At 37.4% G+C, this 1,131,933-nt stretch overlaps 17 protein-coding genes and 9 long non-coding RNA genes across 81 annotated transcripts; 11 read left to right on the forward strand and 15 right to left on the reverse strand.

Moving 5' to 3' along the window:
• Window positions 1–4,483: 4,483 nt before the first annotated feature.
• PPIG (peptidylprolyl isomerase G) lies at window positions 4,484–31,972 on the reverse strand. Its single transcript, XM_084523354.1, has 13 exons — window positions 31,750–31,972; window positions 23,242–23,321; window positions 23,060–23,134; window positions 20,603–20,710; window positions 20,075–20,119; window positions 18,084–18,171; window positions 16,952–16,981; window positions 16,722–16,861; window positions 9,619–9,823; window positions 8,471–8,638; window positions 6,914–6,998; window positions 6,040–6,176; window positions 4,484–5,758 (listed from the first exon to the last, which is right to left on the reverse strand). The coding sequence occupies exons 2-13, from the start codon at window positions 23,300–23,302 to the stop codon at window positions 4,642–4,644; spliced, it is 2,259 nt and encodes a 752-aa protein (XP_084379480.1). The 5' UTR covers window positions 23,303–23,321; window positions 31,750–31,972; the 3' UTR covers window positions 4,484–4,641.
• A 169-nt stretch (window positions 31,973–32,141) lies between these two features.
• Window positions 32,142–65,804, forward strand: FASTKD1 (FAST kinase domains 1). Of its 18 annotated transcripts, none has more exons than XM_084523339.1 (20): window positions 34,263–34,345; window positions 35,708–35,807; window positions 36,385–36,478; window positions 36,693–37,194; window positions 37,562–37,630; window positions 38,624–38,749; window positions 39,935–40,333; window positions 41,467–41,577; window positions 42,742–42,873; window positions 43,876–44,362; window positions 45,891–46,005; window positions 46,676–46,804; window positions 47,557–47,688; window positions 48,787–48,900; window positions 49,196–49,337; window positions 50,387–50,501; window positions 51,537–51,579; window positions 52,180–52,319; window positions 53,454–53,558; window positions 65,330–65,804. In XM_084523339.1, exons 4-18 carry the CDS (start codon window positions 36,860–36,862, stop codon window positions 52,278–52,280), a joined length of 2,550 nt encoding a protein of 849 aa, XP_084379465.1. In that variant the 5' UTR covers window positions 34,263–34,345; window positions 35,708–35,807; window positions 36,385–36,478; window positions 36,693–36,859; the 3' UTR covers window positions 52,281–52,319; window positions 53,454–53,558; window positions 65,330–65,804. The 18 variants fall into 18 exon arrangements, with proteins under 18 accessions (XP_084379463.1, XP_084379469.1, XP_084379479.1 ...); XM_084523347.1 differs by lacking the exon at window positions 36,385–36,478 and having other exon boundaries at window positions 65,330–65,377; window positions 65,495–65,804; XM_084523352.1 differs by lacking the exon at window positions 36,385–36,478 and adding an exon at window positions 34,983–35,028 and having other exon boundaries at window positions 34,276–34,345.
• Window positions 54,202–62,432, reverse strand: KLHL41 (kelch like family member 41). Its single transcript, XM_084523355.1, has 6 exons — window positions 61,134–62,432; window positions 59,124–59,281; window positions 58,924–59,031; window positions 57,315–57,500; window positions 56,053–56,199; window positions 54,202–55,213 (listed from the first exon to the last, which is right to left on the reverse strand). The coding sequence occupies exons 1-6, from the start codon at window positions 62,241–62,243 to the stop codon at window positions 55,102–55,104; spliced, it is 1,821 nt and encodes a 606-aa protein (XP_084379481.1). The 5' UTR covers window positions 62,244–62,432; the 3' UTR covers window positions 54,202–55,101.
• Window positions 63,129–74,318, reverse strand: BBS5 (Bardet-Biedl syndrome 5). The gene is made up of 12 exons (XM_084523356.1): window positions 74,170–74,318; window positions 73,112–73,194; window positions 72,150–72,215; window positions 71,341–71,390; window positions 70,448–70,575; window positions 69,445–69,580; window positions 68,350–68,445; window positions 67,773–67,835; window positions 66,828–66,962; window positions 66,627–66,710; window positions 64,851–64,874; window positions 63,129–64,740 (listed from the first exon to the last, which is right to left on the reverse strand). The coding sequence occupies exons 1-12, from the start codon at window positions 74,229–74,231 to the stop codon at window positions 64,639–64,641; spliced, it is 1,029 nt and encodes a 342-aa protein (XP_084379482.1). The 5' UTR covers window positions 74,232–74,318; the 3' UTR covers window positions 63,129–64,638.
• Window positions 74,319–75,206: 888 nt separating this feature from the next.
• LOC311438683 (uncharacterized protein) lies at window positions 75,207–108,613 on the reverse strand (the record flags this gene model as incomplete). The annotated part of the gene is made up of 36 exons (XM_084523335.1): window positions 75,207–75,789; window positions 76,219–76,407; window positions 77,678–77,746; window positions 77,837–77,927; window positions 78,514–78,755; window positions 79,412–79,969; window positions 80,086–80,122; window positions 81,238–81,273; window positions 81,903–81,983; window positions 82,715–82,783; window positions 83,491–83,559; window positions 84,943–85,011; window positions 85,683–85,751; window positions 86,665–86,733; window positions 88,294–88,362; window positions 88,876–88,944; window positions 89,803–89,874; window positions 90,357–90,425; window positions 91,029–91,100; window positions 92,329–92,397; window positions 93,336–93,404; window positions 93,496–93,564; window positions 93,994–94,062; window positions 96,572–96,640; window positions 98,649–98,717; window positions 99,416–99,484; window positions 100,891–100,944; window positions 101,550–101,594; window positions 102,238–102,282; window positions 102,577–102,603; window positions 103,406–103,450; window positions 103,586–103,639; window positions 103,938–103,997; window positions 105,481–105,501; window positions 107,116–107,684; window positions 108,457–108,613. 36 exons carry the CDS (start codon window positions 108,611–108,613, stop codon window positions 75,779–75,781), a joined length of 3,570 nt encoding a protein of 1,189 aa, XP_084379461.1. The 3' UTR covers window positions 75,207–75,778.
• LOC311438690 (uncharacterized protein) lies at window positions 90,981–133,025 on the forward strand. Of its 2 annotated transcripts, XM_084523362.1 has the most exons (9): window positions 90,981–91,116; window positions 99,259–99,450; window positions 104,141–104,271; window positions 106,043–106,116; window positions 107,765–107,903; window positions 124,907–125,037; window positions 125,641–125,743; window positions 129,192–129,289; window positions 131,727–133,025. In XM_084523362.1, the coding sequence occupies exons 6-9, from the start codon at window positions 125,023–125,025 to the stop codon at window positions 131,808–131,810; spliced, it is 300 nt and encodes a 99-aa protein (XP_084379488.1). In that variant the 5' UTR covers window positions 90,981–91,116; window positions 99,259–99,450; window positions 104,141–104,271; window positions 106,043–106,116; window positions 107,765–107,903; window positions 124,907–125,022; the 3' UTR covers window positions 131,811–133,025. The 2 variants fall into 2 exon arrangements, with proteins under 2 accessions (XP_084379488.1, XP_084379487.1); XM_084523361.1 differs by lacking the exons at window positions 90,981–91,116; window positions 99,259–99,450; window positions 104,141–104,271; window positions 106,043–106,116; window positions 107,765–107,903 and adding exons at window positions 115,119–115,395; window positions 123,627–123,701 and having other exon boundaries at window positions 129,192–129,285.
• A 387-nt stretch (window positions 133,026–133,412) lies between these two features.
• On the forward strand, window positions 133,413–250,622 carry LRP2 (LDL receptor related protein 2; the record flags this gene model as incomplete). The annotated part of the gene is given in 81 exon segments (XM_084523334.1): window positions 133,413–133,459; window positions 133,461–133,610; window positions 133,612–133,721; window positions 151,302–151,409; window positions 153,511–153,633; window positions 156,186–156,302; window positions 162,932–163,042; window positions 163,165–163,278; window positions 164,409–164,525; window positions 165,639–165,782; window positions 167,185–167,304; window positions 170,208–170,336; window positions 171,872–172,041; window positions 174,318–174,541; window positions 175,382–175,588; window positions 177,273–177,475; window positions 178,107–178,247; window positions 179,148–179,351; window positions 180,223–180,415; window positions 180,982–181,107; window positions 181,341–181,471; window positions 182,180–182,317; window positions 183,229–183,510; window positions 184,657–184,896; window positions 185,551–185,670; window positions 186,052–186,168; window positions 186,863–187,240; window positions 188,131–188,379; window positions 188,838–189,049; window positions 189,529–189,713; window positions 190,666–190,894; window positions 191,996–192,173; window positions 194,204–194,332; window positions 195,087–195,253; window positions 196,531–196,674; window positions 197,569–197,678; window positions 198,820–198,997; window positions 199,334–199,547; window positions 200,005–200,244; window positions 200,377–200,565; window positions 201,705–202,625; window positions 203,095–203,260; window positions 204,095–204,253; window positions 205,270–205,559; window positions 207,025–207,228; window positions 207,656–207,898; window positions 209,087–209,212; window positions 210,670–210,789; window positions 211,871–212,002; window positions 212,961–213,162; window positions 213,587–213,882; window positions 214,215–214,731; window positions 216,650–216,802; window positions 217,293–217,463; window positions 218,743–218,966; window positions 219,383–219,560; window positions 220,418–220,614; window positions 222,195–222,440; window positions 223,342–223,470; window positions 224,384–224,503; window positions 225,032–225,148; window positions 225,398–225,514; window positions 226,724–226,861; window positions 227,315–227,437; window positions 228,390–228,518; window positions 230,440–230,571; window positions 231,562–231,693; window positions 233,624–233,767; window positions 234,425–234,590; window positions 236,567–236,695; window positions 237,490–237,710; window positions 238,144–238,323; window positions 239,037–239,156; window positions 240,295–240,385; window positions 240,973–241,040; window positions 241,198–241,318; window positions 243,438–243,567; window positions 245,771–245,890; window positions 245,985–246,092; window positions 247,958–248,029; window positions 249,124–250,622. Coding segments are annotated over 81 exon segments (14,202 nt in total). The 3' UTR covers window positions 249,286–250,622.
• A 2,892-nt stretch (window positions 250,623–253,514) lies between these two features.
• Window positions 253,515–259,142, reverse strand: LOC311438566 (retinol dehydrogenase 16-like; the record flags this gene model as incomplete). The annotated part of the gene is given in 9 exon segments (XM_084523046.1): window positions 253,515–253,650; window positions 255,728–255,836; window positions 255,839–255,955; window positions 255,958–255,981; window positions 257,630–257,672; window positions 257,674–257,738; window positions 257,741–257,869; window positions 257,872–257,947; window positions 259,080–259,142. Coding segments are annotated over 9 exon segments (762 nt in total).
• ABCB11 (ATP binding cassette subfamily B member 11) lies at window positions 256,514–320,711 on the forward strand. 8 transcript variants are annotated; one of them, XM_084523188.1, is made up of 30 exons: window positions 256,514–256,634; window positions 258,537–258,719; window positions 279,469–279,565; window positions 284,554–284,575; window positions 284,975–285,022; window positions 285,118–285,166; window positions 287,235–287,476; window positions 289,131–289,218; window positions 290,164–290,297; window positions 292,081–292,252; window positions 294,008–294,132; window positions 295,535–295,709; window positions 297,070–297,183; window positions 298,936–299,046; window positions 299,953–300,078; window positions 301,421–301,624; window positions 302,329–302,499; window positions 303,741–303,942; window positions 304,638–304,713; window positions 305,676–305,811; window positions 307,372–307,533; window positions 311,736–311,840; window positions 311,938–312,099; window positions 313,147–313,350; window positions 314,828–315,069; window positions 315,183–315,339; window positions 316,336–316,533; window positions 317,315–317,521; window positions 318,345–318,491; window positions 319,177–320,711. In XM_084523188.1, exons 3-30 carry the CDS (start codon window positions 279,496–279,498, stop codon window positions 319,375–319,377), a joined length of 4,050 nt encoding a protein of 1,349 aa, XP_084379314.1. In that variant the 5' UTR covers window positions 256,514–256,634; window positions 258,537–258,719; window positions 279,469–279,495; the 3' UTR covers window positions 319,378–320,711. The 8 variants fall into 8 exon arrangements, with proteins under 8 accessions (XP_084379314.1, XP_084379317.1, XP_084379312.1 ...); XM_084523186.1 differs by lacking the exon at window positions 258,537–258,719 and having other exon boundaries at window positions 256,516–256,634; XM_084523187.1 differs by lacking the exons at window positions 256,514–256,634; window positions 258,537–258,719 and adding an exon at window positions 275,100–275,247.
• DHRS9 (dehydrogenase/reductase 9) lies at window positions 265,059–292,775 on the reverse strand. 6 transcript variants are annotated; one of them, XM_084523199.1, is made up of 6 exons: window positions 291,003–291,039; window positions 290,757–290,923; window positions 268,862–269,209; window positions 267,588–267,846; window positions 266,289–266,452; window positions 265,059–265,448 (listed from the first exon to the last, which is right to left on the reverse strand). In XM_084523199.1, exons 3-6 carry the CDS (start codon window positions 269,178–269,180, stop codon window positions 265,222–265,224), a joined length of 969 nt encoding a protein of 322 aa, XP_084379325.1. In that variant the 5' UTR covers window positions 269,181–269,209; window positions 290,757–290,923; window positions 291,003–291,039; the 3' UTR covers window positions 265,059–265,221. The 6 variants fall into 6 exon arrangements, with proteins under 6 accessions (XP_084379325.1, XP_084379326.1, XP_084379329.1 ...); XM_084523200.1 differs by lacking the exons at window positions 290,757–290,923; window positions 291,003–291,039 and adding an exon at window positions 292,668–292,775; XM_084523203.1 differs by lacking the exon at window positions 290,757–290,923 and having other exon boundaries at window positions 268,862–269,206; window positions 291,003–291,025.
• A 594-nt stretch (window positions 320,712–321,305) lies between the features above and the next one.
• Window positions 321,306–339,158, reverse strand: G6PC2 (glucose-6-phosphatase catalytic subunit 2). Of its 4 annotated transcripts, XM_084523194.1 has the most exons (7): window positions 330,414–330,971; window positions 327,579–327,664; window positions 326,338–327,481; window positions 325,891–326,000; window positions 324,968–325,079; window positions 324,061–324,176; window positions 321,306–322,852 (listed from the first exon to the last, which is right to left on the reverse strand). In XM_084523194.1, exons 3-7 carry the CDS (start codon window positions 326,553–326,555, stop codon window positions 322,341–322,343), a joined length of 1,068 nt encoding a protein of 355 aa, XP_084379320.1. In that variant the 5' UTR covers window positions 326,556–327,481; window positions 327,579–327,664; window positions 330,414–330,971; the 3' UTR covers window positions 321,306–322,340. The 4 variants fall into 4 exon arrangements, with proteins under 4 accessions (XP_084379320.1, XP_084379322.1, XP_084379321.1 ...); XM_084523196.1 differs by lacking the exons at window positions 326,338–327,481; window positions 327,579–327,664; window positions 330,414–330,971 and adding exons at window positions 335,559–335,659; window positions 337,926–339,158; XM_084523195.1 differs by lacking the exon at window positions 330,414–330,971 and having other exon boundaries at window positions 327,579–327,667.
• SPC25 (SPC25 component of NDC80 kinetochore complex) lies at window positions 331,169–334,552 on the forward strand. Its single transcript, XM_084523205.1, has 6 exons — window positions 331,169–331,436; window positions 331,523–331,588; window positions 332,368–332,514; window positions 332,644–332,748; window positions 333,284–333,382; window positions 334,296–334,552. The coding sequence occupies exons 1-6, from the start codon at window positions 331,283–331,285 to the stop codon at window positions 334,427–334,429; spliced, it is 705 nt and encodes a 234-aa protein (XP_084379331.1). The 5' UTR covers window positions 331,169–331,282; the 3' UTR covers window positions 334,430–334,552.
• A 6,540-nt stretch (window positions 339,159–345,698) lies between the features above and the next one.
• CERS6 (ceramide synthase 6) lies at window positions 345,699–466,695 on the reverse strand. Of its 2 annotated transcripts, XM_084523210.1 has the most exons (11): window positions 466,299–466,695; window positions 432,667–432,772; window positions 430,300–430,430; window positions 407,966–408,023; window positions 384,558–384,608; window positions 382,276–382,368; window positions 376,317–376,445; window positions 371,278–371,384; window positions 356,230–356,386; window positions 355,202–355,225; window positions 345,699–351,247 (listed from the first exon to the last, which is right to left on the reverse strand). In XM_084523210.1, exons 1-11 carry the CDS (start codon window positions 466,466–466,468, stop codon window positions 351,086–351,088), a joined length of 1,188 nt encoding a protein of 395 aa, XP_084379336.1. In that variant the 5' UTR covers window positions 466,469–466,695; the 3' UTR covers window positions 345,699–351,085. The 2 variants fall into 2 exon arrangements, with proteins under 2 accessions (XP_084379336.1, XP_084379337.1); XM_084523211.1 differs by lacking the exon at window positions 355,202–355,225.
• Window positions 448,880–451,433, forward strand: LOC311438625. Its single transcript, XR_014694229.1, has 2 exons — window positions 448,880–449,018; window positions 450,426–451,433. It is a non-coding gene; the product is annotated as an uncharacterized lncRNA (long non-coding RNA).
• LOC311438624 lies at window positions 453,136–456,390 on the reverse strand. The gene is made up of 3 exons (XR_014694228.1): window positions 456,232–456,390; window positions 454,385–454,546; window positions 453,136–453,720 (listed from the first exon to the last, which is right to left on the reverse strand). It is a non-coding gene; the product is annotated as an uncharacterized lncRNA (long non-coding RNA).
• Window positions 466,696–466,957: 262 nt separating the features above from the next.
• STK39 (serine/threonine kinase 39) lies at window positions 466,958–594,493 on the forward strand. Of its 4 annotated transcripts, XM_084523208.1 has the most exons (18): window positions 466,958–467,124; window positions 473,422–473,545; window positions 520,994–521,106; window positions 526,314–526,422; window positions 527,499–527,640; window positions 529,758–529,813; window positions 530,309–530,418; window positions 530,507–530,608; window positions 531,943–532,076; window positions 535,448–535,496; window positions 535,603–535,668; window positions 552,928–553,050; window positions 553,179–553,211; window positions 555,557–555,624; window positions 570,291–570,343; window positions 572,218–572,286; window positions 587,293–587,357; window positions 592,999–594,493. In XM_084523208.1, the coding sequence occupies exons 3-18, from the start codon at window positions 521,092–521,094 to the stop codon at window positions 593,071–593,073; spliced, it is 1,269 nt and encodes a 422-aa protein (XP_084379334.1). In that variant the 5' UTR covers window positions 466,958–467,124; window positions 473,422–473,545; window positions 520,994–521,091; the 3' UTR covers window positions 593,074–594,493. The 4 variants fall into 4 exon arrangements, with proteins under 4 accessions (XP_084379334.1, XP_084379333.1, XP_084379332.1 ...); XM_084523207.1 differs by lacking the exons at window positions 466,958–467,124; window positions 473,422–473,545 and adding an exon at window positions 502,982–503,761; XM_084523206.1 differs by lacking the exons at window positions 466,958–467,124; window positions 473,422–473,545 and adding an exon at window positions 505,207–505,492.
• LOC311438622 lies at window positions 478,641–480,191 on the reverse strand. The gene is made up of 5 exons (XR_014694223.1): window positions 480,158–480,191; window positions 479,993–480,047; window positions 479,275–479,377; window positions 479,066–479,184; window positions 478,641–478,862 (listed from the first exon to the last, which is right to left on the reverse strand). It is a non-coding gene; the product is annotated as an uncharacterized lncRNA (long non-coding RNA).
• LOC311438604 lies at window positions 500,640–502,109 on the reverse strand. 2 transcript variants are annotated; one of them, XR_014694218.1, is made up of 3 exons: window positions 502,007–502,109; window positions 501,494–501,745; window positions 500,640–501,351 (listed from the first exon to the last, which is right to left on the reverse strand). It is a non-coding gene; the product is annotated as an uncharacterized lncRNA (long non-coding RNA). The 2 variants fall into 2 exon arrangements; XR_014694219.1 differs by having other exon boundaries at window positions 501,946–502,040.
• Window positions 573,275–575,063, reverse strand: LOC311438626. The gene is made up of 3 exons (XR_014694230.1): window positions 574,941–575,063; window positions 574,099–574,164; window positions 573,275–573,664 (listed from the first exon to the last, which is right to left on the reverse strand). It is a non-coding gene; the product is annotated as an uncharacterized lncRNA (long non-coding RNA).
• Window positions 594,494–594,912: 419 nt separating the features above from the next.
• LOC311438623 lies at window positions 594,913–822,365 on the forward strand. Of its 4 annotated transcripts, none has more exons than XR_014694224.1 (6): window positions 594,913–595,058; window positions 725,350–725,449; window positions 726,529–726,589; window positions 727,720–727,763; window positions 819,248–819,439; window positions 822,010–822,365. It is a non-coding gene; the product is annotated as an uncharacterized lncRNA (long non-coding RNA). The 4 variants fall into 4 exon arrangements; XR_014694226.1 differs by lacking the exon at window positions 594,913–595,058 and adding an exon at window positions 665,150–665,269; XR_014694227.1 differs by lacking the exons at window positions 594,913–595,058; window positions 819,248–819,439; window positions 822,010–822,365 and adding exons at window positions 665,150–665,269; window positions 748,152–748,298.
• LOC311438969 lies at window positions 596,684–597,774 on the forward strand. The gene is made up of 2 exons (XR_014694477.1): window positions 596,684–597,082; window positions 597,218–597,774. It is a non-coding gene; the product is annotated as an uncharacterized lncRNA (long non-coding RNA).
• On the reverse strand, window positions 610,741–813,665 carry B3GALT1 (beta-1,3-galactosyltransferase 1). 2 transcript variants are annotated; one of them, XM_084523213.1, is made up of 3 exons: window positions 813,594–813,665; window positions 724,889–725,028; window positions 610,741–615,786 (listed from the first exon to the last, which is right to left on the reverse strand). In XM_084523213.1, the coding sequence occupies exon 3, from the start codon at window positions 615,558–615,560 to the stop codon at window positions 614,580–614,582; it is 981 nt and encodes a 326-aa protein (XP_084379339.1). In that variant the 5' UTR covers window positions 615,561–615,786; window positions 724,889–725,028; window positions 813,594–813,665; the 3' UTR covers window positions 610,741–614,579. The 2 variants fall into 2 exon arrangements, with proteins under 2 accessions (XP_084379339.1, XP_084379338.1); XM_084523212.1 differs by lacking the exon at window positions 813,594–813,665 and adding an exon at window positions 738,000–738,144.
• A 58,333-nt stretch (window positions 822,366–880,698) lies between the features above and the next one.
• Window positions 880,699–997,831, forward strand: LOC311438630 (sodium channel protein type 3 subunit alpha-like). 11 transcript variants are annotated; one of them, XM_084523224.1, is made up of 29 exons: window positions 880,699–880,877; window positions 887,815–887,993; window positions 888,079–888,214; window positions 951,696–952,019; window positions 954,305–954,422; window positions 954,744–954,834; window positions 955,674–955,802; window positions 956,271–956,362; window positions 957,432–957,668; window positions 958,180–958,243; window positions 959,483–959,624; window positions 960,069–960,275; window positions 964,054–964,344; window positions 965,003–965,383; window positions 965,996–966,128; window positions 966,928–967,166; window positions 968,774–968,947; window positions 970,081–970,437; window positions 972,357–972,809; window positions 980,311–980,428; window positions 982,815–982,969; window positions 983,635–983,808; window positions 985,812–985,934; window positions 986,226–986,507; window positions 989,571–989,624; window positions 990,458–990,595; window positions 993,914–994,018; window positions 994,398–994,668; window positions 995,019–997,831. In XM_084523224.1, exons 4-29 carry the CDS (start codon window positions 951,747–951,749, stop codon window positions 996,200–996,202), a joined length of 5,985 nt encoding a protein of 1,994 aa, XP_084379350.1. In that variant the 5' UTR covers window positions 880,699–880,877; window positions 887,815–887,993; window positions 888,079–888,214; window positions 951,696–951,746; the 3' UTR covers window positions 996,203–997,831. The 11 variants fall into 11 exon arrangements, with proteins under 11 accessions (XP_084379350.1, XP_084379359.1, XP_084379360.1 ...); XM_084523233.1 differs by lacking the exon at window positions 956,271–956,362 and adding an exon at window positions 956,462–956,553; XM_084523228.1 differs by lacking the exon at window positions 880,699–880,877 and adding an exon at window positions 881,853–881,959.
• LOC311438634 lies at window positions 926,954–1,026,163 on the reverse strand. 2 transcript variants are annotated; one of them, XR_014694234.1, is made up of 4 exons: window positions 1,026,028–1,026,162; window positions 932,667–932,716; window positions 931,102–931,338; window positions 926,954–928,725 (listed from the first exon to the last, which is right to left on the reverse strand). It is a non-coding gene; the product is annotated as an uncharacterized lncRNA (long non-coding RNA). The 2 variants fall into 2 exon arrangements; XR_014694235.1 differs by lacking the exon at window positions 932,667–932,716 and having other exon boundaries at window positions 926,956–928,725; window positions 1,026,028–1,026,163.
• On the reverse strand, window positions 934,840–935,591 carry LOC311438635. Its single transcript, XR_014694236.1, has 3 exons — window positions 935,224–935,591; window positions 935,079–935,131; window positions 934,840–934,978 (listed from the first exon to the last, which is right to left on the reverse strand). It is a non-coding gene; the product is annotated as an uncharacterized lncRNA (long non-coding RNA).
• Window positions 1,026,093–1,127,374, forward strand: LOC311438627 (sodium channel protein type 1 subunit alpha). Of its 3 annotated transcripts, none has more exons than XM_084523216.1 (28): window positions 1,026,093–1,026,563; window positions 1,035,049–1,035,128; window positions 1,056,403–1,056,721; window positions 1,064,132–1,064,249; window positions 1,068,432–1,068,522; window positions 1,069,382–1,069,510; window positions 1,070,026–1,070,117; window positions 1,071,258–1,071,530; window positions 1,076,782–1,076,845; window positions 1,077,522–1,077,663; window positions 1,077,813–1,078,019; window positions 1,078,460–1,078,765; window positions 1,079,528–1,079,908; window positions 1,081,089–1,081,221; window positions 1,081,966–1,082,204; window positions 1,084,720–1,084,893; window positions 1,085,525–1,085,881; window positions 1,086,701–1,087,183; window positions 1,090,314–1,090,431; window positions 1,091,035–1,091,189; window positions 1,093,662–1,093,835; window positions 1,094,923–1,095,045; window positions 1,107,575–1,107,856; window positions 1,114,428–1,114,481; window positions 1,114,852–1,114,989; window positions 1,122,404–1,122,508; window positions 1,123,442–1,123,712; window positions 1,124,082–1,127,374. In XM_084523216.1, the coding sequence occupies exons 3-28, from the start codon at window positions 1,056,455–1,056,457 to the stop codon at window positions 1,125,248–1,125,250; spliced, it is 6,045 nt and encodes a 2,014-aa protein (XP_084379342.1). In that variant the 5' UTR covers window positions 1,026,093–1,026,563; window positions 1,035,049–1,035,128; window positions 1,056,403–1,056,454; the 3' UTR covers window positions 1,125,251–1,127,374. The 3 variants fall into 3 exon arrangements, with proteins under 3 accessions (XP_084379342.1, XP_084379341.1, XP_084379343.1); XM_084523215.1 differs by lacking the exon at window positions 1,070,026–1,070,117 and adding an exon at window positions 1,070,216–1,070,307; XM_084523217.1 differs by lacking the exon at window positions 1,070,026–1,070,117 and adding an exon at window positions 1,070,216–1,070,307 and having other exon boundaries at window positions 1,079,528–1,079,875.
• Window positions 1,127,375–1,131,933: the final 4,559 nt, after the last annotated feature.

A 1,131,933-nucleotide genomic window follows, 5' to 3' on the forward strand; every position in this document is an offset into this window, starting at 1 on the left:
TAAAGTGACACAGTATGTTTTTATATACAGTTACAGGCATATATACAAGACAGGCAGAAATAACTAACTGCCAAAAATAGGAAGTTTACTTAAGGAAGTTTACTTTACTTGTTGCAAAGTTTCTAATCAAAGTCAGGGTGCTGTATTAATTCAGTTTAGCCTATTTGATTATGTTGTTAGAGCTTTTATGAATACAAAAATGTTTAAAATCAAATCAGGTATAGGTGTGTATTTAAGCTACCTAACATCTGTCCTCTGAACTTGTTCCTGTTAACTGCCTTACTCGTTTCACATGAACAATTACTTTGATTATGAAAGGATGTACCTTTACCTTAGCATAGTTTTACTATCCAAACTCTCCATTTGATTACTGAAAGAAAACTTACTTTGATAGCATAGCTTTTTTAAGTGGATATTACTTTATGCTTCTATTATGGATTACAAGTTTTGTTAGAGCAATGTTCCTAATGTAAGTAATTCAAAGGTAATAATAAGTACTACACTAAAAGTACACATGCAACAAAATGGAAAGCTTAAGTTTTATGCTAGGAAACTGCAGAATTATACCAAATTCAAATTTTGCAAAGTGCAGAGTTCACAGGGATTGTGATAATGCACTTTCTTGAATAATTTGGTTAAATGCTGCGTAAGGAAAGTTACTATTTCCAGTAAAAGAAGGAAAGCAGCAGGTATGAGTTCTTAACATTTGCTTCACATCAGCTCTAGAAAAATGAAGATCAACTGTGTCACTCCAAGTGGGTTGACCAAAAATTAACTTATGGGTACCACTGAAAAATACTTGAGCCTTTTCTCATGAAGTTATTCAGGTATAAAAGGGAAAAAATGATTTAAAAGAAGGGTTTTTGATAAAGTATAATAATTACTTTGAGGCTTCCTATTTTAAGTCCCAAAAGCAGGGATACACGTTTTTGCCAATCAGTGAAGCGATGAGTCTACTATGCCCAAAAATACTTTATTTGCTTCAGTAAAGCAACAAAGAAATCAACAATTCCAGGAAAGAAAGATGAAGGACTGCTTCTTTTATGTTTACATGAATCTAAAATTCATTTGCCAGGCTAACACTATTACAAATCAGACATTGTTCAGTGGAACACAGCAAATTCTTCCAGGCATCTGACAAAGATCACGGCAAGAGAAGTCTATAGTGTGGGATTTCAGCAGCAAGTGAAAAGTTTCAGGATAAAGTTTTATCAACCAAATAGAACAGAGAGGTAAAATTTAACTGTTAGCCTTTGAAAACCAAAAGAAAAAAACAAACATCAACTGAAGTTCGATGTGCCACCCAAAGAATTATCAGACAGCAGTACATCTTTAACAGGCAGTAGTGTCTACACAACCTTGTTATCACCAACCACCAAGAATTTGTGCTTCAGAGCTGATGGCAGTAGCCAGAAAATCCATCAAATATGGTCTGTTTCTGGTTAAGTTTGCAAGGCTCTTACCAATACAATATTCTTCAGCATTTTACATACATATAGGCTGTATAGTATTAGTGAAGTGTTAGTTTCTGTTGCCAGTATGACAGAGAATGTGTGTCTAACCCTTGGAGATTATTTCATGTTAGTACATTCACTTTAACCATATGCTTGCAAAGTTCACAGTGCATTAAAATGCATTATGCATTAAAAGGTCGGTTTTGGGGTGCTGACAGAAAAAACTGCCTTCCAGATACAGCGCCACCACCACCCACAAGAGATGATAACCACAAGCATTGTTTTCATCACCTCCAGTAAACGTAAGTATTGCTTTGAAACACGCTCCCCGTTCTCCAAGCCAAAGGCCAATAACCTGTGACACTGCTGCCAAAGATGGCACTGAGCTCCATGCTGACCGAATGCAGTTAGCATGAGGCTGAGAACAGGATAACTCTGCCACTGAAGGAAGAAGTGGTTCTGGCAAAGCAAGAGCCACATGCTCACAAGGCGGAAAGAGCTCAGCGGTGCTTGGGGACATCTTTCTGTCCAAAGGACCATGTTTTAGTCCCACTGAATTTGTACCAGCACACTCATTTTCTGGATAAAGAAAAGCACAAATCTGGCACATCCTCCCTCTTACAAGACCACAACTGTTGTATTTCAATTTTAGCAAATGGAAGCGATCAGCACTAAAACAACTCGCCAAATACAATACAGACAAGGCATGCATACATCAGGAGTTTAACTGTATCCCACCATGTGCAATTAAAAGTGCCCAACTTCTTACATGCTGCATTAAAAATAAAACGAGCTTTGCGCGACTTACTCAGATGAATTTTAACCTGCTATGAAAGAATTAGTGCTCACTTGATCTGTACAAGTAGTTTACTGAACTATAATGAGGAAACTAATCCATATTGAAGATATACAAGTGCATTTTTTGAAACAACTAGTTACAGACAGCTGCAAACTACACCTGAATAGTCTCCATTTCAAAATTTTAATTAAGTACATTCAAGACTTTGTAAACCATTACAGTTTTGTAAATTATCTCATATGGATTTCCTTATTGCTGACTGGTTTTATTTTTACCCTTTTCTACAGCAGGAGTTGATATAGTTAGTTGAGGGTTGTTGTTTACAGACTTATATGCCCTTCAGTGGTATTGGCAAGAATAGTCTCAGTAGTGCAAACATACCTCTCAAGCAATATAAAGTTGGCTTTTTGTGTGTAGCAGCTCCACAAAAAAAGATGAAATACTACTGCAGTTTTTAAATGAGACTCTGAAGCACACTGCATGCATACTGCAGTGTAAATGCACTGAGGAAGCCTTTGACCTGCCATACAATTCTCTTACAAGTAACTTTTTAACACAGCCCTCAAGATTGCGCTAGAGCTTCTCCAAAGTCATACTGAGTCCAGAGTTGCTACACACAGAACAGGTCCACTACAAGTCTTCCATTCACTCATGTAAGCCCTGTTAAGTAACAGCCACGTCATCTACCCAAGAAATGCTTGTGAAATATTTTTGCATGTTCTGTACAGAATTGCAACTGCAATACAGCATACATACAAAAACTGGAAAAAAAGTTTATAGCCCGTATTTGATAGTGCCACAAGCTCTTCTACTGAAAAGTAACATTAACTTCTAGTTTTTTCGTTCTGTTAAAGGGTTCCTCAACATTACTCACAGTTCTATATTCCCTTTTGCTTTCAAAACAGAAATATCTGTTATTTTCCTTCAGAACAACTGTTGGATCACAATACCAAGCCAAGTTCAGCAATTCTGCTAATCTGCTGTGGACACACAAAAACCATAAAGTGGGTTATTATATTACAAAAATACTGGCAAGGACGGTAAAAACAAGTTATAACCAAACAATCAAAAATACTGCTGTAAAATCAACTGAAACGTTGTTGTACTTGGACACAGCTTTACATTAATGCCCATCACTTTAGAAATTAAGATTTGCCAGCCTTAAGTGCAAGTAGTTCCAAGGGCTTAAAGAAGTGTTGGGGTTTGTACCAAATCTGCCCTTTCAGCCCACTATAGTTATACCAGCTGCTCTTGGGTATCACACATGTGGGCGGTACTGTAGCAACACAAACCAACTTCCTTCTCTTGTATATGAAGGTATGATGGCAAGAAAAAAAAACAGAGTAAGGTCCTATAGGCATAACAGGAAAGCAGAAAAGGGAGGGAATTAGTTTGAGGAAGACACACATGTAGAAGGCGTGGAGGAATTCACAATATAGTCTTTATAATGTGGGGATTTAAGGAAGAAAGCAAATCTTGGTTTAAAAAATTTAAGGGACTGTCTTAACCGCAATTGTTTCCCCATTAACTGTTAAGCAACAAAAATAGGAATGATTTGCTGGTTCCTTGTTCTGATCAGTGACCACCACTCCCAAGAGATGAAGACACCCCTTATGAATTCTCGTCACTCTTTCATCTCTGTACATCCACTAACTAGTGACTGAAGCAGGGCAGTCAGAGCATCCAGGCTCAGTTTTCCACAGTAAACAAAGATGAAAGCGTGGAACAGAGAAAGGGAGGTTACAGAAAATGATGTAGATGAGCACTTCAAAAAATAATTTTTCTACAGAAATATTTAGGGCAAAGAAAAAACTCCCAAGCATAGATGGCTGCCTTAAAACATGAATGAATTCTACTGTTGATAGTGAGAAAAGTACTAATAGTGAAGATTTAAATAAATTGTCTCACTTGGTGATCAAAAAAAGTCATTTTCCTCCCAAAATAAGTAATTTCTTTAGGATTTGTACCTACTGAATTACAGATGTACCAACACTGGAATGACGGACCCCTTGCAAAAACCTCCTAGCTTTAAGATGACATAGTATACATGCAGCTTTCTTCACACATCAAGAAAGCTTCCTCACAGGCAGCCATTGTTTGTATCAGACTAAGTTCATCAGGTAGAAACTAAATATGGCATTGAAGGTACCTTCCCTAGCTGCCAACACACAAGAAGGATACATAAAACAATGAAGTATTTAAAACACAGCACACTGTATTACACATAGAATTTGTTTTTTCATTTCAAGTTTATTAAAACTTTAGCAGTACAAATGATCCAGGTTTTAGATTATCAAAAGACCAAACTGGAGTCCACATCTTATAAAAAGGCGTTCCCCAAAATGTCTCTAAAAACTTTGAGACAATGGAAACATTAAGTCCACAAACTCATCCATGCCTGTCGTCATCTGTTCCAGGACTTGTTTCATGATCGGACTTTTTATCCTTACTAGGGGCATGATCTCTTTCCTGACTCTCTGATTTTTGGTTAATTTCTTTCTCTGTTGAAGATCTGGTCTTTTCCTTCTCATTACTCCTGTGTGAGTATGATTTTTTTGAATCTCTCTCTTTGCTACTTGGTCTCTTTTTTGAGTCTGGACTTCTATCTTGATCTCTACTAGACTTCTTATCTTTACTGGATTCAGGACTGCTACTGTCACGGCTTTTTGAACGCCTCTTCCTTTGGCTTTCAGAATCATTCCTCTTATATGAGCTTCTACTTTCTCTGTTTGAATACCTCTCTCTGTTTCTGCTTTGACTTTCCTCTCTCTCTGAGCTTCTTGAGTCTCTCCTCCTCCTATTTTCTCTTCCTCTGTATCTATCTGGCGTACCTCTCCTTTCTCTGCTTCTTGATCTTCTTCTTCTTGTTTCTCTGTCTCTATTCCTTGAATAGTCTTTACTTCTACTGCGATCTCTGTCTCTGCTTCTTGATCTTGCTCTCCTACCCCTATCTCTGCTTTTGCTTCGTTCCCTTGTTCTACTACTGGAACTATGTTTTCCTCTACCATGATCACGCTCTCTGCTTCTTGACTTATGTTTCTCCCTGTCTTTACTCTTCCTATGGTCATGGTCGTTACTTCTTGAACCTGCCCTTCTACTTCTCTCTTTACTCCTACTTCTTTCTTTCTCTCTCCCCCTAGAATCATAGCGCTTTTCTTTTTCTCTACCTTTCTCATGGTCCCTCTCTTTGCTTCTTGATCTTACTCTCTTTTCATCATGTCTGCTGTGTTTGGAGTCTCTTTCTTTACTTCTTGATTTCTCTCTGCTTTTACTATGGCTTCTAGATTTACCTCTTTTCCTGGTCTTGCTCTTGTTATGCTTGTCATCTTTTTCTGAATTCCTTCTCGTCTCCCTGTCTTTACTGCTGGATTTGTGATCTTTTTTCTTCTCCTTTTCCCCTCTTCTGCTTGGGCTTTCAGAAGCTTGTCTGTGGTCTGATATTTTTCTCTCTCTTCCTCTTCCTGGGCTTTTTTGATTATCTTTCTTTATTTCATTTATTTCACTCCTTGGAGAGAGAGAAAAAATACATTTTAAAAATATTGTGAATCCCCTCCAATCTGAAAAATAGTCAGAAGTGAGACTGAAACGAAGTCACACCAGGCCATCTGTATTAAAACCCATATATTTATGGTAACCACAAATTAGCATGATTGAATTCTGACAGTTAAGCACTGGAATAACCACGTCAGTGTCCTTTTTTCTTCAAAGTAACTTTAGCTAAAGTGCCTATTACTTTGATATATACAAAAATTTAAATGCACATAGTCCAAAAAGAAATAATCTTACTTGTCCCCTTTTATCCATCTTTCTCCACTAGACACTCTCATTCTTTGAGCTCTTTGCATTTCTTGCCTCCAATGTGGAGGAGTTTCACTGCGTCGAAATCGATCTCTTGACCTGGATCTGGAAGGCGTCCGGTAACGCTTGACAGGAAAAGAAGAAAAAAAAAGGGTATAAGTTAGCCATCAACTGCATGTGAAATTCAAAGCAGTATTTTATCCCCAGTGGGTGATTCTCCACAGCACCTAACATTACATTTAGATGTATATATCAGGTTTACGCTTCTAAGTTAGTAATTCACCAAAAAAACATATTTGATGTTCAGCTACAGCAGGAATACAAAATGTCTGATCAAGTAACTATTTAAGGTAACTTCTCAGCAATTTTTTGGTACAACATCCTGATGTGGAAGTCTTCTGTCCATTTTTAATTAGTACAAATACAAGTTACTTTTCTGACAACGAAAATTCTTAGCTTTGACAAGCAACACCAAAACAACACTTTTTTTTTTTTTTTTCCTTAAGCTCACCTCTGCAAATAAGAGCAGTCTTCCCCCATATTCCTTCTAGTGACATTGTACAGGTTCTGGTGTTCACTAGAACACTTTCTGAGCTAGATTCACTGATTCACAAACTACTATAGTAACACAATGAAAGCATTTGTTGTTTTGCATCCTCCTTCTTTCCAATAAACTCAGTACGCAAACAGTAAACTAATTTTCCTTGTCTTACTTCAAGCTTTAGCCCCCAGATCAATTATAATGCACCATAAATTACACGTGCGGATGCCCCACCCCCCAAATTGACCATCCTAATGAAAAGGCTCAGTAAGAGCATGCTGCCACCCTGTTTCTTTTGGGGAAAGGATTGCAAACATTTACCCGTGGTCCTCTTCCTTTTATTTTCCTTCCAGATCTGGTCACCAACAATCTTCTCTGGTATGTTGACTGGGAATTCGATAGATTACTAAAAGTAAAGTGATATTGTTTGTAACACTGAATGAAAAGAAGATAAAAACAGTTTCATATCTTCTTCAGAAATTAAATACCATCAAAAGAAAACAAACATTAAATGTTATCCTTTATTATTGGCACAGTAACAACCACACCACATGCCTTTTGCTTTTGTATGCGGCATTAACAGAACAAAAAAATAATCTGTTGATATCAGAAAAGGTCCACCTTTTCCTTCAAATTTGTTGTTAACTATTTTACATTTTGGAGCCTGATGACCACGCATGCCAGGACAAAGTAATTATACACCATAAATTTCAACTGATACTGCACTTTTTCAGGAGTGGCTAGCTTAACTTTTTTTTTTTTGTACAGAAGATCTGTACACGTATGGGAGAAAAGCTGCAACGCACTGATTGCCTGTGCGAGGTTTCATTCACAGATGTGAAAACTGAATATCCTCACACAGCTCTGAAAGGCACTGTTGTGTTCTGGTAGTGACAATACAAAGCCACCCTTCATTATCAGTTCATTTCATGAGTACAGCTGAGGTTCATTTGCGAGGTCCATTTAAACTGTTACTGTAAGAGAAGAAACCCAAGCAGTAAAGTTTAAATTTAATTGCATTTCAACCTCTCTAGTACAGATAGAAACAACAGTGGACAATCACAAAATCCTACATGGAATAATTACAACACCTGTGCCATCTCAAGTTTAGGTTTTATAAAACAGGCTTAAGAGATGTGCACAGAACCTATAAAATGTCACAAGGGCACATTTAGTAATTGTTACACAGCACTAGCTTTCCATATGAAACTTCCACTTTGGGTTAGTAACTAATGGACAAAATAATATTGATAATCTCTAGGTAGCTCCCGAAAGCAGCCATCCCTCTCAATTTCCAATGAGAACTGTACCTAAAAATTAGTTGTCACATTTCCTCCTTACCTTTCTTTTTCCTTTTAATTTTTTTTTCAATCAAGTCTTTATAATAAAGGGAGTAGGCAATCTCGCCTTAACTACCTTTAGGTTAAATCTCTTAAACAAGTGCGAGACAAAACCCCAACTGGTACTGATCAAGTAGTTCCCTTCCCTGTCCCCCCTCTAACACTCCCCATGAATGCTTCAGACTTCATGACCAGAGAACACTTCACGACTTCCAGGTATTTTTTTTTATTTTTTTTTTAAATAAAAAAAGTTGTAAATTCATATCAGACAGTTGTATGTAATGAATTCTAAATTAAACTACACTCCATTTAACTTGCTTTTTCTCGAATCATTCATTCTACATTTTTCATTCACTAAAATTATTTCCAAACATTAACCTTTTGTTCTAGGAACAAAAAGACTTGTCAACTGCAAAAAAAAAAAAAAATCATCCACCTGTGCTCAGAAATATGCAACTGTTTAACAGGGAAAGGACTCGGTCTTAAAACAGCAATATGACCATATGACTGTCAGTGTCTTATCAAGCAGGTATATTACCTTTCTCTTTCCTTCTCTCTGCTTTTCCTCTCTTTTTCTTTCTCATCTGCTTTAGGAGGACTTTTCCTCATCAGGAACCGGTTTTCAGGTACAGGAGGAATTTCTTCAGGACGGACAGTAGATAATGGCTGTGCTTCAGGGTTTTCATCTTCGCTTTCACTGGATGAGCTTTTTATTTTGTATAAAAATAAATATTTACACTTGAGATGAGTTATCTGGATGAGAAAAAAACCCTTTCAATCTATTTAAATAAAATTCAAAAAAATTCTCTTAATTCAGTACACAGTAATAAAATAAGAAATGAAACCATTTCAGAAACATTTCACCCCCATATCTTTACTCCAAAACATGCAACTACAGTAGATTCTTACCCAATATTTTTCTGGTTCCAACGATGCAACACTGAACATACATTTATTCTATGGTTAGATACAGCTTTCTTGAAATATATATATCGAAGTCAAATTCAGATTTTACACTTGCATATAACTGACTAAAAACTACTGTAGCTCCAAGTAGTTGGTAAAAACAACAAAATTGTGTGAAAGTGGCTTACTCCCACAGAAATAATGCCTGACAGCACTAAATGAGTATTTCTTATATTTTACTGCCAGCTTGGAAAAATCTAACTTGGACTGACACAGCTTTATCTCATGTTGAAAGACAAACTATTAGATTAGAAATACCACTTTCAGAAGCAAAAGACTGAGTTTTATCATCTTCCAGTGAAATGGCAAGACTTTCAGTATATTACACAAAACTAGTGGTATGTTTATCTGTAGTATTTTGTTTAGTATTCGGGAATAAAAGCAAAACTATATTCTCCTAAGTCCCACTGGATATATGTACATTGAGTTGTACAGAAATGAATTTAGGTAAAAAAGCTATCACCACAACCACCACTTCAGTCCAAGCATTCCCACAACTGGATTTGGAAAGTACGCAAAATTCTTGGTCCATTCTTTCACTCCTTTACAAGCTGCAGCATGTTTGCGCACAGACACTGTCCTTTACCATCAAATCAGGAAAAAAAAAAAAAAAAAAAAACACAACTAAACTTGTCTACTTCACTAGATACAGAACACAATTTTGTGTAGCTACAAGAGAAAATGACACCACACACCATACAAAAAGATCTCAATACCGACCTTTTCTTGCTTTTCTTTCTCTTTTTCTTTTCCTTCTTGTGTTTCTTAGAATTTTTCTTGTGTTTCTTTTTTCGTTTTTTCGATTTCTCTTCTGAAGCACTCTCAGAATCCGATGATGAATCCGAAGACGATTCTGAATCAGTTGAACTTTCCGAGTCACTGGATGAGGAAGACGACTTGTGTCTTTTCTTTTCTTCTTTCTTGGCTATAAGTCAGAACAACAAAGATTTAGATATCAAACAGTTATAAATAAATCTCAGAAAAATCAACTTATCTAGTAACTCCGTATGCTGCTTGCAACTGTGTCTGAGAGTACTTCGTCACAATACTTGCAAACAAAGTTTTTGGAAAAATCCTTTCTCCCAAGCAAAACACAGCATGTGTCTAGAAATAGGTAGAAAAGTTTCAATCATTTTATGCCTACGAAGAAGATCTGAAGTACTAAATTTGTACTGTCAAAAATTTGTATAGCTGCGTATGTTTTCAGATGATGTTTTACATAACATCACCTATGTATGAAGAATAATTAAGAATTTAAATGTTTATAACTTTTCTTTATAAAAATAAATTACTTCAGGTGTAATCTGAATTGATATAAAAGCTACTCAAACCACCAACAAGGGAAGTTTTAAAACAGAAAATAGATACTAGTTCAGCATACACTGAACTGATTACCCATTAAAGTCAGCCCAACACAGGGAAGACTCAGATAACCAACCTTATACTACTACGTGAAATGATGCTCAGAGAACAACTCTAATCCCCCAGCTCAGCATGTTTTACATGTTTTTCTGCAGAAAGATAGAAATTGCTTACTAAGCCATCCAGTTTGAAAAGGAACCCAGCTAAAGAGCAGGCTATTCCTTAATTACACAAGTCACCAGTTCTTGGTTTGTCAACTGGAACTCCAAATCAGCAATTTACTAGCAATCTTATAATAGTCCAGCAGGAAATAATACAGGGATACACACAGCTTTTTACACCCTCTAACTGATCTGAGACTATTAAAAGCGATGCAAGTATGTCAGTCATGATAATTTGAAAAAAAAAAAAAACAAAACATAAAAAAGTACTTTAAGAACTTCACTACAGGAAGTCTGGGCTTCTGAGTCAACACACTTTAGGTAAATTAATTAAATGGCATGAACATTCTCCAATGTGTTAAGAAATTTCCATAAACTCTTAATCCACAAAATCAGAAGTTCTAGCCAGAATTCCAGGAGGGCACACTGGCTGTTTATGGACTACTACAATAGAGTTTTCTAATTAGCATCAAGTCTTTTTTTATATATCCATTGCAAACTGCAAAGACATCTTATCAAACTACACTAACAGTACAGCTGCAGACAGAAGAAACTGAACCTTCAACATTAAACAGAAGAAAATTATACCAAAATAACCATTAATGTCTGAACAGTCTGTTTTCTTTGGCAAGGAAACAATGTATATTTTAGAACAACTTTTAAGGCCTTAGAATAGGCTGCAGGTCAGAGACAGGAATGATTTTTAACATAGCACACCAATCTTAACCGAAAGCATTAGCCTATTTTACAAGTTATAGTAAGTCACTGTAGCCAAAGAATTCAAGGTTTACAGGTTTTTATCTAACCTACACCAACGCAGAAGCAGTTAAAGGCAACCCCCCAACCCCAAACCACTTTCTGCACAAAGCAGCAAAGTGAAAAGGCAAACACCAGGCACCAAAGACAGCATTATGACTACGCAGCCTGTCTGCCTCTGAAAACTATTCAGATTCTACATAACAGAAAACATAGAGGTGTCTCCCTCAATAGAGCAGGATATATTTTCTATTACAGATAGAGAAATTCAACTGTTTAGTCTAGCCAAGCATTTATTTTGTTGACTTCCACTTGTGCCAAACAAGATGTAATAGCTAATACTACTTATGTTATATCAGTCGTTTTTTGTAAAATAATGAAAACAAGTACTTCAAAACATTTTTTAAAGGAGTTGTAATACATTTCTGCCATTAGAATTTTTTTATTTTTTAAATCTTCAGCAAAGTAACAGGTAGTAGTATTATATCACCTGCAGAAGTCAACACCTCTTCTGTTGGAACCTAATACCCTATTCTGTCAGGTATCTCATTCAGAACGCTGGTCAAGTTTCTATATATCAGTGATATATACCAAGGCAAAAAGATTTCCTCTTCACAGTAGTGCAGAGAACTTGCTTCCGGAAGACTTGGCTGAGATGAGAGATCTGGGTAACAGCAAGTTAGCCGAGGGTTAATTCACAATGGACTAGATACACAGTGCAGAAAAATCTCTGCAGAAACAACTAAGTATGGCATCTTGGCCTCCTTTTTTTCGGTCATACTTTTTTAAAACAGATTTTCTTTTTCTCCTTCTAATGTTCCTGAATCTCCACATTGGAACAGCAGCTGAAGCGTAATCCCATTGCACTAAATTGCATTAACTTTTCAGATAAGCATGGCAGGCATGTCATAGCTGTATGATTTCCGGAGCAACTTTCTTCATGGTGTTTTTATTCACAATACTCATTTGAGACAGACTAACAAAAGCCAGAGAGCCAACTGAAATATAACCCCTGTACTTCATAAGTTAAACTACTCTTCTGGTCACTTCTGTGTGCAGTATAAACTAGTATGCTGTCTAACCATTTAAAGCAGCCTATCAACTGAAATTAGCTGAGGTTACCATCAGATGTAAAAACCATCTGAAAAGAGCTTCTGGCAAAATTGCACCCAACAGATGGGTCCCTTACTACACTGTTAACTTGCCATATTGGTCCAGACAAAGATACCTGGTCTATTTTCTCAAACTTCTGCTCAATATCCTTATTAAAGCACTATATTTAATAAAAAGTCTGCTGTTAACATTTTATATCAGCCTTAGATTGTCTAAATATATATACTTGGTCAGAGTGTAACAAATAAATCTCTATAAAGAAAACTAAACTGTTTCCAAACACATTTCAATCAAAGGAGCCTGCTGTCATACAGGTGACAAACAAAAATAAGCTCCGTTGAGGTCTAAAACACCACAAACACAAGAAGTACTAAAGAAATTAACTAGTTTCTATGTCTCCAAACACTTATGTGTTTATCATCTACGCTACACTTCTGGTTTTGGCCCATTAAAAAAAAAAACACACACTATACTGCACTACGTTGCTTCCTGTAAGTCTTCAGGCAAAAATAAGGTGTCTCCAAGCTCAACTTCCAAAATGTCTGAATAAGAAGTTGATAAATGTAGTTATTTCATGTATTTTTGCCTTCCAGCATCCATTTTAAATGTGCCAAAGGCCACCTGTCACATTTTTACTTGCATCATTGCAACAAGTTTAGGTATATTACTACCTTAAACTGGGTAAATAGTAACTACAAGTGGAAGTGAGTTAGTGTGCAATTACGAGAACTAACAATGTGATTCTCCACTGATAGAAAGCAGCTTCAGTATCAGATTTATGTATTTAGGAAATCCCGTTAGGGTGGAGAGGGCAACAAGGGAAAAACTGTTCACTCAGCAAAGACAGAATATTGGGCAAAAGCCTTTGGATATACTTTGTAGTGACAACTCACTAGCTCTGTCAGGCAGCAGATATTATTTTGAATACTGAACCAATGTGGTTCTGGCCAATTAAAGATCAAAATAAACAAAACCACTCCTGTACCATGAAGGTCAGTGAGAAGGAAATAGACTTCTATTTACAGTTCAACTGTTCCAGCTCATTAACTTCAGGATTAGATTTCAGCTTATGGTCACATCTGAAATAGATGCCTCGCTTCCTACTCCATTCACTGTGATGTACAGTATTTGCCAGGTTTTGTGAATTACATGATTGTATTGCATGGCACAGCTGAACGAGCAATCTCCACATCTCGGCTTGCTCTGAAATGTAGCAACTCATTAGTGCCATGGTATCAGGCTCATGGACTTGAAATGAAAAAATGACCTGGCCAGAAACAGTCAGGTTCGGGCATGTAAGTCAGAACAGAAGATCTCATCTTGCAAGTCACAGCAATATCAATACAGTTACCTTATATGAAGTCCAATAACTTGTGCGGGACTACAGCATGCTCTCCAAGAAGAGGACATGTCTACTTCGAGACACTAAGACAGGTATTTCCCTTTTTCCCTTGATTATTTTTTCCAGTGTTTAATCACCTTGCTGTTCAGAATTTTTTTTTTTTTTTTTTTTTTTTTTGGTTTTGCACATCTTGCTTCAGTTATTTGCCATAGGTTTCTTTTTGTTTGGTTGGTTTTGAATCAGAATGTCATTTTAAAATAAGCTTCTTTATTCTTTAAAAGAGTCTTAGATATGCCTTTGGTTAATCAAAGGTATGACCAAGAAAAACATAACCAGGTTTGCCTGATACAATATTTCATGAACTGGTATCAAATTCCCACTTATCTTGAAGAAAATCAGGTGTGTTACTCATTCCATAAGTTTTCTTGAGAATGACAGTAGCTTAGCTAGTTCATAATGTCCTTTCTAAACACTGGCATAATATTAGTGGGTTCCTATAGTTGTGGTGGATTTTTATTTTTAGAATAGCTTCCAGAAATTTCCCACACACTTTAAGATTTTCTAAAAATAACACCACTTGGCCAGGGATTCTTCCTTAAAAGCTTGTCTTCTCTCATTCATTTTTACTAAGTCACTTTTCCATTTTAAAGGAAAAAAAGAGAAAAAAAAAACAAGGAAAAGACAAATATTGCACTTTTCTACATGATCATCCTCTCTAACCCCAAGGCAAAGCTTCTGCTCTAGGCCTCTACAATATTGTACTTAAACTTGGATCTTTGAATCCTTCAATTTACATACGATCCATTAAGTTAACTTAGTCAGGTGATCATCTTTTCATCCCTATACAAATCAAGTTCTTCTCTATGAACACAGATTTGCTTCCTTCATAAAGCACTTCATCTGGATACTCATGCCAATACTCTAAAATCCAATCCTTATTCAAGTTCAACCGAAACATTCAAACTACACACTTAACTTCTACTGTAATTCCTTCTGGTAATACCATCTTTGGCTTTCCAGTCAAGCCCAAGAATTATTAGCTCAATTTAAATCTATAAAGATTTGCCCAATTCCTTTGTGCTGCCTACCCAACAAGCCTATACAATGAAGATTTTAGTTTAAGCCTCCCTTACTATCATTATATACTCTCCCACAAAAATTCACCAACTTTCTCCTGCCATCCCTGGCAAACTTCTTATCCCTTTGTCTTAAACAACAAATTCCCAGAAGCAGTCTACTCTGGTAACTGCCTCACATTTCACATTATCAGTTCTCTTTTGCTTTCTACTGTTTTCAAGTGCTACAAACAGTTTCACCATTTGATGATTCTCTGTTGATGATTTTCTGTGATGCTGCTCAGCTCCCAGAAATTGCTCCTCCCATCTGGACTCCCTGGCCTCTTCCTTATACTAGCAGGTCAAAGGGCCTCTCCTTCTCCACTTCTCAGCTTTGGACAGCAGCTTGGCCAATTTCCTTCTGCTGACGTGATGACAAAGTCTTCCTTCCAACTCCACTACCTCAGGCCAACACCGCTCAGTGGTTCCATGTTACACATGTACCAACCAATCCCAGCCATGCCATCATCTCTCATCATAGCAGTGAATTTCCCTCTGCAAATCTTACAGAAAACCCTTCTCTTTCAAAAGCAGAATTCTCTGCTCATCAGGATCTCCATCATGGTCTACAAGGCAGCACCTTCATCAGGTTGGCACTGCATTAGTGCCCATTAGGGCCAATATTCCTCCCTGCACTCAGTTTTCTCTGTCTGCCCACCCTGGTGGGTAACACTTGCTGTTTTCCAAACACTCCTAGTATTTAGTACTGTGCCTTGCAGTCAGTTGAGCGGCCTTCCCCAACGCGCTGGCAGCAACCTCTCTCCCTGGCACACCAGACCACCCTAGCAGTACTGAAGCAAAGAGGTAGGACTACACAGACAAACGAGTAAGACCAGACAGTCAGATATCCCCAGAAGTCTCTTCTCTTTGAGGAAGAGTTAAAGGGAAAAAAAAATGTTTTTTTGTATTTTGTTTTCCTCAGTCCTTTGATGAGGACATCAAGCCCCTAACCAACAGCTTTAAGTCCTCCAACTATGTGATTCAAACTAAAACTTTAATTTAGTCATTCAATTTCAAACCTCCTCGAGTGGCTTAAAATGGAGCATGGCAAACCAAGGAAAACACGCAGGATAGGCATCTCCCCCATTAGCTTCATCCATACTATACACATATTATATAATCTGATGTACCAACCCCTTCATTTTCTAACACTAACAGCACTAGTGTATTTTGTCCTGAGATAAAATTATGTTCTAACATGCAGGATGACTCGTGAATTAATCTAAGAAGTTGTAGAGAAGTCATGAGCCATAAGATAACTTTACTTGGAATTTTGAGGGACTGAAAAGATCACTTCAGACTTCAAGGTCATTCTCCTAGGCATCACAACAGGTAAACAGAGAACTGCAACAAAAAAAAAAAAAAAAAAAACAACAACCAAGAAGCTCAAGTTTGAATGCCTGCATTTTCCTTAGGCCAAAGAAACAATTATCCTTGACTTGTGCCTCAAAATCCTTGGTTCAACCCTTCACAGTACTTATCCACTGAAGGCACTATGACTGAAAGAGCATAACAATCTCTATCAGAGTTCCAACCAAACATGAATCATCGGTGTCCTCCACTAAGATTTTCTGTAGGAAAGCAGCATCTTTGACTGACCCTTTCTTTGCTAAGAGAAGCAGGATCCAATCTGGAAGACCACATACAGCTCTGGAATGGCAGAGCAAGAGCTCCCTTCCCAGAAGCCAAGGCAAATTCTGTCACATTCCTGTTCATGAATGTACTTTATAGCAACTTCAAAAGGATTTCTGCTTAAGGGAAATTTCAGGCTACTATAAATGCTTGCCCTTAAGACTTACCTGAAACTTGAAATAAGCTCAAAAAAGCAGCAATTAATGAATAAAGTCATCAATGTCATCAATGCCATCAATGCACTTAACACAGCACCTTCTTTGGAACAAGTGCTTGCCTGCTTGAGCAAATTAGCAAAATGACCTCATGGTTCACGTATATGTAGATGGACAGAAACTTTACCTTTGGATTTTGGAATTAGCTCTCCACAGCTCAGTATGCGTACTTCAGCATACGGTTTACTAGATGCATCTGTTTTCTGGTTTTCTATTTCTCTCACAACTTCCTGCCCTGAGATGACTTGTCCAAAAACAACATGATGTCTGGAGAATTTAAGCAAAAATAAGAATTCTTAGTACTTATTTTTAAAGTAGTTCCCAAACAATAAACATCAGAAGATATGGGACACTTACCCATCTAAGTGAGGTGTAGGTTTAGTTGTTCTGTTGTTTCCAGATGATTTGATTTCAAGAGAAAAACAGAAGTCAATTTTAGTGGAAGGCAGTCAACATTTGAAGCATACATACATATGAAGATAAAAGTTATTTTAAGTGAATTAATAACATGGAATACAACCAATATATATTATTGTAAATTTGTGTACAGTTAAAGATATTTCCTGTTTTATGCAAACTACCTATTCAATCTTTTACCACATTTTACTAAACAAGAAAAAGTACAGAAATTTGTAGACAGCATCCTCTCAGAGAATGTAAGAATTTTATGTATTGAAGTAATAGGAACCAAGAACAGATTAAAAAAATAAAGGCAACTGGTCAAAGAAGCAAAACTGAAAATAACCTCATTAGAAAATAAAGAGCAATCAAAGGAAGAAAAAATACCTGAATATACAGAATATTTGACATCAGGACTTTCTCTTTATATCTGTAGACAATTAAGAAGTTTGCAGCAGCCTTCCCCTACAGTAGGATTACTAACGCGTACAGATGTCAACCATGGCAGAAATCAAAAGTTGAGATAAATACAGTAATGATTTTCCAGAAATCCCAAAATAAAGGTCTAATGGTGACAAGTATAACTTACCATGTTAACTAAGATTCATGATTTCAAGAATGTTTTCTACAAATAAATTAAAGAAAGGTCTACTGCAGTTACCTTCTAAGATAGAAAGCTTTAGACATAGCTGTAAATGAGACTGCATTGGGAAGTTACCTTTTGACAGAAAATTTCTGAACTGCTTTGAGGTAGAGAACCTCTAGAGCTGTTTTGCTTCCTTCCAGACAACACATATTAGAAGAAAGTGATACAGCTCTACAGGGAGCAAACAGGTTTATGTTACTGCCTCAGCTAGAATACAGATACTGAAAACTACCAAAAACTCTTTTGCACAGACAATAAGCACTAGATACACAGAAGTGATAACAACAGTTTCCCTGAACAGCTTATTAGGAAAATGGCTATTTCCATGAGCTCTGTGAAAAAAAAGCATTGAGGTTGCACAGGAGGTAGCGTACAATATTTAAAAGGATTACCTTTACAGCTTACAAACAGTAAACCACATGCGCATTGCAGAACAATACTTACATAAAGAACTGTGAACCATTTGTATCTTTCCCTCGGTTGGCCATTGAAAGGAGAAATTCTTTGTTGTGTTTTACAGCAAAGCTTTCATCTAAAAAAAAAAAAAAAAAAAAAGTGTTTTCAATTACTTTAAATACACCACATATGCTTAGATAAATGCTCTAAGCAAATTCACCCATGTTAAGTAAATCTATTAGACACTTCTGTAAAAAGTTGCATTAGAATTAGATTAAAAATAGGTATTTTTTCAAATACATTGTTCTTTTCATTCTCAATAATGCAATGTAAGAATTAATGGCTTATATCCAGAGAAAAAACAAAAAAAATGGGATCTTATTCAAGAGATTTTTTTCCTACCAGGATTAACAGAGGCCTCATTCTTTTCAGAATTGCTCTTTTTTTTATTCTGCACATGCCAATCACTACCTCTTTAAAGCAAAAAAAAAAGTTTTCAGCTGTGCACTAGCTATTAATAAACCTTGTCACCTCCAGGATTTTTTTTTGTTGTTGTTCTTTTTTAATATACACGGATACCCATTTTGATGACAAATCCAAAATACTTCTCTGTGTCGGTCACCTACACAAATGAACTTACCTAAAGTGTCACTAAGAAAATAAATTGAACTTGAGTGAATCTCACTTCTGGTAAGTAAATAATTTTGACAGTTCAGGTTAAATCTCAATGAAACCATGAAAAGTAATCACCATTCTTCATTTAAGACACCTGTAAGAGACCATTCTATCTTCCTCCCTCCACAAAACAGCATCACAGCTGTAGGGGGAGCCAAACTGCTCAGAGGAAGTTTGATTAATATTTTTCAGATATAAATAGCAGGAGCAAGCATTAACAAATTAAGAAAGTACACAATCTGTAAAGCTATGGTTTCACATTACACTGTGTATGGCAGTGCTATGGAGAGCCCACTGCTGTGTTGCACAGGACTGAGAATCCTACCTAATCCCAGACTAAGTTAGTTGGCTAAGGGTGCCAGTACAAGGAAAAATTCCTGTGGATCGTTTCATGCTGTCGCTGAGCTGAAAAAACACCTTGCAACTGACAGAAGGTAGGCAGAAGTTTTGCTGCTTCTCCCACCTCACCCATCCATACATACCCTCAGCTACTCATTTTTGCTGGTAATGATGCTCGCCTAACTACTGACTTAGATACATTTACTAATGAACTTTTTGCCCTAACAGTCTTTAGGCATTTTAGCAAATTGAATCAGCTTACAGTGTGATCTGAGTAACAGCCAGTGCAAGGTATGACCTCCCCTTTGGCAGTTGCAAATTGACCCTAGTAAAATAGTGAATAATTCTTTTGATAGTTTGCTACAAGTTCAGACAAGAGCAAACGTTAAAAATGTCAGTGAAGGGGAAGAAGAATAACCACCTTTGCCAAGGGCGGCTAGCCATCACATGGGTTTAGGTGTAATGTGAAACTGCTCCAAGTAACACAGAGATGCTCCAGTACATTCTGGACAAACAGGATGAGAAGCACATTGGAGAGAGAAGTACTTATGCAACACTGACTGAAGTAGATAGAACCAGCAGTGTGAGAAAGCTGATGGCCTCTTTATACTTAACTCCTCCTTTGTTCAAGAAAGCAGAGCTTTATACTTCCTTATAAATAAAGATTTGCAAGAAGACTCGAATCCATTACTACTTGCTCCTTTTGACTAGAAAAGGTATTCCCCAACTTAAAGCTTGCTGCTGAAGCCAAATAGTAGGTTCAGAATCAGACTGCCATGTTTGGCAACAGTTACCAAATTGTAAAGCTAACAAATATGAAAGTGTTTGGTATTCATTTTTCAGTAATTAAAAAGGTTATTTTAAAATGAAATATTACCTAAACTGTTAAGTCAAAGGCCTGGAAGACCAGACAAAACCTTAAAAAAAAAAAACAATGGAATTCAGGTTTACCAATTAAAACTACAGGATGTATAGGTAATGGTTTATAGTAACACCAAAATAGAACAGCCTGATAAAACTCTTACCTTCGAAAAAGCCACCATAAATGGATTCTCCTCCTCTGCCATTTCCTTGAAAGAAGAAATGAGTTACAACTTAAAGTAGTGATCAAAAAGTCTCATTACATGAGCAATGCTTCATAACAGGAAATACTGATTTAACTGCATCCAAGTCAATAACATTATTCTTCAAGATATGCAAAAAAGACTAGGACACATCTTCATAGTCGCATTAAGCAGAAGCAAACTTGGTGAACAAGAAAGTTTACCCACGTGTTCTGCTACACTCCCTTTTTTCTTTATTTCTCAGCAGCAGATATATTTTACCCTTACAACTTTCCATAAATACTTAGTACTCTAGTTGTGAGGTTACAGAGCAGAAAGCGTGTATAAATTGATGTAATTTTATTATGCAAGTTTCCATGTAAAGCTTTTTACCCATTTTCAGCATAAGCAAAGTTAAATCACATAATTGAAGTGAATGATCTTACACAGGACTCCTGCAACATTCCATTGCATAAGCATTACATTTTTCTTCAAAGATTCACATCGTACCTTCACTGAAGTCACCTCCTTGGATCATAAAATCTTTCACTACCCTGTGAAACAGACAACTTTTGTAATGCAATGGCTTTTGGGTGGATTTTCCTGTACCCTTTTCACCTAAAGGAGGGGGAGAAAAAACAAAGTGACTCTCTTTACTGTGGAGATTCTACAGGCACAAAGCGTTACGTAAGTATTTAATCAAAATCATCTACCAAACTCTGGAAAATTAATTTGTGAGGCAGGCACATACTTGTAATACCAGTAAGAAACTCACGTGTAAGAAAGCACAGAAACTACCGCTACAGTCATAACAAAAAGAACTCCATACTGACACTAGTATACAACAACTTAATCACCTTTTCTGTTTTTGTCAGGACAGTTACAATTAATTCACAGAAAGGTAAACTAAGAACTCGGATAATGGAAAAGTCACCTGAGCCACCTACCTGGACAAGCTTAAACAACTAAGGGGGGCAATATATTACTATTACTGCTGAGAGGACATTAAACCTATGCACATAACTCAAATTGCTTTCATTGAGTCATCCATTCTAGGCCTCTTCTACGTGGACTGACTGAAATTAAACTGTTTAGTTTAACTTAAACATGTTTGCCCAAAATCAGGTGAGGAACTCAGATCTTCAGTTACAACACTGCAGGACTAGAAGCAGCATAAAAGTTGATATTCAAAAATAAAAATTAAACAAACAACATCATAAGGAAAAAGAAAGAGTAGAGGGGAATGAGAAATAGTTTTGAAAGAGTCTTGTGCCATCCTCCTTCGCATCAGCTCTGGTGCTCTTCAGACTCACAACCAGGCTCTCTGCCTCAGCTAAAACACTACCCACTTTCACCTCTAGCTTCAAATAAATAAGGTCTCTGAGTTAGCAAGATGAATGGCTCATGGCATGGTCCCATGAATGGCACAACCAACCTCAAGGTAACAGTATGGAGCAGGACTATACTGGAAGGAAAAGGATTCTTCCTTTCCATGTTGGCAAACCATCAGACAAGCTCCTGAGCCGTGAAACTGACAGTTTTTGTCAAGGGCAGTTGCCTCTGAATTTACCTGTAACAGACTGGTGCTTCCATACAGATCTAAGTAGAAAAAACACTTCCAATAGAAACTTGGACACATACAGCTATATATTCCACTGGCTTGGCATATGCCTGAAAAAGGTATTGCCAGTAAAAAACAGAGGTGCTGACCACTGTTTTAAGACAACAGCATACCCTCTTCAAAACTACCAAAAAAAGAGAAAGAAATGTAAAACCCCACAATTTTGAATTAAGTTGCTTATGATCAATATCATAAATGCTTTGTCAATCTACTTTCTTAAATATGGTAAAATATGGTCAATTCTTAAATATGGTAAAGCAGAAAAGTTGTTCAGCCTCAATGTGATTTTGAACATAAGTAGTATATTCTTATCAGTACTTGCTTCTAACCTGAAATGTTGTTCAAAGACTTCAAGTCAAAAAGTTAAAGCAGTAGTGAGAAAGAAACACCTTTCCACAGTAAATCTATCTTTTGATAGCACATCAAGAATGCCATGGTCATAAGAAATCACACATTCACTAAAAAGAGTAATTCTAGGGTTTAAATTTGGTACCTAATTTTGATAACCTGATTCTGAGTCAGCACACCTGAATCAGATAATGCCTACACTCATAGTGCAGCATTCATGCTGACTGCAAACTGTTCTAGCTAACTTAACATGAATGCAATTACGCACCCACACCTGATTCAGATCATATTAGTACTCTTGACTGATTTGGTATTAACAGCTACAAATCTTGTCCTGACAAACAACAGAGCTGGAAAGAAAGAAAGCAGGAAATGCTGAAGACACAGAACACAGATTTATGTATTCACAGAATCATTCTTGTGATAATGTGTAAGTTTTGCTAAGCTGTCAGCATTTTCAACAAAAGCAGGTATCGCACTGGGAAATAACTCTACTTGGAAATGCTTCTTGGAGAGAATCTTCTAAGTACTTTGTTCAATAAAAAACCTGAATTTCACTAGGAATGGTTATCACCACTCTCCATCAACAAATAAGTTACAGCAAAAGCAAAAATACTAATGAATACCAGCAACACCTTTCAAATATCTCCAGGTATCGTAAGAATGAAAAGCAAGCCTGCATGCTTGACTTATTGGCTGCCTTTAGATGATATACAACATGAGCAGTAACCACCATGCTAGTAAAAGAAAGTCAACTTATTATATCATCATTTGAAGTTGATTAGTACATGCCTTCTGCAACATCCTAAGCCAAAGAACTACCACCACTTGGTTTCTGCATCAGATGTGTATGAGCCATTTGCTAAACCTCCAGAGATACCAAGAACTCAGTACTCACATTTAGTTTATACATAAGAGAATGTCAGGAAAAAGTAACATAGATGTCAAACATGGTATTACATCAGAAGCTATAAATACATTTTAAAAAATCTACAAACCTGTGCAAAGGCAGCGAAAATTCTCACATGTCTTTGGACACACATCTGAAAACAGTTCAAAGACCACTCTTCCAGCTAGAAAAAAAGCCGTATTTGTTATTAAGTTGACTGGCATTTATGATATTCCTATAAAATATTTAAGAACAGTATCTTATTGATTTTTTTTTTTTTCATTTTCTTACCAGGTACATTGTTGATGGCTATGTCAAAAAAGCAACGAGGTCTCTGGACCTTCACTCCCATGGCTTCAAAAATTTAAATACTGTAAATAATAAAAATAAAATTAAGTTTATCTTTTCCCATAGTGAAACCGAATAATTCAATGTCAAAGATTTTATGAAGACAATAAAAACTGCCGAGAAGATAAAAGAAAACCTTAGAAGCAGCTAGCAAACCAGTAGTTAAAAAGATTAAGGAAGCGCTATGCATTTTAGGCTATTTTTGTATTTTGTAGACCCAAATGAGTCATTTCATTTGGGTTTGTTGCAACAGTATTGAATTTAAATTTCAGTAACGTACTTCAGATGAGAAAATACAAGAAGATATTGTATTGTATAGGGGATAAAAAAAAGCTTTAAGTCTTCTTGCTTTCCAGGTAATCACTTAAATTTTCAACTCCTAGAATGGTTGGATCTTCAAGGTAAAATAAGTATCAGAGGAAAATAAAAAAAAAAGTCAGCTTTGAGACCAGAAAGCACACTCAAACAACTTTTTACAACTGCGTTTCAAAATGTTTAACCAGATTGATTTCTGCGGTCTGTCAGGTTCAGTGTCAGTGGCTGAGAAGGCTGCTCACCCCTCTGGCCATGGGTGCGAGCCTCAGGTCGGGCCCATTCTCCTGAAGAATTTTTCTATTAATACACCTGGACCGTGAACTACAGCTGCTCAATAAAGTACATACTGCTTGTAATGTTTTGGAGCACAGGAAAGCAGACAGCACAGGGTGCCCAACTTCCTCAAGCGCCATTGCTCTGTGAGAGGGTCAAATGAACGCAGTCCTGCTGATGGTCTCCTACTTTCCCTTCACTCCTGTCCTTGCTGACACACGCCGTCCACCTGCTTTCACTGCGTGTTCACAAAAAATCCCCAGGCAGCCTGCTGCCCCTCCGGCACCCGCAGCAGCCAGTAGCATGAAGCCACGCATGCCACGAGCAGCACTGCTGCGGGCCAGGCTCAGCAGCCACAGCACCGTGCCATAAGCAGGGCTGCAAACTGGAGCAGCCACACCAACAGCCAGCTCTTCCACGTCAGAAGAAACACTCACAGGAATAATCCATTGGGCACATTCCAAAGCCTGACTGGATGCAAGGTGAGGCAACTAGACAGCTCTGAAAAGCTGACAGACACATTGAGACCACTAGATGCACACCCAACAAAAACAAGATTCTGCACAATAAATACTCACACCCTCTGCTACTTTAAACACTAAGGTTTCTTCAACATCAAACTACACGTGTTCACACAGGCTATGGCTGTGGAACACATGGCTGTGGCCAGTACCACCCACAGCCTGCTTACTGCCCATCCTTCAGAGGAGAAAAGCCTCAGCAGTAAGCACAGACATGAGGCAAGGTGCCAGACCTCCTGCCCATGGAGGTGACTGGCTGCTCCTGGTGTTGTACGCTGCACTGGGAATGGAAGGAAGGAAGTGATGTACCATTAAAGGATTTTCACTGAGGTCCTCCTAATAATTTCGCCAGTCAAGCATGCACACTTTCAGAAGTAACCAAAATTTTTGCCACAAATAAAGTGACTGGTCAAAGAGTCCAAGACAACGTTTGATGATTAAAACTTGACAAATCGCTAACATGTTGTCATGTTGGGATTAAACATTCCTTTTCTTAGGCATATTTCTGGGATTCCTGTGACTGCAGTGTTAGCAGCTGCTCCAACTAGCATCCAAACCATCCTACATGAACAACAACAAAAAAAGATGTAGCTGTTCCACAATTACTGCTACATGAAATTTTATTGCCAGAAAACACTACTCAGATTGAATTGACATACTGCACACATCTCTTCTAGAGCTCTGTAGCTGTGCCACGGAACAGCCTCAAAAATTCATTTGTTGCCATCTGTCACTCCCAGAGTATCTACATCAGGAGGCTACAAGAAATCAAAACCTACTGGAACCATGTTAGCCCATTTTCCCTCTCCTTGTGCTCAGTATCACTCCTAACATTTTACCAAGATTGCACAGTGAAAAATCACAAGAACAATGCAGGACAGATTTAAATGAAATACCACTCAACAATTGATCATTCGTGTGAACAGTATCATGGCCAGACTCTGCAGCCATGCACATACCTGCTTGGCTTTGTAACAAACGCATTAGTTCACAGAAGCCAGAGATTTAACCAAAGCAGCAGCAACCCTGCCTCATCCTGCTTGCTCCTCTCTCTCAACTGTTGTATTGACAGAGGAGAAACAGCAAGTTCTGTAGCCAGGCAGAGAAATCGAAAAAAAAAAAGTGCACATCACTGAGAAGTTGGAGGCTGTCGGGTCAGCAGATCGCTGACCATCATGCAGCTGCACGAACTCCTGGGAAGCAGGAGGGAGGCAGCAACACAGGCTAGGGAAGGGAGAGATAAGAGAGGCGGGAGGAGACACACACTGCCTTCCCTTCCGACAGGCACCAGCCAGGCCAGCCACCAACTCGCACAGTGGTAACAGCAGCAGGGGCTGTACAGCTGCACCGGGAGACGAGAGGGGGATTCTTCTAAGATGCCTCTCAGAAGAAATGCTATCCTATTTGTTGTTTGATGATAAAGCTGATAGTTTTAAATGATCTCAGACACGTAAGGACCAACAGTGAGACAACTGTACTTGAACTTTAAGCGTGTATGTCTTCAGCGCCTGAGCAAGGAGGGGTTCAAACTTGCTTTACAGGTGATTTGCTTGAGAAATGAGGAGGTACGCATGTACATTTATATACAGTATTCTAGCCAAAATAAACGCAAGCTATTTGAATATGCACTATATTTTTGATTGATAACACTGGTAACAACTAAAGCTGACCTGTAAAATACATGCCTTTATGGTACGTTGACACGTATTTTACCTCAGTCAATTTGTAATTAGGTTCTGTAAAGGAAAGGATGGAAGAGGGAAGGACAGACAAGAGATTTCTACATGCATCCCCACCTACCAACTCCTGCTCAGTTTGCTGTTTCTCTACGTACTGTGAACAGCAGAACAAGTGAAGGTTGGGATGTTCCAGACCCCTACTGCCCACACTGTCTCCAGGCTGCTTGCACCTTCCAACATGGCTTCTCCCATGATCTCCAGAGGGCCCCACACTTTCCCCAAATGCTCCAACAGCATCCCCCCAAAATGAACACTGGCTGCATTTGGTTCATAATAGCAATTATGTTAACAAACATCAGGCCAAGTAAATACACCTCCTCCTGAGAAGATATTGCAAATGCCTCTCTCGGGGAAAACACTGACAGCTTTTTTTGTATGCAGCTATTGACTTCTCTAAATTACACAGGGCTGTCTCATTTTTAAAACCATTTGGAAAACAAAAACTTACTGGAAAGGCTGAGGTAGGAAGAAAGCTAGATGTACACACAGGAGAGAGATGACAAAAAACCCACACTGGATAAACTTTATCACATTCTTCGTAAGCCAGGCTAAGATGTCAGTGACATTTACCCTAGCTACCTACAAGCCAAAGGAGCATTTGCTCACCAACATACTTGAGTACCCTTTGTACAGCCAGCACTTCAGACAGCCCTTCTCCTGAAGTGTTACAGGGGAACTTAAAAATTATCCATGAACTATTATTTTTACCCATGTCTTATTTCATACCAAACACAGTCCTATACATGCTGATTGCTTAAAATTTGCCTGCATTAAAAGCAAGCACATGGGGATGCATGTTAAAGAATGAAGAATAGCAATTTGAGAATAATAAAAATAAAAATGGAGAAAACTGCAAGTAATGCTCAATGCTACTACACATCTAGCAACAACAGGGCTTACACGACTTGCGTATTTTTCTCCTTAAGTTTATTTTCAACTAAAACGTAGGATACTCTTAACTTATGAGACTTGATAGAATCTGAAGGGAACATGATTTAGTCAACCAAAAGGCACCCGCTATACCTACATATGCAAATACGCTATGCAGAAGGGCAAGCTTGAAAAGTCAGCTCACTTCTTCCTTCCAAAACCCTGTAAGAAAGGACAATAAAACAACTCAAGTACTACTGTGAAATGTTCAAGCCATTCAGCATTTTCAACCACCTCCTGCTAGAGGAGCCTCTTAGAGTAATTAAAAACAACATCAAAAATAACCAAGAACAACCAACTTCAGCACACCTAAACTGGTCTGTTTGTCCATAAACACAAAATGCACACTAAGCTGAACTGTAATTCCATTTCCAGAAACAAAAAAAAAAAAATACACCAACAATTTAGTTTCGCTGGAACAGCTGTACCTACAGCCAGTGCATCACCAGCTGCGGCTGTCAGGGTTCACTCTCTTCACACCTGCATTAGCGTAATTATTTTGTTCAAATATTTGTAGGATAAAGTTGGCCAGCTCACAGCCAAGCTGCAGACAGCTGTTACCTTTCAGAATGAGCTTTGTCAATTGAAAGAACTGTCACACGCTGTTCTCAAGCATTCCTCCCACAGAGATTGTCACCCATATTAGCTGATATGCTAAAATACGCATCCTGTGTTGTTTTTGTTTTCAGTCAAAATTACTTGTGCTAGCAAGGATCTAGCAATAATGCTGCTTAATATAACCTAGCTCCTTTTCACTGAAATGGGTTAGTCAAAATGGGTTAGACTGACGTGCACGCACAGATGCGCATCAAGTAAAATACCAGCATGTCATGCATCTCACAAAAGCTGACGGCAAGCAGCAACACAGTACTTCCCAGTTTTATGAGGGAAATAAATCCTTCATTTTTAACTATGCTGAACGGTTTATGGGACTGGCTATCTGTGTCAGACCCTGCACACGGTGGAATGTGTTTAGAGAAAAATATTATTGTGTCCTCCTCCTTCCATTCATTCCACCTGTCCAAACCTACTCTCCTCTCCCCTACTTTCAATATCTCCTTAACTTTGTGTTTGTTTCTTTGCATCAATGTATAGTTATCTTCTGCAGTGGTCTGCATTTAATGTCCAAATGAATGGAACAAGAAAATGCGTGAATTCACTTTCCTACCATTTTGTTCCAGGCCATCTACAAATGCAGGAAGACAAAACCATATTGGTTTATGTTACAAAGAAAACCATCCAAAACCTTCAGAAATATTTTAAAGCAAAACTTGGAGTCTAGAGAAAGCAAATACACAGAGTGAACACTAAGCATACATCAAGTTCACTAAGGCTGTTGTTCCACAGTCACTTGAAGCCAGTATAAGTGGGGGCCTCTACCAGAATGCAGGGCTTGTACATCAGTGTCGTGAGCTCTCATACAGGTAGGCGGTCACTTCATCACATGGTCACTTCTGCCTCCTTCCAAGAAAAGGATTCTGGCATCAGCTTAAAATGACAGTGCAGCCAGAGCCTATGAACGTTGTTTGTATGTTGTTTGTATGTTTGTTTTAGTGTGGATTAAATTGCAAATGATTTTATGATTGCTAAATGAGGGATACAAAATATTATTATCAGTGCCATTCCTGTGTCAGAGCTTCTAGCTGCTAGGATGATACCGAGAGCGTGAACAAAAATCCAACCAGCTCTATCCTCAATCACTTCCTCAACATTTTCCCAAACAGAGTGACTCTTCCTCTGTGTTTCACAATCAAAAAACTCTGAACTGCACCAATGACAACTAAGAAAAATAATTCACTTTTATTTTACTAACCAGCAGCACAGGATTTTTTACCTTGTCAGCAAATTTCAGAAAAATGTACTGCACTTCAACACATTTTAGGTTTGAGATGCTGTCTTTGCAATCATGTGAACTCAAAAATGTTTAGAAGGAAAAATAAATAGCATTGTACACAGGCCTCTGCAACTCCTTTCTCCAGTAACTTTCAAAGTCTTTTTTGGACTACTTATAAAACATCTCCTTCCCCCTCCCCAAGAATCAAGAGGTACCTCACAAGACCAGCTGTTGTCTTCCAAGGACATGAGGCAAGAGCCTTCTAATCTCTTAGAGAGGTGTAAGAAAGCAGCAGCATCAGATAGGTACTGACTAAATATGCAGTACATAATCCTACACTATTGCACTGTAGAGTTAAATTTATGTCCCTTTTAGTATGAATTTTTGCAATTAACATTAACTTAGTTGTCTTTTACTGAAAAATACAAGGAATGCCTGCTTAGTTATAGCATCTCATCTGGGAGAACACTCAGTTGAGAAGGTGGTACCATTCCCTTAAAACTATTTAAACAGGTGAACAAGTTCTCATTATTTTCCTAATATAGAGAAACCTGAAGTGAAAAGGATGTTACAATATCTACTCACTCTTATAAATAGCAAGAGAAAAAACTTGGTCACTGAGTAAGTCATGGTTTTCTATCACCTGATTTACGCAAAAAGGTGTTTGGGTGTTTTTTTGCTGTTGGAGTTGTGAAAAAGCACATATATTTTCCCAGGTCTGTGCACGAGTAAGTGCCTTTGTTGGAGCTCACTGCTCACCCAGAAGCAGCAAAGAACATGTCTGTTTCAATTCTACTACTCAGGACTGGAAACCGGAGCAGCATTAAGTCCAAGAGCAGCCACTAACTAATAACACAGTATTTTAAAACTACAAAAATACAAAAAAAAAACAACAACAAAAAAAAAACAACCCAACCATTTGCAGAACATAAAAGAAAAAGTGTTTAAAGGGTATAGTGTAATCTTCAAGTAATTCACCTGTTTGAACCAATAAAACAAAATTCAGAAGTGGAATCCCCTCTTCTCTTCAGTTACTGAAGATCAGTATTAAGCAAGACTGTGTAACAGCAGGACATGTAGTTCTAATGCCCACCCATGTTTGCCAACCATAACCAATCTTCTTCTGTGATCTCTTTTTCTCCTCTTTTCTCAACTACTTCAGCTCTACTCCCCTCCCCAGCCTCTGACCAAATCCTCACTCCATTAAACGATGGCCAGGTTTGCTCTCTGGCACTCACTGACTGTTTCCAAATGGAAGATGGTTATTGAATGGAAATGGACGTGGCCCAGAGGAGCAAACCTGTATTGGAGATACCATGCTGCACTACAATATTCTCCACTGCAGTACGTATTCTTCACTCCAAATACTCTCATAGGATTTCAGAAAATCTGTGGACTAAGAGGAAAAAAAAATACTGTTTTTTTTAAAACCTCTTGATGACTGACTAGCTAACTCCAGAACAATTTCTGTTTCACAGAGGAGGACTAGAAAAACGGATAGTATCAGTAAAAAATATAGTCCCAAAGGACACTCTCAGACTATTATCAACTATACTATTCTTTGTATGGCCCCCTTCAGATTTACTTCATACGGAAAGCTGTTTCTTTCAGATCTTTAAAAATAATACAAAACTGGTAAGTCGAGATTATATACTTTTCAAATTGAGATAGACTAATGCTTCATAAATCATGTCTAGCTGTCACATTTTAATCACGATTTTACCATGGTAGCATCTAAAAACTTGTCATACAGGATCCCAATGCATTAATGAGCAGGAATGGTGAAACAAAATGGGGCAAAAGATTTAACTCAAAAAAAAAAAAAAAAAAACAAAAAACTCCTACCCAAAAGCAACTTCTTCTGCAGGTAATATAGAACAAAAACATGAAAAACTGAATATTCTTTCTCAGATCAGATTCTTCTTAGGAAACTGACTCCATATAAATGAGCCTCGTGTTCCTCTTAAGACAGGTAGCAGACAGTAAAATAGTAGAATATGATGCACTTAAATCATTGAGCACTAAGTAACTACCAACAAAAATGACTTTTTTCTAATCACCATCATGGAAGACACCTCCTGTGAATAAACTGTAAGGCAACGTAACAGGAATTCCAGCGAGTTCTGCTAAAGCTTTTTTTTTTTTTTTCCTCTTAAGCCTCCCTCCTTCAAAGCCTGCTAACGACTCAGAGGATGACCGGACACACACAACGCGCACAGCTTGGCCGTGGCCCTGCACCAAACGCGCCTGAAATTCGTTACCGACAGAAACCCGCGAGGCGCCCTGAGAAATCCCTGCGGAAGAGGCAGGGACCCTCCAGCCGGCCACGGCAGCTGCCGGGGGCTCGGCTCGGCGCGGAGAGGCCTGCGGAGGGGAGGAAGCCATGTGGCAGGCAGGCAGGCGGCCGCTGGCTGTGGCTGAGGGGGAGGAGGCCCGGCGTTCATTCAAACCGCCGAGCAGGCCCCGCGCCGTGCCCGGCCGCACGTCGGCCTGCGGAGAAGCCGGGCCCGACCTCGCGGCCCCACCGCCGGGCCCTGCCCGCCGACCCCCCCCACACCGCGGTTCGCCCCCAGCCTCCCCGCGGCGGCCGCTCTCCCCCGAGCCCCCTCACGGGAGGCGCCGGGGCCCCTCACACGCCGACCGCCGCGGCCGCCCCGCGCCCGGCCCCGCACGGTCCCCGCGGTGGCCGGGGAGGGGCCGAGGCTCCGCTCTCCCCGTGACGAGGCCCCTGGGCGCTGCGACCTCCGTCCCCCGAGCCCCCGCTGCCCGCCAGCCCAGGCCTGGGGCCGCGGCCCTCGCCCTCGCCCCGGCCACATGGCCCCTCGGCTCCCGCACTCACCCCGCTCGCGGCCCGCGTCGCCCCGCGCCGCTCAGCGCTTGGCCGCCATGTTAGAGCTGGTGCGGCACGGACTGCGTCAGCGCCAGGCAGCGGCGGGAGGGAGACGAGAGGAGAAGGGCGGGAGGGGGCGACCCCGGGGGCGGTGCGGCGGGAGCGGCGGCGCCCCGGGCCGGTAGGGGCGCGGGCTACGTGTGGGGGGCCCCGGGCACGGCTCAGCTCGGCTCGGGGAGGCGGCGAGGGCCGCCCGCGAGGAGCCGAAGCGGTTGGGGGAAGGGGGGCGCCCGCCCCCTCCAGCTCGTCAGCGCCGCTCCGCCCCGCCGCCCGCTCCCGCCACCCCTGCTGCCCGCCGCCCCCAGCGGGGCCGGGAGGGTGCCCGTGTGGCGGGGGGCCGGGCCTCCCCCTGCCGGCACAGCGGGGCTCGGCCGCCCGAAGCGCCCCGGACTGCTGCTGCTGGGCTTCACCCCCCCCTCCCCAGCCACGTCTCGGCGTCCGGAGTGACCGGGACATAGGTAAAGGAGGCGTCCCACACCGCCTGCTATGGGGGCTCGGCGCGCGTCATTAGGGCTCGTAAGGAGCTGAAACGGGAAATTTCCTGCAGAAGTTCATGTGGAACAAAGTTCCTGATCTTATCGCGCATCTCTAGTCCTATTCAAAGTTTATATCAATTTGTAATAGACGTAGGGACATGACATTTTATGACACAACATAAAGTTGTGAGCCCCTTCAAAATTTAGTCAGACTCACCCCGAAGCACACACATACTACTCAGACCAGCGAGCTGGTAATTGTACATAACAGGAAATAATGAAAGTGCTATGTTCAACAGGCTTCTGTTCCTGTTGGAAAATTAATTTCCTCCTTCCAAATTTCTGCCAGAAAAAAAAAAAAAAAAAAGGAAAATAGAGACTGGCCCCTGTGAGTTATGAAATCCTGTAATAGTTGGTGATCAGAGTACTGTTTAGCGAATCAATACCAGTTTCAGCACAACATACTTCGGTAAATCTTGTTTTCTTCCCAACTTAAAATTTAAGGCAATTTAACATTTTTAATTTGCATTATTAATTGATTAGCTAATTGACGAGTCAAAATTAAAATATTCAGCATTTTGTAATTGAAAAATGCACATAATTTGCAGAAGTCCTTACATACAAATATTGAAAAGTTTACTTTTATACAGGGAAATTAGATTCCTGGAGTTCCTTGCTAGTTTGCACAAGGCCTGAGATTCTCTTAAAAGGTACGTGCTACCCAAAATAGGGCATACCTTACTACTTTGTGAGATTTCCATATTCATAAGCATCCACTATTTGAGATATAAATGCGGTCAACAATAGAAAAAAGACAAAACCAAACCAGCTATAAAACAGGCAGTCACTTAACTCAAAAGTTGGTCATGGTAATAATACTGGTTGTGATTTTAGATAGAATGATAATGATCTCAGACTGCACCGCAGAAGCTAGAAGAATAAATGAGCACGATGAGTATGACTTTATCGTTGCCTTAAATCGAACGATGTGACTGACCACATCATTAGCTGTTAGATGGTTTTTGTTATTTTAGATGATGATAGAGAAGGTCCAGAAAGATGATCTGGAGCTATACATATACAATGTAAACAACATACATGTTACAACATGTCAGATGTGTGTACTAGAACTCATATTTTTAAACTTTCTTTTTGGTAAAGCATAGAAAAATATAATGTACAAATAAGGTAATGTTAATTCCAGTACAGTGAAGCCAAACACATGAACTTCACTCTTGTTGAACTTCAGTCCCAGTGTGATTTTTCTGGGCAGAGATGGTGTTTCTCCCCTCCAAATATGTTATATAAAAGTTGGTTTTGTTAATGGGACCTTAATAATTGATATTGGTGGGGTGCACCAGGCACGAACCTACAGATAATAATATGGCCTTGGAACTTTAAAAATATTCTTTTATTTGTTTTGGAAGGCCTATTTTTTTCCCCTTTTTCCGTACATCTGGCAGCTCATGGGGATGCTGTGTTGGGGCACACACCAAGGCAGCGCAGAGACGCACCACACAGCACAGAGGCGAGGCAACGTGTTTGTTTTAAGCGAGCAGCCTCCTTCCATGGCTTGCATGGCAGAAGTCTTGCGAAAACGCGAGTTAAGGACTTGTCAGATTTTGCTCTGCGGGCGTCGGGATGCCTTAAAAGTCGCACACAACACTGATTCCTGCGTTTCCTTATTTAATCTTTAAGCCAGCACCAAGGACACACCTCGCACCCCGCGGCCGAGGCTGTGCCCCCCGGGCGGCCTCCACCCCTCCGCCAACCGGCGGGCGCCGACGGCCTGGCCCGGTAGGGGCGGCGGGACCGGGCCGGGGCCCCTCAGGGCAGCGGTGAGGGCAGGCGGCGCCGGACAGGGCAAGGGTGGAAGGCCCGGGCCGCCGGCGGAGCGCCCTGCCGTTCCCGCCGCCTCTGAAGCGCTTCCGAGTCACCACCGCTCGGCGGGGAAGTGGGAGGCGGCCTCGGAAGGGGAGGTAGAGGAGGAAGGGGAGGAAGGGAGGAAGGCCGCGCCAGGAGCTCTGCCAGCCACACGCGTGGCCGCGGCTCGGCTCACAGGAGGGGAGGTAGCGCTCAGAGGCGGGTGGAAAGCGTCCCGTGTGGCATAAGCGGTTCTCTTAATGCCTGAGCCTCTTAACGCTCTGCGCCTGTCGTCCTCGGCGCGCAGAGGGTGTACGCGTGTCCTGTGCGGAGAATTTCCTGCCTTACCCCAGTTTATAATGCGGTCTTGATAATACTTACTAAGTTTCGTCCGCTTTTAGCTGTTTTAAGATACTTTATTAAATTATTAAATAATTAAAATAATTTGTTGTGCTTTAAGTTTGTATGGTAGATAGAAGAGGATAGTTACTTAGGTGGGTAATCGTTTCCTACTCTTAATCCATGTATTCCTAAGTTTAAAAACATACGATGTTTCCTCTTGGGTTTCTTTTTATAAGATATTAAAATTAATTACAACTTAAGCCACATAAAAGCTTGTGATAAATCCCTTGCATCTGCTAAATACCTTCCAGAAAGGCAAATCCTTGAAAACTTCCTGCAGTTTTTTTTCTACAGAGATCCCAGTCACTAGCACAGGGGATGCACGGTCCATTGCAGCACAAGAGGGGGAGTGGATGCATTACCTGGGCTTATGGGGAAATTCTGCGTGTGACGTTTTTGTCTTTTCTTTATCTATTTTATTTACTTCATTCTGTCTTATAGCTGAGTAGCTTGCCAGTGTGGTGGAGAATAAAGGTTAATTGATAAGGTAATTTTTTTTGCAACCACATGGACATATGAAAATAGAGGAACAGTAAACATGGCAAAAATATCCTAATAAAAATTAATGTTTTGTAATACATTGTATAAATTCTTAAAAACAAGTTTAAATATATGAGCATTCTTTTAAAGGGATTCCTCTGATGCTGTCTTAGTTCTCCAAAAGGATAATAATAATAATACAAAAATACTCATTTACAGCTAGGACTCCAGATGTGGTCTTGCAAAAAGGTTAAAACTGTGCTAGTTTTCAAGCTGTATTTTGCTATCACATCATTAGAGAGGAAACACATTAGTTTACAAAGAGGAAAAAATAGGTTGTTTGTGTAGCTCAGTAATTCTGATAGCAGCTTCTACTTACAAGCTGTTGGTGGAACAGTCAACAGTTTCTGCTTTTGGCTATGGTTGCTCTGTATGATTTTCTTCATATATATGCATCTACCCAGCAAAAGGGAACAGAGGAAGTATTTTTAAAAAAGCTTGGAAAATATGTGGGATAAAAAAATTGCTGAATGGTCTTGTAAAAGCGGTCAATTTAGTACTTGTGATTTTTGTTAAAGTTGCTAGATTGTGATTTAGCAGTGGCTCGACCAATCTTCGTTCTGTATTTCAGCTTACTGAATCTACATTTTAAAATCTCATATGAGAAGTTTTTTTTTCTTTCTCAGTAGAGACCTAGTACCTGTTGCTGCTCTGGTCTTGATAATGTTAGACTGATGGAATCATGCCTCCAGCTGAAGATCGTTCGTTTTTGTTGATGGGAATAAGGTATGTTGATAATTTTTGTTGGTAGTGGTTATATCCCCTAAAGCAAGACTTCTGGACTTTTCCATGGTCTCTGATTTAAGGGAATTTAATGGGTCTTTTTGGTGTACCACAGTATTTACCACATCTGGTCTATGTTCTGCAGCTCAGAACCAATTCTGTAGCTTGTAGAATATGTAATTGTTGGCACTATATAAATTGGGGGATATATTAAGAAAACAAATCACTATTTGCCAATTTTTTTTTTTAGATAAAACTGTAGTTTCCACTGTCATTTGGGGAATTAGCTTGTTTTTATTTTGTACAGTGATTTTAGCTGATGGGACTGATCATCGTTCTGTGTTACAGATGTGGTGAACCTTTGTGACTAGAAGTCAAATAGCAAAGTCTTCATTGTTTACAAAACATGGACTAGAGAGAGCAGAGTGAAAAGAAAACGCTGGGAGAGACTCATAGGCCGGGAACAGTTGCTGTTAGTGTGGGCTGGGCAGAGGTATAGGTCTGGAGTCACCCAGCGATGCCAGCTCAGGAGCTCTTGCTGGGTCACTTCCTTTTACTGCCAACAGTTGTTTCCTTTCAGTTCCCAGACCCCAGTTTGGGAACATGCTGCCGGCACGTTATAGAGCCCATCTTTGCCTTCTCAATTTTAGCATGACAGCACATGCGTTTTAGAGGTAGGTTTCTAAATCTGAAAATTTACCACGCAGACAGGTTTTCTTAGCGCTTTTGAGTGTTTTGGTGTACGTTGTTAGGAGGTTCTCTGAGAAGAATTCAGGATGTATGTTTTTCTTAAGCTTATGTTAACTTAGAAGATTAAAAGGCAGAGACATTGATTTTTAGTTGGTAATGATGACTGTACGTGACTGCTTTAATTCTATCTTACTCCAGGTACCTCAGAAATGAATTATTCTTAATACAGTGGCCCTACTGGATGAAAGGAAAATAATCGTCTGTCTTCCAAATGCCCGAGTTTGTTCTTTGCAAGAACATGTTTTACTGTGAAAAATGAAAGGACCTTTCTGGACACTTTAAAGATAGCTGGTGGACTTAGCAAAATGCTTTGTTTGAGGAAGGTTTATTTGTTTGCACTGAGACGTTACCAAGCTCGAACTCTGAGTAGTGATCTGCTTTTGAGCCAGATAAATAACTGCACCCATGAAGATGAAGTGTTCAGTCTTGTTGGAAGGAACAAGGCCAGGCTTTCTGAAAAACACGTGGGAATTGCACTGAATGTGCTGTGGCAATTGCAAAAGAAGAGGCCCCTTCTCTTAAGGACTAGTGACTATGTAAGAAATCACTCCCAGTTTCTTGCTCTTTGCGTTTTAGCAGAAAACAAGGTAGAACACATGGAAAATGAGTTGATAGTGGACACCCTGTACAGTATTCAGAGGTAGGCAGCATTATGTTGAATTCCACATCTATACATTCTGTATCTGGTAATAAAAAGAGTGTCGCTGTGAGTCCAAATTCCAACTATGAGGAAATGGGGACGCTGTTCTGCCTGAGCTTCTGTACTCTTACTGTGTGACAACTTTCTATGCCTCAATTTGCCAGCTCCAAGCAGGATTGATATGTTTTGCACTCCCAGTAAATGGGGTTATGATTAGTGCACAAATGTTTATAATGTGTTCTTAGATACGTTTGGAGGGAGTGGTAGAAACATAAGATGTGATACATAATGTGAAGATATGTCTCTTGCGTGATTTCCTTTCAATTTCTGAAGCAAACTTTCAAACTGTTACGTTTTCGTTCTGAAGGCTCAATGTTGAAGACCATGATTCTCTAGCAGGAGTGCTTGTTACAGAAGCATGGAAAAGATTAGAAAGGCAAGTACTGTAATTGTGTGCTTTGTGAAGGGTGTAAGGTGTAGGCATGGTTTGCCTCACACAATGCTATTCAGAGTTCTCAAAGAGTATTTACAAGATAATGTTTCAAACATTATGTGAGTATTTTAAGTGTCAGTTGCCTTTTGAAGGTTTTGGAAATTATTTTTATATAATGTTGAGGCTTTGAGTTGATGGAGTTTGGTACTTGGATGCTGAAGAGATTCAGATACTGCAACAATGGATGTCTAACATGGATTTTGAAATATATTGCCTGTGATTTATGTCTGAAGCAAATTGCAAGTTTTGATGTTTACAATGATAACTTCGTGCTTGCTGTCCAACTTTGAAATGGTAGTTTGAAACCAGCTACGAGCTCATCTTAATACTAGTAATGATGAGTACCAGCTCATCTTAATACTAGTAATATTTTTTTAAGTATTATTTTAAAACACCAGTATTTTCCCATTGTGATTTTTTTTGTTTTTTTTTTAGTATTGTAATACTAATTTTTAGTATTGTAATTTTAATTTTTTCATCTCAGCTTAATGGCAGGAGTGTCAGTCTGGGCACCAACATCACAGAATTGCCTTTCCCAGCTTAACACCTGGGGCATCTTGACAAGTAAATAAATTCAGTGTAGCATGAACACAAAATGACATTTAGGTAATAATTTACATCAATTTTAGCTATTTCAGAATTTATTGCTTCAGGATGTAATCTTCATAGATCTCTTAAACTGATCTGATTAAACTGAAGAACTTCCATTTTTTGGAGAGCTGTGTGTGCACAGTATGTTTTCATATAAAGTACGGAGGTATTTTGACAAAGTTCAAGGTATCACTGTAGGTGACCAAATAGGAAATGTGTAAATATCATTTCTTTGTTTTGTAATGTGAGTGTAACCTTTTATACAGTTGCTGAATTAGTTTTTTGCCTTGCTATTTACTAGAAATAAAAGGCAAATAATCTTTTCTTTCTTTGATGTCTTAACAGGCTTAGTTTACCAGCTCTGTCGAAATTTGCACTGTGTTTATACAAGCAGCACAGACAGTTTAGTCCCGTAATTGGCAAAATAGCTCATATTGTGGACATGAAACTGGATTCTATAGAGGATATAAGGTAAGCGTCAAGAGTGAAATTGAGTAGCATGAGAAGCAGTATGTCACAACTGCTGGGGTTTCTTTGTTAAACACTTTCCATTTTTCTTAACTGAAGTTTTTTTGTTTGTTTGTTTGTTTTTTTCTTCCCAATTTGGGCTTTTCATGGACAGGTTTGCTCAGGTGACTCTATTTTCCCAATTACTTTGTGAAGAGTTTCTCTATAACCAATCTAAGTGCTGAATTAAAACTGATGTTCCACTTACAGTGGAAAAACAGCAGGTATTTCTTTAACCAGATTCTAAATTTTACATGGAGTTTTCTGAGAATTTAGAGGCTAGTGATTCACTAGAACTTGTCTGTCTACTATGAGATGAATAGTTTCTCTTTTATGACATTAGTATAGTTTATTATTGTGAGTAGTAATATGGAATCTTAAAGCAGTGTCATTTTTAGACTGTTTTTTGACAAGTTAAATGAATCAATTCTCTCACTAAGATATTTATCGGATTACCTTAATATTAAAATGACTTAAAACCTGTCTTCCTTGTCAAAAGAGTCTGAGCTTCTTTTTCTTGCCTCTGTTCTGTCTGGGTCATTTTAGTAAAGGCTGCTCTAGGCTGCTCTTTTTTTATTTCTTTTTACAGCACCACCACCAGTCTCAACTTCTTTACTTCTTTATTATTATTATTATTATTTTTTTACAGATACGGGCAGCCAGTTTATGAATCTAACTGAATGAGACAGCATTTCTTTAAAGGATTGATTCACCTTTGGTTTTAGTTATCCCCTTAGGAAGGGATTTTTTCTTTAGGAATGGTAGTGACTAGTTTCCCCAGTCTGTCTCTTGAGGATTGATTGGGTTTCTTTAGTTTTCATTGAACATCAAAGATCTTTTTGCATATTTGAGTTAGGCAAGTCAGGGGTGTGCATTAGGCAAACATTTTTATCATAAACAACTTTGTCGGAGGTGGTTCGAAAATCACGGTCATTTCAGTAATTCACTGGAAGCAGAATTTTGAAATTATTTAGACAAGTGATTTTTGCTTAGCTATTTTTTGTACATCAGATTTAAAATTCTCCATGACACAGAAGTCAGCAACATTCTAACTAACATTCCTTTCTTTGGCTAGTTTATTTAAGAAGTCTGAAATGTGTTACTTACTATGTTCAATCTGTAAGCATAAAATCTTTTGAATCTTTTTAGGATTTTGTCAGTTTTGATGATCAGCATATCTGATGTTATCTCACAGAGTTTTCGAGATCGATTACTAAAGAAGGCTGAACAGCTCTTAGGAGAAGAGGATGAGGTCTACTTCAATTACGCCAAAAGAATAACACAATTTCTTCAAAATGTTAAACTGACATACTATCCATTGCTAGAAAAATGTAATAAGATTTTCCTTAAAAGTGCCTCCCAGCTTGATTTACACAATATTAGTATTATTTTCGGACTGTATGAGCAGCTGGGTTTTGACAGTGCTGAATTCCGCTTGGTTGCTAAACAGCTGCTGTCTGAATCGATAGATGATTATCATGATCCTGAAACCTTTTCAAAATTATTTTTTATTCTTGGGCCTATGGCCGGATCCAAGGTGAGAGAAAGGTAAGTTTATTAACAATTTTGTCTTATTTATGACTTACACGTAATCTTACACACAAATTGAAAATGATTTAGTGTCTCAGGGAATTTCTGAGTCTCTCCATGAGCTGAGCATTAGGTTTTCTAGTTGTAACTTTATAGCAATGAATTATTTAATTTTGGAAACACTGTCATAGCAGTTTGTCTTGTGGCAGTTGCATCAAAAGCTGGATCTAATAAACAAAGGGGAGTGGGAATACTGTTATTCAAGGCCATCCTGCAGCTCTGTCTCTTAAACTGAATCATTTCCTTTCACAGGGGATGGTGTTAACAAACTTACTGACTTTCCCCTGAGAAATACATGCATTAGCATGTGTTGCTTTTTCCTTTTAAGATGTGCAGTAGCTGAAACAGCCTGAGTCTTGTCCTATCTCAGTTTGCTGTACATCCTATTCTATATGAAGGGATGGCAGCAGGGAACCCTCCAGCATTAATTTAGCAATTAGAGCATAGTGTTGTGTGGCAGATCTTGCTCTGCCTGTTTGTCTTGCACCACAAAATCTTCTTTGGGGGTGGTGGTAGTCATGGATCTCTCAAAGTCTTCGGTTTTAGGCAGAATTTGCTATGTTAATTATGATTAGTCATATTATCAGGCTTTTCTTCATGAGCACTTACTTCTATTCAGAGCTCTGGATATACTGTACAATCAGTTATGAAAGCCTGTACTGGTTTTGCCACAGGTGGCCAAAACCTTTTCCTAGATCTTTCTGTACTTCTTATTGAAGGTCAAAGTGAAGCAGAAAGTTATTAGTCTTACTTGTCTCAGAACAACTCATGTTTGATTCTGTTATCTGTAGTTTGCTGATTGATGGTGAATTGTTTAGTGCTTTAGAGTATCTTCCTTATTTTTGTACTACTTTCAGAAGTATTGGACTTGCTGACCTGATGTAGTACGTTTGCGTCTCTATCTGTGCCATAGATCTTTGCCATACTGTTCAGAAGAAGGGTTCACAAAATAAAGGCCCTTGGTTTTCCTGTATTTCCTAAAGTAGTATGTTGGTTCTTTTTCCTCCCAGACAAAGAACATTGCTACAATCTTTGCTCCATCTTTTCAAAAATTTTGCTTAGGAGAATAAATCTTTTCTTTTCCTCTTCAGGTTGCTAGTGACTGCAGCGCACATGGCAGAAGGATTTAGCAGTCATCAGGTGTTGGGGATACTAAAGACAATGCAGAAAATGAAATGTAGAAATTCTCATCTACTCAAAAAGTAATTTTTTTTATACTATTAAATGGTTTTCTTCTATAGGCAAATTATTTCCATGTAGTATGAAAAACTATGTAATATCCCACTGGGAGTGGAGAGTGTGTCACTTACATACAAATGCATACACTCTATATAATTAGCTATTACAGACTTCAGAATATCACACCTTGACCCAGAAGTAGTTGAGACAGTTCAGGAATTTCGTAGAAGGGCATTTGAATCTTATTGAGATAATATAATACAACTTTTATCTTCTTTACTATATCTTTTCTGAATAAACTTATTCTCTAACAATTACTATAATTTTATGAGAGAAATGAGCATACATGAAGTTGTAGAGAACGCGTCCTATCTTAGGGACACGTTACTGATGCGAGTTGTTTCTTCAAAAGTTATTGTGCTCTAATTTGAACTAAGTTGTATTGTTAAGAACCAAGCCTAGATTTTCTGCAATTGTAAATTGAACATGGTTTATAGGAGAGGTACTATCTTTGATACAGTTAGGGTGCAAGCAATTGAGGTTTTAGGTGTATGAGACTATCATCAGATATGTGATATGGAACAGAGTTAAAAGCAGGTTATGAGCACCCCAGATTGAACGTAGTTGTATGAACCAAATAGATCCTTGTAAGAAAATAGACAAATGTAACTGTGGTATTGATGGGAAGACCAGGTGAATTCATGCTTTTTCTCCTTGAATCTCACTGTCTAAAAAAGGTCTTAATAGAAGTCATTACCACACTATACAAATCTAGACCTCTCTGGCAGTTTTAGACCAACATAGATGTAGCGACACTACAGTTACAGTTTAAATGAGTATAGTTGTGTTGAACCTGGCAGTGGTGTTCTGTTTTTTCCCATTCTTGATTCGCTCGTTCCAATGATCTAAATTTAACTGGTTGTAAATTCTGTATCAGAAGTAATTAGAGAGGAGTAGCTGTTTTGCTGTGATAGTAGATTAAATAACTAAAGCCCTCAGCTGGAGAGAGGCTGTTGCATCTAAGTGGAGCACCATCAAAACTGAGGTGGAGAGGAGTACAGGTGTATACAACCCTCCACTTAGGTACTGTGCAATGTGGGACACCCCTTTTTCATATGGCATGTTGTGTTTTGCAGTATCTTTTGCATTAACATAATACCATGCCATCTTTTTCTGTTTGTATTCAGAATGGTTTCTGTTCTGCACAAACACTTGGATAGCTATCATGTATTACAGTTGATAAAGTTAACGCAGTATTTGATGTTATTGCGTTGCCGCGATCAGGAGCTGTTTGCCAAACTAAAAACATCGCTATTTGGGTAAGTATGTATTCCTGAAAAAGTAATGGCCTATTGAAGTATTACACAGTTGTCTAAATATTTTAAATAACAAGCTAAAACGTTAAATTGTTTTCATGAAATATGAAGAAGTAACAAACTCAAAACAATTTGATTCTGTGAACACGTACGTGAAAGGACAGGAAATTGATATTGTCTCAACTGTAGACCTAGCAGTATCTGCTAGTAAATTTGATATCTTTTTAAAATAGATTTTCTCTTCCCTCCATTGGCCACTGCAAAATAAAGACATTGAACAGGAAATTTTTACTGGTACTTTACAGGAAGGCTATGCATTACTGTCTTCTCTGATACTTGAAGGAACAAGTAATGAAAAGTATATAGTAAGGGTGTCCTGGTGGGAACAAGTGAAATTATGATGCAGAAGTAGTCTTCTATTGATTGAAGAACTTCCTAGTTCTCGTGGTTATGAAGCTGCCACATAGAATGGGAAATTCTGGAATTGTGGGAAAAGAGATCTGCCACCATCACTTTCACTTCTCAGCCTCTAGGAATGAAGTGCCCTGGCTGAACGTGTTTTTTTGTGGATGATACCTTTGTTCCTCAGGCATCTCAGAACTTGGTGCTCCCCATGACGCCTGCTAAGGAGTTAATTTGGCAGTCACAGAAATTATCCAGGCCCTAGAAACCCACAGACTCGGCTAACAAGGACAGATCTATCCTTATTAAGGACTTTTGTGTTCTCAGTAACACGTGAAGCCTCACTGGCTTAGATGCCCCGTCACCTTCTTTTTTTCAATTTTGAATAAATCAGAAGAAAGAAGCTAATCTTGGAATGAAAAAAGCTGGTAGTCATTCTCTATGTGAACTTCTACAATGTCATTCATTTTGTACTTATGCTTGAAACAATGTGCTGTTCTTGACTTTTTGAATAGAATTTTCATGCATGTAATTTACTGATTTATTTTAACATTTGCCCTATGTCAGTACTGATGGCCTATTTTTCTTTTGCATCTCTTCCAGTTTTTTAAAATCTAGTGTCATACCTGCTGATACTGCTGCAATAATTCGTGTTCTGGCCATGCTTCCTTCCTCTCAAGTAGAAGAAATCATTGTAAACAAAGCAACAGCAATTCTACCTCAGTGCAATCTCCAGCATTTGAATTATATTGCTACAGCTCTTATCAAATGGAATCACTATGACCAGTTGCACTGGCAAAACACTTCAGAGCTATGTGTAAAGCTTCTGCAGAAAATAAATGACTGTGGATTTCAGAGGCTTCGCAAAGCTGGGAATTTAAATCTTCTGTTGGAAGAACTCACACATGTGAATGGAGAGTGGTTTCAGGAGGTCATCAGGGAGCAAACTGTGGCCACGTGTCAGCACTTGATAGACCGAGTAACATGGGCAAATTTATTACAGTTGTCTTTTTTTCTCATAAAGACAAACCACCGCTGTCCTTCATTACTTGACAGAATAGCATCTGTGACTGTTGAAAATACAGACAAGGTATTACCGTTTTTCTTTCCATCTCCTGTGTAAGTTACTCAGTAAGAAAGGACAGATTAGTAGTAAATGGAACAGGTTTAAAGCCCTAAAAATCCATTGGCTGGTTTTACCTGAAGTTTTCAGGTTTTACCTGAAATTTTCAGGTTTTGCCTGAAGGTTGTGTTTTGTTTTGTTTTTCTCTTGAATCTACCATTTCAAGTGAGTGAGGATTTTGAGTAAACATAAAAATAAAAATAAAAGGGATGTTCTTAGGTAGTGTACTCAAGTAATCTTTTTAGCTCACTTGCAGGAGTTTTATATGAAGCAGTTTGTAATTTCATTCCATTAATACAGATTTCAAATACAGATTTGGACTTGGCTACTGTTTTCTAAGTAGATACTTAGATTGCTGTAGCTGTCTCTTATTTTCCATGATACTTGCAGCTTTTTAACAGTATTTTTGCATTGGGCCAGAAGTCATTCTAGCTTAGGATCCAGGCTTTGACAAATGTGAAAGCAGTTTGGTAGCAAGGACAAATAAAGGTTTTGAGATCCTCTCCCTGGAACAGTCTTCCACAAATGCCAAGATTTTGTAGGCTAAAGATGGCCTATGATTAATCCTCTCTAATAGCTGTTAATGGATCTGTCCTACACTTTCTTTTTTCTGGATTTGAATCTACTTATTTTTTAAGCCTTTACAAAATGGCACACTGATAGTGATTTTTTTTTTTTATTTTAAGTTATTCATGATTGTTTAAAAGCATTTCCTTCCATTCCTTAAACATGAAATCTGAAAGTTTCAGTACATTATATTAAGAGAAGCATTCAGCTTCTCCACAGCTGCGTGTTATAAACAATGTAGTGTGGCTGTACATGGAAACATACACTCCCAGTACCTTTTCTATTTCTACATCTTTCTTGAAGGATGGAGGTGGTGGACTAGAACAGCACAGTGCTAGGGATTTCTCCTGAGCATTGAATTGATGTGTTTCAGAGAACAAACCACAGCTTAAGCGTTTTCTTCAGTGTAACTCTCTTTGGAGCTCATCTTTGCATTCAGGTGTACATTATAATTAAATATTTCTTTTATCTTCTTACAGTATAGCCACATCAGATGGTGTATGTTTTTTCATTACCCCTTCTTGTGTGGATCTCCTCAGTACCCTGTCTTTTTGGTCAAAATTACTATGTTTTCCTGCTGTCTTTTTTCAATTTTTTGAAAATTTTCAATTTTTTCTTGTGAGAGCATACTCTCTTTAAGAGCGTTGGATGGGAAACCTTTTTAAGAGGTTAAAGTCTAAGCATACAGTAACAGTTGGATTATCTACATAAAATAGATTTTGATTTTTAGCCATAGTTGCAATTTTAATGACTTCCACATTTTATTATTTTATTCATTTTTCTCCAGTAAAAGCTAAGGACCCCCCTCCCCAAAAAAAAAAAGTCTTAGTCTTCCTGTTCTGAACGAATTATGAAACCTTTTTTATTATAAAGCAATATTAGAATATTTTACACTGGCTTTACAATGTCTTTTTCCTCTCTTCCCCAGATCCATCCCTTTGAAATGTATTTTATTCTCTGCCTTTTCTCTGTTCTGAACTATGATCCACCTGGCAATGAAGAGTTCTTTGAGAGTTGTATCCAACATCTTACTTCTAACTTGAGTAAGTGCATTAGAAAAACATATGCTGAGTAACACATCGACATTTTATTTATACTGGACAAGAATGGGATTAAGATGGCATTTTTTTAAGCCACGGGAAAAACTGTGCCTGTATGTTACTACTAATATTCTGCAAGATTGAATGTATGTTTTATGGGGTTTTCTAGCTTCATTTCATCCTTTAAAAAATGCTGTTAATAAGGGAATAGCGAAGTATCCTGAGCATAGTGTAAAACAAATGAAAAGTCTGATTAATGTACTATGCAGGTATTGGAATTAATTGTTTTGGCACTCCCCAAGGAAACATTAGATGAAGACAGGACATGTTTATAGTTCATCACAAAGAGGTGACTAAGTTGTAGGGGAAAATGTATGGCCACTCAATTTTTTTCTTTTTTGTTTGATAATACAGCCTAATGGAAGTGCAAAAAATTGTTAGCTACTGAAATGTTGTGGAGTTGCCTTTTTAAGACGGAGTTGTTTCCTCCTGCAAAGAAATGGCAAGTGTTACCTTACACTTTGGTGCAGTTAGCAGAGGTACCCCTTCATCTGGATATGTGTTCATTTAATATGTTAAGACAGAAACTTGGATGAGTTGAGATGCAGGAGAACATTGCAAGTCCTTTCTATGGTATGTTGTGTTAACATGGATTTCCGTTTGGCTTTTAAAGGTTGTTTTGAAACTCACCACTTGGTGCTGCTTGGTCATGTTTTGGCAGTGGCTGGTTATTTTCCTCCAGCTCTGATAAAGACAATATTTAATGTTTCTTTCCTAAGCAAATTGGATGCTCAACTTGAAGGTAAATATCTAACTCGGATGAATTTGGTTGTGTAGTGTTTGACATAAAATGAAATTGTGGACATATATATGACTTCAGAAGTAGACTTATTCTTTAAATCATTTGATGTACTGGAGAAAACCCTCTATGTAATCTAGTCAGTATTTGAAGGCTAGAAGGGAAGGAATGAACAAAAATCTGTGCTTTGTTTTAAAATACTGATATATATTACAGATGCTGCTGCCAGATGAGGGTTAATCCAAACAAATTTTATAGTCAATTTATTGCAATCAGTATATTCAATTTTATTGGGAATAAAATTACCTGAATGTAGTAGTATTGCAAGAAAGAGCCAGAGTCCAAAGGTCAAGAAATAATGTGGAATTCTTACCTGTAAGAAATGAGTCGCATTGGTTTCTTCTCCCTTAGTAAGAGACTGAGTGTTTGACTGTTTCCTGTCATTGTTTGCTATAGATGCACTACTGACATTTTGTCATCCACCACCTAACTAAAAGTTAAATGATGAGAGAGTTTAAATTGCTACTTTCTATTATGCTATTCTTCTTAATATCAAACAACATTTACTTTTCGTTTTTCTTTAAAGGATTTTTGAGAAGCTTTTAAAATTTTGTGGCACGAATATTATAAATACTACAGTGCATGGATATAGTGCATGGATATTTATTTAGTAAATAATTCAGAGGTAGCCAGCTAGTAAAATGTAATGGGTTTTTCCCTCTTCAGTTCACAGCTTTTTTTTAACTTTAATTTAGTCCTGTCTGATACCTTAAAGCAGAGGGTCCGCTCACGCCTTATGAAACTGAACAGAGCAGTCTGTCTGGAATGCCCGGAGTTTCACATCCCTTGGTTTCATGAGCACTATTGCCACCACATCTTTTATACAGGTAAGAAATTTAGGAGGGGAAAAACTGCCCTTGTAATAATCTGTTTTCAACAGTCTGCTAGGCACTTGTTCTAAAACTTTCCTGCTGACAATAGCACACAATAGAAGCTCAGAAAGGCACACTCCCATTATCCACCAAGGGTGTGTTCTTGAAAAGTGTGAGCATATTAATGTACTTAAGAGGGGATATTTATACCTAAGAAATACAATTTATATACACAGAGTTGGTATATATGACATAGGGAATGAAGCAGGAACAGGATCATCAGGATTGTCTACTAGAGGAGATGCTGTGTTTTCAGAATGCATCACTGATCCCTACTTCACTTAGGAGGATGAACATTTGACTTAGATCTCTTAGGGTGAGCATTTTTGCTACTTCTTTTTAAACTCACTGCTGTCATCTTCCTCAGAAGAATCGAGGTCCATCAAGGCTGAGAGATGTTAAGTGTTCAGCTTCACAGATGTAGGAGCTGAGATCTTCAAGAACAGTGACCATTTCGGAAAGTATAGCCAATGTAAATCCAGTATCTCCTCTATTAATTCTTAAGGAGAGATCTACTTTGCAAACTTGTCTGCGTTACCTATGAGACTGAAGATATTTAATGGAGCAAGGCATTAAACAATCTGAAATAGGTAGAGCAGTGACAGATAGTGGGGTATCCCCATAAGAGATGCAAAATCAGTAAATGTTTATTTAATGGTCTAACTCTATAATATATAGAGTATATATATAGTCTATAATAAGCTCTAAATGCTTATTTAATGGTCTAAGCAAGATTAAAAACAAGTAAAAGCGAAACCTGAGAACCGCTCAAACCAGAAGCCAAAGTGTTTGTTGAATGTGAGTGGGAAAACTCAGGATGGAAAGTCTGGATTTGCAATTTGTGCACCTAGTACATTAGTAGGCACCTGTCACTTTCCTCCCAAAATGTGGTGATATGATCTCTGAGTTATGATGGAATAACACCAGGGAACAGTGTAAAAGCTTCTTCAATTCAGTGGGCTGACTGTTAAAAATGCAGTTTCACAAAATTCTATTTCAAAATGTTGGTTGTTGTGCATTTTGATATGTGAATTCTTTATTTTGTCATTACAGGTAGGAGCCGAATAAATCCACTGCGACAGCACATTCACAAAATGCTGGCAGAGATCTTAGGAGGGAGCCATTATACAAGAGTGTCTGTTCTCACACCATACTACTATGAAATAGGTGAGAATTTTACTCCTTTAAGGATTGCTATGGAGACTGCTGATACCACTATTATCACCAAAGTTAGGAAGCCCCTGGGGCTGTGGATTCTAAGGCCACAAGATACTGCAAAGAAGAAACTGCTGTTTTGGCAGTTAGTACAAAACACACTTTTAAAAAATGTTATGTAATACAGATACAAACGTTGGATACTGCGAATTATGATTGTCACTTAGTTTTTCTGAATGTAAACACTATACTGATCAAATTATGTTTCTTTTTTCAGACTCCTAAACAGAGTTGTGTTTTCTCACAGATTTTGAGTGCATTCTGGATAAAAATAAAAAGCCTCTTTCCTATATGGCTCAGAATATACTTCTGGGTGCTTTGGAGGGAATACACTGGAGATGTGACATCAAGGTTGAAGAGAGAAAGGCTCTGCCACCAGGGGCTCAGAGGTTAGTGCCTGGAATTCTTATATGAGTTCTTCCCAGCTTAGGTCAAGTTTAGTCCAGGTTTCTGATGGTTTTGTCCTAAATAGTTGGTGGAATCCCTGGGCTGTTTATTTTTCTGTTCCTTTTCCCAAAGCTTTACCCTTCCTAGGTGTGGTGGGTTGGCCCCAGCCAGCAGGTAAGTTTCTACCCACTTGCTCGCTCACTGCCCCTCGGGTGGGATGGGGAACAGAATCTGGAGGATGAAAGTGAGAAAAAATATATATATTCAGTCAATATAAATATAGATTAAGAACTGAAGGGGAAAAAAAAAAGGAACAGAAATCAAGCGTTGCAAATGCAGTCACTCACCACCAGCAGATCAAGCTTTGACTACTTTGGAAAAACTCCTCATCTTATTGTGGGCATGAAGTTATGTGGTGTGGAATATCACTTTGGCCAGTTGAAGTCAGCTGTCCCAGGTGGGCCCCCTCCCAGCCTCTTGCCAACCCCAGCCTACACCCTGTGGGGGCAGAGTGAGAAACAGAAGGCCTTGATGCTATGCAAGGACTGTTTAGCAACAGCAAAAAAATGGGTGTAGATTTATCAACACTGTTTTGATCACTAGTCAAAAATATGGCAACATAGAGGATGTTATGAAGAATATTAATTCTGTCTCAGCCAAACCCAGTACACTTGGGTAGATTTTTGACATTTTAGATTTTTGATTACTCAGGTACATTCTTGACCTTTGTATTTTATGAGATTAGAATACTGATTTCCTCCCACCTCTTTGAATGTAAGCCTTGAACATGTTGGGTGCTGGTTTTGCCATTTGAACAAAACAGATGCAAGAAAGAAATGCTTTTTCAAAGTGATGTGAAGTTCCAGTATGGCTAGATAAATGTAAGGAAAATGTTTTGTCTAGTTTCAGGAAGTTGTTTAATTTTCTTTTTCTGTGAATTGCTAGGTTTATCTAGTAATGGTCTTACTGCAAATATCAACTGAGCTAGAAATACCACGTCTTGGTATTCAGGTGGAACCTGAAAGTAAATCCACAATTTTGTTGTTTGCAGAATTGCTTTGGAACTTCTTGATTCAAAAGCTTTTATCAAAGGTTCACATCACCTGAAAGGAGAAGCTGCAGTGAAAAAACGACACCTGGAAATGCTGGGGTACCGGGTCATTCAGGTGAGCAGTCAATAATATTCTGTGTCTTCTATTGAATTGTACCTGTAGTGCAGATTGATACATTTTCCTTACAACAGATTTAAAGGTAGTTTTCCTCTAATAGTTAAAAACACCTACTGGGTGAGAACCATTCTTTAATTTAGGGGTGAAATTTTGAGCTGTTTATAGACTTTATAGAACTTGCACCTTCTCTGAAAGCACCTGAAGCAAGGATGAAGTTAAAAAGTCTTAGCCTTACCTTACTGCAGGCAAACTAGCAATCTCAACGTAGCCTGAGTAAAGAAAAAAAGTTAAAATGGAAATTTCAGTTCAATACACCAAAGATTTTTGCATGAGAAAAAGTTGAACATACGCTCATAGACCCACACAGAATCAGTTATGGCAACTCACATGTGGGTCATGGATGTTGGCTGTCTGGTGGAGTGGTAGTACTGTGACTACAAAGACTAGTGACCAGAGTTTATTCTCACTCATAAGCATAGATACATTTAGGTAATGGAGGTTCATGAATGCAGATTCTCCAGTATATATAATTACTGTGTTACCTACTCTAACTTTAATTAGAACCCTCGTGTAAGCTTAAGGTTTTCTTCTTTCTGTCAACATGACAAACATCCTTTCTCCTATTGCCTGACAGTATATGTTAGCCTGCTGACATACCACCCAGGTTGATGCGTTAACGTTGCAAACTATGATGACCTGGGATTTTTCTCTCAGTTTGGGTTTCAAAATATGGAAAGTGGGAGATGGTGTAATGGAGTAGTCATAGCCTGTATTGTGTGGGTACCTGCTTCATATCTCTGCAACTGTTGCTGCTTTTTGAAAGCAAACTGACTCTACTTGCATAAAGAAGAATTTTTTTTTTCAGTATCTAGAATAAACCTAGCTCTTAGGACACAGATGATAAAATATGTTAAGGTGGAGAACAACAGGCATCAGAGAGCCTTATCTTTGCTGTAAGATGGTATGTGGTTTGTGGTGTGTGGTTTGTATCAGGCAACATTAACACTAAGTTTTTGTGACTTTGTTCTACAGATTCCTCACTTTGAATGGAATTCTATGGTTTTGTCTACAAAAGGTGAACAGCTAGAGTATCTGAGAAGGTGTCTATATGAAACACAGTGATGTCGAAGACATAATAAAAAGTATTTTTTGTACAAACACTTTATATTCTATTCAACTTCTCATAACATTGGAATACTTACTTTCCAAAAACTGTGAGGTAGCTGGACCAAGGCTTCCCATTGGGTATTGGGTATAATGAGACCAAATCCAAAATTTGTTACAGTATAAAAGGCAGGTCACAATGTGCCACAAAGATATGATAAGGATGCTTAAAATCTCCCCTTGGTGGAAGCTGTATCAAGTACATGGGTCTGTGACAGTTTTGCCATAAAAATTCGTTATTGCCTCCTAAATAAATAGCACAGAGATTGGTCAGATATGAAACTGTCTAAAGAAAAAGCTGGAAGTATTGTGAATGTAAGAGAGGAGGCAGCAGACATAGTGGAAACTATGTCTGTCCTCCAGCTTGTGACAGGATGAGCAATAGAGATCAAACAGAGATTCTCTGTACTGTGAAACCAAGAAACTGAAATGCAGATTTACTAAGAATAGGACTGCTATTACAGCAATAGGACTGCAATTACAGCCATTCTGTTTTCATCTTCTAGAACAGAGAGAACATGGGTGACTGTCAGGGGAGGGTGTTGTGTGGTGAGGAACCTCCCAGCTGCTTGCTTTTTCTACCCTGTGATGTGGTGTGCGCACAAGAAGTAACGGCTTAAGCCTTCTGGAACACCTTCACATACCTGAAAGGTAAAGTAGTTCTAGAGATCTGGCAGCCACCTAGACTCTGGAAACATCTGCACTTCAGTTCAGTGTAACTTGAAAGGGATAACTGAGATATTTACACAAGATCAGGAGGAAATAATGCTTTTTTTCCAGACATAGGTACTTACTAGTGACTGGATAATTCATGAAAATTTTTATGGCCTTGTTCATTGGACTAGCCCTCACTAATGATAACAAAATTAAACTGTCTAAACATATTCTGGAAATAATGCAATGCATAAAAGAGCAAAATTAGGCTGAAAATGAAACCAAGAATCAAGACCAAGAAAAGTCTTTAGAGAGTCATAAATACTACCTTGGTTATTGGTGGTGAAAAACACTGTTTTATTTCTGGTGTTTCAAAACCATCTGCCAGTTATCAGGCTTCCTGTGATCACACTGAGCCTGGGTTTTGTCAGGTGGCATAAGATACTGAAATGTAGAAGGAAAAAAGTAGAATAGCCAGGAGAGTGTTCATTGTAAAGTAATAAACTGTAGACTGGTTACACTATGGCAAATGGGCCCATTTTCAGAAGCAGCTGTTGTGACTACACTTCCTGCTACCTCACAAGGACAGCAAGTTGTGCCCTGCCTCTTTCACAGACACACACAATATTTGTATGTTTTCTTGCATTTTTTGTACAAGCAGTCTTTTTACCACATTGTTTGAAGGCTGGCAGAGGTAAGCAACTACATTTCTGAATTGACCACTGTGCACCTGGCAGTCACTTTTTTTTAAACCTCAGTAGCAGGAGAGGAATATGTTTTAATTGACTCAATCCAAATCAATGTGCTGATGAAAATCCAGGAAAAAGGGACAGAATTGATATAAGTTGCAAGGTGTTCTCCACCTGAGGCAGTCCTCATGTGTGGGATGACTGAAAATACTAGTAAATTGTCTGCTTGTGGTTGGTGATGGTGCTTCTGATCGAACTGAAAAAGGCTCCAAGGGTCTGTTCTGTAAAAGTGCTTTAAGGAAATGTCATTGAAGGCACAGCATACAGACTATCTGTATATTCTATTTTGTGTAAAATTGAGAAAATAATCATCAATATATGTTAGGATATCAGAAGGTGGGCTTCAAGTCAGAGGGCTGTCTTATACCCTGCTTCCATACAGGTGGTCTTCAAGTAGCAACTATGCAGTGTAAAAAGGTAGAAGTGGCTGTAGCTGGAGTGATCAGTCATGGATAGTCATGTGCTTAGGCTGGACCCTGCATTTCAGGTATGTTTGAGTTATGTATAGATAAATTTAGTACTATTCACAATGGGGAGATGATTGAAACTCGCAATCAGTGGATTCAGAAAGTGCATTTAGAAGAAGTAAAATATAAAACAAGTATTTTGATAAAATGTGCTGCTTTTGATCCTTTGCAGTCATTTTCTTTCTAAAATAAATCTGCGAGTTTTAGATCAGATAGGCTGCTCTAAACTGGTGATTTAACTGGAGTCGAGGAGAAGATTTTAAGAGCAGCTGAAAAGCTGAGGACTTAAAGGAAAAACAGAAAAGATGTCCCACAGATTATGTACCCATGTACAGTAACATGCTGAAATGAGCTGTGATGGCTGTGCCTTTCCCATGTGTTTACCCCTCTCTCCTAGGAAGGCAATAGTTACAATTACCATTCAGTCAGGTGTAGTGGGCCTCATTTCCAGTTTTCCTCCTACATCAGTTGAAATTACATTGCTTGAGTGTTATGATATCCGCTTTACTCAATGGAGATATCTTTTGAAGAGATTTTTTAAAAATGGCAGGCATGTTCTACTTCAGCAAAACTGAGTGCTCTGATCAGGGCAAAGGCTATAACCGGTATCCGGTCAATATGATAGTAATGATGAGCTGATTATTAAAAGAGGCACCACTGATATTTTTAGAGTCTTAAAATTTAATTGTTACTAGTTAAATGCTTAAACATCAAAATACATCAATTCTTTATTAGGTGGAAAAGTCCTCCATGTCATAAGTGCTTGCAGATGATCAGTTGTTCTGGGACTTTTCATGAATGCTTGTTAATGGCCTCAGATCTCTGAGGAAACCTTCCATAAAATACTTGCTTTAGAAATAAATACAAAAGCATAAAAAAGTGGAAAATCCCTGTTACCAGAAGCCAAAATATAATACGTGAAACTGCAAAGCTATTAACCTTGTAAACTTTTCTCTCTTTCCTCACGGCTGGCTACTAGTACAGCGTTGGCTGAGGTCGGTATTTCTTGAGCCACATAATATACTTTTGTTTTCAATATGTGTTTTAATTTCAGGGTAAATTAATTATTTTTAGAAGGCTCTAATGAAAATATTCTCAATATATGGCTGAAGAATGCAGGATTTACATATACTGCTAAAGAGAGAAATCAGGCTGTGCAAACAGCCAGTTAGTACAATGTAGCTAATTTTATTCTTAATTTAACAGTTAATTCATTCTTGAGCATTGTCTGGGGACTAAGTCGTCACTATCCTGGACTGAGTGTAAGGATATGCAACTAGTTTTATTTTCCACTGAGTGGAAAAACAGAGTTCTCTTAGAAATCTTCATTTATTCTAATCAATTTTAATTCTTCAGGATTTTAAAGGTTAACAAATATTCACCTCTTGTTGATTAGCTAGTATATATCTTAAGACTTGGATAGACAGATTAACTGTTTAACAGTTAGGAGAATAACTAGTATGCTGCTACAAAACTCTGAACAATTTGGGGATATTTTCATGCAACAAAACCAGAAGAGCCTATCTAAACTCCCTCGCCATATCCCATTTTCCATCACTTTGTTTACAGTTTTGATAGCTTGAAGAGATTTAAGCGTGTAGCCAGACAGGAAGCTCCAGTAGCATATCGAATCTCTTTGAGTATGCCAATCCATTCCTTCTTTTCATCATCATACCTGCATTTAACAAAATAAGGTCAGAACATAGCTTCTTAAAATTTGAGTTTGACATTTTTATTTTTTTTTTATATATGAGTGAAAAAAAGGATAGTCCATGCATTGCAAAGGCTTGTAGCAGCTTTGTGCTGAACAGTGCTACAGAGAAGTGCTTTTGTCCTCTTAGAAGAGAAGTATGTTCTTGTGCATGTTAGTTGTCCTTTTCCTGGTCCCTGAAGCTCACTGCTTCCCTGTGTCATATTTCATTACTCCTATAAAAGCCTCCTCATCTTAAACATTCCAGCTGAATTTCTTTAAATTCTTACATATAAAGTTTTTTAGTTTTTGTTTTTCTTTTTTTTTTTCTTCTTTTTTTTTTTTTCTGGTAATCCTTTCTCTCTTTCTGCCAGTTAAAACTCCTGTATCCACCTCAGCAACTGAAGCCACAGTAGAGGCACAATGTTTCATTACTGCTACCGTGATTTAGGTAAATAAATCTAGGAGATACAGATTTCTGATTTCTCAGAACAATTACTTATTTGACTAATAATAATACATATATATGAACCTCTCTGTGTATACATGCTTCCTGCATAAGAATGTCACAAAACAGAGAACGTTTGTACAGCACACTTAAAAGGCTAAACCTGCCAACAGAATTTATTTTTTTCCATATATCCTTGCTATATGGTAAAAAAGAATCTAAATGTCATGACTCAGACTGTTCGTAAGTGCTTCACAACCTGTGATATGGTTCACTTCTAGAGTTAAACATAATATTAATTTTATCCTTCGGTGTCTACAAACCTAACTGCTAATAGGGCTTTCCACCAGGAAAGTATGATCAACATTAAACTTACTTCCATATGTCAGTGACTTCGCTAGGTGCAAATTCTTTAGATTCGAGCTGAATCATTGCAAAGCCTCCAATAGCATACAAAGATCCACTTAAGGTGACTAAACTGATGGAACTTCTCTCTTGGGGAAATTCAGGCAGAACCTCCCACCTGGAAATGAAAAGAAAAACCTAAGTCAAATACAGGTCAAATATTCTAAACTGAATGTACTTAAAATACAGTTCTGGGCAATGTAAATGCAGCGGCTGTGGACCACTTTCACAGAATCACAGAACTGTAGGGGTTGGAAGGGACCTCTTAGTGAAACCATTCCACTTTGGTGAAATGGTTTACTAAAAGAAAAAAATGAATCAATCAGTACTGAGTTTGTTTCTCATCCACACAGGAACTTCATGCAGAAATGCATGTCTTAATGCCACAGAATTACACTGATGACATCTCTTTCTAGAGACCAAGTCTTACAGGTCTCCTGGTCTCATCATCACTAATATGCTTTATACAAATATATCTGTCTCCTCTAATGCCTCATTTTTTCCCTATTGTTTCCAATATAAGTTTTCATTTCAAGTGGCACAGACATAATAATTTGAGAATAAAAAATAATAATTAAAAAAAAGTAGAGCTCATTGGCTTAATTTCAAATATTCTGCCAAGTCACACCCATGAATGTATAAAACATAGAGATATCTCACCGCCTGTCAATGTCAACATCAAAACCAATAGGCTACTTTTCTTCTTACACTCGCATGACTTGACAGTAACAAAACAGAGTAAACTGAGACAAGAACCTGCAGATGTTTTCTGACCATAGGTTGCGTGTCTGAACAATGGAAGAGAAAGAATGTGCTAAACATAATGGTGACAAAATGACCTTAACTTTCATTTGCTTTGAATAGAATGTGTAGAGTCCAAAACTGTAGAATTTCTTCTTGCATAATTCATTTTTTATATTGTTAAATTCTTTAAGTAGGTCTCTTTAGGATTGTATATGTTTAAGTTAAAGTTTCTGTTGTGAGGGTGATGGCTGCAATTCCACCTTAACGGTGAAGGCAGCACAGCCAAATGGGTTTACGTATGATTGAAGTACTTTAAAATAAAGGTACATTGAGGACCACTTAAAAGTTTAAGCTATCATAGTAAAGCTGTGCTGATGTTAGAATAATATCAGCACCAGATATTTTTGTGGCTATCTCAAGATCTTAAAAGCCAAGGTGATAGAATATTTGCTTAAAAATAGTTTGATCTTAAAAATAGCTTGCACTTACTTATTTGTGGTCAGATCAAAAGCTTCAACAGATTCAGTCAGGCCTTCTTCAGTGACACCACCCGCAATGAAAATCTTGCCCTTATGGATAGCTGTTCCAAACATTGAGCGAGCCACTTTCATTGGAGCCAGGTCTCTCCAGTCTCCTTTCTTTGGATTGTATACAAATACTCTATTAGTACATTTCCTGCAGAGAAAAAAGAAAAACTGAAATCATTTCTAATGAACTTCTGTTTTGTTCCAAGTGAGACCTAGTTGAGGTGGGTTTTGTGGGTTTGTATGTAATATCTCTTCCATAAGATCTTCTCTCTGATTTAGTGATGGACTTTTTACAAGTCTGTAAAGCACTAATCATCCACAGAACTAAACCAAATGTTAAATGCTGCTTCCATAGGGCAGTAATTTCACTGTACCTTACAGGACAAAGTCAATATCCTTTCTGAGAGCGTTCTGCTCAGGTGGACTCTTACGGAATGTACACCAAAGGTTAGGGTCAACAGGAATTAACTAAATTTAATGATGGAGAAGATCAGAATAGGTTTATTTGGTAGTTCAAGATAAGTATGCATGTACGTGGATCTATGCACCTTTATGAAATACATTCAGTTGTTTTACAGCTCTAATACTGAAACACATGAAGAAAAAAGGAGCAGTGGCTGTGCATTAGACAGTTTGAACCTGTATAAATTAACAAGACTCATACTGGGAGGAGCTAAGATGACCAAACGCTAACTATTGCTCTCTTCCAGAAGAAAAAATGCATTAAAAAATGCATTGAAAAATAACTCCATCAAGCACCAAGAGAGGTCTTTCCATCTTCCCAATGATTCAAAGAGAATGTAGGCAGATTTGCTTAGACCCTAGATTTTCATACTGTACATGAAGACTTGGGCTTGGAAAAGTCACTTTCACTCCAGAACAACACCAAGTTGAAGTTCAAGGCATACCAAAAGCCAACACATGAACACTCCTTTAAACAATAGCTTATTTTAGTTTATGCTAGGTATGCCTCATATCATTTCTCAAAATTTTATTGTTTTACATGGACTCTTAGCCCGGCTAAGCTCATTCTAATGAAAGCAAATGAGCCAGTAACTTCATCTGTACTGCAGCTTTATAACCACTGCAACTTCTTGTCACTATGCTTTAGTAAAGCACTCACTTGCTTGGAAAATTACCACCACACACTCAATAGCAGCAAAAACTTTGATTTTTCTTAACGTTATACCCAGTAAGGTATAACAGGCCTTACAAGTGAAAAAAATTGAAGATCTGACAAAGTAGTTCCATGGTACCTAAGCATTTCTGTCTGTTAAGAAATAATACTTCTAAAGAATATCCTCACAACTAACTGTGATGACTGTGTGTGCGTTCAGTTCAGAATTTGCCTTGGAAATAAGTGATTAAAACAACTGTTAGGGACTACAAGGTAAACATAATTTTACCTTATAATGAAAAATATACTCTGTATACTATAACGTGTTGCCTTCTGCCAAATTGTAAGCAACCTTAACCCAGAGATGCAAGAAAGGGATACCCTGCTTTCTGAGTGAGGACACAGAATCTATAAAGAACCAAACAATGTTCTAAATAATTACGAAAAGACTTACTTATCATCAGTTTTTCCACCAAGACAATATATCAATCCATTGTTTGAGATAGTAGCATGGCCGTAAACTTTGATAGGTAGTTTTTTGATCTCACCCCATTTTATTGCCCTGGAACAAGAAGAATATCACTGTTAGGCTCTTTAAATTAACAATGGGCTATTGACATGTCCTCAGTGGGCATAATTAAATTGTAAACATACACAGGATCATAGCACAGGACTGAATCCAGTGACTCCTCAGTGCGAAGGTCTTTGCCTGCAATTACGTAGATCTTGTTGTCTGACTCTCCCAGCCCAAAGAGACACCTGGCTGATGGCAGTGGAGGAAGGGCAACCCACTCACCAGCAATGCTGTCCAGCTGAAAGAGCATCACAACAGAAGATTTAGAAAAGGCAAGTAGTAGAAATTCATGCAACAACAACTGTTCCACAGAATAAATCTAATCATAGATCAGATAATTCTTTTTCCAGAAGTGTGTTCCACAGTCAAGGTCTGCATGGTAAACTGCATCTCCCAGATTTGTCAGACCACTGACAAATCTGTCGGACAAGACATTTTATTGCAATGGTAAAATGTAGATCATGGCCATGGATTGCCCCTGTAGCTAGATCTGGGTAGCGTTCAGAGGACAAAATGTACGCATCACGGGTCACAGCCTGTTCATTGTATCAGTCTCGAAGATGACATCTGTACTGTTGATAGGCACTAAATTAGTCATGCATTTTTGAGCTATTGGCAGCCTGGTTTTGTCTTTGGCTGCTAGCTACCAAACAAAATGTCAATAGGTTATAGTAACAGAGTAACAGGTGCATCACTGGTAGAGAAAGGGACAATAGTAAGTGAATGTTGGTATGGTCCACATTGATATTTTAGAGGGAACAACAGCTTCACAGGTAATGCAGAAAAGTATTTTAACTATACATAGTAACAGCAGCAAGCAGTTTTAAAGACAACAAGTGAGAAAGAAGGATTCGGGGAAATAGGTTTAGACGTATGAAGTAGGATTTTGAAAATTTCAGCAATTTCTAGTGTCAATGTTGAGGTTTAATTTTTCAGGGGCCCCTTTCTAGTAGCCTAAGACTGGTTATTCAGTTCTAAATTACATACATGTACATTATTGACATCATTGTGGTATTTCTATTGGAAGAATATATCTGTAACAAGTTCTGCACTTCACTGAGTAATGTTTTACACCTACAAAGGGACATGAACACTGTCCTCTCTAGCAAACTGACTTCCCTCTCACAGGTATAAGAGATTCCTGAAACCAGCTCTTTCACTGTGTGTGAAATCACCGTGAGCCTTAGTGCTATAAACACTTAATATTTGCATTTTTAGATACCTGAAGGCTTTAAAATTCTGTCACTACCTATCCCTCTGTTTTATTTCATATTGGCAAAGGACCTACTTTAACTCTCTTAGGGCAGTGTGCCTAAAGACAAGCTGTGGCCAGCAGCATACTGCATGATTCATTAGAAGATCATTTAAATATCAAAGAACATATAGCCAGATAGCTAAAAAAACAATAGAATTAGTTTATGATGTAAGCGTGCCAAATGGTAATTCTGCTACTTTTCTGAAATATGTCATGGGACTTACAATTTATACAGATTTACAAAGTCAAGAAAAAAAATGAATTCATAGTTGGAACTTTGTATTTAGTCTGCTGGCACCAACAGTTTGTGAGAACAACCTTCTACCTATAAATAACATATTTTGGAATGCCCTCAAATTTATGTTTTCAAACATAAATGTAACAAATTTGGAATTTTAGTGAAAAAAGTGACATTTAAAATACAAACATTATTACAGTCATAAAAATATTTCAGATACAAAAAAAAGAATTTGTATCTAAAGAAGCTAAGTAATCAACATTCATGGAACTTAAATTCACAGAAGACATTCAACAATAATATTTTTAGTCTAAAGTGTAGGCACCTGTACAGAAAAAAACACAGGACTTTAATGAAAGCTAGTGCCTGGATATAAAGTGCTAGTTAATCTTTTCTGAGATCTCACCATGGACTTAATCTTGAAAGAGAAGATGCAGGTCCCTTGGTTTCACTTACCTTTATGAGACAGGAAAAGCTTTCTATAGGAATTTTTCTCCACTGACCAGAGACTAGACAATTCACTTGCATAGACTCCAAGTACTTTTCAGTGACTCTTACAAGCACCTGTTACTGCACCAATAATTATAAAGCTTATACCTGGAAGAAATATGACTGGAAAGGCTGATCCTTGTTCTCCTCTTCTACATACAGTCCTCCAACAACGTAGACCTGATTTTGTTTGGTGACTATACTGGAATGATTTCTGGGAATCTGTTCCGCCAGGGCTGCTAGGTAGCATTCATTTTCTAGAGGATCATAAGCTACTGCGGCAGTGTCATTAACCAGAAGAATTAGGTCTTTGACAAACATACCATGCCTGGGAAGGTCATTTAGATAGCCAGGAAGTAAATCTTCATCTCCTACATCACCATTTACTTCCCCTTTGTTTGACTTGTCTTTATTTTTGCTAGAGTCAGGCAGTTTTCCAGCAAAAGCATCCTTAATAATCTTTATTTTTTTCTGAAGATCTGAGTTGCTTTTAATTATATCATCCTTCTCAACATGTTCTTTGAAATACTTTTCTGGCATAAGACGAAAACGTATACAGTCAAAAACTTCTCCCAGGTTCTTTACTCTGTTCTCCTTGTCTTTTCGGACCCATTTCATTACCGCTTCAAATACCAGTTCTTCCTTTTCTACATTTAAGCTGTCAGGTGAAATAACTGAGATAAGTTCATGTGGGGCAAGCTGCAGGAATTCGTCTTCTTTGCAGATCTGCACAAAGTGATCTGAGACAAAATCACGGGCAGAAAATGCAAGTCTTGGGCAATCAAGCAGAACACCTAATCGAAGGATGGCCAGACAATTACCAACAGCAAGCCTCTTTTGAAGATAGGAGACGCACACGGTGAATACAGAAGGGATCTGAAAACGACTGGCTAAAGCAAAAATATCTTGCACATTAGAATCATTAAGATCAATACTTGCTGAATAAAGGTATTTGACAATCATATCCAGGATGTTGGGGTCAACATTATCCAGAACTACCTCCTTCTTTTTCTCTTCATTTTGCTCAGATAAGAAATACTCACGAAAATAAGGGCTACATGCTGATAGAATCAATCTGTGGCAGGGCAGGCTTCTGTCACCAGCTTTTAGGGAGCAATCTATAAACTTTTTCTCTTCCAGGAGTTCCTTGAGGCCATCTTGAAGAAGGGTTGATTGGTAAAGTCTCAGTTCTTCAGTGAGTTCCCTTTGGGAATCCATTTTGTGAATGCTCGTGAAAGGGGGGGGAGCAGAAAGCTTTAGCTGTTGACTGCCCAAAGGTCTGTCTGTAAAAAAGGCAGACCAATGTGCTTTGCCCTGCCTGAAGCCCCTGCAACTTAATCTCACTAGCTAAATATAGGTACATACTCTTACAGGTCGGAATTTAGCATGGATGGTTTGGAAAAAAAAAAAAAAAAAAGAGTTGCTCTCACAGCTGTCAAAGACTGAAAGAAGCAACTGCTGCTTTTAGTTACTTTGGTCAGGTTTTGCCATCATTCTCCACATTTAATCAATGACATTACTTGCAATGTAAGAAATTACTTGATATGAGTAAAGACAGCAGAATCTGACCCTCCGTGAGACAGCTATGAGCAAGATCATAAATATACATGTTATCAAATACTCTGAAATGCAAGGATTATGAATCAAATTGTCAGCTGCAATTACCGTTCACTTTTTCAGGAAGTTGCTTAATACACCTCTCGTTGCTACAGCTTTTAAGGAGGTATCAGTCACAGAGATATTAAAAAACCTTGAACTCTGCATCAACTATCTCTGCTCAAAAAACAATTTTTACATATCTCGCATCAGCATTTTTTCAGATATTGAAAACCAACCTTTACTTTGAGCTGCTTCTTAGCATAGTTTTGATTGTATTTATTTGGAAACAAACAAAAAAGTGTTTAAAATATGTATTATTCAGGTAAAGTAGTTTTCAAAAATCATTTAAATCTCTACCCCCTCAATAAGCAGTCACTCTTCGGTTCAGATAATCGGTAAGCACAATCAATCTTTTTAAATTCAGCTGTTTTAGAAATGGTGTTAACTGGTGTTTAACGCTAAAAACAGTACCTAGAAGAAGCAGGACAACAAAAAAACACGTAATACAACACATGAAAAGTATTTAATGGATGTGTTATTTAACAAAACTAAAAAAATAATCTAAGAGACCCAAGCAGTTTAACAAGTGTGAATTTAGAAAAATTATGCATATGATGGTTTCACAATTTAGACTAAGAACATTCCGATTTTTATTAAAGGTGGTAATAGAGAAAGTTGTATAGTAAAGTTGTAGAAAGTTGTATAATATACCTTGATAAAGGATTGTATTTTGTCCATACAGGGAATGCTTTTTACCCAGATAGTATTTTTTTTTTGCTTTTAATATAATGGAAACAGGACAAAAAGACAACTCGTGGAATGCAAGACCTATAAAGAGGTATAACATTACTTGAGTTTATTGAAATCTTAATTGCTTTTCAACCATAAGTAGTGTTTCATTAAAATATATACCTTTAAAGATTTTCTACAAACATATCTGCACCACAATTAGTTTACTATAACAGTCAGCTGCTAAAACAACAGCTGAATAGACAGCTCATTTGACTTTTTCCACTTACAGAAAATAGTACAGAGGTCTTATCTCCCTAGAAAACGTAACAGCTGCATCTTCCCTTAAACAATAAATGACTCATTTCTAACACATAACACCATACAGGTCTAATGACTCAGACACAGGATCTATTTATGTGTGTACTTTGTCATCCCATAAAACAAACAAACAAACAAACAAAAAAAACAAACAGGAAAAAAATATATGAAGATACCTGGATTACAATTGAGTACCTGGAATGATACATAATGAACTCTTCATAAATGATGAGATATGAAAACTAGTATTTGGAATGGTATTGCTTTTTGTCAAAAAAAAAAAAAAAAAAAAGAAGTCAGTAACATAACACTGCTACAGTGACACAACCAATACATCTAGATACAAAATGTTGCACATTTAATTGTATTTCTATGTAGCACAACATGAAACAAGTTATGGAAATTTGATTTAGATATAATTATTACAGGAGAGTACATTGCTGTATGAAAATACATGAATACTTTAAGTTTTTAAGTACACCTGGGGTACCAAGGTGTCAAGAATGGCAGTCAGCCAATCACGAAGCTATATTAAAACACACGATGGGAGACATTTTCATATAATGCTGGTTAGAATGGCAGCTGAAACAAACAGCAGCCACCATTCATGTAGAGGAGAAGGACTTTCAGGTTCAGTGGAGTGGGACTGCAGGGGGCTTGTAGAGCATGTGTCTGCCTGCAGGGGGTGGGACTCCCACCAGAAGCTGGGGCCACACTCCTGTCCCTTGCTCTGGCGGATGCTGGTCCTCTTTCTACTACTTACAGGAACAATGCAATAAATAGAAAGCTTTTATGTGTATGCAGCTTTTGAATAATCATTCTGGCATATCCTGAGTACACATTATATAGTATTTGCCTGTTCTTTATCTGCTACTCTTGTATTGTTCAATAACCTATAGATCTCATAGAATCAATAAGAGCTAAATGTTTCATTGGTTGGGAAACAAATACATAACGATCTCAATCAGGTCATTACTTCCCAAAGTCCCTGGAGTGTGAATCCATCCTTTAGCTTCTCTATTGCAAGTCCTAGTTCTTCTGAAAAAACAGGCTCCCGATCATGTTGCTTTTTGGGATGCACAAGACATGAGATAAAATAGAAGAGAAGATACTTTTAAACTTAATTATCCAATTTTTAACAACATGAATTCAACATCATAAAAAAGGTGTTCTTACCTTGTTTTCATCAGCAAAGTAAGCCTGCAAAAGAAAGAAAAAGCAACTCAACCTCGAGAAAAACATCATAGTTTAAATACAAGTTTGCAAGCAATTCCTTATTCCTTGGGATAAAAATTGTATTTGTCAAATTTTCTTCAACAAACCAGTTTAAATATATAAATATATATATTTATATATATTATATATATTTATATTATATATATTTATGTATATTTATATATATTTAAACAGTATATATATATATATTTAAACAAGATCAAAGTAATTCCTATGTTGAACTAATTTACTAAGGGCTTTACTAAAGTTGGTGAACATGTTTTCATTAAATAATACCAATCTCTGAACTTTTCATCATAATAAAGACTTTAAAACTGTAAAGTTTATACATTGCATTTGCTACACTAACAAGTGCTTAGTAGGGAGTAAAATGATAAACTGCAGACAAGCTAACAGAATCCTAATATTTTTTTCTTCAGGTGCAGCAGTATTTATTAATCAGTTTCAAAAAAAGTGACTTGAAATGCGTAAGTAATACCAAAATTCAGTTAAGTAATACCAAAATTCAGCTAATATCATACTCAATATAAGAAATGATCACAGATTAACTGCACAGTTAACCAAAGTTTTATACTCTTGGACAGAGGTCTGTGAAAAAGATACAGTCTTTCCCATTCTTTGTGTGGAGAAATCAAGACTCAAACTCCTTAGGAAGAGCAATCTCTGAAAATATAGCAGCTTTGTAAGCCTCTGGATCAGCAGGCTCTACATCATCATACTCGTGAAAGAGCCTGAGCTTTAATCCAGGTAAAAAAGCTATCAAAAAGTAAAACAAAAAACTCCTTTAAGTAAAAGGTCTTCAACCATGCTGAAGACAGAATAAACAGTGAAGGAAAAAAAAAAAAAAAAGGAAAAAAGGAAAAAAAAAGGCAAGAAACAGAGAATAAGAGAGAAGGGGTAAGGAAAAGGTAATGTCATCAATGCTTATCTGCCTTAATAAATGACAACAAAAGAAAAGAAGGTAGAAAGAAAATTGGTGCTAGTACTGCTAATTCACCAAATTTAAAAGATGGATTATGAAGACTTGTCAAATGGCAATGTGTCAAGGCTAGCATCTTAAAATGTACCTGTGCAATCAATTATGATCAGTCAGGTCTTACTGAGATGTGTGTGCAAGTAAATTGAGAAATTCCCAGAAGGAAGATCATCAAGCTCCTGAACAGTATAATGCGTTTAAAAATATTTTTTTCTGAAATACAGGGAGATGGGTACTAATACAGTTTTCTAAACTGGTATTGGCAGGAGTGCAAAGGTCGTCAAGAGTGACTCAAAATTATCGTTGCCTTTCTAAAAATCTTTCAAGTTTGTATCTTAGATGAATACTGAGCATATAGACATCACCTCCTATTAATCTGCTCCAAAAGAAGGAAGACTTTTTAATATGATATATTTGATTATTCTGTACTGCTGGTTCTTGAGCTATTCCTGACCTCAATGTGTTGATAAACAACTTGCAACTACTACTTTAAATATCGACTACAATTTATTTTGAGTAATAGTTTGTGCTAAAAAAAAAAACCAAAAAACACAACATAAATTCATGAGTAATCATGATTATAAAAAAGGCATGTAGGCAATATAGGTTTAAATATAGAAAGTTCATTTGTAGCTTAACTTTCATAGAAGAATGGAGCTATACACTGCCTATATTTGAATAACCAAACAAGATTTTTTTTTTTTTTTTTTTTTTTTTAATTTTTCTGTGGATAAGCTTACCACAAAAGCATCTGTCTGCTCATCAGATTCTATTTCCACATCATCTTGAACTTGCTCCACTGTTAAGTCTTCAAGAGGCTGGGGCTGCAAGTTAAAACACTGAAGTAAATAAATCCATATATACAATACATGTTGAAAGTACTTTTATTAGTGCTTGTTAACACAATATTGCATCTGTTTTAAAATAAATGAATCGACTACCTTTTCTTCCATTTCATAATCCACTCCAAATATTGGGTTAACTGAATAAACTCTGTGAAGTGAATTAATTTCTTTCACTGCCTCCTGTAGTTTCTCCACAGGGTCTATCTTAAAACCAAGTACATATCCTCCGCTCTGTGTAATAGAGGAAAGAAGACTTCATTAAGAAACTATCGTTGCTTGTTATTTAAACAACTTTTTCCCCCAATGGGGATTTGTAGTTTAACAAATTTCAGGTTGATGATGAAAACATTATCTGTATTTTGGTATCTTATTTTCAGTCGGCCACTGAAACCATGGGTGGAATAAAAACAATGACAATGTTTCTCCATGGGATAAATAAGCTTTTAACTGTCAGTCCATTAGATAAATGGGAAACAAACTTATTACAAAGAAAAACAAGATCAAACAAGGGAAGGAGAAGTTACAAAGTGATGCTAATGATTAATTTCCAGCTACTTAATGAAAGTTTAGTCTGTTGGATCTTGATATCATTATTAAAGAAGTTTGTATGTAAAGTTAACTTTTTTTAAAAATGACTATTAAAAGCATTTCTAATAAAGGTCAAATTGAAGCAAAATCACTGTCACTTAGAGCAAAGAATACACAGGTGAGAAAGATTAAAAATAGCGGTCTTAAGTACAGAAGTAATGAGTTACCAAAGATAATCTGTCAGAAAACACTGTCTTTAACAGTTAAATTATTTTAAACTGGTCATGCTGGCATTGTTTTGCTTAGAGAATTCCTAACTCACAGCAGCCATATTGACCTGAACGTACTGAGATTTTTAAGCAGTGTAAAGAGTATGTTTTTTAAAAGTTGTGTTCTGAAGGCCACATAGAAGGAACACTAAGTAGCTTAAGAGCAGCACTATCACATTTCAGCATTAAATAACTGTACGTATAAAAATTTAACCAGCTGAAAAAGGCTATTAAAGCTTCTTACCTGCTGAGAACTCTCTATCACAAGTGCCAAGCCAAACTTGGAGTCTCTTATTTTTATTGAACGCTAACAGTAAAGAGGTAAAAACTGTTAAAAACTGTTTTGGAATTACTTGATATAAGTTTGTTTTGTTTATTTTCAATTATTATTATTTTGCACAGTACTAATTACCATTACTGTTCCTGGAAGCTTGGCTAGCAGCATTCCCTCCCATTTACCATTACAAATCTGAACCACTGAAACCACAAGGAAAAATGTTTTTTATAATAAGTGATAATAGTTAATTTCTGGACATTGGGTTCACAGATCATTAGTCTCATAGTATGCAGTTGACAGGAAGCCCAACAGCAAATAGTTTGGAAATTAGAAATACAAGCCATTCTTCAACATCTTGACATGCTCATGAAAGCCTCCAATTAACCTGGACAGAGAAAATCCACCCTGCAGTTAATGCTGGTAAGACCAAATTCTTCCCTGACTTTGGGACATAAAATACTAATTCAGTGCAAAACGGGAGCATTACTTGTAGACTAGAACTTAGCCCATTTTGTTTTGTAAATGGCTGTTTCAAGGTACTTACAATTTGTAGATAGGGTATGCTGACATTAAAGCTGTCATTCATATTTGCATGCCAAACTATTCTCACATTAGTAATAAAAAATGTTCCCAAGTTTCCCTATTAAAGAAAAGTATGTTAGAACTACTTTGAAATATAGAGCCTTTTTTCCCCAAACATGATGATTACTGATACCTGTTTACCATTAGCAGGATACAACTTCACATTTAATTCTGTAAAGGTCTGATCCTTTCCCACCAAAACCAGTGGAAATGCTACTACTGATCGCTAAGAAGCAAGATCCAGTCTTTAAAGGATACAGCACCCAAGTGGTGAAAATCACTTGGGAGTTCCTATTGCTGTAGCAAAGCAAGATCAAATCACAGCATGGCAAACCTAATGGGAGTACGTGAAGTGTCTGAGAGTGTTCTTAACTGTACAGATCTGGAATTGGCATATAGAGTAAGTATAATGGCATGTGGGTTAAACTTAGGCAATTGTAGAGATGTGTGCCAAGGGAACACAGAGGAAAGAACTTTTTAGCTTGTCAGGATGGATCTTGTTTCCATTCTGGACTAAAACTATGTAGATAAAAATAACAGCTGCCATTTTGTTTCATGGCTCTGGGAAATACTCATAACTAATTCCCTGTGTAATAACGGAACTGTTTTCTATTTTCTCCTGAAAGTATTTATTTTACCACATTTTAAGACATAGATTCCCATTCAAGTATTTTCAGTTTCCAGTAATCAAAGGAGAATATAGTCTTACTAAGTAGTCAAGGCTGCAAGTAAACACAAACATGTAGCAGAGCATTTTGGAAATGGCATGACTGTCTTTCAGGATAATACAGAGCTTTAGACTCATAAGTATCTCTTACTTACATGACCTGTGTATCTAGTTCCATGCATGTTAGCTGAGTCATGTAGACCTGAGGTTGCCGAGAACTTTATTGTACTGAATAGCAAATAGATGAAATCAGCTGCATGCAACAGCTAATGAACTGAACTAAGGGTAATACCTCTGAGGTTACAAAACTGTAATTGCTAGTGGTTTTTTTTGTTTTTTAATTGCCAAAACACTTTACTGTAGTCAACATAGTCTCATTTTTCACTATACCTGGTCACTTGATAAATTCCAAACTCCATTGATTTTATCATATATTTGTTCTTGTGGTAATAATCTCAGTTGCTTGTTCTGAATCAATGCACTTCTCAGCTTCAGATCACGATACATTTTAGAAGTTTCATAAGCTCTGAAAAAGAAAAAAATCACCAGGTTACGATTTCAGTGTCTTCTATCATCTTTCAGTGCTTGTTTTAGCACCAACATGAAATGCTATATATTTTCAACTTTTCTTATTATCATGTTGTACAAAAATGAGAGTACTATTAAATTTTCATCAATTAAAACCTTTATATTTCAGTTCTTACCGAAATTACTTTTAAACTTTTTTTGATACATTTTAATCTCTTAAAACATGTGCATATGCTATTTCTTTCTGTTCCTTAAGACTGTCATCTCCCAGCCTCCACTGGGAAACATAAATCTAGCTCCTATGTTACACGTAGTATAGACATCAAGAATAATTTATTTTTCACTATCAATTAGGTCACAAATATCTTATTATATGTACATCAGTATTCCATAGCTCTTAAATAGAAACCAATGGTAATGTATTATACCCACATTCATTCAGATGACTTAACTTTCAGGTGGGAAACATCCACTGCTTTTTATTTCAGTGGGAGTTTTGACCACTATTTAACTCATTTCCATTACATGGTCCACAATTAGGGAAAATTATTATAGGCAGAAAGCATAAATAGAAAATGTACACTTAGATTATCAGCTCTTTGGTATTTTTATTTATTTAGACAGTTCATACACACAAGATGAATGCTTTGATTAATGACTGGTATTTATACACATTAATTTTCATTATGTACAGTTATCTACTAGAATTTGTAAGTGTTCTTTCCCCTCTTTCTAGAGATTGTGTTCTCTTCTTTCAAAAAGGTTTTGTGAATGTTAAATCTGGGCAGTCCACCTACCACAGTAATTCCAGATATCTGATCCACTGAATTTCATGAATGAACAAACACTATTTTAAGTAGGATACCTGTGCACAGCAATAACTGAAGTGAAGAGCCTGGGACTTCCAGGAACAACATTGGTAAATATGAACTCAAAGCGTGTATTGTTACATTTAGTCAATATATACAGAGCTTCTGTTTGTCCCCGTAATTTCTGCAAGAAAAATTTGAAATTTAACATTTTGACAATATAGCAGCTTGCCTATCCAAAGGTGTAATCCTGATTCTACTACTGATCTACTGTTGTCTTCAACTAAACAGGGATTTCACTCTTTTTTTTTTCTCCAGGAACTAGCAGTTCCATCAGCAGCAGAACTAATGAAGTCTGCCTGCTATACATATGCAGTATCACGACAGTATTTTTGAATTTGCCTCTTACCATCCAGAGGCATCATCCTTCTGTTCATGCTCCCCAAATACCCTGGCTCTATGTCACATCCCTTTTCCTGCAATGTACTGGCTGAGCAGCCAGGCCATACACAGGCCACTTGGCCAACTAGCAGCTACCATGTGGCTGGATGGGTCATCTCCCTGCTACTTCTTTGCTGCTAACCAAACAAACGGCTTCAGTGTTGCCTGTACCTCAGGCTATGTATTTGAGAGCTTTCTTGCACAAAATTATTCTCTCTACAAGTCTTCGTTAAATGTAGACCACTTCGTTAAATGTAGACCAAGCCAATAAGCACATGACCTCTCAAGAACAGAGAAAAATCACCAGTGTGACTACATGTGTTTTACTGCCTTAGGAAACTGAATAAAATAATGCTCCTATAAAAAAGTAAAACTCTCCATTCTTTAAAACTGAACTATCATTACTACTCTGTTACGGTTCTTGCAAGTAAACTTTCAGAGTATTATTTATACAGTGCACTAAGTATAAATAACGAATTGCAGCTTTTTATTTTTATAAGTAACTTACTGAGTTGGCAGTTCTTGTAGTTATGTTTATAATGCAGTTGTAACCAACAGCTAAAAGGGGAAAAAAAAACACAAAGAACAGCTCTGAGAACAAGAAAAAATAATACACAGAACTAGAAAGTATAATACTGATTTTTTTAGCAGACAATTTTATTTATTTTGTAAATACATATAAAAGTAGCATAGTTTGTGTGTGTGCAGCCATATGAGAAAGCAAATGCAGAAGAGCAAGCAGTTAGAGAACCTAAGTTTACACAGCTTATGAGTGGAATAGATTTTCATTACTGACTGGCTATTGGGACCTAAGCACTGGAAATAAATTGGGTACTGAGTAAGTGCCTCCCAACCCTACTTCAGCAAATTAAGTTAAGTGTGAGTAAACTAGCTGACTATTCACATAGTTAAAATCAGAAGCTAATTTAGAGCTTTCAGTAGGGAATTTGGAAAGGCAGGTAATTCTGGAGAATAAAAACTGTATGTGAATACACAGGTGGCAACAAGAAGTACAAGTATAGCAAAGTATGAAGAAACTGAAATTGATGCTTCTTTCTAGAAAAATAATACATCTGAAATACTCTTCAACTTATTTTCTAAGAAATTAACATTGAATATTAATATTTTACTTTGAATTATTGTAAAAGTTCCTACATTACAAATAGATTAATTCATAACAATTTATTTCAGACTTTATAGAAACAGAACAAGACTTTACTATTCTGTACTATAAACTGTAGTATTGGGAAAGTAAAGCATACCACCACAAAGGAATCAAAATATATTTGCAGTCATTTAACAGGAGATGACACTTACAGAGATTGACTCTGGGCAATGACAATGAGCGCCAAATAATCCGCAAATTTGTCACAAGCAGTCTGCCTGGAAATAAAAAGTATAAATAGTTTTCATCTGAATAACTGCCATTAACTAAAACATTCCATTCTGTGGTACATATGTATCTCTAGTTTTGCAAAACCAGAATACTCCTTCCTCTTGATAGAAAGAAGAAAATCACAGGACACCCCTGCAGAACAATCGCTAGCCTCCCCCTCCTTTTTTTCCGAACATCAGGAGAGAAAAACCAGCAAGAAGGAACAAATGAAAAAATCTCTAATATATACCATCATTCCTCAAAAAAGAACCAAAGACATAAACTGCATTCGCATCTACCTGCCCATGGTAAAAATGCAGAGGCACATGATTGTGCAGAACTGTTCTGAGAAGAGATAGGAAAGACTGTTAACTATCCCAATCGAATTCATGAATAACCTCTTTACGTCATATGCATATTTCTTAGATTCTGTATCATGTATGCTGGCAGCTTCACACACCTTCTGAATCAGTAAGGAGAGTGAATGAGTGTGCACATGCAGGTGTTACTCCTTACTGATTCAGTTTAAACCAGGTTAGGAAAAACTATCAAAATAACTGGAGAATGACATACACCTGAAAAGAGAAATCCTTTAATGTTATAGAAATGAAACAACCTGCAATCTTAAATGCAAAATTTTATGCAGTGATTGGTCTATGTAAGGATTAAACAGGACTACATCAAAAGATCATAATTATTTTTATAAATACGTTATTCTTACAAGGCTTTCAATTCTAAACACATTTTGAATCAAGATTATCAGCTTCCTCTAACTATGAACTAGATAAACTATTTGAAAATACTCCCAGAAGAGAACGATCTGTGAAAAGGAAAGATATATTTCCTGCAAACAGACACTGGTTAAGTAGTAGGAACGTTACAGTTTCCCTAGGTAAATGGTTACCTCTGTCTCCATTGTTTCCTTTGGTATCTTCAATAGACTCTAAACAGTCTATAAGGACCTCTCCAGGTCTCATTTTCATTTGTCTAAAAAAGAAAAAACAAAACAAACAACAACAACAACAACAAAAAACAACAACTAGCGAGAAACAGATTTATCCTCCAAAAAAGGACTATCTATATTTCTTCCCTTCCCTTTTTTTTTGCTTAGTGCATCACACTACTGAAAATTCCCATACGTTCATACACACAAATCAACATTATATACCTGAAATTGTTATCACCACACACAGCTTATGAAAAATACTAATACCTTCATTAATACCTTCATTTTTAAAACCATCATAATAGATAGATAATTATATAGGAAGTATGACAACCTAACTGCACCCCAAAAGAGGGACAATGTGTGTGAAAGTGGGAGACAAGAGTGCAAAGTTGCATTCGCTCATGTAAATTTTGACAGATAGAGCTTGTTGCCTGTTTCTGTACTTTTAGGTCAGAGGGAACGCAGCTGGACTCAGAGAGAGCAAGTGCCCCAATGGAAACGTCAGGTGTACACTGGTAAGGGAAATGCTCTGCTGAATTTTGAACCATTTATTTGTATTTTGTTCGATTTAATTGGCCTAACTACTGAATTATGTATCAGACTTAGCGTGTAATTGGGCTGCATTTTAATAGCACCGTGTGGCAGCCCAAACTCCGCAGCCTGCAGGCAGACAGAAACCAAAGGCGTTTCCAGGGCGAGACCTCCCCTCAGCACCCCGAAACGCCCATGACAGCTACTTTTACTTCCCATGGCCAAGTGGAAGCGGGACAGGGACCGATCCCCATGCCCAACTCCCTCCATCCACCCTTTTAAAATATTTTTACGCCGCCCATCCGGGCCGCGCCTCAGCACCCCCCCTTAGCAACCGCCTCTTCCCGCCTGCGTTGCGTCACGTGACGAGACCCCCGGCCGCCATCACAGCGGGCGGCGCTGCCGGCGGGCACGGAGCCGTTATCGGCGGCCGCCCTCAGCCCCTGCCGGGCCGCGCCCCGCGGCAGGGCGGCGCCACTCACTGCGGGGAGATGTCGAAGCGGACATCCCGGTCCTCCCACAGCACGTCCAGCACCGCGCTCATGGCTGCTGCCGGCTGTCGATCTCCCTCCGGCGCGGCGCCGCGGCAGCAGGGGCGGTGCTTCGCGCTCCCGCAGCGCTCGGGATGGGTGATGGCGGGGGCGGGGCCTGCTCGGCCGCCTGCCCGGGCTGTGAGGGGCCGGGCGGGAACGGGCCGTGAGGGGGTTCGAGGACCGTTTGCCAGCCCCGCTCCCCGATGTTACTGCCCGGCCTCAGGAAACCGCCTGTGGGCGCTCTTTGCGGGAAGGCAGAGCGCCTCGGGCCGCTGGACACGCAGCGGCTGGTGCTTGGTAACGGCTGTGTGCTGAGGGAGCACTGGAGCCAGATAAAAGGGAGCTGCTGGAGCCAGCCCCAGACACAGCCCGTGCAGCCGGGGGGCCTAGGCTCTGTGAAACCCCCTTTGTGTTACAGCCCTAAGTTTGCTTTTTGTCGTTTTAAGCTAGGGTGTGTGAAACTACTGCTTCAGAGTAACTCCAAAAGTGTATCCAGCCCAGTGTTCTTCAGTGAGCGCTTACCCGCTCCCCCCAAAAAATCCAACTAAAGCACGAATCAGGGGAATAAACTTGGCTGTTGACAGGTTTTTTCTCAGAGCAGCCCTTCGATTTGTGCTGAGCCTGCCACAGCCAGCCTGGAAGTTGCAGCAAGCTCCCTCAAGTAGTGACAAGCGTCAAGTCATGACAAGGTGCACAAAGGCCCGCCTATCCTGCTCCTCACACCCACTGCCCCACCTGGCCGGGGTGAGCAGGGCACGGCTGAGGGGAAAAATAGTCAGGGAAAAAAAATCTGGCTTCCTACACAGGAGTGCCCAATCTGTGCTGTTTGGTCTCGTTACAGATTGAGGCAGAAATCCTGTTACATCATCAGGAGCATGATTGAGTGTGAGTGTAGAGTGAGGTAAGTTTCTAGTTCTGTAAGGGTACTATTAAACACACTGTCCTGGCAGTAAAAACAGAAATGTTTTATTAGAAACAAGCTTCTAAGCACATAATACAAGTAATAATACATTATATAAAGGCAGACATAAATGTAAAAAGCAATACGGTAGTGACAAGCAATAAAGAATAAACTATGCTGCATTTGAAGATTTCAACATAAGTTAAGAGTTTTTAAGAAATAAAATACTAAAATGCATTTAAAAATTAGGGCTTCTAGTAGAGGAACAACATGCCAAGAACCACTTTGGACATGAACTAACCTAACTTACTGATGTCAGCTACTGGTGCAGTCACTCATAAATTTGTGGAAGTATTGCAACTGCATTTTTCATGTATCTTTCTAGTTAAAGGTAACAGAGGAGAGCTTACAGATAAAAGGGCAAAATCTAACAAGCACGTGGTTGGGAGAGGTGAATAGCTCAGCTACCTCCTTGTCTTGTAACCTGGAGAGTGCGTAGGGTACAAGCTGATGCATTTACTGCGTTTATCTAGTAACCTCTGAGTAGTAACGTGAATGTCACTTAGAGACAGATATTTTGTGCTTGAAATACTAAAAATGGGTTTGTGGGAATACTTTTCCTTAAAGAAAGTGAAGAATCTGTAGAATTCATGCCAACTATTGGGTTTCTGTAATGAAGAAGAGAAATTATGTGATTTTTAATGACCAAAGATTGCTTCCTGAAGCCATATTGATAAATTAAAATGGAATATAGTTGGTGATTGTATAACGGTAGTATTTAGAAGGCAGGACAATTAGTACCACAAGTGCTATACTGATGTTACTGAATCTTGCTAAAAAGGAAATAAGTACTTTTGATAGTGATGAAAATTTGGTATTTCGTTATACCACATCATACAACATGCATAGCTAGATGTTTTTCTAGTTAGTGAGTATATGACTTCACAATCTTAACATTCTTTGAATTAGTGGGCTTAATTTTACATGCCATACTTGATACTCCATAACTAAACCTGAACAATAATTTATTGATTTATAGCAAGTAGCAAATTAATAACTTGCTAGCTATTAATGTAGAGACAGATATAAATTCTTACCCCCAGAAGAAAATACACAAGCATCTCTACATTCCTCTTCACTCTCAAAACGATTTGCATTTCCATGACAGCCACCATACCAAAACTGAGCACAAGCATTGGCTTGTTTATCATAATACCATTTTATGATATAAACACGGCATGGCCCTTGATCCAGCCTTAACTTGCATCGGAGGTCCAGAACGCTTTCTAAAAAAAGAAAGAAAAAGGAACAAACACAGCTGAGTGTGTAAAAATCAATTGCACTGCCTAATTTTCCTAATTTTTAACTTTTGAACTGTTTTTTTTTTTTTTTTTCTCCCTGCTAATATTATGTAACCATTTAAGATTCACTTCTAATGATGTTAGCGCATCTTAATAGGTCATTAACTAAACTGCCTCTTTTCTGACATGGTTCTAATAACTTAAGAAATAATAGTGTTACGACTCCACATACAAAATGAGCAAACAGTATTTATCTGATTATTTTGACATCTAAATTTTAAAATCTAATAATCAGCAACAAATCTTGTGAGCAAAACAAAAGTGCCGTCCAAAGACTTGCATCAAGTATTTTCAGACCACAAGTGTGACCATCAACTTTCTGCAGTACATTGCTTTGGTTTTGACAGTAATTCTTTTTGTGGTGTGGGAGCAGAGGCATTAAAATAGTGGCAACCTACAGATACACATTAGAGAATTGTGACTTGCCAGTCTCACTCACTATAATACCATGAGAAAAACATTCTCCCTTCAAGTTTAATATTGTGATATCAGTGTTCTGTATGTGTCATTTGCATCCAGTATCTGGAAACTTAAATAAAATAAAATATTAGAATATAAAGCCTCCGGGTTAGTCGTGCCCATGTTCCCAGGAAGCATACAGTCTATTATGATGTTGTTTAATCATAATACATTCTTACTGGAACTCAAACATCTGAACCCCCAAAGTGATGAACAGAATACATTAAGATATTTCATCCGAAAAGAATGAACCCTTTGAGCGGTTAGCTAATTACTGTATTTTCCTTCAAATGGCTTCAAATTCTTTCCTTATTTCTCTTCTGAAAGAGAAATCTGTCCAATTCTGAAATCATTGTGCTACATCTTCTCTCTCTTTAATGAAGCCTCCTATCTCTACAGACTGACCATTTCTGGTCGAAGAATTCATGCTTACTGGCCCACCTCAGCTAGTGCTGTGTCTCTCTTTGGTGCTGGTGCCATTTATCAGCTCAGTCTGCTTTTGCTATACAATGAGCAGTGAGGTTTGGCACTTGGGAAGATGAGAACTGGCCAACAGGCTGGTGAAGAATTACAGCTACATCTGCAATAAAATCCTGAAATGGCTTCTTTTCCACAGCACGGGCTTATGAAATCTTCAGAGTGGATAGGCCCAACAGAGAGACTCTGATTTAAAGCCTTATAAAGTTAGTATCGTGATAAGAGAGAATAAAATGAAAAATTAGTTAGAATCTATAACCTGGCCTTGGTGTGAGCCCTGCAGTTGAATGAGTCAGCACTTCATCTGATGGTGGCAATGATGATATGGCTGCAAGTAAAAAGAAACAACATGAGGCTTTTTTTTTTTTTTCATCAGCCAAAAGTAACTAGAAGTTGGAGATATTAACATTGATAATACCTCTAGTGTCCACTGTTAGCAAAGATGATTGTTCCTCTTCCTCTAATTCCTCTTCATAAGCTTCATGAACTACCACAGGAGGTACTTTGGTCTGAAATAAGCATTTGATTTTCTTTCCTTTAGAGATATTGTGCAGTGTCTCAAAATGAACAGGCCCTGCATTGTTTAGGTTTTTAAATGTTTTTCCTTCCCATTTGCCCAGACTGCAATGTTAAGAATCAGGATTTTAACCTCAGCGGATTGGTTTACCAGGACAGCTGTCAATCCTAAACATGTTTTTTGTTTCTGTTTCCAGTTAATTTTTTTCAGAATTTTATTAGAAACTTTAGCATGCAGGTTTCAGTTGAGTTTAATGACTATTTTTAAAGTTAATTATTACTGCAATTTCACTTTAATAAGGTTATTTTTCCCACTGGGACACAAATATAGCTGTATTAAACACAGCAATAATAATATTTGTAACAGGTTCAGGAATAAATTGTGGCCATTAGATAACTGTCTGCCTGCAATATCTGAACATGTATTCAGAACAGCCAGCTCCAAGTAGAGCAAATGAAAGGACCTACTACAGTACCTGTCTTGGAGAAAAGTAAGGGAAATGTTGTATATTGCATCAGGCAACAGAGTAAGAAATACATCAAAAACTTTTGCTCATTAAACTTGCTGAATTTTCATACCGGGACTAATGGTTGAGGAAGATCACCAAGTCCCAGAGGACTTTCTGCAGTGGCTACTCCAGGTGTCTGTGCTGAAAGTGATTGCCCATTAACATTGTTGTTCTGAAGCATGTAATACGAAGAACTTGAAGATACTAAATGTAAAGATGGTCCACTTAGGCTTGCACCATTTCCATTATGATTGTATATTAAGGTACCATGTTCATCTTCACAGAACTGGTTGACTAATTTGGACTCCAGAGCTGTTTAAAAGAAGTAGAAAACCCCATCATACACAGAAATTAATTGGATTTTTGAATTTGGATTATTTATACATGTAAATAATGCGCATACAATCTAGTACTCCTTTGGATTATTTATATGCATCTAAGAAGATTACTCCAGGCTCTCTAAACTGTATTTTATTATCACAAAATTGCCAGTTTTTAAGTCCTCTACATGATCCAAAATATGGTGAACTCACTAGGGCTGTTCATTTAAGCTTAGTACCAACTACTAGTTGGTAGTGGGAAAGTAACTGCTTACTTTACTCACATGAATAACCCAATGAGAATGGGGTATTGAAGTGAAAGTAAATAATTAGAATTTACCCCAGCATTAGATACTGGTTTCCACTCCAGCAGATCTCGTGCATGAGCACTTACTCAGCTTAGAAAGCTAGTTTAAATGACTGCTTTCCTAGCCTGTAGGCAACATCCCCTGTTGGCATGATATGTCATTGACTTCACCATGACGACTTAAAAGAAGGAAATTTTTATCTCCAAGATCCTGTTATTTTGCACCTTGGAACTAATCCTGATCAGCATCAAAACATGATTTCCACAAAGATAACATATTTTTTTTCCTCTGTTCTGAGAAGCATTGGATATAATGCAGAATAAAGCTTCAGTGAACGCACCTGGCAGGGTATTAAAGTCATCGATGAGATACATATGTTCTCTGTCTGGATCGGAAGCAATCAGATTCAATTCATGCACAAACTCAGCCTGTGTTGGATCTGAAGTATTTACAATTCCTATCGCATACATTTCGATGTTTGCTGCGTGAGCCTCTCGAACAACAATGTCTAGTTTCACTGCTTCTCTCTTGTCTGCTTGCCCATCTGTTAGCACAATAGCTACTTTTCGCACTCCTGTTCGAGCACCTAAAAATCCTTCCTGGGTTGCTTTACGGATAGCAGTTCCTGTGTAAGTGCCTTCTCCCATGTATTGCATTTTTCTAATTGCTTGTTTGACATCCTGTTGAGTTGTGTACTTGTTGAGATCAAATTCTAGCCGAACTTCTAAACTGTATAGTACAAGGCCAATTCTGGTAGCGTTTCTGCCTACAGTTACTCTTTCTACTAAAGCAGTTACAAAGTCTTTGATAATCTCAAAATTTTCTGGTCCGACACTCTCAGAGCTGTCAATCACAAATACAAGCTCCATAGGAATTTCCTTACACTTAATACCACAACCTGCAAAGGAAAAATAATAGTAAAAAATAACAGATCACAATGACTTGGTATCCTTTTGGAAAGGAGAAGAATGCAAGTTTTACAAAGAAAAACAGAATCTGAAATAAAAAACTTACCACATATCTCTTTAATTAATTTAATTATATCTTCTCTCTGGATATGAAAAAAAATACATATAAAAATATTGTACCATTTGCCTCTTTCAAATAATGCATAGCATTGATGCTACCAAAGATTTTGTTTTTGTTGAGTATCTGTGTCCACAAAGAACCTTAGTGTTTAACTTTCAAATCCGATCCTCCCAAAACTGGAATAAGTTCCACATTTTACAATGAGATATTTTGTATGGCATATAAGAATCATAAACGTGACAAAACAGAAACACCTCTATGTAAAACAATTAACTGCTATTATTGTAAAGAATGTTTGATGATGTGGTTCTCATTAAAACTTGAAGTCAAAACCCATTCAAATTTCAGAATCTAAATAAATTGGATATTCCTTTGCTCTTACAAACAATAGGGAGTGGAGAAGTAGATGCAGCTTCAGGAAACATGCTGCTTTTAGTGAGCTGGCATGTGAGAGTGCCAAGTCAGAATGGAATTGGGATTTGTGAACACTAGTGTACCTGGCCCACTGTATTACCCAGCTTTCAGCACTAAAACCAGCTGTTTCCTTCAGAGCTGTCTGTTCAGAGAAGTGATAGGCTCAGTGACATGCAAACAAAATTTTCTTTATTACTAGAGCAATCATTTATTATATGTTTTGAAGTGGTAGGACTCATTTGGCACTGAGTCAGTCTTTCAAATACAGCCTTTTGCCACTGCAAATAGCTCCCGCCACAAACCTCACTGACATGCTGAATTTGGGCCTTGTGCAGTTGATGTTTAGCAGGAGTATAACTAAGGCCCAACGCATGATAGACCATGACAGGTTTGAAGATCTTTGCTCTTTAGACTCTTGATTACTGTTTTAAAAAGCTTCCTTGCAGCAGGTACACACCTGGCTCATCTAACACTAACTGCAAAAGAACATAAAGAAGAGAGAGAAGTAAAATCATCAGGAATTTTAAATTCCATATCAGCATGACGCAGATAAAAAAAAAATCAGAAGCCTTTGAGGGGTTTCTTTCTATATTATTATTGAGCTACACCTAGTCAGAAAACCCTTCCTATAATAATTTATGTAGGTTGCATTTTAATTGATCGTACCTTGTGTTTTGTTTATAATCTTGCTCTGATGGAATTTAAAGAAACGAATTTGCTTACTGTGAGGCCTTGGTCTCCTTTTGGTCCAGTTTTGCCCTGTAACAGTGATCATTAATTAAGCTACTACAATTAGTTAGTAAGACTGCAATTCAGAATATTACTTCATCAGTACCATTATTGAAATAATATGTAGTCAATAAGAACTTCTGCTAGAAAAAAGTGTTCTTGTACTAGCTTGTACCTACCATATCTGCACCACTGGAAAGGTGGTGAGGTCTTTATGCATAGTGGATGACCTCAAGTCTCTCACTGAGTCACTGAATTTTGGGTTATGTATACTTAACAGTATGCAAATGCCAGAATAGAAGGGTACCATGTTTTGTTTTCCAGCTTTTGGGGGCCATTCCATCAGCAGAAGTTACCATTTTGCCTTCTTTCATCAGTACATCAGCTTCAATCTACAGTTGCTTGGTTGCCATAGAATAGAACCACATAGTTTTCTTCTTAAAACACACCTGTTGGCTTTCACTGCCTGAAGAAGGAACCCGTGTTTTGTGATTGAGGTACTCAGAATATAAATGTCTTCTTTGTGCTTTTATATGTTTTCATATTTTCAGTTTCTTAGTATTTTAGATTATGAGTAGTTAAACAGCAAGAAAAATGTATAACCCAGCTTTAGTTTTGAGCAGTTAAGAAAACAGACACGATAAAACTGAATTACTCACAGGTTCTCCAGCTAAACCAGGGTCACCCACATTGCCCTTGTCTCCTTTTTTCCCCTTTTCACCTGTAGCTCCTCGATCTCCCTTTGAAGCCATGTAGGTAACCAGATAGAAAGTGTAAGTCATTTTTTTATTACATTTTTCACAGTTTTTGAATTTTGTGAAGAAGTTGTACTATTGGGTAAGCATTTTCATGGGGATAATAGCTGAAGCAGTTTGAAAAATGAACCATCCCAAACAAGTCTATGTAGACAGAAGGGTCTCATAGGATACTGAATGATGAACATGAGTATGTGTCTGAGAAAACTAAGATAACCATAGGGAAATTGAGAAGAAAGGTGGGGGATGTGTTTGGAATGAGTAATGGAAATATTCTGAGAAACCTTTTGGCCCAGAAAAGGTGTTTAGGTTAGCAAACAAAGGAATTAGTGCCTTCGGGTTTGATTTTTGCTAGGCTATGGGAGTTTGTATATTTTTTATAAACTGATGTGATCACATCCAAAAACTGATTTCAACACACATTTATCTTAGCACTAATGTAGTCCCCAAATATTGCATAACTCTGTGGGCAAATGAAAGTCAACAATATTAAAACCAATATCTGTATTTCTTTTAGCTGCATTAGCAGATAAGCCTCACATGATATTAACATATGCAACATGGAAATTAATATAAAATATTAAAAGGGTCATGTGAATGGCTGGTGTTTTCCCTTTTCACAGAATTCACATGCCTTTAGTGAGAGCTGACTGTACTGAGCATTTTCAGTATGTTGGTTTGGGGCTCAGACATTATCTGTGATTTAGGTACCATACCTTCTGTCCCAAAAGCCCTTCTCCAGGAGGGCCTCGTGGTCCTGGCATTCCATGAATTCCTTGTTCCCCCTAATGATAATCCAGGTTAATGATATTAACACTACATAGTCACTCATCATGCATTATTTTTAAATGTTCAAAGAGGAAGTGTTTCAACTGCATTTTAACAAGTGTGTTCAGCAGTGTGTCTACCCTACTATATAATGTGTATAACATACAATATTTGAAAACTGCATGATCATTATCTGTTCTAATTGTCCTGTTCTCTCTTTCTGTCCCACTTTATACCTTCTTGTTTCCCTTTTCTTTCTTTTTGCCTTTTGAATCCGTCTCATCTGATACATGTTTCACATAAAAGTGCAAAGTACAGGGGAAATGAAACATTACACACAGATTCAGGATGGAGAATGTTTCTCTACCACAGGTGGTAATTCATATAACTACTTCAAGCTGTCTCTGTGGGTATGAAAGACCTGGGAAGAGGATAAATAATATTTTTCATTCTGGTTCATTTTGTGAGTCTATCTTTCCCTCTTAAAAGATGTCCCTGCTTTCTCTTCCCACGGTCCACACACCTTTGGGCTTGTTTGCAGCAGTAGAGACAGAACATACTTTGTAGGTGCTTAAATTATCTTTCTCACTGTCCAACCTCAGGTTCTGTTGCCATATAAGCAATAATAATGTGCACTCTGTTGATTCCTTAATACTGTGATGGTCAGACTGAAAACTCAGCACAGGTTAAATACTGAAGACACAGTATAAGGGAGTCATCTTACCTTAATTCCTTGAATGCCTTCACCAGGAGGTCCCAATGAGCCAGGTGGCCCTGGGCGTCCTATGGCTCCCTAGAGAGAAACCCTGCATGTGTTAAGTACAATATTCATAATAAAATCACACAATAATTTGTTGTACCACCATGTAATTTCCTGTCAGTCCTCTGCCACATTAATATCTTTTTATAAGTAGTGAGGATAAAATTGCTCTGGCTGATAAATATATATTTTTTTATCTTTTATCAGATTATTTAAATCCAGTTGATACTTCAAAGGAGTCACTCAGGACCTTATGGTCAGAGAACATGAATCACCTTGCTGTTTGAGATGAGCGTTGCACTGAAGGATGATTTGTATTGGTGGGACACTGAGGACTGAATTATGATTTAAGAGAGGATTATTATTTCCTAAATGATGTGGTATCTTTCATCACCACTAAGCTTACAGCGTCAGACCTGCAAACATACACACTAATGTGGCATTACAAATACTCTCTTGTTGCTAATTTATAAGCTCATTTTTTAAAGAACTCTAGAGAAAATGTTCCATTTCCATATGTTTTCCATAGGAAGTAATCAGAATGCATGCAGTATAATATTAATTTTGTACCTGTATTGCAAATCCAGTGGCCTTGCATGAAATTCTCAGTTTTCTCATTTGTAAGGATCCTGTATTCATGCCTAGCTCAGGTGGGATTGGTGCTTTACCACCACTTAGCCATAAACCTAGCCTGCAGGCCAATGTGTACAGTCCAGGACCAGCAAGACACATTGTACAGGTGATACATCCTGATGTTGTGAAATCCTTCCTTTTGTCCCAGTTCATTTCTCTTATATTCACATTCACATCCTGAAACAGCTTTTTGTATTAATAGACTTCTGAAGTCAAGCTGTAAGAGCAAGAATTTTCCATTTTGTGAGGTTTCATAAGGAAAATGGCTTCTTATTATTTCCTGGCATTTTTTCAGGATGTATATTATAATTATACATTACATTAGATTATTATTGATTTAATTCATAAAGTAAACTAAAAAAAAAAAAAAGAATTCTGGAAGAGCTCAGCAGTTTGCCTGCAGCTTTAAGACGAAGAAAGGCAAGACACTGCTAAGTGCTTACTAGTCCATTAATCCTAGGTCTGGAAAAATGCTAGATCTGAAGAAATTTTTGCTACTAAATTGGAGGTACTCTTTGTAGGAGCTGCATGTTTTCTTCATGCAAGCTTATCATTTATTTATCCTCTGCAATAGGGAAGAGGCCATGGTTTATGTCAGGTTAACGGAAACATTTGTGATTTTCTACAAATTAAAGACTGTATTCCTTAGTTATCTGTTGGATTATTTATTTCTAGTGAAGTGTGAAGACAGAAAACATAAAGATGTGTATGCATGATCACATTCTATACTTTTTTTTTTTTTCCCAATAGATTATGGGAGATGTAATTGTTTAAATGGCTTACTTTTGGTCCTGGCAGGCCTTCTCCTGGGGGTCCTGGGAGACCAATTGGTCCTCTACTACCGGGATCACCCTGAAAATTGATACTTTAAAAAATTAGTGAATATCAAAGTTTGATTTCTAGAATTCTCAGCATCTCTTGTGCTTAAACAGGACAAAGAGAGGAGATTTGCTGAACAGCACAGTGTAAGTCTAAACAGAGCTAAACCATGAATACCGCAGACAAGATGAGAAAGATAATGGGTTTTAACAATGGTCTAAACATACCCAAGACATGTACAGTCAGGCAAGTTACAGATAAATTACAATTCCCATATCATAAAATGAACTACAGTTCCTCCAAGCCAACAAAAATCTTTTTGCTTTCTTGCTTGTCAGAGTTGGATCATACTTGATGTGCACATTGGCACTGCTCTAACATACTTTTCCTGTGAGTGCCTCCAGACAGCTAGCAGTTTGAGGAGAATGGAAAAAAGACATTTCTCCTTTTAAGAGAAAGGAGGTATGTTTAAATAGCTGCACTCAATCTGTCAATTGCCTGTATAATTCAAGTAATCCTACATTCAGCACCAAGTTGAGTTCTGAACTGAAGCGTGAAGATCTGCAATGGAAGCTACCTTTTATATACTGACAAGTAAGTTAAAGCTGTATGAAAAAGATATTCCGACTGTGACCTATGGGTAGGAAGTATATCTGCATGCAGTGTATGTATGCATTTACTTTTCTAGAAGTTAAGGTCTGTACCTTAGGTCCTGGTAGTCCAATTCCATCAGGGCCTTGTTCACCAGGAATCCCAGGAAGGCCTGGCAAGCCCTGAAATTGTACGCACAGACAGAATATGAATTTAACTTAATATGAATTTAACTTAAGGCTATGTTGACTGCATTTTTATTAATATAGCTAGTATCTTGAATACATTGTCTCTTAGTGGGGTCACTGAGGTCTGTAACTGCTTAAATTCCACTCTGGTAAGCCAGAAGTTGTGTCAGTGTGCATCTGCATATCACCAATATGCTAAAGAAGCTGATTATCCCAATAAGTTGATTTTACCTATCTGCTCACAATACATAGCTAGCATATCACCAAACTCCCTGACTGTAGGCAGTAATCCTCCTTCAGTGCTCCATACACATGCAAGCAAGGGAGAGGAACAGAAGGCCTTTTCTCTTTGTATCCTCTTTGCAGGCATTAGTCGTATGTACCAGTACAGGCTGTAAAGGCCTGTAAAGCTGATCAACCCATTCTTTGCCACATCCTCAGCAGCCTGTTGAATAGAACTGAGGACTGTTCGGTCTTCTGACTCTGGACACAGTTGCTTTTTCAGTGGTTCTGGAAGATAGTGCTGCCCAGAGCACACACCCATGTATATGGACACAGCCGTTCAGCTGGGCTATGATCTCCTGTTTGGGAGTTAAAATTCTAGATGACTGTGCAGAAGACAGTATCTTACATTAAGATATTGAGGGAATTGATTGAGACGTTGGTGATACTTTAAAAAAAATCCCTGCTTGGAAAGTGTTGCATTGCGTAATCAAGAGAAGTGTGGGACTTGCACGGTCTTGGACTACTTCAGATTTCTTTTTCCTTCCATGCTGAAATGCATTTCCACAGTTGAGGAGCATAAAAGACAAGCAAATCTTTCTTGGCATGTCAGCTGTGGAAGTTAATCACTTTGGTGTACCTATTTGTTCCCAATTCACCTTAAAAAAATTGTCTGTAAACTTACAGGTGGACCAGGATAACCGTCTCCTTTTGGCCCAAAGGGCCCAGGGGGTCCTGGAAGGCCTCGGTCACCCTGATGAAGGCAGGAAAAACAGATGAGATGACTGCCAGTGCAATTGCTAGCAGGAAATGCTCCATGAAAGTGAAACTTCTTTGGCAGGCAGTAAGTTGATTTTATCTATCTGCTCACATATTTTACTATGTAAATGGTTATTGGAGGTTATTAATCCTGGGCTAAAAGTGGGATATTTAATAGCTCTGAGGATATACTGGACCTTCCAATTTTAAGTCACTAATTGGATCTCTTTTGAGAGCTCAGTCTGCTGTTATTATGACACCATGTAAGAGGGAATGGCTTCAGTTGCATTCCCCATATTTTTATTTATTTTTATCATGATTATTATTGCTCCAATTTTTGGGGCACAAGCCCATCTTGACAGACAGCCATAAGTCTAGCATGGGAACTGAATTACTGAGTAGCTGTTTTAGATAATGCTAACTGAAGATAGATAAACTACTATACATGTAGAGCACTGTGAAAGTTCTGTATTGCTTCTGCACGTGCTTTTTGTTCTTTGTGGTGAGAAAAAGGACTCAGGGCTGGGGACACCAGCAATTTGTGTGGTCAGTTTGAAAATGTTTTCTGTCACAAGGTTCCTGCCTGATTTTGTTGTTCCAGAATTGTATTTTCCTATACTGCTGTGGAACCTCATTAAAGCAATTGAGTATAACAGGATCTTGTTAGCAGAGATGCATTATTGAGCTCCTTTCATGGATCCAGATAGCTGGAGTATCTCAGATACACAGATTTACCAGAAAAATTAAGAGGATTAAACCCTGCCAGCAGCACTGGATGGTGCAGTGAATTGCTCTGAATTACAGCTGAATGGATGATCTGGATGGATGTCTGTGTTTGTCCCTCCAGCTACACAAAATACGGGTATGCGTAACAGTGCCAAGAAAAGGCATAAATTATTTTAAAAAATTAAGCTATAGAAAGTTTTACTTTGTAAAGTTTTACCTTACTACACAGCTTAGTGCAGACATTTATCTAAGAGAGAAGCAACAGCAAACGCACTAATATTGATAGCAAAAAGTGAAGAATGTAGTCACAGAAACATGCTGAGCATGATCTAAATAAAAGAGCTTTGACAGCTTAAGATGAGTCAGAGAACAAGGGACAGGGGCTGTACTCGAGTATTGTCAAATTCACTAGGTCAAAGCCTGAAGAAAAGTTGAATCTAGCTAACACTGAGACAAGATGAGAGAAGTGCTAGAGAGAAGTCCTTAGAGGTTAGCTGCTCTTTCATGTTCTTCTTTCACTGCCTAAGGAATCTCTTCTCACATGGCCAGTTTGGCCCATGTTCTGAGATCTTGTTGGAGTCTACAGATTACTCTGTGCCATACCTAGGAATGAAGCCATGTACCTAAGAAGGACCCTGGCTGAGAATAATTAACTGTTTGGCATGTATGCTGCTGTAAGCACATAAATCAGGTGTCCTCTCCGTATTCACTCATTATAAATTAAAAACAGTCAAATTTTCCCTGGTCCTCTGCCATGTGGAAGCTTATGGTTCATGGAGTCTGGAAGACTGACTGTCCATGGTGATTAATTTATCAATTTAGGAGCTACCTTTGCCCCAGGAAGCCCAAAACCTGGTTCTCCAATTGGTCCAGCAAGACCAGGTAACCCAATGTCACCCTGCAATGATGAAAACATGTACCCTAGTTAGTTATTTCATTAAACATCAATCATAGACTGTTTTTTATTATATGCCACACAAACAGATACATATCAAATTTAATATTTTTATATATTATTTATATTTATATAAATATAATATAAAAATAAATATAATAAATAAATAAATAAATAAAATATTATTATATTTATATATACATATATATATACACACATATATTTGTTTCACGGGCATTTAAGATAAACACCAAGAACAGACGAAAGAAAAATATTTTGATACCAAAGATATCAAAGACAAAGAAATGAACTGAACACAGGTAGACTACACCTCAAGCTGGCAAATAATACCAGGTCATGATGGTAACTAGAATGCACACAATATGTAATTGTCGATAGGAAATAAGACATTTTAGGTAACCTTCTAAGGCTGAAATTATTTACACAATAAGCATGTCTACTTCATTGTTTTCATACTGTATTTGAAAGCACTAGGAGTTGGAGTGCAGATGTTACCTTTGGTCCAGGCACAGCTCTTCCAGGAGGGCCTGGCATTCCAAGACGTCCTGGCATTCCAGGCTCTCCCTGCAGTGAAGGAAGGAGAGTGAAAACAATGGATTTTTCTGCAAGTACCATGAGCATATCTCAGAGAAAACATCTGTGTGCCAGTTTATCATATTCCAATAAAATTCTATTAGAAGTCTCAATATTTTGTTGATACTGTATGTTAAATGAAATCTAGCCATTGCAGAACTGATAAACAGTATAGTTCTGGTTTCTCAATGGAAATGAGATTCCTCTCAGTCACTGAATAAATGTATATTATTAGAATTCCTTTTCTTAGGGTATTCTAGACTTGTTTCAGCACTCAGGGCTTCCTGCCGAGCTGTGTAGGTGTACAAGAAAACATTTATTTTTTCTGTCAGAATAGATTTTTTTAAATTGTCCTTTTAGTGTACTTTATTACCTCTTTTTATTTTTCTTCTTATGTGGAAATACTATTGTGTGAATTAATAATAAAAGACTTCAGAAGAAACTGGAGGAGGAACTTCTCACCTTCAGTGAGTAGTGAGAATTCAAATTCCACATCCCTAAAAGAGTATCAGCCATGAATGAGTCTGATCAGTGTAAGGGAAAATAAAATCCTGTTACATGTGTATATGCTAGACACCATATTGTCTTCCCAAATATTTCAGCATAAAATGCCAGTATTAGTGCCCCATAACTTTTTTCCAAGTCACTGGGGAAACAGCAGGTGAAAGTAAAGTTTTTTAAAAATGCTTCTAGATGTTTATAGTGTTCATAGTGTGTCTTGCTAAGGGAAACCTTAGCTGAACTTTGTGGTTTTTTGGTAGTTCTTAAGAAGCAAGTTGTTCCTGCGATCTACAACAAAGCACAGTTCTGTGGGGCTGTTTTACACACATAACATGATAATGAACATACTTTAGCTCCTGCAGGCCCAGGCACTCCTGTTGGTCCTGTTAATCCACGTATTCCTCTCTGACCTTGATCTCCCTACAGAAATGGAGAGGACATGTCACATGTAGCAAAATATTAAGAACATGTAATTGGTGTAATGTCTTGGACAATGACTCCAGCAACTTCCAGTGTCTTTATTTTATAGGATAAAGATTACAGGATAAAGATAGTGACATGAGAAACCATAATTACTTTTCCATCAGCGAATTAGTATAGAGGACCAGTACAAGAGTGTTTTATTTGTTTGTTTCTTTCTTTCTTTCTTTTTTTCTTTTTTTTTTTTTTTTTTGAAGAAGATGTCCTGGATGGTCTATTATCAGCTTCATTATTTAAAAAGTTGGTTTACGCTGAGGCTGGAACAAATTCTGCAGCTAACCACTTCTAGAAACACTTGTTAACCTATTTTTTGAGATGTATATTTTCATTACTTGTGTTAGACTAAAAAAAAAGAAGATTTTGACAAAGCTATTCCTGGAGCCTTACAATTCTGAATGGCACCTGTAGTAAGACATTCTCACCTTCTCCCCCTGTATTCCAACTCCTGGAGCACCTTCAGGGCCTCTAAGACCAGGTAATCCTGGTTCACCCTGGAATGAAAAAATTAAAGCACTGTTTCAGAGAACTAAATACACATGGTGCGGAATTAACTTTATATTCACTTGAATAAGCTCATTAAAGTCAAAGACTTTTAAAAGTCAATGGCAAAATTCCCACTGATGTCAGTGGGCCCAGGATTTTCTTCCCATATTCAGAAGCAACCACTGTAAAACTCCAGGTGGAATTCATGAAGTAGCATGTTTTCTAAGTAATGATTGAACACTCTGAATACAGATTGTTTAAATATATGGGTATCTCATTCTGGGAAAATACGATGATCATAAGGCTACAAAGGGTTGCCTGTAGCCTTTGTAGTGACCTTCCTTTTGAATTGAAGGGAATTTAGGGGATTAAAAAAGCCGACAACTGTAAACAAGATAATAGATGACCACCACCACCACCCCTGAAAAAAGAAGAAAAGGTTTCCTTAAAATCATATGTTTCAAAGAGAATTTTTTCACCAAAAATGTGTTACATTTCCACTTGTCCATGAACACCACTTCTCTTTTCTCTTCTAGGTTTGGATATCAGCACAGGGTAAACAGTAGGAATGTTTGAAGGGAAGCAAGAAGGCTGCAGAGAGATGAACCAACCTTTTGTCCAGGCGCTCCATCTTCTCCTGGAAGGCCAGGCAGACCTGCAAGTCCTGAAAGGCCTGGCTCACCCTAACATCAATAAAAAGTAAGTCTTTCTGTTAAATACGGACTTGGTACTATTCTTTTGCTGAATCAAGGAAATTTATTTTAAAAAGGCTACTAAACTGTATGTGTATTTACAGCAAACACTTATGCATATGAACCAAAAATCTTGTATTTTTCAAAATAATGACAACTGCCATTTATTACTAACAAGGGAAGAAATATGTCTGATTGTTCTAACTGTGCATTTTATCTAGACAAATAACGTTATTAGCTGTTAATGCTCCAGTTAATTCTTAAAAAATAATAATACCATAATTTCATTAAGTGGTAGCTTTAAAAGTAATAGGAAGACTCGACTGTGATTTGATGATGGGCATTTTGATGGTGCATATCAATGTTAATCTATTAATGGCATTGGCCTATTTATATAAGGTTCAAAATCCTGACCTAGTTGTAGATGAAATGGGGTCATTTGAGATCAAATGGATTCACTCAGCGTTACCATAATTTGAGAAATGTAATCAAGTAATGAAGCAGTTTATTTCCTTTTCCAACCCCCATCCCAAATTCCTATGCAACAAACAAAAAAGCAAACTCAGGAGACACCTTTGCTTTTCTACTGCCATGGAAGTGCATTTTCATCTACTCTCCTATTTTATGTTAATCTGGCTGTTGGTAACATAGGGACTTGTTAATATCTCAGTCACTTCAGCACTGAGATAATCTGGTTACAACTTCCTCTGTGTTCCAACCAAATGCTTCTTTTGTCTAGTAGCACAGCTTGCTTACTGTACAAATGTGTGAGGGTGTAGCTGTGGCTCTGTTTACACCGTATCATTTTGTGTGAAGAGGGAAGGAACAGTACAATAACCGCCGTTCTGTGCTTTTTTCACCAGCTCAGGTTGTAGTTTAGTTTATGCTGGGGACTGCCATTTCGGACAGGTGTTTAATATTTTGGATCATTGTCTGGGCAAACCTGTAGGTGAGGTGTGTGCTACACTGATCTGAACATGGGTAGGTACATCAAAAGTTTCAGTCACAATAAATATTCCTACTTTTGTACAGAACTGGTATATATTAAATGTTTCATTTTCTGGAGGTTACGGAAAGTCTGTGTTGAAAATTAAAAAGACTAAAAGCCTAAGGTTTATCTCTAAACCTGTTTTAAAGTGCCTACAGAAAGAACACTCAAAACCCACAATTTTTCAAATTCAAATAAATAAATAGAACAATTCCTCTATTAACAATGTACCTTAGAACCAGGTTCTCCAACACCTCTTTCTCCTGGCACTCCAGTTTCTCCTGGCAAGCCTTGTTCACCCTTAAATAGAAATTATTAGCAAGAGCTTTGTCACGAAGAAATAGTAAAGCAAATGTTTGGTTGGTTATATTTAAGGAAAAATTAAATAAAGATGCTACCTTTAGTATAATGTCTATCACCCTATCAATCCTAAAAATCCTTAAAACCTCTCAATCTTAAATCACAAAGATTGATAATCTCCAGGTCCCTAAGTACATTTTGGGCTGTCATCGGAAAGTTGTTGGTGGAAATGATTAATGCGGTAAATCTATAATTTCATGCCTCTGTGAATGTTTCCCACCAAAATTTCAACAGAAAGCTAACCTCCATAAACAGCTTGCCCTTCTCTTTCTTTGTACCAGTAGTAAAGCGTGTCCTGTAATCACATCAAATGTAAGAGGTGATCTCTCATGCTCCGAAATACTTTACCTGGTGTGGACCTTTGACCCACTTACACCTCTAGTTCCTTTAGACCATTCTTTAATAGCCTTCAGGCATTCAGAACTTCATCTGACACTTCTTTTCAGAAAATCACTTTAAATCTGCATTCCAAACACTTGAAGGTTGACTTCTTTTATTAACAGTTCTGGATTGTGCTAACCAGTCAAGGCTAAATTATTGTGACAGTTTTCCTTCAGCAGTGGTAATCTTCATCATACCTTGGACCATTCTTAACTGCTAGATACAGTAAATTCACAAAGTCAAATGAGGCAACAGGGAGCAGAATTAACATGGAAGGCAGCCGATCTGTAAGGTATATATGTATGTTTCTGGAATAAGAAACTGCACTGAGAATAAAAGATGCTCTTGAAATGGAAAATAATTTCCTGCAATAAGTCATTTTTTAGATTGGTGTTCAGCACTTTAAGAAGCATAAGGATAGAGACAGACCACTTCTTAATCAGAAAACATAACAGTAAAAACAGCACAGGAACTTGTACTTCAGAAAATTCTCTAACCTTTGGTCCAGGTAGTCCCTGTCCTGGTAGCCCTCTGGAGCCAGGTGGTCCTTTTGGGCCCTCCACTCCCTGAAAAGATTATATAATTAATTGTTAAAAATAAAGTATATTCTGTTACTATACATTTAACTGTGGGGTGAGGGGAAAGTGAAAACCACACCTTCTCTCCTTGAATTCCAATTCCAGGTAATCCTATTGGCCCAGGTAAACCAGGAGGACCAAATTCACCCTGGCAAATGAAGTGCAGTTAAACAGCTGTATAAAAATACAGAAACAATCCTGCATATCTCTTGTGCTAGTACATGTTGACTTAACCACTTCATAAGTCAAGGAAGCTGGGGATCTGACCCTGTGTCTTTCATATATGCATCTGTTCCCTGCTGGTTCCATTATTGCAAACAAGTGCTAGTCTGTTTTTCCAGTTCTAAACCTTGATTTTTGCACAGAATCAGGTGATTTTTGTAAAATTTCCTATCTTAATATAAAGAGATGTTCAAATAGGTTCATAGAATTTCTTGGGCATAAATGTCTACAAAATACCTTACTGTGTGGGGTCTTTTGTGGGTGTCTTGCCTCATTACACCTTTTATAGTGAACAACCCTCTACTACGTAGATTTATTATCACTTTGCTAATCCCCTGGTGTATTTACTGCTCACCTTTTCACCTTTTATACTGATGCCTGGAAGTCCACGAGGGCCTTTTGGTCCATCAAAACCACGGTCTCCCTACAAGAAAAAAATAATACAGCGTTAATTATATAAACACACAGCTGTTCTCTCTGAAGTAACTAGAGACACTGTTTGCTCTGTCATCATGAAAACCAAAATGAGAAGAACCAGAAAGCAGCACCTGGTTCTGCTTTCCAGGATACCAAAGAGGTCTTCACAGATGGGCTTGCTCTGCAATTTGAAATTGCTGATGAAAATGCTGAACAAACTTCTTTTTATCTTTCTGCCCACTTCGATTGTATTGGGTCCTGTCCAGCTTCCCATCAATTCAATGACAGAACAATAACTGATTTAAATGTCAGTAGGGCTGAGTTCTGAGAGTAACTGAAGGCTGAATTCTGCTTATTTGTCTCATGGGTTAAAGTGTTGTAATGAGAATCTGGCTCTCACTAAGAGTTTTGCCAGAATAAAGACCAGGCCAAACTGTCCTGTTTGTAGAAGTGTATTTGTAAATGTCATTGCCCTAAATGTTTATTTACAATCCAGTGGTCTTGGGGAAAATGCATATTGTGCTTTCTTGTATTTCAATTAGTAAAACAAGCAAAGACTGGTAGCTAGCTTATGCAAATTGTAACAGAATCACCCAGGGCAATGAAGTTATATGCCCTCAACAGGCTTTTCCTCTCCCTACTAACCAGTTCCATCACTTTACCTTTGACTGAAAAGTATCATGTGGTTTTCTCTTAAAAAGAACATTCCTTACTCCTGAAAGTTTAGAACACTTGCTTGCAGTTTGCATTTTACTGAATCGTGAGCTTCTAGCAAAACTGTTCTGCTGAAAGAAAGCAACTGTACAATTTGTCTTAGATTAACAAATCACCTGCTAAAAAGGCATTTAAAACTGTACAGCTGACATACTTGGCAGCCATAACTAGGATTAGAGATACCTGTAGATTTTGTTTATACATGTGTGGCTTCGGGTCAGATTTGGTAGTAAAAAGTTGGGCTTTTTTTTTAAGAATCAAGTGGTACAATAATGCAGACAGAACTCCCCTTTGATTCTGCCTATCTCAATTGCTCAACAGTTTCAACTAGTTAATTGAATTAATTATGCATTATTCCATATTTGTGCATTGCTCCTGTGCAGAACTTATTAGTTGTCATGTTTCTTCCCACATGTATTGGTATTTCAGCATCAATGCAGTGATTGCTAAATATACTTTCTTCAAATTCTTTTTTATTTTCATGGATAAGATCTGCTAAACAAATACAAGCCATCAAAAGTGAGACTAGATAATTAATCATAAAATATATACTAGGTATTTGAAGAGAGAACGTTGCTAGCAGCAGTCAAATTTAAATCCACCTGACTGCAGTATTGTGCTAAGCAAAAATTATAAAACTGATTTTTAGTAAAGGGACAATTGGGGCCTGCATCTGTGAAATACTTTTGTTATTGTTTTCTCAAGCAAAATTGCCTTGGTGGATGAATAAAAATGGGTGGACCTATTGCACAGATGTGTGGGAGAGAGGAACTCATTGGTTTCCAGGTTTGAGGCTGTATCTGATAACATTGCTAGAACTTTGCTAATAGGGAAGAATTCACCACCTATACTTAGAGTGTCAAGAAGCCCTCTAGGAGGCTTTTGTGCAGTCTAGTGAATCTTACTAGTTCAGGATCATTTTTTATATAATAACTATTCATCCAGTGCAACTCCCAGGGAGACAGTTAAGAATTATGTTCCATTTGAAACAGTAATAATCAGGTAAAAGTCACACAGAAGGCCACAGAGAGTATTTGTCTCAGGACAGACACTGGGAATTAGGAGACTCTCAGGGAATCTCAGCATCTACAGTATTGTTTCACTAAAGCCATTTCGCTCCTGTGCAAGCTGTGCCACTTGTTGCTGTAACCAAAGGTCAAAGTGACAGCCCATGCTGAGTTGGTTTTCAGCATACAGCAACAGGAGCTATTGGGAGAGGTTTAGTGAGTCCATCCTTGTAAGCAAAGCTACTGCTTGTCATTACTTCCCACTGTATCTGCAAAACAGTAACAGCAGTTTCCTTTTCCCACAAACTGAATCCAGCCTTTTGCTAAAATGCGTAAGCTGAGGTATTATAAACCTTAGAAACCTGTCTTTCATGAGAGAAAAGATACGCATATATAAGGATTTAGAAATAAACAACAATAAAAAGACTTTTTTTTTTTTTTTTTTTTTTTTTTTTGTCTAAGGAATCACTTTTGTAATAGTTTATGTAAAGCCAGATGCTAGGGGCTGTTTTAAAATTACAGCTGGAATTCTTTCCAGGCTTAGATCCTGCAAATTAAGTGTCAGGGTGTCAGGACAATTAAATATCAACTTTACAGGCCAAAAAGATGACCTCTGCCTAGAAGTTGTATTTAAACCAACTAAATTCTCTGACAGTATAGTAGATTAATTGATACCAAATTTTATTATTAAATTACAAGCTAATTTCTGAGATTCCCTTGTCTGATATGGACTTGTTTTGGCATGCACTCATTCAATGGCACTGCTCTGCTCTTAGAACCCTTTGATTGCTGTACCTTTGCTCCTGGAAGCCCTTCTCCTGGTGAACCTCGTTCTCCTTGAATACCTTGTGGTCCTTGAGGCCCCTGTTAATGTAAGTTTAAAATGGTCCAGAATTATTCAAATCAAAGCCAGCATGATCAGTGTCATTATAGGTTATAAGCATGTCTTTGGATGTTTTGACGTGTAACTATAACCTGTTAAAAATAATACAGTAATATGATATTCACAGTGAATCAGTGACAAGCATTCTGGCCTGCAGCAATAACAAGGCAGCCAGTATTACTTTTCTGGTTGCTTACAAATCACAGATTATGTAGCTGAAATTGATTTTCCTTACACTTCTGACATCTTCACTCCCTAAACTTTAGTTTGGTTCACAGATAGTTACTAATCATTATTAATATTTCACTGTAATTATGAGAGAGAGGGAAAACCAGAGTAAAGACCATGCACAATGGTACTGAAGAAAATCTAGCTATACAAAGTTATGATGGCAATTGATGAAGAGAATAATAGCACATTTCTTCTTTTTGAAAGCAGATCTGATAGGAGCATGAAGGGCAAGTAAAACAACAAAAAACTTTCATTAAATGCAGGTCCAAAACCTCTCCATTTTGAGCCTGTTTCACAATGTTTTCCTGCATCTGCTCTTTTTTTTTCTTTTTTTTTTTTTCCCTCTATTTTTTGAGATTGCACATACATCAGAGAATGGCAGTGGATTAAGCTCTGCTTAATCTAAGTGTGATTTAAAATGGTTCTGTATGTGGCTTTAGAACTAAGTCTATTTCCTAGGTAAAGCTAACTGCACTGCATTCAGCTTTTTAGGAAAGTTTTTTTGTGGCAAATAAATTTAAAACAAAACAAAACAAAACACACACAAACTTTTAAAAAATCAATTTCTCATGTCATATCAATACAGATATCATGGCTAACAAAGATGTACATCCCCTGTTCATCCACAAAGCAGCTCTTTCTCTAAGCTGTTATTGAAAAGACCAAGGAAGCACCACTGCACAAGTCTGACTGACTGTCACCACTGGTCTTATTAGTACTACTCTGTTGTTGTGAGCTCTTTAACAAGAACTTGCTTCTAAGTGTATTTTCAAGCAGGCTTGAGTTCGGTTAGTTCAGTGATGAAACCATCTTTCTGTTTGTTTTGGAAGCACCTCTTTTGAAATAATTGTTACAAATCTTTCCCTTGTCAATGGGCAAAAGCTACTTCTGAAAAAAAATGGACAACATTCCCCATTGTGGTTGTACCAGAGCTCTTTCATCCAGGTGACAAGAATCATAGAGTCAAGGTTGGAAAAGAACTTCAAGATATCTGGTCCAACCATCACCCTACTACCAATGTCACCCACTAAACCATGTCCCTAAGCAATTGAGTCTGCTGTATTGTAAGTAGCTCAGCAAAAGGTGCTGTCTGACACTTTGAAAAAAGGGACTATAAAACTGGCATACTGATTTTCTGAATTATCACATAGAGATTGACTTTTTTTTTTTTTTTTTTTTTTTTTTTTTTAATCGGAAGGAGGAAGGGAAAAGCCTTCAGGTCCAAAACTGCTATAAATTCTGGAAGTCAAATTTTTTTTAATTTCTTCCTCTGTTATCTTTAGTAAATGCAATAATGGGCAGATTATGTTATCTGGTACCATTTGTACAACAGGAATGTCTTGATGTAGGCTGTTTCATGACAGTTTCTAACGCGTCAGTGGTTGAAATGAATCTCTCTCCCAAAGTTTATGCTAATGTTCTAGTGATATTGAAAAGCATTCAACTTCAAAGTCATCATATTTAGATTTGAATCTATTGGGAACAGATTTATGTAAATATTTATTTGGCTTTGCACAAGATGTCAATTTTTCATAGCTAGTATGAGACTAAGATAGTTAGAAAAGTTAAGGAATTGGACACATTTTCAGTTTATTAAGGGAACTGAAAGTCAGACAATGTAGTATGTATGATGGTGAGAACTAGTGGATGAAAAAAAGAGCATCATTTAACATACACATATCTCTTTTAATAGGGAAGCACTATCTTCTAGTAGGGTGAAGTCCCACTTCCCCCTCACCAAGTAAAAAACAGACATACCAGAAGTCCTGGCTCACCAACTCCAGGTGGGCCAACAGGGCCTGGTCTTCCTGTCAAACCAATGTCACCCTTCAAACAAAGATGTATTTTTAAATTACTTTATTTAGATATTTATATGTGTAGCGTATAACAACTCATCAGACACTCTGAAATATTTAATGTAGGAGAATACAGGAATGGCAGAGAAAACCTGACTGTCACCTCAAAACCTCAAACTAATGCAACATGCAGGAAGCAACAGACATTGAACTGGTGCATTTTCACAGCCATTAGGGGACAGCCTCATTTCTGCATTTAGGAGAAAATAATGTTGAATCTAAAGGATTAATTATTCTCATCATATTCGTCGTACATTATGTAAGTTACAGTACTTTTCCAAGAAGTCCATACTTCTATCTTAGTGTTTCTTTTTTCCTTATGCTCACCCTAACCGAGAAGCCTGTTTTTCACAGAATAATTTTTGTTTAAGGCTACATATGCATTTTTATTCAGCAATACACTCCTTAGTTTGGCTTATATAAACCATAAAACTATTGTAAAAAAATACTTTAAAGTACATACTTCAAATGTTCTTTTTTTTTTTCCTTTTTTTTTTTTTTCTCCCAAACAGTTTTGATCAACATACAAAATACATCTCCAGTACCACAAAAAAATAACCATCTGGGGGCTTGAAGTCTCATATACCTTGAAGTGTATTATCTCAGCTGTCTCAGTCTTTATTCTTGTCCTACAATACGCATAATACAGAAGATGACAAGTGCTTGTACCTTTGGGCCTGGCAGTCCTATTCCAGTCTCTCCAGGTAAGCCTGGTGGCCCCGGGAGACCTCTTTCACCCTTTTAAAAGAATGGAAAAAGAAACAATTCTGCACATAAATTGGTGTCTGATGAAATCAGTTTAACTCAGTTTGTTGTAAAAGAACAGATTTTGAAGTTTATTTTTTGTATATCCTGAATTTCAGACCATTGGAATTGTCTTACACATTACTTCATCTCTCTTTCAGTGCTTCAAAATTCCCTTTATTAAGAGCATAGATTTTCCTGTACAAAGTGATACCAGGCAAAAATGGAAGAATGATTTGCTTCATGTGAGATACGAGTTTTTCCCACCCAACTGCTGTATGACTCACTGTTGGCCAGTAGGCACTCTAAATATGGTGCAAAAGGAAATACCAAAAGAGATATCAAAAGAGATAATGTCCTTTCTAAAGTAGAGAGAAAGCAAAGTAGCATATAAAACTGGTATATTTTGCATTACTGTGATATTTGTATATCACATTACCTTAATGTGATATTTGATTTCAAAATAAGTAATAGCATTCATTTTCGAGTTTTTCCTGAAACACTCCTTTTTAGTAGCTGGAGAACCCCTTAGCCTTGGCTGAAGTATTCAGTTTAAGGTTTGTCTGAGAAGCAAAGTGTAACTGTTACCTCTCTTAATGAAGTTAAAACAGTCCCTGTAATTGTGTGTAATATTCAGGGATATTTGTATCATACTAGCTTAACAGAAGACAAAGATACCAGATTATTACAGAACCACAGAATAAAGTCATTGCTATTGGTATACCCAGAATTTACAAAGGGGAAAGTAAGAAGTACCCCCAGCAAATCTTAATGATTTAATAGATGTAAATCCTATGTTTGTGAAACAAATGAAAAAAACAAAAACAAAAAAACATATTTACAGAGGGGACTGGATCTTGCAGTGAAACATTGTGTGACTTCTGGGGCCCACCTTCAGAGGGCCTGCTGCAAGACTGTGTCCTGAGTTGCACTCATCCTGGTGACTTTCAGATATGTTTTGCTTAGCATCAGTAAACAATGGGATTACTAATTTTCAACTATAGAATTCTTGAGAATGTAGTTCCAAGAGGGGGCTTTATATTTAAGATCCCTAACAAAATTCCTGCTTGGCACTTACGGAAATACAGTTTTACACTGAAAACTGAACAAATGTAATACTACACTGCTGCTAAATAATATTCTGTGATGCAGCCATATTTTAACTGTTTGTGAGAGAGGAACAGTTTGATTTGGACCTGAATCCAACATAAAGAGCAAATTAATACCTTTCTTAGGAACTTCTTAGAATACGAAGAGTATATGATTTACTAGCAATATCATATTCAGATGCATCCCCTACAAAAAGGATATGGGCTATAAAATTAAAAGCATTATTGTTGTGAGGATGTGTTAAGATGCCTCTTAATATTAAGAAAGAGAAGAAATAATGCAATTCTTGCCTTTGATCCTTGCAGGCCTTCAGGCCCTTGATCTCCAGCTTGTCCTTGTGGACCCTATTAAAACAGGTGTAGTTAATGAGATTTTTCAAGGTTTCAGAACAATGGCAGTTTGGAAAACAATCTCTCCTTTGCTATAGCCTATATGAAAATACAAGTTACAAACATTTCAGAACTGAAGCTATGCTTTCTGGTGCACGTGTAGGTTCAGTTACTCTGGTCCTTGGGAGAGATAATTTGGCTCTACCTCTACTTCAATATAATAAAAGGCAATCTACTGTGAAGATTTACTGAAGCATGTATTATGGGCTAAGCTTCTTGGCTTTCAGCCAGAATATTGGGATGAAAAGAGAATAAAGTATTCCCATGTACTTCTGTGAGAAAATGGAATAGTTAGACACTGAATGGGAAATAAGTTATTTTATTTTTTTATGGAACTGCTTTTGCTGTGATATTTGAGACTAAATAAATTATGAGAGTGATTTAGTTGTCTAGAGTGCTCCTCCAAATTTTTAACGTTGCTGTTTAAGAAGATAGATTTTGGGTGCCTTGAGTTCAGTGGCTCAAGAATTCTAAGTTGTGGCCTGGTATAATTTCAGATCTTTGAATACCAGGAACTATTTTTTCTGTTCTTATCATTTCTTCTTTATTTATTTATTTACCTGGAGCCCTCTTGTTCCTCTGGGGCCAACTGGACCTTCAGGACCCTAAAAGGCAAGCAAAAAAAAAAAAAAGACAATTTTCTGTATATTTAAATTTGGTCAAAATCATTTGTGTAACTTTTTAGTAAGGTATCTGATTTAGATAATTTAATACTAAAAAAAAAAAAAAAAGTCAAGAAGAGCTCACCACCAGCTCCCTTTAAGTGGACTGTGGTAATCAGAATGCAGAGTAAGAATGAACAGAGTTAATTATCAAGGATTCATAGTCCAGGATTAAATTCTGTTTGTTTCATTTAAAATATTCACAGTGACTATACACCAAATATTAAAGGTTCGTGTTGGAGTTAAAAAGCCTTTGTTTCATTTTTATCTCTTTTTCCCTCTGACTACTACTTCAAGACTTCTGTCTCTGTTAAAGTCAAGTAGAGTTTTACCATTGTTACAAGCAGGTTTAGGCTTGGGCCTTAAGAAGTACCATATTAAAATACAGATGGAGCTGAGCAAATTACTGAAGGTGCTATCCTTGCTCGCTTTAATTTTTTTCAAACTGTACATTGTTATCTCGCTCAGCTTTAAAATTGATATTTGCCTTAAATCTATCATCATAGTTGTTATTCAGGGAGTTATATTTTTTTTTCTGTATTTTACTTGTATTTCCTGAAAGCCTAACAATTTTGTGGCTACTTACTCTGTCTCCTTTTATCCCTGGGATTCCACATTCACCTCTTTCACCCTTAAAAGGAAAATGAATAAATATTTATTCCTTTATAGAATACAGAGTATAAAGAGCACATCGTCCTTATTCATTGGGTGCTTTCATTAAAACTCATGACCTAAATGTGATTATTTTCATGACATATAGCAATCATGCTGTAAGTTCATCGGTGAAGGAAAACGTTCTATTAGAGCTTGTGCAGCACTTGGTAAAGAGATGTCATTGTTCACTAGTATTCACGAGAAATATAGCAATATACATAATAAATACTAATCAAATTTTGATACAAGCAGTTTTGACTAAAAGCGGTACCTTCTCTCCTTTATACCCAGATTTCCCCTAGGAAAAAGAAAAAAGCAAAGCAGTTTGTAAGGATATATAACCCAAATGAACAGCATTTCAGGATCTAATGAACAGTCATGGGATCTCTGATAAACATTGCAATATGTGTGAATACTACTTCTACTGGTCATGATAGATGTTTTTATATGTGTGTACAAATCTTAGGAAGTGCCATTTGTCTGGGATTTTGATTATGTAATAGCAGATCAACTAGCATTAATATTTCCATCATAGTGAGAAGCATTCTAAAATAAGAAAGCAAGAAAAAAGTCACTAAATAATAAGAATGTATTGAATAAATATGAACAAAGCAGAGCGATTAGTAAGTGAATGAATTCAGTCAGGCACTAAGAATGTGGTCCTGTACTTGCTCCTATATGTATTCCTTTAAACTTTTTCATTACTATTACACTTTAGAACCTGTATTTGCCAAATACAAAACTGATACAGACCCACGAAGATTCAGGCAGAGTGTCAATTTCTGTAATGTTCTTAGATTATTATATTAAAGCATTCATCTCATTTTTGGATGTATTATGTATTATTAGAGAGTATTTCTAGATCACTCTTACAGGTGGGAGTTATTCCCTCTTGTTAAGCAATCATAGTGTTTTCAGCTCTTTTAGTGTTAATGAATTATGAATTATTAGCTGGTAAACCAGAATTGAAACAAAAATGTTTTGCTTTTTGCTTTTTTTTTTTTTAAACGTGTCTTTTTTTTTTTTTTTTTTTTAATCTTGAAGTAGACCAACATCAACACAGCTCATTGGAGAAAAAGGGGAAAAGAAATTTTTTTTACCTCTATTCCATCTTGCCCTGGGATTCCATTAAGACCCGGCTCTCCCTGTGGGTAATCCAACATCAAGATCAGTGAAATTAGGAAAAAATAATATTTTCTGGATGAGCTGAATATTGTCTTAGTATTTCTATATTAACAGAGTTACCAAATCTTTTGCCCAAATCTGAAAACTCACATCACCTTTGCTCCTTTCAAGCCTGGAGCTCCGTCGTCCCCAGTGCGACCCTTTTTACCCTGAAAGAAACAAAATAAAACTCTTATATGTTAGTCACATAATTTTATTTTACAATATATAGACTATATATTTATGTTGCTTCCTATAGATTTATTTTTAAAGCATCTCTGTATTTACCATAGCCTTGAAATTAGATTTCTGGGAACAGCATGACTGACTCAATGGACAACAGTTTTTCTCAAGACAAAAATTGGGTTCAGTTACTTTCCTAAAAACTACCAACAATGAAATAAATCTTGTTTTGTACAGTGTATCAATTATTCAACAAAAAGAAAATGAGAAATAACAGCTACTTACAGCAGGGCCAGGAAGGCCTTTTTCCCCCTTTTCACAGTTACATATGGCAACCTGTGGACACTTTGAATGAAAATAGTAAATCCAAATCAGTACAGTTTAATAAAGAGAGAGAAAGCACTTGAACATTACTTATAAATTCCTGAGTAACTATTATGAATGAACCAGAAATGATCAGAAACCTGTTATATTTACATGTTTTACAGAAAGTTTTTAGCCTTCTGTTTACCACTCATGAAGAATGTGGCCTCTGTACGCCAGCCAAAATTCCATATTATTCCTACTCCTGAAATTTCAGTCATCTTGATAATGGCTTTATCTTCAACCTCCTCACAAGGTCAGTTTATTAGTATGATTAGTGTTTGTGATTATTGATCTGTTTAGATTAGTAGTCTGTGTAGAGATAGCCAAGACAATGGAATAAGAAAACATCTATCACCCTTTTTACCTTTATTCCACTGCATGTAGGACAAATCATAGTCTATCTCCAGACTGATTTATAAACAAAAGATGTAATGGATGGATACTTTTTTTTTTTTTAGTTAATGCTGTTCATTGTAATAGTTCTGTTTTATTTTTTTCTTTTTCTTTAATCTATATGGTCATGTGCTCCAATCAGATATCATTGCGGTACATAGTTACATGATTTTTATCTGTGATTTTTTTTTGAACTGTTATATAATACAGAATTTGTACAGCTTCTGGGGTTGTTTTTGGCAGAGGAATAGAGAACGGTATTTTTATTTTTGGTTGTATTATTTCTTAAACATCCACTCAGTTTGGAGACATCTGGTAGTGAAGGGCTTAAACACCATTCTTGTCTGAATATCCCAGTGCTTAGTAATGTGTCTTCCAAGGGTAACACTGAATGGCATGCTACTTCAGGATTTATTTTGAAGGAGAAAAAATCAACACAACAGTGAGAATTAAAATGCTTCAAGTTGGCAAACGCTTATAATATATAAAAGTTTCCTTGCGCTGCTTGTCAGAATGGTCTTTCCCTGATATGACTGTAACTTAAGTAGGACTAAAATCTTTAAAAGAAAAGTTAATTTTATTATACCACAAAGTGGCAGCCAGACCTACTGGTGCCTACAGACAGGGTGACACAGTGTGGAAAAACTGAAAAAGTACAGTGTGAAACTTTATTCCAATTTCTTCCTTTCGTTTAACTCTTTATCATAGGAAGGTCATTAAGGGCTAGAACTGCACCACATTCAACTCAATGTCATGTTTACTTATCCACGGAGTCTGTTGAATGACTTTCTAAGATATATCAGCAAATTCTTGTTAACTTAATACTCACATGTTGTTCTTTCTCAGCTTTGAGAATAAAGAGAAAAAGTAAATGAATTTAGGATAACAAATTAAAGCTCTGTTGTGCAAATACAAAAGCATGTAGTTTTACTTGAGGACAATTCCATTGGAGTCCATATGTTACTAACCCACCATACTAACAGCTTTCTTAAATTTTATGTTTCCATGTAATAGTAAATGTCTATGGGAATATATTAAGCAGGAGTGCTGTATGGGAAAAAATACTTACCTCTTCCTCAGACAGATCTTTCTATGAGGACAGATATTGGAAACAACATTAGAAACAATGTCATAATCCAGTTCTACAGGAAGAATGATAGATGTAAAAAATAATTCTTTCAGCAGTTAATTAAATTAAGCAAATAACATATTAAATAACATTAAGTTTTAATTAATGAGAAAAATGTTAACAATCTCTATTTTAAAAAATAATTTCAATAATTTCATTTCCTATTATAGATTGTTGACTGCACAAATCAGTGACTCCTTGTCCAGCCATAGCTTGCTACAATTACAGTGGTAAACAGACCTGAAACAACAGTTAGCTAGGTATATGGGAACAGCACACTCAGGGACTGTGCTGTTTCCAAAGTGCTGAATAGCAGCAGCCCCCTAGAATGAGTGAATGGTACATATTCCCTTGAGAAAACATCAGATGCTCTTCTGATTGTGCCTAACAGTGTGTGTACAAAATGTGAACAGTAGTAGCTTAGAAAAGATGTGACTTAGAGCATGTTTCTCTTTGACAGTCATCATCAATTAACTGTTGGTTTTTTATAAAATCTGTACAGCTGAAACACCCAGACGTCATGTGTTCCTCCAGCCTTTCACAACAGATATAGTCCCTCAAGAGGACATAATCATGGTGAGGAATGGCAATGCAATACAAATCTCCAAAATCCACATCTATGCACATACAATTATGCCAAAACAATTATTTAAAACAGACGTCATTAAAACAGATTTGATAAAGTGTGCTTAGTCACTTGAGGGGTGGTTGCTGTGTTACAGAAAAGCAATGGTAAAAGCAGAGAAGCTAGGAAAGGTGATATGCAGGGAATTCAGTGCAGAATGGCAGGCTATCAAAGTGAAGGACAGACAGGAAGGCCAGATCTTATGCAAGCTCTAGGCCTGTATGAGACCCCTCAGCTCATGGGTTCACTGCTGAAGTCTCCTGGTTGTTATTCATATTTTCTCTATGTATGGTCAAATCAGGACTTTATCCCCAGCTTGTGTCACCAGATTTATAGTAGTCTAGGCTAGAGCATGGCACTGTTCTCCACACTTGGCAAGGAATGGTTTTTGTAAATCAAGCTTACACACAGAAAAGAGGCACCCAAGCAAAACTTAAAGCATAATTTACACATTTCCTCTTGAATATGGGGTAGATTTTCCATGGAAATTCATGTCTGTGATCAAGTTCAGATTTGATCTGAATTGATATAAGGTCTACAAATTTATTTTCACTTCTGCAAGAGCTGCATCTTTTTTGATACAACGTCACATTCCTGCTTGTCACAGAAGAAAGCATTAGGATGTCAAAATTAATTGTTTTAAGAAAGGAGCTTTAGAATACCTTTCTTAAGAGGAGAAAAAAATGATAAAAATAACTTCACAACAGGTCTCCATGAGTCTAATTCAGTTCCAGGTTCAGTATTTTGGATGACAACCTGAACAAAGAGGAGAGAAAGGAAAACTACACTTTGACACAATGGTTTTGTTAATAAGTGTCTATTAGTGGGCTACTTCAGTATGTAAAAATAATTTATAATGCTTTAATAGCATAAGCATTTCAATATATTGGGAGTAAGAGTTTTTTTCACATGTTCCACTAGCCATTTTGTAAATATTTCTCTGTACATACCATTTCTTTGAGAACTTTCTCCACAGTTCCTTTGTCCTGAAGGTTGAAGACGAACCTGGATGCTGGGATACTGGCCAGGAGCCGGAGCTTGGCAGCATTGCTAACCTCCTCAGCCACTCTGGTCATTCCCATTGTGAACAATACAATTCCTTGGTGTTTAGCGTCAGCTGTAGCTGCAAAAATATCTGGGTTTCTTGGATGGTCGACTCCATCGGTGAAGAGCACGGCTAGTTTCACACTACCTGGAGTCCCTTCAGTCATGTAGAGTTGTGTGAGGTTAGTAATAGCATAAGTTGTGTAGGTACCATGACCTATGTAGGTGATGGGAGCAATGTGAGATTTGAACGCTTCAGGACCTTTCCAGTTACGGAAAGTTTGTTCTATGAGAACAGTGCTGCTGTACTGGAGTAAGGCCATCCTCCAGCTAAGGGTCCGTCCAGAACTAAGCTGCAGACCTTTCATTCTGTCTACTGTTTCCAGGACAAATTTTTTCTGCTGTTCGTGATTATAATCCTTAGCACTCTCGGAGCTGTCCAGTAAAAAAGCAATTTCCAGAATGCAGTCTTCATCTAGAATAAATAGGTAGGAAGGTGAATGGAGTGTTTTCATACTAAATCTCCTTCTACCCTTACCTTTCTGTGTATTTTAGGCTTCAAAAGTAGGAGTTCAGCTGTGGAAATTTAAGAAAACATCTGTGATTCCAGGAGTGAGACCCTTGTGAAGGTAGAGCATATAGAGGCTGAGGAATTTGCTCCAGAGCAGATGCCCAAGGGAATAAGAATCTAAAGGTGAGGTAATGTCATGGAATGTGGAATGTTGCAGTGGTGTTTATGCATTCATTCTGTCCTCGTGCTGGGTAGCAGGATTGGGACTGGAAAGGTGGGAGTGATCTTACTCACAAAAACAAGTCTTACTGAATGAGACACTGGAATGTGATTTACAGAGATAGGTTTCTGTCCCTGACACTCACATACAGTGACATAAAAAATTCCAAGAGCAGGATCTGCACCAGTGTACGTCGGAGAATAATAATTTTCTGAACTACTGATGTATTACTCTGATAGAAATGCAGTTGCAAAAGAAACAGTTAAAATAACATGCTACCAGCCATATTAAAAAACAAAACAAAGCAAAACCAAGTAATCTCCTCTTATAAAATACACAAAAGGGGAGGGAGAGGAAAAGAGCAAAAAGATCGAAGTGCAAAAATCAAGTGAAAACCTACAATGAGGTGAGTCTGGCTGATTATAACTAGTATCCTAGAGGGCGAGTTAGCCACATAGTCCTGAGTAAATGAATCATGGAAAAGAACAATACCTATTTTAAAATGATAATACTCACCTTGATCACTTGGGCTGGGATATCTTTCTACAGTATTTGACAGAATGTGTTTAGGTTTGGGTCTTCTCAGTCCATAACTTTTTTCTTCCCTGAGATTTTCTGCTAAAAATTGATGTTGTTCAAGTACCCACAAAAGCCACCAGAGTCCGAAGAACATCATTTGTTTGGTTTCTGTTTCCTAAACAACATAAATAATAATACAGTAGTAGTTCAGCAGTACACAGACAATAAAAAGTTCAGTTTTGCTTTGACAAGTTGCTTAATAGGCTCTTTTTTCCAATATTCCCTAAGAATGAGCTGGGTTTTATTTTCTTTAGGTAAGAGCTTCTCCAAAATATGTCATAAATAATAAGCAGAGACATGTTGAAGTGATTTTCAGGCATAGTGCATATAGTTAGAGCACTTGAGAGACAGACATTTCACATACATGCTTCAATTCTTTTCTCTCGTGCTGCCCAGTAGCATTTATAAAACTAGCATTTCTCAAAAAACATAGCTTTGGCTGTGCCCCTGTGCATGCCGAGTGAATCCCAAGTGAACTTCACAGGGGTGTTTTTTGAACTTGCTGTGCCCAGGGTTGGCACAGAAAGGAGAAGGAAGAACAGAAGCAGACTCAAGTTTTGCCATTCTCTCTACTCAAGAACCCTCTACCACTGAGGGTCTCAGCTGTCCTACAGAGGAACAGTGATGGTCTGAGGTTGCTGTCCAGACATGAACGTACTACTGTGCAACCCTGGGGCCACAGCGTGCTAAGCCCAGGATTAAGAGCTACCTATAAACAGGACTTCTTTCTTCTGCAGGGACTGAGCTGTTTGTCCTGGGCTCACCAGCATACCCAGAGCTCACAGACTGCTCAGGGCTGCTAAGTCAGTGCTGCCTCACTGACATCTCCCTGCAAGCTCTTCCAGGTCGGTGCAGCACATAGCAAAAAGGCAGCTCAGTGTCAAGAATAAACCTGCCAGGACCTGAGCACCTAAGAAAAGTCCCTAGCACAGCTCGGTCTGCAGGGCTTTTCATTTCCTTCTGGTTAGGGCAGGATTTGTGGTGCCCATGGACACAGAGAACACAGGGGTCCTTACCTTGATGCTCCTTACCAAGAGGCTCTGCAGAGATGCAGGATGCTGCCCTCAGCTTGCTGGCAGCAGCGCTGTCCTGCCTGTGCTGGGTGCTCTGTGAGGAAAGGAGGGAGAAGTAGGGTTGGAAGCTCCTGTGAGAACTGGTGTCATTTGTAAGGAGGGGCCAGTAAAGGCAAGGAGAAAGGGGAGTCACAGGAATTCTCACTCCCCCTTCTAGGCACCCACCCACACCTCTCCAGGCTATGCATATGTATCCCTGGTTTACACCCCACACCCCTCCTTCTCCTTCTTCCTACCCCCCGCCATTTCCTCATACAGGTTTTCATGCATACCTGCACATGTATGGACGAGGACTGTTCGCACCCCAACACGCTTCCCTACCCACTAGCCTACTGACATTCACTCTTTTCTCCCACCACCACCGCACACCTTTCCCTCCCATACTTCTGTGCATCTGTCATGCTTTGGCAAAGCAGCTTTTGATACCAGGTGTTGTGTTTTCAGCATCATCACAGTGGTCCATGCCACTTTCAGACCTATGTGAATCTCCTTATAAAGAGGGATTCCTGTCACTGCTGTAATAGAAAGATTTGTAATGTCCCATGGGCTGGGCCAAGTGAAATGTGAGTGAGATTACCCAGCATGACAAAACCAAAAAGACAGACCAGTTAGAAAGCTGTACAGTTTCTCCAGGCTTGTATGCCACACCTGTCCTTCCAAAAAGTCTAATAGAGACCAAGGACTGTGACACACAGTATGGTCCTCTGTAAAACTAAGCTAGGTGGCTGTGGATCCTGAAGACTTCTACCAGTGATTGCAGCTTGTCACCTAATTCTTCAAATATCATCAGAAAGCTTTTGTTACAAATAAGTGTACTAAACAAGTAATTCTTCTCCACAGAAATACTTTTTTTGTGTGTCTTGTGGATGCATAATTTTCCACCTTCATGCACACAAAGAGGACCCAGCACTAACCAGAGTCTTCCTTTCCTTTTTAAGAGTTCACCAGCTCAGCCGACATTCTGACAGTCACAAGCAGAGGCTAAGGGGATTTCCCTTGCTTCTACTCACACATTTTGATTTTGGTTTAAGTAAGAAATTAAAACAACAATTTTATGCCCTTTAGGGAATACAAATAATATGGTGTTTAACTGAAATAGATATAATAAATGTCACATAGCCCTTAAATCTTACTGAGAAAAAAAAAATCTAATTCTAGCAAGAAAAAGCATGTTAACTATGGTTGGGATTGTGTGTCTCTCACAAGCAAAACATTGTCATTCTTTCATTTTCACTGCTAATTCCTACCTTAAATCGTAGCTGGCAAATAACTTCTTAATTAAATAACTATTCTGCTTGCATGTTTTGTAGCAAGTTCTTGGCTTCAGGATATTTCCTTTTATTTATGAATGATGTTCACCCTGAGGACAATTTTTTCTTTTTCTTTTTTTCTTTTTATTTTTGGCCAGGTGCAACTTTAAAAGCTTAGTGGGGCCTCCATATTTTATAACTAGTTGTATAGGATACATGGCATTATTCTGTCCAGAATTCTAGGTATGTAATTTACTATATAGTACACTTCTTGACTTGTCTTTTGAAGTTATATATTCTCAATACCTGCGCTATTCTTGTGGTGATGTTCTATCAAAACTTAAATAATGCCAATGTAAACTATGTGTGCATTGATGCACGTGAGATAACTGTTAGAACCAAAAATGAACAGTAAGCTTTTTTGCATCGTATACTACAAATTCTAACAGGTTTAACGTTTACCAATTTGACATTTTCATGGCATGACACCAAAAATATTTTCAAAATAAAATAATTGTCTTAAAAGCTATGATTAGGAACATTCATGCTGTCATTTCGATGTTATAAATTTATTGCTAGAATTTTATGAGCATACAGTTCAGTATTTTTGGAAAGATGAAAGTTACATATTTTATCTTGAAGAACTTAGACATTGGATGCTTCAGCATGCAATTAATTATATTTCTATTCACCAACATGATTTGACCTCTTTTTTTTTTTTTTTTTTTTTTTTTTTTTTTTGAGATGGCATTATAGGTTTGCATACTTAGTTGACTGAATTGGGCCTAGCTACCTCAGCTCACAAAAACTTCCAGCAAAATGACAGTAGCTGGCACTAGGATTGTTAATCTTTTCAGGACTCAAAATAAATGAATATAAAGGCTACTTTACAGTTGCATCAACTGAAGCTGAACTCACATATATTTTTGCTGCATATTCAGATCTTTGGATTTTTTCCATAACTGTTTGAAATCCAAGACTAGTCACCTCTTTGATCTTAGTATTTCAATCTGGGAAATGAAGCATAACCATTTTTTCAAAGAATAGAGAAGTATAGAAGAGCTATTTAAAAACAGCTAAATAGGCTATATTAAATCAAAAGAAATTCCTTATAATTTTAGAGCCACGATAAAAGACATAATGAGGAAAGATACACTCTTTCCGCAAGTGAGTATATTTAAACACTATCAAGAAGGGAAACCAAAGTGATATTATGCCTACTTTTGTCTGCCATTACCATTGTGGTGACAGCTTCAGGGCTCCATGAGATTGCGTGGTCATTTTGAAGGGACACTGAATGAAGAGCTGGGGCTAAGAGATGCCAGTTGATGTGTATAGCGTGGCCTCTTGCACCAGCAGCAGTCCTCACTGTCACTTCCAATGGACAGAAGTAGCAGCAAGCTTGACTCTTCCAGACTTCTTACCTGGCTCTATCTCCTCCATCTGTTCCTCCTCCCTGTAAGCAGGTATGGCTCTTACAGCCTTGTCTAGCTCTACTGTGACCAATTAATCCACTGGTCAGCAAAATCCAGAACATTTTTGAGAAAGCCTGTGTCATTTCTGTTAAGCTAGACTAGCTAACGTCTTCTACCATGGTGTCACATCACTAAAATGTGACATTGTGACATTGCCCTGACTCATCCTTCTTCAGCTGTCAACAGGCCTGCAACAGCACTGGAGACAGAAGTACTCATGAGCCAACATAGTTAGCAAAATACCATCTGAGTATTTCCGTACACTAACAGAATATTCAACCAACAGGAAGGCTACTTTTTGAGAGCAACACTAAGCAGACAGAATGTTCCCTTTTTTCCTCTGCTCTGATAGTAGTTTTTTGTCAAGAGCTTGACACGATGCTTCTGAAATGTATTTCCACCTTTTTGCCACTTCAGTGTGAATAATACACGTCTTGTCTGCTGTGACCTGTTAAAAATATGCACATTTCACACAGTCTTCTTCTAGTGTTTCATGGCCTCAAGATAGTCTTGACCATTTAACCTCTGTATCATGCTGTAGTGGAATTCCAAGAGTATTTATTTCATTGTATTTGACATGTAAGTACATGACCACTGTGTTGAGGAAAAAAAAACACAACAAAAAACCACAGAAACGTACCTGACTTGAACTAGTAAAATAACAAAAGGATATCATTTACAAAACATTTTATTGTGAATATTTTTGTAAAAACTATAAAAATATTTACAATATTTTGAATTGTTATTAAATATCAAGGTTATAAAAAATGTAGTTCACAGTCCTGTAAGTTGTATCACAAGCATGAATTTTAAGAAAAATAGTTCAAAAGTTCAAATATTCAGAATAATTGAAAAAGAAAACTAGAAAAAAAAATCAAAACTAACTTCACTGAAGGTTGTATCTGAAGAAAGATAAAATGGATGCCGCTGTTTTTCCTTCTAATTGCAAAATGTGTTTTAGTGAATTTGACAGCTCAACATTCGGGTTGAGTACATTATGTCATGACAAATTGAGTTGAAGTTGCCAACTGTTGTGGCTGCAGTTTAAGAAAAATAATTTGGACATATATTTGTGACAAAAGCTGTTTTTTCTCTATGAAAAATTATGTCTTCATGGCAGAGCTGTATAAAAACCTATTATGAAATCCTGGCATATGTGAAGGTAGTGGCAGAACTATTGATTCCAGTGAATCCAGGATTTATCTTTGCTTTTTGGTACAAATATCGAACATCAAGCATGAAAGAGCTGAGCAAGTAGGCTGTATTGTGTTTTCATCTAAACTCATCATAGAAAATGCTGTAAGCAATGTTTTTTGATGTCAAGGAGTTACTCTCTGTGTAGCTCACAACAAATTCTAACGACTCTTTGGGACCAGTCTGGTAAACACGGCCTTTTCTTTTACATGGTATGAATTTCTCTCCCCATTTCTTCTTTCTTTTAATATATCTGTTCTGCAATTTTTCAGGAGGTGCAACCGGGAAGTGTACCATTGTAATGAGGCATAAAAGGAGGGAGGGTCTTCAGTACTTTCCCATTTGGTCTTTGTATATTATTGTCAAAAGCTTACTATGAGCATAACCTGTGTGTAATATTAACGTTATCATTGTTTTGAAATTTTCTAAGAGATATTTTCCACCTTACAGCCTGACTAAGTAAATACACATATATGTAAGCAAGTTATTTTCAAAATTTGTGGCATTCAGCCTAACAAAGCAATGAAAGAATATACATAAAACAGTATCAATAGATTTTTAACATACTGAATATTAAATACTCTTAAAATGGAAACTAAATGAAATCTTAAAATATTTGATTTTCTATGTCAGTACCAATGAAAAAGTACTTAAACAAGTAATTATGCTGGACTTGCTGTTGCATTTGTTACTTTTAAAATACACTTTGCACAAATATTTTCTTCCACCTGCCTTATATTCAACAGCATGATACCTGTAGCTAGCAATAATAAACTCTTTTACACTATCCCTTTTTTAATGCAGTAATTACATTTTTTGGGGGGGTGTGGAACACTCTCTGTTTTCATAGAGTTGCAGTAAAAAAGCAACTGTTTTAATCACACTTACCACATTTAGAGAACACATAGTATGGCAATTGGAAAAATAATTACTCCACTGGAAAAATGCTTAGCAAGTTAAAGCATGTTGCTGTACATAGAGTATGTTGCAAATGAAAGTGATAAAGAGTTGGCAGAAAAAGGCAAGTTCTGTACACTTCCAAAGCTGGAATCCTTTTAGCATTGGGAATAGGTTTCATCTTTCAGATAGGTGATTATCTATAGTGTTACAAGAAGACAAATATTTATCTTACTGCCCTTATTGCCAATATAACCCTAAACTTGCATAAATGCCAGAATTTGCATCTTTGGACCTATGGCTTTTATTTAAAGGTATTTACAAACATATGTATCAGACCCTCTGCACCCCTTGCAGCAGTCTTGTGGGCCCAGCAGCCCTCTCAGCCACCAGTGTGCTTTGTGGTCCCACTCTCCACCAGCCCTACCTGCTTGCACATCCCCTTGTTACCCTTCATGAGGTATTGACCCATTTCTGCTGTCTGTTGGGGTCCCCAGCTAGCAGTAGAAGCCCCAGACTACGTGTTAACCTGTATCAGTATGCTGGGAAGTATCATTTGCAGTCCTACCCATGGATTGCTAGAGGCTAGGACCTACCCTGCTACTTCCATGCTGGTAGCTAGACCCAAGTGGCAACAAGTTTTAAAATCAAAGCCTGATTGCCTGCTGCTGACCAAGCAGAGTCTAAGCACATCTGGAACTGCTGAAGCACCTGTGCATACCCATGGTTCATCTAGTGAGGGCTCCTCTCAGCTGTGAGGTTCTCTCAGGCTCAGGAGGCAGAAGGCCCTGTAACCTGAGGGGAAGGTGTTCTTAGGAGGAGAGATAAACTGTGTGGGGGACAAAATGGCTTTTTGTAGTTGGGATTTGGTTATTACTGCAGAGTTAACTTGATAAGTTGTGTAAGTAACTGACAGGGCTATAAGATCCTCAGCAAGAGTGAAGGAATACAATCAGCAATGTGAAACTGAGGGAGGCTGGCAGACAAGTAAGTAAATGTTTTAAAATATTAACAAAAGAGCTGTAATACTGTGTATGCAAGTGTAGCAATGATTTTTGAAGTGAAGAAAGATTTTTTTTTTTTTTTTTTGAATAAGACTAGACCTACTGGAAAATGCAAATAGATCTCTTTAAACAGCTACCAGCTTACATGTATTTATGCTGTAATCTTTGGAATCTAGCCTAGCAAAAACCTGAGTAGACCTCTGTTTCTGGATCTGAGGACTATTGTAGGTACCAATATATTAATGATGATGGGGTTTGTGTTAAAGATATTCTTATTTTCAGTAAGATTTTTTTTTTAATTTATATTTGTTAGGTTTGCAGTTATCAATGCTAAAGCTCTTGAATTTGAATAAATGTATTGAGCAAGTTGTAAATTTGTTAGTACCATACACTTAAGAAAATATTGGTAAGGCTCTTCCTTGTGGTAAAACAATATATCCTCTTTGTCTAACAATACATAAAAACATGAAAACATTGGTTTAAGTGAAATTTAATAATGGGGTATTGTGATTTTACCAGTACTTAAGCCAAATCTTAAATAATGTATGCAAACACAACTGCAAGAAAAAGAAGTCTTATATTCATCTTCTGTTTCATGATTAGAAATACAAGATACTAAGATGTGTGAAGGTTAGTATGGCTTCAGATACTCTACTTGCAATGTGAACCATAAATAGTTAAGGTCAACTGTAGTCTGAACAGTATTTACAAAACTCATTGCCTTGCCTCATAGTGAAACTCTGCTGCTTTATCTTTGAAGTGTAGAGGTAGGGGAAAAAAAAAAAACTTCTCATTTTTTCTAAGTACTTTCTTAGACATTCTTTGTGCAAATATGTAGAGCATCACTCTGAGAGGAATTTTGCCCCAATTCAGGCTGTGGGAGGTCTTGTTGAATACTGAAAGAGGAGAGTAGGATGTTTCTGTTTTCCAAAGCTGTTTAGGGATTAGTAGGAGAGCAGTTACAAGGTACCTTGAAAATATCAATCATTTGTATTCTTATGGAAGATTGGGAATGTTTGGCTACTGAGTAAAATGGTCTGGAGGTTCAAAATTATCTTGGATATGTTTGCATGTAATCACTAAATGAATGTGGAATAGTGGTAAGAAGCTTTCAGCTGTGCGCATTAATCCAAGAATAGGAAGGACAAAAGAAACACCTTTGAGAACACTTCTGCTTTAATGAGCTCATAGTTACGTGGCCTTGCACCTTTCCAGGTGTATGTGCTTCTGGCTAATAGCCCCTCTCCTGTAGCTTATCAGTCACGGATGGCTACAGACATGTGCTCAGTGCAGGAAAGAACAGCTTCTATGTATAAAGGATCTGTTAAACCTCTGCTGGTAGTAGTAGCAAGCTTCTTATTCAGTTTATGTAAAGCAAAAGTAATGTTTTGCCCCAGATGCAGGTGGTATGGACACTGAGCTGTAGATTCCTGTCTGCTGTGATTGCTAGTATTTTATAGATCTGTGCATTAGGTGCTTCTTTGCTCCTTTTAAGGAACAATAGAAAAAAATTCTGTCAAGAATTACTGGTACTCTGAAAGACTTGCTTTGAAGTGGTCTGTGTTTCAGTAGATGATTTGACAGACTTGGCCGCAGCTATTATGCAAACAGATAGGTGCTACTGCAATATTATCCTGTGCTACTGGTGAACAAGGCATCTTTTCAATGATAGCTCAACGATAGATCTTGCATTATAAATCATGGGCCCTAATACTATAAGCTCAAAATAATATCATGTGGCTTGTGCTATAAAGATATTTCTCTTGGTAACCTGCTGTTTGTGCCCTTTCTACATTCCCCTGTTACTAAAGCTAAAATAGATCAAGTAGCTGACATTTTGTAATCTGCCCCATGTGCAGCACTGATACACCATCTCATTTTTTTTATATATATGGTTTTGAGAGAGGATTTAATTTGTATTATCTCCTCCAAATAAGATTACAAATTGTTTCAAGACATTGTTGCTATTCTTGAAATGGATATACTGTGGAAGAGACTCAAAATTGACAGGCTTTGGTCTCAGATTTTTCAGTCTTTAAGTTTTTACTGGTTATGATGGTAAACACAGTGCCTCAGAAAGAAATGATTCTCAGTATTTTAGCTGATGAAACAATCCACCAGTCATGTTGTGCTGGATAAAGCATGTCTTTGGACTGAGGCTACTGTCTTGCATTTCAGTTAAGAACCTTATTCTGTTAGTCTGGTACATGCTACCTTAGGGCTAGAATGCATTTGCTACTCTACTAATAGTGTTAGTGAAATGAGAACTACTTCTCACAATAGCCTAGTGATATTTGCATCACTCTGCCATATTTAATTGACCATATTGAAAGGTTATGCTGCTAAGGATTTACCAAAGATAGGGTGTATGCTAAGGAAGGCACTTACTACTGGTATTTCAAAAACCCAGCCATATCATCATTGGATGAGCAGAAACCTTAATTTTATGTAGTTATATATATATCAAGACGCCATGCTTGAACAAAATCATAATAGCTGGTGTCTTTGAGGGAAAATAAGTTGTCTTTTTATATTAGAAGTATCTCTGAAATTGCTGTATCTTACTGATCTTCAAATTGAATGATATTCCTACAGTCAAAACAGACTTGTCTATTACAGTATTGATGATTGTGAAATAGATGAAGCAAGTGATGTAGAAAGTAAACTCATTTTTTTCCCTGTATGGTGATTGTGCTACCTGTGTTCTATATTCTGTTTCCACAAAAAAATTACTTGCCTTGGTGTTGGATCAAAATTCAATAGCTAGAACCTGTCAGTTAATGCTGCATCAAGTGAAATCAGTCACTAATACATGAATCTAATACCATGTTTACAATTTTTTTTTATAATCCTTATAAAAAGGATTGCTTGGAAATGATAGAAAATAAACGTCCATTTCTGAAGTAGTTAACCTACTGCAGTGCTTTAACATCAAAACATCTCTCTTTCTGTTACAAGTATTATTATATATTTACCATGCTAAGTAGAGAGGTGTGACTAGATTCTCTAGATTTTTTTTAAGCCTATATGGTGTTATGCAATACTACACATATGCACTTAATGTTTGACTTCTTAGATGTTTTTAAGAAAACAAGTTTTCAGCTGATTTACTTTATACTTTGTAGATAAAACAATTGAAGATTTTCAAGTGGTTTACAGAAGAAAAGGTTGAAGGTCTGGAATGGAATCTCAGTATGGAATCTCTCGTTTTAAAAATCAGTTAGCTATGCGAGAAGAAAATCAGTTAAAAGATATGGCCACTGGGTGTCAGTCTTGACTTGAGCATGAAAGAATGAAAGGTTGTGGGCCGTGCTGATTGCAGATGCTTGGTTTGAGATGGCTGACTGAGCAATACCAAGACTTACATACTTGTTTCGAAAACTCTAGGAAATTGATCTGTCATATACAAGTAAAAGTGCTGTGACTATAGCCACTCTAGTTCCAGAAAGCAATCCAAACATATAATGAGGTGGCTTTATTGCTTTGTTGTCAGATTGAATGCTGTGTTTGGGCATTGCGCTTTACCTGTGGATCAGAAAGAATCAGAAATAGTTCCTCTTTCCTCCTCCCTGACTTGAGGAATGCTGTCATAAATCAGGGCTGAGCAAGTGCTGGTCTGAAATAAGAGTGGGCTTACACTTATTCTGTAATGGAGAGTGGGCTACTGGAAGTGTCCTTGCAGTACAGAGTAAGATCTGTTATGAACAGCATTTCCTGCTAGAATGAATGAGATACAGGCTTTTTGAGTTGGCCTGGCTTGATTAGTATATTTACTGTGCTATGCTTGCACTTTTTCTTTATATAAGAATTTGGTCTTTTTTATGGTTAATGTCATGTGATGACATTATGATGGACTTTATCATTATGATAATGATGGACTTTCAACCTTCTCCTATACAAACTACTTGAAAAGATTCTATTGTTCTGTTGCACAGAAAAAAATGAAGTGTTTTTTGTTTGTTTGTTTCATGATAGCATTTCTACACTCTCTTCCCAAACATATTTTTAATTGAGCTTTGGATATTGTGTATGCAATAAATGTCTAAGGCTATATTACATTTATTTATATTGTACTTATATATCCACCTGACAAACAAGAAGATAAAATTACTTCAGGGGACCACAAAAATTAGTAAATGAGCTTTGTGCCCATCTCTGTTTGTGAATGGGGTTAGACTACTACTATTCAGCTGAAATTAAAATGCTGATTCAAAATACTCCATAATGTTTTCATGGTTAGAATAGATTCTGTTCTGAATCATCTCAAAGTATGAAGACTTTCAGGAAAAGTATAGTGAAATTCAAGGGAAAACAAACAGATGTAATACTAGTTAAGAAAAATTGTTCATTTTGGAAAGTTTCTGAAATTAAATTACAAGGTCATATTTTTTGGTTTTCTGGAGATCCAAACATAGTCTAGCAGTTTGCTCCTTCCCCCACTTTTTTAATTGTCTGCATTAATTGCTTACACTTTCAAGAAGTTTTCTCATCCTGATCAAACTGCTTCTTAAGGGTGATGTGGTAATACTGACAAAGGTGATATAAGTGGGAAGGAATGTTTCTAAAAACTGAGAAAATTCCAAGTGCTGGATTCTTATATTCTTGATGCTGTACATTGAACTGAGATAACTTGAGGTATATGCTAGCTGAATATTAGAATGTCCAAGTACTTCCTGTGGGCAGAATCCTGAAGCATCTTCGTTGCATCTTTTATGTTCTATCTAAAGCAGTTAATTATGTAGACATGTCAGTTACAGATACATGTATTAGAAATAAATGATTATGTTGTAGAGCATACTTGACTGCTTCACGTTATTGCTAGAGGGCTGTGGGACAGAACTGCCCCAAATGTCTCAAAACACACCTCCATAAATTATGTAATGACAACTGCCACATGCCTGTGAAGGTGGTTCTGTTCTGAGGTGAACTTCCTTTCTGTTCTGGAGGGGACTGGGAGAAGTTTCATGATACCTAAGGTTATTCTTTTCAGCATGCTCATGAAGCGTGACCTAGACTAAGCACCAGGCAGTTAAGCTTGTAGTGCCTGGTGTTTGTGGTGTAGCATAAAGAAGCGAAACCTGGACTTTGTTACCCCAAGAACCTCTTACGTATTGGTTTCGAAATTGGCTTGCTCTTTTTGGAAGCTCCTTAACATGGAGTCAGATGTGACAAAGAAAAATATGTAGCTGGTGTATGTCTTGGTCAGAGAACATTGGTGTGAAAGCTTTAGCTAGGAAAACAGGCTGCGGATGGAGTTAAAGCTGTAGTTAAAACTGCTGACCATGTGGCTGTTACTGTGGGTGAAGTGCCAGCTAAATCACTCTTTCATTCAACCATAATTGTAAGCGTCTGAGAAGCAACCAGTAGCTTGGTTCAGTGGCTCTTGCCATAGGTCCCCTGTATTCCTTTTGTTATGCTGCTGGTCTGTTTTATTGGCCTGGAGTAGAAGTTCTTACCACATATATGTATTTGAAGTTCTACTGGGAGGATTTAAATAAAAGGGAAGTTGCCTGAGTAGCTGGTTCTGATCATTATGTATTACAAAGCATTCTATTGCATAGTTAGGACAGTTACTCTGCCAAATTAAAGCAGGAGGAATTTGCGAAGTTCATAAGGATTTTGATAAAAGATTCTTTTAAGTATTGAGCATTTCTTTCCTATAGTCTTTGCCATGTCAGGTATTTGGTCCATCTCAGCCCCATTGATAATGGTTGCTATCAAAAAGAAGATAAAGCCATGATGGAAGAAGTCCTTTGTCCAAGATTGAGATGTTAAGTGTACTGAATGCATTACTATTTTATTTGCTTAGTCATTCATGCCATAGGCCTTTCTGAGGAGACTCTTGCAGTCCACGTCTGTTTCCCGGGTCTGTTAAATGTCACCTCAGAGATCAGGAAAAATTTCTCCTCCTCCCCTTAAACCCTTTTAGCCAGGGGCAGCTGAAGTAAAGATTACTTCAAAGGCCAGGCATGGTTTTTCTGTTCTTACTGGGCATTGCCCTGGCAGTAGCCCTAATTTTCCTCTTACAGTTAAATGTTACAGCCATGCCTTGTACACGTCATATTTGTACATATCAGGAATATCTCTTGTAAAGATGCTGGAATTGCAGTAGCTTAAAACTGGTGTAGTAGAAAATGGAATAATTCCCCATGCACATTAAGAACTCTGAGGCAGAAAAGACATGTGACTCAATATCCCTTATCTTCAGCTAATTCCTTTCAGGAGTGCTTAGATAAGATTAAAAGAACCAGGCTTCCTTCCAAACATCTCTGCTTTTTCACCTGAAGAAATTTGCTGAGAAAGGAGCAGAGTCAGCTGCCAGCATGTCGCAATGCATGTTGAATTCAAAGAAAATAGGGCTCATTTCTGCAAATGTGCATGAGAAGGTGCTTTTTTTGAGGTTGCAGTTAAGTTGATAGAAAAGGTTCTGTTGACTCCTCTTTGTCATTAATTTCCAGTGGAAAATTATTTAAAACAAATAGCAACTCCAAACAACGATCTGAAAGGATTCTGCCAGGCAGTTTAAATAACCCAAGTTCGACAAACAATTTGAGCTGCAAAGTTAGGTAGTGTGAAAATGTAAATGCTAATGTTGCCCAAAAACTTTAACTCTTAACCTTCTTCAAGTGTATTTTTTTTTTTTTTTTTAATCTTAGAGAAACAGGTGCCAGTAACAAAGACCTTTGCTTGTTTCACTGGTAGATGAGGAAATGCAGACACAAGGACAAAAATGACATTAAAAAGGCATATTTGATAATATTGTAAGGTAAAGCCACCAAACCAAGTATTTAGTGTAATCAATTTGTTTATAATGGTTTGCATTTATTTTTTTGAGCTCTCCATTCTGAGACCATGCAGTGAGTTATATAGGTGCTGCAAGAGTGATAGTGTGTGATGAAGTCCCCAGAATACTGAACTGCTTTGCACAGAGGACTGAATAAAGCCTACTGTAAACTTACATTGTGCTTCAACAGGCAGACATGCAAGTAAGGTATCAAAAAATGCAACGAAGGGAGTATTCCTGTAGGTGTTGAGACCAAGGCCAAAGATTCCTTTTATGAATCTGATATGAGAGTTTCTATGTTACAATGTTTTTAAACTGAACACAGTTGGGAGTATCCACAGTGCATGAGAGGCTGGAAGATACAGATTTTTTTTTTCTTCCCTTACTACTCTTCACAAATCACCTGAAATAACACCGTATTAGTTCTGTGCTCTTTTCAGTGTGATTTACTGGTATAATTAAACTTGTACGCTGAGTCAACATTGCGTTTAACTACTTCTGTTCTTCACAAACACAGAATGGATCAAATCCAATTAAGGTATCTTCAATAAAATTACATAAGATATACCTGTATTCCTGGGTTGTCTGTAGCCATGATGTGATGGTAAGGGCTGCTTATGAGTGTGTCTTGCCCTACAGCTGGGTGGGGGGATGCTGTAGAAGAGAGGCAGCAAGGAAAGGGGTGGGGGGGCAGGGAGTGGAGTGGAAGGACTCTGACTCCATTGTCCTGTGGGCCGTGTATGTTTTTCTAATACCGTGTGTTTCTGAGGCTACTTTTCTACTAGAGATTTGAAATCAGAATGAAATACCAGCATACTGACTTGGATTTTCCTGTTAATTTTCCTATTAATATTTATGTGCTTTTTTTAGACACTGTTAATATTTCTTTAAAATGTAGTATTGGCTTTTAAAATTTTGAAAGCAATAGATGGAATTTAAGTAGCTACCAATTGCTGTGATAGCAGACTGGGTTTATCACAACTCTGTGTAAGTAGGATGCAAACATCAGTTAATATATTACTGTGTTTTCCGGAGCTGGAGATAGTGTTTAAATGTTGTGTCTAGAATCTGTGCAAGTCCATACATAAAAATCCAAGTACATATTAATGTCTAGACTTCTTAACTGCACTAGACACCAGTATTTCCAGTATTTTTATTATTCAGGTTTTAGTGATAAAATTACTATGGGAGTAATTTTACATGCTTATTTGATAGTGGCACCCAAAAGACTAATGAGGATTAAGAGTTAATTGGATGGAACAGTGTAAAAATATGATTAGGCACTAAGATAATAAGTTTTAATGTAAAGCATTGCTTGAAATATCCTTATGTCCTCTGTACTTAGAAAAAGTGCAATGTGAACAGGGATAGTAGCAGATTCTTTAGCCTGAATTTGCAAATGACTCATGGAAAACTACCTTTTGTTACAGGGGGAAGAAAAGCATTCATCTCCATTCCTGAAATGTCTGAGAACACAAAATTCAATTGTATCCCTTTGGAAAATGGTCAGATGAGACAAGTTTTTAAATCTAAAAATAACACTTCTATTTGGTATTCTAGTACGTGGGAAAGCCCTTATTCTTATATTTTTAACCATTAGCAGAATTCCAGAGAGAATGGTACTTTGAATAGCTTTCTTCTAATTTGACCCAATTATTATACTGTTTAAAACCTAAAGGTCAAACTTGAATGGAAAGCTGCCTCCAGATCCCTAGTCTTTCACTGTCTCAAACTCAGGATGCATGTGAGATGATGACAGGTGGCTTTAAAGTTCCTTTTGCCCTTTCCTAATCCTGGTTTATGGGGATTTAAACATCACAGATATAGTAAGTAGTCAGCAAACTGCTCTATCTCATACATAGTTGCCCAGGGATCACTGGGAACTATGAAAATAAAGAGACTGTAGGACTGTAGTGTTTTACCTTCGTCTCCTTCTGGTATGCACTCTAGTTGTTGTTGGGAGCAGGATCTGCTCTGGTGACCTTAACCCATATTCAGTTTCTATGAGGTTTTGTTGTGGTAAGTTAGTTCAAACCAGCAGCTTCATCGTTGTTAGTCTGATTTTTTTTTTTTTTTTTTTTTTTATCCTGTACTGCAACTTGATCGATATGTGAGCTTACATAAAAAGTGTGTTGTACTATAATAAGAGTAATAAGAACTACTGCACTTATTGACTACACTCTTTTTGTTTGTAGTACTGTTTTCTGTCTTTTCTAACCTCATCTTTAAAGAAGCAAATTCATGTCTGAAAGGAGACATTAGGAAAACAAGAAGGTATAGGGAAGGAAGGAAAAGGAAATGACAGTTTAAAAGAACGTGATCCATACTGGGATAATGGAGGGAATAGCAATAGAATTAAGAAGAGCGGGATGTCCATTAAGAAAACAGTAAATGGCTCTTGGTACTGTAGGTCTACAAGTAAGATTTGGCTCTAATGTTCTCATTCATCAAAAAAAGACCTTGGTGCAAAAACAGAAGAAGGCTGGCAGTAACACGTTATATAATTTCTTTTGAAATCTCTGCTGATTGTAGTAAATATTTCAGTATTTGAAATTATTGTAATCTGATGATAATTGGTCAAGTTGGGTGATAGTAAAACTTTGGAGCAGTTTCATGTATCTCAAATATGTGGTCTAAGTTTTATTGAAGCTCACTTACCTGAATTAATTTAATAGATGAAAAAGCTTCTCTAATGCTCTTGTATTACTAGATTCACGAGACAGGTCAAAACCTGTGCAAGATGGAATCAGCAGTGATTATTGGCAATAAGGTGCATAAAGGAGCAGCTATGACAAACTCATATTACGCGGATGGCATGGGAAGCCTATGTTGATTGAGCATGTAAATATTTGTCTCAAATCTTTACTAGGTCTCTTTGCTGTGTATAAAGAGAGAGATCTCTATTTCGCTGGAAAAAGTAAACATGACTCAGCAGAGTTTCTCTTCCTTGGTCTTTACTTTACCTTTCCTTATCATCTTCTGTTTCCATTAGGATGATGATAGCTTTTAAAATGAGAACTTTACAATTCACATACATGTCTTTGCTCTTCAGATTGAATCCTTTTATTATGCTCAATAGGTAGGAAGTCTTGAAGACCCCTCAGAAACAAAAGCGAATAAAAATTTAGGAGACTGAAAGTTTGACTGGAAAAACTATTGATTACAATGTCTTGCTTCCATAAAGGACAGCTAGATAACAAGTTTCTAAAACTATACATACTCTTTCGTCATCTTTTCTTTAAAGATACCTTATTTTCTTCTTGCAGTTGATCCAGTCATCTGATGTTTCATTTGAATAATGCCTTCAGGGATTCTGTATCAGGGTCACTGACTGCTGATGAATCTTAGCTGAGACTACTGAACTTTGAAGCTTTCCCTTATTAGTAAAATGGAGCCACAGTTTAACCTTATGTCCCCAATTTATTTATTTATTTTTCAATCCAGAAGAAAGAAAAAATAACTGTGACCTGTGGAAATAATCTGAACATTTTGGGAATTGAAAACATAGATGGTGGTACCTACTTGATCACCCATCAGCTTTTCACAGGTAGGTGGCAATAGTAATATATCAGGACTAATGAAACCCCTCTGCTTTTTTTTCTTCATTGTTCAATAATTAACTGGTTATCCAGCTTCATAATTCAAAGGTCTAAGGTTTGAGGCTTGTCCTCTTAATTATTTCTGGAGTTTTGACTACAACACTACAATATGAATAAAACATTACTTTCAGGTCAATATGAGGGTTCAAGCACATAGCCTTCAAATTAATGAAACAATGCTTCTGCTGTACCTAATCAGCCACAAAGGATTATGGGGACCTAGGGCATTTTCATTAGTATCTCTTAAAGTGTCTTGACAGAAAGTAACACAGCTCCAGTTTTTCTGGAAAAGTTAAACATAAAGCAGTCTTTCATATGGAGCAAAAAGTTTTTAATATCTAGGAGAATGTGGTATCTAACCTCCTATCTGCTTGTAATGGCTCGTGACTCTGATATACAATAATGTTGTATCAATTGTTGACAATTGTTTATCTTCAAAAATAAATAAATAAAAAATAAATAATGAATCCACCTCTCCCTACCTCTAAAGCCATTTAAGATACCAATATGACACAGGTATGTTGCATAGCTCTGTTGGTATACATTTTTTTCAACCTCAAACTATTTCCAACTTGTAAACTACTGTTCCAGTGGAAATGTAAGCACAGTGTAAAGAATGTGTTTCAATAATTCTATGAAAATTCAATTTCTTGACTGTGCCCTTCACCTTATGGTATAGTGCAGCTGCCCTAGAAACTCCAAGTGTTACAGATCCAAAACTTCTTAAGCTAAGCACCAGAGAAGTATTTTTAATTTAAGATCTTATCCTGAATAATGTGGATCCCCAGTTGTCAAAACAGTAAAACAGTAGGAGGTATCTTTTACTGTCTCCTAATCAGGAAAAAATCTTAAATTCTGCAACTGTGGATTATACAATAATAAATTCAGTATGCCAGAACAAGCACCAAGAAGGAGGAATTCAGTTAGATATCTTGCAAAATACAAAACACACCATTAAGCTGTTTTTGATGGTCAACTTTCACCTCAATTCTCTCTTCTGTTAAGTGGTTATAAAAAAATGACATTGCATGCTTGCTTGCTGGTAGTTTAAGTGGCTGTAGCTTCTCCAGACACAGAGTTTGCTAGTTCCTTGTGGATTATAAGGTAGTCTGATGAGATGTTGGCATAAACGGTGAAATTGGTTTGACTGTTGTCTCCTGCCATTTGCAGCTCACTCCTGCATCTGTGGAACTGTGCTGTAAGGCAGGCACAGCAGTTGCCTCTCTCTTGAGGACCTGAATAACTGAGGGGACAAAAGGGAGAGTGAATTGCAATGCTGAAGCTCAGAGGGAAGATGGATAAAGGGGGAAGGGTGGACTTCTCAAGCCAGTTACCTTGCTTGCCAAAGTCTGTGTTCACTGAACTGTCCTATATCTCATTCCTGTGAACAAGTCCCCCAAGGAGGAGAGAGGTGTTTTTTTAAATTATTGTAATCCTTTTGACCTTACGCATTCATGAGTTCGGTCTCTTCTTGTCAAAGTGGTTTTGCAGGTTGGCTGAATCAGGTAGTATTTTCAAAGCAAGTGATTTGAGTATTGTTCCTCTGCAATCAGCTAAGAATTGCTAAAAATGTGTCTATTATCTTAAGCTATTGTTTTCTTCATATTTTTCCATTTAATAGAACAAAAAATACTTGTACTGTAAGTACATAAGTATACAACTCAGTGGTTGGTATGCACAGAGTGTTTCATGGTAGCTGTGTTTTGGTCATACACTAAATAACTTTGTTCTCAGATTTTCATAAGCCTATTGCTGTCTTTTTCAATGAACACAAAACTTGTTCACAAAATTCATGGGGTAAACTATATTTTCAGCTTTTCTATTAAACTGGCAATGGTTAATCTCTGGCTCTCTGAAATAAACACCAAAACTGTGAGAATCTATCACCTGCACCCCCTGTACTGCTAAACCATGTTCTCTTTTACTTAGTGTTCTTTCTGTCATTCTGGCCTGAAATTCTAATTAATATACTACTAATCTGAAGGAGTATTATTTACCTTTTCTCAGGTGCTTTTGATGGACTGCCCTTGTGATCTGTGGAGCATTTGATCCTGGCTGTTGGAGAAACAGCACATAACAATTCTTAACATGTGATAATTCCACCTTAGAAGAACTTCATCCTGAACACTCCTGAGATCTGCTATTAATAGGGATGTATGGCAAAGAAAATAAATAACATAAGATATTGACACACCATTTCACAGTTGATACTGTTGCCTATTTGATAATTAAGTTTTTGATCCAACTCTGGGAAGTGAAAATAAAAGTAATTTGTAGGACAGTCTAGCTTGAATGGTATATTAAGAAATAGTAATCTTACCTCTTACTAGGTTCACTCTGTCATCTCTTATAATATCACATCTGCATTTACTTGTAAAAATTGCTGTGGTGGATGGTATACTGTTTTCTCTTCCTGCCTTCCATACTATGTATTTTTTTTTTTTTCGGAGAAGAATACTAATTTCCTTTTGGATTTTTGTAGTTCTCATCTATAAAGTGGTTGAGAGATTCATCTAGTTTTATATGTAGGAAACTAATGCACAGAAGAATTTTGGTTAAAAAAAATCCTTTGATTTTTTGGGTACCTAAATTAAGACATCCAGGACTCAGTTTTGGAAAACTTGGTACTACGGATTAAAAGTACAGCTCCCATGAACTTTGTTCACAGCAATGAGCACTTGGAAGTTTTCTTAAACAGGCCCAGGTGTCTCAAATCGGAAAATGAATGCTTCAGAAGTTTTAAGTGACTTATATAGAAGGACTATTGCCTAGGTAGAGCTAGAGTATTATTCTCCGCTGTGCTAAATGTCCTTCCTTCTTTTTTGTTGCATTTCCTGTATGTACTTACATTTCTGCAATAAATGAGTCAGAATATCTCCTTTGGTACTTTGTCCTTATCGATTACCACACCTGCTGGAATGTCAAATGAGGTAGCATCCTAAGGAAAACAGCATGTCCAGGCTTCAGAAATTGTGATACTTTGGCTTTTATTTTGAGCCATGAAATTTTTCTAGGCATTTTTCTCCTTTATGGAATACCGTGCTGAGATGTATAACCTTGTATTATCATACAGAACACTTAAATGTGGGAAAATATAATATTTGCATTGTTTGTGTCTTATATACAACTACAGTGAAACGCAGGATATATATTCACTGAGTAATTATTTTCTACCATATGAACGCTCTAGGGAAATCATCAAGAAGACAAGGATTCCAGTCTTGATTTTTCTCAGCATAGCTCAATCTGCTCTTGTAAAGGATCTTCAGAGTTACTCCATCCTACCCTATTTCCCTTGAGAGCATCCCAACAGGTTTTTAGAGCATAAGTTATTTGGAAATGCCTCTTTACTTCTAGTCCTTCTCAAGTACAATTTCCTGTGTTACTTTCTTGCAGGGTTCAGACCGGGTGCTGAGCAGTTGAGCTTGAACAAAAATAAAGAGTTCTGTTCCTCAGAGATGAAGAGCCAAAGAAGTCTACTTGCAGTAAGGCAGGTACCAAGAACTTTTCTAATTAGGGGTACAGCCAGGGACAAAGCATACTTGCCTTTCTTTTGTAATTGTTTCCAGGATGGGGCACAGGGACTTGGAGGCTGAACCAGACAGTCCCAAATGAAGGGGGGAGAAGAGGATTGGGACTTGTTTAGTCCTTCTCCATTTCCTTCCACCTTTCACATAAAGAAGCCTCAACTCCATACTGTTATTGTTAAAATCAATCACAGGCCCAATGCTGCAGGGATAAAAATTAGGGTGTTGGGAAGTTTATTTTGTCATGGTCTTTGCTAGTCTCACTTGTTCAGTGGCAGTTACCAAAAAGACTCACAGTTCCCATGCACTGCTTTTTGTTCCAGGTTGCAGTAATATAATTCCAGGTTGAAAAAGAAGTTGTAATATGTTACTTACAAGGACACCTTGAGGAAACTTCTTGCCATGGCGCCACCTGCATTGTGCAATCCTTACTTTATGGGTTCTGTTTTGGCTGATTCACATCTCCTGGGTTTAATGTTTCTTGTGTTCATGTGGGCTAGGGATCCACCTTTGATCCAACGTGTCTGTCTTCTGGAAATCTGTGCTCTACTGATAAGTACTCATTAGATGCTTGAGAACAACATCAAGCGAGGTCATCTTTTTGTTACTGTTAAATTGGTTTGTTGTTGTTTTTGTTTGCTTGTTTTTCTGGAAAATATCTGCCTGGAAAATAACTGCCATTATTTTAGGTATTGTGAAATGCGATATGGCTTATATCAGGAACTTGAGTTCAAGTGCTGTTTTGTGCTTTTCTGTTAAATTAACATGACACTTTAAATTGTAGAACAGTGGAGATGGATGAAATCTGAACAATGAACTTGCTGCTGTTGGATTGTTACACAGGTAGAGACCGAGTCATTTTTAGTTTATATTTGTATGACTTGTCATACCAGTGCTCTCAAAAAAAAGATGGCTGCAGGAAGCCTCGCTTTAGTATGACTAAACAAAAATAATAAAAGAGCTTGCCATGCTAAAGGCTTAGGATTTGGTGATGAAATTGGAAATACATTTTATGACATAAAATGTTTTCAATTTGGAAAAACCTGGGTTTATCCAAGGACAGATTGACCACAGGATTACCAAATGCCAATGGCAATTAGAGCTTTACTGAATGATGCACTGGGCAGATCCTCAACCTCTGTAAAATGTCCTAGCCCTGAGAAACTCAGAATAGACAAGAAAATTACAGGTATCAATCTGACCTGCTTCTTCTTTGAGTGATTCTCTCTCTCTCTCTCTCTCTCTCTTTTTTTTTTTTTTTTTTTTTTTTTTTTTTTTAAACTAGCCATCAGCTTTGTATCTTTATCTAGTCATACATCAACCCTGGTGTTTCTGTCTATTTGTTAAGAACTGGATGAGTTTGGGTACTGCAAATTAGAGCTGAACCCTGGTCAAAAATCAGGCCTTTTTAATTTTTAACTTCAGTGCTTAGCATGCATCTTTAATGTGTAAGCAGCATGGCTGTTTGTTGAAAATTACAACTTTAACAGCTTTTTTGATTGCTTGCTTACAGCAAAAAACAGGCAAGCAACTACTTCACAAACTATATTTTGAATTAAAACCAGAATTCAGTGGACAACTGTATTACCTATGTTTTTTTCCCTCTAACCTTCTAACAGATGTAATATGCATCATCTTAAAGATGAAATAATACACCAAAAATCCCCAGGTCTAGTTTAGTCAGAAAATGTTCAACTGACTGTCAACAGGAAGCTAGGAGGGAGACGTGTGCTACACTGGCAAAGACAGTCTTGGATGTAGTTAAGGGAAGGCCTTGAGGTGTTTGATATTGCAGCTCAAATCTTGCTGAAGTGCTGCTTGATGGTGTCCAGCAAATCAAGAGTCCCTTTAGTTGGGTGATGAGCTGCCATGGTAAGGTGAGAGGAGAAAATTTTTAGACGAAGTAAACAGAGAACAGCATTATCATGTGCTGGCTCCTTAGTGACTCTCATTCTTCAGCAGTGAAGCATCTGGGCATCTCAATTAATTTCTCTTGAAACACAATGAATAATGAGTAGGAAGGGCTGGCGCACTGTCTCTGGACAGGGCTTTCCCTCACCGTCAACAGTGAGGGAATTATTTCTTATTTCTGTTTAGAACCCTTACTTACACTTTATTGCTTACACTTCTTTCTGTTTAGAATCCTTGTTGTCTGGGAAATGCTGATGTGTAGAAATGACAATGGTAAATGAGACAGGAACATGACTTGCAAATGCCAGCTGTGTAGGAGTGAAGCAGGTGCTTCCCAAAGTTTGTTTCCCAGTCACCCCAAACATGCAATGACAGAAGTGTGCACGTAGCTCCCAAGCACTGTCTGCCCTGTCTGTGCATTGCTGGGGAGTGAACAGCTTTAAACCCCTTCCCTTCTAATTAAGAATGGTCAATCTGTGTGTTGGCTTTTCAGGCACCCATCTGTACAGAGCGGATCTGCTTGCACCCCTCTGGGGATCTCTTCCTTCCCTCCCCGCTGGCGTTGTTGGGGGATTAAAGCAGCGGCGGCCCCATACACAAACGCAGCTGGTTCCGTTTGGTCAGCCTGAGCCTTGCTGTGAAACCACGACAAGAATTCCAGTAAGTTGGCAACACTGAAACACAAAGAAAACAACAATAGGAAAAGACCTTCCGTGCAGAAAGGAATGTTTCAAGCACTGTTCTCCTACAGTGAAAGGAGAGAGGGTGGGAGGGAGGAGAGAGATTTGAAGAGGGCAGGTCCCCCTCCTCCCCCAGCAGCTCTGGATCTTGTGATGGAGAGATCTTATCCTCTCTTTGTGATTCAGAGGTGCCAGGAAGCTAATTGAATATTCTGATCTGCCCCCAGTGTTTCTTGTGGCTTGACCCCGGTGCTGTGTCGTACCACTACACCAAACAGCCCTGAACCTGCATAAATCACAACTTTGTAAAAGCCTACGCTCCACATCTTCTCCCCCTTCCCTCCCCCCCAGGCCCCCCTTTTTTAGCTTGATAGATAGAAAATCTTTACAGAAAGGTTTAGGGAGCTTAGTGCTCTACAGATCCTAGAGGAAAAATCGCAATCTGCTAATAAACAGCAACGTGTTCCTCTGCAACTTCTGCAAAAATAATGCAGGCACCTCCACCCCTTACTTGAAATTGCAGTCCAAAGCAAAAAAAAAAAAAAAAGTTAATATTTTGAAGTATCACTTAAGTTCTGCTGCAGTGTCAGCAAACACTCATTGCAATGTAATGAACGTAGCACAAAACAAACATAAATAATATATGGAATTTATGAAGGTGAGATCATTAAAATTAATCTGGCAAGTTTCTTGCAAAACAAATAGACCAATCTCTCTCCTATGGTGTATATGCATGGTAGCATCTTTCTGTTCACATACATGTGTATGTGTGAACACATGCATAGTTATGCCATGCTGTTTCTTTCTAAGTTTTCTAGTATTTCTGAGCAATATCCAAGTAATTTAGCTTCCTTTAGTTTGTGTGATGCTCTTGCTCCTACAAAGAAAACCTCCAAAATGTTTTTGCCCTTTTCCCAAGAGTGCATTCCATCATGAAGTATCAGGATATCTTTATCTTTCCCCCATGATACCATGCCCTGTTCTACCCTTGTTAGTAGGTATATGATTCCTGAAATAGCAGCAATAAAACTCAGGCAGGCATTTCACATGTGCTGTACAGTTAGAACCAGAATAAAGTGTCTCTGGCTGATACCTTAAGCATTCACAGCCAAAGCACTTCACCAAACTGATTTTATCTCCCTAGAAGGTGCAGAAATAAGTTTCATTGCTACAGTTTCCCTTTTGCGATTTTTCTGTGAGGAATAAAAAAGCCCCAACTTCTAGGCTTTATCCCCTGCATTGGAAAGGAGGTATTTCTAAGTTGTCAAGTACACTTTCCTTGGTTGGAGCATGCCTGTGGAATGCTAAAACCTGTGGTGTATTTCACTTGCAAACCCAAATTCCCCGCAACTAGCGCCTACAGTCGGTGTGGCACCACGGCCCCCGCTCCCCAGCCTGTGCAGAGCGGGACCGGCCGCATCCTGCCCCCGCTGCCGGCGGGGAAGGAGGGGCAGAGGCAGCCCGGGGCTGCGGGGCCTGGAGCGGTGCCTGATTCCCTCATGCTAGTTCCGGGGCCGCCGGGTATAAAGAGCTTTATGCAATGTCTGGAGGGTGGGAGTTTATAGAAAACGCGATGCCTCAACAGGCGAACGCGCCTTTCTTCTGCAACTAGCGGGACAAGCAAAGAGACGGGGCTCCTTGCGCGCTGCCCTGCAGCCCGGCACCCCCGCGTCGAGCGGCCGGCTTCTGAGGGAGCTGGAGCATCCCAGCCCGGATGGGACCGCACCGTCGGATGGACGGCAGAGCAGCAGCTGCCTGCAAGCTGCTCGTTCTATTCGCCGCGTGCATACTGCGGGGCAGCTGCCAAGGTAAGCGCTGCGCTCCCGCCGCCCGGCGCCCCGGGCGGACAAGTCCCGAGTGGGGCTAATAACGGGGCTCGCTCGGGCGCTGCCGCCGCCCCTCGGCAGCGGGAGCTGGCGCTCCCCAGGAGCCCTTCGACGGACTTGGTGTCTCTGGAGGAAAAGGCACTGGCGCCTTAAAAGAAAAACAGCACAGACCATACCGGCTCTGTAATTTCGCTTCATCTCAGCTTTAAGTTATCCTTTTTTTTTTTTTTTTTTTCTTTTTTTCGGAGTCGTGCAAACTTTTTATTTATGTATGTATGTATTTATTTTCTTTTCCCGGCGCGTTGCACCAGGCAGCGCCCCGTGGCTGGGCACCTCGCGCTCACGGCGCCGTGCGGGGCCGCGGGCTCTGCCTGAGGTGAAAACCCGCGGGGCCGGCGGGCCGGGCCCCGAGCAGCAGCGCACGGCGCGGCCGCGGGGCCGAACTTTGTCTGCGGGCTTTGCCGTCGCTAGGCGACGCGGCTGCATGTGACCCGCCGCCGCGGGCCCTCAGCCGGCCGCGGGGGGCGGCCTCCCCTCGGGGCTGCCATCGGGGCTCCCCACACAGCCCCGGCTCCCCGCCCGCGGCACCGGGCTGCGGGGAGCCGGAGGGGCCGAGCGCCTGGCGGGGCCCCGGGGGTGAAGCGGCGGCGCTGCTGGGTGAGGGGTGCGTCTGCGTCTTCAAGTTGTTAATCTGCTTTCCTCGCTCAACTCTTAGGTTAATCTCCTTAGGCAGAATCAAGTAAGTAATTATACAGCAACTGCTGCTAGCGGCTCCCGCTTGGGAGCGGCGAAAGAGGAGATAGCTAATGGGCTGCAGGAGACCTGCAAAAGCCCTAGCCAAGGAGGTCACGCTGGGCAGGGAGTTAATCCGGCGCCCTGTTAGGTTACACTGGGCAGAATGGAAGCTGCAGAGCTCCTCTGGAAGTGCATTTCCTTGCTCCGCTCCTGCTTTTCACTCTTCAGAGTGCCCAGTAAGTGACATAACTGAGGGAGAGGAAAGCTCCGACCCCTGCTCGTAGGCAGTGGACGCGCAGCACTTTTCACTTTGTTGGTTCCTCCCGCTCCGCTCCCTTCAGGGCAGTAGAATAAATAATTGTGCAAGCAAAACAGTATAGTTATAGTAATGGCATAACTGGTACCAGTATAAAACACCTGGCTGGCAATCTTGACCACACTGATCGTTACTGTGAAATACTTGATACGCTTAAGTTGAGATCCTTGAATCTTGAGATTGTGTCAAGCCCTCATTTCAAAAAAAAAATAAAAAAAAAATCAAAAATCATGCAAACAAACCCAAAGAAATCAGTGAAAATTGTATTATCTTGACTAATCCTCAGTGTTTTGAAAATATGCTTCCAGTAATATTTTTGACGTTCTCAGGTTGGTGATGCCTAAATATTCCCATAATGCACCGGATACTTCTAGAACACTTGGCTACTTTCTCAGCTGATCCTGTCACAACTCTTCCTTCATTGAGTTAACTCTGGATTTCCTGAAATTAAATATAGCACTTACAAACCAAATAAAAATACCCCTTCTTGTAAAGGCCAGTAATACAGAGCCTTGTTCTGCAACTTTTCCTGTCCAGGCCTTATTGCTTGTAAGGTGGCTGTTACCAGAAGACATTGCCACTGAAACAGAAAAAACCTACCTAACTAGAGGTAGTGTAAAAAAGAAGTGTCATGAGACTAATGTTAATGTTTGTTTTGAGGAATGGGAAAGCACTACGTACTCTGACACACACTCCAGACACTGGATGGATGTTGCACTCTCAGCAGTTTTACAGAGGGCAAATGAGATCACTAGGACAACTTTATGGTTGAACAATGAGTTCTTTAGGCTTACTGCAAAGCATATCAGATCTGTATACTCATGCAGTGCTCCCCAGTGTCTGTGAGCACTCTCACCTTAACTAACATGGAAGGTTTGCTGTACTTTTTCTGAGGAGACTTTAGTACCTGAAAGTGGCTGAAGATTTTTCTGTTCTAAATTGGTTCTGTGCCAGAAGCACTGTTAGTTTCTTTATAAATCATTCATATATATGAAAATCACATGTAAATCATTCATTTAAAAAAAACAAACAAACACACTAACTGGTTTTCTTTATTAAAAAAATACTCTTTAGACACAAAATAGTAAGAACATTATTTGTAAATCTACTATATTTAGAATCTCTACTGCCCATATATTTCAGTTGCTTAAATTTCCTTCATTGGTCTTCCTTTTTTGTGTACCGTAGGTCCTACTTTCAACACAGATGATATAAATATTACAAAAATATATATATTAGCATCAAAATAATACTATTGATTTCATAAATAATTAAATATTTTGACTTTGGTGTTGTTTTTTATCAACAATTCTATTAATTTAGTACATGTTACAAGACGCTGCTAGTCTCACCTTTTTTCAGGCTAGCATATACTTGCAGTGAAATTTTGCTGCAGTTTATTGCAAAGTACCATTTAGCTTTTGTAAGGCCAGACCTTCCCTGTACTATACAGTTTACAACATCTAAATTGGGGTTGTCCACCCCCATGTTCTCCCAACCTCCCTCACTCCCCTTGTTTCTTGTGGATTTTTTTCTTTAAGACTTTTCACGTATGGCATGAAAGAAGACAGATTCATGTTGCTTTGAATCATGAAATCAGTGCTTTCTTAGCAAGGCTATACTTTCCTTGCTGATAATCATAATATTAGTGTAAACTTACAAATTCTGGGAAATGCAGCTGGAAACCTAAGCATTCTCATTAACAGTCTCATTAACATGTATGCTAATTTTTTGAAAATTTCGATTCCATATTGAGCTAAGAGGCTAGAAGATCAAGCTAGGTTGACTTCTGACTTTAATTTTTGCTCCTTCTTTAATAACTCATAGTTTATTGATGCTTTTAGAAGTTTTCTGTTGATACCAAGCGCGGAAGACTTTCTAAAATAATTTTTTTAAAGAAAGGCAGTTACCTGTTCTGTAGACATATTGTCAAAATGTGATCTGCCCAGATTCTTTGCTGTAACACAAAAGTTAGTGCATCAAATTTGATGTACATCTTAAATCTCTGCAATGATAGATCATCAGTTTAAATGTGACACAGACCAAAGTGACTAAAATTTGTCATCGTTAAAAGGTCCCGATCATTCTACAAGAATGAAAGCTATTTTAAGACTGAATTTGTATGGTGGATAGTATAGCTCAGAAATCATAATGAACGGTTGCATGAAGTTGGCCAGTAATGAATAGGTACAGTAAGTCCAAGTAGATGAAACCTCTAACCGTTCTTTCCAGAATGTCACGGAGAAACATGCTCTTCCATCACGTATCTTGAGAGTTCGATCTCCAAATTAATAATTCAGTTTGTTTTTACAGATGCTGCCTTTGTTCAAATCTATTCAATGCCTGTGGAACGATGTATAGTGACATTGCTGTAGGCGACAGGCCACAGTCAGTGTTCATACTTCCTTGTACAGTGCTGTGTATGTTTAAATGACAGAGAAGCCTCTCTGTAAGATTATGCTCCTGCCAAGACCCACTGCATGAGGCTTTCCTCAGGGACCAAGGATTTGGGAGTAATGAGAAAGGATGACAAAAAAAATGAATGTGATGATGCAATCCCTACTTACAGTTTTCGTAGGTATCATGCCTTACCTATGGGCTGCAACATTCATCATAATCCTGAACTGATATATTTTACTTGGTTTCTCTTGGTGATGTACTTTTACAAAATCAAGAACAAAACTCCTACTTGGTTTGTGTACCTGGTTCTGAACATGTGTCTTTCCTGAGGGCTAAAAATTTAAAAGTACATCTCAGTGAAACACATTGTAATCTTCTGGCATTTCAATTAACGAGACATAGCTCTGTGCACTGGCAGTCATCTTTTTTTTTTTTTTTGTAAGACTCTTTTTAATGAGTAGTTCTCTTTTAATACATCTCTTGATTTTTCTTAATAATTTACTATTTCTGTATCCTGTTCAGCAAAGCATAGCAGGAATTTGCTAAGTAATCAGGTGAAGTGAAGAATGGGACAGCCCCCAAAAATTTTAGTTAAAAATTGAAGGCAGTAATTGGATGACACCTAGTTAGATTTTGGTTCTGTGCCAAATGCTAGAATTACAGTAAATAATTAAGCTAAAGGAGTCAAGACAAATAGAGAGAGAGCATCTAAGGAGATTTCAGCTAAGATAAATGTGTGATGTATGTGTTGCTTCAATTTCCCTGTAAGACAAACTAAAACCTTCTTTCATACGTTGAGCTGACTGGAAATTTGAGCAATGAAATCCCACTTTAATCCAGATTTATTCTCCATGTGTTTTGCAGGAAATGAGCAAAGATTCATTTGGGGAAAAGGTAGAATGCAATTTCATTAAAGCCTTTTAATTCTTCTCCTTTTGGGCTTCCTGGATTGACATGAAATCAGTCACACTGTTTGGAGCCTTTCCCCTTCCATACGCCTTGTTGCACTGTTAGATTATTGCCAGATCAAAGCCCAGTGGTGTTTGCTTTTAACTTCTCATTATTTAGCACAGAAACTGGAGGTTCTTTTGTCAAGACTTTTCTTACTGAATACTCTTATTTTTAATTAAGCAATAATCAGACATGTTTTAGAGGTAGTTTCTCAACTGGGAGTATTGGATCAAATGTTGTTCTGTCATCCTACAAAACTTGTTCAATTTGAGAGCTTGTGAAAACTCTTCAAATGGACAAATAACATGAAACTTCGAATCGTATTGTACTGTCACTTCTTAAAGCAGGAGCTTTAATTGTGTCTCCTCTTTTAGAGCTCTACTTAATAAGTGTTGGAACCACATAGCACTTTGGATGTTTCAAAGGAAATTACACTTTGTAGAAGGTGTGATTGTTGAAAAACATTAAAGGTCCCTTTTAATTCATGATCCACACATTGACATCTATATAAAAAGACGTTTATGTTTTTATTCTTGATTAGGTAACAGTTGCTAATTAGCTATTATAATCAGATAATTGGTCAGTGTCTTTCTAATGCTATACACTGCGTGTGGCAAATAAATGCAGACTTTTTTTTTCAAATTACTTAAAAATAAAGTGCTTCTTCATATAATTTAATAATTGGACTTTATTCATAAAATGCCTTGAACTGTTTGTAGATGAAGAAAGAGTAAGGGTTCTTCTCAGTAAAGTCAGCGCAACTCCATTGATTTCAAAGAAATTACCCGAGTTGTACTGATCTGAGAGATGGAAAATAGGATTCAGTGAAGAGTAAACATCTCTTTTAATAGCTTATTATTGCTTGAGATCCATTTTGAAGTCCACTTTCTTATGGTAATGTTCATTTTATTAACTGTTTTTTGTTTCCTTAGCTCAGCACATTTTAAAAACAGTTCAAGAAAATGAAGTTTAATGAGTAAGTGTAGAAATGTTTAATGGAGTGGATAGCCCTTAGTGGATTCTATAAGCTTTTGCTGTTGGTTTCAAGCCTTTTAATGTTTTCTTTGTTTTGCAACGCTTGAAGTAGATTAGAGATCTAAGGATCACTGTTACAAGTTTTGCTTTGGATTAATAGCATAAAAGAGTTAACTGAAATTGTTCTACTTTTATGCCCTGTTATATTTTGTACTTTTAACATGAATAATTTGATTTTGTTTTGCATTCAAGAAGTGAGATCTTCGGCAGAAGGGCCCTGTAGAACAGTACTTGGTCTGTCCAGTTATTTGCTTATGCAAGCAGGTCATGATGCCACCACCTACTGAGTAGAATCAGAGAATGGGGGTCCATTCCAGTAGGGACTGCCGTGGATGAGGATTGAAAGCTCATGTCTGTGGAACAAGGAGAAGAACAGGGGTTTTAGGTGTGCTCCATAGCATCTCTACAAAAACAGTTGGTGTAATACACAAGATATCTCAGAACTCATAGAATCATAGAATATCCTGAGTTGGAAGGGACCCATAAGGATCATCAAGTCCAACTTCTATATTCATATTTAGAACCTGGGTAATGCTTTTATCTTCAAAATCCATTGGGCACAGTAGCAACTCAGCTAAACATACCAGAGGGTTTAGTTAGAGGAAGTATAGGGCTTGCAGAATTTGAGCGCATACTACATGCAAAAATTGTGTTCCCCCAGTTTTCCCAGAAATGGGAAGTTGACTTCACATCAGTCAATACCAGTGGGAGACCCCATTTAGATCTGACCAAGCCCTTGTCAGGCTTTGACACCAAAGGGTATGGTTTCCCAAGATGTGATGAGCTAATTTGCCAGCTCACTGCTGCTGAAAGCAGGAGGCCCCACTCCTCTCCCTCCTGCAACGTCTCAGTCCCATGTTACTGCCTGGGTTCTTGCTCCTTATGTGGTGCTAGCACCACTGCTTATCAAATCTCTCAGCAGCTTTCACTTACAAGCCCAGTGGAAAACTAAAACAGGTCTAGGGAGCTAGATGGCTTGGTGAATTAGGGCAGCACACAGGAAGATGTGGTAATCAGCAGAGTTTGGAAAACCCTAGCATCTAGTGGGAGAAGGAGCAGAATTGGAAAGAGGGAGAGAGAGACCCTTTTTTGCATGGTTAGTAGTAAGTCGGTGGGTTGGCTCCGCTGGCCATGCAATTGCTGCTTAATGCTACTGTTATGTGCATATAGGAAATGCCTGGCTAGCATGCTAGTGACAAGAGTGGTCCTGTTGGGGCTGTAAAGAACCGATGTTAGCACTGCTGGAAACCCTTTTGTAAAGTTGTCTAGTGTAAACAGATGGCTTGACTTGAATGGGACTGCTCACGTGTTCACTTTTGAGCAGGATTGTAGGGCTGTTCTCAACCTGCAGTACAATAAACGAGCTGGACGATAACCAAGCGCCTGGAATGCTGCGGCAGGGTTGCAGCGTTAGTGGCCGTCTAGCTGAGTTACCGAAAAAGCAATTTGTACTACCGAGATATAGCAGGTTTCTAAACCATTTCACTTGGAACAGTTGAGCTCCAGTTTGTGTCTGAAGTTAGTGACAGAGTTTGTGGTGTCTTCTGTTAGGTAGATAGCAGTAGTAGATAGTTTTGTTAGCTTTGCCATTTTTGCCTTTTCTGCATGAAGTCAGCCACAGAATGCATTTTAAGGCCTGACTGACTCTCACTGGGAATGAATTTTAGTTCCCAGTGTTCTGTAAAGGTACCAAAGTACTGACATTTCTTTTGTTACCTCTGCAGTGAGGTAACTTGAAAGACATAAAGTTATTTAGTGGAGTAATTAAACTGGGCCTCCTTAGTTATTAATCTGAGCCCTGACAAATTCCTGTTGGCTGACCCAAGTGGGAGATCTGAATAGAGCCTCAGCCACGGAGCAGCGCTGCCCCGTCTGTGCTCCAGCAGGCAGGCCGTTGGCCTCACATGGGGCTCCTTTGGCACTTCTACTAGAAGTGATATTGTTTCATGGGATTTGTATTATAATTGTAGACAACTGGCAAAAATATAATTTAACAGTGGAAATATAAAAATCCTGATAACATTTGTTTTTATTAATTTTGCAGTTTTTAGCTTTACTAAGCCAGCCACAGACCACAGAAGCCACTTTAGAAATGGTTATCTTACAGTACAAATTTAAAAAAGCAATAAAGCTTTAAAATTGAACTTTAAGTCCTTTAGAAATCTCTTTTTTTTTTTTTTTTTTTTTTTTTAAGAAAAAAAGGAAACAAACACAAATAGATAAAATCAGTGAAATAACGAGTGGCAAAATTTAAATTAACGAAGGATGAGGTGAAAGCACCGACCTTGACAAAATGCTTTATCCATACTAAGATTTTATTGCCTATTAGATAACAAAAATGATTCTTCCCTGTTTTTTGTTGAGTCTCCTGAATAAAGATGCTTTAGCAATCAGGTACTGTCTTTTTAGCTGTGCAATACTTTTTAACTCGCTGGCCTTCTTAATTTTTTTCTTATAGGGTCACAGAATTCTCAGAGACTTTAATCCCAAGAAATTTCATTCGGTGGCAGAGAGAGAAAGAAGGGGAGAGAGCCCCCAATTATTGCCCGTTTGAGAGAAAATCTCAGTCATTCTATGTTTGTATAGAGATACTGACTTTTTGTCCAGCAATATACCAGGTGTGGTCGCAGCCTTGTTTCTAGCAGCATTTGGACAGACTGATGGAACTATTTCTATGAGGAAGGGATTATGATTTAAAAGTTGCAAATCTGTAGGCAAACTCAGAGGGCTGGAATACCTCTCCAGGCTGAGGGAGTTGGGGTTGTTCAGCCTGGAGAAGAGAAGGCTCCAGTGGTTTTCCAGCCCCTAAAGGGGGCCTACAAGACAGCAGGAGAAGGGATCTTTATCAGGGAGCGTAGTGCAGCTGTGGGTACCCCATTCCTGGAAGTGTTTAATGATGTGGCTTTGGGCAGCCTGGGCTGGTGGGAGGTGTCCCTGCCTGTGGCAGGGGGAGTGGAACTGCATGGTCTTTCAAGTCCTTTCCAACCCAAACCATTCTGTGATTGTATGTTGTGTTCTACTGATACCTGGGAGAGAACCAGTGCCTTTTTCTGTTATTTATGATTATACATGATATGATAAATTTCTCATAGTTACTCTCTTCTGATTGATTCAAGGACTTCGTCTTTTTAGTATTACTGTTTTGGTAACAGGATTTTTATTAAAAATGAAATATATATATATATATATATAAACATTTAAAAATGAAATAGCCGTAGGATAATTTAATTCTCACTGCCCATTTTAAGGTCTGTTAAGATAAAATTGTGTTCTGTGAGAGCACATCAGACAACATTGCTTTTCTAGTTCAGATGATCTTTCTTTACTTAGTCCTTTAGCACGTGGCATTTCCTTTTCAAAAAGCTTGATAAGGGGTGATCAGACATAGCTATTAGCTGCTGGCTGAAATTGCATCACTTCAGAATGAGGGGGAATCATAACAAATGTCAATGAATCAGAAGAAATACTTGTACTTCCTACTACCACAGTAGATGGTTGTAGCATATAGCGTGTCTATTCTGTGTAGACACTTCAGTTCTGTTTTTCTGAAAATACTGTTATGCTTAGTTTTCACCAAGTCCCAGTCGCTATTTCTGATGAATGACAACTGGGTATGCTATGAAGCTTTGGGATGCAGATTAAGTTCTCTTTTTTATCCAAGAGTCCCAATAGGTATGAAGGTGCTGCTCAAGTAGTGAACAATTTTGATACGGATATGAGTTATAAGACAGAAGTAACTTTTGTTCTGTGTGCTCACTATATTTATAACCTGTAAGGGGAAATGGTTAACTTTTGCATGACAAGTTTCATTTTTAATTCAGTAATTTATGATATAATATTCCAGTAAAGTTTATGGTTTGGCAAAGTGTTGCATGTTGCATAGCAATTTTCAGTCTAACAATAATACGTAAAATAAATGTAAATGGCATGATTTCACTGGCATAAACTTCATTGTAAGACTTTTTACTGAGGCTGATTCCTAATGTTGCAGTGACTCATCAGCTTTCAGGAGAGCATGACTGAACTGAATGCAGCTCGCCATCTCAGCATGAGGTTTAATTTTGAGAACAAACAGCACATTGGTTGGAAAATTTATTTAAAAAACAATACAGCTCTCAAAGTGAGTGTAGCTCCCTGAGAAGGTGGTTTTATCATTGGCTACTGCATCTACATGTATCAAACTTTCTCAGTGCTGTGTACTGTACATGCTGTAAGTTGTTTGAGCACTTTTTTTTCCCTGCTTGCTTTTTTTTATTTTTTTCTTTTCATTTTCCATGTGCTATGTACTTGTAAATACTTCTTATTCTTGAAGATTGTTCTCATTTGGCTATATTCCCCCTCTCCCTACCACCCCCTTATTTCCCAATTATTATTCTACAGCAGCCTCGGGGCCATTAGCAAGGTCCATTCTTACAAAAATGCTTGGGATGCTTCCTTCTGTGAGTAATTGGGGGTGTCTTTTACTTCTACTGTGTTTGCTTGTTCTTCTTCCTCTTCATGTCATTTGGTCAATTAGAACAGATTTTTGCATATTTAATGTGCTATTCATGAAAAAGAAACTTCTGGGATTGAGGAGAGCTCAGAAGTGCATGCTTCCCTGGGGATCCACAGCGCTTGCTTCACTTACCTGGCTAACACCATCACAATTGAATTATGTGGATTAAGACAGCTAATGTCAAGACAACTGGTTAAGATTACCCAATTTAGTGCAGAATGTGTTCTTTCCGTATAATGTGTCTGAAATACATTTTTATATCGTGGAGGCTAATGTTCCACTTCCACAAATATTGTTTCTTTTAAATTTGGCCAGATGGTTAATAACTTTACTAAACTCTCTAAGAAAGGAGTATAAATAATTTTTATTAGTCTCAGCAATGAAAATAGTTTGTATACATTTGGAGATAAAGAAAGTGTCCAATAAAAAATAATGGCTGATTCTCAGTTATCACTGAAGTGTGGGAAATTTGACAGAAACTTAAACGAAAGAAGGAGCATGGTCTGTTCAATATAGGGAATATTTACTTTATCAGTAAAAAGGAGTACATGTCCTGTCTATTAAAATTAGACCTTGCTTAAAAGGATTATTTCTTATTCCTGCCTAGTTATAGGACTGCGAAGACAGTAAGAGTTGATTTGTTGCTATTTAAAATGTTTCTGACTTGAATCAAGATTCCAAAGGTGTTGCTGTTTTTATGAGTTTGCTTACAGTACAATGTGATGGTAATGATATGTAATATGGATATGTGCTCTTCGTGGGCATGTATAATAAATAAGCTGTCATGATTTTGAATTCAAGAGATCTTTTTTTCTTTACATTTAGGATTAGTGTGAATAATTTAAAATTACGGTTTGTGTGTGTATACGTATATTTTTTTGAAGTGATAATGTAGAGACCACAGTTATTTTGTTCTGAATACCAGAGCTTAAACAGACAAACAAACAAAAAGATTTTTTTTCTTCCTCAAGAGGGCTGCATGTGATTTATCAGAAAATTAGGAGCTAGTTCTGTGTATTAGTAGTTCAGCGTAATACTTGAAAAAAAGAAAATTAAATTCATTAAAAATGAATTTGTAAACTTTTTTTTTTTTTATCAGGCTATTTACATTTATTGCTTTTTCAATTGAAAAAGCTGAACCAAGGTAGAGAGGATGAGGATTATGAATATCTTTAACGTTGCTAGGAGGCATTTACAGTGTCATTCCTTTGAACTTGATGTCTATAGGAGACTTGAACCCTTTTTTCTTTGCAGGAAAGCTTTCCTGCTTAGTTTCAGTAGATTAAAATACTGAATTTCTTTAATTCCTGGATTTATGTTGACGCATTAGCAGAAATGAATCTATAGTTCTTTTATAACTGTATTAACTGGAAACAAATAGTTTAACATAGAATACACTAACTTTAAGTATTTCTAAAAAGAGTTTGCATGTGAACATTATTAAAATGAGATTTGATGCCTTAGTTTTAGCAATGATTTTAGTAGAAAAGTATCAGTATATGCAAGAGTGTGCAGACACAAAGCATAGAATATACTTTTGGAAAGCACAATTTAGTAATTTTCTATTATTTCTTGTATCTAAGTGGCATTGCTGATTTACACCAGAAGAAGCTGTCTCAATGCTTTTTTTTTTTTTTTTGGCATTGAGGCAACATTGTTTCTTAGTATGTCCTTTTGAAAGGGAAATGATAAAAATCTGTTGTAGTAGTGAAACATTATACTTCTAAGTCCATTTTGAAAGACAAAACATTCAATTTTCTTCTTGAATTTTAATTTTTTTTTGGGTTGAAAGTCAATGAGTAAAACCTTAAAAAGTAGATATCAGAATCTGACAGGCAAGATCTGTTTATACCAATTTGTGGTATAAATCATCTGCTGAACTCAGGGCGTGGTTTGCTCACAAGTTCTGCTCCTGTGAGTATGGAACATGTAGCTCATCCATCTGAGATGGAAATAGACTCTGCATATCCAGCCAGGCTTACACAAAGGAACAAATAAGGAAAGATTAAAATTAAGTTTCCCTTCTATTTTCATTTTGTGCATCCTCCTAGTAAGTTCTATTTATAATCCAGTAATATTTAAACACAAGTAGATTTTTAGGGAGAGATGAACTGGAGGTGTAATTTTCTGTTGCTTTGTGAAATAACAGCTGTTCTATTATTGTCATCAGTGGGTTTCTGCTAAATTATGAGGAACCTGTACAACTAGGATTTGGGAGCCAAACCTCTAAGTCCAGCTAGCATCAGTGGAGAAACAAATCTGTTGCTTCAAATTCTGGCCTCTGTGCTCTGTATACAGAGGTCTTCCAGTTATGTGAAGTGAGCACAGACTTTTTGTACTGTATTTTCATTAATACTGTCAAGATAATTTCTCTAATATAGCCTAGTTAACAGACATGTAGGCATAAAACATGTTCAGAACATCTTTTCCTATTGTAATTGCTAGCAGAAAACTACTTCTCAGGGCATTTCACAAAAAATAAGCAAAGGTCTTTGGTGAATTATGGATTTTCTTTCCTTCTTCTTTGGTGCGGGGGAATGGAGATGGAATTTGCAGAGGTTCATCTTCACCTCCCTGAGCATTCCAAAACCTCAGACTGTGTGAAATGTAGTTAAGCTAGGCAAAAATCCGACATCAAAATGTATGAGAGGTGTATCTTCAGGACTTCACCTGCAGGGCCATTGGAGTGGGCTACTTTGGTGCTTATTCTGTTTGGGGGCCACGTGGAAACAAACAGTAGTACCCTTTGTTGGAAGGCAGCAAGGGAGAAAAGAGAACTTGTCACTTGCAGTTCTTTTTGTAAAATTTATATGGAGAAGCTCGTAATGTGCAGTTTGTTAACACTTATTTTTTAAAAACTGCAGATACATTAGGCACAACAGTTTAATTGGAAAAATACTGCCTTGAAAAATGTTACTCTTCAAAAAAAATAAAAACAAATTTGTGAGATGTAATTCCTGAAAGGTGAAGTAATCACAGCAGTGTGTCATTTCTGAGTGGACGTTTTGAGTGGTACAGTTTACCCTGGGTTTAGTACATTCTTCATTACTTTAAATCTTTCATACAAGATCAACTGTTAAAGAGATGTTAACAGTTCTCAACGATGTCGTGAGGAAGAAAGAACTAATGATTATTTTGGTCTATTCTGTGTAGTCAGACTGCCATGGTGCCCTTAAAATCTGTGGATGATAGAAATAATTCAAAAGGTGGGGAATAGATGAAAAGAATTGGAGAAGACTGTAACTGTTTAGAGAGAAACTGAAAGGAGTCTAACTTAATGTGTAGAGTTGTAAAGCAATATTGGTTTCCATTATCAGTCAAACATAAAATTATTTCTATTTCATTTTTAATACAAGAAGATTGAATTTAAGCTTTAGTTCTCAATGTAAATATTTAAACACAAACATATTGGGGCAAGTGAAGCAAAAGGAAACTTGAGAGGGCATAATGGGCTGCCTTTCTGTTGAAGACTGTAGCCCTATGAATTGGAACCATTGTGCTGTGAAATGCCTGAAGCTATTAACCTCCCTCTTTTCTGATAGAGTTCTGTGTGACTTAACGTGACATCAAGTAACATTCATTAGTGGTGCTAAGGTTGGCTACCAACCTCTGGTGGCAGTGGAGTTTGTCTTTGGCAATGGTTTAACTTGGGAGACTTCATTCCTATGCAGTGGTCGTTGCTGACCAGCTGTTGTTGGTCGTTGATTAGTGTTTTATCCTGTCTTTGCTCTGAAAAAATCACTGCTATGTTTCTTTATTCCATTAGAAAATGACTACCTGGCATAATCTTTGAGCAAGTAGCTTAGCCAGAGCCAGTAATACTAGCTTCCTTGTTTCTAACCGAGCAAATTATGAATCTTAAGCATGCACTGAGGAGTCTCTTGCAAGAGTATCTCAGACATAAAGAGCCCCAGAAGGTACAGTGACAACATCAGCATAAAGCCTAAAGAGAGTAAGAGTGGCAGGAAGTTTAGAAGCTTTGGGATATATCTTTCCAGTGAGAATTCTGATCTTTGGTTTGTATTTTCCAGTTCTAGACTGGTTTATATTAAAGATGACATCTGTTCTTAGCTTTTTTTTTTTTCTTTTCCTGAATATCAAACAGTTAAAATCAATATTTAATATTTAAAAAATTCTTACTGTTAATGCCCAGAAATTCTTTTTTATATATGTATGATTCATCAGGTCTGCCATGTATTTTTCTAGTCTGTCTTCTGGTAGTGCTTTAATCACAGTCAGAAGACAAAAATGTGTTATAACAAAAATAAAGCAAAACTAAAAAAACAACCCTCTCTCAATTTTGGACTTTCAAAAGTCACCCAGATACTTTTCTATTAGCAAATTTTAAGCATGACTGTAAAACCTAAACTTCTTAATTGATTTACTGCTTGTTTTTAAACTCAGTGGTTATTTCCTGCAGGAATCCTGCTAACAGGATTCTGTTTGCCTGAAAGAGGTGTCTGGTTTTATCAGTATCTGTCAGAGGAAATCAGAATTTCTATGGAAATTAGTTCATTAGTATTAATTTTTGGCAGCATCCAACTGATTCATGAGCTGCCTTCCTATTTAAAAACAACAACAACAAAACAGTTTCTTATTGAAAGCAAAATCTTCCATACATTTTGTAATTACTAAGCCTACAGTGAATTGAGGCTTCAAATAATGCCAAAAAACAAGCGGATGTCCCTTGTCTTCTGACAGTTCCCTGCTCTCGCTGGAACCCAGGTGCTGCAGGCTCACATTGCATAGCCTATACCATTGGAAATAGTCCTTTTGGACTCTGTGGATCATCCCTGGTCAGTGTGAGTAATGCCTGCAATTAGTTTATTACCCAAACTAATACTATTTAAAACAGATAACTAAATTCATAGCACTTAAATCACAATTCTTCAAATCTCATAAGTTTCCAGTATTTGTTTTTATGCAGAATATGTACATTTAAGTGTAGAGCAAATGGTTTCTGGAGTTGTTTATGGTAACAAACCATAAACAATAATAGATGTTTTCTTATTGATGATGTGGTTGTTTTTCTTTTATTCTGGATATTTCTGCTGAGTGTTAGTAGCAGTAGATTTTATAATAATTCATTTTGCCCCAACTGCATTTTCCTTTAACTAAGTCAGAGTTAGTTTTGATCAAAGCAAAATCAAAAGCTTTTTAGAACTTGGGTGAGAAGTGGTCTTGAAACTACAGATCACTTTTACTTCTTCCACATTACTTGATTCACAGACTGTCTTTTAATGAATTAATGCCATTATTTGCTATGTGATTATCTTTGTTATAAAGATATTATAAAACAGTCGTACATGAGGTATCAGTTGGCTTTGTATTTTTGTAAAGGTGTATCACAGCTCTTTGCCTTCAGTCACAAGTAAGCATGGAAGATAACATCAGAAAAGGCTAATGCCATAATTAAATGAATTATAACAGGTTTGCTGAAGAATTGTGTAAACAGACATTGATACAGCACTTACTGTATGTAGGTGTGAGCAACTTATGCTCTAATTTTGTGAAGAATTACAGTGTAGGAGAACTGCGTGCTTTGCAGATTTTCTGTTAACATTCAGTTACCATTTCTCATGCTGTACGAAGGCAGCTATGTTTATAATGCTTTCTAAAAAGTTTATCAATGTTATCTCCTCATTTATATCACTATAAGGATATGCTTAAATGGAGGAACTTATTACAAGATAGGCAAAATAAATTAGCAGTTGCGTGTACCGCCTTAAAAAAACTTGGCTATTTTTTCTTTAGAAATAATGTACAAATTATAGTGTAATTATTGCACATATTGCATGTTTATAAACCTCCTATTCACTAGAAACTAATCATGGATATGGATTTAATTCTGAATTGTAACTTCTTTTTAGGTAAGTGACTATGAATATTCTTGTGGTTTTGAAGAGCAATATATGCTAAATATGCAAGTGGGTTTAGTTTTTACTTTACGTAATAATTCCAACTGATAAATGGTGTTTTATGCATTGTGTTCATTAGAGCTTTAACTGCTAATCTCATATGGAAATGTTGCTTTGTAGGGTAAAACTCAGAGAGAGGGCCTGGGATTCCAGAGTGAACTTGTACATTCCTTCAGGGCAGTTTTGCAAGGGAGGTTGTTGTGTTTTAAAGGTAGTTGATAAGAGACCTGCACCACCAACCCCAGACCTGCACCACCAACCACCATCGTGCATTAGTCTATAGAAGGTATTTGGGCGAACATACTCCTGTACCACTCTGTACCACCATTTATCCAAGTGAAATTTTTGACCATTTGCAGGATACATTATAAATCAGGATGTCACTACCAGACAATCAGATTTGAACATTCCTTGCATAAAGTAGCTTGCCTATATCCCTTAGGAATACATCACTTAACTGTGTTTATGTGACAGTGTTGATATGCCTGGTTTTACATGAAAGTTAGGGTAGCGTGTTATTTATGTCATCATGAATTCAGAAAGTAGGTGGTTGTGCTTTATATATACTGGGGTTATCTTCTCTGGACAAATCACTCAAGAGTAATTGAAAGATGTAGTTTTATCCTATGGTTATTAATTAAATCAGGAAACATTTTTTTTTCTTCAGAGTTGGGCTTTGCTACTACCTCATTTTTTTTTCAGTGTTCCCTGCTCTGAGGTGCTGACAACAGATTAACAAGAAACAGAGCTCTGTTGAGCCTAATTATGTTATAGCTCCTTGTTTTGGGGACCTATAAAACTGTTCACTCCCTTTTGATGAGGCTGTAGTCACAATGAAAGGCCATAAACAGTGCATTTGCTCTCTCCTATGGGACTGGAGATTTCATTAGACAACTCTAATAAAGGCCTGATCCAGCTGCATTTACACTGGAAGTGAATGTTTCTTTATCAGGTCTTAATCCTTAGTAGGTCAAGTGGGAGAGAATAACAGCAGGCTAACTTTTATCAGCCTTAAATGTCTGAAAGCTTAATTTCTTTTAAAATTATTTGCTATTTAAATGATGACTGAAGACATGCTTTACTGTACTTCAGAGGAAAGACTTTAAATATTAGGGTATTATAAACCAAAACAAAATAGAGAGCTTTCTATACATTCGAGCAGGTCACCAGTATGTGGCTACTGAAACAAGATTTCCACATCAAAGGGGGTTTATTATTATTGTTATTATCTACGTGGGCTGTGGGGAGGACAGCATGTTTAGCATATTTAGCCCTTTGATATGTTGTGGAAAATAATCCCCTTCCTTTTTGTAAATCTATACTGTCTGTGAATTAAAAATTGGAACATTCCTGTTAAATAGCTGTCTGTTGTATATGTTCCCCTCTAAGACCTTTTTTCTCTTTTCTGTTTGGATAATATATGAGTGTATTAAAATTAGTGACAATTCAGTTAATTCAATTTTCTAGTAATTAGTTGGAAATGTCCTGTAAGAGTTAAAGCTGGTTCTTCCTTTTTTTTTTTTTTTTGACTGTCCCAAGGCTTTTTCATAGAGACACCTGCTTATATTATAGTATTATCATAATAATCTTTTCTTCCCTTTCCATGCCATAAGGTTATGGATATACGTACAGTTATTTGACAGGAATACACTCCAGTGTCTGTTTTGTTTAATTGGTACTACTAACCTGCTTGTTACTGTGTTTTACCACAGGATGTGAGCGTGGGCAGTTTCGCTGTGGAAATGGTCGCTGTATTCCTGCAGATTGGAGGTGCGATGGGGCCAGAGACTGCTCCGATGATACAGATGAAGCTGGTTGTCGTAAGTGAAACAACTGTAGAGCAAATTTTGATAACATAAGAAATACCGAGTTCCCAAAGTGCTCCCAACTGTACCTGTGATACAAGAATGAACATTAGAGGGAGAGAGAGGTAGAGAAAAATCCTAGTTGTCTGAGATGACTACAGTCTGCTCAGTCCTGTGGAATCCTGAATATTGGGTGTGCATACCAATACCACCAGTATCACCCGGGCTCCAAATTTTAGAATCTTTGAAGCCCTAGACAATGAACTGTACTTACTGCACCTTAAGCAGAGAGTTGGATAGTTGTTTAGGGTGGTTATATTGTCCTCAGTGTGTGCAACTCTGACAAAAATTACATTCAGATGGGCTACAACATCCAGGCAAAAAGACTCTTTCAAGCTAAATATTAATATATATATATGCATATATATACATATATATATACATGCATATATATGTGTGTGTATATATATATATATGTAAGTGAGGAAATTCCCCCCACAGTCTGTTTACACAAACTTGCCTGCATTTATGTTCTGGATGCTAGTGTTCTTTGAGCTCTCGTGGGCTGGTGTGGTCATCAGCCCACTTACAGGTTAGGCCAGTTTTTGTCCCATAGCTGATGTTGAATGCAAAAGACTAATTTATGTTGATTCTTTTCACACTGGATTGTTTCTTTGCTGCTTGACCCATATAATAATTGGAGGTCATTCACACAGCTTGGCAGACTGATTTGTTGCCTAGCATTTATTTAGCTCCAAAAATAAGTGCAATTCTTAATGAAGAATTGCCTTAAACTGGGGGGGGGGGGGGAAGGAAAAAAAGAATAGTGTTGTCCCATAGTTTACTATTTCAGCTTAGTTCTGAGCTGCAGCTGGATAGAATTGGTTGCGCTTTGAACAAAGGGAGGATAAAATTTGTATTGACTTTGTGAAAGCTAACAGAAACCTGACATTTACTATATTTGTCATAGTTAAAAGCGTGATACTGAATTGTTCTCATTTTCATACATGTGATGAATTAGGAAGATGAAAATGAAACTTTACATTTTTTTCAGTTAATTGTGCTTTTGAAAACAATGTCATAGTGTGCTATAGTTAGTGGGGCACAAGTGTTTAGGAAGATAGTTCTAAACTATTTAAAACTGGCCTATGGTTAAAATAATATTACAAGATTATCCTTTGGTACTCAAAACAGGAATCCAAAAAAATATACATGAAGTCGATTGTCTCTGATTGACTTTATCTAGTTACTTTACCTCTAATATTATGTTGTACGTCTCAATACTAAATGTACGAAGTGATTTCATTTTCTGCCCTGAAACCTTTTGTGTGCATTGATACTTCTGCTTACATTTCATTCCGGGAGCACAAAGTGTTTCTAGATGACTTTGAAGCATAGCAAAAACATGATCCCATGAAAAAAGATCATTAAGACCAGTGTCCTGTCTACTGGACTGTTTTGTGCCAGTGATTCTTCCCAGGAGTATTAACTAGGGGTGGAGCAAGTAAGCTGTAATACAGTTTCAAGCATTTATTTTGACCTTCCTCTCTAATGGCTCCCTGTTGTTTGGCTATTGAAAAATACAGAGTGAAGCTGGGACAGCAGCATTCAGGTTCTGAATGACCCTCACTTTTGCCTTATGAATTCATGTAGAAGAATTCATGAGCTTATTTTTGAAAGATCTTCCTACCAGGAATAGAGCAGCTGGGGTGGAATGAGGGAAACCGAATGGATTTCTGTGAGCCTAGGGAAGCTAGCATTACTCCATATAGAAGTGCAGAAAAAGAGGCTCTGGCAGAGGACAGTTCAGAGCCCCAAGCTTTTGCTGTGGTCTGCCTTTCTCCATGGGAGGATGCAAAACTGAAGATCCATACAAAGGAGTTCACTAAAACTAAAGTTTAGCTAAGTTCACTAAAACTTGAGCATCCTTGTGCTGTGCCCCCTCCCTGATCCGTTCCTTTTCTTTGATTTGTAGTTGTATTTCTTTGGTTTGTTCATATATTTAGTGGAAGTTAAAATCTTAAAACCTTAAGTCTTTCTATTTATTTAATATTTTTATTTGAAAGTGCTTTCCCACATGTTTGTGAAATGACTTCTTTATTCTTTGCTTACTTAGCACAACCTACCTGTGAGGGAAATCAATTCCAGTGTCAGACTGATGGTGAATGTATCCCACACTCCTGGGTATGCGATGATGAAGAAGATTGTGAAGATGGTTCAGATGAGCATCAACAGTGTCGTAAGTATTTAATATCTAATGTTATACCAACTTCATGAAGTAAGAGATCATTAACATAACATAGTGATAAAATACAGTAACAAACCTCTTTTAAATGCAGCTTTTACCAGAAGAGTCTCTCCAAAGTAATTTTAGATATTATATATGCAGATAGGACAAATTTACTGTATTTTATCAAAGAGGCATCTCAAAATCTTTAAATCTGAAAATTACTGATGTTTTAGTTAATTAAGAATAAGAGAAATAGGAAGATAATACAGTGCATTCTAATTCTGTGGCTGATACAGAATTTAGCAGTTAAAAAAATGGTGAAATCTACATAATACCCTGATACCTAAACACTGTCACAGCAAAAGCTGCTTCAGACATTGCATAACATAATTCATACTAGCATCTCAGAATTAAAAACAAAACAAAACAAAAAACAACCTTCATTTTTTTGTAGAAGTTTTACATATATGCATAAAAAAGGAGTTATCAAGCAGTTAAGTATTTTTAAAGATTCTTGTATCATGTTCAGAGATGCTATTTAATGATGCTACTATTGAAAATGACCAGAGCAGTTCTTTCTCATACTAGATGTGCAAGAAGTGAATATTCCTCCCTCGTAATGGATGGGAAGAATACTAAAAGTCCTGGTATGGGATGAAAGTTTGGTCTTCCATTATTTGGACAGCATCATCTTTGGACATTGTTCCTATTACTACTTCATTTAATGTGCTACACTGGTAGCAATTCAAACATAATTAATACACGAAGTGTTTAATGTTCTCCATGTATTTTAGCAGCCTTACTGCCATTGCTGTGGGCTTTTCTCTTTTTGGTATTGGTAATAAGATACATATTGATTATAAATAATAATAAAATACGATACTCTGATTTTTGAATTTAGTAACTAAACAGTTTAAGGGCTGCATGTGGTTATTTATGTGCCAAGGTAATGAACAGTGAACTGGGATGACTGTCGCACCAAATTATGTTCTCCGCTGCATTGTGGCGTGAAGAAGGAAGAGCAAGTTGTTGTGGTGTTTTTTTGCTGCTACTTCCAGTAATAGAAGTTCCTTCTAATGTGTGATTAGATTCATTTTTCCCGTTTGGTTCTCTGTGTAATTTTTGGATAATTTCTTTAAATTGCCTGAACAGATCAGGAGATGTTCAGTAACTCCCTTGATTAAAGGTTCACAGGTTTGGGTTGGAAGAATTTTTCTCACAGTTTAGGTGCATGCTTGTCGATCTCGGTATGTGTTCCCGCTCAGGATGGAAAAGTTGGAACTAAGGTGAACTGCATTTTGTTTCCCTCTTCCTCTGGGCAGGTGTCAGCACAACTGCTAGTTGTGCGTTAACTAACGAATCTGTAAATAAAAATGCAAAACGGTCAACAGCTCTAGGTTAACTTTTGAACTGGGTCAGTTCAAAACACTGTTCTCCATGTACTCGTTAATTGTGAATATTTTGAAAAGTTTCTGTCCGTAATTACACAGCAGAACTGTGCTGTTGCTGCTATTTTTGAGCCATCTCCTCGTATGGGACTTCTTATCTCTGTGCTTGGGAATGATAGAGGAGCTTTTATTTTTTGAAACTTCCAAAATCTTCCCTGAGAGCCAGCTGGCCAACAGATCTGCAAGTCAGAAATGCAGAATTGCAAAAATACCTGTTCTACTTTGCTGTATTGATTTTTTTTTTTTATGTTTATTTTTTCTGACACGAGTATCTGAGCTTGCTTTGGGAACACTGCTGAAAGGAGAAAGAATAGAGACCCCAGTAAAGCAGCAGACCATATGCCAGCATATAGATTGGGGTGATGTGGAGACATAACATGAGTTTGGAAGGAACAAAACTGCAAATGGCAGAAGGGAAGTAAAGTTAGCAGTGATTTTACCATTCAGTTATATCTTCATAGACTCAATTAATTTGCCTAAGAGGAAATGAGAGTATAATTTAGCTGAACTAGAATCAAAGTAGGAGTATACAGTTTTATGTGGTTGCTTTTCACTGACATAGTTATCTTGAGAAGAGACATAATCATTCTCAGCCCACTGTTAGTTACCTGACTGTTGAGGTCCTGGCTGTATTATATGGAAGTGCCTTACCTCCAGCTCTGCACTGTTTACATGGTGGCAATATAGATGATTTCTTGTTCATATTCATTACGCTTGGGTAGTTCACCAAATAACTGACAGGCACTGACAGATATTGACCCAGTAAACAAAATAACAGAGAATAACTTGACACAATGAGAACTAGTAGTTTTAATCTTTTAGGCAGAACAATTAAAAGGAGGTAATTTGTAACCTAGAGGTCCACCCTGCTATTGGAATGAAGCAGTAACCATGCAGGCTACAGAAGGCCTCACAGAGTTAAGTTATTTGCTATCTACTTGTCAAGCATTTTTAAGTCTACCTGCACATGCAAAAGTAAAGGAGGGGGGAAAAGTCCTATGCTTGTATTTGTGAGAAGGATGGAGTAATTAAGAAAGGAAGAAGGAAAGTAGTTTTCTACATTAAAAACTCCTGGTTGAAGGAAAAAAACTCATGAATGCCTGTTTCTTGCAGCGGGGAGGACGTGCTCAAGTCAGCAGTTCACGTGTTCAAATGGACAATGTATCCCGAGTGCGTACAGGTGTGATCGAGTAAAGGACTGCACTGATGGAACAGATGAAAGAGACTGCCGTGAGTCTTACCCCTTAGCACTATATCTAGTTTCATCTCATCTCTCTGTGGCATTTTAATCAATTTGTAAGATTAAAGGGCTTGTTGATGGACAGGATGCCCACAATATGCTTCTTGTTACGAGAGTTTCATTGCAAATTCTTTTGTGTATTAGAGCTGATATTCTGATACAGGTTCATTATTGCAGAACTCAAATGCAAACCACTACCATAGGGTCAAGACTTCTTGTTTGTCATTGTCCAAAAAATAATAAATATTGCATGGGAGAAAAACAGCCATGTTTAAATGGCTTAAAGCCTTAGGAGACTCAGAGCTAATTTTGCTTTTTTTTTTTTTTTTTGTCTTCTGTTTGTATACCCTTTACTGAAATCAGTGGTATAGCTATAACCTGTACAGAAAAGCAGATTTTGATCCCAAATAATTTATTTCAGTGACTTAACCCTTTGAAAAGCATTTGTTTTCAGAAACTGTATTTTCTCCTGTAAACGAAGCAGCATTGGGTTGTACTGCACTCAGAAAAGCTGTTTATATTGTGCCAATAAAACAAAGATGGACAAGTATTTTTTTTCCAGTCTAACTTCCACAGAGTTGAGGCTGCCTGACTGTCTGGCTACAGCCTTCCTAGATCCTAGCCTAGATTGAGTACTGATGAAGAAGACAACTGGGCACAGAATCAAGGTTATATTTTTCAGAGATGCTTTTGCCTAATAGCTATGCAAGAGTGTGTGTAACAGCATGTCTATTCATTGTTGATATTGAGGAAAATCTTCACGTCATTTGTATCAGCTGTTAGAACTTAGTATGCCTCTGAGAAAAAGGCCAAACTCTAAACTTTGATCAGAAGCAGATTGGAAGCAGACTGGGGGGGGGGGGGGGGGGGAATAGAGGTTAGCATGATAAAGAATAGATAAAGAAGCAAGAAACGAGTTGTTGTTAATGGTTCTACTTGGAGAAAAATGGGCATATGTGCATGCCATGTAAAGGAAAACTGGTATATTACATGGTTAGCGAACTGCTAATGCATTTTATCCCTGACTCAAAAGTGGCTAAAAATGTGTGCTCTTTAAAGTGAAAGGTGATTTAGAACTAAATGATACTTTGGAATAAAAGGTTGCTGAGACAGCCAGCTTGGAACTTTTCCATTAGACAGACCCACAGCCAATTTTTAAGTCACCAAAACAAATGGCTAAATGCCAAGATACAAAGTACCCCATATAATTGCTGGAAGAATATCTTCTGTATCTTGGCATTTATCTGTTAAATATCAGAGACAAAGAGATTTATAACTTCATTTAGCAAACGTATTACACATGAAAAAAAATCTTGAAGATATTTGTTTGAAAAATGCATTTTCTATGAATTGAAAAAGGGGAACTGCTCAGCACCTCTGAAAAGTCTGTAAGTAGTCTGTGAATAAGGTATGAAAAAGCCAAATGAAATGAAGTGATTATTATAAAGCAGTAAATCTGTGACAGACTGGGAGAGGAGTCCTAAAAACAATGCCAGAATTCTTTCTTTGGACTAGAAGTCACATTAACACGTGAAAATTGAACTGCACATTTTATTTCATGCATAACATTCTCAGGTAAATAATTAAAAAGGCAGTTTGGAAATGAGTCTCTAGATACCTTAACAGTGGTGCTCTGCTGCTGTGTGCTCCAGTCACTGCAGAATCAGACAGTAGGCCCCGTGACTGTTGTGAAGGCAGAATATTTAGCCCCAGGGAGAGGAACTGCCTCGTATCAGTCAGCAGCCACTACTCTGTTTTATTAGAATATGTGTTGACAGTCTCTCTAAGACAGAAGAATGACTATGACTTGGAACATTAAAAGTCACAGTGTTGGACTAGTCTAGAGAAATGTGATGGTGCTGAAGACAGGTAAGTCAGGAAGACTGAAATGACAAGACCTATCTTTGCAAGGCCTGACACTTTAAACAGAAGCCGTAAGACAAAAATGAATTGTTTGGTAACTTTATTAGCTATAGAATAGGAATTAGTTTAAGTATTAGATTTTACTGTTTTAAAGCAGACTTTTCAGGAGTTGCTTTGAATATTATTTTTTCCTACTGTTACTATCCATTTCCCTTTCTACCCTATTTGATATAAACAAATAGAAGTATCACTGTTTTGCTCTCTTCCTTTACCACTATTTTTCCCTTATCACATGATTTAATAAATAAAAATGAAACATCCAGGAACTATGGAAGAAAAAGAGCTATTTAAAATTGATCCTATTATTTTACGGAGAATCACAGAATGCAAACTTAAATGTACATCTGTTTACTTATGCCTTGCACTCACTGATCTTTCTGGAAACAAATTTAAATTGTAAAGAAGATAAAGTTTTATTGCTGAATAAGTTACATTATTTAAGAAACTAGTCAATTGCAAAATGTCACCAATATGAAGTAACTCAACAATTAAACAAGTAATAAAACAGAACAAGGGGATTCAGCACCTTAGTCCATTTTACTGCTAATGGGATTAACAGGAAGGGAAAACTACCCATGCAGAGGCTATGATAAACATCAGAACAATGTTTCAGCTATGGGTCATGTAATTAGTGCATTGAAGTTGTTTCAATTTCATAAAATGATTTTTTTTTTTTTAATTTCCATTTAATATGCATATCAGGTTTTTCTAGCTGTCTTAGTAGTCAGCAGCTAGCAAATACTTCTATTTTAAAACTTCAGCAATGCAGAATGAAGTGACAGGCAATTTAGGGTCACAAATACTTCTTTGTAGTAAGCTGCCAATACTGGCATCACTTTACTGTATTATATACTTCATTTCCTTCAATTAAAGGTAGAATTTTCTCTTATGCCTCAGCTTTGCAGTTGAAAAATGAAAATCCCAGCCATATCCAATTTTGGTCTGCTGTGACTGACAGCATACAGCTCTGAATTCACTTCCTGAATACAGCTTTGGTGGCTGAGCACTGTGCTGAGCCCAGGAGGGAGAAAGGGGAAGTTTTTTAGTGATGTATTTCTTGAAGTTGATGGGCTGAGTGCTGGGCCAGAAGCTCTAGATTTTCACTTCCAATTTGGATGTTGAGTTGCTGCCATGGGTCAATTGCCTAACCTGTTAATTCCTGCCTCTTGTTTCCTGCACTCTGTAGCTGTTGTGGTCAGGAAGTGGGCAGTCAGGTCTGGGATGGATTTGCAGAGATGAGGGTGAAGGTGAACAAAGATCAAGAACTGAAGAGATCATAAGGGATGTAGTCCAAACAGGAAGAAAAGGGCTGTGGTCAGAGGCTAATGTTCTTAAAGTTGGACAAATTGTCTATAACAGCTCCAGGATAAGGCAAAAATTCAGTCTGAAGGAAATGTCTGCATCAGGGAGAGTTAGAGTAAGGGAAGAAGCAAAACTGAAGCAAGGTAAGAAGGAAGCAAAAGGTTATAGTGGCAGGGATCAAAATCAGGAATTAAGGCCAGGGACAAGGCTTTGGTTGGTCTGCCAGCCCTCAAAGCATCACTGCTATGAACTCTGCCTGATACTATGTGGCTTAAAGGAATTTGGGGCTAGGTCATTCTCCTAGTGTCTGTTAGCTCTCTGGGCAGTGATATGCCCCCTGTGAGATGGTGACTCATGGCAGTGAGTCAAAGAGTTTTAATTAGTTTAATTTTGTAAAATGTTTGGAAGTTTTGCTGTGATTTAAAAAAAAAAAAAAAAAGACACCTGAAAGTAGGAAACTGCCCTTTTATTTTCTTTTATTTTGTTTTATCCTTCTTGGAACATAGATTGGATTTACAGAACATAGATTCGATTTACAGAAGGTTGTACTTCCCATATACCTCCTACATTTCTGTGACAGAGATGGGTGTCTGCTGAATCCAATACCAATTGCAGCCATTTCCTGTTACTGTTTTTGCATGGATGTATTTCCAGCTTGCAGAACAAAAGTGTTAGGCGGAGAGCAAAGTAATAGAGTTTTGCAATTCCTGTGACATGGCTTTCAAGCATCTTCCACGTGCCATTTAAAAGTGTTTGCAACTGTTGCCCCTGACCAGGTTGTGGGTTACAAGGAGCAAGGTCTCTCATCTGTCATTTGTGCTGGCATCTACTAGTTGATCATATTTTGCACTGAAGTGCTGGCATATTACAGGGAGAGACTTCAGAGAAGTATTTTGGCTAAGAAAATGAGATGCTTCAGAAGAAGAGGAGAGAGAGAAGATATCACATTCTGCCTGCACACTGGAATGAATGTAGTTGGGTTTCTTCCTGTTTCCACAAAGCTTGTATTATCTTCTAGGAATGGAGGTCTCAGGGAAAAGATCTCCTCTTTTCAGTCTTCTTTAATAAGCCACAGGTTCTTGGAAGGAGAAGACAAATGAAACTGTGTTCACATGAAATGGAGGCTCTTCACAATTAAGGCACAGTGAAAGAAAACGCTGTATTTTCCTGTCAGTCCCTTCACTTTTCATCCTAACCCCATCTTTAGTCTCATGCTGCAGTCTCTTTTCCACTCTCCACTCTTGTACAGCTGTATTCTGACTTCTGTAGATGCAAACTACCTACCTTGTCCTTCTTTTAACTGAGAACCTTATCCATCCTTTTCAACTCTTTCTAATGCACCTGTCAAAAAAAGCTATGTGTCAGGGTCCCTGGAAGAGAACCCTTCCTTTGACTTTTTTTTGTAGTTCCAGGTCATGCACAGAGGTCTGACACTTTTTCTGTGTGTACCCTAAAGCAGAGACAGTATGACTAGCTTCTCTGATGAGTATCACTTCTTGTATAGCTTACATTTTTTTTTTTTAATTTGATACCCAAATATACTGCTTTGGGATGAGGTGCCCATAGAGAAATCTTACTTTTTAAAAAAAGTCAAATAAAACTACAAAATGTTTATTTTGCAAGCCCAGTGAATGCAGTGAATAATATAAGAACTTTTCACCTCAATTCAAAATGTCACAATACGCGCTTTCAAGATTTTCTTTGCTGGAGGGCTTATCATTACACTAGATTGTAAAAGTATTCCAGTTTAGGGCGCTCTTTCCCCTTCTAACTCCCTCTGCCAAGGTCCAGATTCTTTTCAGAATTTTCCTTTTAGTGATATGGAGTAGAAAACTCAGCTCATTAACATTTTCTTAATTTTGGAAAGACAGATTTTCTCAAGTCTTCTTCACTAGCACCTTTAAGGAACAGGCAACTTTCCCATTCTGGGCTCCCCCAGTACAAGAGAGACAAGGGAATGTTTAGGGCACGTGTTGACATTGTCCGTGCAAGGTGTTGGAATGGAAGCTCAGGGAACTAGCAACAGAAGGCCACAGGTAGGAATGCAGCAGCTACCTTTCTTGGATTAGCCACTTGCTGTCCCTACCTGCCAGTTGCTGATTTATATTAAGTGTGGTAAAACCGAACAAAATGGAATTGAATCTATCAGGGATGCAGTTGGGTTAGACTTGTTCTAGTGGACATCAACACAGCTGTTTATGTTCTCACATTAAGAACAACACGTAAAATCATGTAAGCCTCAACCATAGGTGACTGAAGTTTAGTGGGAGTGTGATGATATGTAGCAGAAGTGAGCAAAACAGTTTGGGACTGCCTGGAAAAATTAGAGCTTTTCTGAGTCATACAGAAGTAACTTAAGATCCATGTTTTGAATTTCAAGAGTATGAATTCAAACATCCCTAAGCGAGAGCCTGCTCTGTCTACAGTATTCATATTTATGGAGGTAAAATGGAATAAGAATTCAAACTGAAAAACTAAAAGGTGTAAAATGAAATTTGATTATTCTTTTTCTTGAGTTCATTTATCTTGCTATATTATCTCTCCACATAGAGGAAAATGTTTAATAAATCCCACTTCTAAAAATAGCAATTATTTGCTTTTACCAGTTGTCTGAAATAAGCAACTTTTGACTATGTAGCAATATCCTCTCCTACTCAGCATTAGTACTGCAAGTGCTTAATTGGTCGGGTAGTTCCATTGAACTCACCATTCATATGTATAAATATTTTCAGAATTGATTTAAAGTTCTCTGAAATAATCCAATGGATTGTAGGCCATCTACTTAAGTACAGCATCCAGAAAATTAAAACATAAGTTCGATAGATTTGTGTTTGTTTTGGGAAGGGGAAAATGAGTAATAAAAAACAATGATCCCAAAGTGGATCATGGACTTCAGAGTTTAACATCCTTGGCTTAAAATTGTGAAGTCTTTGGATGTGAGAGCTTGCAAAATTCTAAGAGGATCTAGGGACTGTAAACTTCAGGAACTTCTTTTCTACCTAAACACTTTAGTTAAAATTAATAAAGTATAAAACTGAAATACTAGAAAATAAAAAATGTTCACTGCTTGTTCTCCTTTCATATTGCATCATCTTCTGTCATATTATAAACTCTTTGGATTGTGAATAGTTTTGAGCTGCATGAGGGCATCTGATTTTTCCCTAATTTTTTTGTAAGGATTTTTAGTAACTACATAGAGGATATTGTTAAATAGCTGTTAGAGGAGACATATATTAGATAAATGGGTTGTTTTTCAGTTGTAGTAGTATAGCAAGTTGTATATTCCTGGTTTATTTTCCAATAAATCAAGATAATCCAGTGGATATCTGGATATGTATGACTCATAGTCTGTAGTCCAATACCTATGCTAATACCAAGAGATTTCTTATTGTAGGCTACCCAAGATGTGAGCAGTTATCCTGTGCAAATGGAGCATGTTTTAATGCAAGCCAGCGATGTGATGGCAAAGTTGATTGCAGAGATTCTTCTGATGAAACAAACTGCAGTAAGTACCACATGCAGAGAGATCCCAAACAAATTAACTTTAAAAGATGGTTGATAAAGTACAAGATTTGTGATTTTCTGACAGATGTCCTGTATGTTTTTCTGTGCTAAAATCTCTTTCAGCACATGGATGTACCAGTATGCAGTTTCAGTGTGCTAATGGAGAATGTATCCCACGAGCCTTTATCTGTGACCATGATGATGACTGTGGAGACAGGAGTGATGAAAATTCTTGCAGTATGAGGGTTTTTTTTTTTTGCCTTTTTTTTTTTTGTCTTCTTCTCTTTCTTTAAATTCTTTACTAAGAAGTGGTTCAAGTGCACAGCACGTAACAAAAACTAGATTGCTTGGCTATCTGGCCATAAGAAGCTAGTCACCATTCTACATAGTATTATTTTTTTTTGCAGTAGCGGTGCTGCTTCAATGAACTTTTTTCCAGACTGACTTTGCTGCATAAGCACCTTACTAAGCAGTAACTATTTGAATGTGCTGGATTCAGTGACAGCTTGCTTCTTGATGTTCTTGTCATTTTGTTCAGTTTAATATGGTCCAAAGGTAAATATTTTTTTTTGGTCCCCAAATTGGTTTGGTTCCTTTTTTTGCATTTTTATTTTCTGTTCATGTCAGGTTTTAAATTCACAGTTCTCTTTCTGGAAATTTCTTGCTTATTCCATTCTTCATGCTCAGGTATTCCAGGGTATTGCATCTCCAACCAACATCATCAGTACAAAGCTGTCACTTACAGAGGTCCCCCATTGATGATGGGATCTGAGTTAATTTTATCTCGTGTATTGTTGGAAGGCCATATGTTGCCATTTAGTTTCTCTATCCTAACAAGGACCTAATGTCAGCATGACTTCTTTCCCCTAGGATATTTCTCTGTCATCTCTTTGGCAATGTCTGTCCTTTGGAGGACCCATAAATGTTTATGAATTCTTACCAGGGAATGCTTAACAACCATGGAGGGCTTATACAGTACTGGACATGAATGTTGTTTGAGTTTTTTACTCTCTTTCTCTGAGTACAAGGCATACAAGTATCTTTACCCCTGATACCTTGAGTATCATCTTGTTATGTCCACCTTCAAGAATCTTGGTAATAATGTCTAGTACATCTAGTTGCAGAATTAGTTGAGAAATTTAGCCTATCTTCTCATTTCTGTAATAAAAACCACCAGTGTTATTTTAAAATAAAATTCATACCTGAAACCATAGCAAAACAACACTGTTTACGATATACATGAGATATGGAACTAGCTCAGTTTTACAGGAGAGATTATAAATGATTATTCGTCTACCAGACCAAAGTAGTATTTTGAGCATTTTGTAATTTAGAGTACATGGATTTACTGGTGTTCCTTTCCTTAGCTTATGCAACTTGCAGAGGCAATTTCTTCACTTGTCCAAGTGGCCGCTGCATTCATCAGAGCTGGATATGTGATGGAGATGATGATTGTGAAGATAATGAAGATGAAAGAGGATGTGGTATGTATTAATGCTAATTTCTAGTGATGATGTTTTTGGAAGAAGTCCTCATTAAGCTAATTCTGTGGAATATTGACCAATCAAGATGTTTTTAGATTGTTTTCATTCTGTGAAAACCATCAAATTCCATCTTTACCATCTTTTTTTTTTTTTAATTTATGCAATACTTAGTATATTGTAGTGTATATGATAATTATTGCTGTGATATTAAGTATGCTGCAAACTAAGTTTATCATATAGCAACAGCAGCTTATTCTTGCTTGACTTTTGAAGTCAGTGTTCTTTTGTTGATTTCTGTAGGCAGAAGGTAAGTCTTAGTCTTCACTGAAAGTGATAATTCTCGCTGTTGTAAGTAAAATGAGCTTTTCAAGAATTACTTATTTTTTTTTCATGAACTTTCTAGGAATAGTTACTTTGTAATAGAAGAAGAGCTGAATTATTTGATTCTTCCTTCTGTATGCAAACTATTCAGATTTTACCTTCAAAAAATCATTATAGGCATGTACATGTAATCAGAATTTTTTCCAGTATTCTGTTTGCAGGGTGTTCTTTTTTTTCTTTTCCTGGGAAAATTTTTAGGTTATCCATTAGAGAGACATAAAGCTTCTATTAACCGAAAAAAAATAAAACAATAAAAAAAAAAGCTTGATAATGAGAATAACTCAGTTCCTGCCAAGATCTGTCATGCAAGAAACAGAAATTTGAATGAATAAAAGCGTGTTTTTTTTTTATCTTTCATTGGCCTTTTCTATGAGAAGTGTTCTCCACTTCATTTAAATAGCCTTTATATGTTTTTAGACCACAAAACCGTGTTTCCATTTCTGGGGTACCAGTTACTCTAAAACTAAATTCTTTTACTTTTTCTAAACACCACCAAAATGAAAAGAATTAATATGTCTGCACAAGTATTGTTTGCATTGTAGTTTGAAGGTAAAAGAAAGAGCACGACAAGGAAGTATAGATGATACCTCTTTTATAGTCTTTCCCAGCTGTGTGCAGGAATCAGAAACTGAATAATGAATAATTGAGATGCTTTGGGAAGGTTTTAGGGAAGAAACTTCAAGCATTATTTGAAACATATTCCTCAATTAGGCCTGTTTCTCTTCTCCACAGAAAGTGGTCATCATGAATGCTACCCAGGAGAGTGGGCCTGCCCTGGGTCAGGGCATTGCATTCCAATTGGGAAAGTGTGTGATGGAGCTGCAGACTGCCCTGGAGGAGAAGATGAAACTAACATCACTGCAGGCAGACATTGTAGTATGTATTAGAATCAAAAGCATATGTAGAACAGCAGAAATGTCTGTATTGGTATCTTTTTACATTTACCTTTTATCTGCTAAACAAAGCAGAAATTTTGGAACCTTGCTATTTTATTGGTACTGTTTTGTTTGAATGGTCTGAAAAAGGCATACATGTTGTGAACAAACCACTCCTTTCATAAATCTGTGCATGAAGTTTCACAGATGAGGATTTTAATTCCCTCTATATATCCTAAAATGTACTCTGGAAGGCTTGGAAAGGTGTGCTGTATGCCTTTTTCATTTAAGTATTTGTGTTTTTCTGTAAGCAAAAAGGAATGCTGAGTACTGTTTGGAACACAGGACTGAATCACTGTATTGTATGCCGTGGCTAAGTCCCTTAAATTAGAGTTTTCAAAAATGTCTTTTCACCTGGGATATCTGGTTCATCAGTTGGTGGTGTACTGTATGTTCTCTGTTGGAAGCAACGAACATGCATAATTCCTATTGACTTCACTCTTAGGAACATTGGTTCACTCTGAGAATCAGGACCAGGATATTTTACATTTTCAATTTTTAGGAAAAGGAAAATTTCTATTAATGAAACTGTGCCATTTGGGATAGGAAGACAGGAAAAAATAACAGGAATTTAAAACTTATCATAAGAGCACCTCGTGCTTTGTTAAATGATGTAGTTGTGACATCAGCTGTGGGCTGCAAAATTAATTGTTTAACAAAAAGCGTTAAGAGAATGAAGAAGGAAAGGAAGTAGGAGGAAGTCAGCAAGTGCTCTACAGTTTTAATTTGGTCACCTGTCATGGAACTGTTCATTAGTTATTAGTACAAAGAAAAGGAAGAGGGATAAAGGTAAAAAGAACAAGGACAGGAGAAAAAGATGTGTTTTTCCATGGACACAGTCCATCCAGTATATTCCAATGTATTGGAGTAGTAGGCATATTCTTAATATAATGAAATAGGTTATTTTTTCAGCATAAAACAGTAAATTATGAGGTTATGTGCCAATAGATGGAGCTCAAGGAGGCGTTGTTCATGAGTAGGTTTTGTGGAACCAGAGAAAGGTCTGGTGTGTTACAGATGGCTTCCTCTGTGCATCTGTTCACATGACATTCTTACTAGTGGTGTCTCTTAGAATATTAGTTCTTCTCCTTTAACTCTATTCTCAAACTCTATTATAAACATTAGCCTACCTTTCATTTCCTTGCCTGCATGTGTGTGACCATTTGGGATTTTTGTGGAACTTCAGACATCATTTCATGTGCATGTTTGTTCTAAGAAACTGTTCCTGAAATTGTAGATTCATCATTGAAAAGGCTATAGCGTTTTGACTGTCAAGTGAGGGATAGCTGTTTTGCCAGTAATAGCTATACTTGTGTTTCTGAACTATTTCATTTCCTTTTTAGACATATCACACTGTGCTGCTCTGAGTTGCCAGTATCGCTGTCATTCCTCTCCTTCGGGAGGGATGTGTTACTGCCCTGCAGGATATACCATAAGTAGCAATGACAGTCGTACTTGTATTGGTAAGTGAAATACAGTGATTGAGATATCTGGTACCTTCTCACAGCTCATGGGGAAAGTGGATGCTGGGAAGCTGAGTTCCAAGTGGATGGTTGTACTGGCAAATAGAGAGTCTCTAAAGTCAGCAAAAGAATAACTATCTAAATAGTACAACAGTTACATGGTGACACAGAAAAAAACAAGCAGATATCATAAAGAAGAATTCAATAAGACTATTAAAGACATAGTGAGAGCATGATCATGTTTAAGATGATTTATTCTTGGATGGTGCTTTCGTTATCAAATTGTGTTAGAGGTCTTTTAGTGATTAGATGAGTGGAATATGTTTCTGCTTCAGAGGTGTGTTGTGCTGTATGGCTGGAGAATCAGGTAATGACGTTGAACTGTTCAGGACTTTTTGAAAGTGGATGGATGTGAAGACAGTAGAACATTTGTAGTTCAGAATGAAAATAGGGCTCTGTATTTGCACTATGGAGTAGCTGTATCTTCTATGACATATCAGTATAGACGTTATTTACATGAAAATGAGTTTTTGCAAGACTGTAAAGGTAAGTGAGGTATTTTTCTGCTTGATTTCTATTCTTTATCTGCCATACATTAGGAGCACAAACTGTTGGTGGTATAAATGATTTATCTCAGTAATTGGATATATAGTAACTTCAGAATTATGATATTTAGCACTGCCTGATGACAAATATTTACCCAGATTCTTTTATCAGCTTTCAACCCAAGCGGTGGTGCTTGTGCTATTAAAAGTATTCCAGGTGCTCCATCTTTCATGAGATTTCTATATTGTCAAGAATATTGGGTAGCCTGGGGCTGTATGAGCTGCAGTGGCAGCATGGTTGCTCTTAATAGAAAGGAGGAGTCAATGCACTGACTCCAGGCACAAAATTGTTCTTCCAGTCTTATGTGGGAAATACAGGAAGGACACATTTGCAAACCTGGTGCAGTTTAAGTGAGTCTTTCGTTATTCTCCTTGACTACCTTGTAAACCTAGCTGTTTGATTCTGTCTTGGAAATTCAGATCAATGTGTTTCGGTTTGCAGAGATGAACTAAATACGTTTGTATTACTGGTTTACAGGCAGAAGAATTAAGCCATAGTATTAGCAAAGTGTATCTTCTCTTCGTTTGCTTCTGTCTCACTGTATACTTATGATTTTTAACATGCATGGAAGCTGGAAAGCTACTGACAACGTTTTTTCAGTACCAAAATGTACTATCTAGGAAATACTTCATTTTTACTTATGTGTCAGCACATATTTAAAAACAGAAATTTCAGCGTGAATAATATTTGAGATTTCATTTTCTCCATTTTTGGCTTAACAAAAGAATTGTCAATTTCCAGCAATGTAGCATACTGGTAACTCTGAGTTTTCAAGTGAAGGAGGTCAGGCTTTTAATGTTACAAAATCATGTGTTAAGTAGTGTTAAAAATCTCCTGGGCTTTAAATAATGACAGATATCATGAGACATCAGACAATGCTCAGACCTGATTTTTTTAATTCTTTTTTTTTTTCAAGACATAATTATAAAAAATCATGTTTTTATAAGAAGGTTAGGCAGATACTTCATAGTTTTCAAAGTAAAAGATTTTGCAGCAACCCTGGAAATTACTTTTAGAGCATGTCTGTGAGAACTTGCTGAGTTGTCCTTGTTGCAAACTCTACTTATATAGTATTTTGCATGCCAAAGTGAACTTCTTTCCTTGTACTTTTTGCTGTCTGGTTGTGGTGTGCAGCCAGCTTTTAATTGGAAACCAGACACCTGTGTTAGCATGGTACCAAGTCTGAGCTAGTAAATGCTGCCTTTTAGCAGGGCTTGTGTGCTGATTTCACGCCAGTGGCCAAGTAAACTCCACAATACCGTTCTTTCATTCCACCTCCTCAAACGAAGAAGGAGAGAAAATATGATTAAATTGAAAAAAAAAAAAAAAAAAAAAAAAGGTGGTGGTGGTGAAAAAAAGATAATTTAATCAAAGGGAAAAGAGAAAAAAAAATAAGCAAAGGCTGAACAGAAGCAAGGAGAGAGAAAACAATTATTCTCTGCTTCCCATCAGCAAGCAATGCTTGGCCACATCTTGGGAATCAGGGCCTCAGTAAGCATAGTGGTTGTTTTGGAGGACAGACATTTTCATAACAAGAGCCCTTCCTTCTCCTACTTTTTTTTTTTTTTTTTTTTTCCAGTTTTATGGCTGAGCGTGCCATCATAGGTATGGATTATCCCTTTGGTTGGCTCTGGTCGGCTGCCCTGGCTGTGTCCTCTCCCTGCCTCTTGCCCACCCCAGCCTGCTGGCCTTGGGGGGCTTGGAGCAAGTCTTGGTGCTGTGCCAGCGCTGCTGAGCAGTGGACATAACGTTGGGGTGATGTTGGTGCTGTTCTAGCGACAAGTGCAGAGCACAGCACTACGTGGGCTGCTGTGGGGAAAGTTAACTCCATCCGAGTCAGACCCAGTACAGCTTGTTAGCTTGACTCAATACCATGCTCAGGTTAAGATATGGCTCACCTTCAGAGAAATCCAGCCAGGTGTGCATGTGTGTATATGAAATGTACTTGCATCTAGTGCAGCAAGAATGCTGCATAGATAACTTACATGTTGTGGAAAGTAGACAAAAACATCCCTTCCCTTCCAATCATTTTTCCTCTTCACCTAGCAGTTTTTTTTTTTGTTTTTAATTGGGTAGGTCACTGGGCAGCAAAAAACAGTTGTTCTCTTATCTAGAAGTAGAAAATTGAAGCATTTGTGAAAAAAAAAAAAAAGAAGACATACAAAACTTCTTTTCCCATGTCATCATTTTGCAAACATATAAAACAAGCAGAGAGGACAAACTTGAAGCTTCCCAAATGCAATGCCATTCCTTTTATACAAGTCCTTGTTTATAAATATACCTTGTTCACTTAACAGATTTTGATGACTGCAAAATGTGGGGTGTCTGTGACCAACTGTGTGAAGATCGTGTGGGACATCATCAGTGCCACTGTGTGGAAGGTTATTTCCTAGAGCATCATCGACACTGTAGGGCCAACACCTCAGGTTAGTGCAAGAAGTGCAAGAGTCTTTTGCTGTTGTTGGACTAATAAATAGAATTTAAAATGAGGCAGCTCACAAAACTATAACATACATCTTGAGGTTTTAAGGTCAGGACAGCATTCAGAACATCAGGAGAGGTCAACAAGAGACTGGCATGTATGTGCTGGCACCTGTATGCTGGTGGAGCTGGCCGCCTGAGCAGAGCTGCTTCTCCCCAGAACCATGGCTTCGGGGCCCCAGCCCTTATTCAGAATTCATGACCTCCCCAGATTTGGGAGATCCTTGCCAGAGCCATACTTAATAGATGAGTTCTTGTTCCTGTGGGAGGCGGTTTCCTGACCCAGGTTTCCTGACCCACTTGCTGTGTAACTCGGTGGGAGTGAAAAATCAGGAAAAATCCTCCTTTTTTAGGAGGACTGTACCATGCAGGAAAATGTTTTTGCTGAATTGTGAGTTCAAACGCAACAATGCTTGCCTCACACAGAGTGTGGTTCCCCATCAACAGCAGGCAGCTCCTCCTGGTTGTTCACCTCCTGCTCTGTTCTGAAAGCAGACCCTGGGAAGCTCTTTTTCTGTGGAGATGTGAGAGCCTGCCAGGCTTTTGTGTGAGACAGGTGTTCCTGCCTGCAGGAATGGGAGTCCCTGGTTGGCATGGCTGATTAGTGGTCTTGCTTTTCTGAAAAGCACGAATTTCCCAGTTCCCTCCCCCTTCTTTCTTTACAACTGCTGCAGAGCAGCCATCATTCTGCAATTTTCTAAATATGTCCTCAAAAAAGACAGAATTTTCGGAGCTAATGAAATTTGACTGTATTAAGATGTGCATATGCCAGCACAAGGAAAGATTATTCTGTTTTGAGGAAAGTTCTGTATCCTTCACAAGAAGCTTTCCATTCAAACTAGTGTGACTCTTAGGCCACTGAGTTGTTCTTGTGTTGATTTTCTATCATTATTGTGGAGTTCATACATGCTCTAAATTGGTTTCCTTGGATTCATTTTTACTGGGGAGGGTTCTCAGTGTAAGGTAAGATTTGGACTTAAATATATTCTTCACAGACATACATTAAACCTTTCAACAGACACCTACTTTGGAAATGAGCTTCCCTTCAAAGACTTACTGGAATCTCTCTTCTGCTGTAAGATACAGCAGAGATCTTCTGAGGAGATGAGGGAATAAAGAAGGTGGAAAGAGCAGTACAGAAAAAGCCTAAGGAACATGGTCTGCCTGCTAGTAAAGAACATCTGAATCCCGCTGGGCAGAAAAATCTTGAGAAAAAATATACTTTGATTAAAGGAGATAGGAGAGTTGAATCTTTAGGAGTTAAGATGCACAGAAGTTTTGTAAAAGTTTTTTTCTGGCAGAGCTTTAAACACGTATTGCTGCCTGGTTTGCATCAAGACTAGAAACTGAAGGCAAATCAAAGCAAATTTGTAGTCACATAGAACCATCTATCCAGGATGTATATATTCATGTATTATAGTGTCCCTTTGCAAACAGCTCAGTTGCAGCGTAGTCATTTATTTGTCACCCTTGCTTTCAGCTGGTGTTGCGTCAATTATTTTTTCCAATGGCCGGGATTTACTGATTGGAGATCTTCATGGAAGAAGTTTTCGTACTTTGGTGCAGTCACAGAATCGTGGTGTTGCAGTTGGAGTGGACTTTCACTTTTATTTGCACAGGATCTTTTGGACTGATACAGTGCAAGATAAGGTGGGTAGAAATTTCGAGAATAATAAATTTTTGTGTATGTGGAAGTAGAGAACAGCCAGAAGCTGAATGTGTTGATAGGCTTTCATTTTTGAGAGCACAAGCTGGCCGTATTTTTGTTTTCTAACAAAAAAGGTCCTTGAAATGTTTTATGTTAATGACTGCATTTTTCAAGCTATACTATTACATGTGACATATTTAACAAAGAATCCTATTATGTGGGAATGTCTTGAGCAACTTTTAATTTTATTTGTGATGGAGTCCAAAAAACTAATTAAGAGAAATAGTAGACATTCTTTCAAAACTGAATAATTTTTTCTTGGCAATTTTTTGGAACATGATCGTTTAAAATGTAAAAACTGTGTGCCTTCCAAGATGATAAAAATCAAATTTCTTCATATACTTCAAATAGCACTGTAATTGAGCTTAGATAACAAATATTGACAGTATTTTGTGTAATAAGCCAATATTTTGTTACATTTTTTTTAAGAGGAAATATTTTAGCTTCAAGGTAGGGTATAACAGAGTAATTAAAAAAAAAAAAAACACACATACAAAAAAACCACACCAAAAAAACCCACAAAACAGTCTGGAGACCCTTGTGAAAGTTAGACATCACCCTTCTTCTTTCTTCTCCGTGCATAACTTAATGAAACAAAAAAAGTCCCAAATCAAATGGTGAAACTCCAGAATCTTCATCCCCGTGTTGGCTGCCATGCAGAGTAAAGAAGAATCCATGGCCTGCCTCCTGCTGACACCATGTATGCATCAGTTTGGTGTTGCTGTCATTACGAACCTACTTAGAGCTGAAAAGTAGCATTTTCACTACAGTGCCAATGTTACTTCTGTTGGAAAGCACACTGCATGGCTTTCAAGTAGGACAGGAAATGAGCACACAAATTTTTACTTGTTATCAGTTCTGGCATTTTTATTTTCACTGCTGGGAGTTCCTGTTACTGTGATTGCATTGATAGTAGCTGTGTTAAGTCAGGGTCAAATCTGAACTTTTATGAGACAGGAGATTTATCTTATGTCTGTAAAAGGTGCAAATACAAGGTAATATGTGTTTTTCCACTGCACACCCCATATGGCCAGGACTGCCTTTTTATCTGTCCCAATATTGTTCAATCTTAAGTAATTAATTAGGATTAATTAATCTAATTAAATCATAACTAGAGCACCCTGAAGCAAACAATGACATTAAGAATATTCTTGTATGATATGCATTTCTATTCTTAAATTATACTTAAATTCTAAGTATTGTTAGGGATTTATTTTATTTGTCTTTGTTTTTTCTTTTCAAAGATAAAGATGAACTAAAACAGCAACTTGCGGGTTATGTACATTGTCACCTTTATCTCATGTGGTGTACTGCCTTCTCACTTAATGCCCACAAGTTCTTGCATTAGCTAGGTTTCCAAAGAACACAATAGACAGTTAATGGTTTGCTCACTTATCGTTATTTGGACCTGAAGAATATTTCAAATTATACAACCATTTCAGCTGTTATTTTTTCTTGCATATATTTACTTGTGGTAATCTGTATTTTCATATAGATACATTTCAAACTTCATGCTGTTGTTCTGAGAAAGGGATAACGATTCCTAGTTTTTCATATTACCCAGTGTTAGAATCACATGACTTCTGTATAATAACAAATTATTGCATTTATATTGCTTGCTTCATGTAGCTCTGAGCTTGCTTGTAAGATATTACTTCTACTTGAAGCATGATGCTGTTAAAATTAGTTTTAAATAAAAGAGAAACATAAGCAATGCTGAGCCTTCTTTTTGTCTGGATAGAACTTTCCTTTACTTTCTTCACTTTGCAAAGTAAATTTTCCTTGTGATTTCCCTCTAATGACTGGTGCAGTAAGAGCTCCCCCATTGTTTCTGGCCACTCATGAGAGCTTTGCTAAAGCCTGTTAATTTATTTCATTTAATGCAAATACCCTTTCTTGCCAGATTCCAGGAAAGCAATATGCGCTTTCCTCATCTGTTTTTTTAATCCAGAAACTTACCATATGTGCTAAAGAACAAGGCTATTTTAGCTTCTTACTTTATTTTTCTGAAATGCTAGTTAAAGACAAGTTTCCTGTATTTCTTGCATTGTTTTCAAAATCTTTGCCAAAAAAAAAAAAAAAAATAAGCTGTGCAATAGCTTAGTAAGTAATTTTATTGTATCTAGTGGCCTATTGTGAATCTGTGCAGAGTGTGATGACAGATGACTTGTGATTAGCAAAATGTCTTGAGTATTGATAATATTTGTATTGCTTTCAGGTTTTTTCTATTAATATTGATGGATCTGATTTCCAAGAAGTTTTAAATGTTTCAGTTGACACACCTGAAAATCTAGCAGTGGATTGGGTTAACAATAAACTGTATGTGGTTGAGACCAGTGTGAACAGAATAGATATGGTTAACTTGGATGGAACAAACCGTGTTACTCTTATTGCTGAAAATTTGGGAAATCCTAGAGGAATAGCACTTGATCCAACTGTTGGGTAAGTGAAAAGTGTCAGGTCATGGTAAAATATACCAGAAATTCCTTTATTCACATGCACTAGGAGGAGAGCTAACAGACAGCTCAAGGTAGTTGTTTTAGAATCTTATCTAAAATCATTTAAACCTTCATATTCTATCCTAAACTGTTCTACATTACTGTGGGAGAGCTGTACACGGCTTTTAATTCCCTTTGTGTGGTGTCTGCTTTATTGCTTCGGCTCTATGTGCACAAGCACATATCTGAAATGTATCTGTATATGTACAGATATGTTTTCAGACATAAGTATCTGTCTGAAAACAGCTAGACTGTGAAGTTGCTTCCAAGACTAGAAGTTATCCTTGAAGATTTGCGTTACCATCCCCAGATTTCCTAGTATCTGAAATAAAATGGTGGGGTGAAGCTGGGGAAGCTAGTGTCTCGCAGCCCAGTATGCTTCAGAAATGCATGTGAGCCATGGAAACTTAGATCTTCAGAGAACAGCAGGAGGAGCTTTGTGCAGTTTACAGTGATGGATGCTGCTTTCATGATGCATGGATTTGTCACCTGCTTATTCTGGCAGCACACTTAAGCTTGTATTTTACAAAGAACACTCAGTATTTCTGAGGTCTTTTGGGTGAAAGCATGTTTCTTTCTGGATTCATTCTATAAAAGAAGATGCAGATCACTTCTTGGGCAGGATGCATGAAGTGTGTTTTCACTGTATGCTAAGAATTAAGCTCTGGTCTTAAAGACTGCTGGTTTTAAATGATGATATAGTTTCCAAATGCCATGTAAAATGTTGCTTTTTGGGGGTGCAATCTCACTGAAACATGAGACTTCTTTTTTTCTTTCTTTATAGTTATTTATTTTTCTCAGACTGGGATAGTCTGTCCGGTGATCCGAAAGTGGAAAGGGCCTTCATGGATGGCACAAACCGCCAGGATTTGATAAAAACAAAGCTAGGCTGGCCTGCTGGAATAACTCTGGATATTGTATCAAAAAGGCTTTACTGGGTTGACAGCCGGTTTGATTACATTGAGACTGTAACTTATGATGGGCTTCAAAGGTAGGAGGAATATCGTTCCTTGGAGGTTATAGATGTACTGATGATTTTGTGTCAAGGTCAAAGATAAATTTGTTTAACAAAACGGGATTCATAAAGGACGAAAATTCCAACATAATGAATGTGATGTACATTGATAATCTATGGTGTCATACTACTTCTGGAAAATCCCAGTTCCTTCATCATCCTTTGTCTTGTTTCTACATTGAATACTTGCTTACACTTTTTTATAATGTACTCTTACAGTTCACCACTATAGTACACATTTTGATAGTGTCTGCATTTTATTATTTTTGAATACTATGCATTGTCTCAGACCATCCTATCTTTGCATCTTTTTCACAAATGAATTTATTTAAACTGTTGATCTCCAAAGCACGACTTTGTATAATGGGTATTAAGTGCATTGCGTTTTGATCTTTTTACACTTGATATATCTTGTTATATCAATGTTGTCAGAAATTACATCCTCACTCACCTTATTGTGATGCTGTGGAAAATATATCAGCATACAAGAAAGGAGCCTTTGAGTTTTTGTGGGACTGTGCCTTAAAGTATAGTGTTTAGAAGCCTGCTTATCTCTGTATCTGTAATAGGTCTCTGTTACTTAAACACAAGACAAAATTGTTCACTTTCAACATACCTCTTACATAGTGACTTGAAAAGCAGTCCTCTCTCTGCTCAGCTGACTGGCTTATTGCTCAATATGTTCTTTCACTTATTCTAAAAATAACACTGATATCTTTGATCTGCTCCTTTATCTGTATTTTTTTTTTCAAGGTTGTTTTCAGGGTTTAATAAGACAAGACCGTGTTTAGTAAAATCTCCGGTTTTTGGAGATAAAAACTTATCGCTAATAGCAACACCAAAAATCATGTAAATGTTGTGCAAGTGGGAAGAGGAGATGGCATAGTCATCAAACAATGTTAAGATATAGCTTACTGTCCAACTAATTTCATTTCGCATACCTACAGCTTGAACCTAAATCACCCTGAAAACCGTTAGAGTAGAACTGTAGAATTCATCTAATTCGTAGATCTTCCTTCAAGACTCTATGAAAATAATACTGTAGTGTTATTGTTATGTATTGTTTTGAGGGCTTATATCTCTCTCTCTCCCCCTAATGTTTATCTAGAAAAATATTGTTCCAATATCTTGCAAAGAATAGACACAATTTCTTTGGTTTTGCATGGGTTATTAGTTCAGGCCCCATTTCCACAAATCTCTCTTTTATTTTTATTTATTTATTTATTTATTTTTACTGTCTACACTGGATTTTATTTTTGGCCGGTGGCTGTTGCAGCCCTAATATTTTTATGTTCAAGGCTTGAATATTTTAAAATGTTGCAGGTATCCTTTCATTTCCTCTGTTAGCCACTTTCTAATTTTCTCTCAGCATTTATGAATCTATTGATGAGTTTTTGATCATTCACTATTTTCCTGGAAGTGGCTAACATTTTTCATCTCCTTGTTTTCACATTTCTATGTTTTCTCTTTATGCACCCTGTATGTTTAACTTCATGTCTTCGGTTTATTTGTTCATTTTTGCCTGTACTTTGGCTGCTTCTATGTCTAGAGAAGTAAAAGCTAGTGAATAAATTAATAATGCTGTGCTTTTTGATCTATTAAGATAAGTTATTTTCTAGATAATATTTCGTAATTAATTAAAAATAAATCTTTATAACAGGAGAACAATAGCTCATGGAGGCTCAATAATTCCTCATCCATACGGAATCACTTTATTTGAACACAATGTTTATTTCACTGATTGGACCAAAATGGCAGTGGTGAAAGCTAACAAGTTTTCAGAATCAAACCCTCAAGTGATCTACCAGTCTTCACTGAGACCTTACGGAGTGACAGTTTACCATGCTGCCAGGCAGCCATATGGTAAGACAAAGACTAGCTGATAAATAGTGATTTAGGCATTATCTTACCAAAAGATGCTAAAAATTATGGAAGACTTATTTTGCCGTAAAGAACAAATAATTAAGATACATAAATTTTTAGGACTGGTCTTTATCATGCAGTGCTTTCATCCAGGTCCTATAGCTAATGACATGCTAAATGCAACATCTAAAAGCGGGGCTTACAAAACGTGTTGATATTTGGAAGAAACAAACTTGTGCTCATTGAATAGTTTTGGCATTTGGGACTTCCTCAACACCACAATAAGGGTGCAGTTGGAAAATGCTACCAGCATGAATGAGTTTTGTGAGAAACATTTATAAAGTAGATTTATATGTGGAAATTACCACCTTAATGATGGCCTCAGTGCCGTGCACTGTGCATATCTGTACAGAGCTAAATACCTTGAATGCTGGTTAGCTCAGGTGGGTCGTGAGTGCATTCCTGCAATCATACAACAACAGTTGCATGATTTCCATGTGATACAATTCCCACAGAGTTCACATGATTTATTATGGATGCTGGAAAAATGCTGAAAAATCAGAATTATGATTAAAAAAATTGCCATTAGGTTTACAGCTGAAGTTATAATCGTACCTATATTATTTTCCAGTAAGAAATCCTTGTGGAAATAATAATGGAGGATGTGAACAGATCTGTGTTCTCAGCCACAAAACAGATAACGATGGACTAGGTTACCGCTGTAGATGTATACTGGGCTTTGACCTCCATGTAGATGGACAGCATTGTGTTGGTAAGTAAATGCCTTATGATTGCTGGAAATGGTAACGTTCCATTAACTGTAGAGATGTTTCTAGAACCTCTCTTCTGTAGCATTGTGGGTTCAATATGCAAAGGACTTTATGTTTTTCTATCACAGCTGTTTTTATGTAATAATCTCTGCTGATGTTCACTTCAAGCCACAGTGACTTTAACTCACATTCTGTAGCATTTTAAGAGAGTTTGATATGGATTGTGCGTATAATTAAGCTCTTTGCCCTGAAATTAACTGTGGATGCTTGCTAATATGCAGATTTTGCATTATTTTTAACGTTGCGAACTGCTCACTTACAGTATTGCACAAATCAAGTTGGTCTTCCTTTGAATAAGTATGATAAAAATAAGAAATTCAGGTTTGGGGTTGTGGGCTTCCATGAGGAATCCTCTGCTCTCTGGGTGGAGAATTGTCGCTAGGAGGTTTGCCATGTGCAGCTATTGGCAAATTAAGCCAGATATCTTGTCTGCAGTTTTACTGTTTAACCATGCAGTTATACTTCTGGCTACTCAGATACTGTCTGGCAATAAGGTGGCTCCACCAAGCCTTTTAGTTATTCTTATGTAGATCATTGTAAAGAGATCAGCATAGAAGATCTCTGCATCCATGGGGATAATGTTTCCTATAAAGGTATATCAGGACCACAGAAACAATGCAAGAGGAAGACCTGACTACGTCACCTAGTATTCTGGATTGTTTTTGTTTTTTTTTATGCTATTTTATTTTTCATGTCTGTGTATATTTAAATTCATATTGTATCAAGCTTTCTTCTTCGATTTCTAGGATAGTAGTGCTGCCAAAGGAAAACAAAGCTTTACAATTAATGCTCAGTTGTCTCACCCAGTAGGTAAAGGCTGTATCTGGTCTTTTCCTTTGCAGCTGTGCAGCAGTTCTTGCTGTTTTCATCTCAGCTAGCAGTGCGGGGGATCCCATTCAATCTTTCTACACAGGAAGATGTGATCATACCTGTAACAGGAAGCCCATCGTATTTTGTTGGAATTGACTTCTATGCTCAGGATGACACCATTTTTTTTTCAGACACAAGTAAAGACATGATCTATAAACAGAAAACTGATGGTTCAGGTGAGAAGCATTCTTAAGAAATTAAGAGTAATTGTGGTATGAAGAGTAGATTATTTATTCCAAAAAAGCAGTACAAAAATCTCATTGTGAGATATACAGAAAAATCTGTGTCACCTCAATAATATGTAAAATGTTTGTTAAAACCATTTGTTTAACTCATATTAAGCTCATGAAAGTAGTTAGTCAAAAGTCTCTGACAAACTTGAGGAACATGATTTGGAATTAACTATCTGTAGCACTTGTTACAACTTGTATTTGTCATTATCCATCTGTTCATATATGAGACTGAGTTTCTCTGTTTTATTTCCCTATCTGGAGAGCAGGATGCTTGTCATGATACTGAAATACAGAAAAAGAACACTATGTGAGATTTTGGGAGTCCTATTTGTGGTAGTGTAAAGAGTCTATCTAATTTGTAATAATGATCAAAGGTATATTAAGTCACATATAGTGTTTGGAACTTGCTTGATGTCTTAGATCAGAGTAATGGTAGACCACAGCTGACAATCCCTATTGAAAAAATAGGTAGGTCTGGTTGTTGAGTAAGACGTAACTAGAGGGACCGAACAATGTCGTGTCCTTACTGACCTTCATTCATGAAACTCCGTCCAGCAGAAGCTTGTTTTTTCTCATCTTGGCTAGTCATTACTTCTCCTCTTTTGAGTTTGTGCTTTTTAAGCATTATAACTCCTTTGCCTGGAGCGAAGGGCACCCCCTTACACACACACTTTGTTATTGTCTTTATATTAAGTAGCACAGAAGTAGCATTTTTACCAGAGAGAAGCACTAGTTTTGTGAACAGAATAATGTGTTCAGGTTATTTTCTCTGTTCCTAAATATGTACAGTGATTGAGTGTGTTGTAAATTTTAGGAAGAGAAATTCTGACAGCTAATAGAGTGGAAAGTGTTGAAGATTTGGCCTTTGACTGGATCTCAAAGAATCTATACTGGACAGACCCTCGGTACAGAAGCATAAGTGTGATGAGGCTGGCAGATAAATCTAGAAGAGCTATTGTTCAGAATTTAAACAATCCTCGATCAATAGTGGTTCATCCTGTTATTGGGTAAATATTCTTTGATTCTCACTTGAAACTATATGAGCAAGCTAACCTATTTTGTTCACTACCCTATAACGTTATTTAATACTACCCTTAACTTTGACTGTAGGCATAAGTCAAAAGGATCAAGAAAATATTCTTTGTAATATGTGCACTTACTTGCAAATGTTACCTGGAGGATGTATTTTTGCTTGGGTCTTCCTCCCTGATTATAGTTAATTGAAAGACGTAACAATTTGAACAGATATATACATTTCCTGTCAAAAGGAACAAAGCACTTCAGAAGATTTTGAAAATTGTTGTCCACAGGATAAATATTAATTGTCAGTACCACTAGCAGTTGAGGAGGGGAGAGGGGGTCAACACGAAGTTGTGTGGTGTTTTTTTTTTAGGTATGTGAATATAGACACAGACACAGAATTTCTAGGTTGGAAGAGACCTCAAGATCATCGAGTCCAACTCGATGTGGTACAAATAAGAATGTCAGTGTTGTTCACGTATTTGCTCTGCTTAAGTACATTATATAAGCAGGCTTATATGTCATCTGATGTGTTCTTACGTTCTTCTTTCAGGTATATATTCTGGACAGATTGGTTCCGTCCTGCTAAAATCATGAGGGCCTGGAGCGATGGATCCCATGCCTTGTCAATTGTGAATACAACACTAGGCTGGCCTAATGGCCTAGCAATTGACTGGAGGTAAGAGTAATACAGTTGTGTAAATTGTGTGCACTGGCACTTTCTTGTTGAAGATATATTTTTTTTCCAACTTGTTAGAAAGCCTGTGAAATGCAAGATATTTTCAGACAACACCCTTCCTTTCCTCTACCAACCTCTTGACAGATTTAGTATTGTTAATAGAGAAAACCTTAGTTCTTCCTAATAACATCTTTTTTCATTACTTCTACATGTGCCATTTTCATTACTTTTAGTTCTCTGAGGCTGTACTGGGTGGATGCCTTTTTTGATAAAATTGAGCACAGTACCTTTGATGGGCTGGACAGACGGACTCTTGAACGTATTACTCAGATGACTCACCCATTTGGCCTTACTATTTTTGGAGGTAAGTCTGACATTGAAAAGTATTATCTGTTAATATCAAATAATTTTGTTCATATGATGGTACGTGAGATAAAAAATACTGCCTTTGCAATATTGTTTTTGTACAGAAAGCTGATGAAAGCTTCTGTAAAAATATGTTTAATACTACTGTTCTTTTCTAAGTCTGCTTTTATATATATTTTTATTTAAATCATTTGAGTCAGATCAGTTAACTCAATTAGTGCAACAAAGCAGATATAATGTAGTAATTATAGCTTTCAAGTTGTGTGCTTGCGCTGGAAAGAATGTAAATCGCCTCCCCAGAGATGATCAGTAATTTCAGCATTTTTTTAATTGTATGTAGAATTGATTGGATTTATAGTGTGTGTGAAGAAAGAATGCAGCATCTGATGCCTTTTGATATTGGGCAAAAATATCTTTTAAATATTTTAATGTTTTCTGAAGAGAAGTCTTAATGAATTATTTTAAAAATTGTCCTGGAATTTGAAATGTCAGGAGAGTCTGTTATATCTGTCTGGCTCTAAGTTCTGTCTGGCTCTGACTGAAGGGACTCACTGCCTCTGAAATAAGTCCTTTAGTCTTTTTCAGGAAACAGCTATGAAAAATTATTAAATTTACATGAAGTGCCTTGTGGTTTTATCATGTGATGTTTGATCTTTTATGTCATTTTGCACTGTAACTGTAGTATGTTAAATGTCTTTCAAAACAGGTTATGCTTATTTCACTGATTGGAGACTTGGTGCAATAGTTCGAGTGAGAAAGTCTGATGGAGGAGAAATGACTATTATTAGGAGGGGCATTAGTAACATTATGCATGTGAAAGCATACGATGCTCATTCCCAAATAGGTGAGCTCATTTGTTGTGCAGATGAAAAACACAAAATATGGAATAAGAGGCAAAATATCAGGAAAGTAGACTTCTGTTTTCTATTTCAAAAATGGCCTTGCTGAATCACAACTGTGACATGTGCAAGACCCAGCACAAGCACTTACAGTCTTAGGTTCCATATTTCAGTGTTTTGTGACTATATGCAGTTTTTCTCTACCATATCTATTACTGTATTTAATAACATTGTAAAATGGAAATATGACTCCATTGTGTTTTGTGTCATTTTATCAGCAATTACAACCTTGTATTTATCTTTTTCTGGTAGAAGTTTTAGTTAAACTGAACTACTTATTTCAAAGAATTGGGTAAACCTGTATTAATTAAAGTACTATTCATAAAGTAATCACTATGCATAAGTTGATAATTTTTTATTATTTTTACTGTTGAATTCTATGCAGTTATATGATCTAAGCAAAGAATTTGGTATTGTAGTTGACTTAGTAAAATACAGTATGCTTATTAAATGTGATCAAAGCTTGTGTTAAGGTTCGTTACCAATTTGGTGTACAAACATAGGATCAGATATCCTAGCCTTGCTCAGCCAAAGGTCCTCATTTGCTGTAGAGTACTTATTTGCAAACATTTGCCAAAAAAATGGCAGAAAATTGGACAACATTTTATAGCATGTTTTTGGCTTTCTTAAACATTTGTGTCATTCAAGATTTTATGGAATTGAGGACCTACTGATGTACATTCTAGTACTCCTGTCAGTGAACTTGACCCTATTTTGCAGTATAGGCAAAACCAGGATTTGCTCCAGCATCTTTAAATAAACAAACAAACATTCTTATGCAATTACTTTGCACTTTTAATAGTTCCCAAGCTGTTATCACTAGTGTATACATTGATCTTCTCTATCACTTTTTAAGGCTCTAACTACTGTAACAGAGGAACAAATCCCAATGGAGACTGCAGCCATTTCTGCTTCCCAGTACCAAATTTTCAGAGAGTTTGCGGTTGCCCTTATGGCATGAAACTGGCTTCTAATCAACTGACATGTATTGAAGATCCATCCAATGAGCCACCCACTTTGCAGTGTGGCTCGTACTCGTTCTCCTGTGGTAATGGAAGATGTGTGCCTCGATACTATCAGTGTGATGGTGTTGATGATTGCCATGATAACAGTGATGAACAAAACTGTGGTTCTTTAAGTAAGTAGTCCCTGCAAAAAACAGCTGGAATTTGGTGTTTGCATTTCGGAAAGTTTGATGGGGCAGCCTGATTTCCTTACAACAAAGCCCAATTTGTTAAGGTTGTATTTATGGATAAATCCTAAGAGCTATCTGGAAGATCAGTTACTTCAAAATGAATAGGGTAACTCCTAGGAATAGGGGATTCAACACTGGGACACCTAAGGAATGCACGAAAATACTAACTAGTTCTTAAAATTGAATTTGCAGAGTAAAAAATGTCTTGTCTAAAGAAAAAGTTATTTTGTTGTGTAAATTTGAAACACACTGGAATATGACTTGCTTGTCATATTTTAATGCATGGAGAAGGACAGTCTTAATAAAGATGAAGATGTTTTAAAAAGCACAGTAAGAAAAATAACAAAATCATATGCATTGCCTAGTCTCCATCTAAGATTAGCTGTTAAATTAAATAAAGGTGATGCTCTAAATAGAACTTTTTATTATATTTGGGCACTTCTGAACTATTTGTTACATCTTTTTTTTTTTTTTTCACAGCAAAGTGAATTGGAAGTACATTGTTTTATTTCCTGGTTTACCTGGAGTGGCTCATACAAAAGCATTGTATTTTGTTGATCAAATAAATTGAGAGAACGAATGGATAATTAGTTTTGATAAAATACTGAAGATTTTTTTTGGCTTTTATGGCATACTTGGTGCTTTTTTCTTCAGAGTTGATCATTCCTTATAAATCACAAACAAGAAAATAGGATATATTAATAAAATGTGCTCCTTACTGAATAGGACTAGCAAGTATGACTAAGATATAAAACCTGTTTCTTATTAGTAGGCTAGTCTTGAACAAGTAAAATGCCCTTTTGGGAAAAGGAAAGTATAGAAAAAAAAAAAAAGGCTACTTGAAGACATGATTTTTCTTGTCTTTAGATTGTTTTGAAATGCTTAACAATTCACATTTTTATTGATTCTTGCAGACAAAAAAAAGCTTGTAAGAATTTAGTTCAGTTTTTCAGCATGTTGCAACAAGACCGACACTTTCATTTTAATTAATGCACATTTTAGAATTTGATGCATAATTTACGGAAGATAAATTTTGGAGATCTTTGTAAGTGTCCTCTTTTTTTTTTTTTTTTTTTTTTTTTTATTTAGACAGTACTTGTTCTTCATCAGCTTTTACCTGTGCCAGTGGACAGTGTATTCCAAGTCGCTGGCGTTGCGATAAACATAATGACTGTTTTGATGGCAGTGATGAATTGCATTGTCCTACACAAGGACCCACTTCATGCCCTGTAACCCTGTTCACCTGTGACAACAACAGATGTATTCCTAGGATCTGGCTATGTGATACTGATAATGACTGTGGTGATGGGTCAGATGAAAAAAATTGCAGTAAGTATCTGATCTGTCATGTTTTGTTTTTTTTTTTGTGTATATATTTACATAGATATGTCTGTTGGTATAAAAATGATATATAAAATTAGGAAGAAATAAGTTATATCTGAGATTAATATTTTGCAGTCCATAAGATGTCAAAAACTCAACTAATATGAACTACCAGAACCAAGTTAAATGCAGAAAAATCATTAAAAAACAGTAAGAAGGGGTAAATGTGATTATTCTAATTATGACGCTGCATAATGTCATCCACTGCAATTTACTGCAAAAATCAACTGGAGCTCACAGGTCCTAACTGCTTACTTACTGAGTGATCTCAATAATACCTGATGTTGTAGTCAGCTAATTCAGCATGGAAGTATTTACCTAGAAGTATCTGTAATTATTTCACAGTGAAGTAGGACAATTTCTCTATATAATTTCTTTAGCATTATTTCTCACTGATTAGAATCTTCTGTTTGTTTTTTGCCTACATATGAATAAATAATTACTTGATACTAACGCATAAGTGCATGTCATTTGTATGATTACCAGCTGCTGTATTGCATGCTGCAAGTCAGTGATAGTGTCTTTATGCTGTCTCTGCATTATCTTGAGTTCAGAAGACAGAAAATAAACACAGCTGTGTTTATTGTCATTCTTAAATAGCTTTCACAGGTACTTGTGAACCCAGGCAGTTTCAGTGTCCGGACCATCGCTGTATTGACCCATTCTATGTCTGTGATGGAGACAAAGACTGTGTGGATGGTGCTGATGAGCATGACTGCAGTAAGTGTACTTTTGTTTGTTCAGCACTGCTTTCTAGTTTCCTACTGTTGCCCCTTGAAAGGTCTTTGGTGACCTCATACTACCAAGATAGCAGATGGCATACTAAACCTAACCATAAATTAACTCTGTTTATGATACTTGTTTTAGCATTTGTAGTAAGCCCTTTGATCTCTTGGCTGGTTGTGAAATTGGGGGTATGAAATCTAAATTTTCTGTAGATTGCAAGATCACTGCATTTTCTCTGTACTGTGGAAATCATGGTCTTCACTGGAACGCGGACTCCTGATACCATAACTGTGTTGTGCACCTGTAGAAAAATAAGGTGTAGTCTAACTCTATAAAATAAAGTAAATCACTAAGGTAATATTTTTTATTTTTTAGTATACAATTGCAGTGCCACAGAGTTTAAATGTGTAAGTGGAGACCAGTGTATCAGTTCTTACTACCAGTGTGATGGTGTTTTTGACTGTAATGACCACTCAGATGAGACTGATTGCCGTAAGTATATTGATGCGGACAAGCCTTAATTTATTCGGTGAAGCTTCTCAAAATTTTGTCTTATCTGCTATATCAAGTAATTTGCAATACTTTCATTAGAACCTCAAATTTTTTTTTTAAATGTACTTGTTTATAAATAGTTCTTGTGAGCAGAAATTTCAAACATGGTATGTTCCAGCTCAAGAATAGATTTCTGGCAAAGAATAGTGTCTGCATTCCTTTTGGCTCTAAAATTTTGTTTTACTTGGCACCTTGGTTTCAAGGCTTAAAAGAAAGAAGTTTATTCAGGTAGAAAGCTGTAAATCTTTTATCCATGTGAGTTATATTGAAGCTTTTTCCTTGAGTAATTTTTCACATTTAACTTAGGATTTCTCAACGCAAGACAGTGAAAACTTGTTTCAGAGAGTAAATTCACGTTGTGTTGGGCATGTACATCGATATCATTAAGCGTATCAATATGTACTTGCTTAAAATATAGCAATTGCTTTGCTCATCATTTTACAAAGAAGGAGTTAAACTGGCCGGATTCTGGAATGTTATGTAGATTGATTGTAATTCCGTGGCCTGATCTAAAAGTGACAGAGTTCTTTGTAGTGTTGTAACTACTTATGCAAGATGTGAACTGAGCATAGTAATTTTTCATCTCTATCTAAAATTAAAACAGTGTCTGAACTGTAACATGTCACTGTTTTAGCTACAAGACCGCCAGGGATGTGCCACCAGAATGAATTCCAATGTCAATCAGATGGCAGTTGTATTCCTGCTAACTGGGAATGTGATGGACATCCTGACTGTGCAGATGGCTCAGATGAACACCATAGATGTCCTGCCAGGACCTGTCCTCCATCCCTTTTCCGCTGTGACAATGGCAACTGTGTCTATCGAGCATGGATATGTGATGGTGATAATGACTGCAGGGATATGAGTGATGAGAGAGATTGTCCTACTCAGCCCTTCCGGTGCCCCAGCTGGCAGTGGCAATGTCCAGGTCACAGTATCTGTGTGAATCTCAGCAAAGTATGTGATAATTCTGCTGACTGTCCAAATGGAGCTGACGAATCCCCATTGTGCAGTAAGTTACTGTTCAGGCATCTACAATAGCCTACAATGTCCTGTGGCTTCAGAAAGAAACAGAATATGTTGAGTATCCAGATGACAGCCATGTTATAATCAACATGTATAAATAGCGTAGCAGCATTTCTATCAGAAATTGTAAGCTCACTGTAATTAAAGCACTAATTACAAAGTGGAACTTGCTTGCAGATGAAAGGAGACTATGGTAAATTCATTAGCTAAAGTCTGATCTTATGCTCTGAATTGCACTGACTTAAATATGGTTTTTATATAGCAATATGGGAATGAGCTTGGTTTTCCCTAATACATTGACTAAAGAATGGTATGCTTTAAGTTCAGAAGAAATGTGATTCAGTCTTTAGTATTTTCTTTTTCTAACTTCAAAAATCATGAAAAAAATCGAAAAGCTCACATGTAGCCAGCATTTGTATTTGTGTTGATTATGAATTGATTTAAGCATAACCTTTTTCTTTCTTTCCTTCCTTCTTTTCTTTTTCTCTTTAATCAATGCACATTCTCAGATGAACCCCAGCCAGGTATGATTATAAGTGACTTTAAATTATTTTTTATTAACTCAAATTTAGGTCTGGAGTTGTACAGTAAATATTTTGTATAATCTAGATAGTTTTGAAAACCTTGTTATAAATGTTTAGGAGCATTTTCTTTAGCATTCATTTAATGGGATTCAGAAGTAAATAAATACTATGTTATTATCTGTCTTTATGTGTATTGTGTATGAGAGCCTCAGTTCAGGCTTATGTGGCATAACTGGTGATTGTGCAGGATGTTTTACCAGCAGTTTTAGGGTGGTAATGCAATAGCAAAGTATTACATTTAGCATAGGAAGCTTTTGTTAAGTGCTTATTTCTTTCCCTGATGCCATTTCAGATCAGGAGAGCTGCTCTGACAATAATGCTGGCTGCACTCATGAATGTATTCAAGGCCCCTTTGGAGCTCAGTGTACCTGTCCTATTGGATACCAGCTTGCAAATGACTCCAAGACCTGTGGTGATATTAATGAATGTGACCCTCCAGGCTTTTGTAGTCAGCACTGTTACAATGAAAGAGGGTCTTTTAGGTGTTACTGTGATGAAGGATACATTCTGGAAACCAATGGGAAGACCTGTAAAGTCGCAGGTGAGGAGTGTTGGTGGCAACCTAAAGAATGCCAGTAGCGCCTGGAAAATATTCAGCTTTGCCACTTCCATACTTTTTTTTTTTTTTTTTTTTTTTTTAAAAAAAAAAAAAAAAAAAGCAGATGCAAGACATACTTACTGGTGGCAGATCACTTTGAGTATTGCACCTGACACCTAAGGGACAGTTCCTAATTGGAACTATTATTTTCTTGAAATGAAATATTTAAGTTAATGTTCTGGGTTTTTAACTCTGCAATGACCAAAAATAATATTCTAGAGAAATGCAGTGCCATGCACCTCTAAACCAGAGGTTGAAATTTGCTCTTTTATGAAGTTCAGTGCATCCAGAGTGTTTAAATCCCAGCCTTTTCATAAGACTTCATTACTCAGTGTTATTTTTCTCACAGAATTATTGCTGGGTAGCTTATTGGTTTAATTTAATTTCTTTTCCTTTGACAGAGTCTGGGAATCTTCTCTTGCTAGTGGCAAGTCGTAACCAAATCATTGTGGATAACATCACTTCTCAGTCACATAGTATTTATTCTCTCATTCGGGATGGAAGGAATATTGTGGCTATTGATTTTGATTCAATCACAGATCGTATCTTTTGGTCCGATACAACACAGGATAAAATTTGGAGTGCTTATAAAAATGGGACTGACCGAAAAATAGTAAGTTCCACTGAGTTATTCTTGTCTCTTCATTGTGGAGAGAAAATGAAGACACTGTGTCTCCACTTAACAGAAGGGGAAAATTCCAATGTACTAAGAAGGGAGATAACATAGACAGAGTGAAACAATTCAGTAGATGCTAAGCCAACATTTCATACAGCTTTTTGAAAAAGAAAACTGAATGCTTTCAGGAAACTTTAATACCAGGCTATAAATTGATTTTCCTATTAGTAGGTGCATACTCCTTCACTAGGCCAGCTGAAGTTAGTAGGAGTGTTTGGGTATGTGCTTTGCTTGCATTTTGAATGTGTACATTATGACTCATTTTAGAAAGTGGTAGAGATTTAGTCCCCTATTTTCAATACCTATAGAAAAGTGTGAAAAAAATATTTTGATTGATTCCAATGAATTTGTTCTCTCTCTCTCTCTCTCTCTCTCTCTCTCTTTCTCTCCTTTAAAAAAATTTCATTGTTAAACAGGTGTTTGACAGTGGTGTCACCGTGACTGAAAGCATAGCGGTAGATTGGGTAGGTCGCAATCTTTACTGGACAGACTTTGTTCTGGAAACAATTGAAGTCTCTAAAATGGATGGGAGCCACAGGACTGTGCTGATTAGTGAAAATATAACAAACCCAAGGGGACTAGTGTTAGATCCCAGAATTGAGTAAGACTTTTTTATGTTTTGTTTTGAAAAAATGCATATTTTATGATGATAACAATATTCCGATATTCCCAACCTGTACTGTAATTGTAAATGACAAGTGGAAGAGAAAACCTATGAGAATTTTTAAAATGGTGTGTTCACAGCGTTAATTTAATATCTAATATCATATGATGGTTGTTTGTAATTTGTTACTCCGTGTCACTGTAACAAGATACCTGCTCTCTTTTGGAACAGGTCTTCCTGTATTGCTCTTGCTTCCTAGTTGGAAACTTTTAACTTAAAATTCTGGAATATCTTTATCAGGCAAAGGTATACCAATGCACAGTGTAGGTGCTATGCCTACCTGACAAAGAACAGGCTACTGCATAGCCCCAGCCGTCATCACAAACCGATGTCATCACAAAAACACTTTACTGTTTTGAACAGCAAGTGGCATAGAGTAAATGAAATGTTATCATTTGAACTGGTCATGTACAAAATTCTACTGGTTTTTCAGCCCTGCAGTGCCTTGAACTCTGTTTACTGCCAGCCATGTGGGGCTTTTTAGTTATAGTCCTGTTAGCATTATCCATGTATGCCTGTAAAAGCACAAACCCGTATCAAGTTTAGTATTTAGGAAACAGAGAATCAGATTACAATCCATGATGAAAATAGTGCTATTTACTGTTATTATTGACAAAGGATAGCAGCAGTAGAAGTATTTGAAAAAAATTACAACAGAAATTACGGTAATATCTTAAATAAACATAATCCTGGAATGAATGATTTCAGTATCTTTGTGTAGAACATTTCTTAGAAGTGTGGGTTTTGTTGTTGTTTGTTTGTTTGTTTTTCCCTTGTTTTAGGTCTTTTTTTTTTTTTTTTTGGCTAATGAAGTTTTGTAGGCAGCTAGTTTGTTTGGTTTTTTGTTTGTTTGTTTTCAGATTGGTAACCACAGGTTCCTTTTTTTCAGTGCTCATGTGATGTTTTGGACTGACTGGGGCCAAAACCCTCGAATTGAAAAAGCCAGCATGGATGGCAAAATGCGAACAGTGATTATTAACAATAAAATCTACTGGCCCAATGGACTCTCTATTGATTACCCAAATAAACTTCTCTATTTTGCTGATGCTTATCTTGACTATATTGATTTTTGTGATTACAATGGAAACAACAGACGACAAGTGGTCGCAAGCGATTTGGTAAGACATTAAGAAACAATGTTTTCCCTTGTGCTTCCTGATACTAATACTACTACCGTATTTGCACTATGGTAGGCTTAGATGTGTATTTTTCTTAAAACTATTCTGGAGAAGCAGATATTATGTATTCTAGCTCCTTGGTACAGCTGGAAAATGAAGATTTGCATACACTATCCAAAGTCCTTCAGGAGATCTTCAAGGAAACCTGGAGCTTAGTGTAGACTGTAGCGCTTTAGATCTACACGTGTGAAGTCTAACAGCAACATCTGAGATTGTTCCTACTAGCTGGTGCATTTGCTGTAGGGAAATAGAGCACAAAAAATCTGCAAGAGCTTTCTTCTTCAACTTCTGTGGATGATGAATGCTGCTGTTCTTGATAGCAACAGAGGATTTTCTGTTGCCAGGGCTTTTATGTTCTGGGCACTTCATGAAGACCATTCCTCTGGTAGGCTATCTCGCAATGAAGTGCTGCTGTCAGTTGGCAAGATGGTGTACCAGCACAACGGTTTAGATGTTCAGTTGGTATGCATAAGCTGGTATAAAATAATGACATGTATTTTTAAGAATTGAGCCTTGTGGCACATTTATCCTTGTTTAGACAGACAGTTCTTGTGCATTAGGAGCTGGTACAGTCTTTCTTGCCCCACTCTTCGTTTTCAGAAGTTTAGATAAGCCATCTTCTTCAACAGGCTGGTAAATTACAGGGGAGTTTATCAGAGATCCAAGGTCTTGACAGGTCCATAACTCTCGCATTTTCTCTTGCGCTCTTGAAAATCTGCAATTGGGTGTTTATCTGTTGGTTCCTTGTGTTCTGCCTAGTGGTTAGACTGTTAATTCCTCATGCTGTACATCTCACAGGTTCTATATAGCATTTTTATTTAAAAAAGAAGAAACATCCCCTTAATTAGTGCCATGTTTCCCCCACTAGTACCTTGTTTTCAAGCAATAGATGATATTTCATATTCTTTTCCTGGAAAATATCTTTTGAAGTACAGCTGCTTCTGCTTTCTTAGCTATTTATAAATTGTGCTTAGCTCTGTTGTGCAAGCTTTACATGTTCTAGTCTCCAGAACTAAACTGGTAAACATCCTTGTCTTCTAGATATTACAGCATCCACATGCTCTAACTGTCTTTGAAGATTTTGTTTACTGGAGTGACCGGTATACAAATCGAGTAATTCGGGCAAATAAATGGCACGGAGGAAACCAAACAGTTATGATTTATAACATTCACCAGCCTTTAGGGCTTGTGGCAGTCCATCCCATAAAGCAACCTCATGGTAAGTTCAGCAAAACAACTTCGATGGTGTCAAAAATGTGCCATAAAGTAATGTCATGCATAAGCACTTCTGGAATCAGTCACGTCAACAAATGGACTGGGTTAAAACAAGAAAACAATTTATGCCATTGACTTACAATTGAAGATAATTTCAGTTTGTCCAGCCTGCTGAATATTCTGGTGTTTAGGGAGGGTGACCAAGAAGCATGTAAGCATGACAAATGCCAAAAATAGGGAAGTAGTATATGGAGTTTTCCTGCTTCTTGTTTTAAAGGGCTTTATAACAAAATCAGAGTGTTTTTGAAAGTGTTACCATTTTTAAAATTTGTCTCTGTGGCATACCAGACTTGGCTCCATGTACATGAATTCTGTCATGCTCTTAGGCAAGTTAGTGTCATCATCTTTCTTTGAATACATGTAGACTTGCATTATTTTACTTAATGAAATAATGAATAAAAATCCTTAATTACGTTCAAGATTCTTTCTCGGATCATATGTAGGTCGTCTCTTGCATCTTAAAAGGCTGTCAAAAAAAAAATTTTAAAAATCACCTTTTATCTCTTTCAGTTAGCATCACCTTCCAAATGAGTCGTTGTCATTTTATGGCATGACTTGAAGTTAGAGAATTATATTGGTGCAGATACTGACTGTTTCTGCATTATATATTTTGTGTTGGGAGTATTTTTGATAAATAATTGTAACAGTGGCTTATATTCTCTTTTTTTCAGGAAGATGTTCTTACAGGAGAGGGAAAAGTCTTGTATTTTAGTAAGGCGCTAGTAATTGTCAGTGCTATATTGTGTATGCACTGTTTTGGAGCAAAACCTTCCTTAGTCAGCTTCAAAGCTAAAGCTGCTTCGCACTGTCAGTGGAAATTATTCAGCCACCAGAGTACTGTTAATTTAAACATCATAGTTTTAGTTTAGGAGGTTGTATTTATAACGTGGGGTTTAAAAATATTTCTACTACTGATTGAGAAAATGATTTATTTTCTTCACTGTATTAAACTAATTAATTTCATATTTTTTCTTTTTGATTTGTTCTGTTATACTTTATATGGCCAGAGAAAGGAGGACAGCACTTGCAGAAGAGCACAACATGCTAATTTTTACAAATGAAGACATAATTATTTGATTATTGAAATTTCAGTTGTAGTACTAAGGCTGTCATCCACTCCCCTTATTTTGTAAAACAGTAGATTTAACATCAGCTAGTTTTAAGATTTGCTATATAGAAATGGGGCATTTTCTTATACTTTGAGTTTTGAGTGTATGCCATTGTTTACTGCCATCTTTTGATTTCTTTTATGTTCATGTTAGTTTTTATATTTGGAACAACTGTGTCATTTCCTGGAACCTATACGTTTTTAGAATAAGGCCTTCTGAGTTCACTAAGGGTATTTATTCTCAAAATCTATTTTAATTTTCTTACGAAGATGGTTCATCCTGAAAAATCCTCTTTAACAGCGATTGTATGGAAGTGATCTAAATGGTTGAATTTTAGTGTATAGTAATAATAGCAGTCAACAAAGACCTTTTCAACTGTCCTATTTATACTTTACAAGCTTAGTCTGCAAATTTCAGTGATCCAAAAAATTACATATTGAACTGATACTTCCTTTGAATGAGGCATAGTAAGCTACGTTATCTCCTTATTTTTCTCCAAAAAGCTTCAGTAAATAATTTGAATCCCCCATCCAGAAAGGTTATTGTGATCAAAGACTGAAAATCCTGCAGGCCTTCTCATCCAGTTAACAAAAGTTTGAAAAAGAGTTTGAAAGATTTGATACGATACAAAGAAAATTAAAAGATCAATATGGTAATGTTGCTGACTTTCCAGGGAGAATTAAAATGTGTTAAAAGTGTATTGTAGTGCTTGTAATTCTTGGAAGTAACTTTATTTTTAATTTCTAATACCAGAACTGACTTAGTGTTGTTTGATGTTTTCATTATCAGTGATGCCAAATGTTCTTTCCAGTTGGTCATATTTTAACAGTTGCTAATTCTTTTTTTCTTCGTTTTTTCTTTTCAGGTATCAATTCTTGCGCATCATCCCCCTGTAGCCATCTCTGCTTACTTTCTTCATCTGGACCACTTTTTTTTTCCTGTGCTTGTCCTTCTGGATGGATGCTTTCTCCTGACAACAGGAACTGCATGAGAGGTATGGCAGAAATAATGAGACATAAAAAAAAAAAACCTGACAGATTGTCAGAGCCATTTCTCTGTCAGGCAAAAAGCTTACTTCAAATCTCTGAGCTGCTGCTCTTGAAATCAAAGGTTGGGGTCATTCTAGACAGACTTTATTTAGGAAGCATTGAATGAAATATATTTGGCCTAAAGATGTGGAGTTCTGAAAAGAGCTCAAAGCCAGAGGTTGCTTCCTTTGGGAGAAATACATATTTAAGCTCTTAAAAAAAAAAAAAGCTTCATTTAAAAATGTCTAAGCATGTTTAAACACGTTTACCTGAAAGTAAATTTATGGTAAAAGAATAGGAATACTCCCTTAGATATAAAACAACAAATCACAGAACTCCCAGTTATATTCAATAATAAAGATTAGTTTTTGCTGCTGTAACTGTATGTTTCTTGAGTCCTGCTTAGTAGCTGTTAGAATCGATCTCAGGAATGTCTTGGAGAGTCTGAGCTTTGTCTTGGTGGTTCCCATGTTCCTAGAATATGCATTGTGATTGCATAGTGCTGAAACTTTCAATGTTAAAACATTACAGTGATAATTTCACTCCTGGTGAGGTAAAAATAACCTTTCATATAAGCGCTTTACAAAGCATCATGTTAATATTCATCATTTCTGTAAGCATCAGGGAACCTTTGGTAGGGGGGAACAAGTCAATGCTATTTTTTTGATGAGAGGAAAAGTATTGAAGCATAACTCTGACTTATATTGTATATTTTCACAGTTGAACACCCTTTCCTTATTGCTGTGAGAGATAATATAATTTATGGAATTTCTCTGAACCCTGAGGAAAAGACCAATGATGCTATGGTTCCAATAGCAGGAGTTCAAAATGGTGTTGATGTTGACTTTGATGACTCAGAACAGATGATCTATTGGGTTGAAAATCCGGTAAGTTAGTCTTTGTGTTCAAAATGCGCAGTAAAATAAGACTTATTTAAAATAATTTTTTGGAATGAAATATATTAGCATTACAGGTAATGGTTTTAAGAAGTATAATTGAAAAGGATTAAAGTTTTTTTCCCCCCTAGAGCACTAGATACTTCATCTCTTTTGTAAATTAGTTTTAATCTCTGTCAGCCAAAATATTTAATTAATGCTATTTCTGGATTACCCAGAGACATGAAGAGGAAATATCAGAGAACACTGACAGAATTGTACTCTCAGCCCGTTGCTATCATCTGCTCTTCATCATCTCTGTTAGCCTAGGGCTTATTTCTGCAAGCACATCCAGAACAGTTCTCCATGGGAGTAGTACCTTGGACCCAGAGGCACTAAACATTAGTATTTGAGTGCGTGCTATTAGAATGAAATTACATGCTTGCATGGCCTGGTCTCTGGTCTGAGCGCTTCTTGAAGTAACATAGTACAGAGGCATCTTCTTCTTAAATATAAGAATGGGGTTGCAAAGTCAAAGCCACTTCCAGGTAGCAAATATGAGGCTTATAGTTCTAAAAAAAATACTTTGAACTAGTTTTTAATAGTTTGCTATAATTGTTTGACTAAGCCTCTTTAATGACTGTCCTTGCTAAACTGAGAGATATATGTTTCCTAAGGATAACTTGCCGCAAAATCTCAAAATTAGTGAGTTGAGTGTTTGTTTTTGTATCATGCCCTAACATCACATACTGTAGGTAATACTATTAAGCCTGCAAGCTATAAATTACCTTTTCAGAAGTTACAGAAGAAAACTGCAAGGATAATCTCAATTTTGGATCTTCCTATTGCAGCTTACTAAAAACTTGTTTCTTATGTATTTATGTTTACAGAGAACACTATTTTTCTTTATGAGATTTCAGGTTTATTCAGGATGGTTACATTGAGGTATCCTTATAAAAATCTTTTGATAATAAAGTACAAATTACAGTAGTGTGACTGCACATAGCTTAAAAATATACTGATCGGGCTTATATAGCCATTTATTTCTGTTGATCACTTTGATTTGGTTAATGAACTGTGGTGCCTCTTTACACCATATAATTATGATTTACAATAATATTTTTACCATGGTTATGCATTGAGCACATAAAAATATTTTCTCTCTACTGGATTTTCATTTTTGCTAAGAAAAGATTGTAAAATAAAGTATCTGCTCACATAGTTAGAATAAACAAATTTTGTGAAACTGCTCTTGATATTTTGTCGCTTTTCTTATCTTTTTTTCCAAGGGTGAAATCCATAGAGTGAGGTCAGATGGATCTAACAGGACGGTTTTTGCTCCAGCAGCTGTTATTGGTGCTCCTATTGGCCTAGCATTGGACTGGATATCTGCAAACCTTTATTACAGTAATCCAGGGACACAGTCAATTGAGGTAATTATTTAAGAAGGACAATTGAAAACTAAGAGCATAGATATTTTGCTACTATGTATACAGTTTGAAATTAGAACTGTTTTTAGTGAAAAACTGAAGTTAGATTTTTTTTTTTGAAGCAAATAGTGTGAAGAGAACTGATTTACACACTTAGAGAAACAAGCCTGAATTTGAGCACAGTCAAAAAGATTTTGAAAGCAATATATTCTGTGAACTTTATTTATGCACAGATCTCTTTTTTCTTCAAGTTAGTAGGCTTCTGGTGTTTAACGCACAAACTCTCCTTATCACAATAGCTATTACTACTATTTTCACTTGAAGTTAAAGATCCCAATGCAGTGCCTCTGACAATACAGGAACGTTGTCATTAAACACAGTAAGATCCACTCCCAAATGCTTTGATATCATAATATGTAGCTTCCTGGAGACTAACAGTCTGATGATATGGGAAGAATAAAACTGCTGTTTATTGTAGGGAAATAGAGGATAAGCAATATGTAATACTGTAATGAATGTTACTGTGCCTGGTCATGAATTTCCTTGTCCTAAAGTCATCAAATTTAAATAAGTAAAAGGTAATACTTCTTGAAGCAGCATTTCATCAGCCCCTTCAGCCTGTAATACTATCAAGATATTACGGAAATTGAAAGATTAGCTATTCTTAGAACTAGGATACTTATTCATTAATATAGGCAGGTTCTGAGCAGCAAGTAGCTGCTTTAAGGAGTACATGCTAAAGAAAGACTGTTAGGAGTACTGAACAATGTACTTTGTAGCGTTAGACAAAATTTTCTGTGATTTCAAAGTCTGGTGGATTTAGGTTTCCTTCCTTTAATTTGACAATCTATCCTAAGTTCTATATTACATGCCCTGACAAGTTCAATGTTTGCATAGGTCCTGAAGCTGCATGGTGAAGTAATGTACAGGAAAACTCTGATCACCAATGATGGTACTTCTCGGGGAGCTGGAATGCCAATTGGTTTGTCAGTTGATCCAGCAAGAGGGTAAATTTCTAAAGCTGCAGTTGTTTTGCATGAGTATTTTCTACACATATTTCCTAATTTTTAGGGTCTTAATCTTCAATCCCAGATTTGACAGTTTTGTGTTTTTTTTTTTTTTTCCATGTTTGTGCGCAATTTATTCATTCTTTTTGAGGCCTAGAAAATTATTGCATGACTACATAAATTTCTGCATGAATGTCTGTTTTCCTTAGTTTACCAAATACTTACATGCTAGCATTCATTTTTTTTTTTTTAATTAAAAAGGATCCCAGAATATTATGATTGTGAAAAGAATCACTGTAAAATGGGAACCCAGAGTAAAGACAATTATCAAGTCTTTTTTTACATTACCTTGTGATGTCTGTGTTGAGGCCTGTCAATAAGTAAAGACACGGTACATAGGAAGAATGTCACATGTAGTGTAGTACTAAATATGATTTTTCTAATCTTTCCCAACATAGGATCCCTATACACTAGTCCACAAATGGAATGAATAGAGCTATATTTATTTATTTATTTATTCCATCAAAGTATTCAAAACTGCAATATGATACTTTTTTTTTTTTTTTTTTAATCACAGTGTTTCATAGGACCATATTAGTAATGAGACTGTTCTGCTGGTGACCCAGCAGGTTTTCAGATGAATTGATGACTGACTTTTTGTTCCTGCTTTGGAGTCTACCCTTTGCCCTAGATGTTTTTCAGCAACTGAGGCTGGAGCAGTGGCACTGCTATATATGACCCAGAGCCAGTTAATTGAATTCTGTTTCATACAGATTTTATGAACTTGCAGTTTTAATTACAAATTGGAACCAAACTTAATGTTGCAACTTTGCAACTGTCCGTGAAACAGGATTATTATTTGCCTGTCTTCTTGTTATATACACTGCTAATAATCTGCTGAGGTTACCTGCTGACAGTATTGTGGTTGATGCAGGAGAGTATATAGATTTCTGAAAATGGTTTAACAGGCATTGTTCTTTTAAAACAAGATCTTTTTTTTCATTGAGGTCCAATTCAAAGTGATCTCTGTTCATCATGTACCAAAGTATTTGGCTAAGGAAGGAGATGGATTTAAGCATATGTCTTAGTCAGTCTGGGGCATTGATCTCCTTTACCTAACAGGTATGATGATGTGTTACAGGAAGCTGTATTGGACGGACCAGGGAACTGACAGTGGAGTCCCAGCAAAGGTTGCTAGTGCAAACATGGATGGAACAGGCATAGAAACCCTCTTCACTGGCAACCTTGATCACGTGGAGTTCATTACCATTGACATTAAGGAACAAAAGTTGTACTGGGCAGTCACAAGCACAGGAGTGGTAGGAGATACTTTTTTAATAGTTGCTTTGTTGCTGCTTATATATCTGTGGGTTTATGATTACCAAGTGTAATTCAGTGATGTTAATTTACTCATGGAACTGGGAGTTGCAGGACCAACCAAAATCTGAATAATAGTTGTTACTGGTTACCTTTAAAAATGTAGGATGACTTGAATGGAGAATTATTATTTATTAGTGTCCTGCTGACCTTTTCCATCCTACCTATGGAAGGTACATAAAGACCTTATGCACGAAGGGATTTTAGTAGCATATGTTGTATTTTAATTTTTTTATTGTAACATTGAACTTATATTAAGCTTTAAATTGATTTCTTAGATTGAGAAAGGCAATGTGGATGGTACAAATCGTGTGACCCTGGTGGTTCATCTTTCTCATCCATGGGGAATTGCTGTGTATGACACCTTTCTGTACTATACTGATAGAGATTATGAAGTTATTGAACGAGTTGACAAGTCTACTGGAGCAAACAAAGTAGTACTGAGAGACAACGTCCCAAGATTAAAGTGCTTGCGAGTGTATTATAGAGACAGTAAGTATTAGCTAAAGAAGTATTTCAAGATTTCCAGCTTGTGAAAAAATCAAGCTTCTCTTAGAGACAGGCTACATGCTTTTTAAAAACAAATTATTTGATGTGTCAAAAGCATTTACCCCATTTTGGTAGAGAGATGTTTTACCATTTTCTTAAGGCATCTATTCACATGCATAATTTTACAAAAATATTATCAATGTAAAAATGACTAAATAACAAGTTCTGTTACTTTAGCTTCAAATGCGTGTATCTGTTGTATCTGATCGTTTGCCTCATTAATCTTAAATGACAAGAAAGCAGCAAATTAATTACTAACCTGTGTGCTTAAATGGTGATTAAGCTGGACATTTTTACAGCTGGTTGGTAATACAGTGCAAGTATATGAATTTGGTTGTATGTCTGTCAGTGATGATACAGTTCAGATTTTTCTGTGTTGCCATGTCTTTTTTCACAACAGATTCTGCTGGTTCCTCAAATGGCTGCAGTAATAACATTGGAGTTTGCCAACAACTTTGCCTACCAGTACCTGGTGGATTATTCTCCTGTGCCTGTGCTACTGGCTTTCAGCTAAATCCTGATAACAGAACCTGTTCTCCATACAGTTCATTTGTAATTGTTTCTATGCTTTCTGCAATTAAAGGATTTAGTTTAGAGACATCTGATCACTCTGAAGCCATGGTACCACTGGCAGGAAGAGGTATGTGAAAATTATAGTAAGAGGAAATCTTGTAATGCCTACTGTTTTGGCATTTCTTGCCTGCATACCCATGTTTGAAATAAGTTTGTTTACACTAAAGATAATTAATTACTACTTTTCAAAACATTTCAGGACGAAATGCACTTCACGTGGATGTTCACATGCCCTCTGGTTTCATTTACTGGTGTGACTTCAGTAGCACAGTTCCCTCTCAGAACGCAATACGTAAAATTAAACCTGATGGTTCTTACTTCAGAAATGTTGTTACAAATGGAATAGGACGAAATGGAATCCGTGGCATTGCAATTGACTGGGTAGCAGGTAAGTATAGGTGAATTTAGGAGAATGTTATTCTTTACACACTGTAAAACTTGTAAACTAATATGAATTTATCCTAAAGGAAATATTTTGAATGGAAATCATACATGATTTTAACTATGCCTATGAGCTGATTTTAAAAGAAAAGGAAGTAATGAATGCGTCTTATGTTTATATATATATAGAAATGAAAGTTTGTCTATCTTTTGGTATATGACCTAGGTATAAAATGATAAACAGAGTAAATATATGGAGCCTTTCCTTACCTGATGCTTTCATATTTATCTTAGCTTTCTTTTATTATCTTTGCATAAGTGGCTGTTATCACTATATTACTATACCTTACTACCATAGTGAATTACGTGTATCAGAGAAGATTGTACAGAGAAATTGTCTGATGATGTTATAGATAGAAAGGACTTTTCATGTACCCTCAGACTGCTCTGTGGAAATCCTATAAATTTTACTGAAAAGTAAAGAAAGCAGAAGAAATACTTTTTCTTGAAACCTTCATTTTCCCTTTCACAGTTCCCATTTTTATTCAAACATTAAAGATTAATTCAAATACTAACTCTTGAGAAAGTGTTCATCAACTGACCACTGCCAGTAATATTTTTGTTTTATACATATACATATTGTGTATATGTTTTGCAAAAGTTTTTTTCTGGAGTTTGATAGGTTTGGAGGGGTTTTAGGATAATCTTCTACCATATACACTTAATTTAGTTACTGTATGCAGTGCTGTGCCAAAACACCGATTTCACAGTTGTGTGTTGTAAAAGGTAAAGGGATAAGAGTATGGAAGGGCAAGCCAAAAGCAGCTCTAAATTACGAATAAATATTTTAGATAGAAAAAAATAAAGAAAGAAAACTGTGGTTAATGTATTTTCGATTGCATACCAATGGTTTCCTCTAAGGAAATCATCAGGGGTTTAGAAATTAATTGATTGTTGTCATTTTGAGTATCTCTTTTCTAATTCCTCCAAGTGGAATACTTTGTGTTCTTAACTTCTAAGATGTTTATGGGTATTCATTTTATAGTTTTGTATTTTATCAGCTCATGTTTCTCAGGTGGTAATGCTGTGCATTAACTTTCTGTTTTGTCATTCTGCTTTTTTTTCCCCTCACTTTTTTAAATACAGGAAATCTTTATTTTACAAATGCATTCCTGACAGAGACTTTTATAGAAGTTTTGCGCTTAAACACAACTTATCGCCGTGTTTTGCTTAAAACTACCATAGATATGCCAAGGCACATAGTAGTAGACCCAAAAAACAGATACCTGTTCTGGGCAGATTATGGGCAAAATCCAAAGATAGAACGTGCATTTCTTGACTGCACCAACAGAACAGTTCTGGTGTCTGAGGGCATTGTCACACCTCGTGGGCTGGCGATAGATCACAGCAATGGCTACATTTACTGGGTGGATGATTCCTTAGATATGATAGCAAGAATTCAGCCTGATGGTGGTGATGTTGAAATTGTGCGCTATGGCAGTCGCTATCCAACTCCATATGGTATCACTGTCTTTGGGAATTTTATGATCTGGGTGGATCGGAACCTGAAAAAAGTCTTCCAGGCCAGCAAGGAGCCAGGCAACACTGATCCGCCAACAGTAATCCGAGACAACATTAATTGGCTAAGGGATGTTACCATCTACAACAGTCGTTTTCAGTCACGTTCACCCCTTGACATCAACAACAATCCTTGTGTGGACGACAATGGAGGCTGTTCCCATCTGTGTTTTGCCCTGCCTGATATGCAAACACCCAAATGTGGTTGTGCCTTTGGAACACTAGGCAACGATGGCAAGAGATGTTCCATTTCAACAGATGATTACTTGATTTTTGCCCTTGAGAATGCCCTCAGAAGTATCCACCTAGATCCTGAAAATCACAGTCCTCCCTTCCGCACAGTCAATGTATTAAGAACTGCAGTGGCCCTGGATTTTGACAGCATAAACAACCGAATATATTTTACACAAAGTTATCCTTCAGGGACAGGAAGAATCAGCTACATTAGTATTTACTCAGGAATGGGCACTCCAACAGTAGTTGCATCTGGTAAGTACACATAATTGTGATGCAAAATAATTGGATATTGAGAAAAACAGACTAGCACCTAGCACTAGCTCAGCAGGTATTTTTATGCTAATGGTCAAGGTAAACTGTTTAGTTAAGATAACTGATTAAATGCTCCTTCTTACTATTCTGCTCATTTTTTTCCTCTTCTGAGAGTCTTATTTCATCTTCATCATAATGAAAAGGAAATATAAAACTGGTTATATGTTATTATGTATTTTTAGTAATTTTAAGATCGCAGCAAGTACCACAGAGATGCAGAAAGATTTAGGGAATTTATCAGTATGGAAAGATAACTATATGGGTTTAATTCATCTGTAAGACACCTGTAATGATACTGAATTATTATGATTATGTACAATCCTAAGTATGTACATTGTCATAAACAAAAAGTATTGCAGTATCTCAGGAAACTGTACTGAACTTGTTTGTGTGTCTGCATGTGTCTAAGACCTGGGGACTCCAGATGGCATTGCCTTTGATTGGATCAATAATAGAGTTTACTACAGTGACTACCTCAATCAAACTATCAGCTCAATGGCTACAGATGGCTCTAACCGCACTGTGATTGCCCGGGTTCCACGACCAAGAGCTGTTGTATTAGATCCCTGCAGAGGGTATGTGCTGCACTTTGTATACTTTAATCATGATTGCAGATGAAGCTGTACTTTGGACTTCAATGAACACTGCCAGATGCTTCCTGTTCTAAGCCATAGGTTCCAGAAGCTTATAATTGTCTTGGATCTAACTCTTAAGTTTTTGAGCTGGTATCAGCCTCAGAGGTCTGAGTTTTCTTCAGAGACTTTTAGAACATTTATGAATGTGTAGTATATGAGGCTCCTCCTCTAACTGAGGTTGGGAGCCAGGCATTGGGGGTTAAAGGAGAATGATTTTCAAATTAAGTGTTTATCAAGAGACTACCTGTCCTCCCTTTGCTATCTAAGGCAGAGAAACAAAAAATATCTGTTGAAACAAAGATTTCTTCAAGATTATCAAAACCTGATAATCAAGGTGGCACTGCCAGGAGATGGAGTTGTATATGATCTTTACTTTCTTTTGTTGCTGTGTTTCCTGAGTGCCTCAATTTTTTTTATTTTTTATTTTTTATTTTTATTTTTTTAATATCAAAACATCTCTAACAGGCTTGGGGGGCAGTATTAAACTGTATTTGAAATGAAGAAATATAAGCAGGAGAATATGTGATTTTAAGGAGACATCAGAGCTGGGAAAACTTAATTCAGTGGGTAGAGTTCAGTCCAGTGGAGCCCAATTATCTCCACTAGAAGATTCCTTTGTAAATATGAGATAAAATAGGGAAAGAAGTTCTTTCCCTCTGGTTTTGCACTCCACAGTTCAGTGGAAGTCATCAGGGTGGAGATATCCTGGAGCAGTTAGAAGCTTTGTGAACTTTCCTTGCTGAAAATAAAACTTTTTAATCGTGTTACTGACAGGTATATGTACTGGACTGACTGGAGTTCCAATGCGAAGATAGAACGAGCTACACTTGGAGGAAACTTCAGAACGCCCATTGTAAGCACAGATCTGGTATGGCCAAATGGGCTTACCCTGGACTATGAAGAACAGCAGCTATACTGGGCTGATGCAAATCTGTATGTATTGATAACACAGTTGTTGTTTTGCTTTAGGTGATTTTTCAAATAGGTCTATTATTTATTTTTTATGTTTTTTACTGTTTTTCAGCATTTCAGTGGAATTTGATAATTTGTATTATAGAATATTAAGAATTACTTAATAGCAAGACAATGTCAATTCTTATTTTTGATGCGGAACTACTGTACCATAGGGGGTTTTGTGATATCACAAGGAAGAATTAGTCCAATGCTTTATAGCATTTGTACCAATTGGAAGTTTGTTCAACTTACTTTTGACCCATGGTTTTTATAGCAATCTTCTCTTACACATACAGTCCAGTGTACATTTTTGCATTCATTTCTCATGGTTAATGGCTGTCACTGGCGGAATTTGGCTTCAAGTTTTTGCTTTTGCCAAACAGACAGAATCTTACCCTCCAGTGTATGCCACCAGGATTTCCATCATTGGCATGAAAGCTTTTAAAAACAGTTTAGTTCATAGCCATTCAAATTCACCTATATTCTCAGAGAAATCACTGCAGCAATCAGACTTTTCTCCTCAGGTTCTTTCAGAACAGCAGCTCCTTTGCAGGCTTCTCCTCTGCTGCTGTGACAGAAAGATGTCTGTAATGTAATTTTTATGGTCTGTGCCTCTGTGGGATCTTCTGGAAGGTAGGCATCCTTACATGGATTAATCTGTGTGCAGGGAATCTGTAACTCTGTCCTAGGGATCCCGTTACAGATGCAGAATGTCAGATGAAACATCCTCTTTTCTCGTCTAGCAGTTAATGAAGGTAGGGCAGCAGATACATAAACAGTGTGAAGTCTTCTACATTCTGACTTCTCATGTGTAGGGAAGAAGAATACTCTTTTTCTTAAAGAGGTGCTTTATCCCCCCTCTTTAGAGGGACAGATGCTAGCATAGGGTAAGACATGAGAAACAGACACTCAAAGAAGCACAGTGCTCCTTAGCTTTCAATGCTAAAGAGTTGAAAGACATATTTTAAGATGTCATTATTTCTTTATTATTTTAGGCAGAAGATTGAGAGGTGCACCCTCACTGGTACAAACCGTGAGGTAATTGTTAGCACTGCTCTGCATCCATTTGCAATGACGTTGTTTGATCAGCACATATATTGGACAGACTGGAACACACGAAGCATTTACCGAGCTAATAAATACGATGGTTCAGATCAGATTGTAATGATCATGAATCTTCCACAAAGACCAATGGATATTCACGTCTGGGCAAAAAGCAAGCAGCAGCAGTGTACCAACCCTTGCAACCAGTTCAATGGCGGTTGCAGTCATATTTGTGCACCAGGTAAGCTATTACGCTTAATGTCTGTAAGCTGTTAGTATTGTCTGTATTAGAACTCATAGTATAATAGGTTTCATTTGCATGGGGACAGATGAAATATTCCTTAGTGTTCCCTGCAGTGTCTGGGGGCTTGGAATTAGATGATCTTTAAAGGTCTCTTCCAACCTAAACCATTCTATATGTGTAATAATTATTTTACGTATATAATGCAATCAAAATGATTGCCTTTCAGGCTCATTGTACTTTGCAAATACCCTTGAGGGCTTTCCCTGAGAATCTTTGCAAATAAAAACCACGTTTCTCTAATTTAAATCAAAACCATTTTTTTTTTCCTGAGATTTTAACTTATTTCCTCTGGAGTGGGATGTTAAGTCAGCTCAGCAGCATATAGTTATGTTAGAAATATATATTGATGCACTATATACTGAGTAGATACTTCCTATCACACATTTAAAGATTCTTTACAGAATCACAGAATTTCTAGGTTGGAAGAGACCATCATGATCATCGAGTCCAACCTCTGACCTAACACTAACAGTCCTCCACTAAACCACATCACTAAGCTAACGGTCACTATTTCTTTATTACATGTTATTATGAAATCTTTCTCTAATGGTTACTTTTCAAATAAAAGGTCTCTACTGCCTCATCTTAAAATTTGGGCAGTTGCTGAGAAGATAGCACAAACTGATTTCTGTACACAGTGGGGCAGGTACACTTTTGAGTCATTGTCCCCAGAAGCACCGTCTGACTATATCTTCAGCTGCATATTGGGGTGAGACCAGAGTGACATATGTACCCCACCTCATAACTCCTTGTGCTCATGTAAGGAGAGAGTCAAAGTGCTTCAACAGGTCACCAGTCTAGATGGCCATGAAATCCGAATTGCAACAACCCCAAGAAACATAACTGCTACAGAGCTGATTCGTGTGTTCTGGATTTCTGTAAGATATGATCCTTTACTCTGGAAAAACTCATTTAGTGCCTGCTTTCACTTTTAGGATCTTAAATGCCATTAAAAAAATCTGTTTTGAATGAAAACATCTCTAACTTCTCATTGATTTTGAGAAGAGCAGTTAGTTTGTTGCAAGGAGTTTTGAAAATTCTCTTTTGATTTTGAGGGATAGAGTCTCAGCTGGTATAGCTCAGACATTTGAAAGCATCAGAGACCATCTTACAGTCACTCAAAAACTATTTGAACACAAGCAGCTTTTAAAGTACTCCAAGTTCTGTTCTAGGGAGCTCTAAAATAACTCTTCTGGGTTTCAATGCATTTGCCTTCAGTTAACTGAAATAAAAATCTGGCTAAGTAACCACACTTATTTCTAAGCAGGTAGATTTTATAGGAGTTATGAGGTTTTCATTGCATTGCATTTTCGAGTATTACATCTGTGAACAGTTTAACAGAACCCAATCTAAAGCATCAATGTTTTTGTTTTTTTTTTTAAACTGCCTAACATAAATTTAGGTCCAGATGGTGCGGAATGTCAATGCCCATCTGAAGGTCGCTGGTATTTAGCCAATAATAACAAGCACTGCATTGTGGATAGCGGTACCAGGTGTGATGCTGGTTTCTTCACATGCCTGAATGGGCAGTGCATCTCAGAGCGATGGAAATGTGACAATGACAACGACTGTGGTGATGGCAGTGATGAGTTGGAGAGTGTGTGTGGTAAGCATTTAAAATAACTAAATAACTGCATGAGAAAGTCTGTGTGCAGACTCTGTCCTGACTGTACAGTATTCTCCATCACTTGTGTGGCTTTATGATCACAGATCATGTAGCTGTAGTTTGGAAATGATCCCCTGCTTGCTCATACTTGTTGTCTTACATCATGAGGTCTGAATGGAAACTAATTTGCTCTACAATCCAGAAATGTTATAGTATTAACTTTATATGATGTGTACCCCATCTATACTTTGTTTAATTCAAATATGTATTTTACTTTTCATGCAGTACGTTTTGCAGCTGTGTTTGCACTGGCAGGTAAAAACATTGTGATTTGATTTGCTACTTTGAGAACTTAGATTATTCTTTATCCATGTATTTTCTTCTTATTTATTTTTATTTTTTTTTAATATTTTACTATTTTGTACAGCTTTCCATACTTGTCAGCCAACGGCTTTTACCTGTGGTAATGGGCGATGTGTACCCTATCATTACCGCTGTGATCACTACAATGACTGTGGAGACAATAGTGATGAAGTTGGCTGCTTATTCCGAACTTGTGACTCCCACACAGAATTCACTTGCAATAATGGAAGGTGTATATCTCTTCAGTATGTCTGCAACGGAGTAAACAACTGTTACGATAATGGCACATCAGATGAGAGAAATTGCCGTAAGTTCATCCTAATTACCGAGTACATATTTGAGTCTGTTTTTTTAGATCAAAGAAGAGGCAGATCTCCCTGTGTATAAAGAATTATGACAAAGGCAGCAAAAAGGATAAAAGTTTTTTATTTACATTACAGATTCTGACAATTACAGATTGTCATTTTGAAACAAACTGAATCCTTAATCTGCCTTGATCCAATAAATACTAATAGAGTGCTTAATGTTAGGTATTATGAGTAATCCCATTGACTTCAAAAAGATTTATTTCAACTGAATTGGATGCAGGGCCTACATTTTTGCAGAGTTCACAGTGGATTTTTCTTGTACACTTTGTATCATGACATATTAATTGTATTAGGTGTAATCATCAGTAATGAATATTTTGACTGTTATAGAGGCATCGTTTATATTTATGCTTTTGAAAATTATAATACTTTTCAAAAAGTTAAGTCATATTTGTTTTCCATAAAATAGAAACTATGATTAGTTCAGTATTGACTACTAATACAGTTAATCAGGATACTTTTTTTTTTTTTCACTAAGGTTATATTCCTTAATGGAAAAAATTATCTGGAGTTAGAGAAACAGTTTGATAAAAATGTGTTTAGGGAAGATTTTCTGTTTTTACATTTTTGCTCACAAACTGATTTTTTGCACTATATTATTTGTGACTTATTTTTTATTCTCAGTGAAATCTGAATATTTGAAAATCTTGGTCTATTAGTTATTTGTAGTTGGTATGATGATTCACACAGTAACAGCTGGTTGCAAAATCAGGCATTACAGTGTGAATAGCTGTCAATTTACATTCCCTCAGTCCTGAGTATTAGCAGGTATTTCTTTGATAATGTTTTTGACAGTACTTGTCCCAATGAAAGCAATGGCCTAATTGTTTCCATATGGCATCAACAGCATGAGTATACTTTAGCATTTGAACAGAAATTAGAGGAAAATGGTTTGCATTATTTGGATGTTTCTTTTTTCATTTTCCAAGGAAATTTGGGATTAGCCACTATTGAAGAGAAATATAGCAATGAAAATATGTAATGTACCACAAAGAATGTACTCTGGATTGATCAGAGTCACAAAGATGGGGATTTAAACAGTATTATATGTCTTTCAATGGTATATTCGTGAAAAAAAAAAAAAAAAGAAGCTTTAAAGAACTTTGCTTTTTCCCCCCTCCTTACAGCGGAGCGCACTTGCCAGTCTGGTTTTACAAAATGCCAAAGCACAAACATTTGCATTCCTCGAACGTATTTATGTGATGGTGATAATGATTGTGGAGATATGAGTGATGAGAGCCCTACTCATTGTGGTAAGTTAATAGAGTCAGTTACTTTCTTGTACTTCAGTAATTCATTCCACTCCTCCTTAACTTTGCTGTAACTCTAACTGTTCTCAAAACCTACTCTTTTCTAGTACTGAAGAGTTCTAAGGTGTATGCATTTTATTACTCACTCTTGTTCATCTAAATAGTGCCTATATCTAATAAAATCTTATTCGTTTTTTTTGATGCCATTTTAATGCAGCATTTGAGAGATCATTTCTTTGCTCTGCACACTTTTTTTTTTTTTAACAAGGTAATTGTCACTGAGATATTCTACTGAATTGGCTTTTTCCTGAATTTTATTAGTAGTATATTTTCGTTCTAATCAAATGAAATTATATACAGTTCCAAGTGTAATTTCTTCTAGCTCTTTCATGCAGTTGCGTGTACCTTAACTTCGGATTTATTTTTTTGTTTTGTTTTGTTTTTTAAGGTTCCAGCTATTGAACAGAAGTGTGTAGTTTTTAATCAGCTTTAATTACAAAACAGCATATCTTTTCTAGATGTTTGTATTAGGTAGTAGGTAGTGCTTTTCTCATTTAATAATGGATATTTTCAGACAACAATTTATTTTTAATATTGCCTAAGTGGATTATTTTTGCTTTTGTTAGTTTTCCTAAAGTTGCATGCCTTGAATTACCTATCCCACAATTTTTCTAAAATATGAGTTCAGTTTTTCTGCTCAGAACTTGGCCACTTTTATGTCTTCTGTGTGTCAAAAAATATGTGGCTAAATATATAGACATAGTGAGTCTTGTGCTGCTCATGAAAGGTATGCTTTCTCCCTTCTATTGTTTTTGTCCCATCACTACTGAATTATTTAAACTGAGAAGTGGTGAAGGGGAAGAAAGAGCAGGAGATGGGAGAATGGGAGATGAAAGAAGCCCTAAGACGTTAATGAGCAATGTGTTAATTGCCTTTGATTTTCATCTCTAAGGTATGTATAAGACCAAGTTAAAAGGGCAGACTAGGTCCTTTTTGGTGTCTTGGAACCATCAGAGGGTACGGAAAAGCATCAGCAACTACTGAAGAAATTAGCAAACCTTACTGCATGGGATCTTGTACCACCTGGTTTGGGCACTGGAGAAATTAGTACTTTGGACTGTGTTCATTTTCTTGTGCACAAATCTGAAGTATAAGTTCAGAACATATTTATGATTGCTGCATGCAATCCTATTTACAGAGCAAATTATGTCTACTTATTAGCTGATACATATACCTAAGGAGAGAATTAAGTCCATTTTTCTGCTTACAGACATCAAGCTAGTTTGTACAAAGAGCTCTCTGCAGTTAGGCTATGAAAAGACATCTTTCCTAGCATAATTTTTTCTCTTTCTTTTCTGGGGTCTGTAATGTTTTTTGCCTAACATGGATTCAAAAGCAACTTAAAACAAGTTGGAAAGGTAACAGAAAGAAAGAAGTCATACATAGGTTTTTTCTTCCAGTCTCGCTGACTTGCACAAATAGTGAGTTCCGTTGTACATCAGGGCGCTGCATTCCTGCTCATTGGTACTGTGATCAAGCAATAGACTGTGCTGATGGCTCTGATGAACCTGCCTCTTGTGGTAAGTTTACACACAAGATATATACTGAATGGGTTATGGAAAATATATCTGTAGTGTCTCTTGCAGGCAGCAGCTTGAATCCAGTCTAGGTAGAAAATAAGTATCTTCTGAGGTTTGTTCATGGACTCTGTGTCACTGAGTAATCTTAGTAATTTTGCTTAAAGCTTTGTGTGGAATATGAAGGCTTTTAATTGCCACAATTGATTACTGTTAACGTATAACCAGTCTCTTTATAAGACTGATGGTGATGAATCAAGTGATGAGTGTCAGCAAATATTTTGGTATTGTTTTGAATGTAAGACTGGTTGTCATGCTGTATGGGAAGTATGTGTGCAGTATTGCATTTGGGGAAAAAGGGAATGTGGGATATAGAGGAACATTTTTGACGAGTATGCAGAAGAGTATTATAGACTTGCAATAGGCAAATCCAGTATACACCATAGAAACTGATGGTAATAAGCAAGGGGAGAAGAAAGATGATGGAAAAAAAAGTGCAGTAATTTCTAGGGTAGAAGAAGAGGGGCTAACTGAAGTCTCTGAGAACGAATATTACATTGCAGTGGTTATCTTCACTGTAAAAGCTGGCATAACGCAAGACTAAACAGATTCTTCTATGATTCAAGCAGGGCTCATAGCTCACTTTGCACTTTTTTGGGGTTGCACCTTTAGCTTAAGAAAACATCTTGCATCTTATGCCAACTTTAGATCCTCATTTTGTAGATAATAGAATAAAACAGGGTCATCTGCTGACTGCTGTATTCATGTTGAATTTAATGCTGTCTTTATATTTTGGTCTTCTGGTCTCAGGTTTCTTAAGCAGGGTACTTTTGAAGTATAATGAGATTAGCATGCTGATAATCCATATGGTATGGTGTTTGTAGAGATTGCCAATATAATTGACCAGAAGGAGACTCTGGTCTCCTAACAGGATCCGTAGCTCTTATCTGAGCAAATCTCTTCTACCTAAGCTTCTACTTTACATTTCACTGACATAAAATTCACCCTACAACAGCTTCCTCAGCAGATTATCATAGCAGTACAGGTTAGTTTAACAAGCAGAGTGATTATGTTCATTTTTAAGCGTCTCAAGCGTGGACTTGTTCAAGTGACCGATTCAGATGTGATGATGGCAGATGTATCCCAGCAACGTGGATCTGTGATGGTGACAATGACTGTGGGGATATGAGTGATGAGGATCAAAGACATAATTGTGGTAGGTGTCTAATACAAACAGATACTACACTTTCTTTGGCAGGCATTTTATTTATTTTTATTTTTAAAAGAAATTCTATCTGTAAAGGTGCACATTAAGTGAGAGGTACACCCTTCCTGTACCTTCATTTTCATTATAGTGAATTAAAATTGAGGACATTACTGGCTATTAAAAAAAAAAAAAAGGAAAAATGTTCTAATTTTGTGAGTACTTCACTTTGTTTTTCTTTGATTTTTGGAGTTTCAAAAGTGATATAATTAACCTGGGATGTTTGTATGATTTGGGCAGCAACAGCAACTTCAGCGGAGGTACTCCCTGATCATCACATGCTACATCTTGTGCATATTAATATCTACATAATTTTGGCATTTTATTTTTTGAAAATAAGTGATATAAAACAACAACAACCAAAAAAACCAACAACAACAAACATGGCAATCAAAAGAATGAACAAAGAGAAGAAGGTCTAGCAAGCCTACTCTTGCTCCTAGATTGCTTTAACAACAGCTCTATACACTTGTAGTTCTTGTCCTATTTAACATCAGTGGAGTTCCCTCTGCTCCCAGGAGCACTGAATACCTTGAAGGAATTAGGGGTTAGAGAGCCTAGGTTTAATATCTTTTCAGCTACCAGAAAATCTGGCCAGGTGTGTGCAAAGCTTTTTAGTGAGTATCTATTAAGTTCCAGAGTTCTGCATGTGCCAGCATGGGCTAAGGAATCCTGAAGTGCTTTGACTCCAAGTCAGCCTCTCTGAAGAGCAATGCCCAGCTGAGTAATAGTTGGAATCAATCTGAGTTTCATGTATGAGAGAGCTCACTGATACCTATTTCTGAACATGGAGCAGCGAATGTCCCTTTTGTAGACTGTGTCGATATCCAGATTCTATGTGTGTGTTTGTGTGTGAGTGTTTTACATATAGAGTATAACTTGCTGACTCATTAAATATGCTTTCTATCAGCAAACCGCAGTTGCACAGCAGCTGAGTTCACATGTGCCAACAATCAGCCCCCACTCAGGAGGTGCATTCCTCGGGCATGGATCTGTGATGGTGATGCTGACTGCAGTGATGCTCTGGATGAACATCAGAACTGCACACGAAGATCTTGCACAGCAAATGAGTTTACTTGTGATAATGGCTTGTGCATCCGAAAGGCATACAGGTTTGTAGCTACTTGCGCTGCTGCAGAAAATCCTCAAAATTTGCTTGAAGTAACTTCTTTTTGCACTATTTAGTTGTAAAGTAGATTTGCATATTATAGTTAAACTCTTTGTCTGCTGTACATTCATGCATTTGTCTTAACTTGAAAATGCTCTGGAATGTTTGATGTCAATACTCCCAGTTCTCACCATTTACATTTAGTCATTTTTTTCTGTGCCTAATAACCCTAATGGATGCAGGGTTATGATATATAATGAGCAGTATTCACAGAATCAGACTATATATTCTGTTCCTCATTTCTGAAAGTCTTTTGTATTGGAGTCAATAATATATGACCTTTGGAAATCAGGAGAGTGAGTCTAGATATCTGCCCTGGAGATGGTGACTGCTGCCTCATGTTTGAAAAAATATTCATTCTTCTTCAGATGCGACAGGCGGAATGACTGTGGTGACACCAGTGATGAAAGGGGTTGCATCTATGAACCATGTCAGCAGCACCAGTTTACTTGCCAGAATGGGCGCTGCATTGCCAAGGCTTACATCTGTGATGGGGATAATGACTGTGGTGATGAATCTGATGAGCTGGAACACCTCTGCAGCACACCAGAAGCAACGTGCTCTCCCAATCATTTTAAATGTGACAATGGAAACTGCATTGAAATGGCTAAAGTCTGCAATAGGTTCGATGATTGCTTAGATAACAGTGATGAAAAAGGATGTGGTACGTGTAGATTTACTTGGACTGTCTTATTTCATTTAAAATGTATCAGTGGCTTAAAAAAAAAAAAGGTTAATTACAATTATCTATATATTCTGTGGTGGTATCTCAGAAGAATTACAAGAAATGTATACATATAATCTTTTTTTTTTTTTCATTAAATCATGTTAATTATTTACTGTTTTATCAATTATCATGAGAGTTAGCCCAGATTCATATTCAGCATTTTCTGGGGAAAGCAGGGAGAAGGAGGAATATAGAGGGTAATTGGGAAGTCACTGCACTACTTTCTCTGTAAATCAGTTGCTTGAGTAGAACTTCCTTTCTTTCCTTAGGTATAAATGAATGCAATGACCCTTCAATCAGTGGATGTGATCATGACTGCACAGACACCCAGACAAGTTTCTACTGTTCTTGTCATCCTGGATACAAACTTATGTCTGATAAACGGACTTGTGATGATATTGATGAGTGCAATGAAACTCCATCAGTATGTAGCCAGATTTGTGAGAACACAGCTGGCTCCTACATCTGTAAGTGTGCCCCAGGCTATATCCGGGAGCCTGACGGAAAAAGCTGCCGGCAAAATAGTAATATCTCCCCATACCTTATTTTTAGCAACCGTTACTATCTGAGAAATCTCACAGCAGATGGCCAGTCTTACTCTCTCATTTTGCAAGGACTGAGAAATGTGGTGGCACTGGACTTTGACAGGGTGGAAAAAAGGTTGTACTGGATTGATGTGGGCAGGAAGGTCATTGAACGAATGTTCCTAAATGGAACAAATAAGGAGGCAGTGATAAGTGATGATGTGCCGAACGGGGAAGGTATCGCTGTTGACTGGGTCGGCAGGTAAGAAAATACATTTTTTATCCTTCTGAGCTACTGAGGAGATGATGTGTGAGGGAGTTTACCTTAAGGTTCTTCTACTTCATAGAATATCCCTGAAGAGCACTGAATTAGCTTTTGGATGGTGCATGCAGTATTATACAACTTCTCTGGAAATGTTTATCAGCTTCTAATACATTGCATAACATTTTTGTTTAATTGCTCTTGTATCTACTTTACTGAGGTTATATCAGAGCTATTCACTCATCAATAATAAAATAGTACATCTGACTTGGGAAAAACTTGTCAGGAAACTGCCAACGAACAGCCTAGCCAGGCAGGAAGCTGGGACATGACGTGTGACTATGGGGTAGGGATTCTGAGCTTAGGCTCTTCCTTTCCTAGCCATTGCTGGGATTGGGATTCAGGCATGAACAATAGGCTGTGACAGGGAGCTAGATCTGAATGAAGAAGTAGTAGTGAACATTAATGAACTTAAGCTCTTGTACCGACATGAAGAGCATGTTTCTTTTGCTCTTGAAAAATGTGTGTTTTCTGGACACTCCAGCCTCATGATTCTGAAGGGCAGAATCAGGGTGAGGTAATTGGAAAGTAATTTGCATTGTGATTCCTTTTTATTGTCTGCCATGTGTCATAAGGTAGTTTGATTTATTTCCACAGAAACTGTCATTATGTGGTCCCTTCTCTGACAATGTTCTTGGCTGCATTCTATCACTTTTTGCTTTATTTTTCAACTGCACTGCTATCAGTATGAAAAGTTCAAATAGCATGAACTGGAGAGGAATGCTGACTCTCCAGAATAATGAGCGTGGTTCAGAAAGTCACATTTGGAACTTACGACAGAGTGTTTTTGTGAATATGTCAATGTGATCGTTTTTATTTCATACCAGTATGTCTGTAAAGCTAATGATAATTAATGTTGCCAGCACTCCCAAGTGCTTTGTGATTGATGGAGAGGTGAGGAAGGAAAAGACTAATTTTAGCCAAAGTGGTTGTATTGCTCCTTTACTAATGCAGTTGCTGAATTAATTCAGCTACCATTAAGTCAGTTTTTGTTTAGCTGTTCCAGAAAGGCTGAAGGATGATACAATGGTAGATGAGCTGTTCTGTTCACTTTCCGTACAGGGGGGGGACTGGAGGATACCATGAGTTGAAGGTTGGGGAAGATAATTTTTGTACTCCTTGCTTTTTGGAGTTCCATAGGACTGGTGAGGGTTCTGTGGACAGAAACTTTGTTAGGCTATTTCTGGAATGACCCTGTTGCACACTGAAGCAGAAGAATCCATGCAGGGAATTTCAAAGTAGCCTACTTTAGTTTAAATTAAATAATTTAAATGTTTTGTTTTGTTGCGGGCTTTCAAAAATCAATGCATCAGCTTGCATGTTTTATTTGATTACAGCTGCGGATAATTCCTAGATGAAGTAACAGAACTGTTAAAAATTCTAATTGAGGTTTAAATAAGGTTTTCAAACAGCAATGTGTAACAGTTTTCAAAGGAGAACCTGCTAATGAGAGTAGAGCTGGCAGTGTGGAAGAGGTGGTGATTCTCTCCAACGCTTCACAGCTCCAGTCAAAATCTGTTATACTGCATGAATGCTTTTCTGCTCTCTTTCGCGATTGCCAGTAGGAGAGTAAAGAAAGAGAAGGTGGCTCAGTAATTTATAGTCATATGGCATATTATTACTCAACTGGGTAAATGCAAGTCACCAATGTCACCAATGATTGTGGATGCAGGAGCAGCAGGAGTAAAAATGGCAAATTGAACGTTGGTGTAAAGAGATGTCAGTACAGTATGTATGTTCTTCCTTTATAGTGGCTGTATTGCTTCTTGGAAGAAAAAAAAAAGAAGAAGGTGCTGTGAAGTAAAATAAACCAAATAAAGTAAATTACAGTAAATAAATTAACTCTAAAATATTTCAGAAAATTGTACTGGGTGGATGCCTACAAAGATTGTCTCTACGTCTCTGAACTTGATGGAAGATTCCGGAAAAAACTCGTGGATCGGTGTGTGGATGCGAACAACACTTTCTGCTTTCAGTACCCCAGAGCAATTGTTGTTCATCCAAAATATGGGTATGATATTTAAAGAGTGTTTTTCCTTTCTTTTTAAAATAGTCTTGCACTGTCTCTGAAAAGCTGAAATAAAAGTTTGGCCATCTGCTCTTAAATTTGTGCGGCATTAGATCTTCAATGAAGCTTACGAAAAATAGCAGCTTGCCTTTCATAAATGTATATTCTGGACTGCTAGGTATCATTGAAAGTGGAATTTTGTTGCATGCGGACAAGGAAATTTTGTTTGCAAGGCTAAAAAGGTTGGTAGATATGTGTGTAGTTTGATAGACAATGGGGCTGCTGGTTGCATTTTTTGAAGATGAATGTGATTACATGCATCCACTTGTTTGCTGTAGTAGTTAAAGTACAAAACAAATATACTAACCTCTTTCTTATTTCCCTCTATATGGTTTTGTTTTGTTGCAGGAATTGCTTTATTTGGGTGTGTCTTCTAATACTTGCTTCAGCGTATTTTTCCTGCAATCTTAACTATAAGTGTTTATTTGAACAGACATGTTTACTGGACAGACTGGGCAGATCGAGCTTATATTGGACGAGCAGGCATGGATGGCAAGGACAAGATGGTGATCATCTCTACAAAGTTAGAGTGGCCCAATGGACTCACCATAGATTACACCAATGACAAGCTCTACTGGGCAGATGCCCATCTAAATTACATTGAGTAAGTACACAGAGAAGAATAAAACAACTGAATAATTGCTCCTTCTGGATCTTAGTGGTAGCCTTTATAGATGATCTAAGCATAATGCTTCTACCTACTGACTGTAGGAAACCAGAGTCAGGAAGTAAGGAGTAGTAGGTGATGGGAATGACACATTGTCCCTGTTTTTCGTGTCTTAGGTCCCACTGGAAGTGGTCCAAAAAATTATTGAGGAATTCAGGTGAAAAGATTCAAAGTCTATGCTGGAATATGCAGTTTATCAATATCTGGGAGTACAGCCTGAACCAAGGCAGAATTGAATATAAAATCACTTTTTTGATTCTCTTGTTTCTGCCTACATGTATTGAGTTGAGCTGAAACTAAACCAGTTGTGTGCTAATAAAATGGTATACAGTTCATTAGAGGATCTCTGAAAACTTGTCGTTAATTTTATAGTCAGCATTTACAGCAGTATCCATAAATATGACATGAAATTTCCTGCTAGCATATATAGCTTTTTCCTGTTCATTGCAAAAATCTATTTTTTTTTTCTATTGTTGGAAAATGACTGCTTAGATATCGTACAAATGAATAACTAATATTCTGGTTCTTGTCAAGATGTTGAAACACTTTAAAAACAATCCTTGATGTTAATGTTTATATGTGCATTTAGGGTTAGACATAGATCCATTCTTCTTTACATCCATTCATCTAGCAACTTTTCTTAAATGCAAGTGTTAAAAATACCTATTTAAAATATATAAATTACAAGTATACATCTCTATCTCTTTATTTTTAGTATTTCATCATTTATCCCTATAGCAATGTCAGCAAAACCAAAAAATCTTATTAAAGGTATCTTATCAGATGAATCTCTAAATCAGAAAGACGTGTAAAATATAGGAATTACAGAAGGCCTGTTGTCTTAAGTGTTCTTTTATTAGTAATGTGAATGATCCAGGCCAGTCTCTTATGTGACAATAATAATTTGCTGTAAGTCAGTAAATGTGTAAAATTTCAGTTGGCTAACTGATACACTTATGTGAGAAGACTTTTACATGTCAGTGGATGTTCCTCTATTCCATTTATTCCGTTTCTTTGCCTAGAATAACCTGTTATACTTTTCTGCATGTGTTAAAAGGAATTCACTGAGGACAGTGCTCTATCGTGGGACTAAAGAAGCTGCAATTCCACCGTTGCGTGGTCCTGGTCACTGAAAATGGCCTACAATTAGCATATACAGTAAATGTAAGATATTCTATCGTTTCTCTGAATGTTTTGTGCATTTTTCTTTGTGTAGGTACTCTGACCTGGATGGATATCATCGTCACACTGTATATGATGGGACTTTACCTCATCCATTTGCCATAACTATTTTTGAAGACACGATATATTGGACTGACTGGAACACAAGAACTGTTGAAAAGGGAAACAAATATGATGGATCAGACAGGACTGTTCTCGTGAACACCACACACAGGCCGTTTGACATCCATGTTTACCATCCATACAGACAGCCATTTGGTAAGAAAAAAGAATGAGATTTGCATTTAGAGGGCCGGCTGTTACTGAAGATTAATTGGAAGCAGTCCTGAGTACACTCAGCTTTTGCATTTGCTCAGGGAAATAAAATCCACAGAATATATGTAGTCCTCTATTTTACATATATAAGTGGTCTTTGATTAGCTGCTTAAATAGAATCAGACTAGGAGTGCATCATTTTAAATTAGTTTCTTAGAAGTCTTCACTGAATAGTATACATTTCCTGTATATGAAATCATAAATATTTCTTTCTGAGCGTCTACTTATCTAGGTTTTGCTTTTCAGCTTACTACATATAAGCTTTCAATAAAGTATTAGAGGAGTCTTTTACTGACTGAGACCTTTGTGTCCTGGGATTTGCAAAGTACAGTAATATTTTTGTTTGTTTGTTTTACCAGTTAATAATCCTTGTGGCACCAACAACGGTGGTTGTTCCCATCTTTGTCTAATAAAAGCTGGTGGTCAGGGTTATTCCTGTGAATGTCCTGACAACTTCATGATAGTCCAGTTTGGCAGTACAGCACACTGCCTTCCAATGTGCTCTAGCACCCAGTTTCTCTGTGCAGACACTGAGAGGTAAGTCCAATGTTCATCATCTTTTTCTGATGCCTTTTAAAAGATATATTATAGAATTCAGACTCTTCACAAGGGCATGAAACCAGGTATTCCTCCGGCTTTTGCTATGATTCTGTGATGTGCTAGCAAAGACAAAGCCAGGATTAGACAGCCTTACATTTTGGAAAAATATTTGTATATTCCATGTTGAAATTATTTTTTTTCTTCCTAGTATGACATTGCATGTATATTCCAGTTGAAATCATAAACCTGGACCTTTCTGTTGTTTTTTTTGTGTATCTTTTGCAATGTATCTCTTTCTGCCAAACATGTGCTGTCTGTGAATGGACCAGGAAAGCCATTTAGCTGATTTGGGGGCAAAAAAAACCTTTCTCTGAGACAAGTGCGTTGGGGGGAGAGGAATGTGGCCTAAGAGCTGCTGTGTTTATGTTGTATTGCTCTGGAACCTGTGAGGCAGTTGTCCTCACTGGGTGGCATTTTGAAGCAATACTACAATGATGATCCCTAGTGAAATTCTTGTGCTGAGGTTCAGGTGAATTATTAACATGTTAAGCTGATTAAAATCTAACATGAGAGATGGTTGCCACAAATACACCTTAAAATTCAATCCTTATTAATTAATTTGCAATGAACTTACTTCTAGAGGCCTACAAGTATCATCTGTTTCTGGAGACAGTCTTCTGGCTTATTTTATTAGCATATATGCATATATGAAGCAGTAGACATGAAATTCAAGATGTCTTGGAAGTTTTGGGAAATAAGGCTGAGATGAGATTGTCTTTTGTGCTGTAAAAGGATGGTCATTTATCTGTAGAGACGCTTCCTCAACAAAGAAAACATTGTTTTCTCTTTGTTAGGTGTATTCCTATCTGGTGGAAATGTGATGGACAGAGGGACTGTCGAGATGGCTCTGATGAGCCCCCTACCTGTCCACACCGATACTGCCCTGTTGGTCAGTTCCAGTGTAACGATGGGAACTGCACAAGTCCACATTTCTTGTGCAATACCCAGTCAGATTGCCATGACAGATCAGATGAAGATCCTGTACTTTGTGGTATGTTACCAGTAATAATTTTAAGTGAGTTTTGCCAGTAGGAAACATGTAAACAATATGTATTGTTATCATCTGCTTTTTACAGATCAAGAGGTTAGGTAGGGACATGCAGGTCCTAATTCTCTAGTTTCGCACCTACTAGAGCAGTATACCACAGTGCAAAAGCAGGGTAGAGGAGAGCAAAAAAGTATAAAATGTAAATGTTTTCTATACCTTTAAGTTAATTTTCACTGATGTAATTTACAACCTGAGCTACTAGATACTGGAAGTAGGATCCTCTGTATTTTGTCAAGAGTAAAGCCCTGATCAATATGAGGAATATAAGCCTTCCTAATGTACAGATCAGTCCATCAGGCATGCTTATTTTTCCCATATTCTAGAATTTTGTGTGATGGGACAAATTAATTTCACACTTTACATTGCACAAAACCCAATGCACGTGGGAAGGTTGTTTTGGAGAGCTGTTTGTGATAGCAGAATTTTGGCAGTAGAGCCTAGTTATGCTTGTGGAATAATGTTATTGCCTGAAAAACCTGTCCTATTCCACATACTTACACCTAACTTAAAAAGCACATCCTTAGTCTTCTGCTTGTAAATAATGTACTTCTGGCAGTTACAAGCATAGTAAAATAAAGGAAAAAGAAAACACTGTGGTTGTATAATTGATAGTTTCATTGCTATCCATAAGCAAAGTGTTTCTAACAATGACAATTAAATGTTCATTTTACATGAGTTTCGAATAGCTACACTTTTAAGTATGGCACAGGGGATCATTTAATAAGTATAAAGTGGCAGCTGCATAACGTCACTGGTTTGATGTACCGTATACACTTAAAGTCAGTTTAGGTCTATATCATTCCTTCTGCTCATCATCATGTGTGTGGGGTTAGAATCCCTTAGTCTAGAAAATGTATGGAAATCATAATGTATTATTTCCTCTTGAAGAGTTTTTCAGTACTTGTGACATAGTAGTAGGGTAGTGTCCAGTGAAACATAGAAAGTCTAGAAGCTTTGTATGAAGTCCTATTTTCATAGACCTTCAGATCTCGCCCAGTTCACTGATACAACTAACTTTAGCATAACAAGCTTTACCCCTGGGGACAGAGGATGTACATTTATAGGTTATGGAACTGTTATCAGCACAGTCTTCTATGTTTTCTGGCGTGTTCATTCATGCTCAGAGGGACAGGTGTATCAGGCAGTGTGCGTCTAAGTTGATAGTACAGCCAGAACCAGAATGTCACATAACTCCTCTAGTAAGTAACTGGGAACCCCTGTCTCAATCGTATTTAAGTGCTGGATTTAGTCCTCTCTTCTTTAGGAGCAGGTAGTATCTGCCTCATTCCTAGAGGAATGTAGAGCCTTAGTGAGCCTAACTGAATGCCTGTGGGATATGTGCCATGTGGCATTAGAAATCTGTACCTCAACTGGGCAAGTAAATGCTAATGTTTTAGACTTTTACTGACTTTTTCTTCCAATTTGTGGTATAGACATGATAAGTGCCCAACTGACCTAAGGCTGCTGCAGCAGACTATTCCTGTAAATTTCAGCATCCTAATAGCCAATTTATATTCTTCCAGCTAATCACCAATGTGAAACCCATCAGTGGCAATGTGCCAATAAACGATGTATCCCAGAAGCCTGGCAGTGTGACAGAGAGGATGACTGTGGTGACAACTCGGATGAAGATAGTACTCACTGTGCAAGTAGGACCTGTCCCCCAGGCCAATTTAAGTGTGACAATGGCCGCTGCATCCCAGGATCCTGGAAGTGTGACGTGGATGATGATTGTGGCGACAACTCTGATGAGCCGTTCCACGAATGTAGTAAGCATTTAGCTGGAGGAAGCTACCTAAACTATGGTGCACTGAATGCAAAGCAAACTGCATTACTTAATTTATCTGAGGATGAAAATTTATTGGAAAGGAATTTTTTCTGCAAGTTGCTTATATGCAGTAAACAGTATTAGGAAACGTAGATTCTGTGTGGATAATGCACTGCTTTCTCATTCTTGAAGGTGAAGAAGCTTGCTTATGCTGGCTGGCTTATCAAGACTGACAGTGTCTCACTCTGACCTCCTTGAATCTAGCAGTTTCATGTGCTTGGTCCCTAAAAATATTCTGTGAACAAGATTATATGCGTATATGATCTATTGCTTGTGTGGAAGCAGGGAATGCCAGTTCATCATTTTTTACCTTAGAGTATGACATAGGGCATCCTTTTTACAAAAACAAAGTTTTGTTTCTTGAAGCTGTAGTTTCTGCAGATGATAGGCACATGATTTAGAAACAAAAATTACAAGCAGAACAAATGCAAAACACCGTCTAGCCTACACTTACTAGTGGTGCTTTCCAACGTGCAACATGTGTCTTTGAGTCACCGGTCATCTGGAAGAGCTTTGAACCAAGCTTTTCCATATGAGGACAAGTTGCCTTCCCTTGCTTCTGGTTTTGGGGCTTCTGTTGGCACCATTTCCAGCACTAAATAGTCAGGGAAAACCACATTGAACGTGTTTTGAATCTGTCATGGGTTTCTAGTATATGCTGAATACAAGCAGCATGGATTGGAAAACGTACCACAAAATGTATATTTTACTGTCTCTTTTACAACACTGAAAATAGCAGATAATTCTTTTTAGTAGAAGGAACTGACTAAATTTTGACAGATTTTGAAAGTCAAAATAGCAATAAGCATGGTTTTTCTTGACAATTGCCTCTTGTATTTCAGTGGGTCCTGCTTATCGGTGTGACAACCACACGCAGTTCAGCTGTAGAACCAACTACCGTTGCATACCACTATGGGCAGTGTGCAATGGGAATAATGACTGCAGGGACAACAGCGATGAACAAGGCTGTGGTATGTCTGAAGAAGGAGGTCATTTCAATGTAATTTTGTACCAAAAACATTTATTCAAGTTATAAACATCTTGAGTTTGCAAAAGTCTTTTCAGTAATAATGTACCTGGGATTTTTTTTATTTTATGTCAGTTAATTATCCTGGCAGTTATTTGTCTTCAGGAGAACCTCTATGTGTAGTGATTCATTGTGCAGCTCATGTTTGGGAAATATTTTGCTTGAGCTGAATCATTATAGACTATTAAAACTGTCACTGTGTTCTACATTTACTTAGCTCTTGTACTGCCGAAACCATCAGTATGGGAAGTATGATGGTACTTTCCCTGACTCTTACATTTATGTTGAAACCTCTCATACGCTTTTACACAAAGCTTAGAGGACATCTCATCACTACATCAGAACCAGAAAAGACTCAAAAGTGTTAACACTCTGTGAGGGCAGGATGCCTTGTAATTTTTCTTCTCTGCATGTAGAATTGTAAAAATGTATGTCACCAAAACCGTGCTCCTTTAGTCAGAAAATAAATGCTTTTCTTTTCTAGGGTTCTTTATTAGTAGGCTAATACAATCCATTCATTTTAGTAGTCATTAACTCAAGTTACTCTTTTGTGGATGGAGCGGTTGCTCCTGTGAAAGCAGGATAGAGGGTGGGATTTATTAGGACCACTCGTTCTGGAATAGTGGCACTGTAAAGATTGATCCGTGTTTTCCTTTGATAGCATGAAGTTTATTTCTTTGTGTCTCCATCTCAGTTCTATATAGTTATTTCAGCTGTTTCTTAATCACTCTTCTAGTACTTAGTCCAGTTTTTGTCACATAAATCTCTGTCTACTTCTGTGTGCATTATATCTTATTCAAAGACTATGCTAATGTGTGCTGGTCTTACGTTTTGTTGGCAAACCGTGTACACTGCAGAGGAGATGACTTGCAGTCCGTCTGGAGATTTCCGTTGTGACAATCATCGGTGTATCCCACTGCGCTGGAGATGTGATGGAGATAATGACTGTGGAGATCAGTCTGATGAGCGCAACTGCAGTGAGTTCTTTTTTGACTGTCATGTTCAGCTTTTGACTTAACTATCCTATTTCTTATGAGAATGAGGCAGACAGATCTCAACAGCAATCATTTGGTGCTTTTTTGTACAGCTGTTTCTTTGCTGACTATCACAGTGATGTTGCAAGGCAGCATTTTTGATATGTAAAAACACTGATAAATCCAGTCATTACAACAAAACAAATTCCTGTTTTCCGGTAGGAAGTGACATTTGAATTCTGCCCTGTGTGCAGACGTAGGATTATATAGTTTCTAAAGCAATGAACCTGGATTTTCCCCGAACTGGAATAAAAATTACTTCTGTGGTAAAACAAATACTTTTTCCTTGTCAAGAAGAGACATAGATTGTTGAACAAAATGCCAAGAGTATATGGGGACAGGCTTTTAAAATACTCAGTTTTAATGATTATATAACATTATCAGCTTCTGTCTGGTTTAATGAGACAGATGTGGATGTTTAAATCTACAGATGGGAAACTTTACACATTTGCACTTTCATTTTAAATTAAGGTCCTCGTGAATGTACAGAAAGTGAATACCGTTGTGACAATTTGCACTGCATTCCTTCCCGCTGGGTCTGTGATCATGATGATGACTGTGAAGACAATTCAGATGAACGTGACTGTGGTGTGTATTGTCTGGATGTGACCTTTTACATGTTCAGACTTTTGTTTCTAAAGCAATAACTTTTTCTGCAAAATGATCTTTTATGGGAAGCATCTTTAATGGAGTAATATTGACTGGGTCACCAAAAGTAGCAGATAATATTTTAATCATCTGGGATGTTGCCGTTTTCCATCGGATGATCTCAAAAAATAAACACTGTATGGATTTGAATGAGGAGACATTTCAACAGTTATTTCTGAATCTTTTCAGAGCTAAGAACCTGCCACCCTGGTTATTTCCAGTGTAATAGTGGACACTGTGTTGCAGAGCGCTTCAGATGTGATGGAAATGCAGACTGCCTTGATTTCTCTGATGAAACAACTTGTCGTGAGTTTCAAGCTTTGCAATTGGTGTTCATTGAGCTCACTTCCAGAAAGACTTGCACTTTTCTGTCTCTTTAAGTGAGATTGCGATGACTCCATAGAGGTACTGAATTTTGCAACACTCAGTGATGTCAGTAAAAATTGAGGAGTGTAATGTTTTGAACCGGCTTTTTAATATATGAATGGGTTGCCTTCTCTTACATTAATTGTAAACACAATCATAATACTAGGAAATTAATATGTTTACACAGTCCAGCAAAAGACAGACGTATGATTGAATCAAAATTTTTGACTAGTCCCACTCATGTTGCAAGATCCACAGCTTCCAGTCATACTGTATTCTAAAAAGGTTCTGTAATGGAATGGGTTTTTATAATACTCAAAAGAGTGTATAGAGTTTAGTAAAGTAGCAGTGAAGCAAATGAAATTAAATACTTTTCTGTTTTCATCTTCCTTTTATGTATTGACCTACTGTGAAGAAATGTCCTGGAATTTGCATTGTGATAGTTAATCTCTCAAAATTGTGTTCCCACAATATTTGGCTTTTCTTAAGGGGAGGAAAATGTGTATGAGAAGCCACTGAAAGGGCAAAGATAAGTTTTACTTATGTGGATTAGGACAGTCATGTGTTTTTTCTTTGATCTAGTTCAGTTATTCACAGATGTACAGATTTTTTTTTAAACCTATATCTAGGTACTTTATAGGTACTTGGGTCATTCAGGTTTGGTGCCAGTGACATTATTTACCTTTTTTACTTATCTAGTGGTAACAGCTTCAAGCAACGTTTGCTAAATTTGTGACAGTTTATTTTCAGAAGCTTCTGGGAATGAAATTTATGTTTCAGTATTCACCTGAACCTGAATTATTAAGTTGTGGCTTCCAATAAGTACTTAGTCCTTGCAGGCTGTTGTTGCTGTAGATCTTTGCAGATGCATACTGCATCTCTTACTATGGAGAGAAGAGTATTTAAAAAAAATTATATATATATATATATATATATATATACACACACACATATATATATATATATATATATATATGTATATGTATATATATATATATACATATACATATATATATATATATATATATGTATATATATATATATATATATATATATATATATATATATATATAGAACCAACCTGAGTCTTTTTCAGGGAAAACAGGGAAAAAACAAAACAAAATTTTCATTTAATATATTTTTTTTCAGCAACACGATATCCTAATGGTACATACTGTCCACCCATGTTGTTCGAATGTAAAAACCATGTCTGTATCCAGCCATACTGGAAATGTGATGGTGACAATGACTGTGGAGATGACTCTGACGAAGAACTTCACCTTTGCTGTAAGAGAGAAAATTTGTATTAAAATGAAAAAAAAAGCATAATATAATGTATAATTATAATAAAGAGAAGAAATAGAAAATAAAATTTAAATATTTTCATTTCAGTAGAGATTCTCACCGACTACTTTCAGGACGGGTGCTGAGAACTTTGCTTCATATGCAAGTTCACTTCATCCTCCTATAGTATGTTTCTCATTGCAGATGTTAATATATGTGGGAGAGCTATATCAAAGAGCTAAGGACAATACTTTATGTTTTCAAGTGGAATGTTTAAAATAAGAGCATCAGTTGCATTTAAAGATATAATTCAGATAATTTATATTCTCAAAGGTGAGCCTTTAAAGCTGTCTGTAGTGTCGGAACATCTTTGTTACAAGATAAAACTGATCTGGATAACTCATGACTCAATGGCATGAAGTATCAGTGTGATTGACTTGATCTCTGTGGTTTCAGTGGATATTGTTTGTGAATCTCCGTTCCGTTTCCGATGTGAAAACAATCGCTGTGTATATAGTCATGAGCTGTGCAACCAGGAAGATGACTGTGGAGATGGAAGTGATGAAAAAGAAGAACACTGTATGTATACACAAAATTTAGCAGCAAATAGGAGATTCGGTAATTGTGACGTGTCTAATAATACTGAAGGCCTTCAGAAATGTCAAAATCAAACAAAAGTATATGAAAACTAAAGTTCAATATAAAATAATTTAAACTTTAATTATTGGTGCTATGTGTTCACAGGTCTCCATGTAAGTAGCAAAAATAAGCAATGATTCGTGTGAAAAATGTATGGTTTTCAAAATTGAATTGTGTTTTATTATGAACACTAACAGCTAAATTGTGTCTACTTACTATGATGTCCGAAATAAGAAAGAAAAAATTGTTTGGCTGTATCATAAATAAGGATTGGATGGATATTGGATGTTTAAAAAAAAATAGATAAATGGGTACTTCTGAATTCATGGCACTGTTATGTACATAGTAAGAGTCAAGGGACAAATCCTGCAGAAGCTCTGTTAATATTCAATAGGATTTTGCCCGTAGATATCTGAGGTAGTTCTTACTGACTGTGTTGATTTTTATATTATATAGTTTTATCATATTTTTGATTACTTATTAAGCAACCAAAAAAAGCTAGTGTATTTGCTGGTTTTATTGCAAAATTTTCTTAAATTAGTATTTTACTTATAACTCAATCTCTTGAAGTCTGCAGCAGGTGTGTATAGTATAGAGTTAAAGGGTATTAATTACTTTGCACTATTATAAAAAAAAAAAAAAAGTTCAATCTACTATTAACAGGAAGTTTCTAACTTTCATTTCATGGAGGTGGAAGGGCTTCTTCACTTCACTGGGGTGTGACTAGAAGTCAGGAGGCGTTGCTTAGCTTTATGATACACTTCCAATGTCACTCTAGTCATTATTTTACCACATTGCATCAGCTTCCCCATTAGCAATATGTAATAGTGTTGTCTGTTGGTACTGTGTAACTGAAGTTGTGATAGAGGAATGTTTCTCTTCTCAACTGTAGGTAGAGAACCGACCCCAAGACCTTGTACAACTGAAGAATTCAAGTGCAGTAATGGAAATTGTATTCCTCTACATTATGTCTGTGACAATTATGACGACTGTGGAGACCATTTTGATGAAATGGGCTGCAGTAAGTAACAACATTAATTGAATAAAAAATGATAATGCTATTGAAATAAACATTTCTGAGAGCGATAACAATACATGTTTCTGCGTGGATAGCATAGTCAGACATATTAGTTTTTAATTACCCCATGCTGGGATTATCTGGTTAGCCATGACAATGTAATTTTTTTTCTTTCTTTGGGTGAAAAGCCCTAAGAAATTAAGTGCTCTGAACAGTCTTTTTTAGGCTCATAGCATTTATGCATCACAAAAAAAAGGTTTGATCTTGTTTTTAATCTTGTTCTGAGAAGTGTTGCATTATGGAGGCAAGAACAACCAAATAGTTAAATTGGAATTGCCATAGGCCAACCTACAGAAGTATTCATGGGCAGATCCTGAACCCACAGAAGTTGTTCCAGCCCTGTTGAAATCAAAAATATATTGAGATGCTTCTATTGTCCTCTTTACAGACAGAACACGGAAGTCTACAGGGACAGCCATTACTCAAGCTGAGGGTCCTCTGAGTTCCTCTGTGCATGCACAACTTTTATTAATTATGCCTCATGAATCTACTAACAGCCATTTAAATGCAAAAACTTTGACTTGAACTTTGAGGCAAGAGACTATTCTGATGAAATCTGAAAAAAATAAAAACCCAACTCTCTATACATTCATATAAAGAGAGTTATAGAGTAGTAATATGACCATATACTTGCAATTTTAGTTTGCTTCAATGGCTTCAGGTGAAAGTGTGCCAAATAATACACTAGTGAATTACAATCCAGCATGCTTGCAAAGCACAAATAACTTGTGATCCTATAGTGCAGTCCCTTCTTAAGTAGCTGTATCACTTACTATCCCTGATGGTCTTTAGGTAATATAACCTAATGCAATAACTTGATGAAAATATAAGAAGGATCTGAAACGATGCAAATCAGATGCCTAGCAGTCAGCATTCTACCGTTTGTGAATAGATATAAATGTAGGTCAGATGATAACGTTCCCAGTCTTACCAATATCAAAAACCTGAGATGTTGAGAGAAAAGCTCTGTGTGTGTGTATGTATCTACACAATGAATTTATGCTTCTACATATATATGAAATTGAGGTGTTTAAAATTAATTAGGACTGGGATGTATATGTTATAAAGGAGATAATGACCTTAATATGTAATGCTTTTGTCATACATTTCTATCTTTTCTCATGCTGTCAATAAACCATATGTTATTTCTTTATTTCTTTCCTACTTAGATACAATCTGAATTTTGAAGGACTTTGTATATATGTAGAGTAAGTCAGAATCAATATAATTTTATGTGTTGAGAAGAGTGTAATTTTCTATTTGATACAGAATACCTCACGTACCTTTTCTGTTATAGGCATTTCTTTAAAGGGCAGTGTATTTGGTGCAATGACCTGTATTGACTTCACTAGGCTTTTGATTAGGTACTGGATGAGTATGTTGTCATCTTTTCTAATTTCCAGATATAAGTAATATGTGGTCTGTGGCATGTATGGCAGCAGTTGAGAACACTTTTTGTTTAGGTAATGAGAAAGGACTGGGTAAGAAAGAAGTTGCTTGGCAAAGGTAGGAGTTAGTCATGTGTCTTAGTTTCTGCAGTTGCTGCAGATTCTCTTAAGGGAGATGAGTTGGATGTTTATGGCTGTTACTCTGACCCTGTTCACCTACTTCTATAGTGAAACTACTCTTAGTTGGAAGTTCTTTTGACTGACCTTTACCACCCAGTTTTAGTTTGCCTTAGAGAAAGGATGTTCACATTAATTGGATTTCACTTAGGAAAAAAACAGAAGGAAAACTAACATTATCCATTGAAAATGCTTTTCAAATAGACAATAATGATCAAAATTACAACCTCCTTATCACTTAATTATCACTTATCACATTTTTTTAATGGTTATAATTGTCTAATTCCTACCTTTTTCAGATACTGGAACAGAACGAACCTGTGCCGAAAATATCTGTGAACATAACTGTACCAACTTGAATGAAGGAGGCTTTATCTGTTCCTGTAGACCAGGGTACAAGGCCAGTGAGATTAACCGAAACTCCTGTGATGGTATTTTCATTCTTCTAAACATCTTCTCACTGATCAGTGTTCAGTGACCTGTCACTTCATCATTCTAATATGTCTACTCACTCCTACATTATAACAGGATGTTTGTACATTTACCACATGCTTCTTAAACCATTTTGCTGAATCATGTTTTCTAACATGCAGGTGTCATTCAGTAAAGAGGTGGCTCCACAGTTCATTTTTTTTAGGCTTTTGTTAGCTGTGGGTATACATTCTTGCTTTTTGGTATATAGGTGTAGTTGTATCTTTGCAATTTGAAGGATGAAAACTTGCTATTATTTTTCCTTATTAATAGAAAACTTACTGAAGGTTACACTTTCATTTGGTTCTGTTTCAGAACAGAAAAGTAAAAAAAAAAACAAACTTTAGTAGAGGTTTATTGTGCCATGCTTTTTCTTGCTTATATGCAGATAAAATATGGAGGAGTTTACTCAAAGGCTGTTGGTAGTGATTATGCAGTATAGTGTGGTTGTGGTTACCATTTCAGTATATTTTGACAAGATCACTTCTGTTTGTTGCTCCCAGATCTTGTGGACAATTTGTGTGGCTTTATTAAACACAATCAAAGGGCATTCCTCCCTGTCCTTCCGGCTGATATTGTTTCTTATGGACTAGGTATCTGTGTTTCAACATTTCAACAAGGGTTGCTCTTGCATCTTATTGTAGTCATGCCTCATCTTTTGTCTTTCCTTGGTGATTTAACACAAAAATACACAATGAAAAATATGTCTCTTAAAAGCAATCTGTTGAACATAAGCTATACAGTTGTTAGCAATTTATAGTTAAGACTTATGTTAAATAAGTGATTAGAAGTTCTTTTAGAAAACTAAGGCTGATTTTAAAAATAATTTATTATCACAGATCTTTTAGCTTATGTGGGGAAGGGATAAGCTAATGCTTCATGGAGTAAAGATGGCCAGGATGTGGAAGGAGAGCTTAAACTCTAGGTATCTTTTCTCTGCTTATGTGTAGATATCAATGAATGTGAGATCTTCGGAACATGCACCCAAGACTGTAAAAATTCCAAAGGAAGCTATGAATGTTTCTGTGCAGATGGCTTCAGATCTGTGGGTGATCAACAAGGGAAGCAGTGTGCAGCTAATGGTATGTTAACTGACAGCAAGATTGATCACTACCTGTAACGAGCAAGTGTTGTACAGCAACTTAATGAATACAATCATCTCTTTTTATGGAAGGGGATAATGAAAACCAAACTTTATTCTGTAGCATAATATTATGTGTGTTTTCCACTCATTCCATAATCAGGAAGAGAAATGCTTATCTCTGCTTCCAGTTGTAAATATTAAAAATAATATTTTGGTTTGGATCACCGCCTTTCTTTCACCTGAAATTTTCTCTAAAACAAAAGTCTGCTTATCCTGTGGATGTCAGCAGAAGGAAATTAATGCTGCCTATTCCTGAAGTTTAGGTTTTTGCAACAAAAGAATTAATCAGAAGAAAGTTGCATTAGACTGGTACAAATCAAAGGCACTTTGATGACAGGTTGCTTATTCCTTATTCATGGACTGATGCACACAAACAGAAGGACTTTGGCTCATATTTAACTTCAATCATTAGTTTTTTTGACATACCTCAGTGCAGTGACTACAGTGTGTGACAGCCATTGGATAGGTAGATAGTTGATTCAGAAGATAATTATAGTTGAGTAGTAATAATACAGAGCTGAAGAAAAAATTGACAACACGGTAGTATTATATGAAAGACTGAAACAACATCATATTTACAAAATTACTTACACTGTAGCAGCTTTCAGAGATGCATGGTAGCAATATGGTACCTGGGTTTCTGCTTGGCAACTTCTTTATGTGCTGGTGTCTCAGATCTAGTTCTTTGAAATTATTCTTCATAGGTTTTATTCAGGAATCACCTAGATATTCTAGACATGTAGATATTTTCATGGCTCTGTGATATAAGATATCATGATTGTAGCTCATAACATTGTGAAATTGCTTGTGCCTGAAGTTCTGTCTATGCCCAGAACCGTATCACTCTTTGTAGTACAAGCTCACAGCACTTACAAATGAGGGCTTTCTTTGCCTGTGTCTGCTGTGGGCCTGATAATCAGGTGTTTTCAGAAGACACAGAGAATATCAGGTCTTTTTCTTTATTGGTAAAGCTGCCCATTTCTGCAGTGAATTGTGTGCTTATTAGAGAATGGAGTCACTTCCCTTATTGTTCCATAGTTGTGCATGTCTTAGGGGGAAAAGGATCTGTATTCAGATAAACACTTAATAGACTGAGGTTTATTAGTTGGAAAAGGCACTGGTAAATGAGGTCTTCTTTGCCCAGGTGAATACCTTTTCACTTCTTACGGGTTTTGTGAAGATGTCCATGACTCCCAGCTGGACTTTGTCATTGACAAAAGGGCTGTACAGTTGCATGTTCTCACCAACAGTGAGCCAGCTGGGACTACTACTCCCACTTGAGTGGGAATAGTACTCTACTTGAGTATAACTCAAATTATTAGAGTACTGAGGCTAACCTCAAATTAACCTGTGGTCATGTAGGAGAGCGTTCTTCTGACTATAGATACATTGGGTAGAAGAAATGAGACAGTTCTTGGATCAAGATACTGGCAATTTTTTTGTAGTTACCAAAATCATTCCCCATTTGGTAAGGTGCTTAAGCTGAGCTGCACTGTGTGTAGCTGCATTCCATTTTTGAAACGTGACGTGTCAGTATGCCAACACTGTGATGTTCAAGAATTTTTAAGGATTTTTGCCTTAGTGATTATGGCTGCACAAAGTCTGTGGTGAAAAGGACAATACTGTTTTCATTGGTAAGCACGTCCAGTGTTTTTAATGAATTTTCCAAATTTATTTATTTATTTTTTAACTAAAAAAAAAAAATACATTAAAGCTCTGAAGCTTTAGGGGTGGCCCTCTGTCCTTTCTGCCGCTTACTCAGTGAGAACCTGTGAAAACACGAGTTTAGTTTTAAATGTAAATGACTTTTATCTGTTGTTTTTTTTTCCTAAAAATACAAGGAAGTAAAGTTCATTATCATTTCCTAGGTAATCCTCCATTGTTACTGCTGCCAGATAATGTGCGGATTCGAAGATACAATATCTCATCAGAACAGTACTCTGACTATATCGATAACCAGGAGCGCATCCAAGCTCTGGATTATGACTGGGACCCTGAAGGAATAGGCCTGAGTGAGTATATGTAGAACATGAGTACTCAGCCGTACAGTTGTTTGTTTGAAAAGACACATTTCGGTAGCATAGGTATTTAATTTATGTTGGAAATCAAAATCGAACTAGATTAACTGGCCGTGTCTTGGCTGAATGTGCCCATCCTCTCTACTTGATTCTTCAGCATCAGTGTGGTTCATTTTAATACTTTGCTTTGGTGTAGCTAGTTTTTATTCTGTTTTTCCTTTTGTTTTGATATGAGTTCAGCTGTGGAATTGTTGCTCTTTAGGATTATGCAATAGTAGAGGATTGCTATGAACAAACCCCTTTCTTCACTTCTGTTTTTGCCAATCCCCAAACCTTGATTCAAGTCTTGAAAGAACTGATCTAAACTCAAAATCCTGTGCAAAGGGTTCAAAGCTAAAATCATCTTCTCTTGAAAAATGTAACACATTTCTTGATGATCTAGGCCAAGATGTTTTAAGATGTGCTTCTTAACTATGATAAATGGCTTTAAAATATGTGCAGTAACACAATGTAATTAATGCAGAATATTCTGTTTTTTATGAATTTAAAAATTGAACTAGTCTCTTGACATAAAAGGCTCAGAAAGATTAGGATTTTCAAAATATGAGGAATGACTAAACATTAAAAATGATCCTTGATTTATTTTTTAAGGTATTGTGTACTTCAGCATTCTGGGGCAGGGTTCTCAGTTTGGAGCCATCAAACGTGCCTATCTGCCCACATTTGACAGCAGTAGAAACAATCCTACAAAGGAAGTTGATTTGAATCTCAGATACATAGTTAATCCTGATGGGTTGGCTGTTGACTGGGTTGGGAGGTAAGTGCACTGAGAAGCTAGAAAAATGTTGTAGACTGAATATGTCAAAGGTTTGATCAGGCAGTGCAAAATCCATTTTTTTCCTTATGGATTCTCTCTGTCTCAACATATTTGGTCTCAAAATACCTGAATAAATAAATGAATAAAAATTGGTAGTTCAAAAGCCTGTAGTAAGTTCTGTTTGCCCAGACAGCAGTTAATAGGCCAAGGGCATGTTGCTGACCGCACCATCTATTCTCTGAGGAAATATACATTACTCCACAGCTGGCAGATCAGTTGTATGTCAGTTAGGTGATAATATGCTGGCCTTCATGTCAGAAGGATTCTAGAGTCAGTCTTCTGAATGTGGTTCACAAATTCTGGATGTTCCTGATGATGTTGTCAATAGGGTGAGGAAGAATGGCGTGCAGATCATTGTAAAGCATGACTTTTCTGGAAAACTGAAAGCTAAAAGAAGGAGCTTAGGCATCTGCTTCCCCTGTATTACATAGTTATCAACTATAATTAGTAATGTTTATATTTTATATCCTTAGAGTATGACTGGAAGATGCCTAAGATCTGGATTGTAGCTAGGTGGCACTTAATGCTGAATTGTGATGATGGCAAAAAAGATTTTTTTTGTAATGCTTCAAGTATATGAGTAGGCAAAGATTGGAAAAAGACTTCTGTTTCCAGTTCAGGGCCTGATACACAGTTTCTGTCACTGAGATTCCTTGTGTTAGGTGATGTATGCTATGTTAGGTGATGAGTTCTACAAAATAGTTAGAGAGTTGCTCATAAAGTATGTCATGCTGATTTCTAGAGCAGAATAAAGCCAGTCTGGCAGGCTGAAGCTATTCGCTAGCCTGAAAAATTCTGCCACTCATGACAAGTGGAAAGTAACGTCTTCTAGCATTATTTATTTATTTATTTAAGGTCTGTGTAATAAAGCCTGGGCTAACCTCCAGCTTCAAGTTATTTTGCTGTTAGCTTTGTGAACTGCAGGACATCTGAAAACTGAATGTCTCTGGGGGTGGGAGGGAGTGTCTGAATTTCAATTCACAAATATAAATAAATTCTATCAAATGTATTTGAAATCTGTAACATAAAGAATTGAGGACATATATCACCAGCACCATGGTGAGGCTAGCATCTTCAGTACTGCAAACAATGGTATACTGATTCCAGGGCAATTTTGATAGTTTTATTTATTTTTTAAAATCAATTTTAAGTGTCTGCACATGATATAAAAACTGATACAGGTGTTTTGAGGCACTTAGTTCTGCCTATCTGCAAAACAGAAACTGTAGTATTATCTCACATTCCCAAGACACCTAGGGGATAACTTATTCCATCAGAAGGCAGTGTGTGATTAGTGAGTAGATATTACTGAGTGAGTTACGTGTATTATGTAAGTTGAAAAAAATATAGGCAAGATGATAAAGACAAGCTAAGTCCAAAGAAGAATGGACCAAGTGCCCTATCTGTAAGGACTAAAAGCATTTTCATCTTACATGGTAACTATTCATTAACAACTCTGTGAGAAGACAAAAATCTAGAAAGAAGCTGTGGACGTATAAATTGGATAGCTTCAAAGTTGCCCCATAAACTGCATGGTAGATAAGTTTTTATTTGTAATGAACTTGATTGTTACCTGGAAAACTGAATCTGTAAAGATGCTTATTAGCCTTCTCTGGTGCTTAAAAGTAACAATGAAAGTTCTCAGCATCGCTTCAGTGATGGTTATTTGACAGGGAACAGAGGCAGCTACAGAAACTTCCACAGAGGAGAAAACTAGAGAGCCTGTGGATCATATCTCCTAAACTCCTATATCTAGGAATTGGATGTTCCAGACTGAAAAAGTTCAGATGTAATCAATTCTGTTTCATTTTATTAATTTTGTTTGGTTTTGATGTAGCTTTTTTTTGAAGATTTTTTTATTCCTCTCCCATGTATAAGCTATTTACTTTTGGAATGTTCTGTTTTGTTTAATTCAGACATCTTTACTGGACTGATTCAGGGACTAATCGTATAGAGGTGGCAAAATTAGATGGACGGTACAGAAAATGGCTTATCTTTTCTCTACTGGATCAACCAGCAGCTATTGCCGTCAATCCAAAAAGTGGGTAAGTACTACAGGACTTCTCAGAATTATTTTCAATGCCATTCAGTACCAAAACCCCACAATGGTAAACTTTACAGGAGAGAGTATGGGAGTGCTTTCCTGATCAAATTCAGGGTTTTCCTCTTACTCATGTCAGGAAAATTGTATACATGAGAACATATTTTAGGTTTATATTTTGTATAGGTGCTTGCATTGGTGATGACACCAAGTAGGCCAAATAAAAATCTCCTTTCTGTAAGACTGTGTGCCCACCAAATTTCTCTGTTACAACTGAAATAGGGAAATTGATGGCAACCTCTCTTTACTGGCTCCAAGTAGTACAGAAATACCCACTTTCAGTGGAAAACAGTGTAAATGTGCTGGTACATTCAACAGCTGTGCTTGCTCCATCTTGTATTAAATGATGGATCACAGGATGTTGTTGTATGTGCATCTCATGGCTGCAGTGAAGCAGCACGGTTTCTTGAAGTCACTTGGGCTCTGCAGCTTTTTCGTGACTCATGAATGCCCAGAGTAGTCAGTTGTTTTTCTTCCACTGAGAATGAGAAATTGCCATTGAAACCACTCTCTTTCCACATAAGGTCACAAGTTGCAAACATTCTTCTTTGGTATTTATCTTCTGTCTTTGAAACATGCTTATTCAGTTAACTCAGCATGACTTTGCTAATCTCACCTGCAAAACATCAACTGCTGAGCAATGTTATGTTCCACAACTAACCTGTTCCATGAATCTTCAGTGGATGATTGTGGCAACCAAATTCTGAATTACGCTAAATTGTGGTTGCGTCCTTTCAGGTTCATGTATTGGACTGACTGGGGAAGACAGCCAAAAATAGAACGTGCCTGGATGGACGGACAGCAAAGACAAACTTTGATCTCTGAAGACCTTGGCTGGCCAACAGGTCTTTCTATTGATTATTTGAACAACGATAGGATCTATTGGAGTGATTCTAAAGAAAATATTATTGAATCCATGAGACCTGATGGGACAGACAGAACCGTAGTATTACATGGAGGTAAGAATTTACTGTGGAATCCATGTAGTAGTAACCAAAGTATGTGCTAACAAGCACTTGGTTTTCATGTGCGAAATTAGATTTTCAAGAGCTTTTCAAAGTCTTGGTAGTGTTTGCTCCTCCTTTATACAGGGATAAAGAACACACCAGGTTCAGAGCTCATGATGCCTGGGTATTAGATTCCCTGAGAGTACCTTACATGACTAATCTAGGAACCTTGTGGAAAATTGGATTCATGCTTTCTTATGTATATTATTAAGTTGTCTGCAGGTACAGCAGCATTAAGTGGTCAGCCATGTGATAATACATATCTACAGCTATAAACGTCATAAAATGAAAGACTAGCTGATATATTTAGCTGAAGAAGAACAGCAGTTGTATTGCTCCTGCTAGAGATGTGCTTGCTGACAGTCCACTGTTTGGTTCCTTTGAGAAGTAGGAAGTCCATACAGCCTTGATGTCTTTGAAGGCCATTTATATTGGATAGCTAAAGAACGAGGAGAAGTCTGGAAGAAAGATAAATTTGGAAGTGGAGAAAAAGTGAAAGTGTTGACGGTAAATCCGTGGCTTACTCAAGTGCGCATCTATCACCAGCATAGATACAATCAGTCAGGTAGGTGATCAGCATCCTGGATGAGCCATTTATTGCTAAGAGATTGAAGTTGGTACCAATGTTTTCAAAGAGCTTAGTATTCTAATAATGTGATAATATGTATTTCTGAAAATTTAAGAAGAAATAAAAGGGAGGGGGTGTCTGGCAGGTGTTTTCTACATACCCGAAATGAAATCAGCAATAGAATATCACACTGCTCTTCAGAGTCTTTTAGTAACGGGTCATAGTCAAGTTCTTTCCCTTCTTACCCTCTATCTTGGAACTGTCATAGAGATGGCAGTCACAATATGAGTTTATCCTGGTATATGCAAAGTGTTTTTATTTATGAGGGGGACATTTCAACTATGACATGCCTCCAGTAATGACAAGAGGGATGTCCAGAGGATAATCCAGCATACACCCCCTCTTCAAAGATGTTTTAGCTTTCAGAATCAGAAAGCTCCACATTCCTTAAAGATGTTCTGTTTCTTTGCTTTCTGGTGCTTTTCTGGCTTTCAACAGCCATGGTCTCTCACTTAGGAAGAATGTAGGAAAAGGCAGATAAAGGCTTTGATGGAAATGTGGTGTTTGGGCATCACTTGTTTTAAAAAATTGATCTAGACTTTGGAATTTTGGTGTTTGATATGGAATCCCCTGCCATATCTCAGGAATATTCTGAATTACTTCTTCAGCTGCTTTTATCACACTTTTTTTTTTTTTTTCTCCCCTCCCAGTGCCTAATCCTTGTAAAGATGTCTGCAGCCATCTCTGTTTGCTAAGACCAATGGGATACACCTGTGCTTGTCCTCAAGGAACTCGGTTTGTAGAAGGAAGCAGCACAGAGTGTGATGCAGGTAAAATAATTTGTGAAACTGGAAATGAAAACAGAGGAAGTTTTGCTTTCAGAATGCAAGTACTTTACTGAATCAGACATATGGAGGGATGATCTGGCTGATACAGCAGGTGTATTTAAGTCAGGTCATCTGGCTTTTATTCTCATTATATAATTATCACGTACTGGACAACCTTTTAAGCACTAGAAGTTAGTGCTTGGTTGTTGCATTGCATCAGAGCCCTCACAGAGTTTCCATGAGCACAAAGTATATAGAATTGCTCAGCCTTTCCTGAGAAAAAAGTACACCACTGCAAGATTTCTATTTCTTTAGCACTCCCAGATTACAATGATGTGGATGGTATACAATATGTCCTTGCAACATTTATCTAATAAATTAAATTTTACAGCATTATGTCAGACATCTTTTATATGGCTAATCTTCTCTGAATTCTTTTTGTATTAAAAGATAAAATTTCTTTTTTTTTTTTTTATTTTTATTTTTATTTTTAACACAGACTTAACCTCCTTACCTCTGACTTGCATTTTCTTAATAAATGATGATGCTGTCTCCTATTGCCATAAGGTGTGAGCTGCAGAGGGAGGAGCTATTAAAGTGATGTAATAGTAATGGAAGTGTACAATACACTTTTAAATAAGGATCATTAACACTGTTGATGGAATTTCCTATTTGCTGTTTATTGCTGTGAACTCACTTCCATCCACCGTTTTTCTGCATAAATAAATGCATCACCACTTCTTAGTCCTCTCTGTATAACTCTTCCAGCTGCTTGGATCAAAGAGTTTGGGTGAAGGAGGTGAAATGTTGCTGCTTTCTGAATAGACAGTTTTTAAGGGGGGTGGTGGGCTCCATTGCACAAGCAAAATAGAGCGATGGCATGTGCAACTTCTGAGTTACTTCTGCCTATTTTTACTGAATAAGCCATTATTTTCTGAAAAGGGGTTTTACTTCAATTAAAATAAGTTGATTTGGCAGAAAAATAAAAATAAGTATGTGCATAAAAAAGCAAAGTTAATAATGAAGGTAGTCTGTAAGTTTGTATACATAAGGTCTGTGGAAATAAATAAAATTTTCTGTAATATAATTTATTTGGCTGAAGATGTCCTGATAACCTATGCGTGGCTTTCAATTTTTGCAGCTATTGAATCCCCTCCCACAATGCCACCAGCATGCAGGTGCATGTACGGAGGAACATGCTATATAGATGAAAGTGGTCTTCCGAAATGCAAGTAAGTCAGTATGTTGTTAGGGTAGTTCTGCATCAGATTGTACTGATTTAGTCACACAGAACAATTCAAGGCTTTGAAATGTGTTGGAAATGCTTCAGAAGATGCTGTACTTAGGCAACAGTATGTTGGTAATAACAACAGAAAAACACATACAAGCATAAAAATATCAGCAAATAAGTGATGCATCTGTTGGGAAAATGTAATGCAAAAAATGTAAATAAATAAATAAATAAATAAATAAATAAAATAATCAGTGCATCTGTTTGGGAAAAAAAAACCAACAGGGCAAACCTGTATGAAGAGTAATACTCAGTAAATGTGTCTTGGAACAGCCACTAGGTGCCATCAATGCGCCACTGAAATAAAATCTTTTGCCTTCAGTGACTAGCTTTTTCTGACTGGGCACTTATTTCCATTTTTAATTCTAAACAGATAATAGACATTATCTTTACAGTCAGTGAAACATATCATTACTAAGCACAGAGTTAAAATTTATGGCATGTGGATAAATATTACAGAATATAATAATAACACTAAGATCCTAGACTTAAAAGTCAGTCATTCAGCTGTTCTACTTGTATTCACAGGTGTTCTTATGGCTACACTGGGAATTATTGTGAAATAGGATTGTCAAAGGGAGTGCCTCCTGGAACAAGTAAGCTTCAAGTATATATTACCCTTGATATTTTGAGTTAAGGATGTGTAATAACTCACTATGATGCCTTTGGAAGGCCAAGCTTTTAATTCTCTGGGATACTTTTTACAGTCAACTATGTTTGCTTGAATGTTGCTTATTCTTCTGTCTTTGATAGCAGCAGTAGCAGTGCTGTTGACAGTCATACTAATCATTATAATTGGAGTGTTAGCGGTTGGAGGCTTTTTTAACTACAGACGAACAGGCTCTGTTTTACCAGCGCTTCCCAAACTACCAAGGTATGTTTCAAAGGCTACATAGCTGGAATGGCTGAACACTGAAAATATGTTTGTGCCTAAATATTTCTAGAAAAAATTCACATTGTTTGTCTTGTGGCAATTCTGTCAGAAAATGGAGGTGCAGTGTTGCAGCAATTTGATTGGATTTTTGATTCCAAGCAGTAACATAGCGACTGTTGTCAAACTCTTCCACGTTCCAAATTAGTTTTAAAATAATCAGAACTAGAGAAAATTGTTTACCTCATCTGGAACTGGACCTTCAGTTCAGAAGGATACAAAAGACTATAGTTACATATGTTTTAACTTGTTTCAAAATTGTGTAAGAAAGACAGGTCTGGCAAAGAGATCTTTTTAACATTGGGGGCTGAGCTCTTCTGCAGTGCTGTATTAATCTGTTTAAAAATACATGGAGCAATTGTAGTAAACCTTTGTTTCTGTGTCTGAGAAATGTGGGCTTTTTGTAGGTGCCTGCACTCCTAATAGTCATCGTATACAGTGAAAACCAGCTTTGTGAAATATAATTTAAAAATATTTGATGTTTTAAATCAAAGGAAGATGAAGTAATATGACTTGTAATGGTTTCAAATAATTTGTTTGGAAAAAGATGTCACAATGTGATGCATCCAAAGTTTTATTTATCTTCAAGCCAGTTATGTGTTTTTAAAGCCATAAAGCTACATCTTCAAAGTCTTTGCACTGATTTCACAGCAGTAACTCTTAAATCAATGTGATTAAATTATTGTAATCAGTCATATGGCTGTAGTTATAACTGCTTCCTCACTCAATGACTACGCTGAATAAATTAAATTTATGAATTGATGTGGTAAAATTGGGGCAAAATTTTCATGCAAATCAACCCTACAGAACAAAGAGTTCATAGGAGATTTTTAAGCTTCTCACTGAAATTCCCTGCTTTCTACTTTGCAAAAAGGAAATTTTCTGCATCATCAGACAGTGAACAAGTAGAAATTGTAATGCACTGGCTCAAAATTTACTGTTCAACTGTACTTGTCATATAAGGGAGGCTATGTGAAATAGAGAGTTCAGTTTTTTTGTCTGTGAGGCTTGATTCACAATTTTTGTTTCTCCCATAAATATGCTGTAGTGCTGCCCTTGTTAAGTCCCTCTTCAATCTGTTAACTCATCCATTTACTGCAGAGTTATCTCAGGCTTAGCTGTTATCCTTAACATGGGACTTCTCTATATATGAGAATCCTAGACTGAAGTTTTTAAAAATTGAATCAGCTGGTGCCTAGGGGGACCATCTGGTAAAGTGTACACACACAGCACCAGCTGTAGACAAGAGTTTTAGCACAAGCCACCTCCAGTGAGGACACACAAATGGAAACAGTATTTCAATAGTGCTGTCTTCCTTCAATTTATGGCAAATTGGGCAAAAGGAATTCAAAGGTTAACTGCAGTTTGTTGGCTGCATGGTTTTGGGAAGTTCCATGCTCAGAGTTCTGGTAGAAGCTCTGCTGTTTAGGTATGCACCACTACCTTTGGCTGCTCCTATTATTTTGAAACTGACAGTGTTCCTGTTCTCATGTTTGCATTTCTCATGCAAACCTAATGTGTACTTGTGGTCACTGTAAATCTCTATGCAGATTGAACATTTGCGTATATGAAAACAGTGTCATTTAGGTATCTTCGTGATTTGCATGCATCAGCATCTTTAGTATACGTGGTGTTGGAATTATATCCATGCATTTGTACAAGCCATTGCAGCTTCATTTTTTATCAGTTTCAGTGAATTTGAACTTCTGAGTGAATTCATACATTTGCCTGTAAATAACATTGAAGTAAGAGTAGTCAAAATGTAGTTAAATTTTGGGGAACTGTAATTTCTTGAGCCTATTTGATGTCTGCATGGGCACATAAAAAGATATTTGTGATCGTTCTGAATGGGAAAATAGGTGAGACGAAACTGCTGAACTAATGCTGGAATATAACCGCTGGTGCCCTTGTTAGCTTGCTTATAGCCAGCAATAATTTCAAGTGACATCTATGGTTTAGAAAGACAACTATAAGAAACTGTCTTTACAAGCTTCCTTTCCGTATAATATGTTCTTTTTTTTTTTTTTTTTTTTTTTTTTTTTTAAATTTTTTATTTTTACAGTTTAAGTAGTCTTGTAAAATCTACTGAAAATGGCAATGGGGTAACTTTCCGATCTGGAGCAGATGTGAGCATGGACATAGGAGTCTCTGGTTTTGGAGGAGAATCTGCTATAGACAGAGCAATGCAGATGGTAAGGTTTAATTTGGAAATAACTTTTTTTTTTTTTTTCCAGTAATGTTCTTCTAATGTCATTTTCTGCTGATAGAGGCAAATCTTTTATGTAAAAAACATAGTGAGATGATAAATGTGTTCTAGAAAAAGAAGTGAACATTAATAGATAATTTCCTGAAATAGGTTTTGTACATTGAAAGCAGGGACAAATGCAGACTGTTCTTAAAAAGATAATGTGACTACCTTTTCTCAAGATGTATATGGTATAAATTAAATGTATTGCTTGCTTTACTATTTCAGCATATTGTGTGAATATACAGGGAATCAATTAGGCAATTAAAAATAGTGCAACAAGGAATTTCTTGAGGATCTTTGTGTTTTGCAGAACAGATTGAAATGTGCAGTAAACAGTAAATTACCAACTTGGGCAGTTTCTTATTTTAGCAAGTTTAAGCAAATCAGGTTTAATAATTTGGGGGACATCATCAAGTGGAACTCTATTTCATCCATGTTTTGTTATACACATCTGAGAAATAGCATGTCTTTGTGTTTCCTATGCTGTATAGTTTTTCTGTGGGAAAAACTATTCCCCATTTTGCCACAGTAAGTACAATGCTTAAAAGATTTTTACTTCTACAAATCAAATCTCAAGTATGTTTGAATAAAAAGTGCTTGCTTGCAAAATATTCACTGGAAAATCCCTCAACTTTTAAAGATAAATATCAAACTTAACTGACAGTAAATTATCATGAAATAAAATGAGCGAAGACAAGCTCATAATACGTGCACATGACCTTTCTCTAAATAAAGAAGCACATTAATTGTTAAAACTAAGCAGCTGTTGTAATGAAACAACCACATGAACATTTGGCTTGAATTACTACCTGAGGTCTTTTTCATGCATGGAGGAACTTTATGGAACTTTCCATTTTTCTGGCCTAATATTAACATATCCTGAAGTCCAACTGATGCATTTTTTTACATTCCTATTAACATTCAGATTTGTATGCCAGTCATTTCTACTTAAATGTCGTTATTTCACCCTATACATTCAGATTAAAACCAAAACGTTGTGTACATCTCTGGGAAAGAATTCACAGGGTTTGGTTTATAGCAGCAAAGAACTGTGGGATGTTCCTCCTAAAATTCTAATATTACATATGCATAAGTGGATGTTGGGGGGATATTTTTCAGTGTTGCTGTTCTTAGCCAAGGTAGGCTAATTTGAGGGAACAAACAGGAGGGTAACTGCATGGTAAAGAGGTATGGTTAGGTAGTACAAGTGAGGCAGTTGTTTGTAGAAGTGAGGCAGGTTTAAAGAACTTGCTGATGTACTATTCCTGCATTAGTCCCCACTATTCCTGTGATTGGTCTGTGACAAGGGGTAGGATAAGGGAGCCTGGGTAGGATTTTGTACTTGTTTGCATTACCATTCTACCTGATAATGCTTGGCTGGCTAGCCCTGGGTGGCTACGCCTATGTGGCACTAACTGTTTTCTTACAAAATACTCATGTCAGCACATTTGCCCACCTGCTGCGAGCACTGTAGCTGAGCTCTATGTTTGACACTGTATGTGTGAAGTACTTGCTATCCACACAATGTTTATACATGGCAAAATATTAATTTATAAGAGATTTGATTAAAAAAAAAAGTAAAACATTTTATTTCTGACATAACTCTTGTGTTCTAACTCAGGGGATGCATTTCTCCTTTGTCTCAAAAAATATAGCAATCTCTCTGCTGGGACAAAATGAATTAATCCAATTCTCATATACTTCAGATAATGCTTGTTAATTTGTGTGTCAGTTTGAAGCCTCTAAAATTAAATGATTATTTTGGCATTATGCTTTGTTTGATATTTTCTCTGTGTTGAAGGTGTGATTTTTGGGAGTCATCTTTCCTCATCATAAAATACTTTGAGTCAGCTATTCAACTTTTTTTGTTTGTTTGTTTGTTTTTTTCTGTCCAGGTAGGAAACAGAGTAGTACTGGATCATTCAATGGTCCATGCTGCTAAGCCAGAGAGTAAAACAGTGGATAATAACCTAACATTTTGCTTTTAATATACATGTATGCTAGATTTTGTCTAACCCTTTGTGAAAGTAAACATGGGTTTTTCCCAGAAATGGGGAATTGGACTAGTTAGTTTTTTGTAGGAATACAGACGTGTTTATTGTGCTGTAGTTACTGTTTTTTGTTGTTTGTTTGTTTTATCTTCCTAGAATGAAAACTTTGCAGTAGAGTCAGGGAAACAGCCAATCACATTTGAAAATCCCATGTATGCAACCAGAGATAGTGGAGCCAGTGGGACCAGTGCAGTTACAGTTGTTCAACCAACACATGTAAGACAAACTTCAGCTTGCCTTTCACCCTTTATTTTCTTTTTGACCTCCTTTTCTTGTTTGAGGAAAGTTGATTTTTCTTCTCCTCCTACAGGTAACAGCAGTTGGTAGTAAGGAAAATGAAAATTTTGAAAATCCTGTGTATGCCTCTGTAATATCTGCTAGTCCAAAGGAACCTCCTCAGAGTACGGATGCACCTCAGGTAGTATATATGCATGGTCTAGGGCAGCCTTGTCTGTTTTGTGCTCCAAATCAGAGGAACTGAATTGTTAGGGAAACTGCATTATAGTTTCTATTCTGTTTAAATAATCCTATGGAGCTGGTACAAAATCTGCATCAAGTCCAACTAACCAGGCTATATTTACGAGATTTCATGAACTGGTCAGGAACTGAAAGGAAAGGAATGCAAGCACAGAAGGGCCCATGGCATGCAGTTAAGAATCTGTTGAGATTAAGACTCCCTTTCTGCTTGGCACACCAAGATATTTTGAAGATGATAGATTTGAACAGAGGATTTCCTTTCACCATGTGTTGTGCTCCATTTTGAGGGCAGATACTAGTTTGAAACTTGTATTGTAAGAGCTGTAAATTGGCATTGTTCCAGAGCAGAAATGATTATAACTGAGATTTTACTTTGTGTTTTCAACAAGAATTTGTAAAACCCTGATGAATTACACCTTAATAGAAGCAGCAGAGTATATTTTTCCTATAAAATGTGAAAATTAAAAGACAATAAAAAGTGCGTATTTGCTTAAAACAGTGAAAACACAGTTCTTTTTGGTACTGAAAATTGAAATAAGACATTTGGTCGCAATGTACTGTCACTGTCTTTTCACATTTATTTGTAACTTTATCTATATTTTAAATTAATAGTAAGGATATTTAGAGCATTTTTTTGTATTCTTATAGGACATTTTAACAGTCACGATTAAAGTATTACCTCATCTAGATTATTCATGATTAAAGGAAGATACATATTTATGTCTTAGAATCAATCTGTGCTGATGGTGGCTTGTTTGCAGGACTATCTTCACACCTTGTGCACTTAAAAGTATCTGTGATGAGTTTTGAAATGACATCTCCTTCAACCTGCTATTGCAGTTTCATGTCCTTCAGTAATTTCTCTTATGTTGCTTTCAAGTCAGTTTTTCTCCCCTTTGATCTATTTTTCTGGAATGATAGGCTCTCCTGAATTAAGTTAGTCACTTTTGGTCTAGTGTTGTGAATACTGCTACAGGTAAAGTAACCATAGCTGATTATCCAGCAGAGAAGAAACTTGGGCCTCATGTGTGTGTGGTCCATCTTTTGATGTCTGTTGGATTGCACTGGATGCATTTTGTTTCCCTTCCTACTTCCTATCACATTTAAAATGTACGTTCTTTGGGAAGATGCCTCGTTTAAGAAAAAAAAAAAAAAAGCTCTAATTTCATTTGAGGTTTCGATGTTCTTTCAAACAGATAAACACAATCAATAGTAAAGGATAATGTAGACTAAAGGAGAGGTCACTTGAATGACATAGCAAAGTATTTAAAGAGGTAACCTTGAACACTAAAGCATAGTATGACTTAAAGTTTATTATATAAATAAAATTTATATAATTTGATAATAAAAGATGAATTTATTTTTCTTTTGCTAGAAACATCTATTGAATAATGTAGTGGGGCTGGTTGACTAGTGAGAAAGTAGAAGCTGTCTATATTATTGTGGTATAAATGAATATTTTAAATATTAGTTGTGGCCTCCTGCTTTTTGTGACGAGTCTCTGAAGTGGTTGAAATAAATAAGACTCATACTTACATCTGCAGAAAAAGGGTTCTAGACAGTGCACCTTTTCTCTTGCACATACGTTTTATCATGCTAAAGATTGTTAGAACTCAAAGAAACTTGAGCAGGCCTTGAAATATTTAAAGGAGTGCAATTAATTAAAATTACATGTCAGTATGAGAACATCCAGCTGAAATCACCAAATTAGCAGACAAGGAAGGTGAAATCTGTCAACTGCGCTGTCATTTTGCTGAGAAATAGAGACAAAAGATGTATAAAGCTCTAATAATTTTTATGTTTCAGGAATCAAAGTGGAGTTTCTTCAAGAGAAAAACGAAACAAAACACTAATTTTGAAAACCCAATATATGCAGAGGTATTTCTTAAAATTGTGTAATGCTATTTTTCAGCTAATGTACTGCAGGACTTCATTCTTGCTTTTAGAGGATAAAGGATATGGGTAGATTCTGTTGCTAAGTGAAGCAGAACAGACATTCCAGCCTAGGTCAAGATGGTACTGAAGTAGTTTTGAGAGAGAAATTATCAAGTCTTGTACAAAATGAGGTTCTCAGCTGGCAGCACAGCTGCATTGCCCACCTCCCAGCTTTCCCAGCCCAAGCACAGTGGCTACCTCCTGCTCCAGGATCTCTCATGCTGGTTTCCACTTGCGGGTGCATTGTAGTAAAGCTCAGAGTCCCAGCACAAGTGAAAGACTGTTGTACTACTGGGGATAAAGTGTCTAGTGCCCTCTCATTCCTGGATTCAGCATAGCACAAAAATTGAGTGGCTCTGCATACTGCAGCCCTGCTTCCATAACAGCCCAATTTTTTCCATCCATGCAGTCAAAGGAGCCAGTTCTTTTAAGATGTTATGCCAGCTAGTGCTATGTGTGTTGGAAGAATTCTCCCATGGTTGGGTACGAAGACTTTAAGTTCTACTGACTTGATCCAGTAATTTCAGTCTTTTTTCATCGTACAGTTTAAAATTTACAGAAAGCCTAAGTGACCTAAGAACCTCAGTTGCACAGTCATGAGACTAAAACTTAGCTGCATTTTATGGAAAATTTGGGTTTCTAGTGATGCCCGAACAAGGTGAGAGAGTTCAGGAAGCCAGAGGATTTACTTCCCCAAAACTTAGAAGTTTGTAAATAGTGATTTACAAACAGTAGTACTGCTAGTGTTGTCTACACTCAGGTATGTGCATATAGACAAATCGAGTTACTCCTGACATTAACCATTAAAACAGAAGTAGCAGTGTGCAGAGAAGGTTTGGAGTAGCTTATCTCCTCAGCTGTACCTTCTGAGGTGGAATTAGCATTTGACTTTCTTTTACAGGTGGTGACTTGCAGAAATAACATATACTGTGACACTTCAGCTAAATATTTGAATAGTTAGTTGACATTTTTGAAAGTTAAGGTTGGATATTTTGTACATTAGAATGTAAACTTTGATTTTATGTTTATTGTTTCAGATGGAAAAGGAACAGCAACAGGACACAGAAAATGTCCCTCCTCCCTCTCCTTCACTGCCTCCCAAGATTACTCTGAAGAGAGACCAGCCATTAGCTTATACACCAACAGAGGATACATTTAAAGACACAGCCAGTCTTGTTAAAGAGGACTCTGTTGTGTAAGTAGGTAACTGATTTAGGGAAAATGAGACACATCCATTTGCACATATATTTTTTATAAACAGAAGAGTAAGGTTCACATTCAAATGCTTTATAAAAACATATACATCTTTTAGTCAGTGGCTGGAGATGTATGTTGAAACTATGCCTTGTTTTTTGACAAAATTGCCAATTGCTATTTTTATGAACAATTATCATGATGTACTATATGTATATCTTTGCACTGAAGCTGTCTGAAAGTAATGTTATAAATATATTGTACATTTGTAAATTTCAAAGATTATCTCGTTTGTTGATGTTCCTAGTAGAAACCTGTATGAAATTGGTTGCATTTTTAGGGATAAATTCATTATATAAAGGTTTAAACTAAAAATACAAAGCGAATATAGAAGCATTATTGATCTATGGGACCTTTTGAATATATAATGGCACCTTTTAAAACTTCTACTGGTGCTCTGGGCACGTTTACCGCCTGTTTAATGTACTACTGGATGTAGAAATGGGTGTCTCTGTTTATCTAAACAAAAGATGGAGAAGTCAATGCAGCATTATTATGCTGAGTAATTACCTGCGCAAAATGTTGTTCCTACAATATTTTAACTGCCTGGGATAAAACAATTTCCTCTCAATTCATAAGACGTACTTTTCCTCTAGGTTCCATTAAAACCAGTCCATTAATAGTGTTCTTAAAAAGATTTGATATACTTAGATTTTAGTGTCATGAGTATGTAAGTTAATGAGATTCTCTCCTGATCATCAGTGGAATAGCTTTGTTCTTAGCTGGAGTCTCTGGAAGTCATTTGTACTATTAAATGAAGTAGCTAGACTTCTATAACAGCTTATTTCCAAATGGCAAAATACAAACTATACTGCTTCATTTAAGAAATGATTCAGTTTTTTAAATGTGAAAGTTTAATTTTATTGACTATTTATTTCCTGAGGTGGACATTAATAGAAAGGGAAACAATTTCTACTAATGCAGTCTTTGTAGTTATCTGCTTATTTCCGTAACCTTCTATCAGTATATGCTGTATGTCTTACCAGTTTTTCTATTAACTAGGCAAGGTAGTTTCCACAGCATGAACTATTTGAGGAAATTTTGAGTACCACTGCAGGAACACGTTATTGGCATTCCTGGCTAGCTACTCATATAATTTAAAGATTCCTAAATTACAATCATTGAGACTTCTGTTATTTGATTGTTTTATGTCCAAGTTCTCAAAATATATACTATTTCTAATTAGAATGCTTCTAATTATTTTGTAATGTACTTTGATTAGAAAAGACAACTGGAAAATTATGCTGCTGAATACATTTAATAAATGTATTATTTTATCATATCCCTATTCCATAATTTTTTTGTCAATGCTCTGTGTACTTTTGTTAGTCTGGAGACTATAGACAGAGCTTTTCTTTTTCCCTGTAAGAATTTTAACTTCTCAGATGTTGAAGAAAACCATTCTTGGGAAACTCTAAAGGTAGGTAGTATGTAAATTTGATCCTTTAATATACTTGTTGGCAAACGATTCCTAAACTTTAAATGGGCTTCTTCTACTCTGTAGTGTACCACAATGTATTCATCGGAGTATGTAATTTTTTTGGGGTTGTTTTTCAACAGAAGCTTTAGATTCTAGCCTTCACTTAATTTATTTTTCCCTTATGGCTAATCCCTGGCTGAACTCCTGAATTTTGGACTCATTCTGTTGTTTGAAAGAGGGCCAATCTTTAGAGTTCAGCGCATCTGTAATTGGCCACTAAAGGGCTGATAAATTATAACACTTAATTTTTTCAATGTATATTTCTCTACAACTGTCAGGCCAGGCAGAGAGAACTATAACTGCAGATATTTGTCATGCCAAGAGGTAAAATAAATTTATTCTTGAAGTCATTTGCTAGAGAATAGAACCTCAGTGAAATACTTAAACAGTACTAAGCTGTTTTTATATTCTGACCCTTTCTTGCACGTGCTAACACACATGCAGGTGCCCTGCCCCCCAGTACACACACTCAGAGTGATGAAACTGCTTTTCTTACATTTGGTGTTCTGACCTGCACATGGTATTTTTGTAAGCTTAATTGAATTACACATTAATGATTAATCGCTAACGCAGATCTTTAGCAAATAAAACCTTTACCCCTTCAATTTTCAAATCGCCAGGAACACTACCATGTCAGTCTCTGGCCAGGAGTTTAACAGGTAGAAATAGCCTTCAAGAGGCACAGTAACTTCAACTGCTGTTTTACTATTCTGAACACACTCTTTGTACAGTCAAACTAATTGGCTGTAGCATACACTAATGATCTGTTTTATCTAACTGGTGAAATAATTATCCTTTTAACTTACAAAGCACATTGAGGATGAAAGAAATGTAAATGTATATTTATTTTAATATTTCCCCCATAAACTATACTAATACTAGGACTAAGTATTAAAAGTACAAGTAGTAAAATATAAGTATTGCTCTGTTTGGATAAAATAGCTTGTGTTTTTATCTGTGCACAGTTGAACAGTCAGGTGATTAGATGTGGTCAAATTCTGCAATTGTAATTTTTGGAATATGTTGCAATAGCTGGGCTTTGTTACTATTTGATTTCATTTCTTGAATTCGGAAGCTTGTGAAGTTCAGCAACTATTGAATATGACTGTAACCAAATGCCATAAAATAGATGATTGTCTGAGTAAATAATGTTCTGTAAGGTACAAGTATAAGATACATGAGTGGACCAGTGTTTTATTTCAAATTCAGTAGAAACCTGTATGTTGATGAAGTCTACTTGAAAAGCAGATTCTCTCTTTTTTTTTTTTTTTTTTAATAACAAAAAGCACATCAAATGTTTTGTCGGGTGAGTAGTACTAGCCAGCTTTATAGCTGAATATTATATGAATGTATATACTTCAGATCTATCACTTCTCAGCACAAAAAAGTAAATTTACAAGTCTATCTCCAAACTCAGGAATTTTTGGTAAGTAGGGGAAAAAAGCGTTCTCTGAAGGGAATTTAAGCAGCTTAGTAACTGGTAAAGAGGAGGACAACTAGTTTTAAAAGGATTAAGTTATTTCCATAAAGTTGATGTAGTTCAGTGTTAAATGTTGGTTAGAACTCCAGGAAATGAACTCCCAGTAGCTGTTCGAGTTGGAAACATCATAGAGAGTAGCATGTCAGATAAACAGCGTTGGGCATAGGAGACAAACAGCCAAAAGAACTTTGCATCCCATCCAGCTTCATATCATGTCCTGGGGTACTTTGCTATCAGGGCATGTTCCATGCATTTTATGACCTTAGAAATACCAGAGTTGCACAGTCTTTTCGCTGATGATCTTTGAGCTTTTCTGTCTGCAAAGAAGAAAATAAACCTGAAAGTATTTATTCAGCGTTCTCTGTGAGAGGATTCTTTACATTTATAGGTTTGGCAACAGCTTCTGTAGATGGATAATGAAGGTTACTTTAAACTACTGGCTTAAGTACTCAGAGAGGTACAGCTACAGCAGAGCAGAGACCAGCAAGTGCTACAAAATACCCAAGAACCGGGTAGATAGAAACTTCTGTGGTCCGTGTTGTGAGCCAGATCTTTCCTACTGTAAGTGCAGCTGAAATTTTTAGCTCTCAGTAAGTCATAAGCTTAATGAACAGTCATACCAATTAACTCCCCCTGCCCCTGGACATTCTGCCTCTAAGTACCTCAGAACTAAGGAAGATAGTGGGCCTTCACATCTCACCAGTCTCCTAGAGAAACTAATAGAACAGGCCTCATCTACCATGCACATACATGTATTCCAGAACAGTGAATTCCTAGCAGAAGTTTCTGAAATCCAGCAAATGTTCACAGAATCACAAAGTGGTTGAGGTCAGAAGAGACATCCAGAGGTCATCTTGTCCAAAACCCTTCTCGAGTTGGGCCACCTAGAGCAGGTTGCCCAGGACCCTGTCCAGGTGGCTATTGTAGTCTGCAAGGAGGAGACTACACAACCTCTCTGCACAACCCCTCCCAGTGCTCTGTCATCGAACAGAAAACCTGTTTTCTGATGTTCAGATGGGACCTTCTGTGTTCCAGTTTGTCCTATCTTGCCCTGTCACTGGGCAGCATGGAAAACGGCCAGGCTCCATCCTCTTTGCACCTTCCCTTCAGGTATGTATAGACATTAATGATACCCCCCTGAGCCTTCATACAGCCCTTTTTGTACTTACATTCAGAAAAGTGTTTTTCTCCATAGGTATCTATAATACCAGGAGTCAACCTGTTCCAATGTCTTGAGAGGTAAGACTTGCTCCATGATAATCTGAATTAACTACTGAATTAACTACTCCTGAATAAAAGAAACTGTACTCAACAATGCTTACTTTCACTCCAAAATGCTGAGTCTGTATCCTAGAAGAAGAAAAAAAACACAATACCAATCCCTAAATAATGGCATAACCATTAAACATGTAAGTTGAAAGTCTGTCACATAAATTAATATTTGAGACTTTGGTTCTTGTCTTCAAATGTCAGAGCAATTTTATGAGATGTTTAAATTAGCTTCATAATGCACTACCTATCACTGTAAAAGCACAGGAGGTAATTAACTCTGAGAAATAGCAGTGTTAAGTAGTTTGCAACTTTTCTGTGTGATCTCTTTTGCATTGTTGCAAATGATGCAACAGCCACTTCCCTCTGAACCTTGTATTATCAAACTAAAACTTTGTCTATTTCTTGTATTTCATCTTCCAGTAGAAGCAGATTATTAAAGTGCTTGGGGAAAAGTAAAGGTGAGCAAAATTTTCAGTTGGATTTGAACTTTTTTCTGTACTTTATAGTGAAATGGCTATGGTTGAATGGTTAAGTGTTAGTGCAGTAGGGTCAGTAGGCTTCTGGTAATCTGGTTCCCTGTGTGTAGTATGAGTTACAATGTGACTCCTTCAGAATGAAAACGGCCTCTCTGTCCTGTCAGACAACTGCAGAGACCCAGGCAGCTGGGTTTTGAAGCATGACAAAGGAATGGACCATGTGTACATTAGTCTTTAGTTTATATTATATTATGTTAGAGCATATATTTTCTTTATATAAGCATTCCTAATTGTTTGCAAACAGCTTTCTTAGACCCTGTGAAGACTTGGCCTGTTGAGCTATGCCTCAGCCATCCCAAGGCAGTACAGCACGTTTCAGTGAAGGCCGCTCACCTTAATTTTCAGAAGTACATTTGATAATCTGATTGCTAGAAATGATGTGTAATTATGAACTGATTATAAAACTTTGTTAAATGGGAGGAATGAGTACTCTGTTACTGAAACCATATGAAGATTAAAGGCTTTCTGGTCACCACTGTTCCGTAAAAATTCTAGCATTATATGTAATGGTACCGAGGTTCTTGAACCAATAGTAGGGGAAAGGGAACTGAATTGCCAGCTCTGCACAAATGGATTTATCAGTGCATGGTGAGACATCAGCTAATTTTCCCTAATTGCTGCATGAGCATATTTCATGAATTAATAGACTTCAGAGTGGAGAATGTAGTAATGTTGTGATAAGACAGTAGCAGGCCAAGTGCAAAGTGACTGTTTATGTTTACATCAGACTTGGAATGAACTCCCCAGGAAAAGAGCTGCAAAATGAAGCCAGGGTGACTGGGTTATCTTTGGATTAGTTTCAGAACTGATTTGACAGGGACAATCCATCCACAGAAGTGGAGGAAGTATAGAAAGCCATCACTGAGCTTTGAGAACATAAAAGGACTACTCAGGGCCTTCAGGGTAGGACCAGCAGAAAAGGATTGACATTGAAGACTGCAGTGTCTGAGAATTAGATCCCTGCTGTGAAGTCAAATGTCTTCTCCAAGGCAGATAGGCTTTCCAGATGGGAGACCCATGGCGTCCCCGTGGTTTGATTGTGGCGTCTGAAGAGCTTGGAAAATGGCTTTCCATACCTCAGCAGCTTGGAAGAGCTCAGAGATCTAAGAGTATGTATCAGAACCACAACACCAGGCTGCTAATAATTATTACCATGATTGTATGCTACTAAATTTATTTTATAAAAGGGATTCAAACAGGCTTCAGTGAAAGATACGTGAATGTACGCTTTTGTAATCCTTAAGCAGGAAATGCAATATGTCTAAGGTCCTAGTGCTTCATGTATGTATATCTGGTAATTTAGCATATACCAAGCAGCCTATAAACACTAAGTACAGCTTGCCCAGCTTTTGTGTATGCAGTGGATTCATGTGATCGATAGCTGCATGCTAGCCATTTGTCCATGTTAGGTAAATGTTTCCCATAGTGGTTTCTTGGTGGCTCTGTTCATAGCACTGGAGATTGAACACCCAAACAAGTGCCCAACACCCTTTTCTTTTACTTTCCCTATTTAGGCAAGATTTCTAGAGAGAAAATGGAAGAGGCAAACATACAGTCACTCTTCCTCAGCACATTCAGAATCCATTATTAGATTCATGCATATATTTTTAAGTACTCACTGTAAGATGTCAGAGAAAGCTTCCATGCCCCATTTGGACAGGCTGTAGCCACCTCCGACAAATGCCATGAGGCCTTTGGCATCAATTAGATTGACTACTGTTCCCTCATTTTTTTCAGAAGTGGTAGAAGCTTGAGCATGGTTTCAATCAATCCCAGTAGATTAATGTCCAGCACTGAGTGGAAGTCATCAATTCGCAGCCAGTCAGTGGGTGCCACAGGTGTTCTTAAGTATTGCTCACCAAGCCAACAAGCCCTACGAGGATTGCAAAATCATTTATTTCTGTATGTGGTGATATCTTACCTTAGGGTTTCATATGTAGTATTGGGAGCCAAGCACACGCTCTGCAAAAACTTCAGCGAGATGAATACAGCTGCCTGGGACCTGATTGTAAAAGTCTAAATCTACTCTGTACACCTGGCAAAATTTCTGATGAATTTAGGCAATGACTCTAAAAGAATATGGGTAAAATATTAAAGGAAAATATTTTCAGTTGGAGATAGAGGCCACTGTACTGGGTCTATTATCCACTGAAGTATGTGGGCTCCTAATGTGCACTTCTTGTGAAAACTGAAGAGTCTAGGTAAAAGTGGAAAGGCTGATTTTCCTGGGTTGGGGTCTAAAGGTCTAAACTAAACATGCAGAATTAGTCAATGCTTCTAAAAATATTAGCTTAACCCTGTGTATTGATAATGCTGCTTTACTACCTTATAAATTACTTGAGGAGCTTTAGATAAATAGTGACGCCTCTGAGAGGACAGCCTGTGCCTGGAAGGAGAGGCTGAAGGTTCAGAGCTCAGTCTCTGTAGAAGGTGTCAGAAGGAGGTGACAAAGTTAGCAGCGCTTACCCTGACTGGGAACGTGTCGCTGGAAGCAGGAACCTGCGGAGGACCAGCAATGTTGAGGAGGTAAGCTCAAATTATTATTTTGATCTTGCCTTTATTTGTTGCATTCAAGGACGGTCTGGAACTTTGCATGATAAGGGGAGAAGGTTGTATTGGTAGAAGATACTGTTTTTTTTTTATTATTATTATTATTATTTTTTATTTTATTTGTTTGTTTGTTTGTTTTTCTGTTTCAGCTACTTAATTAATTAATCAGCTTATTGAATATTTGATACAACTGCATGGTACAGCCGGTAGTTGCAGTGCTTTGACCCCCTTTGGCTGATCTTAACAATATGATCTGAGCTGTCAGCACTGAGAAAAAAAAAACATGTTTATTGTCACAGTTGAATATATTTACCATGCAGATCTTATATCATCGTGTGCCAAAACCAGAACTTAGGCCATACCTTTTAACTCCACTCATGGCTATCCAGAGACAAGCTCTTCCTTTGTTCTAGACAATTGCTCAGAGATGCATGACAGCAGCATTAAGAGCTCCATGTGTAACAACTCTAAGAGAACTGACTGAAATGGCAGGCATTTAGATATCACAGGTAGTGCAGTTGATGTTGTGTGCATTACAAAAATCAGACTTATTCAGCCATGCAAAAACACTATTTGGTTTGCCACAGGAGTGGTTAAAGAGCCCTGTGCCAGTTGTTTTCAATTGGGTGAGCTAGTTTTATTGCCATGGAAGTTCATTCTAGTACAAGTTAGCACCCTCCCCCTGACAAGATTCTTCAACTGCACCAAAAAGAGCCTGAAAAACACACCTGGGGATGATCTAGTTTGAATAGATAGATTTTTAGGCACCCTGTTAGCAAAAGTGTGGGTAAGCCCAGAAACATTGCTGAAGAGAATCTTTTTTGAACTGGGAAGTGACAGAACTGAAGAGAGAATGTGTTTTATCAGAAAGAGGAAAAACTCTGCGGGTAGCAGAGAGGCTCCAGAACTCTTAGCTAGACCAGATTTGGTTTTACTGTGTTATTTTTCTGGTAACTGACCTTGCCATGTACCCTTGCCAGCAGTCTCCTCTATCACAAATACCACAGCCCTGGAGAATGCTGCTGGAATCAGCCAAGCCCATTAGGGAGAGTGAGGAGCAGGACCATAGTTCTTGGCCTCTCTTTCTGTGACACATGCAGCAATGATGCAAAATTCCCTTTTGTCAAGCCATTTAGGCAGTGCACTTCTAAGTCTGGTGCCACAGCCTGCTCTGAAGACATACTTTCCACTCAGGTTTCTCACTCTGTACTGTCTCTGATGAGCCAGTAAATGACGAGGGAAAGTACGGAAGCCAAAATTGCTGTGTGCAGTGAGTCTGAAAGTGAGAGCTATTAGCAAATAAGTTAGTGATCTGGAAATGCAATGAAGTAGACATGCTTGGCTCATCCTCCAGCTTCCTTAGACCGAGTTCCCGTAAGGGGCTTTGTTTCTGGTTGCAGCCCTTCCAGCTCGCTGTAAGTTAGAGGAGAGCAGGGGTTAAGAGCTTTGGCACAATATAATTGTAATCCATGAATAATACATGCCTTGGCAAAACCTTCTCCTGACCTCCTTTTCAACAGTTTTCTACTGTTTGCAAGTTTTACTTGCCGATCTTCCTAGTCAGCCCCGTCCTCTCAGGATGCATCAGCCTAAAAGGAATGACTGCGTCAGTTCTCAGAGGAGTGTCTGGTGGTGGCTCTTTTTTGTGAACTCTGGCAATTATTTGTGCTAATACTGGAAAGAGAGGAATTCTTTTGTGAAGAAGGACAATTCTCTTTGACTGTCTGTATGATGCCACCCAGTCTGCTTTTCTAATATGGAAGCAGAATGAGCCCAAGGATGACCAGAAAAGCCAAAACTGTAATAGTGGGTCTGCAGACTAATTTGTTCTGTGATTTGTGTTGTGTGACGGTGACCCATTTGCTCTCTCCTCCTTAGACAAAAGAGACATTGGGACAGTCTCTGAGCTTTCTGCCTACTTCCTCATTACCTGTCAAGTGCTGGTACAGAGTGAAGTAGAATATATTACATGGGAACTATGTTTGCATAAATAAATGGGGAAGTGCATGGAGATGCTGCCCTCAAAAAAGCACTGAGGGAACACAAGGTTTCCTGACTCAGGTGAGGAAGATACTGTTTACTTATTACAAAGATTTCTAATAAGTATAGAATGCAGTTCTTGCCATTGGAATCTACAATTGATTATTGTCTTTCTATTTGTACTTTTGCTTTGTGCAAGAATTAAACTAAATTAATTAAAACCCATATATATGGGAAGGCTGATCAGCGTCTTCCAGACATCCTGCTGAAAAGAAACTTTTGTACAGATGCTGAGCAGTCACTTAGGCAGTAGTTACCTACATACGTGTACACGTGCAGATGCGATTGTATTCAAAGAATGAACTGATACATGAAAACAAATTAATTTATGATTATTTTTAAATCCTGCAAGTACTCTAACAGGAAGGGGTGTTTTATTACATTTTTCTGTAACTCACAGATGTCTGAAGTTAAGCATTCCTTTGGCTGATTTTTGTGTGACATCCTTCGTACCTTAAAACATGTATGGTAAAGGAAACTCACTGTATTAGGTCTGGTTGCTAGAGTCCTTCTGGTGTTCTTGATCCTGCTGAGTTAGTGAAGTGATTTGGGTTTATTTTGATTTTAAATTCCACCATCATCTAATCAAGTAGGTGTGGACAGAGTCTCAGAATCTGATAGTGAATGAATGTTGGACTCATTAAATAATGACCTCAGACACAGCTGATACATGACCAGTGACAATATTCATTGCCACTTAATAATGTTATTTGACTTAGTTGGATGCCTCTGTAGCTGTGGATATGGACCTCTGAGCTACTGGTTAACTCTCTCTGATATGACAATGTTAAGCAAATATATGCAGATAAGAGTTTGTTTCTCCTTCCACTGCAGTCTACAGGAAGGCTCCATTAAAGTTTTTTGGTGTTAGATTGGTCTCTGGGCTGCACCAGCTGTTTTAGCAGCCTGTCTCCCTGTTGTGTCAAGGCTAAAAAAACTGGCCCTCTAGTTCTGGTACCTCAGCTGGATACTTGGCTTTTTTGCTGTGAACGTCCCTGTAAAATCTGACAAGGATCACAATGCTCCTGAATGTGTGCACTTTGGAATCATTGTTGTAATGTTTCACTCGGTGACATTTATTTTGTGAGAGGACTTAGAGTGTGCTCTGACAAAGCACTGTTAAAACACTACAGAGAAGTTGGTTCAGCTTGTAGCAGGGGCTCTCTGAAGTCTGGCCAGGCTGCACACTTGACTCCTCTAAGAGGAACACCTGGAACTGCTCTGGTTAGCGCCAGTGCCTGAATTTCACAAGCAGTAATTGGCACAGAAGATCTGTAAGGCATGGAGCTGAGAGGGCAGTGCTGTGTGTTGAGCCTCCGCTGCTCATCCCTCCCCCTGATCCCTGGGCTTTGTCCATAGCCTGCAGTCCCAAAGCTACCAGGCATCCAGTGCTCCCTCTCCAACAGCACGTGGACACTTGGTGCTGAGCACCGTGGAGGGCTTTTCTCTCCTGGAGCCTTTTGCCAGTATTTATTCTGCTAGATGACGTCTTATCTGCTGAAAGGAGACTGGGTCAGAATCAGAAGCAGTTCCAGTTAAAATTTTCCTCCAAGAAAATTGGCTAGTTCTGTGAATGTGCAGTGTTGCACGAAAATAGTTCTTGTCTGATAATTCTGCAACACTAAAAAGGCTCTTCTCTGTCAGGGGCATAACAGTTTTGAAATAGCTGCCTGTAGTGGCAAAGAGCGTGTTTCCAGGGAAAATGTCAGCTTGGTATTTCAAGTTTTGAGATATTTCCAGAAATATTGAATTCTGATTACTAGTGTAGCCAGTAAATAGCTGAAGGCAAATTCTATTTCCCATTAAAATGATGATATTTGCCTAGCAAATTGAGAACTCCTGGGATGGAGCTTGGCTTCTTGCACACACACAAGTGCCATTATAAAAGCAATTGATTTTAACGAAAAGCAGCATGACTACACTGAGAGCCCTTTTTAGATCCTTAGGTGACTGCAAAATGCAGCATGCCTCTGCTTCCCTGCAGTATAGGAAGCTGAAGCACGTAGACCCTGCTGAAGGGGCACATTACGGTTTTACTCTCACAGCAGGTGTGCTTGGGCAGTTGTGCCAGAGAACCACAGGCCGGGTGAGGTTTGGGGTCTGGATACACCTTGGATTTCTTTATCCACCACTGTGCTTACAGTGCAAAACCTGCAGAAGTCAGTGCTCTGCTATGGCGTAGTGTGGCCTACCAGGCGTGCTGAGGGAGAGCTGGCAAAGGGAAGTGTATGGCCTCTGTTCTTCAGAAGCAGCACTCATGTAACCCTTGGGGGAAGATTTAGATTGGTCAGGCAGTGCTCTGACAGGTCACCCAGCAGCTCTCCAGATACTGCAAAGTACAAACTTTAATAATCAGCCACCCTGCCAGTGCTACAAAACCTCTAGTTTTCAATTAACAAACTGAACAAGTACAAACACATCATGTCTCCCACTCTTACGTGAGCTATTTCTGCACGTGCAGGGCTTTGCACTTGTGTTTCATAGGAAAGAGGTGCTTTTTTTGCTGGCTGTGTAAAGAGGACAGTGTGAGAGTTCAGTTCAGCAAGTAACTTAAGATCTTCCTTAATCTGTCATTGTAAAAGAAATACATACCCAAACTCTCCTCCTCAGTATTTTGCATGGAGGTGAACTCAGTCCGGTGAAATGAGGGCTGATTTCTCAGCATGACTGTATCTTTCCTTGAACTGCTTTTCTTGAACTGCTTGCAGTTCAGATTTTTTTTACCACATCATTGGTAAAAAACACAGGGAAAATAAAGCCCTGTAAACTCTTAGGTGACTGAACCAGTCATTCAAAATAGAGGAGTCAAGAAAGATTCCAGATGTTCTGAAGAACATTACTGAGTTAGCGTTTTATTCAGCACCTGTAGGTGCTTAGATAAGCAACAAGTGATTAAAATCCTTCCTAGAAAGGAAGAGACCACATGTTCTCTCTCTCATCTGTGCACTCAAAAACAAGTGCTTAATTTGTTCTCTTAGCTACTCTGCAAATGTGTATAATGGGTACTGCTCACTGTAATGTTAGACATGAGCTCTGTTCTTGCACTGGTGCTCACATTCTGGGGAGACGTGTAAGCTCACCATGTACCTCCAGGTGCTCACAAGTTGACTTCACCAGTTATTTCCCATGTCAGAACATAGAAACTGCTCGAGACAAACTCATAAGCTTGTGCACCAACACGTGTGTGGTGGTAGTTTTCAGAAAAATCCCTCTGTAAATTCTGTGTGATGGTTTTATGTTGGCTGACACAGTCCTTCTCCTTGCTGTTAATAATTAATGACTTGTGCTGTGATGCTTCTATCTTAGGGACTTACTTGCTATTAATCCTCCATGATAAGCTCCATCCCTGACTATCCTACCTTTGTTGTATAAGCTTTGCTGGCTATATGTAGTCATCCATAAAGCCTGGGGGACTGCCCAGAATCACTAGAGAGAATTAACTTAGTTGGGAAGGACTGACCTGTGCATTGTGTTGAAACCAGCAGGAATCTTCCCATTGATTTAACTGGGATTGGTTCAGATCTGCATCTTTACCCCTGCACGTGAGTGAATTGTTCTTGGTAGGACTTGGTCTTTTGGGGACAAAGATTGAGGAAGATGTATCCTTGTGTTTGTCAGCTCTCAGGGACAAAACTATTTGCTCTAGGCCAGGGGCAGCTTTATGGTACTTTAAACAAATCAACTGCCTGAGTAACTAAGCAATATTTGTCAAATAAAATTTGAATTCTACCAACTGTGCAAGTAAAAAAAGCTCTGCAATTTGCATGAAAAAAAGACTCTTAACATATGACTGCTTGGTAGTTTGTTGGCTACCTGACCCAGAGTCTGCTGGGCACTTGTGATTCAGCTGCTCTTGTCTGAAAGTGCAAGCATAGCTCCTTTCCCCCAGTTGTCACTCCTCCCCATTAGCACTGCGTGACCTTCACTCTCAGGTGTTGCAGAAAGAGAGGAGGCTTGTGCAGAGACCCTTCTCAGTGGTAGAATGAATGAATAAGCTTTTGGTGAAAATTGATCTGAAACTAACTGAATAAGAAGAAAATTAAAGCTGGGGAATCCAAGCGCGGTTGCAGGATGGAGCTGGAAGTGATCTGGCCCTGAGCAGATGACCCGCCTGTGGCAATCAGAGGCTGCCCAGCCTGGCTGGGGACCCCTGCCAGGAGCTGTAGAGAAGGTTTGTCCTCTGCTTTGTGGGCAGATTCCTTCCCTCTTTGGTTCCTCTGCCTAGTCCTGTCTGACCTGATTTAAACAACAGGCTCTGCTCTCTGGTTGAAGTGACTATAGAACAGCCAGCTACCAGCAGGCAAAGTCTGTTGCAGATGAACATTTATCCAGCAGTGTCAGGCCAGGATTCTTTCTGTTGCAGGTAGCAGTCCTCTGCCACACAAATATAGGAGGCAAAGTTTAAAAGCAGTTTCTCTACTGCAGATTTAGGCTCAGTATTCTGCCTTGGAACTGCAGAAAGCTGCATAGATCCTGCTTAGCATCTTGGAAAACATGCTGGTAGAGAACATGCCACCAGAATCTGGCCCTTCGTACAGTAAAAAGTGTCTTAGCAGTTGCAATGAGCAGCTGATATTTTTCCTGCATTGCTAATTTAAATAATATATTTACAGCTAGTGTGCCTTGTCCCAAATTCTTTTTGAACTTTACTCTAACCATTGCATTGCTAGGGTCTTGCAGCAGCTGATAGTGGTTTGACAGGGGCTGACATAAGCCAGCCAAACTTTGATTTCTAAAGATACAGATTGGAGCAGGTATTGTTATTTTCTACTTTCTTTGTTTTATTTCTTTAATCACTTTCAGCTGAGCAATCTTGGTGGAAAAAATGTTTTAACTTTGTCTATAGAGAGAATGAGACTCTGTCTGAGGTACTGACAGGGCTTTAAGTTCAGGCGACACCATTCATATCTCTAGGGCCTCATGCTGCCTGTTCTGCAGGAGATAAGTTTTTCAGTGACAGAGATGGACTGAACTCATGCCTGGAAAACTAACAGCTCATGCTGACTGGGACAGGGAAGCCACTAGCTCACCAGACAGCTTATACAGAAGCCTTTGGCTTTTGTGTTAAATGAAGAGAGCTTAGTTTTCTATTACTTGGATTGGCATGAAAATATTTGTAAAATCAAACTGACAAAAGCAATGCCACCAATAGGTAGTTCAAAGGTATTCACTTCAAATGTTCTCTGGAAAGAATGACCTTTTCAGATAACTGAGATCTAAATGAAATGACCACACTAAAGCCTAAGCATAAGCTGCACTGAGAAAAGTAAAAAAAAAAAAAAAAAAAAAAAAAAAGTGTTCTGCAGGTTCTGAAAAAAGTAAATTGAAAACCAACAACACAAGGGTAGCCACTGGGTAACTTGCTCTTTAACCTGGTCATATCACAGCAAATTCACTAGGATGGGGAAAGCATTCTTTTTTTTTGGTTGCAGGCCAGTTTCCATGGCAGTGGGAAATGACTTCCTGAGCAATGTGCAGCTGCAGGCGTGAGGTGGGGTCTCTGTGTATCTTGGCTGCTTTGTCATGATGAATTCCTGCAGCACTGGATCGTAGCAGGCACTTGTGTTGTCAGGAGCTGAACAAGAGAAGAGCTGGTCTGCACCTCACAAAACACAAGGTTATTATTATGCCAAGAAATAACTTCCAGAAATAACTTCCAAGAAATAACTTCCAATTAAAAAACAAAACAAAACAACAACAACAAAACAAAAACAAAAACGTAATGCGTTAGCTCTTCAGTACATAAATTGCAGGCATTGAGTCCCTGTAGCTGGATCCACTTTTGTAGCTACAGATCCTTTACAACACAGGGTAGAGCTGGACTTTACAGATCCTCAGGATTTAGCATAATTACCAGGAAAATGCCTCACCCAGGGTTTGCAGAGTCCTGCAAGTGGGACATGATGTGAACTGCAACCATCTGAACAATTCAGGCATTTTATTTTGCTCTGTCTCTAGTTAGAACTGCACCTTTCTTTTGTTGGCCTCAAAATAGGTGTTACTGTGCTAAAAAAAATCAGCATCAGGAAGAACACTTCCTGCTGTCCTTGCTAGTTTCTATTGCAAGAGCTCAGCTCTCAGCTCTCTCAGAGGAAGGCCCTGTTTCCATTCCTTCCCCTTCCAGAGATGACAGAACTCTTCCATCTATGGGGGCTTAAAGTTGCATTCTCTGCTTTCTTGGGATACTTTTGTTGCGTGGATCTTTGTGCAAATTGGAACCTCTGAGGGTTCTCAAACTAAGCACCTAAAAGGTGGAGGAGCTGAAAAGTCACAGCCATTTCTGGAAGTTTATTAGTTCCTTTGTTCTCTCTTGTTTACACTTTAGAAATGAAATAAAGCAATAAAAGAAGTAGGTTTTTTTATTTTTGTTTTTTAATAGTAGCAGATACTGGAGAAATAGATGTATTTCTTACATTCATAGGGCATGAGGGTGTATTTCAGGTATGGTTTGTATCATGTTGATGTAAAGGACAAATCTTACAGAATCGGCCTTGTCTGCAATGAAGAATATATTGGCAAAGATTTAGTTTGCGTGGGAAGCTGCAGGCTTTGCTCTGTTTCTCAGGAGTAAAAAGTCTTGTACAGCTGCTGGCATTTTTGAAAGGGGAGTCCAAAACCACTTCGCATCCTGCCCAATGATGTAATGGGCGCGTGGATAGAGGCTTGTTAGGGCATGCTCCATGCACTCAACAACGAGGGAAATGTCCTTGTTAAGGCAGATCTTGGTCAGTTTTTCTTTCTTTGCTGCATCTGTAAAACTCAAATAAAAGACTGTTCAGTGACAGGAAAAGTGACTTTTAACTCTTCATCCAACACTGATCTGTGCAGTTTCACTAAGGAACTGGTATTTGTTGTTTCTCCCTACAGAAGAATTCATAGCAGTTTCTGGGGACCAAGTACCCCATCCATAATGATGTTGTGATATAGTTTACTCCTGAGCTAGCCTAGTTACCCTTTACTATGGCATAGTCATGGCACAACTGGGTTTGTATTGCAGTGACAGTAGCTCAGAATAAACCTAACTGTGAAAAAGGCCAAGGGAAACAAATGCTGTGGTGCTTGTAAATGAGTCTCTCTTAGTAAGGAAATTGCTTTGCAGAAAGCTGTGAAATGCAGTTGTAAAGAAGAAACTTGATGGGCAAGAAAGCCCAAGACAAACAGTTTCTGTTGAAGCAGGCTTAAGCAAGTAGTCTCTGTCAGGCAATTCCTGAATGGCTTCCTCACCACTGGGGTTAGCAGAAGCAAAGGGAATTTATCCCTATTTGATTACTGAATAAATAAATAATAATGACAGAAAAACACAGCAAGCACATTGGTTGTTTACATCATCAGATAAATGTTTTTCTGTTTGGGAGTTTGCTCAACAGCTACACTCCAACACAAATAATTAATCTTTAACTGAGATTTGAATAAAGTTTCCCTGAACGGGTTTTTTGTGTGGATAACCATATTGTGATGCAGAGGCATTTGAAGAGTAACTTTTCCCATGTAGTCTCTTCAAAAAGTCAAAATGATTAGAAGATATAATGCCCTTTTGCAAGGCTTTCTCAGCAAGAAATACATCGATTCTTTTTATTCAAATGGCCTCACCTTTCTGAAAATACTCCTCTCCATACTGCTTTTTAGTGCTGGGAGGAAGCTGATTCCAAATAATCTCCTTCTCTTTCAGAATCTTTACTGGACTGGATAATGGTGTTTTGAACAGTCCAGGCTGAATGCAAGAAACATTAACTCCAAAAGCTTTCATATCTCTCCTGCAAAGACAATGCAACAATTTAATCTCATTAGACATTCTTATTAATATTGTGGGATTATTTTTTTAAATATTTTTGTATATTTTTTTCTGTACTAATACTTTTATTTCTGGTTTTACATGGCACACCAGCACACAAATACTGTGAGGCACGCACAGTTGTGAACTTTGAACCTGTTATCTCAAAATGAAATAGGGATGAACTATCTTACCTGTTTAACAGAGTGTGAACATATATAGGCAGTGACTGTGCAGTAGCTAGCATATTGTATTTCACACCCTATTTCACCTTGCAGTTGCTCATTAGTTATCTGACTTGCCTGTAAGACTGTCTGGCTGCCTAAACGTAAGTATCTAGAGACGTTTCACATGTCTTAGTGAGTCCTTCTTAACCTCCATCTGATGCTCTAGATTGGTACACATCCTTTTGGTCATGTCTCCTATCTGTCAGCCCTGTGCAAGTGTCATGGATACCTCCTGGTATCTAAAATGGCCCTATATATTTAGGCACACAAATTGTTCTTTGTTTTACATGAAGAAGCCATAGTGGTCTCCAGAATTAGTGTGTTATATTCTCTAGATCTCTCTAATGATTCGTATTGTTAAGAGAAGACACTTTGGAGAACAAAGCTTAGACAGAAATTAATATCGTGCAAAAACTCATTGTATGTGGTTTTGGTGGTGGTGGTGCTTGTGGTTTTTTGTTTGTTTGTATGTTTTTCCTTCCCTCTGGATGGGCTGCTGTTGGCAGTTTCCAGTTGCACTTTTAAACAGGAGAATGAGGTTCATACTGCAGAGACATCTCAGTTCCTTTGAGTCAAACCTTCTCTATAATAAGGCCCCTGTGCACACTGAGGTAAGTTAGTTATGAATATTCAAGAGTACCAACTACACCACAGTACCACCTCAGCACACCGTATGTGCCAAACCGGCTTTGTATCCCAGGCTTCAAAAGTGACATAATATATGCTGAGAAAAGGCGCTTTTAAAAAGAATTATCCCAAAGTGTCTAGTATTTTTCAGTTTTATATCAAGTGCCAGGCTTGTAGATCAGCTTCTGTTCTGCATGTGCTGATTTTCAGTTAGTCTGTTAGCCTAGGAAACAAAGAGCAGTCTTTCCTCACAGTATGTTATACCTTAAGCTGTCATTAAATCCTTCTACCCCAAACTTTGAAGGGCAATAACCTCCACTACTGAAGGCTAGGCGACCTCCAACACTGGATACGTTTACTATCCTTCCCTTTGCTTGTTTTATCAAGGGAAGCATATTTATTGTAACATTTATGAGTCCAATTAAATTAACTTCAATTGGTTCTCTAAAGTGTTCAATATCCAACCAGTCTGTAGGAGCGGATGGCCCCATAATTCCAGCATTATTAATAAGTCCCCAGAGACCTGCAAGGAAAAAAAAAAAAGAACATTAGGAAGCAAATTTTTGCTGTATGTGGTAGAATAATTGAACTGGGTGAGACTTCACAGCAAGTCAGTGATGGGTCAAAAGGACAACAAATCTGGTTTGGCCTTACTCATAGCTTTTCATGGGGAACAAGATCACTTTTTGCTGGAAACCAAGCACAGTTTTAAATAAAAGCAATCTGAATGATTTATAAGCATTTTTATGAAAAGAGGAAGGGTAACATGGAGATTGGACTTCAACCTTAAGTATAATCGGTACTATGGCACATCATAATAGACCTGATTTAAGGCTCAAAGTTAGTAGAATCCAGCCCGTGAATCTTGTGCCTTTGTAAACCCTACTATACTAGTCCAACTGAAATCAATTAGCATTGGTAATAGGAGCAGCAATTTGTCTTGCATGACTTATTGGGTCAAAAAAAACAGGATTTTTTTTTTGTGTGTGTGGCCTGCAAAGCAGTATTTCAGAGTAGTTACATCTATTCCCTATAGTTTTCAAGAACATATATTTTTTGCTATCTTAGAGTGAGTGCTTAGAAGTCATGTATTAAAAATTTTCACATTTTAAAGTAAGTATTCTTTAAGCTTGTTAAGCAGAAATTTCTTTCGTTTTTTCCCTAGCCTTGTAACATAGCACAGGAGTTGCTGAGCACTCATACCTAAATCCAGAAGTGCATGCGAGTGTAAGCATCTAGATGAAGGTTCCAGGAACTGGATTTCCGTTCTTATAATGATATGTCAATAAATCTGACTTCTTGAGGAAGCATTCACAGATACTTAGCTGTCACTAACCACTAAGCAGATGTATAAACCCTGCCTCTAGTGAGATCTCCTTCCATGTTTCTGGAAGGCAGTAAGACATCCATACACACTTGTCAAGTGTCAATTAGAGTAAACTGTGAACATAGCATGGTGTTTTGGGGGAAACTTTATTGCAATTGTTATTATTATTAATTTATTTTTAATTTTGGAAGGCAGATATCTTGGCACTTACCTTCTGACTGAACTTCAGCTTTGATCCATGCAGCCACTTTCTTAATACTGTCTGAATCTCTCACGTCCAGCAGCACTGTCTGAAGTTGGTTAGAGGTCTCAGCTTTTAGCTCCTTGGCACCTGTTTCAGTTAGGCAGCTGGCAAAAACACGGAATCCCTTTTTATCAAAAGTCTTTGCTGCCATATTCCCAAAGCCTGTGTCACATCCAGTGATGAATATATATTTGCCATTGAGATTTGTAACCTTCATCCTGTCTCTTGCCCTCCAATGCCACCACAGAGAGATGATGCCAAGGAAGAGTACTATGTAGAAAAGCATTTTTACTGAAGTTGTTTGGACACGTTCTTCTGAAATGAAAAACAAAAGTTGCTAGTTATTAAGGTATAGTTGGTTGTTTTTTCCCCAAGTTACATGTCTTTATGAATGTTTATGGAAAAAGGTTTCCAGGAGATACCTAATGCAATTGGCTAAGAAAATAATTTGAAATACATGTAACAGTGTGCAGATCTTTACAACTGTTACTTATAGACAACCCATCTCTGCAGAGCAAGATGCAGTGAAGTTGCATGTACTATAACCAAATTTTCTTTTGGCAAAACTTAATTTAAAAAGAAATTGCAAACACCTGTCATGTTTTTAGTCCCCTATATAGGAACAGGAATACCACTGTTATTTTCTGCACATAAGAGCTGCTTTCTGTTCTGACATGTCAAGTTTTTGTTGTGTAATTTTTAAATTAAGGTATATATTTTATATAATTTTAATTTATAATTTACTAACAATTTTAATAGTTTTATAATACTACATTATTTTTATTGCAAGTACTGTGGCTGCTCATGGTGCTTCTCTACATAAATCGGTATGCTGGTGAATGATAGCTTCTTGTGCTGACTGGTATTGCAAAAACTGCAATGCAGAGATGCTAGTTTTTGTTGCTTAACTTCCTCTGCAGCATCAGTATAGAAGAAAGTGTGATGAAGTAATTAGGCAGCTGCCCACCCCATGTGGTGTTTCATGGTTGCTTTGTTAAGACAAGGAAACTTTTCTCTGCATATGCAAGCATTGCAGACCAAGCAGAGGGAATAGTTTCCCTTCTCCTATGGCAGCATTAAAATTACCACTCTACCTTTCTTGCCTGCACCCACCCTATTTGCTACAGCTTGGTGGCAGGCATAGGCTGGCTCCCAGAGCATGAGGCAGACCTGAGGCCTCACGATGCCTCAGCTCCTGCGGGAAGGCCTGGGCGGCAAACCGGGAGTGCAGGGGAAGAGACTGCTGGAGCAGGGGACGCGGTTCTGATGCAGCTGTGAAGATGTTAACTAAATAACAAGTAGGTTAACATAAGGAAAACATAGTATGGGTTTAATCTTTAATTAGGTTAGTAAATAAAAATAAAAGCCGAATTAGTAAAGCTGGTGGAAGAAAAGGCTCATCGAGGCCTGTTTTTGCTACAGGAACAGGCATGTCTACAGACATGGGATTTGGACAGTGTGGTAGATGGTTAACTTCTGGTCCCTGTGGTTGTTAGTCAGTGGGCTGGTGGGACTTCATATTAAAATACTGAAGTGCTGAAATTGCAAGGTTTTCAGTCAGAGTACTTTGTTTCCAACTCCAGCCTGCAAGGGAGACCGAAAGGTGCTGCACCTGCCCTCAGTTGCAGGATATGGCAGTGTAAAGATCTAATTTTTTATAGAGGCCACAAACCAAAGAAGAACAAAATCAGAAGGCTAATCAATAAAAATTATATATATTTTTCTAGTTTCAGGGGGTGGGGGGGGGGGGGGGGGTAATGAGAGGCCCTGGGTCAGAAGCCCTGAAGGCATTTTGGAGAAGTGTTTGGGAGAGCTGAGGCACGCAGGCCAGACAGGCCCATGAGGAGGCGCCATCTTGACAAGAACCGCTGAGGTAACCAAGGAGCCTGGATGCGGGGGGAGTAGGAGGGGAGAGGCACTCTCAGAGAGGTCTTTATGAAAGTTTTTATTTTTATTTCAACACATTGAATCACTGTTTTGACAAAAATTACATTTTTTTTTTCCTGTCTGATGTTTTTATTTGCACAACAGTTTGGAATGGAGAATCACAGAATCACACAGAATCACAGAATTTCTAGGTTGGAAGAGACCTCAAGATCATCGAGTCCAACCTCTGACCTAACACTAACAGTCCCCACTAAATCATATCCCTAAGCTCTACATCTAAATGTCTGTGGAAGACTTCCAGGGATGGTGACTCCACCACTTCCCTGGGCAGCCTGTTCCAGTGCCTCACAACCCTTTCAGTAAAGAAGTTCTTCCTAACATCTAACCTAAAACTCCCCTGGCTCAGCTTAAGCCCATTCCCCCTCGTCCTGTCACCAGGCACGTGGGAGAACAGACCAACCCCCACCTCGCTACAGCCTCCCTTGAGGTACCTATAGAGAGCGATAAGGTCGCCCCTGAGCCTCCTCTTCTCCAGGCTGAACAAGCCCAGCTCCCTCAGCCGCTCCTCGTAGGACTTGTTCTCCAGGCCCCTCACCAGCTTCATCGCCCTTCTCTGCACCCGCTCAATCACCTCGATGTCCTTCTTGTAGCGAGGGGCCCAAAACTGAACACAGTACTTGAGGTGCGGCCTCACCAGAGCTGAGTACAGGGGGACGATAAAAAATACAAACGAGAAAAAATACATACAAACGAGAAAAAATACATACAAACTTTAGTCAGATCAAGGGGGTGAATGAGTGGCATATCCTGCTTCTAGTATGTTAGTATGTTTCAAAAGCAGATGGTGAGAAGCTAGCTATAGAAACAGGGCAAGTAACCAGAGGTAATTCCCTCACCCCGTATCTCCCAACCTACTTGCTGGAACAGCTCTAGACATTGTTTTGCAGTTTCAGGATAGCATATTTTTGTGGCCAAGAACTAAATGTGTTATGACTTGGTGACATTGAGCAGACTTAGACCATGGGAGGAGAAATGTTTGTTTCGTTCTGTGTGCTAGCCTCCCACCCAAAGGTATCCACGCCTGGCAATTACCCACTTGGACTTCATACTTTCCATAGCAAGAGAAGATCACCTTTACACAAACATCCCTATTGTGCCCAGAGGTACTTTCCTTATTTCACTGTAAGGGAAGTATCAACTATTTGCTGTTTCAGTGAAGAAATGTAGTCTGGTTGCAAAATAGGAACGTTGACTTCTTACCAGCAAACAATTCTTTGCTTGCAGCTAAAACCATAAAAGCAGGCATCAAAAGAGGAAGACTTGCTCTTCCCTTAGGTGCAAAAAGGAGGTTTTTCCTTTGTGTAGAATACTTGCTAAAGGTACTTAGAAATGGCAGTAACTTTTTCAAAATTTGTGCTAAGTTGAAAGAGGTAACGTACATAAGCACCTCGTGGGATTAACATAATTTCCTTTTCAATAGTGTAAAACTCAGAACAGTAAGCTCCATGTAAAATTCACTTTGCCTTGTACAAGGTGAATACTAAGTCATGTTTGTGTAATTGCTGCGGTGCCAAGGAAAGAATGAAGAGACAGCATGGGGGTACCTGCCAATCTGACCAACTGTATGCTTATACTGACAGTTCCTGCAGCTTCTCACTCTTCCAGTCTTTGCCCTGATCAGAGTTCCAGAGAAGGGACTCTGTTTTCTTCCAGCCTGATTTTTTTATTTGTGTCCTCTAAATATATTTATTACTGTGATAGTTTTTTTTTTTTTCAGACAAAATTGATAAGTAGTATGCAATGACTACTCCAAGAATGGATGTGGAAGTCAGGTGCCTAGTAATTCAAGCTGTAAACTGCATGTACTTTAATTAAAATGTTGCTTATTTAAAAACCAGGGTACAAGAAAATAGATTCAACTAGCTTTATTCAGTATTCATTTTACTTCAACTTCATATTATTTAGGTGTAAAAATGATGATAACACGTAGAGCAAAACAACAAATATAATTTCAAAGACCTGGAAAAATAAAGATGCCAACAAATCGGTTTGCTTTGTTTTTCAAAGGGCATACAGATAAAGCATAATGTGGAAGCAGAAGTGTACTATGATATTGAGATTTGCTTTAAAATTCTTGCAATTTGAAGTGCTATCAGTGTATGTGGCACAGTTAAGATAGCAATTATACTCAAGTCAAAGTCATCCAGTTTTTGGCTCCTCAGCTCTGGGATCACTGTACATTAGCTGCAAAAATTAATTTGGCTATGAATGGCTACGAAATAAATTAATGAAGCGCGAGAGCTGTCTGCTCAATGCCTTCTGTCCAGCAGGCTAGTCCAGACTGCTGTTCTTGCATACAGACTTCAGCACAAAACACTGAAATAAGCTGATCATCTGGAACCTTAGCCTGCAGTGACAGACTGAATCTGTTTACCTGGTAGAAAAATGTAACCACCTGCTCCTCCATAGCTGTCAGCATACAGAGCTAAATTTCTGGGTATTTTGCGGAAGCTTTGGAAGCATTTGTGTGGTTGCTGCTACTACCTTTGTTCAATACTGCAATAAAGATCAATGGGTTGTAGACTGCAGCTTGGAGCAGAGGAGTACTCTGCCAAAATAGCACATGGATTTTCATTTCTTACTGAGAAATGATCTGTCCAGGAATATCTAAGATTCATTTTTATTCACTTGTTCCTGCAAACTGTTGGAAAAAAATCCACAAAAGAGAGGATAACTCTGACAATATACTGGCCTAAACAGCCCTAAAATTCAGGGAAAAAGCAATTATTTAACTTCATTTGGCTCAATGAATTTTGATATTTTTCTTCCTGTGCAAAGAGGTATTAAAATGATGCAAGCTGTAAGGAAAACGGTTTCCCCTCAACTCAGACTGTGACTGAGGGGAATTATTCTGATGGTATTGCTCATGTTTCATGAAGTAACTAATATCTATCATCTATTTCGGCTCAGAGATGTTGTATGTGTTTCCTACCAAAATAGGTGGGAGCATCTGTTCTCAGTCTCCTGGATTTACTGAAGTCCTGCTCTCTAGTTTTTTAATTCAGTGACTAATTCTTCTTTAATTGAAAGGTCTCTAGGGCTGAATCTAGCAATAGAAACTTGAGCTTGAGTTTTCCCTTCCCAGGACACTGGAAGGAGACAAAGTGCAAGAAAGCTTGAGAAGATGAGGTGCATTTGGCAATTTTTCCTCTAGAAGTTGTAAAACAGGAAGGTGATTGTGTGGCAGTGGGACCAAAACTGAGTACTGTATTTTCTTCACCTTGCTATGTTTTCTTCCACCTTTTCCACTCCTGTATCCTGCACTGCAAGTAACTATTTTTCTCTATGGCTCTGATATGTGGTGGACAAGATAATTAGTACCGTAGTATTATCTTAGTGTTATTCTCAAGGCTATGCTGTGTACTTTAGTAGAGATGTAGATGACTTTTTGTTATGAAAATGGGAGATGACACCAGGTTTGGGTCTGGTAATGCTGTTGTTGTGTGCACTGGAATGATGCTCAAAAAGGGAAACAGCTCAGGTGAGCTAAGTTTGATTCTGATGCATTTATGTGCATGAGGACCTTTCATGGAAAGTTTGAGAGTACAGAACTAAGGGGAGCCAACAGTCACTAAGATAAAGGTAATATCTTTCCATGTCGTTTTGTCAGCCAAGGCTCTCTGTAGTGAGAACTGATTTCAAAGGGGAACTAAACCAAGTTTGCCATTTACCTGTAAACCCTGCAGGTGATGTTGGCTGGGGCCGCGACATTGTCCCTTATTAAAAAGTCCACAGTGGGCTCATTTCCAGTGAGAGCTCACTACGGCTCAGTAGTTTCCTTGCTTTTAAATGTTCATCTTTTAAAGGAAGAATACTAAAAATGTATATGTCCTGGAAACAGGCAAGCTATGTGTTAGAAAACCGGGATTCTGAGCAAGTTCTCAATCTGAACTTAGCATAACCTCCAAACCAACTTTTGTACTATTCAGCTGATGTTGCTGCCTACAGCAAGGACAGTAGTTTACACCTACAGCAAGGAAAGTAGTTTACACTTTATTACATGGGTAATAAAGTAATTCTATACTAATAGTGATAAATAATGCAGTAATAATCTCTTCCAATACATTCATTGTGAACGTTTTTTTTTTTTTTTTTTTTTTTTTTTTTTTTCCCAGAGAACTGTCTGGTCTCTTCATGTATAATTGCTTTCCAAGTAGCCTGACTTTATGTTGTGAGATTACATTAGTCAAATTTAAACCCTTCATTAGATGTCACTGAACTGTAACCAGTGTGACCGTGTGGTTATTGACCCAGGTGCAAATAGCCAATGCCCAATTTAAAGATTCAGTCCTGCCAAATGGGTTAGAATAATGAAAACATAATGGGAAATGGTTGGGTGCTTCACTGACTAATTGAACAGAATTCTTCCAATTTGTTCTACAATAGGTGTTTTTTTACAGCCACGGGTGAGTAACAAATATATCATGTTTAATGTTTCAGAGATAACTGATGGAACTTTCTGAACTGAAAGGTGCCTGTATTTTTCCTTCAAAATAATCTAATCCAAATGCTAAATTTTTGTCTGTACAGTTAGTGCTTTTTGAATGGGACTATTTGAAGAACAAGACATTCAGGTCATATTTTGAAGCAAAGTGTCTTTCTGCATGTATGCTGTCATTAATATCTGAGCAACATAGATTAAAACAAAAAAAGTGGGGGGGGGGGGATAGAACTTTTTACAACCAGCGTTCAATGCCCTCTACAGCATATATTAATTTATCACTGTTTGCAAAGTACTCTTTTTAAAATCTGGATTTTGAGTTCCTTATCCATTTTTGTTTATCAAAAAATCCTGTGGTCATACCTTTACTGGCTAGAGTAAAATGCAATTTCACTTCAGTGCTGTTTCTCATATATTCTCTGTTGCTAGTTTTTATTCTGTATACTCAGGGGCAGATGAGATTATCTAATAATCTTCAGTTATCTCTGATTTCTATTATCTACGTAATTCTTAATGGAGATATCAACATCTGTATTTTTCAAGATGTTGTAAGTGGTCCCCAGATAAACGTCTAGACCCTAAGGTAGGTTATTTTAGTATTCTAATTCATCTTGCTAATCTTCTATATTAATATAAGGTAATAAATGATGCCTGCTGGACAGGATAGTATGTGGATAGTATTTGATGCGTTGAACTTCAGAAAATAGAGCAAAAAATGTTTTATTCCTGAAATATTGGGCAGTCACATTTAAAAAAATTAAAAAAAAAATTGAGATAATTCCAGAAAGTTTAGCCCTAGCAAATGTTTGTAACAAGAATCCCTACTCTAGTCTTTCATCTTTTTTTTCCCCTATTTTTTAAAACTGCATCAGAATTCAAGTTTAAAAGAGTTGTGAGATACATCATAATGTTAAAATACAGTGTCAGAATAAGCACTGAAGTGAGACTACTCAGCATGATGACAGCACTGAAGGGACAGACTGATTTTTACAGTGTTCCACTAAAAAAATAATATAGATATTATGATTTCATAATAGATATATAGGTATATAGGTATAGATATTATGATTTCAAAGTCAAGTAATAGCTGAAAGATGATGAGGCAGAGAATGACTTTGCTTTGCTGAGCTTTTGCCTCCTTCATCAATTTACAGTATGACACTTCTTTATCTTTCTGAAGCAGGAATGCACTGTATTTTTAACCACTTCCTAGATGGGAGACAAAATCAGTACTATGCTTGTATATAATTTAATTTAAATCAGGTTTATAATTGCTGTGAATTCATGAAGTATTTTAAAGCTGCTAGAATGTGCATATAAATACCACCCTTAAGGTTTAGATTTATTTTGTTTGCAGAAGAGGAAGAAATATAATTTCGTTACTCCAGCAGAACACTTGTTTTCATAATCCAGGTAACATTTCCAAATGCACTAACTTCAGTGTAAAATCAGCTGTTTGTCTATTAGGTCAGCTTTCCCTATGCAGTTCCATTACTTGTGTGCTATCCCAAGCAAAGCAGTTTGTACTAGAACTGGAAACAAATGATGGCTTCCTGTAAAAGGACAAATTGCTGGTAAAATTATCATTGTTTGGAGAAGGAAACATGAGTGAATGGTTGAAATTTGTATTTTCTGTGTGTCATAAATTCAGTCATAGACACTTTAACCATTTGAACCAGAAATCTGTAAATAATAAAAACATCACAGTCTTATTTTTCTCACACTCATGGCTTTCTTTATTTTTTTATTTTTATTTTTTTGAACATGTCCTTCCTAGAAACACATACCTAGTGTTAAAAAAAACAGTCAAGCCTTAAGATCAGTTGCATATTTAAGCTGTATTTTCCTTAGAATCACTTCACTGTGAAGGGTTCCTCACTGTTAAACTTATGTTTTGTAAATGTAGCAGAGTCTTTGTTTACAGATCTCTAGCTTGAACCTCACAACTAAATTGACACTTAAAAAAAAGTCTTGACATTGTGACCAATTAAAAAACTGCTAATGTTTTGCTAGCTAATAATCTTTTTTTTTTTTTTTTTTTTTTTTTTTTTTTTTTTTTAAGAAACTTCTGGAACTTTAGGATAATTTGAGAAAACAGTTTTTGGAGATCTGTTTCAAACTATTTCAATTTATCAGGCACTGCAAAAGGCAGGATGAAGAAAACAGATCAAGCTTTGTATTTTCACTGAAGAAGTTAAAATACCAGGAATATAGGCTTGCTACTAAGGGAACCTACTTCTATTTCAATATAAACTGAGTTTTTCAATATAAAACTTTATTATCTGGAAATTAAGCCCTTCTTAAAACTCCTCTTCTATATGCCAGATGCAAATTCAGCTGAATTGAAATTTAATGGTTTGTAGATTAGACCTCATGTGAAACAGGGTGATGTGTATATGATGCTTTCCTTTCTAGTCAGAAGCGGGTGTTGCATGCTTTCTCTGTTAAAAAGTGTAGTTGGGAATGTGCACATGGTAGAGACTTTAACCAAGGAAATAGCATAGCCCATTTTTGGCCCATTTGCCATCTGTCTGAGAGAACAGAAAAATTATGATTAAGTTTATAAATTGTTTCACTGTATGTGGGAATGAATAAAAAACCCTGTGGTTTTACCTAGTCAGTGGCTATTGTAGTCCTCGTCAGATTTTTTGCTGTTAGAGTACTGATTTGGCTTTACCCATGTACTTAAAGAAAGAATTTGGTTCACAATCTAGGGGATCACGTAACGTGAAGGGGTCAATTTACTGACCAGTGGCTCAACAAATCCTCTCTGCTCATCAGAAACTTCCAGGCAAGAAAAACAACATCCATAGAGTAGCAATTAATGAACCAATGCCCAAATTAAGGGAGATACTGAATGCAGTTCTGCAGAGGTCTGTCTTACTTCTAGTATAATCCAGTAATATTGATAATGATATGGGTGACAGAATGTATGATATACTTATTAAATATGAGCATGACATAAAAATGGGAGAGACTGCAGATATGCAGAAGAGCAGGACTAGAATTCAGAATCATCTTAATGAACAGGAAAAATGGGCTGAAAAATTTAAAGTGCTATAAAAATCTGGTAAGAGCAGACAGGAGTAATCAACTGTGAAAATACAGTTTGTTAAGCAACTGGCTCTGTAGAAAATTGTTTGCAAAAATTAAGTGGTTTTGTGGGTTACAAACTGAATGTGAATCAACAGTGTGATGCTTTTGTGAAAAAAAAAAAAAAAAAGAATGTCACAGTGGGTTCTATAAACAGGAGTATAATCTGTGAAAAGTGAAATAATCCTTCTTTTTTCGGTGTTGGTTAAGACTGGTGCTATACTGCTGTTACACACTTAGCACTTCAAGAAAGACTTACTAGAATCTAAAGGAGACTAGTGAGAGTTATCAGAGATTTGGGAAGTATGGCCAACAAAGGAAAATGGAATGAAATGCTTTATTCTTCTGAAGAAGGAAACTTTTTAGTATTCTCCAAATGTATACAGCCTACCTGCAAATTGGAAGAGTATTATTTCCATATCCATGGTGGATTGCTTAAGAAGTAGGGGGCTTAGATTCTGACATATAAAATTCAGATTAGATATTAGGAAAAACCTTATTTTAGCAATAAGGATAGTGAAGCACTGCAATTGCTTGTGGAGGTCTCCATCTTTGATAAACATCCATCAAAATGACACAAGCATAATTAAATTATTCCTTGGATGTTTAGAATTAACCAAGAAAAGAGAAGGGTTCTCTCTGTTACGGTTCTACTGGCCACTTAGCAGCTTGGCCAGGCCCTGCTCACTGCTCCCTTGTAATTGAGGCAGGATCTGTCATTTTGGGCTATAATCTACAGATGTCATCTGCATAAAAGCAGTAGTTAATTTTAATATGACCAGGGCTGTTTGCAGTACGCTGCAAAGCTCGTCAGAACCACTTCCATTTAAGGTAGGAGGTACTGAAGCCTTTTGAAGGATTTGCACTTTGGGGTGCTATGGAGATCCTTCTCCAGGATGTTTTTCTATTCTAGTTTCACTGTGCCTGGGTTGTCCATTCTGTTACAACCTGTGCTGTAATCGGGGGCATTGCCCTGGGATGAGGGCAAAATGAGGGCAAGGATGAGGTAAGCAGGAATTTAACATAATATTATTGTATGTTCAAAGGCTAACATATGCTGATACTATTTTTTTTCTCCACCCCTTCTCTTCAGGACTTTGGATTTGAGTAACTGATCAACATGTCTGACCCTGTTGTTCTACGTAGCATCAAGAGATTGGGAGAGGATAACTATGCTTTTGATTTGGATGGTAAATATAAGGAGTTTATTCTACAGTCAGTTTCAGATTTTATAAAGCATGTAAAACTGGTAGTGGGTGGTCTAAGTGGAGCGGATAGTCAACAGAATACAAAGCAAATGCTCTGTAATAAATAACACTCTTATGTAGCACCTGCTGCTGTTCTGTGAACCCGTGGGGTATACTGTCTGCAAAACAACATTTCTGTAAAAGCTATGTATAACAATCCTTTCTGGGGGACGATCTTTACTTACCAGCCTACATATTCAGTGTCTACCTAGTTTTTTGTATTCAGCACTTTGGTGTACAAGTAAATGGAAAAAAAGTCAAAAGTTCTGTCTACCCTGGTTTCTAGAGCTGCTTTCATTAAACGTATAAATCTGTAGTGATATCTACAGATAGATAGATCTGAGAGGCATTAAAATTTTATATTAAATATGAACTATACAAGAAAGCAAAACAATAGCACATAATGGAAGATAAATTGCAATAAAATGTAATGTACATCTGTACCTGCATCATACGTAGAGTAAAAGGGGTTCAGAAGAGGATTCCACCACTCAAGTATCACCAGGTTCCCTAAGTAAACGTCTAAGTCTGTATTTTTAAAATCCTTGCCAGCTGGGGCCTAACTCTGGATTTATTTAAGCTTTCATTAAAAACCTTCTTGCAGAACCTAACGAAATGCTCCCGGCCATGCATGAACTAGCCTGTGTACTAAACATGATGGGCATTATTGGGATTTACAAAAATGACCTTCATTCCCAGTTTCACTTGCTCCAACACAGGAATAGGTGTTTTTAGGTGGGCTCTGAACAGAACAGCTAGATGAGGAGTGTGCTTTTTTGTCTTAGGTTCTCTTTTTTTTTCTTTGACTCCATCAGATTTGTTGGAGCAATCAAACTGGACAATGATAAAGACTATGGAGTTTTATTTCATTTGAAAAATTTTATGATGGTTAAGAAAATCTCTGCAATAATCACTGTAAGGTCATTGCTGTAAATGTGAGCCAGAGATGTGGCAGGGCATATTTGTTTCAGAATTTCCTTGGGTTTTATGGGATTGCAGGGGGATGTTTAAGGAATGTTTGGATGTGGTACCTAGAGACATGGTTTAATGCGTAATATTGGTGGTAGGGGGTCAGTTGGACAAGATGATCTCGGAGATTTTTTCCAACCTTACTGTTTCTTTGATTTTATGATAAAATAAAAGCTGGAATGCTGTTTTTGGTGGCTGACTTTAAAATCTTCATCCACAATAGGATGTCTTAAGGGACTGTAAGCATAATGGTAGAGTTTGAACGTATCTGGAGTATTCATTTTTGTCTTGGACTGAGCCCTGGTTGTGTTTATCTTTGTAGAGACTGACTGGCATATGCAAATATAAAAGCAGCTGTTCTTTCAGCAGATGGTACATGTGATTTTTTGGGGCGTTTGAAGTTAGGAAATGAACAAGAGCTTTGTGTGTAGAAGGTGTTACGTTCCCACCTTCTGTCTCTCTGTGCCAGCCAGACTATTCTTTTGGTTTTAACCATCCTCATCGAGTATCTTTCACTTTGCTGGGATTATTCTCCTGGAATAGATAACCTCCTGTTGAACAGAGCCAAGGTGCTGTTTTTGGTAGGAACTTCAAATCTATTGTAAGAGCTGATAAGGTGATAGCGAAGGACATGATTCTCCTAATAGCTTGAACGTGTTCATAGACAGCATTAGGCATTGAAACAGGTTGCCCAGGAAGGTGGTGGAGTCACTGTCCCTGAAGGTGTTTAAGGAAAGGTTGGACCTGGTGCTGAAGGAAATGGTTTAGTGGGTAACATTGGTGGGTGGGGGATGGTTGGACCAGATGATCTTGGAGGGCTTTTCCAACCTTAATGATTCTTTGATTTTGTGATAAAATCAGAGCTGGAATGCTGGTTTGGGTGGCTGATTTTAAAACTTGCAATCCAACAGCAGCAACTTTGGCCCCATGAATGAAGTAGAAACCAACGTGAGCATTTCTGAAAGTCTGCTCTCTTCCCAGGATACTACTACCCCAGCACATGCTGCCCTGCATCCTGGTGAAACGAGCAGCTCTCTGCATGCTGAAGCAATGCAGACCTCCCCACTTACTTTCCTTTTTCTTTTTTTTTTTTTTTTATTTTTAATTTTATTTTTTTAAAGCTTTTAACTGAGGCTGCTAGCTGAAGGCAGTTTAAGTGCTTGGGACATTTTGGGTACTAGTATTTGTTGAGAGGGGGAAAAGACTGAACAGAAAAGGGTAAAGGGGTATGCCTTTTTAGGGCAGAAAACCTCATGTCTGTTCCAGCCATTTATTTAGATCTCCCAGATTGACTGTATTTATCTAGCTGTGCTGGAAGGTTGCTTTTTGTCTACTGGCTTGTCTTTTGCACTTGCTGTTTTTACTCTTTATAGGACTTTAGCAAAAGACTTTCTAGTGGGATCATACCCACTCTCCTTTTTACAGTTAGGAGTTTTTGGCCTATTAAGTGTTGTCTCTGGTTTCTCAGTTTCCTCAGAAATGCAACTGTCTTCTGCTAAATGTAGTGTGCAGTTTACTGAACTGTTAGAGCACCTTTCCCAAGGCAAGCATCAGTGCTTTAAAATGATACTGGCATTCTGCTGAGTGATTTCTTCCACTCTTTAATTTCCAGTGAGGTATTTTTCAATAACCATGTTCTGTACATGTTACTAAGAATTATCACACTCTGGGTTAAAAGTTGAACACTGCAACTGTAGGTATAGTTAATAGCCAACTTTAGTTGGGAGCCTTTTGAGTACAATTTTTCTTCATTTGATTCAAGTATCAGATTTTCTCAGGCTTCCTTTTTCTGTGTTCTCACAACAGCAGTAAAAACTCAAATTCTTGACCATGTTCTGCAGCTTTTCCTTGATTCTACGCTTTTTCAAATTGTAATTAAAAAAAAAAAATAAAGATTACTATAGCTTTTTTCTTTACGGTTAATATATTATTTCATTGTCCCTACGTTATTTTCTTTACTATAAAAATCATGTTGTGTCCTGTCTTTCTAGTTTTTTGGTTTTTTTTTAATTACAATTGTGAACTATTACTCATCTGTTTCTTTCCTTCAATTTAAGCATAGGTAATGTCATTCCAATTTTTCTTCCTGCTTAGAAACTGCAGGCCCACAACAGCTGTACCTCTGTTCCTTGGACTTTTGAATAGCATTGCTATACTCTTGTTTTCCTCTTCAGATTTATAGATTAAGGTTTATTCACCTTTGGAGTGTGCTTATTTTGCTCTCTAAATCAATGTCTCAGAATGCTGTGCTTTTTCACCAGGTACCAGGTTCTTTTGTTCTCCCCTTAAAATTTTCCTCCCATTAGCCTTTTTCAAATCTTTCAAATCATTATAGACGTCACCAGCTGCCAACCTCCAGCAAACTGAAAACAGATGTTTCTTTTTCCTTTACAACCAGTTGTTTTCTAACACCAGATGATTCTTTGTACTAATAATTTGGAATTATAAAACCTTCTGGAAAATTTCTGGAATTCATGGGATGTACGTATGTCTTTATTGAAAATATATTTTCTTTTTACCATCCCTAGGTAACAAACAGAGCAGAATAAAAGTGGTGTTAGCTAAAGCCACATAAAGTTATCTTACTAACTTCATATAGGAGATGCAATCAGCTGTTCCGTTCAGTCCCGAACTCGGACTGCTTAATTCTAATGTTGCTGCCTTGGGAAATGCAAAAACCTTCAATTGGGTAAGAAAATGACTGAGGCAGAATTTTTGGTTGCAGTGATTTCTTTGTACTCTCTCTGAGTGCTGTGAGGCAAAGTCCCTCTGTATATGCTCCTTGAGACAGACTAGTCCATGCTCTACATACATGTATTGTCACTAGATGTGAAAATAGGAAGGTGACTGGTTGAAAAGCATACCATGGTTCTGAGTCTGATGCTAAGTTGCCAAGTACATGGTAAACTTGAGCGAGGTGCATATGCCATTAGGTTATCCAAACTGTGCTATCTACGTATGTATGCGTATAGAATGCTCTTTATGCATTGTCATGTCAACAGACTTATGGCAAATGTTTCAGCACTTACGATGACACTTCTTTGGGGTAACTGTCAAGCTGCACTTTAGGTATGACATCTTTAATGCCATCTCTTGAAAAGAAGCTAAATACAGACCTGTCCTGGGGACTACAGCACAATTGAATCGGGTAGCATAGTTCCATTTCTCTAAGTTACAGTTCCTCAGAGAATATCCCAAGAAAAGACACCAGTGTCTATTCTTACTCTCCAGTGACACAGCTGCCCCTTTTCTGCAGGATCTGCAATCCCTAAGTTGTTGGAAGGCAAGAATGATGAGCTACAGCTCCCTCCTTTCAGAGAGCACACATGGACTGTCAGCAAACTGAACTGTTGTGAGGTATTTCGTGGTGCGACAGTGTCCAAGTGAACTAGCTCAATACTAGAAAAAAATGTTTACAATGAAAACGAGTTGACTTTTGGCAAATGTTTTTGGCGCATTTTTTCATGTGGGGGACTGAGAACTTAACACTACTTCTTCAAGAGAAAACAGGCATATATTGATATTAACTTGCTAGGGCATTTTTAGACCCATGTCAGTTCTTCACAGAATCACAGAATTTCTAGGTTGGAAGAGACCTCAGGATCATTGAGTCCAACCTCTGACCTAACACTAACAGTCCCCACTAAACCATATCCCTAAGCTCTACATCTAAACGTCTTTTGAAGACTTCCAGGGATGGTGACTCCACCACTTCCCTGGGCAGCCTGTTCCAATGCCTAACAACCCTTTCAGTAAAGAAGTTCTTCCTAACATCTAACCTAAAACTCCCCTGGCTAAGGGGAGTTTTAGTCTTGTCCCTGACTTGATGTGTTAGTGGAAATAAGATGCTTTATAATTTAGGAACAGTTCCCATGGGATTCCAGGGTTTATTTTTCATATGCCTGCAGAAGATTTTGTACTTGAGTGATAATTATTAACTCTGGATTTATCTTCCCCAACAGGTAACAGCTTCAAGAAATCAGAGTAAGTCGTACACAAATGGAACAATCAATATTTCTAGGAATATTCAACAAATTTTATGTAATCATATCAAATTGAAGCATTTTATCACAAAATAAGGACTATCCAAACATTTGGATGATAATTGTTTCTCTAATTGACCTCAAAGAATCCATTATTACACCGATGTTTTGAGGTGCTGATTATAAAAACAATGCGTAAGCCTTCAGATCATTTTAATCTAACCTCCACTCTAGTCCCCGTCTAAAGTTGAAAAGTACCATAAAATTACTGACTCCAAAGAAATCTGAAATGGCTTGTTTCTTCAGTAATTTTAGGCAAAATATCTCAAACAAAATGTAATTTCAGAAAACTAATGAAGAAAATAGAAGAAATGGTTTTAAAATCTCATTTCTTTGCTAGGAATTTCTATGCCTATGAAGAACCTTCTGAAAAAAAGAAAAGTGAAAAGTGAGTTAAGTTCAATTCTGTGTACTATCTTTGCATATAGAACAGAATAAATACTAAAATACAAGTTTATAATTGTATGTTTTCTGTTCTTGAAGGTCACCAGAAAAGAAAGAAAAAATTGTCCGTGTTGGCTTCTTTCAGCTGGTAATAAAATCAATGAATATAGATGTCTATATGGTTCTGTAGAATAAGTGACAATAATGTATGCAGTTGTTTTGGGGAATAGCTGTGAATAAGCCAAATTTGTAAGGAATTAAATTATTTGGCATGAGATCCTGCCGTTAAAATCGATTGGAATTTAATAGAACTATTCTTCATTTTGGTAGTTCAGTATCAGTATCTGTGTCATAAATGTCTATTACACAAGTTATTTTGAACCTACAAGTAGATATGGGGACAAGCGTTAAGTTACACATCAAGGATCTCGGTGACCTCAGTTCAATCTTATTTCTGCCAAAAACTTGCTGTGCAATCTTTGGCAGATAATTTAGGTCCCTTGTAGTTACTGTATTGGTATCATAAGATTTGGTAGCTATAGAAACTTGGAAATGCTCAACACTGTGTGGTAGGTCTAGCCTTAGGTAGTGCATTTGGTGGGTCTTGGAGACCCATCAAAAGAGATATGCAACCCAGCAGCATGCAACAATTTTTATTATTTCTATTTTGCATGTAGTTTTTGCATGTTGCCTGTAATGTGTCCAAATTAATAAGGTCCTGACTGTAGTACTGAGCTAGTGCAGTTACATCCATGTGGCAAATTTTAGCTTGAGAGAACAGACAATCCACACCTGACAACTGTGGATGTGCCCAGAGATAGAGAATAGTGGAAAAATACAAAATGCAATTTCTGTATGGCAATTGGAGCAGGAATCACAAGTCTTTCCTTCCCTGTGAACTAGCCTACACAGAACTAAGCATGTACAGAGACTTAAAACTACAGAAACCAAGAAAGCTCTGTTCCACATTGTATATTTGTTTGTTGAGCAGAAGGGTTTGAATTCTGTACCCTTTAATGCACAGCTGTTTAACTCCTGCAGTGCAATTGCTAAATACAATATTTTTGCATCAGAGGTGCTGAAAGATTAGATACCACATATCTTTGTACTTTTTGTGGCTCTTTTAATAAGAGAATTCTTAGTTTTCTTATGAATAAAGTTTGCAAAAATGTGATAGTACTACAGTTCACTCTTTTTTTTTTTTTCCCAGAAAAAAACCACATTTATTTCTCTTGTATGTTGACTTGTTTTTCCGTTTATCTTGTTTCTGTCCCAACGTCCCTTTTCCATTTGTGCTCCAAATTCCCACACCTTCTTCTATCCAACACTTTATAGCACCTACAGAACCTGGACAGGTTCTTCAACAGGCTAAAATTCTTCTTCATACTCTTATTTCAAAATATATAGCGTTTGATAGTAATTTTATATATGCACAATTTGGTCTATACATTTACACGACTTCAACCTGAGGATCAGACTTCACACAGTTGTGACCAAGGTAACTTAAATCACTGTATTTTAGCTGAGTCACCAGCTGCATGTGTCAATGCTCTTGGCCCATGGCAAATGTAAGGCAATAGGGCTTAGCGCAATCCTTTTTTTACTGCATAACGAATCATGTTTCTATATATTTCTCGTAGCTTAAGAGCCTGTGCACAGTTGACTGGCTTAGCTAATGCTTTTCAGGATATTAACTACGAGAATTTGCTCTGAGACATTTAGGTGGCTTGCTACCACAGCACTCCAGACTTGTGAGAAATTGGCAAGCTCTATTCAGAGGCTTTGCACATTGCCCTAAGGCTTTTTCCTTCATTCCTTCCTTCCTTCCTTTTCCCTTTCTCCCTCAAGAAATCTGCACAGCTGACTATATGTATGGATTATAATTACTATTCTTAATCTTCTAGCTACTGTCTGGAATGATGATAATGTGGAATGATATTGCACTATTAATATTATATGATAATACATTCATTCACATGATTGGATTCTGCTGTCAAATACTTAAGGGGAGCTCATCATAATTTATGAGACTGTAATTACAGGTGCAATTAGATTAGATTGGAGAGAGAGATTTGTCTTCTTTCTGTATTGAAGAAATGCTGACATTTAAGGAGAATGGTTTTGTATTTGATCCACCTGATTAATGATTTATCAGTATACAAGGAACATGGAGACTACCTCTCAGCAGAGACCATATTTTTTTTCTGTCTCTTTAGTTTCGATTTTCTTCACCTATGGAAATTTTAATGATGGCTGTTGGTAGTTTCTGTGCTATTCTTCATGGAGCAGCCCAGCCAGGCGTGTTGCTTGTGTTTGGTGCAATGGCAGACACATTTATTGAATATGACATTGAAATGCAAGAGCTTAAAGACCCAGGCAAGATATGTGTAAATAACACCATAGTGTGGATTAATGGTACAGTTCATCAGAATGAAAGGAACACCACAATAAGATGTGGGTAAGTAGTACATGTGCTTGTTTCTTCTACTGTGTTATTATGGCTGTGTTATTATGGTCTACAATGTATTGCTACAGAAGGTCAAGCTCAGCTTTTAAAGTTTCTATTTTCTATCCATAGGGCATAAAAGGAGCATGGTTTTTGTTACAAAGGCCTGTTTCAGAGCTAAAGGGAGAGAAAGACAGCTTGGATACTGTTCATTCAGCTTTAGGTGTCAGCAAGGATATTCTTTGGTGGTGATTGCTCTGATAACTCTTGATAACATATATCTGCTATGCATCTGAAATGACTTAGATGTTTTCTGTGATGACCTACTAGGTAATAATGTCTTCTGGACATTTTTGTTAGGACTTAGGTGCTTATAGGTGCCTGATGACTTCTGAGCAAGTTCACTAAACTTTAATCATTGAAAAGTGCACTTCTGGAATGCAATTCATTTTAGCTTATGGGACATGTCTAAGGCAGGTCTGATGGACTGCCCTTTAACAGTGCCTGTTTCTTCCCATTAGTTATAATAAAGGAAGTCTAGATGAATCATTCATATATAGAAATCTGTCAAAGCCAAATTTGAACCTGTAACCATTCTTATGACTTGGTTTGCAGTGCATCGTTCTGAGAGTTTTCTAATCTCTGAGTGGTAGTAAATTAGATAATTCAAATTAAAACTCACTTGTCTAATGGTCTCTGAAATTCAGAGCATATGAGAGGTGATCCACATTTTTAAATGTAAGTGGCCGGGGCCAAATTATATCCAGACTGTCCAAACCAGCCCCTGATAAGGGGCTGGCAGTTGTGACAGGATTTGCTACAGACCTCTGTTTCTCTCAGGCATTAACTAGCCATCAGGTAGGATACATTAAAACATTAAAAATGGTAGTGGGTATTTATGATAGACACCTGGGTTATTTTCATGATGGTGTTTTGCAAGAGATCAGGTCAGGTACATAGTTTTCTCTTTTGGCTTAGAATGTGAGTATACCAAATTCGGTGGAAACAGAATAAAGCTTGTTCTTTGCAGGACATTTAAAAAAAAAAAAAAGTCTCAAAGAATATTAGATAACCAACAAAAAAATGTTTGTTTCAAAGAAATCTGAGTGCAGTACCAGCAACTCAGTGCCCTTCAGTGATATTGGGAATAATTTAATACTACTACTTGAGCTGAAAGAGATGATCATTTCAGGTTTGCAAGAAAGTAATACTTGAATTTATTTCAACCTCCTTCATTTTGCTCTGTAAAACACTGTTTAAATTCAAGTGATATTTATTTGTATAATGGTACAAAATAAGCTAATTCAACATCTAATGAAAACTTATTGGGCAGCTCTTCCCAGAAAAAAATATCTTACGTGTGCTGCTGTTGAGCATGCAGTCCAGTGGGGTTTCTCATCTGGCCCTTGCACACCGCACAGCTGCTCCAGGATGCAGTCAAATTTCCTGATACTCGCCAGCTACACACCCCTGTGCCAGAGGGAGAGCAAACAAACCAGCCCCTGCTAGCAATAGCCTCAGTATTGGGAAACAATGCTTCTGGTAATGAAACAAGCTGATTTACCACCTAACTTGACTCTAGGCTTGAAGAAGTGGCAGATTAGAAATATGTGAGAAACATTAAACAGTATCATTAACTTTTTTTTTTTTTTTTTTTTTTTTTTAGGCTGCTGGACATTGAACAAGAAATGACCAAGTTTGCAGGTTACTATGCAGGAATTGGTTGTGCCGTACTTGTGTTAGGATACCTCCAAGTCAGTATTTGGCTCCCTATTTTGATTTCAAGGTTTAAGTCACTAAATAATTAAGTTTATAATAACTATGTTTCCTTTAACTGCTTAGTCAACAGCTTGCTTGAGCAGAGCAGACACTTTCAGTTCTTATCCTATCAGCTGAAATATGTTAGCTCTGACAATCTGATACCTCCTTGGATTTGTGCATGCATACCTTTGTACACAGATGTGTTTTACCCAGTGAGGTAAACGCATGCTGTTCCTTTCACACCAGAAGAATTATTTGCTCAAGTGTGGTTACTATGGAAGCCATATGCCCTCCTGAAATAATAGCTAAAGGGCATGCAGATTCCTAGTAGGCATCTCAACTGAGTTGAGCACTGTGTTTCATATATAGAGATGTTATAAAAGTAATAGTGTAAAATAGTGTAAAATTGGTGTTGGAGGAGAATCACACTCTACATATTCTATAGTAGTGGTTCAAACCTTATGACTGATATACATGTAAGCCACAAGCTTGGACAATTCCTGCAGAATCTGCTAGAATCTGCTGCTTTTGAAGCTTTTTATAATCACAAAAAACATTTGTTATTCTCCTTCCTAAAAACTGAGGGCTTTGCTGAAGAGTAATGGCTGCCATCCCTATATTATTTACAGCTGTACATGGACTTTTTTTTTCCTATGGCATTCATGTAACAGCACAAGTAATTAACCTTGCATTTTCTCCTAGTCTGTCAAAATTGAGACAAATGCTCGATCCAGAGGCTTAAAAAAATGTTGGATTATTTAAAGATCAGGGGCATAAAGCAACTACTGTGTGTGTGTAGCTAGAATATATTTTACCTGAATAGTAAGTTATCAATAGCCAAATTGCTTTTTCCCATTTTAGCCAAATTGCTTTTCCCATTTGTTGGGAGTAGAAAGACTTTTTACTGCAATGTATCAACCACATTATGCTCTTCCCAGATATGCTTATGGGTTATGGCTGCAGCTCGTCAGACACAGAAAATCAGGAAAGCATATTTCAGGAAAGTAATGAGAATGGATATAGGCTGGTTTGACTGCACATCTGTAGGAGAACTAAACACCCGAATTTCTGAGTAAGTAATTGAGAAAAAAACACGCAAGAAAGAACATTTGTACACTTCTTTTCCAAGCACAACAGAGTGCCAATAACTAGGCATTTGACAAACGCTTCTAGTATAAAGTAGAGCTATGTACCTGGAAGCAGGGACCAGGCTAATGGTCTCCCCCATATTTAAACTGAGTGCTGTAACTCTTAAGCTACAACTATTTCCCTTTTATACATTTTCTGTCAGTGAATTTTGTTTGCTTGTATTTGTCACCCCATCCTGTCCTTCTATTCTCTTACTCTGTGCCCAGTCCTTTCAGAGTAGTCTCTAATTTGCCAGTGCACGCCCCTCTGAGACTCGAGATGACGGTTTGAACCCCCTCTCATGTAAGGGAAAAGAAAATTACACATACACTTTGCTCTTGTTAGCTTTTAAAAGAAAAGAACAAGGTTTACTTAATCTGCTAAAGCAGGTACAAGCACCTACCTTTAGAAAAGGACCCAAGGTAGGTGGAGCAACCTTCTTGTCCTGAGTGAACATTTAGCTCTGAGAAAAATGGAGTTTAAAGCTTGCTTCTTCGCTTAGTGGTTCCTGTTTACAGGATGAAGGCAGCTGCAAGATGAATATGCCAACTCTAGATGGCTCTCTGTTCTCTGTCATGCCTGCATAATAGTAGGGACGATTGCAAAAGGTTTTTGTGAAGTTGAAGGGAATTTTTTTGTCTTTACTCACCGCCCAGTGGTGTCTATGATTTTCTGTGGTGTTCTTTTTATGAGGAGTAAATGCCAAGTGTAACTGGCTGTGAGGAATTTCTCTGACAAAAACGATGAACTGAACAGTACTTCTCTAATAAATAACACCCAGTTCTCTGTTTGTTAGAACAATACTATCTTGTGCCCACATAAAGCTTCCTGAACGCAAAACGTTCTCAAGAAGAAATATGAACCTGTTCTTCAACTCAGCACTCTCCTGTTTTCAATACAAGACTGTAATCTTACTTAATACATCGATGAGCTAACAAATCTGCAACTTAAACGTCAGTGCTGCTTGCTCATTTTTGTTCCAAGACTTCCTAGTTCTTCTAATCTCAGGGGTGAGATAGTAGCCAAGAGTGGTAGAAGTATAATGAGTGTTTTGCTTTGAGACTTTTTTTTCTGCATTGGCAGTGGATAAGTGAGAACAAATGTACTGTGCAGCTGCGTAGGGCTCAAATGATGTTAACCACCGCACCACTCTCCCCCATGTGATACAGCTGTCATGTTTTCCCAGTGCTTCCAGCAATAACATAGCACTCATCTATTGTCCTGCTCTTCCTCTCATTTAAAGAACAAACTAACTGAAAAGGTTTAGAGAGGATTTGGGAGGTGGTGGAAGGTGGAACAACAAAGAGAGTTATAGCCCTCCTCCTACCCCCTCAGCAAGGCTGTACTTAGCGCTGTATTGATGGGAGGAATGCCGTATCAGCTACTCTAGTTCTCCTTTATCAAATAGCTGCTTCCAGCTGTGATGTCTCTGCCCCCTCCTTTGAATCATCTGGAGCACAGTAGTGAATGAGACTGCTTGCGGGATGTCTTTTCCTAGGAAAAGACAGTATCTTCTTGGTAGTACTCATGTATAAGTGTCTTCTGGCATTGCAAAGGTAACAGCTTTTCTCATTGTAGCCCAGGGTCTTTGGAATGGGTAATGATGGAAAGAACAGGAGTGAGAAAGGGCCCTCTCCAAGGAAAGAAAAGTAACCCCCATGTGGCCAAGAACAGCAACACAAAGGATAGATATGCTCACCCATGTTATTATTTTTTTCCCCTCCTAGTGATGTTAACAAAATTAACGAGGCTATTGCTGATCAAGTGGCAATCTTCATCCAGAGATTAACCACCTTTGTGTGTGGATTCCTCCTGGGATTTGTCAGTGGATGGAAATTGACCCTTGTTATCATTGCAGTCAGTCCCCTGATTGGGGTTGGAGCAGCCATCTATGGCTTGGTAAGTGCATTCTGAGAGGTCCACATTCAGGTGTGATGAGCAGGGAAGGTCATGTCATAGAGCTAGGAGGCTTGCTGAAAGTGGAGGCTGTTACATCCCTTTAAAGTCAAGAGAGGCAGATTCTGGTCACAGCAGCACTGGTGTGTGTGTGAGCTTCACTCCCACTTTGCGTATTCTGATTCCCAGAATAATATATCAGGCTTCCAAGATGGGATTGTTAGCATAGCTTCCATGGGGTCCTGTGCATGAATTTTATGGTTGCTGAAATCAGAGACTGGCCTACAGCATCTGATTATTACTCCACACCAGGTTTAGATGGTTAATAGATGTGGGACTTAATTTCTATGACTAGGCTTTTAGATATGACCCAGACTTGGATCTTTAAAACGTTTCAAAAACAACTGCTCAGACTTACCTCAAGCCGTCCCAGCTCCCAGCAGCTGCTGTGTCCTCCCAGTTGTTCCTGTTCTGCTCCTCCACCCACACCCTGTACCTCCCTGTCAGTGTGCAGAGGAACCAGGAGGAAGAGGGGAATCACAGGATCGTCTGCCTTGCCACCTCCTCTCCATGCTCCTCCTCCACATTCTCTCATGCTCCTTGGTTGGGATCAGCCCTCTGACTAGCTCTCTCTCTTCTTTACCTCAGGAACAGTTTGCTGACATTTTGCTATCAAACTTCTAGTGTAACTCTGACAAATTTTGTTTCTTCCTGCTCTCCTTCTGCAATGTGCTGGCTGCAAAGCAGATGATATGAATAATGACTCAGTGTGAAGTGGGAGAACAGCATTCTGGCAGGGAATGAAATCTATTCCAAAATGCATCTTTACTTCATTTGCAATTTCTTTCTGACCTCATTCCCCTTTATGTTTGTCATTTTCCCAGTTTTAATTTTTCCCAATTTTAATTCTTCTTTCTCTGTCCCCATCTCTTTCCTTTCATGTACCCACATCCATTTCCTCCTTATGAACCTTACTATCCCAAGTCTTTGTTTTGTAGCATAAAGAAAGCATCCCCACCATCAATTTAGCTTTTTTTTTTTTTTTTCTCCCCTCTAGGAGTGGCTAATAGATGTCTAGGGTAGTGTATTTGAAGAGGGCAAACAAGTAATGATGCTTTACAATTTCCAGGGGTATTTAGCTCCTGATGCAATACAGTAGCTTTCTATACAACAGTCCATGATAACATTTTCATCCATTAATGTGAGCATTTTTTGAGCCTAAGTAATCTTTCAGCAGCCAGTATGCTCTGAGATGCTGTGTAGGAAGCTGCTTACTGTTGTCCCACGAAACAAAGCTTAGTGGTGGTCAACATCTTTTTTCATCCTCCCCCATCAGTTCCATTGCTTCTTCTTCCCGAGGCTGTGTCTGCTAAGTGGCTAAAAGGCTGCTCTTCCTGCTTAACCTAACCCTTCCTCCCAGCATGCACACATCCTCAATCTGTGGTCTGCTATAACCCACCCAGTAGCCAAGAGAGGAAGGGAGGGAGCAAAAGCAGATGTTGTGAGGTGTTCTTTCTAGTTGTTAGGAGCAGAGCTGTTGGCAAATGGGATTAACTGCTATGCAAAACATGCTGCAGAGGTATATACCCTAACACAAAGACAAGCCTTTGAGTGGGCAGTGTGCTGTTAGGAGCAGAGCTGCTAACAGAGTGACCTCATGCAGGGCAGGCGGCACTGCATGGCAATCAGCACTGCTCACTGCAGTCCTTGTCTGCACCTACAGCTGAGCTGTAACCAACATTTCTTATGGTTTCATAGGCTGTGGCAAAACTGACAGGCCGAGAACTAAAGGCTTATGCAAAAGCTGGGGCTGTGGCTGACGAAGTGCTCTCATCCATCAGAACAGTGGCTGCTTTTGGTGGGGAGAAGAAAGAGGTCGAAAGGTTTGTTCAGACAAATTATAGAGTCTCTGGTTTCTTTTTCCTGTAGCAAAATAGCACTGGAATACACTTCAGAAATCCACTTCAATTAGTCTCTGAATTCTGAAACAGTGACCATCAAATAGCTTTGAGAATTAAATGTATGTATGTTGCAAAAACTTAGTTTTCAAATAGAATTATTTATGCAAAACCAATTTCATAGTTAAATCAGTGAAATAAAACATCAGAAATACTATCGTCCAGTCATTCTCACTTGCAGAAACTTACTTGCAAATTTGCAGCACATCTGAAAACCTTGGGTACTTTCAAGCTAAGTAAAAAAAAAAAAACTAGTTGCAAGTGTCGTAGCCTCCACAAAGACTCATATTTGTTGTGCCCACTGTAAAGTAGGAATGTTTGTATTATTAAAAACAAAATCTTCTTGGATTGGGAAAGAAAAGTTTCGTCACGTATTGTTGTCTGTTGTTTTTACGTACATTGCCATGTACCTGTGTATTACTTGTTGCTTTATTTTAAATATTGCAATATGGAGCATGAAAATACAACTTAATTAAAAGATGTCAGGGAAAGTAGTAACAGTGATAGTTACAGAAACTGTACTTAACAATAGTAAATGAACATTATAAATACTTAAAACTAATTAAATGAAAATACTGGTAAAAATATCTGAGGGAGATGAAAACAATCTTATGTCTTTCTCAGTTACCTGAACACTTTGTCATTGTCACCCTCATCTTCTTACAGACATACCTAATCTTTAACCTGATGCTGGAGACATGGTTCTAAAATTGAATAGAATATTTGGTTCAAATTTGGACTAAATTCTACCTAAAACACCTGTAATATCTAATTAGCTGGTCTTAGGTTTTCAGAAGTACTTGCTCAACAGAAAAAAATAAGGGCAAGGTGAATTTTAGATGATTGAATCTAAACTATTTGCTTCATTTGTTGCCAAGATTGCCGATTGCTGCTCATATCTTTCCCAGTTACACTTAATATTTATCAGTGCTTTTCATCACCAAGATTTGATGATGTTAAACAGTTTTCTCTTGAATTCATTTAAAGCATTATATGGTTGTAGAACTTCCTCTGAGGTTTTGGGCAAATTGTCAAATCCCATGCCACTCTGCTAAAACTGCCAGTCACTTGGCCAGGTATCTGCAGTGAGTGTGGTATTTCTTGGGCTTGTTGCACTAGAACATGTAGTGATTTCACACTCTGGTAGCACTGCTGGTTTCAGCAGAAGTAGTCGGGGTCTCTCGCTTCAGACTGAGAGGTAGCAACCTCACGTGGCCCCTGTGTTCACTGCAGCACAGTCAGCCACTGAAGACACCTTGTTCTGTTGGTCTTTGTTTATTTTAATTTTACTATCAAGTTCATTTCATTCACTTGTGTTTTTCTACAGATATGATAAGAATCTGGTGTTTGCTCAGCACTGGGGGATTCGAAAAGGAGTAATAATGGGATTATTCACTGGATACATGTGGTTTGTAATTTTCCTGTGCTACGCATTAGCCTTTTGGTATGGCTCTAAACTTGTCCTTGAAGAAGATGAATATTCACCTGGTACTCTTCTACAGGTACCTATTTTAGCTTGTTGCAACTTTTCTGGATTGCTTCTTAAAACATTTCTAGAACACTTACCTGTGATGTTTTGGTATCTGGTTGTTTACTGCAAGGTCACTGCTCAGTATGTTTGAAAGTATATGACACAACTGAATAAGATGAAAAAAAATCCATGTATATTTTAAATATTTCAAAATGCTGCCTACGGTGATCAGAATAATGCTTGCATTTGAGAGCCTGGTACACATCTGACAGAGATCAGAAACTAGCTTTCCCATATCGTGTGTTGCCTTGTGGCATCTGGGTTATTGCCTTCTGTGAAGAACTTTTATTTTGATAAAAATAAAACCACTGATAAAGAGGAACCTGGCCAAACAAAGTTTTATCAAATCTATCAAATTTTGGTTGATGTGCTCCAGCTTCACTTGCTTCTGATCTGCAAGGCCAAGATCCAAGGTTGGACTCTTGAAGTATCCTCTGATACTGGATGCTCTGTCCAGCTGCATTTGTCCTCTGTCAGTCCTGACAGGATGAATGGGTACTGTGGCTCATTTTTTGTCATGTTGTCCTAGGCTTAGACTAAAAGAACATTGTGGGGCTTTCCCAGGAAGGTCGCTAGTGAGTAACTCTTCCCTTTGGTTGTTGGGAAAGGACTTGAAACAGTGAGCATCTGTGCTACCTGCAGAAATGGTCAACTTAAGACCTAAGGCCATTTATGAAGAGATGACAAATGTTCCCAGATGTCACAATAGAGAACTGAAATAATAATTTCATAATCTCATATACTGGCATATCCAGCATTGGTAGTAGCCCATACACTTCTTTGTGTGAGGGAGACCAAAATACTCCCTGTAGCTGGTACCTGCTCCAGAAGTAAGTTTTGTATTGATTTAGATAGGAACTGCAATATACAAAGATTGTAATGCATTTTAAAATGCTTTGTATTTTTAAATGTTGTAGACTCTTGTCTGCTTACTGGTCAAAGACATTTCCAAAATAATCTACTTGCCACTGACATTCAGTTTCAGCCCTTGTTTCAAGGCATAGGCATGCAGTCGAAGTAAGGTGGCTCAAAAAACACGTTAGCAGAAGTCAGTAAAGATATGAGTGCATATATGCTTAGGCCAGTGCAAATATGATAACTTGATTTAGTTCAACCTGGAAGCAAAGTTGTGAAAGATAATGAAAATTGTTTCTAAGAGCCATTTGTTTGCTTTTTTTGTGAGCTAATTATGCTCACATAGTGAGTCACTGCAGCTCGGTTGATGCACAAGAACTCATTAAGCCACTGTAGTTTGATTTGCCTGTCTAAACTCTCAGTTGTAATAAAGATTTGATGTCAGATTTTGTTGATCTCTTTTTCTGCTTTTACAGGTTTTCTTTGGTGTTTTAGTAGGAGCTTTAAATCTTGGTCAGGCATCTCCCTGCCTAGAAGCCTTTGCCACTGGCCGTGGGGCTGCAACAGACATTTTTGAGACAATAGATAAAGTAAGTAACACATTTCTAAGCTGTGTCACTGTGTGGTGGGAAAATAAACAAGCCTCAAGCAGCTGCAGTTTATCCACAGTGTAAATGAGGAAAAATGAAAGCAATTAAGGAAAGATTGACTGTGCAATAGAAGAGTCTAGCAGCATGCACACACGCTCAGAGAGGTTGCCTAACAGATTCCTTAAGCAGCCTGTTTCTGCATAATGAAGCTTTACCTCAGCCACTGCTGTTTCTTACTCCTATACCTCATACTCACATACGGTTCCTGGTTAGTGCAGGTGCACAAAAATTGTACAGGCAGGCACTATCAGTTGCCTTGCAGTCAAATTTTGATCAGGCACCTAGCTCCCAGCCCCAAGATGGTATCAAAAGTTGTGTCTCTATTGACTTTAGGTGTCAAAGGTGGATTTATACCTTGAGTCAAAGGGAGACCAGATGAGTGCAGGCAGTGATCTTGCAGCATTCAGAAATGCTCATCACAATATTCTCTGTACAGATACATATTTGAAATAAACTTGCATAAGAAAGTCTGAGCGCCGTTGGCATCTATTCATGAGGATGCCTTTCTCTAACTGCATATATTTAGTGGCCGACAGAACACTGTAGATTTCTTAACAGTACTTTATATCTCTGGTCGTTGACAGGCCTTACTGTGCTTGTGCCTATTTAAAAGTGTGTAAACACATTAAAATGCTGCTTGTCTTTACAGTGCACATAATGGTATATAAAGAAACTCAAAGAGCTGTGGTAATGCTAATGGACTTTTTCATAACCCGTCAGTGTTCTATAATAATGATAACATAGATGCCTTATAAATGCACTTTATAATCTAAGGCTTTTGCTCTAAGATAACTGAAAAAGAGATGAATAAGGGAAGTGTTTTTTAGAGAAAAATTTAGAAAGCAAAAAAAAGATTTGCAACAGTAATGATTAATCACAAAATTCAAGATAAGGCCGAGTCAGATAACCTTAGGGTAAAAAAAAAAAAAAAAAAAAAAGCTAATGTGAGATTTTGTCCATATAGAGGAAAGGGTGACAAATTCAATCCATCTGCTTGCTGCATTTCTAGGTTTGTGATTTGATAGTAAAAGCTCAGCTCTGCCCTCATACAGATTTTCTCTGGCACTAAACTTACGTGGTCATACTGCAGTTCCTATTTGCAGGATTACTTCATTTCTTAGTTCTGTGCTCCACAATACCCAAGGCCTTGCCAAACATATGTGAGACCCAAAGCACTTTGTGGAAAAATCTCAAATCAGAATTCCATCTCCTAGGACGGGGCATACAGGGATGGATGCTTGAAATGCAAAATGATGAAGTGTGTAGGTTTTCAGCAATTATTTTTTTTTTCCAGTGGTGTAAGAGTGTGTTTATATGTGCAAAGTAGTAGCCATTTTAGTCCTGAGGAGCTAGCAAAATTAACTTAGCTGCATCCATGAGGCATTCTAACTATTCTGTTCAGCAAAACCTAGCTGAATAGTAGACTGTGTAAGTGCAGTAAGCATAAAAGGAAAAGAGAGTGCATTCATTTTGCCTGTGATAGCTGCCAGTGACAGCTCTCCCATCACTTTAGTCTTTCACTTCATGTTCCTTGCCTGCTAGCCCAGGGGCAGATCCTGCTGCTGGTTCAATGCAGCCAAGTGCTGTTCAAACAAAGGTGCCATGGCTTTGTATGGTATTGGGAATATTTATCTACTGCAACAGCGTTGGCTGCTTAACAGCAAGTAAATAACACAATACATTTTGCCCTAGAAACCCACCATTGACTGCATGTCAGAAGATGGCTACAAGCTGGATAAAGTAAGAGGTGAAATTGAATTTCATAATGTAACATTCCATTATCCCTCCAGACCTGATGTAAAGGTAATTATTCATCATCTCTTTTGTGAACACGTTTACTATAAAAAATATATCCTGCCAGCAATTTCTGGATTTTCAGTAGTTTGCTTTCCATAAGCCTAGACCTTCTGTTTAAAAGTAGGCGGTAAATAATTCTTCTATCAATGGTGTAATTCTATTTACCATTATTTTGTTTTACCATTCTGACATATCTGTTGCCATATGTATTCTTTGCCGCTGAACATAAACTTGTAGATTTCAGAAAGTTCATCTGCATACAGCTTCTCTTGCAATCAGTTGTGCACTTTTATCAACTTGTGCAAGAATAGGAGACCAAGTAATAAGCTGAACTGAGCAAGGAAATTTTCTAAAAATCTTCCATTACCCTGGGGATGTATCACGTGACCCATTACAATCTAGGAGAAGGCACTGGCTGTATAGCCCATTATTTCTCTACTGCTGTGTTTGAAGTGACAAATCCTCCTTGGAAAGTGCATTTGGCAGACAAAGAAGCATATGAAGTATCAGATTATTCTATATAATTTCACTTTTACATTCCTAACAGTTATGCTTTAACAGGCATTCATAATTCATATAGACTGTTCTTTAAAGGGGATTTATTACCAAGTTCTTTCAATGGAACTAGCCTCACTAGTTCTTAATGACGAAAAACAGGAACAAAGAAATATCAAAATCTGATGCCTGTCATGGAAAATTGTGTTCTGCATTTATGAACTCTTCAAACAAAATAAAAAAAACGTTTCCGTTTTCCTCTTTCTTTATATATATATTTTTTTAAATTTGTATGTTTACTTTGAATCTCCATGTAAAGATAAAGAATATAGGATGGATCTCCTCCTGCTGCTTGCCTATATGACAGTGAGAGAATTAGAATGAATAGATTCTTTCTCTTTTCCTTTTTCTTTCCAGATCTTGGATAACATTAATATGGTTATTAAAGCAGGGGAGACAACAGCTTTTGTTGGAGCTAGTGGAGCTGGAAAAAGTACAACAATACAGCTCATCCAGCGTTTCTATGACCCCACTGATGGCATGGTGAGTGTCCTGTTCTAGCAGGGATTTCTCTAGTCTTAGGGACTCCGAAGAGTGACTTGGTCTCTTCTCTGAGATGGAAAGGAACTTTTTAAGGAACTTTTTTTTTTTTAATCCAATAAAGAAATGAGTGAAATCCCCTCTCAGGGGAATACTGAATAGATAATATTATCAAAAATTATGGGAAAAACTGCTGGGAGAAAAATAAAAATCAGTGACAACCTGAATAAAATCTGTACCTATAGATAAAATAATTCAGGAGTGACAAACCATTTTATGTTACGGGAAACTCAGTATTAAACATTTAATCATTATCCCATAATACTGATTTAGCATCTGCCATTACCATTGAATAATAGTTTGTCTAAGGATATGAACTACATCTGTTAAGTCTCATTCTTTTTCTGTTTTCCTAGTTGGCACAAATCACACATATGGTGACCTGTATTTGAATGTATAAGAGACAAAAACCAACTTAGTGTCAGCATAGTCTGCAAAACTCACTTATGCAGAACTCCGTTACATTTGGGTGTGTGTTCTATGATTCCTTCTTGTGTTTTTCATGCCAAAAGTTTCAATATTCACAAAGAACATTTCATCATATGTCCTAATAGTACTTTGGAATCTTGGAGACTAGAAAATGTATGAAAATACAGTGGTGCTGCTCACAACAAGCTCTCTTTTTCCATTGTCAAGAAGAAAATTTTTGTAACTTTTGCTTGTCTGCATTTTACAAAAAAGGCCTCCCCTTCATTAGCTTCCTCCCCAGTACCGAGGCAAAAGAATAAATTTGGCTAGAGGTCTTGATTTACACAGATGAAAGATAAGGACTAGAAAATGAGGTACACAGACATACTTTGAGGCCTTGTGAGTAGATCAGGCTAAAAAATAGAAATTGCTCCCTTTGAAAGTAACTACCTGTCTTTAAAAGTGTCTGCAGGGAGACGTCGGAGGATGGTTTATTCTTCTGCCTGGCCCTCTATGGAGCAGTTAATCCATTTTTCTAATGGAAAACATACATCATCTGTATATGCTCAAATTTGTAATTCCTTTAAATAAAGAAATTTTGATGGGTACTTTCTGCCTGGCTTTATTTGTGAGACCAAGAAAAGAGAGGTGTTGGGAAATTAAATCAAAAGCACAACTCCTACACACTAGAACTATTGTACACTTCTGCGACTACACTGTAGTTTTTCTTGTATGAAAGCTGTTTTTTTACACTGGGCATAGAAAAACAACATCATAAGCCCTTTATTTTTATTGTGTCTTTCTTTGTCTCTGGACCGAAGGGAATAATGTCCTTGAATTTTATTTTGCTTGTCCTTGCTTTATTTGGCTTCTGTAGATTACTCTGGATGGCCATGACATTCGCTCCCTTAATATCCAGTGGCTACGCTCACAGATTGGTATTGTTGAGCAAGAGCCAGTGCTGTTTGCTACCACAATTGCAGAGAACATTCGCTATGGTCGGGATGAGGCTACCATGGATGACATAATCAAAGCAGCCAAACAAGCCAATGCTTACAGGTTTATCATGGACTTGCCACAGGTATGCTGTGCCTTGTAAGTAAAATTTGATGGAAAAATAGAGATTCTCTGTGTCTTTCCCCTCATGCAGCCACTTGTGATGGGCAGAAGATTAAAATGGAGAGTAGGCAGTAACCTGTCCTCAGATCAGAGTTAATTAGGTCTTACTATGTGGATTTCACCAAGTTCACATATATATTATACATAATTATAAATTATTCTGGCTGTCTAGATCTTAGGCTGTATGTGTTTATCTAATTCTCTACCTGAAGCTGGTGCGATAATCATGAATCAGAGACACAGTATTCATGAGTCACATGCCATCAGCAGACAAATCCAGCTCTCTGGAAAGCTTGCTGGTGAGTCATCTGATGGAGAGTAGGCAAGTGTTTTCCTCTCCAATGCAGCTTTTGCTGAGAGAGTTGTTCTAAGCCAAAACAGATCACTGCACTTTTTTTTTTTTTTTTTTTTTTAAATCAGTACATGCTTCTTTTGGTCTGGGGTTGGCACTTTGCTCCAGGCAAGACAACATTGTTCATTATGAAGAAAATTACTTCATCAGCTCTCCTTTGCATTTGGTGCACTAATGATGTTTTTTTTTTCTTTCAAAGATGAAAAATTTTCCAAGTTATTCCCAGGAGAAGTCTGAGAGACATTGTACCAGTATCTACGTTGATTTCTAATAGACCTCTTTGTTACAAATTTCTTCTTTTTTCCTTTACCCAGCAATTTGACACTCATGTTGGAGAGGGTGGAAGCCAGATGAGTGGAGGTCAAAAGCAGAGGATAGCTATTGCCCGAGCCCTTGTGCGAAACCCTAAAATCCTGCTACTGGATATGGCAACTTCAGCACTTGATAATGAAAGTGAAGCTATTGTCCAAGAAGCACTTCATAAGGTTTGCTATAGTATAACATAAGTTAGACTTACAAGGGCAGAAATTATTTGGAATGCATTCTGCAGACAGTGCTGCTGAATTTCAACAAAGCAGTAAAGACCTTTTCTTAATGGTATTCCTATAGAGAAATAGAACCTTAGTATTATTGGAAGGAAATATTTTTTCTTGCATTGGAAAAAGGGAACTATCCAGTTGAAGTTCCAGAGATAAGTGCTTATCCTGGGGTTCTCTATGCTCCATCTTGTTTTGTGTGAATTAGGATCTAGTCCATGTGTTCTGAGTCCCACAGCAAACCCCTTATGAGGGGAGTTTGGCATGAAGTAAGTAATAAGATGCTAAGGACTGTCAAGATTTCACCAATTCTATCCATGCCAAGAAAGACTCTTTTCCTTGTCAACTGTCTGATTCATCCAATAAAACTAAATATTGGCAGCATAGACCACTACTCCCAAACCAGCTGTGCTAAGCTCCTTTTAGCCTTCAGAGAGGTGACCAATAAAATTGATAGGATCCCCGGTAGATTCATCTAATTCTACAGTAAATATATAAGATAAGTCAAAATAAAGCTGCCAATTTTTCTCTACATTTAATATAAAGGGAGCTTAGTCATGTGTAAATTTTGCTAAAACAAAGGCCATTCCTAATGCCATTGGAATGCTACACACAGACAATAACTGTCAGATGACTGAAGAAGAATCTACAGTCTGTAGAGAGGTGTCACTTGCAATCCTGGTCATTTTTCCTAACTTCAGTCCATGAATCCAAGAAAGACTTTGCTAAGGCAACACATTCAGAACACTTGAATTACATTCAGGAATAATTCTTCTTCTCTGGTAGCAAAGAATATTGCAGTGATCCATCATGTGTAATTGACTGTTCTAGAACTTTGAAAATGTCTGGGTTTCTCTGCAAAGCTGGAGATAATTGCACTCCAACAAGTGTTAGTGCCGAGTCCAAGTTAAAACACTTAGTGCTGCAGCAGTGCCCCTTCACAGGCTTCATACTGCAAAAAGATGTTCTCACATAGCTTGGACTGCTGGCAGAACCCAGGTAGCAGAACCCAGGTGTCTGTTTCCTTTCCTTTTTTTTTTTTTTTTTTTTTTTTTTTTTTTTTTTTTGTGGGGAATATGTGGGCTATGAAAGACTGCCTTTGATTTAGAGAAACTTTAGGTGATAGAGCGTTGGTTCCAAGCGTTTCCATTTGCTGTCCTGTGATTGGGGCTGGTTTTGTTCCCTGTCAGGCTCGCCTCGGCCGCACATCGATCTCTATAGCTCACCGCCTGTCAACCATCAAAGCTGCTGATGTCATCATTGGATTTGAGCATGGAAGGGCTGTGGAGAGAGGAACTCATGAGGAACTCATGAAGAGAAAAGGGGTTTATTTCATGTTGGTGACCTTGCAGAGTAAAGGAGACGCAGCACTTACTAGAGCAGCAACAGAAAGTAAGTGTCTTGTTTTCTTTAACAAAGTGATGTAGAATTCCACAAAATATAGATTATTTTTAATGGGGCTAAGTGCTTTCTCCACCCTCTTAATGACTGACTTTTAGCAATCAGCAAAGTAATACATTGATAGCCCTAACCAAAAGGTTTTTACTGCATGTACACTGAATAACCTTCATTCTATAGATCTGCCCTGAAATATTAATCCTCATCAGCAGTACCCCGCCATTTTATATTTTGATTTTGTGCTGACAGTCCAGCCATGTCACATTTGAAATACAAGCAAATTACAGAGTATTTTGAAACCACCCTGTTTGTTTTACTAGAGGAAGATTTGAATAAAAGCTTCTGGAAATGGAGGTCTAGTAGAATGACCTTTTTATTTTTGGAAGCATCATAACTTGGATATGATTGTCTTAAAAGAACAATTACAGTATCAAAATAGGGAAACAGCGTTGGGCACTCACATCCCAAGTGAGATGGCCCTATATTCAAATATTTTCATCTTGTCAAATACAAATATTAAAACCTGGGGTATATGTAGGATGAGCAGCAAAGTGGTGCTACATTCCTTGCCTTCTACAAAGTATTTCAATTATAGCTTGGTGACTGCACTTTTTTACAAATCAACACTGGACTTAAGTTGTATGTAATTTTAGCACAAACTAAAGAGCTGTATATACTGTATTTTACAGCAACAGAGAATAACATTGAGCCAAATCTTGAGAAAATCCAGTCATTCAGCAGAGGAAGCTATCGGGCCAGTTTGCGGTAAGTCTTAAAAATCAATGTAAATCTCAGTATTTCTGGATTTCTAAATTTCTCCCACCATTCCATAATCCCAGTAATGTTAATTAATCACTGGTCTGTGTGTTTTTAAAAAAGGGTGGAAGGGCTTCAAACATTTCATTGAGACACCATCCACTTGGAAAGCAAGAGCTTGGGTAATATATTAATGATTGAAGGTCCATGGATAAATAGAAAGACAATTTTACTCCCATTTCTAGACATAGGACCCTCTTGCAAGGTTCTGGCTTTCTATATTGATGTTCCATTTCTGATATTACTATCATACAGCCATGCACTTATATTGCCTAATGCACTTTCAATCCATTCACTTTTCTTTTTTTTTTTTTTTTTTTTTTTTTTTTTTTTTTTTAAGAAAAGACATTGAGAGGTCAGTGATAAAATGTGTGAGGACAGTTTTATTAAGGCTTCTTCTTGATGAAAGTGAAAGCTTTTTACAAGCCAGACAGTCTACTTAGACGTCTATAATTTCTTTCTGGCAAGCCTACGTCAGACATGCAAGTGAATGTATCTCCTACATCACAGGGTCATGTTTCAGTGGGGAGAGAGCTGGATTTTTCAGCATCCTGTTTTTCTGGACTGAACTACTTGAAAATGGTGAATTGACTTGATGTCTTAATAGCTTATGCAAATGTAGTAGGATACACCATAATTTTCCTCAAAAAAAAAAACAACAACAGTGCAGGTCACACAGAAGACAACATCTGAGTGGTGGGGTAGAGTAAGATTTTGAAAAGTATTTATTCCCCCTGTGGGATATTTTCTTCTCAAAAGTTGAGAGAACACAGGAAAAAGAAGTCAGTGGGAGTCCAATGATTTGCTTCAGTGAAACCTGATGTAGTTGTTATGAAAACTGTTTTTGCTTTGAGAGCAAGTATTATGTTACTGAACTGTGAAGAACAGACTATATCTGTCTTCCTTCACAGAGCTTCACTTCGGCAGCGGTCCAGATCTCAGCTCTCCAATGTCGTCCCCGACCCTCCATTATCCATTGCGGGAGATCAGGCAGAGTCTCTGTATCTTATGTCTTCATATGGAGAAGATGATGGACAAACCAAAAAGGTCAGGTCCAATAGTTCATTATTAAATTGCAACCAAAAAGGACATCTTTTAATTGCTTGTTAATGAGAACCTGTAAATGTATGTTTCTGTTATAGGCAGATATGTCTTTTGGGGTTGATACTTTTCTCAAACAAAACCACCACTTCAAGTCTTATCTTCTATATCCTCTAAGCTGTATTTTGATGGATCTCATGCTTATTGTTCCACATAAAATTTCTAGCAGACCATGAGCTCTTGTTAAAACAACATACGTTGTAGATCAAGTTAAAAAAGACATATTAATTAAAAGGCATATAAATTAAAGTTGAATTAACCAAAAAAGATCAAGGTGCTCAGTCTGTGAAATGTGATAGCTACTCAGTAATAGAAATGATGCTACTTCTTGTTCAATAGAGTAAATTCCATTTCTTCTCAAAATCAGCTGAAGGTGTGTGAGTAAAGAGAGATCCTCACTGCTAACAGGCCCAGAGTCCTTTCACTGACAAGTGTCCTTGCGCAATCAAGTAGTATAGAAAATAACAAACACGTTAAAATTATGCAGGATAGAACCAGTTCTTTAGGAATGCTCACAGTGGGTTTGCAAATTGCTTATGAAGCTCCCTGCCCCGCTTTGCAGGGCTACAGATATTCAGTGCAGAAAACAGCAGTTAGAAGTCTCTGTTCCTGCTATTGCTGAGCCTATTCTGTGGATAAATAAGTGGCTTTAGTGCTGTGACTCTGATACTAGCTCATAAGGAAGAGAAAAAAAATATATATATATTTCCACCCATTCATCCTTGCCCATTTCCAGCAGATGGGTCTTTACAGTGTCTGTCTTGTCTGGGCGTTTCCAGACATATGAATGGCAGAGCTCAGCACACTGAGTGTTGCAGAAATACTGCACAAATCAAACTGCAGGGTAAGTTATAATTTGACGATCAATATTCTGCTGGTACTGGGAGTAATTATGGGAATTCTGTCCATAGTCTGACGATGTTTCACAAAAGGGAGGCATAATTAGCATGTATAAAGCTTGACTCTGGCTCTCACTCTTACATCTCCATTTTAGTTATGTTGCACACCTATTAATTTGATGCAGAGTCTGATCAATGTGTTTACCCACAGTGCTGTAAAATCATATTTAAGAACGTTCCAGGAGAGGCATAAAAAGCCCCTTGTGAGGAAGAAGCGTAAGTTTTGGTATTGAGTACTGCATAATGTATCATCTGGAGACAGCAGACTGGGACCAGTCTGAGTTTCTGTAGCAGAAAGTCTGCTCCTAATTAACCTCTTAATTTGGAATTGGTAGAGCTACATAAGGCATGAATCTGTCTCTCTTTCTCCAGGGACAGTAGCAGTAGTCATTTGTGTAACCTTCCTGTGACTCCCTAGCCCTGCGAAAGAGCTCCATGCAGCAGCCAAGGCCCATCATTGCCCCTTCCCATACAAAGCTAGAGCAGCTGTTTGGGACTTGGACATAGCCATTTAACTGACAATGTTGATGATATGTATCTCACCGTCATAGGCAGAACATCACTGGGAGAATGTGTTTGTTTCATAAATCCAACCTGTTTTTTTCAGGAACCTGTTGTTGTGGAGGAAGACATCAAGCCTGTACCATTTACCAGGATTTTGAAATACAATGCCTCTGAATGGCCATACATGGTGCTGGGATCTCTGGGAGCAGCTGTGAATGGAGCAGTCAGTCCTCTCTACGCTTTGTTATTCAGTCAGATTCTTGGGGTAAGTAATGCTAACATTTTCAAGTGTATTTTAGCTCTTAAGCAGAAGGGAGCGAAGGAACTTGTGAAACAGTACTTGACATGTTTTGGGTGAGTCTTTAGATCTTGTCAAGCAAATGGGGTTAGGCTTCTGGCTTATAAACAATTATTCAGTAGGGATATTTATATCATTGTCATCATGCTATCATTTGAGCTCTTTGATGGGGCAGGCTTATTAGCATTTGTTATGTGTGCTTCATTATCTCTCATGTTCACTTTCCAGGAGCTGTTGGTGGTGGGTTTCTGCACACACACACGGTTTATTTTAGGTGAGACAAGCTATACCTTGCATCCAGGTATGGTGAGGAGGGACACCTGCAGAAATCCCTCCATGCAGCATTTCATTCTGCAGCCTTGGTCAAGCCTTTAAGAAAGCTTTGGACCCCCTAAATACTTCACATTTTACTTCATATTTCATTACTGGAACATTCAGCTCCTTGCTGTCTGCTCCCTGCAGAATGCCCAGGGAGAGATAGATCATTGTAACAGGTTTCATACCTGCCAGCAGAAAGTAGACTTGCATCAACAAGTATGAAAGAAGCAGGAAAGAGGAATGTGTTTTTAAACCTTGTCATTCACTAAGGAATGTGTTACCAGCAAGCCTCACTTGAAACTTTTCAAGAGCTTGTGTCTGTTTCTTCCTTCAAACACTTGCTGGAATAGAAAGAGAGGATGCTTCCTCCTTTTGTAAAACAGTTTTTTGGGGAAAACATTTTCCAAGTTAGTTGGAAACTAGAGGGCTGCTGAAGGAACTCAGCATTGCTGTAACCAATGTCCAGGAAAGTGCCCTAAATTGTCAAGAATCAAGAGGATTTGTGTTGTTTCCTATTGAGTAAAGTAATGACAAATTCACTGGGAAGAAAATGGAAATGCTAGTATGGTTTAGTGGTTCAGGTAACTATCAGAGAGAGGGTAAAACTTGTGTTGCAATCCCCATTTATTTGTTTAGGTCATGTTAGGTATCTGTACAAAGAATGCAGGATCTAAGGGGTAGACATGCTTCTAGAAACTGGAGGTTTCACTGTTGTTTTCTGTGGGGTGCGGTGGGGTAGGTGGGTGTTTTGGCTTTGGTCTTTCTCTCCAGGAAGTTGTTAAGGCTGTCCCTGGTGGTCCAGTTAGTGGCTCCTGGCCAATATGCTGTAGCCTTTTAGCCTCAGGTCGGCTGTCTCCAAACGCTTGTTAGTGTCTAGACCTCATGCCAAGGGCTGTGAATTTCACTAGGCAGCAGGTGAGGCACTGCTTTGTGTAGTCTGCAATGAATCTAACCTTTAACTCCTTCTGAGAGCTAGGTTTTCTAAACACTGGGAGGTCAGGGCCTCAAGTCATCCTTCAGGATGCTGAATGCCTTTATAGCCAAGGATGCATTCCTCCTCTTGAAGGTCTGAGTTCATGGAAAGAAAGAGGCTGCAAGAAAAAACAAGCCACAGCCAACATGAGCAAAGTCCAACATCTGTGTTTTATTATTCATACATTTAAGAAATTTCTGCCTGCTGCCAAGGAAGGTAGGCAGATGGAACACGCATCTGCTTTCCAAGCTGTTTGACTATCTGCAGTGATGTTGTGACAGACATGTAGGCTTGTACTCTGGGAGCAATACACTGGAGAAGTGAGGGGAAAAATCCCCACAGCTATAAAATCAGAGTAAATTTAGGAGAGTCTGCCTTGAAGGTGCTCAGAAATTAGTCCCCAAAAGTCAGTGAAGATCTGGATAACACTGGATATGTCTTTTTAGCTGTTCAGTTCAGATCAGAAGTGTACTTGTGAAACACGTTTCTCAGTTGTTTCTTCTTTCTGTGCTTTGGTTCTCATTGTGGAACTGTCTGAGTATGGGAAATCATGTGCTAGCAAAGCTCAGCTGGAAGATGTGTTCCAACTGTTTGCAGTAAAGAGATCTCTTTCCAAACAATGTTATCCTGGACTGCTGCATTCAACCCTAAGGCCCCCAGCACAAGAAGGACATGGATGTATTAGAACAAGTCCTGAGGAGGGCCACAAAGATGATCAGAGGGCTGCAGCAACTGTCCTCTGAAGGACTGGCCAAGGGAGTTGGGGTTGTTCAGCCTGGAGACAGAAACAGTACCATAGGACTATAATTAATATCACATACACATTAACAAATGTATGCGATGATGAGTAGTTACTCTGCTGGTTATGTGTTACGCTAACAATGTGTGTGACATGACTGTTACAATGAAGTGCGTTTTACCTTCCTGTCTAGATAGTGCATACCATGGTGATACTAACATACTGTTACAACAATTCTCAAATCCAGAATTCTTGCAGGACACAGTTTATCTGTTCATGGTTCATCCATTCACCTTTGTTATTTTTCATTCGGTCCCATTGTTTAACTAGAACATGTGATGGAAAGAAAACTATGCTATATCTTTTGTAGATACATAAGTTACAAAGCCAGTTGAAAGTTGGTCACAACCTGTTCAATTCAGGATGAAACAGAAACTACTGAAGCTACAGTGGATTTCACTAAGGGGATAGGAAAAGCAGCAGACTATTTTGGTTTGTTCTTATTATGATGGATTAAATTAAGAGTTTTGCATCCGAGCATATCTGGTGACTTTCTTCAAACAAAGATTAGTCTGAGAAAGTAATATCCCTTGCTACTGAAAAGGAATATCACAGCACGGCACTGGAGCAGACGTTAGCTTGCATTGCTAAGTGCTGTTTAGATATTATCATTCTGGATTTTGCAGGATTTATTTTGCAGCCAAGGTACTTATTATGTACAAAGTTAAAAGCACTTTAAGTAGAATTCCCAATAGAGAACAGCTATTTCTTTTTCTCAAATTCAGGCTCTAATTCCTCACTGTTACTTTAATGTATGGATCACTTTGAACACTAAATAACTTGGGTTGACCTTTTAAGATAGGAATTAAGTTTATTTTTGTGGAAATTTTGTACGTTGCAGCTGTAATGAAAATTTCTTATTCTCTTTCTAATGTTAGCTACTAACCTAGAAGAGTTTAAGATAGTTTTGATCTAAGTAAAGCTCAAATGCACAATTTAACTACATAGAGAGCAGGCTGAGAAGTTGAGAGGTGAGGCAATTTATCACAGTTCTTACCTGTGAAATCCAATTAGAATGAATTTAATATTAGCAGAGAAGTACAAACATAAACTGTGGCTTATACCTGTGAGTAGCAATAGTTCAACAACTGCAGGTAAGTTAACTGACCTACATATCAACAGCTGTGAGTGTAAGTAATTGCTAAAAGATGGCTTCTTAGATTTGTACCACTACTTGAGCAGCAGCCAGTAACACCAGCTGTTGTTGAAGAAGACCAGATATAAAGAACACCAGATAAAAGAAAAATTTAATGGAGGTTGCAGCGGCGCAGGATGGAGGGGCTGTACTTTAAGCTCTAATGCTTTTTCTTAAGTACTCAGCAATAAACACATATCCACAATCCTTCAGTAGAAGACAATAGGTTCCTCTTGAAGCCTGCCTACAGCAATTATAACATCATTAGTGTTGTGCAAGGAGAGTCATCCTAAAGTGTAATGACTTATGAGTGCTTCATTTCGTATGGCCTTGTAAGGTTCAAATTGTCATAGATTAGAGAGGAGGTCAGGAAGATGCTGCAGTGTCGCTTTGTCCCTGCGTTATTTATTTTATTGCTGTTCTGGTTATCAGCCAATACTGGGGGGAGAGGGATGCGGTTGCTAATTATAACTGCATGGACAGCAAATAATCTCAGTCTATGTAGATGCTGAATATAATAAACTTGTTGTTTAACAGCAGTATGCTGTACCCAGGCTTACCGTAAGGAAGTAAGTTGGCATTTACTAGGGGTGAGGGAGAGCCATGTGTTACGGCTTTGGTTCTAGGCAGAGCTTCTGCATTTGACAATAAGTTGTGAATTAATGGTTCTGGAAACAGGGATGAACACACAGATGCTTCTCCTCCTGGAGACACACTTCTGCCCAAAGGCAGCAGAATAACATTTCCTGTTGTCCTCTCTCCTTCTGGACAGACTGAGCCAGAGAAGAGTAGTGTGCGCCCAGGTTGCCTGTCCTTGAGCCGTAGAAGCCAGATGTGGTCCTGTCTCTTGGGCTCAGCTGGGGACTTCCTTTGGTGTTGTCCTTCCTTCTTTACCTGTACCTAAACTGACACTTCTAATATTATACCATGCATTTCTTTCAAAGACCTTCTCTGTTCTTGATGAAGAAGAACAAAAAACCCAGATCAATGATGTCTGCCTGCTCTTTGTCTTGATTGGACTTCTTTCATTTTTTACACAGTTTTTACAGGTAATAGCAGTGCAATGTAAGTAAATTTGTTTCTGATCTCTTACTCTGTGTGTATCTCTTCCTGTACAAAATTTTTGTTTATTGTCTTGAACCACAGGGATACACCTTCGCCAAGTCTGGTGAGCTGCTTACAAGACGCTTAAGGAAAATTGGTTTCCAGGCGATGCTAGGGCAAGACATTGGCTGGTTTGATGACCGGAGGAACAGCCCTGGTGCCCTGACCACAAGACTTGCAACAGATGCATCACAAGTCCAAGGGGTAAGACTTAAACACTGTTTTACTGTAGGCACAGATTATAGTATAGTTCTACTATAGGCCTATTTTGGCACATCATCACAGACATTAACTAGCATGCAAAAGGCAAAGTCAGTGTAGATCTGTCACTGGTCAGCCAATTAAGCTTTTTTCTGTTTATCATAGACTGTGAACTTGGAACAACTATCACTGTATTTAGCTAAAAGTACAACTAGGATCACCATTTACATTGTTTGTGTCTGTATTACCAAAACAAAAACCACAAAAATCAATGAAATTAATACCAACTAAGTGGAACCAGGAGGAACATCCAAGAACTTTCATTGATTTTTTTTTTTTTCTGAAGATGAATTAGCTTTTTGCCACAACGTTTATGTGTTTATTTCAAAAATGTCAGATTCATATTTTAGCAACATTCACCAGTAATCATGTTTTCGAGTGTTTGGCATGGTATTGTTCTTGCTGTTTGTGACAGTTTTGATCTAAACTGACAGTCCAGTGGAAAACCATTTAATAATACTGGAAGGTGCACTAGCCAGGGATCCATGCAGCCCATTTCAGTGGGATTTACTATTTGGGAAAGTGAACCACTATCCCCATGTGCTGTGTTCCTTAGGGGATGAGGATTAAATCGTGCTGAACTGTCAGCACACTACCTATCTGAACTGATGCTTTGTTAGACATTAAGTCAGACACCATTTTACTTGGCCCCAGTGCAAGTAATTTTCTAGAAATAAAGGAAACATACAGATGTTTCTGTTACAAATAATTGGCCTGATTCAGCATGACTGAAGATAGTGGATTTGTTTTTTTAAACTACTAATTCAGGAAATTTTAAGAATTTAAAAGGCAAATGAGAGAGGTGGCTCCCAAACCCCCGTCAGCAGGAATTTCCATAGACTCAGAGAAACTATGTGCAAGCCTCTTCAGAGCATATTTTAATATGATTTACAGATTTGTAAAGTTTTATAGGAAGAATTATTTAAAGATTATTGAAGTTACTAATGGACCACAAGTCAATCATATCTTTTTTTATTATTTTATTTGAAGGCAACTGGATCGCAGATAGGAATGATCGTCAATTCCTTTACCAATATTGGGGTGGCCATCATTATTGCTTTCTACTTCAGCTGGAAACTGAGTTTAGTCATAATGTGTTTCCTGCCCTTTTTGGCCTTGTCTGGAGCTGTGCAGGCTAAAATGCTGACAGGATTTGCTGCTCAGGACAAGAAGGCTCTGGAAGCTACTGGACGGGTAAAGTTATTTAAAAACTGTATTTGCAACCAATTCTTATTTTGCAGTTGAAAAGCAGGGAATTTGAGACCGTCAGCAATTCAAATGTAATGAAACTTACATTTTTTTGCAAATAAGTTGCAAAATTTCAGCTTGTAAAAATACTGAAATGCCACTGGGAACTCCCTAGCTACAAAAATATTTACTGTGTGTAATGTGGGCAGGCCTGCTGCCTTTGGAACACACAACTTCTTTTGAGTTGAGTTCAGGGCTGCTGAGTTCTGGCACATCACTCAGAGCCTGATCCCTTTTGAATATACCTAGTTCAACAGTGCAGAAACCAAACTGCATCATAAATACAGGGGAGTTAGAAGACAGGTGATGTGAGGAAGTGATCCATAGAGACTGCTAAGCATGGAAGAGTCCAGTTTGAACAATCAAATTTACCGTGCCTATCTGTACCTTCACATTATGTGATAATGCAACAGATCTGACCCTTAAATTTGGCCAGAAAAAAAATACCCTGAAATTGAATGGAATACTTTGTAATGATTTATAGTTGGATCTCTTTGTATGTTCTGAAAACAGCCATAAGCTGTTTACATATGGAAGCGTCACACCCTGAAATGACTATCAAACTCCAGACAAACTATAGTGTTATTAAACCAACTTCCAAATAAAATTACTTAAGTACAGTGAAACTTGGCTCAAACTGTAAATTTACTCCTATAGATGAAACTGTAGTGCTGTTTTGGGGATAAAACCTCAAATTTTGACTGGAAACAAGTATAATAGAAAACCTAAAATTAACTAATAGTTAAGGCTCCAGAGAGGTTTCCAGCTTAGGGAAGGATCATGGGGATTATCTCAGTTTCCCATGTTACAAGAACTTGCTTACTTTCTGTCTATGTGCAAGGTAAAATCCTCATGTCACTGGTATTAGAGTCAAAATATCACCTTCCCTTTATAGGTTCCATCGCATCAGGCTTGTTTGGATATAAGAGAAACAGTAAGGGTTGAGATGGAATGGAAAGACAGCACATTCAAGTGCTTTTAATTTATGAAACAGAAGTTGGGCATAGCGACCTGTCTACCTGTTTCCTTGATTACTGGTATAAGTAAATTAAGTAGTGTAATTGAAATATACATGCTTAATTAATAAATACATGTAATCAAGGAAATAATAGTGTTCGTAAAACTTTTTTGTTGGATACATTTATTCTCACTACATAAAAAAGTCACAAGTAGAGCACATGCCTGATTTTGTAAGTGTACTTACAGTAACTTAGCTTTAATGGAGCAGAGAATTGCTACTGAGGATGGTAGCACAGATCTGGTTTATGTAAAGTTTCTCTTTAGGCTGGCCAATATTTGGCCAGCCTGTATCATATTTGAATAAGCTTATATATGATTAATGTCATGCATTTGTGAAAGAGCAGCACTACTTTTCCAAGTAAAAATTAGGAAATCGTACTCATAATTGTTTTTTCTCCTCCAGATTTCCAGTGAAGCCCTTTCTAACATCAGAACTGTAGCTGGGATAGGGAAAGAGAAAATGTTTATTGACACCTTTGAGAAGAACCTGGTTATGCCTTACAGAGCTGCAATCAAAAAAGCAAACGTTTATGGAATCTCCTTTGGCTTTGCCCAGAGCATAGTGTTCATTGCCAACTCCGTCTCTTACAGATACGGAGGGTTTCTGGTTGACACTGAAGGACTCCATTACAGCTTTGTCTTCAGGTAGGAGCGTGCCTTGAGCCAGACCCAGGCTCCTCTCCAGCTGTGCTGGTCTGGGTGGAGCACGCAGTTTCCCTACAGCTTCCCACAAATGATCGTGTTCCCCTTCCCTGCAGGGTGATCTCTGCTATTGTGACCAGTGGGACTGCTTTGGGAAGAGCTTCTTCCTACACCCCGAACTATGCCAAAGCCAAAACATCTGCTGCACGTTTTTTTCAACTAATTGATCGGGTTCCTGAAATCAGTGTTTACAGTGAAAAAGGGGAAAAATGGGTAAGAGTGGAAACAGATAAGTAATTTGAGATGTTCCTCAGCTCAATATAAGCATTGAAGTTGCAGTAACAATTTAAAAAGCAATGAGGGTGGGGAAGTTGCTTGAAACAAATTCCTAATACAAATTCTGATTAAGAATTTGTTTGGGTAAATATTAGGAATTTGTTATTATGAATTTGGAATTATTATGAATAACTGTTAGGAATGTGTTTGGTAAAACTCCTGTAAATTAGAATAGGAGTAATTGGGATGACTCACAGAATAGCACACTTTTGCTTTCTGTTCCAAAGTTGACATATAAAACAAATTATAACTAACTTGTATATTTTTTTTAAGTTTATATCAAAAACTTGAGGTTGCTTTTGAGAAGGAGAGTCATCTTGGAATGAGGCAAAAATAAAACGCTTTATTTTTGGTCAATGGAAAAGTCAGACTCAGCAAATTCAAAAAACTATAACTTTTTCCAGAATTAAGTCATTTTTAAAGTAATTGTCACAAGTATATTAAAGACTTTGCTCATACCATAAAAATAGGATATCTTGATTCCTTTAAGAATGTAGTAAGTTCTCAATTCTGAGAAAGTTGGAAAACTGACCAGATTTCCTCTATGTTTTTAATCTTACAAAGTTCAGTTGATATTTTTAAAGCATTCTGCACAGATGTGTTTGCATGATCACCAAATATGTATTTAAACAGTATCTGTATTAAAATAACTAACTTACCAATTTGCCAGGTGATCCCACTTCCAATTGGTACCTCTGGCTGGTGTAGTACAGGGCCACATCAGTAGAGCAATAGCGTGATGACTACTGACCATCTGTAGAACAGCTACACCAGTAAATTTCTAATCCCTCTTTCTGGGCTAATTTCATAAGCATTAATATCAAATTTTAAATGACAGATGCAAGAATGGAATTAGAGGAAGAGTTATTTTGTACTTTATGACTCAGTTTCAAGCTTGAACTCATTGCAGTGTCTTTCTTATTTTTTCTCTAGGATGATTTCAAGGGAAGCATTGAATTTCTTAACTGTAAATTCACATACCCTTCTCGGCCCGATATTCAGGTCCTGAAAGGACTCTCTGTAGCTGTGAAGCCTGGCCAGACTTTGGCATTTGTTGGAAGTAGTGGCTGTGGAAAGAGCACCAGTGTCCAGCTTCTGGAGCGTTTCTATGACCCTGAGAAAGGAAGTGTGGTAAGCAAAGCAAGCATGATTTGTGTACTGTTGTTTCCAGCAATGCTACAAGGACTCCTCCAAAAGTGTCCTACTGTGCAACCTCACCAAGGTAGTACGCATATGCAGTTGGGTTTTCAGCTCCTCAGACAAATGAAGACTGTTCAGACAACTCCCTGAGTATCAACTCCAACGTATTCAGGCAAAATGAGAATACTGTAAACCTCAGTTGCTGTCTCACATTATGCAGGCCGCAGGCATTCACTGTGGTAGCTCTATATGGAACACGTAATGTGTGGTTGACATTGTGGGCGCACAAGCAAGAATCGAGCCTGACTGAAGCAACAGAGAGTCTGGAACATCACTAAATATATAGCCTCAGTGTGCAGCTTCGTTGTGGGTTGCATTTGTCTAGGTTTATCTTCCAGTTATTCAATTACTGATAGCTTAAAAAACCTTTATAACTTTTTCTTACGTAAATACTTAATCATCCAGTCTGAGATCTTTGCAAAAAATTAGTCTTGTGATCACTATGCCAGCAAAGCAACAAATCATGTGCCTAACCTTAAGCAATTAAATAATTTAGTTGGAGTTAAGATCAAGCAAATGGTTTAGTGTTTGGTTGGATCACAGACGCAGAAACTATTCATCATACAAAAAGAAGCATAAGCAGATTCTTACTAAATTACGAATTACTAAAGTATAAGTAATATGGCTAAATCATTTAGTTCTGCTGTAAACTATTTGGGCTTTGCAGATTGTTTTGGAATTACATTTCATGGTTTCTCCTTTTTCCTTCTAGTTAATAGATGGACATGACACCAAGAAAGTAAACGTACAGTTTCTTAGATCAAAAATCGGAGTGGTGTCCCAGGAGCCTGTGCTATTTGACTGCAGCATTGCTGATAATATTAAATATGGCAGTAACAGCAAAGACACAACGATGGAAAAAGTCATAGAAGCAGCCCAGAAAGCTCAGCTGCATGACTTTGTCATGTCACTTCCTGAAGTAAGTACAACTGATGCTTGGCTGTGGGACTTGGACAGGCTGCTCAGCATTCACTGGAGGGAGGCTCACCAAAACCAGTTGCAGTTGCTGAAGTGAATTATCTTGCTTTTACAGCTAGACCAGTAGGAGCAAAGAAGCCTCCTTTTGTTCCTGAGAGCTTGGGTGTAAGCTGTCCCTGTGTTCTTACTCAAGAGGCAAATATTTACAAAACTTAAAAAAACATTTATAATTCTGAGTTAGGAGAAAACGGAAGATTTTCTTGTCAACTGACAAGAAAGAAGAGGAAGCACAGTTCAGCAGTCAAAGCGTTATACTGAGTCAGGAAATACAGTTCCTGTTCCCTAGCTGTGGGAGTGTTGCCTTGCAATTAGGGCATGATGCCCTAAATCAGAATTTTTGAAACTGGCTGCTCACGTTCACTTAGGAAGTATGCAAATGCACAGAAATTATATAGACATAAATTGTACGAATACAAAAGGTATGAATACAATTTAGGCACCCAAACAAAGCACTTGTCCAATGAGCCCTTCAATCACTTTTAGCCTCTTACCCAAATCTAGGTTGGGGGATCTTTTGCATCAGACAAATCAGCCATCATCTTACCATTAAATTTTCTTCCGGGTCTGTCAGCATACTGAAACACATGGTTCAAGGATGTCTCCCTGAACACTGTATTACTCCCAGAGTATTTTTGCCTTGCTGGGTTCTTTAAGGAGGAGACAGCAATGGTCAGAGCTCTTGCCTCTCCTGCTGCTCCTTCAGTTTGTGTACTTACGTATTGTTTACACCTAGATAAAAATCTCCCTTTTCATATGTTTTTCAGAAATATGAAACTAATGTTGGGGCACAAGGATCCCAGATGTCTCGTGGGCAAAAGCAACGCATCGCTATAGCGAGGGCCATCATACGAGATCCTAAAATTTTATTACTGGATGAAGCTACATCTGCCTTAGATACAGAAAGTGAAAAGGTAAGTTTGCAGCGATCAGAAATAAGGCAAAATTAATGCAATGGCTTAGGCGGTACACTACCTTTTTCTGCTCTTCAGAGACATCCTGCTGTACAAAGACCACATCACCGCAAAAGTATTCACCACTGTTAATTCAGCACTTATACCTTTAACGATCTTTTTGAAAGATCTAGAAGCATAGCCATAAACACAACAGCAAGCTACAGGGGCTGTTAGACTGCTGATGAGAGGCAGCACTTTTAAAGTACTGTACGTATTAATTCCCTGGATTTCAAAGCATTCAGTGGGAATCTTCAATAAATATAGCTTTTGCACAGAAAAAACAAACACTGTGGGGCCTAAGAGCTTGGGCAATAGTTTGCATGGCTTGGTTACACTCAGATTAGACAAATGTTAGAAATTTAGAAGCATATCCAGGCTGAGCTAACTAACATTCAACGTGACAGCTGAAATACGCCTTCCTTACCGTTCAATTTCTACTCCTTGGTATACTTATCTGCCCCTTCTTTGTACTGCTACTAGATTAAGTTCATGACCCAGCTAAGCACACCAATAACATACCCTTCAATTTAGCTTTGTAGTCACTTGTACAAGTATTGCACAATATAGTTAATGAGTTTGAAGCAATCAGCCTTCTCCAGCTCTGAGCCCCAACCTGATTTGCCATTCCCACTGTTGCCTTCAGACTGTACAAGCCGCACTGGATAAGGCCAGAGAAGGGCGTACCTGCATCGTCATTGCTCACCGCTTGTCCACAATCCAGAACGCTGACATCATCGCCGTGATGTCACAAGGAACCATCATCGAAAGGGGCACCCACGATGAACTGATGGCCATGGAAGGAGCGTATTATAAGCTTGTTACCACTGGAGCCCCGATTAGCTGAACTGCTGTGATACTAAGTTTCAGATTTATTTTTTTCTCTAAACAAATAGTCTGCAGGAGGTAGGCATATGTGGGTACCCCTTCGTGTCACAAAGCACTCTATGATAGAGTTACACGGTACGTTAAATGTATGTAGCTTTCTGGGTCAGGCACCTGCAGAGGACTACGCATAGGCTGATGCATGCAGGAAGCAGCTTAGCCCACTGCTAAGTGAAAAGGAAAGCAAGCCCAAAAATGAAAAGATCTTTGCTGAGCTGGGGAATTGCCACCACCCCCAAGTCAGACTGCACAGTCCTGTCCTTCCTCACAACTAGCCATCAAGGAAGACTCCAGTCTGGTGTTCTGGAAACTGCCACTTCTCTCTAGGTGAGCTGTATGAATAAAAAAACAATCCAAAGCATGATGAAGGTTCAAATATCTCCTAATGTTCGGCTCTGCAGAGGATTACAACAGCTACTTGTGCGAAACCTTGACCCTTCCCTGCCACGCCTATTTCAGCTGTATTGTTGGGGAAGGCTGGGTTTCCACTGCATGCAGTGCTAACATGCTGGAGCCCTCAGCTTGACATACCAGTAACCCTTCCAATAAAACCAGTAAGTACTCACAAAGAAGGCAGCAGCTTCACAACACTAAGGAAAGAAAAATCAAAGAGGAACAGAAAGCGGTAAGACTCAGTTCTCCTGCTCTCACCACTCAAAGGTGTCAAATAGATTTTAAAAACGAATAAATGCTTTAGTTAAATCAATGTAAAATTCTACAGTTAATCAGCACAGTTATTTAACTCACTTCTGTTGAGATGGTGATGGATAATGTGTTTTCTGTGTTTTTCAGAAGGCATGACAATGCCTTCGGGAAGTATTTTCAGATACCATAAGTATAATCAATAAAAGTAAAAAAAAAAAAAAAAAAAAAAAAAAGCCTTAATTAGCTACTTGTTTATATTAGGCAGAGTTGATAAATACAACAACAGTTCATTCAAGAATAACAAAGATCAGGAATTACCTTTGACTGAAGCTTGTATCTGGAACAGTTTGTTTTAAGGTCTACTGCATGTTTCTCTGGAATATGTTACTGGGTATTGTCTGCTGGACAAGGGCCTCTTTCCTTTAGGAACTGGGAACTTGGAGACAAAGTCCAAATTACAGTACTAAAATTTAAATCATAATTTGCAGCAATAGATTGTTACTGTCAAAGTCATTCTGCAACTTACAAGGGGTGGTGGGGCAGTTTTCCCACTTTGTAACAAGCCACACCATAATGGAGTTTCTTACAAAACTGTGCAACTACTGTACCAACTGCTGAAACTCAAATAAAGCTGGAAGGGTGAAAACTTCATTAGGATCCATCTCTTAATTCCAGGCAACAAAAGACAAAACAATTTCAGCTTTCACACAATTTCAGTTATAGCATTTCTTTATCAGAACCTAGTGAAATCACATAATCAACATCAAAGTGCTATTTTTTTCTAAAGAAGCGTATTTAATCCTTAACTGAAAATGAGTAAGGAAGCTGCGTTGTTGGCTGTCTGCTTTAATCATTAGAGCCTGTTTCACGTTGGCACTGTTAGGTTAAAGATTGGACTAGATGATCTTACAGGTCGTTTCCAACCTCAATGATTCTGTTTGCCTCTGTAATTTATATCACGTGCATTCCCAAGGGCCAACCCAAAATTATTCACCTTGTTTTCCTAATTAAATGAGATTCTTCACATTTCTGTCATCCCAGCACTAATTGTAAGCATACTATTGCTTTTAGACTTCCATCTTCTAAGCCTTGTTACCAGATCTCACACAGACAGCCCTAATTACCCATATTGTTATAACCTTACATTGCACATATACTCAGTACTATAAGGAAAGTAGTGCTTAGAGATTGTGCAGTGAAAGAGAATATGCAACAATAGGTGCTAAATAATGAATAAAAAGGGAAAAATATCTGACCGTGTATATATTTAGAGCATTAGTTTTATATAACAAACATATTTAAAATATTAGTTACTCCTGTGCTTAAATAAACTAAGCATACAAGAATATAAATATGCAATGATTTACTCTGCAATTTCATTTTCTTGATTTACATAACCACTAACTGATTCAGGCTTGTGACTTTCAAACCGAGAGAATTAGACGAATTTACCTTTGCAGTACAGAAGCATGAACAACAATCTTGAGGGAATATGCCAAGATAATTTCACGATTGATAACTTTCTTCATTTGTTGTTCTGTATAGTAGAGGACTCAAATACTTTCCACATCATACACATGCATTTTTAACATCAAAGGTATAATAATTAGCATTCATGATTTATATGACATTTTTAAACAGTAAAAATGAAAAAAACACAGTAATGCAATGATATATTCTACAGAGTCTAATTGAGACAAATTTAAATGTTTTTCCTCATCAGGCTTAATCAGAAGCTGTTTTGCTCAGGAAGCTCAATAAGTTAAGCCTATAGAAAGCTTTTCTTATAATTACGTTCGCCTTTTCACAGTTCATAGGGCCAGCTGTACAGTTGTAGGTGGTATAATACTGTCACACCCTTAGCTAGCAGTTTAGCACACAGTATCTCTATAAAAAATCAAAAATATTGAATATCACTATATACAACTGAAGCACCATCTAGTTTGTGGACAGAATTAAAAGACCACCAAGTAGCTAAACAAAACTATTCAATTATACTTTAAAACTTCAGCATGACTCAGAGTATTGTTAGAAAACCATACTGCAGTATCCTTCATTACAATATTTCTAAGAATAAAGTCAGCAGCTACTTAATGTTTTTGAGCTGCCAAAGTCACTCCTGAATGTGCAGATGTTAGATACACTGGCTACTTACCAAGAACACATCAAAGATGCAGTGGCATCTCCCTTGGATAAAATGAGTTAGCAGAACTGTCTTTGCAGAGGGTTCTTGAACAGCTCATATCCATCCTTACATTGCCAATCATTTCGAAAACTTATCTAATTAAGTTTCTTTTCAGTTGTCCTCATTAATGAGTGGACACAGTATGGAACCAAGGCAACTACAGTCAGAGGCATAGCTGCACTCTTACAAAAAGAGAGAATGTAAAACAAACACTCAGTATGAGTAGGTATCTTAACGACATTATACAGCTGCAGTGTTGCTAAAGAAGCAGCTATACACAATATGCGGAAGCTTATCTTACAGCTATTTTTACCTTTGCAGCTTGCGATGAACATTTCAGAATTAATACCGAGACCTAGGCCAAAGAGTGCACCTAAATTCCTCACCAGTCCAGCAAATGGAGTAGTGTCGATGTTTATCCAGTCTGGATTGGCACACCACTTCTTGGCCTTCGGAACAGACCATAACAAGTCAATATCAAGAAGCTTGAGGACTAGGTAAAACCCAAGGGCAAAGATGAAAAGAAACAGGTTTGTCTTGATGTACGTTCTCAGGCTTGCTGTCTGAATAGCAGGGGCATGCTCAAATGCTTCCGCCACAAGTATGCCTGTGGATTACAAAGTCAGTGTTACAGTGAACAACACGCTTACATGTTGAAGAAGCACTTTTTACACTGCCTGTGTAGAATTTGACTTTTGAAGACAGAATATACATACATGCATATATATATACACGCACAGAATTAACCAGTCCTGTGGTACACACACACACAAGTCTCCCACTCATACCTGATAAATTGAAAAAGAAAAAACATAAAATGCCAAACACTGCGTGTTCTGTATCTGAGACATGCCTTAGGCTTGACTGTATCTCCCAGATGACACCCTATCAAATATGGGATGTAAACTAGAACATTCCTTTTCTAGAAGAGTCCTCTGCTCAAAGGCTGGCCTCAGCAATGCACCTTTCAATACCAGTTCCCACACAGGCTTTAAGCATTGAAGGAAAAGCCACAGAATGCAACTATACTCTTTCTTATTCATTTTATCCTGGTTGTGAAAAGGGACAGCTGGACTGCAAGCTGTTAACAGTGCTGCACAGCCTTCTCTGCATACGTTAAAGAGAATGGGAGCAGACAGCCCCTACTCCATGCTCTGGTCACCCTCCTCAAGATCTGAGAGCTACTAGAGATACTGTTCATCGTTTGAACATGCCAGATACCAATCTGAAACATACAAATAAAAACAACAAACATCACCCCCACATACTTAATCTTCCTAAATTCCCCTGGGGAGTTTGTACTGCTGACAGCTTTTTCTCAGTTCTACCCCAGATCTCTGGCCCAACTGCATACATACTGGTTTGCCTCGGACCCCACTTGAAATGAACAGCAACAAATAAATTCCTCCTGAGAGGAAAGTAGAGCCATATAGGAGCTATTTCCTCCCTGCTACCTTCCACCCAGGCAGCACAGATGAAGATCAGATGTAGCCAGTACAAAAACTATAGTGCTAGCCTGTATCAGTAAACACTGTGTAGCATATTGCCTGTGGCAATAATGCAGTTGGAGTTGGCTGTCATCTGGAGCAGGTCTCGCCTCCTGTGTGAGTCACAGACATCAGATACAAACTGTCTTGCAAGTACGGAAGGCAATTACAAGACAGACTGTCAGCAAACCTTGATCTTCCAGAGTGCAGAGCACCACTGCAGCTGCAGGTTGAGTAGCACTACTGAAAATCTTTTTAACATATCATATTTCAGGATGTTTAGATTTTGCATATATAATGAAAAAAATAGTAAAATTAGCAACATTACCGGCAAATACTCCGAGAATAACTTGATGAGGGAAATGTGTTGCTATGAATACTCTTGAGATGCACACACTGATCTGGATAATCCAAAAAATACTCCAGAGTAATGACCATGTCAGTCTGAAAGGGAAAATGAAGATGCTTAAAAATTGAGATATTTCACATAGTAATTTACAACACGCCTGGTTGTATTGGGCTCATATTCTTCCCAAGCAGAGGTTTACAAGCGGAAAAGTTTAGAATCATAGGATCAAAGAGTAAAGTCAGTACTAAAATACTAGTGAGAGAGGTTGTTCTTGCAGCTACATCCAGTGATGAAAGGCATCAGTGGCAAGTTAAATTAGCACTTTGAACATATTTAGCATCATGACAGCATATTTAAACACAAAAGATCGTTATTTTGATGACAAAATCCACATAACATGGGAACAATCTCATAAAGCTTGGAAAGTACAACCAAAGTAATTAAAAGGCTTCCCTGCAGAGCTGAATAACATGGTACACTGAACTCTGCCAGTATTTTGTGTTTCCTTTAAAACGGATCAATGACTGATCAAAGCAGTAAATTTATGTACTAACCAAAAGATAAAATATTTTGAATTATATTAAATGTTTTTACATATCTGACACAAAAGACCTGACAGTCCTTAATAGGAGCTGAATCACAGATACCGTGATGCAATAACCCTAAGTTAATAAACACCAACATATAGAAATGCACAAATCTTCTTAATATTATTTGACTTCAGTTGAAGTAAACCATAATAAAGTTGTTTTTTTTTTTTTTTTTTTGTTTGCTTGTTTTTACAAACTGGATAAAACTGACTGAATATGTTGTTAAAATGAGCCCGTTAAAAACATAACATGCAAATAAACATCAGAATGAATTACAATAACAGAGAGATGCTGACCTGTGAAGGGTAACTGCTGATTTGTCCTTCCACCTTACTGTGTAGCTAAGTGCTGCTGTTACCATTACATACCAGACGCAGGAGGATCCCATGGCATGCCCAGATGGGCTTCCTAATAAAGACAAAAAGGAAAAGTTCAAGTTAAAAATGACAACTATAACTTTGGCATAAAGAAAATACCCACTGTCAGTTACTCAGGCAGCTAATCATTTAGGGGAGGGGGAAAAGGTTAACAAAACCTCAAAGGATGTTGTCAGTTACATCTCAAAAGTTTAATTTCTTAATTTTTCAGAAAACTCATCTATACAGAGTCCAGAACTTTAGCCAGAAATCAAGTAGGTAACAGTTTACCCATATTGGGGTGAGCTGGTATCTTGACCAGAAAGCATACTATTTTTCCATGACTTAGACTTTAATTATGATTAAAAAACAGAGCATCAAGTTATTAGTTGAATACTGATGTATTTACAACGTTGTCATATTGGTACAGGTTTAGTTGCCCATAAATTTTTCCCCAGAGAGTCAGAGAAGCATTAAAAAATATGGGATGACAAATTTGAGTAATGTGTATTTCTCCTGCAGGAACATGCTTACAGGGAATGTGTCAAACTGCTGTATTTCTGTCATATTCCTCAATGTATGGCATACCTCAGCTACTCGTGGTTAAATACATCTCCATCAATTTGAGTGGCCACAAGTCTAATTTAACAAATACTCATGCTGAAACCTGCGATGTTATTCTGACATCTTGTTTCTATAAACACCAGAACCCCCTCAGGGCTGTAGCATACAACATACAAGTTACATATGCATAGGCCACCTCAAAATTTCTACATAATACAAAATCATCATAAGTCACATCCTCTCCCCCCTCCAGAAAACATTGTGTTAAATGTATCAATGTGATCTCCAACATTTCTTACCTGGTCCAGTTTCACATGTTATAGGAAACTGTTCAAGGCATGGACTTGACTGATTGGGATAAATCACTGTTTCGTGCACCCACCAGTATGGACGATGACCAAATAAAATCCTAATAATAATTAAAAAAAAAAAAAAAGTGAAATGAAGCAAAGATGCAATAAAAATATTTTTATATAAGAACACCTCCACAAAGCATGATAAATAAACTTACAATGAATACAAAGAACTATGCTGCCAAAATTATTCCATAATAGTGCTATAGGTTCCTCTTGTCTTATCAAAATTTAATTTCAAACACACCTTAAATAACTTCAGTGTGAATTCCTAGTTTAGGAGTACAAGGAAAGTCTACCACTACACCGTTTGCAGAATGTTTTCTAAACTTGAGGAACATGCAGTAACCATCATTAGAAATAGCAAATTTTACAATAAACATGACTTCTTACCATTTAAATATGAGGTTGAACCAATCACCAATGACAGCCACCCATATCATTTTAGTACCAACCACTTGGTTGAGTTGAAACCAGAGAGGAAAATAAATTGAAAATATATTGCGAGGATCTCCAACATGTGACATAAAATTAAGAAAATCCTGATAAGCCCTGTAGTCCCTCTGTAAATGCTGAATGATAAGCACGCCATTGCTATGAAGGAGATCCATCTTAATTGGTTAGACTGTACTTGAAATATAGCAAAGTTCCTTTAATCTTAAGTTTCTAGGGAGAACGAGAACCATGGAAGGGAACTATTAAAAAGTGAGAGAAGGTGATTGACGTTGCCTTTATATCGTATCGGTGGGGTGTACCCAGCCATTCCTGGAACACGTGGCTCCAAATCTCCAGGAAAGCACATGAGTCTGTTAGCACTGGAAAGCTTTTCTGTTTGCAAATTTTAATTGGAGGAAACTAAGTGAAGTACATGCTGGTCAGCAGCAAATTGTGGGGAAAGTTTTGTGGAAACACAATGCGTGACTTATGCAATCCTTTGTGTGAACAGTTGGAACATGTTTGCTTGAATTTTTTCACAGTTCATTTCTCTGCAGGATGGACATTAGTAGTGTGTATACTTCATTAAGTGTTGCCTCTATAAAGGATAGAAAGAATACACAAATGATTGGTCTCTGCAGAACTGTCATTAAAGCTGTTCATTTCAGTTTGAAACTGAATTTGGCAACTATTCTGTTTGTGCACAACACATTTTCAGTCCAGGAAAATACAGCCATCATCCATACATTAATGATTCTGTCGGACACTAGATCCACTCTTAAAGCAGTTTTCTCAAAGCACAAAAAAGCAACCATTTCCTTTGTACAAGAGGCCACGTTAATCAGGGCACACTGCAGATGAAGCTTTGTCTCAGAATCATCTCACGCAGCATCACCAGCCTTGCACATTGCTTACACCATGGGGGTGCTGCACACCTCTGCCAGGAGGAGCTGAAGCCTGACCCCTTCTTGGTGCCCAGCCCAGCAGAAATGAGACCTTTGCCAAATGGGTGGCTGGCAGTGATTTCCTGTAGTATTTCAATGGGAAGCCCTTGGCTTCTTCTGGATGAATGGCCAAGAGGAGGGGCAGATTCTTCCAGACACTGGGATTTTAAGAGTACACAGCAAATAATGTATTAGCGCATCAGACCTAGCAACTTTAATATTAATAACTGCAGCATAGGAAAAGATCGTGTTCACCTGGGAGGTGGCTACAGAAGAAACACTTTTCCCAGAGATTAAATGGATGCCAAAAGTCTGACGATACTCTTGTCTGACAGGCAGTCCTATGCAAGGGAACAAGCAGAGTTCTGTATCTGGCTCTAATATTCAGGCCTATCTTCCATTAAAGGTATCCTGTGCTTCTGAAACAACCACAAGCAGAAAACAAGCAGCTGTACACAGTCACCAAGCACTTCCCTGCCACTTTCTGCGTGGCGCCCAGGCTGAACAGCACAAGCCGCACCGACAGAGATGCGGGCTGCCTCACCGCCTTTGCTGAGGAGAGACTTAACAGCTTAACGCAGCTTGATGATGTGTAGTCAGGGAAGTCACACGGAAACCCAAAGCAGAATCAACAAATAAGGCGTGATAATTGAATGGACTTAGGAGACCTCTCTTCTGACACAGTATCACCTTTACCTAGCTATTAATAGTCTGCTTTTAGAAACATCTTAGCAGATGTAAATCCTATACTGTTTACTGCTATCACTCGCAGCAAGCCATGAAGAAGACCTTAAAATTAAAAAAAAAAGATTTAAAATTCCACAGACTGTTTCTGAAATAACTACTAAAATACTTTTCTGTACGTTGAACAAATATCCACCTCAATACGTGTCCCTTCATTTCATAGAAAACCTTCTTAAAAACTAAATTTCAGTATACTTCAACATAAATATTTCCTAGCTTTCTGGCTGCAGATCTTTGGGGAGGTTTGTCTCTTGCCAAGCCCTACAGCTTAGTACTCTTCAGGGTGCCCAGGATGGGGCCACGCAAATGATCTGGTAGGACCTAACTTTCCCAATAAGTGATTTCTTCAGAAACATCTTTCCCACATAGCTTTTCACATGTTAGTACTAGAGGAAATGCCCCTTTGCTACAAATTTAAAGCATTCCTCCTTTAAAGATCAGTAGAATTTATAACAACAACAACAATCACTCTTTTGTACATATCTGGGTTTAGTGTGTAAAAGAAGTGGAGAACCTGAAGCTTTCATCTACTTTTCAGTCTAGTTTATAAATAATTAGCTCTAAGCATTCATGTAAATATCAAGTCAGTGGCTGAGTAACAGCTATCTTATTTATAGTACTTATTTAAGACAGCAACTGTAATAAGGTAAATAATTATTGCTCTATTAGGAAAAATTATTTTGCAGTAAGTTTCCATCAAGGTACAATGCAATGTCCTCTGAAGAGACCACCAACAGAAGAGGTCACCTTCTAGTCTCTCTCATACAAGACGTGCAGGACCATTTCAGTAACTTGTTTGCATTATTTCTGAATATTAAAAAGTCCACCCCTGGCTAGCACTGGGACAGTGCTGCATCTGCTCAGGCTGAATCCTCCTTCTCAGACTGAACCATTCAGGCACACTTTGGTGCCCCCAAAATGTGGTAGATGTAATCTTGGAAGGCATGTCTTGGCAACACCTCGGTAAAGTAACCTTTTAATACCAACGTCCTGATATTAATTTTCATTGCAAATATTTTGCTGCTGATTCATACACTGCTAATTATCCTACTGCTTAGACAGATAAGCACCTTAGACATAATCAAGACAGAATTATGCTGTTAACAGCTAGCAGCAAACATAAGCTTTAATTTTCTCCTATTTCTTCTGCCTGTTTCAGCAGCACGTACTTCTTGGACATACAGTCATGTTTACAAAAACATTTTAAAACTAAATAAACCCACAATCGACAAAAAAAGCAAGAAGGAAGTTTTTGGAATAGATGAGAAGGTTTGTATGAGCGAGGCAGTACAAGCAATGTTCTCATCTGCCTGCCCTGCTCTGGGTCCTGCCTCATCCTGCAGGCAATCAACAGCATGTCATCCGCTGTCCTGCATGTGATATTTGGCAATCTATAAAATTCTGATACTAAAGCTCTTTTTAACTTCAGTGACGAGCAAAGAAAAGATGGAGAAACATGCGTGGAAATACTGTATTTAAGAACTTGTTTCAACTCCAACAGTTGAGAACTGCTTCCTCAATAGGCTTTTACTCCCTACTTTTCTACACAAAGCACTGCAAAATGCATCTGTAATACCTGTAGTCTTTCTAAGTCACTTGAGATATATAAGAAATAAAACTATTTGCCATTTTTAAGCAAGCAGAAATGTAAGAAACACCAGTGATCTGTATAAAATAGTCAGGAAGTGCATGCATTAAGTTTTTAATCAAAGCTTTTGATTTGTTTGTGGTCTTTACACAATCCAAGACCAGTGCTTGGTCTCTACATGAGCAAATGAGCTCCTTGTGCAATGCATAACCCTTTAAAATCACACCTGTTCACATAAAGAGTTTTTAATTTATTGATAGCTTCTCAGTTTATTTTCCAAGACATGTAAAAACAGAGACTCTCTGTATTCTTGGTAATAATAACATAGAATCAAAAATCACACTGATTAACCACAGAAGGGAGGACAAGATGTTTGTATCTCCTTTACACCTACACATCAGAGCAGGTGTTACATAACCCATGTCAGACGTTGCTAAGCAAATGTTTGCAAGGGAAGGAAAAACCATCAAAGTAAACATTTTCTAAAATGCTGTTAATGGCGTCCTATGTACTGGGTCTAGCTTTCTGCTGCATTATGTTTAGTTAATTGAACAATAACATTGATTTCCACATCAGTGTTTTCATTGGCACTGGACCAGCTACAAGGACTAACTAGCAATTTAGTCAGTTCACAAGTAAACACCGTATACAACAACAGACAACTATTTTCTTAGGAATGAACATTTTCCAAATAGAACCCCTGAGAAGATGTAACTTAATTATATATTTAAAAAGAGAGGTATTTAGGAAGCTCTTACTTTCTTTCCACATTTCAGGCCTTCCAGCAGTGCTCACCAGCCCCATACTGCCCTAGCGGAGGTCGGACTGCTCTGTGGCTAGGCTGACCCGGGGAGCTTTAAGCAAATGCTAATGTGAACCAGCTGCTTTCTCTTGGTCAGCCACCTTCATCTAATCAGTCCTCGTTAGTAGTAGTTACAAGGAAATTACTAGAATAATGAATGGTTTCAGAGCGATCCTCAAAGCTGTATTAAGTCTATGCTATTCTGAGATCACCTGAGTAACACCTGAGCAAGCTGAAGCCAGCAATTCGCTAGCTGTGGGCACAGACGCTGAGCAGCCTCCCTGACGAGATGAGGGCTGCCACCTGGGGTCACAGCTGGTGCCTGCCCCAGCCCTGCGCCGTCCCAGGGTGCGGGGGGGGCGGGCAGTGCTGCTGCGCCGCGCTCCTGAGGCGGCTCGGGCAGCTGCAGGCCGCCCGGGAGAGCCCCAGCCCGCGCCTCACCGCTGGGCCGCCCCGGGGACAGGCTGCGGGACAGGGACGGCAGCTCCACCGCCTCGGCGCCCCCCCCCCCCACCTCACCGCCCCCTCTGCCTGCCCTGACAGGGCGGCTCCGCCCGGGCGGCCTCCGTGTGGCGGGGCGGGGCGGGGCGGGACCGGCCCCTCACAGCCCCTCACAGCCGTTACCGCCCCGGCGGCTCCCAACGGGCGACTGCAGCTTGAGCCAATCAGCGGCGGGCTTGTTGTAAGGCGGGCGAGAGCGTCGGCCAGTGGGAGAGCGGCCGTTGGGCGGGCGGGAAGGCGGCGGCGGTTTGAAGGCGGCTGCGGCCCGGCGGAGGAGCCCGGCGGAGGAGCCCGGCTGTGGCCTGCAGCCGCTGCCCCGTGACCATGGCCACCGTAAAGGCAGAGGACGAAATAACGCTCGTTGAGAGGGAAATGAAGGAGTTCTGGGCCGAGCTGAAGGGCGTTTACGGCACGGAGCAGCTGCAGCAGACCCTAGCGCTGAGGGACTCGTGCAAGGAGTCCCTGAAGGTGCTCTCGGGTGAGGAGGCGGCGCGGTCCTTGCACCCCCGCTTTCTCTAAGCCATCCCCAGGCTTCTTCGGGTAACAAGTCTCTTGTCCTTACAGAGAAATGGGCCAAGAAGCTGAAAGAAGGGGACCTGATGATTGATAAAATTCAGGAGTATAGAAACGGTACGGTGCTTTACTTACTATGTAGTACTTCTAAAATTAACAACGCAGCTAAATAACGTTTAACTTCCCTTTTAAAAGGTAACCTGTGAAGTCAGAACGAAGATAGAACACAAACCAAACATGCAGTTACAGGATGCAAACTGCAAGTCAAAAGCAACTTGCTGGAGAATTTCACTGATGACACAAAAGGATAAAGATTTGTTAAAAGTTTTCTCTGTAGCATTCTTGGTGCTGAAGAATGAATAAGTGATTACACTTAAAACAACAAAGTACCAGAACTTGCTGACTGCAATAGAAAAATTGTTACTTAGTAAAATATTGCAAACTGTTAGTTAAATGTTGTGAGGTTAGTTACGTCTCCTGCATGATAAAAACAGAATACGGTCAGCTTATCAGTCCAGGATTAACTGCTCTGAATTCCGTAACTGAACTTCAGAATCTCAAGTAAATATAGTTGCCACATGGAATATCAGTCAGCATTACCATTCTGTACTTTTTGTCAATTTGTCTCTGAACAAGATCAACCGTCCTTGTGCTTTGAAGATACGAGTTGTGTCTGGCAGCAGAAACAGACTGCATGTGATACAGACAGTATCAGAGGAGCTGCTGACTTCATAGCTTTACTTCTGAGTAACTTTTACTTCATCCTGATACTTGATGCTTACAGTATGCACTTCATTAGATCTTATTCAGTCACCTCAAACTGTATAGATGAGTGCTAACTAGTGGGAGCCTAATTCATCAGCTGTAAATGTTCATATTTTCTTGCTTCCTTTCAGAGATTCTTCAGCAGAATAAACACATATCAGAAAATCAAGAGCAGTTGACAGAAATAAAATCTAACCTAAACCATGAAGAAGAGCAAAAGAAGGAGTTGACTGACAGTATCCAAGAACTTAAAGAAGAGTTGATGAAGAAAAAGGAAGGTGAGAGTTTTTAATTAGAGGAGGAAGTGTTTTTATCGCTTGCTCTTGATGGGCTTTACTACTGTTTATTTTTGTTCTTGTGCTTTACTGATTTTTACTTGGTACTTCTTGTGGCTTTTAAAATCCTAGTGGTATCATCTAAAAACAAGGCCGCTAAGGAGAGAGTGGAACGACTTTGCAAGTCTAAAGAGTTGTTTGAAGAGCGGCTTGGATTGGAAATACGTAGAATTCATGGTATGTTCCTGCAGTTTCGTTAGTTCCATATGCAGTGATACAATGTGGTTTATGCTGAATTATGTAGCAAAGGATGTAGCAGCTCATGCAACTGAAGAATTGCCTTGGAGGTACATCTACTCGGCAGTAGACTAGTGTATTACATTGAGTCATCTTCCTCTCAATTACACACTCGCTGACCATGAGTGCTGGTTGATTAGCAGCCATAGTCTTGGCCTTGGACTGTAGCTCTTGCTCACAGCTGCTTTTGTTACTGAAGAGCAGTTCAGATGTCTTTGCAAATCTGAGGAAGATAATGGTTGGTAACTTTGCCAACTCCAAGTGAGTTATTCCCACTCCTTAGCTCAGATATTACCGTTGTTCCTCAAATGGCAGAAGATGGTATATTAAAACATATTTGTCTTGTAAAGGAAAAAAGTTTACTGAATTTGCAAGTATTGTAAGCATTAATTAAAACAATGTAATATTGTGATTTTTATTCATCACTGTGACTATTAAGTGAAGCGTTAATGAATTCTGTTTGTATTTGCTTTAGATGAACAGTTACAGTTTATATTCAGACATATTGACCATAAAGATCCTGACAAGCCGTATGTGTTTACCCTTTCCATAAATGACCAAGGAGATTATGAAGGTACGTGGACTTTAAATTTGTAAATAAGAGGACAGAATCTGATCTCTATATTTGGAAAAAAAAATTGTCATCTTTGTCTTCTAATTTATGCATGGAAAACTTTGCAGCATTAATATACCTTAATATAGTTTCTCTTGTTTATATGAAAACATACACTCCTCCGTTTATGGAATTGCTGTTTGCTGCTTTGCTTGGTACAAAGTAGAGAGATACAGGGACAGATACTTGTTGCCTCTTACTCTTACGCAAGAATACACCTGTCTATGCTGACAGGTGTATTTCAATCTGCTCGAGAAGCCAATAGGAGAGAAAAAAATTTGTTCCCCACTATTGATTCCCTACTATTGTGTGATATAGGAGAAGGATTGAAACTAGAAATGCAGAATTCCTCTTTGCAGAGATACAGCCTTCCAGATCTTAACTCAAGATAGCAAAGACCAGCAGCAGTAACTTGAGTACTGTGCTGAGTTGCTTCTAGAAGAATATTCCAGACTCTGCTATGCCTCTAGGTATGGACACAGCAGACTGCACTTTTTACTAATTCAAGTCTAAATGGGGCTGAAATAAAAAGTTTATCACATGCTGGGCTACATCAATTTTCAGTCTTCACACCTGCAGAGCAACAAAAATGTTTAGGAATGTGTCTCAGTTTTTGAGTTAGGCTGAGAACTGCTCTAACAACTGAAGCAGGAGCACAACACTGAGTGGGAGGACTGAAAATCAAAAAGAATTGTATGCTCTTTTGAGGCTTTGTCTTCACTGAAGGAAAATAATTTAATAGATTACTCAAAAAATAATGACAAACTAAAACATACAAATATAGCAGATGACATTATATTTCATAGGCCCAGAAAAAAACACTAATAGTGAATTTTTTGTAAGTCTAATTTTTTAAAATTTTTGTCATTTTTAGTGACTTCCTGTACTCCTCCTCTGGATTGTATAGCAGAGTTCCAGCAGAAAGTGAGAGAAACTAACAACTTTTCTGCATTTGTTGCCAATATCAGAAAGGCTTTCACTGCTTTATCTTATAAACAGTCCGCCTAAACTTAGCTTATGAATCTGTTCCTAGCTATAGAGCGCTTCTTATTTTTCCTTTGTGTATTGTGTAAGTATCTATTTATTCATGTCTTACTCTAATCTTTAAATAAAGAAAAATAATGAAAACCATGTTTTAGTCCACTATCATCTAGAGGCATTTTTGATCATTCTTGGAACAACATTATAATCAACTGCTTACCTGAGTGGCTCCAGACATGTAAATGCAAATCCAGTAGCAAGTAGCTAAATTTTGATTTAAGGCCTTTGTTTCATGAGTTCTCAAACATGGTTAGCATAGTATTTCTGTTCATATTGTTAGACAGCCAGCCCAAAAGTGGAAGCCCAAGGAGCAGGGATGTGGGAGGTGAGTGGGGTTGTTGCACAATGTTAAAAAAAACAAAACAAAAAAAAACAAACAACAAAAAACAACAAACCAAACCAACACAAACCAAACCTTTGTACTAGCCATAACTATTTTTGAAAAATACATCTTTTTCTGAAACATGAGAGCCAGATTACCCTCTTACTTTCTACAGGTGGTAGGAAAATACTTGGTAGCTAACTTTTTTTTTTTTTCCTTATGCTTCTGCTGCATTTATTTATCCTTTTTGAAGCCTGGTTTTATATTTATGGTCTTTAGTGTATGATACAAAATAGGTTTTACCCATTATATTACATATTAAAAATTGTCGGTCTTCTATTTACTAATGGAATTAGAGCAGCCCTCATTGTTCATGCTTCACATGTATAATCTTATGCTGGGGGTAGGGGAAAAGCCACACAACCGAACCCTATTTCTATGTCTTCCTCATCTTACACTTGACCACCTAAGTCTGGTGCTGCTTACTCTTTTTAACACTTAAGAACATTGCCCACTCTCATGAGAACTGTATTTTAAATCACCTAGCTTGTAAGAAGCAAAACAGTGCTACCAGTTATCTAACAGCTGCTGTATGGAAGCAAAACATCCAGCAGGATGCAGCCACCTCACTTCAATGTTTTCAAAGGGAACTTTTATGCATTAGGGCTGTACATATTGCTTAGATGCACTCTAGCATATCTCACTTGACTGTCATCTTCAGAGGGTAGAAAAATTACTGAAACATGCTCTGAGTAATAGGTAGAATAGACTTACTGCCTGTATCTTCTTTTCATCTGCCATCATTTCTTTTCACATTCATCCCGGGCATGAGTAGCTGGTTTATTGCTTCCAGCAAAGTTACTTTGCGAAGATTGCTGTGTACAGAACATAAAATATGTGACAACCACGGCATTGGAATTTACATGATTAAGAAATTACTTGCTCAAAAAGATGATGTGCCTGGTTATAAATATTCTGCACATACTCCTAAAGCAAGCCTCAACGTTTAAAATGTTTATCGTGTAATTTAAGCCTTTACAACCTCTTCTGGAGTTTGAATAATGAACCAAGGAAAATCAGATGCGGATCTTACTTCCTCTAGAAAAAAGCTAGGCATTCCAAAAGCAGATTAAAACTAGAAGCGTATACAATAGAATTGTTTCACTTATTACAATATATGAAGTAAAAACTAGCTTGTGAAATCCGTGAAACAGCCTTTATATTTGAAATTTTGTCTTTAAATTGTAAAACATTTGTGCTTTTACTGATTGCACTTAGTGTGTACAAAACTTCACGCATGGGAATCTGGCAATTTGGAATTTTGTTTGTAAGGAAGTTGCACAAGACAGCTCATTCCAATAATAGAGAGAACTCGAATAATACTAACTCAACAGATGCAGTTGTTGGGACCCCCAAGTACTGAACAGCACTCAAACTGAAACATCCCAAAGAGGTTGTGGGACAAGCTCTTGAGCTTAAAAGCAAATGCAGTTTAGGGATTATGACACGCAGTTAAAAATCTCCCTCCAGCTGGTGCTAGTGCTCTATCTATTTAGCAGGATTGGGTTTATCTCAAGGCAGACATAAATATTATTTCAGTGAGGGTCAGAAAAGGCTTTTATTTTTTCATAAATCAATTTGCCCAGCCATGAAGGTTGCTTTCCCTTTCAGACCATTCACCTGTACTTAGCTACCATGCATTGGCCAGCAGCTACTGCTGACCACAGAGAAAACAGCTGGTAGACACCAGTGTGTATGCTCAGCTCCTCATCACATTTATTTCCCAATGTAATGCAAAAATCTGGAAAAAAAGGGCATTGAATTTACTAGGTATTGAAAATGCACTGTGAAGACAAAATAATGTTAAATATTAGTAATGTACAGAGTGCATTTAATCACAATCACTGTTTGTATGCTAGCTGAAGGTCAGATTTGAAAAGAAACTGAATTACTATAACGGTCATTCTGGCTAACAGAACAGTTTTATTACACACCTACTCAAGTAAAAGTGGAAGTGGCTATGCTGAGTATAACGACATTTTTTATAAACCCTCTTGCATGTTGCTAGATATTTTAAAAAGCAAAAGAACAAGTATTGGCTACACTTCTGAAAATTAAGAAAGACACAGAAGTTATGCTGAGTTTCTGTCATATTTCAATTGTTTTATATTACTTGTTATCTTTAATGCCTCTGTAAACTTTGTGCATTTATTGAGTACCCTGGAATTGTCTAAATGAGTCCTGTCATAATACTGTAAAATCACTATGCAATCATTTGTGAGTGATTTATAACCTTTGTAAATCCCTGCTGAACTAGATATAACAAACACATACATACATAAATCATCTAATCCCACAGGCAGATTACAGTATGTTTTTTAACTGTGTGAATAAACTATACTAAGTAATTATAGTAATATCATTACGTTTTTAAAAGAAATAGTTGCAACCCAATTACATTAAGCTTTACTGCTGAAATAGGATTGTATACTTGAAAGGTGGGGGGAACAGCTTTGATTGCCAGACAGTGAGACTTCATTCTTCTTGTTACCCCTAATCAGTCTAACAATTATACACAGAAAGCATTTTAGAATCCTGAGCTTATAAACAAGTTGTTCCAGGAGAAGCAGAGCTAATGAGGCCTGATTTCCTACAGATCTGTTTTTTTTTTTTCTTCCTTAAATGGTGCCATTCTTTTCACTGCAATATCTCAGCACTTTATAATCTACCTAGTAGATGGGGGCCCGCACCAGTCCTCAATTATGCTAGTTTATCATCTGTTTGGCTGCTACTGCTAAAACAGTATGATAATGGTTGCACTGTTTACCCTCCCTCAGTGCAGAGCATTGATTTGTGGTTCTCTCCTTTACCTGCTTGCTGATTTCTAATACACCGTTGAAACAGCAATAGCTGCAACACTATCTCGTTTTCAAATTTGGATTAAGAAGTTTGGATTCAAAAGTTTGCTACAAACAGTGTTTAATCATACAAGTGTATACTGTATTTTATATGATCTTATGTATATTTTAAAGTGCATATGCACTCAAATGAGAAATTGAAAGAAGATACAATTAGTTTTAATCCAATTTCTCTCCTTTTCAGTCACAGCATGTTGAACAATGTGAATTGCTATTGACTCACCTGTTGTTTTTTTGACTACACGGAAACATGCTTTTTGGCTTGACTCAATGAATTCTTTTGCACTGAGTACAGGATCATGGGCTCAGTTTTGTAATATCTTGTATCTTCTGCACCAATGCTTCATCTGGAATAACTGGCTTGGCACAGAAACAGGTCTGTTGAACGAATATCAACCATCTATTGCTACTGTTTTGATTAGAAGCATGTTACGTTTACTTTACATCAATGACAATTATCATAAAGGATTCCAGGCATTTGAGACCAGTCTGCACACATCAACTTTCTGGCTAAGCAAGGAGAATGTAGAAGTGATAGAGGGGCAACCTTGTGGGAGGTGTACTAGCTAAGTTAAAGCACAATTCAAGTAAATGCTTATTTAGGTTAAAAATAAAAACAGGCAACTAATCTTACAAATGAAGCTAACAAGAAGGATACTTAGTTGTCTAACTCTATGTCTGACACAGCCCCATTAATGGAAAGACAATGCAGCAAATTGATAATTGCATTCTTTTAACATTAGCCACCAGTTATCAGCATGACTTACTGGTCTGTATTATCCTATACTTTGTGCAAAGGCAGAGAAGCCATCTGATAAAATCATGGAAAGAGGAAAACCTCTTCTGACATGCAGTCCTCCATGCTGTCATGTGCAACTCTGCAGCGATTATCCGGCATTTTAGGCTCCAGCCTTTTCTAAAGGTAGCCCATGATTCTGACAGTCTGCTTGGGACTGTTACAGTAGACACCACCTTTACTAAGTGCTCTGCTGACGGCATTGCAGTGAATCAAGAATACCAAAATTGCAGTTAATGTTTATGCAATTTACATGAGAAAGTTGGTTTACTTGCCTTAGCTGGTCTTGCTGAAGTTTCCCTCCACTATCATTTCTTGTCTGTAATGGCTGGTACAGAACAGGAAATCCAGAATATAAAGAAAGAGAACAGGATAACGAAAGAAGAAAGGGGAGCGAATATAGCACAGGATGGAGCAAAGGAATCCTAATTAAATGAACATACCCATGCTTTCTGAAAATATTCCAAAAGTCCTGGTCACACACAGTGCTGATCTTATTCCTCTGATCAGAAAATATACAGTACACAATCCATGACACTTTACTGTTGGCACCCACCACAGGGTAATATTTTTTCTAAGAACAGAACAAGTTCTTGTGCCATTGCTCTTGTGCATCTGCAAGCACAAGTAATTCTGCCCTTACTAAGAGAGGACTTTCAAATGAAGTATTTTTGTTACTTACTACAGTAATGGCATTAAGCAGAGACTCATCAACACGGAAAGTCTTTATATCCCGGGAGAAGTTTGAGGAGCCTATTCAAACCAGCAGAGTGGGTTAGCACAGAGGGGAGCCTGCAAAACATCAGTCCTTTTAACTGTATTTGACTAAATTTAACACTGATTTGGAAAGAAGTAAGGACAAAATTATTCCCAAGGTACAAAGGCATGCTTTCCTGTAGTAGAAAAGCAACTGTGGTATGTTCCCATGTATTGAGAATGTAGGGACACTGCCAAAAGTATTTCTGGGATTCTGAACTGTGTTCAAGTTCAAAAGAAAACCAAGAATGAGATGGATTTTGCATGACTTTCAGTTTGGCTGTAAACATGCCGGACACCTCTGTGACTTCCACTTGTAACAACCTTAGTATTTCCTATAAAGGATGTGTAGGAAGGTACACTTTGGCACATCCAATACACCGAATAAAATATGAAAGAATTGTAAGATGCAACTACTGTCATTATACACACAGAAGACTTAAGTGAATCCAAAGCTGTATAAAGATGTTGAATGATCAGCTCTAATATTAAGAAATGGCATGCAGTTACTTAGGAATGGATGTGGTTGCCCAATCATTTTGTTAAATTGCTAGCACTTAGTATACTTTACTAAGGTAAGAGAAGAAAACTAATCTATCAGCCTGTTCACTGGGACTTGAATGAATATGTTAAAGTTTGAGCACTGGCCCAGACTTTTGGGGAGTTACTACATCACCCCATTTATAATGGAGATGGATGTCATGCAATAGAGTTTTGAGAGTCTGAGCTCAAGTTACATTTGGCTGTAATATCAAGCATTAGAAATGTGCATCTAATCTTGTTTTGATTCAGCACTCATTCTATCCATACGGCAGCTGATAACGTCACAGTTAGCAACACATTTTTCTTCTTCCAGATAGCATTGTTCTAAGTTCTATGGTGGATACATGTCAGATCTCACAGCTGAGGTCTTATATAAGAATTCTCATATGCCAAACAGCTCAGTTTATGCTGGATGCTTGAACTACTTGAAAAAAAATGAGCCCAGAAATGGGACAGAAAGTTGCTAGATAAGTAGACACAGGAGGGTACTGATGCAATTTAATTAAAGAAGGATCACATTCCACCTCTGAATTTTAGGATTTTTAAGTGGGGAGATTGCAAGAAGTTGCCTAAATATGGCATGAAATGCTGTTGTCATGCAGTTGTATGGAAGCCTTACTCTGTCCTATTTTGGAAAGAGTCAAAATAAGCTGCATATATTTCTCTGTCTCTCAGCAGAGCATTGGCACAGTATAAGCTCTGGTTTTCCAGCCAGGTTCATATTGGTTGTTATGCAGTTTTTTTTCAGAGCATTAGTATTTCTGGTGAGACTTTAAATCCATTAGATAACTAGCCCTAATCAATTTATAAGTGTATTTATGGCCAGTGTGTATGTCCCACTCAAACGAGGCTGCCTGTCCTCTGCACTGCAGCAGCATTTCCTGCCAGCTCTTCTCATAGCTGTAGCAAACTTCTCTGCAATTTCTCTGTTTTATTCCTTATGACAGATGTGTGGACACTTGCTTAGATACCCAAGGCCAAATTCCCGGTTCAGTTTTGTGCTGGATACTTGGACTAGTTGCAGGAGTAGCACACACATTACTATAAAAGCTTAACAGTCAGCAATCTCAGTGGTTACAGACAAGTGTGCTGGGAATTTCAGCAAGAAGAGCATCTGTTCTTCCTGGACACCTTACTTACTGGGTTTAAGAGACACTCTTCTGATATTTCATCACTGTTCATGGGGAGAGCCAATGTGTTAAGAGTGTTAAAGTCCAGCTTAGGTACACCCCTAAGGAGTCTGTGAAGAGATCATGAAATGAAAGTACTGATCTCATTCCCAAGAAAATCATTCTCAGAATCAGCACTATCCTTTCCTCCTTTTTGAGTCTGGCAGCCTATAAACACACTGGATGAATTGCCTGGCAAGCGCACTAAGTCCTAGCAGAACAAATAGTTACATCATTTAAAGAAAAATCTGCTCTGTAGGTTTGTCTTTTTTTTTTTTTTTTTGAAAAAAAAAAAAAATCCAAAAAGATGACTAGGGCAGACCATAGGCAGAACTTGAACCGAATTTGTCAAATCAAGTTTTATATTGGCCTGAAATTAGTCTATTTTGAAACTGTTTTTAAAAAAACAGACATGTATATGTATTGGTTCTAGAAGTAAGCCTCTGTTAGGAGCTGCTATTGAGCATATTTGCCTTTACTGAAAGACAAGAATTCTTCACAATCATTTGCTCCATGTTTAGACAATCATTTTGCTAGGACATGAGTGCAGAATAATTAGCTACCAATACCAAAAGATTAGTTTGGCACATCTGTTTTCTTTCATTTTTGGACAAAAAGTGATTCTGCTACACTTAAGTAAATGAGATGTGCAGCAGTGCTGTGCTGTGGCTCTACAAGGGATCTATTTCTGGACTAAAAATATCAGTCACTGATCTCCATGAAATGGATCATCAGTCGGGAATAATCGTAAATGGTACCTGGACAGAATTAACAACACGAAGAACAGTGTTCATTCACATGGCAGTACAGCTGCAGAAGAAGGTTTAACAGGTGGAAGAATCTGGCCCACTGACTTCAATAAGAAGAAACCTATAGAGTGCTAATGTACTTCACCAAAAGGAAACTGAATATACTAGAAGATCAATCATCGAATATTCCAAAATCTACTGCTTACCTAGGATATATTTATGGAGAACTGACTTCATCCTCCACTGTGTGAAGTGTAACAGTGAGGACCACTATTCAAGACCTGGACTGAAGACTAATCCTATTTCAGGGATGCAGGAGACTCTCTGAATGAGTATAATTTCCTGAAAGTTCCCCAGGACACACGAGCTAATTCCCCCTTGCAAATGCTGGGAAATTTAAATAGCTCACTCTTGGGTAGCTGTACCATTAAGGCTGGGCACTGAGTCAGGGCTCCCTCACAAGGACTCACTAATGACACCACCTGCAACACCCATTTGAGTACAGACACTTCTTACTTTCAGGCCCGATGCACCCCTGAAGTGTGACTGTTAGTTCCCACTCCTGGGTTTTTGCAAACTGCATATCCATTACTGAGACCTGTCTTGGGCTTCAAATTTGGAAATTAGGATTTGGAAATTGCAAGAGATGTAAACAAGCAGCACACTGATTTGTCACTGACCATCCTCTGGCAGAATTACTAAAACTAAAGCCCTTTTACATATACAGCAGTGAAGATTTGAATATTCATCATTGCAGTCAATATACATACATCCATTCTAAATGGCACTCTAAAAACTGTTGCCTCTTGCTCCATAGCTGTGGCTTGGTTATGTGAATGATGTAGCAAGTTCTGGTCTAACAGTTTCCTGTACAGTATTTGCCTGATGACATTTCCACACTGTTTCCCCATCTCCACTGAAACAGTACAGAGAAGCCTCTGTTTCTTGATTTTGTTGATAAGAAACAGTGTGTTTGAAGCTTTACCTTTTAAAAAATACATTAATCAGTCCCCTGATGGCTGTTCTGATAACCCTGAATCAAGAAGGCTACTGAGAATACCACCAACTCAAGCTGTACAGAGGACAGCGTCATCTCCCGGCTCTATGATACAGGTTCAGATTGCCTCACAATTGCACTGGAAGTTTTTTTCCCCAACATCCAACACTGCAAGCTCAAACCCAATTTGCTGTTTTTAATATTCCAAAATCTTTCTTATCACTATTGCTTTTCAATTTCTTTCTCCCACTCTCTCTGTCGGTAGGGTTACTCTTCCCCAGAACACCTTAATATGTTTACCTTAATAGTTTACCTTAGTATTACCTTAATATGTTTATTTTGCCAACACACCTAACCTTAGGGCTCTCTGCAGGCTGTTTTATGTGGCAATCCATAGCCCCTCATACTGTGCATTAACTGAATTTCATGAAAGTAGGGCTAGTTTACCTCCAGGGTAATCTTTCAGTGCTTCTCATCTACTAGTTCTAAAACACTTTTTTCAGAACTTTTTTTTTTTTTTTTTTTTTTTTTTTTTTTTTAAATTTCACTCTTGATTCCATCACATTTTTACTTTAGGACTGAACTAGGAGTCCAAAAGCATGGGCTGCCTCCTACAGCCAGCCTCACTTGCTTCCTCTGTGCAAAGCAAAGCAAACCCCGTGGCTCCCCTGATGCACCAGCAGCAGCAGTCTGGGGAAATCCAGCTATCTGCAAAGTGCTCAACCCCTGCCCCTCTAACACTTGCATAGCTAAGCTTCACAGGGCAGGTTATAGGTGTTAATGAAAAATAAATGTAAAAGTAAAATAATCTTATTTGCATAAAGCAAATTAACCTACATTTGCCTTGCACAGATAGGTTTTGGATTACCAAAATTAATGGACAGCTGCTTAGTATTGGGTTTTCACAAAGCTGTGATCTCTGCATTTTACAGTGCAGAGGGAAGAGAAATCAGCAGCAAGAATTCTGGACACCACAGTTAGCCCAACATGCATTCTAGCTTCACACATGTTACTCATACCAATATACCTCTGATATCTCTTAAACTTTTTAATATTGAGTGTGTTTACATTTTCAAACTCCCCAGTAAAACAAACATGGGAACTCAGTGGAAATCACATTACAACCATCCTGGATTCCTCTAAACCTGAGCACAAATTAGAATCCTGTTCTATGAAATCCACTTAAGAAGGCAACCTACTGACAAAGGTAGGCAGCGTGAAATAAGTCAAAGGGCCGGGAATAGCATCATACAGAACAGGGCACAAAGAGGAACAAAAACAAAACAAAACAAAACAAAACAAAACAAACAAACAAAAAAAAAAAAAAAAAAAACAAGCAAAAAAACAGGATAAATTAGGGAAACAGCAATCCTCCATCCATGCTATCAGAGCCTGGACTACTGGTGTGGAGTGGAAATTCCTCCGTGCAAGCTCCCAGGCTCTGTCCATCACAGTGTGATGAGCTGCGTCACACTGAAATTTGCCCACTTAACACCTTTATACATTCAGATTCCTTCCACTCACCTCTTGTCCTGCAGGAGTCTGTGCTGGTCTCTCAAATGGCATTCTCTGTGGGCAACCACTGGGTTTTAGCTCTTCCGAAGCAGCACTGACCTCCTGAGGCTTCTTCTGAGATGGTGTTTCTTGTACAGAGGGTCTTTTACAGACTTAAAGGCAGTACACCAAGGAATTCTTGCTATTTCTAATATTATCCTGAGCCACTTTCTGTACACAGTGGCTCTTCCTGTACTATGTAAGTCGAGGAGTAGACATAGAGTAGGAAGCAAAAGACATTAGACATACAACTGAATAAACTAAAGAATAATTACATCTCTTAATAAATCTCTTCAATAACAAGAATTCAAATGCTGTATTAAAAGCACTGCAAGATTTGCTTTATATATTATAATAGACATATATTAACAATTGCAGTAATTACAGCATCACAGAATTAGTTCTTTAGTTTGTTAAACACAATGCAAATCCCCAGGTTTACTTCTCTTCGAAAGACAAATCTTCCACATGACATGTGAAGATTCCTACATAACTGGTAATTGTGTTATGAAAACTACTTCCTTAATTTTCTGCTGAAGTTGTGTGAATACTTTTTATGCATCGCATAATAGTATATATGTTTATGCAACATTTGAGTAATTCCTCATAATGTTTTAGTGCTGCACCACAGGCTGCCGGACGGTGGAATTTTGTAAGCTCTACTTTTGTGACCGTATGAAAGAAACTCCAGCTCAGGCATTGCTACACATAGCTAGTCTTTGTTTAAAAAACAAACCAAATCCAAATCCACCAACCAAAAAACAACAAACAAACAAAATAAAAAGACAAACCCTCAGCCACCCACCTATAAGCCTTTACCCCACTTCCTCTTAACAGCAGTGAAAAAAAAAACACAGAATCCTATCATAAATAAGCAAGCAGATTTGGTCTACTCCGTAATGACACAGGCCTGAAAGATGCAGGTTCCTTGGCAAAATAACAGCTTTTTCTCTGGAGAACCACTGTACAACAGTGGCCCTCTTCTCTCACTTCCAGAAGAGGTAAGTAGTTAGTGCTTTACTGACTGATAGTCTAACCAGAAACAAACAAACGAATGTCTAATTAAAAAAAAAAACTCTGACCACTTGTACTGAAAAAAATTACAGTTTTTCTGAGGCTCAAGCTGGTATTTCAGAAATGATAACTTTCAAAATTTTACATTTGAAATCTTAGCAAAATGACTTTTTTTTTTTTTTTGTAGTTTATTTTATTTTTATTTTATATAGAGAGAACTTGCTCTTCTGACACTTATTGTTATGAACTGCCTCAACCAAAAAATACCAGAAAATACCGCAGTGATGACCTCAGCAAAAACATAGTTTATCTGCTCTAGAAATGCTGGCATCTGCAGTGCGGATGACAATCCTTGATCTAAAAGAAAGGAAAAATGTCATTTGCATTTCATGAAAAAGAGAAGGCAAGTGACAGTAGATTCCTAATACTTATGTTTATTATGAAAGTGTCTCCAAATTTAAATAGCCCACAATACTGATTGGTTCCAGAGACTTTATGAGGGATAATTATTTTTCATATTAAAAACAAACAAAACCAAACCAACCAAGTTAAACACAAAATAACTCCCAAAGTTCTACACAATAGCTATACATAAAAGGACTTTCAGCTAGCTAGCACATCACTGTGTCTGGGACAGTGGAGTTCCTACACATCACTGCATTCTGAAAGAGTTGCTCAAGCACAGGATTGTCATGAAAACACAGGTGAAATAGTGTCATCTGCCTCACCCTGATTTGCAACAGGCAGTCAACATGCACAATACATATGAGAGCTTGTCTATGGATCTACTTAAATCCCAGGACTGTGAGAAGTTGAATTTCAACAGAAGAAGATGTAAAATGTGTTTCCTTACACAAATCATTTTAGGTCATGTAAGACAATCTTGTTGGTTTTTCATCGTCACAGCTCCATAACATCAATTCATGGTATTTCCTCCATTTTTCAAATTGAAAGCAGTTTCAAAAACAGAATTCTGTACAGACACACTCAAACTCTGTGTTTTCATTGCAACTACAATCAGAAATCTTTACAATTTAAAGGCTACACATTTATGCCACTTTTCCAAACTTCCACTAGTGTTTTTCAAAAAGAAAAGAAATAAAGAATAAGGTTGTCTTACTGAAGTTCCCATTAGGTCCCTGTTCCAAATCAAAACCAGTCAAAACAAGTAATACAAACTGGTTTTGCTTTATGGTTTAAAGGCAACTATAGTTTGCAGAACACTGAAGTTAGGCCTAATAGGTTTTACATCACAGGAAGGGTAAAAAGTATTCAATAGCTCCTTTTGCACAAATGTCACAAGTAGTAGACAATAGGAGACATACAAAAATGGGTTGTAGCAAATAGATTAAAAAAATACCAAAGCATCAACTGTAGAAAACCAATAATAGCCCATATTTCTCCGAGAATACAGAAGGCTGCAGTAATGAAAAGATGAATGTAACAGGCATTAGGCTTCCTACTAGAATACGCTGCGTAAAACATGCAGCATCTAAATCAACTCATGTTGATCATCATTGACATTTGCTGCAGGGTAACAGCTTCTGCCATTGTGTTCTGTTCAGAACTAGAACGTGATTTTCACTTAAAACAGATATAGATTTAAAACAAGAATCGTTTTACCATAAGCAAAGCTTTAGTGCATGTACTTGGGTCTCAGAAAAAGGATTTGGCATCAGCAATCACACAGACTGGTTCCAGGCTGAAACAGGAGCACCTAAAGATGTGACACCCATTTCAGTTCTGCTGGAATCATTAAATAAATAACACATATAAAAACTACAAAATGGCAACAAGGAAACAGCATGGGACACTTTGGTATTTTAGAACTAGCACTATTTAACAGCAATCAAGATCCAAACGACGCCAATATCCACCCTTGTTGTTTGATCAGATATTTCTACCAATTTCTGCAATGTATAAGTGTTTTGTTTTTTTTTAATGGAGAAAACAACAACAACAAAAACAGCAACATATTTTTCTTTTGGTATGAAAAATGCCAATATGAAAAACAGTAAACAAAAGGAGACCTGAATCTTATTTTACTATATTCTGGGCTGGCTAGGGAGAGAAGACAAATTCTTTCTACTTACTAATAAACTCTACACAACATTTCCTCATTTTCCTACTTCAACATCTCAACCACTGTGTTGTGTACTGTACTATAAAAAGGGAGCATAGAGTTTGAAGACAAATAGGTTACGGAATACAAACCCTCATTTCAAAAATGACTAAAATGACTAAAATGACAATTCTACAAAAGGTACGAATATACAGAACTTTCTAAGATATCGCATTTACCATGAGCCATGCGAATCACTTTAATAAATTTTCAGGAATGTGTGTGATCATCTTCTAAATACTTAATGGCCTCCAAAAGCACCTTGCAAAGCTCTTCAGCAGAGAAGCAAACAAATTCAATTAAAAAGGAAATAGTTGCATGACATTATCTCTGCAGAGTGGAAGAAGAAGCCAAAGTTTTGACAACCATTGGTCAAAGCAATAAATCAAAGCACACTGCCAAGTATGACCACTAAAACACTTGGTCCTTCTCAGTAAAGACAGAAAAAATGTGTGAATTTTTCATCTCCATTAAAAATTGTAGCTTGAAAGTTTAGCGATTGTTCAGCAAAGGTTAATTAAGTACTTGACACTTCTTTAGTCTTATCCCATTTCCGCAAATATGCCATTTGAATCTCTTACCTTGCCTATTTTCCAGACATATCTGTATTAAGTTTATCCTAGGCTGCTAAGAATGGACTCCAAAAAGCCTGGTTTATAGGAGATGAGTAAGTTACTAGACATCAGCTGAATCTTGGTAACTGTTTACATGCTTTAGTGAGTAATAGACACAACTTATTTTAAATGTCAAAGGAAGAGTTTCAATTCAAATTGCATTATTTAACAGTGGGGGTACACTAAGAATCTACATATCCAGAAATGGTCAAGCCAATTCAAGGGTTGTAACCTTGACTGAACATCTGAATCAATGGTCTACAGCACAACTGGAGAGGACCAACAGAGAGAGACCAAAGGTCTCCTGTCTCTTGTTTGAGGACTGTTCATGAGAATTGCTTTCTTTCCTGATATCGATGATATCACAGCACTACAGGTGTACACCAACAGTTGAGAGCAACATTTTGTCCCCACATACAACAAAATATTTACCAGAATGCCATTTTTATACCTATCTTTGCAGAAGGAAAAGGTCCAGTAGAGGTAGAAATCAACATTACGAAGATGTGTTTCAGCTATTCACTGAGGGGGTGATTGGGCACTGGAGCAGGCTTCCCAGGGCAGTGATCACAGCACCAAGCCTGCTGGAGTTCAAAAAGCATTTGGACAATGCTCTTGGACACATGGTCTGATTTTTAGGTAGACCTGTGTGGAACCAGGAGTTAGACTTGGTGATCTCGGGACCCTTCCAACTGAGGGTATTCTATAATTCTATGATTCTAAGCTGTTACTCTCAAGAACTTTCTCAGCAGGTCAGATGTCAGAACTAACAATGCTTATTCAATATATCCCAATAAAATTTTATTTTAAAACCTTACTATAATGTTCATAGTAATTAGTAACAACTGCCACTTCAAATACTGTGGATGGGATACCTTCTATTGCAATCATGGTATCTTCACACATATACCTGGCCTTACAGATAACTGTATGAAATCAGGGTCACAGGAGACAGATTAGAAAAATTAGAGGCAAAGAAGCTTTTAGGGGAGAAGGAGATTTGAATAAGACTCTCTTGCTCCCTCATACATGCTCAGGGACATATAAGCTTTGAAGCTGTTGAATTACAAGGAGCCTGGATTTTTCAAGTGATGTCTGTAAAACACAGTGTTCCTCACATGATTTAGAAGTTTTCAGTTTTCTTACCTTTATTTGTTACTAAATGGTGGTACTATTTTCATTCACACCATTCTGTCTTTACTTTCAGCACATCGTTCACTAACATGCATATGGTCCCTATGGATAATAAAGGTTTCCAAAGTTTTCAAGAGTCACGAGTAGAATGGAACGAATTGCAGTGTTTCAAAAAGAGAGAAGTGGCAACAAAACTTTCTTCAGTGGAGTCTGTATACATTAGAGCCTTTAAACATGTTTTATGATGATAGAAATCATCTATATTTTGCTATTTGCATAGGGTGGAAGGAATAAGAAATACTTCCTGGCCTAGGCTTCCAGCTGAACACAGCACTCCAGTCCCTTTCTGTACAGAAGACACACTGTTACATTTTTTTCTGATTTATTCCTTCCTTTTTTTTTTCCTTTTTTATTTTTTTTTAAATATATATATAAGTCTTTGGTCTACAAGCACATTGGTTCTGTGTGCACATATACAATACTGTTAAACAGTAGGTTGCATAGAGTCTGTTGCCCAAGAACCTTGCCTACTTTTGGCACTGCTGTCACAAATCACAGAAAAGTGTCCTCCAAGAGTTGTATGATCCTTAGCATCCTACATCAAACTGTGATCTAGAAACTGGAATAAGTGTTATATGTATATATATATATTATGTTAAAAGAGGATGTTAGTTTTAGGTGTTATTTTGTCTTCTTTGGGACACGGTTTGTAAATATTGGATGAAGTAGGAGAGCAAAATTATTTAACAGACACACCTTTTTTTTTTTTTTTTATGAAGGTGACAAAATACTGCCGAGCCTTCGAAGTTTGCTGTGAATTATGTTAAGTGAATTTTGCTCAAGTTCTCATGCATTTAAAATAAACTACTTCTAGTAATGTATGGCATTGTGCATTTTCTCTCTTCAGCCTACCAAAAAAGTGGCAATAATTATAAGAATGATACCTAGACTGAACTGTGTTTGAGGAAGCAATGACTTTCAATCTGCTGTTTTTTCAATAACAACTCTGCTCTCATCCATCTTAATTTACAAGATCAGTTTCAGGAGTGAGTTCTGGATTCACAATGGTGCACTTGAACAAATACCTTTCAACATGGAATCTCCGCATAAAGCTGCAATCTATAGAGGTCAAAAAATTGCAAGACAAAAAAAACCAACAACACAACAACAAAACAAATAAAAAACAATACAAGAATGAGTGTATCTTAACCATTAACATAAATGCTTTTGGGCATTTGCACAACCAATCAAATCTACTTCTAACGCAATTAACCACCAATTTTGAATTTTAGCTTATGCTAAAATAACATCTCACAATGGCAACAGTTCTTTTTCCCCAAATTGCTAATGGACCATATTACCTACTATTTAAAATATCAATCCAATGTTTTAAAACTTTCTGTTGGAGAAACGGCCACTGTGAATTGATAGGCAATTTCAAAACCAGCACTTTAAAACACAAAGATAGCAAAAATATCTGAAGCGGAACTAGAATCTGTAAAGCTATGTTCTATCTTTTGTAATTAATAAATCAAGCAACTATTACTTATAGCAGACTCAGCAAAAGCAACAGGGATGGACAGAAGAGATCTGAGCGTGATGCTCTCCACCACTGAGAAAAAAGTTTGAGAAAGGATATTCCCTTTTGTTCAGAAGTTCCCAGAAAGAATACAAAATAAATAATATTTTAAAGACAGTACAAGTGAAAATACTGCTCCCATTGTGTCAATTACATACACATACAGCATGCCTACGTATACAGAATGATGTGTTGTCTTCATTCACAAACAGGAAATATGGCAGTGCACTATCTGAATGCTTTTATACTCCTAATTTTTTCTGATGCTGAGATATATGAAGAAACCGCATTCGCAACTTATAATTTACTTCCATAGCAAACAGTTCATTCTGTTTGTGTCTCATGACACCCAGGGATTAATGCTCCTCTGAGCAAGTGCCACCAGTGATATACCCGTTTGTCCCATTGGCACCACCGGTCCCATTAGTGGTGATAGAGCTGTGCGGGGTCTTTGAGCGAGGTACTGTTTCTTCCTCATCTGAACTTGATTCAATGTCACTTCGGTCATCCTTTGCTACCTGCAGAATTTGAAGAAGAAGCAAGCAGTAGATAATTTTAAGGAAAGAACTGAGCTTTTTGGTTCAAGCTGGAGTCAGAGAATTCAAACAGCTTTCAGCTGGAGCTTTGAAAGTGGTATCAGCTCTGGCACATTCTCTGCCTTTGCCTGCCTGCACAGCTTCAAACACAGCTGCCTGTACACACACCCTCTGCATGCAGAGGCAGGGTGAGAACTGTGCCCTGATGCATTAAAGGCATTATGTCAAAGGGAGAGCACAGAGTTCAAGGCAAAGGGTGGTACCCCAACTAAAGGTAACCACAGTCCAAGCTCCCTAGTTCAACCTAGTCTATGTCCTTCTGCCCTCCCACTACAACTCCATTTTCTTTGTCTTCCAGACATGGGGAGTCTCATAACTGGCACAGGGATTCCCATACTTCCTTTGGGGTGATTTTCTTTGACCTGATAATGCCAGAATAAATAAAAAGTACTAAAGTACTAACTTATTATTTATAAGTACTAACTTCTCCCCCATCACCTTCCACATGGCTCCCAGGAGCTGTGCTGTGGGCTGGCTGTAGGAGGTAGGAGTGCTGGCCTAAACACACCTCACTGCACCAGTCTCTGATCTCTGAGACATGGTGAGAGCAGTGCTCGGGAACACCAGTTGTAGTCCAGTCCCTAGCACAGGAACCCCACATGTTCTCGAGCACTTCAACCATCTGCCCCAGTGTGCCATTGGAAAGCTGCTTCAGAAACACGCTGACTTTAACTGCTAGGGATTTCCTGCTAATTTCCAGCTGAACTTCATTCCTGCCAATTTATACCCATTTACTGGATGAATTCTGTTCCTTAGACTAAGGAGTCTGCTCTTCTCCATTGTAGAGCTCTTTGAAGATCATAAATGAGGATCACTAAGTTTGAGAACTGAGCACTAAGTCCCTTCAGAATCCCTGAGGTGACTTTGCTTTGCTGTGTTCAGTCATGTGCACCAAAAACAAGTAAAAATGTGGGGAAGCCAACAACAGACAGGTTAAGAAGAGCAAAGAAGGGCAACAGAAAAGAAAATCCTGCAAAGAAAAAGCCCTGCCTACCCTATTTTTTCAGGGCTGTTTTTTTTCTAGGAGGTAACAGCGGCACTGCCAACATGTAGGATCATAGGATAACTCAGGTCAGAACAGGCCTCAGGAAGTCTATGCCTAGCCTCCTGCTCACAGCAGGATCATCTGTGAAGTCATCGAAGGTTTATCCCAGAGCTTTATCCAGACTGGTCTTGATAAACTCCAAAACTGATAAAAGTACATGAGAGAAGTTTAAAAAGAGAAAAAAAGAAAAAGAAAAATCGGCAGCAACAGAGAGAGGCATGAAGTCGAAGATGCAGGCAGCTTTTAAAGATGCAGCTGTCCATGCCTGACTGTATAGCTGAGCTTCCTAATTCTTTTTGGATCTATCCATCCTGTGCAAGTTACCACATCTGAAAATTACAATTGACTTTACTATAGGGAGTGGACATAAAGGTGACAAAACTCATGGCAAGTCTTTTCACCAAGGAAATTAAAACAATTAAAGAACAGGGAATGTCACTGAATATATATGTTTGCTTACAACAATCCTCCGCCATCCCAGAAACCCCTGAAGACAATTTCGCTCTCCAGCTGTTGCTTCAGAAATGACTATTTGCCTTTGAGGCTCCCAGTGCAGTTACCACCCTTACAATACTGTAACACCTGAGTAACACTACTCTGTTTGGGAACAGAGAAGAAAGGAACACAAAGTTCCCATACGCCTGAGCATAACTGCTTTTTAATGTCAATGTCTAGCATGGCAGCAGTTCTGACACCTGTGAAATTGGACTCAGCTGAGGTCAGAAATTCAATACCATACCTACGCAGCTTCAATTAACAGATTACTTCAGTGTCTTATATACAGGGACTTTTGTATTAAAACTGTTGTGGATATAGAACTAAGCTCAGAATTACACCTTTATCAGACAAAAGAGAATGGGCTCTCAGAGTGTGCCTGTGATCAACGTGAGGGCAGACTAGACGATCTTAAAATTCTGCATCATTTTAAATTCTTTTAATATATTAAATTTACTGCAAAATCCTCTGCTAGCATCCTGCCCTGAAGCCAATTAACCAGAAGAAGATTGTATGATGGGACCATTTATACAGTGCAGCAAGTGACATACCAGGGCCTTTCTACATGTACATAAAACGTGGTATGAATGCAGCACATCTTGCAGTACTTAATTATCTTTGTTTATTTCCAAAAGAACCCATTGGAGTAATTCCTACAGAGTGCATTTAGAAAATATGTACCTAGATTTATAAAACTCCTAAGCATAACAAAAATTAAGAAATAGATTATCAGGACTGGTTACAAATTTAATGATAAGAAATTGCTTTACTAGCTGAGCTGTTCCAAAGGTAAATAATCACAGAATCACAGAACTGTAGGGGTTGGAAGGGACCTCGATAGATCATCGGGTCCAACCCCCCTGACAAAGCAGGTTCCTCAGAGCAGGCTGCCCAGGTAGGTGTAGTGACCAGGTAGGGACCTCTCCTAAGACATGCCAGAAAGGTTATATCTGTTCTGCAACAGGAAATTTGATTCACATCCTCAGTCCATGCTCTAATAGATGTGCCTTTGATTATGAAGGTAGCACAGCCACCATTTTGGTTGCAGCCTCCCTGCAAAACTGTCTCTTCAGGAAAATCCCTCCCTGACTCACCAAACTGTTCCATTAAAAACACCTGAAAGCAATACACTTTATAACACAGATGTTGTTATTTGTCTTGACATTATTATTATTATTATTATTTTTAATCAGTGAGGTGTTTTGGTTTTGGTGTTGACCCAAAATAAATTACATTTGATTTATGGATATATTTTGCTGGGAAAAGTTCTGTCCCAACACTTTCTGCCCAATAAATAATCTGAGTGACTGCAAAACTGACATGAGATATATTTATAGAGGATCTACATTTCTATTTATTTCAGGAAGACTTATTTCCTGTGTCTGTTATTCTATAGGAGAAAAAAAATAAATAAAAGTAATGCATAGAAAGTAATGGTTATTAATGTCTAACACTTGTGGTGGAACTACAACTCACTGAGCATCCTGTGTGTGACAACTGAGACTTGCAAACTGGCCCTACCACCAGGCTGGACTTCCATCCTCATGATCCTTTGACCTACTTTTCTCGATGTGCCTAAGACGGCAAAGCAGAAGTAAGGTAAGGATGACTACAAGGACTGGTGCAATTCAGAGTTTTACACTACACAGGCCTCACAGTAATGAAGAATTTCCTCAGACTAGTTTCTGGTGGGGAAAGACACTGGTGTACGGTACAAACTCTTGAACTACATTGGTGCAATTTTTCAAATGGCCTCTAGATGCATCTAGTTCTAGTAAATACTAGTAATACAACAATAAAACCATAATTAAGAAAGAAGATCTACTGTAAGATATCTACAAAGTTCTGTGAAAACACTGCTTATTTTATTGTGGAAACTGAAAGACTAGGGTTGTAAGTGAGGAAGAAAGTTAAGATCTAGAGGAAGAATCCTCAAGTCGTGTATGTGCAGCTTTAACATTGTCACTGTCTTCTTGCAAGTGTCTAACTCTGCTTTCATGCAATCTTAATTTCCTCCTTCTGTGCAATTGGTTGAACTACAAGGCAGAGGACTTATGCTCTCACATATGCTTCCTCAATGGTGACAGAGCAGCATGTGTAAAAATGGTTGTAATGCAATAACACTCAGATACTATGAATAGAAGAGGGTTTGAATGGTGTTGGACAATGCACGGGAAAGAAGCAAAAACACCCTTTAAAGACAGCCTTCCTTTAAATATGTAATCACAAACAATGGATAAAAACATCAAGCAGAAACTGCAAAAGAAAAAAAGAAAAACAACACCCTGCTATTGTGCAGAGCACATCTTTTGCATAGTAAATTTAAAGAAACTTACATGCAAGGGGTTCCACTTCCCAGCCTTCCAGCACAGCACAAGGGAAAGGATAAACAAGCAGAGTAAGAGATAGTATGAAACACTTTTTGAAGTCACTGGTTTAATTCAAATGGGACAGCTGAGGGTAATAACTGGTAAAAGCAGAGAAGCCCGAAGTGTGGCTTTCAGGCATAATACAGTTCAAGAACACACAGCCACGAGAACGAGTGGCAGACTCTGGACTCTGTCCAGCAAGAGGCTGAGCTCTCAAATACATTCACAGAAAGCAGTTATCTTCAGAACAATCCCATTCCCTTCAGAGGTGGTCACATGTCTAAAATATCAACTTATGAGCTCTACTGTTTAAGGGCAAAATACCCTGTACTTTACATGATCAATGTAAACTTCTTTAATCTAAATATGAGTGCAGATTCTGCACAGGAAGTGTACTGGGGCTAGTATTTCTGTGAATTACATCTCCCCATCAAATCTAACACTGTTAGCAATATACTACATCGCATCCCAAACAGTCTTGCTGTGAGATTCCTAGAAAGCAAGTACATAGCCCTTTGCAGGATCTCATTATACCAAAATCCAAAAGAGATTGTGGTTTGTAACTTTGCCACTAGCAAAGGCAGCAGAATTTCAGTTTGTATTATTATAACTACCAGCTGGGAAATTAACACTTTTCTAACTACTACAAAGAAGAGAAACAGAACTGGCAGTCACTAAAGAGCAGTTTGCCTTTTTTTTTTTTTTTTTTTTAAATCCGATTTCTGGAATGTAGTTTGGTTCAGTGCATCAGATTATAAAAAAGAAGCATGGAAGCACATATAAATACAGTCACTATAAAGAATGTACTAACTTATTTAACATTTGTTAGGAGTGGAAGAAAATTCCATGAAAAGGAAAGATGTGTTTATGTAAGACAACATGTGCCTTTAGTAATGGGTTATGGATCAGAAAGAACAAGTACCTAAGAAGTAACCATGTATTGATAATGAAAAAGTTAAAAAGAGTAAACACGAAACAGAGGTGTGCTGTCTTACCTTGCCCTTTGAAATAGCTTTGTAGGCTGCCTTTACAATTAGGTAAGACCAAAAACAGTGCAGAATTTGAAGAACCACAAGCAACACATTGAAGACCCACAAGGCAGGAAAATTGCCCAGAGCTTCATACAGTTCAAACAACGTAGTGTTTAATATCCTAGAAGAGAATGAAACAGAAAAATAATTACACTTGCTTTAGGCCAACAACCTAAAAAAAAAGACCTTTATAAATCAAGATGACAAATACGTGATAAGATGGGATCCACCCATATAGTTGCTTCTTACAGCAACAGCGACTTGGACTGAATTGTATTGGTGTCTCCAGAGATTACCACCACCAAAATGTTGCTTTCAATGTTTAACATCACTTAACAAACATCATGTATAGGAAAAAACAATTCTCAGAGTGCATTTCTTCCCTTCTTTTATAAAGCTGGCAGGTGTCAACTCTCTTAAATAACCCCATCCCTGATTAATAACAAAAATTACCTATTTATTTATTTTTGATCTTGACTTCTGATGGGTTTGGGTTTAGTAACTGCCTATTACCAATAGGTAAGAGAATGCATGAGGATTGCTACTTTGCACTACAACTCCCAGGCAGTACTGTGCTCTTCAAACCACACTCCCAGGCTGGGATGGTGATTGCAACCTCCCTTGCTACACAAGGGAGAGCTGTACAAAGAGCTGGGCAAGGTTCCCTGCACACTGCCATCTGAAGTCCTGACAGAAGCTGATGGGCTTGCCTCAGCGTACACAGCTATTTTCTTTCTTGACATCAACAAAGTGAGTAAAGTGCTATCAAGAACAGAAAACACAGCCTGAGCTTGTTCCATTAATATGAAACTTTACCAGTATATGAAACAACGGCATACACATGGCAGGATTCCGCCCCTTGTGGGGTTTTCCAAGACTGAGAGTGAGCTTTAGTGCAGGCACTGAAAGTGATGCTAAAATATGACTTGCAAAGCTTTGTAAATACAGAACTAATTATTCTCTGCCCATAACACTGATATAACAGATGATTTTGATCTAGACGTTAGCAAATAGCCTGACAGTAGAAAGTGAATAACAGGCATTAAAACAATTGCATTTTTGGAAACAAATAACGATCTATGAATGCCTGTTATGGGAGGATGGAGGTGGCCAAGAAAGGAGGAAATATGAGGATTTGTCAATCTCCATCCATTTTCCCTGCTGGTATGTATTTTTTTTACTTAGCTATCAGCCTGTAGCCACTAGATGGCAGCAGATGTGCTTTGTCTGAAGGCAAGGGATCTAACTGAGGTCCTGTAAGGGATTCAGGACAGTATGCTTTACTTTTGAAGTGTTAGAGATACTGGGCTCTACTTTTTAATAAACAATCAAGCTTGCCATAATCCTTTCCACATAAAATTCAGCTCAAGCAATATTTTATTAAGAGGAACGTACACACAGCAAACCCAGAAAATAACATTTAGTGGTAATGATTTATGCGTATAAACAGTATTGGCCAAAAATCAGTCAGCAATTTTTAATACACTGGCCTTAATACTCTAGGGCATTTCATAATAAATATTTTACCTTTTTATTTTTGCTTTCTTATGCTAAACTACAAATGCTTTGCAATTTAGTGACAAGTGGACTTCTTATAACCTTATTATCCAGCTGTGTTTTTTAGAACGTTTTCTGTTTCTGGAGTGAACATCAGAAAAAGAAACTGTTTTCCAGCTGATGCAAAAAACCCCATCACATTATTGCTTTTGTCAGCTAAAACTCTCCAGTCTCAGCTTTCTGCTATTTGTTCTGCCAATGGTAGCATTGCTCCATGGCACTGCAATACCCCACTTCATAATTCAAGGGGAAACTCTCAGGCATATCAAAACATAGCTGTAGTCAGCACTGTTTTACTTCACCAGTACTTAGTTTAGTTCAAACTACGATATCAAATTCAAACTTTACATCAACTCCTGTATGCAAGCCTACTGTTATTTACATCCAACTGTCTTCTTTTATGTCTAGAATTTTATGTGCTCCAGAATTTAAGTGCAGTTTCTACAGGTTTCTATCTGAATTTTTATTCACTGGCCTGAGTTAATCTCTGCTGACTTCCATAGTAGTCAAGTCAAAAAAGCAGCATTAGAGACACAGATGGTCTGTTCTTGCAGGACTGCAAAATATTACGAAGATGGGAAGGCCAAAAAGAGTGCTTGTGATTCCAAAAACAGTTTCACTGTGCAAATGAGTCATCTACTGTGTACGAGGTATGGGAAATAAGCTTGCGCTGGAAAAGCAGAACTCTCTGTAACTTGCTTGTGCCTGGCATACTAAGGACAGACTGGAACTCTCCATAAAAGCTGCTGAAAAGATCTCACTAATTGCTCAGTAATGTTAGGAGGGGTCAGAGACACGATGTGCAGGCTAGCTGTGGAGATACAGCTAATGCTTACAGCATCTAGGCACAAAAGGCTGAGCAGAAGCTGAGTGGAAACTACAGAAAATTATGGAAAAAATGGAGGAAAGCAAATAGACTTTTTCTAAATATGAATCAATTATTTCATATCAAAAGCCTGAAATGGGGGGAAATCATAAGGTTAATGGGACAGAAAACAGAGAGTAATTCTTCCTATAGACTGAGGAAGGGACGGAGGAAGAAAAGTTAGACAACTTTGCACCAATTCTGCTTTTGAAAGAATTCAACAGAAGTATTTTAACCAACTGCATGAGTAACAGGGGCTGGAAGAAGCAGCATGAGAATGGATTACATGAAGGAAAGAGCATCTATGGCATGAATGTATAAATCAACCTTTGGTTCAGCTACTCAGAAAGGTGCTTAGGTACTTAAACCTGCAAACCTGCTGCTGGAATATTTCAGTTCTGCAGTAGTTAAATCCCAGCTTTTCAAAATGAATGGTGGAAACTTTGATTCCTGTCTCTCTGACTTAAAAAGTTGGATTTGATCTCAGAGAAAGAAATTACTTTAAGATGCAAGTGCTCTACTTCTCTGAAAACTTTGGTCAGCATTTCTCAGGTCCTGCAATTTGACACAAAATATTAGCTTCTGCTTTGAAAACAGGTACTGGCCTACAGAAATCTTCCTGGGGCATTGAAAGATTTTAATAGCTGAACAAAACACCAGAATTTCATGGAATATATTTTTCTCTTTTCTCTTGTTAAATATTTCCCAAGTGGGGTTGTGTACCTGGAAGCATAAAGCTCTCAGTTTAGCATTTTGAATTAAGCAGTGGCTGATGAAGACAAATAAAAACACATTCAACACTTAAGATCATCCAATCTACTCTTACAGAAATCTGTGGTCTCAGACAAGGACCAAGACAGGACTCAGATAAGATTATGCTCCCTCCCATCAATTTAGTGGGCATAAGTCCAGGCTTTTGGACAGCAGAAACTAATTCTTGGTTAGTTGATCACTTGTCTTGCACTTGAAATGCAACAAGGAAAGGGAGATGAAGGAAGAGAGATAGAGATGGATGGGTGGAAGAGTAAAATGTGTATTTAAATTTATCTGAGAATTGGCAAAATGTGCCGTGTTTGTTTCTGAAAGGATCTTTAGAGGAATGAAAGGAGACAAGAAAGAAGGCCATGTGCAAAGAGTAGGCAGTTTTCCAGGCAAGCAGGAAACACATGATAAACTCTGTAGAATGAGGCATATGGGGCCGTCTGCCATGCTGGGCACTATTATCAAATCCAAAGGAAGCAAAAACCATGCAGCTGAAATGAACGCTACTGAGAGCTGCCTGAGCTCCTGCAGCACTGCCAGAGACCAATGCACTGAGCGTGCAACAAGCTGAACAAAAGGCTTGTGGTTACTGCAGCGGAATAGGTATAGCGAAGGACAGCAAAACATCAACCTGTGTGTCTAAACAATTTCAGAATTGATGTCTATCTTCTTGGCCAAGCATATAGTATACAAGTTATTCCATATTCAACCATAACCGGCTGCACTGGGACATCTTGCATACTGCATTCATTATAGAGCAAATAGCTAATTGCATCTAGGTGGGCACAAATGAAATTCAGATCTTATTTAGTTCAAGTAATCCAACAGCTACACCTATCCACCTATCCACCTATGCTCAGAAACTTCTGCTTCCTTGAATTTTTCCTTTAAAAATAATGGATTGATCTTACTTCTACCTCAAAACATATTTTATTCTTCATTACACATGGTAAATAGTGACCAAGACCAGAGATCAAAGAAACAGGAGTCTTATATTCTGTATTTAGCTGTTCTATTACCTTATTGTGAGATACAAGACATTTTCAGGTTCCTTTACATGGTATACTTATTGCTAAAGATGGATATAAGGTATCAATACATCCTATCTGTCTTACAAAGATGCTGGGAGACTTAATTCATTAGCTTGCTTATAACTGGTATGGACTACCTAAGTAAAAAGATCCCATAACACTAAGAGTGTGAAAGTACATCCGCATGTTGATCAGCCACAGGACAATATATCAGTAAGTTCATCAGTAGTCACGATTTATTTCTGGGATTTAGACTTTCATTGAAATCTAACAGGACTTCATAACTCACGCTGCCCTAGCTACTTAGGGTGATAACGCTACGCTACCTTTATGCAACAGGTGACCTGTCAGATGTTTCTGTATGCATGACCTTAGATGAGCTACCCAACATTTTCTGTGAGATGGGTGTGAAATGATGGGCAAAATAGCCATTAACTTCAAGAAATGTTGGTCTGTGGTGTTGCATATCCCAGAACCCTCAATCTGCAGCACAGCTAAATATTTAATTATAGCAAATTCAGTATATAAAGATTGTACTGCCAACTTCTCCCTCTTCTGAGTTTCAGCTCGGCCAGCTGCTGTTAGGACTGTGTCTGTACCACTGTACTGCTTTGAACAGATGCTTCTCGGTTCCTGCTGAGTGGAAGAACAAGCTGGTTTCCCTTTTCAGATCTTGCTGTCTCTGAGATTTTCAGTGCCTCAAAGGAAGATTTATGCTACTAATCAGTGCATGGCAAAAACGGGGGGAGCAGCATAAACCCACTGCAAACTGAGAACAATCAGAAGAACCAGTCACTCACACAGCATCATTGAAAGAGGGAAGAAGGGACAGAACAGGAGAGAGAGACAGAGAGAGATGGTCTTTCAAGAGCATCTCAGAGGAAATCCTCAGATTTTTGGACTGGTGCTGCTCATTACCCTCTTCCTTTAGACAGTAAGTCGATAAAACATCTCCACGAAATGCAGCAACAGAAGGGACAAACTCCTGAGTCCATACACAGAGCAATGTTAAACCCACATACTTCAGTTTTATCAGTGAGGTCAGCAGCATGTGGAATTCTGCTCACCCATCCCAGCCCCACATCAGAGGATTTGGAGGTCAGCTGAGGCCTGCTGCTGCTAACACGGTGCTAATACAAAGGCTCAGCTGCTGTGCAGACCGGTGGCTCCTGCTCTAGCACTAATCAGCAACAATACCTCTTGGCAGAAATCACATCCCTGACACTGAGACCATGTTATTTTTAGCCCTGTGTAGATCAATAGGATTTCCAATTACTTAACTAAAATGATGCACCGGACAGGAAATTATTCATGTTTGATGTACTGTAAAAGATACCGTTCTGATCAAGCTGTCACTGTCCTGGGTTCAGCTGTGCTTTTCTCTTCACTCAATTTCTGCTCATCAACGGTTACTGCCCATTTACTGATTTTGCAGCCACTGGCATGAATATAAGTTTTTCCACTCTTGTGGATAGAAAAAACACAAGAATACAAGGTCATAGACACCTTCACAATCCAAGCTCAAATCTCAAATCTCAGGAGAGTCTTTCAATAGACACTAGGATATGGAAAGAATTCAAATTTCCTAGCAGAATGTAATTATACACAGCAAAATGTTGTATCAGTAATGTATTCTGGCAAAATGCTTGTGTGAAGGCCTGTGGATCACAATACACAGGCAGAAACAACATTATGCTAAGAACGACACTTCCACATCTGAAAATCTCCAAGCACACATAAAACTTTTACATGCAAATATGTTATCAAGATCCCTTTGCCTGCAGTTCATGCTATTCTCTAAATAGGAAAGGTGTTCGGTGTAAACTATAGGAGACCAATTTCCAATCCTTGCAAAACAGGCTATCAGAGGAAATAAAAGGCTTCCTCATGACTCTTTCTGTTAACTACAAGTAAGTGCAGTACCTGTGTGCAATGAATATTTCTCCCTCTTGCTTTAGGAGCACACACTGATGCTGATGGCAGACAGTTCAGGAGAAAAGATTACCCAAACCTTCTCTAATGCAGGAGCTAAACAGAACTAGTTCAAAAACCCACAAAACATCACAGCTGCAGTGACCTCTCTGCCAGGTACCCAGTGCCTTTCAGGTGGCTTATATCCCATTAGGAGTACTGCACTCTGGATTCATTGGTCTGCTTCTGAGAACCTGGCTCTAGAGTAATGGAATCATTTTAAAATACACAAAAAATCATGCAGCTTAAAGAAGTGTGGTGGCACAGTGTCTGTCAGTGACTTATCTTTCAAATAAATGACTCAGGTATTACGGTCCAGTTGTGGAAGAAATGCCAAAAGACATGGGGGGGTGGGGAAACAAAAAGCTTATGACTTCTACCTTTGTCTCCACAACTGTCATAAGAACTTCCTCCACGTCAAAGGCTCGGAAATCAGCATTGAACAGTTTTCAGTTCAATCCAGCTTCCTCAACTGTGATCTGTACTTTCATAGCTGTCATAGCTCACACTCTGCCATTGTGCAACACTGATAAAACCAACAGGATATGCTCACTTACATGAGTGCTGACTTTATTCCAAAGTGTTTTGCTGTAATGACCTCCTTCTAGCTGAGCACTAATAAGACTCTAGCTGCATCATAGCTGTTGATCATGGTGCTCAAAAGCCATTTACTATTTCAAGCTGGTAAGTTAACTACCATTCCCACACTTCTGTACAGCTACAATTTTTATGCCCCACATAATACAGCAACTTGCAGTGAACCAGCAGCATTGTTATGCTTTTATATCAACATGGTGGCATTATAAAACATGCCCCACCAGCAGCAAACACCCCTGCTACAGTTCAAGCCTTTAAAAGAAAAGGGGGTGAGAAGAGGCAGAACATTTGCCAGTGTTGAAACTACCTAGAGCCAGCCGGAGCATCAGCACTCCTATGGGCTGCCTGTGGTACTTCTGCATCAGCACAGCTCTCCCCTCCGCAGAACAGGTTATGCTTTAAAATGTATTTGGGGGCAAACTTTCCTCACATACCTCTCCTTTAGATAAAAACCATGTCCAGCCTCTTTTTTTCTCCCTTCCTTCCTGCAAATGATGCAATTTCAGAGAACTTCAGCTGACTGCCATGGCAGAGCCAACCCACAGTGCAGCCTCCTTTCCAGTCACCATGCCCCGTGAAGCTGCCTTAAAAGCAGCTAAAGCATCTGGCCACAGGAACACCACCAAAGCTGCTTCCCTTCCCTTGAGACATTTACACTCATCAGAATAATTCTGAGCAAAAGAAGCATTCTGGTAATTGTCTCTGTCCTGTTTTCAATCAGACCTCAGGTTTTAGAAAGGACAGATTTCCTAATAAAAGAAGGAAAGTGAGTACACAGTCTGAACAGCCTGTCCCTGACAACAGAAGGCATTATTACAGCCACAGGGAACAGGCTGTAGAACCTAAAAACGAGGATAGGAATTGACTTTGGAAGTCCTGATGAAATCCTTTTTTATACAATTTTTTCCAGTTGTGATCACATGAAAATCTTTGAAACTGAAATACCAAGCAAATGCCACTTCTTTTTGTTGACACTGCAAACCCACAATTGTGAATGACACATGTAACCTTTCCAGTTCTTATAGCTTCTCTGTAAACAGCTGGTTCGGCACTCCAAAGACTTCAGTTTTGATTCATACAGTACTCAGAGTCCTGAGTTCACAAGTGCTGTAAACAATTTGAGGAAATAAAATAACCAGGCAATACAAAAGACATCATTGGGTAACCTTTTGTCAAAAACAGATAGGATGACAACATTATCTGTAATCTGCTAAAGAGCTAAGACAAGAGTCATGAGTAAATTTATGGAGACTTAATTAATAAAACCTTTTTTTTTAAAAAAAAAAAAATGCATACATTGAAGTCTATATTTTCTTCAAATGTATTGCAGTTAGGTTGCCAAAAACTTATTAAATGCTCTTGATAAACTAATTGGTTAGAAGTTACCTCCTGAAGCTACAAACGGCCTGAAATATAAGCACATTAGATAATTTTTGCTGCTAGTTCTGCAGCATCCACTCACTGACAGTGTGAATAATATTGGGAATCAAGTACATTGGATCAAAATAAGAATTTATTCCTTCAATATCTGCTACCCACAAACAGCCTAGATTGTGCTATATTTCAGACAATGTTTTAAGCAAAATGAGCTTAAAACAGTGTCAGAAGAGATTTACTTTCCTAATAAAAAAGCAGCTGATTTTACAGTAGAACAATTAGAGATGTTTGCCCAGTTGTACACATAATAGTAGCCAGGCTAGAAAGGTTTTTGCTGGCCTCAGGATCCAGTGAGAATAACTAAAGCCATCGTGAAACACTGTTCATAGAGTCCAGATGAGGTTGGGGCAGCTTGGATTTATCAAGTTACCTGGGTTCTTACCATGCCTAGTAAATGACCAGAATTCTTGCTTTAGCTAGTGCCCACGTACTGCTTTGATGTAGTGGGATGCTTGTGGGTTTGAGCTTTCTGTTTTACCAATATGTTCACAGGAATGAAACAGGGTGCCTCTGTCAGGGTCCACATGCTGCCTTCCCACAATACACATGCTCAAAGGGCCGAACAGCAGAAAATGTGCCAGGAAAGAAAAACAGTATCAAAGACTATGATTCAAATTCCATGCATGTTAAGAGCTGCACAAAACCAGTCAATATCAGCTAGAAACAGGACAAGGCTAGGAAAAAGAGATGTTCAGCAAATCTCTGAAGCAGCTGCTACTAGTGGGGGCTCTGTGCTGCCCTATTCATAACTCAAGCTGCAATTTCACTCAGAAGCTGATTGCACGATAGAAGGAAGGAGACAGAACAGTGCAAACTGGCAATACTGGATCACTGTTTGGAGACCCACTATGTGCTGTATTCCACACTGTTGTTCAATCAGTGATGAAATTCAGGAAGGGCTAGTCAGCTGGTCATGCAGAGATGAGAGAAAGATGGTAATAAGTAACTAGGGTTTGTTCCAGCACACCATTGTGAAAAGAAGTTAATTTTAACTCAGCAAGGATCACACCATGCCTGTCTGGGTCATGCAGATATTCACTGCCATGAAAAGGCAATTAGAAATCAGCCATGAACCAGACTGTACTCTCATGGGCTTTAAAAATGAAAGAATAACATGGAACCAAGTTATTCTGAGGTCTGCCAGACCTGCGCTTATACAGGATTTGTTGGCATAAGAAAAAAAAAAAAATCCATTTAGCAACTGCATTTTGGAGTCAATAAGAAGACAGGCACCAGAAAGAGCTTTGAGTCATTACAGTGAGAACTATTTTTCCTTTTTTTTTTTTTTCTTGACAGAACCTTTTCAAACAGATGCACAAATGGAATAACCAGTTAGATATACCTACTAACATTACACAAGGCTGTAACAACTAACCAAAGTGGTTTACTGTCTGTGCTCACAGCTTCTAATGTGGTACAGTAGCGGGGGCATGCTGCGACTTCACAGATCTCATGAGTGCAAACACCATTTCCCTGCTCCTCTGACTTTTGACAGTGGCACTTGCCAGTAAGACTTCCCTGAAACTTAGCGTGTTCTAGTTCTCATATAACATAATTAATTAAAAGTAGCAAAACACAAACTCATATGAGTACTATTCAGAGAAACACAAAGGAACATGAATTTACAATTTACTACTTTCAGAACAGACCATGTATACAACTTGGTACCTGCACATGGTCATCATCAGCCTTGCTTTCCTTGAAGTGTTCTCTTCTTTCTTTGAAACCCCTAAGTTGCACCTTTCTCCAGCTACCTTAACACACGTTTTTTAAACAGAGAATGGGTTTAGTAACCTTGTATCTCTCTCCATGCCAGCCACCTTTCTTCCACTGAAGCTCTTGGAAATACCCTAATTGTCACTTTGTGAAAATAGTTTCAGATACCAAACTCTTCACAGCATTAGGAGATCTATACAAACAGCCCTGTCAAAAACAAAACAAAACAAACAAACAAAAAGAAAAAAAAAGCAAAACAACAACAACAAAAACCACCCACATATTATGGAAAGATAAGCAAAGCAGGTGAGTAGTGTTGGGTTTCCTCTATAGCCAGCGTTCAGGAGTTTCAGTTCTCAGAACACGACCTCTGCAATGAACAAAGAAAACTGGAGAGACTGGAAAATCTTGGCTGCTACACAGCATCACCTTCTTAAGACCCACGCCTCCTCGAATGGAAGTGCCATCTGCACACCTCAAAAAATGATTAATAAATATTACAGCCCCATGAGTTCCCCTGTCCGAATACTGAAAGAAAAACATAACAGCAGCAAAAAGCAAACCATTCCTTTATCAACAGAGAAGACTGTCTGTGTAACTACATCAAAAAGAAATGTTTGAGGCCTAGGGAAAAGGAATTGCAAGGCTTACTGAAATGAAGAAAGGCTCGAGGTAACAGTTTTGCACAGCCTGATTAGACTAGCTGAGGGCTTGAATCACTTCTATCAATTCTTCAGTTTGAGATTGCCTTCATTCTCTCTACAGTCCTCTATCACCTGAGAAGGCATCATGTTCCCCCGACTCACAGAGAGTTGTATTTTATGTTGTAATTTGCTAGAACAGTGATTATGCGCAAGTGGGAGAATTTCACAAGCAAAATGTCTTGTCAGTGGAAATAGCAGCTTTACTCCTACATTCGCTTAGCAGCAGGAGGCAGAAAGTGTCCTGGGGTTTTTGAATTATTGCTGAAATGAACTCCAGATGCCTGTAGAAAGACTGCTAAATATATACCTAATTGCCTGTTTCTTTTGTCTTAGCCCTGCTGCTAAACAACCTTCAGACAACAGCATTTGATACATTCTGAATTCTTTATTAGCACCTTTATGCGGAATTAAATGGCACTTGTGCAAAGCTGGAGCACAAGAGCATGCCAGCGCTTCATAAGCGACGTTGCTGGAACCCTGCCTTGGATGTTCGCCTTCTTGTGTGGGGGAAGTTTTCTTATAAATTACAGTCTTCCTTTTACATTGCACACTCACCAATTTTATACCTCTCAGTTTTTATGCTAGAAAAAAATTTGCATATTTATGTAATATTAATCAGGCATCAAATTTTGCTATTTTGAATATTCAGCAACAAGGAAAAGGAGGGCAAAACTATGTTTCCTGGCTTGCTGCCACTCCAATGACTCATCTTTGCTGACATGCAAGCTAATGGGGGTGAAGATTTATAACTGCAGCTTCACAGAAATAAAGGATTTTGACAGACAAGCTTGTATGTCCCATGCTTCATCCTTACTAACTCTGACTCTCACATGCAATGCCCACACTACAGCTGAAAACTATGAAGCTGCCTCTAGACTTCATGTTTACAGATCAGGATAACCATTAACTGCATGTACATGAAGGCTATAGTCTGGAAATAAGATGGTATCAGAAATCACACATCATACACACCATACTTGTACTGTATTCCCTGTAATTGAAGCATCCTTGCACATAACATTCCACCAACAGCTTCCCTTTTCATTGGAGTCACCTTCTGAAGATACCTCTCCAATTATTCCTTTCTGCTACAAGGTATTTTGGGGCTAAATAGTTTTACTCAGTTTGACAAGAAGTAAGTGGAGTCTGATATTCTGCTTCTTACTCATGCAGTTAAGCCCATTATACTCCATGTACTTCAAAGCAAGAACTTCGCTTTTCTTGCAATGTGGTTGTTTTTCTTGCTATGAGAATACTGACCATTTATAAAGTAGCAATAAATTTCCACAGCTCAAGTGCTGGAATACTAAAAGAAAAGGTATAAAAATAATGAAAATGACAATTTCAAGCTACAGACAGACTTGTAAAATACTATTACTAAGAGCGTCAGGTGCCAGGTGGACTCAGAGAGTGATTCAAACAGTATTTATGGGTCAGCATCCTATTTTGAAGGCTCAAGCGAATGACTGAACCATTCACAAATTCAAAATAGATAAATGTGCACTTTTGTCAATTAAGGGGGAGGAAAGGCAGAGTGATCACTAGTGTAACCACTCCATCTGTGAAAGAGGAGTACACTGTCTACTGCTAAATCCCTGTGATTCACACAGTCCCTCTATCTTCACTGCCTTCATGAGTCTACTTTGAATGATACCACCTAATCACACAAGTGTGGTGACACATTCTTCCACACTTCAGGCTTCATATGAACAAAATATGGCTATTAGGCAGGCAGTAAGTTGACCACATTCCTCTCAACCTTTAATTTAAAATATTGCTTAGTCCTAGCAAAGGCTTCCTGCAGGGTAACATTTGGCTGCAACACTTCATGGAAATCACTCTAGATGGCATGGACCTTCAGTTTCTGAGCCTCAGTTATGGTTATAAATACAGTGTTATTTTAAACACTTCAGGTTAATACTTAAAAGGGTTAAAAAGGTTAAAATAGTTAAAACGGTTAAAAGTTAAAAGACTTTCCAAAATTTGACTACCACACTAAGGATGTAAAAGATAGGAAAAACTTGACCTTGCTGATTTTCAGATGTCTCAAGAGAAAAAGCATATTAGGCAGCTGCTTCTAGTTCAATGCGTAAAGGACTAATGACCTCCTTCAAAATCATGCACTCTGAAAAGATTAATCTGCTCTTTGTTGACTATTCAGCAAGGCAAGCACACAGCAGTGATCTGGTAAAGTTTGTGTTTGAATAACAAAATTTAAAGTCAGCAGTTCCCTGTTTGCCAGTTCAAATAACACAGAGAGGGGTTTAAATACTCTGCTAGTGCTGCAGATAAATGCATAAGGCAGCTTGCAGAATCACAGAAGGGTTGAGGTTGGAAGGGTCCTCTGGAGGTCATCTGGTCCAACATCCCTGTTCAAACAGGGTCACCTAGAGCAGGCTGTCCAAGACTCAGACTTTTCCAGGTCACACGTCACCATGTCCCCTGTCTCCTTCAGCAGTAGGTCTGTATTTCCCTAGTCTTCCTTTTGTCACCTATGTATTTAAAGAAGATCTCCTTGTTGCTTTTGACATTCCCCACCAGATTCAATTTCAGTTGGGCCTTACCTTTCCTAACCTCATCCCTGCATGCTCTGTATTCCTCCCAGGTTAGCTCTGTAAAAAAAAACACACTCAAAGCACTCAAAAAGGAGTGTAAATTTATTATTGTTTTAAAGCCATTAGAGGAGAGAGGAATAAGCAGTGGGATTTCTATTTCAAGCTGTCATTGTCTGACTGAGTCTTCTCTGAAGCAGAATCATGTACACTGCAGTCTCCAGTGGCAGAGCTGCACTGGTAGAATTTGGTCTTCACTGCATTTCCTAATATAAGACAGGGTGTGACAGACTAAATCCTATGAGCAGATGTACCACTATTTTTCCTGTCTGAGATCATACAGGTAGAAAAATCAACTTTATTTACAGAAATTCAGTGTATGGCCAAGTTAGCTTTGAGAAACAACTAAAGAAAGGGAAGCAAACTTGTTTAAGAAATAAATCACTGTTCCTTGGAAAAAATAACAAGCACTTTTAAATATGCGTGTTGTGCATCCATCCCTTTTCTCCTTTTGTCATGGGGCTTTACCAACTCACAGCGCAGTAGGGACTAGGCATTATCACATTATCTTTGGAATCATTAAACACTAAATGAGACTTCTACATTCTACTGTTAATATGACCTGATGACACAGCTCCCTAAGGGCACCTTGGTCTTATCCTGTTTGCACTGAACAAACCCCTAAAGAGATACCATTATATAGGATCTGGGAGGAAAAAGTGACAGAGGTTGATATTAGTATCTGTAAATCATCTGTATGCTTAAACAAGGAGCTTGGTGGTAATGCCTCTAATTAAACCTTTGCCAAAGGTAACATTTCTGGTATTTCTGTTGGTTTGCCAAACCAAAGCTATCATCATCATCTTCTATTGTAATGACAAACCCCTCCTGGTGTCACAGAGATTTGGGTTAGTTCTGTTCATACTAGAGAAAGGAAAGATCCTGAACACAAAAGAGTGAGATCTACGCCTTCTCCCAGCCCTGCTCATACATAGAACACATTGGCCTGTGTGGGAGCATTTCTTTTTTTGGCAAAGGTAACTCATACTGTGCTTGCAGAGAAACTTGAATGGGTTTCTGAACTGGTGTGCATCAGGCTGTCTTCTAACTCGCCAGCATCCTTCTGGATGTTGAAGATCCTAGCTAAAGAACCAAATGCCTGTGTCTGTGTGTATAGATGCATGTGTTCTCACCTAGGAAGAGAGAGTGAGTGCACATGGAAGTGACTGCCTTTGGGAAGAGGTGAGATTACATTAACACCTGTATAATTACCCTGAAGATGCATGTATTATACAGCTTCCCCAGGACCCCCAGTTCAAAGGAAGGGTGAAAAAGGAGTAGCCTGCAGTATTACAAATCTGCATGGCAATAACATCCTTATACAATTCAGCAGAGCTGAACTTTCCTTAGCTCCCTGTGTTTTCTTTAAGCTGAACTTGTTTATAAAGCGTACACTAAAAGCTAATGAGCAGAGCCTAGCTTCAAGCATAGCCTCTGGTCAGCATCTTCAGAGACTAATATCTTATTCCCCCTCTAACTTCTTGCCAGAACAAAAAACTACCTGCTAACCCAAAGCCATGTGATTTTCAATCCACTTCTACCTTAAAACCAGCAGAAGCCCCATATGTTTCTTGTCTAGCACACAGTAAATATAATGGCACTCTAGTAAATACGCTATTACAACACCTGGTTATGTCTGAAACTCTCCTCGATGCTCTGGGAAACAGAGTAATGTCAATGAATCATGTTCAATTAATAACATAGCTATTTCCAAACTTGTTTGATGTTTAGCATTAGACAAAAATGATATGCTTACTCACCATAAAGGATATATGCCAAGCCTACTGACAATGAAGACAATGGCAAATGTAAGGAACAGAAGGTCACTCAGTTTTTGATACTTGCAATAGTTTGCCATTTTGGCAGCCTGTAAAAGAAAGAAATGTCTGTTTACTTCTGTGAGGACAACTGAACTCTCCGGTATTGTGCTGTAAAAAGAAGAAATTAAATTTTGATGAAATCACTAACGTTTTTATTGGTCACCTCCCAGTGACCTTGTAACTCCTCTCTACCAAGCAGCTGGAAAATGTCTTCTCAAAAACAAAACAAAACAAAACAGACTGCATGAAAACAGAGTACTTCTTCCACTTATTCCATCTCCTTTTTGAAATCCTACAATTTCAGATTCACAAAATTCTTCTAAACCTTCTTTTGAACTCCATTATTTTTGTGCTATTTTTGTCCCCAGCCTTTTAACCTACCCACCTCTCATCATCTTCCCAATATGCTATTCTTCTGAACCTGACCTAATAAAACACTTCCTTCTTTCCCATTGGGCTCCACTTTCATTTTCACCAACTATCCATCTTCCAGCTGCCCCATGCTCTCCATCTTCTAGTGTTTTTTATATACAAAATTTTCTCAAATCCTCTATTGTGCCCAATATCCTATATTCTCCCAGAGTCTCTCTCTTTTCCTGGCCTCTATGGAGCAGTTTCCACCTCTAAGATTATACTCCCCTCTTTCAAATCTTTTTCCAAGGCTTTCTATTGCTCCTGTTTCTTCCTTGCCCTCTCATTCTTGCTCTCTCAGCTTGTTGCCCTAAGCCTATTTTTACATGCTTCTCTCATATATCTTAATGTCATCTTTTGATTCCTTCCTTGGTGGAGAAGTCAGCTATAGAACCTTTAATCAAACCTTTCTTTAAAACTTTTATCTTTCCTAAAGTTGCCCTGTCCTCTTACCTCTGGAGAAAACAGCATGTACAAGCAAGATTATTTTAAGGCATCTATGCTTTTTTCCAGAAAGTTCATGTGCATAAGCAAAATTACTTATTTTACAGCATCTGCTTCAAGGAAGGAACAGTTTTTCTTTATGCTTTGTGCCAAAAGTCTACAGAGAGTCACTGCACAATTAAATACATGAAGAGCCCTATTAAGTGGCCACTGTCTGTGTCCCTCTGAGGGGACTGTATCCAGCTACTCTATTTCAGAAAATGCTTACTTGCACAGACTTTCCAGAGGGCTAAGAGGAAGCAAAATAACTACAATTATGCATATAGAATACTATTCTGAATGCAGAATTCAAACCAGAGAAGTCCCTAAAATGGTGAGATACTTTTGCATTGTCTAATTTTATCAGTATGAACACAATTAATCTGTAACTGTTGAATGCTCATGTCAGACAATCCAGATGCCAAAATCAACCTGTGCTTTAGGATATTACGTACTGTCTGCAATACTTCTGTTCAAAACCTGAACATAAAGGATATCCTTACTAACAGAAAACAAACTAGGGAGCTCACAAAATATAAGGAAAGCCACAAGTGCTGCAGAGAAATCACATGACTTCTGAATCAGTCTTATATTCTGCTGGACACAAATGAGTTTCCTAGCAGTTTGTACTCACAGTCTGGTTTAGGGAAAAGAGAACACTCTGGATGCCAACATGTAAAGCAGAGGAGTTACTAACATCTTGATTTTCAGATGACTGAAAGTTCAGCTAGGAATTTTGGATGTATTTCCATGGTGGCAGCCTAAAAAAGCTGTTTTTTTGGTGTGTGGAGCTGATATTGCCATAGCAACTTGTAGTAGTATCATGCCATTTCTCAAAAACAGTACAGCTGCTGGGTCATCAGTTCTCAAATAACAAATCTACAAATAAAATTGATACAGAACTACTGTTACTACAAAAAAAAAAAAAAAAAAAAAAAGGGAAAACGAGTGTGTTGCTGCATGGAATTTGGCCACCTAGCACAATATAACACCATTTTCAAAGCTTAAAAACTGTGATGACAGCTGAGCAATCTAGCTCTTACAGACACCCTTGCTGGTCTATTTAAACCCATTTATTTTACAGTGCAGCTGTTTGCCTTGGTCTAAAGTGTCCATTCCCTGCTCTTTTTGAAAAGTGTGTTAGGAGATAGCTGGAACCTGACAGAAAGGAATCTGGTTCAACAGTCAGCTATGTGAGGCTCATACACCAGAAGCAACCATCTACTTCACATCCATACGCTGGCATAAAAAATGTCAGTGTTCGTTTGAAGTAGGAAGGTAAATGAATCTGGATCTCAAGGTCTCCAAATTGGTGGGGTTTTACCTACTGTAGTGGGTTAATTCACAGTGTTTCCAACCCACAAGCTGTACTGCAGTGCAAAGATCCTTAAGACCCTCTCAGTGACCTAGGGTTCAACTTAAGCTAATGTACTGGTTTCCTAGGCAAGCAAGTGACCCTATGCTTGATCTATCCTTCAGTGGCTTAAGATAACTTTCACTGAGACCTAAGAGAACAGCCATGGATTCCTGAAAATCACAGAATCACAGAATGGCTGAGTTTGGAATGGACCCCTGGGGGTTATCTGTCCAAACATGGGCACCTAGTGCAGGTTGCCCAAGACCACTTTCAGGTGACTTATGAAGATCTCCAAGGGTGGAGACTCCACAACCTCTCCAAGCAACCTCTGCCAGTGCTCCATTACCTGCAAAGTGCTTCCTGATGTTCAGAGGGAACCTCCTGTGTTCTGGTTTGTGCCCATTACTTCTGGTCCTGGCACTGGGCACCACTGGAAAGAGTCTGGCTCTGACCCCTTTACATTCTCCCTTCAGATATTTTTAAACATTGGCAAGATTCCATGTTGAATTCCATGAGACTCATCAGCCCACATCTCCAGCCTGTCAATGTCCATCTGGATGGCTGCTCAGCCCTCTGGCTGAGTTGTCCCTGAATGAGACAACATTCTCCCCCATTTCATCTATGAATTTACTGAGGGTGCACTCTACCCCATTGTCCAGATCATCAATTAAGATGTTAAACAGGACAGGACTCTTTATTAACCCCTGGGGTACCCTGCTCACTACTGGTCTCCAACTAGACTTTGTACCACTGACCACTACCCTCTGGAGCATGGCTATTTTGCCAATTTTTGATCCACCTCACTGTCTGCTCATCCAGCTTTAGCAGCTTCTCTATGAGAATCTTATGGGGACAGCAACCAAGGTTTTACTGAAGTCCAGGAAGACAATACCCATTGCTCTTCTTTCATCGAATCCTATGACTCCTCTTTACCTGCAGATGCCTTAAAATCTGTGGAAAAACGCTAATTTCCAGTATTTCCACCAACACTTACCACTTTTTGCAATAATAGCAAAATGATTGCATCCTCAATCAGCTTTTCATTGGGTGTATTCCATTATGAAATAGGTAGGTGGAAAAAGTCTAGTGGCCTCTGGAAATAGCTTTCCATTTCTACAAATATGTAACACATAGAACAGATCAGGTGCACAACTGACCCGTCATAGCAAGAAATTCTACCAGCTTCTTTTGCAGCTAAATATTTTTCTTCCTCTGCATTGACTTTCCATCACTAATGTCCCAAAGCATACAAGTCCATCTCCTCTCCTACAGCACTGGGGCTGTGACCCACTGCCCCGGCAGAAGAAAGTCTGTTGAGTGAGTCATAATGGCTCTCTTAGTAAACGCTTCCCTGGGGTTTTGATTCTTGTTCTTTATAAGTGGCTTTAGTATTTCCAGGTAAAACAGACTGAACAAATTGACTAGGAAGACCACTAAAGACTATGTCTCATGGGGAAATGTATTTGCTGAATGTTTGCATATCATGTGAGAATAGCAATTTCTCTTTCTTTTGGGCAGTGAATGAACAAGAGGAATTGATCAAAAATGTATATCTCAGCGTGCTCAGGCTAAGGTTTTAGCTAGCCTACTACAGCTACTCTACGGTAGTTTACTCATTCCACAAGCACCAGTCTGATCTGAAATGAACAATGTCAAGGATGTCCTTCTGGTGGCAAGAAAAGAGTAATGAAGAAACTTTGGGGGAATTCACAGGCAGTAGAATGGATATACACAGATCTGCTACTAAAACAGAAAAAAAATGTAAAGATGTAATTATTTCTAACCACAGAAATACATATTCTCTGCTACCTTCTGCCTCAGGCAGTCATTGACTTCTACATTAAGAACGGATTAAAAAATAAAAACAGTTGCAGCATAATCAAATCAAAATGGCAGGATTTTGATTCTGAGATAGGTGAATCATACAGTGAGGCTGCGTTGTTGCGTAACAGGATCCTTGAAACTACTTTAAAAATACTTGTAGACAAAACAGTTATTAATTGATCCTGCTGGAGAGTTCACAGAGCAATCCTAGCATTACTCAGAGCAGTCTAAAAATGGATGCATGTACAGGATGAGAAAATCTCTAAATTTCCACTACAGAAGTTAGAGACCATCTTGACTTAAAAGAGTATCAATCATTCCCTCTTCTCCAAAGCCAGCTGCTTCATACTGGCATCTAGATGAGGAGGCACAGGAACCTGGAAAATTCTCAGGACCAGCACTGAGCTCATTGCCTGTACACAGAACAGCCGAGAAGTTGGCCAGTGCCCTCTGCTCAGCAAAGCACAGAAGAATCAAACAAGGACACCTTGATTCTTTGAAAGACAGGATTCTCCCTCAACTCATCACTTCAGACTGGTCAAGAAACAGGAGCTTCTATCCAACACAGCCACCACTTTCCAGATTTCACAATCTTTAACCTTTGATATTACCATGTGATATTTAAAATCTATGTGTAACCCTCCACGGCATGTAATGCATTACCAGACTCTGCTCTATACAAGCAACTTACCAAGGGATAAACCAGCCTGAAAGCACAAACATGCACTGCTACAAGTGTAATGTATTTGAGCAAGGAAATGTGCTATATTAATCACCACTACCTTCTTGAACTGGCTTCTTTGCTGAGGGAATAGTTGTTCTGCATAGCAAATAGATTCCAGCCACTGACACGTGAGCCCCAGAGTACCATGTAGAGACACTGATGACACACGTATTTTCTCACCTCTAGGACAACATCTGCCGCATCATGAAGACATAAGGTCAAGGTTCCCACTCGTGTCAAATTGGTTACGTATGAGAAGGTTATCAAGGTGACTGTTACAATGTGATGTGTAAACATGATGCCAAAATCCTGCAGCAGCAAGAAGCAGAAAAAAAAAATCAAAACAAAAAACAACAGTGAACCAAATAGTGAGATTCAATATTCTTATACAAAAATGGATGGATATTTTTAAACCCAGCATTATGGTTATGTTACAGAAAGATCCTGCTACTTAATACATATATTTCACTTAGACTGAATAAAGTGGTCATTGTATGTTAACAAAAGGTAAAAAGATTATTGAAAGCTAGGAAATTCCTACACTTCTCAGTTCACAGTAATTTAACCAAATGAACCATTTATGACTGAAGTTACATTGAAAAGCCTCATGTACTTATAAATAAATTACACCATATTTTTTATACAGCAATCAACATGCAGCCTGCAAAATAATGCATCATTCACAAGAGTTCAAATAGCTACAGAAATACAAGAAACATATTTCCACTATGGTAAGAGCTTTTGACAGTCACCTGCCAAGCACAACTGAGTAGTTTCACAGCTGAGAATCCCAGTTCCAGTTTTTCACTTGTTTGTTTTTAATGAAGCTGCTTTGTCTTCACACAGTGTTGGTGTCAGAAAAGTCTTTAAATTAGCTGGTGCAGCTCCTCCTGCTCAGATCTAAGCTACTGCCTTCCAAATGATGCAGATTAACTGGTCTTAAAACCAGTAACTCACAGAGTTATTTGGTCAAAAAGTAACTGTTACTATTGAAAAAAGGTGGGAACAGTAAAACTCTTGGACCATAAAATTCCCAGACACATGCTGAGGAGCAGGCAAAGCAGAGGGAAGGACCAGTCTGCCTGGCTTAAGCTCCCAGCTTGATTACTGGGAGAACAGAACCTATAGGGATGAGATTCTTCTCTGCAAGGCACCAAATCATTTTAAAAAAGAAAAAAATAAAATAAACAAACAAACAACAACAAAAAAAAAACAGCCGTGAGTATGTAGTATCAAAACCCTAAAGGAAAGGTCACAGACATCATTTGACTGGGGAGTACCTCCAAACATCAGGTGCCCACCTAGCAGAGCAGCTCTCAGCAGTGGCCCTCATGCAGGGCTGTCTAAGGGAACAGATCCAGGAAGCCACGAGAAACAGCTCCTCCAGGCAAGCTCTTCTTCACCAAACATTTTGGGAGGCAGTGCTTGGCTTTGTGGCAGCTGTTATGTGCCAGTCCTGCTGAGCTGTCTCCAGCTGAGTGGTTCAAAGCAGAGAAACTGAAGCTGCGATGCGCAGCCTTTGGAGAGGCAGAACCTGGCTTGCAAAGGGAAGAAAGGTCTGAGGCTCTTCAGGGAAAGTGCTGGTGAGCTCCCACTAACACAGGGACAGCTGTAGCTACAGCTGCCCACTGCTCTCTCTCTCCAGTGCTGGGAAGAGTAACTAGCAGCACACTGCCTCTCCCTGGGAATGGAGCAGGCACCTCTGTGTTCAGGGAATGCCATGTCACTTGTACTTCCAGTACCAGCACTCACCTGCACTGCACTGCACACCTGGAGGCTGTGCAAAAAACCTGCAGCTGGAGCTGACTCACTGCCCTCATAGGGAAAGGACCTCCTCCCAGGAGCTGAGTAGCTATCAAGTGCTACAAGCTCCTCTATTTCTACGACTACTCATCAACAGGCACTGCCAGTATTTCCAACACAAAGATGAAAAAACAAACCCACAACCAGACTAAAAGCATAAAATTGTATCCTAGTTTGATATACATCCAACATTCCTCAGCCAGATTATTTGTTCTCCAGCAGTCTGAATCACAATCATATACGTTCAGCAGGCATCTCAAGCCATTGCTTTAAATCAATTTTCTTAAAACAGACTGAATAAAAGGAAAAATATAGGCTGTTTTTCTCTTTCTGAGGATCTTACTGGAGAGTGGGTATGTGATATCTTAGTCATTTTAGTAACCAGAAATCCCCACATAGGGACCATTTGACCTTGCCATAATCAGAAAAACAAAGCACCTACCCTTTTCCCCAGGAGTATAAGTAAGGTGCTAGCGTTCCCATATGGCCATTCTGCAGCCTAGCACTCTACCTGCTTCAGCTGCAAGTGCTATGGCACTGTCTTTTATTTTCCTGCTAATTGCAATTACATTTGCATGTTGGCAGTCCAAATGAGCAAGGAAGCCAAGCAGAAATTCTCCTCTGTTTTTATAGATGCCACATTCATGTTATACAAACACTACATTTCTAGTCCCTCTTGGGAACTCTTCAAGGCTTTCCTGACAATATGGATTATTCCTAAGCAGACCTAATGCTCTTGGGCAGCAGTCTTCTGCACTTCTGCATGAGACTACTTACAGAAATGCTGTCCAGGGAACTCCTTCCCCGATAATGTTTCTTAAAAGAGACAGCTGTATGACCCTGCCAGTTCTGAAACAGAGATGCCGGACTGACTTACTGAAAATTGTTAGAAGAAAGTGGCAGTGTGATATAAATAAGAATACTCCTGTTACTCTGGTCTGTCCTTTCCCATTTGTGCCATTTCTTCATGTCAGTAATTATTACTATACTTGAAGATGCTATGTGTTAGATTTTAATTACACATAAAGGTAATGAATACACAGAAACTGATGTTGCAAGTCTCTATAATGTCAAGAGGCACTTGTGTTCCCAGCTCACTCAAGCACTTTCATCCATACACAGTAGATGAGTAGTTGTACAGGAACAGTTTCTTTTTTTCCTTTTAAAATATATTTTGAACTGTATGCACATTTGCACAAGATGCATTTATTTACAGCACAATTATAGCCTCCAGCTGTAACTTCTTAAAGATGGCATGTGCCTGTAGATCTTCTACAAACCTGTTAAAACACTGACTGAGGTAGAAGTTTTGTAAATTTCCTTAAATATACTGTTCAGATGTATTTGTAGCAAGCAATACTTCAGGTATTCAGAAAGCATGTTAAATAAGCCTCACTGCTTTTAAAACTTATCAGGGGCTTGTGAGAGTAACACAGTTTGCCAATCTAATTATCTTTCTCTGTGTTTTACAGAAAGGAGTATGGGAAGCAGGAGAGAGAAGATAAAATAATAATAATAATAAAAAAAAGATACTAGATTACAGTTTTTGAAAATGGATGGAAACTCTTAACAATAGAACATCATTACAGCAACAGAGTAGATGTTTATGAAGCAAATAACACTCCATTATGAAACTGTAAAAGTTAATCTACTCAGTTCACTGCTTTAACTTGATGCCAGTAGCAGGTATGGACAAAAGTCTTAAAATTTTGCTCATATCTCTTCAGGCAGGCAGAGACAATCTGGTGGAACTTATAAAATCTGAATAAAGATAAATGGGTGTTTGAAAATCAGCATACCAATTGGAAGTCATTTTAAAGGCATGAATTTGTTGTTAGGGAAGAATAAAAGACTTTGAAAACAGTACGTAGCACTTCTCTTGAGCTACACAAAGTAAAAGACCAGTGCTGGAGTTACGGCAGTGCCAAGCACTGGCACTTTCAGAGAAGACCTACGGCACCTTGCCTTGAGAAAGCCAGCTGCATAAAACCAGTTGGCTGAATTCCCGCAGTGCATGAGGCTGCCAGGGCACTTTTGATCCTCCCAGACTACAAGACAGTCCCTATTGAATTTAAAACTATCTAAAATGATAACCACAACTTAGATAAAAGTATTTCTCTCACAGTAACAAGAAAATATCAACAGTTTTCTAGGGTTGAGAACTGTTAATCTGCTCTGCATAAACTATCATGAAGTATCGCCATGTCTGATATTAGCTGGAAAATATGCTGCTTCTTCCAGCTCTGTATCTCACATTGTATACTGAGTACATTAAGAAGTTTCCACATTTTTTAAACTAAAATTAAATCTGCTCTTTAAAAGAGAACTATGATGGTGCTGCAAGAGCTGATGTCCCTGTCAAGGTCATACTTCCTGCAGGCTTTGAAGCGTTAACTGCGTTGGCACCTTTACTTGCTGGCCTAGTGAAGTGAGGGTCTCGCAACGCATAGAGTAGCTTAGGAACATGGCCTTCAGGGCCAATCTGTTGAGACACTTCAGGTCTCAAAATCTGCCAAGTGTTTCAGTCTTGGGCCAATATCACACTTCCTGCCCTTGCCTTATTTGACAGGTTGAGAACTTGTAACACTTTTAGCCTTTCCTTGTTGGTATATATACCCATGTATTTGGGGCTCCTGAATGCCTGATGTGAGAGATCTGGGCGTTGAGGCTCATCTCATGTTTTCCTAGCACCATCTCTGTTCCCGCTAGCCTGATACATTGTCTGTCTGATATCCCTCTACATCCTGAGCTGTCTTGTCAGAGAGGACTTTCTGGCTTTGTGCTGTGATCCAGCTGACGGCTGCCATTGCCCTGATGCCCAGGAGCGTGTGCTACTACTGTCTGTCAACTACTGTAAGCTGCCAGCATTAACATTATTCAACTCACGGGTTTCCTTGACAGCTTGCATTTGCCCCTGGACACAGCAGTTTTACTGTCTGACACCAGCACATGGCCACATTTCTCCAGTCTGATCTTCCTAGTTATCAATTTTGTTTAAAATACAAAAATAACTGCCTCCACAGTGCAAACTGGTTGGTGATCTCATACTTTATTTACATATATGGCATCTCTCTCCACTGTCTCATGCAGGGTGCTTATAATGAAAGGCTTTTGACTTGCTATCACTGCACTACAGATACCGTGCTCCCGCTCTGTTTGATGCTTCATGCTCAGACACCGCAGATGTATGGGATGCTGCTTTGACTTAGTGCTCTGGGGTCAAGCACTGCAAATCTGTGACTGAAGTGTTATTTAGCTGTTAGCAATCCACTTCTCCACCTCCATCTCCCCTTCTATTTCTACAGTAGGCTGCCGAGAAGCCTTCTCAGCAGTCATTTTTATGTGTGTGTATAAATATATATATATATATATTTAAGTCATTTATATATAACAGAGAGACAGAAAGATTAGATGCATATATAGGTGCAAAAGATTGTTTGCACCTATATATGGACAAGATCAGTCTATAACTCTGTGCTCAGCTCTCCAATGGGAACAAACTGTCAAAGTCACAAGGGAAATAGCTATTGCATTTTCCCAGGAGATATATCAAAGAAAGGTGTTATTGACTGTCACAATGGACCTTTTCAGAATTGTATTTGACTATACCTAGGTGCTGTTCAAGTATCTTCCAACTACGTTTCAAGGAAGACAACTAGTCAGGAATCAATTAAATATTATTTAAAGATGTAATGTTGCAATTGCAATGTTGTTCAATTTTCCTCCCCCTGAAGAACAAAAAAGAGAAGTACAGCCAATGGCTCAGAGCAGAGAGCTGAATATGAATGTAGGGGGATTGATTAGACACAGCACATTTCTGCAGTGATAACCTCAACAATTACGTAGCACTGCTGCAGAGGTTTGGTTGATAACTAAAGGTTAGATGTAGCATCAGTGTTTAATATTAAACGTATCCCTTTTTTCCCCTGCCTGCATAGAATAAATTCAAAGCCTTCATAGATCTTACAAAAAAGATGGTATGAATTTATGAGGTAGCCTTGCTCTGTCAGTGATATATCATCATTTAACTCTTAGTAGAAATAATACATGTATGTGATCAATTTCATTCAAGTCACTGTTTAAGAGCAGGAAATCTTTTTTCAGCTGATGCCATTTCCCTTTGAATATTTGGTTACACCAGGCTCTTCTTCCCGTACGCAGAAAAAAAAACCCTGTACATCATAGTAACAAGGAATAGAATGAAACAAGCACCTCAACACCAGTTTCTCAGTGACAACTATCTGCAAGTTCCACTGCACAGATAATACAGATATTCCTCAGGTCAAGAAAGGTATGTGTTTAAAGCCTTCAATATTTTTAGTCTTGATGTTCTTACCTTTCTTTTGATGTCAATGAATTGAGAAAACATTAAGGACCAGTAGAATGACAATTCAACAATGTAGTAATAATGAAGGTCGGGCATCAGCGGCTGGAAGATGGAGATGAGAAAAGGTTAACAGAGGGTTTAACTGATATTACAGGTATCTGAGGTCTATAGGACAGATGTGCAATCATCAAGGGATTACTCAATTATACATAAGCATCCTATGCATGAAAAATGATGATGGTTGCCTCTTTTGAACTTTGATGGTTCTGGAAAAAAAAAAAAAAAGCTCCCCAATCTACCCTCTTGACAAATCTTTACAGTATTGTAATATCGTAATACCAAAAACTTATGATATCCATTAGGAACCTAGAACAAACTAAATTCTGCCCTTTCATACTCTGTTTTGAAAGATTACTTGAAACATCTTGCTGTACCTCATTAATGCGTGTATAAAGCACAGCAAAAGAAACAATAATAGAGCAGATTAAAGAAATATGATACTAGTATATAATATCATCTGCACATGTTAAAAATGTGACTTTTAAACAGGTTTAACTCTTTCTGATATTAAAGCCTTCCTTTAAAGATTGTAACCATTTTCTGGGAACATGTTAACATTTGTGAAGAAAAAAATATATAAATTTACCCAGGCATCTTGCTTGATAAACATTATTAAATACATGTTTAAAAGCAAAAGAAGTAAAAATAACAAGACAGAGTTTTTTTCACAACCAAAACCAACCTGGGGTAACTTCAAAGGAGGTAGTTGGTGGCATGCATAGGGTGTTTAGCCCCCAGCCTAGGAGACAGTCCTAGGAGCTACTCTAATTTCCTCATGATTTCCTGCTAGTCATATCTTCCATCACAGAGACAGAGAGGGGCCCTGGCACAGGAGATGCTTCCGAGGGCATCTCTCAAGAACCATCTCTAGAACAGTCTACACTGGCCCAACCAAGCATCCAAGCAGGGCAAGAGATATTTCAGTCAGCAAGAGGCATTTCAGTTGCCTCTTTTATTCCCACTCCCTTTTGTAGACTGATTCTTTTTAATTGAAAAACAGTCTTTAGGTGCCCACTGAATGTTGCCTACGGGTTATTTAAATATAGACATATGCTTATACTTCATGAAAATGTATACACTCAAAATAAGTCTTTTAAAGCTATTGCCTGGGCCAATACAACCCTTTTCTGATTTAGTGATACAGTCAGTAAGCTTTTAATTAGGTGTAATAAAAAGGGACAAGAACATGAGCTAGCAATGGTAGTAATGAGCTGCAACTATTAAATTCATTATTGCAAGAAAACTCACCAGGGAAAATCTCTAGTAAAACAATTAAGATAGTCAGCTGCTTTATTAACAATAACTTTAGAACTTCTATACCCATATACAATGATAATGGGGGGGAATGAGGCTTTCCCTCCATGAAAAGATCAACAGTGTTTAACTTAGTTAAGTTAACCAAGTTAACTTAGTTAAGTTTAGTTTAGTTTAAGTTAAGTTTAATTAACTTTAGTTTAGTTTAAGTTAAGTTTAACTAAGTTTAACTTAGTCAAAATACTAGGTTTCAATTACCTATAGACTTAATTCAATAGGACTTATTGCACTTATCTGCACTTATGGGTAAGTTGTCACCGAAATGATTAAATTGACCGTATCTATTTTAAGTCCAGCTGTATTTCTGCAATGTTGTGTTGAATAAATTACAAAGGGACTGTAACAAACAAGAGATTAGAAGTTTTACTTAGTTAAGAAAAAGAAGAATCAAACTGAAAAACCAGTACATAAACCTGATCAGCACTCAGTAGATTTTTTTTTTTTGTCTCGGAGACAATGATTTTAATAATGGTTTTCATTACATAATTTCTGTTGGACCCTGTCAACTTGTAGCATGATTTTCAATATAGCAGGTATAATTACCACCATCTAAGAGTTGTAACTCACTTTCTGAATGACTTTTCTCAATCTGCTGAATCTCTGGCTTTGCTAAAACTTTCAGCATCCTCAGAACTTTGTAAAAAAAAATGGCCGTTCCTCCACTGTGGCAGATGTCTGCTTTCACAGTTAGATTTCCCAGATCTGTTTTCAGATCATGTGATTCATATCAAAATAGGTGTGATAGTTATATTCATATTTCCCATCTTGAACACAAACAAGACAGGGAGCATCTAACAATGTTCTGAAACACCATGGAGCCTCTTCACAGTAACATATTGACATAGAGCTGCACCATAGTACAAACAGAGCACTGCAGAGATGCCATTTCTGATTTTAGGCAGCACTGTAGCTTTTACCTGATATGGGTACCCATTCCAGCACTGTCTGGTATTCCAAAGCCACGGTGTCTGAAAGAGAAAGGAAAAAATAAACACTCTGTACATAACATTCTGGACAAAATAAAAAACTGGGAGACATGCAGCTCAGTTACGTGTCCTGTTTTTTTTTTTTTTCTTTTTTTCATGTTTCCAAAAGACTTATATGATTATTTCCTTTTCAATGCCACAAGAGATAACGAAGCCTTTTAAATCTGTTCCTGTAAGCAATTTTTTCTTCAGAGTTCTTTAGTTTTATCTTCATTTTCTGTGCAACTGAATAGGCTCTATGTAGAAAACAACATATGGGCAAACCCTTCTACCCAACATCTTCAACTGTTAAATATATCTACAATGGGCAATACGAAAATGTCCAAACCAGCAGTAACCAAGCAGCCACACTTCCCTTTTTAGGCATCAGCAAGAGCAACTCCTTTTTGCTATGCATGTCTTGCAAAGCACAGCTGCATCTCAGGTTCTGGAGGCATCTGGACTGAGAAACACACGTCTACAGCACAAGTACCCACCCACTGGGTATCTCATTAGAAACACGAAAGAAAGCTGTGGATTCAAAATATTTGTGCAACTCCTTTACATAACCTTAGCTTCCCTACATGCATGTATAAAGGTGGCAGAACATTGTTAGGAGGTTCCCTGGATTAAGACACACATACCCTTACAGCACTACATGCTTTCATTAAGATCATTGTCCCAAACGAATCCCGTGTGTGTGGAAGAAAGCATTTTCTTGCTTTCACCATCAGGTGGAGCAGTCCAGCTCAGGCAAAGCCTAACAACACACGCATGTAAAATACAGTATGTGAGGAGCATCAAAACAAATAAAATGAACACTAAGCAGGATGTTGATCTGGAGCCTAAAGTCCCGAGCTGAGAATCAGACTAGTAGAGTCTTTATAAATAGGAAGCATTTGTACCGTATTAAAATACAGTACAAATGGCAGTCAGAATTATAGCCCAATTCCCAACTGGTACGTTAGTTCTAATTATGATTTGTCTTACACAATGTCCAAAGAGTCTTTGTGTGCTAACTGAAGTAAGATGACTATTAAAGGCTCTTCCTAGTTTTTTGAATGCATCCTTCACTCAGAAAACAAAATAAAACTTGCACACCTACACCACCATTGCTCCTCAAATGGAAAAGGATACTTGTTACAACAAGTAACATTTACAAGTAACAGACCTCCTGGAGTTTCTGATGTGCCTCTCATGAGGCTGTAAGAACAGTAAAAGTCCATTGAAATCTCTCCATCTCTCTGTTCGGGACAGCAACCAATTCATCGGTTCAAACTTCTCTGTGGTACTTACTGTGGTGAGTGAGTTCCTTTCATTTCCCACAACAAAAAAGGTCTTTGGAAACAGACACAGACTCTCTAAAATTGTTTCTAATATACAGAATTTTTGTCTGACAGCTGCCTAAATTAGAGCCATACAAATATTGTAGGATAATTCATAGTTTTAGCCAGGTTTGAAAAGCTGTAACTGTCTTTCATATCAGATTCAGCTAGAACTAAGAGATGCTTCCTACCCAATTATTTTGCTATCTAAATTACAGGTGCTAGCAAAAAATGCACATTTTTCTCTGTCAAATATTATGATGTATTGAGGCTTCTTATGAGAGATGCTTGCTATAGGAGCTGCAGATACAGAGGTCTACATTCAATTAAAATGCTGAATACTAAATAAAATAAGCCTCACTGGAAGAATCCAGAAAGACTTTACCACAAAGCCAGAAAGGATACCACAAATTGAGAAGCAATGCACTCCATGCATTATTATTAAGTCTCAGAGACCAACACTGTGCAGAAAATCTGCTGCTTCTGAGCCACAGAAGGCTCAGCAAGCCACACTGCCACCTCCAGCAAAATGCTTCCAAGTTGCTGTTTGGAAACCTAATGGATCCTAGGTGGGCAAGAAGCAGGCAGTGAAGGCTAACACTGTGGGGGATCTACACCACCTTCCCACCCCTCTTCCCTTCCCTGTCTCCCCTGTTTGACTTGCCTCAGCTTCTCAGAGTTGACCCTAACTGCTGTAGTAGCACTGGACTTTGGTTGCAGTTGCCCTGGAGTGAAGAGGTTAAGAAAGAGCACGTAGTGTAAGCACAACCTCCCCATCCCACCTCCACAATCAATGCAGCCCTAGCCTGAAGCTCACTTCTCCATGAAGACGTGGTTCCAGCTGGAACAGTGGGGTGCATCCCTTAGTGAACCCCACAGCTGAGGGATAATCTGGGCAGGCTGTGGCTGGACGGGGAGAATCCTGAACTGCAGTGCAGCACCTAGACGTGGGCAAACTAACCAGAAGGGAGTTAATGCAGGCATGCTCAGGGCTCAGCTGAACCCTGTGTGCACTCACAGGACAAACCCATGAACCTTCTTGCACCGGACAAGCTCACTGCTGGGCAGAGCCCAGCTCTTCCTGGGAAGTCCCACAACAGACTGGGAGAAAAGGTCACTGGCTTGGCTCTGCAACAGACCCTTTCTTGATGAACAAAAGAAGCATGCTACTGTTTCCACTACCTACTGAATACCCAAATAGTGAGAACAAGAAGTAAAATGGAAGTGTAATGCCTGCGGAGGAGGTGAAATGCAAGGAACCTGATAACAAAAAGGCTTCCTGAAGCTGGAAACAATACTAAAAACTTCAGTACCAATAATGTCAGGCACAAAGCACCAGCCCCAGTGCTGAAATCCTCCCTTACATAACAAAGGAGCTCAGATGGAGACTTAAGCTTTACCACACTTCAGTAAAGTGTCTGATCAGTGCGGTACCAATGACAGTGAAGGATGACAAACAGCTGTTGAATCTGCTGTCATTTACAGCATCAAGGAAAAAAACTCCTTTCTCTTACTTTCCTTATAGGAATATCTGTCAAATGCTCCATCAAACCTCTCTCTAACACTGTGATTAAAGAGAGTAATAATAAATCCCCTTCCATTTGTGATCAAGATTTTATCTGGCTTGCTTAATGTACCTGGATGCAGCTTTACATGATTTTGTCTCCGACAGCTATAGGCATTATAAAGTGCAATGGAAAATAGTGTTTTTAGCATCAATTAAAGTCAAGGTAACAAATACTTTTGGCAAGTATCTACCCACCTCACTAGTTTTTGGCTGATACATGCACAGATACCTTATGGCACTTGTTCTTCTACTTTCATCAAGTTAGAGCAGGTTCTTGTTCTTTGTGGAAACAAGTAGTACAGCTGAGGCCAGAACATTTCCTCTTGGTCAGCATTTATTAACCGAGCCCTGAAAATGCTGTGCTCATTTGTTCTTAACCTTAGACTGAAAGGTTTGTCATCTTATACCTGCATGTTGTTTCCTCTGTTCCCCATGAGCAGCTGCGTGCTCTCGCCGCAGGCAGAACATGATCTCCTGCTCAAGGGGACGGACACCCCACCATTTTCCAGGCTTTACAGCTTACCTATGTGGGAGTGCAATTGTGACAGCAGAGGAGGAGGAGACTATAATTTTTCTGTTGACTGCAATGCATAAAAGTATTTAAGACTTCCACCTATTTTTTATTACCCAGGAACTGAAAATTTCGTGCTTTTAGTGAACAGCACCTTGTGAACAGTTTAGTGAACATCAGCAGAAGGACAGTTACTCATAATTAACAGTTCTGTTTTTTTGTTTTGTTTTGCATTTAATCTTCTTCATGCTTAAATTAAACAGTATCTCACTGTTCACTTTTTTTTCCAATTAAGGTTAAGAAATTTAGCACTTTTTCCTTATTCAGTATATTAATAGGCATTCTTCTAGCACATCACTTGGTCGAGTAAGTACTCAGAGGGAATTTACTTGAATTGCCTTTTTTTTTTTTTCCCCCTTTTTAACACCTGCATCCTCTTAGCATGGTAAGCTGAATGGCTGTTGACATTAGAGGGAAAGCCAGATCACCGTGGCAGCTCACAAAGCATCCCTCTGTAGTTTCCCACCCCATAGGCACTACTTCGTGGTGCAGAAGTGACCCCGCCCTCTCATGGTAAGACCGAGAGACTTTTCACAAAGTGCATCTCTCCAATTCCAGCCTCATGGTGGCTCCTGGCTCCCTTCCCCATCTTCTTTCTTGGGCTAATGGCAATCAGTGTAAGCATAGATTCCTGCAGCCTTCCTCTCATAAGAAAAATAGACACCAATGAAAATGCATGCTTCTGCATGTAATGGACAAACACTGTTATTTTTTTAAGCTACAGAAAAACTCCCAGATATTAATTGTTGTAAAACAAATCACAGCTGAACAGACACAGGCTGTTGCAAAGGAAAAACAATAAAGGAAAATAATGAGAAGCTCTTCCTTGCTAATAAAATTTATAAACTGTGCATTGATTTATTATTACTAAAATAAGCAAAATGCATTGAGTTGTAACCCACGTCCTTTAGTCATTAAGCCTATCTTTATTAGCTCTCTGAACGTACTCCAAGCACTGCTTCAACTAAAAAATAGCCAAGAAATGCTGAGAAAATACTCTGTTGTTATTTCTTCTTTAGAGAAGCAAAATGGAATTAAAATCCACGTTTAACTAGACCCGCTGGGGTAAAACACTCACATATAGTGGCATAGCTTGGATACTCTGCTAGCCACACAAAAAAAACAACCAAACAAACAGGACACCTGGAGAACTGGCCTGTGTTTCTGTCCATGTAGGGGCTGTTAGCTGCTTTATTAAAATCAGTGACCTTAGGCATACAGTTTATACAGCTCCTGTGACTTCTGCTGGCAAGCTTAGCAGCCAAAGTACTGGATAGCCAAGAGATACTCATCTCAGAAGAGTTTCTCTGGTCAAAGCTGCTCCACTTTTTGTTCATTGCTGCACTCAGCCGCAGTTGATGGCCTACAGCAACAAAACTGAGACCGAGACCTCGGCCCTGTGCCACTTCAGCAGAGAGGATAATGACCAGGGAGTACGAGAGTTTGAGCCCTCAGTCTGTGTCAGATTTCTGGAAAGGCTGCCTTAATCAAAAAGCCATTTCATATTCTAGAGGAGATGTGGCATGCACATTCCTGTGGAAAAGTTATTGATGCATCACTACTGATTTTTCAGGGGAATGATGCGAATGAAAACCTCCAGCAGTTCTCAGCAGCATCCTTTTCAGTTTCAACCAGAAAAGTAACTTTTATTTTAAACTTTTGGGCACATCGCTCTTTTTATTATGATCATTTGTACACCAGCGGCACATTCATGATTATCTGGATGTTGGTAAGGGCTCCATTTTCTGAACATGTTTCTTTCAGCATTATTATGATTATTTTCACAATGTGACACAAATGAAGTGACATTTCTTTTCTTCCACAAATATCAGCATTTTGCAGCAATTTTTTCTCCAGCAGAACGAAAAATAAACTCTTCCTCATTTTCCTTGATTTTTAGATTTACATAGGAATAACCAGAACGCTGTGCGTCAGCTTTTCAGTTTCTATGGCCTTCCCTAAATTTACCCAGCCTCTTAGGACTTCACACTTAAAATGTCTCAGAAACTTTCTGTGATCATTTAGAGATGTTTTTAACCTGTTCTGCTCCAAAAGACACCCTACATAAAACAGAATCTGAACCATACTAATATCATTCCTTGTTGTGGTTGTATTTATTTTGGTACTAAAGTACTTCTCATACTGAAGTGTCACCCATTTAAAAATCACATCAGACAGCTTTCAGCATCCAGTGGCTGTCGGGACAGGCATTTTATTCAGGATGTTAGCAGCAAACAATGCCAACAGCACTGGCTGGTTTTGTTTATGGCAAGATAAACTGTGGAGTCATCAGACAAGGCTCTCTGCAAAGACAGGATTTAACCGCCCCCAAATCACTAAGTACTGACAATGCGAAATGGAAAAATCCATGGCTAACATTTTGTATCAACTTCTGCACACTCTTCTTCCCAGTGACTTGTGGTTTGGTTTGCTGCTCACACCAGGAATAGCATTTTCATAAATTCTTCACAGACCCAAGCAATCATTCATCATATTTCTTGGCACAGTTCACAACATAAGTGAAGACAGTATGACACATTGCCGATGAAAATCCTGAGGTGCTCTTTTCATATATTATGACTGAGCAAACTGTCATAAGTTTCTGTAGAACTGTTATTGCTCTAGAGTTTAGTGCTTTGTGTCTGCAGAAACAAGGTGCTGGGAAAAAACACTTGCAATGTAGAGCCCAGCCGCTCCCCTTAGCAATCTGCAGTGCTGACTTCCAAACATAATTAAAAATGATACTTCTACTAATTGGAAACTATAAAATATACAGAAGGACACATTCCAAGGCCAAGATTAACAACAATCACTGAAAGATGCACTTGACATTTCAAATGCAAATGTGTGCACAAGAGTATTTTTAGAAAAAAATATGAATTCAAATTCAGATTTATTTACATAAAATCATTTCTGGAAAGGCAGAGTAAGCTCAATGCACCACGTACATCCACTTTTTCCTTTGCAGATATGATGTACATGTATGTAGGTCTGTTGTGGCATTTATGTCTTGTGCTGATAAACACACAATTTCAACTTCCAAATGATGTGGAAAATCACTCTCCAGTACTCTGAAATGAAGATGGCAAAAGGAAGCGATAATTGTAGAGGATGGGAAAGGGCCCTAATATCTGCCAAAGGATGGAGGTGTCGGGAGGAAAGAGGCCTGCACCATTTCTAGCAGTTGACACTCATTAGAGGCCCCTGGGTGAAGTTTTGCATGCATTGAACAGAACCGAGGAATTCTGCAGCCAGAGAGGCTGGTAGCTGCAGCACCTCCTCCCCTTGCTCTGATCAGCAGTCCTGCTACCGAGTCTGGTCATCAAACAGTTGGGCTCGTTTGAGTACCTTCTTATTCTGACACTTCCTCTTCTGCTTGCTTTGTCACGAAGAGGCTGGGCTGCCAGTGATACCCAGATAGTTTAGAGCAGCTGAAGGTCTATGGAAATGTAGAAGCTGGGCTAAAGATCCTGTTCATTTGTGCGTAGCAGGTTTCCTAGTGACACAACTCAACACATTTTGTACTTACTGCATGGTAAGAGGAGTGCACAAAAAGTAGCAGACCCGTTCAGCAGAGCACTCCAGATGCCAGATAACACTTTGGGGAAGCAAAGCAGCTGTAAACCCATTAGCTTTACAGCTGCCTTGTGTTTTTTGATCACAGAGCCAGACCACACCAATTAACCTAGAATTTGCATCTAAGAGGGCATTTTTGAATTTATTTTATTAAGACAGACAACATGCAACCATGGCTCTGGAATCAGTTTGAAAAGAACAAGTGTTGAGGTTTACACTTGGCAAGCCATAGCTCTGTAAGAGGGTGAACTGCATAGGGTTATACATGTAAGAGACCAATAAAAATCCCAAGAGAGAATTATTAAAGCAGATAAACAGGTCAGTTCACCCCTGGTAGCTGTGCAGTGCTCCAAGATCGCTGCTAAACTATGGGATGTCAGGATGCTCCTCGCTTTCCTACAGGATGCAGCTTCAACAGAGCTCCAGGGTTTCCAGCACACTCTGCTCTGACACTACAGTTACCCAAAGGCACACAGGAAAGTGGTTAATAATTAAACTCATCATTACATATCTACTTTCTGTAATTATACCTACTATCTGTGGCTGATCTGCCAGAAGAGTACATCTGGCTGATTTTGACCAGCTGCTGATTTCCATGCCATTTGCTGAAGGGAAGCATTCACCACATCCTACGTTGTCATCCTACATCGTCCTACTGACGCTGACTTTTGGAAATCCCCGGTGAGCTTCATTCCTTCCCCAGACTCGCTGTGTGCCATCAGGACTTGATTTACTGACATGTTGTGAGCCCATGGCTCACAAAGGGAAGCAGAGTCCATCTCAAGTAACAACAAAACAACTCTTTCCTGAGTGAGCACCAAGGTACAATTTCAAGCACAAAAACAGATGCTTAAGGTAGAGATATTTATGAACTTACACTGCCTGCCAGAAGAAGATTGTATAGAGAAAAACAGAACAAAATCCCCTCCACTTTCCACTCCTGCAACAGCTGTGTTTTTCTGGAGGTTAGCATTGGCACATTGCAGCAAGGTCTCAGAATCATCCCTGACATCTGAAAGGTAGGAAGTTACTGCAATTGCAGAATTTTGAATAGGAACTACAGGACTTTTCCAGGTCACAGGGCCAAGATTTAACCCCAGGGATAAAAGAGTGTTTGAAACATCTGGTGCAGTTACCTGGTGAGGAAATCTTCTAGCAGTGAACTCCTCTCACTGCTGCTACTAAAATCCTGACAGAGTAACTGACCCACTCCCAGAAGCAGAAGCAGATCAAGTCCCAGGAGTGGCTGTGGCAGCACAGCTCCATCCAGACAGGCTGCTGCAGCAGGCAGCCTGAAAGCGCCTGTTGTGTGCCTCTCCAGCCCCACTGAGGTGATGCTCACTAGAGGACCAGTTTCTATAAGAAGTTCCATCACTGGGCACAGCTAAAACAAGGCATAAGGATGGACTAAGGCAGCCTCTTTCCCTCCCCCTTCTGCAACTGCTGTATTTTTCTGAGGTCAGTGCACATATACTGGAGCAGGGCAATTCACCCTTGGGGTGCTGGTGTCCTCAGCAGTGTATTTAATAATGCCACAAGTAGTGGGAACTGCCTGGGAAAAGGCCAGTGAGGAAAACCTCAAATACTGTATTTTCCTCTAGCAGAATAAAAGACTGTGGGAAAACATTAATTAATTTTAATGTAAGAATACAGTTTACAAGGCACTGCTTCCTGCCCAGTTCTGAGCCAATGGCTCTGAGAACATTTACTACACCAAGCAGAGTAAAATGGACATCTTAAAAGATTTGGGAAATTATGTTGCCTAAGCCTATATAAACTTTTATGTTGACTTTTCTTCTTTTATTTCCATTTCTCCTCCTGCTGAGGAAGTGCGTAGATACAATCTTTTGTTGTTTCCATTTGTCGTCTTCCCACTGGATCCATTCAGACATAACTTCTGTTTTTCTTATGCAGCCCTCTACTGAAACAGCTAGCAAGAAGAGTGGCTGGTAGAGATGGAAGCAAAGGAACTGTGCTGGTGTTTTATAACTGCTCAATTAGTAATTAATTTTGGATTAATATCATGAACTGTAAGTTCTGGGCACAACAAACACCTAGAGTAGCTGGGCAAGAAGGAAGGGTTTGCTCCCTCACTTTCCTGAACCATACAAATCTCAAGGAAGAAGAAAAAATCTATAATCCCTGGTGAAACTCCTTATTTAAGTTACACGTGAAACAACAGCAGTTAAGAAAACAGAAGCAAAACTCATAATTAGATTTGAACTTAAAGGAGTATTTCCAGATGATAAAGTCTGCCATCTCCCACAGCCAGTAACTGAGACCATCAATAGGCAGGAAGAATGAGGTAGCTTTACGAAAAAATTAACTAGGAAGCTGTGGAAGGTAATACAATACAAGAAAAAAGAAATGCTCACTGAACTACCAGTAACGTATCTGTTTATCTGGTAAGCTTCTTTTCCCTAGCACTCAAAGGGTGAAGTGAAACAGCTTTATGACTCGAAGCCTTATACTGTAAAAATACATAGTGATCTAAAGGTCATATTAGCTTAAATGAAGATAAAGCTATGGGGCTCCGAGTCACTGCCTCAACAGTAAGATCAACTCAATCATGGCAATTCAAAGCACCAGTTGGATTATTAATAACCTGCTCTTATATCCAAACGTGCACTCTTTGCTCAAGTGTAATTAGCTGTGGAAAATAGGACAGCTTTGGTCAACTGAACAATAAAACAGGAAAGCTCCTGCAGTAGCAGAGCACTGTTCTAAATACTTTGCTAGAGGTAAGAATGAGCTACAGTAGTTTCCAAATGAATTAAAGCTATTTTTATCCTAAAGTTGGTCAAATAAAATGCTTCCAGAATTACTTCCTCTAGATCTGCTATTTTTATATATAGGACATTGAAAACTCCATGTCTTTCAGAAAGCTGGTAAGTGTTGTGCTCAAGTCAAGGCTGGTTAGCAGGCTGCAGCAGGACAGGAGCCCTGTGCTGACCAGAGCAGTGGTGTAAGGTGCAAGCACTGACAATGTGGGGCATGGCTCCCTACCACCTTAACTCTTCAAACTGCTGATTACAGAGCATTTACTCTGGTGTCCGTGGATATTAAATATCTCCAGCTGGATACCAAACAAAGAGAAATTCAATTCTAGATATATTTTAAATTATTGTGTCGTTTTTCATTCCCTTGCTTATGTCAAATTTGTCCTCATTGTCATTATGGTATTCATTAGGAATATCATTGATAGTCTCCTTTTGCCTGTTTCTTTCAAAAAACCTTTTATTTTCTTTCAGCCACGAATAAATTCTGCCATCTGGCTTAGCTTTGTCGTCTTTTGCCTGATCCAGTTATTATATTAACTTCAAACGGCTTACACAATAGATTATTTCCTATACTAACTGGCCTTCTCTTACAAAACCTCAGTGTCCAAACTGCATTCATTCTTCCCTGTTAATGTATATTGAAGTAGTGGAGTAATTTAAAATTAAATTTCTCTGCTGACTTTGATCTTTCTCACAGCATGATTCATGATTTATATTTCAGATAGCCAAAGCACTCTATTAATCTCTCCTAAATGCCCTCAACCATTTTTATGCCCTTTTGAAAGAGACATCTGAAACAAATTCCTTTTCCATTAGATGGATCTAACTTTGGTCTTGCTGGAAACCTTTTCTACTCATGATACTTAAAATTGCAATACAGCATTTCCATTTTTCACAATGGCATCCTTTAGGAGACTGACACAAGTGCTCTTCACTGTTTTCACAGCAAATTAGAAATTATGTTATTTAGCACCCAATGCTGAGCCCCACTTTCAGGAAAGAAATCAAACTAGATTGGATTTTAACATCCAGTATTATTTTAGCTTAACAATTTTCATTACTTACAAACACTGAGCAATTTGTTTTTCCGATTAAAAAAAACAACAACAAAGAAAAACAGCCCAAATCAATTCTAGAGCAAGTACAATCTGACAAAGGCAAGCTTCATTTCCTCCCTGAGTGGCATACATATCACATTATCCTTCCGTTAATAGAACAGTAAAATATCAAATATCAGTGTTGTGTTAAAAGCACTCCAGAGTGGTGCCTGACGTTCTTCATTTAAATGAGAGTATTTATCCAGTATGGGACAGATAAGCTCAGTGAACAAAAGCAGTTACAAGGGTCCAGTAATGGATAATATAACAACTTCTCGGCCCTAACATGGGAAGGAAACACCACAACACACACAGACTAGAATACATGCCCAGCTGAACACCTGCTTCACTTAATTCAGGAGTGGAGGAGAGAGGGGAAGCAGAAAGGGCTCTGGAGCAAACCTCCTGCTGCCAGCTGCTGTCACACTGCTTTTTTCTACAGCCAGGTCTGAAATAAACCAGGGTGGCAGATATTTCAAAAACTCATGCTTTTGTACCTCAGAGCTAAAAGGAGAAGAGTTTGCCCCAGCTTAATTAGTCTCATAAGAATCAAACTGTCAGATATGTTGTGTACTCACAGCAGTGCAAATGTTTCTGAGATACTGTGCTTCTCGTGTCTTTCTGCTCATCAGAATAGCCAGAAGCAACAGCTTCATGGAGAAGTACATGCAGGAACATGAAATGGAAATAAGCGATAAGCGAAGTGCTGCCCATTCCCATCCAGCTTGTTTTTTTCCACTCCAAATCAGGTAAGTCACACGCAACATGTTCTGTAAATAGTTTTCCAATAGCTGAGAAACTTTTTCAATGGAATCAAGTTTGTTCTACTGCTAGAAATACCAAAAACTGTGTAAGGCATTGTATGTTTTCAATTAGATCAGTAGGATTAGTATCGAGTCCCTGGATGTGATACCAAATTCATCTGCAGTGTTGCTCCATGCAAGTGTAAGGAGTTTTGACCAGAAACGTATTCTGCTGCCATCGAATTCCTTAGGTGCTTCAGAGGTAAGCATAAACTAAACCAAACTTTCTATTTGTTATTCATCCTATAATAACTTTTAATGCTCATCCTCTTGTCCTGTAGAGGAAGCAGACACAGGCAAGTACTACAGCGATTTATTTGTCAGGTTGGCAGCTGCTGGTGTTTTGCATCACATTTTTTTCTAATACAGTTTAGATCTGCCAAAAGCAATTCCTACCTGTGATGATTTTTTTTTGTAACATTAATCAAAAAAAAGATTAAAAAAGCCACAGCTACCAATTGCTAGCTTGGCAAATTCTGCTGTCACAGGTGATCCTTGAAATAGGACAGCTTCTAATGGGAAGAAATGTCAGTACTTTAAGCAAGAATGACGTACGTCATGTTACAATTCCCATACAATTCTAAGGAAAAACATATATTCTTTACTGCTAATGACAGTAGAAGCCAAAAGCACCACACAAAGGACGTTCTCTTTGCACTGCAGAAGACTTGCATGAAGAATTTGAAACTATTTCTGTATTTAAACTCTTGTTATTCCCTCCAGAAAAATATTGTTAATATTCTAACTAAAACTCAATTTAAACTGCAGCTCAGCCTTCAGCCTTTCTTTTGTAGTGCTGAAAAGGTAGTTTCATAGTCCCAGGTCAAACTAAAATCCCAAAGTCCAAATAAATGCACTTAGCACCTCCATATCCATTGGTTTCAGAAATCATGAGTTGCTTGATCAGTGCATCCGGAAGGGAGTGGCAGTGCAGCAGTGCTGTCAGAGTGATCATGCAGCCCAAGGGCTCTTACCCAACAGGACATTTCTGAGCCATCAGACTTGTAAAACACAAGGCTTTGGGAAAGCATGGCATCAGCACTATATAGTGGTTGGTTATACTTTCGTACCCTGTAAGAATGTATAGTTGTATTTATACTTGCAACCTAATTTGCAATAATGTATGAACATTTACAGCCCACTGACTGCAGGCTTCATTTCAAACAGGATAATTTCCAAAAACTATTTCCCATTTTTCTTCAGTTCCAATTTCTTCAGTTCTCAAACCAGTGCCAACTTGAGTAACATAAGCTTGTTTAAAAGCACAGTGAGTGATCTTCTCCTTTATTAGCTGCTTTGTTCAGCTGCAGACCACACAGTACCATGACTTGGTGTGCACAGTAACCATACATATGGTGCAACTTCCCAAGTAAAGCAGTTAAAAATGTCAAATTTGGAGCCTGTCATGAAGCTAAAATGAATCCTTTTCAGCAATGTGTATACAGAATCAGTGACATTAGGAAAAGAAAGCTATTCACAGTTGTGCGCCGCTTGACTGTTTGAACAACTCTTTGTAGATGCAGTCACCTTTGCTGCAGCACAGCTGCTGGCTCATGAAACTGACAGGAAGACTTCAAAAGCATTCCGAAAAATCACAGTTCAATAAAGCATTGCAAGCAGCGTGAGGCTTTTGAGAAAGTCACCATGTGCCTCTCCCATGGCGTGACTACAGCAAAAAGTCACTGGACAACTGAGGAGGACTAGCTGGCTTCAAAGCAGCTGCATCCGGGCTTCCTTCCTCAGCACATTCAGAGCCAGTTGATCACAGCAGCAGCCGACGTCCATCCTGCTGAACCTTCAGGCTACAGGGCATGGCATCAGTAGGGTCAAGTCAGAAGTACCCCCAGTCCCACTAGCACTTTGGAAATTGCAGTGTACGAAGACAATTCCTCAGATGTATTCTCTCCCTGTTCTAGAGAACTGAAGGGAACAGTTAGCCTTCAGAAGGATGACACTCCCTGGAGCACTTCTGCTGGAACATGACTTACTGAGATTGTAAAAGCAAGGTCACTGCTATCTGTTTCTTCAGGAAAATATGTTGATACTACATACGATGATCATGGTAAAAAGATGGCAGCAAGAAAAGAATGAAACAATGCAGCCTCCCTGTAGTGCACGGGAGCACACCAAACCTGTAGTCTTCCAGGACTCCCAAATCCATTCCTCAAAATGTACCAACAAGCCTTGGGCTGCACAACACAGAACTGACCATAGGGAAACGGGCTGCTAAGACAAACCAGCCTTTCCAAGAGAATTGCAAGGATAAAGCCATACCTTCTCCCAGCTATTCATCTTTAGATAATCCATGAGAGAAATCTTCAGAGAAACAGACCAGAAAACAAATGTTGCGCAGCCAGTAGAAGCTACCAGAGGTCTCACTCATACCATGCTTTCTAAGATCAGGTCATTCTTTCCAAAGCTACACTAACCAGATCAGGAAAATAGAGAAACAAGTAACTGACCAAATTGTACCCTTCATTGCTTCTCAGGAATACAGCTCAGCTCTCATGGGAACAATTAAGGAAAAACAGCACCAGTATTAAAAAAAAAAAAAAAAAAAAAAAAGCCTCATGTACAGCTGTGGAATTAGAACTTTCCTTGTTCGTTAGGCAAAGTAACTTCTGACAGAACCAAGTTGCTTTATTGAGTCACTGCAGGGAACCACTTATAATTTATGCTGGGCATACTCATGATTATTTCCTACCAAACAATTCTTGCCACCAAATTCAGAGAAAAAAATGACTTAATTTTTTGTAGACTGAATACTTACAGCCAAAGGCTCTACGTACATCTAGCCCCCTGGAAAACAGTCAGTCTACATTTAATAATTAGTTTTGACTCTACAGAGTTAACCCCTCATTTCACGAAACAGCCTTATCACATTTTATCAGCCTAATTTCCAAAGTTTTGATTCAAGCTTTCCAGTAATCCAGCAGTTTTATTGCTAATTCTTCCCAAACTCAGGGTATTTTTACTTCCAGAGCCCACTACCTCTTGGAGGTCCTTGAGGACATCTTGTCTTTGGTAACCAGAGCAAGCAGAGTGACAGCAGTTGCAATTTCTTAGGTTCTTAAACTGACTGAAATAAGCTATTACCAACTCATTAGCTTAGTGACCAGTAGAGACACATTTCCTTTAAGGTGAAAGTGTATGCCAGTGTTTCCGAAGTCACTTTATTTAACAGCTAAAATAAATGTAAATGTATTTGATGACATTGGAACATATGAATGCATCCAGAACAGACCTCATGATGCTCTGAAGAAAACTGAAAATGTACTATCAGTGATAAAACTAATGCAAGAAACAGCATACAGTGAAACTACCAAACTGTTTAATACCAAAATATCAAATAGCTGCAAAACTGATTGTAAGATAAATAGAAGAAAACATAGAACAAAACCTGAATGGCAAATGAGAGACCACTCCAGCTAAACATCCCATTGTTCTGTGTCCAAGTCTTGAGTTACTTCCCACAGGAATATGAACTCATACTTCATCACAGAGACACCTCTTTCCCCAAATATAAACCCTACAGAGTACTTTACTTTACCTGTGGGAATCAACAACTATTTACTTCTTTGGAGGTTAACAATCTCAATAGTCAAGAGATACAGATGAAGTGTATTACAGAAAACATGTCAAATACCAGTCACCACACCATTAATCAACTTTTTTTTTTTTTTTTTTAATGCAAATGGTCTGACGTTAGGCTCTAAGATTCTCAGTCAGAAGCAATTCAAAATGACATTTTCAGATGTTTTTCAAGTCTCCCAGGACTGTAACAACTGTGTGCACTCCTGTTGCTATTCTGATCCAAAAAAGGCAAAGAATGTGCTGATTCACCTCAGCAGTGAAATGGAGCATCCTCACTCACAAAATAATAGCATCAGGAAGCCAAGTCATCTCTAAGTGCATGCAGAAACGTTCAGAGAGTAACAGGCCACATCTTGCTGTCACACAGCCCTTAGCCCGGTGGTTTGTGCACACACTTAAGGATAAAGTGAATCATCCTATAGTTTCAAGAAAAAAGAACTTTTCAGAAAAGCGGAAGTGGAATTGCTTTTTCCACTTCATATCACACTGCAATCTTTCCAGTTGCCTTCCATACATTCACATTACTTCTATCTGGAGTCAAATTCACAGTTTAGTATGGCCTTCCTGTTGTTTTGAAATAGATCTGCACTGCTATCGCTTGCAATTTCATGATCAGCTGTTTCAACAAAATAGTTCTGTTGTATGGGGATAGCTTAGGAAGGGAGATGCAGAACTGCCCCTCAGTCACCTGCAGAAATATGAAAGCTTGTTGCACCTTGCATTTTCTAAACAGACATAGTATCCTGATATCATGTGCTTTACTTCAAGACTAATTTTGAAAAAGAGTAAGTCAAAAGTGGTGTTCTTTTTTTTTTTTTTTTTTTTTTTAAATCCAGTCAGATGGTCCTTTTCCAAGTAGGATAACCACATGACTTCAAATTCCCAAGTCTCAATATAGACCTCCCAAGACTCTTACCGAGGGGAATTCATGCTCTTTAATGACTTTGTAATTCTCATGGGCAATTAATAGAACTGAATGTGAAGAGTCACCAAATGTCGCCTGGAAGCTTTGCTTCCAGATATTTGTAAAGGTTTTTCATTCTACCGAATTACATAGATACTGCTTAGCACCAAGACTCAGCAAGCATGTAACAAGCCAATCCTGAATTCCTCACTCTGTTTATCACCAAAACGAATCCAAATTTTAACTATTAACTATTAATTAACTATTAATATTGACTACCAACTCTTAATTAACCAAGTCATTACTGATTTCATTGCAAATATTGTTGAAGGAAAAAAAATGTTATCTTGTTCCTATATTAGCAATAAGCAAAGCAGTCAGTTTACTGTTACAGGAACTTAGTGTCTTGCTGGCACCAATGCTGGTGTGGTGCTCTACAAGGGAATATTTTGTAGACATGCAAACAAACAAACAAACCTGTAGCACCATGCTGAAAAATCTCAGCTGCAGTTAAAAAGGTGAAAAGTTTGCACATACATGATCAGAGTAGAAATATAGTTGGTTAGTTATCTTCTTTTCTGCTTTGAATTTTAGTGATTTATGAAGATAAAAAGAATGCTGCAGTACAGTTATTACAAAGCGAAGACGTGCCTCTGGGCATGGAGGGTATTATGCCAACTCCTGGTAGGAACTGCAGGCATATCATTATTTCATATTCATACTTCACAGTAATGACAGTATTTGAGACAAAACACCTCTGTGCAAGAGTCCATGTCATTACACACAGCTTAGCCTGGACAGAGGTATTCTAAGTCAATACCCAGCACCATTTTGTCACGCATTATCTATGAGGATGAAAATCTTTCCAGAACTACTAGGGCCCTGGTACCACCCATGGAAAAATACCAGCTTTGTATTAGATAATTTCTTATCTACATCAGACCTTTGCATTAAGGGATTTTGTGGCCCACTCAGTCTTAAGCCCGAAATCATTTAAATTTGCTGTGGAAAGTAGCAATGGAGTGAGCACTGAGTAACAAAAGAAAGCTTCACCTTCTCTTTGGTCGTCAGTGTCTCAGTCTGCTTCCTCACATAGAAGAACATTGATCACCAAATCTGCCCTTGAAAATGGTATTATTTGTGGAGGAAATGAACTGGCTTGAACTCTGACTTACAACAACATTGATTCCTTCTTCTCAAAAAGCACCAGAAGTTCCAGAAGCTGTTTCAAATACTGAGTCGGGACCTGTTGGGCCCCTCAGCGCAGCGGCCGCCATGCTGCTGAGGTGGCTGGAGCCAGCTCAGCAAGATGGCGGGGCCCAGCCTGGCTCCAGCCTGGCACTGTGAGGCAGCAGCTGAGGAGATAACACCCTTATCTCCTCACAACTGCCTCATGCTCATTACACAGGAAGTTAACAGCTTGTTTGCATCAAATTGAAATTTGGAAGAACAAGAATAAATCTGTATCTTAATCCAACAATGAGAGTCTCTTTTGGGAGCCTTAGTATGCCACTTGGTAATATAATGAGCTACAACTGAAAGTGTTAAGTCAGAGAGGACTTGAAACAGAGGCAAAAATTTATAAGGAACATTTAAAAAAGAAATCAAAACCAAGGAAACAATTTTGTCTTTGAGATGCTTTGACACTAAAATGTCATTAATTACTTCAGTTACAGACAATGACTGCAAAACTGCTAATAAAATTAAACCTTGTGGCTCTGTAATATTTATTTACTTATTTTGACGCAAAGGAAAGTAAAGGCTGAAGGCACACAGGAGCTGGGGAAACAAGGAATGTCTAATATGATAGTTAAATACTAACACCTCTATATTAAAATAATACTGAAGTCTGTTGCTCTCTTATACGTACATATTAAGACACAATTTGTAGGTGATTCAATGCTTTGGCCGAGTATCTCAAAGGCTGTGAGCTATTCATCTGTGTGTGGTCCATCTATGAGTAATAAAGCAACTACCTTGGCATCTCTCCTCTCTTACAGGGGACAAAAGAACTTAATCCTCTCACTTCACTGAGGCATTTATTTCATTTGCATTGCAAATATTTATGAGAGAACACCAGTAATATACCTGCACCTTGCAGTCAAAAACACCTCCTGACTGAAGAAGGCAGATATGAATGGTAGAAGCTGCATTTTTACCATTTCTTTATGCCCAAGAAAAGGAAAACAGAGAAGCTGAACATGGGATATGCCATCAACAGTACACCTTGTAAGAAAAAGGTTCATTTTTATAATGTCACTTAATGAATGATGCATTATCACAAAAAAGGCAAAGTTGACAACGTACACACTTTTGAGCTAGGTCTCTGTTGTGCACAGACCATGAAAACAAAGACTTATTTAAGTCCTATAGACCGATTGGTTCTGATGTAGCAACACAAAATTAGAAAACAAAACTTTGCATCAGATATTTTTCCTGGTGAATAGAGATTTTTGAAAATACTGTTTAACAAAGATAAGATTTATGATGTTTTTTATGACTGAACACTGTGCATCAAGAATGTTTCTGCCACTGGAAAATGACCAGACCTAAGAGAACAGCTCAACAGAGACAGTTTTCAATGATTATGAAGTTTCAGAATTCCAAGAATGTACTCAGCAATTGACCAATGTGACCAAAGAACTGATGTCTCATATCATCAGAGTTGTCGAGAAGTCCTCTATATGACTACGTCTTATTAAACTTGGGCACATCTTCCTCCAAAAAAAGCTATATAAGCTTGTCAGCTCTACAAAGCCACCAAAGACCTAGTGGCACTTTTTGCAAGAATGGTGGTTTGGCACAGTATCCTGGTGAGATCTTCCTTTGGTAGCTTGATGGGACACAACAGAACTGAAATCCACCCTTTTGCTGACACTGCTGAGGCAGTAATATTGCTTTATGCAGCAAACAGGGAAGGTGACAGTAAAAGACAAAGTAGCAATGATTCATGTGCTGTGGGCATAATGAGAAATGTGTTTTCAGAAAGAATCCAAAAGGTGAAATTCATCTCTAGGCAAGGGGCCAGCACAAAGGACCTCAAAACTAGCTCAGAGTGGTGCTTAAGTAATTGACAGGCTCCGTGCCAGTCTTGTAAGTAAAGGTGAATTTCTACCTCCAACCACGGGAGAGCCAATTGTAAACAGAAGAGAACCAACAGGTCAGCAACAGCATGTGCAGCAAAGCAAAGGAGTGGCAGGTTGCAAGAAGACTAGATCAGGTCAGAAGGGAAGGATCATAGTACAGAGGTCAGAGTATTTTGTTGCCTGGCAATTCAAGAGCCAACAGAGAAACTGTAAAAGAGACAATGCACTGGCATTTGTGTTCTAGGGATAGCCTTTTGTACAGATGAGCTGGTTCACATTTCAAAACCTCTAAGAGACCTTAGATGCCCTTATGTCACCAGATGTCTTTGTACAGGTTATCACATGTTTTTTGCTTCACCAGCGGAGACCAGTGGCTTTATTATTGAGAATTAATAAACCAACAGATGAAAGAGCTACAGAAAGAGAACACGTAGCAATGCAACCATGCTGCTAAAGCTGGCATTAGGAGAAAGCACTTGCCTGGAAAACCCTGCGTAACAGTCTTCAGAAAGAAAGTGGTGTTACTTCCCATGGCAGAAAGGTACATCTTGCACAGTGCAGTCTACCGCAGAGCTTAATGGTGCAAATACAACTGCCCCAAAGATCCACAAGTCAACGATTACCATATTTAAGTGGTAGATAGCCTTGCCCCACACCTAAGACACAGACAAGTTGCTGCTAGTGTATCTAGAGATCAAGAGAGCAATGGAGTCACAGCATCCCAGCAATTCCGTGACAACTTCCCAGCCCCTGTATAAATCAAGTCATTGTAGAGTTTGACGGTGAGTTGCACCAACTCACTGAACATCATCTTTAAACAGGATTCTGTACTCCCAAGCAATATATTCTTCACATGAAAAAAAAAAAATAAATTGTAATACAGTATTACTGAGAGCAAGACCTTGAAAACCAGTGTGGCAAATTGGCTTGGTTAGAAAGGAATAACCAAAGCAAAAAATACAGAAGGTAGGTACACTGTTGAACATGAACAAGGGAGTACCTCATGAAAGCAAGTCTCAAGCCCAGCCAATAAGAAACACTTCCCACTTGAGATGGCAAAAATCTTCTCAAATCTGGGATCTTAACTATCCAGAAATGGACAAATGAACCCATCTTGAATGATTCTGTTATTTAAAAATCACCAAAATGCGGTTTCCCTTCTAAAAATACTTTCTTATATCCATTTAAGCATTTGACATGCGTACTCATGATATAAAATCTCTTATCCAGCTGTCCAAAATGTCCATCACTTAAGCATTAGTTTAGGTTTTAAAGTCAAAATTAGTATTTCAAATGTGTTGCTATACTGGTGGCATATTCCATTCCTCAAAACAGGAGTGTTAGCAATAATTACTCTTCCTCCTACTCTCAGTTAGTGAGTGTGTTGCTCTGATGGGATTATGCTTTTTCTCTAGCTTCCTAAAGAAGCAAGTAAGTGTTTCATCGCAATTGTTCCCTTGACAAAGACAAGATACACACGCACACAAAGAAAAAAAAACAACAAAAAAACACAAAGGATTATCCAACTTAGTAATGAAAGCTTTCAAAGAAGCTCTCCTCCAGATTCCAGGGTCAGGATTTTATTCCTTTCAAACTCAGATTTCCCTCCTAAGTGGGCTCAGTAAACAATCCAGTGTTTGATGAACAGTAAAAATACTGTATTTTCTTTTAGTTACACAATGTTACTGGGGAGATGATGCAATTACAAATATAAATACAGTCATAATTTTGCTAATTTACCTGCATTCCCATGTGGAAGACCTGAGCATATGAAGTAGAACACTGGAATAATGACTATAGCGTAAAATGATGCAATTAATTTACAATACTGTATAAAAACAAATAATTAAATGTATACACAGTTACATAGTGAACAAGTTTACTGTAAAAATTAAAACATGTTGAAAGTTAAAATTATAGCAAAATCACAAAACCAATCTTTGTTAAGACTAGTTTGTTTAAATACTGGTATATCTCATTCCAACAGCCATGCTGTGCTGGCAATCCCTCCTCAAACTGAGTGATATTCTGAACAGGGAGGACAACATCCACACTGTGGATGTGGATGACAATTGTCATCTCAGCCTTTAGACCCAGCTCACAATGCTCGTAATGAAGCATGCATTTTCTGTATTCTTTTCAGTCTTTAGAAATACTGGTATTCAGAGTTTTTTCCAAGGACAGACACTTTCTTTGTACTGTGTAAGGAAGTTTCTGAATTGTTATCGTAAGACTTTAGTTTAGCTAGCAGCTTCAAAAAGTATTTTCTTTGTTTGTCTACTTCAAAGCTGAGAAATATCAAAATAGTAACTTTATCCATTCTCACCTCCAAAGGTACAGGAAAAGAACAAACCAAAAGAGGTTGCCAGAAGAAAATCAGTAATTCTGAAACCATAAGGGACACAAGATCGTTCTCCCAAAAGAAATTAAGCACTCCAATACTTTCAAGAGAGATCCAGTCTGTGGCCACCAAAAAAATATAAATCAATCACTGAAACATCTTTTAGTTTTAAATTAAAACTTTTCTTACACAATCTACCATTTCTCACATTTCAACACATTTGCAATATATTTAAAATAAGATAAAGCTCTATGAGGCTGAAAAGCAAAACAAGACTAAGGTTGCTTTACCTAAAGGATTCCCTACTTGCCAATTATATTATTCTGAAGAGTATGAAACTTTAATCTCATTGATTTAAAACAAACCACATTGTTGCCCAAAATTCTAGTGTGAGCTTGAGCTGAAAAACATTACTCCATGTATTACTACGTATTTGCCAACAAGCTAGAAATATCATATGCAATACAGGCACAGGGAAAAGAAAAATATATTTTTCTTATTCCACTGCACCATGGCAACTCTTCTTGTCAAACACACGTAGAATAACTTGACTTTGAGTAGTGACGTCTTCCGCATTGAGCAAAACATCCTAACAAGTCAGAAACCAACCACAGAGCATGGAGCGTTCAGCACAGTGGCAACATTCACTTAACGGCTTATCATTAAAACTGTTTTCCTATTTCATGCCATGCTCACAGGAAAAATCACAGAGCATGTAAATGGATGAAGTACACACAGAACAGGAGCATTCAAGGAGAGAGGGAGAGGTTGTGCATTATGTCTGGTTCTGCTCTATTTGGAGAATAGGTGCACACTCTGCATCTTGGGCTGACCACTGGTAAGGGGCTGACAACAGCTGATGTCTCCTCCCTGCACAGGGCATCATCAGCCCTGCTGGCATTGAGTTGACCCACCTGGAACAGCCTCAGGAATTACAACTGTAAAAATGATGGTTCTCTACACCCTGCACTCTCCATACTTTTGCATTACAAAACATCAGAAACATTTAGGACACATTCTCTTATGTTAATTTTTGTCCAAAATGAATAGATGAAATTACATTAATACACTGAGACGACACATTCCCCTAAATTACATCTCTCAGAATTACAAAAATATCACTTGATTTGCACAAAAGCTCTGAGAACTAGCAACATTGCAAAAATAGTTTGAACCACAAACCCATATAACTGCCCAGGATGAAGTTAACAGACCTATGCCAGGGCATTTAGAGGCTGTCAATACCCTTCTCTATTTTAAATCACCAAAAACACAGCATCGATAGGAAACTCCATGGAAACTTCTTTCCACAGTGTACCAGACAAAGAATGAGCAAAACCACAGCATTTTTAAAATCACTAATAGATTGTTATTAAAAAGCATCTTCTACCAGAGGCATTTAAATAAGGATGGTGCAGAAATTGACCTGAATACTTTGGTAAACTTTTCTGCCATTTTAATGCCTATAACGAAAATAATAAAGTGAACTAGACGTGTTGGTATACCCATGTGTTGTTTTTTTTTGTTCCATTAAATATTGATGAGCACTTATATTCTTTATAAGTGCCAATGGCAACTCATTTTATGAATGCAAATTAAATTTTAATTTTGTTCTTGATGAATGTAAGTTTTATGCCTGTGTTCTACATTATACCTATACAAGACTTGAAACAAATCCATAATGTGTTATGAAAGCATAATAATGCAAGTGCCTACCTTTTTCAGGAACCGTACTCCATAGGTAAATATATAAAGGTAAAATGTAAATCTCCACCTGCAAAAGGTACAACAGATTAACTCTAGGATACCAGGTTTACACACTTCATAGCTCAACACATTTCTTATAGTACTGCCAACACAACATAACCCATGTCACGTTAAGAGAATCTGAAGCAAGATTTTGGTCTGGTTTTTTAAGGCTTTTGTTATCAAGCATTGTGTTCATCTGCTGCCTTTTCCCCCACTTCCCACATGTCTGTTGCAAAGAAATTCACTTGTTATTAGGTACTGGAAAGTCCACCAAGCTTAGGAAAAACCAAAAGAACTAAGGATAGTCATCACCACTTCTAAGTGGGAAAAACTTCAATCCCTTTACTAAGTGGAGAATTCAAATATGAAGGAGATTCTTAAGAAACCATGTTTCACTAATTATACCCTGATAACACTTTCTTTTGAAAATTGCACTCCAATTCAGGGAAGCACTTCTGCATGTGATTTCAATGTATTGAAATAAGCAGTAATTCAGTACTTGTTTAAATTACACATCTGCGCCATGCTTCCCAGCTCCCTGCTTACTCTGTCATGTTTCAGAGGTTCTTATGGTTATACCTGCTTACCTGGGGTTTCATTTTGATGCCATCTTACATGGGAAGGCAGTGTTAAAATTAAGCCGTTTGTGTAGAAAGAAGTTAGATTTTCACTTTAAAAATGTAACACGTAGGATTGCTGTCACTTCTGATACTTAGGAGTTATTGAGCAATCAGAAAAAAGAAAGACACTTACTGCAATGCTTCTAAAGGACCTGACTTCATTATTAGGACAACCATAACAAGAAATTTTATTAAGCTTTCAACGGGTAACATTAAGAGTGCTGAACACCAAATATGGTCTTCAGTAATGAAAAGAATCACCCACAGATAGCCAGTTTTGCAGAGCAGATTTCAGCACTTCACTCTTAGTTCTAGTAAGTGTATTTGCATCAGACAGACATGCTGGATACAAGTAGATATCCATAACTTATGTCTGCTTCTAAAGAGTTTCCTAACCGCACATTTCCTGGAGAGTTTTATATTCCATATTTTCCCAAGCATACATGAAATAATTTCTGGGCTTCTAGGTGTTCTTTTCAGAGGCTAACTAGAAGCCAAAAGCAAGGTGCCACAGAAAATGAGAGAGAAGCCAGCAGGAGATCAAATCCAACCCTACAAAATGATTGTCTCTAGGTCTTTCTTCCTTTTGCAACAAAAGAAGGCATAGAAAGTATCTTCCTATCTTCTGGACCCACGACTGGCTTAAGAAAAAAGGGTCAATAGAAGCATAACAAAATAAAACCAAAATTTTATGCAGTGCAAATTCTTACACGAATCCCTGTTTTTTCCAAGGGTTGAAGTGACTACACAAACATGCTTGAGATAAACACCAGTGACTTACTATTCATAACATTTACAACAGGATGAGATTTAGCTTCATTAGTGAGGCAATACTGTTGCATGAATCATCTTCAATTACGCATTTTACAGCGCAACTTTCTGTTCACTGGCAAAACTATTAGCTTACAGTTAATTGCCACTGAAGTGTGCACAAAAAACTATTGGAAGGGTGTCAAAACTGAAAACGCTTCTATGTGTAAGAAGGTCAACCCAAACCTTACTCTTCAGAGCTACTTTTACAAGTATTTAGAAGGAAAGCTGTGTCAGACATAAATAACCTTATGACAAGCTGAGTACAGGACAGTGTAAGAACATCGATGAGATTTAAACTGCTATACCTAAGCTGAACAGAAACTGTGTCTTACCCTGTAACCTCCAGAGCACTGCAGAGATTATTTATTCAGTTGGTATTATATAAACACCAATCCCTTCAGTAACACCAGCAACACAGCTCACAGCTTTCATGCTGGCACTTTTGTTAAGATACTGCAAAAAAAGAGTACTTAGGTGGGTGGGGGGTAGGAGAGTAGTTGTGCTGGTAGAAACCTTCAGGCCACGCATGTGGAAGAAACAGCAAGAAAAGCAATATGAAGCAAGGTTTTATTTGGATAGTAGTTTTCTTATTAGGCTACTCCTATGGCTAGTAAACCTGCTGTTTAACTTCAAAGCCTCTACCTCCTCTAGTGAAAGCTTCAAGACTGTCATTGAAAAAAATATACATATTAGAAGGGAAAAACTGTCTATCCTCATCTCACTGTTGAGCACTTTCAGTGTTCTTATTTTACTCATAATTATGAGCAGTTGTTATAGATCCCTCAAAGTTTTTGTTTTTTTTTTTCTTTTTCTGTTGTTACATTAAAAATCTCCTCAATATCCCCTTTATTTCACACTTCTCTGAGCAAAATTTGTAACATATTTGAGGACATTTGTAAATTGCTGTTGAGAAATGCGAAGGCATTCTGAAGTATTTGAAATATGGTGCTGGTTAAGATTTACATGGTGGAGCTCAGGGATTTTCCAGCCTGTGTGTTTCTCTGAAAGCCTCCCACTGCAGCATTTGCTGCAGCTGGCACCTCAGTGGAAGGAAGCAGCTCTTTTCTGAAATGTGCAAATTCACAAATACTGATTTTCCAAGCCTAACATTCCACCCTCGCCCCAAACTACTGCCACAGCCACAGATCTGTGCCAAAACCATGGACTAACCCACAGGAGAATTCCTGGAGCTTTTAGAAAAAACTCGGAGCCAAAAGCCACCAGATACTAGTTGTACCTGCCAAAGGCTACCAACTTGCTCCAAGCATTCAAGTGCCCCACAGGTGATATACAGATACAGGCATACGATAATAGATGCTGTTAGTATTCTTTAATCTTTTTGCCAACCCTCCCAAACAAGTCTATTTGGGTTGAGCATCAGAAGGCAAAGAAAAGCTCAGGACTGGATGACAGACAAAGCTGGTTGATCTTCTAAATAAATAAATAAATAAGTATAAAGGTAACATGCTCCTTTCTGAGGAACAACATTCACAAAAGCTATTCAATAATCTTCTGAGTTGGTCAAACTGCCATCAGAATTGGTCCCCTGCATCTTACAGTTGCAGTGAAGTGAAGGACTTTTCATTGCTCTGTGTCAGGCAACCAGATACCTTTTCTGTAGGCTTCAGAGGGAAATTCTGCCTGGCTCAATACCCACACAGGAGTCTAAATAGTTTAACACATTATTTTACCAGGACCTGAAGTTGGTATGATGCAGCAATTAACAGTAAAACATCCACTGGCCAAGATCAAATGGATAACTATGTCCTTGTTTCAGCTGGGACAGAGTTAATTTTCTTCCTAGTGGTTGGTGTGGTGCCATGTTTTGGATTCAGGATGAAAATACTGTCAATAACATGCTGACATTTTAGTTGTCGCAGAGCAGTGCTCACACAGAGCCAAGGACTCGGCTTCTCATGGTGCCCTGCCAGTGAGAGGGCTGGGGGTGCCCCAGGCGCTGGGAGGGAGACAGCCAGGACAGGTGGCCCAGACTGGCCAAAAGGGACGTCCCACACCCCGTAGCATCATGCTGAACAATAAAACGGGGGGGAGTTGGTTGGTGGGGCTGCTGTTGCTCTGGGATGGGATGAGTGTTGGTTGGCTAGAGGTGAGTAATCACATTGTGCACCACCTTGTTTTGTGTATTTCCCCCCCCCTCCCTTTTCTTTCCTATTAAACTATCTGTATCTCAGCCCGCAAGTTTTCTCCCGTTGCCCTATCCCATCCCACTGTGGGGGGAGTGAGCAAACAGCTGTGTGGTGCTTAGCTGCCTGTTGGGTTAAACCACAAGAGAGTACAAGAAGGTTTGGGAGAAAATTAATTTTAAGTTATTAAGACATTTCTTATTATACATTGAGTAAGTATATCTGGTCTAACTAGCTAAGTAACTATATTCAACGCTTTAGTAAATGTCGCACATTAACTACTACTTACTGTGCTAACACCAATGGTCTTAGCAACTGGAGATATTTCACTTGTAACTGTCTTTTTAAACCAAAAAAACTAGATCCTTGTTATCTACAAACTAACATATATTGAGACCTATAAAATCTACATTAAATTAAATCAACATTTAAGGCCATTTACAGAGTGAGTGACGTTAATGAAGCATAATAGTCTAAAAACATATACATACAACAAATGGACAGAAATGAGGGATGTTATTTCCATCAGCTTCAGCTATAGAGTCAGAAAAGATAAGAACGGATCTGGAGCTGTTGGCTGCACACTATCAGGAATTTAACTGTAGATATATCACTAATTCTTTGCACAAGGTCACACACAGATCACTCTGCCTCTGAAATACACCATGAATTGAATGACCACATGTTTCTCTGCCTACTTTCCTACCTCAGTGCAGAGAGCCAATAATCTAAAACTATGCCAATATTTTATTGGCATATGAGCGGTCCTCATTCCCCCCAACCTCTCCTTTTGCTCAGTAGCTCAATAGTCAGAACATCTGCCAGACTTGGGAAAACATAGGTTCAGTTTTCTCATGTTACATCTTGCATGCCCCTGATGGGTTGTTAGCCCCAAAACTATCATGTGTAGGACCATCTCTTCTTGTGAAGCTGCTTTATGTAGCAAAAAAAAAAAAAAAAATCTATAACTTGGGAGGAAGACAAGAAGAAAGGGACTGGAACTATGTCATGAAGCTGTACAAATCCCTCAAAACTCATACATAGAAGTCCAGGAAATAAAAGATAAATATATCTCATGCAAAGAAGATTTGTCCAAGGTTGAACGGACAAGGTTCAATTCCAAATTCAATTATTTTCCAACAAGTACTCTATCTAAATCTATAATTCGCAGTCTACAGTATATCTATCTTTATCCCTCCGTTTTGGTCTCAGTGCAGTCTACTGATGAAGAGATGATATAGTGGAGGGAAACAGGAGTAGGAATCATGTCCACATGGCAATACATCTGAGTGTCCAAAACACCTTAGCATTTTGGGAATTTAGGCAAAATATTCTGTATGCAAAGCATACTGTAGAAGAAAATTACATCTTTAGTGTGAGATTATCAAGTCTCATTCCCAACTGAATTCACAAAGTGGTAGCTGATTAAGAGAGATCTTTAATTTATCCTAAGTAATAATGCCAACACTCAAGGTTGGAAAATGCCCTTAGCCTAACCACTGTCCAATTAATCACGGACTACAGGGAAGGGAAAATCTCTGGTCAGTAGCATAAACCCTCTGTAGGACCCTTTCTGATAACTCTCTTAGGGTCCTCAGTCATCCACAGCTCAAGCTTTAGCTCTGCAGGCCACTGGGGATGGTTGCTGTTAGGGTCATAGCTATTTCTCTGCAATAGGGAAAGTATCAAACTGTTCTACAGCAGCAACAGCAGAGCCCAGCTGACTAGGAAAAGCAACACAAGGTTTGTATTAAGATATCTTTTGTTCCCCTTCCTCCCCAGCAATATTCTCTGGCCCATTTACACAACACAATGGAGGCCACTAGGTGAAGCACCCCATTCCGGGTGACTGCTGCATCAATTCACATTTAACTGAAAGAAGAGGACAGCTGAAGCTGCTCTGTTTTGTGAGAATTTGCTCTATCCCTCAGATGTGAAACATGCCTCCAGTCAGTTGTGCAGACACACGGATTCTGAATGACCCAAATACACTCAATTTGTATGGCCTGAAAGGCTTCTTAGGTTAATTTAAATCCAGCAAACCCAGATGAATGCATACAAGGACCTCAAAAATAAGGTTTACAAGGTTCACTTCGTCCTGCACTAACATGCCTACAAGACCTCCTGATTGAACCAGGCTTGTGTCTGGTCTGCTTGAGCCCAACATGAGTGAGATCAACTCTACATATGAGCCTTTAGGGTAATCCTTTCAGGTTGGGCTGTACTTATCAGGGCAGTTATGTTTCAAAAATGGATGTGACACACTGCAACAAAGAATCACAGTAAAGCATAGTAAGAATTTTTTTCTTTTCAAATGTAGTCTTAAAACAGATGCTCTAAAGCACCTGGAGAGTACAGCAACAGATCTGACTGTTCTTGTTCAACACGTAAGTGCATTCCTGATCCAAAGTACAGACAGTTTCAAAACCTCTCAACCCTTTTAACTTTGAGCCACTAATAAAATTTTAAAGATGCTTCAGCGTGATACAGAACGCTATGGAGATGGAAAAGTTGAAGAGCATCTGCCAATTAATCTGGTATACCCAATCATGCTCAATTCAGCAAAAACTATTTAAGTGTACATCTAACTAAGCACTTTGCAGACTCCGGGCATACTTCTGAAGAGGTTTCCTTCAACACCCTGCTGAATTGTGCCCTTAAAATTTTGCTCCAAAAAGTGAGATTGAACTTTAGCTAATAAAAATTAATTGTTAGAGCAATGAACTGAAACAACTTACCCCCCCCACCCAATACATCAGGTTCATCTTCCCAATGACCTGCTGTCTAATGGAGTGAGCTCAGCATGGCTGCTCTCCCAGGAAAAAGACCTTACATTGCCAACTGCAGATTAAACAACCCCTCACACCTTCTCCCCCTCCCCCAGATTTGTAGTTGTCACTTACAGAGACACCTTTGCCACTGTTTTGCTGCTGTTAGGTCTGCAGACAGTAACATAAGAATGTCATGCTTCAAACGGTTCACATTAGACAGTGCTAAAACCCCCCTCATATTTAGCAATTATCCATGGGCTCTTCAGATTGGCAGTAGTCAATTCAACTGGCTTTCCAGCTCTGAAAGTCATTTTCATGTGACAATTCAACCGGTACTGTATGTCATTCTACTTTGGGCAACATTTTTTTTGGTCTTCCTTGATCAAAGCCCTAATGCATACTAGCAATAAAGCACTGGTATCCTGCAGACCCGTTAGGGAATTGTGGTGGATGGTTACTAACACTTCACAGTCTATGTCACTATCTAGAAGCATAATGCAATGAATTGCCACCTTCATTTGAGACATCAGCTTTTCAAAGAATGTAGAAAATCAGAGTCCCAACTTTCTTCCACACAGAAGGCAAAAAACAGCAGGTGAAAGAGGCTGATAATCCTCGTGGCACACTGAGCATTCTGCCTGGTACGCATGGGCACATGTTTTCACATGCAAGTTTTCAGAGGTATCTCCTGAAGAACTTCTATTCCTAGTTCCAATCTCAATTTCCTTCATCTACTAAAGTTATTTAAAATAAACTGACAGCTTTATTAAATCCCTTCTGCATGTACTTCAGATCACGACAAACATATACACAAAACCCAACACAAAGCATATCAGAAACACAATTAGAACGTAGGACAGCCTCATGGAGTGCTTCCCATCGGTTTAGAAACCAGGCAGAAGCAGAATACTGCTTCCGTTTGTACCTTCCACAAAATCCATACATACCACACAGAGAAAGCTCTGTGACAGCATGTTTGATGGTAATAGACCTGCTGTTCCAATATTCTTCCCCCCAAGATTTCTTTAATGATAATTTGCTGCATTTTTTACAGCCTGACAGATGCAACAAGAATTATATAGTGTTAATTTAAAAATAAATAAAGATCTTCTTCTTGCCCTTCTTGGCATGGTAGTGCTGTTGAGCTGTACTGGAGCAATGAAGCAAAAGGTAAGCTCTATGGTTAAGTTATTTGAGGAAGGAATCTGTTATAGACAGTTCCTTACGATGTGCAAAATAGCAGGTATGATGAATTGAGAAATTTTCATTACTTTCCTCTGCAATTTTATGGCTTAAGATTTGGCTGGCATCTGATTTTCCTCTTGGCTGCAGTTTGAAACAGTTATTTAATATTTAATGTTACAGTGCCACTTGAGACCAACCCTGTCCTAAATCTGTATGCTCAAAGTGTAGCTCTAAAAGTCTTACGAACAAAATTTAGTAGCGCAGGAAAAAAAAAAAAGGAAAGGAAACACAGTGATGCAGTTTTATAAATAATAGAGCATGTTTATATAATTAGACCACAAAAGATGCACAATGCAGTAGGTGTTCTGCTAATTCTTTCTAGGTTATATATCTTCTGTTTTGTGGTTATGTAACTGCCCCTAAGGCATCCAGGAGAGAACAACATGAAATAAAGCTCTGATAAGACCTCAGAGATCTGTTAGCACTGCCAAATCTTGCCCTACTATCATCATGGGAAAGCTCATGGGAAGAACACACAGAAAACAGACATTGCTGCCATGAACTCTCCCCTGTGCTCTGACTGACAGAACTGCTTTCCTCATCAGTGACATTCAGAGCACACAGCTGACAGGAGACTTTGAGAGAAATCAGACCCAAGGTCATTCCATCCTGAACTTCTACTCTCTGTCCTTACTGGTAATCTCACAAGTCACCTACATTTTCTAAAAAAGCCCTTCACTTTCCCTGCAGCAATCACAACAGACACTGTGTCCCACTCTTTTTCAGTTTTAGAGTAATAAAAACTTAAAAACTTCCAAACTGCATTTGCTTTTCCAACCTGGATGATTCTGTGCTTTTTGCCTAGTAATGTTGTCTGAGCCATGATGACCAACATATATCCATAAGACAACTTTTGTGACAGGTAATTATCATTTTAGACCACATTATACTACCTGTTTCCATTTTTTTTTCTCATGTTGAAAGTTACTTTCCTCCAGCATTATATCATTTGCTTCAGATTAGTTCTTAACCCACTAAAACAAGTGCTGGACAATTACTGGTATTGATCTTGATGTTTCTCACCTCTACTTGCACTGTGTGCATCTTCTTGCTGAGGCCACTGCCAGTATCCTCTCAGTCATAGGCCACTGCTTGCCTTTTTTGTGGTGAGCAGTACTCCTGTGTCACCTACCTTACAGTTCTGGATATACATGGATGCTATGCCTATATATTAAAAGTATATAAGCATAAAAAATATTCTGCCAAGTCAAAAATTTATTTCCATGTAGATATAAGGGAAATCTTTCTATAAATGCATTTTGATTGACAGCCATACAAATGCAGCATTAAGCAGGCATTACTTTGACCCAGGTCAGTTTAGAGCTTTCAGCTTTTATTAAAGAAAACGGAGGGGGAAAACAAAAGAGAACTGTATATCATAAGCTGCCACACTAGCTTGCAAACTATTTAAATTTTAAGCAAATAATCAGTTCAGCTTCCTCCAAAGAGCATGAAAATACTTTATCAGACAACTTGCTAACACAGAAAGCAATGTAGTTAAGTGCCTGTAAAGAAAAAATATTAAACATTGTGGAAGCTAATTCTCCTCTGTAATTGCATCTCCGTGAACAGATGCACATAGTCCACGTATCTACAAAATGAAAGGTAATCAAATGCAGCAGAAAACCGTGTGACAACTTAAATAAGAAGGAGAACAGAGAAGTAAGGACTTGCATGCCAATTCACTGACTGCTGCATATAAAATAAAAACTTACTGCCACTACCGTTCAGAGTGCAAGATATTTTGATACGTGTTGATTGTGACTAGCAACCCATAGAGAACAGGTAAGTCATACTCAAATTTCTGTTTAGTGGTAGAGACTGAAAAATACCAAGTAAGTCTGTACAATTTGTAATCTCCTATGGAAGAGAAGAACTTGCTACAAAAGCCATCTCTGGGAACCTCCAGCTGGGCCAAATCTGTGTGGTTTCAGTGTAAAGTTGGCAAATAACATTTACCAGTTCTACACATGCAGAACAGCTAATAAGTCTAAAGACAGCAGAAATCGAGTAAAAATGGTACCTGAACTGTCCTTTTTATTAAATGAAAATAAGAGTAAGACTTATTCTGGATGGTTATCTGGTGGATATCTGCATTTACTCATAAAGCAAAGATCTACATCCACATGAGAATGGAAGATTTATTCTGAAACTGACAATCTCTCTCCGGGAATAAATACTTGTTTTAATGTGTTTCATAAAGTTACTACTGCCTAAGCTAATATTGGTCATGCCACTTTCATACCGTGAATATGTAAAAGGTCAAACTAAAGCATAGTTTGGACTGGTAGAAAAAAAAAAAAAAAAAAAAGAAAAAGAAAATATCGTAGTCAGAAAAGAACTATAACTTTCTAAGAAAAGAGGAAGCAATATGGAGGAACAAAGTATAAGGCAAATATTGCGCAATAATCATTAACTAATCACTAAGACATATGATGGAAACAAACATCAAACATACAGGATGAAAGTAATGAAAAGAGAAGAATGCTGTGAAAGGGAGGGAAGGAGGTAAGTGTTTTTGCTGTCTTCCCCCCTTCCATACAGCTGTTATACTTTTAAAGGCAATATCGCAGATTAAATAAAGAACTGACGAGCATCATTATGGATTTGAGAAGTGAATAGGACCTTCACTTAATAGATAATAACTATTCTACACTATTTGCTATGCTACTTTGGCAATAATGGTTTTATTATTGAAAATTACATTTCAGAGAAATAAAAAGCCTTCAAAGTTTAGAAGTAATAAAATATATTTTTAAATCCAGTCTATGTTCCAACTCACAAGTCAAGAAAAAAATCAGAGGTGACAGTAATTTAGGAACTAGAGATATCAGTACCTGAAAACTACCACTTAGAAGAGATCAGTATCACAGACAAGCACACTAACAAATGATGAGGAAAAAGAAGCCCAAAGCTTCATATGCAACAAGAGAGACAAACTGACAGAAATCCTGGTACTGAATTCTCCAAAGATCTTCCCCAAATCATCAAAAATCAGTTTTTAAGCCCTGTGATTCTCATCCCACCTACCAGGCATAAGAAGCAGTCTTGAAGTCTGCAGCATCCCAGACTCAGCCTGTACTTCCCTTGTGGCTCTTCTGAAAAATCCCAGGTCTGTCTAGGCGTTCTTTCACTTTCAAGCCACTATCTGAGACATTTGACAACTTCATTTAAAACTGAGACTGACTAAAGAGGCAGCCTCATCCACCATCAAGAGACGGACAATTTAAGGCACACAGAACATAAGAAACAAGCAGCTACTGCAGTCTGTGCAGTTTGCCTCTAGTTGTCTTTAATTACCATACTGAAGTTGTGATTTTGATCTAGTATACACAGTAACTAAAACTTTGGGAAGATTTATTTAATTTCCATAACATAAAATAATGATGAGCACACACAAACCACAAGAGAAAAGAAATCTAGTTAATTTATTATAACCTTGCTTAACATGCAGTGATAATGTTAAGCGATGGTATCTTTGGAGGGCTAGCATATCAGTTAATTTAAATTTTTAATTTTATTTAAAAATGTGTCACAGAAGGCAATAAAAGTAGGGAAATCAAAGTTTTAAGTAATCCAATTTGAGGGAAGAGGGGAATTTCATAAAATTCAAAATGAAAAGTGCTTACAGCACAACCTAGAAATACAGTGAGCATAATCTGACGAACCAGCATGGTCATCTTCACCTGCTTGCTCCAGCAGAACAGCAAGGGGAGGGGTCTGATGATTCCCGACACCTAACCAGTGTCTGGGCACAGAGACGCCCTGAGACCCAGCTGAGACACAGACCCAGTATTTTTCTATTCAAAATTGAGAAATAAGGATAGAAGGATTAGATAGAGGTTGTAAACATACTCATAGTAACAGCTATTCAACAGAAATGCAGTCATTCTCTTAGCCACTGTTAATCTAAGCACTTATAAACAGCTGACAGCAGGGAGAGATGCACTTGTGGCACCCATGGCATACCCTATCCTGCTCCACCAGCCCACGTCCTCCTGCCTGGCTGCACCAGAAGGGGCCAGCGGCTGCAACAAAAAACCCTTCTCCCTCCTCTGCTGCACCAAAACTTGAGCTTTCCCATTTGATGCGAGTACTGCCACAGGGTGACATTTAACTCCCATGAGCTCACTGTGCAGCCAAGCCAATGCAGGCAACGGGCAGGTGAGGACACAGGTCAGGAAGGGACCTTTACAGCTTATGAGAGCAGCAGCGATAGCCTGTGCTGCTAAATGACAGTTGGAGCCAGCCTGTGCAACTACACTACAAGCCACTGAGAGAAAGCATCAGCACAAAAGCACACAACAAAACCATAAAAGAATATATAATTTAGCTACTCAGGCCCGCCTGGCCATCAAAGAAGTGTGAATAGTCCAAAGCCTGAGAATATAGATGCTCCCAGAGGCAAAGCTGGAGGCATAAACCCACTGTAAATCACAGAACTGCCGGCTGTGACGCCCAGTCTGGGCATCTGGAAGCATGAGTGCTGAGCAAGCTGTGCATTGGAGAGGAGGCACAGGCGTGATATTCAGTCCTGATTCATCAGAGAGCAAGTGTTAGGGCAGGATTAAAATTGTTCTCAGTGGCCGCACAGTGTACTCATGACTTTAAATCAGGACTGCTTGTTTTGCCAGCCATTAAATTATTCACGTGTTCAGGACCTTGTATTGGGTTTATGTGGCAAGGTTTTGATAGCAGGGGTGGTGCAAGGTGGCCTGTGTGAGAAGAGAATGCCCCAGAAGGGACCTGCTGCTGGCCAGAGCTTGAGCCAGTGAGCAGTGCTGGCTGTGCCCCTGTGAGAGCAGATTTAAGAAAGGGAAAAAACTGCTGGGCAACTGCAGCTGGGATAGAGTAAGAAAATAGGAAACAGCCCTGCAGACCCCAAAGTCAGTTCAGAAGGAGGGCAGGAGGTGCTCCAGAGCAAAGTTCCCTTGTGGCCTGTGGAGAGGCCCACAGAGGAGCAGACTTACAGTTTGCTTTCAGTTTCTTGCTGCTATAGCCTGTTTGTTACAGGCAATACATAAATCTCCCTATGCTGAACCTGTTTTGCCCATGATGGTAATTGGTGAGCAATCTCCCTGTCCTTATCTCAACCCTTACACCCCTTCTGATTGTATTTTCACCTGGTTTTCCCTTGAGGAGGGGGGACTGAGATGGCAGTTGTGGTGGAGTTCAGTTCCCCATCAGAGTAAAACAACTACAGGCCTCAGGCTAAAAATTACTACATTTTATGTAACTCAAGGCAACAAGCACTGTCTTAGCCTCTCTCTCTCTGAGAGGGAAGCCATCAGTGAGCCAGCTCTGGATCGCATGTGAAAAAGAATATTTACACTAAATGAAAAGGCTTCATCAATACCCTTCCGCACTGTCTTCAAACGTGGCTTAGGGAAACAAATTCCGCTCAGCGTACCCTGCTACCAGACAAATGAGTCAGTACCATACAGAGCTATTCAGTGTTATTCTCAAGGAGCAACATCTCACGCTGATGTAATATGGAGCAGGATTTTTCTCGTAGCTTTTTATAGCCATACATGACTCTACGCCTTTTTGCACCAATAGTTTTGCTGACACATGAGACTCAGTATAATTGCCCCATTCTCTTTTACCTCATATTAGACCTTGTATTCAAATTCTCTGTTTTTTCTCTGTGATGCTATTAGATATAACACCAAGAGAAAAACATTTCCTTGACTGTATCAATCCCATCATCCAGATGTAAATCTTACAGATAAAATAGCAGTACTTTACACAGATCACAATTACAAGACTGTCTTTACTTCTTTCTACACTGTAGTTGCCACTTGCTAGATGACTTCAATTAGAGTCTCCTTTTTGGCAACCATGACTCATCTCAACTTCCCTGCTGCTACCTGCAGCTATAATAAACCCTTCAGGCACCCAGTGAAGGTCATGTTTTCCCTGTTCCAGAACAATTTCATGGACTCCAACTCCCTCCACATCTCACTGAAAGCCTGTGTCCTCCCTCACCCACCTGCCTCGCAAATCTGGCTCTGCCAACACCTCAGCTCGTACTCCTTGCTATGCCCTTTGTTTGGCCAACACAGTTTGCTTTCATGGCTCTTCTCTCCCTTACCTCCACACTCCATTTTTAGGATGCATGATACTCTGCAGTTAAAAAAAATTAGTCTTCACAACTGATTTTGATGCAAACTATGGCTACAATTTATTTATCAGCACAATACTGAATATTCTAGTTGCTGAAGTAAATACAGCCATCTCTTTAATTACAAATTACTGCTGACTTACTGCCTCAGGAGAGCAATGAATACCATGAAAGAAACATGAAATCCTGTTTAATTACTCAGGGTGTGAAAAACTGTTTTCACTATTCAGTTTTGTACATGCTTCTTCCCTTTCTTGATTAAGTATTGCCTGGTTCTTCCACTGTGTGACAGGTAGTTGCTGTTTCTTTTCTTCGTACAAATCATCATTTCTGTATGTTTTTATCTTTTACTAAGGCAACCCTCGCACTTCATCTATTGTCTCTGATCTCCTGCACAATCCTTTTAGTATCTATGCAGTCACTGTCCTGCTATTTGCATCTGCAAAGCACAATACTTTCATGCTACATCTAATGAAAATTCTAATTAAAAACATCAGTGGAAGAGTTTGGTCTGCTCACACCAGTCTAGCAGTACACTGGGGAATGGTGACAGGCAACCCATCTCTTTAGGATTCAGCAACAGTAATTATATTCCCTTCAAAGACAACTTTTCTTGAGCATTATCAGAGTTAGCCTTTGCTGCTAACACTAACACCAACATTAAATCCACATCATCTGATGTATGAATCCTTTCACAGACATTTTACAGAGTTCAAGGTTGCAGAAGACCAACTAGCTTGGAGTGGTTCACATCCACAGTGCTCTGAGCTGGAACACTGGATAGCAAGTGCCCAGGATTTCCATTACATTGATAGGAAATATAGCTCCAAAGTGTGGGGGTTGTGAGTTTAGGCTTTTGTTTTTCTGCTATTTCTGCCCTGCAAGAAGGATCACAGTTTCACAGATAGCGAGACTGATGTATTGCATCTTGCCAGCATAGTGCTTTTATAGCCTGACACTAAGCATGTGCTGCATGCCCTATGGCACAACACGGAGGCACTAGCCCTGCCTGGATAACAAGACTATCCCAGCTGGAAGAGTCAGATTTGGCAAGTTTTATATACATATCATCTGTCTAGAGCAAAGCCTGGAGCAAATTATCTTTTCAATGAATTATCCTTTCAGTAGTGCCTGCATTTCCTTTTGGCAGGAGGTAGCAGCATCACTACAGAAAGTGAGTCCAGTAGTACACCAGTGTTCACAAAGTGAAGACCATTGGAGATAAGACCTCTGGGGAAGAGAATGAAGGTGCACCCTGATTTTTCAGCTTTGTTTCTATTGCGAAGACAAAGATAATTAAAAAAAAAAAAACAGTAACTGAGACCTGAGACTTTCAAGTTGGTATTTTTTGAAAGACACATCACAAAAACTGTATTAGATGAAACTCACACCTTTGATAAAAACAAAAATGGATTATTGGTATTAATTAATATTCTTCTTTCTCCAGCATTTTTACAATAGACATCACACATCATGTTTCTTACTCCCTTCTTCTACCAGTTAAAAAAAAAAACAACAACAAACAAACAAAAACAACAAATGAGAACACCCTTCCTCCATTAATAGCATTTTATGGCTATTTAAGAGGTACCAATTTACCTTTACCAGCAGCTTTATGGCATACAAGCTATCAGGAGTAATTGACATGAAGTTCCCATATATGAAGTTCTACTTAGTTACATGATATTCATTAAAGGAAAAAATAATTAATATATATTGAGAGACCTTCAGAAAACACTATTAAAGTGCTTTTTATTTGTGAAGGCTGTCAGACACAACCTTTAATGGTTTGTCAAGGGTAACTAGTACAAAACAATAAGGATGCCACATGGAAAAATCACAACTGTGGACTGGGGGATAAAATAAAAATTAAAAAAAAAAAAAATCACACCACAAAACAAAAACAAGACAAAAACAAAACAAGCAAAGTATTGATTTATACTAAATTATAGGGATCTCTCAGATTACTCATTTGAAAAAGGGCATATTCTTTTACAAGGACAGATCATGTAGCAGTTCCTTCTCTCTCCTTTTGATGTAATAAGGTTGGCACAATTAGAGCGTACTGACAGCAACAGTAAACAGTAACACTGAAAAGCTTCTCCAAAATAAAGTAGGATGCCTCAAAATTTAATTTGCGAAGTGCTACACTTTGGTAAATTGATTGAAAGAAAAATCTGTGTTCACGCTGCCTTGCCTAGACCTGATACTCATGTAGGTTAAAAGAAGCTAGCTTGGGCAACTTTTCAGCTTGACATTAACTCTCAGTGCAACTGGGTCATTCACAGAAGCTCAGAAATAATGAGTTTCCCTCGCTCCCTCTTAACAGCACTGTTTTAACAGGTTGGCATTCTGAGTTAGCAGCTTTGGAGAAATGACCTTGTTGCTTTACCTGAGAGAAAGCACTCACTTCTTTGGGCTATAAGCCCAGATACTGTGCTTAAAGGAATAATCCTCCTCTTACCCCTCCTGCTCAATTCCTTTTGTTGTAAGGCCATGGGAAATAAAAAAAATAAATCAATCAACTGCATTAAGAGAGATGTACAGACATCACGCAATTATTTTGACACTACTACCAGAACTACAAAGTAGTTGCTCCAGTATCATAACAGTCTTTGTGAAAGGCTGATGGGTATTTCCATCAGGGTCACAGAAATCTCTGAAATACTGAAAAGAAGCCAAAAAGTTAAGGATCAGCAATAAAAATATGCAAATGACTCAACTCTTCACTTGTATAAACGTTGATCAGTTCTATTAACTGCTTCAGCACAAAGTGGCCCAGAAAGAATAAATTGTATTAATTAGTGTCTTTCAGTACTATGGCTCATTGCAGTTTCCTACTGCCACTTCACAAAAAGTTCCAGAAACTTTGGATTTTCCTCAATGCTTTCTCTTTCAGGCAAGACTGCTCTGCTATAATCATCTACCAGAAGTACCACCTGTAGCAGGAACACCTGGCTGCAGCACACAGCTCACTGCTGGAAGTTAGAGGGAGAGGGAGGAGCAGAACTATGTATCTGCCCAGTTAGAAATAGTAATAATCCAGGATAGCATGAAAAAATCTCTGCCTTTTTGTCAACATACTACATAGACATGCAATTTCTACCAAGCAGCTTGTTGAGCTACCAGTGCTTTGGATCTCCTGAACAGACCAGGGCAGCAGTGGAGAGGTTCTGCCCAGCATCCATGACAGCATGGAGGAACAGCCACTCCTGCCCCATGGAAACCCGCAGAGGAAGGCAAAGGAGATTTGATAGCTCTATGCCATTAAACAGCAACTATCACACTTTCCTGTCATGTCATGGTTAACTAACAGAACCCTTCTACTCCTTAAAGTCAGGTTTAAAAAACAAAATGTCTAATCTGTGGGCTAACTTCAAATACCAGCTTTCAGGCGGAGTTATCCTTACTGCTGTCCTTACGAATTCCTTTACTCACAACCGCAGATCTAAGCTTCCATTTCACTCGAGTAGACAGTGCACCCAGTAAGGTAGAAGAAACAGATTTTAATACTGGTAATTTGTTAGTGACTTCAGTGGCTACATATCTGCAGAGCCTGGCTACCTCAAGAGATGTGAAATACTTAATCACCTCCAAGTACACCTTAAATACATATACATGCAATCCACTCATTGCACATCGAGAATAAGGAGTTGTCCCATACATATGCATCAGCAGCAAATCATCTGCTCATGCTGGCTGAATCCTATCTATCCAAGTCACCTTGTCAGTGACCAATAATAATAAGAAAAAAAATTATAAAAGAAACCTGAAATCAGTGAGTGTAGTAGCATCTGGTCCACATGGCCACCCAATGCACTGCTTCCTCCATGATGTCTAAACATTCAGGCAATTTACAAATTCTACTAATTCCTGCAGCAGGTAACAACCTGAGAAACTTCCAAGGAAGAAACCTTGGGTTTCTCCAAAGAAGGACTCCAAGTCATCTTAAGATGCCTGCAAATATGAAAAGCTAGACATATGACAGTGGCCGAATTCCTTCCCATTTTGGGTGTATGCTTTGTATTCACACTTAGAAGCCACTCATCCCAGGGGAGCAGCACTGCTTTCCAGACATCCCCCATTCTCTTTTCTAGTTGTGAAACACTGGTCAGTTCTCTGTTGCATGTAGCACTGAAGCAGCAGAAAATCTGTATTGACAACTCTGAATTAAATGGACCCATAATATCATTTACCACTTCTTCTTGCTTGTATCTCAAAGATCACTGTATTCAGCAGTGTTCTGTAGTTGACTTAAGTGGGCCTGAGGCCACTCAAAATTTGGAGCTAGAAGATTTTTGATGCCTATTTGTTTTCTAGTGCTTTACTGCTACACACAAAAGAATTCATCAGTCTGTGCTTTATGTGCTTTGTTAAGATTTATATCAGCACAGTTCAGAATTTCAACAACCAAGCAGCTGTCTCAATTTCTTTCCCTTGCATAGTTATTCTTCTAGTGCAATTCTGCGGAAGAGAATTACCCTGCTAGTGAAGAAAAGCAGTAAGACCAAGAAGTTGCAAAACAGCCCACAAAATTTTCACAAATGTGCACAAGTGAAAAAGTATTCTATATTGTATATATCTCTCTATACACATAAACACGTACACAGATAGATACATACAGCAATCTTCCCCCCCAAAACATGCACAAACAGTTTCACTTCCCTGGGAAAAGGGTATGTTCTGTCTAGGAGGCGAGATAGAGACTCTTATTTCACCTACATCAAAACTAAAAGTCACCCCACTTACAGATACTTTACTATCCAAACTTCCTCTACACAAATATGTTTAGAAAAATAAATGAAAATCTTTAGCTCATCAGTCAGCACGCTTCCATGTTTTCACATGCAGACTGCTGCATCAACTCAAAAAATACTCTTGGACGTATCTATCTGCCAGCTCCTCCTTGGAAACCATGCAAATATCTCTAATAAGCAGCTTTGGACAGCAAGGGAGGGGAACACGATGCTTGTTCTTTCTATGCTATTTAGCCTTTGAGAAAAGCAGACATGCCTAGGCACTGGCAGTGTGAGCAGCAGCAGCACAACAGACTGAAGCAGCCAAGAACCTAGAAGTCACTTGGAAATCACCACTGTATTGTCTTTCAGACATATTAACAAAGATATTCGTGTGCCCTGCATTCTGTCTGACAGTCACCAAAGTTACCATTCAAGGTATTCCAGGCATTACATTGTCCCAGTTGTCCGTAGCATACCTCAAAGCCTTTTTTCCATGAGCTTATTCCATGCCTGGAATTCCCATTCTTCTATATTCAGATGTAACATTCTCCCTTAAGACATTTTTGGGAACTTGCTCTCCATTAATGGCTAGTCTTTTTTTTTTTTTTTCCTTAAATATATTTGTGCCAGAATTATGCTCCAGATGAGTCCGTAGAGCATTTGGACCAATTTATGCCACCCACCTATAAGCAGATCAATAGTCCTCTGCAGAAACAACTTTTAGCCTTGTAAAGTACTGCAGATACTCTCCATGAATAACATACAAATTACACAAGCCTTAGAAAAGATTCAAGGTAATCCACTTGGTGTTTTCTGATGTGCCGCATGCTTAAAGAGCAGAGTACAAGGTTCTTCCCCTCCTCTTGTTAAAGCTTGTTCTTTCTTGATGTTAGGCTACACTATGAGGACAGAGACAAAGGAATAAAAAGCAGTAGAAATGCACAGCAGTAGAAAAGTCCACTGTGCACAGTTTGCCAGTTCTTCTCCTTTATTCATCTTGGATCTATCAAGTGAAGAAAGCAGAAAAACTGTCTATATTCCCAATGAGAAAGAAACATTATGCACAGACTCACTCCTGTAGCTGCTACCTGAGCATTACAATCTGAAGTTGTACAAGGTGGGTGTCTTTTCCAGTGACTACAAACATCCTACTGCTAACTCCAAGTTTCATTTCAGAACCATCAAATCCTTGAGAAACAACCTATCAACTTGCTGGTAAAATAAACCTCTGCACCCCGTTTATTACTGCCTTTCTGAATAACACTGGATAATGAATCCTCACCCGCTGATACCATCTATTTCACGTTTTGTATAGGTACGTATCACCATAACATCTGAAGCAGGTACATGATGCCATTGAAGTCTCACTATCAGCGGATTCCACAGCTCCAATAACCAAGTGGCACCTTCACTTGAAAGAGAAGGTTGAGACAAAACTGAGGTGACTGCTGGTTAAGGTCACTGCAAAGTCATTTGTTTTCACAACAAGACTGTTGCACAGGCAGTGCCTACAGACATATTACTATGTTTTTCTTCATATAGCTACCACATGCTAATTCCCAGGACATATGATAAAACCCAGGAAAAAAGAAATATTTGATTTTTGTTTTGGAAAAAAAAAAAAAAAGTGTAGATTTTGAAGCTGCTCTGCACTCTGTTTAGGACCATAACTGAAATACCTTTGGGGGGGTGAAAATGGGATAGGGAAATTGAGAAATCTGGGGCAAGAGAAATAAGAGAAATCTAGTGAAAAAGTTACTGTTGTAGTCTGTCTGGGTCTGGATCTTGGGTGTCATTCATGCCAGCTGAGTGCATTTATCATCAAATTTCACTGTCATCCTTTGCCCTTTTGAAACTCCTCTATGTAGTAACCAAGATATCCATTCGGCAAGAAAGATAAGGCAGTCAGAAACAGTCTGCATCCCCTCATGCATGTCTGTCTTCTCCTGTGCAACATGGAATAAGCCATTTTGTGCCTAAGGAACACTTTTACTAGCAGTAAATTGAACTGTCTGCTTGTAAAAAGAGTTGGAGCTCTTCTTAGGCAGCTCCACACTTGCTGTGGGTTCTGTCACTGTTCTCCCCAAGTCTTTGCCAATCAATTCAGCTGCCAGCAAAATGGAAGACTTCTCTGGAAGGACAACAGCAGCTCAACAACTGAAGGTGTGGGTGGGGATCACTGTTGCATTGTTTACGTTATGCCTGCTGGCTACTTACAGGCATGTTTTGCTCTCTGTCAGGGCTTCTGACCCTTCCACTGGTGCTCGAGTTACTGCAGGTTTGGAGTGCGGCCGTTCCTATCTCTGCCATGGGAACATGTGCTTCATGCACCCTAGAGCTCTGTAGCAGCTGTCCACACATGGATTCTTCATCCAAAATGTCACACAATTAACTACATGTGAAAAGGCTATTGGCCTTGAGCAGATCTGGATTTCTTTGCTCCAAAGATACTGCACCACATGTAGTGCCCTGATTTAACTAGACACCCGTTTCATAGCCATACTGAGGGGAGAAAAGGGGATCCCTGACTTCCTGGTGCTATTCCAACTAACTTCCACCAACTCCATCCAGCATGCATGACAGGACACCTGGTGGCACCTGCTATACTGCTGCAAACGCTATCAGGGCAATGCGCTCACACAGAGAGCAGCATGTTCTAGAGTAACAGTACTTGTGGAGCCCCAGAGGCAACTCCCCCTGCACCCTCTGCAAACCATGAGCTGAGAAAAGCTAACTATCCATTTCTTCTTCACACCAACTTGCTTCTTTCTGGAGATACAAGTATTGTCATTACTATTAAGTATACATCTTGCAGTAACGCCCAATGGGCCTCTCTAAATGAAGCTGGGACTTAATTCTTCCTGCAGAAGTTAATGGCACTCATTTCAGCTTGATTTCACCTTCCAGTTTGCATTCACAGCTCTTATCTACACACTTTTGCCATAATGTATGCCACAAAGAAATATATATACACACACACATACACATATATATACTTTTTAAAAAAAAATTATTTACTTGTAATTTTTAATGAAATCATGTAAAATTGTTTGGATTAAAAAAAAAAAAAGAAAAAAAAATAGATTTAAAATAACCAAGTTTCAGTTTCAAATTTAAATAGGCTTCCTCTATTGGTGCTGACATTTCTGTCTAACACTTCTTTCCCAGCTAACAAAAAGCATAACTAGTTTTAAGCCAGCAATAACACGACTACTTGACCTCAGGGTATGATAAAGCCGATACTTGTTTATGGCATTATTTGCCAAGCCTCTTGATTTGGAGCATGTAAAACTTGCCTTAAATGCACGACCTTCCATATCAAAGGAACAACATTACAGCAGTGCTGGAGGGCTGAGTCTTATAACTAATAAGTCTTTCAAAGAAACTAGCATTCTTTGTGTTTTAAGTTCAATACCTATCATTCCTCCTTTAAGAAAAACATGTAAATGTATTACGTAGATTTAGTTTTTCACACTCTTTCAGTGCAGATTAAGTATTAGTGTGTTAAATCCAGTCAGCATGAAAATCTGACTCACAGACAATGGGGTCTGATTAGAAAAAAGAACTATGTATAGATAACCAGTTTTGAAGAGCAGCTGGATTCTTGGAAGCAGTCCCTAGAAGTAAACCCTTGTAGGTGAAAAATAACTGCCCAAAGAAAGTGTAGGAGCCTCTAGTTTCTCAGAATTAAGTGCACTCAAGAAGCCGTGCTAGTAAAAGGGTCAAGCCCAGGATGAGAAAAACAAGGAAGGGCTTTTTGGCTTTTACTTTTATTGCTCCATTTCAGATCTCTGTCCAGCTGTACAGAGAAAGGAGAAAGACTGCTGTAAAGACAGTTTGCTTACATGCTCTCGCAGAACTTCGTAAGAGTACTGGGCTTTTCCTGGTTGCGTCTTTGTCGAAACCATCGTTGAATGCTGCGTACATCCCAGTCCAGCTGCTTGGAGAGCCCCTCCAGCCTCTTCTCATCCGGATGCTACAGAACAGAGAAGGATAAAAATTATTTCCTCTTCCCAATTGTGGTAATGCCACTTTTAATTTAGAACTGCTGTAACCACCTCCCAATGGCTTATAGACTGCTTGTCAGACAAATGGATGCATAGAAATAAAATGACAGAAATCTCTGCTGGCACATCCACACCAAAATATGTTTACGGTGACAGTATCTTATTGATATAAGAAGATTGACATATGCTGCCATATTGCATATTGGTTATTACTGATAAAAACTTACAGGGGGTAACTGGATGAAACCTTTCATGAAACTTGGGAAGTGATGGTAAGCAGAGGTTAAAATGACATATCTATCAAGCAGAGGGGCTTACAAATGCTCCTCTGCCTGCCACACAGTTTGTATATTCCAACCTTGGTCCCACTGTCAGTTGCAGAAGTGAAGATTTCTTGACTGACACAGAAAGAAGAGGATATATCCCATGTTTGTGCATATTAATGTTAAAAAATGAAGTAATTAAACAAAATGACAACTTCAAAAAGAAAATCACCTGGGAAACAAGGATTTTTTTTTTCTTTAAAATAGCTACACAGAATTATCCTCCAAAGCAGTAAATGTAAAACTCTCCTTCCATTCAAGTGGCTGTTCTCTGCAAATCAACATAAAGGCAAGGTAAAATAAAATGAATCTATTCTTAATTTGAATACTAAATAGAGAAGAGTGGAACAGGCCACATTTATGTATGGTACTGCATAAGGACAATCTACATATTCCTCCTGATTACTTTTTTTTTTTTTTAATTAAGGAAAAGCCATCGGACAGTCTATTTTCTGGAGCTTTAGGTTTAGGTTTGTAAGCCAGTCAGATACATTGAAAAAGATACACATCTGCCACCACAAAGACGTTGTTAAATGTAGCAAAGGGTAAAGCAGCAGTCTTTGCCAGGGTGAAGTTTCCTCTATCAGTCTCCAGCAAAGAAGTCAGAAAGGAAAATAAAAGAACTAGCTGAGAAAAGGGGGAAGTTCTCAGAACTTCCCATCCCTTCTCAGAAATTATTATTTTTATTTACCTTTTAAGTGAATCAAAGTAGCCACTAAGTTTTCCAATGGAAAATTGAGAAAAGCTACTCTCACTGACTTTAAAAATCTAATTCTTCCTCCAGCTGAGTCAGGGAGAGAGCACACATGCTGTATCTTATAGAAATGAGGCATGCATCACTTTCTCTGAAAACAAGACAAAAATTGCACCAAGTGCTCTGATGATCTCAGCATAGGGTAGGACGCAAAAAGAAGACATATTCATGGTGTATTTCACTGTCTCTGACATTGAACCCAATTTAGCCCTCTGTTATCTTAATAGTTTCTGAAATTCTAGCTAATTAGTGTCTTTGCTGTGGTGTGCCCTGCTGCAGCCTGGAGCCAAGGTGGAACTGCCGAGTTTCTGCAAAAGAGAGGCTTCATCATTCAGGTCTTCACAGGCCTTTGCACTACAAAGAACTGTCTGTTGACTTTTTCAGGAGAAGCTAAAGGACGTTGCTTAGTGCTGTGTGAAAACTCAGACTACAGCAGAAGAATGGACAGGATGACAGGTTTAGCTGAAGATCTCGTACAACAGCAGCTGTAGAAACAGTGGCAAGCAGTGGCAAAAACCTCATTTTCTACAAAAAACAAACAAACAAACAAACAAACAAAACAACGAACAACCTGCAATCTAGAATACCGTTCAGTCAGTTCTCCATACTTTTCTAGCTTTTCCCTCCAAATTCAAAGGACATTAATCACAAACGGCTAGGACAACAGTAAACCATCAGCACCCTGCTCTCAAGCAGTTGCCCTGGAAGGGGTAGCTTCAGAGTTTCATGGAATACACAGTAAGGTCCATCTTAGTATCTCATAATTTGCTCTTCATTCAAAACACACAAAAAAATCACCCTAACCAAAACAAAAAAAAAAAAAAAAACAAGGATTCCATGGAACTTTCTAAAAGGGAGGAAACAAAATAAAAAAGTAGGTGGCCATACAGCACCTACGAAGTATTTCTGTAACTTTTTTTTTTTCAATCAAAAGCTTACAGGACACATCATGAAGGGCTGCACAACTGTTCAAGTTGGCATGCCAATGAAAACCTTGACACTTTAATGTTATGACATTAGCTGTAAAAATGGCAGTACTGAATTTAGAAGTTATATTCATTTTGTTCAGATGTGTTTTATAATACCATATCCCACTTTATAAGATAAATATTTAGGTAAATACTCTACCTTTGTAATGGCTGTGAAAACTTTTTCCAGGATAGCATTAGGTTGAGCTTTTTGTGGTCCATTAGCTTGGACTTTAAGGCCTAAGGCACACGGTTTAGCAATGAACCTACGAGAAACAGAAGAGTGAAAAAAGAATGTAAGTGAAATCCTTCAGTTATTTACTTCATTACTGTTATCAATCAATGACATATGGTAAATGTGCAAACATTATAACCCTGCCAACAAGAACCAATACTTAGCCTAACAGCTTAAAAGCAAGTTCATACAGGCGATTACATGACAAAATAAGTAACAGCACTTTGAAGGATGAAATGAACTCCACAGAGCACATGAAACTGGATTTTCTTTCATGTTGAAGAAAAAAAAAAAAAAAAGCATAGAACAAAAGCATGAGAGGAATGCCTCCCAGAGAAGCACTGCCTAATGAAAAGAGCAGGGCAGCTTGCAGAGCTGAAGAACACGTAATGTTCTCCTCCTCCAAATAAGGCCTTTTTCACAGATCAGTTTCCAGAGTAGCTATTGCCTTAGGACTCCTTTTGCACAGTGAAAATTCAAACACAGTCCTTAAAGGCAGCAAGCATTGAAGATGCCCAGTCAATACAATTTTCTGAACCATGAAGTTCAAATGATGTTGAGCCATGACTCAAAGACTTTGCTTAAAAAATAGATTTTCCTCTAAATTCTTATGCTCAAGCACAACACTGTCACAGATCCAAACACCAATCTATAAATTCAGCCAGTTTATAAACTAGGAATCTCTAACATATTTTAGAGATGAATTAAATAGCTTACACTCAAAGAAAACCACTCCATCCATTAAAAACTAAACTATTTGTAACTATGGGTCCCACTCTTGAATCCCCGAAGTCTAAGGGATTCACGTGTGGGATTAATAGCTACAAAGTCTTTGTAGGAATTCCATCCATATAGGCATAGTAAAGGAATCAGTAATATCTGTCAATAGCACCAGAGGTACCAGCCTCTGCACCACAGAAAAGCATGTGCAGATGTATTGAGGCTAACTCCTTTTGAAAAGAAAGGAGAAGATACTGAGAGGAACACATCAGAATTTAACCTTACCCTCTGCTCACAAGCAGCAACTACTATAAAGAGTCACATCGTTGGAAAAATATACAGGAAAATTTGATGGGGAGTAGTAATTCAAGACACTACTTAAATAAATCATATTTATGCAGTACATGCCTGCCTATCTGTAAATTATTAAGGCTCAGATATATCGTTTTGTTCTTCATTTCTGTGGTGCCCAGCACAATAGGACTCAATCCATACAGCTGAAGAGAAACTAGGGTAAAATAAGGTTTACTGACTTCTAACAAGTGCATGCAGCTGCAGTGGTAACTGAAGTGAGAACTGGATCCCATTGTCCCCTGAAAACCATCAGTTTCCTAAACTTCTGCCATCTTTGAATTAAGTAATTCTTGATTTCACTTCAAAGATTTTATTTTGTTGAGACTTAATTTGCCACAGAGACAAAACTAACACACTAGTTAAGTAGCTCTGTGTTTATCCACCTGAATACAACCATGTGCTCTTCAAAATTATAATGTTCTTATACACATTCAAGCACCATTTTAAGTACTATTTTGAACTAAAATTGCTGCTTCTGCTGATTAAAGTGAAATATAAGCTCAGCATTTGCGTTATATGAAAATATGCAATTTGTACACTAGCTAAGTAATATACAAGTTTCCAATTTAAAGTGCAAGAGATACATAAAACCTGCTTTTATTAAAATTGAAGGGACTTTTTTTCATCTCAAACTAGATGACAAAACAAAGTGAGAGTTGTATTCTTTAGTTCAACATGGACATATACAAATCAGAGTTGATCATTGCTGTTATCAGGTAATCAAAAAGGTGCAGCTGAGTAAGCTGTTAAAATGCACATAGAGTTTGAGTTTAGAAATTTACTTTTTAATTCTAAGGACTAGTAAAACACTTCCAGACATGTAACAGATACCAAGATTCTCAGTCCCTTTACATCCATGTTTTATACAAAAAGCTGAAAAAAACTCTTATCCTTCTGCTGATGGAAGGAATGTGATCATCATTCCTTTACTCCAATAAAAAGACATTTCCCTAAATATGCTAATTCAAAAGAAAAAAATAAAACTTTGAATTTGTTAAGGTCAAAAGCGGGTAGGAGAGTCCCTGCTAGAAAATTCTACCAGATGCAATTCCAACAAGCTTCATGCTGAGCTGATCTTCATTTAAACCTAAGCCCAGCTCTTGGGTCTGCTTAAATGCCATTCTTAAAATGACATGTCTTGCTAATGAAATGTGTAGAGAAACACAGGAGAAAGCACAGATAAGATTTAAGAGAGATTTTTGACTTTTCCTATGAAAACTTAAGCTTAAACTATACTTTGCAATATTTAAAATTGTTTTTCAAGGTTAAAATGAAACTTTTAAAGTATAATTTAATCAATAGGATCCAAAATTTCACACCAAATGTAAAAAGCATCATTATCATAATTCTCACTCAGCTTTCTGTAATAATTTAAATTGATTCATAATGAAACAAAAGTAGTGTTTGATACATGCACAAACAGAGCGTTTTGCCAAATGTTGTACTTCTTAAAAGCTTTACTCATTTTTTCCATTTCTTCTGCACTGTGGTATTCAATTCCCTAAACAGTCTTACTGAAACCCATGGGACTATTTATTGCATAAGGTATTGCAATTAAGAGGAAAGAAGTATTGTAGAAGAGTAAGGAGAGCAGAACTGAATATATTACCAGCTTTCCTCCCCACATGTAAATCTGAGCAAACACCACAGCAATCTCTCTCTTTCAACTGATTTCAGTGAAGCTGAATTGAAAGCTGGCATTCAATTACACAGAAATTAAAAGGACAAATTTTTTTTTTGCCAAACACAGCCCCATCCATTCCTTATCTAGAAATGAAATAACAAAACAAGCAAGGGAATTAAATTCAGAATTCAAGAACCTTTTTAAAGGCGGCCTCCTCATCCACTGTTTAAAGCCACATTTAAGAACAAAACCAAACCAAAAAAGCCACAGATGACCATTCAGGTAACACCGGGTACTTCAGAGTAACCAGGTGGAAGGTACTCTGCCCTTGCTGGCCTATAAATACCGTGCTGCCTGCCCAACCATGACAGGCATCTAGCAGCGGCCTGTACCTCCCAGAGGCAGCCACCACAGTTTGGACCCTGCCTGTAGTTCTCAACTATGTGGAGCAGAGACAGCGAGGCCTCATGCTCCACCCCAAACTTGGGAATTGTGTTTTCTCTATGAAGGACACAAGAAACCCTTCACAAAATAGCCCCCCATACATACTAGACCATAAAAAGGAGCAACATTTCACCAGAGGCAGGTAACTTTGATAAAGATACCATGCTGCCTTTCCAGCCTGCCCTTTAGCAAATGTCCACTAGACAAAGCCAGCCACCATTATGGCCTAATGAACACGGGGGAAGAAGAGAAGTAAAGAAACAAACTAGTTTTGCCCTGGTGGAAGGAGCTAAATGCCAGCTGGGTACAGTTTACTCCTTGAGGTGGCTATAGTGGGCACAATGCTGCATTTGAAGAAGTCCAAATCCCATGTCCTTTGATGCCAGCTGAAATGAAAACCCAAACCCTCGGACTCTTCAGAAGCCATTCCTACCCCTCTACACCAGACACACAGTTCCTTATGTTCATAAAATTACAGTTAATAATAAACTGGTTCCTCTTTCTTCATCTTCCACACCCTGTGAAAGTTCTCCCTTAGAAATAGGAATGGGTCAGACCCTGAATAAACACAAATCATTGTGGATGCATGAAACTGGAAACATAACTTTAATATCACAAATCAAATAACCTCAATAAAACAGTAAGGGAGATGCCTTCACTCAGAGTCAGTTTTATACTCCTTTATTGCATAGTCCAGCCTTACTAATTAATTACCATAACCCTTTTAGCTTACTGCTATTCATCTTGACAAATTACATCAAGTCCCAAAATTAACTAGGCATCTTAGTGTTGGCCCTCATAATCCTTTGAGGCTGATATTTATCAGCACTAGCAAAGTTTGCATTAAACAAATAATTCAAAGTGTCACAGGAAGCAGAAACGTAAATTGATTTTTTTTTTCAACTCTGCATTTTACTATAAATCAGAAACCTACTGGTGATGTGTAATATTTGTCCCAAATCCTGTCAGAAACCTGCATATAGCAATCAAAAAGCATTTGGACAACGCTCTCAGACACATGGTCTCATTTTTGTGTGGTCCTGTGCGGAGCCAGGAGTTGGACTCAATGATCCTTTGGGTCTCTTCCAGCTCAGGATATTCTATGATATGGGGCCAAAGCGCATGCTCCATGCTGCAGTATGGCAAGATCAGATCCTTGCCACAGATTTGATTCAAACTCTCCCTTCAATTTAAGTAGAAAACAAGTATACATAGGCAATTATTCCGTAACATTACTAGGAGATTTTGGAGGTGCTTCAGTAAAACCAGTAGTCACATTGAGGGGGTGGAGCTGCTGGAGGGGAAGCAGAAGCGTTCCTAGCTCAAATGGATGTACAGAGATACATCCTTGAATTCTAGGAAGATAAGCAACTTCTTCATTAAGCCACTGGAAATACGCCTGCAGAGCCCTCCTGGATCACCAGGGTTTCCCTACCAGCAGGTCATCTGCTATTTCAGAGGTGACCAAGACAGTCACCCTTTGCAAATCCATGCTTGCCAGGTTCTCAGTAGCTTTGAAGAAGCTCACACCTCTGCAGTGCCTCCAACAGGTTAAGAGGCATCAGAGATTTTTTTAAAACAGCCTAAAAGGTCTGCAAGACTTTTCAGACAGCACCAAAAAAATTTATCAAGCTAGCTGAGCTAATGAATATGTGATTTAAGAAATGAAATACTATTAAGCAAAATTAACACATAAAGAAAATACTCAAACAACGGTTTGTCCTAAACATTCAGTTTAAGAAATATCAGTCTCAAAATAATTGACGATGATAGCTAGCACGTTATATATGTTAACCAGTTCAAAGCATGTTTGGATTCCTTCCCACTGCCTTTGAAGTGATAAAATTGTACTACTTTGCAATGCTTATTGGCCAAGTGTTTCTGCTCTATTTAGAGGCTCACTTGATTTCACCAAAATTTTTATCTCTAGAACAAAATAGCAAGAATACAGAAATTGAAAACCATAAACGTTGCTTCATTTTAATGCAATGTATTTCTTTTTAATAGGAAAACCAATAAAAAGCCCTTAACCCTTCCCTGTACGCAAAACTCCACCAGCTGATAAGAAAGGGACCCAGAAATCATGACCAGCCTTCCCCCTGCATTGCAGAATGAACAAAAATTTTACTACAGATTTTCATATATCTTTTCTACTATGGGAAGATACTTTACTACCTGCTCCTTGATTTTACCATACTGTCCTAATATAATCTTCCAAAAAGCTATTGAATGCATGTCCATGTATACAAAGTGATAAGGACAAAATTACCCATTCAAGAGAATCTAAATCAAGACTAGGTTCTTTGATGTAGATGCAAAATAATATTTTATACTTCTGCATTTAAAGTTGGCAAACCTAAATTAAGTTGCCATCATGAGGGACAGAACTGGAAGTCTTACAAGGCCCCAGACCCAGGAATAACTGCCAACAAAATAAAATTAGAACTTTATTTAAGTCATTGGCCTCCCCCTATCAGACAATAGAGCTGTCCCTCTATTTACATGCAATATATTTTGAATGTTGCTGTATGTTAAGTTTTTGAAAAGATGTTCAATTTTTAGTCGAAGTCTTTCAAGCTAACTGCACTGAGACAAGTGACCTGTCTGCTTCACAACCTCGAAATCTCTCCCAAGGTTTGCAAGCAAAGACTGACTTAATTTCAGTTTCTGACCTATTATTGTCATTTCTTAGTTTTGCATCAACCTTCTTATTTCTCCCAAGTCTTGTAAAACAATGATTTCTTCTGTCTAGATATGACACATTTTAATGGATATCAGGCTCTGAAAAATCATCCCATGAGTTAGAAAACAGTTTTCCATTAATGTTTTTCAAGCACAGACATCATGCTTCTTCCCTCACTTGAAAAGTTTTATTCTGTGGCCAATTTCACTATGGAAGCCCACATACAAGATTTCATCAGTGCCAGTGACATACTTTATACACTTTTTTTTTTTTTTTTTTTAATGCTGATCACAGCTTAATCCAGTCCATTTTGCCTTTTATTTTTGTTAAAAGTATGTCATCCTCTGAACAAACCGGTAGGATTACAGGCCTCTTATTACAGCCCAAATGTCAAAGAGGCCACCCATCACCTGCCGAACGATCTGCTTTCTGGGAAGGTATCTCAACCGGCTCAAAGCATCTGCACAAAAATGCTGAGACTGCTCCTATGTGAGCTGTGCTAATAGATCCAAGGAGTAACGAAGCTTCTGGACAGAACCCTGGCTACAAAGTCCCCACAAGCACTGAGAAAAAACATTTTTGCTTTAGTTCTCACAACCACAAAAACACTTGAGTTAGTTGCCAGCTGGTACACGAGGGGAGTACAATTTGGGAAAACTAAGGTGAATCAGAAGTGCACATGGCAACTCTGGGACATCTCCAAGAATAATGAACTCTAGTTTGAGCTAAGTGGTAAACTCTGACTACACACATACAGCATCTCTGTGAACCTGATAAAAACTCACTTTGACATAGGCACTGCTCAAGTTGTGCTTGCATAAGGGACTGCTGATGCTGGTAACGCAGCCAACTCTAAGCTGTATAATGAAAAAAAAATAAGCAACCTAATCCTGCAACTTAAACACATCCATCAAAACTCATTTTTTCCTACCAGTATATTTATAAATACCAGCAAATGCAGTTATAACCAGCAACAATTCCTCTCTGTGCTAACGATGTGCCCAATTTGGTTTTGAAGAGTTGGGCTCTCTTTTTGAACGTGATGCAGAACAAATTTTCCCAACTCATCTACTTCATGCTCCCTAAAGACAGGGGGAAAAATCATTTCAGGGACTAATGATTGAAACTGTCTAACTTGTTGGACATTGCTGTTTTTCAACAGCAATCTGAATATGCTCTAACCACAAGAATGAGCAGGAGCAGAAGAGACTTGTATCTGAGCAGATATTCAACAGATTTACTGCTACAAAACAAACAATTGCTGAGTTTGTTTTGTTATTTTTGTACAGCTGACCTGTTTAATTCAGAAGTTACCTGTATTACTAACAACAACAACAAATCTTGACAGTTCTAGGACTAATTCAGTAGACAGGTCAGCCAGTCACTTCAGGATACCTTGCCCAGAACTGATTTTTCTTTCTGTTTCTCAACACAAACACGTTCTGCTGCAGAAGCACCACCAGGATACAAGGCCTGAAGCTGAGGCAGTTCAGAGCCAGTTAACCTCACCAGTAGCTATACAGAGAAGTTAAGTTCTCCAAAAGGTGTTGGCTGTGCTGGGAAATGGGTCACAACTCTCACAAGGAAACCTTGCCAAGGCAAGGCACTGCCTGCCCAGCACACAAGCCAAGCGTGATGGGGAGTGCCTCAGAGGGCAGCGGGCAGGAGAGCTCAGTGCCAAGCCTTTCAGAGAGTACCTATTCCCAAATCTCTAAAGTGATGTCAGAAACAGATACATAGATACGCTTTTCATCTAAGAGGTCCGGTGCCTTTCCTTCTCTTCATGGTAGAGACGCATTATCTGTTATTGACACACCAACATCATTATCCCATCTCCCCCACCAAGTGATAAAAACAAAGCACTGTACTGTGGAACCCACATATGCTTCTAAAAAAAGAAAAGCTAAGTAGCTTTCAGGAACATTCAAGTTACCGAATGACTGAGGTTTTGTCTTTCTTTGGCTCAAATTACTAGAAAGCACTTATATTCCCTGGAGGGGAAAAAATGATTGCTGGGAAACAAACTCTGAGTTTTAATTTTTTCCTCTAAAGTTTTGAAAATTTTTTGTTTGTGTTTTGACCTGACAAATTTTCTCAAGCATGCGTGTTTTCAACCTCGGCATTTCTACAAAGTACTGTATATTTAATTTTAAAAGGCTTAGAAACCAAACCAAACACAGACAAAAACCCACAAAGAAAACCATCATTCACAAATGTCCTGTTACCTCATAACCACAAAGCTGGGAAGCTATTTGAAATCCTCCCTAAGAAATGGCATTGCTCATTCCCCCTAACAAAAATCAAAGCAGCCATCGAGCTGGCAGCAGCAAATGCACCTGGGCATCCTTTGGATGTCAGGGAGTGGGGCTGGTAGCAGCCCGGTGTGCTAGTGAGAGCCAGTGGAACTAATGGCCTGGAATGAGGAACTGCTTCTCTGAAAGAAGGAAGCACAATCCAGCACTTCTCTAAGTGCAGGTATTTGCTGGCACCTAGCACAGCCAGAGTGCCAGAACCAGCGATGGCAGAAGCGTGTGCATGGCTGTACTCCTGCTCTGCTGGCGGGACCCCGATCTGCAATACCAGGCACCAGCACTCGCGTGCTGCCACAGCCCTGGTCACACCACAGCACTGCTCCTGGGCTCCCTTCTTCTTTCTGAAAAAGATTGACATAGTCAAACTTACAGCTAAGCTTTGGTTCGATTTCTTCTTTGATTTATAATTCCAGGCACAGGTGCTGTGAGTGGGGAGGACAACCATGTGCTGCAGTACTGTCTCAGCTCAGGGCCGTATAAAACTGCTCCACCTCAGCTTGCAAGAGCAAAGCTTCGCCTCAAAAATCTTTCAGTAATTTTTCAGCTGGGAAGCAAAATGTCCTATAAATTCAGCATACTGTCCTAGCAAAACAGCACTCAGCATTAAGTGTTTTTCATACTTTGGATGCAATATAAGTGAAAAATGGGTTTGTACAGATCAGTTTTAGAGAAGAAAATTTGGTCACAGTAATCTGCCTGGGGGCGGTACGTGATTCAAGGCCTGCCGTCCACGTGTACTTTCACAGAACGTTTAACATTATTCAACAGTCTTTGGAAGAGGTAGCTGTAATCAAAAGGAAAAAAAAAAAAAAGATGTAGTAGCTGCATTTCAGCTTGCAGGCCTGCTGTTTTTTGCAGTGCTAATACACACACCACTTAAAGTAAATAAAACAAATTACTGACAATTCTTTATTGTCATCACTCAACAGCACTACTATGAAATGCTTTGTCCTATAGATTTACCCTTTCAAAGAACATGACCAACCTGAAGCACTTTATTATAGTAAAATTAGATATTTATTTTTTGCAACTGGGTTTCTCACATTTTTTTTTTTTTGGTTTTTTTTTTTTTTTGGACTAAACATGGGTATCTAAAAATTCTCTCTCCACAATGTGCAAAGTCAAAAATACCAACGTCTTCCTGACATTTTGCTTCAATCACAAAAAAACATGATCAGCAGCATCAGTTTGGCTTCAGCTACCTTTGCATGCCTGATAGCTCCAATCAAAACCAGCCCAGCAGACCCTGCTCATCACAGCCCTCATTCTACCCTCTATTCACACATACCATCATATTTTTGCCCCACTGAGCCAACAAACCTATTTAATCCTTTCTCCAATGAGCAGAAATGCAGGGGAGAAGTCTATCTCAAGATGCAGGTTAGCTTAAAAGCAGGACTGAGTGGAGCAGGGGGTGTTCAGCCACTGATGCAGAACGCTCCAGTGCCGCCTTCACCAGCAGCGCTCCTGTTGCTTGTCCAGTGAGGAAGTCCCTATGGAAATGGGAGACAAACCTCGTCCAACAGCTTACAAATAGAAGTAGCCTCAGCCCGTGTTTTCCAGACATGGAACCATTTTGGTTTGTTTGTTTTGTTTTTAAATTATTATTATTTTTTAAATACATATGCATAAAGCTCTAAGCATTTTAGTTTCTCCTGAGACTGTGAGACTGAAGACCTGAATCATGGAGAAATTGCTTGTCCAAAATATAACAGGACTCTTGCCAGAAAGCAAGAAGAACTGTACAAATGTGGAGAAAGGTTGCAAATAAATATTTTTTGCAGCCAGCTGTCTAATGCTTTCTTTCTTTGTAATGTCTAAAAATAAAGAATTTAGTCACTCTGTAACTTTCCAAGGATGGATCGGACAGAGGGAAAAGGGAGATGCGCTCCAGTCCCACACATCTCTTACACACAGGGTTGCCTCTCAGTAGACCTCAGCGGGCATTACCAAAGCTGTAGAAGGTACAGATGATACAATACTGAAGGTATCACTCCTACCCTTTTTTTACATATGGTAAAATCAGGACATACAAGTCAGGGTCAGTGTTAAAATTTACATCCCCAAAATTCTAGCCCACTGCTAGAGGTCAACAGAGATAAAAAAAATATTCTCCAAATTTGTAAAAAACTGTGGCTCAGGGACTTTCTAGACCAAAAAAGCCTTCTCTGCATGCAGTAGTCCCCACAGAGCTCATATCCCCTCCCCAAGCTGCAATAGTTCCTACTAGTTCCTACTGAGACCATGCAAACTTTTGACAGCCTGTGGAAGAGCTCCTCAGCTTAAATTCAGGCTGTGTGAAGAGAACCTTCTCCCTTTGTTATGAACTCATCACCCTCTGGTTTCAATTCTCGCCTTTTACTGCTTGTACTGGAGAAAAATGAACAGTCATTCCCAGTGCATCTGTTTCCATACTACTCCTGACCCCGCTGAGCTGTCTCCTGCTCCTCACTGCCACCTCCTGAAACACAGAGCTGATAGGTACCACTGCTTTGGCAAGCCTAAGGCAACCAAAGCTGTAAAATGTTTACACATGAAAAAACACATTGCCCAAATGGGATTAAGTGATGGACATAGAAAAGGGCAGAAAGCAAGCATAGTAGGAAGGGAAGGTGGCCGATTTAATTTTTAAAATCACGGTAGGTCACCCTAATTGTATTAGTGTATTATGGTGACCTACTGTTCTAAACCACAAAGCTCTGCAGCGTCACTTTATGTTTTACTTCGGTCACATTTTCAGTATGTGAACTAGGAAGGAAAAAAAAAAAGGCAGCAAGATCTGTGAGCAATACCTGCACCTGCATCAAAGGGCAGCCAAGGAGCCTGGCATGTGGATACGTTCTCCTTCATTCTTCAAGGCAGCTTCCAAGATACAAAGAAGCGCAGTTACCTACCACTTGGAAATGGCCCAGAAGTTACTAGGTGCCTCAGAGCAACTGTCTAAAGAAGAAAAAGCCTCAGTACTCACTTTGATAAATAACGTAACCGCTCACTAGAAAGCCAGTGCTATACTCCAGGTTCCTCCTTGGTAGCTCCTAGTGTGGTCATTATGTGATAGCTCATTACATCACTGCCTTCTTACAGTTTTATGTTCATTTATTTTCCTTACGCTGATCAATTTACTACCAGGAGAGAAAATAATGAAGGATGCAGTTAAAAATCCCCAGTGATCACTCTAACAGCAATCAATCCACCCAATATTGTTCTAAAAGCCCACGGCAAGTCACAGAACAGAACTGGGCAGTTCAGCAGCATCTTCCTGAAAATACTAAAAAGTGTCTGAAACGTTTAGCTATTATATTGTTCATCTAGAACAAGAACTCATTAAGCGACCTCACGTTAGCAGGCATTCTTTGAAAGAAGAGAAGACACAAGCAGCTTTACATTCAATGGAATGATAATAAAAATTTAACTCTCCAAAACATTTCAGGCCTTTCTGGCTCAAGGACCCCTCCCTGCTGCCTTACTCAGTGGGTCCTGCAGTCAGGCCCTGCCCAGCCAGCACAGGTGTGCTTGTGCATCTGAGGAAACGAGCCAGGCTTGCCTGAGGGACTTACAGGCGTGCTCTGCTCTGGGATATTGTCGTTGTGCTACCTGGGACAGCCACAGACTTCAGGTCTAAAGAGATGAGCACACACCATGAAGTCATTAAATATTCATAAGCTTCCTCTTTGTTCTCCTGGGTGGGTGACTGCTTGCCCCACTGTGGGTCTGGCATGGTATATGACAGAGGACTGAAATAAAAGCCTTGCTCTTGATGAGGAACCAGTAACTCTGGTGCAAATCCTATTTCCCCCTCCATCTGAAAGTACGACATGTTTCAGGAACTTTCCTACTCCGAGATGAAAGCTCGTACTAAATCTTCTGGTGAAGACTGTTCCCTTTGAAGAGGGAATAGGTCGTGGATGTCTCACAGTAGGATGGCTGAATTTCTGGAAGTGCTTGATATAGGGATGGTTGGTTTGACTTAGAGGTTAAACTTTAATTCCAAGAGCAAGGTCACAAAATCATCTAATCTTTTGAAAGAACTTTAGAGGAAGCAATTTTCATCCTGGCTGGTGGGTATTAGTCACACAAGATGATCAAAGGTATTCATCCACTTCTATATAAAATGTATATGTGCGTGTGTACATGTGTATACCCGTATATATGTACGTATACCAAGCGTGGGACAACCAAAGCAAGAGCCAGCTGTAACACATCTCCATATGAAAAGACACACGGCCCAAATGGGATTACATGACGGACAGAGACAAGAGCAGGAAGAGCGCATACATGTATGAACATACAAATCTATTCAAACACAGAAACACATACATGTAAGACATGTATCATGATGTACTGAATTTCGGAAGGGTTGGGTCAGGCCAGGAGAGATGAGGGTTCCCTGGAGACCCCTCCTGCCCAGCCCCAGCCCTAGCCCTTCCCACCTGGCCGCCCAGGGGGAAGGACCGACAGCAGTGCCCAACAGTCTCAGCCCGTGCTTTCTGCCTTCCACACTGAGGCTTTTTTTCCCAAAGCAAAGCCCACCAGTGCAGACAAAGGCTCAGCAAGTCTTTCACACCAAATGCTCATAACACAGCTGACAGGCATCTCATTGTACTCCTAATGCGTGATAAACAATTAGCGATTGGACAAAGCAGTGCGAGAACAAATCCTATTAACAAATAATAGGATTTGCTTGTGGATCACCCAAACGCCACTTTGGCAATTACTCCCTTGGCGGCTGCAGTGGGAAGCGCCAGGCCAGGAGCCTCGTGGCACCGCATGCACATGAAGCACACGCAGCTCCCGGCCAGCCCCTGGGCTCACCACGCCACAGCAGCGGTGGCAGCAGCATACTTGCCAGTGTCAGCGGGATGGGAATGGCTGCAGCACATGGCAAAAAGAAGTAAAGAAGTAATCTACCTGGGGTAATGTGAACCACTTACGTTTTTTACGTATGCGAGCATATTTTGTATGGCAAAACAGGCCAGAAAATAAACTGGTACAATCCTCTTACCTATTTTTTTAAGCTCGGTCCAAGATTTTTCTCAGCAACTTAATACAGCCACTGGTAAGATAACATTCATTTAAAGCTTTTAAAGTGGCAGGTATTTGTTACTCTTAGTATTTCTGTTTAGTGGAGCCATGCCTCTTCATCTCCTTGTGATCAATAGAGTTGTCTTGTTTGTTTATTTGTTTCCTTTAACCAACCACAGTGCATGCTGCCTGGGATAAAAGCAACTTCTTCCACTCCACCACCACCACGTTACAAAGGAACCAGGCCCTGCTCTTCATTGGATCAGTGCCTTCTGTTAGGAAATAAAAATAGAAACTAATAACCAAAACTGGGAGCCCATGAGTTATAATCATGTCATTATAGAATATCTTTGGGCAGAATTAGAAAAAAAAATGAATCAATTGTAGACCATGATTTTTATTTGTTAAATAGAGCAAACTGGTTATAAATTCATTCTTCTTATTTAGGAGTATAACTAAAAAGTTGAAATGAAAAACTTTCTGCCTTTTAAAGTAAGCTGTGACCAGAAAAGGTGATGGTATGACAGCAGCAAAGCAACCTGGGTGCTCCTGAATGTCCTAACCCTATAATAACCCAGCCCTATCATCAAAAACCACCCAGTAATACTGAGAAATAAATGTGCTACCTCACTGGGGATTACCTCTTCCACAGGCATTTAATGCTTATCCCACTGCTCTGGGTAACGCAGTAAATGGAGCGTTCTGGTGTGAATGAAGAATCACAAGATTGTTTGAAGGAACAAACACTGAGGCTATTTGGATGGTACCTGGGGATGTTGGCTCGCCAAATGGAAGCGACACCCAGTCTCTCACCCAGCAGTGCCAGAGATCAGGTGTGAGAAGCATTACTGAACTTGACCTGCCTAGTGCAGACCACCACACACTCAGCCAGTGCACTGTTAAGACTCCTGCACTTCCCTCCTACACATACCCCAGAACGTTCAGAAAGCACATCAGTCAAGTATTTGCAGATTGCTTGAAGTGCATAAGGCTTTGCAAGCAGAGAACACTTGATAATTACCAACTTTACACAGAATTATACATGAAACTCTGCCTTCCCCTGACGACAAATGAGATGTGACATCTCTATCCAGGATACACAAAGAAGTATCAGCCCAGGACTGTAGCTCACTTAGAGCTGGACTGGAAATGTCAGATCAGCAGACACGATTGCTTCAGAAGGGTACTCAGAGCAGCTCTTGTGAGTGTGCATCTCCTTTCAGCATCCTGGCTGACAGTCACTTTCTTGGCATGCACGTCAGTCACCGACCTCAAGAGAAACATTAGACACAGCCTGAAGAGTGTGACCACTGCCTCCATGCCTATGGCCAAGGAACACAAAGAAAAGTCTGTGGAACAGCCAAAACTACAGCATCATCACAAGTTTTACCTTAGAAGAGGAAAAGTGACAAATACATTCCACTGCAAGATCGACTTCTTACCTACGGCAATATCTTCCCAGCTTCAGAGAAGAACACTTGCAAAAACAAGGAGGGGTGAAGGGAGGGGGATTGGGAAAACTACTGTACCAAGGTGTGCAGAATCTCCTTTTTCATGCTCTGAGTAGTTGAATGCTGCTGACTGACACATACAGGCCAGCTGAAAAGAGGACCAGCCTCTGAGGAGTTCACATAAAGCTGACACAACCTCTCCTGACCAGGGCGCCACCTTTGCTCTGCTTATCACTCATCACAGCACGCTCATCCTTGTTAACTCATGACTATCAGCTCCTGCCCACCTCAAGAGCCTCCCTAGCTGAGAAGAGACAACAGAGGAGCCAGAGCCATAAAACAGCAGAAATCATGAGCAAATGCTGAGAAATTACAGAGCTATGTGGAGCTGTGCCTGTGCTACAGCAAGATAAAGGGGAGCCTCAGGACAGGCCGGGTAAGAAGCCAGGGTGTGACCTAGGAGGATGGGCATCCCGGGTATCCGGTGCCCTGGCTGCAGTTCCAGCTACAGCCCAGAGCAGCTTCAGAAACAGAGTCCATTCCCTGACTTTCAGGTGGGCATGGTTTTCCTGAAGCAGATGCAAGAGGATCAAGAACAAAACCAGTTATCAAAGTACACAGGACGGGGAAAACCCATCAGGCTGGGGCAGAGCCCTGCACATCAGCAGAGCCGTGCACTCACAGCTCTGTAAGGAAACCTCTCTGTGATCAAATGGTAGAAGACGAATTATACATGTATGTATTCAGCAGCTGAGTACCCCCCTTCAGATGTTTGTTGTAAGGCTTATCCAGAGCATCTGGAGGGTCAAAGCACCAGTCATCTGCCTGTCATGAATCCCCATGCTGGAAACAAGAGACAGCTTGCTGTTACATTACTGGTACTAAATCCCTGGTCCTTCACTGCTAAGTAATGGAATTGAAATGAACAAACAAGCAAACCTAGCAGAGGCCATGACCACTTGATATAAATAGAAAGAAGAAGGCAAAATGATTAGGCTTAGAGACATTACCAAAAACTTTAAAAAATATGTTATATTTCAGCATTGTTTAACCTTGCGTGCAAAGCAGAATCACACCGACTCTTGCACAGAGGGAGGAATATGTGCTTCGCACACACGTCATTAGAACTGCTGGCAGGCTGAAAAAGCAAGCGTTTAATATCACACAGCTACCCAACGGAGAAAGAGGAGTGACAGTGGGCTGGGGGAGGGAGAGAAGAGCAGAAAGCAGAGAAGCCCAAAACAACCCAGCAGAAGCACGTGCCTTCCCTCACCTCCTCCCAGATGTGCACATTTCCATTACACTACACCGCACTGACAACAGTTTGCATTTTAACCACCAAAACTGAACATTCAAAATAAACGCTGCTGTTCACGTGGGGAACAAAAATAAATAAATAAATAAATAAATAAATAAATAAATAAATAAATAAATAAATAAATGCATGCATGCTCTTCTACAGAGGCAGATTTACAGCCGACTCTGCCTGCAGTGCCAGTGCCATGCAGACTGGAAAAACTAGGTCAGATCTTTTGCCAGCCAGCCTCGCTGCTGCTCCTCCCCACACCCTTTCTCTTCAGCTTGCGGTAATTACAGAAGAAATCGATGAACGAACACAGCAGATCTGCCATGTGGGGCTTCAATTACTTGAGCCCAGTCCATATCAGGTGGGTCATCGATGCAACTACAGATGGGAGGGGTAAAATTTCAATCCTCACAATCTTTTGTGATTCACAAATCCTAATCCTAGAACATATGCACTGAATGCTGCTTGCCCCCATGAGCAGCCAATCAGCAATGGATGTGAAGGGGGGGGGGGCAAGGGACAGAGAGAGAGTGGCTAGGAAAGGACAAAGAGAGGCACTGCTGGGCTTCCACTTCTGCTGTACTTGTAATGGAAATTTATCTGCCTTTTTTTTTTTTTTAAGCTTAGCATTTTTAAAATGAAATCTTGCTAGTCTATTTCCTATAACTTGGGAGTGATCAGTTTTAGAAAACTCAACTATCTCCGTTTTGACATGGGATTTCCAGAGTGTAACTGTAATAATAGTTTTTATATCTACTATTCATTCTGTATATGTTTTAAATAGTTATCTCTTAGGAAAAAAGAAGACTCAAAGACTGCAATTCACTGTCACAAAAAGCATTTTTTTTAACCTTCATTAAATCTAGGACCAAATCAGTCCAATTCAGCTTACTCATTTTTATTCATTTCTCTCCTTCTGTCACACAGGCAGAAGGCACTCAGAGCCATCATTAAAAAGCAAAGCACTGCCGCCACCACTGAGATGCAGTTCAGTATCAGCTGAATACCAAAACAAATTGCTCTCCAACTCCATTTCCACCACAGGCAGCATGCTGCCTGACAAGTTACTGCAAGAAGAAAAAGATGGCCAACCTGACTGGTTTGCCAAGCCACAGCCCCAAACCCTGGCATGGTTAAGTGCCCCAAAATGCAACCCTGACAGACGGAGGCAGGGGAATGCCAGCAAGCCCCCCAGGCTGGGACACTGGACATCTGGCTGGCAAAATACATGGCTACATTTCAGCCAGAATTAATGGGAAGTGGCATTATTTCTCTCTCTGTTCAGGTGCTTGGTGGAGTTTCTGTGATGATGACAAGGCCTTTTTCTCCCACCAGCAATCCCACGTAGCACCTGGAGGAGCCCTTTAGAGCAGCCTATATAACTGAGCAGCAGACAAGAGCACAATGCATCCGAAATGCAAGAATGCGCACCGGGAGCCTTTGTCTCTGATGTTTCTTCACGCTTACCCTTCCTGCCTTTGGCTAAATTCCTTTGAAACCAAGGCCGTGCTATGCACAATTCATCTAAATCAGCCCCATCTGGCCTTTGTTCCTTAGGAGGGCCTTATTTATAGCAGTCACTGTTGAACTTTTACAGTCTTGGATAATTTTTCACCCTTAACTCAGCAAGCCATAAACAATTACTGTCTCAGTACCTTAGATAAATAGCTATGGAAACCCTCAGGAAAAGGTTGGATTTTGTTTGCTCATTAGGGGTGAGGAGCTGGTATTTTGGGGTTATTTTGTTGGTGTTGGTTTGTTTTGACAGTGACACATTAAGAGTGGGAGGCATCTTGGACCTGAACCCACGAGGACCCTTAGAGTCTGGACCCAGTGGGATGTAAAAGGCAACCTAACGAACACTGCTTAATGTCTGCTGGATTGGAAGGAAAGTAAAGACGTGGCAATGCTGGCATTACATACAGGGAAGAGATGAGAAGATGGACCAAGGAAGGTGACGAAAATGAGCATTTCCGAGAAAAGTGACAAGCTAAAAACATCCTGGACCCTCTGCACTGTCAGGCAGCAGTATCCAATGTGCTGTGACTCACTCCGAGCAAACCAAATAATCAGTTTTGAAGCCTGTATCTTAACCTTCAATGATTTTCCTCAAAGAGTACTGATGCATGATAGCGTAATGAAGATCTTTTGTTTCTATAAAAATTTGAAGCTTCACTTTCTATTAAGCCTTTCAACACAGGTCAGATAGAATGTCTGTATATATCTACATCATATTTCCTTCATTTAGCTTTCATTTTTTAAATACTAAACCATGATGAGAAAAGTGTTCTGAGATCCAGATTTTTTTTCCAACCCATTTAATAGACAAAACAAATGATATTTTGACCAGTTTCATTTATAAAAGTATTTCATGTTCCACAATTCAATCAAAGATTTGCATCATTCCGTAAAGATACCTGCAAAACAGCAAACTTTATTTTTACTCTTAAACTATTAGCTAAAATTACACTATACTCAGAAATCAAGCTGGAAATTATTTCTCCATTTATTTAAAAAGCAACCCAAACCAGCATTTTATACAATTCAAAAGAAACTTCCAAGAGCAGTCACACTGTATTCTGAGCAAACAAAGCACAATTTTCCAATTGTTTAAATTTCTTCTGTTGGATCATTAAAGCATCTTATGACTAATATTCTAACTATAAACTTAACAGAAGATCTCACTACTTAAGTATTTCTCAAAAGGATTAAAGTTTGTGGATTTTTTCTTCAAGCTTCTGCCGTTGTGAAAATATACAACCAATCTTTCAATGAACAGCTCTTCTCCTCTATTGAGTTCTCGCCATAATGAACATCTGGCAAGTCTATCAATTTATTGCCGAAAATGTCTTGTGTTTCTAGATGATCCAGGCAATCATAGCTATTCCGAATTACTAGTGAAGATCACTGTATTTTTCTCTCTCACATGGACACACATCTACACACACATCCCTCCTTAGAGTATAGCATAAAGCAAAAACAATTATTCGGCATTATTTTTAATGTAATGTGCTAATCATGTCTTCAGGGAAGCACATTAGCACACTAAGTTTCCCTAGACCAATTGAACACTGGTTTTTGTACTCTCATAGTCTACGGTTATCAATGGAGCCGCACCCAGTTGACTGAAAATGTTGTCTTAAAGTCAGGAATTCTACCACCAGTTGTTTGCCAACAGCAGAGTTCAGTAGGGAGTTGCAATGGGTTCCTTACAGTTTGAATAAAGGGCTAGAGCCCACTTTAGAGAACTTTTTTTTACATGTAACAATATTTGTCTGCCTCACAAAATGTCCATCAGACTCAAACTTCACCTGCTTGCTCCATCTTTGGAGCAAGCTCTATCTTTTGCTCCATCCACATTTCCCATTCTTCCTGCCTATACTGGCATCCTGTGCTATGGCACTTCATCTAACACCCAGCTGTGAATCTTCTGTCCTTGGAGCTGGCAGTTCAGCACTCAGAAATGGGCCATTTGCAACTTCTGTAAATTGAGGGTCACCTCAATTTACAGAATCACCTTTGATGAGGGTCACCTGCCCTCATCAAAGTTTTACACTTGTCTTGCCTTTCCTTTTGGTGTTCCTGTTCTCACTGACCATATGGGGCTCTGGAGAATGATGAGGACCCAGTCTTCCACTAACACTTGCCAGAAATTACAGCACTTGTATTTTCCAACCAAATCTGGAACCTCGTTAATGACTTAATTTGGAAAGAGTAGAGAGGGTGCTGTCTCTGCCAGACAGAAGATTTCTGGATGCCATCAGCAAAGATAAATAGACACCAGTCTGTAATCATTTTGGGTCATTTGCCAGCTGGCATCTCTTCTCTTTCTTACTTGTAATCTCTGTTCATTAAAGATGCTGCAAGAAGGTGGGGAGGGTGCCTGAGCCTGCTACACCCTTCCAGGTGGGAGGGGGTTGCAACAGTACAAACACTATGGCTTTCCACTACTGTCTTAAGAAAAAAATAATTCTTAAGAATTTTCAGAGCTGACCCCTGCCTGACTTGGGGCAGACAAATCACACATACAGGAAGTCTCTTTCTTTCCTACGAAAAAAGCGTTCTCACGTACCTGGGAATTTAGAAGCATATTTCATGGGATCAATTGCAAATGCAGACTGCTTCTAGTGAGAACGAACAAATCGGTACGCCTGGTTACACTGCATTCCTCCCAGGTGCATGCACACACATGGGTCATGCTTCCCCCAGCACACACTCTGTATCTTACAGTTTCACTCTTTATTCCCACACACCAGCAAACGCAGCTGCATGCTCCTTTCTGCCCCACTCCACCTCTGGTCTTCAACCCCTCTGTTAACAATTTTTACGTAGAGAGAAGACAGAAAACATGGGGAGCAATGAACTCCTCAAACCTTAAATTCCAAGCAAGAGAAGTGCCATGTTGCTGCTGCACTGTATTGCCACAAACATTATTTTCTTTGCTCATACATATGAGGGGGCTGACTTGTCATGATCTGTCATTTGAGATGGAAATATTTATTGATGGCACAGAAAAATTCTAACTTCTGTTTTTATTACACATTTTAATACCATTATTTAAGAGGCTTTAGAATATTAAAATTCCTCAGCCTGTTCCACAGTAGGACAGAAAGAACTTAAATTTTATCACTATTTCATTTATACCATAAATAATCCAGCTGCAAAATCAAGATCTAAATCTAAAACTATGAGCTGAGAGCCAAAGTACAGTGTGCTAGGTTTACCACATCATAAATAAAGCCTTAGAGTAAACTAAGTCCTTCATTAAAATTACAATTTTAAGACAACCTTGTAAATACTAACTTTTCATACCCTGTAAACTGTCTGAGGGAATGGGCTTTAGGAATTCAGCAGAATAGTTTATCCTGCAGTAAATGCTGAAAGCTTTATGATATTTGTGATAGTTCTCATTAAACAATGTGAAAACATTTTAGAAGTGAGAACTGTCCCATAGGCTACAGTTGAAGAGTTCACTCCCGTGATTCTTCTTTTGGGTTGATACCTGCTCTCCTGTGGGCAAAGCTGGTGGGTTGGCATTTGCCTCACATTCACTTGAAGAGAACCTGGTTAAAGTGGAATCATTAAAAAAAAATAAAAAAATTACAAAATGGATCCGGAGCTATTTTCCAGCTCACTTTTCCCATTCTCCATGCAAGTATATTCATTCAGAAGCCTCTGTGTAATTTCATGCAAGTAAATACCTGCAGCACTGTCAGAAAAGATAGAAGGAGAACCCTGTTGTGAAGAAGAGAGAGATCTATTGGGATGGCCTTGGAGGTCGTGATTATAACCTATTTAATATACATATGCACACACACAGTTGTACTCTCTAAATAACAGAATTGCGACATGTGAAACAAACATCATCATCATTAAGGATGGCACTTTCCTTTTTCTGTTTACATGTACCCAACAAAGCTCTTAATAGATATATTACCACTCTGACAGTGACTATGGTGTACACAGAAGCACCTGGATTTGCATTAAACCAGTTGCTGCACAGGCTGACGGCAACGCAGTTGCAGCACAGTTTAGAAAGAGTTGCCAACACCCCCGCAGGATCGCCAGTCCCTGTTACAGAAGCACCAGGATATTCCTTCCAGGTCACCCTGCATGTGCCGACAGGAGCTACCACCACAGACATAGCTGACATTCCTCACGCTGCAAAGTGGCTTTGTGAAATAGCAAACCTAGGGCAAGACACGTGGAAAGCTGTCGACAAGGTACCTGCTCCCAGCCAGTCATGAAGTTGCAGACCTGAAGCCTACAGTCAATATTAGCTGATGCTCTTGTTCAAAAGGGATTAAGGGAGAGAAGCAAGGCTATTGCGTGATCTTGTTACTGACTGGTCACCTAATGCCATGCAGGAACAGAGGCTCACATCGTACTCTGTCAAAATAAAGAAAGGGGGAGGACATGTGTTTAAAATGCATCAACTTTTTCCAGTTAACATCCAGTAAACTAACCTTCTGCAGGTGAGGATCACAGACAGGTGCACACGTATTACCAGTCTTGGAACGAAAAGTGAGGGCAGAGAGAGTGAAGCGTGGCCCATGGTAAAGGAAAGAAAAAAGGACTTAAAAAAACAAACATATAAATGATTACTTTGATTTCTATCTAGGTGTAGCGTTAAAACGGCTTTTGCTTCATAATTTCTAAAACAATATTCAAATGGCTACATGTATCTATATATAATGACACACCATTTCTGCTCTTCCACAGAGTTTTTATACTGATGTAACACCTGCATTCTGTAGAAGCTAATTCCTTAATTATATTGGCAGAAGACCAGATTCTGGACATTTGTGAGTAAATAAATCAGGCACAAGAGCAGTATGCATCCCCAGCTGGTATAAATCAACCTGACCACCCTTGAATAAACCGTGATTTGCACCACCAGCAGACCTGCCCAGTATGTAAATAATTAAGTAAAGCTGTGTGACAAAGCTCTCTTCATGCATGTAATGCAGTTTCACAAAATTAATGCACTCTTAACACTAAAAGCAATATAGGCAAGTGAATGCTAATAATTCAAGAGAGACAGCTAATCTGATGTACAGAGTCTAGGATGTTTCATAAATTTACAGTTCCTTACTGTAGGAATTCATTGGGCAGGGAGCATGGAAAGCCCTGACCATTGTTATCTCAATTCTTTGGGTATGATTTAGGATTTTCTGGCCCATGTGTGGTGGGCAGGCCTAAAGCTTTGGAAGAGATTCACAGAAGCCTCCAGGTGCAGTTAACAGAAGTCTGAAAGAGAAGACCATATGGAAGTGGTAACACCTGGATTCTAAAGACCATTTTTATATGTAAAGATGGTCTAATATAGCTTTTTATTTGAAATCTCTACAAAGGATTTTATCAACAACAAAGCTTAGATGTTGGGATCTGCTGCCTTGACTCTTCCTTCCAGTAAACCTTCCCTGAGACAGAACAACCAATAGAATCAAAATAAAATCAGAAAAAGAAAGCACCATCTGCGATTCTTCCTGAGTTGCAAAGACAAGAGCAGTTGCAGGACAGAAAACATTTAAGGGTCATGAAGAAGAGGAGAAAAAGATTAGAAAGATGCAAAACAAGAAATAAACATTATTTTCAAGATAAGATAAGAGGAAAAAGCAAGGGACATTTGTTCTGAGACTGAGGACACAGCTGTAGGATGAGACATACGAGAGTGTGTGTCAGGAATCATGTATTTTGTTCCCAGATAACGCACTCTTATTGAACTCTTAACACTCAGTTTTTCAGAAGATCTGAAACAATCAGAAACTTGTAGTTGTATATTGAAGCACCAGGGCTGTAATAAAGACGTGATGGCTATCATGTTTGGAGATTTTATAGATGTGTGTCACCAAACTCACCCTCAAGAACAGGGCAAAGATTTAACTACAGTGCACTTAAAAATGAGTGTAAATGCAAATGCTTCAACATAACTTGGCCGTTTTTTATTCTTTCAGTTACATTACTTAAGAGATTTGCTGTCACTATTTAAAGCTCTAAACCCCAGTGAAGTTATGCATGAATTATCCCCATCAAGAAACAAGAAAAAACACAAGTTAAGGTTATGTATGTACCAAGTGCTACTTTCTCTTCAAAACTTGACGTCACCTCTCATTGGAACATTAAGCAAGATGAAGTAGTGTTGCTCCATTTCTACTGATGCACTTTTCTTCTTGACAACTGAAAATAAAATGCCGGGCTGGCGGTTTGAGCTCATGCTATGATTCCAGCAAATCACCAGCCTATTTTCAAGAAAATTAACCTGTTATGATTTAAACAACAACAACAAAAACTTTATAGGCAACATGCATACGTATATAAACTGAATAACTCTAAAATTAAGAACTGGTCAAGAATATATGCTTTTGGAGGCTTACAATGCTATAGAGATCTCATTTTTAACTCTACATCATTGTCCTATAACCAGGCCCATTTAACTGTGCTGGCTGAAAGTCAGGACATCTGTTCCTAAGGAAATTTTGACATTTCTAAATTTCCATTTCATTCCAAATTGGAAGAAAACCAAATATTGGTCATATTTCATATAAATGCTCTAGAAAATAACAATTCCAGGTTAGTGCATGCACACAAAAAAAAACTTCCATTAATTAACTAGGATAAAGGGTGTTTCTTCTGTCAAATATCAAACTGCTTCATTACCACCCCGACAAACAACATGATGGCTGGTCTAGAAAATGAGATATTCCAAAATTTCATAGCTTTTCCAAGGTTTAATTAAATGATTTTTTAAATAAAATAGGAAAGCAGTATTACATCAGAGTGACACTATGCCAGTGTGATTTATAAGTTCTTCTGTGCTGCGCGCACACACACACATATATATAAACATTTCCAAATATATGTGTATTAGCTATATAGACAACTAGGAAACGTGGAACTAGAGACTAATTTCTCAGGGTTTTTGTCTAAGACTGATTTAATCTTATTATCTTGAACACAAACGGAATAAAAGCTTTTCCAGTAAGGTATGCAACCATCACTCCCTCTCGACAGGGAACATAAGAGTTCCCTGTTTTCTGAAGTATGAATCCTTTTGAGAACAAAATTATCTTAAAATATTGCAGTGTGGAGAAGAATCAATTTATGGAGAACAGAACTGAAATTATCCTCAAAGTTGCCTGTTATAATCAGATTTGATGCTGTAGGAAACTCAAAGTATTGATCCTACACGGGAACAGGAATGTGCTTAAGAAGAGAAAAGGAAGAAAAAATCCAAATCTATTTCTTGATGTACTTCCTGTCTGTTCACATGCCAGACTACAATAACAGCAATTGGAAGACCCATTCTATAGCAAACAAAAAATGCAGATGCCCATCAAATGTTGTGTGCTCTGCCCTTGTTGAGTTTCACTTGCAGACTTACAGTGAACTTCAACCTAATCCTCACCTATTTAGGCTTCCACTAGAGTTTGTAATCTTCCTGCAGGCTTGGACTCCCGGGTGCCTCCTTGAGTCTTGCAGTGTGCAAACACGGCCTCACCAGTACAGAGTACCAGGGGATCACCCTCCCCTCGCCCTGCTGGCAGCCCCCTTCCCATTGCAGCTGTGAATGCCACTGGGACATTTCTGGCTGATGTTCAACTTGCTGTCCACCAGCACTCCCAGGACTCCATCTGCAGTTCAATTTGTCATAATCACGTCAATGCAATCACTGCAAAGTTAATTTAGTTCAAAGGGTGTTGTAATCCTAGGGAGCATTTGGCTTTGGAACCATTCATATTTTCAGGCTGTTCTCTTATCATCTCGGTTCTCTCCCTTCTCTCATACTAGGTGTGTGGGAAAAGTTGTCAGATAAGTATCAACCACCCAATTACCACCCAATTATTGCTTAAATACATACAAAACACCCTCCCACTTGTGGTCTAACTGCTTGACTTTCTTTTTCCCAAAGGCTTCTTTCCAACATAATGTCCTTAAGAGGAATAAAGACACCCCATTGGACCCGATCATCTTGTTCAGCAGCATGCTTTGGAGGACGGCTAGTTGTAAAGAGCAGGAAGTCCAAGCAAATCTAGTGGACAACTGGGGAAAAGCTTGTCAGCAGGCACATTCTCACTCATGACCTTTACATTCTTGTTTTCAACACAAGCAACTGGTCTCACCAGTTGCAGCAAGGATTCTGGTCTTGATGACACGCTGGTTTTATCTTCTACAGCAATGCCCAGAGAAGCCACAGCCCTGGGTCAGCTCCAGAGGCTGGAGCCCTCCGGCTCCCCAGCTGAGCAGGCCTCCTCCCTACAGAGCAGGGTCTTGAAGCTTCCTGCCACCTGAGTTCACGCTTTGAGCTATGCTAAACATTTCTCAGCTCACTTTCATTTCATCACAGCTTTCATTTTCTCTTTGTTATGCTACGATCCCTGTAGCTGTAGACTAACATTCCACGTTTACTCTGCCCACCTACAAAGGTGCCTTATAAAGGCTAAGTCCTCTATTTCCTAAGAAGCTGGCCTTGTTCAGCAGCGCAGCACCTTGCCTCCAGCTATGTGGATTATTGCGTCCTTCTGAGGAGCCAACGCACCACACAGCCAGAACAGACAAGCAAGTGCAGCAGATGTTACTGTACACCACTCCAATCTTCCTTTCAGTTACTCGCTTTGTGATCTGCAACTCCTCATGAGCAAGTGGGGGCTCCTTACTTGGCTCTGTGCAGCATTTGCTATTTCCAAATAAGCAGCTCCCTGCCACCTCATGAAGGTGCCTCTCTCTCCGGCCTAGAGAGCTATGCCTGTTTGTAGTATCTGCCCAAGGAGGCAGTATTACTGCAAAAGCAGCTTTCAAGTTTGAAGTTTCACGTACCTACAGGATGCCAAACATCACAGCAAAGCAGAAGCTGAGTGGCCTTCACTTCCACTTTCTTTCAAAATCATGAGAGTCCCAGTGACACGGTAAACAACAGCACCAGCAAAAGGTGAGGTATCTATACAATATCTTATAGAAACTGAATTATCGCCACCAGACGGAAGGGAGTAAAAAGATCCCAATTCCAAAGTAAGGATTTCAGCCTCATTTCTACCAAGCTTGTGTGTTTTTTTTTTTGTTTGTTTGGTTGGTTGTTTTTTTGGCCTTCTGCTTGCACAAGTAAACTTTATCTCAAAGGATGGCAAACAGGCAATAAGCAGATGTGATCTCACCACACAAAAGAAACAAGAGAGCCATTTCTTCCTCTGGGTCATCCCACATGCAAACACAAACAAGATCAGGAATCTAAGATTTTATGCCAATGAACACCCTTTAGGTTCTAACCTTTGTTTTTTGCACTAGCATAATGATGTCAGCTAGATTGATTGATTTATTTTTACAGTACCACAGGTTAGTCTCTGCACCCACCTACCCCCAGCGTTGGGAGAGAAACCCAGACAGAGCAGGTACTATTTAAAGGAAGCTTTTACTGAACTCACACTGAGGAAAAATGCAAGTGGTTCAGATGTATTCCTTTAACCATCCTAATGTGACCTGTGAGTGTAAAGAAGGCTTTTAATTATTTTACACCAAGCTCTAAGGAACATCTTTTGTTGTAATATTAACATGAGGATTAGCTTAATGGATCTGAAAGATATTTCATTAATACATTGTGGTTAGGTTTCAGCATTCTGCTCTTCCCTATTCAAAATGCAACTTAGATTAATGGCTGATATACAAATATATCTGTATTTTACATAGTATACAACAGATCTGAGTATCATGCTTCTTTACAGCTCTTAGATTTTCTTAGCAGTTATACAGACAGCTATCTTGAGAGTTGAAATTTGGTTATGCAACATCAGTAACATTTACATGAAGCTCAACAGTATGAAAGTTTACAAAGGGAAAATGTGACATTTTGAGATGTATTAAATACATAGGAAAAAAAATCATCATATTTCACTCTCTGCTTCCGGTACAGAAGTCACAGCTCCACCAGCATTATGAAAGTCATCTCTAAGCTGACAGCTGGCTACGCTCAGTACTTAACTCTCCCTCCTCTGTCACCATTTGACTACTTCAGAGTAACTGGGAAGGTATCATCCCTGTGAGAAATCAATGACTGTCAGATGGTCCTAACTGAAGACTGCAACTCTTCATCATGTGCTGAAAAGACTTCCTCACAGAGGATAGAACAGCCTAGACTAGCCAATCATCAGAAACGTTGCTCACCTCTGAGCAAAATATTAGTGATTCCTGCTCTCTCAGGTGACCAGAAATCCCTGTTTCCCCCCCAGAAAAATCCTTTAAATGTCTGACGAGTGAAGGGAGTCACTGGTGCATGAGCTCACAAAGTGATCAAGATATTAGATGAACACCTCCAAAGAATCATCAGTACTCATTGGATCATCTGTGAGGTGCTAATTCCAGTCTTAAGTAGACTACTGAACATTACCTGAGGTTATGCCCCTTATGAAAGCCATGCACTCTTGTACTGTAATTTTAACTTATTCCAAGACTCCAAGATGACCTTGAGACAGGCACTGAAATCCCAAATGTTAATCAACTGTCAAAATTGTTGTAAACATGGAATATTTTTCAACTGTTAGAAAAAACAACACAACAAGCATGGTCAAGTAAGCACTGCTCCACTGCAGCATCCCCATCCTCTCCACCCTGCTGACAATTAACAGAGATAGTGTCATGGGAACAGATTTACCCAAATGATAATCTACTAAATATTTTCTATGGACTGGTAAGAAACCTGTCTGCAGATGTGCAAAACAAACAAACAAACAACAAAAAAAAAAAAAAAAAAAACAGAATACCAGAAACTCTTCTTTTTCCAAGAAGAAATTCTTAGCAAATGCCTGTTAATCAGTGACAGAGGCAGAAGTAGGAGCAACAAAAAGAGCCACCATCAATTTGGATCAAACTGCACAGTTACAGGAATCCAGGAGACAACTGAATGGAAGTTTCTAACACTTGCTGGGACCTGTTCTCAGACAAAACACCACTAATAGCAGCTCTGCCCGAGTAATAAGCTCCCAGTATCCTCTAGTAACTTGTCACTGGAACCTTTCCTTCAGCTGGGATGTGGTTTGGCTGTCACTTGGATACTTTAGAAATCGGTTTTAATGGCATTCTCTACAGGAGTTCAACACATATTTCCCATTTAACTCCCAATTTTGAGATTGGCATTAACGTACATCTATAAGTGGGCCTTTACAAGAGACATTTAAATGGTACCTATTTTCTCCATTCTGCCTTCTTTTAAAGGAACGTGCTCGGCTTACATGTGAACACACACCTACGGTTTTCTCCAAGCAACAGCGATGCGTAGCAGCCAGCACTCACACCTGAGGTGGGTGAGCGTACGCTGTGCTGCTCAGAGCTAGAAAGACAAAACCAATCATTTTGCTGTGAGATATCTAGTTGTTTTAGTGACTGAAACCCAAAACACTGCAACGCTAGGAAACAAAAACTGGTTGCATAAACAAAAATGTAAATGACAGAAGATTAATAACTAAACCGAAAGAAAAACAGAGAAATGGATAGCACAATCGGCAAGATATACACTCATTTTAAATCTATTTACTGTTAGTGCTCTACTGATTCTACTATTTCAAAAAAGAAATGGGTTAAAGTTTAAAAGAAATAGCTTGTCACTTTCTTCACATTGCCAGTATCTTTTCGTAAGGGAGTTACCAATTTCCATGTCTAATTCCATTTCAACTGAATTAAGTATTTATCAAACAGTTTTCAAAAACAATAATGAAAAACACAATAAAACCACATTGATTATGTTATTAGAAATTACAAAAATAAATAAAAATAGAACCGAAGAAGTTCCTGTCAGTGATCACCTGCATCCACTTACACACATGCGAATTAGACATGATCTGATCGATCAGGTATAACACACAGGGAACTAAGCAAGAAAACTACAAGTGTCACTGCCTACAAACAGGTTTGGATGAGTGAAAATGACAATCATTGCCTCACTCGGCCTGCTGAGAAGTGGTTTTGAGCTGCTGGAAATGCACAAAGATCGTGCTCACTGTTCCAAGCTCTATATCCTCTCTGACCTCCCTGTTATCATAGGAGAGCACGAGTTCTGAACATCTTAGGGATGATGAAAGCCAAATTTGTATGTATATGCTACATATCAGAACCCTTTTAAGTGCTTTAATGTACTGCCACCTGAATTATTTGTTACAGTTTGCGATATATATATACATGCTCACACATACGTTGTGTCACATTGCCCCGATCCACTAGGAATTACAGTTACACTCACTACATGTGAGCCAGCTGAGGTTACCTTTGAGGCTGAATTATCATTATAAAAGAAAAACATCATACAAAAGCCACAAGTTTCCATATGCTTTGCATCTACGGTATCTTGATCTGACTGATCTTAAACCAGGAGGCTGGCTCAGTTTAAATCAGTGCAGCTGGAGGGCTGCTCCTGTTTACAACCAAGCTATCTCTGACCATGTAAACCATTCCATCAGCTGAGGATGATCAGCTTCACCTTAGAGAAATGTTCCCTATAACAAGGCCTGAGGACAATAAAGGCACTGTAATCCCAGATTGACAATTTATGGAGCTACTTTATTAGATCTGAGCCCAAACTGTTGCTTGCAAGGCAAGAGAAAGAAAGCACATTGCAACCACAGTGCAAGGAAGAGAACCAAGACATTTGAGAACATGAGCCAAGTGTACAGAACGCAGTAAGAAAGGTTACTTGACTCGGATATAAGATTGCTGGACCACATCAGAAATGTGTTTAGTTAGCACATCTTTTGGAGGATTCAGCCAACCTCTCCCTCAAGAGATGGCTCTAAAGGAGAGGAGCATTACCCTCTTGTTGTGTGTCAGACAAGCACACTGATTGCTGAGCAAATATTATTTTTGTCGCCACATGCCCCTCACAGAGGACACGCTTGGGACAATAGGAAAGGCTGTTGCACTCAGCAGTGAAGATCTATGAGATCCCATAGAAGAAAGAAGAAAAATCATATTTTGCCCAGAATAACAGATGCTTCTTTATCTTTTTAGGCCAACCGAGGCTGCAGCACCCTGCTATTAGCTAGATCAACTTCGATTCAGCTTTAACCTGTTTTGCCCACTCTAGAACTAGAGAGGATCTGGAGAGAGTGGTAGTAATAAAAACTCTTGTGTCTTTATAGATGAAGGTATTGGGTAGTACAAAAGGGGATCCTTAATTGGTGATGTGCCTTTAAAAACAAATAACAACAAAAAGCACAAAAAAATAATGGATACCGTGAAGAAATATATCTCCACATTACCACCACAGTGCTGAACTCATGTCATCTTCTGAATTACTAGGTAACACTATCATTGCACTTAGCTACAGTTTTCTAAAATATACTTTGTGTTTAAAGAGAGAGATAAATGAGAAGGAAGGGAAAAAAGGAAAGGCTGTTAACGTATTCCAGAACCTCATCCATAACTATGATGGCCTTAGCAGATAGAGCCACTAAATCTCACAGTTATGAGATTATACCTGTGAGCAAAGCTTATTTCTAGAGCACTCATCATCATCAGATCCAATTGCCGAAGCGATTCAGAACACGCTTAATGTTCTTCTAAACTACTTTTTCCTTTCATCTACAAGTGTGATGGCCAGTGATGACAGGGTAGGGAAATGGAAGAAAAAGTGTTTTATTTAAAAGAGAAAAGAAAACAATTTCAGAAGCGTCTAGATTCTTTTCTGGACTTTGCTAGACGATTCAAAGGAATAGCGAAACAAACAAATGGAAAAACCACCCACCACAACCAAAAATATCCACCAAGCAACCAGAAGGATTAACTCTGTTAATAATAGGTGAATACACATAGAACAAAATTTTCAAGTTCTATGCTTACAGTTGCACACAAAAACATGGACGCACAAATATATGTATTCTATATGTATATAAAGTACATATAGATATGAATGAAGTCAACTTTTCATCTTTAGCATGACAAGTTTTACCCCCCAGCCATATTGAGAACTTTGTAAGCAGACATGTGAAGTCCAAATCATAGCTCCACCTGAAACTGTATTTCTTACAGCAGTAAGATCTGGGAAGTTAGTCATCCTTTAGCGCAAGCAAAGTAAAACTATTCTACCCTGGCAGCCAGCTACTGTGAAGGAGTTAGAAAATAATGGATACTAAATCACCAGATTCTCAGCACTGTGTGGCTGCTTGCCTACCAGTATAAAGAATTACAAGAGTACCTGTTAGGTATCTTGCAGAAGGAAACAGGGGACATGCTTCTGTTACAAGTAATTCACTACAGCCATGGATTTAAAGTACACATGGAACTTTTAAAGTTGTTTTACAGCATCTATTTTTATTTGTCCTTTAAGCACTACCATTGCCAAATCAGTGAACACATCTGCAAAAGCTTCTTCCAGGATGCAGCACGTATAACATCAGTCACCAACACTGAGTTTTGAAAGGAAAAAAATGCATCTGTTTTAATACACAGAAAAATGCAGAAATCATCAGTTTAATAGATATTCCTGCTCTTGTCCCTTCCAGATCTCAGACAGCTTTACCAACTGAATTAACTGCAAACCTCGTATTAATGATGCACATGAGGTATTTCTCTTGCTCCCTGAAAACAAAAAACCAAGGTCTGATGAAATACATTACTAATGAGCAATAACGAGGCTTGATTTTTCTCTCATTCAAAGACAATCCTCCTACTTTGATCAGTGGAAGCAGGTCCAGTCACTTCTGCTCTGCCTGCTTTAGTAAAATGCTGTATGTTAAAAATCACAACTGTACCAGGCTGTGTGGCTTAACCTCACATAAAATGGCCTGATCCTAGTCTCACATTGGAGTCTTACAATCGGTTTGAAATTAAAAAGGAACAAATACATACTCAAGTAGTTGTTAATAAAACCTCTTTGGAGGTCTCTCACCTACTATCAAGCTACCAATACATGTTTCCAAAGCTGAATTTCAAAGTCAACCTAGCCAAAATAGAAGAGGTATGGAAACGTACCCAATTCCTCATCTGCATAGCCAACACTTACAAATATAATGGTCTTCCAAATTAAAAATTACTTCAATTGAATTAAGAAAGCTAGCCTGTGGGGGTAGATGCAGACTACTAAGAAATCATAGTAGCTTCTGTGCTACACAGCTGCACCAGAACCGGCAGAAACAGCGTGTTTCTAAGTTTAGGCTGACATTGTCTCCATGACTAACTGCTGTGCCCCCTAACACAGCCCTGCTGTGACACGCGTTGCAGTTCAGATGGCAAGAGATGCAAAATCACGCACCCGCCCTCAGCACTACGAGGCGAGGCACACGCTGTACAGACGGCAAAGGGAAGCAGCAACCAGCGAGTGATCTGGCGCTACCTAACCGACACCGGGTACTTTAATTGCACTCGTACTGCGGTATTCCATCCAGGACAAGCGGCTAGCTCAGCTTTCCGTGCTCCCCACAAGTTTTGCTGCCTTCCAGCAGAGTGCCACCGAAGTTGCTCGGCTCTGGGAGCACCCGCAGCCTGCCCCGGGCACCGCAGCCCCCGGCCCCGTGCTCCCAGGGCAGGGAGCGCCCAGGCGGCAGCTCCGCCCCGCAGGGCTGCGATTTCGTCGCTGCCACAGCACCGTGCCAGCCCTTCCCCGGGGTGCAGCGGCTGCTGCTCCTCCTCGGTCCCTCCCTGCCCTCCTCCGCCGCCCCGGCAGCGCCGCTCGGGAGGGCGGCGGGCGCTGTGGGGCCCCCCGCTCTTTGTTCTTCGCGGGCACAGCGGCGAGCGCGCAGGAGAGCCCGCTCCGCCCCAGCCGCCCCACACACGCCCCACGGCCCCTCCGCGGCGATAATCGCGGGCGACCCCTCCTGTCGCGACAGCTTCCCGCTGCCCTCAGAGGGCGCCGGCGGGGTGGTGGCCGCTGGCCCCGGCCGTGCCCAGGTGCCCCGGGGCCCTGCCCGCCGGTGCCGGGCCGCAGGTGGAGGAGGCCGGGGCCGTTCCCGGGGCGACCTCGCCTCCTAGCGCCCGCTCCGCGCCGCGCCGGCTCCCGGAGCCCGCCGCCCTCCCGCATCGGGCCCGCACCGCGACCGAGCCGGGGGCACGGCGCTACCGGCCCGGCCCGGCCGGGGCAGGAGGACCCGAGGCGGCCGCCCCCGGCCGGCGGCCCCCCAGCCCCGCGCTCCCCGCAGGAGGCTCCCGCCGGGCGGCTCCGCGTTACCTCTCGAAGAGCAGGCGGATCATGAAGATGCAGAAGGCCAGCGGGAAGGCGAGGTAGAGGTCCTCCGCCTGCGGGAAGGAGGCTTCCTCCGTGCTCTGCAGGTCGGCCCAGGTGACGTTGTGCGGCAGCCAGAACCGCTCGTTCCAGAACCAGGCGAGGATCCCTGCCATCTTTGCTTTGTCTGCCGCGGCGCCCCCCGCTCCGCTTTGCTCCGCTCCGCTCAGCTCCGCCGGCCTCCCTCACCGCGGCTGCCGGGGGGGAGGAGGACGGAGCCGTGCGGCAGCCCCGCCGCGGATACTGAGACTGCTGCTGCTGCTGGTACTGCTGCTCGTACTGCTGCTGCTACCGAGCGCCGCGGCTGTGCCGCTTCTCCGCCCCGGCCGCCCGGCGGGGGCAGCGGCCGCCCCGCCTGTCACACGGCCGCGCCGGCCCCCATTGGCTCCCGGCCGCTCCCCGCCGTTACGCCGCTGCTCCGCCGCCGCCTCGGGGCCGCGGCCGCCGGGTGCCCGCCGCTGCCTTTCCCCACCTCCCCCCCGCCCCTTCCCCTGCTGAGGCAGCCCCCAGGCGGCGAGCACCGAGGGGGTCCTCGCCCCGCTCCGACGTTTACACGGGGCGCCACGGGAAGCCCCCCACAAGCCCCTTCCTCAGCCCGGCGAAGCGGGACCCCGCGGCCGGCGGCCCCTCAGGGGGCTGCCCCCGGCTCTGAGGCGTTGAGGCAGGAGCCGGCGTCCCGGCTGAGGGGAGCGGCCGCGGCACCTCGCGACCTCAGCCCGCTGAGCGAGGCACGGAGAGTGCGGGCACAGCGCTCAGCTGCAGCGAAACTGAGGTGAGGGCTCTGGCTTGGCGTCCCCAGATAAAGCAAATCGTACTGTCTTTACGTAGATTTTCACTTTCAGTTACTTATCTCGCTGCCCGCTTCCAGCTACGAGAGGAAAATTAGAGTTGTTTCCACCAGACTTTACAGAAAGGTGACAGGCAGGCTCTAGCAGAGCAGTGGCCTCTGGGCTGTAGGCAGGGTGGTCTAGGCACAGACACAATTACTCCAGGTAGTAGGTGTACGTTATCCCTACACCATCAGTGTTTTTCTGCCCTGCCCTGCTTTATTTTATTTGGCTTCAGTGTTCACCCCTGTATCATCACCCCCTCTAGCTGGCTACCAAATGCCAAGAGAAGCTGAGTGCTGTGCAAGGTGAACTCCAGAATTTTATCATCCTGGCTGTACATTTTCTGCCAGCTTGCTCTTTTTTCCCTGCTGACTCTACTTGTCTTGCCTGAAAAACTAATTACATGGCTCCTCATCTGTGTGCTGGCATTTCTTTGCTGAAGAAAACTCCATGGTATACACACAACACCTTCACACTGTGAAAAACATGCTATTGATTTAACAAAATTAACCATGTTTGTATATGGAGAGGATTTCCATGCAGGACATTTGGGAAAATTTCAGGGAATGTTTTGGCAGGTTGGCTGATGAGCCATGCAGGTGAATCTTCCACTGGGTGCTTCTGGCATATTGCTGAGCCAACATCCCCTGTGTCTGTGAAGTTTCTGATTCAGTGCTTCTGGTCACTCCTAGATGAAAGCTTTTCTTGATGAAAAGCTCTTCAGATATAATTTTAATAGCTGTCAATATGCAGATAACCATTTGCTTCGTTAATGATAATTGGATTTAAGGCAAAGTTAATTTTAATCAGAAAATTGTTATCATTATTCTGCATCTAAAGGTTGACCTGTTTTTTTTCAGCGTATTTCAATATTCCGATCAGTTTAGAAGTGTATTCAATATTTATGTCTGCTTCCAATACAATGAGATAGCTCTTTCCCAGACATTGCAGAGGCTCACGGGCTCTGGCACTTGGCACTGCAGATACAGGAAAGGAACGGATCTTTGCAAAGTGAGCCTAGCAACAGTAATAACATGATGATGAATAACAGGTTAATTCCTGCTGAACAATTAGTATAATTGACTTTTGTGTCAGAGTAAAATTATTTCAGGGCAACAGCTCTCTAAGCCTATCTGAAAAGAAATGGCATTTCTGAAACATTTGGGAGGATGACCAATTAAAAGCTTTTAATTGCATTCAAATTGTAGCAGCAATCATGTAGAAGGAGCCAAGAGGGGACTATGGAATAAGAACGCCTGAATCCTGTGCTGTGGAGGGAGATATTCCTGGGAGGGTCTCAAAAGCAGCCCTAATATTTTAAATTTTGTAATAGCCCACTTTTATTATTATTATTTTTAAAACTTGCAATAGTTTATTTGTTCATTTGCAGTAAACAGGAGGCTGTTTTGCACCTCTAAATCTCTGTGAATGAATTTGGTAATCTGTTTGTCAGCACCACTGCATCTGTGCCATGCTACTGGCCACCTGGAGGAGTTCCTCAGCCAAACCGAAAAGCTGCAGCAAAACCTGGCAATTGTTGGGACACTCAGCAGCAGCATGCCTAGCAGGAGGGCCGAGAGCAGGATGGGTGCTGTGTGGCCATTCTTCACCTGTGGGGGGGAACCAGGAGGACCATGGACATGTGGATGTGGCACCCTGAGGCATGGTCCTGGGCTGTCTTTCTTCTGACTCTGCCTGCTGGTCCCAACAGCTGTGGGCTTCCAGTTTCTTGTGCTGTTAGTTTTGTCAGCTATTCTAGTGATAGTATTCTAGTCACCTAAAAACTAAAACCTCATGGCTGGAGTGGCAATCTTCATTATGAGACCTATGCTGGACCACTCAAATCACTTCTGACTCCTGCATGGGTTTGTTATTAGTCTGAAGGGATCAGTGTGACTTCACCCGATTACCAAATGATGTACCCTGAATTCAAATCACTGTCAGAGCTCTGTGTAATTGGGCTTAAAATACATCAGTACAGTAGGTGCAGTAGGTGTCCCCAGGTTATATCACTTTTGTCTTCCTTTTTTTTTTTTTTTTTTTTAAATCTTGGCAGACAAGCAAGTTTTGACACTTGGGGAGACATGCAATGGTAATTAGTTTGACTGTTGTGAAAAGACTTATGGACAAGTAGCTGTAGTTGAAAGAGTGGTTTATGTGCCACAGGAAGGCTTGTGCATTGTGCTGGGCTCCAATCTGAGTCAACCTGAAGCAGAACTGCTCTATGAGGATTGATCAGAAGGAAAGGAGGAAGCAGGGATTGCCTGAGTCACTGTATGTGTCCATGCTTCATTCTTCTCCATTGTTCACTTCGGTTTGTCTTCCTGATTTAAAGGAAGTGTGCCAAAGTGTGCATTGTAATTATGATAGTCGTAGTTTACTATTTCAATGTTGTGTAACCACCCAAGCTTATGGTAAACTGAACTAGACCCTATTCACACTAGGATAAGAGTAATCAGTCTTCTGCGCCAATTTTGGCTAAATTATCTGGAAATAAAACTTCTGATTCATTTTGCACAGCTGTGGTTTTATCTCAGACAAACCAGATATACTGCATTATACTTCCAGTGGCATTTCAGATACATCTGCTTCATGCCTACTCACGGGGCCAGGTTTGAGCTCCAGAGTCACATTATGATTTACTTAGTAAAGGGAATTTCCAAACCTTCAAGCAGTCAACATTTACTGTTCAGGTTATTGGTACACAGGTACCAGGTACACAGAGCTGTACAGATCTTGTCTTATCATATGGAGATGCTCTGGGGGACCACAGACTTCCAATAGCCCAGCCTTGCTTCCATGTTCAGTAAAATCTGGGCACTGACTGATGACACAGTTGTGCCAGGCTCTACAATGAGCATGCAGCCTGGAATCTATGCCAGCTTCATGTCAGCTGTGAGAGGACAGACAACAACAGACAACTGGAGAGTTACTCTGGCACAAAAAGCAAGCTACTTCAATGCTAAGCCATCAAAATGTTTACAGTGGATTTGCGTTGACAGTGTGAGTTTTTGAGAGATCAGTACTTCCGCTCTCGTGTCTGCAAGCTTTGCTCCAGTCCTGGCAGCCTGAGTTATCCAATGCATTAGCAAACAAGTCCTGAGAACTCCAGAAATCACCCTCACAGCTAAACCCACTTCCTTCCTCACTTCCATCTTCAGCCAGCTTCCAAGGTGATATTGTATCCAGAAGAATATTCACCTGATCATCTCATTGATTTTTTTCCCCATAAAGCTGTTTTTAATGTGGTTGTTTCACTAGTTATCTGTTAATACTTCGTGTTCACACATGAATGAAACTCTTGCCATTTAGTATTTGGTTTAAAGACCCCACATAGATGTAAATTATTATTTGCCTCTGAGCTAGATGATAGGCAACTTGCTGGCAATATATTTTTATTTTCTTATTACATTGTTTTGAATTTCATCCTTATAAATTTTGCTGTACTTACGTCATGGTTGTACAGGGAGACCTGAGGAGAATATTGTTTTCAGCAAAAGTACACATTTGGTTTGACTGAAACAATCGCTGAATTCATGCTAATTTATCAGATAAGTATTTTCATCTCCCCCAGTCATAACATATATTATCGTGACATTTTCAAGTCAAAGCATCCATTTTTCATTTTCTTACACTGCTAGAGTAAGGTTATTTCACTTAAGTGAATTGGAAGCAAAATATAAATCAAAAGATTGGTTAAAATCAGACACATCAGAACTATATGATCCAAGTATACCTTTAAAGCTCCAGATAGCCATTAAAAGGTCCCCTAGCTGTAGTGACAATGTCAAAGCTTTCAAGATTGAAAGTCATGTATTATTGCATGTGTCAGCAAAATGGGAAAGGTACCACAGAACTAGTCTGATAACTAGGTAGCCACACTCCCTGCTGGGATAACTCTAGTGCTGACCATGCTCTATTGTGAATATAGCAACTTACTGTGAATACAGCCATAACTCTATAAAAGGAAGATGACACACCAGCCTGTCTCCTCCATCCCCAGAGCATAGCTGTAGTTGGTACTGACACCGAAAGAGTTAAGTATGGCTTTAAAAGTTTTCTGGATGAGACCTATAGTACTCTATTTCTCCTTTCTGTTTGGAGTTGTGGAGAGGAAAAAAGAGAGAACACCACCTTCAGGCTTCTCAAGCTTTGTTTCTGCCCGTGTGTGCTCTCTCTGTGGCTAGTTCATGCTGGGTTACTAGTCAAGAGAAAAATTTCTCTACCTTTATTATGAAAAAGGGATGCTTCTTTATTCCCCCAATGAAAACAAAAAGCACAAATATACTTTGTCTGCCAGATCTTGTATATAGGTTTAAAACTATAGCTTTATATTATTATATAAAGTAATTAAATAGCTTGATTTGAGTGTTGTCTTTAGGCCTCATCCAGCATCATCATTTTACCCATCCTAGCAGGCTGCACTCATGCCTACACTTCCTCAAATGGGTGGCCACAGCCGTTTGTGTTCTCTCGAGCCTTTGTTCCTGCTCGCCAGCCGGAGCCACCGCACACCCACTGGACTGGCCCAGCAGAGTAGGCAAGGAGCTCTCTTGTGTCTGTGCACCATAGCATAGACACGCCAGCAAAATCTCTCCAGTGATTTATCATTCCTTCAATTCATTCTCATCTGCTATGTGTTTTGGGATAACTAGTGGCTTATTTAGCAACTTATTGATTAAGGAATGTAAACATTTGTGTGTCAATTCAAGCATCAAGCAGGAGAGCTGAGAGGACTTGTTCACCTGCATATAACATTCACCCATGTTTAATGTCGGTGTGGCCCCACCTTGAATATTGTGTATGCTTCTGGGCTCCCCAGTCTAAGAAGGATGCTCTGGAAGCATACAGAGGAGGGCAGCGAAGCTGGTAAAGATGCTGGAAGATGCATCCTTTGCGGAGAGGCTGAGGCCACTTGGATCATCCAGTCTGGAGAAGAGGAGGCTAAGAGGCAGCCTTGCTGCTCTGCAGCTCCCTGAGGAGGGGAAGCACAGACGGAGGTGCCATTCTCTGCTCCCTGGTCGCCGATGGCAGGATGGCTGCAGCCAGCAGAGCTGTGCCAGTAAAGGGTCAGACCAGACATGAGCAAAAATTTCTTCACTGTGAGGGTGGTGAAACACTGGAACAGGCTTCCTAGAGAGGTGGTTGATGCCCCATTCCTGTCAGTGTTTGAGAGACATTTGGGTAACATCCTCAAGGACATGCTTTAACTTTGAGCTTTGAAATGGTCAGGCAGTTGGACTGAAGGTCTCCTTGAAGGTCTCTTCCAGCTGAACTATTCCATGTCAATTTTTCCTCACACAAAAATAGCAAGGCTGCACAAAACAAAGTAGAGGAAAAATGAGTGTATCGGTTTGTGTAGTAGGCCAGTAAGCATCCTCATTTGGAAGCAGACACAGAGGAATCCAAATGAATTTGCCCCAAGCCATGCTAATAAAAGAGCAAATAACATCAGCCATCCCTCCTGTACTCACAGACTGTGATGTGTATGAGCTGGGGAGCATCAGTGCTGATCTCAGTGCTCTTTTGTTTGCAGGAAGGGAAGGAATTCCCAGGGAATTTAGCATAATCTGTATAATTAGTGTTGGACAGTCATGAAAAATTCACTACATTCAGTAGCTACTACTTCACTGCTTAGTGTGTAAACCGAACACTGAGGAACCAAATGTGTACAGAAGGTCCTTGGCCAGAAGAGCTGGATTACCAGTTTCTTAGTAGACTAAGAAAGAGTTACAGCAAATAAACTGGTGTATTTGTACTGATGTCACATGACATCTCAACATTAGTCATGTATCTCTGAAAGCTCAAAAAACAATATCAGAATGGAGTTTTAGAGATATTTACCAGAAGGATAAGGCAAACTTAGAGTTTTTCAAGACTTTTCCATTTCATAGGTCTCTGAATGATTCACTAAAATTGTTTTATGGTAACTTCACTAAGAATTCATTTATCAAAAACATATTTGCAACGCTTAAACACTTGAAACATCAATTTAAAAAAAAAAAGATTGAGAGAACAACAACCAACAGCAATGATTCTTTCTAGACCTCCATTACTAAAAGCTTTCTTATTTGTAATAAAGACTACATTTTCTGAAGTAATATTTAGTCTTGAAAAGGTTGAATTGGCTCTATTGCTTGATGATTATTTTGTATTTTTTTCTATTGCATTTCACACCAAGAGAGATAAAGGGAGATGCTAACAATTTTGCATTGACTGTTTACTTTTGTCTTGTGCAGGGGAGAATACCAGTGTGATTAATGCTCCTCCTGCTCTGCAACGTGAGGTGGATTGTAAAGGAGGTGCATCAAAGACAGACAGACATCCTCACAGGTTGCCACGGAAGAATGCGAAATTGGTGAGGTGAGTCAGTACTTCTTCCCACAAGAAGTACTTGCTAAGACATCCTGTTGTAAGCTTATACTCTGTATACCATGATGCAACTATATAGACATTCTACCAAACATGATTAGAAGTGGTTATTAGAAACATATATAGGATACAATTGGTTATGTTAACAAAATATGTACTGTTGAGATTCATTTATTTTAAAGGAAAAATTCAAAGCCTATGAGACGTTTGTCTCTCTAACTAGAATTTCTAGAATATTGTACTGAGGTAAGAAAAAACTGACATATGAAAAAACACAAAGTATTAATGGTTTTATACCGTTTGTGTACAGTCCATCTCTGAAGTCAATGACAGTTTTGTCTCTGACTTCAGAAGGAAAGCCATCAGACCAATTGAGAAGGCAGTTAGCTGAGCTCATTATCTTCTGTCTGTCATCATAGGCTGTTGCTATTTTGCTTTATCTAGAGTACATTTAAACTTCATACAAATTAGAAACACAGCAAATGAGAAGGCTGTTTTAACTGACTGGAGGTACCATCAAAAAACTCTAGAAACTGACCTGAAGAGATTCAATATGCCAGTGAATCTACATTCTCAAAACAGAACTTTTGCAGGGGACATTGTTTCACCAGCAGCGGAACAGATGTAATATTTCATTAATTTCCCAGTTAACAGCTGATACTGCTGAGGTTGGTGGTCTTGATCATTTCAGAGGAACCAAATTCAGGTATCTATATGCTTGCTGATCAGCACTGCTGCAAAACATTTTTGTGCTAGTGCTGGCTCCTTACATGCTGGCTTTTGTTACAGTGCTGAGGAAGCCTCTACTTCTACACAATGAAGGGGGCCAGGCTATAATTTAGAAACGTTACAAACAAATTGTACATTGGAAACCACTTTTTGTTAGCTAACCATGTTCATAAAGAGACCAAAATAAATACAGCTGCAAAAGCTCAGGAGCTTCCCTGGTGGGTGAGGTCTGTATCAAGACAGCTTAATTAAATAGCAGAACTCCAAACCAAGCACATGAGGGTAGCTGAATAATATCAATTAACATTGGCAGACTTTTTTTGTTAAAGAAATCAAGATTTTTTTTCCAAAGTTTATTTTCAATCAAAACAATAGCTGTTTCTTGGAAAGGATATTCATTGGAAGAAAAAACAAACAATGGTATCACTTGATGTTAAACAACCTTTTAACTAACATGCTTATCAGTGTCATTGTTGGCTACTGTTTATCAATAAAGAGATTTTAATTTACTGAAACCCCAAGTAATTAAACCTCAGGAAGAAAATGCTGCTTCTAGAAATAAGAACTCATCATAGAAACAAATAAATGAAATAATGCAAACCACAATGCACTTATTTCTGACTATGCATTTAGGATATCAGAGAACGAAAATCCAGCTGGCTAGGGCCCAAAGCGTTGGTGGTTGGGGGGGAGGAAAGCGATTTAAAAGGAGACAGTTTAAAGTAAGGAGAATGTTATCTTTCTTTATCCTGTTGCACCTTCCAGTGGATTTGATCACCAAGTACAACACATTTTTGTTCTGCCCTCCGGGGCAGATGGGGAACAGAGAGAGATGTTCTGACATGATGCTAACTGAACCTGAATCACTCACATGAAGGCAGTTCTCTCCCATCTCATCACAAGAAGAAAACTGCAGCTGTTACGAGTGGAAAACTGAGCTGAGATGGGTTGTACCCTGCTGTCTGGGTCATGTAGGGAATTCTTCCTGTACCAAAGCAGGAACATAAGCTCTATCAGGGAACTATAGAGGAAGGCAGGTAGCCCACTATAGTAACACAATTTCAAAACACACACAAACTTCACATGAGCTGTCATTCAGCTGAGCCAGACACACAAAGCAGTATTATATTGCAAAATAAACTCCTTATAGTGTGCTCATCTTTAAATAAATGCCACATATTTAAATCAGATTAAGCCCTTTATGTCATATTTTTCAAGTCTTCTAGAACACCACCTAGGGATGGGGGAAGTTCTGCCATTTTATCAGTGTACAGTTTCTAGATTGACTTTTCACTGTGTGGTAAAATCAACACTCCCCGGCATGTTATTTTGGGTCATATACTACACCTTCTATTACATGGGTGTTTAGATCCCATTAAAGTCTGTGAGGAGGCAAAGTCACAATGCAACTGCTATAATCCTCTGCTTCGTGCAGAATATGGAAGATTTTCTTTGTCCTATAATACTATGTTTGCTGTATTTGTTTTATCACAACAGTATTTCAGAAGTTACTCTGAAAGCAGAGGATCCAAACAAAGACTTAGGATTGAGACTCCAACACAACTTGTAAAATTTTACACTCCACAGTATCTTGACTCAGCCTCTGCAGTATTAGAAGAACAAGAAACCCTCCACTTCAGAAGTACTAACGTTTTGTCAGAATTATAAGCAGCCAGCATTCATACATTTAAGTTTTGATTACTTTTAAAATTAAAGTTATAAAAATACTACTTCCCCTTTGGTAAGTTCAGACTTATGTTTTGCAGAAACCATTATGCAATGTAGAGCAAACCCAGGAATTAAAAACTGTAACACTGAACACTAAACAAAGTACAAGCGTCTGAAAGGATGGGCTGAGTTAATAACAGTGTGGATAGTCACCATGTGAGGGAGCACTTAGTGTCAATTTGTCAACTCCTTTTAACCGCAGTTGGCAGTGGCAATTTTCTCCTTTTTTCCTTCCACCAATCAATAACTACAAAGACCCGGCAGTGAATGCTTTGCAGGTGTTCTTTTGTAAAAAGAGAATATTAATTAGGTATTTGAATCATTAATTGCTGTTTATTTCTTTGACTTTCTGCATCAATTATTTTTTTTTTTAATGCTTTCCTTTTTCAGACTTCTCATTGCTTCCTAAGCCATTTTTGTTTCTCACTTGATTGCCTCTCCTCTGTCCTTTCCTATGTATGTGGTCATTTTTCTACTCACTTATTATTCAGACTCAACATTCACTAAATTTGAGCTGTGAATGTGTATATTTTTACTGCAATATTATTTGAGAGGGTTAACAGGTTTATTTATTGGTGCACTTATATAATTATGTTCTATTTGGTTTCATACTGATTTGATTACAAAATCAGCCTAAGAACTGAGAGAAAACAGCATCAAATATATAGGCAGAGGCTGTTTGGAACAGGAATTAAGAGGCTACTAAAATATGCTTTCAAATTCACTCACCCACAAATATCAAAGATAGTTGGCATGTTTATCACAACATTCTCAGCATGTTTAGTCATCTAGTAAAGCACAGCATGGAGTGAAGCAAATACAAGCATGAGCAAGGATTTCACCAATGCCAGTTGATTTTGGAACAACACTCTAAGATTTGCAACTTCAAGGATGGAAAAAGGCAGTGGCTGTAAGGAGAGTGTACTGCTGAGGGGATAGCTTTGTGCTTGAAGAACTTACTATTCGTTCTTTATTTACCTCGGTGCTTGCAGTTTTTCCTGCAAAGTGCTTGGGTACCGGAGAAGAAGGGCAACTGAAAAGACTATCAAGAAGCATTTCTTTTCCTGTTGACTTCAGAGAAGCAGAAGGCAGCAACAAGGGAAGAAGTTCATGCTCTGATGGCACCTCTGACTGGCTCAGGGGTCATGTGAAGCAGCTATGAAGGGAACTGCACTTGATAGTGGCTGACTTAAGGATGATTTATTGTCTGCCTGGCAGGAGCAGAGATCAGCATCTTGTCTAAAGTGTTACATCACATACCTTAGGAAGGGCCACTTCAGATGCTATTTCCAATTCTAGTAGCTCAAAGCCACAGAAGAATAACATAGCCCAGCACTTGAAGTGAGATCTGCTGATGTAGCAATTAGCAGTCACCCTTTCTTGGTCTGGCCATGCCATAAGGTTGGGTTAAAGACAAAATACCATGATGGGGGAAGCTCATATGTTAATAGAACCTGGGACCCAAAGGTTGTTGGGGGAAACGAAAACTAATCTGTTCCCACCCTCACCTCCCTCTTCTTGCCAAGGCTACACAGACCCAGCTGACAGTGTAGCCACATTAGCTGTATGGAAGCACTGTAATCAGAAACATCTACCTTAGATTAGCACTTAATTGTTCTGCTGTCACTGCTTAAATGATAACAGGTTTCAGGTAAATACCATGGCATTATCCAGCAATTCTAATACAGTCTGTTGGCAGCAAATTCTGTTTTCCTCTCATCTTGTCTGTCTCTGATAACACCTATCAGGATGGGCATTAAAGAAAAGATTAGCAGTCTTTGCCTTCCTTGGATGGCTATTAAGGGCTTTTAAAAATAAAAGTCTAATACGGAGATACTTCAGTGATTTTACAAGTAGAACAAAATCATCTCTGTACATAACCCAAACTACATACCTATGCCAATCACATACTACTATTATTTCCCTGCTCCAGTAACTGGTAACATGGCAGGAGAGACTGCCTGGCAGTTTTGACTTCTGAGTTTGCTGTTTTTCTAAACTTAATATTGCTAATCTTTAAATCCTATGACCTTCTACTTTTAATGTCATTTTGTTCTTAAACAGATGACTCTAATTATCTGCTTCTCAGCACCCTTCTAATCCTATCAATTTTGCCCATTAAGTCACTAGATGTATTTCCCTACATAGACTTGCAATACTATTGTTACCTGGGGACTCCTAAAGATCCCTTTTTTACCATGACTCACTGCCTTATTTCCCAGCACACTGATTCTTGCCTTTTCCATTATTTCACTTAGCTGTAAGTTTCTAAATCTCCTTGGCATCAGGACTTGTTAAGGGAATGTTTTACATGGTTTAAGACCCTTCCTGCTTAAGGAAAGAGCTATATTCAGAGAGGTGCACAGAGTATAAAGTATTTCAGCTGATAGGGACAGATTTCTAAGCTAAAACACAGTTTAGTCATCTGCAACTCTGAACAGCCATATAAACATGCTACCGCTTTTGAAGTTTTCCTGTTGCCTCAGTGAAACCCTACTGCCTCCTTTAAACTTTCTTTTTTTGCACAGAAATAGTATACTGCTTTTTTTCCTCCCCATGTACAGATAAAAGTCCACATTCCTCTTCATTTCAAAACTAAACATAAAAGTAATTGCACAGAGAGAAAGAGTATCATAATGAACTTCTTTATCAATGAAAATCTGCATTATTTACAGTGTTCACTCTGAAGTGTCTCAAAGCCTCTGCTAGCATCCCAGTCTCTCTGACACTCTTGAGCTGTGTGGTGATGCTAGTAGCCGCATCAGGATTTGAGCGATTTCAGATTTCCTCATAGCTAACCACATGCATCCACAGCTCTCATTTGCCTGGCTCCAGGGACAGTTGTGTATCTCTGAAATGCAAACCAGAAACAAAAGATGCATGAAAATTTATGACAATCAACAGCAACTGGAGTCAAAACAGTAGACTACCTTCACTGTGTGCCCCCAGAAACACAGAGAACAACGGTGACGCACATACTTCTGTTTCCTGTAGAAACATTTTAGTTGTCCTATACTGAACTATGCTTCTGTCACTTCAGGCAGGAGCCTTGACCTGTCCTTTGCAGCTTCTGCCCCGCACACAAGTGGGCATCCTCCACAATCCTATGCAGCGTCTGATACTTCTGGGCCAGCAGTCAGGAAAGAAGAAATTGAAGTGTGGAAGGGCTGACACTGTGTGAAAAGGAGGAGACAAAATGCATATTCAGAAACATGCAATGAAAAATGCACAAGTATGAGGTAGAAAACTTGTTAGTTACCTACTTAGGGATCTTTCGCTTAACTGGAAATGTATTGCACACGGGATGGCCGTGTCCTGTCCTCCAGCCCCCAGCTTATCTAGCCTGGCTGGGCAGCCCCTGCGAGTCTGAAGTAAGAATCAAGAAAGTGTAAGCTATCTGTCCTAATTGCTCAAGAAACAGATCCACAACTGGAGATAAGGGATTAATAAAGAAGAGGAAAGGCACTCCACTGGTGAATTTATGTTAATTAAAGGCAAAGGAGCTACGGATACAATTTTCAGGTCATTGCATCTTTGCTATTCCCAAGGCTTGCCATAGGGACTTAATAGTCATCTATCTTGTTTGCACATTGGGAGGGTTAATGGGCATTTTTGCATCAGCTATAGCACATGAAATGTGCTAATAAATTATTAGAGTCCTTAAAAAGCATTAACTGCTTAGAAAATTAGCGGTGTATAAGTAAGTTCTGAAAGTCATACTACCTTTAAGCATACATTCTAAATCACTCAAGATTTCAGCAATAAACACCTAAAATCTCACTTTCTAAGAATCAGCAAGAAGACATGCCAGAAGTTAAGAAAAACTAAGCTGGAGGAAAAAATAATTGCATGGCTGCTTTGTTATGCCTGACAGTCCCAAAACCTGAGATCTACTCAGAGAAATATTTTTTTTTTAAACGTAACTTTTGAATTCTTTTTCTTCCAATGCCCAAACCATGGAGGGAGCCAGATGCCACTTACCCCACAGCCAGAAATCATCACTTTGTGACTTGCACCTGATGCTTCTGTAAGGGCCCTGAATGGAGCAAAACACAACAGCCTAGAGGGGAGCTGGTCCCCAGCTGGCCCCCAGGCACTGGAAGCACAGAAGGGGACATGGAGCATGGGAGGACCTTTTGCCCATACTTGCCACCTGCTGAGTAGGGGAAGCAGTACCCAAAGTGTGTGTGTGGGGGTGCTGGCTTTTACAATTTATGATGAAAGAGGAATACAGCAATTAGGGTGAACGATTGCAGTCACACCCTTCTAGGGAAAGATGAAGGCTGCAATGCCACCTGTGTGAACATGTCAGGAGGGAAGCATACCCCAGGCATGAGCAACAGCTGCAGTCCACGTGCTGCCACCCTTCCCTGTGGTTTTGAAAGGCACAAGCGGAGCTCACAGTCATTAACCTGGGTGAACTCTTAGAGGTATGAGGTCTGAGACAGGTTCTCTTGAAAAGTTGTTTTACTCCAACTATTTCAGGTACGTTCACACAGCAAAGACACAATCTTCTCCTGGGGCATTCCTACTGGCTGTAAAACAGCACTCAATTTACTAAGGTATGTGCAACATCTACCATATGCTCCAGTTAACCCAAGGGCCAGATTTTTAGGAGTTCATTCTATGAAATTGAGGCTGCAATGGGAAAAAAAAAAAAAAAAAAAAAAAGCCAAACTGTCATCAGACTAGCAACCGGATTCTTGGAGGAAGGTGGCAGATTGGAAATGAATTTGTGATGTTGGGTAACTCTCTGGAAGCCTGAAGGATCTGGCCCCACCTGTGAGACAAACTTGCCTCTTTGGACATGTGGCCTCCTTGCACATGCTGTGTGGAGGCTGGAGCTGGAAGCTGTCAGCTTTCTGGCATATGAAGTGTCAGGCAGTGGCGTGCACAGGCAGCCAGATCCCATCCATCTTGCCAGGCATGGAGCTAGGAGAAAGGGATACTCCAACATGGAAAATCTTTCATCCTACTTGGCAGCTGGTATCCTTATACACCTCGTGGCGGTGCTTACTCCACTGAGACTCTACTAGAGAAAGCTTTATTTTAGCATGCTCTGTTTACTAACACCTTTTCAAACCCTAGTGTAAACGAAGCTGTTAGAAGTTTGCAGTCATTCGCTGGTTAAAATGACCTCTAGCATAAAGCCCAGGGTCTCACTTGACAAGCTAACATGTGATAAAGCACAGGCTGTCATCACACGTGAACAAAAGCAGTTACTGGGTGATGGTTCACCATTTAAGTGCCACATTAGGAATAATTATGACCGGATGAAGTATGTTTGTTTTTAAATAATCAATATGTTTTCAAACACCGTTGTTGGCAGAGCAATTTGTATTCTGATGTATTTTAATGTGAGACATCTGAAACACAAGTGGTTTCAAACTCCTTCCTTCTCCCTTCAGCTAGCCTGCTCTTCTCTAATGGCTTGTCGTAGCCTCCTGCCCTTGTCTCTCACCCTGTGCAATAGAAAGCAGCCCAGAAAAGAACTGATCTCCCCATGGAAAAAGCACAAATGTGCCTCAGAAATTCAAGTATCTAAAGCTCAATTTGACAAGTTTTTTTACACAGGTCTCCCCTGACACTTTGAGGCTTCACAAAATTTACTGCACAATACCTACATACTGGCAGAACCGCCTGTAACCTTTATGCCTGATATATTACATGGGCTGTAGGAAGAAAGAGCAGAGGCTTTGGATCAGACTTTGTTGCTGCAGGAGGCTAAAGCAACATCTGTTGAGTCAGCCCTGCTGAGAATCCAGCCCAGAGGTCTCAGGGCAGGTACAACTTCCTTCCATGGCCTGGGAGGAGGCTGGACAGCTTTTCACCTGACACATAGCTGTACAGGTCATAGCAAGCAGGACTTGAAGGAGAGTCCCAGCCTTGTAAATTCATGTCTGAAATTCATCATCAGACAGGTGCTACTTTAGTATTTTACATAACTGCAATTGATTGATTGCCAGTTCTTTTGAGGCATTTAATACATTTGCAAAAGATGAGGCCAAGAGCTTATTTTTTTTCATCTGTCCCAGAACAAGCCAATAATTTGGCAGCTGAATCAGACCCAGGGCTCAATTCATCTGTCAGCAGTCAGTGCAAGGTATTTCAGAAGAGTATGTGAGACCTCTGCAGCTGTCAGATGATGGAAACAATTTGTCTTCCACTCTCCCCCTACACATGCTTTAGATTTCTTCCTAATCTGCTGGAGATTTTATGAATCCCCCCCAAAGCTTAACACCCTTCAGACAGCCTTGTCCATAGTTACAACTCTGGATATTTGTTATCCAGTGACACTCTGACTATTATTTGTCAGCTTTTATCGTTCTCCTCATGACAGTGAATGCAAAGGTTATATTAGGTGTCCAGTGTAGAGGCTCATTACTTTTGTATCCGCATCCTTTAATTTAATTGAATGTTGCCTTGTTCTCATCTACAGACATAATACAGGTGGAAAGCTTCAAGATAGTTCATAATATATTTTTTATCTCCCATGCTCTTATTTATTTTTGCATTAAAGCAAACAATCCTTAGCTTTTTTAATTTGTCTGCATAGGGGAGTTTTTTCCATTCCCTTGATTGATCATCGTTTTCTGATCACCACCTCTTCCAGAAACCACTCTAATGAGCTCTGTGGTATCCTTTCTGACATGGAATTACAAAGACCACACAGGTGATGCTGCAGTGTCAACATAAACAATGCCAATGTATATATTGTAAATATAAACAAAGCAATGATTTTTCCTATCACAGGGTATCTGCCATTCTTTTCTTTCCCTGTAATGATTTGTTTGCTCTTTTGGCCACAGATAACCCATTGAGGATCCTACAATGATGCTTCATTTTAAGTTTTAAATTAGTTTGGACTCCTATGAGACATACGATTAGTTTAATTTTTCCCTTCCAATCTACAGTAGATGGCATATCTCAGACTGAAAAATTATTTGGTCCTGTGCTGTCTGTTCTGTTTAATCTGGGGAATTTAAAAGAGACCAGGATAGGTGAAGCATAATTTTAAAAAATTGCCTCTCTCTTCATAACCTGTGCTTTATTTTCCTGGATAATTTCCTAAATGACAGTCTTACAATTCAGTCAGATAATTTCAGCTTCTTTCTATTGCTGAAGCAAATTGGGATGATAAAAAATAAACATCAGTTTCCTTAATACTTTTTTTTTTCCCCACACTTATGCTACAGTTTCTTAGTATTAAAATACAATAAAATTATGGGTTTGGGGTGGTTGTTGGATAAGTTTTTAAAGCAGTTTTAATATATTCTTTTGTGGTAATATAGAATAAGCCCGTTTGCTGCAGTTTTTTTTAAACCTTATTTAAAATTTATTTAGGGACCCCAGCAAGTCAAGTATATTTGATTGAGGGTAATTCAACCTTTCTTAAAAAGCAGATGGCAAATAACTCCTTAATAGTTACCTAAATTGAACATAACGAAGTTGCTTTATTAATATATTCATAAAAATATTTTGATGATTTGGGTACCACCAAATTATCTGTGCATATTCTCCCTTTTTGATACTTCCTGGACACATCAGCCTTGGCGAATCTTCAGTAATGCTTATGTGAACAATCTGATACAAGATTTCCTTGAAGCCAAGAATTAAGTGTTTTTCTCTACCCAGAATGAAGAATTCTGGAGCACTTCTCATCGTGAATACACTATGAAGTAGTCGTAAAACAGGGTTAGCAGGGCTGCCTAACAGCTGGCCATATAAGTAGTTGTGTTGGAGGACTGAGTTCCTTAACAACATTCATTCTGGTTTTCAAAAAATTACTTTGTTTTTTAATTTCAAGCATGTCCCACCGCCCTCCCCCCCTCGCCCACCAAACCCAAAATTTAGGGAGTCTTAAATGCTTGCACCCACTTATTTCTGTGTACAGAAGAAAATCTGTAAAAGCATAGAAAAACAACTACTTAAGATATGAGGATAAGAATGGGGACTAGAACTAGCCTGGGAACCAAGAAATAAGAATTCATATCCTTATGTCTGCTGAAGAAACACAGCGTGGTCTTAAGCAAATCATTTCACATTACTGTGGTTCTGCTTCCTCTCCAGCTGTAAAATGGATATTTTTAGTCTGCAGGACAGGAAAAAATCATGAAAATACAGTAATTAACATTTCCACAGCAAATAGACATTGTGGTTGTATATATAAAGCTGGCAGAGATCTTCAACTGACTGTCACCAAGATTATTGGTAATTAGGCTTAAACTTTGGATCCCACGTGCATCCAAATCAGCTTGGTCTGGATAGAGTTGAGGCATTGGTTCTAGCTCAGTCTCTGACATTTTCAGAGGAGACAGGACCTGGCAGCTCAGCTCTTCTACATTCTTAATCCACCCCTGCAACCTGCCAGGACAGCCCTTAGTTGTCCTTCTCTGACTGGCAATCTGCTCCGTAGATTTGACCTCCTACAATATTAGCCCCATGTAGTAACTCGTAACCTTCAGTCGTACAAGGTTCATTGATAGCAGTGGCAGCTATCTAGGATATGTGTTAGAAGCAGCATTACACCAAGTGAAATTGATGCAAATAAAGCCCCCGCGTTCCTCCAGAAGCACACACTGGTTATGTCTGTGCTTACCTTCCTTGTAAGCTGGATCTACTGATTGCCTTGGAGGAGCAAACTCCTGACGCTGCCCAGCGGCAATCAGCTCCTGAGAAGAACAGCTCCTTGTGCAAGCCAGTTATTACCTGGTCTAAACCAGTTTAGAAAGGGATCTTCCTGCAGCCAAAACTAGGATGTTTGTGCATGCCTAAGTGCCCAGACCACGGAGACCAAGGATGATATTATAGCAGCTGTGATTCTGAGTGCCTCAGTGAGCTTAGTAACCAGGAGCAACTGGGACGGTGATAGTAAGTAACATTGGGAGGTCTCTTTGTCTAGTGCTTCTCTTGCAAGTATTTTTAGGGGAGATAAAGGGTAATCCCCCCACACATCTTCCTCCAGAGATCTCTAGAAAGGTGGTGGTAGTTCTGTTGTCACTCCTGAGCCTTCCATGTTTGCATCTCCACTGGCTGATGCTTGTCAGAACCAACAACAAACAAAGTGAGTTTGAATCAAATATAGCTCCTTCAGAAGGAGCTGTTTCACATTCTTCCCTTTTTTCTTCCTCACAGACTTCCTGCACCACCTGCAGGCAATGCGGTTGTCACTTGGGAGCCTAATTTGCAAAACCGATGCTGTTTGACTGTAAGATATCAAATATGCATCAACAAACAGCTGCTTGTTTGCTGTGATCAGCCCTGTGGCTTTGAGCGCCTTTCGTGCTGTCCATGGTATAAAAATGGTATAATTGAATTATAAAGAAGGGTAATGGGATGGCAGTGAAAGAGATGCCTTTTATGAATTAGATCCCTCATTCCAAGGTTTTTTGAATATGGAGCAGCTGCCTATGGTGTTGGTTTTCCTCATAGGGCGAATTGTCTTCCTATGAGTTAGCAATGATTTCTGTAGTGATATGGAGTGGCTGGACAAATAGACTAAACTGCAACCTAACTACAGCTTGCTGCAAATTAAGGTCCCTCAAACAGGCATCTCTCAGAACCAGGTCCTTCCTGGCCAGTGAAGAGGGCAGGGAAGGCTGCCCTTCAATGTATAGGACATATCTCTGAAAGCTGGACTGAAAAAAAAAAGCACACACATGAAACTTCTATCTGGTTAATGATACTTACTTTCTTAGAAGCTTTCTTGCTCACCTTGCTTGATTCTCCTTTTTAAAATGTGTTAAAACAGGAAAAGCTAAAGTTTGACTTCAAATTCCACTTGTGACACTGTCTTTGGGTCCTGCACCAGTTGTATGCCACACACAAATGAAAGTAACTTCAGTGATGATTTTTTACCAGTAATATATTGATACCGAGTTTATATCTATTTTCTAAATATCTTAGCAGGAAGCAACACTGACCTTTTGACATATATTTAAATGGGAAACCAACTGTAGTTAATCTTCCCTTTCTCTATATTCTTCAAGGACAAATATACTTTAGATGTTATTTAGCATACCTTAGCATCCCTTCAACTTCTTGTCTATTCATTTGGTTTCTTGATTTGTAGGAATAGTGTTTGTTTTTCATGTGTGATAAAACTGTCTCAGATTTGATCATCATGTCAAAAACTCTAGAGATACAATACTGGTCCCAGATGGATTATTTGTTTGTCAGTAATTTGAAAGAAAATTGCTATTAAAAATAAGACTTGGGTACCAATTGATGAGATGGTATATCAGCCAGTATCTCTGTGTCTCTATATACCTGTGTCTGTGTAATGCTTTATGGCAACCTGGACAGTTCTTTGTAAGTCACAGTACAGAAGACATGTGGGCACTAATAATTTGGGATTCTATTAGCATTCTTCACCCAGACACAATGTGCTGCAAATGTTAATTAGGTCTCACTGTGCCCCTTTAGTTTAGCTCACTACTGTGAAATCAATTCCAATATACCATAAAGAGCTATTTATAAAGAAGTAGTTTAAGCTACTATTGTTTTAATCTTTTGTTCTAACCATGAGTTAGCACTTCCTCACTGAAGTATTTGTACATTGACATGCATCCACTTGCACTAATGTTCATACATCAAGGTGAAAATAGACTCTAGGAATAAAACTAAATAGTTAACCTTGAATTCTTGATGCAGATAGCCTCCGTATTTTCAGAAGTGTGAATTTCTCCTGTTTACTGACAGGTTCTTACAAACATATTTAATTGACCATGTTATAATGCATATTCAGGGTCTTTTTAAAATGCATATTACTGACAATCTAATACAGTAACTCATGTGCTTTATTACACGTATCTATCTTTTGCAAGATCTATGGAGAATATCAATGCTCTCATGGTTGGATATAAATGTTCTTTTGGAGCTGACACACATTCTTTTATTTGCAAGCAATTAGAGGCACTGGATTGCCATATTGGTCATACAGTTCATACATGAATACGTACCAAGGACACCTATGGTAATTCATGGGTGTACTATAAGCTGTATTTTCCTGATGACAGAAACATTAGTCATTTTCGATAGATGCAAGATTGAACCTTATTATCTATGTGTTAAAAACCCGATGTTTTTAGCTGATTATGTATCTGAGTAAGAGCAGGAACCTGATGCCACTTGGGTAAAAGGAAAAAAATCTCCTGCTGACTTGAATGTTCAAGGTTATTATGTCCTACAATGGCAAACTGCTGTTTAAGGAAAATGATGCTCTATTTTCCAGTATAAAATGAGCTCATTGATCTCAATGTAGATAAATAAACTACAATTGTATTTGACTTGAAAATTGCTTAACATAATGTTAGGAAATTCTCTGTATCTTCTCTTCCATGGCATTGCAATATTGGATCTATATTTACTGTCTGATATTTTTAATTAGTATCTAATTTCACCAGGGCAGATCGTAATACAGATATGAAATGGAGGATACTGCTGGGAAGAGCTAGTAAAAACACAGGGATGTGAACAATGTTGTCTCATAATCATGGGTCAGTTCCTCTTACATCTTTCCTTTTGAATTAGCTTTCACAAGGAGTAACTTCTGTGGTGCTGAGAAGCCTACATGCATGTATAAGGGGAACTTACACCGTGTTCTGAGCAGCTGGTTATCCTGAAGGAACAGAACCTTCCAGGGTATTTGAGATGGAACCTACAACATGACATGTTTGAAATGGCACTTCATCCATTTATAAAAAGAGGGGAAGAATTTTCCTATTCTTTTCACACTGAAGCCTTCAAAATTACTGCTTGACAGGTCTGACCTGTAGTCAACTGCACTACTTGCATTAGGAAATCTATCTGAAATGTGTTTATTTTAGAAGTTACTTGCTAGAAAGAGACTGAGTAGGAGCACAGAGGGTACCAGACCTCACTCTCCCTCCCAACAAAGACTGAGAGAACTAGCCAATGCACAGCAGATTTGTAAAGCAGGATATGCAATAGAAAAGGCAAAGAGTATTGTGTTAATGCATCCTTTGAAGTACTGCCACATTTCTTTTTAGGATATTCCTGAGAGAGCAGTATATGAAGCAGCAGTTTGACTCTCATGGCTGAAGATATTCCTCCTACAAATTTTAAGCTAGGATTAGAATGCACCTTTCAACAAGTAAAAGTTTTTGGGGTAAGGGCTAGTGCTATTACCTCTGTGCTTAAGTATTTTCCACCTTTTCTGCTTTTTTGATGAAACTTTGTTTTTGGTGAGTAATTATGAAAGAAGCAGAAATATTGGCTGGAAAGTTCCTTTTAATTGCAAAAGTAAAATTGAGAAATTGAGGTACACTGATGTCTCACTGAACACTGCTCTACTATTCATGTGGGTCTTCACACACAATGCATGTTGTCTTCTTACTCCATATTAGTTGCTTGAGTAAAACATTACCAAGTTATTTCTGGTTCATCTGAAATTAATAAGCTGGAACTACATTAATGACCATGGTCTAGAGTTGGACCACCATTTTTCAAGACACCCCCAGCGGCAGCTATTTTGTGACTGCAGGTCACATTCCCTGTCTCCATATAGGAGTACTTGCTGACTTGCATCTGGAACACTGATGTGCATGGGAAGTCAGAGCTGCATTTTCACAAACTTCCCTGTGGGCTGGCATTTTCTGTTCAGCTTAGGAACAGACAGTGTGGTATCAACTACTTCCCTCCAATTTGTAGGGTAAAAGGACTGTGTTAGGTGCTAACACAGGAGTTCTTGAATTCTCCTTCCTTTCATGGGAATCAAAACACGATAAATCATCGCTTACATTCTGTAATATGTACTTTTTCTAACATAGAAATATTTCTTGCAAAGGCACATAATTTGACCTTTTCAGAAACATTGTTCTAATTTTGTTGGTGCAAACTTCTATACAACATCCACTTTACAGGATGGGATCTAAAGGACAGGGACTGACAGGAGGATAAATTTGTTCCTTTGGCTGCAGATACTGCTGCTGTTACTGCTTATCAAGAATTATCTGTCTTTTTTACAGCCCACTAGAAAATTTCCTGAAGAACTGTACTTCACTAAATTAACGATGAAAACTACACAACAGAGAAATAACAACCACTTGCATGCACTGTCAGGTAGAGGTTTACATTACATGGTCTAAAGGAGGGCCTCTTGCAAATACAATACTTCAACCAACCAACCAACCAAAAAAACACATGCTGCTTTTTGCTGCTTTTACCTGAATTTACTCACTGTGAATTCAGTTTTCAGCTATAGTTTGGAAAGAAGATGGAGGCCTCAGTTCTTTCAAAATAAATAAATAAATTAAGAATCCTCAAGAAATCTGCATTCAGCTGCATGCATACTCTCTTGTTCTTTGGGTTCTTTCAGCCAAATCTGTTCCTCTATATGGACCTAGCATTAGTCCAAATTGTTGCCTCAAATCTGGAGGACAGCATTTTCTGCAGTCTTTCTGTCTCTACATATTTTTTTAGCCAACAGCTTGTGAACTGGGATGACCTTTTCTATTGGTTTTAGGTATATAAAGTGGATAATCATAGCAGAGGGAGACAAAAAAAATCAATTTGGTGAGCAAGTCCATTCTCCTTTAAGGACAGACTGCAGTCCTAGTGATGGATGTATCAGATTAAATTGTCACTATAATTTGATTTTGCCAGACATCCGCAAAAGTGATTTATTTAGGTAAGGGTAAGTGTAGAAAGGGCAGTAGCAGCTCTCTCCAAAAATATCATCTCTCTTAAAATCATCTTTCCTTCTGGATGTTTTCATTCTTTCCTGAAACAGTTAAAATATTTTAATTATCAGTGGAACTGCAGAGGTTCGGTGTCTCTATATATCCACCATAAGAAGTACCCAATCAAGAGCAGGAAGACAAAATAGGAGATAGAAATGACAGTTAATCAGGACATAGACAATTAGAGATCAAGTAACACCACATAATTCTTCTAGGTTGGTTGATCATTTGTTAGTATGACAGAAGAAAAAATGTCCACCTTTTAAATTTGAATGATGTTTTCCAGCAAAAGCTCACTTTATCTGTGAATTCATTACCAGAGACATATGGGTTGATCAAAGCATAGGCAACAAGGACATTTGAGACAGAGAGGAGAAGCGTATCACTGTCTCCTTGGCATGTTACTGTGGATCAAGTAGGACCAAATCAGTTAAAACTCTAGGAGCATACAGTCAAAAGCTTGCCCAAACAATCGCAGGGGTAATGATGTTAACTTCCAGGAAATACGTGATTTGCACTTTGTGATGGCTGCATCAATTGGTGAACTACTTGCTATTGCAGAAGGCAAGAAAAATATTTTTTTAATTTTCACTCTGTGATTTCAAAGATCATGCATTAAAAAATCTGAATGATTTGCACGTAGGTACTCTTGTGATAAAGTATTCTATCCACTGCACTGTAAGAACTGGTATTTTGCCAGTATCCAAATAACAGGTCTTATTGATTATAGATTTGTCTCATACCGTTTTGTGCAGCTATAGCTTTGAGACCACCTGCTTTTAACTGCATGGAGCCTTCATCTGAACACAGAGCTGGGAGCCAATCTTCAGCTCCTGTCTCAGCATTAAGTCTATAAATTTTAGCACTTTATTTTCTGTTAAAATCTGAAGAACCCACTGAAAAAAACTATTCCACAAAGGCTGTAATACAGATATGATATGAATTTTGAACTGCTGGAATAAGGTTAGTAGAAAACAAGGAGTATTAGTGATTTTTTCAGAAAAAGACCATGGTCAAAGACCAATAAAAAGTAAAGTTGATGGAATGAAGGATTCTGAAATGCAACAATAAAGTACTGTGATAGTTAAGAGATTGGGTAGGTCCTTCTTTTCTTCCTTTTATGTAGCTATAGACGTTTGTTAAAATTGCAGTGCTTTTGAAAAATACTGTGGTATATTTGACCACCAAAGCAATCTTTTTTTTTTTTTTTTTTTTTTAAGATTTCATAGGAGTTTCTTAAGTTGGCATAATGACATTGCAGAGAGGTTACATGGATGTTTTTTGTGGCGTATAATAATTATATCAAGGCATTTCTTACAGTAAAAGTCATAAACAGACTCAAAACTTCCAACGCAAAGAAAGACAGGGAACATAATTTTCAGACCTGGAATTTCATTAAAAGGCGCTATTTCATTCTCAGGACCTATTTCAATAGCTTATCACTTCAAGTGTTATGTGGTCCACAATTTCTACTTTCAGATAGGGATTTTATTAAGTCTCCAAGTAATGAAAATAGATATAAATTTCAGCTCCATCATTCTAATTTAATTAGTTGCTTTGCCAAGGGACTGTTGGTACAATGTGAGAATATCACAGCCCTGCTCTGCTCAGTAGTGTTGGGCTGGAAGGCTTTCCCACTCCAGGAATGCTTGGTGCAATGCTGACACCTCTGTCTCAAAGAGGCTGAATGAACAGCCTCCAGCCAAGGAAACCCAATGGGGGCCAAATGAAGCCTTGTGACGCCCTAAGCAGTAGCTCCCATGACCATTGGCGTATCTCATCACAGTGTACCACAGGACAATGAATCCACTTAATGTTTTGCTCACTTGCCAGTGCCTCAGCTTGCTCCCTCCCCACTAAGATAGGAGGAATGGGCTTTCCTGGGAGACAGTGGGTGTCTGATATCCAGCCCTCTGGGCTCCGTGGACTCTTTGAAGTTTGAAAGCAGGCTCTGCATTGGAGTATCTTTTTGAAGAGGAAAACAAAGTATTAGAGATATTTTAAAAAAATCACTCTTCATACCAAATGTTGTACCTGAAGACAGATAAACTGTGGAAGGATTTCATTTTTGGTATGCCAGCATGGTAGTGGGGTGGCTTTTTTTACATTTCCAAAGAGCTTTGCAAAACAACTATTCAATCCTTGAGAGTGGTGGTTCAGAAGGTGATGAGGCAATTTCAGTAACCTGCAATTTCTCATAGTGTCTTAATGTTAACAATCAATCTGATTTTGCAATTCTCTTACAAAAAAAAAAGTTGTTTCTGTTTTTGTTTCTGTTTTTAAACTGCATTGTATACCAACCACATTACATTGTACATTCATTATGCGTACTTATATGCACAAGGGAATTAAACCGGTGTGAATAAATAAACTGAAAACTTTCTTGATCAAGTAACTTTTATAAGACTTGGTTGAACGATGTAGAATTTAGATGTCCTTTCTGATTAAAAGAAAATGTTTTAGATAGTAGTTCTCGGCACTGAAATTCTGCTGTTAACTTCTAACTCATTTTTAAAGATAAATGCCTGGAAAGACAAGGAATGATAACTTAACAGCAGGTAAGATTATGAGAATGTGATAACGAATATAAATAAGTGAAATAGTGGTGGACTGAACAAACATGAAGAGAAACTTTTTGTTGACAAGTTATTTCTGCCTGCCCTTCCCACCTCACCTGGTCATGTTCCAGAACTTCGAAGAGACAAGTACAGCTACCAACTGTCTGAATTCCAGCATGTGGCAAGAATCTTTAAAGATGTGACTGTAATTACACAACCAACCACTGAATTTTTCAGTTTGATCACAGTGAAGAACTACAGCACATCTAGTACAAATGTTAACCTGCATCAGCTTCTCTTCACATTCTGTAGCACCTCTGAAGTCAAGGAGAACTTCTTTGACTGCAGGTCCTACCAACAGCTCCTATCCTTTGGCAGCTGGAACTCCCAACAGACAAAGCAGACTTAAATTGAAACCACAGGATTTCCAGGGCACTGAGTGCACCACCAGGCAAGGTCCCCTTGCAGAGGTTTTGCTGTCTGTGCTCAAGGCCAGCTCTAATACAGCCTGGACCAGATTCCTGTGAGAACAGTGAGGAGCATCTCCTGGAGCCTTTGCTCCTGCATCTAACCTCAAGCCTTTGCCTAAACTGCATTGTAGATGAGCCTGTGCCAGGCTTGTTCTTCCTCATCTCTTGCCTTGCTGCCTGGGCTTCCTGGCTTCACCTTGGACCTGCCCTGTCCCTGCAGACTCGCCTGGTGGCCATCAGACCATTGGCCACTCCTGGCTGCCATCCCTGGGCCTACTCCCTTGCCTGGCCAGATCCTGACAGATCCTGCCTACTAGGCCGCCGCTGCCCCTGCTGCCTCTTGGCACCCGTGGGCCTGGCTTACCTGCCCTTGTGGATTTGCCCAGCCCAGACACCTTCTAAAAATGCTTTAAATCTCGGAATACATCTAATGTTAAAAGCAAAACAAGATTCTCCCTTGGATGCTCCTAAATGTGTGTGTGCTTCCCCTTCAATCTGTGATAAAGCCCATATAAAGCCCATGGGAAAAGTAAACAAAGTACATGGAAGAGTAAGGAGTGGTACTGTTGTAAAGCAATGGCGGGATAAAGATACAAGATCCTATCTTGTACAGAACACTGATACTGCTGGAAAGAATTAAGAAGGCTTTTGTACATACGGGCTAGCTTCAGTTCTGGAGCAGAATCACTAAAATTCTGGCAAATACATGTAAGGATCGACTATTTGGAGTTTAAGCTCCTTAAACAATTGAGGGAAAAGGATAATTGGCACCTGTGAGGCACAGAAGCCTGACAGCAAGGCGGGAAGCAGCGATGTTGTCAGGGCTGCAGGATATAGAGTTAGTGGCTCTGGAACAACAGCAGGCTCTGTACAGCAAAAATGATCTCTGTAGTGAATTTATGACTTTTAATATGTAGCAAAATTATGTAGTGCTCTTCCTAGGCTCATCTTTGGAAAGCAGCCTAGGCTAAGGGCTGAGAGATCAGAGCTGGAGTGACAACTCCATGAAAAACGGTCTCCTTGTAAGGTAAGGGAGTGCTTCCATCCCTGAGTGTCCCTGCTTCTGATCAGTGTCTATCTCCAAGTTTCCCATGTCTGCTTCAGAAATGAAGAAGTTGTGACCTAAAAAACTTCTCTTTCCTCTTCGTCTCCCCAACAATATCAATTAGAATGATATGAGATATTCCTCCCTCCCGTAGCCTTGTTTCTGGGAGTATAAAGATATATATAAGCTATATTCTAACAAAATGTCACTGTACTGAGTATAAGTAGCAGAAAGATGTAGACATCCACCTGCTAAAAATAATTTAAGCTTCTGCAAATTGCTTAGACAGCTGAACTTCCAAGCAAAGTGTAGGCAAGAGTGGGAATTAAAAATTAACGTACAAATCTAGAAACTGGCAATCTGCAAGTGAGATAGGCCCTTTTGCCTCTGTGATTATAGGCTGTATCTAGCCCTGTCATCTGGCTGAGTGAGTGTCAGCTGCTTTAAAATTAGTTCATTGTCTTGCAGTTCGGGGCTGCTGTTAAATGATGCTTTGTGGCAGTCTCAGCAGAGGTACTGGAGACTGATGAGGTGATGGAGTTTGAGATCGTGTTATCTCTGCAGCCTGGGGAAGCCTGCTGTCTGTCTGTGGTAATTGTCTTGTTCCATTATCTGTCTAGCATCCATGCTAGTCAGCTTGGCAACTTTCGGGGGGCACAAGGTTAAAAATGCTTCAAAACTTGAGAAAACAGGCTCTTTCTGTTATGATATCTCTCATTTGAAAGTAATAGTCCTTTAGATTTGTCTGGCTGGCTTCTACAAAAGAACTTCTAATTCATCAAGCGAATGGAAATGTCACCTGAATGTTGCTGAGGAATATGAGATCAGCACTAATACAAATCAATACTGGTTACTTTCCTGATTCATAATGTGTGTGTCAGGTTGCAATTCCCCTGGCTGAAGGCAGTCTGCTGGATATGTTTAGCTAGTAGCACACAGTCATTGTGGGATCTCCAGAATATAAGATTTCCATTTAAAAGTAATGGTGAATTTTGAACCCTGAGACTCATTCAGAGATCTCATGTTGTCATTGGTGTGTACAGGTGTTGGGTACATGGTTGGATATGTTTCGTGAGAAAACAGACCTAATGGCGTTGGTAGCTGAACAGCACTATTTCCAGCTCAGGGTCCATGACATCAGGGGCAGTTTCCTGAAGTGTCTCATCATTCATAAGACGATGCTTCTTTTGTTGTACTGATGCCAGGGAGCATAAAAACACCCTGGCTGAGTCCTGGACTTCTTGTGAGGCACCTTTAGATTCTCTGTGAATATAACTATCAAATTTTTGTCTTTTCTTTTTTTTGGGGGGGAAGAGGGGTAAAAAAAATTAAACAGATTTAAATTCTTTCTCCTGCTTTTTGACTAGGTTATATACCAGTGCTTCACAGAAGTTACACAGTTGAATAAATGCTTTGTCAGAATTTGTCAGAGCAGCTTTGAAGATGACTAGTACTATCTGCAGTAGAAATGTAAATTTAAACAAAACCAAAACTATTTTATTCTTATTGTGGAAAAATCTTCTTTGAGCTTGGAGTCGTTAATTTACTTTATAGCCCAGAATCTAAGACCCTTATTAAGTCCTATTTTTTGATTTAAAGCATTCAGCAGACAACATCTGAATCTAAAAAAGAGCATTTTCTGATTTATATGTAGATAAGTATACATATACTGCTGTTTAATTGTTCAATATAGCATTTAGACAGTAAACAGTGTCAGGGAATACCAATAAATAGGATACAATAAGTGTGAAAATAAACCTTTTCTATTGTTTGCTCCATTAAAATGGAAGCATTTTACTGCAGCAGAAGAAATATGTATTGCAAATATTGTAACTCCTACATATTTGTGTTTACTTATTACTCTGTTTCAAGCAGCAAAAAATGCTCTTATATAACTTTGGGAGTACATTTGTGGGAGAGACAACAAAAAACCCTGTATGTATTATCACTTGTTAGGAGTCTTGGGAGAATTAATGAGAAAGAACTGGTAATTATTTTTAGTCTGACAAAGCAGCAAAGCAAATACTCCTTTCCCTTCTCATTATTAAAGGCCACTATGTTTCTGCCTATTAGAGAAAAACTGTGAGGTGTAAAAGCAGGTTCAAAGACTGTCTGGTCTTCCTTAACCATGTTATTAATAGATTTTTGGAATACAGGCAGTTATCTGCTTGCTGAAAACCTTGTAGCAGGCAAAGGAGTTCCTGCCCTTCAGCTGGGGTGGCGTAAGTGATCATGCCCGATCTAGTGCTTCAACTTCCTTTCTGGACAACATTTACAAATAAAAAGGTATTTTTAAAATTTGCAGGTGATACCTGGAACTTGCTTGTATGGCTTAGAGATTAAAAATGATATTCAGTGATTCTCAGCTGAAATATCACTGCTGCAGTTGATAAGGAAAATTCATTTGTTCTGCTTGCTCTTTGTCAGGGGATTTGGTGATCTTGCCTCAGCTTTGCAATGAAACAATACTTACATCTCATTCTGTAGCATCTGGTCTCCCTCCTTTCTGGGTTTGGAGCCATTATGTTCCTTTCACTGTCTCTGGCTGGAGTGGTAACCCTGGCTGTCATCTCTGATATCTACGATGATTTATTTCCATTTTTGTCTGTTTCAAAGCAGCATTCATTCCTAGGGACTCACCACCCTTGCTATTTGAGGTTTTCTATTTCTTTGTAGTTTCTCATATCTTTTTTTTTTTTTTTTTTTTTTTTTTCTTTCTTTCTGCCTCCAGCTTCCCCTGTTATTAGTATTCCAGTTTTGATTTTTTTTGTGAAAAATGTCTGTAGGTTACCAACAACGATTCATTGTTAGAACTGCTAAATTATAGTCTGCACTATTAAGTAACAGGATATGGCATCAATGGAACAGAATGTGATGCTGTCACTATAGTCCCTTTCAGTACGGATGGTATTACTTTAAAAAGACTTTCAGCTATCTTGTTGAATTGGAAGAAAAAGACACCAACTTTACTGTGACATGCTCAGACTTGTGCCACACAAATTGCAACCTAGAATGTTTATCCAGCTAAACGACTCTGACTTTGTCAATCAGCTGCTTAGCTGAGATACTCCTCTAGCATATCTGTTCCAGGAAATTGAGAATATTAAATTATATATTTTTGCCACCAACATACACAAGCCTATGAAGGATTTTACCAGTGCCTTTTTTTCTCGTCACCAAGCTACTCTTTTTGTTTTCACTGAAGTTGTGTCTGTGGCGCATCACAAACCTCCACAGTAAATCTGACACAGAAGCTGCAATGAGGCCCATATAAAATTTTACCAGCTCTATTGTTTGCTTTTTAAATCCACACATAGCCTACGATTTTTCTCTAACATTTTACAGATCAGCACTTTGCTGTCTAAAAACAAAGTTGACATTGGTTTGGGATCTTGTTCCAGAATTGGTAGGTGCAGCTGGGCACCTCCTGTCCCCAGTTGTGCTAATGGCCTTAACCTTACAAGCTCTGTTCTTCAGGTATATTTTTGGCAATTACAGTTCACATTTTGCTCAAGACAGTATTTTTTTTTTTTAAAATCTAATCTTTATTTAAGTACCCACCTCTTGCTTTTGTCCAGTCATGGAAGCAAAGGCTTTCCCAGCATTTATTTGTTTTCTATATGTTAGGTATCGTTCTCATTCATGCTACTCCTGTCAGGACTACCTGCAAGTCATCCTTAATTTTGAGCTTTGCCGAGCTCCTTCCTGCAGGGCTGTGCTGGTTCTCAGCCCTGTGTGGAATATCAGGCTGTTTTCCATTGTCTACACATTCCTCCTGAACAACTTCAGTTGCTTCAGTGTGCCAGCCCGCTAGCCGAGATTTTGGACTCCTGAAAGACTTGGAATGAAGCTTTTGTTCATAATCCAACCCAGTGTAGGAGACCAGATTGACTTCCTAAATGTGCACAGCTTAAACAGGTTGCCTATTCCCTTGTAAGTTCACTTTCCTTTTTTATTGTAAGGTTACAGGACACGGCACTTTGACGTTTCAAATGTATGCATGGTGCATTGCTCAAGTCTGTGTAATGCGAGTTTGTAGTAAACATATTCTAAGTAAGCAGTTTCTATATGCATGATGTTAAAGAGATTTTAGTTACTGTGGGGAATCAGGTTATACTCCAAGAGGTTTTTTTTAATTATTATTATTTTATTTTTTTATTATTATCTTTATTTTCCTTGACCCTGCAGATTCAGATGAAAGCTCTGTTTAAGTATTTTCCTGTTGTATTTTGCCTGCCCAGATTTTCAGCTGTTCCAGTGCTTCCAGCTGCCCAGTTCTTCGCATCAAATACTAATCTTGCCTTTAATTGTTATCTAGCAATATTTACCCAGGGCCCTACACATTCCAGAGAGAGCTGTGATGACTCCCATTGCTCTTGGTGTGTGGAAATAGAATATCCTCTCCCATACAGCTCTCTCTGGTGCCACTCAAAGATCAAATGCCAGAACTACATCAGTTCAGCTGACACTTTGTGTAACTGGCATGACCTACATCAGTGAGTACTTTCATACCAGAATGATGCCACGTGATGGTGTAATCACTGGTAAGACAAAGCTGTGCCCGTGCTAGGACTTGTTTACCAACAGAGGAAAAGCTGCATTTGACTGGCACCATTTCCAAATATGTTTTTCTGTGGAAAAATTCTGCTTTTATATTAGAACAATAACTGCTCTTACATAAGCAAAACAATCAGAACTAGTGAAAGCGGAGTTTTTACTGCTGTAAATAGTTTCATAAGGGCAATCATACAGGGCAGAGCACCAGCTCAGAGCTCTGACTTTCATATCTGTATCTGCATAGTACACATTACATGCTATAAAAAATAAAAACCTGCTCATACCAGGGTATCTGATTTTCACATACTGTATTGATTGACTCTACTGTATCGGTAATGACTGAAACAAAATTAGGAGTGCTTTCTTTGAATGTTATACCACTAGGATGTACTAAATGTAGGGCTTTTATGGGTACAGCATCTATGAAAAATTGTCTATCGGTGATGTTTTGTTTGTTTTAATAATATGCCAGTAAAATACTGAAAATTAGGTTGTGTCTAACCTGCCTATTTTATGTTTCTTGTGTAGTAAAAGCAGTGTTAAAATATTTAGATTGCTGTCACTCATGGATAAATTGGACTTTTAAAGAAACCATACCAATATTAAGACATGAATTAGAAAATAATGTTGTTTATACTGATACATTGGAAAACACATTTTCTTCAATTAAAAATGGTGCAAGGCCCAAAACAATTGGTAAGGGTCTCTTAAAGAAGACTAAAATGCAAATATTTGAGTCAACATTTTTTTTTCTTTACTACTGTGAACAGTTAAGGATATTACTGCTCTTCTTACAGGTGGAAGAGAAAGCAATTACAGTATTTAGAAATCTTACAGGATTCTCACTGTTCTGAGGAAGAAAGATTTTTCTTTAGACTTGAGTTCTATTTTTAATGTGTTAACTGTCATTTTAATCTTGCTGGAGTGGACTACTCATTTCCTACAGGACTTTTGTTTCATACACTATTTCATAGCTTGCCTTGTTACTGGTAAGCTTTGTGAGCTTTGCCTGATAAATACGAAAGGATGTCAATTTCTGACCTTTCCCCTTTGGGTATATTGCCATGTTTCAGTGCTTTCTCAGGCTTGAAGGAATTAAAGCAATCTGGATCTGCAGCTCTGCTGAGAGTGCTTCTGCTCTGTGCTGCTGCTCTGGCTGTTAATGGTGGGTGTAGGGAGCACTCAACATGTGAAGCTCTGGAGGCGTCTTGGTGCTGAGCCCTTGTTGCCGGGGCTGCATGCACTCCAGTGGTGTTTGCAACCCCTTTCCCTCCGAGGTTGAGGAGCTCTGCCCGTCCTCCAAAAGCAGAACAAGCTGCCCTGAGAGATAGGAGCCTGAGCTTTTTATGATGCTTGAGCTAGACTAGGAATCTAGTTGAATTACTCGAGGGGAAACTTAGCCAGGGGCTCTGGACAGCTTTATTTCTCATTTGTAAATCATAATGCTGGAAAGAAATCATAAAATATGAGAAAAGCTTATTTTATTTTTAACTGCCATTTTGATTTCCCAGAAGGAATTGACCACTGCCCACCAGTACTGACTCCAGGTTTTCCATTAGAAAAAAGAAAAAAAAAAGGTAATTTTAAAAGTCGTCATAAATTTCTGTTTAATAGTTGGGTTTCATATACAGGCATACTTACAGCTTTAAGATTACAAAATGATTACATCCCTCAAAGTAAAAGTAAAACATTTTATTTTTAGTGTTTCAATCTCAAGCGCTCAAGCACTTTACAAACGTTGCTGAATTGAAGTTTGTAGCTTTCCAGTAAAGTATGAACTGTTCTTTTCCTGATATTATAAATGGAAAATGTGGAAAGGCTAGGGTCATTTACACAAGCAAAGAATAGCCTTTTATAATGAAGTTATTTGTTTAGGATTTACTGTCATTCCGTAACCATTTAACAAATCTAAAACTGTGCTCTCATTGAAATGGTACCATGTTCTATTCTCCACTTTTGGCCAGTTTCTCATGCCTCTCCAGTTCATCCCCTCTCTCACTCATTTGTCTGCCTGGTAAACTAGTTAATTTTTTTTCAGCTGAACCAAACTGGGAATTAGCAACCAGCCTGATCTCGCTGTGAGACTATGTGGAATCTCATCCTTAGAAAATGCATAATAGTCCTAGTTTTGCTACAGAATTCTTGTACGACCTTTAGCAAATCCCTAAAGCTCTCTGTTTCCAGTTGTAAAATTGAGATAATTATACTCCCCAGCCTTTCAGTATGTGAATATTAATTTATTAATATGCATGAGACATTCATACCCCACAGTCATGAAAGCCATGGAAGCTCCTAGATCAACATATTTATGTTTTTTATTCATCCACAGCCAGAGAGAGTTCATTCCTGTTAAAAGCCTCAGTAACTCAGACACCCCCATAACATCTTAATAATATTAAACTGGAATTCAAAAGCAACATTAATCTTTAGTCCAGTGTAATCTTCATGGTGACTGTATCCTAAATTCATTCGAATCATCATAGCAGAAATTGATATTCTGGCACGTTCCAAAAAGTATATGTTGCTAAAAGGCTACTGTTGTCAATGCATGACTAACTGCTGTATAAATATTCTGAGCGTATACAGAATTCTGAATTTGGAATGTTTGAAATATATAATCATTGGAGCACCATCATGGTGTAGGTAATGAGCCACCAATGCTTATGGTGCCGGACTGAGCCAGTCATTTTTAAACCGGTGATTTTCAGTTTTGGCTGGCTTGGTAACAGCAGCAAGTCAGCTGCAATATGCGTTCTCATGGTTTCATCTCAAAAACTGGATGGGGAAGACATGAAGATATAATTATCTTAATGGTAGTTCTACCATGCAGTGCTAGCTGTGACACTGAAGAAATAGCTCGTATGAGACCATCTCCACTCTCCAGCTCTGCAAAGAAGCTTGCATAGGCTCCATTATTATTTTAAGTGACTTCTTCAAAATGCCCATCATGGTCCCTTGAGTTCAGAGCAGTTGAGACTAAGTTGTGAGTATTTTCTGCATCTGTGGCCTGAAAAATCAGATGGTTAAATAAGAAAATACTTAAGAAAAAGGTTTGGCGTTTTCATGAAAGAAAACAGGGCTTCATTCTGTTTCTGATAGGAAAAGCCACTAATCACAGGGGTAGGTGTTGGGGCACTGAATGCACTTACCAGAAAGGCAGTGGAAGCTTCTATTGCAAGGACCAGTAACAGCTTGGTGCATAGCATATGAAGAAATAATTAAAAGGCCAATCTAACTACATAACAATGAATTGCAGCTTAACGATTACTGATTCAACAATCATTAATACCCAGAACACAAAATCTTACAGCCTGAGTTTAAGGAGGAAACTTGCTGAGCTTGCAAAGCTTTACAAAGAAGGGAGGCAGAGGAGAAGAGACACAGACATCAAGGCCTTCAGTCTAGGAAAAAAAAAAAAAAAAAAGCAACTTGTTTCGTAAGGTCACTATGCCCTGTAAGATACTAATTTCAGGGAGACTTAGCAAAAGCAGAGCTGACACAGTGACTAATGAACCAAAGGTCCCAGTGTATTAAGACCCTTTTTGTAATTCATACTGCCAAAAAGATACTAATGCTTTTTTTTGTGTAAGCAAAAACTAACCTAAACTACAAGCTTTTATGAAAGTAAGCATCCCAGTGACAATAATGTGTCTGTTACCTACTTAACTATATATTTACTAGAAGAGAAAGGGTGATTGAAAGCATTTAGTCCCCAGCCATCAGCACCAGCTGCTGTTGTATCAGCCATTGTATTCAATGGTGTCGTTTAAAAGCACAGCCATTCCTCACTCCTATCAAATTAGAGGCTTTCAAACCTAAGGTACAAAATTGCAGGCAGCTGTGCTGTACCATGTGATGGTTATAACTGCAATATTAGGCCAATTTTGGGTGAGAATATGGCTTTGCTTTGCTTGTGTCTCTAAGACAGAGGTGATAGCAAAGATAGCTCTTTCTTGCTGTTTAAGTTTGTGCTAGTTTACATGGTTGTGGTTGCTGTGGTTTATGTGGCAGTAGGTTGTGCCTGCTGTTCTTCCTATTTTTTTCTTCCCTTTTTGTCAGAAAAAAAGGATTGGATTTAGTGACAGGACCCGCGGGAACGGGGTTAAGCTGAGGCAGGGGAAATTTAGGCTGGACGTCAGGAGGGGGTTCTTCACAGAGAGGGTGGTTGCACACTGGAACAGGCTCCCCAGGGAAGTGGTCACTGCACCGAGCCTGTCTGAATTTAAGAAGAGATTGGACTGTGAACTTAGGCACATGGTCTGAACTTTTGGGTAGACCTGTGCGGTGTCGAGAGTTGGACTTGATGATCCTTAAGGGTCCCTTCCAACTCAGGATATTCTATGATTCTATGATTGGGTGTGTTTCTATAGTGGTATGTGTTATTGTTTGTAACCCCTATTCCTTATGCTTATTTCTGACCTTATAAAGGTATATTTATATATTTACCTATATATTTATATAGGTATTTTTATAAGGCTAACTAATTGGTCACTTGTGTTGCTGTGGACACAAGTATTATTCTTAGTTAAATCCTTCAAACCTACAGATCGAGCCAGAATTATTTTGCTCTGAACACTGTTGTTCTGTCTTCACATGGTACTATGGGGGGCTACTGAAGGGTATGAGCACTGTCTTAACTCTTTCCTGTGGTGGTCTACAAGCCTTTAAATAACACTAGTATTTTTGTAGGCTGGCTATGTAAAACACTTCACTTTTGAAATCAATCATTGGATGACTCAATCCAGTGGCTTCGAAAATCTGAGTCCTACATTTCTGAAGCACTTGGAAAGACCACACCATGTTCAGATGGGATAGGACTGTTCTGAGCTCTCTTTGACGTCCAGAACACTGACTTTGTGAGTCCTAGCTCACAAAGTCCAGAATCGCGGATATCCAGAATCTCGGATAGCTATTCACTCAATGTTTAAAAAGCATGATCAAACAGTATTTCCTGAACTCCTTTAAGCAGCAGGACTATTCCCGTACATCTCCAGCAGGGGACCTGCTTCCAAAAGGCAGCTGGCCTACTAGCACAAACCAACTGCTTCAAGGTCTTGCTGTTGCTTTCTTTTGTGTTATTGTACTCTGCTCTGGAACTTTGAGTATTATCCAGGTTGCACGGAGCATTTCCCACAGGTCCCTCTGTTTGTTGAGTTGCTATCCTGAAAAATTCTTCCTATAAAAGCTGCTAATTTCAAGAAATTGGGGAGTGCAGGTATTCCCTAGAAATTACCGAAGTTGTGATTTTTGTCCCAGGACTTATAGTGCTATGATGGTGTCAGATATAAACCAGCAGTTTAGCTAGTGAAAGGGCGGGAGCATCACAGGAATTCATGGCTCAGGAACTGAAAACATCCCCCTGCCACCACCCGCAACAGCTGAGTACGGATGGAGAAGCTGGCTGTTTTCCATCATTAGTGAGTAACCCATTTCTCTGTGCTGATTGATTTGCCCTATGCTGTCTTATTTTTTTTCCATGCTATTGCTGGCAGAAAGGTCTTCTCTACTAACAACAAGTTTGTCTAGTTTTGGCATTGAGCTTAATATTGAATGACAATTTAATACTTCCTCTTCCAAGTCATGTTGACCTTTAGTTTTGTGGCAGATAATTTCTAATGTGTGTATATGAAGATATCTTAATTGCTTTTAAAAACTAGTTTGAGGGAAATCATTATTTCAGCACAAAAGCACGCAATAATGATTTTTCTATTACTGTGGGTCGCCATACTGAGCTTAGCTCTTGTCTGTAAGAAAATAGAAGTTCAGTGCACAAATGAGTCCCCATTTGCAAGTTGCTTATGCACCTGTTGAAATGTTAAGCAGTGATTGAAAACCTTATTTTTTATTCTGCTTTCTCAGTAACACAGTAAAATTGATCTTTTCTTTTTGCTTCTAGTTACTGAAAGTCTTTACCAAATAAGCTACATTAAGTTTAGTAAAAGAGGCTCATCCTGAATTGACCTAGGACTGAATTAAGTATTTAACAAGCTACGTGTATCCCTTTGTTATGGCTTTATAGCACACTTCATCATGCTTCCTGACAACTTTGAGATTGGATTTTGATATTAACCAATGCTTGTTCTGAGAAGGTTCCTGCTCACGTTTCCATTATTAGCTCCAATGACCTTAAATTCCTCCTGTAGTAGGAAGTGAAATTTTTAATCTATGATGAAAATCTTTTACCATTCAGATTTCCATAAATCTTTTAATGCAAAGCATTCAAAGTAGGCGTGAGACTGCAGACTGTACAAATAGCTCTCTTTTTCCTAAATTATTTCATAGTAAGTGAAATCTTGCTGGCATTATACAACAGTGGCACTACTGCTAAGAGGGTGGAAAAGTTTAAAAAACAAAATTCCATGGTAATATTAATAGCAGAGAATCATGAGGGATTCTTAAAATCTGATCTTGCATGAGGGCAAGCAGTGGAAAAGGTTAGCTATGACCTCTGTTGGCACATCTGCTGGAATCGCTGGGCAGGGGCTGGCTCCAGGGAGGCCCCGCTACCTGTCCCCAGGGGCCGCCTCGCTGCCGTGCGGAGCCCTCGGAGCCGCCAAACCCCAGCGGCTCTCGGTGCCCTGAACCTCCAACACAACCGTGCGGCAGCAGCGCTGCCGGCAGCAAGGCTTGTGTGCCCGGCCGCTGCTGCTGCTGGCCTAACAGGTGCTCGCCGGCATCCCCGCCGCGGGGCTCGGCTTCCCCCGGGGGTGCGCCCGCGGGGCTGGGCGCGGAGGAAGATGGCCGGGGCCGGAGGGGGCGGGAGGCGCCGCCGGGGCCGCCTGAGGGGGAGCCGGGGCCGTGCGAGGGGGGCGCGGGCCGCGCTCCGCCGGCGGCCCAACCGCCGCTCCCCTCAGCGGCGCGGGGCGAGCGGCCGGGGCCGGCGGCGGCGCCCGCCTCTGCCTCCTCCCCCTCGGTGCCCTGCCTCCTCCCTCCCTCCCTCCGCCGGGCGGTCGGGAGGGAGCGCGGCCGAAAGGTGCTGCTGGAAGGGAAGTTTGAAGAAGGTCGCCGGGTGCCTGGGCGCTCCCGCAGCATCATGGCGGAGCCGGGCGAGTCGCCGGTCCACGTCCAGCAGCCCCAGGCGGCGCCCGCCGCCCCGGCCGTCGGCTGGCCCATCTGCAGGGACGCCTACGAGCTGCAGGAGGTCATCGGTCAGTGCGGCGGGGAGCGGAACGGAGCGGGGCCGGGCGGGCGGCGGGGGGATGCCGCGGGGGGAGGGGGGGCGGGCGGCCCCCGGCGGGCTGGGGCTCGCTGCCTGCGGCGGATGCGCCCGGCACTGCGGCGGCGCCGCCGGCGGCTGCCGCAAACTTTATCCGCCCGCCGGCGGCGGCCCCGGGGGGCGGCGGCTCCTTCTAGAAACCGCCGCGCCCCGCCCGGTGAGGCCCGGCCCGGCTCGGCGCGGCGCGGGGGGTTTCGCCCCGGTGCCCTGCGAGGCGGCGTCAGCCCCGCGCCGAGACCCGCTCTCCGCCGGGACCCCGGCAACTCTGCGGATGCGCGGCCGGCCGTGCGCGCAGCTGTGCGCGCATCCGCTCCGATTAGTCGGCATTTTTCCGGTGCTTGGATGGGGGAGGTAGAGCTCGCCCGGAGACCTGCTGCTACATCGCCCTGACTTCCTTTTCGCTTTTCTTGTCGTCTTTCTGGGTTGCTCTTGAGCCCTGTCCTCTCCCCACCAAGCGGTCGCTGTCGCCCGCCATCCACCTCCCCGTGCCCCCGGTCCCGGCCGTGTGCTCCGGGGGTTGCAGCCCGGCTCACCCGGCGCACCCCGGCTTTTGTCCCGGTTTGCTGCCAGCCCCCCCTCCGCAGTGGCTTTGTCCGTCTGTCTGTCCGGTCAGTGCGAGTCACACGTGCTCCATCTTCGCCCCATGCGTGTGGAGTTCTGCAGTGTGGCAAGGTGGCTGTGGCTAGCAGTGCGTGGGGCGGGCAGGTGTCTCTCTCCTGATCTACGCGTTGCTTGTTGCTAATAAACTACTTTGGGAAAACTTGCTTGTGTTTGTGCGTGACGCTTTGAACTTGGAGCAGATGCTGCAGGTGGTAAAAGCCAGATCGGACTGGGGTTGTGGCGTGTGCGTGAGGCCATTTTGATGAAAAAATCCAGGAGCTTTGCCTGGTGATGCTGGTGGTGATCTTTGATATCGCACACCCATTGCTAACCACCGTCAGGCTGAGGACAACCAGAATGCATGTTGGCGATGGGGGCCGCGAGCTGTGGGTACCCAGTTCTGTCATTACGCTGTTTTCCATGAACACAATCCAAAGAGCTGAGAACTTCTTCCTTGAAGTGGGGTGACTTGCTGCTAGCCTAGGTGGTCCAGTTGTGCTTGTCTGCACCTCCTAGGCTGTGAGAAGGGACTAAGGAGGGCAGAGGGTTCAGGAGCTGGGTACCAACAGGTCCAGGGAGGTGACGCACCTGAAGCAGCTCTTGGTGAAGGCCCCACGTAGGCACAGGTTTGTTTCCCAGAGGCTTTCATCTTGCTCAGCATGGGGATGGGTCTAAATTAGCCACGCAGAAGCAATTCTACTGGTATAAGCTCTATCTTTGCTGAGGAGCGAGTCTCTTCTAAGTGCTTTTAAGAAAAAAGCATCAGAAAGTGTTGGATTAAGCCTTGTCTAGGGTTGCTTAGGGTGTGACGTGAGTCATATGAGTTATTTTAATAGTGGTTATTTTCTCTTGCAGTTCTGCAGAAGGGCTGGGTGAGAGTTCCTGAATGTCTTTCTCCTTTCCACTTATAAAGCCTGCATTTTTTTTGTAGTGTAAATCATTTCTAAATAATAATTTTTAAGAATTCATCCATTATAAGGGTAGATGCTCGTTGGAGTCACAAATACCTATCTGAAGGAAACTTTATTGCTTGTTACCTACTAGTGCTATTAGATATCAATATTTCTGCGGTAAAGTGAATGCCTAGTGAGGAAGTTGAGGCCAGGTTGTGTTGAATTGGGTTCTTAGACATAGTGAACTTAGCTGGCTTGAGTTGAACTTTTACTAAGTTCAGGCTACATATGTGACTTTTTTTCTTAAATGCATTGAGGTTTATTTTTTATCATGACAAATCTTATGATTAGTCTTATATATGTATATATACTTGCTTCAACATACTGGAGACCATTAAATTTGGTTGCAATGCTCTTAAAAACAGTAAAACAAACAGTGAATTCCATGCAGTTGACCAAATGTGGGTATAACATTCATCCAACATCTCCAGAATTGTTACTTGAATGAGTTTGGTGAGGGCTTCCTAAAGCAACTTTATATCTGAGGGAGGGAAGAAGGATCCAGCCTGACCTCAGCTCAGCAGCCGTTCCTGTCCCTTTGCAGCAGCCGTGCTAAGGTCAAATGCCTTGTGAATGCGAGCAATACCATGCGCCACCAAAGCAGAGCCCTTCATCTGTGGAAGGCACTGCCCAGCTCTTCCAGAGGGACTGGGTTGAGTCCTCAGGGCTGGCTTCAGGTACAACAGCCCTTTGCCACTTAAATGTGAAAAATAATGTATTGGAGTGTCTCTGTGGGCTTTGCAGGAGGAAAGGTACGCAGGGTGAGGTACTCCAAGATGCTTTATCACAGCACTTCACAAAAGAGTAAACTTTATATCATATGGTAATTAGTATACACGATGCAAAATGACTTCAATGGGCTGTTCTAGGGGGCATTTAAAAGTTTGTGATGATCATAGGATAAAAAGTTAAAATCATCACTTGTCATATATGGTGTCTCTATCCTGTGGATTTAGCGGGTTAGAGAAATTTTACCCTCTTTATGAGAGTGTGAATGCTTCTTATTGCTCATCTGTGCCTGGCCAAATGTAATTTTGAAAAGCAAGACCACATGGTATGGATGTCAAACAATATGGCTCTTCTGCCTTCCCTTCTCTGTCTGTTGCTTTCTTTGCAATTGTGAGGAGGTTCAAGTGCCTGTGAGAATGCTATCTGTAAGTTGTGCTTCTTAGGAGATGTTATTTCATGTGTGTTTTATTTTTAAGGTTGTTAGCAAGTTCTTTGTAAACTCTTGGTATGCAGTTGCATGATACATTTAATCTGCTGCAACAGGCAGCTGTTGAGAAGATCTCATTGATCTGTCAGAAAACTAGTTCTGCTGGGTTAGTTTTCGGTCAGATCAGGTTCCCTGTTTGATTTGCTGCATGGCTGATCTCATGGAAAGAAGAGGCTCTTCCTATTAATGCCTGTATCCAAATCTTTACTGGGGCAAGAAGAAATTCTGATTGCTGTCTGTAAATGTGTAGGATAGAGTTAAGAGATAAGGAAATTGTTGCATTAATTCAGATGGATATAGGCTGTAGAAACCTACGCATTTAGACATTAAAAGGGGATTCCTGACTGTTCAGATGGTGAGGGTCCAAAGCAGCCTTCCTGTAGGAGTTAGAGATAAAAATGGTAATTGCTATTAAGGGACAGCCAGACTTAATTTCGTGAAGATTTGGGAAATCTTCTTGTGACTTTAATATATCAAGATAAAATGTGCTGTGGATTTTATTTATTTATTTTGTAGCTGGATATGACTTAGATTAAAAGAATAAACAAACAAAATAACAGAGGTAATAAAACCAATACTCTGAGATTTTTTTTCAGTTTGAGTTTATTTCCAAGTAGTCTGGATAAGACAACTGAAATAGATTTGTCTCAATTGCTGTCACACAAGCAAGGTTTTTTCCTCCTGAGAAGCAATGGAAATCTGCACAAAACAAATGTTTTAATGATAATCAATATAAAAGCATGAAAATTGTGTAGTCTTAATTATATTTGTATTCTTCATATTGTTATGAGTTGTACATCACATGGATGAGACAAAGTAGCACTAAATTTTTTTTTTTTTAATTGATATGAACAAGAGACTTTGCTCTTGGAAAACTGCACTGGAGTTGATGTTCTCTTACTGGCTGTAACTCGGTGTTTGTAAGACTGCACTAATAGTTTGGGGGAAGATTCCGTTAGGGACAAAGAGCCATTAGGATGGCTGCTTGCTCCTCTTACAAAGCAATAATTTCACTTCTCCAGTTGCAACTGATCTGGAGAATTAAGAATCTAGAAAACAGGCAGAATTAATTGGAAAAATAAAGGGTTAGTTCCAAATGATGGATTGTCTTTACATTGGTTGCAGCTCATTAGAAAGCTACTTTAATTGAACTGAGGCTTCTGTCTAGTATTTCTGGTTAGCCTTTCTAACTGAACTCCAAAATATCTTGTCATTTGCTACCTTGTGATGTTCAGTGTTAAGTCAAATGTGTTGGGAGTTTGACTAAAACAGCTTATAGCTCACGGCTGTTCTGCTCATTTTGTAGCCCTTATTGTAAGCGGTCTATGAGCTGCTCTCACATTAACAGCCAAGAGGTCTTTGGTGTTTCTGTGGAATTGAATACTTTATTATTTTTTCCCTTGCTGCATGTGTGTTGCTAAAGGCTCTTTGTCTGACAGAGAATACTCCCCTGTTTTTGTTGTTATCAGGGATCTTAGTTTGGCTCTGTAGAGAGGGTCTGATTATGATGCTTAGGAACTGATGTTCAAGTTTGTAAGCATAGTATATGCTGTTTTGAAAAGTTTCTCTGTAGTTAAATAGGTAAAATACAGTACTGTATTTTGTTATTTAGATGCTAGTGCCTCATTCACACTTTCAAAAATTTCTTATCCCTCTGCTTAACTAGCCTTTTTTTTTTTTTTTTTTTTTTTGAGAATGTTTGGGGTGGGGTGAACAATTGAAGGGCTTTTGAATCAGTCACCTTGGATATTTGCTTTTACAGGGGTTTTTGAAACCCCCTGTAATTCTTGTATACAAAACTGCGTAATTTCATAAGTAATGTTTAATGCTACCTGACATCTTTATCCTAAAACTTTGTCAGAACAAACGTGCGTATTTACCTTAATTCTGATCCAAAGCAAATTACAGTTGTTAACAATAACTCTTAAGTTATAAAGGCAGCATGAGTATATTGTGTATGCGCACATGGAATACAGCATTCAAAACATTCATGATGTGAGTTGAAGTGAACATAGCTTCATACATCTGTAGCTTGACAGGGAGAGTTCATTTTGCAGGTTAAAATTCTACATTTTGGGATATAATTGATTGAGATTTCCTGTCAGCTAATAACCATTTGAAGAAACTAAACAAAAGTTAAATCCTCATTGAGTAATGTAAAGGGGGTGGCTTTTAATTCAGTTGTCAATGTAAAGACTGCCATGGTACAATTAAAAATACCTCTTAGAACATCCTCAGTGCCGTGCTGCAGACAAGGCTGTGCAGAGCACTTAGTTTATTATTTGACATGTCCACACATGATAATAGCAGTGTTGGGGAAAGGAGCTCTGTCTTGACCTTTTTTTTTTTTTTTTTTTTTCCAAAGAAAATGAACTTTCTGTACTAGAAATACTGAGATTGGTGACAAAACTGTAGTTTCTGTTATCTTTAAGACAACGGTCTTTAAGTGATTCATTGAGCAAACCTTGCTATTGTAGTAACTTTTAAAATTGTAGCTTATGCAATTGGGATTCAAACTTGTCAGGAAGGTTAGTTATATAGTAATCTGAATGGTATGGAGAGTACATGTTTTCTTCATTTTTGGCTAACTTGCTTTGATTTTGTTGCTATTGCAAGTAACTAGCAAGTCTTGTTTATAATTTGTTAAACAGAAGGGTAAAGGAACACATAATCATCACGCTCAGCATGTCAGGCAGTTGACTGGTACTACATAATTATAACTTACATGAGCGTATGCTGTGTTTCCAGCTCTTGGAATCCGTCTGCCTCCTTTTCACTTGGATCTCGCGTCCCTCTGCTTTCTACCCTCTTCCCCCACCCCAGATTCTTCTGAAAGAGAAGGTCTGGAACTTCAGACCCCAAAAGCCCAGAATTGGCTTGAGTGCTGCAAGAGGAGGAGTTCTGCTGGGAAGTGTGGAAACTTGATTCTTCTTAAGCCATGCAGCCAGGCTTTGCATCTTCAGTGTGGAACAGCTGCTGTGAGCAGCATTGTAAGAACATGCTTTAAAAGTTTTTCCTTCTTTCATGTATCATACAATGTTCTACACTTCAGGTTGTCTGGTGACTTGTTTGGGGAGCTTCTGTGACTCTGTGAAGACAAAGGCAGTGCTGATAAAGGTGGTGGGTTTTCAAGAGCCTATCTGAAGAGACTTCTGATGCAATTTTTCAAGGGTGCTGAGTGTGGCAGTTCTGCTACTTTCTGCAAAGTGAGGCTCAGCAGAAAGCTGTAACTGTCACCATTGTTCATTTGGTTGCTGGTGTGTTCAATTTGCGGCATCGATGGAGTTAATGTTTCTGGTCCTTTGTCCCCAGGTATTTGACTAAGCATGTGACTTCACTCCATGGCTTGGTGAAACCTCACTGTGATAAATTAGCTGTCTCCATTATTCCTTTATCTTTATGATTAACGATTTCTGAATTGTTTTATTAGTCTAATTATTCCTGTGAATATCTACGTGCCTCAGAGGTATACTGATCAGAAGTAAAATGTAGGTGAAACTCAAGGATGTCGTATAAGGCTGCTGTAATGATTATGTTGCATAGCTTTTAAGCTGAGCTATGCTAATGCACTTGAAGAGAAATGGGGGAATAAAGCAGGTGGAAAACTGGAAGGTTTTCAGTGTTCCTAGTCATGCTTTCAGATAGATGTAGCATGAACCTAAGACTCTTGATCTTGGAGGTCAAGATCAATATTGGATGTCTGAGGTTTTTCTTAATAGAAACAAATGATTATAGCTGTAAGCAAACTGTGTGCCAAGTATACCTGTTTTATGGTACTGGTACAAAAATAGTTAATTGACTATACTGGAAAAATGTTGTGTATTTACCTGCTGATCGTGGTTTCTATCCTGTAAAAGTAATATGGACAAGATCATGGGCTTGGGCTATACCTTTTGTCTTCTGAGAAGGATCATATTCAGACTGAGAAGGATCAAAACTGATCTATAATTTTTATTTTCCCTTCTCACTTCTTTGCTTTGAAGACATTTTGTTATGTGGACTGAATCTAAACTTACTTATTTCTGTTAGCCTCGTGCTTCCAGTCTGAGCTGGAACTCTATTGAAATTAGATTAGAATCACCTGATGAAAATTCAATACTATGATAGCATTTGTATTGCTCCAACTTTTCTATTATTTCATGAGGAATGGAATCAGAAATAGGTAAGTTTTTGCTTGTACTGTGCATCCATGACAGGCTCATTCTAGCAGAACGTATTCTGTTGCAGTGAGCTAGCTAAAGATGCTTTATAGCTCAGCACTGTAATGTTAATTGCAGATCTTCACGACTGCGGTAGCAGAACTGTCTTTGTGTTGGTAGGTTGCTGCTCTCCATTCTCAGAAGAGAATGATGCAGGATGTGGTGACATCCAGAAGACCTAGAAAATAGAGTTGTTCCAAGTGCTTGCTTTCAAACTAAATGAGAAACAATAAAATGTGGCAACTAACTAAATCAACAGCAGTGTTTGTTTGTAGTGCTACTCTGTGCAAGAACATAATTCCTTTAACACCTTTTTTTTTTTTTTTTTTTTTTTTTTCCCTGGGGATGAAATATGGTTCAGCATAGCAAATCTTCTATTTATCCTGCTTGTGTAAGGTGAAGTGGACTTAAGAAGATAACCTGGTAAGGGGTCTCTGGTCTGTACAATGAGTACAAGAACTTCCTATCTGGTGTAGCTATGCAGAGCCATTTCCAGGGTGAGTTTTGCCTTCCAAATGTGTTTGCATTTGTATGTATACAGAATAGTGGTTTCTGTACTGATGATGGAAGAACAGGAAGGATGGGATAATCAGAGTCCATGTTTCTCTTCTGAAAATATTTCAACTAAAAATCAGATCTTGAAATTTATCGTCACAGAATCATCTAGGTTGGAAGAGACCTTTAAGATCACTTAGTCCAACCTCTGACTTAACACTAAAAAGTCCTCCCCAAAACCACATCACTAAGCTCTATGGAAACTTCTCTTGCCATGTAACATAAAAGTATTTAAAGTTTCTAGTACGAAATATGATTGGGTAGGTTTTGTTTTTGTGTTGTGTTTTAAGGTAGATGTAGTTTAGGAATACCAGACTCTATGCTAGAAGAGTATTGGAGTAAATATCCTTGTACCTCTGAAGTTTTCAAGTAAAAAACTACTTCTGAAGCAGTGCATTTATATCTGGTGTGATAACATGCCAGTGCTGTTGAGGAACATGATTCAAATTAATGGTTAGATTAACATTTTTTAATAGGTAATTTACATTATTTTCTTCTAGATTATTGTTGTATAGATAGCTATAGCTCAAAATTGTCGTTTCTTCCAGATGTTATTCAGAGTGTTATTCTTGGGCTTTGCTTTGAGCTATTCTGAGAACTGAGGGCTGAATAAGGTTTGGACGCATGTTTAAGAAGGAGATTAGAAGAAGTAGAAAATGGAACCCTGCCGGTCATGCCTCAGCTTGGAAAAACTAAACCTGTTCTGGGAGTCTTGCAGTAAAGATTTTCTTCAGCTTTGTACTTCAGGCATGAGCCTGCAAAACTTCAGCAAATCCCTGGCCCCGGAGATCATTAAGGGCCTCAGGGCATCTTTGATTTGAGGCTTAGGGCTGGGACAATGTCTGATGAGAGCCAGACACCAGTAGTGTCAGTTGACAGGGTGAGAGGCAATGAGCACAAAAAGAAACATAAAATTCAATCTGAACATAAGAAAACTTTTTTTTACTGTAATGGTGATCGAACAGTGGAACAGATTGATCAGAGGAGTGGTGGTGTCTTGATCTACGGAGATGCTTAAATCCTGTCTGGGCAACTTGCTGCAGATGACCCTGTTTGAGCAGGGAGGTCGGACTAGGTGATCTCTAGAGGACTCCTTTAGCCTTCAATGATACTCTGGGTCCATGGTTTAAAAGTTTTTGGTGGTATCTTTGTATGAAACAGCAGAAAGATATGCTTAGGGCTTCATTCTTTCAAGGCTGTCACATATCTAGGAAGCAGCTGACATGGGTGTTCCTTAATATTGCTGTTAAGATTTTTCCTATGAAATTTGTGCTGACTCTTCAACCTAAGATAAAACTAGACCTTTAACAACAAATTTGGATACAAAATCTTAAAAGAAGAAAATGTCAGATTTCTCTTTCTTGTCTAGATAATCTTCTTTGGTTTAAGTTGAGATTTATTACCCAGTGTTCTTTTGTTGTGCAGCTGACTGGATGATAAGGAAGTTTATTGTAGCAGCTTTTTCAAATGGATTTAGAAAAAAGCTACCTTTTGTGGCGCTTGTATCCATGCGAAGTGTTTTATGCTGCTTCAGATCAATGAAGGAAAAACAGAATGCCTATGCTGGCAGTCCTTTCTGGAAGGCTAATTAGTGACAGGGGGATCTCTCAGACTTAGTGTAGAAATCCCTTCACAGAATCCCTGGAAACTTTTCTTCGTAATAACAGTTTGAAGTCCGTGGTAGAATGTTTAAAACGTGTATTGGAAGCAATGATGTGAAAAACATACTTTTGAAGTAACCCGATAAGAGAAAAAATATTATTGTCTCAAAACACAGGCAAAATTTCTGAGTTCTGTCAAATGTTGCAATAAACCTCAAGACCTCTAACACGTATTTAAACATTTTTGTATAATGCTATACAAAATAGCATTTGTATATGGATGACAAAGTTGAAAAAGAAAAGTGAGACCTGTTAGGTCATTGATGTAATCTGACTTTATCTCAACATATTACAGCAGCAAAAAAAATGCTTTACACAGATGTTCTTTTGTATGTCTTTTGGCTTTGTGAATTTGATAGCAAGTTGGTGGTACAACTATAAAAGGGGAAAAAAATAAATTACTTAATTGCCTGAAAAAAAAGACATATTGTGAAGATGAATGGATAATGACAGTCAAAATCCATTTTGGTGTTTGAAACATTCTTAAACCAAATCACATTTTTCACTTCAACTTTTTCATGTCTTTTGTTGGGAAAGTGCCAAATGGCTAGGAATCTGTCGGAGTCATTCAAGATGAGCACAGCGTGTCCACATCTCGCCTTATCCCAGGAAGGCCCCAGTTGGGTGTACAACAGGAGGAGGTTAGTTCTGCAGGTTTGTTCTGCAGATTTGATAGGGAGTTGTAACACAGTGTTGCATAGCAAACCTCAAAATATTTCCTGGAGTTTATCTAACAAAATACTTCATCTAACCAGTCCTTTCACTATTTTATTGTGTGTGTGTGTGTATGTGTAAAAATACGAGTTCAAAAAGCAGGGGAAAAATAATTCCCTCTTGTCTCTGGTTTTCTTTTATGCGTTGTTTTATTGCTGACTGTGAATCCCCCTATTTGTCTGCATGGAGAATGATGTTTGGTTCATGCTCAAGCTTGCTGTATCTTGTCTTTAGCACAGGTTGGATCAGGGCTTAAATAGAAATTCTCTTTTAGCTTTTCCCCAATGTATAGTAATTGACATGGATGTTCAGGGTATTTACCTAAGACTGCAGTGGGATCAGAAGTATTTATAGACCTTTATCATCTTTGGAGAGTTTTTTTTTTTTTTTCTGGATTATTTATGCTATGTGCTTTCAACACATAGAATGGGGTAAGCATTGCTAGGCCTCACACTTTGCATAAACTACTCTACCACAAGAAGTACGTAGAACAACTGGATTGACTAATGCCTCTATTGCCATAATGGTAATGTTCTTAAATGCCTAATTGCAGAACAAATTCATTTTATGTAACTCAGTGAGGAGTTAAGCAAATTAGTTGTGAAGTGATGACCTGGCAGAATTAGCAGTTGTATGTATGGGCCCAGATTTCCTAGGACACTTAGTGTATTTTAAGCGAATTCTGTCAGTGTCCTAACAGACAAGGATAAACAAACTGGTATGCATGTGAATTATAAGAGGAAGGATTTGATTGCAGCCTAAATTAAGAACAAAGTAGACAGGAATTGTAAGCAAGCAGTATTTGCTTGCTTATCTTGAAATGCTTTTGTTCTTAAGAACTGTTGTGTGAAGATGGAGAGAGAAATCGTGAGGTAATTTTGATTTCCAATGTTTTGGATTGGAAGGGACGTTCTAATTCCATCCTCTGTCCCTTCCACCAGACCACGTTGCGCCAAGCCCCATCCAACCTGGCCTTGAACACTTCCAGGGATGGGACATCCGTAGCTTCTCTGGGCGACCTGGTCTGGTACCTTGCCTCCCTCTGAGTAAAGAATTTACTTCTGGTATCTCATCTACCTACCTACCTATCTGGTATCTCATCTACCTACCTACCTATCTGGTATCTCACCTACCTACCCTCATTTAGTTTAAAGCCATTCCCTCTTGTTCAATCACCACACTCGCTGATGAGGATTCCCTCCCCAGCTTTCCGGTAGCTCCCTTTGGGTACTGTAAGGCCTCTGTAAGGTCTCCCCGGAGCCTTCTGTTCTCCGGTCTGAACAACCCTAACACTCTCAGCCTATCTTCACAGGAGGGGTGCTCCAGCCCTCTGAGCATCCTCATGGTCCTCCTCTGGACTTGGTGTAATACGTTCATGACCTTGTTTTTCATATGTAGTCATCAAGAAAATTTACCATCACCAACAAATAACATTATCCTCTTGATGTTTTTCTCTTCTGTACTGAGACGAAACAGAAGAACTATGGAGTGGAGGGAAGTGTAGTTGGGTAGAGTATCTGAAGGGACTTACAAATGTGAGAATCTTTAAAAGATGTTTGTATCGGAGTAAAAAGGAGCTACTAAAAAGTAAGACTTTGTAAATTGTTACAAGGGTAATGAGGATGCTGTCTTTATTTTTCTGAGGAAAAGAAAAAGGAATAGTTGTAGGCCTGTTTTGAACACAGTTACTGCATAATGGTTAGTGAGTGGAAAGTCTCAGACCTTTCTACATAACGGGATAAATGAAGAGATTTGTTGCATGCCTTTGTGAATGATGTGTATCTGTGCGTGCAAAGTGCACGCAGTATGGTGTGGCCATCTTGCCTTTGCTCTTCTTTTTTGAGGCTTGGCTAGGGGAGTGTAGGTAAAGCTAAAATGTATTTGTCAGTAGTTGTTCAAAGATCCTTCTCTTTGCCAGCTGGAAACAGGTTCTGCGAGGGTTGAGTTACTTCAAAAGCAGAGAGAAAATGTCAGATTTAGAACAACTTTAAGGAACTTAATCAGATAAGCTTAAATCCCTGACAGATTTGTTTGTTGGAATTTTAGAGAACTTTATTTCTGTTCTTAGGTTATGTCCTTTCAGAAGTGAAATATATTCGTACATAATAGCTCTTGAAGAAGTTTCTGTTGCATGAACCAAAATAAGAGTATTTCTAATGGCTGTGCTGCTCTGAAGGCAGGGTCGTACAGAGTGCATAGTTGGGAGCACGAAGGAACAGGTTGTTTTAAGTGCACACTTGTACTACAAAGAAGGATGACAGTAAGAAATGAGTTCAAGATTACTCTGACCTACTCCTATTTCACAACAGGCAGAAATAGGCATCTTCATATGGACTGCAATTGCATTATTTCATTGTGAACTTTTGAAATTGGCCAAAAGAGTTCTTGACTTTCCTTCCCAGTGTTGCAGGAGGATGACATTTCAAGCAGTGGGAAAAAAATCTATCACTTTTACACAATTATTTTTTATTTTATTTTTTTTCCTGTCTGTCAACTGGTGATCCTTTTGTTCTTCTGCAGGAGACAGCTGGATGTAAAGGCTTCGTGGTTTATCCTGCCTACACTTAGATTATACTAGATCTGTTTTCTAAAGAGAGAAGTGATGGGATGTTTAAACCAGTCTGTGCTTCAGTTATGCAGTTAGCATGGTCACAGCTATGAGGAGTAGGTTTTGGAAGACTGGTAAGGTTCAGTATACATGAAGAAGTCGTGGTTGTGGTGGTGGTTGTTGTTTCACTGTATGATGGAGCATAACTTGCGTAGTCTGTTCTCACTCAACTGAATTACTTATCTGGATAGTCCATTTTATAGCAGCTGTTCCTCAGGAACACTTCAAATTTCTGCTTGTTTAGTAGACCCCAGAGTAGGGCATCTTCCTTTACACAAAAAGGAATCTTCAGACCAGATGGGAAATCTTCAGACTTCCCTCATCTTTATCCCTGGTTGTTTGCCAGAAGAGGAGAGGGGAAAATCTCTTAAGAAGGAAGCATATAGCCACTAAGTGCCTGGCTTGTACTTCAGTACTCAAAACTGTTTTTTCAGACAGGCTTTGTGTGTAGGTACCACTTAGAAGGCAGCGTGCACAGAGTGCCTTGACTAGCAAAATATTGTATTGCATATGGTATTCAGAAAGCAAAAAGAAAGAAGAGATACAGAGATAGTTTGACTTTGTTCTAAACATAGAAAGCTTTTTGCATTGTCAGTGCATCATATTCTTCATAGGGTGGAGAATATCGCACTGAAAGGCCTCCTCTGTGTCTGGGGAGAAAACACCAGGAAATGCATTGTGACAAGCTTTTTATATAAATAAATTTCAATCTAGTTCATGTCCTAAAATCTTACGTCTCATCCATTTTCAGTAGCCAAGAGAGGAACAGATCTTCAACTTCTGCATAAGGATAGCTCAGGAATACTTTTGTAATCACGAACTTTTAAATAGCAGTAAGGACATACTCTTTGGTTTGGGGTCTCACAGAACTTTCACAAGTGCTGTAGTAGTTGTGGAGTCAGTGATGGGACAGGATTCTTTTTAGTAATTTATTTTTCCATGGTGTTTTAAAGTGTTTCTTACTGGCATTGTACTTCAACTTGAGGAATCAGTCAGGATTTCATCATGGCTTGACTGAATAATTTTTCTGTGCTTTTCTGTTTATCTTTTATGTGGTCATAGTGTACGAACCCATTTTGGAAGTGATGATCTGATTGCTTTCCACAAGTAGCAAATGCTATTTGGCATAGGGAGAAAAGATGCTTCAAGAAAAGTCTTAATCTTAGTTCTTGTATCTTTAGTAGGTAAAAAACATGTCTTCTCCCCTGCCTCCCTCAACCTACAGTTGTGTAGCCAAAATAGAGAGGGGTTTTGTCTTGATGTCTACTGAGCAATAACTTCAATGGAATGGTGTAGGACAAATCTCAGAGTTGCATTGTGCTGACTTGCTGGTTTTGTCCTTGGGATGTTTTATTTATTTTTTAAATCTCTTAATTCTTTTATTGCTTATTGAATTTTTAAAAGACTTTGTTCTGTAAGCAGACAGAGCAGGACATGTCAATATTTGCCTGTGACCGCATCCTGCAAAAGAATGACTAGTTAGTCCTGTGGAGACTTCTCTTTCTTAAGATGAGCTCAGCATTTTTTAATAACTCATACACTGAGTTAAAGCTTTGTGATTTGATTGAGGGGGGGTGGGAGGAAGGAACCAAAACACCAAACACGTGAATGAACTGAAAATATGAAAATATCTAAGCAAATAGCAATTAAAACTTGGACAATAATTCTCAGTCATGAGGTATTGTCGGTGCTGTTTTCAGATGTGCAGAGAGAAAAGCTCTCAATTGTTCTTAAGTCAACTTGTAACTCAATCCACGTTTGTAGAGCTTGACAACAAAAGGCTTTTTGTTCACAGTTTGTATTCATCTAGGACATGCCAATTATTGAGGATAAATAGAACATAATGTATGAGCAGGCAACTATAACATGTTGCTCAATTCAGTGAGTTACCAGAAATCCATTATGTATATTAAAATAGTTGGAATTGCAGGTAGAAAGTACTCATTGGGGAACTTTGGATTTCTGCTCAAATGAGCATGATGTAATTACTTTGAAGAAGCCCACACTGCTGTATTTGATGTGGCAGTAAGAGGCGCAACCAGCGTACAGCTCTTGGAATATTAGTTGCAATCATCTGATTGAGGCAAAGCCAGTGGGTGCTTGACAAAGGAAGCAACAATCCCTCTTACTCCTGCTGTTCACAAATAAAGCATGCTTTGAAAAAGCAAAATGTTCTCCCTAATGTTTTGTTCAGTTCCATCAAGCATTGTTATCTGTGTATTGTTTGACCGTATGTGATTTAAACATCAACTGGGACTGACTTTCCCTGCCAGGCCATTCAGCAACACGTACTTTCTTACTGTTGGTGTGATACTCGTGCCTCCTGTGCTCTTTACAAGAATCAGCATGCTTTTTGTAGGATGTTACCCTAATCATGATGAATGAGCAGGAACACATATGAACCTGTAGAAAGTTTGGCATATTCAACTTTAATGGTATTTTTCTTTTCATTGCACAGTGGGAACAAAAGCCTGGTAAGCAGGGACTGACCTGAAACAACAGAAAGAAATAACATTGGATAAAGCACTCTTCCCCGCCCCCTCTGCCCTTAACACTAAATCATGTTAACTCTGTGAGTTATGTTCTTGATTGACACAGACGTGTCCAAAGGCAAAGGTGTGATGGCTCCCAAACTATATGAAATGCATTTAAGAGGTGGGTGTGACTTGATAAGAGAGCACATCATTTTAAGTTTTTATCTTGGGAATTGTTTGTGGAGTATGGGACAGAAGCTTTGAGGTAGAGACTTCTTTGCATTTGAGAGATGTGTAAACTGACTTCCTTATAGAAAGATGTGCATGTGGGGAAAGCACTGAAAAAGGGTTGACAAAAAAATTAATTTCATTTTAAATGCTATGTTCTTGCACTGGACATGGTTTTATACTTCTGTTATATTAAGTCTGTGTTCCTTTTCTGTCCTTTTTCAGGTAGCGGTGCTACAGCAGTTGTACAGGCAGCGCTATGCAAACCCAGGCAAGAACGTGTAGCAATAAAGAGGATCAACTTAGAAAAATGCCAAACCAGTATGGATGAGTTACTTGTAAGTAAATCAAAGGGAGAAATGTCTACAGGGAGATGCTCCTCTGTTTTCATTTCAGTTTTTGCTTGGTCGGAGTGAGGGCAAAATTTTGTAGAGGATAATAGAAAAGGACCAGAAAATAACCTGAAAGAGGTGTGCCCTTTCTCTAAAATAAATTGTACTTATGTATGTTTTCTAACGCCACAAAAACAAGTACAAATTTGAATTGTTTGGGATAAACCAACTGTTGGGAACTGTGGGAAAAACCTTTCCCCTTGCATTCTGGAGATCTGATTTTCAAGATATTACTGTCTGGTTATCTCTTGTTCCTTAACACTGAGAAAGATATTTTTTTCCTTTGGTTAAACAATGATCAAAAACGTGGAGGTAAAATTTAGAAGGGTTTCTTAATGTCTAAAGCACCAAAAGTGGAAAAATGTAGTTGATGGATTATTTCATACTGTCTTCTGTGGGGAAAACTAAAAATGGCTACACTACCAGCTACACAAGGGAACTCTTGTTACAGTTAATAACACACGTTTATCCAACAGGCCATAACAAACCATTTGAGGAATGCTATTTGTTTGGGTCACTGATCAGAGGAGGGAGGTACCTATAAGATGCCCTTTGTAAAAGGGACTAAAAGAGTTCTTCCTCCGCACTGGTTATGGTAATCCAAAGTCACAAAACTTGTTTAAAAAGCAAACAGGCACTGTTACTTTCTATTGCTCCTGGTCAGGTGCTTACAAGATAATTGCTTATTTTATGTATAGGCAGCATAACAAGAACTGAAGGACAGAACCATTCTAAAAGTGAGAACACTTTCTTCTGTTCCACAGGTTATACTACTGCCTAGAGACTGTGGGCTTTTTCTAATGCAGAAATTCCTGCCTCTGAAGGAAATGATCTCCTCAGCAGGGAATTGCCAGTGCAAAAGATATCTTGAATTTGATACAGAGGGTATGGTCCATCCAGTTTTCTTCAGATAAAATGGCTTGTTTGCAGTGGAGGACCCAAAATGCTCTTCCCCTGGTGATCGATGGCATTTGCCTTCAGTTTATGCAACAGTTTGTATGGGATGTTGTTGTGTTCTTAAAGAAGACTGGGGTAGTGAGAACACTTCTCTAAAACTAAAAATACTAATTAATATATTTTAAATGGTCAAACATTCATCTTATTCATCAGAATTTGAACTAATAATGGGAATTAAGAAATAAAATCACAACAGATTAAAAAACCCACAAACTACAAAACGGCCCAAACTCTGCAAGAGATGCCCAGATTGTGCAGACAGATGACTACAGTTACTTACCAGATTGTATATAGTTACCTTGGCAAGTACTTGATTGTCCTTACTGTTGAGATGCCTTCACTGTCTGATACATGAGGCAATAGCTTTTGAATTTCTGGTCCCATATTGCTTTCCTTTGGTACAGACAACTGTCCATACCATCTTTTTTTTTTTTTTTTTTTTTTTTTTTTTTTTTTTTTTTAAACATAAGTTACTTTCTGCTTTTCTGTGCTAAGATTTTTTCTTTTATTTGTGTATCTGTTTTGAGCTTAACATAAATTCAGCCTTCCTCAATTCCTGGTTAGAAGGTTAGGGAAAAAAGGCTATATGACTTCTTTTATACTTCTATATATTTCTACACACATGTGCACGCCTAAACATACAAAATTATTTTTTCAGTGAAAGTATACTTATTCTGACTCAGTTGTAATAAAGACTTAAAAATTGCTTTTAAAAGAAAGATGCTATTCTGGAGAAGGAAACCATTTGCCTTCACAACTCTTGTTACACCTGTGCTAACATTTTTGTTTCCCTTGATATTTATAATGTTCTGTTTTGTTGTTAACATTTTTGAGTCTGCTCAATTTTCAATCACTTGCTCTGATCAGTTTCTGTTAGTATGGGGATACTTTAAAACTGCCATCTGAACATGCTGTTTTGGAAAAATCCTGCTGATAAGTTTCTATGGATGGTGTGCAAAGGCCTCCCTCACATTCTCAGCTATGTGGCCTTCAGCAAAGTAGAAATTGCAGCAAGCTTGATGTCCACATAAACAGACTTAAGATTTGGGCCAGTGTCAATTAAAATAGAAAAGCAGTGGGGGAGGGGTTTAAATAATACTAACGTTACACACAAACTGCCCAACTCCTGAAATTCAATACTTGGTTTCCTGCAGCATCCTGTGCTCTCACTATTGTGTGCTAAACGTAACTTAACCTCAGAAGCCAAGGAAGAAGTTCCTGTCCTTAGTATTGTTCTGACAGAATATATTCTCCCATCCCTTTAGCTCGTCTTAAAAAAAAAAAAAAAAACAAACACAAGCACCCCCCTAAAAAACAAACAAACACAAAAAAAACTGCCAAACAATAAAAATAAAACAACAAAAAAAGCCCTCTGTAGAATGGCTTACTCTCTGCACTCTAGGAAAGATGAGAGTCTGGATAGCATGAAAATGCTGTTTTGTACTGCTTGTATGTTCATTATAGCAGTAAGCCTGCTGTGTGTTGTGTACTGGCTTTTAGATAGTAGCTAAGCTGTGCATGTCATGAAGGGTAGCTTCTGAATCCATTACAAGGCTTAGCTGTTACAGTGGAGTACTGTCAGATCAATATGGAACTTGCGAAGCTGTTCAATAAAAGTGAAATGAAGCCTTCTACCTAAAGGCCCTGACAGAGCCGTTTCCAGGTAACTGTCTCTTTCACCAAGAAATTTGAGTACATTTTTCTAGAATGTTTGAAGTTCTGGTCTGATAGTCCTTTGAGGTAGGCTGTGTGGAGGAGCCCCTCACACAGTATGTCCAGTTCCTCAAAGTGTCCCACGTGTCTGTGTCCCTCAGGAAACACCCACAGAACGGTCACCTGCCGGCTTACTTGGAGCTGAACCCTGGTCCTGTGAATGCTGCAGCTTAGCACTGAAAGTAGTTGTCTTGCAGTTGCTTATTGCTGCGTCACCCACCTGCCCTTAGGCTGACATATTTTTGTGCAGCTGATCAGTGAAACTGGATCAGAAATAACCTGGCTGAAAATAAGTTAGCTTTTAACCTGGACATGTTTGCTGATGCAGTTCACACACACCACAGGGTAGGGAGAAGCACAGAAGCAGGGGGATAAGGGCAAGACTTGAAATTTTAAATGCCACTATGGCTTTGGTGCTGCCAAATGTCTAAAGTGATGTGAATATGAAGAGAGCTCCTGAGCATTCACCTGGACGCTATGCTACAAATTCTTCCTTAGACTGTATATTTTAATTAAGTGTTTCTTACCTGTGTGTCATGGGCCTCAGCCAAATAAGTGAAGTTTATGGAGGCTTACTGCATGGGATAAGGGCTATTCAGAATTAAACATCAGAAATTAACATTTTCCCTATTAAAAGTTATTCCCTTATTTTTCATGGGGTGATTTCTACTTTGTTTTGTAAAGACTTGTTTGGAAGAAATCACCAAAGCTGAGACACAAGGTACCTTTGGCCATGGTTACTGTGATAGCTCAGTTTTTGCCACCAGTTGTTGCAGACAGCCAAAACATTTGAAGCATTTTTGGGTTAAATTGGGAAGCTTATTTCAGATGATTATTTATACTCCTGCAGTTTTCATGCATTAATAAAACAGTTAAGACCTGTTTTCGTTCAGTAGTGGCAAGCAGACTTCATGAGCAACCATTATATTACCAGCATAGGAAAGCAATAAGCCAGTAGAAGGTATGAAATAGTCATGGAATGGGAGAGTTAAGGTAAGAATTTGGTATGCATAGTTGAATTAAGAACCTGAGGCAGAGACAATGATTTGGCTTTGCTTTAAGATCTACTGGGAAAGGAAAATGTGCCCCGCATAGATTTCTTCTCTTTTGTTTGCTGCCTATTGAATCCCAGAAAACAAACAAAAATTCACCCAAAACACGGTGTTGTAATTTGCTCAGTTAGGCTCATTGCGTGGTTATGCAGACATTTATCTTTCTGTGGTTCAGGGCTGAGAAGTTATCTGGGGAGGAGGACTTGACAACATTACTAGCTGAAATGTATGGTAGACTACAGCCTGACTTAATTGCCAACAGGCATGAGATTAAATCAGGTTTTAATAGCATAATTAACATTTTATTGTAAAGAGATTGTGATCTTGAACACTGCCTTCCCTTCCTCCCCCCGAAGTCTATAAAATTGTCGCTGAAATGAGGCTGAAAGTTGAAAACTGCCTCTGTGGTAGCTGTAATCCACCTAATTGGGACTGCCATAGTGCCTGCCTTGAGTGAGTACTGGTGAATCGGTGTAGCATGGGTCCACCAGAAAGCAGTGGCTTTTCAGGGATGGATTGGCTCCTGGAATGGCTCTCCCTCCAGGAGCACATCTGGTGTCAGGGATGGTTCACGGCTGTGTGGCCAGAGGCAGAAAGGGAGAAGGAGGTAGGGCTGTTGGAGCTTAAGCTGCTGTGATGCCAAACACTCAAATACAAAGGAGGTTTAAAGGCATTGGGGTTTGGCAGAACAACAAGAACAGCCAGAAAGGTGTAACAGAACAGTTAAGTGAAAGATTAACTAGAGAAGGGCTCTCTACTTGAAAAGAAGAGACAAGGTTGTCATTCTTGATGTGTACAGCTGTGTTGTAGATTGTCTTACTTGGTAATGCTGCATCATCGTGCATCTGTTGGTGATTGTGTGCTCCTTTGCTCAATTGTTTCCTCAGGCTTTCAGTTAGTAACATTGCTTTTTCCTATTCTGCTGCTGTTTGCTTACGTGACTGTGGTCCATCTGTCCATCTCACAGTAAATAGAGCCAGTGTAGATGTGTATTTTGTCCTACCACTTCCTTCCTTCTTTCCCTCCTGCTCCCATTGTATTTTCATATCCCTTTTGAACAGGAAAGGCAATAGGTTTTAATCTCTCCTTGTGTTCTGCTGTCCAGTCTATTCCCACACCTTCAGCTCTTGGAGTGGGCTTATTCTTCACTGCTCATTCTGGGACTTTAAACATAATTTCTCAGCTGATATCAGAAGAAAACTGATGCAGTTATGCCTGTATCTCCTGGCCAAGCATCCTTCATGTTCTTTGCAATAATGTATTGTCTTCAATGTAGATCTATAGGTAAAATTGAAACGTTTTCATGCCTTGAGGCATATTCTTTGCATATTTCAGCTTTGTTACAGTATTTCACTTTGGAATTAAACTTTCACTTTACACAAGCAGAACTGATAGCTGGCCATGTTACGTTGGACTTTGTATTTCTTACAGAAAGAAATTCAAGCAATGAGTCAATGCAATCACCCCAATGTGGTGACCTATTACACATCTTTTGTGGTGAAGGATGAGCTTTGGCTGGTTATGAAGCTGTTAAGTGGGGGTAAGTTACTGGTTTTACTTGTTTAGCTGCAAGTAAATTGCATGAATTTTCTAATGTGTGGTCTGTGAGTTAATTGACCTAAACCAAATAAGGAGAAGGCAAGAGAGACGTTATAGGATGAATCTTGAGGACCTAGACATGCTAAATGTTATAACAGCAATGTACAAGCTTAAAAAGTCTACATCTCTATATTGATAATACATACTAGGAATTACTGAAATAAATTATGTTAATCTAATTGCTGTTATTTTTTATTCTAAATCACTATGTTAAAGTTCGCTAAGGCTGTGTAGGGGAAATTAATGATGAGAATTAAGTGATACCTGTCAATGTGGCCTTTTTTTGAGTTACAAATCCCTTCTATTTTTGTAAAGATTTTTTATTTGGTATTTCTCATTTCTTATCCAAGGAATATTCTTCCCTAGGACAGGTCTTATAAATATCACATCCTTTTTGTTGCTTAAGCTAACTGAGCACCCTGTACAGCTATTCTGGTGATAGTTAATGGTACAAAAATGGTATGTGGTTCTGGAAGAAGAAAAGGATTAAATTGAATAGGCTTCTGGCTTAGGCAAGTGAGGCCCTGATGTACTGTGAAGTATTGAAAAATACTTGAACAGGAAGAAGATACTTCAATTAAATTCCTTGAGATTAGTAGTAACTGAAGTTCAGTGTCAAACCGCAAGTCGCTAGGAATGTAGTCATCATTTGTGTGCAAAGAATATCTCCTAGTCTTGCAGCTGCATGTTTACATAATAAACTCCTGAACTATAATTTAAGGTGGGTAATAAAAACATGTTTGGTGTGCTTGTTGTCTAAATCTGGATTAGTCTTGAATTTTTAGTTTACCAAGCGGGTCTTCCTAATGGATCATTGTTATGGTATGCTTGATAAAATCCATTCCTTTGTTTCTCATTTGAACAAGGTAATAGTTTGCTTTATTCTGAGAGCTCATTAGCTGAAGATATAAATTGCAGTAACAAGGGAAGAATGATGAAATAACTTTCAAGAATACAATATGATAATGCTGTATATATTTTTTTCTTTTTTCTTCCTTCCCTGGATCTATAATATAGGTTCAATGCTTGATATAATAAAGTATATTGTCAATAGAGGTGAGCACAAAAATGGTGTCCTTGAAGAACCCATAATAGCAACAATTCTTAAAGAAGTTTTGGAAGGTTTAGACTATCTACACAGGAATGGACAAATTCACAGGTAGGAGCATGTATACAGTGAAAAGCATTTTCTAAGTTGCGTGTGTAGGGTGTTGATACTGGTCAGCTGCAGTTGCTTTGTTAAGCAAATTGTATTGCCTATTTCATGTACTGTAAATGTGATCAGTAATTTTTAAATCAGATTGCTCAGGCAGATGCTGTAATCTTCACTGTGGTTTATCACTTTGTACTTGTTTAGTCTTTATTCTGTCTGTCCCTTTTATAGCCAAGATAGGCCTGTGCTGCACTAAGTCTGCCAAAACTGTGGTCTATACTTCTGTAACTGCTGGTACTCCTGATATTTAATCTGACTTTAGTTTGCAATGTGGTCTGTGGCTTATACATGTATTTGTGTTTGTATTGCACAGTAAACACATTATCTTAGGCACTTGGGCACTGCTGCATAAATATGGAATGTATTTCTTCCTGATAATTAGTAGTGTCTAATACAATTCTACAGATGTCTCTACATGACTATACATAAAGCCAGGTCTGATATTATGGATCTGCATCTTGATGTATACATATCTAAGTGATTATTATGTTCTGTATGTTCTCTATGCTGGCTACCTTGGTATAAATTGTGTAGACCCCCCAGTGTGGTCTATACATACCTGTTGTAGTGATCAGGAGGTTGCTTCCACTGTTTGGAAATTGGAAGTGCTGTACTTTGACCTCCCTAATTAATTTTACTGAGGTGAATTTGCCTTTTAAGAAAGATGCCAAGAAGGGGCTCTGTTTCTAGCATTGGTCTTTATGACAGAGTGTTATCACAAAAAATTCAGTGTAGACAGAACTGATAATGGCGGTGGCAGGGATATAACACAGTAATGGCTTTTTCTGTGTACTACTAACGTCTCATCTTAGAAATGAGCTGCCTTTGATGTAAATCAAGAATTGTTTCCTCATTTTGCAGAGAGAAAATTGAGATAAATGGAGAAATAAAGAACAGTTAACTTGACTTCTGGTCTGGAATTCCAAAGATCTAACACAAAACTTAATTTGTAGTCTTTTATTACACTGATACGGCTGCAGATGGAACATTCATTAGCTTTTAGGGATAACAGGACCCTTTCAGGTCAGATTTGGGAATTCCCCTTGTATCTTTTTAAAGGAGCTTAAGGATAAAGCTTCTTATTACACATAAGATTTCTCCTCCTTATAATACCTAATTTATAAACTGTAGTACCACAGATGTCCTGTTCAAAAGAATACAATGTGCATTCCTTTTCTCTATGTATGTTGCAGGTGAAAGCTGCGGTTTGGGGAACACTGTATTAAGCAGTATTTTCCTGTTGGAAATGTTTCAAAAATGAAGGGATTTTGTTTTGTTGTTTTAGTGTGCTCTCCTTTATGTATAAGGAAGCAGGTTATGTTAGTTTTCAACAACAAAGTGTTAATTTCTTTCAGTAAATCCTGGAAAGGTTTGCTGAAATTGTTAATGTTTCTGGCATTTTCTGTATGAAAGATTTATCTATCTTCTGCATTAAGAATGGGATGTACATTTCTATTTTAGAAAGTATTTTTTAAATGTTATCTATGAGTAGTGTGTTACATGGATAGGTAGTTGACATTTAAGTGCACGTATTTTTGACAGATTCAGTTTCAAGTAACTTTTAATCCAAGTACACTATAAAAACACGGTTGCTATTTCAGAGCTTTAATAACTTAATTGGGTAGAAATCTGCACTATATTTACCATTCGATCTCTCAGGAGATCAGAGAAGACAACTTTTTTCACTTTTTGTATTAGTGGTGCATTTCAATGTGAGAAAGTGTTAACTCTTGCTATAAAGCTCTGAAGCCATTTGTGAAGTTACATCTATAAAAGGAGGTAAAACAGTTGGACCTAAATATTTATTCTAAAAATGTATCCTTGAATTCTACTCAACTTATGCCAAGGCCAATTTGTGTGGCTGTACACAAAGATAAAGCTTGAGTTTATTCTGCACTATGTTTTATTGTAATACTTCAATTCCTCTTTCTGCCTTTTAAATTGTCAAATACCATCTTGTGAAACTACGTAATATGAAGATGTGCTTTTTTTTCTTCATAAAATGTAAGTTAATGTATTTTCTACATCTTACATAAAAGTAACTTCTTATTTGTATGTTACAGAGATTTGAAGGCTGGCAACATTCTTCTGGGTGAAGATGGCTCTGTACAAATAGCAGGTAATGGCAGTGATTTAAAAAAAAAAAAAAGTAATGGCTAAATAAAAGAACAAGGAATATGAGGCTTGCTGAAGGACAATAGATATGAGTTTTCCTATTGGCTTTTAACTGGAGAGTTGTAGCTGTAGGTGGTCCAGTTTTAGGATGTTTGGTTAATGATACATGACTTTAAAATTTACTCAGTATTTTTGTGTCCAAAGGCTGATATTCTTCCTTGTAACATGCTTTTGCCTTGACAAAGTAAAATCTCCTTTCATCTTTGAAGAATAGGTACCTGATTTGTAACGTGGATTTTACCTTCTGGCTTCTTATTTGCAAAAAGTACATTTAGGTCTTCCCCTTGTGACTGCTCGTTATTCTGCACCCCAAGTTTCTCTTATGAAAGAGAGTTGACTTTTATGAGTTGACTTCACTTCTACTGTATGAAACCTTTGCTTTGTTACTGGTAGTTCAAGTGGTTATAACTTTTTTTTTTTTTTTTTTCCTATTCCCCAGATTTTGGTGTTAGTGCTTTTTTAGCTACGGGAGGCGATGTGACTCGTAACAAAGTAAGGAAAACATTTGTTGGTACTCCATGTTGGATGGCCCCTGAAGTGATGGAGCAGGTATTACAAACGTTTAAAAATAAAAATAAAATATTTAATTTTTATAACTTGAGAAATCACCACCTTGTTTTTTCTTGCTCTATTCCAGGTGCGAGGTTATGACTTCAAGGCTGATATGTGGAGTTTTGGGATAACAGCCATTGAGTTAGCAACAGGAGCAGCACCTTATCACAAATATCCTCCTATGAAAGTAACTGTCACTTTATATTAGTGCCAAAGGGTTCTAGAAATCAGTTTGTTCTGTCTTTAAACTTCTATGGTTATTGCAATTTTTTTTTTTTTTCTATTGACAAATGGCTACAGGTAGAGCAACTTTGTGGATGCTGAATGTGGGTGGTGGTGGTGATGGTGTGTAGGCAGCTGTGTGAGAGCATTGATGTGCAAGGCACAGACCTATGAAACTGGGCTTTTGGGCCTTTCTTACTAGCATTTAAGATGGGTTGCTTCATTCACTTTTGAGGAAATAAAAAGAATAAACACGACACTTCTGTTGAAGGTAGAAAAGTATGTAGTACATTCTTTGTGATTTCATCTGTCTTTCTGATTATGTTTTTGTGTCTATTGGCTTTTCAAATAGGGTGATGTAGAGGTTTTCTGAAAAAGTGTCTCCTCAATTTGGACATTTTTAAAGTGATTTAACACTTAAGAAGTGTTAAGACTTTACTATATCCCTCTTGAGAGAGAATAGCGCTGGGTCACTAATTCTGATAAAATAATGGAAGTAACTGAGAGTTTTCTGGAAATGAGTTTTGTGCCTCCTCTTGAAGAAGAGTGTAGCCTATTAGGGAAGCGTACGGGGAGAAAAAAAAAAAAAGCTGTGAGAAAGGGGAGAAGCTTGTGGCTGATGTTTATTTTTCCTAGAGTAATTAAAAAATTTAAAAGTTCACAACTAGGAAGATACACCATCCTATATAGTGTTAAGATGCTTAAATTTATAGCAACTGTTGTACACAGTAGTATTTCTGAAAAGGTGTAGAATGGTGTCTAACATAGCTGATAAAGGAATAATTGTTTTTTTATTATTTTTATAACATCCTAGAAAAATATATTTCATTATTCAGGCATGAGATCTGCATTTATGTCTGAAATACTGTAAATGTTGCAGTGTTTCACCACAGTGTTTTGTATTTTTTTGATCTGTGCAGTAGAAATGTCAATTGCAGCAACCTTGCTTACTATTCCTCTTTTTCTGTTTCACTCGTATGTGTTCACATTATTCTCACAAGTCCACACTGCAAGGATGCAACACCTGGGCCCAACATTTTAAGTATTCTGACCACTTGTTCTCATCTATTTAGGGAATTTTAAAGTGGTGTATATATCCTTTATTTTTAATGTATTTTTTATCAGTTATACCATTCGTTGTTCTGAGGATTGCATAGAAATGCTGTTGTGATGGTCAGCACTACTTTGTTTTAGTAGTAAATCAAGATATCTAAATATCTGAAGAATATTTATTCTTTTAATTTTTGCATGTTTTGAATTGGTTTTGCTTACAGTACCTTTTTCTGGGTTTTACTGTAGGTGTTAATGCTGACATTGCAAAATGATCCTCCTACTTTAGAGACAGGCGTAGAGGACAAAGAGATGATGAAAAAGTATGGCAAATCCTTTAGAAAATTGATTTCATTATGCCTTCAAAAAGATCCTTCCAAAAGGTAAGTCATTATTGCCACACACTGTGGAATTACATTTTTTAAATGTACAGACTATTTAGGGTTCCAATATTTAAACAACATCTTTAAACATATGATTTGAGTTTTTGTAATACTAACCTTCAGTATCTTCATATGGGGAGAAGAAATTGTCTCTGAATTGTCACTTACGCTTTATTCTATCTTTTTAACCTAATTTGATTATATTTAAATACGCTGTTCTCATCAAACAAAATTCCTTGCTCTATATCTTAATTTCTCATTGGAGGCAAGATATAAATTTTTGTTTTCCGTAATCTAACAAGACTGTTCAAGTTGATCGAACAGAGCTATTGGTACCCAAACATTATGACCTCTTGGCCTTTACAATAATAATTAAAAAAAAAAAAAAAAAAAGTCTTGAGCTTTGTATTGTTTTTTAACTTTAATATCTCCAGAGAAAATTACTTATTAAGAGATATTTTTGTAATTTGAAGTGGAATGCTCTGAGCTTGTTCAGAGATCCTTGTATTACTGTAGGCGATTATCTTTGTGTTTTGATTCTTCTTGCTGTATTTTTTGAATGGGGTAGGCAAGACGATGAAAATGTTAAACATTTATTTCAGAATTATTGCTGAAGTTTCCGGTTCCCAGAGCAATTCATTTATTTATTCTTTATTCGTTTTTATGCAGACCAAGTTTTGTAGGTGTCTTGCTGAAGAGGTGGAGGAGGCACATTCTAATTCACATTATTTCCTGAGGGTGTTCAATATAGCACTTTTCTAAAACATTCACAGCTGACATTTCTGGGGGAAAAAAAAAGATTATGGTCTGAAAGAGCCATTCTGATTGAGTAGTGTGATTAGGTCTATTACGGTATGTTCTTCATTTGCTGATGTTCCACTAGCATTAAGTCCAAGGTATGAAGCAAGTCAAATTTCAAGGATAACAGCAATACTGGAAGTAACACTAGACATATATAATTAAGAAAAAAAAAATAACTGCATGTTAAGATATTTATTCTTGAAATCCTTCAAATTCTGCTGTGACTGAAAGGTCATTTCAGATTCCTCAGTTTCTTCCAGTTGGTGGTCTTAGTATCAAGTCCTAATTCTTTAAGCTTAGCACTGCAATTTGCTGGCTGCTTATGGATCAGAATGAAACGTTGTTCTGGCAAATCAAGTATAATCTTTGTCCAGAGAAGTGGATGCTCCCTCTTTGGAAGTGTTCAAGGTCATAAGCAACCTGATCTTGTGGAAGGTATCCCCTGCCCATGCCAGTGGGTTTGGAACTAGATGAACGTTAAAGGTCCCTTCCAACCCAAACCATTCTATGATTCTCTTCTCTGAAGTTTCTTTTAAGTGTCCTATGTTCAGCAATTTTCAGGGAAAGATTAAATGAATAGGAAAACAGAAATATAAAATTAAAATGGGTTTCCTCCTCTCCTTGAATATACAATGCTAAGAGTTACCTGATACCAGTGTTGAAACAGTAGTGTTCTAACACATACAGTATTTTCATGCTCTAGATTGATCTGAACTGAACAACTAGCCCAGCATATAGGTGATGAGATCTACATGCTAGTTACTCTTAACTTGATAGAGAGTGTCCTTATATTGTAGGGTTATTGGTACATTTTATTTCTTCACAGTTGGAAGTTAGTTTTGCATTAGAGATACTTCTGTAGTCATTGTGTAGCAGACTGCTTTTTCTGGCAAATTCTGTGACTGGCATTGCACTGTTGTCTCTCAGGCCATGATGTTTTTCTTTTGGGCTTCTGTATATGAGTATTTCTCTCCTCAGTGAAAAGTATGTAGGTTACAATCCTTGGCTGTAATTCACTCCTAAGTGTGTGTGGCTAACAGGCCAAGAAAGCACTTTCAGACTTGTTCAGAAGTGTCTGGTATAAATAATGGTGGAGCAATGAACACTAGTTTGGATAAGACTTTACCAAGAATCTGGCTCTTAAATGTGCATATCCCTGTTGAGAGAGAATAGTGCTGGGTCACAAAGATTTGTTTTAAAGTTTAAAGTTGATTTGAGATTGAACTTGAAAACTCAATGCAGAAACTGATTTTTAAAAGGTTCCCCTGCCGTTTTGCCCTTCCAAGGTTTGTGTGAATTACAGCTAAGATTGGTGGTTTTCACAGTATCACCACTAAGAACTCCATTATTTTAGAGTCTGGTGCTTTGGAGTGGGAGAAAAATAAGTGCTCTGTGGAACTACTGTCTTATGTCTAAATTGAAAGCTTTTTGTTGATGACAGGAGTAGTTTCATTATTTCTAGCAGGAGCGAGCTGGGATACATTCCTGTTTTTCTTTACTTCCTCTTCAGATGTGTCCTCAGAGAAATTAACTAGTTCAGACTTTTTGTTCTTTTATTTTTCCATATGGAAACTTTCCACTGTCTTATCAAATCTAAGCTGTATCCACTCTATTGCTGTAATTCAAATGAAAAACCACAGCAGATGTTACTTCTGTTCATTTGGAAATTATGAATCTCGGAGATTCCAGCTCCCCTAGATTTAGCCATATTGAAATCAGCATTGGGTAGGGGCCTCAGTTCCTAATAGAAAGAATTGAAACAAAACAACACCTGAAGGATTTTATTTCATCCCAAGAGACGCTTCTCTTTCTCTCCAGAGTCTGCTTCAGTACCACAATGTGGCTTTGTTTGGATGTGTAGCTTTATATCCCTGAAGCTAGGGGGACAAATCCCTTTATTGGAATCATTTCAGTAGCTGTAAGATTATGAAAATCTGTTGGAAACTTCAAAAATATAAACTTGAAGGTGATTGGAAGAAATAGACTTGAACAGAACTGCAAGTAAGCGCGAAATGTGTAGGTTTTGACCTTACAGCTATTGAATTGGTATTTGTTTAGTTGGGTGAAGCTCCTCATGGTTCTTTGGTTTTTGCATCAAATTAATAGTGTCAGTATTGTTTCTTGTGAATACCTGCTTGCATCACTGAAGAAAAAAGGCAATTAGGAAATATGATGTTACTGTTTGGAAAATGGAATTAACCTTTAATTGCTGTGGAGGAAAGTTTAGTTGCATTCATGGAGTCACTTGGGGAAGCATGTTTTACTTTACTTTTTTTTTTTGTCCTTTTGTATTAAGGGTAAAATATATTTGCATTGAAAGAAAGAAAAATGTATGACAGTGATTTTTTGTGTGGTGGTGTTTTTTTTTTTTGTATCTTTGCCATAGGGAAACATTTTTTTCATGTGTGGTAAGTATGTATGAGTTAATTCAGTAGTTATTGCCATTCATTTCCCCATTCATACAGTACTAATTCAAAAGTATTAGAGACGTACCATTTAACTAACGTCCTGTACTGTATTCACTGAGAGGGGTCTTTGTTTTCTGTTCTAATTTATTATTGATCTTTCAGGCCCACAGCAGCAGAACTTTTAAAATGCAAATTTTTCCAGAAAGCCAAGGTAAAATGTTTAACCCTACAAGTAAATTTTGCTCTGCCTTAAAATCTACGTGATTTTTCTTCTTCCCTTGTATTGATTTTTAACTTATGAAATGTTGGTTTTGCAGAATAGAGAATATCTGATTGAAAAGCTTCTCACTAGAACACCTAATATAGCACAAAGAGCAAAAAAGGTGAGTGTATCCACCTCTTTCTTGACTTGTATGCAAGGAAAGGCGGGGACTGTTTAATTCCCTTAAATTTTAATTGACTTGACTGAGCTGTTCTCTTATGCACTCCTTTATAGCCTTCTCAAGGTAGCCTTTGGGCATTTTGACTTTGTTGCTGGCCTTGTCAAAATGATGCATGGTACATATCATTGTATGTGATATGATTATTTTTCCCCAGTCCCTTTTGGAAACTTATAGGTGAAATGGTTGTGCAAATGAAAAGTGGCAGATCTGCATGCATATACATGTAGGTTCATCAGCTGCATAACTAACTTGTATCTCTGATTATCTAAGGAAAAGCTAAAGGTACTGAAGTAGTAATTACTGACGACTAGCTCATTCTCTGGGTTATTTTAAACATTGAATATTTTAAATGTGTAGAAGTCAGGGTCAAACTCTACAAGAGGGCTCCTGAGTTACTTGGACCTATAAAGCCTTATTCCAAAATGTATGGAGTTAAACCATTAGCTTATTTATTATTAACAATATTATTGATATTATTAATGAATAGTAATTATTAATTATTATATTGAACTAATTATTATTAGTTATCCCACTACTATGGCATATGCTGATGTTTCTGTGGTATCTTTGGCACTTGTTTAAAGGAGTTTACCAGGTGAGGTGCAGCAGAACTAAAAAATTCTTAACAGGTAAATATTTTAAAACTTAAATAATGAAGCAAGCTACTGTTCATAAGAGCTACTAGACAGGAATGAATGTAGACTCCTGCTTTGTAGTCTGTGAGAAGTTAAACTTAATTCCAAACAAACTCACAATATAGGTTCAGTATGAGAAAGCTGCTCAGATTGCTAAACCTCTGCAGGTATCACGACAAAGTGCTCAGTCTAACTTTCTCAAAGTCATCTTTCTCAGAAGATGTTTGAAGGAGGGTGTTTCCAGGAAAGAACTGTTGCAGCCTTGCGTGACACACCAGTTCCAGGGTTATTGGACATCTGTAGGACTATTCTTATGTGTTCTTAGCAGTGAACTGAACTGATGCTTGTAACATTTTGTTGTCTTTGTGAATGTTTCATGTAATTGTTTCTATAGCTGGTGTTCTGTGATAGGAAGAGGCTGTCAGTGGGTTCAGTATAGTATGAGTTCTTTCTAATTCTTTTCTTAGGTAGAAGCAATTTGGGAAATCAGTGGCAATGGTTGGACTTTGAGAGGCTGGAAAACAAAGCTGGAAAGAGAGGGCTTCTTGTAGTGTAGGGGTAGTAGTAGCTTGTTGAGCGGTGCGCTATCTGCAAAATGCAAAGTTCAGCTGTTTGGCCATGTGGTGGCAGCAATGCTCACATAAAAATTGCCCTAACTGGAGAGAGAAAAATAAGTAGAGAGAGAGCATTTTTTCATTTTCCTTCTTGGGCATTGTAGGAGTAATTTAGGCATGCTCTAGTACTAACTCTGTTTCCAACAGAGCATGGACGTCAAAGAATTTCTCTCAGTTGAGTCCTCAGGTCAGCTATAGGAGCTGCATGTTAACTCATATATACCCATGTACATATACTGATTTTTTTAAGTTAGCATCTGGAATTGCAAAATGAATTCATAGTAGCTTCCCTTGTGCCATCAGCAACAGCTTGTTGAATGTTTTTTTGTACAACTCTTCTTAATTTGGAGGAGGAGTGATTCTTAATAAGTAAAAGCTGAATGATGCTAGAGTAATAAATTATAGGTCTTTCAATTGCAGCATAAAATAAAAAAAAAAGGTTTTAGCTTGTGAAAATACTAAATTATTTACATTTTACAATATTAAAATTCATTAGGAATTTAAAATTTAATTCACTTACAACTTTGCATGTAGCTGCTGTTTTAAGATACTATAAAATATAAATGTATTTTAATATTAAAACTGTGTTTTTTTTTTTTTTTTAATAAAAAAGCTTTAAGCAGAGTTCGGTTGCTCAAACATTCATGTAACATATAAAATGTCTAAGAGGTCACCCTTGGAAAGAACAACCCTTGTAATGGAAAAAAGAATGTCTCTGGGTAAGAGATAGGAAGGTACTGGTGTCATCACTGTTTCAATTATCTTCTGTAGCACTGGGTAAGAAATGCCTGTAACTAATGATCTACAGTACCACTGTCGGTGCAGGTATTTGATCTGCCCTGTAGTAATTTATTTTTTCTTGCACTTACTGCACGTACAGTTACTTTGCTTTGTTGCTCAGAACTCCAGCCTCAATGTAGTTTTAACTTTAAATTCTTTTCTCTTGACATAGTATTCTCATGTTTTGCTGCTGTATTTACAACTTACATTTGGTAGCAGTTTTGACTAAATATGAATACAGGCCTGTTTGTGAAATCACAGGTACACATGGTCTTGTATGTGTGAGGAAAACATTCAAGCCTGTAAAGATGTTTCCTATTATAAAAACCAAATGGATAAGATTCAACAGGTCTTACAGCGTGGGTTGAAACTACTGTGTTGTAAACTACATTGTTGTGCATGTATTACCCATGTGCCTTTGTTCGTTTTTAATTGTGTTAATCTTGAAATGATGCCTCTTCCTGGTACTTCAGGTAATCAAGGATAACGTTAAAACACTTCTAGAATTGACTGGCCCAGGAGGAACATATCTTGCCTGTTTATGTGCAGAACCTGCTTAAATGCGTATCAGTACCGATCTACAGAAACAAGTGTTACACTATGCAACTTGGCCATTTAGGGTTTCGTTAATGTTACTATTCAGTTGGGAGACCATTGCTGGTGTCTAGAAAAACTGGAGAAATGGCTGCTGTGAATGCTCCAAACTCAGCGCGGTCTGACAAGCAGGGGACAGCTCTCCAAGGCCACACTTTTGTTGCTGATTGAAATGTGGGAGGCCTGACTGAAGCTTCTTGCTTGTTAGATGGTGTTACGGTAGAGAAGCCTGTCCTGTCCTGCTTAGATCAGGGCTGTGTTACACCCCTGTTAAGCTCTTGCTAAGCTGTTGTATAGATACATGTTTTAACACGTGTTGAAGTAGTTTCAGTTTTGGACTGAACTCTAAGTTTTGTTTCATTTGTGACTAAAATTGCTGTATTGGAACATAGGAAGTTAGAAGCAGCTTCCAGAATTCCACAGTCAGCTTTGAAATCCGGTCAAACTAAAAAATTAATTACTACTGTACGTACTCTGTATGCCCAAAGGGCATTTGTCAATTCTGTGATTTTTATAATCGCATTTCTTTAATTTTGAGAACCTCCTGTATAACTGCCACTTTTACAAAATGAACAGGGAAAAAGGTGTGCCTGAGTTACATTTAATATCTGTCTGAACTGTTACTAGTTAAAAAAAAAATGAAACAAAAAAAACACAATTCTGAGTAATTGGGCTTGAATTCTGTTTTTGGGAAGGTGCTATTGCTCTGCACTGTTAATAGAAGCTCTTTAAACCTTAGAGTTGTAAGTTACTGGGGAAAAAAAATGACAGCATAAAGAGATGATTAGTGTGAGTGATACCAGTTTTTATTAAAATTTCAGTAGAAATACCCTTACTGATGGGTTGAAATTCTAGGTCTGTGGTAGAGCTAATTAAGGGAAATGGATCCGAATGGCATGTTATCCTGTTAAAGAAATTAACAATCCTAGTAGGGAGAGCAGTATGATACGACCTAAGCAAGGTATCATTTGCAACATTTGCATGTTGCAGTGATGGATTTGATCTAATAGAAGCTCTTCATCAAGGGTTGGTGTTCATACAGCTGTGTTCCAGACCTTCTGTAAAGCAGAGAGCAACACTAATATGAGCCCAGATTATTAATAAAAGCATATATTCATTGCTGTGATTCTTGACGCTTCAAAAAATGCTTACCTCATTATGGCTGATATATAAGGAGAATGGACAGATGCTGTCTTGGTATGATTTTTCTGGAAAACAGCAACTGAATGATAAGTATGTATTGGCAAGACTCTGTTGGGGAGGCCACTCCACCGCAGAGTATTAACTCCTCAGTTTACCCATAGAACTGCTACAAATAAAAGCAAAAACAAAGAAAAAAACAGTGCAGCTATTTTTAATGTTGTTGAATATTACTAAAAAAATAGAGGAGAAAAGGGCATTGTCTTTTTTGCAAGGTTTGTTTGCAAGATGTTGAAAGTAAAAATTAACAGAAACACTTCCCACGAAATGTGATTTTTTGGGGGGTCAAATTTACATAATCGGAAAGTTATGCCTCCATTTGTGGTTAGTGGAATCGGAAAATGTTTTAAGAGGTGGACACTTACAGTTTCATCAGCTTTGTTTTAACACAAAACAAAAAGAAAAGACTGTGGTCAACATTTGTCAGTTACACTTAAATGCGGTTGTGCCATAAGATATGAAGAACTTCATATGATGTATATGGGTTCGCCCATCTGTTCTTTCATAGTATGGTTTTGCCATTTGTAGAGAGTTCAGGAAGCTGGATTTTGTGCTCTTAAATGAAGCTAATCTGTTAGAGAACAGACAGGCTTTAAAAGGAACTATGGAATAGTTGTCTCATTGAGTCTTTTATGCTTCAGATGGCTGTAAACTTTTTTATAATACATGTAACTTGTATTACTTTTTTTTGGCGGCATTTAAAAGCTTACATGCGATTCATCTTAACCATTAACAAGTAATCCGACTTTGTATTGGATAGTGTTTTCCAGTTCTTAAAGCATCATAGTTCAACTTCAGAATTCATTTATGTAGTGAAATAGCCATCGTCATTCGTGAATGAGCAGATCGGTGCTGTTACTCCAATGTTGTGTTCGTAACCTCTTGACCCATTCAAAAATGTCTAGACCATGACTAACATGAAGTTGGTGAATGATGAGAACTTCTTTTGTTAGACCAGTAACTTAAATACTTAGCATTTGTCTAAGTTGTTGAAACTTAATACTGGAGGAGAGTTCCATTACCTTGAAATGCGAGTGTAGTATATCCTTAAAGACCCTGTTGAATGAGTTCTGGCTAAAAACTTGAGACAGCATAAAGAAACTGCATGATGCTGATGGTATATTCTTTGATCAGGAGGTCTTGTAATGGTATTCTTAAAGTTGTTGGGGAGAATGGGTCAAGCAGGACATCCTTGAGATTATGCTGCCCAGTGGTATTACACAGGAATTAATTTAGCTGAAAAGTGCTTCTGGCTCGAGAAGTTAAAATGATGGAAAGAACTGGAAACTTCAAGGTTTTAATCAGAACAGGCAGTTTAAGGCTAGCAGATTAGAAAGATGGACTGGAATAGTAATAGCGTGCAGGCAAAGTTCAACTTATGCTTAGCACTGAAGAGTAGCTCCGGGAGAAGATTGTTCACCTGCGCATGCACAGTTTGAATACGGTTAAGTACTATGTAAAATGAAAAGGGAAAAAAGTCAACTGAATTACAAAGCTTGTGCATCCTAACTGCTGTGTGGGAGAGCCACAGACAGCAGAGGGCAGCCGTATCTAACACAGTACAAGCTCAGTCCTTGTAGTCATGCAGGCTGTGGGAACGTTGCAAAGTTAGAAGCACCTCTAGGTCTGCAATGTTAAATGCTAAAGCCTGGCAAAATGTGTGCTGTTTATGTCATACTAAAATATAAACACCAGAGTTTTAAATACTTGGATTTTATGAAAATTGTAGATTTATGCTCATTATTTTTATGATCATTTATAACTTTTTTGAGAACTATACTCATTTTTTAGTTTTGAACAGCTTAATTCCTTTTAAGTGTCTTGAATAAGCTTGGGTCTCTTTAATACCTTCATTTTCCTTTCTCTGATTGCTCCCCTGTATTCAATGTGTAAACTGTGTGTGTAGGCAAGTGTTCCTGGCAATTTTCTTAATTCATGGCCCTGCCTTCCTCTCTCAGTTTTTCTGTCACATTCATCATCTGAGCATGATACTGTTTGTGTTTGGCTTTGAAAACAAACCAGTATCATATGTATTTAAAGCAAATTCTTTTTTTTTTAATTTTATTTTTTGTTTTTTAATAAACACGTCTGTTCTTTGACTTGTGCCATTTTGTCCATTAAATAAAAGAGACACTATTCAAGAAGCAGTAGAGAGTTAAGGAAGTCCTATGCAATTTGAAATTATCCATCTCTTTCATGCATTGTTCTTTTGTGAAAAAAAAAATAAAAGAAAAAGTAATGATCTTGCAATTATTGACTTGAAATTTTCAGTGTAAATGATTCCAGTAGCAAGTAAAACTGGTAATTTAGAGATTTGAAACAAAATTTATGCGCTAAATGACTTAGGTGCCATTTCAGTTTTTGCAGTCCTTTGTGCTGTATTAAGGAAGAAATAAGTAGTTGTGAATTTGCATTAGTGTCTCACAGTTTTCCCTTATTGACTTGTCTCTCTGAAGGTAATTATATATGTTTCATAAACATGACATTGCACACTTCAAAGTAAACAGCTGTTTTGCAAGGGTGTGCTGGATAGCTGCTAATACGTACTTTAATTCTAACAGAAGAAGTACAGTTAATTATTGAAGACAAATAATGTGGGATCAAAATTTGATTTTGAAAGCCTAATACCGAAGTAAATGAAACATTATGATCATAATTCTAATACGAAATTTTAAATGGGATAACAACTTCTATCAGTGTTTCCATGTTTTGTGGACACCAGTTACACTTGACTTAGAATTGAAAAATTCAGTTGGAATTAAAAGTTTCTTGGATTTGAAGGATACCACAAGATTTCCTTTATCTTGTGAGATAATGTATATGTGAGAATGTTCACTGCTCATGCTTTTTCTGACTTAGGACATACAACCTGAAGTTCTGATGATGCTTTGTCTCCTCTGGCTAGGTCACTTTGGAATACTGAAATTCAAAACTTTCAGACTGAGACTTGAGAGCACAGGAGATGTGTACGCCAAATAACATGTTTGCTTCCCAGGAGCTTCTCTGTGTTCTTAATTCAAAAGGTTCTTTTCTCTTACATATGTAATATACCCACCAGAAATGCCTAAAGAAACTTCCCAGCAACAGCAAAACCTTCACTCATCTGTGTCTTCTCAATCTGCTCTTTATGCAGAACCTAGATGTGGTTGTACAACATAGAGAAGCAATAACAATTAATGTGATGTAGAACATGAATTGTAACTTCGGTTAATTTTCAAGGTTCAGGGCCAGCCTTACCTATCATTTTCTGCAGGTATGAATTGTAACCCTAAGAATGTTTCCATAATGTGGAGACGTGGGTGGCATAATAGAGAATTTGAAGCTACCTGTACAGTGAAAGCTGTGATGCAGCAAACCTCCCCAGATCTTGCAAGGGGAAAGGACTTACATAGTCCTGAGTGATGGCTTGCACGTAACAGAATTTTAATTCAGAGATGAGAGTCCAAATTAGTGTCTGGCCCTGAAAGAGCAGAATTATTGCAGAATTGGTTTCTATGTCAGGTTAAAATGCTTGCTGTCAAAACAGCATCTTAGGCCTCCCTGCATTTAAAAAAAACAAACAACACAACAACAACAACAACAAAAATGTTCCTGCACGTAAATATAAAACATTTAGAGTTCTGTCTAACTACTTTTGCAAGTAGGGCAAAAAAAAAAATCTAGAAAAGGTGCTTCCACATCAGAACTTGTATTGTGCAGAGAGGCTTAAGAGAAGGGAAAGCAAACATCAAAACAGCAATTTACTGTAGTATCTTAACACCTGGTTCTTACAGAGCAGAAATATTTGGATGTTATTTTAGAAAGGTAGTGGTACATTCCATTAATAATGATAATCTGCATAGATATTGGTGAGGGAAAAAATAACCCTTCCCAGTTACATTTTGGGGTTTGGAGGATGTTTTGGCTTACATGAGAGTTGAAACAAAACTTCCCAACATAATGAACTCAGGGGAGCATAACAACCAACAGCGAAGGGATTGGGGTATCCACAGGCCTTTAAGACTCAGTTGAATGGTGACTTCCTCCATCTCTTGAGGAAACATCATGACTGTTGAACAGAGGATGACATATACATGGGGGAATTCAGGCTCTCTCCTGTACCTCAGATTCTTTTTGGAAAAATGTGATTACAGCGTAGATGTTCGTATGCAAAATGAATGATGATCTTTTGCATGAAAATATTTTGTAGAAAAGTGAATTCTCCAATATCTGCCTTTTACCCCAAGTGCTAAGCTGTGATTAAATTTAGAACTGTTTTAAGCAAAAGGTTTGTGCTCTGATTGGATAAATTTGATGGGAAGCTGATTTCCTTCATTGCATTGGAATGCAAATAGATGCATAGATGTGAGGATTTAAATTAGTTTATGTATCTTGGGAAACATTCAGGAAAGGTTTGAAAGAGGCCTGAAGGTAAAGTTTGTAAAACCTGATTGCTCAACAGGCTTAAGATGAGTATGGAGGGAACTGGTCTGTTTCTTAGAGAAATGCACAGAGCAAAATCTGCTAAAAAACAGAATTGTGTTCTGTAATGTCCTATTCCTCTTTTTTTTGTGTAAAAGTAACAGGAGCAAATGGCATGGTAAATTTCTTAGGTTGAATCTGTATGAGAGGTGAAGCTTTTGAGCCTTGTAATTTAAAAAAAAAAAAGGGGGGGGGGGGAAGGGGGGTATAAACAGAAAACCTACCTACCTCATCAATTACCAATTAATACTAGTACTTTAAAGAGCAATTCAGCCATCTTATCTTTAAGAAATTCTGGGGATCTGTAATAGTGGTGTCCTATCTCCTGCAAGAACCATTACACAGTTTTAGGGAAAGGTTGAAATGTACAGCATTGTTTAAGTGGTTCCTCCTTGCTTCCAGCAACAAATCAGAGTGCCTGTATTTAATGTTTACATTCCTCTTATGTTTAAACGGCAACTGATGATCCAGTTACTTTTGAATCCATAACATAGGGCAATTGTAGTATGATGGTGTGAGAAAACAACGTTCTAGTTGGTGTTTGTTTGTTTGTTTGTTTGTTTTCTTGACAGTTTTATGTTCAAGCTGTCTGGAATAAACTGGACTTCTTTATGAAGTTTCTAGAGAGTAGCTGGATAGTAGGATTCTGTTGCATGTGTGTATATATATATATATTAAAGAAATAAGGCATGTTTAGGATTTATTTTCTGTGGCTGATAAACAGTGATGGTTTTCATTGTTTGTGTTCCACAAACCAGTGAAAAAACATGGATTCTAATGATGATTTTATAAAATTTCAGAATCACAAACGCTTGAACTTCAATTTGTTTAATCTGTTGTCTGGCAAATTTGTTCAAGTGAAGTTTTGTCTAGTTTAGTGTGAATTTTTGTAAATTTTCCATAGTTATGTGACTACACAAATTTATTTGAAGGCATTTGAAAATTAGAGTCATGGACTAATTTACTCAAGAAGCAAAGGACAGATGCTGAATTTGTTTGGAATTCTTTTTACCACTTGCGTTTGAGTTTGTACTTGCGTTTTTCAAGCTGGTTTATCCTTTGAGATTTGACTGAGGCATGTAAGTGTCATTCTACCAAGACTGTTTATTGCTGTTCCTATTAAATAGATGATCCTGTATCAGGGCATCTTTTTGAACACAGTAGAGAAGCAAAAAGTTGCTTACAAATGTGCTTGTTAGCTTCTTTTGGAGTTCCTGTTGGTGTGCTTGTGTTTATCCATGTTGACAGGTTTCCTTCATGTCTTTAGTCTGTATAATTTATGGCCAGTATTAACACAGAGTATTTCCTATTACTCCCCCTCTCTTACTGAAAGAGCTGGGGTATAACTGATGTTAATGCAAGATGCAGGGGAAAGCATCAGTTACTCCCATACTTGGGAGTTTACCAGGTAATGGTACCTGCGTGTTCTTGGCCTTTGTCAATTATCTAAGAAACTTGAGCTTTTCTTTTTTTCTTCCTCAAGTGAAGAGAGATTTAATATTGGCTTTTGTTTTTTTTTTGTGAGGCTTTCCATTAATTCTTGAATCCAAAAGCTGCTATAATTTCATATGCTAAAAAAGCTACTCGAGACACTGTTTTGAAAATTCTGTAGTTTTTGCTGCCATTGCAAAGGTTGTGTGAAGTAATAACAATAAATATTTGAGAGTAATTGAGTGTAATAAATAGGAAAGTGTTCTTAAGTGTAAAATTTAACAGCATGATCTTTTTAATAACACAATAATTTTCTTGAATAAAATCTTGGAGCTTTTTGAAGCAGTAGAAAAGATAATGTCATGAGGAACAATTCTGTAAACACTTATTCATTTTTGTAGAACTGTTTCCTTGTCTCCTCTCCAGTAAGCTTAGTGTTAATTGTATTTTCCCCCTATCTGGGGACATGCCACCAGACCAATGCTAATTTCTTCACCTTTATGTTTTTTTTTTTTGTTTTTTTTTTCAAAAAGCCCTTGAAATTCAGGAATAAATTAATCAGCTTTCTTGGAATAGGCAGAATATTTAGTTGAATGAACACCATATTGCTTTTCTGAGCTAATGTTTGTTTTGTGTTTCCTGCAGCCATGGTTGCGGCAGTGAGTTCTGACCACTCTTATTTTTCTGTTATAAAAGCGGTAACTGTCTTGTAGCAGGGAGCAAAGCATGTACAAAGTGCCATGCTGGTCAAGGTGTCTTTAGGAGAAAGCCTTCCTCTGGAAGAGGGAGAAGTCTTTAGGGTCTTTCTTTTTCCAGCATCAAAGTCAAATCAGGCCTCTTACTAGGACAAACTGCAGAAAATGCGTGTTTAAATAACCAGCTTGTCATTCTCACTCTCTAGGGCATGTTGGATCGTGTATGTCTTGAATACTGTATTAGCAGATGTAGCTGAACAGCATCAGTGGTAAAATAAAACACAATTTTATCTAGAAGAAGCTAAGCTATTTGATTCCATGAGGTGCAAGATCTCCAGGAGAATGTTTTTTTTTGTTTTTTTTTTGTTTTTTTTTTAATAATGATAAAGATTTTCCACTTGGGAATCTACGGCATGCAAACTGTAGAATAGCAGACTGTTACATAGCTAGGAAATAATAGGGAGCAGGATTAGGGTTCCGTGAAGTCTTCTGCAGATGTTGGAAATGGATGGCATTTACACATTTGCCTCTTTTTAAGAATTTAGGAACAAATTGCTTTTGGGATGTAAGTTACCTGTGTATGGAGCATGGTAGTGGCATCTTCTATATAACTGAAGTGTTTAGTGCTCATTAGTGCTGTGAATTTTGCTTGCACAAATGCACCTCGTTTGTCATATTTTCAGGTTACTTTTACTTTTTTTTGTGGGGCAGAGTTAAAAAATATTATAAATCTGGATGTGATTCTATCCCAAATATTCGGTTGCTAGAGACTTTAATGTTAAATATTAAAGCTTAAATATTTGAAATACTGGACAAATCAGGATGGCTAGTTCAGTAGTCTTTCTATTGAATGAGGAAGACAATAGATGCATAGTTATTACTCATACTGGGAAAAAAAAGGTTTTAAATGTGATCTAGATGATGTGCTCTACCATGTATGAAATGCAGTAGTTTTTTCTTTATGCCTGTATTCAGTGGCATCCCACAGTATGTCCTTTTTGTTTTAAAAAATTATCTACTGAAATAAAACACTAAATGTGTAACCAGGCCAAGTTCTTTTTTATTTTGAGTAGCTGTGAATAAGGAAGTAGAAAGATCTTAACATTCAGAAAACATTCATTCCCTTCCTTGTCCCCCTACAAAAATAAACTTGTAAAGAGATTGCAGAAGCAAAAGAATCAGTGATGAATAATAGATTCTTCTTCCCCCGCTCTCTGTAATATCTACATATAGCAAGCACTTCAGTGCCTAGAAGACAACAATTTCTTTTGCTTCCTTGTCGTATTCTGCTTTTCATCAAACTTTGGGAAAGTGGTCAGCTTCTGCATTCTGATGCTAGAGTTCTCTCTGTATCAGGCAACCTTTGAGCTAACTGTTGATGGTTAAGATTTACAGTTGCTATGTTCATTTGGTTAAGCAGACTTTCTCCCGGAAAGCTTATGCATGCTATTTTTTGTCAAGAATATTAATGATCTGTATCCTATTTTAAAAGGGCAAGGGCAAATAATTTTGTCAACAGACTAATTTATTCTTATATCTTTGTGACTCTTATGTGACTCTTATTCTGGAATAACCAGTGTACACAGTAATAACTTGTTATCTAATAATTTTGTGGTAGTTACATTTTTGTCTCTCATTGTCTAAGCATTCTGTGTTCCAGCTGATGTTCATATTGTCTCTTCCACAGCTGTGGTAATGCTGGCAATGTCTTAAGTTTTTCTTCCTACAGAGTGTATTTAGTTGCAGATTACAATGTTCTCAGCTGCGTTTGTCTTGGGTGCAGTTTAAATGCCAGTCATTCAAACCCATTTTTTATTCCCTGTGTGCTCTTCTGATTTATGTGAAATATGTTTTCTAATATGTGTTAATTTGTCTTTGTTAAGCTGAAGGCTTGCATTGTTTTCTTTATTAGCTAAAGTTATGAATCAGTTTAGTTCTGTTTTGGAAGGAGCATTTTGTTTTTTTAAAACAATAAACCCCAATTTAGAATTGTGCATGTTTTAACTTGTTTCCGTTTCCCTCTGAATTATTTACTGAGAGATAATCCTTGCATAAAGAGCCATCAATGCTGTGTATTTTGACTAAAGCTGATGGAGAAATTGCAGTTGCATGCCATGTAGAAGAACTTCCTATTTTCGTAGAAATAAAAAAAGTTTGTATTGGTTTCATGCTGTTTCAGATTTGATTTGTGGACTTGAATAAATCACTACCTTTGTCTGTGTCTTTATTTTCTTTCATAAAAATAGGAGGCCTGCAAGAAGATAAGAGAAATATATAGAACATTCTGAACTGCTTTAATCATAGGGGCCAAATGCATGCATGCTGCTTTTTAGCAGTCTTGTAATAGTATTTGAAATGATAAACCAATAGTAAAATTGCAGGTACTTATTTACAAGATTCCAAATACAACCCCTGTGATGTATTCTTGCTAGGACAAGTGCTAAGATTGTTGTTCTTATTCCCCTTCCTTTCTCATCAAAATTAATATCCTAAGCAGTACATTCTCTGAGGCTGGTTGATACTTGTGCTCCCTTTTTCATGCTCCCTGTGATCACACTGCCCTCACACAAGAAAGAGAACCTGCATCAGGATCTCAGAAGGGTGTTCCGACTACTTAATCATAATGCAAGAATTTATTAATGACTTACGGCTATTCTGCTTCACAAAAGAAAGGTGAGAACAAGAGCTCTTGTCCAAAGAGATGACGTTTCATTGAGGAATGGAATCTGATTTGTTCCAATACAATGATAAATGACCTTCCATTAGTTTTCTTACAAGCAACCATTATAAGGTATAAGGTCTGTCTTAAGTGATGCTGGCCTAGAAGCAAAGTTAATTTCTGAAGTGCTGGATGAACAGGTAAGAAAACTCCACAGTCTGGATCTTAATGAGAATATGGAATTCAAGCTACCTGTAGTACTAATGGCTAATGTCACTTGAAGACAAATGCCCATTCTCATGCTGCTGGGTTTCTCTGCAAATTTCATCACCAACACAAGAAAGACTGGAGAGTTGGGCTGAAGTCCACTGACTGTTTTAGACTTGCAGATGAATATCTACAGACATGTCATCTTTCCAGCAGTTTGAATCGTGAATTTACAATCACGGCAAACTGTGGATTCAGTTGCCAAATATATCTTTAGTCTTGACACCCAAATTCCCACCTTCTTCCCCCTCCCACTGTACAAATGAAGAATATGGTGCATTGTTTTCAGGATAGTTCATATGAGTCAAATGTTACAATTTATTTTTGTAAGATAAAACTAGAAGAAAATAGTTCTGTCTCATCACTCAAGGGTAAAGTGTCATTGAATCTCATCAAAAGTTTTGATAAACAGGACACAATCTGGGCTTGCTTGCTTTCTTGATCACTGTATGGCATCCTTTGAGAGCTACGCAGTACTCATCCCTAAGTTACGTCTTCGAACCATACTTGTCTTAGGTACTTAAGCTTTCTTCTGCCTTGTCTTCAGGTAAATTTTCCCCTACATATAGAGGATAGAGGTTCCGTTCCCCCGCCTAGAAGTTAGGATGAGTGCTCTGTCTTGCATACACTTGATGTTACTCATTTTCATTAGTTTCCTTTAACGCTTCATTTTGAAGGCAGAAAAGTTCTACTGTCTGTATTTAAGTTTATCTTCAACATGCATTTCAGAAAACAAAAAACACTTCTGTTGAGCAGGAGCTGGGAGTTAAGATCTGTCAGAAATAGAAGAGATTCTCTAAGTGGGATTTGAGATGTCCTGAGAGAGGTGTTCTTGTTTCACTGTCTCTGTGAATTTGGGTAGGAATATCCTTGCTGTTTGAAAATATCTTGATGTTATTGCTGTCAGTTTGTGTGATCTCTTCAGATCTGCTGCTGTCTCTACCATTTTTTCCAGAGTTTCTTGCAGTGACCAAGTGAAGCTGAGATTATTGGCAAAGCATAGGTGGATACTTTTTGCAGTGGTGAACATAGGTTTCTGTAGCCTTCCATTTGTAGCCATCCAGTTTATATTTTTCTGATAACAATTGAGTGTTAAGTAGTCCATCAGGTCCCCACAAACTCTCATAATCACTTCTGTGTAGTGATTTTTTGTTGGCCCGTTGCACTGTTTTTTCATTAACTTTTACAAGCTGAAGCATTTCAAAGAAGGTCATGCTGCCAACTGCCATAGGAAAGAATGTGTAAGCTTTCCCATAAGGGGCTGCAGTTTGATGGGATAAAATGGGATAATCTTTTCCTCCTTCTCCCTCAGTGGGCGGTACCTGAATATTTTTGCTACAGATGTGCGGTACCTGTGGCACAGATTCCTGCTGTTGTATTGTGGAATGTGAATGCTGAACAAGCTACAGTTAGTACATGTCTGTGTTCTTCAGCAAAGTGCTTCTCTCTATTACACAACCATTTTGTAAATTGAAAGGAAATGATCATAACACAAAGCTGTGGAAGAATGTTGTCTAGAAAAATATCTGCTTTGTTACCAGTTCGATTAAGATGCATTTCAAACATAATTATAGCAATGGGGCCAGTAGGTAATTGTTTATCTCTGTTCCTTTTTCTTCATTTTCCTCTGCTGGTAGCCCTGTTATAATTGCCCTTAGTGTACATGCTAGAGAAAAGCATTTTCTGTGTTTTTTGTTCTGTAGTCCTGTAAGCAAGAAAAGAATATAGAGCTATACCGGACTGATGAACATTTCAAGAGTAATCTAAGTGTCAGAAAGACTTGATTATGAGGTAGTGAAAAATCTTCTGAAGATTGTAGCATAGGCACTTGATGTACCTTATAAAAATATGCTTGCTTTCATCATCCATGTTGTTTCATGAGATGGTTAAAAACAGGTTAAAGAATATATTGCGTCCTTTTGAATCAGGACTTGGGAGAGCACAAAAGACAGATCTTTGGTGCCCAAAGACAAGTGTTTAAGAACAAGTGGTAAAATTGATTTCATTTATCCTGTAGTTATCAAAAGTATGATCACTGTGTTACGAACTGTATGAACATTGCAATGGCTGCTGCCCCCCTCCCTGATTCATATATCTAATGTGGTGCTACTACGGTGTCCAAACTCTGTAATTGTCGTTACAATGCTATTACATAAAATTTCAAAGAAAAAAAAAAGACTAGTGTTTTTTTCACAGGTTGGTGGGCTGAGTCAGCTCACTGTGCAGCCACACTGGTTCCAGGATGGAGGTATAGGATTGTGCAACGCTGGTGGATGTCCCCTGACTGTGACTTCCCATAGTAACAAACTCTTAGATTATCTTGACTGCCATATCTTTGCCCTCTAAGGTCCTTCTCTGGCTGCTGCTCCAAATTCAAAGACTAAAAAGCTTTGGGTGCATAATGTACATTTTAGTCCTTTATATTTTGTGTTGTATTTTATTCCGTTGCCTTTTTTTTTTAATTCAAATACAAGTTGAAGATAGCTGTTTCCTAAAGTACTTCATATCTGTATGCATTTTAACAAATGTGCAATGAGAAAGACAATAGAAAATCTGAATAGAAACAGCTCTACTAGTATTAAAAGTCTGTTGATTCGTATGTATTACAACAGAAACTTAAGCTAATATATTTTCATCCACTACGTGATATTAGCTACATGGGTTTATGATGGGAGAAGAGACAATCGATTTGCTCATATGGTGTGCCTCTCTTGCTCTGAGCCACACCTAAGATACATGCCTTCCTTATATGACTGAATCTTTGTGGCTTTTAACAGAACTGAAACTGAGAAAAGCCACTCTTAATAAAAAAAAATTCGACAACTTCATTTCTAAGAGAATGCAAATGTTAAGCAGCTACCAAAAAAAAAAAAAAAAAAAAAAGGTGTGGTAGACAACAACTTTGCGTTTTTGAAGGCTGAATAAGGTTGGGGACTTTACTATAGCAGAAATTAGGATTTCCTGTGAATGTGTGCTGGTAGGAATCAGTCTGAGCAAAGTACAAGTCTAGACTTTTGTTTTTCTGCCTTTAGACACCTTTCAAGAAAATCATTTAATCTAACACAATACTTTATTTTGAAGTAACTTACTTTCTTTTCCTTGAGCCATTTGTTTATTGCTTATTAAAAGGCAATCTATTTAAAATCTTGAAATGCACTCTATCTTCATCAGTAAAGCTTTCTGCTATAGCTCTGCTAGCACCATTAAGCTCCATTAAAATCATTCTAGTTAGAATAAGTCTTCTGAACAACTGAAAATGGATGCAGAAGAGATTTTGATCAGTGCATGTAGTATGTGAATGTCTCTGTAAAACATTCTTTTATTTTTGAAAAACATGTTTTTGCTTGTGGTTGATGTCCTCTCATAGGTTAGTATATAGTTGTTGGGGAAAATGCTTGTGCAATTGCACAGACTACATCAGGGCTGTTCCTTGTAGGACAATAAACGATAATGGCACGTGCCAGGCAAATTGCCTGCTCTGAGTTCCCTTGTTTCCCTGGTCATGTGGACAGCAAGAACCCACTGATTGTGCAGCTGTAGCTAAAACTAGTGCATTAGGAGCCTGGTATTGGAAACAGGAAAGGTAATGCAGAATTTGTCCTTAAGCAACGGAGCAGGATATTCCTCTGATGGTCTGTACAGTTTTCTGCATTAAATCCACTTTTAATGGATTGTGCAGGAGAGAAACTAAGGGAGGAATATGAAATGACCAGAGATGTCAGGTATTCGATTATGCTAGGAACTCCTCCTATAAACTAAACAAAAGTGTATAGAATAATAATCATGAAGAGCTGTTGATTAACCAGAACATCAGTGACGACAAAAGATGTCTGTGTAATGGAGAGCACTTAATACTTTTGTAGGTTAGACGAGTACCGGGTTCCAGTGGTCACCTCCATAAAACAGAGGATGGAGACTGGGAATGGAGTGATGATGAAATGGATGAGAAGAGTGAGGAAGGCAAAGCTGCTGTTTCTCAGGAAAAGGTAACTTTTGTTTGTGTCAAGACATTTGTACTTTGCAAGGTATTCTGCCTTAATGTTAATTGTTAGTGTTTCTGGATCTTTAATGCATTAAACTGGATAGTTCATATTTGATTGCATTTGTTTTCCAGTCACGAAGAGTAAAAGAAGAGGAGAACATGGAGGTAAAAATGTCTCTTTCATTTTTTTTTTTTCTTCCTAGTGTGTGAGTGAAGGGATTTCTCCTTCAATTTCTGTTGTTAAAAATGTGGATTGAGGGGGGAGTGTTGTTGATTTGGTTCTGCAGCTTTGTACGGCAAGTACTTGTGAGGATAGAGCTGCATGCAGCTGGGCCTGTAGCAATTAATTTGAGTACACATTGGATGAAATAGATAGGAAATTCAAAGTGATGTTATTTTTGTGCCCAGGAGAACTGGTTAAGATAAGTAATTTGGCCATTTTTAATGAGTCCTCCTAACTGGATTACACTAATTGCTGTCTTTTTGTCAGAATGATGATGGTTGTTTCGGAGTAGCTAGAAGATGTCCAAATAATTTTTCATTCTCAGGATTTGTATCACAATGTGTAGCTTCTAATTAAAATTCTTGATACTGTATGAAGTAAAATAGTTCAGTACTGTGGAATAGTAGATTAATTCAGAGTAATAAAATACCATACTGAGTTTCATGGCCTTGTGCTGAGAGTGTAGGAAGCATCAGTGCTGTAAATAATGGGTTAAGAAGTTTACCCGTTACAGCCAAAGTGGTGATCTTTTTAAAAATGTCTGTTCCATGGGTGGTGACACTTGTCACTTCACCTTCAATTTTATATTTTCTGAATTTCATGGTGTCACAGAAATCTGCAAAAAGAGTTGCTGGTTTGGTCCTGTTTACTCCTGTGATGCCCCCAGTGTTTCAGTGTTTACAGCTAGTTTACATGCTGCTTTGGTACCTGTCGAACTTGCCATTAAGGGCTGAGATGTCTTGGGGCCTGTGTGCTGTTCCTCATGCTTCTCTTGCTCCCAAAAAACTTGGGGATTGCCTCACCCTGGAGTTTACTCTGGGATTTCAAATCAACATGTAATTAAAATTGGGCTTCAAGTGCCAGAGTCAGTTTATAGAGGGAAGACCTTGATTGCACTGAGTAGTTTTACATGCCTGTTGGTTGTATCACTTGAAGATCATTTTGGGGATCATTTATACTCCTTCATTCTTTTAAAAACACTTGTAAGCTTTAATGTCTTGTATTAGTGAAGTCTTGGAAATGGTTTCCCATAATTGCAGCACATATGGAAGTGGTCAGTCTAGCTCTGATGATGATCTCTGAAGCATGGCCTCCACAGGGGAAGCAGATTTCAACAGGCCACACCTCAAAGGCATTGCTCTGGTCACTGACTGCTACCTATTGTATTGATAGGAATGGTTTCTCAGAGCAGTTACCTCTGTCTGATGTTGCTTTTTGAAGGAGTGGTGAGCAGATCCCCATTATGTCATCTGGGTGAAGGAAAAAAAAAAAGTTCTGTTGGCTTTTGATTTCATAAATGTTCCAGAAAATGCCCGCAGACTTGTGCAGGTTGCCACTATTGTTGTGCCTCTGTTCATTGTTGATGGACTACATGCTCCTGTAAGTGGACATAACAGACCTGTTAAAGATGCAGATATAAGAGTACTAGTTTATATTAATGGAAGAAAGTTAATGGAGCTAGAAAAAAAAATCTGTTCCAATTCTAGTAATCAAATAATTTTCCAAATATTCATTAATTTTTGTTTAAAATACATAGATCATTGAAATCTCGTATATCTCAGATCTCATATAACGTATTAAAAATGTAGCTTTAATGTGAAAAACTGCTGGAAAAGAATCAAATGAGGTTTGTGATGCACATCGTTAAATTGTTTTGGGAGGACTTGATTGTAACTTTAAACGAATTTCTGGGAGTGGTGACAGTGTGCCAAGTTGTGTATGGAATCGTGGTAGGATAGAGGACCCTTAGGTACTCTGCATGTAGAATGCTTGAGACTTGATATAAATGCTAGTGGAGGGCTGGGCAGGGTATTACAGTCTGTGAGGTAGGAGTGATAGTGTGAAAGATATCTGTATTCATGATTTCTCTGAAAGCTGTTCTCCAAGCTGTGATGCCTGCTTTGATACGCTACTTGTACTTAGCGGGTGGGTAGACTTGAGGAATCAAAATTGCTATACAGAAATAATGGGAATAGTAACTTGATACTCTCACTGTGCAATTATTTTTTAATAGATTACTTGAGTTTTGATGCAAGGTAGATTAAAAGTTCTTACTCTTTGTGCTTTAATATAGGCCTTGCCATTTGTATCTCTGTAATTCAAATACAGCAGTTTTACTGGTATCAGCTATATTTTAGACTGTTACTGAATGTGTTTAAAAAGCCTTTTGAGAGTTTGGGGATGTGTAAAATATTCTCTGAAGTCAGACTGTTAGCATGGCAAGTGTTTCAGGACTTTTTTTTCTTTGGCATCTATTATAACACGTTTTGCTTTTTTTCTTTAATAGTCTCAGCCTGCTGTTAGTGATGAATATAGTGAAGTTCCATGTGCAGTGAATCTTGTCTTAAGATTAAGGTAAGAGATTCTTCTATTTATTTTAACATTCCTTGTAAGGTAACTATATTATTCTTGATCTCCCTCATTACTTTCATAATATTAACATAAAATAAGTGTTAACCTCTTTAATCTCCCAGTATGACCAGTATGAATAGTATTTCTGTGACTAATTGCTGTCTTTTAATTGCTTACTGAAATAGAGTAAAATGAAAAGCAGAATATCAATGTGGCTTCAGGCTAAATGTATCCTTCATTAAGTATTTTCTTTCTTTTTTTCCTTTGCAATGCAGGATCACAGTGAGAGATTTTTAATGAGTTTCTTTCACACTTCAGCAGTCAGCCTCTGACAGAAATAAACCATAGCTATATTACAAGTTGCTACTCAAAAAACATTTTTCACTGGCAAGTTTGATCAGCCACTGTAGAGAAATGACAGATATTTTAGGAAATGGATACAAATATGTTGTCTGACTTTAAATTTAATAGGTGGTTAAAATGAGTCACTTTTCATTAAAATTAATTTACAACTAAGATTTGATAATGTTTAATTATGCAGTTTAATTCTTGGATAGAAGTGTTTGTTGTAACGAAAAATTAGATAGCTTTTTCTTTATTTATAACTATTTTCCTTAAATGGCTAACTTGGTTAAAAGAACTTGTTGTCACTCACTTTAAAACTTGTTTTCAGCCTGTTTGTTTTGACAAGTGATTACAATATTTCACAGATACTCTAAACACTTATATAGGTAGAAGTAAATGTTATTTAAACACAAATAGAGAAATATTTACAAAATTATGACCAGTATATTAGCAACAATTAGCAGATGAATGTACAACAAGTAGCTTTAAAACAGTAACATTCAAAACTGTTAATAATCACAAAAAATACACAGTACAGAATGAGTGTCAAGTTTCCAAACCTATTATCTCCCCTTTTCTTTGACTACTTTCCTAGTGACAGCTGCAAAGAGTTGTTTGGCTGCCAAAGGTTTTTACTGAAGGGAAGAGTAATAAATTTTATTGTGGGGAGAGGAAATACTTCAACATTATTTGGAATTGGTTTAGTTGTCCAATTTACATAACAGCCCAGTTATGCTATCAATATTCTTTTTCGTCTTTCTGCTGACATACAGGTAGATGAAACCATTTACAAAACAGACCAATTGATATTGCCACATGGAAGTACCAGTGAGGAGACTGGGTATTTTTGAAAGTATGCTGAAACCTATAGAGTGATAAGCTTCTACCCAGTTACCTGCAATGTTGACATATCCAAAGGGCAAACATTTTAACACAGTCTAAGGGTAGAGAGTATGCTTTCAGTTTTACTTGTAGCTCTTAAGCCAGAATTCAAGGAGTGATCGTGAAAGACCTGAGTTTCCAAACTCTTTGTGATGAACTTCTTTTTTTTTAAAGAATATTCCTAATTTATGGGTGAAAAAATTCCTACCTCCCCATTCTCCCTAAAAGCAATTCTGAATAACTGTAGTAACTAGGGTTACGATTACGAATGTTTCTTCACCGTCTACCATTAAACATGTAAACAAGAATTTAGCTTTTAGAAACCAGAAAGCTTCTCTTAAAGAAAATAGTCTTCAACAGGAGACACCCTCAGGGGCCTGGGAGCGCTCTTGACTGTGTCTTGGAAAAACAAAAACCCGATGCAGAATTTTGCAGATTGAGCTTTGCTAATTTTGGCTGACCTATATTCTGAGGCAGAATGCTCTCCTGTGCACATTCCTGGCCCCACGAGAGCTCTGGCTGTGTCCTGCCTCGGTGGTAGGAAGTGGGATGAATCATATATCCTTGCAGTGTTTGTCTGGATTTCCTTCTGATGGAAATCTAAGCATGTGAGTAGGGTCAGAGCTGGCACATGTGTGTAGGGGGTGTGTGTTGGTATATGCAATTAAAAGGTTTTTCATCTTTGGCTTTATTGTAGACACATTAATAGTGGCCCTGGCCTGTCAGTGAGTGGTTGCACCTAAGTAGAGAACTTACCAGTTTTTCTCTTTTGGGGTTGGTATATCAGCAGTGAGCTAATTTAGGAAACCAGCTATGGGGAAAGCTCTGAAAAGTAGTGGTTGTGGTAATGGAATTGTGGACGTAGTATTAGGATTATTCTTTCCTACCCCCAAAGAGTCCTGAAATTTGGACCTTATCACTCTGCTAATGAAAGAACAGGATGAGTTTGAGGCTGGCATCCTTGTGAATTATTGACAAGCCTGTATTGCACCAAGCAATGTACATGACAAACTAAGAGACATTGGGAAGCCAGTAGTGTTTAGTATATTAGCGCTTGAACTAATTTTTGAATGTTTTGCACTAATTCAACTGTTTTATTTTGTTACCGGAGGGGTTTCTTCATTTAAAAAATAAAAAATAAAAATTACATATCATAGGATGTAGCCTGGAGGCCCTCAGTTATGATCAGTTAGTCCTGGGTTAGCACCTTTTTGCTTCCCAGCTGTCCTGATGCTACAATTATTGTGGGGTGATTGAGCTTACATTTACAGTAGCTGTATATGAGGAAAGATACTGTGGCCCCTAAGTGTTCTCCTTTGTTTTAATCACTGAGCAAACTTTTTTTGAGCATCTGAAAGAAAAATAATATGATAGTTTTGGCATTTGTAGCTAATAAAATCTGGGTAGATGACTTGCTTTGTATCACACGGCATTCCCTCAGGATCGTAATGTAGTAAACAGCTAATACACTCACAGGGATTTCTGTATTTATCCACCTACAGCGCAGGCTTTAAACTGTTCTGCTGATGTCTTTTGGTGAATTGATCATTAAGTCATATAGCTGATAGAGACTTGAGCACATCAGAGTATTTTTATGGGATTTGTTAAAATGAACCATAAGTTATGAACCATGTTATTATGAAGCAAGTTAGCTACAGTATGAGGATAGAAACAATTTCCTGTGATGCTTCATCTACCACTATTATATAGCTTTTAAAGGATGCCTTGGTATTCAGATAAACATTGTGAACATTAGATGCCAGATCTGAAGACTCAAAACTCTCAGCATATTATCCAAAATGTTGGAAGCTTTTTCTTTTAAAATAATTCGCTGGAGGCAATCAAATTATATAAACTGCAGTAGCTTGATGAGTTCAGAACACACTGGTTTTAGATGCTGTAAATTACTGGAAAAAAAAAAAAAAAAAAAAAAAGTTAAGTACTGATGTGGGTAAAAATGTAAATACCAGCAAAATACAAGAGGAATGAATTACGGGGCCAGAGTAGGGGGTGAGACTGAGAGAGGAAGGGCACTAAACATGGCAAAGGAAGGCTCAAGAAGGTCTTACCTTGTTGCTGTTTTCCTTTTGTTTCCCTGAAGAGAGGGGCTGTGGGGTAAGGTGACTGACAGCAGCAAAAGGTGAGCATCTCAAATGTGAACGAACTCTTCCTGTGTGATGGAGGCTGGCTGGGCAAGGATTTGAGGAGAAAAGGCATTTTTCCCAGTGTCCTTGGACAAGAAAGGGCTTAAGAGATGGTGGGGAGGAAACCGATGGCTATAGTATTGCTGACTCTTTTTGGCTGGGGAACTATCTTAGTTTGCAGAGAATTTGTGATAGAAGCCTAAGTGACCATTTAGGGCCTTACAGGAGAAGTAATTTCAGATGGGGGTTGAGAGTCTTGGGAGATGGATGACCTTTGGCAGGAAGGAAAAAAGGAACTGCTCTTCTGACTTTTTTTTTTTTTTTCCCTTCTAAAGGATGCAGCTATGCTACACCAAAAATATCAAATGTTAGATGATAATACTGTGGAAAAAAATACAAAACTGTTCCAAAAAGGTTAATAGTATATGCAAAAATTTTAAATTACCCTCCCAAAGGAGGAAATTTGGCAGAAAAATTGGTGAATTTCAGTAATTCTTTTACTGGCTGGTCAAGTTCTGTCATTTTTTTCCAAACAGCAGGGTTGGACTTACTCAGTAACTGAGTAGCGAATGCCAAACTAGCACCAGCCTCTGTTTAGTGCAAATGGCATGTTGTGGATGAGAACTGTAACTTCATCCTGAAATGATCTTTACAGAATCCCATGGCATCCTTTGTAGGAGTGGTGGTATTTAATTCTGTTAGTCTGGGTAATTTCCAACTTGAGTATCTGACTTCTCTACCCTAAACTTGTATTTAATTCCTTTTTATTTGAGAAGGCAGCTTTTTTGTTGGGGCTAACTTAGAAAAATATTCTCTGTTGTGAGAGTTCAGGTAACATAATGAATTTAAAGTTTGTTCTGACCAATTGATGGTTCACTTGCATCTTCACTTGCAGATGGCATTTTTGCAATTTATTTTCTATCTTTTGCACCATTGTAGCTTGGAGTATTTTTGTCTAGAAGTGAAATTAGCAGCAGTGCTTTAAGTAATGCAGTACAAAGCTTGTGAAAGGCTGTGTTGTTCAAAACTTAATTTTGACCATTAGTATTTTAAAGTTCAGCTTTTAATTAAGAGACTGTGTTTGGCTTTTGCAATGAACTGAAAAAAAAAATGGTTCTCAGATACTGCCTGATCTGTTGCCATAATCCGAACTGCAAACCCAAACTGTGTATGGTTATGTTGAAATGTTGATGCTGCTTTATCCTCTGCTTCACAGAGGAAGGGGAATTTGGTACTGGGGAGGAATGAAATTCGCATTCCGAGTATCCTCTCAGGAGGCTGCACATGCTGTGTGTCTCAGCAGAGGACCCTGGCAGGAGGTTTAAGGCAATTCTCTGTGATTCAGTCCGCTGCTGTGACTGGGTAAAGGGGAGTGGAGAGAAGATGCCACCTTTCACTTGAAATTTCCAGTTTAACCACTGTGTTGTTACAGTTACAGATTTGGGAAGGTCACTGTCTGAGGATTTGACTATTTAGATTAATAACAGAGACATTTTGTGTTAAATTAGGAGACTTGTTAATGGTTAATAGTTAAGAATTGCAAATTATCTGAAGCAATCTAAGATGGTTAAATTAGCTCCTATGACAGGAAGATAATTTACTGACTGTAATTTAGAATGTCCCAGGACCTAATTTAATACAGTTCCTGCGCACCAGATGAATTAAGCCTGTGGAAGAACAAAAGGGACAAATGGAAATTTTTTTACTCAAGGCGCTGGCAAATGGAATAGTTCAGTTATATTACTGAATGTCTTATTGAAAACAGTGTGTAGAGAAAATGCTAAGGCAGAATTGCCTGTAATAATACTTTGATAATTCGTGTTATTTACAGATAAATGTTAGTGTGTATTTTTAACAAAAACATTTTTTCGGTTAATGTAGCTGGTTTGTCACACTGTATACGATCTCTGGGTTTTCCTGTACCTTGCACACTGTATGTGGTTTTAATCATTTCTTGCCTGTCACACCTAATCTCAAAAATTTCAAAGAGGAACATCAAGGATTATCAAAGGTTTGCAGAGGAATAATTCCATGAAAGCTGAAGGGAAATTTCTATATCTATATATAGTAAAAATATATAATGTGTAGAACATAATGGCACAAAGCCTGAAAGCAGGGGTTGGTTATTCATTATCTCAGTACAGAAACTGGAGGAATGAGAGGAAACTGGCTGATGACTATGTTTAAACTAATAAAAGGAGAAGGAAAAAAACATCACACAAGGTGCACTTAAACTTTGAAACTCCTTGCCCCAAGATGTTGAAGAAAAATTCATGAGGGTTATGAAATGCTTAGAAACCACATCAATTTGAGGTAGTTCTTGAAAGACAAATGCTTTGTGGCTGGGGCAGTAGTTGTAGTAAGAATTGCCATGTCCCAATTCTGCATTGTTTCTTAGGCACCCACTCTGACTGCTGTCAGAAATACGAGTACTTGGCTGCAGATAGCTAGCAGAGCTCCTTTTGTGTTGTTAATATTAAAGTTTGAAGCTTAATTTTTAGGAAAAAAAATATCTAAATAAGCAAAACAAAACCCAGAATCTTTTCTGGCAAGATCCAGAATGAGTCTATAATTGACCCAACATAATCAAGAATTCTTAATTCTTTTTTGTGTGTGTGTATTTTTTTGTTTTGTTTTGGTAGTACAGTTTCTAGCTTTTCTAGTGTTGAAACTTTTATTCTAGGCTCTTTTGTAAGAAGTGGGGCTGATGTGTATCCTTCACCAAGGACAGGTATTTTTCATTATTTTTGCTTATTTAGAATAGCTTCTGTTCTCCAGTGCGTTTAATGACAAAATCAACAGACCAACTCCCAGCTGTGTGGTAGATTTACAACGGGGAAAGTAACAGAGCTTGTCTGTGGGCTGGAAGTTGGTCCAGTAACAGACAACATAAACAAAACCATTTGTAGAATTGTTGAAGTAATTTTACCTTTGATAATGGTATTGAGCATTTTCCTATATGATATTTTACCATCACCTCTAGAGTTTTTGCCTTCCTTCAGGCAGTCGTGGGAATGTGGTTACTGAAGTGAATTTTGATTTCACAGTATAGAGACTTGATTTAAATAACCTGTTTAATCATGATTAAATCATGACTGAAATCAGTAGGCAGGAACCCTTGATTAAACTATTGATTCTAATCCTGCTTTTTGTTTGTACCTCTATTTCCTTCAGAGCTCGCTCCTTGAAAATAGTAAATTGTGCATTTTTTATTCACTACTTAAGGATGTTTTTATACTTCTCTGTGGTTTTTATTGAAAATTAAACACTGAAAAATGTTTTAATTAACAACAGCATCTAAAATGTAGTTTGTATACCGTCACTTACTTAATAGAGAACTGGTATACTTTTGTATGTAAAATTGAGTATTGAACCACATAATCAATATTTTTTGCTTATTAAATCTAGGTTATCAAGAAGGTTTGAATGTCTAAATATTTAGATGTCATGGAATTAGGTGTTTAACCTGCATAGCTGTGGTTTAAATTGTGTGGGCAATTAATTGCATGTGGAGATGTTGCTGATGCTGGAATTTTAAAATCAATAGAGCTTTTTATTCCATTCCGACTTTTTATTGTACTTGCAAAAGAAATAAAGTGTCTATTTGATTTTTAAATTCAATCAGCCTCTCACGTTTGAATGAATGTTTTCTTTTCAATTTGGTTTAGATCCAAACTGCACCTGGCAGTGAACTACAAATCTAAAGTAATTCAGGGAAAAAAGTGTTTCTGTGTAACAAAGTGAAGCGCACTTGCTATTTTCAAGTTTTAGGGGGAAATTGCTGCTCAATGCATTACAAACACTAAATATATATATATATTGGTGCTTTTCACAAATTAAATCTTTACCACTGCTTAAAAACAACAACAACAAAAAAATGGCCACCGCCTTTTGTGCTAATTCATGAATAATTTCAGGGAAAAACTAAAATACTGTCCTCTGCAGCAACAAAAATGATAGCTCTTTAACTAAGTTGTTTCCATCTGCTTGTGTGAGAGCAGGTAGGAAGTGTAAGCATCCAGAAATGATGCAGGTGAATACTTTTTCATTGCAAGTAGGTCAGAAAAACTCATTTCATTAAGCAAAAGTTAGACTTGCAAGGACCTGTGCAGAGAAATGGAAAATTGAGAACTGAAATTAAAAACTCCATTCCAGAATTTGCTGTTTGACTTTAGCTTGGAATAAATGTAACAAGGAAAAAATTGAAGGGTTTATAACTTTGCTTTGATTTAGCTTATGACAGCAGCAGCTACAGAAAGAGGAAAGACCCTATTTAAAAGTGTGTTTAGGTATATAGATAAATCTGAAATACTTGTAGTTCTTACATTTCTATGTCAAGAAATGAAGGCTTGATGCTGTAAATCAGCAGACGGAGGAAGGACCTGTTTTCATATTTGGCTTCTAAGATGATAAACTCTTTTGTAGACCTCTCTGGTGGTACTTCAACGTCTACTGGAGTTTTGTTGCTTCTTCAACCAAACAACTTGTGCATTCTCTTAGTTTTACAATCACATTCCATATATTGTCACAGTATTAAAAGCATTCTAATTTTTTTAAGTAACTTGGGACAGGTCTATGGATAAAACTGTCACAAAGTCTTCTGCTGGAGGAACAGTGTCTACCCTGGAACTATGGACTGTGTTCTAAGTTGATCTAGTTGTGACTGTAAGTCACTTGGTGGCTGCTGTTGGTGATGTACACATCCTTTTTCCGTTTGGTAGATGGCAAGGGGAATCTTTAATAGGTAACTGCTGTCTCATTCTGACAGCATAATAATCAAATGATGGTGTTTTGTTGTGACATTGTCTGCTTTTCAGTCTTGAAAGCACGATTGGGCTGTGTTTTGCCATCTGTGTTACTGCTGTCTCTTGAAATAGTGTTTAATATATGTGTTGCTTCATTTCAGGGATCTGTTCTTTACCTAAGAACATGTAAACATTAAGTGGTAATGGTGGTGTTTTGTGTTTTCTTTTGGGTCTTATAACCTGATCTTGAAACATCGTATCCTAACCATATTTCCTCTTGTTGGTAATGTATATGGAGAGGGATAATTTGTAAACTCACGAGCGTTTTCCCAAATCTGCTGAAGTATATGGTAAAGTTTTAATAGACTTCAAAGGGCTATGTATTTCAGATCCACATTTTACTAACATGTAAATTTTAGTGCCATTCTGGTTGGTGTCAATCTGGAAGCTTGGCAGACATTAAGTATCTTTTCTGAGACTACCAAGAGTTAACAGAAATGTCCTTCCATTTAGTCTGGAACTTAAATGAAGTCATTAAAACGAATTTGAGAGGAACCATCTCCCTTCAGGATGCCATAGAGGTGTGATCTGCTCCTGACAGTGTGGTGATGTGTAATGGAGGTGCAAGGATGTTGATTAGTAAATGAAAGTTGAGGGTCGCAGTGTTAAACAGATTTCTGTAAACATGCAGTGAATCCTCAGGAGACTAATGCTGCTTTACAGTAAATGTTCTCTTCTGTTGTGTTTGAATGATACCATAGGAGCTTTAAAGTTCTGATTCACAAAATTACTTTAATAAACAGACTTCCTTTTCGTACTGCTTTAGTTATTGTTCTGCTACATTCAGCCTACCATGACCTCAAAACCCATGTCTAACGAGTGCATTATGCCTTTAGCATGTGAAAGCGAGAAATGAGTGACAAATATTGGGAAGGAAGATGATCTTTTGAATTTGAATACCAACTGGTGGGGCCAAATAATACCCTCTCTGCTCTGACTCCCCTGTTCCTCCCCCCATATTTGAATAACAAAGGAAAAAATATAAGCAAAGTTAAACAAACAAACAAAAAGACACAAACCCTAGTCTTTTGGGCTTTTCCTTTAATTACATTTCTTGCATTCTACATACAAAGATCTTGCCCCAGAGATGCAGAATGGAAATCGAATGGGTACATCTCCGGGATGTACAGCCTAGCTATCACTGATTAAGCAGCTCTGTTTCGATGGGAATGTTTTCTTTGCAGTCTAAATGAGCAGAGGTCATTTAAATGCTTCTGCCTTTTTGATTACAGCAACAACTGCAGTTGAGGTAGTGCAAATAGCATACTGCTTGCCTTTGTTTCCTAAGATATACTGAATTGTTGCTTTTCCAATGTAACTTAGTTTGCTTCACTGGTAGTTTTAATGTAGTTCAAATATCAGAGGGGAAGAGTATCTGTGAGACATAAAATTTTTACAAGTGTAACGTTTATTTTGAGTGTTTTGTTAAAGCAAATTGATGTAGACTTGGCCAACATCAGAAATCCCTGATGGTGGGGGAAATTCGCGAATGAGGCCTACAGGAGCATGGGGAGGGGAAAACTGTTGGGATGGGTTCCTTCATTTCAGAAAGGAAGAGTGCGCGTACTGTTACTTAGCTGTTGTAACATGTATCTCATCAAGGAATACAGACTCTCCCTAAATGTTATATGGAAGATGCTAAAAATTGTTGGAAATAGATGAAGTTTCAGATAACTCTTTATAAGAGATAGTGTATAAACATCTGAAAAAAAATGCAGTAGTAAAAGACAATGAAAATCTGTTCATTACATAGTCAAGATACCCTAGTGTGATTTAGGCCTTAATTTTAATTCCAAGATACATATTTTTCTTGAATCTCGCTTACATGATTGGTGTCTTGTGCAGAAGGGCAAAAGACATACTGACATTTGATGTATCCAATTTACAGTGTAGTCATTGCACCAACATGATTTCTTATCTTAATCTCACACCATAAGTGGTAGTTCAATGATGTAGATCTATCAACTGCATGGAACGTTTAATTGACTATAGCAGGAATTAGATTATCAGGTAGTTATTTTTAAGGCTTTGTCATTAAATGTGAATGTCTGAAATCTTCATGTCTGATTTTTCTAGTACACCCATATCAGTCTAACTGGCTGTGTAATTTGTTTATTCTCTAATCTTGATTTTTGTAAATATAAACATTGTTCTGCAAATCATCTTCAGAATAGAGTGTCATTGTGTCGTCTTCTAATAACAGACTGTTCTAAGTCCAAAGGCAGAGGGGACGAAGTCATAAAGTTGGCCCATGCGTTTTTGCTGATTCTTTAGGGAAACATTACTTCCTAGAAAATCAGAAAGCAGATCTAGTGATCTTAATGTGGACATCACATGACCCTGATGAAAAATCATAGTGATGTTTTGGAAAATGTACTTTTGTAAGGTGCAAAGTTTTAAATTCTGAAATTATTTACCAAGGAAGATGGCTGATAAAATATCTTACCATAGCTTGCTTTGGTGTTGCTCTTATTTAAAGCAGGGAAAAAAAAAAAGGCAGGAAATTAATAAATTGCAGTGTGCTAAAATGCACAAAAGTGTTTAAAACTTACTACTCTTTAAAAGAGATGGGCTATCTGTACTCATGATAATTAAGGTATATCTGTCTGTAATGGCACAGAGAGCAAGAAGCAAATAAGAGGTATTAGAAGAGATGGCAAAAAGGTCTGAGTTTGCATTTTAAAATAGAAATAACTTTTTCACAAATGTATTAGAGAAACTAGGGACCATTAAGAAATGATGGGAGAAGATAAAAATTATTAATCACAAAGATAAAAGTGCCCTTTTTCAAAGACTATTTCTATGTAGCAGTAATAAAGTCTCTGTGAGCCACTGCATGTTGTGAGTGTAATTCACGTAACTAAAAAGAGAACTCCAGTGAACAAATGAAATGGTACTTGGAAGCTGTGTACAAATAAACCAACAAGCCCAAACAGTTGTCACCAAAGTGTGCACGGGGGGGCAACAGGGAAACTAATTTGCAGTAACAGTGACTAACTAGAACCAGAGAAGTGTCTGAAGACTGGAGAAGAGCATGAGCAGCTTTTAGGGGAAAAATCAAGTGCATCTTCTGTTAGGTGGAATATATAATGGCATAAATAATTTATGGAAATCAATAAACGTCTGGAAGGTAATGGAACCAGAAGCAAAAGCACTTACAGGCTTCTAGCTAATGAATCTCGCCAAACTTCCTTTGTTTTCTTTCCTGAATAATAGAGTACAATTAGACAGCAAGCAGCAGCATCCTAATTTCAAAATAGTTAAGTATAACCTCTCCAGACAGCAAAGTTGGACAGCTCAGTGCATGTCAACCTTTCTTGAATTTTTGTATGCGCTTTAATAAAAATATTTGACTAACTAACATCTATTTGGGACATTCTTCAATTTGAAAACCAAGTAAAATACACCCCATTTTCACCCTTCTTTAGGAAAGAGTGTGTTGAGAGCAGCTGGTCTCTCACCCAGGTGTATTGGTCTGTTAGAAAGTTGGTCATTTTTGTGGAACTTTGTAATTACTCAGAGCTATTTTTATATGGTGCATGTTTTATGGGAGGTTTGGGGACAGAGGTCATCTGCGAGCCTAATCTTTTAGTTTCTAAATAGGTGATTGGTAAGAGTGCTAAATATACAGAATTTATTCTCATCAGCTGTATTTAGCATTTGACTACATGGAAAAAGATATGCAAGCTGGAGCAATTCGGTATAGCTGCTAATAAGCAAGATTTTCTGGTTTATCTCTGTAAAGGTGTGAGAAAGGTTTTATTCCCTTGATTTGCCTCTTCAAAAATGTGTGTAGGAAGAGGGTATGTAAGTCTGAGCTAAATCCCACATTCAGTCAAAACATCTCTCTCCCCCCTTTCCCTTCCCTCTCTCAGAATGCTAAATTTCTGTGCAGTTTCCCTTTTTTTTGGAAAACAGCAGTTTTAACAAGCTTATTAGACATAATAAATTTCAGCAGAGGGGAGTGGAGTGTCAAAGGGGAACTTGGAGATGGGTCATGTGTGGTTTTCTTCTTGACAGAAAGCCATCCAGGTTTTCCGGGCAGTGGGAAGTGGAGAGCTGAGGTTCATACTAATTCTCTGTTGAATAAAAATAGACTAAGTGCGGCAATCTATATAATAACAGCAGATTTTTACAACAGAAGTAAATGAGCCTAGTAAAGCTGTACCTGTCTAGCTGCATTATCCACAGCTTTGTAGTAACATGTTGAAACTCTATAGCTTTTTAGGATAAAATTTTGGGAACCTGAAATTCCTTCCACTTCGAAGCATTCAGTATATTCAGTAAACGAGTACTCTTCATTTTAAACACTGCATGTGGCATACTTACTTTTCAGGGTTTGCTATTTTGCTTTTGTCTGTGTTGCCAATCACTTCGGTTTTGGTTTTCTTGTGTGTTGCTGGTTTTTTGATTCTAATATTTTTGTAAGTATTTAACAAGTGATAAAAGCTCTAAGGCACAGTTGAATATGCTTGCCTGTTGGATTTAGTTTTCCCACAGCAAGACTTCATGACCTGGTATGCTGAAATATGAGCTTGCTCACAGTTCTCCTTGCTGAGGAGAAGAATAATAGACCGCAAAACACATTCTGTTGCTATTAGCTTTTCAAGTGGATTGAGCTATTCATTGGAAAAAGTGTGCTACAGCAATTTAAGTTCATCTCTGTGCTCAAGTCAGCTTGCCATTTCCAAAAATGAGGTGGACATCTATTTTGTGAAGAAACTAATGTTTTATTGATGGTAGAAATTATTAACTAAAACTGAAGTTGGAAACATGCAAGGGATAGAGGTTTGGAACACAGTATGAGATTATAAAGGAGTTCTGTAACATGGATAGTAAGTCCTGTATGACTGTGTAATATATTTAACTAGTTAAAGCACTCTCAGGGGCAGAAAACCTCTGGCTTTTATGCTCTGCCATTTATTTTATGTGTACGAAGTACCTCCACTGTTGAGGCAAAGGTGGTCAGTAAAAGAAGTTTTTCATTTCAAAACAGCTTCATAATAGACATTGTGCATCAAAACCTGCTTTTCAGTCTCTAAAATGAGCTTCTATGTATGTAGTTGATCTCTGACCGGGAGCTTTAAATCCAAGTGAATATTTTGTGACTCTTGGAGAAGAAGTGTGATATATACTATTCAGACTATGCTGAACTGGTAGACCTGGTATGGCAGAGTGTCTTTTGAAGATTGGAAGGAATTATAGGATGTTATTTTATCCTTTAGACTGGGCAGTCATTTTCAGCCTAAGCATCTTTTTGTTGGTTTTCACCAAAATACTGCCATGAAAATGTGGTGAAGTCTCTCCTGTTGGGATGCTTTGGGAGAGCAGCATATTTGAAGTTGAGGAAAGTTCACATTACAAAAAATTGCTTGCCAATGCTATTTGCATTGTCTGGACGTAGGACCTCAGGACTTGTCACTAGAAAGCCAGTATGTTATTTTCTGTACTTTATCTGATGCTAATGTCATGTAGCTTTACTGTTAATCATGAGATTGCCATGAAAATGAGTCATTAAGAGAGAAAATCAGGAATCTGGCAGGTCTGGTAAATGGAAGTAGGGTATGTGGATGTCAAAATAACTGAGCATCTCTTTTGGGCAATATCAAGGATGGGATTTGCAGCTGTTGTTTCTGACCTGCCTGATTTTATGTGGGAGTATCAAGCAGGGGTCTGGCCCTTGTGCATAGGGAGGGTTTTAGCCAGAATTTATACCCCGTTACAAAGTTCCAGATCATCTGATTAGGTTTAAGAAGCAACGTCCCTTTTCACAGAATATGCTCTGAATGAAGCCTGTGTAAATTTCTGCTTATGGTGTTTAGGCACATAGTTTAGTGGGCAATGTTGGTGGTAGGTGGATGGTTGGACCGGATGATCTTAGAGGTCTTTTTCAACCTTTATGATTCTATGATTCTAATCATGATAACTCTGTAAAAATATATTTTCTCGTATTTTATTAAAGGCATGAAAGAACCAAGACCTAGTCTTCCACTGGCTTTAGCTGGTATGCTCTGATATTGTGAAGGAAGATAAAAACAAGCCATGCATCAAAGATGTGTTGGCTTTTTTCCCCCTTTTTGTTTGGTTGGTTTGTGTATATTTATTCAGATTCCAGAAGAGCTTTGTAAATGAGAAGTGTGGAAGCCTTAATGCTAAAGAACAGTTTTAATATTTATAAAATTAGCATCTGAGGGCTGTAGTTCTAAGAGTAAAAACTGATCTGTAACAAATAATTATATCAGTATTTGTCGTAGGTGAGAAAATGTATTTTATAAACCTCATATAATATATTGATCTGATATGGAGAGAATATAAATTTGCTGGGATTTGAGCTTTTTTAATCACCTTGGATATGTCCTCCAGTTGGGGCAATATTAGAACATAAAATTAAGTACTCTTCACATATTTAAAAGCATATTTTAAAGCTGAATTTTGTTTCTCTGAATAAGCCGTTCTTCATCATGTTTTAATATATACACTGAATGTTTTTCAGGAACTCCAGAAAAGAACTTAATGACATAAGGTTTGAGTTTACTCCAGGGAGAGGTAAGGCTCTTTCAATTGAATAATTCTCTGATTGTTCAGAAAGGTATTTCAGAAACTGATTAATGCTTATGGTTAATATAAATTACCTCTGTGGAATGTTCCCTAGTATGCAGAACAGTATATGGGATTTAACTTGAACAAGAATTGCAGATGTATGTAAATTCTAGTGGCAAGGTAGCATAATGTACAGCATAATCTACACAGTACATGTATACTTCATCAGTTTTGTGTCTTACTGAGGTGATCTGTGTGGTGTGTAAGATCTTGCAGAGTGATATTTATGGCTTTGAAATTTACTTTTTCACATTTGGAAGACATCATAGGAAATGCAATATAATAGCCATAAAAGTACATGAGGTGATGGTGGTAATATTTGAGTTTACTTGCCCTCTGTAATAAAAGAAATTCTGTTAATGAGTATGAAGTGTACACCCTGCCCTGTTTCAAACGTTGTCTTCAACTGACAGTTGAGTTGCATTTCTAGCTTATGTATCATCACCAAACTTAATTCTGATATTGAAACTGATGACTCTACTGAATGCTTGTAGAACTTTATTGGGTTTCCAGTGCTAAGAATTGTAAGAAGTCATAAGATTTATTTTTGTTTGAAGAATACAAGATATTACTGGGATAAAATGCACAAGAGGATATGTTGAGAAAGAAGGTATCATTCTCGTTACGTAGCAACCCTTTGAACTGTGAACACATTTCATTTTTCTTAGAAGTCAGTATTCACTATACTTAGAATAGCCTTCAAAGAGCATCCACCTTAAAAGAAACCAGATTGGGAAAGATCTCTCTCTTCCTGTAAATCATAGTAGCTTTCTTGTGCAGTAGTTCTGTGAAAATACTCTGTTGTCTGCCTGCACTTCTCATTAATTTTGATAATGGGTAATAACAAGAGAGATTTCTTTACTTAACTTGGCACAGAGTATCCTGGTTTAGTCACTGTCAAAAGAATTACTTAAATATTCTCCAAGCAGTTTCATAAGCCATGCAAGATGTCTTACTTGGTCAAAAAACGTAGGATATGTCATAGTAAAGTACAGCAAGACTGTTCCTAATAATTACCGAGGCAGCCAGAACGAGGCTTTGATTCTTATCCTCAAAGCTCTTTAGAAATTACAAATCACTTAGCTATATTCTTTTTCACGTGTGTTTTTCTTGAGGAAATTATGCAAATGTTTTAACAGCCTCAAAAAAATGCAGATACTTGGCATTGACACCATATGCAGTTGAGACTTTGGTGGAACATAGGCTTGTTCCTGCTGTTTCCTACTTCTTACCTTTAAGCCTTCCTAAGTCTTTATCCAGAAACAAGTAGTAGGCACAGGGACTTTGGAATTAACCTACTCAGGTACAGCAGTTGATGCCCATCATCTCCTGGGTCACAATACTTAAAACCTATTTTGAGCCTAGACCTCAAAGGAAGTAGTAACTATGTAACTCACCAACTCCACTGATAACAAACAAGAAAATCTACTATAGCATAGCACTAATATGCAGAGCAATAGCAGTGATCAGGGAAGCAATGAAAACACCACCAAAATATAGTTTATTTTCTTGGTCACGAAAATACTGAACTTGTAGACATGTAAGAGTACCTAGTTAAATAGAGAAGAAATGCTTGTGGCCAGGAAAGGACTGTAGGGGGGTTTGTAATGAATCAAATCATCACCTCATTTTGCTGTGTAGAGGCTGATAAGATAATTATCTTGGAAAATTGTGGTAATTTTTTCCCTCCTAATGAAAGATGATTTTGAATTCAAGCCTGCCACCATGGGAGTTTATGAACTAAAATATGGTTTTGTTATATTGCTTTGGATACTTTATTTTGTGGGTTCTCATCCTTACTCATTTCACCTTTTGGACAGACACAGCAGATGGCGTTTCTCAGGAGCTGTTCTCTGCAGGCCTGGTTGATGGCCATGATGTAGTTATAGGTAAATTACATTTTTGTTTGCAATTATGCTCTTGTGACAAATTTGTGTTAAATGGATGTGAAAAAATATATTTTCTGATGCTGGTTTTCAAAAAATCCTATTTGTCCTAATTTTGCTTTCATGTATGCATAGTTCAATCAGCAAGCCAATTTTCATACTAATCCAAGGATTGTTTTTGGAAGTTGGAACTCTTCAGTGGTTTGAGAGGAGTGATATAACATAGATCTCCCATAGGATTGTTTACAATTCAATGATTGATCATTTTTGCACTAACTTAATTTTTGTTTAACAATAAAATGATTTTGGAGTGGAATTATTCAAAGTATGTTTTGGCAGCTCTGAAGTTAGTAAGTATCCTGTTGAGTTCATGGAAGTAGAAGCATGCCAGAACTCAGAATCTGGGGAAATTGCATGTAGAGATACCATTTCTAGGGGAAAAACAAAAGATAATTGGAAATATTTTCTGGCTGCTGAGAAAAAAATACTTTATTTTTTATTTTGTGCTTCAATGTTTTTTGTTTGTTTGTTTGTTTGATGAAATTTAGTGCCTGGCAAATGTGATGAATTTGAAAGTGTTCCTTTCCCTCCAGTTGCCCCTCTTCTGATTGTTCAATGCCTGTAGAAATACAGTTGCCAAAATCAGAGGAGTGATAGTAAATGTTTGTAATATGAGAGCTGAATCAATAAATCCTAGTAGCTTGATCTTTGTGTTGTAGTCAAAGAAGTTCATATCAATTGATTCAGTTCTCATTACCAAATGAATCCCTAAATTCATATGACTTGCCTGGAATACACGCTAAATACATTCTTAGCTAAATGCACACTAAATGCATTCTTAGGCTAGCTAGGGTATTTCAGAGAGAAGGCAATACCTTTTGTTTTCATATGTCCAGAAGACAGGCTGACTCTAGCTGATGGAAGAAACAAAAATCCTACCTATGCCTTTACTTTGATTTCTAAAGAAAAAGTATTTAGGGAAGGTTAGCAGATGGTACAGACTAGCAGGCACTCTTTAGAAGTCAATTCTACTATGCTCTTACAATAAGGGTTCAGGGGAAAGGGGACAGCTTGGCCTCAGTGTATTAATCTTGAAATATCCATGAAGAAAAATGGTGTAAGCATACTGTTGTTGATGCTTTTTTTTAGATTTTTTATAGTTTCAAGATATTAAACTTTTTAAGGTAATTTTTTAAGAAGAATTGTTGACTGTCACACCTGCTTGGGCAGTCAGCTGGCACTCTGTTGTACAGAAGTTAGGCATTAGGTGGTGATGCTGCAGCGCAGTTCCCACTGGGACCTGGTGGAACCCTTTTTGCCTTTGTTCTTCCCTTTTCTCTTTGCTGCAAAGTTCTCTTCTGCTGCAAACTCCTCATACTTTCTGTGGAAATAGCAACATGAGTAGGATTTGGTATCTTTCAGGAGAAGTTTGAGGAAAGGCAAATATAGGGATCCCTCATGGCTTTAGGGTTGGTTGAAGTTAGATGATCTTTGAGGTTCCTTCCAACCCATGCCATTCTCTGATTCTATGGGACTTTGGCCTTTGAAGAAGCACAAATATTTAAGTAATGTGATTTTCCCTAGCGTGTTTGGCTAGACCACTGTCTAGTTAATAACATAAGTTTATTCCCTTATTTAGTTCCTCCTTAGAATTTCATCAAATACTTTGTTTTTTAGTGCTACAATGGTCCTTTTTGTCCCCGCAATAAAGGAAATCCAGTGTAATTTGTGTGCATTCATTATATACAAGAAATTTATGATTTCATTAATTTTAATCAGTTTACAAGTCATTTTTGTGAATTCATAAGCCCTTACCTCAAGCTCCACAGGCACAAATTCTTGCATTGCTTTCTACTGTAATTTTCACTTGTCTGTTTCCACCTGTGAAGTTAAGTTTTCAATTAGGCTGAGACATTATTTTCCCAGAACATGACTATAGATTTCATGTTTTACTTAAACACAAGTTCTGGTACTTATTTTTTTTTTCTGTTACTGAGATTTTAATTAAGGAAAAAAGTAGTTCTGAGAATAGGTTTGTGGTTTGACGTGTCAAAAATGGCTAAGAGTTGTATGAGCGTGCAATAAATCTTGCATGCAAGCATGTTACTGAAAATTTCAGCTTGTGATTATATAGTCTTAGTAGGAAGAAGAAAGATTATGGGATGTTTAACTGTTGTAAGGAGCAGCAATGAATCCACTGAATCTTGCATGTTTCATTTCACTAAGTTCTTGCATCTATCATTAAAAATGCTTAACAATCCAGTCATATTTTAATATAGCTGTTCAAATTAAAAACAAACAAAAGCACAAAACAAAAAAAATAGAATGCAACTTCAAAGTGCAATGCAACTTAGTATATTAGTAGTATCTTAGAAAGTTAGTAACATCTTAGTAGTATCTTAGTAGTACCTTAGAAAGTTAGTATCTTAGTAAGTAATATCTTAGTATCTTAGAAAGTTAGAAGCAATGCCAGGTTACCCCAGCAAGGATGTGAAGGTCCTGGCCACATCTGTTTACAAGAAATTGGGCAAGTTTTGAGCTGTCATCACCACTGTTAGCAGCATGGTCCTGAAACATGCTTCAGTCCCTTAGTTAAACGCACTAAGTCATATTCATGTAAGAGAACAGATGGTGCTGAAAAATGTAAATCTGCTTACAAAACTCCTTTTCTTTGTAAAATGATTTTGCCACCTTGTTCACTCCAAATTAAAAGATTTAAAATCTTCCTGTAGAGGAATAGGGGAATAGTAGAGATGAGTTTGGTTAACCTTCTTCACCAGAAGAACTGATTCCATTAGCTTACATATTGAAAGCAGCTGATAAATTACCTTTCACTTTTCAGCTGAAGCATGCAGAAATTCAGCCTCTATAACCTGAACAAAAACAAAATTCTGAGATAGCCTCATTAAAGTTGTTCCTGTAGTTTCTTTTAATGAAAGCTGGGATGTGTAGAGGCTGGGAGAAAAAAGAAGTGAAAATACCTGTGCTTATGTTGAACTCAACAATTTATTGGTGTAACAACTGGTTTTCTGAACGGGTACTCAAACCAGAGTCAGCAAAGGCTGCTGTGAAAAGTATGGCCATGGCATACGTGAGCTGAAGCTGTTAATAGGGACCAGCTGACGTGTACGTTTTATAGAATTCGCTGCTAAGCATCAGCACTCTTCACCTTTTGAGTCCTGCTGGATTTGCTTCACTTAACACAGGCATCCCAGGAAGATTTCCATTCTGATAAGCAATAAGTTCAGCTACGTGTTCTGCAGAGAAGCAAAAATTCCATTTTGCATGTTCAGTTCTCGCTACGTTTGACTGGTTTCTGTTCTTATTGACAGTAGCATTGTTTCACAGGAGGTCTCTAGATCAAGGGAATCAGTACAAAAAATTTAGTTTTAAAGTAGATTTTGAATTCGCAGAAGGGAATGAGTCTTGGAGCCTATATGTAGACATCTAGTTGATGAGGTATTTTTATGCAGCTCTGAAATAGCTGTTAAATCATGTAAAAGATCTGTGATATTTTCAGAATGTTTTGAGATAAAATGTCTGTGAATATGCAATATATGTATATTAGGTAGTAAATGTTCAGGTAGTAATGCTTTATTTCAGTTTCTTTGGTACCGTAAAGGAAAGTTGAAACATATCAACACTCAGTTGCAATCCCACTTTATTGGTGTGCATGTAATTGCAGCAAAGTTGTAGGCTATAGTTAATCTTCTGGAGGCAATCCTTAAATTTCAGAACCTACACGTGTCTATTTATAGTTATTTAAAGGAAAAAAACAAACAAACAAACAAACAAAACTACCTCCCGAACAAAGCTTAAATAAAAAAGCCATGGTAGTTTTGTGGTCAAGAAATGTGCAGTTGTTCTTCACTGTGTTAATGTAACTTTAATTTTAGTGTTTTTTGTCAACAATTATCTGTGAATACCTTGAGAATCAGAGAAGATGTACCTTCACAATTATTACATTAGACACGAACTACTGGTGAATAGGCAGCTATCTGTCTTTTGTCTTGGAACCAGACCCAGATATCCTTTTAATATCTGGAAGAGCAGCTTTTAGTAAAACAAAGAAAAAGCTTCCTGCTTAGTAAGGTCTAATATGTTTAGAAGAACCAGCTAAAAAAAACAAAAGTCAAATTTTGAAATTAGATATTTTGAAAGTCGCAATTTTTTTTAAATATCTTGTCTATTTTCTTAGAATTGAGAATAGAATAGATGCCAAATTAGTTTGATTTTGTGTGCGTGTGTGTGTGTGAATTTGAAGCAGTTACTGTGGTAGGTGGATAGGGCTAACATTGGCATCCAGAATAAAAGAAGTCATGGCCTTTTGTGACTTAAGTTGGCCATGAAACAAAGAACACGTATCAGGCCAAATGCAGAATGACAAGATTTCAAGGGATGTTAAGCAGTAAATAATATGCATAGCTCCCAGTTCATCAAGAGTGTTAAAGCATTTGAAACTGAATCACCTGATTGTCTTACGGTATCCTCTCTGCTGATGCTGAAGTTAGTTTCATACTCCAATGACAAGCTGAAAAAGCAGAAACCCGTTTTGTTAGTATACTGTCTGTAATAGCATCTTAACTCACAGTGACACTGATAATCAAATTCATAGACACTGTCACAGAGTTCCTCTGTGTATATTTGTTTTCCTTGTTTTTGTCTTGCTTTTGCTTATATCTTGTTTTGTTTGCTGTCTTGTTAGATTAATCAGCTTTAAAACTGGGTGAAATGATGACATTTTTCAACTAATTTCAGCATATTTTATTGTAATCAGAAAATATGATCATGATACATAAGTAGAAAATGTATTGCATAAATTTATGTCCTCACAAAGAACAATGGTGTTGCTAAGGGTGCGTGACCTGGGTAGCACTACCATTTGAAGGCAGCAAAGGTTTGTCTTTCAACATCAGTAATGTTTTGAGATGCAAAACATTTGATTTTTGTAATCTTTGGTAGAAGAGAGTTTGCTAGAAACATTTTTCCTCCTGTCAGTTGTTCAAAATAGGTGAAATAACTGGTTTTTTGTGTATCACATTTTGTATATTCCAAAGTTTGAGGTTCCCATAAACTTTATAATGAGAAAATGCCTTTATAGATCTCAGCAATTAATTCCAAACATCAGAATAAATAGTTTACCTTTTAATATATTACCCAGAGAGGAAATTTATACATATATACAAGTATATATATGTTTAAACAAAAAAAAAAAAAATACAATATTTTAAGGTATTTTGTAAACTCTTCTACCTTCAATGTGTGCACATAACTCTGTATCTCTATAGCAAGAGATATATATACATGCATTGCAGATAGGAGAATCTCTCTAAAAGTCCCAAGGGCTTAACTAGGGACTTAAATATTTCAACACATCTGGCTCATTTAGAGCTAACGCATTGAAGGGTGACTCATAATGACTAGGCTGTCGGGAGTTCTGAAGATCTGAGATACACCCTCAGGTAATCAAGCTTTGCATCTAGTTGCTCTTTCAAAGTTACTTTAGCTCTATATGTCATATGTAACAGATGCACTTGAGAATGTATATTGTGTGAAAAATGCTGGTTTCATGCACATTCCCACCTTACTGAATTTTCTGTGTGATGGAAACTTAGGGGTTCAAGATGGAAAACAGAACGTCGTGTTGGGTGAATAGTAACTGCTGCTGTAATGGCTGCTGCAGCAGACCTACGACATGACACGATGTGAATACATGACAAAAGATCCTCAAAGTAAACACTTAAATCTGTACACGTACCAATGTATTATATTCGATGTGCCTATCTGTCTTATAGTTATGGACAAGAAAATCATAATTTTTAATTACTTTGGGGGGGGGGAGGTGGACTTGGCAGTTGCCTTCAAAAAAGGTTCATTTTTTTTTTCATCCAGTCAAGCTGTTCCTACTCACCTGTGTAGGTGGGGGACAAACCTATCTCTTAATCTCTAGGATTAGTTTGGGTTTTGCCTGACAAAGTAGGTGATAAACTTAAGACCAGAGTGTTCCCTGCCCTCATAGGTCTGAGTTGTTTTTTTGTGGTCTTTCATTTCTGGTTCACCAAAAAAAAAAAAATCATGAATTTGAATCAGAAATTGTCAAGACAACTATGTTCCTCTTTTCAGTAGTAATTCAGTTAGTGTTGTTTGTTTCCTTGGCATTCACTTCTCTACAAGTATGTCAAAATAGGGATTTATTGATATACTTCAAGCTAGAGGTAGTCTGTTTCAGAACGTAACTACTAAAATCAGGGCTTCGTTTCTAAATACATTTTTCCTTCTTTCAAGTTTCAGACGTAGGTATTGAAGTAACCTGGCTGCTCTTTCATCTTCTTAATAGTTTTGTCAGAACAATATCTATAATTCATAGCAGAACTGAGGACAGGAGGAGTTGTGAACATCTGATGAGGAAAGGAATTACCAAGTGATAATATGCATAGCAGAATGTGACCTGCTTTTTTCTGCATAGACCTACATTTCAACTCCGATCCAGCATGATAAAGATGCCTGTTGAGCTGTCTTTGATATCCTGATGTCTTTCAAACTGTTGTCAAAACCTTTGTCTGAAAGCTAGCACTTGCTTTCTGTGTTCAGTCACTGGCAAATGATTTTTTTTAACCTTGTACTCTGACTCATTCTTTTGTATAGAAAATTTATGAGCATGATTTACTGTAATATCTTAGGCTTGTTAAATATCCCTACTAGCAATGTTGGGCAGCAGGACTACGTTTTTATTTTAAGTGTTCATTTGAGACTGCACTGTGGTTTAAAATGCTTAGGAACATCAGAACGCTTTTCTCAAAATGATGAGGGAATTGTGAAATCTGTATATACTCCTGCCTCAACCCTTTGAATTCTTCCTAGGTATCATCTACCCCCATTAAGTGCACACAGAATCAAGGTCTAAAATTCATAAGCATTTAGGTATCCAAATATGTTCTATCTACCTTTTTATCACACTGTTTTAAATATGCAGTGGTTTTTCTAAGTGTTCTTCACACACTTCTGGGGAGGAAAATATAAATCCTGAAAATTTAACATTGTGTGTGTTTTTTTTTTTTTTTTTTTTTTTAAGTTTCTTGGAAAAGGAGCATTTTGCCAGTTGCAGTTGTATTTTAATTTAACCAGTAAAATGATATCACATTTTCATTTTTTTTTGGCACAGGGGCTAAAAGTGTAAATGTGTAAATGTAATACATCATCTTGGGATCAGATATTTATACTAAATATCATCATCAAACACCCAAAGTTCCGATTAACTTGCTATTGGAATTGAAATAGCTATATTCGTAGCGTTAAAAATATTTCATTATCCATTTGCATTTGCAGTGCTTCTGCTTCATAAAATACGTTGCTTCTGTTGGGTGGGAATTTTTGTCAGCTACTTACAGAAAAATCTTGTGTATTTTTCAGTCTTCAGTTTTTCAATTTTTGTCTGTGACCCTGGGCATCGATTCCCTGTATTAATGGATGATAATGTGCAGACCTTTGAGATCTACACTTATTCCATAAGCTCTTTATTTTTTTGATTTGAGCAAGGATAAATATTTAAGGGCGTGACTTGATTTTAAAGGTCAGTCAAGAATATGCGTCCCTGATGTCTCTTCCATGCCTTTGCCTCTTCTGCTATTGAGTAACATAGCGTAGCTGTTCATGAGCTGAAGCTTTGGTCTCAATTATTCCCCCGCTCCCTGGAGCAAGATAGCTCGATGGCAAACTACTAGTTAAATGTCCTTTAAAAACATCTTTTAAATGGGCCGTTCTTAGGGAGGTAAGGATGGTTTTATCAAGTACAGTTCTTCGTGCCTGGTACTTCATATATATGTGAGAAAGAATCCATTCCTGGTTTCTACCATGGTCTACTATGCTGGGGCTTAGAAACCACGTGAACCACAGGACTCAAGTGGTTTTAATAATCACTTTTAGCTGTGTGAATTGCTTAGCACCATAAAATTGTAGTCCTGCTGATAAGGATGCTGAAGGAGATTTTCTCAGTTTCTCACTATTCAAGAGGAAACTTGTTTGGCCCTCTGTTGTTCTGTAGATGAGTACTGCTCTCTTGCAACTGTGTTTTCTGACTGTGAAGCTGCAAATCAAACCCTTGGATATTAAAGCATCAAAATTTGAAATAGAATAAATCATTTCCACTGTCTTTGCATCCCAATTCAGCAATGAGAATTCAGACAAATTTGTGAGTCTTAATCTTACTTTGATAAATTCCTAATGACAGTCTTGTCATAAATAATATATTTCTAAATGTTTTTAATGTTTCTCCTTTATCAGTGTCCAATAGCTTCCTTGGAATAGAAGCTAGGCTTGCTGCTGATCTTTATTTTCTTTCATTTCTTTCTTATAAGAATCACGTCTAGCTCCTTGCAGTCCTCTCGCAAAAAAACACTTGTTAGTTAGTTGTCACAGATCTCAAAATGCTTTAATATTTCCCTTGCTACTGTTCTCAAGCAACATAAACAAAGGGATTTTGACTAGCATCCTGAATGGAGGAACTAATGGAATCATGCTCACTTAGAAGACCTTTTTGACTTATTTGAAAAGGCTTTTAATCTTTCATGCAGACAGTTTGTGAGCTATTAAATAATAATAGATAATAATAATAGAGAGATCTGGAAGAATTGTGACCAAAGGTTGATTGCTATGGCTGTTTGCATACTATAAAGTAATCCAATGCTGGCTAGGTTTCAAAACTTAGTTTTGATTTTGTTCTGATCTTGCAAATGCATGAAAATCACTCTGCAGTACAAAATACAAATGAGTGTATATATTGTAATGAATGTCTTGTAATAAGTGAAATTGCCTCATGAGTATGCATCATCAATTCAGCCCTTTGGAGAGAAGCCCTACCAGCAGTTGAATTACCAGGGATCATAATTCTAGTAAAAAGTATTCCCTGTCACTCAGGCTTCCTGCTTCTTGAGACCCATACAGGAGGATACAGCATTAATCCTCAAATCAGTGGACTCCCAAGGCATTTATTATGTAGAACTCCATGTATCAGATGAAAATGGCAAAATAACCCCCTACAGTTGGGGGAGAGATAATGTCTGAAACAATCTGAGGAAAGCCAATAAATCTGTGGTGCTTTGAGTTTGGCCTTTCTAATAGCAATACACTCAGATGAAGTAGAGAGCAGCTGAAGGTTGCTATTTCTAACAGACTGAGTTTTGGACTACGTAAAAATGATTTCATTTTTCATTTATTTAAAACCACTTTTTTATTTTCTCAAAGCTTTTTTTTTTTTTTTTTTTTTTGTGACAGGTGACAGTAATTGTGTGCCTGAATAATGTCTTTCCTTTCTTCATATCTGAATTTCAGGATTACAATATGCAGTAGCTTTCCAAATCGTTGAACCTAAGCATAGCTTCAGGAGTTCACCATCCTTTTTTTTTTTTTTTTCAAAATGGAAAAGCATTTGAATCATTATTCTTTTCAGTGCCACAGAAATACTGCCTTGAATTTTAGATGCTGCCTGTTTCTGTGTTTATGCCAGATGGCTCTGGCTCAGTTGGCTAGGTTGCCATCGTACAGGAAATAGTTCTACTGTATTTCATATAGCTTTATTTACTGTCTCATTAATTTTAACTTTTTCAGAAGTTTTCCCTATTCAGAAGCCATTAGGGTTAGATTTCATGCTGTGTTAAAAATTTTCAATAACCATGCAGAACCCTGTCACATTTGGAGAAGCAAAACAGCTATTTGAGACTGCCCCAAGTATGCTGAGTCTGTTACGTGTATTTTTGTGTGTGTGTGATCATGGAGATAGCCTTTTAGTTCTGTTGAATTAGCTCATATTGATTTGCTTATTTAAAATTTTAACTGATGTAGTAGGCTAAAAATGTTGTATAGCAGACAGTGATTTGTAGTATATGCTAAATAAATGTGTGTTCTAGAGGATGCTAGCTATGTGAGCTTCTTATTTATTATATCTGCAATTAGCTGTCTGTGTTGTGTATATTTATATGCTGGTGTTGACCTTTTTTATCCTATTGCATGTTCCACAAGTGCAGACGCTCACTTTGACAGAGTGACACAACCATTTGTCTCTGAGCAAAACCTGCAAAAGAACCTGGAATGATTTGTGGTACATGGGTTGATTATATGTCCTTCAGAAGCCTTCTGAAGCAAGCTGAATGGCCCCTCATTTATTGCTGTAAACAACAAAAGCCTATTGTGCTAACTGCTGCTAAGGTTTGAAGAGGATTTTTGCTCCAAGGCGCGATTTGAAGTATACTCTATTTACTTGGGGGGTTGCTGGCAAAGGTTTTTCCATCACTGTTTAATTCTTTTCCTGAAGTTATCTTGTCCATATTTCTTCTGCCTTTTATAGTAGCATGGCCAAAACATCCTGAGAAACGCTTTGCAAAATAAAAAGTAGGGTCTCGTATATCCAGGCCTTGTGGAAATGGTGAATTCCCAACAAGGTTTTCAAATTGTCAATTAGTGCTGCTTGCAGACATACTAATCTACTCGGAATTTCAGAGGTACAGTATCCAAGGCATGACTTCAGAGTACTTCAAAGAAAAATGGCTTTGTCAATCGAAACTGTAGTATACTTATGTTGGAGATGAGCTGTAGAGTAGGATCCAGGGACATGTGTTTTAAAATGTCCCCAATTTTCCAAGTAGCTTAAGAATCAGCAGAGAGAGTAATTCCTCCCTTCTTGGAGCCACTGTTCTCTCTAAAAACTCAGATTTACTTGGCTTGCTAACTTGTGAAGGAAAAATCTTGGGGAGCACGGGGAAGGAGAGGTAGTAAGAGAGGGTAGTAAGATTTTCCTCCTATTTCCCTTAAGCTTCTGGTAGTGTTCACAGATGTGCTTGGGTTCATCTGCATTTCAAAACTTTAGGCTCATTTTTTCATGTCTAAGGAAAATGACATCTTTGTGTAAACCTTACTGGGAGGGTTCTTGAATCTTAGCCTGGTGAATTGTTTTCCTCAATGAAAAGAGCTTAAATTCAGTAGCTGGGGAAGATACTAGTGAGTAAAGCCTAAAAGCAGCACTATTTCAGTGATTTTGTTCTTTCCTGCTTGATGTGTTCAGTAACTCTGAATAGGGCTGAACTGTAGCAGCAACTGCTTGTTTGTGGGGAACAGTGTTTACTGTTGTGTGCATGTCTGACACAAATTTCTAGGTGTATTTCAGGAGACTTTGCATACTTAATCATCAAAATTGTGTAGGTGTAGTAACAGTCCTAAACTTTTAAAGTATATCCTTAATAGTAGTAAGTTGTTTTAAATGTAACAACTTAATTTATTGCATTTAAAGTAGGCTGAGTCTTCCATTCTAGAGTATGGTGTTTAACTTTCATTTTTGTAACCTTGAGGATGTCTTATTTGTAGTTAAGGTGGAATCCCAGTCTTTTTGGAGAAGTAATTGGAAGGCAGTGCAAGCTGGCTGTCAGGAAGGATTTTTAGCTGCTTGGATGGCTTCTGCTGCCTGTGCTGCAGGCTCTGTTTCTGAAGGAAAATAACTAAACTGGAGATGCCATGAACACCTGCAGTTCTTGTTTCACTGATGTTTTTCCTAGCTATTTACATCAGGACATGAAAGATTCAAGTTATCAGTTGAGTCAATATCTTCAAGCTATTCAGCACTGGGACACGTCTCTCTGCACGTGTATGCTTACTGAAGTACCTAGAACCTTTCATTTATACTAATATAAAAAGGATCATAATTATCTCATGATCTCTTAAAAAAACAAACAAAACATATTTTAGACACAAAGTGTGTGTTTCAGGAAACTAAGTTAAGACAATTGGCTCTAATTGTTGGCCTTGCCTTCTAAATAAAGACAAAGACCTACAAAAACAAAAGCAAGGAGTTAGAAAAAGGAGCAAGCTACCCAACAGTACTATGTGGTTTTGGTAGGTAATTACTCACACGTTTCATTCTTAGTTAATTACTTGCATTTTCAGATATTGTAGAAAGAGCCAGCCTTTGGGGGGATTTGCATTCATTGTGGCTTTATCAAACTATTAATGACATTATCCTGGCAAACTCAATTTTCCTGCCTTTCAGTAAAGGCCAGAAAATGTAAAACTCAGAGTATCAGAAGTCACTGGTGAAACACCAGTTTTACTTGAACAATGCTGAATGTATATAACTGAAATTGAAAAGTTATCTATAGAAAACTGCAGGTGTGCCTATTTTTATGTAAATTCTTATTCTAATATTATGGAATCTTTGCAGGTCTGCTTTCTCATTTTCAAGCGTAGCCTGAAAACATCTGGCATCACTCCCTTAAATCCTCCTAATCTTCTGTTTGATTAAACACATCCCACTGTAGTTATGGCCCATCAGAGAAGGAAAAATAAAGCATATTTCATATGCTTACTTCAGATGTCTCTCCAGCATTTTATATGTAAAAGGTTTTGGCTTGTGTTCATATTAAAAGTAAAGACTGGTGAACAAATAACTGTAGCATCTAATGAACCAGGTTTTTTGAAAAGCAATTTTGTAAAGAAAGTTACCAATCTAAAATATCACTCCTTTCTGTAACAGATTTTAATAAAGATAAGTAAATTGACTCAACTATTTACATATATTGCTAATATCTCTCTTGCTACTTTTGCTTTCAAAATTTGAATTTCTTCCCTGGTAAAGAATCAGTGGGGGGGAGAGGAGGGGTGTTAAGCTTTTTAAGATTTGATACTGCTTGTGAAGACCTCAATCCTGCTTGATAATTGTATGTGATATTTATTAAAACACTTGCTGATAAGCTAGCTGGTGCTTGCAAGTGCAGGAACAGTAACTTTGCCCAAAGGCAGGTGGCAGTTCTTGCATTCAGGTGAAATAGCCAAGCAGCCTGCTGACTTGCAGTTGTCATCCTACAGCTGGACTGCATTAAATGAAAGGCTGGCCCTCTTGAAGGCCCATTTAAAGCTCGTCTTACTGTAATGTTTTATAATAGGTAAAGTTAGAAGTTTTTGGACTTGAGATCCGATTCTTTATCTCATTTTGTAGATCTGAATCTCTCTTTGGTGAAGCCAAGTAACTCTAGCTGGAGAATTTATTTTATTTTGCTTTAAAGAAATGTTTATGGGGCTTTGGATAAACCAGAACTCTCTTGAGTACATGATCTTATTTTATAGATATTTAAGACATACAAACTTGAAGATATTCTATCATGGCTTCAGGAGCTATGAGCCTGAACACAATATTTTTGCCTTCATGTGAGATTAAGTATTAATTACAATGAAAAGCATTATCTGTATTTGCGTGTATTTTGATAGGTAGGACATATTGCAATAAAAATGAATTACTGATTGTGGAAGTGAACTGTGTGATTAAAATAAAAACTGTTTGTAATGACTAGAATAAAGATTATGAGTAATGAAACTTTAAAAGTGGAAAGACTTTCTATTTTAGTGGCTGTAGCTGAGTTCATTTAACTGTGAAGATTATTATTTTTTCTTTCCAAGAAGTGTTCCACACAGAATGTACCTTCTGCTTGTTTTTTAATGTTCGTTTTTATTTTCAAATACTTTTTCATCCCTGGTTTAATTTGTTACAGGTCTGCAAGCAATATTCTGCCATTTTAATGGTATAGAGAAAATGAGACCCCCAAAATTTTTTTTTGCATTTAATGGTGGTAAACATTAGGTTGGCATAATTGTTTATTTCTTTAAATTCCCTAGCCAAATACGGTACTTCCCTCTGTGGGGCCAAATTTTGTTTTGCTATACAGAGTGAATCGTGTACTACCAGGCTTACTAGAGTGAAAATCTTGTCACTGTGTTACTAGAACCAGTGGAAGAAGTAGGAACCTGAATTTTGATGCATGCTTCAAACATACGTGTAGCAGTAGGACATTCAACTTGCAAATTGTTTTCTCGATATCTTATATTCCACGTTAGGAAGTCCATGGCAAGTATTGTTACAGAGAACATCTAGCTTGATGTTTCTCTGCTGTATGATACTTACCTTACAGTATACTAAGAAGTCTCTACTACTTAATACCTGTTTATTTCATGTCTCAATAGCTCTGCAAAGTGTGGATTCTTTTTCTCACGTTGATATCCTGTTGATGACATCTTGTGCTCATCAGTCAGTTTTGAACAGAGGCTTTTAGTTATTCAGTTAGCACAGGGTCTAGTACTGTGCAAAGCTGGCGAGCAAGTTCAGTAAACCAACAAAGCTGAAAGCAGCCACATTTTTTGTCCAATATTAACAGTAACAATATTGTGTATAAAAAATAAAACCACCAAAACTAATACCACAATTAAAAATTTGACTTGTGTGCTTTCATAGAAAAAAGGTTTATTTTCTTCCCTCCTCTGTTTTTTTTTTTTTTTATCTGTAGATTTATTTAGTGTTCACTACTGTTGCATCACAAATATTGGTCATACATAGAGTAGTTTTAAGATTAGTTTCTTATTTTATATCATTCTTATTTTTGCTATGTCGTCATCCCCCACGGTTCAGTGAGTTGTAAGATCACTAAGGGTCTGTGTGGGTCCTGTTGCCAGCCCAAATAAGGGACAGAAGCACAAATATATAGCCACGAGGAACAGAACATCTGGAGGAAAATGAGCTCAGTCTTATCCTAGAAACTTGTGCTGATGGAGGCCCAAGTTATTAGCAGAACTACAGTAAAAATCTTTAGAGCTGTGGCTCTGCATAGCCGTTGCTACTTGTTTATGACTTACCATGCACTTGCATTTGTGTGATTGTTGAGCAAGTTTAGGGAATAGACTAGGCTGAAAAATCATTGTTTGAGGGTTTTCTATCATGTGGTTTTCAGGCTTTTTTCCTTTACTCAGTTCACGTAGGCACAAAATACAAGCTACCACAAAAGAGAGGACACAGGTTTATGGCAGCCGAGTTGCCCTCTGACATCCAAGCGAAAACTAGAGTGCAATTAAGTGATTCAAGTGGTAACTTACAGGCTTGTATGTGTATAGAATTAAGATGATAGCCCAGCATGAGTATGAGGTTTGATGCCATGTTGAATGCAATTTTCTGTAAAATAATTTTTTTCATACTTTATTTTACAGTTGCTGCTAACTTACAGAAGATAGTAGATGACCCAAAGGCCTTGAAAACATTGACTTTTAAGTTGGTAAGTTCCTAAGTAATGGGTAATACAGCAAATACAACTTGAGAAACAGAATTATTCTCTTATTAAAGAACAGACTGTTAATTCTTTTTCAAATAGTTGAAAATGCTATGCCAACCATTTAGCAAAAACTGAAAAACATTTTCTAGCCTTTTCTACATCAGCTGAAAAACATGACAAGAAACTGCTCTTAAAGGTTTGAGCTTGTAATGCTTGAACAAAGCTTTCTATCTGTGACAGTATCTCTTCTGACTTCCTGAGGGTGAAAGCATCTATATTTTTGTGCTGTTTCTCATTCTCTTCCATCTGTCCTAATATATTTTAACCAGTTGGATGCTGTCATCCAATAAAGTTGTCAAAGATTAAGTACATGTGAATTTAATGCAACTTCTGTCTTTGATAGGGTGGAGAAGGGTGGTAAAGGTGTGGGGAGAATCCTTATAGAACAGTTACATTTGAATGTAGTTATTACTTAGAGAAACAGAATAGGGAGCGTGTCAACTTTTTGTGAGAAGTTCTCAATTTGTGAGCTGTGACTGACAGTCATGCCCACCAGTTGCAAAACAGAAGTCTGTAGAAAAGATGATATCAAAAGTGCTCACAAGGCTGATTTTAATCTCTAGACCAGTTACAGCACTGATTTTTTGTAAGACAGCCAATTAGATTTACACTGCAAAGTAATAATTTGCATTTTCCAGTTATCCAGAAACTCTTGCAAGGAATTGTGGAATATTTTATTTTCATTATGGACTTCTGAAGGTGATCTAGCTCAACTTTCTGCTCAAAGCAAGGCCAGCTTTGAACTTGCATGAGGTTACTCATGGCCTTCCCTGGTTTAATTTGAATGTTGAAGGATAGAGATTCATTTGAGCAACCTGTTCTGATATTTAACCACTCTCATTGTGAGCAGTTTTTTTTCACTAGTTTCTTAATGGAATTTACCATGCTTCCATTTGTTTCCACTGTCCTCTGTCCTTCTATTGCACACCTTCAAGAAGAGCGTGGCTTCATCTTCTCTCTCTTCTTTCTCTATATAACCTCCCTTGTAGTAGTTGAAGAGGGCAGGAAGATCTCCTTTTCGTCTTCTCTTCTTAAGGGTTTTCTGCTTTTCTGCAGATGTCATGCGCTCTTGCCAACTAATCTTGGTAGCTTTCCACTGGACTCTCCAGTACATCATGTCTGTCTGTACTGAGGAGCCCAACTGTGGACACAGTACTTCAAGTGAAATCTCCAAAGCATCAAACTGAGAGAACAATCACCTCCTGCCTGTTGGCTATGCCTTTGCTAATCCAGCCCTATACACAGCAGTCATCACTGAAAGCATATGTTGCTGCCTCACCCTCAACATGTTGTCCACTGGTAACCCAGGTCCTTTCCACAGAGCTGGGGTACTTCAAAAGCTGCCTGGTATGTTCTGACATAATTCTAGCTGTAAGGAGTTGCTTATGCACATAAAAATGCCATTGAGCAGCTGTGTGCACAACAGGAAGAAGAAGCAGACGTCACTTGTTCATCAGTTTGTGAAGTAATTTCCTTATTGAATGTGGGCAGTCCTCAGTGAAAGGACTTAACCCTGACCCCACTATTTCTGTCAAATGTCTTTAATAGTGACAACCTAAGAAATAGTGTAATGGAAATGGTTTTTAGGTAGTCTAAAGGAAGCATGAAGGAAAGAAACTAATTGCTATAATATTCATGGAGTCTGGATTTTATCTCATTTTCAGCTATTTCATTGAGTAGATAAGTTGACGGATGAGGTGACTGAAATTACTATGTGTGAGAGAGAACCTAAAACCTACTTTAACAGGACATTAGGGATATGAAGTCAAGTAGTTCCACCACTTTGCAGGGGGGAGGACATTCATTCACATAAGTTCTGAGGAATTTTGAAGTTTCAGTGAAAAACAGGTGAAAAACCCAGGGAAGAACTGCAGAAAGAACTAAATTGGAGAAAACTACCTGTTAGGTTAAGTTCCCTCTATCTCTACTCTTAGTTCTGGTAGTCCTCTGTAAATGGACACTTTCTTCCAATCCCACTTCTTCCAACACCTGCCACTATTTCAGTTACAAAGGTCACCCTTTCCGCTGCTTTCTTGTCCTTAGTTCTTCACATCAACCTTCTTTCAGCGAAGCATCCACCCTTGAAAGTTAATCTTGCTTCCATTGTATTTCATTACTGTTTGCCCCTCCAATCCTCTTTTTATCTTCTATATCTGTATCACAGGAAACTGACATCGTGCCTGGGACTGCTCTGAATTGCAGTATTTGCCCTGGACCATGAGTCCTAATTTCGGTTGATTTTGATGTGCTCATGATGGATATAATTTAATATTAATAACTTTTATTCCAAAGTCTTAATTCAGAATTGATGTGCTGCATTTGTTTTTATTTCTTGGTAAAATCAAGTTGAAAAATTTACATACCTAAAACTATCGAATGATTAGCTATGTAAATACCAAACTCTTGACAATTAGCTTTCAGCACCCCTTGCTGAGAATGACTCAGACACATGTGAAAGACTAGACTGAACGCCTATTAGATAAGTGAGTCTCCAGAATCACAGCTTTGTTTATAAAAGCAGCTGCTTCAGATGGGCTGTAAAGAGCCGTTTTTAGAGTAAGTGACCTAGTTGGTGATAATGTATTAATTCAGGATTGTTCTTCCGATGTCATTTTTTAAATATAGATTTGAGTAATTTTATCTGACTAAATCATTTGGACTCTTTTTTCCTCTACAGTCTAGTAAAATTAGCAGAAAAGAGCTGTTTCCTTTTAGGAAGGGATTGGGGTACAGGACATGTAACTCAAATGGTTTTGTTTCTTTGCCCCTTACTATCTAAATATAGCTTAAAGGTTGATGCTTTTTTTTCCTTTTTTTTTTTTTTTTTTTTTAACTGATCTGTTCTTGCTGTCTAAATATCTTACTTTGGCTTTATTGTATAAGCAATGGAATCTCACCAAGACTGTTTAGATAAATAGATATACCAGAGGTGATATAGAAGTTTGCATTGTTCTAATTCACATACTTAAATTAGAGGCTTGAGATTCTGAAATTTAATATCCCATAGTATCCAGTTATTGTTTTTATACATTGAAAACAAAGCAACTTGAAAACTTAGGTTGGGGTATTTCTGTGTTTTAGCTTGATGTATTGCTTAAATGCTGGGGTGCAGTCAGTGTCACAAGGTGTTTCAGATTCCAGTGAGTGAATGGTGTTACGTTCATATGCCTTATCGCAGTGAGAATTAATAGACAGGCCTAAATCAATGTCTTTGTCCCTTCTAAAGGTAAGTTCCACTGGCTAGGTAACAGTTCCTGAGGTTAATTTTTAACCTAAGTCTCTTGCTGACAGTTTTAACCAGCTCCCTGGGAAAAGAACATAACTACAAGAAGTATCTAATTAATTCTTACTCTTGGTTAACTTAATACATGTTCAGTTTCTACCTGTTCTTATATTGTGTAGTGGGGTAGCTAAATAAACTGTCCAGGAGAATTTTCATTTGTTTGTTTTCTTCACCTCTCAGTAAGGTCTTACTGAATCTGGGAGTGCTTATATATGATTTTATTAAAACACATTTTTTTGGTAAATATTTCATGGGGATTCAAAGTCTAAATCTAGGTAATCCTATATCCATTCGGAGGATTCAATTGGAAAGTGTTCTTTAGTATAGGATTAGTTACTATTTGTGGACAAGGAATCTGGTTAGTATCTCAGTGCTTGCAGATTGCTTTTGCTGGTATTTTGCTGGTATATTATTTCTATTCAAATAGCAAGTGTTCTCATTTGGGAAACAGGAACTTATGTCTTCAGCATTTCTGTCTTTAATGAACTTATTTATTATTTTGGCAATAATTAAAGTAAGGTGTCTGAATGAATCTGTCTTTAAAGTTTTGTCTCCTTGTGTATTTAAGTGCATCTTTGATCTTACAATGGTGATGTTCTACAAAACATGCATAATATTAAACCTCCTTCACTTGTGGTGGCTAACACAGAATTATGACTTCTCTGCAGGATCCAGCTGTCCACACTTTTGGAAGGAGGCTGCTTTAATACACAAGTAATCTTGAGGAAACACAAAATTATTATGCAGCATAATTAACATTTTACCTAAGGATTTTTCGTGTGAAAAAAGGGAGAAAATACCATTAATGAAAGAATGCGTTCAGTCCCTTAACAGTGAATTGCAAATAGTAAGAGCTCTTCTCATATGCTGCAGTTTGCATATAGCTTTACTATGCTAAACACAAACTCTAAGGTAGTAGGTTCCCGGTACATTAAATATTAGACAATATTGATGATCAGGACGGCATTTAAAAATCTGTTTGCATCTAGATAAAGTTGCTTAGCATGTCTTTCAGGAAATTGAAAGCTAGAGTATAGAATGATGTAAATAATACTAACTCTTTATATCATGACATTTTACATGCAAAATGCAAACTCCATTTATTTAGTAAATTTCCACTTCAAAAACACAATGAGGCTTCCTAATAACTAGTGATGGTGATCTCAGACTTTTAGCTTGCTCTTTCAATGGAATTAGACCTTTTAAATACTGCCTGAAAGGAGAACTGTGTGTGATAAAAGTAAATTTGAAGGAGTAGCTTGATGTAATGTTTTCACGAGTACCAATAAAGTTTATTTTTGGTTGTGAAAACTCAAGTATAATATCACTTGGTGCACATTGTATGTGTGATCTGAAAGGTTCTGACAGTTTGGGGGGGGGGGGTATGCTAATGATTCTGAAGGCACTTTTTGAAGTAATTTACCATTACACACTTCACCCAATTTTATTATTACTTTGAATTGTATGCTCCGTAAGTGTAGAATGCATTTAAAAAAAATTTAAAAAAGTCAATTATGTGCTACAGAAGCTGATTTTATATTTAAAAATCAAAATATTAAAATGCTTTGCCTATGTAGTATGTTTTTTTTAAAGCAGACCTAAATCAACTGTTCAATCTGAAGCAAGATGGTTTTTATATTCTTCATGTTATTTATGAAAAACGATTATTTGTGCCACTTTGTTCTGTAACAGCCACTAGTAAAGATTCTGATCTATACAATTTGAAGTGCTAGATGGTATAGTCAGAAAGGGGACGTTCTTTTGCAACTATTTGTATATACCTTTCATAGGCTGCTTCAGTTTCATGTTTAAAAAATCATTGGGTTGGTATTCCGAACAGACTTTGTAGCTGGACTCAGGAGCCTTTTTTCAGACATGGGTGTCTACAGCACAACAGTAAAAGGTGGATTCTGTATATGTAGGTTATTTGCTCAAGTGACAATGGCATGCTCAGATGAATAAAAAAGTTCAGCTCACATTTGGGAAGTTTGGGTTAAAGAATTTTGGTCCTTAAGTGACCTTTTGGGATCGCTGCAGAGAGCATTTTGTTTCTCTGTGTTCATTTCACAATCTTTCATGTTTTTTTTGTTTGTTTGTTTGTTTTTTCCAATATTGATTCGAAGATTGTGCTAAAATGAAGGGTGCGTTGACTGATGCTGACGGAAAATACACCGAGTAATGTGAAAGCTTTCCTCCAAGTAAGCTGTTTGCTGACTAGGCAATACAGGGAAAATTTATAGCCTGATTGTCAAACACTCCTTTTTAACCTGATGTCCTAAACATTTCTGTTTTTACTTGCAGGCCTCTGGCTGTGATGGCACTGAGATTCCTGATGAAGTGAAACTGATTGGGTTTGCTCAGTTAAGTGTCAGCTGATGTCTGTCCCATGCCCCAAGCCGAATTGTGAGATTACGAAGAGGCCAGCTTAGATGCAAAGGAAAATTAATGCACCACACACTGAGTTCTGCTTCATTCTCTAGCAATTCACAAAGTCAGAACAAGCAAAGCCCACAGCTACACCGCTGCTGCTAATGTTCAAAATGCTACTAAATGTCTTTTAGCAGTTGATTTGGATTTCCCCCAAGTGAAAAGCCTGTGGAAATGCACTCAGGTGGCTGTATTCATTGGTTACAAAAGGAATTTTCTATCAAGCTTCTTTCATAAACTTTTGAGTGATACTATTTTCTTCTTGTACTTGTGGTTGATAATACTGCCTCTGTTCTGTTATACTTAGAAGTTAGCATAAATATAAAAGTTGAGAATTACTAGCTGAACTTGAATTCTAGTTTTAAAACTGACTGTGAATTTTATTTTTCATATATTTATGCTTTACACATCCTAGTAATAAGAAAATTATTTGACTTGGTTACATGTTATTTGCAGTTAATCTCCCATTATTTAAAAATAATAATAATTCAGGTATATCTTTGAACTTCTAGGCTGCGTTTTTTGTTTTTTGTTTTTTTGTTTTTAATCAATTAATTAGGCATTAGCAAGCTTTTGTTAGTTGTGTCTAAAAACCAGTCCACAAACTGATTGTCAAGGATGTGGGAGGTGCCTTGAAGACATTAATGTTTTAAGAATGTGCCTGAGGCTGCTTCAATTTAGAATAATCTCCATTTTCTGTAAGTACCATATATGTGGTACTATATAATAGTAATCTGAGCAAGGAGGGGTTATACAGTAGCAAAGGTGTTAGAGTATTTTGACTATGCTTTATTGGGGAGTGTATGAGCTAGAACTACTTTAAACTGTTGTTGTTGAGGTAGACTGCTTACTGTGTCCATCTCTGACTTGATGTATCCTTAATGATAGAAACTGGTTTCATACAGGTGATAAAAACTTGAAGAACAGATTTCTGAAGCTTTACTTGAAATTCTGCAAAATACCAAGGTGGAGTAAAAATAATAGGGCTTTGTGCAATGATCCAGTAAAACTGTTAGAAAGAAAACACTTCTGACCCAAGTAGTCTTATGCTTAACCTGTGGCATAGATGTTATGGAGCTAGTGAACCCTAGAAAGATTATCAAATATGGAGACACGTTTCTCGGACATTACAATTTAAACTACTTCCTAGCTAATCCTAGATAAACGGCAGCTCTTTAATGTACTGAAAATGGCAAATATATATTATTAAGAGAAGTTATTTATAATGCCTTGTCATAATCGTTGAGGTGTTCTAGAGCCATTTGCGTATGACTCAGTGTAATTCCATTCCATCCTCTTGTTTACATGATGATTACTCCAAGATGACTGCAAAGGTAAAAAATAAAAATAGAAGTGTATTGCACAAACAGATTTGCATTTTGAATTTCTGTGTTCTGTGTACATTTCAATTGCTGTGTGGTGGGGTGATGTTATAACTCTTTGCTGCCTTTATTTAGTTGATGATGAGTGGTACCTGTACAAGGTACATGGCTCCCTATGTTTTGGAGAAGAAAGGGAGAAAATACCATTTTCCTGTTCACAGTGCTTTGCGGAAGCCATTTTTAAGACTTTGAACTGCTGAGGTGTTCATACTTCAAGAAATTATTCTGGAGCAGGACTTCTATTCTTGTGGGAAGCTGGTGTGTCTGAGGAGGGCGCCTTAGGGCGGGGCTAGGGCTGTGACCTGCTGCTGCTGGCCCAGGTGTGGGCTGATGGCTGCAGCTGGGACTTGCTGGGGGCAATTAAGGCCCTCCCCAGGTGACTGGTGCCCTCAGGACCAGTATCTGGAAAGCCTGGTGCCTGGGTGAAGGCTTTGGTGGTGCGTGGCTGCAGTGGCCAGGGGCTGGGTGCTGTGCTGTGGCGGGCAGAATGGCCCTGTGCTCCAGTGGGGCCAGGCCTGGCCTGCATCCAGCTGAAGAGAGCCAACAAAAATGGTAAGTGTGCCCCTCGGTGACAAAAACTGTGCGTCTTTCCTTCGCTTTGAGGTACTGTGTAGGAGCTAGTGTGACATTATTGATGATCTGCTCAGTATCGCTTACGTATCAGCAGTACCTCATCTCAGCACACTCTTCCAGGCTGTTGATCCTTGCCAACCTTTGGCTGATGCTTTCCCTGGGTTGGCCCCTGCACGCTTTGCTGCTGGCTGCCCCGAGCCCAGCTGCTGGAGAAGCTGGGACAGGGGACTTGTGGCTGCCACCAGTGGCAGCGGGGACAAAGGCCATGCTGTGGGGCAGATGCCAGAACAGGGCCTGGTGCCTCTGCCATGGTTGTGGTGGGCGAGGACTGAGGGCAGCGTGCCTCTGAGCTGAGGGAAGGCTGCAATTTAGCACAGCTAATTAGTCATAATCAACCTTTGTATTGAAATGAGAGTAAATCAGAAAGTACCGTAAATGTGTGTCTTCCAGGGAAAAGAGTTAATTTCCTACTCCAATGAGAACAATTGGTGGCTGTGCAGAACCAGAAGGAGTTATGTTCAGGGCATTACTGTTCGACTATTTTTTGTTACATATATTAACGCCTGCTTCTCAAAATGTTGTGCCAGCATTGACTAATCCATCTTCAAAGCAGTTAGCTTTCTTTTTCAGGCAAACAAATGATTGTTCAGGGTACCTTGTTGTTTTCACAGGTCTATAAAAGAAGTCAGAATATGTTAAATGATGAGAATCTTGTGCCACTCACTGGCCGCCTCCCCTAAAATCGGGAAAAGAGTGTTGGAGTATGAGTAGCAACTGTCAGAAGTGCTTACATGCCGTGCTGGTTGGGACTGCAGGAGGTATCTAAATAAAAAGGAATGTAAATACTTTAATTGAAGCATTCAGCAGCATTGTAACAAGATAAAACTGCAGTTGTTACGCACTTGCAGTCTGAAGCAGAAACATGGAAATACTTCACTGAGCTTCCTTGGCTCAGTGAGACAGCAAATTCATGCGGCAAACTTGTGCAGCAGTGCTTTTTATCACAGCTGTGTTGGGGCTGTTTGTTAAATGTTTTTTTTTTTTTTGCGGCTACTAAAGTATTGTTAAGAAATACAGCATAAGCAAAATGAGTTTGGAAGAAAACTGGCCTGAGGGAAAAGGCAGTTTAAGCTTTAAAGCCTGTTAAAATGACGTTCATGAATTAGTTTCTGCCCCCAAATGTATACAGATGAAAAAAGGTGAAAATAAACAGTAAGTTGCAATAGAAAGTAGTGTAGAAGTGATGACAGAAATAGACACCAAATCTAATAGGAATTAGCTTCCTGAATACCACATCCAGATAGTCTGAATATCAAGGGAAAAGAGAAAAACAGAAACTACTCACTTGTTCCATGTTTACATGAAGGAGAATGGATACAGTTCTCATTTGTGACATGACACGTACTGCTCCAAAGCAGTTGTGGTGCACATCTTACGAAGGTGTTGCTGGACAAACCTTGGGCCTGCTGCTGCCTGCAGCACCTGCCTGTGTTTAGAGGAAGAGGTCTCTAATTCTAAATGAGATGAAGCTGGAACAGATGAGTTACCATTCAGCTGTCTCTGAGGCCAGGAAAATTTGGCTCAATGAAATGTTTTGAAAATTTCTATAGGGATGGTTACAAGCCACTGCTTGCAGCTTGCAGGCTCTGTGGGCTGATATCTGTCCATGGACCCAGGCCTGCCAGTGCTCTGCTTTAGCACGATGAAAATAGCAGTGTGTTGTGGACTGAGCTGGAAGTCAATAGATGAGGGGAAATAACGTTCTGTAGTTTTATTTTCAAAGCGTTAAAAAAGAAGAATATAAACATACAACTTAGCACAAAGATGTGTTTGGGGAATAACTGGTTTGTGCTTGCATAAAGGCTTGGGGGAGGAGGGACATTTCCAGCCTTTTCTCTCCTGGGATTCCAGTATGGGCTTTGGGCCAGGAAAGCTACCTCCCACTCCTGGCAATGTGCACTTCTCAGGCAAAGAAAACAGGAACACATCGTTTTTTTCCTCTGGTAAGTGCTGACCTTAGATACTCTCACCACACATACAGAGAGTTGTATGCAAACTGTAAAGCAGCTAGCAAGCTGTGATAGTAATTTTGGCTTTCTAAAAGTATTACAAATGTGTTACCGTTATTTCCTCTACAGACCTCCCTGCCCCAGAGCATACTTCTGCTTTATGGTTGAGATTAGAGGTGGAAAGAGGTAAATAAGCCAGGAAACACCACTGAATTTTTTCCCACATCCTCTTCTGAGATGAAGATGAATGTATTTCAGATGGCTTAGTCTAACTTAAGCTCTCTAACTTGGAGGCTTCCAGCGCAGCCCTGTAAAATTTGATCACGGGGCATCCCTTCAGAATGTTTTCATCCTCCACTCTTTTCCTATGAGAGTGAATGCTGTTTGCAGCTTGTAAATGATGTGCCTCCCCCTCACGCTTTTCTTAATCAGAGATTTATTTTCCTTTTCACCACCTACCTCTGCATAATGATGTCGGATGGTGAGATTGGCCTGTGCCTGAAATCAATTAACTATGATGAGGAATCTGACACAGACCTAAAACACAGCTAATTGAGTACATGGAAAATGCTGATTTTATTTAGCTGGGAGCAGAGAATGCTACCCCCACCCAGTGTTTTTCAAAGCAGCAGAAAATATGAGACCTTGCTTATAGCCAATAAAAGTTGATATATTTTTTATCTAAATTGATTGCAATATAACTTTATTTAATCAGTTGCTGCGTGTTTGTTCACTGCATCAAGTGGGCAGCCTTTCCACCCTCTTGCCATGTACTCATGCATGTGCATGCACTAAGAATGCTAATTACTTTCAAATGAGAAGTTAGAAAAGCAGCAGGAGCCTCCATCTTCAAGTTTGCTGTTCATGTGCTGTATTAATGAGCTGGTGGAGCAACTGGACTTACTCAAACCAAACAAAAACCTCCAACAAAGTCTGATTTACTTGTGTTTTATTACACAATGGTCCAACTGATTAAATATCCAGGCGCGTTAGTCGAGCATCATGACATTTTGTTTATCCATTTTCTCACTATGAATAAGCCCAACATTACAACGCACATAAAAATGTGATTTTATAGCTGCTTTATGATTGTTAGGTTATTGTTTGTCAAGCTGCTTGCATAGTCATTGTAATCTGAGATGTTGACCCAAACCTGGTAGATGTGAAGTTGCTTGCTTCTAATGATGTCCAGAATATGGGCGATGATGGATCAATGAGCAATTACAGGGACTTAGAATGTATGGTAAGAAGGAGAAATACTTAATTTTCACTGCATAAACCAATAGGGATGCAATCTTGTCCCTTTCAGGACATGAATATTTTGCTATCTAATCTTCAAATGTGAAAGCTATGCTTGTTTATTGTCTCAGTAGGGTGTAGAAAATCACTAATGCAACTGGAGCTGTTTTTGTAGAGGAACGGCTATGAAAAATTGAATTGGAATAGATGGAAAATACAATTCTTTCCTGTTTCCCCCCTTAGGTACAAATTTTATGAATTAATGAGAAACAGCTATTTTTCCAATATAAATCTTTTTGTTTGTTTGTTTGTTTGTTTTTTAATGTCTGAAAAGAACCTAGATGGTTATTTGGTTCTCTTTCATCCATGTAATAATGAGGTTCATTAGGGGAAGGTGCTGCTAATGCATAGGAGTGCTGGGGTTCTTAATATTTACTTTGAACAAAAGGCTTTTCTAGTTTCATCGTGTTTACTTGTGCATCTGCAGATCCTGTAAATCTGGCTTTGTTCTTAGAGGATAATTGACATGGCATTTCAATGTAAGGGAATTTCAGTTTGTTTTGTAACACAGCTGCCTCTTTGCTTACAGGTAGCACATGTAGCTCTCATCAAAAGGCAATTATAAGTAATGAGCCAGAAGGACCAGCGTGTGTACAGTGACTTTGAAGAGCTGAACTCTGTGCTACTCAGGTCATACAGAAACACAAAAACAGCAAAAAGATTATATTTCCCAGTTGCAAAGCTTTTTGGTGTTCTCAAAAAAAAGGCTGCAGTGCTAAATCGGAATGCATCTTTAAGGTAGAGGTCTGCATTTCTACCTGTCTCTGTGTTTTTGAACCTGGGGAACTGCATTTCTGAAGCATTCTAGCATGGAAAAAAGTAATAAAGGGAGAGCTGGAGCTGACGTACTTTGATGTTAGAACCTGTACCTGTGCTGTTTCATCATGTAAAGGGCAAGAAAAGTTTTTGAAGACTGTACCGAGAAAAGCTCCTCAGGTCTCTAACAGTTGCTATTTTCTCCAATACATCAAAGACCTTTGAGAGACCTGAGCACACCAGCGTTATTTGTAACCTTAACCTGTTGGTATTTGTAATATTAAGGTTGGGGACAGTTAGCTGGTTTTGTTTTGTTCTGGCAAATGAGTGTCTTTTGATAATGCCCTCTGTCGCACTTGTGCTCTGTTACTAACCAGCAGAGAAGAAAATGCCGCGTTAAAGAAGGAAGCTTGGAGAGTGTTCCCCCCCCGGCTTTTTATTTTTTGGTTGTGCTTTCTGTGAAGCGTTCGCATTGAGGAAAAGCGCAACAGGTACATGGTTAGGATTGTTAAACCTGGAACAATTCCCAGCAGCTCAGAGAACCGGCTACGGATCCTGTTGAATTCAATATTGTTTTTTTTTTCTTGTTATAACATCTCTGATTAAAACAAACTTTGACTCTGCTGGAGCAGTTACTCTATATTAGAAGAAACAGGAAGAGGGTGGAGAAAAACACCTTAAATTAGAACAGATAATCCAGAGGGAAGGACCGTTATTGAAATCTTGGCCCCATGAATTAATAAGATTTTACAATAGCTTCAGCGGGACTAGAATTTCACTCCCTATCTGTGTTGATTATGAGCTGCTCAGTTTACTCCTGGGGCTATAAAATGAAAAAGGATCCGATCGTGATTAGAGAGTAGGTATGATTTGAATGGAAGGTGATTACTAAAATCTCCCTGAAGTCTTCCACCCTGCTTGTGCTGCAAGCTTTTCCTATTTATAATAGCATAGTGCAGCCATCCAAGCAGAAAATGACACCAGAGAGAAAGAGTTTTCTGATTGTTTCTGATTAGGTTCAATGCTAACCTTGTAAATCTGTCTGTCAGACGGGGCACGGCCTAGTCATCCATAAACCTGATGCTTCGTGAAAGATTGAAAGGGTGAGGAAACTTTTGCACTTGCATGTTGCCTGGTACCCTTTTTTTTTTCTCCAGATGGATTCTGATCTTGGGTGGAAATTATTGAGTTCCAACTTGGCTTTAAATAAATTACTAAAGGTACTTAAGGGCACTTTGTGGTCACACATTTGTGTACTGTACAGCGGTGTTTCCTTGTTGGATTTATGAGGCTGAGAAACGTTTGAATCTGAGGTTGGTTGTTTGAAGGTAGCGTGGCTTGGAGAGGCCCATGGAAATCAAAGCAGGGCTGTGTTTATGCCAGTGAGCTGTACTTATTCCCCATTTTTTGTCATGATGCGCAGTTGTCAACATCGTCAAGCAGCCTTTTTCATAGGCAAAGATTTTCATTTTTAACAAAGTAATTGCAGATGTTCTGTAGCAAGTCTGCATGTGTTTGTTCCAGTCCAAAGACAACTGAGACTGTTGTTACATTTGCTTATGCCCTACAAATCGATCTAGGCAAGGTAAGAGCTTATGTGAAGAGTTGACAGAATATTCACTCAACTGGATGTTCTTCCTTGTGTATGGCATAAGGCAAAGGCCTAAAAATACCTTTGGAAGAGTATTCAGTGACCTTGTAGCAAATCAGATTTATGCAGGTGTAAATTATGGGCAGCTGTTGGGTGCAAAAAATGACAACAAACTGAATTAAAAAATCAGTTTTGGTCCAGGAAAGTAAACTGATTTGTTTTCTAATTTACAAACAAAATAGAGTTTGTTAGATGTAGAGTTTTGGTGTTACAGAACACTGATGACATTTTTCTTGCTGTAAAATTGTCATCCTGATAATGTTTGGTGCTGTCTTGTTTTAATAAGGGCTTTTAATAATTACTTCCAGATACTGGAACAAGCAGGTGATAAATGCTCAAGGTAGTTGAGGCATAAGATGTTATTTAGCCTCAGATAAAATTTTGTCTGTTTATTAATTGTAAAAGTTCTGCTTTGTTGCATGTTCCAGGTACGCTTGTGTTACAGATACGCCATATTATGTATTGATGCTAATGACTGCCAAGGTAACACACAGAAGTAGTATTTTGTAACTCTGTATGGCCCTCTACATCTTTTCATGGTGTTTTTTTTTTTTTCTTCCTACACTGAACTATCGTCATTCATGTTCATGTGGAAGTAAACCTGTATTAACCACATTAGCTTCCATCAGCTTGTTCTGGTGAGATTTTCCTGGCAAATGCCTGGGCTCCAGATGCTGCTAGCAGTCAGCGTGGCTTTGCAGAAGCTCCTGTAGAGATGGAGCTGGGCACAGTGCTGCCGTCCCCACACTCATGGAGGAGCCGCACGCAGCTCACCCTGCTGCATGGCAGCAAAGGGCTGGTGTGGGGACTGAGCTCCTGATAACCGTGTAATCTTCTCTGGGGGTGCACACGCTTTTGGGCTGTTCCTCTTTATTTATTTGTGGCTTGGTTCCTGTCTAGTGGGGACGTGGGAGCAATTAAAACAAACAAGCCAAAAGCTCCTACTTGACTTACCAATTTAATTTTACAGTGACATTTGATTTTTTTCAAAACCATGTCAATAAGTGTTCGGCTCTCCAAAGTAGTTTTATTTTTAACTCCTGATTTGTATATAGATAAATATTTACATGAAATGGTCGGGCTCCTTGCAGTCCACAAGATAAATAATTCTCCTTCATTCTGAAATGTTATTTTACATCAGGATTTATCTCTTCGGGTGGGCTCCAGCACTGCAGCACTTAACCCTGCAGGGGAGAAATGAGAGATTTCAAGCTGAGCCCCTGACCCTGGCCACTTGCCCTGCAGCTCTCCCTTTCTGTGGGCGATTTACTACTAGGAAGCCTTTGGGGTCCTCTCAGCGCTGCGCTGCGTGCCCTGCCTGCCCTTGCTGCCGCACCGGTGCGCGCTGTCCCCGCGGACTGCTTTGGCAGCCCCAGCTGCTGGTGTGTGGCAGAGCCCCTTGCAGGAAGCCAGCTGTGCTGAAAGCTCCCAGCTCTGCCCCTTGCTGCCTGTGCTGCAGCCACACTGACTGCTGAGCGATGTCTGAATGGTCTGTAACACAAACTGCCCCAGGTTTGCTTTATCTCAGCAGTCACGTGTGGCTTTTAAGATCTGCTACTATAGCTAAGGACAAAACCAAGCCACGGCTTCGATGCCTACGCAGTTATTTGGGGTATAGGGAAAAATTCCCCACCTGCCTGGTAGCTGCTGCTTCAGGTGCATGTAATTGGGGCTTTCTTACCGCATTCAGCCCTGGGTCTGTGCAGACTGTTTTTCTTTTGTTTGCACCTGTGAACTCGAGTTTTTCCAATTAGTCCTGGGCTCTGTTTGTATGTCAACACATTAAACTAATGGAGTGTTATTAATGCTCGATGAAATAAATCTTAACTTAGATCTGCACTTAAACAATTTGTTGCTACTTTTAAAGGCATTTGGGGTTGGAAAAAAGGCAAAACAACACTTCAACTCTGTGTGTTCAGATCTCAGTGAGAACCCTTTGAAGGGTTCAGTTGGAGACAAACACATGCACGTGTTGACACTAGCTAACACAAGTACATGACAAACAGGGGAAATAGGGGCTTCTGCTGCTTATCTAACAAAGATCATAATCCTTGTATTAGTCACAAAAGAAATCTCTATCAGTGAAAATAATTTTTATAATTAAAGGCAAAAGTATTGCCTTCTGGAGGGGATTTCAAAGCTTATCTGTTCCTGTAGAACTGAGCTGTGATACTGTCTGGATTTATGGTAAGTTAAAACAAAGAGGGATTATGTGTGTAATGTCTTATGATACCAGACACTGGCAAAATTAGGCACAAGGATGTAAATGCCCTTACTTTGCAAGATGCAAAATGGCGCCTAAATAAATTCCACTTTAACATTCAGGCATGTGAAGCTAAGTCGGTTCGTGATGTGTGCCATTTTAGTTTTTATTAACAACATATCTCTCGTTTAGATATTCTTCAATCTAGCACAGAAGATACTTTGTCAGAAAAATAAAAACAACAATTTTTTAATTGAAGTGAACTTCACCATTAATTAGAACTACTGACGTATTACCTTGAGGAAATGGAGCACGTGGTTTATGGCTAAATTAAGTATGTTGGAATTTAAATTTGATAGCAAATATATTTTTGCTGTAAATGCACTATTAGAGCTGAATTTATTGGAAAGCGTGTTAGGATGAGTTGTGGGAAGATGACAGAGTGCACACTGCTCTTGAAAACGCTGCATTTCATCATCCTGTGGGTACTGACATATTTGCAAAACTGCACTTTTTATAGTACTTTAAAAACTGTTAAAATAAATCTGTTGCCAATTGTCTGATGTATTCCAGGCAACTGCAAATCCCACAGATGAAGTTGCCTAACCCATCGTGAATTACTGTTCAAAGCAAACACACGTCTTGGCATTGCAGAGAACTGAGAATAAAGATGGATCAGAGACAGCAGCGTGTGTGAAATTTCCGAACACGTATGCTTTTCTAAAGCCGTGTTGTTATCTGACGTAGGCTTCAAAGATACAAATAGTTGTATCCTTAGTGTGTCTCTTCCTATAAAAGTTCTGCAGCCTAGTTTCAAAATGTACTTTTGTAAACTACCCTAAGTTTTTGTGTTCAGTCAGTACACGTACAGCTTGGTTGGGACATTTCCTTTTTCTCCCTCTTCAACAACAGCACCATTGGTAAAAGTAAAGCCTGGGAAGTCCCAGTTGGACTTGAAGATTTGAGAGATCTTTTCCAATGCATACAATTCCCTGTCTGCTGTAATCTTTCCTCATGAGCTGTCACCTCCTGTCAGTAAATGTCAAGGAACAGGGAAATCTTTCTCATCTCGCTTCTGTGTTTCACGTGCAATTTGCCAGCCAGTGTGTACGTACAAACGAAACTTTTCAGGTGCAATTGTTTCCATTCTCTTTACAAACGTTTGCACTACATTAAGCATTTTTTCCTTAAACAAGTGGCAGCCTTACTGAAATTGTGATGGATAAGAAAATAGGCTGTTAGGTTCTTTCAAAAGGAAGGGCATGGAAATGAAGAGAATGAAATGTGATTGATGATCAGTGTCTGAGCTGGAAAGGGAGAACACGAGGCGCTGGTAGCATTAACACCAACAAGCAGCTTCTAGTTTACTACTGATGTGGCAAGCCCAGCATTCAAATGAAATGCGGTATACTCCTCTGATTTGGTATTTCTCTTGGGCTTAGCAGAAGGTAAAAGTGGAAGCTTGTTTTCTATGACATTTCCAGCACAGCAATTTCCAAACCGTAAAAAAAAGGCATTTCATCATGTGAAATGTCTGGGAAATAATCATCTGTCACAAATGAGACAACTTAATCTGCGCAGGGTTTGCTCTCCTTACAGCCTAGGAGTGATAAAATGTAATGTTTGGGAGCACAATGATTTATTCTTCGAGGTAAAATGTGTGGCTCCCCAGTGAAAGTTTTGCACTAAGTTGTAACCAAGGATCCTACCAGGTTTCTGCCCGGTTATACTAGAAAGTGCTCAAACCAGAGGCTGATGTGAGCCTTCAGGTTGTAGGATCTGTAGGATACACTGTAGCGTATCCCACTACACGTGGTATGAGGGTAGCCAGTACTCTTAGCGATGGGAAGGAGCAGCCGGCATCATCAGTCAGAAAGGCCCCTCCTTGCTAACCTCTGCTGTGCTAATATTGCAACAAGGGAGATTCATAAGCATTATTTCCATACGGTTTTTGTCTGGTTATCTACTTGGAGTGTACTCCTTTATGGTACTGATGGGGTTGTACGTTTTTCTACTTAGTTTAGACTTACTGGATGCATCTATTTTTGTTTGTAGTTTATTTTCATAGATTGGGTGCTTGGGCATGAAGGTTACTGTTATGAGGCATCCCAGGAGTTCAAGATAAGAAGCAACATCTGGATTTTAAGTGTTAAAGCGAATAGGGAATATTTCCCAGACTAGTATGCGTTTAGATTACCTAAGGACCTGCTTCCTTGCAACTCACAGTTCAGCAAATGACTTTGCCCTCAACAAGGACAGCGGTGGTATTCCTGCTCCAGGTACCTCAACTGTGCACACAGCGGTGTGTGGTGGGGGGACTGTGAGGGTTATCGGCTTGCTTTTCCTCAGTCTGATCCCTCTTCTACGCATAGGGATGGATATGTCGTCTACATGTTATTCTTGACACTCGCCTACCTCTGAGGTGCAAATGCACAGCAATAAATCTCATGTTAGGTGCATTCTTGGCTTGTGAGAGTGGTGGAATGTTTTGATCTTGTTTCTGTAGCGATAAAACAAATAGCCAATAACTGTTTTGTCGAGTACTGGCTTGCAATGCTCAGTTTGTTTTCCTATTGATACTGTGAAAAAAACTCACTGCATTTTACGTTCAAAATCCCCTTTAAAGGAATCCTTGAACCATTGTGTAATTTATGGCCCCTAATTAACACGAGCCAATACTTTTACAAGTAATTAAATCAGTTTAAAAATGTTGCATGACTCACCCATCTGTTTGAAGTAATGGCTAAATTGCAGCATAATACAAATTAAAATGTATACTTCCATAACCTGTACTTCCAAGTATATGCCAGCACTTGCAGTGTGTGCATGTATGTTCCTCTATTAAAAAATGTAATTTTAATTACATGCTGTATATATTCTTTATTCTGGCCCATTAGTTTTATCCCCATGTGTAGAGATGCTGAATCCAAGGAACAAGGCAGTAAATAATCCTGGCTTTTAATGACCAATTAAAGCAGCCTATCATCAACCTTGCCATCAGCCGAGTTTGTAATTCAAAGTACAGATATACTGTAATTGTTAGAATAAAACAGTTCCCGGGAAGTACCAAGCCACTCTCGTTTGTACATAATAGCACTCTCCGGAGACAGCAGCACTTCATTTCGTAAGCCAACCAGCAACTGAAATTTAATAAAACTGGAAGCTAAATAGGTGTTTCCAAAGTGAGGGCGAGCTTAATACAAAGCCTCGGTGCACCTTGATGACTTCGTCCGGGATGATCAGGACTTTTCTGTGGCCTTTGAAGGAGGAATATTTGTCAAGTTCATTAACTAGGTACTTCAAAGGCAAAGTGGGTATGTTGATGCCTACCGTCTGTAGTTACTGTATGATAGCAAAAGTAATTTTTTTAAAGTGTGATCATATAAGACAAATCATCCTGTCTGTTGAAATGAATCCAATAACCAAGTCGCTGATACCTCAAAAACAGGGATAGAGAGCAAAGTACTGCTGTGCTCAGCCTTCATGCAGATGCACCTGTAACACATTCAGTGCTGGAAGCCTGAATATTAGAAAGCAGTGAGAAAAGGGGAGGCAACGCAGGGAGCAGGAGCAGATATAAAGATTAGGGCATTGAAATGGTGGATGAAAGTGCACTTGATTAAGTGGAAGTTAAACTGTGGTGGGGAAAAAAAAAAAAAAGTGTTTTGAATTACAAGCTGCTTAAGGCTAACATGAGAAAAGATTGAAAAAAAAAAAGTGTGTGTGTATATATATATATATATATATATATATATATATGGAAAAAACTCATATGAGGCAAGTGTGTGATACCGAGACCTGTGCGATCTCACACAGGCTGTGCAGTGGTTGAGACAACACCAAACCTGGTTGAGACAACACCAAAGAAGATATTTCTTTTCTTGAAAGAGCAGTTTTGTCCTCTGTACATTATGTAGGACAGCTTGTCCTCTGAAACTCACTGATTTTACTTTGCCTGGCTTTGGACAAGGTAGGGCTGTAAACCCTTCAGGTAGGGACCATCTCTTCACAACCTTGCATTCTGTTCCTTGTGCCTGTTTTGGATGGGTACATCAGTTTGGTGAGGGGATGCTGTGCTATGGGAAGGTGCGAGGAGTGAAGGAAACGAGGGAAGTGAAGCAGGTTAGAAGCGCAGAAGAGTGGGGTGAGGTTGAAGTGAGATCTGTGCAAATTGAGCAAGAGGAGGAAAGCCAAGGTCTCTGTCCTCTCTTACAGAAGAGGGTTTAAGTGGGGAATAGCAAACCTTGTGTGGCAGCTTTCCAGGGCTGGCTGGCAGACAGGGGCCAGAGGGGAAGAAGAACATGTTGCGGGCTGAGCCACCACCGTGGGTGGCTGGGACTTGGGTGGGCAGGGCGGCTGGCCTGGCCTGGCCAGGGGGCATGTGGGTATGGGAGGGGAGATCTTTGGTGCGGGAGCTATGCTGTGCTAGAGGCTGGTAGTATGCAGAGAAAAGGGAGGAGGTTTAGCACTGCTTTATGGGCTTGGGTGAGAGCCCAGAGGGGCCGCACCATGAGCTCTAAGTGCAGCATGATCTGAGGAATGGGAGGGGCACTAATGGTACTACGGGGTCACCAGCAAGGCCTGGTGCCAGCTTGAAAAAAAAATCTACTTGACTCGTTATTTCCTTTTCTGAACAGAAAAAAAAATATAAAAATCAAGGGGCAATAAAATTACCCTAAGCCAGAGATTGTTGGGATTCTTCCAGGTGAAAGAAGTTTAGCAAAGTTATCTTTGTGCCTCCATTTTCTCTCCAATGCAATGACTGCAAAAATAAAAACAGTTTAGGGAATGGAAAAGGAGAGATTGCAAGGAGCAGATAGGGCCCTGTGGGGCTCCTATTCTTGCTAGTAGTGTGCATTTTTTAGTGCTGCCAAGCAGGCTTTTTATGAGCAGAATATAACATGTTAGTGAAGTGGCAGAGAGCCAGGTGATGCAGATAACTCAGCGGAGAGCTCTCTCCTGTCAGGAGTTAAGTGTTACGCACCTCCTGTCATTGCACAGCTTACAAACCCATAGGTCTTTGTTCTACTTTGTCTTCATAAGGAGTGGGTTTAATGGGAAATTGGAGAGGTTACTGCTTGCTTTGTCTTCTTGCTTGCATTTGATGAGAGATGAAGTTTCTGGTGAGTAAAGCACCTTCTGGAATATGGTGTTCTTCCCCAGAAATCTTCCCCAGAAACCTGGGTGATATCCCAGTTGACTTCACTTTGAATTGGAGTGAGACCTCAATTGGATAAAGAGAATCAAACCCAGCCCTTTTTTTTTTTTTTTTTTTTTTTAAAAAAAAAAAGAAAAAAAAGGCACAAATCCCTTTGAAACTGATTTGGATTGTGACTTGAGTCAAATCTGATTTGTTTCACACAGCTCAATCCAAATGTAATGTGCGGTACAGCAGCTAATGGAGCCCGGTGTTTTACTTCATTGTCTCTGAATATGTATGAAGTGAGCTCTGATGGATAATGGATAACTGTTGGAATGTCTCACAATTCAAGATTCTTTTTGAGGAGGGATTTTTAATGAAGTTGAATAAATAATAAAAAGTTTTAGAACGTTTCAAAATGTCTTATCCCTTTCTCTTGCTACACTTTGCAACTGCTTTTCTCTTTAAGATGTTCCCATAAATGTCTTATCACGCATCAGCTCTTACCATATGAGCACGTTGCCCTCGGAGCCCAACAGGCTCCATCAGGCTGGAAGAGTCGAGGTGCTGGCTGTGGTTTCTCTCACTTAAATGGCTGCTATCCTCATCGCCAAAGAAGGATGGATGTCACGTTAAATAGTTCTGTACTCTGGGCTTCCTAGCACGTCCCTAATGGCGCTGTAGGAAGCTCTCTGCTTCCCCACTTTGTTGGCATACTAAGGCTTCTGATTTGTTGCTCTCTCCCACAGTCTCTAAGTAAGGGATCATACTAGAAAATAGGCTGGAGTAAGGGAACCCCTAAAGGAAAAGGGGATGTTGGAATTGGAATTATCCATGGTAGTCTTGATTTAACTGCAGATGTTAGTAGGTATTACCTAGAAAACCTCAAATTTGGGCTATTAGCTTGCCTCAAATAAATGTTGTCTGCATTACAAAGCCATTTCACATAATTCTGCACAGCTTGACATTAACACTGCCTTTGCAGAATAAATGTTCAAAGATAAATCTTGCATGAAGAATGAATCACCTCTTGCTCTCCTTAGCTCTTTCAGATGAGGCAGAGACATAATGTAGAGAGAGCTAACATGCAGACCTAGCCAGAAAAATGGACCTTTTTTTTTTCTGCATTAGGCATGTCACCAGAGGAGAGGCTGGAGACAACTCTATTACAGGTGCAGTTGAGTCAATAATGCATATTCATCCTTTTTCTTACGACTTTTTCTTCTGTTTCATAAATTCCCATTTTTAACAAGAGAAAAATAAGCAGGTGTTATTCACTACAACATTTTGTGTCATATGGGTCTTCTTCTGTGGCATGTTGCTGTTTCAGTTGGAAACCTTCAGCAGGTTTAAGATGGTTTTATTTAATATATTGTTTTCACTTAAGGCAGTGAAAATTTCTTTGGAAATCTATGACAATCAATTAAGTAAATGAGAAAATAGAATGCTTGTAATTAAGATAATCAAGCTACACGAAATCCACCCTACTAGAGCTAATATCTGTATATCTCCAAGCTGTATATTAATTAAACACCATGTAAGTGTTGCAATTAGACTTGGGTGGCTATGGTGAAATTGAGAGAAATCTGAAAATGATTGGAGGGTTTTTAATGCATGCAAAGTTGTTTTAAAGCAGCTTGTTATAATTTGTAAGGTGATGGTGTTGCCGCAGACACTTCTAGGATGCCTGACAAGTCTGTCACGGGCTTGAGCTGCTTCTGAAAAAGGTAACCCAAGGAGAAAAATACACTTTGGTTTGCAAAAGGCTTGTTCTGCATCTTAGGTGGGTGGATTTGCTCCTCAGCTCCATGGGTGATGTTGGGTTACTGAGCTCTGAAACCAGAGCTCAAGATGGTCAGGTACTGAGTCTCAGGCAGGAAACCGCAAAGGGGAGGGCAGAGGGAAAGGAGTTATTCCAGCTAGTTCTTGAAACAAAAGGGTCTCTGTCTTCTTATTATGGTTTTGTTCTCTTTGATAGAGACCCTAAGGTTACCCAGGCCTTCCTACTGGAAAAATGGCATGTTAATATATTTGTGTTGGGAGCCTAGCCTGACTCACCACACTAGACTAACTCCATAATCTGTTTGTATTCAGGTTGTGCTTTCTCATTAATTTCCCTGCTGCTTTTCTGGGGCTTGTGGAAGCAGAAGGCTGTGACCGTGTTGGTGTGTCGCTGGGAGAGGCCAGGGAGGACCCATTCCCTTTGTGCAGGTGTCCTTCTGGGGGTCATACAGCAACTTCGGAATGAGTTTATTGTGGTTTAACAATACAAGGGTTTGGGACAGTTGTGGTTCCCTGCCCCCATTCATGCGTGGCTTCAAGCCTAGGTATTAAGGTACCAAGAGGTACAGCAGCTGCAGGGCCAGTGGAGTCAAACAGCTCCTCCACCTCCGGGCTGCCAAACTTCACTTTGATGAGCTGGGCATGCTGAGCAGATGATGAACTTACTGCTAATTTTGCTAGATGTTACTATTGCTGTCTTAACTCTTTGGAACCAAACAAAGTAGTACACCTTATCAGTGTGGACATCTGCCTGATTAAGATTTTGCACAAATAATGAATAAAACTAATATTTTTGTTGTTTTTCCAATGATTATTTTTTTTTAATCTGCTTTTACAGAACAATATTCTTTCTCATGACAAATGAACCTATTTATTTGTATCATGCTTTTGGATAATACCATTTATGTTTCTAGAGAGGAATGAAGAAGAAAACTGTACATGACACTTCTAATCTTTCTTTTGACTCTGTTCTTAATTTTTTTTATTATTTGACATTGATACAAAAAAATAGTATCTTGATTAGCAGCTTTGCTGGCAATCCCACAAAACTGTAAATAATACTTTAATCTAAAAGAATGCACTCCTACAGACACTAGAGATAAAACAATATATACAATTTAGACAAATAAATACATAAGTACAGCCAGTCATATATAATGATACACTTAAAGTTCGGTTACTGTTGACAAGCTTTTCTAGTTAATTACATTCTTCATTTACAAATTGCCATTGCCACCTATGTTATAAAGACAAAAAAAATCCCTACAATGAATCAAAATTGATACTCAACATTATTATTAGAAAAGATGGAAAATGAATCTTGAGACTTCTGTCTAAACACTGTCAGAGATTTAGCCAAGAAAGTGGAAAATTCCTCCAAAAGTGAGGAATAGATTCTTAGCTCAATATGCTCTGTTAATGTACGTTTCGAAATCAAAATAATCTTATACTCACACTTTTGGAGTGACTAGAAGCTGGAACATCTTAACCAAATTTTCATCTGCCCCATGCCCAGTGAAACAAAATGGCCTTTAAGTACTAAATACTTTTGATTAAAGGAAGCCCAACGCAAAACATTTTATTTAACAGTACCCAAGGTGCCACAAATACTTCTGAGTGGAAGGGACAGTAACTCCCATACTGCTATGAGTAGCTCTATTGCTCCCTTTCTAGCTCTAGGTTGCAATACTGCAGTTTATGAGCAAAGGGAAAATAAATCTGTTCATACATATTTAACAATCTAGTGAAGTCTAATATCAGAAAATTAATAGAAGTAGAAAATTAGGCTCTTGTTTTCTTTTTAATTCACTTAACAATAAAAGAAAAAAAAAATCTTGTACATTCAAAAGTTAGGGCACACATGCTTAAGGCTCTTGAAACACTGGACAAATATAATGCCTAACTCAGCTCCATGCACAACAGAATACTACGCAGCAAGCAGACTCTATGCATATATACAGCTGAATACAGAAGAAAATGTCTTAGAAATATGTACATAAGTTCCAAGATGAACATTTACATTTCTGTTGAAGATCTATCTATTTATAAATGGCAGGAAATACATTTTTCAGATACTATTTTCAAGGTGTATCCTCTAATCATTAATGCAGTCTATTTATTACCAGGGGAGAAATTCAAGGCTGCTGTGCTACTTGAGCCCTGAGGTACCAGGACTTGGGAGCCCTGCTGTCCTCTGGGTTACTAACCAAAGGCCACAAAAGTGTCAGTGGGAGAAGAAAGGCCACCAAGTCCATTTGGCTGTGGATTCAGAAACCCCAGATTACAGCACAGCACAGACAGACGGGGAAGTGATGGCAGCCTGTTGGCTGGAATTCTTACAAAGCATGCCCTGGTCAGGCTGCGCCCGTGCTCTGTGGCTTAAACGAGGGCTGGGGATGAATTCCACCCTAGTTTCCCTTCCTAAACTGCATATTCTGGGGCCTTGGTAAGAAAAGCTGAATTTCATTCTCTGTGTATTATATACATATATTCATATGTGCAATTAGATGGACCTTGTTTTGCTGGAGTTCTGAGTTTGACAGGAAGCAAGAGCAACTTTAACAAGGAGTAGGTCAACTAGGGAAGGATAAATCTTAATATGCTGCAGGAGATTCAGTATTTCTTTTTATAAAACTACTGATTTTCACATACGAAGGATGCACAAGCTCCTGTTGATTAGCAGTAACTCCTGGGCTATGTATTGCGCATCTTCGCCTTTAGATTTGAAGTACATCTCTGAGACATCTAATGCTTGTGGCTCAAGGGCCAGGTGCACTTCACCTTATTTACAAGTAGTTCCTTTCAAAACAGTGCTGCATGTGTGAATGGGACTAACACTTTGTCATAAAACTGCAAAACTTTTGGGGTAGCATCTTCATTCATTTGTTATCATTACAAAGTACTATGTACACCTATGGGAAAATCAGTTCAGAATTTTCCTTTAAATCCTTGTTCCATTAATTTCTGACAACTCTATAGACATCCTGAATAATATACAGTCTTACCAGTTTTCACATTATGCATATCTCCAGCTGAAATGTATGAGATATTTGTACATGCTGTGGATGGTGTGAGTACTCTACAGCTAATAATACATTTGGTGAGTTTTATACCTGTGACTTGCCTGTGAATTCTTCATTAAGCAACGTCACATATTCGTTCTTTGTTGGAAGGTGATACTGAGTAGGGATGGCTCGAACCTATCAAAGAATTTTCCAGAAAATAATTTTCATCACATTTCATCAATGTTCATATTCAAAACATATGAGGACGTTATAAAACTTGACTAAAATCTTGTGTATTTAATTTCTACCATATGCTCTGGGGATCTCTTGAGTTCTGGTTCTTTTTCGAGCTTGGCCTCTGAGTATTGGCTCTAATGGAGAGCTACAGATTTGTAACAAAGGCTTGAAGGTTGTTTGTTTGTTTTTTAATAAGTTATTCTTAAAAGCCCTCTATTTTGCTATAAAAATTGTACGTAACTATTACGTACTCTGTAAGTTCTTCAGCCAACAGAAAATGTGTGGGATAAAATTCTGCTTGTCTAAACCACTATAAATATGGTACAATCTCATTCATATATGCACTATAGCAAAAAGTAGTTTACCCTTAAGAAATGTTCTTTTGTCTTTACTTTTGTTTATTTTATTTTTTTCAGGTACATAGTGTACGAACTAATGTTGAAGGAATACGATGCGTATCAACAATTATATATTGCTATATAAGATAATCATTTCAAAAAACAAAACAAAAGGAAAAAAAAAAAAAAGAAAAAAAGTCTGTGATAGTGTTATTGGACCTATTGAAGTATTCCTAAGTAAGAAGAAATCCACATGCACCCATACTAATGAGAAATGTTGCATTTGCTTTAAAATTAAGGTATTCATACTCTTATCACAGATATTTAAGATGTATTTTCATACATCTCTGCTGTTTTATATTTTATCTACAGATCCTATACCATTTTAAAATTTGAGTTGATATTTTAGGGGCTACTTTTGGCATTAGAAAGAAGTGGGGCATTTTCTGAAATGATTTGAAGGGATGTGATTTGGGGGAATAAAAATATTCTTGTGTGTCTAGGTTTGTTTCTAAGGCCTATGAGACTTTGATGTTCTTACCTGTCTAAATTCTGCTACTGCGCCATCTGTAAGCTGTTTGGAGATTGCACACATTGTACTGTAAGACACAGATGCTAAGGTAGGTGTGTAAGATCAGTGCAAATATATACAGTTCATTTTATTAACAAAGCTCTGAGTAGGGATGATTGTAGGGTGTCAAAAAGGGATAAAAGTATATTTGTAATTCTTCATTTCTTGGGCCTGAGTCTTACCTCAGAGGCTGGGGCATGAACTGTTAAGCAGCTCATGATAGTTTATTACTGTACGTTTACGTACAGATGCAGGAGCTGATATGTGTGACAGAGGATAATATACAAAATCTGAGATTTGATTCTAGATCCTTTTGATTGGTGTAATGTCCTTATGAAAAGAGCCTGAAGTCTGTAAACCAGTAGTCAAAACGAGAATGAAAAATCAGTCATTAAAAATCCTCTCACAGTAATATCCCACAGTTTAACCTGTAAATCGGTACATCACTTTGTCAAAAAATAACCAGGCTAAAGCAATATTTAAAAAAGGTATTTACATCTGTAAAAATCTTAACATCTAAGATGCTTCTTGCTTGACATGTCATTCCAAATTCTGTGCATTTCTTCTGGTGTTATCTGGTGCACTGTGATCACCCTGCGGTACCTGCACAAGCTGTAGGCCATTTTCCAGTGGTTGAAGCCACTGTTTTGGAAGGGGTGAATGCCCAGCTTCCGAAGACAGAGTCCGACATACACATCTTCAAGATGGAGGAGTCTGGTATGAAGGGAGGTTTTGTAAATCAGTTCTGCTACATCAGCTGAAAAAATGTAGCCAGTGCCTGAACAGAAGGGTGGGTAATTGCTGTCAGGGTACAAATCTCTGGGCATGTACCACTTGCTGCGCACATCTCGTATTGGTCCTCCGTTTATAACGTAACCAGTGAAGTACCTTCTTCTCGGCTTGGTGTTGGGTTTGAGCAGCTTATAAATAAGATTATCCATATTTACAAATATATCACTGTCTGTCTTCATAACGTACTTAGCTTTTGAACAAAATGTTGCTACCCACCTCATCCCCATTAATGTTTTCAGAGTGAGGTTATGATAAGAGTCGATAAAATCCTCTACAATAATGTCATGAAAAATTTGGCTTTCTTGCTCTACCATTTGATTTAACACGGGATCTGCATTTTTTCCAAGAAGAAATAGCGTGGCAATTTTAATTCCTTTAAAGTTGTTTTCGTCTCCCCATGTTTCTCGAATTGCTTGCCTTGCATCAAATTCTTTGTGAGTTGTGCTGATGAGAATGACCAAGAAAGGGACGCTCTTCTCACATTTATTAGGTTCGTTGATAAGAAAGTCAAAGGAATGAGGATTTATAGGTCGAGTTCTTATGTTGCCAAAGGAAACGTTTTTCCTGGCTATTGATATGCTATTGAGCTGTCTGTGGCCAGTGTAGGAAGAAGTAGGACGAGTTATACTTAAGTACCAAAGAGCGCTTGCCCAACAAACTACTGTCAAAACATACAAGCACGAGACCTTTGAAGCCATTGTTCCTGTAGCTCTTCTATTTGGTGTAATGAATAAACAGCCTTCTCACCATCAGTGCACCGATGTCCCAGACTGGCAGCATATTACCAATGGAACTGGAAAGTTCGATATAGAAGAGTAACTCTGTAATCATTCATGGATCTTGGGTAGCAGCTATTAACCCTGATGATACGCAGCTTTTCTTTTACTACCAGCAGCTTCCATTTCTTGGAATTCTCTGTTATTTCTGAAAAAGATGAAGAAAAATTTTCCATTGCTACATCATAAAAGCCTATGGCAATAAAAGTGAGCTGGCCATTAATAAGCCAAGTCCCTTAATGCATTTCTTGGATGTCCTTTTTATTTCTCATGAGGTACCACAGTGCAAGATAGTGTACTAGAATAAAGCAGTATAAGTGAAATAATGCTTTAAAGAATAATTTCTCATATATATATGATATATCTCATATTATATATACATATATAAAGATTAAAATTACTTGAAAAGCCAACATGCTATGCATGATTAAAAGTATATGAAAATCATTTTCTGGTTTCTAGCATTTTTGTGGATTTTGTTCTGGTTTCCTACTTTTTTTTTCTTTCTTTCTTTCTTTTTTTTTTTTTTTTTTTTTTTCCCCAAAAATATGCCACCAAACATTTTGAAATTACTTGAAGAATGAAAAATAATGTACTTTATCTTAGGATTAATAGTATCAGTGGCAACGATGCACGTGAATATCTACAAATCCTATTCAGACTAAATGTTGGTAACGTCTGCCCAGCTAACGACAGCCTACTTTGGCAAGGAGAGAGAACTGTACTGATGGGCAAACACACAGCAGACGATGGAGGAGAAAGGAGGATATGTGTGCTGTCTTACCCATGTAAAAATCAGCACCCCAGTAGACTCCATAAAACTCTAGAAGTATATTAACACAATTCAGTTAGTCCTGTTGGAAGTTATCCCTCTTTATCCCTTCCATGCAAACCAGACTTCACTCTTCCTAGGAAGACATTGCTGGCATGCTGTACGGGGTAGGTCACGATTCCTAGATTTTACTGTTATGTAGCTTCAGAGCTGCAGGATAGTGGAAATTTGCAACAGATTAGTTTTACAGAAGTCTTTGAAATACTAAACGTTTACTTTGGATAGTACAATGCATACAGGGATTCAGGTAAAATGATAGAAGCCCTCTCTTAGAAATGTCCTTTCTGGTTCCATGCTACTGCAGCCTGTTTGAATTAAACCAAAATGCTGTTAGGAAGCCCACGCCTCCCATGTATTAGGTATTTATGGTCTCTTTCTCCTAAATAAAAGCAGATGAGAGCATGGCCTGGAGGTGCCTGGAGCAGGGTCCCCTGCCAGGCAATGGGTCACTTGGCTTTCAGACTGACAGCCCCAGCTGGGCAGGCTTTCAGGCTGTCATCCCCTGCCACTATCCACACTGAGGTGTGAAAATGAGAGAAACAATCTAACATTTGAGAAATATATACATATAATCTCATAGATCCTTACAGCTGGCACTGTCCTGCCAGCCCTGCTCCTCATTAGATCCAAGGTCAGCTGTTAAATGACCGGAACCCACATGGCCCTCTCCCCTTTCCTCAAAATAGGAAAATGAATTTGTGGCTTGTTGCGGAGGTTTTTCAGTGTCAGTAGGTTTTGCCCTATAACCCAGGCAATTTAATGAGGCAGACATTATCTGTCATCTCCTTTGCTACTTGCCGCAGAACTTGGGATTTGTGATCTTTTCCCATTAATCAGTAGTGTTAAACATTTGGGAGCAGTATTTTTAAGTGAGGCTTTTAACTGTCCCGTTAGGCTGTGGAACACAATGACCTCAGCGCCCACATATGCCCTCGTAAATAAACATAGCCATGACAAATATATACACAAATGCCACTTTAATGCTTGGAGAGCAACTGTGTCCCGTTGTAGCAACCCACTGGATGCACTGGGACACAATTCTGAGAAAGGCAAAGCACACCCTTGATCTGCAGCTTTTTTTCTGGCTTCATTGTGAGTCTCTGACAACCATCCACGCTGGAAACCTCACTGGGGAAAACGACCAAGTGTGAAATGCCACAACATAACAAAAAGAGAGCAATTAGTTTAATATCTAGAAGGCTGTGTTAATTAAGAAATTCAGCCACCATGGATTTGAGACATGGAGCGTGGGCTTTGTGGGTCAGTGCATTTAAAGGACTCAAGTATTTGTGAAACCTTAATGCTGCTAATATTCTGCATATGGTACGTTATTTTAGGAAACCATATATTGCATTCTCTAAATGTGTATATTTTTCAGAATCTCTTCTCTAATAAAGGCAGGTGTATTCATTACCATGAGTACTGCGCAGGTAACTGAGGGAAATGGAGACTGTAGCCAGTGCATCTTACACACTGCAAAATTACATAAAATAGCTTTTTAGTCCTGTAATGTCATGGCTGTGATGTCCAATCTGTGCTGTGAAAAGATTAGAGGTAACAAAAGTCTTAGAACATTTCAAATAAAGATTTCAAGCTATTCTAGGGAAAGTTCTTGGTCAATTATGAGATCTACAGATACCCGTTGTCCAGAATGAACATTTCTTATACTGGTCCTTGGACTTCTGTCTCTTGAAACAAATCTGATTGCCATGCTATTAGTGAGAAAAGTCTCAAGCTTTGCTATGGTAAATGGTTGTGAAAAGCAAATGTTTAGCATCATGTTTCCATCCTGTGACTTGAAGTTGTGTGCTTAATTTTGCTATTCACAGCTCTTGCTGCGCAAGCCAGAGGAGTCATCCGGCTGCAGCCCAGAAGCAGCACTGTGTAACTTCTGTAAGTAATTGTCCTGATAGAGACTGCAACTATTCACAGCAAACCTTTTACAAGCTGACTGCACATGGAGAATAATCCTCTAGCTAATGAGCACATTTGAGAATCTTGCTAACTGTTCACAGGTAATTTTCAGGCAGACGTAAAACGAGTTCAGCAAATGCCACTCACCAGCTGCAGGACTGTGCCCATGTGTCACACGGCCATTTCTGCTCAGAGGTTGCCGGTCTTTTTTCTTTCAAGAATGCCCAGGCCAGTCATTGTATGTAAGCATGACTGGATTAACATAACCAGATCGTGGTGGAGTATGACAGAAACCACAGCTCTTGAGGCCTGGCATGTTGCTGTAGCTGTGATCCATACCATATCGCGAGCTGCTACTGAGGCAGAAGATAGGTGCTGAGGGAGGCAGTCAGGATGCTGAGCTGTGGGCAGACCCCGGGTGCAAAGCCCAGGGAGGCGGCAGCTGCTCGTCCTGGCACCTGCGAGCCTGCCAGGCAGAGCACGACCGAGTCAAATTAACACTGCGCGTCTCTGCCAAAATGGACCTATTACTTTCCCTGAAAAAAAGGAGGGAATGCAGCCGCTAAATTATTTAGTAAATGTAGCAAACTCTCCTCATTTTCCCTGAAGAGAGATTTTTGTAAGTTTTCTATAATCATGGCTTTCATCTGTATATAGACCAAGACATTGAAATGTCTTCACCATTTATGAAATCCTTAAATTACCTAAGGAAAAGTCTGTGATTATTGTTGAGTCTTGTTGAGAAGATAATTACCCTGAACATTAAGAACACATCTACAAAGGAATCTGGGGACACCGTTATGATCTTGGCTGTATGTTTTCGTAGTAATTTCTTGAGGAAATTCTGGACAGATGGCATAGGTGATTTAGCAGGAGATTGCGAGCTCTTCTCTAGCAACTTCATTTGAAGGTTTCTCAAATACTCCAAATCCTTTTGCTGTGCCCTAGTGAAATGGGCCTGAAACTAAATCAAAGCTGCAAAGGAAGACCTTTCTAGAATATATGTGGAAAGGGACTGTAATAAAAGTAGAAGCCAAAGTCTCTGCCTGGGGAAGGAAAGTACAAGCGTTCATTTCAGGTCCACGTTTTTTAGGAAAATCAATGCTTCCACTTTGGGAGGTCCCAGCTGTCATATGCTAAAAGAAGGCTCACTTCCCTTCTGTGCCTTCAAGCATTTTCTGAAAATCAGGCCGTGTTTTAAGATATGCCATTTGTACATGGAGAATTGTTCTTTGCTCACAGAAACATTGATGATGGACTTTGCCCAGGGCAGAAACTGAATGTAAGAGCAAGTATTTGCACGAGTGATCCTTTCATGCTAACAGTTCTCTTTGCATGAATGCTGATTTGCAAAAGTTTTATGCTGTGTTCCAACACTGAGAGGAAGAATTGATCTCTGGAAATAAGTTTGGGATTTATAAATTATTTTTCAACATTTACTAAGTATTCTTAATACCAGTGAAAAGTAAGAATGACTGGGGATTAGGGAACTTTATGAAAAGGTTCTAAATCTTAGATAGAAAAATGCAAGTTCTGGTTAAAATTTGCAGCAAATGTTCCCATGCTACTGAAACTTCCCCAAACTTTGAAGAGCTATTGCTGTCTTTTACCAGTTGTAGGTTATTCAAACTGAAAATGAGTCCGCTTATGGGTGACTACTCTGTATTTTCAACTTTATATGTTTTCAGGGAAAATGTGAAAATGTCTATAAAAATAAGATTTTTTTCTTTTTTTTTTTTTCCTAAGAACTGCTGAGACAGCTTATGTAAGACAATTAAACTATATTTGCTTTGCTTTGCATTTCTCGTTCTTAAGAAAGAATTATCCACCTATTTTTTCAAAATCGAATAACTTACAAGTTAGAAACTTAACCGTTTCCACCACGACTAAGCTATGAATGTAGTTTTGAATCACAGAAGATCAAACTGTTGGAAGAAATATTTAGGAATATTTGGATCCACACCAACATCAGACTTGTCATGACTGAGGGGACTGGGACAAGTTATTGGTTAGGAAACCTGAGCTTGGCATAAGAGATGATTTCTTGGTTGGTGATGTCCTTAGGTGGAAAGTCAGTGTTGATTTGAGCAGCCTTTTGCTCTGGCTTGGATGGTACCTCAGGAGATTTGAAGCTATACCATCCCATCCAAGTTTTGCAGCTTTGAGCAGGGAGAGGCTTGAGAGCTACTAGGTCATTCCCAGACCTTTTGGTGACTTTGATAGGCAGAGAGAGCTCCTCTGAGAGTTAGGTGATGGTAATCAGCCTCAGCATGACTTGGGAGCGGCTGTCCTCTCTCAGGGTGATGAGAAAGGCCTGCACCAGGTGTGGTTGTGAGGGGTTCTGTACCTGCAATTTCTTGCTGATAAACCTGACTGGATAAAACCGGCCTTGGAGAACCCCCAGTGCTGGTGGTGGAGGAGGAAGTAGTGATAGATAGAGATTCAGGCTCACTCAGAGAGCGAGATTCAGACACAGACTGTCTGGGCTTGGGTATTTCATGTGAGCAAAATGTTCACAGTCGGTTTGCTAAACAGAAGAAAATTATCATTTCTTAAAAGTGTTGTAGGAAATGCAAGTATTTTTTTAATCTTGTTTGACGTGTCTCAACATTATATTTTCAGTAACCCTGTTGCTGTTTCATGGTTCTTATTTTTTGTTAAACATCTCTCTTAACCACAGTCATCGTGTGTTTGTGACAGCGTAGGCCCCCATGTCTCCAGCTGTGGTCTCACACAGCTGACCTCGTGCTAGGAGGTGAAAGGGCAGGCCCCACCCTGGGGACCAGTGGTAGGGTGGGTGGGTTTCTGAATTTTAGCAAACTTGGCTATGCTTGGTCAGATATTAATGTAGATGCTTAACACCTAGATTTTACTGAATTTAAAATAATATTAGAAATGGGAATGTACCAATTAGTAGGCATTTTAGGCAAATTCTTATCACTAGCTAAAGGGAGAGAAAAGAAATAAATAACTTGAACGGAAATAGCAGAATGATTTTACAGTCTTTCTTCTTTTTTGCTTCTTCTTTTCTTCTTTTTTTTTTTTTTTTTTTTTTTTTAAGTTGCCCAGGAGATGTCAAGTGTCATGCACTTTTTTTCCCATGAATGCTTTTCAGAAACAATTTTGAAAAACACTTTGTGACTTCATGTTGTGATAGGTCATTTGTGATTACATCAATCATGTCCTGTTACAGCAGTAACGTGTAAATTGCATCCCAGTATGGTTATAAACCGATGCAAATAACATATTTCATTTTGGGTTACCATAGCCACAACCATCGTTTTCTTTAGCTATTGTGCTGTGCTCTATTGTGAAATCTCACAGCAAGGTTCCTTAGCTCATGTCACCACCAAATCAGTTACAATATTTTTCATCTAATGGAAGTTTAGGATGAAAAATAGGACTTTGAATTTTTTTTCCTTTTCTTCCCCCCTCTGAAGGGGAAAGCCTTTAGAGAACAAAATATCTATTAGTCGTGAAACAATTTTACATAATTCATTACCAAAGTCAGTAGGTTAAATTACATTCAGGTAATGTGTTTGAAATCAAATATATTGCTGTTCATGTCTTAACCTTCTTAAATTTCACTATTTCATTTTCACAGTGATGTCTGTGATGTGGTGGTCTGCATTATGACAATAAGAACAGATGACAATGGGTGTGATTATATAGGTGCCTACCCCAGCAGTACAGCCATTCTTAATTAATCTCTGTCACAAACAGGAGGAGTAACAATTAGGTGAAAACTGGAACACCTGAAATCGCACTTACAAGGTCTGTGGTGATGGTAACTCATTGAACTGGATAATGAATCTGCTTCTCATAGCTCTTGTCCTATCCGGAGAGTATTGGAGGAAAAATACAAATTACAACTTTTGGATTTACTGGGGAAAGTTCTAAAAGAGTTTTTGTACCTGCTCATTCAGGTATCTGCTGTGATGCATGGGAACTTTGCTTTTTAACCTAATCAAAACTGGGAACAGCTCAGGCTCCAAACATTGGTTATTGCTATATATAAATCCGTATTTATAATCTCAGAGTGTAGCTATTATTGATTGACATTTACTGAAGGGATTCTTCCCTATCTCAGTTGTATATGTACAATGACTATATTTGTTGTAACAAATTGAGAAGAGAGACAAATCTTGTAATCTGAAGCTATTCCTGGACTTATTTTTTAGGAGGACATTGATTTCTGGAGACTACAAACATTATTTCAGTATTTCTTTTAAAGATATTAAAAGGTATAGCATGCATGTAAGTATGTCTCTTCCAAGTGATACATAGGGGGCATGTTCCATTTGTACTGAGGCCAGAGTTTCAATGGGCATGTCCAGTCCTCAGTGCAAAGCCTTAGTGGACAAACTCTGCAAGTGGTAGATTCAAAAATCATATGTTCTTCTTCAAGAAAGATGCCTTATAGCTGTTTCATCATCTTGGGATTGGTGCAGTCTATGAGATGGTTGTTTTCTTGTCCCAGAAAGGGAGCAAAGTGTATTCCTAAACCCAAAAATATGGTTGCTCAAAATCAGAGGTATTTTTAAAGGCTAAAAAAATGTCTTAAATTCACTTAATTTCTCATTTTTTCCACAACAATGAGATAGAAACTTTTTGCAAAAAGTCAGTTTGGGTGATTGCAAAATAGCTAGCTACAGCTTTTTATTGTATAAGATGTCCAAGGACACTGTTGGATGTGGTGACATTGTGGCTGTGGCCATGGGGGCACTTATTTTCTTTTCTCTAGAAATACTTGTTGTGTCAAGAAGGTCCCAGAGCCTAGCTCTGTCCACCCAGGAACAGGTTGCAGTTCAAGTTTATTCAAGTTTGCATTACAGTGTTTAATGTGAAACAGTGCTGTGGAGCACCTTTCGCTATGAGATTTTATACATCAGGCTTGACTGTGCGGAGCCAGGAGTTGGACTCGCTGGTCCTTGTGGGTCCCTTCCAACTCGGGAGATTCTGTGACTGTATGATTGAAGCTTCTAATTCCCTTGGTGAAGTAGCTGTGACCCATTTAAGGCAAGATCTTTCTTTCAAAATCCCACCTGCCAGTCTCTCACAGAGCTGTAACATAAACAGTAAATATATAAACTAAGGAGTTATGTCACTGACCTGGAAAAGATGGGGCATACTTCAGCTAGATGACTAATTCTCCAATACATGAAAAATATTTCCTTGACATACACTTTTTGGGGGTGTGGTGATTGGTTAATGATGGCTGAGATTCCCCAGTTTTTGGAGCACTTTCCCAGGCACAGCTTTCTGTCCCCAGGGCACTGCCCTGCTCCGTTCCCACCTGCAGTGCTGAGGGCTGGCAGGGCTGGCTGTGCCTGCCAGACAGATGCAAATTACTTGGCAGAGAAGGCACAGGGAAAAGTGGGGTTTGCCTTCTCTTTCCATTGGGGGAATGATGTCATTTTACTGGCTTGGCCATGAGTGCGTGGAAGGGTGTTTTGCTGTGCACCCACCACTGGGGCAGGAGCTCTCCAGCCTGCCTGGGGCAGCTCAGTCCAGCTGAGGCCAGCACCCACCGCTGCTGCCTGTATCTGCCTGCATGTAGAAGGAGACTGGAAGTATGTTTCTTTTCAGTCATAACTAAATGGCAGATGGGGTTTGGTCAAACTTAAAAAATAAATGCAATAAATGAAAAACTGCTTTTACTGGGAATTGAACTGAGCTGCAAAAGAGTGTTTTCGCCAAACTACTAACATTTGAGAGGAAGGTAGTGTCAGGCTCTTTCAACCAGCACATATGGAGCATTTAACAGATGTGACCCCAGTCAATTTGTCAGTATTTAGGTTCCAGAAGCTTACTGCTGAAAGGACCATTATATGACTTTATACTTGCACATTTACAGAACATTCACTCCGCACAAGAGGCTGTCTCTCTTGTGGCAAGGATTTAAAAATGGGCTCTTAGCAACTGAAGATTTTTGGGTAAATCAAATGAAGGAGTTGATGCTGAAGTAAATGGGTAAATACATATCCTTGTGAATCCAAAAGAGTAAACTTGTCCTCACTTGCCCAGGATGTTTCAAAAGATCAAGAAATTGTGTCTCCAAGTGAGAGGAGTTTGACAATCAAACTCCCAGCAAGGAGTTTGCTGGGGATCATAAGTGAGTTGCTGCCTCCTCAGCTAAACTGCAAATCCATCCTGGGGTATCAGTGATGCTTATAGCTTACATAGATGCTCACATAGTCATCCTCTTCCCCCAAAGACTGTCTTTTTTTCTTCCATTTCATTCCCGCTGTGAAAGTTGCAAACACTGTCCATTAGTCTCAGTGAAAGAAACTCAGGTGTCTCTGGAGAAAGCAGCCAGTCAACAGCTCTTCTGTTTGTGGTCAGATCAGAGTTTAACCTGAGGCCTGTGAGAGTTGTTGTAGGCAAAAATTGAGGAAGTTTTCTCACAAACTGTTATTGGGGAACATTTTGTGAGAATTTCTCAGTTAATAACTCTGCCTCCCGGCTGGATGGAATGTGGCTGATCATCTGGGGTGTCTAATAAGGCTGCTGGAAGACCTGTATTCTGGTAAAGAGTACATCTGAAACCCTATTTCAACTCACTTTTATCACTTATGTCATTAGAGATGTTATTCATATATACTGTCAAAGTTTTCACCGGGGAGCATAAATTTCAAATCCCAAAGACCAGCATGAGTAGTCAGCAATACTAGCTCTGGTTTCTTACATCTTTTGTCTGTGAGTCTTCCTAATTAGGGGTATTTGCCAGGACTGGTAACTAGGAAAATAGCCGAGCAGTTTTTCCTAATGGGAGTGCATGTGTATTTGTCTTTCTTTCCCTAAGTGTAGCAGGGCCCATTTCTGGGGGCTCATTATGCTGCCAGCACACCTTGCCTTATTTTTTTTCGTCTTGTGACTATGGAAGTGTAACCATTGCAATTGCGACTCAGGATAATTGGAGACTCTCCAGTTGGCTTCTCCACCTGTAACCACGTGGTCCCTAGTGGGCTGATATAGGTGTAAATGGAGACTCATTGTCTATATTGAAGGATTTCTCAAATCATATGCAAAGCAGCCTTATATGAAGTGCCTCAAGCACATTCAGAACTGAAAAGCAGGGAGAGCAGTCTTCTTCCTCACAGCTTGATGCTTACCTAGACTCCACTGTGATGTGGGTAAAGCCTGTGGTTACGGTGCTGCCCCAGAGATCCCACAGCAGCGTGTGTGCAGCATCACTCAGGGCCCTGCTGCGCTGCTGTGGTGTGTTGCACCAGCGGTGTCCCTGGCCCAGGGGATGGGTGCCTGCCCTCATGCCCATGCAGCTCAACAGACTCAATTATCTTTCTACGGTGTGTTTTTCTTTGGGATGTGTTGGCTTCTGCTTCAGTACAAATGTATTGCACTACTGATAGAAATCAACTCTGTGAAGCAATAAATAGGAAATATGTTCTGTCACTGTGCCCAAGGGGAACCATATCATACCTTAGTTACCGGCGTATTGAAGGCCAGGCCTTAAGGAGAAAGAAGGTACATGGACACAGTGTAAAGATAAAGATTGCTTCTCTTAGTTCTCCATCTATGAACCTTCTAGAGCTTTACAAACACAAGCTCACCGAGAAGCTGTATACCCCAAGGAGGCAGGTAACACAGTAATAAAATCTGCCAAGCAAGTTTAGGGTCCAAAATCTTGATATACACCTCAGGGTTGTAAGAAAATAGAGCTGTTTCACAGAGAGACGTTCTGCTGGGACACTCTTTCTTATAGAAGCAGCATAAGATTAAACCTTCCTTTTGTTCATTTTCCAAACTTTGGGGGTTTGGGTCTTTGAGTGGAATCAGAAGAGATTGCTATATAAACAACATGACCTCAGACCTTCTCTGGAGATAGGTGTTTGTTTCGTATCATCACTAGAAACAACAGGGATTCTCCTGAGCATGTTTGAACCCAGTGCAGGTCTCCCTCAATGTCTCAGATGCTTCCTTTGCTTTTGGCAGTGTCCTCTCAGCATTATTTTAATCTGAGATATCTCTTGAACAGAGATTTAAAAGCACTCTGTAATCTGTGGTTTGATTTATTTTCTAGCTATTCTGATACCAAAGGCAGCATGAAGCAAAAATGATATGAAATGCAATAAAGCAGCTGTCGGGCCAACTGCTGTGGGATCACTTGGGCCATGGGAGAGATGTAGCTTTGCTGTGTGACCAAACGCTTCATGGGGAGTCTATCAGAAGACACAGCCAGTGATCCTCTGGTGCTTTATTTCTGTCTAGCGAGCGGGAAGGTGCACACTGATGCACTCTGCTCGTACTGAAAAAGCCAGGGATCACGAGGAGTGATGCAAACCTCAGTACCCCTTTGCCCTGCTGTGAGGGAGGAAAGAACTGGTTTCCTGGTGCTCTCCCTCAGAGATGGGTAAGGGCAGGGGATATCTGCCCGACCCATGCCTGGGTGCATGCTGTGAAGCGCCCCATGCAGTGTGGCTCAAGGTGAGGGAAAGGCAGACAACCTCAGTACACACAACTTCACATGATTCTCTAGAAGCATTTCTTGCTACCATTGCAATGAAGAGTAATGCCCTACAGCAAAAGTAAATAATTTCTTGATATTTTTTTTTTGACTATGTGGTAACAACACACATAGTCAAAGAGCTGCCCAAGACTTTCTAAAGAGAGCTTCAATTTTTTTATCATTCCTTCACACTCTAAGAAAAGCTCTCTCTTTCTCTGTCATTTTCTTTGAACAAATTAATTTGCCAGCCTGTATAGCTCAGTGTGCACATACTTTGCAGAGATGTTGCCATCTGCCATTTAGTTTCTTTTCTAAGCTGTGATCTTAGACATACATTTCAGGGAAAAGGAAGCCAAGTGGTTGAGTTTATTTTCCCTTTGTGTGAACAACAATGGGAATAATTCCAAAGCCAGGCAGCAAGGCTGCCTTAAATGCCAACTGCAAATCACCTTTTCAATGAGGCATTAATTCATTCTGTGAAAAATACACATTAATTTGGGAAAATAATTCCATTCCCACTCTTCCCTCTATGCACTGGCTGGATCAAATAAAGGTCAAATAGCTTTCCAAGATGATCTGCTTTTTTTTTATTTTTTTTTCTTTAACTTTTCTTAACCCCTATTCCTGATTGTCTTCCCTCTCTCTCTACCCCTTGCCACACCTACCTCCTGCAGAAAAAGGGTTTAATTTGTTCATTCACATATGACAACATAGATATTTACAAGAGTGCTGCCTAAAGTTTATACCCTCCTTATTATTTTTGTCCAGGTTAAAGCTTGGCTGCACAAATTTGCCGATGGAAGAGTTGTGGAGCAGCTGCAAGGGGTCAGAGGGTGTTGTGGGTTGCATGGCAGGGCCAGACTGTCCACCCTCAGGTCGTGGGGTAGCCCACACTGCCCATGGGGCCATCCTGCACCTCGGCTGGGCCACGGCCCTCTGGCAGCCAAGCCATGGCACTCCAATGGCCAGGCCATGGCCCTCTAGCAGCTGGGCAATGGCCCTCTGACGGCCAGGTCATGGCCCTCCTGTGGGTAGGCCACAACCCTGCAGCAGCCAGGCCAAGGCCTTCTGGCAGCCTGGCCACAGCCCTTCAGGGAACAGGCACCTCTTGGTGACTGGGGGAAGTGACAGTCCTCACATGTGGGCAGGGGCGGTGAGGGGCAGGATCGCTTTGCTTCTTCTCAGCTGTAAGTGAAGAGAGAAACCTCCTCTCTTTGGAGAAGGGTGCTTCAGTGGCTGAGTACTGCATTACAGCAAGCTGGGACATGGTTCTTTGTGTCTTGTGCACCTGGGAAATTAGAGCCACAGTTTGTGTGTGTAAGCCATCACTGCCACAGAAATGTCCGTGTTAACAGTCAATGATTATTTTAATCAGATCTATTCCCCAGTCAGATTTGCCTCCCAGCTGTGCAAAAGCCTGGATCAACACAGCTAAGGGACTGAAGCAAGAGGCCGGGGCAAAGCAGGGCAGATCCCTTTTCATGGCCTCACTCCTGCCTTAAATGATTGTGAGAGGGCTGAGCGATCCCCTTTTTGTACGTGAGGCTATAGCAGTATCCCCAAGTTATCTTTCCACCAGAATAAGACCATACAAATAGCTCCTCTGTTCTTGCATCAGTTGGAAACAAATAATGAAACAAAAAGCCTTTGCTTGCCTTTTAAATATTTAGGTTTAACTTTCAGAGATGGCTGGGATGTTTTGGAAATCAATTCAAGTATTTGAGGTTTAAAAAACAAAAAACAAACAACAGCAAACAAAAACACATCCTTTTTTGATTTTTTTTTTTTTAATTTGTTTTCACAATATCTGATTCCTTATATCCCTTGACTCTCCTGAGATCACTTCAGAACTTAAACATAATTGGATTTTAAAAGGAAACCCGTTCGTGCATATAGCAGTTTTAAAGGGCATGAATAGTACAGTGTTTGAGAATGTGCCGCTACTTGAAAGATCGATGTGATATTCTGATTTTGTTGTAAAATGAAAACATGGTGAGGGGCTGTCACAAGCTTCTGAATCAGCCAGATTCTTTTTAGAAGCAGAAGACAGCTCTTGGCTCAGGTAGGCAATTCTCCCACACGTGCCTTTGCCAAAACAGAATGTGTATGTCAGGGCTTTTTTGCCGTTGTTTTTTCCTCCAGATGGTGTAACGAGGGATAGACTGCTCGTCACTTGCCAAGGGTTATATAATATTGTGGCAAAATGAAATCCCAAGGCACAGTTTTGAAGATAGCATATCAATCACTCTCATCAGGTCCTTGCACTTCTCGCTCGTAGGGTCAAGCCTCTGTCATCAGGCCAACCGTATTAACAAGCTCCATCCAAATGTTTTGAGAGTGATGAAATTTGGTATGTTTTCACTCCAAATATTGGTTAAAGTGTCCACCATTAGGATGGTAAGAGCCAATATGCAGCTGATCGTTTTTAGTTCTGTACCTCAAAGCTGTCACTACATTCCTTAGGTCGGCTTTCGTTTAGCTTTGGATTTGCCTATGATTTTTCTCTAGTGTACAATTTACTTCCGTGGTTGCAATTAAGTCATTTATTACCTTTTGAAAAACCATTTTGGCTTTGAGATTTCCCAGGAAACTAAAAAATAACTTATTGCATCTAAATGAAGGTATATAATAAATAGTGATAAAAGTGAGGTAGGATAGTTCACCAGATTTTCTAATTAGAGAGTGAGTAATTTTTCACTGGATTCTTATTTGAGTCTTCTTCCTGTTGACACTTGTCTTCAAACTAAACTTGGTATATACTGCTCCTTCTCTTGTAACAAAATGGCAGAATGATTCACCTTCTCATTCTCAGGTTTTGGAGAATGATTAAACACATCTATGGAAAAAAGTTATGCCCTGGAAGTGGCATGTATACCCAATGTATTCACTGTTATCTAAAAAGCTTCCAGTATGAAGAGGTTCAGAGGTGGTAATAATAATAATAATAATAATAATAATAATAATAATAATAATAATAATAATAATAATGATGTTGGCTCAGGTCAATCATCTCACTCATCTTCCAGCTTTAGCTTGTTCAACATAAACACATTTTGTTGCAGGGACTAGCCAGACACAATGCTGGTGACTTGAAATTAGTGTACTGAATTTATGACAATAAAAGCAATTTTAGTATGGTGATAGTGTCTTTTTAATAGACTACTACAAATGTCCTTGCCATGTAGAAGGACAGAGCAGGATGTTCAATATCACATAATATTTTTTAGATATTTCAAAATGACAGCTTGTATGGAAAACACATGTAAGAATATTACTTTGCCATGAGCAAAAAAATGGCAAACATCCTCCAAAACAACAAGAACTGTTTTTTGGAGTGTCTAACAATCTAAATGACAGTAGGCTTACTAATTTAGGATGTCTGGAAGGAGCAGAGATGAGCTTTCCGACATCTTAGTGATATGAGAACAGACAAAATATACAAACATTTTTTAGGTTCCCTATATGCTGTTTTAGGACCACCAAAAGGATTTTCTGCCTCAGACAACACCGAATTATTATCTTTGCTGGCAGGAAAAAACCTGTAAATTATGGCTCTATCTGACACATATGGAAGGAAAGCCATCAGATTGTATCATATGTGAAAAATGATTTCTCAGTTGCCTTGGTCAAGTAACTAAAAGTTTAGACATATCATCTTTTAATTTGAGGAATGATGAAACCAGCGGTGACAGGAACAAAACTGCAAGTTTCTAAAAGCGGATATATTGAATTGAGAGGTAGGTCATTTGTCAGCCACCCCTGTAGATAAAATAAAAAGGAAGACAAAAAAGTTTGCTTTGGATCACAAAGCCAGAGACTGCAGCACAAGATTTTGTATTCTAAGACATCTACCCTCTCCCTGTACACCTCTGGAGACACCAAAGAAAGTCTTAAAATTTCAGCACACTCCAGCAGTTCAAGTTCTGGAGGGAGAGAGAGACTGCAGAGAGTTGTCTTTATACAGCTGACATCTGTAGCCTCAAATACCATTCATAAAGCAGGCCCCTATCACAGAACAGTGCCCCCAGGCATCTGCTGCTTAATAACTGCCCTTCAGAGGGAATGGGCAATCTTCCATAGGATGGATTATGCATTTTACAGTCCTCATAGGAAACCACTCCGAAAAATAGGTACTAGAACAATTAAATCATCTCTGCTGGTGTCATCACCACTGGGTAAAACTATCAAACACGTTCTCTCTCATCCCGAACCTTTCATTCTTTGCCAAATGATGATGCAGCTTTGGTGGGAGGGGAGGACGGTGCTTCCTCTGCTCCCTGGGTGAGGTTTGCTGGTGAGGACACCCCCAGGCAGACTTCTTACAGCAGGGCTGGCTGCGTGCAGCTGCAGCATGAGGTCAGAGATGAGACCTGGATGTAGCAAAGTCATCTCTGTGCTCCCCTCCTCCCATCTCCCTCCCACAGGCTGTATCTCACCAAGCCAAAATGTGCCAGTGCCACAAGAATAAAGTGACGGGGGGATGGGGTCTCTGCTAGTCCTTCCCACCCAAGAAATCCCACTGCACCCAGGGGGAAATGGAGGTGTGGATGAGGGGATGTTCAGAGTGCTGAGTACCAATCTTTAAGTCTCTGAAAACCTGTGTACAGATGTGAAGTTACTTTTGCAGTAGTTTTCAGAAGTTGTTTAGCTGTAACTTTTTCTGATACATGCAGAAAAGTAATATAGCAGGGCATTTCAATTCTGCCTTTCTTTTCCATTTGGCAGTTGATCTCGAGTGCCTGCACAGCCTATTAAATTCATTTTGTTATAGCTTTACTATTGACATTTGAGATTAAATGCCAGGGAATGAAAGAAAAAAAATTAGCACTATGACTTTGTGTTTCAATACAACTTTGTCAAGACCACAAGACTGTAACAACCTGCTGTAGTTTGTTATTTCAATCATTTCTTTCTTCCTAGGAAAAATACTTTTGATTAGCACATCTACTATCCCTTTATTACAAGTTTTGTACAAAATTTGGCCATCTAAATGCAACTGAATTTAATGGGAGCGTGACTGCTTGGCAGTGCCTCGTTTCCCATTGCAGTGCTTGCATATCCCCTCTCATCCAACAAGCTACAAAGCAGGACACCCATTTCACAGAAGCAGTGGTGAATGCTGGTGCCACCACGCTGCCCAGCTTGGCCCCAAAGTGCAATGCAGGGGAGAAGAGGGTAAACGCGTTAAGGATGACCGTGTGGAGTTCCTCTCCATCTTTAATTCAATGGCCAGTCAGTGTAGCAGTTTTAGAACAACTATCGTGACCAGATTGCAGAAGTCAACAATGACTTTAGCTGCTACAGATTTGGGGTAGCAGCAACGTAAACACAGGTAGCGTCATGTTTTGGCATGCTTCCATGAAACCAGATGTTCCCTTCCTGTGTCTCAATTTTAGAAGTGATAGAGCACACAGACATGCAGCTAAACTTTTTTGCAGGGGGTTTCACAGCCTGGGAAAATCCTAAACTTTCAAGGGCAATGAATGGTACAAGAGGTGCTCAATGAGGTGTTTATATTAATCGTGACTGCATGCAGCCTAATAATACACTTTCTGCGCTCCTGCCTGATCAATGCTTTTTCTTGATGTCCAGTGGATATTAAGTAATTTAATGACTTGATGAACAAGAGCAAGGTGATTGCAGAAGTACTCTCAGCCAGCTAAAACTGAGTATGCAGCTTATTTGCTGCTCTGCATTCTGTCTAAATGGGATATTTAATTACAGGCATCACATCTGGGAGGAGTTCTTAGGTTTACAATAGATGCCTGGTAATATCACCTGGAGTTTTGTTCATCTGCCCTTAACAGATGTACCTTGAATTGAGTGTTACAGCAAAGACTTTGCCCAAACAGTGCAGCTGTTTGTATCTTAGTGCGTAGGAAAAGACCTTCAGGGAACAAAACTAGCCCAGGTATCTCATTGCTGAGATCCGCTAGATGGACCCGGAGCTTGCATGCGGCGTAGAGTGCAGTGCTTGCTCGGAGGCTAATGAAAGGGTTTTTGGCCAGGACCGTGGCTGTCTTTCTTCTTGATTTTGTGAGTTTTTTTTTTTTTTTTTTTTTTGATTGCAGTCTGTCTGGACCTCGCTGCGTAAATAGCATTTACGCAACCAATGTTGTCAGAGGTTAGCTGAGGAGAGATTCTTCCTTTCTGCTGCTGGTTCTTCTCTCAGCTCTAAGATCATGTGCACATATGGATACAGTTCCAAGATACAGCCTTGACATTTAAAGCTATAAATGAGTTGCGTCTCAAACTTCTTGTGCTGCTGGCATGCTATCAGCTCTGTTTCCTCTCTACTGGGATGAGCCTTTGGATATTAGCTATAGCTAAGCAAGCTCTGGGTTACTTAGTGTTCTCCTTAAAGGCGCACAGAATGGTATTAAATACTTCTGAATTGTCTCCACTGTAAGTTTCTAGTACATTTTCAGGCCTATTATGATATTAGTTATTTTTGTCAGCATGTGCTTTGAATAGAGCCTGGACTGGTATGTTAGGTATAGTCCTAAGAAATGCAGCTTTTTAGTATGGCCCTGGTGTTGCCTGATGGAAGGCCAGTTAACTACTGGACACATGCAGCTCCCTACCAGCAGTGACTGCGAGGCCACAGACTCCAAATGTGAGAAGTGCAGCCTGTCTTCTCTGGAAAGGCTAATTTACCAAAGTCCTTTGAAAATCCTGTTGATGCCTGGTTTTCTGCCTCCTGTGCCTATAATTGGCCTGGGCAGTGCATGCCTGTTTATATCTCACATCACACAATGCTTTATTTCTCTGGTAAAGGTTATGCTGTTTAGCTGATAAATGGTTCGATACTGACAGACCAGATTTAGCAGTGGCAGCTCTTGGATTTTAAGAAGACGCAGAACACTGACTTTGTGAATGTAGCATCTGGCTATTCCAATTTTAACATATGATCCATTTAAAGAGCCATTCAGGCTTCTGGGATTTCAAATACCAGATGGAAATTTTATATTCCTTGTATATGGTATCGTATCCTGTAAATATTAAAATAAGCAGTGGCTAAGTCAAAGAGGACCTGCACTTTTCAACTCACCAATGATTATTCATTCTTCTCCATTGCTACTTCTAAAATTTTCATTGTCACCTCCGTCCCATCACCACATCCAGCATGTCTACCTGTCACTGCTATAAAATATTTTTTTAGACAAGATGCTGTCTTCTTAATTTGTTGGGACTATGGTAGCAGCTAAACTTTACAGCAAATAGTAGCAAGGAACTGGGCTGTACCTGGGTCAAGATTTTCATGTCCTCAAGCATTTTAATATGAACACCATTATTCTCAAAGTAAATAAGGGCTTTAGAGTCCTTACTCTGCATTAGAACAATGCCAAAAATAAGCAGACCTCAAACCACAAACAAAATTGTAAAAATCCTGATGGTGGACTTCTGATGCTCCTGTATAAAAGTCCACCCTGTTTTGTGCTTTGCTCTCTGTCGTGATTTGCTTGCAGCACAAAAATGAGAGAAAGTAGTCAGAATAAAGTCACACTCAAATTCTCCCAAATGACAATTAAGCTAGAGCAGCCACTGCACATACAGCTCCTTCGTATCAACTGCTACATCTAGTCTGCACTGGGAAGGAAAAGTCTGTTTCTGATGAAATGACTCTTTAAGATGGATGGTGTTAGTAATGGAGATGTTGAGGCAGATGTAAAAGTAGAACTCATTAGATAGTTGCAATAGCTGTTGTTCAGTGCAATTTTCTTTTTCTTTTTTTTTTTTTTTTTGGGGGGGGGGGGCTTTATCTAAAAATCTGCATCTGATTTAATGAGGATATTGTTTAAAGTGATGGGAAAATTAATTATTGGAATCTAGATAGGGATGGAACTCCAACAGCCATATAAATTCAGATCTGAATATATTTAGATGTGAAAGGATTTTTTTTGTTGTTGTTGTTGTTTTTGTTTTTTTTTTTTTTAATTACATTTTAAAGGTTCAAAATACTTAAATATATCTTATTTTTGATTTCTGTGCATGACTAGGAATGTAAGCACTGAATATCTGGAGGAAAAAGTGCCTGTTCACTTGAGATTTACAGCTCACTTGCAGTCTCAAAAATTCAGATGCTCATCTGAACTCTAAACCTTTAAATATTTGCTTTTGTTTTCTAATATATGGGAACACTCCTTTGAAAATACCAAATCACACAAGCTGCATAACTAGACCTGAGTTGCCTGTATAATGAACAGTAATCTAGGAGAACTGTCTGACTGTAATCCCTGTTTCTCATGATAAATATTCCGTATAGTCATTAAGTTATTGTAGTATGATACAGTTAAGCAATTAAAAATGAAACCCTTGTTATCTGACATTTTCAAACTGTGGTTTTGATGGACAATATGAAAACAGGAATAATGAAAGAAATTTTATATTCCTCCCATTTAACTGACCTTCATCTTTATTTCTAAGTCTTCTGCTCAAATATCAAAAGATCTAATGTAATAAAGGATGACAGGAAGCACATCTGACAAAACTCTCTCTTAAGTCTTGTTGAATAAAACATTCACTGCAAATGCTTCTTAGTGCCAGCAGGTTAGCATTAAAAGTGTAATGATTTTAAAGCAAGCCTAAACACCTCTCAGACAAATGACAGCTCCAGATTTTAAAATTAAGATCTGAGATAAGGTTACAGCTGAAGTTATCAAAAGAAATGTACCCAGCAGTAGTCTAATGCACGCTCTCATGACAATGCTATTTGTCTATCAGAAAATCACCCGCGTCGGTGATCTAACACTGATGATGCAGGCACACACTGTGTAAAGCTGAAGGTCTGATCATATTGTCAGTCACATCGCCAGGGTTCCTGCCCTTCCATTTTATACAAAAAGTTCCCTCTCCAAATTTCTCTAGCACTGTTGGAGGGACTGTCTTTTCTGAACTTGGAATGAACAGTTGCTTCCAATCACTTGAAGAAAAAAAAGCAAAACAGAAAACAACAGCCTATAAAAGGTATTTTATTTTGCTTGTTTGTTTTCAGTTTATAACCTTGTTAAATATTGAAAATAATGAAGTCTTATATTTTATCAAAGCTGTTCTGGACAATGTTCTCAAAACCACACATACACGTTGAAGCCTAATGGAAGAACATAAATCACAGGCAGTTATTTGGAAATATCAGTGCTCGCTTCCTATGTGAGTGTGGGTACCAGGTTTGTAAAATCATGGACTCAGTACAAGCAGAAGCTGACCTCTGCTGTGGGTTAGTCAGTGCATTTATACTTGTGTATGCATGTGCATGTAGGATGCAAAGTCCTTTGCACAACTTTTCCAGCATTCTCCAGCCTCCCAAAAGCTGCAACACCAGGGCATGTCGTCTCCTTCAGCCTCTGGTGTTATGGCTACAGAATCATTTGTGTTTTATGTAATATGTTAGATTGCTTTAGATTGCTGTGAATATTTTTCCAAACTGAATGGAGGAATACAGATTTTTTTATGCTATCTCCAAGCACTTACAACGCAGGACTGTGATACGGGCCCCTTGCCATTGTTTCTTGCTCAGGCAGCATTCTCAGACAAGGAGGATCGGGGTCACTGGAATGAGAATGAAGGTCTCCTCATCACCTTTCTTGCTTCAGGTTTCTGTAGGACAAGTTGTCTTTCAGGGAATCATTTTTCCTCCAGTCTTCTAAAATGCATCTCAATTAAACTTAGAAATTTGAATGTAGACTTCAAATATATATAAGTCAAATTCAGTTGTTGAGCAACTCTGACCAGAAGTGTTTTTTGTTTGGTGATATCAAAGGTTCAAAATAAAATAAGCAGAACATTGCTGAAGTTGATAGATTTAGATTTAGAATTCTTTTAAAACTTCAAAAGAAAATGTCTCATTTTACTCTTAAAAGTTCTGGTGTCAGGTAATTATCCTAAAGTTGAGCTATTTCTTATTCAAAGACATTTCTGGTCTCGTTATCCTTATGCAGACACAACTCCCATTGGAATCATTCTGAACTCTGCTTCTGTGACTAGTGGGGGTTTGAAAGAGATGCTGATTTCCAGGAAGCTCATTGTTCCATTTCTTATGCTTTGCTCTATCTTCCATTCCACTCCTTCTTTATTGTGGCAGACCTACTGCCCAGCTTTCTTTTGTTCCAAAAATCTATTTGTTCTTTTTAAGAGAACAAAACTAGAGGGGGGAAAAATCTCTGTATCAAAGGAAGTGAACATTTGTGACTCAGGGAAGACTTCCTTTAAAAAGTTCCTTGAAGAAAACTGCAATAAAATAAAACTGGAAATATCTTTTGGGTGGCTTGTGGTGTACAAATCTCTGCATTTTGACCCAATCTGTTTCAGGCAAGTCTGTTAACAAGAATGTAATTCGTTTGATATTTACGTTGGTATAAGACAGCAGGGAAGTTAACTAGATGCTGAGTCTATTCAAATTATAATTTCTCCTCACAGTAGATCATACAGCGAAATCATTTTTCCAGAGCTCTGTCTCCCTGCCACCTACCAGCCCACTGTTTCTTGCCACTGTCATCATCAGAAACTTCTTACAGAGCACAGTTTACCAAATTAACCAGACATTAGCCATGGAATAGATGCAAAACCACTACAAAAAGTGCTTACTGCCACAAAGAATCCCTGGCTCACATACATGTGATTTCCATGGTGAAACACACTTCATCCAGTACATTAGAGATCCCTGGGACAACTCTTTAGAGAAAATGAAACAACCCTTTTCACTGAGTTAATTCGTTCAATTATGTGAGAAAAGACAAGACTGAATAGTTATTAGAATACAGATTAATCTCTAACCTCATCCTTACGTGGAAGATGAGCCTAGAAAACCAATTTCTCATCATTCTTAGATACAAATCATGTATTCAATAGATACATTAAAAAAAAAAATTTAAGGCACGTTGCAGTTTTCTCCATAAGACACCTTCAGTGTTGCAAAGATAATAATTGCTTATCTGTTGAGCTTATCCCACAGGAGCTAATCATCTTCCTTTTTGCTGACATTCCCTTCTTCTCCAAAGGTGCTTTTTTCTTTCAAAAAATTTTAAGTGATTACCATAATTAATTTGAAGATAGAGATTTGTTTGCAAGCTGTCCTTAGCCTGAAGTCTGTGGTTTCTTTTTCAGGCCTTGCTGGTGTTGCATACCTAAAACCATGTCTGTTCCTATTGTCTGTTATTTAATACCGTCTCACAAATGTGTTACTTCTCCCTACAAACAGAAGCTTACTTAGAAAATTCATTAATTAGATCTCATTATCCTTCCTACCTTACATATTTTTATCTCCATTTCTAGTTTTATGTAACTTGCTTTGCTGTGCATTGCAGGTTGGTTTTGTTTGCTTGTTTTCATTAGTCTAAGCTTTCCAGTTCAGGGATATAACCTGATTTAATAGAATCATATTTTACGCAGTACTGACAGGGTATAAACAACAGAAATAATTGTCCATGAATGCTTATTAGTGCAAATATATCTTGACTGGTTATTTAGAGCATTTTATTTCAAATTTCTCATGTTGATCTAAAATTTCTCTCCATGTTAGACACTTATTCAGCCTGCGAAGTGAAGCACTGAAAGTTTTGCTGCTGCCAGTGGGTCAAGGAGAGATACATCACCAGCTAAAAGCCAGACTGATCGTTTTTAGTTGCTGCTGGCTACTAATTTGATGAACCTTCATGTAGGACAGAAGTAATAGGACATTTGTTTAACGTTCCCTAGCTTGCAGATGTCCTAGCCATGTCTGCACAGAGAACTGACATTTCTGTTGTCAAGCTTAAGCTTAGAATCCCAGATTTGTGGTAGTTTGATACAAACGATTGTGTGAACTTTACGAAAATGATGAAAGAGAAAAAAAGTTTTACCCTTCACCAGAACATTAATGACAGACCAGATGACACGTCTTTCATAGAAAAAAATAAGATTAAGCACTTTGAAAGCCAAGGCATTTCAATAGAAGTGAAATTGAGCTTTTCAGAACAGACTATCCAATCGCCTCACATAGCAAGCAAATCACTCTGCTGAGTGATTTTATAATGCAGAATGTTTTTGGAGTGCTATTGCAAACTTTGTATCATCCTCAAGTACAAACCACCATACACTTGCTATAGAAATGACCCTATTAGGGACAGCTGTACAACATAGACTGCCAAATAAAGCAGTACAAATTCTGTGCAGTAGCTGTGCTTTTTAAACCTCTCAATTTCATGAAATATACTTCTCTAATGATGCTCATGTTGTTATTCCAATAATAGATTACATCCAATCACTTGAGGATTTTAAAGCTAGCCTGGAAAAGCATTGGGAATTGTAATTTATCATGCATTTGCAGTCAGCTGTACTAAGTGAGCTGACAGGCTTTCCCTCCTTCTACAGTCTTTTGGGTCACTTTTACCATTTAGCCACAAACTTGGAAAGAGAGATGCCAGGCAGTTCTGCGCTCTTCTCCCAAGCACGCCAGTGATGACTGCACTCTCTGACAGCAGCTACTGTCCTCCAGTTGAGGGGCAGGCACTTTTGAAGGGTGGGGAGAAAGGAGGCTATGGGTATGTTGTTAATTGTATTTACTTTAGAGCTTGTTAGTAAGAAAGTGTCGTTGCTTGTCAGAAAACATACATATGTTTTTTTTTGAGGGATGGTGATAGTGAGAGGGGGAGCATTGGGAGGTGAAGGTTGCAATCCTTGGAGAGTTATGGAAGCTTTAGGGTATGTTTTGTATTTTTTGAGGGTATGTTCCTCAAACAGACCTGGGCTTCCTCTGATTCCTCCTCATGGCCAGCCACAGCCACAAGGCTCTAATGCACAGTGTGTACAGGGAAAGCTTATGTCTGCCAGAAAAATGCTCTTTTGCCTTCACCAGCTGAGGCTGTGCCTGCCAGTTGACTCACCCTTACTGTGACCCACTTTATTCCTCTGATTCTGTGTGAGGAAAATGGGCCTAAATTCTTCCAGTATTATCTAAAGCATTTTGAATGATTGTTTCCCATTATTATTGGAGCCTTACTTATCAGCTCTTTATAATCCTCTACAAACATGGTTTAATAGAAAGCATAGGGAAGAGAACAATGTAATCTAAATCTCTGTGTGGCTTTGCATCAGTACGTAGTATGGGCAAAGGACAAATCCCCCAAAGCTGCGGATGCCCAGTCTCAGGGCTGACGTGCCATCAGGACAGCATAGTGCTTGCTCAGGGCTGGGTGAGGAAGGGGTGAAGTGGATGCAGGCACAGGCATGTCCTCACGGCGTGGGCTGGGGCCTTGCTACCAGTAGGGTCTGAAAGTCGACGGCAGGCCTACCAGCTGCAGCAGCAAGCAGCTGACTGAGGTGGTTTGGCACGCAGCAGCCATTTGTTGCACTGGCAGAGACCCCAGCCATGGTGGCCTTGTCTGCATGCTTGAGTGAAGCAGTTTTAAAATGATCTTTATTTCCTCCTGCAAACAGACAGAGGGGGTAACTGCCTTTGAATGTGATTCTCACTCCCGGGGCTGCCGAAGCTGTGGGAAGGGAAGCGGAGTGAGGATGTGAAAATTCAAGCTCTAAAGATTCCCTGCAGAGCCTGAAGCTTTCACTGGAGCTGGAGCAAGCCTTATTTTCAGTCATTATTTAGTGTCCTAGCATTTGCTTTGAAACACTGCTTTGTGGGTAGGTTATATAGCATGGCTCTGTATGTTCTCTCTCCATAAGAAATGTTTCCAAAAAAGGCCCTTAAATTTCCCTTTACATTACTTGATTTAAATTAAACAGCAGAACCACGACATGCTGTAACCATCCTGTAACCTAAAGCACAGCAGTATGGTAATTTATTATTATATTTCATTAACTTGATAGTTTGGAGTACCAAATGGAAATGTTTACAAATGAGATACAGTAAAGCAGAACGCAGTTATATGCAATGTACTTTTACTGCTCCTTTGAACAAATTTATCTTTATGCTCTAATACAATAGGATCAGCCTTGACCTCTCACTTCAAAATGTTGTCATTGTATCATAAATAGTGAATATAATATTCTATATATATACCGTAACTGCAGTTAGACTTGTCTTGTTCTTGTGCTGCCTTGTTTCACTGAAGTCAATGAGGTTACATGGTTAAGTGAGAGCAAAATGTACTCTTTTCATTTAGACTAAAATGGCAAATTATAGCTCTGATTGCTTTTGGGAACACAGTGAAAGTCACAATAAAATTAAATTATAATTTATGCATTGACCTGAAATAGGAAACTGAGCTCTCAGGAGTTTTACAGAAAATTGCAACTACTAGTGTTGAAATTTTGGGCCTGTTTCTTCGTTGCATCTTCACCACCTCATTACAGCTCATTACAGAACTTGAGATCTGATCCTACTTCTCACACAACAGGAAAACATTTTGTTGGCCAAATGAACAAAGTAAAGTGTGTTGGACTCATTTTTACCAGAGAGAATTTTTTAAAAAAAGAAAAAAAGTTGAAGAGGAAAATTATTTTTGTAATGCTTTTTTTTTTTTTTTTTTTTTTTTTTTTTAAGCAAAACTAACATCTCATAATAAAATACTAGAACAATGACATTATCATCATTACCACCACTATCTTAACTCTGAATGAAGATGATTCTTATTTACAAAAGTTAGTATGTCACGTACAAGCCAGCTGCCTTAGATGAACATATAGGACTTGGGTGTATTTATTTATTTATTTATTTATTTATTATATAGTGCCAGCACCAGTTGTGGTTTATCTGGTACTTAGAAGAAGTGACTAGTTTCTTAGCATCAATGGACCTGTCTGTCCTGGGCCACAGCTGGATCCCAAAATATCACTGAATTTTTAATTTAACTGGGCAAGTGCTGCATCCTTCACCAAGATAGTGGAACAACATCTTTATGATAAAGTGAAGCATCCAGTCTCTAAGAAGTGGTGCTTGACAGTAGTACGGAGGTGTGCAGCCTCTAAGAGACAGGCAATGCTCTGGGACATGTGGGTTATAGCAAGTGGGAGACGTGGTGAGATGATTTTGTGCAGATCTCAGAAACACAGAGGATTTGGTCTAAGACATAATTTAGGTTAAAACAAACTGAGAGGAAGATGGATTGATGTTGTGTGGAAAGTCACTGGTATAAATATTGATTTTGAATAGAAAGGCATGATTATCTCCATGTGTTCAGCTCTATGTAGTAAAAACCCCACAATAATCTGATTTTAGGTATCAGTATATTTCTGCAGAAGTGGATATTATGCATAGAAAACCTTTGGACAGAGAATCTGCACTGAGTTACCCTTCCATGAGCAGCTATGGCTCATATCACACTGATGGATCTGTCAGTGAGTAGGTGCATTGCATTGCCCCAAGTTTTGCATACACAAAAAATGGAACAGAACCCCTTGGCTCTGATCACTTTCTACCATACACAGAAGCTGCATGGGCCTTTCTGAATGCATGCTAGATACACACTTTCATTCTGGCAACTTCCTTTCTTCCAGACAGTTACAGAGCAACCAAATGCCCCCAGCTACTTCTCTGCTTCTCACCTCACAGAGAGCAAATGTAGTCTGGTTAAATGGATCAAAAGAAAAACGGAGCTTGGCCACAAGAAAAACAAGATCTATAATTGATTGGGTCAAGAGGAGCTCAGGGACACCTGCTTAGATGAAAACAGTACAACATTCACAAAAGATACAGGAAATCTGATCTAACACTGCTAAAACAACTCAGGAGCTTAAGAAATGCGAGTTAAAACTAAGGTTAGAGTCAAGTGTGGATAGCTGAAGCTGTGGAAGGCCAACCTTTGTGTGCTAAGGGCCACCTTCATTCCCAGCCAGGTAGATAAGCCAGACCACTACATTTACCTGTGAAACCTGCTTGATGCAACCAACTTTTGTGTTTCTCTGGCTGGCTTTCTTAGCTGGCACCTACACCCACCCGCCAGACTCAAGTCACATCAGGCTCCTGGACTATCTGTTGGCCATCATTACTTGAAAAGTGTGTGAATTTGCAAGAACATGTGAAGCAACAACAATAAAAACAACCTCATCCTTCTAAACATTAGAAATGCAGGAAATCATGTCTTAAAGTTGCAATTTTCAGGGAAACCTCTTACATTCTTTCAGCTGCATCTGCAAATGTAGCTGAATAATATGTTCTTGACACACTAAGAATAAGCCAGAGTTCTGCTGATGCTGTAAGGAAAAATCTGAAACTGCCTGTAATATTACCATGCCTGTAATGCCAAGTATGGCCTTTATGTCCCTCCTCCCCGTACTAATGTTTTTATGATTTTGTACAAGTGCTCAGATTCAAGCCCCCAGTAGGATTCTCCTGGCAGGCAGAAATCAATGCAGCTGCCTCTTGCAGTTGCTGGTAAACAGGTAGTATTGGTCACAGGACACTGGCAGGGGAGCTGTGTGAATAGTGAGTTATACTCCCCATTTATGACCTCTTGGGAGAACCACAGCCATCTGGAACAAATTAGAGCAAATAGCTTTAATGAGTTCAAGACACAGAGTAGAAAGTCAGTGCCCACCAAACAGTGGTATAGCTGGAGGGAAACCTCAGTGATGTCAGTTCCCAAGGTGTCAGCAGCCTCAGCTTTCATCTAAATGTTAGCTGCTTTGCACAGTAGTAAATTAGTAATGCAAGAGATGGGAGAACTAGCAGAACCATCCCAGCTTGTAAACTCTGCAGGTGTGAGAGAGAGTAAAGGATTAGCCTGTGCCTGTTAGTTACTCACATGTGGGTGGGAAAGCAACACAATTCACTGAACCTATGGCTAACTGTGTAACACATTTGTGTGTGAATGTTTATGAATGTGCATATAGGGAGAACTATATAAGCATATATAAATATGATTAGTTGTGTTTGAATGTTACACTTTACCTTGAATTTTGAAGTTGATTATTGTTTTCTAACCAGGATTTTGTTGAGCAAGCAGAAAATGCCGTGTTTCAGGATAGTGTGAGATTACTACAACAGTTTTATCATAACAAATCTCCAGAAACCAATCTTGACCTTATTTTCCAGACTGTGGACAAAATAAAACTGAAGCACTTCACAGCTACATGTTAAGTGACAAGTTTGCAGAATAATTTTTCAATAAATTTTGCCTAATTGGCTATGACGATATGCGTACCTTCAGGTTATTTGTGTTTTTCCGTTATCTGCATTTTCCATTTAAGTGTTATAAACAAGCTAATAGAGCTTCATATGTTGCTCTCATCACAGAAAATTTATGCTTTATTTTTGTGAAGGTGTTAATTCTCTTACTCTCCAGGTTTTTAGTGGGCCTGCAGGAAAGAATAGTTCTGGTTTTCATTTATTTCAAAATGAGCTTGCTGAAGGCTGGATTCAATAATATAATCCATTTGTCTTAAGCACTGCAAAGGCTCATGCCAAAGCCCTGAAAGTCAATTTTTGAAAGACAGAGAGAAGTTGCATAGCTGTGCAGAGGTTTTAGCACTTCAGGACTGTGAGGATTTTTTTTTTTTTTTCTTGAACTGTTCTCTAAATGATTATAGATTTTGTTTGTTTGTTTTAATAGGATGCTATCAAGTATTTAAGGCTCTCAATATGGACCCCGTAGGCAGAAAAATGTGGAAGATGTTTATAAACCCGAATAGGAACATGTTTCTGAATTTAAAATAAAATCAGCCCGAATAGGAGTATGATTCTGTATTTAAAATAAAATCCGATCAAAGCCGATTGGTTAGAATTTAAGATCTCTCCGATAGAGCTGGAAATAAAACCTGAACTGGGATGTGACATTAACTAGAAATAGTTTAATGCTGTGCTTCTCTGCTGACAAAATGCAAAATACGAGTGGCATTGCTGTCAAAAAAAGTAAATCTGGAACTAAATTTAGGGATGATCTGAAAAGGCTGATAGCAGAGCATGCATGCAAAGATTAAAAAAAAAAAAAGCAGGGGGTGGGGGGGGGGACACAAAGGGATATTTTTGTCTCAGTTGCATTGCCTTGACCTCAGGCAGTGCTGCCCCCCCCCTCTGGCACGGCTCCTGAGGGTGGCCTCTGCCCCCACACAGGGACCACCCGGGGCTGAGGCCTTGCCACCCAACCCGCTGGGAGCCGTGTGCCCGCTGGCCTGTCCGAGCGCAGCCATCGGCCCTTGGGGTGTGTGCGTGAGCCCCCGCCCAGGGGGGAGGAAAGTGCACCCTGAGGGGTGGCGGCCATTTTAGGGGTTGAGGTGCTCTGGGGCAGTTGGGGCGTTGTTTGGTCACCAGTGGAGCAGTGATGCAAGTTTAAGAATGAGAATTGGGGTCCTTTGAGTTATTCAGCCCTTTCCTGAGCCAGAGAAACTGATGTCCTGTGAGACAAATTGATCCTAGATTTGAGTAAAGCCTGACTGTGTAATCATGAAAAGTAAACAGGGAAAGTCTCATGGATAATATTATGCAAAGTACAATGAAGGAACTAAAGTACATTTCTGATTTTCAATACAACAGGGAATATCTCAATGGTTCCTGTTTCGTTTGCTTCTGTGGAACAAAGTCTTAATGTTCTATATGTGTATTAGTTATATTCTAAATAAGCCCTTAAAATGTTAACATTCAAGTGGATTTGCTTGAACAGAATAGAGACACGTTCTATTCGTTGGAAGACTTCACAATATTTGGTGATAATAAAGCTGAAAAATAATTTAAGTAGACTTTCATTAAACATGAGAGAACTAATCCGCATTTCAAGATAGATTTGCATGGGTTTGAGGAAGCTTTTGTGGTTGAAAGAAGGTGAAAAAGAAGCTCAAAAGTAAAGAATTATACAGCAGTGAGACTTTAGAAAGCCACTAGGAATTTAATTCTATAAATCCTGTAGGATTTACACAGGGCAAGATTTCAGGTGATGAAAAGTTTTTGTTGCCCTATTGTAGTCACAGTGCAAGTCTGAAGTTTTACATTTTCAAATTGCATTCCTAGGTGCAAAAATCTTCTCTGAATGGAAATCTGTTGTCATGGGTTAACCATAAATGCATGTTAGGTTATGCTGCTGTCTTCCCCACAACCTCTTCAGCTGTCTGGTATAATGCCCAGTGCTGAAGACAGGCTCCATACAACGCCACTACTTGAGAGCAGGTGAGACTACAGTGCCATTTTAAGGCAATGAAAACTTACATTATATAGAAGGCATAGTGCAAGATTTTCAAACCATGAATTTATATGAATTTATTTTCACCCCCCAGAACAGCAAGTCTATTTCTGGGTATGTCAGATGGAGGGAGAGCACAAGAGGTATGCCACCCCACACATGGCTGCATGCAAGGAGATTTGCTTGAGAGGTGTTGAAAGCCTGTTGTTGTCTCACATGTGTAATAATGATATGTTGGACTTAATGCATAAGTGCACATGGTATGCACTTGTCCAGGGCCTCCAGATGTCCATGACAGCCCTTCAACTTGTTGAAATGTTAGTATTGCTGTGTCCTGTTGTTTGAAATGGATCTTTGTTTCATTTGTGATCCTGCAGACGGATGGATATACATGAAGCAAATGAACATTTTTAGATCAAAAGTAAACCTTTTTATGCACTGTCTAAGACTCTTTCACTAGAGGGATTTTACAAATAAGGTGGGGCACCTTTTCATTCTATGTCCCTTGTATAAGTAAGATGGATACCATGTAAAAGATGAAATTTAGCAATATATTTGCTAAATTACTATTTTTTTTTCCATTTTTAATTTCCAAGTGATAACTTTTAGCAAATGCACATTTTTAGTAGTGGTGACTGTGTTTGTAATGCTTTAAGAGGCATGAATTGTAGCATTAAATGGAATTGCATATAAATAATGAAAATTGACATTATAGTTTGCCTAAAAAGTAACTAAATGGGGAATTCATCAATATATATCATCTTAGTTGTGCCTACAGCTTGTGGAATGAATAATTTATATGATTAGTTTAGTCTCTTTCTGTTTGTGCATCATCAATAATTAGATTGTATTTTCTTAACAGTTTTCATGTTTATTTAATAAAATGTCTTTTGAGCTTTTATCTCAAAGAAGAACTGCAAATTTTCAAAAATTAAGCTGTGCTACTTAGCTGTGCTTGGTCATATAAGCAAAATCATAGTGCTTTATTAATTGGATAAAGTTGCAATTGTTTCCAAAACAGGTCTGTGTATATGAATTTGCCATTCTATTTCTGTGAATACTCATACATTATTTTCAAATTTATCTTCTATTTATGCTAACAAAACTCAAATACTTGAATATTCTAAAGAAATGCTAAAGTGTCCAGAGAAAGTCAAGTAGGTGATTTTAAAACCTAAAACAAAACATTGGTGGTACTTTGAGAAATTAAGAAGAAAAATGGCAATAAACTTAACACAGTGGACTGGGCATTTATTCAGTCATTTCCTAACAAGTATTAAAATTGAAGAAGTACTGAAGATATAATAAAGAAAATGTTGACTGAAAAAAATGAGTTACTGTAAGCCTTCTGAATTATACAGAGAATTCTGAATACATTGTGGAGAAGATGATAAATTCTCTGTTGAGTACAAGTGTGACTCTACTGCTCTCTCACCCTTCTGTTATTTTCCTTCTTCTTAGGAGAGGATTTCTTTGTATTATTCTCTGCTTCTGTAATTTATTGTGTGATTTAGCAGCTGGGTCTCTGAAACAACCCTAACAAACCTGAACAACTTTATAATATGGTACCAATAATAATATATTTAACAGTTGCAGAAGTCCAATGACTTTTTTTTTTTTTTTTTTTTTTTTAAGTTAGGAATCTTAAACTAAGTTAGAGGTTATAGGGAAAAAAAAAAAAAAAAAAAAAGGCTTTTATAACCCAGACCCTGCAATATCTGTTATTACAGATGACTATATATACATATATGTGTATATATATATATTTCCCTAAGGTCCACTTTACAGTGGATCTTGACATCAATGAATCTTGACAACAGCTCAAAAATGAATCTGCTGGGATGTTTTTGATCTGGAACTATACTGAAATCACTGCAGTGTACGTTTACACTGCAGTGATTTATGGGTAGACCTTCAAATGGCTTTACTTGTAGAATTTTACCCTATCTTTTAAAACCAAAACTCTTCTAGCCATTTCAGAATTTACTGAGGCTTCTGCATAAATATTTAATTAGGTAAATATCTGAAATGCAGATATTCAAGGAAGCTAATATTTTATTTTACATCATTCGCTCAGGTATAATATGGGCCAACAGTGGGACACAATGGCCATTAACTTCCTACTTTTTCTACAAACCTCATCTAAAGGACACAGTGAGGGAAGGATAATTCACAGTGGGGATACCTTTGATTTCCTCAGATGCCACTTCATATCAGAAAATTTTAAACATCAGGTGGGTTTGATTGACTATTATACTACCAGAGAGGTATATCACAATTAGGAAGCCCAGAAACAAATGCAACTGTTTCCTGGTCAATGAAGCATGAGATTAAAGGCTGATGTCCAAATGTGAGAATCCAATTAGCAAGATGATTTATGTCTGTGGTACAAAACTAAAATGCTGCTATTCATGTTATGAATTCTAGCATAGTGGGGTTCTCTTACATGTAAATTACAGAAAGATTTATTGTGAGTAATTAAATATGTATCTGGAATAACAGTATATTGTGTTATAAAGAAATGGCTCATGAGAAATGCAGTACAGAAGTGGTGCTTGTTCTATCACTTTCTGTTGTTTTCCACACTGAAAAATACATATCAAGGCCTCTAGTGATGTACGATATTATGAATACTGCAGTTTCATAATTTCTGATAGGTTTGGGGATACTCTGACTCAGTAGCTACACAGTAAAAGAAGACACAGAGTAGAAAATTCAATCTGTATAAAGAATACACAGGAGGAAGAGCCTTTTCTTATGCAGATGTTTGCAGTATGAGACTGCTGCATTTTGCAATGGTAACCAGTTCGTGGTAGTGCACCAATTCTTTGGATATTACTGTGGTCTGTCTCCCAGAATTAAGCCAAATAAAGGACAAATAGTACGTTCTTCATTTAGGGGAAAAAAACTTGAAGGCTATGGAGTAATTTAGAGAGAGGTTTATTTCACAGTTCATTTATTTGGATAATTGGGATTTTACAAAAGGAGTTTGGGGAAATGTATTAATTTCTTTAATATGACTTTATGTGTACAGTTTTATTATTTTTCTCACTTTATGGAATAATGCACCTTTCCGATTTCCGTTTGGTGACTCCCCAGAAAGTGTTTATGACTCCATAGGATCATAGCCAAGCTGGGCAGGTCAGATTCTAAACATGTGTCCGCTGTCTGCATATAATAATGCATGAGAATGGAAAAAGAGGACTGTGCTGTTAGTTGTGGAGACTACAAACCCATTTTTGGATGACCATGAAGAAACAGAGCTGATGGAGTATCATGGATTCACCCATCTATCCATCTTAGTAGAAACATGAGATGTATATTATGTGATACACATATGTTGAAAGAGAGGGGATGATTGAGGATAGATGCTAGTCTTTCAAATAGTGTAGGGAGCGTGCATTTATATGTACTTATGTTAAGTTGACCTGGACACCAAAAGTACTGACATCAACCAGTTGGGACACAAAAGCCCAGTATGCGTAGTGAGCCCCACTGAATAGCTGTTCTTATTACTTTGAACAGCAGACGTTAAATGTGATTAAATACCTTGCTAAATGTGACTACAGAGATTTTCAAACCATATTCGTTTGAGGTATTGTGAAAAGAAGTCTGTCTAAAGGAGCAAGTAAACATATTCCATATTAAGCAGACTCTATGTCAACTAACCTTGGCCTTGTGATTTCTTTTTGTCATTGTTGCCTTGATCTTACAGTCATATAATTAAGTGTTCCTAATTATCAGCTTATAAAAGGGGACTTTGAATGAAACTGTTGAGAAATTTGGATGAGGAAATAGCATAATTGCATGGTTTCATTGTTCTTTGTTCTTAGCAGTGCTTGCTTCCTCCCCACAACCTATCACTGTGTGGTCACTTTCCTTCATTGCAAGATGCTGTTCTCATCTTGTCATGGCATCTGCTTGCAGTCTTTGTTATGGATTTCACTGCAATGTCATTCTTCCAGATGCTGCCAAAGGCTATTATTCTGGGGGGAAAAGTCTCTTTTTTTTTTTTTTTAAAAAAAAAAAAAAAAGAGCCAATTCAGAAGATGCAAACATGAAAGAGAGATGAAAGAGAGCATTAGTGATCATAGTCATTTTTGAGTTCTGCTTTGCTAGACTCCTTGTTTTTATAGCATGAAACAAAACTTCATTATAGATCATGTGGTTATTATAACCTCTCCTGACACTGTTTGCTATTTTCCAGTACTATGGCAACATTTTTCAGTGAACAAGAGCCTACTGGAAGTATTCATAGCATCAGTACTAGTCACCACAGTACTGCTCATTCTATAAAGCTGGCAGAGAGCAAGCTCCATTTCTTTCTCTCCTGTAACTTCCTACCTAAAACAAACCAATTAAAAAGCCAAAACTTTGCAGTGAAAGTTTCAGATTTAGTGGTAAGTTTTTACACTGCTTTAACTCTTCCTGTTATAATTTAGGAATTCTACTCAAGGGAAGAGATTGAGAAAGTGAGTTTCAGGTGGGAACAATTACAAAAATACAACAATTTGCACACTGAACAGTCTTGACCTTATAGATGGCCCCTTTTCTGTTGTGGGTACTACTTGCAGTATTCACTACGGCTTATGAAAAAAGCATAATACAGAGAATGACCTGGTTCTTTTTTAACCCTGTTTTTCCTTTGCTTCTTTATCTCTGGGACTTCATATTTTCAAAAACCTCCTGCCTAAACTGCAACTACAGTTTTCGAAATTCCCTCTAAATAATTTCCTCTGTTAAAAAAAAAACAAAAGCAGTTTTTCTTTGTATATAAGGTACATGGATACATGTCTATGCAGAAAATTTTCTAAACTCCCACTTAAGAGGGAGACAAATGAAAAGATATTGGGGAGGAAGCATAAAATCATAGGGGACACAGAGAACAGACTTTCTGGATTTTACCAAAGTATAAAAATCTTTGCAATATGTGTGTGTGTGTGTGTGTATATATATATATATATATGTAAAATATATATATATATAATATAAATATTATATTATATTATATTATAAATATAATAATTAATATAATATAATATTATATATAATATAATTATATTATATATATTTATATATATTTTGAATATATATATATATATTTTTTTTTCCCCAAAGGTTCAGTTAGGTATTCCAGACTTCCAGACTGTCTAGTGTTGTAATATCTATGTTGTAGTCTATTTTCTTAATTTCCTAAGATCTTTGCTATTTCTTGAGATGCAGGAAAAGATTGGTGAATTTTAAAATTTATACCCTCTCTCTCTCTCTCTCTCTTTTTTTTTTTTTATTGAATAAATCTTCCTGACGGGTGAGGAAATAGCTATCTCCCTGCTGTGGATATAAAAGATACGCCCATCTTTGTACTGAACCTCTAGATCTTATGTATGTTATCATAATAGACTTTTGCAAGTGAAACATGGAATAAAGCTTTCAGCAAATCTTTATTTTAAATGCTCTGGCTTTTGAAACCTAAAGTGAGTGTAAAAGTAATGAAATGCTTTATATTCAGCTTTAACACTGGGCAGTAATAATGGAAAGGAAATATTGCTGCATTCAGCCAGGTATTTCAAATTTAGAATTATTTATGCTAGGCAGGAAAAATAAGAGCTGAAAAGGTAGCTTAGAGATAGCTATGATTTTACTAGAAGAATTTGCTTTTCAAGGTTGTTTATAGAAGCTAAGCTGATATTATTATTATTTTTTAAAAACATTTTACAGAACAATGATGGTTTGCAATACTAACTGGGAAATTCCAACTAGTTCCAGCTCCATTGTAACTGTAGGGCCAAACTCCAAGCTCTGTGTAAAGTGTGCATCCTTCTACCAGACCATATCAGCTTTGAAAAGTCTTTAACCTCTTGAAGTAATTTCTATAAATCCCAGCATGAGTAGTTTGAACTGCTGTTTCCTGGAAGTTCACAGTAATTTCTTTCATTTATTGAGATGTTCTACCACTTTTCTGTCCTGCTGGAAAAGCTTGCTCTCTTCTTAGTCTGCTTGACATCTAAAGGATGTGATATTGGACAGTTATAAATGAAGCTTTGGCTTGAGGGGAGACATCAGGCTGACTGAGGTTAGTCCCATCCAACAGTCTGCTACATAAAAACAGAGCTGAATTAATGTAGATTTGAGTAGCTGGAGTTGTTTTACATCGTTTCTGAAAACTAACATATACATGTTTTATTTCATGGGGCTTTCATCTGAAAATACACAGAATAAAATGACTTAAAGTTCCACTAGGGGAAGTTTAGGTTGGATATTAGGAAAAATGTCTTCACTGAAAGGGCTGTGAAGCATTGGAACAAGCCGGTCACTAGCCCTGGAGGTATTTAAGAGATGTGTAAATGTGGTGCTTAGGGACATAGTTTAGTGGTAGGCTTGGCAGTGCTAGGTTAACGGTTGGACATGATGATCTTAGAGGTCTTTTCCAACCTCAGTGATTCTATGATTCTATGAATACCATGAAATGACAGTGTCCAGTACTCAATAAAGGTTGGAGATGCAAAACACCCCTTGTTTGTTTAACTTATTAAGACCAACAGACATTTTGCCACTCACATCCACTGTGGTGATATCCCCTGTCAGACAGAATACTCACCATAAGTTGTAATTTTTTTGCGAGCTTGCTGGGTTACACAGTTTCCTCAAATTTTCAGTCATCCATAGCAAACCAAAACATTATCAAATTTGTTGTCAAATGAATATGCAATGATGCACAAAGAATGTATTTTAGATCCCAGATTGTTAGGAGATTATTTAGGCTTACAAGGACTAATATGACAGTAAGCTCTTTCACATCTGTCCAGAAACTAATGGTATTTTGAAGTGATGCTTCAGTATTCCTGTATGTTTTTTGCCTAACAACACATGCCAATAGTGCCTTTCCTACTGCTGCAGATATTCAGAATGCATTGTTTAGATGACCATAGCCACAGACTACTGGAAAATGTGAAACAGATGCATAAAAGAAGTTAAAATGTTCAACAATAGTGAAAAACAGCACAGGTTAGCATATTAGAAGTGTCACATATAAGAAAATATAAGCTTAAAATTTCTAATGCTCTTTTTGCTAATAGTGTTGCTCTATAGACAAATTGCAAAGACAAAAAAGATCAGAACTCCAGAAAAAAAAAAAAAAAAATCCAAGAAAGAGTCCTAAATATTTAGCTCCTTTGAGAGGCAAGTTTATTTTTGTGTCATGGACTACTTCATAAATACATGTTAAATTTCCTTGATAAATTTTGCTTTTATATGAAGCATTATGTCTTCTTCAGTCTTAGCTTGAGCTGCAATCCTAACTCAGGCTAACACGTAGATTCTGTAAAGGTGTGGAGATAGCTACAAATGAAGATCACCGTTCATTGCTGGGTAGTGTGGCACCCCAAATTGCCATCACCTTCAGGCACATGCGCTGAATTCAGTGCTTCACAGGGGTGGTTGGGAGCCTGTGCAAGCTGGGAAAATAAGAGACAGTGCACAGAAGGAAGGCTGCAAATCTTTTATGTTTTCAAAGTTTGAGCCCTTCCAACTTAAGACATACATTTGATCCTTGCTATACTGAATCACACACCAAAAGGAGAGAGAGAGAAGTAGTCTCAGGAGCAATGGGGTTGTCGGGCATAGGAAGAGAAGAGAGCAACTCGTTGAGTTCCTTATTTTCATAGCCCATTAAAGAGCAATGCTCTCTGAGCTGTCTGCCAACTGCATGCTGAATTCTTGCGTTCTGGGCTCAGCGTTTGAAATGCCATCATGGCCTGTTATTAGCTATTGAAAGCTTTCTCTTAATGGCTGCAACAGAACCGTGCTCATTAGCAGAGACCCTTGCTGTGCTTTCTCAGGGCAGATGCAGCTATATTTATAAAGAGTCCAGATAGGTACTGCTCAAGCTGGTCTCACCAAAGCTCTGTGTTAAATGGTAAAATGATCTCTTGGCAACAAGAGTTGCTAGTGTCTGTCAGAAGTAAGGTTTGTTTAAATTATTTGGAAAAAGGGAGGTAGATGCTGTTTAAATAAATACTCTCCTCCCAGAGAAACTTTTCCCAGAAGTTAAAACAGGAGCATTTTTAAGGTCTATTCTTGCTGATTTGGTCTATGGCCTTCACTGTTTAGCTGTTCTCTATCTACAACACTTAGGCAGCCTTGTATCATGCCATGGTTCAGTGATGTTTATGTCATTAATTAATACCAGATGCTCTGCTGGAAGTTACACGGTAGGATGCATTACTGTACAGTTTGTCAATAGATAGAGAATTTCAGGCTTTAAAAAATATATATTTCTCTATTAAAGTGAAGAGTTAATCCATGCTGTGTCAAGAACACTGATTTTATGATGATGGATGATGAATGAAAGGCTTTAGAATAGATAAAGAAGTAGATAAGTTCAGGGTTATTGCAAATCACTTCCCCCCCCCTCCTCCCCCCCCTTCTCCCCCAATCTGTGGATGGGTCTTTTACTTTGGCAAGTTCCCAGAACAGCATGTAACCATACTAGCCTGTTGGACATATGCTATTAAAACTGATTGTCCGTGGCGGTGTTCAGACAATTTATATGTTCCCTTAAACTTATTTTAAAAGGTCTTTTTTTTTATTTTTTCCCTCTCTGTCTTGAAAGCCAGTTTCAACAAGCAATACCAATAGGTTTTGATTTACTGTTATGAGTGATGGTTTTAAGCATCCTGGCACCTGCACAGGAAGGTGAAAAATATACTCTTGTGTTGTGTTTTTTCAACTCTGCCTGGGATTTCAGGTACATAAGGTAGACTGTGCTTTTGCTGTTCAAAGGCTTCTCTGACATTCTACATGACTTTAAGTCATGGCTTAATATTTTGTTGATTATTTTTAGGCTAAGCATTACTAAATACAAAGTCTGTATATGTGGCAAATGTCTTAATAAGAATGAGTAATTTTCTGATAACCTGTAAAAAGATATGTTTTTCGGTGATTTCATTACAATCAAAGAATCAGCAGTTATATACCTGACTGAGAGTATAAAATAGCAAGAACTTATGAATGCTAGCACTCTGTTAGTGACAGTTTTCCTAAGATTTTGAAGATCCCATCTGTCAGTTGTCCTATAGAAAACAACAGATGTGACAAATCTGGGGAGTGCCGAATCAGTGCAGAAATAGTTGAGCAAAGAAAACACCAGACTGTTTATGAGTATTGTGTATTCATTAAGACTCGGGATACACAAGGGTGTTTTAATAATGGGTATATATCACATATATATATCATCGACCTGTTGCCATGCAGTACTATCTTTTCTTCCTTTTATTCAGAAAGGAAGGGGTAGCAACCAGAAATTTAATCATTTGTATCTCATTGAAAATATTTTAATCTGAAATACTGTTTTTTTTTTTTTTCCTTTTTTTTTTTTTTTTTTTTGGATAAACCTTTCATTAAGAATTTCCATTTTATTTGTATATGCAACACATATTTTTCTTAGAATGAACTGTTTTTTGAGTCGATACACAGTTTCCATGTTCAAAATAAGAGTTTTTCAGTAGAAAATGAGCTTTTTCTTGATGTTTAAAATTCATTCCTTGGCATGAAAAGAATAATTCCTCACACTAAAAATTTTGAATACCTTGAATTTTGACTTTTATTTATTTATTATTTTTTTTTTTTAGGTTGGTAGAAATATTCTAGTTTTATTTTTATTTTGGACAATATTTTCAATTTCCCCGAAATAATCAATAATTTCCAGCCTCACTCTACACAGGCTCTATTTCATACTGAGCTGCTCCCAGCTACACACAACCATTAATTGAAGGAGATTTCTAGAAATTCAAGCCTGACTTTTGAATAGCCTAATTTCTTAGTGAATAATATGAAAAACTTCAGAGCAGCCTAATTGTAGAACATCATGATTGAATGGTGTTCTAGGCATCTAAAAATTAGAACCTCAGTTTTGCTATTTATTAACATAAGTGGTCTTTTAAAATCTTGGTTTAATCATGCAATGAATTCTTGAGTTACACTAAGACTGGGATGTTGCAGAGGACAATTTTTCTGGTTCAGTGATCCCAACAGATGTTCTTTACCTCTTCTTTTTCTACAACTTGAAGTGAAGTGAAAGATGCATTTGCTTTAGGTTAAGCCTTAGTACTGCTTATGTTTAAGCATGTAATGACTCTGTACTTGGAGTTGGACTTGATGATCCTTATGGGTCCCTTCCAACTCAGGGTATTTATTCTATGCTTCCATGATTCTGTGATTCTAGTTTTGGTTGAAGAAATATCTGCTTGTTAAATTCTACTTTATGCACAATTTATGCAAGTTTGCCTGATATGAGCTGTCTTTTCTTTCCACTCTTCTATGTGTATAAAGTTGTCACATATATACAGTAGTCACATGACAAAAACTCACAGTTCTTTTTTAATAGTACAATTGTTATTTCAGATTATTGTTATATGGTCGTGAGGTTTGAGATGCTGTGGGGTAAGGAGTTTTCTGTTGGGAGTAAAAGTATATTTCCACACCTTTTACCAGAGTTTTCCTATTGTGAGCAAGATTAAATGAGTATTTGCTTTTGAGTGCTGTGATTAAAAATAGGCTCATATTTACACAAATTGTAAGGCAACCGTTAACCTGGAACTTATCCAGTATCCAATAGAGCTTTCTATTTATCAGTATCTGAGTTGCTTCTGCAAAATCTGCCAGTTCAATTACATAGTAGTGATGTCCATAAAACTGCAGGTTTATCAGTTTCAGAATGGATATTTGTATAAACATCCAAGGACCTCTTATATTGGCATTCATAATTCTTCACAGCATGCTCTTCAGGCCATTGAGAAAAATCTTTACAGATGGAAAAGCACAATTCTAAAGAAGCCATTTTATTCCTTGTATGTTATTAAAAAATATCACCTTAGTCTGTGAAAATTGTAGTGTATGTGTACTATTTTGCAAGTATCAGAGGAAAGGTTAGCCATACATTGAGAATAGGAGAGAATGTTTTTCATTTTTTAAATTCAAAGTAAGTAAACTATTGTGTTTCTAATGATAGCAATAACAACACTTTGGTATCTTAAGAGTGGTGTCATAAAGACCAATAAAATGCTTTTATTACCCTTTTGAACATCGTTTTAATTAAATAAACATCTTACAGTGGACTTTAAAATGCTATAAAATTCCGGGAAGAATGTGGCCCAAACTGAAATCCGCTGAAGTTTGTATGAATTCCTTTCCATGGACTTCTTGTTTAAGGAGGTTAGAACAGACTGTTAGTTTGCATCTTGATCCATCCTGTTACATGCAGGTAGACAGTTTTGCCTAGCTATTATGTAACCTCACTACACTTTTACCATATTTGCTAAGTCTACTCAAATAGTTTTTGTCAAAAACTTTCGGCATTCTTTGTCAGGGGAGCAAATGACCATGTGGTGTGTTAGGGCAGATTTTAGAGTACCAAATTTCCTAACCTGTATCTATTTAGACAAGAGCAAAAGAGTAGAAAATGCTGTAAAATACAGGCAGATTGAGTAACCTAAACATTCAATCTCTTGCATGTGAATGCCTCTTACGTGATTTTTTAACTCTTTTGAATGCTGATCTATAAGATATGTCTGTGTAACCTTGAATTTCTGTGAAGTTTGTACTTTAATAAAATATATATATATAATGGCTGGTTCTTAGCACCCTGATTGAAAATACTCCTGACATGCGATGGGCAAAGTGTGATCCTTGGAATCATCCACCTGATTTGCATAAGCTACTTTTGTACAGATGTGTAGGTAAAGATAGAATGAATGGGCTAAGTGATGAAAATATAATACAGAGCTTGGGGTGGGCTTTTTAAATAAACAGAACTTTCACATTAATATCTTGATACTACATGTGGAATGAAAAGAAAGGCCTTTTCTCTAATAGCATTTACAAAGACTTTCATGGATATTTTGTTATTTTAAATTGTATATTTATGCAGTAAAATTGAAACCTAATATTGACGTAGCTCTGAAGTAAATGAAGAAATAATTTTCACCAGAAGGATTGGCAAGTGTGCATTTAAGTAACTTAGGGATTACGTTGCTCTAAATATATAATGCTAGTTGGTTTATGTTCTTTCAGATTTACAAAGCTTTTTCCCTCATTTCTTTTTTTAGTCTGTATGTAAAACCTAAACATATCTAAATATAAAAAAAAAAAATCACCATTTTCCCAACAAACATGACCAAGCATATGGCACAAATTACTTGCCTTTAGGTAGGACTCCTAAATTATGTTTAATCACAATGGTATCAAGCTATTTTTAATCAATACTTTTATTCTGAGTCACTTTTCCTTAGTGACAAGTGTACCACTAACTCAACCTTTTGGGTCAAGGAGCATGTGTAGGTATAAGGTTCAAATATCTTTCTGAAAAATACTACGTACAAAACAGGAATATTGGCTTTGTAGAGACAAGAAATAGCACTGCAAGTTTAAACCAACCACCACCACCACCACCAAAGATATATATATATATAAAATGAGGAAATTAGGCAACCCATAACCACTACTTGTTAAAGTATCACATTAATATGCATTTATTCCCAGTCTTTCCCCCCTGCCTCTGAGCTCCCCTCATCTCCTGTAGCACAGCTATAGCTTGTTCTGTATGAAAACCCATACTGCTCTAGGCTTACATCTGGACTGACACGTGTGAACAAAATACAATAAATCTCATAAAACAAAATTTAAAAAATCCCCACAGAAATAATGGCACCTTTAACAACCCGCTATCATAAGTACAGCGTACTCCTTGCAGTGACTGGCTGGTACTGGGGAAGAAAGATAAGAGACATGTAATGCCTCCTGCCCCTAATCTCCCTCCTCACAAAGGTCAGTGTCTCAGCAGCACCCTCAGCATGTTCTGCCACTGCGCTAGGAAATGTTTCCCTTGCGTGCCTGGCATGCCATGATGATTTTTTAAATTTAATTTAATGTTTTATTTTTTAATTTTGTTGTCTCTCCCTTTTTATGTCAGATGCTGACTTCTTCTTCAGAAATAATCAGAATTGGAATATGAGCTTAAACCTTTCTAATATTGTGGCAAGAGAGGCTCATGTGGTCCAACATAGCTGCTGGCAGCTTCAGGGCTTTGAATAGGGATTGAAACAGCATGATACTAACTGATAGCAGACTGGGAGTAGGCAAGCTTTCTGTCTTGAATGATACTCAAATTAAATTTCATTATTGAGTTGAGGTTGCTTGAAACTGCAGGTATAATTGGTGAAAGGTAGTGCTCATCCTTGGCCACTGTATCTATCAACTTGCTGCCTGGGTGGGAGTATGAAACAGGATTCTGCTTGGGTGAGTCAGTGAGTTTGTCATTGTTCTGCCCTTTGGTTATTTCATCCAGAGATGCTATATATAGGTCGTGCATTCAGAACCACACCAGATGCACAGAGTAGAAAAACTGAATTGCTAAACACTTTTATTTTATGAGCTACTTTTCATTTCCCAGAGTGTTTGATGGTATTCTGGTGGAGGGGATACCTTTTGGTAGCATTTCACAAAGACTGCATGTTGTGTGATTGGGCAGGTATTAAACCAAGCTCAGTTTATTTTTGTGTTTGCGGATCACCGTCTTTATCTGTCCAAAATACTTAGGTTTCAGACTGTCAGGCTCTGAATTTACATAGTAGGAAGTACTCAGAACACTGTGATTAAGGTTAATTTGACACCTTTCACTAGAATTCTTAAGAAATGGTGTCACCCCTTTACAATGCATAGAAAATTATAGAATAAACTAGAATATAGTACTTCTTCATAGCTTAGACCATTTTTGTGCTAGCTTTACAGACCTAAAAATAACTATCTGCATAGAATTAAAACATTAATTTGTACTCTTATCTATAAAGGGGAAAAGCTTGAAGGGCATGCACTTATTACTGCACCTAAAGTGTGCCTATGCCTGCCAATTTTCAATTGGATTCAATTTTCTCTTTTTATTTTTATTTTTTTATTATTTTTGTATATTGGGAAGTAGAGCTTGTTGTCATGTAAGGTCTTGGTGTTTGGATGCAAAAATATTGAATGGTAGTGGTAGAAATGTTCATGCTTTACTCAAAATTAATAGCAGAGGTAATCCTATGCTATTTGTTTTACCATAGTACTTTGTCCAAGATAAAGAAAACTAGTCGTGTCCAACTTTTCACTTCAAATGCTTTCCTTCAAAGGCTTTTATCAGATGTATGATGTATATTCTTCCAAGTGCAAACAGCTAATAGTTCAACATACTCCAGTCTGAAAATGTTCTGCAGAGTAAGACAGATATGCAAGGCACCTGGAAGGAATTTCATATGATGCATAGCTGATCATAATTTTTGACCAAAATCATTCTTTTATGTCACTTTACTCTGGCCAGAATCACTTTTCTATGGAAATTGTTTTGCAGCTTGTGTGAAGTGAGCTTGTGATTGTGATTTGTTTCCTATTAGTATGGATTAGCATAGTAACTGTGAAAACTGACTTTACCTGATTTTTTCTATGGTCCTTTTGTTGAGACGAGATAGGGAAATCCTCAGGAAACTAAACATGGAATTTTTTAGATTGCCTGTGAAAGATGAAGTGGATAAGCCTGATCCTCATGATGCAGTGTCTGTTCTGTGAGCAAATGAAAAACCCTCACTACAAATGTTTGTTTGGACACTTTCCCCAAAAGCTGTTTTTATATATGAAATTCCCAAAAGCTTGGGTTGTATTTTGTAGCTAGACAACCAGATGTGCAGACACTGTCAGAGAAGTGCTGATCCTGCATTTCATTAACCCGTGTGTCCTCTTTAATGTAGAGGACACAGTTATGCTGCGTACTATCTTTTACAGAGTTATCAGGGTGCCTATTTTTACAATGTGAGAAGGAAAAACAGAAGATTCAGCAGGACAGGAACATTTCTTATGTTAGCAGCCAAAACAATAAAATCTGCCTTAGAATTACTGCTTTTGAGTAGCAGTAATTCGAACAAAGATGTAACAGTACTGTTGAGCAGCTTATACATGAATAGAAAGGAATAGTCATGGTTGACATATTGCTAGGTTGTGAGACATATATATATATTAATTTCATCTGCTTCCTTAAACTTGATTTAAATGTGGAACTTTTTGAAAGCCACATATCAGTGGTGTGTGTATTAATCCTATTATTCGTTAATAGGATTAATGAATATACCTCCTATATAAAGCTTTTTAAATGTACCCTCTAGGTCCCAACCCTCCCCCCCTCCCCACCCCCTTTTATTTGGGGGGGGAATTGATTTTTGAGATAATCCACATATATGCAAGAACATTCTAACTTGAATCATATATCTCTTCATGGCCCTTAATTTTGCACTGCATTTATCACTGGTAAGCATTGTTTCTATACCTAGGGGCATTCTAGCAAAAGAGTGAAAGTGAGTAATGTCATGCTGCTGATTTATTGGCTCTCAGTTCTGTTTGGGCAAGTCATTTTGGATAAAAGAATTAAAGTTTTCTTTCTTAAAAAAATAAAAAATTCACTCACTTGTAATTTCAAAAACAAATAGACAAATTATTGTATTATGAAGTGCAAAGTAAATAGGTATTAACTGAAATAGAAGTTAATTAAAACTGCAAAAACTATCCCTGGTTCATGATGTTCTGGCTAGTGAAAGTGTTTAAATTCATTTTCATCCATTTTTTATTATACTGGAGGAAAGAGGTTTGCTTCAAACGTTTGTGTCATACAATTTTCATTTCTGTAAACAGACTTTTTTTTTTTTTCTATGCAGAAATTTAGTAAATTTCACAGAATCACAGAATTGTCTAGGTTGGAAGAGACCTCAAGATCGTTGAGTCCAACCTCTGACCTAACACTAACAAGTCCTCCACTAAACCATATCGCTAAGTTCAACATCTAAACATCTTTTAAAGACCTCCAGGGATGGTGACTCCACCACTTCCCTGGGCAGCCCATTCCAATGCCTCACAACCCTCTCAGTAAAGAAGTTCTTCCTAATATCCAACCTAAAACACTCCTGGCGCAACTTTAGCCCATTCCCCCTCATCCTGTCACCAGGCACATGGGAGAATAGACCAACCCTCACCTCTCTACAGCCTCCTTTAATGTACTTATAAAGAGCGATAAGGTCGCCCCTGAGCCTCCTTTTCTCCAGGCTGAACAAACCCAGCTCCTTCAGCCGCTCCTTGTAGGACTTGTTCTCCAGGCCCCTCACCAGCTTCATTGCCCTTCTCTGGACTCGCTTGAGCACCTCCATGTCCTTCTTGTAGCGAGGGGCCCAAAACTGAACACAGTACTCGAGGTGCGGCCTCACCAGAGCCAAATACAGGGGGACAATCACTTCCCTAGACCTGCTGGCCACACTGCTTCTTATGCAAGCCAGGATGCCGTTGGCCTTCTTGGCCACCTGAGCACACTGCTGGCTCATATTCAGCCAACTATCCACCAATGCTCCCAGGTCCTTCTCTGCCTTGCAGCTTTCCAACCACTCATCCCGTAGCCTGTAGCTCTACTTGGGGTTATTGCGCCCCAGGTGCAGGACCCGGCACTTGGCCTTGTTGAACTTCATACAGTTGACCTCAGCCCATTCGTCCAGCCTATCCAGATCCTCCTACCAGATCGACACACACACCTAACTTGGTGTCATCTGTGAACTCACTGAGGGTGCACTTGATCCCCTCATCCAGATCATCGATAAAGATAATAAAGAGGACCAGCCCCAGTACTGAGCCCTGGGGAACACCAATAGTGACCGGCCTCCAGCTGGATTTGACTCCATTCACCACTGCTCTTAGGTCCAGCCAGTTTTTAACCCAACGAAGCGTACGCCAGTCCAAGCCACAAGCAGCCAGTTTCTTGAGGAGAATGCTGTGGGAAACGGTGTCAAAAGCCTTGTTGAAGTCAAGGTAGACCACAACCACAGCCTTTCCCTCATCCACCAAGGGCGTCACGTTGTCATAGAAGGAGATAAGGTTCGTCAAGCAGGACTTGCCTTTCATAAACCCATGCTGACTGGGCCTGATCACCTGGTTGCCCTGTAAGTGCCACGTGATGACACTCAAGATAATCTGCTCCATGAGTTTCCCTGGCACTGAGGTCAAACTGACAGGCCTACAGTTTCCCGGGTCTGCCCTCCAGCCCTTCTTGTAGAAGGGCATCATGTTTGCTAGCTGCCAGTCGACTGGGACCTCCCCCAATAGCCAGGACTGTTGATAAATGATGGAAAGCGGCTTGGCCAGCTCCTCCGCCAGTTCTCTCAATATCTTTGGGTGGATCCCATCTGTCCCCATCAACTTGTGTACATCCAAGTGCTGTAGCACGTTGCAAACCATTTCCTCATGGATAGTGAGGGCCACATTCTGCTCCCCATCCCCTTCCACCAGTTCAGGGTACTGGGTATCCAGAGAGCAACTGGTTTTGCCACTAAAGACTGAGGCAAAGAAGGCATTAAGCACCTTCGCCTTTTCCTCATCTTTTGTAACTAAGTTCCCCCCCACATCCAGCAAAGGCTGGAGATTCTCCTTAGTCCTCCGTTTTGCATTAATGTATTTGTAAAGACATTTTTTGTTCTCTTTGACGGTAGTAGCCAGATTGAGCTCCAGATGAGCTTTGGCCTTTCTAATTTTGTCCCTGCACTGCCTCGCAACATCCTTATAGTCCTCCTGAGTGGCCCGCCCTCTTTTCCAAAGATTGTAAACTCTCTTTTTCCTGCTAAGCTCAAGCCACAATTCTCTGTTCAGCCAGGCCGGTCTTCTTCCCCACCGGCTCGTCTTTGGGCACGTGAGGACAGACCGCTCCTGAGCCATTAAGATTTCCTTCTTGAAGAGCGCCCAGCCTTCCTGGACTCCTCTGCCCTTCAGAACCACCTCCCAAGGGACTCTACCAACCAGTGTCCTGAACAGTTCAAAGTCAGCCCTCCGGAAGTCCAATACAGTGGTTTTACTGGTCCCCATCCTGGCTTCTCCAAGAATGGAGAACTCTACCATTTCATGGTCACTCTGCCCAAGACAGTTTCCAACCACCACATCTCCCACCAGTCCTTCTCTGTTTGTGAAGAGAAGGTCTAGCAGGGCACCTCCCCTGGTAGGCTCACTAACCAGCTGCGTCAGGAAGCTATCTTCCACGCTCTCCAGAAACCTAGACTTCTTTCTCTGGGCTGTGTTGTGCTTCCAGGATATGTCTGGGAAGTTGAAGTCTCCCACGAGAAAAAGCACTGACGATTTCGCAGCTTTTGTCAGCTGCCTGTAGAACTCCTCATCAGTCTCCTCATCCTGGTTCAGCGGTCTATAACAGACCCCCACCAGGATGCTTCCCTTGTTGGCCTTCCCGCTGATCCTAACCCATAGGGACTCAACCTTATCATTCCCAGCCCACAACAATCACCCTTCTTTCTGTCCTGGTGGAGGCAGTCCTGAGGCATGGAGTCGACTTCCTTGCCCTAGGCATCCTCCTGGGTAGACTTTCTACCTCTTCCTCAGCTACCAGTCTCTCAAGCTGCAGGGCCTCAAACCTGTTGTGTAAGGGCACCTGGGAAGGTGGGGCCGGTAGGGGGGGGCATTGCCTGCAATGTCAAGCAGGGACCTGTTTCCATTCCTCCTCAACTCCTAGGTCTCCTGCCTCTGCCTGACAGGGGCAGGGGGTCCACCCCCATTTGGGGTGTCTCACCCCGGTGCCTGTCCTTCAGACCGCACAGGGAGTCGCTCCACAAGTCTATCTCCCACTCACACTCCCTGATATCCCTCAACCTCTCGACCTCCTCCTTGAGTTCTGCCACGAGGCGGACCAGGTCATCCACCTGCTCGCACCTCACGCACACAGTCTCTCTGCTCCTCGCAGGTGGTAGCAACAGGCTCAGGCACTCCCTGCACCCGGAGACCTGAACTGCTGCAGTTTTCAGCAGGCAGTTGGTCTGGGTGTGTACAGACTTCCTGGAGAGCGCTGTGCCTGGTGTACACCGTTGCAGCTGAGCTAGCGGTAAACCGCCATTAGAGGAGGTGTTTGTATGGGCGGGGGAGAATGCTCTGCCTTCTCTGCTTGCCCTGCCTGTGCGAACTGCCGCCCTAACTGCCCTGCCACGCCCTAACTGCCCTGCCATGCCCTACCTGCCACGCCCTACCTGCCACGCCTCACCCTTCTGGCGCGCCATGCCCTAACTGCCCATCCTGTTTACCGCTCTTCCTGGTTGCTTGTGCTCCCTGGCGGCAGCTTATGAACGGCCGGGGGGGGCGCTGTTGGCTCGGCCTTCGCTGCTGGCTCCGCCTACGCCTCCTTCTCGCCTCGTTCACCTCCCTTGCGAGGGCTGCCGGGTCCTGGTGGCTCCCTTGAGTGGGGTCGGTGCTGGAAAAATTAGCCCTGCTTGTCCGATCCCCTGCTCCACTGCAGAGCATGTCTGCCCCGGAGCCGACTGCCTCGGCAAGTGATTTGATTTCATCTGCATGATTACACTAGAACTGTATTCAAGGTGGAAATGGAAATTTATAATATTGTTACTTCTGAGATTTCCTTTAGGCTTTGCCAGCTCTAGGTACTAGAATCTAAGTTCTTCTGTATTGCTTAAAGCTGGAGTTGGGACCTCAATATTATATGCTTGCCTTTTTGAAAACTCATCAAAGTCCTTGGGCTTTGATTATGTAAATTTGTTTAGGCCTCTGTTCAGATTAGAAGTCTACAAAGGACTATCTGTATGTTTTTTTGTTTGTTTGTTTTTGTGTGTGAGTGTCTTCTAGTTGTGACAAGTGTATTTGTATGTTTTATCTTACTATTTCTGAAACTATGACCAGTGCAATCGTTGTTCTTCAGTAGAGTTATCCAAATGGAGAAGGTAGGAAAACAGATGCTTTTGAAGATGTGAGATTCAGGGTGTTGGGATTTAGTCTGCAGCCTCTGGCATCTATGCTTAAATATCATTAAGGGCAAGATTGCAAAACAATCTGTTCTGTTTCTGGATGATTAGTATAATGCTATGCAAGCCATGTCCTGCAACACCCTGTTCCACTTGGCTGGTTTTAAGTCAAAAGTATTTTTTAGAGAAGTCTCTGATGAAGAAACTGGAACTTTCAAGTAGAGATTTAAAGTCTGGAAGTTTACCAACATTTCTCTTGTTAAGAAGAATATATTAATTAGATAAAAGATTAGACCCATTAAAATCATTGAAAAGACTCATTTTATTCACTGTGATAATCAGCTTGATATGGAAGTGAGAGTTTAACATTTCAGTTATTGGCTGCTGCTTTTTGAAGTACTTGGTGAAAGAAAGGTTATGCTTACGAATAAAAATTACAAGTTAAGATAATGGTTTTTTGGTGGCTGAAAATTTTTAGAAGTTAATATTAATTGATAAGTGAGGTACTAATGAGGTAAATAAAGGTTAAGCAAATTTGGAAGGATTTATTGGTATATGAACAAAGTAAAGTTTAGAACATTATGTTAAAGCAAGTGGTGAGGTTGTGAGTTTATATTAGCAGCAAAAAAAATATGGTAGCGAGAGAAAGATCACTGGTATGATACATCCCTGCATTAAAAATACTCATATTTGTTCTGATGTTTACAAATCTTCTAGCTGTTACCATGTGATTAGGGAAAGTGGCACTTTGAGTGTGCAGCCATGCTTCATAGTGTCAATACTAAATTAATTCATGTTACAGAACCCATTCGTGCTTTCAGTGCAGGAGAATACTTAAGAGCCTGCTGAAAGAGAAACTGTGTTTTTGTATGTCTGATGACAGGGCCCTGGGGTTTCCTAGAACAGAGGAAGAGGAATGTGAGAATATGGTCATTTGGTTCATAGTGGTATCTGGGTAGGAATGTCCATATAGCTTTTAAAAGAGGACCACTTGGAGACTAACTATGAAAAAGTTATGTGTAGGCTGTGTGTAGTATAGTGTATATGTAAATAGCATATAGATTTATTTCCTAGATTGCTTCTGAAGAAGGGGAAAATGTTATTTTTGGTTGATAAATGGGATTAGTGTTCTTCGAGAGGCAGTAGTATCAGGTGAAAATCTATATCTTTTTTCCCATGACAGTAAAATAATTTCAAAATGTATCTTCCCTTTATTCTTGCCCCCCACCTCCCCCCCACCCCTTGTTTTCTCCTTGATATCTATATTGATATTGTGCAAGATGTGTTTTTTAGACAGGTTGTCTGCTTTGCCTCTAAATATTATTATTTTACATTGAACATAAGGGAGATTATTTTTAGTAGCACATTTTAGTCTTCAAAGTTTGAAATTCTTTTTGCAAAGAACTTATTTTTACTTCTGGAGAAACAATAAATTGAAAAAAGTATACAACTGCTACTTCTTTCTCAACCTCTTTGCACTTCAGTATTTTAATCATTTGTCAAACGATTCTTCTCTGCAAAATTAGGCCATTATAGAAAAGAGTTAGGTGATTTACAGAGGCACATTCCAGAGAACTTACATTGGCTTAATGAAAATTCCAATAGTATAAATGGCTGTTACCTATTTTTTATTTATTTTGCAAACTATAACATGTTGTACTTTCCCTGAGCTTACCTTTGATGATTAGCAAGATGCAAGTTTATGTCTTTAATGCACTTCTAACAGAAAAGTGTTTTTCAAACTACCTGAATGTTAGTTATTCACTAATGTGGCAGTTATTGTTAATGGAATAAGTTCAAGAACAGAAGATACTTTTTTTTTTTTTTTTTTTTTTTTTCTTCTGGCGTTTTCCTGATATTCTAAAACAGTCTTTTAAACAGCAAAATAGAGTTAGGGAATAGATAAATGTTTTTCATGCTATTTCATTTCATACAGATGCATATTTTCAAATGGAAGTCAGTGGGAGTTTTGACTTAGTTAGGCATATGCAATTTTAACCATTGTATTTCTGTATTGAGCTATGAAAGGAATTATTATTATTACTATTATTATTTGTCTTTGGTCTCCATACAAAACATTATTTTAGAGGATTTTTATTGTATATATGAAACTATTTTATCAATGTAGTGGATTAGCTTATGTCTTTTAGCATGGGATTTAAAGTAAGAGTCATCTGCTCCTGTGAACACCTTTTGTTTTGTTAGTCACAGATAAAATAAATACTCCTGGCTACATAACTGTACTTCAATCACCTTGTAAAACAAAAAACAAAGATGAGGTGGTTTGTAGGAATAAAATAGAAGCAGAATTGTGAATGAAATATTAATAAAATTAGGCAGATGATGCAGTCCAGACCCCTTCTATTCATGGTACTTTTTCTGTGTACTGAATTGCCAGAGGTAGACACAAGTACATTGTGACCGTGTAAAAGCCTGACATTTGTGTTCTTTTTATACTAGCTCTTAGTAAATGCATTCAGCTGTCTGATAATAACTGAAGGAAAAATAAAAGGTGCAAAGAGGACAAATATATATGTTACTATTTTTGCAGCTAATCAAAATAATGGGGTATTTTAAGTATTGGTTGCAGGCAGATGTTTAGCCATTTCCAGGAAAGATTATCATAATGCTTACTGTTTACTTGCAAAGACAAACACCATGACTCCAAAGGTCCTTCCCATCCTCCTTTCCCTGAGCTTTTGCTGAGCCTGAAGTCATAAGGTATGAAATATCCTTTGGCGTGATCAGCAGTCCTGTAACCGTAATTTTACTATAGCTCCTCACGTAGCCATCATGAATGCTCTATTGTCACAATTGTCAGTGGGTTTATTCTTGCCATCATCCAGTTTTGAGGTTACAGGAATTACACTGAACTAAATTTAAAAGAGAATTTGTTGTAGATCTTAAGTTACATCACCAAAATGTGAAATCTTCCACTACGTTGATACAGTAGATTATTCAGTAACAGAGAGAACCACGCATAGCTGAGCAGCTTTTGCCATGATCATGGCATCAGTACTGTTGCTCATAACTTTATTTGAGAAGGATAAAAGTGTTCTACTGATAATGCATAAGGGGAGAGGCAAGAAAAGAGGTATATTCCTACAGCTGATTGATAAATCCTATTTCATCCTTCCAAAATATTTCCATCTCTTTGAAAAGGCTATATATGAATACGCTGTCAATATTTTCCTTCTTTTCTTTAAATCTGTGTAGATGGTTGCTCTGTATTTCATCCAGCCATTGTTCCCACAACTTGCTTCATGTAATCCCTGTTCCTTTCTCACATCCAAGATCACATTCAATTTGAATTTGTATGGTGAATTTTGCTTTGAGGGAAGCAAGCTACAGTTGCTTTGTGCATTTGCCTCTTGCCACCTTCTCCCCCCAAAGTCTGTAGGTTTTTGAAGTTGGCCTTCTGAAAGGACACGGAATACCACAGGCAATCATAATTTTTTGTTAACTAAGTTATTTGTCAGTGAATTAAAATTCAGAAGTGGAAGTTTGCAGTTAATTAAATATGAAAAATGACCAAAAAGTGCAATAGGCCCTGTTTTTTCATTATTAAATCCCATTTATCTCACACTGCATTTTCAGCTTTCAGTATTATGCAGATTTTTGGCATTAACCATAAAATCTAAAAACAAGAGCGAAAGAAAAACATGTCCTGATCAGTTAACCATGGAAAGCTAAAATCCTGCAGTCTGGCTGTGTGTAAACCAAAAGTCATTGACTGAATTTTCAGGTAATGGTCTCATAGTCTCAAGTAGCTGGGAATTAAACAATTGCTGCTGTGTTTAAACACATTACTTGTGATCTAATTACATTTGCTGTAAACAATTATGCCTATTCCTTATTTAGCCTGCCAATGCATCCACTTAGGCTTACATGATTCATTCTGTCCTCACTTTAGGATAGATCACAATGTTGCACTGAAGCAGGAAGTTAGGACTAAGAATGTGAAATTTATTTGAATTTGTGTACATGCTAATTAGGCTGATGTCTATTTGATCTGAAATATGTTTGTGAAGGCACAGACTTGGACTAGTCTAGACTACAAGTGCTTCCTCCAGCTGCCACTGAGTGCTCCCTGTATTTGTGCAAATATTCTGCACTTATTTCAAGGTACCAGTAAATAGCAAATAGAAAGCACTGGGTTGTATATTTCATCCCAGAGTATGTTTTTTTTTCCTTTTTTTTTTTTTTTTCTTTTTTCTTTTTTTTTAATGTTGATACATACTCAGTTGCTTTGGTTTATTTATTTATTTATTTATTTTCCCACAGAAAATGTATATGCTATTACTGAAGTGAATAGTCTCTCTTAAGGTAAAGGGCGGGGGAAAGGAATAATGTTAATGGCTGCAGTTGGGCTGCAAAACATTGTATGTAAATTCATACATTTTGACTTTTTGTGTGAACAGATGGTAGGTTAAGACAAATGTAAAGATATTTCCTCCCGTGATGATTTTGTAAAGTAGCATAGCAGATTGTCAGATTGTACACTGTTCTAGTGGGACAGATTTTCTACTGCTGGGTTGTGGTGGTGGTGCTAAAACTATGTGAATTGCAGCTCAGTGCTGTGTCCTGGTGGATCAATGTTTGCAAGTAGTTGCAATCATACAGATCGGATTCCTGGGTGACTCTGCCTGTGAAGGGTAATAATTTCTGGCTTCTTAATCTCTCTTCTCTTAGAGCAGATGTCTGAAAGTAAAGGCCACAATTGTATTCAGTTCCCTGAAATCGAGGATGCAGCTTTTTAACTCCTCTGAGCTCTGAGGCTCCATCCAGCTACCTCCTTCCCTTGCTCCCCAGGAAGATAACTTTCCACTCTTGGTTCCATTGCAGTCCCTCTAATAGCACTCTCCAGCTCTGAGTGGCCAAACTACCTTCTGTTTCGCATTTTCAAGCTTCTTTTCACCACCATATAAACAGGCTGCTCTTTGCTCTGAGAAACAACATGATATGCACTTCTGCGGTGAGGCTGGGAACAAAGGCTGTCCAAAGGCTGTCCACTGGGTTGCGGCTGCTGAGATACTTTGTGATACCAAGAAGCCGTAACACCCACCTTGGCAGGACTGATTCAGCATAGGAACTCAAAATTTCAACCTCACTGCTGACCCCTATATTGTGTCAACTTTGGGGTTTGGAATTTAGCCTTGGATCATGCTTGTTTCTGAAGCCATATTTAAAACCAGGGGAGCAGAATAAAGTTATTTTAAAAGAAAACTTGCATCAAATTCCTAGGAAGGAATGGATTATTTTACTAAGCACTTCCCATGTCACTGGTTTCTGATGAGTAAGAAAGCAGCATGAATGAGAGCTGACTTGATCTCTGTTTTCATTTGAAAGTCAGAGCTCAGGCATTTATTTAGAAGACTGAATACTTTTTTTTTTTTTCTTTTTTTTTTTTTTTTCCACTAGAGCCAGTACAGTTTTTGACATTTGCAGTTAATATTTTTGCTCTGTGGGCCAGCAAATACTACTAGAGAAAGGATTCATCAGGGCCTGATTCTGCTTTCAGTGAAGTTAGTGGAAGCTTAACGCTGCTTAAAAGAGGAGGAAGACTAGACGCAAAAAGAGTTGCTGTTCAAATGCATTTAATGTTCGTGTATCTGTGTAATGCAGATTTACTCTCACTCTTTTCAGTATATTTGAAAAAGACAGCCTCTCTTATTTTCTAGGGTATTATTGCGTTTTTAGTCTCTCCGTAATTAATTTCTATTTATAGAGCAGAACAAGAGAAGTAGCTTGCAGGTGTCAAAAAGATGCATGTTTTCTCACATACATTTCTCATGTTTTCTTGCTTTAACTTTTTATACAAAGAGTATATTATTAATGCTTTTTAAAAGACCACAGGATGTACAGAGGCTTGATTTTTTCTGTATGATTAATACCGGACATTCATTTTTTCTGCTTTCATTTGTAAGTACTTTAAACTCTCTCCATAGAAAGGAGAAATGGGCTATATATATATAAGTGTACACATAATGATTAGAAGAATTGCAATCCTCTCTTTTTTTTTAGTCACCTACATCACTATAATGGATCTCTAACATGAAATTTCTACTTTACAAAATGCCATTACCAGCACTTGTTTCCATTTTTCATCTTGGAAAAACATTTAATTTCCAACTTAAGTTCTCACTTCATATTTTTAAATTACCTTATTTTTTAAAAGGCTTCTTCTGTGCCTCAAGAGGTTAGGTGACTTAACTGCTTTTGATTCAATAAAATCCTTATAGGCAGTTAAGCTACTGAAATTTTGGTAAACCATATGGGATTAAAAAAAAAAAAAAAGTGATGAGATGAATTAATATTACCCTGGCCACAAAGTAGTGTTTATATGCATGTTCCTTTGAACTGTATTCTGTATGCTAGTATTTTTGTGCTGTCTATAAATTCAGTGTTAGTCAAAAGTCTTTTGTCATTGCAAATATAACTTAACTCTGCCCTTTTAATATGATGATTATAATAAAAATATAAATTCGTTAAACAAAATACTTAAGGCACTGAGGTAAGAAAAGAAAAACACCATGAATACCAAGAGCCTTATGTTTAAAGTGCAAGCTTTATATATATATATATATATATAAAATCCTTTCTTGATCTGATCTTTGAACAACCTCATTTACCATGCTACCTTAATGATGAGATAAAAATGGAAGTGTCTTTTGTTTATAATATCCAATAGTAAAAATGGTTTTAGCAGTGGCTTTTGTATTGGTGAAATACACTATGCAAAATTCCCCCTCCCTCCCCCAAGATTAATTTCAACCTTAATATTGTAACTTCCACGTTGGTTTGCAAAGGGGTTAGGGGGCTTTCTATCATTTTCTTTTAAACACTTACATTTAGCTTAAAGAGACAAATCAAAATCTTTATCATCAGGCCAAAGAACTTTTAAACTGAATCAAAGAATTTAAAAGTCAATCAACAGTTTAAAAAAAAGCTATAAAATTCAATCAAATAATTTAATATTGTGCATTCGTACTGTTGTATTAGCTATAAAAATCTGCAAAAGCTTATAATATCATACAGTTATATAGGTATTTACCATTTTAAAAGCAGTATCAAGTGGAAGTCTGTGGAAAGTCCCCAAGGTATAATCAATAACTGATTAAAATGATGAGTCTTTATGATATTATTTTGAAGTGCACAATCTGAAATTAGAGGAAATTTACTGACAGTTATGTATTTTGTTGAAAGAAGGATTGCTCAGACATATTAACAACAAAATCAATGGCTGTTGCCTTCTACAGAGTACAAGGACAATGATTTATCTTGAAAACGTCTTTCAGCTGGGTAACTAAGTAACTTACACAGTGCTGCACAAAGAGTTTAGATTCTATTTTGAGAAGCAGGATTCCAGTGCACTGAGTGAAAGAAACAGATGGAGTAAGAGGAGGACAGATGGGTACCAAAAAATTACAGCCACCATTTTTGGTACCTGTGTATTAAGTGCAATAAATCAATTTATTTTCATTTACCGAAACAGCAGAATCATAGACTATGAAGCCAAAACATTATAGAGCCCCAAACCACTCAATTCTGAAAGAATATGTTTGTAGTGGTTAATAAGAGTACCAGATGGGCTACATCAGTGAGTAAAATTTCCTGCAGGCAAGACTCTCGCTCCTCAGTCCACTCATTTTATTCTGTTAGGGAGATAGTAACATCTTTCTTATTCAATGGGGGGAAGACTCACTGGTTATTCTGACATATTGGAAAGCTACAAAGCTTTTCTTGTAGAGGCAGTTTACTGGAGTGATGTTGCAATGGCAAGGAGGCTGCTGTAACATTGGGGCTTTGGGCAGCCTGGAAGGAAGCTGAACCTGGAGAGCCCGGAGGGACAAGCTAAGAGTCAAAGAGGCCACTTTTCTTCCTGCAGCAGCCTGGGATTTCAAGACATGATTAGAAAATCAAAACAGATCTGCTATATATATACACACACCAGCAATCCTTATCTGCTGCATGGCACAGCTGCTCTGTCCTGTACTTGACCTTGACTTAATTTGATCATCCCCACGGTTAAATAGGAAGTTCAGCTGCGAGCCAAATCATTTCTTAACACCCTGCACCCACCCCACCAGTAACTGCCAGCTTGTTGCTGATACTGTTGAATTTTTATATGAACACCTGTCCATTAGAAATTGGATTGTGCCCATACAGGCAATTTACATTTATTTTAGAATGTCTTGCAATTAGTAGACTTTTAAAATTGTAGAGCACAAAAAGAAATCACCCTTGTATTCAAAACATTTGAGACATGAAGAAATATAGGTCAGAATACATAATTATTCTCATGCTTGTTAAATTTATATCAGGATGTTTTCTTGCATAAAGGCAGTCTAAGAATAGCCAGTGTATTTTGGTGCAGCACAGGCAAAAGTCTGAAGAAGTCTAACTCATGTCTTAGAATTGACTCTCTGTCAGAGATTTTATTCTGGTTCATTTTGGTTTTTATATTAATGTTATGAAAATATTCAAAATGATTTTCTAGTTAAATATTCATTTTAGGCATTAGGCTCCCTACTATTTTAATAAAACATAAATCATGTGTGTTGTCTTCATATGAATAAAGATTGTTTAGAATTTATCCCTCAATCTGTTAAATGCAATTTAGAGCTTAATGTGGCAAAACCCGATTTATTTTATTTATTTTTTTAAACCTTGTTAGCTGACTGTAGATTGTGTTCCCTGTGTTATCTCATTCAGGATGAGCATTGAGGTGAGTGCCAGTAGCTGGGTTATAGTCTTCACTCATAAACAACACCTTTTCAAAGCTCAGCATCTCCTTCCACCTCTAAAGAAATTTCTACAAATCAGGCAAATTGTTCAGAGGGGACACAATGGAATAAATGGGAAGGAAGATGGTTTGCTTGGTTTCATAACTGAAGTAAAAGAGAAATCATTAGAGTTTTCTTCAATTAGGAAACATTTGTGATCTAAAACAGCTTTTAGAACTGCTCTTCTTATGCAGATGCAAATATTAGTACTTTTACTAGTTTTCACTTTGTTGGTAATTTTTTTGAGTTGCAGAAGTGTCAACACAATTGCTATTGTTATTATTTTTTATATTGAGACATCTTACGAAATGTCTTATCTCTGTAATCATTGAGCTTCGTCTCCTCCCCCACCAATTGCTTTGCCCTTTTCTAGTCTGAGTGCAGAATAAAAAAATATGAAATAGAATTTCCTTTAACCAGGTAGGAGATAAACTACACAACTATACAGTTTTCTTTAGCCATCTGTCTGAAAAAGCTTTAAATCTTAAGGTCGAAAGGGAGGAATTCTTTCCTTTTAATCATTTATCATTTTGAAAGCATAGAACTACTTTGGAAATTAAGCTTCGACAGTTTAGTATCTACTACTGCATTTCTTTTGAAAACAACAAGCTTGCAACATGCAAACTAGATGCTTTTAAATCCTGGTTGTAAGTAATGGCCACTAATAAGACTGCCCTAATATAAAGCCCTCCGGCCCATTGAAACCTGGTAGAGCATAGCGTCAGGAGCATCTTTATTATTATTTTGAAATGTATAAGATAGACTCAAAGAGAAGATCGACCAAGGAAAGGGAAAAGGCCACACTGCTGTCAGTATCAGCAGTAAATCTAAGTGATACGCAGCTTGGTTTATACATTTGATTTGTATTCAGCCCAGATTGAGATTGCCCTTTCTCAAACTGCTTGATCACTTTTAATTCCCCAGAGAAACGCTTTTAGAAAAGGGAGAAATCTTGTACAAGGCTCTCAACAAGCACTAAATTTGGGGCTTTTTGCTCTGATGTGGTGAGAGAAAGAACATATACCCACAGCAGAGAAGAGGACTTTGTTAAAAATATCCTGCCAGTCCTCAGCTATTATGCACTGAAGACTGTTACCCGAGTTCTAGGGCTAATACAAGTTGCAGGAAATAGCAAATCCCTCTAACATGGTCAAAACAAAAGTGCTTGATCTTCTTTCTACCCAATACAAATAATGGCATGCTAGTTTCAGTGCTTCCTCGAGCTATCCTCCCTGTGCTTTTGGTTCCATTGTTTTGCTCTGAGATTGAGTCCATACATATTAGTTTATTAACGTAATATGGGATGATTGTGAAACAGCTGTGGGACATGCATGTCAAAAGAAAGGTCACAATCTTCTCTACAAGTACAAATGGGAATAAATGCCCAGTATATTCACTGCTTTTGGACCATGTGTCAGGAGCTGAGTATCCAGCAAGGTTTCCGTTTAGGAAATTACTCTTGCCAAGAAATTGTTTCTTTCTCTGTTTTTGTCAGCCAACAGATCATTTGCAAATGAGTTGAACTCCATCATTTTAGCTGCAAGTTGAAAAAAATATATTCTGTTCTCCATATATATGCAATATGTATGAATTATTCTAATGGATTAGTTCAGCTGCTAAGATCTACCAAATGGCAGCCTCTGTTCTGTATATGAACAGAGAATACTAAGTTTCAGCTGTAGGTATTATTATTATTCCAGATAATGGAAAAGTTTTAAAAATAGTTACCTCAGTCTGTTTTCACCTCATCATTATAAACTACTTCAAATTATAGAGCAGATTACGAAGGCAATAATATAATTTGTATAACTGGTAAAAGAATGTGCCAGGAAGAGTTTTTTTTTGTGGGGCAGACACTGGGAGTTCAGAATCCCCACCTCAGCTTTGTTTGCTTTCACCCAGTTGTGACTGGTTGCGCAGAGGATGCTGTGTGCGTTTTAGCCACCCTTCCCTTCAGAACCATGCTAACCATGAGTCAGAAAGCCCTAACACTTTTATAGTTAGAAAATAATTACAGAATATTAGATATTGTGGTGGTTTTTTTGTTTGTTTGTTTTAAAGTTATTCTCCTTTCCTTTCCACCCCAGATGAACTGAGTAGTCTGTAAATGTTTTCTGGTTCTTACAGAAAAGTGCTGCTGCTGAATTGTTCTGAATAAATTTTTGCTTTGGACTCCACTTTGTTGATTTGCGCCTTAGTAGATTAAAAAAGAGAAATATAAAGCATTTGTTAACATGACTTCTGCTCTTATGTTTGAGATTCTTAACTCTGTCACTTATTCCAAAGGTGTTTTTGTTTTTGTTTTTGTTTTTTTTTTAAAAAAGAAAATAAATAAAAAGTCCCTGGGCAAGCATTTTTTTTTTTCCCTCGAACTGATCATATTGATTTTTTTAGTTTACTGTTTTTGTTTGTTTGTTTGTTTGTTTTGGTAGGGGTGGGGTGGGGTGGTCTCCTTTAATATATGAAAAATTGCTGTGATTAATAAGGCAACTTACAGTAAAACTTGCAATATCAAGCTTTTTTTTTTTTTTGCATAGAAAACTTCCTTGGACAGATACAAATACAGAATACTGCATAGTTGTACACAAATGAGAAGGGCTAAGTTTTATAAGGAATCTGATTTTATGGTAGTATTCTGCAGAATGGCTATCATGCTATATACTCCTATTTAGAAATTGGAGGAGCACATGTAAATAAATAACTTATTAGAACGGTGAAGACCTTGTTTAAGACACGTTTGTTTTCTTCAGTCCTCTTTTATTCCCCCCCGACATTCAGCTTGCTAAAGAATTTATTGCTGCAGAGGAAGATGTATGATTTATTTCACGACAGCTCTTTCACAGGCATTTGTTCTACCTTATTCCCTTGACTCCATCCAAAAGGAAAAGTATAGGATCGCACGTCATTGCATGACCTTGCATCTGAGGATAGGCATTCTAATGCTTAAATTCTGCCATACATTTAATCAAGCCAGAGTAGTTAGTAAGATTCACTACCAATATTTTTAAGCAAACCAAACAGAATCAATTCCTGTCATTGCTATACTCCCTGTACTTAAAACACTGGTAAGCTGTTGATTAAGAATCAGAAATCACTGAGTATGCTTAAAACTTTCAATTTTTTAGAACAAAACATTATGTTTTGTTCTAAATGGAAGAGAGACATACAGGAAACTAATCTTCCTTGGAGTGTCTGTATGAAAAACATAAGGATAAACTTGACTATAAATATCTATTTATTGTTTAATGACCACTGTATGTTGTCAGTAGAGCATCTGTACACTGCCTGAGATTAAGTGGTTGCTTCTTTAGGTAGCAGCAGCAGCAGATGTTTGACCTCTTTGTTAAATTGCAGTTCATTGCAAAATTCATGCCACCCTTACTAAACTGAGCTCTATTGTGTTTAGATTAAATAATGACCAAGGTCTGGTCCTGCAGCCCACAATTATTTGAGTTACTCTTTGCTAGTGCTGAAGTCAGCAGAACTTCTCATTGCTGGTGAGGGGCTCAGAACTGGGCTCCTGTTTGCTGAGCACCATAATTCCATTCCAGATTCACTTCTAGTTATGTTCCCCCACCTTTCACTAAGGTTTTATCTGCTTCCTACTGCAAATGACAAAAGCCAATTATATTTTAAACAGAGGCTTATCATAATATTTTACAGCCTTATTTAAACTTTTGGCCAGTCTAGTCTACAATTTCATCTTTTTTTAATGCATTTCCATTTTCTCGATATTGCCTACACATACTGAATTTAGAGGAGACTTTGCTTCATAAAGCATCTGCTTTGGTTACAGTCATTTTACACTTATTTCATCATTATTGCATGAGATTTGTATTGAGTATATAATTTAGATTGCTTCTTGTTCGGTGTTCAACTAAAACACGAATTCTCTGCCGTAGCACTTTCATTAAAAGATGAAGAAGAAAATGCACAAAACATAAGAAAAAAGACAGGTTAAAATAACTCCTTATCCTTTAAAAAAATGCATTTTATTCTTCTTCTCAACTGAAACAGTTCACATTAGAAATATTTTTGAGTTGTCTTTTTTCCAGAAAGTTCATATTGTCTCATGCGTCCAAACTAAAAAACCATTTTGCTGCTTTGTGGAACTGAATCAAAGACTTCCACAATTCAAAATAATTTAGAGTTGTAAACAACACTCATCATCCTACCAAGTACTAAGTAATAAACCATTACTCTTTCATGATTCTGGAAATAAAAATAAACTCTTCAGTGTGTTATGAAAAAGGAAGTACTTATGTTTTCATTCTTAAAAATCAAGAAAAGTAATAAAAAATTGGTTGGGGAGTTTTTGAAGAGTCAAAGTTTATTGCCAAGTATGATACATCTGAAATTTATGAAAAGAAATCACTGTTGCTGTTTCTGCAGAACCAGGATCAAAAACAAAATTTGTAAGTTGTTTACAAAACTGACGATTCATTTATTCTATACTAAAGGTGGAAACATGGTATTTTTATCTATAATGGACTGAGAAGGTTCATTAACTTCAAAGCATTGCTATGGCGAGATATCCTATGTGAATGGAAATTTACACATACGGTACAATTCATATATCCCTTATCTTTGTACAAGCCTTGTGCGTATTTAATGGGAAAAAAAAAAAAAAAAGTAAAAAAGTAATGGTGTCATAATTAACTTTACGGAATTCAATCTGGTGATTCTGTTAATTTATATGCACAGAACTTTGTTTCTACAAAGAAATTGATAGGTGGTGGCACTGCAAATGGCACTTGCAGATGGGTAATCATAAGTATTACAATGTACTTCCACTTTGGGGTCAGAATGTGGGAAAGTAGTGCCAGCTGATATCTTTTTTTGGGTATGCTTATGCCTGGTGAGACTTCTCTTATGTATTCTGTAGTCTCTCACATGTTTTTCACCAAAGGTGTACAGTGACCCCTTAGGCCTCATTAGCAAGATAATTAATATTTCTTCAGAAGAATTCATTGTGTGTTTATTGCAGTGGCCAGAGATTAAAGCAGTTCCCTTTCCACAGTAATTTTGCTCATTCTAGTATTCTCTCTATACCAATTCTGATTTCATGTCTCCACTCCTTGAGCTATCTGCATCAATTTAATTTTTATATGACAAAGCACTATACACATCTGTGTGGGTCTATAAATAAAAAGCAATAAACTGACATCTTTCACCTGTATCAAATGTATTTCATACCCTTCTTTCTGTTATACTTGCTATTAAACTTCTGTCTCTTTATTTCTATTGCCTGTCTCTATTTCCCATGTCCCTCTTCACCTTTTCTGGCAATTGACAGTGTTCTCAGCTGCAGATGAGGCATAACACACCATTACTCTCTTCACTACATCTGCCTCTGTGCTGATGGCTTGACACAGGCATTGCAAGCAGACACTTTTTCTGATATGGCATATAAAATAAATTATCTACAGACATGTACATTTGCTTTTACACATAAAGTACTGCTAATTTCAAACAATGTGTCTATATATGGATCTCAGATTAAAATCTGGCTCTGAAATGAAGGCGAGGCTAAAAAATAGAAAGCAACCAACAGTGGGCTCTGAGATCATTGGCAATGCAGAGCTTTCAGTGATCTAATCAGTTTGCTTATTTCATACTGTCTTTAGTAGTAGCTAATATATTTTAAATGATCATGTTATGTTTGTGTGTGTCAATTGTCCTGTGTTCATAAAATTCAACTAGATATTTGTGTTAATTTTTTTTTTCCCCTATGACTCAATTGCAGCCAGCCAAGTGTCCGTAACTGGCCTACCAGTAACTGGTCTCTCAGCCTTGACTATCCATCTGGCATGTGAGTGATATACCCTGTAAACCTAAAAGTGCAGTTTTAATTTTAAACCAGAAGAGATTAAGATTTCCTTGTAAACACTTTTGATTGAGGGACCCAAAATTTTAAGACAAACACTTCATAAAATATTGTGTGATTTTTAACAGAATCACAAAGTTTGTTGACAAAACAGTCTGTTACACCAAGTAAGCTGCAGGATTTATAAATCCAAGTAGAGTTATGGAGACATCAGGGAAGGGAATGGATACCTTAGGTGTCAGCAGAAATAGCTGATACGTTTCAGTTTGAATTTTATTCCCATTTAGCAAGACACAGAGGTAAATCTGACTCTCTCGATTGTTTTAAAATGTAAATATGTCAACAGTAAAAATAGATGGTGTTGTGTGAGAAAAAGTTAACAGACAAATCCCCAACAGTGAGGTAAATCAACATGCCTGCAAGTGGTAACAGTCAGATCTATAGGAGCACTGGATCACTTCTTGCATATTCATCCTTGAATCCTTTTTTTTTTTTTTTTTTTAATTTCATTTTCCAAAATGTTAGGTAGAATCCTGTGGATTTTTTTCTTACAGCTATTATAGCACTGATGTATGTAGTAGTCATGAACTGTTCAAAGAAATCTGCAGTGAAGCAAGGCTTGCAATTGAATCGCAGTACTTGCTGATTTTCAGGTTGTAAAATAGCAAAATAGTCAATGGATGACTAAGTTAAAATACAAAATTCTGGTGCAGCACTGATTAGGGAAATGCCCTAAATGAAAACCAGCTCAGTCTAATCTTGCATTCACTTCTAATGCACAGGATTGTAATCCTGTCAGTAAAGGGACTTGTTTAGATAGGTGAAAATAAAAGGCCTTTGTGTACATAAGCTAAATCAAGGTTTTTGTATTACTGAGCTGTGTAGTGATTGTAGCACTAGTGTTGCATGTTAACAACTTAGCTTTTGGTTGTTTAAATCCATGAGCTAAACTAATTTGTCTACCTTTATTTAATCTTCCTACCTTCTGCCACTATAAATGTTTTTCACATTGTTCAATAGATGCAGGAGTAACTTTGGTCCCATTAAAAGCTGAAATCTGTCTGGAATATATACTTTCAATATACAGCTTTTCACAGTAATGGGCATTTGGCACTTACCTTTTAAACTTGTTTTTGAAACTACCCCAGGTTTAGCAGCTGGTGATTTTAAAAACTAGCAAGTGCTGGTTGATGGAAGGACACTTGCCAATGAGTTTATTTCTGTGCATTATGATTGTTTATAATACATTTTAATAAGTTTGAAAATATAACATCCTTCCCTACCAAACTGTTATTTTCCCATTTGGCAACCTCTACCATACCACACTCACTCTACCCTAATTACTGTTGGTGCTTACAGAGATGATCCCAGAGTTTTTACTCAAATTCATTCCCAATGTTTATGCACAACAGCGGAACTCTGCCTTCAATTTTTGTCTACCTTTGCAAACAAATGAGTCTTATGTATGTAGTCACATTCTCTCTTTTTAACTTTAAATTGTTTGTTTAAAAACATTTAACCATATTTTTTTGGCTGGTAATTTCAGCCAAAGTTGAAAGAATGATGGACTTCCTAAAGATCCCACATGTGCTTTGTGAAAATCATCAGCATAGTCTAGGAGAGAGACCAAAAACACTTTTCCTGCTAAGAGAATGAAAAGAGCAACTCAGTGTATATACATTCTTTTTGCTAGTAGCTAGCTGGTAATTTTAATACACATACTGAATGCTGCAGTGGCAAAGATGGGAAGGGTCTCTTGAGACAGAGGGACAGCTAAGGGTGTTGCTTTTGAGGATATTTCTATGATATTCCTGCAGGATGCAGGAGCACTACCTAATATATCAGCATTATCTCTGGGAATGTTGATATTTCATTTTAGTTAACTTCACTACAATATGGTTCAAGTTATTATTTCACTTAAGAAAATATCTCTTAAGGGTATTTAGTGAACAACATATAGCACAATTAAAAATATGAAAAATATTTAGCAGGCTGGGCTGTGCATTATTCATAATTAACTTTTTTTCCCACTGGTCTCTGTGTGAAGAAAACAGTATTTGGAGGAACTGGGGAGAGATCATTGAAATATGAAAAAATAATATATGTATATTAAATTGGGGGTCAGAATAACACAGTTGGAATGATACTTTTAATTTTCAATATCATTGTACTTTTCTTTGATACCAGACAAATTCACAGCATTCTTCAGTATTGCCAGCAGAGCCCACAACGTTATCGTATCACAAAACCTGACAGTGTGCAGTATAGTGCACAGCAGTATATAATATACAATGGCAGTATGTGCTGTGCTCAGGTTTGTCCTGAGAAATGAATATCCGAGGGTTCTGATTCCTCAGGTTTATCTGTGATATCAGGGTCTCATAGGCACCACCACACAAGCATGTCACCTGTATAAGTCTGAAATGTCAGATCAGAATGTAAACAAAGAGAAAAGACACCTCTGGAGAGAGAAGAGAGAGCCTTAGTTTTGAGCCTTTTTTTTTTTTTTTTTTTTTTTTTATGCTTTAATATTTTGATAATGATTTGGTGACTTTTTTTTTTTTTTTTTTTCCTTATGTGATCTAGCATTTATTAGAAGCTTGTTTTGTGTCGCAGCATGCTGTATTGCTGATTGTTATTCATATTAGATTTTTCACTTCCTAGGTTTTGGAAGCTGTTTGAATGCCAAATAGTAGCAATCATCTGTCAGATAATAGATGGGAATCTGGGATTGTAATTAAATGTAGCTACAGTACATGTACTTAAATACTAATTAAACGGCACCAACTCTGAGATCATAATCTGAGTGATTATAACTAGACTCAATTCTTGAACAGATCCTACCCAAATAAGGTTTTGTCACACTACTAATTCTTGTCTTGTATAAAAATAACCAAAAAAAGTCTCTTCTTTTGAAGAAGAAATTCTGTCTTAAAGTTCTTACAACATAAAACAAAACCTTTTGAAAGATCTGATCTTTCAGCACTGGAATGCTATTTCAATTGTTCCTGTGTTAGATTGCCAAGTGTTTCATTGGATTTATGCGGACTTTGCAAATAAGAACATGCGAGGTGTGACACAGGAAACAAGACTAAACTTAAGCTTCCCAGAACTTCTCATTATAAGAATTTTAATTCTGTTGCTAAGAGCTTAGCCAAACTTTTAAAGTTAAGGACTGAAATGTGAGTTTGCATTATGATACAGCCTTTAATTATGTTAGAGCACACTATTCTTCTACAGCTCATTCCCTGCCTGCCTCATTCAGGTCATAAGATGGATAGTACTCATTTAATGGGCAGTTTTCCAATATGTCATTTAAAATTGTGATTCATTCAGTTTGTGGCCCCTTCCCTGCTGCAACATTCAAATCTTTCTCTGAATACGTTGCTATTGATTTCCTCATAAGAGTGATGGGCTCCATTGAAACTATAATATCTCAGAGTTCACAAACATTAATGTCTCCATTTTATAATACTCTTGTGAAACGAGTGGATATTGTTATCTCAATTTTACAACATGGTGCTGTGGCACAGTACTATATCCTCAAAGCACAGACCAGTTTGGGTGTCTAATATGAAACGATCAGAACCTTACTTCTCAAAGTACCCAGTCTTGAATACTTGTCCAGAGCTGAAGTTATTAAAACTACCAAGTGAATTGACTGTATTGAAAGCTATGAATTCTTAAAACTTCTGCAAATCTAATCCTTTGTTTCTCAAGCTGAGTGCTGAGAATGCACGGTGGCTGCTTGTGAAAGTTTTGACTGAGGCAATTTGCCCGAGATCATGCAGGAATCAGTGTCAGAGCTAGGAAAACTCAGTTCTTTTCTCTGCTTTCTTTAGGATAAGACCTCTGCTTTATTTCAAGATCTGTAACAAAGGGAAATGGTTTTACAAACATCAAGGTCATTCTATACACAGCTGGTTTTCATCCTCAGAACATCATCTTTCCTGTGCACTGAAGTGACAAGATTTTTGTATTATTATTAAAAAAAAAAAAAGATGATGCTTAATATTTCACAGATGAGTAGGAGTTTGCAAGATATATTTTGAATTATGTTTCATATTCTCTTTTATTCCTGAAAAATAAAAAGCCTTATTAAAGTAATATTTGGATCTCTCTCACAATCTGTGCTGTAGAAATTAGTTTAAAGTCTCTGCTGACATTTTTACTTCTAATGCTTGCAAAATGTTGATGATTGGGACCTACATGAATATACCCAGTTGCAGTTCAGGCCTTTAGTTCATTTTAAAATTTTGTCTGTATTGCAGGTTCACAGTGAGGTACATTGGATTGAATTACTGACACTTTTTAGAATTCTTCTCTGATTGTGTCTTCATCTTACAGTCTTTAAGAAACACATCTCTGCTTAGAAAGTGTTTTTTAAGAAAAAGTTAGGAATTCCTGAATAAGTTGACTGCTTTTGTGCTATTCTTTTAAGGCTAGATTTTCAAATGGGCATCTTCTTTAATGTCATCATATCTGAAGTTTTTAGATATAAGTACCTCCATAGACTGCTTGGGCAGCAGTGAATACAGCTGTTCTGTAAAAAAAAAAAAAAAAAAAACTAAAAATAAAAAATGTAAAGCCCATTTTTGAAAATTTGTAAATGCAAAGCCAAGAGCTTCTGTGAAATGCATGTTCAAGCAGGTGTTATTTTTTAAAACAAAACAAACAAAGACAAACCAAAACAAACAAACAAACAAAAATCCCTGTTCTAGGGGCTAAAGGTCTGGTGCTGTGGCTGGTTTAACCACCCCTGACCATCTGGTCATACCCGCATGCAATGGAAGATAGCACTGCCAACTACATTGCTCGAGCCATATCACTGTGGTGTAGGCATGCTAACTTGGTGAGTATGCTAGCATAATATTTTCTGGAAATTTATTTTTAACCTGAATTAGCTCAGTGGCATGGTTTAAAGCAGAATTTCACAAGCAGTTGTGGTGGTAGAAATGAAGCCATGAACTTCTTAAGCCAGCTTTTCACTGAAGTCCATTGATTGCAGAATTATGCGTTAAGCGTTGCATTATGACACCTAATTAACATCCTAAATCCTGTCTACCTGTGTGGTTAGTTATAAATGCTGTCAGCTCAGGTCAGAATTAACATTTTGTCTAATCCAAATCCATTTAGACAGGATCTGTGTTTATGGCAGCACAACTAAGCTATCTTGCTCAGCTTCTATATACAAAGTAGGAGAGGATGGAGATCAGGCATTGAATAAGTATACAGGCAGAATGTGGTTTTATTTTTTCAGCTGAACAATATATTAGATTAAGGAGATGAACATTTAGGGACATAAAACAATACACGCAAAATACTACATTAATCTAAATTAAACTCCAGTGTCCAGTTGTGAATGAAGAATTCTTTATGCACTGTCACTGGGACATATGGATGTGTGGGTCAGTTATGATCCAACTGAATAGAAATTTGACCCATGAGATAAGTTTGCAAACTGGTTTGTTTTTCAGAAATTCACATAATGTATGTCTAATTCATCCCTGAAAGTGTTCCATGTGTCAGGAATAATGCTGTATCCTACACTTACTTCATTATGAGCCACAGTACCACAAGAAAGCATGACCCGTAGTCAGAAACAGCAAGTTCCATTCCCTGTGAGTAAAACAAGCCATGTCTCCTTAAAATCTGACATTTCATTATTGACATTATTTCATTATTGTGTGGACACAGAGGATGGATGGAAAGACTTCAGAGTTACATATTTTAGGGAAAAAATAATTAATTCTCTTGGAGAGTCTGAGCAACTAATTTGCTTTGTTCATTTGTACCTCATATGGCCTCTGCCATCTTCTAGGCCAGATTCATTCATCTTCAGGTCACCAGGGGGAGGAAGTACATTTTATAAATACAAAGCATGTTATAAACATTAAATAACAGTACAGAGCAATGATTAGAGACACCCAAAGTTTTAGGCAGAATAAACAGTTTTCTCCTTTTTTTTTTTTTTTTTTTTTTTTTTTTTTTTAAATGACAGAATTATAATTCATGGCTTATTACATCTAAATGGAGACAGGAGTATAGGAAATATATCAGAAAATCATACCAATCTGCACCCTTAAGCAACTGTTTTATTTAACTTTGTCTTTCAGTCCATCATTCAAAATTTCCACTATTTTTCAACTTTATGCACCTTCTTATTTGTATAAAACTTTACTTTGCTGTTTGTGTTCATCCTTATTGAGCTTTTATATGAGTATAACCATACTTTTCATAAAAATATATGTGTGTGTATATATATAAAAGGAAACCTGGATGCACATGTAAATTTACCCATAACTGGAGGTGAAAAAGAGGGAATACCTTAATGACTTTTTCCTCAGTAGCAACCTTCATGAGACTGCCTCAAGACTCTAATCAAATGAAGAGTTTTTGTCCTGCTGAGCAGCTGTCAGTAAGAAGGTTCTAAATTAATATTAAGTGTCTTTCAGCAAATGTCTACCTCTGAATAAGATATTTCACCTTTTTATGATATTTTAGTAAGAAATATTTATGTAGAAATAATCCTTCATCAGCACTGTTATTCAGTAGATTGCCAAAAGGAAAAAGAAATCATTTAGACAACATAGCACTGCAAGGTGACACGCAATTATAGACCTGCAGCAGTGTCAGCTAGTTAGATATTATTAAATTTTGTTAAATTCATGGAAGCTTGCTATAGTGTTGAGGAAACTGGTTGGAAACTTCTTTCTGTATTCTGACAGTCTAAGAAAAAATAGCTCTGTCCTATAAGATTAAAATTCCAAATTGTCTCTGAAATTCTTAATAAATAAAATGTAATTCCTACTTCTTCCAGCAAAGCATGCATATGCATACTGAGCATATCCTTTGCTGGCAATTAGAAGTAACATCAGTAAAATTCTCCTTCTATAGTCAATGTCACTCCTCTACTTCTCTAAGGCAGTGTTATTGCAGGTTTGCAAAAGATTTTTCAAGGACTACTGACAGGTTTAGATTGACCTGATGAACCTATCCTGGCAACACAGAGAAAAATACATTTCAAGCATGTTCAATTCTCTGGATATGTAGAATTTCTTTCAAAGATGTTAGTGTCAGTATTCACAGCTAATGCCTATATTTCTGAAGGGAACTGTAAATGGGAAAGAAAAGGAAGAATCACAGAGTATCTATTTAGTTAAAACATCTCCACTGCCTGTTGATATGACATAGGCAACAAACACAACTTAAGAAATCTAGCCTTGTAGGCCATCAGGTACAGGTACATCATTTACTTTGGAAGGAAGATGGAAGCTATGATTTGTTTATTTATTTATTATTGACCAAATATCTATATTGTCCTAGATTATTTTTTCTTTTCCTTTTAGTTTAAAGGTTAATCACATTAGAGTACTTAAAAATAATAATAAAAAAAAACATTCCTTGACCTTATGCAGGCACCCACTAAACATTTTCGTGCTTAAATTATGAAACAGTAACACACCTATATTAAATAAATATTGCCCAGAAATTTGTTACAGGGCTTATTAGCATTCACACAGTCTTAAAAAATGTGGTATGAACAATAAAAATGATGAAGGCAGAATCTAGAGCTACTTTGCTGTGTCAGTTCTAGCTTTGGTACCTTGCTACAATTTGGAAGTTAGCATTAAAGTAGAGCTAAAAACACCTACGTTAGACAAGCAAGCATCCTTGATGGCACAGTAATAATGTTGAATTTTCAGAAAATGCAACAACTAATGTTTGGATTAGTTTATTATGCAGCTGACGGCATACAGTTTCTTAACTGTGGCTGAGCCTGTGACATGGAGTGTATTACAATTCCCTACGGGAATGCTGTATCTGGTGTTGTCTGTGGACTCATCTGCACTGAGACACTGTGTGATACAAGTGAAAATCTCATCTTCTGATCTGGAAGGAGAAATATCTGCATTTCTCCTCTACATGCAATACACCTCTAATGAGGTAATCTGAAGTGTAACCAGCAAATAGATTTTCAGCTGGAAAGAAACGTTAACCGTTAGTAGAGTTGTGAGGAGTGTTGATTCTAAAATAATTATCCATATTATTGGGGGCAATAAATTGGAGAGAGAACATGTAAAAATTTGTAAGTGGATGACAGTGTTTAGTAACATTTCAGTAATAAAGCATTGCTAAAAATGCTTAGCTGACAAAAACTTTTTATATTGCTATTGTCCCTTCTCTCAGTGCTCTTATTAGGCCTAAAACTTTCAGTAGCAAATAGAGAAAAAGCTTTTGACAAGTCAATAAATAAATTCCAACCTTTCTTCCAACATATTTCTTTTTGATCAAAATATAACCTGTTTACTGTATTTTTTTACTATTCTGAATCAGTCTTGTTCTCCAAATGCTTTATCATTTTAAAGCACTCTTCCCATTGCACCATTTCCATTTTGTAAACAGAAGCTGCACCAGCACAAAGATAAAAGTATACTGGTAATAGAATGTGAGCAGCAATTTCATGAGTAAAATGTGAGATCTTTCTTGGAAAGAAAGATATGTCTGAGTTGTCTTAGTACAACTGGAAATGGAGCAAATTATTTACAGTTTGTTTTGCAGTTGTATCATTTTTTAGAGTTGTTTCCTGAAGAGTCAAATTCTAGATTCATTAGAATCCAGTAGAACTATTAATTCTAACAATCAAATGTTCAGTCAAGTTTTTGCTGGTATTAATAGTGTGTCTGAGTTCAAATGAAATTAATAATCCTCAACAATGAGTAGAATCCATTCTTCTGCTGGAGGCCTTTGTAAGTTTTTGGGTCGTTTAAATCTTATTTCAGTTCTAAATCTTAATGCGACTCTGTTGAGCAGTAGTTTGATGTGTGTTGCTGGGTAGCTGTGTGAAGCTGGGCAAACATTTCACCTCTCTCAGATTTGAAAAGGCTGTCTGCAATGCATGTGCCTTTCAACAATGCCAGGTCTCTTGGATTTATTACATATCCCACAATAGCTGGTCTTTTCCTTGAAGTCCCTGCTGCTAAATCTGAGTCTCCAAAAACTGCTGAGTCCTGATGGTTACTGAAAGAAGGCTGAAAACATGAGCAAATGGATGTCAAGCCTCAAAAAATCTGAAATAAAATAAAGCCAGAAAAACAAAGCCAAAAGGTTTTAAGTTCTTGGCGCGTGAGGGGAATCTCTACCAATAAGGAGGTGGCAATCTGTGCTACAAATACTTAAGGGCTGGTTATGTGAAATTCGCAAAGTTGTAGGAGAGATGTGTGAAGTGTGTACTTGTGTATTGCCTTTCCCCCTTCTCCTTCCCAGTAAAACCCCGTCAATTTTGGCGTTCAATGACATAGCACTTAGATGACTGCCACATTGCTTTAAGCAATGTGTGGAGTATCTGGAATAATTAGTTTACAAGAAATGTGCAAATGAAAAGACTTTTGATGCTACAATGTTCCTTGTTTTCACTCTGAGAAGAATGAGGTCTTCCTCTCTGGATTCCAAGATGCTTTGGTCATTTCCATAACACAGCTCAATAAATAAGACTACGCTCTCTTTTATTGGTAGAGTTAGTTGTTTCTGAAGAAAATATATCCACCAATATTTGTACAGATTTTAAAATTCAATTGCTCCACGGTGCTTGCTTTTTGTGAACATTCTAGCAAATAAACTTTACAGACGAGTGTTCACAGAAGAATACAATTTAAGTTCATACTGAAGGAGAACACACTGATTATAGGAACAATGTTCAAGCAAACACTGAACAAAATCTAATATGTGACTTAGGTAATTAGTTTCAGAGACTAAATTTTGAATAATAAACATTCACAATGGGAGCGAGCTAGAAAACAGGAACTGGTTGCAGAAATTATTCAGCAAATAGTTGCAATGAATAATAAATATGAGAAAATTGTGATCTACTCACAGGCATTTCATTAGTAAGTAAAAAAGACAAAAATTGTCAACTAAATTATGAATGGCAAGTAAATTATTAATCATTTCCACAAATGCTGTTGAGAGATCATTTGCTGACTTTGAAATGGCTCAGGGTAGGTATGTGATTTCTTCTCACTGGTTTCGTGTTATTTGGCATTACAGGTTCTGAATTCAAAATACAGGTACTGCTCACAAGAGTAGTAAACCACAGTAAATCAGAAATCCTAAGCATCATATTGCTCTTCTAAATGCAACCATATGTAAAGGCATTTCTCTAACACAAATGAATGTGCTTGCTTGCATTCAAGCAGATAAGATGTCCCAGTCGGCTGTGCTGGATTATTCATGTATCTAAACGTAAGCACATCTCCAAGTGTTTGCCAGATCTTAGGTAGGCAGTGAGGTCAGTCTGGCTGGCAACAGGTAATGAATGTGAAGAGCGTGGCCAGTGCTTATTTTTCAGGTACAAATTTTCAGGTAGGATGATATATGAATGTCTTGTAATACTAGTGTGTGTAGCTGCTTTGGTGTGAATTAACAATATGGTCATACCGCTCATGCTATTTTATTTCAAATGCAGTTGGCCTTTCATGCCAGTAAATGCTGCTGCTGCTGAATTACCACTCTGGTAACAGCGATCCTTGAAATGCTGGCTGTAGCCTACTTGCATGCTACAGAATAAACATAGTGCTATTTTATGGTTGGAGACCACTGCAGGGGAATCAGAACTTTTGTGTTATAAAGAAAATGTAGGCCTTCTGAGTTTTTTTTTTTTTTTTTTTTTTTTTTTTTTTTTTTTTTAGCAGAACTGTAAAACAATACCATTCTGTGAGTTGCACATACTGAATGTAAACTCACTGAGGCAGAAATCCCATCTACCTGCTTATAATTTTTCCAGCATCTTACATAGCACCCTGATCAGAGTGCCAGATCATAAATGACACTCTGAAAACCCACTGAAAAAAATGCCATTTTTTCCATGACACTGTTTATCAGTAGAAATTATTTCCAAAATGTCTTACTGGAATGAACCATCCAGGAACTGGAGCTTTACAAAAATGAACAAATAGTAAAATAGCACTCCTTTGGAAACTTGCAGAATACTTAGTTTGTGCAGGAGTCTATAAATTTGTCTATGCTCATCAACAGCTGGCATATTTTTGGGGGTTTCTCACAGTTTTTTATCCAATAAAGTGAAAACCCAGTTTTCAAAGGATATTCCTTCCCACATATCACAAGAACATATGTTGTTTTTACAAATGACTAAATTACTTTCAGATGCCAGTTTGTACACTACTGAGAACAAAATGTGAGCATTATTAACCAGATATCTATATCACGTTTAGAAAGAGTGATAAACGATAGTTTACCACATCCTTCAGAACTATTTATTTCTCAACTCACAGGATCATTTATTCAATTCAAGTCCTCCAAAGGCTTTTTTGAAAAGTTTCTTTTCTTATGCTCTTTATTTGTGCACCTCACCACTTTTAAGATACAAATACTTTTGATTCCTAGAAGCATGTGTTCTGTGTCTAATGCTTAGGGTTTCATGTCTCTGTGCTGTTTCAGAAAGGAACAGCAGCATTACTTGAGGTCATTACTTGAGGTCATATTGTACATTCTTCCTGCTATTATGCCACTGAGGGGTGGTTGATTCCTGCTATTACGCCACATTAGGGATGGTTGATTCTGGTGTTTAATTGGAAAGACATGTTTTTATTAGCAAGCTAGAATTCCTCTATCCCTGAAAAACTATTCAATTATTTTTCACCTGTTGTATTGGAAATTGATCAAAATTCCTTTCTTCTCATAGAAAAGCTCGTGCATGAAATGCAGTATATGTACAGCTTATTGCAGGACCAGGTTCTGCAATATGCATAGGATGGATGAACAGGCAGCTGTAAACTCTTCTTTTAAATATGTATGGCCAGGAAAAAAAAAATCAACAATTAAATGTATTTTTAACTGATTCCTGGAACCATTGCAATGTTTGTGATGGGAAGAAGCAATCACCTCTGTTCACAGCAGCACAGAATGAGATAAAAGCTCTGCAGCTCTGGGTAGCAGAACCTGATGTCTGGGATACATGACAAGTTTTCACTTCTTATCTGATAATTCCTGGATGCTGACCTTTTCTTTTCATTGCGGAACCATAACATTCCTGCACTGAACAGAGAGAAAGTGGTTGAACTTTGCATCTTTTTTCCTCAGTCATCAAAAGAACATTAGATGTAAAGTTAAATACACATCTTTTGGTGGTGTTCAGAAAATCTTGAGAAAACATCTTTGATTTCTGGCACTGATGTTGGCAGTTAGGCAACTGTTTCCATTCTTGCTTTGGAACAAGTCATCCTTGCATCTCAATAAATTAGAAGGTGGAATTGTTTAATTGTTGAATTTAGAAATACATAATATATATTATGTATTATATTATTTTATTATATAATTATATATATAATTATATATATAAATTATAATTATAATTATAATACATAATATATATTATGTATTTCTAAACTATGTGGAATTGTTAAGTTATATAGGGTTGTAAAGTTTTAGACAACTGTATGATCTCTTTATTCTGAATAAAGGTGATAATCTGTTTCCATTACTGTCTCTTTACATAAGGCCCAGCGACCTAAGCAGCAGTTAGTTGCCAAGTGAAATGGTGATTTCGCTCCCAAGATTGGCACTGACATTCACCCAATAAAACCACAAGGATTTATGACAATTTTCGTTTCAGAAAAGGGCTTCCAGGAGGCTAACTCAACTTAAATCTATCCTGATGGACAATGTGAGAAATCTAAAGAATATGTTTTGTTTTGGAAATATTATATATACATAAGGCACTTTTAATTACAATACTCTGAGAATTAAGTTATTTAGGTTTACACTTGATAAACTGTGTGATAAACTGAAAATGCAGCACTTGCATCTTTCAGACGGTGCATTTTAGCCTTCAGCAAGTTGCCAGGTAAGTGGATATGTGTGCTGATAGAAAACTAGGCAGGCTTCCTTCTGCAAGACCAGTTCTTCTAGCCTCTAGTGGAGATACACTATTGAATTCTGCTATAATTTCAGTGAAATCATTAAGTTTTCTACATGATGACTTGATTTTGAAAAAAAATGACAAATTTTTGTAAAAAAATAAAAATAAATATTGATATAATCTTTGATACTCTTTTTGTGCCTTATTTGATGCACTTTACGGGACAGTGCAGTTGTGGCATTCTGGAGTCCTGTATCCCACTGGTTCTGCTATATGCAGGAGTAAATACACAGTGGTTCTTGTTTTCATCAGTGTACACCCAACAAGATTTTTTTTTTTTAATAGTTGTTCGAAACAGGGAATGGATATTTCCAGCTTTATAGTTTCTCACTAAAAAGTATCAAATTGCCAGCTAGCCGAGGAGACAATGGGATGAATAAGATATGGGTTTATAATAAACACATTTTCAAGGTTTCATTGAAAGGAAAATGCTGTGACTTGACTTCATAGGATATGATATATAATGCTATATCTACATCCTTATATAAATAATCTGATAGCTTAATAACATATCTAATGGAACATCTTATTCTAAGATAAAAAATTTCCAGTCTAGTTCTTCATGTTCATGAATGGCTGCATCAGATTCCTGCTCTTCATACTAGGAGAACAACCAGAAAAGGGGTTCTCTCAATACCTATCTAGCCTTTAATTCTCAGCCCTGTACACAGGACAAGACAGAAGGATGAGAGTTCAGTTATTCCTTGTGAATAGTTTGCAAAGCAGACGTGATCTCAAAAGGTTAGAATTGCAAGGTTTCACTGTTGCATCTCTGCTTTAATTTAAAGTGTTTCCACTGGGAATGAAGCAGTCTACTTTTTTTTTTTTTTGGTATTTAATTTCTTTCCTCTGTGATTTAAACCTGCTAACATCATTTTTCTCACCTCTTTAGAAACTTCAGTGATGGCTTTTAACCTCCCATTAAAATTCTTGTTTCTAGGATTTTTTTTTTCCTCCTGCGTAAGTTAGCCTGTTTCTAGTGATCTTCCTGGAAGTTCCACTACTTCTTTACTCATTAAAATCTCCTCAAAGTTTAAGTGCAAGACTGACTTTTCACAGTTCTTGTGTGCTGAGAGAATCATCAATACTGGAACAACAGTCCCTGTCAAGTCCCAGGTCTCTATCTTGAGAATGTTAGAGAAATGAGAGTTGCAGTAAATAATACAGTAACTGCAAAATAACTAAAAGCCTGCAAAATTATCCTTCACCTTGCTGTAAAAAACATAATATTGTGAGCTATTCTAAGAGTCCTATAAAACAGTTAAAGTAACATTATTGTCCAAAAGGTGTGTTTTGAATACTGGGTTTTCTTAAACAGAGTTACACGCACTGTTTGTGGTTTAAAACTGAGTTTGTTCTTGCTTTGTTAGTGCATTGTAGTTTCAGAGAGTTATTCAATATCTAAGAGCTCGCTCATGATGCATTTTTTTTTGTATTATTATGCTTAGATTGTCTAAGTTTCGCATTGTTTTCAAACTCACACCTCTATTATAAGTGGCAACAAAACATTCTAGTTGACAAGGAAGTGTTCAAAGAAGTGTGGGCAACTGAGCTGCTGAATTTTGGGTGCTTTTGCATTCTGGCCTTATAGTTACCAATGCACAGGTGGGCCTTCTAAGACCTGCATGGTAGTTACACTCTGGTTGGTATGCTATTGCTTTTAGATCTTAATATAAGTACTAGTTTTGTTTTGCTATTGCTGTTCTACTAGCTGCATATGATAATTTCACATCTGATTTTTGTATCTCCTTTAGGCATTAGAGTCTATTTCCTCTCCTATTACTTGTACGTTTGAGGTTTATGTATACATGAGATTTGGGCAGAGCTATGTTCTGACTTCCTCAGCCTTCTGGACTGGCCATTTACTCACTGAAATAGCGTTACAAACTTAGAGCTACACTCAGGGCATACAGCAAAACCATTCTGGATATGCACAAGTGCCTGAGAGTCGCTTTGCTGACCAAAATGCACTGTTGCTGGTGCTTCACCTAGCAGGCTGCTGATTGAGTTCAGCAGGTTAATAGCTGTCTGTGGGGGAGACTTGTCACATGTAAACCTTATCAGCTGCCAGACCTCAAAAGAGTTTGGGGATAAGCTGTTTTTACATGACCGTTGAATTTACTGCAAAGGCAAGGAAAGTACCATTTTATTATGACCAGAAACAAGGTGGAAATCCCTGTCCTACCTTACCATGCAGGCTGCAGCCTATTCCCCTCCTTTCAGAGCTGCAGTGAAGGCTCTAAGGTTGTGGAGATGCACGTTTCACCTTTCCTTCCTTGCTCCTTGCCAAAGGATGAGCTGTAACCAGCAACAGCTTTTTTTTTTTTTTTTTCCTTTTCTTTTTTAAATCTCACACCTATCTATCAATCAAAGCAGCTTTATGTATTAATATGATTTTAGAAATAATTCATACTAATTCTCTTTGGGCTTCTCCACCTCCCACTGTTTTTGCCTCCCCTACATCCAGATCTTTGCCTTATTATTGGTTAAAAAATTGAAGCTGCCTACAGAAAAATACTTCATTCCAGCAAACTGCTACACTGCCTTAGTGATGTATTGGCAAATAAATGTTTTCAATCATGTAATAATAATTTTAAAAAATACAAATGGGCATTAAATGAATAGCTAGCAAAGTTAAAGGATTGTACAGTCAAAGGTCAGAACAATTTTGGTGCTGTGAGTACTTCTCAAAAGGTTAACTCATCCATTTTAACTTCAGTGGCATTTTGTGGCCTTTTAGGGAAGCAAGCAGGTCTGTACTGGTGCAACTTTAAAATACATTTGGATTTTATAATACTTTGGGAAAAGATGATGAAGGAGTTTGTATATTCAGATTTCCATGTAATTTAACAGGAGTTGCTACTTATCTGAAATTCATTGGACTTTCTTGATACGTTTATGTAGAAAAGGGAGAAATTATAATTTTCATGCTCGCAAGTTGAGCTCATTTGATTTATTTTTCAATTAGTTTCAGGCTTCATGTTCTTTTGGAAATAGTTTGTTTTTTTTTTTCTTTAAAACTATTAAAAGTTATTAACTGGTTACTCAATCAGTGCTGCACAGTCCTTAAGATTTATTTTTTTAAAATAAACCCATGTGAGTAATTGTAGGTCATTTCAAGCTGGATAGTTATGAATGATTGCAGATGCTTCGGTTTTGCCTTCTCAGAGGAAAAGCACCAATTAAATTATAAGCAAATAATCATATTAAATAATGTATAAATGCTAAGAGATATAAAAGCATACTTGTATATCTGTTTATAAACAACAGGTGAAGCAACAGGACCAAAAAAATGTCAAAAAGTCCTTTAAAACTATGTGTTTTCTTTTCCAGCAGAACAATTGATTTAGGCTTCTGCAGTCATGCAAATCCTGGTCTGAACTGTAGGCAGGATTAAAGAATCTTTATGGTTAAGATTTAAAGAATTAGAGCAGTTGTGCTGACATGCATTTCCCCAATATTGACATTATGTTAAAGGGAACAGGTACCATAACCAGCTGCAGAGATCCCAATTCTGCCTGAAGGGTAACAAGACAGAAATGAAGTGAGACCAGCAGTTTTTTGGGGTCACAAAATTTCTTGTAATCTCACTCTTGTCCTGAATGATATTTAGAGGACTTTCTAAAGTCTTTCTCTGAGCTGTTCTCATTATTTGTGTAATTCCAGTTGTGATCTGACTTAAACGTTTCTGCTATTGCAAGGCTTGGAATGGATTAGCACTGATTACACATTAAATCCAGTGTGCATGTCATAGGAACAGTGGCAAATAAATTTCAATGCTTGCTTAAGTCATTTTTTTTTTCTTTTTTGTTAATATTTTGTGTATCACTAAGAATACCTTTGCTCTTGCTCCTTTTTCCTAGTCAATACTGTATCTGCCTCATGTGTCTCTGGGGCCCAAAATCTGAATCTTTCCTGGATAATGTTGCATTTTCTTTCTAAGTTTTTAGGGTGCTTTTTGAAAGGCTGTTCCTTTTCATTCCTTAGATGAATGTTGTAGCTACACTGCAAGGCAGAAGGCAGTAGTGAGTACCTGAGGATGGGTGAGATGACAGGCCACTGGAAAACTAAGAATGGTGTGAGTTTTCCCTCGTGCCCTATCACCTCCTCCTGGTGTGCAACTGGGACTGCAGGGAGCTGAGTTTGCCCGAGGTACTAGTGCTTCCTATGGAAGCACAGAAGCCTGCATGCAACCTTTGCAAGCATAGAAAGTAATTTCTCCTCCTAAACCAACTGATAAATGAAAAGTCTATATAAGCACCATGGAGAAGGAGATCAGGGAGCCTCTTGGCCAAGGACGTCTTGGTCTTTCTAGCTGGGAGGGATATCTTTAAAGTAGTTGTAGTTTACCCAGTTCATCCCCATGCAATTATGCAGGTGGTGTCCAAAGCAGCAAATAGAGAGGCAGGTCTGTTTGTCCTTGGAGCTACAAACTGTAAGAAATCTGATTTCCAAATTACATCTGGTAATGGGGAACCCTCTCTGTACCTGTTAGCAAGCAAACTCTGGTTTAAATGTGCAACTTATTTGCTGTTTTTTCTGTCTTGTACTTCATATTTGGACTTCTTAAAGTCCAAACCCTTTTCTTAACCCTCTTCCCTCACCATATCATATCTGTCTTTAAAACTCGAATAGTGTTTGCCTTAGTTCTCCTCTGCTGCCCTTCTCACTGCTTGTCAATCCTCTCCTTCCTGTGTCCTCTATTTTCCTATTTTATTTCATTTTGATGTCTTCATTAATGCTTCTATCTTGTCAGAATTAAATTTCCTGTCTCCTAACTGAAGACACTGTCTCCTGTCTCCTTTTTATTTTCTATTTATCCTAAAAATATTCTGTGAGTTCTTTCTCTATCCCCTTTCAAATGTTGGTCTTTTTTGCCTCATTCTTTTTCTATTTCATTTGACTGAAATTAGTCATTGGGTGTCTCTTCCACATTTTTTAAACTTTGTTAGATGACACCAGAATCTACAAACAACTTTTGTTACTAAAATATTTACTTAGAAAACACTTGCAAAAAAGTCACTGCATAATACTTTTTCCTCACTAAGTGTACAATTTTGGAACCCTTGATATTGCCAGAAAAGGAAGATTTTATTAACATAAAATGTTTTAGACTTTGTTTATCCCACAGCATTTTAGAATTCAAATTTATATGCTATGCTTTTAAATATTATTAAAATATTTTCCTTTCAACTGAAGTAAATCATGTTTTAAAAGTATGACCTCAAAAGAAGGCAATATACGTATGCCTCTTTATATATCAAAAGGGAAATTTAGATATGGCTGTATGCTGTTTGCACTCCCTTTGTATATACATTGTAAAGTACTTTATGGTAAGTGCTAACATAACTCACAGACATCTGAAATAAATAAAGTGTATTAATCAGGATAGAAAAATCTGTTTTTAATGAGCTACAACAACACATTATAGCACCCCAGTCCAGTGCGGCAATACCCAATACAATACAAAAAGATGCTGGAGCCAGTTGCATGCACTGCCCTATACAATGTGATGCAGCACAGCTTGGGTAAGTCTTGTGTTAGTGTGGCTAATTTGTCCTGTTATGCTTGCATTTACTCCAATAAGGGCTGTGCTCGCATGACAGCTACAACCTTTAAAGTGTTCCTGAATATAGGACCTCCCCCCAAAAACCAAACCAAACCAAAACAAAATCAGCAAATAAATCCATGTGTTCAAATGACCTTTCAGTCTCTTAAAATTTATATTCAGGTCAGATTGGCCTAAGAAGAAGGGAGAAAAGGGAAATGGAAGTTTCTTAATGGGTGTCCTGGATACATTGCCACACTGCTACAACTGTGATGTTCTAATCTGTGAGGCAGCTAATTTAGAATTACCTTCCATCTTTCGGCAACATCACTATGCTATATAAACACACCTGCTTTCCATGCAGCAATCAGTCCAATTTGGTACTCAGTGTATTACGCACCTTCAGCTTAAGGTAGTGACCACATCTGTTTAATACCTTGGCAGGGACCGTAGGTTATCATGCTGGAACAGAATTTCACTTCACAGTGCAAATTAGTCTCTGTGGTAGAAGCAGTAATGTCACTGCCCTTCCTCAAATGCCACTTAAGAACATTTTCATGTCATTCTAGCACAAGTCACTTTTTACAGTAGCAGTCTCAGCCACCTCACAGTAGTACTTTTCTATTTGATCATTTTTCTTTTTCTTTTTCTTTTTTTTTTTTAATGTTTTCAAATGGTTAATGGAAAGGGAGATTTTGTGACAATGTGATTCTTGACACCCTTTGAAGGGAGGAATGAAAATGTTAATGTTTACTGTAGGTGAAGTTGTGCATAATTTCAGTCACTTTTAGTGCAACAGATTTCAAGAATGTCGTGTTTGCCACCCAATGTTGGATATGCCATGCTCTGGCAATTGCTTCACTGAAAGATCATCTCTAAAGAAGATAATATAAAACAAAGAATGATTCTGGTTCTTTACCTGATTGACTTATACATCATTCAGTGCATTTGAAATGCAGATGACAAATGGATGAAATAGTGCGCAGTGAAGCATCTGAAAACTGAGACTATGTGAAAATTTATTTTTTTCACAGCTGCAAGTGGGGTTCTGAAGGAGAGAACAACCTGGTTTAGATTAAATACTTTTATTCTCAAGAAAAGAGAAAAACAAAACTTTTGATCTGATAAAGATGGGTATTTATTAGAAAAGTGTAGACATGACAGTACAGATTGAAAAGTACTTACAAGAAGATTTTGCAAAGGAGGGAGCAGGAGAGATCATTGCAGCCTCTCATTTAGCATTTTACTTTGTGTGAAATACTTGCGCAGTCACAGAGGGCAGGAGACAGAGGATGAGTGTCAGATCTAGGAGCTGGAATACTGAGTGGGCATGAAATTGCTCCGTCAAAGTGAACTAAGTATTAACAGACAAAAAGAGAGGCACTGCATTAAAACAGCCAGTAGTGCTCTGCCTAAGGTGATGTCTGGGGGTGAAAGATGAGGTCGGTAAGTTAATGGAGAGAAATGAATATTCCTTTCCTACATTTTGGATGGCATCTAACTACTGAACTATGTGAATCTCTGAATAGGCAACACATTGGCGCTTTTCACGGCTTGTTTGTATAGCTCCCTTCAAAATATTCCCCTTTACCTTGACCTGATGTTTTGACATTTTTGACAACTACTCCATCAGATATACGCAATGTTTTTCCTTTCTGAATGTAAACATTCCCCCCCCCCATATTAATAATATGCTTCTGCCTCAGTTGTCTAGCTAAATCTGCTTGTTGAAAGAGCACTAGCATTAAATCTTATTAGAGCATAATATTAATCTGAAGATTAGTGACATTAGATGGTGATTCAAGTGTGTTATATCTTTTCAGAAATCCTTTGCAGAGTAACTGCAAATGTTGTGCTATTGATTAAACAGTCATGGGACTGACACTATAGCTACTACTGAGAAGGTGCTTCATGCTAAAAGATCATCTCATTTTAGGCACTTAAATACTTTCTGTAAAATATTACTCTGCAAATTCCAGTTTTTCATCTTGCAGCTCACAAGCAGTTTCTTGTTATTTATTTTTCGGTGGTTTAAGGCTTCTTAACTCTGTCTTCTCCTTCAGATAACACAGGAGTAGCCAAAATCCATTTCTTATTTGTTTTGCTAAATATCCTTCTAGATATTTTCACTGGTTTTCAGATAAAGGAAAACAGATTTTAAAGAAAAGCAAGTGTTATGTATCTGAAGAAATGTATTTTAGAATAAAAGCTGGAAAACTGAGCATGGCACTCAGAGGTAGGCTAGGCTCGTTATTCAGTGCATAGACAGACGAGTGACAGAGTGGACTTTGTGGGACCATTGGCTCTGGAAGTTTGGAATGTAACTTAACAAGAATGTGTGCCTGCTATAGGCTGATTTAGGGTGAGATGTAAAAAGTTAAAAGCATCGCTAGCTTAATGAAGGATTCCAGGAAATGAGCAAATGGAGATGACTGTGGGGACAAATTATGCCTCCAGTTTCCAATTCCCAGCTGTCCAGTTAGAAAAGCCAAAATACCACTTCAACTGCATCCTAGGAAAGGTTTATTTCTGAGATATTTTGCAGGACTGCTTTGTTCAGTCTTTCACAGAATCACAGAATTTTCTAGGTTGGAAGAGACCTCAAGGTCATCGAGTCCAACCTCTGACCTAATGCTAACAGTCCCCACTAAACCATTTCCCTAAGCTCTACATCTAAACGTCTTTTAAAGACCTCCAGGGATGGTGACTCCACCACTTCCCTGGGCAGCCTGTTCCAGTGCCTCACAACCCTTTCGGTAAAGAAGTTCTTCCTAACATCTAACCTAAAACTCCCCTGGCTCAACTTAAGCCCATTCCCCCTCGTCCTGTCACCAGGCACGTGGGAGAACAGGCCAACCCCCACCTCGCTACAGCCTCCCTTGAGGTACCTATAGAGAGCGATAAGGTCGCCCCTGAGCCTCCTCTTCTCCAGGCTGAACAAGCCCAGCTCCCTCAGCCGCTCCTCGTAGGACTTGTTCTCCAGGCCCCTCACCAGCTTTGTCGCCCTTCTCTGCACCCGCTCAAGCACCTCCATGTCCTTCTTGTAGTGAGGGGCCCAAAACTGAACACAGTACTCGAGGTGCGGCCTCACCAGAGCTGAGTACAGGGGGACGATCACCTCCCTAGCCCTGCTGGTCACACTGTCACACTTTCCTCTGGAGGACCCAGAATGCACGGGAATCCTAAGGTTCTTAGCCAGCATAAGGTGTCACTTACACTGCTGAAGCATGTAAAGAAGGCCTGGATGTCATTAATTACTGACCTGTTTATGTTTATGATGTATGAAGCTTCTATAGGAATATTGCTACATTTCTGTGGAGTCTTACTGGTTTAGGTCTCCTCTAATTCTGCCAGAATCTTCCATCTGGCAAAGCAGTTGGACTTTCAGGAACTGGCTTTGTTAACTGTTTTTGTAGAGGCCAAAAATGAATCCTCTTCTAAGTTACTGAATTGCCCTCTGATTTCTACGTATCTGGTGTGCATCTCTTGCCTCCCTCATTCCTAGATAGAGCATATCAGTCCCATACAACTTACTGTGCACTGGTCCTTTGATTCCTCTACCCATTATGTACAATAAACTCTTGTAAAGAGGAGTGCTTGTGTTTCACTGGCACAAATTACCTGTAGTGATGTGAACAGGACAGAATGGGCCTTTAGGAGCTCTGCAGCCTCAGTCCTTCTGGGCTGAAGGATGTATGTGCCTGTCGAGAGACTCTCATTGGATCTCTCATCCCACTGCAGGAGGGATGTGATTCATCCTCAGGAGTGGTGGCAGTTTTTGAGGTTAATTGTGTTTAATTGAATCTAACTCTGTATTTCCAGATAAACCATGTAATATGTTCACTTGAATTTGCTATCAACCTTCTACTTTTTGGATTTAAAAAGCCAAAGAAATTGCATGAAAGAAAGTCCTGCATTGTAATTACTGCTGGCATTTAATAGAGTAAGGAAATTCAAATCCTATTCAAAGATAAGTTTCTTTTATTTTCTTTTTTCCTTTCCTTTCCTTTCCTTTCCTTTCCTTTCCTTTCCTTTCCTTTCCTTTCCTTTCCTTTCCTTTCCTTTCCTTTCCTTTCCTTTCCTTTCCTTTCCTTTCCTTTCCTTTCCTTTCCTTTCCTTTCCTTTCCTTTCCTTTCCTTTCCTTTCCTTTCCTTTCCTTTCCTTTCCTTTCCTTTCCTTTCTTCAGAAACTTGGCCATAATGTGTGTGTAAATATGTATATATATATATATATAAATTTAACACATAGCAGAAATAGAAGAAGTTGAAGACTTTATTACTGGTATATTTTTTGTTTTTAGACGTAAAAGAAGCTTATGGGAAACATGAAGACATGATACTAAAATATATGAGTTTAGGCACATAAAATTAGACAAAAGATGGAGTTTTCTTTTAAAAGAACCTTGATTTTGAAAAAAGGGAAAGCACTGAGCTATATTATCTATATGAATATGTATATGCATCCATGCACTCATACATATGAATTACTTCTATCTTCCCCAGTAACTACATTTTTATGAATTGCTACCATGGAAGCTAGTGGTAAATTTCCCATCAATTTTAATGGCAGTGGAGTCAGACCCTGGCTATATTTTGCCACAAATATTTTCCAACTTCATGCATTAGGATTGGGGATATATGTTTAGAGTGAATTATTTCTGCATTGTCATAGCCTCAAAACTTCATTTAGCATTATCTCAAAGCATTTGATACTGTTATCACTGCTACTTCGTTTGAAGCTGTAAGAAATAGGTTTTCAAAGGATGAAGTCAGTGTGACTCCAAACACTTGCAGCTGCCTGCCTGCTCCACACAAACGGGTCCACCTGCATGTGACAAGTAACTGCTTGCTTGCACAGCTGAAGGCCGCAGAATAGGAATCACTTGCATCTTCCTTTTTGTGTGACAAGAAAACATTTATCAATGTTTAGAGAAACAGTAAACCTCTGGCAAATTCTGATGGAAGTTTATACTGCAATACTTTTGGAAAATAAGTCTATTTTACTATAAATACAGCTACAAAAAGGAAACTACCAATTAAAAAAGGCAGCCCAAGATGTATGCCCTCTCTGTTACTGCAAGTACTCTATACTGGTCTAGCCATTTTCTGTCCATTTCCTTGTATTCTTCACATCATATTCACACAATGAAGTCTCATGTTATGTTCAACATCTATAGCAGAGGTGTTAAAGTGGGAAAAAGTTTGTTTTCTGTAAGCAGTTGGCAGTGCTTGATGTATTTCATTTCAGTTTCCCTGTATGGTGAAAAAAAATCTTATTTTCTTTGCATTAAATGAGAGATTATTAAAATTAAAATTTTTAAATACAAAATTGTAAAATTTAGTAGAGGAATTTGTGCATGTATAGGAACTGTTTTTCTTGCATAATATTCTTTCTTAATTTCCCCTCCTTCCCCCCAGTAGATGTTTGTTGCCTCAGTACATGCAAAATACTATATTTATACACATTGCTCTGGCCTCATCATCACTTGATGATGTTTGCGGGTTGTGTTTTGTCTGTGGCAATATAGGGAGGCAGGATGTAGGCAGAGGCTGTATTTTGCCAACACCTGCTGATATGGCTGGGCAAAATAGATGTGCTTTGGTGAAAAGAAACTTTTCCAGGTTTGTTGATTCTTTTCCAGCTATGTCAGCTGGTCTAATAAAATACATTCTCTCTGCCTACAAACTTTGCCTCACTTGGAACACATATGTCACTCACAACTCGGTGTTTGATAAGGGGAAGTCCCAGCAGTGCACGTTAATTTGCAGCAAAGGGCAGTGTTTTGACTCTCTGAGCCTGCCTTATGTCATGTTATTAGATTGATAATAATAAGGATATATTAAAAGTCACTGTGCCAGATATCAGAAGGAAAGTTTTCTAGGGATTAGAATTTAAATAGAAACTGACAAGCTGCCATAGACTTTGTAAGAAAAAAAAAATCAAACTTTTAATATCCATCAATATAGTTTGACTACAATGAGGAGAAAATGGACTTCAAGCTATTTATCAATAATTAGATTTACTGAGCAGAAGAGTAATAAAGGCCACTCAAAGTAACTATAAGTACTTTCTTATTGAGACCTGTGATTTTATTTTATTTTATTTTATTTTATTTTATTTTATTTTATTTTATTTTATTTTATTTTATTTTATTTTATTTTATTTTATTTTATTTTATTTTATTTTATTGTGGCTTTTACAGCACCCACCTTGAAGGAACCATTCTTTAGCTGCAGCACAAATTACAAAAAATTTACATTTGCAGGTTGTTACATGTTGCATGGTAGAGATAGAATTATTTATTTATTTATTTATTTAATCAACAGGTGAACATTATCCCTTTCAAAAATTGCACTGTTGGTAGTTAAATACCAAGAAAGTTTTATTACTGTTTCCCAATCTTGTTGGTAGTTGAATTAATTCATCAACAGTGTGCTTATGTACTCTTTTGAATTATAAAATGTTACATTAATTTCCATGTGGAACAGAAAAAAATTATAGATTTTATTTTCCAATTTTGCAAATGGTTATAGAATGTTGCTGCCAAAAGTACTTATGATCACAGTGGAAGAATAACTTTTGAAAAGAAAGTGGAATTTAACAAAAGGTTGAATCTGGAGAGTTTTGTTGTGATTCTAGAATGTCATTAATCAACCAGAAGACAGAAGCCAAAATAGAAATTAGAGCTATAATTGAAAACATAAAAATTGTAGGGAAAGTTCCCAGGGCTTATGTAGAGGTAGAATCAAATCTGGAATTCTCCCTGTACTTGAGTACTTGCTCAACATGTGTTCAAAAATAAAAATATTCTTCTGCCCTAAAAGAGAGGAAATAAAATAACTACAACAACAAAAATCCACCAAAGGCCATAGCAACAACAGCCCACAAACTGAAGCCCTTCAGTGTGAGTGGTGATATTTCTCAAAAAAAGGTTGCTGTTCTCTGGCAGAAACTCAAGTATATTGTGCCAATGCTCCAAACTACGGCTTGTTTTCTGAATGGAAAGGTTAAAAAGCATACCTTTTTGGGGTGAACCTTCTGTTGCATCTCTTAACTAGACAAAGGTTGTTTGTAACATAAACAAGAAGCAGCTATCCTTCTGTCCTGTTCTGTGTAGTAGGAGAAAGGTTTGTGATGTGAAGGGGTGTTTACATGATTTGTTTACTCTTGCTCTGACTTCTAGTGTAATTACTGAAAGAGCAACAGTGCACAGGGAGGAAAAGAAAAAAAAAAAAAAGTGAGCTGGTTTTCATTCGTAGCTGATGCATTTCTAAAAATAGTTTTCTAATGTGCACATATGGTTAGAAAATGATGAAGAAATACAGCCAAAACCAACCTGGTGCTCTTCAGCACTGCAGGAAAACTGGCTGTTTGGGAATGGCAAAGGTCCTTTTTGCAACATTAGCGGAGCAGGGCAGTGAGGAGAGAAGGAAAGACTTGGAAGGAATGGGAAGATTTGGGAAATTGGTTGGAGAGGTCAGTATGTGTCAGGCAGGGTGTCCCCTTCTCCCTTTCTCTGTACACAGCCTGCTGCAGCCTGTCCTGTTCCTGAGAACCTCTTCCTTCCTCTCTGCTGCATCTCACCTGGCAGCATCCAGCACAAGCCTGTGAACTGTAGTCAGCTTTCTGCTGTAGCAGATGGAGACAGGATACCACGAATGACCTCTTCCTACAGACTCCATTCTTCTGTGCAAGTAGGGAGTGAATGTCCAAAGCCAGCGTCCATCTCACCCAGCACACACAAAGGCAGCTGACTGCCCTGTACCAACAGAACCTGACAGCCCTGTCCCTGTGGCTTCTTTACACTTGGAAAAGTGCAAATATATTAATTTAAATACTCACAAGTGTTAACTATGTATTTGATTTCTAAAACAAATTAGAGCCCTGCCAAAAAAAATTTGGTGGCATTTAGCTGAGGTTCTGTATGTGCAAGAAAACCTGTCTCTTTATATAAACATAGTTCTATCCCCAAGAAATGGAAACAAAAACACAGAAACTGGCTTGGGCTTTGGAGTATTTTTAATTCCTCTCTTGTCCTTTGAACTACCGCAATTAAGAGGCAGACCTTGGCTTAGTGTTTTTTTTTTTTTTGTTTGTTTGTTTTATTATTATTCTTATATATATATTTTTATTATTCGATTAGTGGGTTTTGCTGGCTATAGTTTCCTAAGATTTTATCTGCTCTTGCCATAAATGTAAACACTTTGTCTTCTGTCCTAGACATGAATGCTTTATAGAGGTGTTACATGAAAAGGTGCATAAAATTTGATATCAGCATAAAGTCCTTGCCAGTGGCTTCTTCAGTCAACGCACTGTACTTTCTATAATATTTTTACAGGAATATGTATATTACTCATTCCTGCACAAGCATGTTCTAAAATAAATAAATAAATAAAAATAACATTCTATAACTTGGTGCCAAAAATAACTATGATTGTCAAAGAAGGATGAAGATCGTGGCTCCATGATTCATTCATTTATCCATCCTGCACAGCAGTTTGTGGCATGCCCTGATTTTGGAGCAGCTGGATTAACTTTTGCCAGTATATGTGAAGGCACACACTATTTTTTCTACTCACAAATCCTATTTATTTTCATAGTATGGAGTTATAAGCTAACAGTTTTTTTCTCTTTTTTTTTTTCTCTTTTTTTTTTTTCTCTTTTTTTTTTTTTTTTTGAAAAAAATGGACAAGATTAAGCTCTTAATTTTGCTTTCTGCTACCTGATATCCCTATCTAATGTAAAATCACAGAAAAAAATGCAAAATAGCTATCGTTGGCAGAATATAATCATGGAAACTAGCATATCTACCAAGAACATGAACCTGAGTTAATTTACCCAGTCTTAACCAGGCAGGATGCAATCCTGTGACTTTTTCACAGAGCTTTTTACCTACGACACACAGTCCACTCTTCGGTGCTTGGATATTTGATTTGAAACACCTGTCCTACCTAAAGAGACCAGATGTTTCAACCAACTATAAACTTCTATTTCATATTAGAGTAAAATAAATTGCTGTAAGAACTCAGAGCTATTTGGGGAGCCAAGTCATTTACTTTATATTTATCTGAAAATAGGACAATGTTGGTCTTAAAGTGGAAGTAGGTAGCTGTACTGGCATTGACCAGCTAAATATGCCTGACTTAATATACTTGTAACTTACAGAGGCAGAAGTTGATGGAAACAATTAGAGCATTTTTACTACCACACAATAGAACTTGCTGCAAAAATCCTCAAGATGTCTATAAAGTTGGTTGCTGCATTTATATATTGTCCTTTGCTGCTGCATGGAGACTAGCTCAAACCTGAAGCCAGCTGCCGATCAGCAAGGCTGCTTATTTCAGATACAGTCTAAGCTATACACACCTTCTAGTTTTGGAGCCAAACGAGCAGTTAGCTGAGATGTCTCTGCTTGTAACCTACAATAACGATGTATATGCTTGTTGTTCTCAAAAAGAATCTTGAGCTGATCCTAAAGGTTTTCACTCAGGTCTGCCTTGAGGAAGAAAATACTAAGTTTACTCCAGTGGCTTATTTAGTGGCATCACTTAAAGTTTTGTTGAACAGCAATTTTTCAATAACACAGAACAAATATAAACCTGTGAATATGCATTCAGAAATGTAAAACACTATAAAGAAGTGAGAGATATCAACATACAAATGCCTTGTTATTTTGAAGTCTGGTTCTTTTTTACATTAGTACATTAGCACTGTTACAATCATAAAAAGTATTCACACCAGCCTGGTTAATTCATCTTTCTATAGTCAAAGGCATCAAGTAATTGTAAAATGAAAGATTTTATATATTTTGCTGCACCTTATTTAATTTACATGGACAGTTAGACATAGCAGTGTGTGAGAAAGCTGCCTTCTTTTAGAATAGTTTCTTAGGAGGGAACACTGTTGCATAAATTGTCAGCAGTTGAGGCAGCCATGGATGAAATGGCCTTTCTTATTAAATGTCACAAGATTTAATGTCACAGTATAATTGGGATGGAAGGATAATTGAGCTAAGCTCAACACGTCTTTTTCTGCTAACACGTTATTAATCTGCAGGAGTGTTAAAATATGTTTTATAAAGGCCCTATTCACTTGAAAATTGTTGGCTCAGACAAAAAAAAAATCTACTTTTTATTGCAGAGCTCATGAACAACAATTTTGGATTTCCTTCACAGAGTATTTAACTTGTAACTAAAGTATACAGCAGGATGGAGCACAATAAGGAATTAGGCATGTATTCATTAAACACATAGCTTTAAAGATTTTTATTTTTTTTTTTAACAGCAAAAACCTACAGCCATCACCCAAACACCATAACGTTCAGGCAGTGAGAACTGGTTTTAGTTTGAAATCCTATTGCTGAGCCCTCATTTGAGAATTTTCTTCAAGTAACTTGACTTGATTTAGCAGAAAAAAATATTGATATAATAATTTCATATAGAGTTATTAGTTTAATATAACTAGCCAAGTGGCTAAGGAAGGCCTTTCTCCCTTCAAAGAACAACATATGATATTGAACACACCATTGTATCTTGAAATTTTGTTATTTTTCCATTAAGTAAAATACAACAGCAGTAGAGAGCTTTTGCAGACATTATTAAGTTTCTGATGGTTTCCTTTTGAAAAGTAATACAATTTTTGTTATGGTGAGGGTTATATATTTATGCTATTTTTGGTGTGGAAGTTATTCACATGAGAAAGGTGACCAAAAGTCTGAATGAGTAATCCCTGTGTATCTAAACTGAAATTCTATTTTTTTTTTTTATTTTTTTTTTGTCCCACATAATTTTCAGCTGCTTTCCATCTGGAAGATGTAAAATGAGTAAATGAGACTATTAATACACACACACAGGATATACTGCAAGCGTAGAGCTCCACCTCTACATTTTCAGGTGAAGACATTCTGGTTTTTGTTACACAAATTTTCTACAGTTTTTACCACCAAGAAGAAACTAGAAAGAAAATTGAAAAAATAAAATCCTGTTACTCTTTTTTCCTGTTTCTCAGTTGGAAAAGTGTTGGGAAACAGTTATAGCACGTTTCTCTAGTACTTTCTGTCAGCTTATTTCCAAATGGAAAACAGTTATTGTATTTGTCACCTTTTAAAATGAAGCTGTCTTTTCTTTCAGGGAGCATTCTTACCAAAGAGTGATTTTCCAACAGAAATGCTACAATTTGTACACTAAAAAGTCAGAAATGTTTCTAACCATAAATATAAAAAAAATATATGTATATATATAATGAAATTATATCCTCTAGACAAAAGACTACCTTCACAGAAAAATTAAGATGAGTGCCACTTTGCTGTGCTTTAGACGGCTACAAAGTCTGCATGAAATGAGGTTCAGAGATGTGATTGTTTGCTTCATCGGTATGAATTTATGAAATTTTATATAGCCCATAACTTGAAGTACTTCAGAAGCTAAATCTTTATAAATGTTCTGGAAAATGAAGTCTTAAAATTTAAGAGTACTGACTTTAACTTTAAATATAAAATAAAATAATGTCATGCAAGCAGTATATGCTCTGTCTTCTCTCTCAAATAAACAAAATAAAGAATGCTTATAATAATAAATCGAAGTAATAATGGACAGTGGAAAAGTTGTGAAAATGGTTAGAAATTGGTGTAAATTTATGCAATTTCCAGGCATTTTTGCTCAAGATATATATTTTTTAGCCATTTCTTTCTCATTTAGCCTAATAACACTGTGTCATGAGCTTTGACTACTGAACATAATGCTTTTACACTGTGCTGGTTATGGAGTACTGGAACTCTAGCCTGGAAAGGCTGTGGGGTCTCCTCCTTGGAGATCTTCAGAAGCCATAAGGGCAACCTGCTCTGGGTGGCCTTGCTTGAGCAGGGATTGGACCAGGTGCCTCCAGAGGCCCCTTCCGGCCTCAACCCTTCTGTGATTCTGTGAATCAACTGCATAGAATCGGTGGTTAGTTGTCTGCTTAAGACAGAATCAATACAGTTCTACAAAAACACTTTTTAATTATCTCCTTCCTTATGGTAAACAAACAATTGTGTTCTGCATAATTTATCACATTACCTTAATCTATATTCAAGCTTTGAGTTTACACAATGTCGCAGTTGTGCAGAATGGCTGAAATAGGTTGCAGAGAATGTCAGAATAGTGCACTGTTTAAATTAGTCATGGTAGAAAAATATGAAAATATAGGTGTTTTTAGTAGTATGTGGGAGATGCGTTTCACATGAAGAACTTCTTCTTTCAAAATAAACTGTTAATATTAAAGGACTTCCTTTCTAATTTGTGCTTCCAAGAGGAAGCAATCAATGACCACCAGCCAGTTTGGCAGCACTTCCTTCTGAACCTTTTCTTTATATAGTACCACTTCAAATGTGTTCAGGCCCCCAAGGACATGGGATGCTAGGCAGAACAGATTGTTAGGAGACTTGTACAACAAAAAGTGATGTGTTATTCTGTTGAACTACAGCGTGGCCTCCCCATCTGTCAGTGTAGTAAGCTCAACTCAGTTGTTCATAGGCTGACGTAACTGAGTGCTGCCAAACTTATTCTTAAATTATGCTGATTTAAAGGTGGTGATCCTGAGAAATGCAACATTTAAGAGGAACTCTGTCTTACTGAGTTGCCGGAGGGTAACCCAGAGCTTACACATTCTGTGTCTAGGATGCCTAGTCCTACTAAAACTAGCTGAGGGGAAATCTCAGATATAGCATTGTAATATAAGTAGATCACTCTGTATGTAATGCAAGTAGTTCACTCTGAAATTTTGCATAGCTGAAATTCAGAACTGTGATTGTCTACAACAGAGCCATATGGCAAACTTGGGTGTTTCCAGGCACTAATAAATTACTGTGCAGTTCTCCTCCTGGTATTTGCAACCTAGCCTTAAAGAAGATAAAGAACTTTGCTTCAAATAAACTAAAAAATATTGAAAATCAGCTCTTCTATTAGTGTTGGTCAAAAACATTCTTTAAAACTTTGAGAATTAGTCTGTTCTCAAACATATCTCCTTAATTGAAAAAAATATATATTTTATTTTATTTTATTTTATTTTATTTTGTTTTGTTTTGTTTTGTTTTGTTTTATTTTTTTAGTAATTTGTTTGAGGGTTGCTGTTTGCTTGCTTCTTTTGTAAAGGAAATCAGTTTGGGGCCAGCTTGTCTCCTTGTGAATTCAAGAGGAAGACCCCTCATCAAAGTCAAATCCAAATGAATTACAAACAAGGTTTTTGTCGTTGTTGATATTATTTTTTTTAAGCTCAGAACAATATGAATACTTCATACAAATTGCTTGTACTGAAGTAGGGTGAGGGAGGAGGTCAAGGTGCATTTGTGCATAGGCAGGGAAAAGGTGGCAAAATGTCTCAGCAGAAGCTGTTTTATGAAATAAGGAAGACCAAGTGAGAGCTGCTCTCAGAATTAAATTAATGTTAATAAAGCTCCCTATCTAGCATGGAAAAACAAAACAAAACAAAACTTTTTATTCTGTTGTTTTTTTTATCACTACTGGTAGTCTTACTAATAAAGTCTACTCTTTATAGAAACAATTTATAACTAGCTTAGGCATATCAAGTAGACTTACCGAAGTAGACAAAAAGCTCTGACAAAAAATACCTATTGAAAGTTGCTCTAATTCTGCATTTGGGACTTTAGTTTTGTTATTATGTTTTATTTTATGTTGACATAACTGCAGTTGCCTGAGAACTTTTCCCGGGAAGGGAAATAAGCTAAATTAATACTAAATTCTGCATTATTTTAAAGGTTTTAAGTGGTCTTCGTCAGATTCTCAAATTTGAAGTACCACCTCTGGCTTTTTCTCTAAGTTACTTTGGGAATGAGATATGAAAATAGAAAATAATACACAATACAAATAATATTTGTATTTATATAAAATATATATAATACACAATACAAATAATATACAAATAATATTTTGAAATAATTAAGATCAATTTATCTCTGAAAATCTTATTTAAATTTCACAGAAACTACAAAGTCTGGGGAATTTCTGGTGGGAGAACCAGACAAGGGATCCTATGAATCTGACTTGCACTCAGTGAAATCCATAATGCTGCAGGGTAATTCTTCAGGTTTATGAAAACAGATCTTCTTGAGAAAACCTTTGCACTGGAATATTCCCAAACAGCTCCGTTCATAATGTTTTCCAAGATATCTGGGCATAGTTTACATAATGCACATAGGCATAAGCAATATTTCTGGCAAAAAAAATGGGCAAAACACAACTGTTCTCTTCAGTCCAAACTTTTGAATACTAGCTATCCAGTTAAGTCTGGGCAAAGGATGACAAAGCAGTCCTTAAGTTTCCAGGATGAATGAATTCAAGTCTTACTTTCCTGGTACTGACAGTGCTCCAAGACTGGTTAGTCCTTTCTTGCCAAAACTGTTAGTTTCAGACAAATGTAAGCAAAATGAGGGATCAAACAGAATAAGCAATTTCTGGAATTACTATGTCATTTGGTTATATGTAATGCATAAGCATATATGGAGTAATGGATAAGCAGTCTTTCATTGCGAGACATACCCATCAGTGTTAGGCGCAAAGAAATAGTTCTAGCCATAACATCAAGTCAGAGTGCCAACTGCAATAAAAGTCAGGTCTGCAACTGCTTGTCAAGAAAATGCTCTGACCAACTCTCAGGAAAACTTAAAGTGTGTGTGTGTTTTGAGTCTGTGTTCTCCTAGGCTAAAAGCACAAAATTTAATTTCACTCCTCGGGAGACTGAATTGCAAGTGCAGAGAGTAATTAACCATTACCAACTGATGTATGTTATAGTGCTGGAGAGGAAACTGCACAGAGTATAGAACAATTATCTCCTGCTATTAAAGCTCTGAGGAGCTTTTCCCTTCTTATTAAACATAAGTTATAGAAGGTAAGAGGGATGAGGCAGAAAAGGCAACTGCCTGAAATCCATGTACCTGATAAGCATAGCAATGATGTGAACACAGAAGCTCTGGTATAGACCCCTCCAGGAAACTTCTTAGCATAACTGTGAAGTCTTTACTGCTGTGAAATAATAGCAAAGACTGATGAGCCTTCTATGGAAAATTGTTGCTAGACTCTTCTTTGAGTTTATTTTCTTGTATGTAAAGCAGGTGTACAAGAGAGTGATTTTTTAACAAAAACTGTGTAGCCAAAAACAACCCTACTTCTCCTGAGATTCAGGAATGAATCATAAAGTGCAATAGCATACATAGCAGCAGTAGAAAGTTTTTTATCTCCTCCATTAATCAGATTAAAGTCTCTAGCACTACAGACATAACATTCACATAAAATTATTAAATAAGCAGAATTTTCCAAAACTCTGAAAAGTCAGCTGTGAGGAAAGCTAAAAGATGATCTTCATCTCTGATATTAAATATAATCTTCTTGAGCACAGTACAGCATGTTGGGGAAATCTATTCCTGCTTCACTCCGTAACAATACAAATAGTTTCCTGAACAGAGACACCACAATACACAACATCCCCTGAAAAGATGGCCTATCTAATGTTTTGGTGAGAGCTGTTCCAGCAGGTGTTTTGTCTGAATTTACAAAACATACCTTGGTTGCATTCTAACAAAAGCATGTTTACACGGTCTGTTTCTCCTTTCATCTTATAGTTTATGTTCTGCTTGGTTCTGCTTGGTTCTCCATAGTTAAGAGTTGCTACTCATAGTAAAGAGGAATAAAGAAAAAAAAATCTTAAAAGCAGCCAACAGCTGGGTCTCAGCTTCTAAATTCTTATGTGTATGTTCTGATAAACCTTATACTATTGAATGTATGCACATTTCAATTATCTTATGACCCAAGGCATAGTAAAACTGCTGTGTTCTTGTGAACTAGAAAGGCATGCAGAAGCTGGAATCTACAGCCAAAGAACAACAGCTAATGAGGCTCTGATGTTCCCTCTTCTGCCCAGACTTCATGGCTTCCCATTCCCTGGAGTTTTCTTAGAGGAAATGTCTAGTTTGCTAGGTGTTTTGTTAAATACTACATTCTGAAAACAGTAATTGAAGAATTCCCAACATGGATTTTGTGGCACACTTCTCTGTTAAAGATGACTTGTACCCAAAATAACTGAGCTAATTAAGAAAGCGTTCCTATGCACCTTTGCTCAGATAATCTAAGTCTTTGAAATGTCTCTGTCTAGCATTTGAGACTGTATGAGGAAAGGGTGGCAAGGAAGAAGTAAATTCTACTCACAACAACTGTGAGACCATCAGGTTTGAGTTGAGTCTAATGAATCCTAATCAAAAGACTGCTGATCATCAATAGAATCACTTAAAAATAACTTAAGGCTTTGATGACTCAGTAATATAGGCTTCCTAAATATTCCCCCCACTATCTCATATGCACACAGTCCAATCCCCCAGATACCTTTATTGCAGTCACAAGAAAAACTCCGCATTTAACATGGAGAACTACATATAATCCCAGTTTCACATCACAATACTACACACAGAGCATTGCGACAGTTAACGACTAGGCAGAATAAGAAGTCTGAACTTCAGTCCATAAGTACTGATGCTAAGCAAGCACAAGAACCTGAATTTTCAAATTGCAAGGTGTAGTAATAACTCCTCTCTCTTCAGAGATGCCACTGAAGCCACACGATTACAGAGAAGGTATCTTCCACACCACTGACTACCAATTAGTGTGCTCTCACACACTGAAAGCAAATGGAGGTTGCTCTTTCTTGCTATACATTTCTGAGGGTCACCATGTGGAAGTAATTGAATTGATTTAAGAAGCATCTAAATGCTTCATACACATAATGGTAATATTGTGCTGCAGAAACTGAGGATACTGCCATTTCTTAGGATCTTAACTTAAATTTAAGCCAGCTTGAGATCCTTTGAATGTGAATAATATCTAGTCTTCTCAGGTGCTGAGTAACCACTGCTTTTACTGACTTACAGTAACATTACCTTTACGTACACATAGAGAAAGAAACCTATTATTGACTTTGTGGTTTATTGTTTAATTTTGCTGTATTGTAGCTGAATGGAATTGAGTACAGAGTGCATGTAAAAAGGTGTCTCTTCCAGGGAAGGCTGAATATCATTGTGTTGTGACTTATCCTGGCAGGCAGCTAAGCACCACACAGCTGTTCTCTCGCTCCCCCCACCACAGAGGCATAGGGGAGACAACTGGAAAAAAAAAAGGGGGGGGGGGGGGGGAGGGGTAAGAACTTGTGGCTTGAGATAAAGACAGTTTAATAGGACAGTAAAGGAAGGGATAATAATAGTAATAATGATAACAATAATGATAAAAGAATATACAAAGCAAGTGAAGCACAATGCAATTGCTCACCACCTGCCGACTGATGCCCAGCCAGACCCCGAGCAGCAGCCTCCCCAGCCAACTCCCCCAGTTTTATTGTTCAGCACAACATCACATGGTGTGGGATGTCCTTTTGGCCAGTCTGGGCCACCTGTCCTGGTTGTGTCCCCTCCCAGCTCCTGGTGCACCCCCAGCCTGCTTGTTGGCAGGGCAGCACAGGAAGCTGAGAGTCAGTCCTTGGCTGTGAGTGAGCATTGTTCTGCAACAACTAAAACATCAGCGTGTTACCAACATTACTCTCATCCTAAATCCAAAACACAGCACCATACCAGCTACTAGGAAGATAATTAACTCTATCCCAGCCAGGACCCATTGTGGCTTCAAGACATTGAGCAGCACAGTGTACTTTACCATAGCTGATAAAAAATTACCAAGAATATCATAAAAGGAATGAGAATGTTGGATTTTGGGGAAAAGGAATAAAAGGTCAATATTTAAGCGTTCACAAAATAAAGAAGAAAAATCTTCATTTTTTTCTCGTAGAAGAAATTCTCTAATCATAAAATGAGAAGCCCTTGATCAATAAATTTAGTTCTGAAGATAGGAAATATATTGTAAGATTTTTTGTTGCCATGAATTACTGGGGAGTGAAACTGATTTGTCTGAGTAAGAGATTAGAATTGGATCTAGAGGATTGAAATGCCTGAATTTTTGTCCTACAATAGAAAGATTAAAGGTTTATTAGATTAGATCAAAGAATATGAGAATGGAATTGCATTTGTTGAAGTCTGTTGTCCTTTTGTACCAGTTTTCTGACATTCATGCTCTATTCTTTGATCTCTTTAGTAATGTTTTTTAGTGTCATAATTGTGAATTTATTAAATATCATTTTTTTAGTTTATTTTCCAAATACATATTTTTAAATGAAAAGAAATTTTAAGAAAAACAATCATTCTAAAATAACACCTCATATACACTTAGCCCAAATTTACCTTGGGAATTGCAAAGCTGGTTATTTCTTATATTTAGTCCCAGCTTACTCTGCACTTGGTTTCAACATGGTCTATACAACACCTGCCACAGTAGAATAAATGCTAACTAGGGCCTTTAGGTGCTAGTATACAACGTATAACTAATAATAGTATTATGAAACTGTAAAAAGAAATATTTTTGAACAGATGGTCTGAAAGCCCTGATTAGAATAATTCAAGAAGGTTTATATATTTCTAGATAATCATCCAAACTTCTGAAATCTGAATTTTCCAGTGACATGAATAAGCACATCTTTTGAGGTTCTTCTATCACCAGCAGTAATTTTCTGCTTTTGCAAACTTGCACGAACTAATCAAATAGAAATAAGAAGGGTCTTGCTCCTGTTCTCATTGACTTCATTTGGAGTCTGGCATTGACTTGGAAAGAATCATTACTGAATGGAAAATGAATACATTAAATAGACTGTACAATCAGCTGCAGTTTTGACTTGAAATTTCCTTGGAATTTTCACTGTCATTTTTATTGTTAACTTTTTCCTTAACCTAGTTGCTAAAACAATTCAGTGCTTCATGGGATAGATTCTTACCTTACCTTGTTCTACGCTTGGGTAACTTAATTGTCTGGAAGAATATTACAAGACCGAATCACTAGAATTTTCTGTATTTGAAAGATTCATCAAGTAATTTGTGTAAGTAAAATTAAATTAGAAAAATATTCAAAATTATCAGTAAGTTTCAAGAGCATATTCAAATAAAAGACAAAACAGAACAAATGTTTATTTGGAGTAGCCTCATAGAAATTGTGTTCTTTGCATCAAAGAATTGAACTGAGAGTCCTAAGCAGAAGCACTTATGTAAGTGAAATCAGCATCTCCTATGCTAATTGAGAAGTTAACTTTCTAAAGCTCTTCTTCCACATTGTTCCCTTTTCCACTGTTTGTTGAAATGTGTTATATGATCCATGACTCAGATCCTGACAATGTAGACGTCAATGATAGAAGTGCACTGACTTCCCCAGGGCCAGAATTTTTATTAGTATATTTATATTTTAAATATTTATCTTATAAGCATGTCAACTTCAGAGCCTCCTGGCATCTCTGTTAACTTAAAATTTGCTCTGGTAAGCTTAATGTCACAGAAACCACTATACTCTTTCTAGTCTCAAACATTTAACTGCATGCACTATTTTGTCCTAATTCTGTTCAGATAATATGTTTTCAACAGACTTTATCATCGTTTATTTTACACCACCCTTTTCCCTCCCCTGTTTGCTTGTCCATGTCACTCCTTGGTTCCTTCTCCCTTTCTGTTGTTGTGGTTGTTTGTGGTTGGTTGGTTGGTGTGTATGTGTATCAATTTTCCTCCTGTCTACTGGACGTTATTTACTGGGGAAGTGGGCGAAGATGTACATACTTCTCAGTGACTCTCTGAAGTCAGTATTTTGATTAATTCCTCTTTATTGATGAATTCCCCTCCTCTCTTCCTGTAACTCTGGAGATGTTCAGATGAGACAGTTACTGCGTTATATCTGCAGCCCAGTCCAGCTGTAAGCAGGAGACTTGTAATTGGATGTCTGTGCTACCTGTCATACCAACTTGGTGCTTGATACGGAGGAAATTAAACCTTCTTTTCATCCCTTAACTGTTGCATCTTGCCCATCAAAAATTGGGAGAACAGCAATGCAACTGGCATTCAAAATCGTCTTTACCAGTAAAGACCAAAAATCTCTATACTTTTAAAGAAATTATAACTCACAAGTGACTATTTTTGTTATGACCATAAAAATTCGAATTCTCCAGATAAACACACATGTAATTAGAATGATTACCATACAACAATAAACCACTGGTACTATTATAAGACCATAAACTGTTATTCAATATACTATAAAATTTGAAATCTAATTGAAAGTGCTAGTTTAGCATAATTCCCAGAAGCCATCATTCTTTAATATTGTGAAATGAATGAGGATTTTGTGGAGCTATTAATTGTTACTGACAAGCAATAACCACTGGAATGAAGCTCCAATTATCAGCAGTAATTAATCACATTTACTGTCATCTGTGATGTCAAAAAAAATCAATAATATTCTAAACAGCAAAAAGGAATTTATATCTCATGTTTTAACTCATTTCATGTAAATCAGATGGTCCTTTCATGGGCTAGCAAGGAATTACAAAAGTGCTATTTTCATTCTATGAACAATGTTCAGTCTTGTAATATTTTCCAATTTAAAAATGTTCTCCTACTTTATTCTGTTTTGATGGAGCCTTAGATACCTTGGAGGTTTATACAGTTAAGTACAATTTATAATATCATTTGTTACTAGCACGATGTTATTGCAGACACATGGCTTTAAAAATTAGAAATTATAAAGATCATCTGAGCATGTAGTTCACTAGCCTGTTCCAGGAAAGTACTTAATGGTACTTTAAGCAAGCAAGACTGAGCAGGAGATGAAGTGTTCTTGGAGATGGAGGTGTACATAAGGTTGGTAGAACCTTCAATGGTGGTACCTGAGCATTCATATAGAAGGAACTCAACTCAGAAAGCACACCTCATTCTATACCTTAAATCTTGTCCTGTTGTTTGCTTCAAATAATATATATATATTTTATATATATATATATATATATATATATTATTATTATTATTTATTTTTAGGAACCTCCACAGTACATTAAAACATACATATACATCTTTGAGAACAAAAGGATAGAAAACATTTCAGTACCTTCAATAGTGATCTGATGGCCCAAACGTGCAGTGTAGACATCACACTTAAAAAGCCATGTTTGCAAAATGGAATCTGCTAACTGTACTGCTGAAAATTCCTGATAGTACAAATTGTATTGTTGGACCACAGGGGCATATCATGATCCTTATTCTCAAATGATGTTATGTTTTTTTTTCTGGAGCACAGCAAATCCAGGTCATGTTGAGTGATCAGGATTTGAGATGTAGCCAGTCATTTACCTTAAGAGACTATCAGCTAGCAATTGATGGCATAAAAAGATTCAAGTTTAGAATAGCGTGAAAACAACAGTCTAGAATCTGTTGTGAATAAGTTCATTTAGAAAGAGCAGTGAAATCCTAAACAAATTGTCCATTATACTGTGTTGTTCACTTATGGTTTCATCCACTTCTCACAATCCATCAAAGATACAAGTCCTCTAACATGAATCAGCAGAGCAGGAACAACATCTGTTCATAATGTACTGCAAATATCCAGCAGAGCATCTTTTTGGAAGAAGCATATGAGGATTTGACAGTTGAATACATATCAAAAGTAACCCTAAAATAGATATAGAGATTGTATTTAGCTAGATCTTGGGCACCTCCTAAAAACAAGGCAGATGCAAGATGCAGTCTTTCCAAGTTTTCAAGTAAAGGCGTAGTTATGAATTTCACTATATGAGTGCCCCTGGAAGTAAAATTTAGAGGTTGACTATACTAACGATTGTATTATTCCAGTTTATATAACCGCGTTCATTTTTTTTTAAATACTGCATTGTCACCAACACCTGGGGGCATAGCTGACAGCACAGTTTTATAAAGTGTAATATACTACTTAAACAGGTCATGTCTTTAAGATTCTGTCCTCTCTGAAATTCTCTTAAGACTTTTTCACCATTCATCCCTTGTTTTTTTAAGAACTGTGGTTAGATAAAAATACGTATGGTTTCCCTGCTGAATGTAATTCAACATTCTTCCTCTGAAGCATAGCAAATTTTTGGCCTGTCTGCATTTTCTTAAACTAATTGAAGACTTTGAAAGTGTACACATGTAATATAATCAACATTATACTGTAACATTGTCATGATCAATTAATCAAAAAATAAATAAATTTAACTGGTTAAATGAATTGAACCAGCAGAAAAAAAAATTGCATATTATGAGAAAACTTTGGAATGTAATTCTTTTATTGAGTTGAATGCTTCCATTTATTAATGGAAAAGAAAACTCTCCCAGTTATTAATTTTTGATGTTTTCCCGAGTTTTCAACGTGGAACTTAATAGTGAGTTGGTTTATTAAAAAATAATAGCAGTAGTAATTGCTCTTTTATGGTAAGATTTTAAGCTGAAGAACTCATATTTACTTTCCATTTCTGATATTTAATTAAATATTTCTATTTTTTTCAGAAGAAATTACTAAGTATTTCAAAAAAGTTATTTTTCCATTACCATCTTAAAACTCCTACGCTGAAAATTTATCATGAAATAACACATTCATTTATGCTTGTTGTCAAGGTAACAGAGATTATCAGAATAACAGAAATAAAAGTATTTTAAATTCTCAGTTTATTAGGATAAGGTAAACACTAATTCTGTCAAACACTAGTTATCTTTCCTGAGTATGGAATTGAATACATTCTAATAAGGAAAAAATATAGAAACACTATTCTCCTCTTGTAACACTGCATAGCTCTCCTGTAAAGAATATAATGGTAGATATGTTTGGTAATTCAGTAACTATGTTTACAAGATAAGAGTCTTCCAACTTGAACTGTCAGTTAACACATATTCAGGATTCCTGCTGACTTAGCAGCAAAGAATGCTTTGGAGTCCAATAGTGAGAACTAGCTCCCTCCCTCCTTCTGTCCCTTCCTGTTCTTATCTCTCGCTTAATAATGGCCCTTAGTTACTGACATCAGTCAGTCATTTTTACATCAACCTGTTTTGTTGACCAAAACAGAAGATTATGTATAGATTAAGTATGAGTGGCACTCAGGCTGAAAGTGTGAAAACTTCATAGGTTTCGGTAACACAGTGGAAAATGTGTCCTGAGTTGGTGTTAGCATTAGCTGAGAAATGGAAATGTATGCACTAATTTGCACGGCAATTGCAGCTCAGCCTCACCTGCCAGCCTCATCTATTCATTGAACTGGGAGGCTGTGGTATCTTTAAATGACATTGAGTCACTTGGATGACTTATTTAAAAAGTTATCTTCCTAAAAGCTGGTAAAAGCTAACAGGAAATCTAAATACATAATACATAATAGGAAATATTAAGAGTTACTAGAATTTCTCTGATTTATTACTGTTAAAGATCTGGCTAAAAAGAACTCTCTTCTACTTTTTGGCTGCTCAAACTGAACACTTGAATAGATGATAGCTTTGAAGATGCCATCTGAAGTATTGCACAATTAGCATAAATAATTTTAAAGTATTCTGCTTCTGTAACAGATCTTGAAATGCTGCATCTAATGGCCTATGGTATTTGGAGACAAACTATTCCAAAAAACTGCAAGCCTGTGAATTTCTGTGATTTGGTATCAGAAAATTTGTCTTTTAAAATTGAAGTAATGACTGAATAATAGCTTGCAGTGAATGATACGACCTTGGTTGGAATTTGCTTCAGAGTCAGACTATACCTCCAAAGATGGCCCTGGAGGGCAGGAGGGGTGAAGCTCAATTTACTGGCATGGGAAGAATTGAATTTACAGGCAGAATCTGAAATATAATGTTTTATTGCGCCTACTTGCCTGAAATTTTGCATGAGTTCTGGATATGTTGAGAACAATTTGCTTCCGACTTCTGAAATATGTTCTGCCTTTCGAAGTCTGGGGTCTGGAGATTTTGTTTGGGGATTTTTTAGGCCCTATGAACAGCTCACTTATCCTGATATCAGACTGCCACAATTCATGTAGGAATCCTTTACTGTAATTGTTTTCACCAAACACTACCCTCCAGCCCACACAATGCAAATGTGTGTTCTAATAATTCAAATAATTCATTTGATGATTTTATTATAGTTGTGCATGTGGAATCTCATTCTTAAAGACTACCAATCTAGTATTTTATTCAGCCTACCCCAGAAAATCTGTTGTAAAACTGTATCATGGTAATGTGTATAGCATTACACATAGCATTTGCTGACTTTGGAGTCAACCTTCTTTGGGGTTGTCTGTAGGCTTCTACATATGGTATCTGGCAAATTCTTCCTGTGTAAATATTCCTGATAAGAGTTTATTACTTTCCAGTAGCTGGAGAGCAGTATAACACACATTTAGCTCTTGTATTTAGTTCCACCTCCATTTCAGTTACAGACCTTATTGCTACAATTAAGAACTATAGAATTTCTGCATATTATTCTATATACCTCGAGTGTGCTCTAGTCTCCTTTCCCTTTTATTGTACTCCCCAAGGTAATACAAAATAATAATATGCCATATGGCAAATGGAACCAGCTGAAACACCACACAGCGTCTTTTATCTTGTACATTTTACAATATGACATTCCCAAGTTTGTAACTGATGAATATTGCATCTCCTAGAAACTCCAGCTGTATTATGCTGCTTCTCCCATTAGAGGCATCCTTACTGATACTCTGAACCTTTTTATTTTTTTTTTTCTATTAATGCAGCAGCTGTCATTTTGCAGAAATCAACAACATACAGAGGAACTGGCAGAATACGTGGTAATCTTACCAAAGTGCAAAAAGTGCAACATGTTAGCATGAACAAAATATTTGCAAAACCATGAACTGTGCTACATTTAAGTGCTATGATGTAACTAATAATAATGATTTTTTAATATATATTTTTTTCAGTTTGAGAGGCTTAACTGGGAACTGGGCTTCCTCCCTCCCTCCCTGCCTGCCTGCCTTCCTTCCTTCCTTCCTTCCTTCCTTCCTTCCTTCCTTCCTTCCTTCCTTCCTTCCTTCCTTCCTTTTTCTTTCTTTCTTTCTTTCTTGTCTCCTACAAGGCCAAACTACAAGGAATTCTATTTTGAGCATATATACTGAACTCGTGATAACCTGATGGTGCTACTCAGGAACGTGAAGCCCTGTACAGAGCCATTCTTAACAGCTGATGGGTTGGTGTATTGGGCCTCTCATTAGCTTTAGTTTTGCGAGTGGAAGGGTGAGGCGCAGATAAGATGGACAGACAAATAATGGATATGTAGTGTTTAGTTGTGAGCATTTCTTCTTAACTCCTACTTCTGGAAAATGTAATTTCATCCAAATAAGCTATATCTAAAAACTGAAGAGAGTGTTTCTGTCACAAACAACGGAAAGGCCTTGTGCAGCCTGCAGTTACCTTAGTTCCCCAGCTTGTTTCAGGCTGTAGAGAAGGTACTTTCTCTGTCACATTTACTTCTACCACTGTGTCACTAAAAGTGGTAAAACAACTTTTTGCTAAATTAAGGGAGCAGAGGAGGAAAGGGTGAATTGTTGCTCGCTGTTCGTCCAGCTTTGCTGCTGTGTAAATATATTTTTTACTCTCCTTTATTCAGGCTTAGGAACTAAAAACATGTGCCAGCTCTAAATGAACTCTTTATGTGTCACCAGTGTCAGAAAGCAGAGGCAGGTTATAACACACCTGCTCATCTGCAGTGTGTGTACATGTAATGCCCAAAGAGCTCAGTATTAGGATAGCGTAATTTAAGGTTTTAGAACTTGGAACTGACTGCTTGAGAAAGAATAGGAACACGTAGCACAACTCTCTTTTATTTCTTTGTACAAATATTACTCATTTGGTTTTCTATATCAAATAGTAACGTGTTTTGTTTTGTTTTGTTTTGTTTTGTTTTTTAACAAAACAAAATGGATTATACTGCATGGATTTTATTTAACAAACAAATAAATAAATAAAATACTACGATGGCAAGTATTTGCATTGTGGGTTGTGGCAACTTTGTTCAAAAAGAAAATTTATTGTCTGGGTGGGAGTAAGAAGGATATGTGTATGTTTATACATATATCCATATGCACATACAGTAGTTATTCTCAAAAATATTAGAAAGGACAAAATAGGCAAATCTATTTCAAATGGTTCTTTGTACAACTTGCACATTGTAGGGAATCACCTGTGTTCCTTACCTGATTCTTCAGAAACTTCTCTGTCTTTTCATCCTTAATTTCTCTTTCTTGCTGATCTGCATCACATCCACTGCCATTCTCCACAGATTGCTTGTCTCTTTGTCATGTATTAAACCCGTGCAGACTGTATATTGGTAAACCTGCATTGACAAACATCTGTGAGTTACCTATGGGTAAATGAAAGACTTGATTTTATTACTCACCTGTCTTCCACGAAAATAAAGACAAAGCAATGAGAAACCTGTGACAAGTTCTGATGTAATAACAAGTTTTTACATATGAATACTACTGTATTCTTTATATTGATAATAACTTAAATCCATGCGCAGAATCTGTTCATATCATTTATTTTTTGGAAAAAATGTGGCAACAAGAATACATAAATATATTGTAAATGTCTAGCAGTTTGTCCTCTGTAAGTCCAAGCAACACCTTCATAGCATTTGTCTGTTTACTTTCAGGGCTAGTCTGGAAGATTACAAGGTACCTTATCCAAGGCACCTCTGCAGGGTTCATTGATTTTCATATAATTCTGCTCAGGCTTGCAAGAACTATCCTTAGGTAGTTTGTTTCCTTTATTATTATTTTATTATTATTATTATTATTATTACTATTATTATTTTCCCCTCTAGAAGTTATTTCCTAGGTTTTCCCCAGTTCCTAACAATAATTCCATTTTTTTGTACCTCTAATCCCCACCTTTGCTTTTGGACAATCATTCCATTTGTAAATTCAGATCGTATTGTTCTATTTTATGAACTTTGTTATTCTCATTTCTAATTCTCTGACTTCCTTAATTAAATCCAAGATACTTATAAACACCTGTGTGGGGAATTTGATCACAATTATTTGAAATGACATTTTTGTCATAGAAGTATGAGAAATAATTAACTCTCCTGGGATGTTTAATAAAAAGTAAAATGTGGGAATATACAGTGTTGCCACAGAATTTTAATTGAATTAAACTGCAGCATCATGAATTAAACTTAGAACATCTTTTAAACTAAATTGAGAACATCTTTTCTAAATTGAGGATCATATCTTTGAAGTAATTTCTATATTTATGGTGAATTTGTTTTCTTGAAAACCACAGAAGTATTTGTTGGCCCTTTTTAGGTAAAGTTTATCCAAGTACAAAGACAAAAAGCATATAAATACTTAAAATAACTCCCTTTAAGTGACAAAAATGGTTGTACCCTTTATGTATTAAGCGTTCCATCTGAAAGACTGCACAAGCCTCTAAATAAGCCTGCCTGCACTAAGCCTGGCCTTCTGAGACTTGGAGACACACAGGTACAATGAGGTAGACAAAACCCTGCATCAAAGATGAACTTACATAGGCTGAAGAGAGCAAAATTTGGCCCCATGAATTCCCTTTGTCTTATGGCCAAAAAGCTTTACATGCAATAAACACCATCATCAGAACTCACTTAGCATAGGTAATGTGCCTGTGCATCATTTATTTCAGAGTTCTGTGATTAATCACATCTTAACTTTAACACGTAATATGCATTTTCTTAGAGCACAACACATTTTATTAAGGTGTCCAGCTTTCCACAGGGAAGATATTAAATAAAAATTGTTCATTATTTGCCTGGAAATGCATGCAATATACCAAATACCATGTTTTCTGTGATTAGTTTGCAGGAACCATCTGTCATGTCCCCACCCCCACAGCACTGAGGAAGACAGATACTGAAGGTGAGCAGAACATTTACTTTTGACAATAAAACCACCTCTTGCCATTACTTTTAGCTAGTGTTAAGGTAAACATTAAACATGCTGGAGAAGGTGGCTATCTATTGTGACTCTAGAGCAGTGGGACCAACTATGATTACTTGTGACAGCAAACCTCTTAAAACTCCCGAGGAAAATTGCTTTATAGTTCAAGTCAGGGGGCATGTGCAAATATACTTCCAGGTGGGAGCCGGAACCAAGAAGCAGAAACTTTATGCTCAAAAAGTTTCAGGATGAGTTCAGTATGAATTTTACCCTTCTCCTTCCTTCCTTTTGGTAGAAAATTATATTGGAAGAGAGAGCAATTTTTCTCTAATGATAAAACAAGATTCTTAAATTAAGCACAGCAGGTAGAAATATCCGGCACAGATTTAAAAAGATATTTCATATTCATATGTTGAACAGTTTTCCAGTGCTGACAGCTAACTATTCCAAGTGGAAAGGGTATATGCTCTGCTGTTGTTCATTCTCTGCCAATTTCCCTTCTTAAAACTCTGGCACCAAATTCTGGGGTCTGTGTACTCTAATCTTTGTTATTCTTACCATTATCCATAGGACTAAGAAAGTATTTAACGAGCTAAATCATCTTGGCTTTGAATTCAATTGCAGCAAATAAGTATACTCTCCAAAATTTTTGAGAAAGGGAAAATTGATATTTCTTCACCATCAACATATTCATCCCTTGTTACCTCCTCTCATATTTGCACAACGAGAGCACTCTGCTATGGTATGAATGTACCTAGAGCATATTTCAGGAGCAAAACATAAACACTGGCAGCAAAGGGCACTTTATGCAAATGCATTTTCTGAGTGATGGTTCTGCCTCCCTGATGATTCTGGCAAGACATAGTAATTTGGGAAAATAACTGGAGTGACCTACCCTTCAGTTCTTTTCTCCAGGGTGCGTACATCCCCTTGCAAATAGGATTATGACAAAATAAAAGGTTCATTTGGGTGTGAGCATCTTTTAAGATACAGTCAATATATCACTGTAGAAAATAGTAGAGATAAAGCAGAGCTATAAAAAATACCTTTAGGAAGAGAAAACAGACCATCATGCCTAACTTTATATTGCATTCATTTTCCTTTTACAGCCCACCTGTCAGTCCTGTTATCCTCGTCTAGAAAAGAATTTACAGTAAGTCTCTGCTTCAATCAGTTTCCATGGTAACTTGGTCCTGTTTTTAAACCTTTACATAAAAATGGCTTGGTTAAAATGATAATGCTGGAATGCTTGCCCATACCTGAACTACACCTTTTCCATTACTCAACAGTATTCAATTTGGGGTGTCCCTTTGTCTGCTCCAGTTCCTTTAGCTCCTACACCACCGTCTCACTAACCAAATCAGATCAGATTCTTTACCATCTGGCTATCTCACTTTTCAGAGACACACAGGGTTTGGGGTACTGACACACAGCATGCTGTGAAGTACAGAGTAAAGTATGTTAGGGGCTGGATTCTTGAGTTCACTGGGGGTGGTCCCTCTGGGTGCAGTAACAATACTACACCCAGTATTCTACCTGGCCGAAAGCTCCAGGTAGAGCTTTAAAAAAGCTCTTTAAAAAAATGTTAAAAAAATTAAAAAATGAACCAGAAGAGGCAGAAGGGCCCCCACCTAAGAAAACACTTTTCACAAAGAAAAAAAAAAAATCCCCTTCCATGAAGATCAAGGGGAAATAAAAGTTCAGAAAAGCAAACTAAAATTTTATTTGATGCTAAGAATCTCTTGGTACTGTTCTATCACTGTGAATATGTGCATTTAATTCAACTTTTTGTTATCCTATATCCTACTGTCAATCTTTTCTTATGCACTTGTAATTTCTGATTCTCTGCCCCACTTTGACTTTGACTGTGACAATATTTTTCATAACTGTGATTACTGGTTTATATTGTCTTAAATCTGATCTAGGAAAAATCTTTTTTTTTCTTTTTTTTTTTTTTTTTTTTTTTTTTTTTTTTTTAATGTAACATAAGCACTTCAGAGATAACACAAATTACAGTTACAGAGAAATCCTAAGAGAATTTCTAAGGTGGATCCAATAGAGCTCTTCAGCAATTGCCCTGAAAACTTGCTGCATTTTGTAAAAGATGACGCCTTCCCTGTGGAACCAAAAGCTCTTAAAATTCTATACTAGGTCTGCTCTTCTGAGTTGTGTCAGGTACCTTACTATTTGTATGGGAAAATTTTTATTCTGTAAGAGACACAAATAGAATTTATGAAAAATAATTTTTCACTGCTCTATCTGCCAGGCAGACATGCCAAAAGCTGCTGAATGTAGGTGTACACCAATTAATTTACAACTGAGGTTGTCCAGACAAAGACCTGATAAAGATTTTTGCAGATTTTAAAACCTGATAAAGGTTTTGCAATGGGGCAAAGAGATACTATTTTCTTGTGATAAATAATTGTGCAACTGGTGCCTATTAGGTGTTTTAAATATCAGAAACAAGTCCAAGTTTGCACTGTGTTTCATAGTTTAGCTAGTATGAGATCTTACCCTTAGCCATACACAGAAGGGCAGTACTCAGTGATTTTTCCCTCTCATGTCTTTTTCTCATTTCTCAATAGCATTATTATGCAAGGTATATGTGTACTATATCCTTTATAGGAGTTTACATTTGTATAGACTTGATGGTCATCTACTGGTTTATCTAGATAATACGAACACCCTGAAATTCAGTTACAATTTAAAAGGAAAACGTCAGTATCCTTGATCTAAACCAGATGATCTGGGTCTTCTAGAAGCTAGATTTAGACCTGCATCTCTCCTTGCAAAGCAACTTGAAAAAAAACAAGCATTTTTTTTCTCCTCTTTGTAGGACATTTTTAACTAGCAGCTCATTTACCCCCAATGTCCTAACACTGTCCTATAGACATTAATTTCTGAGCACAGGGCATTGTCAAATCAGGGGATCATAAATCCACTGCATTCCCCTCATCAGTCTTGGCAGTAGCATCTTCACAGTACTCCTGCGTGTCAGTAAAGTATGACCTTCTCTCACTGATTCGTGTGGATTAGGCTTAATTGATCTATGTTTTTCCAATGGGCATTTTAACTTTCACACAGTAATTTTTTCAATAACTGATGTCCGACCAACTGGTCCCCAGTTTCCAGATGAAAGAATAACATCTGATGCTTTATCAACTGAAAAAATTGAACTTCCTTATTTTTAATGCTTTTATAATCTTTTTTTATTTTTAGCATCTTTTAAATTGATTAAAAATTAAATGTTTACCATTTTTTACAAATTCTATTCACAATCTTTTGTATAAAAATGGAGACTGACTCTGATACCATTGTTGAATTATTGACTCCATTCTGACGCCAATCTGTGCTCCAGAAATACAGTAGTTTGATGTGAAAACTGATTATACTATTTGGCAGCTTGAAATGGGAAATTTGTCAGGCCTGGTCTTTAATACAGTTCTCACTGTGTTTAATTAACCTGCTAATTGCTGTGTAGTGCAACAGGCTAAATTTTATTTTGTGCTGAATATTGTTCGTATGTACAGCAGATCAACTGTTAGTTGCAGAGCTATCTCTGTATTGTTTGATATTTCTGCCACTTCTTAAACAGATTATAAAGTGCTGTTGAATTACGTGGGGATAGAGGGAGGGGTGTATTTCTTAATTTTTGGCTCAGCATTTTGGTTCATACTATTTCTAGAAATTCTTGATTCTTAAATCTTGCAATAGTTATTACTGTGTATTTGAGAAATATCACTGTCTATTACTTATTTAGTTTCTTGCTGGTAGGAATTCCAAATAGTTAATTTCTATGCCTTAAATAATTGTGTGTGTGTGTGTTTTTCCTGTATAGTTATGACTTCCCTCACATACTGTTCTATATGAGATTTTATTTTTTTTTAATTCTGCATTCAATTAATATAGCCTAATTTGTTATCTGTTTTCCCCCTTATTGTGCTTTCTGAAGACATATATCATAACTTGAAAGCCAGTTATATTGTCATTAAAGTAGAATGAACATGTTTGGATATAATAATAAATAGCTCAAATATTCACACATCTGTGAGCCCTCATGTTAGAAATTTCAGAAATTTCTGCTGCTGCAGGCCAATTGGGCTATATAAACAAGTATTTAAAAGGAGTCAGTAGCTTGTAAGAAATTTACTGAGCATGCATTACCTGTGTGCTGCCATCGTGGTATATGTTTTTTGAATTGGATGATCTTCACAATGGTAATTTGAACCTTAATCTTCCTCTCTGCCTAGTCCCTTTGGTCCTGGTATCTCCCACACGATGGTGCATCTCCCAAACACCACATTATGTCCTAAACTTGTTTTCAAGCTGTTTCTCTATCTGACTGTTTTCTGCTTATCCAAAATCTCCCCTCTCCCTTGTTACACTAGGGAATTCATGTTTTGAAGTGTGTTCCACAGAAAGAGAGAACAGAGGAATGCCTCTGTCAAAGTTACAGGAGAAGAACAAAAAGTATGCACCGAGAGAGGCTGGAGAGTGTGAAGGAAGGAAAGAGCAGTGCTTTGTTACTGCTCTCTGCCTGGCTGTCCTACTCACAGGAGGAAGTTCAAAAACAAATTAATTAGGATCATGAAAGTTGATTGTTGTCCATGTTTACAAGGAGAAGGGCACAGAAGGCCTTCTCTCTGTGGTTTGTTAGAATCAGAACCACAGTGTGTGAATAGTCTTACAACCTTTCCCTTCTACTCTTCTGCATCCAGCCCTCCTGACAGAAACACTCACTTATCTGGCAGTAAAACATGTATAAAAAGCTCCTGATCTTTATTGTGGTGAGATGAGAATTATTTTATAACGATGCATTATAGGAAAGAGCAAATGGATGCAATGGGCAGAAGAGCTAAGATCTCAAACCAAGCCTTCAGGCTCACTTCAGAGACCACCAAACCCTGTTCTCTTCTGGAAGGCTAAAAGGTTGCAAGGAAGTTAATTTCAAACTAATGTCATATCCACTCGATTTAATTAAGAGACTGTTGTCTCCAGAAACTCTTGTGATCATAATTGACTTGTGAGATTAATCTAATCAATATCTTTTTTTTTTTTCTTTTCCTTTTTTTTTTTTTTTTAGTAGAACTATTTAAAAAAACACACATTCAGATCACTTCACAGTTAATTAAAAAAGTTCCACTTTATTTGGAAAATAACCAGTACCAGTGAAAATAGTAAGCAGAAACATAATGTTTTCTTATCACCTAATAGCACTGAATAAGTAGGTATATGTGTACTTCAAAATGAGTTGGCTGTCTTGAAGTGACACAGACAGGGGTTGCTGCATTAGGCAGTGAGTTCAGCCAGTGAGTAGGTCTCAAGGAAATTCAGGTTCCTCACATGGCTTCTGGGCTACTCCCTCATCTATAAAATGGGACACCATGAGACTTTCTTTGTGCGATGGTCATGAATGCATTCCAGACTCTGTGATTCCCAGCTGTTGCAGGGAGCATGTTGCAATGTTTTTAAGTACTTAAACAAGAAATAGAAAATAAATCATGCCTATTTTCTGGTCAACAGCCAGAAAACTCAAAAATTTGCATCTTGCAATGTGATCTTTATAAAGATTTTCAGTGACAATACATAAAGGTGAATCTAGCTTAACGTGTCATTCTTAGAAGATATTTGTCAGTTCCGAAGTCACTCCATTTCTAGAAAGAAATACAAGCTTTCCATATTACTTTTAGAAGTATTGTATAAGCAATTCATTTTCATTTGTGTGCTGAGAATCTGGGCTATTGGGGGTTATTCATAAAATCCAAACTAGCTTGCTCAATTTTCCACCATCCACTGTGTAAGAAAATACAATTTGAAGGAAGCACAGAATCAGCCTGGGCTCTTGAGGATGTTTGACGGTTATATTTTATTTTATACAAGGAAAAGAATTAATCTTTTCTAAATCATAGGTGTGAAAACAATCAGCTGTGGAGGCGTGTGTCTTAAATAAGCTTTATAAATATAAGTGCTTTTGATTTCTAAAGATAATGTACGGAATAAGCCAGCTTCAACAAAAAAGCAGGGTTAATCATCAATGTAGCAACATCGGTACAAGCCGGGCATCATTCTAGAAAATGAGACAAATATTAATCTAATATAGAGAATACTGTGAATTCCAAGGTTACGTGTGTCATAAATATGTGGTTGACTCACCGGCTTTGAACTCCTGAGTGCCTTATACATTAATTTCCTTCAAAACTAGAAGTAAAGCTCAATAGAAAATGGGTTTCATAATTTTTGCTAAGATTTTAGTTTGGTCAATATGAACACTTATTAGAAAAAGTATTTGGTGAATCTACCTAGAAAAATTTCTGAACTTGCCCACCAACTTTTTTTTTTTTCCCCAAAACACAAGTATAAAATCAAGACATATTTAAGACGATATAATAGAAGATAAAAAGAAGATAATATTTAGAATAATTTAGCTCTAAATGGGGAGGTTTATATTTATCATGAATTAAATTCTAATAGGCAAGCATATATATATATATATTACAATTTTGTTTCAATAGTAGCATCAGCAGGACTTTTAATTAAATTTAATCAATTTTCTTTTTTCATTTTTGTCAATTTTGACTTGGAGGAATTGAAGTTGTAAGACAAATATTTTGGCTTAAGCAGCCTAATCATTCATGTGGGTTCAGCACCTTTATTTATCCATATTATTTATCCATAAAATTTACTAAAACAGTAATTTTTGAAGTCTTGAAAATGAAGCAGAATTAACCAACTTGGATTTACAAACAACTGAAATGAACCATTTCTTTGGATAAACAGGCTCTTTTTCATTTCTAAATGAAGGATGTAGTATTCTCAGCAATGCAAAAATGAGTTGTTTTTTTTTTAAAAAAAGTTCTCGGGATGGGAAGTAGAGAGAATGTTCACCCATCCTACAAATATAATATAAAAGCTCAGTCTTTTTAAGGTCACTTAAAGAAGAGACACTCTTCTCATTGCTATGAATTTCCCAGATAGCTGCCTAAGATCAATGATATTTGTGTAATTTATTAGTCCTCGCTAAACTTCAGCTCTTCAGTTGTAAAGTAATACAGTTTACTAACAATTGTGAGAAGAAAAATGAGGTATGGATATTTTAAAATCCAGAAGTGATAAAGACAAATTTTGAAGACAAATGGTGCTTTTCTTCACACATAATCATGAATGTTATTATTATTTTTTTATTATTTTTTTATTATTTTTTCCTTGTTGGTTGGCTTTTCATCTATATAAATATTATTACACTGGGGTATCATTTTGTAACTGTTTTTTTTTTTTTTTTTTTTTTTTTTTTTTTTTGGTGTGTGTTTCACATGCCCAGATGATATAAATTAGCTACATTGACTTAACTGATGTAGTACAGATTTATATCCCCATGGAATGGGGAGCATATACAGTTAACATGGCATAGCATAAAAGCTTTCTCATTTAGCAGAGGCTATCTGTGTGCATGAGAATTTCAAATTACTTTTGAAGATTTTCACATTACTTTGTATGTTGGACCAAGGGTCTCGTAACTTAGTGGGGCTTTTGTCATTGTTCTGGAGCTAAAGGTGAGCAATCATATTACCCAATTTTAAGCTACTAGCTCAGATTGACGGGAGTTCAGTGTCTGTCATTTCTCTTTTAGAAACCAAAAGAATTCTGTAGATAGGCAGGAAAAGATCTGGATTCAAATTATTTTCTCAAGACAGTCTCAGTTGCCATCTCATTTGGCTGGAACAAATAGCCATGAATGTCTAACAGAGTAATATAGACTATTGAAAACATGATTATTATGTTTATCTGTAACTTCAAGGCACTAACAAATTCCAGCAAATACAAGCATGGAACCTGTCCAGAATACCTTTAAGTGTTCTGCAAAAGATTGTTCAGGCTTTTTTGGTTAACATGTATGGAAAGGCTTGCAAGAATTACGCATAAAGTTCAATGTAACCGAAAGTTCTTGTGGCAACAGAATTTGAACAAAAATCATTTGGGCATCTTTAGACAATGTTCATAAATTTCATGTACACTATTAAATAAAAGTAACAATGGGAGATCTAGGTCATTTAGTGTTCAGCCTTAAAAGGCATTGACCCTCTTTAATGTCCTGTTCCCAAGAGATAACAAAGCACCATGTGGGGTCCATGGCAGCATAAATGACAGTGCTTTACTGTCATTTTACATTTTACATACATTATGAAATCATTTTACATACATTATGAAATCTTAATCATTTGTATCTTTAGTCAGATTCAGAAACTTCTCTTTTCCTGCTCTGCCTTAGTTATCCTTGGTTAGAGAAACCTATCAAAGGATGTTTCCCTCATTAAAGAATCCGTTTTAAAATGTGAAAGTTTATTTACATGCTTTAATGAATGACTGATACAATTGTCTGAATAACTGTAATATAATTTTAGCTATGTTCATTTGTCTGACCTACACCCAGCCTTGGAAGATAATACGCTATCTCACTGAATAATCAGCTCCACTCCTATTTCATAAATTGGGGTCCTCTTCTCCTAGACAAAGGCATAAAAGGAAAAAAAAACAAAACACCATAAACAGGAATAAATGTATTCACTAGACATCTTTGATTGCAGCAAAATTTAGTTCCATTGATCCAGCCTCGAGGTATTATGCAGATGGCATTGGATTATATAGCTTTTGACTATATTGTGTACTTAAACTGACTTCAGAAAAGTTCAAGTAGTAGTTTGTCTATAGATACCACTTTTTCTTTTTTTTTTTTTTTACTGGATGATTACACAAAAGTTTAGAAAGGTAGATTTGATTTCTTCATGGTCCAAGTACAGAAAAGAAAGAACTATGTTAAGCTCTGTTTTGAAATTCAAATTCTGTTTATACTTAAGGTAAGAGACTATCTAGAGGCTAACATGGCTTGCATGAGCTTCAGATGATGAACCTACTTCATATTGCTCTCACCACACTGTATTGGTTAGTCATTATCTTTTAACAGTGCCTTTAACAATTAGGTAAAATAACATTTTATCTTTTTTTTTTTTTTCCTTTTTTTTTTTTTTTTTTGTTTTTCATACTTAGACAATCTTGAACAAACTAATCTTATTTTTCCTTTGTTTTTCATTATACTTGCCATATGGAACACGTACAGTAGAATTAATTTAAAACAAAAACAAAACAAAACACACTTTCAATCTCTATCCTTGACTAGATTCAGATGAAGTAATTCTTTCCCATCTTTACTCTTCCTCAAGGCCCAGTGTCCATTATTGTTGAATGAGACACTATGGGTTTCTCACTGATAATGAAAAGAGGTTGTTAAAATTCATTCAGGTGTTTTCCCACTCAGAAGCTGTTTTATCAGCTGATGTTTCCCTGAAGCATTAGACAGCTGATTGAGCAGTCCAGTCCAGTAAGGAGAAGACATCATTGAATATTCTGTCCAGAATGAAACAGTCAGATCTACTATTATTTTATTTTCCTTGAAAGACAGATTTCTGCCATGCATCTAAAGGTGAAGCACTGTTCAGATCACTACAAGCACTATTTCAGCCAATATATATATAGTGCACCTTGGCAACGGAATACTTCTCACTAAAGAGTCATCCAGATAAATGTATGTTGAGATTCACCCTACACTGATACTATTTTTGGCTCCTGATGTGACAGAATATTCAGTATATTTAAAATATACTGAAATATATTTTATTCTTTTACTGTGCCTTTTGCTCCTGATCAGACTTTTGCAAACTGACTTGTGTTTGCTCCTTCAAAAAGCCCTGTTTACTGTACTCAGTAAATGTTCTGTTGCTTAGGATAAAAATATGACCACATGAATGTATGATTGTAATCATATTCAGTTATTAAAATCCACAAGAATAGTCTAGCTTGACACAGTCTAGAATGATATCTCCTCAAGCTGTGAAATCTTACTGAAAACTTGCTTCAGAAATTACTACTGAGAAGCCGGATGTGCCTTTCCCTTTTGGACAATCTGGTCATAATTCAAAAAGAGCAGAAATATTAAAATGAGTAAGAAGTCCATAAACTTCTTATTAGAAGCTACAGATGGGTAGATCTGGCACCTGTTCTGTTTACAGATCTGCACTGCCTTTAGATGTCTAGAATTTGGGGGTTAATACAGTGTTAGAAGTAGTAGAAATGTAAACTGAATAACAAAGACAAGAATGTATTTCTGATGGCAAAGGCTGGCTAATTTTGGAGATTTCTGCTCAAGAAACATATAAGAACTGTGTCTTGGGAGCATTTAGTAACAAGAAATTCCCACATGGAGAATACATAAATAGTATTCTTTCTTAATATTGCTTCCCCAAATTCAAAAAAATTCAATTCCATGTTTTTAGCATTTCCCAAGGCCATACATTTCAGAAACTTTATATTTAAATATCTCTTTCCCAGAACTGTAATAATAGAAGATTTCATTAGCAACATTTAGGAGTTTTAAATTATTGCTGTAGAAACAGATACATTATAGTGCACAAAGGAAAGGACAGAATAGTTTTCCCCCACAGCAGATTCTCAGTGTATATTATATGATTCAGTGTATATTATATGATTCATACGGAGAGCAATCATGTAAATCATCTGTGTTTTTCTTTTTGAATAGATTTAAAGCTAGCTTTATTTCCAAATTAAGAAAATGTTATCAAGGTAATAGAAAAAATTCTCACTATCAAAAAACCTATGTTAATACATACTCTATATTATGCATATAAGCAACTCAATTTCAAAGGTAAAACGATTATTTTTTTGTTGAGAAATTGTGAGGAGTTGCTGTGAATTCTTGAAGAACTAAGAGTAGTCTTCCAGCGTGACATAAATATCTTATGATCATATTATTATTATTATTTTTAATTTCTGCACAGACTGGGTATTAAGAAAACTTCCCCTCTATTTCCCCTCTTTTAATCCTTCCATTCTACTTCATCTTACTTTGATCTGATTTCACATGACTGCTAGGTCTCAAACATTTAGTACGGACTCAGTCTTCTACCTCCCACTCAGTTTCATGAACCTTGGCCCTGGTGCTAGCACACCATGTATTTGTTGAGCATCTCCTCTCCTGATCCTGAACCATGCATGCTGGAGGCAGCGGATCAGATCAGTGGCAACTAGTTTTGCCCGCAGTGTATTGTGCGGGAACAGGATAGAGGCACCAGCATTGCATTTCAATGGGAAAAAGTGTTGCCAGCTGTGGAGAGGTTTGTACCTTCCAGCCATGGATTCTCTCTATGTAGAGAAGAGGGATGTTATTCCTCTGTAATCACTAACTTTACTGGTAAAATTTATGGAACAAAGGAGATCACTGTGTTGAATATGAGTCTTGGTTTTTAAGCTTTGCCAATATTATTTTAAAATTACATGCTCCCTGTTTAATGATCAGAATAATGTAAGACATTCTACTCACCAGTTACTCCGTTTTTATCCTGCCCATGATCTCTCCTGTCCTCCTGTGTACTGTGATTGCAGCTGGAGTAGCTTTGTGTTTGCCAGCTCAAACACTGATTATACATCTGCTGCAGAAAAGAACTTAATGTTGGATGCTGGAGCTATGTGGGAACCTATAACACAGGTGGTCAGTTCACAGAGCACACTGTGCTCTGTGTGGCCTTGACTAAATTACTGCTTACCTCTCCCTGGGCTAAGTGATGCTGTGCTTAGATATGGTTGTGCAAACATGACCTCAGTAGTCAACATTTCAAAAGAAAAGAACCCCAAATTTGAAAATCTGAATGGTAATTTGTTGTGCCTCAGATGCTACCATGACGTTATCATATAGGGATTAAACGTATATTCCCTGGTAAAGTAGTAGTCAACTCTATAGTACTGTAGTAATGCATGTTCAAAGAAACATCTCAGATTATATTAATCCACAACTTCAGCATTTTGAAGCACTTTTTCCCTTAACCTCCCAGGCACAGCTCTCAGCCAGTGCAAATCCTTATGTTCTCCCAAGTGCAGGTTCACCAATGAACTTTAAGAAATCACATCCTGTCCATAACAGTATTGCAGCAGTGAGATAACAACCATGTGTACAGCTTATCAACTGTTACTGCAAACATTTAATTGACTTGATAATAAAGAACTTTTAAGGTGAATTTTAAAAGTCAAGACAAGAATTTGATGTAAAATCGTGCTGGGTCTGGCTGGGAGTTAACTTTCCCCACAGCAGCCCACTTAGTGTTGTGCTCTGCACTCGTAGCTAGAATAGCACCGACATCACCCCAACGTTTTGTTTGCTGCTGAGCAGCGCTGGCACAGCACCAAGGCTTTCTCCAAGCCCCCCAAGGCCAGCAGGCTGGGGTGGGCAGGAGGTGGGGAGGGGACACAGCCAGGGCAGTCGACCAGAGCTGACCAAAGGGATAATCCATACCTATGATGGCACACTCAGCCATAAAAGCTAGGGGGAAGAAGGAGAAAGGGGGACTTTCATTATGAAAGCATTTGTATTCCCAAGCAACTACCACATGACTTGAGGCCCTGCTTCACAAGAAGTAGCTTAATAACACCTGCTGATGGGAAGTAGAAAATAATTTTTCCTCCTTTTGCTTCTCTGTGGCTTTTTTTTTTTTTTTTTAAATTTATTTTCCTTTCATTAAACTCCTCCTTATCTGAACACATGAGCTTTTCTGTTTTCATTGTATTTTTCTCCCCTGTCCTTCTGAGAAGGAGAAGTGAGAGAGCAGCATTGGTGTTCCTTAGCTGCCCATCGGTTTTTAAACCACTGCAAAACCATAAACAACTCGAACAAACAAAATCATTTTGGGGCTGATTCTGACGTGGTTTAGAATTGAGAAATTTAAACTGACATATTTACTATATACTACTAAATTGTAAAGCAACGGAAACATGATGTTGAATCATTCTTAATGTGATGCATAATGAGTGGAAGGAGTAATTGGCACTGGCTGTGCCTTACGTTCATTGCTAACCTCAGCCATTACTGTCCAAAGTTGCATTTTAAACTGAATGCTGACTCTCCTGTCTGTGGAAAAACTTTCCATTCACTCTAATTAAACTGGATAATGCAATTCATGAACTGTTTCTGGATCACCGCTCTTCTTACTTTAATGGAAATCAATGAAAAATAAGTAGGCTTCCACAGGAGGAAATAAAAGTACAAACTCAATCTCAGAAAAACAGTCCATGAAGATTTGTCAAAAGTGGAACACATTGGTGACCTGTGGCCTTTCCTGGGCTTGTCTTGGAAATGCTAATGTCCAGATGGTACTATTTCATGCTACTTTGAAATGAGTTATCAAATCCTGCCACTAGTATGCAGCCAAATGAGTTATCAAATCCTGGCACCAGTGCACTGCCAAACAACCAGAAATTTTACAGCAGAGTGCTGTGGAATGACCAAAACAAATCTTAGACAGGGAAACCAGAACAGTTCTGTGACTGCAGTTACAACTAACAAAGGCTGCAGCTTGCTCACTGAAGCAAATCCACTGTCTCTAGCCATCTTGTTTCTGGTACGCATTGTTCTTTAGGCTTCCATTGTGAGCTGCAAGATTTAACAGTGTCTACGGAAGAAACCAAAATGCTGCACCAACTCCCAATTCTCCTAGCCCTTCTCCAGCTTCTTTCCCTTCAATTGTGCATGGGGAACTTTGAACGATTTGTGTTTCTCCTGTCGCCTAAAGCATTCTTCCTTTAACACTGCAAATACCTCCCTGGCATAATCTGGAGAGGCAACACTTGGGTAGTAGTGCGTGATGTGTTGCTGCTAGAGAAAGCCAGACAGGATTTTGGACAGTAAAGCAGAAGTTGGGTTACTTTTGTAGTTTTCATGATGTTCCTGGTCAGACATAAAACTGTTTCTTAATTGTTGGCAGAGTGTATAGGTCTTTTTCAAATGATATCACATAATACAGTAAAGGTGGTTTCCATTCTACAACATGAAGTAATTTAGAGTAAAGCATTAATTGCTTTTGTCCACACTTTTTGTAAAGTATTAATTGCTTTTTGTGACTTTGTAGTTACTATGATAAGGCAAATTTCTTGCCTAGGAATTTGGAACTGTGTTCCAAATCTGTAGTTAAAAAAATCTGTTCAAATTCTAGTTTTAAGATTCTACAAGAATCTTTCATAAGCAGGCTGAATGTTTCTATCTCTGTGACTCATTTAAAGGGTACACTTTGTAACTGTCAAAGATGTTTAGTGATAAAGCTTAAGTTTATATAGAGTTTTTAGAAAATTGTAAACTAGCAGCAAAGTCCTTTCTGCAGTGCAGGGCAGCAAGGTGGATGATGACAACAGTCATGTGTAACCTGCACAAGAATGACATGCATCATTGTAAGGGGTTGGCAGGAAAGGACACCAGGCCCTATCTTTAGCCACAAAGCCCAGGCAGAAGATGCCTTTAAAAAGGTATTGATTGTTAAGTCTCAGATTCTCAATTCCAGCTTTTGATCCATTGATGTCTTTTGTCAGTTCCAACTGTTTCTCCAAACTATTTCTCCTCTGTGGCAGGTAAAAGTGGTTTTCCTGCCTCCTAAGCCTCAATGAAATTAAAATGTTTCAAGACATTAAGAGCAAAGGCATAATTAGTTTTCCATTACATGATGTGAAATTAATTCCATTGAAACATGTAGCATTTAGAGGACAAAAAATAAGCAGCTGTGTTAAAATTTTAAAAATGGTAAGTCAATTGTAATATTTTATCTGATAACACCTACTTCCTTAATGGTTTTGACATTTTTTTATCTTAATAACTGAAATTTCATGAGCTAAAGTATATCTGTGTATGGTAGTAATGTCTGTTGCCATCTAAGAAACTCCCTGATACAAGACAGGAACTTCTGTTTAGAGTTGAAGAGTTTTTAAGAAATTCCTGTGAAAATTAAGATGATGAAAACATGCAGGTGAAACAATGTCAAAAGAATTTCTTTCATGCAGATAAAAATTGCCTTCCATGATGAACTGCATTGGAGTATGCCTAAAATAGATGTCTATGATTCCGTATCTGCCTTAGGTTGCCAGCAGTTCACCTGAAATAAGAGGTGTCCTGGTGTTTCTCTTAGCACGCACTTAACAATTTAGTCAGAGTCTAATCTCAACAGTCATTATCTACCGTAGCTGTATCACCTTTAAATGATCCTTTAAATATTTATAACATGAAATGCTTTAACATGACAAATGCAAGCAAAAACCTGTGAAATACAAAAAAAGACATTAGAACTAGACTTCAGATTCCTTAACAGAGTGTAATGATTTTCCCAAGATGAAGTGAGGGAGTACTCAGTATACCTAAACGTCAGGCTCAAGATCAAGTTCTATCAAGCTATTCATGTCCAAGTGGAAAAAAAAATAACAAAAAAATAAATAAAGGCATTTTAATTCTGAAGTAGCTGTTGCTTAAAAATTTGGCTTCACTGCATTGGAATTGATTCCAGGAGCTATGCAGAACATAGATCCCTGAACTCTTACTCATCCCTGCCCTTATATTTGTTAACCTTCTACCAGAAATGATTAGAGCCATCTAAAATTCTGCATCTTAATCTGACTCCATAATTTCTGTGTAGGTTTTATCTCCCAGAATTCTATGTTAGATCTTCAAAGGTATTTTAGCTTGTCTTAAGACATCCCTTATCTTTGATCATGTTGTTTCAAAATACATCTTATCATGTCAGTAAAAGGAAATTAATATTTATATAACATCTTCACGTAATTCAGAATCCTAAAACAATATAAACATAATGACTTGGAGGAACATAGATCAAAAAAGGGACCCCATCATCTTGTTTCTCCAGCAAGGGGAGATTTTGCAAAGGAAAGAACACTTTATGACATTTCACTTGTGTCAATTAACACATACTCTGTGTCATCTTCACATACTGGTACAGAGGTTGTGTGGTTTTCTTTGGAGAACAAGAACCAAAACAAGGATATTCTTGCAGAGACCCTTAACTATATCTTACCTCCTGTATACCTGCATTTCTTCTCTGTTTATTCTGTCTCTAAGTCTGAATAAGGTTTCTGAACCTGAGGAAGAAATGCAGTTAAAAAGTTTCACAGCATTAGCTTGTAATACTTAGGACACAGTGTCTATTTCGATACCATATGTTGTTCCAGTTGTACCCTCTGCCCTGCATCTGCCTTTGTTCACTGAATCCTTAGTGTGTCATGGCCTACAAGGTCATTTCCTCTTACAATACTACTGTTTTATGCCAAGCAGACAGAGAATGTTTTTTCTGGCAGCCTGCTTTACACTAACAGCTACGTGTTCCCTTCTTTTAAAGAGTACAAATCTGTGGTGTCCACATGGAGAGTGATTGTGAAGCGTTAAGTTCTGGGATTTGCTGGCCACATCAGTAGACTGTAGTGATAAGGTAACCAAAACATGAATTGATCCATTGCAACTAATAAAATCAAACTACTTCTCCAAAGTCTTGAAGAAAACAGGAGAATACATAAAGAGTTGCTTCTTTGTACCTGTGTTTTCATTAGAAGTTGTTGTCCAGCTGCCTGAAACTCACTGAAGTATAAATTATCCAATGCCATTAAGCTGTGAAGGACAGTCATATTATTTAAGATCTTGTACTGATCATTCATGCTAAGTTGTTAAAGAAAGTAATTTTATTTATGGTCTTTAAGTTTTTTTTTTTTTGTTTTGTTTTTTTTTTTTTCATATGGTCTTTCAGTATTTTTCAATCTACCATATATCAAACAAATCATCATAAAGTTCTAGTGAACTCATGATTCAATGCCATTAATACCTGCACAAACAATACAAACTGTAGATCTTCAGTTTCTAAAATTCAATTTTATTTTCCAACCACAGCATATTTTCAGTTTGTTCTGTAAGTCATCCTGCCACCGGCTATTTTTTCTCTATGGAATATCTGTAGCTGATTGCTGTGGTAACTTCTAACATTAAAAATATGAGGGACTTCTGAAATATTCTCAAGCTTGATGCCTAAGTGATTTATGTAATAATTCTGATATAGGCAAGTACTAAAAAAGCTTGAGTTTTAGGTGTTGATTCTTAGGGATGCTAACAAGTTATCTAAATTTATTAATCAAAATAATACTCAAAATGATAGATACCATGTATTTATCTAGCTAGGAATGGGGGGAATACCTGATCTTTTACCTCCTTTGCTGCTGGACAGTACTGAAATCAATTCCATGTTAATGCTAAAGGAATAAGAAATTAGAGAAATGAGAAGCAAAAACCAAATGTGAACTTGAAGTCTGCACACCAATACTGCTGGAAAAATATTTCCAGTAATTCACTTCATCTCCTATCTCAAACTTGGCAATTAATTTGATAGCCATTCTTTTTTAATCTGTTCTTTGTCTCACAAAATCTATTTTGAGTTTCCTCTTAAAATAAAAGAAAAACCTTATCTCTTTTTCCCATGTAAATAGTACAAAAATGATACTTCACAAATATTATAAATTCTGGATTAGAATATCTTCAGCTTTGTCATTTGACAGTGAATCCCAGCATTAAAAACAATGTGCTGAAGGAGTAGCTTGAAGAATAAGAGTCTCTGAAAAACAGCAAAGCTGGCTAAGAGTTGTCCATATCAGTACATATATTAGCATTGCACAATCACAGTGTAATTGTTAACAAAATCCCCCTAATTTATTAGATTTTTTTTTTAATAGGGTCCTATGTGATCATTCCAGCCTACTCATGATGTGTTTCTACCAGTCAACTTAACCTGTGTCTAAACCATCTCCTAATATCTTAGTTACACACAAAAGACTGTCTTATATTGCATTCCTGCATCTGCAGAGAGAGTTTCTTCTGAATGTTTAAAATTATCTATGTAAGTTTAGGTTGTTCTTCTGCCAAAATTGTTTTGAGGACACCTTATGCAGCTTCTCTATCCAGAAAGGTAAACAACATAGTTAAGCATGTTAAGAGTCTCCAGGACCATCTTAAATTCCCACCTGGAGAGCTCCTGGAACAATTAGTCATTAATGACTGCGCTGGGCAGGCACACAGGTATGGCCCTGATATACAGCTACACAATTAAAACACATTACAAACCTGAATTTCATCCGTGTGTCAAAATTACAACTTAAATTCCATGCACCATCATGACATGCACCATCAAATAGATTTCTAATTTAGGTGTCTGATTTGGACAAACAATTAGGTTTGTTTAGGCAACCCTACCATCTAAATCATTTGGATGATAGGGTTGCCTAAACACCAGGGTTTTGCTAATATGAATCAAGTACAAGACTTAAGAAGGGCCATAATGTTTGCTGTTCCTATAGGAAATAAGGGGAAACTGTGAACTGACATTTTCTACTGAGAGGTTGCCATGAAACTGGGCAGGAATTTGAGTCTGCAGTAGTCATTTCAGGTAACTAAGTCATCTCGCCATAGCCTTCCTGATTCCTGTGGAAGCACAGTTTAATACCCTTCTGAAGCCTTATCTCAGTATTTTTTCTCTTGGGAACATACTGCACAGTATGCAGTTAGTACTGATAAGGAAGCTATTAGAGGAGTCTGCAAGATCACAAAACTAATAATATAGCATAGAAAAGAACGACACTAACCCCTAACCCCAACTTCTCCCCCAGCATATGTGGTGGCTTAACTTCCATCGAACATGAATAGACAGTATTTATAATCCCCATCTCATTTTATTTTATTATTTTATTTTATTTTATTTTATTTTATTTTATTTTATTTTATTTTATTTTATTTTATTTTATTTTATTTTTTCACTCTCTGTTTTCAGATAAACAAAATGCTTGCAACTAGCAATCAAACTGGAAGTAGCTGTGCAGCCTAGCTTTATAGTGAATCACATTAGAATGGTAAAGATTATGAACAGGTCACTGTAATCCTGTTAGATAGGCACTTACTTCTTTACTTGTCAGTCCTTCAGTCCTAAGTATTTGATTTAGACGCCTACTGTGCTTTTTCACATAGATTTTGATTTTGTCTGTTTGCCTGCAATATTAGGAATAGTCAATGTCTTTGGTTCAGAACATATGGCAAGGTAATCCTATTTAGTCATGCTAGGTAAGTTGTCTTTTGTCACACTTCCGGTGGGCAAATACATTTTTTTTTGTTTATGTTTTGTTTTGATTTACTTTCTTATGAATTCAATACTGTCTTCTCAAGATGAAATTATGCTGATCAACAGTAATGTGGTTGCATTTCCTGTACTGAAATTTATACTTCAGGCATATTTGTAGCAGTATATGTGGGGTTCTCTTTTTATGGGCTCCCCTTACCTGTTTGCTCCTCTGCTCTGTGGTTACATTATCTTAAAAGTATGTAAGACCTTTAGTTGTCTCAACCAAATTTTATTTTAATTCATACTACTACTTTAAGGGCTGCAGGTATATAAGAATACCAACTTGAGCCATTGCCAAACTGAAAAATTGGCAAAAAAAATCTCTTAAATGTCTTCCTGCTGGTGAAAGTAAAAGGCATTATCTTTTAAACCTAGCAAGGAAAATCAGCTATTTCTGGGAACAAAACATAATTTTCTATAATGTACTGAATCTATTTTCACAGGCCTTGGAAGAGCATTATCTTTTCCAAGATCTCTTGCATCTCAGCATGTTTTTCTGTTACAAAAAAATAAATAAATAATCAACCACCATCTCTAAAGTAAATAAATCTAAATACTAACATTTTAGCTAAGAGACTTTTTATTGTTTTGAGTTCCAACTGTGTTGCATTCTATTTTTATTGGACAGTGAGGAGAATGACTAGATGTTAATTACATCCTTCCCTTTTGACTCACCACCCCTATTGTTTTCGTAACTTGTAGGCAAGTTCAATAGCAGAGAAGTGGACAAATCCTAGGGAAATAAAATTAAAAGGTTGAAGGTGTGTGTGGGGGGGGGGGGGGGGAGGGGAAAGGAGAGAGAGAATAAAGATAATCAAGTATAGGAAAATAGCTGGTATTGCTCTTTTCTTGAGACATACATGAAACCTCACAGACTGAGCATGAGACTCTTCCCTTCCATTCCCATGCCATACCTTTTGCAGCAAGTTATGAATACCATGCATTTGTAGCACAGCTTGACTCCTGCTCTTGGATCCCATATGGCCGAGTGAGCTAGCAGTTTTATCCATCAGCCACATCAGCTTCCAGGCTGAAAGAGACCGTGGCAACTGTGCAGCCAGATACTCCTCCAAGCATATCCCTGATAAAAGGCACACTCCTAATGATGCTAGCTAGCCCTTCTTCCTCTTTTGGCTGGGCAGATGCACAGATATTCCTGTACCCCATAATCAAATGCCTGCATCCAACACGTGATGAGAGCTGACATATTCATTGCTGTGACAGTAAGTGTTGAAGTCCAATGCATTGAAGAAAGCTGGGAATTTTTGTTACTTTTCTGTAAGGTAACAACATCCCCAAGTAGGGATTATGCCTCACTGTGCGTTTGGGGCAGGAGTATCGCATGCACTGTTGGCTTGATGTCATTACCATCTGTGGTCAACCTCTTGCTACTTTTGTTTGCAGCAGAGCATGCATAATACTGAACATTTTGGAAGTGTCACCTGAAATAATTTCCTCATATACATTCTGATATATGAAATGAAATGCAGGCAGTATTGTAGCTCTTAAAGATAACTGCTGGCTGAACTACAGAGCATTTCATCTCATAATAATTAGACTTCGAATGCATTCAGAAGAGAAGAACAGCTAGCAGCTAATAGTTTTTTTTGGACTGTAATGCTTATCTTCACCACATTGCTGGCTGGACAGATGGCAACCATGTTGTCAGTCTCGCAGATTCAACAAGGACTTCAGTATTCAGGGCAACCAAACTGCCCTCATTTGCATTAGATTAGAACTGATTCCTCCAGCTTTTAGGCCCGCTGGTAGAATGAGAGGGTACATTCAGTGTATAAACAGCACAGTGCTATCAGATTAGTGCCTTTAAGGAACAGGAAATTCACTAGAGAGAAAAATAACACATTGGTGTTTTTAAGGGAGATTTTTAAGTTTAGAAAATACAGCAATTCCTGTGTTCTACAACTGGCTACGGAATATGTGCTATAGAATGCTTGAACCTTCTTAAAACAGTATAAACAAATTCCAAGGTTTTGCTTCTGTAGTGAAAACGTCTAACCTATTGGTACATTTCAGTGTTTTGAATATTCCTACAGACTCTGCATAATTTGATTTCTGCCATTATGCTGGTGTGATACTTGGCTCTCTGTTCTTTTTCATTTCTTCAGTTGTACATGCATCTCTGTGTGCTGCCTCTCTTTTCTTTGGTCTTTCATATTTATTCTCTCTCTTGTGATTTATGTTGCACACATTATTCTGCTAGAGATATGAATTTCTTTTTGTTCTGTCATGTGAAGACTGACTGTACTATCTTTCTTTGTTCAGTCCTCCTACTGATTCCCCCCAAATTGCAGAAACAGTGGGTTTCATACGTATTCAGTTAACTTCTTGTCTCAAGTATCAATACAAATGCATTATATTTAGCTTATAAACCCAGTAATTAATTCTAGTTTGAACTTAACTACATTTAATGCTCAGCTAAATTTTAGGTAAAGAGGAAGCAGATTTTCTGTTTCATTAGAAATTCTCCTATTTCATTTTTTCAGGTCCAAAATGGAAAAGCATTCTGAAATTCTTCATGAAATGAATCCTTATACCTACCAAAATCAGTTGAGTTTAATCAAAGCATTTTCTATTAATATTAATATTAATATTAATTTTCTATTAATAAAGTCAAAAGAATTGTGAATTTCCTTATTACTTATTTTATTTACAAATTTTATTCAAAACAAACAAACAAACAAAAATGTTTAAAAATAGTATTTTGTTTTATCTTCTTAAATGTCAAACTAGACTAGGACATATTCTTAGCTGAAGAAGGTAGATCCTAATTTGAAGATTCAAGAAGCATCAGTTTGCTTTCATAAACAATAAATTGCAAATGTTCATTGTTTGTCAGATTCTGATAATGATGATGAGCATATCATTTCTTCCAGAAGCAAAAACAAAAACAAAAAAACATTTTGAGAAAAGCTTTACCCAGCTCTGTTAAGAAGCCAAATAATTAAGACATTACTTAACACAAAGCTTAGCTAGACCAGCATTCACAGAGTCATAGCCTACATAGAGAGGACAGAAAACATCCTTACTGAGACACGAACAATTTCTTTAGTATTCCCATGTACTCTTCTCTAGCATTCAAACTATGCAGGTATCTTTGCAAAACAAACTTCAGAAATATTTTTGGAATTACACTGTAGAAGAGATGGCAGTCAGGTTATCACCTGTTAGAAGTTGGTTTTCCTCCTGTTTTTTTTCCAGGAAACAAACATCAGAACATTTTCATTTTAATCCATAATATTTACAGAAAATGAAGGCTTCTGAATTGTATACAAAAATATATAGTTTTAAATTTGTTACTTGGCAGTGTCCTTTTATGATGTTTGCTTTAATTTTACACTGTAAATAACAAGACCTCTCTTTACTATGAGAGTAAATGACAGAGTTTGAGTAATTTGGGGACAACTTATAAATTGTGTGAGGGCTGTGTACACTTTTGATGTTTATTTGAAGTAGTGAAATGGCAGAAGGACTTCACTACTGTATTTATACTTGTCAGAACACTTTACCGTGAAAAAAAAACTCACCGTAAACCTAATGTTATGGTACTCTTAGTTACTGAGGAGTGTTGTGAACTCTGTAAAGGAATTGAGTATGTGTCTTTACATATATCTGGGTCATGGCTTCACCAAGCCAATGCAGTAGCGTGTGCTGTATTCGCAGCCAGCTCTTCAAAAGCTGACATTCCCTTCAACAGAGTTTAGCTCAGTTAAGGAGGGATGCAACTCTTCCATGGTAATGATGCCAGCAGAAGGATATGTAAAACTGCTCAGGCATTTTCCATCCTTATAGTGATAGTTTGAATCTGCTTTGAACCAAATAATTACAGCATAATACTGTGACTAGTGACTTTGAAATTATTTTGATATGAAGACAGAATGAGCCACGTATTAGAATTTACTATTCCTTTAAAATGTGGGAATATTTTCATATATGGACTACTGGGAAAGGGAGAACCCATTCTTCAGGGAATGGCTGCATCCTCTACAGCCTCCCATTGTAGAATAATAAAAAATGATAAAAATTGTTTTCCAAATACAAGCTCATGGTATTTTAAACTCTGCACAGCATGTCTTCAAGTTTTCTGTTTCATCCAGTCCTCCAGGTATTTATTGAGAAAACTCTCTTTTCAGTAACGTTGGAATTCAGAGTGTTTTCTGCCCTATCCTTGCTGCTACAACATCATAATAAAAGGTAGACTCGAGCTTTTAAGGAAGTTGAACTGAAATTGGAGAGTTAATAGGCATAAGCTCTGCACAAGCAGCAAATGGTCTCCTATAAATAACAGGTTCTGCTACTGTGTCAGATTTAGGCTGTCATCTCTGAGTGTTCAGGTTATGGGAAAACTGGTTACAGCCCAAATGTGCAACTTTTCTGAATATTAATAGCATTGCTCTCCTTTGTTTTTATTGAGTTATTCAATCACTTGCCAGTCTTGCCCATGTTGTTTGACTACATTAGCAGAGAGTCACCCCAGTGTTTTTCTGCAATAGAGGGAAGGGCCACCAGCAGGACTTCTGCAGAAGCACATTGGATCACAAGGAACAAGAGCCCCAGGGTCAGGAGTTGCTTAAAAAAAGGAACAAAACCAAGAGACTTATTGGTGTCTCATTTTTGCTGATCTCTACTGGAGTACTCTATCAAGTTACATGGGCTGTGTTCTGAGGAACATTACCTTACAAAAGATAAATGGTACAAAAGGGTATGACAACAACTCAGCACTTTGGAAAATCAGATTTTATATATGCTATATGTATGAAATCAGCTACTCATAATTACATTAAAACACCTGCATTAAATCTCATATGAAAGAAGCATAGTTAAAGCATAAGTGCTGGAAAAGATATAAAATTTAATAAGGTTGTTTCATAGTATCTAAGTATTCCATTGCTTAAGGTAGTAGCTTTATTCAGCTGGGACTATATATATGTATATATTTTGAATTTAACATATATTTTCTTGGGAGACAAAATATTTGAATTGCTGTAACTACATTTATTTCTTTCTTCAACAATGCTGAGAATACATATACAAAATAGATTTACGTTATTTACTTCTAAACTATAATTTACTTACTCTAGTGTTTTTAAATGTACTGAATATTTATAGGCTTTTTTTGAGGTAGGCTCTGGTTTAACAGAAATTGATGAAGCAGTCATCAGGTGCGTTTAAAACATAAATGGGGGTGCAGAAAGTACCAAGTCATTAGTAAAAAAAAATACATTGACAAATGTTGTTAATATCTTTTTCTCAATGGCTGCCACGGTAGTATTTTTAATGTGCTCTATTTGTTCTTTTATCTTTTAGTAGTGGCATTACTTTCTATGATTTACCCATGTAATTTACAACAGAGATTAACTGACAAGAAGATGTATTATGGATTTACCTTGGTACTATTCCCCAAGTGATTACTTTTATGCTCTTTTCCCCCATATTTGACTGTATTCTTCTTTTTCTTGGTTTGCTGTTCTTTTCCATCGTCCCTTCAGATTTTTGTACTCCTTTTGATGCTGTGTGTGTGTGTATGTGTGTGCAAGCACTTGAAAGTTTATAGAAAGCCAGATTATAAGAAAGAACTCCATCATCTGCAGTTTACTAGAAATCCTGACCTGAAATACTGAGTATCTGTTAACAGAGTACTTGTACTGCCTAGAGGATATGTTAGGAGCTCTGCATGAGTAAAATTGTTTTCATCTGATCCCTATACCGCAAACTCATTTGGAAGTTATTTATAGATATGCTGTGCTGTTTCCTTTTTCTACCCCTGAAAATATATATATCAATATAAGAATTGCTCTCTGTCTCTTCATTCTGAATGTAAACATTTCTATCTTTGTACATCCCATTACTCTGATCCAATATTGTTCTGGCTCCTTTATTTTAAAAATGTCATTAATTAAACTTCACACATTTTGGCAAAAGGGAACAACAGATGACAAATGGATTCAGCTGCTCTCACATCAGAAACAGGACAGGTACAGTGGTACAGTTCTACCTAGGCCAGTAGGAAGTTGAATAATTACGCATTTCCCATGTTTTGTGAAAACGTGGCACAGCTTCATGGTCAGTTAACATCATAATATCACATCCTCCCTTCTTTTTGTTTGTCAAGACAAGAAGCTGTAATTCAGCTGTGGTTGTACAATCACCTTAATCTGCTTTGAGCGCAGCCTGTCACTGAAGGTGTGATTCCCATCGCTCCTTCTACCCTTGGCCAATTCTGCATCATCACACCAGCATTTGCACAGCCAGGCAATGAATCAGATCATGGGCTGATCTGGCTGAAAACTAATATAGCAAAAAAGAAGATTAGTTTTCAGTTGGCTCAGTCAGACTTACTGCACTGCCATGCAAATCTGGGAAGAGGAGGTGCAATCACCCTTTTCAGCAGGTGCCCATACGTATCTTGCATTAAAGCAGCCACGGAGTTGTAGTGTCAGTCTGGAAGACAAGGGTAGTTAAAAAAAAAAACCTGCTGACTGTTTGAACTACAGGATAAGGGCTCTCCTTTTCACAAGTTGAGATGTCTCCATGTTAACTCAAGATGCCTTCAAGAAATGTCTGATAAGCATAAATTATTTGGATTACACCAATTAAGAAACAATTTCCAATGTAATACTGCAAAGACCCTAATTTTCTTCACTTGAGAAGAGGAATCAGCACCCCTTGCTCAGGTCAACAGAGAAATACCATGCAAGATCAAGAGAAAATCTGCCCAGAAGGATGTAATATGTAAGAGAAAGTAGAGAAACATAGTACTAAGTTCATCTTAGCTTGAAGTAACACAAATAGTTTCAGCAAAACTATATGGGAGAAAGAATTTGGCTCCGAATTCTTGAAACAGTGGGAGGGGAAATGAACTGCTGGAGGTTTAAATGAATTGGTTTCTGGAGCTCTTGATATGTCATGCCAGCCCTGTGAGTAGCACACTGTGCATTGTTTTTGATATTAGACAGTCTGTCTTTAAAGTGCACATATTAAAAAAAATAGGCAAGAGTAGAATATCCAGTGCTTCTGTCTACTTATTTTCTTTCCAGCAATAAATAATCCTTGATAGAGTCCAAATTTTCCAGAGTGTTTGAAAGTGATGAGAATACCCAGTGCATTAGTTTAATCAAATAATCATAAATAAAACATTTTATGATTTGTATCTCTATGCTTTCCAAAAAAAAATCTGCACAAAACTTTTTCAACTCTGTTTTTAGAAGTAAAAAGAAGCATACTTGAACTTGGCTAGTTCAGAATGGCCTTTTGTCAATGGAAACCTTGAAAGATGCAGCATATTTGGCATCATCCATGTTTGCTGGCTTGTAGAACACATAATTATATAGGCACTTTTCAACAAAGATTCTATGTTGTCTTAGCTCTCTTGGAATACTGATGCTAAATTTTCCATAGTACAAGATTTTTTCTATGGATTGCACAGTCTATTACGCACTTCCCTCAGAGGGGAAAAAAAAAAAAAAAAAAGAAAAAAGAAAAAAGATAATAATAAATCCAGTAAAGTAGCGTAACTTTGGAAAAGCAGTATCAGACTAATTCTGTTCTTTGCAACAAAAAGATAGTGAGCAGTCAGAAAAAAGATTATTTTCTAGGTCAACGGGGGAAAGGATGAGGAGAAGTAAGGAATTTTAAGCAATGATAACTCAATGTTACTCTTGGGGGAAGGATTTCAGAATAGGATCCTAAGGAATACTTCTGGGAATCAATCTGATTAGCAGGAACAGAAACAGACAAATTTCTAACCTTGTGAAATAATTGGGCTTTTTAGTTAATATATGTATTTTATAGTACTATTTTCTAGTTAAAAGTGTAAGTCAACCCCATATCATGAACCTTTAAAACTTTTGTTGATAATATTTTGTTTAATAATATTCTTTAAATTCTCAAGTCCATTGAAATGCTTCCTTATGTTATCATTCACAGAAAGATAAGTGCCAGATTCTGCTATCTGTCATGCTGAAATCATGCAGTTTACTTGATAGAGTTATTCCATGTGCAACAGGGCCAATAAAAGCAGAGCTGCATTTTGCTTTCTTACTATATTCAGTTTAAAAATAAATCAGATATTGCATAGAGTGTAAATTCTTTTTCAACATAACAAAAATTAAGATTCTACACAAGTTCAAGTTCTAAGGAAAAAAAAAAAACTTTCAAAATCACATAAATTTTTAATTAAGGATGAAATTAAATAAACATACCCTACCATAAATAACTTTTTTTCCTACCTATTTATATATTATTCATCCATAAGCTATTCATAACCATAATCATGCTAGAAATTCTACTGTTAAAGAAAGTTCAGGATTTGCTCATACATGTTTTGAAATTAATTAGTAATTCTATTCTTTTTACCACCCGTTGTCAAAATTATTTACAGAAACAATGCATTAACAAGATCAATATATTGGTCAGAGGGGTGTCTAAAGGATTTCCCATACTAGCGTATTAAACATAATATTAGCACATTATTTAAAAAAAAAAAAGAAAAAAGAAAAAAATAATTCTTTAACTTTGGTGTATGCGCAGTTTGCATCTATTAGAAGGCTGATGCCCTCCCAAATATCAGAATCTTCTGAAGCAGACAATTAATCATTGTAGCTCTTTTCAAAATGGCATGATCTTCAGTTTGTCTAGATTCATAATCCTTAATGCCCTACAATTCCTGCAAGGACTTTTTCATGGATTTCTTGGTGCGATGGAAGTCAACAGGTGTTGTCATTTTGTGATGTCATTTTGTGGGGCACAGGGGAAAACAGCCTTGATAGTATGGAAATTGTAGTAAGTTTTGTAGTAGAAAACTTACCACCTTGAAAATAGGAAGAGGCAAATGCAAAAAAACAACAAAAACGAACAAAAAAAACCTCACAGAGTAGAAACTGGCACTGATGTTCTAAATTGTTATGTACTGATAAGCTTCTACACAAGGAGGTGTAGACCTGGCAGCTACACACAGATGGCAGACTTTCTCTTAATTTGCATAATCTAGCTAAACTACATAGAGGAGGAAGGAAAACAGGATAATGCTGAACCCAAACAAACCAGAGGTCAGGGCAGTGAAAAGAACATGCTTTAAAAGGAAGTAATAATTCACAACATCTTAATTATTTAGTATGGCTGTCCAGGGCATAGGTGAATTTTGCAGCCTTGAGGTTGGTACAATTTTTCAAACCTGAAAAGAGGCTACAAAATCTGCTCAGTTACAGCTGCCCAGAAAAATACATAACATCATATGAGAATCAGACCTAGGATTCTCCATACAGATGTGAATAACTCCACTTGCCACAGAAGTGAAATTAAGCTATTTGAAAAAAAAACACACAACAAACAAATAACAAAACAAACAAACAATCACAGAATGCAGCATCATTTAAAAATAGTGAAGGATGTGTCCAAAATATGGACATTTAAACAAACAAACAAACAACAAAAAACACCCATAAGATCAATGGGGAGAAAAGTAACCCAAAGCCAACACATCCATAGGCCTATACTGCTTTTTTTTTTTTTTTTTTTTTTTTTTTTTTTTTTGCCTTGCATGCTTATGCACAGGTTTCATAGTCAAAGTGTAAATTTCTGTTCAGAGTACGTTTAAGCACCATTTATGATAGTAACTGTGGTTTGATGCAGGTACAGCTTCCATTATTGAAAGAGTTTGATATGATCAGATTTTCAAATTACAAGTATGTAGCATTAGATATTTTTTAACAACCTGACTGGAAGATTATAGAAATGTAGACAGCTATTTCAGTGTGATAGAAAATGAGTACACTTCGGTTAATGTTTATAAAGCTCCCTTGTTTGCTGATACATTTATGCACATATTTGTATTTAAAAAAATAGTACTACATTTCTTTTTGTCTGCTCTGTTGCTTAGGATAAAACATTGCATCCAGCTCATTTTTGCTTGTCTTTTTTCAATATTTTGATAACACGTCTAGGATTGTTCTCACAGTTTTCCTAGAAGTATTGCATTCTGGTCATTTTAATAGTGATTTAAGAGGAACTTTCAGTGAAATCCACAGTGTAAAAATATTTTGAGAGCAGGTAATATTCTCTCTTCCTTTGTGAAGGGCTTTGGGATTCCTTGTCTTATCATTCATCTTTCAAACCTAAAATATTAGTTTTCACTGCCTAAGACTTGTTCTTTCTTCAGCTTTGTCAATAATATCCTTTGAAAAAAACAATTTTACCTTTGTTGCTTCCTACTCATCAAGGAGAAAAATATTCCCTAAGTTTATACAATGGCAAGATGATTACAATCGTTTCTAGTAGCTTGCATAGTAACAAGATTGTCTTTAAGTGGCACAAAAACACATTTCTCTAATATCTGGGAAAACAGGAATAGTAGAGTTTATCCCTAAGTTCACATCATCTGGTATTTCTGCATTGGCTCTGTAAAGGTGATTTACTGAGCTGTTTTCTGCTGCCAATGCTAATGTTTTGAGATGTCTAGCAAAAAGAGCAGAAAGAGAAAGAAAACCTCTGGAAGACAGTGAATCTAGAACCAAGCCCCAATAAATCCTTTACATTGACCCTAAACATAGGAGATTTACATATCCAGCCTCAATAGAAAAGGTATATTGTTACAGTACCGTAATTTGGTTTTATAAACCCTCCTGTGTTCTGTGTCTGTGCACTCTTATTTAGATATGAAAACCTTTGCATAACATAGTGCAATAACTCGCTGCACCTTGTTCCATCTGTAAATGTTTCGCAAGTAATACTGCCATTCTCAGTCTTTAGTACATATGCAATTGGCATAAACTTAGGCAGTAGATATTCAGAAAGAAAGTAGTTAAGTGAAAATTTAACACTTATCAAAAAATATTGGAATGTGTTTATTTAAAATATTCCCCTGTGAGCTCATCATCCTCCTTTTCATTTTTCTTCCTTTCTCTAAAATCTCCTAATTGAAACTGAAAGCAGAGAATTTATCATATTGAAATATCAGAGGCACGAATGAGTTTTCAAGATCTTTTTTCATACGCCTTATGCTGGTAGGCTTTCCTGTATCTTTGAGCAGACAGTCATAATCTGGAATTACTGCTGTCCGCAGCACATCCTTACAGCTTTCCATTTTAGGTCTGTTTGGCTGCAGATTTGCGTGGCCTTGGCTGCAGATTTGCTCAGACTTCATATAAAATTTGCTTTATACTTGCACGCTGTCCTTTTGGTCACAGAAATATTACAAGTGTCATTTTCACATCCTTTCACTTGAAGTTAACTTTTAAAAAGAAAATAGAAAGAATTCAATATACAAGGAAGGTAGCTATTTCCTTAGGAGAGCTTAACATTTTCATTTTTTCTTGAAACTTGTAACTCATGTATTCATAGACAGCTATAAGAAACTAGATGTTTTAGCACTAAATACAGACTTAGACACAGTTGGCATGGCTTTTTTTGTGTGTTGTTGTTTGTTTGTTTTAAATGTGGCTGTTCTTTGTTTTTACCATTATTTTAATATTAAGTCATCATGTGAACATCATTACATCTGTCCTTGCACCACCTGACAGAACATATTTGCTGCATCATGCGTTTGCTGTGCAGGATATCTCTGGCAAAGAAAATACAATCTGAAAGCCATTTACAATTTTTCTCTATAGTTGGGTTCCTTCAGTAGTAACTGACCAAATACAGAATGAAGTTTGCAGGTGCATCGTTGCCTTCTCTTAATGGTAAATGAAAAGATGTTGTGTTTGCTTTAGCTGTTGCAGAAGACTTCTATTTCTAATTTTCCTCTTAAAAATGCACTGCTGCATGTTCCACGTTTTTTTATCATCATTTACACAAGGAAAGCAACAGTAGTTGAAGGTCTTACTGCCAACATGATTTCTACCATACAGGAACTTGGTCCCTCATCTGGAAGTTTGGAGACCCCTGAACAACAACTTAGGCGTACAGAAGTACCTGTGCCAGTTTCTGCTCCCATGTAACAATATGAAGGTCTCAATATTCATAATGCTCCAGGTTTCCCTTACAATTTACATGCTTAGCAACTGGGAAGCAGATTCTGGAATCCATTCTAAATACAACAGCTCAAAGAACAATTACAGATGGAGTAAGTATTCTTTTATCTCCTCTTTTCCCATGTGCTACTGAGTCTTCCTGCAAGTAACTGATTAGCAAGGAGCTTATGTCCTCTTCAGACAGTGCATTCTAGCTGCATCTGTCAAGCTCTCATTATAGGACTGCCCTCCAAAATGTTATCAAAACTGATTTTGAGGTCCAGGGATATTTGTTTAGAATATATATATTCCCCTGCTGGATTCCTCACATATTCTGATCAAACCTTCTGCTTTTACTGAGTACTGCAGTGTCACACAGGGGAAGAGAGTACACAAAGTCACCACAAAGCTTACGAGGCCTCTTTCAGCAGAGCATACTATAGATATCACACCTTTTAGAGAGCTCATGTTTAAATGACTGCAGTATTACCATAGAGTCTTAGGGGAGTGAAGATCTTTTCAGTTGCTGAAGAATTCAGTATTCACGGAATTTTTTACTTCTTTTGGAATGTTGAATGCCTGAAGCAACACAACAGTCTCCTTTCCTGGTATGGGATACCTGGCTGCTCCTTCCTTCCTAGCTTCTGCTGTTCCTGCACCCTGCCTCCTGAAGCAAGTTAGGACCCTTGCTTCTCTGGAGACTTGGTCTTTGGTCCTTCCCTTTAAGGATTAGCTGGAATGATGTTAGAGCCGTGTCTGTGCTCTGCGTGGTTCGTTCTGGTAGTATTGATCTCCAGGATCAAACTTATCAGTGCTGGGGACAATGTGAGGCTGCTGCTGTCTTTTTCTGCCTTCTTTTCACTGTTGGGTCCTGGTTGTGGATGTTTGGCTGAGAAAAATTTCTTCAGAGGTAATAATATAGATGACTGCACAGTACAATTTGAGGTAACTGTACCTGGACACAGACTTGAGAAAAGATAATGTCAAATTGAGTATCTATATGAAATGAGTCTCTTCCCCAGTCTGAATAAGTACCAAAAATAGCTGTTTGTTTACAAGATAGGTAGGGATCAAATGTAAGCTGTTAAGCATTACCTACGGTAGTCAGAGTAAACTAACTGTTTTATCATATTTTGCTTTGTCTTTTAATCTAGCTCATTTGGTAAGGAGTAGCACTGGAAAAGTTTTAATTGTCAACAAGATTTGACAACATTCAGTGAAGTTGTGGATTATGTATTATCGGGTCTGTCAAATTACATTTGGTGGTAGAGTATGTCCTTAGGATATATTGACCTTGTATTCATGAAAACCGTGAAAACCTTCATCTCCAGACTGATGAATGACTTTGGAGTTAATTTTATTTGATATCCAGGTGTACTCTGGATATCAAAAATGTGTATGTGTCTCAGCTTTTGTATTTCTGATGTTTGTAATTGCTAAACTCTGTTCTGATTTTAGCCAATCAACAAAGATAATCTCTGATTTTAATCTCAATTAGCAACTCAGCTAGCAGAGATATAGGAAAAGTAGTCTTCTGGAAACTGTAGATCCTTGGTATATCATATAACTAGTTTATATTATATTTCTCAATCCTAGAAATTACTTTGGCTTCAAGAAATGTATGTCCATATGTGTGTCATGTATGATACTGTTTTGAGCTACAATACTTTGATAACTCACTTTTGTGCAACTGATATTCTAATATTTTACTGTCTTGTTTCAGATATAAAATTTGAATCTGATATCCAGCAGCTATAAACCTTTTCATCTTGTATTTCATTGTTTTAGCTCTCCAATAGTTTTCAAATTTAGAAGTAATCTCTGCCAAAGTTATGCCATACTGCTGCATTTGGCATAAATCAAAGCTACCATTTATACCACTTCTGAAGATCTCTTACCCACAGCTGAAGCTATCCTATTTAGTGGGCAAGAAATTAATGAGGATTAAGGTGAGAGAGGTTGCTATACAGGAGACTGTAAAACTTAAAACATGGACCCTCATTTTATTCCCATCCTCTGCTGCATTGTCATTGTGTTGGCATTACTGATACCTACTGTGCAAGATTGCCCTTTTCCTGGTTCTTCAGATGAGTCACAGCAGTGTAGTGAAAGACTCTCAGCTGAGAAGCAACAGAAAAATGGATGGAAGAGCTTGAGCCTCTTCTCCACAAAATCCTTACACCTATGGACTTTGTCCTGCCACTTGACTTAATGGGAGTGCAGAGGCAACTGGCCTCATTAAACAAAGCCATTTGTCTATGCTCGTGATGTATGCCACACATTGTAGGGCCAGCAGACCTTCACTTTGCTTCTCTCTAAAGCCACTTTTGCCCAGTCCAGTAGTGGCTAAGTGAAAACCTTTAATTTACTGTGTAGGAGCACATATACTTAAATATATGCCATTACCAGTGACTACTAGGCTCTTTTTGTTTGACAGCTTTCTCTGTCAGGGTCCCAGGAATTTTGTAGCAGGCTAGGCCCCATTATATTAAACACAGTGCTAATATACTAAAATTTGCACTGATAATCTGAAGCTAATAGTATGCTGGGCCAGCAACTTAATTCTATGCTATAAAGGCTTCACTATTCTAAAACACTGTAGTCATGCAATGGATGTGGAACTAATCAAATTCTCTTAGTAGATCAGAATTTACATGATATTAAATATATTCTGACAGCACGGTGATAAAGAAGATTAAAAGAAATGAATGTGCAGAACTGTACCAGTTGCATCTATCTTCATATTACTTTGGGAGGTTTTTTTCCTTTCGCCACTGAAACCTTGAGTTTGAACAACCTCCCACACAATGCAAGTAGAAGGACAAGGGTTCAAGTCCAAGAGCTGGTGTTTGTTACTATTAACAAGCCCCTGATGTCATCAGTCCTAACAAATGGATTGAAAGTTATACATCATCGGTTAAAAATTTGGGCAGATTATATCAAAGAAACAGGCACTAAATTAGTAGTTGGAATAATACTAATTAACAGACATCACAATATGGTTTTACATTTTTTGGTACAGTAGATCTTCACACTGCATAATCTTGGCTCATTAATATGAAAAAGAGACCATGCAATGATGCTCAAAATGTACCATAGGTTTAGCCAAGTGGCCTTACAGACAGCACTGATGTCAGACACCAGTGCAAATAACATTGCCAAATCCGTGGGTTTCTTTTATCTTTGACTGGTTTTTGACCATGGGCTGTTATTGCACAAGCCAAGGATAGATAGCTATGATTTGTGCTCCTTCCCAGCTACCCTCAGCTTCCTGGACTGCAAAACTGCTGACTGGATGGCATCCAACAACTGCCCAGGGCTGTGCTAGAATGGTCAGAATGAGACGAGGTAATCATTAATCTCTGCCTGCGCTGCTTGGGCAGCTATCGGCCTCGCTCATGACCTGCCTAGGGCATTGAAGAAGCAGGATTTCTGACAGAGAGGCTCAGTGTTGCTTCCTCAGGGGTTTGAATGTGCTGGCAAGGCTTATGCCAAGTACTCAACCATCAGTAAAAGGCAAATAAAGAAACCTGAATAGAAGTGACTATATGAACACAAGAAAAAAGTTGGCAGGAGTCATCATTTAGGCCTGATAGGTTTGTTTCTTTGCCCCAGCTTCCAATGTACAATACTTTCTTTTAACCTGTATCACATATTTGAATGCTTTTACTGTGTATATTGTCAATGGTACAAAGGTCCTTTTATGTAGTGCTGTCCCTGTTGTTCATGTTCCAGCCTGCTATAGGGAACACTGAGTTTTGTTCCTAAAATTTTGGGGCCAGCAAAGGCTGCAGATGACCTAAACAGTGTGTCCTCAGCCCTTCTAGTAAGTTCACTACTGTGCTTCTTTGTAGCACCTCAGGTAAGAGTAGATCAAGGGATTTAGGTCCAGTGGAAAGGCCCAGTGAGCTCAAAATTAACATTTCTTTTGAGGTTGAAGCACCAACACCTTGTCAACTTGTACTGAAGCTTACATAACCTTAAACTGATACTAGTGTGCACTGGGATGATGCACCCGAGCAATTCATTTAGCGGATAACAAAATGAAAATCTGGAGGTTCAGGCACTTTGGGCTTGAAGCAATCTTATGTGCACAGCAGGAGTTGTAATTCCTGTTCTTGGGTAGAATATTTAAAATTATTTTTCACAAAATGAGATGTAAGAAAGGGAACTCAGGTTTTTGTTTGTTTGTTTTCTTGTATGTATCAAAAAAAAAAAAAAGTAAGGAAAAGCAGTTGTAATGATAAAGAATCTCTGGAGACATTTACTCTTTCTAAATCTCTGTCTCTAGGAAACAGTTCAACTGGTCTTTTCAAATAATAATGATTATTTGTGGTCCTTGAGCAATATTTTTTTAGTAAAACAGCTCAGCCTTTCTTCCTCCCTCCTCTGCCTCCTGGCCCTTGGCTTCTAGTAATATATTTTTTATAGAGATCATTTACATTGTCCAGGTTCATAGAGTTTTGTCTTCCAGTTTTACTCTCCCAGGAAATCACATTGCAGACTGAAAATGGAACCATTCCGTTAATTCAAATCTTGACAATGCAGAATATGTAAAAGCACTGCCAAGCTAAAGGCATCTTCTTGATCTTATCTCTCCAGTGCAGTTTGCACGTTGTAACCAAGATATAATGTTTGATTGTAAACATATGGGTCATTACCTGCATGGATACCCCCACAGTAAGAACTAAACTTCTCCTGGAAAACCTGGGCTAATTTAAAACCTTTACTTGTTTGAAAATTATATAAATGCAAGTTAAAGCTCAAGTAAAATCTTTACACAATCCTCTAACAAGTCTGAGCAGACAGATCAAATTTGTAGATTCATTTCTAGCTGTAATTTCTGACTTCTATTTCGGACTTTCCCCTTGACAAAAGGTAAACCTGAACATATGTGACAGATTTTTTCCATTCTATTCATTCCAAAATTAGATTTTATTTTCAAGATTTATATGCAGAGCATTGCTAGCAATGAAATATATTTTCTTATTTATACTAAAAAATTCTTACTGCACAAAATTTCCTTGTTCTTAAATTTTGTTTTAGCTATTTCAGTGTAGTTTATTTCATTATGAGTCAATTTGTCTTTAGTAGTATTATTTCAGCTAATACAATTGTATCAGTGCTTGATACAAACCAGTATGAGTAAATACTGTAGGGTAGATTATTCTACTGGAAGTACATAGAAACCTGAGTTTAATGGGCATGAAAAGAGTGATACCTGTATTAAAAAAAAATATTTTATTACTTCATCACAAGTATTGCATTACTTCACAGTTAAGGCTTCTGAAGTAAATCCCATAGGGAAAAAAAAAAAAAAAAAAAAAAAAAGATGTTTAAAAACAAACACATCCCAAAGCTTACAAACATCACTAAATCTATGTAAAATAAATGCACTTACATACAGTATTCTGACAACAGTTTAAGGTAGTTTCAGACTTTTTTTTATACATGCAGACCATTAAGTGGAAAATTTAATCAAATAACTATGTATATCTAATCACTTTACAGCAGAATGACAGATCTTTGCTGAACCATTATTACAGCTTTTAATTTTAAATTGCTTATTGAACAGACCAATTTTGACCTTTAGCCAAAGATAGAATTATCCATAAAAGCAAAGGGATAAGATCTTCAGGTACAGTAATTTCTGATAGTTACCCGAAGGTCAACAGAGCTTTGAAAGTTTATGACTCCTGTCTACCCAAATTAATTCAAGACATCTGTTTGGCTTCAAGATGCTGCAAAAGACATAGCGTAAATGAAGCAATAATTTTACAGAGTTAATAATTTATATAATTTTTCTAAACATGGAAGTTAATCCTAAACTTTGTACTACGAACACATTATCTGTTAGTCTTCAATTTTGTCTGTACAGTAAACCAATGATAAGCTAAAATGTGTATTATATTTTGCATACATCACTTCACTAGACAGAACACACAGAAAACTGCCTTTTATTTTGTTTTTAAATCATTTTAAAACATCCTGCTGGAACTGCCAATAGGCCATTTTATTTTGGGTATTTTTTTTTTTTTGTTTGTTTGTTTTAAAAAAAAGCTCTCTTGGGAATAGCATTTGTAAACTGGGGCAGGGGGTGGGGAGCTGGTAGGGAGGTTCAGTAAATGCAGTTAATAAAGGTAATAGTACTAAGGAACTGTAGCTATTATTAGCCATAAGAAGTCAGTTATGGTGGCGCTAATGTCCAGTAGATGTGCACATTAATCCTTTGAGATTTACAGCTGAATCTTAGCGTAGAAAAGGACTGTTTTTTCATTAATCAGCAAATTTAGCAGCATGTAACAAACACAAGAAGTGTACTGGGTCTCTTCTCACTGGAGCTGCATCCAATTTGATTTACACTTGGTACCTAGAGAATGACTTAACATAGCATTTTCACTTTATGCTTTAATTTTTTCAGGGACTTTCAGTCTTTGTGATGATACCTGCTATCTCCGATGACTATTTTGCTCTATTTATTCACAAAATAGGCACAAAATAGCCCGCAGCAGAGCAGTTTTCCCCGAATGTCCTAATGTCCATGTCTTATGTCTAGGATTAAAGGTTGTTCCACTCCCTGTAATTTCCAGACTCCCAGTGAGGGTTCCTGCCTGTGCAAATCCTGGTAATACTGAGTGACAGCCCAACATATGGTTACATTTTCATACCTTTTATAGTTTACAGGAAATTATTTAGTAGGCCAACCTGTAGGTACCATTGGCTTTGTCATTTTTCATATCCTGAAGAAGAGCCTGAATGCTGCTGTCCATTTGTTCTTTAAGATTATGGTTCTTTAATCATATCTGTCTGCAGCACATTTCACTGCAAATACTTAAAACTATGTTCCATGTATGGAATAGCACAATTAATTCAATTTTTAAATTTTCTGATTAAATGTTATTTTGTATATAGAAAAAATTGACAAAATAGCTACCTGTAATTGCTTTTTGCTGCAGACACGATAATATGCTTATAAAACAGTGTGCTTGCCCATGATCTTTACATATTTACTGCTATAAAGTGTTTCATCAATACTTACTTAAATTAATCAGTTTAAAAATGAATAGCTCAGTCTCACTAGAGGCCATAATGAATTTAGCATCTAAGCACCATTTATATATTTCAAGGACAGGTCAAAATCCATAGGTATTCTTATCTATACTGAACTCCCATCTATATATAATGACTCTCAAAATGTCATGACTTTACATTCATTATGCTGTGATTACAAGCTCCATATTCTTCCTCTAGCTCCCAAGACCTATAAATTCTTCTAATGTTGCAGTCAGTATGCATTTATTAGATGCAAAATCGTTTACATTCCTGTTGTGTTTAACAAATAGTGCAACCTGTAGGAGTTAAAACCCCACTGTCTATTGCCTCTCAGTTATATTTGTCTGTAGTAAACTGGCAGTAGACACAGGCAGTCTGTTTGCTTATACTAGAGAAAAATATTCCTAGATTTAAAAACCATCAATATTAAATTCTTAGATGAGGATGCACCTTCATGCCCCTATTCATTAATCACCTGTGTCACCTAAACAATATTCAAAGGCAAAATCAGATTTATTTGTAGTTCTAAACATAACTTCTGTGGTTCTGAGACAAGCTGCACTCATGATCTGTTTAACTTTCAAGTTTCCTTCTCCAGGAAAATCTACAATCTGTGATCCAGCTGAAATCTGTCATTCTTCAAGCACCGTATCCTTGCTGTACTGTTGTGCTAACAGGGACTTATTGCAAACTCCTTTGACTGCCTACCAGTTTCACAGCAGTATTTTTTACCTTCCTGTTACATGCCAAGATAAACTGTACTGTCCACCCTATGTACCTGAGCTGGATCTTCAGTATTACCTAGCTCTTTCAAGCAACAAATCTTGTAAGATGTTCAAGGACGTTTGTTTTCCCTCCATTTGTGTGAATCCCACATTACCATGCAACCTCTGCAGCACTTGGATAGTTTTCTTCACCTATTTGTGAAGAGAACCTATTTCACCTCCTATTTTGCACTCTGCCAGTTCAAGTACCTGCACTCTGGCCAGTCAGTCCTTAAGTAGATGTTCACTGAAATTAATGTTTCTTATCATTTCTTCATATTTTTCTTCTACCTGACCAGCCATTATTTTCTTAATATCATGAATATCACAAAACATTTTCCTGCCTCCAACCACTAATTTGTTTCCAGTTTACTCTTCCTAACACTACCTTCTTTAATATAACTTTGTTATACTCAAACTGAATAATGTCAAATAGATAAATCAATTTCAATAAAATTTAGTTACGTATTATACTACACTGCATAGCCATATCTTCACAGAAAAAATGAATAAAAAATGTATTTTGAGAAAAGAAATATCTTCACTGACAACTGTGAGCAGAGATTAAAAGCTATTAAATAAATTATTCACTTCTGTGAAGTGTTTGCTCAGCCCTACTAAATGTCTACAAGTATTATTTCTAGGTTTATACTTTACAATTTCACATAATGGAAATTAGAAGGTGATGGACAAGAGGAGAATCTGGCAAGCAATATAACCTATGAAAAATACAGAGCAATGAAATATAGAAGATTTTTTCTGGTATTAGAAAACATAGACTAAATTGCAGGGAGCTTATATTCATTTGTCCCCTGATCCCTTGCAGTAATCACAGTCCTGACACTGGTTATCACATTTTTTCTATGTTATCAACAGGGACTGCAAGATGCTTAGAAATGATTGCTACCGTAACCAGCCTGTAGGTAGCCACTTACGTTCACAGGATGGAAATGAAAGCCTAAATTCAACCTTTCCGAGACATACTGATATTTAATTCTGGGCTGAAGAAAGCTACCTATTTCCATGGAAGATTCAGAGCAGTGAGCATTCACAGAGATGGGTCTCAGATAGCAATTTTACTCTTTCAAAAAGCCTGAAAAGCTTCATATCAATTAATCCAATGATCAGGGCCATTAAGTAGGTATTAGAAAGTCTAGTTCCACATTTAGGTTTTAACTCCCCACCTAATCTTGAGAAGGCTTGGAACGTGTAATTTGCATCTCCCAGAATATCAGATTCTTGCAAGCATACTGTTGTGTCAGTGTCCTGAAATGGACCCGTGGAACATGGTAGACTTTGTATTTAATATCTCAGTATCAACTAGAATTGGAATTTGGTTGTTTCCACTGTAATCCTGCAAGCTTCAGAATATTTATTATTCTCATCTTTCTTCTGAAAATACTCAAGCACTTAAGGATTGATTAGTAGGTAGTTGGCAGTGAAACCTTTTAGATGCCAGCCTAGCAGAAATACTAGTGAATCCCAACACCTTTCTGAGTCCAGTGCTGAGGCTCTGATATGTACCCACAACATGTGGTGCACTGGACTTCAACTCCATTCAGAACAAATTACTGTCCTTTGCTCTTGAATAGCCTCTTCTGACATTGAAAAGCCACCTTGTGTCATACTCCCCTGGTGATGTGTATTCAAGCAGTGTGTGACTTTGGATGACTGGTACTTAAACAAACCTGACACACGATTTACAAGCACTGACCCTGTCATGAAATTGTAGGCTAAATTGGTACCATTTTTGGTGTCTACAGGAAAATGTCTCTATACACAAAAACCTGCTGAACTCTGATTTTTTGAAAAATCATCAGAATTTAGGTTTAGATTTGGGACTGCTGCAATGGTTAAAGTAGCAGTTAATTCAGGATGGAAGAATTTGAAGACTGGATAATTTCTCTTAATAGCTAAAAAGACAAAAATGACTAGTAAAAAATGAAGAGGAAGGCATGCAGTTACAAGGACAGAGCTTAACAGATGTTTGAGGATCTTAGTCTTGTTTTTTCAGGTAGCACCATCAAGTATTTCTGTACAGGAAATATACTGTAGTGTTTTTGTTTGTTTGTTTTTGTTTTTTTTTTTGTGTGTGTGCATGTGTTGTTTTTGTTTTTTTTCTTTTGAGAGAGATGTTGAAAGTAGACTAGTAGCAAAGCTGCCAGCATTATTTCTGCAAGTGTATCTGGAGATTGCAGGTTTTCTATAGTGACATTTGCTCATTCTTTTTCATTCCACAGACAAAGCATCCCTGTATTAAATGAAATAAGGTATAATTACATGAAAAATTAAGATGTATCAGGACACTCTGACATATACATGCTAGAAAATGTGGATATTATCAGAAAATTACCACTTAACTAAAGAAAAGTTTTATTGATTCTGAGCATGAGTTTACTTTACTGGCAAAGATTTTTTTTTTCTTGGCATTCTAACTACTTTTAAATCTTAGGTTTATTACAAAACACATAATCACCAGGTTAATACAAAGAATTACAGTAATCAGTTATATTTAACTGGCATGTTACTGTTCTAAGTAACAGTTTATTGTGGATTGCTTTTTTGAAAATGTAATTTAAATGAGTAACCTCTTTTTAAATGTCAAAAATGAATTCAAACTGATCCCATTTTTGCCTTGTATATTTTTGTGAATTATTTCTGTGAAGAAAACCTCTGCCCCTGCAGCCTAGTAAATAGCATTTATTGTTTAGAACTTCCTGTGCATTACCTAATACTTGAGTATTAGCAAAATGACAACAATTAATTGATATCCTATATCTCTCCTGAGATGAACAGGACAGATGGTCAAATATTTCAGACTTTAGTTTGGCCAGTAAGAAGTTACTTGCAACTAGTATTAATGCTCCCATCTAAGGTCTTCCCTCTATGGCATCATTGAAGTTTTCTGTTCTAAAGCATTCCAGTTCACTTTCTAGTAATGTTCCTGTTATGTGGAGGAATGGTTAAGTGAAATAGGACATGTGGATGTTGGGCAGTTAGGAGGCAATGGGCTAGGGAAGTACCGTACTCAACTCACATGAGTCTGGCACGTATGCAGCTGGCTGAGAGCCAATCAGGCTCAAGGACACGATGCCCTTGAGCGATGGGGAAAGTCCCTAAGGCGGGACGGTGGCTAAAAGAAGGAGGAACTACCTGAAAAGAGCGGGAAATGTTAGCCAATCCTGAGCTTAGTTTTTGCAATATGTATGAGTTGATTATGTTCGAACTAGATAAAAGGCGACTGAGCTATCCATTAAAGTTGAAGTTCACTGTTCACTCATATTGAGCATCTGTGTCTTCCTTCCGTCGACAACACTGTTACACATTTATTGAGTGAAATAGTGACACATTGATGCCTATAACAGTTCTGCCAAATCAGCCAGAGTGGGATCCATGGATGTATATCTGCAACTGGTCATGGTCTCTTCCATGGAATTGAAAATTTCATCAATGAGACATCATAAATGAGTATGTTAGGAATGACTCCTGGATTGGGGGATAAAACATTTTATCCCCATATCAATTCCCAGTCAACACATCTGGGCAACTACCACATTTTTTTTCTTCATAGTTATCTTCAAATGGGTATATCAAGGTTCTCAAGCCAGATTTCATTTTTCAAGCAACAGAATTCTCTACATAGCTTATTATCTACATAGCTCTCTTGCTGCAGAACAAGTAATTTTCCAGAGTTAGCAACAATCTTGTACCTAGCTGGTATACATGTATGTGGTACTGTATTATGTCCAGCCAGCCCATTCTATCTCCACTAAGAAGAAGGAAAAAAGTCTTCACAGCTACTGTACCCCATCAGTTTTTACAGACATTTCAAATCACTACATTAATTGAGTAAATGTTAATTATGTTATGAATTTGTATAATTATTTCATTGTCAGTGTTACATGCATTGCTCTACTTTTTAAACAACATTTTACAAACAAGTTTCTTCTTACTGTAACCAACCTTCCTGTCAGTTCTGAGTTTCTGTTGTCAACTTTATGTACTAGTGTAAGGAAAATGAAAGTAACTGCTGTTTATTGGTGATCTTTGTTGGTCCCTGGGCCATGCCATTCCATTCCATTCCATTCCATTCCATTCCATTCCATTCCATTCCATTCCATTCCATTCCATTTCACCATCAGAGTCCTGATGAGTCTCTACATAGACAGGCGTCTTTCATTTTTAGGCTCTGTTTTAGAGTAAATAACTGATCCAGAAATAATTGTCAATAGTGTAAAGGCAGACCCCAAAGCAACCCACACAAAGGCCTCTGAAGAGAGTTTAGACCATGTACAATGTTAGGCAGGAGGGGAATATTTGCATTACAACAATCACTCTCACATGAAAACAACACAATTACAGAGCCCAATTTCTCACAAGGCCAAACTCAACTAGGTTTAGAAATTCTTGAGTGTAGATATAAAGTTTACTAAGACATATTTTGGAGTTGGCAAAGTGTTATAAGCTGTAACAGTAGATGCAGCCATTGAATGGCTCTGCAAAATTCCAACAGTGAGCAAAGAAAGCAAGAATTACCTTTCCTTCCGATAGAGTCTAGCTAATATCACCTTGAGGTTTCTGTATTGAGCCACTTTTTTTTGTTTGTAATAAATTTTTTAAAATTCGCTTATTTCAGACTGGTGAACCTAAATATGAAGAAACTATATTTGTTTTGCCGCATCTTTTGGTATTAGATAATATAGTAGCATTTGCCACACAGTAGAAGAAAATGTGAAACCTGCATCAATAGATATTATTGATTGTCTAGTATTTTTGCCACTTACTACAAGACACAGAAGGAATATGGAAAACTAAACCTTGCTTTTAATGACACAGTCGTTGATGCTATGTGCTTTCATATTGTTGTAGTATCATTCAAAGTAATATTTTAATATTTGATTAGCTAAATTAGGTAAATGAGAGATGCAATTAAAATGCTATTCTCAGCCTCTACAATAATTACAAAATTAGAAGAGCCCTGGCTCAGTTCACATACTTTACGGGAAACATTGAAAAAAATATTACTGTAACTCACTCAAGTAGTAAATCAGCTGTTTTCAACATGATTTAACCTTCATATAATACTGGGGGCATTTTAAGTTAATATTTAGTCTTTCTAAACCATAACTTCTCAAGATGAAAGAAGACACGTGTTCAATCAATTCAAAGCACTCAAAGTTCTCAACTTTATTTTACTGAGACTCACTTTTTCAGCCTGAGAAACCTGGTCTTTCCAGTCAAGCAAAGAACTACACTCCCCTTTGAATTACCAAAAATATAAAATCATCTTAATATGCTGACACCTGTTTACCACTCCATTGAGCATTATGATTTCTTGGCCTAAAAGTTTTTGACACATGAGATGTATGTATTTTTGTGTTTCCAGTTAGCCAGTTAGCCTCTAGTGTAGGTTAAAACACAGTTGAGTATATCCAACGACTAGAGGGAGCTCTACTTTATGGAAGATCTCAGCCAGATTTTCAGCTGTTTGAGAATTCAGTTTTACTGATTAGGTGGTGTTACAAAATCCATGGTAAACAGAATTCTTAAACTTACTGCAAAGCAAAGGACATACATAGCAGTGCAAATCATTCTTTTCACTTCTTTGGTTGTTTACCTGAAGGAGGAATTCTGAAAAACAGGAGCTGGTAATATCACACTCGGTGGGCATTCTCAGAGCTATGTATTGTCTTGGAAATGTATGCAGAAAAGTGATCTACCCACCATAAGAGTCCAGTCTTTGTTATAAAATTAAATAACATATATAAGCCTACTTCTTTTAAATTAACATTTTATTAGCTTTCAGAAATTCTTGTCTATTGCAAGCTTTTAAAATATTACCTCTATAGTATTAGAAATTGCTATCATAAAGCCATATGAATCACAAAGAAAATAAATAATGATCACATTAAATAAATAGAAAAGAGCATAATGACATAATTATGTTCATAATTATATGCTATAATTATAACCTAATATATTATGTAATTAGCATGTGAATTACAGTAATTTGTTTTAGACTTGCATTTGCATTGTTTTCAGAAGAAAGTTTACAAAGTGCAAACTTTTCTCTGACTGCATTACCCTAAAACTGTTAATATGTAAACATTTTAGGCTACTACCTATTGTTATTTAGACATCATATTTAAAAATAGTCCCTGAAACAGGACAACAGTCCCAGGCAAAAAATATTAAATTCTAAAACTTTAATAAAAGTAAGAATATAAGCATGTGTATGTATATATATATATACATATATATGCAAATGTATACATGCATGTATATAAAATGTATTAGATATACATAATATACTCTAACATACAAACAAATGTACAATAATAGAAAATATATACAAAATACACTATTTAAAGATTCTTTTTAATTGAAAACTTTGTTACTTTCTAGAGAGAAAAACTCTCCTATTTACAGGAGAGATATAGCATAGGAGGTGACCTATATGAGTGGACGAGAACAGAAGGATAACCTATATAGCAAGGTATCCATGAGGACTGAGAATGTCAGTCACTGCCACACAACCACCATTCCTTTTAGTCTTTCCACTTACCATGCTTTATTCGAGAGTTCTCTATTGCTTTTCCTCATTCTCCTTGCTTATTCTCCCCCCTTTGAACTTTTCTTTCTGCTTCTACTCTTTGATTTCATTTTTCCTTAAAGAATTCAGGATGGTAGCACTGAACTTTTAACCACTGACATTCAAACAGTATCAGAATGATGTCAAAGGAGTTCACACCTCCCTACCAATGTATGTTTTTTAAAAATTGACTTGACTTCTGGCTTCTCAAAATGTAAATGCTTGTTATAGAGAGAGAAATATGTCATAAAAAGTAGATACTAAAGAAAGCAAGAGGCTTTACTCACCCCTTTTATCTTTAATGCAGTTCACAGAAGGTGCCACACTTCATTTCACTCTAAAACCTGCTCAAGCTTTAATCTAAAAAAAATCTGGAATATGATGTCTTGTGTGTCCTGTCCTCTTTGGGTAATCCAGGAGTGGAGTGAGCTGGGATTTTCACAGTTTTTATAAATTGTATAATTGAGAAATACTGAGCACTGTAGATTAAATTATTAGCATAAAACAAACAAACAAAGACAGAAAAAATTGTTCCACCAAATCAAAAATAATGGTTCCCTCCTTGGTAATGTCTCTTATGGTATTTGTTATCCATTGTATATAGACCCTCCAAAAACAAATAAATAAAATAGGACCTTGAAAAGCAAACATTAAAAACTGTGTACCTATATAATCTTCCTATCCATACAATTGCATTAGGGAATGAAAGAGAAAAAAATCTGGTTTCTCTATACAGAATGACTAGAATGGCTATGAAGTTATCTAACATATGGAAGTTCCTCTTTGACTTACATAATGTGGCATCTTTCTGACATTTTAACAGGCAGTATTTCAGTAATCAACCAGCTCCCAGGCATCCAAGTTCTTCATATATTACCCTAAAATGCCAGGGTGTTGATGTAAGATAACATTACTCTCACCATTAGATTTAGCTACCACTACCAATCAAATTTTCAGGCAACTCTGAGACTTTTAAAGGAGGGCCAGCAAAAAGGTAAACAAAAACGTCCCTTCTTGTTAGAATGTGAGAATGGACAAATTCTATTTCACTTGCCCTCAGGCAACCCCCCTCAGGTTTTAACTGCCTTTTCTATAGCTTTACCTCGCTCACTTTGCTCTTTTCCTCACAAATTCATGTTCTCACATAGATGACACTATATAATATAGGAATATTGGTAACATTACCCCAAGGATCAATCTATATTTACTTAATTTGTATTTAACAGAATATCTATGAATATTTAGTCAGACCTCTTATTTCATGAATTATTTATCCATTCACAAACACAATCTTGCATTAATCATGGCTGGAGCTATTTTTGCAGTAATTTCTTTTTGATTTTTTTTTTCAATTCTTAGAAGTTTCTTAAAGTTAAATTACAATATGTTTAATTGATATCTTTTAATTCAGGTAGTTAAAACTAATAAACACAAATCTTCATGTCTACTTTAATCATTATGAAATAGAATGTAGACCACCTCAGATCTCTTCGTGGTATATCATCACTTACTCATCATTCAGCCAAAACTATTAGAATGAAGGATATTCTTTTTCTGTTCTTAACCTGAACAGACTTAAAATATTTTCTGATAAGACCTTATAGAATGAAAGTAACAAAAAAGACTAAAACAAAAAGAAGGAGCCAATATCACAAATGTTCTTGCTACTGCTTGTTACAGTCCACAAACTGCAGTTAACTAGTAAGGAAGAATGAGTAGAAATACAAATAATGAATGCAGGAGATTGGGGAACAAACATGTCTAAGACTTCCCAGTTGAACAATCTAGGTAATTTTCTTGTAAATCACACTTTAAAAGTTCCAAGAATTTGTCAGCACTTACTGCCTTTTTGTAAGCAGCAGACCCTAGTGGAAATAACACTGTTCTGATTCAGCACAGAAAAATCATCTGTTTGTTCTGTTGACATCCCTTGCATAACAGAGTTAACAGACTACTTATGCCATCTATTCCCTAGTTTCTTCGTAGGAAACTATTAGAGAAGTAACAGTCTCTGACACGCACAGTTCTTGTCTGCTTTGTGTAAGAATCATAGTGTATCTGAACAATACCCCCAGATGGTGCAAATGAATGGCAATGGCAGGTAACACTAAATTGTTCAGCTTCAAATTTTAGAAAACTGCTGCTTCTGTCTTCTCTATCTTCTCTGTCTATTTTTTCTCAAGATTTCATGGAAATATGTTCATGTCTTTAGAAAACCAACTCTCAAACATTCAAGAAATTCATTAAAGACTTACTTTAGCATCTTAAAATGAGAGTAAAGATTGACAGTATACTGTATGCTAAAATTTCTTAAGCATTTCCTTATCTGTATTATTGCAGTATATTTTTTTACAGGTTTGATATTATATTCTGATCTTTCTATGTGCTGGAAGACAGTTTTTTTGTTGTTGTTGTTGTTTGTTTGTTTTGTTTGTTTTTAATGAGTTTATTCTGCAGCTCAACTGTTTTAGAACTGATGAATTTCGTACAGTCTTCATTAATTTGTATAACTATTTTCTCCTTGTACTTCTTCCCCCGTGATAGATTTCTAAAAGCTTTTATTCCCATACTGCCTCAGTAGCAACTCCTGAACTACCTTATGAATCACTCCCTCTGTGATTCCCCAGTATAGTCTTTACTCCATCATTTTGTGTCCACTCCAAATGATGGGTCTTTACACTGATGATTGAACAGACAGAGTGAACTAGGAAAACCTTTAATGAGTTGAAAGATGTAGAAGGAGGTTTTCTGGTTTGTATCAACACCTGCTAGACTGTTTTTTGTTTGATAAGTACAAGGACAGACCTAAAGAACCTGAATCTCTGGCACTAAACGTTCAGGCTTTACAGCTAGATTTTACAAAATCCAGTACTACATACTAGCCTTGAATAATGCTGCAGCTTTCACTCTGAGAAATAGAGTTGATACATAGGATTTTAGATAGTAAAGATTACAGGGATATTCTCCAATATACTACTAAGTAAGTTACTGTAGCTCTGTAACCTTCAAGAGTTAGGACTGGATTTCCTGATATAGCTGGTCTAGCGTAATACCTGTACTGCAGCACCACAAAGTCAAACTGAATGAAGAACACATTTGAGAGGAACATCCTGCATAAGGGAACTCAGCATTCTTTCTTTGTAAGTCTAATGATTCCCTCTGCCTGACCTTTGCCTTTTGTTTTTAGTTTCTCTTTCATGTGTCTTCCCCAATCATCAATCTTCTGCCTCCAGAAATAAGCTTAAATTCATTTAGAGTTTAAAGACTTCTATAAAACAGAAAGTACTGAAGGAAGGCATTTCTCTCTCTCTCTCTTAAAACCTTTTATTTCCTATAATTTTCCAGCTGAAAAACCTTGATATTCTAAGTAGTCTCTATTTCTCCATGGAGAAAATCAATAGCTCAGACTCCAGCAGAGTGCTCTGATGGTACCAGTTTTACATGTGAATTCTTATCAGTCATCCTAAGAACCATTCTACAATTATCTCATAAAGATACTAATTAAAATTGCTTCTGTTACACTAGAACACAGAGGAAAAACCCCTGAGGATGGCAAAGAAAATGCCAAGTGGTCACCGAAATCTTGTAAACTCTATTTTAAATATTATCCTAGCAGAGGAAAATCAATCTAACACTGATCACATATTACAAATAAGGGTTGGCTTTTTAAACATAATTTTTGTGTTAAGAATGAACACTAATTATGATCATAAAGCTGTGATAAACAGTTCATTTGCACTGAAATCTTCATAGGATAATGGGCAGATAATAAGAGACTTTATTACTTCTTTTTATAGGAAAATAAGTTTGTTGAAAAGCTTTGCATGTTATGTGCAATAATGAGAGGGAAATTACCACTAGATGCACCATATCAAATCTTCAGGACTCAAAAATTAAAAATGGGAAGGGAAAATATCATATTTTCCTTCTCTTTTTGGAGCATTGGCTACTCCAAAATAGAAAAAAGGCCATTTTCAGTAATGAAACTGGAAAATATATAGTCTTTCCACTAAAAAAAAGTCAGTAATATTAAGTAGAAACATAAATCTCATTATTGATTTATTTTATAATTTTATTAATAGCTCTGTAAAATATGTAGTGAAACTTTTCTTGAATCACATCCAGCCTAGTTTAGTCACATCTCACTTTTTTGCTTTGTGTGAAACCTGGGAGCAGTATTTCATTTATACTATAGTATTTTTAAATAGCAGTAAATGGATGCTTGGAGATTTAAGTAGAATGTTATTAGAATATGTTATCACTAGCGAATGGTAACAGTTATGGGTTTTTTAGAGATCTGAGCATAAAACTTTCATGTATGACCTAATTTAGTAGTATTTCATGAAATGAATCCTAAAAAAAAGAGAAACAATTTTCTGTAAATTTGCTGCTCGTGTTGGAAATCTCAAGAGTTCTCATTAACAGAAGATTACATTCATGTGATCAAGAAAGCTTTTGTCATCTGCAGAGGAAGTAAGTCTGTGTGGAGTCATGGACTAATTTGAAAGTATTGGAAAAAGCAGCTAAAACAAAAAGGGGCTTTCTTCTGGTGAGTTCCTACTAATAAAAGGAGTATCAGTAAGGAAACTAATTATTAAGGTGAATACATAGTTTCTATAACAAAACTGCAGCTACCAAAAAGTTCCAGACTTGGCAGTGAATTTGATCCACAGGTGCCTGAAGCAGAACTAGTTCACTTGCTGCATTATATTTGTTTGACACACTTGCAACTGGTTCTTATAGCAGTCACTTGAATGCCTTAAGATGCCGTGGAATTCTCTCAATTTGTATACTTGAGTGGAAATCAGCAATTTTTGCTGTTATTCAAAACAGATTTAGTGGTCCAGAGTCAAGTTGATTTCCTAAATTACTTAAAAATTAATTACTACTAGTATATGCAAAATATATAATTGCATATATATTTCATTTCTTATATATATAGTCGGAAATATATTTTTCATATATATATTATATATATATGTAATATATATATTCATATATATATGTGTGTGTGTATACATATGTGTGTATATATATAAATATAAACACACATTGTTTATATATATAGACAAAACAGACTTCTGCATAAGGGTAACTCATACTCAACATGTACTGCTGGCACACAGAGCCATAACTGTATCTGCTCATTGATCTAGGTAGCTGAGAAAATGGTTAAGACTATAAACTACTGGTAAAGTTTGTTAAACACCTCTTATTTCTGTTCTTTCAAGTTAAAATAAGGGGTAGTGGAAGAGATGTTTTTGTGGCTGGTTTTAATTTTGTAATGTTTCTAAGAAGAAAATCCTTCCAACTCCATCACAAGCTCTTACTTCTCAGTTAAAAATAGTTTAAATGGTACAGCAAACCTGCAACTACTATTTTTCCAAACAAGTCATAATTTTATATACTGAAGAAATAGCAATCAATTCACTTCCCTTCACCTTATTTGTACAAAGAATGGATTAGTTATAACTTTCCTTGTAGAAACTTGCTCCAAAAATATGCCCAGTACATCCTAAATCAACGGCATTACTGCTACCTTCCTAGCAGGCTTTGCACAAATTTATTCTACCACAGTATGTTAAATGTTGGAAGTTCCTTCAGCACCTGTAGTTTACTGATATGGTTAAATCTGTGCTTTTTACTAAAAGATGCATATTGGCATCAGCCATTTATTTCATTCTTTTACTTTTTCAGATCAGTCTGTGTCTATATTCTTCTAAGCATTTATAGATGAATCCCATGATCGCTTTTAAGAGAAAATGGCTATGGTCATTATTCAATAAGAACTGCAGAGTCAAACCTCTCATTTGGTTAACCTTAATTCTTCCAAAACATTTTGTCATGCCTATTGGGCTGAATAGCCCTAAATTATATAAGTATTTCATAACATTATTGCTTATCACATTTCTAATGCCCTCCCTACAATTGATGCCACTTGGTTTGAAGCACAAGCAGATGTCTTGCGTGTGGCAGGGATGACAGCAGCAGTTCAGAAGGTGCTGCTGTTCTCACTGGCTCCATGCTCTGCCAAGGTCATTGCTCGCATGGGACATAGGGCCCTCGCAGGTGCGTGCTCCTAAATACAAACCGAGTGTCCTATCTACTTCACACAAAATATGCAGCTGCTGTAACAGATGGTGACCTAGTAAAAAAGGTTACAAGAAAAAATCCAAAAATAATGATGTTGGATGAAAAATACTTCTCAAGTCAGGAGAAAGTTGAACTGCCTTGCAAGGGCAGTTCTGAGCTTCTGAGAAAACTACTGATAGCCAAGAATACCAGCAGAAGTTGAGGCAAATGACCATTTAATGTTTCTGAGTACAGCAAAATTAAAATCAATGAATTTAAGCAGCATCTTTTTTAGAAAAATAATAAAAAAGTGCTAATTTAGACTATGTTGTAGCCAGTTGAAAACCACCTAACAGGCTTGTCATGAGGCAAATGATTTTTCTTCGCCTTTCTTTTCTCTAATACAGGGTATCTGCTGATTCATTACAAGCAGTTTAGGTCCCCATCACTGTCGTGACTGCAGGCAGCAGACATGCCCGACAAAAAAGTGTAAATTCAGAACATGTTCTCTGAAAGGAATTTAAGTGACAAGAGGAAAAAATGCATTTCTGCAAACTGCGGAACTTATGAGAGCACTACCATTTTCTGGATTTTCATTTGTAATCACTTTCTCTTGTGTTGACTCCTTGGCAGTACAGTTAAATTTGTACCACAGCTTTGCACTCAGTGCATCCTAACTGCAATTTTTCCATTTCCAAAATGCTTCTTTCCCTCAAGTGTGAGATCTGTACCCACCTGGCCCTCATGCTTCTCATCGCTCTCCTCCTGGACCTAGGTTTGCCTGAAATTGAAGGGGTCAAAAGGCAAGGTCAACTGAAAACAAATTCTCCTTCTCCTACCACAATTTTAGTGACAGCACAATTAAAAGCATTCTAGCATATGAGAGACAGACACTATTATCTATGTGTGCCTTGTGATGCCAGCAAATGACTTGTTTGATACAAGATTCCTGCTGCTCAGCCACAGGAAGGTTGTCCATTGGTTATTCTAAGGTGTTGCTTCCTGGCGTAGTTTATATTTCTATTTATGTGGAATGGGACTTTTTGCAAGCTCTGAACTAAGGTATTCCCCTATTTCAGAGGAATTTACTACCTACTCTAGACAGTATCCCTGAAGTCACTCGCTAAAAACTTCTGTAAATAAGAGATAATTGTGGGTGCATTGCGTGTGGCCTGGTTTGGTATGTAAGTGCCTGGGTTGTGGATACTATGGGCATAATAAAAATGGATACAGACAGGGCCAGCTCAGGTCTGGAGAGGCAATAGCAGTGCTGGGGTGCAGCCAGAACGTGGCATCTGGAGGAACCAAATATGAGATGTTTTGGGTGGTAACATGAAGCTCCTACATGCTCCTTGTGAAGTGCTCCTTGTGAAGGCAGTTTTAGCACGTACGCTGTGCCCTGACAGCATTTCTGGTTCCAAAATATCCTGATGGGTTGGGCAGACCCAGCTGTAGCACCTGAGCAGGCTTCATGTGTTTGTGCAGCATCCATACTGAGCAGTTCCAGGAGAGCTGGTCACTGTGCTTCAGGAGGAGTGGAATTATACGCTTTCACAGTCTGCACAAGATGGCTTCTTCCAGTCTGTTTTCATCCCAGACGATGGAGAGTTGACTTGACTTAAAAGCTTCATGAATCTTTTTTTTCCCCTCACTGCAAACTCCATAAATAATAGTATATTGTACAATGTTTAGCAAACATGGATAAGCAAGCTTTGTAAATTTCAAAACGAGAAAGCTTATTCAAGGAGAACATTAAGTTTAAGAACTTTTCCAAAAGTTTCCATAAAAGGCAATTTCATAACGCAGACATTTTTGACTATCTCTGGTAAATAGGTTTATCTCTGCAAATGATGCAGTACTACTTATGGTCTGTCTCCGTGTGACTGAGAAGCACTTTAGACAAATGGTCTACTCTTTTTATAGATTGACAATGGCTTTACAGGAACATTTGCTATTATAAGACAGATGTGTAACTTAGAAAAGCCTTCTGATTTGCTTGCACTACATTTAACTGCATAGTGGTTACTCATGTTCTTAGCTTTTAACATCTCCTTTTCCTTCACAAATAATTCCCACTTACATTAGGTCTAAAAAATATTCAGCTACCTCATCTGTATTACATAAAGACAAAGACTCATAGTCTTCTTCTACATTGCACTGGTTTTATTTTGAGAGGAGACCCAATTTACCTTTAATGGGGGGTTTATTCCAAGTTACAGAAAGCTCTGTATGGGTACTATGAAAAAAATTCAGTCCTTTTTTTTTTTTTTTTTTTAAAGTATTCCACAAGCACAGTTTACATTCAAATTCAGTTGCTCATCTTTCCTTCATCATTTACTCTTGACATGTTACAGCATGGATGACATAAGAAATTTTTTAAACTTCTTCCTTATTCTTCCAACTAGTTTTTAAAAAAATCTTTTATAACTTCACCATGACGGACATGTATTTATTATCCTGTACACTTATTTGAATTTATTCAGATTTTTATCTACTGATTCATTTTCCTCTTTAGAAAATGTTATCAGTTATCGAAAAAGAAATCACATGAATTACACATTGTTTTTACAGATGTGTAAGAATCACAAAGTAATTAACATGTAGCTATTCTCGCTTGCAAATTCTTTTTTTGTACGATCATACGTCCAGGTGCTACAGAAATCAATGGAAAACTCACGCTAATGAGCTTGAATTTAACTGTTAACTTGTTCTAAAAGAGAAATGCCAGTTTAGCATTTTACTGATGATGGGCTACTGTACTGTGCAGTGCCCAAAGATCAATATGTCAAGTCTTCTAGAAGAAAAACCCATTGTAAATCTCTGTGGTGCATTGCTGACACAAGGGTTTTTATAGAACAAACAAGTTTTCTCAACACTTTCTCACCAAAGAGAATTCAGTATTTCTGAAGAATGAATTGTACTGGTTTGAAATGCCTATAGGCTGTCCTGATCATTCTGACAAGTCCAGACTTACTGATTTCATCTGTGTCTTTAGGTCAGCAACAGCATGCAAAGCTGAGGAGGAGAGGAATCCAGACAAAACCCCTGTTACAAATTAGCCTAAAACATCTACAGACATCTCTAAGGTGTTGCTAAGCCATTGTCTCACCATAGATGCTTTGCCTTCTTCTCTGCCATGGTGGAAAATTTAGGTCTTGACCAGACCACTGTATTAAATGATAATGGTCCTATCCTCTACTTGAAATAAAATTGGACAGAATTAGCATGGCATTAACAAAGAAACAAAGAAACAAACGAAAAAAAAAAAACAACAAACAAGTTCTTGTAAGTTTCTTTGAAAGACTTTCTCCTAAGCTGATCAGTGCTGTACAGAAATACACATAGTATGTTTCTCCATCACTGATGAGACCCAATTTATAGCCTTCAAATGTAAATAAAAATATATATTACTTTACTTTTACATAATTGAGCACAGTCCAGGTAGAACAGAATATCTGTCTAAAATTACTTAATGTTACATTTCCAATAGAATCACAGAATCACAGAATTTTCTAGGTTGGAAGAGACCTCAAGGTCATCGAGTCCAACCTCCAACCTAACGCTAACAGCCCTCCACTAAACCATATCCCTAAGCTCTACATCTAAGCGTCTTTTGAAGACTTCCAGGGATGGTGACTCCACCACTTCCCTGGGCAGCCTGTTCCAATGCCTCACAACCCTTTCTGTAAAGAAGTTCTTCCTAACATCTAGCCTAAAACTCCCCTGGCTCAACTTAAGCCCATTCCCCCTCGTCCTGTCACCAGGCACGTGGGAGAACAGGCCAACCCCCACCTCTCTACAGCCTCCTTTAAGGTATCTGTAAAGAGCAATAAGGTCACCCCTGAGCCTCCTCTTCTCCAGGCTGAACAAGCCCAGCTCCCTCAGCCGCTCCTCGTAGGACTTGTTCTCCAGGCCCCTCACCAGCTTCGTCGCCCTTCTCTGCACCCGCTCAAGCACCTCGATGTCCTTCTTGTAGCACGTATTTTAAGAATAACCTGAAACACAGAGTGGATGAAATCCGGACTTCACTGCTAACTTTAACAATTTTAAACATGGGCCACCTTCCCATCACATCTTTATTGCTGCAGATTTTGCCCAGACATTAAAACATTTTGTACTGAGTACAACTCTCTTCTACCACACAAAAGCATTTCAAACTTTTAGCAAACTTTTCAATTTAGTAAAAATACAATCAAAGGGAATCAATCCATTGGTCAAGCTAAACTGACTGGTCAAATGTTACTCAAAATTTGTATTTAAAATGTGTCCCTGAATGTCTTCACCCTTATAACTTTTATTATCTCCACCCCCGCACCTCCCCAGCACAGGATGGTATTATATTCTAGACCCTCTGTAATTTAAATCTTCTCAGGACTACCCATAGGGCAAAGTTTCCTTTCTTCAACAATTCATGCATGTGTTGTGTGTTGTACTGAAGCAAAAAGCATACCAAATCCAATACCACAAAGTGACTGCAGATTTCTGCATTTAATGTACAACAGTCTTATTTTCTGTGTAGGCTTGGTAATCTACAGACAAACACATGCAGGTTAGTCTTCTCTACAGCTAGTGAAACAAATACAATTTCTGGGCACAGGCTATAGAACATGCAGATAAACAGTTCTGGGATTTCTGCAACTGTGTGTGTTTGTTTATACAGTGAGTAAAAAAGGGAATAGTAAACAAGGAAACTTGTTTGTAGCAGGGGCTGCGTGATCAATTTTATACCCTGTTTGGAGCATTTTGAAGGCAACTGCATATAGAAAAATGTAGGGTTGCAGAAGGAGACTACTTGTTTCATCTGTTGACTGCCATTTCAAAAATACAGGTTTCTATTGTTCTTTCAGTAGGTGGGAGGAGGGTTTTTTGCCACCAGTAGACTAGCAAGTTTCACACCCCAAAAATGTGAGTAAAATTTCAGCCTTTGTGGCAAACAGTATGCAAGCAAAATACTGTTTCCATTTGCAGAGTGAATTACCCATCCAGAGTTATGGTAAGCTTAATCAGCATCTAAGAGGAAAAAAAATGCTTCATGAAACACAAAGGAAAAAGGAAGCAGCAACCAACCTCTAGGTAGATTTCATTATCTTTTTCTTAAGCATGCAAAAGAATGGCTGTCCACATATAACCAAGCGTTTATATGAAAACCTTCTGAAATAAATCCTTTACTAAAAAAATAAAAAATGTGTACAAATCAGCTGTGAAGAAAATCAGAAGGAGGTTCAGTGGATGAAAGCATTATGCTTTATTTTCAGACTAACATCTTTCATAAATTTAAGTGCTCAATATTGTACCAGCCAGGTGTCAGAAATGAATAGTGAACCTGCCAGGAGAGATGTTTTCCATTTCTTAAGCACCATCGTGGTCCATGACAGAATTGAGTGGCTTTCTGACATATACTGCAACTACTGGCAAGGATAAAATATTATCTGTCTTTAAATAACTATCTTTACACCAAATTTATTCTCTCCAAGTGAGTTCAGTAAAATAAATATTTTGCTTTTTAAAATGATATATGAAATAATCTAAATACAAATTACTTTTAAGTTCCTTTCATAGAATACTGAAACATTTTTGACAAAGGGCTTTCTTTATAATTTAAGTAAAATATCATCAATATATGCAGTGGATTTTTCACCTTTCTTGGTGGTACTGGACCTTTACTTGAATGGGGATCTTAATCTAGTAGGTACTGTATGCTGTTCCCGATGAGGAAAATTTGAGTTCTCAGTTTGACTTGATTGCCTTCCACTGCGGTTTAAGATGTTAGTACACTCCGTGATACTGTTTTGCTGTCAAAATACTGATAGAAAAAGGACTCATCAATGATCAGCCGCTCTTGGCTATATGGTATAGCATTTCATGTGAACTGTGAATTATGGGATCAATTTGCATCACAAAAGCATAACAGAATTCCAGGAAAGCATTGTTATGAAAACTGATCTTTTGCCTCCTGTTCTTAAAACTTTGCTGGTCACATAGCCCTTCCCAGTTAGCTGAGGCGTGGTGCTGCAATGATGCGGACATATTGTTTCCAGCTCTGAAAGTGGGAAAACCAGCACACCAATAAAATGGGAATTGCTACCTAAACAAGAGCCTCTTTCAGGCGCATAAAGAGATGCTTTGAGTGTAAAAGACAATGTAGGCTATTGTAAACGAAGGCAAAAGCTTTACTGTGAATCACCTTCTGGTTGTTGTTATCTCTTCTGTTGTCTTTCTCCCTGCTAGCCAGACCACACTGACTCCAGAATGAGAGCCTCACAAAGGTCAGCATCACATTGCGAGGGATCTGCCATAAGGCAGATGAAGACTTAACTGAATGATTGAATGATCATGTAGGTCAAAGGGAATCTTTTTGCATGATTTCAACAGACTTTAAATAAGGTTCCTAGTAGGGAATAGGTTGCCTTAAGAGTTAGATTGCTCTCAGAAGTGAACTTGTTAAAATCTTTTGAAGACAAACTTCTCAAATCTTTTTTTGCCACGTGTTCATCATTTTAATTAATATTCCATGTCTGCAGAACTTGGTCATATGTCGGCACTGAGAAGTTATGATTTCCCTACTGCTCTGCTTCATCACTAAAATAATAATATATGAAAAGCCTATTACTGATCCAGTCATCCATCTCTACTGCTTTAGTAGCCTTGCAATAAGCAGGCAGTTTTACAACCTTCATTGCCAAACACCAATTTTCAATCAGCAAGACTTGAAATGCTTCTGAACTCCTGTTCAGAGAATGCAGGTTCTCAACAGACGTTGCATTTGAACCAAAAATAAAGTGAACAACAGAGGAAAACTCTACTACTAGGATACCCAAGTTTTCTGTGGGTGTGTTTCCTTCTTTCATAACCTCAGTGCTCCCTTAAGGTAATAACTGCATGTGAACATGAGAGAAGTGTTATCCTGATTGTAATAAAATGACAAGTTACAAGAACACTTTCTCTGTATGTCCTAACACATATTTTAAAACAATAGCAGAGGACTACCGATGATTTTTCAGGAAAAAAGACGCCCATCACTCTTAACACATTTTCTCATCTTCCATTATGACGCTCTCCAGGGTGAGCTAGCAAAATGAAGGAAGAATTATGCAAACATGCGAAACTGCACAGCTCTCCTTAAACAGTAGGCTCTCGTCTTTATAACAAAAAGGATTCAAAATCTGATTCCAAAAGTGTATTACTCCTGGGGAAAGTTTTATTTCCACAGTTACTCTCAACAGTTTCATAACAGGATCATCAGCACAGAAAATTGTTTATATTTGGAGAATACCTACAAAAAGCCATCTACAAATGTCACACAATGTCTGATTATATAAATTACAATCTACAAGTTCTCCTGATGCTTACAGAACTACATGGAATCTGTATGTGATAATATCAGGCACAGGGTGATATTACTCCATAAACAACCATAAGGCTACATCATACTGTTGCAAAAGGGAAAATCTATAAATAAATGGGAATCCTTTTGGCTTCTCTCAAAAATATTAAGAGTTAGAAAATTATAACAATAAAAACATATTGAACCATCAGCTATGCAGATATGGCAGACACCACAACTTAGCTCTTCATATATTTTATACTTTTTTTGTATTGAATTGCAGTTATTTAGTTTGCCCAACGAAATGACAAAGTGCCTTTTATATTATGTTGCAAAGAAAGATATTGAAAGAGTGGAGTCATTTCTCTGGCAAACATGCTATACATTTCAATCTGAGTTACTGCTTACTGTCCTGACGTAACAAGACAGTTAAAACCTTATGGTCAGGTTCCTGAGAGCTTTAGGAGTATTTAGGTAAGCAACAAAGCTGACTTAGCATGCAAATCTGACTTTTGTTCTTTTTAGAATTGACTTTGGCACAATGAAGGGGCATGACATTTGTAAAAAGTTAATGATAATCCTCGGACACACGCACTCCCCACACCTCACCACCCTATTGAAAATAACTATGGATAGCAAACACCAAAGAGTTTGTAAATAAGTTAGGGTATTGCACAAAGATGGGTTGTATGCCAGCAGATGTACATATTTGTTGATAGCAGAGGAGCCATGAGACCTAGGAGTCTTAGTTTCAGGCCTTGGGAGGTGTGCAGAGGCTAACTGCCCACTTCTTTGTTTCCTCTTCGGTCTTGCTCCCTTCTTCTCATTGCAGTCACACAGCTCTTGTCTGCAGAGTTGCAGCAGCCTGCTGCAGAAAGATGTCCCAGCACCTCCCCTTGCCAGCAGTGCTGTCTCGCCTCTCCAAGTTTTGTTCTCAACCTCCATGCTGAGTTATTCTTATTAATTCTACTTTCTAGACATTTGTTTTCAATCAATCTTTTAATGATCTCTTGCCACCCTCTCCTATTTCATCTCTGTCCTCCCTTCAGAGCACGTGTGTGTATACACACATTAATTTTCTTGAGTTGGCAATGCCTGGCTCCAACCTCCTTTACCAAGGTCCTCATTCAATCTCAGTGTCATTTTTATTGCTTTTTATTTATAACTATAAAGAGAAGGCTCTTGTTCTTTGCTAAAAATGAAAAAAATATATTAAAGATAATCAGAAAAGTGGAAGAATTTAATTTTCCTTTTGTACTTCTATGTATATGTGTTTTTATGTCATACAAAATTCAATTTATAATAACACATAACTAAGAATAAGCTTAGAGATTCCATTTCCAGCTATATCATTTCATATTGAAAACAATTTACCCCATCCTTTCTAGCAGTCTATTCTCTGTTTTAAAACATTAGAACCTGAATATATGCTGTCTTTTCCACCAAAATGCATCAATGCCTCATGGAAGTCAACTCAATAACAATAAATAAGTAAAAACAGAGAGAGCAAAGCAGACAGACAATGAAAACAGAAAATGAATGCACTTTAATTCAGTACTGTAACAGCTATGACATAGATGAGGGTTGAGTGCCAGAAAAGAGCAGTGGAAAGATCACTGAGCTTTGCTTTTGTTTCATTTTGCAATATGTCATATAGTTCTTATAGTATGATACATGAATTCTTTTACTAGGAGTTGACTTTTTCCTCAGTTTCCTACTTTTTGTCTTGAGATTTTATTCAAACTCTGCTTGACAAAGGTGCAGCAAGGATGCTTTGACAAAAAACTCAAAATCCTAGATTAGTGCAGAAACTGAATATGTACTAGAAGCACGTGGTTAGTTTAGTTCACATAAGATGAATGAAGTTATTTTTAAGAGAACATGTTAAATGCTTTCTTTTCTTACTCATATCCCTGAAAACTCTGATTTCATTGTTCTCATTGTATAGTTAGAGCACCTGGAAGCAATCAGTCCATTGAAGCTCACTTTCACATATATTATAGTTAATCAAAAAAAAAGATTATCTTAGTGAATTTAAGGTGTAGTAAGAAACTGCACCATCTCCCTGTATCCTCTGCATGCTCATTGATGTTTTTAGGGAGAGAAGAAAAAAAAAAGCACTGAATTCAACTTCTGCCACGCTTTGCTCTTGAGAGTTAAATTGGAATAAAAAGATATAAAAATGTTTATTTCTCATGAATATAAGGAGATAGGTTTGGTAACAGTGAAGTTAAAAAAGTGCCACTTTTATGTAAATAGAATACAGAGTTTGGCTGCTACATATCCAAAGAGGTTACAACATTTAGCTACAGAGCGGGAGTAGATCATTTCACTTTTAGGAAGAGTTCAAACAGCACGTTGATTCTTTGGCTAGCCAGTTCACAGCAGAAAAGGAGCATCAAAACTTCACGTCTGTTTGAAATTTCTCTACATGGCTTCTTTCAGAGGGATTATCCTAGGGAAGCAGGTAAGAGGAGCAGTCATCTTCCCTACTCACTATAATGCAGCCTGATTTTCTCTGGGGATCAGAGACCTTCAGTACCTCTTTGCATGCATACATGAAGACCACAGATGGGATGATTCAGGAATAGCACAAAGGTAATACCAGGAATACCACAAAGGTATAAATACTGGAGGGTGATGCATGTCTTTTAGATCTTAATGTAGATCTTTCCTTGGCAAAGTGGCTATGAACACAGTTAAGAATAGGGTATTTTAGCATATTTACACACCAGAATACCTTATAGAACAAACTAAGGAACTGTTTGCTTTGTTTCCGTAAGTAGATATTTGTTTAGATAATGGAAATTCGTATTTCCATCCTTTACCTCCAAAGCCCAAGATACACATGTATAGGTAACACAAAAGCTTCAAGGATAAAAAAGGTCAGGTCTGTATCAGGCTATAATGGCAGAAGCAGGTGTAGATGACAAGGCCACTTGCCTAGGGGTGAACTAGCAACACTTTGTGCAGCTGATGATGCTTGGATAAGAAACATCCTCTGTCTGACCTTATCTGCTAACTGCAAGTCATTCCCCCGGCAAGCAAGGATTTGCCATGTCAGACTGTCAATACCATCTCTATCATTATTACTACAAATTCCCACTATGCTTCTGCTTCTTGTGCTGGCTTTGGTCAGACACACACCTCATTGCAGGAATGGAGCTGAATGCTGGGCTCTACATTTCCATTTCTAAATCTCGGCAGGACTTTTGGTGGGGTGGGCAGGAAGCACTGTCCTTTTCCACCCAGACATAATGTGTAGCGTACATTCAGTATAGAAAAATAAATCCCATTGCCCAACAAGCAAAAACAACTGGGAAAAAAAAAAACACAAAAACCTCTCAACTCTGAGGTTCTTCATTATATTTCTAAATTTCCCTTAGTGAAAATTATTTTTCCTCTAAATCATAAACAGAGAGCTGACACAAAGCCAACCCCCAAATAGCCTGTTCTACACAGTTGGCAGAATTTTGAGTGTTTATCACCGTGCTAATGCTACTTAGAAAGTATACAGCTTCAATGTATTTCTAGTTATTAAATAAGATGTACCAAATATATCAGGCTATAATGTCCTTTATTTTCTAAGATTACAGCTGAACATCAGGTGCCAAAAATACACAAATATTTTGTCTAAATTTTTAAATTTAGTGAAGTGGTTCACTTCTAACACTGCGTTTTTTTCTGAGATTACTTCTGAGTCATAACTGATGATGACTTTGAGTTTCATCTTTTGGACATATTTTTATATTTTATTTTTGATAAAGTATACATATCTATGTGATTTTTCAAAATAGGAGGGTGATACCCTTTCTTATTGAAAATATGCTCCATGACCTTTTAAAGTATTAGGTATATTAGTGTTAATCCCATGCAGAAACATACAAGTACCCAAGAATTCCAGTTTAAAAAAAACAAACCAACACCAAAACAAATTTAAGTATATTTTTATTTGCACAACTATGAACAAAATACAATCTTTCCTTCCTATATTACACAAAATATTTTGAACAAAAACATGAGTCAGTGAACAAGCTCTCTAACATACCAATTTTTTTGAAATCTTTATAGATATTTTTCTAGTTTTGTAATACTTGGATTACATTTGAGGTTCATCTTAAGTGTGGTGGTTCACCACCCAGAAGTGGGAATGAAAGTGGGAATATCTGGGTCTGCACAGGTATTTCCTCAGAGATTTATACAGGCTTCTCTGAAGAGGAGGATGGGATTAGAAAGTAACGTAGTTCACTCTGTACACTGGATACAGAGCAAATGGACAAATAATTGTATAGTGTCAATCATGATTGAAGGTCCCAGAATCTTTTTAAGGATATTTATACAATAAAATTATCAGACTCCATTGATCCCATGAATGGCTGAATGCTTCAGTTTGCACCAACAGCAAGCTGTAGAAAGCTCTTTGAGGTAGAGAGCTCTAGAGGCCACTGGAAAAGATAAAGAAGGGGTATGCATCAAATGATTAATATCCTAAAATTTAACACAAAGCTGACTGCTGCATTAAGACCAAGACTCCAAACAATGTAGACTAGCCAGAAAGAAGATGACACACAAAAATCCAGAAAGCTTAATTTTACAAAACCTACAACACCAGGAAGGTTTATATAATCTGATAAAACATCTTCAGCTTTGATACAGTGATTTGTGTTAAGTATCTTGGAAGAAAAAACAAGTGCTGCTCATTACAAGAGTTAGCTAGAATGTAATGATTTAAAACAGAGCCCAACAAAGATTTAAAAAGTCTTCAAAAGTTTAGGTTGTCCAGAGACCAATTAATTTTTTCTCTGCTGCAAGATAGCAGAGTTGGGTTTCAATTTGCTCCAGATAAATATTTGGATAACTAAACTGAGCCTACTGAGAAAATATTTAAGAACAAGAGCATGTGCTGGAAGGCACTGGAAGAAGTGTTTGCACTGTCTGGCAACTAAGGTGGACTTCAGATTCTTCAAACACATGGACCCTTTTGCCTCCATGACTGCACTGCTCATATTCCTTCCCTGCCACCTCCTTGAGGAATTTGCATCAAAGTATTTAAAGGGAAAGATGTAAATAGTAATGAAGATTAACTTGGATTTTGGAAGTTCTTTACAGTTTGATATTTCAAACTAAATCACAACTAACTAAAAGAAGAAACTTAGTGCACCGTAGGTGAAGTAAGAAAAAAGCATACAACCAGGCATCTTGTCTTGTGATGTCTTGCCTTAGAACAGGAGATTCAGAAAAATGAATATTATGTTTTACTGTAACTATGCAAAACAGAAAATAAATTGAACTATGGTTTTACCTTTTGAAGATTTTATATAATACATCATCTAGATGTATTTTGAAGATTTTATATAATACATCGATATCTATATATCAATTATAATACAGCCAGATTTATAGTTTCTAGTCCTATAGCTTCCATAGCTTTAAAATTGGTTCAAATCTGTTTTTAAGAAAGGTGAGGAAAAATGTTTATAAAAACTTACTGTTTGTACAAAATTCTTTAGCTGGAGGAAAAGCTTCATTAATCTTTAGGGCTGGGCTTTGAGAATTGAATTTTTTTGGAACATAACATTTTATTTACTGATGGTTGACAAACTGTAGTGTTATCTGCCAGCTGGCTTCAGTTAAAGAAAGTTGATTGATAGGCTTCCTCATACATATGAGGAAGATTATGAAAATGGTAGAAACTTTTTTTTTTTTTTTTTTTTTTTTTTTTTTTTTAGAATTGGTCAGGCTAAGCATTTCTTGGTCTGGAACAGGATCATTTTTATTCATCATCTGCATTATTCTACCTCTTATAGTACCAATCACCATTAGGGTTACTGTCCGCTAGGCTCTTCACGTTCTGTAGGAATAAATGGTTTGGACATGCTGTATGGTCTCTGAATGCTTATAATCATACAGCATAATTTAGATATTATCTGTGTGTCTACTGCAATCTCATTTCCTCTGTAGAAATGTGTGTGCACAAAACAAACAGTTTTCAGGAATAAATGAAAGGAATTATATTAGTATAATTCACAAGTTAAGTGCAGAGGTAGAAAGCAATGGCTTCTGCAAGTTTTTCTCCCCCCCACATTTCCTCCCCCTCCCTTTTATTTTGACATTTCCAAAATAATCTAGTTATTAATCCCTTCAACTCTCTTTCCAAAACAGGTAATTCCAGGTGAGATTACTAGTAAACAAATAGCAGCTGCATCCTTATCTGTTTATTTTTTTCCTTCTTGCCTTTCTACTTGTTTGCATCTTGTCTTAGCTTATTTCTTATTGACCATAGTCTGCAGGCAACTGCTATTTCTTAACTTGTGTTTGAAACACCTTTTGATTGACACACAACACCTCTCCATCAAAGGGAGAGGCCCTTTACAAAGGGTCAAAAGCCCAACTGCAAAAAGTTTTGCACTTCAAATGATAAAGAGCTGGCAGCACGGCCAAGGAATCCTGTACAGTACCCATAAATCACAGTTTGTCTTTTCTGTCACTAGGTATAACAAAGACTGAATGGTAGAACAATGATCTTCACTGATACTAACAGCGATTCAGTACATAAATTAGAATTAACTTTCTAAAGGATCACTGGTTTTCGTGAAAAAAAAAAAAAAGTGAAATTAAACTGCTGTTATCAGAGAAGGGTATCTTTATATATAAATTTTATTTTTATATATAAATTTTAATTTATATAAATTAATATATATATTAATTTGAAGAGGGCTCTGAATGCAAATAGATTCCTGAAGACTATCGTATTTGGTACAGTACTCCCCTTCAGTAAAAATACCTCTTATGTTTTGTGTCCAGAATATACCAGATTAGACCACAGAAATCCCTTGTGGCATTTGAGACAAATCACATTCTAAAGCGGCTACTATCTGCCTGTCAGGTATAGCAAAAAAAATAATAAAAATTAGGGCACTTAATTTATTTCAGTGGTTCACAGGCTGTCCATCGGCCAGACACATGGACAGAAAGAATACTGCATGCACATGACAATCTTATGGCTCTACAGGCCTCTATTTTGACTAAAAGCTCTCACCATTTAATCAATATACCATGCCGATCTTCCATCCTGGAAGGGGAGACAGGAACTTTCTATCATTTACCTTTCCAGTTCTCTAATGCAACCTGTTCAAAGCTACTGAAAGATCCCCGCACTGTATCACAGTATTTTTAAAAAAACAGGTAAACAAAAAGCCCTCTCTTTTTCATCCAGGTCTTGGAATAATTCATTTTGGCATTCCATCCTATCTTATGATACCAAACAGCAGCAGGAGACAAGGAAAGTGCAGTGACTGTGGTGTTTTCTGGATGCTATCAATCTGACTGGTCCCATACTTCAGCAGAGCAGAAAAAGAGCTCTGTCTTGGCTGCTTACCTGCTTCATTTATCATCAAGGATATGCTGATCGCAAGCATCCTTAAAATTAGTTCGCAGCTAAAAAAAACAACAAAACCAACTCTATGCTAAACAAGCATAGCTCACACGGAGGACATGATGCTCAGACCTGTCCAGCATCTCCAGAATTTGCAGGAGTAACAATAATGTGCTTGCCAAATTAGCCTTATTGCTTTTCTTTTAAAACCAATTGTTAAATTAAGAGATCAGTAATGGTTACTGATTTAGGTACCTTCATTGGTTAAGAAAAAACAGAGCTCTCAGCTTCATTCCCAGAGGAACATAGAACATCTAACAAAAGAGACCATCGTAACAAAACTTACTTGCATTGCAATTCCCATGCTCAACGGTTATAATACAAACTTATTTACATCTAAAGAGCTGTATAAGGGACAACTCAGCAACATCTCTTAATTCATGCTTGATTGTGATGGTCCTTATCACCAGCAACTGGAAGCAACCACAGTTTAAAACTTGATGCCACGATACAAACTGAAGGAGGATGGTCACTTGTCATTCTCTGTTTAGACATACTAAAATGGTCAGTGAAGTGTATTTATTTATTTATTTCTGTGGTTCCAAAAGGAGGTTACTCCCTGGGTAGACTGATAATATCCAGCTTTAACACAGTCCAGCTTAAATTCTCCTTCCAGGGGCAAGGGATTTTAATGAGACAAAAAGGATTTTTAGAATTTAATATTTACTGGCCAAAATACTGGATCCAAATATCCAACATCTTGGGTTGGCTGAGAGGAATAAGCAAAAATTGAAAAGAAAAAAAGCAAAACCAAATCTAGAACTGGATTTGAATGTGTAAATGGCATTGGTATTTATAATGATTAAAACCCCTCCAAGTTCATTTCTTAGCCATTTAAATCAAAATCTGTTTTGTTTGTTTGTTTGGTTGGTTGGTTTTTCCTGAAGTCCAGCTCTAATTTCTTGGCATTTTTATGTGAAATTTTATTTAAAATAATTTTTGCATCTTGTTTAAAAGTAACTCTTTCAATCTGCAAATGTAAAGTAAGTTGTCAGATGTTCCCAGGTATCATACTTCATCTTTTATAATGATTTTTTTTTTTTTATGCCTGTGAAGAAAGATGGGATTTTTAGGTAAATATATCTTCTTGAGGGGCTTGTATACTAGACTGTAGTCAACTGATACTCTGCTGGTGATTATATTCAGAGAAGTCTGTTACAGCAATGTAGTTTAATTTCTGAGATATCCATATAACACTAAAATTGAACATCCATCAGAATCACTTTTCATTTTAGTGGCATTCTATTACTATTGGTGGTATTATATATAATAGCGTTATTTGGTATTATTACTTTAGTGTTCTTAGTTACACATAAGTAGTTTTGATCCCTTTGCATTAGGCAGTGTAAACGTAACTAAAACCAACAGCTCCTTTTCCAAGGCACTTTATTTGATGCTATTGATTCAATCCATATTATATATGAATTACAGGGTGCCTCAGAATTTGTAATTTTTGCTGTCAAGGAAAAGCATGTTTAGTGGAAGAAAAGCATTTTCTAGTCAGCTGTATCTTCCACAGACCTTAGCCTCAAATATGATGGGCTTGTTGACAATCCACTGATTTCTCTCTACCTTGAAAAATCTTAGGTCAACCGAGAATTCAGTTTCATCACAGTTACAAACTTTGTAAACTCAACATGAGTAGTAATGTCTTAAAGACAGACTGCAAACTGTATTTGCATTTCCAACATTTTTCAATTTCTAAATATCCTTCAAGAAGGTTGACTGAGAAAAAATATTCTAAAACATTACTAGTGAAAAAGAATGCAATGAATAAGCACATTAGCAGTAACCTGTTTTATACAATAACTATCAAACTGATGGCTGTATGCAGTAATAAAGTGAATTTGTATTTTCTGGAAATTTGTACAGCATTTGTGGAGAATTACGCTTTTCACAAGATTGGGATTATCACGCCTTACAGAGGGAAAAAGCATATAGTAGTAGTAGAGCATCTAATTTTATCATTCACTGTACTTCTTGTTGATTTTGTTGGGAACAAAATCAAGTAGGCTTTGGCACTGAGCTGTGAAATCTCAGATATTTACAGGAGGCAAAGTGAACATCTGTGAAATCTCTCTTTCCAGAGCAGCAGTCACCCAAAGTGTAGGCACTCATATGCAAATCCTTAGCCCTCCCAGGGAAACGCTCAGGAACTTGAGATGTGGCACAGGGAAACTGCAACTGCTGCTTTTGCATGTCTGCAAGAGGCTGAACTGTGGCTGCCCAAGGAGGATTCTTCTGTTCTTTGGAGGAGCTATGGGCTGAGGCTGGCGGCTGTTCCAGGCAGGCAGCTCTGGAGCTACTCAAGAATGTGGCCTAAGGCACTGTGCCCCTGTGCTGCAGTGCAGGTAGTGTATGTGCGTGGGCATGCATTAGAAAGTATGGCCTTGAAGCACAGAAGTGATCCAGAGATTCTCAACACCAGTGAGTCACCTTACGCTGCCACTGCACCCTTAATATTAATCTTTCCTACAGTGCATACCACAGCTGTTTCATAACTTTCGATTTCAACATATTCATAATAATATGAAATATTGGCATAATTAAATACATAAAAAGTATGATTATTTCATAATTTGGTGGTTTTCATTGCAGTGTTTACCACAGCATTTCCACCCAAGTTTGGGACAGGTATGAATTGGTTATGCAAGCTGTAAGAGAGAGGGCAAAAAAAGATCTGTAGGAGACAGACAAAACAGAAGCTCCAGCAAATCACAGCCAAAGTCCAACCATATCGCTCCAATAAAAATTCCACTATTACTGCTTTGGTTTAAAGCAACACAAGATGTTGGATATTTGGATCAAGCCTTCTGATTCAAGCTCATAAAACAAATGTTAGCCGTTTGCAGAGAGCTAAAGTGGCTGGAGAGCACATTCTACGTCTAGTACAAAAAGGTCACAGCAGACACACAAAACTTGTCTCTTCTGATCCACCCTTTTAAATAAGATGGGCATTATTCTGGGCAGGAAAGAAGACTTTAATAAAGCCAAACCACAAAATCAACTATAATTAATCATTTTCTCACTGCTCCGATAGTTCTAACACTTTAGAAAGAATGCATAATAAAGAGTCTCTTAGTACTAGCTAGCCTTTATACAGACTTCTCAAGAACGTTGTTATTTTATTACCAGTAGTGAACCTAATACTCATATAAACTGTTTCCCAATTTTATTGTAAGTGCTGGCCAACTGAACAGAAAGAATATACTTTGGGAAGATTTACAACAGTAAATATTTTGGAAAAGACAGATTTTCACTGTACCAAGGAAAGCAAAACATTTAACTCTGCCTTTATCTTTCCCATGCTTGTTATTTAGGTCCAAACAGTTAAATGTAATGGGATGTTAGGAGGAATAGAAGTAATATGTTATGTTTCAAGAGACAGACCAAGAAAAGAATTTCCAGATGTTTGACTGTTTCTTTACGAAACATTCTTCTATGTACTAATACTGGAAACGTCATTATGCTATTTCAGTAGTAAAGCAGAAGAAGGTGCGATAGTAGAGGACTATATACAACAGCAACTATATCTAGTCCTTTTTCCTTCTGGAGTAACTAATTTTACAAGTTTCATTCATAAGAGCAAACCCGAACAATTAAATGAATTTCATGTAAATGTACATGACAATACTTAATGACCGTGATAATACAAACCAGAAAGAAATTAATTATGAAAAAAGAGAATAAGAGAAAAAGATATTTTTTTTCCAAAAAAAGTTTCTGCATTTTATCAAATAAGGAGCATTTCTTTAATTAAGGAAATGTTTCTCAGTACAATGTGTCTGGATCAAATCTATTCAAAAGAAGGCAATGCACAAAGTCTAAACAGTGGACAGAGCCCTTGGAATCAGTTAGAGATTTTACTTCAATACCCAAAGATCTCTTTGGGAAGCAAACAAACAAAAAACATAAAAACAAACAAACAAAGAAACTTGATGAAAAATTACAGAAGTTAGACCCGTTGGAAGGAGGTCTTAAAAGAAGAATCAGTTAACTAAAGGTTGAGTAGAGAAGAAAAAAACTAACATTTGGAAAAAAATTGAGAAGTTAATAATCTGCAAAAAAGAAAAAATTTTGTTTGTTTGTTTGTTTGTTTTTTGGGGGGGGGGGGAGATCTTTAGCTAGTGTACACCATCACAACTTCATTAATTTCAATTGTGTTTTGATAGTATGTATTAGTCAATAATCTGCCCACAAAGTTTTGTGAAGGCCAGGTCTACTGGGTTTCAAACTCCTGTTAGGAATATCATGTTTTCAGACAGCTTTCAGCAAGGTTGCTTATTGAAAGTATCCTTCAGAACAAGGCAGCTGAGCCCAGGAAGGTAAAACTGATTGAGTAACTATAAACGTATGCCAAACAACATTCCTAGAGACTGCAAACCTTTATGGCAGTTTAACCACAGAGCACAACTAGTGTCCTATCTGAATTCTTGCATGGCCAAAAAATGCTAAGAAATACCTTTCATTTTCATTTGAACATCAGACTGCTTGCCTGGTTCTTTAATCATCTCATTAAAGAGAGTTCCTAACATTTTTGATTTTTCTAATTCACTTTGAACAAATGCAGTAATTGCTGAGGAAAACACACTTGATCTCTACGTACAGCATGTGAGAAAAATGTGCATCACCGCTCAAAGGAGTGAAGCAATTAATTTAAGCTTCAAGACAGTATCACTGTCTTGATTCAATAAGGAAAAAATATTTTTGAAATTTTAAACATATTAAAATGTAAACCTTTTTATAGTATTTGGATATTTTTTGAAAATGCTTAATACTGTAAAAAAAATAATAAATATATTATGGTTATCTCATTTATAGTTTTAAGAATACCAAACAGTTAAGGCTCTATTTTCAACAAAAATAAAGTCAAATGACAGCACGATAATCTCCCAAATAACATATAGTAACAGAATGGTTTGGGTGGGAAGGGACCTTTAAGATCACTTAGTTCCATCCCCCTGCCATGGGCAGGGACACCTCGCACTAGACCAGGTTGCTCAAAGCCCCATCTAACCTGCCCTTGAACACCTCCAGGGAGGGGGCATCCACAGCTTCTCTGGGCAACCTGTTCCAGTGCCCCATACCCTTTTGAGTAAAGAATTTATTCCTAATATCTAATCTAAGTCTCCTGTCTTTTACAGCTTGTCCTATCACTAGTGTATGACATAGTATGACTAGCTTAAAATCTAACAGTTTTTGAAAGAAAATAATGAAGTTCAATAGCCAAGAAATTATAAAGTTTTCTACTAAAGATGTCAACATTTCATAACTAAGCAGTTTTCCCAGAGGCATTGGTAACCACTGTAAAGCAGGGTGCATCAAGTCCCCCCAGCATTTCCCAACCTCATTTTTATTAAGCATCCTACTTGCAACAGAGACATCCAGTCAATGAGCTTGTCTTAAAAAGGAATACACAACAGGACCTTGTTCATTCCCAGATCTGTCAAACAGACCAAAATACAGGTTCTTCTTCTGCTCATGTTGTCTGTTCATTCCTCCCATCTATCCAACGTATTAATTTTCTACTCACCTAATCATGCCCCCACCTATGAATCATTAAGGAATGACATGCTCTTGACAGCCTACTGACACGTGTACTGTACCTTGTATACCATAGTGGCTCTGTCACCTAACATTACTAACATCATCCATCTCATCATCTTATTTTGTACAAGGAGATGTGCTCTGTGAATATAATACGCAGCTCTAACCAGTTTGCGATAAATTATCAGCATAGCGCATTTCACAGATGACTCCCATTATATCCCACAGACCTAGCGTAAGCTGCTCCCTAGCAACTGCAGCAAAAATTTCCCCCTTTAGGTATTTTTCCTATCTGAAGAAACCAACTTGCTATTTTATGAACTTCATATATAAAATAATCTTGGCTACTGTCAGCTCAAATTATTCCGACTAATGGTCCTTAAGATGCAGTTTTAGCCCTTTGCCTTGTTTAGGTTCCAATACTGATGTTTTGCCTCTTGCAAAACTCCCACCTCAATAATTTTAGTATCAAGAACTCTTTTTTTTTCCCAACATGAGGAATTTCTTCTCAATAAAAACTAACCATTTATACTAGAATTATAACATTGTTATAAACTAGAAATACATAGAATACATTTTATATGGGAAATGAAACTGCTAGTATGCTGGTAAGAGTGACATGATTTGTTTTGTGGAATATCAGGAAGGCTGTCTTTTGGTTGGACTTCATTCACAAACTGAATGGGATTGCACATATTTTCAAAGGACTACATACTTTTGAGTGGACTATTGCTTCCTATGTTACCTCAAAAGTCTATTTAAATGAACCTTCCAGGGAAAGCCAGAAATTACTACTCCTTGCTTTAAAACACTAGCCTCACACTTTTATCACACTTAGCAATAGGAAGATGTGGCCAATGTGAAATTTGTAGTCATTTAACACACCAGAAGGTATTTTACTGGAAATAACTCAACAGCAGCAGCTAATTACCCCCTCACAAATGAACAGAACCTTCCACCAAATGGCACCAAAAGTCTAGGCAATTTCAGGCCTCTGCCAGGAGGGAAGGCGTGACAGCAGATGGCATCATCCCCATGGAAAGGTGGATGTTATCCGGGCTGCTGAGGCCAACACATTCAGTGAACAGCTAGTTTAGTATTGTACTGCTGGACAGGGGCCTAGCGGTGAACCAAAACAATGATGAGGGATGTGCTGAGGGATGCATCTCTTAAGTCCTCTGGTACCAGTTGGTTTGAACCTAGACTGTTAATTGTGCTTCACAACATACAATGTCAAAGTGACTTCAGGCATTTCATACTGTGGGTTAGAATAGGTATCATGCCTGGATTCTGTTTATTAGACTGATGTACTTTACATAGTGGTAGTAACTGCAGACAACGGTAGCAAGCACTGATCGTACATTATGCAAAGTATATTTCCTAGTGGATGAGTCCCTCAGCATCTCAAAGCCCAAGGTCCTGTGATGAAGAGAGGCTCTCCGCAACAGTTTGCAAAGTCATCCTTTTCCCTCTGACCTTCCAGCATCAGTGCTCTTACCCACCATAACTAGGCCAAACTTGCACATCTGCAGTGATGTGCAGGTTTTGGTGTCTGTTTTGAGTAAGGTCTAAAATTCAGCTTTTTTTAACAGTGTAATAATAACACAGTAAAATATATACCTAGATATAAAAAATACAACATACATAATAGCTTTCTGAGACACCCTCTTGAGCTTAAAAAAAAAATATTTTTCTGCCAAACAGAATTATATCAAGCTCATGATACAGCAGTAAGTACAGAATCTATTAAATTTTAGATGTTCAAGGAATAACTTTTGAAAAACTATTTTACAGCACTAGTTTCCAACTCTGAAATATGAGGTTCTTCTAGAATGAAGAAATCACTGGCTAAAAGATTCTATATACATGTAAAGGGCTGTATACTATTAATTGCCATGAGTTTTTTTATTTTTAAACACAGTAGTGGATTCACAGTATAAAAGAAAAGCAAGTGCCTATAACACTGATTTTCGTGTGCACACGCATGGGGCTGGAATGACATTAGTGAACATTAGAACAAATAATTTAATCTGGATTCTAGAGAAAGATACCCAGCCAAATCACAATATCTAATATCTTCTAATTATATTTAAGGTGAATTTCCAGCTCTTCCCAAAAGAGCATATTCCAAAGCTAACTAGAATTAATATTGGCAAATAGTCTTTATTAAATTACAGCTCCATTTTCTTTTTTTCTTTTGAACAGCAAATATTTTAAGGAACATTAGAGAAACAGTTTTGTCCAAAATAACATCCATTAATTCATTTTCTCTCTTGCTGTCTCTACCTAACACATGAAAGCTATAAACACTGATTAATTGAGATTTTACAGGCAGCCAAGTTACCAGAAATGTTGTATTCTACTTCAACATAGGACTTTAAGGACCTTGTCATTTTTATGTCTGACTCGGGGTTCAGTGAAGAGGCCAGTGAGTCAGTTCGGGTGTTACCCTGTTCTTACACAGCCGTATCTTCTGAGCTGGGCAATTAATATTCAAGGGGCTCCACGTGATTGTGATTATGTTGCTTCAGGTACAGGGGTCATTTGAGTATCTTTGCTCATGGAGAGAGTAGAGTTTCAGTGCAGTTGTGTTCATTTTAAGTTGTTTACAGCACATTTTGTCCACATCAAAAATAAAAAGCACTGCAACTGTCGCTCTTGCTGGCAATTTTAAGTCAACCCTAAAAAAAAAAAATTAATGTGCAAAAAACATCATGTGATTGCTAAGTAACTACACAAAAAATAAAGCATGTGCATAAGGTTCATGTACCAGGCATTGACACTAGGTTATAAGAAAAATAAAACATTGGCATAGAGGAGATTATTTAAGATGCTGCTCCATGTGCTGCATTTGTTTTGTGGAGAAAAGGATGAGCTCATGTTTTACAGATGTCAAAGTTGTCACCACTACCACATTCAACTGAAAAGCCCCTACTGAAAGCCTTCAAAAAAAACCTCTTATGCAACATTACTTTCTAAAAGGTGCACAGCCCAGGACACTCGTGGTTTCAAAACTGCTAGTTGTGCCTAAGCAGCTCTCCTGTACCCTTTCTATCCTGCTGTGAAACATGTGTGTTTCAGTTACAAGTGATCTAAAAATAAGCACATGCATGCAGCTTTATCAATTCAGAAGAGAAATCCTATAAAGGCTTAACAATTTAGGACCTACATCATCTTCCACTGGCACGTAGCCTTGCAGATGGTCACAGACCATTCCAGGACAGAGGAGAAACTAGCACCTGTTAGCCCCAGACAACAGCAATTCAAACAGCAAATGAAGAGCAGACTTAGCTTTTCCCTTTAGGAAATCCTATCCATCTTTGCAACTGCTAGGGAACTCTAGAGGGAGTGCAATCTGTCCTTTCAGTACATCAGGAAAAGACAATAAACAACCCCTCTGCTGACTGATAACCTCTTTGATAAAAAGTATAGGATCAGTTACATGCGACTACCCTTTAAGCATCCTCCTTGCAACCCTTTAGGGAAACTGACCCTGAATAAATGCAAATAAAATTCACATACAAATTCATGCCAAGTTTTAACCTAACTCTAAAACATGATCCTGGAGACCATTTGAGTTTGTGAAGCAGACGTGTTTTCTAAGACATATGTCGCTGCCACCAGAAGTCAAAAGCTATGCAGAAGTTGGCATATTTAATAAAATGCCATTGAAATGTGTCTTAGCTATATGACAAGCTAAATTCTTGAAGGAAAGTAATCATCTTCAGTGTCACTTGGTAACTGCCTAGCACAGAAGAAAAAAAAAAGCATTTCCATTAATTTCCATTAGAGCCAGGTAATTCATAACTTCTGCATTGGGTAGTGTTAAGAGTTCAAACTGCACTTCCATGAGAGAGCTGAATCTGGTGTACCTGCTATTATAATGTACGCTTGATGCAAAGTGTTGTTAGTAGTAGCACAGTCTTTATTTCAGTGAGATTCTCCTTTCATGAACAAAGTTTCTGCTGAAATTTCTGTGAGCTTATGTGTTTTAGGTCTGCAAGGTGTTGTGGGCTAGTCCCAGTGGGGAGCTGAGCACCACCCAGCTGCTTACTCACCCCAAGTGGGATGGGGGCGAGAATCAGAAAGGTAGAAGTGCAAGAACTCACAGGGTGAGGTAAAGACAGTTGACCAGGTAAAGAAAAAGCTGTGCAAGCAAGCGAAGCAAAACAGGGAATCACTTCACTGCCTCCCATCGGCAGGCAGGCGTTCAGCCACTCCCAGGGCAGCAGGCCCAACACTCATACATAGCAGCTTCTTGGGGAGACAAACGCCATCGCTCCAAACATCCCCCCTTCCTCCTTCCTTACCCCAGCTGTTATTGCTGAGCACAATGCCACAGGGTGTGGGACGTCCCTTTGGCCAGTCTGGGCCACCTGTCCTGGCTGTGTCCCCTCCCAGCTCCTGTGGCACCCCCAGCCCCCTTTGCTGGCAGGGCAGCACAAGCAGCTGAGAGTCCTTGGCTCTGTGTGAGCACTGCTCTGCAACAGCTAAACATTGGTGTGTTTGCACTGCCATTTTCATCAAAAATCCAAAACACTGCACTGTGTGAGCCTCTGCAAAGGAAATTAACACTTTCCCAGCCAAAAAAATAACACAAGGTCAGGTCTTCTGTAAATATTTTAATGACCTAATCAAAAGAACAATTCTCATGCCAATACACAAGGTATGACATAGCAAGAAGAGAGGGAAAGCTGTTTCCCTTTTAAGCTAGTAACAGGTACCAAAATTCTTGGTCACACCTTTTTGTACAGTTGTCTTCACACTCCATAGGAGAGTTCATTGTTTCCTCTTAACAAGAAATAACTGGGTTAAATGTAGTCCACAAATGATGAAAGAGCTTTTTATTTGAAGGGAAGAAAGCACTATATTCATATAATATGCCTTTCTACATATGAAAATCCAGTTAGATCAGAAGACAAAGGAGAAAAAAATAGTTTTTCATACTTCACACTCAGACAACAAGCTATTAATCATATGTTATGTAGGCACACACACACTTCCTAGGAATGCTTTCTCCTCAGACAACCTTTTTAGAACCAAGCATACCCCCCCCTTTTTTTTTTAAGTGATAATTTGTACACATTTTGTTAAATAAAAGAAAGAAAAGGAGTGTAGGTAAAGAAAGAAGGTTCAACTGGTTGAAGATGCCAAGTACTGTATACAAGGTGCTGTGCAAAAGAGAAGAAGAAATGTTTTAGAATTAAAGATATTACTAAGTGTCACAGCTTTACTCCTTATAAAAAAAAAAAAAAAAAAAGATTAACATAGGTTGGGAAAAATATTATTCATCTGATATTTGCCATCATCTCTCTGCTTTACTCTCTTGAATATTGAATTACACCTTGTGTCATATGCACATTCAAAACTCACATTAATACCAAAAAAAGCTAAATGTCTTGAGCACTAAATGGAGAAGAGACTGTTTTGTTTGGAAGGCACCATTTAAAGAGAAACCTGATGACTGAATGATCTAAAAAACAAACACAAGATTCCTTTTCCTCTGAGAATTTTAAACTCCTCTAAAACGTTGGAATGTGTGTCAGTTTTAGTATTAACCACACTGGCAACTTGCATTTCTAGCCCAAACTCAAACAGTCCTCATTGCTCTCTCTTAGCTTTTCCAGAACGTAGTACAAACACTGAATAAAATGTTCCTGACAGTAAACAAATACTATAGAAGCAAATCTTCATAAGCCCTGCTAAAACAAATATTAAATAGTACAGAGAGAATCCTGATGAACCTACAGATCAGAGTGTTTGGGGAAAAGGAAACTGTAAGTCCTTGCAAGGCTGTGTTCAAGAGAAAGCTGTTACATGCACTGAAGATGTATGAACTACTTAAATCCTAATTCACTAAAATTCAGGGAAGTCTTAGCTTTGCACTCTTGTGGAAGAGGGTAGAGAACTCAAGGCCAACTGAAATTAACTGAGGTCCTAACAGTTGTTTCAGTTAGTCCAGTAGGCTCTGGATTAGGATTTAATGTGAAACTCACCTGGATATCAAATATCTTTAAACCTATTCTTTTCCTTTCCCCCCCCCCCCCCTTTATTTCTATCTACATACTTGTATATGTAGACAGATAGCCCACCTTTTATGTATTTGTTAACTCTGAATACGGTCATTTCATTCTTACAGTTCTGTTTATTGTAACTGTTCATTGCATAAAAGTTATTTATGCAGAATAATAATCGTGTTTGAAGAATAACTCCAGAGAGCTATAGCTGAGGTTCTTCTCTAGAGGTAGTTGAGTTTATTACAATATTTCATTACCACAAAACAATACATCTTCAGATAGAGGCAGCATTAGCTTGTAATATTCTCTGCTACTGTGGTACCAACTTTTCCTTGTAAAGCAATTTAATCACTTCCATATTGGAATATGGAATATTGAAATATTAGTGCTATGCTTCATAGGGAACACCTCCTGAATTTTCATTACAACACATTGTTATATTACTTACACAGTTAGGAAATCTATTTGTCTTTAAGTGGGTCACTGAATCTCATTGAAAAACGTCTAGCCTAAGTTTTACTTGTAAAAATGTGTTTTTCTAGTTGTAAGTCTTCTATTTGAACAGTCAAGGGTTTGTTACTGATTTTCTAAACCCCGCACTTTTCCATGGTTATTCTAATCATTTTTCATAATACCACCCCTCAGAATTATTTAAAGACTAGAAATTTTTGTCTTTCTAGGCAGAAAGAATACTCACAAATTTTAATATGCAATATGAGATAAACTATTACTGTAAGTATGTTCTTATCTAGCCATCACAGTGGCTAAAACAATTGGTACCATTTTACACAGGAAAGATGTAGCCATCAGTTATGAAAGTTTAACACTGCTGTCTTCCAACAAATCACCCCTCGCCAGAAGCAGCCCTTCAGATAACAAACACTTTAATTAATACCGTGCCCTTCTTGGCAAATCAGGCAAATCATCCAGTTAGTTATGAAATTCTGGCACATAACATGCACAAAACCAAACCAGTTACAGAATCACAGGTAGTACACATGTGAAACAGAAGTTCTGACCAGCATTTTTATCATCGCTGTGGATATGCTAGGCCAGGTCCCTAGGTGTGTGAAGCTTCCACTCTGTAAATGAAGCCATTAACAGCTACTTGACCCTGTGGTGGCTTCTGAACCAAGGCAGGTTGGGGTGATGCTCTCTGACAGGCTCTTAGAGGACCAAACTGTAGCACCCTTAAGTTTCACCCATCCAAGCAAGTACAAGTACCACCCAACGCCTGCCTGTCTGAGAGCTCCTTCAGATCCAGCAGATCTCAGCTGGCTCTCCTGGCTGCTCTCAAGCTGTTGGGACCAATTAGTTATAGCACACAGTGGCCAGAACGTGATTTGGAAACTGATCTACTATATCCAGCCACTGCTTTTTCTTCTCTGGCCTAAGCAAATCTGCTCCGATGTTCACAGCAGCAGAGAATCGGGGAGCCAAATCTGACAGTGTGTCTCTGCTGCATTACACAGAAATTTAACTTGTTTTGCAGATAACTCAGTCTCAAAGACTATAAAGAAACAAGAACTACTAAAATAATTTGTCATACAACTAATAAAAAAATTAATTCTGGTACTAATTGCTGTATCTTTTATTCAGGGTTGTGAAGCACTAGAACAGGGGGGGAAGGTCTTCAGAAATCCTGTAGATGTGGTGCTTAGTGATGAGGTTTAATGGTGGATGTGGCAGTGCTAGGTTAAAGGTCAGACCAGATGATCTTAGAAGTTTTTCCATCATAAATGATTCTATGATTCTATTCTATGATGTTTCAACATACAGGATAATAAGCACTTCTTTCTATTTACAAACACATGCTATGTCTTTGAGAATTACAGAACGCCTTTAAACCCATGTACCATTCATAATACAGCTGCTTAAAGCCATGTTGCTACAAGTGTCACTGAAAATAACTTTCAAGCGGGTGCTTGCTGTGTAGAAGTAACCTGGCCCATTCATGCTGGTCCAATAATATCACAATTAATCAAGTTTGAAAGGTGGGCAAAGGACACTTTTTGAAAGTTTGGGTAGATCTACAACAATGTGAGAAACCATGAAAAACTCTTTCTTGCTAGAAAGAACTGCATTCACAATAATTCTGGATAGTATATACTCTAAATTTGATCAAAAATACAGGGCAGTTTGTAGCCAAAATTTAAGTCACCTGAGCCCAGAAGTTTTTACACAGAAGTTATAATAGGTCTGAGTCCTCATTTCACTGACAACCATACAAAGTCTATAGGACTTCCTCAGACATAATGTACCTGTTTTCTGATATCAGAAGTCTTGCTACAGGATAATCCCCTCAAACTCCTAATAGTGAAATGAAAGCATATAGGAACTCTGCTGAATGACTAGATAGAAAAGAGGGACATACTCGAGGGAAGACAGGTTCAATTAGCACTGTATGTTGCTTACTTTTAGTAAAAAAAAAAAAACAAAAAAAAAAAAAGAAAAAAAAAAGTAATCCTTTCCTAGAGTTTTCAAATTCTGAAAGAGATGATTTCCAGGTGACCAGCAATACATGACTTTCCTAGACTTTGTGGTTACTTTATCAATTAACATAACCACTCTGATGCCCGTGAAAGCCACGTGTGCCCTAGCCACAGGAAAGTAATTTTTCATAGGGAAGAACATACAAAAATTTGCCTAAGTATCTTATAAAAATGTTAGATGAACAACTGCTTACATCTTAAAACAAGAAGATACTGTCATAGTAAACAGTGGAAGACAAACTCCACTTTATGCTGATAGTCTGTTTAAAGCAGATAAGCAGTTAAGTGGCACTACTCTATCAGCATGCTTCTAAACTCATTCAGCACAGATTCATCAATTAACACTACGCACCCTGTAAGCTCTCAAAAGCACATGACTATGCACTAACGAGCATTTATGTCCACCACTGACATCCTTGCAGACTATCATGAACTCACTATTCCACATTAAACCAATCTTGAGCAGTATCAGCTCATACAAAGCTGACCATAACTGTGCAGCTATCGTAGACAGGGCCAGGATCACCCCATCTGTCCTGAAGTAGCACGAGCTGAGTTTTCAGCATACTGTGCAAAAGCGATCAAGCAAAACCTTTTTCTGCGGCAAACCACAGCATTGTCTTGGTTGGTAGACAGTCTAGCAAACAGCACCCTTTAAATAGATCAGGACTTGTGACCACACATTACTAAATTCCAATAGTAGAAATATTATGTTTGTTACACACTTGAATGCGTGCTAATATGAAGAGCCTGGTCTGGAGAACTGCGTTATGGTAGAAAACAAAATGAAAGAAGAATTTCTGCAAATAACTACAGCTGGTAGTGTGATCTTTTAGACAGCCAGATTTACTCAGCAAATGACCTCACTGGATAGTAGAACAGCTGGGGCCTTTAAAGGACATAAAATATAATTCCTTAAACTAAATATTTTAATTAACAAAACAATAGGTAGACTACTAAAATAGTCCTGTGCTTCTGCCAAGTACTTTAACAACAATAAATCAAGGAACAGAACAGCACTTCAGGCTGTGGTTTGACAAGTGCATAAGCCAATTTAACTGCTGCCTGTCAACCATCTTGCTCTCCCCTTGCATTTACCTTCATCATTCCATTCCCTCCCTTCATCACCCCTCATAGGGTCTGCTGTGAAGCAGATTCAAGCTGGCAGAAAGTGGTTTGCTGTTTTGTTTTGTTTTTTAAACCATGGGGCCAGTGGGGGGGAGCTGTCTTCTTTCTGCCAGATTAATGTGCTGAAGTGGTTCTGCAAAAGGTTGGGGCTGGCACAGCAGAAGGATGGGGTCACGTGAATGGGAGAAAGGGAAGACACGATCAGCACAGACAGCAGTTGGAGTTACTTATGCTGCTGTGAAACCACATTTATTACTAAGTAACACCAAGCAATAATGCAGCACGCTAATAATACATTTCTAATGTTTCTTTAAACCTCACTCTCAATGCTGTTTGCAATGCAGCCGCTCTTCTAAGTGACATGCTCAGAATATCAAATGAGGAGCCTGTTTTTGAACAAGGAACATGAAGAGATCCTTTCTACATGGTGGGCTTCCAGCCTGACCTCTAATGAAACTGGGAAGGGGGGCAGGGGGAAGCTTTGCTCATAATTTTCATGTTACTGTGAAATGCAGCACACAAATGGGAGGTGATTAATTAGATGATAGTGGAGTTAAGACGGTTCTGTAGTGAATCTGTAGAGAGGCTTGGAAAGGATTAAAGTTATTCGAGTAAACGTCACTTTGCACTCTAATATTTTTAAAAGCTTCTTTGGTTTTAATTAAGCATAATTTTAACAGCAATCAATGTGGATCAAATGCCATATACCGCCATTCCCATTTCCCCAATCAGTGTAGTTGGATTAAGTGCTACAAATGGCATCTTTCAGAGTTTTTCTTTTTACCTGGTGTGGGTTTCTTGACACAGTCTTAACCTGTTACTCTTCTGAGCTCATGTTTTTTGATATTAAAAAAAAAAAAAAAGGCAAAGCTTCACTTATGGACAAACTAGTTTTAGACCTTCAAATACTTTGACTGATCTACCACGTCACTTTTATCCCTCTTAGCCATCAGGTGTGCATGTGAAAAATCTCTTAAGGAATGATACCGTTTGTAAAATTAGGACAAAGACAAAAAGTTGTGTTGGAACTAATGCAGAAGTACCTCATAAAACTCAAAGAGCAGACAAAAAAAAAACACATTAGTTTTGGTGTAGATACATTTAAGCTAATACATATAATGAAAAATAATCAAAATCGTGCATGCACCATGCTGACTCAAAAGAAATCTAGGAATTATGATTTACAGATCCCTTGAATTATCTGTTTTATTTTAAACAGTAACCATAAAAAAAATCATAAAGCGTATGCCCAACAAATGTTGGGCTAAGATATCCTCAGGAAAGGCACTTGGAACAAGATGGGACATTTGTATAACCTTGGTGCAGCACCTACATCTCAAAAACTGGGTGAAGTTCTGGTCTTTGAATCTTAAGAAGGACAAACTGGAGTCAGAGAAGGGCAAATAAATTATCTAAAGACTGAGTGTCTGCCTTAGAAAGAGAGACTGAAGAGGCTCTTCAGTTGGAGAGAAGGCTGAAGTAAGATTTGATCAAACCACAAGGGGAGTGAATAAACTAATGTAAAACTTCTGCTTGCCAAATCCTCCCATACAAGAACTAGGAGATATTTGATGAAACTAGCAAGAGATTAGTTTAAAAGAGATTGGAGTGCTTCTTTACAAAGTTAGTAGTAAACTGCAGGGACTTGCCTTCACAGAGCGTTGTAAAAGCAGTGAGCATCAGCAAGTTTGAAAAATTAGACAATTCTTGGATTGCGAGTTCGTAAATGGGCTCTAAAAGCACTAAGCAGCAATACACTCACCATCCCTAATACAAAAACTAAATATGCTGAGAGTGTAAGGGAACAGACTACATGAAGTAGCCAGGTCTATGTATTGCCCCTAAAAAGCATCTCTTAATGCCACTGCTGGAGACAGAACCCCAAGTTTCAGAGCCCACTGGTCTGACTCAATACAGCTTTCTTTCTGTCCTTATATTCTTAGCTTCAGTTTTCTAAAGCATCTTCTTTTAAGCTCTTACAGAGCACATACACACACACAAAAGGCTACACCCCTGCTTCTTATCTGCTGTGAAGGATATGGCTCACACCTGAGTAACAGCAGACCTTCAGTATACATTCTAACATATCATATCCTATGCTAAGCATGAAATTAGCACTATATCTTTAAGCAAAAAGAAGGGTCAGACCCAGGAGGAAATATTTGAATCATTCCAGCCAATGTGACCCCCACAAAGCCACAGATGTTGTTCCACAGCAGGACCAGCTATTTTAGTGAAAATGTAGCCACCTGCTGAGGGACAAAAGAAACAAACATCAGTTCCTCAAACAGCAGAACTGCAGAATAGCTCAAAAGGAGGCAAGGTTAGGCACGTAAGTCGTTCACGTTTTTACTATGGCAAATCTCAGAAGGTAGTAAGAGTTACAACTTAATGGTACTCAGCAGCCTTAAAAAACTGAGGCTGAAAGCCAATATCTATAGGGTATTTTCCACCCTCTTCTCTTTTACAGGAAGTATGTATATATGAAATTGGAGGCACATTATAGCTGAAGTATTTTGAGGCTATGGATAATACACAACACCATATGCAAAGGGAGAAGGTATGCTGGCAGCACTCCATAGAAATAAATAAACAGAGCTCAACAGAATCCTCACGTGGGTTCAGTTGTATAATGTATTCTTCACCCTTACCATTAGCTCCCTCTCCAGTATTTGGTAATTTGTTGTTATTCAAAAGGAAAGAGTACACATGTAATCTATCACTATGTATATTTGTGAAATACATATGGTACACATTAAATTATACATTTATATATGCATTAAATTACGCATTTTCATTCATAAGGGAATAATAAAGTATAGTTTTGATGAGTAACTATTGCAGATATTTAGGTTGTTCCCAATAGTTTGGTAGGATAAATTGAGAGCTAGAAAAATCTGAATGAAGAGGCAATAAAAAGAAGTGCCCACCCCACACTATACATGCAAAATATCTAGCAATTTTACATTTTAGGTAGTGATACAAGAGAGGTGTGCTTGTAAATGTGGCTTATTCATCATCACACCTTGACACACCTCTGCATTAATACCATCCCTAAGCAGGCCCAAAGCTTGGAGAGAGTCCATACATCTTTTGTTTTTCCTGGATGAGCTCTAGAAAGCTGATCTCAGCCACCAACGCATCTGCAGTCTGCACAGCTCTGCTGAAATTCACTCCTGCCTGACTGAGCATCAGTCAAAGAACAACTTGCCCATCTTCACCTCTCACCCTCTGTTATACTCTGTTGAAGATCTACATCTTCAGCCTCAGCAGCTGAATTCCCACATCTTGTTTAAGAGCCTCCTTTGTTAACTTCATTGGGAAGCACTCACTGACGACAGGGAAACCAAAGAAGAGCAGTCTTGGGCATTCACATATGCCTATGGCAGTGCTAGGCAGCAGCAGATACTATCACCATTTGGAAACATCTGAAGCCTGTGAGCAAGCAGCACAGGGAACACTTGGATGCAGAGGCATGTTACACTTCTGCTTATCTCCAATTCTGCAAAGCTTCCATACAGCAGTGTCTACCGCCACTATGTTTGCTGGAGACATTATGAACAGCTACAAGTCAGTATTTTAACTGCAGCTCAGAAAAAACATTAGCTTTTTGAAAAAGATCTGTATACTGTTTGTGTGATCTAATGCAACTAGAAGATGATGATGCATCATCCATCTTTTCTACAATCTTCTGCAACTCTTCAGTAGTTCAACTAAACGTAAATATGTATTTCTAAAAACACATCACTTGTTTTGCTTAGCTGCATCAAAATAACTTGCCTAAACAGTTAAGAAAAAGGCTACAGAGCAAATATGGTGGCATACATTCTCCTGCATGTAAATCCTCCTGAAAGCAATACCTGGGAAGCACGTATCACAGATTAAGACTACTTATGTGCTGAAGGTTTTACAGATTACCCATTCATAAACTGGATTTTTAGATTCTGTATATCATCCACAATAGGAAAGGAAAGTTAGTGTTTTCAGTCTATAGTCTTGCAAAAAAAAAATCCACTCATCCTCACCATAAAATTTGCCTTTTTCTTTCCTAAGAAGCCATGCAAGGAAAACATAGGTGAGGTACGAGGCAGACTGGCACAACTGAGCGCATCTCAGACATTGCGTCATGGCTACTTGGATCAGAATTACTCTCTGCCCTAGGCATCTAAATTAACCTAACATACTCCAAAGACATCGATTCAAGTAACTGAATGATGTTTCTGAAAAACTGGTTTGCCAATATGACATTTTACTGGATCCATCCAGAATAAGTGATATACAAGAAACTGAAATGTCATTAGCCATTTATGTTCTCTCAGTACAGATATTTATTGGGTAAGTATGCAGGGAGGGAACAGTATTAGCCTGTCTCAGTTATAAATTCAACACCTCTAACCTTTTACTAGTACTTCCCACTCAGCTGGCTGTTTGTAACAACGGGTTCATGCTGGGTGTTCATGCTTGTCGTCTATCACATGATTTTTACCAATTCTGAACTCATGTCGTGCATCACATGGCTAAATGCCTCCTTATAACTAAATTAAGGAATTGAAATGCTACATATCGAGAGAGAGAGAACCAAATCAATGCACGCCTAGAAAGCAGGGAAGGAAGCTCGCAGCCACGCAAGATCCTGAAAGTTAGAACGAAATGCTCCTGGTGTTTTCTAGAGACATGAGGCAGTTTCCTCATGATGGCAATGCCCATGTCACCATATGCAAAGTAACCAAGACACAACAGAGACCACTCTCTCTTCAGCTGTTAATTTCGGATGCTGCTTGCTTCCCACCGAGTCAATGTCACAACTCCCCTTCACTTCCTTGACCGAAGGACCGTGTCCACTGCTTAGTCCGTCAGTGCCCTAGCGATCCTCGAGCCGCGACCGAACTGAGGTTCTGAACGCTTACACTAGCGACCACGAAGAGCACCTAAAAGGCTATTTTCCTTCCCAAATCAGCGAGGTTGGACAACGCTCCACAGCCTCCCAGTACCACCTCCAACCGCTGGAAGCGGAGGAGGTCGCAGCACGGCGAACGAGAGCGTGCGGGGCTCGGCGGGACCGCATGCCCGGCACCCCCCGGCCCCCGCCGCCGTCCCGCCGCCCTCTCCCCAACTTTCCGCCGCGCTCCCCGCTCCGCAACTTCCAGGCGCGGCACCGGGCGGCCGCGGCCACGCCTCGCGGGGCTCGGGCACCTCCCGGCGGTGCGGGCCCTGCTGCGCGGGGCGCTCCGCCCGCCCCGGGGCTCGCCCCGCCGCCTGCCGGGCGAGCATCGCCCCCTCGCCGCGGTACCCAAGTTGCCGCCCGGGGACCGGGACGAGGCGCCGCCGCCGAAGGGCACGGCAGAGGGCGGCGGGGGGGCCGCAGCGGGACACGCCGCCACCTCCCGCCCCGAGCCCCCCCGCCCGTGCCGGTGCCGCCGCCGGTCCCCCCGGCGCCGGGCGCAGCGGAGGCGGGCGGGCATCCATCCCTCCATCCATCCCTCCATCCATCCCTCCATCCATCCATCCCTCCATCCATCCCTCCACCCATCCGCCCTCCCCGCGGCCGGAGCTTACCGGCTGCGCTCGCCCGCCTGGCCGCACGCCGCTCCGCGCCGGACCGCGAGTGCCGCTGCCGCCCGCCGCCCCGCCGCCGGCATCCCCGCTCCGCCCGCAGCCGCACCAGCCGCCGCCGCGGCGCCCGGCAGCAGCGCCCGCCCCGGGAGAGCGCAGCCCGAGCGCCGGGGGGACTCGCCCTCTCCGACTGACAAGGGGCGGCGGCCAATCGCCGCCCGCGCGGCGCCGAGGAGGCGGGAGGGTGCGGTGGGCCGGGCCAATGGGAGGCCGCCCCTCCGGCCGCGCCGTTTCCGGGAGGGGGGAGCCGAGGCTGGGCGGCGGGGGTCGCGGCGGCTGTGAGCGCGGGGCGCAGCCCGCAGGGCCGGGCGGTGCGGGACGGGGTCCGCGGGGTTGGCCCCGGCCCTGGCCTCGGCCCCCCTTGGGGCGCGCTTTGTCCCCGGCGGCGGCTGCTGGCCACGGGAACGCGTGCGCCGGGGCCGGTCTCGCCCTTCCCCGGCTGCGGGGCTGGGGATGCCCTGCCGGGGGGAGCCGCGCCTCTCGCTGCCCGTGCGGCCGCGGGGCGCCGAGCCTCACGGCAGGGCGCCTTGTTGGGGGAAAAAAAGAAAACAACAACAAAAACAAAAAAAACGGGAGAGGATTTGTTGGATTTGTTGTTCCCATCGCACCCATTCTTAGTATTATTTCTCCCGGCGGACCCCATCCGGGCCGGAGCCGGGTCCGCCCGCAAGCATTGGGGGCTCGGGCAGCGCGGCCGCTCCCCAACGGCCGTAACGGCCCCAACGGCCGCCCCGCCCCGCCCCGCAGCAGGCAGCGCCCCCCGGACCCTGCCGGTCCCCCCGCAGCCCGCCCGGCTCCCTCGGCGCCCTCGCAGCAGGGGCGCTCGGGCAGCCCCCGCGGTAGGCGCGCTGCCCCCCGCTGCCATCGCTGCAGGGCGCGGAGCCGAGGCTCTGCCCCGCTCGCCGCCTCCGAAGTTGGCCGCAGCTTCGTGCCGCCCGCTATAGCCGCAGCAGCGATGGCGCGGGCGGGGCGGGTGCCCCCGGTGCCGGCTGTGACCGGGTGTCAGCGCCGAGCGGGGCGGTGCGGAGAGGAGCCCGCGGGCAGCGTCCCGGAGAGCTCCTGGCTGCAAACGGCTCGGGAAGCGCTGTCCTGGGGCTGGGTAAAAAAAAAAATGCCTTCGGGGGTAACAAAGGAACAGCACCCGACACATCTCAGGGGTGGCGCGGCGTTGTGACAGGCTTGCGATCGGAGCTGCGGGCTGGAAGAAAAAGTGTAAAAGCATGTTAGCAAACAAAAATGAGCGAAGAAGATGCTAGGGGAGGAAGAATAAATCATAACCGTGAACGTGATGTTCCTCCTGGCCGAGGACTCCAAATGCTCGCCACGTGCTGGTGTCACCCTCTCACCCAGCCCCAACCTAGAAGGAACTTGCCCACCGGGGATGAGTAGAAGGGTGAATGTAATGCCAGGACAGGGCTGCAAACTAGGAACCGCGTGCAACAAACTTAACTGCACTGTTTTACTTGTCTTCCGTAATTAATGATTAGAGTGTAAAGATTTCAGCATAATGACAAACACTTCCCTCTACTCTGGTCTCTCTAAAAAGCCAGGTGATATTTGAAATAGTTCAAACAAATATTTGAAAACATTTCCGGACTGCGTTTCACTGCTGTGTTCTTTCTGGTATTGTTGGTTTTTACCCACAGTTTCAGCATTTGCTTGTCAAGAAAAGCCCCTGACCCAGTTATGTGGTTTATCTGCTGGTGTATTCATAAAACCTGACCCAGAGGTGTGAAGGTTCATCAATTCCTCATGGCTTACCATCATATCTTGTGCATTTCAGATCTGTTTCCAAAATGAAACAATCTCTTTAATTAATCTGTTGATAAGCAAGGGTTTATTGTGACTTAATGAAGAAATTTATTGTTCATGTTAGTATTGGATACTATTTATGGGCAGAATTCCTTGCTCAGTTGTACCAGATGCTGGTACCTTCATCTGCTGAGTTCACAACTGCTCCAACTGTTTGGCAACCTGAAAGTCATGCCCTCTCCTTTCAGAACCACCTTTTAATACAAATTTTATTCTGTTGAGACTGATCCACTACAGCGGCAGGTTTCTTTCCCTTCCACTCTTCAACTGTTTTCTCTTGTTTGGTCACAGTGATACATTTGGATTTGTGTCCAGTGTGAGCAGTGAACACACTCACCTTTGTTTGGAAGAAAACAATGAGAACTGTTTTAAATGATTATGGGTTTAGATGCTCAGGGCTCTCTCTCTCTCTTTTGTTGTTGTTGTTGTTGTTGTTGTTGTTCTTCCTGGCAATTTTTATTTATTAGTTCAGGAGCTACCCCAAGCCATGAGAAAATAATGTGTCAAAAATAGTATTTTATATGTATCAAAAAGTACGATTTTTTTAAATTTTTGTTGAAGCAGGAGGTGTTTTTAATATTTGATGTCAGAGAGGCATATTTTTAGCTTGGAAAAAAAAAAAACACCATACTTTATTTTACTGCCCAGTTTTACAAATGTTGCAGAACTAAAGCGTTTCACACTTACAACTTACTCCTGCAAAGAAGGAGGAAATATGAAAATAATCTCTGCAAGTACAGCCCTTTCATAGCAAGTATAACGTGCTATGAAATAAGCTGAATAAACTTTCATTGTTTGTAATATTTAAAATTTATCTAAAAATGTAAACAGAAATTCAGAAATCCTGTCATAGTACTATTTTCCTGTTAAAAGAGTAGCCTCTAACATTCAACAGCAGTTTTTCCCAAACACAAACACAGCTCAGTGTGTATGGTAACTAAAACATTGCTTGTCAGGAAAAGCTTGCAGTTTAGCTACCAGTATTTCAAATGTGTTGGAGATCATTAAATATAATTTATTCCAAATAGAAAGCCAGTATGTCATCTAACAGCTAAATACCCCGTTTGTGAGACAAAACTTCTCAGGGGGGAGATTTGCTGTTACAGGTTTAAAAGCACCAAATAATTAAAAGTAGAAAAGATGTGAGAATGAGAAAGTGGAACAGTGAAAATATAAGGCTGTTCATTAAAGTGCTTTATAGTACTCTTACTATTTTCTAAAATTTAACAGAGCTCATAATATCTGCTGAACTGTTTTTTTTTGTTGTTTTTGTTTTTGTTTTTGTTTTGTATCCCAATTAAAACTCTTTAGGTTGGCTTAGTCCACAAAACTTTAATTTAGACGTTGGGCAGGTCTAAGGAAGGAGAGTCTGATGGTTCTTTCTAAATACAACATACTTGAAAAGTACTAACAGGACGTACACAAGCTGAACTACTTTAATTCACAGCACAAACAATGTAAGAAATATACCCATACAGCTCTGTCAACACAAGTCCATTCTGTCCTGGATCAACGAACCTCCAGGGGTGCAGAGAAAGTCAGGAATGACACCTGTTAAATCTTCATTTTATCTGTAGGACTGACAGGTAGATGCAAGCTGTGGCCTAAGTTCTGGCATTTGGGACTTCGGCAGATGCTGGGAATGATGCTGAGATTCAGCTCCAAAATAAGCAAGCAAATAAATAAAGAGGGAGAGTTTCTGTATTATCCTTTTATCCTCAGATTTTAGGAGAGGTTATGCTCCTTACTAACAATCTGTATGCTTTGAAAAATTACTCAGTCTTCATCTAGAAATTCTTTGTGGCCCCTGGAGGTTCCCCAGCTAAAGAAGATGGTTAGGGCTTCCCAACATTAAGAAGCTTCCACTTTTTCCATTTGTGATTTCATGCAGGCATTTTACTTTTTTGTCTCTGCTATCTTTTTATACAGAAGATGTTTATTGTTTTTAGAGGGAATCATTTTACAGAGGGTTGATATTTCACCCAGTCGCTCCCTCATGCCCTCCTCAGCAGAACAGGGGGAGAAAAACAGATGGGCAAGCTCTCAGGTGTGTTGAGATACAGACAGTTTAATGAGAAAAGCAAAGCTGTGCATGGAAGCAAAGCAAATAGGGGGAATTTATTCACTTCTTCCCATCAGCAGGCCACTTCCTGAGAGGCAGGGCCTCAGTATGTGCAGTGGTTAATCCAGAAGATAAATGCTGTAACCACAACTGTCCCCCCACCTCCTCCTTTCCCCCAGCTTCTACTCCTGAGCACCACTTTGTGGGGTGTGAAATAGTCCTTTGGTCAGTTCCCTCCAGCCTCCTGCCCACCTGCGGTCAGGGAGGGGGGGAGCTGGAGAGCCAGCCCTGGTGCTGTGGGAGCACTGCTGTGATGGCCACAAGGCTGGTGGTGTGCTCTCACCGGCCCTCAAGCCTCAGAGGCAAAGCATAGCACTGTGTGGGCTGCCAGGGGGACGGCTGACTCCACCACAGCTTAGTTGGCTTCACGGTGATTCACACAGCAGGAAATACCTTCTATTTCTTTTGAGGAGTGACAGATCAGTCCTCTGCTGAAGCCTGGTTAGGCTGATAGTATTATTCATAGGTTGGCACCTTATTACAACTGAAATTAGAATTATCTTTTACTTTGTCTGGCCTTGCTGTGTCCTGTCCTCTGAGTATTGGCAGGCAGTGTTAGAAGGCAAACTCTGTCATAAGTGAGCCCTTCTAAGAGGCATGGTGTAAGAGCAAACCTTTGACATAAAACTATAAGGCAGCCTTCTAGAGATGAACATTATTTCCCTCTTCCCTTTTGGTAGCAGTTGAATATTTGGCTGATATATAGATGGAACGCTGCTTGTACATATCTGTGGGAGGAATGTTTGATTATTTATTTTAAAATGCATTATAATTTGCCAGTGTTATTCAGCCCCAGTTGGTAACCCATTTGCTAATATTATGTCAATGTATGTTGTAAGATACCACTCACAGCTCTGTGCTAGGTGCAATATAGAAAAGTAAGGAAACAAGGTCCTTGACCCAAGGAGTTTGCTCACGCGATCTCTGACAGAAGTGCATTGTGATCTGATTTCACACTGCCTGAAGAAATTTTGTTTTATTCTTTTAAGATTTATCTACCACATATTAAGTTATCTGAAGAGAGCTAATCTCCCTGTAAACAAAGCAAGGCAACTTCTGTGTGCTTGGTGAGTCCTTCAAGATGTTTGTTTATCATAAGTGATCAGTTGCAAGCACAGCTTCCATTTATATAGTGTCCTTCATAGCAATGTCATTATGAAGATCATAATGAATATACTTAGAAGCATTTTAAGACTCCATAAATACATAAATACATATGTATTTGTGACTGCCTTGAACAGTGGTATAAGATAGTCCTTTTGTATTAATGAAGGGATTTATCATGGAGTGTGCTTTCATATACAAGCAATTCTTCTTTGCATGAGTGACCAGGACATAGAATGAACACTGGCCCTGTCAGTTTAAGGATTTTTATCTTTGTTTTTTTATCTATTAGAGATTTTATTGTCTCCCACCCCATATTTTATTTTAAGGTGGATTATTTGTTTTGACAAACATTTACGTAATTACCTAAGAATTTAATCATAAAACAAAACAACAACAACAACAAAAAAAACAAAAACACAAAAGCTAGACTAACCAAGAGAGAATAGCCTTCACAACATAGTCAGCAGCTGAATCCAGCTTGAAAAAATCAGCGCGGTTCTGTTTAATCACGATTAAAGTTTTTACTGATTTCATAATTTTGTATTTCTTTTTAAAGATCTTGTGAAATTACCTGGCACTTGCTATGCATAAACCAGAGGTCTTGGTTCTTTGTCATCTGATGAAGATATCATCTGATTTGCTTACCAGCAAGCGTAGAGGGATGAGACTTCACATTAAATTCTACTTGCTCAAAGAATACATCTATCAGAAGTCAGGATTCCTGTCACAAGGGACAAGCACTGCAAAGGTTGGAATTGCCATCACTGTTACTATTTTATGACTGACATGGAGGCCTGGTTCTGTCACCCCCATTTACATTGAAGAACATCTTAAGAAAAAATAAACTTTTTTTTTTTTTTTGTAGTGGCATCCATGTAGGCAAGGATGTCTGCTTGGCAAGGTGCTGAGGACATTGTTGCCAAAATTTATTCAAAGTAAGGATAGAAGAACTATATTAAGAATGTTTGACCACTTGATTTTGCTTATCAGCTGTAAGAAAAATTTCCCCATAGTCTCAGCCCTCCAAAGAGATGAGCTGCAAGTGGAGTAATGATAAAAGAGAAAAAACGGAATATATGGATAGAAAGAGTGAGGGGAAAAACAACGAAGCCATCAAATTCAGAAATTCAGCAGTACTGAGATTGCTATTTCTATATATACACAACTGGTGTTAAAGTAATTTGCTGATTGCTTGTGGTTCTACTTATGTATACATGAGTATCTATCTATTTATATGCATACATACATATGATATTCATATATTGCACTGGAAGAGCATTAAGTTTGAAAGTCAGAAAGCCTGAAGTCAGAAGCTGTCTGATACAGTCTTTAATTTTGTGATTGCATGGATCTTAGGACTTGCTTACCTTATTCATAGCATAGAAGGGATGAATCCTTCTACTTGCACAATTCTTCAATATTTTGTTTTATTGAATTATTAAAAATATGGCCTCAGGTCTTATTGATTACAGGCTCCTATGCATCTTCCAGCTGCTGCAGCAATTCAGAAAGAAGTCCTAATAAAAACATTCTCCTGGCTATATATCACCAAAGCATGATCTGTACCATAAAAAAAATAATGTGAGATGGTGAAATTGAAAACAAGATTGTGAATATAGTCAAAATAGAACCATATAGAAACCAAGGTACTAGATTAATCTAAGTTTATTCAGCTGAAAGAAACTTTTTAGCATGGGCAAACTGCTATACTCTTACCAGATATTCTTCCTGGATATGGAGGAAGTCTTTTTGGTAAAGCTATAAAAAGAAATCAGCTTGTCTCTCATTTCCTATGTGTGGAAAGCTTCAACGCAAATAGATAGTATCAGACAAAATTCTAAGTGAATGAAAACAACAATTTTAATTGGGAAGTATAGAAATGAATTACTAGAATGGTATTGCCTTTTACTACAATTAAGACATGACTGTGAGATAGAACAGAACCTAGATTTTAGCATTTAGGTTTAGCAGGATAATATTGCTGAAGTTGGAGTGTGTCATTTACAGAAGTCACCCCAGACAACTATTGGTGTGATATTTTTGCCCTACCAGAACATTTCATGGGTGTTAAAGAAAAATCGTTCCAGAATATTATTGAAAATTCTAGCATTTTGGGACCGTTCAAGGCTTGAGTCACATTTAAAATCTATTGTGAGGAATTACCCCTAATTTTATAAAACTTAAAAATCTAGCAGTCTATAAAGCATTAGATTTTGGTTCTGAACTTTTAAAGTTTTCAGAAATTTCAAGTGGATCCAGATTTTGAATTTCCAAGCATTCAACCACTGTAACAGTATTTGGCACATATGTATGGATGTCTTCAGCAAATATATTAAAATAACATCAATTTTTTGAAATCAAGCACTCAGAGACTATCAAATGTGAAAATTTACGTTGTCCGTTTGACCTTATTTCATTTTGCTGTAAACTGTGATTCATTTTAAAAATTATTGTCACATAATAATGAATCAGCAATACAGTAAATATTACTAAATATAGCAACACAAGCACTAATAAAAGTGAAACAAACACAGTTAAGGTGCAGGAGGTGCAGAATTTCAGCCATTATCCACTTTCCTAGTGTAGCCAAGTGTTTATTTGAAAAAAAAAAAAAAAAAAAAAAAAACACTTCGAACAAGTTCTCAGTGAATGGTAGTTTGTAATTATGAAAGAGGAGCATACTAATTCACCTCTGTTTCTGAGTGAAGGTTTCTTCTGTTCAGATACAGCTTATCAGTTCAGAAAGCCTTTTCATTCCAGTTCTCTACAGAGGGTACAGTAGAAGTGCAAGACTCTTTCTTAGTCAGTGGCAACAAAGAAGTTCCCTATGGTTAATTCTATCTTCTGCCCTCCTGTTTTTGAGTTTCTGGATGTAATAAGCTCCAGACTGACACTGGTTAGTGTCTTAAAAGGGACCATGTGAGTACCTGAACTTCAGCTGCAAACAAATGCATACAAGGATCCATGTTACGGAATGTCCTCTGAAGATAGAGTAATGGGTTGATGAGACCAAACATGCCCAACAAAACAGCTGTTCTTTAGTATGATGAAAGTTTACTAGACAGACATATTATCAAAGCAAATTTTCTTTAAGAAGGTGCAAAACAAAAAGTAGCTGAACTTAGCCTTTACAGTGGTTATTACAGAAATTAATAGCTTTTAATCAAGGTTACCATATATACTCAAGTCAATTGTTTTGATTTACATAATATTTATCTTAGGTATTTTGGAGATGGTGTTGATTATGTCCCTTACTTTGGATAACCATTGTGCAGGACTTGAGAATGACAATATAAAGAAATGTATGTCTCTTTTCAGTTCTAGGACTGGTGGAGTGCTGGCAAGTACAGATGGCTCCTTTCACCATCCCTCTACAACACTTGACCATAATAATCTACTTTTTCAAATGGAAATAGCCAGAGCACAGGAACATAATGCTCTGTATTGCTATGTTGTCTCTGTCTCTTGGAGTTGTTGACGAATTTTGTGTCTGGATAAAGAAAATGTTTTGCTTCTTGGAGTGCTGCAGTAATGTTGAAATATCATCACAAAATGTAAGTGTCTGGAGACCTAATTGCATCCTCACCATATCTGTTGGAAGCCATTTTGCAGAATTTTATAGAGCTTTTTTTCTTACACAGGTTTTCACAAATAAAGTGAATTATACTTATTAATTTTTAGTCTGATCTTGCTGTCTTGCCACTGTCTATAGTGTGCATATACCTTCTTTAACAACAAAAAGAACAAAAAATAATAAGGTATTGGAGCACTCTGTATTATGTTACTTTACAGTGTTTTCAAATATATTTGAAAATATATTGCCATCTATTATTTGCCATCTATTATTTGCCAGATGTTCATATCATGGTGTGTCCAAGAGCATATGAGGGTATTCTTGATTGATGTCATATATATATACATACACATACATAAATATATATATACACACACAAACACTTTTTTTTTTTTTTTTTTTTTTTTAAGGAGAAGGTTTAGGTTTCATATTCTGGCCCAAGAAGCCAAATTTATGCTACTTCTGCTTTATGGCATACTGGATAGTTTTATGGATAGCTGCCAGAGCTTGTGAAAGCTACCTTCTTTCCAGGCACATAAAAGCCACCGCAAACTTCAGCAAAATAGTTTTCTCAAAGCCACCAGGACTGAATCTGCAGCCTTCAATACAAGAGTACCATCCCAGTAAATTAGAACAGCTTACTGGGGGCAATAAAGGATAAAAGATTCCAAACAGTGTGTGAGAATTTGAACATGCTACATGTATTTCCACACCTAACATTGCTTTCTGAAAAGCTGTACAAAACTTCTTGATACTGGAAATGAAAAATAAAAAAATAAAAAAATTCTGTGTCCAGCTTTACATGCTGAATATGCAGCCTTCTATTTATTCATTTTTATCTAATATCATGTAGATCTTTTAACTGTTATCACAGAAAGAAACTGGAAGCATACTCTAAGTTTTAAGAGAACATTTCTGAGGTTAGTTATTCATTTTGTTATACGTGCAACCATATTACAACTAAGGACATAATCTAATTTACCAAACCATACGTTGAACTACTTTCTATGCAGTTTCCTTTCCCTATTGGTACATCCACACCTCCATTCACCCATAACTTTTTAACTATTTCTTCACCTTTTTGTAGTGAACACTCATCTTCTTTTTGTTATGGGGTGACTTTCTTTATCATGAAATAAATTATTTGGTCAATGTTTCTGCAATAAGGGTGACTGGAAAAACAGCTTTATTTTCAGTTTGGAATACGCGGTTTCTGAGGGACAGGAATGGTTCATTCATAAGTAGCTATAGTGACTGAATATTATTTTGTGTTAGCATCTGTCACGTGCATCCTTATGTTGGTCTGAAAGTAATTTTAGATGGCTACTGATAGTGATGGTTATAGTGTAAAGAGCCAATAAGTATAGGGTGTTTGAAATTAGCTGTCATCACGTAGATGTCCCTTGGAGGGTTTTCTAGGACAATCTTTTTTATTATTATTATTATTATTTATTTATTTATTTTATTTAAACAGATTATGAGATTTTGAAAATCACCTGCTGCAAATGTGTAGTAGATTTTTCATGTCTGTTCTTAATAAAATTGTAATTACCCAGTTAATAAAAACCACATTCGTAACACATTTGAAGGTTTTATTCTTTCTTACTGTCTTTCTCCCACATTCTATCCTAAGAGAGGGAAAAGGAAGAAAGTATAGCAAATAGGTCGATTGAGAGGTAACTTTTTGAATTTTTCACCTGTTTCCCTGAAAGAGTACACAGCTCCCTTATTTTTTGTTTGAGGATTATACTGAAAAATCAGGACGTTTTTTGTTTAAATTGTCATTTAATGTATTAGAAAACCACAAAGCAAGGTCACTCTGATTATTTTCCTAATCTCATTTTAACACAGTTCCTCTCTTTAAAACATTTAAAAATGCTTTTCATGTCAAAATCATCAAATGTAACCCACATACAGGGTGAAATGCTGCTTGTGAAAGTCAGTAAAGTTCACCCAAATGATTTAACTTAGATGCCTCTTAATGGATGTGCTAAATCATGAAAATAGACAAAGGTTTTAATCTGTCTCTTTCTGACTTGATGTTTTCCTGTTTGTTGCGAGTGTACTGAGGGTAGTTAATGTTTTTGCAATTATACCTAACAGTTGGAGGTGTACTTGACTGAAGTGACCCAAATCTTATATAAATAATTCTGATAATTATCCTGCACTTTTAAAATAAGTCCTGAACTATAATTATTTGTGGGAGGGATACTGCAAGAAATGTTCTCTGTTAGAATAACGCAGATCCTTAGTGTGGCTTTAATGTCCAAGCTGAGCACTATGTCTTTAAGATACTAGTGTAGGTGTGCCTATTAATATGCATGAAGGAGATAAATGCTTAAGAGAAGACAGACACGGTAAGTATACCTTTTGTACTAATCAAGCATTTGCTTTCAGGAAGTTCTTCACCTAGTAGTGTATTGCAGCAGTGTAGTAAAAGTGTTATTTAGGTCCCTCTATAGCTTTGAGGGTGCCCCTGACTCTATGAAGTCTTCAAAAGGATCAGTTGATATGCTGCATCTATAAAAACAATTTCAGTAGCTCAAAGGAAGTCTTGGTGCCAATTATGTTAATGAGACTGCAAAGGGACTGCAAATTTAGAAGTCCTATAAAGTCCAGTGCTGGTCCAGCAATGCAGAAGCTCCATAACAAGACATGAAATCAGGCTCTTTAATCTCTCTAATTGGTGCTTTTGAGTACAGAAGAATACATGTACCCTGCTGTGTTCTAAAAGCAGTAGGATGTCTTCACTAGCTGATAAGACCTAGTGAATGCCTAGGCTTCTCAGACTACCAGACTTCTCTACTAAATAACGATGCAGTGACATTATGTTTCACTGCTGCTTGTCAGTGCTCCTTTGCTATTAAGTAGTGCTTGGCTACACCTGTCCTGCATCAGCTATGCCTTCCATGGCTGTAAGGTCCCATTCCTAGGCACTGATAAATATCCCGTCCATGAGATTAGGGATGAAACCCAGGGCTCATCAGAAAATGAGGGTTTCAGTAGCAGGATTCCTCTAAAGAACCATCGAGCACCTCCTCACAGAGTCAGGTGGGGACTTTTACAAAGTTACTTAAACTCAGATACTACAATTTAGAAAGCCTGAAGGTTAACTTCAAGATCTTTAAACTTAGAGTGATGACTATATCACAAAATGTACAGCTCTGATGGGTGCCATTACTTCAAAACCATAAAAGACCGACTCCTTGGCTACAGCAAATCTATATGGTTTCCCCAAAATGCATGAGGCTTTTTGGCAGCCAAGTTGCTATTCATTTAGCATTTATTTTAAACTAAGTCTGTACAGCTGCTGCTTTCTAACTACAACTTTTATCCCAATCTCACTTTCAGCTGCTATATGTATTCTCTCCAGAGCGTGACTTCTGTAGTGATAATGTACATTCAGAAAACTCAGGGATATTACCATCTCCCATCACTTTCACTTTCTGTGGAAAAGGGAGCAAGACAAACACATGTGAGTGAGTTCTAACCTTATTTTGTCTGGGATTACTCCTGCTTTAATTTCTGAGAATATTTTTGTTGCCTTAACAGGAATTTTTTGTTGATCTTATTTTTAGTTGCATTAGTGACTCAAAGAAGAAAAGTCGGTTATATTTTAAACACTCTACCCCCTCCCCTTTCTTCCCTCTCCCCCCCCGCAAGTAGTTTGTGTTGGTTAAGGTAAATGAAATGAAAGAGAGAGAGATATCAAACAAAATCTTACCAAAACAATTTTAAAACGTCTGGATGTCTTCTCATGTGTTTGTTCAGACTTTTCTCAAAAAACTTTTAATGACTTCAGCAACTGACATTTACTAGAGTTAGCATGAAAACAAAGCAAGGTAAGTGGAAAGCCAATACGATTTCTGTACTTAAAGGGTTTTAGATAAGGATTTACCTTGTTCCGTTGCTCATACATTGTCAGCAGGTTCACATTGCAATAGCCTGTAGGCTGATGCTGCTTTACAAAGTTAACAGATACAGTGGTGTCTGAGTGCCTTCTGTGAAGACTAATCATACTTCTGGAAACATTAATTTTAAGGGGTCTTTTCTATATTTCTGCATTTCATGAGAATACTTCACAGAAGTAAATCAAGATGCATAAAGAGGAGGCTTCACACTCCTGAAGTATTCTCATGAAGTACTGTATATAGTTTTTCTCTCTGTGTATGTGTATATTTTATAGATATTTCTATACAGGTATAGAAGAGTCACATTCTGGCACAGAGCTTAGGTTAAAATAATTATCACATGAGGAATTTCAAAAATGTTAAGGAAAACCACCTGCATATGTTCATATATAAAAACCCTTCACAAAATATTTATTTTAAAAGTGATTTTTTATTACGTATTGTCAACAGTTAAATTATATTACTGTTTAATACAAACCAGAATAGTGTAAGGAGAGTAAATACTAATCCATAAACCATTTAAGGAAAAAAAGAGCTAAATCTGCCTAAGTTTGTACAGAATTAAATATGAAAATTGAGAGCAGCTTCAGTAAAAATGACTGTGGATTCGTTACTGAAACAATTACAAATCTTCATTGCCCAGTGCTCCCAAACCCTGTTCAAATTCTGCCTATGATGTTTGTTTTTATCCTATTTGCTTTAAAATTTACACACTTTTTTTTTTTTTTTTTTCCCGTCATCCAATATAATGCCATAGCAACTCTAGAAATATAGGAAAACAGTACATTTGCCAAAAATCAGAGTCTGTTTCAAACTAAGTGCTGTTTGATATTACAAAAAAAAAAAAACCATCTTGTAGTATAAGTTAACACAATGAATGTGCTTAATACGTCATGGAGCAACAGCTCAGTTACAGTAATAATAATACATACAAAAAATAGTTAGGGATATATTTTTCCTTATTTTGTGCACACCAGGTGCTTCACCTATTAACATTTTTGTAAATGATAAAGAGTAAAACTGATCTATTATCTTTCTGAAAAACTGTCATATAGTAAAACATGATTTGCAGTGTTCAGGAACATAGAAATATGTATTGTTTTAATTGGTGACTGAAAAAAATCCTCTTTTTTTGCCTCTTCATTTCCTTAAATATAAACTAAGTAAATAAAGTCTAAACAATTAATGGTATATAATACACATTTTCATATATAATCTCTGGATATTAAATTATTTAAGAAGTACTGTAAAATAAGTGAAGACTTTTCAATTTACCACATACTTGATAATAAGTGATAGACATAGCTGATTGCTTAGCTGTTTTGTTAATTTTTATGATAGAATTTATTTCTTTTAATTTGCTCTTCTACAGTGAGCTGCTTGGACCTGACTTTCTCTCTTGGGATGCTGGAAAAACTGTACATCTTGAGCTTACTAAATCTAAACTTGTGCTTCTGTCACTCTTGGGCACTCAGGACTATTTTATCTTCCTGACAGCCATTCAGTTCCCTATCACAGTTCCTGTCTTCTTTTGAATGTGGGCTGGATGTGCTTTTAGCTCTGTCTATGGAGTCTATTGGACCGAAGTCTAAAATGAGGTAGTCTTTAAGAAAAGATGTTTTCATGGTGTCAGATAAAATAGTATTTACAGTTATGTCATTTCTTGATTCTTCCCCAATACATACCAAGTCACTGTCAACAGGGATTGATGTATTCCTTGCCTCCTTTAGAACTAATATGCTATTAGTACAAGGCTTCTGACAAGTGGCATCTTTATTAAATTGAGCAACACTATTAGAGGTAACAGCATCTTTATCTTCTGAATTCTGTTCATCCAGTGAAACAGGTACAGTATTGCTAGAATAGCTCTCAAAAGATTCAGCTATCTCAAATATTTCTTCATTTCCAGACTGATTTTCCAGCTTTTCAGGGGCATGCTGCGATGCAGTGCAAATTGCATGGCTTAATTCTGTCACTGGGTTAGATGGAGCTGAGAAAACTGTTTCTTGCTTACAAATGCTTGGATGTGAAAACGTGGTGTAATTGTTATTGTTGTTATTGAAGTTGAACTCTTTATGATTCTTTTGGACTGTTTCTTCATCAATGTTAGTAACCTGTACAACTCCGAAATCACCAGTTCCGTTAATTTTTTTATCTCGCTCCTTCTCAACAGTATGCCCAACCACATTATCACCCTCATTATTTCCCTTTCCACTTTCCTCCCTAATCTGTGATCCTTCTGTTTTATTCAGTTTACCTTGCACATTCTCAGTTTCATCACCTTTTCCCTTACTGTCCTTATTTTTACAGGTACCCCTAGCTTCTTTTTCAGACAGGGAGCTAAAGGCTGAGTGTTGATTTTGTTGTGCATTTGTAGCATCATTCTCCTTTTGCTCTCTCAGAGCATTTCCTTTCTGCAGATTCTTTTTATTGCCCAGAGGTTTATTGGCATGCAAGCTAGAGCTTTCTTGCACAAAGCCTTCTGGGGGCCACTTTGGCTTATTTACTTTAGCTACTTCTTCAATAGAAAATGTTTTCTTAGGTGCTGCATCATCTGTTGCTGGAGGCCATGTCATCTTTAATTTACCTCTTTCTGTAGATTTTATTATTAAATTGTTATCCAAAATATCAGGATGGATACCTTCAGTACCTGAGTACAAGTCTTGATCAATTTCTGTAATTATTTTAGGATCAACAGGTGTACAGTGAATGGGATTTATTTCTTCAGCATGAATATTGCCAGCTGAGCTACACTGATCTTTAGAATTCCATAACTCTTTATGTTGCTTGTGTCCAAAACCTTCATCGTAATTTCCTTTGGATTTGAAAAGTTGCTTAAAATGAGGTTTACAATATACTTGTCCATGGAGAGATGCATAATTTCCCAAGCTGCCAAATGGAAGAAAATTTGTTTTACACTTTCATATAGCCTACATCTACCATGAATTTTACACTTCACTTGATAATTCAAGTACCCCTACATGACAGTAAATATAAAGGAAGGATGAGCAAAAAGAGAGCAAATTCAATGGATCAGCCAATTCTAATGCCCAAAAGCTAGTGTCTAAATTCTTCGATTGCCAATTCCCATAAAATTTCTAAGTTAATCTGTTGAAAGGAGAAGTCATGCCTTGTGATTTTAAAAAAGAACATAAACTTATTCAGTTACTGCATCATGAGCTTTCAAACAAGGTGTTCTGTAGCACTCAGGGGTTGTTGGGGGTTTTTTCCACATAATATTGAAGACCAAAGCCTCAATTTTCCTAGAAAACAGGAGAAATCGCCACGACAATTTTCTTTAGCCTTTTTGTGTTCACTTAGATTTGGTTTCGGCTCCCAGATGAAATAGACTAAATGTGTATAGCTAATCTCAGAAGTGTTAAATCAGAACTGCTAGCCTTTACAGTCTATTAGAGCAGTAACCACTGCATTTCATATAGAGGTTACAAAAGTAGTTTGCTAGTGCAGGGAACCACCACCTATTGAAAATAATTTCACCAGTTGTGTGTTTTTTATTCAAGTGCAGATGTTCTATGAATGAACACGCAGTGTTAGTTCTTACCTTAATTGACTGCTACAGTGGTGACATCGGAAACATGATTTATGAAAATGTTGCTTGTCAGCCACTAGGCGTTCCATTGGGTAAACTTTCTGTTGACAGAGCTTGCATATTTCATTTTCCCAAAGCTGCAGTTTCTAGATGCAAATATCAGAAAGTTACAGTTTGGTCTAAGCCACATATTGCAACTTATTTTTATCTGTACAAGGTCCATGGAAATTTTTTTTTGTTAAGAGTTGTGTTCATTTTCTTACCATGAGCTGATAGATATCAATTTGAGGGTTTCATTTTTGTTCAACTAACTGTAATGCTTTGAAAGTGGAAAAGCTATGCACCTTGTACCTTTTCAGAAATCCATACATTTAGAAAGACTATTCAATCCACTACATAGGCACGATGTTTCCCTGGTATGTCTAATAAATGTTTTTTGAACTGGGATAGGGTAATTAAAGGTTTACCAGCATAAGTGGAATTGAGTAGAACATATGTATTCTGATGAGGATGTTTTCTTTCATTGTGCCAAAAGCACATCAGGGAGCTCCACTGCTGTGGTAAGCTGCAATCTGGACACTTATGAGGTCTGTAGCATATTTGGACCCTACAATTTCTGACTTCTACGGTTTTCCTTTTCAGACCTGTTACTTACTTGAGTGAATTTTCAAGACTGAGTTAGCTACAATAACATAGCTAACTCTATCAAATCCTTTCTTTCATTAAGCGTAATTAGTTCTAAAGGAAACTAGTTCTCTGTAAAATGCAAAGCACAGTTAGAAGGTTTATTTTATTACCAAAAAGGGCAGAAAGAAATAATGGGCAATCTTTTGGGCTTGGGAACATCCATACAGCTCTTCTGTCTTGATTTATGACTTACTTTGAAAGCCATATGAACAGACAAGTGAGGGCTGAGCAACTCATTGCTTATATAACTGCATGGATCTCCATTCTCGGTTAAGAGGATGTTACATTATTTCTAAGGATAAGAAATCAGGTGCATTCCGTGCATATTATTATTTGTCAAATGCAACAGTAATGCTCTTTTGAATTTTAGGTAATTCTTTGGTTCTATTTGAAATATAGTGATTACATTAGCTAAAAGGGCCTGAAACCTCCACTTGTTAGTATTTGTTAGGCATGCATTTGACATATCACTTAAGCCAGATACCCTTGAAAAGGAAAGATGGTAAAAGATTTGCGAGACAGGAGGAGAGATGGGCAGCAAAAATTAAGAGAAGTCTGTTAGTTTTATATCATTTCAGCCTTTTATTGTATCCTGTTGTGCGTTACTATACAACATGTGGATTGTGAGTAATACTGACTCATGTCCCTCCTCTTTTGGATGTGGTTTTCCACTAGCATATCCCATTGTTGTGATCTTGGTGATCCTCCATTGCAATCCTTTCCTTTTTTTTTTTTTTTTTTTTTTTTTTTTTTTTTCTTCTTAATGGTAAGGCTTGTATCTTTATTCTTTTCTTCTGATTCCAGTGTTTTCAAACCATTGCACATTTTCAGGCAGAAAATACATTCCTTGCTGAATCAGATGTCTTTCAAAATCTTTATGATTCTTGTGGATTTCATTGATAACTTTAATTCTGGAAGCACCAGAAGCAATTTGACTTTTGTGTTGGCATAATGGCTCCCTCACCTTTGGCTCCTGAGGTGTAGGGAGCATCTGATCCACACAGACTTCCCCTGTTTGACACTTCTGATTTTGTTGTTCAAAGAAGTTTTGAACTGCAAGACCAGGTCCTCACTTGCATGAATTCTTAAAGAATATGTATCATTCTTTACAATTGGGTTTATGATTTTAATTCTGAAAGCAACAGAAATTATTGTACTTTTTGGCTGCCACAATGGTTCCCTCACCTTTGACTCCTGAGGCTTATATAGTGTTGGATCCTTAAAGCTCTCAATTGTCTGATGAATTGGGTCACAGTGGAAACTTCTGACTTGAGTTTCCTTGGTCTCCTATTTTAATTGCCTGGATTTGTTCCCAGCAACTGCATGCATGAAGTGACTGGGTTTCAAGCATTATTCTCTACATTGCACCACTTACTTCTATTACTACTTCTTCACTAATGATTTTCTTGGTGCTAATATTTTCAGATTCATCTTCAGACTGGCCCAGAGAAAGTCTCAGAAGCAGCTTTTCCTCATGTTCCCCACCTTTATGTCTATAATAGGTTTGATTGAGGGTTTGTCAGCTTTGTTTTCTTTTATAGCATCAGTTCAATGGTTTTCTACAAGCCAATGGCAATGTAAAACATTTTATTTTTTTATATCCTCTTTTTGAATATTTTTTTATAAGTTCCACTGAACTGAAATTTACCGAGTCTAATGATTAGTTTTCAGATTTATTCTTCATAGCTGAAACATACTCAGCCTGAATATCAATTTTCATTATTTGTTTAAATTCCTTGCCTTCATGACCTTGAATATTTTAAAATAAATGTTTACTATTTGTTACATCACCTCCTATTATTTCTTCAGGTAAGGGAAGAGGTGTGTTGTCGTTATCTTCTAGAATTTCAAGAGCCTGAGTTTCAAAAATCCAGCATTTTCTGGAAATGTTCATCCTTTAGAACGTTTCCTTTGCAGTGATTGTTTCCTCTGAATCCTCTTCAATACAAGTCTCCAAAGGCTGTGTTTCAAAAGAAACATTTTGCCTTGTGTGCAAACAACTTTGATGCTTTCCTCCAAAGAGGTTTCACATGCAACTTGAATTTCCATTGGGGCTGTGTTAATCACATCTAAAGGCTGTGTTACCAACAACCAGCATGCAGTTCTTACATCCCCTTTTCCAGTGTCTTCTCTGTGAACAATTATACTTTTCGGTCTTTACCTCTGACAATATAAGATGTCTGAGTTTCAAGACATGCTTCTCTTCACATTTCCTTTAATCTCTTTGAGTTTTGACTTCTGCTGCAACAAGTTAACGTTGTCCACTGAGTAGAGCTGCCAAACTCTATCCAGCTGTTGTGTTTCTAACATGTGCCTAGTGGTTTTTACAGCCCCAGCAGAAATTCCTCTGATGTGAGTTTCAGCTGATGCTTGTTCCTCATCATGGTACGTTTTATTGAAAGATTCCTGTCACTGCATTTGAAACATCCATGTGGCTGTGCGGACATGTCCTCTAGAGAATTCAAGAGTATGGTGCAGTGCTTCTGCACATTCTGAAGAGTGTGGATTACGTTTGTTTTCTTTTCTTCAAACTGACATTTTCTGTGTTTCTGAGAAACTAGTGACAAAAATTATATACATTTACAGACTGCAAACAAGGAAAGGGGAGACTACGTTCAGCAGAGGAGTATAGGAAAAGCAGAAGTGTTTACCGAGTTCTACTTTCTGTTGTGTTTGTCAAATAGTAGAAGTATTTGCTGAATTAGTAAATGTACTTATTACTGCTTTATGTGCCCTTGATTCCTAAACTCCACACATTCCTACAACATTCATAGGTTTCATTTTTAATTGCAACTACATAATGAAAATAGAAATTCAGACTGGGATGGACCAACATGTAAACTTCCACACTTCTAAGTAGCATCAAGATTCCTCTTACAGACCTGTCCAACTTGTGCAGATGTTGCAGCCTCTCTTTCAGAGGGAACAACCTTTTCCTCAGCTGTCCTTTCAAACTGCTGTTTTAAAATCTGCATAGAAATCTTCGGGACATCCTCATTCATAGCTGCATTGGTTACTGCAATAGAAAGAATAGGAATAATTAAAAAAAAAAAAAGTGATTTCACCCTGCCTTTTGTGAAATTAACTTGATCAGTGAATTGTAAAACATTATTACATTAGACTAATTATACTTACTCTTGCAGAACTCTAGCAAGTCGCTTGGTCATGAACAGAAATCCATACAAAAAAGGACAGAAGAATTGTTGAGGGACGCATTATTGCCTGCTGTTTTGCCATACCTGAATTGCAATTGAATTAACTGAATTGCAATTGAATTAACTTAACGTGTGAAATCTAATACCAGGACTAACCTGCAGAAGCTGCACATCAACACCATGCTCATGGTCTCCAGACCTCTTCCACTTGGCTATAAATTGAGCCTTTATCATCCACAATTTTGTCTATACAGGGGCAAGCATTTGCATATGTTTTCAGGCAACTCTTAAAATGCCCAGTTCTTTCCAGCAGCTCAACACATATTTGAAGCTACCTCCTTACGCCAAGCTCCTCTCCGTGTACCAAAATGTAAACCTTTTCTTAAGTCCCATTGAGATCAGTGAATATGCTTAGCTGAGGAGGGAGGCACTGAACAACTTGGAGCAATGTCCCATATCTGTATCCTAAGAGCAGTCTCACTTTTGTGGAAGTAAAGATAGAACTTGGTTCAGTATGCTCCTTTGTGAGCCTTTTCTGTCAAGCCACTTACCTGTTTCATCAGTGTGCTGCATCAGTGTAGAAGCCCCATTTGTCTCCGGAATAACTTGCTCCTCGCGAGAAACCTGTGCATAAAACCTTCACTTTACTGCAGGATTTAGTGCAACATGTAAGAATTTTCCACATTTCTGCCACTGTCTTTGAAACATCACAGAAAAGTATGAATGGGAAACCCCATTCATTACCACATTCAAACAACACTGTGTAGGACACCAATCAAAAGACATTGTTATGCACTGCCATATGAGGGCAGCTATTGGCAGAACATGAAGATCTTGCTGTACCAAGTAGTGCTGGAGTAAGAGGCAAAGCAGGTAAGGATCAGCATCTCGGTATACCTGCTGAATGATATAATTCTTAATTGACAAAGTTACCTCTTGTGTTTGAAAGGCTTCCACTGGGCTTTCTTTGGAAGTCATTCCATTGCATTCAGCTTCCCTGGTACTGCTTGATACTGGGGGCTGAGTGGTTCTTGAGGTCTCCTAAAGACAAATACAAAGAATTGCATAATTAACAGTAATCGGGATTTTTGTTTCTGCCTGTGAAGGGCTGTCACAAATCAATTCTACTTTAAGAGGCGTAACCCCAAATGGTTCATTTACAGCAGTGTGCTGTGATGATATAGCGGGTTACAAGCACCACAAGGAACCCTATATACCAAGAAGTTTGAACTGTAAAAGTTAGGTGGAGCTTGATGAGGGCAAGTCAAAGCATTATATACACGTGCAAGCTGTGTCAGTGTAACAACTGAGAGAGCCACACAACATGAGGAGGTGTAGAGTTAACACCCTAGCAAGTTTAAAAGAAAATGGGGTGCAATTTTTTCCATGTCTTCTCAGCTTAATGAGGATGTTTGGGTATATGTATAATATGCTTTTTCATTTTATATGGATATGCTTTTCAATATATTTATGCATATATATGGTTTTTGTCACATAATATATACTTTTCCATTCCAAAATGAATGTTTTAGATATGTAAGTCAAGCTCTTATTACTGGAAAAGCTCATTCATGAGACATATGAAATGTTCATGATAGTCATTATGTGTCTATGGTATGGGGTATTAAAAAGGAATATAATGAGGCTTAATGTAGTCAGTCAGGAAGCAGATCTAATCTGAACATCAGTAGTGCCTTATTGCTATAACTTTTGTACTGCTTATGGAGTAGCTGCCATATTGCAAAAGGTTGTAATAGTTTAATGTGATATCTATAGCTGTCTAAACTGCAGCCTAAACATTATGGGCCAGATTTTGACAATATAATTACATGGTCTGGTTCTGAGTATGAAAGGAGGAAGAGGGACTTGGAGGTCCTCATGTTTTCTGTGTCTGTCACAATGGCTAATTGAAATTACATTGACAGTGGGTAAAATGCTGCTGCTTTATCCAAAACAAGTGGAGAGTAGGAAGATCCTTGGTTTTATCCCTCCTTCTGCAATGGCCAGCTGCAGGATATGGATAGGATTAATTTAGTCTACAGCATTAGAGCGTGTGGCAAGTTTTGTATACCACATAGATTTTGGAGAATGTCCTTAAGAATTATTTGATGGTATTCATGGGATAAAGTTGCTCTTATTAAGTTGCGCAAGTCCAGCTTCCACTACAGGACTGTGGCTGAAAATCATGATCTAGATTTAATGCTTGTTAACAATTGTGCTTATGGTAACTTGATCCCTTCGTTTCTTTCTGTGGAATATACAATTTTGTCCATTATTAAATCAAGTAAAGTGTTTATTAACTGCAAGGCTAAACTGAACAGCATTACAAAACCATGCAACAAATTTGTGGTTGAAAACAATTCACACAGGTGCATTCAGTTAACAGTTCACTATAATTGTGGAAGCTACCATGAAAAGGTAACGCTCAAAATTTCTGTTTTTTTTTTTTTTTTTTTTTTGTTTTTGTTTTTGTTTTTTTTTTTTGTTTTGTTTTGTTTTGTTTTGTTTTGTTTTTTGTTTGTTTGTTTGTTTTTGTTTTTTTTTTGTTTTTTTTTTTTTTTCCTTAATATTACAGGGTATGTATTTGTGTAAAAGTAAAATTCAAACTTTTTTACCTGTTAGGATTTAGAAAATTCTTAATATATTTTTAAAGTATTAAATGTTATTAATGTCTGTATATATTATATTACAAGGGTGCATTTTTATCTAGGTATTCAGATTATATTACTGAAGAGAACTGTATTTACTACATGCAGTTTATATTTTAGCGGCACATACATCAATTTTGGTGTCTGTAATAATTCATATAGAATTCTTACTGCAAAATATGCCAAGATTTGATTTTTCATTAACTGTACCATGTTTTTTAGACCAAGGTTTTCTTTATTTTATTGACATTTTCGCAGTTTTCCTCTGTTCTGACAACAGACAAAAATTACTTTCCCTTTCAAAAATAAAATTGTCTTGAGAATCAAATTAGGTATACTCTGTTATATACATGTGTATATAAAAACAGGTATGTAAGTTTATGTATGTACGGAAAAAACAACTGATCAAGGGGATCAAATGGTCCAAAACCTCGCAGAAGTACAGGAAGCCTTTTACTCACTCCTATCTGAAGCATGTTTATTTTAAACTGCATAATCATATATTAACTCTGTATGAAGTTAGCTAAGACAATATCATTTATGTATTAGCATATTTAGAACTTACTGTTCTAAATGTTCAGTTTGTACCAACTTACAGTTTCCTTTATGAAGCAGAAGTAGATTGTGACTCTTAAGTTTCATCTGCAAAATTATTAATAGAGGGACTCAGTGGTGACTTGGTGTGTATTTTCATTTCTTCCTCAAAGCTATGTCCTTTTACGTATTTATGTTCTTATGGTATCATCTGCACGTCAGTGCTGTAAGAATCCTACAGAAATTTCTTATAAGTAATTCTACACTTCATCTTTATGATTTGTCAGCTTTGCTTAGTTTTATGTAAATACTTATATTGTTTTGGGTACTGTATGGAATATTTTCATTAAAAAGTTAGGTTTTTGCCATTCACTAAAATTGTCATGTTATTCAATCTTATCCTCAGCAATCACCTGAAAATTGGCAATTGCTACTCTAGAAATCTTAGAAAATTTGTCTGGAACGACCCTCAATGAAGGCAGTTTAGCTATACCTGTGTCATTCCTGGCATACTGTACTACTGTACTATGTTGAGTGAAAATCAGATACTTTCAATATAATTCACTCATCCTGTCTATGTAGGAGGTTAAGCTCACTTGCCAGAAAGTGCTTGTGTCTGACACTGGATAATGAGATTTTGTCTGAGCAGCTGTTGTGCCCTTCAGAACTGTTCTAACTGTGATTTTACAGCTTCTGTGGCAAGATAAAGGAATTACTTTCATTTCCAGAGTGGTTAGTAACAGTTCTTTTCTGATTTGGAATGTTGTGTATTTTTTGTTTTTGTTTTAAATCACTGATTTAATGTTCTGCTTATACTGTTCATCTAATTATTTTGGCAGTGAAGAACAGCAACCTGTGGGTTTGATGTGCGGAATATTGTGGCCAATTTTTTTGTAATTATTTTGCTCTCACAACATCTCAGCCTGTTCGTCATTCAGCTGCATGTTGAGCAGCTCTACCATATGCAAACATATCTTGTGCTCCAGACTGCAAGCTAGCAAACAACTCCAGGCTGGCATTTTCAGAACAGTAATACTGAAGATCATGACCTCTTCTCAGCTCAGTGGCTGTGGACAAAAGATGTTCATGATCTGTGGTCAAGTTAAATACTAGGTCTTTAAACAATCAAGTTGAGTTTGTGAGCACATCACAGTTCTGTGGTCAGCTTTCATTACTGTTCAGCATATTGGACAAGATTTTAGTGCTTTCTACCAATAATTGGTCACCTTTCACAAGGAACAAATCTCCCTTGTAATGAAGAGAGCTTTGAGTGATGACTGGTCTGAGAAAAACAGAAAGATAAATAATTAAATAGTACTTGCATATTTGATGTACATATTTTGAATGACAACCCATGCACTTGTTATGCAATATTTGAGTATGGTAAAATTTTCAGCAATTTAGATTACTGTTAAAAAAAAAAAAAAAGTTTTCTTATTTAAGCTTTGTTTACTGGTTTGGATTTATCCAGCTCTGGAAATCTGTGTTCAAACAACACATTTTCTGTAGTTTGCCCTAGGATTGACTCAGTGACCTCAAATAATCTTTCAGCTACCTAAGTGTATAATCCCATTTTCTATGAGAGTGCAGTTATGTTAGATATAAATGGGATTTTATGGTCTTGCCGTAAGTTATTTAATCTAAATTTTAAAACTATTCTATATAGTCTTATTCTATTTCCTGTGAACATGACCATTTCTGCTGATGATTTGAGAGAAAGTTATCAAATAGACACACATTACTAAATGTGCTTAGAGGTCACAGCTTTGTTGAAGAAATGAAACCATCGTAGTGGCTTCGTAGAGAACTAAACTTAATTGTTAGGCCAGGAAAGATTCATCTTCATATCACAGGAATTAAACTCTTTGGTTCTAAGTAAGAGAAAAAGTCACATCATTTTTGTAAACAGTTCTGCATTTCTCCACCCAGTAACAGTTCTGCATTTCTCCATGGCAGAAAGGTTGGAACACCTCACCAGAAAAGTACATGCAAACAAGTTATGTATTTGAAGTAGAAGTCAAAGTTAGAGGGAAAGGTATGAATGAAAAAAAAAAGTTAATAGTCTCTTTGTTAATAAAAGAATACCTGAAGTCCAGGCAAAAAAAAAAAAAAAAAAGTCATTTAGGATTATTTTTTGCACTGTGTTGTTTCTTTATGATTAATTTTTACTGTAATTAGTAAGACTACCTAGATAAATTAGTGTCTACCCAAAACTAGGTAGTCAGAAGAGCTGTTTTTTGAAGAAAGTTAGTCTTTGCTTTTGTGCTAATTTTTATTGATATTTCCTGAAATCTGAAATTTGCCTTTCTTCTTTTTTATTGTGACCTTGAACATGGGTCTCTTAATTTCCTGTCTCTCTTCTGTTCTTAGCTTACTCAAGCATTTCTTTCATTACCTTCTTGTTTGCCCTTAATAGAAGGATTTTACAGTTGTTAGACTAAACTACTTGTAGAATAATCACTATAGTGATGATTAGTTTGTGGTCTTGTTTCAGCATTTAAATCAATTACACTTATAGTGTATTTTTAAATTCCTCCTTTTTACTTGTGCATCTTTATCCATACTCCTTCATCTCTTCAATTGAAAAGCAGTAAAACATTACTACTATGTAAGACGGAGTTCCCTGTAATGATGGAGTTCCCTATAATGATGGAGTTCCCTGTAATGAAGGAGTTCACATCACCCAGCAATAGATAAGGGTTTGTACAAACTCAGGTGGACTCATGTAATATTTATTTTCTTTCCCACCATAAAAATACTGCTATCAGCATTACTGTGTGCTATAAGTTATCACTGCAAAATAGTGCCGTTGTACTGTGGATCAGACTGCCCTCACTAGCTCCAGAATCAGGGAGAAGTGGAGAGAAACAGCTTGATGAGGATCCAGACAGTACCCATAAAACAGTGCTTAAAACACTGTCATAGAGAGAAATAAACTTTTCATAGGTCCTTGTTTGCAGTGACTGAGTTAATTTATTCTTTGCTTAGGAAACAGGGGCACAACATCCATCCTCCAGATAAAATCTGCTTTACTATGCTGTTGTGTATCCTAGACGTGGCATACTGCATCATTTCTGATATCTGGTGGTTGTGCTTTTTGTTTGTTTGGTTATATCATAAATATGCTTTAAGACATGCAGATTGCTGCATGTGTACTGTAGTACATCCTCGAAGAGAAAATTCTGAGAATATGAACACTATGGAAACATTGTCTTAATTATAACGAAAATTCTTTAATGAAGCATATTTTTCCCACCAACTCTTTAGCAGGGCATATATCTTTTAGTACTAAAAATGCCATCGTTACCTGTGCAGATTTGTGCTGGTGCTGGGAGCGAGCAAAGGTGATCTTTGAAGAGGTCATCTGCCCTTTCTCAAACTGTTTCCTCACTGCAGCTAGGCCTCCAGGCACAGTGCAGGACTTGTTTTTCTCTGAAATCTGGAATGATAAAATAAGGCCAATTGTTATGCATCTGCAATAAGAACATACTTCCACAAGTTGAATTTTTTTTTTAATTACTTAAGAGCAGTACACTATAATTCTTATTAATTTTAAATGGAGAATTTGGAAGCACTTAGTTTTATCTGTACCCTCTTATATACAACTTGAACTGATATAGTCTGTAAACTCTAGTTATTTCAACAGTATGAATGAATGTACATTAGTATTCAAAATAGATACAGGAGTAACACAATTATTTTACAGTTACCGTCAAAATACATATCATATACATACTGCTAAGATTAATTGTTAAATCTTATTGGCCTACTCTAGGACTTTTTATTTTTTGTTCCAAAATTAGGACCTGAAAGTTATCAAGTCCTTTTGAAATTTTACACTCTATAATATATTTAACACTAATTAGTAAATGCTACTGTGTGAAATAGATCCTGATGGTATAGCTGCATATTCATCTCTGCCTAAACTGCTGCCTCAGTGGTTTTCTCTGAAGTTTAGGGGTCAGTCACATATTTTCAGCCATGTAATATTCTTTATTTGCAAGAATTACACATTTATCAGCAGACAGTTATAAATAGCATATCTGACAAGTTCACAGACTACTGCACAAGAGCCATACGTTGTGATTTGGAGAACTAAAGGACTACATTTGAAAAAATAAGCATGTTTGACCAAAACCTTTAACACCAACATAATAGTTCCCATGTACTTGATTGCTAGTAGCAATCACTTCAGAGTGATCCTCTGCTTTTCCATCTTCTGTTCTGAGTTCTGTTGCCTTTGCTGTTGCTACCTGGCCCTCTTTGTATTTTTTCAGTAGCTATTGCTGAATTAAAAAGAGAGAGCTTAAACCAGGCCTTTGTGAGATGATCCTTCTTCCCTAACAATAGTGACAAAGGTCAGAAGAGTGTCCTTGCCCTCAGGCTCTCAGTTCTGTCCATTGTGTGTTGCTTCTTAGATGGTATGAGAAAAAAAGCTTTAAGGATTTGAACTTGTTAAACAATATGCAGGAAATAAAATATCCAGTCATTCAACATTATCTTGTAATAAAAATTGCTATTAAAAAAAAAAAAAGTAAATTTAGTACATAACATCTGATAAGTAAACAGATCCTAAAAAAATGATGAAGATGGCACAATCCTATATATATATATGGATATGCAAAGAGTAATTACTGTAGTAAATGAACATTTTAGGCACACCTCGTGAGCCACTTGAAGATATTTAAAGTAGGTAAATGCAATTATGGTCCTTTAAAGAAACATATTGATTTCCTTTAATGGAACTTAATATGCTTAATATAAGAAAGGGCAAAGTGTCATAGAACGCAAATGAAGCAGTTCATATATTCTCAGCACAGGTCAGGCTTCCTATAGTTCTTCCTTCTGGGGAGAGAGCTAATGGCAGCATTGTTTGCAGTTGTGGGAGGAGGGAATTTGAACCTTCTTGGCCCACAGAATGGCAGGAATCTGCTGTGAGTACACAAAAGCAATTAGGAATACACAAAGGAAATTAGAAGCCAGTGGGCAGGAATTGTGTGGTTTGAAAACACCTGGACTCAGAAGGTGAGCATGGGTGGTGTCTGCTTCCACTAGGTGGCTTCCGGGCTACCTGAGCCCCCAGGTCACTTCAGCTGCTGCCGACCACTCCTCTGAAGACCAAAGTGCAAGGTAAGACTGGAATCCTTCTACAGTTCTTGCATATAGACAGATGCTGGCTGGTTAGGCTTAGAGCTGAGTCAGACTCTTTCATGTACCTCTTCATGTACGTTATCTTGAATGGCTGCTATTTTATAATGTGTTAATTTCAAATTCTTCAGTTTGAGCAGCAAGAGCTCTAAACTCACTGTACTCCTGAATATGATTTTATTATTTGGCAATAGACAATATTTGTTGTGATAAAGAAACTGCCTCTTTTTGTCATCATAAGTGAAGTTCAGGCAAAAGTGGACTAAAAAGAAGAGTACTTCCATGAATTAAAGGGTCCAAAAAGACCAAAAGGTCCAAAAAGACCAAAGGCATGTAGCATGAAAAATCTTATTTGGTAGAGACAGAGACTTATGGATGACTATGTTTGCTATGTAGGTTTCCTAATTTCAGATTTAAATTTTGATCCACCCTGTGATCCATCTGATAGCTTGCTTGTAGAAATAAAGATGGTGGTAATTTGTCCCTGCACAAAGCAAACACAGAATTAAGAAGGTAATGAGACTTTGATATCTTACATTGGCAAAGCAGTTTCTGCTCTCTGCCTTGGACACAGCAGCCTGATACAGAGCCATTTTTTCCTTCAAGGAGACATTCTCCTGGAAGTCCAGCAGCATGTTGCCAGTCTTGGGAGGGCTCTCTTCTGGTAGTCCTCTTACAGGCTTGCGACCACCCACTGCAACTACAAACAGACATCAGTGCTGGGGAGAGGGAGATGGGTTGCATGTGTTTCAAATCTTGAAAGAAAAGCAGTGGGCAAAATGAATGGTATTGCCAACTTTTTAGCAACTGTGTCGTACTTTCAATTTAGAACATATCAGCTACAGAGAGTTTGATTTATAGAAATGTAATTTCATTTTAAAGTAAACATTTGAAATAAAGCATTTTCTAGAGGGATTTTACAACTGCAATTGGAAGAATCTTATAGGTCATCAGATGTTCCTGGCTGTTTCACAAGGATCAGATGGTATCTCTGTGCTCTCTGTGCTTTCACCATGCAGGACCGTGCAAAAAGAGAATACTTAGCCATGACCATATAATAGAATTAACACTGAATTGTCTTTTAAAAAGTTAGCATGCAAAGGTTCTTACCATTGTGACAAGGAGTAACAATTTATCTACCTGCAATTCAGAAACAGTGGATGTGGAGACAGCAGTTCAGAGTACTCCTAAAAGAGCAGTACAGACTTAATAGCACTAGTCTTTTGTTGTTGTTTTAACATACATATGTAGTTGTTAGAATTCCACATGCCCAGAAAGGTGCCTTAAATTTGGTATCAAGGTGTTTTTCCTCCTTGTTTCAGACAAGGGGGAAAAGTGTATGCTGTGAGCATCTCTACGATCTGTAATCAGAAGCAGAAGAGGTTTAATCTAATCCCACAGGCTGGAAATTCCTCTTGACCTGCCAAGGTTTTTTTTACCATCCATGGAAAATTGTGTTGAATAACACTGAATTTCTGTAAACAGGACTCTCCTTTCCTTTTTAGGTGAAGAGGGAATTGTAAGATTTCAAGAACATGTATTTTTAGTAGAGCCACCAGTATCTATTTTTTTAGCCCTTGTGCTAGTACTGCACAAATCAGAGCGTCCTAATCTTCTCTAAATCCATCTACATTTATCCTTGCCTTTGCATAATAGGAGGGAATAAATTTGTTGCAACCTGCATTCCTTCTTAAAAAATTGCATTTTATGAGATTAATGAAACAAGTTTGAGCTGAAATAATGTCTGGAAAAAAACAAAACAAAACAAAACAAACAAACACACACAAAAAACAAAAAACAAAAAACACACGCACAAAAACAAACAAACAAAAAAAAACCCCTACAAAATCAAAGGATAATATTTCTTTGAATTTCTTAAAAAAAAAAAAAAAAAAAGTGCACACCTCTCCTTTTCTGGAGTAAGTAGAGGGGGACAGCTGATTTTGTTTTATCCCCACATGTATAAGGTGGAACTTGGCCGATGTTTTTAGGGGCTGAAGCCTGCACAGCTTTTGCCAGAGTCAATTCCTTGTTCTGGAAGCCCAACTATAAGACATATTGTCATACATATGCATGACAAAAACACATGTTCAGTCAATCACATTTCTTCTTACCTAAATTGGCTGACTTTTCATTATTGTATTATTTTACTAAGGCGGTGGCTGACAAGAAAAGACACAGATCAAAAATCAACCCTTTTCCTTTTGAAGTGCCCACAGCTTAGCTTTAATATTATGAAATACTGCAACAAGAGCTTTTCCAAAATGTTATCCGTTCACCTTCACCTGGCATAGAGCAGAGTGCCAAGGAAAAGGTATCCCACCAAACAGAGGCCAGGCCTCATCTAGCCTGCTGGCCTGTGTTACTACAAAACTGTTTAGCTGGCATAAGTGTTCAAGGTCCGCTTACAGCAAGCTGTCCTGGTTTCAGTTAGGCTTCACTCTCCCGTTTCTCTCCCACATCCCAGAGAGGGAGGGTAGAGGGTGAGTGAATGGCTGTGTGGTGTTTAGCTGCCGGTTGGGTTAAACCACAACACAAGCAAATATAAAAAAAGTCACCTAAATCTTCTGTAAAAAACAGACGTAGATGTAGACACCCATTGAAGACTGGCTTTCAGTGTAAACTTACTCAGTTTCATAATATTTTCACGTGACCCTACTCAGAACATCTATGAGGATAATCTTCTGTTTAATTATCCTTATCACATGCAATGCATTTGTATGTTGGGAGCAATAATAATAGGCGAAAGAATTGCTACACTTTAAGAAAGAATAGCAGCAGTTACAGTCAATGAAAGCCAGCTGGAAGAAAAAAAAAATAGTTTTCAGAGAAAGTCGAAATCAGGATAGACAGAAAATTGCGGTCCTCCAAGTGAGAAGTCTGTACATTAAACCAAATCTAACCAAAACAGAGGAGATGTTCAACACATGCTTCAGAAACAGAGGGATATTCCCCCATAACCCATCAATATCCTTTCATTTTAAAGGTGCAATGTATTGGTTAACAAAGATTACTACCAGCATATTTATTAGCCTTTGCTTTAATTTTCAAGAATGTTTACAGGTTTGAAACCTTTCTTAGTATTGTTCTGATTCAGCAAGGGATTCTTAGATTCTGCCTAATCATAAGCATGTGAATAGTTTCCTCAAGTGCGATGGGAATACTCATATGCTTAAAGTTAGACATGTGATTAAATTCCTTGCTGAATAAGGGCCAATGAATTTAATGGACTGTTTTAAAAAACATTTTAATAGATACGTATTAATAGCCACCTGGGGAGTGAAGTAATAGAAACTATTCTCTTGTTACCTTTAAAACAGGAAATGAAGTCTCCTTAGAAGGTAGTTGTTTTATAACATAATGCAAAACTCTTTCTGATGCTGTGAGAGTTTAAGCAATCTGAGTACATTCATTTGCTCTAAGCTTTTGCTCATTCAAGAGAACTCCTAAGTGTAATGTCTTCTGATTCTTTTGAGGATAAATGTGTGCTTGTGATGAAATATTTTGTCAGAAGAGTCTTATGTTTACCAATTTGAGGTATGCCAAGAAAAAGCTGAAAACTGTTTTCCTTTGTCAGGTGGGTCTTCAGAGGATATAATTATTTTATTAATGGTAACATATCAACTATATTAAGTGAACAGAGCTTGACAAGTCTTCCATGCATAATAGGACTGGAGAATTCTGGCTTTCCTCCATCTGAATCCAATGATACATTAGCTATCCCTTATGGGCTTCGTGTTTTCACGATAGGTTAAACAGCAGTATGAGCATTGCCTTCATTGTTTTTCAGCGGGGACAATAGAAGTCGTTGGTACTTAGCTATAGAGCTTTCTGTAAATGTTGTTTTGATAACTCTTCTAGGAAAATAAGGCTTTGGCATAATTGAAAGATTTAATAAAAAGTTCCACAGCACTTCAGTGGTTTGAGGGTTTTGCTTTTGCTGAGAAATTGAAGTATTTGGTATTGAGAACTCAAAACTCATGGTGATGAGAGAAATAATCTATGGATTAACATTATCCTATATTATTCAGTTCCTGAATATTTATTCAAGTGCATAGTTGCAGATGTCAGTGCCTAAGTTCAGTGCCACTAGAAGTTTAAGAGTTTTCTCCGGTGCTTTCAAATACTCAAATGAGTCTATAGGGAATTTGCTTCTCATAAGACTGCCTGAATGCAAAATGGGATATTATGGCTCTCACAGGAGCTCAGAAAAAAACATTATCCCCTATGGGTCTGTCACATTTTTAGAAAAAGCTTCATTTGTAAGAGGCATGAATTGTTGAGTGTGCAGTTTTATGTAGTTCTTATGCTTTGTTATTCCTGATGGACCAAACTATGCTTCTGAAATGTACTTTGCTCAATTTGCAGTCAGAGACAGAGGGTATGGAATGGAGCAGAGAAAGAACATCTTTAAACTGTAAGAACTTAAAAGGAGGGGGAAAAAAGGTTCCTTACAGATACCTGAAAAACTTGAGAAAATGTAGAGAAGAAACAGAGAAAATATTCCCACATGGAGAAATGCAACTGTGTCTAGATGATGGAAAAGAAAGTTATGGAGTAATATGATCATAGTGTATAAACATACTTCCAAGAAGAAATGAGCAGGTTAAAGGTCTCTTTGATTGTCTAGAAACAAAACAAAACAAACAAAAAACAACAAACAAACCAAAAGGAATCTATCTAGTGGCTGAAAAGTACTACTCAAAGATGCTTATCCAAATTGAATATTATTTCACTATAGATTAAAATTACCATCTTTCCAAAGAAACTTCACAACATTTACTGCAGAATTTGCAAGTGTTACTGCTTTGAAAGGCTATTTTTCATGTATAAGTGTAAAATACTGCACAAGTTAGTTCTTAGAAATATTATCACACATAGAATGGCAACATTTAGTAAATTTATTTATCTTTATATTAGAGAACTACTGTGAATTAGTTTAAAGTGAAATAAGGATCAGTTCATAAAGAAAAATAATTTTATGTCATGTCACCTATTCCCATGCAATTATATTTGTCCTTAATGAAAGGAGGCTATAATGGACCTTTCTGACTTTGTTAGGTGGAAGTTTGGGAAAGAGATGCAGAAAAGAATGAAGAATGGCTATAGATTTGTGATGGGAAATAGTCTGAAGCTCATGGTCTAAACACTTGTAGTGTAAGGCTTGAAGAAGTAGTCTGAAGCACTGGGTAAATAACCAGACCAGAGGCAGACAGACAGAAGTTGTAGTGATAAACATATCGGATTTGGCCAGACAAAATTAGTGTAGAAAGGGGTTATACATCTAGTACAAATAAATGCCAAAAAGGACTACTTCACAAACAAGTGGACTCTACATGACGATGTGTCATTTCTCTAGATGCTTTTTAGAACTCTGTTCCAGATTACAAACAAAACACTTGAGACATTCTACCTGGATCTTCCTTATCTGCAACCACATAAATCAAGGATAACTCCACTGAAGTTGATGTAATTGCAAGATTGTCAATTTAGAGATGGGAGGTAAGGCCCATTAACTGCAAAGGTTTGTAAGTCTTTGCATTCATCAACTTGTATTAATTCACAAGAATATCATACAACATTTTTATTACAGAGTGAACTGAGCTGATCCTATCTTTTTTTAAAGTATGTCATACATATTTTTTTGGGTCGTTTTATGTTATTTGCAAGATTGTGACTTTCTTATTACACATTATTATTCTTTTGTAAAAGCAGGCCTCTTCAACTCAGGATTCAGCCCATTGGTTAATGATTAAACAGGTTTATTTCAAGTAATTAATTATTCCTAGTATCATTTAAGTTGTCTGAATCAGTGTTCATTGCAAGTCATTTGAAATGCAAATAACTTTCTATAAAGCTGTGCAGCCCTAGAGACCAATGTAGACTAGTTGTAAATGACTTTAGTGAGGATCTTCTTTTATAAGCTGTACTGGGACAGATTTTTAAACAGGGCAGTGGACAGAATAGGTGTGCAAGACTGTATACTTCATTTAAATGTGCAAAATAGTTGCTGTGAGCACAGCATTATTAAAAAACTGTTAGTATTGGCTTTGTAAAACTTTAGTAACAAGCTGCAATTTAAATAAATCAACTATAGCTCTGATTCTTCTGTCATTTTGTCATGTCCAATATTTGTCTAGAGTTTGTAGGTAGTTGATATGTATGCACAACAGCATATGTATTGTCATCATACAGACTAATTCAGCTGATGGTTTCAACTCGACCATACTATTTACTAAAAACAATGTTTCCACCGAATCTGGTATTAGAAGAATGAGAAATCTAATTAAACTACAGTTCCAATTCTTCTGCAAAAACTCTGCCATTTACAGTAACTTTCTCCTGTAAATCATTTTTACAGTCAATTGAAAACAATCAATTTAAAAACATGCTATTGTCAGTAATTTTCTGGTTTTTTTTTGGAGACAGAACCTGACTTAAGCCCAACAGACTTTTCCAGTTCATAGTAGATACCTAGAGGTATCTCTTTTGTTGCAGAGAACACTCAGAACAATTAAACCTCATATAGAACCTAGTAGTACTAGGTTGCCTGTAGTAATACTTCTATTTGCCTGCTATTTGCATACTCCCCAAACTTATTACTTATTTTAGTTATGAACAAACTCCATGCTACAGCATCAGGCCTACGTTAAATTCATGCATAAATAAAAGATGTTAACACTAGCATCCTTAGTTTATGGAGGGGTAGAACTATTGCATTGAAATCATGTGCAATTTAGGACAGTTTCAGCCCTAAGTTTTCCTCAGTTGTGTCAGTCCTTTGGTGAGAGTCCCTTTGTTGGGGTGTGTGTTTCTTCTCAGATTCAGACCTGAGTACCATTAGCAAAGCTTTGCCATTTCGAAGTTGTGTTATTTTAACAGCTTTTGTTGCAGCTGCAACTCAATGTCTCTGGTAATTGGGAGACTGTTTCACAACTCCAGGGTTTCTACAGCAGGGGTACCTTAAGCATTATTCATTTTCATTCTTGCCCTTGGGCTGCAGTACACCATTCCTGTCACTTGTGCTGGTACAATGGTTTAAGAATCTGCACTGCAAATTGAAAAAGTGGCTTTGAGTGAACAACTGATCCAAGGTAAAAAGAGAGAGAGAGAAAGACAGAGAAAGAGAGTATTTAAGCCAGTATTGCCAAATCTGTGTAGAAAGTAATTTCCTACTTAGAGTAAATTTTTGCTCTGGCCTCGAACTAATTCCTGTCTGGATTGTAGAATACAAACTATAAATGAGGAAATTTCTTATGAATATTCTTCCTCTTTGCTATGTAACCTTATCTACTACTATTGTCTTTTGTTACAAAAGACTTTTCAGTTTTTTTAAATCCACAAAGTTGGGTTCTCTCTCTATGTTGTCATCAACCAAAACTTAGACAGGTTTCCTGTCACTTACGCCTCTGTGGATAAAATAAAGTTATTGCGGTAAAAAAAAAGGGGCTAGTAAAACAGGCAGTACTGTCCACAACAGAAAATAATCTTGGCTGTCAACAAAGATGATTTTGGAAGCCTAGCATGTGAAGAAAATAGCTAGATCAAAAAAGGAGACAAATTATGTCACTGAAAGCCAATGAACAGAGAATTTCAAACACCATCTGTAGAGAATATTTTTTTCAAAATAGCTCCATGTTTACAGTAACGATTTAACTGATAACTAATCCATACTGATTACCAAAGAAGCTATCAATCCTCCTTTAAAACATCACAACAGAGATATTTGAATGCGTCACAGTTAATATACAAATAAAGTAGTGTCAGCATTAGCTATAAGAGGTCTTGCTCGCTGAGATTTACTTTCCCCTTTGATCTCCTTGAATCTGGAATTGCTAAACATGCAGGCTAAGCATCTTCTGATCAAAAATGGAGTGGAGGCAGTAATAGGTTGATACTGTATAGACGGTTTATTAATTTCATTTGGACAGTGGACAAGTCTTTTTATGTCATTATTTGGGTGATCTAATGTTTTACACAAAGTCAGATCCTAGAGTCTTTGAAGATTTACTATTAGCCACAATTATCCTGCATTTTTATCCTTTGACTTTAGAATGAATACTATTGTAGTTTTAAAATTTCTAGATGGTTCTAGATGCAGGGTCGCAGGATCAGGATTAAAGAAAAATAAAGGTTTGTTGACAGAGAACTGTTTGTTTGTTTGTTTGTTTGTTTTTTAAAAAAACAAACAACAACAATACCATACTTAGTACAGACAATAAAACCAGAAAAAAAAAAAAGATTCTTGTGATTTAGGAAACTGAGAAGAATCCTCTCACTCTTTTTTATTTTTTAGTTTTTTATTTTTTATTTTTATTTTATTTTATTTTACTTTTTTTCCCAGGGAGTGGTGCTTTGGACAGGAAATAATTGTTTGTACTGTATACCAGAATGCTTGGACACATTTCTGAAATGAAGATGAACAAGCGTTCACTTATAGTTAGCCATGTGATACATGTTCCACTCAGTCTAAGACATTAGAAAAAAATAGTGTTCTTTCTCTGTTCATCTTTAATATTATCTGATGCTCTAATTTTACTTAAAGTCTACATTGCAATATATCTCAAACTGGGTAAGTAACAGGTAATGTTTAGCCTGCATATTAACCTCTCACCAAGGAGCCTCTTATGGTGTTACAAGATGCAGGTTTATGACTTGCCTTGTTGTAAACATAACGAGTAGCCCTTTCCAGTATATTTCTCAAAATAGTAAATCTCCTCCAGCCTGAGCTTCCAGGCAGTCTCCAAATGCCATTATGGAACCTCCTCTCAGTGACTGTAACAGTAAGTTGATGTGTGTCCGGGGCTAGGTTCAAACAAATATCAGATTCCCTTTCCTCATGTCACTTCATTTCACCAAGATGAAACTTTTATTCAAGTCATAAAATATATATAGTGTATGGCTTAAGGAAGGTTGACTAAAATATTGATCTTACCACTGAAGTGGAAAAAACAGCCCCAGCCCAATGAGTTTCAGTTAATCTATGTGACATCTCCATTCTTCTCTCCCTGCAGTATTAATGATATAATGTTTGTGTTATGAGTGTTCTTCATTCCTGATCTGATTCTGGTTGCTTGTTTAAAAACTGCATTCAGCTACAGCATTACAAGTCTCTAATAATGGGTGCAAGTATTTGGAAGAACACATAGCTAACCACCTCTTACGTATGTCAGTGTGATTTATTATCCTTGTTTTACTGGATTAGAATCTGAAAAATTTGGCAAGAGGGAGATTGATGTTTGAAATAAGTCACTGAAATCTCCAGAGAAGAAAGAAAATGATAATGATATATTAAAGCACTAGTTACTTGAAACAACAGAGCCATGTTTATGAAACTACTTTTCCTGTGACCCATCTTTAAAGGATACTCTGTTATTTATGTCCTGATCTCTGCCTGAAGCTGCAAACACCTCCTCCAAAGGTTTTGGAGAGAGGGTTCTATTTTGTACCTCAGTGAATATCTCTTTTTCCTTTCCACGATGTGAGAAAAGCTGTACTAGAGGGACAGGATGTGCCTATTCTGTAGGTTTTGTCAACCTAACAGACAGTCTTGGTTCAAATTCCAGTCTATGCTTCTTGTGCATTGACTGTGAGAAAGAAGAAATGTGTTACTGCAGCTTCAACATACTTAATCATTTTAGCTTCCTTCTTCAGTACAGCATTGAAATTAACTTTATCTATATTGACATTTAAGGTGTTTGGTTTTCCATAATGAAGACAGCAGTTGAGGTGACACTGAGTGAAATGCTTCAACATTTATAAATAGACAACATCAGGCAAGGGCTTGCTTCCCAGTGGTTGATTATCAAAGAAATAAAAAAGCACAAAAAGTTGGGCAGAATTCAACCTTAATTTACATCAGGTTTTTCCATTGGCTCTCTTGTTCTCCTGGGTTGAAGAAAATCCTTACAACGAAAATTATTTTAATGTTCAATATACGAACTCATTCTCCAAACAGTAAACTGGTAACAATAATGGCTGAGGGGCACAGCTTTTATGAGCACTATTTTTTACTATTTATAAGAATACGTGCCCTGAAAATGTTCACAGTTCTAATTCTAAAAATAGCATATATCATTTTAAAAAAGACCTATGTTATAAAAGTATTTCTGCTCTCATGTAATCATCTTGAAATGAACAAACATTCATTAAAAGGCACCAACAACAAGTTCCTACATAAAGTCTAAAAACTAGTTTTACTGTAAAGATTCAGATGAAAGGAGCATACTAGAAACATGCAGTATTTTCAACCCGCCATTCTGAATCAGACTTTATCCCTTTTCATTCTGATTCAGGAATTAAAAATAACATGGGAAGAATCTGAGTGATCTGAATTTTTATAGTCTTCATCATGTTTCCAGATTATGCAGCTCTTGAAGAACTGTTTGGTTCTGGAGGTTAGGACCAATAGAGATACAAACAGCAGATTATTATAGTTTCTCATTATGTCCTCAGAGACTTCTAACTTTTAGCTTGCATACTCACCTACATATTGGCAGTTTGTCAGCTATTCAGATCTTGACTTTATATCATGTCATCAATATAAATTGCAATCTTAAAATATTTTTTCACCAGTTTTCTATATATTATGGGCCTAACTTCTCTCTATTTGATCTTCCAGTTTTCCACAATCCACTGGCATGATACTGAGCTCAACAAATACTGCCATGAAATATTAGGACTACATTAGGGTTATATTGCAAAGTGTTAAATAATAATTAACTTTTCCACTAATAGTGTCTAATTTTAAAATTAAAAATCTGCACGCAAGAAAGCTTCAGAATACCTGTATCTGTTTGCCATTTTAAGTTCTGTCTTAACTGGATCTAACATTACACTTCTTAGGTCATAGCATACATAGAGCCTTGGATTTCTATCTCCTAACCTAGGTAACTTTTCTTGCTTATCCCTGAGCTTTGAAATACTTAGCCAAAAAGATATTGATCTGGGTAATATAATCTAACAATACATCTATAAACCTTGCTTCAGGATTTGAAACATTTGAAAAAACATTGAAAGAGAAAACTTAAGAGTTCACTCAAAATTTCCAGCATGTGCTGCCAGCAACTATAATGTGAGAAGTAATAAAACCACTATTATATAAACCCCCACTTTGTAGTTTTGAGAAGATTCAGTTCTCTTCAGATTTGGTTTGTGTATTGCAGTAATTTTTTCTTTTGGACATATTCATTTAAGAGGCTTGCTTTGACATAGAGGTGAACTTGCAACTCATTTTAAAAAATGGTGATGCTGGAATATGTTTTGAAAGCCCATATATACTTTTTATACTTTTTTTTTTTTTTTTTTTTTCTGTACTATAGAGCACATTGGGATAACACCTAAACACAGATTACAGAAGAGAATTGCTGAATAGATCTGAAAGATTTAAACCTAAAGGGAAGAAAATACGGGACTTTAAGGTAATAATCTTTTCAGTATCTTCCTGAATGCTTGAATTTCTTTACATTTTATTGCAGGTCAAGTTTGCAAACAACTTGTAAAATTAGACATGAAACAATATAATTTTGGTCTCAGAACTACTGACATATTTCAGCCCAGAAGGCATATTTACATCTGGGTTACAAACTCTTGAAGACAGCAGAGTGGATGATACTATTACTTAGTTCCTAAACAATACAATTTCACTTGTTTCACTATAGTTATTCCCAATTTCATGTGGATGGATCAGGTTAAGTTTATGGATTGCTAGTATAAAAAACATTATGATCAAACTAAGAAAATATTAAGGGCATGAAATAAAAATAATGCTCAGGAGGCTGATCAACGTACTGTTATAAAAACAACACATTGCCAAATCTGAACTATCTTCACCAAAATATAAAGTCAAATTATTGCTTTTTCATAACTGATGACTGCTGTTCATATTTTTGATAATGTATTTGTAGGTTTGGGTTGTCTTCATCAAAAATTATGACAAGAGTAAGTTTTAAATTATTGATCTACTTATAACATTTAAAAACATTTATAAATGAAACATATAAAATACATCCTCAAAACATATCACACTATTCACACTACACTATTCTGTCATATTTTGTTCAAAAATTATGTAATTACTAAAAAAAAAAAACAAAAAGAAAGATGGAAAGCTGGTTTTGAGTTGATAAGCCCACCACATTCTCTTATTGAAGGCTGCACTGGTTATATGAGTGTGATTGCCCATTGTCACATCAGAGATCAAGTGCATTGTTTAATTTGTGTGTGAAGGAATTAAATGCACTGTATTATCTGACATTACCAGCATAGATTCTAGAGAATAGGAGATAAAATCAGGAGGGGAAGATATAAAAGGAGATAGTCATGCAGTGAGCTGGTTTTGCACTAACATCACTGATCTGTACCATGAATTTACTTTATAATACCATCAGAAGTATACAATTAAGAAATTTCAAGTATGTTCATGTATTAGTATGTTATATATCATTATATAAAGCCTAAAAAACTAAAGTGTATCATCAATATTGTTTCTCTATTAAACCAAAACACAGGTACATACATTCTTTGATACTCTAGAGCAATGGTCTCCAATGGGGTGCAGACCCTAGGGTCTGCACAAGACAATCAATTGATTTGTAGGCAGAATGTGTTTTTTGTACCATTATAAATAGTATACATTTTTAAAGTGTTTATTTCATCTTTCATCTCTTTTTATTACTTACATTTGTGTATGCTTCATCATATATATAATATATTGGTACGATGTATATAATCCATAAATTTATATACATATATTGGGAGTACATGCTTGAAAATATTTTATTGAAAAGTGTGTGTAATCAAAAAAGTTTGGAGATCACTGCCATAGAGAACTGAAGTGAGAAATCAGATCAAAGTGGTAAGGCTAACCTTCAGCATTGCTGTTCTGCCCATTTTCTGATGACATCTTCTCAAAGATTGCTCTTCCTCTTTTCACACTGGACTCCATCAGAGAAATGTCTGAATGGCTCCCAGGCTGACTCACTGATGTTGGTGACAGTGAGTTTCTCCCACTTTCTCCTTCCTGTTCGAAGACAGTGAGGGGATGTGAGTTAGAAGTTACTGGTAGGACACAGATGTGTTGTTTTTTTTTTTTGGGGGGGGGGAGGTCAGTGTATGAAGAGGCAGCATATTGGAAAGGGGTGCTGCTCTGTAAGAAGTATTCTCCAAAATGCTCTAGGATAATTTTCTGTGGCAGTGCAGGGTGGAAATTCATGTGTGCTACATAGCTTATAGTTCAACACACCATCATGCCTGGCAGTATCTTGCAGTTTTCATTTGCCATATCTTGCATGTTCTTTCTTCCAGAAGTGAAAAGGGGTAGTGGTAAGGATCACAGTCAAAGATGACATCTGCTTATTTAAAAAGTATTAGTACATAGAAAAGTTGCCAGATGGAATTCTGTTAATTTCATTACCTGGAATGCAAGAATACATAAAAGCAACAAATGATGGGTTGGAGACCAGATGTACATGGGTGTTCAGTATTAAGAAATTTGATCTTCAATTCTGCTATGATAAATCAACTGAATTTTGTTTATAGTAGGTCAATGTTCCATACAGCTTGTTTATAGAATATCATTAGTATCACATTGTGGCCTCAGCCCTTTTAAGCTAAATGAGTAAATTATTGCTAAGCAAAATGTTTACGTGTCAAACTTGGTGTTTTGGCATGTTCTCCTTCATCCCATGCAATATATACTAGTTAGTATGGAGAAGTTCAATGTGTTGGACACAACAGTTGCACAATCCCAGCTCTTACATTACGTAAACAGTTGAAAAAGCTGGAGTAGTAAAATTATATGTGTGTGTATATATATATGTGTGTGTGTATATATATATATAATTTATGTATTTTTTCCAAGGGAATAAGATGAAAGGTCCCCTGTAAACTGTGGGTGCATTTTGCTAGCCTACGCATAAACAGAGTATGTTTCCAGAGTACTGCAGGGAGAGAGAGTACCAAGTCAATCATAACATTTTCTTAAAGTTGCTGCAACTAGAGCTGTGTGGGAATGGGATCTAATGGTTTACAGCTTTTCAAACACTGTATGAAAGTTTTCTTCATTACATTTTTGTTTTTATAGTTGTCATATTAAACAAGACAAAGATTTTCTTGAGAGTATCAGAAAATTACTTAGAAGTTTCAATTTTATGAAATAGTGTTTAATCTGACTAGTAAGTCTAATTAAAAGTTCTTTGTTGAATAGTGTATTGGCTTAAAGCATTTTCAAAACTTTGACTGACAAAATGACAGAATGAAATACAAATGTTATATCTATGTGAGTGTTTTGTGTGTAAATATTTAAGTATTTGAAAAAGAGATTTTGGGGATGGAAATGGAGTTAATCAGTCATAGGGATTTTTTTTTTTTTTTAAGTATTACAGCTGTACAAGCTATCCTTATAGAGAGTTGGATATCAATGAAGTAGAAACTACTCAAACCAAAATTTGAGAAGCATCCAGTAAGGTCGTTTCTGATTTGAAGTCGAATTATTGAAGAGATATTTTTTTTCTCACAGTTTATGGGACCCTCCTATATGGCAGTTATAGTTCTGGCATTGATTTTCTGGCAAGTTAGATTTGGTCTCCTGCCAGAACTCACTGAATTGTATTAGCACAATTTTATATTGCTCCACCAACGTAAAGCACTTGAAAATGGACCTCCACATTCACTGTAAAATTTCCTCCACATCTGCATTGAGCTGTACACAAGACTTTCAGAAGAACTTAGCTATTGGTCAGTGAGATTTAAACATATGTTTTGTTGACAAAGTTGGAGCTTCTAATTTTTAATTAGTCATGAGAGGAATAACTATGACTGTGCCACCACTAATTAAAGAGCTCTTCAAAGCTCAGCCATAAACTGTGTATTACTTAAGAAGCCATAGCTTTAACAGAATGCAAAGGTGTCATGTCTGGGCTAAAGAGACGCCTGTCTCTTTAGAGTACAGATGTAAATTCCTCTAAACACATTTTTTCCTGTTAATAAGGTAACAGTCAAGTCCTTAGGAGTATTAGAAGGAAGACATGACTCTCAGGACCTCTATATGGAGCCACTGAGTATCTGTTGTTCAAGACAACTTTTAAAGATCATTTATGACAGCTAAAACTAGTTTAACAGTCCGGTCATGAAATACTGTTGAGATGTTAGAAAGCTGAACCACTGAATTAATCTGGGGGAGGGAGGCCTCAATAAAACAACACACATTAATAAAATGTATATTCATCTGTGTGCAATAGTTTAGTAATTCACTAAAATGATAATTTTGTCCTATACCATTGTTTATGTGAGGATAGGTATGTCTGTTTCCAAAGAAACAATAAGAAAATGGTGATGTGTTAGAATTACATAAGAAAGAGTTCTCTTTCCTCCCTATCTGAAAGACAGGTGATCATTTATTTGAAGCATATTGAGAAAAGGATGGAATAAGCAGCTGCAATTTTTTGAAATTGCTAAATTACATAAGAGCTCTGCTCTGGTAGATGACCAACATACAACACAGAAAAGTGGAAAGTTGGAAAATGAGTCTCCTATTGGGATAGTTTCTTCCTAACCTCAGTAAGTGCTTGCTGATTTAGAAGCAACTGAAACAGCTCGTTTGGTAATGCTTTCTATTCAATCTTTAGTGTGACTGATTTTATTATACATAAACTCATCAGATGTTTTATTGCATTCTACCATTCTGTCTTTCAAATACATCTCACATAGTTATTGAGCTCAACAAGTCAGTTAGGTTCTTTAAATATTGCTTCCTTTTATCAACATTAAATGTGCTCTGTATGATTCTGTAATCAGCAGTTCCAGCTGCCATCATGCTCAAAAAGTACTTCATATTCCCATCTGAAATCCACAGTATTACAGGTGACTGGGATGTAATTTATTATGGAGATACTGTTGGGTGTTAGCTGTCTGAAGCTATTCCCACAGCCAAAGAACTGTGAATTTCAGAAGGAAATATTTGGCAGTTTCACACCTAAACAACATAAGACTTGTAATTTATGCCTTCAATATATGGAAGCAAGTTCACAGTACTCTTGTGCTATGTTCCAGCCAATCAACTGTACATGACTCTGTGCTGAAGCACATGTAAATTCACTGTGTTTCCAGAAGTAATTAAGATTCTTGGAGGTTATGGTGCCAAAGATTCAAACTATCAGAAACAGAGCCAAGTTTGGGTCAAGGACAAGTGTTCATAAGGTCACTGAGTCAGAACACCACTGAAAATGCCACAGCATTGTAGCATGGCCAAGTATTCTGCCCTACTGCCTCTGGCCTTCAAACAGCCTCCAGGGTTTGGAACAAAATGTTTGGTTTTAAACAAGGAATTGCAAAGATCAGAGTAGAAGGCTACAGGTAACTCCAGTGAAGGAATACACATAAGCAATTTCACAGAAAATCAAAGGAAGTCTACTAAAAATGTTTAAAGAAAACTAGGCTGATGCAACATTTTTCTTAAAGGGCACAGTTGTTGGCTAGCAATTGACATTCCAGTAAAATTAGAAGATAAAGATATGGTCCTGGAGGAGTTCGTCTTCCTGGCATAACATGGAACCAAAATTAGCTTGCTATGAGGATCAAGAGAGCATGTGTACCTTAGGCTATTGCTTCACCTGATAGAGGCCACAGAAAGCAAGGGATGTAGTTGCTCAGGAAATAATTGAAACAAATGAAATGGTAGTTAATGGTGAGTGGGGCAAGAATCTAAAGTAGCCTATTTATCAGTCATGCTATCTGTTAATGCAGCCTCACACCCTCTGTTGTAGATTAACATATCTACAAAATGAAAATGTTTTTTTTTAAATTTGCCAAATTTTTGGGAAAATATGAAAGCCTCATTAGGCTATTTCAGAAATGAAATGATAGCATGATAGTCATAAACCCAAATGCTGGGGCATCAGTCATTACGTATCTTGTCACACCAGTGTCTTCCCCTCCCCATCTCTCCTCAAAAAGAGCAGTGCTGCTACTATGGAAATGGACATAAAAGGAAATCTTGAATACAGTGGATGAGTATTTTGGCAGATAGACCAGGAGGTATAATCAACACACTGGAAAACCTAAGTCTGCCTAGATTTTTATTTTTTTTAAAGCAGGTTTGCAGGAGGAGATAATTGGTTTAAAAATAAATTATTCTCTAATTGCTTTTGCAGTTAGAAGCGTATTTCCCTTGGCTGTTATGGAAAGTATTTTTGGAGGGAAACAGCAAGAGAAGGATTTCTGGAGTGAAGAATGTAGCCATCTTACACAGCATGACACTTCCTAGTACCCCTTCCTCAGCAGTCTGTCGCATACTTACGGGTTGTTCAGCCCACTCAGAAATGATGCAGTGGCACACTGCCAGTAAAATAATCCCTGAGACCAGGCTGGGTTACAGTGCAGACACAACATTGCTAGTGGGCAGTTTCAGCACTGGAGGGTGGTTTGGCCAGCACATAGGTATGCTGAGAGGAATGAGATACTTCAATGCCAAGGGATCAGGAGACAGCAGGTGGTTGAAATGAATAGGGTGTTTTGTGTGGGAAGGGCTACAGTTCAAACTGCTAATCATTATGTACCCTTTTTCAGAGCTGGTTATCAGTTACAATTACAATACAGTATTAATGATGATATTTTTGTTTAAAACAGCTGAAGAGCTGACCATTACATCTAAAATCTGGTGTGGGCAATCTGTGATGCAGCAATAGTTATGCAGAGGAAAAATTAAAAAAAAAATGCAGCTGTGCATGTTGCGAGATCAGCCTGAACATAGCCGTCTCCTGCTTCTCCAGTTCCACAACCAGCCAGTGCCTGGCATAAATGAGAACAGCCTCAGGATCATATTGCCACAGCATTGTGTGTGCTTTCAAGAGTCATTAGGATACCAGAGAATCACTTTAATGATGCTCTAACTTCTGCAGTATTAGAACAAAATAGAAAGCTCCAAATGTACTGTGTCTTCAACTGCAGTTGGCATCTTTCAGACCAAAAAAAAAAAAAATTCTTCTTTTTGTATTCCTAATATATTTGTCCATAGTTACTGGTAACAGCTAAAATATCCTTCAGAATATACCATTCTGATTCTTGCAAGCTGGGGACCAGTATAAATGTCATTTGCAATTTTCTGGTAACTTCAATTATATTTCTATAACTTTTTCAAATTTTCATCTCTTTATTAGAAATTCTTTTACCTGTGAAGTTTACATAAGTTTTTTTTTTTTTTTTTTTTTTTTCCACATTAATTTTAATAGGAAGTGTAATGTATATATATTGTTATATTTTTTGGCCATTTTATTATCAATTACAGGCAAATTGGTCTTAAGAGATTTCCACCTAAATACTTTTATGGACAGATTTCTAAGATGGTGGCCACCATGCAAGAAGGTATTTTCATTCAAGCTTATTCTATTCATGGAAGTTTAGAAAAGCATATTTATCAAATAAAACTGAAATATCTGGGATACTACTACTGCAAGCTGTTTAGACATTAAATATTACTTGTGTTTAGTGTTAAGTTTTTCCATCTGCAAGCTTGTCTGACTCTCAGGTTTTGATTTCTAGTGCACCTCATTCCCATTTTTCAAGACGGCAGTGGAGTTTTTTATTCAGCGTTTTTGTAATTTAGAGGTTTCAGTAAACAGACTCAATTACTAGTTCTAGGAAAGCTCTTTTCAGTTTTATGCCATGATATTAATTTGTTATCCTAGTTCCATGAAGCATTTTATTATAGGCAACCGAATGTAATTTACTGTAGCTTCATACTAAGTAGTTCAAAATTGTGTTTATTGTTCCAAATCACTTTGTTAATTTGTCTTTTGATTTCTATGTATTCCTGCCTGTAGTAATGAAGAAAAAAAAAAAAAAGAATAACTGATTATTGCTCTATAATTACACAGACATTTGGGGGGGGGGGGGACACATTTAATATATTTGTCCAAAAAATGATTACACTTCAGTGGATCTACCACTTTAAATACATTAATTCTCTTATTCTCTTTCAGATGCTCTAATTAAGTTCTCCTCATTTTCCTAGGTAGTTTTAGCCTTTATCACAATGTTCCACAGTTATCCATACTCTTTAAATCCCTGATAGGTGAATGATCCATTTAATAGTCTTTGTGAGGATGGTGTTTTTATGGTATACATTGATGACTATTAGGGCAGAGGAACTGCATGCTTAGCACTTCACAGAACTTTTTGCTTTAAACAAACCAATTCAATGTACATTCTTTTTTGTCCCTCCTTTTCGCTACCACAGTGGCCCCCACATGGCAGTCTCCAGGCTGCCTTAGTCCCATTTCCCAAACATCATCCCTGTCTTACTTGGACTTCTGAAGGATGGTTTTCTGGCACTGTTGCTTCCACTGAAGTGCTAGGGCCCAGATTTATTCTAAGAAAATGGTATTTCCTGCTGTGAAAATATTATTGAAAGGTGTTAGGATTACCATTAAATGCTATTAATTGGGAAAAATTTTATTTGCATACTGCTTTATTGAGATATCTCCCCAGATAACCTACTGACAGTGAATGGCAAAGATGTCTGCTTAATAAGGATAGAATTAACAAAAATGACACTTATTGAAAAAGTACTGAGGTAGTTCCAAGAGGTGCTTAATTAGAGGCTAATATATGCAACTTCTGCAAAAGTTGCCATATGAAAACTAAAGGATTTTTTTCTTCCTGATTACTGCAGGCTTGAAGTCACATCAACCTTTTTTTAACTGTTTATGTGTCTAGTCTTGGTGACAGCAAATATTTAATTGGGGCACAGACTGTTTTGTGGAGCACCCTGTTTAACAGTGTTTACTCTTTTTTTTTTTTTGTTGGACACAAGCTGCTGAAATGTGTCTACATGTAAGTAACTTTCTACCATATAACTCCTTCAGTTTACTTACTGACTGATATTATATTCAATTTATTAATGGGCTCCTCAGAAAAATGTGACACAAGAAGCTATTTTTATGTTCTGATATCATACTCTAGACGTGCTGAAAAGTAGAAATTTGTCACATCGGAGTGACAAATTTCAAAGAATATGCAGTCATTACACTTAGAGATGTCAAAGATAAAGATTCCAATTTCAATGGCCCACTGATTGACTATGCTTCATTTAGATAGTGGATTTTCCACTTGCTATCCAGTGCTGCACTAATCTAAAAGTCAGTAAACCAGAACACATAAAGTTTTAAATAGAGGAAAACTATTTACTAAATTACTACCACCTGTTTTGCATACATTGTACTACCTTGGATTGGAAGAGAAATTTGCTGTTGGTATACTAAGTAGACTGCTAAAATCTACTATTAATGTACAAAGTATGTCATCTTTTTAAAAAAGAAAACATATTTAAAAGTATTTGGAAAATGCATACATATTACCCCAAATTCTGGTACAATGCTTTCTCATCCCCATCCAAAACATGATGATGTTTTAACTACTTCTGTTACGTGCACTACATAAAGGAAAGCTAGCTACCACCTAACTTTTGGTTATTTATGGTCTCCAGTAAAAGAATGCATATTTAAGAAATTATTAACAGGGCTAAGAAGGAATGGGCCCACGGACAAAGGATAAAAGCATATGTTCAAAGGAAAATAATAAACCCATAAATGGGTCATGGAAAACAAATGAAGCAGTTAGATAAGCATTTAGGAATTTCATCTGTTGCTATAAAAATAGTTACATAAAACCTTGACCCATCAATGCATTTTATTGTGATTGTCACTTTAAATACTTGAGGGTTGCTATTCAAAGAATGTTTTCTGTAGAAATTAAAGTGCTTGTCTAAGTGCTTTGTTGAACTGGCCCCTAAAATTTGCCGTTACCTACAAGACCAGTGCCTAAATATGAAGTCCTGTTATCAACAGAACTTAGTTCCTGTATTTACTCTATGAATTTATTGTATTTATAAAAGTAGTTTTTTACTCTTCAGTGTAAAAATACCCAAAGCTAGTGATTACTCTCAGACATAACTCTTCATGGGCTCACTCTAGTTAGAAGACTTTGTAACTACACATTTAAGCTACCTACACAACTACTGAGAAATATAAAACCTCCTTTTATCTTCCTGTCTGCCTTATTTCTCATAACCCTTGATAATATTTTTGGCCAATCAAATTTGGACTGGAGAAGAGGTGATCTTACTGGAGTAAGACATTCTGTGGTTTTGAGAGCTTTCTGCCACAATAATTTTACCACTAAAGCAGGCATCTCAACTTCCAATTCAAAACAAGAGACTACTTAGCTGAAGAGTACAGAAGACCAATTTGATGTTAATTCTATTGCTGAACGAGCTGAAAATATCTCCTGTGAATCATTCAATCTTTGTGAAATATAGAAAAAAAATAATGAAACAGAAAGCAGCATAGCCATGGCCTGCCTGGAAGAAAGCCTTTGGAAATGTCAGCATGAGACAAGTCTGTTTCTGATATATTTCTCATTTGTAATTAAAAATATGATGGAAATCCATTCTGGTGCAATTTAGAAGCAGTGAGTGCATGGAATCATGTCTACCATCTGCTGAAATGCTGGTGGCATTATTAAGATTGATGACAAACCCCCTAAAGTGACTATTACAGAGGAGTGCTAATAACACCTGCTACATAAACTCTATGAAGCCAGTAAGTAAACTGTTGAGACAAAGCCACGATTCTTAGTTGATTCTCTGCAATGCACCACTTCACTAAGACAAAATTTCTCAAGAGGCTTAAAGAAAAACCTCTATGGCTGCATGGAACATACTCACTCATCTTATCCCTAGACCAGCTCCAGAGATGTTTAGCTGTTTGAGCTGTTACAGACAGTTTTGAAATGAGACGGTATTTTCATTTGGAGGAAAGGTATAAAATAACTCTGTTGTATACAAAGAACAGATGCCCTGAAAAAAGCTGCTTGTTACCCTGAGAAAAACTAAGATCTAATTGTGGAATTGCCATCTCAGAATGGGGCTCTACACAAAGACAAAACATTGAAGGGCTCATTCTGTAGTTTATAGATTTCACTCTTAATTACCAAAACTCCCACTGATCTGCTGTTTACCACCATAGCAAAATTGATACAAGGTCCCTGGTCTTACTCCTTAAGATTTAACAGCCTAATTCTATGAACTCAAAAGAGAAATTTTAATTTCTCTTTTCAGTTTTATGCCATGAGAAAAGGGTTTAGCTTACATTTAAGTGCTGAGCTGTTCATATTCTATCCCATGGAAGAAGCATCAGTTATATGTAGCTCATCATAAAATGTTAATTTGCAACATTACAGCAATTTTCACAGTATGATAATGAATACTTGTGCTAAATCTGGACTATGGATTAACTAAATAAGTTTAGGGCATACAGTAGCAGCAGAAACTTTCCTTCTTAAATGAATAATGTGCAGTGGTCCACTTTGACTTTATATTTTGTTTTGTTTCATTTTTGTTTTGTTTTGCTTTGCCTTTTTTTTTTTTTTTTTAGGACAAAATAGTTGTATGTTTTAGAAGCACATAAGGAAACTGAAGCAACAGTTAAGCCATGTGACAGTGACCAAGCATGTTTTAATTAGCTTTTTTCAAGCATGATATTACATTCATTGAATAAAATCATTTAAGTAGGCCAATATCTACAAAGGGCTAAATCAAGCAATCAAACAATATATGACACCATAAAATAAAAAACTTTTTAGAGGTAAGTCTTAGTACAGGATTTTTAAGGCAAACTGAAATAAAATCACAAACTACTCAAACAGAATTTATATTAAGTTGGTATTTTATGTCCCTATGTCACTGGCAACACATTAGCAGCAAAATATGCAGAATGAGAAGTCCAGGTTTGTGACATCTGTGTTCAATGTGAAATGTACTAGAAAGAGCAATAACAAAGAAAGGGAGACAGTACAGTAAATGTAGCTTTGTAACCAGAATTAATGGACTAAAGTTTTCAGACTTGAAAAAAGGTCGTAGAAACTGTTTTCTAAACGAAAGTGATTAGTACCTAAGAATAACTCCAGAGTTATTCTTTCCGAACTGTTCTGTAGATGCATAAAACACTATCTCACTACACAGGAGAGTAAAAATAAGATTTGAAATGTAGCAAAAATTAAACACAGTAGCCTTCCTCTTCCATCTCCTTTTTTTTTTTTTTTAACATTTCTATTCACTTTATACAATTTATATATTTATATATATTATATTATGTATAATACACATAATTTATATAGTATATTATATATACTATACTATATATAGTTTATATAATATATATCAAACAGTTCAATCAAACATGATCACTTCTACTTCCTATTTTTATAATAATTCCAAAGTATTTGGAAAGCAGTTTTACCACAACATTTAAAACCCACCATTGTAAATAATCCCACTCTGTTTTAGCACAAGAAAGAAGAAAGTTCTAAAGATGTGTGTTCCGTAGGAAATTTACTAATCTCTTTTCATATAATTGCAAAAGGAACACTTTTGCATAGTACATTCCCAGGCCAGCTCAAAGGTTATACTTTTGCTCTTTATTATAATTTTCCTTTTACAATACTTATTTTAATGATGTAGTTTTATAATTCTCAGTGTTTTCTATCCTTAGAGTGGAAATTGAAGATCCATTATTTTACTGGTTATGCCGTCTGCAAATATCAGTGCTACTACTGTTAATTATAGGTACAGAATTCAAAACAAATGTTATTTATTTTGGGTTTCATGAAAGCATGTGTGGGCTTTGTTTTTTTGTTTGTTTTAAGTTCACAGAGAGATCTAGAATATATGTTTTTCTGTGCACACACTCTTGTTGAAATTTTCTTAGATTCAGAAACATATTGCATTAGACCTTTAAAAGTTCTTAAAATATCTGTGTGCCTCTGCCTTTAAGAAAACAAAATACAGATTATGACAGTGATGTTTTCTAACATGATCATTTTGTGTCTAGTGTTCCTGCAGACATATACGTTCCTTCTGCTGTCATTTTCCACAGTCATTTGCTATTCCATGATTTTTGTAATTATTTTAAATAGCTAGAAATTATTGAAAATATGCTGTGGTGTGAATCGGAAAGCAAAAATAATAAAGCAGAAACAAAAGCACTAGCAGGGAGTATGGAAGCAAATGACTTACAAGATTACTAATATTTCTGTTTTATAGTAGGCACTCGATTTTAGCTACACAGTCTCACATATGCCAATATTCTCCCCTTACCCTCCATCTTGTTTCCTTCCAAAATACTGGGTGGGTTCTAAGATTATATATTTTCCTGTAACTCTGAGCAGGCTATTTCCCAAAGTCCACTGACACTACTCTTAGAAGCTGGATAGAAGAAGCACTTTCTTTTCCTTCACATGTTCAGGCAGCTGAGGCAGATCCCTCTGCTGTAGTCTAGATCAAAAAGAAAAATGTAGACATATAATTTTATCTTATCAACATTCCTTATTTTTAAGAAAGTCTTTTCTTTGTTCTGGGTTGAAGTTTGAAAACAAGTACTAAGAGAGAAAATGAAACATTCTACAACAAAAGATTAATGCAGAGATCATAAAGCTGGTATTATGTAAGAGATGTAGCTACACAGAATTCAAGATGAGCTAGAAATTATGGTCAGTGATGGAGAGACTCTGAGACAGTGGGCATAACTAGAGAGATTCTCTAAGTTAGCATCACCAGACCATTTTCATACCTGTAGTCCAGCAATTATATTTATTATCTATGACAAGACTTCATGTATACAGTTTCAGCAAAAGACAATGCATACCTTGAACAATCCTGGGTATACAAAGTTCAGGAACTGCCCAATCCTGAGTAACATGTACTGTTCTATTCCTATTCATCGAGTCGTACTGTTGAAATAAACATACCATAACATAGAAGAGAGAGAAAAGAAAAAGGACTATAATATGCAGTGGTATTTTCTTTTCATTTTTCTCCCCCATTTGCTAAATGCCTTAGAGATTACACCCAGCTTAAGGGTAACATGCCAAGTAACCTTAAATCTAGACAGAAAACATCTAAAAAAAGGACCCCATCAGAACTTTTTTTTTTACAGATTTTTTTTTTTTTTTTTGAGACTCAACAGAGCAAAAGAAAATGTCATAAAATGGAGAAGACAGACACAGAGATAACAAAGCATAAAAAGAAACATAGATGAAAGGTCTTGTTTGTGAAAAGAGTCCTTAAAGGATCTTTTAAGACAGCTGATGTAGTAAGGTGTATTTAGCAGGTTATTTGTACCTTCTGCACTCCTGCACTCTAATGGTCCACAGTGACATCTACCCATATACTGGTACTACATGTACCTTGATAACAGAGATCAAACTTATTTTGTTCTGTATTTCTTATTGAAAATGCAGAAAGTCTTGCACTTTCATGTGGATTTAGAACAATACCGTGAAACTCCTGAGTGCAGTTATTTTGAACCAAGTTACTTCAACCTCTTGACAACAACTTCAGATAGCACGGTGAGTCCATTTCACTTTCTACTAGTTAATGGCAGAGAATAATACCATTGTTAGCAGTTTGTTCATATACAGATTGGAGGGAAAAATAACAGGAATAGATACACTGGGGATTTTATTTTCCATAATTGGTGGATTCTTGAAATAATAAGTGTAAGAACACTTTTGTGCAGGTGTTTGTTTGACTGTTACTTTGAAATTGTTCATTTGACATTGTACTCTGCAACAGCAAGTAATGTCTTTCATTCCTGTTTAATTTATGGCTCTGTTTTCCCCTGCATACCATCACCTGTTGATTTCTTAGACTTTATGTCACAAGCTTATTTCCTTCCTAATCAACTTAACCTAGACATTATGTTTCCCTCCCAGTGCTGTTTCCCAAGATGTGCTAATAATGAATGTATTTACTTCCCATCTTTCCACTTCACTTTCATGCTTCAAGAATTGATTAAGGTGCCACAGACTGCTGATTTTTTCCAAATACCAGCAAACAGAATGACAGTGAAATGTTTTAAGATTTGTTGTTTTCTGCCACAACTGACAAGTACTTTAGAAAAATATACTCAGGATAATAAGTGTTGTCTATAAAATATTGAAAACTAACATTAAGCTAAACGTGGAGATGAAGTTAAAGAACATGGTATGAATGAAAAATACTTTTTCAAACATCATTTTCCAGCCACTGCTCTTTGAAAGGAGGTGTGCCTTTCCAAGTGTTTTATGGTCAGTTTCCCACAGAGGTTATCAAGCTCCAGTGCTGGCTAGTGGGTCAAAAATGATACAACAAAAACTGCCTCTGCTAAAACAAGGTATTTACGGGCTTACTTGTCTGCATAGAGTAGAGGCGATTTTTCTGATGACTCAGAAAACACAGTTCTTTACCCTCAATATCAATCTGTACAAAACTCCATGGACATCACATGCAACTTCTAAGTTAAAAGCCCTTTCATGATTTTATTTTATTTTATTTATTTATTTATCTTAATTTTCTCCAGGAAGCCCAAAGGAACATTTTCCTCATTTTTCTATTCTGTGAATGTGCTTCCTTAATAGCACACAGTCATGTTAGAAATAGTATCAGTATATGGAAGTCAAGGTTTCTCTGATTTTCTTTCCTTTTTGGAGATTTGACCCAAAGGTTAGTCAGTCTGATGTAACCCTGAACTTAAAAGAAGGTAGATTCTGCTAAATCAAGACTTAAATAAATATTAATAACATCAAATGTCATATCTGTTCAGAGTAAAATTAACAGCTTTTTATAAATCAAGTTAGCCAATTTCTTTCAAAATCTCATTTTTCCTGTGACCATTGCAGCCTACAATGCACTGTGAAAACTAAAACCAATCAACCAAACACAAGGACTGGAAGGCAAGCAAAATGAGACAACATAGTAATTCTATCCTTACACATTGGCATTCTAATAAGTGGCATTTTCAACATTGTTTATAGAAACAGACATCCCATGTATCCTGTCATTTCTGTTCTACTACTAGAAATAGCCTTATATTACACTTATAGCACCTGGAAAGAAAAACCCAACCTGAAGCTTTTAGTTCTTTCAGTTTTCCTGAAGTGAGTAAGTTTCTCCCACATTTACTCCATAATCAAATTACAGACTCAGCTGGAGAACTTCAGTTAGCACAAAATAAAGTATTTCTCTTGAATTTCACTGTTGTTTACTGACAGAACTAAATGCAAAACAATGTCATAGCTGCAATGAAACAGGTAGAAGGCCTGAAAATATTTCAAAACCTGTCAGAAGCCATGCCTTACAAAACATTTCTTTGGCTATGCACTTTTCTCATTTTCTAGACTTTTACAATACCTTTTAAACTGGTATGTGATTTTTCCCTGTTCAAAATGACTTTTAGGTATTTAAACAGACTTCCCAGGAAGTAGCATTGGATACTCTGTAGAAAATGCTTTTTCTATTAGCTAACTGTACTCCACAAAAGAATCAACTCATCATAACAAAATAAAAGTGCCTCTTTCAATTAGAAATACAATTAACAAATAAGCAGGCAAAATATCTTTCTAATATAAGTACATAAAGAATGTATAGAATGCAGCCACACAACAATCAGATAAAAATGAGACCCATACCTGGAATCAATGCAATTTGTTGAGGACAAGTGATCCCAAAAATAAGCCAGCCCTATCCTATGCACGTGATACACTGATGAATCTTAGTGGATTCTGATAAGCAGTAAACAACAAGAACATTTGAAAACAAAAAAATATTACCTATAGGACAAAGGTGACTTCCAATGGAAATATTCCTTGAGGTCATATGACTATATTTCATCCTGTTCTCTTCCTTGTAAAAATGTATTTTGTATGTAAATGAAATGAAAAACAAATTTTATTTGTTATAAAGAACTGCAGACATAAAACTTTCAATTTTCCAACTGATAGGTCCTACTTCTACTTTTTTTTTTTTTTTTTTTTTTTTTTTTTTTTTTGTGGTAGCAAACTTCATGTTGCAGTAACTCAAACAATAACATCTCACTGTGAGGACAAGTAGATGACATGATTCTACCCTCTTAAGGTGAGATCATATTACAGATTGTTACACATCTCCAACTAAAGCAGATAAAATGGTAAAGCTGTACTTAGGGCAGAAGAATGAGTATTATTGTGTGTTAAAAGAGTATATTAAAGCTTTTTATTTGGAAAATATTGATATATCTGGCTTAAGCATAGGTGATATTCAGACAACTAAAATCAGTGATGAGGAATACTGGAGTTAGATGGGCATGATGAAGAACAAGGTCTCAAATGTTGAGTTGTGACATGTGTGAATCATTCATGCTGATTTCAAGTCCTCAACACCTCGAGGAAGGCAGGTACACTTTCCAGAAAACAGTCACTTCTGTCTGTATATACAATTAGTTATACAAGTATAACAGTGAAATCAGTGAAGAAAATAGCTCAGAACTAAAGAACTGCAGGTGATACATTGCAATGGAATACTAATCACTGCAAATTCACTGATTAAACTTTACTTTATACTACTTTATAGAAGAACATTATATTTATTTTGTGTATATATAAGTAAACAAGTATATATACATATAATATTGTATTAGTTCATTCACAGCATCAGAACAGCTGCTTTCCCTGGTGTACAAGATTGTAGAGATCAGTGAGAATTCTGTCAACATGTCTAAGGCAAAAATTTAGTGCATCTTCCAAACTGTAAAAAGGCAAACCAGATCAAAGATGAGTTAACTGAGAATGAACAAAGAGCTGGAAGGATTGTTTCTTCAGATGACCTCTAAGATACCTGTAAAGAGCCAATGCATTAATTGTAAAAGTACAGAAAGAAAGATTTCCAAAATACTGTGAAGTTTTAGAAAATACCTATTCTTCATGATCTACAATTCTAGTCCCCTAGACAGTGTTTCCTCTGTTTGACGGGGAATCTTTTGGCAGTAGATGAAATGTTATGAAAACAAAGGGAAGGAGTGCATTATGTCATAAAAAAGAATGAGCTAAGAAATACATTAAACCCAAATTCATAAGGTTGACCATGCAGCACTCACCTCAAGACCAAGGTTTTAATCAAGGGCAATTATTTAGCCATTGCATGCATTCCTTACTATTCATTTTTACTCATCCATAACAAAAATAAAAATTATTGTAGTGCTAGCAGGGTACAAAACTGACCTACACTTGTAGTGGGGTTTCCATAATTTTCAACGTTACATGTCTTTGCTAAGTTAATATAAACATTTCATAGAAGAAAGAAGATGCTGCTTGTTTAAACAATTTTAATGAATGTCTAACCTTTTACATTAGACATCTGTTCCCTTCATTTACTTTCTGGCAGCAGCTCATATGTTTTCTGCAAAGGACACAGTTTAATGAACATATACCAGATTATTTAAATGAATGGTTTTAATAAGTTCTTTGCATAGGTTTCTCTAAAAAGTAAACATGAAATTACTTTCTTAGTTTGGATTTTTCTTAGCATAGTTCAAGAAGAAAAATACATAATTACTTTTCAGCAAACACAAGCCTTAGTTGCATTAACATTCCAATGCTTTTGAGTGCTAATGAAGTAAAGTAGTTGTTGCATGGGAATGCTAAGTCAGTACAGTAAACTGATGCTTTAATATATTAGCACTTCATAAGAAACAGGGTTTTTTCTACAGAAAAAGAGAACATTATTTTCATTTGATCAGAATGGGACATCAGTTTACTTCTAAATAATGGAAAGATGTGGGCAAGCCTGATACCATATGCTTTCTTTAAAAGGCTCCAGTAACAGACTAACTCATTAATAGTCCTAAGAAGAAGGAAACGAATCCAAGTTCCAGTTGGATAAACTAAGGGTTGATCATATTCAATTTGACTTGACCAAATGATTTAGCTTTGAAATTATTAAACTTAGTCTGTCATTCTGTTTACTCTTTTATGTATTCACTTATGTTAATATGAAGTGTTAATTCCACTCAAATAATTAGGATTTACATGTAGCCATCAGGAACAAATCTGCCAAAAGGCTAAGTACATTTGCAGCTGGCCTATAATATCTTTCTCTTTAGAACCATCTGAGATTTTTTTTTCTATAGCTGATCTAATACCGTAGAAGTCACTCAATGATTTAACATTATCTAATTGCCATGATTTTTCTCTATTGATTTTATACATATACAAGTTACAGCACTGCTATGGAAATGAAACCTGAATGAGAGATTTTAGAATTTTTAATGAGGGAGATTTGCCTTCTTAGAATAAAAATATATTTTAACTCAGAAAAATGCAGTAATATGGGTCCCGGTCTTGAAAGTCTGATTAGTTAAGAGAGAGTCTAATTTAAACATGGTGACGACAGTTGGCAGTCTTTTTCTGAGCATAAGGCTAATGAGCACATTCATTTATGCATAAGGTAACTTTATTAAACTTAGCTGGCACAGAGCCTTAAAAGACATTTTTTTTAAATTTTAAAAAATCCACTGTGATTTCTATTGCCTTGACTTTGTTTTATATATAGCCATTTTTCTGTTCTAACCTTCCCTGTTGCTTCTGGGTGAAGTCACTACAAAAACACAAGGAAAAAACATCAGCTAATTCCCTGTCCCTCACTCCTTCTGCCCGTGGAAAGGGCTTAGATACATCAACTCTTAAGCAATCAGTTTGCTACAACCTGTGCATGGCTTTGTATTATATTGTGATATCAGTTTTTTCTTATATCACTGATTACTTGGTAGAACTATACTCAAAATGTATCTCCACTACTTTTGGTGGAGATGCAAGTAAACTCTTTCCACAGTTTACTGGTATTTTCTTATGCAGCTTCATGTTTATCAGCTTAGATAAGATCATTCTATTTGTAATAGGCCCCATTAGTGATACAAATAAAATAGTGCAAACTTATCATATTTTACTCTTTAGCTTGCTGCTTTTTAATGCAATGCTGCATGTCCTCAACTCTTCTTTGTCGTATAAAAACTAGATATGTTCCTTACTGGCTTCTCTAGCAGAACTATTTTTCAGGTATGTTCTTTTCTACAGAGAATAGATACTGGTCTTAGAAAGTAGTCTTAATTAGTGACATGGCATGCCAATCAGAGTCCCTTGTTCAAAAGTGTTTGGAAGAATCTGTGATTGCCAAGCCTTTCCTATCATGTTTCTTTAAAATTATCAGATGAAAAGGTCTTTACTTACTTATTTTGAGCCACATTTTTACACTTCCAGAAGCCTCAGCTGAGTAAAGTACATCTACTTTGCCCATGGGAGATAACCCCAGAAGCAGATACTATGAGTACAGACCCACGCTGCAGATCAGGCTCCACATGGAGCATATAAACATTTAATATATAAATGTTATTCTGCTGAGACTTATGGCAATGGATGCAGAAAAGATTTGGCTTTCAACTTCAAGTCACAGTTAACTGATTCACAGCTACACTATTAACACTCAGATGTTAATATTTTGCTCCCTACGGGAAACACTAAGACTGTACAACTGTACTGGTGAAAAAGGTTAAACAATAGTTTTAATTAACCCTTTATTTTTTCAACTTTGGAGTTTAAACTTTTGAAGCCTTTACCAGTAGCCTCTACAAATTTCATTTACTTCACATGGTATGCACAGTAAGTGTTAAGAAGATTACTCTACTCTTCCCATACACTGGCATATTCAAATGAGCTTAGGCAAAATAAAAGAAAAATGCTTTACAATATTAATAAATATATTTGTGTATATACATATATAACATTCTGCATGTATGTAACATCTACATATATGTGTATCTATCTATGTGTATGTTATTTTGCTTCTTTCTAGCTGCTTGAGGTAGTAAAGAAAATCTCTGACATCCCAAAATAAATACTACCAAACAGCAGGGAAATGATAGCAAATAATTCCCTTGGGTTAATGTGACAAACACTATTTTTAATTTTAAACTACTAGAAGTAATATAGGGAAATATATATATAGCATAAAACTTATATTCAAACCTGCAAATGATTTTTTTTTAATGCGTATTAATAATGTTAGGTTTTATTATTTAATAGTTGCCTGTAATTATGCTTCCACTAATTACAGCTTTCATAGCTTTGCTTTCCTATCAAGCTTTCAGTCTACTCTCCATTAATATATGTAAGTTGGGGCTGTCAGAACTAATAACTCTCCCTGCATTGACTATACATAAAAGGACAAAGACTTATCCCCAGATCTCACCACAATTAAATATACTAATTGGAATTCTCGATACTTTAGTGCAAACTAATTGTTTTTTTTGAAATGTACTTGTGATTTTGTAAATATTTTTCAAACCACAAAAAACATAACTGAAAATTCAAACTGCTCTGGAGATACATAAAAATTTTAATCCAAAGTTTCTGAAATCTACTTGTAATTGGCTATTTGTAATTTAACGATTTGATTCAGTGTGAAAAAAATATTACAACTTAGGGGGATTGCTAATAATTTTATTTCAATATCAATATGTATTTTATTAACTATCATTTCATCATTTGTTTGTTTGTTGTTTTTTTGCATGTCCTCATTTCTATTTGAAGCAGCTTGATGCACATTAAAGTACCAAAGGAAATGTAAATAGATAACTACGTAGCAGCATCAGAGGTTTATTTTAAGAACAAATGACATATGGGGTAAAGTAAAGAAGTATTAAAATAAGTTGAAAGAAGTAATGCTGTCCTTTGTACTAAAGACATACTAGCATGAATGCAATTTACATAAATGTTCTTTAACTTGATATAATGGAACTTTATTTTATTTTATTTATTTACCTTAGGGGAAAAGATACTTCTTGTTAACAGCCCGTGAAATAATACACATTACACCCAGGTGATATTCCTTTTTTACAAAACAAATTGAAATGTAAGAATATTATTTAAGCATCTGTATTTTGTATTTTCCTTGTACTGAACCTTTGCTTCCCTTTTGTATTAGAAAGGGTAAATCTTCACTTGAAGAAGCACCTACCAAAAAGGTGTTCTTATTCTTATATACTTGGAAATAATTTTTATAAAGTATATGAATGAAATAATAATGGTAAGGTTCTAAGTTGTATTTGAATTCAAAACATTTACAGGGGGAGTAGCAGCTAATTTTGAAAAAAACAAAAACAAAAATAATTAAAAAAAAAATCCTTAATTGGTGCAATACAGAGCAAATCAGTCCCCAAAAAGCTCTGTGACTGGGAATAAGTTCTGTTACTTTTCTAAGTAAGAAGTTATAAAGAGTAAGATTAAAAAAAAAAAAAAAAAACAACAAAACAAAACAACAGTTTGGTCCCACAAGAATGGTAATGTCTACATACTGAATTTCTTTCTTCATAGGAAACAGAAGTTTATTTTGCTATTAAAAAATGACACAGATCAACCAAAATGGCCTCCACCTTAAAAATCATTTGTATATGTAACTTCAAATGAGTCTATGACTGTTTCACATGTTTAAAGCTTTACAGGTGTTCAATAATCCCATTAAGGTTTAAATTGTATTTTATTGGGACCTGCTACTTACTGTATTATGTATACCACCACCAGTTAAAAGATTTTTCATGAATCACATGAATTTCTGTTTTATTGCTCACATAAAAAGCTTTCTAATATTTTTTAATAGAAGATTTTTGAGTATGAATTATACTGTGGTCAGCATACATTATTCTGAACTCCAATTTCTGGACCAGAAATCCATATTCAAATCAGTCTAGGCATTACAATTAAATGGGTAAGTCAGAATGAGTGACTATATGGACTGCCAGCATTATCCTGCAGCAGTTAAAAAGTGGTAAAACACAAAGTTTGTATCAAAAGAGGAAATTCTTGTAATGAGCAAATCCAGTTTAGTCATATTGGTGAAAAAGTTGCACGGAAGTCAAATTGAAAAGTCTTCAGGTGTTATCACTAAGCTTGCTACTACTCCACTTCAGATCCAGACTTCAATAATTATTAGAACTCTATTTATGACAAGATGGTAGACGTACAATTTAACATAGTGATACCACTGGCCTATCTCACAGACACAAATCCCAAGCATCTGTGCTATGTATTATTAGTAAATGTACATGTACCAGCAAAAAAGCAAGATGCTTCTGAGGCTGTTTTTGATGGGCGTGTCTCTTAATAATACTGAAGTAATTAAAATAGTGCAGCCACAAGCCTGCATTATATTAAAACAAAACAAAAACGTCATGGGAAGGGAACTTTACTAACCATTCCGTTTTACTTGCAAAACAAGGTTATTTGGCATAGTTGCAAGTGCTTTTCTCATGTTTCTGAAAGCAATAGAATCATAAAATCCTCAGTAATATTGCAGGAATCATTTTCAACTGCAGAACTTTGTTTTGTTGTAGAAAATCCAAGCCTTCAATTCCTTTCATTCATCAGGAAATTGAACTGCCTGCTCCAGGGTGGCAGGGGCCACAGTCCATCAGCACCACCACCAGCATTGCCCATTCCCAATGGGGCAGAGGAGAGGGGCCATGTAAGGCTCAGGAAGCCTCCCTGCACCCTCAGGGCCCATCTCCATTCCCTTGAGCTATCTGCCCTGGCCCAGGCACTCACCTTCCTGCCACCCAGGGTCTCAAAGTGGCTCTGCAGTTCCTTCACAGTGATGGGGAAGGGCTCAATCCAGCGAGGGCCACCCAGGGGCTCCTCCTTGAACACATCCACCCTCCTGCTGTCTGCTGGGACTTTCTCGATGGTGCTGCCATGGCTGCTTCTCTCTGGTGCCGTGGACCGTGGGGCTGGCAGGCGTCGAAGCGCCAGGCTGGGTCTCAGAGCACTGGCAGACTCCCATCTCTCCTTGAGGAGCTTCACAGAACCCTTCTGCAGGGTCAGGTCAGGCAGCTCCAGTGTACCCTGCCAATATATGTACAACAGGTACGTGGGGTCAGAGACAGCAGTCATGCACTGGTAGAGGCTATCACAGGGCTGCTTAGGACCCCCATGGGTCACAGCACAAGCCAAAGAACAGGGCAGCTACAGACTGGGACAGAAGCCACTTCCCAGTGGAAAGAGAAATCTTTGCCACCAGGAAACAGAGGCAGGCAAATGCCAGTTCCACTCTGTTTCTGTACAAGCACAACAAACCCACACAAGAGCTTTTATAGATTTTTTTTTTTTTTTTAAAAAAAGGAAGGAAGCAAAAAGAAAACTAGCCCCGTCATGGTTTAGAGCTGGAGCAAGCATCATTAGGAACCTTTACTCCAAACCTAGTTATTACTCAGGTTCATGGTTTGGAGCAGATCCAAGATTTCCTGCTCTGGAACAATTTAAAAGCATCTGCTCAAAATAGCACAGAATTTTGTCACTGTGGTGTGTTTTCACTAACTGGAATCCCATTCCTAAATATGGATCTGCGGATGAGTGCCAGGATGTCGTTACACCTACTTCCACTCACCCAGACAAACAGATATCAAATGAGATGTACTTGCTGACTTACTTGCACGTGACTTTTAAGAAAAAGTGTAAGAAAGATGCTGGAATGGTCTTGGTGTGAGAGCTGCTGGGTACACAGCTGGATGTCCAACTACCAATGTTAAGGATTTGTGCAGTGACATACATTTAAGACCCTTGTATTGTCCTTCCCCAGCCAAATGAATTTTGCAGAAACTGCAAACTCCTCTTTGCTGTTTTGTTGGTTTGTTTGCTTTTTAAGAAGAAAAATTTCCTTGGAATAGCAGGAATTGCCAACTTACAAGAACATGAGTTGTTGGAATGATCATATTTGTCCATCTGTATACTGTCACTATCTGGATTTATCCTGAGCAGAAAATACGAGATTTGTGCCTGAATTCATTTGTAATGTGGTGCTAGCTCATGCAAAAGAACTGATCTTCAGTACTTTAATGAGTAAGCCATAGACTGATTAATTGTTTATCCATCTTTCTGCACATTTCAGGCTGAAATAATCTAGCACTAGTAAATCAACCTGGAGTAGATTCAGTTGAGAAGGTGTCTATATTCATGTGTTGTTAGTTATTTATATTAGCAAACTCTAATTCTCCACTTTGTGTACAGCTAGAAATTTTAGAGGCACTGGCCACTGTGACCTTGCATTTTGACAAATACTACAAATTTAGCTGCACCGAGTGGAGGACAAAAGATGTCAGATACAGAAAATTATTGGAAAATAAATTCCAATTATTGTTTACATTGCAGGTTTATAGGAAATGGGGAAATGACTGTGTGCATTTCTGACAGGTTATTTCTATTGCTGTTGTTTGACTATTTAAGTTTAATCATTCTTTTTTCCTCTTAAATATAATCAGTAATTAAATATATCATACTAATAAACAGTTACTAGAACTTTAGACTAGGGTGCAATAACTTGATGTGAATTAAACTTGATATGAAACGAACTTGAGCTACTTAATGAACTTTACAAAATTTGGAAATGCTAAAAAGAAAAATCAAGGAATATGTATTTTACCAAAGTTACTATATACTATCAATTAGTAAAGAGAAAATGTTAAAAATAAGTTTAAACATGTTAAGAGGAAAAGGAACTAGCATCTCATTTAGGGCACTGTATTTGGAGGGTTGTAGGATAAGAAATGCATATTGCAGGTCATGAGAGCAATATCTGAATGAAGGAGATGAACTGAGTTTCTTATTTTAACTTCATCAATTTGACAAGCAGTGTCCTGTTTTTGTGGGGCAAGCTTGATTGAATCCACTGCATAGTTAGTGTGTAGCTTGGGAAAATTCTAAAACGTCTGAGATTGATATTTTATTTTGGAAGACCGTGACTCTGGAAGTTTTATGCTTTTTTTTTTTTTTTTCCTATGTTGTAATTCATCTTGAGGCAGGCAGCAAGTCTGAAGTATATTCTGGACCACCCAGAGACTAAGACATAAGCTGTAATTCTGGGTACAGTGTGGGCCTGGACAAAGCAAAAATACCATCTACTCTTGTATCCATCCAAGCTGGCAGCAGCAGATATGGATCCTTCCATTGAGGCAATATAAGGTCTCTGAACAGATTTCATCATGGCAATCGTATGTGGGTATTTTTTTTATTTATTGGTTATTAGCAATACCTATAAAAGATGTTGAAATTATTTGTATTTATGCAGAATTGCAGCTCTTTTTACTTCTGCAAAGTATGTATTCTTGGTTTTTGTTGCTGTTGAAACTAATATATAGCATGATCTTTCATACAGCTGAGAAAATTATCCAGAAGGGCCATTTCTGAAATACAGTTATAGTAAAAATTAGCCTATAGCTATTATAATATGTTTATAAGAGGTTTAAAAAGTCTTGGAAATTGGGCCCAATATCAGAGTACATGGAAGTCACAGTACGGATCAGTATCAATACCTACATCCCTGTGGAATATTTGGACTTGTCAGCCACCATTCCCAAACACAGAATAGTTTTCCATCTTATTAAAACATAGTTTAACTCACACTTATTGCAGCCTTTGGTGTTATAAGAAAACATTATTATTATTGCAGATACAATCAATATTTTGGTTTCTTTTTTTCCATGGAAAAAAATATCACGTCTTTATTTCAGCATTATGATATTCCATTATAATTCTATTAAGAATGACTTGCTGTGCAAAATGGCTAAAAGAATGACTTTTTAGAATGACTCTTTTTTTTTTTTTTTTTTTTTTTTTTTTTTTTTAAGAGATCTTAGAATACCGTTGGGTTTCCCTCATGTCTAAAAGCTGCACTTTTAAAATCATATCCATTAAAATTTAATTAATGAAGGGATATTACAGCAAGAGTCAATGAAAAGGGGCACTGTGCTCATAAAGGATGAATAAGTTAATTAAAGAGTGAATTAAGTATGTTGTTTTATCCTTAAGGTTGCCAGCAGAATTGCTGTCTTTCAAGATTGAAAAGGCAGCAAGCACACAATTAAGAAGAATTTCAAACAAAGTGGGGGCTAATGAATGAGTGCCTAGTAATCAGTGTGTGCTGCACTGAAAGGTGTTGTGACAGGTGACTGCTGGTTTCTTTCAGATTTGATGCAGCTGTCAGTATTGTAGAGCAAGGCACAGCATTTTGATGCACAGCAATGAGATAGAAGGGCTACTGTACTAGCTGTGAGAACCTAAGCACTTCTACAGTCTGAAAACACATCCCAGTACAGTGCTCCAATTGCAAAGTAACTCTTCTAGCAGGTAAATTACTAAGTGCTGATATCAAATCTTTCTGATCAGTTGACCTTCTGTGTTCTCACTGAGACTTATTCCATCTTTCTTGCACCACATTTGGAAAAGAAAATTGCCATTCTATCATTTTCCACCAACTGCTAAAATCTGCTACCTGTTTGCTGTTTGCTGAAATCAGCTCGCAAGAGTTTTGATTTCAAGGTTTTTGGCATAAAGTGCTCTGTAGTGAATAATCTAATTTTTCATCTCTCATTCAAAATGAGTTTGAATACAGAAAACATGCATTTAAAACCATAAGGAGAAATAAAGATTAACAAGTACTAAAACTCAACTGCTCATCAAACTCTCACTTCATTAACACCTCCCTTTTTGTTATGTGCTTTAACATGCTTACATTTAATTCAGCTTCAGTCTGCATTGTTGGGTTGTTTGGATTTATTTTTTTTTGTTGTTTGTTTGTTTGCTTTGCTTTGAGATAAATATTTAACCAGAATTTGAGTGCTTTGCAGTATTTCACTTAGAAGGAAGAAACACAGGAGGAACACTAGACATCTGCACTGTAAGGGTAGTTATAAAGGAAATTCAAGATCCCTTTTCTTTGAGCGCAGTAGGAAGGAGTTCCTTGACTCACAGCTTTCCCCTCCCTTCTAACCAGAAATTTGCCTAAGACTCATCTCTCCCTCAGCTTTTTGGCAGTACCATCCCTGGGAATGATGCAATCTGTCACCTGTGCTCTCCTCTTTCTGTAAACAAGAAGGTCACACCCTTCCTTACTCCACCACATGTGTCTGTTTGTCTAGGCTGTTTGGTTCCAAAGACCCTAAATGGATTTTAACCCAAAATGAAGCACCACTGGTAAATTCACCAGAGGTGAGACTGTTCAACCTCACTCAGAGCTGCACATTAGAAATGCTCCTGGTTTAAACTGCACTTGTGTCTGACTTTAGATGAGGAACCAAGCTTTCCTTAATTTAGGTGAGTAGATTTATGCAATATTCCCTTCTCCTATATTCTGCTTTAAGCATGCTTCAGAATGCTTTGGTGCTGTTGGCTCCTTTAGTTGATTTCAGTGGTTTCCAGAGTAGGTGTTATGGGGTCATTCAAAAGTAGTCTAAAATTTGTCTTGCTCTGCCTCAGCTCTCAGGCTAGATTTAACTGAGAATGGTAACTTTTCTGCTTGTCTAGGTTGGGACCTGGGTGTAGGACAACAGAAAAAAATGGGCATGTTTGCTTTGTATGCATGATTAATTAACTACTGTGAGTTGATTGTACTGAGACTACGTGGAGATTTTTGTTTCTCCCTGCAAAAGAGAAATTTCATTGTGACATCTGCACTTGTCAGCAACTAATTTGTTAAGTTAGGCCTAAACCTAACTATAAGACACTTTCTCCACCTGTTCATGGTTGCTTAAATCACTACGGAATGCTGATTGCAATTCATTCTCAATACTTGATGAGTACTTGAATTCATTCATCAATACTTGATGACGACTGCACGTCTGAAACTGTCAATAATTTGGATTGTTTCCTGGGCTTTGTAGAGCCTTCTTAACCTTTACAAAAGTGAAGAATAAAATTGGGAGAATAAGAAAAACCAAAGAGATTTGGAGTTGGGCTTCAATGACCTTTAGTATTTCTTACCGTCTTTGCTGACTGTACTTAACAAACTGGCCACTTGTAAAGCTAGCTTGTTTAAATGAAGGGGAGAGCAAAGCATGTACATTATGAGAGAAGGACCAACATGTTGTCCATGGGGGCTGTAGCTCATTCAAGCTGATGCGTTTTCCAAATGACTGCAGCCCAACCACCAGGACCCAGCGGAAGGGCCAGAAAAAAAACAGACAAGCCCTTAGTTTATGGCCATGCTGGGAAGGGAGGCAGGGAATGTGAGAGAGAGGAACAGAAGATGCTCCAGTTCTTTCCTCTATCTGGTGACTAATATTTACTGGCCACACTAGAAGATCTCTTCTCCTCTGAATACTCCCTGAATGTACATGTGAGAGCTAGCTGCACACTTCTGACACTGTCACTTGAAGAGCTTGTAGTTTCTTCTGCAGGTAAGCAGAGCCGCAAGTATCTATAGCATTTCTTCAGTTACATTTCAGACGCTTCATAATACAGTAGCTCAGACAAGCATAAAAGAGGTAGAGTAGTTCTCAATTACTACAAAATTTCAAGTACTTCCAAAATCCTGGTTGTATTTAGAGGAAAATAAATTAGTCTGGGATGTCATTTAACATGCGAACCTTTATACTGATACAAATACTACAAATACTCATAGCTAAATTATAAAACTTTGTCTCAAATGTAAGTTTGGAGAGATGCTTATTCTAGCAAACACTACAAGGTTCCGATATTTTGAGGTAAATCACACTGGACTACTAATTCTCTGTTAACCTTCTGCACATCTGACCCACAAAACCGCATAGTTTCTAGTCGTCTCTTATTAGAAAAAAACAGTATTATTCAGTAGTGGGACTCTATGAAATAATACATGCTCTTTTTTCTTTCTTTTGCGCCCTCCCGCACATTTATCATATGAACAGTATCAGGCTTTGCACCAAACAACCTATTTCCAAAAAAAAAAAACGCATGAAGTTGTGTATTTGTAAGGAGCTTGTCTTACCGCTGGGCTCTTCTCAGTCAAGTTTTCCTCTCGTGACACTGCTGCACTCATTGTGTGCCTGTTAAAAGGAAGGCAAACTTAAACGTTCTCTTATTCACTGGTCTCATTTGACTAACAAACATGAAGCCTGATTGACACATGCCTGATAGCAGTTGCAAGACACCAAATCTCTTATGCGTTTGTTTTGCCAATGTATTATTTAGTGAGGCATGGAGGAAAAGTGTGCTTTCTGCCATACCTGTGGCTGTAGTGTGTGTACTCACATTACACTGCTTAGCAGTGGCAAAGGCTGGATGTAACAGCTTCTGTTTCAGTGCTCTTAAGCAGAAAACAAAGCACCCTCTGGCAAAAAATAATTTGTTCTAAAGTACTTGGAAAATGTTTGGAGAAAAATTTCAACTGATAACTCATGAGTCAAACAGATAAAAAATAAAAATAAATATATATATATATATAATGTATGTTTAGTGTCAGACTGAATTATGATATTGTATGTCAATGCAGTTGGTTGTCTAAATAATCAACATAATTGCTTTTCAAGTGTTTAATTCTGGACCAAAAGTACACATTACAATCCATACAGGAAAAAACATACGAAGATTTTTCAAAGATACTCCTCTCCATTTCATTCTGTTTTTATTTGCTGTGGTATAAACCTATTGCCTGACCTGACTGTCTGCATAATGGGCACAGAGCTCAGTCTGCAGTTGCCAGGTTACCATCTACAACTGTGGACATATGGAAACCAAAACAACCAAGCCAGCATCCCAGCATTCCTTACCCCAAAAGACTGGTGCACTACCTCTTCCAGAAAGAATGTGGTGTCCTTCCGAACAAGTTCTTGGGTGGACTGTTGCAGTAGATAATAAAAGCCCTCAAAGAGAGAGCACTGGTTTTTCATTTTTATTCTCTGCTACCGAACTAACTTCAAATTCTCTCATAGAGCTAACAGGCAGAAGTCTTTGACCAGGTCTGGCATGGCGTGCTTGGTTTACTTTCATTTACATGCATTTGGTTGTGTTATTTTTTTTAAATTATTTTTTATTAAGAGAAGCTCTTGTGCTGTGTGTTTTGTAACTCATAAAAATGAGACAAAACCTTATTTTAAAGAAATGCAGACAATAAAATATACAAAATAAATAACTCAAAATTACAAAATACTTTTTCCCCCTACCTTTGAAATAAGATCAAAGTTTATAATGGAATAAAACTTATTTTTTTGTGAGTTTATTGAGTTAATTATACATGGCCCATGCTTCAGTCTAGCATTTAATGTCAGATGCCTAAATCAGTGTGCAGAAATTCTCCATAAATACACAAAGGGAAGTCAAAGTTAATCCCCTGTTGTGGTTGAAATAACTTTGCTACAAATTATTTCTTAACATCAGAATTTCCTTTATCATGCCCTTGACTGTTATTTATGTTCATATCTAGTTGGTACACAGGCTTGCAACAATATATTTGTTCTCCTCCACAAGTTTGATCATGGATAAATGACTACAAGGCAACAGAGAATTTTGTCTTGGCCCTTTGTTTCACATTGTGTTTTAAATTGAAGACTCAGAAAATTCATGACAAATGTTGCTGAGCATTAAATAATTGTCCCGAGGCTCATCCTTCTCATTTCTACATCTCCACATTTCTTACCTATTTCTTCTGTGTTTTCCTTTTGAATGAGCTAGTAAAATGTTCATGTCTACTCATAGTGTTTCCTATAACAAAACAGTCTGACCTTCCTATAACTAAAGAAGAAGGTGTTAAATCTAGTTTGTTTTTGTCAGATGTTTAATCTCTTTAAAATAATTTTATTTATTAGAACTATGTCTTTTAAAATGAGAATATACTGTATTCCCATCTGCTTATCACTGCTTATAGCACTTGCTTCAAGCTCACTCATTGTAGGGATATTTGATCTACAATGTGGTCCGTTCAAAGTGGCTTGTTCTGGTTAACTTAATCTTTCTAAATGGAAAACTCAGGAGGAAATCCAATATAGACATCTCTTGTTGATTCTCTCTTTCTAGGTACAAACAAGTCAGAAGTTTGTAGTTGCAGTGCCATACCTGGAATTCATAAAGCAGCATCAGTGCTCAGGGTTAGGTTGAAAAGTGATCCAGAAGAATGTGCTGCATGTCTGCATTAAGATACTGTTTGTTGTGTATTTGTGTTCAGCTGACAGTTAATAATTGTCCTTAGCAATACACTGCAGAGAGAGAGGGCAGAAAGAGCTTCCCATGCTTTTTCAACCAAAGTTCTGTTGTTTGTTTAAATAACTATCACTGATTTAGTTGATTATTTTCAGAATGGATTTCCACTTTCTATGCAGATAGAAGGAAGGATTTTACAACCCTGACACCATAGCCAGCATTCTAGGAGCTCTGAATTGGACCCACCTGTAAGTGTTGTGGTGCAGGAATACATTAGCACAGAAAGCAGCATCATTTGGGAAACGAGTGAATAGAACAAGTGTTGGCAACACGTGTTAAGTGTCCGGGTGAAATTTCTAGGATCACAGCATGAGTCATCCAGACTGGATGACCCTTTAACTGGATGGTTATTCTGAAATGGAAAAACTGCATCTGGCTCACTTGTTGGTAAGAATTTGTGACAAGTATGTTAATGATCATGCTGTTATCACATAAGTGTTATTTTAGGTGAATGAGCTTTCAAGGGGCAGCAGCATCCATTTAAAAGCAAAGCTGATGAAACTGTATGGTCACCCTTCTACCTCCAGAGATCAAGGATAACCGTGCTTGGTCAGCCGCTCCGTTATAGAGACAAATGTTTAGGATGCCAAAATCTTGTTTGTATCTCTCAAATGGCTGCTGAAATGCTATATGACATTCTTTTCAGCTTGATGGATTTTTGTTTATGCTGCTGTATTGAAGCTGGCGGGTGCCTTATACTGAGGGCTCATGAAAGAAAACCACTACAGTTATGTCTGAAATATGATCTTTTTTTTTTTTTTTTTTTTTTTTTTTTGTATTTTCATATTGAATGCAGGTTTTAATGAATTGTGTTGCTTAAATTATCTGTGGTCCTCTAATTGGTAGCACTTGTCATATATCTACATGTAGGAGGACAAAGGGTTTAGCAGAACAATTATGAATATTATTTTCTTGATCTGTGGCCTCTGTATGTACAGACAGGAAAAGCATTTGAGAGGGAAATGGGACATGGGAGTTTTAGTGTTTCCGAGTCCTGCATGCTGGAATCAGTTAAGACTGCATAACCTTGGGTGTCCGTTTTGACATTATTAAATAATTTGAAAAGGATTTTGTGATTTCAAACTTGGTACTAGATATGAAACCAAGGAGTTAAGTGTTCTAGTTCACTGAGGGAAGCAGAGAGATCAAACCATTTGTGTGGACATGCCCCAGACTGGCCTAAGCAACTCACAAGTGTTGGGTGTAAAGACTAAGGCTAGTATGAGGTGCAAAAGAAAGGACAAAGAAAGTGTTCCAGCAATAGGAAAATTAACTAAGTGTTAGTATCAAGACAGACCTCAAAGATGGGCAAAGTCAAGGAACAAGACAAGTGCCTGCTGAAAGCCTGAAGGAATATATTTTTTTAAATACTCTGTGCACACAAGAAAAGTTGTATAACCTGATTTGTATAGTGAGTTACATGTGGCAAAAGGGTACTATAAAATGCAGATTATGCAAAACATTAAAGATAGAAAGGCAAATCCATTGTTGGTCATGCTTCTATTAGGAGTGAGATATTTATATCTTAGAGGTAGCTCATGCAACATGTATGTAATCAGATTCATTCTTGCTGACATACAGCGAGAAGGAAAGGTCTCTGTGTGGATTCCATCTTATGAAATAAGAGCAACCATATTAATTTTTCTTGTATTTTGCACCTTATGTAATTCATTGTTTAGTCTCTTCCACACAAGATTTAAGGGGAGAATGAGAAGGCTGGAGAGCATCCATAGCAAGAAATTGGGTATTCCTTCACTCTCTGATATGTATAGGAATTTCCCTCTCAGAATATTATGTAGCAGAAGAAAATAAATGAAAAGGATCAAGTAGGATTTGTTGTTGTTGTTTGTTTGTTTTTGTGCCACAACGATACAGTTGGAGCACTAGTGTAAGACATATCTTATTTTCAATTAAATCTTATGGCCAAGAGGCACAAATAGGTTTGGAGTTGTTATTACTGTGTGTAAGCAATAGGCCTTATATAGTCCTGGAATAAGAAAGCCAATGAAGCGGGAGATGCTAGATGTGCTTAATATGGGATGTAGTAGAAGAGGATAGTGCTGTAAATCTCTGCATGTCTCCTCTTGACAAATGACTGCAAAAAGTTAAGAAGAAAGACGGATGGTCATGAGTTCACAAAGACAGAGCAGGTCAGCTGAAGAAGAGAATTTTGTACTCAGGTACCTCAGAACTTCACCATTTCATGTACTGGAAGATCTAACAAATAATGAATCTAAATAAAAGTGAGTCTGCAATGACGCTTATACTCAAAAATACTTCCGTCAAGTTCTCCTGGTTGCCCTGTAATTTTCTGGACTTCTTGGATATATATGTTTGAGGAATCAAAGAGGGAGTTTCACTAATGTAAAGAATAATAAGGCTGGAAAGCCTCAAACCTATTGTCAAAACTAAGAAACAAGGACTTAAGCAAATTCTCTGCTTTGAGAGCAAGATCAAATGACAATGTGCTCTGAAGTACAAAGAGAAAACTGCATGGTATAAGGTGTAGTGATCTCCAAATGCTCCTTGCCCACTGAAGTGCAGTGATTCTTCTGGGTGTTTGGAGAATTGAGGAGGAGATACCAACCGTTGAGATTTTTTTTCTTTTTTTCTTTTTTTTCTTTTTAATTGATTCAGATACACATGAGCATGTGCAGTTTTCAAACAGAGTAAGTTACATGTTGCCTTTCTGTTGAAGCTTTTAGATTATTATTTCCCACTGCAGTGCAGGTCCAGTTGCTTTGTACTAGCAGTGATTTTTTTAATTATTAAAAAAAAAAAAAAGACTTTTAGGAGTATGATATTTTGAATGGGAAGCTGCTGTGTGCTTTTTTCATGACTCTCATTTACTGTTCTGCTAGATGTGCCAGAAAACTAGAGCTCTTTTCCAAAGTAATAAGCTTAACAGAGATAAAACCTTACTGTCGAGGCTAGAGGCAAAAATATGGATACGTTACTCAAGGGACCAGTTTGTAGCCTCAGTATTGGCAAGTACCAACTTGGAAAAATAGCTGTTATTCAGAAGACTTAAACATTCAGGTTTTCTCTCATTCAGCTTTTTCTTCATTTTTTTTTTTAGGATTTCAAGGAGCCTGGAACAGCTCTGGTCTATTGTTTTACTTCTTTTTTTCAATCTTAAAAATGCTGTTTGTTTTGTCTACTTGAAATGGCATTGCAGCCTGCCTTTACCTGCTGCCAGCATGTTCTGCAAAGAATCCATCTCTGTCCTTTGTCTCCATTGGATGTGCAAGAGTACAGGTGACAGCATTTAGCATCTCATAAATGAATCCCTTTTTGTCTGCATCAGATTGAACTTTACCGCTTTCTTCTGTCATCTTCTCAGCTTTGGGATAAGCTTCTCACCCTGAAAGTGGAGATTTCGTTACTAATAGTACCAGAAAGAAATTCTTTCTTCTAATGTAAAAATAATGCTAAACTCTGAAGACAGAATCTTGAGCCTTTCTTGGATGAACTGCTGAGTAAGTAGGAAAAAATAATAGGAGGCATCAGCTTTCCAAACAGCTTTTATGAAGCACTTGAAATCAAAATTAAGCTAGAGCTAAACACTATTTTTTAATTTTTTTTTCCCAGATTGTTACATTTACATTCAGATGCACTCTTATTGTACTGTTCAGTTTTCAATTATGTGCACAGAGTCAGTAGGTTGTAGGAAATTACTGTGAAAGAAACTCGGCAAGAAGTTTTCAGGGAATGATTATGAAAAGTTCTGCAGGTCAGAGTAAGAAGCACATATAATGGGGTTTTTAGAAGGAAAAATCGAAGAGAGGAAGACGTTTCAGATACTGCTATCAATGAAGATAACAACAATACTAGTAATTTTTAACCTGGAGGATTTCTTCTAAGGAGTGAACATGACATCACGTAACTGAACAGAAAGAGCCATAGCTAAATCAACTTTGAACAATCCTTGTTCAGCAGGACTTTATAGCCCTACGGTGATGAGCTGCTGGAAACAGAGTTAAAATCCTGACATTCAGAATCAATGAAAAGCATACATCAAGAAATGTTGAGTAAAACACATACAAATCATTATTTTGTTTTGTTGCTGCTAATGGCAGTTTTCTTAGCTTTCTCTTTCCTCCCTTAAAATTTCCACTTTTTTTGGGTGAGATAGTAGGTAAGTGGTAAGGAGTACAACTGGGAAGTAAAATAAAACTTGCATTTTTGTTTACATCTCTTCTTTAAGCTATGTTGTGCCCCATAAAATAAGCTTACAGATGCAACATTAAAAAGAAGAAATGAAATACTCAGCTTTCTCTGAACAGTTGATGGAGCCCTTCTAGTGCACTGTTCTAATTTCTTGTCCCAGCAGAGAGAGGGGATTACACTTTATTATGAGGACAGAATAGTTACAGATATTGTTCTCACTTGGGTTGCTAAATGTGACCATGAGAACTGTAAAAAGCAATGAAATTTGTTTCAGGTAGATATAAAATAAAACAGTTATTTCATGTTATTTAGACATTGTTAATGTTATTTAGACATTAAGTAGTCATACTGCTCACTCTGCAACTGCAACATACTAATGCACATCTAAAATTTCATGTTGATTCAGTATGAATACTTGGTAAAATTTTCTTGCATGTAGGGAGTGCAATATTTTTATTAAAAATGTAATTTAAAAGCAAGTTGACTGTGTGCAACTTGAACCCTGAAGGACTAGTATGAGTAACAAATCTTAGCAAGTTTTTGTTTGCCTGGGGGCTTGTCTGGTGTGCGTTCTGTTGATTTACATTTAGCCACAAGAATGTGAGTAGGGGCTATTAACTTGTATTCCCTTTGGGTCTAGCTGTGACTCTTTTTGTCAAATGGCTATAGTAAAATTTGCAATTTTCATGTGGGGCCACAATGTTTCATGCAACAAGGTTTAACAGTAGCTGGCTTTTCTCTCCCACCTCAGTTATGTATCAAATTTAAGACATTTTTTTCATCTGTGTTTTCTTACTACTTGTGATACAACTTCTAAACACATTATCAGTGTTCCTTAAATCAGTCTAAAACATCTAGACTGTCAGTTATATACCTTGTCATTCATCCTTTAGCCATGCTACAAGCTACTAGATATCTTACATTTTTCTCAGAAATTAGTTAGTCTCCAAGTCTCTATTTATTTATTTATTTATTTATTTATTTATTTATTTATTTATTTTTGAATTCTCTCCAAAACACTGGTGATACGTGACTTGGTGCTATGACTACAGGTTTGAGTTAAGCATACCTAGATAAGGTAAACTCCGTTTTTCTGTTTTGGTTTTTTTTTTGTTTGTTTGTTTGTTTTTGTTTTTGTTTTTTTTTTTTGGCATGTGTGTGGAGAAATTAACAATCTGCTTATTGGCATTTTTACTGCCAGTTCACGGTATTTTTGTTTTCAACTCCTGCTCTGCGTGTGCTTTAATGGAGGAAAAACTTTTTACAGGAAAACAATAAGTCTTCTGCAATGTGTTAGCAACCACACTGTAGCCAGTGGTTCTGTCAGGATTCTAAAATTGTAAAGTTCAGGAATTCTAAAATTCAAGGAATGTTGCTTAGAGTGCAGAAGGATGTCATTTCAGATATTGTCATTAAAGTTATTATTCAGAAGAAAAATTAAAAATCATTCAAGAAGTATTGAATGTCAAGATCAGGATTTGCAATGTGCATCTGATTAATTTACCTTCAAGTTTCTCTACTGACCCTTTCTTGCCTTCCAAAGCCCAAGAGAAGGAGCAGCACTTTGAGTGTGGCTCTTGAACCTTGTCAGCTGTGGGAGGCAGTTTGCTGCATTACCTAATTTATCTCATTACTGGAAAAATCAAGTATTGTTGGCATTCACATAAACCTATTACAGAATACTTACAAATAATATCCTTGGTTTCACTAGTAAAATCTATGTTCAGAATGCTTTTCCAACAGAGAAGACTACTAATAGGGAAAAGAAATAGGGTTCACCTTCACACACTACCTGCTTTCCTGTGACTGGTGAACTAGTGAATGCACGGATGGGTCAGGAGAGGAAACCCTGGCCTCCATGTACAAGGAGGAAATGACACTGTTTTGAACAGCGTCATTTCCTGATTTCCTGCCTGTTTTTGTGTGGTACAGTAGCCTTTTTCTAGAATGATCATGTTTTCTTTCAATGTACTACATGTATATCCAGCCAGACTTGGATAAAGACAGATATGGTGGTATTTGACTAAGAGTTTCAGTGTAAATGACACATCCTGCCTTGTAAGTTCTAAACCGTGGAGGTCCTGAGAGAAGGGCCTCATCCTGTCCCCTGTGCCTATGATCCAATGCATTGTGCTAAAGCTGTTCTGTCATCAACTTCTCCCCAAACACATCTGCAAAGCTGTTGTGAAGCTGGAATCATTGTCAGTCCAGAACTTCCCTGCTTCTAAATACAGTGAGTTTGAGTGGTTTAAAATTAGTTCAGTGAAACTGAACTCGCTTTTTATATTTATCTGAATAAATAGTTTGTTTGCCAGGCCTGACATCAGTTGGGCCACTTACCATGTGTGTGCCCAAACCCTGTAGGAGTAAAGTGTTTAATTATAAGCTCCCTGCCCAGGAGATTGCTTCTGTAATGTTTGGAAAGAGCCTAACACAGAAGTGCTGTAACTATCCTCAGAGTTTCTGGGATTTGGTGTTATAAAAGGAAAGGAAAACAAACAAACAAAACAGAAGGAGACTGATGAAATGTGAAATCTGGGGACTGGTCCTTTTACAGGCATTGTTATCCAACTTACTGTTCATTATGAAAACAGATGTCATTAGCATGTGACTGCTAAAAAAATATTCTGTTTAGTTTCATGTAAGAGAGAGGCAAAAACAGAAAACTGCATGCAGTATGAGGTTTCCATTATATCAATGTATAAGTAACGTCTATTTTTTTCATATTTATCACATTAGGAAAATTCTGACATACAAGAAAAAAAAACTGAAAACTGGTGTTGTGTAGACCTCTTTTCAACAATAACAACAAATTATTATTATTTATTATTATTATTAATAATAATATAATACAAAGCTCTTGTATTTTGGCAGTGGACTTAGATAATTCAGTGTGAGAGAAGGAGAGTACACCACAAATTCAAAACTTGACTTTAATGTGCCTTAAAAAAAAATAAAAAGACTTTGAGGATGGGGGGAAGATGTTTTATAGTAAAAAAAAAAAAAAAAAAAAGAATTGGAGTATTGTTTTTTTTTTTTTTTTTTTTTTTTTTTTTTATTGCTGCTACACAGCAATAAAAAACAGAACATTATACTAGTCCAATAGTGCTGTGCAAATCATAGTTTACGCTCTGTACATAAGTCTTACTAGTGTGCTCATTCTGTGCTGGCCACATCAACATGCATAGCAGCAGGTTTATGTTAAATGCATGACATATAATGTGTTCTTTTTTAGGTAAAACTGTATAATTTGTTTTTCTAAGTTATTGTTTTAATTTGTGTGACATCTCTCATTTTTCAGAGGTTTCAGGAGTTCTCTGAAACAGTTCCCGCCATTGCTGAAAGTGAGAAACATTCTTCAGGCAACAATATTGTACTAGAGATTTCTGACAGTGTCAGATAGTGAGCGTGAGCCCACTTGAGATGTCAGCCATGTGTATGCCTGTGGCGTGAGGCTTCAGAACATCAGGACATTGAGGCTCCTTGAATACCTGAAATGTGACCCTGTTAGTAAACCACTGGTCCAGTTAGTTACGTGATAAGGGAAAAGTATTGGTAAAATCTAGTAATACAACTCTTTGTACTGTTGATCTCTTCACTTACTCTATCTTGCTCACCCTTCAGCACTGAGATGCAGACTTATTGCTAACAAGCATTTGTGTTTCAGTCTGATTAAAATGTTTAATGATATGAAAGAGCTCTAGAAAATTAGCTGACATTGTTTTTAGAAGAACTAAATCATTTGGAGCACGTATTGAATTGTATGTGACTGGTGTAGTAGAGAAAGGCTACCTGGAGAATTTTTTTGAGTTACACAATGAATTTCATGTCCAACTCCACATCAGTCCTACAACAAGATAAATACCAAGCTATGTTAACTTTTACCCAACTGAAAAATATATACTTTATGAGAAGAATGACATTATTTAACAGGACTGTATTCACAGGTTATGGGTCTCATGTGGATAACAAACTTGAACCTTACACTATATCTAGTACTACATTATTGAAAAACTTGTCTTTTTTTCCTTAAAAAAAAAAAAAATCACCTCACATAGGCACGTGGATAATTCTTCGAAGCCATCTGGATGTAGAAATAGTGGGTTTGTTTCTACTGCAACATTAATCATCTATTTATTCTCACATAGCTTGATTTCATTTCAGGGGATTGTGAGGAGGGGAAAAAAAATCTGTCTTCTGGTCAACTTTAATCATCCTTATCAGAGCATCCTAACCCCAGAGCTGATGATTCCTTTAGTGGTCTCTGCATCAACAAAGAAAGTGTTTCTGTGTAATGAAAAAAGAGATGTCAAAACATCTTGTGTGGCCATGTGATAAGAACTGGACAAAAAGAAGTTATTTAGGAAAAAATAGTTTTGAAAGGTGGTGGTGTGTGTGTGGGGGGAAGGGGGCTTAAGTGAAAAAAAAACAACAGGAATAATTTAAATATTGACAGTATAGACCAAGAAGAGAAAGTCAGGAAAGTCAGTAGATGAGCTGCAAGTTAAGAGATGGATAGCTTTTAGTGCTGTTAACAGCAAAGAGTGTTAGGGCTAAAGTATATGCTCATTCTGAAAGTTGAATGCCTTTTCAATGCAGAGATGAAACATCCTTCTGTTGTGTCAAGCCCCCTGCCCCAAAGCAAAACAAACACCAAATTACAAAAGTGCCTACGGCCAAATTTTACTGTTGGTTTTCTAGGAGTCTTGACTTGTGTAAACAGTTTCTGCTCCACTTACTTGCTGCAGTTCAGTTTTGCTTCCTAGGCAGTATGTGTCATAGGTGAAATAATGTGTGGCAATTTCTTTAGTTCATCTAAGTCTTTTATCCGTCCAGGTGCTTCTACCTACCTACATATTCAACATAAGATCTTCCTGTCCAGCTTTAGTTACATTTCACCTTTGCTGATATCCAGCTGATTTGTTCTTCTTGTGGGCTATGTTTGTATATAAGAACTCCCCCAAATTTAATTTGAGCATATTTTAACTGTCCTTTAAAAACAGAAATAAAGTAAAAGCCTGCAGCAAAAGCTGTCTCTCAGGCTATTTTGCCTCTTCACGTGTAGGTCAAGATTTTTTTTTTTTTCCATTGTAGTCGAAGGAAGATAATAATTAAAGGAATCTATGTATTAATGCAATAGTAAGGACTCGGAGATTGCCTTTGAAAATCAAGTTTAAAATGTATGATTCTTAGGATAGTAATGTAGGAAAGGTAGTGTTGTATTGCACAACAAAAAGTAATGTCAAGGTCATTGGAATATATATTTGAAAAATTTATGATTAGTTTAATATAATTCTGCAGTCTTAGTATATCATTAATACAGAATTTCCAATTTAAAATCTCAAGTTTTTAATAAATAGAAAAGGAAAGGACTAAAGGATGCTGTTAAGTTTCATGAAGGGTTTAGGGCAGCCTTAAATGTGTGTATAGAACTAAGTGTAAAAGAAACTCATTTTATCTATCCCTATTAAGTATTTGTAATGGATTTTTTGGTCTAGTATGTGTCAGTGTGATTAGGTAGAATTAATAATGTCTTAAGGGGTCTTTTGTGTGCTATTCTTTGATTTAAGACAGTCTGCAGTAAGGATGCTACTTAGGTAGATATTTCAAATGTTGTCTCTTTTACATCCTTTTTGTCCTTTGTGTGAGCATACAACAATTCCGATAAACTGCATGCGCTTTTTTTTTCTTTTTTTTTTTTTTTTTTACATTCGTCGTATTTAATTTAACCCTCTGATAAGGGTTGAAGTTGTAAGGTGAGATCTTGGACTTTACTTCTTCATCCACATCAATCTTTCTGGATGATAACTGTCCAGATAGCATTTTCAGAGTCTTGTTTCAAAACCTGGCTTTTATAAATTAAAGATTTTTATTAAAAAGACTGGACACTGAGACTAACTTCAGAGATAGGAAGCCAGAATCATATGAAAGTGATAGCTCAGATATTTCTGTGCTTGACATGCATTTCCCTGCTTGTTAGCTGCACTTTTCCCATAATGTTAGCATTGCATTTGGTGTGATAACAGTGTTCTGCTTTCTGATGGCATCATGTATTAGAGTGGCAAAACCCTTCTTTAAGATAAAGAGGATCTGTCTTCTGGTCATCAGAAGGGGAAATTAATTTCTTGTTGTATCATAAGGAAATAATCCCACTGATAGCATTAGGGGTTGGTTCCGAACAATTTTAATTTTCCAGCAGGGAGTAAACCTGTCTTGTCACTGCAGACTTTCTGGGTGGTGAGAAAGTCTGACCCTGACCATTGTCTCCCACCCTGACCTGGAGTCACAGGTGGGAAAAAGAGAAATGATACACACTCTGCTTGGGAGACAGAAGCAGCAATATGATTTATTGATAAAAATGCTTATGTGACTTAAGATTCAACAACGGCAAGGTACAACTGATTGTAATTGGAAGATAACGCTTAATTGCACACTATGTAAAAGACACTCCTCAATGATACTAAGCAAAAGATGTTATGTACTATGTAAAGGTACTGGATTAGGTGACATTACATGAAGAAAACGCTCCTGTTGAGCAATGATTCTCAGAGTGGATCCCCATGCTTTCTAAACTGGAACCACAGAGATCAGGAGCCCAGGTGTGGCTGAATTCACTCCTAGTCCCAGATTTAGTCAACCAGTTATGTCTAAAGAATTATATGCATTCTTGAATCCTGTATGCTACTTAGCTAAGATTATGAACTGTGATCATGAAGCACCATTACAGCATGTTAGAATGCTGTTACTTTCCCAATCTGCTTATCAACTTTCTGTACCAGTAAGGGTGCTCTCAATTAGCAGAAGTAACCCTGGGAGGTTACTCCCCTGCCCAAGGGGAGGTCCTGTTGTGCAGCTCGATGTCATCTCACAAGAACTCAAAGGGCTCTTGAGTTGCTCAGTATTTCTGGGCTAAGGTGATTTGGCAAGCACAGTGGGGGTGAGGGATGCATTACTCAAACTAACCCCCGGCTTTTTGTCTTCTGCCTTCCCCAAACCTAGGAGACAGCCATCAGTGCCAGACATAGCCATCACAACTGCCAGTGATGGTTATCTTTTTAGGCCTGAGGCAAGGTGTGTTTGTGTGTTGGTGAAGGGGGGTGGTTAGGAGTACGCTGTGACACCTGGACTTTCCACTTTGCAACCTGGCTCTTGCTGGTGAGGTTGCTTGTGCTGTCCTTACTACTGCTTCCAGCTCACCTTCCCCTGCAGAGCAGGTTTCCCTCGATAAACATCTTTCTTTCTTACCTCCTTCTAAGGAGAAGGGAGTCTACTGGTGAAAAAGTAGTACCTGAAATAACTACTTGCCACATGAAAAAGATACAACAGAGTGCATGTTCCAGCTTGAAAGATCAGAAATTGAGTGTATTTCCCAAGGTTTTCTTCTGTCTACTTTATTTCTGTGGTGTGTATGTTATTGATAAGCCTCTTATCTTTAGAAAAGTAAGGAGTATGACAGATACTTTGTCCGTTTTCTGTTACGTTATCAGGCAGAAGTATATCCACAACAAAATTGAGCACATTTACAAGGGGATCATTACCTGAAACATCAGAGTTTTCCAGAGAACCAGTTGAGGTAAGTATTGATTTTCCACATATATTTGTAAAAACACTGCAGGGTCATTCCCACTGCTGTAGTTACAGAATAAACCAGTAGGTACCCAACTGAAGAGTATGCAGAACCAGAGAAGCCCTTATTTTTCAATGCATACTTAGACTCAGAAAGCACTGGTCTTTTTGCCTCTTAGCCTGTGCTGACAGTAAAGATACAGCAGGTATCTGTGTGGTGATTCTCTTAGAGCTAGCTGAGCTACCAGCACAGTGAATGTAGTCTGCACAAAGAGCTTTGCTGCCACAGACAGATCACATCTTCTAATGCAGTCTGCTTTAGAAACTTGCCTTCAATTCTTCCTCTCTAGAACAGGCATAGCATCAGTTCCTGGTCACAAGGCACAAGTGACACTGAGGATTAACCAGTTAATGTTTCTGCAGTACTCTGAAGGGTTAACATTTGAGCATATAAGTAGCTGATGGATGTAATTGCAAGCTACAACTACTGGCAAAGCACAGTTACTATCCCCACATTGCCATTAGGAAAAAATGCGTTATCTTAATATGTCATCCACACAGTGTTTTTTTGTTTGTTTTCCAATCTCTTCTAATTTACAAGGAAGTTGGCATTTTATTACAGCTTTTGAGGAACACATAGCATTGAAGCAAATGAAGCTCAGTGCACAAGATACATATTATGTTGCCAGCCACATAGCATAAAGTTTGCCAGTTAGAAAATGATCTGTTAAGGAGCTAATTAAAATAAGTATTTATTGGAAGGATGCAACACAGTCCATAATTACTGTACATAACTGCAATTTTGCAAGGCAAACAGTGTTGCAGCAGAAAGAAGGGGAAGAGTTCAGAATGTAGTTTGAGATAAACTGAGAAAAGGTGTAAAGGTTACTGAAGAACCTGCTTAGTGATGAGCAAACAAACTAAAGAAAGGATTATCTAAGTTTGCTTGGCTTGAGTAAGCTTAAACCTCAAACGTGCTTCTGTGGGATGCCCAATCTCTTCTCCTTACTAACAGTCGTGTTTTGAATAAAGATAACTTGAAAACTCAGTAATGAAGGCCTGTATTAATTCCGATTACAAATTCTCACATTATCAGAAAGCAAAGCGTTTGGAAAAGCTCGAAAACTGCAACAGGAAAAGGGGTCAAATGAGCAGAAAGTAGAGCACATTATAACTAACTGTAAAAGACTTAGCAAAAAATTAACATGTGGGTTTTGCAGTCTCATTTAATTTCCAGACTAGTTTTATGCCAGTCCACTATGGTTTGGAGGAGTGTTGGAGATATTCTAAACTCTTCCAACTGGCCTCTAAATAGCTGCCTGCCAAAAGAGAAGAGCTGAAGCTCAGCAGTGCCCCTTGTACTCCTTGTGCTGGGGCTGGGAGCTGGAGGAAAAGTGCCAGGTTTGTGTCTGCCAGAGGGCCTCTGCAGCAGTTCTGCAGTCATAAGGAAATTTTCAGGTGGGAAAATGGAGTTAGTTTCTGGTTGCCATGTGGCCAGAGCAGCACAAAGAGATCTAGACTATCTGGGGAAAAAAAAAAAATGAAAAAAAAAGAAAAGAAAAAGGAAAAAAAAAAAAAAAAAAAGCTTTTTGTTCTTGTGTATATATTTGATGCATTTTGTCTTATCGTGCTTGGAGGCTAATTCAGGCATGAACAGGTAAGAACAGGTCCAACTACTTTATTAGCAGAACACCAGCAGCTTGGTTAATGCTGTGTAATAATCTGAGTTACTGACTAATGCATTGGTGGGATTGTCAGGCTAACCATATGGTTGGATTTAGAGGAATATATCAGTTGATTTGTTAGACCAAAGTTTTGATTTATTAAGACATATTGAGCTTTGAGTTTAGTTATCTCAGAAACTGTTCTTCACTGGTTCAACCTCCAGGCTTATGGTGACAAAGACATAAATTGAATTTAAGTTCAGGAGTTTATCTTAAAACCGTAAATTGAACAGCTGTATTAGTTCACTGTGGAGATTTCACTCATCTTAGTGGTGAATATGCCAAGAGGCAATGTTGCATTGTGCTCCAGAGATATTAGAGACTTGGCTTAAGGTGTAAAGCATTTATCATTCTTCTGTGGTAGTATGCAAGAGGACATAATTTATGTAATGTGTCAAAATGTAGTGGATTTATTTTTACTGTCCAATGGGATACCTTTGTAGCTCCTCCAATTTAGCAGCATAACTGTCCTGACTACCAATTTAGATTCATAGTAGGAAAAGAAGACTAAAGATTTCCATACCACAACTTTTCTTCAGAGTCTCTACCCATTCAAGCCATAAGCAAAAAAGCAAAAAAACAAACAAACAACAACAAAAATAGCAATTGTTCGGTGGCTGCAAGGGATTGCCTTTTCCCTTTCCTTCTCTCCTCACTCTACTGTGCCCTGTAGACATCCAAGGGTTGCTGCAAGCTGTATTTCTTTCCTGTTCCTTTAGGGGGAGGGAGAGAGCACCCGCATGGTGGTTCCTGAGAATTGCTTTTACATGATTTGAGATCCCTGTACTATCTGATGTAAATAGCCTTAGTGAAGTTGCTCTCCAACCATCTGGGCAGGGATTTATAGGTAACCCTTCCATGAGCAGTAGTAGCTTTTCTATCAGTTATAGCGTTCCATAAACATAGTGCTGACTGCTGTGATGTCATCTGAGAAACTCTCCAAAGGGCATGGTATTGTATGTAAAGGTGTTTTATCTCCAGTGTTAATCAATATTCAAGTAGTACCTACCTACAATAAAAAGCACTGTAATGAAATTAAAGGTATTTTTACACGATATAGTAGAAATTGGAAGACACATTATTTATTTCAATGATTCAACTGTGGTTTTCCAATGAACACTCATTTTGTGTATAATTTGTTTTGTACCTCAAGTGGCTGAACTATCTTGCCCCATTAATGGTACCATAATCAGGCAATTTCATTATAAAATGACTTTCATTTAACCATAAAAAAGCCCAGCAGTTTTACAGGTTTTGTGTCTGTAAAAGGGTCTACAACTTTTGAAGAAAAATAAACATCCCAACTACAAAATCAAACAAGGACCTGTTGAGTGACTGATGCAAAATATAAAATAGTCTAAAATGAATCTTAACATCTATTTCTATACAAACTTCTTTTTGAAATACATTGCAGATTAGATGAATGGTCTGTTCATCTCTGTTAATTAGCATACATTTTAGTATGAAGTCTTGTTAATGTATTCTGTTTGTAAATATAATGGATTTTGTGTGAGTCAAGTTTATTTTAGATTATATACCCAAATTTTCTTTCTGAGGCAAGCAGCACTTTGGGTTTCTGGTTTTCTTTCTTTTCAAATAGCAACAGTTGTGTCACAGGCATGGTGCTTAAGGTATGTTATCATTAGATAGGTAATATCCATCAATTCAGAAATAAACCACAAGGATTCCAGGTGGTCAGCACATTTCCTGATGCCAGGAAAGATGGAGACATATAGTTCATGTGGTTTCTTTTAACCTTTAAACTTAAAAATAAGAGAGGTGTTTTCCTGATATGTTCCACTGCAGAAGCAAAGTTCAAAGGTTTTGCAAATAATTATAAGGCAAATATTACAAAGTAGAGAAATCCAGAATGCATACTTCTGATTTGAAATGCAGGATAGTAAAATTACTCAGGTCTCTGCATACAAGTGATGTAAGTCTGATCACCAAATCCATGTTGGAGTTGACTGAATCGTACCTTGAGAAAAAATAAAAAAACAGCTAATGAAATATATTGTTGTGCTTTCCCAGAGTTATATCATAAACATACAGAAAGATTTTTTTTTTTTTTTTTTCAAATCTAGCAAAATTTGCTCTAAAATGAGTTATTATTGATAAGGTAATATATTACAATGAAAGTTACTCTGCTTCCTTGCTGTGTGCCCAGCCTGAAAGGGGGAATGCAGGTTAACAAATGTGCTAGTCACCTCCACATACACATTACAGTCAGGTATGACTATAACACTTGAACTCTCTGGAACTTAGTACTTCATTTTACTGTGCTTCCTCTCAGAGCATGAGAAGACCAAAGGGGCGTATGGAAATGGCCTGTTAGTGCATTGCAGAGCGGACTAAGTGCAATGGATTTTTAGAGATGTCACAGCACTGATACCCTTTTGATGACAGCTTAGTGATAATGTGAAAATAGGAAGCGGAGCAATACTGAACGGCATGTTATCTCATAGGGCAGGGATAACGGTTACAGGGAGCAGATGCAGAGGACTGCTGGTTTCTGTCTGGTCAGCTGTCCGTCACTATGCTGTCTTGTTTATTTCTGAATGAACTCATGGATATATTATCATGACTGAGTCTTCAGTGTTTTCTTTACATTTCTCCAGTCTTCCTTAATCCTCATTTTTTGGCCACCATGTGAAGCAGAACAAATACATTTGATAGACCTTTCCTTTGATTTAGGACAGTTGTTCTAGAATTTGTCAGTATTCTGGATCTTTCCTGTTTTCTTTTTCTGGAAAATGGTATTTTTTGAGGCTTTTTTTCCAGTATTAGTTTATTCAACAGATGATGGGAATTTATGTAATCCGTGTTGTGCATGAAGTGAGCAGGGGGGTTCACTGATCATTCTGATTAGGCACAGCCTAACGATTTTCAAAAGTTAAAAGTAAATAGCATTAACTGGCCTTTGCAAGTATGATTATTTTTGTGGCTATGCCATCCAGTTAGTATTCTTAGTTCAATAACTGTGCAATTAACTTTCAGCAAGTAAACGTAGAAGAGGCAGAAAAATGTCTTCACCTCTTAACAGGAACCAGAAAGTAGAAAGCCTGTGCTGTGTCAAGATACTTCTGTTTAAACATCTATGATTATAGAAAGAAAAAAAAACAACAACAACAACAACAAAAACTTGTTTACATAATGAAGCAGAAGTAGTTCTGTGATTAACATGGTTGATAGTATATACCTTCATAACAGAAGTCCTGCACTGAACTAATTGAAGCAATTGCAAACTAATTGAAGCAATAATAATTTAATAATAAACTAACATAAAAAGATACCAAAAAGTTTACACTAAAAGCACAAGAAACTCAGAGTTTATTTTAGACAATAATCAGTTTATACTTTTATGGAAAAATGTTTTAGTCTTTTGGCCTACACAGCAACTGTAAAATGGAAAGCATCAAAAGGTCTTACAGTTTTCTCATCAGTTAATCTAGAAATCAGAGGCCTTCAAACTAAATTTTCAAGGGATGGTGAGCTTCCAAGAAGAAGATGAGAAGATACAGTAATTGTTCATAATTGCTGCTTCAGATGAATTTCTAGAAATATTTTTTACATTTTGATATATACTTTTGTATGCCAATGTTCAGAAAACTTGGTGCACAAAAATATATGTATATGTTGTACCCAGAAATGTATATGCTATATTGAAAAATACTCAAACTCCTTTATCAAGCAAAGTAAATTGTTCTCTTCTATTTAAATATAATGCATTATATTCTGAAAATATACCAGTTAATTAATCAATTGCAGTTAATACATATTTAATCGTACATCTTCAGGTTGGTGAACAGTCATAAACTGTCATAAAAGCAGCATATATCTTTAGCAGTTACCCTTGTTCAGCTTTGGCAGGCAAATTTTGTGTGTTTAAATTCTAGCTGTTTTATATGGCTGCACATTTGAGCATTTTTGCTGAACTATTCATAGAATTCAAGACTTTAAGGAGAGGCCTTGTATAACACAAGCCATAGTTTCTACATGGGCATCTCAGTTAGAAAACCAGACATTTATAATTGCCCATTTCTTTGTCTCTCTCTCTCTTATTTTATTTTTTTTTAACTTGAAGGCTGCTATTCCAGCAACCTAAAAAAATAAAAAATAAATACTCTGTAGCTGCAGTGTCTCTGTACTTCCATGAAATGTATTGAATGCTCTAAAAGGCTTGGAAATAACTAGTGGCCTTGAGGATGTGGATAGAAACAAAACTTTCTGTACTGTTCACTTTTTTTTTTTTTTCCATTAAAAAAAAAAAAAAATAATTCAAGCATTAGTTTCTTTTCATTTCAGATCGAAAATTGTTAGGAACTGTTGACATTCAAATTACTGGTTTCAAAACCAAATGAGTTGCAAGGGTGTAGCATTGTAAGTAGAATATTTGCAACCATCCATAATGCAATAATAAGATATGCTATGCAGATTGTAATCTTTTACATTGTTAGAAGCATGGCCAAAAATTTGATATTGTATTTCCTTTGGGCTTCTCTACATTTTTTTGGACTTTAAGCATGTGTCCTTTCTGCTTTTGGCAGTACAAACATGAATGGAGCTGATGGATTGATGAAAACTGCAAACAGTCTGTTTTTGGATTGTTTTATCAGTAGTAGCAATTATGACATAAAAGAATTCAACTATTCCCATTATTAGAGATTGATTACTGAAAATTGCTAACAGCAAAACAGCATTAAGAAGTGTTAAATACACATGTGGTTTGCTGAAGTGTTTGCTTCAGTCACAAACTGCAGTCACATCAGGATAGGTGTGTATTTCCCCTCTTCACCTTAGTGGGAAATTTTGAAACCAAATCATCATGTACATGGATGGAATTATAGATTCTGACTTGGCACAGCACTAGAATTTTGAATTAGCACTAGAATTTGAATTAGGAACTTTGACAGAAGAGCTTAGACAACTCTTGTGGCCCTTCATTTGATACTTTGACAAGTCTGATGTCATTCTCAATCTCATCCTTACCCTGTGCTGTGTGTCTCTTAAATTCCAAATTTTGCTTTTATACCAAGGACACAGATAGGAAAAAATCAATGTGTTTTGTGTTGTAATAATAATAACAATAAAAAGTATTTTGGTATATTTTACATGATCCAAGTTATCAAACCGTTATCAAGCAGTGAGTACACATTTATTTAACTGAAATCTGTACATACTCCAAATTAATAATGAAAAATATAATAGTCAAAAAGTTAAAAACTAGCTATTTCTTTATGCGGTATTTTATTAATTCTGTTATGAATTTAAAAGATTTAGTGTTTCTTTTACATTTCTGCTACTAATAAAATTAAGATTTAATGATTTTTATTTTTTTTATTTTCTTGCAAGTTATGCTATGTTAATAGAAGTAAAGGATTTTATAAATTAATTTGTTAAAGAAATGCATATGCCTACTAAGGATCGCTTACTCTTCAGCAAAGAAGCACTCGTTTGCAAGATTTACTGCAGTTGAATATAAAGATCTGAGATGACCGATGCTGGCAAGAGCATGCTCAAGTTATCTTTTTCTACTTGGAAAAAAAGGGAGTAGATGTCAGGCATTGAATTCTGGGTACTGTAATACAGAGGACACAATGAATACTGCTATAATTATCCAGAGAGACAAACACAGTGGGATTAATGATGCTTATTTTAACTAGACAGTAGGTAATACCTTTTGAGCAAGCTATTTGGAGGCTCCAAGACCTTCCAATATTGCTTTCCAACATTGTTTTCTTCCCAAGCAAGCAAGCAGCCCAGTGAGGTGTTACACAGGAAAACAGTTTGTTTCTTCCTTCAAAAACAAAACAGCATCAATAAAAACAAACAAATAAACAAAAAGCCACCCACAACCTCTTCCCACCCCTTTTGAGACAGGGCATGAGTTGTTATGACAAATAATGTTTGTGGGACAATCAAATCTAACTGCTTTTTCTGATACTAATTCTCAAAAGAACTGAGCCAGCTAATTTAAAAGCTCAACTTTAAGTGATATCTGGTAGTTTTTCTGCTTTCTCTGAAAATGTGAGGATGAATTACTCTTCCCCTTAAAACCTAATTTATGATAGATGCAGTCTTCTGACCGCATGCTCCCTGTTTTTCCTGGTCTGGTAAGCTTGACTAGAATCTGATCTGCATTGTGGCTAATCAGGATGCTTCGCTTCACCTTCCTTTTGTCAGCATACAAAAGCTGAAGTCGGAAAAGCTTTCAGAGGTAATCAATCCAGAAAAAATAGATCAGCAAAAGGAAAACATTGTGAATAAATATTTCATTGCACTGTGTAAGCCTGTTGTTTTAAATAGTAAAACAAACAGCTTAGTCTGTTTTCTTTATGTATTTTAATTATTCATTTATTTTGAATACAGACTATATGTATGTGTTTGGGATGACTCATTCAGTATTTGGGAGCATACAAGTACCTTGACCACATGATGTCTGGTAACAAGGCTTTGCAGAGTGCAATGATATGTCATCTCCATGTATTAATATTAATGTACTCTCCTGAGGCCAGTTTTCTGTTAAGAATTATTATGGCTACAGCAATTTGCCCCCCACTTTATTGAAATTAGATATGGCCATTGGGCTTGGCAAAGGTGAGACTCCCCTGGGATATATAGTCTTGCCATCCTAGGTACTATAGGATGAAACAGCTTTTCCCCTGGTTAGCACTGCTGGGAATGTCAATCTGAAATTGGGAGTCATCTTTACAAAGCAGGGTTACACTGACAAGGGCAAACAGCAAAGACATATGCACGCACTGACTGTCTGATATTCAGCGTAGGTGTTTCTGTGGCCTCTGGGAGATTATCATGTGGGTCTAGAACAAACATATGTTTTCCAAGAATTTAAAAGCAAAATGTCATGCAGCTAGTGCCCTCAAAGCAGTGAAGTCTACATGTGACAGTAGCAACTATCCAAAAGTAAAAAAAAAAAAAAAAAAAAAAAAAAAAAGTGAAATTTTGGATGAAAGTGATTGAAAGGGAGATCAGAGCCTCTGGCTGTATGGAGACAGAAGGTCTAAGTTAAGACTTCTCCTTTTTGGTGATCTAGAGGAGAATACCAGGTAGATGCGTGCGCATTTTTTTTTCCTGTGTTTTTGTGAAGTGGGTTGAACATTTACACAATGTTCATATCAGTAAGCTGCTAGGCACAAGTAAATTCACAGTGAACTGCAGGCTTTTATGTCATGAATCTGAGTGAAGAATAATTAAAATGAGTTGCCCTGTAGAATAAGGGCAACACAATGCAGAATAAGAACCCCAAAGGTAGCATTTTTCTAAAGCTTTTCCTGCTTTATAAATTCAATGTGTATTTGAAACAGATGTTTTACCTTTTGCCTAAACTTTTAGTGGAACAATGTTTTTTTTTAATTGAGTTGGATCTTTGAGCAGTTATTTACTCATTGATCATAATTTTAAGACTTATTCCCATGCTGTTTTCCCACCTTATTGTGAGCTCTTTTAGATTATTACTGAATGAAGGAGAGGTATTTCTAATTTTATTTCTGGGAAAGAACCTCAAATGATTAAATGTCCTTTGTCTCTCTCTGCCCATTTCATGTCTCTTGATCATTATATATTATAACTATAGTAATTGCAGACAGGCTAGCACCATGCACAAGCTCATTTGAATTTGAAAATTTACTCCAGCTGCACAACTATATGTGTTTAAAACAGATAAAATAGAGACTAACTTTTTTTTTTTTTTGTCTTCTGGAATTACATTTCAAATAATGTTGCATTGCTGCTAACAAAACACTTGTAGAATCTCCTGTAGAATTCAAGTATAAAGCTGCATATATTACTGTAGTTCCTTTTTACATATCCTCATTAAATTTGTTTACTTATTTGGAAAGTCTATTTGTTTCTATAAATCATTAAGAAAATGCTTTAATTGAAAGGGGAGGATGATGGCAAAATATCTCCATTACACATTCCTAGAAGAAGATGGGATGTTTCACACATCCATGCTAGCTGACCCAGCAAAATTCTAACTAAACCCTGCATGACATTTTAAGCAGCTCAAAACCTAAATTACTGTTTTGGCAAGAGGTAGAGCTATTTAATTTTCTCTGCAAATGTTTTCAAATGATAATTTTATCTACTAAATTTAAAGGTTATTTTGGCTATATTTTCAGTGTCTTTGGAAGATTCACCTTTGCCTTTGTGGTATTCCAGTCCAGCTGTTTTTTTGTTTCTTTGTTTTGTGTGAGGATACCCGATCAAAGAATAGTATTATTGGGTCAGGACAGAGGTGATATATGGAGTATGCATATAACTGTAGAATTTGTGCTTCAGGGTGAAGTGTTTTACCTTCTCTAAGTGTCTTTGATACAAAATAAAGGATTTTCTTGTTGCCTACAGGTGTGAATTGGCACGTATTTTTTTTTTTTTTCACATATTACAAATAGGTCCTCAAGGCCACTTTAGAAACATTTGCTCACTTGCTGAGTGGGTAGAAATAGGATTTTATGGTCATTTGGAAGCTCTCCAAATATTTTAATTTTCATGTGACTTAGTCACCCAAGAAGTGATAAGAGCTGTTCTGTTCAGTAATACCATATTTCTGGCTTCATCTGCTTTCATTTTACTAAACGTTATTGTAATGTGAGTCATGATCTACATTCAGCGTTAAATTCAGTTTCTTAAGAAAGCGTATTCCTCCTTTTACACAAGCAGTTGTTTTAGGTCCCACATATGACTTGACTCCTTAGAAAAAGTCAGCAGACACTACTTTGGCAGAAGATATCCTAGCAGGTGCTTTCAGCATGGTTTGAATTTCAGCAAAGACAAATTCTCTGCAGACAAAGCAGTCTAAATACACAGTGTAGATTTCTATATTTCCAAATGTGCAATATGCTACTGTAGTTTTGTTTTAACACATCTGATGGGATGTAACTATTACGAATGCTGAGGAACCAACTTGATGAATTAATTTCTGTTTTAAAATAAATAAACAAAAATTCAACAACTTAATTGACTTCCACAAACATACCTTTTTTCAAGCTATATTGTTTATATTATGTAACCATATGATACCATATTTTCAACTTTAACTACCACTTTTACTGCTTGTTTTTGTGTTATGATACTGAGGGGCATCATATTTTTACATATAACTATTTTTTGAGCCAGTGACTTTCTTATTGTATTGTGCAAGGGTTGGTAACAAATAGTGTCATGTCAGCAGCATGCCTAAAAATAATTGAAAGACACTGAGCAGTGGAAATCATTATTATTTTCCTTTTCTTATATCTCCTTAAGATATTACTGCAATAAGTTACTCGTGTATTGAAAAAAATAATAATAATCTGGAAATACAATGCACTGTTTTCTGTTATTACCCTAATATAAAATTATTTCTTCTCCCATTTTGGCATTCACAGTGTAGTTTGACGGTAGGCACTCCTAAGGAGCTTGCAATATTGTAAATAGTAAACTAGTTTTCAGTGAGCATTCTAGGGTACCCACCTGTACTCTGCTGCTTTAACTCATGAACAGTTATTAAGAATATCTGATAGAATTAGGTTTACTTAGGAGGAGATCAGATTGTGACTGGATTGTGAGCATTTGAAGAAGAGTAATTCTATCTGTGAAGTTGTTAAAAACTTCCTGTTGCCTGCCTGTTGCTTTGCACATCAGGATTCTTTCATAAGTTCTGCAAAGGCAAGAGTGAGACTTTTCATACATTAACACATTATCAGAAGCCAGAGATTGATAGTGAACAGAGCAGTTTATGCTGTAACTACATGAGGTGGAACCTAGAGCTTAAAAATTTCATATCCTATTTCCCCTTGTCTATGTCTACTTATTAGTTCCCAAACAGTTTTACGTTGTGCCTGAGGACTTTGATCCATGCTGATGTGGACCTTGTGTCCACAGGATTTAGTGAATTACATTTTTAATAGTTAAATTCTTAGAATTAAAACATTTGGTTTCACTTTGCATGAAAATAAATAAATAAATAAAAACCAAGGAGAAAATAATACCAAAGTCCAATACTATTCAAACAGACGTTGTAATTCATATTTGTGACAATAGCAGCAAAGTGAAAAAGATTGAAATAAAAGACACAATGAGAAGTGTTGAGTAAAATTTTAAAAGCTTTGTCGGTGAGGAAAAACTGAAAATCCTGCACTTGACACTTAATGATATAAATATTAACTCTAGTATTGGAATTAATTTTGCAAGATATTTGTGATATTATTACTAGAAAAAGATCTCTGTTCATCTCCTCAGGATCTGCATTACTATGGCAGCTTTCTCTGTTATGCTTATGGTACTGTTCTAAATTGTAAGAGATCCAAATTTGGCTGTGGATAAATAAACAGATGCAGTCTGCAAATACTGTGTTTGTGACTTTGAGAGAAGGTTGCAGAAGAAGGAGAATATCGGGTCAATCACCCCAGCCCAAAACAGCCACACGACATCGTTGCTTCTGGTATGTCTGGTCTTGACAAATGTCTGTCTGATAATTGTCTATTACTATTCAAATATCTTCAAAATTTTCAAGATAGAGACATAGGCAACACAAGATGTTCAACAAAGTGACCCTGTTTTGTAATATATAGAATAACTGAGAAAGTGACATGAGACAAGTGCCTTCAATATGCTTCATTTTTTCCTCAAAGGTTTGACTTTTTTCAGGTGTTAAAACTTCAACATTTTACACACAAAATAACAGAATTGAGGCACTGCTTGGCATTGGCTACACAGAACAAACTCGGAAAGCAAAGCATAGTAGCAAGGATCCATGTCTGACTTTATGGTACATGATCCTAATTTTTAAAGATCCTAATTATTTATTTATTTATTTATTTTAAATCTGTCTGCATCTAGACAAATGATCACAGTGAATCAGCTGATGTACCTCTCTCCATCCTCTAATAAATCACGCATCTGCTGCTCAGGACCATTAGGTAACCAAGAGAAATTTTCTAGGTCTAGGAAGATGTCTTGTCCAGGTATGTGAGATGGTTCTGCCTTGTGTAATAACAGTAGCTTGAAGCCCTTGGGTTAGCTATTTTGCCACTTAGCATCCCAAGATCCCTTAACAACATCAGTACTCATCTGTGTTTTGCACCCTAGAAAGCTCAATACACAGAAAGTCTAAGAAAATGTGTTACTACTGTCCCTTGACAGTGGGGAAAAAATGAAATGTTATTTTTTCCTACACTAAACCATTTATACTTCAAACTCAAAATACAAACATCTTTTAATGACTGAAGAAAATATTAGGCCTCAAAGCTTAAATTTCTTTAAGTTAGAAGATAATACTTTGTGTCATTGGGCCCACCAGAAACTATGAAGCTGGCTTCTGTGTTTACTCTTCCCTCTTACTACTCACCTTATTTATTTAGCTAAATTCACAACAGAGAATTGTTAGTCTGGATATATTTATTTCACTACCAAGGATGAAATACGAGTTCACGTGTACTTTTTCTGTCCTGTTGGCTAGTGAGCTTAAAATGATTGGGATAGGAAGAAATAACTATATTTTTGTCCTTTAAATCTCCATTGTGAATCTTTTGCAGAGCAAAGCAAAGAATAATTTTAACCTAAATAGCAAGGCCTATGCTGAAAATATTACTACTGCTGTTAGGTTTGATGCACATGGATAATTCTTCTTCTCAATGTATACTTGGAGACATTTGACCCCTCCTAAGCCCACTGTCCCCTCATTGCTACCAGAGGGAATAAATTATAGATAGAATAAGAATTTGAATGAATACCCGTCTGGCTTTGCTAAAAGCCCTACATATTCTTCCATTATTCTTCTTTCCTTCTTATCCCTCTTCTATTTGCACCAAATGTTTTGTAAAGAACCTTCCTAGCATGCTCCATATGTTCTGCTTAGTGATTGGATTTATTACATAGGATATAACTTAAAGGGAAAGAGTCCCAGACTGTGCTCACTTTGTGAAATCACTAGAGGTTTGGGTATCAACATTACACATTTTGTGGAAAAGTGTTCAGGCAATCATCAATTATCAAAGCAATAATTGGCAATTCAGACCCAGCACACTTTGCACAATTTGAACTTAGATATATGATAATACAATAACAAAAACAAACAGGTGTGAAAGATTACTGGCTTTCCAGGCTGAGAAGAAAACCTTCCCAAAAGAGTACCATTGATGTGGTGATGGTTATCTGAAACAATGGTTATGGCTAATCTGAACTTTTGGTGACCCTTTTATAAATAAGTTGTTTGATGCTTTTGTTTAAAATCACAAACTCCAGAGAATCTATATAGCTATAGAGAAACACTTCTAAACTGCTGAATATGCAATGATAATGTTGCAATGTATAGTATAAGCTTTATTTTCCAATATTTAGACATCCAAGTATTTTTTCCAAATAGCTCTCGAACAGCTACATAGTAGAATAAAATATGTACAATTGGCATGAAAGAATCACTTAATTTCAGATATTGAGAACGTAATTTAACGGAAAAAATCTTTCTGAAAGAGGAAAGCTATTCCTCTGCTCTGGTAGAGAAGAGTTACTAAGGGACAGCTAGCAGCAGTCAGTGATTTGTAAGTGAACATGCCAGTGAAAGCAGTTTATGTGGTTGCTACTTTTTAATAAAATTAAAAAAGCCCTGTAGTGACAGTTTTGAAGACAGCTCTTCTCTGAAAAGAGCAAATAATTTTCAAAAAATTTAAAGTTCTTTTTTCAAGCTTGGGAATTATTCATGTGTGAGAGTGAACTCATGAGACAGATTTTGATGATGTTGAGCTTTTTTCAGTAAACACTACAGAATTCTTGTTATCCAAGCATCATTTGTTTATCGTTTCTATGCTAATTTTACCAAGTCCAACACAGAAATTCTTATGTTCAAGATAATCAACGTTTAAATAGTGTCTTGGTTTGTGTGTTCTTAAGTAATCCTCTGGTAAGATCAGTTCATGGTTAGCTCGGATTGTGAAGGTGCTGTTTTTCCAGAAGACTTTTGAATTGAGTATTTAAGATCATAAGATATTTGGGTACATGAAGTTCTTCTTTGGGTGCTACTTCATCCAAGTATGTGGTACTTGGATATGGTACTACTGAATCTTGAGTAGCCTAGGATTCATGTCTGGTTTTCTATATGGGTCTGGTGCTGCCTGTAATAGTTAACTTCATTTTAACTTGCCCTCTTCATTCTGAGTTTTCAAGATGCAGAAGATTTTAAGCAGAATATCTGACAGAGATGAGGGAAGGTTATCCTGTTATCAGTTTTACTCACATTCTGACTAAATAAAAGATGCAACACAGCGTTGCTGACATGATTTGTGATGCAGATACATACTCCCCCAATACTTACAAAAGAAAGTCCCATTTGCTTCAGTTCCAAACAGAATGCTTAGGAGTGAGAATCTTCATGTGAATACAGAAATAAGGAAGAATAATGCTCCTGGGTGTCCCAAGGATTTTCTCAAACAACATATAGCAGAAAAACAAAATTGAGAAGTTCATAGTGTAAATCTGTTTTTTGAGAATTGGCTCATAGCAGGAATGTTTGCTGGGAGGCTCTAAATCTGTTTTACTCATCAGCTTATGAAAAGCAATGGTATTTAAAAAGCCCAACTGGCTTTTAAAGATATCTAAGGGCAGAAAATCAATTTATGAATCATGATAAGTAATGGTAAGTACCAGCAGCCTGGCACTTTGGTGGCACTTCAGTCTTTTTTTTTCTTTTTTTTTTTTTAAACCTATGATAACAGCAGGGAGGGTAATCTCAGGTTCACCCTTTCAATTGATTTCCTTAAGTTACATATCCATAAAAAAAAAAAAAGGAAAAAAAAAAAAAAAAGGAAAAAAAAAAAAAAGAACAGAAAGCACTTAACTTCTTCCCACTTTGTTTGGCTGTGAAAAATTAATCCATACAAACAGATTAGTCTTACACTTCTGCTATGGAGAATGTACTTAATATGACAATAAGCTGAAGCACATCTAATCAAATTGAAATAAAAATATTGTTACTAAATGATAGTGTTTATAACCAATTTTTAAATGGGATGTTAGTTTAACATAAAATGCAGGAAGGGTCAGAGGTGAAGTTTTTCTGCTTAATACACCATCACAGGAAGTGTCAAAATTCAATCATCCTTTTGTTTTATTGGTAGCCAGAAGTCCATTAGCCCTGGTCAGGCTGGAGGGAAGATGAAACGTGCTGGCTTTTTTATCTCTCTGTTCATACTTGCAAGTAAAAGCATAAAATAGGATTCTGTAAACCTCCTTGGATATCTTCTGTAAGAAGGCTGTCAGGGTTCTAGCATGGCTTTTTACAATTTCAGCTGCTCATCTACTCTATGTGATAGTTACAGTTACAAATTACTGTTTATATGTTTTCCTATTCTAGGTCATCGGTATGTGTACACATACACATTTTTCATATGTTTCTCTCTTGAAAAATCCAACATTTCATTGGGGGAAAAAAAGCATTCAAGTCCCAATATAATGAGGCTGTTCAGGTAAAAATCTTTTTCACAGCTCTAGTACCTTTCTTCTAGATGACAGCACTGAACTTTATATCATTACTGATGTACTAGGGACAGGAACGATAGATATGTTAAGCAATACTGCTGATGTTCAGCATAGTCAAACAGCAGGGATTTATCATTGCTCTGATGCTATTCAGCACTTGTTTTACAGTACAATAAATTTAGGATCAGTCGGTCTCTTCTATGTGGGATCAAAATTTTATCTAATTACTTGTGTTTAATTTTTCCTTAGGTGGTTAAAACACAACTTAATAAACTTTACAGTTCGGACATTATTACCCATGAAATATTATAGTTGCCTTAATACTATCTTATGATAATTCTATATCCTCTTCCAGCCAAGATACTGAAGCATTTTGCAGTGAGATGAGTGTCACAAAACACCTTTAAAATATGCATGCAAATGCTTTTTGCATATAGAAAATGAAGTAACAACATTCATTTTAACCACAAGCTCTGTCTCTTGGTGCCCTACAGGTTTCTCTGGTTTTGTTGTTGTTGTTTTTTTCTGCTGTTTCATCTTTGGAGATCTTTATTGTAATTAGGCATTTTAGTTATCAGGGTGACAGGTGATTTCAGGACACAGTGCTACACTAAATAGATCAGAAAGCTAGCACATTCAATGGAAGAGTATAAGGGCATAAGGATCCAATAGTACAGAAACAACAGAAGACAAAGGACTTCAGTGGTTGTACAACACTAAATAGTAAAGTTGAGTCAAGTTTAGGGTCATTTTTGTTTCTAAAGATTTGTTCATTTGGTGGCCATGTTGTCATAGAGAGTAAACAATACAACTCTGCTGACACAGAAGAGAAGAATAGTAGAATCATAGAATAATTAGAGTTCGAAAAGACCTTTAAGTTCATCTAGTCCAGCAATCTACCTACCACCAATATTGCCCATTAAACCATGTCCCTAAGTATCACATCTACCCTTTCTTTAAACATCTCCAGAAAACGTGGCTCAAACATCTCCCTGGGCAACCTGTTCCAAAGCCTAACGACTCTTTCTGAGAATAAATATTTCCTAATATCCAAACTGAACCTCCCCTGCCACAACTTGAGGCTGCTCCCTCTTGTCCTGTCACTTTCCCTATCTTGTCCTATCTGCGAGAAGAGGCTGCCATTCACCTTGACACAACCTCCTTTCAAGTAGTTGTAGAGAGCAATAAGGCCTCCCCTGAGCCTCCTCTTCTCCAGACTAAACTATTACAGTTCCCTCAGCTGCTCCTCATATGACTCCTAAGTACCATCAGAGGAAGTAGCTCTGTCCATGTGGACTTGCTTCTGACTCTGCAACACTGACTTCTGGAATACTCCACAGTGAGCCAAAGGGAAGAACATGCTGAAAAGTCGTTTCTGTCACATTTATATCTCTGATGCCTTTTAGTATAGTTTAGTAGTAGATTTATGTTTACTTAGTATTAGATTTCCATGTTTACCAGGTGTGGAAAAGTGATCGAACTATTACTTATGTAAGAACAGAAAACTATTTATCTGTCATCTCTAGTAGAGTGTTCAAAGAATCAACAGTCTCAGGAAACAGTTATGCTTCTTCCAATCTTCAGGTCATAGCACAATCAATATTCAAAATGCATACTTATGTATAAATATATGAATACATAATTACATAAACTTGTAGATAAATTCATTTGTGTATGTAGCTGAAGTATTACAAGAGAAGTATCACCTCGGTTTGTTGCTTTCAGATGTTTTTGATTGAGGTGTTTGAAATGCAGGTATCTTTGCACATGTTTAACAAAGAAAAACTGTTTGCGGTTTATCTAACTGAATATGAATAGATAAAAATATTTTTTCTTCTCTGTCAAATCATCTCCTGAATACTCAAACAAATGAATAATCAAGAAAAATGGGAAATAAAAGGACAATGGATGAAATTCAGAACCTTCTTAAGTCAGTGGAAATTATTACTGACTTCAGTGAAGCCAGTATTTTACCTGATACATTGAAGTTCCAACCCTTATGAAAATGCAGTAGGTAGGTCATTAATCATGACCATGTAGAGTTATGCTAGTATAAAGCCATACATTAAATTTTGATATGAAAAGTTATTGTTTTCTCTGTACCCAGGAGAGATTGTTGGTGATAGTACTCACACAAAAATGAAATTCAAATGGGGAATCTTATTCAAGATGGAAAATATATGCTGATTGCAGCAAGAAGTACTTGTATTTTTTTATTTTTTGAGAGAAATGTAGTCATGAAGCATCGCCCAAGCCTGAGCCAACAAACATTCCCTTGGTAGCTTTACATTTTCTTCAGATGTCCTACAGCTCTTCTATCAGCAACCATTACTTCAAGGTTAAGACACATGCAATGCCAGATGTGAAATTAATATAGATGACTTGAAACAGAAATGTTATTTTAAATTACCACTGTTCACAAATATGCTGCATCTTTAAAATCAAAAGGGTGTATTTTTGAAAAAGACCTATGAAATGCCCTTAGTAATTTGGAAACATTTCCTGCTGATAGCCAAAATACCACAAGTGAATATTAAATAATTGAATATTAAATAATTTCTGAATCATTGGGTCTGTTCTTCATCTTCCTTTACAGATTTTTCAGGTACAAAATAGATGATTTTCGGTTTCAGAAAAAATACTTAAAATATGTTATTGGACCTTGACAGTAATTAACCTATTTCTGATGCTACTAAACTATAAAGCCAGTTATAGTTTGGGGGTGTGTGTGTGTGTGTGTGTATCAGGTGAAGTTAACGGTTAACAGCAGTTTTTCTAAATGAATTTTCATATACTATTTTTAAATTATTCATCTATTGCAATTGCTTGCTTTTACTATTAAACAGATTCTTAGTGTGATTATTAAAATTCATATGATTATTCAGGCTGATAGATTGAATTCTGAAAGATGAGGATGGCTTACACAGTATTATTTTTTTCCAAGCATAAGATAAGAGAAAATCTTAAACATGATTATATGTTGCAGGCTGAAAAGTAATACACTGAAGAAAATATTTCTCCTATTAAACTGAGATGGGGAAAGTATACTGGGAATTTAAAAGGAAGTTCTTCTTCATTCAGTTGTAACTACTTAAAGCATTCTACCTAACTTTTATAGCATTCATATATAATAGTCTAATTCACCAGAAAAATATTTTTAAAAATGTACAAAATATGAATTGCATTTTTTGATATATCTTGAAATTGTTAGTTCACTTTTGAACTGTTGCCAAAAGCATAAGGAGACTATGTCAAACTATTCTGTGAAGGCAGTAAGAAAAGAAAATTGTAATCTGGTTTAACTATATGAAACTCTTCAAGGAGATATATAATAAAATACAACAGAATACTCAGTCTGGAAAAAAAATAGTTTTGGCTATTGGGCTGTCTGCAGATTTGTCTACAGTCTTCATCTCTCAACCTCTTCACTTAAATACATTGTAAAAGTAGCTTTGAGGCTGAGGCACTGAAAAAGCTGACACAGCCAGAACAAAACTTGCTGAGTGATTCTACCATTTTAAAAGGATATTATGTATAATTTCCTACATCAAAGGAAGGAAAGTAGTCTTCTTCATTCTACTCTGCCTTCGTGATAAATATAGATGCAGGACTAGGACCGTCTCAAGTGCAAAATACTCTGTCCATGAATCCACAGAGGTAGAAGACAACAGTTAAGAGAGTTTGAAAAGGTGGCAGTAGTGTTCCAGGATAGCAAGGCAGAAAATAAAATGCCATCTAGTAGAAATAGTAAGAAGCAAGTAAGGTATATTAAAGTACCCAAAATAACCTGTGGGACAAAAGTTCTCTTCATTATATTTAAACATGTAGGCTGTTTCTATTTTTTTTTTTTTTTTTAAATGCATGTTCTCATGGAGTTTGTTCATGACCACATGGACAAAATCAGGCAGAAACCACCACTTAAATTTCTGTGCAGTTGACCCAGATGTGTTTCTGCTCCAGTCCAATTCAACTGCCTCTTTGTCATGCTGCTCAGACAGTATGTATATCCTGCCACTGCACGACTGCTACAAAGCCATGCTCATCAATCAAACTCAGGGAAAGACCTCTGAGATTTCAAAGTCTGCTGGCTTATCTGCAGAGCCAGCTTCAGGGTTTTGGTACAGTTCTTCATTAATGTTATCCTCTAACATATCAGCAAAATTGCCTTAAAATGTATTTATTATTTACGCATCTTTGTAGGTGATCATAGGAAGTTAAGCAAAGATCTTGCAATGTTATTGTTCTGAACTATAGCATTGCCTTCCTAAGAGAATTAGGGTAGTTCCCATAGCATATCATCTAGAAGCTGTCTCAATCTATAGATGTAGGAATTACAGCATTAAAGCTACAGCACGAAAGAATGTTTTTGTATGTTTTTCACTAATATGTTTCAAAAGAGTCTTTTCTGAATTGTGCTTTCTGAGCTGTTGTTTGCTTGATGGTTCATTTTTTGGATTGCTCTATTAAATACAAAATAGGCGTGTGTGAGATATGCAACTAAAATGAGGACATTAATAGGGATTCATTCAAAGAAGGATTATGAAGGGGATTCTAAATCTAACTGTATAAATAAGGGCTACAAATGTAGCCCAATGCATTCATTAGTCTGACTGGTAGAAGTAATTTAGTAGCGAGCAGAGGAATGACATTGGAATTGTCTTAGGTTGTGCAGTTTATCAGATTTATGCTAAAGAATTCCAGTTTTATCCATAGTGTCACCGTGACTAATTCCAGGAAGTCATGCCATTAGTAAAAGGCAAGAACTTGTTGCAGCCATATGTCAAAAGGACATTTCCAGTAGGGTTTATTTTGATTGTTTTAGAATACTGGAAGTAATGGAGATTAATAAATTAATGGTTTCTGTATTATCTGTATTATTAATGAGAGGAAAGCTTTAATTAAATATTCTCAACAGTTTTATCCCATCTGCATGCTTTGGTGTCTAATAATTCTCATGCACAGGCTCCAGTCTTTACCGCACTGCACTAATAATACCTCTTCTTTCTGCATAGCTGTTAGTTTCCTGAAACTTTTAGACTGTTATTAGCTAACAGGTATCTACTTCTATCACATCAGGCTGAGATTACACGATGGGTTTAAACAATCAATGAGGAGAAGGCAAACAGAGAAGCAAAAATGCTAATGCGGGTAATTATTGCATAGACTTATTTCTTAATGCTATTAAGCAATATTGAAAACAAAGGTGCTAGTAATAAGCTTTCACACATATTTCCTTAACTTGTCCCTTACATATGATGATTTTTCCATAAATAAGACAGTTCAACAAAGTTTTAAAAAGGTTTTTTTTTTTTTTTTTTGCCATAAAGTATTGTTTCTGCTCATGTGGGAGTTACCAATAGTTTCTGTGGCAAGTTCTTGACAAAATTCTGCTGAAGACTGTGAGTTTTGTGAAATGTTTCTAAACATGCTTGCACGCGTCCTGCTTGTTTGAAAAGTCACCAGCATGAATATAACTCTTGTTTATGTGTGCTGTGCACTGAAGCTACTGAAATCTCTTTGTGTATGAGTATCAACACTCAAACGTTTTAAAATAATTCTTTAAAATATATGCATTCAAACTGAGACCATATGTTAGCCTACATTTGTAACTGTTCTTCAAATGGCCATATGCAGGCTGATATCCTGCTTAAAAAAAAAAAAAAAAAAAAAAAAAAAAAAAAGACATATACATCAGTACATCTTTGCACTTATATCGGGGTTATTATATACAGAATGTTTTCTGTCAGGTTTATCATTCATTCTTGAAGTCTGTTCTACAAGTATCTATGTTTTTATTTTAGAAAGGTACTAGGGTACCTTCAGAAGGTCAGAGTGTTGAAATACTACTTCATTTCACAAATGTATGGCCGTCTGCTCCCATCTGTCTGCTCTGTAGTCAGCAATCGATAGTGCACCATTGGATCGATGCATAAAATTGCAGCTGTTTTGTGCATTGCTGAAAGCTGTTAAGACTTCTGCTTTACTTATTTGCTTCGTTTCAGAGTGGTTTCTCTTGGTCTGCTTTTGCTTATTATTGGAAAGCAGATTGCAAGGCTGAAAGTTTGACAGATATAAATGTATTCAGAATGGCAAATCAGCCCTAAAATCACTGAATAGGTATAGGTCTATTTTATCTACTTAAAAAGTGTATGTCCCTGATTCCTAACTATTCTTTTATCTTTTACCCTCCAAATAATGCCACTCTTACTGTCTTTATAGAATCCAAGAAGAACCAGATTAGTTTTATCTATCTGTCATTCTCACAACTGCTATTGTGACTAGGTACTAATTCTGTATATTAATGCCTGTTACACCTTATCATCATGACAGAGATTTTAAGGGGAGAAAGATACTGTACAACATTAATATATTCTTTTCCATAATATGATGAGACTGGCACAGTAAGCGGTATAAATTTGTTCAATTTTCACTGCAGATCTTAATATTTCAGTCTTAATGAGGTGTCATTGCGTAGATATGAAGTTATTGTGGATGACCAAGTATACAATCAATATGGAATCTTCTATCTCATATCATCTCGATTTGACCATGCAACCATGAAGTATCAATTTTACAATTTCACATTAGACAAATTGATAATATGACATTTTCAAATTTGTTAATTTCAGTCTAGAAATTGTCAATATTCTCTTTAGGGCTCGTTACCTAATGTTTTATTGTATTTTGGTGAATTCAAGCCTTTCTTTTCTAAAGAGAATATATATTCAGTAGGCAAAAATACTGTTTTTTATGCAGATGCATATGAGAAATTTTCATTTATATTACAAATTATTTAATCTGAAAAAATTTGCTCAAATACTAAGCATCTACAAAGCTGCTAAAGAAAGTTGAGTACGACATGCCCATTTTTTTTGTCTTTGTACCAAAAACATTCACAACTCCTCCTGAATAAAAGCAAAGCTATGTTATTAGAATAATAAGAAAGAATAACAATTACATTTTTTGAAATAGGAAAGCAATTTGATAAACTGTGCCTATATTTTCCATGTAGTCAGCCATTTCATGACAGTTAAACAAATCAAGAGAATATATCTTTTATAAAATGCTGTTTTACTATTGTTTAAAAAATAATTTTCTTGGAGAAGCAGCATTGTGCAGTTTACACATATGCAAGAACACTTTTAAAACCTTGTGATTAATAGAGGGTCATCATTTATATCAGAAAGTAGGAGAATGAATTCTAGTACCGTATCATAGTACTGTGAGGTAAAATCATATTTTTTCTGTGTTTTCAAGAACATGTGCTGTTAATAGCATTTCAAAATTTATTACGCAGCCTTTCTTTTTCTATTTTTTTTTCCTTTATGTTCTTTATGTTCTAAGCATCTTTTGATTCACTTACATATGCAAAGAAAAGTTTAATAACTTAAAATTTAAACTGTAAGTTTTAAAATGGCAAAACAAAGAAAATTAGTACTTAAGATATCTAAGTTCTTACTAGTCATCATCCTTGAATACTTGACCTGTCTAAGACAAAAGGAAATATCTGTATATGATTTCTCTCAGAAAGTTAAGTTTTTTTCTCCAATAAATAAATAAAAAGAGGAAGTATCATTTTAAAAATGTGGTAAATAATATGGCTCATAAGAATCTCCTTAATCCTATCTGCATCTATTGTAACAAACGTGGTGATTATACTCTGCCTATATGAGCCACTGAGAATAAATTATGTTGTTTTCTGCAGTGACTGGGGACTTTTCTGTCATTCCAGGTCTTGTTTGGTGAATCTTTATGTAGATTTGCCTGCCAGAGTTTAAGAAGCATTTGGTCAGTGCTTGCAGACATATGCTTTGATTTTTAGGTGGTCCTGTGTGCAGCCAGGAGTTGGACTCGATGGTCTTTGTGGGTTCCTTCAAATTTGGGATATCCTATGATTCGAGGATTCTAAGAAATGCATGGAATAGGAAGCAATATCCAGGTTGAACACTGAGTGGTGCTATAACATTAACTATTGCAATTCCCTTAGAAACTACTCCTTTTTTTTTTTTTTCTTTTTTTTTCTTTTTTTTTTTTTTCGGGGGGGGGGGGAAGCTTTATTTTTATTTTTAAAAAGGAATATAATCTCTGCCTGAATTCATTTTCAGTATTAATCACATAGAAGCTATTTAAGACTTAAGTCAGAATACAGGTATATATTTCATTGTATGTAATGTGGATCCAACTTTATAATTGTGTCTGTTTTAGTGCCCAAAACTGAGCTAAGGAGCTTACATTGATGTGGTTCTGAGTGATAGATCCAGTTCACATCGATGTAAGTGGATCTGGTGATGTAGGTGAACAATTTTATGAGAAGAAATATTTTTTCCCATTTCTTACTAAAACATATTTATTATTAAAATACATTTCTTTGTTTTCTTTCTACTTAAAAATGCTTCTTAATGACAATTTTAAACACTCATTTTTTACCAGTCCACAAATTGCCAGTCTTTTAATATTCCACACTCACAGGTATAATGGCATATATGGAAACGCAGAAGTTTCTTCATGTGGACATGTTGATATAATGTGACTGAACATTAAAATACTGACATGTAAAATCCTGCAAAAAGTAGGAGTACAGGGTAGGAGTAGGAGTAGGTGGACTGTTGAAAGAAGGTGAGGAGGAAGCAGCAAATTAATTCCCTTAATTCAACACCCTCTGTCTTGAAGCATTTTTTTCTGTATAGCCTCTAATGCCCAGAGACAGAGCAGCTTAATGAGACTTTTCAGATGCTTCTTCTAGGTTTCTTTACACATTAATCGGTTAGGTTTTGGTTAAACTTAAATGGGATGTTTTGCAGGAAAAGTCTTAATTGCATTTTTTGACTGCTGTTTACTTTTCCAGTATTTTTAAGTTCAGTTATTTCTTAGCCAAATTCTAGTTCACTAGCAGATTTTGAAATATATTTATACCTCAATATGAATCATACTTCATACCTCAAGAGAATGTATATATATTGAAATATGTATATATATATTGAAATATATATGTATCTTTATACTACTATACCTAGTAGTCCACTAGCTCAGCAGCACAAGCCAGATGGCACAAGCCATGGGGGAGAGCAAAGGAATCGCAGAGAGACCAACACATCACTTTCTACAGTTAGTAAGCAGTCTGATGCAATAACATTTCAGAATCAATCAGCTGAAGCTAGTCCATGGGGCCACAGCAGCAGTGTCTCATGACATAGCACTTTGCCTTTGTTGAATATTTTGGCATGTATATTTTCTGTGCTATACTGACTCAACACCATCAAAACGAATCTTGCATGGAAGTTGACCACTGTCATAGAACGAGTTTGCACCCAGGACAATTCTGCTGTAGGATGCCATATGAATGACTTAATGTGCAGGAGGAGCTACTGCAAAGAAAAGCCAGGAGATGGTCGGTATTACAATGCCAGAAAGGAACATGTAACTGGATGGTATGATTAGTGGAATGAGAGGGTACAGTTTTAGAAGAAAAAGGGCAACACTCAACTAAGATTAATGTAAGTACACATTAAAAAATTCCAGTGATAAAATTTTCTGACAGTTCACAGGCATTTTGCAGTGAGCCAAGATCAGCATCTTGCTGAGACACCAGTGAGGCAGCTCCTTAGAAAGCAGTATTTCAAGACTGACATTAACAAGGATTGCTGGAGAACAGAACAGAATTATTTTCATTTCACATCTATCCAGACCTTGGGAGGAAACCATTAATACAAGCACTGTGATTTCAGCATGGCCCAATGCCAAGCTGGGAATGTGATGCAAGTGGCTAGACCTTCAAAAGCCAATTACTGAGTGTTTTCTTGTTCATGTCCATGGAAGGAGAGTTAGACCAGTAATGCATTATATGGTAATACTGTTACTTGGCAGCAGGAGAGGGCAAAGTGTCTGTTCTGTTCTTCAGGATGATCTACTGCTAAGTAGGAAAGTAGCTAAGGGACTGTAAGGGTCAAAATTTGCTTCTGAGCTTTTGGAGAAAAAATGCTGTGTCTGATTATAAGCCATAGAAATTTCCATGCAGTTAATACTTCATCTGGCTCATTTATATCAATAGGCACTGGACATTTCTTTTCCAGTATGTTTATATTGACCATATATGTGTCCATGCTTTCCTTCTCTAATGGTGCACATTGCTATTTGTGTGGGATTAATGGGATTATAAACAATTTGGTCACTGTGTTTCTCAGGTGGCAACACAGCAGGACTCTGCGCAGGTGCAGCCCCACTTCAAGTACAGTTGTGCAGTTTTGGGTGACACAATATCAAAAGGACTTAAAACTACTAGAGAGTGACCAAAGGAGAGCAACAAACATGAGGAAGGGTGGGAAGCAGATGATGTGTGCAGAGTGCCTGAGGGCCCTTGGTTTGTTCAGCCCAGAGCAGAGCAGGCTGAGGGGAGGCCTCATGGCGGCCTGCAGCTCCCTCACGAGGGGAGCGAAGGGGCAGGCGCTGAGCTCTGCTCTCTGGAGACAGCGACAAGATCCGAGGGAACGGCATGGAGCTGGGACAGGGGAGGGTCAGGCTAGGTGTTAGGGAAGGGTTCTGCACCCAGAGCGTGGTCAGGCACTGGGACAGGCTGTCCAGGGCTGTAGTCACAAACCAAACTTGCTGGAGCTCAAGAAGCATTTGATCAGCACTTGCAGACATGTGCTTTCATTTTTAGGTGGTCCTGTGTGCAGCCAGGAGTTGGACTCGATGGTCTTTGTGGGTTCCTTCAAATTTGGGATATCCTATGATTCGAGGATTCTAAGAAATGCATGGAATAGGAAGCAATATCCAGGTTGAACACTGAGTGGTGCTATGACATTAACTATTGCAATTCACTCTACTCCCTTAGAAACAGATTGATTGTACCACCTGATAAACCCCTCAGATTTCACATTGTGATTAGCTATTATAGTTAGGATCCTACCACTTGTATGAAATAGTAGTAATGACTTTATTATTGTTACGGAGTGTGACTAAGACTTGGTCTGCATAAAGACAGGGACCAAATAAATAAATAAATAAATTAGATGTAGTCTGACATGGAAATATGCTGGATTTCAACATAGCCAAGGTGTTCAGAAAGCGATTGTACAGCTGCACTACAATGCTAAGGAAAAGAAAAAAAATTGGAAACAAGATATTGTCATCCTATTCTCTCCCTCTCCACCTTTTTTTTTTTTTTTTTTTTTTTTTTTTTTTGTGTGTGTGTGTGTGTGTGCGCTTTGTGTTTTAACTTTCATTGGTTTTCCCTCTAAGAGAGAAGGAAAAAGAATAAAAAAACTATTCTTTTCTTGCCCATGATCTCTTAGGGTTGAACACTCAACATTAAATGCCTACGGAAAACCAAAGCATTTTCTTTGTAGTTACCAAAGGCAGGTAAGATTGCCTCTGGTGCTTTGTTACAGCTGCTCAGAATATGCGTGGCTCAAAGGAGCCAGACTGAAGGTATCAAACACTGTTACAGTACCTTGCAAGGAATACATGGCACAATACAGAATGCAATTTTTAAGTTTTTGTTTGTTTTGTTTTAAATGGAGAGAATATTAGATGCAATCTAGAAGTTGGCTTCTGACATTCAGTCAGGACAACGATTGATATTGTTTTAAGCAGGCTCTGTGTGGCTGGGGGCTGGTATGAAATCTGACACAACCAGATTGGGAGAAATGCCCAAGTATGCCACAGAAACATAACCAACAGCTGTGCTAAAATGGTAGAAGTGAGGGCTCCAATTCCTCCCATCATATGCACATTCTTCATCAGGATGATTGATGGATTGCGGGCAAGCAAATATGAGTGTAATAGACACATCACATCTGCACATTTTCAAATTCATGGCTGTGGTGTTTATGTATTTTTGCCAGTTTCCAAGAAGGGAAAGAGTTACATTTAAGGAAGATGATGGGACTTTGAATGCCTTCAGGTTATTATCACAGACGAAAACTACAGACTGATAAATTAATTAATTTATCCAGTCTTGCAGATTAATAGAGGTCCTAAGAACATCAGATGGGGAATTGGTGCAGATGGTACACCCAGGCCATAGCCAGAAACCTGCAGGAATACGAGCCACTGATGTTGAAAGTGCCAAGGAGCCCAGTTGGGTGGATAAGTTGAAATGTTTTAGTTGTAGCTAGCTGTCCGTAATGGTTTCAGATACACGTTTTAAGAACTAGAGCTGTCGGGTCTCACGGCCTAATGCTGTTCCGATGCCTGCTTCCCCGAGGTCTGTAGGGACCTGTTGTCCATCACCGCGGTACCGGCGGCTGCCCAGCCGGGAAGCAGCCGTGCGCCCGGCCCCGAGCACCCCCGCTGGCTGCTCCCCCTTCTTCCGCGGGGCCCCCTCGCAGCCGGACGCTCCCCCATCCCCGGGTACCGGCCTTCTGCAGCCCACCCACATCTTCACAGCGGCCCGGCCGCGCCCCGGTGCCCCGCCCGGCCCCTCCCGCTGCGCGCCCGCCGCCAGGGGGCGCGGTGGTGACGGGGCGCGGCCGCCTCCCTCCGCTGGTGGGGCCGGGCGAGGCTCCCGGGGCGGCGGCTGCAGCGCGGAGCTGGGCGCTCGGGGCGAAGGGAGCCGAGGCAAGGCGAGGAGTGAACGGGACAGCGGCTGTCCCGCAGCACCGAGGCGGCGCGTACCTGTGGCATGGCAGAGGTGAGCAGCGGCTGGGGGGGGGCTGCGCCCCGACTCTGTTCCTGGCTGCCGCTCGCGCATCCCTTGGCCCCCTCCTGCCCTCGGCCCGCCGCTGGGAGCGGCTGGGGCAGGGGGTGAAGGGAGGCAGCCTCATTGCCTTATCCCCTTGCCTTTTGATGGCTCTTCTGGTCCCCATCGCTGCGGCACTTGGCTTTCTCTTTTCTTTGCTCTCCCTCTCTCTTTCTTCCCCCTCTTTATTTATTTATTTGTTTGTTTGTTTGTTTGTTTGTTTTTATTTAGTATAAGCGTCCGGGGAACTGTTTTACCCATTGATCTCATACTTTCTTAGTCTCCACCCTTAGAAGAGAAACCCCAGTGCATCCCAGGTCGCCTCTGAGGTCCCCACTCAGTGTCTCCAGAGCAACAAAGAACATGTATTCTTCTTAATTTGCCATAAAAGATAGTTTGCAGCTGTGGGGATGGAGCAGGATGAGCTCTGGGTGGGGGATTTTGCTCTCTGCCATCATGTCCCCTTGGTTGCTAGGCAGTGGTGGCCGCATTTGTGGAAAGATCGAAGAAGTGCGTGGCAGAGAGCAAAGCAACAGGAAAAGCTACAACAAGCAACAGTATGTTGTCATGTCTGACATGCCTTACTGGTGGGGAACCTGATGCACAGATTGCTCTTATGCACCTTGTTATCTTAACTCTACGCTTTCTGCAACCCGTCATTTATTCCAGAGAGAGCGAGGTGGTTTTACTTACCTAAAATGTTTGGTCACGACTTCTATAGAAACGGTAGTTATTTAGAGACATGTGCTTTGTGCTTTCTGCATGCGTGGTACTGTTTCAGCATCCAAGTGTCTTGGTAAGAAAAGGAACGATGGAAGGAACCCTCGTACTAAAGTACATGATTGTTCATTGAACAGTCATGCAGGGGAAAGGTTTTCATCAAATAAATTAATTTCAATACACTTCTCCTGTAAATACATAGATTCAGAATTTGCAATTTAGCTTGAGTATTTCTATCTATATTGTGTGTCTTGTGTGTGTTTGTCATTTGAAGTATAGCACACCAGCACTGTTAAGGTGTGGATTTTCATATGGAAAGAAAGTCAATTCTGACACAGCCATTTTCATGTCAGTAGTGGGGGGTTAATGTCCCATAGTTTCTATGTGGATTGAAAATTTACCTTTTATTAGTTGTGCCTGATGGGTTGCAGTGTTGTTATCATCCAACAAGCTGTTGGACACAAATAGAAAGAAGTCATTCTGTGTTTTGACTACAAGCTCTCCGGGAGAAACCCAGAGGCTCTTTGGCGGTTCTGGTGGAAAAGGGTGTGTCAGCAAGGGAAGACAGAGCCCAGCTGCACGCATTGTGCACAGAGGCTTGGAGCAGCTGGAGGTGGGCACCTTTGCCAAGGGCTAGGCTGGCCAACAGACAGACACAGTGATTTCAGGTCATCTTCACCCACCCTGTCACCTGCATATGTGAGGGATTTAAGAGAATAATCTCATCTAGGCTCTTGTTTTTAATTCTTTCTTGAGTATTTTTAAAAACACTGTGGACTTTTTAAATGGTCTTTTGAAGGTGTATTTAATTTTAACATTATATGAACATTCACCTGATGAAAATGCAAGATTTGAGCAAGGCTAAGGCATTCACAGATACTTCTATATTATTCCTAAGAGACACAAAAACAAGGGTTTCCCATTTCGTTCTCAAAACATTATTCAGTGTTTGCAGCTGAAGTTCAGCAGAGAGGAATGGAAATTAGTGAAATGGGTTGTATTGATTTTTAATTATACACATTAAAAGAAATGCAAAGTGTAGATAAATAGTATGAGACGTGAACAAATTACTGGGCTTCTAAATCGATTTTGTTAATCTCAGACTTTATTACCAGAAGTACAATATTGATAGGAACAGTTTCCCCTTCAATATTTTATTTTAAAACTTATTTCTCTTGTTTGAGGGAAAAGACGGAGTTTTGACATAGTGTTGAACAGATGATAAATACTTTGCTTTTCTTTATATAAGCATTTATTTTTAATACATCCTTGCTACTAATAAGCAGCGATAGAATAAGAAAGACATTCTACCTTATTCTAGTGAAAGGAAACTTATCCCTGGGCCCAATCCGTTAAGCACATATGTCCTCATTTAATTTTTTATTGGGACATTAAGTTGGGTACCTAGTACAGTGTGTCCTCTGGGAGTGCATACGTGCATACAATGCTCAACCCACAGAGTGGAGACTGATATAAGTTAATTTTAAAGAAGATTTTTCCCTTCTCTTGAAATAAATTGTGCGCTCAGCCCAAGACAAGAATATATTTATCAATAATAATCACAGATGTCATGCTCCTTAGAGACAGTTGAGTCATTCCCAATGTTGAGTGGTTGTGCTGGTTGAAACACCCAAGTCCAAAGCACTCTATTCTGTTACCAGGGGAGAATTTCCATTAATTGTCTTGCTTCTCTTGTTAAGGCTTTTGTTATCATTAACTAGATTATTTCCAGATAGGAGATAAACCCTTTCTCACATGTCTAACTATAGGTTGTATATTGCCATGCTATGTAATAAGTTCAATACAAAGTTTTCTTAAAATCTTGTGAGAAATCCGCTGTAGAATTAAGAACAACGAAGTTTAGGAAAAAAAAAAAACACAACATTTAGTTGTTGCATTCTGGAAGAACAATACAAAACCAACCAACCAAACAAACAAAAAAACCAACACAGAAGTTAGAATGTATTTTCATATGTGAGTGGTAAAGTTTAATATAGTTATTTCATTAGGAGTTCTGTCAAAAATGGACTTCTTTGTTGAAAGCCATCCCATGAAATTTTATTTCCTGGAGTTATGTAAGTTAAATAAGGGAAAAACAAGAACTGCTCCAGTGAGTTTCTTGAAGAGCATGTACTTTTGTGACATATCTGTGACATTTAAAGCATCAGTCCCTTGTTTATCTATGCTTTCAGTTGATCCTCCTGGGTTATTTTTGTCTTGCTGAAATTATTGACGTGTAGATCTAGTTTATTTTTTCATTTAGCCCGAGCAGTGTCTTTTCAAGAAGGTGCTTTTGCAGAACCATTATCCAATTGTTATCCTGAACTTTTGGACAGAAAATTCTTGTTTGAAATCTCTCAATCATAGAGAGAGAAGTGTGCTCATGGAGAGCCACAGTGTCCATCTGTGCCCTTGCCGTGTTGCCCACTGATGCAGGTGAGCTGGAGCATGTATTCACTTAGGAGCATCCAGGGGCAGGCAGTGCTGGGTGCCACAGCAGCATAGGAACTGGTACTGCTGCCTGGCATCCTTGCCAGGTTATAAATTTCTGATGCTATTGATACTGCACCCAAAGCAGCAGGCAGGTTGTCTCTAGGCGTTCTGGTCTATCCTGTAGGTACTTCTGAGAGACCACCAAGTCTTGCTGCCTGAGTTCCTGGAAAAGGCACGGCAAGCATTTGACACACTGTTTGGCGTGTATCTGGACAATTCTGATTTACCATACTGGTTATCTTCATATAGAAATAAGTACATAATATGGTGAGAAGATACTAAGGAGAAAAAAACAAAAAAAGTTAAACCAATCTTGAAACCCACTTGGACCTTATAATAAGGTGCATCACTTCATGATGCTGTTATAGATACTGACTTTGCTACAGTGCAGTTGCAAAGTTTTTTGTGTGTGTGTTAAGTATGCTATTTGAAATCTGACTGTGCTCATAAATGTATCTCCAGTTTCCCCAATGTATAATGCATGTCTCAGAATATTTACAACATCCTTGGGAAGTATTTTGCCTACATATTTTTCCTGTGTGTAAATAATTTCTAATCAAGTGGATAGGCCACGAAAGGTTCTGTAAGGCTGTATTCTCCCCTTCCTACTGCATTTGCAGCCTTTCCCTTCTTTCTGTTAGTAATTCTTGAGCATCTCATGCCTCATCTTTCTTACCATAGCCACCCTTGTGTCTCCCTAATTCCCTCCTCACTTACAGGCTGCTGCCTGCACCCACTTTGGTGATTGCCCTCCCAAGTTAAATAACACTGTGTAGTTCATAGGCTGACAGTTAGCTATGTGTGTAGGCAAAATGTTTGATACTTGATTAGATACCAACCGGGAAGAAGCTTTTTTGTTTCTATTACCTACATGCTTAATTAGCATAAGTATGCTTATTGGCTGCCCAGCTTGATTAAGTAGCATGCAAACCCTTTATAATAGTGAGAAATGTGTCTTCTGGGATGCTGACCAGCCAGTGAGGAAATGTTTGCTTTAGAGGCCAGCCACGTAGAAGTGAGTTAGGCTTCTTTGCCCTAAATCAATCAGTGACATCTCTGGTACCTGCCTGTGAGTTGTGCACTTCCTCAACCTTGAAGCCAGCAAAAGGTGTTGTGCCTGCTCAGCCCTTGTGTCTTCATTCCAGCTCTATCTAGAAGCTACCTGTCTATCTTCTCTTCCAGAAAGGTTTATATTCAAGCAGGAAACCTCAAAAGAATTGAAATAAATATGATTTGAACATACGTGATATCTTCAGAGTTTTTAATATGTTACAGGCAAATTAATTGGTACAGATGCAGAGGAAAACATGACATGCTGTGTAGCTGCAATGTATTCATAAGTGTTCTGCAGCATTTTGCTGTAAAAACTTCTCATTTGCTACAAGTTTTACTGGATTTCTTTATATGGTGCATAAGGTGTTTTTAATTTTTTCCCCCCCTTACTTTGTAGTAGGGGTGAAGTGAATAGTCATTTTCCAGGAGCTTAAATTCCTGGATAGAGTACTTCAAATCTTCATTATCTTTAAATATCTACACACCATCTGAGGAAAGAGGAAGGAGACAGTGGTGCTCTACAGATAGTCAGTGAGGTGACCTCTGTATTGAGGAAGACCATGTATAGAGGCATTGCTTAGGTATACATGGATGTAGGAGAAGTGAAGATGAAGGAACTTTGTATTTAGAGTTATCTCGTATTAAGGTGCCATGAAAGTGACTGGCTTCCTTGCAAATCCATGAAAACTTGTCGGATCTTTGTTTAGAGACAGCAGATTCAGCACAGTTAGAGGAGGCTGGTCCAGGAATACTGCCATTTACTGGCTGGGTAGGAGACAGCAATTTTCATTTTCAATCTACTTTTCTTCCCTTTATGCCAGCAACAAATAAAATTCATTTTCTGTTATGCTATTTCTGTCCTGGGATGTGAATTCTGGCTTTTGTGTAGAACAAGGTGTTGATGGGTTGTGTTGAGCTTTTGTTGAATGCATGATTTTTTTTTTTTTAGAGGTTGTAAGGTAGTGGTTTGCTTGACCTCTGCCTGCAGTCAAGCCTGCCACTGCTGGATTCCAAGTTATTGGTTAACATAGCCTGTATTTCTTTGGTAGCCTGTGCATGGGATTTCTAAAGATGTGACTACCTGACATAATGAACCATTGTGTTAGATAATTTTGAGTGAACTTGTGAATTTCTCTAGGCATTTTACAGTGCAACGAGCTCATAAAAGCTATGTTTCTTTTTCAGTTGCTGTTTCCAGTTCTTTCTAGGGATTTGTATGCTGTTTTTTATTGTGCAGTTTCCCAGAATTCAAGTTTAGTGGTTTATCTAAACCACTGTTGTGGTTTAACCCAGCAGGAAGCTAAGCAACCCACAGCTGTTCCTTACCACCCTCCACAGTGGGACAGAGGAGAGAATTGAAAGTGTGTAAGTGCAAAAACTCATACGTTGAGAAAAAGATGGTTTAATAAGAAAAAAAAAAAAAGAAATGAAAAACAAAAACAAAAAACAAGGAAACAAACAAGTGATGCACAATACAATTGCTCACCACCAGCCTAGTGATGTCGAACCAGTTCCTGAGTAACAGCCCCACGCACACCTTGGCCAACTCCGCCCAGTTTTATTGTTCAGCACACCACTTGTGGGATGTCCCTTTGGCCTGTCTGGGTCACCTGTCCTGGCTGTGTCCTCTTCCAGCTCCTGGTACACTCTCAGCCCCCTCGCTGGCAGGGCAGCATGAGAAGCCGACTGTCCTTGGCTCTGTGTAAGCACTGCACTGCAACAACTAAAACATCAGCAATTTACCAACAAAGTTTTCATCCTTAAATCCAAAACACAGCACCATACCAGCTACTATGAAGAAAATTAACTCTCCCAACTGACACCAGGACAACCACTAAGTTCATTTAGATTTGATATTTTATACCACATTTGATAAGAAAAAATATATATTTAATAAGTTGAATTCAGTAATCCTAATTCATTGAATTTTATTTTTCTTCTTGTAGGGTAGTTGCTGTCATTTTTAGAAGGATTTACCCTATTTTTCACATGTTTATGGGTCTTAAAAAATTAAATCTCAGTTTACTTTCAAGTTACTCAGTTGTTACCCAATACTTTGTTGATATCATGACCCTTAACTTCATCTGGGAAAAGATGTTTCAGGATTAGAGTGACACCTTCTAGGACTTTTTTTTTTTTTTTTTTTTTTTTTTAAGAATTAAGTAAAATAAATGAGAATCGCTAAGTTTGCAGACCCTTGTAGTCGTAAAAACTTGCATCACTTGAAGGGCATACAATAGATTTATGAATATACAGTTGTTTTTTGTTTTCTCTTGTAAGACAAAGTCTGTCATGTGGAAGATGTGATATAAAGCTTTTATGTTGTAGATACTTGTGGTTGATACTTAATGATGTTTCAGAGATGATATTTAATGATATTTTGTAGCAGTTTCTGTGGCTTAAAAAAAGATTATTTTGATAATTAGATGTAATAAATTGAATGAAAGAAGAGTCCATTTGTCTGGTGCACAAAATAGCCATGATCACTTATTTTGTATTTCTTTCCTGCACTCTTCTTCCGTCTCCTGATCCCTAGAGGCATATTTTATTTTCATCTTGTTGTGTCGTTGTCCTTTCACAAAATTCAAGCAGTGTTCTTTTCTCCTACATAGTGGTGATATATTTCATGGATGATGAAAAGGAATTAAGTAACGACTTCCAGATGTTTTGCTGCACTAAGTAAACAGATACTTAGCAGATACTGTACTTGTGATGATGTACACTTATTAGCATAAGTATCTGTGTTTGTTACTAATTAATCACTATTTCTCTGTTTAGGGTTAACGGTTTGGTGCAGTGCTACAAAACTAAGAGTGCCTCATTTTCTGCTGTAGAAAGCTGATTTAATTTTCAATAAAATCTTCAGGCACTTGTTTTTTTTTTTTTGAGAAGATATATGTATAATCAGAACAGAGTACTTGTGCTTCTCATCCTTTTTGTTTTGTGGACTCCAGAAAAGAAATTCCAGAACCTTTCAGAAATACTGCTTGTCTAGATTGATGTGAATTGGATCTTGTTTGTGCACTTTCTGCTGCATAATGCTTTCCGTACTTTTTCTCTGGATTTCTTCAGTTGATCACAGGGCCAAATAGACCAGCAGCCTGCAAGACATAAACAATTGCCTAATAGTTGTGAGAAAGGCATAGGGTGAGAGTTTTTCTTTTAATCTAAAACTGTTGATTTGACAACTCTGAGAAATCATAGCAATTACTTAAAAGTGAAATAATACTGCATAGATATGCTGAACAATTTTCTCATCATTTTGCTGAGGGACAGATATCAAAGGAGGGTGTTCTGGACTGAAACCACAGTCACTCCATTCTACAAGCGAATCTCAATTTTTTCTATTGTAATACACTTTTTAGTGTTTTTGATTTTTTTTTTTTTCCTTTACTGCCTGTATACCTTTCAATTTGCTTCAGGTTTAAGAAAAATGTAAATAAATAAATTACTTTCTGGGGAGGGTGCTGTTTGTTGGTTTTGTTTGTTTGTTTGTTTCTTTTTTTTTTTTTTTTTTTTTTTTTTTCAGAGAAAGGTTGACAGTATACGGCAGTTGAATCCCATAAAAAAAAAAAAGTCAGAAGGAAAATAGTATCAACCATTTGTACACTTCAGAACAGCAACACCCATAGCTTTAAGCAAATTGTGTCATTTCTAGGGTCAGGCACAGGCATTCTGTATGTTTCATAGCAGTACTGATGCCTTTTTCTAAAGCTTTTACATTGATTAAAAATTTAATTAAAAACTCTAGGAGCAGGACAAGAACCTGACATGACACCAGTTTCTTCTCTGTTTGTACTTGTTGATGCTAGGATTCTAGTACAATCCAAATTGAAATAATAAATAAAGATAATCTTCAAGTTTTTCTACCAAAAATCTGCCCCTGGTCACTCAGATTAGGAGAATGCCCTTCCCATTTTGGAGAAATGGGCCAAGTCATACTAGCTTGGTCCTATGTTAAGTAATTTGATATATGTAAATGTGCTTACTGGCAAATGGGGATTGCGTGCTTGCAGGTATATTTTAGAAGCTCATGGATGTTTAATTTTGCAGGGTTGAAAAATTCTTTGGTAACTGATTTTCCAAGAGTGATTGTTTTATATGTAGATATGTAGATATGTATATATAGAGAGAAATATTACTGCCTTTCTTCTAGTTGCTTAAGCAGCATGATTCTTCTGGTTCTTTCTCAAACGCTGTAACAATCTACGTTCACGATAGTTCTTTATTCACTTTTAATTTTACAATGCTGAGCATGAATTTGAAGATACCCAGGAGCTTTTTTTTCTTAAGCTTATATGTCTGTTATTTTGCTAAGCTATAAAATATACACATCTAAGAGATTCAAGGAAGAGAGGGGAAAAGAACGCAGGCACAGACTAATAGTCTATTCCCCTCTCCTGATGAGTACTTCATTAAATTATTTATTCCTACTGTATGACTGGGGAGGAAGGAACATGGAAGGTTTTGCAGATGAGTGTCATTCCGCATTGCTGATAAAGTACAGTGAATCTGGTGGTCTGGTCTGAAACAGCTGCTTTCTTTTTGTCTGAAAAAGAAAATGGTGGTGAATTAAGTTTAAAAAAAAAAAAGTGTGGGGGGGGTTAAATCCAAATGCTGCATTCTGTATAGTGTTGTGTGGTGTTTTTTTTTGTTTTTTTTTTTAGTAAATGTTTTTAGTGAATGTCTAACAATTCCGTTTGAAATTATACTGTGGTTGTACGATATAATGGCTGCTTTCTGTAGCAATGTAGCACTTTGGGGCAAAGACTCCCTTGTTTCTAGGGAACTATGTACTACTGCAAGTGTATTAAGAAAACATTCTTAGAATTGTATATTTCTATTATGAACAGCTTTTAAAACATTGTATTCATCTGCAAAGATTTCAAACACTGAAATAAAAGTGGCTCACTGCAACAAAAAAGCTTGTGATGAAAGCTTTATGCGTGGCAACCATGGATCACAGATTTGTTCATGTTGGAGCTTTATCAACTCTCCTGCTCAGAGCTGCTCAGTGGTGAAATCAAACCAGGTGGCCTAGAGCTTTGTCCAACCAGGTTTTAAAAACTGCTGAGGACAGAAGTTTCATGGTCTTTTTGTGCAGTCGCTTATGATGAGGTGAGAAAACACTTAACTTGGTATCATTTATATATGATTTAATGTTTCACTGACAGAATGTGATTATTAAAATAACTTTATCCTTTGCACCCAAGCCAGTTCAAATCACATCTATTTCCAACACATACAATTATGTGTGAAATGTAGTTTCAATAAAAAGATGATAATTTCTGTCTTCAGTTCTGCTCGGCAATGAAGTAGCCAGCTGGTGGCAGATAGCCTAGGAGATGTTTCCATGTGAAGATCTGGGAAGACAAAACAATTCCCCATGCACATTTTATTGATTTTGGATATTGTTTATTTATTGGCATTAGTTAAGACGCACACTTTCTTGATAGTACTTACTGCCTAATGCACCCAAATCTTGTTCTTTCGTCTGGTTGTCTGTTGGACAGCATCTAAACAACAACAAAAACAGATGTTTTGAACTAATCTGCCTACCCTGTACCTTGTTCAGTGGCCAGTTTTCAGTTCAGATTTTAGTAGTTACCTGCTTACGCTTAGAAGGTGCTCATTCAAAGCTGTTAATTCACTCTGGGTTGTTGCATGGAGTCATCTGTTGTGAGTTACTGCTGACCTCTTAGATTAGTAATCTCATCGTATCTAAAACTTGACTCCTAGTTTATTTTTCCAGTGGAGGCTGTTGATGAGCTCTTGGACTTGGCTAGTATATCTTAGTTTTTCTTTGAAAGGTTAACACTGAGAAAGCCTGGCTTTCATCAGGGTAACTGAAATCTTTTGTGGGCAAATGATTCTGAAGTCTCACAGCCATACCAAGTGCCCAGGTGTGCTCAATTCAGAAGCTTTGTGGATCACTGGATTCGAGGCAGGGGAAATTAATGATTCCAAGCAAGAAGATGGTCCTGTGACTTTTGAGTAGGTATCATTTGCAGACACTTTTTCTATGCCATTTCTCTTGAAGTGAATGGCACGCATCATGATAACCTGCTTAGTGTCCACTGTTTTTTGTTTGTTTGTTTGTTTGTTTGTTTTTTAATTGCAGTTGATGCAACAATTGCAAATATTTTGATTTTTTTCAAAGTTTGTCAAAATAAAAGCCATTAAAACAACTGTCTCCTTGCATTGAATTGCGAAGTGAAGCATATTTGGGAAAATACGGATATCTCTTATAATAATAGTAGGTGAAAAAAATCATTTAAATTATTTTTATGTTGTCAGTGACTAAAAGAGTATATTGCACCAAAACACTGCATTTACCTTTGCCTACACATTTTGATGAAATAGCTCATAGAAATTAATCTTTTTCTCATTGCCTTTCCAGAATCTTAATTGCTGAAATTTCTGTTTCTCACTACCTATAGTAGTGACATCCTTTAAATTAGACTTTGATCCATATAAATTGGTTTCAGAATACAGTTCCTTGGTTTGATTGTAGTAATAATTAATGCTTCATTAATAGCTATTAGTAATTTCAATATTTGTTAACCTCTCAGTGCTGTATGTCTTTTATTACTGCCTCTTACTCATACATAAGCTTGCAATTGATAGCAGCCAGTGCATCCTTGACTTTGAAATGTGAAGGAGAAAACCTTTTCAGTGCAAAGTAAATGATTATGAAATTAAATTCCTTCAGATCTGGATTTCCTTCTTCATTCAACAGGTTCTGTTGTTTGATTTTAGAGAATACTGCCATGTCTTTTTATTTGTTCATCCTTTTCCTTGCAGGTGCAAGGCTAGTATAACTTCGAGGTTTTGTTTTAAAATAACTTGATCTAGTTGAGTTCATTTTGTGTTGTCCATAATTGTTTATGCAAACTAGAAGGGGAATAATTTTTCAAAATCAAGTAATTAAGAAAAGTGAATTAAAGCAGGAGATGTGTTTCCAAGTTTCCTTCAAAGCCTTAGTTTTTGTGGGGTTTGTATGGTTTTCTGTGGTGGAGGAAGATTTCCTGTTTTATTCCTGTTCATTGGATGCACTTTCAAATAAATTCTAATGCAAGGCTGTCTCAGAATACAGAGTCAAGTAAAATAGAAAGCCAAGTAGGGAAAAAAGGGATGAGGGAGGACAAATCCTTCAGAAAATACAAAGACTTGGAGTCAAGTCCTGGAGAAAACTATTGCCAAAACTATCTTGCAGGTTCCTTTGTTCTGTTATCATAGAATCATAGAATATCCCGAGTTGGAAGGGACCCTTGAGGATCATCAAGTCCAACTCCTGGCACCACACAGGTCTGCCCAAAAGTTTAGACCATGATATGATCATGTTATGATCACATGAATGACTGAAAATGGCTGATACAGAGTAAGTGAATTAACATTACTTACAGAAAAGGGTTGGTGGTCATAGGGAAAAAGCTTATTTCAAAAGAAAAACAAACAAAAAAACAACAACAAAAACACCAAACACTATATTCCTTAAGAAAAGTGAGTAAAACAGTGGGAGGATAACAAGTGCAGGGCTTATTTGATTGTGAAACACCTACCATTATCATCCTAGGCTCACTAGGATATTTAAACACTTGAAATTCAAGAAACTTGTTTTCCATGTTTCTTTTCTAATCTTTCCTTCTGTGTTTCTTTAATATTTTTTTTTTAAATTATTATTATTTGGAAGTTTTTGTGTGAACTGTTCTACAGACTTGGGAAATGAATAATACTTGTACTTCCTTATTTCCCAAATGCATCTACATTTGAATGTTTATTAAGGTCATATAAACATTCCTTAATAAACATATAAATGTTTATATGTAATCAGACTTTGTACTATTTTAGTGGGTAAGAGGAAAGAAAAAGGGCAACTGAGGTTGCCAGATAAGAGTCTTTTTTAATTATTATTATTATTCATTCCATCCTTTTTAAGAATCATGTTGTCACAATTCTGCAGGCTTTGGTGGCAATCACTGTTGTGTTATTTCAGTTACCTCTGGGGAGGACATGGGGGTAGCCAGCATCTTTGTCCATTTCTGCTCCTCCATTCTGGCTTTACCTGGGAGGCAGAGTGTGATAAGGGCACTCCTCTGTCAAGGGCACTCCTCTGTGAAGAACTGAATAAGAAACTCTTGAAGTATGGTATTTTCTTGTTGCTTTATTAGAAAATAATATGTTCTGCAGTTTGTGTTGGTTTTGGTTTATGTTTTGTTTATTTTTAGCACAGATTCAAATATTTAGAAAATAAATCTTTCTATGTATGAAATGGATGCAGTAAAAACAGTGGCTTTAGGATCTCCTTCCTGTGGACACAAGTTTAGTGTTAGCTGGAAGCAGGTTAGTAAGCTGTTGTCAATGGAACCGATTCACACATCTGCTTTAGTCTTGGTCTCTCTTCTGTGATTTCCTATCATGTTGTTTAAGTGTTCTAGCATGTTTTCTCATTCCTTCTTGTGCCATCCTGCTCATTGGGAAGCAGGTAGTGAACTTTGCCAATGTGCTTGATGGCTCCAAAATCTGCTGTAGCATCACAGCACTGCATTTTAGGCTGTTAAACTGAATAATTGGTATTGAACTCTCATCTCAATTTTACAGGCTTATTCTGCTTCTGTGGGTTTTTAATGGATGCCATGAGTAAATATATATATATGTTTTTGTTGTTCTAATGAAAAATCAATAATATATTGGAGGTGCTAAATCTTTTTTGGACCTGACAGGTGAGCCTTTTTAAGAAGAACATCCTGCCGTACATCTCTGTTATAATGAATGCTGATGCAATTTTCCATTTTCAGGGTGTTTGCATGAAGATACATAAACACTGGTAGAATGTATTTGGGAATTTTGCCTCTCTATCACTCTAATCCAAGCCAGGTTTTACTGATCACCTCCAGCCTGTATCGATTTGCAGAACAGCAGCTGAGCCTCTAGAAAATTAGACAGGCACAAAAAGTAGACTCAGATTACACTAATGAGCCCATTAAGTGAGGTATAGGGAGTCTGTCTAGCCAGAATGTAGAACTGAAAGAAGTCTGGCTGTACTGCTTGCTTTATTTCTTTTGCAGTCAGTAGCCAGTTTTAACCTCCTTTATACTTGGAGTGGATGGGAGAAATGCTTCCTTCACCCCCCTGCATTTTTTTTCTTTTTTTTTCAAAGTCTTGTCCTTTCTCTCTGTCTAAGGGAGAAAACCTGAAGGGAATTGTGTTTGCAGGCTATAAAGCTTGTAAGATGGACTAAGTGTGCAAAGCACAAGTTCCATAAAGCACGCATGCTTTCTGAAATCTTTCCTGTATGTCTGTTCAGTTCTGCTGTCTCAGACCTTTTATATTTTAGTACATGGAAAATCAAAGCAGAGCAAAAGTACTGATTTTTAAAGTAGTCCTTGAAACACCTAATAAAAATCCCCCCGCCTTTATTATAGCATAACAATGCATAATACCAAATAAACTTCAGGGTTGCTTCAGAATTTCAGCAGGTTTAAAGAAATGGGAAAACTATTTTGTACTGTAGGTAGATATATTTGTTTTGCTGCTGTGGTCTAAAGGAAACAAGAACATATTGAGCTTTCTGGTACATGGAAAACCATGGTCTGTGTACATTTTAAGAATAAAAGAACATGGTTTTTGCCTGTTTAAAATCCAGTGAACCATAGGTATTGGATTCTGCAATGACTTATATTGTTAATAACAATTTGTTAACAACTTTTATCTTGTAAGGTTTTGTTACACTTACTCTGCTTTTTTATAGTTATTCAGGAAGACCTAAATATAATAATAAAAGTTTTCCTTTTTTTTAAACCTTGACTTGGTTTGGCTAATTCTTCATTCCCATTGTTCAGGAGGGAAGCTTTCAGCAGCAGTTATTTGAGAGCTGTGGTGATTCAACATCATTTATTTCTGTTAGTTTGCAATGGTGACTTGTATTAGTAATGGTCAAAGACTGGAACAAAAACAGAGAAAGAAATTTGATAACAGACCAGAAAAAGCTGCAGGAAATATTCCGGTGCCACCTGTTTTTAACACAAGTCAGGGACCTGGATGAGCAGGTAGTGCTGAACCCAATAGAGAGCTGGAAAGAGAAGCCTGGGCTAGCACAAAGAGTAGGCTGGGATGTGGTGGGCAAATTATTTACTAAGGCACCTTGGGACATCTTGAAGAGATGCAGTGGAGAGGAGGGAGAGGAAACCTGAAACAGACCCCATGAGCCTGCAGGGTTCTGTATGTAGGCCATACCAGGAGAGTAACCTTAGCCTTGTTCTGAGCTGGACTGTGGACTGTCTCACTTCCAAATGTGCTTCCCAATCTCATCTTTTCTCTGACTTTTGTACCATTATTTTACATAACTGGTTATGAATACAATACCAGAGATTTGTCAGAAACAGGCGTCTTAATTTTTTTCAGTTTAGTTGCAATCGAAAGAAACTAAGTCATTGACTTCGGACATAGCATATGTGTTCCCTCTGTGGAAAAAAGCATCTTCTAACTTCCGTGTAGTTGGTTATAACTCAGAGTAACACTTTCTGCATTACTGAAAGTTTAACAATGGGTGTTGGTGCCAGCACTGAGTGGGATCCAAGTACATTGGCTTTAATACGATAGAGGTAAAGCATTCAAGATCATTTTGTCATTGAATCAGTTTTACGGGAAAGTTATTGGAATGGGGATACTAAAAGTTTGAGCCATGTAGCAGTCTAAAGTCTGAAAAATGAATAGCAATTGGAATCACAGAATGGGCGGGGTCGGAAGGGACCTTTAAAAATCATCCAGTCCAACTGCCCCACCAAGCAAGATTACCTAGAGCATGTTGCACAGGATGGCATCCAGGCAGGTTTTGAGTATTTCCAGTGAAGGAGCCTCTACAACCTCTCTAGGCAGCCCGTTCCAGTGCTCTGTCAACCTAATGGTAAAGTGTCCCCTCGTATTGAGCTGGAACCTCCTGTGCTTCAGTTTGTGCTTGTTGCCCCTCGTCCTGTTGCCTCATCTCACTACACCTTGATGAGGTGGAATAAATTACGTAGAGGTGTTTATATCCCAGTATCTTAACATTGTTTACAAGGTTTGAGTAATTTCCATGGAGTATTCTGATGTACATGGATCGGTGGGTGAATATGGGTGAACTTCTGATTCCACATTTGCAAGAACAAGCTAATGAAAAGATCCCGTGCTCATGGATGTGTAGTTTCTCTGCTGTGCACAGTGCTTATGTATCCTGAATTACTGTCTGTATGTAATTTATTTATTGTATTAATACTATAACTTCAGATCGAAACAAAAATTATGGGCCAGTTCTGATTTGCTGCTGAGGTGATCTCCCTGGAAAGTAAATGAACTTTGAGAGGATTTGTTTTAGTGGATCCACTGTGGGAAATCCCAGCACCTAGCTATAAAAAGGTGAAAGAAACTTTTCTCCTTTTGTCCGTCCTCCCAGCCCTTTAACTTCCAGTGAAAACATACTGACAACAGTTCTGTTGGATGTGGTGAGGGGCCTGGAGAACAAGTCCTACGAGGAGTGGCTGAGAGAGCTGGACTTGTTCCTCCTGGAGAAAAGGAGGCTCAGGGGTGACCTTATTGCTCTCTACAGGTACCTTAAAGGAGGCTGTAGTGAGGTGGGGGTTGGTCTGTTCTCCCACGTGCCTGGTGACAGGACAAGGGGGAATGGGCTAAAGTTGCGCCAGGGGAGTTTTAGGTTGGATGTTAGGAAGAACTTCTTTACCGAAAGGGTTGTTAGACATTGTAACGGGCTGCCCAGGGAAGTGGTGGAGTCACCACCCCTGGAGGTCTTTAAAAGATGTTTAGATATAGAGCTTAGGGATATGGTTTAGTGGGGACTGTTAGTATTAGGTCAGAGGTTGGACTTGATGATCTTGAGGTCTCTTCCAACCTAGAAATTCTGTGTCTGTGTGTGAAATGTGTGTGGGGTTCCCCCAGGCACTGATGCGGAGAGTCAACCTTCAAGGATTCTTTCCCAAATTTCATCCTTAATGGAACAACTAATTTATCTGTGGGGTTTTCGTTCTGTTCAGCATCTTCAGCTTTTCCTGCGTAATGTGTTTTTGTCTAACAATTAGTAAGAACAACCAACCAGTAAGTTTGGATAGTCTTCCAGGGTAGGATCACAGGCAGAGTTCTGTAAATATTTATACCATGATAATACATTTTAGCAATGTGAGGAACATGTCTTTTGTAAACAAATGCAAGAAATGCCTTCTTGTTGTTTTAGTCAGTTCTGTGGACCCCAGTAAGCTTACAATGATTAATAGAAAATTAGATTTGATTATAAAAAGCAAGAGCTATTAGTGTACTACTCTATAACAAGGAAACAAATAATAGTTAATTAACAAAATAGGTTTTGTTTTATGTAATGATCTTACCAGGCTTCAGTTAACCCAATATATCATAAATATTAACTTGAAAAGCCCTTTTCTTTAAAGAGCCAATGCAGATAGTTAAGATAGGTTCACCTGCTTTCCTTAATTGCAGCACATTTTCATTCATGTGGTGTGAGGTATAGCCTCCTTCTCCATTGAAATCTACTTCTTGTTGAGCTCTTCTCTCTCAGGGCAGATTCATTTAGAAGTTCAAGTCATTTGTGTCAATCTCAGACACATCATATGCTTGTTTAGAAAGACAAATCTTTGCTTGCATATAGATAGGAGTTCTATATTTCTGAAGGAAAGCAGAATATGGTAATTTTAAAAAGTTATTTTAATAATAATTTTAATTTTAATTATTGTAATTTTAAAAAGACCTATATCAGGAGACATAATTTCTTTCAATTGAAAGTCATATACCTTGTTTAATAATAACTGTTTTGATGCAGAGATCATGAGAATTGTTGTTTCATGTATCACTGCTTTTTATTAAAAGAACAGAAAATTCTGAACTATAGAAACGTATAGAAATTCCTGCATGCTTAGAGGAAATGCATGTTCCTTTTCTCAGTGCTGTTTAAAATAAGGCATTTGCCATTGTTTGGTAACACAGGTCACCGTATTTAAAGAGACAAATAAAATGGAGGTATCTTGGAACTTGTTCTGTTAGAGTGGCTTGTTGTTTTCTGGTTGCAGTACAATGCTACTTCGCTGTGTGACTGCTGTTAAGATGTCACCTTACTCTAAGAATGACTGATGCCAAGAGAAATCTGATGTTCACCTTTTTTCCCGACAGTTTTTGGCAATAGCCTCTGATTTAGCATCTTTATTCACAGTCTTGAGTTTGGGGAGATTTAACAGAAACTTTCTTCTATAATATGGTTCTGGACATAGGACTAATAGAGTAGCCGTGTCATTTTCTTCCTTTAGTTTTTTGTTTGTTTGTTTGTTTGTTTTTGTTTTGTTTTGTTTTTATATATATATATAAAATAAGGGTGACAAAAGGTCTCTGACAACACAACGGTTAACACGGATATTGAAAAGTATATCTTGGAGTGTGATCTCAACATGAATAAACTAAATGTAAATGTATTTAGTGTAGGGGAGTGGCATGGCTGTGGTTTTGCAATAAGTGTTCTAGCAACACAATATGGTGGCAGGCTAAATGTTATTAATCTTGTATCCAAGCCTGCTTTATTTTGCAGAAATGTTTGTATTCTATATATGAAGACATGCCTCTGCTTTTTACTGAACACATTCTTCTCCAAGTAACTCACATGAGTTGCTAAAAGATCTTATCCTGGTTTTATACGCAACTGTAATGCAAAGCAAATTTACTTGTCAAAGTTATCATTCTTGCATTAAATCAAAAAAGAAACAGTGCTTACTGTCTCCAACTTTATAACTTCTAAGTATCAATTATTTGTAAATGTTTGCTCATAGTAACAAAGACTGTTTGGGAGACTTTAACCATTTTAAACATAATTGAGTTGTTGGTTGATTTATTTATTTATTTTTTTTAAATATCCTTCAAATGTTAATGGAAGTTGTGAGTGGCTTTGGATAAAACCAATTTAACATTAGTCATGTAATATAATGCTGTATACAATTATGCTTATTCTTCTGCTGTGCTAGAAAGCAGAGTAGCTGAGCGCCTTCCAATAAATGGTCCATTACGCAAGGAGCATCCGCATCATCAGTTTTAGATATTATGTTAAAAGCTTCAGTTCTGATATATGCTAAAATCAAATAAGAATTCCTGCTTTAGGAACTTGGAGCAAATTCTGATTCTTCAGTTTGTATTAGCGTAGCATTTAACAGATACTAAATGAACTTTTGAACATAAAAGAAACATTTCCAATATTTAATGGTGTAGTTTCTGGATTTCTTTGTACACGTATGTGAACATAAACTCTTGTTTTGTGGACCAGAGTCTGCAGCATTGTTGGGATCCAGTTCGGAAAGAAATGTTATTTTTTATTTACTACTTAGTCTCTCTTATGAAATAATTCTTAGTAATCTCCTAGGGATTAATAACCATTCAAAAAAGACATTTCATTGACATCAGTTGCTTTGTGGAGTCTTTTTTTTTTTTTTCCTCCTTTTTGTTGTTTCTACCGTTAGTTGTTATAACCCATCAGTATGAAATGATGGGAGGCAGAAGAGAATATCATAGAGCTCTGTGAGCTCAAGCATTGGTGATGATGCCATGATCTGTAAGAATTTCATAAACGTCTGGATTTTAAGTAGACAGAATGTTTTAAAGTAATTCTTCTGGCTATTGTGGCAATTCTTTTCTTCACAATTTCATTTTTGAGGCTATGTGCTTTCCTTTTTCAGCTGGCATTCATTCAGTGAAGATGAAATTTGAGCCAGAGAGCTCCTAAAAGTTTAATCTGGAAGTGTAGTACTTTCTTCTTTTCTGAAAGTGTTGTTTATTGATTTCTTGGAACCACTGTGGCAAATCTGACGTAAGAGAAATCTAACTTTGAAAAATAACTTGCAATGTTGTTATTGCCATTCTTGTTTTTCTTTTGTGTTGACCCAGGTACCTTTGAGGTCTTATTCTGTAAATGTAAACCTTACTTTTTATTGGATTTTTTTTCTTTCTTTCTTTTTTTTTTTTTTTTAATATGTTTTTCTTTCTTCCTTAAATATGAGATTAAGTTCATATGATTTCTGGATAAAATACATTTTGGGTTGTAACAGGGACTGGCAGTTGTATGCTGAAGAGTTCTTATCACTAGAGTGAATTTAAGTAGTCTGTTCAGTTTTGTAACTGAAAACAATTATTAGGTAAAAAGTATTCAGTGTGAAAAAAACTAATTTTGTATGATGGTTGCCTTTCCTTTCTACTCTCTTTCAGCTAATGAGTAGCAGAAAACTAAACACTGTACAAGTACCATGATTATTTGAAATACGTATAGGGACTATTGCTCTATGGCTTCAAGCAACTACAGTATGTTGTTATATCCATGGCAATATTGAATTTATTTATCTATTTATCTTAAAAGCATCGAAACAAGGAGTTAGATGCATACTCATTTACATCCACAGATACAGTATTAAAAGCTTTGGCAGTTGTCTTTACTAAGAAATTATGTAGAAAAATTACCAAAACTGATAAAGGTAAAAGTCAAAATGTAATTATCTTGATGTCATCATCTGTGGTGTAATAAAAGAAGTCTTTTGGAACAAAGGTTACCCAGCACACGTTATTGGTGCTTTGTGCTGGAAGTTGCATAAAGTCTTACTGTGCCATAAGCTGGCATGACGATATCTCATAAACTGAAGGAGGAATGTGGAGAACAGAGGATAAAAAGAACAAAATGTGATAATGAAATGTTGTAAGATCAAACACCGGTATTTACAAAAGCAAATCTGTTGTACAAAATACCATAGACACAAAAACTGTAAAAAGAAATTTCAGCAACTGATATGCTTGACTGGACTTAAAGAAGAGTTTCTCTGAACTTGCTTAGCCAGAAAATGAGATTATTTTTTTTTTTTTTGCATAAATACCTTAAAGAAGGAAACACAAGTGACTGATAAGTTATTGAAGATTAGTGTTACCATAGGGGTAAATTTGATACAAACTTTTAATTAGATTGTAAAAAGGATTAACCTATTGAGGAAGATGTAAATTAGGATTATTATCCAAAGACTTGGCTGCATGATTTATTAGGGCCTAAATGAAACCAGGTTCTTAATACTTCAAAATACATTTGTGTTCTGGAGAAAAAAGTCATTGGCATGCATACGAATGACAGGAATATCATACTTGCTCAAGTAAAAATGAATGCATTTCACCTTGCTGACAAAGTAAATACTGTCTTTCACTGTTTTTTATTGTATTGCTAACAGTAAACAACCACACAGTTTTTCATTTGTTATGTGTTGGCTCTATTTAAGATTTTCTGTTTAATGTGTTAGTGACTGGAATGCTTGTCTGTGAGAACTGAGTTTCCTGGATCTGAGCTTGATAGTAAGGAAAGAGACTGATCAGTTTGCCCAAGTGGTTGCAGATTCCTAAAATGATTTATATGAGATAAATCTTCTTTTTAAGATCAAGAGTAGCTTCCTCTGCCTTTTTAACACTTTGCTTTCCTGAAACATTAATACTTTGCAGGTATCTTCTAAGTATTACTATAAACTTACACACTGAATCAGAGATTCCTGAATTGAAAATAGCTAGTTTGAAATAACTTGAAAAGGATAAAGGACATGTAAGGTGAGTTGCATGTAAGAAATTGAACCATTAGAACTGTACAGAAGTTGTCTGTTTTCAGTAGGCATTTGTTTTATTCTTCAATATGATTTTTATGAGCAAACTACAAAGAAACAACTTGAAAATGAAGGGCATGGCAAAATCTTTAAAGGTGAGTTGTCCCAGTTAGTCCCATTGCATTGCCACAATATTCTGCTGAGAAGTACAAGGGATGAAATGTGCCATAGGTTTAATTCCTTCAGGTTCAGAACAATTAATAATTTAGAAATGTTTCAGTTCTTATTGATGCTTACGATCATAAGTGGCTGAATAGTGTTAGTACTGTTGGTGTCTGCACAGGAAATTCTTTGAGAGGGGAAGGAAGGACACTAGATTTTTAATTGTTGATTAGAGGAGATGCTTTCTAGATTAACCCATTTTCCTAAGAACTTTCTTGGTTTGTATTATCATCAGCTTTTTGTTTTGCAGACTCTCAGAATAGTAATATTGGGGTAGTCGGAATCAAAACAGTTTCTTTTGTCTGGCAGCTAGAACAGTCTGAAGGATGCATCATTGAGTAACAGCAATATAGTAGTTAATAATGCAAATTTTAATTTATATAGTTAGTCAAATTTAGTATCCCTGAAATAAAAATGCCATATTCTTTTATATACACAGATGCAGAAAAATAAAAGAGCGTAACAAAGAAAATGTATGTAGGTTTGCTGATGACTCATCAAATGTGATCATTTGCCAAATTGAATTTCAGTGTACATCATCAACAGACTGTCATGGTAGCAGCTTCTTAGTCTTAATTAATTTTCATACTTAGGAGAATTTATTTGGTTATCGAGACTTAGTGATTTATCCAGGCTTCTTTAGTATGCTGAAAATTGCATTCAACTTTATTTAAATAGTGCTATGAAATGTACAATAGTAATTAACAGATAGAGAGAACACTGAAAATAATAATGTAAAAATTCATTTTTGTGTTATGGGATATAGGGTATCCAGCTCTGAAAAAACATGAAGGTAAATATACTATGTATGGGAGATGTATTTCCTTCATTCTGAGATTTCGATCCTATATGGTTTGGGTTGAAGTTTGAACATTATTTTTATAAATGCAAAAATAAACATTTTGTAAATGTCTGTAGAAAATGATGAACACGTCAGAAACTTTATATTGAGTTTTTCACTTAAAAATAGTTATTACTCTTTGCTTTTTTTTAGGGAGGAGAGAGGGATGAAGATTTGCATAGGGACCTTTTTTTTTTTTTTGTGGGGGGGGGAGAGAGAAGTGTTGGTTTTCATTTTTATTTTTTTCCCCTCCTTTCAGGATTCATATTCTTTCTTATTTTTTGATGTGATTTGTTACTGCTTCTTTGTGGTACAGTAGCCATCATGACTGCAGAAAAGAGAACATTTAAGTCATTAAACTAATCCATCTATTGTTATAATTCTTTCAGTTTGTTTCCTTACTGGATAAATGAATTTCCTTGGTGGAATGGCATAAATGATGTCAGTATTTTACAGAGTATATATTTACATTCATTTAAAAAAAAAAGTCATGATGAGAAAACGTAGTCTCTGATCCATAACTCAAGATCTGTTTAACACGTGTATTGTTTTTTTTCCAGAAGTATGGGCTGCGATTAGACTATGGCAAATCATTGACAGAAGAGGTTGCTGTTAGGTATTAGAAAAGATCCTTTTTGTTTATTTGTTTTATGCTGACACTGAAATGTGATGCAGTCATTGGCTATGGTCTCACTAGAGAGAAATGCTGGATGGAATTTGTGTCAACCCTAAGAATACTACTTAAGCATTGCTGAATATACCACTGGAATATCAGCATGAAAGCAGAAGGATTGGTTTTTATTCTGATAACATCGGTAACAACTCAGAAAAAGTGTCATAAGGCCATAGTGGTATTTCGTAAAATGAGCAGACGTGGACTCTTGGTTTTACGTATCACAGGTTTCTAAAGAGGAAATTTAGCCTAAGCGCATAGGCAGGCATAAGTTAGCAATGTGTTCAATTAAAAGTAGTTTCTGTGGTCATATTCATCACCTTCTGAATCTGCCTTCATAACGTCAAGGTGGAAACTCTTTAAAGCTTTTAAACATCTTCCTCCAAGTAATAAGAACATCCCCAAAAGGCTGATTGTTGTAGTAGATAACCTGTAAAACTCTCTTAGGGTTTCTCCCCTTTCTTTTAGTTAACATGGATTTTTCTGCCTTTTTTGTTTCTGAAGAAAATCATCAAAACACAAAATCATGTAAATATTACTTAGACTTCCAAGCATGTCCCTACTTTTTGATAGACATTGTGAACTGGTGTGTAGATGTGCTGAAAAATCTGTAATGTCATGTAATGTCATGTCCAATGTCATCTCCACAAAGGGCAGCACTACCAAAGCAGTACTGTGTGTACAGCACTGGTTTTATTTGGTTTTAAGCACCAGTTTTATTTGCTTTAAAGATGGTTGTTTTAATGGCTGTAGGTCTTCCTGTCCTTTCTCTTCAGACTCCTCAGAGTTTGTGCAACTATCTAACCATTTCAGAAACTGTACAGTCAGTACATACAGCCATATTTATAATATGAACAGTAGTTTGCATCTCTTAATGCAGGAGAGGTAAATCTTACATAAGTACAGTTCTCAGTATCTGTAGTGACACATGCAGAAGTGATTAATTTACCATATAGGAAGTTTTATTTAAAAAACAAAACAACAAAAAACAAACAAACAAAAAAAGAAAACAAAAAAACAAAACCAAAACAAAACAACAACAACAACAAAAACAGGTGTAAGCTAAATAAAGGAACTAAGGGTACCAAATCACAATGTCATTACTTACATTATTTCTTAGGTTAAAAATGGAGCTTTAAGGGAAAGGATTCTGGTGTTCTTCCTGTGAGAGTGATTTCATTTTTTGCTGGTGCATGAGTGCATGTTCCCTGGGCATCTGGCCACAGGCATCATCCAACTTCTGAAGGAAATGCTTCAATCAAAGCATTGCAGGTCAGATTTTCAGAGGCATGGATGTTAGGGATTTAGGAAGGTTCAGTGGAGAAGGCCAAACAGGAATCAAGGACTTTCCCTTTGAGAACGGTGAATCTTTTAAAGATGGAATGGATCCAATTGTCCATTTTGGAATAATTAAGGGAAGATGTGTCATTCCTGGGCTGCCTGTTCCTGAGAATAACTATCGCTCTGTGTTCCGAGGATGCTGTATAGCTGACACAAAATAAGGCCAATTTCTGTACCCCTTTAATCAGGAGATTTCTCATATCCTTACTGGCCTGTGCAAAGACCCCTTTTTTCTGTCTTTTGTCACAGTAGAGAGTACTTGCTAGGGATGCAGAAGCTGTCATAGCTCAGCTGACAATGCTAGGACTTGGATATATGCATACCCTTGTTTGGCAAATTTTGAGGGAAAAAAAAGGCTGGCATAAGGCTAGGTTTTAGTGGCTTTGAGAATTCAGTTTGTGCTGGGAAACTGTTAAAATGTAGAAAATGTTATTAACTAATTTGGAGGAGACCTAAAAGTGATTCCAGAAGAGGAAGCTGCATTAACGTTCCTGGGATTGATAGCATGGTGTGGTAATTCAGTGGGGCTATTGCACCTCATATGTAAGTATTTGGCATCAATTTTTTTTTCTTTTCCGCACATCTCTACTGTTAAGCTGACACTGTGACCAGAGGAAAAGCTATGTCTTTAAGGAACTCTCACCCGCTGTGTAGCACAGGCCTGGTCCATGACATTGGTGGTAGAAGCCTGGGGCAAATGGAGCCGTTCTAGACCAGCTTCAGGTTGTTCATTTGGGATCAAGGCCCTGACTGGTGTCCAGGCCATTCTGCACTGGGTGCCTGTGGCACCCAGTTCCTCACCAGCTTTGGTGTCTTTCAGAACCTTTATGATTCTCGATGATAGCATTCATAGCATTAATTCTGACATGATTTCACTTTTTGGCTGGCAAAATGGTTCCCTCATCTTTAACCCCTCACCCAATGTTGTGGCGCCTCTGGGAAAAGACATTCAAGAAGTGTCAAAATGCTGCATGGCAGTGTGAGGAATGATGAAAAAAGTGCATGAAACAGCCCTGAAAACCTCAAGGTCTGAGAAAGAGGTGTTCTGGGTGCCAGACATTAGATTCATCTGCAGCCTGTGGGATAGCCCATGGTGGAGGAGGTATTTCATTGCAGTCCATGGGGTACCATGCCAGGACAGATTTGTGTGCTGGAGCAGGTGGAGCTGGTGCAGTTCCAAAGGAACTGCAGCTCGTGGAGAGCACACTGTTATGAACTGGCCCCAACCCATGAGATTTTTTACTTTATTTTATCCCTCTTATTATTTTGATGAGGGAAAGTACAAGAGTGGGTGGGTGGCAATCTGGTAGCCAGCAATGATCAACCTACCACAATTTCTGAATTCTGTTGAAGTGTTGTTAAGAACTATAGCACTGCTGAATGTCACCAAGGAGGACTTGATTCTGTTTTGTCTCAGTTTATAAAATCTGTTTATCCTGAACTAATTGCACCCATGGGTATTAATTGTGTTCTCCCTGTAGAAAATAGAAATCTAGAAAGAAGTAACTTATTGAAAATGTAGCATTTGTTGAAATTTTAATGAATATATTATTTTTTTTTGAAAATACATCAAGCCTCAGAGAGTAGTGTAACTTCGGAGAGAGTGTGCCGTGTTTTTTGTGTAAATCTAAAACATTTCATCCCTCATAAATTCCTTAATTAGAGAACATAATACAATCAAATTTACAGTTGAAAGTCAAGAAAATACTAGTCACGAAATCCAAAAATGGAAGGACTAAACCTTAGCCTAGTTGCATTCTGCTTGTGCATATGGCTTTAAATATAGTACCTGCTGTCTAATAGAGCAGTATTAGTTCAGCTATCATAATGTAAGCCACCAGGTTGAGTAGTGTTCTCATAACAAATGAAGGAAGGGAGGAATAGGAAGGACATGATTATTTTTCTTTCCGTCTTTATAATATAAATTGTAAGTGTTTTGGAGACACTAGCCCAACTTTTTATATAAATCCCTTTCCTCATAAACACTGAATAAAGTAATATGTTAACACATTTCTTAACTTTTCATAATAAGGTGTGTTTTGGATTTCTTGTTTAGATTAGGGAAAGTGAGAATGCTTTTCCTTTATCTCGTGACATTTATATTAACCTGAGATGACAAATAAATTGCATGCAAATGTTGTTATAATTCTTTTCCTTTCATGTTTTTCTTTACAACCTAAACTGTGTCTGTTTGCCATGTTGGTACTTCAGAAAAGCTAAGATAGATAATTTTCTGTTGTCTCTGAAAATTAATTCAAATCCTTCTCTTTATGTTCTTTACAATTAAAAAAGAGGCAGATAACTACTATACTATGCAGAAAATTGTTATTTGGGGAATTGTCTTGCTGTTGCACTCTCTTAATTTTTCTGTTTCTCCCCACTCCCCATCCCTCATGTTCTCCTAGGATCTTCTTGCACAAGAGCACAAAAGTGTTTAAAATTTGCAGAATGAAAAGATGGCACAGGCAATGTTCGTACCACCAGGATCTGATAGCTTCTTCCTTTTCACCAAAGAGTCTCTTGCAGCTATTGAGAAGCGTATTGCTGATGAAAAGTCTAATCGTGACAAAGATGAGCATAAAGATGATGGTGGTCATGAAGAAAATCATCAAAAGCCAAGTAATGACTTGGAGGCAGGAAAGACACTGCCATTTATTTATGGTGATATTCCTCCAGAAATGGTTTCTGAGCCCCTGGAGGACCTTGATCCATATTATGCCAATAAAAAAGTAAGCATTTACTAAGATTATAATTACAATATACCTGTTGAACTGCAAAGTGGTAAATGCTGTAGTTTACTACCTGTTGAAGGTAGTCAGAAGCCCTATTGAAAGTATTTAAAAGTCTATGATACCATGTTAATTATTTTGAATGCAATATAAATATGATGGTGAGTCTTCTACTTAGGTTACTTTTTTATGATTTTTTTTTAATGTCTAAGATTTCCTTATGATGTTTTTGATTTACTGGATTTTGTATTAATGTATTTTAATCTCTTCAGATCTGATGAAATGCTGAAGCATTGGAAAACTTCATCTCTCTCTGGCTACTCTGTTACTGGGTATTTGAGGAAACATAGTACTAAGATGTAGTTCAGCAGGCTAAGAAGGAAACTAATTAAGCAGCTAAAGTTTTTGGTTTGTTTTCCTCAGAGAATTAAATTATTAGATATTATAAGAATTCTTGCACTATCTTCCAGTCTAGCAACAGATTTACTTTGGATGAAGTGCTTGTTCTGTCTGTCACCCGCCAATGTGATCTACTGTCAAACATGCCTTAAAAACTTACTGAAATATTTGGGGAAAAAAAAAAAAAAAGGCCAAACAAAACTCACCTGGAGTTACTTGTTAAACTCTACTTGGCTAGGGAGGGATGTAAGTAAAAAATAAAAATGTGATTATTAGCACATGTTGCCAGCTTCATATTATATGATTTCTGTGGATAGGTAACAGCTCATGTGTAGACATGAGTTCATTTTGCTCGATTTTGCTTTAGGATCAATGCACTTTTTTTTCTGAGTCTGACTGGATTTTCTGTCCAGTTACGTTTTTCCTGATGATTTTAATACCAATTTACCAGTAAGTAATCCTTCCCAGTGCTACCCCACAAGGAACACGAAGACAGTAATTGGTAGGACATCTTGAGGTCACGTGCCCTCAATATTATGTTACAGTGCAAGGAAGTTATTTAAAGTCTCTCCATCATTCCTTTAAGAGTCACTTTATATCTGCATGTATGCAGAATTTTCTTGGAAATATTACCTAAATGTTTTTTTTATTTATTTTTTCTGTTTAATGTAAAAGAGATTTTGTGGCTCATTAACAGCAGCAACAACAAAATGTCTGCAAAATAGTATAAAAACATTTGTGAGTAGCCTCTTCTGAAATAGGACTGTGTCTACTACTTCCTGTTTCTGTATTGAGCCTTGTTATAGGTCCAGAATAGACCTGAAAATGAAAAATAAATTGATGCATATTCATCTATTATAATGCAACTGAATTTCTTTTATAGAGAAACCGTTAACAAAAGGAGGCAAGATCAAGGGTGGTGGCTTTAGCAAGTATAGATCTTAGATGATGAAAAGAGAAGCAGAATGATGTTCAAAATGAAAACAAAATTGAGTTTACTTTAAAAAGGCAGTACAGAATAAGTAAGTTCTTATTTCATTGTGGAAATCAATAAAATGTTTGAATTAAAAACACAAAATAGGTTCTGGAAACACAGAATAGATAATAAACAGGTTACCATCTTCCATACGAAGCAACTTCGTTAAAGCAGTATTTTTCTAGTACAGAATGTTGAAGACTAATAATTAGGTATAGTGTTTTCAGTTACTTTAGTTGTTGTTTCTACACCATGAGCTCTACTGTCAAATGATCCATTTCTGTTACAATAGAATATTGGCATAAAACAGGAAGAATCAATATTAAAACCTACTTATTTCCAGATATTTGTCATTTGGGAAAATTATCATAAAATGTATACTGACTTAAGTTTTCATTAGATAACAGTTTTAGTCTAAATCAAAAATGTTTGTGTAAAAGGTACCAGAAATAACTGCTCAGACAATAAAGGCAGCAAAGTCTTTAAGAACCAGGATATCTAATTTCAGAAGCAGTTTCTAAGTGCAAAAATGATTAAGTAGTTGCTGATGAGTCTCCAAAAAAGGTTGATTAGGTGCTGTGTTTTGCACTGCCAGGTTTCATCTGAAGTGCATACAATACAGCTGCACACATTTTTACTGTTTTAAAAGGACAATTTTTTAATTATATTCTTCACTTACATAATCCAGGAAAATGTTGAAATGCAGACATTAAGAGCACAGAGAAAAAGAATGTATGGTTTTCAGTTTTCCTTGCTTATGAGAAAATGCACAATCAGATACTTGCTTGAATAATTTTATTGAAAATAAATTTGGCTACTTACATCTGTGTAAGTGCAGCCTCTATTTATGGTGAGGTTGCGAACATATCCTTAATTTCCTATTCTCTCTCTCTCTTTTTTTTTTTTAAAGACATTTATAGTATTGAATAAAGGGAAGACAATCTTCAGGTTCAGTGCCACCTCTGCCTTGTACCTTTTATCTCCTTTCAATATTATTAGAAGAATAGCTATTAAGATTTTAGTTCATTCATATCCTTTTTATCTAGTTTGCTTAAAATTAAAACATAATAGTTACTGGTCTTTTGAAATATGTTATAATGTTTGTTTTAGTATTTAAATGTATTCATCCCCTTAATTCTTTCTCTCAAAATGAATGAAGGATACCTAGTTTACAGAATTAATAGTATAATTAATATGAAACATCTTTGATTTAAATATGGCATTTTTAGTCATTTTAAACTGATTTGTATTGAATGTGTTGTCAGTGTTCTAAAGACCGGTCAACTACTCATGTTTTGTGTGATGCATATTCAGCATGAGGAAAGTGTAAGTTCCTTAACTGCAGTCAACATTGTTCAGCATGCTTATTATGCTCACTATTTTGACAAACTGTGTATTCATGACATGGAATAAACCACCAGATTGGACAAAGAATGTGGAGTAAGTAAAAGTGTATACATATATATTTATTTTTTATTTTTTTTAATGGTTTTAAAATGAAAAGCTAAATTAGGAGCTAAGCTGTGTGGTTTTACTTAATATCATGTGCAAACTGGTATTCTTTCTCTAGCCTGTTGATTAATACTAGCTGCAACTCAACCCACTACAGGCCTGCAGGCTGTAAGAAAAAAAGCTGTGATATTGTTACCCTTTTTCCCTGAATAAAACTGATTTAATCCTTTTGATCATAATTTTTGTACTTGTAATGTTTTTGTGCTCTCTCCCTTTTCAGCTGTTCTGTTAGCATTTTTATTACAAGAAGAAGAAGAAAAATCCTATCAAACTGACACTATTGCTTTTCAGTAAGATGCTTTGAATAGCCACTACTGAATCACCTTAATGCTTAATAAAATGTAGAAAATTAACACCCAAGCTTTTCATATCAAAATATGAGGATTACTGTCATTAAAGTCTGACTTTGGTAATGGTAGTAAACACTAAGTTTCATTTACATGTGGATTTTATTTCTGAAATGCCAACCATACTGAAATTTTCACTTACAAAAAAATATGTTATTTGTATTTGTACTGATTACTACTTTGTATTCAAATTTCAAACCCATGCGTGCCAGAAACTGCACAAATATGTTTCAGATTAAAAAGTAAAGATCCCATAACTATTCAGAAGAATTGTGGGAAAACAGTCATGTTTGATGTAAGTTTGTAATTACCATTACAGTCTGTTTAATAATCACTGCTTTTGAGTGGTTTTCTGTTATTTCTATATTGTTATATTATTAAATGACGATCTTAAACTTTTACTTTGATGTTTTCTCATAGGTACACTTTTACTGGTATTTATACTTTTGAATTTTTGGTAAAAATCCTTGCAAGAGGCTTCTGTATAGATGATTTTACTTGCCTTCGTGACCCCTGGAACTGGCTTGATTTTATTGTCATTTCCTTTGCGTAAGTATACATTTATTTACTTTAAGTAAAATACCAGCCATAACTTTTTTTTTTTTTTTTTTCCTGAAATGGTAATAATTTGTTTGGGTTATGTTAGCTCATTTAAAATGAATTATAGTCTAAATGTGTTTCAACTTCTCCCATTTTAATGTTTACCGTGATCTAGAACACAGCATAATTAGTGTACTATTGCACAGTACAAAAGAGAAGTTACAATTGAACAATCTATTATAAAGTATAAAGTACATTTAAACAATAAAATCATGGTAATCAGTTTCATATTAATTTACATTCAATGGAAATACTTAAGGGTATGCTTCCTAGGGAAAACTCCATTGAAACAGGAAAATATGAATGTAAGTCTTTCATTTAATGTTCACCCTTCCTAAAAAATAGTCTGGATTACAGGTCCAGGTAAGTAATATACACTCTATCTTAATTCTGAGTAACTGTGATTTAATTCTACAGGTATATAACAGAGTTTGTAAACCTAGGCAATGTTTCAGCTCTTCGAACTTTCAGAGTATTGAGAGCTTTGAAAACTATTTCTGTAATTCCAGGTAAGAAGTAACTGTGTAACATAGTAAGCTCTCTACATCACCTCTGTTTAATTCTGTGTGTGCTGTCATTGTGTTTGTGTGTGGAATCCCTCACTACAGATATGTGACAGAGTTTGTGGACCTGGGCAATGTCTCAGCGTTGAGAACATTCAGAGTTCTCCGAGCTTTGAAAACAATATCAGTCATTCCAGGTGAGAGCGAGGTTAAACACTGAGGCTGATTGAAATTTTCACAGAAGCTGAATTCATGTTTTTAACGGGATTTAGGCTCCGGTCTTAACTTAAACTAAACTAAACTTGATTATTTTTCTGATTCTCTAAAACACTCAGCCTCAGAGTTTAATAAATTCATGCATGAGAAATTGAATTATATAGCCCATGTATTACGTAGACTATAATTTCTATTTCGTGATGTCAAATTTTCTCTCCCACAATAAAGATCAAAATTAATTATCTTCTCATTTTTCTATTATTAATCTGAATGCTACCATTTATCAATGACATTTCAGATTGAAAATTTCAATGTATTTTAAAAGCTAAAACCTTGATAAAGGAATAAGAAATTAAGGAGTAGCATCGGGATTGCATGCTTTATTTATTATCTTGAGATGCCTATCTTCACCAAATCACCTCCAGCTGAATAGGACACATTATAATGATACCATTAAAATCTCCGCTGTGATGCAATTGTGTTTTGTTTTTTGTTTGCTTTTATAGAACCAATATATTGTGAATTGGGTAAGGACACTGGCACAGGTTTGGAGGAAGAGGCATCAAGCAGAAAATAAAACCGGAACAGCTCCCTTCACATGTAGTTAACATGTACAGGGAGCATGAGTAAAAAATGCTACTTGTTTATTTATAGAACAGGTATTTTGGAATGCATACCATTCATAGCTTCTGATTAGTTTATCAGGAGCTATGGGACTTAGTGATTTCTTTTTCCTTTGAAAAATATTTTAAGACTATTCTTGTGCAGCTGTGCATGATGTTTAATAGTGTGTTGGAGCGATCCACATTGTATTTTAGCTTAGGTAAATATTTAATAAAAAATGTGCCTCTGTTTGCAGGCTTGAAGACTATTGTGGGAGCCTTAATTCAGTCTGTGAAGAAGCTCTCAGATGTAATGATTTTGACTGTATTTTGCCTGAGTGTGTTTGCACTAATAGGACTGCAGCTGTTCATGGGCAACTTGAAGAATAAATGCTTGTTATGGCCATCAAAAAATTCAACAACTTTTGAAAAATACGTAGCTCCGTACTTTAATGGTACAGAGTTTGACTGGACAGCATACATTGAGAATGAAAGTAAGAAACACTGCTGAAATGATGTGTTGAAGTATTAGTGTATAAGCACACATACATGCACAAACACATTAGATTACCATGTCATGTTATAGGATGAAGATAAGTATCAATGAAATAGGATGACAATGAGTACATATTTTATATCTTGCCTCCCAAACTCACACTGACATGATGTTTTTTTCCTTTAACTGCGCTTTGAAACCTTAGGGTTATGTTGGAAATCACAGAATCATGCAGGTTGAAAGAGACCTCCAGGGTCATCCAGTCCTGCTGAGGTCCAGCTGCAAGGTGTTGTTAGAGCAGGCTTCTCAGCATCGTGTCTAGGAAAGTGCTGAATGTCTCCAAGGATGGAGACACCAAAGTCTCTCTGGCCTTGGAAGAAATGTTTTTTGGTTTTATTTGGGGGTGGGGGTTGTAACAAATCAAGATTACATCTTCTGACACATTACTGTAGTTCGGTGTAGTACTTCCTTGCCTTAATTGTAATAATTTAGCATTTCTTTTCTTTTAGGTCATTTTTATCGTCTAGAAGGACAAAAGGATTATCTGCTTTGTGGCAATAGCTCAGATGCAGGGTAAGATGCAATGAAAACTACATACCACCTGTTTAAACAAAACATAAACCATACCACTATAAAGTTAAAAAGCTAATTTAGCTACCTGAATCCATAATGAAAAATGTATGGTCATGGTTCATAGTAACTAAATACTTGAATGAGTAAAAATACTAAGTGAGAAAATACTTCGCTGTAAAATTAAAAACTCTAACTAGACAAATACTATTTCAGCAGGTAGATACTGCATTATCAATAACTTGAGAGCGTACTTCTGTTTCAAAGACTTCAAGTCATTCCACATCTCTAAAAAAGGCATGGGGAACTGGGTTTTAAGACTGACTTTTGGGAGGACATATTCAGTATTCTTCTGTCTGTGGATTTCATGCATGGCACTATCTTGGTCTATCTTTACAAAAATTCTTTGTAATAAAATAACATTACTAGACGGTACTGATATATCAGTCCATCCCTTATTTTGGGTAATTATGTCTAAAACAGATATACTTAAGCTTTTTTTTGTAAACATTTTGTGTGTAAATATCAAGTAATGTTATATATATATATATATATATATATATATGCATATATACGCACACACATGTATGGAAAGAAATCTTTATAGTGTCTTTCCATGAAGTTTATTGTTGGCAAAACCTCCTCTAACCCTCAGGAATAGAATCATAACAGAGATACTGTGCCCACAGAATTGGATCACCTACTATCAAAACTGATACATAGAGTTTCAGGAGCTTAAAATAATATCACTGGCAGTTATTTCCTGTTGCGGAATTGTTAACTTGACTTGACTATTTCACAAACCCGAAGAAATCAAGAAACCTGGTATACCAACCCTGCAGGCATGAAAAAGTCAACAAAAAAAATATCTATACCAACTCTTTCTCTTGCATGGAAGTGTTCAATTTATGGAACCTCTGTATTAAGCAAAAATATTATCTCCATTGAAGAGGCACCTGCAGATATAATATTGATCTGTTAGGAATAAGTTTTATTTTGTGTAGAATGGTGAAAAGTTTGAAAGAAAGATTTTTGTTTACTTGTTTGCCATTTGCTGGCTTAGAAAAAAAGAGCACTGTTTTCCTCTCCTCAAAAATTTTTAAAACGTAAGCCACAAATAGCAGCAGCTACCTTGACAGATAAGGTCTAATTAATCTTTATTGGAAACTCAAGATACAGTAATTTAAAACCATTTTAATGATAAGGTTTTTTTATACACATTACAATATTTTTTTTCCCTAGTAAATGTCCAGAAGAGTTTATCTGTGTGAAAGCTGGAAGAAACCCTAACTATGGATATACTAGTTTTGACACATTCAGTTGGGCTTTTTTGTCCCTGTTTAGACTTATGACACAAGACTACTGGGAAAATCTTTATCAGCTGGTGAGTATATGATAAAATCATTGTGTCCAACTGTCCCCAAACCAAACACAGAAAGGGCCTTTGTTTATATTACATACCACAGCTATTGATAGCAGTTGAAAAAGTGCAGTATTTATGAAAGAAAGCAAATTCAGTTGCAGAATTAAGCAGACAAGGGTTCTTAGTACAGAATCTCACATGATTTCTGAAGAGGTACGTACATTTTTTGATCCTTTCTGTCATTTGTACAATGTATATTCTCTCACAGCAAAATATGAATCTTAATTTGTCTTTGTATAAATTAGTTCTCTCACCATAGTTTTTTCATGTGTGTGAAAATTGGTTTTAACAAGTATTATCTTTAGTAATTTAAAAGTTTTGTCTTTTTAAAAATCAGTCTGTTTATGAATTGCAGAACTGATGCGTGTCTTCACCACATGGATCATTTTTCTTCTTCTCCTCTAGACATTACGAGCTGTTGGCAAAACATACATGATATTTTTTGTTCTGGTCATTTTTCTGGGTTCCTTCTACTTGATTAACTTAATTTTGGCTGTGGTTGCCATGGCCTATGAAGAACAGAACCAAGCAACTATGGTTGAGGCAGAACAGAGGGAGGCAGACTTGCAGCATATGCTTGAACAGCTGAAGAAGCAGCAAGAAGAAGCTCAGGTATTTTCTAAAAAGAACTTGAGCCTTAGCATATCTCTTTGCATGATGTTTGCATGATATTATGCAACAGGTTTGAAGCCCTGGAGCTTGAGAGACCGGTAGCTGAGGAAGAGGTAGTAAGTCTACCCAGGAGGATGCCTAGGGCGAGGACGTCAACTCCACACCTCAGGACTGCCTCCACCAGGACAGAAAGAAGGGTGATTGTTGTGGGCAACTCCCTTCTCAGGGGAACAGTGGGACCTATTTGTCGGCCTGACCCTACCCGTAGGGAAGTCTGCTGCCTCCCTGGGGCCAGGGTCAGGGAAATTGCCAGAAAGCTTCCCAACCTGGTTTGCCCCTCTGACTATTATCCTCTTTTAATAGTCCAGGCTGGCAGTGATGACATTGAAGAGAGAAGCCTGAAGACCATCAAACGGGACTTTAGGGGACTGGGACGGTTAGTGGATGGAGCAGGAGTACAGGTGGTATTTTTGTCCATCCCTACGGTGGCAGGGAGGAGTACAGAGAGGACATGGAAAGCCCACCTGATAAACACGTGGCTCAGAGGCTGGTGCCAACACAGAAATTTTGTTTTTTTTGACCATGGGGCGCTTTACTCAGCACCCGGCCTGATGGCCGCAGATGGGTCCCTATCTCTAAGGGGAAAACGGATCCTAGGCCAGGAGCTGGCAGGACTCATTGAGAGGGCTTTAAACTAGGTGAGAAGGGCGACCGGACTGAAACAAAGCTTGTTAGAGCTGTGCCAGGGGGAACAATGGCAAGGCTGGGAGAGAAGGCAATGACCCAACTGAAGTGCATCTACACTAATGCACGCAGCGTGGGTAACAAACAGGAGGAGCTGGAAGCCATTATGCAGCAGGCAGGCTATGACTTGGTTGCCATCACGGAAACATGGTGGGATCACTCTCATGACTGGAGTGCTGCAATGTCTGGCTATAGGCTCTTCAGAAGGAACAGGCAGCAAGGAAGGGGTGTGGCTCTGTATAGCAGAGAGAGTTTTGATGTTGCAGAACTTGAGGCTGGGAATAAGGTTGAGTCCCTATGGGTTAGGATCAGCAGGAAGGCCAGCAAGGGACGCATCCTGGTGGGGGTCTGTTATAGACCGCTGAAGCAGGATGAGGAGACTGATGAGGAGTTCTACAGGCAACTGACAAAAGGTGCGAAATCGTCAGCGCTTTTTCTCGTGGGAGACTTCAACTTCCCAGACATATCCTGGAAGCACAACACAGCCCAGAGAAAGAAGTCTAGGGGTTTCCTGGAGAGCATGGAAGATAGCTTCCTGACACAGCTGGTTAGTGAGCCTACCAGGGGAGATGCCCTGCTAGACCTTCTCTTCACAAACAGAGAAGGACTGGTGGGAGATGTGGTGGCTGGAAACTGTCTTGGGCAGAATGACCATGAAATGGTGGAGTTCTCCATTCTTGGAGAAGCCAGGATGGGGACCAGTAAAACCACTGTATTGGACTTCCGGAGGGCTGACTTTGAACTGTTCAGGACACTGGTTGGTAGAGTCCCTTGGGAGGCGGTTCTGAAGGGCAGAGGAGTCCAGGAAGGCTGGGCGCTCTTCAAGAAGGAAATCTTAATGGCTCAGGAGCGGTCTGTCCCCACGTGCCCAAAGACGAGCCGGCGGGGAAGAAGACCGGTCTGGCTGGACAGAGAACTGTGGCTTGAGCTTAGCAGGAAAAAGAGAGTTTACAATCTTTGGAAAAGAGGGCAGGCCACTCAGGAGGACTATAAGGATGTTGCGAGGCAGTGCAGGGACAAAATTAGAAAGGCCAAAGCTCATCTGGAGCTCAATCTGGCTACTGCCGTCAAAGAGAACAAAAAATGTCTTTACAAATACATTAATGCAAAACAGAGGACTGAGGAGAACCTCCAGCCTTTGCTGGATGTGGGGGGGAACTTAGTTACAAAAGATGAGGAAAAGGCAGAGGTGCTTAATGCCTTCTTTGCCTCAGTCTTTAGTGGCAAAACCAGTTGCTCTCTGGATACCCAGTACCCTGAACCAGTGGAAGGGGATGAGGAGCAGAATGTGGCCCTCACTATCCATGAAGAAATGGTTGGTGACCTCCTATGGCACTTGGATGTACGGAAGTCAATGGGGCCAGATGGGATCCACCCGAGGATACTAAGAGAACTGGCAGAGGAGCTGGCCAAGCCGCTTACCATCATTTATCAACAGTCCTGGCTATTGGGGGAGGTCCCAGTTGACTGGCGGCTAGCAAATGTGATGCCCTTCTACAAGAAGGGCTGGAGGGCAGACCAGGGAAACTATAGGCCTGTCAGTTTGACCTCAGTGCCAGGGAAACTCATGGAGCAGATTATCTTGAGTGTCATCACATGGCACTTACAGAGCAACCAGGTGATCAGGCCCAGTCAGCATGGGTTTATGAAAGGCAAGTCCTGCTTGATGAACCTGATCTCCTTCTGTGACAAAGTGACGCGCTTGGTGGATGAGGGAAAGGCTGTGGTTGTGGTCTACCTTGACTTCAACAAGGCTTTTGACACCGTTTCCCACAGTGTTCTCCTCAAGAAACTGTCTGCTTGTGGCTTGGACTGGTGTATGCTTCATTGGGTTAAAAACTGGCTGGATAACCAGACCCAAAGAGCCGTGGTGAATGGAGTCAAATCCAGCTGGAGGCCGGTCACTAGTGGCGTTCCCCAGGGCTCGGTACTGGGGCTGGTCCTCTTTAATATCTTTACCAATGATCTGGATGAGGGGATCGAGTACACCCTCAGTGAGTTCACAGATGACACCAAGTTAGGTGTGTGTGTCGACCTGCTCGAGGGTAGGAAGACTCTGCAGGAGGATCTGGATAGGCTGGACGGATGGGCTGAGGTCAACTGTATGAAGTTCAACAAGGCCAAGTGCCGGGTCCTGCACCTGGGGCGCAATAACCCCAAGTAGAGCTACAGGCTAGGGGATGAGTGGTTGGAAAGCTGCAAGGCAAAGAAGGACCTGGGAGCATTGGTGGATAGTCAGCTGAATATGAGCTCAGGTGGCCAAGAAGGCCAACGGCATCCTGGCTTGCATAAGAAGCAGTGTGGCCAGCAGATCTAGGGAAGTGATTGTCCCCCTGTACTCGGCTCTGGTGAGGCTGCACCTCGAGTACTGTGTTCAGTTTTTGGCCCCTTGCTACAAGAAGGACATGGAGGTGCTTGAAAGCGTCCAGAGAAGGGTGATGAAGCTGGTGAGGGGTCTGGAGAACAAGTCCTACGAGGAGTGGCTGAGGGAGCTGGGATTCTTCAGCCTGGAGAAGAGGAGGCTCAGGGGCGACCTTATCGCTCTTTATAAGTACATTAAAGGAGGCTGTAGAGAGGTGGGGGTTGGTCTATTCTCCCACGTGCCTGGTGATAGGACAAGGGGGAATGGGCTAAAATTGTGCCAGGGGTGTTTTAGGTTGGATATTAGGAAGAAATTCTTTACTGAGAGGGTTGTGAGGCATTGGAATGGGCTGCCCAGGGAAGTGGTGGAGTCACCATCCCTGGAGGTGATGAACTGCATTCAGCTCTTTTGCATGCAATTGCAATCACTGAAATTAAAAAAATAAATAAATTTACTGCTATTTTTCTTTTTTAAACTCAAATCCACCTAGGCTTTTGTCACATTTACAAGTCATGTGGTATAAACCTCAGAAACAGGCACTATAGCATTCTTAAAAGATTGTGGAATTTTAAAGCATTTGATCATTCACATATGTTTTAGACGTTGCATTAAATATAAATATAATAATATTAATAATAAAATATAAAATAAATTAAATAATTGCTTTGACAGGCAATAGCAGCAGCTGCAGCAGAGATGACAGAATTAAGTGGTGAAAGTGGGATTGGTGGACCTTCAGATAGTTCTTCAGAAGCATCCAAGCTTAGTTCAAAAAGTGCCAAAGAAAGGAGAAATAGAAGGAAGAAAAGGAGGCAAAGGGAACTCTCTGGAGAAGAGGATAACACAAAAGAGGGAAAGCTTTCAAAATCTGAATCAGATGGCAGTATCAGAAGAAAAGGTTTCCGTTTTTCTTTTGATGGGAACAAACTTGCTTATGGGACACAGCTCACATCACCCCACCAGGTACTGTGATTAGTGCAGTTTATGTTGTTGGGATTTATGATGACTGTAATATGCAGCAAACTTTGCTGTAACTTTGTAAAGTAATACAACATAGGAAAAATAATTTGCATTACTTTAATTACCAACTATATCAAACGAGTTTGGGTGTTACTTTCTTGTTTGGGATCTGGTGAGTCTCGACATGGTGCACAGCAGTAGTGCATTTGCATAGTTCAACTGAAGTAGAAATTCATTTTTAATTCATAAAAGGAAAATTTAAGTGTGATGCATCAGCATAGAAGACTAAGTATGAAACAATGTAATTTGACATTATGAATTCTAATGATCCATGTAGACTATGCATTAAGCCTTTATTTCCTCTATAATACAGGGATGGAAACTGCTACAGCCTCATGCATGTTCAGATTTTGTTCTCTGATAATTGTTTTAAGTGTACTGTAAATTTACCCATTCAGATGATCCTCATCTCTCATGTGCCTGAAGTCTATCTAAGGCACTGTATTAAGAGTAAAGCTGAAAGATTTTGGGGGAATATATATATAATAAATAAATAAATAAATATATATATACATATATATAATAGATACATATATAAAATAGGTATGGATGCTGTATATTTAATATCTTCAGCTGGTGACTTTTTTTATTTCCTTTACAGTCTTTACTAAGTGTTCGTGGCTCCCTGTTTTCTCCCAGACGTAGTAGCAGAACAAGTCTTTTCAGTTTTAGAGATCATGGAAGAGAGATAGGATCTGAAAATGACTTTGCTGATGATGAGCACAGCACATTTGAGGATAATGGAAGCAGAAGAGGTTCTCTTTTTGTGCCGCTCAGACACAGTGAACGACGCAGTAGTAACATTAGCCAGGCCAGCAGATCGTCAAGAAGGCCGACACTTTTTCCGTTGAATGGAAAGATGCATAGCACTGTGGATTGCAATGGAGTGGTTTCCTTAGTGGATGGACCACCGTGTCTCTTGTCACCTACAGGTCAGCTTCTGCCAGAGGTGATAATAGACAAACCAACAACTGATGACAATGTAAGAAAGTTTTTAATTACTCCAGATTTCAGGATTAGAGATCAAGGCTGATCTGTAAAAGTTACTTTCAGAAAATAATTGCTATTGCAGAAACTTCATAGCATAAATCACATCTTATATTATGATTGAACTTGTTTGGAATTTAAGTGTTGGTAAAGAAAGCATGGGACTAGGAATGAGAAAAAATCATGCTTCCAATAAATTCACAGTGAATCCAGAGAAAAATTCATGCTTCCACTGAGAAGTATCAATTTGTTTCTTTGGCCATGGCCTCCTCCAAAATTTCCTTACATCTAGTAAGAAGTTAATAGTAAACTATAATGCAAAGATATTCTGGAAATTAAATATCAAGACTTAGTACTTTATAAGGTATTTTATAAGGTGCTTAACAGTATTCAAAAGTATAACCTGAAAATACCTGAAAATACACATTTTCTTTAAACAAACAAACAAAAAAGGTGGAAAAAATTATAATGTCATAGCACGAATATGAACCTGTGTATGTTATGAATTCATTGAAAGTGAAGAGTCTTTTTGATGCCTGTTCTGTCAGCGTTTCTAAAGGTGAATTATATTTATCTCCCTCCCTTCCCCCCCCCCTTTTTTTTATAGAGCACTACTACAGAAATTGATATAAAAAAGAGACGTCCAAGTTCATATCAAATACCAATGGATTTGCTGGAGGATCCCAATTTAAGAGAGAGAGCTATGAGTATAGCTGGCATTATCACAAATACAATGGAAGGTGTGTTACAACTACAGATTAATGAACTTTCTTGAGATAGTCATAGGTATTGTATCACATGAAAATACAGAAGACTAAAAATAAGTAGTTACTGCAAATGCATAAAATGAATGGTAGGACGAAATGAAAACAGAAAAGAAGGAGTCTGATAAACAGGCTAAACTAAAATAATAATAATAATAATAAAAAAAAAACAACAACAACAAAATACAAATTTATAATAAAACAGATAAAATGTATGTGTTCTATATTACTTATTCATATTGGAAGAAGTGCCTTGCGGTAAGTCTTCCAGTAACCTATACTGTAAGAATGTAACATAAAATTAAAAGCCAGGCCTTAGTTAATAGGAAGAAGGAAATTTGTAGTGGTAATTTCTTTTGTAGTAGTGAAACTATTATTGAAATTAATGAAAAAGCTTGAATAGTTTTTTTTTTTTTTTTTAACTGTTTTTGCTGAAATTAATCATATTTTTATTGCAAATCAATAGTTAGAAATTTGAGGGGTCTGTGAAGTTGGAAGTTTTTCTGTGGAAAGTGTCCTTAAATTTAAATAAGGTGTTTTTGAAAACAAGGTTGTGTGATAAGTAGACAACTTTTTTCAGTTATTAGCTGAAAACCTGTATTGATTTTCTTCTAGTCTTCTGAAACTATTTCATTCAGCAACTGTAATTTCTAAGAAGGTTCCTCCAAACATCCTTAATGGTTCCAGGAATATAAACGTGAAAAAGCAGACTAAACAAAAATGTCGCTTTCTTCACAACTTGCTTACTCTGCATTTCTTTTTTTTTTCCCCTCAGAACTTGAAGAATCCAGGCAAAAATGTCCACCCTGCTGGTATAAGTTTGCCCACACTTTCTTGATTTGGAATTGTTGGGAGCCTTGGTTAAAAGTGAAGAGTATAGTTTCATTTATTGTAATGGATCCACTTGTTGATCTTGCTATCACTGTTTGCATAATTTTAAACACATTGTTTATGGCCATGGAACATTATCCAATGACTGACGCTTTTAACAATACACTTAAAATAGGAAATCAGGTAAGTCCACCAAATGATTTAATTTGATGCAGTCTGAAAATTGTTTCTCTTTGAAATATAATTACTTTTGTTTTTATTATTTTTATCATCATCCCATAATGTTCAAGGTTCCATCCAACATGTTAAAGGTTTATTTTTACTAAACATAGTCTAAAAATAACATTTGAGGTATGTTGTATTGAAGCGTATGATTTTCCACATTGACATTTCTGCAAATAGAGTTTTCAATGACCAGAGTTTGGATGACAGAAAATCAAAAGAGAAATCTGACTTGATTTTGTTTAGTATTGCAAGAAAAGTAGGCGCCAAATTAGATACTTTATACTGTAAGTATCACTAAAAGCACCAAAGCACCAGATGTTGGATATTGTTATGGATTAATATTTTGCACTGTTTTTGTTGTTGTTGCTTGTTTGTTTGTTTTTGTTTTGCTTTTTTGTTTTGTTTAGTTGTAATTTTGTTCAGAGTGTTGCTTCAACTGGTCCATAATAATTTGGAAAGCAAAGAACTTGTGACTTATACCAAGAGTGTTGATACAGTTGTTTTCCCTGTGAGATAGTTTTGTATCCTGCCTGTAGGTGGTTTGGTTTATTTCTTTGCTTGTTTTTATAATGGCAATACTACAGATCATCTGCTATACTTCTCACTTATGCTCATTTTAAGTGGAATTTCTGGTGACTGTGGTGTAATTCAGTTATTACAATAAATGAAATTCCAGTATATATTGGGAATACATTTGGCTTAAGTGCAGAGATGTTAATGTGTCAACATTGGAATTGTATCTTGATATTTTTAGCCAATACAGAGATAGTTCAATTGTTTACATGGCGTAAGAGATCATTGTGGAAGATAATCATGTCATACTGCCATCTTAAAAAAGATTCAGGGTGTATTTTAGGAGAACAGTATTTGTGTAGTTTCAGCAGTTGATTTCTTGCTTTTTGAACTCTTTGAAAGATTGACAGATATTCTTGATTTTTGTAATAAGCTTGCTTATATTTCTAGTTAAACATGGTTTTGCAGTTCTGTAGGTGCTGGTGGGCATACATTTACAGTAAATACAATGAATTTACTCCCTTTTCAGAAGTGCTGTTTGCCTTCTGCTTCTGTCAGAGGCTGAAAGGTTTTGCTTCAAACATGAGCCTTGACAGAATTGGCCTTTTTTTTGCAGCTAGCGAGAAAAGACGTGCTAATTTTACTGTGAGCTCTCCTGAAGGGTAAATAGCACATCACTCTCCACCTTATGACCAATTCATATTTTTTCCACACGTTAGCTAAAGCAGCTTCCATTGTGGCAAGAGAGACTTTATTATCTTGCTGGGGAATGTTCTTTTAATTAAATGTGGCAGATGTGGGAAGCAAACATGAGGCCCGTTAGGTATAGATTGTTCTTCATGAGTCACTAAATGCATCATGGGTTTAACTAAACGTTAATAGAGTTACTCTACAGCTCCTTTTGATTTTGCCACTTCTCTGTGATGTTCAACCTGTGATGATTTTTCTTATTGACATCCTGCTGTAAGAAGGTTGTTGCTATTAAGTCATTTTTGGTCTTCTGGTTTAACTCATACTCATCTATTAAGTAACAATAAACATTCTTCTTTTAGGTTTTTACTGGAATTTTTGCAGCAGAAATGGTTCTCAAGATAATTGCCATGGATCCTTTTTATTATTTCCAAGTTGGCTGGAATATTTTTGATAGCTTTATAGTGACCCTTAGTTTGGTGGAGCTTTTTCTGTCAAATGTGGATGGATTATCTGTTCTACGATCATTCAGATTGGTAAATAAATTAATGATTATAATTATGTATGGAATTCGGAATTTTAATTGTACCCATGTAAATAGACACAGTATTTTTATACTCATATATTTAATATTACATTAATACTATATTTTTTTCTGAACTGTCACAGGATATCTCTGCAAACAGGTTTTACAAAATTATTTGTGTTATCATGGAATAATGTGTTCCATTTTATGGTTCAGAAGAAGCTAAGTGCTTGTCAAGGGAAAGAACTGTGATACTGTTCTAATTGTATTAACACAAATGGGTAACAGCACAGTGAGTGTACAATTTACTTAGTGCATACTGAGAGAAGATGTAAATAAATAAAACATTTGTAGTCTTCTGTCTCCTCCAATGTGGAAGTTGTCAAAAGTTTATTCTTTTTTAAAAAATTGTTCTTTTAAAATGCAGGATTTATAAATTTCATAAATTAATTTTAACAGATCGTTTTTCCTCTTGGCAAAAAAATGCTTTATTTTAATAGAAAAGTAAAAAGAGAAATTAAATTAGAAACATATTTCCCATGTTTTGCATGTATTCAAAAACAAAATATGTTTTTATATAGGTTTTATTTTGGGTGGAAAGAGTGAGAATTATACGTTTTTCCTTCATAAGTTGAAAGGTTTGACTTAGGGCTTATGTTTGGTTTTTATTTCCAGGCTGTAGGTCTGGTCCTTTTTCTGTTTGCTGGAGACAACATACTTTTTAAGATGCATCCTTCAAGGTTTCAGAATTTTTTTTTTTTTATTTTTTTTATTTCAGCAGAATTCTGTTGCACCTTTTTTTTTTTTTTAACGCATTTCTGTACAAAATGGTTGAGATGTGTTCAGAATTCACTAGCTAAATAAATTCCACTAGTGTGCTGTTTCACTCGTGTAGAAGAGAATACAGATACGCTATACAAAAGATAAGGATAAAAAGGTCTAAAATTTATAAGCCTAAAAAGAGTGGATTTTATGAAACTCCTGTTTCTGTATAAGCTATGGATGTTGGAAACCTGTTGAAGGTTATTTAGTTTTTTATTTATTTTTTCCTTATTATTAAGAGACACAGGTCTGTAATCTGTTTATTTCTATAGCATTTTTATAACTACTTATAAATAATGTCTCTGTATTTTCATTTTTCAGCTTCGAGTTTTTAAATTGGCAAAATCTTGGCCAACTCTGAATATGCTGATAAAAATTATTGGCAACTCAGTGGGGGCTTTGGGGAATTTGACCCTGGTGCTGGCCATCATTGTGTTCATTTTTGCTGTGGTTGGGATGCAGCTGTTTGGGAAAAACTACAAAGAATGTGTCTGCAAGATCTCCACCGACTGTGTACTTCCACGCTGGCACATGAATGACTTTTTCCACTCTTTCTTGATTGTGTTCCGAGTGCTGTGTGGAGAATGGATAGAAACAATGTGGGACTGCATGCAGGTTGCAGGCCAACCTATGTGCCTTACTGTCTTCATGATGGTCATGGTGATTGGAAACCTAGTGGTATGTAGTCAGAATAATTTGAGAATTCATGTAGAGAAAGAATGGTAACAGAACCAGAAATTAAGTGGTTTATAGCGTTAAATGAGTTATTTAAATGTTTTGTATGACTTTCAATGTTATGAATATGGATTCTGAAATAGAGTTTTCTGCTCGTTAGATTTCTGGTCCTATGTAGAATCCTCAAAATTAACAAATGGCCTGTCACGATATGGAGTACAATTCAGAGAATATGGGTGAGAGGGAGAAGCTTCATGTGTTCAGATTTTTATGGACTAGTACTTGTTGCTTAGAGTAGGATGGGCCCCACAAATATTACGCTCCCAAAATGGGAGTTTGCTTTTTGCAGAAGAGGACTTTCTTCCTAAGCACACTTCCAATCACACATAACCATTTTTCTTTTTTTTTTTTTTTTTTTTTTCCTACTCTTTTCTGTCCAAATGACTGCTTTAAAATTCTTAGACTGAAGATAAAGCCATTTTAAACCTTGCTTGCTCCTAACATATTACACAGATAGGGTAAGGAAACTGGAATTGGAAGGCACTAGTTTTGCATTAAAACAGATGGAAATACTTCACATTTTCATCTCTTCAACTTTTTTCTTGCCACTTCTTAGGTGCTTTTTATAAACATCAGGAGTTGGACTCAATGATCCTTTTGGGTCCCTTCCAACTTTGGATATTCTATAATTCTATGATTTTAAAAGCAGTCTTTATTGCATCTTCTTTTTCTCTGAAAGTATCAGACCAGTTTGTACATTAACATGCAAAAATTTATTTTAAAATGTTTTATATTTATTAACTGAACAGCATTTGAGGCCTTCACTGCTCAGCCTTTTTCTCTGCTTTTCTCATTACACACAGAGTCTTTCCATGCAGTTCTAGATCTTTTCTTTAGGGAACTGTTGGTAGCAAAAGAGCTCTTGAATTAGCCATCCTGGTCTCATTCTTTAGTAATAACATTTCTAATAGGAATAAGCTGATTATCAAACCAGACATGCTACTAGTAGCACAGCCACTTTCTCCAGGATTTTCTGCAAATCTATTGTCTTATAATAAAAAAAAAAAAAAAAAAAGCAACATATCCTCCTCAAATAGCTTTGTAAACCACAAGAGAGAAATCTGTGGAAAGTACTATTGAACTCTGATTTTTTTACAGTATTCACTGTATTCTTATTTTATACCTTAGCTCTAGCAGATTTTTTTCATTTATTTATTTAGAGTAGACAGTCTCTACTCCATTTTCAGGGCTCTATTATCCAGTTGTCTTTCTGTATTCCCAATATGTAGTTTTTACCCTGTTTTCTTCAGAGGTGCCTAGAAGAGCCTGGTCTAAAGAATTTGAGCTGCTACTCTACAAGTTCCTTGGCTACTTCAATCTTAGTAACTTTTGAGCCATTGGTAAACTCTGGGTTTATATAACTGAAATTTATTCTACGTTTTGTCTTGCAGTGGGAAGAGGATGAGAGCTAAGTAAGATTTGGGGAAGGGGTTGCTTCATGTGTTTTAAGTCACATACAGCAAAATACTTATGTGGGTTTGGACCAGCCTTTAAGAAAGCTCTTTCTGGACAGATCAGCTATGCCTTACTGCAGAGGGCTTCTCTGTGCAAGAGAAGTTAAACATTTTGGATCTGTGCAGTTGGTACCAAAGATACTAATTTCTAGCCTTAATACCCTTCCACAAACATGAGCAGAAGTGGAATTTACAAGTGTCTTTGTAGTCATACAGCAACGTAAAACCACAAAAAGCAACTGCATTGGGTATTGTTGTGTTTACGTTGCATTTACATGTTATTTACTGTTTAATTTCCAGAATCATATACAGCAGAGGAGAGCATTTCTAAGCTGTTCATAATAGGTGATAGAAGAAACATGTCAATGAAAAATTGAGAAAACCCAGCTCTATTATCTTTGTTTTTAGGTGTTGAACCTTTTTCTGGCCTTGCTGCTGAGTTCATTTAGTTCAGACAGCCTTTCTCCTACAGAGGATGATAACGAAATGAATAATTTACAGATTGCTGTTGCAAGAATTCAGAAGGGAATAGATTATGTGAAGAAAAAAGCAGGTGAATGTGTCCAAAAATCTTGTTGGGGAAAACAAAGAGTTGTAAATGAAAGAACAGCAACAGATCAGTTGAATGATGAGAGACACCATTGCATTTCCAACTGTACCATTGCTGAAATAAGGATAGATACAACTTACCACAGAAATGAGAATGGAACAGCCGGTGTTGTAGGTAGCAGTGATTATCCACCATTCATAAACAACCCAAGCCTTACTGTTACGGTACCAATAGCTGTTGGAGAATCTGATTTTGAACATCTAAATACAGAAGAGTTTAGCAGTGACTCAGATTTGGAGGAAAGTAAGGAGGTAAGATTTAAATTGTTTACATTTTGTATGAATGAATTGTTTTGATCTTCTGACGTATAACACTTGTATTCTTTCATAGTATGGCTCTTCCTGCTTAGAAATAGAAAGTGATTACAATTTGAAATTGTTAGACTAGACTGAAAGTGAATAAATTGTGATGAATTGGGAAAAGCGTAGCTAAAGAGAGTAGGAAATCCAAGCAGAATTATATAAAGACATATAAAACAATTTATAAAAGTGTTTTGAAAAGCAAGGTTTTCTAAATTTTTCAGGTGGATAGATAAACTGATACATATGTTTAATTAAATAGACAAAAGGCGTATTGCCTTAGTACATTATCATCATAATATTTACATGAAGTGAGGATGAAAGTAAACTGCTATTAAAAAAAAAAAAAAAAGGATATCTTAAAATAATAATGCCCTTCGTATCTGATTTTTAAAGCTTGCTGAGTTCAGAATTATTAGTATAGGATAAGCTAACAAGGTACTAACTCAGGCTAATCAGAGCAGTAAATTTTCCAGTTCTAAAGTTAGAATGATTAGGAAAAGCCAAGGAAACAATGGCAGTATTATAAGGTGAATTTACCAAATAAACAGGATGAGAAAAAATACAATGTTTACTTCTTGTTTATGGGGGTTTTGAACAAGATGATTTTGCCTTATTCTTTCTTTCCAAATTTTAGAAATAAGCTTGTTGTAGCAAAGTGTAATTACATTAAATTTGAAAGGTGTAATAAGTTGACTCTTTAAGTGTTTCTTTTATTGTACAATGAAGTATTTAATAATATTAGACTTGTTTGCTGTCTGAACAACTCGTTTCCTGACACTTGATGTCCTCCATCTGCTTTTTGGAGGTTGTACTTCTTTGTGTGTTACGTTAACCTTTCAGCTGAGAAGATCTTAGATTAACAAAAGACCTCCTCAGAGTGAAACAGAAAATATTTAAAGCTGCTGAACAGCAGCTATATCTTTTGCTTACTATTAATGTGAATAAAGGATACTGGCCTTAGTGTGTTTAAATCTTGGTTTTGCGGAATATCTGATGATATTGATGGTAATTTTTTCCTGGTTGGATAACTGTTAAATCTACACCTTGCCTGGAAATTATGCAGAAATTGAAGATACCTGGTTCTGCACTATTCTATATTTAAGAATTGGGTAACAACGTCTGTTACAATCCATAATGTACCTTAAATTATTGATATTGCTTACCCAGAAGTTTTCATGTTTGACCCAGTAAATTGATTTTGTTTTGCCATATGGCTTCTTTCTGAAAGCACATCCTAGATACACGTTCAGCATGTAGGGAAGACTAGAAATAACCTTGAAAATAAATTGCAAGGAAAAATATATCTCTGTTAATTACTAGTATTTAAAGGACACTTAAAGCTCAAATATACATGCTGTAGGTGTAGCTTTCTTTCTCTTTCTTTCTTTCCTTTTTTTTTTCCTTTAAATTTCAGGCCCAAGTCCAATACACATCTGTGATCTTCAGATATTATTCTAGTTTTACCTCTTTTAATATGTCCTTAGATAAGCTTGAAGCACTAATCAATAACAATAAATGCTATGTTTTGCCAATGTGTAACATATCTTGAAAACACATATTTAAATAAGTAGGAATCCATACTTCTTCTGTATCCAGTACTCAAAAAAAAAAAAAAAAAAAAAAAAAGGTACCATGTTTTAACTTCATTGCGTACCATTCTTACTTCTCACAGGAGTAAAATCAAGCTGGATCATTCAAGAACGCAGCTCTGGTGCTTTTTAACCAAGCAGAGCAACGTGTCAGCATGTTTAAACAGGTTACCTAAACAAGTCATGCATATATGATCACTTTTGAGATTGACTGGCCTGCATGCTACTCAGCTACAATATATTTTTCCCCATCCATTGCAATGTAGTGGAAACATGCACAGCCACTGAGTCCCATGACTCATATCACAGCATGGTTGGGGGCAACCCCAACGTGTTCCTCTGTCCTTGTTACATCTTTGGTATTTTCTATACTACTGTGGCATACGCTGCATGCTTTGTAGGCTTTAGTTACTGTTAACTGAATTAAATGTCAAGACTGTTCAAGGTTTAAAGAGATTAACAGCCTATAACTTTATGAAAGTGCAAAGGTAATTTTCCCTTTTTTCTGTTCATCTGTTGAACCATGTTTTTAGCTGTCATGTAATTACAAACCTTTTCTGATCATATTCATTTGCCCATTGCCTATTGATCTTTATTATTACAGTTTTGTGTATGCTGAAATGCTTATATCTTTTAACATAAATCGTTTCATGTCTATTCACAATGTTTTTATCATTTACACTGCAGTTTTCTCATGTAAGAGAAGCTAAAATAATAGGATGAAAGACACTCCCGGGAACAATCAAACAAGCTTCTTTATGCATATGTATAGTCCTTTTGAATTTAGATATACTAATTTAGTTTTACTCATGAAGTTTGCATGTGTCTAAAATTGGAAGTTAATAACACATCAGTTTAGCTCTTTGTCAATAATAGTTGTTTTTTTGTGAATTTAGTCCATTTGTTTGGGTGTTTTTTGTTGTTTTTTTTTGTTTTGTTTTTTTTTTTGAAAGACAAAACATTTTAAGCAGAAAATCTGTGTAGCATTTAGGTGTCTAAACAAATCTGTGTATTTTAAAATAATTTAAAATGAGGAAGATAAGCAAAAAAAAATGAAAGGAAAAATAAGAATAAGGCTAAAATGAAGGCATTTATTAAAAAGACAAAATAACAACTAGTACCTTCCCAAATCTCTAAACTAAGGAACTCTAAAACTACCAACTTATGTATTTCCTGTTCTTCATTTTCTCTCCTGAATAGGCAGGCAGTTCCACTTGCCATTTAGGAATCATTGAGGTATTCCTTTTCCAAATACATTTTTTCATGTGTTTTTGTTGTGGGATCCTGCATTATCTCTCATGTACTCTTTTGTACTATATTATTTACTACAAGTATTTCAGGTCTCAATTTTGTGACCAAGGAACCTGTAAGCTGTTCAGAAAGATGATCAGTCTTCCTACTGATATTTCAAACCATTTTAGAAAAGTGGGAGAGAGTAGACCATGGTAGTATTCTATCTTACAGGTGCTAAGTATGGGACAATGATTTTGTTTTGATGGATATTATTCATGTGACTCTGCTTCTGTTTCAATCTCCTACTGCCATGAATCTGGACAGGTTCAGAACAATGTGTAAAATAGCAATCCAAAGATTCAGAATGTTTTAACTCACAAATACTTGAATTTTCATTTGGCTCTTGCATCATCTTACTACTGCTTTACTTGGGTAATACTATGATAATTTATTTAAAAAAAAATTGATGTTGGACTAGATGATCTTGAATGTCTTTTCCAACCTAGATGATTCTGTGCGTGTCAGGTTTTTTTTCCCTATTACATAGAGGTGGGGAGAGTGGTTTTGATTTTATGTTGGCGAAAAAAAAAAAAAAAAGTATATGGGGATTACTCTTCGAATAATAATTTGCGAGCCTTATTTAGAAATATTTATTTTCTTCATTAAAAATACTCCAATATAAATAAAAATGATTGTTTATTGTTGTTATACTTTACTGTGTTAATATATTGTGTGATCATTATATTATAATGATTATATATTCTATTTTTATTATTAATATAAATGAAAAGACCCCAATAAACCTAATTTTACTGGTTGTGCTTACACTAAAGTTCTATACTCGGGGGGCAGTCAGGCTGAGACTAAATGGAAAAATAAGATTTGAAGACATATTTCATGCTGAAAATAGAACCCATTAAGCAGGGAAATAACTGATGGAATGTAAGTGATGTGTAACAGAGATGTGCTAAGAGTTTCTATTGTATTTCTACCTAGTAGTTGGGTTCTCTTATCTAGGAGACTCCTGAAACATATTCACCAAAGGACTGTTACTAATAGTTGCCTTTTGCTTTGCACTCTTAGAGAATTATGCTCATTGTTTTGTCCTCCTTATTTTAAGCAACACTGATAATTTATTTCCTAGCTTCTTTCTACTTTTTTTTTTTTTTTTTTAAACATGATAATTTTTCCCTTTTATATCAAATATTTACAGTTGTGTTGGTAGTATATATTCTCTTTGATTTGGAAATTGGGAACTGTATCAGATTTTCCTTTACTATTTGATTATCAAAATGTGAACTATAAGTTGATGCACAATAGTCAGCAGCATGTGAATGATCAGTGAACTACTCTTTATTCACTCTTGTTATGGAGTTTTCTGTAAATTCATCATCTGCAATTTTGCACGCTTTCATTTATTGTATGGAAGATGATGCTCACTACAGTTTGACACTTTAATTACCTCAAGCAATCCTAAGTGGCTTCAGTGGAACTATTTGCTGTAGTAAAATTATTCTTTTAAGTATAAGTGTGCCATTGTTCCTTCAGAAAAAGAAAACATGAGCTCCAAATTTTGACCTTATACCAGTACTACAGATATTTGTATTGAAAAAGTTAACATATTCAAAATCTGAGTTATTTTCACTGCCAGTGCTAATACTTTCATCTTTAAAAAATATATTAATGAGGGATATATATTAAAGAGCAAAAATATTTTAGGTGCTGATTTGCAAACCTAATCAGCTTTTGAATATGTGAGTTGATCCATTCAATCCAGTGCTTAGTGCATATAAAACGAGGCCTTCTTACCTTAGTTTGGTAAACTTTGAAGAGCAACCAAATGCTCTGGAACATGAAGGGAATTTTTCCTAAAACTCCTGCTACTGGAGTGGTTCACAAAAACAGTTGAATCTCTGCAAACATCATGTGTGGCTGAGAAACTACCTGAATGTTTAAATTGGTCAGAACAAGAAACTTTTCTATACATACTGATTTTTAGTGTCAGAGTTTTTTGTTGTTGTTGTTTGATACTTTTTATCTTAATGTGAGTGAAAAATGTTGGCATAAAATATGAAAAAGACAACTGTTGTTTATCCTTCAAGCCCAGGATTATATCCTACAGTGCCCCTAGAAGAAAGAGGGAACCAGACCAGCTGTTCTTGATATCAAAACAGTTCAGAACTTCCAGTTTGAAGTCTCTAGAGTAAGAGTCTCTAGACTCTATAGAGTCAAGAAAATTGTATTCTTAAACTAAAAAAATAAAAATCTCAATAATCTCTGATTAATCTCTGATTATTCTACCATGGAATAAATGAGATATGTAACTTCATGTTTTAAACTCATTGATTCTTTGCAGTTTCTTCTGTATTTACAGTTCTTCTTTTACTGTTGTTAGTACTTAAATATATATTTTTTAGTTCAATTCATGTCTCCGCTCAAATGGTACACTAATCAGCTTACAATTTAGACAACCCAGGGCACTTTATGTTGTTCTTAATTTTCATTAACACCATGACACAAAATGTTCTAACTACTAATTATATATATTTATACATATATAATTATTTAGTTATGTTTTGTAATTCAATTCATTGTTTCAGTTTATCCACCACTGCTGCAGCATTTTTCAAAATATATGCTAAGTCGTGGAATGATGAAAGCAACATATTAATAAATTATGTGTATATGTAGAGCTATTCTCAGATTCAGTAGAATTTGTGCTTGGGAAAAGTGTTATTGTGAATATTGGTATTTTAAAATCAGCACTTCTAAAAATGATAATGACATGTTTACATTAAATATGAATAACTTTGAGGTTTTATTTCCTATTATGCTTCTAAAGTAGCTGCAAATTGGGCAATATCAAGTTGCCTTTTAATAAAAGTTAATGCAGAACACTGAATTACTTTTTCTTATTCAGTAGTCTCCACCCTCTTTCACAAACATAGCAAAGAAAAAAGTAGATTTTTATTTCATACTTCAAATAGATTTGTCCTCCATCATTTCAAAAATGAGGTGTAAATATTGTGAATAGTTTCATGGGATAGTGCCCGCAACTTGTCTTGTTTCATTTTAAATATCTCTTTAAGTATCTTTTAATCATGCAAGTCTAGCTAAATTCATGAAAATTCATGAAAAAACATGGTTAATTCTACAAAATTGAGGCTGTTTTACAAAGTGTGCTTACATCATTCCCTACATCCCTACAGACATTTAGTTGTGTTTCAGTTAATCCATTACTGACATTATGTACTTTTCTAATAATAAGATCATAAATTGACAGAGAATGCTGTGACCTAAACTACTTTGACTTAGTTTGGTACTCATACTCAGATCAAGTGTACGGGACACCATGGTCTTCCTTTAAAATCTCCAGAGTATGGATTTAGTGCAAGACACATTAAGATGACAAGATAAAAAATAAATTAAGGAATTTTCTTTTATTAGCATTTGTTTAGTAGTAATTTAAATTAATATCATTTTAACTATTTTAAAATAGATATCCTTATTCTCTGGGTGTTAACTGTACAGGTATGTGTACCAGAGTAACAGGTAGTTTCTGAATGCACAATGTAATACATATGTGCATTGACAAAAGAGAATGCGAATTAATGCCAGTTGAAATGTATTTATCATACTTTCTTCTTTTTTGAAAATTTTAATAGATACGAGAAAAACATAAATATTCATATGGTGGTGATAATTATATGCTAATACATTGGCGTATTTATTATCAATGAATAATAGTGTGTTAATACAATTAGCATATTAATAAAATTGGCATATTAATATATTAGCATAATTAATTTCATAAATGTGTTCAGATTTGAATATGAGTTTGAACATTTCCATAACAGGATTCTGTATCAATCCTGTTTTTTTTACTTTAGCACTTTGTAATCTAGATGATGATAATGATCTTAAAACCAAAAGTAAATAAATGTATTATCTGTGTTCAATGGTAACCGAATTTTATTGTCAATTTTTGTCATATGCAAAAAGTAGTTGGCTTGCATCATTCTGACGTTTAAGATGCCAGTGAAAAAGAACTGATTTTTTTTCCCTTACTTTTACATTATGAAAAAATGTCACTTTATTAAAATCAGTCCATAAAATTCTGCTTCATTTTCTTCCTTGAACAGTTTATCCTGCTTGGTCACAGTGTAACATACTACTGTGAAGGATTTACTGTCTTAAGATTGAGAAGACTGATATGATGAAAGTAGTTACCAAGATAAACGAACTTAAAACATACTGTATAACTCATATTGGTTTAAAATGTAACAATGGAGATGTATTTTAGGAAAACAGTAGAACACAAAATAAATGTATCAAAAAATCTACTTGGTAGTAGTTAGCTTCAAGGAATGCTAACATAATAGTGTAATTGGACCAGGAATTCTGAAATTCAGTGAAAGATTACATGATACACCTTGCAATCTATAGGTAGAAAGTTGGATGATTTATGCACATTTCAACAGCATTGACTGCTATATGTGGATGCTTGTATGTGACAAATATTGTTCTTACTGTTACTTGTACACTGTGTTGCATGCTTAATGTTAATTACAGTTCCAAAATGTCAACATTATTAGAGTATAACTGCTACTGTGGAATTTTATTTTCAGAAGCTAAATTTTTCCAGCTCATCTGAAGGCAGTACAGTTAATTTAGCTCTCTTTGGAGAAGAAAAAGCTGAGACTGAACCAGAAAAAGCATCAGAGCTACAGGCATGTTTTACAGAAGGTATGGAAATAAAATGTGGGGTTAGCAATTACATTTGAGTTGTTTGCAACAAGCATTCACAGTCCAAGGAAACTATTCTGTAATGCAGTCCCATATCTTTGTTTAAGTCTTAGGATATGATTAATTTTGCCCTTTTTAGATGGTTGTACTGAAGACAATAGAGCCATTTTTGTGATGCAAAATTAAATATGCGTTTGATTATTTATCGTGATGTAATTTTAAAAACTGATTCTTAGCAATCAGTATTCCTGCTGATTTAAATGCCAGTCTTGTTAGTGAAATCTGTGAGACCAAACTGTAAACCAGGTTCGCTCCACTTAATTTGAGCTACTTCACTGAGAAGCTTAAATCAGAGTCATGTGATTACCTGTGTTCCCTCCGTAGTGCTAGAAAGTAATCCAGTGGACGATTCACATCTTGGAAAGGCTGACTCAGACAACAGACTTTTTATCTTGACGTTCCACTAATGACTGGGGGCAGGAAGCTATGTGCATAATATAATACACTTGTATGTGCATAAACATAATGAGGGACACAACAGGTGAATCAAATTAAATGGGTTGAATGAGATCCTACATTTTCATTCAAGTAAAGAAGTCTAATGGCATACTTAAATGTCCTTAGAAGATTGTTTGTTTCAGTTCTGCATAGCAATATCCTTTTATAGACTACTGAACTTTACTATACAGGAGCTTTTACCTTTTTTTTTTTTTTTTTTTGTGTGTGATATTACACGTTTTACCTTCCGTTTAAGTCATGATTAAAAGAAAGTCATTCAAAATAAAATATGTTCTACATTAATGCTCTTATCTTGTAATGCATCTTATCTTATAATGCTCTTATCATTTATTGGCTATACCTTTTGATGTAGTGTTATAAAGACATTTTTGACTTAGGCTAGAGCTTTTGTCCTTTGGAGTATTTATTTTAAAATAATGTTTTGGAACATGGGGCGATGTGCAGGCTCTTGATTAAAAATATTTATACTTCTCAAATACTTCTATGTTGTATTACAATTCTTTGTTATATTACATGCTATCTGTTATTTTCGGTGTAGAGTTATTTTTTTCAATATGTAGGCATTTTGAGGAGTTGAAGGTGAATTTATTTATTATTTATTATAAATAACAAAAACATCATGCTCTTCATCATGGTGGTAGTCTTATGTGAGCTGATGAAATTCAGTGTAACCTGTAGGACACAAACCTAACAACACTCATCGGAAAACTAGAATACTGCCTTTGGGACCCATTAAAATAATTTAAACATGGTTACTTTTCTATATGATCAATCATTTTTAAAGAAAGAAAAGCCAGGTAGTGAGGTTCATGTATTTCTTAGACTGTAGGCAGCGCAAATAAACTCTTGTGGTCCCATGATGTGGTAGAGAGCCCTCCAAGGTGAGGCTTATTTTGCGAATGGCTATCATGAATCTACCATGTGGAAAAGCTTCTCCACTATACTTAGAATATATTGCTCTCATCTACTCATGTTTTTCTGAGAAATTATGATGTGTTCTTCGAATTACCTTGAATTAGTGAAAATATAAATTATTTAAAGTATTATTAATGGAAAATAATATTTCAATATACGGTTTAAATAGTTATTGGAATTGAAAATGTACCTATAATATATCTTGTTAAAATACCTATACATCTTTTTTTTTTTCTTTGGACATTTATTTATACATTTTCATACGGTTTACATAACTTCCATGTTCCTGCTCAAGCAGGGATTTTCACTTTTGAAGAGAAAAGTCCAATCTATGGATATAAAAGTCAACTCTTACTAGGTTACCTTGGATGGGAATCTGGAAGTTATTTTATAGCTTCTAGATTATATTGCAATCTCCGTTTAAATCAGGTGTTTGTCTTGAAAGGAAGTATCATTAGTCAACTCTTGAAGTAGATATCAACCCTCAATATAACTTAAAGGGTGTTTACATCTGTGTGGTTTATTTAAACAGTAGCTGAGAGGCAAAAGTCCTTTTTAAAAAAAGCTTCTGTACTCTTGAACTAGTTCATATGAAAGTTTTTACATTGTCATGTTGTTTCTACTCCCTGGCAATTCTATGTGGTCCGTAGTTATCTGTATATAGACAGAAAATATGTTTATAAATGAGAATTAGCTCAATTAGATGACCAGTATTGTTTCTAAGCTTAATGGAGTATAAGGGTAGTAGGAAAAAAATAATCACTTCAATGCAAGCCTTCTTATATCCAACGTATTAAATCAAGAAGGCAAGTATGCTTTAAGCAGAATCCAGCAATTTGAAAGGCTGACTACATGTACCTCATGAAACAGGAGCTAGATGAAAGTGATACTGCTGTTTCAGAATAATGAGAATTCCACCTTTAAAGTGGCTTGTCATTGTTTATATTGTTAGGCTGTATACAGAAGTTTAAATGCTGTAAAGGCAATATAGAAAGCACAAAAGGAAGAATCTGGTGGAACCTTAGAAAAACATGCTACAGGATAGTAGAACACAACTGGTTTGAAACATTCATTGTCTTCATGATTCTTCTCAGTAGTGGTGCTTTGGTAAGTACACCCATAAAAACTGTGTCTATGAAGAATGTTTTATCAAAATCATGGTTATAACACATCTGTGGTCATAAAGAAAAAGAAATGGTTTGAAAGAGAGCTTGGAGTGAAGTTCCTAAAATATTTTCCCAGTGCATATAAAATAAATTATTAAAATTCTGCTGCCAAATAACCTTCTGCAGGTTAGTTTTTGATGAATATAACGTGATACGTGTGAGTGCTTATTGAGATGATTTTGTTTAAATTCTTGTTTAAGAAATTATAAAAATCGTACAAAATCATGCAGAAGTTTTATGCAGTAACTGGAACAGTTATTCTGCTGTAAATTAGAATAATCTCCAGAAGTAGTACAGATACTGATTTCCTCGTGTTCTCTCATTATTCACTTCTGTTATTGGCATTCTGTGCGACTATTACTCAAATTTCCAAAACGCTTTTTGGCAACTTCAATCATTATATTGTAATCCCATTGTCAGGAGACAATAAAGTCTAAAATTTAGCATAAGCAGAGACTACAAGTATATCCTGGCTTTTCAATGTAAAACATATAAAGATGACAGCAATTTTACCTTGCCTTTTCTTTCTTCAGTTCTTGTGGCTTAAATTCTAGTTTGTAAAGACCTGTGAATATCTTACTTATATAAAACCTATGTTTCCAACAGGCTTTTGAAGATATATATATTGAGCAGCGTAAGACTATCAAGACCATACTAGAATATGCTGATAAAATATTCACTTACATCTTTATTCTGGAAATGGTGCTAAAATGGGTGGCCTATGGTTTCCAAACTTACTTCACTAATGCTTGGTGCTGGCTGGACTTCCTGATTGTTGATGTAGGTATTATGGTCTCTAAGTAGCACGTTGCTTTTGTTTAGGCAGCTTGTATTATATGTGACACATGCATATGCAGTGAAGAATACAAATTGAGTTAAATATAAGAGAAAATGACGTGCTGGTGAATGTTTCCACTGTAATTGTTCCATAAGTAACTAAATCTGACTTTGTCTGTATATGTTATTAACTTCATCTCTTCTGTCTTTGTTTTATTGCTCTGGGTCCCAATCAGGGATTGAGGTGTGTCATCTGGAAGGTCTTATGTCTTCTGGATTTGGTGACAAAGCAAAGAGGAAGGGAGAGGGAGGGAGATTTAAGTGAGCATATAGGGTTAGCGTAGGACAGTTGATCCTGAGCTTAATGAGTCACCGGTGAAGAACTGTGGGGAGAGAATATCGGGTTGTCATGAAGACAGAAAAAGAAAGGGAGGGCAAGGAGGCAGATATTGAAGTAAGGATAAGGTTTGAGGAAAACAAAGTAGTGATAGCTACTAATGAATGATTCCTAATGGTAACTGCTAATGAATGATTCCTAACTTTTTGCAATGCTCATTTTGACTATTACTGGATTGAAAGGATAATTTCAGTGCAATTCTTCCATTTTTCTTTGATTTACCTTTTTAGATTACTGTTTTGGAAGCTGAAATTACTTTGTTTGGTGATGTCTCAGATCATAGAGAATGTCCCTTTTAGCTTCTCTGAGTTATTCTAAGAGAAAAAAAACTTGGATGTTAGGTGAAAGGTCTTGTTACTCTTGTTAGAACTCTTGTTACTGTCACAGCTATTGTTTTCCAGGAAACTGCTGTCTGCTGTTACATGCATTTGAGTGCATTGCTTTTAGGTAATTGTACTAACATTCGTATTTATGTCATCATACAGTTAGCATTCATGCTTATCAGTGTCCTGTCTGATTCACCATATACCAACATGACGACTTACCATCTGCAGGAAATATTAATTGCTAGTTATTCATATTTCGTCTATTATGTGAATTAGTTCTAAGTGCAAATTAGTAGAAGCAAATGCTGCTGGGTCACATTTTATCATGTCTGTAATCATCAGTCTTAGAGTATTGTTTAGTGCTTGAATGTTGCACGCAGAATGGGATGGGTTTTTAGTACTTTACAGGCTTTGACTGAGTTTATTCAACTTATTATTATTATTATTATTATTATTATTATTATTATTATTATTATTATTATTATTATTATTCAGATTGTCATGCCCTCACAAACTTCAGGGGGGCTGATGACAGAAGTGAAAGAATGCTTGGAATTTTTTAAGTGCTGAATCTAATTGGCTACTACTTTCATTTGAACTCACTGCAAAATTTTAGTGTAACACACATCTGTGGACATACCTAATCATGTATCCTTTGTAACCAGTGTTGGAACTGCATGTGGTTTTCACTTTCTGCTTGACTGAGAATATTTTTGTGACATCTGAAGCGGAAGAATAAAGCGTTGTATTCACCAACAAATGCAATGGATTTACCATATTTAGTATTTTTTGTTTTTTCCAGCTGTTCTTTCACTAATTCTGAATCTATTTATTCCTTTGTGTTGTGTGTCTTTGTTAATATTGTATATAATGATGCACATCATCATTTTAATTTCTAGTAGTCCCCCTAACCTATTGCAGTGGTTTGTACTAAAATGTTGGATGAATTCCTCACCATTAAGAACTGATGAGAAATGCAAATACGCTATTTAGTATGTTGTCCCAGATACCTGAGAAAAATGTTGCATGTAATTCAACACAGCCTATGCCCTGCCTTTTGTAAAATTATTATGTGCTTTTTTATATATGCATAACAACACATCTGTTATGAAAGTTTCAGAGATTTTAAAGTCTTTTTTAGTTTAAATTGTTCTGAAATTTACAGGCAACTTTATTTTTTTTTCTGATACCCAAATTGATGTTTTATTTCCAGTAGGCATTATACTTGTATTGTGAGGCTATTCTAAAATTTAAAAATGTTAATTTTATATTCTTTCATCTAGGTCTCCTTGGTTAGCTTGGTAGCTCATGCCCTTGGTTTCTCAGAACTCAGTGCAATTAAATCCCTCCGAACACTAAGAGCTTTAAGACCTCTAAGAGCTTTGTCACGCTTTGAAGGCATGAGGGTAAGAAAAAAGGAAATCATGAATTAATGTGTAAAACAAATTCATAAAAATATGCTTAATAAATTATTAAACCACAGAGGAAGTCCAATCGGCATGTGAGTTAACAAGGCACATAGTAACATGTTTTATTCTATTATGTATATTTCTATTTTTATTGGCATTTTTTTTCTGTGTATTTTAATGATTTAATCTAAATTTTCAGCTTAATTTGGAAAAATAAATGGTTGCTGATATTTATATATAGGCACACGCATGCAGATTTTAAAAAGCTTTTTTTCTTTTGTTTAACAGGTGGTTGTGAATGCTCTTACTGGAGCAATCCCATCCATTATGAATGTACTTCTGGTTTGTCTTACATTCTGGCTAATTTTCAGCATCATGGGAGTAAATTTGTTTGCTGGCAAGTTTTTTAACTGTGTTAACACCACAACTGGTGTTCAGTTAAAACCCGAAGAAGTTGATAATGTAACTGCGTGTGAAAATCTTATGAGCGCTCATCAAGACGTTCGATGGAAAAATGTGAAAGTAAACTTTGATAATGTTGGAGCTGGTTATCTTTCTCTGCTTCAAGTCGTGAGTGTATCAGTTTTGATAAATTTGTTTTCCAGCTTTAAATTTTGTAGCAGCAATATTCAGTTCCATAATTTCTAATGTTATTTTACAATATATGGATGGATAAATGATTGTTTTTTATAAATGTGTTCTATTAAGCTATTTATGGACTGTGGTGAAAATCTGATAGATTCTATGGCAATTTTGGAAGAAGAAAAATATCTAATATATGTCATATGAGTATAAAGTTCCTTTGCACCCAACCATTACTATATTTCCAAGTTCTACAGAACTAGTTAAAATCTAGTTAAAAATGAATAAATAAATAAATGCAACTAGGATTAATTTTCTGCCATGGTAGTCAAATAGATACATTCTACAGCTCATTCAAATTAGAAAGAGTACACTACTGGTATGGGGATAAGGAGATGAAGGAAAAAGTTTTTAAATTCACTTTTTCATTTCTGTTCTTTCCCTTCTTATAATTCCTATTAGTCTAGTCTAGTTATTGTCTGTCAAGTGTTGTTTGTGGTTTTTTATTATTATTTTTTAGTAGATAATTTGTAGCTTTTTTCTAGATGGGCAGTTGCCAAAGTAGAAACCTCTTTCAGAAGCAGCATGTGTAGATTGGAGCCAGTAGGACAGAAACATGTATTCGTAATCAGGTTCACTTGACACACTGCTTCTGGGAAAACATTTGTGTTCATAAGCACTTGGCCATTATTCTGTCTCTTAAACTCTCCAGCTGGTAGTGAGTAGCTTGTATTGTGCTAGAAAGTTACCATCTCAAGGATGGTAAGCTCAAGGGAGAAGTAGTAGCTATTTCTAAATGGCACTAGGCTATTGCATAATTCACTGATCTGGAGGACAGCAGTGTCTTCGCCTTTGTTACTCATCTTGCATAGAATTGTTCAGCTATGTAATGTTTCCAATAAACTAAACATTTATACCTTAATATCATGGTGGACAGGAGTATTTTCCTGGAGTATTAGGCACACCTGGATTTATTTCACTATATCTGATAAACAGTAGAAATATTTGAATTCCTGAAAATTTTTCATGACAACAAGTATTAACATTATTGTTGCCACATGTAGTCACTTTCTATTTGGGTTTCAATAGTTAGTCTTTTTATTTTATTTCTTGTAACAAAAAGTGACTTTCTGGAACACCATTTCAGGCTAAATTGTTCAGAAATCAACAAAACTGGTAGAAGGACAAAGGTGCTGGTCAGCTTCTCTTGAGACAAGGTCTCGATAAAAATGTGTTTTTTCTCAGACTCCCACAGGCATGGTTTTTGCTCATCGCCTTTCAGCACAGGAATAGCAAAAGCAGATGGAGAATCTGAAATATTTAATATTGGTGGTAGTTTTCCGCTCATCCAAAAGTCCAAAAGCTCAGTTGGGCCTGGTTAGCCATTATACTTCTGAACAGTCAATTAACTGCAGTACTGTAAATTTAAACCTGTTTATAACTTTTTTTCTTCTCCTACTCAAGCAGTTCATCTTCTGTGGGAATTCTCAGTTTTCTTTGCGAGAATTAAAGGGAGGTAGTAACTTAAATGCTGGATTCTGCATTATAGTTCCGTGAAGGACTCAGTTATACACAATGAAGTTGAATTTATACCACTCATTCAATAACTTCATTCAGTAAAAGATGTCTGGGCCCACTGTCACACCTCTTTTCTCTGTCACAACCAAAAGAAAATTGCTTAGTTAATGAAGACTTGATACGTTGAACAGGGAAGAAACATTGTTTTTTCTTCCTATGTTGTGAATAAGATACAGTGTCACGCTGTAGCCAACACTTTTTCTATACCTACTAGGCACCTCAGGCTAATAATTAACTTTTCCTTCATTTTCCACAGTCCACAGGTAAACATAAGGATTATGTTCATATTGGTAGAAAATATTAAAATGTGTTATCTCAAAGAGTATGGTAGTAGATACTATTTACCTGTTTATATAGTAGAGCTATATAATCTCTGCACCCCACACCTGTAATAGCTTACACCATGTTCTGCAATTTTTAAGCTTTGTTCACAAAAATCAGTGAGGGCAATCAGAAAGTGGTGCCCGTATTGAGACAGATCTATTACATTGATGGTGTCTGTTTTTAATCCCTTCATCTGTACTTTGTATATACTATGAATGTTACTAGTTAAAAAAGTAAAATATGTAGACATTTCACACAGGCAGAACTTTCATTCCCTTACCACCATCCTGAACCACAGAGAGGTTATTTTCAGTAATCTCACAGTCATTCTTACCAGACACAGGAGGTACAAAATCTGTGCGTAAACTGGACAGCAAAGAGATTACACATGCTAACAAATCCAGTGCAGTTATCTTATACATATTATATAAAATATTATATATATATTATTTATATATATGTGTATATATATATATATAGGGTAGGAAGGTATTTCATATTCGAAGATATATATATATAAACTTTTGAGACTGTGTAGGTAAAATTGTAGCTAAAAGTAGAGTTGCAGCAATTTTAAATAATAATTTATTTCTCTGAGTCATATAAAATGGTTAAATTAAAACTTCTCTTCACATAGTAAATGCAATAGTAACTTACTTTTTCTAGGTAGAAACCGTCTGTCTAGACAATTTAAAACTTTATATTTTCTTAAGATTTCTTGAGACTACTTATCTTAAGGACTTTCTTTCAGGACTATTTGCATATTCTGTCTGGAAAATGCCAACCAGTGGTGGCATTCTCTAGTTTTTGGTTGTCAAAAAGTTGGAGCTGAGAGAAAGACTGCAGTTTACAACAAGGCTGTTTTACTCAGATATTTATTTTAACTCATTCCACATAGAATTCATATGAATTTGCCTGAAGGCTAGAATTTGTTTATTGTTTAAGTATTAGTAACTAATAATATACCACAGTAAATTATTTTTTGTCAATAAATCACTCATTTCTTACCACCATCTCTTAATATTCCCTTCTTTTTCTGTGTGCAAGTATGTTGCAAGAAAGTGTTTTATAGTTCAGAATGTTTACAATATTTGAGGTGTCTTTTTATTTAAAGATTTGATGGAAAATGTTAACAAACTTTGTTTTTAGGCAACATTTAAAGGATGGATGGAGATAATGTATGCTGCTGTTGACTCTAGAGAAGTAAGTGCAATGTAAAATTCACTGAGTTTAAACAAATACAAGGTTAATGTGATGCTTCTTGAATGGCATTTGAAATAAAGAAACAAAGAATAAATATCAAATACTGGTATTTTTCTATATAGATCTTAAATTATAAAGTAATTAAGTGCATACATTTTAATAAGTTAAAAAAATATATATATGGAAGTAGACCTACATAAAGTTTTGCTGCTTTAATAAGTTAATAAGTAATCTATGCCTAACATTGAGTAACATAACTAGTGAAATTTGAAATTTAGTTTCCTATGGATTTCTGTCACTGAGAGTGTACAATTGTATAGATCATGTTTTTCTCGTCTCCAAAATAAATAAATAAATAAAGCAAGTGACAGCACCTGCAGCAGCTAATCCAGAGCTATATGCTGCACTCTGACAATCTCAAAAAATAAAATGGCAGAATTTTTCCCGTTTAAATGCAGGTATTTGTTTGCATCTCTCCTCTATCAAACTACTGATCTGCATACAATCCATAGGAGCTGAATTACTTTTGATACTTGCATACTTCTGTCAAATTTAGTAGGTTATACATGAAACATCAAGTGCTATTAGAGACAAGCTGGCAGACTTAAAGGGGAGGAAGGGTGGGTCTGTGGGTGCATTCACAGATGCCTGTATAAAATAAATTTGCAAGATAAAAGATTAAGTGTAGGATATGCTCCAAAATAGCTAATCTGCATCCCCCCTCTCTTTCCTTGTTGCTTTCCATCTGGTTGCAGCTTCTGTTTCTGCTCAGTCTTTTGTAATTTGTCTTCACTGTTATCAGTGATGTATTGCTGTTTTTCTGTGTTATATAGGAAGGGAAACAGCCCAAGTATGAGGATAACCTATACATGTATCTTTACTTTGTTGCCTTTATTATCTTTGGATCGTTTTTCACCCTAAATTTATTCATTGGTGTCATCATAGATAACTTCAACCAACAAAAAAAGAAGATAAGTATCACCATGTTTCATTTTCATGATACCTCATTGTCACTGAGCATCCAGCAAAGTTATATATTATATCAAGGATCCTGAAACTATTGATCAGTACTGCAAGATGAGAGAGAGTTAGAAAACTGTGTCATAAGTTGGTAGTGAGTTTGTAAGAGAAAAAATTATTGATGTGTGAAAATGTGTTCTCTTGCCTTTTTTTTTTTCCAACTGAAAAGGTTTATGTTATTCAGACAAGCACAGGTTTGTGTCAAGAACTCCAGGAGGATTAAAGTAGATCAAAATGCAAACTATGATGGCAAGTTAAGTTCTATTTGGCGTATGATGGCAAGTTAAATTCTATTTGCTGTCTATAAACTTTAAATGTTGTATACAGTAGTCTTATTTTTCTGTGCGTTCTGTTTGAAACAGAATCATACTGGAATTTTGTTTAATAAAAAGGGTGCCACTAAGTGGCAGAACATAATTTTGTAGAAACATAGACTTATTGCCTAGGCTCATACTCATGATTCTGGATGGCTTGTCAAATTTGATTCATTGTACTCAAAGAAAGATACTGATAGACTTACTGTGATGGAAAATTCCAGTGAATCTTTGCATATGCCATGTATAGAAATCTGCATGGAAGATACCATGCTGGAATGAGTTCTTGTAAAAAATCTTTAAAAAACAAAAACAATTTTTTTTACCTCTTAAACTCTTCAGATGGTCTGTTAAAGTAATCTAATCCTGACAGTAAGTTTTCTGGATAATCTTGCCTGAATAAGTCCAGTGAAATGTACTCAGTCATGGTCTACAGAAAAAGATTAAATATTTTAAGAAATCTAAGATACAAATAAATGTGTTACACTTTTGACAACTGTCTTTATATTCTCATTTGAATTCTGAGAGATTTTAACTTTTTGTCTCTTTGACAGTACTTTTCCTCTCGCTGTGCTCTGTAGAGAGAGCATAAATTGTCATAAAAATTTATTCTCTTACTGAGGTGTATGGAAATATTTGTCTCTTGGATAGGAACTTTGGTCTTGCAATTCTTTTAGTCCTCTTTTTCCTCATAGCTTTGCAGTGTTTCATTTCTTCTGATTTTTCCTCCATCTTGCTTCAATTTTTCTGTCCATTTCTCTCTTTAGCCCTCAGAAGGAGAGATCTTGGCCTATATCATAGAGGTTTCCCAGCATGGCTTTTGAAATCTAACCCTTGGAGTTAAGATTCTTATTTATTTATTTATTTATATATCTGCCAGTTCAGTATATCTGACTACAAGGTTTTTGGTCATAAACATGAAAGAAACATGGAAAAAAGCCTACCACTTGAGATTGGAGTGTGTAGCTTTGTATTTTGCTGCTCCAGATCTTCTGAGTCTCATCTGCACACCCAAATAAGAGAAAGAGAGTTTATGCTTACAAAACTGAGGTCGTCTTTATCCTCCAGTAAGATGTCCCCATACACACACACATTGACTAACATCAGAGGCTTCTAAGACTTACAGGGTACTTACAGTTGCTTCAGTTTCATCTGATCCTGCAAGAGAAAGACTAAGGAAGCTATGTACATGCTATTGGCATTTTTGTTGGTCTGTATATAGGAAGGTGTCTTTCTGGCATTGTGGTATCCTTGTACTTTTGTAGCTATTGTAACTGTCACCAAAAAAGTTAAATGGGCTGGGAAACATTCTATTTGTGTGCTATTATTCACTTTCACACAGCTAATTAGCAATCATTACTGGCCTGTGTTTTGAACATATAGAGGCACCTGTGCTCATAGAAATGAATAGGACATGTAGGGTGTAGTTACCCAGCAATATTCTTGTCTTTGTTCTACCTTCACATCATGGAAAGCTACCTGTTTTGGGCAATGTTGCTGGGATATGAATGGGAAAGACATGTTGCAATATACTCTCCCTGTGTAGTTAAACTACGTGCATTTCTGTGGTCCCTGAGTGCAACCCACATTCAGCACATTAGTTGCCTTGGGGAAAATATATTCCACTAGCTGTCAAATTGCTGTTTCAATCCTCAAAGGCGTATAAGGTGTATGACACCTTGAGACAGCCGTTCTTCCAATGAATCACAGACACAGTGATGTTCACAATTTATAGCAATTTATAGTCATCAGTGAGGCAGCAAAAGAAATGCCCAGTTCAATGCCAGTTCCTTTAAAGTGTTGTGGTTGTTTGTTTTATTTTTTTTCATTTTTATTTTTATTTTGTGTGTGTTAGTTTTGTTTTTGTCATTTTGAAATTTCTTCTGGGTAAAATCTGATAGATTCACACTTCGACCATAATCAGCGAATTAATTTCTTTTTGTTTTTTTTTTTTTTTTTCCAGAACCCTAGGTCTCTAATACCTGAATTTTACTTCAATATGTGGTTTATGAGGAGAGCAGACTGTACAAAATCCCTTTTGATTTCTAAATCTTCATATCTGTGTGTAGCTATAGCTGAAAGGCTACACATGTTCAGATTCATTATTACTTGACTGAGAAGGCTGACACAGTATTTGACAAAGTCATATTCAACTGTGACTGAAATTCATTTTCAAATGCTATTGCTTTGGCATCATGCATACCTGGAATGTATTTGAAATCAAGTGCATGGAAGAAAAGTAGTTACTTGTCAAAAATAATATTTTAAGAAGTATTACATACAACAGTTTTAATAGCATTCTCTTCAGATTGCTGTCCCATTATTCAGGCCAGAAAACACAAAGAGTATTCCAATGCTTTTTGATGCCCTTATTGATGGAGAGGGATGATCATACCCCAGACATGCACAGTAGTACTACTGTGGCAGCAAGCAGCTGATCAGAGATACCTGTACCCATATGATAAAATGAGGATTCTGGTAGCTGACTGACGTCAGTGATTTCTTGCTCTTCATAGTTGCTCTCTGAAGACCTGTCAGCTCTAAATGAACCTTTCTATCTTTGAAGCTCTTTTATTTCTGACTGATTGATTTACAGTGTGGAGTTCATGATGTACACATCCATACAATGGATGTATTTTTAAAAGTTGTTTTTTACCTTGTTTTACATACAATGTGTATTTTTACAAGTTTTTCCATACTTATTTAAATGGTTTATATTTAACCAGTTCTGTTTTTTTGTTTGTTTTACATAACAGATAAAAGTTGTTTTATATTTCATTTCCTTAATTTGTTTCATTCTTCCAGCAAGGCTTGCAAAATACTTTAATGATCTTTGATATAATTACTGTATTTTTTTTAATATCAACATGTAAGAACAAATGCATGGTTCATACAAATGTAAATTAATTGATTTAAATACTTGGCTGTAATCAGTTTTTATTTTTATTATTTTACCTTGGAGGTCAAGATATCTTTATGACAGAAGAACAGAAGAAATACTATAATGCAATGAAGAAGTTGGGTTCCAAAAAACCACAAAAACCTATACCTAGACCAACGGTAAGAATATGTGCTACTCTGGTGTCATCTAAGTTTAGTAACAGAAGTATCTTTACTACCAAAAGTCTCCCCTAGAGTTGATTGAAATTCTCTGAATTCAAAGCGGAAACGTATATATTCTGCAGGAAAAGTCTCTCATAGTTGTTATGCCTGGGGAAATACAGAATCGAAGGATATGGTAAAGTAAATGTCTGTTTTGTTTTGAGGGGAAAACAAAAAACCTGGCAAATAGAAAAGTTACTAGAGAGTGCTTCTAGATTTTTCAGCTTTTTGCTTGGTTGTACGTTTCAGGGGAGGAAGGAACAAAGAAGTAGGATAGAAAAAAATGTTAATTACATGCAGCATACTGCAACATACGTTTTCTTTTTTCTCCCTTCAGAATAAATTGCAAGGCTTGGTATTTGATATTGTAACAAAGCAAGCATTTGACATCAGCATTATGGTCCTCATCTGTCTTAACATGGTCACCATGATGATAGAAACAGATGACCAGGGTGTAATGATGCAAAATATTTTATACTGGATTAACTTGGTATTTGTTGTCCTTTTCACTGGAGAATGTGTCTTCAAACTGTTCTCACTACGATATTATTACTTCACCATTGGCTGGAATATATTTGATTTTGTGGTTGTTATTCTCTCAATAGTAGGTAAGAAACTCTTATATTTCAAATGAAATACAGTAAGTTATATTTTAAACGTTTTATCTTTGCAAAATTTTATTGATTAGAGGAATACTTAATTTTCATTTCTCCTGATAATTTAGGAAGTACGAAGCATATTTGAGAATAGTACCTGCTCAGTAATTCTATATCAAATTTAATAGTCATATTTTCGAAGAGTGCTGGAAAAAAATCTCAAATTACCCATAGCAGATTAAAAACTATTGACTCATCCTCCAATTAAAATTTCCAGAAATTCCACAAATAGAGTTGTTCTTTATTCTTACTCTTTGTTGTGGATTATGTTACCCTTTTAATTTTATTTTTATCTTTCACAGGTATGTTTTTAGCTGAGGTGATTGAGAAATATTTTGTGTCCCCCACATTATTCCGAGTTGTACGACTTGCCAGAATAGGTCGAATCCTGCGTCTCATTAAAGGCGCTAAGGGAATTCGCACTCTGCTCTTTGCTTTGATGATGTCTCTTCCTGCTTTGTTCAACATTGGCCTGCTGCTGTTCCTGGTCATGTTTATCTATGCGATATTTGGCATGTCCAACTTTGCCTATGTTAAGAGGGAAGCTGGGATTGATGACATGTTCAACTTTGAAACATTTGGCAACAGCATGATCTGCCTATTTCAAATCACCACGTCTGCTGGCTGGGATGGTTTGTTAGCCCCAATTCTGAACAGTGGGAAGCCAGACTGTGACCCTGAGAAACCTCATCCTGGGAGCTCTGTTAAAGGAGATTGTGGCAACCCTTCCGTTGGGATTTTCTTCTTTGTCAGCTACATCATCATATCCTTTCTGGTAGTGGTGAACATGTACATTGCTGTGATTTTGGAGAATTTTGGCGTTGCTACTGAAGAAAGTGCTGAACCTTTGGGTGAGGATGACTTTGAGATGTTCTATGAGGTTTGGGAAAAATATGATCCAGATGCCACACAATTCATAGAATATAGCAAACTGTCTGATTTTGCAGCTTCTCTGGACCCTCCTCTTAATATACCAAAACCAAACACAATTCAGCTTATTGCAATGGATCTGCCCATGGTAAGCGGTGACAGAATTCACTGCCTTGACATCTTGTTTGCTTTCACAAAGCGTGTCCTGGGGGAAAGTGATGAGATGGATGCCCTCAGAATCCAGATGGAAGATCGTTTTATGGCAGCCAATCCTTCTAAAGTCTCCTATGAACCAATCACAACCACATTAAAACGCAAACAGGAGGAAGTGTCTGCTACTATTATTCAGCGTGCTTATAGATGCTATCTTTTAAGACAGTCAATAAAGAAACTTTTATATATGTATCGCAAAGATGGGGCTGATCTCCTTAGCAAAAAATGTATGACTTTTGGTAAGCTAAATGAAAACTCCCCTCCAGAGAAAATGGATATGACTACATCCACCACATCTCCACCTTCTTATGATAGTGTAACAAAACCAGAAAAGGAAAAATATGAAGATGACAAGTCAGAAAAAGAAGACAAGGGGAAAGACAGAAAAGGAAATAAAAAGTAAAAGAGGACATAAATATATGGTCCGTGATAGCTGTTTACAGCCTGAGAAGATGATGTTTTTATCAATAATACTTTTATTGGAGGATTATGCCAAAATGACAAATTTTTACATATTTACCCATATTTACTACAGTCAGTGCCTGTACCAAATAATGACTTTTGTCATTAGTAAACCTTGTATGTAAGAGGGAAACAGCCTTGCCAGAAAAGTAGCTTTTATTACCAGCTGACACTAATGGAGAGAAGACTCTAAATTTCCTCTTGGACTGTATTGACCTTGAATGGGATGCAAAATTACCAGTCATAAGTCTGTATTTTGTGGAATAAATGTATCCACTGTGTACATTTCATCTGCTAAGTTCCATTTGTGTAATTTCTTTTGGTGATCTCATTTGCTTTAATTCACATACAATTATTTGTAATTCTACTGTGTTGAGGAAAAAGGTAAATACTCTTTCAGAGGAACACAAATGTTAGGAATACATACTTATGTCATCATAATGTGAACATAGTTATCTTCAAGTGACCACTTCTAAAAGCAGAAAGACAAGATTCCAGATTCTTGGGCCTCTCTAGATCAAATCAACAGCAAATGATACAGAACAGAGCTTAAAAAAATAACTTATCAGGAAACAAAACAAGGGAAGAAATCACTTTCACAGAAAGAAGGTTGGTAGTTTGATCTCTTTATTGAATCTTCATTTATTACACAGTCCTATTCAGGTAATAATTAAATAAATCATGCTATATGCAATTCCTGTTTTGAAAAATATGAAACTACAATCTAAAATCTTTCAGGGTCCAAGATAGCACTTAGTTCCTGAGGGTTTTAAACAATTCTATCACAGAAAAGCTGTAAACACCAATTTTTGCCTATAGGGAATTACTGAAATAAAGTGGTAATATTTTCTTTTCTTTTTTTTTTTTTTTTTTTTTTTAAATTTATTTTTAGGAAATCTTTAGACCCACTAATAAGTAGCTTTGATACTCCATTCTAAAGTCAATCTCTACAGGTTTTATTTATTTTGTATAAATAAAACCCATTTAAGACAATAAGAAAAGCTATATGTATAAACTGATAACAAAATACCTACTGGGACAAATATTGCTTTAGTGTATACCTAAGGCTGAAATTTCTGTACTTTGTAGAAATGGACCATGACAGAGACCTGTACATTGGAGGTGGTTTCAACCCCTATGGCATTCTAGTCAGGTTTCCACTGTATGAAATGCAATCTTCCATACAAGGCTGAGGTGACCAAAAGGATGTGCTTGAATCAGCTTTGTCCTGCACTGTGGTTTACATCACTTTTTTTTCTCATCAGGGCTTATACTTCATATGCAAGTAAAATGTCCTCTGTTACTTAATCAGTTGTTTTACACAGTGGTATCTGTTTGAAAAGAGACAGTGACCTAAGTACTGTATTTATTGCATCAAATATGTACCCTACTAAGTGTAGCTTATAACCTTTCAATAGATAGCTTGATATATTCTGTAATACTCCAAATAATTGGGAAGCTTTAGCATTGCTTGCTTTTAGCATGCTTGCTGCTATTATCCTACAGCTATTCAAGTCTAAGATGGAAAGACATGTGAATGGTAGAAAGTAAAAAAAAAAAAAAAAAAAAACGTTCGAGACCATCATTCCTCATACCAGTAAGCAATAGTTTGCTGTTATTATAGAGTTTATTTTGAGTTTAGTAATCAATAACATGCAATGAATAACCAGACCACACAGGATAAATATATTGCTTAACTTGATAAAAATGTGGGGTTGTTGAAAATAACTTTTATGGTATATATCTCTCAATATTGATCTATTCATGTTGTTTTGCAAATAATTTCATTTTTAAACATTTTGTACATATGAGAGGATACTACAAATATGTTCACACTGTTAGTCATTTTTATTGCTTTCTATCTGTGACAATTTATTGCTGGGAAACCTAAGATACAATGTGAATTGGCAGTTGCAATTTTTTGCAAAATAGACTTTAATAAGGAATAGTTTTAAAAGAAATAGTAGTAAAGAAAAAAGTAGTTCTTTGTATGTGACACAAGATAGAAGGCTTTCTTTTGAAATCATACTGATGTCTGTCGATTTTCAGGTTGTTCTTAGTCACAGAAACCTTATTTTTGCCATGTTAGTCTCATGCTGTCTGCTGGTCCCATTAATTCATGCTGCAGTACTAGTATTTTAAATATAATTTGCTATTCAAAATCTTTCTTTGTGAGAATAAATAGTGACCTTCTATAATGGACAGTGGAATACCTTGCATTTCTTACAAAATAAAATATAGATGGGCTTCTGCTTTTACAGAAACTGTTTACTTGCAGTGTACTGGTGAACTGCATGCAGGAAGTTGTTTTACCAAAAGTAACAACATTACTAACAACCCAAAAGAATAAAGATAACATTTTTATGTACTCATTTTAGTCTTTGTGTTTTTATTGTATGAAGTTAATACAGTCTAACGAGTAATTGTTAAAACTAAGGGTGAACCACTTCAGCTGATGCCATTACAGGCATGCAGGAGGTTGCAAACAGGCAGCAGGATGTGGGGCAAGTGGACATGTGCATGGAGTAATTAATGATTTTTTTTCATATCTCTTGTGAAGGCTACTGTATACTTCGGTTAATAGGGCTAACAGGAGGAAAAAAAAAAAAGACAACCTCAAGTATGTTATATTTTCTAGGACAACATGTATGTTTATTGTAGTATTGTAGTTATACCTAATTTCAGTTAATTTCTTTTCTGTGCTTGTGTCCGTGTCCAGAGTAGTTATTGTTCTAATATCTTAATTGCTGAGAATACTTATACAAAACAGTAGCGTAAATGTTCTGTAAAAATTCTTGGTCATTGAATTGCTGATTGAAGGACAAAACTATTTTAAGTCAGTGCTAGATAGGTAGGTAGATAAATTTTATGTGGAATAAGCATGGAATGCTTATGTAAAAATTTTTACTATGAATATGGTAATGTGCAGAAGTGTATGTGAGATCATTTATAATATCAGTTTGATTATGGTTTCAATAAACAAAATGTTAAGTGAAGTCATTCACCATTTTTGTTGAGTCCAATTGTAAACTTTTTGGTTCTTTGCAGAAAGAGTAATGTATTTGCAGATTTGAATATTATAATATTTGAACAAACTTTGATCCTTTTATATTTCTTTGAAGTTATTCCAGTATACCTGGAAGTTATTTGCCATAATGGCAGACAGTTGACTTGCAGTCTTCCTCCTTAATGTGCAGGTATAAAGAATATTCACGTTTTAATGTTGATACATGAGAGATGTTACAGCATAGTGGTTCAGTCATATATAAGCATGTAAAACATTAAGCAAAACTCTCACAGCAGGAGGTCTCTGCACTCTCTTACTATCATGGTTCACAGAAAATGAAAGATGAGTAAGAAAGGTTCCCTTAAAATTTTCTGAGGAAAGAGCCTTCTTTACTCTTTCTTACACACACACACACACACATTATTTTTAAGCAGAAATGTATGTTCCTGATATTATAAATACATCAAATTCATTAAAAGAGCATCTCTCCTTTAGCTGTTTAGCTGCATTAAGACTTGAAATAGAAATTTAAACCTCACAGCATCCAGTAGAGGGCACAAACACCTACCAGATGATCGTGGTACTCATGGTGTCTTCTGCCACGGAATAAAGAAATAAAAATTACAGTCACTGATGCAGGGAATATCCTATAGCTTTGCACATAATTTATAAATTTATATATATATATATATATTTTATTATTATTATTTTTTCTAGTGGACATGATAATTCATCTTGTTTTGTAAAGATAGCCTCGTTGGTAATGATCTGTGACCCGGCTAGCAGCTTTTGCATTTAGGTTCTCTACAATAATATGTGGCCCTATATCTGTCTAGAGCTGACATGATGTTAAGAACTGTCACACTTGTCCAGCTTACTAAAATACAACGTAAGGGTGTCTATTAAACGCACTGGGGAATTCCACAGATAAAGTTGCTTTTATTAATATGCATTATTCAGTTCCACTGTGCACATATAAAAGAGCTTCCACCTTCTAAAAGAGTCTAATATTGATGTGTCTCATTTGCATGTCAAACAATCCTAAACACGAAGTTTTATTAAAAATGCTTTGGTTTTCTTTGGACCTAGAAAATTCTTACAATACTCATTCAGTAGTATAGTACATATTCAGAAAGGCTTATCTAGCTTTATAATGCATTAGAAGAAATATCCTGAAATGTCTGCAGTGTAGGAATATATAATGGCTCACAAACCCCTGCATTAGCAACATCGTTTTCAGTGGAGGATGGTACACATCATTCTCTAAGCACAGATAGGTTTTCTGTGTGATCCAGCATGCAGTCTCTGTTACTTTGCATATTTTACATTTCCTTGCTGATCAGTGGGTGCACAGAGACACAGAGAAACACGTGTATCTTAGTGCTTGCCTAAAAAAAAAATAAAAAAAAAATCATACTGCAGTGTAACCCAAGCAAAGTAAACTGCGGCATTCTCATCCCTCTGGAGAGGGGAAATTGCATGCTGAAGCACACAGGAGCTCTACTGCAAGAATAATGTTTGATGAAAACAAGGAATGAAGGAATGGCACTTCATCAACAATTTATAACACACAAAAACAGCAGTGCTGGATATATTATGCACTTGCATTTTCTGTTGCCTTAAAATCATGTTGCTTTCTCTTTTACAGCAATCTTGGTGATTATCTTTGTGGAATGAGACAGCCAATTAAAAATAAAACTATTTTTTTCAGAAAATATATCTGAAACAATGTAATAAACTGTTTTAATTTTCAAAGCAGTAAATATCTGTAGCATGTATGTTCATAAATGGCCAGGGAATTGCTTACCCCTTTGTAGTATTGCTTTATAAATATGTCACGCTTGCAGATACCATAGCAACCCCTGTCATGTGGTACTTTTCAATTACCAAAGTATATAATAGCTTTATGCTCATATTCTGCAGCAATACTTGCACTAATATCTATCTGTAGAAATATCTGTATATAATGTAAGTACTGCATCTTCACCCACTGAATATGGCAAATTGGACTATTGCCTGCCTGATACCACAAACATGATAATTGCTGGCAAAAAAAAAAAAAAAAAAACAAAAACAAAAACAAAAACAAGAAAAAGAAAAAGACTTTATTTAATGATAAGCACTATGAATCCCTATAACTTTATCTTCATGATGTCTCTCAATGTGATGTTAATGAGTAGAGGTTCATGCAGAATTTCTGCAAATAAAAATAGTATATTTATGTATATATATTTTAATCATAGAAAATAGGGAATTGGATGTGCTTTATATAGTGCTGGATAGGTGGTTAGATCAATTCAGGCCTCTGACAGCCTCTGTCCGGAGCTGCATGCACAGTCAAGAAATAAGAATTTTGGGAGTAGTACTGAAGAGCATTGTGAACTTGCCAGCTTTACCACTCTTGCTTTAAAAATAAAAATTAAAAAAAAAAAAAAAAAAAAAAACCTTTTCATATGACATCTTGCAACAGTCTTTTAGATTTTTGTTGTTATTGTATGAAAATAAAAAATAAATAATAAATAATAGTGAGAATGTGAAAAAAGATAGTAACCAATTCAAATGTGGAGAAGACAGATAATAAAATGTGAACATGATTTTTCTACTTGTATTTTAGGAATAAAACCTTTTTCACATTTGATTTTTTCCCATATGAGGACAGCTTCATACATAGGAAATTTCAGAAGGTACAAGAAAGAACTGATGACAGCAAAGGAAATTACAGTGCTGATACCGCTGAGAGGTTATTAATGTAAAATCTTTTGCGAAGCTAATTGGAAATTGGTGCATTCTAAAACTAAAAGAAAGTGCTAAAGAACATGACAGTGGGAAAAATCTGTAGCAGAGTATGATTAGAAATGGTTGTCTCAGTACAAAGGAATCTCTTTTTATGTGATGAGAGAGAAAAACATATTTGAAATCCTAAGGTCAAACAATATTCTACACGTTTGTTAACATCCAAATTTTATGTGTATATATGTATGTGTATGCACCCTATCTATTCAAGTCTCTTATTAGATAAACATTTTAAATCAGTTCAGAGAGTAAAACTTTTCCCAATTTCCTTTAAAAAAAAAAAAATGTCATAATGGCTCAACATGTAGGCTCAACTTTTCTGTATTATTTGGTACCTACTTGCTCTCCAGCTTCATTTTCCCAGTCACATGCCCAGGGTATGCCACGTATGCAGCAGTGGAGAAATGGTTTTGATTATAACTAAAAAGGGAAACTAATTTCCCAGTATATCCACTTCAGAAATTAGCGTGTCTTGTACAACTACATTCAGTAGAATTAAAATCAAGCCCTCGACTTACTCTTTTCCAGTTACGGATTTCCTAAAAGAAAAATATTTCTTCTTTTCTTCCTCTACCTCTGGAGTCTAAATAAATGACTCTGTCTTTACCTTATGACAGATGAGTCACTTCATTGTTCCATTGTGTGAAGAAGAGTACAAGTCATGCCTTCACATGTATAATACTGGGGAAGAACATTAATTTTCTCAAATTGACTTTGTCAAATGATAACAACATACATGTATGCCATTGCTGCTGACGTAAAACATAAGAAAAGGTTACAGAATTAACACATTTTTGGGGTAAAGATAATTAAAATATATAATCTCAAGGCAAATCATGCATGGAGGAAACTTTCAAAAATAAGTTTAAAGATATCACTAGATCTGTATCCAAGAGCTACATCTCTGAAATGTTGTTTTTATATATAAGTTTAATAATAATGTAATACTGTATTACTGTATTATCCCTGGGATTCAAGGCACAGAAAGGAAGGCACAATGAAAGGAATGGAAAAGAATGATTGTGTAGTCTAATAATGGATGTAAATGACTCCCTATTACAAAAAGGTAATCTGAAAAAGCCTTTTGTGGCATTTTTTCTGCTCTTAAGGAAAAATGTAAGTCACTACCATTACAGCAACCAATGACTCCTTTAAAAGTAAGATTTCTTAGTTAAGGGATTTAAAAGCTTTTAAAATTATTTTTTTTTAATAAACAAATGGCTCTTTTCAAGGTATTACCAGCACCTTTTTAGGGGATTGAATTATGTACCATGTACTAGAAAGAGGTTTATTGATTTTAGATATTATTATAATTTTGTTAATATTTGTTTTGCTAATGTTCATGTACTATTAAAGAATGTCAGCTTTTCCCAACAGCTGATTTTGACACTGTGCTGTCCATGATGGTCAAGTCTAAGATGATCTCTGTATTGTCATCACATTAGTTTGATACCAGATTATGTAGAATGCCTGGTTCTACTGTCTTGACTATTTTCCAGGCTTTTACCTTTTAACATTGACAGTTATCTCATATGCGCTGGAAATGTATGAATGTATGAACCTGGGAAGCTAAGTCTGAGTTTTTATTAGCTAGGGAGCACATTTGTGTATATGGAGATATTTTTAAGGACCTGCTGTCTTTGTATTCATGACAAACCTAGAGAAAGAATAAGTAAAAAAAAAAATGCCAAAAAGGGAAAAAAATAAAACAGGAAATATGTTAAAAGACAATCTGATGATTTCTTATTTCCTTCCTCCATCTCGAAGTAGTCAAATTTTTCAGAGGACAACCAACTGGTTAAAGCCCAGGAGAGAGAGAGTTACTTGAACACAAGTAAGTATTTAAACTCATCATGAGGGTCATGTCTGCTCATATAACCAAAGTTTAAGAGTTAAGAAATCATAAATTTCTACTCACTTTCATGGAAGTGCTGTATTTATAAAGATGAGGACAACAGCTGGGCATAGGTGGCGTAAGTATAAGAATACTACTACAGCAAATAGTTTGAAGTATTTTAAAACCCACAATAACCCAAAACAACAATAACAAAAGCAGCCGTCATTGGGGTCATGTATAAATATATAATCTAAATTGTGTTATTCTCAGTATGAAGTTTCTCATAAGCTTCCACTCAAAGTTTCTATTTGTGTATGTGAGATGCATTTAAAATACACATATGGTTATGATCTCATAAATAATATATGATGTGTCCATTTAGTTGAACAAGGTATAGCACTTTTTGTTCAAATGTTCAGTGAATAATCTGTTTTTGGAGAAAGTGGGAATTGGTAATATTATAGCGTGCTGTATCTCAAAACCTTTTCCAAATGCCCAAATTCTTTGATAGCCCCCAGGTCTTGGTTTTAGGATATCAAGTCCAGTGAAAAGATACATAAGAAGGCCAACAACCATATGTGAGTCAAATAAATAAGTTCTCTATCTTCCACAGTTCTGATACTAATCTCCAGAGGTAAAGAATTAGTGAATTTTTGAGATGCATGTCTAACAGCTGAAAATTTTTTAACCATCTCAAAATTCATGTAACACTGTTTTGATACAAAGGGTTTACTACTTTTATCTATAATACCATACTGAAGAGTGTACACTTGTTCCTCTAAACACAGGTTCTTTTTCTTTCAAAATTTAAGGCAGCTCTAGTGAAATATAATATAGTCTCCATTTCTTTTCCTTCTTCCTGCTCTTTCCACAGTCTAGAAGTGAAAGGACATGCCTTTCAAGTAGGAAGACCCAAAATCAATTTATTGCAGCAGATGGTTCAAACAGTGGAGCTGAAGAGTAATTGGATCAGCTGTAGCAGTTATTTCATGTGACAGCACCAGCAAACGGTGGTAGGTAACCTCATTATCAAGTAAACTTCAGCAGCAGTTAGAATAAATGTTAAAGAATGAAAAAATAAAACATTGTTCTTTAGTGAAGACATTAGAGAAAAGTTAAGTCTTTTAGGATTAATTAGATAATTGGTCACAAGGAATATTGTGTTTGTTCCACATAAAGCTGTAGACCTATGTATGTATTATTCAAAAAAAAAAAACAAATACACAGCACTCAGCCCTCCCCCAAAGGGGTAGAAGACACTCTCAAAGTGATTTAGAACAATTCTGAAACATGATAAAAGTACTGTCTAAAAATGTCCTGTTTACCTGTAAGCAGAAGCAGGTAATAGTTCATTCTTAGAGACCAATAAACAACTTACTTCCTACTTGCACTAATACTGTTTTTTTTTGTTTTGTTTTGTTTTTATTTTTTGTAAAGAAGTTAGTTCTATTCTTCTAAAACATATACCATCTGACAAAAGTGATAAAGGGTTTTAGACAGTATCTAGCTCATTCATAACCCCTGTGAGAGTTTGTTTATGTTTGGCTGCATTTTGCTAGCAGTTTCTAGAGTGTAGTTAAATTTCAGGATAATTTCAGCTATGATCTTCTCTAACACTTCAAAAATTCTCTTGTGGTGCCAAATAACTTTTCTAAAATCTTGCTGATCACTAAGAGCATGCTCTGAATTTCTGGCTTGTCTGAGTACAGCTGGGATGCTGGTCAGGAAAGCCTTTCTTTGGAGACTACTGGTTGCTGGCCATTCCCATGATGAGGAACCCTGAGGCACCTGTAATGCCAAAAAGCTGCCATATATATATTACCAAGCTAAACTGAAGCTTAGCTGATTCCCTGGATGAGAGTCCAGCTGATTACTTCCTTACTATTCCCAGCCTGTTCATTGAAGTTGCACAGGGTAAGTTATGGCAGCTACCAAGCAGGCAGAGAATTCTGTCTTTCAGCATACCACAAAGAGCACAGCATCTTAATCCTTCATTACATCTGTTTGTTACACAACATTATTAACACAACGGTTAACAACTCATTCCTCCATTCTGCCCACTGTGGTGGAAATCTTGGGTGCAGAACTGGTCAGCTCTGTTGGATAATGCAGGTTTCTCCATCGTGGTTTTCCTATCTTTACCATTTACCAGGGTATGAGGTGAAGGGAGAAAAAAAAGGTAAGACATGAAAAGGAGGAGAAGCAGCTCCTCAGTTCAGAAAGCTTACAAGGAGGTGGGTGGAGTAGGCATAGACACAAAGGAACAAAATGAAGCGGGGCAGTAACTTCTGTTCCAGACTGTCAAAGACTGAATTAGCTGAACTGGTTTATGACTAGCATTATAGGCAGCCCACTGTTTAATTTAGCATTAAGAAAAAAAGAAGCAATAAAATCATGAGTCCACCAGAAAGATGAAAAATTTTCAGCTTCATTTTAAGTAAGGGGATTCTGTAGGACAAGGCCTATTGAGCCATTGCATGTCTCTCCCTTTGTATTTATAAAGCACATATACTTAAGAGTTTCTGGATACATCTGATCAGATTCTGTATGATTAAGGGATTACTGTAAATTCCCTTAAAATAATCTAGATTGGCAATAATACTGACACATACCATAGACATGATTAATTGCTACCATCACAGATAGTTCAGTGTATTTCCATTAATCTTTCATATCACTACCTTTTCCTAATCTTGGTTGTTCTTACCTGGGAGAGGTGTTGGGTCACCTCACTGATTTTAGCAATGCTCACCCCTATCAATACAAAATTATGCTCTTATTTTATAGACTTGCATCAAATTATTTTCAAGTATTCCAGCTTCCTTCCTTGAAGCTTCATACATTTATCTTGAATCTCCAGATTGTATGAATACAGTATGAACAATACTGATAGCCATAACTTTTATAAAACTAGTTTTCCTACAATCACTGTTTCATTTAAGTGGGTATATTTTATGTACCTGGGGTTTCCTTTACATTCCTTCTTTACATTCTTGAGACCTGTTTAGTGAGTAAGATCTGGTTCTGGTGACTCATTGTGATTTTTGCTTCAGTAGCACTTTTGACAACTGATTTCTCTGGAAGTATCTCATCCTAACTAATTGTCAAGTAGAAGGCCTAAATTAGGCCATAGTTTCACAAACATATTTAACTGCCATGATGTAAGTGAAAGAAGCCATGCTCTTCCCTTTCCCCTAGGTTAGCACTACCATTTGTGTTGCTCTGCAACAAACTAGCTTGAAGAACTGAAAACTCTGTGAGAACAGAAGTTGATATTTAACCTAGATAATTTTCCTACGTAGTTCATCATATGGCCGTAGAAATGCTTTTGACAGGCAAAAGGGAGGTGAGCTGTAGCAGGCAGTGCTGTTTTCACAAATACCAAATTATTGCAAACTATAGTTCTGGATATCTCCTGGTGGTCCCTCAAGTTTAAGCCTTGGTGTTTTGCTTCCCTGGTAGAAAAGAAAGGAAAGGACAGAGTCAAGAGGGGAAAAAATATCTATGAATTCTCTATTAAGAAAATTAAAAATGACAAATTGGAGCTTATAGTACCCTATACTAAAATAGAAATGCCAATCTAAGGCAAACCCAAAGTACTGTGTATGTTCAGTTTACAATGCTACATAGTCTGTTCCTAAAGACTGGAAATCATTAATTAAAATTGGTATCTTTTCACTTTTGTAATATAGATGAAAAATCTGTTTGTCATTCCATTGAACATCATTTGCTGCATAAAATTCATTTTCCCAAAACAGAAATTTTTCCATATCAACAGCCTGATATTCATCAGAATTCTCAAAATACAATACGTTTTGAAATTAGGATATAATTAATTTATTTTCAGTTCATTTATTTAAGATAGTATTCAGTCACTAATCAAATGCACTAGTAGAAAGTAGGATGCAGAAGGTGCTGCAAAGCAATGTTCTCCAAATTCAGTCAAAATATTTAAAATATATTCAGAAGTAGCTTTAGCTTACATAGCTTTATTTTGCATGCCTCCTGTGGTAACTCATTTTATGGCATCAACTGCATGATGCAAAATATTTAAAGTATTTTCTTCAAAGTTTTGTCTAGACAGGAAACTTCTCTTGATCTTTCAGCATCTTAATCCCAATAATCCATACATTTGTCACTTCCAAAATGGACTACTGCATATGTAGCTGCAGATTTATCAGCAAGTAATTTGTCTGCCCATAAGAGAAATAAAAATTGCATAGTCTATCAACTTCATTGACTTCTGAGAGATGTATTTTTGAACCTGGATCCTTTATGGCCCTTCTTGGAAATGACCTCTCCTTACCCAATCTTGCCACAAACAATTAGACAGATGTATGACTGCAGTGAGGTCCATAACTAATTGAGTCTCATAAACATTCAAGTTCAGCGTCATCTTATCTGGAAGCATTTATAATAGACAGTCAATTTGATATGTTTGGTATGTGGTAGTTGTACAAAATTTAGGATGTTATAAGAGGTCATCCATTCAGTGAATTTAATTTACTTTCATGTCAACTTTCATCTTTTGGTTGCATCTTACTGTGTTATCTCCTGACATTCTGTGAATGTTTAGTTATTTAAAAACAAACAAACAAACAAACAAACAAACAAAGCCTTAGGTTTTCTTTCTGCATTTTAGGCATGCATGAGAAATGATTAGTGAAGACTGCATAGAATCAGGAAATTAATACGATTTCCTCTTTCCTCTTCAGGATTTACATAATTTGGAAGTGCATCATGCATAAGTATATATCACAGCCAGGTTTTCTAGGGATCAGAAGAGATTTTTTTTTTAAAGAGTTTTTATTCAATTAAAGATAAAGACTTTGGATTCTCGAAATCTTATATAGAGCTAAATGTCTCCATGTTTTTTGTTGTTGTTGTTGTTTTGTTTTTTCTTTTTTAAACAAAAGATGTTGTAAACACATTTGTTACGATGCAGTTTGTTTTTATATTTCTCCACTAATTGTTCTTAAGGTATATATAATCAAAAATGTGATTAATCACATCTTAATGCCTGCCAGGTTGTACAATATTATTAAGACAATGTCCAATGAGGGTTATTTTTTTATTATTATTAATTTTTTTACCATCTTGCCACCCCACCTCTAATGGTGGGAGTTTTTATTGCTTTTCACTGCCTCAATTTACCAAGCTGGGAAGTACCACTAGGAAGTAGATTGTACCTAAGCTAAATGCATAGATGCCCAGATAGTGAGTCAACTCAATAGAGATGTATTTTGTTTCACTTTGTTCTTTTGTTCTATGATGAGGAGTCATTTGGTTTCTTCCTTTAACTGAAGAATTAAAATGGCAGTCTGTAGGCAGATCTATATAGTGGCCACTACCATCTAAATCCAACTAGAAAAGTAACATATAACTATCTTACATTTATTAGCAAGGCAGAAATTGTTCCTCCTTCAAAATTCCCCTCAATCATTAAATTTAACAAATTCAGCTTTTTGTAGCAATAAACCTTTTGATAAAGAACATGCAGAAGTCTACTTTGAATAATCATAATTTCTGGTATTCATATCTTAGCCATGCATCTGAATGTATGCATGAGTCTAATATGAATCTAATGATATGAATCTAATAATTACATATGCCCCTTAAAGCAGTAAGAGAATAAAAATATAAAAATAATGTAAATAATATAAAATATAAAAATATATTTTAAATATTAAAATATAAATATAAAAACATTAAAATAAACGTAATATAAAATATAAAAATATATATTCTAAGCTTTAAAAAATTTAATCAAAGCAATACTCCCCTACAAATTAATAGAATCATCCTCCCTCATCTTTCAGCTCTCTGCCAAGATTTCTGAGTATGACAAAGAATTAGACTGAAGGCTTTAAAATTAGATCTCACCTGTCTCTCCACAAATGCTAATTAAATAAAAAAAGAAAAAAAGAAAACCACCTCTTTTTCAATGGTATAATCAGTAAATGTATCAAGGCTTTGCAAGCTAAAATGGAGAGTGAGTGGATTAATTCTGCAGCATGTCTGCCAAGCAGGGGTTAAATTTCTGAAGCAGACAGCCAGCATACTCTGCAGTAGTTTGCAGGTGTAGTTAGGACAGCAGCCTTTTGCGGTTGGAGCTCTCAGAAACCCAGTGATTTTGCTGACGCCTTTTAAGGGAATATTGAGAAATTCAATAAAATCCTGGTTCCTTAGAGGCTTATGAGCATAAATGAACAGTATGAAATCGAGAGGCATGGACTGGCTAAAAAGATGTCTTTCTTCTGCACTATACAGATTCAGAAAAGTGTCTGTTATTGTAATAAATAATAAAAAACCTGCTAGTGTTACTGTGTATGTTTGTAGGAACAGAGAATGGTATTAACTTTTTAGCTTTTGTGAGTTTTGTTCCAAGTGCAAAATGTAAACTGATCTAATAATGAATTTCAACTTTAAAAAAAAATGCTAATTTTGTTCACTGTGACAATATTTTGGGGAACTGAGGGGAGCAAAACAGAAACTGTTTTTAGTGTCTGTGAATTTATTTCAAGTTGAATTTTTGATATGTGTTTATTGCATTTTGATTAATTTTTTTAGGTTAAAATTGATGGACTGAAGTGTGATCAAATGAATTGCTAATGTATTGTGACCTGAGGAACAGCCAAGAATGGTAGGAAAAAACTGCAAGCTGATGGCCAGTGACACATGTGAAGTCAGTACTACAGCGGTGTTTGTGCATGACTTTTAAGCCAGCTGCTAACCTCTCAGCCTATAAACAAATCAGTCAGAAGGTACTTTGATCTTTTTTTTTTTTTATCAACAATTAAAAAAGCAAATCAACTCTAGTTGATTTCTAGAACTCAACTCTAGTTGAGTTCATTTCTATATGCCATATGGTGAGAGAGGCAGGCAGGGTTCAGGAAGCCTAAAAGCCGAAGACTGTGGTAGAGAAAAGGACCCGTTCTTTGGACGGGGCAGCTACTGAAAGGTAGCAAGCAGTGCAAGATTTTTCCTAAAAGCCTTGGTGTCTAGACAAGCACCTTAAATATCTGGTGGTGTAGTTAGACCTAAAAGCGTTTGTGCTATACCATGCCTGAACCCAGAGCCTTCAGAATACACACATGTAGGTCTGCAGGAGTTTGTTGCAGTCAGATTGATGTTATTTACTGCCTCAATATCAGCCCTGTGCCATTTGTTCTCAAAGCAAAAGCAGATGGGTGCCTTCACAGACTGGTATCCTCCTACCCCTGGTTTTTGTTTCATTCTGTTTTTTTTTTTTTTTTTTTTTTTTTTTTTTGGTGTGTGTGGTGTTTTGTTTTGTTTTCTTCTCCATTATTTGGATACAGAGAAAGACTTTGATTTTGGCAGGTGTAATGGAGATGAGCCTGATTTGCTGCTGCTGAACTAATTGCAAAGTAACTGATGCAGAGGAAAACCTGTTGTTCATGAAATTTCTTTTTGTTTTCTTCTACACATCATGAAGAAACTCCTAACGTTCCCTAGGTCCAGCAAAGAATTACTGGTAAGTACAATACTGAATGAAATTGCCTTCTGCTTTGTTCAGGATGTCTTTATAAAGCATCAAGTACCAGTATTTTTAATGGGAAGCTCAAGAAGAATAATTAGATATTACCTAAGAATGTTGCCAATTCTCTACCACTTATAGTATAACACTGTGTCTCAGCATTTCAGAAAATGGCAAGACATCCTAACTAAAAATTGTGGGGCTAAAATGCAAATAACTTACTTTTAACTCATATATTAAGAAAACATTATGGTACATAAACAGATGTCTGGCAAATAGTGCTTCCTCTAATGTTAAAATTTAATTTTGCAGTATTTTGGGTTTTATTATTAACCACCAAAATTATCCACTAAAAAAAACAACCTGTGTTTATTGGAGTAGTGTCATTCCAATGGGGAAAAAACAAAACAAAACAAAACAAAAAAAAAAACAACACTTAATTCTGGTGGTTGATAATAAGATACAAGCCCTGTTTCTGCTTTACGATATGAAGACAGCAGTCTAGATCTCTCTAGGATTTTAGTGACTGTGAGCAGTTACCATTTGATGGCTGTTCAGCACCCTACGTGAAATGCAACATAAACAAGCCTGTGTAGCCACTCTGCGTGTTCTTTGTATAGATAGACAGGAAAATTCTCCAGAGATGTCAGTCTGGCACTTCTCACAAGCTTTGAATTTACTTACGATTTATTATTAATTGTTAAGTGCTTCGACCACACTTGATACTGTGAAAAGTAGAAATATACAGTCTTACCCTGAGCAGCTTACTTTAGAAGATGAGCAAAACCAACTCATTCTTCTTCTGTGCAACAAATACTGTTTTCTTTCTGTTTTGTTGAAATTCTCTAAAACTTTGATAATATGGGCTTCAAAGCAGGTTATATAACATTGCTTTACTGACTTTCAGATTACCAGCTCAGAGAAAAAACAAAACAAAACTATCAGACCATACTTGGCTATGTGCATTGTGACAGGTTTCACTGTTCTTTACAATTAGTCCCAGCTACTCTCATTTCTTATTCAAGGTTTCAAACCATTTTTGAAAGCTATCAAATTACATGTTAAACTCAAATTACATGTTAAGAGAAAGAACAAATCTCTGGGTGGGAAGACAAGCGAGAGTCATCAGATACTGAATAGCAGAAGAGGCATGATACTATCTGTAAGTCTCTGACTTGTGTGTGTTCCCTTCTCCGTAAGGGAAAAGGTTTTGTGATTTTCCTGGGAATAAAAATAAATAAATAAATAAAAAAGAATTAATAGGTTAAGCAAAGGTGGTATTTACTTGAAAAAACAGAAGTATGTACGCTGCCCTATATATGCTGTATTTTGAAACTAGAATGCATATGATTTTATTTTTATAAATTCTCCTCTGTATTAAGGGTACAAGACATATTTGGTATTTTGTGCCTACAGTTATGTTTGCTCAGTCCCATTTATTTCAGAGTCACAAAATTAGTGACCAGTTTTTGGAAGGCTTCACAACTAGTAACAAAGTGCTAAATGTTAATGTGTGGGCCGATGAGAGGGAATTTTGTAACTGAAATGAAAGGACTAAATGGGAACAAATTACAGGAGGTAGGAAAAGGGTGACCTGAAGCATGCATAAAAGAGATGAATAAAAATATTCAAGAAAAAAAGAGAGGTAGAAGAAAAGATGTGATTCAATCATGACAAACATAAAGCATCTCTGTAATATTTTCTGTATTCTATGCGCTCTACTTTTATTGCGCTGGTCTATGAATGAGTTGGTTGCTTTAATTGGACAAGCAGTTATAATGGGGGGAAAAAAAAGTGGGAATTGAAAGCAGTTAGTCTGTGGGCTTCGGACTGGAGGACTGTTAAGGTACCAAGTCAGAACAGATGAGTGAGTGGACTCCTGGCTCAGCTGTTTAAAGCTGTCCCACCAAAGCTAGTGCCTGGAACTCGTTAGGACTACAGGAGCACTGCCTGCAGTGGTAGACTGTCTTTTAAGAGGGGTGGTAGGTGTTTGCAGCTATTCAATTTCCTGTTCAATATATAGAAACCTAGGGCATCTTCAGTTAGTAAGTGTTAGCTAAACAACACTTAGCCTGTTTTAAACAACAGGCTGAGAAGAATACCAAGCTGATCTTGTATAGCTTCTCTCAAAATGTGGATAATGGGAGGTGATCAACAGATGAAAAAGGCCAACTGAACTCTGAAAGTGCATTAGAACAGGCCACAGAAGCAAATAACAGGTTGAGGATCAATATTTCAGACACTTATCAGTAAATTCAAGCAAAACTAACTTAGACACTAAAGACAGCTTCAATGTAATGACACAAACAGAGATAATTGAAAGTATTCTTTGTGTTTGAAGCTCTTGACTACGTGGTCAATTCTGAAATTAAGTATTCTGGATAGCATCTGAGCACAATAAATGGAGAGCAAGGGGAATTAATCTTTAGTTCTAAACATTTAGACAGAGCACTGAAAGGCAATCAACAGCTAAAGAATGCTGGCCAAAAAAAAAAGTTTTGAATTCTTTAGAAGGCGACAATATGTAAAATTAGGCCCAGGCTTAGTTCCAACAAACAAAAATGTTTTTTGTTTTGTTTTGTTTTTTAATTTCCACAGATATTTATGTTGCAAAATGGTTGGAGAAAATAACTTTGGGCATGATGCTCTACCAACAAATTACTTTGTATTTGCTGACTGAGATTTTAAGTAACAATAGTCTAAAATCTTCTGAAACTTCATTTGTTTGGATATTCATATTACAGGGATATACAATGCTTCAATCTTCCTGAAAATAGAAATATTAGATACTAGGCACATTTGAAAAAATAAGAGGTTATTATTACAAAACAGCATATCATGCATATATACTTTCCATTAGAGACTCTTCTGTATAGAAGAGTCTCTAATGGAAAGTATATATGCATGATATGCTTCTGTATAGAAGAGTCTCTATACATGCACAAAATTTCTGTCTCTGATCAGTTCTTATTTCTCGTGATCAAACAAGTTGCCATTCCCAGCATATCTGCTATGCTGGCTTATCCAGATATGGCTTAGACTGGTTTTATCTCCATATCATTTGGGTACAAGCAGCAAGAGATAAGCTGGTAGAAATGCTTTTACTGTTCTTGTGTTGCTACCCTACAGCATCTGCAGGGAAGCCAGGCCTTGCAAGGTTGAACTACAGCATGTAAGCATACAACAGAGAAATGCCTGTTTTTGTTTTGTTTGTTTGTTTGTTTTGTTTGTTTGTTTTGTTTTGTTTTGTTTTCCAGTATAATTTGTCCAGTTTGAAATTTCTGCTTGTGGTAGGTGTCCATCTCTACTGGTTAAAAAAAATTGTTAATGTAAGCAAAGAAGCATATTTCATTTTGCTTTCTCTGCCAAATTGAAAAAAAATAATTTTAAAAAATTGTGATTGCAATCACTTTATATTTTAGGATGTAAATGCAATCTAATTTCAGCAGTAAAAGCAGTGAAGTAGGCAGCTTCACATGGGTGCATACTATGAATACCTTAAGAAGCAGTTAACATTTCAGTAGCAAAAACTTTGAACCACAGATGAAAACTGAGCCACAGCAATAGAGGAAAAATTCGTACATAGTATTATGCATTTTTTTTTTCAATAGTAAGCTTGGGAATCTTAGTTTTCCAAAACCAATAAAATTCTAAGGTTTGTATATCAATAAAAACAAAATCATGTTTTCGTACTGTATTATATATTGCATTTTATTAAACTACTCTATTTTATTTATTATTATTATTATTATTATTTAGGGAGGAAAACTAATTCCCCCCATCTGAAAGTGTTTCAATGAGCAAGATAATGTTCTAGATGAAAGGTTTTATTATCTTTTTTAAAAAAATCATTAGTTTTCTTTCACAAAATTAATCATTTGTTTAACAATATACTTGCAGGATTTTGGTCAAAATTATCTAAGTCAGCTTTAGTAATTATTTTTCTTGTTGTTATTACAAGCTTAAGATCCCTTGGGAGACTGTCACATTATATGTCCATATTTATTTCAATTCCCTCTTGTTTCTTTTCAATAAGAAGCTAAGATCAATAGCTCTTGGCCTGCAATAGCTCTGCAGGCAAGAAATCTCAACCTATATAAACAATGAATTCTTATCACCACAAAAAATGCAGAAAACGCTTTATTCTCCATTTATCCTGTGATTCTGTGATTAATCTTTCCCTAATACTGATATATTCATAGCAGGTAGACTGCAAAGATATATGGAAATAGGAAGGTTATATTCTGGGGAAAATGATGATGGAATCTTGGAAATGTTCCTTAAATTTAATGTATTCTAGTGACTATTCCTAGTCAAAGAAAATCGTGATTCTAAGACTTCAGGATTCTGTTGGATATAAAGTATGAAAAGCAAGATAGACAAGCATTTGAATTAATGTAAGCATTACCAATGCATCCTAAATAGCTGAAACTGTACTTTTCAGTGTGATGCCATTTAGGAAAGACCATTTTTCATACCGCTCTTGAGTTGTTCCATGAGTTTCAGGCATCTTTGTGGCGCCCTCTGGTTGTGTTTTGGATGTGAAGAGATTCAAAAAATGCTGCTGTTCTGCATCTCCTGGGAGGCACCAAAACCAACCAACCCACCCCTCATTTCATTTATAATTTTATTGCATTGAAAAGCAAATCACAAAAATGAATTTTCTTTCAGACACTTCATCTGCTGCTTATGATGGCAATGTCCAGAACATTAGCTTTCAAGGGTTTATAATAGGACCAGAAAAATATATTTGCATAGTTTTTATGAAAGTAAAACCAGAAGAGAACTTTTCAATTCAAAAAAAAAAAAAATCTTTGCAATTAAAATTTTAAAAGATTTGAAACATTAACAGAATCATTAATACAATTTGGAGAGTAGAGGATCCTTCAGCTCCAAAGTCAGGAGTCACATCTCAGTCGTGTCTGACTTGCGTAGGCCTGCTGCTTCTCCTTGTTTTCATTTTCAGATCTCAATTAAAAGATTACTAAAAATACAGAAAATGCTTTCCTACTATTGACATTTTAAGAAACTGACATGTTTCACTAAAGGCAATTATGCTATTCCCAATGGGGTGGCATTCAGTGAGCACTCCTGTGACTCACAGAAGGTTTCCTCTATAGATATGTGCCCAAATGATACCAAAAATAAAGTCTGTGATTCCCAAAGACATTTGTGAGCATTTTCAGTGTGGTTCAAAAGTAAGTGTACACTAACAGTAATCCTTGTGAATGTTACGGGCAGATTACATTTTACCGGAATAGCAGAATGCAGTTAAGCAACACATCCTTAACACAAATGAGAAGAAAAGGAGAGCAATATTAAATAATTTTATCTTTGGTATTCTGGACGCTGAATGTTGACATATCAGGTATGGACTCCATTTTATGACTGTATATCAAAAGCTGAAATAAAGAAGATTAAGCACTGAAGGCTTGAAGAACAATATTATTATTCATTAATTATAGCAAGCCCCAGTAACTGTGAAATTTGGAACTACCAATGCAGGATCACCAATCTTACTCCAAATTTATACATTTTAAAAATTACATTTGAAAGAACTATTGATTAGTTACATGCATGTCAATTCTAGGTAAAATACTGAAGAATTTTGGACTTGAGCAAGAAAAAATGTTTAGAGGCTAAAGCTGTAACTACAGTAATCAACATAAAGATAAATCTTGTCAAATTATTATTTTTTGACTAGATCATAGATGTGTTTAAACAGGAAAATGTAGAAGGATAGTTGTTGTTGTTGTTTTAAGGCTCTAAGTATTACCTTGTTAAGCACTTACTTTATTTGAAAATAATAGAGAATATATTATGTGTGCTAAGCCTGGACTGATAAATTTTAAATATTAGTAATGAGAAGACGTAATTAAGTGGTATTTCTAGGAAGGATCCCCCTATGAATAAGTTCTTGATTTGGTTTATTTAGTACTTTTGTCAGTTATATAAACAATGCTGTAATGTTTTTGGTGGTAAAGTTTATAGATGACATGAAAAAAGAACAAGGTCAACCAGGTTGCTATTTCAGAGCAAGCTGGGTAGTCTGCTTTAACAATTTAAGTTAACCACTACGTTTGTGTTTAGCCAAGTGTAAGATACAACAATTGGGACTTCAGAAAGCAGAATAGAAAATTTCATTTTCAAATGGAATGAATAAATAAATAAATAAAATATTCAAAAGACAAAAATGGACTTAAAGTAAATGGTCTGGGAAAGAAGGTTGATGTGATCCTGCGATGAACAGAATGGGAAGCAGTGAGTGGAAGCGGGGACATGAGCATGGTATCAGGTATCAGGCATCCCATCAGGTCTCCTCAGAATATTCTGCATTTTGTTCAAGAAACATTTTGGAGTTCTAATATTTTATGGGGGAGCCACAAAAATGTTTTGAGGTAGTAGCAACGAGATTTATCCAGGATTAAGGAATTAAAATTATGAATTTTCTGAAGAGAAAATTAAAAAGCCCATGTGACTGCTGGAGAATATATTATGCTGGGACTTCTCAGCATGTCTGTCAACGAAGTAATATATAACATAACAGCCAGCAGTTCATTGTAGATATATCCACCTTGTAAAATGCAATTTATTGTAAATAAGTTTTGGAACAGCTTAACACAAAAGGAAATACCACTGGTCTGGGACTTTAATTCACATTCAAAGAAAATAAGGCTTAAGCTGTTCAATTCCACTTTGAAATTTGTTAGCTTAACAATTTTTCAATTCATTTCAACTTAAAAGAATATTTTCTTACAACTAATATGGATAGTTCTGTTTTAAGATGACTGTAATCAAATTGTGTCCTTTAGAGGTCATAAAAGAACTTCTCCCTGATGCACATATTAGTCAGCTGTATTCTATTTTTTCCTTTTTCTCTGAATTCCTTTGAGGCAATATAAATTTGCCACTGGGATTTAGTTTTTGGAATGCACCTGTAGTCTGAAGGAATAGCAGGAATTAGCCAGCTGTACCTTGTTCATGAAATCAGCTTTAAAGTGATTGTCAGGCTTGAAGCTGCAGCTCAGCAGATAAAAGTTTTCAAGGGCATTTCTCTTCCTATCCTGCAGCATAGGACATCTTGATGCCTTTGACCTAGCAATCACTTGCCCTTGGAGGCATTGGCAACATTTCTTTTGCTTCTACTCTGTACCCCGTGTCACACAATTATTTCGTCTCCTCCTGATTTCAGTCAAAAGAAATAAATCCATGGTTTCAGTAGAGAAGTAACTGGGCTAAATCTAGTGGAGTGAAGCTCAGACTAAGCATTCTAGCCTGTGAGGACTGCAGTTCTATGAAACAATGTTGCTTTTATATTTTCAACTTTTATTTTGCTTAAAATAATTTAACTATCTGAAAGTTACTGAAAGTGAGTGAAATCATGAGGAAATAGCATTAATTTCTAGGTTCCTATTAAAAATAATTAAGATTATCTCTTGGTAATGGCAGATTTAAACATATTGTTCCAGTTCCAGACTGGCCTTACTCTACTCTAGCAGACTCTGAGACACACAAGGAGAGGGAAGAAGGAAAACGTCTGTAGACCCTTACAACCAATATCAGAGTAACCCTGCTTAGGCAAGCAGCTACTGCATAGTTAGCATCCTCACAGAAGTCCTATGTTTAAGAAAAAAAAAGGGGGGGAGGGCAAGAAAAAATGAGTTGATCCTGGTCTCTGAGTGTTGGAGTAGGTTTGTGGAAAATTTAGTGGGAAACCCACTATTTCCAGAAAGACAGTAAATCAAAATAGAAATCCTGGAGGAAGGTTTGAGACCACAGAACTGTGGTTATAGGCAGAGAGTTCTATTAACTTTTCTATTTAAGTATACCACAGGAATCCTCACATCTCTTGTGGGATAGAGCTCAATCTCCTTCCCAAGTGACTCCATTTAGACTTGGAGCTTTTAGCTGGCTTCAGTCAGTTCTTCTGAGATAAGAGAGCAGACAGGTTTGCATTGCTTTACTTCCACCTTTAGACACAAGGATACCAAAATTTGCATTTTGGAAGAAAATGACCCAGAACTGATGTAAATTGAGATACTGGTTTTCAGGAGGAACGTGGTCTCTGACAGGGCTGTAATAGGCACCCTAGTACTGCAATGTGAAGGATGAAGAGGAGAAACTTGTTTTCTCAAGGTCACATTACCACAGGTGCCAATAAAAATAATAAATAATAATAATAATAATAATAAAGTTGAAGAACTAACTATGCAATAAATAATTTTGTTTTATTAAAGTGTCATAAATAATAGAAATTGCTGAATTCAGCTGAGGTGATCTGGAAAAAGTAGGCAAAGCATTTTCCTTCGCTGACCTCTAGTTAGTGATTTGAGTATAGCTATAGCTGAATCTTGAAGAGCCACTCAGTAGAAGTGGCTGAGGAAAGGGGAATTTCTGCAACAGATTTTTGTGAGATCTCATTGTTTGAGGGAGTGTTGAATCAATCCAAAAGAGACAAACATAGAATTCTAATGTCGTTAAAACACACAGCTATTTACGTACTGCTTTGGTCAATTTGTTGTTAATTTTATTTTTAGTCTGCCTGACAGCAAACCAAACAGTGGCTCACAAGGACATTCAGTTTACTTTTAAACAAGAGGGAATGAAAAAGAGACAGCTGTGTCAAAAAGATGAGCAAGATAAGCAAAATAATTTAGCTGTCCAAAAATAACACAGAGTTATATGACTCTTTGTCCTGTAAGATTCAAAATACTATTGATGATTATACAATTATCATGTTGTTTTTAGTTTAGCATTTACATAAATGGAGGTATTATTCAGGTAACAAAGGTTTAAAAAAGAAGGCGTTCTAGGAGTAACTGAATTTTCTTTAGATTAAACAGAGTTGAAATCCTTCTTAAAGCTTATATGTAGTGCTCATAAGCACAAGACATGGGGCCATTTAAGCTGTAAGTGAAATGTGTATACAAGCCTGACTCTATAAAGAAATGTCATGCTATATAAATAAATAATACAATGCATATAGGTCAGCCAAGGACTGACCTCAGAACCTGGGCTTTGCAGGGTATAACAGCACCCTAAATCCTCCTGCTCTGGAAGGCTTTCTCACAACTTACAAAGATTTGGAATATCTGGCATTTTGGATCATTATCTCTTGGTATGGATACAGGTTTCATGTTTAGGCAAAAGGTTTTTACCTGAAAGACTTGTCTTGTTCTTACTAGTCTTTTTCTCTGGGTTGATGGAGAAGAACTAAAGACAGAGTCATGCTCTGACCTAGAGACCTGTACATCATCTGCATTTATCCTTTTTATCCATTTAACCTTTTTATCACTGGATAAAAAGGCTGAATGGTAACTGCAGTGTGCATGTTGAAAGTTTGGATGTGGAATATACATCCTGAAAAGCTCTGATTAGTGCTCAGTAAGTCCTCTATTGAAAACAGCTGCAGATGCCAGAGACACAGGCTTTTTAAGGCAATTTTGAGCTATTATAGATTGAGCTATGCTCAATTAACTATCAATCTCCTGGGATTAAAAGAAAGAAATCAAAGAGAATTCATCTTCTGGCAGCATCCAAATGATGGATATAGGAGGAACAGAATCCAGGAGTAGGAACATCATCTTTGGTGGGAACATTTACATATTTTGAAAGCACATGACTAGTCACCCACACCCTTGCTACCTTATTAACTACAGTTAATAAGCAGATTTCTAAAATCTCAGGCAAAGTACAACACAAAAAGTATCACTTTTCTATAAAGAACCAGATATGAATTCTACTCTTTTTTTTCTAGAACTGTAAGTATTTCTAAGAACTAAAAGAGATTAAAACCTAACACAGGCCTAAATATAGTTTCCTTGACAGGCCTTCCCTGTCAACTGAAGAACTTTAAAAATTAGCTACTTGGATTCAGAATTACATTGATCTTTCTATGTCTTTTGCAGTTTGCATGTTGATAGAGGGTATGGCCTTTCTTGTGAACTTGTTCATGTATAGAAAAGTTTTTGTGGATGACTTACAATTTTTAGTTTCCAAAACTGCATGTGTATTATTACTTACTATTCAGCTTACAGGAACTAGTTTAGGGAGTTTTATTTAAAAACAAAACAAAAGAAAACAAACAAACAAAACATAAAAATGCAAAACAGCAGAGGGTTTTTTTTGTGTGTGTCTGTGTGTGTTTTGTTTTTGTTTTGTTTTGATTTTTAATGAGTTAAGTACAAAAACAGTGGCCTTGGAAATCAGTGCATATATATACTTTCGGGGGTATAATAAACAGCCCTATAAATCTTACCAAAATCTGGGAAAGAAATTTAAAAGGCTATCATACCTAGTCTTATTGGCAGAGCAAAAGATGCTGAAGAGAAGTCAAAGAATAATGTGTGACCATTAAGATTACAGTGACCTTGACCTACTCAATGCTCATAGCACTGAATTTTTGAACTTTTTTATTTATTATTATTTGGTTTATATTTTATTCAGTTATATTTTAGGATTATGTATAATGTTAAATATCTGAAACTGCATGTATGTAGAAAATTATATTATTGGTGATACCTATTTGAAGAATTTGCACTGAATATGGGGATTCAGTTTTCACCTATTATTCACCAGAATACTCAAACATTTGGAGGAAAATCAGGGATCTTTTTGTAAATATGTAGAACACTAAACAAACAGAATAGTCCAGAAAGGAGACTTGAAAACATTAACACATTTCATATTTAAAACGTAGTAGTTAATATGTCTGGAAATATTAGTGCTTTTTAAAATACTTTGTAATATAGTCTCAAGAATGGTAAGGTATCTGAGGAAAAAAAAATATATATATATTTAAAATTGTACTTCTGCCTATTCAGGTACTGGTTCTAGTCAGACCCTCCATGAAGTTTAGTCAAGTAATGGAGAAGAAACTTCCTTTTTCATTAGCCTGCCAATGATCGTTATTGTGATATGACTGGATCAAATCATAAAAAGTATATGCAAAGTAGATTTAGCATGCTGTTTGATGGTCTTGACCTGTTAGGTACTGTTCAAAGAAACAAATTAAAAGCTTTTGCTACCTAGTTCAAAAAAACAAGTGCATTTATTGTTTTTGTTTGTTTGTTTGTTTTTGTTTGTTTTGTTTTGTTTTGTTTTGTTTTTTCTAACTGAAGTAGCACATACATTAAAATAAAATTTCCAATGATATCAGAGAGACTGGGATAATGGACTATTGTATACGGAAAAAAAAAATCAGTCTATTGATAAGAGTACATGAGATCAGGTCTAAATACAGTTCATTGTGGTATTGGGTTTTATTTTTTGAAAACTATGATCCACTGTTTACACATTTCAGCTTGAATCACTTGTGAAAGTTGTTCAAAAACACAAGGGAGAAATTATTTTGAGAAAAGAAAGCAAGGTCAGTGAAGGATAGTGGTGGTGGTGGAGAACCAAAAAACTGCACCTCAAGATATTGTAGAAGTCTCTCCAGTCAGTGATACTGGAGCATTTTAATGTTTTACCAAATCCCAAAGGGAATCTATCTTAGTATGAGCAAACCTCAAGTAATGATTTATTTATGCACCAAGCATCTTAAAAGCAAGGTGTCTAAAAAAAATCGTCCTGTTTACTCAAGGTTGTTGGCAGGAATAATGTCTGTGAGATATTGCTTCCCTCATTTCAGCATGCAATAGAACCCTGTTGAAGTAAACTCAGCCAGTAAGGATAATGTTAGAGATGAGCATTGTTAACTTCTGACAAATTTTACATAAAAGGAAAAATCCTGAATTTATTCCGTAAGGTTACAGTTTTCTGTGATACTACCAGTATCTTTATAAGACGTGCTATAGCTGAAGTTAAGATTGTTTTGTACCTACAACTCATATGTTACACTCTCAAACATTTATATTTTTATCTCTGCTCATGCATGATAGGCAATCTAATCCATTCTTTTCCAATCTAACCATTTTACAAATGACTGTCCTACAGTCATTTGTATCCTTTTGCAGAATACAATTTAGAAAATATTTTTTTCCTTTTAAACTGTTCTTACTTACTTTGACAGAAATCTTTCTGGTACTGGGACACTAGAATAATGTAGTTTGGAGACTGATATAAAAGACTTATTTTCTTGCTGCTGTCAAGCATTACACTCTACCACTCACATTATCAGTGCAGCTGGCTCAGAAAGAGTTGTTCATTAACAGCCCTATATGAAAGCAGTTATTGTATTAATTTGTATTAAGATATTCTTGACTTGCCAGCACAAGATCAGGCCAAGTTAATCCAGAGCAAAAATGCTTGTAAGAACTATTATAAATCAAGAAGTTTTGTAGTCCAATAGCAGAACAACTTAGATAAATCCTGAGTGAGGTAAATGATTTTTATGCTTCAGACAGAAACTATGGTTTGCAGGTGAATTATAATAATTTAATTTTTACGAGTGATTGCTTTGTATTTTACTTGTCCTTGTTATGAAGAAGTATGATGAATCTAAGTAATCGTTCTGCAATTAGATATATAGGTTGTAGGCAATATCATGGAAAATAATTCTGGAAAAGCTTTATCTGATACATCATTTTGCCAGAGATGGAATCAGCTGTATCAACCTTGTCTAACAGATATTTGCCTAAACTGGAACATCAAACAAACTACTTATTGTTTTTGTAATGCTGACAGTCAAGTTTGCTAGTCTGTTCATTTAGATAGCATGATTGCAATTCCTGTGCGTTGGGTTTGTTTACCTATAATTTATTCCATAAAATTTATTTATTTTTCTATCTGATGCAGTCAACTTTTCATTTTCTGTAGGCAGATAACTGGGTTGATATCTTAACTATGCCATGGCTGTGGAGGCATCTGAGCTGTCTTTTGTAGAGTAGTTTGGCTGCTTTGTAGTTCTGAGTGCCATGATCAGCAAACTCACCAAGTTTTGCAGTTCAAGGAAGCCCTCATTGTATGTTCCCATAGCCTAATACAGGTCTTGATATTTTGATCTCTTGATTAACCTGGGTCCAATGTGTAAACAGTTTTCTTGTTTTTCTAGTACACTTTTCTAACAAATGCAACACTAAAAGTAATGGCTTTTGAATTTATAAAAAGTTTTAATAGGTAACCCTCAGAAGCCAATACTAATGCATGAAAGAATAAATGCACCAAAGTATTTTTGATATTATTTGCTGATGTGGTTAGATAAAAAGTTACTGATTTCAAATACGACAATGATTGTTTAAAAAATCAGTCTCAAATGATATGTCCCTTGCTTTTCTTTTTGTTTGTTTCCAAATAATAATTTAGCTGCACAGTTAGTATATTGAGTGATCTATCTTTACTGATTTTCCTTTTTTTTTTTTTTTTTTTTTTTTTTTGATATTCTCAAGAAAGCAAAGAAAATCATATTCCACAATGGACTAATGAAAGATATATTTCAAGAAAAAAAAAAATGTTTAACTTGATCACATTTGGTGGAAAAGCTATAGTATGCTTATTTAGAAAAGAGAAATTATAATTAAAATAGATCTTTTTAATTTATTTATTTTTTATCCCTTTCACCTTCACCTTGCTTTTCCCATTTCAGATGAAATCGTGTTTACTCTGCTAATGGCATAACTACGTGTAATACTCCCTGTACCTAAACTAACTTCTGCAAATTCCAGTCAGTGTTCCCCATCTTATTATTTTAAGGCAGGAATAATTTTATACGGGTGCTTTGTGATATTACAACTTTTGCTGAGTTCAGCAATGTGTCTTTTGGTGTTGCCACAATGTTGTTGCTGAGCTCCTTTCTCTAGCATTTAATGAAGCCTGTGGCAAGTTTCAGAGCTTTATGGAAAATTATGTCCATTATTTAATCAATTCACCCCAATCACATCTACTTTAAAAAAGGAGGCGCATCAAATTTGCTTTCATAAGTACTGTTTCATGGAAAGTACTTTCATAAAATGACATTAAGTATTATTAAGTCATACTTTCTTTTATTCTGCAGGTAACATATTCTTTGTCAACACCATACTGATCTGTGATTTTAGAAATTTACATCCAGTTTCAATTACTTTTGATCATGCCTAATACAACTGTTTCAAATATAACTAGAAAATATAAGATGTACTATCCTAGTGAAACCTTTCCCTCTTTTATGAGGACAAACTATACCACTCAAACTATTCATTCAACAATAATTTATATATGCATTATTAGAGTTTAAGGCTCTTTACTTACTATTAAAATATTCAAACAAAATATGAAATACAAGTTATAAGCAATGATTTTCATTAATATAAAGCTGCTTTTTCTAGACAACAAAGTTGTGTAGGTTTCTAACTGCTGGCTAAGCCTGGATACTTTTTTCTCCTCTTGTGCCCACCACAGAGGAAGTACTAATATGTTTCAAGCAATAATAAACTAGAAAATATCCCAGGATTTCTTCCTGGAAAATATATAAAAGAACTGTAAACATCTTCACAATCAGGAATGTATCTTACCCATCATTTTCTTGAACACATCAAAATCTCTCTAGAGTAAGCAGTTTAACCTCTGTAACACCAGGTGAAACAGATATCAAATGGCTGTTTCCCCAGAAACTAACTTACTTGCATGCAGATAGATTTATGTAAAGGAACAGAACTTCCTATTGGAAATTTATCCTAGTACTTTATCTTATACCAATACTTTTCTTTTACTCACCACAATGAGTAATATACAGACAAACGTCTGCAGCAGCAGTCTGTGTCTCTCCTCTCTCCTTTCTTATTTTGCCTTGCTGTTGCTCTCCTATTAGCTGTAGCTATGCAATCCTGTAGACAATGTGAGAGGAGCTCTGTTACCTTGATAGTAAGTACAGATGCAGCTTTTGCACTTGCTCTCTGCCTCACATTTGTAACACCCTCAGTCCTTCCGGTCATTTGTTCCAGGGGAGGAATGACACCAGCATTTCTGAGCTGTTCCTGTGCTTTCTTCCAGAGCAGTCAGGGAAAGCAGACTTCGTGATCTCCATGCTAACTACCAGCCTGCCTGCTGCCAGTTCTCCCTACTTCTGCCAGTGATGACATTCAGCTTGCTCCTCCACACAGGATACAGCACTGATTCCTCATTATGTAAGGCAGTCTAGGTCAAGTGTAGGAGAGACACTGCTGGCCCGAGCAAGCTAGTGGATTGTTCTCTCAGCTTCATGCTTCATGGGGTCTGGAAGCTGGATCCTGATCTTTGCTACATCTTCTTGGGTAAATGTTTTTGCATGATTTAAATGGTTACTGTGCTATTTTTCTATGCAGATAGCTGTCAGCCATACTGTGAATTGCAGAGAGAATTTGCTAGGTGAAACCAGCTCTGTCAGCATGATTGAATTATCAGAATAGTAGCTCTTCTAAGCATCTCAGCTTTAAGACAATTTACAAATAAATAAATCATAAATTAGGTTTCTTTAACAAACATCTTTTCTAGCCATATGGGGATTATTGTTGATTTCACTGATTAAACAGTGAATGAAAGCCATTTGCTTAAAGGTGGTGTTTGGAACCATTATTGGATACAGCTATCAGCTCTGAGAGCTTTACTGCAGTTCTTGGCTATTGCATTGTTTTACACTTCAAAATAAAAATACGCTTTTATTTATTAAACGAAAAGGAAAAAATGCATTAAATTTTCTTGCACTCTTTGGTTATTTTTGAATGTAGTAGTTAAATCCAGGATTCTGTTTCCTATTTACTGCATTAATGCACGAACCTATATGCCTCTGAAATGCATAAGACAAATACTGCAGATAAAATTACATCAAGTGACTGCTCTGCAGAATGCCAGGATAGTATGTTAGCTAGATTTATGTTAGAGGGTAGCTTTTTCACATGTACCATACAGAATTCAAAGATCTATATATATTTACATGTAGTTGAATACTAGTCTGTAGTGAAAGATTTTTTTCAGACAGATTATACATACAGAGCATTGCTGGGTGCTGGAACGTGTGATTATACTGGAATGCAGCAGAAGAGGCCCTGGAAAGTAACAGCATAGCACTGATACTGCAGTATTATGTAGGGAATTTCAACAAGGATAGCTTGCTTGCTAAGGACACTTAGAATTAAATACATTCAAAAATATTTTTGATGTATTTGAAAGAGTAATTAGAAAATTCATGTTTTTGTACAGTACCTTGGACAGCAACTTTTTTCCTCCCCTAGTACTGCAGAAGCTTCTTCATGGCAGCTGGGAACTTGTAAAAATTAAACATTACAAATGTAAGACTCATTAAGGAACTCCGAAATATAGGGAAATAATACAGTTACCTGAGATGAAGTTTAGTCAATATGTATATCAGTTATATTAACAGTTTGCTAACAAGATTTCATTTATTATGTTAATGGCTGTCAAAACAGAAAAATAAAAAATAATAATAAAAAAAAAATATTTTCTATCGACTACATGGTATTTACAGAATTTTCATGTCTAATAGGTACTTGTTCATTCTAGGAATAAATATGAAGGTCTTTTCTTAAATTGAAATGAGGTTGAATATTAATATAAGATTATATGAATATAAGATTTCAATGGGAACAGTGGAATTAATTTAAATACGCCATGTTGTCCCGCTCACTCTAACCTCCACCCCTCCCCCCCCAAAAAAAAGTGGTTCTTCATATTGTTCTAGAAATAACTGATAGAATTCAATTTTAGCACTTGTTTATAAATAATTTTTATTTAATTATTACAAAATAATATTTTATTTTTTAATCATTTGCTAATCATATTTAAGAGCTTTCTTTTTCTGGAAGAGAACTGCCATTTCTGATAAAGAGAACTTTCTCTTCATCAGTTACTTAATCACTTTTTACTTTTTTGTTTTTTTAGTAACAGGTAGATCTATTTTGTGATTTAGTAGAAACACCAGGCCAGTTTATAAACTACTCTCAGAGAGAAGTTAGCTTCAAGAAAATATGATATCCTTTTGGTATTTTGAAATTTATATTATATATATTTATTATAATATACATATATATATAATATATGTATTTATATATATATATGTATTATAATATATTGCAATGCAATATATTACACCAGATAATATTTTATAGACAACATTTTATAGTTCAGAATACAGAAGTATGTCTTGCAAACAAACTCAAAATAAAAGTATATTATAGGAGCTTAGAACAAAACTGGTAGGCACTATGCGTTATTGTAATGATGTACTTCACGTTCTTTGTTTCTTGCTGCCTGAAGTGTTTTAAAATAGTTTTCTATTGTATTTTAGTATGTTGTCCTGTTTCAAGAGTGGGAGCTTTTTCTTATTTGTTTAAAGAATCTATTTAAAACAAACAAACAAACAAAACCACAAAACATTGTCTTTAAATGTATGGTGTTTTTCTGGAAATGTTATTTTTATTTTTTGCACAGTTCATATCAGGACAGGCAAAGTGTCTCTCAGCACAAAAAGCTTCAGGTGCTGGAACTGGGATACTAAGAAAATGGTGTTTCCTGCGTGTACTTAAGTATACTATATTCTGGTATATCACTTTATGGCTGAAAAATTGATTCTGATCTGTATGGTATGTTATGAACCCACTATTATGCAGGATATGGACCATTAGTGGTCACTGCCTCCTCCTGGTATTTTCCTGTGGTTTTATGGTATTGCCCAATTCATGGCTACATCAGTAGCTTGCTTTTGATATCTTGCATATTCCTGCACATGACAATATGCAGCTGGAGTTTCTAACAAACGTTTATCTCCACTTTTCCTCACAGTACCAGTGTTTTCTGATCTACAAGGGACTGTACTTCCTTCATAGTCATGGAAATGCCACTTAAACTGAGGAGCATGGAAACAATATGGAGGAGTGTGAATTAAAGTATTTTAGAAATGTGTTTAGCATAAACAATGGGAATACCACTTTTTTATGATCCACCACATAGGCAAATTAGACTATTAGTTTCTATAAATAAATTTATATCTCAGACGATTTCTGCCTACTTTGAGTAGTTGATATATATATATATATGTTGTGATGACAAATGTATGTCGTTAGTGCTAATTTGAAAAAGAAAGACTGCAAACTGCATTTATCTGATGTAACATCTAAATTTAAGTCTGTAACACTATGATTCACAAGCTTTCCATGTAAGTTTGAACTCTCAGAAATTCAGGTACTTCACGGTCCAAAAGTGCCCACTTTTATTTGAATTTAGTAGAGAAAAACATTAGAATTGTGACAAAAACCAGTTGCTATAGAAATGGACTGTATTTATCTCTTTTGAAGATCCTTTTTCAGCATCTGACAGATGTGCTCTATTACTTTGGCAAACAGCTATTAGTCTTTAATTAAAATAATTTCTCTAGTTTTCATTGAAATAAGTTGGAAGCAATCTTCTATTCAGTACTGCTATAATCTGTATAATTTTTGCAGATACTGGCTCTCTATGACTGTCTCTCTATGACAATATTCTTGATTGTATCACAGCTTTTCTGTGATTGCAGTACATTGCGTTCACATAGTTTTGAAACAACAAAAGCCTCCTGGATCATCCTGTTCACCTGCTTCTCTATGGAGGATCTTGGATGGCTCTTTCCTTATATATTAGATGGATTACTCCATTACCCAATTTCTACATACACTGCAATTTCCAGAAATCATTCCCAGAAATAGAAACAGTTACTGTGAATACTGTGAAGAATCGAGGGAAATTTCTTAATGCATAGGCAAATAAAATGTTCCTCAGACATTGTTATTTCAGAAAGAAAATATTGCTCCTAGCCCTTTATTAACTATGTATATAGAACACACTTTTGCTTTGTTGATTTCATGGTTTGCCACCATGGTTGCACACCTAAGCTTTTAAAAGTTAATTTTAAAGATTTCTTTATGTTAAAAAGAACTGTAATTGTTGCAACATAGAAGCTGAAATAGGATAGTCTCAAACAAAACTATATTCTTTTATTTTAATCTGGACTTCGTATGTCCGTGTCAGAGAGGAAGAAGAAAACAAACAAACAAACAAACAAAAAACTGTGCTGCAAAGGATAACCAGAGAAGGACTTCCAGATGAATCCTTTCATCTGCTGAAGTAAACCAGAATGCCCCATTGCCTGGTGATCACTAAGGTTGGGCACTTTGTGGCACTTGAGCCAAAACCTTACTGTGCTGTTCTTCACCAGTTCTGTTAAATATTTGCACATTTGAGGGAGAACCAAGAGTAGAACTGGTCAAAACTTGTAGGAGGGTATGTGAACCACAAACCTGCATTAAAGCAAAGTTATCAGTTCTGCAGAACCTGAAATCTCCAAGATTGCAAACTCAAGGCTGAAGTAATGGAAATTTGCCTGACAACCATGTCCATGCTCTGCAGGTTGTGTAGGTGCTCTCCTTTGGTTCTGTTGGGTGGCCGCTTCAGCCCATGTCCATTAAGGTGATTGCTTCTACTGTACTCAGAACAGAAGAAATTGTAACAGTACCTGCAGGGAGAAGTGATCAAAAGTTTATGAAGTAAATGCAATTATCGTAGACTTTCTTAGTTTAGAAAATTGTTTTATTTTACTAGCTATCTAATGTCTTATTTATTCAGACAGTAAAAACGGCAGAATCACAGAATCACAGAATTTCTAGGTTGGAAGAGACCTCAAGATCATCGAGTCCAACCTCTGACCTAACGCTAGCAGTCCCCACTAAACCATATCCCTAAGCTCTACATCTAAACAGGTTGCATTTCGAGGGGAAGAGGGCAGGGAGATCATGTTTATTAATTTTCACTTTATCGTAGAGTCAAAGCAGCTAATGTGATAGAGAAATCTATACTTTTCATTTGATTATTTTCTGCAATTGTGGTATAACATGTAAGTTTAAAACATTAAAATTATAAGCGATCAAGGGATTTAGCACTTTAGCTGTTAGAAGGAAGATGCTGTTGTGTTGATAAACTCTTCTGACTCTCTCAAACCCTGTATCAGATGACTTGCTGTGGTTCAAGGAGCCATGAAAGGATCTTTTTAAGATAACCACAAATATTAATTTTCCTGACACCAAATACTGGTGGAGCTGAACCTGAGCACTTGGTAATACCAGTGTGTCCAGTGAAATCTGAGCTGAAGGAAATGTTACCTGAAAAAGCCTTCAGTATTTTTGCTAAAGATATTTGAAGATTTCTTGAAGTCAGTGGCTATATTAAGCATCTTATTCTGCACCTCTAGTGATACTTAAAGAAGGTCCTTTTAGGACTTCTGTAAACTGCATGCTTTCATGATACACGGAAATTATTATTAAGCTGGAGAGAAACTTAATATGTTCAGTGTTATGTTCAGGACTAAACCTGTAGACACCTAAATGTACCTAAAAGACTTTTACTACACTATATTTATTGTTTAAGCTATCCAGATTCTAGTTTTTTTTTTTTTTTTTTTCATTTTGGTGTTCAGCTGATTTCAAAAGGGAACATCTTGCAGGAGCTATGCCTGTAAAATATCAAATATGCCCAAACTGTAGCCAATACTGGAGGAATTCATATTAAAATTCCAAGCTGAGGTGTAACTATTCTGCCTTTTAACCTAGTGATAAGTCTGTATTTATAAGCATCTAACAATTCACCATTTCCAGAAATATCCTCCATGAATGGAAAGATTTCTGGGAATGATCAGTTGGAATCAGCAATGATTTCTTAACATCTCTTTAGTATTTCAAATTTTAAGGATGATTTTGAGTCAGAAGTGCTACTGTCACTACCAAGTAATTTGTCACCTGCAAGTAATTTGTCACCTGTCTTTGTGAACCTGAAGAACTTTGCAAGGATATGAAAAAATATATATATTGCACAGCTTTTATAATTATATCCAACTAAGAATTCAAGAGCCTGTTGGCTGATAATAATAATAAGATAAAGGTTTATGACTCTTCATACCTTAGGGTCATAGAATGGAATCACACATAGGTAGTGGGGACGTGCCTGTACTATTTAGTAGCCTACCAGTACTGCCAGCATGAAAGCTAAATTCAAAACTGGTGATAGCATGACAGCAGTGCTGGAAAGCATGTAAAGTCTTTCTAGATCAGTGGTAAGACACATTTAAAGGATAAAAGCTGCATGGTTGTTTACAGCTTGGTCTTTTTCTGTGCAGAGGACATATGAAAGGTGATAAGTTTTCATAGCATGCTTTATAAAAATGCAAAAATATCGCCCACCACACCACCACATTTTTTTTCTATTGATATTAACCTTTTCAGAAACGATAGTATTTTTATTAAACTTGCCGTTAGAGATGTAGGCTATACAACTTTTTTCTCAGTATCTGACTGTTACTGGATGTATGATGGTGTATTTTAACTAAATATTTAGTGTCTTGAGGTTGCTTGCTGTGTTCTTTTAATCACTGTAATATTTGCACAGAAAATATTTAAAAATTTTTGAGATTAGACTTCATTGTTCTTGTTAGAACGACATTTCTATTGATAAACCTAAATTGCAAGTTAGGTTTATCAAACCTACTTGCAAATTAGTTATTATACTAAGAGACTCCAAGTGTTTGTGGTAAAGGGCCAAGAGTGTCAAGCCACAACCTGGAGTTAGAGAAATTTACATAATTTAGATTCAGACAAAATTTAAGCAATCAAAACTTCAAGATATACAAATACTTAAAATGAACAAATCAGAACAATACTGAATCTGAATCTATGGGATCAAATTCACAATATCTGCCTGGATCACTGAACTGCAGGTTATGTTATAATATCTGTAAGTATCTGTTATATCACAGATGACAGCCTTGTTGCATGAAGGTATTAATTTGTTTTATTTTGTTCTATCTTTACATTCCAAAAATGAAATAATGAAAAATTGTCTTTTTATTTTTGGCCCCTCTACTGTGCACCTTCCACCTTCTCAGTGACTGCCCAGCATCTTTTTCCAGCATGAGTGAATCTATGGTTTTCAAGTGCTTTCTGAAAGCCATCCCAGTTCCACTTTTTGTCAAGGAAGAAAAACTGGAAATGTATAATGCTGTCTGATTTAGCTCAAAACTGAGGCTGATCCAGCACAGCTGCAGTTTGCTGTATTAGTATTTACTGTTATTTAGGAGTCTGAATTTTAAAAAGAAGCCTTTTTTGTTTAGATTCCAGATCTGGCTGCCCAGCTGCCATCTGAAAACACTGTAATGTATAGATCTGATACTGACAAGGTAGTCATGTACCAGGCTGGGAAACTGGCAATGCAGTCTGTAATAGATGGAAATATCATATGACTCTACCAAAAGAACCTTTTTCCTTTTTATTTATTTATTTATGTATTGGGTTGAAACCATGACTAAACATGTTGAATCTACCTCTGCTACTCTGTGGAGAAGTGTAGAATAAGACAAGGATAAGTAGCACTTAGCGGTGGCAGAGGCTGGTCTGAAAAGTTTTTGGTGCTTTTGTAATGGAATACCTGTACCCAATTTCCATCTCACATTTCAGAGGCAAATAATTAACGGAAAAGAATGAAAACTAGTAAGAATTTTTACTTGTTTAACAGTAGATGAGGAAATCTACTTCTCAGCACAATCCTTGCCCCCTTGCTGAAGGAACACGGAGCTGTAGATTTTGTTAGCCACTTAAAAAGCTGCTGGTAACAGCTGATTCACGGCTTTTGCCGGTAGATGGGGCTGTCCTTCAAGGTGATGTCTCTATCCCCTGACGGTCTCTCTCCATCCTCCCCCTATCCACCACCCCCCCCTTTTTTTTTTTTTTTTTTTTTTTTTTTTTTTTTTTTTTAATATTCTGGCCTGCTATTTGCTGATTTGTATTAGGTATAACAGAGTGAGTGAGCCAAGAACAGGAAGCTGAGGATGAAGCAGAGAGGATACTGCAGAGAGAGTGTTTTTTTTTTGTTTTGTTTTGTTTTTTTCTCTTCCCAGTGCGAGTGCAATGCAGCAATTTGTGAATACTTGGTAATCTTTTGGAACTGGGAATCTGAACACGTTTATTAGAGAGAATTTCATCACTGCTATATCTTGGGGTTTTATTTTTCTTTTTCCTCATAATACATTTGAAATTCATGTTTTATCAGGTAAGCCAGCAGGACATGAAATCCTAGACCTCAGTTTACTTACATTGTCTGTTCATATGGGGTCCACCCAACTTTTTTTTTTTTATTTTAATATCATATTCAAATGTTTGCTTTGTAGTTAATGCTAAGCATATAAGTAAGGAGCAATACAGTTTGGTGGTTTTAAAAATGATTTTAAAGCTGCAGTCAGGTGTGTTTAGCAGTACAATATTCTGTTACAAGATGGATTTCACTGGACTTATGTATTTGAATTCTTGCCGTTTTGTTTGTTTGTGTTTTTTTTTTGTTTGTTTTTTTGCCTGTTTGTTTTTTGAATTTTATTATTCAAGATTTTTCCCCTAAACTGTTTAGAAGTTACAGAGGTTATGTTGTTCCTTCACATGGAAAACATACGAAGGGCTGACCTTAGCTTTGCAGGAGTGTACAGCTTTCCTTCCCATGGAGAAGCTCTTCTTTAAGGCTAAATCCAAATGGTTGGGGTTTATTGAAGGTGGAAGGGGCTCCCTCCTCTTCCCCCCCCCACCCCCCCTTCTTTCCACATCTACCTCTTCCTCCAGCCTTTCTGATTCTGTACTTTGCTAGAAAACCTTGTTTTTATTTACATACAGATCAAGACTGATTGTACTGCTATAAATATAATTCGGTTCATAATCTGAACCGTCTTGCTTTTTCAAACAGCACAAGAAATTTGCCAGGTGGACATCAAGCTCTTTCAGCATCTTTTCTAAAATGGATTTCTTCTCTGCTGCTTGTCTGAGGTATGTGCTTAACACACTCCCACTGAATTAATTTCTTTTGGATTGGGCTGGCTGCTGCATCCCCTCTTTGAAAAAGTTGTGGTTGCTCATTCTGCAGCATTTGAAAATGGATTTGTGTTTTGCTGTCACTGTTAAAAATCTATCCAAACTTACTTATCACAGAAATGCTTATTTTGTAGTTATGATGTTGAACTCGTGAGTTGTATTGCCTGATGTTAGTACTGCATTCTTGAAACACACCTGCTTTTTCTATGTTTTTCAAGCTTGACCCTTCTGTTAATATAAAGTACAAAGGAAAAAAGACTAAAATTGTGCTAAAAATGACTCAGAGAATTAATGTGAAGCAATAACAGGATGATTGTTGTCAAGACTGACACCCTGTTAGTTTATTCTTTTGAGCCTAATTTGTGTGATCTTGAATATTTGCTGAAATATTTAGACAGAAGAAAACAAGTTAGAGGAAGTCAGCCTTAATCTGATTGTCCTCAGTTAGTCAAGTAGAGTCACAAATAGTTTTCATTATGTTAAAGGAAGTAAACATGATGGGAGGGAAGGGGAAAAGTCAAGTTTTTATTTTATAAGGAACCAGAATCATATAATCTAAACAATTCTAGGGAAATTTTAGGTAAACGAGCAATTTGCATGGTATCGTTTTAGAAAAAAATACATATATGAAGCATGACTATAATGACTTTCAGGAAAATGGTGTAGATGTGTATAATAGAATCCTATATCCTAAAAGCTGTTAGCAACACTACTTTATATCAATGGTAGGAGTACTTTACTATGGATCATTGAAATCTATATTTAAATTGTTATATTAGAACCTTAACTTGCTTTGAAGTTTCTGGAGTTAAGAATCTTCAAGATCTGTCAAGAGTTGGGAAGCTAAAACAAATGATCGATTATTGCATTTTAAAAACTAAGGTGGCCTTGAAGTAGAAAGCCTTTTGAATGTCAGTGAATATGACTCTTCTCAATGCATTATCCCAATGCCAAGGACTTTAAAGGACAGGTGATTGTTGACTTTTAAAGGTGATATCACTGCTACTATCTGTATTACACCACAGCCTGCCCTCTTTTCAACATTTGGGCTCCTATTCTAGAAGTTTTATATGTTACTAAGAGAAGCAAATGCGTTCAGGTAGAAAAGCCTAGTACTGAATGGAAAAGCTTAGTACTGGATTTTTTCCCTTAAATGGTATTTTTTGATCCGTTTGGCTAACTTAAATTGAAGAACTAAGATTAAATTGTGAAGATTGCTCTGCTCTTGGTTATGAGAAATTGTCTGGCAGTACTAGGAAGAAGTGGGTACTTCTTTGCAAATATTTTTTGAAAAGTGGCACATGCTTGGTCTAATTTTGTGTATGTAGTTAGAACTGTGTTCGATACTCCTCTAGATATATATGGTTTTTTCATTTTAGTCATTTTCTCGAATCCAGTACCAATTCACCTGCGGGAAAACATGCTGGGTCTTTTGGGCAAAATATTATGAATAGATTTGTTGATTCTCTTGCAATTGCAGAAGCAAATCCTTCTGTTTCTCCAATGAAGACAGATGATACATATCGGAGGCAGTAGGATTCCACAAGAGTAAGAGAGAGCTGTATTTGGCCTGTAGACTTTGTGTTGATGCCAGAAGAAACACAGCAAAACACAAACCAAACTTCCTTTGCTGGCAGATGTATTAAAAATTGAACAATATATATCCACACTTGTAAACTGAGAAAAAATATGATGGCATCAGTAAGACATATTAGATAAGGAATACCATTAGACTTTTTCTAGCAGAATAATTCAGAACACTTAAGAGACCAAGTTGCTCAAAGGGAAAAATTGTAAAGCTGGACTATGTTAAAATGGAAAAAAGAACCTTTGGGTAACTTTTACCCATTAAAAGCTACAGATGATGTTTCCGAGTGAGCTGATTATTGTAGGGAGATTGGCGGTATCATGCAAAATCTCCAAATGTTTTTCCCAAAGGTGAATAGTTCTGGTATATGTCACTTCCATTTTTTCTAGTTGTAGGTTTATTCTCAATGGATTTCATTCAATGAAAACTTCCAAAAGTTTTATGGAAACATTTGAAAATTTGGTATAGGTGATGTAATCAGTTAAATTTCAAATACAGACTGAGAAAATGTAGTGTGTTCTGTAGCCAGGTTAGTCCAATTTCTGTGAAATATACTGATCATTTTTATTCAATTAGTAATATTTATTTAAAGAATTACAGTAATGTCTTAATGAATACATGGGTGTTCAATCTTTTCATGTCCCCTGTCTCTTACAGATTTTTGTGTCACCTTTTCTCTCTCTTCCATTTCCACCATTGTGTGTCATTCCAGGGCCCCTTTCAGTCTTCTAATGTGCTATTTAGCACTGGAAAAAATATAATTGATTTTATTTTAAGCCTATTACCAAAATTCTGGGTAGCACCCAGCCATATTAAATATCACTTGAAATACCACATTTCTGACTCAGATCCCATTTTACTTATTGTCTGCATTTATCAGCCCCAGAAGCTTTCTGTCTCCTTCCTCTGTGCTTGGAAATTCTGATTATATTGCTTTTTCTATACATAAGTTTTTATCACTTTCTGTCTCAGCAGTGCATTTCTGTCTTTCCAGTGTTCTATTTTAAAGTGTCTCTATCCTCCTTTTTTACTTGTTTCCCCATTTTTTTACAAGTCTCTGAGAAAAAGAGGACATGACCCCTCCATTTTTGGTCTCAAAAACATCCAGATCAGTTTGTGCTTTTCCCCATCTCATTCCATCTATCTTGCTAACAAGGTATTGAAATAAATTATCATGTGGATCAATCTCCTTCATCTTACTTCTACTCCTTAAACAGATTCTCTAATTTGCTTATAGAATTTTCTTTTTAAAAATTACTTCATAATGCAATTCATAACACTAAAGATCATCATGCTAAACAACAACAACAAACAAATCCTGTCAAGGTCAGCAAGAAAAAAATAGGAATAAATCTTGTGGGACTCTAATAGGCTTTTTTAATAGTGGTTTTGGTCAAAGATGACAAAGCTAAGCAGCAACTATGCTACTTTTTAACTGAAGTAATGGATTTGAAGGAAGCTTTCAAATGTTTGGTTATTTACATGTAAGTGCATTTTAAGCAAGTGACTTGATGGTGTTCCAGATGTACTGGCCTGCAACGCTTCCATCCTCTCATCCCTCCCTGGACTCCATTTTCTACTTAGTCTTTAATAGCGTTTCCTTCAGAGGTTTTTCATTTTATTTAATGTTTTAAAGTATCTGACTGTTTTGTTTCAAAGTATTATCACATTTACTTGCCAATAGGAAATCATGACTGAGATCTTTCTGAGGAAGATGAGAGGTGCTGCTTGAAAGAATGCCTCAATAGGGCTCTTATGGAAGCTTGGAAAGGATTTCTTGAGTAAGTCTAGAAATGAAAATGGAATGAAAGAGGCAAGTGGTTGGTTAAAAGCTGAATATTGGAGGTGATTTTTGTTCTCTGCATCCATAGCAGGTAGGACAAGAAAGAAAGACTGCAGAAATAGACTCATCCAGATGAGATACTGTGAGGAATTTTGTAAGAGTGAGGATGGCAAACAGTTCTAAGAGAGTGTCAGGGGAAGCTCTGAAATCAGTCATGAAGGTCTGTAGGAAGAGGCTAGATGAAACATATGTCGGGAAATAGGTTTAGTGATTTGACTTGGGCAGGGAGGTGTAGTAGAGGGGCCTCTGATAATTGTTTCTGACCTTATTTTTCTGTAAATCTACAAAGAGGCAGATACCCAAGGAACAACACCCTTCCAGAAAGATACAAAAAATACTTCAGAAACAGACATCCTAAAGATATCTTAATTAAGATTTAATTTAGGATCTTAAAGTACGTAAGCCACTGATACTAAATGGAAAAAATAAGTTATCCTCAATTAAAATAAACAAATAAATGCATTCTTAAAGCTTAACTATGTGATCCAGATGTTATATGGAAATCTTACCTCAAAATAATAATGCTTTCAGATCAACTTATTTTCTCTTTAGACACACCAGGGGAGATGGATCAGAAAGGATGACCCTTTACCATATTTTCAGGACTTCATACTGTCTCAAAACAGGAATACTTACAGACCTACTATTCTGAATTATCAATGATACCTGCACTTCAAGGAAAATGGTCTGATTTTATTAGATATTTTGGCTCCCTCTATGCCAAGACAAAGTGACACGAGATACTCTGTTTCTTCAAAGTGTCTTGTCCTTAAAAATCTAGTGACCATATGCACCCTGTCTACAGGGAATGACTTCTCATGTGAGCATAACTCATGTAAGTTATGTCCTGAAATTCTTTGGGAAACTACCAACTAAAATGAGTGAAATCTGTGCCAGGGTCAGCTGTATTTAACGAGAGGTGCTTGTGTCTCAGGATCCAGGAGTATTTCTTTCCATTGATTAATGGCTCTTAAGCTACAGAGGAAACAAAAGAAATATTTTTATATAAATATGTATATTAATATATATATATATTTAGGAAGAGGTAATAAGATTTTATTGTGCAGAATAATTATTTAGAGTATAACTTTAAAATAGCCTAAATAAATTCACAAACTGGAATAACATGGTAATAAGGTAGAGATACAATATTTTAACTTTTGAATTAACTATTGAAAAGGAAACAAAACAATATTGTCTGGAATGTCCTTTAGAAACTTTATACTTACAAACAAATAAATTTGAACTGTATAGCTTCCCTTTTTTTTTTTTTTTTTTTTTTTTTTTTTAATCTATGACAGTTATAGAGGGACACATCTTCACATAGATTGCTTAATACTAATTTTAAAAAATAAATTGAAGTCTGGAAGATTGTTAATCAATGCTTATAAGAAATGCAAGACCAATTTAGAAAGTATCTAGTGAAATCAGATGCCTAACTGGACTAAATCAACCCCAGACCTGTTTTATTTCTTTTTATTAATTCTGAAAACTTACATGAAAAAGTGTACACAAATACATTTCCGTTTAGTGGCAAAATAAATTGATTTTGTTTAACTTTATTGATTAATCTTGTTTTTTAACTGTTTTGATATTGATTTTGTTTTACGTTATAAGTAAGACTTATGCAGGGTGTGAGAAAAGAAAGCTACACTCAATATACATAAAACATGATGGAAAATACTTCAGCTCCTGTTACTATTTCCTGGTACTGGGGAGCTTTACAAAACTTTTGCTGACACACATAGATAGGGAAGGCTTGCAAGATATCACTTCAGGATGTTGTGTTGTCTGCTTTTTGATGGGCAAGTGCAAAACTAGTTGTAGAATTGTACAGAAACAGAATTTATGTTTGGGCTATAAAAGTGTAAGAAAATTTTCTGAAATAACTTTATTATACTACAAAAGCATATTTTGAAAGAAAAAAAAATAAAATTTGAAAGTCTGGTAAAGATAATGAAAACAAACAAGTGATTTGCAATAGTAGTGTCAGGTTTCCATACTATTCCTGGTAGAGTAGGAAACTTAATGATCTTATATACTTCAAAGGACCACTAATTTTTCAAAATTACACTGTAACTAATTCTATCTGGCAATTCAAAGGGTATTTCATATCAAAGAGTTTCTGAACAGTTACAGATAAATCTTGTATACTGTGCGACAGTTAACCTTTAAAAAATGAGGAAAACAGAGACATGTTTGTTCCAGTCACTGGGCAAAGTTCTCCAGGTAGAGAGTCTCCATTGATGGACATACTCAAAGCTTGATTGCATGTAGCCCTGAGCAACATGCCCAGGGTGGGTTGGGGTGGCCAATCTCCAGAGGTGACTTCCTACCTCAGCCAGTCTCTGAGTCTAATACAAAAGCAACATTTTAGGAGTGTACAGTGGAAGATGTCCATAGCCTAGCCATCTGTAATAAGTGGCAACTATACAATAAAATATAAGAAAGTAGGCTACAAACACAGTCTTGTGTTATCAGGTATGAGGACTGTCCCTGCTTTGAAGTTTCATAAATGGGACATAAAGTAGACAGTAGTTTGCAGTTTCATTGATATATTTATGAGCAATGATGCTACCAAAATAAAATAAAATAAGACTTAATTACTTTAAGTACCTTTTAAGTAGAATTTCAATCAAAAAATATTTTATTCAAATGATGTTTTTAGTCTTTTCATTCTTAATTATTTGAAAGTGGTATTTTGCAACACTGACCATACAAACTAGAAGGAACCATAGCATCCTTTGGTTTGCTAACAGCAACATCTGCTTTAGTTATCACTAAAGTTGAAAAGGAGTAACAGTTTAGAAAGGCCTACACATTTTGGACTTCTTTAAAAAACCTCTACTTATTATATCTAATGCCAGTCCAGGAATTCTTACAGTTTATGGGAGTCCTACATCTGCAGTCTGGTAGAAGATTCTCATATCTCTTAGATAGTATGTCTGGTAATTTTGACTCTAGGTTATATCCTGTCTAGCCTGTCTGTGAGTCTGTCAGTCACTTATGGGCATTGACTTCAGACATGCCCTCTTCTTTCCCTTTAAGAGGTTTCTGTACATCTGTGAAGCCTAAGTTCAGGTTAACCCTGAACCAATACTAAGTAATATTTAATGGCTCTGCTGGGAGAGACTAAAATGCATACTTCTCAATAGCAGGAAATAATAAATTACCAGACATGCTACCACAGTAAAAGTAAATTAGGTGATAGAGTACCCCCGTCTTATGTCCATCTGCCTAATTCCTAGCCAATAGCTAGCACTGTCTTGACCAAAAAAAAAAAAAAAAAAGACAAAAAAAATGTTGTCCATCAATTAATAAAAAAAAAAATGCAGTGGAGTAATAAATATTCATTTTTATTTTTAAAAGCTACTTCTCTGTTCCAAAACAGATAAACACATCTCTCTTCAGTACATGTCTTCTAGTAGTAAATGTCTTTTAATAAAGATTTTATCTCCCATTTTCCCATTCTCTTTGGCCTCTTTGACCATAGGATTTCTATGGGCATCTCATCAGTGACATTTTTTCAGGGTCATATGCTTAGCAGGATTCTGAAATGCTGGTTATGGTCTATTTTGGCTTTTTTTTTTCTTCTCCAGTGACTAAAGATTGACTATGAGCTAGAGCTAAAATTTCATAAGATAGGTCAAAGCTTACATGTCTACGTCTATATTTATGTGCTTAGACAGGAAAATACAATGTCCAAAACAGTGTGACAAGAATTTCTTATTGACTTCTGTGTGAATTCTTGATTGCTTAGCATTTTGGAAAAGAATGGCCTATGCCTTTTGCTGTCTGTTCAGAAAAATTCCTGATATGAAATATGAGCCATTTGTTCTCTTTCGTGTGAAAGATTGTGAATGGCTAAATAATGACTGTGGGTAGTAAAATTGTGATTAGCACTTTTCTGAAATCTACAAAATAAGCAAGTTACCCTTCTCTTTAGTGGTCTGCAGGTCTGATTTCTCTGCATAATGATTCTGATTCAGGTGGCTCTCCCAAAGCAGTAATTGTCTTTAACTTTCAGGGATCATAAATATATAAATATATATATATTTTTATATATATTATTTTTGTTTCTTGAGATGTTGATGAGTTATCTCAATTCAAATTCTGCATTGAAGATATGTAGGGCATATTTTTACCTCTGGAATTTTCAGAGACTTTGTTCTTAAAAACTTTGTGCTTTCTGGCTGTCAGGCTCTGCTACTGAATGCAGTCCATCATATCGATTCTCCAAACTACACAATTTTAATACTTCTTAAATTCCAGATTCTTACCTGGAAATTCTTCTACTTCAGTTTGCGCCCATGTTACCTGTTGTCTTGCATACATATGGATATTTTTGTGTAGCTATTAAAAGTAAGGGTTCTTCCATGGAATCTAAGAAACAAATCTGTATGTACTACTCGAATATGGGAAGAAAGTGAATTACTGCCCAACACAGCATGTTATATAAGTGTACTGAGAAATGTTATATGGCACAGACAGAAATAAGACATTTAAGGTGAAGTTGTTTTGGTAGGTGATCAGCCAAATCACAAGAGAGTTTTGGAAGATACCTTGAAATATAATAGATTAAGAAGACAATAATGAGAAAGCTTTGCAGATATTTTTTTCTGCTAAATGTGACTGGGAGCCTTCTTCAAAAGCACAGTGTTAATGTAAATTGAAAATTGACCAATGGAGTTGACATCTAAAAAAGGTATTTGTCATAATGAAGAAACAGGCTGCAAAGACCCTCTGAGAAGGGGTCCTATATTTTCTGAGAATGGATACAGCAGGATGACATGACCTAAAGTCACCCTGCATCTCGTTTGATAAGGCCAAGGAAACTTTCATTCTCCTAAGCTTAATAGAAAACAAAGAGAGACTTAGACATTTATTACCTTGTGGATGTATAAGAAAGATTCTGTCTCAGATATGTATGGAAAAAAATACATTAAGATTTAGGTATAGTCTGGCTCCAAAACTTAGACAAGGACTCATGAAACATATAAGAGTTGGTTTTATTGTGAGTGCTAGTAGTATAGACACCACTAACCTTGGCAGCCTTTAGGTTTGGTTGCTCACCTTTCATGTGCCAAGCTACTGCGTTAAGTATTGGTAGACTGGGACGTATCACTACACATAGAATTTGCAAACACTTTGTACCTGCAGAGGTGGTGTAAAGAAGTCTCAGGTAATTAAAACATGGGTCAGCAGGGCTTCATATATGCTGCTGAATAGGATGTTTCTGAACGGAGCTTGGAGACTAAAATAGCTACATCTGTATATTCTGCCTGCATTCTTCAGTATGACTGCATCTTGGCTGTCTGCTGTTCAGGTACAAAAGCACAATTGTACCCTGAACAGGGTACATCTGCCTAAAGGTACTTGCTGCTGCAAACTTGAAGATCTGCAAGCAACCAGCTTCCCAAATCCAGATGGAGTTCCTATAAAAGGCAATATAGACAGATACGTATTTTGTCAGGAGAAGCTTGTGACAGAATGCAGATTCGGCTGCACTCTGTAAAATATAGTACAGAAGTAGCCTGAGAAAAATAAGTTGAAAAATTAAATATATTTTAAAAATAAGCATATTAAGATTTGATGCTGTAATATAGCCCACATTTTCACCGAGGTCCCTTCTTAGAGGTCATAGTTTCTTCAGTTTCTGGGACAGGCTGTGTAAGGTACCTATTCACATTCTTGTGCTTTGGCCATCTGTTATGTATCAGACCATCGTGTTCTCACTGAAAAAATACCTCCTGTTCTACACTCTCATAACCACCACTATTACCTTTAATAGTTACTAAAACATGTAAGGATTATGCAGGTGTTTATTCAGCAGCTTTTTTTCCCCACTCCCTCTTCTAGTTTCACTAAATTCAGTATCAGGTTTATATTATTACAAAGGTACCTGAACTTGGAGATGTATTCTATCTTTTTAGTCTTGGAATGTGCTGATGAGCAGTAGGATGGTAGCAGAGACCATGCTGAGAGAGCACAGTTTAGCCAGTGCACTATTTATTCAGCATTTTGGACACCACAGTTCCATAAAAGAATTTGTGATGTACTGAGTGTTCTATCATGCAGTACAGGCTCAGCATTGGTTTTAGACATGTTGGTAGACAGCTTTGCCAAATATCACAGTCCTGTGGCCTATTTTGTGTGAACAGCTCTATCACAACAAAAGTGAAAAAGACTGAGAATTACTACCTCCTCTCCTTTCACATAATTATTAAGCAATCATGGTAAACCATGAAGTCTTTTACAATGGTGGTAGTTTTGATCTTGGCCTTTATTGGTTTGGGAATATTTTGGCTACATTCAACTCTGTCCCCACTTTCTGGCTTTCTCCAAGCTTCTGCTGTCAACCTGTAGTTCACTCAAGAACTCCCTTGCCACCCAGCCCAGTGGAAAACCTATCTTCAGAACCTGAAAACCCTGAACTGCTCCTCACAAGCCCCAAATTACCCCCACCTAGCATTCGGCTTCCAGAAAGCCTGGCTACCTGGGAAGATGAAAGTAGACAGGGAGTGAGGGAGCACAGCTACACCTCACTCCCTAGAACCTGTTTACTTAAAGAAAATATTTGTTTCAAGATCCTCATGGACTTGACAGAAAGGTGAAAAAAAAAAAAAATCAGGAGGTGAGAGGGAGAGTTTGATTTAAAAAAAAAAAAAAAAAAAAAAAAGGAGAAGAGGAAAAAGGGAGAGAGAAAATTTAGAAACAGTTTTCATATATTTTCTTATGACTTTCCCCAGACTAAATCCATGCCACCATCCTCAAGCTTTCCCACTCTGACAATCACTTTTACAAAATCTATTTCCATTGACATTGTATGTCATATGGCTTGTAACGTCATATGTGAAAAGCATTTTACCAACCCACAACTTAAAGCCTGAGAACTAATTCGCACTAGAAAGAGGACCTCCACGATAATGATTTTATAAACACTAAATTTTACTAAAAAGTTACTAAATGATGGGTATGTATATTTACGTAATTTGCAATAGTGCTTTTATCAATACAAGTATGTTGCAATTATTTTTAATCCCTTAGTCCTACAGCACTGAAATATCAAAATACGTTCAGAAAAAGAAACTGCATTGTATCAAATATAAATGTCTGGTGGTAAAATTTCGTTATGTAAAAGAAAGCTAAAGGGAGGTATTGCTACAGGTTAATGTGCATCTACTTTAAGGTAAGTCAAAGAGTTTGAATTGAAATAACATTTTTATATAGCATAAATCAGAATTTTTCTTCAAGATAAAATTTAAATATATCAATCAGGTTAATCAATCAAACTTAGTTGCATGAATGAAGTCAATAGAAAGTTTTGAGAACAGCTTCAATAGGATCAAGAGTTCATCTGTTATCTCATAAAAATGAGAATGTCAAGAGCAATAAATATGGAAAAGTGGATAAAAAGGAGTAACAAACCAACTCTTATTCAAAATTTCTGAACCCAGAGAAATCTGTTTTATCTATAACTTTTAATGACTTTTTCCTCAAAAATAGATTGTTTGATGTAATTTCCACTTATTAATATATGCATATAATAGTATATGAAGTCCCCCATTAATCCCAGCCTCAGTCAAGGTAACAAGATCATTTCTTATCTTCTTAATTGTACCTGTTTCCCTCAGCCTTAAATGCCCTTCCATTCTTTAGGGCCATGACCTACATGTTGCATTCATTTCTTCTCTGACAGTGTTCATTGTTCACATACCAAATACTTTATCTTCATAACTGGATATTATCATTTATGTAATGAATTTATTTCCATTATTTTTCCTGATCTTAAACACATGTAGAAATTCTTTAAAACAAACAAACAAACAAACAACAACAAAACCCACCTTTGGCTTCTCACTGGTTTATACACATGCAACAAGGTGGTATCTGTGACATCTGCAGAAACATTATTCAACTCTGTGTCTGGCACAAAATTGCGCTCTGCCTTCAAATGCATTGATCAGGCAGCAAGAATGACATGCTGAGGAATGCCTCCAGGCATTGTTTCTCAGCTGGCTGTATTGTAAATCGATACCTTACCCTGGGAATGGCTGAAGCTTTCTCTCATCTAGGCAGACTAGAATTAGCTTTCATGCTGTTAGCAGAGTAAAGAGTTCTGGGAGAACAATGACATATCCTCTCATTTACATGTATCTTAAAACCATTTAAGATATTGAATGACCATAAGATATTATAACTCGCTATGCTAACTTAAAAATCACTATTTAGAAAAAAAAAAAATATATATATATATATATTCCAAAACACTGTAACCTCAATTACAACATTAAAAAATAGTTTAGAAACAGCAAGAAGCTGTTTAAATCACAAATGCAGGAGTTAATTAAAATCATTAAAAAGACAAATGTTTATTTGGAATTATAAGAAAAGCTGAAAAGCATTTTAATCATCAATCTCAAATCCTTTAAAACGGGTAGTGTGTCATTTACCCCAACAGAAAAGCTGAATTTGTGAGATGTAGTTGCCTTTAGTTAGAGCTGCCATTGTGTGCAATGTTCTCCACTGTACCATGTCACTGCTCTTATCTGAGCTCTTATTCACATGAGCAGAAAAACATGAAACAGGTCTTATATCAATTTCAGTTCAACGGCAACAATTTTTATTACTTCATTAGTTTCTTTTAAATAATTTGACTGCACAATTTATGTGCATTGAATTGTATTTATAGGAACTGCAGATCTTTCCTATTTCTGTACCTATATTTGAGAAGGGTTTCTTTGCAAAATAATCACTAAATATGCACTACAACCATATTTTTAACCACACAGTTAAGAACTTATTTCATAAAGTAAGTGTAGCCTGCTTTTTAGTAGATGATCTGGTCTTTCTGGAAGTAGCAGAAATGGTTCAGAATTTCAATGACTGAGTGTGTTGCTCCAAAATTTAGTGTAATTTATGCTATTTTTAAGTATCTAGCTGTATTCCAGAACTTTCTAATTAATGGTCTTCTGCTTTGAGTATTGTATCACATTTTGGTATAATGTGGTATTTACTCATTTCTGCTTTTTTTTTTTTTTTTTTTTTAACTCTTTTGTCACCCTCAATATACATTTTGCCTGTTTTCTCAGTACACTTATTGCAAAATTAATGAATTTAATACTACTTTTCTGTGCTGCTAAACATTTAATGCCTCTGTACTGCACATATACATTATGATTTATTTTAAAGAAGAACATTTCTCTAATTTTAGGATTAACTTTAGGATTAAAAAATAGCAAAAAAAAAAAAAAAAAAAAAAAAAAAGATACAAATACCAGTAGATTTCATAGTCTATAATTGTATCACTTGCAGCTTCTGACTGTATTATTATTTATCTTTAAATTTTAAATTTTCAAAATAAAATTAGCATCCTGAATATTTATTGAAGGGTTAGAATATAAAATATTAAATCACTGGAAACTCACCAGCACCTTAAAAGAAAAAAAGGTGAAATCTTTGCTTTTAAATAAAAGTCAGTGTGGCTAACAGTCTTCATACAATGGGTTTCAAACCACTGCTTCTGCAGAAATACTAGTTCCCAGGCTCTGCCTTTCTTTGCAAGTCTAATGCTTTTCATAATAAGGCTTTGTTCAAAGGGTGTGGCGGAGGCAGCAGATGCTGTTGCTGCTGCCTGTAGTTAACCATTTAATAGCAAAAGAGATTTCATTGCTGCTAGTAATTTTTGAGATTTTTTTTCCTTTATGAAACTGAAATTATCATGAGTACAGAATAGGGTCTTTTCAGATCTCACAGAAGCTTAACACTGGAGGAAATAAATGAGAATTAAAAAACAACAACAACAAAACTGGGAAATAAATCTTGAGAAATGATTGGAGAATGTTAATACACAAAGCCCAGTGCAGCTGGGTTTCTTAAACCCAACTGTGATTATTTGGAGTCATGTGTTACAGCCAGTAATTCCTATATAGTTCCTTCTCTGTGTGCCTCAAACCTTATAATTATTACAAGCATATTCTAATGCATGCTTCTTGGGCTAAGATACTTCACGTCTATGCAAAACACCCTCACAAATTATGATGAGTCAGCTTCTATGGGAGATGGCAGTTTGTAGGTGAATGATAGTACTGACCAAGACTATTGATCTGAATTCAGGCTTCTTGCAAATCCCTAGGCATCTTCTGGGAATTAATGTAGGCCTTTCTCTCTCTCTTCAACACCAGCTTCATGGAATATCACAAGAGCAGATATGGATGGATGGGGTGAGTTAAATATGCTCAGGACCCATCCACACAGGAAGTCAACTTACCATTTCATGTCACCTAGACTTAACTCATTTTCAGTAATTCTTTCTGTGGGTACACCAGATGGCTCACCCCACCATCAGCTTCCTGGTTGCTGCACAGGGAAGCTGCACAAGCAGAAAGCAAATCTGACCTTTAGCCTTGGATTTAGTATTGCTTCAGTAAAAAAATCAAGATGTAATCACAGGATGACAATTGGCACGTTAGTGAAAGGGAGATGACCAAGAAAATTCATTCTGGTAAGTGGGATGATAACTAAACAGCAGATTAGTGGATGGATTTTAATGAGCTGATGGCAATGACCAGGTGGTCTCCTGATGCAGGAGCTGGGAGTAATAAAACCAAAGGTTTATTTATTACCTGGCCATTTTGAGAAAAGCTGTGTGCAAGAGAGAGAGCTTGAATGAGTCAGGCCAAAGCGCAAAATTTAAGCTAAGAGTCAGTAAGAAATTCAGAGAGATAGCAGTGGAGGTCTGTTTTACTTTTTCTATTTTTGTTTTTCTCTTGTTTACTCTCTTCAGAGTAAAGCATAATGGTATTAATGACTTCTGCAAAGTCTCCGTGTCTCTTGCTTTGAGAGCTGTTTTTTTCTGAATCACATGGTTCAGCTGCTGTTTTCCCGAGTGAGCTGCACACCAGTGTCAGAAGTATGGTGTTTTGGGATGAATCTGTTAAGACACAAGTGAGTGTGGGAATAAGCACTGGTGCTGGGATTTTATGAGGCCTGTTGAAACATAGGTGCCATTTGTAGTAAAGGAAGCAGACAGGCTTTGTCTAGAAGGTGTGCCAGAGGGACTTATCAAGGAAATGCGTAGCCTGGAGGGAGTACATCATATCAATTGCAACACAAAGTTGAGCTACAGAAACCAGCTCTAAACGTGTACAATTGCTTGTGTACTAGCTGCAATAATTCATAGTTGTTAGTGTAAATAATTTATTTAATATTCACTAGGGTAGATTAACTGCACAGTTATACTGCTTCTAGGGCACAGGATGGTAGGGCTTGAGTGATGTCAGGTCTTAAGACTACTGACCTGTGTAGGGGTGCCTGGACATAAGACTGAGACATAGTGGTCTGATGAATGTCCGTTTGATGGGAGCTTGTGCAAAATGGCATTAGACTAGCATTGTTAACTCAAATTCTATTGGAAAACTATTCAAAACTAATCAGAAAACAGGTGAGATTTTCTTACTTTTTTATCTTTGACCTAGCCTATGTACTGAAAAAAGTTTGTTTCTTTTTTTTAAAGTCACAATGATGAGATAATTTTTTATTAATTGTAAGAAATTTTCAGAGATGCAAATCATCTGAAAAAAAAAGGAAACTGTGACATTTATATAACTTGTACTGCATAGCCTACATTGCTTTGTTTATTTATTTTTTTAACCAAAGAAAGGCACTATTATGTTTGCTACGATAAATGGAGGAAAACATTTCATACATTGCTTGAGAAAATTTTTATTAAAATGGTGATGTTGATTCTCAATAGGAGGGGGTCCCTTTACTGATCAAATGAAAAAAAGCAGAAAGGCCGCTTCTCTGCACTCTGTACTGCAGCTATTTGTTGCACAAGGTACACTGCAGGAACAAAATACACATGGAATTCATTCAGCTTGGTAGCACTCCAGTAGTTCTAAACTATTAAATGTATTTGCTCTGATGGAGTAGTAATCCAGATGCCCTGTGATTTGTCCCTTTAATTATGTTTTTCTTTCTATGGAACTGCATAACCAATTTTTTTCAGCTTTCTAAAATAGAAATGACTCTGTTGCAGTTAATGGAATTAAGCTATCAAAGCAGAAAGCAGAAGCAAGCTCTTTATTTTTAATCTAAAGCAAAGCACAGTAGCTATAGAGATACATTGCTTAAATTTAAAAATGTAATGAGAAGTCCAATGGCAATCAAACCAATGCATACACGTATATAAAATTAACAGTGATGAAAAAAATGCTGTGTCCACATCATGTGGTCATTTGATTTACTCTAAATGACAAACATGGATAAGGACTAACAATATACATGTTTGAGGGGAGGTAGGAGTGGAGGAGTGAAAACTGCAACTAAACCCTCTTTTCTATTAGATATTCTTAATTTTTTTCTCAACTATTATTCTCACCTCCAGCAATATTAAACCAATTTCTCAAGTGAATTTATTGGATACAATAGGGAAATAGCTTTGGGAGCAGGGATCAGAAGCCATGACTGCCTTCCCAAATGAAGGCTTACCATTAAGTTGCCAAGTTCATGTTTTCTTGAGGGCTTCCTTTCTGTACCAGTAAATCTTGATTTCATCCTGCATAGTGATGGCACTATGAGTACTGCAAAGACAGATCAGATGGTCTGCTGCCTGTGGTAGTGTAAGTGTTTTGCTGATTGGTGGAAAATCGTGGCTCTGAATTCTGAGAGCTGATGGGGGAGTTAAATATAAATACTCATGTAATGAGATGTAAACTAAGCAATTATACAAAAGTGTGGATATCACAGACATTAACTGCATTTCCTCTCTTTGTCTTCTGCTTTCTGGCTGTTGGGCAGTCTAGACTGAGGCACTAAACTGCCTTCCTAAATCACATAGCTACCCTTAATTATTTGCAACTCTGTGGCAAATAGTGATCCACTCTGCTCATTGCTCCCCTTCTATGTTTCTTTTCCTGTGCCAGTATCTTTGCTGGGTATCAGCTTATATAATGGAAATACCTAGCTGCAAAGCACAGATGTTTGCTTGAGCAAATATATGTTATTTTATTGCTTTCAGTATTTCAGATAATTCGCTTATTTGTCAATGCATAAGTATGTGCCTTGTTCTGATACTATTCTACTTCTGATACTATACTAGAATACTATTATCAGACTGATAATATGCATGTTTCCTTTATAAATCTGTTCATTAGAATTGAATTTAATTTTATATATGAGCTACAGGGAGTCATAAAAAATTGTGCAGTCTTAAGAACCTAATCTGATTTCTATTCTTCTGCTAAGTGTGTTGCTTTGGATAAGCTACCTAATTTCAGAGCTACCTATAGTAGCCCTAAAATGGAGATAAACAGGCCAGATATAGGCTCGTCTTCTGTGAAGACAGGAAGAAGGTCTACTCCTCAGCTCTACTCCTCGCATATAAAGCCATAATAGTTGGCAACACGTCCCCACTTCTCCTCCCAAAAATCTACACTTTGCGGAAGGTTATTCAATTTTATTCTGTGTTCTGAAGGCATGAATCATAATGACTAGTTGATAATTCAGAAATACAGAGAAACTCTGCCAATAAACAATAAGAAGCAAAGTTCCATAGAGATTTGTGCTGTGTGAATTCACATGTAGATTCACTTATCTACCTTGATTTGTAGTAGCTGTGATTTGTTATGTTGTGCCTTGAATCAGCCAGGTGACAATACCTGTGCATATCACTGATAACCTTATTAATATACTGATAGTTGAAATGAAAGTGAAGTTACCAATGTCATCTTATTGCAATTCAAAGTATTAATGCTAGTCTTTATGATGATGCTTTTTTTTTTTTTAATAGTAAAATGTATGATTTTTTTAAAAAATTGATTTGTTAGTTTATGCCAAAAGCAAAAACATAATGTATGTCACAAGGCAAGGGCAAAGTGAATGGCAAAGATTAAATTCTGCTTAGTCTAGCAGAATGCTCTTGTCTGTTTTCCCTTAGCAATCAGTTTCACAGTACTGGATAGTATGAGGAAACAGCAGTGTGTACAGACATTTAAGGGTAGCTTTCTGAAATTCAAAGGAAGGTTAACCAGACAATGAAACAGTCCAGTTTCATTTGCTAATCACTTAATATTTCATTTGATGCTATTTTTATTTTCTATTAGTGGTGATAGATTACTTGTTTCTTACATCACTAAGTGTAAAAAATCTTATTTTGGGGTGTATATAATGAAGAGTCCTGTGAGTCATTAATTCTGCAAGTAACAGTGCAAAAGAGTATGTGATGCATTTGTTGAAAGACTCAAGTACCTTTCCTTTTGCACTCATCTTTCCGCTTCATCTTGGAAATACATTCACCCATGATGAACTAGAGCTGCACCATCTCATATTGCACTGTGGAAGGGTACAAATCTAGTCTCACCATCAGTTCACCCAAACTGAGAAACTGGAGAATACAGCTGAATATAGTAGGGTGGGGGAGGCAGAGGTATTAATCCACTGGTACTTCAGATGCATGCAATGTTTTACCCCCAAAAGGTACATAAGTTATTCTCTAATTCATGCTTGCTTGCTGCATGTTCCGTTGTGCCTGACATGGCTATGTCAACTGAAAAACAAAAATACCATTCTTGTCTGTTCACCGTGTCTACACACCTGCAGCATTAACCATGGGAGAAAGTTAATATCTATGTAGTTCTAGATATGTATGTAGATAAGCATGGCACACAGCACATTGCTATACAGTAAATCTGAGAAGCTACAGCTTTTTTAAAGTTAATCATACTTCTATGCTTATTGAGTAAAATTAATGCTAACTAATATTAAAAGTTATATTGCTGAGAATTTTGGCACCTCAAAGGGTGGGAGAAGCAGGAAGAGTTTTTGTTTGGTTTTGTTAGAGGTTAGGTTTCATCTCAGCATTCTGACAGAAAAGTGATCGTGGAAGACTTTATGTAGGTGTTTCTGTAGGTGAAAGTATGAATGAAACCTGTTGTATCATAAGTGTTGTTTAAACTCGTCTGTTACGATCAAAATCCTACATTTCTATCACATAGGGTCCACTGGAACTTCAACGTCTCAACATTCATTAAATTATATGGCAAATGGATGATGAATTTAAATGTAGGGGTGTCGTCACAGAAGATCAAATATAGAAGCACACTATTATGGCTCATAAATCAATTACAGAAATAAATTAGCTTACTAAAGTTCAGGTATTTGCAGTATTGCAGTATGCCAAGATCATCCTGAGCAAATTCTCTGGAAACTTTTGTTACTGTTAGTTATTATGGCAATGAAGATCATGAAAGCAGCTAATGGCAAACAGCTAATGTTTTTCAGATTAGAAAAAAAACCTTGTCAAAACCTGCCTCTTTTTCAGAGAGTTAAGTATAGTCTAATTGACTTCCACATAGGCCAGCATGCAACTGTTTTGGCATCACTTTTAGATGAGACACCATTTCTCCATCTATCTGCTGACAAGTCCCTTCATTTTGCCTAGTAAATTTACCTAGGTGAAACTTAAAGACTAGATTTTTTTAAAGCTCTGTGGATATTTGATCTGGAGTTATTCCATAAGCATGCATAGATTTATGACTATGTAAGGTGTACAGTAAATCAGATCCATCATGGAAGTGCTGAATTAATTGCATGTATATTGCCCAGATGGTCGTTGTGTGAGTAGCTAATCCAGTGCAGCTCTAGATGCTTCAGACTTAATATGCATGGGCAGATCAACATTGTGCAATAGCACAGATGCAACTGAACAACTTCAGACTTCTGAATGTGGTTTACAGATGGTCTGTGCACAGAGTATATTGAGTGTGCTCTGGAATTAACTGTCTTAAAACAATCCATACACTGCAAAGTATATACAAATATATGTCACCGGGGAAAATTCAGAAGAAACACAATGATTCTATTCTATAAAAATTCCAAGTACCTTGTTTTACAGAATTTGAAATGTTTTGCCTACCAATACATTGCACATCAGAAAGTCAATGAAACACAAATGAAGATGTAGAAGAGAAAAAAAAAAATCTCTGATACATCATTCACTCCAGAGGGAGAGAAGTTGGTAAGAAATCCGTCCCTTTGTCCCTTCCTTTTTAAAATAAACTGAGAAGAGAAAAGCCTGATTGTAGGTTTTTATGTTTCTTTCTCAATAGCAACAGTGTGTTTCTGAATATTAGAAACTAATCACAGAGCATGCAAACTGTATGTCTGTAATTGTTCAGTAATTAGGGGCTTGAATTTTTGATTCCCAGAAGTAAACCTAACCATAAAACGGGGAGCTGAGGAATATCTGGAGAATGGCTGGAGAATGCTATTTATGTAGAGGAAGAGAAGGTTTTAAATCCTTATTGCTTCAGGTACACTTGTATCCATTTTACCCTTAATGGAGAAAGAAGAAGGAAGATGCTGATTCCTTCTAGGATTAGAAATGAGGTTCAGAGGTTTAAAGAGGTTAGGTCTTTTAGGTTTAGAGAACTGATTCTGGATACAGTCTGCATGGGTTAATACCTTGGGTTCGAGTAGATCAGCACCTTTTTAATTTTTTTACAAAGACAAATCTTATTTCTTTAGAATCTCTTCCTCTGATTGTGGCTAATGATTGTATACACCTCAGTAAAATATGGGTTGCAGATTCCATAACTATTTTGACCCCTCTTTCATAATTTATCTACTGCGTTCCACTGCTGAATACATCTGTTCTGTGTGTTTAAGATGGTTGTGCTCACCCTGGCATTAATGATCTACCGGATTTGGGGGCTTATTACTTACTACTTGACAATTTTTCTTTGTTTTCATCTCTACATTTTTTTTATACTTATAATCTTCCATTCTCCCTAATTTTTCCATTGCACATTCTTCACTCTCCTAATTCTTTCTACACTGATATGCTGTCTCCTCTTTTTTCCATTTATGTCCTATTTTCTTTTTTTTTTTTCAGCTTCTTTCTCTAACTTCTGTTTTTATTTATCTTGTTTTTATCTGTGTCAATATGAACCCCTCCCAGCCACATCTTTTATTCTTACTTCTCTGTCATTCTACATCCCTTGTTTATTTTGAAGTGTACTGACCTGCATTGATCCTTCACTCTCCTGAAAGGTTGACTAATCATTTTTCAAACACCCCAGCAATGGGTAGAGAGTGAAGTCACCTCATGAAATTCAGGCATGAGAAATATACTCCATTGTGTGCCCAAATACGCATTTCTTCTCTATGTCTGATGTCATCAGAAAATTTTCAGCAGCATGAAAGATGTTGGATCTGTAATTTTTAACAGGATTTTTTTTTTCTCTCATCAGGTTTATTCTTTTCAGCTGCAATGTATTTCAGCTGCAATGTACACATCACCCTCTGAGTAAAGAATTTCTCCTTAATATCTAATCTAAGCCTCCCTTTTTTTAGTTTAAAACCATTCTCCCTTACAGGCCCAGCTTTCCTGTAGGGCCCCTTTAGGTGTGCTGGAAGGCCACTGTAAAGTCTTCCCAGAGTCTTCCCTTTTCCAGGCTGAACAGCCCCAACTCACTCAGCCTGTTTCCACAGGATAGATGCTCCAGCCCTCCGATCATCTTTGTGGCTTCATTGGCCACGTTCAAACACATTCTGGACTCATTCAAACTGGTTCATGTCATTCTTTTACTGGGGGGTTCATGAGAGTGAAGTAGAGAGGGAGAAACACCTCTCACCCTGCTGGCCATGCTTCTTTTGATGCAGCCCCAAATACAGTCAGCTTTCTGGGCTACAAGCACACATTGCATAAACAAAAGCATTTCAAAATAAATGTAATATCTTTCTTACTCAGTGATTGTAACATGTTTGTTTAAATTTTATTTTCTGCCTTCTTTTAGAATTTTCCTATGCAGAAGAGTGAATGCTAATTAAAATGTGCAGGATGAAAAGATGGAGCAGCCAGTGCTTGTACCACCAGGACCAGACAGCTTCCAATACTTCACTAGAGAGTCTCTTGCAGCTATTGAACAACGTATTGCTGCAGAAAAAGCTAAGAATTCCAAACAAGATCGTAAAGACAATGATGATGAAAATGGGCCAAAGCCAAACAGTGATTTGGAAGCAGGAAAAACACTTCCATTTATATATGGTGACATACCTCCAGGAATGGTGTCAGAGCCCTTGGAAGACATGGACCCATATTATATCAATAAAAAAGTGAGTCTAATATCAATCCTGTTCATATGACAATGTTTGGAATGCTTCATCATGTTTATTTCATTTACTTACAGTGGATAATACAGTTTGTTTCTTCATCTGTTAACTGACAACCATGTAGGAAAATGCCATTCTAATAATGCAGAAACAGCTGAGCATTGTTAAAAGGGCTAGATATACAATAGCAGAAAGTGTTAGATGCCAGTGGCATATACATGTTCCACCTTCCAGAAAGGTGGTAATAAATATTTAATATCTTGTTATACAAAGTTGTTTTAGCTAATGCATGCTTTAGAACAAATTTAGCCTCATGTGCCCTTCATGCATGAGTCCTCTACAGAAGGATGCATTTTAAAAAGTATGATTTTTAACATCGAATTTATCAAATGGCACTAAATGTAACATGATGACTGACTGCATAATTTGGTTAAACAATAGGGTATAAATAAATAGAATTTAAATCTATTCTCCTGTACACTGATCTCTAAATCAGTAGCAAAGTGCCCACTGTCCCCTATGGCACAGGACACAACCCATCTCCTTAGTGGTTATTAACCATTCATTGTTTTCTTTTAGTTTACATCAAAATTTATACAGATTTATATCCTTTGATATAATTGAATTAATATGAACATCAAAACTGAAACATACTAAATAGTCTTTGGTTTTGAATAAATGTAAGGATTCTAAGTGTAATAATATAGTATGTACAAAAAAGTGCATATATTATAAATGAAATACTTTGCAAACTTAAAAAAAAGTAAGGAGTTATTTAAACTAAGTACAGGGTTACACACTTTCTCTGAGGTTCTTTATATTTAAAAATGACAGCATGAACCAATCTATAATACAATTTGGTCCCAGGATTCTGTTTTGGTAGCAAATTCTAGGGAAATATATGGAATCAGAGAAGTGCAAGGATAAGTGGGAAATATCATAAGGAGAATGTAAAGCTGCTTTTAAAGTTTCTGTTGTAACTGGCCTTGAACAACTCTGCAGTCCTTCCAGGATGATTCTGTTACAGTCTGTGTACAGCAGAAAAGCTTTACAGCTCATAGTGATAGCTAGCTTGGGTGACAGTTTAATTATTAGATACTGTGGTTATGAAAACTCTATAAATATCAAGACAGGAGTTATTTTGATTTGCACAGTGTGCTGTATTCTAAGTGTCTTTTAGCGTGCTAAATTTTATGTGATTTATGAGTCCTGTTTTGACAAGAGAGAAAATACTATGTGAAAGAACAATATTTTTATCTTTATTATTTGATGCCTCTGAAAGTGCCTTTATCTGCCATTCACAGTGTACGAAGTTTTATCTTTAAATCACAGCTCTACTTTTACAAAGATAAAAGATCTGTTTCTGTAAAAGCAGGCCTTGTGGAGTTCCATACTAATTGTGTCTGACTGTTTATGATACAAAAATCATGCATCATTATATCCCTACCTGCCCACAGTGCATCCTGGACCTTTACAGTCAAATCAACCAGTCCTCTGTGTCTTACACAGGGGAAGACATGCTTGGTATGACCAACAGGTATGTCTCTTGAGCCCTTAGAAACTGAAGACCTGTTCAGTCCTTTCATGGATGGAGGTGAAAAGCTACTGTATTAGGCAGGTCTGACAGGGTGCAAGAAATGAAGCAAAACTATCTGAACATATTCAATCAAGTTTCTAGATCTTGCCTATGTGGAATGAAGAATCTTTTAATTTGCACACTAAATAAATTTTGTCAGCAAATAACACATACAGTAATTCCTGCTGGGATTCTCTCATTCTGGTCTGCACATCCACTTCCACTAGGCACATTCCACTATGTGCTTCAGTCTTCTATCGTATAGGAAAAGAAACAGATCTTTCATTCAAAGACATGAAAAAACTTTCTCACCCACTAGAAATTCCTCCCTTCCTCCTTCCTTCAATAGGAGGAAAATAGATTTTCCTAACAAAAATTCCAACAGCTATTTCAATTTTACATCAATAATTTGATTTTAAAATATCTACTTCCTGTATTTTCTTACATAGTTATATGTGAATTCTGGAAAGACTTTTGTCTTGCTTCACTTGTCTTTTGAGAGTCTTGGTAGCAGCTGATGCTCCTCCAAGCCTCAGAAGGAGAAATAGTTTGAGAAAAGCCTGAAGCAGTAGGGAACATCTCCATGAAGAATCAAAAGACTCTTAATGCACAGTGCATTCACCTTCATACCATTTTACAGATTTCTTTTTACCCCTCTCTGAATTCCATCTTCTAAAGCCAAGGAGTCAGTCAGCACAAAGTATGCCAATGTAACAGTCTGACAGCTGCTGCCTGATGATTAGAGATTAGAAACTGCTGCCTGGGGAAGCTATCTGAAATTATAATGGTCTAAAGAGAAACTAGAGAATGAAGGAAATAAGTATTTGCAAGAAATATTTAAGACAAGTGTATGGATTAGCAGATGCCACTGTTGCTTCACAACTCTGTTAACATATATCATATACAATATCTGATTTATCTGCAGAACCTATATAAGTTTGGCTTCCAAACTTGCAAATAGGGTATAAAAATGGTTAACTACAGCGGGGGAGGGGGGTTGGTTTCTTGTTTGCTTTTGTTTATTTGTTTCTTGGGTTTTGGGTTGTTGGTTGTTTTTTGCTTGTTTGTTTGTTGTTTTTTTCCTGTTTTCAGGATATCATGGGCCAGCAGAGCTGAGCTGTTGCCAAAAGCTCTAAGTTCTGTGGAATCACCACTTTTTTTCCAATGTCAGTGGAATGTTTTTTTTTTTTTCAAAAATGAGTGTCCTTCCTTACTTAATGTTGAAAGCTGCCATTTGAAAATGCATTCTTCCAGATCATCTCCTTACACTGTAAGAGTAGTGAGGTTCAAATGTGTCAACAGCAATTTTCAATTTTGTAGCAAGATTGAACAAATTCACTATTATTTTTTTCATGCATTGGAATTTGAAGCATCTAGAATGTTTCACATTTCATCTTTGGGACTCTTTTCTTAAGCAATAGGTTTGTACATGTCATGATTTTATATAAGCTAATCCACAATTAGACAGGAATAAATAACTGTGTTGAGCTGGTATGAGAGCCTTAATTTTTGGATAAGGTAGTCTTTGATTAGAAATGGGAAAACCTGTTAATAGAAATAAACAGATAGGTGTGCTAGCATTCTGTTTGGGTATGTAAAACCTACAACCAAAGAGGATGTATTCATGCCCAATATTAATTTGAAGTTGAAAGGCAAAAACAAAAAATCTGTCAAAACAGACAACCTCTGTTTGACAACAGAACAGCCTATTATAGCAATGTCACACACCTGATAGTAGTATAGATTTACACTGTATTCCAGATAGCCTGAATGTCAGCAACTGTACCCTGGGAACATAATTCTTCTATTATAATATAATATCTGTTCTTATATTCTTATGATTTTACTATAATTAAGCGCTATTGACCATGGTGCTCAGTAATGCCTATTGTTAGAACTGTTAAGTTTAGCATTCTAAGTCATTGCAATACTCTTTATTTTGTCTAAAATAGAGCAAAAATGAACCTGAGTTTTACCTGCTTTTTACATTCCTCTTCTGTTTAAGAGCAAATCTGTGTGTTCCTGGTACAATGGTGACTGCCTGTCCATGCTCAAGCTGCCATCACAAAGGATCAAGGAGGTTCACACTGCTATCTATAGAGAAAAGATCAGCTGGAATCCCTGAAGATCTGACCAACAGGCATGCATCAAAATCTGGTCCACTTAGTTCCCTACTTTAAGGGCAGGCTATTTTGTCTTTAAGCTAGGCTGACACATTAAAGAGGAGGGAAATGATAGTTGGAATTAAATGGGAATTACTTCACTTTCTTCCTTCTGTAATGTAGATTTAGCATTGCTGCTGATTGCCACTGCATGCCCTGCCTCTTGCCGGAAGGATGTTGATTGATATCTGTCAGAAGAGGTGTCGCCTTTTGTCCTGGCACTTGGTGATATCAGTCACCTAATCTGATCAAACCACTAGCTCCTGGGAGTCCCAGACTTGTCTTGACTTGCAGAATCAAAGAACCTGTAAAACCACTTAACTTCATTACGTCAGAAAATGTGAAAGCACTAATGATTTTAGATATTGTAGATGGCTTTAAGTGAAATAATTTTGAATTGAAAAGTTCTAGCAAAGCAAAAAATAAAAATAAAATAAGGTCTATATAGAATAAAATTGTTTGAAAAGATAAAAACAAAACAAGAAAATGCCAATTTCAAATATGCCATGAGTCTTTTGTTCTAGCTGTCCCTAGGGCTTTCCCCAGGAAACCATTTGCTGTGAATCTAAGTTACCAGCACAACAATATGTCACCACTTGCCTTTCAGAAGGTGCTATGAGTTTTTAGATGGTGTTTATCTAACCGTGGGAAGTGGAAATGCAATGCATTAGCACTCAGCCTTTCAGAAACTACTTTTGAAGTCAACCAGGGGGAAGGAAAGGAGAAATAAGGTTTAAAGAACTCTCTGTCCTGAAAGGTTCTCAGAGTCTATGTTTTTGTTCAGTGTGGATTCTTCCCTCTTAGCTGTATCTTGTCAAAATACTCTTCCTCTTTCTTTGCCCTGCAAAGAATGCAGTGTCTGGGTTCAGATCAAATATGACAGAAGTTACAGAGCTGGGGCCCAGGTTACAGACACAAAAGCTGCATATTGGACACTTCTCTTTAGGGATTTCACTGAATTAATATCCACACTGGCATACTTTGAGTGTGAGCAGGCTCTCTGCCTTTATAAAATCATTAAAGCACTTTATAAAACCTAAGCCCTAGAAAGTATACATAATCCTTAATGTACGGATCTTAATCTTATAATTTATTTAGAATTTATTTAGCTTTTCTCGGTATATGCCTGCTTTGTATTGGCAGCTTTGGGTGCAATGCTTCATGTTCATCCACAATGCCTACACACTGGCTTGCATCTGGGCTGGGACTGGGGTGCCATATCACAGACTCACTAGGGAAGCTTACACAGGGATTGGATGTTAGCTGTTACCTGCATGTTTTAGGAAAATTCTCCGTCAGAGATGAGATACAATTTTAGTTCGTGTTTAAGGCTACAAATCAGAGGACCAACAGAATCATTCTCAAGGGTCCCATCACAGAGATGTTTTGGGTGAAGAATCAGAACTGAGATAAGAAATTTAAGGCTTGTTGGTTCTGCTTATGCAGGGCAGCAGAAAGTAGAACAGCTAAAATAGCAGCAGCTTCCGACTGAAACTGGAGCAGTGCCAGCATGCTGTTATTTTCCATAAGGCATGTTAGAAAAGAGATGTATGTTTAATATGCTTGTGTTCAAAGATTTTTAAAAAGATGTAGGTTGACTAAATGTAGGTGGTGTAGTTTTAGATGCAAAGTTGGTAGGGTGTGTGATTTTTAGTGCTTTTTGTCAACTACCTCATAGCTATGGAAGCTGGGAGCATGAGCTGTGAGGTCTGGGGGCCGGAGACAGACCTGAGAGGGGAAATTTGCCTCCCCTCAGAATATTGTACCAAAGAATTCATCTGCTTGGTTACTTCAATATTTAAAATGAAATCTTCAGTTAAGGTCAAACCCTGTTACCCTTGAAAGGTCGTTGTTATCTGTAACTGGAAATATAATTTAGGAACATCAGCTCGAGCTTTATCCCATTGCTGTCAGTTTCATATGCAAATTCTCCATTTCTGTGCAGAAGCAGAGAAAACAAATACACCTCTTAATCTTTCCTACAGATTTTTAGCTTGTACTTGTGAAGATTAAGGACCCTTACTATTAAGGGATTTGGTCTTTATTGGAAGGTGTGCTGTGCAGACCCAGGACAGAGAATCAGCTCAGGGAAGAAGCCAGCAAGTTGGGCTAACTTTTCCTCAGGGATTATCCCTGATTTCTCTGCTTTCAGTACTTGGTACCCACCACAGACTGTTAGAAACCCCTATCTCCCTCCATCTTCTGGATGCTCCTAGAGATTGGTATCCATACTTCACGGTCCATAAATACTAAATTTCCCAAATATAAGCAGACTAAAGAATCATCCTTCTTGAACCTCCTTGGTATATTTTCTCGGTGTAATGGCCTTCCCAGAAATAGTTTTGTAATCCACTTGCCTATGGTCTTAAAGTGGAACTTGACCTCACGGATACCAAAAAAGATCAAAATATCCTTTCCCACATTTCCACTGGCATCCTAGTTTACAGCTCACTTCTTCAGCAACGTAATGATAAAAAGGAGGCTTTATCATAGCTGATCCAAGAAACGTACAACTCTGACAAAACATAAAAAGCAATTTTAGACTTTTTTTCTTTGTCAGATTCTTCAATACCTCAATTTAGGCCATAATCCTTGCATCATCCCTTCCACAGCAGGCAGATCTCTTCCAACTTACTGATCCTTCCCTCTGCAGTGTTTTTCATTCTCTTTTGATTGATCATGCAACTGAAGAGCACTTGAGCATCAAAAAGAAACCTGACAGTCCACATTTCCAGTGCTGTATTGTTAATGTTGTTGCGGCCATGATGGACTGCAGTGTAAGCAAAGCAATGTCTGTAGGGTTTGCCTTCAAGTATTTCATATTTGGATCATGGATTTATTTGAGAAAAACATACAAGCTTTTAGGCCCACAAAGTCGTCATCAGTTCTTTGAAGCAAGGCTTGCATGCTTTCATGTTTCTCTAAATTTGATAGGCTCTTTAGCTGTTAAAATTAAATTTAACAAGTTCTGTGTGTTCTGGGGAAGATTCACACCTTCAAACCACAATTTTGCAGAGAGGTCATCTGGGATGTGTCTCTTGTTCTCCTCTGGTAAGGTGCATTCAGATGTCCACAGTCCTCAGAGCTCTGCCTAGTCATGGCTAGATGTCTTATTGCTATTTCCCTCTTTAGCACAAAGACCAAGAAACAGAATAGAATTAAAAAAAAAAAAAAAAAAAAAAAAAAAAAAAAAAAGAGAGAGAGAGAGAGAGAGAAGGAATGGGCAGTCTACTAAACCAGTTTGTATAAAGAATTCTCTTATTAACACCTCATTGATATCCACAGGTAAAGTTTCCCTGTTTATGGTATTTTGAACAGGAAGAGAGAGGTTTTGATGGGAAACCAAAACCCAAAATTACAATTATAATTTTAGTTAATTGTTTCTGCATCTTTTTTACAAGAAACAGATCATGTAAATATATCATATACTGAGGATGTTAAACAAAGCAGTATTACAGAAATGTTAATGAATTAAATATTTTGTATTTAAAATTATATTTTTGTACATCAGGTAAGTACAGGAAATAAGCCTTATTTTGAAAATGACTCATTTTTGGTGTACTGGCTATTCAAAAAATTATAATTTTGGTGATTGTCATTAGGAAAGGTTTTTAAATGAGCATTTACATTGAATATAAAATGTCTTATAAAATGTCTTTTCTTCCTCTTTTTCAGACCTTTATAGTATTGAATAAAGGGAAGGCAATCTTCCGATTCAGTGCCACCTCTGCCCTGTACATTTTAACTCCCTTCAATCCTCTTAGAAAAATAGCTATTAAAATTTTGGTACATTCATATCCTTTTCAATAGTGGTTCAAAATGTTACACAAAAAGAAAAAAACATATCTCTTTCTATTTCATTGTAAATAAAAGTTTTCCATAAGCTTTTAATTTTAATTTTATTTTACAGTGTAAGTCTTATGTTAAGTTTCTATAAATACTAGGAAATTTCCATATATCATATAGATATACTTTAGCTATCCTGTAGAATTTCAATACTTCTGCTGTTGAAATTTACAGGTGGATTTGAGATACCACTGATCTTTTAATTTTCAAATCTTTTTCATTTTTTTTAAACATTCTTGTCATAGACGATTTGAATTTACAAGAATTTTTCAGAAAAGTTTCTTCAGATTAACTTTAATATTAAATGCTTCTGACTCTTTTTTGTGCTATGAAGCTTATCCATAATATATGTATATATATGTGTATTAAAAAACTATTTGTGCTCACAAATTCCAGAAAAGCTTTTGCTGGAAAATAGGTAAATAAATAGCTGCTCAGGAATAGCTATCTCAGGTCTAAGTTTTTCCTACCTTTTAAGGGTCTTTCTAAGGCCATCTGGATAAACAGCTTTAATCTCTGTTGCAGTAGCATGCCTGGAAGCCTGGTTCTCACCAGGCTTCTCACACTTACAAACTCGCCCAGTTGCACTATATGCTTCTGCCAAATTTCATACACTGCCAGAAAGCATAGGTAGCTATCCAGCAAGCAGTTTGCAGTGCATTTGTATGTGCAGCTGGTGGACAGATTGGGGGACCATAACTGATGGGACAGTGCACAAGATTAGGTTTTAGTCTGGCATGTGAGATTGGTGCCTGATGTTTATAACAGTTGATACATGTTTCTAGAGAGTGATGTTTTGCTGAAACTTTCTTGCAAAACTCTAGGACTGGGAAAAGTAGCCACCAAATGAAAACTTCAATATGATAGTAAAACTTTTAACAGCGAGCACTTAGTCAAAGGCAGAAGTCTTGTTCTAGAGACTGCTGGTGGAGTCTTGTAGGTATTTGGGAAAGAGTAAGAAACAAGGCTGACTGCTCATGAGACCTTTACCTCTGAGCTCTCTGGAAGTTAAAGCAGTGAGAGGAGGAGAGGAGTGAGGGAGCAGCTGGGGACAGTAAGGGACCTGACAGACCTGAGGACACAGTGGCGGTGATGGTGAGAAAATGCAGCCAAACACTATCAAATTGAAGGTATTTTTATTTTAATTAGAGAAATAGATTTTTTTTTTCTCGTAAATAGAAGGATGGATGCATAGTTTTTTTCCTTTTTATTTATTTATTTATTTATTTATTTATTTTAGTTCAGTGTAGTGCAAACACTGCAACTATTAATGTGTTTAACCACTTAATATGTTCTGTGATAAAGTTTGAATTTCAGATGTTCATATTTTGTCAAGGTTAGTTTATAAGAAAAAGATTAGAGGGTAGTGTGGGTTACTATTTTTAATAATCTTGTGAGGTTTATCAATAATAATCCCCCTGCCCTGATGTTTTGAGGAAGAGGCATTGTGGCCTCTGTAAAAGATCTGTGCCTTTTGCTTTCAACAAGAAAGATGTTTTGAGCATAGTGAAATGGGCTCATCTTGGAGAACCTCCATCTGCATGTCCTCCAAATTCTCTGAACCTCTGTGTATGGTGCTCTGATGACATGTGCCCACACACATGGCCAGATGTTGCTGTCCCAGCGCAGAAGCACAGTGTGTCTCTCCCCAGTGTTCAGAGACTTCTGCAATTGTTCTTCTTCACTGTTGGTATTCATTGTAACACAGGAAGTGGTAACAGCATGAATTTCTCTGCTGACTCACCTCCTGGTATGTCACCTTTTTTATTCTTCTCTTCTTGCCTGCCTGACTCAAGTCAAGGTAGAGTGTGCAACTGAGAGGGCAATGCAAGAGTGATGGAGGATGGCCAGACTTTTGCAATGAATAGGAAAGGATGAAAAGGTTAGAATGGGGGGGGGGGGGGGGGATGGGGAGGTGGTGGTTGTTGCAGACAAAGAAGGCAGGCAGCAGTGGCTGGAACTGCAGAGTGCAAGGAGTGTTAGAAAGGAACAAGGAGATGCTCAAGTGAAAAAGTGGTACCTTGCTAAGTACTCCTATGATAGCCTCTGCAACATGAAATTACTGTGTTACTCAGCATTTCATGACTGCCAGCAGCTGTCTGTGAAACCAATGGGTAATATCTTTTTTTTCCAATCTCCATCTCCCAAAAAGTCCACACAGCTGATAGGAGACTTCAGCTGCTGCAGTAACTGATTAGCGCAAGGCTGTGCAGTGGTTTTAACACTAATCCTTGCTTGTATAAGACGAGTGTGAAAAATACATTTCCATGAAGAAGCCACCATAAATCAGAATTGTTTACATATGTGTATTGGTAAATTCTTACATAATTTTTACATATACAACATAAAATATTAAATTAATGGAAGGTTGAGGTAATAAGTCAAATATTCCAAATGTAGGAGAAAAGGGAAGAGTGGCACAGACATTGAATGTACCAGTTACTTTGGAGATTCAAATGTGGGAAAGCCTGGTAAGAGTTAGGATTTCAAAGTATGTTTGTTTTGAGAGAGAATAGCACTTTGACCATGCAGCAGACACACATGGTGAGTTATGTACAGAGAGTGAGCGACATGCAAAAACCTGCCTGTGGCCTTCGTTATGAATGATAGATAGCTGTAAACATACAATACACTACACAGGGCTAGAATTGCGGCTCTCCTAAGAGGACATTCAAATGCTTTAACTGCTAAGATTATCTCCCAACCTTGTTCTTGGAATTCATAAGGATTCGGTGAATAATTTTTGAAGGTACTTCATTTGCTACATACCTGGAGGATATAGGATGAAGAAGGAAGAGATCCTACAGACAAATCTAATTTGTTACGTGTTTCTGGTTTGTTCAGAGAGCATTGTCCACCCTGTCCACTAAATGAGTTGTATAGGCCCTCTTTAGTCTAGACTTCTGAATGCCGGCCATTTGTGACTTAACATTATTTTAAATTAGTTTTTGTGGTATGTGATATATATGGTGGTAGAGTTTTTTTGTCTAGCCCTGTAAGAATCATGATATCCTTCTTTTTAGTTCAGCATCAAACATATATGTTTATCACTAAAAATATAACCTGAATGGATAGTATTTATTCCACCAATTCGTTTTGAGGTTTCTGTTATTTTTTTCACATAGTAATTACTGATACATTATTCTTAAGAACATCCCAAAAGTGAGAATACTGTTTTTTATTTACCAGAGTGTAATATATCAAATTGCATTTTATGTATTTTGTTTTATGAGACAACAGAAGCGACAGACAGGCATCTTCAAGTTTTTCCACTACCAAAATGAACTCTCTTTCTATAATGGAATTTCCCAACTATCTTAATTCAGAATCTTGAATGCTGTCTGTGGACTGTATGGACAGGCACTTCAGGGCATTGTAATTAATTATTCTAAGCCACAGAACAGTGATTTTTACTATTCAGAGCTTGTATGGCAACATGATCTTCAACATGAGTTAAGTCACTTAAATAAAGATATCACAGTGTTCACTGCTTGTTCAGCAATTTAGACAAAGGTCACCAGCATATCTATGTGAATCAGGAAGGTGAATCCTTCCCTGTGATTTCAATGTTGAGTCAAAATATATGTTCTATTTGGAATCGTTCAGCAGCTTTAAGCAATGATCTTAATGGTAGCACCACTTTTCTGTAAAATTTAGGCTGAGCTCTTACTTCTCCTATTCCTCTTTCACCTATAGTGAAGCTTGTGTGGTTTGTTTTTAGTTTTTGTTGTTGCTGTTTTTTGGGTTTTGTCCAAAGTATGAAAAAGTATGAAAATATACCTCAAACCACAAAATACTATCTACTTAATTTTGTAAAAGATATTTTAAAATTCTGGGCTTTTATATACAACTTATGTATCTGTAAACTGCTTTCTTTAGTTTAAACTATCTTCTGTTGCTACTGTTTTTAAAGAACACATCATTTAGAGAGATGCCTAGAGGAAAAATTAATCGTTTGGCAAAAATGGGTTGTATTACTTAGTTTTTGCTGCCCTCATGTGGCTATTTTGAGTCAGTTTTTGACCTACGCAGGCTAGCATAAATGGCAATATTTTGCTGTACTTAAAATGGATGATGGCTGATATGATATTGCACATATTACTATTGTGTTTTCCTTAACTATTACCTACATTATTCAGCATGCTTATCATGTGCACTATTTTGACCAACTGCGTATTTATGACCATGAGTAACCCTCCGGACTGGACAAAGAATGTAGAGTAAGTTGCATATATTATTTAAAGATAGCCATATCTCTGTTCCTCAGGGACACGATATACCAATAACTGCAGCCATGTGTGCTGGCTGGAAATATCATGAGGTACTGTTTCATTTCTCAGCTACGTAGTAATGTTGAATAATTATTCAAAACTCCATCTGGAGAACATTTGGGTAGAAAAAAAAAAAAAAAAAAAAAAAAGAAGAAGAAAAATGATAGTTATTTACAGATACTGTTGTACTTGGATTCCACTAGTTCTCTCATGTTTTAGCATCTTCTCTTCATCTCTTCATCATGTTCTCTTCATGCTTTAGCATCTACCCCACATTTTTACACCACTGCATTAATAACAGAACCATGTCTGTCTATTTGTAGATGTCAGTTAAGGACAGCATTTAAGCAAAAGTATTCCTAAAGTAAGACTTCAGTGCATGATTGTATTCTTCCTTTTCTAGACTTACTACTAGATGGTTTAGACATTAGTGATTCTGACAGTATCCAGTATCTTATGTTCAAAACATTCTTGGGTTACAGTAACATATCTAGCATTGTATAATTTTAAACCATGTCACAGATAAATTTTTAATATATGTCATTTATTTGGTAGTTTTATTTCTTTTGATTTATGCACAAGATCAGGACCACTGTCCTGAACATGTCAACATGTCACAAATAATCCATATAAATACAGAAATATGTACAATGAATATAATGTATTTTTGAAGAAACTGCTTATTTACTGCTTTCTTTTCCAGTTTTGAAACTAAAAAAAAAAAAAAAATTCATTTGATTTTAATATTTCTAGCAGAATGCGAATATAAAATGCTGTTACTTAAATTAAATTTTCTAATATTTTCCAGGTACACGTTCACTGGAATATATACATTTGAGTCACTCATAAAAATCATTGCAAGGGGCTTTTGCTTAGAAGATTTTACTTTTCTTCGAGATCCATGGAACTGGCTTGATTTCACTGTCATTACCTTTGCGTAAGTGTTTGTTTTTTGCTTTTTTTCTGAAAGTGAAGGCCAAAAAGGGCATGAAATTAGTATCAATACATATCAATTTTGTCAAATGGAAATTCTTGTACAGATTTACTTTATCTAAAACAATTTTAACATTCTGATATGCATATTTTGATGTAAACATAAATACTGCAGAAGCCATTAGTCCAGTTAGTATTAGAGAGGCTAATTTCATGTCCTGCATTTTTTCCTGAGCAGAAAAGGATCATCCCTTTGTCTTCATTCTACAAATTTACCAATCTAGTTTAGATAAAATTTAGGCTTTCAAAGTTAAATCACTGTGATTCACTTCAGAGACATTTAACTTAACTGAAGGCTCTGAAAGCATATTAATGAAAGGCAAACTGCAGTGAAAGGTAAACCTCTGACTGTTGCTATTTAATTTTTTGCTAAAAACGCCAAAACGGTCTTGATGAAAGACCCAAGTAAGTAGCATAAACTTTGCCTAAATTCTGAATAACTGTGATTTAATCCTACAGGTATGTAACAGAATTTGTAAACCTAGGCAATGTTTCAGCTCTTCGAACTTTCAGAGTATTGAGAGCTTTGAAAACTATTTCTGTAATCCCAGGTAAGAAGTAACTGGTGTAAGGTGTTAGGCCCCTTGTACCTCCCAACTGTTCCTTTTTATCCTGTCATTGTGTTTGTGTGTGAACTCCCCTATTACAGATATGTGACAGAGTTTGTGGACCTGGGCAATGTCTCAGCGTTGAGAACATTCAGAGTTCTCCGAGCTTTGAAAACAATATCAGTCATTCCAGGTGAGAGCTAGGTTAAACACTGAGGCTGAATTTAATTCACTGAATTCATATTTTCTAAACATAAGCCTTATTTCCACAAAAAAAAAAAAAAAAAAAAAAAAAAAAAAAAAAAAAAGCAGGAATCAGAAGATATTGGAATTCACTGAGATCTCTGATTCATTGCTTTTTAACATGAGCTCTTTCCTTTTGAAATCAGCCTTTGAGTTTAACAGATTCTTGCATGAGACATTGCAGTACACAGCGTGTGTGGTTTGCATCTTACGATGTCAAGCTTTCTTCTCCACATTCAACGAATATCAGTTACCCTGAAGTTTTCTTACCCATGTGTATTTTACCTACATGATGTTATGTGGTACTTGTTGTGAATCTTTGTGTGTATAAAATAGAACTGTTTTAAATGTTGATTTAGTAATGAAGAGAAAGGAATAAGATAATAAAGAATAGCATGGGCATTGCATGGGGGATTTATTATCTTAAAATTCTGCAATTTTCCAAACCATCTCCAGTTTTATAGCATTAAATTTTTGATAGTATTTCTTGATAAACAGGATCTTTAGTACTGTATTCTAAATCTAGTATGTTATAAAACTGTTAATAGCAAAGGTTTGGGGCAAGAGGTATTGACAAAAAAAAAAAAAAAAAAAAAAAAAAAGAAGACTTCTATGTGAGATTCACATACAGCATGAATAACAAAGTCACTTGTTTTAGTATTAAAACAAGTATTTTGAAATATATGCAACTCATTCCATTCACAGTTTCAAATGAACATGAACTTCAGCTATTTATTCATCTTCACAAGTGAAAAAGCTCTTCACAAAAGTGTTATTTCACAGACATTACAGTCATTTACTTGGGCTTCTGCATGAAATCTATAACTTAACTAGGAGATGTCATTTTTATGCTTTAAAAATGTTGTGAATATCAGAATAAAAATTCCTTTACATTTACAGGTTTGAAGACTATCGTGGGAGCCCTAATTCAGTCTGTGAAGAAGCTCTCGGATGTTATGATCCTGACTGTGTTTTGTCTGAGTGTATTTGCACTAATAGGGCTGCAGCTGTTCATGGGCAACTTGAGGAATAAATGCCTGCAGTGGCCTCCAGAAAATTTTACTCTGGAAACAAATATTACTTCCCAGCTCAACAACACCATTGGTGAAAATGGGACATTGGTTAATTCAACAGTGGCTCCATTTGACTGGAAGGGATACATTGAGGATGAAAGTAAGTATTGTCAGCATAATTCTTATTCAAATGTTCTGTGGCTGACTCAGTTCTTAGAAGGAGAAGGAAGGATGATACCTTTAGTTAGAAAGGATTTAGTTAGAAGTATTTTCTCTTTCTCATCAACCTGCTCCAGTGGCTGGCAGGGAAGTGGAAAGGAAGAGCACAGTCTCTCTCGTTGATACAGCTTTTTCTCAGATCTCTCTGCTAAATCTACACTTTCCCTGGGAGAGACAGAGGTCCCAATGAGTTCCTGAAAGAAGAGTCTTAAGCATTTTATATACCCCAAAACAAGTTCAGCATGTGTCATTTCTGACAGATGTCAGAGAGTACTGACATCCAGTGAGGAATCCAGAAGAGAAGTCTTCAGTATTACCACCATATATCCATTCTTGTGCTTCTCTATCCTCATTATTAAAAAAATTGTTTAAGGTCTAACATAAATCTTTCTGCTACAATCTAAGCTAATTGTTCTTATGAACTTCACCACAGGCCTGAAAAACAAATTATTCTCCATCATTAATCGATGTCTCAAAGGTATTTAGAGACTATTTGCATGTTCCCATTCCCTGTTCTCTCCTCTTTCAGTCTTTTTTCTATCACCCTTTTCTCCTAGGATTTATTTCCTAGACCTAGATCTCTCTTCTGGATCCTTCTTGTTTGTAAACATTCTTTATAAAAGTGCGGTACCCACATCCAGGCTTTTCACCTCCACATGAGGCCTGCTAAGTGGATTAGATTGCTAAAAGGAGAAGGATTGCACATAGGAATACAACTTTTGCTTTGTATATCCTAGGCTAGTGCTTGTCTTTGTTTACAATTGCAACATCATTAAATCATGTTTAGTCTGTGGCCTACCTGTCTCCTGAATCTTTTACAGGCATTAACCTCATTAGGTTCCCACTTTGTATTTGCACAGATCATTGTTCCAGCCTGACTAGCACCCTAATTTTACTCACCATCTCTCCAACTGTCCTGAATCTTTTAAATGTTGCCATCTTCCTCAAACTCACCTGCCACCCTTATGAGATCAGTATCATGCACAAGCAGACTTCCATCCTCTAGATTAGTTAAAATCTTCAGTAGTGGAAGACTCAGAGAAACCTCCTCAGTAGTCATTCTGATGCATTTTTCCATTTTGATAAATTCCCATCACACAATTTTCTAAACAGTTCTGCTGATACAGAGCCGCTTGGCAAACTGAGAATAGACAAACAAATGTACTTCAACACAGTTAAATGTGAGGTGGCAAACCTAAGTTCCCTGTCCTAAGTCAGTGCTGGACAATTCATGTCGAGACAGGTTCACATGCACCAGACTGTAGCTGGTGGCATACATCGTCTCTTAACAGTGAAAGAACTGAATGGGAGAGAGAAAAAGAAAAGGGAGAGGGAAAAGGAAAACTGAAAACAGTGAAGAGAAGTGTTGGGGTTCCCAGGTGAGTCTCTTCCCCTGGGTGTCCTTTCTAGTGCAGCAGGTGATTGCCACATAATACTTTTACCATAGTAACCATATATATATTTATTTATTTTTTTATCAGGATTTGCTCTAACTCCCTAGATATTTTTCCTGCTTATGGAGCTATTAGCACTAATTGGAACATGCTTTTGATAAGGGCAGGTGCTGCATGGCTGGTTCATTTTTATGCTCATACATGCATGTTATTAGGTCACCTAATATAAACCAAAAGCTACAAGCAAGAATAGGCTGGGCAGAAGAGGGGTGGTTCTCACACAGGGGCAATTGCTTCCCATGAGTACATGCTGTAGCAACAGTGTTAACAGGTACTAACCATAAGAATAAAAACACGTTAAAAAATAAATAAATAAATAAATAAATAAATAATAATTAAAAAAAAAAAAAAAACAAAAAACAAAAAACAAAAAAACAAAACAAAAAAAAAAAAAAACAGGAGAACAAAGAAAACTGTAAAACACTGTCAAAGCAGCTTGCATGAAGTGTTGCAGAGCTGCAATGAAGGCAAGATAGAAATGCAGTTGGAAGGCCTTCAGCAAAGCACCTAAGATGCTTTGGAGCAGCCAGGACTCTGAAAAATTAAAACTAAAACTCTACAGCCAAAAAGCTAAATAGTATCCTGTTTGCATAAATAAATTATTGACTAGGAGGCAGTGTTACTCCTGTATTTAGCACCACTGGAATACTATAAAAAGTTCAATTTAGATGGCATGTTAAAAAAATTGAGAATGTGCAGAAAAGAGTAGAATGATTAAAGGGTTGGAAAACATGCTTTATGCCAAGATAGACCAGGAGCTCAACCTACTTAACATATCAAAGAGAAGGTTTAAGGGGTGATTTGATTACAGTTGAAAAAAACCTCATGGGGATCAGAAATTTCATCATAGACATACCTTTGATCTAGTAGGCAAAGATATAATGGGTTCAATACCTGTAAGTCAAAGACAGAAAAATTTCAAATGGAAGTAATTCTAACCATGATCACACACCTGATCAATGACTGTGATTGATTTCTATCTTAATTTCTGAAGTCAAGATGTAATCTTTTTGTGGAATCCACTTTACTTAAACGCTTGAATTTGGAGAGATCTCATAACATGGTGTACAACAAAGGTTAAGCAAGGTCTTCAGGGTCAAACTTCATTTTCTGTGTTTTGGTTTTGTTTGTTTGTTTGTCTGTTTTTTAACAACTCAATCTCTGATTTCAGTTGACTTCAAGGAGACCTGTAGAACCTGAAAAATCATGCTGCATTAGTTACAGAATATACTCTAATGAATGGATGCTTCAACCTTTTGTATATTTATACACAAGTTATATACATCTATTATGAAGTTACGAGTCTTACTATGACGTTAATAAGCCTGTCCTTGCTTACAGGCATTTTCACAAAGAAAAATGATCTTCTCAGAGCTTCCTGTTCTCTTTTTCTGGGTGGGCTCCTACTTTCGTTTGTGCTGGGTTTCACAGAGGTTTCATCTTTGTCCTACGTACTGGGTCTTGCTCATAACTATTCACTTAGGAAGCACTCAGTGTGAAACATCTCAGTGTCTGTTTCATGTAATAACAATTATGCTCAGTCATTACCCTAAGCTTATGCAGCCAACTGTAAATTCCCTTAAAGTGAAGTACTTGCCCATCAGGGATTTTTTCATATTTCCGAGTCGAAGAAAATGAAGCCAACCATATGTCTTGAATTTAGTAATAAACTCCTCACATTACATTGGCAAAATACCTTTCTGAATTTTGCATCTATTAGGGGCTTATGCCATTCAGATTGAGTTGTTTTAAAAAATTTCCTGTTGTGCTATTTTGAACTTTTGTATCTGCCATCCTGCTAAACATGGTTGTACTAGAGTATTCAGAGAAAGCCTGTGTGGCTATTGCCTGTGGAGCTGGCAAGACCACCATGCTCCATGCCGTATCTTGGATAAACCTCAGAACTTTAACACAAGCCCTATTTCAGCAGTTCAGCTCAGCTGCAGCAGTGCTGATTGTGACTGACTGCCCCACGTATAATGCAGTCAGGTTTGCATTATTCCCAACCAGCTGTTACGTTCCAGCATGTTTTAATCATGATTAGCTGACATCATGCAGAATAAGGTTTCTTTCATATGGGTCAGCTGTGGACAGCATCAAGTCAGCTAACTTTGCTGTTTATAGCTGGGTTTCAGCACAGTGCAGTTCTGCATACCAGCCCAGCATGACAGCAGCAGCCCACAGGGTTTTGCACTTTGCGCAGCACAGAAGATTGTACCCTGTATGCATGATTGGATACTGAAACTGAGTCCTTCACAGACTGTCAAACAAAATCTATGTGCAGCTGAAAAACCTAACTTGTCCAAATGGCGAATTTTGCTAACAGGATGAGAAAGATAAGAGATGCAGCTGGCCTGGGTATGGTGTACCTCTTGCAGCAAACCACCATGCTGAGCCAGTGACTTCTGACACCTCTTCACACCCAGAACTCATTAGCTTCTGTAGTGACCATGCTTCAGCAGCACAGCATGTGCAGCCACATGCAAATCAAAGCTCAGCTACACCAACAGCATTTCAGATGAGATCAGTTTAAGGGAGACTAGCAGGCCAGTTCAATGGAGCAGAAATCCAATAGGCATTTAAAATTTCCTCACAAAGCAAAAAAGGAAACACCCGAACTCTGAAGCAGCCATGTTTCAGAAGCACTGGAAGGAAGCTGGGAGGGTGCTCAGGGGAGTAGCACTATGTCTCTGGCCTGTGATTGCAGACTTCCTCAGGCAGCACTTCTGGTCTGTGCTGGAAATGGGACACTGGGCTGTGTGGTCTGACTGTCCAAATTGTGTCCTGCCTGTGGCTAAATGGGAAGCTTTGCTACAGGAGGAAGTTCCTTCTGTGATGAGTATTTTGAAATAAAGAGCTTAGCTACTGTGGAAGTCTGCTTTGAGAGGAAAAGGACAAATTCAAGGATACAGTGAAAGTACATATTAATATATACAACTTGTTTTCCTACCATCTCTTTATTCTTCTAAAAATGGACAGGTTGATGTTGTTGTCTAAACCATCCAAAAAGTCTCTTAAAAAAATACAGGATTACTATACAGTTTATGGGCTGGTTAGCTACTGGGTGATTTGGTAGAATATATCCAGTTTCTCTTTCCTAAAGTGATCAATAATCATCATATCATATACTCCTAAAACCCTTCTTGCACAAGTCAGTGACTGTTGCTATTACTCAGTTTAGATGTGTACCAGAGCCCTCATACCAGTCAGCAAGCTAATTGCAGTGTGTAAGCACCTGTAACAGTTGGAGCCATTGGCAGCCATGTGGTTTTTTACAGAACTCACATAACTGTCACAAGCATTTGTAAGTGGCAAACTGGAACCCTTGGCAATGTTGATCAGAAAGTTTCCCTCCTTAAAATAAATTATCAGTAACTTTTTCTTTTTTCAAGTACAATTTAATTATTGTAATAAATAAGTGTAAAGTATGATTTCACAAAGTGTGACTTAGTTCAGTGATCAGTCTGAAAGGAAAACAGTGCGTATCACCTTCACAAAGCAGCACTTGTCAGGATTTTTAGTACATTTTGGCATTTTAACAGAAGGCTTTGAGAGATGGCACTTACTACAATTCATAGTGGCATTTACTCTGAAGTTACAATCCTGCTGAAAAAAATAATACGAGATGTTTAAAATTGCATCTGAAATCACCTTAATGCTTTTAGATCTGGATTATTTATTTCAGGGAGCTGTAGTTAAAAATAATAATAATTTTTTTTGAAATTCTTTTCTGAACAGGTCATTTTTATTTTCTGGAAGGGCAAAATGATGCTCTGCTTTGTGGAAATAGCTCTGATGCTGGGTAAGACCATATTTCACAGTATTATTTCACAGTGTTCAAGTTAAATCTGTCTTCAGATGTGCATGGTGGGATGCGGGAGAGTTATATTTTGAGTTATTACATTCTTTCACATAAGAAGTAATATATGATTTTTACACCAGACTGTGGATTTGGATCTCCAATTGCAATGGAATCAGTGGATTTCATTCACCTCGCTGGATTAGTTAATGATGTTAGTATTTGCATGGCTGAATTAGAAATCTGATATTAGTGTATCTCCTGCCAGTATGTAAAGTAACAGATACCACAGCTAGAAAACGTGCTATTTTCCAGCTCCAGTTGCACATAGGAGTACTAACAGGTTCAAGAACAGTAGAAAGTAGTGACATTAGTTACAACATTAAGAATTAATTATTTGGACTATGTTTTAGAAGCTTGAACTTTTCGCAGTAGGGTTTTGCTTTGATTTGGTTTTATGTGCTTCTCCCACTTAATTTTTCTAGTATCCTTTAAAATAATTTTCTATTAAAAGTTACAAATTCTATGATATATATAGTCTGATCCACTATACAAGAACAATTCACTTTTTAATCCTAATCTTCTTCTGGACATTCCAAATATACGAAATTAGTATATTTAGGACATTCCAAATATACGAAAATACCTATGTAAGGTAACACCCAGTTTGTCTTTGCAGGCAGTGCCCAGAAGGGTATACATGCGTGAAAGCTGGTAGAAACCCCAATTATGGCTACACAAGTTTTGACACCTTCAGCTGGGCTTTCTTGTCACTGTTTCGCCTGATGACCCAAGACTTCTGGGAAAATCTTTATCAACTGGTGAGAATTTTTTTATGGATAATAGACTAAATATGTTTGCAGCAGTAATGCAAGAAAATCAAGTATCTTATATTAGCTTAATTTTCACAGTATGAAGAACAGAACTGTTGTTATCTTGTTCTTGCTTATAAATGTATTCTTACTTCCAGACTCTACGTGCTGCTGGGAAAACATACATGATATTTTTTGTTCTGGTGATTTTTCTGGGCTCATTCTACCTGATTAATTTGATTCTGGCTGTGGTTGCCATGGCCTATGAAGAGCAGAATCAAGCAACCATGGAAGAAGCAGAACAGAAAGAGGCAGAATTTCAACAGATGCTGGAACAGCTGAAGAAGCAACAAGAAGCGGCTCAGGTATACCTTATGGTGCAATACAAAAGAATATCAAAGAAAATTTTCTAGAGATATTGAACCCCTGTTTTCTGAATTTGGAGACAGAAACTGCCCTGCTGGGTATTCAACATCAGAGTTAGCTCCGAGATTTTCTCTTCCGAAATAAAGGCTTTTTACTGAAAACAGTTGAGGCATAATCAAGAAGAAATATTCAAAACTAGGAATACATTGTTCATTATGTTTTTATTTAGTCTGACATCATCAATACAGTGTATTAGACTTCTGCATTTTAAAGCTATTCACAAAAGGTGGAGGAAGGCTAGCACCAAAGGCTATGACCATATTTTTAGAATATTATATGAAAAGACTTAAGGGAGTTGGACTAAAAATTCCATATAAGTAAAATTTTAAAGACTGTCTTGATTTGCTTAATGACACAAATTAATTCTGCAATGTGGCAGGCAGCAGCAGTGGCAGCAGCAGCAGTAACAGCATCTGCCGAGTCCAGGGAGCCCAGTGCTGCAGAAGGAGCTGGTGGGCTCTCAGAAAGTTCCTCAGAGGCATCCAAATTGAGCTCAAAGAGTGCAAAAGAGAGAAGAAATAGAAGGAAAAAAAGAAAACAGAAAGAACAATCTGGAGGAGAAGAAAAAGAAGAAGATGAATTTCACAAGTCTGAATCGGAAGACAGCATAAGAAGGAAAGGTTTCCGATTATCTATTGAAGGCAATAGACTGACATATGAAAAGAAATACTCTTCTCCACATCAGGTACTGCATATAGATATTTTTAGTAGCAGCATATCTTTAAAGTGTCACAGGCTGTTACACAACTACTTTAGTTTTCCTGGTATAGTAATATGACCCCACTGCTTAAAGAAGGGAAACATTGAGATTTTCATTAAATTTTAGTATCGTTTTCAGTGTCTGACTGAAAGTGCAGTAGCTGCTAGGCCAACCTAAAAAAAAAAAAAAAAAAAAAAAAAAAAAAGAATGAAATGTAACTTCATCACTTCATCTTCATATCCCTACTCTTGTAAAAGCATTATTCAAAAATCATATTAAAAGTATTCTCTAGTTGATTCTGTGTTTTTTTTTTTTTTTGAGTGATTATACCTCATCTATTCTTATTAAACGTTAACAGTGTTTTTTTATTATGATAGCTTCACCTTTTCCTCGTGCTTTAATGATGTTCAAGTTTGGTTTAATATGTGAAGGTTGCTGCATGTAAAGAAGCATGTTCATATTTTTACTTTTTGCTTGATGGGTATTGTGCAACTACTCAGTAACTTTAATGATATTAATAACATTAAGAGGAAGGAGTGATCAAAACTGTTTTTGTCTTAACAATCCATGAGCAGAGAGGTATATAAAATATAATGAAAATTATATAATGAAATACATACAGATGTTTCACAGCAGCATTTATCTTATGGAAAACATTTTAAATAAAACAAAAAACCTATGTGATACTAATAACAATGCTAAGTTTGAAGATTTCAGCTGATAATTACAAATTTTGTTTGCCTGCAGTCTTTGCTGAGCATCCGCGGCTCCCTGTTTTCTCCAAGGCGCAACAGCAGAACAAGTCTTTTCAGTTTCAGAGGTAGAGCAAAGGATATAGGATCAGAAAATGACTTTGCTGATGATGAGCACAGCACTTTTGAAGACAACGATAGCAGAAGAGATTCTCTCTTTGTGCCGCGCAGACACGGTGAACGGCGCAACAGTAACATTAGTCAGGCCAGTAGGTCATCCAGGATGCTGGCAGTGTTTCCAGTGAATGGGAAGATGCACAGCACTGTGGATTGCAATGGGGTGGTTTCCCTGGTTGGTGGACCATCTGTTCCTACATCGCCTGTTGGACAGCTTCTGCCAGAGGTGATAATAGATAAACCAGCTACTGATGACAATGTAAGAAAGTTTTAAATAGCTTAGGCATCATGGCTTTTTCTTACTGCACCAGCCAGTGTTATCTACAGAATGGAATCCTTGGCAATGCTTCCTGGTTGGTCAAGCTGTGAATGCTCCTGCATCTTGTAAAATCTTTAATAAGTAAAACAGATAAGATAGGTTTGCAACTCAAGCTTTTTTCTTTTTTTCTTTTTTTTTTCTTACTAAAATTCTCATAACTAACAAATGCTATTTGCAGTTTCCACACACTGAAATATTAACTTCTACATTCACAAAAGCACTATACTACATTACTGTGCTATACTTTATTTTTGCTGCTATAAAGGTCTATGGCTATAGTCCACAAAATCAAAGTTACTATACAATTGAAAATTGTACACAAAAATGCTATCATATGTCTACAAAAAATATGACACTGCTACTACCACTTTATCAAAATTAGCATTATCAGTTAATTTTGATAACACGCTTCTGTATCAGCCCACTAAAATATAAGAAAGTAGTCAATTCTTTACTATCATTCATTCTTTTATATTTCCATCCTTTGCTGGTGGAGTTCAGTAGTTTAGACAACAAGTAGCTCGTTGGAAAATCACATTTCTACACACACCACAAAAAAAAAAAAAAGTGTCTGTGTGAACATATGAGCAGTACATTTTGCTGTCACTGTGTATGTACATGCAGGTAAGAGAAGAGGTCTCTAAAATAAGTGTCTTGCTTAGTTCAAAATTGTCTACTAACATTAATTAGAAATATAATAGCATGAGGAAGCATGAGGAAGTCATACTTTTCTTGCTACAGTTTGTCTAATGTGAAAGACTAGTATGTTATAGGAAGCTGAATTCTGTCAGCAAGAGTAAGGAAAAAATACAGTTTGCAAAAATTTTATACAATCTTTTGAATTCAGTCCTTTTCCATTTGTTTAAACAATTTTTCAAAGATCAAAGGAAAGAAATGCAAAAATTAAGTGAATAAACTCTTGCTAACTCTTGAGCAGTAGGTAACTATTGCCTAATATATATTTTTAATTATTTTTAACATACTAAAAAGTAAGAAAAGTCTGACATTATAAAAATTGAAGTGCACGAAGCACGCATACATGCATATTGATAGGGTTTTATACAATATGTACTTATTTTATTACTGAAATATGGTCTGACTTATTTTTTTTTATTTGTAGGGCACCACTACAGAAACTGAAATAAGGAAAAGAATATCAAGCTCTTTCCATGTTTCTATGGACTTTCTGGAAGATCCAGCTTTAAGAGAAAGAGCAATGAGCATTGCTAGCATTCTTACAAACACAGTGGAAGGTGTGTGCTACTCATAGCTTAATACCTGTTTTTTTCAATAAACATCTGAAAATATGAGTTGAAACATCAAAAATTATTTAAAATATCTCAATGAATAGATACTGTTCCACAAACCAACAAATATTTATCAAAGCTCTACATACATTGAGTTTATTACACAAATAAGCATTTATAGTTCACTGTTTTGCCATCAAATACCTTGTGGTCATTAGGACTACAGCGTTGTGTCTGATGGTCGTAACTAAGAGGATGCTTACTCATATTAATTAAAGAATTGTTGGACACAAAAAGACCACTGAACATTATTCATATATATGTTACCATTGCTAAACTATATGCATATTTTAGCATTTATATTTATTCAATTACTCTTTAAAGAAGTGCTACTACAGGTGATAAAGTTTTCGGTTTTGTTTTTTTTCTTGAACTAGGAATGAAAATTATGTTGAAAAATTTTACCTTACTACCACAGTTTTGAAAGTAAAATATTTACATAATAGAACGGCAAGTTTGATGAACAGTCTGAATCAAGGAACAATAAAATACATAATATATAAATTGCTACTGATGTGAATAGTGATTGAAATATAAAGAATTTGTGCTTATAGGGGGTTAATTGATAACATTACAGATGGTAATTAACTTGACGGATACAAGTAATATAGGCTTGAGATGTAGATTAGAGCAGTCACATACTTACTGCTGTGAACTTTGAATTTTTTTGTGAACTTTGATTTCCCACAGAACTTGAAGAATCAAGGCAGAAATGCCCACCATGTTGGTATAAATTTGCAAATATTTTCTTGATCTGGGACTGCAGTCCGCATTGGTTAAAAGTAAAGCATATCGTCAACTTAGTGGTAATGGATCCATTTGTTGACTTGGCGATTACTATTTGCATTGTTTTAAATACACTTTTTATGGCCATGGAACATTATCCGATGACTGATGAATTCAATAACGTACTTTCAGTTGGAAATCTGGTAAGTCTTTTTATGTTTATAATTTTAAAGAAAGTATGTCTGAAATAACTGAAAGGAGTTTAAGTTTGTTGTGTTATTGCTGTTGTTGTTTTTTACCTCTTTAGAAAGTGAATTTAATGTCCATCTATTGCTCTCCAGATAAAATACAACATTTTTGTAAATTTCACTGTCAACCCTGGGTCATGTAACTTAGGATTCTGTAAAATCAATATTTTCCAGTGTTCCACAAAACCAGATTAAATATTTAAAAAGGGGCCCCAATGCTACATTAAGTAAAGTCTATATTAAATAGAAGTTGATTTATCTAACTACTAAACCAGGAAATGCATTACTTCCATGAAAAGGACACCATGGAAATAAATGTAGTGTTTCATTTTCAATCAATACAATACAAAAGTGTAAATTATGAATGTGTTTTTAATTGCTTTCCTCTTGTTACTCTGTTTCCTGAGTAGAGGTCTACAATCATTAGAAGAGCCATTTAAAGGCATTTCTAGAATTTTCCAGGCTAAATGACTTTTTATGTGGATATGCGGATTGGTTTCTTTATATGTTTTATGCAAAACTATGAAAAATATCCCACAGCACTTTTTCCTCTCATAGTCTTTACATTTTTTAGAATCAGATAATTAGTAAGGTATCTTTTTGTCATGTTGTCAACTATATTTTCTCCCTTCTACTTCAAAAAGATAAATTATTAAAGAATTCAGGAGTTAATTTTCTGTAGCTCTGATGCTTTTGAACTGACAGGTTTGATCACAGCAAAGCATCTGCAGCTGTAGTCCTACTTATTCTCTTATTTTAAGAATGGATTTCTTACAATGTGATTTTTAATAATCTTTGTTTTGTAATGAAGAAAAAATAACTCAGATCATGTAAATAACTACAGGATTCAGATAGGAGAATTAACAGACAAATATAGCTGGTTTTCCTGTATTTAAAATAAGGGATATGAGTTCCCTAGTAAAATGAAAAATCTTGTGTTGAAGCAAGTTATAGTCTTTTTCCAAACAAACAAATATATATATATTTAAATTTTGGTGAATATCAGACTACAAAGAGAGTTTCCTATCAATACATGCCCTGAAAAATAGTCCCTCCCCAGCTTTCCTGTAGTGTCCTTTTAGGTGTACTTGAAGGCCACTATAAAAACCTTGCCAGTACCTTCTCTTCTTGAGGCTGAACAACCACAGCCCCCTCAGCCTGTCTCCTCAGGAGAGGTGCTACAAACCTCCGGTCATTCTTGTGCTCCTCCTATGGACTTGCTCCAACAGGTTCATGTTCTTCATAGACTGGCGGCCCCAGAGCTGAATGCAGTACTCCAGGTGGGGAGTATTCCTCAAGAACCTCACCATCCTGATGGTTAAGAACCTTATTCATATTTTCATGCAGTATTTATTCATTCCCACCTTTTACATGTTTGTTTTAATCCTCTTTCTTAAAAACTAGTAACTTTTCCCTCTTTAGTGTTTGTATCTGTGATGTGTATCTGTATTTAAAAGCAGTAGTAAAATCTATCTTGAGCATTGATGTTCCTAGGCAGAGCAAGTCAGAATCTGGTCCATCTCATGATTATCCCAGTTAGATTATATTCTATTTAACTGCTCCACTTTCTATTCAGCCTTCCTGAAAATGGATTATCAAAAACAAGAGGAGAGGAGAAAGAAGCATTTCAGACCAGGGTTCAGCCAGCCTTTAAAAGTGGCTTCAGTACTTTCCTTTTCTATAGGATTTTTTTTTTCTAATACTCAGAATCACAACAGCTCTCTCTCAAAGCTGCTCAGAGTTGCTACTTTAGCAACACCTAAATATGATTTCTGCTTCATTCAGAATATTTCATTTCACAATAAGATACAATTACCAGGAATATCATGTTTAAAATGTACTCTTAAATGTTATTTTATTTCTGACATTAAAGTGATTGAACCAACGAGCTTCACTAAACTTACTGGCAACACCTATGTAGAAGTTTCTCAGCTTTTTCAAGTTGTATCTCAGCTGATTCCCAGCTGTTATTAATAACCTTATCTGTATTGAACTGAATGGGATTCTTGCAGGCTGGAGGAGCAGAGGAGCTCTATCAGGAGTCAGATTTGGCCTCATTCATGCTGCTGTATAATGTAATTAGTATACTAAAAATGATGTTATGCCATGTAATTTCTTGGAAAGCATTCTGGTTTATGTCGTGAAAATCAAATTAGGGATATTGTTTGTGCAGTACAAACGATATCCTTGAGAAAGTCCATATCCTGACAGAGTTGAAATTGGATTCTAAATGTTATAAAACAGAAGTTTATGTAATTTCTTCAGTGTCTAATTCAATTAATTGAAAAAAAAAATTACTTGGTTTGTATGGCCTTGTTTAAGGTAAGGTGGTCATAATAAATCACTATAGGGAATCATTTTTAAGTATCAGTTTTGGATGAGGCTAATTGCAGTTAGGTAGCTCAAACATCAGCTAAACCTGTAATATTATATTTCACAAAAAAAATAACCAACTGCATTCTGAATTCAGGTCTTCACTGGAATCTTCACAGCAGAAATGTTTCTCAAGATAATTGCAATGGATCCTTACTATTATTTCCAGGAAGGCTGGAATATTTTTGATGGTTTTATTGTAACCCTTAGCTTGGTTGAACTTGGTCTTGCAGATGTGGAAGGACTCTCAGTTCTTCGATCATTCAGATTGGTAAATATACATCAATTGCACTGATGTTTCAATGGGGTTTCATTATTTTTTTTCCTTAAAAATGTGCACAGCTTGCCATGGCACTAAGCCTTAAGTCTCTTTCATTATTACAAATCCGTATTAGTCGTAGTATCTTACTGTCCTCAGTGGGAATTTATAGACATCAAGACAAACAGATAGCAATGGGTGTCTAAGCCTAATTCCAATTTATTTATTATATATACATATTTTAAATATCCTGCTATGCAGAAACAAATAGATTCACTAGATAGATGTGTTGTGCTCTGATTAACATCATGGGAAAAGATCTACTCTGCAAATACTTGTAGAAAAATAGCCTAGTCGATTTTAGGAGATAAGCAACAGATTTTAAATTCACTTTGGTTGGTAATTTCTTGAGCCTTGGATAAAAACTATGCTTTGAGGATATCCAGCTCTAACTTTGCAAAATTTGTGACTGACCCTTCTATCATCACACATTTAGAAAAGAGGATAACCTATCAACAGTCATACTCAAGGCATATTTTGCAGTAATATCTTTCCGTAAATTATCTCTTAATATCTTTGTGTCTTTCTTACTCATCCTAACATTCTTTTTTTTTTTCTTTTTCTTTTTTTTTTTTCCTTCCAGTTACGAGTTTTCAAATTAGCAAAATCTTGGCCAACACTAAATATGCTAATAAAAATTATTGGTAACTCTGTGGGAGCTCTGGGAAATTTGACGCTGGTGCTGGCTATCATTGTGTTCATTTTTGCTGTGGTTGGGATGCAGCTGTTTGGGAAAAACTACAAGGAATGTGTCTGTAAAATCGCAAGTGACTGTGTACTTCCACGCTGGCACATGCAAGATTTTTTTCACTCTTTTTTGATTGTATTTCGAGTACTGTGTGGAGAATGGATAGAAACAATGTGGGACTGCATGGAGGTCGCTGGCCAAGCCATGTGCCTTACTGTCTTCATGATGGTCATGGTTATTGGAAACCTAGTGGTACGTAATCAAAACATTAACAAAAAATTATTCAGCAACAGTATGTTCAATTCTGAAGTGAACTAAGTGCTCTGGCTCTGCTTCAACAAAACACTTAAGGAGGTGGTTTCAAGTGATGCTTAAAGTTAATTTTAAGAGCTTTTCTGGATTGAGAACAAAGTATTCTGCACCTTACAACATCAAAAGTCTAAGATGTAATATTAGAGTGAGCACTTAGTCACCTCTTAATCTGTCTTTTGGCTTTTTTGTAAATATTTTCTGCTTCAAATAAATTTAGATTATGGTCTCTTTATAAACCATTTTCTGTATTTTATTATTATTATTATTATTATTATTATTTATCACATATGATTAGTCACCTAAATCTAATTACTGCTGTGTGATGGAAGTGATGGAATAAGTTAATTAAAAAAAAATACATATATATATATATATATATATATATATGTGTGTGTGTATACATATATATATATATACATGCTGAATAGCAAATTTGTTATCTCCACTTTTGGGTTGTAAAGGTTTTCCACCAAAATGTTTTTTTACTATCTGGATTTAAAGACACATTTATAGATATTAGTCAGTTGTAGTAATATTTTTGAATAGTGAACAGAACCCAAACAAAAAAACAAACAAACAAAACACTTAGTTTTCCACAGAGAATATAAATAGTTTTGAAGGTGCTTTTATTTGGTTATGGGGAATTATTGTGACATCAGTCTTCAATGTCACTAATATGAGCCTTTTTATTTCTTTTTAATAAAGTACATGTTCTTTGTTGGGATAAACTCTAGAATGTCCTTTCTTATTTTTCTGCAGGTACTGAACCTATTTTTGGCCTTGCTATTGAGCTCTTTTAGTGCAGACAACCTTGCTGTGACAGATGATGATAATGAAATGAATAATCTCCAAATTGCTGTTGCAAGAATGCAGAAGGGCATGGATTATGTGAAAAGAAAAGCACGTGAATTCATCCAAAAAGCTTTTGTTAAAAAGCAAAAAGCTTTAGATGAAATCAAACCACTTGAAGATTTGAACAACAAAAATAGTTGTATTTCCAACCATACAACTGTCGAACTAAGCAAGGACCATGACTATATTAAAGATGCAAATGGAACAACTAGTGGCATAGGCACAGGCAGCAGTGTGGAAAAATACATAATTGACGAAAGTGATTACATGTCGTTCATAAACAACCCAAGCCTGACTGTGACAGTGCCCATTGCTGTGGGTGAATCTGACTTTGAAAATTTAAATACAGAGGAATTTAGTAGTGAATCAGACCTGGAAGAAAGCAAAGAGGTATGTAGATACTTTGTGCATTTCTCTGTGATATTTTGCATGTTTTTATTTTTTTCAGAGAAAAAAAAAAAAAGTGTATTCATCATTTGTTATTTTGTCGCTTCTTTGTACAAAAGCAGAAGTGTATAAAGGAGGGTTTAATTCTTGATGAATGAGAGGGTTAAAAAATTACAGTAGTTCCAAAAGAAGATAGGATGTCAGGGAATGAGGGACCAAAATAATCCATAAAGACTCCTTATGGCCCGTATTTTGTAATTGCAACAACTGGTGGATCAGGGTATTGCCTTAGCTACATGCTTATTCCACCAGAAACTTTTGTTTGCACCCTGTAACAAGGATCCCATTAGAAGTAACACGCACATTCTCTCTGCCACTCAAAGAAAATGCTCCTCTACGTGTTTGTGTTTTTTTGTTTGTTTGTTTGTTTGTTTTGTGAGCAGGAAACCAGAAAACATAAAAATAGCTAGACTACTGTTTCCTTTAGACAATGGAATTTAGATTTTAAAATTGTCAACTCTTTAGACCAATAAAAAGATTGCAATAAAAGATTCAACCATAGACGTTTCAATATACTTCAAATGATCTTGAGGTCTCTTCCAACCTAGAGATTCTGTGATTCTGTGAAATCCCCTTAGTTGTTAAGACTGAAAAATGGTATCAGCAGACTAAAACATCTTATGTTCCTAATGGAATGTCAAAGCATGCTAGAGATATAAAATTTTGTTGAGATCTGTATTTAAAAAACAAACAAACAAACAAAAACATATTACAGATGTAACCATTCTTTTACATAACTTCTTTGTGGCTATTTTAACAAAATAATTTCCATTGATATACTAACATAACTTGCAAAACAACTACACCCTCAGCAAATTCAAGTGCTGATATTTTAGTCAAAACAGAAAATTATCTTTCCAGACATTTAAGAAGAATAACTTTCTTACTTAAGGAACTTTAAACTAACTTCCTTAAGGAACCTTAAGCTAACTTTCATTCAGTTAGCAATCCTGTTTTTTTGGGGGGATACCAGACACTGTTGTATTGCTTCAACATTGTAGTACTTCAGACACTCAGTTTTAGGCTAGCTGAGTTTTATGCTGCTGTCACTTTGGTGTACCTAACCCCTCTAGTGTTCTCTACAAAAATCTATTGCTAAACTAAGAGCTATCCTTAGATCCTCTCTAAGAAAGCAGACTAGCACAAAACCACCTCTTCCCTTGGGAACCTATTTCAGAGCATTGTTCCAATTTCCCATTGAATATCTGAAGCATTAATATTTCTTTTCCTATTAAATATTTCCTAAAATGTCCTATAGGACATAATAGACTTTGATTCAAGCTTCTGAATTGCTGCCACAATAGATGTTATAAAAATTCCTTTGAGCACACTATCCAGAACTTGCCCCAGCTGAAAGAATTTCTAAATAGAACAAAATTTAAGCAAAGACTCATTGGAGAAAAACGACTACTGGTCATCTACTCTCCCCATAACTGCCTTAATGCTGGCTCGTCCAGTCTTCCAAACCATCAGAGGGCAGATGGTCAAATGAAGGAACACAAGCTGTTTTATGACTGATCAATGGTGAATACACTCAGGTCAGGAAAGCTTTAGGTAAGTGTACTACCTAATCATCCCCTTGCAAGATAGAAAGAGAAGTAGAGGGAATGCTGCCTGTAGGACCAGCCTTATCTTTCATTCCTTTGAGAAAGCACCATGACATTTCTGATTTTTCCCACAGAAAATTATGAAAGAACAACTCTGTTACGTAGTCTTCTATGGGAAGAACATTCAGCATTGCTGTTTTGGATTTGAGTCCAACTCCTTATTTTATATTGACTGTTAGTAAAAAAGAACTGTAAAAGAGATGAACACTAGAACAGCTTTCTTTGGCAGCCTTTGAATTAGCTGAGTTTTAGATGAGAACCCACTTAGAAAAGACTATATGCACTTCCAGGGCCAGTGGGAACAATCAGAGGAGTTCCAACTGGCTTCAGAACATATTGAGCTCTTCAGCACCATTCCTGGAGTTTTAGAGTGCTGGCCAGGATCCCTTTTTCCTGACTGAATTAGCTCTAAAAGCTTGTCTCTTCCTTCCCTCCTTCCTTCCCTCCTTCCTTTTCCCTCCAGCTGTGTAACCTCTTTTTCTTTAGCAAACTAACAACTTAATTATCTTAAAAGTATAAATCACACCATTAATTTCAAAGAGCTTAGTTTTTAAACTGGAGTGAGTTTGTAAGGTAAGGACAGTAAATCTACTGTTACCCTGCTTTGCAGGATTAAGTCAATGTCTTAATTTTTACATCTTGTACTGTTTTTCATCCCCATTTTAGACCTCCTCTTTCCTTGTCCCAGTTTCAATTCAGTCAACTGATCAGGCCTCCTAAATTTGCATCAGCATATTTCATTTCCTCCAAAGATGCCACAAGTCAGCGGGGAAAAAAATTAACGTTAACCCCAATTCATCTGTGAGGAACTTTGTCATTAACTTTCCCCCATCTTAATAGTTCCCTTTTTCCAATTTTGTATTAATTTTATACGTTTTATACAAATGTGCATCACCTCAGCTTGAACTAAGAATTTCAAATGTAGCAGTTTTGCCACATTTTATTGAAATTCACATTGATTTCTTTGCCTAGGAAAAAAAAGACTTTTAATCTGGACTTGCACTACAATACAACTTTTTCTGTGCTTTTTTCCCTCATTCCTTTGAGCTCCAACCTTATTTAGATAGTTATATTTAAGCTCTTACCTGCTTTTCAGTAGAGACTGCAGATTGCTGCAGATATATTTAAGCTTTATTAAATCTATCCAACAGATCATTGCCACTTATGGTTAGCTGTGGTCATACATGTAAGTCCTTGAAGGCTTAGAGCCATCATTCATACTTTTTAGTTTGAAACTTAATTTTCTTTGAATATTATTTATCAGTGATACAGCTTCTATTTAACGTATCCATACAAGGCAAGAGGAAAATTTTTTCAAGTACAAAGTTAACATGAGTTGATCAGCAATATACTTACATTGAATACCATAACAAAAGCAGAACTATTTATTTTTTCTGAGGACTACTCATATTTGTGTTAAAAACACTTACTGTGCATTTGTGATCCTTTTTCTTTTTTCTTTACAGAAGCTAAATATGTCCAGTTCATCTGAAGGTAGCACAGTTGACATTGGACTCCCTGCAGAAGAGCAACCAGAAGCTGAACCTGAGGAAGCTATGGAGCCAGAGGCTTGCTTCACTGAAGGTGTTTGGGATGAAAAAATATAATAATAATAAAAATAATAATAATAACAAAAAAAACTAATTCATGAATAATTAATTGTTTTAACTAATTATTAATATTTGTTTTTAATTATTTACTCTTTTGTCATTGTTTAAACAATGATTAGAAGCAGTAATACTTTTAGACCAAAATTTAACATATGGATAGTGGATTTAATATCCCAAGCAATAGAAAGTACAATGTAATAACACTTGCCCATATGCTACTACATAAACTTACCTTAAATTTGAATGAATTAATATATTTTCATCTCTTACATTGCATTCTGTAATGTGGCTTCATGTTGAATGGACTTTTATCTTTATGTGCATAGTGTATTGAGCACTTAGTTCTTGATAAATGATAAATACTTTTTTCTTATCTGTTCATTGATTTGTAAATTTCAGTCATCTCAGTAATAAATCTACTTGTTTTGGAGAGGAAAGAGATCATCTAGGTGAAACTCTATTGAGTTTTTACTAAATAACACATCTTCTAGAAATATAGTGCTGTGCCACTGTGCAGTCAAAATTAATGAAATTCAACAAAATTTCTCATTTTCTCAATACATACATTGTTTTAAAGGTTGTGTACGGCGTTTCAAGTGCTGTCAAGTAAGTGTAGAAGAAGGGAGAGGAAAGCAGTGGTGGAACCTTAGAAAGACCTGCTTCAGGATTGTTGAGCACAACTGGTTTGAGACTTTCATTGTCTTTATGATTCTCCTCAGTAGTGGAGCTTTGGTGAGTAAAACATGAAGAGAGTGTCATAACTGTGTCAGAAAACATTGTTTTATTTAGTTGTCTCTTCCAGAAAAATTCCATGACTTCAAAGGATCACCAAATTTTAGTCAGGACTTGAAAAAAAAAATGCTGAAAATGGCTCTTCTCAATAATGTCCAAAAAAGAACAGACAAAATTGATTAGAGAGGGCTTAACTCCATTGCTGAAAGTGATATGTCTGAACGTGGGAGAGGGAGAACATGTGAAGAAAACACATTTAACTTCATTATTTGGGTTTGTCTCTAGTTTTACTGGTGTTTACTGATATATCTCAGGAAAAGAACTGCCCTCTCTTTGAATAAGAATGTATTGTTTATGCTTCTAGTTCAGCCTCTTACAGATTTATGTCTGGGATATCTTTAAAAAGATAAATTTTCCAATCACCATGCTGTAAGTTTAACAAGCATATGGGGACAAAATAAAGAGAAGCCAACCATCATGTAAGTCTATAACAAAAAAGAAAAAAAGAAACAAAACCATTACAAAAAACAACATCAACAAAACAAAATAATATATCATTTTACAAATATAAATAATGATGAATAATATAGAAATTTGAAATTAGCTGTTAAATAAAGCTGAACCTGGATTAGTTGAGCCTGAACTGAAGTTTCTTAGGCAAACTGTTTGCCCCGAGATTTCCTAGAGCATATCTGGCATCTGTGCAGGTAAATGTAATTACCATTCAGTAAATTACCTAAGTTTGTGCATCATTAAACAAAATTACTTTGCAAAAGTCTATTAGAAACTCTTTAGGCCACTCCCAAATCTTTAAAATACACTTAATGGCTAGCAGTTTACCATTATGCCTATCATGAGTCTTGGTTAAATCTGTAAGTATTCTGGTTGTCTTTGGTCTAATATCAAAATAACAATCAAATAAGCAACTTTTACACAACACAATGTGACAAGTTTCCTGTGTCACAGGAAAAAAAAACTCATAGACTCATATCTACAGTGTTGATGATACTGATTGGGGAAAACCCTTAGCAACATGAATTTAAATGAAAGAAAAGTAGTGGCAGGAGACTGCTTAAAAGTCAATTTCCATCATTGTGTTTAGAGGAAGTTTGGGATGAAATGCAACTTAGCACCTCATGCTCCTGAAACTCAGGTGTATGTCATCCACAGAACATTTACCTTGGGAGAATGCCACACAGATCAGGGCATTAGCTTAATACCCTAGAGATGTGAGACAGCTCTTCGTGACAGCGAAAAGTTCCCCTCAGACCTGCCAACACTGTATTCTAATGTTTATCCCAAGGTCACACTTGAGACAAGTCTCGCTGTCATTACAGATGGAAAATCAGGCAGGCATAAGCTCCAGGATGCTTGCAAAGCCCAGCTGCAGGCACATGCAGGCAGGGAGAAGCTTAGCCTTTAGCATAGTCTGATTCATGAAATGGAATTGGTACATGCCAACTCTTCCCAATATTGTGAGCTAAAGCTGCTAGTGTATCAAAGTACATGAGCATCCAAAACTACTGATACACAGATACCAATTGGATGATTGGTAGAGAAACACTAATCATTTGAACTGACAGAAGTGTTTCAAAATCAGACTGGGTCAAAATGAATGTTAGTATTGATAAATACCCAAATCTTTGCAAGCTTACAGATCATTCCAGCTCTTTCACTCCAATAAAACCAATAACTCGTATATGAAATAGTAGTATAATTACAATTTAAAAGTGACTAAAGGGAAAATTTCTTAGAGGACAGAAATAATTACTGAAAAGCAGACATTATATGTTTGAACATCATTTGTCAAACTTCTAAAAAAAAAATTAAGATACACGGAACATGTAAATAAATTTAAAAGGATCATAAGAAATTTTATGTATCTAATAAAAAGTGAATAATACAGTAGAGAGGGTATTTGATTTAGATTTTTTTTTTAAGAAAAGAATAACTTGTTTTATGATTTATGGCTTAAATTTTTCAAAAACTAACAGGACTTAAAAGCATAAGATCAACTGCATTGTCATTTTACTGAAAATTTTACAGCTATGGCCTTGGATTTTGAAAATGGATCTACCTACATACAAACTAAATTATAAATTACTCAGCATAATTCGGTTCACTTCCATCACTTTGCAGAATCAAAAAAAATTTGTAAGTACTGAAAATTATCTGAGTATAATAATTGACCAGCAGCAATGAATAAATAAAGATCTCTGTCCAGTGAAGAAGTTGTTGCTGTGTAATATCTGCTTCTCTATCCTGTAAGGAAGAAAATATAGTTCCATAGGCTAAGAACAGATATATGCAGTTAGCAGAAAAGGAACCTTGAGACAAAACTGAAAATCACATGCCTGTTCTTGAAGAAAGGTTTGCCTTTTTTTTTTTTTTTTTTTCCCTACCTTTGTTGTTTCTGTTATAACTTAAATTGTATGGCAACAAAAGGGAACAACCAGTATGTTTTTCTCATAGGCTTTTGAAGATATATATATTGAACAGCGTAAAACTATCAAGACCATGCTGGAATATGCTGATAAGGTCTTCACTTACATCTTCATTCTGGAAATGCTGCTGAAGTGGGTGGCCTATGGCTATCAAACATACTTTACTAATGCTTGGTGCTGGCTGGACTTCCTGATTGTTGATGTATGTAGTGCTTTTCCTTTTGTGCTACTTTTATATTAATTTTATCTGGTGTTTGATTTTGGGTTTTGTTTGTTTGTTTTGTTTTGTTTTTCATTTGTTTATTTTTCATTACTTGCTCTACGAACATAATATCTATGTATGCCAACTAGTTTATTTTTCATTTTAAAATGAAGGTATAGAATAGTATAGAAGATCAGAAGAATAGGTCAGAAGAACAGATCAGAAGATGAGAAGAATAGTATATGAGATCATTATACCATTATTTGTGCAATAAATAGTTAAGAAATTAGAGTAATGGAGGAGCATTCGGGGGAAATGGAAAGAAAACTGAAGGTCTTATATTGGTCAGGAGCCATAGCATGTGGAGGAAGAATATGGCATTTCTCATCGACAAAATGCAGGGATGTAGAATATATGGATATGAGACTTTATTAGTTCTGCAGAAACTGTGGAAATATTTTTGTAATGTATTTTCAGAAACAGCAAAATCCAGGATTGTCCAGGTTAATGTCAATGTAGAAAGTACATAAATTCAGTATTTAGCCAAAAGTTTTTTTCAGTGTAACCAAATATAAAAAAATTAATCCTTTCTACCAATTTCCAGACAAACAATGTTGCTCTGTGACCCATCTGTTAATTCAAAACAGGCTTCAATCATTTCCTTTCCAGTTGTGGGCAAACGAATGGGCATTATCAACAGTAATTATTGATCCCAACAGCACTGTAAAACAGAGAAAAATGGAAAACAATGCTTAAATTGGTAAAAAGGAGAGATTAATTTTTTTTTTGCGTGTGTGTTTGTGGTTTTAAATGTCCTCAAATCATTAGTGCAATATGAAATTCCTAATTATTAATGCTTCCAGATATTAATTAACTGTTACCATATGGTACTTCTGTTTATTTATTCACCTGTCATACTCTTCTTTCTTATTACTTTTTTTTTTTTTTTTTTTAATTTAAAAGACTTCGTATTCCCGAAGAAAGTGGTCCAAAATTAGATTCTTCTAAAGGAGTTTATAGCTCACATCTATGGTATGTAAAGTAGTATTTACAATATAATAATTTCTACTTTCCTGTTTTCATATAGGTCTCTTTGGTTAGCTTAACAGCAAATGCATTGGGTTACTCTGAACTTGGTGCCATTAAGTCCCTTAGGACACTAAGAGCTTTGAGACCTCTAAGAGCTTTGTCACGATTTGAAGGCATGAGGGTAAGAAAAAATGAAAGAATCTGAAACTATGCATGCATACAAAGGATTCATGCATGCAGAATAAGGAATGATAAGTCCATGCAGAAAGGCTGCATTACCTTTTTATCTATTGCATATCTTTTACTAACAGATAAGCAAAAAGCTTCATCAATTCACCTAAATCCATATGCAGTATCACATAGAAGTTATGTTCATTAAAGTTACTTTACTTTCTAGCCAATCTCAGGAGTTTTCTGTTTAATGCTTTGAAACTGCTGACTATGAGCTCTCTCAACAGACTCTTAACAAGGAATAAAATGAAGCAGGTTTTTATTAATTTTTACTGATAAGCATATTATTATATTTATACAAGGATCAAATTTAGCTTTAGTTAATAAAACTATTTTCTGTTATCAGTTGAAATTCTTCATTTTTCTTCATATCTGATAAACCAACTTTGGTCTAACCCCACAGAATTTTACTAGATCATAACAGAGTTATATTCATATCAGCTAGTCGAGTTGTTTAAATATATTTCTGAGTTTGGCTGGCTTTTGAAATAAAAACAAATAAAACTTTGATTTCTCTATGAAATTAGTCTTTTTGTAAGGCAAATTCAACACAATATACATAAGGTTATTTCACACTTAATCCAAGTAATTTAGAGGTCCTGCTTACTATACATCTCACTCAAGGAAGCATTTTAAATTTTTTTTTCATCCGTTTATGCTTTCTTTTCCTTAAAGCCACTGAATACAAACTAACTCTATATGCATGTCATTGAAGTATGTTTTAAGAGAATGCTTTTCACTACTTCATGGAAACATGAGAGAAATATTGTGCTAATGAATTTCACGTCAATTGTAAAATACTGAAATAGCCTAGAATATACTGTCTGAACAGCCTTTAGATACAAATCTAAGCTTAAGGAAGTCAAATCTCTGAATTCTGTTCCTTAAATTGTATTCCTCAGGCTACATATGTCTACTTCATAAAGAATCAGAAAAAAATACTGCTAACCAATGATTGCTAGATTAATAAATTTCAATTTCATGTTACAGTTTTACTATTAGCAGTTTTCTCATCATTTGAAATTTGTGAATTGATAACTCAGCAGGGTAAGAGCTGGTCAAATACTACAGAGTATGAGTTTTCACCTAGGTTTAGAAAGACTATTTCATTTAGCAATTTTCACTTTGACTTTCTTTGTACTTATTGTTCATGACCATTCAGATAAATGTGTTTTTGTGCAGACAAATGCTAGAAAATTGCTCTGAGCTTTATTTTCTTAATATTATTATTTTCAGCTGCAGGAGGACTGGGAGATTAGTTTAGAAGTTATACGGGGAAAAGAAACGTAGCTCCTTAGATGATGCTGGGGGGGGGAAAGATCATTACTGGAAAGATAATGTTGAAATTAATAGCCATATGTTTTATTTCATTTTTATGTATCCTTATGATTGCCTTAGGAAATTTCCCATTTAAAACATTTAGGATGTTCATGGTCTAAGAAAAGTACCTGTTATTTGGAATCTGTTTACTGCTTTCCCTTATTTTTCACTGTAAAACTATGAAATTATGCCAGAAGCACGATCATATGGTGGAATTTCAGATACATAAGATGAATAATTCATGAGTAACTTACTGTGTAGGAATCACAGAGAAGCCTGGAAAAGCAAAAAAGATTATAGCTTCAATATTAATGACAGTCAATAAAGTACCTTATTCCAGTCACTTAGCAAATTTGACTGGTCAAATGCATAGTCCTTATCTTCACTATTAGTTACATGCACTTCTGAAAGTGTGTTTTTTTTCCAAAGAGTTTGGCAAGTGTTCACAGTAACAGCTCATTGATAGATATAAGCATTACTTTATGAATGACTCACAAACAGTAAAAAGATTCAAATAACAAATAATTGACCAGCTCGTTATAGACTATAGCCATGTCAAATTACAGTTGTCTCAGAAATTGAGTTCATTTTGTAAAAATCCATTAAAGCTTTTTTTTTTTTTAAATCTGCCAGCAGGAAGTAAAAATAATTTAACCCTCCTTGCTTTTTTATATTGCTTATACACTGACCTACAAGCTGAGTTTTTTTTTTTTTTAAGTATGTATTTATAATTTTAATGTTTTCCCCCATTTTCAAAATTAGGTAAAATTTGCCTTGAAAATAAGATCAAATGTATTTCATAGGACCCTTATGTTTAAGAAGCTTTGTATAATTTTGGAAAACAAGCTGCCAAAACAAGCTAAGCTACTTTAAATTGATCTTTTTTTCTTAAATAAGCTTAACATCCTGGTGAATTGGCATAATGCAGCATTTTGCAGTCATTAAATACTAATAGCTATTTTGTTATCTCGAAATATCAAACATACTTCACTCTTTAAGTCATGTTATATTCTGTGGTTACAACTTAAATTTGTAATTATGCTGTTTCATAAGTGGGATAGATAAATTCTCTTGGCAAAGTGAACATAAGATTATGAATCTCTTGTGACAAAATAGCTTACAAGTGGCTCACAGCCTGTGCTTGCCTCAAGCACAGAAGTGAATGGTGCCATATTAAGGCATTTAAAATATCTACTAGTACACTGCAGTCTGAGAAATTTTAATACTTCCTTCAGTGAATCTCAAAACCAACTCCACCCAGATGCTGGAAGGCAAAGTAAATAATTGTTTTAATTTAATTTAAATTTCTGTCATAGGGTTCATATTCTCATCTCAATTATTATATGTACCGAGCAGAAGTATCTGCAAAATGAGATTTGAATATACCCATTGCTTTTTGTTTAGCTTTTTAGTACTTGCGATATAATGCTTTTGCGCTAGTTCTGAATTGGTATGCTACTTGTAAACGTAGAATACTGAGTACACATTGCTTTGCTAAGATAGATGATTAAGTGACAATAAAGCATGCATTTGTGTCTAATTTCACAAATAAAGCATGTCATGCCGTGCTTGATTTATATATTAGAGAAATAGTAGAAGGCAGCAAACAATCTGAAAACTACTTGCACTTTCAGTTTTGCATGCCTTATGCATATTTCTGGCTGATGGCTTTAAACATTTACTGTATTTCAAATTTCCAGTCCAATTTCATAACATGTAAAAATAAATCAGAGTATTTTATGTCTTTGATATCCTCTAAAATTCAATGGCTATTCCTTAGATTCCCTTACCAAGAAAGAGATAATGAAACATTTCCAAGAGTACTCCAAACTTCATTAGTAGAAAGAGAGTTTCTCATATGACTGAGTTATAAAACACAGCATCAAGTGTCTGTCATTACAGATTCACAACCAATAACAGGCTATATATTTCTATTTCATATAGGATAACCTATCTTCAGCTTGGATGGGGTGGAGCACTGGTTCCTCCCCTTATCTGTATTATGGGTACAGTATTTCCCACTTTTCTACCCTTAACAATTACAGTGTGACTGATCACTGCATTGTATATTTAAGGTTGGAAGGAAGGAGAATATCATTTGAGAATCTTAGTAGCAGCACTACCATATTATACATATTCACTCTACATCCCCTTCTTAATTGCTTTAAATATTTGGAAATAATTGTTTGAAATTTCTGATGTTATGGATATAACATGAAAACTTTTGAGAAAATCAGTATCATTATTTAGAATTATCTGAGTTCTTTTTGCAAGAGAAAGGCTCTTCAGTTATTTTTTAGATTTTGAGATTTTTTTTTCACTGAGATTAAAAAATGGCTTTCTTTAAAAATTCCTTTACATTGTTTTGGAAAGATCTCTGCTTTACTTTGTTACTCAGTTTACAGCTACATACGTTCCAAAAAAAAAAATCCCATAGAATGAGTTTTGAGCATTACTTATGATAAAATAAACATTACAGTCTGAATACTCACAAATATAAATATTTCCATAATAGCAGTTTACATTTTTGAAGAATTTTTAAACTCATATGTTACATCAGTAGATTATTCCAAGTGTATATAGATAACATGAGACATCGTATAACATATATATTCATTTCCTGGAAAACCTGAATTCAGTATTCATTGCAGTAGAAACTGGTCTCTGTTGGAAACTACTTTTTATAATTTTCATAAAATGCTAATAATTGTGTTCATAATTATTTTGTACTATCCCCTGGAGTTTAGAAATGTTCTACAGGAAACATGTCAATGATGCAAAAAATTTGCATTTACTGTCAGGTCCTTAGTAAATGCTTGATCTTTGACTATTACAACCACTAATTGTTGGAGGTTATAATTTCTGCAGGTTTTTTTATAGCTTCAGTGGAAAGGGTAAATCAACACAAACTGCATTTGCTGTAGTTTTAGCATCTTATCTTACAGATAAGAATTGTATACTCAGTTACAAGAAAGTATATTCACTACCTTTTTCAAATTTCCCTTAAATATAGAGGAATTTTCAGTGAGGGATTTTTTTAAGAACTACAATCTTATTTACTGAGTTTTAAGGAGAGTCTATTCAAAGTGCAATGTCTCCCGAAACACAGTTGAAACTTTACAAAATTCAGTGTAAGAAGAGTCTGTGTTTAGAGTCATAAAACATACAGGAAATATCTTTAGTATTTTGTTTCTTAGACTATAATTCTACAGTTGGAAAAGAGCTTTTAAAGGAGTTGTTTATATCACTGAAAATGGTATGATTGTTGTTTGGATTTGTGTTTGCTCTGTCTTGAAGAAAATACTGTTAGGATCTTGATTCAATTAAATATAAAGGGCAATAACAATACATTTATGTCACAACAAAAGCAAATTCTTCTTTTTATTTTTATTTTTTCTTTCACTAGATCTGGTGAATTTCAAAGATACCATTTCCACTTCAACTAATTATTCTGCTTTCATGCTTGTATATATTTACAATATTTACCTGCTCTTAAACAAGTGCAGCCATGTGATTTATTGCTTGACAGATAATTATTGTGTTTCATCACACAGTATGTTAAATCATATTTTCTCCATGTTATGTCTTCAAAAGTATTCTGCCCTATGCTTGATCTGTAGTGAGAAACAGAATCAAAGCTGCTATGGGAACCCCAGTATTTTATTAAATCCAACAGTACAGCTTGTTTCTAATAGACTGTAACAAGTATAAGAAATGCTTCTGTTGTTACTTTAACTAAGTTACATTTTGTTATGAAAGCTGTCCTAGAATTGCAGACCTGTTGAAGTTAGAAGTGACATCAGACATCTTGGTTGAACCTCCCTGCTACCAGTTCAAATATTCCAAGATGCAAACTCACCACCCAATAGCATGAAATTTCCACAGCACAGTGTTTTCCTTTCTTTGAAGATAAAAATCAATACCAGAACCATTTTTCAGTCAGCTGAAAAGGAAAGTAAGAAAAGGAAAAGCAGAAATGACAGCATTAGCTTGCTAAGAGAGTAAATTTATTTTCGTCTGATATCTTTTGTCTTTTGCTTCAACTTTGTTTGTTCATTACTGTTAAGATTAAGACTTAGTTATGTCTCCTTGTCAGGTCTCTCTCTGATCCTTTTCATCTGCCTGTCTTCTCTTTGCATGCTTCAGTTGAATCCAAACTTTTCTTTACAACTGCTGCTCTAAATGGTAGATTTGTAAGTCTTCACCCTGTATCCTCAATGCAGTCTTCATTTTACCTAGAAAACTGCAGCCCTTCTCACAAATATTGTAATTTTGTACTTAATTTTTCCCATTGTTTCACAGGAGACAATTCACATGCTATTTATAACACTGACAAAACACATTCATTTCTTTCATGATCTTTTGCACATAGCAACCATTTGTTCTTCTCTGCTTGATTAAATAAATTTCTAGTCTCTCTATTGGAATTCACTTTTATGTATTTTCTATTTTCTACTTTGTAGTGATCCTGAATCAAGGATAAGAATTAATCTGCTACAAGAAGAAAATTATTTTATTTTTTTCCCTTGCTTCTAATTTTTTAAGCCCTTTTCAAAATGTTACTTTTTTCTGAACTTTCATAATTATAGCTTATGTAGTTAAAAATAAGTTATATGTACATGCATGCATTAAGGCAAACTGTGTAGCTAAGGTGAATTCCTGACGATATCCTAGGCCTTTTACTACCAAATATGTTCTAAATTGTTTAGGATTAGAAGGGTTTACATAAAGCTTAATGTTAAGATGATAGATATTAGAAAAAAAAAAAAAAAGTTTTCTTGTGCATGCATGTGTATATTTATGTAAAATCATTTTATTTGGAGTATAGCATCAGCAGCAATATTGCTTTTTACAGCTACAGTTCACTCTTTCTTAACTTCAAGCTCACATCCTACTCAATGAAAAACCTCTGCCTATAAGGAAGAATGAGGCCTATTTTGTTAGAGACTGTGTTTACATTAATTAGGGATAACAGAAGATTCTCATAAAAAAATGAACATCTAGTATCAAATGGATCATATTCCAATGGAATTATTTTAAGGATTTCACAATTTTTATCTGGTTTATTTAAGTGTTTAAGTTCATCTTCACCATCGTTAGTCTTTGCAAAACTTGGATATTAGAAAATCACTGTAACATCACTGTAGTCCTGGATGATCTCATAATTGATGAAAATTGCATTTGCTGAGATGTTTGTTTGTTTGTTGATTTTGTTTGCTGATTAAGACTTTATCATCACTGATTACCCTGCAGGTCCATGTACTTCCTATTTTTACCTGATAAACCAAACAAGAACTTTGAAGAAATTGTACATGTCTCTTAAGGTACTTCTCTTCTAGAAATAAAATGCCTTGTTTTATATCACATTACATATCTACAAGGTTGCAGATTATGTATACAAACCAAGTATTGAAAAGCCAGTAACTGCCATCTTATAAATACCAAGCAACCTATGAACACTGAAGTGTAAAAAGATAGCTAAGATATACTCTACAATAAATTCTCTATTCTTCATAGACTTGTGCATCTATGGACATGCACCAGTCTTCGGAAAATACATATTTTAATGTAAAATGTGAAAATTCATATATAGAAAAGTACATATTTTATATTTCTGACTTGTCTCATAGGAACATCAGATAGTATTCCATGATAGTTAAACTAGGAAATGCATAGTATACATATCATAGATCTAGTGACAGTGAAAAAGCAATTGGTTAAAGGTACACGAAGGGCAACTATACAATGATTTCAAACTGCTGGACAGCATATTGTAGTCCAGTAGTATACTTATGCTGCCATAATATAAATAAATCAGCTGATGCACAGGTCTACTTAAGCTGTTGGTTCACAAATGCCAGGATCAAGGAATGATACTTTTTAGGACAAAGCCTTTTTCCAATGATACCTTGCCCTGGACATTGCCTATAGGCAATGCTAATATTTTTGACTCAGGTATGAGCTTTCTTTGTGGTCTCTCTCAGACCTCTGACTTTGATCCTCTGACTGGGAAAGTTACTTTATTCCTTATGTCTTTTCCTCCCTTTCCTCCACGGTTTAAGAGAGAATACACCTGATACCTCCTGCTCAAGTCAGTGTGGTTTCAGCATCTTCTAGCCTTTGTTGTGGAAAGTCCTCAAAGTCCTGTGTTATAAGAACATTCTTAACTCAGATCATATATGTCACCTGAGCCTCCATTCCTGTCCACCCATGGCACACCTACCTGTTCATTCCATTAATCTTCCATTAATCCTCTCTGGTGGACCAAGCATCTAAACCAACAGCTGCTTGTTCACTTCATCATCTTTCATTGCTCTCTGTCAAATTTGTGTACATCTGGACTTTGACCAGGAGAGCAGGGGAGATTCATGATCTTATGACAGGTGTTCTTACATCATATCTGTTCAAGACAAAGCAATACTCATAGTTTACTCTCAAATCCTGCCCTAAGTCATTTCAGTATTTCATTTGAGCCATGAATTAATTTTCCTTTTTTTTTTTTTTTCTGATGTGGCTTATGCTATGTATACTGCTGCTCATCTCTCTCTGCATGCTGCTGCCTTTGAACTACTGTCTCTTCAATCTTTGTACTGCTAAGAGAGAGATGAATGGCTTTTTGTATAAAGCCCTTTCTGAAGTCTATTACTGCATGACTATACAGTCACAGAAATTATTCATCTTTAGATACGTGTATTCAAGCCTATTCCTTGTTCTTCTTCCTTGGAGTTCCTGAAGGTTTCCTCAGGCTTTCCCAGCTTTCAAGGGACTGAGTATGGGAGGAACATGTCTTATACTTGTTACAGCCATTTGTCAAGCATGCATAGAAAATAAGGTTTGATTTCATCCATAAGGGTATTGGTGAAGTAAGAGTTATTTAGCTTTCTGCATTTGTATGTGTGAATCTTATGTGAGAATGTACATGCAGGAAAAAAAAAAAAAAAAGAGAGAGAGAACAATTAAATAACCACTATAGCTTTCAAACGACTCAGATATGAGATGAGGAATATCAAATCTTTGAGGAAATTTTCCTGTTTAAGTCTAAAAACACTAAGTTGATGACTCCCAAAAAAAATTCTTTGTCATTTTCAGTAGGAAGAATGTTCCAGACATAATCATATAATATTCCTCTTCATCAGGGAGTTTGGAACTTCTTAAAAAAAAGCTACAACTTTTATGGATAAAGTTGTTAAGTACTATTTAAGATTTTTCCTTGTTTGTTTACAGTTACAGGAGGCCCTGGTCTCATGTAGGAATTCCTAGAAATTCTGCGGCTGCTGAGATGCAATGATCTATTGAAGCTATTTTGCTGTGAGAACTGTAATACATTTATATCTATGAGAATCTCTATGTGTTTGAGATCCTATGCCACAACAAGGCTGTATCTAATAAAGCTTATATTCTATTCCAATAGGGATAAGCTGTTACTTTATAATCTTCATTCTGTATGTATATATGGCTCTGGTAGCAAAACTGATCTTTTCCTGCCCAGTTCCATTTTGCTGTCTTTGGTCTGTAGTCAAAAAATAAAACATAACAAAACAAAACAACCACAAACAAACAACAACAACCAGCGATAACAACAACAACAACAAAATTTACTGCTAATTTGTACTGACATACCTTCATATCAGCCAGAAGATAAGATAGATAATTAGCATTGTAGTAATTCTTTTATTTTAAGTGCATAACTGATGCTGGAGGTTAAACATTTGATGAAAATATAAACATGACAAGAATTCTGTGTATATGAAATACTGCTTTCTTCAGAGGAGTCATTATTATTTCCCATGATGATTTTTTTTTTTCTTAACTGGATGAATATCAACTAAGATGTAAGATGGTCTAGAGTCCATTTGTCCTTGTAGGTGTCAGGTGCTGCTTCCTGCTTTTACTTATTGCCATTCCACCCACCTGAGGCCTACCTATGACCAAGCAGAATCAGCCTGGGCTTTTGCAGCTTGCTTACTGGAATCAGCCTGACCCACAACATCCCTCTTGATGAAATACATAGGTAACTTAAAAAAATAACTACACTGTCGGCATCTTTTCCCAACTTGTTGACATTACATTCTGGACTATAAAGGAATAATAGAAAATAGACCCAAGAGAACAGCCTCTTTCAAAATAAAAACTACATTTAAAATCACACAGATCTGCTCTAGTTTTGAAGAAAGAACAAAAGAGCTTTAGTAGCCAACATTCTGTTAACCCACTACAGATTATATCCAACAAGAAGTAACTGACAATTTTTTATTTGTTAAATTTTTAACTGATTAAGAAATGCTTCTTGATCCCTCTTCTGCATTCAGTTCATTTTAATTGCTTCTCTTTTTTGTGTTTATTTGACGTAACTCATGTCCAGGTGTTATGTGTGTATTTTGGGTGCCAACCTGGATATATATTATGTAAAATAAGGTCCTGGTTATCCTAATATACCTCAGTTACTCCCAAAGCAAACACAAGAGAAGTAAATGGGAGGGGAAAAACAAAAACATATATATGTATATACACAGTTGCCTCCAACTGTATGTGTCAAAGAATTTAAAGACTTCCTTTACAGTCAGACCGGTATCTGACCAGCATGAAAAATCCCGTTATATGTTATACATAGTATAGGACAAAGACTCAACACTGTTGAAAAAAAAAATAATCAAACAACAGCAACAAAAAAAAAATACAATCAGAAAACAACTTCTAAAAGTTTTAATTTTGTTTTCTTCTTTTCTTAAAAAACCTTCCAGGGGGACTGGATAGCTCAAAGGGTTGGTAATAGGATACAGAGCCTTTCATCTCTAGGTCACCAGTTCGCATCCAGGCCAGGTCAGTAGTGACCAGAAATTGTTACCATTTGATGGGTTTTCAGTGACGTATATGAAATACGTTGTTGGAACTGTTGTTGGAACAGTTGCTGGATGCTGTTTTAGTTCTTATTCAAGAACGTGGCTGGTCTGTTGACAGTCACAGCAGCAAGACTGCCTTACCTGTTCATCTAAAGATGTGAGATACTTGATGGCCTTTTGGAGAAATCTTTTTACAACTATTATGAATTCATAATTGTTGCAACGATTACACGATTACTGTAGCAGTTAGTATTCTGCTGCCTGTTCTGGATCTGTGCTGTGGTCCAATGGATCTCTAGGTTGTTAAAAAGGTAACTGCTACAGGCACTTAGTTCATACAAAATCCTTCTTTCCTGTGAACCTTAATATATTTGAGTTGCTGAAATAAATTCCCTCTTCCTTTATTGACATCTCTATTTTCAGGTTTTTCACAGATTAATTCAATCAGTATAGCACATCCAGAACATTTTTATGGGGAGGAAAAAAAAAAGGAAAAAAAAATATATATATATATGGACAGTAGCTGGCCTAGAAATTCAATCAAAAATACCTTAATACAGTGTTCTAGAACAGGTCTGAATTGGAATAAATTCCAAAATAATTTCATTCCTGATTGAAATGTTGTTCTCAATTCCATCAACTTAAGTAGTAACAGCGTTGTTCTCCCTGCAGGATAGTAAAACAACATTTCTCTTACTCCTTTGAAAATGGCTTATTGTGTTCAGATTATTACTGGGACCCTGTTAGACTTTTTAAACATATTTTTTTTAAACAGTAGTTTATGCTTACATCACCTAGATACTTCACATTTTCTGTAATAGAAATCTCAAGACTTAAGTGTACTTCTTTTAAAGTTAGCACCAAAAACAGAAGCTGCCAAGAAAAGCTAAATTTTCAAAAAATCTTGGTTTTATACATGACAGTGATAATTTTGCTAAAGAAAGTTCCAATTTCTACCATCCAGTGGAGGAAGGCCTTAAAATGAGAAGAAAATATGCCCTGAAAATAACATTTCTACCTAAGATCTCTAAACAGGTCCTAATTCCTGGCCATAACTTTTGGGAGGAGGAGGGTGCTGAGTGACGAGTAGCACAGCCACAACACTCTGCTTCCAAAGGCCTTCAAGAGGCTGTGCAATACAGGTAGTAAGATGGAGCAGCTCTGAGTTTGCTCAAAATTATGTCGGTAGTGGGGAAGATTCCTTTATGTTGCAGAAATTAAGGAGCAAAGATAGACTTAATACATCCCAAGTTTCCACACCAATCCTTTCCTGTCTTACTGCAGGAATTGGATTACTAAGAATCAGATTCCTACTATATATTTTGTTTTACCTTTCCAGAAGGTCCTAAAAGTTTTTCAGAGAAAATAATAAAATTTAAAATAATATGCACTTTGTAAATGAGGTCTGGTATTCGATACTCAAGTAGAAGTGATTGCTCAGTTATTCAGCCAAACAAATATTGCAGAAGTTTTAGGAGCTTTGACAGACACATTTCTTAAACTTATATTATATATCAGAAAACTATAATTTTTTCTACATAAATAACTATTGATGTCTTGCCTACAAGGAGCTAAACAGGCAACTGGCCAAAAGCAAATTAAAATGCCAAATCAAAACCCCTAAATATGTCCTTGATATATGTCCTTCTTTAGATAAATGAAGGGTATGAATGACAAACTCAATACATGAAACCATAAGACTGGAGCTTGAAATAAATTTTGTTGATTCAAGTAGACACATATTGCAAAACTGTCTTGCTTTTCTATACAAAGAAATTAATCTTTGTTATATTCTTGCATGGAACAATAAGGCAATAAAGATATGTATATAATTCCTGCATAATCCTTTTAATGTAGAGCTTAGTTTCTAGATTCATGGCATTTTTTGTGTTTTCACATTAAATTTCAAAGTTATGTTAATTGAATTTACAGGTTGCCTTTTTTCTTTAGACATTTTAAGCTATAATTTGATGCATTTTTAGAATTTTCTTATGTCTGTATTTACATTCAACATGTATATCTTTTTTTTTTATATAGAACATACCAGTGTCAGGCTTCATCTTACTACCACTAGGTGTTATATTTTGTTTTTCTTTTAACTATTTTAATTTTCTCACTTATTTTCATTTCATTACATGTACTCATTTTAAGTATTTAAAAAGAAATAGTGCAATGTTACAGCTATTAATGTACTACAATAACATATATAGTGTTAGTTTCTGAACAAGCATTTATTAAGAATTGGTAAAACAGTATACAAAACTGCTGTTGTAAATACTCTTACACTCTTTTCTTTTTCCCCCTGTATTTGTGTACTAGGTGGTTGTGAATGCCCTTTTAGGAGCAATTCCATCCATCATGAACGTGCTTCTCGTTTGTCTTATATTCTGGCTAATTTTCAGCATCATGGGAGTAAATCTGTTTGCTGGGAAGTTCTACTACTGTGTTAACACCACAACTGATGAAAGGTTTGAAGTCGACCAAATCAACAATTTTAGTCAGTGCGAGGAACTCATAAAAAACAATCAAAGTGCCCGATGGAAAAACGTGAAAGTAAACTTTGATAATGTAGGATTTGGGTATCTTTCTTTACTTCAAGTAGTAAGTTATCACTCTTTATATACCTCTTATTATTTATATGTAATAGTGAAAAGCAATTCTAGAAACAAAAGCAGAAAACATATTTACCTGATGATTTTTATCTGTGGCTTAGTGACATTACTGCACTTATAATTGACTACTCCTTTCATAATAAGCAGCAAATAGAGCCTACTCAGAAGAATTAAGAATTTTTATATCTGACAGAACAGTTGTTATTCTTCCTATTCATAGCTCCCTCAATTCTCCAGTCTTTCTAACTGTAAATGTTTCTAGAAGTACCTAGGGCTGGCATTCTGAATATTTTAAGGTTTACCATTGCTGAAAAACAAAAATCCACATTGGTGTAATTAAGTCATTGAAAATAATTCCAGGTGGGAAACCCCCTCTCAGTGATATGGCTGCCACCACTGCAGTCTGAGGTGATCAATTACTATGGGAGCAGTTTCCATCCAGAAGAGAAACAAAAGAAAACTACTATTAGACAGTACAATCTATGGAATATTTTCCCTGCTATTTCTGTGCATAAGCACCTAGTGGCTGTTTAGCAAAAACTGAAGGAAGAAAGGAAAGATGACTATATTTGCAAAAATATACTACATGCTTATGCTTTCACTGTCAAAAATTGTGTCCACAGAACATGAACTGTGTATTTTGTCACAGCTAACAATCTGACCCAACTTTAGTTAGAAAAATGCAGGAGTTTTTCTCCTGCATTGGCAACAGGCAACCTCTATGGCTTTTTGAGATCACTGCCTAATTCTGCAGAAAGAATTTTCATTTTTATAGTTTAAAGTAAGCATCTATCTCTTCTGTTGGCATAAGAAGTCTTGTTAATGCAAACACTTAAAATGATGCAATAGTATCAACATGGGCCTGCACAGGGTCTAAAACATTAATTTTGAGCACAGGTAAATGTGCCTCCTCGTGAACAGAGCATGTCACTGAGAGACTCTGATAACTCTGAAGATTTAAAATTCATTATGATTAATTATTTACTGTCATGCTAGGGAAGAGCAGAGAGGGACCAACAAAATTAAATAAACTGCTGAATATAATTTGATTTTGGTAACAAAATTGGATTGCAGTAGAAAGACCTTGAATACTTATTTTCTCTGACTGTTGTCAGATGTAGATGCTTAGGGATATGGTTTAGTGGGGACTGCTAGCGTTAGGTCAGAGGTTGGACTTGATGATCTTGAGGTCTCTTCCAACCTAGAAATTCTGTGATTCTGTGTGATTCTGTGATTTTTGAAACCCATTGACCTAGAATCACCGTTATGGAGGGGAGGCTCAGTGTACCCATGTGCAGGTGAAAAAAATGTTAACAGGTACATTTTTTCCTGACATTGTGGCTACAAACACCACCCCGCCAATATTTGCTGGGTCGTATGTATTCCAGTGTCTCAGCTATGCATAGGTTATTTCATCTCCACTGAAAAGCAGAGAATTTTTTTTTCTCCAAAAAATATTTCTTAAATGAAATTTTAGATTCTTAGAGTACTGCATTGCTCTGGAAAGCAAATTGGGAGAAATATGCCAGCCACTAACACCCATGCTTCCAAAGGAAAAAATAGTCTAGGCCTACCAAGGAGGGCCATAGCTCTCACAGAAGAAGATGCCAGTTGTTTTTAAAATATCTACAACAACTAGATTTCACACAGGTATGAAATGCTTGCCTAGTCGATGGAGTTTGTTTTGTCAGTAGATTTTTTATATTTTTATTTTTTTCTGTACTCTTAAAATTCATGAAAAAGTGTGAGAGATTTTCTGTTTCACATACCAGAAAAAACAAGACACTTCTGTCATTCCATGAAACGAACACTTGACCCTACATCTTTTAGGGTTTGGTAAGTAAGCCACCAGCAGTGATTTTGCAGTTGTAGAATGATACTTTGTATACTAAGTAGCTTAGTTTTCAACTAATGCTTTAAAATTTGCAGAGTCTATTTTTTTTTTCACCTTTATGAACTCAATGAAGGCCACAATTCATAAATGTTTGAGATCCTTACATCACTTCCTCAAGAAGATATTTATAAGGTGATTTTCTATTTGATTTTTAAAGTACTTTGGATGAGATGTAGTAAAAGATTCTAAGGCCATCATGTTCTGAAGAAACACAAGTAGATAAATATGTCTTAACTCCATATTTACTTAACCTCCCTAATCAGTTTGCAGTAATAGGAAGACTAAATACTAAGAATTACTTTGAGAGATCCATAAGTATGTCAAACAAAAAAAAGATAAAGCTTGAAACTTGGGTGTTTGATCCTAAATAAGGTATCAAGCTTGAAAATCTGACTAAAAAATCATTATTGCTAGTAGAAAAGATTTCTCTGCACCCAATGTGCCAATTAAGGCACTTAATCTTTTACACCTTAGTGGTTAGTTGAAAAGTCTACTGAAGTCATTTGATTCTTCACCTTAGCAGCCACAAGCACAGACTTGTTTAGATTGTGATGGTCCTGAGAAAACAACCTCAGAGAGGTGTGTATAATTTTTTCTAATGATAAGCTCAGTGATAAGTGCCAATGGATGAATTACAGATATAAGGTCCTTTTGCAGGAGACTAGAAAGTATGGAAAACTTTTACAGTCCAGTATTTTTTCTGTTATCCATCCTACTCTCTGACTCATGCCTTCTGACCCAGTCCAAGAAGATTGTTTTTCTGGGTTATAGGTAATACAACATAATATATTGTTATAGGTAATAGTAATATAGTTTATAGGTAATACAACATGGGTTATAGGTAATACAACATAAACCTTTATTTTTTTTTTTTCATCACTGATGTTTTCTGTCTCAAGTGAATATTACTAGAAGAAACATTTTAGTATATTTTAAAAAGAAATAGTGTGGTAGTCCCCCCCCACAAAAAAAAAAAAAAAAAAAAAAAAAAATCCACTGAAAATCTTTAGTATTGATAACAAAGTTTTAATACTTTCTTGCCCAAAAATACAGGCTAACAATATGTGCCATTGATACTACCAAATTTTGTAGAATTTTTTGATCAGACTGAGAAAATTTTCCAAAAATTTTACATAATTTGAAGTTGGAGTGTAAATATCCTTGCCATTGATCATTATAAGCACAGATTCTCTCTGTAAGAAATACTTACTTCTGTGATCCAGCACAGCTCACGTTGTCTGTGGAGATCTGCAAACTTTTTTTATTGTTTGTTTTGTGTTTTGGTCTGATCTTGTTAGAGTATTTCTCTGTCCCTGAAGAAAAACATCAAAGCAGAGACAGTCTTGCTGGAGAAACTCCCTTCACAACTTTCACACTTCAGTGAGTAAAGAGAAACAGGCTGGTGTACGCAAAGAGATATGTCATCTGCCTTGATAACTTTATGGCATTATGCCTTTTCAACTTAAACCTCGTGTTTGGGTTCTTTGGTCAGTAGATCTGGAGGCCTGTTTATATCCAACATAATATGTGGCAAAATTCTAGGTCTCTCGTATTACATTATTCTGCTCTTACCAATATAAGGAAGAAAACAGATCTTGATAAATGTAAGGTATAAAATCAAGAAGATGAAGTCAAGGGCTATAAGAGAGATTAGGATGGCTTCAAAGGTACGACAGGCTAGTATTTTAAAAAATCAGGGCCAAAGTTTATCTCCAAAAGGGCATAAGAACGTTCCTGATGATTATTTCTGGTAAGGAAATAGAGGGGTGCAACTTCAGCTGTACTTCTAACTTCAATGGAAATTAATCATCAGGAGAAAATATTTATGTACCTCGAACAACAGAAAAGCAGTTTGGGAGACTTTTGTTTTTCTAACTATGTTTGAATCTGCATTTGAATCTGTCTTTCAAATTTCTTTGGGGAAAAACATTTGGAATAGATATAATCTTTGAAATCATGACTTACTCCTGATTTAGTGTCACTAAGAATATACAACATATTTGTATATTTGAGTACAGAAAGATGAAACTAAGATTTTGGGCTCTTTGTCATATATGGATTGTTTTATATTCAGTATGCACAAATGCCCAAATACCTTATTTCTGCTGAAGAAAATCTGTTGCTGACAAATGTAAGCCTAACAAAAAGAGGCCTAAGTTTCTACTGAATGCGGCAGAAACAGTGCTATTTGATGCTTTGATACTGAACCATTGGTTCAATTATTTGCTCAGGCAACATTTAAAAATTAGAAATTCTCCTACTGAGCTGAGTCTTCTGCTATGGAAATTACAGAATCAATTTTTTTTCACAACTAAATTCTTGACTAATGTTTTTGCATAATGATGCAAAGTGACTACAGTCACTGTTTCCTAATGATTTGTAGAAGGAATTAAGAAGGAAAATAATATGATGAGGGAACGTATTACTGAAAATTAATTAATGTGGGGGATTTTTTTTCTCACTTCTTCAAGAATGGTAAAATCTTATGGTTTTGTGAATGTGAGTTGTTGAAAGCACAGATTTTATTTTAGAAAGGTTGAACTGCAAGAAAGTAATGCCATCCTCATAGTTTTCCCTCTCTACAGTTGTTTCAAGTTGCCTTCTTAATAATAAAAAGGAGTATACAACAGCTCTGATAATTCTTCAGATCTTTTTCCTAGCTCTGACTGACACATATTGTTTGAGTTCTTTACTAATGATGACGCAACTTGATATTTTAAAATTAGTCTTTTTTTTTTTTTCCTTTGCACTCTAGTTATTCTAGGCCACACTGATTAATTTACAAAAAAAAAAAAAAAAAAAATCAGTTTGCCTGGAGAGCCACTCTATCACTTGTGTCATCTTTCCTGTATAAAAATATGCCTATTATTTCCATTTAGTGTTTCAGGTCAAAGTGCTGATTTCAACCAAACTCATTACATTCCAAGAAATGCAAATGATATACCAAGACAGAAACAAAAGTAGTGTCTGTAAAACATATGAATTAATCATCCTGACTTCTTTAGATCTAATAAGACCTCATCTAAAATTCTGAGTCCATGTTTGGCTACCATTTCAAGAGATGAACTTAAAGACAGCCCAGAGGAAAATGAATGATCTGAGTTTTGGAAACTAAGATCTACATGAAAAGATGGAAGGAAGACTGAAGATTATTCAACCTAAAGAAGAAAGGCAGCAATAATCAGTTTGCAAAGAAGTAAAAGGTGGTGCACAAAGGATGATTAATTCTTCACATCCGTAAGGGTTATTAGAAGTTACAGCCCTAACTGGCAACAGGAGGATTTAGATATTTGGAAACAATAAAGACAAGTGGTGGAATATTTTTGATAAGGTTGTGGATCATTGAAAGTCTTTGAGAACAAGTTAAACATCTGTTAGGAATTACATAAACAAAACTGATCCTACCACTCGCAATCCCTTGCAATCTGAATATTCCACATGGACTTTACATTCTTCAGTTATATAACGCTTTTTTCAGATGTACTGGTCCACCAACACTACATTTTGATTTCACCATTGCACTGTAAATTGCCTGAATTACTTTTTTTTTTTTTTTTTTTTTTGGGGGGGGGGGGAGGTGTTTGTTGACCTCCAATGTGGAAGTCATTGTATAGTGAATTTGCAATTTGCACCTCAGGAAAATCATGCTCTTTTTATTATTCTACTATTTTGAAAGAGGCACCTCCTTTCCTTTAAGAAAATAATTCCTTCTCATTTTAAGTTCACTTCAGGGTAATGCTTTGTATGCTGCATAAGCAAAGCGTTTTGAAACCTCTGTTAGAAATGAAACCTGAAGATGATGGAGGTATAGCAATAAACATGAAGAGCATTCCCTTCCAGGCTTGTTTCTGCAACTAACCTCTATGGAAAGGAATATGAAGGAACCAATGATCTGCAGCCTCAGGCTGCAAACACAACTGAGAAAATAAGTTTCTATTTCAAACACTCAGATGAAGCAATCTACAACTAGTTGTCAAATATAAAAATGTACAGATTTGGGGCAAAGGAAATAGCTGTAAAAGTTCACTCAGTGCTGCCACCTATAAGGCATATGAAGCCTGTGATGCACAGAAAACACATCCTGTTTTTAATGGATCATTTTGAAACATCTAAGGGATACAGCCTCTATAAAAAAAATAAAATGTATGAAAAGTGAAAATAGGATTACTATATAAGATAATTTTTAAAGTAGATAAAAATCAAAATTCTCATTGATAGTAACATAAAATTCTTATTTTTTCTGAGCTGATCAAATCTTTGTTTCCTACCTTTCTAACTGGTTTGAGGGGGAGGAACTACACATCAGTATTCATTGGTGTCAAATGTGTTATAAAAGGCTATTTCTCAGCTGTATATAGCCTATCCCATTGATCTGACTGATAAGCATTTAATCCACTAAAATGGTACTGCAGAATGATACTTCATTCTATCATTTGTAATAAATAATTAGAAGTAACCTAATTACATTTACTGCTTAAAATGGGAGTGGGAGGGGGGAATAAACAGCAGTGTATTTTATAAGCACCTCTGAAGAAAACCAGGAGACAATATTATTGAGAGATTGTATGTTATACTAGTTATATCCTGGTATTGTACTCAGTTGCCGGTAATAGTTATATGAGTTTTCTTAAAGTTATATGCCTAAATAGGTGTGTACTGTTCACAGGCTACATTTAAAGGCTGGATGGATATTATGTATGCAGCTATTGACTCAAGAGATGTAAGTACTCCAAATATTTTAAAGTATCTTTTTGTTTGTTTGTTTGTTTGTTTTGTTTTGTTTTTTTCTTTTCTAAAGGTCTGCCTATTAGCAAGCGTATATGTATCTTCCAAAAGCAATTAATATCTATACAATAGAATGAAACAAATTTAAATAAACTAATATGAGATTCTGCTGTAGCAAATTGTGGTAGCAAAATGAATGCAAACTGCCAGATATTGTCAGTAATAGATGGAATGGACAAAAATACATTGGTGTTAAGTGACAAGGATATAAAGGATATTTTGTCCAAGACTGATGCTTGTTCAGTTGGAATTTTCTACAGAAACTGTAAGAATTATATATATATATATATATTGTTTTTCCTCAGGTATTACAGCAACCCAAGTATGAAGACAACCTGTATATGTATTTATATTTTGTCATCTTTATCATCTTTGGGTCATTTTTCACGCTGAACCTGTTCATTGGTGTCATTATTGATAACTTCAATCAGCAAAAAAAGAAGATAAGTATTGTTTCATTTCTCTTCTAAATATAGTACAGAATATTGCCTTTCAGCAGGTGCATGATACATAGAATGTACACATAAGGTTTGTTCAAAATTTTAAAAGCTGAGGAATACTGGGGTATAAAAGATGTTGTATACATTCACTTTGTAAGATTTTACACTGTAGTGAATCAGACATACCCTTCTGTTTTCAATGCCCAGTTTAGTCTTCCTCAAGTCATCTTCTTTTTCTTGCCTAAACAAATAAAATATCGTTATGGGATCAATCCCCTGATTTAGGCCTCTACATTAAAGCATTCATAATTTCTTCCTTTATTTATTTTTTTTTTTCCATGATTTGTAGAGATTTCATCAGCACACAAAAAGTGGCTTCTTAGTTGTGAAAAATAAAGCATAATTTCATCACACTACTGCAGGTGCTGTTTTAATGATCCCGACTATTCAATGGCTCACACAAGTTCTGTTTTGTGGCACTGAACAATCTGAAACTACACATTAGAGGAGTGATTTATAACTGCCTCAGGGCATTTTTTAACTTTTTCATAATTCAGATTTGAATAATCTCACTGCTTATCTTTAAAATCAACTTCTTGGATAAATGTCTACATCACAGACACCTACATTTGATAACTATGACATTTTTCCCAATTCTATCTTCTTGGTTTTTAGAAAATGTCTGCCTATGCCAAAATTCTCCATCTTCCAGGTTACATTTGAAATTGTTCTGTAGCTCAAAACCGTGATATTTGTTATCTTTGTCTCTATTAATGTATTAACTCTGTGAAGGTTAGCTTTATCTCAGGACTGATCATAAGGCAATGGGACCTAGATGACATTTTCTGTCAGTTCCATAAATTACAGACACTTTAGATATTGAGTGAACTTTTAACATTACTCATCTGCAGTACTTCCATGTGATGTGGAAAGACTAAGCAAATACAAGAGCTACAAAATCAGGCAGGATTCAAGTTGAGTATACACCTAATATTTATCAAATAATCGATTGGCGATCGGCTCCAGGGCAGAGGCATAATGCATCGGAGCAGGTGATCGGACAGGCAGGGCTAATTTTTCCAGCACCGAGCCCACTTGAGGGAGCTGCCAGCCCTCGAGATGGCGGTGAATGAGGCAAGAAGGAGGTGTAGGCGGAGCCACCAGTGCCCCCTCTCTGGCCATTCAAAAGCCGCCCCTAGGGAGCGCGAGCGACCAGGAGCATGGCGAACAGGACTGGCAAACAGGGCGTGGCGTGTCAGTTAGGGCGTGGCATGTCAGTTAGGGCGTGGCGCGGCAGTTCACACAGGCAGGGTGAGCAGGAAGGGCAGAGCACTCCCCCCGCCCATACAAACACCTCCTCTAATGGCGATCTACCGCTAGTTCAGCTGCAATGGTGTACACCAGGCACAGTGCGCTCTCCAGGAAGTCTGTACACACCCAGACCGACTGCCTGCTGAAAACTGCAGCAGTTCAGGTCTCCGGGTACAGGGAGTGCCTGAGCCTGTTGCTACCACCTGTGGGGGACAAAGAGACTGTGTGTGTGAGACGCAAGCAGGTGGATGACCTGGTCCACCTCGTGGCAGAACTCAAGGAGAAGGTCGAGAGGTTGAGGGATATCAGGGAGTGTGAGCGCGAGATAGACTTGTGGAGCGACTCCCTGTGCGGCCTGAAGAACAGGCACCAGGGTGAGACACCCCAAATGGGGGTGGACCCCCTGCACTGTTGCTGTCGGGCAGAGATAGGGGACCCAGGAGTTGAGGAGGAATGGAGACAGGTCCATGATCAACATCGCAGGCAATGCCACCCCCCACCGGCCCCACCGGCCCAGGTGCCCTTACGCAACAGGTTTGAGGCCCTGGAGCTTGAGAGACCGGTAGCTGAGGAAGAGGTAGAAAGTCTACCCAGGAGGATGCCTAGGGCGAGGAAGTCAACTCCACACCTCAGGACTGCCTCCACCAGGACAGAAAGAAGGGTGATTGTTGTGGGCAACTCCCTTCTCAGGGGAACAGAGGGACCTATTTGACGGCCTGACCCTACCCGTAGGGAAGTCTGCTGCCTCCCTGGGGCCAGGGTCAGGGACATTGCCAGAAAGCTTCCCAACCTGGTTTGCCCCTCTGACTATTATCCTCTTTTAATAGTCCAGGCTGGCAGTGATGACATTGAAGAGAGAAGCCTGAAGACCATAAAATGGGACTTTAGGGGACTGGGACGGAGCGGGAGTGCAGGTGGTGTATCCCTACGGTATGCAGGTGGTCCATCCCTACGGTGGCAGGGAGGGGTACAGAGAGGACATGGAAAGCCCACCTGATAAACACGTGGCTCAGAGGCTGGTGCCAACACAGAAACTTTGTTTTTTTGACCATGGGGCGCTTTACTCAGCACCCGGCCTGATGGCCGCAGACGGGTCTCTATCTCTAAGGGGAAAATGGATCTAGGGCCAGGAGCTGGCAGGACTCAGTGATAGGGCTTTAAACTAGGTGAGAAAGGGGACCGGGCTGAAACAAGGCTTGTTAGAGCTGTGCCAGGGGGAACAATGGCAAGGCTGGGAGAGAAGGCAATGACCCAACTGAAGTACATCTACACTAATGGACGCAGCATGGGTAACAAACAGGAAGAGCTGGAAGCCATCATGCAGCAGGCAGGCTATGACTTGGTTGCCATCACGGAAACGTAGTGGGACCACTCTCATGACTGGAGTGCTGCAATGTCTGGCTATAGGCTCTTCAGAAGGGACAGACAGCAAGGAAGGGGTGGCTCTCTATATCAGAGGGAGTTTTGATGTCGCAGAACTTGAGGCTGGGAATGATAAGGTTGAGTCACTATGGGTTAGGATCAGTGGGAAGGCCAACAAGGGAAGCATCCTGGTGGGGGTCTGTTAGAGACTGCCAAACCAGGATGAGGAGACTGATGAGGAGTTCTACAGGCAACTGACAAAAGTTGCAAAATCGTCAGTGCTTGTTCTTGTGGGGGACTTCAACTTCCCAGATATATCCTGGAAGCACAACACAGCTCAGAGAAAGCAGTCTAAGAGGTTTCTGGAGAGCGTGGAAGATAGCTTCCTGACGCAGCTGGTTAGTGAGCCTACCAGGGGAGATGCCCTGCTAGACCTTCTCTTCACAAACAGAGAAGGACTGGTGGGAGATGTGGTGGTTTGAAACTGTCTTGGGCAGAATGACCATGAAATGGTGGAGTTCTCCATTCTTGGAGAAGCCAGAAAGGGGACCAGTAAAACCGCTGTATTGGACTTCCGGAGGGCTGACTTTGAACTGTTCAGGACACTGGTTGGTAGAGTCCCTTGGGAAGTGGTTCTGAAGGGCAGAGAAGTCCAGGAAGGCTGGGCGCTCTTCAAGAAGGAAATCTTAATGGCTCAGGAGCGGTCTGTCCTCACGTGCCCAAAGATGAGCCGGCGGGGAAGAAGACTGGTCTGGCTGAACAGAGAATTGTGGCTTGAGCTTAGCAGGAAAAAGAGAGTTTACAATCTTTAGAAAAAAGGGCAGGCCACTCGGGAGGACTATAAGGATGTTGCGAGGCAGTGCAGGGACAAAATTAGAAAGGCCAAAGCTCATCTGGAGCTCAGTCTGGCTACTGCTGTCAAAGACAACAAAAAATGTCTTTACAAATACATTAATGCAAAACAGAGGACTAAATCTCCAGCCTTTACTGGATGCGGGGGGAACTTAGTTACGAAAGATGAGGAAAAGGCGGAGGTGCTTAATGCCTTCTTTGCCTCAGTCTTTAGTGGCAAAACCAGTTGCTCTCTGGATACCCAGTACCCTGAACTGGTGGAAGGGGATGGGGAGCAGAATGTGGCCCTCACTATCCATGAGGAAATGGTTGGTGACCTCCTATGGCACTTGGATGTACAGAAGTCGATGGGAACAGATGGAATCCACCCGAGGATACTAAGATAACTGGCGGAGGAGCTGGCCAAGCCACTTACCATCATTTATCAACAGTCCTGGCTATTGGGGGAGGTCCCAGTCAACTGGCGGCTAGCAAATGTGACGCCCATCTACAAGAAGGGCCAGAGGGCAGACCAGGGAAACTATAGGCCTGTCAGTTTGACCTCAGTGCCAGGGAAACTCATGGAGCAGATTTATCTTGAGTGTCATCACGCGGCACTTACAGGGCAACCAGGTGATCAGGCCCAGTCAGCATGGGTTTATGAAAGGCAGGTCCTGCTTGACGAACATGATCTCCTTCCATGACAAAGTGATGCACTTGGTGGATGAGGGAAAGGCTGTGGTTGTGGTCTACCTTGACTTCAACAAGGCTTTTGACACCGTTTCCCACAGTGTTCTCCTCAAGAAACTGTCTGCTCATGGCTTGGACTGGCGTATGCTTCGTTGGGTTAAAAACTGGCTGGATAACCAGACCCAAAGAGCCGTGGTGAATGGAGTCAAATCCAGCTGGAGGCCGGTCACTAGTGGCGTTCCCCAGGGCTCGGTACTGGGGCTGGTCCTCCTTAATATCTTTACCAATGATCTGGATGAGGGGATCGAGTACACCCTCAGTGAGTTCACAGATGACACCAAGTTAGGTGTGTGTGTCGACCTGCTCGAGGGTAGGAAGGCTCTGCAGGAGGATCTGGATAGGCTGGACGGATGGGCTGAGGTCAACTGTATGAAGTTCAACAAGGCCAAGTGCCGGGTCCTGCACCTGGGGCGCAATAACAACAATCAGAGCTACAGGTTGGGAGATGAGTGGTTGGAAAGCTGCCTGGCGGAGAAGGACCTGGGAGCATTGGTGGATAGTCGGCTGAATACGAGCCAGCAGTGTGTTCAGGTGCCCAAGAAGGCCAACGGCATCCTGGCTTGCATAAGAAGCAGTGTGGCCAGCAGGTCTAGGGAAGTGATTGTCCCCCTGTACTCGGCCCTGGTGAGGCTGCACCTCGAGTACTGTGTTCAGTTTTTGGCCCCTTGCTACAAGAAGGACATCGAGGTGCTTGAAAGCGTCCAGAGAAGGGCGATGAAGCTGGTGAGGGGTCTGGAGAACAAGTCCTACGAGGAGTGGCTGAGGGAGCTGGGATTCTTCAGCCTGGAGAAGAGGAGGCTCGGGGTGACCTTATCACTCTTTATAAGTACATTAAAGGAGGCTGTAGAGAGGTGAGTGTTGGTCCTCCCATGTGCCTGGTAACAGGATGAGGGGGAACTGGCTAAAGTTGCACCAGGGGTGTTTTAGGTTGGATATTAGGAAGAACTTCTTTACTGAGAGGGTTGTGAGGCATTGGAATGAGCTGCCCAGGGAAGTGGTGGAGTCACCATCCCTGGAGGTCTTTAAGACATTTAGATGTTGAACTTAGCAATATGGTTTAGTGGAGGACTTGTTAGTGTTACGTAAGAGGTTGGACTCGATGATCTTGAGGTCTCTTCCAACCTAGACAATTCTGTGATTCTGTGATTCTGTGAAATGAATCAAGCCTATCCTGTTTTACTTAGAAGAATGATCCTTTGGATCATTGGATGTCAACTCTACCGCAAAGCACATAACCAAAATCATTGTAAAGATGTGTACTTTATCTTTACTCTTATTTTACAAGACAGGTTATCCCTGAGCACCAATGAACATCATCTGTCTTTTGAAATATTTGTGCCACTTGAATTTTCATAAAAGAGAAGCATGCCCAGTCTGATTCTTTAAGGGATATAAACATTACTTAACAACCTCTGAATTCTCTGAAGACATTATGATCTAGTCAGATTATCTTTAAACACTGCCTGTCTTAGTTCTGAATGTTTCAGTTTCAGAATCCATCAGAAATCTTTTCCACACTTAAAAAATCACAATATTGGAATTTTATCCAATCATGTGGAAAAGGATTGGCAGGGATTAGTGTAAGGTACCATTTTTCTCATTGAATCTTCTTGCAGGTTACCTGGAGTATTTGGGGCATTTTAACCATCAAGACAATCATGATAACTTCCATGAAAATCCACTTTTTTGTAATATAAGCACATCTATCCAAACAACTATGTCTTTAGTCACTAATACCGATTTTCTAAATGACTGACCAACATTTGCCTATTTAATAGTGAATTAGTAACCTATAAGTTACTAATACACAGTACTTTTTATAAACTCTTGAGAGAAGGATGTTCCTTCAGGTTTAACATTTAACAAGACCAACTGCCGGGTCCTACACCTGGGATGGGGCAACCCTGGCTATATGTACAGACTGGGCAACGAGACACTGAAGAGCAGCCCCGCAGAGAAGGATCTGGGGGTTCTGGTTGATAGCAAGCTGAATATGAGCCAGCAGTGTGTGCCGGCAGCCAGGAGGGCCAACCATATCCTGGGGTGCCTCAAGCACAGCACTGCTAGTTGGTTGAGGGAAGTGAGTGTCCCACTCTGGTCTGCACTGGTGCGGCCTCACCTCAAGCACTGTGTGCAGTTCTGGGCACCACAGTACAAAAAGGACGTGAAACTGTTGGAGAGTATCCAGAGGAGGGCTACAAAGATGGTGAAGGGCCTAGAGGGGGAGATGTATGAGGAGCGGCTGAGGGCACTGGGCCTGTTCAGCCTGGAGAAGAGGAGGCTGAGGGGAGACCTCATCACAGCCTACAGCTTCCTCACAAGGGGGAGTGGAGGGGCAGGCGCTGATCTCTTCTCTTTAGTGACCAGTGATAGGACCCAAAGGAATGGTGTCAAGCTGCGACAGGGGAGGTTCAGGCTGGATATCGTGAAGAGGTTCTTCACTGAGACGGTTGTCCCACACTGGAACAGGCTCCCTAGGGCCGTGGTCATGGCACCAAGCCTGTCGGAGTTTAAGAAGCATTTGGACTGTGCTCTCAGTCATATGGTCTGAATTTTTGGGTAGACCTGTGTGGCCAGGAGTTGGGCTCAATGATCCTTATGGGTCCCTTCCAACTCAGGATATTCTATAAGGTGTGATTTTTAGAAAGTCATTATTAGTTGAATTAGAGTCTGTTTTGGTACAAAAATGACTAGCCCTGGTAAAAAATGTTTGGATTTAGAGGCATTGTGCCAAGAAGCCATTTCAAAACAGTTACAAAAGGGGGTCACCTTCATCAGACATGACACTTCTTAGTCTGTGTCTGGTACTAAAAGTCTGACAAAAAAAAATACTGGGGCCTATGTATGTAATTGAGTTAGATGTCCTATTTATCATTTCTGATGGTGTATGTAGGCCTATCTCCAGATATAATGAAGCTTTAAACTAAAAATTCACTAAATTGTTAACTAAGCTTCATACTACTTCATTAGTATTAACTGAAGATAGCTACTGGTAAGAGCAATTCAAGCTTGTGCATATCATTCTCCTAGTGTCAGTTTATACTTATGCCCTTACAGTAACCCATATATAATAATTATATGTTATTAATCACCTTTCACTTTAAAAAAATTTCAGCACTGAATATAAATGTGATTATAACCAGATTTGATATCATGTTTTTACTTTGGAGGTCAAGACATATTTATGACAGAAGAGCAGAAGAAATACTACAATGCAATGAAAAAGTTGGGATCCAAAAAACCGCAAAAACCTATACCAAGACCAGGGGTAAAATTATTTCTATATATCAGGCCAATTGCTACTTTTGAACAGCAAATTTTTACTGATATACAGACAGCCAATTTCTATGCATGTACAAATTACCATTAGCTGGTTTATCAGTCAGGAAAAATGAGTATTTCACTCAGCAAACTATAAGTAACATATCTTCTTTCAAAAATTGTCATTTTAAATTACCTAACACTCTCTTGATTTATGATCCATCAGTCATAATACATTATAAAAGCTCTGTATTTTGAAACCATTTGATGATTTTTTTAATGTATTTGCTGGATTTGCTGTAATGTTTCCTGAAATTTTCAAGCAAAAATGTTCACAGTAAAAAGCAACAGTAAATGTTCACAGTAAATGTTCACAGTAAAAAACAAAAAGTAGCCTGGACTAAGCTAAATGTTTTCCCATTCAATTATTTGAAGTAATTTTAAAAGGAATGGTAAGATAGTAAAGACAAGCAGAAGTTACAACACAAAATTAAAAGTGATCATATGATTTCCATGGATACATTTTCATGGCTATGCTTTAAGGAAGGACCATGTTTAATCACATGATCTCCTTCTCTATTTTTCTGTTAGGGCTCAGTCTTACTTGTTTCACAGAACGGAAAGTGTATGAGGCAAAACCTTGCACAAAAAAAAAAAAAAAAAAAAAAAAAAAAAAAAAAAAAAAAAAAAAAAAAAGGTAACAGTGAAATCAGAACCCAGCAGAGAGAAACTTCATGATTCTGCCAGGTAGCATACAAAAAAAGTAGACTGAACTAAACTGTTGTATTCACTTTGATTTGACTACTCTAGTTAAGTTACCTAGATATATTTTCATAGAAGCTTCACTTTACTACATATATTTTTCTATTTTCTTCTAAAAGGAAAAGAAAAACAATTACAGTTTGTATTGGATTATTTATTTTTTTCTTTTTCTCCTCAGAACAAATTCCAAGGCATGGTCTTTGATTTTGTGACACAACAAGCATTTGACATCAGCATCATGATTCTTATCTGTCTTAACATGGTTACCATGATGGTAGAAACTGATGACCAGAGTAAAGAAATGGAAAATATTTTATACTGGATAAACCTGGTATTTATTGTCCTTTTCACTGGAGAATGTGTCCTGAAATTAATTTCACTCCGACATTATTATTTCACTATAGGCTGGAACATTTTTGATTTTGTAGTTGTCATTCTCTCAATAGTAGGTAAGTTGTATTTATTAACCTAAAAATACAGTCAAATAAATATAATGTGAACTTTTACTCAATAGAGCTATACAGTTGGCTTTTGCCATTGCAAGGTTTATAACTGTCATGCAAGTTTTCATTTTATCTGTTAACGTACCTAATCCAGCTATCATAACTGTAATCATTCAACATATATTGCACAAGCAAATATTAAGTATAACTGGTAACAGAAATTATGCAAGAATACATGGAATATCTTTAACTGGTACACAAAACATCAATTTTAAAACTATTTTTCTAAATTACCACTATAATATGGAGATTAAGTGGTAATATTGGTAATATATGTATGTATGTATTTATTTATTTATTTCCCCCCTATTTTAGGTATGTTCTTAGCTGAGATGATTGAGAAATATTTTGTGTCCCCCACTTTGTTCCGAGTCATCCGACTTGCCAGAATAGGTCGAATCCTGCGTCTCATTAAAGGCGCTAAGGGAATCCGCACTCTGCTCTTTGCTTTGATGATGTCTCTTCCTGCTTTGTTCAACATTGGCCTGCTGCTGTTCCTGGTCATGTTTATCTATGCGATATTTGGCATGTCCAACTTTGCCTATGTTAAGAGGGAAGCTGGGATTGATGACATGTTCAACTTTGAAACATTTGGCAACAGCATGATCTGCCTATTTCAAATCACCACATCTGCTGGCTGGGACGGTTTGTTAGCCCCAATTCTGAACAGTGGGAAGCCAGACTGTGACCCTGAGAAACCTCATCCAGGGAGCTCTGTTAAAGGAGACTGCGGCAACCCTTCCGTTGGGATTTTCTTCTTTGTCAGCTACATCATCATATCCTTTCTGGTAGTGGTGAACATGTACATTGCTGTGATTCTGGAGAACTTTGGTGTTGCCACTGAAGAAAGTGCTGAGCCCCTGAGTGAGGATGACTTTGAGATGTTCTATGAAGTCTGGGAGAAGTTTGATCCAGATGCAACACAATTTATGGAATTTGAGAAACTGTCTGATTTTGCAGCAGCACTTGATCCACCTCTTCACCTACCCAAACCAAACAAAGTCCAGCTTATTGCAATGGATCTGCCAATGGTAAGCGGTGACAGAATTCACTGCCTTGACATCTTGTTTGCTTTCACAAAGCGTGTCCTGGGGGAAAGTGGGGAGATGGATGCCCTCAGAATACAAATGGAAGACCGATTTATGGCATCAAACCCTTCAAAAGCTTCCTATGAACCAATTACAACAACATTAAAAAGAAAACAAGAAGAAGTATCTGCTGTCATTATTCAGCGTGCTTACAGACGTCACCTTTTAAAACGAACAGTAAAACAAGCTTCCTTTATCTATAACAAAAACAAAATGGAAGGAGGAGCTGGTCAGGGTATGAAAGATGAAACCCTTATTGACAAGTTAAATGAAAACTCATTTACAGAGAAAACTGATATAACCGCATCAACAGCAGTTTGTCCACCTTCTTATGATCGTGTAACAAGGCTAGTCAAAGAAAAGCATGAAAAGGAAGACAAAGATGTTCAGAAATAAAAATAAATAGCAAGCAAAATCATCTATGTACAAAACAGTTCATAGCCTGTAAGGGTACTGTGTTTGTGTCAACAGGACTCCTGCTGGAGGTCTATGCCAAACTGACAATTTTTACAAATATACTGTACATTAAAGGTCAGTGCCTATTAAAAGACAGTGACCCCTCGTCAGTAACTGTGACCATGACATGGGGAAACAACCTTGACAGGAGGTTACTGTTTTCACTACCAGCTGACACTGCTGAAGAGGAGAGAAAAAATGGCTACTCAGACTGTAGGGACCAGCTAAAGGGGTGCAAACCAAGTAGTTGTGTATTTAGCATAAAACAATACAATAACTATATCCACTGTTTGCATTTCAACTGCCACATATGTCATATTTTTACAAATCTGCGTTGGTGGATTCATCTTTTTTTTATTCATATGTTGTGACTATTTTTGTAAATGGGGCTTCTGTTGGGGAAGGAGGTCAAGCACTACTTTACAGGTATAAGAGCCAGGTGTTCTACTATGCGACTAATATACACACAGAAATGATTTGCATGAAGGCATGCTGCACTTATAGATCATGCATGAAAATAACATTAAGTCACAAAGAACAACTGATTTTAGCTCAGTGTTTCTGGAAAGGAATAATAAATTCTGAGGTGCTTAATTAATGTATTCATGTTGTATCACATCCAAACCAGTCTTGGTATGCTTGTAAAGTCCCCTGTAACTCACAAGAACAGTAAAGCCAGATTTTTTTTTTTATTTTTTTTTTCACAGACCATTAAGTTTCAGACAATGCAAACTTCTTTCTAGGTCTGGAGTCACAGATTCTGTATTTGTCAAATGTCCTTCTGCATACAAAATGAACCTGCCCTCAAATCGCCGAAATAATAAGAAAGAGCCCTTTGTAATGTTGTTCTGCTTTATCCTGCAGTATTGTTTAGCCATCTTTAGCTCTCAGTAAGGTTGATGTTGTGTATGTTAAAGAAAAGCCCTCTGCTATGTAAATAGTAATTTTTAACCTGTGGTGCATGTTTGAGCAAACAGATAATGATGACCTGAGCACATTTATTGCATCAAATATGTACCACAATAAGTGTAGCCTGCAAGCTTTCAACAGGTTAAACTACGTATTATCTACCATTATAGATAGTTTGGATGCTATCAGTGCATGTTTATATTGCCTATGCTGCTGTTCCTTTGACCGTCCAGGATTCTTAAATATGGGAAGCCATACATCAGAACTAAATGAAATAAACTATTCAATGAGACCTCATTCCTCCATACCATTAAGCAATATTTTGCAGCTGTTTAGGAGCTTATTTGGTTTACATTTTTGAATTTTCAGTGAAAAGCATATAGTGTATATCCAAACTGTACAGATGTTTAAAAATACTAAACCTGTTGAAAATAATATTAGAATTTTATAAGCAAATATAAATACTGTAAAAATCATTTTATTTTATTTTTCAGCATTATGTACATAAAACAAGAACTGAATTTTATCTTCAGGTTGATGACACACCATTTTTTTTTTTTTACTTTCTGTCGATACCACTTTTCCACAGAAGAACTCCAGAGAACAAGATGTGACTAAGAAAACAGATAGCTGTCTTATTTTTTTTTACTGTATTTGAAAACTTGTCAATACTTTCTGCAAAATAAGTTCATAGTTTGCTTTTAAAACTCTAAGTTTTTGGTGTTTTTTTGTTGTTGTTGTTGTTGTTGTTTTTCAGTTGAAAAAAGATGTGAAGTTATAATTGAATGTCTAAGCAGTGCCTGCATCACAAGTTTTCAGATACACTCTTCCTTTCACAGAATCTTTTTTTTTCCTCATATTTACTCACCTATGTTTTTATTATTATTATTCACACTGCACTAGAACAGTTCTAAATGTTATCTTGGGTCCACAGTATTTTTTCACAAAGAGAAAGTAGCAAAATTGTATAATCAAACACATCAGGACATTTTATGTTTCTTACACAGGAAAATTAAATATAGATTACTTTTACTAAGATTATTGACTAATACTATATTAGTGAACTGCATGCAGAAAAATGCTACTATTACCCTAACTGATGCTAAATAACATCATTAATGCGCCAAAATAATAAAGATTACATTTTTTATTGTATGTTCCTTTTGTCTTTATTATCTGACATTAATTTTAAAAAGGTATGTTTCCAAAAATTTCTAATTTTGCATGTTAGACACTGAATACGATGATTCTGCATATTTCTGTAATACTGCAGAAATTAAGTCCATGAGTGAACGGAGCCACTCCATGCACTGGAGTCATCAACAGCCAAATATTAGAGCTGTCCTGAATGCATCCTAGGAGGCTCACAGCATTTACAGGAATGTGAAAAACTGAGCATTCTTGAACTTACAAAGAGAAAACAAGGACTGAAAATAGTACTAGATACAAGGTATTCCCAACTTTGGCCCTGAGAACCAATTTATTCTTGCTAACGGCTGTCCACAGACAGGACACAGAAGATCTCATATTCAAGAACATTTCTGAAAAAGGTGAAACAGCATTGTAGTAAATGACCTTTTTTTTTTTTTTTTTTTTTCCTCATATTTTATTAAAGAACCTTTCTGAACCATTGTTTTCCTAGAAGATGTTGTCTGTGATATTTCAGTCATCATCATTTCAATACTCATATTAACAAAAGCAAATGCAGCTGCGAAGTGGGGCTGTCACTTATTCCTTATCAATTGCTTCAGTGAATTTATGAAGACATTAATTTTATATGCTTACATTATTTTATATTGCATCCTCCTACATGTTACAATGAAAAAAGTCAGTGTTGAACACTGAACTTAGTATAAAACCAGTCTGTGAGCTATCATAATCCACATGCCTGAGTTATTAACATGGAAATAAAATTTCATCTTTCCTGAAACTTGTTACAGGTCTTTTGAGGGAATAAAAAAAAAAAGTGTTTCTCCCATGTACACAATTCAATTTCTCCTTAAAGTTGTTCTCAAATTAATTATGAATAAAAAAGTCTAAAACTTTGGCAGAAAAGCTTATCCAAGTAAAAAAAAAAATAAAAAAAATAATATATATATATATATATTCAGATTGAGATGTAGACAAAATATGTTTTAAAAAGTTACCTTGGACAGTATGTAAATTATCCACAAACCAACAAGAACAGACCACTTCAAAAATTGGTAGTAAATTGAATAACATTATTTACTTTTGTATCCACGTTTTAAAACTTTGCTTTTCTCAAGGAGGTAGCTTTTAAGATAAATTAGCATTATGTCACTATGATTGCAGATTGCAGGTAATGGCAACACAAGAATAATTGTTTCTTGTATCTATTTTAGGTTACCAATGTTAAAGAAGCTGAAACATTATTCAGTACAGGCAAAGTATTTCTTGAAAGTTTATGTTTTGTTTTGTTTATATATACATATATATATATATTTTATTATTTTTTTTTTCATTTTTGAAGGATCATCAAGGAAAAACAATTTTTCTTATATTTCATTTTTTTAGCAATTTCCTACTTTATGGACAGTGTGTGATGGAGTAGAGCCGTATGTGATGAATTGATTTTAAAAGTTTACTCTGAAAGCTGTCTTCTCTTGAAGAATCATTGTCATCTACTAATTCAGTGCAAGACTGGTTTGCCTCCTTGTATTAAATAGCATTACTGGTGGTTTTTGCTTACATGTTAGATGGACAAGACATCCATTCTAAAGGAAAGTTATTTAGGAATGATTGTTGGTGGTGTCTGGAAATGACAGACAGTGCCTCCATGTCAGGTGGAAAACTTGAAATTTCCTCATTCACCATGAGAAAAGAAAGGAGAATAGCTTTCTGTATTTGATTTTATTCTATTGCTATTTCATTTCTAGAGAGAAGCTTTACATAGCTTGAAGTGCTCAATATTGTGGTATTGGAGTGTGGGCGAGTTAGTTTTATGCCCAGCCAAAAGAAGAAGAAAAAAAAAAAAAAAAAAAGCAAGAAGGTAAAAAATATCACAAAGCTGAGACAGTAACTGATGTAAATACTCAAGGGAGCAAGTAAATGGCATTTATGGTGAAATTCCTTCTTAGCCCACTGCTTCCTTCATTTACCTGAGCTTTGGCCTCAGGCCCAGGCCTAGGCCCAGCGGCTGAGGCATTGCTCTGCAGCACCAGCAAGGGCGCTTCTAGGGGTCAGGATTGAGGTGGCTCCTCACCAGCCATGCCTGGAGAGCCAGGACAGCACAGCTACAGAGTGTATGGAAGACAGCTTCCTGATCGAGCTGGCTAGTGAGCCTACAAGGTGGGGTGCCCTGCTAGACCTGCTGTTCATGAACAGAGAAGGACTTGTGGGAGATGTGGTGGTTGGAGCTGTGACAAGAATGACCACAAAATGGCAGAGTTCTCTGTTCTTGGAGAAGTCAGGAGCGATGTCAGTAAAACTGCTATCTTGGACTTCAGAGGGCAGACTGAACTCTTCAGGACACTGGTAGGGAGGGTCCCCTGGGAGTCAGTCCTGAAGGGCAGAGGGGCTCAGGAAGGCTAGACACTTCTCAAGAAGGAAGTCTTCAAGGCACAGGAGCAAGCTGTCCCTGTGTGCTGTAAGATGAGCTGGAGGGGAAGAAGAGGGGCATGGCTGAACAGGGAACTTTTGTTGAGTCTCCAGAAGAAAAAGAGTTTATGTCCAGTGGAAAAAGAGACAAACAGCTCAGGGAGAGCACAAGGAACTCACTAGCATATGTAGGGAAAAAACAGAAAGGCTAAATGACCTCAACCTGGCCACTATGGTAAAAGATAACAGAAAACATTTTTATAAATATATTAACAGTAAGAGAGGAGCCAAGGAGAATCTCTATCCTCTACTGTATGTGATGGGGAACATGACTACTGAGGATAAGGAAAAGGCTGAGAATCTCTATGCCTTCTTTACATCTGTCTTTAATAGTCAGACCAGTTATCCTCAGCGTATTTGGCCTCCCAACCTCGAAGTCTGGGACAGGGAGCAGAAGAACCCCCATGATTCAGGTGGAAACAGTTAGAGACCTGCTGCTCCACCTGGATTGTCACAAGTCCATGGGGCCAGATGGGATCCACCTGAGGATGCTGAGGGAGCTGGCAGATGTCATTGCCGAGACACTTTCCATCATCTATCAGCAGTCACGGTCAACTGGAGAGGTCTCAGATGTTGGGAAACTTGCTAATGTTATGCCAATCTACAAAAAGGAATGTAAGAAGGAACCAGGGAACTATAGGCCTGTCAGCCTGACCTCGTTGCCAGGAGAGGTGATGGAACAGGTCATCTTGAATGCAATCATGCAGCATATATGGAACAATCAGGGGATTGGGCCCAGTCAGCATGGGTTCATGAAAGGCAAGTGCTGCCTGACCTCCTATGACTGGGTGACCCGCCTGATGGATGAGGGAAAGGCTGCTGATGTAGTCTATCTAGACTTCAGCAAGACTTTTGATATGGTCTCCCATAGTATTCTCCTGGAGAAGGTGGCAGCCCATGGCTTGAACAGGCTCACTCTTTGCTGGGTTAAAAACTGGCTGGATGGCCAGGCCCAGAGAGTAGCAATGTACAGAGTGAAATCCAGATGGCCATCAGTCACCAGTGGTGTTCCCCAGAGGTCGGTGTTAGGGCCAATCCTCTTTAATATCTTTATTGATAATTTGGATGAGGGAACTGAGTGTAGCCTCAGTAAGTTTGTAGGTGACACCAAGTTGGGGGGAAGTGTTGATCTGCCAGAGGGTAGGAAGGCCCTTCAGAGAGACCTGGACAGGATCGGTTGATGGGCAGAGGCCAATGGGATGAGGTTCAACATGGCTAAGTGCTGGGTCCTGCACTTTGGCCACAACAGTCCCACACAACACTACAGGGTTAGGATAGAGTGGCTGGAAAGCTGTGCAGAGGAAAGGGCTCTGGGGGTACTGATTGATGCTCCCATGAACATGAGCTGGCAGTGGACCCAGGCAGCCAAGGTCGACGGCATCCTGGCTTGTATCGGGAATAGTGTAGCCAGCAGGACCAGGGAGGTGATCCACCTGTACTCTGTGCTGGTGAGGCTGCAACTTGAGTACTGTGTTCTGTTTTGGACCTCTCAAAAGTGTTGTTCAACGCTTGCCTGAACATAAGCCAGCAGTGTGCCCATGAGGCCAAGAAGGCCAATGGCATCCTGGCTTGTATCAGAAGTAGTGTAGCCATCAGGACGAGAGAGGTGATCGTCCCCTTGTATTCTGCTGTGGTGAGGCCACCCCTCAAGTACAGTGTTCAGTTTTGGGCCACAAGTCCTGTGAGGAACAGCTGAGAGAACTGGAGTGGTTTAGTCTGGAGAAGGCTCAGGGGAGACCTTATTGCTCGCTACAACTACCTCAAAAGAAGTTGTGGGGAGCTGGTATAGGCCTCTTCTTGCAGATAACTAGTGACAGGACTAGAGGAAATGGTCTCCAGTTGCACCAGAGGTGGTTTAGGTTGGAAATTAGGAGACATTTCTTCTCAGGAAGAGCAGTCAGGCATTGGAACGGGTTGCCCAGGGAAGTGGTGGAATCATCATCCCTGTGAGTGTACAAGGAAAGGTTGGATGTGGTACCGAGGGACGTGGTTTAGTGGGTGACATTAGTGGAAGGGGCACGGTTGGACCACATGATCTTGGAGGTCTCTTCCAACCTTAATAATCTATCATTCTGTGATTCTGTGGCTAAGTGCTG

This window comes from Aythya ferina (assembly GCF_964211825.1).
Source record: "Aythya ferina genome assembly, chromosome: 6".
Classification (NCBI taxonomy): Eukaryota; Metazoa; Chordata; class Aves; order Anseriformes; family Anatidae; genus Aythya; species Aythya ferina.

Excerpts from the sequence above, each read along its gene's own strand:
- LOC311438630 (XM_084523224.1), top strand. The coding sequence starts at position 951,747 with ATGGCACAGGCAATGTTCGTACCACCAGGATCTGATAGCTTCTTCCTT. Across the intron at positions 966,129-966,927 it reads TATCACAAATACAATGGAAG|AACTTGAAGAATCCAGGCAA; the intron begins GTGTGTTACAAC and ends TTTTCCCCTCAG. Across the intron at positions 972,810-980,310 it reads ATTTGGAGGAAAGTAAGGAG|AAGCTAAATTTTTCCAGCTC; the intron begins GTAAGATTTAAA and ends TTTTATTTTCAG.
- BBS5 (XM_084523356.1), bottom strand. The coding sequence starts at position 74,231 with ATGAGCGCGGTGCTGGACGTGCTGTGGGAGGACCGGGATGTCCGCTTC. Across the intron at positions 69,581-70,447 it reads TCAGTTATTGCTGTGCACAG|AGCTTATGAAACTTCTAAAA; the intron begins GTATCCTACTTA and ends TTTCTTTTTCAG. Across the intron at positions 66,711-66,827 it reads ATTATGAAATGGAAGAAAAG|CCCCAGCCTCTTGAAGACTT; the intron begins GTAGTCGATTCA and ends TTTAACTTGCAG.
- CERS6 (XM_084523210.1), bottom strand. The coding sequence starts at position 466,468 with ATGGCAGGGATCCTCGCCTGGTTCTGGAACGAGCGGTTCTGGCTGCCG. Across the intron at positions 430,431-432,666 it reads TTTTCACAGCCATTACAAAG|CATCCGGATGAGAAGAGGCT; the intron begins GTAGAGTATTTA and ends TCTGTTCTGTAG. Across the intron at positions 356,387-371,277 it reads CTTGGCATATATCCTTTATG|GATATTAAACACTACGTTGT; the intron begins GTGAGTAAGCAT and ends ATTCTCTTCTAG.
- G6PC2 (XM_084523194.1), bottom strand. The coding sequence starts at position 326,555 with ATGGATCTCCTTCATAGCAATGGCGTGCTTATCATTCAGCATTTACAG. Across the intron at positions 326,001-326,337 it reads TTCAACCTCATATTTAAATG|GATTTTATTTGGTCATCGTC; the intron begins GTAAGAAGTCAT and ends AATTATTATTAG. Across the intron at positions 322,853-324,060 it reads TATTCTCGGAGTATTTGCCG|GCATACTTGTGGCGGAAGCA; the intron begins GTAATGTTGCTA and ends TGTAATCCACAG.
- ABCB11 (XM_084523188.1), top strand. The coding sequence starts at position 279,496 with ATGTCTGACCCTGTTGTTCTACGTAGCATCAAGAGATTGGGAGAGGAT. Across the intron at positions 297,184-298,935 it reads TTTTTGAGACAATAGATAAA|AAACCCACCATTGACTGCAT; the intron begins GTAAGTAACACA and ends ATTTTGCCCTAG. Across the intron at positions 312,100-313,146 it reads ATGCATCACAAGTCCAAGGG|GCAACTGGATCGCAGATAGG; the intron begins GTAAGACTTAAA and ends TTTTATTTGAAG.
- KLHL41 (XM_084523355.1), bottom strand. The coding sequence starts at position 62,243 with ATGGATTCCCAAAGGGAACTCACTGAAGAACTGAGACTTTACCAATCA. Across the intron at positions 56,200-57,314 it reads TTTGATCTGACCACAAATAA|GTGGGAGGTTCTGCCTGAAT; the intron begins GTAAGTGCAAGC and ends TTTCATTTCCAG. Across the intron at positions 55,214-56,052 it reads GAAGTCACTGACATATGGAA|GTATGATGATGAAAAGAAGG; the intron begins GTAAGTTTAATG and ends TGTTAAATGCAG.
- STK39 (XM_084523206.1), top strand. The coding sequence starts at position 505,378 with ATGGCGGAGCCGGGCGAGTCGCCGGTCCACGTCCAGCAGCCCCAGGCG. Across the intron at positions 530,609-531,942 it reads ACAAATATCCTCCTATGAAA|GTGTTAATGCTGACATTGCA; the intron begins GTAACTGTCACT and ends GTTTTACTGTAG. Across the intron at positions 535,497-535,602 it reads AATTTTTCCAGAAAGCCAAG|AATAGAGAATATCTGATTGA; the intron begins GTAAAATGTTTA and ends TTGGTTTTGCAG.
- FASTKD1 (XM_084523337.1), top strand. The coding sequence starts at position 36,860 with ATGCTTTGTTTGAGGAAGGTTTATTTGTTTGCACTGAGACGTTACCAA. Across the intron at positions 44,363-45,890 it reads CTGTTGAAAATACAGACAAG|ATCCATCCCTTTGAAATGTA; the intron begins GTATTACCGTTT and ends TCTCTTCCCCAG. Across the intron at positions 46,006-46,675 it reads ACATCTTACTTCTAACTTGA|GTTGTTTTGAAACTCACCAC; the intron begins GTAAGTGCATTA and ends TGGCTTTTAAAG.
- B3GALT1 (XM_084523213.1), bottom strand. The coding sequence starts at position 615,560 with ATGGCTTCAAAGGTCTCGTGCTTGTATGTTTTGACAGTAGTTTGTTGG.
- LOC311438627 (XM_084523216.1), top strand. The coding sequence starts at position 1,056,455 with ATGGAGCAGCCAGTGCTTGTACCACCAGGACCAGACAGCTTCCAATAC. Across the intron at positions 1,093,836-1,094,922 it reads TGGACTTCCTGATTGTTGAT|GTCTCTTTGGTTAGCTTAAC; the intron begins GTATGTAGTGCT and ends GTTTTCATATAG. Across the intron at positions 1,123,713-1,124,081 it reads TGTCATTCTCTCAATAGTAG|GTATGTTCTTAGCTGAGATG; the intron begins GTAAGTTGTATT and ends CCCCTATTTTAG.
- DHRS9 (XM_084523200.1), bottom strand. The coding sequence starts at position 269,180 with ATGCTTTTCTACATAGTACTCTTCCTTGGCATCATCTCTCTGTGGTGG. Across the intron at positions 267,847-268,861 it reads AGCTGAAGTTCAGTCAGAAG|GTCTCTGGGGACTTATTAAT; the intron begins GTAAGTGCCAAG and ends TTTTCCTTGCAG. Across the intron at positions 266,453-267,587 it reads GGATTTAATGACAGCTTAAG|GAGAGATATGAAAGCTTTTG; the intron begins GTATAACATACT and ends TTGTCTTTGCAG.
- PPIG (XM_084523354.1), bottom strand. The coding sequence starts at position 23,302 with ATGGGAGTGAAGGTCCAGAGACCTCGTTGCTTTTTTGACATAGCCATC. Across the intron at positions 18,172-20,074 it reads TTATGGTGGCTTTTTCGAAG|ATGAAAGCTTTGCTGTAAAA; the intron begins GTAAGAGTTTTA and ends TTTTTTTTTTAG. Across the intron at positions 8,639-9,618 it reads AGAAAGAAAAGCAAGAAAAG|CTCATCCAGTGAAAGCGAAG; the intron begins GTCGGTATTGAG and ends CAAAATAAAAAG.
- LOC311438690 (XM_084523361.1), top strand. Across the intron at positions 125,744-129,191 it reads CACCCATCAGCTTTTCACAG|GGTTCAGACCGGGTGCTGAG; the intron begins GTAGGTGGCAAT and ends ACTTTCTTGCAG. Across the intron at positions 129,286-131,726 it reads AGAAGTCTACTTGCAGTAAG|GCACCCATCTGTACAGAGCG; the intron begins GCAGGTACCAAG and ends TTGGCTTTTCAG.
- SPC25 (XM_084523205.1), top strand. The coding sequence starts at position 331,283 with ATGGCCACCGTAAAGGCAGAGGACGAAATAACGCTCGTTGAGAGGGAA. Across the intron at positions 331,437-331,522 it reads GTCCCTGAAGGTGCTCTCGG|AGAAATGGGCCAAGAAGCTG; the intron begins GTGAGGAGGCGG and ends TTGTCCTTACAG. Across the intron at positions 333,383-334,295 it reads TGACCAAGGAGATTATGAAG|TGACTTCCTGTACTCCTCCT; the intron begins GTACGTGGACTT and ends TGTCATTTTTAG.